Below are 1,153,433 nucleotides of genomic sequence, written 5' to 3' on the forward strand. Positions count from 1 at the left end.
GAAAAACGGTAAGAGAGAGAGAGGAAATAAACATCTAGCATTTTTCACGTGTCAGGCTCTATTTTCATTTTAAAGAAAGTTATTGTTGTCGTTCTGTGTTCTGTATTCCATACAAACGCTTTGAGAAATGCAAGAAAATTCTGTTGGATTTCATTAACCCAGAGATACTCAGTGGAATGCACGAAGGGACACTTTGTGCCTCATGTGGCAAAACAGCAGATAGTAGTACAGTGTAAAAAATTCAGAGATGCTGTCAATATTTCGCTTCTACTTGGCAGGTACATCAAAGTTGCTTCTTCAACACCGCTTGCTTTTATCAAAAACATTTATCTGAGATTATAATGAAATTAGCGTCATTTTGATATTTATCGAATGTGATGACATTTCGGATAAAACAACTGATTTCATCTTCAATACTTTTAAATCTTACGTGTAATTTTTGTGGTGTCACCGCCAGACACCACACTTGCTAGGTGGTAGCTTAAATCGGCCGCGGTCCATTAGTACATGTCGGACCCGCGTGTCGCCACTGTCAGGATCACAGATCGAGCGCCACCACACGGCAGGTCTCGAGAGACTGACTAGCACTTGCCCCAGTTGTACGACGACTTTGCTAGCGACTACACTGACGAAGCCTTTCTCTCATTTGCCGAGAGACAGTTAGAATAGCCTTCAGCTAAGTTAATGGCTACGACCTAGCAAGGCGCCATTTGTACCATTGCATGTATCTCAAGATAGTCTCACTTGTATCATCAAGAATGCTGTATACCAAAGGACGATATAAAAGTTAAGTGTTCTAGTAGCTACGATCTTTTCTTTATCACATTCATTACGAATCCTGTTCCAGACTTAACGCCAGACGGCGTGAGTTGACGCGTGCCCTTTCGGCTACTTCACTGTGGACCGGCTGCCTTAACAGTCCACTGCAATTTTAGCTGGTACGTTTGTTATAAACAATATGAAAAACAGCCAAATCCCCTTAGATAGCATATCAAATGTTACTGATATAAACAATAAAGGTGCTACAGTTCTCAAACACAAGTAAGTTCATATTTATTAATTTTAGTATATGAAATTTAGTTGTGAGAAAGAAAAATTGTATGACTGGCATTGTAGATGAATGAGTTCATATTATTTTGAATAATCAAAAACTAAACTGGTTTTTATGTACTCGTTAAGAACAAGACTGATAAATTTTAGTATTTTCCCTAGGGACGCTTTTGGCAACACCTATGTCGATTGAAACTTATAGTGACATATGCATGACTTTCCACAGATTTTGATATGTATATATTGATATAGTGTAGTTTTACCTACTGCTACGAATTTCAAATAAAAAAATTTACTGCGAAAAAAAAGCAGTCCATAAATTAAGCAGATATACGTAACAAGCGTCAAATCATAAATAGTGCGATTCTACTGCGAGAAAAACGGGGAAAGTGTTGAACTGCCTGATAAAAGAAAATAAGAGTTTACTTCAAACATGAATGAATCGTAGCTGCTTATGAACCATGAGCATGGGCACAGGAAACATTCTGCTATTACAGAACACATGACTCACCTTCCTTGATGTACGGCCGAGCGCTTCCTGTTGCTGCTGAGCCACAGATGAACTGGTAACTGCTGAGTTTTGCAGGGCCGTGTAACTGTGAATGCAGCTTCGGCGGGCCTTTGAGGGGGGCAGCCAGCCTCACGGTCGACAGGATGAGTGTCGGCACCGAGGTCCTTCTGCGAACTGGCGACAGACGACAAAGGGGTGCCGGTCCCGTCTGGGTTACTTCCGCTCGCCAGCTAACACAGACACCTACCACTACGAAGGTGGGTGGCGAGTTTGAAACCTGATGGAAAGCCGACTAGGATGGGGAGGTAGGCGAGTCGTCACTACCAATGGACTTTTAAGTGCTAATTATTTCTCAGTTTGATAACCACGTAATGCCGAAAGTGTACATGGTGCGTTCAGCATGACTTGTTCTACGTCGTTCTCGTAAGGCGTCGTGCTTCAAAATCCTCACCCCAAACGTTTGGGCAAGTCGTAACTGCCCTAACCTGGCGAGAGTACAATCAAGGCAAAAGGATCTATGTTCCTTGAAAACCTCAAATCTGCTAATAAATTGTCGACTCAGCGGAGATAAAAGATAAGGTAAAAAGATTTGATATGGCAATTACCATAGCAAAATTAATGAGGCCAGTAATATTAACAACGAACCTTGCTTATAGGTGTATGTGATAATTGTTATTAAATAGGCCTAATATGACTTTCTGGGTACTTTTGTTAAGGTAATATTTTGCATCTGTTGCCATAAGTTAATACAGTATACTGTTAAATAATACATACTTACCGTGAATATAGAGTATACGTATACTTGCCCAATTAAACAAGAAATATGTCAACTATATCTGACCACTATCATACATTATGCATTTGCAGGAAGATGAAGATGTCAAAACTAGTTTGCAATGTTATGTGCTCTCGTGCTCTGATAAAGAAGTTCATGGAGTAAGGAGGTTCAGCTTGGGTAATATATATTAGCTGAGCACTGCAAAAAAATCAAGAATAAATTAGTGGTAGTAGTATTAGTAGTATTTTTCAAAAGTTTATCTAAAAAGATAATACCGGCCGCGGCGCACATTCTGTTTCGAGCAGACTGCACATCTATGCCACAGTCTGCGTTTCTTCGACTGGTCACTTGGAGTGACATGAGGAAAGTTCTTCCCAGTAAAGCGGAGAGGATTCTCGTCATTAGAGCGTCTTCCTTTGCTATCTCTTCTCCGTTCTCAAGCAAATTTTTCCACAATTTCTCGTACCAGGCTGGCCGCGGCGCAGCGTTATTTTTTCAGAGGGAGGCGCGGCGCTCCGTCATCTCATCGTCGGAGTCTTTGGATTTTGCGCCCCCCTTGCTCTTGCGCCCCTGGCGGGGGCCCCTCCTGCCAACCCCTACGTATACCCCTGCCTAGAAGACAGATGCTTACCTTTAAACAACCAGACCTTAATACAATTTAGGTTGGAAGCACCACGAAAAGTTGCTTCAGTGTGCTAAACGTCGAGATTAAAAAGGAAAAACGTCTACAACATCAAAAAACTACTTCTCAATGGCAATGAAAAGGAAATTTACAGCGTTGTCATGGACCGGATCGTCAACAACACTGGCAGAATCAGTTACGTGTAAACGGCAGCAGTTGTCGTGCCAGCCGCTATCGCTATCTGCCCTTAACTTGTAACACCAGCTGTGCTAATTGCGGCCCCGTCCGTGACACACTCAGATAACAAGGGCACTGTTTCGCTAGGAGTTTCTATATCTGCACTCTGGTGACCTCGGTCACGATTTCGTGGTCTATTTGGGCGGCGCCGTCGCACTCCAAGATTACTTTCTTCTGGCCTTGTTTCTAGCACCCGTTCAAATTCTACTATTTCGCCACTCGTATCCAAATCGTCGAATGCTGGATTATCTCCAGGGAAAACGTTACTAATAAATCTGTTACTGGTGAAAATACGTGCTAAATATGATCACACTTGCACTGTCATCATCCGACACTGCAGCAACACTTATGGAAGGAGGACCAACTGCCATTGCACCCTACAACTACCATCGAATATAACCGAGGAATAGTTCCAAGTCGCGACCGATACGGTCGCAGGTTCGAACCCTGCCTCGGCCATGGGTGTTTGTGATGTCCTTAGGTTAGTTAGGTTTAAGCAGTTCTAAGTTCTTGGGGACTGATGACCTCAGAAGTTAAGTCCCATAGCGCTCAGAGCCAGTTGAACCAGTTGCAAGTATGTAAAATCTCAAGAGCGTCTGGACGGGGTGAATTTCTAATGAATGCAAAAATGATCTTCTGGGAAGAATGCACAATGGCACCTAAAAAGTCACTCGAAGCTATGGACAGATCATTACAATACTTGCGAGGAAACTCTGAAGTGGAGGATCTCTCACATACTTTCACAATATTTTCCATAAATGCTTCCAGTTATCGCCAAGTCAACACCAGCAGACGAGATCAACACACGCTTTTAAAAAAATCACATCTCTGGTCACACATACAAATACTACGGATAACAAAAACTATGACATTTGAACTATAAAAAAATGGAACAACAGCACATTTTTCTCAACAACGTGTACAAACACGAGAAGGCACATATCCTTCTGACCAAACGACCGGACATACTAAACTCAACAGTGATTTCTGCAACATAGCCACTACTGAAAACGAACTCATGGACGAAATTCATCAGAACATTGCTCAGAGCTATACCAGTTCGGAGTGGCTATATGAAAGATCAATTTTGGCAACTAAAAATGAATTGTCGGCGATATCAACTTTAATATTCAAAAGACATTTCCCAGTGAATAGAGAATGTACAAATCGATCAGCACAATGTAAACGTAGAAGAATGTGTGAACATCCCTACAGAATTTCTAAACTCTTTGCAGATTCCAGAATATCTGCGACTTAAAATTGTATTTCCTTTCATATTACTCAGAAATCTAAATACACCAAAACTATGTAATGGAATAAGGATGACTGTCAAACAGCTTTGGAATATCATCCAAGCCGAACGTATGACCAGAAAGTACAGAGGACACACACCTTTTTCCCCGGGATACCACTGATCTGCACTGAACAGAAATTTCAGTTTAAAAGATTCTGATTTCCAATCAAATTAAGGTACAGTTTTACAATTAACAAAGTGCAAGGACAAACTTTAAAACATTTAGGCACATTTGTCAAAGACTCCTGCTTCTGTCATGGTCCGCTACGCGCAGCTTGTTCTCGAGTAGGAAATTCGATAAAATTTGTACATATATACCACGGATAACAAAATGAAAAATGTTGTTTTTAAACAAGTATTGTAAATAATACGAACACATTTTCAATAATTTTTTACCTATTACACTTTAATAAGTTCAGTAAATTGTTAGCACATATTTTCAATCATTTTTTTTTCCTTTTACTTCTTAGACTTCGAAGCTTATCCTTTCATTCCAGCTAAAACACAATCTCGTGTCAACTCCCAGAACGAAGCCAGGTTCTAAAGCTAGTGAGTGTACAAAAAGATATGCCATACGAATTCTCACAACTTAGTTTGACCCATGGTAGAGTGTCACTGAGTTGAACAGGCGGGCTCTTGAAGATCGTTGCTTTCTCATGAATGTCCACATACAGTGTATAAGTACCAGCTTTATACTGTGGAGCACCTGCGTTGTGCTACTTACTTAAATGCTTATGAATTGATGGGAAATATTCTTACATCTGTAAACCTGACTATGACAAGTGTCTTTCTACGAGATTTGAGAGAATTTCTACTAACTTATGAAATGCAACATGACTATTGAATGATATTTTTATGCTTTACTTTGTACATAGTTGCTTATTTCATTTGATATCTGGTTTCCAGCTGTGTTACAACATTGGTTTTATAAAATAAAATTAAATGCATTTGCTAATGTGAACACTTTCTGCCAACAGATCTATTAAATAATAACTTTATTATCCACATTCTTCGAAAAAGGAGCCCTTGGAATGGAAAGAACAATAAGAAGGGATTAATAATAGTAACTGCGTACATAATTTTCTTTTCAACTACTTGGTAATTTTTGTGGTAGAGTAAGTTATCGTGATGCATCACTCTAGTGTTAAGATGTGACGTAGGTATTAAACATGGCCATTTTTACTGTAATATTTTTTCTTCTTGAGCTTTGTCATGTTTAGATATAGGTCATAGCATTTGCTTCTGTTGTTTGCCAGGCATAGTTCTACTGAATTTTACATTGTATTAAGCTAGTTTTACTACTGATTTATTTTTCTTGTTGCTGCTCATTGCCTCGTATTAGTTGTATTTGCTTTGCTAATTTATGCTGCTTGTTTTCCCAATCTGCATTTTTTGTCATTGCTGTTTGTGTTAATTGTTTTGTGCTGCCGCATGGTCTCATTCCTTACTTGAGCATCTGAGCTCAGTAGATTTAAGTTAGCTAAAGGTGGGGTCGGCTATATAAGAGAACGAGTTGTGATGAATTGGAAGAAATGCATTGAGAAGCTATAAGAAAATTTTTTGGCCAAAAAAAGTATTTTGAAAAAGGATATGAACAAAAAAGTTGGTTTTAGGGGCAACAGGTTTAGGTAGGATTTTCTTGGAAATAAATGATGAGGTAAGGTAATGGAAAATAAATAATGAGGTAAGAAATATGTGAACATATAAATACAGAAAGCATGCTTGGATAGAATTTTTTTGGAGGAAACAAATGTTGAAATAAGACGAAAGATCTATGGAATGAAGTTTTGGGTTGGACTGCAGTAACAAATGTTACACTGAAAACAAACCCCGTCCTGTATTTTTGTGTTATTACACTATGTGAATTTGTGTTTTTCCTGTCTGTATGTGTTTAGCTAATAAGATTTATGTTGTCGAATTTTTCTGATAATATGTTATTTACCTTGTAAAGATGCTTAGACATTATTTATTCTGTTTTGTTTTAATGCTCATGTGTGAAGTTGATGTTTCAAAAGTTATTCTGACCTTTTATGTATTTACTTATGTCATAATTCCTGTAAGACTGATGTATATGTTTATTTCTGTTGTTTTGTAAAGCCTGTATTACTACAAATGTTATATATATTATTATGTTTTTAATGATGTATTTTGTACCTTTGTTATTGTATTCTTATGTTATAAAATTGTAATTGACACCAGTTCATCAAATTAAGTAACTTGTAAGTTACATTTCACTGCACACGTTTCTGTTGGTCATAGTATATGGACAATATGTAAGAAGTAAGGACTCATAGTGTCTGCATGTGTGTTTATAATTCAGCAAGGGACTGGATAACAGCATTGCTGGTTCTAAGGACATTTCAAAAAAAATTTGTGGGTGCACAAGTGGTGGTTCATGGACTTGCTATATTGTCCACAAGACTCTTCGATGGTGATTGTGCACCTGCTCAGTCACAGAAGATGGCTGCTGCCCATCTCTACAACGACTGCAGTGGGTCTGAACCTTTGATGAACCACCAATACCATTATTTCTACAAGGACTGCAGTGGGTCTGCACCTTTGATGGCCCATCAATACCATACTCTCTACCAGGACTACAGTGGGTCTGCTCTGTGATGACGTATCTACCGATGTTCTTCATAACTTCGACTGACTCTGCTGTGGGTTTGCTCTGTTGTGGCCCATTACCTGTCTACATGTTAAGAGTCAGCACTGTCTTTCCATTGGAAGTACAACACTACTTCTTCAAGACTGCATGGAAATCCATTACTTTCGTGTGCATTCTCTTTTACTGCTCAGACTTTGAGAAAAAAAATATACTGCAATTTCACTGTGATGAATGATCAGGACTGTCTTTATGGACTGTGAGAAAATTTTAGCTTTTGACCAACATTGTATCATTAAGTGTAATTTGTAAAATTTTTTGTGGGGAGCATGGGGGCTATGTAAGTAGGCTGTTTAGGTTTTTATGTACGTAGGCTGTTTAGGTTTTTATATTGGTAACGCCACGTAGTACTCTGAAAATCACTGGCTGTGCTGTGTGCAGTCTGTGGCTGGTTTGCATTGTTGTTGGCTATTGTAGTGTTGGGCAGTTGGCTGTTAACAGCGCGTAGCGTTGCGCAGTTGGAGGTGAGCCGCCAGCAGTGGTGGAAGTGGGGAGAGAAATGGCGGAGTTTTGAAATTTGTAAGACTGGATGTCATGAACTGCTATATATATTATGACTTTTGAACACTATTAAGGTAAATACATTGTTTGTTCTCTATCAAAATCTTTCATTTGCTAACTATGCCTACCAGTAGTTAGTGCCTTCAGTAGTTTGAATCTTTTATTTAGCTGGCAGTAGTGGCGCTCGCTGTATTGCAGTAGCTTGAGTAACGAAGATTTTTGTGAGGTAAGTGATTTGTAAAAGGTATAGGTTAATGTTAGTCAGGGCCATTCTTTTGTAGGGATTATTGAAAGTCAGATTCCGTTGCGCTAAAGATATTGGCTGTCAGTTTAGTGTCGATCAGAATAGGTAAAGAGCGAAATGTCTGAGTACGTTCAGTTCTGCTCAGCTGTTTGAAAATCAAATAGTGTAAGAGGTTGATCAGCACATTAATTCATTAATTTTTCTAAGGGGAAGTTTCAGTTTTACGATTTGACACCACAGTTTATCATAGAGAAACCTGCAAGAAGGAAGGATGACATGCGCTGGAAATATATTTCTTACGTTGGAAAATTCGCAGCACTGCATTCCACACGTCTGATAGGTTGGAAACTACAGCGATATAACATTATAGCCTGTTTTCAGTGCGGATTATTGTAGCCTTAAGAGTGTATGTGTTTATGCTCTCTCTTACCAGTACCTTCCAGGTACTGATACTAGACTCTAGAACAATACTTTAGAGTTGATAGAGTAGTTGATTTACGTAAAATGCCTCGAACTCCATTCGTATGGAGCTCCATCACACAAAAAAATCATCCATTTCTTGTTCTCTTAATCGTCTGCTATTACAACACAACACATCCAAATCTATTACTATACATCGATAAGGGGTGCTAACCTCCTCGACATGGGTGCAACTGGAGAATTCTTGAGTACCTGGATGAACGACGACTCGGATAGCTCCATTCATTCACAAGATGTGGAATGTAGTGGTCTACTCATTGTATGGTTGCAGATTATATCATTAACTTTATGGAATCCCCATCAATCCCACCGAAATGCCATTTGGTTTCAACTTCTGTTATTCCCCATTCCACTTGCATCCTCAATGTCAAACAACAAGGCACAACGTCAATTACTTCGAGTGTATGGGTTGATTCTAGAAAGTCCATGTTTTTCACATGGCCAGCTGTATGTGCATTCCTACGAGGCGGACAGCCAAGAAATCTACTTGTTTTTCCTGAAGGTGGAAAAACACAAAAATACTATCTTCCCTAAAGCATTTGAATAATAAAGTCAGCGAAATAAAATTAATATCATTTATACTTCTCCTGTGGTTCATGGTGTGGGTTCCTGTTGTCATGTCCTACTTCATGAACCACGGGCAACGTATGAGTGGCCAAGTAAGTGGTCCTGACAGTCGCGATACCAGTTACTTTGGAATAAGGCTGGGCATCTCGGACATATTCTGAGTCGTGGTCACCTTTGTGCTCAGACGGCAAAGACTACCAAATCCACCGGTTAGTCCCTCAACTATTAGGAGTAAAACTCAATGGGACCCGCGGCAAGTAAGGCAAGCAACCTGCTTCCCTGGTACTTTAAATATGATGCTGGCAACAATCAGAGCAAAATGCCTCGGACCCTGGGAGGTAATGAAATGAAATGTCGTGTGGCTAGGGCCTCCCGTCGGGTAGACCGTTCGCCTGGTGCAGGTCTTTCGATTTGACGCCACTTCGGCGACCTACGCGACGATGGGGATGAAATGATGATGATTAGGACAACACAACTCCCAGTCCCTGAGTGGAGAAAATTTCCGACCCAGCCGGGAATCGAACCCGGGACCACAGGATTGACATTCTGTCACGCTGACCACTCAGCTACCGTGGCCAGACACCTTGGGAGGTGACGGAGTCCCACCTCTAATTGACAAACCAGGGACTCCTAAGATACGACTCGGCAAACGAATGGTAACGAGATGGGGAGCTATTAATATCAATGGGGGCAGAGGCTGCAAGTAAGATGGGGCTGGACGTTTTAGCTGTTAGTGACATTCGGGTAAGGGGTGAGAAAGAAGTTGAAGTGGTAGAATACAAGGTCTACCGCTCAGGAGTCAAAGCAGGAATAGCACAATGGGGTGTAGGGCTTTACATCAGGAAAGAAATGGAACCAGCGTAGTTGCAATAAGGTATGTAAACGAATGACTGATGTGGTTAGATTTGACAGTGTCTAGCAAGAAAATTACGTTTGTGTCAGTGTATTCGCATTGTGAAGGGACAGATCAAGATAAGATGGATAGTTTTTATGACGCACTCAGAGATGTAGTTGTTAGAGTAAAGGACAAGGACAGTGTTCTGTTCATGGGTGATTTTAATGCCAGGATTGGAAATCGAACAGAAGGGTATGAAAAGGTTATGGGTAAATTTGGAGAGGATATGGAGGCCAACAGGAACGGGAAAAAACTCTTGGATTTCTGTGCCAGTATGGGCTTAATAATCACAAACTACTTTTTTAAACATACGAACATTCACTAGTATACTTGGGAAGGCAGGGTGACCAGATCTGTCATTGACTATATAATAACAGATCACAAATTCAGGAAGGCTGTGAGGGACACAGGTGTATTCAGGGGATTCTTTGATGACACTGATCACTATTTAATCTGCAGTGAAGTTGGTATTGTGAGGGCGAAAGTGCAGGAGGTCAGGTCCATATGTAGGAGGATAGGAGTGGAGAAACTTCAGGGTAAGGAAATCAGGCACAAGTACATAACAGTGATCTCAGGAAGGTACCGGTTAGTTGAATGTAGTCAATTACAGTCATTGGAAAAGGAATTGACAAAGTACAGGGACACAGTACTAGAAGTGGCTAAAGAATGTCTTGGAACAGTAGTGTGTGAAGGTAGGATGAAGCAAACAGCTTGGTGGAATTACACAGTCAAGGCAGCCTGTAAAAGGAAAAAGAAGGCGTATCAAAAATGGCTACATACTAGAACTCAGGTAGACAGAGAAAGTTATGTTGAAGAAAGAAACAACGCCAAACAGATAAGTGCAGCATCCAAGAAGGAATCTTGGGAAGACTTTGGAAACAGATTGGAGACTTTGTGTCAAGCTGTTGGAAAACCATCTTGGAGAGTAATTAATAATAGTCTTCGAAAGGGAGGTAAGAGGGAAATACAACTATTTTGGACAGGTCAGGAAAACTGCAGGTGAATCCTGTTGATGGATGGAATATTTGGAAGAGTTGCTCAATGTAGGTGAAAATACGATCAGATTTCGATGTACAATGGGATAGGAATGATGATGGAAATAGGATCACATTTGAGGAGGTGGAGAAAATGGTCAATAGATTGCAGTGCAATAAAGCGGCTGGGGTGGATGAAATTAAGTCGGAACTCATCAAATATAGTGAAATGTCAGGTCTTAAATGGCTACACAGGATAATTGAAATGTCGTGGGAGTCGCGACAGGTTCCACCAGACTGGACGAAAGCAGTAATCACACCAATCTTTAAACATGGAAACAGAAAAGACTCTAAGAACTACAGAGGTATCTCTTTAATCAGCGTTGTGGGTAAAATCTTCTCAGGTATTGTTGAAAGGAAAGTGCGAGTATTAGTTGAGGACAAATTGGATGAAAATCAGTGTGGGTTTAGGCCTCTTTGAGGTTGTCAGGACCAGATCTTTAGCTTACGGCAAATAATGGAGAGGTGTTACGAGTGGAACAGAGAACTGTATATATGCTTTATAGATATAGAAAAGGCATATGACTGGGTTCCTAGGAGGAAATTATTGTCTGTTCTACGAGATTATGGAATAGGAGGCACACTTTTGCAAGCAATTAAAGGTCTTTACATAGATAGTCAGGCAGCTGTTAGAGTTGACGGTAAATTGAGTTCATGGTTCAGAGTAGTTTCAGGGGTAAGACAATGCTGCAACCTGTCTCCACTTTGTTCATATTATTTATGGACCATATGTTGAAAACAATAGACTGGCTGGGAGAGATTAAGATACGTGAACACAAAATTAGCAGTCTCGCATATGCGGATGACTTAGTTGTGATGGCAGATTCGATTGAAAATTTGCAAAGTAATATTTCAGAGCTAGATCAGAAATGTAAGGAGTATGGTATGAACATTAACATCTCCAAAACGAAAGTAATGGCAGTGGGAAAGAGAGATAAACGGATTGAGTGCCAAATAGGAGGAACAAGGTTAGAACAGGTGGACGGTTTCAAGTACTTAGGAAGCATATTCTCACAGGCTGGCAGCATAGTGAAAGAACTGTAAGCGAGTTATAGCAAAGCTAATGCAGTGAGCGCTCAGCTACGATCTACTCTCTTCTGCAAGAAGGAAGTCAGTACCAAGACTAAGTTATCTGTGCACCGCACAATGTTTCGACCAACATTGTTCTATCAATAAGGTTGAGGTTACGGATGTGAAAGTAGCTAGGATGATTGGAGGTACTAGTATATGGGAAAAATGGCAGGAGGGTGTCCACAATGAGGAAATCAAAGAAAAACTGGGAATGAACTCTATAGATGTAGCAGTCAGGGCGAACAGGTTTAGATGGTGGGGTCATGTTACACACATGGGAGAAGCAAGGTTACCCAAGAGACTCATGGGTTCAGCAGTAGAGGGTAGGAGGAGTCGGGGTAGACCAAGGAGAAGGTACCTGGATTCGGTTAAGAATGATTTTGAAGTAATAGGCTTAACATCAGAAGAGGCACCAATGTTAGCACTGAACAGGGGATCATGGAGGAATGTTATAAGCGGGACTATGCTCCAGACTGAACGCTGAAAGGAATAATCAGTCTAAAATGATGATGATGATGATGATATACTTTTCCTTCAACTAGTTCAACCGGCTCTGAGCAATATTGCACTTAACATCTGAGGCCATCAGTCCCCTAGAACTTAGAACTACTTAAAACTAACCAAGGACATCACTCACATCCATGTCCGAGGTAGGATTAAAACCTGCGACAGTAGCGGTCGCATGGTTCCAGACTGAAGCGCCTAGAACCGCTCGGATACTTGTGCTTTGTATGTGACTAATTTTCAGTAAATGTTTTCGCTATCTACTATCAAATAAATATTATTCTTTCTATCATTCCTAATTAAATAATACTAAACTTTCAAATTTCAAACGATATTTCCGCAATAATTTATTCTGCGGCATCAACGCGTCGGGTACCAGCTGGTGACATACTAAGCAATCGACTTAAAATCAGTTTACTTGAATTCGATTTCAAACTTTGTTGATTTTCATTGCCATCAACTACACTGTCGCAGATTTAAGCGAAAGTTACCATTTGAAATTTGGGCGTACAGCTCTCGTAGCACATAATAGTTTGTATCCATTAATAATTTAATGATAGTAGGAGGAACATAAATTATTGGTATTGAAACAAAGTCACTTTATCTTAGAATATCAGGGTCTTGTTCAAGTCGTCTGCGCCGACTATACCCTTTTTAATTTTATAGTCTAGTATGATAATTGATTGAGGAACTGTCTTAGTGTGCAGGTATATTAAGATTTATACATGGTAGTGTATTCAATGTCACCAAAAAATCTATAACCTAATCTACAATCAATGTCATATTTTGGCAGTTAGCAGAGTGTACCAGACATGAAAATGACTGTGTAAAACGTGGAACTGGTTGCGACAGTAAATTTATCTTAGCAGCTTTGATATATGGACAACTCACAATATTTAACGCCCAGATTCATACGTAATTATTTCCTACGCAGAAAAATATGACGGAAGCTAGATTATATTTTAATTAAGAATAAATTCCGCATAAGCAAATACATGGGTATCTTATGCTTTTAACCATTTTAATTCCTCTGTAAGTAAAGTCTTGTGAAGTAGGAGTTTTCTTTATATTATTTCATTACAACAACGCATAATGGCAACTGGAAATACCTAAACAAGTTGAACCCATCTCCAGTCTAACCTGTAAAAGCTAAACAACGTCACTAACGACTAATAGATCATCATCAAATATTTGCACGTCCGTGTACGAGTATTTCTGAATTTTGAAAATGTCGTCAAATTGTGTCTGATTTATAATCCAAGAGGACTGTAGTTTGTGTGGAGAGACTTTCACACAGATATTTCTTGCGGAAACTGAAACGAGTGTAGTGAAATATTTATTTCCATTCTGAACCTTCCATTGGATATTTAGCGCAAAATTTTATCGCTTTAGACCAGTAAATTGATATGAGACTGTTGCATGAATATATCAGACCTCCGACACTGTGCTGAGATAATCTATTTAGCCATCCAACAGTCTTCGGATATTAGCGTCCCCGATCAAAGTGTTACTATTGTAACAACAACAACTGTACATGTACTAATTTTTTCTTCTGATTTTCGATAAATTAGTGTAAGCGTTGTTCTGATTTCATTTCTTTTTTCTTTTCATGTCATTATGTTAAAGAAACTGTAAACAATTTTTGATGTGAATATTAATGTTTATGTCAAATTGCAAGCAATATTATAACAAAATGAAAATGTAAGAAATGTTGAAACTGTTGTAAGATGTTAAAGTTGTAATTGTGCGCCTGGTCCATACTTAGGCAATGTATTAGGATGTGTAGAATGCAAAACCTTTGGTGAATACCCTGTCTGTAGGGGAGCGGTAAAAGGTGGATGGCAGGCGAGCGCGGGAAAATGCATACGGGCGCGGCACGGCATAACGGGCTGAGCAGTAATAGTCAGAGTTGGGCTTTGATCTGAGCAACACGTTCTGGATCGAGGAGGCGCTCCTGGAAAACGTGATTTCATTGAGCCTCGGATGTACCGTTTCCGACGACTATACAACATGGCAAAATTCTATAGGCACTAAATGGAAAAATATTGCGACGCTATGAAGAAGTAAAGTGCCGATACATCAAGAGCCATAGCTGTGATTGTATATGTGCTTTGCGCCTCGCCATCTCGCCGCCCGCCAACCGCCGCATCGACACGAACAGGTTGAAACTTTTAGTACTGTATTCGTGTGGACCAGTGTTACTTTTGTTCCTGACTGTTCAATAACAACTTAACTTTTACCAGAACTGTCCTATCATTTAATTATCCTCATCACTAACCTAGACAGGGTCCTTTCCACAGGTTGTACAATCCGAGTGTCCCGAAATGAAGATTTAAAGTTTATGTTAATAATACTTACCTGCAGACCTATCTATGTTACAATGATGTTTAAAGAACTTTGTTGTTAATGACTATATAGGTCTGGCAAAGTTGGAAGATAATGTCGAAATTGGTTTAGTAATGAAGTTTAATTATTTGAGGCAGATAAAATGGTAATTAAATGAGCAGGAAATAAGACAAAAAGAGTAGTAAATCATATATTGGAAATCTTGAGTGCTTCATGATCTCAATAATTAAAATTTCAGTACAGTGATCATAACAGTTTCAGGGTCCCCACCCCCCTTTTTTTCTTTTCTATTCATCTAAATTCTGAAGTGTACTGAACTGATTTGACCAGCAAAGTTAAAGTAAATATAAAAACAAAATTTATTAGTGTTTTACCTTTTTCAAAATTGACAATGTATGTGTGTTTCGAAAGTGCTATTTCTAGGGTAACCTATGCCCGATTTTAATTAGATCAATGGACAGTACGAAGTTAGTAGTAAACATTATAGTGTATTGTTGTGTATTTTTGGCTTGTCCATATTAGTACAGAAAGTGAAATTATTAGTTCAGTAGATTTTCTGGTTCTAAAAGTTACCACATTATGAAGTGTTATTACGTGTTGTTTTGTATGAAAGTACAGCAACTTGTACAGGGAAGAAACTCAGCTAATGCCTAATTAGGCTGGCGACCGTTTTATTAACAAATTGGTAGCATCTGATGTGTTGTTTCTTGTCCGTCATAACGTGTAGTTGCGCTTCAGGCTTGCTTGACGTATCATTGTTGTTACTGAGTGGGTGAAAGTCTGATTTTGCCTCCATTCTGGTACACGCGGTCAACATATATACCAAAATCCTTTCTTATAAGGTGAAGCCCGTCAACTTACCATAGTACAGGCTTTAATAAGTATCGTACGCAGTAGCGTAGTGTTACACTATCTCCTTACATTATCTTGTCAGTATTAGCCTGGGGATGAGTTATGTCAGCGTTTCGCATTCACAAAGCTCTGCTGCGACGCTTCTATTTGACACAAGCCTTAAAAGATGAACTGCTGCATAAAATCTACGGCGGTTTATATTGCTTCCACGTGTTGGAGGTACGAACCTGAAGAGAGTTAACGATATTGCAGTAAGAGTAATCTGATCTCTCGTCACGTCCCCCAGCACCCATTTCTCAGGCGCAGCAGTTAACCGACACAACTTACTACCACAGGAAATGGGCTGCCTGCACTTTTAAGGCCTCTCATGCGACTACGTCGCCCTAATGGCCATCACAGCGAACATTTTAAACGTAAAGCATTTCTCGTACCATGAAATGCAACTCCACACCATCAAACACTCGCCAATGTTCATAGCGCGTAGATAAGTTGCCGAAAAGTGTCTCTTTTACCATCTCGCTTTAACCTGTCTTTGTCTTTCTAAAACTGTGTATGTCTCGTTAGATTCTCATTAATTAGAAAGAAGAATTAAACTGAAATTGTGCAAAGCTGCTTATTCTCATGAAAAATTCATATACAGTCAATGAGATATGACTCGTTATTGTTAACACTGAGAATGGTGTTAGTGCATTTCTTCAGATGGTTTGTAATGGCAGATTCGCTTCTACGTGTTGCGATGCACTGAACGCCTACATATTTTACAGACTACCCCAGTGCTCGGTTATCAACTCAACACTCTACAAAGCATTGGTTTCGGTTCACATTCTCAGTAGAGAGTTTCTATATCAAAGAAGGGTACCAGAAGTAAATCTCCTTTTAAATGTTGCACTAATATAGATTTGTCGACTGAGGAGCAAAAGTCACCCGATAAAGATATGCACGTATACAGATGGCTGCTGTATCGCGTACACAAGATATAAAAGGGCAAGCATTGGCAGAGCTGTCACTGTACTCAGGTAAGTTATGTGAAAAGTTTTTCGACATGATTGTGGACGCACGACGGCAATTAACAGACTTGTAACCCGGAATAGTAGTTGGAGTTTGACGTATGGGACAATCAGTTTCGGGAATCGTTAGGGAATTCAGTATTCCGAGGTTCGCAGTGTCACCGACGACCTTCACTTAACGACCGAGAGCAGCGGCGTATGTGTAGTGTTGTCACAGCTAATACACAAGCAAGATTTCTTGAAACATGCCCAGAAATCAATGTGGTAAGTACAACGAACGTATCCATTGGAAGAGTGAAGCGAAATTTGGCGTTAATGGGTTTATGGCTGCAGACGTCCGACGCGAGTGCCTTCGCTAAATGCACGACATCACCTGCAGCGCTTCACCTTGCTTCGTGACTATACCTGTCGGGAAACAGACGACTGGAAAACGGTGGCCTGGTCAGTTTCGCAGAAGCAAAAGTAGAACAAGCTCAAGCCATGGCAGAACAAACTCGAGCTATGGCGGAATTAGTACAGATCTCTATTTACATTGGTAGGAGATGATGGTAGGTTTCGCATGTAGCGCGGACACCACGAAGAACCATGTACCCAAGTTGTCAACAAGGCACCGTGCAAGCTGGTAGTGGTTCCATAATGGTGTAGGCTGCCTTCACATACAATGGGGTGGGTCCTCTGGTCCAAATGAATCGATCATTCACTGGGAATGGTCATGTTTGGTATTTGGAGGCATCCAAATACAAAACAAACTTCACGTTCCCAGGAAAATGCGCTGTGTCATCGGGCCACAACTGTTCACAATTGGTTTGTAGGACATTCTGGACATTTCGAGCGAATTATAAGGCGATCCATCGAACATTTATGAGACATAATCGAGAGGTCAAATCGCTCGCAAAATTCTTCATCGGCAGCACCTTCGCAATTATGGACGGTTACAGAGACAGCATGGCCCAATATCTCTGCAGGACACTTCCAACGACTTGTTGAGACCGTCCCATGTCGAGTTGTTGCACCACACTGGGTAAAATAAGGTCCGACACTTTCTAGGATATAACGCCTGATTTTTCGCACGTCAGTGGAAAAAAGAAAATGAAATGATCGTATGGGAGTGTTGGCCGGGAGATCCCATTCGGGGAAATTCGGTCACCGAGTGAAAGTTTTATTTCAGTCGACGCCACACTGGGTGAATTGCGGGCCGGTGATGAGACTCGAATGATGAAGAGAATAACTCACTTAATATGTTGCGCATAACGGGATACGGAATGTATGTGTGTGTGTGTGTGTGTGTGTGTGTGTGTGTGTGTGTGAGAGAGAGAGAGAGAGAGAGAGAGAGAGACCGAGAGAGAGACAGAGATCGATATAAGATATATACCTGTACACACTGACCAGCCAGAACATCATGACCATCTCTGTAATGAACAGTATGTCCACTTTCGGCAAGGATAACAGCGGCGACGCTTCGTGGAATGGTAGCAATGAGTCCCTGATAGGTCGTTGGAGGAAGCTGGCATAACATCTGCATACGCAAGTTACCTGATTCCCGTAAAGTCCGTTGTGTGGCCGATAAGATCTGACTCTACGTTCAATCATGTCTGAGATGGGCGCAATCGATTTCAGACCTGGCGTGTTAGGGGACCAGTACATCAATCGGAACTCGTCACTATGTTCCTGGAACCTCTTCATCACAAAACTGACCTTGTAACATGACACTTCTTGTGAGAAATACCACTGTCGTCGGAAGAAATGATCATCATTAAGGGGCATAAGCGGTTAGCAAAAAGTGTACGATACACCTTTCCCGTCATGGCGCCTTACGCGAGCTCTACTGGACCCATGGATGGCCATGTGAAAGTTACCCAGAGCATAATGGAGCCACCGCCAGCTTTTTTCTGTCCCTGATTACCGGTGTCATACACCAGTTCCTCTGGAAGACGACGGGTTCGCGACCTCTCATTGGCATGATGAAGAAGATATCGAGATTCATCAGACCATGCACCGCTCTGCCATTGCGCCACCGTCCAATGCTATGGTCATGTGCGTAGTTCAGTTGTAGCTGCCGATGTCACGGTGTTAAAATTGGCACATGCATCGGTCGTCGGCTGCGGAGGTTCTTCGTTGGGAGTGTTCGGTGCACTATGTGTTCATACACACTTGAACTCTGCCCAGTATGAAGGTCTGGGGCCGCCCAACCCCACGACGTCTGGACGTGGTTTCACCTTAGTTTCGCCGCGAGATTAAGTATCTCACTGCAATTCTCCTCGAACACCCGACAATTCGTGCAGTGTCCGAAATGCTGGATCCGAGCCTCCGGGCCATTGCAATGTGACCATCTGCTCTCGGTCATATTCGCAAGGGGAGGCCACGACGATGGGATCACAGATTTAGTTCAAACTTTATAGACCTTGAGTATGCCATTAAAACAACAAAATGAGGAAGTAGGAAGGTGCATTACTATGGCAGTTACGGAAAAATTTCTAGAGAAGTTTTACGCGTCCATTATGCAACTGATGTATGTGTGCTGAGGTGCCACACGCTACAGTTCGCGATGGTCAGGTCGTTAGTGTTGGAGCTACGTAAGACGAACGTGTGTGAGGCGACGGTCCGACTATCACTCAAACCCAGTTTTTAATCTATATCTTTTTTCGTCACTGGTCTTCTTACTTATTTTATCTGACATATGAGAGCTAATACAAGTTTAAAGAAATTACATGTAGTTGCATGAAGTGCTAGTCAATTTTTTGTTTCTTGACTACTTATTATTCTTGATTAAATTTAATTATTAGAACAAAGCCGGCCGTAGTGGCCGAGCGGTTCTAGGCGCTGCAGTCTGCAACGGCGCGACCGATACGGTCTCAGGTTCGAAACCTGCCTCGGGCATGGATGTGTGTGATGTCCTTAGGTTAGTTACGTTTAAGTAGTTCTAAATTCTAGGGGACTGATGACCTCAGAAGTTAAGTCCCATAGTGCTCAAAGCCCTTTGAACCATTTTTATTAAAACAAAGATATTTATAACTACCGACTAGTAAATGATGAAACGCATAGAGTTCTCCTGAAAATGTATACCTGTGGTGATTTGCGAAATCCTTTGCATATGCAGTCTGGTACGATACCCGGAACTACTTTTCTCATCGACAATTCGAGCTGCAGGCACAGAGGCAGACACCATTAGGCAGTTAACTTGTATAAACGTGAGATGCTACTAATGTACCAAGAACGAATAGTTTAGATGACAAATTTTTGAATATCACAGAATTTTTACTTGTACTACATAAATGAAGTTTTGAGCGGGAGTAGAACCGTCACCTTGTACACGTTCGTCTTACGTAGCACGAACGTTAGCCACTGGACAATCATGAACTGTTAACAACCGCTTCCAACGCACAGATGCATCAGTGACATTAAAGACGAGTTGTCAAGGTAGTGCACCTTACGTATTGCACATTATGCTGTTTTAATGGCCTATTACCGGGGTAGGACGTCAAACGGGTCGACTTGGATCAGGAGAGGCAACACAGGACATTTTAATTTCCAATGTCTATACTTTTACAAATAAATTCATAAAACTTTGTCAATACGACCAGGAAGGATTCAGGATTCAAACTCACAGCAATGTAAGTTCAAAAGTATAACAAAATAAATTTTTTTTACGTGTGAAGTATCATCATTTTTTCACTTACTATTGGCTGCATTTGTTGCTATAGGTACACTTTTCTTCACAAGTACGAGAGATTCTTCGATGAATTTTGCACGGCATACAAACCATACTTACAACTGTATGAAACTCTAGAATTTATTTAATTAATGAAAAAATTAATTTGCTGTTACATTTTGAACTTCATGTTTAGAAAAAAACTCAAATTTTATGGTTAATTATCTCAATTTTTAGCACAGTTTTGAATAGATTTGGAAAATTCTACACTTTCATACACTTCTAAGTATGGTTTGAATGCTGTGCAAAATTCATCGAAGAATCTCCCTTACTTATGAATAAAAGTGTACCTATAGCAACGAATGCAGACAATAGTAAGTGAAAAAATGATGAATTTCACATGTAAAATAAAAAGTATGTTGTTATATTTTTGAACTTCCACTGCTATGAGCGTGAATCCTGAACCCTTCCTGGTCATGCTGACAAAGTTTTATGAAGTGATTTGTAAAAGTATAGACAGTGGAAATTAAAATGTCCTGTGGTGCCTCTCCTGCTCCAAGTCGGCCAGTTTGGCGTCCTACCCCTCTTAAAGGTGTACAAAGTTTGAAGCAAATCCGTGATCCAAACGTCGGGGCCCTCCTTTTCAGATCTCATGCCTTCCCCATTCTACACAAGGACAGCACTCTCACTGATACTATAGGCATCGCGCATGTGTATGACTAGCAGGTAGATGGCACTGCCATGGCCTGGGAAGATTTATCAAGATACTAGGCCGTAGGGCATAATGATCTGGTTGATAAGTATGTGTACCTACTTAAAAAGAGATAGAGGCATAGCAACGCAAGCTTGACACCTGTTGGTTTAGTTCTCTTCGTCCTGGTTTTTGAATGCGTGAGTAAAAGCTGACGGCAAGTAGCTGAGTACAGCTTTATTAATTTTGACGTGGACACATAATTAATTTATTAATTCTATTTTTTAGTTCAGATTAGAGCAGCAGTAGTTAATCAGCCTTGAACTGCACAGCTGAGAGATGAGGCAGCCACTTGTTCACATTGTCGTTTATTGTAGTAAAATCTGTGCCGAACGTCCTGTTGTGTTATTTGATGTCCTTAATGTCAGACACTGAGTTCTGTAGAATCTCGTACCTTTTCTGTAGTTACAAACAGCCTTAGAACGTACAGAGAAGCCCTACAGAACAGTGTTGAGGTCAGCAGGTGGCGGTGTCACGCTCCGGCCCGTCCCCTGGGGCCGCGGCAGAGAGCGCGTCGTCCCACAGGCCTGGTAAGGGAGCCGCGACAGGCGGGCTCTGGGGAGGCGCTGCGCATGCGCAGTGCTCACCGTGCTGCGGCCCCCTAACGACAGCGGCGGGACGTGTCGCAGCCGACAGCCGCTGGTTGGCTGATTTACGACGGAGCCTAGCCCAGACAGTGCTCTTCGGACCGGAGAGGCAGGGCCGACTACCGGCTCTTGACAAACACTTCTCGCCAGCATTTGGTGCCCATTGCTGCTTGCGACGGGTACTGCGGGACAGTCTCAGTCGGACCAGCGTGCTGCAGGTTCGTCGAATATAAATGTACCACTTTTACATGCGACACGTCTTTCGAAAGTCTAAAACCGAATTTCGGAAACCGTTTCTCGTAAACTGCTGAAGCGGGTATGCTAGCCCAGTTAAATATGGCGTCTGGGAAATAGGTGTAACACTTTCGCATTTAGTCAGCACAATCACGATTTTTCTTCACTTAATTATTAGAGGTAGGCAGTCTCACTCTCAGTCCAGTATTTCTTATTCTCCTTCACTGTGCAATAAGTTACCGCGTTCATAAGAGTGAAATTTTTTGGGAAAAAAATGGTAACCTGACACCCAACAACGTTCCAAAAATGGTTGCGCATGTACCTGTGAGCGATAATCGATTGTCTGATTGGACAACCGGCAGCTACAAACGAATTTCCAGAATCGATTTCGGAGTGTTTACATGGCCAACCAGAAACGGTATTGTGAAATCTGTTTACGAAACCTAGTTTTGGGAACCCATTTGAACATAGTGAGATTAAAGTTTTCTTCAAATCTCTAATTCTTTTAGGAGGTCCATTTTTATTCCTTTGGCTACAATGTGTACTATATGGAGATTTTTTTTGCTGTTTGTAACAGTGACTGTTTGGTGTTAGGTGGGTTGCAAAACCAGATTTAATTTTTTTTTTTAATCATAGTGCATCTGTGAGTTCTTTGTATCGAATTTCAAAGTTTCGTCCTGTTTGCCCGTATGTCATTATAAAATAACACGTCATGCCACCAATATAACAGAAATTATTATTTTCTATTATTATTTTGTAAAAAAAATTCATGCTGATCCTTACGTAACACCCAAAGAATTAGACATTTTAAAAAAAGTATCCCACAACAATTCTTATGACCCAACCATAGTTCACAAAATATACGAAAATTTAAAAATCAACCAAACATCAACAACACATCTCCCGACAGCAGAAGAAACTAAATATAGCTCCATGCCCTTTCTTGGCCACATCTCATACCAACTTTGAACTACAGAAAGCCAAAATAAGTTACCACACAGTCAACAAAATACAAAACAAAGTGGTTCATAAGACAAAAACAGCCAAGCCACCTTTTCACAAATGTGGTATATATAAATTAACCTACGACAGCCGCTCGTGCTAATATAGAGGACAAACAGGACGAAATTTTGAAATTCGATACAAAGAACACACAGATGCACTACATTTACGAAATTTTCATTTTGCATCCCACCTACCACAAAACAGTCATTCAGTTACATCAAAAACGTTCATCTGTTTTGTAGAATACTGCGTGCAGGCCACAACCAACCAATAGGTACTAATAACTCTAAACAAAATGGTTCAAATGGCTCTGAGCACTATGGGAGATAAGTGCTGAGGTCATCAGTCCCCTAGAACTTAGAACTACTTAAACCTAACTAACCTAAGGACATCACACACATCCATGCCCGAGGCAGGATTCGAACCTGTGACCGTAGCGGTCGTGCGGTTCCAGACTGTAGCGCCTATATCCGCTCGGCCACTCCGGCCGGCAATAACTCTAAGTAACACAACAAAATCTATGTCAAAATGTGAATAGTTCTCGCCCCACTCAGTGCTCACATGTTTCGCTTATACATCTTGCGACAGCTACACATCTCGGACACTGTTGCAGTCAATCAATAAATACGTACCATCTGACAAAGAATCGCTAGGTGGTTCGAAACTAGTAATGGGACAATAAAAATTGAAGAAAAAAAAGGCGATGGTTGCAGTAATTTCAAGAAAACATCATTCATCCCAGTCGCAGTGATTCTCAACCATAATGGATGAAAATTTCGTAGTGAGAGTGGTCATCACCGAGGTCTGAATTACATGCTAACAAAGTTATCGAGACAGCAATGAATAGCTACTGTAACCCTGGCTTGACGCTAAAGCTACTCAAAAATCTAATTTATTTATTTAATTTCATTGGACTTTGGTGCACAAGAGCCAACAGCCTTGCTGCAGTGGTAACACAGGTTCCCATGAGGTCACCGAAATTCAGAGCTGTCGGGATGGCTAGGACTTGGATGCGTCATCGTCCGCGTCTGACGAGTCCTTTTGGCAAACGGGGTGCACTGGGCCCTAGCGAGGTCATTTGAGGAGCCACTTGATTGAGAAGTAGCGTCGCCGGTCACGAAAACTGACAACCGCCGGGAGAGTGGTGTGCTGACGACATGCCACTCTGTATCCGCATCTAATGACGCCTAAAGGCTGACGATGACACGACGACCGGTCGATACCGTTGTGCCTAAAAGGCCTATTCGGACGTTGTTTGTATGATGTACAAGAAGATCCGTCACCATCAAGTTGTAGTGAAATGTAGCGAGATTAGCGATGGATCGCTTCTTGGTACTGGGATTGGCTGTTGACTCTTACAAAGGATTTCATTTCTAGTAAATAGGTAAAATATCCATCACTGTATGAATACTGAATTTCAGAACCAGTAATGGTAACCTTCGTATCCATATTTTCGCTGTTACAAAAGTATTTCCTGCATTTCGTGTTGAGGGTGGCTTTTTTTTATGTCTTTACTGCTCGCCAGATGCTGGTGCCTGTGCTGAGAGACGGCTATCCGGCCGGTATGAAATATATGGCATCCGATTATTCGAAGACTATTCGGTGAAGAAATTTAATTTTATCGCATCCTATAGTCTAATATCTTCATTCGGTAAAGAACCGTATTTCTTTCGTTATCCGCCGTACTTACTGCGTTGAATCACATTAAGTAAAATGTTGCACACAATTTTAGTTGGCTTTTATAGGTAGTAACGCACTGAGTAAACTTTGCGTATGGTTAATTTTAGCTGATAGATTGCAGGGGATCAAATGTAGATATGATAATTGAGAGCAGAACGATATCTCATTTATCTCTTGAGTTACTGGGTTTCACATCCGATGGACGGTCGCGCTCGACACAGCCATTCACGCCTTTGCACATCGCAAGTCATGTGGTCATAGCAATCGTCATATTTCATAAACGATTCTAGATATCAAAATGAGGTTTTTCGCAAATGATAGCATGCAATGACGCACAGATGTTCTACGATTAATATGATAAAACTTTTTATTTTATGAAACATGGAAGAAACTCGCATACAGCAGTGAAAGGTCGGCGGCTCAGTACGCATAGAGACGGCCGTAACACTGTAGGAAACCCAAGTACCGCTCTTATACAAGTCCACAGCACCTGGAGAAGTTTCGTAGCAACACGTGTACTCAGGCCCACAGCAGTGATAGGGTTAAACATGAGGTGCTATGTGTATGGAGTGCAACGACCACATCAGGTTAATCATACGAAAGGCAGAGGCAACACTGACATACATTTTCAGAACAAAAAGGAAGTGTAGTCCACCCCCAAAGGAGATACTTTCGAAATCCCCGTTCGACTCATACTTAAATATCACTTGTCAGTCTGGGACAAACACCAGGAAGTACTGACAGAGTTTGTATATAGTAGTGTTGATAATGGCTGTGATGTGGGGTCTGAGTGGGGTACGGTCAAATGGAGGGTGCCCAAGGGATCAGTGTTGGGGCCACTTCTGTTCCTTATTTATATAAATTATATGCCCTCTAGTATTAAGGGTAACTCTAAAATATTACTTTTTGCTGATGACACTAGCTTGGTAGGAAAGGATGTTGTGTGCAACATTGACTCGGTTTCAAATAGTGCCGTTCATGAGATAAGTTCATTGCATGTAGAAAGTAAACTAACGCTAAATCACAGTAAGGCTCAGTTTTTACATTTTTAGTCAAAATAATTGTATGGAGATAAACAGCAATTAAGTTACCTAATCAATAATCGCTGGAGCGACCAAATGGTGTATATTGCCTTGAATGTGACCCCATGGCGGGTTGAAACCGGTTGGCGGCAAAATAAATAATGCGATTGTGACTGTCATTTTGAATAATTGACTATCAGTTTTTACGGTTTTAACACATAATTTAACAAAACCTGACGTTTTAATTCCACAGAATGGGCACATGATTAGTGAATCCCAACAGTGTAAGTTACTAGGTGTTCACATAGATAGTAAACTGTCGTGGAAAGGCCTCGTTCAGGATCTTCTTCAAAGACTTAATGCTGCAGTTTTTAGTATTCGAACGGTATCTCAAGTAAGGGATCGTTCGACACGGAAGTTAGTCTACTTTCCTCATTTTCATTTGTTTATGTCGTATCTTATTATATTTTGGGGAAACTTTTCCCATTATGAAAGGATAGTTTTGGCTCAGAAACAGGCGGTTCGGGCAATAAATGCGAGTTGTAACTGGACTGGCCACGGGTGAGGACCGATCGGAGGAGTCGGACTCGCTGGACGTCTGTTGGAGGCCGGCCCACAACAGTGGTGCCCATCCACTGCAGCCTCAAGCTGTGTAACCGGAGCCATCAGAGCCTGAAGCTGAGAGCGAAATGTCACCAAATCGGCTCGCATCCGCACACAACAATCGCCGTCCCTGTCCATAATAAAGACTGTGGAAAACTAAACTATGCAGATAAACGTACTATCGACACGTGCTGCGCTACTCTATTGTAGACCCCGACGAAAACGCAGGAACCGTGTGTAATAAATTAGATTAATACGCAAAGATTCAAAAACCTAACTACCGAAACACTCACGGGAAACTAAATAATTCGCCCCTGACTAGGAACTTGTAATACGTCACAAAATCGGATTACTTTCCGAACACGAGAAGAGTGGACATTAGATATTAAAGTAACACGCAGAAACTCAAGAAACTAAATTATTAAAGCATGCAGATGATATTATAAACTTCGCTCCAGTTTAGGGACTCGTAAAAGTCACCATTTTGGTTACTTACCTGTTGCTGCTTGTGTCTCGGCCGGCTACTGCTGCCTGACATGTTTAGCATGTCAACATTATCCAAATTCATGGGTAAGATCTTGCAACAAACTATCTCAAGTATGTATACAATGCTTGTTCTTACAAAACAACACCTTCATCCAGAACATCGTTTTCCTATAATGACTATACCACACAGCATATCAAAAAGCAACTCATTTTCTGCATTAAATCAAAGCATCATTCTTGTACCCTTTGGCACAACATTGTGCAAATCAAGACTCAGTATTTGATTGTTGTTGAACTATATTTGCCGCCAAAATTTGAATTTTGAACTTTCAGTCAGGACGCAATTGCGATGTTGCCATATCTTTCCGTACGAGCTCTGATTTCCCTTATTTTATCGTGGTGATCGTTTCTCCCTATGTAGGTCGGTGTCAAAAAAATATTTTCCCATTCGAAGGAAAAAGTTGGTGATTGGAATTTCTTGAGAAGAGAGAATTGTGAAGGTGGTTCGATGAACCCACTGCGAGGCACTTAAATGTGATTTGCAGAGTATCCATGTAGATGTAGATGTACAAAGAGTTTGTTATTACCAAACATGGACATCGTGGAGGATGGTGTTTGAGAGTCACCAGTTGTGAACGATAGCTATCCACAGGCCATCCGTGAAACTGTATTACCTTAACAGCTGGAGATTCTACAGGGGACAGACAGTGCTGAAATGAAGTTACTACTGGAGTTCAAGGACTTATTTTGTCCTCAGAATCCATTGCCGATGATGCACACGATGTGACACCGAAATCCAATGGGGAATGAAGCACCACAGCACTATAAAATGTATTGAATACCTTGCCATTTACAGCCAATTATGGAGGATTTCATAAACGAAGTTATTCAATGGAATAATGGAGGTGAGCACTAGCCGGGGGACCAACGTTTTGGCCATGCCATACAAGTCAACAGGCGGTTCCAACAAACATAGTTTATATTTTATTACTATGGCCACAAAATAACTGTAATAATAAGATGCTAACTGACGTATCCCCAATGACCAATATCATAAATACACTGATAATATGCGACAGCGTCAGTATTTCTCTAGCATGGATTTACGGACTTTACGGACGGCGTACGATCAGATAGAGTTGGTTCCTGAGGACTGAACAAAAACAGCGTCCTCAGTTCCTTGCAGACATTATCACTATTCAAGGATGTCATTAGGATTAAAGAATGTGCCAGTAACATTTCATCAGTTGTCAGATAGGATAATAAGGGTGCTAATCTTATGGCAAATTTGATGCTCCTCGATTGTATAATTGTATTTTGAGAGATATGGAGATACGTATGCGAACATTTGAGAGAAGTTTTAAAACGTTATGGGCTGCATGTCTCACATTGGCAAAGATATGTGGCTCCTTGCATTAGGGGAAGTAGGTTATTCAGGTTGTATAATGAACAAAGAAGGGGTAAATTCACACCCAAAAATGGTACAAGCGGTATATGATTTTCAAGTTCCTATTCCGAGTAAAGAGCTGCAGAAATTTTAGCACTCTGGAATTATTATTGGAAATATGTGAAGGAACCGCTCATGGAACTATCAAAGAAGGATGTAAGGTATGAGTGGACAGAGGAATCACAAGCCGTGTTTAAGAGGCTGAAGCAAGCACTGATGCTAAGCTTGGTTTTCATTTTCCTCGACAGTCAGGAAGAATTTATGCTGTCATGCGAAGCACAGAATCAGTGTAAGGGTGTGTTTTAAGTCTGGTGGATAATAGTGAAAAACACCTTATGGAACAAAATTCGTGGCCACTTAATAGGTGGCGATAAACTATTCCACCATAGAGAAGCATATGTTGAAATTGATAAACGTAATTACTTACTTTTGACGTTACTTAAACGGGGAAAGAATTCTAGGTAGTAAGATAATGTTCATATCTGAAATGGTTATTACGGTTGAAGGCCCTTGCTAACAATCTGACAAAATGGGCCTTAAGACTCAGCGAGTGGTACATAAGCCATGGAAAAAGCATGAAAGAGTAGGTGGGATGAACAGTAATGCAACAGTAACATAAGTACTGGGACATGACCTTACTGCGTGCGAATATCAACAAAAACACAATAGAGCTAACTAACACAGAGGAACTGGTACAGCTGGCTACTATCGTATACGGTCCACGCGAGCACGCAGAAGTAAACCAAGAAGACGAGGCAAGGACTTCACTAATGGCGGGAGGTAGAGTTGGAGGGAATTGACACCACGAATCATGCAGGGCTCTTCATAAATCCGTAAGAGTAAGAGGCGGTGGAGATCTTTTGTGAGCAGCTCGTTGTAAGGAATCAGAGATATGCTCAATAATGTTCATGTCTGGTGAGTTTGGTGTCAGCGGAAGTGATTAAACTCAGAAGAGTGTTCCTGCAGCCACTCTGTAGCTATTCTTGACTTGTGGTGTCGCATAGTCCTGATGGAATTGCAGAAATCCGTCTGAATGCAAAGTGGATATGAATGGATGCGGGTGATCAGACAGGATGCTTACGTACGTGTCACCTGTCATCTAGAAGCATCAGGGGTCCATATCACCCCAACTGCACAATCCCCACACCATTACAGGGCTTCCATCAGCTTGAATAGTCTCCTGCTGACATGCAGGGTCCTTGGATGTACGAGATTGTCTACATGCTCGTACACGTCCGTCCGCTCAGTACAACTTAAAACAAGACTCATCCTACGAGGCAACGTGTTTCCAGTAATGAACGGTCCAATGTCGGTGTTGACAATCCCAGACGAGGCATACAGCTTTGTTTCGTGCATTCATGAAGAGTACACGAATGGGCCTTTGGTTCCGAAAGCCCATATCGATGATGTTTCGTTGAATGGTTCGCACGCTGAACAAGTTGACTGCGCAGCATTGAAATGTGCAGAAATTTGTGGAAGGGTTGCCCTTCTGCCACGTTGGACGATTCTCTACAGTAGTCGTTGATCCCGTTCTCGCAGGATCCTTTGCTGTATTACCGTATTGCTGATATTCACGGTACACTAGTGAAATGGTTGTACGGGAAAACCCACAAGCCATACCTGCCTCGGAGATGCTGTGTCGCATCGCAAGTGCGCCGTCTCTGTCACCACGTTCAAAGACACTTAAATCTCTGCTCCACCAGACACCTGTTATCCTATATAGTCGTTGCCGACAGCAGTGTCGTTATCTGCGTATTTACATAGTCTATCTCTGTATATGAATACGTATGCCTATACCAGTTTATTTGGCGCTTCAGTATATGTGTTTCGTTATAAATGTTACCAGAAGAACAAAGACATCTGAAACGATCTGGATGTAGGCGTTAGGTCCATTCAACCTAACTCCTTTGGGAAATCGTATTCTTTCATGTAGTATTCGTCATGTCTGTCATTACATGGTGCAGGCTTTGAAAAAACAACTGGATGCTCTAGTTTGATGTGACTATAAATGTGATCACAGACCAAAGGGAAATTTCCATTTTTTATTGATGAAACATCTGTATCATTTCCTAAAAGTTCAAAAGTTATTAACTAGTCTACCACACCTACAGTCTAATGATGGAACAGAGCCAGTGCACCATACTATTGGTAAGATGTTGCGTTACTATGACTGGGAAATATATCTATCACTTGCTGTGGCAGATTACAGTTCGAAAGGTCAAACTATTATGGGGCTATTCATTGTATCTGTAACATCGATTTAAGAATGGTATGGACAGTTTTAGCCATTATCAGAAATGATATTTCGAAATTACACTCAAATGTTTGGCACTTGATTATCCCTCCTTGTCATATCCTCTAAAAATATTTAAGCAGGAAATGATGGGTAGTTTCAACTCGGAAAGAAATACAAACAGGAAATGACCTATGTAAATGACAATCTAACGTCTCCAAATTGAAGCGGTAGGTAAACCCTGTTATACTGTAACACTAAAACCTTAATAAAACGTTTGTATGTGTACCTTATAGCAAATGAGAAGCACCTAAATACATTAACGTAATGTAATAATTCCTGTGGAATAACTAAGTTTCCAGAGTAGTCTCATGGTTGAAGGTAGCGAGATTTAAAGCATCACTGTAATAAACATGTATCATCACGAAAGCAGATAAATTCCCATACTACAAATATTAGATAATATACTGAATGTGAATTCCATACATAAAACACATTATATTCAAGGAACCCCATAGGGAGCCATGTCATGATGAATGTAGATAAATATGACTCTGATGTCTGGTAACATTACTATATGTGTAAACTGTGATTTTGATTTATATATCTTTATATATGTTGTACAGCCAACATCATATAATCCAAACTTGATCACAATCAGGTCAAATGCAGTTTCATAGAAATATTTGTATAACCAAGTAGAAAAGACAGGTAGCATGGATTAGATTTCTAAATACTTTATTATGTACAGAGAACTTTATCGGCAGTGCGATGTTATGTTATTGTATTTTTACTGATAAGCTGCGTTAGTCTATTACAAAACAGCTGTAGCATAATATTCCGCAACGTAACTAATGGTTATGGTGTTCTAAGGGACCATGGATTACTTCTGACTGAGACATGATTTAAAGGCCATCAAATCTGAACATACAGTGTGTAGTAATACAGACATAATTATAGGAGGAAGCACATTGTGTGCTCATTTTAGAAAGGGTAGAATCTTGTCAAAACTTGTACTGTGCCAGAGATTAACGATGCACTGAAGTAAATACCTGCAAGGGCGAAGCTAAATACACTACAAGACTTTGAACACCTTAATGTTCAGATATTACAAATTCATACATGATTCTTCCTCAGGTACATACAACAGCTCCGGTGCAAATTGTGTTAGACACTGGTAATGAAGTACATATGAATTAACTCAAAGTAAATTTCATGAATCTTTAGTGTTGTGAGGGAGGCTAAAACACACTTAATTGAAGTATCTTTTAAAATAATACAGTATAAATAGCTCCTTTACAAGGATTTAGTTGTATTGTAAATACATTGTAGTAGTTTTATAATTTTATTGTGAATTATGACTGAAACTGAACTTCGTTTCTTATGGAATTTAGAGTGTACCCATACTAAGAAGTTGATCATCACGGGTTCCTCATACATGAACTTCCCAATGTGGAATAGAGACTGGATCATGAAATAAATTCTACCTTTCCCCTCATATGTATCAGTACTCACATTAGTATTCCTGATTGTGTGCAGCCTTGCATTCTGTTCTATTAAGGAACTGGATTTCTTTTTATGTTATTTTTGGCTTTATTTAGAGATAGTATATAAGTATTTTGTATATGTATATGCTTCAATCCATATCAATCAAATGTTTAGCCAGACTGTGTGATATTTATGATTGTGGGCTCTTTTATAAGTAGTGTACACTTCTTAGGTGTGAACTGTTTCCTTAACTAGTTATGGTTAGGGTGCATTCTTAATACAAGTTGGAACACCAGACATAAGTTTCAACTACTCAGTTTGTCAAGAAAGCAAAACTGGTACAGCAGCATCAAGTATCAACAAGAAATGTTAGAGTTGATGAGTGTAACTCTACAGCAGTTAAGTCAAATTTACACCAAGCAGAATGAGGTGGCCTCTACTATAGAGAATTTAACTACTCGACAGAATGAGATGGCCACCAGTAAATAAATTTAACTACCAAACAGAATGAGATGACTACTAATGCAATGGATCTTTCGAAAAGAGCGAAAAGTATCTCAACAAAAGAGTATTTTCAAGCAGTTATTAGTCAAGTAAAAGTTTTAGCTACCCATAAAGCTACTCTGACCACACAAGTAAATGGAATAGCAATGGGGTTCTCAAGTAGAGAAACGCTCAAGAATAGTTTTCCCTCAACAGACAGACTCTTTCTGTCAAATTCGCAGAACTAAATGAATGTCAGGAAGAATTCAATAATAAAGCAAAATATGTATCATAAAGGGTAAATAATATTATGGCATATAAGTTAAGTTTTATCTTGCACTTGTTCACTGAACTTCATAGTTTCAGACGAACTCATACGCTTGTTTCAGATTTAAGGAACAACAGGCTTAGACTAAATGAGATCTGTGGAGCCGATGATTCAAAGGCGGAATGGATTATGAGATTTCAAGGGTAAACAAACATCAAGCCACCTCAGAAGTTTTGAGAGTGATGTACCTGTCAGCTGTCCACAAATACTAGTTCACTACAAAGCTCTCCTCCAACCACAAACTTATACACCACTGTTGTTATGCAAGAGAAACTGTTGAGGTATCGACAGTTCCAAATGTTCTCCACAGAGGAAAGAACAGTTAATCCAGTAATTTTGATAATGAGTTTCAGTGGAATTTCATCACATGCATGGGTGAAGAACAGGAAAATGATCTGTGTTTGTGGGTATATTCAGTGTGATAAGGTGACATAGGCCTTGGATGCATCTGGAAGATTTGCAGATTTTGAGAGGTCCTTCCTCCCATAATACGGGTTGCAAGATATAAAAGAGTGGCTTTTCAAACGCAAGCTATTTTCGTACTGAATTGGTAGTGTACGACTCTGTTTTGAATAATTCATTAGAAAAGACAAATATTGAGATGATCCAATACCGGTCGGCCGGAGGGGCCGCGCGGTTCTAGGCGCTAGAGTCTGGAACCGCGCTACCGCTACGGTCGCAGGTTTGGATCCTGCCTCGGGCATGGATGTGTGTGATGTCCTTAGGTTAGTTAGGTTTAAGTAGTGCTATGTTCAAGGGGACTGATGACCTCTGAAGTTGAGTCCCATAGTGCTCAGAGCCATTTTGATCCAATACCGCAACTGGACGTTCTCTGAATATTTCACGCAAAATTGCTGACCGATTTTCGAGGGAAACTAGTTCATGCTTCTGATGAACATGTTGAAGTGTTAATGTCGGTGCTAGACTCTATTGATATGATACAAGTGGATGTAAGAGCCCGACAAATCCAGAACAGTTTCTGTGCGAACGACGTAAATATAGGAAGTGCGCATGACCTAATCTACAGCTGTTACAAACGGATGCAGCTTCCCCACCTCAAAGTGATGGCAACATTACAACCAGATATAACAACAATGACCACCTGTCTGGGAATTGCGGTTATTACAGGCCTAATCACAGTAGGCAGATTAGGTATGGTCATAAATTTAATAATGTCTGCAATACCAGTGCAAGCAGTCTACAATGGAACCACAAGAAGAAATCGCTTCTCCAGCCACCTATTAATGCAGACTATGAGTCTCAGATGTCCATATGTTCAGAGATTATAAAGGCTGGTGCTTGTTCCACCACTGAATACCATATATCAAATTGATTCTGACAGTATCACACCCAATAGCAGCTTTAGTGAACAGGATATGAGTTAGATTCTTTTGAAAACAGCAGTAGAACTGACATATGTAATGTGAATATGAATAAATGTCAGACCGAATCCTCCATGGTACGATGAGCTACGAAAGGGCCATTGTAGCTGGAATCGCCATCATCATCACACAAGACACAAGAGCTTCTGTTATTGTTATCCCAGCTAGCTTAAACAAAAGGGTATCTGAAAAGACCAACCTTACCTTGTTCCCAGTACAGCTGCCACATGGTCAAAAAATGACTGGCTACAAGCTCAAATATCAGTACACCCTGGTAATCGATCGTCTTTCCAATCACGCCAAGTGGTCGAGGGAGTGATGACTGAATATATTTCGGCATAGATTTTTTCCATGAAAAGGATACTAAAATAGACTTCTCAGTGGATAAAGTAAGACCCTTTGTCGACAGAGCCAGACTAAAAGTGGTTTGAAAAAGGAAGGAAGGTGACAACAGCATGTACTGCAGAGGTCATCAGATCTATCTCATCGTTAGCCAACTCTGGAACTCTTATATGTTCCTGTCCTTGTGATTTATATACCAATACTGCAGAATCAAGTGAACTGATGGATAAGGAAACCAGAAAACCTGACAAGCGACCAGAAATAGTTATCAGTGAACGTAATTAAGCAATATTCTATTCTGTTTGAGAAAACTCCATGTGCAATACACTGTTATAGACGCAATGTAGATGTCCTTTCCCATCAGAATTAATGCCATAGCTCTAATCCTTTCACCTGTTCCCAAAGAAAATCAGAAGAAAAAGAAATAACCAGATTATTGATGAGGTTAGTAGTAGGGCAACCTTCGTACCACCCATGTTGCATTGTTTCCAAATTTATTCAAGATGGCGGATCCAAGATGGTGGTAGAAGATATGGTAATCGCAATTTCACCCAAACGGAAAGTGCAAATTTTGGCGGGAAAATAGGTCAATTGGGCTACCTCCACTAACCTAACTCCCTCCTCTCCCCCCTCCCCTTCCCTCCCACAGAAAATGGCTGGATGTTCAAATTCCAGCAGGTCATTGCAATACACCACAACTTCCTCCACTAACCAAAGAAACTGGTAGGAAAATAGGTCACTTGGGCTACCTACACTAATCTAAGTCATCCGACTGCCACCTCTTATTAGGAATTTCCAGGGAAAGGACTTAGCCTGTGCTGGATAGGATGGATGGAGGTCTTTATCCTGCATGCAGTATTTATTTAAATAATTTGAGGCAGTAGCCAGGTGGGGTGGACGAGCAGTTCTAGGCGCTACAGTCTGAAACCGCGCGACTGCTACAGTAGCAGGTTCGAATCCTGCCTCGGGCATGGATGTGTGTGATGTCCTTAGGTTAGTTAGGTTTAAGTAGTTCTATGTTCTAGGGGACTGATGACCTCAGATGTTAAGTCCCATAGTGCTCAGAGACATTTGAACCATCTGAGGCAGTAGCTCCATCCAATGTGTTCACCGTGAGGTCTGGAGTCCAATTGACGTAGTGCACAGTAGCGCCATCACAGGGCACTGTCATCCATTCTGATGGTGGAGTGGGTGGGGGGGAAATGGCGGGAAAATGAGTCAGCCTTTGCAGGACTGCTGGAGAGTGGAAGGAGTGTATTTTATTTATTTTGGAAAAATTTATTTACGGATGGATTTCACATGGTTCATTTATTACACTTATAATAAACGCTTGCCCTGACGTGCTTGGGGTCACGCTACATAGGCTACACACCTGCAAACTACTCGTAAATTATCGAAATAATGCAGCATACTGATATACAGACACACAAAAAACTCGTCAGTTACCGAGATAAAGCATTGTATACTATACAGAGCTGCAGAATACTCGTAGATCACCGAAATAATGCATGTAAAACGGTCTGTAGATAAGTTTAGTAATTATAAACTATCTAAATAATGCAGTATGCTAATGTATAGAAGCTCAAAGTACTCTTAAATCACCGAAGTAATTGAGTACAATGATGTACAGACACGCAAAAGAGATAGTAAATTGTCAAAATAATTCATATATAGCGCTCTGCCAAAAAGCTCACAATGCTTAAACAGGCGAAAATAATGTAATGCATAAATACTCAATACGCATAAAAATCACTTTCGAGCTATCATGAACTGCAACATATCAGAGGCTCCAACATGCGCACATGAGCCACCGCCTAACGGAGGGATACAGGGGCGTGAGCTATTCCTCTCAGGCCACTACTATATACAGACAGTAGGTGAAAGTCACATCTATTTTCATGTCTACAGTTGGATTACTTCAAGTGTTATACTGAGGTCACATACCTATGTAAATAAGAGTCAAGTCATCCTCTGGACGTGCACATATTTACTGTCGCTCGCGGAATGCTTCTCTACCTACAGTCCACTGAAGACCTAATTGCAGAGTGACTCACCCTTGCAGATGCCACTAAAAAGTTCTCAATGCTGTACCGACGTCACAGATCGCGCTATTGGAATCTGTTGCAGTGCTTCCAAGAATAGCACAAGGTGCATTGTTCCTAGCAATCCTAATAGGACATATGACACGGCTATGGCCATGTGCATGTTTGCTGTGACTGCTGTCTTCTTGCAAGACCGGCATCAAGCAAGAGATGTATGCATAGTGGCTCACCTGTGCAGATGCATCTGAATGGTTCTCAGTGTTATATGGATGTCGCACAGCTTTGTAAATAAGAGCCAAGTCGACCACTAAGTATAAGTGAAGTATTGCAGAAATAGTTAATGGTCGATTTTTTAGGAGCTTTCGTGATGTCTGAGCTTGTCTGTATGGAAATTCTTGTCCTAACAGAACCTGTTTACGAAAATAGCCCAGAATAATGCCAAATGCATTCCTCCTAATGGTAATAACGTTGCACCCCGTCCGTCACGTATTACCCTTCCTGGAAATTGTTAATTCCTGCTTTCAACAAACATCTCCGAAACGCAAATGTTCTCAACGCTATGTAGAAGCTCCTATGCCCCAGCACAAAGGATGTCTTGTGAATGAATGGAGCATTGTGATCGGCTCTTACTGAATTTATCCACCAAATTACTGATGCTGCCAGTGTGAAAGCACTGTCCGCCTTTTTCTTTCTGTATACAAGACATTCAATGGCAAAACTATTTCGTACAGATCGCCGTATTGCACTGGCAGTTAAACTCTGCAAAAGTGGCCTACAGTTCGTGAAATACGGAAAGACTCCTCCTCGAATACACTGCTCTGCCACTGAGGACCGAAGCTGCCGGCAATACATCACGATGTACCATGTCGATGTAGTAAACACACAATTAGTATTTTGCACCGTACCAAATCGTCCCTTTTGCATCATGCAATTAGCTATGGCCACCAGACACTCATACATATACTGCGAAGAGAGACAGCATAAGCATATGCAAAGTATATACTACATGCAGCAGTAGATATTATTCTGCAAGGTCAGGTGGTCATCCGCTGCAACTGACGGTCACAAGTCATCCACCCTCAGTGCATGACCAGAGCACCCTCAGCGGACCGAAGTAACTCTCCAAACTGTTGTACAAAGACAGGCTAGTTTCCCTTCAGCACAAAGGCATTACTGTCTCTGGCCCCGACCTGCATGCTTGCTTGTTTTCTACGCTAATCTCCAGACTCTGAGATTACAAGAACACAAGTAATTTCTCATGATTTTCCAGAATATCATATCATTTATGTGATATTTCTCGATATTAAGCACAGAGTAATATAACTTTCCAAAGCAGTAGTATAGCTCGCACAGCACAATGCTGAAGATATGTACTGAGATTAATTTCTCTAAAAACCCGAAACTTAAGCGAGGTGGAGCATGCTGTAAACCACTGAGTAAGTAGAAACATATCCCATCTGCAGAGATCTTCATATGAGAACTGGGAAATATTGAGGAAACTGATATTTCCACTTGAAAGTACTGATGTCGGTAATGTAACTGATTCCAAATAATTCTTTTAATTTACAAAGTCAACTAAGGTGTTTCTCATGTCTAGAGAACCCGCAAATGTGCCTTCCACCTGTCTTTCACCTGCTAGATACACACACCACTATGTTCTCTGAACTAAGAGAAGATGGGAAATGTGAAGAGGCAGTCAATCGGACAATTTACATGAGAGGGAATAATGGTCAAGCGCAAACACATGGTCATACTGGATCTTCTCAAATTTCCACGCAATTATGGAAGCTGTCCAACACATTCTTAGTTCGCTATTCGGCCATCTAGAGGATGACACGGTTAAGTCACCTACATTCCTGCATCCCAACAGGCCTCTCCATTTGGAAGGATCATATGGTTAGCCGGAATCGTGAATCATTCCCGCCACATGCCACCACTAGCAATCCACGCACCCCTAGACAGTATTATCCTAGGAAACCAGTTACATACATATCTGATTGCTATAATTACAATTAAATGTTATGATCGCGGTCTCAATTGGACGACTTTCGACAGTGAGCAAAGTATCGGAAATACACCCTGCTGACGGCTGTGGCTCAGGAAATATGAATATCTGCACCTTTCTTATGACTTGACATACTTTTCCCTTTCCTATTACTGTATTCCACGTCAAATCAATACCTTCCTTACGATTGGACATAGTCATTTCCTTTGTACATGCCGGAACACACACACACACAAACACACACACACACACACACACACACACACACACACACACACACACACACACATACTTCCTAAGCCTGATGCTCATGGAGAACCTACACTCCTGGAAATTGAAATAAGAACACCGTGAATTCATTGTCCCAGGAAGGGGAAACTTTATTGACACATTCCTGGGGTCAGATACATCACATGATCACACTGACAGAACCACAGGCACATAGACACAGGCAACAGAGCATGCACAATGTCGGCACTAGTACAGTGTATATCCACCTTTCGCAGCAATGCAGCCTGCTATTCTCCCATGGAGACGATCGTAGAGATGCTGGATGTAGTCCTGTGGAACGGCTTGCCATGCCATTTCCACCTGGCGCCTCAGTTGGACCAGCGTTCGTGCTGGACGTGCAGACCGCGTGAGACGACGCTTCATCCAGTCCCAAACATGCTCAATGGGGGACAGATCCGGAGATCTTGCTGGCCAGGGTAGTTGACTTACACCTTCTAGAGCACGTTGGGTGGCACGGGATACATGCGGACGTGCATTGTCCTGTTGGAACAGCAAGTTCCCTTGCCGGTCTAGGAATGGTAGAACGATGGGTTCGATGACGGTTTGGATGTACCGTGCACTATTCAGTGTCCCCTCGACGATCACCAGTGGTGTACGGCCAGTGTAGGAGATCGCTCCCCACACCATGATGCCGGGTGTTGGCCCTGTGTGCCTCGGTCGTATGCAGTCCTGATTGTGGCGCTCACCTGCACGGCGCCAAACACGCATACGACCATCATTGGCACCAAGGCAGAAGCGACTCTCATCGCTGAAGACGACACGTCTCCATTCGTCCCTCCATTCACGCCTGTCGCGACACCACTGGAGGCGGGCTGCACGATGTTGGGGCGTGAGCGGAAGACGGCCTAACGGTGTGCGGGACCGTAGCCCAGCTTCATGGAGACGGTTGCGAATGGTCCTCGCCGATACCCCAGGAGCAACAGTGTCCCTAATTTGCTGGGAAGTGGCGGTGCGGTCCCCTACGGCACTGCGTAGGATCCTACGGTCTTGGCGTGCATCCGTGCGTCGCTGCGGTCCGGTCCCAGGTCGACGGGCACGTGCACCTTCCGCCGACCACTGGCGACAACATCGATGTACTGTGGAGACCTCACGCCCCACGTGTTGAGCAATTCGGCGGTACGTCCACCCGGCCTCCCGCATGCCCACTATACGCCCTCGCTCAAAGTCCGTCAACTGCACATACGGTTCACGTCCACGCTGTCGCGGCATGCTACCAGTGTTAAAGACTGCGATGGAGCTCCGTATGCCACGGCAAACTGGCTGACACTGACGGCGGCGGTGCACAAATGCTGCGCAGGTAGCGCCATTCGACGGCCAACACCGCGGTTCCTGGTGTGTCCGCTGTGCCGTGCGTGTGATCATTGCTTGTACAGCCCTCTCGCAGTGTCCGGAGCAAGTATGGTGGGTCTGACACACCGGTGTCAATGTGTTCTTTTTTCCATTTCCAGGAGTGTATTATGCACCCCGTACTACTAAGTATAATACTTCCACAATAACTGATTGCTGGCGATACGAAATAATATTGACCGAAAATTAGCGATGAGTGGACATGTCTCAGAAGTTTTTCTTGCGAGTGGTATCACTGTGTCTTAGAAAGAGAGGCGTAATCGTCTTACAAGCCGCCGTATGTTAAAAAAACTCTATCGCAACCACCATATTACTCTCACAATCGGTCTTGGTTTTACAGGTGCACACAAGTATCAATGTTAAAGAGCTATCTCGACTTTATAAATCAAGGTATAGCGTTACCTCCGAATGAAGTGGTTTTTTCAGACAAATATCGTGACACTGAATAAAGATGGTGATCGCCGGAGTGTATATTATGACCAACAGCGCGGTTACACGTCACTTATCGTGCAAACTCGTGATAAAATAACCGAATTTAGAAAGTGATTTGGCTAAGGAACTTGGTATGAATCTGGTATTTGCAACTCCCTCACGCAGCACCTTGATTTTCTACAGTGTTTCTAACGCATTCTGTCTCAATGCCACATCAGAGATTCGGTGATACATCGACTGGGTTATAGGCAATGTTTGACTGAGAAGGATCACAAACAAAAGATGGTATGCTAATTGAGGCCGTAAGAAATGTACACTAGCTTCTCAGATGTCTAGTGCAACGCTTTCTCGTAGAAATTATGTCTATGATTTGGAATCAAGTCTTTACATTCAACCACATACCTGTGTTGTATCTGATGTAGGTCCTTTAATGATTACAGCCACTAGCGAATCATACTTCTGGCACTCACACAACTTGAAACAAATCACCTTTTTTGAACCCATCTGCTACAGTAAAAGTTCAGATTGTCCATATGCCTCTTGCAACTGATGCCATTTCTGCAGCTTTGCGCATGTGATCGTTCCAGTTTAAGTCGGAGTTGAGCAGAAGTCGGAGAGAGCTGTATCTACCACCTTCTCCATACCGTGTAGAAACAGAGTGACCCGAATTAGTGTGACAGGACTGTGTTTTGACCATCCAGGGAAATGGGAACAAGTTGTCGTAGCTCCGCCAACATAGGACGATGTGTACAGTCAGCACCAAATGAAGCCTGCTCCTGCAACATGAGGTAGTAGAAAAGACAGTACAGGAACTGGGAGAAGGACAAGGATGTTGCTACTGCATTGTGATGCGTCCCCAAACTAAATAGGTGTACTGCTGTCTGAAGCAGATCTGCATCCCTCAGGGATCATTCACGTCTATCACCCTAACGAGCTATCATTACACTGGTCAACACTCATTTTCTTGCCAAGGATATTTGAGTGGCTTTAGGATGGGTTAGTGGTGCTGAGGACGAATATAGCAACCATTTATGCAGTTTGGCTCTAGTTTTTGAGATAATGCATGATTTATTCAAAAAATTAGAAAAAATTGCTAATACTGAACTCGAGCGCTACAAACTACAATGAAAAAAGAAAATAATCTTTATAAATAGCTTCTATGAAAACCTGATAGGCATATGTCCACGTATAAAACATAATTGAAAAGTTTCTCTATAAGTATATCATTTTCCGTCCATGACGAACCGCTTCCTGCACGCTTTCCTTTTATAGGTCTCTTCAGAAGTCACGTTGCAGATTCCAGCAATAATCTGCCATCATATGCCTGTCCCATCTTCCTTTATATCTTTCCTCTATTCCTTTCATATCTTGATGGAACCGCTCTCCTTGTTCCTCACTGAAATCACCTAGATTACGAGGAAATCGATCCAAGTGGCTGTGAAGGAAGTGCAATTTTATGCTCATGTTAGCTCCTAAGTTTTGAAAGTTAGTGAGCATGTTTTTGACCAGTTCCTCGTAATTGGGAGCTTTATGATTGCCCAAAAAACATTTTACAACAGCGACAAAACTGTTCCAGGCCGATGCTTCAGTGACAGTCATGACACTTGTAAAATTGGTATCGTTGATGAGCCTGCGAATTTGAGGACCATCAAATATTCCTGCCTAAAGTTTTTCACTACTGAGTCCAGGGAACGTATTGCAGATGTATGTGAAGCAATTACCATTTCTGTCTAAAGCTTTGGTGAATTGCTTCATTAGTCCTAACTTAATATGTAATGGTGGAAGAACAATCTTGTCCCTACTAACCAGAGGTTCATTAATGATGTTTGCTTCACCAACAGCCATATGTTCCCTTGGAGGCCATGTTTTCTGCTTCCAATGTTCGTGCTTTGCCCTACTATCCCACATGCAGATAAAACATGGGTGCTTTGTGTATCCACTTTGTTGTCCAAGCAAGACGTTCACCATTTTCAAATCAACACAAATCAACCACTGGTGCTGCATATACTGAATTTTCTGCAGAACCATCTTGATGTTAGCATATGCTTCACAAAGTTTTGTTGAGTGGGCAATTGGAATAGATGCGTAACGATTGCCATTTTGTAGGAGAACACATTTTAAACTTCTAGTGGAACTGTCTATGAAGAGACGCCAGTCCTCTGGTCTATATTCCGGCAGCCCCCATTCAAGTAAAAGTCCAGGTATATTGCTGCAATACACTATAACCTCTTCTTGGTTGAAGTATGGAAGAAGGTTTTCTTCTCTCGTCCGGTAAGCTGTTATTTTAACACTTGGATGAAGACAGTTCTTTTCCTTAAGTCTGGTTGCTAAGAGTTCTGATGCTTGCTTTGAAAGATTGAGTTCTCGTATCAAGTCACTGAGCTCCTTCTGGTCGAACTGCTGGGGTTGTGTCTCACGTCCTTCGTATTCCGAACCACTACTTGTACAATCCTCGCCGTGCACATCGTCATCTGATGATGTTAGCGTGGGTAATGTTGTGAAGGTTGGTACAGGAACATCGTTGCTGTGCACCACCGGTCTTCTTGCTGACTCCAAATCGGGATATTCCCACTTTCGTTTTTTGAACCTATTAAAACCTTTCACATTAACAGTGCAAAAATAGCAATCATCTGTATGGTTCTTCTGCTCTCGCCATACCATAGGCACTCCGAAGTTTAAGCTTTTCCTTCTTCGTTTTGTCCACTGCCGTAAGCACTCCACACAGCATTTACAAACTTTATGGGGTGCCCACGCCTTGTCTTGACCTCCAAGTTTAATTCCGAAATATGCCAGATACGCTTCCTTCACAAAAGGAGTGATATTCTTCCTGTTCTTTTGAAGAACGTATTCACCACAAATGTAGCAGAACTCATCTGGATGGTTCACGCAAAGACGGCGTGAAGAACTCATGTTTTCCTGAAACAAAATTGCACAAATACTACATATTATGCAGAACTTTATTGTATTTGCATGTCAATCACATCAAACAAACATCATTAATTGTTATGTATGAAATGAATACTCACCTCTTATTTGCTACGTCACGATGAAAAGGTTCTATCTCCTTGAAGCTGCACTGCACATGGGTGTGACTTTCGACCATCGCCATTTTTCTTGTTTACACTGAACGCTACCTATCGGCTGTTGCGGGGATTACCTCGGCCAACAAATGAATGTCGAGTACCGCCGAATTCAAATCTGCACAACCCTCAATATCTTCAACACACGCACCGCACAACAGGACTGAACACATGCTGACAGTGTGATGTTTGCATGATGTAATCCTCAACCACACAGATGCACTCCCTGAGCACAATTGTTTAATAAAGACAGTACAATATCACTAATTAAAAAACAGGTAGCAAATACATTACACCATATATGGACCCTGCAGTCGATATTATCCACATGAAACACTCATTTCCACAAATAACCTATATCTCAAAAACCAGAGCCAATTTAGAAAAAGTACAAATATACTCGGAATGAGTATCATAACAATATCCCATTTTCGTTCAAACTTCCCTGGCAACGAAAAAAAAAATTTATTTTGTAGAGCTGTGTTATTATTCTGTACCATCCAACAGAGAAAAATTAGGAAATATAAAAACTCTCCTAACTTCATCTGATAGAGAACTCGATAAGATTAATATGGCATCTCTCTTCTCTCATGTATTGAAAGTATGTAGCGATCCTATTAAATATACAGGTATTGATCCATTGCACAGACCAGTGAAAAGTTGCATCGCCTGTATTATAGGAGGATGATCGTATCCCACAAACTATACTGAAAGTCGTAAGAGACGTTCTGTGTGACTCTGTGTCATGGTTTAGAACATTGATTTTTTCTGCTGTAACACACTTTGTACACTGCCATACACTTTGTTTTTGCTGCATCGACTTCGAGGTCTTTGTCAGTTTCTAAGCTGACATTAACACGTTCTAATCCATTGCTTCTCACAGAAAACTAAATGTCACATGGTGTAAATCATGTTGTTACTGCTGCTGCCATAACGCACCACACACACTGGATTATTTTTTTTTTTAAGACAGTTACAACATAAGGAAACTGGAAAAGTTTGATGTCATTGTTGAGCGTTTCCAAACTGATGACCTCTACATTTAAACTCACCTGTCACAGTGATGGAATTGGTGATGGCTCTGCATTCCATTCCGACTGATCCCTCATATCAGAGTAATGTATGCTATCACTGTTTCGGTGCTAGACACCCCCAGAAAGTGTTGACTCTCCACCAAAACTCTTTCTCCAACTCAAAAAAGCGATATCAATCAATTATTATGTGGTAACCAACAGCTTACCAGTGGATGGATAGGATGGAAAAGACACCATCGATGTACTGTAATAATAAGCATCACAGTTGATAGTGCGAACAGTTTTAGGAATTTTACGATAATTTCAACACTGACCAATGATGTGGCAGCATGTTTCACAATTTCAGTAACATCGCAAAACCGCCCTTTCTCTACTTTCCGAGTATCATTGCGAATGTAGATAGATCACTGTGTAGTACATCCATAAATTGTTAGTTCTCGAACATATACATTATTGAAGCATACCAGACAGAGCTCTACCTACAAAGGACGTTCAAAAGGTTTTACACAGTCGTCTCTAATTTTTAAATATTTGCAGGGCGAGAATGAAACTTTTTTGTGAACATACTTAGAACATTTAGCTAAACATTGAGCGTACTCAACGTAGCCTCCATCCGCTGTCTCGCATCTGGCCGAACATTCTTTCCATAATGTAAATGCACTTTGGTAAAATTCTGGAGATTAACATTTACACCATCGTTTGACACAGGAAATAAAGTCTTTCTCCCTATTAAATGTTTTACCGTGCAGGTGGGCCTTCAGACGACCAAATAGGTAAAAATCAGATGGAGCCCAGTCTGGACTGTAGGGAGGATGAGGAACAATTTTCCAACCCATTTCCCTGATTTTCTCCTGTGTCATAAGGGCTTCATGTGGTTTGGTATTGTCATGGTGTAGTCTGATAGGCTGACCAAGAACCTGTGGTCTGTAGGTCTTTATGGCAAGTTGCAGCTTGTCCAGTGACAAACAGTAATACTCCTCGTTAATTGTGGAGGCAGGTTCCAAACGTCAATAAAAATACACCACAGCAGAAGGAGGTCATCACCTTTCGGCCTGCTGTTCATGAAAGTCTTGGTTTCTTCTTTCGAGGCCCGCATCTCGTGGTCGTGCGGTAGCGTTCTCGCTTCCCACGCCCGGGTTCCCGGGTTCGATTCCCGGCGGGGTCAGGGATTTTCTCTGCCTCGTGATGGCTGGGTGTTGTGTGATGTCCTTAGGTTAGTTAGGTTTAAGTAGTTCTAAGTTCTGGGGGACTGATGACCATAGATGTTAAGTCCCATAGTGCTCAGAGCCATTTGAACCATTTTTTTCTTCTTCCGAGGGGATCCTGGATGACGCCTCCATAGATTGAGTTTTGCTCTCAAGTTTGGACAAAAACTACCATGTTTCATCCTGGATAAAGACACCATCAAAACAGTGTTTCCACTCTTCAGTAAAGGTCTTCATGAGACCCTCGCACATATTCTTCCTCATCGTTTTCATTTCTCTTGTCATTAATCTAGGCACCCAAAGTGCACAGCCTTTTCTGTACCCTAGTGACTGTACCAGTGATACCACACTATCCAAAGACAAACGATTCATTTGAGCAATTTGTCATGGCGTCACACATATGTAATTTTGGATGATTTGATCAATGGTCTCCTTATTCACATCACTCAATGCCATCAATGTTCTACTGTATCATGGATTGTCCAGTAGAGAGAAATCACCTTCTTTAAACCTCTGCAACCACCGCTGGATACTGCTGCACTCCACTGTGTCCTTCCAATAAACAGGGAGCAACTTACTGTGAATCGATGTGGAAGAGTCATCGCCGATCTTGAAGAGAAAGTACATCATCGACCGTTGTTGCAACCTGACATCTACTTCATGGTTCATTACGGTTCATCTGTAAATAAAAGAAAATACTTTTATATACCAACTTATAGCCAAATATTCCAAGTATGTTCACAAACAAATTTCATCATCCCTCCGCAAAAAATTAAACAGTTAGAGATGGCTGTGAAAAACTTTTTGAACGTCCTTTGTATTTCTAGCACCTCGAGCATAGTGCCTAATTTACTATGTATCTCGATGTGGATGGCAGTTGCAGAGCTTTCTCGTAGTCTTAGGATAAAATTAGACACTGAAATACCCCATTGTACTGTCTTGCACTGTCTCTGACCAACACATCCTGCAGCACCGTTACCGATTTTATCTGCACCTGCCCAGAAGTAGACCATTACATTCCACATCTCGTAAATGATTTCAGCTTGCTGATTCCCCGCCCATCCAAGTGCACAAGAATTCTCCAGATGCACCCATGTCGAGGGTGTTAGCACTCCTTATCAGTGTTTAGTAACAGATTTGAAAGTGTTGTGGTGTAATAGCGTACGGTTAAAAAGAACAAGAAACAGGGGACTTTTATGCTTGATGGAGTTCCAGAGAGATGAAGTTCGAATCATTTTACGTAAATTAACTGTGCCATCAATATTAAAGTATTGTTCTCGTGTCTAGGATCAGTACCAGAAGCGTATTGGTTAGAGAGAACATCAACACATGCACTCCTAAGGCTACACAGTTCAATAATGTTAGATCGCTTGAGTTTCTGACCTATCAGTCATGTGGAATGCAGCGCTACTAATATTCCAATGGCAGAAATATATTTCCATCGCACGACATACATCCTTCTTGCACGTTTCTCTATGATAAAATATGCTAACAAACTGTAAAACGAGAAATCTACAGCCAGCCGGTGTGGCTGAGCGGTTCTAGGCGCTTCACTCTCGAACCGAGCAACTGCTATGGTCGCAGGTTCGAATCATGCCTCAGGCATGGATGTGTGTGATGTCCTTACGTTAGATAGATTTAAGTAGTTCTAAGTTCTAGGGGACTGATGACCTCAGATGTTAAGTCCCGTAGTGCTCAGAGCCATTTGAACCAGCCATTTGAGAAAAATACTTCCTTAAATATTGGCTCTGTGTGATACATGCACAATATAGCTTTCCAGAGATATATAGCATCCACTGTTCCCATCCGATCAGGGTTCAGAAATTGTACTATGCCCACATCAGTCCTATATAAAATTATCGTTAGTAACAGAGAATACCTATTACAAGTCAAGCCTCCACTAAGTCTGTAAACAGCACGTCTCTAAAGCAGATGTATACATGGGGATTGCAGTGTCTCACAAACAACTATAGCCAACTTAGAATCATCGTAGTTATGAAACAAAGTTTCGATTTCACACCCAAGGTGCGACAGGGGGATTGAGTACATCGCATAAATCTTCGTTTCTTTAGAGGAATGTGTCAAAACAGGATGGCCACGTTTCATCATACATGAGATGGAAGTCGTCTGATGACCCAGAGGATTGCTGTTAATGACTGCAAGTAGACAGTGTTCTAAATCACATACAGAACATGTGGTTTTATATGAGTCGAATGCAGGCTATGTCACGTGACTGATGCATCCTGACAGAACAGCGGAAATAATTGTCAAATGACCTGCACCAACATCTACCCCTCTAGAACGCATCATCAGTCTACCATTAAATCGTACCTTCTTTTAGCTCCATCTCAGTCGATCGTCCCATCCACAGTCTGTTATTCTTTAACACAGACGCATGTAAGTTTAGAGACAGTTGGTTCTCCTGAAAAGTGTCAAATACAGTATACAACTCGAGTGTATCGCTATTACCTCAATAAACCTACTGAAAAATTCTGCCTGGACAGGAAAAAAGTGACTGTTTTCCTGGTTCCCTTCGCTTCCATGTCGACGTTTCTTATATTCCACTGCCGCGTACTTGTTCTAACGTACTAATTGTTCTGGACCAACGAGAAGACATGCAAGTACTTCCTCAATTTCCCTGCATTCCGGTGTATAATCCCACAATTTATATGTAAAATGGTTCAAATGGCTCTGAGCACTATGCGACTTAACTTCTGAGGTCATGAGTCGCCTAGAACTTAAAACTAATTAAACCTAACTAACCTAAGGACATCACACACATCCATGCCCGAGGCAGGATTCGAACCTGCGACCGTAGCGGTCGCTCGGTTCCAGACTGTAGCGCCCAGAACCGCACGGCCACTCCGGCCGGCCATTTATATATATTTTCCCATCATTTTTCGCAGTTCTATCGATTTTATGTCAGTGCTACCCATGCGATCATGATATAATCTCTCGTTCCTTGTTCTAAAATTGCTTGTAAATATAGTACAGCTGCCCACACCTAGCGCAAATGCGCTACTTTTCTGATCGGGAGGCATAGTATAGCACTGTACTCGAATACATCCAGACACCACCACCCCACATATTGCACATTCGCAGAGCGTGTGTTCTGTTTTCTGTATGTCTGTGTATATGCATGTGTTGCAGATATCTCCCAGGCCACTATCCTCCCACTGGTTGACCCAACTTCGATCATAGAACATTTGCTTGGATGTAGTGTGTGGTTGGTCCACCTGCAAGCCCAATCCCAGATGCAACATGGCAAACTATGTGAAATTACATGTGTTCTAGTAACCCCAGACTCTGGAGATTGGTTTACAAGCCATGCAAGCTTGCAGGTCATGGCCAGAAACAGTAACGTCTTTGTGCCAAGGGGAAACGAGCCCATCTTTGTACAACAGTTCAGAGAGTTACTCGGTCCACTGAGGGTGCTCTGGTCATGCATCGAGGGTGGATGACTTGAGACTGTCAATTGTGGTGGACGACCACCCAAACTTGTGGGAAAATATCTAGTGCTGGGTGGAGTTTATATGATACATATGCTTATGCTATCTCTCTTCGCGGTATATGTACGAATATCTGGCGGCCATGGCTAATTGCATGGTGCTAAACGACGATTTAGTATGGTGCAGAATAGGAATTGTGTGCTTATTATATTGGCATGGTAAGTGGTGATGTACTGCCTGGTTGGAGATCAGTTTCGCACTCTAATATTCGGTCCTCAGTGGCAGAGCAGTGTGTTCGAGCAAGAGTCTTTCCATATTTCATGATCTGTAGGCCACTTTTGCAGAGTTTAACTGTCTGTGCTAATCGGCGATCTGTACAAAATAGTTTTGCTGTAGAATGTCCCACATGAAGAAAGAAAAAGGCGGACACTGCTTTCACAGTGGCAGCATCAGTAGTTTGGTGGATAAATTCAGTAAGAACCGATCAGAATGCTCCGTTCATTCACAAGACATCCTTTGTGCTGGGGCATAGGACTGTCTGTTTGCGTTTCAGAGGTGTTTGTTGAAAGCAGGACGTAACGATTTCCACGAATGGTAACACATGATGGACGGGGTGCCACGTTAGCACCTTTAGGAGGAATGCATTCGGCGTTATTCTGGGCTAATGTCGTAAACAGGTTCAAATAGGACAGGAATTTCCATAGAGACAAGCTGAGACATCACAAAAGCTCATACAAAAGCAACCATTAACTGTTTCTGCAGTACTTCGCGTTTCCCAAGACATTGAGTTGGCTCTTGTTTACACAGACATGTGACTTCAGTATAATTCGTGAAGAATTCTAACTCTATACTTGCTAATAAACGCTACTTTCACCTACCGGCTATGTGGAAGGAGCCTGAGAACAATAGCCTAAGTCCCTGTAGTCGTGTATCCAGTGGTGGCTTGCATCGGCGTCGGCACCTGCGCACGTTGGAGCCTATGATACATTGCAGTTCTCGATAGTTCAAATGCGTTTTTTACGTGCAATGACTGTTATTGCACTAAATTACTTTCTGCTCTTTAAGCATTGTGATCGTGTTTACAGAACGTCACATACAAATTATTTTGACAATGTACAATTTGTTTGGATGTCTGCTCATCAGTGTACTGCATTATTCTGGTGATTTACGAATAGTTTGAATTTCTATACACCAATGAACTGCATTATTTAGGCAGTTTTTAATTAGTGAGCGTATTGCTGAGCGTTTTACATGCATTATTTTGACAATTTACGAGTTGTTTGCATGTCTGTACATCAGTATATTGCATTATTTCGTTAATTTTCGAGTAGTTTAAATGTCTATATGTCATGAACTGCATTATTTTTACAGTTTAGAATTAGTAAGTGTGTATGCAGAGCGTTTTACATGCATTATTTCGGTGATATACGAGTAGTTTGCTGCTCTGTAGGATGTGCAATTCATTATTTCGGTAATTTACTAGTTGTTTGCGTGTCTGTACAACTGCACTGCATTATTTCGATAATTTACGAGTAGTTTTCAGATCTGTAGGCTATGTAGCATGACCGCAAGCATGGCAGCTTGAGTGTTTTGTATCAGTGTAATAAATGAGCTACATGAAATCCATCCCTAAATAAATGGTTCCAAAATAAATAAAGTACGCTCCTTCCTCTCTCCAGCAGCGCAGCACAGGCTGAGTCCTTTTCTCACCATTCTTCGCTCCCCAGACCTCCATCTAGGATTATGTCACAGAATGTTAGACACCACCCTCTGGTGGCTGTATTATACACTAGGTCACTTGGACTCCAGACCTCATGCTGAACACACTGGATGGAGCCACTGCCTAAAATTGTTTGAATAAACACTGCATGCAAAATAAGACTGACATCCATGCTATCCAGCATAGGCTGAGTCCTTTCCCCACCAATTCCTAGGAAGAGGTGGCTGTTGGACGACTTAGATTAGTGGAGGTAGCCCAAGTGCCCTATTTTCGAGCCATTTTCTTAGGTTAGTGGAGGCAGCCGAGCTGTGTTCCATTGCCCTGCTGGAATTTGAAGATCCCGCCATTTCCTGGGGGAGGGGAGGGGAGCGACGAGGGGAGGGTGTTAGGTTAGTGGAGGTAGACTGATTGAGCTATTTGCCAGCCAAAATTTGAACTTTCCACGATGACGTCATTACGATTTAGCGAAATCTTTCACCACCATCTTGGATCCACCATCTTAAATACATTTGGCAACATTGGAACCTGCGGTGGTACGAAGGTTGCCCTACTACTAAGGTCTACTAGTGCAATACAGTAGTCCCTACCTCCGTCAACCTCTCGTCATTCTGAAACCAGTAGGAAAGTTTGTCTAGTGTTAGAGGCTCAGATTCTTCGCTCTTCCGACGGTTTATATCCAATAAGCACATGAACAGGAAACACTTACTTCATTTATTATGTACAAGTGACTGTCAGGAAAAATTTATGGAATCAAGCGAGGTTTGGTGAATTCTAAACAACTCTGTCACCCAGAGAATTATGGTAGTTGATTTTGAACTCAGCAGTGATGCATCATCGGTAAGTCTTGATGTCTCACTGTTCCAAACTCGAATCATAGATGCAGAGTCCATCTTCTGACCGAATGCATTTTATAGTCGAATATTATCTGTCTGAGAGTGAAACTACACCACAAAAGTGCTGAAAGCGCCAGAATTCCTTCATAAACACGTACCACTTCATGTTCACCTTGCCAAATGGACATTGACCCTACAATATGATATCACGATTGTTTATACAGAAATGAAGTTTCAGATGCGCATTCCCTGGTTCCCAGAGGCCTGGATCAGGCATTTGTTACAGAAGACCAATCAAGAGATATCACCTTGTTGTTAATGAAAGATGAAATACACTAACATTATTACTTAGACCAATGCAAGAACATGGCTAAATTATAGTGAATGGATCTGAGGTAGTATTCAGTGCTGAAGCAACTGTGGCAGAAGAGTGCTCTTCCATCTACAGCAGCAATTATAGTGGATGACAATGTTCTGTTAGAGACATGAAAATTCATAAAACTGGTGCTTGGTAACTTGGCTGATTATGAAGCAAAGTTAATATGGTGCGCCCACTGCGCTTGGGGATATTTTGGGCTGGTAAAGTGTTCCAACAAACTCCACACTTATTGCTATTTTCCCAATCTCCAACATAAAAGTCAGCAAACTATCGAGACCTGAAACGTATGTCAGAAGTCCAATCCCAATAACAAAGGTAGTCAAGCATTTCTCCATACCATAGTAAGTGAACAGTCTTTGCCCATCTTCTCGGTGGAAGCTCACGACTCACTACCTCGTGCTCAAGGAGCATGTAGATATATAGTGGCGTTTCATAGTTTATTTGGAAAATACCTGAAGTTATATCCATCTAAGCTGTAACACCAACCTCAAATCAGTTGCTTAATTGTCATATTCCGCAAGCAGGCAAGCCATCCAGCCTGCTTTCGGATAATGCCTCCAACTTCACAAGTTGTTGCTGGAGAAGCACTCTGGAGCAGAGTCACATTACTCAAATCCCTACCTTGAGACACCACCCAGAAGGAAACCACATTGGACGTATGATTTGTCAGATAAACTGCTTTTTGTTAATGTATTGGCAAGACAGACAGTAATTACAAACCTGGTTTTTTTTCACCAGTTTGAAGAAATTGTGAACGATTCACAACATCTGAATTAACTTTCCCTAAAGTAGAGAAAAATGAATGAGTGGACAAGCTTCCAAAGTTACAAGGGGTTAAATTAGAATGGGATTAGAAAATTCAGCAAATAGTAATGAACCTGACTGACTTACCTAGAAGAAGGAAGAACGATTATGATAGTAAGCAAATTATAGTATAACACATACAAAGCAGAGAAAGTCTTATTATCGACTCACCTCCACACACCACTATTACAGAAGAAGAAAAGGAGTTGCAGCTTCTGTTTGTGTGACCATCAGTAGTACTTAGAATATCTCACCGCAGAGCCTATATATTAGCATACCTAGGTAATCATAGATTTGAGGGTTATTTCCCACAAAGATTCAAAAATGCATTACGTGTGAGTATGTAGATTATATCAGTGCTGTAGAGTGACTATATATGAGAAGGAGGAAGGTGGACTTGTTTACTCAAATAATGTATACATTACCTGTGTAGAAATCGTGGGGTTGATCACTGTGATCATTGTGTTGTGCTTAAAATATAAAATGAAAAAATAAATTATGTCAGATGTTTGTTTAAAATTTTCTCCAATGGAAATCTCTAAAAGGTGTCTGTAATTTTAAAATTTCATTTACCAGTGTGATTATGTATATGTGTGCATTTTCATTCGTCAATATTGAATTCTTACAGACTTTTCTTGACGATAAAGAATGGTATTTCTATTTTAGTGTATTTTTTATGATTATTTCTTTCAACAACATATAGAATGAATCAGCAATGTTGCTGTTGATTTTCTTCCTATTCAAAATTTACTGTTCTATTAAATGAGTTATGCATTTCAAAGCTATTGAGTATAAAAGTTCAGATTAGCACTTTTTGAACGTGTTTCTGTGGCAAGTCATGTTCTGAGATTTTAATTTAGATTGCATCAGTGGGAGTAGTTTTATTGTGGGACAGGTAACATGGAGTCTTGTCTGGCACATATGTACCATAAGCTAAGCTAAATTAACTTAATCAAATTTTTGGAAATACCCATAAGAGATGGATAAATAGACTGGAAGTGGTAGTTACCTCAAAAGCCATCGAACTTCATATGAGATGTTGTTGACTTTTGAAAGACAGTCAGTAAGTGAGTAACACTACACAGCTCAGAATTTGTTGTGAGGGGACTCCCTAATTCAAGGATAGTGATAAGCAGATCCCCAGAGTATAGTGCCAGAATGGAGTCTGACAATAAGTTGAATGGACGGTATTGTCGTGGCACCAGTGAACATTTGTGCATCTAATGTCCTACATGAATAGAGGAATCTGTGTGTGCACTGACGCAATATGAATATGAAATGTAGACGATGTGAAAGGTCTCTGCTGGATTCCTTTCGTGTTAATTTCTTAAATCTGTTGTCATTTACGGCATAAATTCCTCTTCTAAATTTACTGTGGCGTTTCTGACTATCTGGGAGGAGACTGAGTAGTGGAACGTGTTACTTTTACACATAAACAAGAACGATCTGTCACACTACTACACTTTAAAACACAGTTTATATGTAATTCATGTCACACAGTCTTATACGGAACCTACATCTACTTTCTTTTAGATACTGTGTATGATAAGATACTGTCATCCCCCTTCCCTTCTGTGTGAGAGGATGAATGAGCAAATGTATTTCTAGCTGCATGATTGAGGTTAGCAGACAAGCCTGTCTGCTAGAGAACAGTAGGACCAACGTTGGAACAAGTAGCTACGCTTTATAAAAGTCTGTCCGCGGCGAGCGTCTGAAGTGGTAAGATCTCCGGCTAAGCGCGTGCCTGCTAAGTCCGTAGGACAATGGATTTCTTAAGTTCAGCCTAACTGAAAAATTAATCACCTTTAATTCAGGTTTAGCTCAAAAATATCTAATGTTATCTTAAATTGCAACGCAGTGTAATTCGAGTGTGAAGTTCAGAATATATTCCGGTAGTTGCTTTGTCACTACTTTGTGAGTAAAGTGGAACCACGTGTTGATCAGTAACTCTAACTAAGATCATCAATCTTCAATGTGAATGTACGTGAGATTATAACGTCTCGTCTTGACAATATTTTTCAATATAACAACTTTTCTTTATGTTCAACCCACGTGGGGTGTACTTTGTGAGACCAGTACCACGTGCTTACACAATTGTTTGACCCATCAGGTTAATAGTAAGACGATAGTAACCAGTTCGAGGTTTTTCTTTTGTAAATTGCTTTTCGATCTAATTTATTTTAATTATCAAAATTATTGTGGAGCTACACTCATTGTGTAAACCAAGTTGACCACATGACGCATGTGGTGTAATCATCAAAGTAGCCCTCAGCTATTTTTTTCGGGAAGATTTCACAGAGAGTTAGTATGAATTTAGTATACCAGTGTGTGGTAATTACATGACGGACAGGATTGCGCTACGAACGTAACTTCTTTGGGTGAAAATTGAATCGGTTGGTTGTGGTTAATTTCCTCTTGCATATGTTTCAACGTTCTTCGTGTGTTATTTTATGAATGCAGTGTTGTATGCAGTCTCCCAATGTTGGCTCCATATTTGTTGTGTTCTGTAAGATTACAATCTCACATTTTCACAATCCTAAATAAGGCATCAGTTTAGTTATGAATCAAGTTTAATATGCTGAAATTTCAATGATCAATGTTAAAATAAATTTCCAAATATAAACTGATTTATTTCTTTTTATTTAAATTCTCTTATATATATATATATATATATATATATATATATATATATATATATATATATATATATATATCCCCGGTTGTCGTATGACTATTAAAAGATTATAATTAATGTTAGTCTGGTTGGGAATTTGGTAAGCTAGACTGGATACCTGGTGAAACAGATGCGCAATAATGCAAGGTTAACATCCCCAGACACCTCACAGCTTTTAACCCGCTTTTATTGTCTGTCAGTACCGCATTCATAACAAATTAATGTAACAACATTACACATGGCGACCCTGTTCTGTGATTCCGCTAGACTCTGGAATCTCTGAAACGTTAGATTGCGAGCGTTGTATAGTCTTAATCTTTTTTCCCTGCAGCGCTCAAACAAGCTCTGCGTTGTTTCTGAGCAGACTTTCAAATCATTCACGGCGTTGTTGAGCGGCGTTGTGTTGTTTGGCTTGTTCTTTTGTTTTCTATATTTGTGTGTTTTATAAGTGTGTGTGTCTTTTTTTTCCCTTGTAAATTGCACTGCTTCGATCAAAGATATATATATATATATATATGAGTTGCGTGTGAAAAATTGCGCACTAGGTTGGGTACCTTTCGTGTAACTCGTAATTTTAGGGGGATACATTTATTGTCATTAGTGTGTTGCGTACCGGGTATAAATTGAACTAATGCAGACACGTAACCAAGCTAAAAGTAGGCGGTCCAACAACTTAAGCAACATGCACCAAGGGGATAATTTGATTTCGAATATTAATGCGTCGGACGGTTCCGAAAATGCAATGGGGAATACTTCAGACGAAATGCAAAACAGGATGAACGGGCTCCCAGCAGAGCCAGAAATTAATTTGCCTCCTACTAACCAAATTGATTTGGTAGAACTCATGAAAGCCTTATTGCAACTGAATAAAGACAAGTCGATTCAGAGAGTGTCCGATGATACCTCACAAAGAATAAACAATCTGGCAAGTGAAATAAATAGTGATATTATGAAAGAATTAGGTCGTACATTTGAACAAATCGATGATCGTCTGCAAACCTTAGAACAGGGCAAGCGGAGTCGCGATGCAGAATCGAAAGAGCGCGAAGAACAGCTACTTAGGAATTTTCAAGCGCTGAGAGAAGAATGCCAAACGGAACGCCAGCAGGTACTCTGGAGGGTCCAGGAGGCGGAAACGCATTGTCCCACGTCCGTTAGCAACACAGTAGCGGACAACAGTCAAGCGATTCACGCACTCGAACAGCAAGTAGAACAATTGAAGCAGACTGAGTCGGAGGACAACAGACAAATACATGATGAGAATGCGGCTTTAGTGGACATCGTAGGCATGATGAAGGTGACGGAAAGCGAGAACAATACTACACCAGTAGCGGTCGCAGAGACCGAAGAAGTGCGTTCGCTTCTTAGATTTCAGAAGGGTCAGTTCGAAGTGAACAGGTGGCACAAAGCTGTAACAGGCGAATTACAAGAACGCGTGGCGCATCTGGAAAACCGCATGGCGTGTGATTCCGAACTCGCCAATAGCACTAAAAATAGGCGTACGAACAGTGCAGAGAGTGACTCCGGCCACGAGGGAGATTTTGACGACAGGGAAGAATGTATTTTGAGGGGCAGACATGAGGAAAATAGAAACATTCAAGGGCCTCGCCGGGATTAAATGCGGGGATTTGATTTCGAACATTTCCTTACGGTGAGAAAGTTTGAGATATTTCGAAATTCGCAAAAAGGAATACATCCACGAGCATGGCTCGAGCAATTTGAGTTTTGTCTTCCCCCCGACTGGGCAAGTTCACATAAGATGGAATATATGTGTGGCTATTTGGAAGGCGAACCGGCGATTCGCATGAGGTCAGCAGCGCGTCACTGCACCACCACTCGGGAGTTTCGACAAGCCTTTCTGTCCGCCTATTGGTCGGAAGCGGCACAAGATAGGGTCAAGCATGGCATAATTATGCTGCCAAATTTGAACCAGTCAGGTTTCGGCAGCCCAGCACGCCTATTCGACCACATGCAGCAGGCAAATCAATTTCTATACGACCCATACGGGCCTGCGGAACTAATTAGGATATGCATCACCAAATTGCCGATGCATTTGCGCCATGTCATTCTTGCGGGACGATGCAAAGAGGAGGTGGAAACATTTAAGACACTTCTCCAAGAGTTGGAATATAATACAGCAGAGTGCCCGCCTAATCAGGCACAAAGTTATTATGGGGCACAGCAGCGCGATCGCAGTCGTGGCCGTGGTACTAATCAACGGCGTGACTGGTCGTCGCGACGCGAAAGGAACAATAATCGGGACCGGCCGTGTAGAAACTGGGGTAACAGTGGCGAACACAGGTGGAACAACGGATATGATCGAGGACATGGACAGGATCGTGAACGCAACAGTTACGGCAACCAGAATCGATACTACGGTGAACACGGTGGGAATAGGACTGTAGGCGGAGCACCTCATGATGTTGAAATTCGGCCGGCTAACCCTAGGCATAATCCAGCAAATGGAAATGAACAAAATCGGCAATGACAAACGATCAGCGCAGAAGGCGCTCAATCGGAACAAATGATCGACATGGCAAATGAGTGACATGGCAAATGAGTACATAGGGTGTATAGGGAGTAGAATGAATTGATTGGTTTACATTTGTGACATATGCATTTTGAATAATATGTTGGTAAAAATAATGATAAAGATATTTCTATGTGATTTATTGAAGTGATGCTTTTAGTTTTTTTTTTTCCTTCCTTGTGCAATTAGGATTTAGGTTGGTCCAAATGTGAAGATATAAGGTTTCTTTGTGATCGAGTGAAATGCTGTTTATGGTTTTTTTTGTGTAAATTGAAAAGAGTCGCTCCTGGGAGAAGCAAGATCTGTGTTGAATTAATGCAAAACTCAGGGGAATATCCGATCTGTGGGTATTATGGGTCTGGCAAACCCAGGTCCCCAGCTGTTAGTAGCCTTGTTTCCGATTTTCTGCTTTCAGTGCTACTATCTATCTATTACTATTCTATATCTGTCAGTATAAATGAGGATCTCTTACTATAGTATGCGTGTTGTATAAATATTTTAAGATAGGAGAAATATTTTAAGATAGGAGAACTCTGAGAAAGGAATGAGTAAGTTTAGAATCTTGAAAACAGGATGCAATAATACAATTGTTTAACCACTGGTTTCCCAATATGCGATGATATGTTAATCCGGATATATATGTTTTTTTTTGTTCTTTATAGCTGAGTATGTAAAGCGCTGTCTGTGGATTTCGTCAGTATATTGATTCCCTTCAAGGTGAAAGAAGAATTGTGGTTTGTGTCATTTATGTGGCCCTGAAATATTACTGTGGTGGTCAAATACGAGCAGTTTTTTCAGCAAATGGAGAATGGAACAGAAATATGGATCCTTTCTGTAGTCTTGATTGATGTTGAGCCAGAGCCTGAAAAATTATTCTGCGTTAATACTTGTCCTAGAAAAGCGACGTTTATGTGTTTTGCTGGTGCTGTGAGCATTACAGCTTACTGTTTTCGCTGGTGCGGGATGCACTGCAGCCTATATGATTTGTACTGAGGAAATTTCCCTCTTGAAGGTAGAGGAAGATTAAATAATTTTGATTATGGGACCGAAGGAAAGCTTGGTTTAAGGTAATAAGGATGAAGCAAAACATTTGTCATTTAAACTACAGGAGGATTCGGATCCCTTGTGTCTGTTGTAAGTTCAATATGTTAAGATGAAACTGTTTTACAGAATAGAGGAGACCACAATTTGGCCATTCATGAGAAATGAATCCAGAATAATCACCACAGGCGAAATAACTGATTTGGAAGCGAAAGGTAACTTAAAGAAGGAACGAAATGGGTAAGAAAATGTAGTACAACCTGTATAATGAAAATATTTTTACCCTTCTCAGAGTCATCTGTGTGATTAATTCTTGTGATAACGTAAATTTAGATGAAATTGTCTTACTGTGTTATGTGTGAATATATGAGTATGATATACATATAATTGGGAGTCTCTTATCAGGTGTGTCAACTGGTATAAATGTTTTTGTGTGTAAATAATCATTGTTCATTTTATTATGTATTTTTCAGGAAAGTTTCTCCTTATTTATCATGTGACCAGACATATGCCGCGAGCGTCAAGAAGAGGACGAATTAGAACAATGTTGTAGTGGTATAAACACTGTGTTGAAGTAGCATTGAAGTAGCTTGTTGGATTAACTAGTAGTGGATTGAAGTAAAAGTTTGAGTAATGCATGTTTATGGGTAGTTAGTTTCTAGAATAGACAACAGGTGTGCATGTGTGTGTGTAAATAACATGTGAACCCCATGCTGTCCTGACCTATACTTGCACAAGTCATAATCCTATTCATTTTAGTGAATTAATAAGTAGCATTTGATTTATTGAAACGTAAGTGAACCGCATTAGTGATGTGGATTTAGGTATTACATTGTCAGTTCATTTAATTTTTATTTTTATACTGTCAAGTCATTACACTTTTATTTTTTATATTGTCAAGTCATTTAACTTTTCTTTTTATATAGTCAATTCATCTAATTTTTTTATATAAAAAATTAAGTCTCACTTTAGTTCTTAAAAATTGTGAAAGACAATACTAAGTGGTATTATGTATGACATTTTGTAATCACATAACTATGATGAACAATTTCTGTGAATGCAGTTGAGAACGTGAAAGCAAACTGGCTAAACTCTTATGAGACAGTGGGAGCAGCGAGGAGCAGGGCTAGTTGTAAACTGGCGGGTTTCCCAGAAGGACACGCTGTCAACCGGGCCACTTCTGGAGCGCGCTCGCCAGCAAAATAAGGGCTGCGGAGCAAACACTTTCCCTTGCACCCGGAGCTAATGGCCGGCCGCACCAGTGCGACCCTCCGTGGAGATGATGACCTGAGATGGCCAAGCGGTCCACCGCGCGGAAATCCATCTGCTGGCAACGCACCACACACACGCGACCGTGACGAGACGGCCGCGGTGAAACGACAAAAGACAGGGGATAAAGGGATGTGGAGCCTTTTGACAGGTACTGTCCAGAGAAACTTTTAGATGACAACGACGCCTATCGACATTTCCTGACATATTTCCACTGTCAAGTGACAGTAAATGATGGTTCGATGTTCTCTGGTCGCTAAGGGTGGCACAAAGAAGAGCCATTAAGTGTCATCCTTGCCCAGGAATATCAAACCGGCGAGCCAATTGAGGATAACTCAGGAATGTAATAACACAAGGGGCGTGGAGCCTTTTGACACATACTGTCTAGAGAAACTGGCAGACTTCAACGACGCCTATCAACATTTCCTGGCGGATGCACACTGTCAAGCGACAGTAAATCATAGTTCGATGTTCTCTGGTAGCTAAGGGTGGCACAAAGAAGAGCCATTAAGTGTCTTCCTTGCCAAGGAATATCAACCTGGCGTGTCAAACGAGGATACCGCACGAATTTGACAACACAAACATGGAACCAAATCGAGATGTACGGGACACGGGCCACCAAGAGAAACTTCATGAGAGGGCAGAGACGGCGGGAATGCACGCACCAGATGGACAAAAATCCCTACTGACAGCTGTGGCGACGAACCCTCCCCCCTCCCCTTATATTGTGCCTCGGAACAGTGGAACAACTGAGTATGTCAGTGAACAGTGATTATACGGTTCTTAGTTCAATGCATATATGTGTGTTTCTGTGAGAGAAACTTTGACTCGTGTGTTTTGCAGGGGGTCCATTTATTGGTGTTTATTAGACTGACTCTTGTATTTTGCAGGTGTTCTAGTTATTGTTTTTTTTAGACTTTGACTCTTGTATTTTGGAGGTGTTTTATTTATTGGTGTTTTTTTTTTAGACATTGACTATTGTACTTTCATAGCTGTTTCATTGATCAACGTTTGTTCTTGTGTGATGTATTAGATTTGCGATATTTTGTTTCGTAAATTCATTCCTGTGGCATTGCTCCGTTTATCAGTCAGATAGCTATTCTTTCTCATTCGACTGTGATCGATTAGCCTTTGCATGGGGCATATTTGTAGTGAGGAATCCCATAAGGGTAACAATCACATAATTAATTGTAGTTTCAGTATAATGACACAGTGATCATTGTTTGCTAACTAACTGAAATATAGTAGAGTCATTGAATTAGTGCCACAAAGTTATTTTAAATCTACAAATTATTAGTTTTATAAGATATAGAATTTTTTTTGCGATAACCACTTTGTAAAACATGTTTTTTCATTATCATTTTTTTTGCTTTTGCGGATTGTCTATTGTAATGTTCTGCTTTATAATACTGATGTTATTTTCATGTTCTTTTTTAATTACTGTGCCACATTTGCTATTTTCATAAATTTTACTTGTTAGTAAACTGTCATAAATTTTCCTGTGGTCAGTTGGCTCTTGCAATGAGCAAATACTGGTGAACTCCATAAAGGTAACAACCAGAAATTGTTTTCATATTAATGACACAGGGACCATTGTTTTTACTTGCTGACCAAATTAGGTCTACACGATCTTTTAAATAGGTGTCACAGATTGTGTTCTATTTCTGTTTGAAATTGGTAGATTTTAAAGATTTGTTGAAATTATTGTGTTTTAGCATTTTCTTTACAGTTTTGGTTTAAGTAGTGTGTGAGAAGCCTGCTTCGGAATGTCCTAGCATGGCCAGAAAATTTTCTGCACAGCCTTTTCCCGATGCATTGGGGTTATGAAAGGTCTCTGTTGGATTCCTTTCATGTTAATTTCTTAAATCTGTTGTCATTTACGGCATAAATTGCTCTTTTAAATTTACTGTGGCGTTTCAGACTATCTGGGGGGAGACTGAGTAGTGGAACGTGTTACTTTTACACATAAACAAGAACAATGTGTCACACTACTACACTTCAAAACACAGTTTATATGTAATTCATGTCACACAGTCTTATACGGAACCTACATCCGCTTTCTTTTAGATACTGTATATGATAAGATACTGTCATCCCCCTTCCCTTCTGTGTGAGAGGATGAATGAGCAAATGTATTTCTAGCTGCATGCTTGAGGTTAGCAGACAAGCCTGTCTGCTAGAGAACAGTAGGACCAACGTCGGAACAGGTAGCTACGCTTTCTAAAAGCAGAGAGGTTTTTATTCTTAGTATGGTCCTGTCCATCCCTTGTCATGTTGGTATAGGAAGCTGCCTCTCTGGCGACTTCCGTTTGTATTTGTGAGCCACCGTCAGGAAGGGACCACGGCAGTCTGTCCGCGGCGAGCGTCTGAAGTGGTAAGATCTCCGGCTAAGTGCGTGTCTGCTAAGTCCGTAGGACAATGGATTTCTTAAGTTCAGCCTAACTGAAAATTTAATCACCTTTATTTCAGGTTTAGCTCTAAAATAGCTAATGTTATCTTAAATTGCAACGCAGTGTAATTCGAGTGTGAAGTTCAGAATATATTCCGGTAGTTGCTTTGTCACTACTCTGTGGGTAAAGTGGAACCACGTGTTGATCAGTAACTCTAACTAGCATCATCAATCTTCAGTGCGAATGTGCGTGAGATTATAACGTCTCTTCTTGACAATATTTTTCAATATAACAACTTTTCTTTATGTTCAACCCACGTGGGGTGTACTTTGTGAGACCAGTACCACGTGCTTATACAATTGTTTGACCCATCGGGTTAATAGTAAGACGATAGTAACCAGTTCGAGGTTTTTCTTTTGTAAATTGTTTTTCGATCTAATTTATTTTAATTATCAAAATTATTGTGTAGTTACACTGTTTGTGTAAACCAAGTTGACCACGTGACGCATGTGGTGTAATCATCAAAGTAGCCCTCAGCTACTCTTTTCGGGAAGATTTCACAGAGAGTTAGTATGAATTTAGTATACCAGTGTGTGGTAATTACATGACGGACAGGATTGCGCTACGAACGTAACTTCTTTGGGTGAAAATTGAATCGGTTGGTTGTGGTTAATTTCCTCTTGCATATGTTTCAACGTTCTTCGTGTGTTATTTTATGAATGCAGTGTTGTATGCAGTCTCCCAATGTTGGCTCCATATTTGTTGTGTTCCGTAAGATTACAATCTCACATTTTCACAATCCTAAATAAGGCATCAGTTTAGTTATGAATCAAGTTTAATATGCTGAAATTTCAATGATCAATGTTAAAATAAATTTCCAAATATAAACTGATTTATTTCTTTTTATTTAAATTCTCCCCAGTTGTCGTATGACTATCAAAAGATTATAATTAATGTTAGTCTGGTTGGGAATTTGGTAAGCCAGACTGGATACCTGGTGAAACAGATGCTCAGTAATACAAGGTTAACTTCCCCAGACAGCTCACACCTTTTGAACCGCTTTTATTGTCTGTCAGTACCGCATTCATAACAAATCAATGCAACAACATTACAGATGCAGTTCGCTGTCTGACATGAAGTAAAATTGCAATGGCATGAAATTCCGTAGAAGATTTGTCGGATTTCGACTTCATCACAATCTCTGGACGATTACCTCGTCCAAATCAACTGAACTCATTACATTTGTGCAGTCATTTCTTCAGATAAATGGTCTGTACTATTCCGTTTGCTTTCAGCGCTGAGTTTTGTTTTGGTACTAAGCCGTGTGCAGCTCGCGTTCATGCCATTCGTTCTTTGGCATTTTTTCACACCGAGTGGTGTCTTGTTTCCTCCTTACTGGCGTACCGAAGTTCAAAATTGCTCAAATGGCTCTGAGCACTATGGGACTTAACATCTATGGTCATCAGTCCCCTAGAACTTAAAACGACATAAACCTAACTAACCTAAGGACATCCCACAACACCCAGTCATCACGAAGTAGAGGAAATTCCTGACCCCGCCGGGAATCGAACCCGGGAACCCGGGCGCTGGAAGCGAGAACGCTACCGCACGACCACGAGCTGCGGACCGTAACGAAGTTGCTGGCTTGCTTCCTTGAGTGGAAGCAGCAGCGCTTCTCGATACTAGAACTGTTATAACATCTTTTGTGTGACTGCTAGTATTTCCGAGTGGTGGGGTGTGTGCTAGTGAGTCGGTTGGGATGGAGCAGCAAGCATGTCTCCACGGCACGAAGCCAATCTGGGACCGCTGGCGGCATGCACTTGCTGTCGGATCGTGAGGCGCTAGCTGTGAGATCAACAAAGTTCGCTGCACAAGGAACGTGGACGCTGAAGTTGAGTGATCAGTTAACCGGTGATGAAACTTGAACTATTGTGACATCTCTTCGCTCATTTGAGGGTTGTTGCTTCCTGGGCCGTTCAGGCTAGCAGCAACGTATGATGTGTTTGAGTCAGCAAAATCTTGCAGCCGTCTTCCTATATTATCATTAATTATTAAACTGACTGTTACTTGACAGTGAAGTGCACCAGCGGTATTTTCTATCATGTGGCCGTTAACGCCCTAGTTACCTGCCCTGGTCGTTAGCGTTGTTTTCCGGCAGTGTGCCTTTCCTCATCGTGTTGATGCTCTCTGGCACGGCGAGTAGTTCGACAGCCTTCTAAGTTGTTTGGTTCATATTTTGCTTAGAGTGGTTATTGTTCCCTTGGCTGTTTTTAGACGATAATTTCTGCAGACGTAGTGCTGTTTGCACCCTCGTCCTCGGCCGATATTTTCCATCGTTGTGCCATTGGTCGGACAGAAGGGAATTGATTAAATTGGTGGTCGGTCCTTGGGCTGTCCCTAGTTTGGGCCATACGATTATTTAACTTCAACTGTAGGCTGCCTGTCTCACGTTACGTTTGAGCTACTTTCTCAGGCTGACCCTTGGAACACTTCTGAGCACCACTTCTTCTGTTTGTTTTAGATTGTGATTTTCATTTTAGTTTGAAGTATTGAGCGAGGCCTTCAGACGTGTATTAATTCAGTCCTTTTTAAATTTTACATAAAGGGCTTCAGCGGTGTTAAATTAATATTTCGAAGATCGATTTATTTAAAAAAATAAATAAATATCTTTTCCTTAAAATTTGTTCTATGTGAAGTTGTTTGTAATCCAGGCCCTAAGCCATTAGTTGTTCGATGTTTACTTGAACCTCTTTTATTAAGGCCTTCAGCCGTGTGTTATCTTTAAAGGAAACATTTTTATCAGAAGGAAGGGATTTATTTTAAATTGTTTGTTTTACTTGTTGTTCAGGCTTTCAGCAGTTGTTTCATATTTGTTTATGGACTTAAGCCATGCAATAAGTTAATATTTCTTTAATTAGGTTTTCGGCCATACTGTTGTAAGGGTTTGTAGGGTAAAAAAAGTTTATTAATTTGTTTTAATTATAGTTGTCCTTCAGACGTGTAGTGTAGGCCTTCAGCCGCTAATTGTCTTCAATTGCATGTTTTTTTTAATTTTTGCCTTTTTTAAATTGCTTTTGATTTCTAAGACAGGCCTTCAGCCGTTCTTGTTTTTGGTGCGATTTTGGGCCTTCAGCCCAGAAAGCATCTCAAGTTTTCTTTACCTAGGCCTTCAGCCGTATTCTCTAAATGAGATCTTTTAAAGTAATGTGTAAATAAGTGGTTCTTAGAAAAATAAAATAGTGTCTTTGATTGTGCAACTCACAGTAGCTGTTTATGGCCCCATCCACAATCGTAACCTTATCCTGTGCGCTCTCTGAGTACCTCCCAACCAGGTTTCAGGTACCGGTGATCCTGCTGGAAAATATTTCACGTTGACCCCATACCTACAGTTATGTCGCGGTATGCGTTCTTTCCATCCTTCTCCCTGATGACCATCCTTGATATAACACTGTTCCGTTGCACTGCACTGATATATACGTATTTAGATATCAGAGTAAGTTTTGTACACTTATCATCAGCTAATCCGATTTGTTTCGTAGCAAAGCTGCCTATTAATAATAGTAAATAATCCATGATACTATCATTTCAATTAAGTCTTTATCAAAATGTTAATTTCGTTTCTAAATCTGTATGGCTGAAAAACTTTGGTGACCTAGTCCCGCCCACGGTTTCTATACTCTCCAAATGGGTACTCGCCCAATAAAACCGAATATGATTCATTGTTCTACTAGTCATCCTGATGGGGGATAACTAGTACGCAAGTAACAGTAAACTTTGGTACTGAACAGGTAGCAGTCAATAATTGCTACTAACACCAGAGGAGTTCTGATAAATTAGCTGCAAACTAGTGCTTTATCTACATTGAAAAAAAAAAGAAGACCTTGAAGTAAAGCCACTTTTAATGTAGCTATACAAAATGTTCATGTATTTTCAAAGTTTAAAGGGACAAGCTTTGATCTCTGAGTGCGAATTTTGCCAAAACTTTTGATTGTGATTAATCCTATTTTCACTATTAAAAACAGTCTTGGTCACGATTTATATTTATTAAGATGACCGGTTTCGGCCACTGCTGTGGTCATCTTCAGACCATTGAGTAGGAACCTCTTTCAGCTGGAGAGTAGTGATTCTCCAGCTAAAAGAGGAACCTCTTTCAGCTGGAGAGTAGTGATTCTCCAGCAAAAAGAGGTTCCTACTCAATAGTCTGAAGATGACCACAGCAGTGGCCGAAACCGGTCACCTTAATAAATATAAATCGTGATCAAGACTGTTTTTAATAGTAAATATTTGTAACACATTGATCACTGCCACTCCCATAATGTATTCAAAAGTAATTAATCCTATTTTGTTGGGGCAGAGATACTTAGAACAGTTCTGCGGCGGAAAATATTTTAACTTGCTGATAGAAACACCTTTAAGCATGAACAGTTTTCTAACTAAAGCGTGACACGATGTGGGCTGGAAGCAAATAAGTTAACTTCATTAAGTTTTTGATTGCAGAGGGCCATTTACCTCCTCATTGTCCCTACCGTAATACAGACTGTCGGAACTCGTGTAAGCGCTGCGCCAGAGAGTAACGCAGCTGCGAGCATGAAGTGCTCCTTGCAGTAAAAATACAATTACTCCCAGAACATGTATACGTATGGAAAAAGAAAGCACTACATTTTTTTACTTCGTAAGTAGCTTGGAAGACGTAGGTCTCTATGTATGACTGTAGTGTAACAAATACTTGTGGTATAACAGCCACGCCATACTGTAAGTGCAAATTACACTACATGAAAAGATCCGCGTTTGAACAGAGAATTAGGAATTCAGCGAAAGTAAAGTCAAGTGTTTGTGCTCTAATGAGCGCAGAATACATCATTATTTATAAAAGCTCTGCGTTTCTCTTAATTCATGAGACTATGTACGCATGATTCTTTCACACTGGCTTCCCCTAATATCGTAAGAAAGAAGTGATACTGGATAATGAAAAGAACCTGCAGGTCTTTTTATAATATCCTGTCGGAATATAACACTTTCATCTAGATTTTCTTTCTTCTACAGTTCAACTAATATCGACAGCTATCGTCCACCGTCCACTGAATAGTGTATATGCACTGTACATATGCCATGCCGTCTTAAGAGTAATTAAAGTACTTTTCCTAACTGCACGATCACATAACATTAATTCCAGGGAACAGCATTTTCCAGCATCCAAGAATATCTCCACATACAAACTCTGCAAGCCATCGTATGGTTCATGGCGGAGGTTACTTGGCACCACTACTAATAATTTCCTTTCCTTTCCTGCTCCACTCGCAAATAGAGGGAGGGGAAAATGCCTGTCTATATACGTCCGTATGAATCCAAATTTATCGTATACGTTGGCGGCATTAGTATCGTTCTGCAGTTAACTTCCAATTCCGGTTTTTTAAATTTTGTCAGTAGTGTTCCCGAAAAAAGAAAATATTGTCCTCCCTCCAAGTACTCCCATTTGAGTTTGCGAAGCATCTCAGTAATGTTACCGAGTTGATCGCTCCCACTGGTATCAAATCTAGCAACCTACATCTGAAACGCATCGATGCCTTCCTTTAATCTGAACTGGTGGAGAACTCAAACAGTCGAGTAATACCCACGAATGGGTCGCACTAGTAAATTACATTATGTCTTCTTTACAGATGAATCACATTTACCCTAAATTTTCCCAGTAAACCGAGGTCAACCATTCGCCTTCAAGAGTACCTTCATTACGAGCTCGTTCCATATCAGATCGCTTTGCCGCTTTACGGCTAGATATTTAATCGACGTGACAGTGACAAGCCGCAGACTAATGCTGCTGTATCCTGACGAAATTCCTTGCTATGGATATCGAAGTAGTTTCAAGATTAGATAAGCCACTAATATGGATTTCATAGCAGTTAATAGAATCAGAATTGTTTTAGCCGTTGGCTTACTTAAGCTGGAACAAAAATAGATTTGCGTGAATAATGCAGTGTATACGGATGGACTGTACTGTGAGATTTATGGTTGTTCAGTTGTCAGATCGCCTATTACAACATGGATGTCAGTTAAATGGTCAGATAGCGTAACATAACTGATACTAAATCAAATATTTTGATTAAGGATCATAGCTGCAGTTCAAATGCGTATACATTCGATGTCAGTTCGTTCCACGTTCCTGTAGCTGACTGGAACACCCTGGAAGGTGATACTGCAACCTGGTACGTTTGGCAACTCAGCAGTTATCCCTTGTCATGCATGAATTTTCCCACTGGGTGTAATCGGAAGAATTTCTTTCGTCCTAATATGCATGAACGTTCTTAAGGTCCCCAATCTTTCAGGGTATTTGTGTACTGAATAGTTCTTGGGAAGTGGTACTTTCCACTGGTTTATTAATTATTACGTGTAGCTGGCTGTGATTTGCGTCACCCTGAACGGACGTGAGGTGGTAGTGTAGCCCTAAGGCTTCTCCTCCAAAGGCACAATGAGCTGCATCGTATTTGGCAACTCCCACTGAGAAGATGTAAGCCGGTGGTAATTAGCTTGCAGACAACTGTCGACGCACCCCATGGTGTATGGCTTCCTGTTGCTCTAACAGCAATAGTGCACAAGAGCATCATCAACATGTTCCAACTTCCTTTCATCTCCATACACTGCATGTCCTACCTAGAAAGAATTTCAGGCTGCATCCCCTCCCAAAACACGAACCCATCGTTGATATATACCACTGCATCAGACCACAACTTATTTACTTATCCCATCGCATATAAAGGATCAAATTCACCTTTTCCTTCCTTGGTTGCCTTTTCATTCACTTGCTAACATATATCAGTTCCTTCACACGCAGACACACGCACGTTCTTTCCCACATAACATTCTCTCCAAAATTTCGCCATTCCCAGTTTCTGTGTCCACCTCCGTTGCTGACTGTCCTGCGCAGGATTCCTTATCCTGGCAGGTATTTTTTTCCTAGTGGAAGGGTTGGTAGCGAGTCCACACAGTCTCGTGATGCCAGTTGAGAAGCTACTTGAATGTCAAGTTGTTGTTCCAGTGTACGCAAAACCGATAACAGCCAAAAGAGCCATCTGCTGATTCCACGGCCGTGGAAATCGCATTTCCATGACGCTGTATGGCAGAGGATGACATGATGGTTCGGTCTATCCCAAATGGCCCATCGGTGCCCGGTATGGTAGAGCTACCTTTACCTTTACGATTCCTGTACACAGACACTAGGAGTCCCCATTATGTCATCTTCATAACGGAGATACTATACAATTCGTTACCGTTTTCGTTGTTATTAAGGTTAGCTATTTTACTTTATTAAATTTCATATATTAACACTACGCCATCCGGTGACACCACAGTCGTGTCATGCGCGAAATAGCGGTCAACGGCCGGCGACACCACAGTGGTGTTGTGAGCATAGTATCGCGCTGTGGCCGGCGACAGAACTTTAGTATCTTTTGCATTCTGTTGGTGTTTTGTTTAGGTAACAGAAAGTTACACACGTCAACAAGTGCTTTGTATTTGTAAGTATTTTTGCCCTTTCATCATGGCAGACGAAAAAAGAGAATAGGATTATTTACATTGAATGAGCGGACGTTTTGTCTGACATTCCGGATGACTTGGGCGATTGGGAAGAAGACATTGCATATCAAAAAAATGAAAGTGAAGCATAATTGTAGGAAGATAGTGAAATACGTCCAAGAAGAATTCCGTGAACGCTACGGTTGCCAACTGATTCGGCTGAATCAGACGAAGAAGACAGTGTACATTGGTCAGACTTTGATTTACCGAGAACCAGTAATAAACTTTAAGGATTCCCGGGTCCAAAGATATTTCCCAAAGATACACAGAGCGTCGAAGATATTGTAGAATTATATATTTTGAACGATCTGTTTGACTATATTAGCAACGACATCAAGAAGTACTACTGTGAAAATTGCAATAACAGGAAAGTGGATTTAAAAAATGCCAAATTTGTCGACGTTACGGGACCCGAACTTAGAAAATGGTTTGGGCTTGCTATCCTCATGGGAACTCTAAAAAAAAGCAAGGGTCGATGATTATTCGTCAACGAATTCGTTGACAGACACACCGATATTTCGCAAAACTATGTCCTGCAACCTAATCAGAGAATCAATATCATTTTTACATTTTTCCGACAGCAACAATAAACCGGATAACGCCGACCCGCCTGTCAAAGTGCAATTCGTAATTGATTATTTTTCCCAAAAGTTTAAAGAAACGTTTAATCTAAGTCAAAACCTCTCAATTGATGGAGGTATGATACCGTGGCGTGGACGGTTAAATTTCTAAAGCTTACAATCCGTCGAAAATTACGAAATACGGCATACTCATTCGGATGCTGTGCGATTCGACTACGGGATACATTTCCTCATTCATGATATTTTCCGGCGCTGGACAGCCTTTAGCAAAAACAGTGATGGAACTAGTGACACCTTCTGATGGAAAGTGGCATCACCTCTGCATGGATAATTGTTATAACAATGTAGAACTTGCAGAGAAGTTACTTGAAAAGAAAATTCGAGTTTCTGGAACGATACCGCAAAACAGAGGATTTCCGGAAATTTTAAGCGTGCATAGGTCAATGTTTTTGAAGCTTGTCATCAACGGAAAGGTGACAAGCGGCCGGCGACAAGCCAAGTAATCCGACTTAGCGCTGCCGGCGCCAAGCGAATAAATTTGTAAAAGACGTGCGGACGGCAAAGTGTTAAGAATGCAAATTGAATAACGCAAAGGCTGAAGAGTGGTAATTTGGTTGTAGCACCCCCGCGTACAGTAGCGTGTCTGGAAATTACTGCTAAATAAGAAAAATGATGTTGTCTAACTATACACGCAAACTTTCTCTGCACTTTGGAGCGAATTTTTTTTAGTACAATGCTAAAGGTTCTTAGACCATTAACACATCATATCTCATAAAGTCAGCTTATAGCAGGGGACCAGATATGACTTTCCAATGGGCTAAGAACTTTTAGAGTTGTACTCAATAATGGAGTAAAAGCCAAAATCTAATAGTATAGAATAAAAATGCAGCAATACACATTCAGTTGGCTGTGTTTTCTTTCATATAGAGTGCGTGATTGTCGCTCAGCAAAATCGATTTTTTTTTCTAAAATCCATTCTGCACATAAAACAGCAAGAAAAATCGCGGGGCAATTGAGGAAATTCAACGTATCAGTTAATATCCTCAAGAAAAAGTTGACATTATTCGACAACAGCACAAATAGAGGGAGAGCTCTGTTTACGGGAGTGGACTCGTAATTATGAAGAGCGGGAAATGAAACCGGCGTCTAGACATCCTTGTTTCAATGCTGCGTAATTTCTGTGAGGCGAACTGTGGGCTGTCTCTCCCATGAAAACTCAACGACGAAATTCCGCTTTCCACTTGCATCCCATCCTACCTTCATTACGTCGAAACGTACCTGGTAATCGACATTTTAAACTCTTAACACATTTGTTTCAATTTCTAATAAGAGCAGAAACAAGCCCTAGGTCAACAAAGTGAATGTAAGCGACCAGATTTCAGTGTGTGCAGTGCTTCGCCATTATACATAAAAAAATTGTTTGACGTTTACGTAAAGACGCACTTGCTTGATAAAATCTTTAAGGACAAAGTTCAGGCTATTATGCCCCTATTATACCAGCGGCACTTTGTGATACGGAAAGGTACATCTGTTCATATTTTGCTGCTAAAGCGAACGCAACACCGCGTAAATGAGAAGCCTTGAGGAAATCGAAATCTGTAGTGCTTTGACATGACAGCATTATCCGTAGTTTTCATAATAGTTTCTCCCTGGCAACCTCATAAATACTCTGCACAACAAAATAATCCGCAGTATTTAATCGCTGAAGCAGTGTCTTTGAAGAAATACAAAGTAAGCCCAACAACCTTAACAAGATACATAACAAAGCCTTCCAGGAAGTGTTACTCATCTAACATGAAAAGAAGTTGTTGCAATTGTGTACCATCCCAAAGTAACATTTTAGTACATAGGACTTTCCTTACACAACTCCATTCTCGATTTACGTAGTGAACTGAAAGACATTCAGTATTTAAAACACGAAACAGTGGGAGCGTTCTTATAACAAGATACATAACAAAGCCTTCCAGGAAGTGTTACTCATCTAACATGAAAAGAAGTTGTTGCAATTGTGTACCATCCCAAAGTAACATTTTAGTACATAGGACTTTCCTTACACAACTCCATTCTCGATTTACGTAGTGAACTGAAAGACATTCAGTATTTAAAACACGAAACAGTGGGAGCGTTCTTATGGATCCTTCGAAACTTGTCTGATCGACAAATCCGTCGTCTAAGCACTAGTTTCATAGTCCGAAGACAGAACAAAATGGGACCACTAACTTCTTCATGCACCGTTAATTAGTGTTCTGTCTGTGCAATGCAACATATTGCAATTGTTACTGTACAACAGCAACAATATGGCACAGACACGACTGACACAAAATTAATTTATTGTTATCTGGTATAACAAAATATTTACTTGTTATGGGTATTTCTAAAGGGTACCAGAAAGTTAGGTTAAGTGTAGTTGCTGTAGTGGCTCATTGTTCAAGTAACAACGGAAATAGCAAAATAAAAGCAGGTTTGCACATAGGAGTGGAATTACTAAAACCCATTTATTCATATTTCAGCAGTCCATCTACTGAACGTTTTCCTGGTAGCCAAAGGCGGGTCGCTAGCAAAACAGAAACTACACCTTCTGAAAGGATGAACATAGCTACGCTGCTACTCGAACGAATTTTGCGTCATCCATAATGCAAAAACAATAAAAGGAAGACTATTTTTCAATTAATTTTTAAAATAGCCTTATATGATGTTTTGTCTTTCCCAACACCTTCAGTATAATCGTATGGTTGCAAAACCAGGCACATAAAAACCAGAATTCTTTTTAGGAAATTGAAAGAAATATTCGTACCAAATTGTGTGAAACTACAAGAAGCTGACTACTGGGAAAACATTTCTTAATTGGGTGTACTGAACTGCGAAAGCAGCAGACCTATTTGAAAACGACTATTACAGTCTAGCTACGGAAAAGTAATTGTGTCAAAAGTTAACTAGAGATTTACCTAATTTTCAAAATAGATGGTAGGACTTGCATGGTTTCGAAGCCAACGAACTTTTTCATAAGATATGTAAATTTAGTTTTACTCAGAAGGTTCCATTTATTAATTATTAAACGGCGAACTCATTTACTTTGCAGATCTGTGGACAATGTTCATTTTCTTCACTAGAGAACATTTCTCTATTTAAAATGTCTGTGATATATAGAAGTCAATATTTTAAGGCACAACCAGTCATCTCCAAAAGAGGTTAGGAATAAAGTTTGAGAATGCCTTACATTCCTTAAATTATCTTCATTCAGTCATCTACACGTATTAGGAAATTAAAGTCCCTTACTGTGTTTTCCTGTTTGTACATAAAAGCTGACCTTAGGAGCTAATGTAGTGATTTTGATAAGGTATACAGATAAGTCATGCGACAGTAGATTAGAACAGGCGAAGGAGGGGCGGTTCGCTACTCACATACAAATTGTAATACAGTGTAGTGTGAGGGTTATCTCCCTTTCTGCACTTGGGAAAGTATGCGAGCCGGTCACATTAACAGGATCACCGACTAGTTCGACAGCAATGTGCGTTAACCACTTACAGACGGTAGGTGGCAGCGCTAGAAGAGGACATATAAAGAATTTTTTCAAGTGGTGGGGCGAGGGGCGTGTTTACGGAAGACAGTACAGTTGCTGTCTTAATGCGGAAAGGGCGTGATCATTGGCTTTCAAGCCAAGGTTGAAGGATTTGCGAAGTGTTTAAGTTGGTAAGCTGTCATTGAGTTTCTTCTGGCGGAAAACCAAAGTATCGCCGATATTAATAGGTGCTTTCAGAATGTCTATGGAGACCTCGAAGTGGACAATTTGTTTGACGAGGCCTCTGCCATCATCGCAACAAGGTCGGGGGAACCTTTCCGATCTCCTGAGTACCGGCCGGCCACACACAGCTGCGACTCCTGTAATGTTGGCACCTATGGAAGATCTCATTCAAGGTAATGGACGGATCACAAGCAAACACATCGATGCACAACTTGACGTCTTTATTGGTAATATTGATTCACTCGTCCACCAAGTTGAACAGTTTTTTCTCATGCACTCTACAGCCTGGATCTCGCACCTTTGATCTTCCATTTATTTGGCTCAATGAAACATGCACTCTGAGGGTGGTATTTCGTGGCAGATGGGGAAATTACGGATGCAGCAAAACGTTGACTCCGATGTCGACCAGTAGAGATCTACAATGCGGTCATAAATGCCCTCTCACTAAAGTGGCGTAAAGTCGTCGCATTTAACATCGATTATGTTTAAAAATAGGGTTTCTTAGCTAAAGGAGTAGCAAATATCCTCTTGTACTGGAATCCTAAATGAAACCAAGAAACTTTCAGAAAGAAATACGCTGAATTACTTCTTGAAGGCCCCTTCCCCCTTATCCTTTCAGAGGGACTGGTTATTCATTATTTGCAACGGTGCTGTCTAGTTGTGGAAAATAATTACACATTCATAAAGACTTCACTCACTTAATGTTTGAAGAGAGCACGAGGGATGGACTGTGGACTGCATAACGGGGTAGTACATCCGTTGATAGAAACAGGAACCCCATCTAGAATTTCAGCGCAAAACTTTATGGGACACTGTTGATAAAAGAATATTTCAGTCAACGTACGTGAACGTAAGTATTTTAGTTATTACATATGGAACTTCATCACCGAAGCCATTATGGATCTCGTAGATTTGATGTGGAACTGCAGGAGACAGCGGTGAGATTTTCATTTTACGGCATCTGTTTTAAAAATAAAATATCTTTCGCCTATAATGGTTCTACACGCTGAAATACTAGTTACAAAATTATATAAATGTCACGAATGTAACTGTCTACGATTTGTAACACAGAATCTGCTACGTAATATATTTTCGTTTCATGAAAAATGCCCTTCCACTTGTCATCGTTAGTGAAATTAGGCCTTAAATGTCAGCTTATGTTACTAGTTTCTAACATTAATAATATTTCTCATTTACTATACATTTATTGTCCTACGAATGAAAATACTCTTGTCAATCCTTATGGGAAAAGTCGAGATTGAAATATACTTCTTTTACGTTTCCACCCTGTTTTCGTAAGTGAACAAAGTGACTTCTTTCTGTAAGTTTGCTTAGCATATCTATAATTTCTTTTATTGAAATGCAGAATGCCACTTTACGGATCAGAATGAACAGCTACACAAAAAATATCAAAATCAGTAAGTTTTTTCATAACTAAGAACTTAATCTTTCTTATAGTTGCTTATACTCTTAATTAAAAGAGCAAATCCACTCTGAATTAAAAAAGCAAATGCAATCGTCATTTTTACAGCTATGTAAGAAGAACAGCCGGGAGTAGGTTAAAAGTTTCTAAGGCCCTGTTTCGAATGTTAGATTATTGTGTCTAAAGGGCTAGCGAATTGCGAGAAAAGTGACGTACGCAATAATCTCTCTATCTGAATACTTGTACTGGGTGCATAATTACATACCAGTTTAGTAACATAAGATTTCGTGCATGACGGGCCTACTTTATATGTCTGTCTTTTAGCTGAATCGGTACTGCAACTGTTATCCGTATGTTAATGTCATATACACAATTCACGAAAAGAGCAAAAAAAGGAAGTTATTAGTAAACAAAAGCCAATGAAATCAACTGAAGTACAAAAAAGAAAAAGAGGCACGTTAATACTGCTTTGTGTTCGTTATTTATTGTCAGATGCATATGATTTTACTGTACCATTATTTCGGGATACATTGTATTTTCATTGTTTGTTATAACTACACAGACGTCGTTGCGATCAATAGGCGAGTGCTAACAATGAATTCCATGTAGCGGCGCGAGCAGCATATTTCTGTCGCTCGGAATTTCGTTCCGCAGCCGTTTGCCTCTTCATTTTTTCCCCTTTCAGCAGTTTTCATTGTATTGTTAAGCCATACCCCATTCAGGGTAAGGTTCCAGCATTTTGCTCTGTACTGCAAAGCAGTTTCGCGCTATTCAACCGTTTAGTAAAACGTATCGGCATTACCATTCCACGGAAACGGATCGACTTGCTTGAAAATCATTAGACATTAGCTTCAGCAAACGTCCATTGTTATTCCTTGTTAACAGATCACTTTACTAGTAACTGAATGTGTCATGTGTTCTCATTCCTGTTCTAAATAAGAAATAAGACTGAAATAACAACTTTATTTGCATGTTTCGTTTAAGAAAATGACCAGTTTTTCCGTGATTTGTATGCACAGTTTAGGGAATTTCACGATTCAAGAATTGTTTATGAGTTAAGTGACACCAGTTTACAATGCCTTTAATAAAACAATATTTCGTTATTTACGAGAGCATGTCCTAAGCTACCACTGTATTTTATGAATCAAAGTATACGATTCTCGTATAAACGGTATGTGTACGTTGAAGAGGATCCGAGGTTTCCAAATGTCAGTCTTGTTGCTTGATTACTAACTTATGTACAATGTAACAATGCAACGACTCGAGGATCATTATGTAGTACTCAGAAAAAAATCGAAAGGCATAGTGCTTGTAAACACATATCTCGAACAAATCGGTCACTTTGTTTCCAGATTTTGATACTGAGATGCATATTAGCCTCCTTGGTGCTTGTAAACAAAGCAGAGTTGTTGAGAAGAACAATATCAACATTGCCTTTTCTAGCGTTGAGTGTCGTTTCTGGAAGCTAATGACATTTATTTTTCCTTATTTTTGTGTCAATGAAAGGTCTCCACTTTTACTAGAATGAAAACAGTACTATCAAACCCACGGAACATAGGCTGTGAATGATTTTGTTTGGAAGGAAGAAAGGAAGGAATATCAGAGTTTATCGTTTCGTCAACAACGACTCATTAGGGACGAAACAAGAGTTCCGATTGTTTGAAGGATATGGATGGAAATCGGTTGGCACCTTACGCAGGATCCATCCCGGAATTAGCCTAGGGCGATTTAGAGAATTCCCGGACAACTCAAATCTGGATCGCCGGATAAGAATTTGAACTCTCGTCCCCCCGAATGCGAGTCCATTGTGCTAACCACTGCGCCACCTGGCTCGTTATTTTATAATATCTTGGAAGTATAGTATATTTGGATCATATTAGTCCGCGACATACACTGAGTCCGCAGGCAGTAATACGGATTTGGTTGTTGTGATCTGGAAGGCTAACTTTCATGAAAATACCAGTTTCTAGGAGCTAATATTTGCCGTTGAGCTGATTTGACATCAAACACAAAATGAAACACACAAGTACTTTATGACGCTGAAGACACGAACATTTCGAACATTTTAGGTCACTATAAGAGGGAAACCATTTAATTAATGGAGATATCGTTTACTTAGGAAGTTAGTACTGGAATATTGCTTGAGGATGGCACATCTGTTTACAACTACAGCATAGTATCAGAAACTAGCTGTTGCAGAAATTAAGGAATGAAGAAAAACATTTTTTATAAACTGTCTAAACATAGTACCAGGAAGCACCAAATCTTTCTTCAGCAGATACTTCCTAGAGTAAATCAGAGACACTGTATTACCGTCGTGTGCGGTTACAGACTGCCTTATGTGCAGTGATACAATCCATATGAAATAGTTTTAGATTTACATTTTAATTCTTTAGCTCCCATATCACTATACCAATCATTTGTAAGCAGTCATTATTGTCATCTTAAGTCGCTGAATGCCACAGATTTACGGTAAAAATAGATTCAATTCCCCTGTTCTCACCGCGGATTCGGTGACGTATCCCCACCAAATTTTTTGGATTTCGCTTGGTTGTGAGGCATATTCTGGGATTTTTAATCCCCTCGCAAATATTTCCAATCGATAATACCCCCTCGTATATTTACCAATGCACCCGATAGCAAAACCATTAATTGTAACTTGTAGATCACAGGAAATCCCATGGTGATCCCCAATGACGTTGGTGTCGACAGAGCAACCATTACATTCAGCCCACATAGAAAAAGAGCACATTATAAATCCATACAATTAATTTCAGATCACAGGTTGTGAAAGTTGACGAAATTACCAACCGAATTACTACAATCGTTGTTCGATTCAATGTGTACTAAGGAAACATACAAACTTAATATGCAAATCTCTCACAGAAAAGCAGTCCCGTGAGAAATTCTGAAACTATCATTGTGTCGTGGAAGGAATGGGTTATTAGACAGTGTTTTCTGAATAATTATGTGATTACTAGCAGTCACATTTATTAAAACAGAAAATAAAGTGGTAGCCATTAGGTAATCTCGTTTACTATCAAATTGGTTCAAGGCCATCACTGTAGTGGAAGGAGAAGTTTATTTGCGAGGCTTTGCGTGACCTCAACATGGAGAAGGCAATCACAGAACTAAAATTTCACTTCCTCGCTATAAAGTAATGGAGGCATATCTGTGCAACTACAATGCAAAGTTCACACAATGGACTACGCTTTTAGCTCTAGAAGCACACTATCCGGATGCCAGAGGCAACACATTTCACCACTCTTGTTTAAGTTAATCTGTTTCTTTTTATTCGCCTCATTCGTTACTTGTACCTTCATCATGAGTTATTCGTCCTTTACCAACATACATTGAGCTGACGTAAGACATGAGATACCTCCTAATGTTGTGCCGGACTTCCTTTTCCCGGTGTAGTGAGGCAGCTCGATGTGGCATGGATTCAACAAGTTGTTAAAGCCCCCTGCGTAAATACTGAGCCGTGCTGTCTCTATAGCCGTCAATAATTACGAAAGTGTTGCCGATGCAGGATTTTGCGGGTGAACTGACATCTTAATCATGTCCGACAAATGTTCCATGGGATTTATGTCGAGCAATCTGGGTCCCGAATCATTCCCTAATTGTCCTGAATGTTCTTCAGACAAATCGCGGGCAACTGTGGTCTGGTGATATGCGCGTTCTCATCCACAAAAATTCCATAGTTGCTGAGGAACACGAAGTACATGAATGACAGCAAAAGATTCCCAATTAGCCGAAAATAGTCATTCCCAGTCAATGATCGCTTCAGTTGTAACAGGGGACCCGGTCCATTGTCCTGAATGTTCTTCAGACAAATCGCGGACAACTGTGGTATGGTGATATGCCCATTGTCATCCACAAAAATTCCATAGTTGCTGAGGAACACGAAGTACATGAATGACAGCAAAAGATTTCCAAGTAGCCGAAAATAGTCATACCCAGTCAATGATCGCTTTAGTTGTAACAGGGGACCCTGTCCATTGTCCTGAATGTTCTTCAGACAAATCGCGGGCAACTGTGGTCTGGTGATATGCGCATTGTCATCCACAAAAATTCCATAGTTGCTGAGGAACACGAAGTACATGAATGACAGCAAAAGATTCCCAATTAGCCGAAAATAGTCATTCCCAGTCAATGATCGCTTCAGTTGTAACAGGGGACCCTGTCCATTGTCCTGAATGTTCTTCAGACAAATCGCGGACAACTGTGGTATGGTGATATGCCCATTGTCATCCACAAAAATTCCATAGTTGCTGAGGAACACGAAGTACATGAATGACAGCAAAAGATTTCCAAGTAGCCGAAAATAGTCATACCCAGTCAATGATCGCTTTAGTTGTAACAGGGGACCCTGTCCATTGTCCTGAATGTTCTTCAGACAAATCGCGGGCAACTGTGGTCTGGTGATATGCGCATTGTCATCCACAAAAATTCCATAGTTGCTGAGGAACACGAAGTACATGAATGACAGCAAAAGATTCCCAATTAGCCGAAAATAGTCATTCCCAGTCAATGATCGCTTCAGTTGTAACAGGGGACCCTGTCCATTGTCCTGAATGTTCTTCAGACAAATCGCGGACAACTGTGGTATGGTGATATGCCCATTGTCATCCACAAAAATTCCATAGTTGCTGAGGAACACGAAGTACATGAATGACAGCAAAAGATTTCCAAGTAGCCGAAAATAGTCATACCCAGTCAATGATCGCTTTAGTTGTAACAGGGGACCCTGTCCATTGTCCTGAATGTTCTTCAGACAAATCGCGGGCAACTGTGGTCTGGTGATATGCGCATTGTCATCCACAAAAATTCCATAGTTGCTGAGGAACACGAAGTACATGAATGGCAGCAAAAGATTCTCAAGTAGCCGAAAATAGTCATTCCCAGTCAATGATCGCTTCAGTTGTAACAGGGGACCCTGTCCATTGTCCTGAATGTTCTTCAGACAAATCGCTGGCAACTGTGGTCTGGTGATATGCCCATTGTCATCCACAAAAATTCCATAGTTGCTGAGGAACACGAAGTACATGAATGACAGCAAAAGATTCCCAAGTAGCCGAAAATAGTCATTCCCAGTCAATGATCGCTTCAGTTGTAACAGGGGACCCTGTCCATTGTCCTGAATGTTCTTCAGACAAATCGCGGGCAACTGTGGTCTGGTGATATGCGCATTGTCATCCACAAAAATTCCATAGTTGCTGAGGAACACGAAGTACATGAATGACAGCAAAAGATTCCCAAGTAGCCGAAAATAGTCATACCCAGTCAATGATCGCTTCAGTTGTAACAGGGGACCCTGTCCATTGTCCTGAATGTTCTTCAGACAAATCGCGGGCAACTGTGGTCTGGTGATATGCCCATTGTCATCCACAAAAATTCCATAGTTGCTGAGGAACACGAAGTACATGAATGACAGCAAAAGATTCCCAAGTAGTCGAAAATAGTCATTCCCAGTCAATGATCACTTTAGTTGTAACAGGGGACCCTGTCCATTGTCCTGAATGTTCTTCAGACAAATCGCGGACAACTGTGGTCTGGTGATATGCGCATTGTCATCCACAAAAATTCCATAGTTGCTGAGGAACACGAAGTACATGAATGACAGCAAAAGATTTCCAAGTAGCCGAAAATAGTCATACCCAGTCAATGATCGCTTTAGTTGTAACAGGGGACCCTGTCCATTGTCCTGAATGTTCTTCAGACAAATCGCGGGCAACTATGGTCTGGTGATATGCGCATTGTCATCCACAAAAATTCCATAGTTGCTGAGGAACACGAAGTACATGAATGACAGCAAAAGATTCTCAAGTAGCCGAAAATAGTCATTCCCAGTCAATGATCGCTTCAGTTGTAACAGGGGACCCTGTCCATTGTCCTGAATGTTCTTCAGACAAATCGCGGGCAACTGTGGTCTGGTGATTTGCCCATTGTCATCCACAAAAATTCCATAGTTGCTGAGGAACACGAAGTACATGAATTACAGCAAAAGATTCCCAAGTAGCCGAAAATAGTCATACCCAGTCAATGATCGCTTCAGTTGTAACAGGGGACCCTGTCCATTCCATGTAAACACAACCCACCACCAGTTGCACAGAGCCTTGTCGACAGCTTGGGTCCATGGCTTCGTGGGGTCTGCGCGATATTCATACCCTCCTGTCAGCTCTTACCAACTTAAATTGGGACTCATCTGACGTGGTCATTGTTTTCCAGTCGTCTAGGGTCCTACCGGTATGGTGAACAGCGCAAGGGAGGCGCTGTAGGCGATGTCGTGCTGTTTGCAAAGGCATTCGCTTTGGACATCTGCCGCCTTATACCATTAGCGCCAAATTTCCCCAAACCGCCCTAACGGATACGTTCGCGGTAGTTTCCACATTGATTCCAGCGGTTATTTCACGTAGTGTTGTATGTCTGTTAGCACTGACTGTTCTAAGGAAACACTGCTGCTGTCGCTTCTTGAGTAAAGGCCATTGGCCACCGCGTTGTCCGTGCTGAGAGTTAATGCTTGAAAATTGGTTTTCTCGGTTCATTCTTAACACAGTGGAAGTCAGAATGTCGAATTAGCAGATTATGGTCTAGGTGAAGCGTCTTTGATTAGTAATCAAAACGTTCTCCATTCCGGGGTCGATCCCCGAAACCTCTTGCATTTCCAATAAAAATCATCAGAAATGGCGGGCGAAGACTTTCGTTATACGGAGTCTCCCTTCAATCTGCCAACGGTCAGGCAGAAGAAGGTTAAGGAGCGGACTGAGATTCAGGGCACTCTCTTTCCCTTGAGGTGGAAAACTGCCCCTAAAGGAAGAACAATCAGCAATGAATAACAGTATGAGGATGCCGAAGGCAATAGAAACCATGGTTTTAAGGACACTTAATGTGTATCTAAGTAAATGTGGACTATAACTGAAAAGTGACACGATGATCTCTCCATTGACAAAATATTCCGGACTAGTTCCCCATTCGGACGTCTGGAAGGGGTCTACTGAGGAGTCATTGACCTATGAGAAAAAGACTGAGTAACCAATGGAAGGATAACGTTCTACAGATCGTGACGTGGAAAAAGTCTGAAAGTGGTAGGGAAGCTAGAAAATCTCATAAGTAGTAGTCTACATATGTTGCGGGTCAGCGAAGTGAAATGGAAAGAGGACAAGGATCTCGTCAGAAGGATACAATATCATTTCAACAGCAGCAGAAAATGGTATAACGGGAATAGGGTTCATTATGAATAGGAAGATGGGACTGAGAGGGAGATACTGTGACCAGTTTAGTGACAGCGTTGTTCTCATCAGAATCGACAGTGAACAAACACCAACAGACGTAGTTCAGGTATAAAAGCCGACGTCGCAAGCCGAAGATGAAGAAAGTATATGAGAGTACTGAGCGGGTAATTCAGTATGTAAAGGGAATTGAATATCTAATAGTCATGTGGCATTAGAAGGAGCAGGAGAAAGGGTTAGCGAAAAATATGTGTTTGATAATTGGACTGAGAATGGAGGAAGACAAATTCAGTTCTGGAACAAATTTGCGTAAGAAACATTAGAGTCTCTGACTGAGTATATTTTCGTCCTGTCGTTGCAACTACAACAAAATACGTGTTTTTTTTCACCAGACGCTTTTCGATTTATTGAGGTAAAGCATTATCAGTGATCTGTAATTGAAGATATTTGCAATTTAATTTGTTTTTAAGAACTTAAAACAGTTTGTTAACAATATGTTGCTTTTTACTTACGATGAATTCAGCTTTGTTTCTCTCCTACATCGGGAAATGCCGTTTGATAACGCATCTATGGTGACTTTGTGCATTAGACACTGATACTTGTAGTCTAACTTTTAGTTTCTCTGCAGAACTAAGCATTTCTTATATTTTACACAACACACTTCCCCGCACGTCACTGTATTCTGTTCGTTTTTATGCTTCTAAAGCTATATTGTGGTTTGTGTTTTGTAGTATTCACCTATAACTTCCTCTATTTTAGTTAACTGTAAGTGTGTAATTCTATTTGATAATGTTACTGTGTATTTACATACAGTGTAAGAGTAGAGAAGGAATAATCATGGAGCGTCCTTTTCTTGTTTTTAGATGGGCGAGGGTCTGCCTTTACTGATTCATATGATGTTCATATCATTTTCAATATTTCTTGGGCTACGGTATTCTTGTTTTAAATGATCTGCAAATGTAGAATGGTGTCAGGCATTGCAACGTATATCTTTTCACAATCTCCACAACTGAGCTAATAGATAATAGATTATTGGTATCTATCTCCCTCTGAGTTCAGTTTCGGCATGTGTTTTGAACTGAGTTGTTTGTTTGGCAAACAATATTTATGGCTTGTTTTTTGATATATTATCTATTTTATGTATGAATGTCTTGTGGTAGATGATTGTATGCCTCTTTTGTAGTAGTGCTGTAGTATGTGACTGCAGTTTGGTTAGTATTTTTCTTATTTGTTCTTTTATTTTTCTGTTTAGTTTGTCTGCCATTGTTCCTTTGTGTCCACCGTTAATGCTATATGTTTTATGATGGCTGGGTGTTTCCGGTGATCAGAAGAGCTTAGGCGAATCCTATTGACTCCGTTTGATATGTATCTTATTACTGCCTGTTTCTGATTCTGCGGGTGGTTTGAGGTTGCATTTAAGATACTGTCACTTGTTGTTGTGTTAAATGACGATCAGTGTGGCTCTAGGAAAGGAAAATGCACGAAAGAGGCAATCCTGATGCTGTGGTTTATAATGGAAGCATGACTGAAGAGAAATGAAGACACGTTCATAGGATTTGGCGACCAGAAGAAAGTGCTCGACAATCTCAAATCGTGCAAAGTGTTGAAATTCCAAGTAAAACAGAGGTAAACTATAGAAAAAACGGGTAATACACAAAACGTACACGATTAAGAGGGAACAGTAAGAGTGGAAGACCAAAGGCGAACTACTCGCATCAAAAATATTGTAATGTTTCGCCCTGCTATTCAATCTGTGCATCGGAGATGCAATGACGGAAATAAGAGGAAGGTTCAATGGTGGAATTACAACTGAAGGTGAAAGGATATGGTTCAAATGGCTCTAAGCACTATGTGACTTAACATCTGAGGTCTTCAGTCCCCTAGAATTAGAAGTATTTAAACCTAGCTAACCTAAGGACATCACACACATCCATGCGCGAGGCAGGATTCGAACCTGAGACCGTGTCTGCAGCGCGGTTCCGGACTGAAGCGCCTAGAACCGCTCGGCCGCAGCGGCCGGAGTGAAAGGATATCATTGGCAGGATTAGATGATAACTTTCCTATCCTCAAAGAAAGTAAAGAAGAATTACAGGAATTGCTTAATGGACAGTGTGATGAGTACAGAATATGGATTGAGCGGAATCCGATGAAAGGAGAAAGTAATGGGGAATGGCAGATATGAGAGCAGCTAAAAACGCTTCAGGATTGGTGTTCACCAAGAGATGAAATTAAGGAATTATGCTACCTAATCTGCAAAAGAATGTATGACGTACGGAGCAGGGAGGATATAAAAAGCAGGTTGCAGTGGCAAAAAGAGCATTGCAGGGAAGGGAAGTCTGCTGGTACCAAAAATAGGGTTTAGTTTGAGGAAGAAATTCATAAAAGTGTACGTTTAAAGTACATCATTTTATACAGCGAATCATGGTCTGCGCGAAAGCATTTGAGATGTGGTGCTACAGAAAAATATTGAAAATTGGATGGAGTGATAAGGATTGAAGAATAAATTCCTTGGTACTAGAGCGAGCTGTAGAGTGTAAAAACCGTAGAGGATATCAGAGTTTGGAATACATCCGGCAAATAATTGAGGAAGTCGGTTGCAAGAGCTACTCTGAGGTGTAGTGGTTGGCGTAGTAGAGGATTTCGTGACAGACCGCATCAAACCAGCCAGAAGACTGAGGAAAAGGAATGTCCAGTGCGTCTAGCTCCAACTAGCATTCCGTGTTCAAAGACTGTTAATTCCGTCGTGCGACAATAATCTCGTTGGAATCCTTTTCACGTGAATCACGGGAGTACAAATGAGAGACCCGCCAATATACTGCCGTTTCACACGTTGTGCACGCGATACTACTGCCATCTGTATATCTGCATATCTCTATACCACAACTTTCATCACCTCATTGTATGCACTGGCGCAGCAGTGTGCCGCCATTCTAATCTCCATTACCTGCGCACATGCTGAGTTCTGGCTTGCTGTTAAGATTATCGAATCGCAGAAACATCGTATCGACAGATGCCGTTGTAGTGGCCAGCACGACCCACGTCGAAACAATGACATAGTACCCACGGTGTGTTCATGCCTTCCAGATGCTCGTTCCGAATGTCAGCTTCGTACAGCGATCACGTCATTTTTGAGAGCACCATTAGTGACTTATTTTTTTGTGTTTAGTTTTTTATCCACATTCAAGTGTAGTTATATGTATATCGAAATGACCATCAACCAGGGAATGAAAGAAATTTAATTTCTTAAAAGGTTTCGTGCACTTAGGAGGAGGTTATAACTATCACAGTATTTGCGTGTGTCAACAATATGATGCATGCAGGATATTGCTGTGGTCGAACAGTTTATAGTGCCTGTACAAAAATGGTATAAATAAAATTTAAACCTACACTGTATGGTGTTGCCGTTTGGCAACGCTAATTTTCGTTACGTTTTTCGGGCGTACATCTTGTGGCCAGATGGCAACACCATGCATATTGTATACATTGTAGTCTATTCTAAGGATTTAGTTGATCGTTTCCTCCTCAGATGGCAGCACAGTCTTGAATTGAGGAGAAATGCAACAAAGAGCGAGCCAGTGAATTTTACTCACTGTGGAGCATTAAATTGCGTAATGTAATGATAAACTGACACAACTTCAGAGAAGTAAAAAAAATAATAATAATAATCATGTTACAGAGATCTAATAGGGGTATAAAACACCTTAAACACTATTTTTTTCCTTAAAAGTAAGTTTCTGTCTAAAGAAAATTACGTCTAGCCGTTTGGCAACAGTATGCATTCAGTCACAGCTTTGCCGCGTACTTGCTTAGAAAGCTTGCACGAAGCGCTCACGAAATTTCTGCAATTTCCGTGAACTGATGATCTTTCTTTTATAAAATTAGGGATCATGAATCCTGAAAAATTTTATTTTGTGGATGACGATGGACGATTAAAGAAATTGACAGAAGAAATTTTAGTTCCAATACCAGTTCCGAGTGAAAGTGAAGATGACAATGGTGATGAAGATGAAACATGTGACACCAGCAATAAATTCGTGAAATCACACAGTGAAACTGTTAATCTTACTGAATCCAATGTGTCTTCAAATGATTCTGATTGTGCTGGGTAGTCAACCAATGCAGACACCTCGCTAGTTGCAGGAGGAACTACAATTGCATGTACGACAGGCGGTTCTGCTGTTACTACTGCGCAAGGTAAGAACAATACATCACAGACAAAGAAAATACGGGGTGTGTTGTCGAAGAAAGGAGAGAAGAAGTATGTAGAGCAACCTTTTCTTGGAAAAGAGGCTTTACCAGATGAGCAATTAGCAAAGGAAGCTCCATGTGACTTTTCGTAATTTTTCAATGAAATATTTTGGAGTTGATTTCACGCGAATCTACGCTTTATAGTACCCACATGAATTTTTCTAAGCCCAGCAATGCTACTGTAGAAGATATTCAAAAGTTTTTAGGTGTTTGTATCCTCTCTTCTGTTGTAACACTGAAGAATCTGAGGATGTATTGGAATAACATTGTGGGCCCATCAGTTATACAGGACAATATTACTGTCAATAAATTTGAGCAAGTGAGGCGCAATTAGCAAATACTAATGGAGAAGACAAGCTCAGAAAGATAAGACCTATTTTTACGCAACGGAATGAAAAACTTGGTTCAGTTCCAATGGAGGAGTCATTAACTGTGGATGAACACATGTGTGCTACCAGATCCAGGCACTATCTCAAAATGTACATGCCAGATAAACCCCATAAATATGGCTGTAAAATGTTTTTACTTTGTAGTGTATCTGGGTTGTTGTTGTTCTTGTTGTGGTCTTCAGTCCTGAGACAGGATTGATGCAGCTCTCCATGCTACTCTATGTTGTGGAAGCTTCTTCATCTCCCAGTACCTACTGCAGCTTACATCCTTCTGAATCTGCTTAGTGTATTCATCTCTTGGTCTCACTCTACGATTTTTTACCCTCCACTTCTAAATTGGTGATCCCTCGATGTCTCACAACATGTCCTACCAACCGATCCCTTCTTCTAGTCAAGTTGTGCCACAAGCTCCTCTTCTCCCCAGTTATATTCAATACCTCCTCATTAGTTATGTGATGTACCCATCTATTCTTGAGCATTCTTCTGTAGCACCACATTTCGAAAGCTTCTATTCTCTTCATGTCTAAAACTATTTATCGTCCACGTTTCACTTCCGTACGTGGCTACACTCCATACAAATACTTTCAGAAACGACTTCCTGACATTTAAATCTATACTCGATGTTAACAAATCTTTCTTCTTCAGAAACGCTTTTCTTGCCATTGCCAGTCTACATTTTATATCCTCTCTACTTCGACCATCATCAGTTATTTTGCTCCCCAAATAGCAAATCTCCTTTACTACTTGGAGTATCTCATTTCCTAATCTAATTCCCGCAGCATCACCCGATTTAATTCGACTACATTCCATTATCCTCGTTTTGCTTTTGTTGATGTTTATCTTATACCCTCCTTTCAAGACACTGTCCATTCCGTTCAACTGGTCTTCCAAGTCCTTTGCTGTCTCCGACAGAATTACAATGTCATCGGCAAACCTCAAAGTTTTTATTTCTTCTCCATGGATTTTAATACCTACTCCGAAATTTCCTTTTGTTTCCTTTACCGCTTGCTCAATATACAGATTGAATAACGTCGGGGAGAGGCTACAACCCTGTCTCACTCCCTTCCCAACCACTACTTCTCTTTCATGCCCCTCGAGTCTTATAACTGCCATCTGGTTTCTGTACAAATTGTAAATAGCCTTTCGCTCCCTGTATTTGCGAGTATCCCAATAAACATTGTCAAAAGCTTTCCCTAAGTCTACAAATGCTAGAAACGTAGGTTTGCCTTTCCTTAATCTTTCTTCTAAGTTAAGACGTAGGGTCCGTATTGCCACACGTGTTCCAACATTTCTACGGAATCCAAACTGATCTTCCCCGAGGTCGGTTTCTACCAGTTTTTCCATTCGTCTGAAAAGAACTCGCGTTAGTATTTGCAGGTGTGACTTATCAAACTGATAGTACAGTAATTTCCACATCTGTCAACACCTGCTTTCTTTGGGATTGGAATTATTATATTCTTCTTGAAGTCTGAGGGTATTTCGCCTGTCTAATACATCTTGCTCACCAGACGGTAGCGTTTTGTCAGGACTGGCTCTCCCAAGGCTGTCAGTAGTTCTAATGGAATGTTGTCTACTCCGGGGGTCTTGTTTCGACTCAGGTCTTTCAGTGCTCTGTCAAACTCTTCACGCTGTATCATATCTCCCATTTCATCTTCATCTACATCCTCTTCCATTTCCATAATATTGTCCTCAAGTACATCGCCCTTGTATAGACCTTCTATATACTCCTTCCACCTTTATGCTTTCCCTTCTTTGCTTAAAACTGGGTTTCCATCAAAGCTCTTGATATTCATTCAAGTGGTTCTCCTTTCTCCAAACGTCTGTTTAATTTTCCTGTGAGATAAGCCTCTACATCCTTACATTTGTCCTCTAGCCGTCCCTGCTTAGCCATTTTGCACTTCCTGTCGATCACATTTTTGAGACGTTTGTATTCCTTTTTGCCTGCTTCATTTACTGCATTTTCATATTTCCTCCTTTCATCATTTAAATTCAATATTTCTTCTGTTACCCGAGGCTTTCTACTAGCCCTCGTCTTTTTACCTATTTGATCCTCTGCTGCCTTCACTATTTCATCCCTCAAAGCTACCCATTCTTCTTCTACTGTATTTCTTTCCCCCATTACTGTGAATTGTTCCCTCTGTAAAACCTCTGGTTCTTTCAGATTATCCAGGTCCGATCTCGTTAAATTCCCAACTTTTTGTTGTTTCTTCAGTTTTAATCTACAGTTCATAACCAATAGATTGTGGTCAGAGTCCACATCTGCCTCTGGAAATGTCTTACAATTTAAAATCTGGTTCCTAAATCTCTGTATTACCATTATATAATCTATCTGATACCTTTTAGTATCTCCAGGGTTCTTCCATGTATACAACCTTCTTTCATGATTCTTGAACCAAGTGTTAGCTATGATTAAGTTATGCTCTGCACAAAATTCTACCAGCCGGCTTCCTCTTTCATTTCTTAGCCCCAATCCATATTCACCTACTATGTTTCCTTCTCTCCCTTTTCCTACCGTGGAATTCCAGTCACCTATGACTATTAAATTTTCGTCTCCCTTCACTACCTGAATAATTTCTTTTATCTCATCATACATTTCATCAATTTCTTCATCATTTGCAGAGCTAGTTGGCATATAAACTTGTACTACTGTAGTAGGTGTGGGCTTCGTGTCTATCTTGGCCACAATAATGCGTTCACTATTCTGTTTGTAGTAGCTTACCCGTACTCCTATTTTCCTATTCATTATTAAACCTACTCCTGCATTACCCCTATTTGATTTTGTATTTATAACCCTGTATTCACCTGACCAAAAGTCTTGTTCCTCCTGCCACCGAACTTCACTAATTCCCACTATATCTAACTTTAACCTATCCATTTCCCTTTTTAAATTTTCTAACCTACCTGCCTGATTCAGGGATCTGACATTCCAAGTTCCGATCCGTAGAATGCCAGTTTTCTTTCTCCTGATAACGACGTCCTCTTGAGTAGTCCCCGCCCGGAGATCCGAATGGGGGACTATTTTATCTCCAGAATATTTTACCCAACAGGACGCCATCATCATTTAATCATACAGTAAAGCTACATGCCCTCGGGAAAAATTACGGCTATAGTTTCCCCTTGCTTTCAGCCGTTGGCAGTACCAGTAGAGCAAGGCCGTTTTGGTTAGTGTTACAAGTCCAGATTAGTCAATCATCCAGACTGTTGACCCTGCAACTACTGAAAAGGCTGCTGCCCCTCTTCAGGAACCACTCGTTTGTCTGGCCTCTCAACACATACCCCTCAGTTGTGGTTGCACCTACGGCATGGCTATCTGTATCGTTGAGGCACGCAAGCCTCCCCACCAACGGCAAGGTCCATGGTTCATGGGGGTATGTATCTGGGTATGCTTACAAAATGGAGATGTATACAGGACATGAACATGAATGGGACAAGAATGATGATGCAGAGCCGGATCTTGGTGCCAGCAGCAAAGCGGTTGTGAGATTACTCCGGAATGTACCAGAGAATATAAATGACAAAATTAACTTTGATAATTATTACACAACAATACCGCTACTGCATTATTTCAAGGGAAGAGGCATTTTATTTGTAAAATACTTGAGTTAATTGGATATTATGAAGGAATAGAGATCTCATACATTCTCTGCAAGGACAAGACAGTCATATTGTTATCCACGTTTGTAGGAAGTGACCCTGTAAGCAGTGTAAAGATATATGATAGAAGTAGGAAGAAAAATATTTTTGTATCTTGTCCAAAAATAGTGCACATTTATAACAAGCATATGGGGGGACTGGATCTTTTAGACAATCTCATTGGCAGATACAAGAATGCGGAGTAACAAGTGGTAATTTCGAATATTTTACCATCTTCTTCATGTAGCCACAATCAACAGCTGCATTTTGTACAGCAGAGTTAACAGCATCTGCAACCAAGTGTCTAAAGCTAAGGAGCTCCAATTAGCAAATTTTACGATTGAACTGGCAGAAACTTTGCTAAAAATTGGTTTCAGCTCTACACCAAAGAGAGGAAGGCCAAGCTTTATAGAGAAACCACAAGCAAAGAGGAAGAAGAAGAAGACAGCTTCACAATATCCAACTAAAAATGTCAGATTCAATCAGGTCGGACACTGGCCTGTTTATTTAGATAAAAAACAGAGGTGCAAAAATGAAAATTGCAAAGGTTATACCATTATTAAATGCGAAAAATGTAACGTGGAGCTGTCTTAAAAAAAAGGTTACTGTTTCACTAAATATCTTGTACTGCGATTTTAATATTTTCAGATTTATTTCACACAAATATCCTGCTTTCAATGCGACTGAAATAAATAATAAGAAATTTAAATCCTAAATCAAATATCTCATAGAATCTTTGTATTTGTTACTTAATTTTCCTGTTTCGCTGTTGTAAAAGTTTTGGCAGCTGGAGAGTGCGTTGTGTCTAAATGTATGATGTAGCAAAATGATGTAAACAAGTAATAAATAATGACTTTCACATTGTTAAATGAATTATATAAGTTTTTCAATATTTTTACCCTTCATGTTGAACATTTTCTACAATATATATTTTTTTGCGCTAAAATAAAAATTCATATAGTGTAGGGTTAACAGCGGAATTTAGAGCAACTTTATGCAACCAAGCTTTGTGTTAAACGTGGAGAATCCCTCAGTATGACCTTTTAGAAGTTGAAATAGGTGTATGGGATCATTGCTTTCAAGAGAACAAGGTTTTCGCTGGCACTAATCATTTTTGTAGGCCGTAAACACGTCGAAGATGGACCTCGCTGAGGCAGACCTTCAAGTTCCAAAACCAACGAAAACGTCCACCGTCTTCATGCTCTTGTGAGATCAGATCGGCGTTTAGCATTAAGGATGATGGGTCATTTGGTAAGCTTACTCTCACCGTACATCAAATTTTGAGCGAATAATTGCACGTTGCAGACAAGTGGGTGCTGCAACATAATGCCCCATGTCACACAACCAGGGAATTTTCTATCTCAGTAGGCTTTCGTGTAGTTCCACAGCCTCCTATTCTTCTGCTCTGAGTTTTTAGGGCATCGTTTACATGTGAGTGAATTTAGAGACGCATTTGGATTTTGCCATGAACACCCTTTATAGAAGTGCGGGATCGGCCAAAGGTGATCTATAAAACCAAAGAGTATGTATCACGGGCTTCTAGATGCATACCGCACACGTTTGATTGAAAGTAATACACAGAATCGTTGTTCACGGAGCTGGTATTGAAGTGCTGCTTCAAAACGTCGGCGTGGCACGGAGTCAGCGTCACACTTTTAATTAATTTTCAGGCACTTTGGATGCGATTTCAACATTTAAGCTTTGGGAACTTACTATCCATGAGTCATACTAACAAATAAAAAATAAATCGAAAATTGACACTTTTGGTCGATTTCATCAACGTCCCCCCTTAAGGAGCGATCGGACGTGTTATCCGTAGACCCGCTACTAAGCGACTCTTTTTGAGGTACGATCCTATCTGTCCACTTCTCTACTCGCGCAGAACGGCATTATTCTGATTGACTGCTGATCTAAACAACCAACCAGAACGTTCCTTCCAGATCATTCTCAAATATTGCCTTATCCAATCACTAATTTGATAGTAATTAATGTCAGCAAAACTTCAAATTCTTGTGTTTTGTTTAATCAATATAAACGAAGTGCGAAACATTCTTCAAATTGATAAATAAATTTATTCCGTCTCTAACTTCCATTCTGGCTGCTTTTATACAAAAGCAAGCACACATCGACGTTCGTTACCTCGATCGTGATTGCAACCTAACTTGTCCACCGTTCGTTTGTACGAGGTTTTACGAAAAATGAAGTAACAAATTTTAACGTGTGTCCCACATACACTCTCTTAATTATTCTCACGCACTCACAAATCTAAATATAATCAAATAACGATTTTGACCGATTTTTGTATTACGTAATGCACAGTGACTAAAGTTTTAAAAAGGCAATTCTATTTAAATGAGTTTTATGCACTGGTAACTTTGGAATTGCTTGAACTGAAAGAAGTAAGCATAGGTTTAAGGCCTCTTAGGTAATTTTCTTTATCTCCCGAACTACAATAAATGAAAATCTGAAATTTTGACGGCATCATTCCATTAATAACACAAGGCTCCGTACCAAATTTGAACAAAATCGGATAATAACTAATATGGATTATTCGTGGATTATATGAATCCTCGTATCGACTGAATGTTACGTTATGCAGTTCTCACGGCAGGCAGCAGAGTCATCCTGCAGCAACAGTACTAGACGGCTGCATGCCTTACTGAAACGAACTTTATCTCGTAATAACTTGCTGCGTTACAAGTTTACTGAGAAAATTCGGTTTATTGGAACAATTTCGGGAAAGAATGGTTCACCTGAAAATGAGACCTCATGTAGGACGCAGGTGGAACTAATACTTTACTACTGCTCGAGTGTTTGGGATATATAATGGGTCGACTAATGTGTTTAGTGATAAAACATGAGGCGCCTGGCAGATACCGAGTGCACATTGGCTTTCTTTCCTGTCTGCCTAAGGGGCTGCATAGTGCACCTAATATTTGAACTCTCAATAACTAGTAAATCCCTCCCACCGTATGCCTGCTGCGACCTTGCTGAAGAAGCTGGTGAACGGGTGAACGGGTGAGGCCAGGCAGCCAGTCTCCACATTGGGCCTCCACCTCGAGCGACGCGAACGCTTTACCACCCGCCACTCAACCTGCGGTGAACGAGGATCCAAAGCATCAGGTACACTAGGAGGTACCTCGTAAGTGGAGCGCATGGGCAAAACAAGTGACCAATTATTCGAAAACAGTCGTAATCGCATTTATTATTATTATACCGGTGGTATAACAACAGCAAATGTGATTACGACTGTTTTTTAATAATTGATTAATCATATTAATGGCTGCTTCATCTCCACAACCATGTTGTCGAAAAAGAAGTGACACCTGAGATGTCCCATGTGATGCGCCTGATTGTCCGCCATCGCTACACCCTCGGACAAAAGCCTGAAAGTGATTGACTGTAGACAACAGCACATTCAGCTGTTCGCGAACTGCGACTAGCTCCTCCTGCGTCCGCACACAGCATGCACACATCCTACCCGAACTAGCAAGACTAACTGAAGAAGTGAACTACAAAAGCAGACAATCCTAGATATGCGACTAACAACACTCTTGATGTGTCACCAAATGAAGCTGATGCGTTCAAGGGCAGCTGCAAAAACGCGAGGTTAACCCTCTGACACAGAGAAACACGGACGAAGTGTAATAAATATACTACGTGGGAAACACTAAAAAGAATAAACACTTAACATTCCGCTATGTAGATGTCTATGTGCCCAGAGCTGGAGCCTATAAATAAATATAAACGCCACGTGGTTCTGATTTTAAACTATTAAAAGGAGTCAGGGAACCAATAATATTGAATCAGAATGTAACTTATGCCCTGCACCATAAAGCTTGATTATGTGTGATATCTGTTGATATCTGCAGACTGTGGTTGTAATAAATAATGTTTGTGATAGTTAAGGAGATTGTTTCTCGTGGTTGCGCTGGATACTATGAATATGAAATCATTTGACCTGAGTTTTCGTACTGTTGTGAATTCCCGCCGAAATAAAAACTAAGGTAATTTGTTATTGTTTCTTTTTTTACTGTTTTTTTGTTCAATAAATACAGACAAGTGTTTGTGTCCCTCTGAATGGTATTTATTGTTCGATGACACGTCTTGTTATGGCTCTTCGTTGAAACTGGGCAGCAATCCGGAAGCTTCAGCAGTTGAATAAAAATCTTGAACAATGTTTGCCGAGGAATTTCAGCATAAGAACTCACCCTTGCTCTTCCAATGGTCTTGTCAAAGAGGTCGGAGAAGCAGACAGAGGTTCAGAGCGCTCTCTTGCCGTTGGGGTTGGAAACTGCCTCTAAAAGGCGGGAAAATCAGTAATGGTCAGTGGTATGATGAGAATGAAGAAGGCAGTAAAGTCCACTGCATTACAGAGACATAAAGTATATACACAGGATATGCGGCCTGTTATTGATGAGTGGCACTTGATGTCTCCATTGGCTATCAATTATTGACTGTTCCCCCGTTCGGATCTCTAAGAGGAGCTGCCAAGAGAAAGGTGACAATTGAGGCGTTGAATGTCAGAAGTTTGAATTCTGAAGGGGAGCTCCTCGCGAATCATTGCGCTCATTGCTCAGTTTCCTGAACCCATAACAAACCATTTACATTCTGGACAGTTACCAGCTTGTCTTAGAGACTAGTGAAAAGGTAGACCAGAGATCTCCTTGATTTGATCAGTCCACCTGCTCGTTGCTCTTCCACTCGGGCTCTTGCCCTTGGTCTTCCTTCCACGAGTATTTTCTCCAAGTTTTCTCTATCTCTTGTCACAATATGACCAAAGAACTAGAGAATTTTGTGGTTGACACGAGATGAAAGACACTTGGAGATACTGAGTTACTCAATAATGGATACTTTTGTAGTTCTTTCAATCCATCTTAGGCGGTGCATCCAGCACCAGCACTAAAGCTCAAATGCATTGAAACGGTGTTCGTCTCTGGTTTTAGGGATTCATAAACGAAGAAGAAAGACACGAACGTTTTCAGAGGCCGAATCTTTGTGCTGTTCGTTATTGCTTTGTTCAGCCATATCTTGGCTCTTGGTGAGCTTCTTCACAACCACTCACGTAGCGTGAGCTGTCTGCTTATTTCGTCTTCACAGCTATCCGTGTCACAGGTGGTTGATTCCAGACAGGTGAAAGAATGCGCGTCTTCCAGTTATATTAATCGACCTGTGAGGTGAACCCGTACTCCACAAGGAGTTATCATGTGTTTGGAACTGATGATAACCATATGATACACTAACGTCTATTACCTCTGTCAGTAACTCATCAGGTTCATCTTTGCTGCTGGCTGAAGGCACGTTGTCATCAGCAAATCGGAGGTTGTTAATAGTTCCACCATCAATTGAGATGCTCTTTGTCCAGCCATCAAGAGGATTCCTGATGATACTTTCTGCGTACATATTGTGCAGTGGGGGGGGGTCGTTTATTGTAGTATGTTGAGAATCTGTTGACGGCTTCCTTTTCCTTCAGCGAACCCTGCTGGTTCTGTGGATATGTGAGACTGAATGTATGGCTTGAAACGTTGGTTCAAGATGCAGAGCAAAGTTTTGCTTACATTAGGTATGAGAGGAATGGTTCAAAAGTTGAAGTAATTCCTGATTGAAACTTTCTTGTGTAGAAATATGAAGAGAGACTTGGAACAGTCTTCTGGCCACTCCTCACTTTCCTATATTCTTGCACACATTGACTGCAGTATATCAAAACCTTCATGTACCATTTTCTTGATCAACTCAGCAAGTATACTGTCTATATCAGGGGATTCATAGTTCTTCAGGTGTCGTATTGCGTTCTACTCTTCACTTAGTAAGATTGTAGGTTCCGATGTACGTCGTTCAACTACATGACTGTCCGTACTGCTGTTAATCCGAGAACTCAACTTTTCCCAGTACTGTTTTCACCTCTCAACAGCTTCATTCTTGCCTCTGATAGGGTTGGCATTCTTATCATCTACCACCCAAATACGAGGATTAAATTCACCAGTCATGCTTGTGAGTTTCTTGAAGAGATTATGCACTTGGCTCTGATTATTATGTTGCTCAATCTCCTCACAGATACCGTTCATGAAATGTGATGTGTCCTTTCTGCAATTCCGTTGTGTTTCTCTAGACAGCTTCTCACGTCTGTCTTGATCCTAGTTGGTGTGGATACCAGTTTTATTCACTTTGTTTTCTCTTCTATTAGTTGTAGTGTGGATGGCGACATGCAAGAATGTTTTGCACCTTGTGGTTGTTCTGATGTCGGAAGTGATGAGGTAATGACCTTCTTTACTTGCTCTATTGTGTTGCTGGTACATCTTCAATAAGACTTACGTTGTGGCGTTTTGCTCTTATAAGCTCACCAGTTTTCCAAAAAAATTCCTAGGTTGTGAGTTTTAGTTGTCTTTCTCCGCTCTTCTTCGTCGAGTCGAGATTGATCCACATTTTTATGGACAACAGATTGTAGTCACTTCCACAGTCAGATCCAGGAAAGGTGTTACAGTCCTAGACCGAAGTCTTCCATCATCTTCACTCTAGGACGAAATCAAGCTGGTTTCTACATCTATCCTAGGTGATATCCAAGTGTGCAGTCATCTTGGGTGATGTTGGAATATAGTGCAACAGACACTCAAGTCGTTTCAGAATTCGCCTCAGACATTACTCTCAGTAGACCAAATGCCCAACTACAGATTTTATATACGTATGAATGGATGATGTGTCAGATTTTAGTACTGAAGTCTTCTTGAATTATTGCCTGTTCTTTGTTATGGATCTTGCTAAGTACTTGTTCCAGTTTTTCATAGAACTCCTGTAATATCTCATTCGATGCTGTAGCAATAACGGCCTAGGTCTCGACGATGTTACGTTTACACGGATAAATATTAAGTTTGGTGGAGTTGATCCTGTCATTAAAGGCTTCATACTTGAGAATACAGCTGTTGTCTACATTTCTGGGAACAACTATAGCAAATGCATTTCTGCTTTGGTCGCTACTCCCTGAAAAGTACCCTCTGTTCCGTCCTTTGCACATGAAATGGTCACTTCCTCTCCAGTGAGTCTCACTAAGCCTGAGCATATCCAGGTCATTCTCACTCATTTCTCTACTATAGCAAGTTTTCCCATCTGAAGTAGCCCACACATATCCCGTGTTGCAAACTTTATTAAAATGCACAGGATAATTTGCATTATGGTGTTGGTCTAGTGACTTCTTTCTTTTCTGTTCCACTCAGAGATCCGAATGGGGGACTTGAAGCTCCCGATAACTTAGAATTGAGCAAATACATAGTGCTTTCCTGGAAAAAAATTCAGTCGTGGTTTCCCATTGCATTCCACTGGCCTCCCATCCTTCCGCTGAATTGCTCAACTTGACAGTGGCACAGCGTGTAGGCAGTATGTTGGAGAGCTGAGGTGACTGAAGCTAAGAGCTCTTGTTGAGTTCTTGTAATCACGTATAACCAGGTTTTCTTGGCAGACTCTCAAGGTATTCGCAGAGACTCCACCAATTCGTCATCTGCGCCAGGAGGCAACAGAATCTGAAAAGGGAACATTAAGGCTCAGTCTAGATATATTGGGGATAGTGAAGGGAAATGGAAAGAAGAGAAGCATTTCCGGTCAGCTGAGTATAGCGCAATATCAACAGTAGCAAAAGAATGACATAATGGGAGTAGGATTCGTTATGATTAAGAATGGACGGCAGAGAGTGAGCAACGGTGAACACTTCGGTGATACAATTCTTCTCAACGGAAGAAACAACTAACCAATACCGACAACGATTGCTCAGGTATACACGCCGACGTCCCAAGCAGAAGGAGCAGCGGTAGAGAAAATGTATGAAGATATTGAACGGGTAATTCTGTACGTAAAGCGAGAGTAGAATTGGGGGGGATTGTAATGCGATTGTAGGGGAAGTAATAGAAAGAAAGATTACGTGGAATATGGGCTTCGTAGCTGGAATGTGAGAGGAGGAAGACTACTTTAAATCTGCAATTAACTTCGTCTAATAATAATGAATACTCTGTTCAAGAATGCTAGTGGATTAGGTATACGTGGAAAAGACCGGGATGTACAGGAAGATTCCGGTTAGATTAGTAATTTTTGATAATACTGTCACGTAGAAGAAGATGAATGATGTACACTAACTCCGTTTAACGAAGGTTTATTCAGCACTTGCACATACAAGAGCGTGGAGAGAACTGCCTCCAGCCAGAACACATACGGTATTGTACAGTTACAGTATATTCCAGTACAATGACTCTTGACATTTGTGAATACTTCTAGAATGTACTCGAACCGAATATAGAAACTAAAATTTTACAGTTCACGTGAGTTTTGAACTCACCACCCTCCATGCAAGAGTCTAGTATTACAACCACTACACAACGGTGACTGTGCTACTCAGCTTCTTCTGTGACATTGCTCCCTCCTTAAGAGAAAAGCGTCTCGGTGTTACGTCCTCCTTGTCCGGGAACGAGCCATTGGCCCCGATGACTGATGTTCGCCCTGGCGGTGATCTTCTTAGAATTTCCTTTGCAGCTACGCACTTCGTCACCTTTCCGCTTGTAGCCTGTCACTGGAGCTTCGAATTTACCCTGCGTTGCAGAATCCTTATAGGGCTGCATTCGAAGGACGTGGACCGTATCTCTGATCTTTCACCTTGTGTCAGGGGCGAAATCTTCAACTTCATAAGTAACATCAGATAACTGTTTTACAATCTTATAAGGTACAAAGTAGCGCGTGAGGAGCTTCTCAGAGAGATCAACCTTCCGATCAGGGGTCACCAGGCTGGTACACAATAGGGAGGTGGCTCGCGTCGTACCTTTGGCGATCGTTTTCTTGAGCCTGCAGCGTGCGGATTCGAGCTAACTGCCGAGCTTCCTCAGCCGTCGATGTAACCGTCGTCCATGTCATCAGGATGTATCGGAAACACAGTGTCCATCGTCGTAGTCGCCTCATGCCCGTGCTCCAGGAAAAATGGCGTAAATCCTGTGGTGTCTTGTTTGGCGGCGTTGCAGGCAAACGTCACGAGAGGTAGCACGTCATCCAAGTTGCTCTGCTCAACATTGACGAACATTGATGGCATGTCGGCCAGGGTCTTATTAAGGCGTTCAGTAAGCCCGTTAGTTTGCGGATGGTAGGCAGTCGTCATGAGATGAGTAATGTTGCACCGACGGTTTATCTCTGTCATAAGATTCGATTGAAAAACTTTCCCTCGATACGTAATTAACGAGCTTGGGGCACCGTGTTTTAATACAATGTCTTCCACGATGTATTTAGCTACCTCGAATGCTTGAGCTGTTTTCACGGCTTTTGTAATGGCATAGCGTGTCAGATAATCAGTGCAAACAGTAATCCATCTGTTGCCATTAGTAGACGTTGGAAATCGTCCGAGGAGGTCAATCAGAACACGCTGGAAAGGCGTTTCGGGTGGTAGAATTGGTATGAGTCGGCCAGGTGGTTTCTGAGGAACTGCCTTTCTCCTCTGGCACTCTCGACAGTGCGACACATAGTGACGGACACTCCTAAATAAACCTGGCCAGAAAAATCTCTTGCGGATCCTATCGTAGGTCTTAATAAATCCTAAATGTCCGGCCTCAGGCGTGTCATTGAATTTCTGTAGAACATCTAAGAACATTTTAGGAATCACTGGTAGCAACTTCTTTCCAAACGGATCTAAGTTTTTCTTGCAAAGTAATCTATTAACTACCTTAAATTGTCCTTTCACATTCTATGACCTATTTAAGGCAAGCATAATTTAAGATATCTAGGCGTCCTTCTTCTGCTCAGCAGAGAGATCCTAGAGTCCAGCGAGACAGTCACTATCTTCATCAAAGTCTTGATGGTTTTGCACAGGGTATCTTGAGAGACAATCGGCATCTTGGAGATTTCTGCCTCTTTTGTACACTATGGTAATGTCATACTCTTGAAGACGTAGTGCCCACTTGGCGAGACGTCCTGTTGGATCCTTAAGACTTGTCAACCAACAAAGTTAATAACGGTCTGTAGCAACTGTGAATGACCTTCCACTGAAAAACTTTGAAGTTCGCCGATGACATTGTAATTCTGTCAGAGACAACAAAGGACTTGGAAGAGCAGTTGAACGGAATGGACAGTGTCTTGAAAGGAGGATATAAGATGAACATCAACAAAAGCAAAACGAGGATAATGGAATGTAGTCAAATTAAATCGGGTGATGCTGAGGGGATTAGATTAGGAAATGAGACACTTAAAGTAGTAAAGGAGTTTTGCTATTTAGGGAGTAAAATAACGGATGATGGTCGAAGTAGAGAGGATATAAAATGTAGACTGGCAATGGCAAGGAAATCGTTTCTGAAGAAGAGAAATTTGTTAACATCTAGTATAGATTTAAGTGTCAGGAAGTCGTTTCTGAAATTATTTGTATGGAGTGTAGCCATGTATGGAAGTGAAACATGGACGATAACCAGTTTGGACAAGGAGAGAATATAAGCTTTCGAAATGTGGTGCTACAGGAGAATGCTGAAGATAAGGTGGGTAGATCACGTAACTAATGAGGAGGTATTGAATAGGATTGGGGAGAAGAGATGTTTGTGGCACAACTTCACTAGAAGAAGGGATCGGTTGGTAGGACATGTTTTGAGGCATCAACGGATCACAAATTTAGCATTGGAGGGCAGCGTGGAGGGTAAAAATCGTAGAGGGAGACCAAGAGATCAATACACTAAGCAGATTCAGAAGGATGTAGGTTGCAGTAGGTACTGGGAGATGAAGAAGCTTGCACAGGATAGAGTAGCATGGAGAGCTCCATCAAACCAGTCTCAGGACTGAAGACCACAACAACAACAACAACATTGGCACCAGAACAGCACCGATCCCATACCCAATGGCATCTGTGTGTAGTTCTGTAGGTGCTCTCTCATCATACAGACCAAGTACAGGGTCAGTCGTCAGAGCTTTTCGCTGCACATCGAAAGAAACTTGTTGAGCACCACCCCAGATAAATTTAGCATCAGCTTTTAACAACACTTGGTGTTCTCTTGCTTTGATACAAAAGTTGTTGATAAAACGATGAAAATAAGTGCATGATCCGAGGAAGCTTCTCACATCTCTAATTCTTTTAGGATAAGGAAATTCCGTTATAGGTCTCACATTTTCTGGGTATGGCCGCACACCTTCGTTTGACACAAGGTGTCTATGTATTTTGATTTCTTTGGCTCCAAAGAGACACTTTCTTGGGATTAGCCGAGCGGTCTAAGGCGCTGCAGTCTTGGACTGTGCGGCTGGTCCCGGCGGAGGTTCGAGCCCTCCCTCGGGAATGGGTGTGTGTATTTGTCCTTAGAATAATTTAGGTTAAGTAGTGTGTAAGCTTAGGGACTGATGACCTTAGCAGTTAAGTCCCATAAGATTTTACACACATTTTTGAACAGACACATTCTTGGATTAAGTTTCAGTCCACCTTCTTGGAAGCACTTAAGACCGACCCTCAGTCCATTTACATGTCCATCAAATGTGTCTTAGAACACTATAATGTGATCTAAATAACAAAGATACATTGTCCACTTCAGGTGACTTAGAAGATTATCCATCATCCGTTCAAAAGTTGCTGGTGCATTACACAAACCGAACGGTATTACCTTAAACTCATACAGGCTCTCAGGGGTGACGAATGCAGCTTTCTCACGATCAGCTGTGGCATCGGCTTCTCCTTAGCGTTGACACGACTCAGTGGTGATGGTTGTCCCAGTCGGTCTGACGTGGAACGGCGTCCGTCGCTCACGACAACGCCACCCTGTAACTAGTAGAAAACCGTCTTTCGTGAATAATGTCAATATTTCTGTTGTAACGGCGACCGCAACGGTCGCGGGGTTGAAGTGACGGAAAGCGCGGCGGGACCCGCGGGGCAGCCCACGAATAACAACATAACGGGAGTGGACAGACATGACCAACGAAAGACAGAACGAACAACAAGAAGATCGAAACAACGGAGCCACAAGAAAACCTAACAACCACGGCCACTCGTACGCAGAACAGGAAAGTTAGTAACCTGTCTAAGGCGAGGCGATGTGTCCAGAGACGTACGCAAGATTACACTCGCTCGCTGAGCGAGAGGCAGGCGCGTAACTACTCTATCGGGGGCGCCGCTATTGGCCGCTGGGACCACGTGTTCCACTGTGGCGCCCTCACACCAAATGGCCAGGAGGCGCGCGTCGCCACAGCTTACGGCGCTATGGTGCAAAGACCTCTAGGGGTCTTCGACGTCCATGACGCCTGGCGGGGATTCAAATTCCGCGACGCGCGGTACCAGAATTTCGATAGAGCAGCGTGTCAGAATATGTACTCCGCTCTTGTTTCTTCATCGATAAACGCGGCAATTGCACCACTCGATGACACGATGAGTCCCTTGACCTGAAATTATGACATCGAGTTTTCTTTTGTTGTGAGTCCACGGTAGAATTTTCAGCTTGCGCGACCTGGATAACTGTAGTTCATCTTTTTATTATGCTCGGTTAGATAATGGATGTTGAATATTAATAATATAAATTCTTGAATCATCAGTCCATCACCAAAGTCGTGGCCACATTATGGAATTGCGAGGATGTTAATTTCATAAATTGATATTCCGTCGTCAAGACGTCGCTACGCCGCGTGTTTAATAACTACACGATGTAATTCCAGATATAACGTATACTTAAGCAATATTCAGAATGCGTCGTAATCTTGGGACAAATCGATGACTGTTCACTGTTTAATCAACCTGAATTCACTTTTCAATACATAATATTCTAATAGTCAATTAATTGTCGCTAACACACATGATAATGTCTATTCAATTATGTAGGCGATGCGAAGAAGTAAAGTTTAAATCCAGTTTTATTGTTCCTTGTAATTAATTGTCCCTAAGCTGAGAACGCTCACCGATTTCTCTTTCAGGGAATTCCTTCCGTTTGCATCAGTAATCCCGTCGTTGACGACAACTTCTGAACAACTAGGCGCAATTCTTCGTGTTTGCGTGTCTGTTACCTACTCGAGACTAATAATTGTTTTTCTGTCGGCGACCTCTCCTTTTCAGTGTCCTTGAATGTTCGTGCTTATTCAGTATCACGAAGGCTAGGTACCATCACAAAACTCACAAGATTTAATTTCGTTGCGAATTTCCGTATCGCGTTATCTTGCTAACGGTAAAGATGACTGCTTTAGTATGACTTCTGAATAGTACTTCAATCTATATCGCAAAACTTTCAAACTTCCGATTAGCTTAAAACAATCTAGTAGCGCTTACATGCATGCTAGTATCGCAATAGTACTAGAGAGCGACAACACAGCAACTGAAGCTATCATTTCCATTCTACATTGTAGTCACATCGAACTTCCTTTTCGATGCGGCTACAACTCTCTTCTATGATAAATGTTATCTCTGGCCAGTTCTTCATCTGGGCCTTAACCTTCGTTATTAATTATTTTGCAATTCTTTCTTTGATGTTTTTGTTGCGTATCCTATCATATTCTTTCACTCAGTCTCTATTTCATGGTAAATATTATTGTTCACATGACATTTCTGTTGATCAAACAATCACAAATGTAAACGTTGTCGTCAGTAGCTGCCGTCACTATCAGGATGACTAATTTTCCTACTTCTTTTACAACAAAGGGTTGTTTCTTCGGGTTTCTGTAATTGGGGTCTTATGCAGCCTCATCTGTGTCGACTTGCCAGTATCCCGAGTACATGTCCATGGTGGAGAAAAACTTAGTCCCATTCAGACAGTCTAGTGTACCGTCCGTTCGTGGAAGAGATAACCGTCCTTTTTAATCATCTTATTAAGCTTCCTGTGATCAACACAAAAGCTCCCACTGCCACCCTTCTTCCTGACGAGAACCATTGATGACGACCATGGGCTCTGCGGAGGCTGAATGATGTCATTCTTCATCATTTTCTCTACCTCGTCGTGAATTATTCGACGTTCCGTTGCTGACACACGTTATGCTCTCTGGTTTATTGGTTGATGGTCTCCAGTGCTAATCCTGTGCTTCACTGTCGATTTTTCTAAATTGCCCTTCACCTGTGGATTAAAGCAATCAGATAAATCTTGAAGAATTGCAAGTATCTTCTTCTGTTGTTCCTTAGTGAGATATGGTGACAGTCGAACTAGAAGATCTTGTCTCGTAGTGGTAGCACCAATTTCGCCCACAGACTCGGCATAGGAAGTTTGTATGACGCTCTGCTGTTCGACAGTTAACGGCTCAGAGTTTACTACGCACATGCGTCTTGGAAGGATCTACGGTTCTCGGCGACAGTTAACTATCCTCATTTCACCGAATACGTTCTTAGACGAGACGACAGAGGCTGGGTTGACCAAGTTAATCGTCAGTGGTATGCTTCTCTTACATTCCACTAATAAAACAAATAAAATATAAATTATTGTATATGTATGATAGTGATTGGTTGTAATTAATATTTGCTTATCTGGAACTTGGACGTTTAATTATTTGGTATCAGACGCTTGACAATGGCTTTTTCGTAAATGCAATGTTATTCGTGGTTGACCGTGAAATGTGATTCAAATAATCGGACTTCGTATTTAAATCGTTTCCAAAGACTGCTGCGGTAGGTGCGGACTCAAAATCTAAATCTCAATATTAGAATAATTTGCCAGCCATGTCAATACGTCGTACAGAGGTGACTGTCTACTAAACATAAAAAGTTTACACAGTTAGTTAAATCAGCTATATACAACGAATAAGCCTACAGTTAAATAATTCTACTTACTTTCATAAATATAAATTCTTTACAGAATCGAGTGCCTAGTAAGATTGCAGCTCGCAGTGTTCTTATATAACTTCAAATACGGCGGTGTGCCAGTTAAATAAAATATACGTGCTTTCAGCCTCAGCTATTCTCCTCGACCTCCTTCTTCTTAATCAAACATAAGAGTGTCCTAATTGTATTTTGTTTTATCAGTGACATAGCGCTGCAGTTCTGTGCCATAGGCTTTATTTATTTGTCAGAGATTAATTATTTAATTAAGATTTCGCGTTTCCGAGGAAACTCACGCACGGCATGCAAATGTGCCTTTATATTGCCCCCTGAATTGCGAGGCGAAAGGACACACCTGCAGCCGAGCAATTCACCTAAAGGCACAAGAAAATCTAAGTTATCTACAACTATTTACATGACATACATTATACAGTATATTATATACAAAATTTGAATGACGCGCGTGCGCCGAAAAAGTTCTTATGTTGGCAAAATAGAGTGCGCGCATGCGCAGAAGCGTCTATGTGACTCCGGCACTGCCGTTATATCGTAAATTTAGATCACGCGGCACAGTATTGCAGTTCATATTGTTCGTGTGCGCGCGCATTTCTTAGTCGTTGCACAAAGAAAATATTCCACCAAGATTATATATGAAGAGTACATTCTATGACAGGTAACTTAGTTTTAAAATTACAACATTTGTTATAATACAATACAACTTTAGATTGTTGAATGTTCTTAGTTACATAGTATTGCACTGAAATGCTTCAAAGAAAAATGTCTTTTTGTTTCAGGTGCGTTGACCTATACACATCGTGTCGTTATTACAGTTCATATTCATCTGCTGCACAATAATTTTTCACAGGTTAGTGTCGTCGTGGTAAAGTTTTTTTGATCACAGTAACATCGCTGTTTAACAACGTAATTGATACATAAGCATGTCCATTTCCTATTTCCATTATAGTCGTTGTGATGAAGTTCATTGTGACAAAAAGCATTGTTTATTACAGATCAGACGTGACCCGTCGAGTAATTGGACCATATGCAGTCCGTTTTCGATATTCCGTGGAAGCTTGGTTGCAGAACCTCGGACGGCACATAGCTGGCGTCGATCCTTGGACAGTCCAGGTAAGTGTCTCCGTCACATTTCGAGAACATTCCATTCCCTGAAGTTCCAACCAAAATTCTTCCACTCGTCGTGTTGTTTTCTGGACAGGCACGTTGTGACCATTTAATCCAGTTAACATCTTGAAGTTAGATACTGTAGTACTGTCACTAGACGATGCACCAATTACGCACTTCACATTTTCAGTTTTTTGCTAAATATAGCTCACCTAAATGTTCGTAGTTACTTATCAAAGAAATCGTTCACCGCGTTTACAAAGGTACGATGCATGATGAATGGCATTAACAGTTTCTTTCACATAGGTTTCTGCGTAGTTGCGGACTTAGTAATGTACGTTAATGTCCGTGAACAGTAGTTCACTATGCAATTTTTTTTAAAGTTTTTCACGTTTTGGCACTCGCTACCGTTCAAATTTTCACATAGTAACAGTTACATTATACATCATTTAAAAAAAAACATAAGTAATCATACATATACACATCACATATTTTCTTAGCATAAACATAATACAGTTACACATAAACATGTTTACATCATCATTACATAGCTATAAATTATTACATTATGTCACATTTGATTACATGAATTGCAGATATTTTCTTTCTCTTTAACGGTTTTGCTGGGATTTTATCGATGTTTTTTGTGATGTCATCTGAAATTAAGATAGGTCAGACACAACATTCATTACATCAGTAGGCAAGACCAGGCGTTTTCACTACTCAATAAATATTCAAAATAATAAGAGAAGGAAAACTGTTAGATTCCTCGCGTCTGTGTGGCCTTGGCTACTGGTAGATACTTTTCTTGCTGAGAGATGTGCGTCTAATCTATTTCTCGAAGTAAAAGATCGCTTCACAGATGACGTCTGTCGGTTCGTCAGGTATCATACCAAGTCAGTGATACCTATAGTCACATATGTTCCGTGAAAAATTAATATATAATTCACTGCTACGTAATCATAAATTTTACCTTAATATTCAGTCTTCTTGGTAGTGCCGCGGCGTTGAAAGAAAAGTTCTTCTGTCTTCAACTGCGTCACTGGTACAGCTGAAATGAAAATTTCTATACTACTTATTATCTATGTTGTAGCAAATAGAGTTTTGCGAGTTGCTTAGCAATGTTTTCATTGATATGACTTTGACATTATTTAGCATGATATGCTCTAAGATCTCGGTGTGCGTATAGCCCAATATTTTTTTTAGTTCTAGGATGAGCCGGCCAAAGTGGCCGTGCGGTTAAAGGCGCTGCAGTCTGGAACCGCGAGACCGCTACGGTCGCAGGTTCGAATCCTGCCTCGGGCATGGATGTTTGTGATGTCCTTAGGTTAGTTAGGTTTAACTAGTTCTAAGTCCTAGGGGACTAATAACCTCAGCAGTTGTGTCCCATAGTGCTCAGAGCCATTTGAACCATTTAGTTCTAGGATGTTGTAACAGATACGCACCAGGATGCGGTATGTTAACAATAACATAAGGTCCTTCATGTAGCAGATGCCACTTAGCATTGCGTCGTTTGAGTGCTACAGATTTATGATGAGTACGAAGTAGTACAAGCTTTCCTGCCTTGAATTTTTGTTTTCTTTTTATTATGTTCGTGTGATGTTTGTTTCGTATCTGTGCGTGATGTGTCAGTGTAGTCAGTACTTCTTTTATTTTCTGTTCAGGTGTGATTTCCTTGTCTGACAACTTAGGTAATGGTTCTATGATTTTCCAGTCTAACATTTGTTTTAGTTCTTGCCACACAGCAGGTCGTTGAGATAACGGTACGTTACATGTCTTGTGGAAGAAGATCCTGTGAGGCTTAACTTCAACCTTGTAGACATACGTATTGATAACACCTAATCGTTTGGTAAAAACTTGTAAATATTTGGATAACACTTCCTGTAGTTTCATACGTTCATGTACACTGAGAGCTGTAGCTTCATTTATCCTATGATCAAGCAATGTTTTCAAGTCCATTAGCTCTGTGTCAGATGAGTGTGTGTGCGTGTCTTGAATGTCTTTCTCAAGTACTAACTGAACGTTGTACCCTGTACAGTGTTTGTCATGCTTTAGAGTTCTCCTGTCCAAATCAATAAGAATTACACTGCCTTTATCATTTAAAATACATTTACCTTTGGAGAAGTCTATAATGCAGTCCTCCTCGCTCATAATATCTAATCCTAATATGCAAATTGTCACAAGGTTTTGTACAACCAGGAATGGCCATTGTACGGTTCCATTACCTATTTTAATGTTTACAAAAACTTGCTTCTTAACCCTACATGACTTATTACCTAGAGCAGTAGTTATTTTACAGTTTTGGGCGGGAAACTCAGGCACGGGCTCCAATTCACACATCTTTTTATAGAAATTAAAAGACAAAACGCTCACAGCTGCACCTGTATCTAAGATAATAGTAGTTGGAATCCCACCTACTACACCAGTAGTAGAGGCTAAAACAATTTCATTTGTGTTTGAACGACATTGTGTACTGTCTTGCAAAAGTTCGTCTGATATATTCTCATTGTGGTTGTATCTTATAAATAAAACAGGTAGTTTTTGTTTAGAATTACTGAAAACAATAAAGACGACAACCAAGTGAGTGAACATAACCTCTCAAGTACACCTGCCCATAGCAGTCAAAGTGGGAAAGAAAATACTTCACAGAAGAAGCTTGGTTCAATGAGTGAAAACTATGAAAGTTTTATGGGCGAATCGGATGTGAATGAAATATTTGATATGTCGGTTCTCAAAGGAATTTTTTCAAACTGTGTAAGATGTATTCATTGTAGTGAAGTTGGTCTGGAACTCTCCATAATAAAGCACGTAGGACTTGCTAGTGAAATACAACTGAAATGTGATAAGTGTTCATACATGACCACCTTTTGGAACAGTGTTGCAGTAACTGCAACTGAAGAAAATGGTAGCAAAATCCACGAACACAACATTAGATTTGTTTATTCCTTGCGTTCAGTTGGTAAGGGTGCTACTGCAGGTGCAATTTTCTGTGGCATCATGAATCTTCCAAATCCCCCAACCAAGTTTACGACATATAATAAATTAATAGGGTCTAAAGTAGAAGATGTCTGTATAGAATCTATGAAGAACGCTGTGGAAGAGGCAGTAATGGAAAATAATGGTAACAGAGATTTGACTGCAGCGTTCGATGGTACCTGGCATAAACGGGGACACACATCTCTTGATGGTGTAGTATCTGCCACCAGTATGTATACAGGGAAAGTTTTAGATGTAGCAGTAATATCAAAGTATTGTAGATGTCCACAAAAATATAAAGGTACACATGAAAATAATTGCAAAGCTAACTATAGTGGCAGTAGTGGAGGAATGGAAGTGGCTGGTGTTGCCAGTATATTCCAGCGTTCTGAGGCGTGTGATAAAGTGCGATATGTTAATTACCTTGGTGACGGTGATTCTAAAAGTTTCAAACATATTCAAGGACTGAAGCCCTATGGTGATGATGTTGTAGTGCAGAAATTTGAGTGTATTGGACACGTACAGAAGCGAATGGGAACAAGACTTCGGCGACTAGAAGCTTCGTACAAAAAACAAAAACTCTGTGATGGTAAAGGGTTGGATCGGAAGGGAAGGTTAACTGACAGTGTAATTGACAAAATACAGAACTATTATGGAATGGCTATTAGGCAAAATACACAAAGTGTCGACGAAATGAAGAAGGCTGTTTGGGCTCTTTTTTTTCATACTTCTTCAACCGATGAAAATCCCCAACATAGCTTGTGTCCCAAAGAAGAAGACAGTTGGTGTAAATATAACAAAGGATTGCTAACTGGTGAAGTGTACACTCATAAGCATAGTCTGCCTCATGCAATAATGGAGGTGATAAAACCTATTTTCAGAGACTTAGCAGCACCTGAACTGTTGAAAAAGTGTATTCACGGAAAAACTCAAAACCCCAATGAAAGTGTAAATAGTGTTATATGGTCGAGAATCCCCAAGACTGTATTTGTTGGAATAGAAACACTTCACTTTGGTGTGTATGATGCTGTTGCGACTTTCAATAATGGCAACATTGTAAGGCGCAAGGTATTTAGAAATATGGGAATGAAGATAGGTTCTAACATGGTACGAGCGATGCTTGCTTTAGACAAGGAACGCCTTCGGGCTGCAGACAGGGCTGTAAAGAGTCTAGAAATACAAGCAAGAGTAAACAGGAGGAGGAACAAGAGGAAGCTGGAGGAGGAGTTTGCAGAGGGTGAAGATAATCCATCCTATGCACCTGGAATGCACTAAAAAGTTAATCCAATCTTTGTCGCTCGATTCCCAAAACTTTTATTTTCTCATACTAATTACATGTTTTCTAAGGATCTTCCAAACATATTTGTTTCAAACTTTCAGTAAATGTTTCACAGTACCTTCTGCATAATTTAACACAGCCTTTTTCCAAAAAACTGTATATTTTTGAATAAATAAATAAAAAATTGCAAAAAAATTTTGTGAATTTTCATTACAATTGAAAAAAAAATCATTTTTAATAACTGAACTAAAATTTTGTAAAATCCCTGCGTTTAGGTGTAGCCCATATTCCAATAAATAATCTGTAAAAAGTTCAACTTCCTACCTCAAATACTTTGTGAGGAAAGATGTCATTTATAAGCGTTATTTTAACATTGCAAGTATAGGGCGTTCCGGAGCCCCTTAAGCAACAATTCTCTAGGTTCATAGTAAAGAACTTCTAAGCTATCTGTTGCAGATCCTTCTGAGTGATTATGATGTGTTATGTGTTGGCCTCGTAGCTGAAGTGCGTTCTTCATAAAGGGTAGTGACGTTCCTACGTGTCTGGTCAATGTACTGTTTGTCGCAACCTTGACGTAAAATTTTATAAACGGTGCACATTCTTATAAAATCTTTGCTGCTTATGTTATCATTTTTTGTTCATGATTATCTTAATAGGCCCAGTGTGTGCGTAGTGCCTCCGTTCATACAATATGATGAATTTCCCTAGGCTATTTTACTTCTGTTCTTATTTATTCCTCTTTTATTTCTCTAAATAATGATTGTAACTTCATGCTCATTACTATTTCACGGAGTTTTTGTGGCAGTAGCGAATCCAAAATCATATATTGGATTTTAAGGAGTACCTAGGATCAGATATACGCTCAGATCCCAATGTGGTAGTGATCAAGAGTAGGCTGATGTTTAAAGACTAGTCAGGAAGGCCGCTATGCAAAGAACTGGGATACGGAACAACTAAGGAATAAAGAGACTTCAAGTTCTCTAAGGCTATATACACTGCGAAAATAAATAGCTCAGTGGGCAGTTCAGTTGAAGAGGAATAGACATCTATGAAAATGGCAGCCACAGATGTTCGGAAGAAAAACATTGTTACAAGAAAGGTATTTGTGAAGAAACCACGGGCCACAAAAAGAATACTCCCGTTGATCGGTGGAAAAAGAAAGTCCAGTAATGTTCAGGGAAATTAAGGAATATAGATATATAAGTCACCTAAGAACGAAATAAACAGGCAGTTCAGGAAAGATAAGGCGAAATGGCTGCAGAAAAATGTGAAGAAATCGTAAAACAAATGACTGTCGTAGAAATTGACTCATCTTACAGGAAAGTGAAACAATCTTTCGTGATAGTAAAAGCGTAACATTAAGAGAGCAACGGAATTCCACTGTTAAATGCACAGGAGCAAGCGGATATGAGAGGAAAGTAGACTGAAGGCCTCTGTGAAGGGGACGATGTCATAGAAGAAGAAACGGATGTCGACAAGGAAGAAAGAGAGGACCCAGTATTGGAATCAAAATTTAATAGAGCTATGGAAGACTATAAGCAGAAATGACTGATAACATTGCATTGATATTTACTAGAATCATTGGGAGAAGCTACAAAAAAGGGGCAGCTATACACGCCGGTGTGTAGAATGTATGATATATACAATCACATTTTCGGAAAAACATCAGCGACAAAATTCCAAAGACTGTGAGTGCTTGTACTATCGCACAGTCAGCTTAACAGTTCATACTTCTAAGGTGCTGACGGGAATAGCACACAGAAGACGGAAAAAGAAAATTGAAAATCTGTTAGAAGCGCTCAGTTTGGGTTTAGGAAAGGTAAAGGCAACGGAAGACAGTTCTGACGTTGCAGCTGATACTGGAAGTAAGACTAAAGAAAAATCGAAACACATTCGTAGGATTTGTAGACCTGCAAAAAGCGTTCGGCAACATAAAATGATGCAATATGTTCGAAATTCTGATGAATATAAGAGAAGGCTATAGGTTGAGACGGATGATATAAAATACGTACGAGAACCATAACAAAGACACTGGAGGCCAAGAACGAAGTTGTCGGGTCAGAATGGGTGTTCTGTCTATACCTTGAAGAAACAATGACAGAAATCAAAGATAATTTCAAGACTGGGATCAAAATTCATTGTGAAAGATTGTGAATGATAAGATTAGCTGTGTACATTGCTATCTTCAGCGAAAGAGGAGAAGAATGAGGGGATCTATTGAATGGAGTGAACAGTCTGGTGAGTACATAATAGGTGTTGAGAGTAAATCGAATAACGACGAAAGTAATAAGAATTAGCAGAAATGAGAACAGTAAGAAACTTAACTTCGGACTTGGGGATCAAAAAGTAGAATAAGTAAGTCTGCTACCTATGCAGCAAAATAACACATGATGGACGAAGTAAAGAGGACTTAAGAAGCAGGGGCATTCCTCACACAGAAACGTATACCAGTATCAAACTTTGGCATTCATTCGAAGAAGACATTTCAGAGCATGCAAGTCTGCAGCACTCTGTGTGCGGTAGTGAAACGAGTACTATGAAAAAACCGAAACATAAGAGAATCGAATCATTTGAGATGTAGTGCTGCAGACGAAAGTTCAATATAAGATGTAAGGAGTGAGGATGTTCTCCACTGAATGGGTGAGGAAAGCGCAATTGCAGCAGGACAATGCGACACTCTAAACGTAAAGATTTGCTACAGAGTGATTCCAGGAACACTCTTCTGAGTTTAAACACACCCGTTGGCCACGAAACTCCCGAGACACGAATATTATTGAGAATAACTGGGAAGCCTTGCAACGTGCTGTTCAGAAGTGATCTCCATCCCCTCGTATTCTTACGGATTTACAGACAGTCCTGCAGGATTCACGGTATCAGTTTCTCCAACGCTACTACAGACATTAGTCGAGTCCATGCCGTGTTCGGCACTTCTGCGTGCCCGCGGGGGACCTACACGATATTAGGCAGGTGTACCAGTTTCTTGGCTGTTCAGTGAAGATGAATAGCAGCACAGCACCTTTAAACTTCCTTGATGATGCCAGATATCACTTGTGCTCTAATCGATGACTTACCATAAATCATTACGAACTGTGACCTCCCTAACAGGAAATCACGGATCCAGTCGCATAACTGAGACGATATTCCATATGCACCCAGTTTGATTAAAGGGCGATTGTGAGATAATGTGTATTTTCTAAATCCGTCATGACTGTGTGTCAATATACCATTGTCTTCGAGGTAATTCGTGATGTTCGAACATAATATGTGTTCCAAAATCCTGCTGCATACCGACGTTGATGATGTGGGCCTCCGAATAAGTTAATTACTCCTATTGTCTTTCTTGAATATTGGTGTGACCTGTGTAACATTCCAATCTTTGGGTACGGATCTTCCATCGAGCGAGCGGTTGTAGACGATTGTTCAGTATGGGGGTATTGCATCAGTATTCTCTGAATGGAATGTAACTGCTATACTGTCTGGACCAGAAAACCTCATTTTATTGAGTGATTTAAGTTGCTTCAGATGTCCAAGAATATCTTTCTAAGTTACTCATGTTGGAAACTATACTTGATTTGGATTCTGAAATATTTACTTCGTGTTCTTGGTTTAAAATGTTTCAAATGGCTCTGAGCACTATGGGACTTAACATCTGAGGTCATCAGTCCCTGGCCGAGCGGTTCTAGGGGCAACAGCCTGAAACCGCACGACCGCTACGGTCGCAGGTTCGAATCCTGTCTCGGGGATGGATGTGTGTGATGTCCTTAGGTTAGTTAGGTTAAAATAGTTCTACGTTCTGGGGGACTGATGACCTCAGAAGTTAAGTTCCATAGTGCTCATAGCCATTTGAACCATTTTTTTCAACAGTCCCCTAAACTTAGAACTGCTTAAACCCAACTAACCTAAGGATATCACACAAATCCATGCCCGAGGCAGGATACGAACGTGCGACCGTAGCGGTCGGTAGGTTCCAGACTGAAGCGCCTAGAACCGCTCGACCAACCTGGCCGGCTCGTATTCTTTGATGAAGGAATTTCGGAAAGCTGTGTTTAGTAACTTTGCTTTGGCAGCACTGTAATCCATATTATTTTCATTGCTATCGCACACAGAGAGCATTGATTATGTTTTGCTACTAGCTTTTCTTATGTACAACCAGAATCTCTTCGGATTTTCTGCCAGGTTTCGGGACCAAGATTCATCATGGAAACATATATAAGCAATTCGAATTTAAGTCTACGCTAAATTTCGAAATTCTGCAAATGTAGCCGAAGCTTGCGGATTTTGGATTCTTCGTTTCAATGTGGCAGAGCTTTCCCACTGTTTCTGCTACAGCGTTCTGGCGCGTTTCGTGTATCATGGGGGATCAGCTCCATCGTCTGTTAATTTATTTGGTATAAATCTTCCTGTTGTCGATACTATTTCTTTGGATTCAAGCCATGTCTTGTCTACACATATATTTGTTAATTATGAAGGACTGGACACTGTCTCTCAGGAAGGCTTCAAGCAAATTATTATCTGCTTTTTTGAATAGATATTTTTTTGTTAATTTTTGATGACTTCTTTGGTCCTTTCAGCAACTGTATTAACTGAGATTGAAGGTCGGTAAAAGGATCCAATTGCTATTTTATTGCAATTCCTAAGTATGACCTCTACCCATACTAACTCACAGGAACTACCAGATAAACTACTTCTAACAGAAACTAACACACTACCATCAACTGTGTTTATCCGATCTCTTCTGAATATTATTAGGTTCTTCGCAAATATTTCGGCTGAAAATATATCCGGCTTTAGCCACTTTTCAGTGGTTATAAGGATCTGAGAATCAGTGCTTTCTATTAGCGCTTGGAGCTCTGGTACACTCCCAACAAAGCTACGCCAATTTACAACTGTTAAACCAATGTATCCTTGATCTAGGTTCTTCCTGTGTTCCACCTGCTCCCTTTGAGGCTGGAGCCCTTTTATATATCCCCAAGGCACTCTGACCTAAAAAATCATATATTCCACAACACACAGGACCCCTATGAATGTAACCACCTCCTGCGTGTAATGGACTTGTGACCTATTTACCGAAACGCGAAACCAAACCGCCCTATGGTGCAAGTGGAGGAATCATCTGCCTTCACGGTTGCAGAGCCGTCTGAGCTCTGATTCAGACCTTCCACTCGGATCTGTACCAGAGGTCTGCAATCGCTCCTGTCGTCCTCGCTGCGAATAGTGAGCTCTGCTTTCGTCTCATAAGCAATGCTAACTACGTTTACCTCTTCAGCCAGTCACTCGAAACCCGGGAGAATCTCCTCCGACATGAAGCCACCGCCTACAGCTGGCTACACCCAGTGCTATTCGTGGTATCTGGTAGCACCCGTTCCACGTCTGGAATGACTCCACTCGGTATGCAGACAGAAAGTACACTGGTATTTTCCCCCTCCCATAGAGGGGAAGGGTCCCATAACGCACCTGACATTGGAGCTCCCAGCTACGAAGAATACCACCCTTTGTAACTGACCAAACCTTGCAGGCTGAGAGGATTCTTCTGAAACAGGACAAGCGACTGCATCTGGCCGAGTGACATTGTCCTGAACCTAACGGAAAAAAATGTTGAAAATTTTGTTATCTTCATCTATTTACACTCCTGGAAATGGAAAAAAGAACACATTGACACCGGTGTGTCAGACCCACCATACTTACTCCGGACACTGCGAGAGGGCTGTACAAGCAATGATCACACGCACGGCACAGCGGACACACCAGGAACCGCGGTGTTGGCCGTCGAATGGCGCTAGCTGCGCAGCATTTGTGCACCGCCGCCGTCAGTGTCAGCCAGTTTGCCGTGGCATACGGAGCTCCATCGCAGTCTTTAACACTGGTAGCATGCCGCGACAGCGTGGACGTGAACCGTATGTGCAGTTGACGGACTTTGAGCGAGGGCGTATAGTGGGCATGCGGGAGGCCGGGTGGACGTACCGCCGAATTGCTCAACACGTGGGACGTGAGGTCTCCACAGTACATCGATGTTGTCGCCAGTGGTCGGCGGAAGGTGCACGTGCCCGTCGACCTGGGACCGGACCGCAGCGACGCACGGATGCACGCCAAGACCGTAGGATCCTACGCAGTGCCGTAGGGGACCGCACCACCACTTCCCAGCAAATTAGGGACACTGTTGCTCCTGGGGTATCGGCGAGGACCATTCGCAACCGTCTCCATGAAGCTGGGCTACGGTCCCGCACACCGTTAGGCCGTCTTCCGCTCACGCCCCAACATCGTGCAGCCCGCCTCCAGTGGTGTCGCGACAGGCGTGAATGGAGGGACGAATGGAGACGTGTCGTCTTCAGCGATGAGAGTCGCTTCTGCCTTGGTGCCAATGATGGTCGTATGCGTGTTTGGCGCCGTGCAGGTGAGCGCCACAATCAGGACTGCATACGACCGAGGCACACAGGGCCAACACCCGGCATCATGGTGTGGGGAGCGATCTCCTACACTGGCCGTACACCACTGGTGATCGTCGAGGGGACACTGAATAGTGCACGGTACATCCAAACCGTCATCGAACCCATCGTTCTACCATTCCTAGACCGGCACGGGAACTTGCTGTTCCAACAGGACAATGCACGTCCGCATGTATCCCGTGCCACCCAACGTGCTCTAGAAGGTGTAAGTCAACTACCCTGGCCGGCAAGATCTCCGGATCTGTCCCCCATTGAGCATGTTTGGGACTGGATGAAGCGTCGTCTCACGCGGTCTGCACGTCCAGCACGAACGCTGGTCCAACTGAGGCGCCAGGTGGAAATGGCATGGCAAGCCGTTCCACAGGACTACATCCAGCATCTCTGCGATCGTCTCCATGGGAGAATAGCAGCCTGCATTGCTGCGAAAGGTGGATATACACTGTACTAGTGCCGACATTGTGCATGCTCTGTTGCCTGTGTCTATGTGCCTGTGGTTCTGTCAGTGTGATCATGTGATGTATCTGACCCCAGGAATGTGTCAATAAAGTTTCCCCTTCCTGGGACAATGAATTCACGGTGTTCTTATTTCAATTTCCAGGAGTGTATGTTGGCGAGTGACCCTAACTATTTTCGGAACAGGATAATAAGAGAAAACATATTTTTCTTGAAACTGAAAATGAAGAAGTTCTTCGGTGTTTATAAAGCAATCTCTGGCGAAAAATTATTTACTGCTAGAATGAATGTTGTTGAGTGGCTTTCCTTCTCGTCATAGTTCGACGTAATTTTGACTTGCGTGAAACGGCGAACAAGCCAGTCAATGTGTACGTGTGTGATACGACAGTAATTTGATCATGAATAGTTATGTGTGCTTGAGTTAATGATGTTTAGGTAATAATGCTTATTTTACGTTCTAGCAGCCTGATTCAAATTTACAGTGCTATACATCTTCATACTTACGTGAAACTTCCTCAGAGAACTGCACAACATGTAGTTTCTTGTACAATTTACGTCTATATTGATTTTGTTTTCAGTGAAGCTGCTGGTATGTTTATTCAGCTTTTTAGTTTTAGATGACCAGGTTATTCTTAATTTTATCGTCTTTTTCTCTTGTCAGGGATCCCTTTACTTTTTAAGTATGGATTGTGATCACACGTTCAAACCGTCAAGATTTCTTATGCATTACTATAAGTACTGCGACTGTCTCTAAGAAACATGTTGTTTTATTTTTGGGTGTGGATTAAAAAGCATTTATTTATTTGTTACGCACAGGCCGAGGCTGTGCTTTTGCATCAACCAATGTTGTGTATGCATACAATGTAGCCCTGTCGAGGAACCTTTTGCAAATATACAGGTCGTAAATTCAACTAATTACCTAGGAATTACAATTATGAACAACTTAAACTGGAAGAAGCACGTAGAAAATACTGTGGTGAAGACAAATCATAGACTGCGTTTTGTTGGCAGGACACTTATGAAATGTAACAGAGGTATTAAAGAGACCGTCTACATGTAACGCTCCCGCCCTTTCGGACGTACGTTAGCTGTATAAAGCCTGTACTGTAATAAGTTCACAGGCTTCACCTTATAAACAAGGATTTTAGTACATAAGTTGACCGCGTGTACCTAATAGAAGCAAGATCGGACTTGTACTCAGTCAACAACTACAGTGATGCATCAAGCAAATGTAAAGTATAACTGCTCGTTCGCATGGACAAGAAGTATACACAGTAGATGCTACCTATAATTAATAATTCGGTCGCCAGCCTACTTAGGCAATGAGTGAGTTTTTCCTTGTACAAGTGGGTGCATGTACAAGCCTAGTAACACGAAGTAATGATGCGTTATATGGCAAAGTTTGTAACCAGAAAAAGCCACTGAACTAAAGTTTTCTCTTTTTGTACTAATTTGGACGAGATAAATTCACACAACACCACACAGCAATGATTACTACGAACTGCATTTTGTATATTGATCAGACTGAAATCGGGCATAGATTGTCCTAGAATGAGCGGTTTTGAAAGCACACATACAATGTCACTATTAAAATTGGAAAACAACACTAATATCCTTAGGTTCAATATAGAACTTAACTTAACTGGTCAAATCTGATCAGCACATTTCAAGGTTTGAAAGAATGGACAAGAGAAGGGGGGGGGCTGAATCTGTTATGGTCGTTATACTGAAACTATTAAGTACTGAAGGCAAATTAACACTCAAAATTATCAATCTATGGATAACTACTCTTTTGTCTTACTTCTGAATCATTTAACTGTCATTATATCTGTCTCAGATTAATTAAATAACATCGCTAACTCAATTCAAAAAACTCTCTTCCAAGTTAGTCATACTTTTGTTCTTTACCAACATTTGCAATAACACACAGAACTTTTAAACTTCTTTATAGCATAGATTGATCTACTGATATTTCTTGTTAACACTAACTATAAACTTTCAGTTCAAGATACTCGGGTTGCACAATACGAGGTAAGGATCCTGTCTAGGTCAGTGATCAGGATAAGTCATGGCTAAAGCAATTCTGGTAAAAGTCACGTTATTATTGAACAGTTAGAAACAGTTTCTACACTGGTCCACACAGATACACTTCTAAAGATGAAATAAACGTTTGACCTGTGCAAGTCGGTGCGGCGGTTGGCGGGCAGCTAGATAGCGGGCAGCACGGCACACATACAAGCACGGCTAAGGCTCTCATTACATAGGCACTTTCCTTCTTCTTAGCGTCGTAATCTTTCCAACTTTGTGCCTCAGAATATAGCCATGCCAAGTAGTCGTCGGAATCGGTGCATCCGAGGCTCAATGGAATCCGCTTTTCCTGGGTAGCCGCCTCGGTACAGTACGTGTTCCTCTGACCGATTCACAACTCCGTCTGATCTACTGAGCCCGTTGTGCCGAACCGCGCCAGTGTGCGTCTTCCCGCGCTCGCCTGCCTCCACCTTTTCCCGCTCCCCTACAGGTAGGGTATTCACCACAGGTTTTCTACTACACATATCCTAATGCATTACCTACGTATGGACCAAGTGTATAAATTACAATTTTCACATCTTACAATAGTTTTAACATTAAATACACTTCCCTTTGATTACCACATTATTTGAAATCCAAAATAAATAATAATAGTCATTTCAAAAGTTACTCACAGTTTCTTTAACATCACGATACGAACCGAAAAAGAAGTTCAAAACATTGCTTACATTAATTTATCTAAATTCAAAAAGAAAAAAATTTTTATATGTACAGTTGTCGTTACACATGCCCCTGTTTCCAGAAAATTTTCTTAAGTCCAAATTTTATGGGAACACTAAATCTTACAATTATACAGTGGTTGTGAATCTTTACTTAAATGTCCAAAAGGTTTACACTACATATGTCCTTCTACTCACTGTATATAGGTTTACACTCTTTTAACACATCAAGAATAATTATTTGTCATTTACTCAAGTGCCTTTTGCACAGTCCAACTTCCCATCATAACATTACTAAATTAGCAATTTAATCATTTTTTTAAAAATTTCTCAAAGAAATAATTTAAAATTCTGGAATACAAACATTTAACTACAAAAGCAATTGCATATTTTGTACACACTATAAGATAATTTGTCGCTGCTTGCTTTGAATAGCAGTCCATTTCCTTACTTACTAAACAAAACACACACACATATATTCAGAAATTTAACTACACATATTTGCTGCCTATTATGCGGATTTGTGCAGTCCTTTTCAATTCATATTGTCACATCTCCTGGATCACATTTACAATTTTCCATCGACTATTTATCTGCCCTCATTGGTATTTGGCAGTCCTTCATATTATGGTTCATACACTGCCCATTTTCATTTTTGACAGCCCCATCTTTTATCTGGCTGATAGCATTTATCATTTCTTTTCAGTCCTTTTCTCCATACATTTTTACAGTTACAGTACAATTGGTAATCTGAAACTCACATAACTACATTAGCACACTTTCAAGGGTATACAGACATTTACAAAGATTAGTTACATTTAGAATAACTTGGGTTCAGCATAAGATACAGCACATTTACTGCAAGTCGCTTTCTGATTATCCTTATATCACTCATTTCTAGGAACATACAGTTTCAGGTCCACAATATTTCTTACACCTAAAGGTCTTTTGGATTTTGGGTAGATCAGGTAGTAAGCATTGTCGTGCGGAATATTCTGTATTATATATCGTCCATTATAAATATATTCAAATTTTGAAATTTCATGGTTTAGTTCACTAGACTTTTCGTGGGTTTTTAAAAGAACATAATCTCCAATTTTAAATTTTGAAACTTTTAATTTTTATTGTGTCTTTTAGATCTAGATTCAGCTTTTTGCTTTGCCCTTTTTATCACCAATTCTTTCTTTTGATCCAATCCCAAACTTGTACAAGGTGGAAACTCTAGTTTTTCTTCAATTAAACTTTTACTACTTCTGCCTAACAAAATTTCTTCCGGTGGAAATCCTGTAGTTTCATGATGTAATGTGTTCATGACATTCTCAAAATCCGATATAAATTGTCCCAGACTCCAAATCAACAAACCTATAATTCACTTTCAGGTAACACTGAGATACAGTAATAATAAAGTCATGCATAATACTAATAATATATACAAATACAATATCCTGCCCCCAGTCTCTTTATTAACAAGGCAGTCTTTTAGGGTTCATAAAGCAGTCACTTAAGTCTGGTGGCTTTTTAGGCCTCCTATTTTCTACATCTTTCACTAAACCATTCAGATCTTGCCAACGTTTCGTTTCATCAGGTGACTTTTTAGGTTTTGAAATTTCAAAGTCTTTAGCAAGGTACAACATTTCCTGTTCTGCTATCATTTTATCAGGTGGTTCTTTTTGTTCCTGTAATTCACACTCCTTCAAAACATTTATTAAGGCGTGCCCCAGTATAGTATCATCTGGAGGTTCCTGCAAATTATGCCCCTGTTTTACATTACTTAATAATTCATTCGGTTTTTTCCCACTTCTATTTACTGTATCTTGCTCTGGAAAATTTTCACTAATTTTCTCATACACCCTTTCAGTAAATTTACTTTCGTCTACACCTAAAAATTCATCTTCACTAGAATCACCACTACTATCTTCCTCAACATCAGATTCACTTAAGTGCGCTACTTTTGCACAATAGGGAAAGTTAGTATCTTCATTTTCGTCTGTATTTGCGTACCTTTCATCATCTGAACTATCGTCGGAATCCGACCATTCTGGATCGCTTTCAGGTTCTAACATAAAAGCTTTTCTAAGACAGGCACTAAGTTCCTCCTCTGTATTGTCGTCAGGCTTGGATTTTAACTCAATCTCCTCTTTTGGCAATACGGCCTCATCCTCAGCTTTATTCACATCCACTGTGACTTCATATTCGGTGTAATCCTCGTGGACTTTAATTACTTTCAGGTAATCATCTGCCCCTTCTCCACGGTGCCTCTCGGTAGCAGCTTGTACTATTGGCGGACTGTTAGCAGAAGTTATTTCTTCGTCAATGCTGAGGATTTCATCCTCCAAATCCTTCCTACCCTTAATCTGCGTCCTATTGGCGGCACGCGTACTTTGCGCGGCGCTATTTATCCTCTCCTCTTCCAATTCGGGCCACGTCACCTTATTGACGCCCCTATCATTTCCTTTCCTATTAACTAATTTCTTCGCCTCATACTCCTTCTTAAAATCCTCCCACTCACATTGCTTTAGGCCCTTGTACAGATCATCGATCTGCACACGCCAATCAGTAACTTCTGCTAATTCATCCTCGCCTTTTATCTCATTGCAAACACTGCTAACCGCACCTCTCTGTGTATTCACAGTTTCCTTTATCGTTTCCTTTGCCACGGAATTATCACTCGTAAAATGTTCATTAGCTCTGACGGCTATGTTCGTATCTACTGCTGCCGTATTTCTAGCGGCTTCTTTCCTAACAGATGTTCTGCTAGGCTTGGCCGTTGCCCTCTGATGCTCCACTCGCCTGTTAACATGTAGCGCTCTGTGCGGCAGGGATGACTCATTCTGGCTCGCAGCTGACGCTTGTTTCGCCACAACACGTCGCGGCGTTCCATGTCTGTCCCTAGCCTGTCTCATTACATTACGGTCGGTCCGGTATCTTTTTTCAAATCGGGGCCGGTATGTATTGTCCGCTTCCGCTTCCGTTTGGCCCGCAACGTTCGCGGAAATTAGTTTCCCGCGTCGTTATTATTTTGCGCGGTATACTCTCTACCGCGACCTGGATAATTTCCTCTGCCTCTTCCTCTGCCTCTTCCTCTTTGTATTACATTGACGCGAATCCAACGCCGTCATTTCTTTCATCATTGTATCGGTTATTACGGTTACCAAAATTTTGATAATTGGCACGACTTTCGCGCCAATGATCTTCGTCTTCGACTCTTTCGAGAAATGCTTGGAAGCTGCGATGATTGCTTCCTACATACCTCTTTGAATCTTCTGGATCACATTTATATAGCTCCCAGATAATTTCTGAATCTGACCTTCGGCCTCTTAAATGCGTCAGTTTCCGGTACCAATACTCACAGAAATCTTTCAAAGAATTCCTGCCCCTGTTATCATGCTGTTTGGCCATGATAAACTCGCGCCATAAATGGTCCTGCTTTTGTTCTGACCAATATTTTTCCGTAAATCTTTGCCTGAATTCTTCGAACGTCATTCGTTCGATATTTAAATTTATTCCCCAGCACTTAGCGTCACCTGCTAAGGCGCTAATTACAACGTTTATCTTTTCCTGATCAGACAAGTGCTCAGGAAATACTCTCTCGCAATTTTTGATAAAATCTAAGGGATGCCACCCGTTATGTTTCTTGGCTGGATCGAAGCGTTCCTCGCCTTCTAACAGCTTCGTAATTGGTGTGCCATTACAGACAACACCAGGCCTATCTTTAATTTTGCTCTCCAGATCGAAAATTCTGCCTTGAATTTTCATAGTATTTTGTTCACAATTTTAAACACATCCGGTTAATTTTTTATCTAAATCCCTTTCAGTTTCTAAAACTACCTTTTTCAACTGTGATATTCCGTGTTGACATTCGTTTACGATCTCAGTTTTAAGACCGAAAACTTTTTCGTCTACCTTAGTTTCAACCAGAGGTTCTACTTTCTCTTGGATGTTGAGAATTTCAACATCGAATCTACTATTAATGTTTCCAATTTCCCCCTGTATAGTATCCATATTTTTGTTAATGGTATCAATTTCAAATTTCAGAGTATTTACCACAGAACTTAAATTACCCACTTTCTGTTCTACTTGTTCTATTTGTTTACTAATTTTAATTCCCTGTCCTTCGACCTGTGCTTTAATTTGATCCACCTGTGTTTTAAGTTGCTCGTCAACGTGTGTTTTAAGCTGTTCATTCTGTGTTTTGAGTTGCTCGTCAACGTGTGTTTTAAGCTGTTCATTCTGTGTTTTGAGCTGATGGCCCTGCGTTTTGAGCTGCTCATCAACGTGCGTTTTAAGCTGCTCATTCTGTCCTGCAATTTGTTTGGTTAATTGTTCAAATAAGTCGTTCATACTTAAAATTTTTACACTGTTTTGTTCTACAGGATCGATGTGTTCCGATTCTACTTCAGAAGTTTCTTTCGGTTCTTTCTTTATCTGTGGTGAATCAAACATGTCAGTGGATTCGTTCACGTACCCACTATCATCTACCAAGTCACCTTCTACTTCCTGTTTTGTCCCTTGCTGTGTTCGAGACGATCTCGACATTTCAATCTGTTCGTTGACGTGTTCATGGTATTGTATGTACGCCAATTGTCTTCCGCTAACGCCATCTGTTATCTGGCCACGTAAACTACTGCTACTGCCAGCCGCATTCTCCATTTCGCTTGGCGCATCTACCCTGCCTACATTCCTGTCCATATTGAATGCCAACTATACCACACTATTATACTTGACGCTCACTGCAATTTATTTTACTGAATATTATTGTAATTCGTGCCACTGAACATCCGCTGTTCGGTATTTACATTAATTTGTAACCGACAACAACTGGATGTCCTGTCACCGGGAAGCCACTTGTAACGCTCCCGCCCTTTCGGACGTACGTTAGCTGTATAAAGCCTGTACTGTAAAAAGTTCACGGGCTTCACCTTATAAACAAGGATTTTAGTACATAAGTTGACCGCGTGTACCTAATAGAAGCAAGATCGGACTTGTACTCAGTCAATAACTACAGTGATGCATCAAGCAAATGTAAAGTATAATTGCTCGTTCGCATGGACAAGAAGTATACACAGTAGATGCTACCTATAATTAATAATTCGGTCGCCAGCCTACTTAGGCAATGAGTGAGTTTTTCCTTGTACAAGTGGGTGCATGTACAAGCCTAGTAACACGAAGTAATGATGCGTTATATGGCAAAGTTTGTAACCAGAAAAAGCCACTGAACTAAAGTTTTCTCTTTTTGTACTAATTTGGACGAGATAAATTCACACAACACCACACAGCAATGATTACTACGAACTGCATTTTGTATATTGATCAGACTGAAATCGGGCATAGATTGTCCTAGAATGAGCGGTTTTGAAAGCACACATACAATGTCACTATTAAAATTGGAAAACAACACTAATATCCTTAGGTTCAATATAGAACTTAACTTTACTGGTCAAATCTGATCAGCACATTTCAAGGTTTGAAAGAATGGACAAGAGAAGGGGGGGGGGGGGCTGAATCTGTTATGGTCGTTATACTGAAACTATTAAGTACTGAAGGCAAATTAACACTCAAAATTATCAATCTATTGATAACTACTCTTTTGTCTTACTTCTGAATCATTTAACTGTCATTATATCTGTCTCAGATTAATTAAATAACATCGCTAACTCAATTCAAAAAACTCTCTTCCAAGTTAGTCATACTTTTGTTCTTTACCAACATTTGCAATAACACACAGAACTTTTAAACTTCTTTATAGCATAGATTGATCTACTGATATTTCTTGTTAACACTAACTATAAACTTTCAGTTCAAGATACTCGGGTTGCACAATACGAGGTAAGGATCCTGTCTAGGTCAGTGATCAGGATAAGTCATGGCTAAAGCAATTCTGGTAAAAGTCACGTTATTATTGAACAGTTAGAAACAGTTTCTACACTGGTCCACACAGATACACTTCTAAAGATGAAATAAACGTTTGACCTGTGCAAGTCGGTGCGGCGGTTGGCGGGCAGCTAGATAGCGGGCAGCACGGCACACATACAAGCACGGCTAAGGCTCTCATTACATAGGCACTTTCCTTCTTCTTAGCGTCGTAATCTTTCCAACTTTGTGCCTCAGAATATAGCCATGCCAAGTAGTCGTCGGAATCGGTGCATCCGAGGCTCAATGGAATCCGCTTTTCCTGGGTAGCCGCCTCGGTACAGTACGTGTTCCTCTGACCGATTCACAACTCCGTCTGATCTACTGAGCCCGTTGTGCCGAACCGCGCCAGTGTGCGTCTTCCCGCGCTCGCCTGCCTCCACCTTTCCCCGCTCCCCTACAGGTAGGGTATTCACCACAGGTTTTCTACTACACATATCCTAATGCATTACCTACGTATGGACCAAGTGTATAAATTACAATTTTCACATCTTACAATAATTTTAACATTAAATACACTTCCCTTTGATTACCACATTATTTGAAATCCAAAATAAATAATAATATTCATTTCAAAAGTTACTCACAGTTTCTTTAACATCACGATACGAACCGAAAAAGAAGTTCAAAACATTGCTTACATTAATTTATCTAAATTCAAAAAGAAAAAAATTTTTATATGTACAGTTGTCGTTACATACATTATGATTTTCCGCCCTCTTTTGGAGTACTACTGCGCGGTGTGGAATCCTTACAAGATAGGTTTGACGGAGTATATCGAGAAAGTTCAAAGAAGGACAGCATGTTTAATATTATCGCGAAATTGTAGAGAGAGCATCACTGAAACATTACAGGACTAGGGATGGACATCATTAAAACATAGGCGTTTCCCGCTGTGGCGGAATCTTCTCACGACGTTTCAGTCACCAACTATCCCCACCGAATACGAAATTATTTTGTTGAAACTGGCCTACATAGGAGAAACGATCATCACAATAAAATAAGGGAAATCACAGCTCGCACGGAAAGATGTAGGTGATCGTTCCGCGCTGCTTGAGGTTGGAATAATAGACAGTTAATGTGAAGGTGATTCGTTGAACCATCTGCCAGGCACTCAAATGTGATTTACGGAGTATCCATGTAGATCTAATGTGTTAGCGTACGCATTTACTTGTTTATATACCATATGTATTGGGGTTTTCCTTATGATACTTTAATTTTCATTATAACAGCTGCAATTAATGAAACGTACTTGGCTTAATTTGCATACTAATAATGATCTCTCATCCAGAAAGTCTGATTAATTTTGTGTACCTTGTCACTCTCAGCAGTGGGAGATCGTTACTGATAATACTATTTAAAGTTCAATACATACATTATTTCTTGTCATAGCTTTTGTGACCCATTTCGGTGAATTTCTTTATGCTTATATACAGAGAAGTTTTTGACTTAAGTTATGATTGACTAAGGAATCAGTATTGTTCTACAACAGAAAAAAATAATGCGTGCGGCGAAAACGTTTTTAAAGTTTTCGCCAGGCAGCACGGAGCATCACTGAGAAAGACTTGAGCACAGTGTCACAACCATAATGACAAACAAGCAGGAAAGCCAATACCGCAAATATAATGGCACACATCTGAGCCCATTGCCACACATCACTCGACCGAAATGTGTGGATACCAATCCAACAGTATGGCCTCAGTGTGAAGCACACATCATGTCATTTCCACAGCTTTACGAGGTGCCATAACAACACGTATATTATACAAGTTAATGCCTTTCAGCCCACTGAAACTGCAAAACCGCCAAGCAGGAAACCAAATATACACAACGAACTAAGAAAACCAGTCCTAATTTGGTCATCCTCACCAGGACATAATATCACTATCCCTGACAGCCAGCTATAATAATTCTGTCTCCAGAGCTCTTCCACATTCCTGTTGTAGCGTGCCAGCTTCGAGGCAAGACCTTCTATGTGCTAACTACAATTCGCCAGATGTCTTCTAACTTGGAGACTGCGGCCAGTCTGCTGTCCTTAATTTAGCCAGTGTCCGCTGCTGATCTCTCTTTCGCTGATGTGAAGACTTTGGGGTCTCCCATAGCCGGATCACTGTGGAACGAACTTGTGGTATTTGGAGCAGTGTCAAGGTGTCGTCGTATTGCGATGTTACCTGATGCTGCTGCTGCTCCTCGAGTAGTGTATGTATGTGAACACTGGCTTTTACGACCTTTCTGCGGTGGAGACGCCATGATGAAACCCTTCGTCCAAGAGCCTGCAGTAGCAAACAGCGTCGTCGAGCTCTTGGGCATCACCACACTGTAAGACACAACGTGTGCCACCTGCTGGGCCGGCTACCCTGCAAGACGCCACTGTTGTCGCGTCAACTGCCGTGACACCGCAGGTGTCCTCGAGAAAAAGCTGACCTGGAGGCATCAGCACATTCCACACCTTGTGTGATGCATTTACTGCCATCCTCATGCGCCGATAACCTCGTCGTTGAGCGCACATAAGATTCAATCCCAGCACTCCTCACAGTACTATGGAAAACTTTATTCACTTGTAAAACCAAAACTGATAAATGTAGGATTTGCTGATGCTGATTCATTTGTGCCGAGAGCACCTGAGAGGTTCTCACCACAAAGCTCCACATTTCGTCGTGTTGCATTTGTAAAGCTCCAAATCCATCGACCATCACATATCTGTGTCAGAATTCATTGTCACCTAAGGACTTCACCTACAGTGGGACCACGCTCCATCTCAACCATCGTCATCATCTGGACTTGCAGCCCGATTAAATATGCTATGGTGAGTAGTATTTTTTGGCTGGAACGATAATTAACTATTAATTTTTTCCAAGTTTATAGCTGTATGCACATATATAAGATATAGAAAGTGAACGCAAATAAGGTTGTGTATATTATTTCGCACCATTTTGATCTTGTACTGTGTGTCGTTGTGACCTAAGCTCATTACCTTTAAGCATGAGGTAGTGAAATTCACAAGTAGCCATTCTGATGCAACTTTAGGTTGCAGTAAGTGTCGATGGTGGCATATTAAAGGAGGATAGCAAGCAAAATGAAAGGAAATGCTAAAACCGGTGATACAGGTTTATTCCTTACATTTTTAACTTTGCAAAATCATTTTTGTGCCCACGTCAGACGCTCTCTGTAACCACTGCAACAGATGAAATGACCCCTTGCTGCCGAAACATTGGTTAATAGCGAGAATTCCTGAAGCAGTCCTAATGAACCTGTACCAGAATAGTTTTGTAAACATATAACATGTCAGCGTCAGTTGCAAAAAATGGTTCAAATGGCTCTGAGCACTATGGGACTTAACAGCTGAGGTCATCAGCCCCCTAGAACTTAGAACTACTTAAACCTAACTAACCTAAGGACATCACACACATCCATGCCCGAGGCAGGATTCGAACCTGCGACCATAGCGGTCACGCGGTTCCAGATTGAAGCGCGTAGAACCGCTCGGCCACTCTGGCCGGCCGTCAGTTGCAAATAGAAACCAATCTTTACCTAAGTTTCAGCAAAAGTAATTTGGCCTTTTTCAGATGCTGTTAACACTAAACTATAGCATGCCTAAGTTTGGCCTTGTCAAGTATAAAACCGCAGCGACGTAGTACGCAGTCACAAATGTACATTACCTGAAGAGAAACAGCAGGCCCCACTGCGCGCACGAGGTCGGTAGGCTGCGAGAGCTGAGTTCCAACGCAGCCCTCGCGGCCTACCGACCTGCCGCAGTGGTTGATGCAGGAGTGTGGGCGCAACGTCGGGTCGGAATCTGTGACTGAGGGGGACGTCAAGCTTCCGGTCGTACCCCGCCATCCGGCTAGCGCTCTGGCCGAAACGTCCCCCGGAAAACGACCAGAAGAGTACGCGCCCACCTTCTGCTGCCATGAACCACATAAAGAAGGCGGCGACTGCTGCTGTGCGCGCGGGCCCAGCTCCGTCGCTAGGACGAGAGGAGGCGGAGGAGGCGAAGGCTCCATCTGCATGGGGTCGTCCCAAGGCGTCGTGATGACACCCTGTGGCGGCAGATGTGGTCGCGCTGTCATCTGGGTCCGTGAATCTCGGGAAAGAGAGACTGAAAGATGATCGTGTACTTCACAGAAGTGAAGTTGATATTGATGGTGGCGCTGTAAACCATTTGGACCTGAAACAATATACATACAAGCGCCAAGTCGACGGGCGATCTCGCCTCGCGGCTACCGTCTGCTGCCGCTAAAAGCCGTGCAAAAGACAATATCATGCAGCGCAAAGCGGTACTTACGGCCTTCCTTCGGCGCCGCATGCTGAGGAGGGTTGTGCAGGTGGAGCAGTGTCCGATTGCGGCGGCAGTGAAGCAATTCCGCTGCCGATGGTGCATCTCGTGGGTGCGAACGATACGAGGCGAGAAACAGTTGCAATGCTTGATCCCTGGTGTGTGCGAAGCGAGGTTTGGACATCCGCAGTTTGATTGTTCTGACAATTCTACTTCGCCGTTTCACTGCGGATGGAACGGTGCACTAGTTAGAAGCTGTACGCCATTTCATTCATAGAAAGTTTCAAATTTCTTTTACGTGAACTGAGGGCCGTTGTCTGACACTATTACTTCAGATAAACCTTCTAGGCAAAAAACCGATGACAACATCTGGGTTGTGCTACGTGACGTTGGCACAGCAAATGGAAACTTGAACAGCAAAAGGAAACTTGCTATACGAGTCAACCACAATCAAACAGCGAGTGTTACAGAAAGGTTCCGCAAAGTCTATGTGCACACATTTCCATGGCGATTGCAACTGAGGCCATGCAGAGAATTTTTGTGGCGTAGCGGAGTGATTTTCAGCACGTGCGTGACACTGTGACGTCATCTGTTCTATTTAGGTGTCCATACCCTGCCAAGTACAGTATTGACGCGAAAACTGTCTCTTACGAACAATCCCACTGTGTCCTTGGTGCAGTAATTGCAACACTTATTTTTGGTGAAGCTTTAGGAATCAACACACTTGAGTGTCCACTGTCCTTGTGAACAAGAATCACACTTTTCTGTACAGCGAGGCTATGCCGACGTGCAAAGTATTGGCGCACTACAGAGATCTTTATGCTATTCAAGGAACGAGGCCAAAGTGTGCGAATACAATTGAGCCAATGTTCAAATCTGAATCAGTTTCCGTAGCCTGTGCAATTTTCTTATAGTTCAGCGGAAAATACTGAAGCAATTCAAAATCCTGAGCATCGATTTGACAACAAGATGCAGCAGAAGCGTAAAAGTCTGTATCGGGATCAATCGGAAGATGTGAAAGCGCGTGCGCATTACCATGTTGAGCTCTAGGACGATACACTATATCTTATTGGTATTGAGAGAACAACAAAGCCCATTGTGGCATTGTTGGGCAGTCCGTGCAGGAACCGGTTTCGTCGGATGAAAAATGGACTGCGAAGGCTTGTGATCCGTTACTAAGTAGAACTTTCTGCCACACAAATAGTGATGGAAATTGGTGACACCATACACAATGCCCAAAGCCTCATTTTCAGTTTGTGAATAGTTACACTGAGCTTTGGGCAACATTTTTGATGCGAAAGCAGTAGGCCGGTCTTTATCACCAATGCAGTGCGAAAGCACTGCACCGATCCGTAGGAGGAAGCAGCAACTTGCAATACAACTGGTTTGTCTGTATTAAAGTGAAATAAGCATCGATCACGGAGCAAAGCATCTTTAAGTTTTTGGAAAGCTTCTTGGCACCCATCTGTCCAGACGAAAGGGACATTCTTACGACGCAAGCGATGTAGTGGACCTGCGATTTGTGCAGCACTTGGTATGAACCGATTATAATAGTTCATTTTCCCTAAAATTCATTGCATTGTGAAATTGCGGGGAAATGGGAAGTCTTGTATGGCTAACAAATGCGACTGAAGAAGACGTACACCTTGACTATTTATGACATGACAAAGATACTGCAAGTCAGGTTTATAAAAATCACACTTGTCCAGTCCTGCTACAGTCGCAGGTTCGAATCCTGCCTCGGGCATGGATGTGTGTGATGTCCTTAGTTTGGTTAGGTTTAAGTAGTTCTAATTCTAGGGGACTGATGACCTAAGATGTTAAGTCCCATAGTGCTCCGAGCCATTTGAACCATTTTGAAATTGTCCAGTCTACAATTGAGTCCTGCTTCGGGTAACACACGTAAGAAAGCCAATAAATTTGCAACATGTTCTACACGTGTACGACCTGCTACTACAATATTGTCCAAAGAGTTTGAACAGCTTGGCACTTGAGCAGTCAGCTGTTACAAATACCACTGAAAAAAGGCCGGTGCTGAAGCACTGCCGAAAGGCAAACGCAAATATTTAAACAAGCTCAAATGAGACTCGAACTCCGGACCTTTGCCTTCCGCGGACAAGTGCTCTACCAACTGAGCTACCCAAGCACGACTCACGTCCCGTCCTCACAGCTTTACTTCCCCCAGTATCTCGTCTCCTACCTTCCAAACTTAACTTCACAGAAACTCTCCCGCGAAAGGCAAAGGTCCTGAGTTCGAGTCTCGGTGCGGCACACAGTTTTAATCTGCCAGGAAATTTCAACAGTTCTTATGATTGGCGATTTAGCAATGTGACAGAGGCACCCGTTTCCAACTGAAACTTCACACTTTTCCCACAAATTAGTAAATGAACAAACAGTCCGTTTCACTGGTGTATCACTGTACTCTTGCTAGTTATAGACTTGAAATATATTGCATTAATTATATGTGTTTTGTGACAGAATATTTGTGAGTGGGCCAGATTCTTATGTATGTTCCATTGCAAACATACGGATTGTACATGTCCTTTCCTACTACACGCGAAGCACTGCGCTTGTTGGAAGGGCCAGTCTTGGCGTTTGTGCCGTGTATAACAGCGAGGGCAAGACTTAATTCTGTTCGCCTGTGTAGCTGCCTGTTTAACAAACCGCTTACGTGGCATGGAAGGTTGTTTACTCGGCGTGGCTAGCGCACGCCGCCGGTGCAGAATGGGGCGATCGCAACAAAAGGACTCAACCCGGCAAATAGTTGGCTGCTCAGATGTATGAGCTGACAAGGCACCAGAATCGTACTGGTCTAAATTTTGGACTACCTGCTGAAAGGATGGATCGGACTGTTTCAGAATTTGTTCTCTGATTTTCACATCAGGCACACTGTACACGACCCCATCACGCAACATAACATCGGAATATAAAGCACTGGAAGCACATTTGAATTTGCGTTTCCTTGTCATACCCTTCAAATCTGTTATCGACTCATGATCAGTTTGTTCTGACCGTTTCTTGCAATTGAATAATTGATACCTAGCTGCTTCCACAGTCACTTGTTGGTCAAAATAGTCAGTCAGTGAAGCAATAACACAATCATAGGCAAGTTCACGCGGAGTGGCGTTAGGAACGAGTTTTTGAATTAACCTGAACACTGCACTTCCTACCATTCATAATAGATATGGAAGTTTCACAGTATCTGGGACGTTGAGAGCTACCATATGGGCATTGAACTGGTGCAGCCACTCGAGCCATTACTCTTCTCATTCATTAAACTGTCGAAAGGGTGGTATAGCAGCTGTAGTAGGCGGTAGTTGTTCCATCGGGCGCGCACCATTGACCAGTAGCTGCTGCACCATGTTGAGTGGGGTAGGTATCTGCTGCATGTGAAACTAGAACATCTCAGTTATGTGAGTGGCATCTAAAGCTTGCGGCTGTGGCATCAGAGCAAGGGGTAGGATGGGATTAGTCGCCATGTTGGTAGACACAAATGAAAAAATATATAAAGCAAGCAATCTAAATAATTAAAAAATCAAAGAATTTTCCTGCGACGCCCACCTGAAAACACTTACACTCCTGGAAATTGAAATAAGAACACCGTGAATTCATTGTCCCAGGAAGGGGAAACTTTATTGACACATTCCTGGGGTCATATACATCACATGATCACACTGACAGAACCATAGGCACATAGACACAGGCAACAGAGCATGCACAATATCGGCACTAGTACAGTGTATATCCACCTTTCGCAGCAATGCAGGCTGCTATTCTCCCATGGAGACGATCGTAGAGATGCTGGATGTTGTCCTGTGGAACGGCTTGCCATGCCATTTCCACCTGGCGCCTCAGTTGGACCAGCGTTCGTGCTGGACGTGCAGACCGCGTGAGACGACGCTTCATCCAGTCCCAAACATGCTCAATGGGGGACAGATCCGGAGATCTTGCTGGCCAGGGTAGTTGACGTACACCTTCTAGAGCACGTTGGGTGGCACGGGATACATGCGGACGTGCATTGTCCTGTTGGAACAGCAAGTTCCCTTGCCGGTCTAGGAATGGTAGAACGATGGGTTCGATGACGGTTTGGATGTACCGTGCACTATTCAGTGTCCCTTCGACGATCACCAGTGGTGTACGGCCAGTGTAGGAGATCGCTCCCCACACCATGATGCCGGGTGTTGGCCCTGTGTGACTCGGTCGTATGCAGTCCTGATTGTGGCGCTCACCTGCACGGCGACAAACACGCATACGACCATCATTGGCAACAAGGCAGAAGCGACTCTCATCGCTGAAGACGACACGTCTCCATTCGTCCCTCCATTCACGCCTGTCGCGACACCACTGGAGGCGGGCTGCACGATGTTGGGGCGTGAGCGGAAGACGGCCTAACGGTGTGCGGGACCGTAGCCCAGCTTCATGGAGACGTTTGCGAATGGTCCTCGCCGATACCCCAGGAGCAACAGTGTCCCTAATTTGCTGGGAAGTGGCGGTGCGGTCCCCTACGGCACTGCGTAGGATCCTACGGTCTTGGCGTGCATCCGTGCGTCGCTGCGGTCCGGTCCCAGGTCGACGGGCACGTGCACCTTCCGCCGACCACTGGCGACAACATCGATGTACTGTGGAGACCTCACGCCCCACGTGTTGAGCAATTCGGCGGTACGTCCACCCGGCCTCCCGCATGCCCACTATACGCCCTCGCTCAAAGTCCGTCAACTGCACATACGGTTCACGTCCACGCTGTCGCGGCATGCTACCAGTGTTAAAGACTGCGATGGAGCTCCGTATGCCACGGCAAACTGGCTGACACTGACGGCGGCGGTGCACAAATGTTGCGCAGCTAGCGCCATTCGACGGCCAACACCGCGGTTCCTGGTGTGTCCGCTGTGCCGTGCGTGTGATCATTGCTTGTCCAGCCCTCTCGCAGTGTCCGGAGCAAGTATGGTGGGTCTAACACACCGGTGTCAATGTGTTCTTTTTTCCATTTCCAGGAGTGTATTAGAAAAAAACGACAAGAAACTGTTAAAGCAATATACGGCCCTGCAAAGCGAAGACAAGAGAGAACTAATTCACCAGCAAAAAAATTTCCGTGGCCGTCGGCACGGAGTTCGTTTGGAAGGCCTCGTCGCCAGTTGTTGGGTCTCGCCTACTCGTCTCGTGTAGGTTGCCTAAGGGATGCAGCGTTCTCGGAATGCTATACAACAAATGAAGCAAATAACATTAGTAATATTATTTGTATAAAGCAGATTGAAAATACTTAACTTTGAGATTTACAAATAATAGTCATAAACGATGGGCGACATGCAAACAGTTATGTTCGTCGCTATAGAGATTCCAGACTAGCAACTGTTAAGGATCATTACTAGTTGTTATTGTAGTACACCCCGTGAATACGTTCCAGTAATGTCCAGCCGAGATTGGCAGGGGCTGCACTTATATTCGCTTCTTGCAATTGTCACTCCTGTTGTAGCGCGTTCCTAATTAGCGCACCCTTGGCCGACGTCGTTCCACCACCTTCTCTGGTCTTGCGTTTTTCGTCTTCGTTCCGGCTCTCGTGGTTCAACCAGAACAAGGATACTTAGCTAAATTGAAAAAATGGTTACATGTTGAAACGTGCATCAATTTCTTCGCCCACAAAATCGAAAATAAACTTTTGAAGATATTGGTTATGTATGCTGGCAAAAAATTCAGTGTCAAATAGCGACATGTGATTCCATTAAAATCGTATGTACCATTCTCTTGTTGTGACAGCCTACATATCCGACAACATGGTCACGAGAGAAAGGCTTTCAAGGCTTTTTGTAATAAATAAAGATACCTTTAAAGTCAGCGATCTCTGCAGCGTACACAAATCCCTCCAGATCAAAAATGAGGTCCTCGTCCATCTTAATTATGTCCATGGTTGTTCCGCGTGCTTCTTTGGCAGCAACTGCTGTGCGCTGCTCAACTTGCTTGGTACGTTTTTCCTCCTATTTGGTGCAAAACATGTACATTTCCGGTTAAATCCCAAGTTCCAGCACATTTATAATTCCTATATTGCCTGTTTGTCCGCCGTTGAAATTACATGTTAACAATTTTTCCTCGTTGTGAACGATATTCAGAGACAAGTTATCGCAAAAAGCCTTTTAACTTGATAAAAGAGTTTCAAATGGTTCAAATGGCTCTGAGCCCTATGGGACTTAACTGCTGAGGTCATCAGTCCCCTAGAACTTAGAATTACTTAAACCTAACTAACCTAAGGACATAACACACATCCATGCTCGAGGCAGAATTCGAACCTGCGACCGTAGCGGTCGCGCGGTTCCAGACTGTAGCGCCTGGAACCGCTCGGCCACTCCGGCCGGCAATAAAAGAGTTTCTGGCGATGTTGGGAGGAAAACTATTATTAAGTGGAGATTTCAGAGAACATTTTAAGGCACGAACAAGAAAAAGATTTTTTTGACATTTTCAAAAGAGGACTTGCCCCTTAAGTGTCTCTGTCGTCGTTTCTGGATTCTCTTTTGTAGGGTCTGTATCACAGTCGGCGGGTCAACCACGTCACTGCCGATTCTATAGGGGACTACCCTGTAGGAGTCACGAGAATTTAGTCGGTAGCAGTAACTCATTTACAAGAGCGAAGTGCAGAGTAACTCGTGTGCAGTTTGCGTGTGGTTAACGAAGTACTAACTACTGCAGCAGACCAAGCTGCTTTAGAAGAAAAAAAAAGATGTGTCGTGTGGGTACAATATTCATGGTGCTCAGTTATCTGTAGTATCTGCCCAGTGTATATCTCTGTCCTGTTGCCGGGAAACTGGAAGATGCCGGCTTGCTAGATGGCGCGTCAGTAGGGGCAGGCAGGGATATAAGGACGAGCGCGCCAAGCAAAACTTGCTAACAGCTGTGTGGACAATTGGACTTCTGGCCTTACATAGGATCTGAGAGCGCTCTGTTGGGCCAAAAATAGATGTAAGGCAGAGACCTGGCCTCTGGAGTGTTATTGGTACCGTTATGTCTGTTGGAGTTTCGTTGTCAGCTACTTCACAGCAGAAGGAAGCGACATTGCTTGAGGAACTGTTACGAGCCTATGGTCTGGATTTTGTGTTAAGCACTGTTCTGTAACGGAGTACGACCACCGCATCCTGGTTTCTTTCTGGTCTAGCTGACACTTGGTCTTTTCTCTGATTCTGTTTTATGTGAAGGCACTCACTTATATTTTTGTTCTAGGCTGTGTGTAGCCGACTTTCAGGTCACGTATTCGCGATTTGTGGTCAACATGGATTGTAATTTGGATTTTGATTCCTACTGGCCATGTTAGTAGGCAGTAGTGGCTTGGTTTATTTTGTACACAAGCCGACACTTAACACTAAAACTTTTCAACAAGCTTCTTGTCTGACATATTACCTATGCAGAACATACCAGATTCGTTTTTACATTCTGGCGTTTTGTATTTTATTAGAAGAGTGATTAATACAGATTAGTCATCCCACTTAAGTAAATGTAAATAACACTGTCTAGAGGCACCTTTTAGCTACAACTACTTTGTTCTTAAAATATTTTGATCAGAATTGGTAGAAATTTTTATTTTTGTTTCGCCAGCGGCAGCGACCTGTTTCATTTTTTAAGCTATCACCTTGTACCAACGCATTTTAAGAATTGTAGTTATTGATATTGTGAATCTTGAATATGACTGCCTCATTTACTACTCACCAGTGCTCCCACTATTAAAGGGTGCTTGTTACGAATTGTAAAATGTTGTATCATATTTTGACAATAAACTATTGTTAAGTACATACAGTCATGTTAACAACACATTACAACTCACCAAACGTTCAATACCACCTGAAAAGGATGAGAGAGAAGGGAAAAGCTTATCATTAGACTCCACAGTACAGCGAGGGTATGCATACAAGTATTGTTGACAAGTGGATTGAAAACTCACCACGGGACAAAACGAATAGGAAGATTACATGGGGAATAGAAAGAGAGGAGAGGTCGGGAAGAACTATGGTTGATAGGTGTTTGTGACAGAATAGACAATACGAACATGTGTCACGAATCGAAGAGTTTAGAAATTTCTGTAAGTTCATACGCAAAGTACTGTTGTTGTAGAAGTAACAAAAAATAATGCAAATCTGTCAGCTCCAGTATCTTGGAATCCCAGGTCTGAAGTTTCTGCAGGGCCAAACAAAGTAATTGTGTGCTGCAGTGTACCAAATGGGTTGTGAGAAGCAACATGGGTGATATTGATTTAGGTGCAGTAGAATCTACACAGTTGACTGATAATGCTTATTTCTTTACAGCCATCGACTCTCTGCTAGATGTACAAGGAAGTACATGTGCCGCTGGTTTTTGCATCGTGCAGAGTGGAACTGCAGACAGTGATTTTGAGCTAAATAGACTACTACACAGAATGTACAAGTCGCTGCTGAAAATGTTAGTTGTGTTGACATTATTGTGGATAATGTGACAGCACAGATACATTTATTTCAGAAAGACGCCAATTCGTCGACACTTTGAGTCGCCGCATGACATCCTAAGGAACGGAGGGAGGGAGGGAGAAACAGATGAAGGGGGAAAAATACTTGCAAGGCTATGTATCCATCGAGCAATGTGTGCATCAGGATAAAGGTAAATACGACGATATTTGCCGTGTTACATTTAATGTAGGTAAGAAGAAATGTCATGTATTGTTCTTAAAAGGACAGTTAAGTCTGGGGAGACAGTGTTACATCACCGCTGAAGTCTACTATCATGAAAGTAGAACCACCTAACAATATACAGCACCATTAAAATTCAACGCCCACATTGAAGTGCCCAAAAGCACAAACAGCTTTGTTGTAGAAAGAAACATGGGATTGAAAGGCATAGTCATTCTGGGATCAGCTTCAGAATAAGAGAGATAACTGAAGCTACCGTCCAGTATAATGCATATGGTGGTACTGCAAGCAGTTTTTGTGGAAGCATGGTTTGAATTCGCGTGTCTTGAGCAAGCTTAAGGAAAATTTCTGTTTCAAGGTCAGTGTTCCTGATGATATGCCATAACAATGGGTGACAATTGTGATAGAGAATTGAAGAGGCCAAATTGAGAGAAAACTAGTATAAACCAAGAATAGAATGTGTAACCTAATGAAATTGTGAAAATTTACTAATACATAAGGAGTCAATGGAAATAATACAGAACAAGAAGCAGAATAAGGACTTCATGAATTAGTATTCACAAACGTCTCAACAATAAAATTTGTGAAGTGTATAAGTGACAATGTAACATATATAAAATGATATTGGTTCAGTAGCAAATTAAGATGAATTCAGGGCGAATTTTATAAAGGAAAAGGGAACGTGTCTCTGGAGAAATTTAAACTGGAAAATTAAAAAGTTTTAAACGTTTTCGTCCGTTAGTACCAAGCCAATGAAAGACAGGCGCAAATACCAGAATGACAAACAAGCAGAACAGTTGATAAAACAAATATCGTGGGACACTGCAAATGCCATGGCCACAAATCACAAGAAGGAGACGTCTGAATTGTCCATTCAGAAACGTGACCTCACTGTGAAGGGAACATCACATCATTGTGACAGCATGGCAGGTTGCTGGAACAACATGGAAAACAAACCTAAGATCATATCCCAGCCTAGTGACATAGCTAAAACCGTCAAGCTGTTGAGATGCGGAAGATCAGTGAATATAGCTGAGAAATCCAGAAAACAAGGCCACATTAAGTCATCCAACATTAATGTTGACAGACGGCTATAAATATTAAGGCTTTTGAGCCCTTCTGTATTCCAGTTGCAGTTTGGCAGCTTTGAGGCAGGATATGTGATGTGCTTACTACCATTCACCAGATGACTAATATCTATGAGACTATAACCAGTATGGTCTCCTGGACTTTGCCGTTGTGGATTGATTTCTCTTCTGATGGTGTGATGATTTGGAGTCTTCTACCACTGGCTCACTGCGGACAAAACTCAATTCATTTGGCACATTGCCAAAATGTAACCACGCTGCTGAAGAAGGTCAAATGATTAGAGTGGTTAAGTTAGTTAAAGATCAGACTTTTACAGTAATGAAGTTAGTTAAAATGTGAAGGATTCTGGGAGCCAGAAGTCATGTGTGTGGTATTCTGCTGTGCATTACCATGATGCAAGTGGGTTGGCAGAGTGTCTAGTTAAGCACTACAAAGGAGAACACTGTATCACTAACCAGAGGAGGACGTGACATGAAGCAGCTCGCTGTACACCATTATGTCAACATCATGGGTGATGGCTGAGACAGTTACGCCTGCCTAGCAACACTAGAATATCACACTGACATAGTGGGGAGGAAGAACCACAGACGTCAGTGGCAGAAAGCCATACTTAAGAGTCAGCAGATAGCTCGTCGTCGATTACCATCGTGAGGCATTGGAATGACGGAGAGGCTGTGTTAGTCAGCGCCGCCACCAATTTGGAATCGTTATTGTCATCACAGTCATCGTAACAGTCACCGTCGCAACACAATTCGTCGCCGAGCAGGCGCTGAAAGACGCCGCCGACGTACGAGCAGTTATCACGGCCACTAGTGTCGGAAAACGTCAGTAGGCAGCCGCCTGTCATGTGAGACATCGCCTGGGTTGCACTGTGGTAACACACTGTCTCCATTGTCCTAGGACGCTGCTTCCACAAACGCCGTCACTCTGGCTGGGGACCCCGCCCCGCTAACGCTAGACAGCCACGGCCAGGGATGGTCACTGAAACAGGGCACTGACCTGACGCACTGTTGTTGCCACCACACACCCCAGCAGCGAGTTCCCCCCCCCCCCACCCCCCCAGCAGCGATCGCAGCAGAGGCCTGCGGCGTGTGGTTCCACCAGCCGTGTTGCGACCAGCAAGGCTATAGCGCCACTGCAGAGATAGTTATGCCAGTGCAGCTACAGACGCCACAGCAGGAGCATGCATGAGGGTCCGATGGTCACCTTCGTCGCCGCTGAGAATAACACAGGGGAAGGCAAACGTCGCCCAGAGGGCCAACAACGAATGTATTCCAGTTCACCATTTAATGTTGTTATTCTGTCATCAGTAGCCATCAGTGGACACACCTGGACCACCCTCTTCCTGACGCCCAGTAGACAAAATCCATGAGTGGACTCAGACATCCACAGTCTTCCTCTGATGCAGAAGTCATCATGTATGTCTGCACCAGAACTCACATCGCATGCAGAGCTTCTGGAAGCTTACTGGGGCACTCACTTTGATCTCCACGAGTGTGCTCCATTAAAATGTTTTGTTGAGCTGTTGTGCATCACCATTGTATGAGGAACCATTGGTCCCAGCTGGGCCTGTTACCACTCAAGGTGCCTCGAGAGGCTACCGAGCTGCATATGTTGCCTTTTGGCACTCCTGTATGCTGCATCCGCCACCCTCCTCACTGCTGCTGGAGAGAAGATGATACAGTTGCAAAATCAAACCCAATAAATGTATAATTAACAAATGCTCTCATATTAGCACCCAGGGCGTCCATAAGTGTCACATTCCATTGACCATGACATCTAAAGAATTTGTGCGCAGTGATATTGTTGAACTAAATGGGTTGTTGTAGGAAATCTGAACTGGTATGTAGTGGGTATGAATCATTCTTTTTCTATGTAGCTGAAGAAATAGTTATTGAATCCAACCAAATCTATATGCACAGACAATATACCTAAATATGTTATGTGTTAATTACCATATAAATTAATAATTACTTATTCAAGCTCTGAACGTGCATTGTGAGCCATTTGCCTTTGCAACTAATTAATAAGGAAAACATTAGAACTGTGTAAATGCTATATAATAAATAAACTACGCAGATTTATTGATTGTTGATTGTTAGCAGTAGGTATTTGTGTAGGGAAGTCTTGCAGTTTATGTCACAGCCCGTCACACTCAACACATGCGCCATTGCAAGACCGGCAAATATAATACTTGGCGTCCATGTTACGTCACATGGCGCGCAGCATTTCTTCGGTGATTTGCTGTAAACCTAGGTTGACCAGATTCTCGGGTCACTATGCATATACTGTTGCTCTAACGCAGCCTCTCTCAGAAACACAAAAAGGTCTGTTGGCATTTGTTCGTGTAACGTCAGAAGCTTGAATGTGGTAGGGAAGCTATAAATAAGGAAGCTATAAATTCTCAAAAGTAAAATGCAGAGGCACAATTTAGATATAGCAGGGGTCAGTGAAGTGAAATGGAAAGACGACAAAGATTTCTGATCAGATGAGTATGGGGTAATATCAACGGCAGTAGAAAATGGTAAAACGGGAGTAGGATTTGTTATGAACAGGAAGGTAGAGCAGCGAGTACATTACTGTGAACAGTTCAGTGATAGGGTTGTCTTTTTCAGAATCGACTAAAAACCAACACCGTGAACCATAGTCAGAGCTACATGCCGACGTCGCAAGTTGAAAACGAAGAGGTAGAGGAAGTATGTGAGCATATTGAAAGGGTAAAAGAGAACGTGAAGGGAGATAAAAATCTAACAGTCATGGGGGACTGGAAGCAGCTATAGGCGAAAGAGCAGAAGAAATGGAAATGGTTACAGGAGCATTTGGGTTTAGTATCAGGAATGAGAGAGGAGGAAGTCTAATTGAGTACTGTAATACATTTCTGCTAGTAAAAGCAAATACTCTTTTCAAGCATAATAAGGTTAGGAGGTATACTTGGGAAAGTCCAGGTGATACAGGATTAGATAACATCATCATCAGACAGGGATTCAGAAAGTAGATACTGGATTGTAAGACATACCCAGGAGCAGAAATAGACTCAGACCACAATGTTGTTGTCACGAAGAGTAGGCTGAAGTTAAGAGATTAATTAATAGGAATCAGTATGCAAATCGGTGGGATACGAAAGTATTAAAGAGCGACGAGACACGCTTGAAGTTCTCTAAGGCTATAGATATTGCAATAAGACATAGCTCAGTAGGCAGTACATTTAAAGACGACAGGATGTCTCCAGAAAGGGCAGTTACAGAAGTTTGATAAAAAACATAAGCACAAATTAAATAACTGCGAAGAAACCATGAGTAACAGAAGAAATATTTCAGTTGGTAGATGATAGAAGGGAGTGCAACATGTTCAGGGAAATTCAGGAATACAGAAATACAAGTCACTAGTGAATGAAATAAGCAGGAAGCCCAGGGAAGCTGCACGAAAAATGTGAAGAAATCGAAAAAGAAAGCATTTATTCGTTACATAATAAATCCAAAACAACCTCATTGAAATTAAGAACAAGGGTGGTAACAGTAAAAGAGCAACGGAAATTCCACTCTTAAATGCAGAGGAGAGAGCTGATAGGTGGAAAGAGTACACTGAGGGGGAAGATTTGTCTGATTTGACAGAAGAAACAAGAGTCGATGGATCCATTATTGGAATAAAAAGTTTTGGAGGACTTAAGCCACATAAGGCAGAAGGGAAAGATAACAGCCCACCAGACTTTCTAAAATCATTGGGGAAAGTGGCAACAAAACGAATATTCACGTTGGTGTGTGGAATGTACGAATCTGACATATCATCTGACTTACAGAAAAATATCATCCACACCATTACAAAGACTGCGAGAGCTGATAAATATGAGAATTATCGCACAATCAGCTTAACAGCTCATACACCCGAATTTCTGACTAGAATAATATACAGAAGAATGATAACGAAAATTGAAAATACGTTACATGAGGATCAGTTTAGCATTAGAGAAGATAAAGGCACCAGAGAGGCAATTCTGGCGTTGCAGTTGATAAAGGAAGCAGCACTGAAGAGAAATCAAGACACATTCAGATAATCTGTCGACGTGTGAAAAGCGTTCGACAATGTAAATTGACGCAAGATGTTCGAAATTATGAGAAATGTAGGAGTAAGCTATAGGGTGAGATGGGTAATGTGCAATATGTATAAAAGCCATAAGGGAATAAGTGTAGTGGACGAAAAAGAAAGAAGTGCTCAGATTAAAAAGGATGTAAGACAGGGATGTAGTCTTTCAACTCTACTGTTAAGTCTGTACATCTAAGGAGCAATGACGAAAATAGAAAAATGTTCAGGACTGGAATTGTAGTTCAGGGTGAAAGGATATTATTAATGATACGATCGCTGATGGCATTGTTATCCTGAGTGTTAGTGAAGAATAACTGCACGATTTGCAGAATGGAATGAACAATCTAATGAGTACCGAATATGAACAGAGAGTAAATCGGAAAAAGACGAAAGTAATGAGAAGTAGAGGAAATGAGAGCAGAGCATGGCTTAACATCAGGATTGGTGGTCACGCAGCAAATGAATTTAATTAATTTAACGAGCTATACAGCAATGTAACAAATGATGGACAGAACTAAGAGGCCATCAAGCAGACTGCCACTGGCAAAAAGGGCATTCTGGCGAAGAGGAATCTGTTATGATCAAACAGAGACCATAATTTGAGCAAGAAATTTCTGAGAATGTAAGTTTGGAGCACAGAATTGTATGGTAGTGAAATGTGAACTGTTGTAAAACTGGAACCGAAGAGAATCGAAGCATTTGAGATGTGATGCTTCAGACAAATGTTTAAAATTAGGTGGACTGATAAGATAAGGAATGTGGAGGTCCTGTATGGAATCAGAGAGGAAAGGAATATGCGGAAAACACCGACAAGTAGGAGGGACGTGGTGATAGGACATCTGTTAAGACGTCGGGGAATGACTTCCATGGTACTAGCGGGACTTGTAGAGGGCAGAAACTGTGAAGAAAGACAGAGACTGGAATTCATCCAACAAATAATTGAGGATGTAGTTTACAAGTTCTACTATGAGCTGGAAGAGTTTGGCACTGGAAAGGAATTCATGGTGGGAACCATCAAACCAGCTACAAGACTTGTGACTAAAAAATTTAAAAAAATTAAGAAGCCATAAGATACACCACCGAGGCCACAACAGTGATCATCGAATAGCTGGTTTAAGGTGTCAAACAAATAACAAATCTTACACTGAATTCCTGGAACAATTCTGGTTTACTCGATATGTCACACGATACAGTTACTTGAAGTTGCACAAGTTTCATTGATATGCAGATCTAATAAATAAGCCAGCATTTCGTGAATATGTTCCACTAACACTCATACTAGTAACTGCATGAGAGTAATTTCTCAGACTTGAGCTGCAAGACGTAAATCTGAGGGAAGGAGAATTTTGTGATGCAACGCCCATCCTGATTTCGGCGATAACCTTCACAGTGGGGCATGTAGTGGCCACAATGAGACACTGGAGCCACTGTATAGGTCGCTGGCAATAGCAGCCCTTGTCTCTGCTTTGATCGACGACCCTTCAGAAAGCTTTAGTACAGGTACTCGGCCGGAAAATGCAGTGTGGCTGCCCGCATCTCGTGGTCGTGCGGTAGCGTTCTCGCTTCCCACGCCCGCGTTCCCGGGTTCGATTCCCGGCGGGGTCAGGGATTTTCTCTGCCTCGTGATGGCTGGGTGTTGTGTGCTGTCCTTAGGTTAGTTAGGTTTAAGTAGTTCTAAGTTCTAGGGGACTTATGACCACAGCAGTTGAGTCCCATAGTGCTCAGAGCCATTTGAACCATTTTTTTTGCAGTGTGGCTAGGGCCTCCCGTCGGGTAGACTGTTAGCCTGGTGCAAGTCTTTCGATTTGACGCCACTTCGGCGACTTGCGCGTCGATGGGGATGAAATGATGATGAAGAACACACAACACCTGTGGTGTCACCGCCAGACACCACACTTGCTAGGTCGTAGCCTTTAAATCGGCCGCGGTCCGTTAGTATACGTCGGACCCGCGTGTCACCACTGTCAGTGATTGCAGACCGAGCGCCGCCACACGGCAGGTCTAGAGAGACTTCCTAGCACTCGCCCCAGTTGTACAGCCGACTTTGCTAGCGATGGTTCACTGACAAATTACGCTCTCATTAGCCGAGACGATAGTTAGCATAGCCTTCAGCTACGTCATTTGCTATGACCTAGCAAGGCGCCGTTATTGTTTGCTATTTATCTTGTGATGCATGTACCGTCAGACCGATGTTCACCAATTATGGATTAAAGTTAAGTATTCCAGAAGCTACGTACCTTTTTTGCTAGTCTTAATACCTTGGCCTGTTCCAGACCTCACGCCAGCCTGCATGAGCTTAAACGCGTGCCTTTCGGCTTCCTCTCATTGTGGATTGGCGCTCTGGCCAATCCACAACAGTTGGTTCCGAGGATTTTGCGTTCGTATTGATCTGGCCTTGATTTACTTGTGTCATGGCTTCGCCACAATCTCCAGATGTACTGTCCGAATTTTATCGCTTGGAGAATCAGCAGACGCAGGCCTTTTTGGATGCCCTTGGACAGCTCGTCCTGGGTCAACGTGCAATGCAAAGCGATGCGGCGGCCGCCGCTCCACCGCTCACGCAGCCACAACACGCAGTTGCACCACCTTTTCGTCCTTTTGATGCGGCACTGGAAGCTGGACGGAGTGGTCCCGCCAACTTGGATTCCATCTCGCCGCCTACAGAATTCTAGGTAATGAGTGGCAGCCTTTTTTGTTAGCATCCGTAGGCGTCCAAACGTACCATGTGATAGTGAAATTATTTCCCCGAAGCGACGTAGCAACTCTGTCCTACGACGAAATTTTGTTGGCATTAGATGCATATTTTAAAGAATCAGTCAATGTAGTTGCAAAAAGGTATACCTTCTTTCGTACAAAACGTACTGCAGGTAAGACTAATAGGGAGTGGAATGCAACCTTGCAAGGCCTTACTAGGGATTGTGCTTTTGAGTGTCAATGTGGACTCCCTTATTCAGATACTATGGTACGTGATGCTATTGCACAGACCGTTTCTGATGTTCGTAAACGGGAACAGATTTTGAAACTGGTCAATCCCTCCCTTCAACAAGTGATGTACATATTGGATCGGCAGGACACACTTGACTTTGCTCAGGAATCATTTGAAACTTCACCAGCCGTGTGTCACATTCAGCGGCCCGCCGGGCACGCTGCACGGAACAGTAAACAGCACTCGCGCCTGTCCGCGCAGCTGCCGCGCAAGCATGCAAATGCTGTGCTAAAATCATGCCCGTGGTGTGATACTAGAAATTCACGTGAGCATTGCCCGTCACGCCAGGCTATTTGCTTTTTCTGTAATAAAAAATGCCATGTTCAAAGTGTTTGCCAGAAAAAGCTCAGATTGGACACTCACAACCATTCCAGGCCCTTTGCTTCGCGCCGGATTCGGAATCGAACCAAAGATACTCAGGCTCGTGAACCTTCGCCCATGGAAATTCATGTAGTTCGTTCCACTCCGCCCAGTGCCACTCTCTCTAACAGTGACTGTGTTCGTCCCACAAATAGTGTGCGTCGACATCGACGGAAATCCCGTCAAGTCGCAAGTGATTCTGTACCAGTGTCAGTTCACGTTGCACGAGACAGTCGCTCTTGTCGTCAACAGGACAATAAACTTTTTGTAGACTTGGACATTAACGGCAAAGTGATACCATTCTAGCTTGATACCGGAGCTGCAGTTTCACTGATCAATCAGGACACGTACAAACAGCTGGGCACACCTCCGTTGCGTGCCGCAAATGTTAAGCTAACTACATATTCAGGTCACGGGCTTCCTGTGTTAGGACAGTGCAGCCTTCTTGCAACATACAAGGGACAAACAAAACTTGTGTCATTGTACGTCCTTCGTTCTTCTTCTGCAGTGAACTTGTTTGGTTTCGATTTATTTCAGTTGTTTAACTTGTCTATAGTCAATCAGGTCCTATCAGTGAACCAGACTGTGCCTTCAGACAGGGTTTCTCGTCTATGTGAAGAATTTGCGGACATTTTTGCACCGGGCCTTGGTTGCGCTAAGAACTACACTCCTGGAAATTGAAATAAGAACACCGTGAATTCATTGTCCCAGGAAGGGGAAACTTTATTGACACATTCCTGGGGTCAGATACATCACATGATCACACTGACAGAACCACAGGCACATAGACACAGGCAACAGAGCATGCACAATGTCGGCACTAGTACAGTGTATATCCACCTTTCGCAGCAATGCAGGCTGCTATTCTCCCATGGCGACGATCGTAGAGATGCTGGATGTAGTCCTGTGGAACGGCTTGCCATGTCATTTCCACCTGGCGCCTCAGTTGGACCAGCGTTCGTGCTGGACGTGCAGACCGCGTGAGACGACGCTTCATCCAGTCCCAAACATGCTCAATGGGGGACAGATCCGGAGATCTTGCTGGCCAGGGTAGTTGACTTACACCTTCTAGAGCACGTTGGGTGGCACGGGATACATGCGGACGTGCATTGTCCTGTTGGAACAGCAAGTTCCCTTGCCGGTCTAGGAATGGTAGAACGATGGGTTCGATGACGGTTTGGATGTACCGTGCACTATTCAGTGTCCCTTCGACGATCACCAGTGGTGTACGGCCAGTGTAGGAGATCGCTCCCCACACCATGATGCCGGGTGTTGGCCCTGTGTGCCTCGGTCGTATGCAGTCCTGATTGTGGCGCTCACCTGCACGGCGCCAAACACGCATACGACCATCATTGGCACCAAGGCAGAAGCGACTCTCATCGCCGAAGACGACACGTCTCCATTCGTCCCTCCATTCACGCCTGTCGCGACACCACTGGAGGCGGGCTGCACGATGTTGGGGCGTGAGCGGAAGACGGCCTAACGGTGTGCGGGACCGTAGCCCAGCTTCATGGAGACGGTTGCGAATGGTCCTCGCCGATACCCCAGGAGCAACAGTGTCCCTAATTTGCTGGGAAGTGGCGGTGCGGTCCCCTATGGCACTGCGTAGGATCCTACGGTCTTGGCGTGCATCCGTGCGTCGCTGCGGTCCGGTCCCAGGTCGACGGGCACGTGCACCTTCCGCCGACCACTGGCGACAACATCGATGTACTGTGGAGACCTCACGCCCCACGTGTTGAGCAATTCGGCGGTACGTCCACCCGGCCTCCTGCTTGCCCACTATACGCCCTCGCTCAAAGTCCGTCAACTGCACATACGGTTCACGTCCACGCTGTCGCGGCATGCTACCAGTGTTAAAGACTGCGATGGAGCTCCGTATGCCACGGCAAACTGGCTGACACTGACGGCGGCGGTGCACAAATGCTGCGCAGCTAGCGCCATTCGACGGCCAACACCGCGGTTCCTGGTGTGTCCGCTGTGCCGTGCGTGTGATCATTGCTTGTACAGCCCTCTCGCAGTGTCCGGAGCAAGTATGGTGGGTCTGACACATCGGTGTCAATGTGTTCTTTTTTCCATTTCCAGGAGTGTATAGAGCACATTTGGAACTGAAAGTAAACGCGGAACCGAAATTTTTCAGAGCGCGCTATGCTCCCCACGCATTGAATGATGAGGTCGCAAGAACATTACACGATTTGGAATCACAAGGTGTAATTGAACGTGTGCAGGCTTCTCTCTGGGCATCACCCTTAGTAATTTTGCAAAAACCTTCGGGAAAATTGAGACTTTGTGTGGACTTCAAGGCAACAGTGAATCCCCAACTAGTGATTGCAACTTTTCCTTTGCCCCGCCCGGAAGATCTTTTTGACAAACTGTGCCCGGGTAAATATTTTTCGAAGTTGGACCTAGCAGATGCGTACTTGCAAATACCGGTGGACGAAGACTCCCAGCGCGTTTTGGTGGTTAACACGCATCTTGGTTTGTATCGATTCAAACGACTGCCTTTCGGGTGTGCATCCGCCCCTGCATTGTTTCAGCAATATCTGCAAACTGTTTGTGCCTCGGTCCCTACTGCAGCAAACTATCTGGACGATATTGTGATCTCCGGAAAGACGGAAGAAGAACATTTAGCCAATCTCAGAACATTATTTCAGGTCTTGCGACAAAATGGTCTTCGCTTGCGGAAGGACAAATGTGTGTTTTTTGCTCGTGACTTACCCTATCTGGGACATGTAATCAATGCCCACGGCATACATCCCAGTCCAGAGCTCCTCCGTGCCATACAAGACTTGCCTTCGCCGCAGAATTTGAAGCAGCTACAGAGTGTGCTGGGAAAAATCAATTATTATCATCGCTATGTACGCCACGCCTCTTCCATTTCAGCTCCGCTTCATCGCTTACGCCGTAAAGGTGTTCCGTTCGTCTGGACGACGGAATGCGAACGCGCCTTTCGCCAGTTGAAATCGGCGTTGCTTTCCATTACTTGCCTTACGCCATTCTATCCCCAGAAGCCTCTTTTGTTGATGGTGGATGCATCGGATTTCGGGATCGGTGCTGTGCTTGCGCACAAAGATGGATCGCACGATCGCCCTATTGCCTTTGCGTCCAAATTGCTCTCGTCTGCGCAAAGAAATTATTCACAGATCGAGAAAGAAGCCTTGGCTCTCGTATTTGGTGTTACTAAGTTTCGTGATTTCTTGTATGGTCGTCACTTTACCATCATCACAGACCATCCGAACAAGCCTGTACCTCCGCGTACAGCGCAGAAATTCATTCTCTGGTCTATTTTCCTCTCGCAGTACCGCTACGATATATTGTATCGGTCCATTGCTAAGCACGGAAACTCCGATGCGTTGTCCCGTTTGCCTGTTGCTGAGGATAGAGCATTCGATTCTTCCGAACTTGCTTGCATGTTCATTGATGCGGAAACCGATGATGTGGTCGAATCGTTTCCGATTCATTTTCGTCGTGTAGCTACAGCCACAGCTGCTGACCCTGTCCTTGCTACCGTTTTGCGTTTTGTTGCTATGCAATGGCTCTTGTCAAAATCACGGATCGAGGATCCGTTGGTTCGCCGATTTTTTACTCACAAGGAGAGACTTTTTGTACGATGTGGTGTTTTGCTGTTGCGTTCTGATAATGATCAGGGTCGTGGTCGCACGTTCGTTATAGTCCTCTGTCTTACGGCTTCTCCACCAAGGACATTGGGGTATAGTGAGAAAGAAACAACTTGCTCGTCAGCACTGTACTTGGTTCGGAATCGATGCTGCGATTACGAATATGTGCTCTTCTTGCATGGCGTGTGCCGACCAACAATCCGCACCACCGCGGAAATTCTTTGCATGGCCAAAAGCCACTACCCCTTGGCAACGCTTACACATCGATTTTGCTGGTCCATTCTGGAATGCTCGATGGTTGGTTGTGGTAGATTCATTCAGTAATTTTCCTTTTGTTGTCCGGATGTCTTCCATGACGTCATCTGACACCATCCAAGCGTTATCTGCTATCTTTTGCACTGAAAGTCTTCCACGGACTATTGTTTCCGACAATGGCCCACAATTCATGTCCGCAGAATTTCAGTCATTCTGCAAGGCCAATGGTATACAGCATCTGACATCCGCGCCGTTTTCGCCTCAGTCAAACGGTGCCGCTGAACGATTGGTCAGGACTTTCAAGTCCCAGATGTTGAAGTTGAAAGAGTCGCATTCTCGGGAGGACGCGTTATTGCTCTTTTTATCCTCGTATCGCTCTCAGCCCCGAGATGGTCGCTCGCCAGCTGAGTTGCCCCACGGTCGTCCTCATCGAACCATGATGTCTTTGCTACCGCCGCATCAGGTTCCTGTGCAGCGGCAGACACCTGCTTTTGCCCCAGGCGACGTTGTATACTATCGCAACTATCGAGGTTCACGGCGTTGGCTCGCAAGGCGCATTCTTCGCTGCCTCGGCCGCGCTATGTATCTGGTTTTGGGGGCCTCTGGTGAGGGTGCGTCGGCATCTCAATCAGCTGCGCCTCTGTCGTCGCACCGGTTCTGCCGCTCCCCATCTGCTTTCAGCGACGGTGCCGTCCGGTCAGCGCCCTGGGGACCCATCTACTGGCTCGCCTCATCCCCAGGTGTTACCGACGCTGCCTTCCATTTTACCCCATGGCGACGCGCCGCCGCCTGTTCTCCCGCCGGCGACGCCCGCAGTGGACGCGTCGCTGCAATCGCCGGGCGCCTCCCTGGGTCACGCGCCGCCGATCGCTTCCCGTGACCCGTTGACCTCCGCCATGGACTTCTTGCCCGCTCCGGACCACATGGCGTCTTCGCCTGTCGGGTGCCCCGACCCGATGGAGGTCGACCCTTCGGCCCCTCCTGTCTCTATACGGGCGCATACACCGCATGTTGGCGTGCACCCTGGAGTAGGTTTTCAGGCGTTTCCTAGCTCCCCTCGGACCGAATGGCAGGGTGCGGGTGGCACAGCCTCGCCTGTTGTTAGACTCCCCACCTCGTCGCATACGTCAACATGGGGTCCTCCCCACGGCGGGCGGAAGCCTTATAACACAACCGTCCGCCGATTTGCGGGGGAGGAATGTGGTGTCACCGCCAGGCACCACACTTGCTAGGTGGTAGCCTTTAAATCGGCCGTGGTCCGTTAGTATACGTCGAACCCGCGTGTCGCCACTGTCAGTGATTGCAGACCGAGCGCCGCCAGACGGCAGGTCTAGAGAGACTTCCTAGCACTCGCCCCAGTTGTACAGCCGACTTTGCTAGCGATGGTTCACTGACAAATTATGCTCTCATTAGCCGAGCCGATAGTTATCATAGCCTTTAGCTACGTCATTTGCTACGACCTAGCAAGGCGCCATTATCATTTGCTATTTATCTTGTGATGCATGTACCGTCAGACCGATGTTCACCAATTATGGATTAAAGTTAAGTATTCCAGAAGCTACGTACCTTTTTTGCTAGTCTCAATAACTTGGCCTGTTCCAGACCTCACGCTAGACTGCGTGAGCTTAAACGCGTGCCTTTCGGCTTCCTCTCATTGTGGGTTGGCGCTCTGGCCAATCCACAACAACACCCAGTCATCACGAGGCAGAGAAAATCCCTGACCCCGCCGGGAATCGAACCCGGGACCCCGTGCGCGGGAAGAGAGAACGCTACCGCAAGACCACGAGCTGCGGACACTCAGCCGGAGATCGCAGGTAAAAGTTCTGAGGAACCCAACCCAAAACATCGGTGACTCACTGTAGCCACCTGTGTTAAAACTTGCATGTTTATCTCAGTATTACGTGGCAGAAGTTAAACTCTGTCCAATGAAAGACATGATGCCTGTGACAGGTTACAAGAACTTTAGTGCGTGGAGTTATAACAAGTACGAACGCTCTGATTGGCCAGAAAAAAAAGAAAAAAAGAAACGTGTGGCCACTAGCTTTGAAATAGGGAAATTGCAGACAGGGTAATTCGCTTCTTCTCTTGCCGAAAATCGTTTAGTGTTTGAGTAAGGCGACTCGCGCTGTACTGAGATGATGGCAAGAGTCTTTATGTGATCACTTATTCACAGGATCGTCTTAACTCATAAGCAGTTAAACTGCGAAGTCTCCTAGTAGGGCGAATCGCACCGAGCATTGACCAGTAAAGCTTGTGAGCGATTTGAGGGCAACGACATACGCGCTATTCCAGCCAAAGAGTGTGCATCATGCCGATTAACTTAGTTACGGAATATCTAGGAGTCTTGGATTCACCGAAGACGTAGGAAATGTATCCGACTGGTTTTTAACAGTCTAGAGAGATTTAGAATATATCTTCAGGTTCACAGCTCGCGCAGATAGCAGCCACTCCCGCTGCTGACCTGCAGTAAACACGCGCACTTGCGCTATGCCAGGAAGTGATATTCAATTCACACTCAGAACTGCGGTCGTCTCTGTCTCTTCAATTTTTTCTTATGTGTACATTGAACCATGACCTGTAGTTAAACATAATCACGACTGTCAGGCTTCAGTGAAGCAGAAACGCGAGATATCCGATCCAACGAAAAGGATTGTTCAGCCCCTGTAGAGTGTTTTATACTATCAACTTGTTGAATTGTTTTAATTGTGTACCTGTTTTTGATTGCTCTTTACCAACCCCCATTCAATTTTGGGTATTTTCATTGTGCATTTTAGCTTGACTGATATGTCTGGCCACAACTATAGTTAATTGGTTTGTATTTTTATCGACCTCCTGACAAGGTCATCAATCATCTTATCATTAACGAACCTTATCACGGTTAGTAACTTCGTTTTACAGTTGTGAACAACCATTATCTTTATTTCACGGTCCTGCACGTAATTTGTCCTAACATTTCTATGTGATGAAGTCATACTTAGAATGAAAATAAACCTCAATAACGAAAATCTAAGATTTTTCATTTTTGCTACCATATAGGTACGCCAGAATCATTACACTACTTTCTGACAGCGATAACGTTTCCTTTACATTGAGTGTAGTGGATCTCACATTGAGATCATTGTCTGATTGCATCAATGTCGATGGTTCTGCACTCTTCGGAACTCTGCATGCATGAGACGGTATCTTCCTACCTTGCTGGCCTTAGTTTCAACAGCGCATTCCAAAAAGACTCACACAGCATCCTTGCGCAACTGTGGTAGGAAGATAGATCAGAACCAGTCCCATACATGTTAGATGGTTGGATTGTTGCCTCACTATGAGTGCCCAATGTAGTGTAGTACTGACGTGTTGCTAAATAATGGTGTGCAGTATTCCACCTAACTCTAATTGAAGGTCTACGAACTGTTCGGTCATGTCTAGGTAAATGACGACATGAACAGTCTCTTCTGCAAAATGAATGGGCCAATAACGTTGTAAGAACATCTGTAAGTTCGCCTGTCTCTTGACATTCGAAAACTTCGTATACCATACGATGCACTTAACAATCGAGATACACAGAGCGCTGCCTTGTGCCACCTGTATACAATGTTTTTCTTACGTCTCACGTTTGCGTTTTGAAGTAAACGCTGTTGGCTTGCTTCCCGGAACATCATTACTCATTGTCACCTCTCGTAGAAAATTGCTCAGAAATACACTCCTGGAAATTGAAATAAGAACACCGTGAATTCATTGTCCCAGGAAGGGGAAACTTTATTGACACATTCCTGGGGTCAGATACATCACATGATCACACTGACAGAACCACAGGCACATAGACACAGGCAACAGAGCATGCACAATGTCGGCACTAGTACAGTGTATATCCACCTTTCACAGCAATGCAGGCTGCTATTCTCCCATGGAGACGATCGTAGAGATGCTGGATGTAGTCCTGTGGAACGGCTTGCCATGCCATTTCCACCTGGCGCCTCAGTTGGACCAGCGTTCGTGCTGGACGTGCAGACCACGTGAGACGACGCTTCATCCAGTCCCAAACATGCTCAATGGGGGACAGATCCGGAGATCTTGCTGGCCAGGGTAGTTGACTTACACCTTCTAGAGCACGTTGGGTGGCACGGGATACATGCGGACGTGCATTGTCCTGTTGGAACAGCAAGTTCCCTTGCCGGTCTAGGAATGGTAGAACGATGGGTTCGATGACGGTTTGGATGTACCGTGCACTATTCAGTGTCCCCTCGACGATCACCAGTGGTGTACGGCCAGTGTAGGAGATCGCTCCCCACACCATGATGCCGGGTGTTGGCCCTGTGTGCCTCGGTCGTATGCAGTCCTGATTGTGGCGCTCACCTGCACGGCGCCAAACACGCATACGACCATCATTGGCAACAAGGCAGAAGCGACTCTCATCGCTGAAGACGACACGTCTCCATTCGTCCCTCCATTCACGCCTGTCGCGACACCACTGGAGGCGGGCTGCACGATGTTGGGGCGTGACCGGAAGACGGCCTAACGGTGTGCGGGACCGTAGCCCAGCTTCATGGAGACGGTTGCGAATGGTCCTCGCCGATACCCCAGGAGCAACAGTGTCCCTAATTTGCTGGGAAGTGGCGGTGCGGTCCCCTACGGCACTGCGTAGGATCCTACGGTCTTGGCGTGCATCCGTGCGTCGCTGCGGTCCGGTCCCAGGTCGACGGGCACGTGCACCTTCCGCCGACCACTGGCGACAACATCAATGTACTGTGGAGACCTCACGCCCCACGTGTTGAGCAATTCGGCGGTACGTCCACCCGGCCTCCCGCATGCCCACTATACGCCCTCGCTCAAAGTCCGTCAATTGCACATACGGTTCACGTCCACGCTGTCGCGGCATGCTACCAGTGTTAAAGACTGCGATGGAGCTCCGTATGCCACGGCAAACCGGCTGACACTGACGGCGGCGGTGCACAAATGCTGCGCAGCTAGCGCCATTCGACGGCCAACACCGCGGGTCCTGGTGTGTCCGCTGTGCCGTGCGTGTGATCATTGCTTGTACAGCCCTCTCGCAGTGTCCGGAGCAAGTATGGTGGGTCTGACACACCGGTGTCAATGTGTTCTCTTTCCGTTTCCAGGAGTGTACATACACATGATTATGAACATAACGTTATAATTTTCTCACATGTCAAACGGATCGGGATTACTGATAATATTTAAGTATAAAGATAACTGATGGAAATTCATGCTTATTGTACTTAATTTCGTACCTCTAGGGACGAAAAGGAACAAGAGGAAGGAAAGTGAAGCTGTGTGGACAGAGTAATGGCATATCTGGATGTGTTTAATCTCATGGACCTTCCACTGGGCGACCGTCTGCTGCCACTAAAATGAAACTGAGTAGCCTGACACTAACAACAATCAGACGTCTGCAGAGATAACAGGAAATGTGTGGATCTTGGTACAAACCTATACGTGGAAAATTCCTTCCTGCTGGTCAACAAGACTACGTTCAATACGCAAGATTGTAAAGTGTGACGAGATTGTTAAGGAACTTCGTTGTTGCGTGGATCTTACTCGTTCCTCACAACTACCACATTCTAGTGGATGGATGTCCGCATGTTTTGCAGAGTGTAAAAGAAAAATATTGACAGTATCACATATTTCTGCAATTTACACGTGAACGAAGTTGATGAAGTACTTTGCATACGAATTAATGTTCTCTTGTGGCGCTTATGCCACATCTGCACCTATATTTCATTATATTGCAACGTTTACTATGCAATATACTACGATTCACCTCTCTATAAGGTACGAAAATCGGGCACGTCACGCCACGCGACAAATGGTCTCTGAGCATGAAAACAGTTGGATGAGTGAAAACGGTGTCGTACAGTAGCTTATATAGACAACAGGGGTTCATGTGAGAGGCGTGGCACGAAGGAGCATAATATTCAAAATTATATTTACTGCTTTAATATTAATATGCATGTCCAAATGTGCTTCTCACGTTCCTTTCTCTGACAGCTTGTTAATCATAATTTCTATATCGTTCAATTCACAAGCAAAAACCTAAATAGAAATTTCTTTTAATGTTGATAGGCTCTGACGAAATCGGTGGATCAATCATTGGCGCGTACTGAGCGGGCAGGTCCGAAATTCCTAAAATAGTCACTACAAATCTGCACTCAGTTTCTGGGGAGACAAAACATACCTTAAAGTATCGAGTACGGTTCCGGGTGAAAACTAACCGAATCATTAAAATGTGCCTCGGGAGACGGCATTTTATTGTGACTTTCGCGATGCTCTAGGAACAACTACTTTCCCGTCGCTTTACAATGAATATTGACAGTAGACTAGTTCTCTGAATATTTGTCCTTGATTTCATGATTATGCAAGTAGAAAATAAAATCAAGACTCGTCCCAGTATTCCGTATTTCATTTTCTAATAGCACTGAATTCATTCCGATTTTACATTACATTATGCACTGTTTATTGCATGGATGTTGAAGCCTATGCCCTGTAGTGAAGATACCAATTGGGACGATAGCTACTGGATCTTACTGCATACCAAGAGCTAAGATAATTGCCTCAAGTTTTACTAGTGTCTGTGTTAATGCCTTCAAAATATATTTTGCCCTACACTTTCTAGTGTACTGGTAACTTCAAACTTTGTCAATAAGAAAAACTTTTTTACCTGTTCTCTCCATGCCCCGAAGCAATTCATAATTTCATTTGTCATGAAAATTTGCTTAACATTTGTATAAGAGTAATTACTCGATAATTCTGTTTACTTTTGCTTATTAAAAACTCATTGTTGAGCTTCTGTGAATGAATGAGTGGTGTTAATATTTCAGTGAAAGAAAATTCAACTTAGAAAGTTATTATTATTGCTGTTCTTGTTCCATTGTTTAGTTTGAAGTATTCAACTATTGTATTTTATTAATAGTAATGCCGTTCTGGCATAAGCTTTAAGTATTACAGCTGGTTCATTTACTGTGAAGATGAAACTGAATGTCTGCGTTTTTTTATACAAAACTTGCGTATTCGAATGGACTGGCAACATTATTCTGCTAGAGTTCACTAATGACTAAAGTAACAAATTTCTCTTGTTTTACGTCATAATGTGTGTTTCAGGGAAACACTTTGGGTCTCATAGATAATAACTGAATCTGTCTTACACGATTACCATGACTTAGTGCGTTCAGCCAAGACCTGTTTTACTGGAAAAACCTGTAACACCTCACAAAATTAACTATTTGCTTTCTTATCTTTTATCAATTTCTTTCCGTTTTAGTTGTAGTTAGGATGTGATGATACAACCTGCAATTTCCTCAGGTGATCTCCGCCACAACCTACTCCAACCCTCAACTAAGTAACGGACGAGAGGGGGGGGGGGGGGGGGGGGGTTGTTTGGGGTGATGAAAGATGCCTGGTAGTCAGCTCTTTCCATCGCTTTACAGGGAACGTAACCTCCTCACTTCTCATCTGTCATTTCCCCAAAATCCGATATGAAAACTCCACGTTCTGTTCTTGACCCTACCATTTTAATGTACACTCTGCCGCTATGAACTTTCCTGCTCCATTCTCTTTCTTACATATTAAATTCCCTCTTTCGAGTTTTACAGATGAAGATAAATTAGAAACAGCTCTCAGTAACAAATCAACAAACCGTCAGTCTGATTTAGGGTTACCTGGCCCAATTAGGTTATGGGTATCAAATAGAGTTGGTAATTATTTAATCATGACACCGTCCATCTCTGACGACTGATCACATTAGTAACAGACATACGCACTACCAGCCGCAGTATAATGATGATCAGTTGTCTTGTATAGGTTCGTTGAAGTTCAGGGCGGTGCTGATCCTATGTGTCCGCTGTTGGCGCTTGTGTTGCCAATGCTGCTGTGCAGTTTCCTTTCCTCCACGACGTTGTCTTCTGTAGGCACGTCGCCGAGTCTGCAATAAACTATTGTTAGTTGTACCCACACTAACTTCTGCTTACTGCGCTGTTCGCTCACAACTGCGCACAGGTCTGTAGCTCTCTGTCGCTTCTTCAAACTCCTTTCCTGAATTAGCTACAACACGAGAGCCTCCATATGTGGTACCTGATCGCGGACGAGAAAACCCGAATGTAGGACCCAACCTCTTAACCTCGCTATTTGACATACTTCTTGCAAACGAGAACTAAGAGTAAGCATATGTTCATAAACAGTAGTTCGTTTACTACATCTAATGGGGTGGCTCATACACCCTTACAAACGCTTCCTATAACTATTCTAAGTAAAACCACGACAGGTTTTATACATGATCATATGTCAAATAAATATCAATTCAAACGCATTTGCTCATTAAATGATACTTAATAGTTTGTCATCTAGGGCGATAAATAAGTAATAATGTAATTTAGGGTGTTTACCCAACTTGTCGAGTCCGTTTTCTTGCAGGATATTTCAGCGGCGGACCCAGAAGTCTTCTCAGGTGTTCCGAGCTGTGTATGTTGACCGGCAGGATTCCAAATATACTACGAAGTATAACCAGAATCGCGCTGCTGTTTATAACCGAGTCACTCTCCAAGCGCCCGCTACGCCCTTTAATGCTCAGAGCTCCCACTATTCCTCTCCAAATGCACATTTTCGCACCGTTTTGCAGCTCTGATGGATGAGATAGCCTGCGATACGTTAATAAACTGAGTGCGGGATTTCAAACATTGCTTAAATTCAAAGGTCAGTCCTGATTTACTTCGTTTTCCCACGTTTTAACATCGACAGACTCCTTGATTATACTGTACCAGTAAGAGGGCGTTAGTAACAAACTGCTGATCTCGTCGTATTTCATTTCATGATTACCTTTGAGGCAATGCTGGCCAGTAGCTGGTTTCCTTGAGCGTTTTGTAGGAGTGTACCGCTGATGCCCGTCATAGCTATCGTTGAATTTTCTAATAGTATGCCCATCGTAAGCTATGCCACACTGACGTGGAATGTGCTGTACGCCTTTCAGAGACTTATACTAGATCGTCTTTAAGATTACGAAGACGACTTTTTATGTTTATTGACAGGAATAAATTCCTTTCCATGAGTAATTTGAGTCCTATCCTGATATGAGGCAGCATAAGCCATGTTAGTGTTTCTTCGATTCTCTTTCTCTTTGTCAGTCGCAACCGTTGCTATGTGTGGGCCGTTCAACTTATCTACCAGCAATCCTTCTCATATTGGTGACTACAAGCGAAGCCACGGGGGCCACATTTGAAGGTGACAGATGAACGACCTCACACAGGTGGCAGCATGAGTGCCACCAGAGGTCACTAGCCCCGTAGCCATGCTTGCTTCTGCGGGTCACGTGACTGTAAACTGATCCAGCTGTAGCCTGGTGCCGCCTTGGTATTTATACCGACACCGAGCTATGCTAAACCAGTCTTCTCCTTCGAGACCTGTGGGCTAGGTACAGACCACAATAGTGGTCCGTCGGTCACAGCACTGGATTCTCCGTCACCTCACTGCCGCCAAGTACCACCAGACATGCTCCACGGTATCTTGGAGAAGTCAGTACCGTCTTCATATAGTGTTACTATTTAACTGCTGAGTGAATTAAAGGCTTTGTCTTCGTTCATTATTGGGGCCATCGGCTGTAGGAAATTGTGTACAATCGGTGTTTACCACGATTTACCTCAAACTTACACCAGAGAAGCGTTTGATTATATGTTCTTTGATATAGTTTGTAGTGGCGTGGCAAGATAGCCAAGCCACTCGGAGGTAGCCGAAAGGCACGCGTTTAAGCTCACGCAGGCTGGCGTGAGGTCTGGAACGGGCCAAGGTATTAAGACTAGCCAAAAAGGTACGTAGCTTCTGGAATACTTAACTTTAATCCATAATTGGTGAACATCGGTCTGACGGTACATGCATCACAAGATAAATAGCAAACGATAATGGCCCCTTGCTAGGTCGTAGCAAATGACGTAGCTGAAGGCTAAGCTAACTATCGTCTCGGCAAATGAGAGCGTATTGGTCAGTGTAGCTTCGCTAGCAAAGTCGGCTGTACAACTGGGGCGAGTGCTAGGAAGTCTCTCTAGACCTGCCGTGTGGTGGCGCTCGGTCTGCAATCACTGACAGTGGCGACACGCGGGTCCGACGTATACTAGCGGACCGCGGCGATGTAAAGGCTACCACCTAGCAAGTGTGGTGTCTGGCGGTGACACCACATAGTTGTTCTGTCTTGTTTATCTGGTCTGAGTTATAGTTCTCCATCTAGGGTAGGATATTCCACGTTGCAACAAGGTATTTTTCTGTGAACTTTGTTTTCCATACACGTACTATGCGCCAGACAGACAGTGTTTCCTTGATCTGTCACCTACGCCGCGTGCGTACTGATACTGAATTTCCATTTCAGTGGCTCGAACATAACGTATGTCTTTGCCTAGGTACTGGAGCTGCTCCAGAACATGCCACAGGACATGAATGTGATGGTCGCAAAGTTGCCTGCCATGACCAAAATGATCTTATCTCTCTCCCACTACTCATCGATTCCCTGGTGAAAGGATGTTCGACAAAAAGATCGAGCCATGGACGAACTATATGGCCAGGATGGAGCAATATATTCTGGCCCAGGGTATCGCATGTGTCACTCAGCAGCATGTGCTATTTTTTGGCATACGCACGCCTTCAAATTTACCGCTAACTGTAGCAGCTCAGCACGAAAATGGAGCCCTGTTGCTTCCCACAAGAACGAATGAATCTGTAGCCCCTTGAATATTTCGATTCATAACTACATCCTGCGGATATCTGTCACAAGTTTCTCAGCTGCTGTAGATTCAGTGTTACACAGTGGAAAGCCAGGCGGAGGGCGTGTCCAGAGACTGGCGTTTTCAGTACATTACAACCACAACGTAAACAATTTTATGCAACATCCCTCGTGCAGAACATGATCCTAATATACTCACCAGATGAAAATCTTCACAATTATCCTGCGTCGGATACATACTTCTCTATCATTGGCTCCTTTGAACAATATCTTCGATCTGCAACAGCATTGCAGGGATCTTCCCAAGTGTTTAATTCCAATATGACTCGGCGGCCACCGCCACACTCTCGGCCCTCTTATCGAACTGAGTCATACGTCATGGGCAAATCTCTGTCGGGTTTGGGACGACCACATTAGTTGTCCTCTTGCAGTAACTGTTTCATAATCAATCACCGCCAACAATGCCATCATCTGCGAGTCATATGTTCGTGCTGTGGCCAAACAGGACACAAAGCTGGAACTGCCAGTCATCCCTCCCGATGAAAGTGAATTGTGCCTGTTAACCCCCCCCCCCCCTTATCCTGAGACAGATTTACATATAGGCCCACTAGGGTCGGGCCTAGAGGTGACAGCTTTAGAGGACGGCATTCTTTGCCCTGGTTTAATTTAACATTCTATGTTTTAACATAACTGCGCTCACAAATAACAAAAATTGTTAATATTGTGAAATAATTTGGTAGTTTAAGCAAGTCTTAAGAACGACAATCAACAATAAAAGCTTTGAAATACAAGGAGTTTACCTGGTGACGGAATGGAAATTGAAACACTGAATTTCCGTCTGGAATTGTGTTCCTGAAACTGTTACGCTATCAAGACGACAACCGACAATACGACCTTCGAAGCGTTAGTCTGAGAATGCCAACAGCTTCTAACTTCTGTAAACTGAGAATAGAGGAAGAGTTCACATTGAAATTATTCTGCGTTGTCGTTCTTGTATTATTAATTTTATTTCATAGCGCAGTTAGTTCAAATAATCTAAGCAAATTATTTCGTCACAGTCGTGTTCAAAGTAAAAAATCTTTGTGCTCGTGTGCCATGTGGTATTTTCAACTGGATACTTTTTATTTAGAAACTTATTTTCTTTTGTATTATTGTTGGTTGACAATTTCGAAGAGTCTTTAACGAACAACAAACGGGCAGAATTAAGTGGGGTGGCTTTTCGGAAATTAGCGAAGAAAAGGCGAGAACAAGAAGCTAAATGCTTGGCAGTGTAGACAAATTTTTTCACAAAAAGTGTTGCTGGTTCAGCTTTGCATTCACGTAGTAGTGATGTTAGGTGTAACACTACAGCTATGGTGAAAGAAGTAAATGCTAAAGAAGCAGTAGATTAAAACGAAGAAAAGACCAGTTGTCCCTGAATTCGAGACTCATTAAAAGGTAAGAGTCGAACCAGACATTATAAAATAAAATAACCTCTTTAGTCACGATCCTGCGGTACGGCGTAGTAAGGAATCAGCAATCGGCATTCTCTTACAAAGTGGCATTAATCAAAATTTTAATGGTGATTTTTCTAATTAGCGAAAGCCAGTAGGCGGTAAAACCAGATAATTGAAAGAAAAAAATTATCGTAAAATTTTAAATGGTGAATCAACTTTGTGTGGTTACTTAGTATCTTCCTGCTGCACCAGTGCCATTTTTTGTGCACATTGTAAACTGATCGGAGGTGAGGCCTAGATACTTTCTACTGGTGTTTTAGATTGCAGAAATGTTTCTAATACTTTATCTCATCATGAAAATTTATTTAAACACAAAAATTTGGCGTTATCAGTTTTAACCAGAGAAATATCCCGTGGCACACTAAATAACTATTTCGGTCATATGCTGAGACGGAAATAATGTACTGGCGCAATGAGTTGAAACGGGTGTTTGCAGTAGTGAAGAATCCAACAAGTCATGGACTTCCCGTACGTGGACACGTTGAAAAATTCCATTCATTACATAAGATCAATTTATAACGTCTCTTGAACATATAGCCGAGTTCGATCCTTTTCTTGCAGAACGCACTGAACGATATGGAAATCCAGGACAGCAACACACATATTATCTATCTTCAACAATCTGCGATGAAATAATGGAGCTGCCTCTGATCGAATAAAGAGAATTATCGTAAGTGATATTAAACAGGCCAAATATTTCTCTATAATAATAGATTCCACTGCAGACATTTCACTTATTAGTCAACTATATTTCGTTTTAAGATATGTGAACGAGAATGGTGCGCTGTTGAACGTTCCTTCTGTTTTTACCAGACCCAGGATATAAGTCTGGAAACCTAGCTGTAGAAGTCAGTCATATGAAAATGCAAGCAAATGGTCATTAGCCTACACTGGTTTTCAGGCACGCGTTAAAGGACGAAATCTTAAAGCGTAATTTGTCCAGCGCTTTCATTAAATTTAGTGGGCGCTAATGCTGCTAGCTGTCGTCAGGAGGCATGTTAATTTTTTAATTTAGTGCAAAACGTTTATAATTTTTTCTCTGGTTCAGCCAAACCCTGGGATCAACTTTTTTATTTACCGGAACCAGGAAACGAAATAGTAAAATGGTTATCAAAAACACGATGGTCAGCAAGAGAAGAAGCCTATTTTAGTCTAAATGAAAACTGGGAGAGCGTTATCAATGCCCTCACCAATAATACTACGAGGGACCACTAGCACGAAAAGACTCTTCAGCTTTACTGAATCAACCCAGTAGATTAAAATAGTATTCATGATGACAGTCTAGAAGAATATATTCTAGTAATTTAATAGTGTAAATATGAAACCGAAATAGTGCATGAAAAATATGAATCACTTGAAGGGTTTATTAGCTCTGTTCGTGACACATTCGTTTAGTGTGAAAATAAATCCATGCAGAGTAAGAATAATATGAACTACGTATGCACCTATAAAAGATTTGGGAAACGCAATCTTAGTGTTGACGAAGATGCGGACGCTGAAAAAGTCCTTCTGATTGATTGGAAGAAATTCAGATTCGAAACAATATTACTAATACTGGAAAACTCGTACTGATGTATTGTGAGATTAGTGACGTAGCAGTCAAACTTAGTAAATTTCTTCGAAAGAAGCAGTTTCAGCCCATGTTTCCGAAAGCTGACATTGCTCTTAGAATGCTTCTACGTACGGCACTTTTTCCGCTGAACGCTCGTTTCCAGCTCTTTAGAGGCTAAAATCATTCTGCTTACTATCTTGTCTGGGGACAGATTGAACGCCTTATCCATTCTTCACATTACATCTGACCTCCTAACTAATGGGAGTCTCAACTATGAAGATATGATTAACGAGTTTGTTGGCATCAAAGCTAGACGAAAACTTTACTGACTGGTGAAATTTGTTCATTTCTTCACGCTAGCTATAAAAATTTCAGGTTATTTTCTTTTTATTATCAATTAAACCATATTCACTAAAATTTAAGAACTATATAGTTATTATGTAAGACATCTTTTTGGAGTGGCGCAGATATTACCGTAATCGTAGCGGCGAAAACATTTTAAATCCTCCACTGCCTACATCGAGGTTCTGATGACGCGCCCGACGCTTACTCTCCAGGTGGGTTTCATTTCAGTTCCATATTCTCCATTTCAAGAAGACTTTTTTAACATTTGCAATGGTCAACAATCGTAACCCTGAGGTTTTCCAAACTGATGCCGGCTCCTCGACAACTACCGTTCAATGGGAAATTTGTCACTGCTTGGGCCCTGCTCTGCTTCTTGTATTTTTCATACAACTTTGTAATTACACTAAGGATAACATATAAGTCAATCGCACGTTTACCACTCAGTTATAGTAAGAGTTAGTAGTTTTCAGTTTTCACAGCATCTTCCGTAGCATCCATGTTACTTCAACAGAAGCCATAACACTTTAGATTTGGAAGTCTATGATTCTGTCAACAAGATACAGCCATCTATGGCTAGCTCATATTCAAGGGACTTATTCAACAATCAGTTGGCCACCTCATGCGTCATTCTATACAAACAAAATGGGTGACCAAGGATAGGCTGAGACTTCAAGAACAAAAGTTATGCCTAGTATTTTGTAAGGTGTCAGGCAAATCCAACACCTTCCATGATATCCCTGACATGATAAGCAAATCCAGTAGTGTGTCACATAGCTCCGAATAAATCGCGACATTAAATTAAGCAAAGTAATACGAGTAACGAGCGAGCCAATGGAATACCACAGACTAACACAAGAATGCCTAAATGCATGTCATACCTTCCCACCGTGAGACAGACGCAATTCCGAGGGGAGAAACGAGAACAGGAGCCGAGAGCAGAACCGTGTTAAGCTAGAAGGCCCTATGATAAGGAACAGACACCCACGTCGCCATCTAACCACCAGGAACCCCCCGCCCCCCCAGCCCATGTTAAAAGCTAGAGCCCTCCAGAAGAACAGTATAGATCTTACGATAACACTAAAAGGGCCACACAAGCCGCCAGTTATTGCGTGAGACTTTTTCGCGTCTCTGTTACGTTGCAAACGTTAAAAACATTGCCCCACCACGAAAAGTAAGCGCTGGGATCACCCCCCCAGCCCATGTTAAAAGCTAGAGCCCTCCAGAAGAACAGTATAGATCTTACGATAACACAAAAAGGGCCACACCAGCCGCAAGTTTTAACGTGAGACTTTTTCGCGCCTCTGTTACTTTGCAAACGTTAAAAACATTGCCCCACCACGAAAAGTATAACGTTTCTCATTGGATAGACACAATTTTTGTAGGCGGAGCTTAAGGTTAACATTGAGACCCTGATTGGTCAGATGAAAACACAGCCAGATAGTTTTTTTTTTAAACCAACTTCGGTAAATTGTAGTAAGGAGAAGTTAGAAAGGAGTTGCTTCCGAGACGGCGAGATGCATCGAGCTGTGCCATCCGCCGCCCCCTGACGAACACTGACAAGGTAATGAACGCACGTGATGCCGCATTTTTGAGCACATAAGGCTTCACTCAGAACTGCAGAAGTCTCATCTGTTACATCCCCTTTTTACGCAATACTAGTGTCGATCGTCAATTGAAGCTCATGGTATTCACATTTTCTACGTAAGTAAAAATCTGAAACGCGATGACTTTTCTGTTATATAATTATTGAGAAGCCACATCAACCACTGTAATTTACGATAAGTTAGATAAGTAATTAAAGATAACTGAAGGTCACTGTAGACCATTTTGATAGTTTTCTCTTCTGTGAAACTTAATTTTAACCTAGATTATAGATGTGATATGGCATAGGTCATCCTTTGATCCATTGTAGAACTTGGAAACCAATTTAGGGAATATTCGTTCATATTTTTGTTGAACGCAGTTGGTTTTTATCATCCTGTATTAAAACATTTCCTTTTATCAATAGTGCAATTTATAAACAATGTTTTGTGAGTAGAATAAAATTTCCAATGGTAAACTTAAATGCTTTTTCGACGTTATTTTACCAGCTAACTAAAAATAGGAAAACCTTGAACCCCATTCCACTAAATTTAGTTAGTATTAAGATTCTTTTACAGGGAGTGCAGTGGAGCTGACGCTGAAATCATTAAGAATTTGGTTATATCATCGCTAGTCTCACTGAACCCTTCTGAACTCTACATGTCATGTGTGGTCTGGCGTCTCCTTACAAGCAACAGGTCCCAGGTTCAAACTAGTCAATGCCCTAAAAAACACGCTCAGAGCGTCGTTGCGTGAAAGTGGTAGGGAGACACGACTTAGAACAGCAGTCACCACGCAGAATGTAAGAGAATGGCGACCCTGCCAGGATGGTAAAATACCATAATTGAAGGTCGACCACATGCCTAACTAGGTCAGAAAAATATCCTGCTGAAAAATTTTCGTCGTACAAAATTTTTCCCTAAAGTTATAAATATTTGAAAACAGTATGCTGCAGCGATATATAGTAAGAAAGTATTCAATAGAACGTGAGACATTCTAGCAGAGACAATAGCCTAATTAAGTTGTGAATTTTAATATTGTTAGAATTAAGGTTTCTCACCAATTCAAGATCACAGGTGGCGGATACATCGTTGACAATTCGGTTCTGACCCAAGAAGTAAGTGAATGGATTGTCAAGTCGTGTGTGCAAAAAGTTTATGAAACGCGTAAGATCGTATGAGCGCATGTTGACGCGAAGTAGGGTGCGTGAATTGCTTTTAAAACAGAAAATAAGGGATTCGGAAAGATTAGCAATGGCAGATCGAGACCTTGACCGAATTGAGGTAGAGACCCAACATGAAGACGGACAGAGAATAGAGGACAGTACAACAGACGATGCAGAACCGCGAGAAATAAGACAGATAACGCACCATAACGAGGATAATGTACGCCAAGGCACAGAAAACCTAAGTCAGCATACGACAGAGGTGCAGGAAAGTAGAGAGACAGCCGATAAGGATTCTAACTTGCGTCTTGAATACGTAGAACCCATAGTACAAGTAATTAGAGCTTCCTCACCACAGAGTACAAGGAATTCGAGCAGAAAAGTGTCACCGCACAGTTCAATGCAATCGGTTGCAAACCAACACTTGGGCGAAAACACAGAGTGTAGGACGTCGGAAGAAAACGCAATAGGACCCACCAATCTGGCAGAATTATTACAATTAATGACGGAAACCATGACAAGACAAAATAAAGAAATTGCGAACCAAATTAGAATTCAGAATGCAGAAACGACGAGACAAATTGCAGAAATCACGAGACAAGTGCGTGAGATTAAAGAACAAAACAAAAAAATTCAGTTTCACCTAAGTCATATTGAAGATGAGGCAAAAGAATCTCGAGAAGTGATAGGAAACTTAATAACAGGTCACAATCAATTGAGAACAGACATTGACATGGTACAAGTGCACGTACAAACATTGCGTAATGACACTCAGGACGAGATCAAAATATTACGTAATAACACCCAGCGAGGAGTCAAGAAACTAAAGAAACAGATAAACGTAATTACTAGACAAGCAGGAGGTACAGCGCGTGAAATTGTTGAAAACTGTGTGCTACACAAACGTATCACAAAAGCAGCGCTGAAAAGATATGATAACCGCATAGTCAAAATAGAAGCGCAAACGAAACGACAATTTCAGAAATTGCGAACAGAGTTTTTGCAAACCATTGAAGAGCGTAGTGAACAGGATCGAACATGTTCTGAGTCTGCAACCACATCCGTATCTGTAACAGCACCGGAAAAACAAGCAATTAACGAAGATATTACGCATTTGCGATTCCAGTCACAGGCAGAAAGTAACATACGTGTAATCAGACAGCCTGCACAGCAACAAACACGTTTCGAAATTCTTGATGAACAAACGGCATCACAAACACATGCGGAACCACAAATGTATGTTTCAAGACAGTTTGGATCGTGCAATGAAGCAGCAAGGCTAGCCAGACAAGATACCGACAATGGAAAGCCAGGTCGCGAAGAGTACAGTGTAATCCATTCAGCTACACGTTCACAACCGATGGAAGAAAATTATTGCGTACCACTCCAACGATACTACACAATGGTAGGCGAAAGTTACAGTGGACAATATCCAATGGATCTACCACAACTGGAAAGAACGACGGGAGAAATGATCAGAAACAAAAGTGGCGAAGAATCGCGAATTTCATATGGAACTATGACGAAGTACGACAACGATCATTTCCTCAGAGCCAGAAAATTTCAACACTTTCCAGAAGGAAACTCATTATATACACGAACTTTTATTGATCAATTCCGAGTAGGATTACCAGAACACTGGACGCTACACACAAATTAAACTTTATATGTGCACACAGGTCAGGAACAGTCGCAGAAACCATGCAGAATGTTGCAGCGAGATGCTGATCGTGCGAAGATTTCAGAGAGATGTTTCTCTCACGATATTGGTCCAGCGAAGCACAGAACAGAGTGAAGTACGAATTATTACAGAACCCATATTTTGAAAATTCAGGAGAGAAGAGTCCCGTGAAATTTTTCGAATTAATGGCAAAGAAAAATCAATGGTTAGATGTACCATACAGTGACGGAGAGTTGATTAAATTATGCGCGATGAAGTCACCATTGAAATACCAGCAATCATCAGTAGTTCGCGGAGGCAATGACGTCGAAGCATTTAAAGGTATTCTAACGGAACAAGAGTTCATATTTTCGGAAGATCACGCAAGAAAAAGACGATGCGCACGTGAAAACGAAAGCAAAAAGCAGTGGAATCCACAAGACACAGAACGAAGAAACAATAATTACGAACCACGTGATAACTTCGCACCAAGAAACGACAATAGATTTCAACAGAGAACCGGTTATGGATTTAGAAGAGAATATGGCAATAACTATAATTCACCCAGGAACGGCAACAACTATTACAGAGGGAATAACGACAACCGGAACGGGTATTGGAGCGCCAATAGACCGACAAATTATCAACAAAGAAACCAATATCAACAAGCGGAGCAAGAAAAGAGAATACAGGTGGAAGAGGTGGCGGTAAGACCACCAAACCCCGAAAAACGTTCGAATTGACAGCTAAGCGCCTATGCCAAAGGGAATGACGCACCAACCCAGGACAATTGCAGCACCTTGAACAGAGAAGTAAATACCTTATCACGAGAAGAGAAGAAGGAAGAAACAAATCCGCAGCGACTAGATGAAAACGAAGACAGGAAAATAACAATATCGTGTTGGGACAAAATTAATTGGGAGAATACTGACGAGGAAGATGAATTACCAGAGGCATGCACAACGAATGTAGGAGGAAAGGACGAAGTAATGAGTATTGCAGAGCTATTTGAGATGGAATGCAGGGAAAGCGAATTCAATGAGGATAATGCGCAGTCGACAGAAGTTGAAAATAAGTTACTAGTGGGCACACAACCCAACGAATATAATGAAGGAAGTTATGAAGCGGTAATTAGAGCATTTAGATGCGATTATGTGGAAGTAGCGACGAAGAAGGAGAAGATAGACGAGGATGAGGAAAAAGTAGAGGATGTTGAAGAAAGCGTAAATGAAGGAAGAAATAGATAAGAGAAAATAAAAGAGAGAGAAGTAGCGGTCGACGCTTATCCTACATAATGTTCGAATTCACAAGGGAAATTCCTGAAAAGACTCATGTATGATTCAGTGGAGGATTCGTTGATGCAAGAAGAAGAAGAACAGAACCAACCCTTTCAAATTCAACCAATTGTGAAGGCCATGGTAAAGCATATCCCAGTCAATATTGTAATTGATTGCGGAAGTGAACTGACCGGGATCTCGGAATATTTATTCATGCTGTGTAATGCCAATGAGGAATTGCCAGTTCTGAAAACACATAAGATTAAAGTAAGAGGTCCTATTAGAAACAATGCTGGGGAAGTTACGAGACAAACAAGGTTAACTCTTTCGTGTCAAGGTCAAAATATCGAAGCCAACTTCGTGATTATACCTAACCTAACTGTAGATTTGATTATAGGTGCAGATTTTTTAAATGAGAGACGAGCGATAATATATATGGGGAAAGGTAGTATAACATTCGGGAATGTCACACTTCTCTTTGAGCAAAAGCTAAAATTAGAAGAAATAACAGTTATAAACAAACAAGCCATTTTCCTAATATGGAAAGACGAATTAGAAAAGTTTAGTCAAATGCAAAAAATGTATGAGGGCTAAACACGTCACTTTCCAAACGAAACCACCTATGTTTCCAATAATCCCTAAAAAATTAAAACAAATATCTGCAACAGATTTGATGGGGCCCCTCCCACGCACCAATAATGGATATATTTTCATATTTGTCGTGTTGGAACTTACTTCTAAATATGTTACCATGACACCATTAAAACGGGCAACAGATATTACTATAAGTAAAGTATTTAGACAAGATTTTCTCAGACAAGTAGGTCAAGTGGAACGAATAATTTCGGATAATGGCCCACAATACAAATAGGTGCAATGGCAGAACTCGTTAAAACAACACAAAATAAAACCCATCTACATATCTAAGTACAAAGCTAGCGTAAATCCAGCAGAACGATCAATGAAGGACATAGGCACTTTATGCCGATTATATGCAGGCAAAAGACACAACACTTTGGATGTATTATGAAGAAGTAATAAATGAAATGCCACATATCACCACACTACTACCTCCAGTTACTGTTCTTAAAAATATTGAACCCCCAAACATAACCAGAGAAAATGTTAGATTTCCTATTGTACCACGTAGACAGCACAAACAAAGTCATAGCAACAGCACTCTCCAACAGCAGAAAGGCAGCCATTAAAAGAAAAGGAAGAGGAGATAGAACAGCAATTAAAAGAACATTCTCAGTAGGCCAGAAAGTATTTGTAAAAACACATCATCTCTCCAGCAAACAGAAACACAAAATACATTAGTTTTACGCTGCATACAAAGGACCTGTCATAATTAGCCAAATTGCTCATGATAATGCTGTGGAACTAAAGAACCCAAAAACAGGTAAAACCATAGGACTTCACCATGTGTGCCATATCAAAAAGTTTGAAGATTAATTTTATTACTGGTAAATAATCAGCACATTATTTCAAGATTATGTTGAAGATAAGATCGTCAGGAGAAAGAAGAATGAAGAGAGAGGAAGGTGGGAAAAAGAAAGTAGTTTCAATAAAAACAAAAACAAAAATTACACCAATAGTACCATAGATTAAGGTGAAGGGATAAAACGTAGATAGTCTAACAGCATGAAATACTAAAATGCTATACACCACGACACTACACAAAAATAAAAAACTAATATGAGGATTCTTGTACAAGATAAGACTCAAAATATCTTAGAATTGTAATATGGAAAGGGCGGCGAAATTTGTAAAGCCTTTTAATAAGGCATAAAACAATGTAGGTACTATACATATGTTAGATGATTATAAGTAAAACTTTTTGTAAGAACCATTGTAAAAACTCCAGCAAGGACGAGATGCAACGACCCACAAGTTGCAACGAGAGAAGTATCAAGAAAGAAAAGGACGTAATTAGCAAGACACGATTCCTACAAGGCAGAAGCGTCGAGAGGAGGGAAAGGACAGGGGAACCACAGAGTGGCGGAACCCTGCAGAGACAGGACAGGACACCGAATGCCAGAAGGGTCCCGGAACGCCCCGACTCAGCGGAGAGAGCAAAAAATGGCCTGACGAGAAGACAGCATGGTCCAGCACCACTGGCAAAAAATAAGTGTAAAAGTCACACTACCGCTATTAAACAGCACGGTGATGCACGAAACCGAAGAAAACTTCCACAAAGTAAAAATGACACGCCCAAACAATTTATCAAACTGTTACTAAGAGGAGAACTTCAAAGCGACTAGTTATCAATAAATATTTCCATATCCTGCCCAGAGAAGAACCAAGAATCAAGTAAGAAGCAGAGAAAAAACAGGAAGAACAGAAGTTTAAGATTCGCAAGATTGAGACCAAGAAAGAAGATGGGTGAAGAATAGATGACATACCTTCCCAAATCCCTATCCTATTGTAAACTAGTCATCTGCGAAGTATTACAACGAAAAACGACCGCTTTCAGCGACACATAACGATGACTTTCACGCATACAAAGCCAGTAAACCACGAGATTCTGCACTCACAGCTCCATTCCTTTATGGGACCTCCACAACAGCAACACAAACTTGCAAAGCCAACAAGGAACGACGAACGAAGCTGTATATCAAATACTTGCCCACATCCATCTCGCTCAAGTCCATCACCTTCGTGCAACAACATTCGCCAACCTCATGCTTAAGCATTCATAGGATTTTGTGAATGTGTGAAATCAAATTATGTGATGTAGGTATTGTGCAAAAGAAACATGTGAGAAACTAAATAAGTTAAGCACACCAGACAGCTAAAAGCTACAAAATAACAGTCATTGACTATGGCCTTAAGCAAAAAATAGACTATCGATAAAAATAAGTAATTAGTTCTGAAATGAACAGTATATAAAGAACAAAATAAGGCATAAAAACACTAAAACTATATGCCACTTATTTTCTCCTCATAAAAATGAAAGAATAACTATATTTTAGTTATTTTCTCCTTATAAAAACAAAGAATAAAAAATTATCTTATTGCATGTTTTCCCTTTATTTTAACATTTGTACCATTTGTTAGGATAATATCTCAATACTTGTGTATGTATATTTCTTTGTCAAAGCAATTCTTGAAAATCATTCTTATTTGTTAGTGTAACAATGTTGAAATGAGTGTCTAGAAACAAAAACGTTTTTACTTGTACATGATATTTAGAAAATGTGTTAGGAATATATTTTACTTAATTACTACATTTATAAAAACAAAAATATTTCTAAGAAAATCGATGTGAAAGACTCCTCACTTTCGATAACAAACTTCTTAAAAAACAAACTTCACACTTAAATAAAGAAAGAAAATAATCAAAAATAAATAATAATAATAATAGCATAAAAATATTCTTCTCTTGTCAATATAAACATATTTTTGAGAATAATTTGGAAGAATATAAATATATAAATTAGTAATACTAATTAGCATAGAACCAGAAGAACATGGCTGAACAGTAGGCAACAAAATTAAGATAAAGGAATAATTTTAGACTGACTTAGACAACGGTTCAATCATTGCCTAACTTCAGTGCAAAAATTAAGTTCGAAGGGGGGTGATATGTAAGGTGTCAGGCAAATACAACACCTTCCATGATAACCCTGACATGATAAGCAAATCCAGTATTATGTCACATAGCTCAGAATAAATCCTGACATTAAATTAACCAAAGTAATACGAGTAACGAGTGAGCAAATGGAATTCCACAGACAAACACAAGAATGCCTAAATGCATGTCATACCTTCCCACCGTGAGACAGACGCAGTTCCGAGGGGAGAAACGAGAACAGAAGCCGAGAGCAGAACCGTGTTAAGCTAGAAGGCCCTATGATAAGGGATGGACACCCACGTCACCATCTAACCACCAGGACCACCCTCCAGCCCATGTTAAAAGCTAGAGCCCTCCAGAAGAACAGTATACAGCTTACGATAACAATAAAAGGGCCACCCAAGATGCAAGTTTTTGCGTGAGACATTTTCGCGTCTCTGTTACGTTGTAAACCTACAAAGACAACGCCCCACCTTGAAAAGTATCCGCTAGGACCACCCCCAGCCCATGTTAAAAGCTAGAGCCCTCCAGGAGAACAGTATAGATCTTACGATAACACTAAATGGGCCACCCAAGCTCCAAGTTTTTGCGTGAGACTTTTTCGCGTCTCTGTAACGTTGTAAACCTAAAAGACATCGCCCCGCCTTGAAAAGTAACCGCTAGGACCACCCCCCAGCCCATGTTAAAAGCTAGAGCCCTCCAGAAAAACAGTATAGATCTTACAATAACACAAAAAGGGCCACACCAGCCGTAAGTTTTAGCATGAGACTTTTTCCCGTCTCTGTTACGTTGCAAACGTTAAAAACATTGCCCCACCACGAAAAGTAACCCACAGAATTACCCCCCAGCCCTTGTTAAAAGATAGAGCCCTCCAGAAGAACAGTATAGATCTTATGATGACACTAAAAGGGCCACACCAGCTGCAAGTTTTAGCATGAGACTATTTCGTGTCTCTGTTACATTGCAAACTTTAAAAACACTGCCCCACCATGAAAAGTATAACGTTTCTCATTGGATAGACACAATTTTTGTAGGCGGAGCTTAATGTTAACATTGAGACCCTGATTGGTCAGATGAAAACACAGCGAGACAGTTTTTTTTAAACCAACTTCGGTAAATTGTAGTAAGGAGAAGTTAGGAAGGAGTTGCTTCCGAGACGGCGAGATGCATCGAGCTGTGCCATCCGCCGCCCCCTGACGAACACTGACAAGGTAATGAACGCACTCGATGACGCATTTTTGAGCGCATAAAGCTTCACTCAGAACTGCAGAAGTCTCATCTGTTACATTCCCCTTTTACGTAATACTAGTGTCGATCGTCAATTGAAGCTCATGGTATTCACGTTTGCTACATAAGTAAAAATCTGAAACGCGATGATTTTTCTTTTATATAATTATTGAGAAGCCACATCAACCACTGTAATTTACGATAAGTTAGATAAGTAATTAAAGATAACTGAAGGTCACTGTAGACCATTTTGATAGTTTTCTCTTTTGTGAAACTTAATTTAAACCTAGATTATAGATGTGATATGGCATAGGTCATCCTTTGATCCATTGTAGAACTTGGAAACCAATTTAGGGCATATTCGTTCATATTTTTGTTGAACGCAGTTGGCTTTCATCATCCTGTATTAAAACATTTCCTTTTATCAATAGTGCAATTTATAAACAATGTTTTGTGAGTAGAATAAAATTTCCAATGGTAAACTTAAATGCTTTTTCGACGTTATTTTACCAGCTAACTAAAAATAGGAAAGCCTTGAACCCCTTCCACTAAATTTAGTTAGTATTAAGATTCTTTTACAGGGAGTGTTGTGGAGCTGACGCTGAAATCATTAAGTATTTGGTTATATTATCGCTAGTCTCACTGAACTCTTCTGAACTCTACATGTCATGTGTGGTCTGGCGTCTCCTTACCAGCAACAGGTCCCAGGTTCAAACTAGTCAATTCCCTAAAAAACACTCTGAGAGCGTCGTTGCGCGAAAGTGGTAGGGAGACACGACTTAGTACAGTAGACACCACACAGAATGTAAGAGAATGGCGACCCTGCCAGGATGGTAAAATACCATGATTGAAGGTCGAACACATGCCTAACTAGGTCAGGAAAATATCCTGTTGAATTACTACATTTATAGGTGGAGAGCAATGTGCGAGTGTTTGCTGATGATGCTGTGGTGTACGGGAAGGTGTCGTCGTTGAGTGACTGTAGGAGGATACAAGATGGCTTGGACAGGATTTTTGATTGGTGTAAGGTATGGCAGCAAACTCTAAATACAGATAAATGTAAATTAATGCAGATGAATAGGAAAAAGAATCCCGTTATGTTTCAATACTCCATTAGTAGTGTAGCGCTTGACACAGTCACGTCGATTAAATATTTGGGTGTAACATTACAGAGCGATCTGTAGTGGGACAAACATGTAATGGCAGTTGTGGGGAAGGCGGATAGTCGTCTTCGGTTCATCGGTAGAATTTTGGGAAGATGTGGTCCATCTGTAAAGGAGACCGCTTTTAAAACACTAATACGACCTATTCTTGAGTACTGATCGAGCGTTTAGGATCCCTATCAGATCGGATTGAGGGAGGACATAGAAGTAATTCAGAGGCGGGCTGCTAGATTCTTACAGGTAGTTTTGATCATCACGAGAGTGTTACGGAAGTGCTTCAGGAACTCGGGTGGGAGTCTCTGGAGGAAAGGAGGCGTTCTTTTCTTGAATCGCTACTGAGTAAATATAGAAAACCAGAATTTGAGGCTGACTGCACTGCCGCCAACTTATATTTCACGGAAAGACCACAAAGACAAGATAAGAGAGATTAGGGCTCATACAGAGGCATATAGACAGTCATTTTTCCCTCGTTCTGTTTGGGAGTGAAACAGGGATTGAAGATGCTAGTTGTAGTACGGGGTACCCTCCTCCACGCACCGTATGACAGATTGCGGCGTATGTATGTAGATATAAATGTAGATGTAGACAGCCACTGTGGTAGGTGGTCTAAATAACTTACCGGCAGGCAGTGAGTCGCAAGGAAGAGCTGGGTGTTTTGGGGACCGCGCGGTGCGTGGCTTGGAAAGAACTTATGCGTCAAAACGCAATTCTGTGCTGTCATGATGCAATGGTTCTTGCTGTACGGGCAGTGAATTTCGCCCCATGAAAATCTTCTTCTGACGTGGCGGTTGAACCGTTACTTTCCCTCTGAGTTGGATCTCTGGAGAAAGTCTGTGTCAGCTGTGGTGGTGAGTTCAGTACTTGTCGGTCTAGTTCCGATCATTGCTCGTAAGCGCTGCCGTGGATTACGGCCTGTTCCTTCATGAGCGACAATTGAATGGCCAAAGTACGTTAGCAGTCTGTGGGAGCTGTTGGTTGCCACGACAATCCTCAGAAATCACGTTGAGTATTTTGTTTGGCACCTGTTACGTAACTTCCTGGGAGATTAAAACTGTGTGCCGGACAGAGACTCAAACTCGGGAAATTTGCCTTTCACGTGCCCGTGCTCTACCCACTGAGTTACCCAAGCACGATTCACGACTTGTCCTGGCAGCTTTGCTTCCGTCAGTACCTCGTCTCCTATCTATCAAATGTCACAGAAGGTCTCCTGCAAAACTTGCAGAACTAGAACTCTGAGAAGAAAGGATAATGCGGAGACATGGCTTTGCCACAGCCTGGAGGGTCGCCATCCGTTTAGTCAATAGACAATGAGTCAGACTTGTGTTCTGACTTTGGCTCCGTTACTGTCACAGCATAGATTCTAAATACAAATCATCAGCAATGGCGGTCGAATAATCCAGGCATAAGTCACCTTCACTCTGGCAGTGGTCTTGACAAAGTGGGCACTGGAGAAGACTGATTTTCAGTGCATTCTCTTGCCCTTGTGGTAGGAAACTACCCCTAAAATGTGGAAGAATCAGCAGTGATCAGCGGCATGAGGATGCAGAAGGAATGGAACCCACTGCAGTAAAGAAATATAATGTATATCCACAGGACACGCGGCCAGTAATAGATAACGTGCCACGCTGATCGCTCCATTTGCGAAAGATTCTGGATTAGTCCCACACTGGGACTTCCGGCAGGGACTGCCAAAATGAGGTGACCATGACAAAAATGATATTGGCTAATCAATGAAAGGATAACTTTCTATGAGTTCCGGGCGTGGTATGCCAGATGTCTGAACGTAGCAGGGAAGCTAGGAAATGTTGAAAGAGAAACGCTAAGGCTCGATCAGAATGTAGTTGGATTTAGTAAAGTGAAATGGAAAGGAGACAAAGATTTCTGGTGAGATGAGTAGAGAGTAAAATAAGCAGCAGCGGAAAATGTTATAACGGGAGTTGGTTTCGTTATCGATAGGAAGGTAGGGCAGAGAATGAGTTACTGTGAAAAGGTCATTGTTTTAGTTCCTTCTTGTGAGAATCGAAAGCAAACAAACACAGACAAGGATGGTTCAGGTATTCATTCCGACTTCGAAGAGACAGAGCTAGAGAAAAAACATGAGGATATTGAACAGGTAACTCAGTGCGTAAAGCGAAATGGAAACCTAATAGTCGTGAGGGACTGGAAAGTGGGTGTAGGTGAAGGAGTAGATGAAAGAGTTAGTGGTCAATATTGATTTAGTACTAGGATGCGAGAGTAGAAAGACTAACTGAGTTCTACAATAAATTTCAGCTGGTAACAGCAAATACTCTGTTGAAGAATTACAAAGGAAGTAGGTATAATAGGAAAATGCCGAGAGACAGGACTAGATTTCATAGATTACATCATGGTATGTCAGAGATTCCGAAATATGATATGGGTTTGCAAGGCGTACTCAGGAGCGGACACAGACTCTGATCACCATTTAGTAATGCTGAAGAGCAGGCTGATTTTAAGAGCTTAGGCAGGAAGAATCAATGCGCAAAGAATTGGGATACGGAAATTTGATGGAATGAAGAAATACGTTTGAAGTTCCCTCAGACACAGATGCTGTGACAATGAATAGCTAATAAGGAAGTTGAGTTGAAGAGGAATTTAAATCTCTAAAAGGAACAACCACAGTAGTTTGAACATAAAACATAGTTACAAGGAATGTAACTGAGAGGAAGACAAAAGTAACAGAAGAAATACTTCAGTTGACAGACGAAAGAGGGAAGTACGAAAATGTTCAACGAAATTCCAAAAGTGTAAGTATTTTAGGAACGAAATAAATAATATATACGTGGAAATTAACTCGAAATGACTGAGTAAAAAATGAGAAAAAACTGGAAAAGAAATGATGGTCGGAATGAGTGACTCATCATACTGAAACGTCAAAACCACATTAGGTGAAATAAAAAGCAAAGATGGTAACATTAAGAATACAAAGGGAATTCCATATTAACTGCAGACGAGAGAGAGGATAGGTGAGAAGAATGGAAGGCCTCGATGAGGGGAAGGATTTGTCTGATGACTTGATAGAAGAAGAGGCTGGAGTTAATAGGGAATACATGATTAGGATAAGAATTTAAAAGTGCTGGAAGACTCAAGGTCAAATAAGGCAGAAGCAATAGTTAACATTTTGGCGGTATCTCTTGGTAAAGTAACACTGAAGTTGTTGGAAGTATATGTCACGTTTGTGAGACTTTTGTTTTAGTAAGTGGCTTTTTTAAATTTGAACTATTTATCGTCCACGTTTCACTTCCATACATGGGTACACTCCATACAAATACTTTCAGAGACGACTTCCTGACATTTAAATCTATACCCGATGTTAACAAATTTTTCTTCTTCAGAAACGCTTTACTTGGCATTGCCAGTCTACATTTTATATCCTCTCTACTTCGACCATCATCAGTTATTTTGTTCCCCAAATAGAAAAACTCCTTTACTACTTTAAGTGTCTCATTTCCTAATCTAGTTCCCTCAGCATCACCCGAGTTAATTCGACTACATTCCATTATCCTCGTTTTGCTTTTGTTGATGTTCATCTTATACCCTGCTTTCAAGACACTGTCCACTCCGTTCAGCTGCTCTTCCAAGTCCTTTGCTGTCTCTGACAGAATTACAATGTCATCGGCGAACCTCAAAGTTTTTATTTCTTCTCCATGGATTTTAATACCTACTCCGAACTTTTCTTTTGTTATAAGAAGGGATCGGTTGGTAGGACATGTTCTGAGACATCGAGGGATCACCAACTTCGTATTGGAGGGCAGCGTGGAGGGTAAAAATCGTAGAGGGAGGCCAAGAGATGAATACACTAAACAGATTCAGAAGGATGTAGGCTGCAGTACGTATTGGGAGATGAAGCAGCTTGCACGGGATAGAGTAGCATGGAGAGCTGCATCAAACCAGTCTCAGCACTGAAGACCACAACAACAACAACATCCTACTTCAGGACCCTACCGCTCAACACCGCCTCCCTACCACTTTCACGTGCTAGAAGACGACAGACGGAAGACATCAAATGCTCACCGGGCCTACAGGCGGGAGTGCGAACGCTATCCGAGAGCGCTGTCCCTGTGGATCGGCTTGCTTCCGCGTGTCATATGGGGACAAACAGATCGAGCTGTGCCACCAAGTTATTTACTCCCGCGCCGAGCTGTGGTAGGACAGTCTACTACTTTGAGCACTCTGTACGACTTGCCGACCTCACTAGCGGTCCATCAATCAGAACTCCCGCTAAAGAAACCATCAGAATGTCCGACGATGTACTGCCGCTAGTCAGTATAGTACGTGGAGCCGCCACTGACAGCCTCAGGCACCTGCATCAAATACCCTTTACACTGGATACTGTGGGGAACTTTGCTGTTGCCCGCTTCTGTTACGTTACGCTGTAACTGTTCACCTGTAGACGGACTTCATGCTTTGACTTCGTCCTATCTTGGGCCATTTCCCACATACATAATTCTGTAAAAACAGGTGATCTACCACCTACAGTTGTTGAACATAGCTTACTCGCTAAACTGTTTATGTTTAAGTGCTCTTTAATAAATTTATTCTGTATTGGTTACCTGGTCTGTTTTCTCATTGTACATCCGGCGCGGACATGTCAGGCCTTCACTTATTACTGATTTTGAACGCAACTCCCGATTAATTTGTCAATCTGAGTACCCATTCTGACCACATGCAAGCTATATGGACTCTAAGTCTTACAACAGATTTCTTTGTGGCAAATGAGGAGTCCTCGAGATATAAAGACAGCAGTATGCATTGGTTTTAATATATACACTTTCTATTCTTCTCGTAATTAACGACGGCGGAAGGTAGCTGCTCCTTTCTTTGAAGTTCTGTTTTGAATTTTATATTAGAAAGTATAAATCTTAAATTTTCCAGATCCATTTGACAACACCATAAACGTTTCGACAAACTAACGGCAGAATCACGTCGGCTCGAAGCTGCCGGATTGAAGTGCACGTGCTTCGAAAGGTTATGTGTGGAGTTTCACCATCACAGGTGATAACTGACTACCCACCACCATGCCAACGGTTTTTGAAAATAGTTTTTTTCCATCAGAAAAAGAATGAGTTGACATGAGAATGTGCCTAAGCGTAGTGTAGCTCAGTCTGTTTAGTAGACCTGCTGCATCTTCTAAGTGCACTACCAATAAAAGGCTGTCTGGTTCGCCTCGACCACAACATTTCATTTGTGATCTTACCAGTTTAAATTAATCCCTAAGTGTTTACTTGAATTGACAGCCTTTGCATTTGCGTGATTTATCACATAACCGAAACTCAACGGATTCCTTTTAACTCTCATGTGGATAACCTCACACTTTTCATTATTTGAAGTCAATTTCCACTTTTCACACCATACAGATATCTTCTCTAAATCATTTTTCACTATGTTTTGACCTTCTGATGACGGTAAATAACAGCATCATCTGCAAATAATCTGCTCAGATTGTCTTGATCATATATATAGATTAGGTACAATAAAGAAGCTGTAATACTTCCTTGCAGAGCGCCAGATATCACTACTGCATTTCTGGATGACTTTTCATCAGTTGTGTGTTTTACTTTGGATTCTAGAGTGAAGTCACGCATAGATAATCTTTGGTTACTATTCTTGCTGACAGCTCACTGCACAGTGAAATATCGGTCTGAACGCTTTCTTACTTCCTTTCACTACTTCATTGGGTAGAACGGGCAGTTGGCGATACGGCCTATTATGGGACCTCGTTCCTTTTCTTGGTATATGCTTGCTAATAGCATCTGTCTCTGTGCAGGTTCCGGAATGTGGAATCCAGTTGACTATTTCAACCTTTCAAAGATGAAGTGAATGGGAATGTTGAGAAACCCCACATATCCAGGAGATACAAAAATATTGCAGTTCTTAAAATTATGCTGAATTTCCGGATTTCTTCTGATATTTTTGTTAAAATGAATGCAGAGAGAAGAGTGCCAATTCACTGTAGACCATCGTGATATATTTTCTTGACGTGAAGTCAAATTGCATTTAGTACACATACAGGTTTTTTCAATATTTTAGAGTAAATAAGCATAAAATATTACTTAACACAAATATAATTGCTAATATGGACAAAATCAACCAAATTACGTCTATTTTCCATTCTCTTGGGAATCGTATCCATACATGGTTCATTCTGTAACACACGTCCTTCAAATGCATAAGTCAGTGTTGAACTTCAAGATGATTTCTTTTTTGGGTAGGAATGGTAGAACTCGTCCTACGTCATTTTCGTGTCCTTTAAAGGCAAATATGTATTATTTTCTTAGGTTAAATCAGTGCTGACACCATAAAATTTTGAGAAAGTCCATATATTTTGTACATTTGGCGATTTCTCTTCGGTTTAGGTGATACAATGGCTGCATAATTAAAATAGAAAATAGAACGTATGGGGTTTTCTGTATCATCATCGGCCTGTATCCTTAAAGTACAAAATCAAATCTACCTCTACTTTTCCGTGGGACTTCTCAGTATTCCTACTAAAATACGAAGAAAGAGAGGTATGCAATCTTAGTCACCTACTTCTCCTGAAAACCTACATATGTGTTATTTATTTGTCACTTTCTTAGACATTAATTCCAATGATAGCGACACATCGTTAGAAAATGTGCGAACGTATGAAGAATCAGGAAATATCTCAGACATTCGGGTAAATTGTGGTTCGAACGATGATTGCGGAGCTAATTAAAGTCTAGAGGAGAAACAGACTACCCTCCAACCTCAAAGTATACATGCACAGTAATAGCTTTCAGTGAGCGATGAAAGTCTGCAAATTTGATAGTAAAACGAAGACGGGGGAAATGCTTAAAATTAAGTAGTGTAGAAAGCTAGTTCCTTTCCGTAAGGCCTGTACACGAATTGCATAAATGGAAGAAAAATTTGCACGAAGTAAGAAATATGCGCCAAAAAGAAACTCGTAAAAGTGTGGAAGAAAACTATTCGAAAGATTTAGAATAGCCGGCGACAGTCAGTGCACCGTTACCGAGAGAGAGATCTACGAGACTGGGCGCTTTGAATTGCAAGTGAGATGAACGCTACTGATTTCCATGTGGTTAGACAGATTCAGGAAATTATATGAAAAGAAGGTCAAGAAAGTGCGAAGTTTACATCAAGTAATTGTACAGAGGAGATGCTTTTAATAGATGATACTGTACCGAAATTCAAAGCAGAAGGCAAGATGAAGCTTTTTGCTACCCTTAAACACTGCTAGACATTGTGCAAACTTCACTTCATTATTTCCAGCGAAAAGAAGACACACTCATTTATTGTGAAGTATTTGTATACAAGAATGCCTGTGATAAGTATCAGTGGATTGCTGTATCTGCAGCTTTATCTCTGTTCTTGACAAATTAGGACCAAAACTTTAAAAATAGGCCGTTTTTTTGACAAAATCCCTGTAATCGACGTAGCAAAATCTAGAAAATGGGAGAGAATATTTTTCAATGCTCCATCCCAAACGTCCTTACCATTTGCCGAAAATAAATCCTGTATTTTGTTGGCCTCTTGGCGTACACATAACGCCACTTTCTTTATGAGAACGGCGAAATTTGATTCGGTTTCCCACTGGAAGTAAAAGTGTGATTAAGCCTTCCAATAAAAAAAATCGGACGTTACCATGTGCGACATTTCAGGTTTATAAGCGGAACAGAATCTTAAACTTAAGTGTTCTCAGCATTGCAGGTTTGCATCAGCACATTTTACGAACTTGACGTATTAGGGAGGACAACGGTTCAAACCCGTCTCTGGCCATCCTGATTTAGGTTTTCCGTGATTTCCCTAAATCGTTTCAGGCAAATGCCGGAATGGTTCCTTTGAAAAGGCACGGCCGATATCCTTCTCAATCATTCCATAATCCGACCTTGTGGTCTGTCTCTAATGACCTCGTAGACGACGGGACGTCAAACACTAATCTCCGCCTCCTCGTCCGAACTTGATAAAGTATGCCTGGTACGCAGCACAATATGCAGAACAACTGCTACGACCACTTCTTATTCCATACCGTTCTTTTTAAATGAAAGTAGCAGTTACTCTGAAGTGGCTGAATGCAATAAGTTTTCTTTTATCATCTGTGGCTGGTGTAAGGAAAATGCTTGTTTTCGTCATCAAATAGACATTTCACATTTTTGTGACAGAGAATAAACAAGAAACTCTTTCACTAGGTCATTCACAATTTCTGATAAGATCTGTGCTGCAAGAATTGTTATGAATATTAATTGTTGACAAAGTAAAGTCACAATTGATGGAAGTCGTCTCTAATATAACACGATACACTTCCTTGACTTTCTTTTCTCTGCTAGTCGCCTTAGTAACGTATCTCAGCAGTAGTTTGGCTGTCGATATGAACTGCAAGTTGTTCAACAAATTTATGATTTGAAACATTGTCAGTGTGGTGTAAGTACGTAAAAATCGTGTGTGCACTGTGGACTTCGTGCACACGGGGTAGGTTACGACATGTCAGGTCGGATTCGAACATTCCCTTGCCAGACACATTGCCAGCTGAGGAGCTGCTTGAATATTAGGTACCACCTCCAAGTTCCAGAAAGGCGACAACAGCCTGGAGCACTGTCTTCTGACCCCATGCCCCTCCGTTCCGTACCCGCCTGGCGTCATATTGCATTGGATGACACGACGGCCGGTCGCCATCGAGCGGTCTCCTGTGCATTAAGAATGTTTCACGAACGTAACTGTCTCTGTAACACTATTTAACACGTTCCGCACGAGTCCAAACATATGAATAAAGAAGGAATAATATCTCGGAACAATGATCAAAGGGAAATTCCTCAAATAAAAAAAGAAACGACGATAACTGTTTAAAATCTAGTTGACAATGAAGCCATTACTCCGCCGACAAGTTCTGATAGACCAATCATTCCGGGACTTATCTTAATGGACTTAGGGAGACAATGGAGTAAGTTCTTTGAAATGGATGCAACTGTTTTTTTTTTCCTCATTTTCGCAAGCAAATCGCGGTTGTCGGATCTGGTATATCTTCCATAAAATCACAACTGCAGACCTCTCCGTTCCTCAGCTGTCCTGACAAATCAGTAAATATTTCTCTCCTTTGCGTTTTTCTGGTGTCGACCAAGTGCCATTAAGACTCTAAACTGTTTCCTATTGTCGAATGCTCCGTTAACAGCGTGCCTTTCCACAACAGAATAGGTGGCAACATGTGTGCGCTTTTTTGGTTCTTGCAATGTGACAATTGCGTTCTCTAGCTTACAAGTTTTATGTTGTTCGACAATAGAACTGAGACACATGCAGTCGTAATCTGTCGAGAAACTTCTTAATTCAATTTAAAAATGCGCTCAATATCTCATCATTAATGTTTTTCCATGCCTGTTCCCATTTTAAAAAGAGTCACTAATGTGTAATGTTGTCATAAAATATACGGAGTTATGGTTTAGTTACTGAAAGCGTAAGAGAATGCTTTAGATGATCTTCAGATATTAGGGATTTTGCAGGTTTCCTCTAATTGTTTGACTTCGGACGTCATTACAATTTTCTTGGATAAATGTAACTTTTAATTTATGTAATAGGTAAAAAGACGAGGGCTAGTAGAAACCATTCGATAAAAGAAGAAATATTGAATTTAATTGATGAAAGGAGAAAATAGAAAAATGCAGTAAATGAAGCAGGCAAAAGCAATACAAAGGTCTCAAAAATGTGATCGAGAGGAAATGCAAAATGGCTAAGCAGGGACGGCTAGAGGACAAATGTAAGGATGTAGAGGCTTATCTCACTAGGGGCAAGATAGATACTCCCTACAGGAAAATTAAAGAGACGTTTGGAGAAAGGAGAACCACTTGAATGAATATCAAGAGCTTTGATGGAGACCCAGTTCTAAGCAAAGAAGGGAAAGCAGAAAGGTGGAAGGAGTATATAGAGTGTCTATCAAGGGCGATGTACTTGAGGACAATATTATGCAAATGGAAGAGGATGTAGTCGAAGATGAAATGGGAGATATGATACTGCGTGAAGAGTTTGACAGAGCACTGAAAGACCTGAGTCGAAACAAGGCCCCCAGAGTAGACAACATTCCATTAGAACTACTGACAGCCTTGGGAGAGCCAGTCCTGACAAAACTCTACCATCTGGTGAGCAAGATGTATGAGACAGGCGAAATACCCTCAGACTTCAAGAAGAATATAATAATTCCAATCCCAAAGACGGTAGGTGTTAACAGATGTGAAAATTACCGAACTATCAGTTTCATAAGTAACAGCTGCAAAATACTAACGCGAATTCTTTACAGACGAATGGAAAAACTGATAGAAGCCGACCTCGGGGAAGATCAGTTTGGATTCCGTAGAAATGTTGGAACAAGTGAGGCAATACGGACCCTACGTCTTATCTTAGAAGAAAGATTAAGGAAAGGCAAACCTACGTTTCTAGCACTTGTAGACTTAGAGAAAGCTTTTGACAATGTTGACTGGAATACTCTCTTTCAAATTCTGAAGGTGCAGGGGTAAAATACAGGGAGCGAAAGGCTATTTACAATTTGTACAGAAACCAGATGGCAGTTATAAGAGACGAGGGGTATGAAAGGTAAGCATTGGTTGGGAAGTGAGTGAGACAGGGTTGTAGCCTATCCCCGATGTTATTCAATCTGTATATTGAGCAAGCAATAAAGGACACAAAAGAAAAGTACGGATTAGGTAATAAAATCCTTGGAGAAGAAATAAAAACTTTGAGATTCGCCGCTGACATTGTAATTCTGTCAGAGACAGCAAAGGACTTGGAAGAGCAGTTGAACGGAATGGACAGTGTCTTGAAAGGAGGGTATAAGATGAACATCAACAAAAGCAAAACGAGGGTAATGGAATGTAGTCGAATTAAGTCGGGTGATGCTGAGGGAATTAGATTAGGAAATGAGACACTTAAAGTAGTAAAGGAGTTTTGCTATTTGGTGAGCAAAATAACTGATGATGGTCAAAGGGGGGAATTAGATTTGGAAATGAGACACTTAAAGTAGTAAAGGAGTTTTGCTATTTGGTGAGAAAAATAACTGATGATGGTCAAAGTAGAGGGGATATAAAATGTAGACTGGCAATGGCAAGGAAAGCGATTCTGAAGAAGAGAAATTTGTTAACATCGAGTATCGATTTAAATGTCAGGAAGTCGTTTCTGAAAGTATTTGTATGGAGTGTAGCCATGTGTGGTAGTGAAACGTGGACGATAAATAGTTTAGACAAGACGAGAATAGAAGCTTTCGAAATGTGGTGCTACAGAAGAATGCTGAAGATTAGATGGGTAGATCATATAACTAATGAGGAGCTATTGAATAGATTTGAGGAGAAGAGGAGTTTGTGGCACAACTTGACTAGAAGAAGGGATCGGTTGGTAGGACATGTTCTATGACATCGAGGGATCACCAATTTAGTATTGGAGGGCAGCGTGGAGGGTAAAAATCGTAGAGGGAGACCAAGAGATGAATACACTAAGCAGATTCAGAAGGATGTAGGCTGCAGTAGGTACTGGGAGATGAAGAAGTTTCACAGGATAGAGTAGCATGGAGAGCTGCATCAAACCAGTCTCAGGACTGAAGACCACAACAACAACGACAACGACAACATTTCTCTACGTTTTTCTTGTACTGGCGAAGTACGCTGAGTCTCAGAATTTTCACTCTTAGGCCAAGTATCCCCCCAAAATAATCAATTATTATTTTCAATGCTCTTTTCCCACTTTTGTCATGTTGTTGCGTGGTAATTGTAGGCGCACCAGTGGAACTGAAGTGGACAAACGTAGCAACTTGTCTTTAAAATGCAGATACACAGCCAACAATACCAGTCTTTTGCATGACACGCAAATAAGTCATCCATGGAAGTGAATAGTTAATTTTTTCAGTGTTTCCACGACCATGCTTCTGATACAATCAGTAGAAAGTACTAATTCAAAATGTGTATGATTCGCAGGCATCCCAAAACACAATCTGTACCATCTGAGATGCTAGTGCGACGTATTACACTTCCTGAGATACTTTCTTCCAGGAGTGCTAGTTCTGCAAAGTTCGCAGAAGAGCTTCGTCTGGGAGACGGGGCACTGGCAGAATTGAGACTGAGGACGCGTCGTTAGTCCTGCTAGGGCAGGTCAGTTGGCAGGACAGCACTGCGGACCGAACTCAGCCGCCCACGCCGCTGCGCGCGCTGAGTGTTCGTTTACTTCGCGACCCCGCGCTTCTCATGCGAACCAGCTATAATAGCCAACTCTTACAGGAAGAACACTCTTAAGTTCACCTTCTGAAATGAATACGCACGACCCAAAGCAATGGCTGTCGAACGCTTCCTACGCGAAAATGTGAAGATCCCCCGTGACGATATCATCGGCATACACCTATCGATCATTAGTAGCATCGATTATGTAAAGATGACTTCCGACGCTGCCTGCAACGAGGTCATGAAACGAACGCGTCATTGACTGAAATTCCGAGACTCCGACGGCAGCGTCCGCCTTTGAATGTCGGCCACGCAGGACTTCGAACCATACGTGTATTCGAACTGCCTTTAGACGTGAATGAAGACGAAGACACCGCGGCGCTAAGCCAGTACGGAAAAGTCCATGGTCGCGCAGCGGAGACAAGGGCACAGTTTACGACGTATCCGGTGCTTAGTGGTGTGAAACAAGTCCGAATAGATATTAAACGGCACGTCCCATCGTACATTTCTATCGGCTGCTGCTGTGCGGTGGTCATTTACGACGGACAATCACGAACATTTTCCGGTCGTGGCAAATACGGCCACGTCCGTAATGAATGCATAAAACGCCGCATCACACAACTACAACACGACGATACGAACACCGACTGAACCACAACCGCCCTTCCAATCACCTATCCGGCGACACTGCACGTCCAGCCCTCACAAGCGCAGTGCATGAGCGTCTCTCTGGACCGATACACCCCGAGACGTCGCAGCATCTTGCCATCGGCAGTGCCGCCCACGAACGTGACTTACAGCCGGACACACCCACGCTAGAGGATCACAAGTATACCATCTAGAGTTTTATGGAGACTGAAGACCACATCATAGCACCCGCGTCTTTTGTACCGGAACGAAGCGAATCTTTTCCTTCCTCTACACCCAATCACATTGCCGGAAGCAAAAGTCACCCAAACAACGAGAAAAACGTCGCAAGACATCAGAATCGGCCACTGAGCCCCCTCCGCATGACGAAGAGATGGAGCATAAAACTGACGGAGTACACAATAACTCTTTTTCCTTTGTCAAGGAGAGGCGTCATCCACCAGCCGTCCAACAGAGATCGTGAGCAATCCCCGCGCCCAGAAGCCATGGAACATAGCACGCCCGTCGTCACAGAAGCAATTGAGCCGACTCGGCCACCTTTCCCAGTGTTGAAACTGACGGACATTTTTCATGGGCGGATGACCGGATTGACCACCTCCACCCGATGGGTAAATGAGATCTGTTTCTTCGTTAGACCAACCCTAAAATGGGGGATGTTTCCACGACTCCTGCGTCTACAATGGACTTCCAGAATCCACCACGGCGACCTTCACTAGCTACGAACCTATCGACAGCACGGATCCCCCATCAGGCATACCGAATAGCTATTATCACACCAATAATATCGGCGCTCACGCTGAAATTCAACTGCTTCGTGACACTCTAAGAGCAGCGGACATCGACATCGTCCTGCTACAAGAACTGAGGACAGAAACTTGGTCCGGGTGTTATGGATACGAGACGTACGCCGCCCCGGCGGCTACGGAACACACAGGCGCAACCATCCTAATCCGAGAAGGGATTGCAGTTTCCGGTGTCGCATATCTCCCAAAGGCACGAGAGGTAACCATAACAGTTGAGGGAAACAAAATCATAAATCTCTACGCCCCATCGGCCACTGATGAACGGAGGGATCGCTCCCAGTTCTACGCAGAGGATATCGCGTCTTTATTTCTCGCCAGATAGGACCATCTCATCGTAGGTGGAGATTTAAACTGTGTTCTCGATCGTAGAGACCAATACACTCAATTCACCATATGTCCGGAACTTCACTTCCTCGTCAGCCGCCTTCGTCTCCTCGACACTTGGAGAGTGGTACATCGCCTGAGGCATACATACATCACGAGCCACTCCGCCAGCCGACTCGAGGGAATGTACTATCTCTCATGCTGTAAAACCTCTCCTTTTCGACGCGGAACGTTGGCCGTCTGTCTTTTCGTGTCATGACATCTACATCTCTACCATGAACCTGTGTAGACAATCTATAGAGCGCTGTGATGGACCTGTAAACTCAACGTCACGGTACTGCGGCACCTGAATGTCACCAACAGGTCATCGACATGTGGCACGCTTGTGTTCAACGCATCGAGCGTTGCGAGACTACATAGCAATGGTGGTTACTGTGTGCCAATTCTTCCGTCCGACGCATCTTGACACACTTCGGCAGAGCCAAAGCCAGATGAAATCACCACACAACATATCCGTACTACAGCGCTCTATGCGAGCTCATGGATCATCCTCCATCCCTGGACCGTCTAAAAGAAACTCAACGCATCAAGGCAAAGATTTTATCCTTGACCAGGTGCAGTCCAGAAGAAACCATTGTGCGAGCACGCGACTAAGATAGAATTAACAGTGAAGAACCCTCTATGCATCATATTGTTCAAAATTTTCGCCGACGCCGACAGGCCTTAATGACAACTTTGGACCTACCTGAGGGACGACGGCTGACTTCGCAAGCTACCACTGCGGATACCTTCACAACGCACTACAGATTTCTCTGTCAATAAGTACCTGCCAGTGCAGAGGCCATTACTAAGGTTGCCCAGGAGATACAGTGTACACCAAATGCCGCGGCTGCAACTCTCCTGACTTCGGAAGTGACCTCCGATGACGTTCATGGCGCTGTGGCCAAAGGATCACTGAATCGGTCTCCCCGTCCGAATGCTTTACCGCTCGAATTTTACAAAACCTTCCAAGATTTGATGTTGCCACGATGGAGAGACTTGTACTGGCAACTTTTGTCTGGCTTGGCGCTCCCGCCATCAATTTTCATGGAAGGCTTACTCATACCAGTCCCGAAACATGCAGGAGGAACACGACTCGATAATTATCACCCGATCATGTTACTTAATTCCGACTTCAAGATTTTCACACGCATTCTAACTGTGCGACTCAAACACGTATCACGAGAAATGGTTTCCCACGAACAAACGTCCTTAGACGGCGATCATAATATACAGACAGCCTTCAGTGAATATCGAGATGCGATGGCTGTGGCAACACACTCGCGACTGCCACGAGCTTTAATCTCCATCGACTTCAATCAAGCGTTTGACCGCGTCAATCATGGATTCCTCAGCGCAGTGATGGACCGGATGGCGATTCTCCCGACGTTCTGACACGTGATTATGCGGCTACTTTGTGGGGCAACGTAGAGGATTCACGACAACGACAGACTTATAGAACCGATGCGGACGACAGTGCTTTATGCCATTCCGATGGAACCACTCATTTGCGGAATACAGCGACGCTTGACAGATATTCCACTCCGGGATCATGTGTTCCACAGACGAACCTATGCGGATGCCTTGGTCCTCGTCGTACGTTCGGCGGCCGACGTACAAGTTGCGATGCAATGGATTACTCTTTACAGTGCAGGGGCAGGGAGCGCTATGAACGTCGCAAATTCTTGCGTCAAGATCGGCCGCTATCTTCCCGCAGACAGCGTAGTCCCCTTTCAACTGATGGATATCCTTCGCTGTCTCGGATTGGTGTACAGCGAAACATTTGCCGCCCCTCGGCGATCAGTTTTCAGGCGCTACTGCAACGTATCCGGGCAAACATACAAAATCACTTACTACGACCGATGAACATGTGCCAGAGAGACACCTTCGTCCATACCCATCTGGTAGCCAGGATACCTCACATCGCGGTGATTCTGCTCGTCACTGTGACAATGGCAGCCAGACTACAGGCAGCTTACGGGTATTTTATATGTTCCAGTATGAGGCCCTCACCTTATCGAGGTGGGATGGTGACCTCGATGTGGTTAACGTGAGAGCCAGGACTACGGCACTTTACACCAATACTATGCTTCGGTAATGGAAGAGCCAAAATACTAGTTTTGATGGAATGTTGACCACCTGTTTCGCTCCTGTTTCGAGACGCCAACCGATGTCTTTGGCGCACACCCCACTTCAGATGTCGCACATCGTCGTTTCTTTTTGGAATACAGCTACATATGCACCGAGCTCCCTAGTACCAGGAAGATGACCACCCGCGACATCTACCGCCTTCTCCGAACGTAGCCACCCCGAAACCCCGACGATGCACGTCATCCCGAGGTGTCATGCCCAACCGTTTGGAAAACGATCCACCAACCATACCACACCACTGACACCACCGCAACTTTGTACCTTCTCGTCAACGGCAAATATATTACAAAACAGCAACTGCATCGTCGCAACGCGCTCGTGGACTCACCCCTGTGCCTCGAGTGCTATGTCGAAGATACAGATTTATAACGTTTTGAGTGTGGGGCAGCAGCGACTGTCTGGACCCTCGTACACAAGATTGTGGACTTCTACCTCCGAGTACCTCACATCACGTCTCTCCTACCATGCTGACATATGCAGACACGACCTACTAACCATCGTCTAAGTGGGACGCTAACAAATGGATCAGTGGCAAGGTTATCAACTACCTCTTCTGCGACGGCATCGTCGATCCATCGGACTTCTGGACACGCCTCCAAGTACACCACCACACCCTTCGCCGACATCGACACTATCGGGCCACTTTCGCGAACTGTTTACAAAGTATTTTCGCTAATCCGCCTCGGAGCTGGAATTTTAATGAAACATGGCAGCCAAGACTGGATGATCCCATGTTCCCCTTCTAATGGTAAATGGCAGAATGGACATTGTTGTGACGGCGCAGGAAAGTGGAGCATGGAGCAGCAGGTATTCCTAGTTTGTTTCACTTCTCTTTTCTCTTCATCTTTTAATTTTTTTCCTTACACATGTTTTTCATATTCATGGTTATCTCTGTAGCTGCAGCCTATTTGTTTTCTTTCTGATGTACTCCCCTATAAAATAAAATAAAAACGAAGGAAAGAAGAGTTGGGATGCTGACGATGTTGAGACTGTTTAGTTAATTACATAATAAAAAAAGACTTGCGCAAGTACACTTATTTATGTTTTACATTTTCAAGGAATATTGTTTTATTTTGTGAAGAACATAGTCCTTTGTTTTCATAAATAGAGGATTTTATGTGTCTTCTCTTTACTTGCAACATTTTGCTCATGTGGTAGGTGTTGATTCTTTTTGTTATCTACAAGGAAACCATATTTCTAAAAATAATAAAAGCTGGAAAAAACGTTGGTATAGCAGTAGCCCGAAAAAAATAAATAATTAAATAAAACATTTGGTAAAGCACTTGCCCGTGAAAGATAAAAAACTAATAACAGAAGCAGAAAAAAAACAAAAAACAGATAAAAGATATACGACACCAAATATCACAGTGAGAAAATAGTTATGTACAAAACATATTAAAAAATGAAAGGCTATTTGTTGATTTTTAAATGTCGGTAGGATGGAACATATTTCCATGAATGCACTGTCATCTATTAACTGCTTATGAAGCAACAGAATTCATTGTTTTGATACAGTACTCACTTGACTGTAGTCGAAAGAAAACAACAGTTCTTCGAAAATCGTTGATCTTGTAATTTCCGGAGTGAGAATTACAATTTGATTTTTGTGCGCAAAAGAGATCTACAGCTATTCAAATCCGTGATGAGTTCTGTATAGTTCGTTGTAGGGCTACACAATGGTATCGAAATATTAAAAGTGTGCATAATAACGTGGTTGCTTGAATTTGGGATGGCAGAACAATTTTTCAAACCAGTGAAACAGTGCGGCAAGTGAATCCATTGGCGTTGACACATCACCGTGTACTTTAAGAAAAGAGATGAGCTTCTTCCCAGTTAAATTATCTTTCGAAGTCACGTACACTCGTCCATAATTCTGTACATCACTCTCGTACGTAATATACATGAACACGTCTAAATGACAGTTGGAGACAGAATACGAACAGATAACCTTCAGAACCCTCTCTGTTTGCGGTTCTATGGCGGCGGTTTGCGGTCAGCATAACGAGATTAGTAGCATGCTGCCTAGCTTTCCGATAACCGCATAGCTAACCGCCATGTTAATTATCTGACGGTTTTGTCCATTAGCAGATCCTTAGGACATTTTCTGTTTCACTTTGCTCTAGCTATAAGAACGTAAAGACCATTTGGATGCACTGCAGTGAATTCTACTTCCCCTACATATAAACAGATAGATCATTTTAAGGCAGGGCTGAATTTCTGGGTACACCAAAGAGATTTTATCTTTCTATATGTAGCACAGTCTAAAATAATTTTTATTCGGACGGTATTTACTGTTTCATTCTACCTATGAATTAATTATTTTCGTTCGGGGTGCTTACCTAGGCCTCTGAAAGAGATTTGATCATCATTCTTTGGTCTGCAGTACGCTGAAATAAAAGTGAGACAGCACATGTAGAATTTTCTGCTCCTTGTGACACTGACTTTCCGTGGCATAAGGATGTATAAGCTGCTGAACCGGTGCTAAATGGAAAATGGCATCGCCTTCATGACCTTTTTTTTATTGTTAACGGTCATCTACAATGTAATGTTATTATAACTTTCAAAATAAATCTCAGAATCCTAAATTGGCAAGCTAAAATTAGCAATGTAGAGTAAAATTTACTGTAAAATAAAAAGGAAATATAGAGACTTACGCAAAAGTGTAGGTTTGAAATACTTATTGTAAGACACAGTAGACTCATTACCATACAAAATACTTGTGTCACTATACGCCATGGCGTTCACTCATACGAGGGTTTTAAAGTTTTCTACTTACTGTTTTCATCGGAAGTTACAACTGATAGTTATGTTGTTCGTTTATATTGGAGGTAGGCATATTTTAGGGTAATTGCCCATTCACTGTCTAGACTCCAGAGGCTCACGAAGTATGATCACAAATTTGATACACATTTAACGACTAAAATTAATCATCTATTTGTCATTGGACTCATATAATCTAAATTACTTGCGTCAAAGGTTAGTTGATGGTTGGTTAATTTGGGTGAAGGGGAGGGGGCGGGGGAATGCGGGGAATGTACTAAACAGCGAGTTCGTCGGTCACATCAGATGAGGGAAGAATAGGGAAGAAAATCGGCCGCGCCCTTTCAAAGGAATCATATGTCAAACGACTTTACCACCTACATTACAGGAAGGTCTGCCAGTTGATCTCCGGTTTAGACATATTGTGTAACACATTTATCGTTATGCACATAAATTTCTTTCTCCACTTTCAAGTCTCAACTATCTAACACTTTACTGTTAGGTATCAACTCTTCTATCACATGAAGACTATTGCCATTAAGAAACATGACTTACTGTTAACCAGCCTATTCACTCTGCACACGAATGGTTCTCTAACAGAGCTCCCTCTTTTATATTGCAGAGCTCGTAACCTAGTTCACCTAGTCCATTAAGGTTTATGGATCGATCATATATTTCAAGATATATGAAAAGAATAGACCTATGCAGCGTCTCTGTGGGAAAGAATTCTCTGTATCCATAATTGGATATATAACAGGCGCTCGCAGTCTAGCACTCCATTGGATGCACCCGACGATTTCTGCAACTCGCTTCTTATCAGCGACGCTGCAACCTGTTAATTTCACCTGCCATAACTGGTCTACACTCATTCTGAGTTCGTTCTTCAAGTAGTACAACATACCAGATCTTCGAATGAAATGATGGCCTAGCAACAGGCTGGTTGGTCAAAAAATAAGTACCCAATGACCCTGGTAAAAACTGGTTATCCTCTCTAGGCCCTGTGTCATCCAGTTAAGTAGGTGTACTTCAGTAACAATTTCAAATTAGAAATAAATATGCATCACAGTAGAAGTGATGAAGCTCCCATCGAAGCCACCAGTTCAATGTAATTGCCTACACAATGTAAAAAAATGGAAATGAGCGTTTGGCATCATTGGCCAGGAGGCTCCTTGCAGGACAGGTCAGTAGTATGGCAAGGTTCGTACTATGACACGCTGCATTGTTGCCAGATTTATTCAATGAGGCGGCGATGACGTTATCCAAGATGGCGGCATGTAGACTTGGCAACAGTGCATGACGTCATCCAAGATGGCGGATTTAGGCGGGAAAATAGGCCAATTGTGATACGTCCACTAAACTAACCCTCAAAAAAAATGGCGGTAAGTATGAATTTTGGCGGGGAAAATAGACCAATTGTGCTATGTCCACTAACCTAAGCCTCCAGAAGAAAAAAATGGCGTGAAGTTTGAATTCGAACAGGATAATGCAATCAAAACCATACTTGTCTTTATTATTATTCATTATTATTGATTATCATTTATTAACATTCATTATCATTTATTATCATTCATTATCATTTATTATCATTTATTATTATTTATTATTATTGGCCAACCTCCACGAGGAAATTCACCTCAGATCAAAATTCCAAAACGATAATGGTTGCAAAACCATACTTTTCTTTATTATTATTTATCATTCATCATTTATCATTATTTATTATCATTTAATATAATTGGCCTATCTCCACTAACATAGAAAACCCCGCCATGTTCAAATTCACACTCCATAATTTCTGGAAAACCGTACTTCTATTTATTGTTATTATCATTTACTATTACTTATTAGCATTTATTATTATTTATTCAAGATGGTCGATTTTTGTAGCAAGAAAGCCAATTCTCTTACATCCATAACAAAAAATCTGTCGCAAATTCAAATTCAAACACGATAATGTGTCACACCTAACAGAAAAACAAGAAACCAATTGGGCGATATGCACTAACCTATGTCCACCTCATCCTACGAACTTTGAATTTTTCGCTTTCACTTATTGTTTCACTCCTAAGCTATGAAAAACTCGTCAAATAATAATAAAGTGGACTTTTACTAAGGTAAGTCACCTCCTGTGAATTCGTGGTAAAAGGACTGAAGTCTTTATTTCTACATATTCTAGAGATCGCGGCAACACCCTGTGCACTCGGAACGAGGTCCACGCTCCGACTGACTTAGTTCATATGGTCACCGCCGACCCGCACCGGACCGCGCGCCACTGGCAAGCGAGCGGTCGCCTCACGTGATGGCTGTCGGATGCGTCAATGCCCGCTGCCGGTCCACAGCCTACAACCGCCGACTCGATTCGCAGGCCCGCGTTGGTCCATCGATGTAAACATGTTTTCGTGGACAGTGGAGTCCGCCCCCAATGACCAGTTGGCGCCAAAGCTGTTCGCTGGACAGAATGGAACTAAGTAATAAACATTATGAATAAACAGAAAGTATAATGTACTTTTCTTACTTGTTCTTTCCACGAATTCCGCTCTCTCTCTCTCTCCAAGCATTGTTCTTCACAGTTTGGTCCTTGTATACCGGTAACGATACATCGTAGATACAAGGAAATTTAGAAACCATTTCTATCAGTTTCTCATCTTCCACCGCCGTGACCAGTACTTTTCCCTCGGACATGCTGTCGTGTTATACTTTGCGGCTGCGTCTAGACTGCTCTCAGACCGGCTGGGCCTCAGTCGCAGGCGGCCGTAGCGTCAGCTGCATGCACCTAACGCAACGTGGGACACACTCCCGTTTAACACCATCTGTAGCAGTACAGTGCGGCAGACGCACAACGGCGGCGGCGTACGTCACACACTGCATAGGAATCCCACCTTCAGCGGACCCGTGCATCCCATTCCCGTGGGCATACCTGGCCACCTTGCACGGCAGTGGTCTGACGGGGTTGGTGCTCGCCTCTCCGAATTCTGTTGCGCTACTAAGTTAAAATTCACATAACTCTTGAATCAACCGACAGGCTTAGAAGCGGGTTTCAATGAAAAGATAAATCGCGTGAGCATGGTTTTATGTTCTCTCTAAATACACGTTATGCTCTTCCTTAACTCAGGGGATTTTGTAGTCTTTGGTTTGGAAGTGTGTGTGAACAAGGAAATGGCATGTCACTGCCGTGTCCCTCGTACCAAAATATGTTTTTAATACTATTATAATTCTGAAAATCAATAAAGCAGTATAAAGTTTTCATTTAAACTTAATCTTTCGAAGTAACGACATAATTTTACTCTCAATGAAGTTTTTTACAATCATAATGACTTTGCATTAGTCATTTGCATTTATCCTAAATTTTAAATATTTCTGAAGCATTTTAGTCATATCAAATGCCATGTATCCTATTGCTACACAGAAACCACACAAATAATATGCACATATGTTAAACACTAGAACCTTTTAAGAAATAATAAATCGAATACTAGGATTATAAAAACAAAACAATTTTCGTGTACCTACCACTCTCTTTTCTTCACTTCACAAGAACTGTCACTTTTAAATCTCACTTTTACTTGCAACACATTCGAGTAACCTTTATTTTGTCTTTGATTGTGGACTGTGGATCGGGAAAGGTCGCCAATAGTGATTCTTCCTTCGGGGTGAGACACGTCGAAACTAGGGGACAGGGGTGACTCGGTGGATTTCTAACCCACAACTGCTCACCAACGTCGCCCCCTTCTTCATTACTAATTCCGGGCATCTTTCTTGTCTCTTAGCACAGTATGGCTATGTTTACAAACACCAAATCCTATCCGTCCAATCCAACAACAATTTCTTTCTGCTGCTGTGAAAATTACACATGCAAATACGAAAGTGCGCGATTGATTTACCTCTTCCTTGCTTCGCAACTGGAAAATCCAAATCTGATACTGCAGAGACAAGCTTCTGAGGACATGAAAAATGATTCAGAAGAAAGTGGATAATACACTACTGGCCAATAAAATTGCTACACCACGAAGATGACGTGCTATAGACGCGAAATTTAACCGACAGGAAGAAGATGCTGTGATATGCAAATGATTAGTTTTTCACACAAGGTTTTCGCCGGTGGCGACACCTAAAACGTGCTGGAATGAGGAAAGTTTCCAACCGATTTCTCATACACAAACAGTAGTTGACCGGCGTTGCCTGATGAAACGTTGTTGTGATGCCTCGTGTAAGGAGGAGAAATGCGTACCATCACGATTCCGACTTGATAAAGGTCGGATTGTAGCCTATGGCGATTGCGGTTTATCGTATCACGACATTGCTGCTCGCGTTGGTCGAGATCTAATGACTGTTAGCAGAATATGGAATTGATGGGTTCAGGAGGGTAATACGGAACGCCGTGCTGGATCCCAACGGCCTCATATCACTAGCAGTCGAGATGACAGGCATCTTATCCGCATGGCTGTAACGGATCGTGCAACCACGTCTCGATCCCTGAGTCAACAGATGGGGACGTTTGCTAGACAACAACCATCTACACGAAGGGTTCGACGACGTTTGCAGCAGCATGAAGTACCAGTTCGGAGACGATGGCTGCGGTTACCTTTGACGCTGCATCACAGACAGTAGCACCTGCGATGGTGTACTCAACGACGAACCTGGGTGCGTGAATCGCAAAACGTCATTATTTCGGATGAATCCAGGTCCTGTTTACAGCATCATGATGGTCGCATCCGTGTTTGGCGACATCGCGGTGAACGCACATTGGAAGCGTCTATTCGTCATCGTCATACTGGCGTATCACCCGACGTAATGGTATGGGGTGCCATTGGTTACACGTCTCGGTCACCTCTTGTTCGCATTGACGGCACTTTGAACAGTGGACGTTACATTTCAGATGTGTTACGACCCGAGGCCCTACCCTTCATTCGATCCCTGTGAAACCCTACATTTCAGCAGGCTAATGCACGACCGCATGCGGCAGGTCCTGTATGGGCCTTTCTGGATACTGAAAATGTTCGACTGCTGCCCTGGCCAGCACATTCTCCAGATCTCTCATCAATTGAAAACGTCTGGTCAATGGTGGCCGAGCAACTGGCTCGTCACAATATGCCAGTCACTACTTTTCATGAACTGTGGTATCGTGTTGAAGCTGTATGGGCAGCTGTACCTGTATACGCCATCCAAGCTCTGTTTGACTCAATGCCCAGGCGTATCCAGGCCGTTATTACGGCCAGAGGTGGTTGTCAAATGTCAAATGTGTGAGAAATCTTATGGGACTTAACTGCTAAGGTCATCAGTCTCTATGCTTACACACTACTTAACCTAAATTATCCTAAGGACAAACACACACACACACCCATGCCCGAGGGAGGACTCGAACCTCCGCCGGGATCAGCCGCACAGTCCATGACTGCAGCGTCTTAGACCGCTCGGCTAAACCTGCGCGGCCCAGAGGTGGTTGTTCTGGGTACTGATTTCTCAGGATCTATGCACTCGAATTGCGTGAAAATGTAATCACACGTCAGTTCTAGTATAATATATTTGTCCAATGAATACCCGTTTATCATCTGCATTTCTTCTTGGTGTAGCAATTTTAATAGCCAGTAGTGTACAATGTCTTACTGTGTACTAATTCCAAATGACTTTCTGGAACACTGTTTTGTATTTTAGTGTCCATTATGAGATAGCATTCAAATACAGGTAAACGTTGGAATTTTTCAAGATAAATGTGATTGAGCACATAATTTATCTGACAGCAGAGGGAGATTGGTTGGTTGGTTTGTGGGATTAAAGGGACCAGACTGCTACGGTCATCGGTCCCTGCAGAGGGAGAGTGTTCGTTGTTCTACGCTGTGCTCAGAGGCAGGCTGCGCCTGGTCATAGTGATCACCAAGTAAAGGTGGCAAGGGCTTGAGTCACTGAGTTCAGCTGAATACACATTACAGACTAAGTGTTTGGAGGAAACGGTAGTTTGAGAAATACCGCAGCTGCATGAATGCAGCAGGTAAACTGGTGATTTGGTACAAAATACGGAAAAATCCGGCACATTCGGCCATTAGTGAGGTTCATGGTCACCTATTATCTAATTTTTCCATAGGAAATGAACACAAGAAATTAATATATCATTAACTCGTTGACTATTTTTCCAAACTATATATATATCTCATTCTGGAAACATCCCCCAGGCTGTGGCTAAGCCATGTCTCCTCAATATCCTTCCTTTAAGGAGTGCTAGTTCTGGAAGGTTCGCAGGAGAGCTGCTGTAAAGTTTGGAAGATAGGAGACGACACACTGGCAGAAGTAAAGCTGTGAGGACGGGGCGTGAGTCGTGCTTGGGTAACTCAGTTGGTAGAGCACTTGCCCGCGAAAGTTAAAGGTCCCGAGTTCGAGTCTCGTTCCGGCACACAGTTTTAATCTGCCAGGAAGTTTCAGCTCTTCAGAAGATCTATCAGAGGATCCTAGTAAAATTTCTATGCATATCATATACTTTAAATCAAAAGTGTACTTTATGAGATACAAGAAATTGTTTACAAACCCCCTATCCTCCCCCTCCCCAGAAAATGATAGGCAACTAATGTAAGCTGCGTCAGTATAGTAAACTAGTCCAAGGTACCTGTCCATAAAAGTATTTACTTCAACACTTTTAAAAATATTTCACAGTGAATTATTGCAGAATAAAACTGAAAAGAATAAAACTAGAAGTCAGTAAAGAATCTAAGGAAATTTCCGTATTGACTGATACGTTACAGATATGTGTCAAATATTAGAGCAATGACTGTTAGATAAACAAGAAATAAATGTATGAAAATTTTCACAGTGACAGGCTAAATGCATAAATAGCGGAAAGTTACACTAAGTGATCAAAAGTATCCGGACACCTGGCTGAAAATGACTTACAAGTTCGTGCGCCCTCCATCGGTAATGCTGGAGTTCGATATGGCGTTTGCCCACCCTTAGCTTTGATGAGTCCTTCCACTCTCGCAGGCTAACGTTCAGTCAGATCCTGGAAGGTTTCTTGGGGAATGGCAGCCCATTCTTCACAAAGTGCTGCACTGAAGAGAGGTATCGATGTCGGTCGGTGAAACCTGGCACGAAGTCGGCGTTCCAAAACATCCCAAAGGTTTTATATAGGATTCAGGTCAGGACTCTGTGCAGGCCAGTCTATTACTGGGATACTATTGTCGTGTAACCACTCCGCCACAGGCCGTGCATTATGAATAGGTGCTCGATGTGTTGAAAGATGCAATCGCCATTCTCGAATTGCTCTTCAGCAGAGGGAAGCAAGAAGGTGCTTCAAATATCAATGTAGGCCTGTGCTGGGATCGTGATACGCAAAACAACAAAGGGTGCAAGCCCTCTCCAAGAAAACCACAACCACATCTTAACACCACCGCCTCCGAATTTTACTGTAGGCACTACACGCGCTGGCAGATGATGTTCACCGGGTATTCGCCATAACCACACGCTGCCATCGGATCGCCACGTTGTGTAACGTGATTCGTCACTCCACGCAACGTTTTTTCACTGTTGAATCGTCCAATGTTTACGCTCCTTACACCAAACGAGGTGTCGTTTGGCATTTACCGGCGTGCAGCCGCTTGAACATGAAATCCTAGTTATCTCACCTTCCGCCTAACTGTCCTAGTAGTTGCAGTGGATCCTGATGCAGTTTAGAATTCCTGTGTGATGGTCTGGATAGACATTTGCCTATTACACATTACGACCCTCTTCAATTGTCGCCGGTCTCTGTCACTCAACAGAGGTCACCCTGTATGCTTTTGTGCTGTACCTGTCCCTTCAAGTTACCACTTCGCTATAACTTTGGAAACAGTAGGCCCAGGGATGTTTAGGAGTGTGGAAATCTCGCGTACAGACGTATAACACAAGGGACACCCAATCACCTGACCACGTTCGAAGTTCGTGAGTTTGCGGAGCGCCCCATTCTGCTCTCTCACGATGTCTAATGACTATTGAAGTCACGGATATAGGTTAAATGGCTGTATCTGACAAAACCATGCACCTAATATGAAAAACGTATGTTTTTGTGTGTGTCCAGATATTTTTGATCACATAGTGTATCTTGTCCAGTGCAAATGATTTGGAGTCTTGAAAGGGAGAAGATATGTGTGTGGATGAGTGAACGATTAAGTGGCGATGTTAGAAGTGTTTGAAACTTTCATAAGGAAGACTTAGATAACTTGTAAAACTCTCGTTTATCGACATCGAAAACTGAGGCGTTTAATGAGAAAAGTTCGTGTACTTGAACATTTTACATGATTTAGTGTGAACTTGCTTCGTAATAATTTTACGCACGTTCGCCAGTGATGGAGTTCGTTTGAGAGTAAAAGCTGAACTTGCTTCATTTCATAATGAAACCAGCTGAACGTGTAATATTTCGATACTTTGCTACAACTACTTAGCAGTTAATTACATGGTGTGCTGCTACGAACTGTTAATTCACAGTGCCTTAAGCTCAGTTACTGTGTTAATTCAGCAACAAAATGGATTTAAATTCTTTAATTAATTTTAAACGAAATTTGTGTGGGTGTAAATGTTATTTAATTCTTATAACAACAATTATTTAATATGGCCCCATTTATTTGAATTGTTGTTTAGTGAAGCAATAAGTGACATACATACAGAGCGACACACCATTCTTATCAGGCCTGTAAAACAAATGAAACATTAATACCTAGCGTGCTTGGCTGTTAGAATTTCGATTTCCTGTCAAATACAAATCACTTTCCTCGTCTGGCACGTCTGAACATTTCAGTTGTTCTGCATTCTTGAGTCCTGACCCAGAGCTGCATTACTGTGTAAGTCATTTCCCATGTCCTATATCAGATCCCAAAGTTCCCAGATTAGTCAACTAAATGTTCTTCATTTTGTTCTTGTTCTTTTTGGAATACATACTGTGTTCTAGCATCATGAATTATCTCGAAGGGAACGGCCTGTTAAACACACTGTCAACACAGATTTAGGAAAAGTAGTTCATCTGAAAGACAACTAGCTCTTTACTCACACGACATATTGAGTGCTATTGACAAGGGACTTCAAACTATTAATTTTCTGAAGGCTTTTGACACTATCTCACAAGGTGCTTGTAATAAAATTACGTGCTCATCGAATATCGTCTCAGTTATGCGACTGGATTCGTGATATCCTGTCAGAAAGGTCACAGTTAGTAGTAATTGACCGGATGTCCTCTAGTGGTGGTGGTTAGTGTATAACGTCCCGTCGACAACGAGGTCATTAGAGACGGAGCGCAAGCTCGGGTTAGGGAAGGATTGGGAAGGAAATCGGCCGTGCCCTTTCAAAGGAACCATCCCGGCATTTGCCTGAAACGATTTAGGGAAATCACGGAAAACCTAAATCAGGATGGCCGGAGACGGGATTGAACCGTCGTCCTCCCGAATGTGTCCTCTAGTAAAACAGAAGTTATTTCTTTTGCTCGCCCGGGTAGTGTTCGGCTGTTACTTGCCTTTATAAGCGATTTATGAGACAACCTGAGCTACCGCTTTAGGCTGTTTGCAGATTATGCTGTTGTTTATCGTCTAATAAAGTCATCAGAAAGTAACAAAAACTTGCAAAACGATTTAGAAAGATATATGTATATTGCGAAAATTGGCTATGAACTCTAATTAATGCTAAAACGAATCCGTTTTAACGTCGCTTACACGTTAAGTCAATCAAATCTAAAGGCCGTGAATTCAACTACATACCTAGAAGTTACAATTATGAACAACTTAAATTGGAAAGAACTCATAAAACATATTGTGAGGAAGGAGAACGAAATACTGTGATTTATATGTAGAACACTTAGAATATGCAACAGATCTACGAAAGTGACTGCCTGCACTGCGCTTGTCCGTCTTTTAAAGTACTGCTGCGCAGTATGGGATTTTTACCAGACAGGATAACCGGAGTACTTCGAGAAACAGAGGAGAGAGCGTCACGGGCATGATAAAGCATTTGGGGTGGACATCATGAAAACAAAGGCATATCTCGTTGCGGCTGGATCTTCTCATGAAATTTCATTCACCAACATTCTCCTTCAAATACGAAAATAATTTGTTGACGCCGAACTACATAGGTCTACAACAGTAATCACAAAACCTTTCTTGGGTCCTGCAGTGTCACTGATAGCTTTTGAAACGCTACCGGCTCGGCCGCTGTGGCGGAGCGATTCTAGGCGCTTCAGTCGGGAACCGCGCGACCGCTACGGTCGCAGGTTCGATTCCTGCCTTGGGCATGGTTGTGTGTGATGTCCTTAGGTTAGTTAGGTTTAAGTAGTTCTAAGTTATAGGGGACTGATGATCTCAGATGTTAAGTCCCATAGTGCTCAGAGCCATTTTTTTGAATTTCTGAAACAAATGTTCCTTTAGAAACTTGTCACGAAATTCCTTCAGATTAGTACTAGTATCTGAAATTTCGTTCATGCAGTGAACTACTTCCTCTTTCAGATGTTCCATTACAAAAGAAATTTGTTCCTGCACTGTCCGAGCTACTGGCCACTATTCTATAAATAACTTTGGGTCCACACCCCCTTGCAGAGGAAAATATTTGAACTGCCGACATCTAATAAAAGCTCCTTCTGCTGAGGTAACTGGCGAATGCTATATTACCTTTTGCTATAGTTGTTGAATCCACAACGGTAATACGTGCCAGCTGTATACTACCAAATGATCCTAACGTTTTTTTTCAGTGCCAGCTTACGACGAATCCCTTCTATAACGCCACTAAAACTACTTTAGCGAAATTACATATTGTTACCATTTGTACTGGTTATTTCTTTACTCTCGGCTTTCTCTCATACCGCTTATTTACTTCTACCTGCTCAGTGGAAAAGTAACAGGCATTCTTCATTGCCTATAACTTCTTAGTGTGTTTTATCTCAGCTTCTTGTTCATTCATTTGCCCACAGAACTCAGTTATGAGTCGATCTTAGCAATAATAAACTTTCACTTTTGAACTTACATGGTCATCCTTTTGTACTCGTTATTGGGAAAACTGGTTTTAAATGTCCTGTTTCATTCCAGTTTCAAGTTAGAAAATCTAGTCTAAACACGTTCTCGTACAAAATGAATCCCAAAGTTTCACATAATAATGCACATCATCAACCTCAGATTTAAGTCAGAATTTTACCTTAGAATTTAAAATGCATAGTGCAGCGATTAAAGACAATACGAAAACATTTCACCCGCTCAGTGTTTACAGTACCACTATGTCCTGAAGCGCCCACCTCAATTACAACCTGTTCCTTTTCGGCTTTCGTTACTGTTATCAAACAGTTTCTGTAGCCGTTTCATCATCATAGTGAACAACAATAGAGTACATGCCAAGACTGAAAAAGTCAGTGCAGGTGACCTCCATTTTAATTCAGTTATGATCAATATTGTCATCTTCATTACTGTGTGATATAAAATCCGTTCCGTTCTGGTGTTTTGCAAGATTGCCCAGCACATGCAGAAAGATGTTTTTGACTTCGCTTTCAAGCAGTCACTCGACGCACTGGTCTCTGATGCATCACCAACACCCAAAAAGTCATGTATTATCATGTGGCACGTACTCAGAGTCTCTCCTTAGCCCTACACTTCTTCATTTCTAGATTGTACCAGATAGCCTTGCTCAGTCGACAAATTGATGAGCCTCAGCCGCCTTCAAGCCGCCTCAACTATCTTGATGGAGCCAGCATGACTGTCTAAGCTATGGGTTGACGGTGATTAAAGGACTCAAACTCTTTATAGCTTTTAAAAGGACCAGCTAATATCCGACTCCACTCGTCTAGGTGTTGCTTTTAACACTCTGTTGCGTGGAGAATGCTGCACGAATTTTTACCATCTGTGCATGCTATAGCAATATCCATATAGATTCTCGCAAGCACGATGCACCAGTTTGTAACCTAATTCACCCTGCCGTTGATGTTTATGCATCGATATTTTTTAGATGGGTGAAAAGGACAAAAGACATGCAACATCACTGTAGAAGGGAAATTTCTGTTGCTGCAGCCATAGGAATAAGAGGCGTACGTGACCTAACTATTTCTGCATCAGCGAAGCTGCCGCCTGTTAGAGCTTACCTGCTACACCTGGTCTTCACTCGTGATGTTGTAGCTTTCCAACTGAAAATATGTACACAATATTTGAATTAAGTAATGGGCCTGGAAAAGGTTAGTATACCAGGAAACAAGTACATTGTGGATTAAAAAAAAGACAAAAAACAAAAAAAAACAGACCGCACTCTCGCTGCCCTTTTGTTCTCTCATTGACATGGTATACGTCAGCAGGAGTTTCAAATCAAAGATAAATTTGCACACCCCGGAATTATTGGAGCCCTCATGTGAGACAAGTGTTCCCAGACTGACTTTGACGAACGAGCGGCCACAATGGGTTATGAAGCAGAATGTGCAACCATATGGGACTTTATAAGAGAACCCCACTACACCGCTGAAATAGCATAATTCCTTAAAAATATAATTTTTGAACAACAGTCAGAGTCACTTCATACAGTGTTGTTCATAGTTGTACGTCGCAGACGTTGGATGAAGTAACAATAAACCTCGTTTCACTGTTAAGGTTAAACTACTAACAGCTACAAGGTGTGACCGTCGCCAAAACCTGACATACTACGCTGAGAACGAAAGGAAACTACTCCTAATTGTAACTTTTTAGCACACTGTGGCGTCAGGCACATGATATCAATGTTAGGTTAGTGCATGGTTAGGTTAGGTTAAGTTAGGTTATGTTATGTTAGGGTAGGTTCCCCTAATGTAATTTGATCACGACTGTAGCTCAAACGTAATCTCACTCAGAGCCCTTATTCTAATAATTATCCGATGGATCTACGTACTACAAAATGTACACTCCTGGAAATGGAAAAAAGAACACATTGACACCGGTGTGTCAGACCCACCATACTTGCTCCGGACACTGCGAGAGGGCTGTACAAGCAATGATCACACGCACGGCACAGCGGACACACCAGGAACCGCGGTGTTGGCCGTCGAATGGCGCTAGCTGCGCAGCATTTGTGCACCGCCGCCGTCAGTGTCAGCCAGTTTGCCGTGGCATACGGAGCTCCATCGCAGTCTTTAACACTGGTAGCATGCCGCGACAGCGTGGACGTGAACCGTATGTGCAGTTGACGGACTTTGAGCGAGGGCGTATAGTGGGCATGCGGGAGGCCGGGTGGACGTACCGCCGAATTGCTCAACACGTGGGGCGTGAGGTCTCCACAGTACATCGATGTTGTCGCCAGTGGTCGGCGGAAGGTGCACGTGCCCGTCGACCTGGGACCGGACCGCAACGACGCACGGATGCACGCCAAGACCGTAGCGTGGAGAATGCAGTGCCGTAGGGGACCGCACCGCCACTTCCCAGCAAATTAGGGACACTGTTGCTCCTGGGGTATCGGCGAGGACCATTCGCAACCGTCTCCATGAAGCTGGGCTACGGTCCCGCACACCGTTAGGCCGTCTTCCGCTCACGCCCCAACATCGTGCAGCCCGCCTCCAGTGGTGTCGCGACAGGCGTGAATGGAGGGACGAATGGAGACGTGTCGTCTTCAGCGATGAGAGTCGCTTGTGCCTTGGTGCCAATGATGGTCGTATGCGTGTTTGGCGCCGTGCAGGTGAGCGCCACAATCAGGACTGCATACGACCGAGGCACACAGGGCCAACACCCGGCATCATGGTGTGGGGAGCGATCTCCTACACTGGCCGTACACCACTGGTGATCGTCGAGGGGACACTGAATAGTGCACGGTACATCCAAACCGTCATCGAACCCATCGTTCTACCATTCCTAGACCGGCAAGGCAACTTGCTGTTCCAACAGGACAATGCACGTCCGCATGTATCCCGTGCCACCCAACGTGCTCTAGAAGGTCTAAGTCAACTACCCTGGCCAGCAAGATCTCCGGATCTGTTCCCCATTGAGCATGTTTGGGACTGGATGAAGCGTCGTCTCACGCGGTCTGCACGTCCAGCACGAACGCTGGTCCAACTGAGGCGCCAGGTGGAAATGGCATGGCAAGCCGTTCCACAGGACTACATCCAGCGTCTCTACGATCGTCTCCATGGGAGAATAGCAGCCTGCATTGCTGCGAAAGGTGGATATACACTGTACTAGTGCCGACATTGTGCATGCTCTGTTGCCTGTGTCTATGTGCCTGTGGTTCTGTCAGTGTGATCATGTGATGTATCTGACCCCAGGAATGTGTCAATAAAGTTTCCCCTTCCTGGGACAATGAATTCACGGTGTTCTTATTTCAATTTCCAGGAGTGTATTTTCGAACAGGGACTAATACTTCACTCCCCCTCGTCAGGGCCAGGGGTGTACCTATCTTGCTGTAGCTAGAGGGTATTTTTAATCCGAAACTGTGTTTTACTTTTTAGTTTCAGCGAAGTATTCCTAAGCCAGGCCTCTAGAAAATTCGGGATGACCAACTTTCGCCCTTCTTGGGGCATTCGCACCCAACCATAAACGAGGCTCGTGCTTCCTGCGACCACACCTTGCCACTTTCAGTGGCAATGGTGCACCATGACTGCCACTCGTCTCCCGAATGACAATGCGCTACGTGATTAAAATTTGAACAACTGTTGAACCAAACGTCGCCATTAGATGTGGGTGGCATTAGGAAACTCAAATATCCACAGATCAGATTCTGTGATGTTTATCCTCAATCACACAGACTGTGGGTAAAAAATGAACGTGGACTAGGTAATAATATGCCCACCACCTCTCAGGAAGATTCAGTTTCAAGTGATAATTCTTTACACGAGAGTGAATTTATTTTACTGTGGCTCCCCATTTCTTGACTTCTCTCTACAGGTTGCAAGTTATGTTTCGTTTAGCATCTCAGAAGGTGAGCAAGGAAAAAGTTTCTCGACCTCACACAGACAAGTTGTCGCAATAAATGGAGGCTATCTTAGTTACATTGTCATAATTTGTAGGTAAATGTAATTTAGGAGACAAATTGAAACACTGGATGTTGTTGTTTACAAAGTGTTATAATGGTTACTTATTGAGCGTTTTCCTTCCAGTTGAATACACTGATAACTTTTCAGGAGTGCCATATTGTGAAATAACTTTCTGCTTCTATTACTGGACTTTTGTAACAACTGTGTGCCATCCATAATATGTGAGTATTGTAATAAGATGCTGAAGGCGGCCGAATGATAGTCGCAGAAACGTCACTTACGTGGCTCCATCGCCAAAAAGCAACAACACAAATGTTAGTCAAGGTGACACATTCATCCAATCTCCAAGAAAAGGGTCAGTGATTAGAACCGTTCACCTATTGAGGTGACAGGTAACCCAACTTCTGAGCAGCCTTCGTTCCACTGCGAAACGTCTCTGGCATACACCTAGGACCAGAGTGAGGTTCTGCCCATGTTGCCACGTCTCACTGCCGTTACCTAAACTACATCTGCAAACCTCACCACCTGGCAGCCCCAAGAGTAAAGGCTGGTTCAGACTAGGGCTGCCGCGCATCAAATCCCGTGCGGCAGCGTTGTGGTTGCCATGGAAACACCGTCAGTGGCGCGGCGCGGCGGGCTCTGCATCGCAGTTTCACCATGTCGAAACGCTTACGCTGCCACGTGCCACGCTCCAGGTCCGCCCCGCCAATCACAGAACGCGCTGAGCGTGACGTGAGATACAGAATCCCCGGCCCACACGAACTTTTGCCGAACCGTTGGCGCGGACTCGGCGGCAGCTATGAAATACTTATCATCCGATTCCTAGGAAACTATTCGGTAGAAAAATTTGATTCTTGGGCATGTTACAGCATGATATCTTGTCTCGATAAAGGACCGAATTTCTTTTCGTCATTCGTAGTGGTTACTTGCTGTATCGCATTTACGTAAACCTTTACACGAAATTTTAATGAGTGTGCAGAGGTAAAAACGCATTGCGTGAACTTTGCGTACAGTTCATTTTAGGTAATACATTATTGCGTATGAAATTTAGTCAACATATCGAAATTGTTTTTAAAGCTGAGAGCAGAACGATAGCTATCACCGTCCTCGAGATATTGAATGATAAGTTGGCGGACGGGCTGTGCGGTGACCGCGCGGGGGCCGCTCGCGACGCGACCGATACTTTCGTCCTGCTCATCGTAAACCATTTGGCTATATCAACCGCAAATTTCGTAAACGGTTCAACATATCTAAACGTGTTTTTTTGCAAACGATAATTTGTGAAAACTCATTTTATCGTCGCATGATAATCCTAAATCTATTTATCTGCTGAGATATAACAGCAACAACAGTTTTTGAGAAGGGATAGATGAATTTTTTTAAACGGCTTTTAATAGCATGTGGAATGAGAAGTTAAACCGAAACTAATTTGCTGGTATGTCATAAGATGTCATTTGCTTTGGTAAGTAACAAATGTTTTTTTCTTTATCTAGTGTACTTTATTGGTTCAAGATGCTTTTCGCCTTTTACTTTAAAACATCGTCGGTGGAATCTAGAATGATTCAGTTTTGTTTTCATATGTGATACTTGCAGATTATAAAACAGTTGACATCTTTTTTTATGCAAATAACTGATTATTTACAGTGAATTGAGTTTTTGGCTGATATCTGCGTTGCCCCTCACCTGGACACAAGCTGGAGGTTGAACTAAAACTTAGATTATGGAACATAAGCACATTTTCATGTTTGATCTTTTTTCTTCTGTCACTAGCTGTTGACATTTTACTGAAAACACTGATTTGAAGTCGTAACCACAGGGTGTTCACCTCATGTCCCTTCCTGTTTGGTTTGTTTATGTACATGTTGCCAATCTAAATAATTATATGTTGAAAGCTAATGTTTGTTTATTTCTGTTCTCCTTATATCTGTATGTGTGGGTGGCTATCCAGTGATAGTTATAGAAAGTTGAAAGTGAATGCAATAGTTGTCAGACAGTGGTTGAAAGATTTGGTGTTCAGTTGATTTCAGTTTTGGTTTAAATGTTTTGTGGAGGAGTGCATGGAAGAGTAAATTCACTGCTTACATTAACAGATAAAATAGTAGAATAGCATTTCGACAGATGATTATTATCAGAATACTATCACCCAACCCTCTGTCCTCACTCTTTGACACCTCATAATATGTCCTGTAGTCAAAGTTGAGCCATAATTTTTTTTCCTCCTCTATTTAATTCCATACCTCTTCTTTAGTTACATGATCCTCATATCTAACCTTCAACATTCTTATTGATCACCACATTTTGAAAGCGTCCATTGTCTTCTTGGCAGAACTTTTCATTGCCCACATTTCACCTACATATGGGGCTGCATTCCACACAAATATCACACTCCACACATATACCTTTGTAAAATAGTACCGAATTATTAGAATTTATATTCGACATGAGCAAATTTTCTTTCTCAGAACGGTTTTCTTGCTATTCAGTCTTCATTTTACACCCTATCTACTTCTGCCTCCTCAATTACTGCTTCCCTTTCAAATCATTGAAGTCTTAGAAATGCAGTTTGTTTTCCGTACAAGTTGTAGTTAATCTTGTGGCCCTGTGTTTTATCGATGGCATCTCCAGAGCCTCAAAGAATGTTTTAATTAAGATTGTCAGAACCTTTTCCTAAGCATGCAAATGCTATAAACAGAGTTTCGTGGTTCTTCAGTGTTTCTACTTAGCTAAGTGGTAGATCAGTATTGCCTTTCGGGTTCAGACATCTCACAGGAATCTAGCATTGTGCTTATGTTAGTTTGTACAAGCCCTCCCCCTCTCCTCTCTACATATTCCTTCCACTTTCTAGTCTTCTCTTATTTGCTTAGTTCTGGCTTGCCAAATGAGTTCTTGACAGTTGCTTCTCCTTTGAGCAAACTTTCTTTGTTCTTTCTTATTATCATTCCCCTATGATTTCCAAGTGCAAAATCGCATTGCAATTTTGGACTTTCTGTCAACGTCATGTTTAGACATTTCTATTTCCCATGGCCTACTTTATTTGCTTCATTTTTATATTTCTCCCTCTTGTCAAATTTAGTATATCACGTTTTATCTAACGATTTCTACTGTACCATCTTCCCGTTCACAAACTCTGCTGCATTCACCACTTCTTCTCTCAAAGATATCCATTCGTATTAAACGGATTCCTTCCTCTGTTTCAGTCAGTCGTTGCATTACGGTAACTTTAAGCTTATCGAATAACTGTGTGTCTTGACTTATTCTAGTTCCATTTCCTTAATCTGCTACTGTTTACTGTCTCTTTAGTTGTAAACTGCAGCTCGTCACCAATAAATTATTGTAGGTTTGCGTCTGCACCGGGAAATGTCTTATAATTTAAAATCTTGTTTCGAAAACTCTGTTCCAAATATATATATTATAATTACATAATTGTTAAGCAAGGTGCTGGCGATGATTACATTATGCTCTGTGCGAAATTCTATCAGGTGGCTTCCACTTCAATCCCTTCCCCCAAGCCTTTGTGTTCTTATTGTTTTCCTGTACCTGCTACCATATCACATTTTAAATTTTTTTCTCGCTTAACTATATGAATAATCTCTTTTGTTGTACATTGTTTCAATGTGTTAGGATATAGTGGACAATCATGAACAGTAGTCATGTAATCTCTTTATTGTGAAATGAGAAAACATGAATAATGAAATATGTGAAAGAGTACATTGTACAGAAAATAAAAAAATAGTATGTCTTCACTCAACTTTGTCATTCCTTCATAGTTTGATTAATTATATCTTACACCTACTTAGCTAAGTAGACACACTGAAGAACTGCGAGAATGTGTTTATAGCATTTGCATGTTTAGAGTAAGGTTTTGGCAGTCTTAATTAAAACATTCTTTTATGCTCTGGAGATGTCATCGACAAAACAAAGGGCCACAAGATTATCTATAACTTGTACAGAAAACAAACTGCATTCCTAAGACTTCAATGACTTGAAAGGGAAGCAGTAATTGAGAAGGCAGAAGTAGAGAGGATATAAAATAAAGAGTGTGAATAGCAAGAAACCCGTTCTGAAAAAGAAAATTTGTTCACATCGAATATAAATTCTAATGATTCGGTACTATTTTACAAAGGTATTTGTGTGGAGTGCGATATTTGTGTGGAGTGCAGCACTGTATGGAAGAAGAGGTATGGAATTAAATAGAGGAGGAAAAAAAATTATGGGTCAGCTTTGACTACAGGACATATTATGAGGTGTCAAAGAGTGAGGACAAAGGGTTGGGTGATAGTATTCTGATAATAATCATCTGTCAAAATGCTATTCTACTATTTTATCTGTTAATGTAAGCAGTGAATTTACTCTTCCATGCACTCCTCCACAAAACATTTAAACCAAAACTGAAATCAGCTGAACACCAAATCTTTCAACCACTGTCTGACAAATATTGCATTCACTTTCAACTTTCTATAACTATCACTGGATATCCACCCACACATACAGATATAAGGAGAACAGAAATAAACAAATATTAGTTTTCAGCATATGATTCTTTAGGTTGGCAACATGTACATAAACAAAATAACAGGAAGGGATATGAGGTGAACACCCTGTAGCTACGACTTCAAATCAGTGTTTTTGGTAAAATGTCTACAGCTGGTGACAGAAGGAAAACGAGCAAACATGGAAATGTGCTTATGTTCCATAATCTAAGTTTTAATTCAACCTCCAGCATTTGACCAGGTGAGGAGAAATGCAGATGTCCGCTAAAAACTCGATTCACTGAAAGTAATCAGTTATTCACTTAAAAAAAGAAGTGAACTGTTTTATAATCTGCAAATATCGCATATCAAAACAAAACTGAATCATTCTAGAATCCACCAAAGATGCCTTAAATTGAAAGGCGAAACGCATCTTGAACCAATAAGGTACACTGGATAAAGAAAAAAATGTTTGTTACTTACCAAAAGGAAATAATCAATAGCTGTAGATACTTAGCAAATTATATCTTATGACATACCAGGAAATTAGTTTTGGTTTAACTTCTCATTCCACGTGCTATTAAAAGCCGTTTAAAAAAAATTCATCCATCCCTTCTGGATAACTGTAGTTACTTTCATATCTCTGTAGATAAACAGATTTTGGATATTTATCATGTGACGAAATACAAGACTTTTTACAAGTTATCATTTGCAAAAAAACATGTTTCGATTTCTTCAATCCATTTACAAAATTTGCGGTTGATACAGCCAAATGGTTTACGATGAGCAGGACGAAGTATCGGTCGCGTCGCGAGCGGCCCCCACGCAGTCACCACACAGATCGTCCGCCGACTTATCGTTCAATATCTCGAGAACGGTGATAGCTATCGTTCTGCTCTCAGCTTTAAAAACAATTTCGATATGTTTACTAAATTTCATACGCAATAATGTATTACCTAAAATGAACTGTACGCAAAGTCCACACAATGCGTTTTTACCTCTGCACACTCATTAAAATTTCGTGTAAAGGTTTACGTAAATGCGATACAGCAAGTAACCACTACGAATAACGGAAAGAAATTCGGTACTTTATCGAGAGAAGATATCAGGCTTTAACATGCCCAAGAATCAAATTTTTTTACCGAATAGTTTCCTTGGAATCGGATGATAAGTATTTCACAGCTGCCATCGAGTCCGCGCCAGCCGTTTGGCAAAAGTTTTGTGTGGCCCGGGGTTCCGTACCTGACGTTACGCTCAGCGCGTTCTGTGATTGGCGGCGCGGACCTGGAGCGCGGCACGTGGCAGCGTAAGCGTTACGACATGGTGAAACTGCGACGCAGAGCCCGCCGCGCCGCACCGCACCGCTGATGGCGTCTCCATGCCAACCACGCCGCTGCCGCGCTGTTTTGACGCGCGGCGGCCCTAGTGAGAACTGACCTTTAACGTCTTGACAGCCAGCGGCTGCTGCCTAGTTAGAGTTAGCTGCGTCTGTCGCAGCACTTATGTGAGCTACCAGCGGCCTAAGGCTAGGCGCAAATTGAGAAGCGTATAGCACGTGTGACGTGACACGACACTACAGCGCGACACCCACGTGCCACACGAGTCACGTGGGTGCAGCACATATTGCGATGCATACACCATACTTCGCATGCGCTGACTGGCGACGCTCTGCGCTGACAGAACCGAAGCGCGCGCAACCTGTTATCTTTCTCAAACGGTTTTACAGAAACTATTCACTGAAAGTATATGATTTTTGCCTTACTTGTAGCGTTATATGTCAGCTTCGTGGCAAAGTGCCTATCATCTCACTAATGACCATTCTTATTGTGATGTACACATTTTAATAAGACACTACGCAAAACTCAAAAAGTATGCAACGAAACTTAGGGGTCGCTATGATTTTGGTTTGGTGTGTATTACACCATATGTTGCTGCATATGAAATTTAGTTAACATGCTGAATTTTTGTTTAGACTTGGGAGGATGTCTCTATCTGCCTCCGATCTCAAGAAAATGGATCCTATGTAGCGCGCTCACTTCCGATATCACGCCCGACAGCTTGAAATACTCGCAACATCTCTCATATCTCCTAAACCGCTCGAGACATCGAAACGAAAGTTTGGCGAATGATAGCACACAAGGAAAAGAGTGTTTTGCCAATTCTTAAACACACGGAACTTTCTTATCTATGGCGATATTTCAGTACTCGTACTTCCCTTTTTATTTATTTCACTCCAGTGACTGTAATTTCTTAAGAGTTCAGTACTCGTACTTCCCTTTTTATTTATTTCACTCCAGTGACTGTAATTTCTTAAGAGTATCGACAACTAGCGAAACAAGAGCTTCCTCGTATGAAAATAAACATGAATTTTCTTCTTTTATGTTAATGCAAACAGACACTATGAGGTTTTTTGTAAGCTATTGAGCTCTGTGATTGCCAATTACTTATTTAATGAGGCACTCCGTTTTGGAATTCTGTCTCAATAGCTGCTGTGAGATGAGTTTGGCAAATTACACTGTGACAAAGGAAGTACAATTAAACCAGTCACCAAGAGAAATGTGGCCGTTACCCACAAACGGAGATGCTTCTTCGAATGAGAAAAGGTTAACAACTCACACAAAAATATATTGCCAATTCTGTTGTAATTCTGGTGGAATGCCCGTAACCCATTGTATTTTTAACACTGAGCGACTGGAATGGAAACTTACCAAAGGATTTTATTCCTTCTCTTGATTTGAGCAGTATTAAAATAATGACGAGAGTTCCTTCAGGCGGAATGATAGCAACATGCCAGCTACTGGTTACTCACCTATGGCTCGCCAAACTGACAATGTGTGATTGTTAATAAAATACAGGATGCCGCACGAAATGTGTTACCATTTTGTTTTTGAATATAAACTTCATTGTCAATACAAACTGAAAGGAACATTTACTACAATGAAGAGCCATCCATGAAGATTTGTTCTAATTGAGCACGTGCTCAAAAGTCCACCGATTCGTTTCCTAACTTCCTTCAAACGAACACTGAAGTTAGTGATTACCCTATGGCACTTGTCTTCCATGATTTCACTGCGAGCTTGAAGAATAAGCCTTCAGAGCTCCATTAAATCACATGGACGTTTCGGGAATTTTTTTTTCCTTTAGGTACCCCCAAAGAAAAGAGTTACATGGATTGAGGTCTGGAGTATTGGGGGCCAATTTTGTCCGTCATTGAAGCGACCTGGAAAGCTGAGTGAAATGATCCGCATGTAGAAATGCTCGTGTAAAAATTCCAACACAATGTTTGCAGTATGTGGCCTTGCCCCATCTTGCATGAACCACTGCATGTTGAAGGCAAGGCAGTATCAAGATCTGTGGAATTTAATGGAGCTCAGAAGACTTATTCTTCAAGCTTGCAGCGAAATTACGAAAGACATGTGCTGCAGGGTAGTCACTAACTTCAGTGTTCGTTTGAAGGAAGTTAGGAAACGAAATGGTGGACATATTGAGCATGTGCTGTGTTAGAACAAATCTCCATGGACGGCTCTTCATTGTAGTGTATGTTCCTTTCAGATTGTATTGACAATATAGTTTATATTCAAAAACAAAATAGTTACACATTTCGTGCGCCACCCTGTAGTTGTTATTGAGAAAAATAAACAATTCATCTGTCGCAAAACACTATGGTCAGTGTATTGTCAGCAGCGGAGGATAATGCGCGCGACAGGAATGCACAAGCTACCCATGTGTGCCTTGCGAGATGGACTTCTAACAACATTGTCATTTAAGTAGATCTGCCATTGTCAGCAGTACATTTCTACAAATTAAATATATCTAATCATAACATTCTTTTAGGATATTCCTACTTTGTAATAATACCGACCATTTTCTTTATTTGTGTAGCCTGTTGTATAATTAGTTTATTAATGCTGATAATGTGCATGCAACAATTGAAATGCTTTTTCTCGTTACGCCGAACCAATTAAAACATTGTTATTTGTGACTGCTTTTCGACTGTTTCTAGCTTTCAGTGGAAATGGGATCTTCACATGCATGTAGTACAGTGTGTCGAATTACATTATTATATCCATATCAGAGTAACCACAGGGAGACTTCTATACTTCAGATATTAGACGCTTTTTACCAGGAGCACAAGGGGTCACACCTGTGGAGATTATCCCTTTCTAAATTTTTGTAACAGATCGCACAGATACGCCAACGAGAAAATAACCATGTTTTACTTTCCTGCCTTGATTCCTAATCACATGATTTTATAACATTCCTTGCTTCATTATTCACTGCCCTCTGTACCTTCCTGCGATCTGAAAACATCGCGGAGGCATATGATACAATTCCAGCGGCCAATGGCTCATCAGTTACCGAAGTATGCATTTTCCTTGACAGAAGAAAAACAAAACAAAACTATACAGATATAAATAACAGAAAAGTATAATGTACTAACGAAGAAAGCTGGAGCGTTTAAACGGCGAAAAACGAAACACTACCCAAAGGCAATAAAATTTAGTACACAGTAAGGCAAAATTTATCGTATGGTCAATACTACCACTGCTCATATGCACAGTTCCGATGTGAGCATATGGCCAGGCTACTTTTCCGCTCCCCGCTTCAAATTTCCCACGGTGCTAGCGAGGCACGCTCGACGCGCGGTGCGAGAAACTGTGCCTCAACCACAACGCCGCGCGACCTGGCGCAGGCTCGTGTCGCGTCCCAGTCGCGTAGCGTCGCAATTTGCGCGGTCCCATTTGAAGCTGCGATGTTACATAAACGCGCGCTGCACTGCGTCGCTCCACACGCGCTATACGCGTCTCAATTTGCGCCTAGCCTAACGCTACTGCCCACGTCAGGTGTTGCAGCCAGCTCCGCGATGCGCCGTTTCGCTTCGCGTGCTCCAGAGTTCGACGCCAGATACCACTCCCAAGTAGCGGCCGCATCCTCGTCTCCAGTACTTTTTTGGAAATCCTGTTGTTATAAAAGAGTTGAGCTCAGTCTCTGGCGTCTTACTGCCTGGAATCTGACCTCTGTGACGCCAGCCGTTCTACCCCAAAGAGCCTGGTTGGGCGACACCTTCTTCTTCAGTTGAAAATAACTTCTCACATGTAGGCTAACTAGAATACAAAGTTCAGCTGTTAGAATTGTACTTTCCTTGAAATTAATGCTACTTAATGATGCCCAAAACTACAGTCATAGGGGAAAAGAACCGCAAGATACAACGTGGTATTGCAGGAAATCTGGTCAAACATGAGTGAAATAGGAAACGCTCCAGTATCGTCAGAAGGAAGTGTAGGATACATTTTACATTGACAGTTAGCTACGAGGAACAGGTTTATTTTTTTGGTGTCTCATTTATTAAATGCTGATAGAAATTAAATGCGTGGACTAATTTCTGAGCAAACCGCTGTGCATATGATTAACTATTCCGTGAACCTTCACGAAAGAAATACGAAGTTTGATGAAGACGTTCCTGTTTTTAAATTTTTTAAGATATATTCTTTCACATAATTTATTACTCCTGTTTTCCTATTTCATATATGTTGAGTTACTGCTCATAATTGTTCCCTGTTTCATTATATAGTCGGCAACATTTAGAAAACCGATCGCCCCACAACAAAATCATGCTGTGACTCACAACGGCATCTACTACTACGATTTGCAGTTTACTGTAAAAATAGTACATTACCTTTCATTCCGTAGGCATTTATTTACAGTTCAAAATCTCTGTCAGTTGATCCTCAGTATTTACTATATTAAGATCATGTATTTTAATCACACTGTGATTGTTAGATATCGAAACAATCGATGAAGTAGTATCGCAATACTCGACTCCATTAACATTATCATAGCCAAGACAGACGAAAATCTAACATTAACCCACCACAGTGGTACAAGATAACATGCCTAGCAACACCACAGAGAATGACCATATTGAAGTGTGATAACATAAAGTAATTTATACAGACAGTTAAGAGAGAAAAAATTGAAATCTGATGAGAGATAGCAGGGATAGCAAGAGGATATAGGAGAACACGGGCTCAGAAGAAGGAATGAAAGGAGAAGCCACCTGGTAGAATTCTGCACATAGCATAATTTAAACACTGCCAACAATTTGCTTAAGAATCATAAAACAAGAATACCTGTGGGGAACAGAGTTTCGAAATCGGATTTTAAACTATAAGACATTTCCAGATGCCGGTGCAGACGATAATTTATTGGTTATGAACTGCAGTTTACAACTAAAGACATAGCAAATGGCTCAGATGGCACTGAGGACTATGGGACTGAGGTCATCAGTCCCCTAGACTTAGAACAACTTAAACCTAACTAACCTAAGGACATTACACACATCCATGCTCGAGGCAGGATTGGAACATGCGACCGTAGCGGCCGCGTGGTTCCGGACTGAAGTGCCTAGGACCGCTCGGCCACCGTGGCCGGCAAAGAGATAGCAAATGGCAACAAATTAAGGAGACGGACTTGAATAAATGAAGACCGGTAGTTTGTCGATAATCTTATAGGGATCGTTAGACAACGACTGACTGAAACAGAAGAAGATGTACTTCTAATAGTAGAATTATCGAAGGCACCAGAGAATTTAATGGGAAAAAGGTAGAGTAGAAGTTCTTGCATAACACATGATACATTGAATTTAACTGACAGCAGGGGAAAATACAAAAATTCTGCAAATCAAGAAGGCCATAGCGAATAGAGATGTCTAAAAATGATATTGACAGTAAGTCCAAAATTGCAAATCAAGAACGTGTAGGAGGAAGATTTAAGGTTGTTTCAACAACATTGATTTTTTTCTTCTAGTCATTCATGCTTTGCGATTTAGCACTTGGAAAAGATAGATGTCAAATTTTTAAGAAACGAAAAGAAACTTTGGAGCAAAGAGAAGTAACTGCACGAATATTAGAGAAGATGGCAAGCCAGAACTAAACGAAGATCAGAGGGCCGGAATGTGGAAGGAATATTTAGAGAGGGAGAAGGGCTATAGTAACTAACTTGAGCTCATGTTTTATTTCTATGGAATGACTTAACATGTATGGCAATACTAATTCTACCACTTATCTTAGTGGATAGACAGCAGAAAGGCAAACTTGTGTTGTAGCATATGTATATTAGGAGAAGGCTATTGCCAACGTTGACTGAAATCCTCTCTTTGAAGCTGTGAAGGTATCCAGGATAAAACACGGGGACAGAAGATTATGTATAACTTGTACAGAAACTAGACTGCTGCTGTACGACTTCAAGGACTTGAAAGGGAAGCATAGTTGAGAATGTAGAAGTAGAGAAGATATAAAATGCAGATCGGTAATGGCAAAAGCGTCTCTGGAAAAAAAAGTTGACATTCAATATAAATTTAAATTTTGGGATATACCTTGTGAAAGTATTTGTGTGGAGTGTAGCCTTGTGTGTAAGTGAAACGTGGATGAAAAACAGAGGAGAATGGATGCTTTCGAAATGTGATGCTAAAGAATAATGCTGGAGATATGTAGATTTATAAATAATGAAGAGATGCTGAATCAAACTGAGGAGTCGTAATTTTGGTAATGGGGGCAAAATTATAGAAGGGAAGACCAAGGCTGAACAACAGTAAACAGTTTCGAATGGATGTAGGATGCAGTAGTTATGTAGAGATGAAGAGGTTTGCACTGGATAGGCTAGTGTGGAGCACTATATCAACACAGTCTTCGCGCTGAAACCACAACAAACGTATAGAGAAGAGAATTGTGTATCTTGTTAACGCAACCCTGCAGCAACTAGCAGCACCTATGATTATCTAGCTCAGTTGAGTGTTTATTTCCAGAACATTTATTTAACATAACCTCTGATACACATCTCTTGTGATGCATTTGTTTCATCTCTGTTGCTCAGTGCAAACAGCTTTATGTTAGAAGAAAGTTACAATCTGAATGCAATTTTCTAACGGCGACAGTCAGCAAATGATAAGATTGAATTACTATTTTGGTAGTTTTCGGTATTATTATTAAGACATGTATTCCTTCACGAATCGAAGTCAATGGCTCTGAGCACTATAGGACTTAACATCTGAGGTCATCAGTCCCCTAGAACTTAGAACTACTTAAACCTAACTATCCTAAGGGCATCACACACATCCATGCCCGAGGTGAGGATTCGAACCTGCGACCGTAGCGGTCGCGCGATTCCAGACTGAAGCGCCTAGAACCACTCGGCCACACCGGCCGGCAATCGAAGTCAATGACTGTCCTTGTATCATCCATTACATGCGAATGCACTGGCAGTTTTCAAACTTTTAAATGAATATACCGCGAGGTGGCTGTATCGTTGTTTATTTAATTACGACCCACCTTTCGGCCCTTTATGCAATGTCAGTAATACATTTTGCAGGGCATCAAGCTCCGATTTGCAGTAAATTAATAAAACTTTCACTCCACATAAAATATCAGATGTAAAATCGAACTCAAAATTGGCTATAAACTAAGAAAAATATTCCCTTCCAGGGAATGCAAGATGTAAAATCATGTCGAATTTCGTGAGGAGCGAATATTTTGCTTAATTTATGGCCAATTTTAAGCTTGATGTCTTGTAAAATATATTAACGACCTAAACTCAGTTGCTTGAAAATGGCATTGAAAGACTGAAACCTGGATCGTAATTTAATAAAGAAAATTACAGTCAAATGGCGGCATATTCATTTAAAAATTATGGTATGAGTGTTGCTCAGCAATATCATAAACTAGTTTTCAAACTGAGTGGAAATCATCGATCCCAAATATATCGTAATGCAGTTCTGCATATGCTACCACACGTTTTTGTGCAGGAAAGGCTTTTCCACTAAATTCAAATATCGTGTGGCCAACCTCTGGCCTCTTAAAGAATGCATTAACGTCGTATGAAATTATTTTCAGTTACAGTTTGCATCGGGGTAGCATGTTAGTCAAAAAATAAATACGGCATTTTGCCAACCAAATATCGACTCGGCCGTTCTATCATAACAGCTAAAGCGATAACTGTCATACTAATTATTATGACTGCTCCTTCGTAACTACTTGCAAGACTGTGCTTAGTGAGAATGCTCTTCCGGTATCATATATTGTCCTACATAGCTTATTGATGCAGAAGACGGTCCTAGTACTTTGTGCAAAAATGTTTGCCACAAAGATGTAATCAGGGATGCACAGTCTTTCATTAAAAGAAATTGACTTAACCGAGTATAGGCGATTTTAGTGATGCTGGGAGTCACTGGCAAGTTGGTGCTAGTATATGTAGTTATAAAGTATTGTAAAAGTAGAAAATGAACAAAATGTTTCAAGGAAAAACGAAATAATGAACAGGAAAGTTTGTTTGCTTTCCTATCATATGTATTTTTTTGCAAATAACAAACATCTTTTTCTTGTTGCAATGTATTTGATTTGTTCCAGATGCGTAGCGCCTTTTACTTTGACACCCCTTCACTGGAATCTAGAATCATACTGGTTTTTTTTTTTGTATTTTTTTATACGCAATATTTGTAGATCATAAAACAGTTCACGTCCCATGTTTTGCTCGAATGATTGATTAGTTACAGTTATCTGAGTGCTTGTCTCTCATGTCCGTGTCTTCTCGTCTGGTCAAATGTTGGAGGTAACACTATTACTTCACTGACGAATCGTAGCCTCATTTTCACGTTACGAACTTCTTGCTTCACAATTTTCGTATTCATTACCCTAATTTCTGTGAAGCACTATTATTCTCCTGTAGCTAGTTGTTGATAATTTACCGAAAACTGTGATTTTAAGTCTTAACAACTGTGTCTTCACTTTATTTCTCTTCCTATTTAGTTTGTTCATTAACATGTTGTCAATCTGACGAAGTATATGCTGAAAATTAATGTTTGTTCATTTCTCTCTCTTTATATCTAATTGTGTGTGTGTGTGTGTGCGTGTGTGTGTGTTTTAGTGATTAGTTGCATCTAGAAAGCTTAATGTAATAGCTACCAGACGGTTCTTGAAAGTTTTGGCATTCAGGTGATTAGAATTTTGGTTTAAACGTTTTGTGAAGAGGTTCCTGTAACAGTTGGGTGAAAGGGGTTGGGTGGTATCGTTATAACAATAATAATTATCTGTCGCAAGGTTGTTCTACGATTTTTTCTATTAATGTAAATAGTGAGTTTACCCTCACACGAGCACCCTCACAAAACAATTAAACGAGAGCTCAAATGAGCTGACTACCAAACATTTCAACCATTTTCTGACAACTGTTACTTTCAGCTTTCTATATCTGACTTACCACTGAAACCAGTGAAGATTCATCGTAGCAAAAGTCGAAATACTTCTGGAACAAATAAAATATATTATAGCAAGAAGAAGGAGTTTGCTATCTGCAAAACTAAAAATAATCTAGTTCGGTTCAAGCTCTAAAGCTCTATATAGAATATTTTAAATGTTGCAAGATAGTTCATGTGGGAGGGAGAAAGAGATGTGAATTTTATTTAAATTCTATAAATGAAATGTAAGGAGTGCTGTTCAACATGTAAGTGGTTTATTCAGTGAAACTGCATTAAACTTCATATGCAATAATTATTGAAATTTTGTCAAATTCATTTAACAATTAATGATAAACAAAAGTAAAAAAAATTGGGTCACCAGATACTGTAGAAAGTATATAAAAAGAAAAAGAACTAGAATTGAATTGGCACCAACAGCTCACATCTAGTGAAATATATAATGTGCCTGCCCTGGTATTTGCCTTTGAACATGAGCATTGTATGACCTCATGCTAATTTAACATATAAATCAATTACACGAGTCGGGTTGACCTGGTGTAATAAATGAGGAAGGAATAAAAAAAGAAACAGCTGAACATATGACTCTCTTAACGGGCAAACGGTGAATCCTGTGCCTTGCGTCTTTGTGAGCATCTAGCACATTGCAAAGAAATTGAAGAAAGTGAAAGAACAATGCGCAGCTAGGAAAGCGGGCCTTTTCTGTATTACCATGTTGATAGCGTGGTCGGCGTGGCGGTGGAGTCGGCTGATTGCGTGAGGCTGCATCAAAACTCTGCCGGCGACGTAGTTGATAGCGTCTAACATGCCCTACGCTGAAAATAGTGACCGAAACCTGCTACTGGAAGTTATCATTACTGGACGACGGTATGCGTCCATCTGCAAGTGCAAACATACGTGAAACTGCATTAAACAAAGCTCCAAACTGTTCTAACAGTACTACCGTCATCGGACATGTAGTAAATAAAAATGTGATCCTGAGTTAAGCTCTTGATAACGTGCACAGTGAGTGAAGCTCACCTACTTCGATCTAACAAACTTTGCTCTCTACACTCTTTGCGACGAATGGAAAGTGTATTGTCTCATGACACGCGATAAGAGAGTCCTTGCGACGTATCGGAAGCAGTCAACTCCTCAGAAGCAAAATTCGCAATGCCCAAAATACTAGGGCGCTCCTCGCACCTGGAGAGAGAGATCCGCTCCCCTCCAGCGTCTTGTCTTCGCACTTCCTCAAATTACGTGGCTCGTACTATTTTCAAAGCGAACATTAGATTCTTGCCAATGAAGTCCGTTTCAAAATTTCGTCCCTCCGTGCCGTCGCATTCTGCGAGGCAAAGAGTGCGATACTCTGTGTGAGACAGAGAATACAAATAAACGAAGATTTCTTCCTTTGAGTATTGTCACTACGTTCACAGGTGTTCTGCTCGCGGGAAACGGCCAAAATTCCCCGGGAATTTGAGATTCTTGGACACCCAAGTCGTGGTGTTGCTATTCAACTCGCCACTCTGTCCGCGTTACCTAGAATCGTGACAAAGCTGGTTTCCGTTCTAAGTTTGTAGTTTCCGCTGCCTCGGGCACACGTGAGAATGTCCACGGCTTCCCTTGGCAGTGTGTTGATGTATGTAGCGTCTTCGCCTGTCGCTAATCCTCTGGGGGCCTGACCTCTGTGAAGCGTGGCGACATAGGCGCGCGACCGCCGCTCGCCGTGAGCACACTACCTGGGTCCACCTGGTCGCCAGGCTTCCCAGCTAGGAAAACATAAGAAGAATTCCTTTCATGCACAAATTGTACCAAGTTTGCAAAGAGAAGAATCATAGCCCTTTACCGATGCTTAGTGACACAATAGTTCACCTCCATCACACTTCATATATTGCAATAATTTAATGACTGATTTTAAAAGCAATTATCTCCTTTAATCATAAACATGAAAAGCTTTGACGCTTTCAAATGTTAATGCGTTCTACGCCACAAGCCATTAAATATCATTCAAAAAAGTACATCTGTCCATTGTAAAAAGCTGTAATTACGTTCACATCTCGACGGATAAAAAGGTTTGGGGTATTCATCATCTGACAAAATGCGCGACTATTTACAAGCTATCATTTGCAAAAAAATCATTTCGATATTTTGCGCCGTTTACGAAATTTAGAGCTAATATAAGCACATGGTTTATGGCGACAGGGCGTTGTATTAGCGCGACCAGCAACTATGTCGTTGGGTGAGAAATAATTAGCTGCAATCGAGTTTGTAATCGCAAAAAAGACTTGCTTTCAGTTGAAATTCATAAAAGAATGAAAGTAGCGTACGGTGATGATTCTATTGACATCAGTAACGTACGATGTTGGGATATTCGTGCTCGTAATGAACGAGGTATTGGTACTAACCTCAACGTCTGTGACAGAGCTCGAAGAGAGCTGAACTGGAAACACGAATTCGAAGTGTCTTCTACATGGAGTACCCTATCCCTCAGCACAATAACGCCAGACCATACACGAGCGCTGTGATATCCTCAACAGCCGACGCCTGGGGTCCACTGTCATCGATTATCCTCAATACCGTCTCGACTTGGCCCCATCCCATTTTCATCATTAATCAAATCTTAAAGAACACATTCGAGGAGATAACTTTAACAGTGATGAAGCCGTGCGTGCAGAGTTGATGTTGTGTCTCCGTTCACAATGTCAGACATTCCAGAGTGAAGATATCAGAAAACTTGTCTCTCGTTGAGATAAATGTGTTGGTTGCCAGGATGACTACGTGAGAAATAATTATCTAGACATGTTAATAATGTTTATTTTATTTAAAAAGTTCTAAGAGTTTTCGTATTAAAAACTTGGAGGCATTACTTTTCAGTAAACCAAACATGGAGTTAGATGATTCATTGGAGAACGGACATCCCTCACGCCTCAGTTGACGCTGAACAACTAATGTTTACAAAGCCAAGGAAAATAAAGAAAGTAATGAGAATCCTCCTAGTATCCGCCTTATACCAAGACAAAAATGCTACATTTTAGGAATACAATGTATACTTAAGATATTACATACTTCTTTCTCCATTAAGATGGAATGTCTGATAACAAGAGACCGATTATTTTTCGAACAGGGCTTTTTAGTAGTCTCTGTCGGTATGCTCCGTATGTTTTCCTCCTTTCGGTCATTTGTGTAGACACAGTTTTCCTCAATCATGCAGTACATCCGCGCAATAAATAAGAGTGATGGATGCCTTGCTGTTTGCATAAAGGGAATAAATGCGTCAAGAATGGTGCACAAAAGGTCTGCGGCTTTACTTGGTACATGGGTAGGCGGAGTGACATTTCTCTGGATTTAACGCCTTTCGCGACCCCGAAATCTCTTGATCCCCGCGAACGGATAAGTTGTAAGCCATTCGGTGACATGTATTAACGGTTGCCTCAGTGTGTCGGCTCTGCAGTGCGATTGCGTCATACCAACAATAAATATCATCAGCTTCGCCCCCACGAAGGATTTAAGGTTTTGAAACTGCTGTTTGTTCTACAACGGCTGCTATAGAGTATCCAAATCCTGTGTCGTGGATCAGACTTTCAAGTTCAATCAGTAATATGTGTTAGCGAAATTTATCCGTTGCTATTAAAGGCGGTTTTATTTTTCCAGTTGTTCTTCACTCGTTGTAGTGCTCTCTTGGAGTTACAGATTTCTTCCTGAGGCAAAAGGAGGTTACATGCAGTCTGTGCACTGTATCTTAAATTAAAGCGCTACAAAGCTTTATTACATACAGTGCTCTACATAAAAATATAGCTCTTGACGGTGTGGTCCCAACGGTAGTCGTCAATGCACGGGCTGTAGAAGACGGACACTTCTACGTCTATCGTTCGTATGTGTAGGTACCTCGTAACCCTTAAGTGATAAATAAAACAGAGGTACAGTGATCATCGGGTTGAAAGACACACAAGTATCCACATGTTCTTCGAAAGATGCTTAAACAGCTCTGAAAAATTAATTCTACTAGATGTCTAAGAGATACAAAGAAAATAAATTGGGACGACCGCGTAAATAATGTTGCGTGAAAGACAAATCAAAGACAATGTTTGGCAGGACACTTATGTGATGCAAGAGGTCTCCTAAAGAGACTGACTACACCTTCAATGAGATTATCACCCTGCAGCGGAGTGTGCACTGATACGAAACTTCCTGGCAGGCCAAAACTGTGGGCCGGACCGAGACTCGAACTCGAGACCTTTGCCTTTCGCGGGCAAGTGCTCTACCAAATAAGCTACCAAAGCCCGAATCACAACCCGACCTCACAGCTTTATTTCCGCCAGTACCTCTTTTCCTACCTTTCAAACTTTACAGAAGCTCTCCTCCGAGTCTTGCAGAACTATCACTCCTGAAAGAAGGGATATTGCAGAGACATGGCTTAGCCACAGCCTGGGGTATGTTTACAGAATGAGATTTTCCCTCTGCAGCGGAGTGTGCGCCGATATAAAACTTCCTGTCAGACCAAAACTGTGTGTCGGACCGAGACTCGAAATCGGGATCTTTGCCTTTCGCGGGCAAGTGCTCCACCAACTGAGCTACCCAAGAACTACTCACGAACCGTCCTCACAGTTTTACTTTCGCCAGTACCTCGTTTCCTACCTTCCTAAATTTACAGAAGCTCTCCTGCGAACCTTGCAGAACTAGCACTCTGGAAAGAAAGGATATTGTGGAGACATGGCTTAGCCACAGCATGAGGTATGTTTCCAGAATGAGATTTTCCCTCTGCACCGGTGTGTGCGCTGATATGAAACTTCCTGAAACAACATAACTGTGTCCCAGACCGAGACTCGAACTCGGGAACTTTGCCTTTTGCGGGCAAATGCTCTACCAACTGACTTACCCATGAACGACTCAAGCACCGTCCTCACAGTTTTACTTCCGCCAGTACCTCGATTCCTACGTTCCAAACTTTACAGAAGCTCTCCTGCGAATCTTGCAGAACTAATACTCTGCAAAGAATGGATATTGTGGAGACATGGCTTAGCCACAGCCTGAGGGATGCTTCCAGAATGAGATTTTGCTTCTGCAGCGAGATCTGCGCTGATATGAACTTCCTGGCAGACCAAAACTGTGTGCCAGACCGAGACTCAAACTCGGGATCTTTGCCTTTTGCGGGAAAGTGCTCTACCAACTGAGCTACCCAAAAACAACTTACGCCCCGTCCTCACAGCATGAATTCCGCCAGTACCTCCTCTCCTACCAAGTGAGATAATCAAGAACGACCACGCACCATCCTCACAGTTTTACAACCGCCAGTACCTCGTTTACTAACTTCCAAACTTTAGATAAGCGCTCCTGCGAACCTAGCAGCACTCTGGAAAGAAAGGATATTGTGGAGACATGGCATAGCCACAGCATGATTGATATTTCTAGAATGAGATTTTCACTCTGCAGCGGACTGTGCGCTGATATGAAAATTCCTGGCTGACCAAAACTGTGTGCCGGACCGAGACTCGAACTCAGGATCTTTAGCATTTGCGGGCAAGTGCTCTACCAACTGAGCTACCCAAGAACGACTCACGCAACGTCCTCACAGTTTTACATCCACCAGTACCTCGTTTACTACGTTCCAAACTTTACAGAAGCTCTCGTGCGAACCTTGCAGAACTAGCAGTCCGGAAGGAAAGGATATTGTGGAGACATGGCTTAGGCACAGTGTGAGGGATGTTTCCAGAATGAGATTTTCCTTCTGCAGCGGGGTGTGCGTTGATATGAAATTCCTGGCGGACCAAAGCTGTGTGCCGGACCGAGACTCGAACACGGGATCTTTGCCTTTCGCGGGTTGTGCTCTACCAACTGATCTACCCAAGAACGACCACGCACCGTCCTCACAGTTATACATCCGTCAGTACCTCGTTTCCATCATTCCAAATTTTACAGAAGCTCTCCTGCGAACCTTGCAGAACTAGCAGTCCGGAAAGAATGGATATTGCGCAGACGTGGCTTAACCACAGCCTGAGTGAGGTTTTCCAAAAAGGATTATCACTCTGCAGCGGAGTGTGCGCTGACATAAAACTTCCTGGCAGACCAAAATTGCTGCCGGACGGAGATTCGAACTCGGGATCTTTGCCTTTGGCGGGCAAGTGCTCTACCAACTGACCTACCCAAGAACGACTCACGCACCGTCCTCACAATTTTACATCCGCCAGTACCTCGTTTCCTAACTTCCAAATTTTACAGAAGCTCTCCTGCGAACTTTGAAGAACTAGCAGTCCGGAAAGAAAGGATATTGTGGAGACATGGCTTAGGTACAGCCGGAGGGATGATCCCAGAATCAGATTTTCACTCTCCATCGGAGTGTGCGCTGATATGAAACTTCGTGGAAGACCAAAATTGTGTCGGACAGAGACTCGAACTCGGGAAATTTGCCTTTCGCGAGCAAGTGATCTACCAACTGCCTAACCAAGAACGACGCACACACGGTCCTCACAGTTTGACTTCCGCCAGTACCTCGATTCCTACCTTCCAAACTTTACCAAAGCTCTCCTGCGAACCTTGCACAACTAGCACTCGCTATAGAAAGGATATTGCGGAGACATTACTTGCCACAGCCAGGGTGATGTTTCCAGTATGACATTTTCCCTCTGCAGCAGAGTGTGCGCTGATATGAAAATTCCTGACTGACCAAAACTGTGTGCCGGACCGAGACACGAACTCGGGATATTTGCCATTCGCGGGTATGTGCTCAACCAACTGAGTACCCAAGAACGACCATGCACCGTCCTCACAGTTTTACATCCGCCAGTACCTCGTTTACTACCCTTCCAAACTCTACAGAAGCTCTCCTGCGAACCTTGCAGAACTAGCAGTCCCGAAAGGAAGGATATTGAGGAGACATGGCTTAGGCACAGCGTGAGGGACGTTCCCAGAATGAGATTTTCACTCTGCAGCGGAGTGTGTGCTGATATGAAACTTCCTGAAAGACCAAAACTGTGTCCCAGAGCGAGACTCGTTCTAGGAAACTTTGCCTTTCGCGAGCAAGTGATCTACCAACTGCCTAACCAAGAACGACCACGCGCCGTCCGCACAATTTTACTTCCGCCAGTACCTCGTTTACTACCTTACAAACCTTACAGAAGCTCTCCTGCGAACCTTGCAGATCTAGCACTCCCTAAAGAAAGGATATTGCGGAGACATTCCTTAGCCACAGCCTAAGGGATGTTTCCAGAATGAGATTTTCCCTCTGCAGCGGAGTGTGCGCTGATATGAAAATTCTTGGCTGACCAAAACTTTGTGTCGGACCCAGAATCGAACTCTGGATATTTGCCTTTCGCGGGGATGTGCTCTCCAACGGAGCTACCCAAGAACGACCACGCACTGTCCTCACAGTTTTACATCCGCCAGTATCTCGTTTCCTACCTTCCAAACTTTACAAAAGCTCTCCTGCGAACCTTGCAGAACTACCAGTCCGGAAAGAAAGTATATTGTGGAGACATGGCTTGTCCACAGCCTGGGAGATGTTTCCAGAATGAGATTTTCACTCTGCAGCGGATAGTGCGCTGATATGAAACTTCCTGAAAGACCAAAACTGTGTCCCAGTTAGAGACTCGAACTCAATAACTTTGCCCTTTCACGGGCAAGTGCTCCTCCAACTGAGCTAGCCAAGAACCACTCACGCACCGTCCTCACAAATTCACTTCCGCCAGTACCACGTTTCCAGCCATCCAAACTTTGCAGAAGCTCTCCTGCGTACCTTGCAGAACTAGCACTACCTAAAGAAAGGATATTGCGGAGACATTGCTTAGCCACATACCTGGTGGTTGTGCCCAGAATGAGATTTTCCCTCTGCAGCGGAGTGTGCGCTAATATGAAAATACTTGACTGACCAAAACTGTGTGCCGGACCGAGAGTCGAACTCGGGATCTTTACATTTCGCGGGCATGTGCTCTCCAACTGAGCTACCCTAAGAACGACCACTCACCGTCCTCACAGTTTTACATCCGTCAGTACCTCGTTTCCTACCTGCCAAACATTACAGGAGCTATCCTGCGAAACTTGCAGAACTAGCAGTCCGGAAAGAAAGGAGATTGTGTCGACATGGCTTAGGCACAGCCTGAGGGATGTTGCCAGAATGAGGTTTTCATTCTGCAGCGGAGTGTGCGCTGATAGAAACAACCTGAAATATCAAAACTGTGTCCCAGACCGATACTCGAACTCGGGAAGTTTGCATTTCCCGGGCAAGTGCTCTACCAACTGACCTACCCAAAAACGACTCACGCACCATCCTCACAGATTTACTCCCGCCAGTACCTCGTTTCCTATCTCCCAAACTTTACAGAAGCTCTTCTGCGAACCTGGCTGAACTAGCACTCCCTAAAGAATGTATATTGCGGATACATTGCTTAGCCACAGCCTGGGGGTGTTTCCAGAACGAGATCTTCTCTCTGCTGGGGAGTGTCGCTGATATGAAAATTCCTGGCTGACCAAAACTGTGTGCCGGACCTAGACTCAAACACGAAATCTTTGCCTTTCGCGGGCATGTGCTCTCCAACTGAGCTACCCAAGAACGACCACGCACCATCCTCACAGTTTTACATCCGCCAGTACCACGTTTCCTACATTCCAAAATTTACAGAAGCTCTCCTGCGAACCTTTTAGAACTAGCTCTCCCTAAAGAAAGTATATTGCGGAGACATTGCTTAGTCTCAGTCTGGGGGATGTTTCCAGAATGAGATTTTCCCTCCGCAGCGGAGTGTGCACTGATATGAAAATCATTGCCTAAACAAACCTGTGTGTCGGACCGACACTCGAACTCGGGATCTTGTTTTTCGCGGGCATGTGCTCTACCAACTGACCTACCCAAGAACGCCTCACGCACCGTCCTCACAGTTTTACTTCCGCCAGTACCTCGTTTCCTGCCTTCCAAACTTTACAGAAGCTCTCCTGCGAAACTTGAAGAACTAGCACTCCCAAAAGAAAAGATATTGCGGAGACATTGCATAGCCAAAGCCTGGGTGATGTTTCCAGAATGAGATTTTCACTCTGCAGCGGAGTGCGCGCTGATATGAATCTTCCTGGCTGACCAAAACTGTGTGCCGGATGGAGACTCGTACTCGGGATCTTTACATTTCGCGGGCATCTGCTCTACCAACTGAGTTACCCAAGAACGACCACGCACCGTCCTCACAGTTTTACATCCGTCAGTACCTCGTTTCCTACCTACCAAACTTTACAGAAGCTCTTCTGTGAGCCTTGCAGAACTAGCTCTACTGAAAGAAGGGATATTGCGGAGACACGGCTTGTTTCCAGAATGAGATTTTCCCTCTGCTGCGGAGTGTGCGCCGATATAAAACTTCCTGTCAGACCAAAACTGTGTGTCGGACAGAGACTCGAAATCGGGATCTTTGCCTTTCGCGGGCAAGTGCTCCACCAACTGAGCTACCCAAGAACTACTCACGAACCGTCCTCACAGTTTTACTTTCGCCAGTACCTCGTTTCCTACCTTCCTAAATTTACAGAAGCTCTCCTGCGAACCGTGCAGAACTAGCACTCTGGAAAGAAAGGATATTGTGGAGACATGGCTTAGGCACAGCCTGGGGGATATTCCCAGAATGAGATTTTCCCTCTGCAGCGGAGTGTGCGCTGATATGAAAATTCCTGGGTGACAAACCTGCATGCCGGACCGAGACTCGAACTCGGGACCTTGTCTTTCGCGGGCTTGTGCTCTACCTAAGCTACCAAAGATCGGCCACGCACCGTCCTCACAGTTTTACATCCGTCAGTACCTCGTTTCCTAACTACCAAACTTAACAGAAGATCTCCTGTGAACCTTGCAGAACTAGCAGTACTGAAAGAAGGGATATTGCGGAGACATGGCTTGTCCACAGCCTGAGTGATGTTCTCAGAATGAGATTTTCACTCTACAGCGGAGTGTGCGTTGATATGAACTTCCTGAAAGACCAAAACTGTGTCACAGACAGAGACTCGAACTCGGGATATTTGCCTTTCGTGGGCAGGTGCTCTACCAACTGACCTACCCAAGAACGCCTCACGTAACGTCCGCACAGTTTTACTTCCGCCAGTACCTCGTTTCCTACCTTCAAAATTTTACAGAAGCTCTCCTGCGAACCTTGCAGAACTAGCACTCACTATAGAAAGGATATTGCGGAGACATTGCTTAGCCACAGCCTGTGGGATGTTTCCAGAATAAGATTTACCCTCTCCAGCGGAGTGTGCGCTGATATGAAAATTCCTGCATGATCGAAACTGTGTGTCGTACCGAGACTCAAACTCAAGATCTTTGGCATTCGCGGGCATGTGCTCTACCAACCGAGCTACCAGAGAAAGACCATGCACCGTCCTCACAGTTTTACTTCCGCCAGTACCTCGTTTACTACGTTCCAAACTTTTCAGAAGCTCACCTGCGAACCTTACAGAACTAATACTCTGGAAAGAGAGGATATTGTGGAGATATGGCTTAGCCACAGACTGAGGGATGTTTCCAGAATGATATTTACACTCTGGGGCGAGGTGTGCGCTGATGAGAAACTTCCTGTCAGACCAAAACTGTGTGCCAGGTGTAACGTTCCCTGGCATTTTCACAGTTTATTTGTACCATATACGCCGCTCTGGGCAAGTTGTATATATCGTAATTATTGAACAAAAATATTACTTAATGTGGTATTAATTATTCTCCTTATATTTTTATTGTAATATTTCTCTGTATTTAGGATAGGAATTTTTCTGTATTTATTTTGTGAATGCAAAATGTGTCAATATCTGCGATAACAGAGATGTGAAATTCAGCCAGAGGGAAATAATGTAGTGAAATTACAAAGAAATGTTAATAGTCAGCAATACTATAAAAGGACAATGCACTATGTATTCTTTGGTCTTCCTTGCTTAGAGCTGTAAGCGGTAGGAAGCTGTGTAGATGTATTTCGTGAATGTGTAGAATTCTTTTGTCTCTGTCTGGACGTAGCCGCCATTAGACGACGCGCTACGAATTAATGTGAGTTGAATTGTTGTTTGAGCTAAATATATCAGTATTTATCAGAAGTGTGAATTATTTATGTAAATTAGCTTGCCCACGTCATCTATAAAATTTCTTTAAGAATTTTTCAGCATTTTTTAGCGGTGTTGCTGGGCTGTGCCGCGATCAACAATCGCAGATCTGAAGAGGCGGCACATTTAAAAAATTATCAAACCCGTAAATCGGGAACAGATGCATAAAAATCAATCGTGAATTAAGAAATTGTTCTTTTTTTTCAGTGATCCTGTGGCTGATAAAATTTGAATTAATTATACGTTTGTGCATTCGTAGGCGGATAGTTAATGTTAGTTAACACTGAAATTTAAACAGTTTGGTTCTTTAAAATAACTCAAATGCATAGTGAAGTAGGTTTGATCAGTGATAAATGTCGGCTTGGCAATAATTAAAACATTTTCTGCTGATAGAGATAATCTTGTGTTCTATGGCTAGTGCCGGGATAAAAATTCAGTAAGAATATTTAACAAAAAAAAAAACCCACTGCATCAGGAAAGTGTATGCCAAGGCCGAATGATTTAAAAGGACTCAATTCTCAACTAAATATTATTATCCAGTTAATATGAGTGCACGTAATATTTTTCTTTAAATGTACGTAATTCTTAAGAAAGTAAAGTTTTTATTACCACACGAAAATAAGAGAACGGTTCTACAACAAAGTTCGCACGAAAGAAAATTAACTCAAAAGCAAAAAGATAAAATTTATTATTCATCATTCTTTAACGAATTCGACATTACGGCGATTTCGTTACAATTGGCGCCCAACGTGGGGCGCGAATATGCAGTGGCCACTAAATACCCGTGAGATAACTAGGGAATTAATATAGTCGAACTTTGTTGTAGAACATTTAATAATTTTTCTATGTATTGTATGTATTTCATAACCAATATTGTGTGGTAATACCTGTGTATGATTTTTTGCATGAGAACACTATGTATCCAGAGGCAAGCTGAAGAAGAGAGCTCATTATTTCGAAAAATTAATTACCTACCACAATATCAGGGGGCAGCTGCACCCAAGATAGATCACCAAAAGGTAAAGCTACAGTGTAGTTGTCCTGTGGGTAGTAAAGTAGCCTCAGTGCAGTGTTCTCGGATCATTAGTGGTGTGCTTGTTGTTAGTACTTTGTTTTAAAATAACAGGACATTTAGGTAGTTAGTCATTGTAGTATATAGTAAGTGTGTATTAGTTAATGTCCATTTCTTGTGTGGTTATGTCAGTGAAACCTGAGTGTTAGGATATTTAGTTCAGATTTTATTTCTTGTGTTTACTATGGTTAGACTGCGTAGTCAGAAAGATATCAATATGGATAATGAGCAACAGTTAGTAAGTAGTGATACCGAGTTGGAAAGTGGGACACAAAGTAATGTTAGTGACGTAGTTCAGGAAGTACTATGTGAAAATCTGGGGGCAGAAGGGCAAGAAATGTTGCCACTGCCACCCAGTGATTCAGTTGAGAGCGGAAATTCTGTGCAATCAGCAAGCACTGGACACGGACCAGAGAGTGGTGTGATGTCAGAAGTGCAATCATTAAGAGTTATGTTCGAGCGTATGCTCAATTTCCAAGTTGAATTTGCAAGTAAACAAGCAGAGCGCGATAAAGAACGTGATGCCAAAGAAGCAGAGCGCGAGAAAGAACGTGATGCCAAAGAAGCAGAGCGCGATAGAGAACGTGAAGCTAAACAAGCAGAGCGTGACCGACGCCTGCATGAGAGGGACTTACAGTTGATGCAAACTTTAGAAGTTATGCAAAGTGAGATTGTTAGTTTGAAACAAAAATATGAAACCATACCCAAAACGGTGCAAGAATTAAGCGAAAGAGTAGACAGTATTCAAGTGGCTAATGCCAATATCGTAGAGGAGATCAGTGTCTTGACTAATAGGGTCGAACAACTAGAACTTGACACAACTCAAGTAATTGAGGACAAAGTGACCGAACAAGTGCACAAAGTAGAACGTGAAGTCATAAAAGAAATAGATCAGAAAGTGCACGCCGCAATTGAGGCCAGAGAAGTGGACTCAAAAGCGGATGTGCAAAATCTTAAAAAGATTGTGCAAAAAGACATTCCGCTGTGGCAGCGGAGTGTGGACCGGCGTCTTGCCGAAATGGAACTTAGCTTGCGGCAGGACGAGGCACAGGCGTATGTCACGCCAGCCAGGTCCAACAATGATAGGCATATAAATACTGCAGTAAAAAATTGCGACTGCGAGACAGAACAGGCAACCAATGTAAGCGGAACAAATAAATGCCATTCCAAAGTAGTGATTGAAGAAAGTCTGATTAGGAACCGACAGTTTCAGATCTTTACAACGGAGAAGAAATCTGTTCACCCTGTAGTGTTTATCAAGGGATTTAGAAACATTTTGCCTAGCGTTTGGAGTCATACCCAGAAAATACAGTTTGTTATGTCATACATACAAGGAGATGCTGCATTATGGGCAACCGAAGCAGCTGACAGTTGTGATACATATGAGCAATTCGAAAGGGCATTCTTGGCCAAATATTGGTCAACATGTATTCAAGAGAGATTACGGAAGGAGGTATATAATCCAGAGCCGTAGTCTCCACGACTAGGAAATTTGCGAAAATATTTTGAGAAGTACATTAACAAGACCCGTTACTGGGACGAACAGATTTCATCCCGGGATTTGATCAGACTTTTGAAATCACACTTGCCGATACATGTAAAGGAAAAGCTTATACACGTGCCTGAAAATGATATGGAGCATTTCTTGTCTGTTCTGGACTCAATTGACCTAATTCAGGAGGACGTTAAGGCAGCCTCTGAACAGCCTAGAAATAACGGAAACGGTTATAGAAATTGTAGAAATAACACGCCTCCACCAAGTAATGGAAACGGCGGAGGTAATAATAGGAGACAAGAGTATGCACAAAACGGAAATAGAGGTAGAGACCGGAATGGCAATAGTCCGCCGGTGAATAATGACCGAAAGAGGAGGTTCGATGACCGGTATGAAACAGGCCCACCAAGCAATCATAGATGGAAAAATGCCAGGGGGCCGTACAACACTAATACTTATAATGATGCAAACCGAACTTGGCCATAGAACCAGAGGCCCAGTCCGGACCGGCAAAACAGTGATAGATATGACAATAACCGACCGCCACCACAAAATGCGCCAATTGCGCAACCGTGGCGGCCGACGCAACACAACGTACACATAGTGGAGGTCAGTGACACAGAGCAGCCACGCCCATCCACTAGCAATAATTCAACAAACTAGATGCAGCCGAGATACGCTCTCCATCGTCGGCTGAGGTTTGGAGTGAGAGCAGCCCGACACAGAACAAAACACCCAACAACATCTGTATCCTTAGGTACAATGACGGGGTACAGATGGGAGACGAACTAATAACTGAACCATCCACGTGCATAAAGGAACACAAAGACAAAGTACAAGCGATAATAGAGATCAAAATTAACAATATTGATGTGCAAGCAGTCATAGATACAGGTGCTACTGTCAGTGTTATGAGTATGGACTTATTCAAAGTACTGGGGAAGGAAAGGCGTATGCTGACTTTTCCCGTGAATAATTGTAAAGTCACTGGAGCCATAAGTGCACAGCGACAAATAATTAAACTCCAAGTGCAGGTAGAGATGTATATAGGGGAAGAAGCCATAGCGAGCTCATTCCTGGTAGTAAAGGGTTTAAAAGTAGCCTGCATTTTGGGGGTAGATTTTTTAAGAGAAAGGGACGCAATAATCGACCTTTCTCGGGGAAAATTAAGTTTGATGAATGCTGGTAGGAGAATAGAATTGTCCATGCTCAGATCCGGAGAGGTACCTGTACCTGAATGTAATGCTATTAATATAAAATGTAGGAATCAGTCGATACTACATTTAGACAATCATTGTCTAGGAGAGAATCTCTATTATCCTGACGTACAAGTTGATCAATCAAAAGCGAATATGGACGCATTAGTGAACAAAGTATCACAGTCCGAAAATTTGAATTCTATGCAACAGCGGGAGTTGGTACAATTATTATTTAATTATACAGATTTGTTAAGGGATATCAGTACAATATCGAGGTAAAGCCTCACAAAACTTACTGTCGAGCCTCATACTCCATTCCTTGGTCCGAATAGGAAATAGTAGAGAGAACATTTGGAGAGTTAAATACATTTTTCAGGTTATACATTGCATATAAACACACGAGAAGAGAAGATAAGAAAAGCAGGGTGCAACCTTACCAGGTGCGCTCAGAAAAGGAAAGAAAAATATAACCGACATGTGACGAATAACAAAAAATTTAGTGTTGGGGACTTGGTACTCTTACGCAATCATCCTAAGTCCTCGGCATCCTTGAAACAGAATAGCAAGTGGCAATTGGTGTACAATGGACCTTTTAGAGTAGTAAGTGTGCCACATGAGTGTAGCTATCTCTTAGCAGATCCCCACTCAGGGAGAGTACGGGGACTGTATTCGCGTAAGGATGTAAAAGCATTCCTACAATAAAAGACTAATAGTCCTATGTGGACACCGTTCTTTTGTAAATAATGAACATTAATAATGTGTGTACTAGTGTAGAAGTGTTTAGTTATAAGAATATGATTGACTTTCTCATGTGTATGGATATTTATGTTATGTACTCTTTTAATTTGTGTTATCTAAACCATGCTCTAAATGTTTGCACAGATAATCTGATTAGTGCAATTATTTCTAGTGTTAAGCTGTGACAAAGTTCAGTCAAGAAGAACATTTTAGTAAGGATTAGTTAGTGTACTACATAATTTCTAATATCTGTGTCAAATTTGAAATATTTCGTGGCACAATCTTTTCTATTATGTGTATGTATGTATATATGTGTAGCTGTCAGATTGACAGACTCGAACCCAGAATAATATCAGTAATATGATGCCCTGAGAACTTTATTATCTCACCAATGTTATCAGAGAAAATAATGCACCCAGTAGTGACCCGAGGGCACCACGGGAGGCAAACTTGTTGCAAATTTATGTAACGCAAAGTTACGCACAAAGAAGCTTCAATTGAAGCATGTGCATATTCAATCAATTAAAAGGAGCTAGCCAGATACAGTCCAAGTAAATTTTTGCCTACAGAGACTACACTGTAGTTACGTAGGACGTTAATAGTAAAGTGTGACATGAGTACAAAGGAGTTATTGAACAATATGCCTGAATCCGGCTGGAATGCACAAATAAAATCTAATCGAACACGAATATAGATGACTATGGGCAAACTAATACGAATTTTGAGTAATTGTTACCATGTACGCAAATCTCACACCTTGGTAAAGAGTTACGAATGTGCTGTTACAAACAAAATTGAGCAGCGGACATTGTAAATAGAAATAAAGGAACTTTAACAAAAGTGCAGTATTGTGCGGCAGAGACAGACAGTGACTGTTAAACCTGCAGCAATACGTCACGGAGTAGTTATGTATAAGTAATAAAAACTGTATCATCACCGTGTGTGCAAGTGGACAAGCAACTAGCACGACACGAACAATGAACCGATAACGGACGGAGGATCAACTTAGTGTCAAACTTTAACTCTTTGTGTGTCAAGGGACGCTAGGAAAGCGCATTGACTACAGAAATACATTTTGATTTTGTCCTAAGGTGAAAACTTGCGTGTGACTAATGACAAGTCATGACATGGTGAAGAATATTGTGTGCCCATAAAAGTGTTACTGTGACAACGAAACATTGTGCAAACCAGACTAGTGAAGGCCTACTGAGTAATAACTACCACTAACTGTGTGCGTTCTTTCCCACAGCAGGAAAAATGCCTATAAGGATAGTACACTGTTTGTGAACTTGTTGCATGTTTCCTGGAGCACCGCGAGAAGACGTCGCACGGGCGAGCTGATATCCAACGCGCATCCGGCTACATCAGCTATGCAGCGGCCACAGCAGCCCGTAGCAGACCAGACAGCCACGCCCCTCCGCGCCGTAGCTGTCAACGCCGGGGGCGGTGACCTACACGGAGTCAGCGCGCCGCGCCGAGCGCCGCCCAACAATCACTCCGCACCGCTCACCAAATACAACATTATTGACTTTTTGAAATGTTCACATAAACTGAATAACATGTTAATGACTTCATTTCGATAAACATTGAACATTTACTATGTATGTCCGTGAGTGATATATCCTAGGACAAGTGACCTTGTAGTGTATCACAAGAATAATAGTATCACACACAAAAAACCTTCCATTGAACTATATGTGACTGTGATATTGTGTAATTGTGTAACCCGTTTATGACAAACTGCTAATTTAATTCAAATGAATAACTGTTAAAAAGACTACATTGACTATGAACCAACTGGGATGGCTGGGCTCCGGCACAGTTTTGCCCAGGTTTCCTGTTTGCCTACGCCCAAATGGGGGAGCCATGAACTTATATAACCCTGGGACTAAATAAAAGAGCCATTCCGTAAAACATACAGAAGTGTAAAGAACGTTACTGGCACCATTGTGTCAAAGTGTAAAAACTCTTTGCCAAATGCTGCCAGGGGGCAATGTAACGTTCCCTGGCATTTTCACAGTTTATTTGTACCATATACGCCGCTCTGGGCAAGTTGTATATATCGTAATTATTGAACAAAAATATTACTTAATGTGGTATTAATTATTCTCCTTATATTTTTATTGTAATATTTCTCTGTATTTAGGATAGGAATTTTTCTGTATTTATTTTGTGAATGCAAAATGTGTCAATATCTGCGATAACAGAGATGTGAAATTCAGCCAGAGGGAAATAATGTAGTGAAATTACAAAGAAATGTTAATAGTCAGCAATACTATAAAAGGACAATGCACTATGTATTCTTTGGTCTTCCTTGCTTAGAGCTGTAAGCGGTAGGAAGCTGTGTAGATGTATTTCGTGAATGTGTAGAATTCTTTTGTCTCTGTCTGGACGTAGCCGCCATTAGACGACGCGCTACGAATTAATGTGAGTTGAATTGTTGTTTGAGCTAAATATATCAGTATTTATCAGAAGTGTGAATTATTTATGTAAATTAGCTTGCCCACGTCATCTATAAAATTTCTTTAAGAATTTTTCAGCATTTTTTAGCGGTGTTGCTGGGCTGTGCCGCGATCAACAATCGCAGATCTGAAGAGGCGGCACATTTAAAAAATTATCAAACCCGTAAATCGGGAACAGATGCATAAAAATCAATCGTGAATTAAGAAATTGTTCTTTTTTTTCAGTGATCCTGTGGCTGATAAAATTTGAATTAATTATACGTTTGTGCATTCGTAGGCGGATAGTTAATGTTAGTTAACACTGAAATTTAAACAGTTTGGTTCTTTAAAATAACTCAAATGCATAGTGAAGTAGGTTTGATCAGTGATAAATGTCGGCTTGGCAATAATTAAAACATTTTCTGCTGATAGAGATAATCTTGTGTTCTATGGCTAGTGCCGGGATAAAAATTCAGTAAGAATATTTAACAAAAAAAAAACCCACTGCATCAGGAAAGTGTATGCCAAGGCCGAATGATTTAAAAGGACTCAATTCTCAACTAAATATTATTATCCAGTTAATATGAGTGCACGTAATATTTTTCTTTAAATGTACGTAATTCTTAAGAAAGTAAAATTTTTTATTACCACACGAAAATAAGAGAACGGTTCTACAACAAAGTTCGCACGAAAGAAAATTAACTCAAAAGCAAAAAGATAAAATTTATTATTCATCATTCTTTAACGAATTCGACATTACGGCGATTTCGTTACACAGGCCAAGACACTAACTCGGGATTTTTGACTTTCGCGGGCATGTGCTCTACCAACTGAGCAACCCAAGAACGACCACGCACCTTCCTCACTGTTTTACTTCCGCCAGTACCTCGTTTTCTAACTTCCAAACTTTACAGAAGCTCTCCTGTGAAGCTTGCAGAACTAGCAGTCCTGAAATAAAGGTTCTTGTGGAGACATGGCTTAGCTACAGCCTGAGGGATGATCCCAGAATGAGATTTTCACTCTGCAGCGGATTGTGCGCTGATGTGAAACTTCTTGAAAGACCAAAACTGTCTCCCAGACAGAGCCTCGAACTCGGGAACTTTGCCATTAGCGGGCAAGTGCTCTACCAACTAACCTACCCAAGAACGCCTCACGCACCGTCCTCACAGTTTTACTTCCGCCAGTACCTCGTTTACTACGTTTCAAACTTTTCAGAAGCACTCCTGCGAAACTTGCAAAACTAATACTCTGGAAAGAAAGGATATTGTGGAAATATGGCTTAGTCACGGACTGAGGTATGTTTCCAGAATGATATTTACACTCTGGAGCGAGGTGTGCGCTGATATGAAACTTCCTGGCAGACCAAAACTGTGTGCCAGGCCAAGACACTAATTCCGGTTTTTTGACTTTCGCGGGCATGTGCTCTACCAACTGACCCACCCAAGAACGACTCACGCACCGTCCTCACACTTTTACTTCCGCCAGTACCTCGTTTCCTACCTTCCAAACTTACCAGAAGCTCTCCTACGAACCTAGCATAACTAGCACTCCCTAAACAAATGATATTGCGGAGACATTGCTTAGCCACAGCCTGGGGATGCTTCCAGAATGAGATTTTCCCTCTGCTGCGGAGTATGCGCTGATATGAAAATTCCTGGCTGACCAAAACTGTGTGCCGGACTGAGACTCGAACTCGGTATCTTTACCTTTCGCGGGGATGTGCTCTACCAACTGAGCTACCCAAGAACGACCACGCATTGTCTTAACATTTTTACATCCACCAGTATCTCGTTATTACCTTCTAAATTATACACAAGCTCACCTGCGAAATTTGCAGAACTAGCAGTCCGGAAAGAAAGGACACTGTGGTGACATGGCTTAAGCACAGACTGAATGATGTTCCCAGAATGTGATTTTCACTCTGCATCGGAGTGGGCGCTAATATGAAACTTCCTGAATGACCAGAACTGTGTCCCAGACCGAGAGTCGAACTCGGGAACTTTGACTTTCGCCGGCATGTGTTCTACCAAATGACCTACCCAAGAACGACACATTCACCGTCCTTACAGTTTTACATCCGCCAGTATCTCGTTTCCCACCTTCCAAACTTTACAGAAGCTCTCCTGCGTACCTTGCAGAACTAGCAGTCCGGAAAGAAAGGATACTGTGGAGACATGGCTTTGGCACAGCCTGAGGGATGTTCTCAGAATGAGATTTTCACTCTGCAGCGGAGTGTGCGCTGATATGAAACTTCCTGAAAGACCAAAACTGTGTCCCAGTTCCAGACTCGAACTTGTGAACTTTGCCTTTCGCGGCCATGTGCTCTACCAACTGACATAACCAAGAGGGCCTTACGCACCGTCCTCACAGTTTTACTTTCGCCAGTACCTCGTTTCCTACATTCCAAACCTTACAGAAGCTCTCCTGCGAAACTTGCAGAACTAGCACTCCATAGAGAAAGGATATTGGGGAGACATTGCTTAGCCACAGCTTGGGGGATGTTACCATGATGAGATTTTCCCTCTGCAGTGGAGTGTGCGCTGATATGAAAATTCCTGGCTGACCAAAACTGTGTGCCGGACCAAGACTCGAACTCGGGATCTTTGCATTTCGTGTGCATCTGTTCTACCTACTGAGTTACCCAAGATCGACCACGTACCGTCCTCACAGTTTTACATCCGTCAATACCTCGTCTCCTACCTTCCAAACTTTACAGAAGCTCTCCTGCGAACCTTGCAGAACTAGCACTCCATAAAGAAAGGATATTGCTTAGACATTGCTTAGCCACTGCCTGGGGGATATTTCCAGAATGATATTTTTGCTCTGCAGCGGAGTGTGCGCTGATATGGAAATTCCTGTCTGACCATGACTGTGTGCCGGACCGAGACTCATACTCGGGATCTTTGGATTTCGCGGGCGTGTGCTCTACCAACTGACCTACCTAAGAACGACCATGCACCGTCCTCACAGGTTTACTTCCTCCAGTACCTCGTTTACTACGTTCCAAACTTTTCACAAGCACACCTGCGAACTTTGCAGAACTAATACTCTGGAAAGAAACGATATTGTGGAGATATGGCTTAGCCACAGCCTGGGGGATGTTTCCAGAATGAGATATACACTCTGGAGCGAGGTGTGCGCTGATAAGAAACTTCCAGGCAGACCAAAACTGTGTGCCAACCCAAAACACTATTTCGGGATTTTTGACTTTCGCGGGCATGTGATCTACCAACTGAGCCACCCAAGAACGACTCACGCACCGTCATCACAGTTTCACTTCTGCCAGTACCTCGTTTCCTAAATCCCAAACTTTACAGAAGCTCTCCTGTGAACCTTGCAGAATTAGCACTCCTGAAAAAAAGGATATTATGGAGACATGGCTTAGCGACAGCCTGAGGGATGATCCCAGAATGAGATTTTCACTCTGCAGCGGAGTGTGCGCTGATATGAAACTTTTTGAAAGTCCAAAAGACCGAGCCTCGAACTCGGGAACTTTGCCTTTCGCAGGCAAGTGCTTTACCAACTGACCTACCCAACAACGACTCATGCACCCTCCTCGCTTTTTTACTTCCGCCAGTACCTCCTTTCCTACCTTCCAAACTTTACATAAGCTCTCCTGCGAACCTTGCACAACTAGCAGTCCGGAAAGAAAGGATATTGTGGAGACATGGCTTAGGCACAGCCTGAGGGATGTTCCCAGAATGAGATTTTCACTCTGCAGCGGAGTGTGCGCTGATATGATACTTCCTGAAAGACCAAAACTGTGTCCCAGACAGAGACTCGGACTCGGGAACTTTGCCTTTCGCGGGCAAGTGTTCCACCAACTGACCTACCCAAGAAAGACTCACGCACCGTCCTCACAGTTTTACTTCCGCCAGTACCTCGTTTCCTACCTTCCAAACTTTATAGAAGCTCGCCTGCGAACCTTGCAGAAATAGCACTCCCTAAAGTAAGGATATTGCGAAGACATTGCTTAGCCACAGCCTGGGGGATGTTTCCAGCATGAGATTTTCCCTCTGCAGCAGAGAGAGCGCTGATATGAAAATCTCTGCCTGATCGAAACTGTGTCTTGGACCGAGACTCGAACACGGTATCTTTGCCTTTCGTGGGCAAGTGCTCTACCAACTGACCTACCCAAGAACGACTCATGCACCGTCCTCACAGTTTTACTTCGGCCAGTACCTCGTTCCCTACATACAAAACTTTTCAGAAGCACTCATGCAAACCTTGCAGAACTAGCAGTTACGAAATAAAGGATATTGTGGAGAATTGGCTCAGGGTCAGCCTGAGGGATGTTCCCAGAATGAGACTTTCACTCTGCAACGGTGTGTGCACTGATATGAAAATTTCTGGCTGACCAAAACTGTGTCCAGAAAGAGACTCGAACTCGGGAACTTTGCCTTTCGCAGGCAAGTGCTCTACAAACTGACCTACCCAAGAACGACTCATGCACCATCCTCACAGTTTTACTTCCGCCAGTATCTCGTTTCCTACCTTCCAAATTTTCCAGAAGCTCTCCTGCTCAACTTGCAGAACTAGCACTCCCTAAGGAAAGGATATTTCGGAGACATTGCTTAGCCTCTGCCTGGGGGATGTTACCAGAATGAGATTTTCCCTCTGCAGCGGAGTGTGCGCTGATATGAAAATTCCTGGCTGACCAAAACTGTGGGCCTTACTGAGACTCGAAGTCGGTATCTTTGCATTTCGCGGGCATGTGCTCTACCAACTGAGCTACTCAAGAACGACCACGCACCGTCCTCACAGTTTTACATCCGCCAGTACCTCGTTTACTACCTTTCAAACTTTACAAAAGCTCTATTGCGAACCTTGCAGAACTAGCAGTCAGGAAAGAAAGGATATTGTGGAGACATGGCTTAGGCACAGCCTGAGGGATGTTCCCAGAATGAGATTTACACTCTGCAGCGGAGTGTCTGCCGTTGTGAAAATTCGTGGCTGACCAAAACTGTGTGTAGGACCGAGACTCGAACTCGGGATCTTTTCCTTTCGCGGGCATGTGCTCTTCCAACTGACCTACCCAAGAACGACGACGCACCATCCTCACAGTTTTACTTCCGCCAGTACCTCTTTTACTACGTTCCAAACCTCTCAGAAGCTCTCCAGCGATCCTTGCAGAACTAGCACTCCCTAAAGAAACGATATTGTGGAGACATGTCTTAGTCACAGCAAGAGGGATTTTTCCAGAATGAGATTTTCCCTCTGCAGCGGAGTGTGCGCTTATATGAAACTTCCTGAAAGTCCAAAACTGTGTCCCAGACCGAGACTCGAACTCGGGAACTTTGCCTTTCGCGGGCAAGTGCTCTACAAACTGACCTACCCAAGAACGACTTATGCACCGTCCTCACAGTTTTACTTCCGCCAGTACCTCGTTTCCTACCTTCCAAACTTCTGCGAACCTTGCAGAACTAGCACTCCCTAAAGAAATGATATTGTGGAGACATTGCTTAGCCACAGCCTGGGGGATGTTTCCAGCTTGAGTATTTCCCTCTGCAGCGGAGTGTGCTCTGATATGAAAATTCCTGGCTGACCAAACCTGTGTCCCAGACAGAGACTGGGACTCGGGAACTTTGCCTTTCGCGGGCAAGTGCGATACCAACTGACCTACCCAAGAACGACTCATGCACCGTCCTCACAGATTTACTTCCGCCAGTACCTCGTTTCCTACCTTCCAAACTTTACAGAAGCACTCCTCATTAACTTGCAGAAATAGCACTCCTAAAAGAAAGGCTATTGCAGAGACATGGCTTAGCTACTGCCTGGGGGATGTTTCCAGAATGAGATTTTCACTCTGCAGCGGAGTGTGGGTTGATATGAAACTTCCTGCAGACAAAACCAGTGTGCCAGACCGAGACACAAAGACGGGACCTTTGCCTTTCGCGGGCAGGTGCTCTACCAAATGAGCTACCCAAGAACGACTCACGCGCCGTCCTTACTGTTTTACGTCCGCCAGAACCTCGTTTGTTACCTTCCAAATTTTACAGAAGCTCTCCGGCAAACCTTGCAGAACTAGTACTCTCTAAAGAAACGATATAGTAGAGACATGGCTTAGCCACAGCCTGATGTATGTTTCTAGAGTGAGATTTTCACTCTGCAGCGGAGTGTGCGCTGATATGAAACTCCCTTGCAGACCAAAACTGTGTGCTAGACCGAGACTCAAACTCGGGACCTTAGCCTTTCGTGGGCATGTGCTCTACCAACTCAGCTACCCAAGAAAGACTCACGCACCGTTCTCACAGTTTTACTTCCGCCAGTACCTCGTTTACTACAGTCCAAATTTTACTGAAGCTCTGCTGCGATCCTTGGAGAACTAGCACTCCCTAAGGAAACGATATTGTGGAGACATGGCTTAGCCACAGCCTGAGGGATGTTTCCAGAATGAGATTTTCACTCTGCAGCGGAGTGTGCGTTGATATGAAACTTCCTGGCAGACCAAAACTGTGTGCCAGAACGAGACTCAAAATTGGGAACTTTGCCTTTCACGGGCATGTGCTCTACCAAGTGAGCTACCGAAGAACGACTGACGCACCGTCCACACAGTTTTACTTCCGACAGTACCTCGTTTACTACCTTCCAAATTTTACAGAATCTCTCCTGCGAACATTGCAGAACTAGCACTCCCTAAAGAAACGATATTGTGGAGACATGGCTTAGCCACAGTCTGAGGGATTTTTCCTGAATGAGATTTTCACTCTGCAGCGGAGTGTGCGCTGATATGAAACTTCCTGGCAGACCAAAACTGTGTGCCAGACCGAGACTCAAACTCGGGATCTTTGCCTTTCGCGGGCATGTGCTCTACCAACTGAGCTACCCAAGAACGACCACGCACTGTCCTCACAATTTTACATCCGCCAGTACCCCGTTATTACCTTCCAAACATTACACAAGCTCTCCTGCGAAATTTGCAGAACTAGCAGTCCGGAAAGGAAGGAAATTGTGGTGACATGGCTTAGGCACAGCCTGAATGATGTTCCCAGAATGAGCTTTTCACTCGGCAGCGGAGTGTGCGCTGATATGAAAATTCCTGGCTGACCAAAATTGTGTGTCGGACCGAGACTCGAACTCAGGATCTTTGCCTTTCGCGGGCAAGTGCTCTACCAACTGACCTACACAAGAACGACACATGCGCTGTCCTCACAGTTTTACTTCTGCCAGTACCTCGTTTACTACCTTCCAAACTTTACATATGCTCTCTTGCCAACCTTGTAGAACTAGCAGTCAGGAAAGAAAGGATATTGTGGAGAGATGGCTTAGGAACAACCTGTGGGATGTTCCCAGAATGAGATTTTCACTCTGCAGCGGAGTGTGCGCTGATATGAAACTTCCTGAAAGACCAAGACTGTGTCCCAGACAGAGACTCGACCTCGGGAACTTTTCCTTTCGCGGGCAAGTGCTCTACCAACTGACCAACCCCAGAACGACTCATGCACCGTCCTCACAGTTTTACTACCGCCAGTACCTCGTTTACTATGTTCGAAACTTTTCAGAAGCTCTCCTGCGAACCTTGCAGAACTAATACTCCGGAAAGAAAGGATATTGTGGAGATATGGCTTAGCCACAGGCTGAGGGATGTGTCCAGAATGATATTTACACTCTGGAGCGAGGTGTGCGCGGATTGATACTTCCTGGCAGACCAAAACTGTGTGGCAGACTAAGACTCGAACTCGGAATCTTTTCCTTTCGCGGGCATGTGCTCTACCAACTGAGCTACCCAAGAACGACTCACGCGCCGTCCTAACAGTTTTACTTCCGCCAGTACCTCGTTACTACCTTACAAATTTTACAGAAACTCTCCAGCGAACCTAGCAGAACTAGCACTCATGAGAGATGGGATTTTGCGGAGACATGGTTTAGCCACAGCCTGGGGGATATTTCCAGAATGAGATAATCACTCTGCTGCGGAGTGTGCACTGATATGAAACTGTGAGGCTGAGAAACTGCGAGGATGGGGCGTGAATCGTGCTTGGGTAGCTCAGTTGGTAGAGCACTTGCCTGCGAAAGGCAAAGGTCACGACTTCGAGTCTCGGACCGGCACACAGTTTTTGTCTACACCTTGTTTGCTCATTCTCTGTGCGAGTATTTCTGTGCTGTGTGGGATCGCTACCAGACAGGATGGACAGAGAACACAAAAATATCAGAGAAAGCCAGTTCGTTTTATTTTATCATGAGATAGGGATATGATTAGTGAGGTCGGGTGGCTTCCATTAGAAATTGAAGTTTTTCCCTATGGCGAGACTTTTTCAGGAAACTACATCATAAACTTTCTTCAGTGAATGTGCAAATGTTTTATTGTTACCAACTTACATAGAAATGGTTCCCATAACAACGTAAGGGAACTCAGAGCACGTACAGAAAGATTTAAGTGTTCATTTCTGTCTTGCTCTACTGGAGAGTGGAACGGCAGAGAGTCTGAAGGTGGTTCGAAAAATCTTCTTCCAGGCACTTAAGCGTGGATTGCAGATCAGTGATGTAGATGAAGGGGTAAGGCTAGTGCCATGGTGAATCTTCTTACAACATATTTCTATTGACTGCCAAAATCCTAAACGAAAAATGTGTGAACAGAATGGATACCTGTCTAACATACTTTTTGAAGTCGTAGGAGAGGTCGCGGTTCTATCCACCGAAACAGTCACCCTCACTCACGCCGCTCTCATTCTCAGAAAACCGATACCACATTCATGTACTGTACTCCGTACTCTAGCAAATGTGTTATTTCATATAGTTTACAACCTCTGTAGTCTACTAATGGCGAAACCAACATGTTTCCCCAATCGGGAGTGAAGGCGGCTTTCTTGCAAGTATTCTTCGTCCAGTGGTGGTGGTCTTTCGCAAATGACGCGCTGCGAGCTCAGCTGATGTGTGATTTTCTGCGCTGTATATTTATGCTCTTAAATTTACTAATATTCGTTGACGAGTCCTCAGATCAACAAATGGATGCCCACTGAAATTGACTTTGGTGGCGATGCTTTACCCCGTACTGAAGTAGTTGCGGTTCATGTTTGACACGATAGCATGTGGAAAGCATCGTGCCTTCACCAACTCGAGGAGGTAGCGTTCCATGCAGTCATGCCGATATCAACTCCGCAGATACCGCACGACATGAGCAGCTCGCGCATGCACAGTGCCGTCGACGTCAGAGTCACGTGAGTCAACGAAGACTTCCTTTGGGGACTGATGACCATAGATGTTAAGTCCCATAGTTCTCAGAGAAATTTGAAGACTTCCTTTGCCAAAGGTGTGAGAAGTGCTCTCTCAAATGTAGAAGCTATCCCTAACTTAGTTGTTCATGGTTATAATGCTATGGACCAGTGCGCAAGACACGAATTACGTAACACCAGGTTATCCAAATCATTCACCAATTTCTGTCACATTTCATGAGCTTTACTGTATGGTTAAATGATGATGGCGTCCTCTTGGGTAAAATATTCCGGAGGTAAAATAGTCCCCCATTCGGATTTTCGGGCGGGGACTCCACAAGAGGGCGTCATTATCAGGAGAAAGAAAACTGGCGTTCTACGGATCGTAGCGTGGAATGTCAGATCCGTTAATCGGGCAGGTATGTTCGAAAATTTAAAAACGGAAATGAATAGATTAAAGTTAAATATAGTGGGAATTAGTAAAGTTCGGTGGCAGGAGCTACAAGACATTTGATCAGGCGAATACAGGGTTATAAATACAAAATCAAATAGGGGTAATGCAGCAGTAGGTTTAACAATGAATAAAAAAATAGGAGTGCGGGTAAGCTACTACAAACAGCATAGTGAACGCATTATTGTGGCCAAGATAGACACCAAGCGCACACCTACTACAGTAGTACAAGTTTATATGCCAACTAGCTCTGCAGATGACGAAGAAATTCAAGAAACTTATGATCAAATATAAGAAATTATTCAGATAGTGAAGGGAGACGAAAATTTAATAGTAATGTGTGACTGGAATTCGGTAGTAGGAAAAGGGAGAGAAGAAACATAGTAGGTGAAAATGGTTTGGGGTTGAGAAATGAAAGAGGAAGCCGCCTGGTAGAATTTTGCACAGAGCACAACTTAATCATAGCTAACACTTGGTTCAAGAATCATAAAAGAAGGTTGTATACATGGAAGAAGCCTGGAGATACTGACAGGTTTCAGATATATTATAGAATGGTAAGACAGAGATTTAGGAACCAGGTTTTAAATTGTCAGACATTTCCAGGGGCAGATGTGGACTCTGACCACAATCTATTGCTTATGAACTGTGGATTAAAACTGCAGAAACTGCAAAAAGGTGGGAATTTAAGGAGATGGGAACTGGATAAACTGACTAAACTAGAGGTTGTACAGAGTTTTAGGGAGAGCATAAGGGAACATTTGACAGGAATGGGCAAATAAATACAGTAGAAGAAGATTGGTTAGCTTTGTGGGATGAAGTAGTGGAGGCAGCAGAGGATCAAGTAGGTAAAAAGACGAGGGCTAGTAGAAATCATTGAGTAATTAAAGAGACCTTTGGAGAAAACCACTTGTATGAATATCAAGAGCGCAGAAGGAAACCCAGTTCTAAGCAAAGAAGGGAAAGCAAAAAGGTGGAAGGAGTATATTGAGGGTCTATACAAGGGCGATGTACTTGAAGACAATATTATGGAAATGGGAGAGGATGTAGATGTAGATGGAATGGGAGATATGATAGTGCGTGAAGAGTTTTACAGGCCCCGGGAGTACACAACATTCCATTAGAACTACTGACAGCCTTGGGAGATACAATCCTGACAAAACTCTACTATCTGGTGAGCAAGATGTATGAGACAGGCAAAATACCCTTAAACTTCAAGAAGAATATAATAATTCCAATCCCAAAGAAAGCAGGTGTTGACAGATGTGAAAATTACCGATCAGTTTGATAAGTCACGGATGCAAAATACTAACGCGAATTATTTACAGACGAATGGAAAAACTAGTAGAGGTTCACCTCGGGGAAGATGAGTTTGGATTCCGTAGAGATATTGGAACACGTGAGGCAATACTGACCCTACGACTTATCTTAGAAGCTAGATTACGGAAAGGCAAACCTATGTTTCTAGCGTTTTTAAACTTAGATAAAGCTTTTGACAATGTTGACTGGAATACTCTCTTTCAAATTCTGAATGTGGCAGGGGTAAAATACAGGGAGCGAAAGGCTACTTACAATTTGTACAGCATCCAGATGGCAGTTATAAGAGTCGACGGTCATGAAAGGGAAGCTGTGGTTGGGAAGGGAGTGAGACAGGGTTGTAGCCTCTCCCCGATGTTATTCAAACTGTACATTGAGCAAGCAGTGAAGGAAACAAAAGAAAAATTCGGAGTAGGTGTTAAAATCCATGAAGAAGAAATAAAAACTTTGAGGTTCGCCGATGACATTGTGATTCTGTCAGAGACAGCAAAGGATATGGAAGAGCAGTTACACGGAATGGATAGTGTCTTGAAAGGAGGATACAAGATGAACATCAACAAAAGCAAATCGATAATAATGGAACGTAATCTATATAAGTCGGGTGATGCTGAGGGAAGTAGATTAGGAAATGAGACTCTTTAAGTAGTAAAGGAGTTTTGCTATTAGGGGAGCAAAATAACTGACGATGATCGAAGTAGAGAGGATATGAAATGTAGACTGGCAATGTCAAGGAAAGCGTTTCTGAAAAAGAGAAATTTGTTAACATCGAGTATAGATTTAAGTGTCAGGAAGTCGTTCCTGAAAGTATTTGTATGGAGTGTAGCCATGTATGGAAATGAAACATGGGTGATAAATAGTTTGAATAACAAGAGAATAGAAGCTTTCGAAATGTGGTGCTACAGAAGAATGTTGAAGATTAGATGGGTAGATCACATAACTAATGAGGAGGTATTGAATAGAATTGGGGAGAAGTTTGTGGCACAACTTGACTAGAAGAAGGGATCGGTTTGTCGGACATGTTCTTAGGCATCAGTGGATCACCAATTTAGTATTGGAGGGCAGCGTGGAGGGTAAAATTCGTGAGGCAGACCAAGAGATGAATACACGAAGCAGATTGAGAAGGATGTAGGTTGGAGTAGGTACTGGGAGATGAAGAAGCTTGCACAGGATAGAGTAGCATGGAGAGTTGCATCAAACCAGTCTCAGTACAATAACAACAACGAGCTCCTCTATAACTGCACAAATAAAACTGACAGTAATACTACTAAATACTTACCGTCATACACTTACAATACATATAATATATTATTACCTGCACAGTGTGCGGTTGGAAACATGGAGTAAGTGTCTTGATGTCTGATTACACTAGAAGGAGATTTCAGCTCTCTGCGCCGGCCGTTGTAGCCGAGTGGTTCTAGGCGCTTCAGTCTGGAACCGCGCGACCGCTACGGTCGCAGGTTCGAATCCAGCCTCAATCATGGATGTGTATGGTGTCCTTAGGTTAGTTAGGTTTAAGTAGTTCTAAGTTCTAGGGGACTGATGACCTAGGATGTTAAGTCCCATAGTGCTCAGAGCCATTTGAACCATTTTTATGCTCACTGCAACAGAAAAGTTTTCGCAGTGGGCGAAATTATCTCTTGAAAATGCCAACATTCTGGTCATAAATTTGAACTTACTCGATACGATAAAATCCTGTTCTGCTGAAGAGGCAATACCTGCTTCGCAACCAGCCCAAACGGTCTTGAGACGTACAATCCATCGATCGCTAACAAACCCAACTTGCATCAGACATTTCAACTATGATACTGACTTGCGGATGACGGCATTTTTCATTTCCTGGTAGTTCAAATATGTTATGATTGAATGATTTCCTGCACTTAAATTTCCAAAATTGAAAAATTGTCAAAAAATCATCCTAAAACATCTGTAGTCCTCGTATGATCCATAGCTACAAAAATAAATGAATAAATGCCCCCAAGAAATACAAATATTACGTACATAAACTTAGTATTTAATAACGAACCTGTGTGGCACTAAATCAAACAGATTTGATATACGTTAATGAGGGACGTTTATTAAGGCACAACTGCTTCGAAACGAAAGTATCAACTGATCGTATTGTAAAGAAAACGAAGATGCGATAAACGGTTGGCATTTTCAAAAGATCAGCTGGCCCACTGCGAAAATGTATCTTTGCAGTGAGCGGAAGTCTCCTTCTAGTGCAATCAGATATCAAGACAGTTACATCTTATTTCCTACTGTTCACTGTGCATGTACTAATATGTTATATTTATTCTAAGTATATGATGGTAAATACTTAGTATTATTATTGTCAGTGTTATTTGTGTAGTTATATGGTTTGAAATGTGTGTTAAATGATTTTTGAACCTGTTTCATGTCGACGAAGTGCGTCGTAACAGATGGCGGCAGCATCTTCGCCGCTGCTGCCAAGAAGAAAGCTGACGACTGTTGTTCACCAAGCGAAGCACGCACAGAGAACATTCTATTGGCCTATCTGCTTCGGGCATGGATGTTTGTGATGTCCTTAGGTTAGTTAGGTTTAATTAGTTCTAAGTTAAGTCGCATAGTGCTCAGAGCCATTTGGTGGTGGTTGTTAGTGTTTAACGTCCCGTCGACAACGAGGTCATTAGAGACGGAGCGCAAGCTCGGGTTAGGGAAGGATTGGGAAGGAAATCGGCCGTGCCCTTTCAAAGGAACCATCCCGGCATTTGCCTGAAACGATTTAGGGAAATCACGGAAAACCTAAATCAGGATGGCCGGAGACGGGATTGAACCGTCGTCCTCCCGAATGCGAGTCCAGTGTGCTAACCACTGCGCCACCTCGCTCGGTCAGAGCCATTTGAACCATTTTATATTGGCCTATGTCATCGCCCGCTGCTTTAAATAACAGAAATTGGTTTTAAGTGTCTCTAACAAACATAATAACGGACGGTCAATATTGTAGAAAGAAAATGTAACGATGATTGGTTGTTTCTTGTCTTGACTTCATACAACTAAAATTTCCTGTTCCACCGCCAAGCTTAAGACTTAATTTTACGCTCCACTATGTTGAGCATATGCAACACGTACATAACGCTGTTTAACTCGGTGACTTTTCACGCTAAATGCATTTCGAAAGCAGTCACCACTCTTGGCTCGACGGTGTTCAGTTCGAGCCACGACATGGCAACACAGTTATATAGTCAGGAAATTTCATTAAAGCTTATATTCCATTGAGCCGTCACGCCATTAAGTTGTATGTCGCCACTAGTTCAGGTGTAGTGTCGACTATCCCTCTAGCGGCCCCATTTCCAATGTCTATGAGGAAGAGTTGGTATTTGTGGGTTGCGTCCTTAGAAGGTCTTTGCTTGCCGATATATACACGGGGTTCGCTGAACCGAGAGAGAGGACGAAGTATGGGGATCGGCGGTGGCATCGTGACAAGAGGTTGTTACGTGGTCCGAGCGGGCGAGGCCATGAGCTGCGCAAGGAGGGTCTGCGCAGAGCGAGGGTACCGGAATTCTACACCGGGGTCAGCGTGGACTACAAGCAGAGGCCGACATCCCGTCGGTTTTTTGACAACATTTGTGTAGGACGACCGGTAACCGCTGCGACGCACCGTGAATCCATGGAACTGCTTGCTGATAAAGGGGTGTTGTGTTGGTTAGTGTTTAACGTCCCGTCGACAACGAGGTCATTAGAGACGGAGCGCAAGCTCGGGTTAGAGAAGGATTAGGAAGGAAATCGGCCGTGCCCTTTCAAAGGAACCATCCCGGCATTTGCCTGAAACGATTTAGGGAAATCACGGAAAACCTAAATCAGGATGGCTGGAGACGGGATTGAACCGCCGTCCTCCCGAATGCGAGTCCAGTGTGCCAATGATAAAGGGGAGTAACATTCTGTAATCCTCGTGGTGATTTGTTTCATTGTCTACCGGCCCTCCTTATTAGTTTCTTGTTTGCTCCCGACACACAGATTTACATCGTCCTCTCTTTGGTTGTAAATATAGGCAGTAGTACTGTGCTAAGACACTAGTGGTCGTTTGAGAATGCGTCCCGTCATTATAATGCCTTTCCTTTCTCGTTTGTACCAGATCATTAATTTTGTAATTTATCAGCTCTTGGTCGCAATACATCCGGAGCAATTGTACTAAGGTGCAGGTTGCTGTTAAACAAAAGTGGGACCTTTGCGTTAGATTTAGCTATTAACCGCTTCAATTCTTTCATTGTAATTGTATCTCTCAGTCATTATTTATAATCTGGACAACCTGTTGTACTAAGCTTTGCGTTGCTGTCTTTGAAAGACCGGGTCATTATTAGTATATTTTACCTGGATATTGTGGTTCTGCCGAGTGAGTTCTCTTGTTATAGGTCTTCACAAGTAATGTATTAAGAAGTTCCTTCAGAGCGGTCTTAATAATTGACTATCAGTTTAATTTTGAAAATATTAACAGCCAAATGTCACCAGGGCTTTATTCTAAATTAAATTGTCAGAAGGGACAGGTTGGGATCTAGGCGCACCTTGGTTGCCGATTGAAATTAAGAGGTTGGTTGCTTTGAAGTAAGCCCTTTCATTGTCATATTGCTTGCCAATCTGTTTAACCTTCAAGGACAGGTGCGCATCTTCACACAGAACCTTTCGACATACAGCATTCAGATTAAAAGTTAAGTCGTCTCTTTTGAATAACTGAATCACTCTGGTCATCAATGGTGCTTATATACTTTTCATTTGCTGCAGAAGGGCATTTTATACGACAGACTGTGCCCAGTGCGATAGTAAATACCGCTGTTTCACCCGATAACGGGAGGGCTGCAGGTCGGGGCGTCTTGTAATCAATGTCATATTTTTTGCTGTTTTAAAATACAGCCTTTCACATTTCTTTTGCAAATATTAAAAGCTTATTCAACTTAAGGTTTAAGGCAAAAGGAATACTGCAAATTGTTCATTTTGTTACTGAAAATTTTATGGTTAAATACCTCGATTATCTGTAAAACACAGTTTATATGTTGTTAAATGAACAGGTTGTGTGAGAAGAGAGTTATGTTCGTGGGCCCTGCTTCCATGTTTTCCTTAATTCCAGTAAGTACCACGTATCATCCACTGCAGAGCTTAATTGAGAAAACAACTAGGTTAAGATCAACTCATTATCCTCACTCTCTTGCAGATGTGTTAGTACGGGAGACTATATTGACATCCTATTTGGAACAAGGAAACCTACGAGAAACGACCGATTGAAACTGAGATTTCGGCTCTGTGGAACAGTAATTTCGTTGGGGGTTATCCGCGAAAGATAATACTCTTACTCATATTACCGGTCAAGGAAACAGCTTCAAATCATTAACGAGTTGCAGTGATATAACACAGAATAACGAGTTCCAGTGCTCTTAATCAGTTAAGTTATTAAATCTCAAACAGTTTGTAACTTAAATTACTTGGCAATTAAACTGATGTAGTCAAGTGATTCATATGAAAAGTTTCTCGACCTATTTATGGTGCAGTTAAATATTCACAGAAATCGATGTGGGACCTACGACAAACGTATCCGTTAGGACAGTGACATGAAGTTGGGCATTAATGGGTTACGGCAGCAGACGATCGACGTGAGTTCCTTTGCTAACAGTACATCACCTGCAGCGCCTCTCCTGGGCTCGAGACCATACCGGTTGGGCCATAGACGACTGGAAATCACTGGCCTGGTCAAATTAGTCCCGATTTCATATGCTAAAATCTGATGGTAGGGATCGAATGTAGCGCAGACATCATGAAACCATAGATCCAAGTAGTCAATAACATACTGTGCAAGCTCGTGGTGGCTCCATAATGGTATGGGCTGTGTTTACATGGAATGGACTATGTTCTCTGGTCCAACTGAACAGACCATTGACTGGAAAGGGTGATGTCAGGTGACCTGGAGGCGATATGTAGCCGTTCTTGGACTCCATGTTCCCAGACAACGATGGAGTTTTACGGATGAAAATGTGCCATGTCAACGGGGCATAGTTTTTCACTACTGGCCTGAAGAACGTTCTGGCAATTATAGTGAATGAGTTGGTCACCCAGACCGCTCGACATGAATTCCATCGAACATTTATGAGTCTTAGCCGGGAGGTCAGTTTGTGTACAAAATCCTGCATTCGCAAATATTAACGACTATAGAGGCAGCATGGCTCAGTATTCCAGGGGACTTCCAATGACTTGCTGAGTCCATGGCAGGTCCTGTTGCTGCAGTATGTCGGGCAAAAGCAGGTCTAACACAATGTTAGGTGATATCCCACGACTCTTGGCAGCTCAGTTTGCTACAGCTCCGTACTTGTGCCACGTATGAATGTCATATTGTTCGGAAAGTATCGATATAACCGCGGATTATCTCTATATCCCAACGAGTGGACTCCCGTCACCTCTCAGAGACTTTTAGCTGACCATAACAGAAATGATCATCCAAAATCACAGCATCAGATTCTTGTTGTTCTAGGTATTCTAAAGGCAAAATCCGAATAAAGCAACCAAATTAAATCCTGTCAATCGGCCGGAGTGGCCAAGCGGTTCTAGGCGCAACAGTCACGAACCGCGCAACCGCTACGGTCGCAGGTTCGAATGCTGCCTCGTGCATGGATATGTGTGATGTCCTTAAGTTAGTTAGATTTAAGTAGTTCTAAGTTATAGGGGACTGATGACCTCAGAAGTTAAGTCCCATAGTGCTCAGAGCCATTTGAACCATTTGCCAAATCCTGTCAAATAATAACTCATTTTAATGCATCTGATTGTCTCTACAATAATTAAATATACTGCGAAGAAATACTTGTAGTAGATCTAGAAATAGAAATGGCGAACAACTATTCTGTTTGCACATTGAGAGAGTTGGTACAGTGGATGAGACTCTGGAATTCTGCACTCGTATACTGCAATTCAGAGGTTTCATTGTGCATATTTAACTTTTCCATAGTTTCCCTAGATCACTAAGACATAGGGCAGTATGATTTCCCTGTGTATCACTACCCGATTGTGGTTCAACAATACAATTCATACACGAATAAATGAACACAGTCGTTACCCGTAAACCAAACAGATGGTTAGGATGGTCTAGTTGGTTTGCGGAAAACTGAAGCAGAGTTCCATGCTCTCCTAGGGTGCAACAGTCATACTGATACAGGAAATGATATAGTAAGAGCCCATTACAGTGTAAGTTCAGCGTATGGGAAGTGTTTGCAGTGATACCACTTCATACTGAAAGGTGTCTGCTTTGGAGAAAAGTACCTTTTGTGCCGCGTACTCATGGGCGCGACAGTATTCACTTTTCTGTATCAACTATATGTAGTTGGAACAGTACTTTTTGCCCGCGTCTCGTGGTCGTGCGCTAGCGTTCTCGCTTCCCACGCCCGGGTTCCCGGGTTCGATTCCCGGCGGGGTCAGGGATTTTCTCTGCCTCGTCATGGCTGGGTGTTGTTTGCTGTCCTTAGGTTAGTTAGGTTTAAGTAGTTCTAAGTTCTAGGGGACTTATGACCACAGCAGTTGAGTCCCATGGTGCTCAGAGCCAACAGTACTTTTCTGGGTGTGAACAGTACGTTTCGCCATGACGGGTCGTGTGAGCTCTGACTGCTGCCAGCCAATATAAACGCGAGGCGGCAGAATTGGTTTTATGACCACACACACATGTGCCTTTCTTACTGCTGCGGTAATGACTCCACGCACCGATTCGCCTCGTGCTGTATTTTATTTGCCTTGTGATAGTGAAATGGGCATATTAATCCGACATCTGGATTATGATGATATTGTTCCAGGCCATATTTGCACTGCATTTACGAGGGTGTAAATTACGTGGCGTTTCAAATCATGGAGAGTTAGATATCTGTCCTCGGTACGTGCTGCAGTCATTGTATTTAATGTACATTCAGCAATCGTTGTATTTTACGTGAGGACTGTTAGGTAATGGTTAGCGCTTTCAATTTACGTAGAACATGTGGGAACCAATGTCCACTTTTAAATTCCGTCATCGGAGACCTCAAATGAATTGTTTAAGTGCTCTTCGAGTCGTAAAGCAATATTTTTGGAATTAATAACAATATTCTCTAATGATTTTTTGTCTATTGAATCCGATCGTAATTAGCATCGTATTTATACTTGAAGTATCTAGTTCTGTATTCGAGCAACAGTCATTACTGTATATTAAGTTTGAGCAAAGCTTCAGCATTTTACGAATCTATTATCCTCCCTCCCCAGTCCTCGCTTGGTTAAATCTCTTGTTTTCAATAATTTCACATGTGTTTACTCAAGAACCAATTTCTCGAAACGTACCCATTGTGCTGGTTGTAATCAAAGCGTGCTATATATTGAAATCCAACAAAAACTTCAGTTTTGCAGTCATGTGTGTGTCGCTGTTGAACTACGAGACATGTGCTAATGGAGACCGAGCCTTAGAGGTAATTTCTCATACCTCACTACCTGGAAGGCATGAGGATTGGGTTCAACGTCCCATTGATACCGAGATCGTTACCTACGGAACAGAAGCTCGGATCATGTCCTTTTCGAAGGAACCGTCCTGACATTTCCATGGAGCCATTTAGAGAAATAATGGAAAACCCAAATCGCGATGGCTGAAGGGGGGTTTGGACCATCGTCCACCCGAATGCGAGTCCAGGAGTCCAGTGTGCGAACTGATGGGCTACGACTTTCGGTACCACACTACCTCATGGTGTTCAGATTATTAGGTGATGTAGTACACAAAAGCCAAAAACATCTGCACTGCACAAATTGAATCTATATGATGTAATTTCTTTACGTATGTAATTAGTAAATGCATGAGGAACACAACGATGATTCTAATTTCAGTTTTGTCTTGGTTAACACGGCTTCATCTTCGTTTGCTTTTATTTTATTGTACTGTGGGAAAGTCCTAGTCGCCTAACTACAGTCATGCTGCATTGATTTACAGGCAGGTCAGATTTGATAGTAAAGTGCTAACATTCCAAGGCTTGAAACGAGGATCGTGGTTTCCTGTGCCCTCCCAGGTTGAACTAAATAAAAGGAGGGTAGGTTTTCAGTGTGTTTAGATCCTCATTCATTTCATCCTCAGTGGTTCATTAATTTCACTTCTACATCTACATTCACATACATAATTCTCAAACCATCGTACGCCCCATGGACGAGGATACCCTTTAGCACTACTAGTCATTTCCTTACCTCTTCCGCTCACAAACAAACGATGATTAAAATGACTGCCTATGTGCTTCCGTAAGAGCCCTAATTTCTCGCATCTTACCTTCGTGGTCCTTAACAGAAGTGTATCTTGTCGGGCCGTAGAATCGTTCTGCAATCTGCTTCACATATAGCTTCTCTAAATTTTCTCAATAGCGTTCCTGGAAAATAACGTCACCTTCCCTCCAAGGATTCTCCGAACCACCTTCGTAATATTTGCGTGTTTTTCAAACCTACCGGTAACAAATCTAGGAGCCTTGCTCTGAATTGCTTCGATGTTTTCCTTTAATCCTAACCTTCCGAGCTTTACTCAAGAGCAGGTCTCACTAGCATCCAATATGAGGTCTTCTTTACAGAAGAGCCATACTTCCCCAAGAATTCTTCGAATAAACCAATGTCGACCATTCACCTTCCCTTAACAATACTCACATGCTCGTCCGTTTCATATCGCAATGCAGCGTTACGCCCGGATATTTCATCGACGTGACTGTGTCGAGAAACACAGATAACGCTGTATCCGAATATTACTGGTTAGTTTTTCCTACTCGTCCGCATTAACACAGATTTTTTTATATTTGGAGCTAGCTGCCATTCATAACACTAACTAAAATTTTTCTCTAACTCTACTTGTATCCTTCTACAGCCACCCAAATTTGTCATTATTACGTACACCAAAGCATCACCGTAAAGCACTGGCAGATTGCTTCCCATCTTGTTCGCCGGATCATTAATGTATTTAGAAAATAACGGCCCTATCACATCTTCGTAGATGACGATACCCAACATACTTGGTTCTATTAAGAAGTCTTCGAGCTACTCATATATCTGGGAACCTATTCTACATGCTCGTACCTTCGTCAACAGTCTGTGTCGGCCACCGTGTCAACTACTTTCCGTAAATACGTAAATATGGAATCAGCTGCCGTGCGGAGTGTTTACGCGGTTAGAGGTGCCATGTCACAAACCGGGCGGACACTAACGCCGGAAGTTCGAGTCGTCCCTCGGGCATGGGTGTGTGTGTTGTCCTTAGCGTAAGTTAGTTTAAGTAGTGTGTTAGTCTAGGGACACATGACCTCAGCAGTTTCGTCCCGTAGGAATTCACACACATTTGAACATCTGGAATCAGCATGTTGCACTTTGTCCATGGTTCTCAGTAAATCGTGTGAAAAAATGTCAAGCTGAGTATCGCACGAGGGATCTTTTCTAAAACCGAGCTGTTCCGTGGTCATAAGAAAATTTATTATGTTCCAACTGATAATATGTTCAAGGATTGTGCAGCAAACCTATGTTAGCGATATTGGTCTGTAATTTCATGAGTCCATTCCATTACCGTTCTCATATACAATAGTTACCTCCTTTCCAATCGCTTGGGACTTCGCACTGGACAATAAGTTCACGATAAATGCAATTTAAGTAAGGGGCCAACACACAGTGTACTCGTTGTAAAACCGAATTGGGATTCCATCTGGACCGGGTGACTTGTTATTTTTCAACTCTTTCAGTTGTTGCTCTACGCCAAGGATTGTAATTAGTACATCGTCTATTTGGGAGTCGGTACGACAGTCAAACGACGGTTTGTTTGTACAACTCTTTTTCGTGAACGGTTTCTTAATCCCTAAGTTTAAAACTTCCGCTTTCGTTTTGCTATCTTCAGCTGCCACACCACATTGATCAACAAGTGACTAAATGGAAATCTTAGACCCGCTTAGCGATTTTACATAGGATCATAATTGTCTCGGGTTGTTAGCCAGACCTTTTGATAAGGTATAATCGTGGTAGTTGTTGTATGCCTCGCACATCGATCTTATCACATACGCACGAATTTCTACTGATCTTTGCAACTATTGAAACCTGTTTCGTTGTTCTCATTTTCCGTAAAGCCTGGTCCTGCTCTGGACTACTACAAATTATTATTACCGTTTTGTTAAATTCGTATAGCAGAATTAATTTAAGCTTTTATGGAATTTCTGCAGCACCCGTGGTCTAGGGCTAGCTGCTTTGGTTACCAATCAAAACGCTTTCGGCCCCGCTTAAATTTGGAACAAAAATCATCAGCAATGGCGACGGAAGACTTCCAGCATAAGAACTCACGTTCATTCTGCCAACGACCTTGTCAAAGAGGGTGGAGGAGCAGGCAGGAGTTCAGAGCTCTCCCTTGCCCTTGAGGTGGGAAAAAACTCCTAAAGGTGCGAGTATCAACAATGATCAACAACATGAGGATACAGAAGGCCATGGAAATAACTGCTTCAAAGACAAATACGGTGTACCCTCAGGACACGTGGCCTGTAAACGAAAAAATGCCATCATGATCCCTCCATTGGCAAAATATTTCCGACTAGCCTCCTTTCGGAATCCTGGGAGATGGCCAGAGAAGAAGATTGAATAAACAGATAATGGTCTATGAGTCGTGGCGTGGAATTTAAGTAGACTGAACTAAGAAAGGAAGCTGGAAAATCTGAAAATGAGATGCTAATTCTCCATCTACATATTGTGAGACTCAATGAAGTGAAATGGGTAGAAGACAAGGATATCTGGTCAGATGAGTAAAAGGTAATATCAACAGCAGCAGAAAAAGGTATAACCGGAGCAGGATTCATTATGAATGGAAAGGCAGGCAGAAAATGAGTTACTGTGAATAGTAACCAACAGCAACAACGACAGTTTAGGTACATGTCGACTTCGCTAGCAGAAGATAACGAGATAGAGAAGCTATATGAGGATACTGAATGAGCAATTCAGCAGAAGAAAGAGTTACGGTACCAGGAATGAGAGAGGAGAAAGACTAACTGAATTCTGCGATAAATTTCAGCTCATACCAGCGAATAATCTGTTCAAGAGTCACAAGAGAACCAGGTATACATGGAAAAGGCCGGGAGGTATGGAAAGATTCCTGTTAAACTACGTCATGGTCAGACCGTAATTCCGAATTCAAATACTGGATTGCATAGCGTACCCAGGAGCAGATATAGACTCGGATCACTATGCAGTATTGATGATGAGTAACTGAAGCTTAAGACACCATTCAGGAAGAAAGAGGGACACGGGAGTACTAAGGAACGAAGAGTTCTCTAAGGCTAAAGAGTATGCGATAATCAATAGCTCAGTGTGCAGTTCGGTTGAAGAGGAATGGAAATCTCTAAAAATGGCAGTCACAGAAGTTAAAAAGAAAAACATAGATACAAAGACGATAGTTTCCAAGAACGCATGAGTAACTGAAGAAATATTTCAGTTAATCGATGAAAAAAGGAAGTATTAAAATATTCAGGCCAGTTCAGGAGTAGAGAAATACAAGGTGCCAAGAAATGAAATAAATAGGAAGTGCAGGAAAGATAAGACGAAATGGCTCCATTAAAAATGTGAAAAACTCGAGAAAGAAATGTTTGTCGGAAGCACTGACTGAGCATATAGAAACGTCAACACAAACCTTGCTTAAATTAAAAGCAACGGTGGTTATGTTAAGAATTCAATGGGTGGAAAGAGTACGATGAGGACCTTTTTGTCCACTGACGTGATAGAAATAGGAACAGAAGTCAGTCCAGAGACGATTGGTGATCCGGTACTAGAATTAGAAATTAAAACAGCGCTGCAATACTTAATATCATTGAGGGAAGTGGCAACACAACGACTGCTCACGTTGGTGTGTGGAATGTATGGGTCTGGTGACAGTCCACGTGACTTTCGGAAAAATATTATCCACACAATTAGAAGACAGCAAGGATGGACAAATGCGAGAATTATTGTAGAGTCAGCTTAACAGCTCATGAATGCAGGTTGCTGACAAGAATAATGTACAGAAAAATGGAAAAGAAAATTGAGAATTTGGTAGATGACGATAACTTTGCGTTTAGGAGAGGCAATTCTGAGGTTGCGGTGGATATTGGAAGAAACATAAAAGAAAAATCAAGACACATTCATAGGATTGTCAGTTTGTTAAAAGCGTTCGACACCATCAAAGTGTGCAATATGTTCGAAGTTCTGAGAAAAACAGGGGTACGCTGTAGGGAAAGACGGCTAATATGCAATATATACAAGAGCCAAGAGGATACAATAAGAGTAGAAGAGAAAGGTCGAACTGCTCATAACTAAAGAGGGTTTAAGACAGGGATGTAATCCTTCTGTTCTACTGTTCTACATATGCAATGAAGAATGAATGTTGGAAATAAAAGAAGGGTTCAAGAGTGGAATTAAAATTCAAAGTGGAAGAATACAAATGATGCGGTTCGTTGGTGACATTGCTATCCTCAGTGAAAGTGAAGAAGAATTACAAGATCTTCTGAACGGAATTAACACTGTAATGAGCACAGAATATGGACTGAGAATAAATCGAAGAAAGATGCAAGTAATGAGAAGTAACAATAATGAGAACAGCCACAGACTAAGATCAGAATTGGCTCGCCCGGTGCCGGCCGGTATGATCGAGCGGTTCTAGGCGTTTCAGTCCGGAACCACGCTCTGCTACGGTCGCAGGTTCGAATCCTGCCTCGGGCATGGATGTGTGTGATGTCCTTAGGTTAATTAGGTTTAAGTACTTCTAAGTCTAAGGAACTGATGACCTCAGATGTTAAGTCCCATAGTGGTCATAGCCGCTTGAACCATTTTCTTTTTGGCCCGCCCGGCTAGCCGTGCGCTCAAACGGCCTGCTTCCCGAACGGTAAGGCATAGTCCCCGGCACGAATCCGCTGGATTAGAGGTCCAGTGTGCCGGCCAGCCTGTGGATGGTTTTTAAGGCGGATTTCCATCTACCTCGGCGAATGCGCGCTTGTTCCCCTTCTTCTGCCTCAGCTAAACTGTGTCAGCGATTGCTGCGCGAACACTTTCTCCACGGACGCGTACACCATAATTTCTCTACCACGTAACATTTGGGGTTACACTCGTCTGGTATGAGACGATCCCCCGGGGGGAACAGTGTGGGGGTGGGGGGGGGGGGGGGCGTTGCCACTGGAAGCCGAACCGGTGGGATGGGCGGACAGCTGTGGCCTTTTTTGCGGTTGTGAACCACTGAGATCTACGGCGGGACGAAGCCCCTCCGTCGTTTCTAGGTCCCCGCTATAATACATACATACAAGATCAGAATTGGGGACCCAATGTAGACAAAGTTGAGGAATTCTGCCTCCTACACTGGAAAATATGGCGGACGGAACAAGGAGGGCATGAAAAGAAAAATGGCATTGGCAAAAAGAGCATTCCTGATCAACGGAAGGTTACTAGTATCAAACATAGCTGTCAATCTGAGGAAAATATTCCGAATGATGATCTGGAGCACAGGATTGTGTGGTAGTTAGACATAGACCATGAGAAAATGAATATGTACTATGGGAAAACCGGAACAGAAAAGAATCGAACCATGTCAGACGTATTGCTACAAAAGAATGATGAAACTTAGGTGGACTTATAACATAAGAAATGAGGAGGTCCTATAGAGAATCAGCGAGGAAATGAATATATGGCAAACACTGATAAGAAGAAGAGACAGCATGGTAGGATATCTGTTAAGCCTTCACTGAATAACTTCCATGGTGCTAGAGGGAGCTGACGAGGGGAGAGTAAGAAACTGTACAGCAAAACGGAGGTTGGAATACGTCCAGGAAATAATTTAGGACTTAGGTTGCAAGTGCTACTCTGAGTTGAAGAGGTTGGCACAAGGAAGGAATTCGCGGCAGGCCGCATACGTGCTTCTTTAGCTTATAAATACAGTTTCTGAGCATGGACACGACAGCCTTATTCATTATTATTGTTCTTTACAGTTATATATTAATTACAGGTTTGCTTACTGAGTCTTTGTGCTCTTTTTATTACGAGGTAACAATCAACGTGTTTATCTTGTGTTTGCCAAGATGGTATTTAGTGTAAGGGGTCCTATAACTATTGGTAAAGCAGTGTTTGGATTATGATTATGTTAACCTATGTTTGCAAAATTTGAGCGCAATGCGTTTTCTGTGTTATTGATTCCGAGTCTCTCCTATTAGTGGTTAATGTGTCATTACTGAATTGTTATAAGGCGTATAAGTGTTTACAGCGAACAACTTCCAGCCACTTACCACTCCAAGATATCATATGGCACAAATTGTAGTAGAGCACATTGTGAGTGTGTGTTGCTAGTAAATAAGTTTATGGAATTTCCTAGTAATTTTGCCCTTTTGCTGTTACTGTACAGGAACGGCGGTCAGAAAAGTAACGGTGATAGGATCACTTCGGAATGACGAGTTAGCTTATGTAAGTGTCATTTGTGTACAGGTCTCCACATAAATAGTACCAAAGATGACCCAGCAGCTTTGGCGAAAAGTAGCAGAGACTGTTCGGTTAGCATAAGGGGAGCAGCAGTACATGAAACACTAACTGAAATCGATCCATTCCTTAACTTCTTGAAAGTCGGGTTACCTTTGCTGTCACTGTCGGAAAGATTACAGGCCATGGTAGCACATTAGTTAATTCGATTCATAGACTTTTATTTTTTTGAATCGTCAGTCTTCTCTGACTGGTTTGATGCGGCCCGCCACGGGTTCCTCTCCTGAGCCAACCTTTTCACCTCAGGTTAACACTTCATTTTATAAGTTCTGACGGTATGTTGTCGACCATTTCTGCATTATTTGACCCTAGTCGATAGCTCTTTTTTATTCTTTCTCTAATACGGGATCCGCTATCTCTTCCCTGTTGACTCCAGTTGCTTCTTCTGTCACATTATCAGACAAATCCCCCAATCATAGAGGCTTCCAGTGTACTGTATCCACCTATTCGCTCTTTCCTCTGCATTTAAAAGTGAATTATCATTATTACTGCCGTTGCTTTTAGTTTAACTGAAGATTGCTTTGATTTTTCTATACGCTTAGTCAGTTCTTCCGACAATCATTACTTTTCCAATTTCGTTACATTTTTGGCAGCCATTTCGCCTTAGCTTCCCTGCGTTTAGTACTTATATCATTCGTAAGTGACATGAAATTATGAAATACTGAGTTCCTCAGCATTCCTGTACTCCATTCTTTCGTCGAACAGCTGCAGTATTTTTTTCTGTTACACGTGGTTTGCTGTCAGTTACCTTCCTTGTACTACGTTTCTCCTTCCAGCTTCTGCGACTGCACTTTTTGGAGATGCCTCCTCAACTGAACTTCCTACTGACCTGCTCATTATCGCAGTATCTATAGCCTCAGAGGAAATCGAGTGTATCTCTTCATTTCTTCGTATCTCTGTATCCCATTTCTTTGCGCATTCTGGCTAGTCCCTGTAACTTCAGCTTGCTCTTCATCATTATTTAACAGAGATCAGAGTTTATATTTGCTCCCGGATAGGCCTTAAAATGCCTGACCACGATGTAATCTAATTGGACTCTTCCTGTACTTTCCGGCCTTCTCGCAGGATACCTTCTCCTCTTGCCATTCTTGAACAGAGTATTCGCTTTTACCAACGAAACTTACTGCTGTACTCAATTAGTCTATCTCCTCTCTCATTCATTCAATGAAGTTCATATTCTATCGTAACCCTCGCTGCTACTCCTTCCCCTACAATCGCTTTCCAATGTCCCATGACCATATGAATTTCATTTCCCTATAAGTGCTGAATTATTCGTTCCGTATCAACAAATACCTTCTGCATATCTTCATCTTCTGCTTGCGATGTCGGCATGTGTACCTGAACTATTGTTGTAAGTTTAGGATTGTCTGTCGATTCTGAAGAGAACAAACCCATCAATGACATGTTCACAGTAACTCATTTCCTACTCATAACAATTCCCACACCTGCTGTACCATTATACACTGATGCTGGTATTACCGCATACTCGTACGATCAGATATCCTTGTCCTCCTTCCATTTCAGTTTACTGACATCCATTATATCTAGATTGAGTCTCTGCATTTCCGTTTTAGATTTTCGAGCTTCCCTACCACTTTCCAATTTCTGATATTCTATGCCCTCACTCGTAGAACGTTATCTCTTCATTGGCTATTCAGTCTCTCTCTCTCTCACGCTCAACTCCCTCTCTGCACTCGTCTCCCGGGGATTCGACTAGGGGGACTAGTCCAGAATGTAGTGCCAGTGGAGAGATGATCATGACACTCTTCAATTACACATGATCTGTGGTTACAGATTCTGTTCCTTTAATGCAGTGTTTCCCATAGCCTTCTGCATCATCGTGACTATAATCATTGGCAGTTCTTCCTTCTTTCAGGGGCATTTTCCCACCGCAAGAGCAAGAAAAAGTCCTGAACTCTGTCCGTTTCTCTGCTTTCTTCAAAGAGGAAGATGACAGAATGAGGATGATTTCTCATGCCGCGATTCCTCTATGCGTTTTCTTACGATTTTTTTCAATATTCAAGCAGTGGTGAGGTTAGAACACAGACCTAAGGCGTTTTGATTATTACTCAAAGACGTTAACCCTATAGTTTACGTTCGTAAGTACGTATTGGGTAAACTGTGGTCTGCTTGACGATCTCTCGGCCAAAGTAATGTAGTAGAGTTGACGTTAAATGAAGTGTCGTTAACAGCTTCGATGTATGGTATTGGGGCTTTAGTGTACGTAGCATAGGAAGACGATGGTCGTCAGGATCGGGAGTTAAATGGTCTACTGCACGGGTTGTGTATCAAAATAATCTTTCTTCTAGGTTACCTCAAGGTGTTTTAGGAATGATGAAGGAGACAATGCTCTGAGTGGATTCTTTCCAATATATTGTTCAATTTTTGTGTTACCCAATCTCGCTCTTGAGCAGAAAAAGGTGTTCTATTTAGGAATGTTGAAGTCTTATGGAGGTTATATTCACGGGCGGTGGCAAGGGGAGGGCTTTGGGGGCTATAATCCCCCCCCTCCCCCAATCATATTACAGTGTATAAAATTACTTCAGATATCACCTAATATATTACTTCAACTGGAGTGAGTGATTAAAGACGTTGCTGGAATGAATCGCAGGCTAACGGATTATTTTGGAGAACCTGAGCGTAGGGCCAGAAACCCTCGTAAGGATTCTGATGTAGCTTACGCTACAGAATTGGAACCGTCATAGGCTTGTGCATCTACAGTCTACAATTTTGACAACACAAAACAAGTGGTAAGGGTCATATCATCTTAATTTTAAATAATACTGTCTTCATGTTATTTGGGTTTTTTCTTAGTATTTACTAGTTCAATTAAGTAATATTGCTGATATTACGTTTAATCGATGACTACGATGGCGGCTTAAACATTTTGGGAAATTTAAAGGAGTTCAAGCTCTTATATTAATTAAAAAACCGTCGACTATTTATACCCACTGTTTCAGCCATTCTTTGAATTTGTGCATTTCAAGTCTTGTGATACTCCAGCAGTTAGAAATACGATGGGTATTGTGGGATCAGTTTCAGCATTCTTGTTTGCCTCTGCAAACAGAACAAATTTCCTAGAGGAAGCTGTATCACGACTACCGTTCAAAGAGACAAAGAAAACAAAGTTAAAGGCAATGGGTCCTACAAGATGGGTGGAAAGACATGATACCCTTCTTACTTTCAAGGGGCAATTTGTCCCGGTCGTGCCTTGTTCGACGTACTTTCAAGTAGTCGTGGAACCAACGCAGAAACAGCTAGTAAGGCTTGTATGTTTAGTTCTGCTGTTCGAAGAGGATACGTCATAGTAGCTTCAGCAACTACAGCATATTGCTTCCCCTTAAGAGAACAGCTCCGAAATCCTAAAATGGATTTAACAACTGCCTTAAATCATGTAAATGATGTGCTTGAGGTGTTCAAAAATCTAAGGAGGGATGCGGTAATAGAATTCGGAAGTATTCTTGGAGACGCTATTAAACTGACAGAAGATATCGGAAGTGTAATAGCAATACCAAGAACTATTTCAACACAGACCAAAAGGGACAACGTTCCTGCTTCAAACGCCAAGGAATACTTCACGCGAACAATATTTTTACCTGTTGTGGATCGTTTGATTGCCAAGCTACAAAAAAGATTTCTCAAAGATTTCGCACCATATTACCACTTCAAGGTCTTATTCCTGCATACTATTTAAAATACAGTGAGGATGTAGTGATCCAGCCATCGAAGAAATATAAATATTTTGGAGAGTTCTTCGCTTTTAATGAAAGGGGGCTTGAAACTATGGAAGAACAAATTTGTTGATCAATGTAAAAGACTTGAAACAGCAACCGAAACTTTAGAGAACTGTGAAAAGCAGTTTTTCCCTAATGTATATCTTTCACTTCAAATATTTGGGACTATTCCTGCCACCACAAGCACTCCTGAACGAAGCCTTTCTACTTTCAGATGAATAAAGCCTTATCTGTGTAACAAAATTGGACAGGTGAGCCTAAATGGATTGACTCTTGCAAATATCCATAAAGAAAAAGATACGGACTTTGAAAATATCATTGACATATTCATTACAAAGATACAGAGATGAAATAACATGACAAATTGGGCATAAGACGGAAATATCCAGTGAATTTTGTTACAGAATTCTTTTTATACTCATGTCAAGCTCTAGATTTTACATTCATGTCATATTCTGTATCCAGAAAATTAATGAAAACTTATTTTTGTAAGTTGACTTTTTTATGGTTTATGTAGTTTGGAAAATCTCCCATGTTAAAATAGGTTTCTTTTACCCTGAAGTCCAAAACAGTTACCAAAAAATAATTTAAGCACCACCAACTGTTACCAGTTTCTCCGAGGAGGACCCCAACTCTCCTTTTGTTAAGCGATATTCCATTCCCCCAAACTCCCTCCACACCATTAGCCCTCCCCCTCCCCCCCCCCCCCCCCCCGCCCATCGTGACCGACTTCTAGAATCGTCCCTGGTTGTAATCGAAAACTGAAGAAGGTGGATAACGCTTTCCCGAAGCAGTTACGAGCTTATCGTGTAAAACTGTGAAATATTATCAACAGTTGTATCAACAAGTAATCCATGATGGGGCAAAGTGTCGCTTGGTCCACCTTATGGGCATAATCAAGGTGCAGGGGAGCACTTTTTGGAATAAACGAACAGAGAAAAGGTAGCTAGGGCACTGTGTACATCTTATACCGAGCTTTCATAAAACCTGAGTGACGTCAGCTGGGCCGGCGTCGGGCGGCTTCATCCACCCAGAATCCTGATTTTGTTACAATGGTGTTGATTGCAATGGCAGCAGCAATGGCGTCGTGCCCATATGTTCCAGGTTAAGAATTTAGGTGACTGAGTGTTCTGAATGTTGTTTTAAATTATGTGCCCAGGTTACGCTACAGTCTTGTACCCATCCTCTAAATAGAAATGTGAAATTACTACTACAATATACAGGGTGTCCCAGAAATATTCATCCAGCGACTCTACTGAGTGTCGAAGTTGTTGGAGCCAGGCCCTGCCGCTACGCCACCACTTCGTTAGCAAACACGCCTTAGTACGCAGACGAACCGTAGGCGGAATGTCTTTCAGAGCTGTTCTTCAGTCATCACTACTGACTCTCACGATCGCAAATGGAAAAGATGGATCTGTCTGTTGCGTAGACGGGCCTTGTTTTCTATGAATCGGGTGCTCCGTAACTTTGGTGGATGGAACCCTCTAAAATCTCCATTGGTTTACGGAATACAGGAGAAACATAACTGCGTCACCTTACGAAGTAACATTTGCTGCCTAGGTGTTGGAATAGCGGCAGGTTCAGCGCCTATAACTCCCATGCTCTGTAGCGTCGCTGAATGACGGGCACGGGTTCCTATCCTCAATTTGTTCCTCAAGGCAATTTCTACAACTCGAAATTTCTCACAATAATTCTGGGACACTTTCCATGTTGTACCTGCAGTGGTATTCGCTTCCTTCAGGTTATTAGGAGGTGGTAAAAGGTTTCCGAGCGGCAGATTGTGCCGTGAATTATGGTACGTTCAAATTTCCACCCGCCCGCTTCATGGGAGTGTGGAATGCTATATGATGCCGCAGTCGTATAGAGCACCCGTTCTCAAAAAGACGAAGGTGTGGACCGGGTGGCTGCAGGGAATAATAGAGTGTGGGGCCGGCTTTCTTTGAAATATTAGGATATCATATTATGCACCCAAAAGACCCCCGGTGAACAAATACTGCTAGCGTCAGATTCTCATTTCTATGAACCAAGGTAGGAAGCCCATCGTTGATTTGCTGCCTTATTACACAAGAATTGACCAGTATATCCTGTCAGCAGGAAATCTGGAAACTGACCGATCACCCGCAGGGTATACTACTTAATAAGCATTTAACAACCGCTAATGACAATAAACTTGTGAGTACTCTGCTCTCATTGATACATGGTGCTTTAGGGTACGACCGTCAATTATTAAAACAATTTTAATTCTTAATTTTTCAATATCTTACACAGATTACCTGAAGATGCATCTCCACTTATCTGAAGCCGCTCGTGACTTTTAATAAAATTAATTTAACAGTCAGTGAGGAAGATTTTTTCACCATAATGACAATAAGCCGCTTTAGAACGTGACCGCTACTTCCTAGCAACTCTGACTACATTAAATGAATGTTAATCACATCCATAGTGACTCTGCAATAGATTTTAGACATACTTCCGATCTCATGTCAAAAGTAGTAAATTAACTAGGACTTTAATTCTTGATCGTGTTAAGCAGAAGTTGTTAACCAGATTGGAAATAAAGTGGTAAGAAGAGATCCCATGACAGTGATTCGCTGAGGGTTCCTTCACCTTTGAGAGTACACAGTTCCAAGAAAAAGGTTCGAATTTATCACAGTACTTTCTCCTTGCTCATTTTCCTCTGTTAATTCTATACACAAAAACGAAAGTGTCTAAAAATCAAGTTGATTATATGTCATCAGACTTTACCTGATTTCGTCTGAATAACGAGGAGTATCACAGTGCATCTCCGATTTCAGTCAACGATAGCGTCAGGAGTATAAACGTAAAGAGACACCTGCAGACAGAACATCCAAACCACGTGAGAAAACCCATCGAGTACTTATTAGCTTCATGAGGAACAGGAAATGAAATTTAAGTTCCTCAAAAAACAGGTATCAGTTCCTAATAAAGCCCTACGAGCATTCAATATGTATCCTAATTAGTTGAAGAATCCAAATCATTACGCAATATTGGCGACTTATTACTACTTCCCGTAGCCGCAAGGAAGCATGGGGAAAGTTTTGGCGAGAGTCTGAAGCGGGTACCACTCTCCGATGATGCCGTGGTCTTCGTATTGATACAATAGGCTCTGACAAGAAAAATTAACTGCTATAACGTCTTCATGATACACCACAGCTCGCCTTGCAACTTGAAGACAGTAATGATATCGTAAATTTTTCAAGTTTCTTATTTTTAAACGCTGCTCTTATCAAACTGTAAAATGCTCTGAATGGTAAAGCTCTGGAAAGGAGGACTACAGGCTAAGATAGTTTCTTGTGAATTCCTTTTTCGTCACCAACGGTTTCTCATGGACAAATTGTGTTGGTACATGCACCTATGCGGCGGCAGCATTTACTGGAACTAAAAAGGGATTCAAGGGTGGATGTGCAATATTCACACACTGCGTGGTAAACAGTGAGGCAATGTCTTATAAAATAATACAATCGGAATTTTGTGCTGAACGATATAGTCAGTGTTGTAAATTTTGTGAAAGCAGCAGATTTAAACAATAGGCTGTTTTCCGATGTGCTACCGATGATTCCCTTGTATCGCACACGAAGATACGTTCGTTGTCTCGTGGTAAAATTCTTCTTCGAGTTGTGGATCTTAGGATGAAACTTGTCTTTTTATATTTAAGTGCAGTCCTATATTCGCGGCTTTCTTTCTGGATGAAAAATGGCCTCTAACGTAGCGCTACTTAGTGGATATGCTTAAGAATCTGAGTGACCTTAACGTATCACTTCAAGACCGAAATAGTAATGTCATGTTTCTAATCGAAAAAGTGTTTAGGTTTAACAGAACACTTAAACTTTGAGAAACATAGACGGAGAAATGTAACAACGAGATGTTACGTGGTCTCAATTATCTTGTCAAGAAAAAGAAGTTGTACATTGGCAAAGTTAATAGAATAGGCGTCGTACATCTTCTTCGTCAACAGTTCAAGGACAAATTTACAGAACCTTCATCTGATTATGACTGGATCCAAGACCAGTTCGATACTATCGTAACAAACCACTAATGAGAATCTTGTAACAAGAAAAACATGACGATGTACTAGAATTCTGAAACAGAACATTTGTGAACAAGTTTAAATTGAAGTCTTCTGAATATTTCTGGATGCAAACTCGGCATAATGATTCCAATTTAGCAAGAATGGCAGTCGACTTGTTTTTACACTCTGCATCAACTTACTTATGTGAGTCAACATTTACTGCAGTCGCATTAACCAAGACGAGATGTCGGTCTCAGCTGGAGTTTGAAGGGTATGTGCGAGCTGCTGGTTCAGAGATGCAACCAAGACTGGATCTACTTACTTCACATATTCAAGCAAACATATTACAGTAAACGTGCAAAAATAATAAAATTTCCGACTTCTGAATACTATGCACTTTTACACTCGTGTATTACCTTCTTGGTAATCAGTTTTAAATTGCCATTTAAATGTTGACTTATGTTCTGTTGTCATCTATATGTCGCGATTTTTCAAATACTATAACACTCTTAAAAATTAGAAACAATGTTTATGGAAACACTTAAATATTAACTACCTAACTAACTTGTCCACTAATCTGTAAAAAAGGCAGTGATATATATATATATATATATATATATATATATATATATATATATATATATATGTGTGTGTGTGTGTGTGTGTGTGTGTGTGTCAGCTTAAATAATTACACACAGCTGTGGCTATTTATTACTATTTATTATTTATAAACTACTTTTAATTGTTAAATTTCACCACCTTTGAGTAACACAAATGCTGTGTGATAATTTCAAAAACAGTTGACTATGATGTGCTTCTAGGACACTCTGTGATCATTATTATAATTATTATTGTAACAAATACCTGCAAAAATGAAATAGAATTCCATAGATACCTTGGGCTGTTTTTGTGGCAAGTACATAAGTTGCTCAGAAAAAAAAGGAACAAAGTTAAGGCTGCGATTACACTGGGCACAGAGATGCTCAAAATGATCGTTATTAGCCTTTGCGTTTCCCTATACTGAGCGGCATGTTGCACAACGTGTTCGGCTGATACCGCGCCCCTCCTGTTTTACAATGAACTTCCTCACCGCTCTCAACAGACCCGGCTGCAGAGATTGATTTAACAAGGTCAGTGAGCCGTGCGCGGCTCGTGTTCTTGCCATTTATTGTTTGCCATCTTCTATTACGGCGCTGCCGCATAGTTTTCTTATTCCATTTACTGGCGTCACTAACTTCCTGCCTTACTTATGCATGAGCGGCAGCATCAGCGCTTATCGATAAGTGCACTGTCGTACCATCTTTTGAGCGACCGATAGTATTTCCGGGTAATCGTGTGTCTGGCAGTCAGTTCGAACAGGACCAGGAGTGCAGTCGGGGACGGAGCCCCAGTAAGTTCGGCACAGCCAGTATTAGCGGGGACGAACGTTGGTTGGAAGATCTGTCGGTAGTCTCGTCGACGACGTGTATTTGGGTCTGTTCCTTCCTGTGCAGAGACGTCGGTTGTGTTCCCTCTGCATGGTTGGCTCAGAGCCAGTGTCTCTGGGACGTTGTCCGTCCGAAGGAAGTCAGTGGGTTGGAGACGGTCCAGGAGGGCGGTCAGGATGCAGGGGGAGTGCAATCGGGTGCAGAGCCTGTGACGGTACAAACCCTCATTACCAGATGAATATTTCTAGTATGCAAGAATTGTTTTGTAGAGAGCGAGCGCACTACATGGTGCGCGATTCGCGGAAGCGCATGGCGCGCCCGCGCGAGATTTGCAACAGTCAGTGAGATAGTCTCCAGTGGCCACGTGGCCCAGAGCTTGGGGTATGTTTGGTTTTTCGCGAATTACGTGAAAACTATGTAACTTAGGTTGAAGACGATGCGGCAGTGGCCGGCCGCGGTGGCCGTGCGGTTCTAGGCGCTCCAGTCCGGAGCCGCGCTGCTGCTACGGTCGCAGGTTCGAATCCTGCCTCGGGTATGGGTGTGTGTGATGTCCTTAGGTTAGTTAGGTTTAAGTTCTAGGGGACTAATGACCACAGCAGTTGAGTCCCATAGTGCTCAGAGCCATTTGAACCATTTTTTTCGATGCGGCAGTGGATTGTGGTCAGCAATATGCAATTTCTTAAAGATCGATCTTCATTTCAAATCACGAGACGTAAAAGCTATAGTAACCTCAAAATAGGTTAATATCAAGAATACTGAAAGATTAATAAAAATAGTAAATAACATATTACAAGGATGAGTCGAGGGGCATGAAAGGGAAGCAGTGATTGGGAAGGGAGTGAGACAGGGTTGTAGCCTGTCCCCGATGTTATTCAATCTGTATATTCAGCAAGCAGTAAAGAAAACAAAAGAAAAATTCGGAGTAGGTATTAAAGTCCATGGAGAAGAAATAAAAACGTTGAGGTTCGCCGATGACATTGTAATTCTGTCAGAGACCAAAGGACTTGGAAGAGCAGTTGAACGCAATGGACTGTGTCTTGAAAGGAGGATATAAGATGAACATCAACAAAAGCAAAACGAGGATAATGGAATGTAGTCGAAAGAAGTCGGGTGATGCTGAGGGAATTAGATTAGCAAATGAGACACTTAAAGTAGTAAAGGAGTTTTGCTATTTGGGGAGCAAAATAACTGATGATGGTCGAAGTAGAGAGGATATAAAATGTAGACTGGCAATGTCAAGGAAAGCGTTTCCGAAGAAGAGAAATTTGTTAACATCGAGTATTGATTTAAGTGTCAGGAAGTCGTTTCTGAAAGTATTTGTATGGAGTGTAGCAATGTATGGAAGTGAAACATGGACGATAAATACACTCCTGGAAATGGAAAAAAGAACACATTGACACCGGTGTGTCAGACCCACCATACTTGCTCCGGACACTGCGAGAGGGCTGTACAAGCAATGATCACACGCACGGCACAGCGGACACACCAGGAACCGCGGTGTTGGCCGTCGAATGGCGCTAGCTGCGCAGCATTTGTGCACCGCCGCCGTCAGTGTCAGCCAGTTTGCCGTGGCATACGGAGCTCCATCGCAGTCTTTAACACTGGTAGCATGCCGCGACAGCGTGGACGTGAACCGTGTGTGCAGTTGACGGACTTTGAGCGAGGGCGTATAGTGGGCATGCGGGAGGCCGCGTGGACGTACCGCCGAATTGCTCAACACGTGGGGCGTGAGGTCTCCACAGTACATCGATGTTGTCGCCAGTGGTCGGCGGAAGGTGCACGTGCCCGTCGACCTGGGACCGGACCGCAGCGACGCACGGATGCACGCCAAGACCGTAGGATCCTACGCAGTGCCATAGGGGACCGCACCGCCTCTTCCCAGCAAATTAGGGACACTGTTGATCCTGGGGTATCGGCGAGGACCATTCGCAACCGTCTCCATGAAGCTGGGCTACGGTCCCGCACACCGTTAGGCCGTCTTCCGCTCACGCCCCAACATCGTGCAGCCCGCCTCCAGTGGTGTCGCGACAGGCGTGAATGGAGGGACGAATGGAGACGTGTCGTCTTCAGCGATGAGAGTCGCTTCTGCCTTGGTGCCAATGATGGTCGTATGCGTGTTTGGCGCCGTGCAGGTGAGCGCCACAATCAGGACTGCATACGACCGAGGCACAAAGGGCCAACACCCGGCATCATGGTGTGGGGAGCGATCTCCTACACTGGCCGTACACCACTGGTGATCGTCGAGGGGACACTGAATAGTGCACGGTACATCCAAACCGTCATCGAACCCATCGTTCTACCATTCCTAGACCGGCAAGGGAACTTGCTGTTCCAACAGGAGAATGCACGTCCGCATGTATCCCGTGCCACCCAACGTGCTCTAGAAGGTGTAAGTCAACTACCCTGGCCAGCAAGATCTCCGGATCTGTCCCCCATTGAGCATGTTTGGGACTGGATGAAGCGTCGTCTCACGCGGTCTGCACGTCCAGCACGAACGCTGGTCCAACTGAGGCGCCAGGTGGAAATGGCATGGCAAGCCGTTCCACAGGACTACATCCAGCATCTCTACGATCGTCTCCATGGGAGAATAGCAGCCTGCATTGCTGCGAAAGGTGGATATACACTGTACTAGTGCCGACATTGTGCATGCTCTGTTGCCTGTGTCTATGTGCCTGTGGTTCTGTCAGTGTGATCATGTGATGTATCTGACCCCAGGAATGTGTCAATAAAGTTTCCCCTTCCTGGGACAATGAATTCACGGTGTTCTTATTTCAATTTCCAGGAGTGTAGTTTGGACAGGAAGAGAATAGAAGCTTTCGAAATGTTGTGCTGCAGAAGAATGCTGAAGATTAGATGGGTTGATCACATAGCTAATGAGGAGGTATTGAATAAAATTTGGGAAAAGAGGAATTTGTGGCACAACTTGACAAGAAGAAGGGACCGGTTGGTAGGGCATGTTCTGAGGCATCAAGGGATCCCCAGGTAAGTATTGGAGGGCAGCGTGAAGCCTAAAAGTCGTGGAGGGAGACCAAGAGATGAATACACTAAGCAGATTCAGAAGGATGTAGGTTGCAGTAATTACTGGCAGATGAAAAAGCTTGCACAGGATAGAGTAGCATGGAGAGCTGCATCAAACCAGTCTCAGGACTCAAGACAACAACAACAACAACAGGGATGAGTGAACACTCATTAAAAACGTGTCGTCATAGCGGATCGAGTGCCGCAGTCGTATGTTAAGATTCATAAATTATTAAGCCTGTAAAGATCAATAAACAAAGTTTGAGGGCGAATTGTTTATAAAATTCAATAGAAAATTCCCTACGTAAAGAATGGCTCTATATAATATTTTTGGTCGCATCACACGTATTTTAAACTAGTTAAGTTATACTATACACTTAACGTGCAATAGTTTTTCATTGTTTGCAAAATATTATTGACATCAATCGCCCTTAATTAATTAATTATTATAGATATGAAATTTTGGAGCAGCGAAATGTGTAGATCGCAATAGATTACGTCTAAAAACGGTGCTATATGCAGTTCTGTGTTAAACTTTGCAGCACAGATGTAAAGAAACAAATTTGCGCTCAGTGGCTAAGTTTGAAAAAACTAAAACTTCATTACGGGCGACAGAATAATCCTAGAAATTAATGTAAGACGGTAAATAAGATGTACTTTTTACCGCGGTTCCGATGGTGTACTTATTTCTGTCGGGGGATGTATGTATCAAAATTTGTAACCTTAACTGGTGAGACTGGTACGTAAATAACCAGGGGGGTTGACGTCCGAGCCTTTATAAGCGAACGGCCATCTTGGCCAGGAGTGAGTCTTTGGTCAGTCGTTTTGGAGGGTGGGTGGCGAGGAAGCCCCACTTTTGGGTGGCCCACGTGGTCGTCTGAGCATTCTTTTTCGACAAAGAGTATTTTTTAGTAGTGCAAGTGTGCAAGCATCTATTTGGTGATCTGGAAGTGCTACGATTATTTGTGTGAGTACGATTTACGAGGTATACATCGTCGTAAGTGAACATGTGGCGAACTGTGATTTCACACCAAATCTGTTAGAACAAAGAGGACAGTCGTACTTGTGGTTCTTTTCGAACTGATTGAGTAGCTTTCGTTTACAGCAGCCTACATTATCGCTATTGGGGGCACGGAGTCAATCTATTATTAAAGTAAAACTGTAAACCGTCTCACCAGTGCTAATTTCATTGTGTCAAAGAAAAGGACAACCCCAATAAATAGTGATTGAACTGTGACGTGAAAAAACTGATTTTGCTATAATAATCGCCTAATTTTTGTTCCCTAGCATAAACTGTACTCATGTCTGTGTGAATAATTAATTTAAAAAACTATAACAAATGCGCGGGTGTGGAAGTGTACTAAAGCACCAAGTGTGGAAATCATCCCCTGAGACTTACGATTGAGCCAAAATTTGCAATAACATTTTTAACCAACATTTGTATATGCACATTTCGTATGAAAACGCTTCAGCCGCACTCCTTTATTTTGACCGCCCTGTCGCAATTGGGGGCTCGTCCGGGATACTAGTGTGCTACACAACTAGGCCCGAAGGTTAGTGTATGAAACGTCCCCTTTGAACAATTATAAAGGACTGTGCTTATCCTGACACACAATATTTTTAGCGCAACGCAATCTGACTTCCAAAAATCCCTACAAAAGAATGGCCCTGACTAACATTTACCTATACCTTTCACAAATCACTTACCTCACAAAAATCTTGGTTACTCGAACTACTGCAATACAGCGAGCGCCACTACTGCCAGCTAAATAAAAGATTCAAACTACGGAAGGCACTAACTACTGATAGGCATAGTTAGCAAATGAAAGATTTTAATAGAGAACAAACAATGTATTTACCTTAATAGTGTTGAAAAATCATAATATACATAGCAGTTCATGACATCCAGTCTTACAAATTTCAAAACTCCGCCATTTCTCTCCCCACATCCACGACTGCTGGCGGCTCACCTCCAACTGCGCAACGCTACGCGCTGTTCGCATCCAGCTGCCCAACACTACAATGGCAGACAACAATGCTAACTAGCCACAGACTGCAGACAGCACAGCCAGTGATTTTAATACATAGCGCTACGTAACGTTGCCAATAAGAAAACCTAAACAGCCTACTTACAAGTGGAACTAGGCGAAGCATGAATATTCGCGTAAACGTGTGTTTCGGTTAATCGCGCGCGGGCGTACTATCGCCGTTCGACGACGCCACGCAGCGCGGATCGAGCGGAATACCAGCGGACCTGCAGCCAGCTCCAGCAGAGGCGGGGCTACCGATTGTCAACTGGGCGGTGGAGTGGCAGCTGCCGGGTGTCCAGCGACCAGTGCACCTGCAACAAGCGGCCATGACTACACTCCGCAACACAGCCTCTTCAGCAGCGCCGAGACCGACGCAGCCCCTCGGAAAAGATAAGTGATCACAGCAGGCGCAAATTTTGTTTTTGGTTTCCTTGTTTTCAGTTCTTGTGCTAGCCTGCGCAATGGAGCACGAAATTAAAAAAAAAAAAAAACTCTTAGTGGTTGCGGATCGTCAGGGAGTGGTAGTGAACCACAAAGTCCTCAGAGACAGGAGGAAATCGGTATCCCTATAATGTCTAAAGAATTAATTGCTCTTCTCGAAAACATGAGTTGCCAAATAGGTTCACTTAAAACTGATGTGGGTAATAAATTGAGTGCTTTAGGCACTAATTTTGGAACTAAATTAAGTTCGGAATTAAGTTCTCTGATGACTGATGTGGGATATGAATTGGCTGTATTAAAAACTGATGTGGGCCAAATAAATAGTCAATTGGGGGTCAATGAAATTAGAAATTGTGACCGAATTACATAATAGATTAGAAAAAATAGAAGAAAGCTGGCATTTCAAGGTTGAAGCAGTTGACGCTGAGCTCTTGGGTGAAGTTGTTTCGGGAAGGTAGATGTGTGGTGATAGGGAAGAGGCGACAAGGCAATCTTTGGTTGAAGTGAATGCGAAAGTAGTGGCTAGCAATGATGAGACAAAAGCTGTGCTGATAAATAAATTAGACAGCATAGCTGATGATCTCAGAAAGGAAATGGCAATTGTCACCCCAAAAGTAAATGAAAAAATTACCCAGATAGAATTGTATAATGTTTCAGGTCATGCTGGGTGTCCCGGAATGCAGGCACCTAGTGGAAAGCAATTTTCAGTTGAAAACGGATATCATGCCGTCGATTTTTGGCCAATTGCAAGGACTATTTCCTGCCTGGGATGTCAGATGAGGCAAAAGTGTACGTGTGTATGTCACTGAACTCCTCCTAAACGGCTGGACCGATTTGAATGAATTTGTGTGAATGCATTCAAGTGGGGGCCTGGAAAATTTACATTCTTATATCAGCATGCTAGGTGACGTTGCATTTTTGTGTGCAATATTGAGCGTATTATATTCAAATACAATTTACGTGAATAGGATGTCGTTTATTTTCCGACATTTTAATTTGAGTGTAATATATTAAGTGCATTTCGTAATTTTGACATTTTAATTTTTTGTACAGCGTATTTTGATATTTCAGGTGTCGCATTTAAGTGAATATTAAGTGTATTATATTCACATCTAAGTTACGTACATAAAATAATGCCACGTCTCCGTGGACGAGGAGGACATATTGGTGGACGGACTCGGAATTCACAATTACTCCAGAACTGTCGTTTAAATGGATCGGCAGAAGATCAATTGACGGACAATGAAAATTTAAGAAACCAGGCAGCAATCAGACGTGTCAATGAAAGTCAAGAGCAACGCAACGAACGCCTTCGAGCTAATGCATTGAGACAAAGACTGGCCCGCCAAGGAGTCACCGAGACGTTCAGAAGACGTGAACAACAGCGTTAGCGAGGGTATCGCGCATTGACAAGTGCATCACTTCTTCGCCTTGCGTTTGAATATGAGTCGTACATTGAATATTCGTCACATTCACAAATTGTAATCAGTGCTATGAACAACCAGTGCCAACACTGTCATGCACTCAAATACAAAGGTGAATTGACCGGTTTTGATGCGCGTCTGGGAAATATGTATTGCCACCATTTAATTCGGCGCCAGAACCATTGAAAACACTATCGGCTCGAGCTAAATCTCAGTCTAAATTGTTTTTGCGTAAAATACGCAAATTCATTTCGTGCTTTCAAATGACATCATTTGGAGCAACAAAAATCGTTCAGAATGAGGATGGTCTCAATTTTCAATCAACGTTTAAGGTTCAGGGCCAAGTGTATCATCAAACTGGTTCTTAAATGCCAATTCCCGATACTGATTCAAAATTTCTGCAGATCTACTTCATGGGTAATGAAGAGCAGCAAATAAATGCACGCTGCCAGTACAACCACATCGAGCAGATGGAGGAGCGAGAAATTGTGGGTATTTTAGAACTGTTTTTACAGAATCACAACCAGTTGGTCTAGTTGTTCAATACCGTTTCAAACAGACTGCAAAATGACAACTATACGATCGTCATCAAAGCAGACAAAGTACCATCTGGGCAGCACGCGGGCCGTTATAATGCACCGACCAGTAATGAAGTTGCAGTTGTTATGGCTGGCGACGCATTTGAACGTCGAGATATACGAATCCAACGCAGAGATAACACAGTGCATACGACTGAAGACAGTCATCGCTCTTACGACGCTTTGCAATATCCATTGATATTTTGGGAAGGAGAAGATGGATATAATTTAAATGTCAACCAAAGAAATGCAGCAACAGGTACAATCTACACATGTCATTACCTAATATTTTATTTTTATGCACGATTAATATCTTTTTGTCTTAATTATAGTTTTACTTTGCAGCTGCAGAAACCAGCACGAAAGTGAGCGTGATGAACTTCTACGCATATCGGTTGATGATTCGTGCCAATGAAGACAATAATATTCTCCGATGCCGCCAGTTGCTTCATAAATATATCATTGATATGCATGTGAAAATTGAAAGCGAGCGATTACCATACATCACGTATAATCAAGCGAAACTTTGAGCTGAGAAATACATTCATTTGCATGATGCTATTGATGGTAACGTAGATAGAATAACTAATATCAACGACATCGATACTTCATATATCCTTCCATTATCATATATTGGTAGCCAACGTCATATGCAAGAATATATTCAAGACGCCATGACTTTTGTGCGCGCGTACGGACGACCAGATTTGTTCATTACATTTACGCGTAATCCAAAATGGGATGAAAGTAAAATTGCGTTATTGCCAGGTCAAACGGAAATAGATCGACCCGATATCACAGCACGTCTCTTCAGACAAAAGTTAAAATCGTTGATGAACTTGATTATACATTCCTCTGTATTTGGCAAAACACGTTGCTGACTGTATTCTGTTGAATGGAAAAAACGAGGTTTGCCAAATATTTTGATTTGGTTGGTCGACAAAATGCAGTCTGAAGAATTTGATAAAATTATCTGAGCAGAAATTCCGGATCGGAATATCGTTCAAGAATTGTATGACATTGTTAGCGCTAAAATGATCCATGTTCCATGCGGTGCTATAAACATGACGGCGCCATGCATGGACAATGGAAAATATACGGAACGTATTCCAAAAAATTGTATAAATGATACAATGACTACAATCGATGGTTATCCATTGTATCGTCGTAGAGACACTGACCATGGTGGTTAATCACATCAATTACGCATGTCAAACGGTACAACAGTTGACAGTGACAATCACTGTGGTTCCGTATTCACCATTGCTGTGTAAAATCTACAAAGCACACATAAACATTGAGCTCTGCAGTTCGGTGAAGTCCATAAAATATATATGCAAATATGTCCATAAAGGCAGTGATATGGCTGTATTTGCTGGTCACAATGTTAACGAAAACGTTGAAATAAGACGGTATCAAATGGGCCGATACATCAGTAGCAATGAAGCAGTTTGGCGTATTTTGAAAGAGACCCTGCTGTTGTACATTTGGCCGTGCACCTTGAAAATGGACAACGTGTTTATTTCATGAAAGAGACTGCTCTATAAAGAGCGTCAATTGCCCCAAAAACCACAATAACTGAATTTTTCGGACTATGCAACGGACCAGGTATTCCAGGTCAATTCGCAAATATTTAAATGTTTACTGGTGTGCCACGATATTTCACATGGAACAAACAGTCAAAAAAGTGGGAACCACGAATGCGAGGTGTTCCGGATGAAGGATACAACGGCATATTTATGGGAAATACATTAGGCCGATTATACATACTCCATCCAAAGCAACGCGTTTGTTTCTGCTTGCGTTTATTGTTGGTTAATGTTCCTGGACCTTCCATTACTTGCGAACAGTCAAGGGCATTGTGTACGACACATATCATGATGCGTGTCGCGAATTACATTTGCTGGAAGATGAAAACGATTGGGATATTACACTTGCAGATGCAGCATTGAGTTCCTATCCTCATCAAATTCGCCAATTATTCGCAATATTGTTGATGACCTTTTTTCCATCTCAAGTTTCTGTCCTCTGGGACCAATATAAAGATTCCATAAGCGACGATATTCTGCATCGCATTCGGATCGCTGATCATGATCCCAATATTGATTTTTCGGCTCAAATATATAACGAGGCGCTAATAAATATTGAAAATATATACCTTCTGATTTCGAACATGCCACTCATTCATTTTGATATGCCCTAACCTAACCGCCCAGCAGCAGATAGCGGGATTCAGCGCGAACAACAGCTCAATACGGTCTCTTTAAGCACTTTGGTTGAAAATAATGAGCAACTACTCAGCGATGGACAAAAGAATGTATACGATCGAATAAATTTGTCAATTGCAGCAGGAAAAGTTAGATTCTTTTTTTTTTTTTGGCGGCAACAGGTGGCACTGGAAAAACGTTTCCCATCTCACTAATAATTGCTCGCATTTGATCACAAAAATCATATTGCGTTAGTAATTGCTTCATCAGGAATTGCAGCCACTTTGCTTGATGGCGGATGGACTGCACATTCAGCACTCAGATTGCCGTTGAACATTCACATAAATCTAGATGCAGTGTGCAAAATAAAAAAGCATTCGGGTATGGCTAAAGTTTTGCAAAAAATGAAAAATTATTATCTTGGATGAATGCATATGGCCCACAAGCATTCACTAAAAGCTCTCGATAGAATGAAGAAAGGCTGGCCGAAGTGGCCGAACGGTTCTAGGCGCTACAGTCTGGAACCACGCGGCCGCTATGGTCGCAGGATCGAATCCGGCCTCGGGCATGGATGTGTGAGATGTCCTTAGGTTAGTTAGGTTTAAGTAGTTCTAAGTTCTAGGGGACTGATGACCTCAGAATTTAAGTCCCATAGTACTTAGAGCCATTTGAACCAGAATGAAGAAACATCTAAATAACAACACCAGGCTTTTCGGTGGTGCCTTACTGCTGCTGTTCGGTGGTTTTAGACGCATTGCCGGTCATTCCACGCGCTACATATGCGGATGAAATTAACGCAAAACAATCTTATCTATGGCGAAATGTCAGTACATTACCTGTTAACACAAATATATGTGCTCAACTTGAAACGTCCCCTTAGAACAATTATACACGACTGTGCTTAAACTGACACACAATATTTTTAGCACAACGCAATATGACTTTCAAAAATCCCTACAAAAGAATGGCCCTGACTAACATTAACCTATACGTTTCACAAATCACTTACCTCACAAAAATCTTGGTTACTCGAACTACTGCAATACAGCGAGCGCCACTACTGCAAGCTAAATAAAAGATTCAAACTACGGAAGGCACTAACTACTCATAGGCATAGTTAGCAAAAGAAAGATTTTAATAGAGAACAAACAATGTATTTACCTTAATAGTCATCAAAAGTCATAATATATATAGCAGTTTATGACATCCAGTCTTACAAATTTCAAAACTCCTCCATCTCTCTCCCCACATCCACCACTGCTGGCGGCTCACCTCCAACTGCGCAACGCTACGTGCTGTTAACAGCCAACTGCCCAACGCTACAATGGCGAGTATTACAACAATGCAAAGCAGCCACAGACTGCACACAGCACAGCCAGTGATTTCCATACAGAGTGCTACGTGGCGTTACCAATAAGAAAACATAAACAGCCTACTTACATAGCCCCCATGCTCCCCACAAAAAATTTTACAAATTCTTTTGGGCAGTGGCCAATAATGATTGGATAAAATTTTTCATAATTACAATAACAAATAAATCAAATGCACACACTTATTGATACAATGTTGGTCAAAAGCTAAAATTTTCTCACAGTCCATAAAGACAGTCCTGATCGTTCATCACAGTAAAATAGCAGTGTTTTTCTCAAAGTCTGAGCAGTAGAAGAAAATGCACATGGAAGTAGTGGATTTCCATGCAGTCTTGAAGAAGTAGTGTTGTCCTTCCAACGAAAAGACAGTGCTGACTCTTGACATGCAGACAGGTAATGGGCCACAAAAGAGTAAACCCACCGCAGAGTCAGTCGAAGTTTTGAAGAATATTGGTAGGTAGGTCATCACAGAGTCGACCCACTGTAGGCCTGGTAGAGATTCCGGTATTGGTGGGCCACCAGAGGTGCAGACCCACTGCATTCCTTGTAGAAATAATGGTATTGGTGGGCCATCAAAGATGCAGACCCACTGTAGTCCTTGTAGAGATGGCCAGCAGCCATCTTTTGCGACTGTGCAGGTGCACAATCACCATCGATGAGTCTTGCGGAGAATATAGCAACTCCATAAACCACCACTTGTGCACTCACAAAGTTTTTGGAATTGTCCTTAGAACCAGCAATGCTGTTATCCAGTCCCTTGCTGAATTATTAACACACGTGCAAACAGTCCCACCTTCTCACATACTGTGCATATATAATGACCATCAGAAACGTGTGCAGTGAAATGGTACTTAATTTGAAGAACTGGTGACTATACAATTTTAAATTTACAACGTAAGAATACAATTACAAAGGTACAAAATACATTATTAAATAACATAACAGTAAAGATAACATTTGTAGTAACACAGGCTTAACAAAAGAATAGAATTATACATATACATCAGTGTTACAGGAATTATGACATAAGTACATACATAAAAGATCAGAATAACTTTTGAAACATCAACTTCACACATGAGCATTAAAACAAAACAGAATAAATAATGTCTAAACATCTTTACAAAGTAAATAACATATTATTAATGCAAATTATATTTGAGGATAACAGTATTCTTCATCATAGTGAATGTATCTTACTACTAGAAAAATTCTACAACACAAATCATATTAGCTAAACACATAAAGACGGGAAAAACACAAATACACAAGAGTACACAAACACATAGGGGAATAACACAATGGAAAAGACAGGGTTTGTTTTCAGTGTAACATTTGGTACTGCAGTGCAATCCAAAACTTCATTCCATAGATCTTTCGTCTTATTTCAACATTTGTTTCCGCCAAAAAAATCCTATTCAAGCATGCTTTCTGTATTTATATGTTCACATATTTCTTACCTCATTATTTATTTTCCATTATCTTACCTCATCATTTATTTCTAAGAAAATCCTACCTAAACCCATTGTCCCTAAACTCTACTTTTTTGTTCATATCCTCTTTAAAAATCCTTTTTTTGGCCAAACCATTTTCTTATAGCGTCTCAATGCATTTCTTCCAATTCATGACAACTCGTTCTCTTATATAGCTTACCCCATCTTAAGCTAACTTAAATCTACTGAGCTCAGATGCTAAACTAAGGGACAAGGCAGTGCAGCAACACATAACAAATTCACACGAACAGAAAGACCAAAAAAATGGAAATTGGCAAAACAAGCAGCAGTATATATAAATTAGCAAAGAAATTGCAATATTACAACTAATATGAGCCAATGTGCAGCAACAAGAAAAATAGCTCAGTAGTAAAACTGGCTTAACAGAATAATACAAAGTGAAATTTAGTAGCACTATGCCTGGCAAACAGCAGCAGCAAATGCTATAACTTATACCTAAACATGACAAAGCTCCAGCAGAAAAAATATCACACTAAAGACAACAATGTAGATAAGGGAAATGTCTATTCACATCTTAATGTCTATGTAATTAAAGTGGCGCACCATATCTTATTCTACGAAAAATATTACCTATTAGTTGAAAAGAAAATTATGTATGCAATTCCTGTGAAGGGAAATGTCTTTTTGTGCTCCTTCGTTTTTTTTAAGTAGATCATAAAGTTATTATTTACTGGATCTGTAGGCATAAAATATCTATATTAGTGCATCTATAAAATTTTATTTTAACCAATGTTGCAGTGCAGCTAGAAACTAGATATTAAACAAAATGAGCAAACTCTCAACTAGAAAGACAATAGATGTAAAATGTTTCTAATCATTTCATTAGGCATTTCAGTAAATATCATAAATTAAGAGCTCCACAGTATAATCATATGTTTTCATATTTGAGCGTGTCGTATTTGTGATGCTTTCTACAAAGAAATGTCAATAGGGAGGATAATGGCCTCCTTTTTTTCTCCACCTGTGCCTCTGAAAGGCACACACTAATGGCTTTTTTCCAGGCGATTGTCACGCAGCTGCCCATGTAATGCGTCGTGCCCACGATGCTTTACGTGAAGGTCACTTAACTTTCATACTGAAATATTTACAACACCAGTTTGCACTACAGTGGCAGTCTCATGTATAAAATTTCACGGGTCGAGAATTTGCATTGCAAATGTGTAGAAACAAAATCGTATGAATATAACAGTGTCCAAAAAATTTTCGCCGGCTTTGTGATACATTCACGCATTTACACCCTTTTCATAGCTCTTAAAGTACGAGTCTTGGTTTCCAACATCCTTTTTCACAAGTCTGAGTCCCTAACCACTACTCATTACTCCTTACCTTATTATACATATACATATTCGTCGACACTTCTTCAATATTTCATCATAAGAAATACGTAGCATAATCAAATTCCTCATATACGGTATCATCATCTTATTGATCATAAGCATACCTCAACAGTATAATACATATCGTTGTCGTAATAATATCATAACATCTCAGTCAATTCTCAAAATCATCGTAGCTTGCTCCAGTAATTTCAAAACCTAAAAAATATTCTCTGCTCATTTCAATAGTGTCATCTACCTCAAACACACATTAAAAATCATGATCCTATACCAAATACATCATTCAAAGCTCTCACAGTATCACAATAGTTCCGAGAAAATATGAACAGTTCACAAAATACAGACAAAATACAATTTCATAAGTGTGAAGTTATTCAACTGTGTATTTATGTTAACATCGGTCACTGAAGTAGTAAAAAATGTTTGTTTCTCTGTTAAATAATCAGATAGCTGTGTAATTATGTGTTAGAGAAATATGGTACCGATGTGTAAAGTTGTATAAGCAAAAACCATATTAGCTGGGGCTCCTTGTGCTTGCTACACACATGGTACACAAAGTAAGCGTGTACCCCCCTGAGGATTAATGTAATTATACCATCAGGTGTTACAGATTACAGCAATGGAATGAAATGTATCACAGAAAACTTTCTTTGTATGTCAAAAAATTTTAAAAAATAAATGGTTAAAGTGCAAAATTAATCACTCAAATGCGTGTCCTGTAGCGCTAAATGTGCGACTTGCTGTAAGATAATTCTGTGGAACTGTCGTAGTTATTGTCCTCTGTAAGCAAAGTTCTGCTGAAGTCAGTGTACTTACCTCATCATAAACGAAAGTGAAATGCTTTGCGTATAGATATCGTAGTTATTATGTACCTTACCGTAATCAAGAAAGTACTATAATGTAACGTATTGTTGTGCTACGAAAAAGGCTGTCTCATTGTAGCTATACCACAAAAGTTACTACTAAAACATGTTTTACTTTCGAGAAGAATTCAGAAAAACTGTGCAGATATAAAACAGAAACACCGCAAAAGCAACATTGTAGATTGTCACTCATTAGTAGCGTCGTGATAAAATCGTGTAGCTGTCACATAAACTAACCACTGTCTCATCTGGTATCTCACAGAAAGTACTTTAAATCCAGAATGTATTTTCAAGTATACCAAAATGTTGCATTAAAATCTCATTAGCAGTACTGGTAAATGTTCCAAGTATGTAAGCCTGATAGTCGTTACGTAATCGTGCAACTAACAAGAAAGAATGTACACGCACAATAACACTGTGTCGTCTGTTCACAATACCAATGCATTCTTAATTTCTGTTTAAATAAGTTCTCTTGGTTCTTGACTGGATATTTAACTTCAAACATTGTTGCATGTTAACAGATTCTAAGTCTGCCAAAGCATACTAGTAACGTGAAGTGAAAAATTTTATGGCAATGACTAAGTTAAAAAGCAGATTATCTCTCAATAAAGGGTTTTACATGTGAAATGCGGTGCAATCTTTTACTCTTCCTAGTATGCAGAGTTTCAGTTTCAACGCAATTATCAAGTGGTTACGTCGGTAAGGAACACTGGAATTTTTCTCAAGGTTAGCTTATGTTATTTTTCTCAAGCCCACCCGGCGCACGTGGCTGCCTGCCGGTGCGAGTCATTGTCTGTTTCTTTGTTGGCGCACGTCGTTATTAGTATTAGGAGACCTAACTTCTACAAATTCACCTTGTCGAGAGTGCCCTGTTCTGTTTGAATCTCGCCAGTTCTGATGGAATTCAGGTCTGTTGTTACGACTATGTCGTCTGTCGTCATGTCGGTAGTTCCTGTAGTTTCTTTCTTGTCGGTTAAGTGGTGGAGAATTTCTCCCTGAATTATCACTGCACGGTGGACCGTTGTGTCTGAAGCTATTCTGTCTCCCGTGATAATAATAGTTCTTGTTGCCAAATTGTCTGTTTCTATGATTGTCTCTGTCATATTCATTACTACGGAAATGCGATCTTTCTCTGTAACTATTACTCTGCCAGTGGTTGTCATATGGTTGGTGTCGGTTTTGTTCACGATTTGCGTTGTAAGAATAGCTTTGTCGTGTCCAGTTATTATTTCTTTCATTGCAGAATTGTGACGGATGTGAAATGTAATTGCTGTGTTCCTGTTTTCGCGTCCCGCGAGTGTCAGTGTCGATTTCCAATTCTTGTAAGAGTCCCTGAAAAGCTTCAATGTCGTCTTTGCAATGTCCTGCCAAAATAATATGTCGTAAATGTTCAGGCAAGCAAATACGGATGAGTTCTGCGGGGCTGTATGGGTTTGACAGGTACTGATTCTTGTGCAACATGTCTTGAAAATATTTCACAAGACTGGAAAATTCAGATTGTTCGAAATGTTTCATCATTATGATGCTATGTTTTACTCGGTCTTGTGTGGCTTGAGACCAATATGCTGAGAGGAAGGCATGATAAAATTCTCCTTCACTGTGGCAATCGTGAATGTGCGATCGCATTCTTACAGCTGGTTCATTCTCTAAGTAGCCACACATAAATTCTAATCTGTGCTCTAATGACCAGTTGGGAGGTAAACAATGAGAGAATTGATGGAGCCACGCTTGTGGATGAATGTCCTTGCCAGAATTCTTAAATGTTTTAAATTTACTTGTAGTAATAAACAGCTTATAGTCAAAATCATCATGTCGGCGAGTCGCATGTCGGTCATTGTTACGTCGTTTCGGCGGTTCCATCTCAAAATTCGGTGTACCTTGCCAATTTCTTTCATAATTTCCGAAATGTGCTGTGTTATTATTTTGTGGCTGTTCCGTATTTCTAAGTCCCTCTTCCCGTTTTGGAGCGCGAGTGTCCTCTGAAATATGTAATTTTTGTATTATTTGTGCCAACTAATTTTGTACTTCCCTGATTTCTCTTTTGTGTTGCGTATTAATTTGATTCTGATTTTGTTTCAATTTCTTAATTTGTTCATACTCTTCTGTGTCAGTGATGGCTACAGGTCTTGTGTCATTCAGATCATCATCTACCTTTGCAGATAAGTTAGTGAACTGATTCGAAAGTTCGGCTACTTTCTCCGATAGTGTACTTATTTCCTCAGTGTGTTTTGCTGAACCAAGTTTCAGAGTATCTACTGTGTCCTTTAAGTTTTCCTGAGTTTTTGCAAGTTGCGTAACCGAATCGGTAGATGCAACTGAGTGAATTTTAGCCCACAAGGTCTCATGATTTTCATTAACAATGGTTTGCAGTTCTTTTATGGCTGCTTCGTGATTCTGTAATGCATTTTCATGCCGCGAAAAAATAGGTTGAAAATTCTCATAAATTTGTGTTTTTACGTCATTACAGACTTTTTGACATTTCGATTCGATTTTATGTAACTCAGTAGTTAAATCTTCACGTGTTTGTTCAAGCGTGGTGTCTAACTTTTGAAGATTTTGTTCCATTGTGTCTAACTTTTCAAGATCTTGTTCCATTGTGTCTAACTTTTGAAGCTTTTGTCCCATTTGTTGCATTAATTGTAATAACAATGCACTGGTGTCTGAAACATGTTCCTCAGTGCTATTCGGCAATGCATTTGAACCGCCAATATTCACATTTTGAAAAGCAGGAAATGTGTATTGACTTATTTGAGAAAACGGCGAGGACGCAAAACCTGAATCTGCAGTATTTGCAAGATTGTGTCCTGTCATTTCGGATTCCTGAGGCAAGCTGTTGCCAACCGATCGATCGATAATGCTTCCCTGTTCACTAATTGTTTCACTGCCTACACCATTATTTTCAGCCCACTCCATTTCCCTATGTACAATTACCAAATTACTACTTTGAACATTAGTTAATTCATTACACGGTGGTGCTAACACACTGCTTTCGTCTTCACTGTCATTTGTCAGTTTACTTTGGAGCCTATTATTACGTTTTCACACGCCATTATTGTCACAATATTTCACAAGACAACACAGAGAAGCACAATTTGAAGAGCAAACTAAGGAAACACATTAACATAGCACTGAAAATAATATCTCGTTAATTGCAAGCGCAGTTGCGAAATACTTGGTGCAAATCTACATGCATGCTACAACTGTTTTACTGTACAACAATGAAAAACTACAACTACAAAGGAAATTCTCTCTATGATTAGGCGCTAGCAATAAAATAAAGCTACACTAATTACACAAACTACAAGAAAAAATCAGAAGATTCCAGTGAGGTATCCTCGGCTAAGGGTCGACATATGAAACGTCCCCTTAGAAAAATTATACACGACTGTGCTTAAACTGACACACAATATTTTTAGCGCAACGCAATCTGACTTTCAAAAATCCCTACAAAAGAATGGCCCTGACTAACATTAACCTATACGTTTCACAAATCACTTACCTCACAAAAATCTTGGTTACTCGAACTACTGCAATAAAGCTAGCGCCACTACTGCCAGCTAAATAAAAGATTCAAACTATGGAAGGCACTAACTACTGATAGGCATAGTTAACAAATGAAAGATTTTAATAGAGAACAAACAATGTATTTACCTTAATAGTGTTGAAAAATCATAATATACATAGCAGTTCATGACATCCAGTCTTACAAATTTCAAAACTCCGCCATCTCTCTCCCCACATCCACGACTGCTGGCGGCTCACCTCCAACTGCGCAACGCTACGCGCTGTTAACAGCCAACTGCCCAACGCTACAATGGCGAGTATTACAACAATGCAAAGCAGCCACAGACTGCACACAGCACAGCCAGTGATTTCCATACAGAGTGCTACGTGGCGTTACCAATAAGAAAACATAAACAGCCTACTTACAAATTGCAAAACGATCCATTGGCACTATCATTCTCCGAGGAATTGCTCAACATTGGAAATGGAACAATACCATTGCATGGAGACACACAATGCATCAGACTGCCAGACAATTTCTGTAACATGGTAAATACGAAAGATGCTTTGATTGAAAGCATATATCCAGATTTACAAGCTAATTATATTAATCATGCGTGGCCACAAAAAATATCAATGTTGACGCTATTAACTTCAAAATACAACAGTCATTCCCTGGCAATGAGATATTGTTCAAATCGATCGACACTGTGTCCGATCCTGCCGAACCAGTCAACTATACTGTTGAATTTTTAAATTCGCTGGATTTACCAGGAATGCCACTACATAACTTGGGACTAAAAATTGGCTCACCTACCATCTTGCTTCGGAATTTAAATGCACCTAAGCTATGCACCAGTACGACTAGTCATAAAAAAAATTATGCGCAATGGTCTTGAAGCTACAATTTTGAACGGCAAATTTGAAGGTGAAGTTCTTCTCCTGCCACGAATCCCAATGATCCCTTGAGACTCACCCATTCCATTCAGATGTCTGCAATTTCCAATTCGCTTGGCATTTGCCATGACTATTAATAAGTCACGAGGTCCATCAATGTCGATTTGTGCGTTGGATCTAGAAAATCCGATCTGTTCACACGGCCAATTATATGTGACGTGTTCTTGCGTTGGAAAACCGTCAAGATTATTCATTTATACTCCTCAGGAATTAACTAAAAATATTGTTCATCAACTCGCATTAAGATAACATTAAACTAAGGTTATTGATTATAACGAATTGTTTTTAGAAAAATTGATGATATTTCAAAATAAAGAACTATTATCTGCCTTTCGCTACATACTTTGTTTAATATCCTAATCGCTTGAAATATGACGCAGGACAATGTCTGTCGGGTCCGCTAGTTTAAGTACAAATATGGTTCTGGGTACAGAATATTTAAATAAATATTGAGCAAATATTAACTGTTGGGGACAGGTATTGGAATTGAATGTTGGGGGATGTATAAAGGAGACAAAATTTGTAAATGCTACAGGTGATGATTTAGCGGCAAGCTTGCACATGGCCCAGTGCATGTTGGATGAAGTCGGGATTGAGGAGGAGATAAAAAGGAAGGTGTATGAGACAGAGGGTATTGGTGAAAGTCAGAGGGAAGAACTGTATAATACTGGTAGGGAATAAAGATGTGTTCTCAAAGAGACCAGAGAGAGTGGTAAATTTTGAATATATACTCAGGGTGAAGCCTCATGAGCCTATTTAGGTTAGGCCATATCCTATTGCCGTAACAGACAAAGATGCTGTTAGGTCAGAAATTTATGTGCTATGGTATCTGAATAACAGTTGGGATTATATATATATATATATATATATATATATATATATATATATAATATGCTTAATTTTTGGTGCATGGGGGGTCCAGCACATGGTTTTATGTTCTTTGAATAATTTGAGAGCATTATTGTTAACTTGAACATATTTTGCACTGGGTTCTGTATGTAGACACACAAAACTCCTTTTGGTGTATGGGGGTTAAGTTAGTTGACTGAATATGAGTGTAAGCAACACAGCATGGGGATTGTAAAATTAAAGTTAGTTCATTAGCTGCTTGTAATCCCAGTCTGGGCTAGATGATAGGAATAGAGGATATTTTAACAAAGTGTATAGGTGAATTTTAGTAGAGATTTTTAAAAATAGATTAAGTCATTTTTTTGCGGAAGCATTGCCAAACCCCGGAATTTAACTGATGGTCTTTAATAATCAAGTAAATTTCTTTTTTAGTTTTTGTTCTTTTAGTTTCTGCTGTCAAGCCATGACAACAGACAGATATTATTTAAAGTCTGTATGGTTTCTCCCACATTATCAGTATCATTTTGATTAGGGAGGCTTTGGTGCCAAGCAGTACTGCCTCAATGACGTGGGCATTTCCAATCTAGTATTGAACAGATTGTTGGGCACAACTACCCATCTATGCTCTAGGCTGTTTCTTAGAGATGGTTTGCCCTGAAATTCTGTCTTAGCTGTGTCAACTCTGGATTGCATGAGGATGGGTCTAGTCTGGACCACTCTATGGTAAACGGGGTAAACTTTCGTGTATATGAAATTTTCATTGGGGATTTTGTGTGGTAGTGCTCCACAAACTGGCTAGTGGGAGGACAGGAAATAGCGCCAGAGTAGGGAGCTGTGACACTACATCTAGTCTGTGGGCATCACCGGATGACATTTTAGGCAGTGAGAAGTCATGGTGCTTGTAAAACAAATTGAAATGATACGTGGTCCAAAGTGAATAGATTGATTGGAAACAATGTGGTGTGCATAATATGCTGCACAAAATAAGGAAGATTTAAAAAAAATTTAAAAGGTATTGTGGTTTTGTTAAATTTGTTTGTTCGTTTTGCTTTGCCAGGCCTGTTGTACTATACACACACACACACATAGAAGACACGAATTTAGAATCATGGTTAAGGAAAATTATATTTTTCGGATTGGGGTTATTTACAGATATGTTACAAATTTTTTTTGTTGGGCACAAAAAGCATAGGGAATTTTACTTTGTTTAGGGCGATGCCACCACCGACTAGATTGCCATGTAAACTGTTAACATACTAGGACTAATTTAACATGACTGGTCAGTCACTCCTTTTGCGTTTTTTGTTACTGCTGCGTGCTACCACATTTACTGCGTGCGTGTGCTAGAAAGTGGGGATATTGTGACGGTAGAAACCCTCGTTGCTAGATGAATATTTCTAGTATGAAAGAATTGCTTTGTACAGAGCGAGCGCGCTACATGGTGCGCGATTTGCGGAAGCGCATGGCGCGCCCGCGCGAGATCTGCAATGGTCCGTGGGATGGTCTCCGGCGGCCACGTGGCCAGAAGCTTAGGGTATTGTTTGGTTTTTCGCTCATTACGTGCAAACTATGTAACAGGGTGAAGAGCGATGCGGCAGTGGATTGTGGTCAGCAATATGCACTTTCTTAAAGATCGATCTTTATTTCAAGTCACGAGACGCAAAAGCTATAGTGACCTCAAAATCGGTTAATATCACGAATACTGAAAGATTAATAAAAATAGTAAATTACATATTACAGGGATGAGTGAACACTCATTAAAAACGTGATGTCATAGCGGATCGAGTGCCGCAGCCGTATGTTAAGATTCATAAATAATTACGCCAGTAAAGATCAATAAACAAAGTTTGAGGGAGTATTGTTTATAAAATTCAATAGAAAATTCACGACGTAAAGAATGGCACTATCTAATAACTTTGGTCGCATCACATGTATTTTAAACTAGTTAAGTTATACCATACACTTAACTTTCAATAGTTTTTCATTGTTTGCAAATTATTATTGACATTTATCGCCCTTAAATAATTAATTATTATAGATATGAAGTTTTTGAGCAGCGCAATGTGTAGATCGCTATAGGTTACGTCTAAAAACGGTGCTATATGCAGTTCTAAGTTAAAACTTTGCAGCACAGATGTAAAGAAACAAATCTGCTCTACGTGGCAAAAGTTTGCAAAAACTTAAACTTGATTTACGGGAGATAGAATAATCCTAGAAATTAATGTAACATAGTACATAAGATGTACTTTTTACCGCGGTTCCGATGGTGTACGTATTTCCGTCGGGGGATGTATGTATCAAAATTTGTAACCTTAACTGGTGAGACTGGTACTTAAATAACCAGGGGGGTTGACGTCCGAGCCTATATAAGCGAACGGCCATCTCGGCCAGGAGTGAGTCATTGGTCAGTCGCTTCGGAGGGTTGGTGGCGAGCCCCACTTTTGGGTGGCCCATATGGTCGTTTGTGAATTCTTTTTCGCGCCGATTTCTTTCGACAAATAGTATTGTTCAATAGTGCAAGTGTGCAAGCATCTATTTGGTGAACTGGAAGTCCTACTATTATTTGTGTGAGTACGGTTTACGAGGTATACATCGTCGTAAGAGAGCATGTGGCGAACTGGATTTCGCGCCAAATCTTTTAGAACAAAGAGGACAGTGGGACTTGGGGTTCTGCTCGAATTGATTAACTTTCGTTTGTAGCAGCCTACATTACTGCTATTGAGGTCAAACTATTATTAAAGTAAAACTGTAAACCGTCTCACCAGTGCTAATTTCATTGTGTCAAAGAAAAGGACAACGCCAATAAATAGTGATTGAACTATGACGTGAAAAAACTGATTTTGCTATAATAATCGCTTAAATTTTGTTCCCTATCATAAACTGTACTCATATCTGTGTGAATAATTAATTTAAAAAACTATAACAAATGCGGGGGTGTGGAAGTGTACTAATGCACCAGGTGTGGAAATCATCCCCTGAGACTTACGTGAGAGACAAAATTTGCAATAACATGTTTTAACCAACATTTGTATATGCAAATTTCGTGAGAAACGCTTCAACCGCACTCCTTCTTTATTTTTACCGCCCCGTGGCAAGTCCCAGTGTGGTCCACACAACCAGTACCAGTGCGAACGGCCCTTAGCTGGTCTTTCTGTCGGTCGTCTCATCGACGACGAGTATTTGGGTCGCTTCTTTCCTGTGCAGACATGTCCGCTGTGTTCCCTCTGCATGGTTGCATCTAAGCTAGGGTCTCCGGGACGTCGTCCGTACAAAGGAAGCGAGTGAATGGGAGACGCACCAGCAGTGCAGTCGCGACGGAGCAGCAGTCGCGGACGGACCAGCAGTCCAGTCGGTTGGTTGGCGAGGAGCAGCAAGCAAGCCCCCGTCGTGCAGAGTCGGTCTGGAGCCGCTGGTGGCGTGCACGTGCGGTTGGAGTGTGAGGTGCTGCTTGCGAGTGCAATGAAGTTCATTGCCCACCGATCTTGGATATGACAGTTGAGTCTTCACTTTACTTACTATCGAGCCTCAACTATTAACATATCTTCGTTTGATCCTGGTTTTCGCTTTTGGGACATTCCGGCGAGATACAACGTGTGTGTATTTAAGTCGGCTAAGATTCCAGCCGTCTTCCTGTAGAACTTAATTTATTCCCTGCTACTGAAGTTCACCAGCAGTATCTTCTTCCACGTGGCCGTTGATGTTCCAGTTTCCTGCCTTGGTCGTTGTTTAATTTTAGGCAGTGTATTTTCCTCGTCGTATTGCTGCTGTCCAACGCTGCGTGTAGTTCGACAGCTGAGGTTTTGTTAGTCATTGTGGGCGCCAATAATCTTTGTGTCACTGTATATTATGGTCGGTTTGCTGGTTCCATGGAGCGGAACTGATTTGGTTGATTGTTCGGTCAGCTGTCTGTCGGTTGGGTTGCCTTCCAATTAAGAGATTGTTGGTCAGGCTGCCTGTCTCGCCTAAACGGGCGTTAGTGTTACAATTCAAGGCCGACCCTTGGAACTTCTGAGCGCCGTTCCGTGTCTGTTACGTAGTAACTTCCCTGTTTGAGATTTAGTTATGCGGTTGACGTGTAGCCTTCAGCCGAGTTTTATATATCCTGAAGTAATATTGTTAACTTGCCCTTAAGGCATACGGTTGTGATGTGTTTGTATGGCGCCTTCAGCCGAATTTGGTTCAAATATTTTTTCAGATTAGCCTTCTGCCGTTGGATTGCTACAATTATCATTGCTTAATATGCGGCATCCAGCCGAATTCCATTAAAATAAAGTGCTAAGACCTGCAGCCTGTTTACACTGAAGATTTAGAAAATATGTTTGAGTGAGACCTCCAGGAGAACCTTCTATGTCAATTTCTTACTGAGGCCTTGCGTCTTGGATTTTGTGTGTGGCCTTCAGCCATCAAGTGAAGTCGATTACAACTTTGAGTGTTTTGCATTCTTGTGCAACATTTTGTGTGGACAAATAAAATTTGTAAGTTGTGTGCAACAGACAGCAACATCATTTAGGCCCCTTTCCACAAACTAATCTGCTCTATCCTGCTAACTCAGCATTTCACTGGTAGCAGAGCGTGGTTACGTTTGTGCTTGCCATTCCAGTTATTGTCAATTGCAATTGTATTTCTGTTGTGTGGCACCGTATTGTTTTTGCTATTGTTTGTTTCGTGTGCTTATTGTAATGGCAGTCAGACTGTGTCTGGGGATCGGCCTGCCCTGGAAGCACCATCTAGTTTACGAGTTGGTCATCTTGCGGCACTTAGGTCGGTCCCTTCCTGGTGCAGTGATGTCGGTCGGCCAGTGCGTCTGTGTTACATCCACAGGGGTGAGTCTGAGCGAGTGTCGCGCTTGTGGCTTTCTAATGGCCATTGTATCTCCTTCATTAAGGAGCTGCAGGTCAATTTCACTTTCGAATGTGACCCCTGGATTGATGTTTGAAGGGGGAGGTAGAGCCATGCACGGCTCGTGTTCATGCCATTTATTGTTTGTCATCTTCTATTATAGTACTGCCACCTCGTTTTCTTATTCCATTTACTGGCGTACCTAACTTCCTGCTTTAGTTACACATGAGCGGCAGCATCAGCGCTATCGATAAGTTCACTGACGTACCATCTCTGGAGTGACCGATCGTATTTCCGGGTCATCTTGTGTCTGGCAGTCAGATCGAGAAAGACCAGGAGTGCAGTCGGGGACAGAGCCCCAGTGAGATCGGCAGAGCCAGTACCAGTGCTCGCGATCCTTTGCTGGTCCTTCGGTCGGTCGTCTCATCGACGACGTGTATTTGGGTCTATTCCTTCCTGTGCAGAGGTGTCGGTTGTGTTCCCTCTGCATGGTTGCTTCCGAGCCAGTGTCTCCGGGACGTCATCCGTACAAAGGAAGCTACTGAGTGGGAGACGCACCAGCAGTGCAGTCTCGACGGAGCAGCAGTCGATGATGGACCAGCAGTCCCGTCGGTTGGTTAGCGTGGAGCAGCAAGCAAGCCCCCAGAGCGCGGAGTCAGTTTGGAGCCGCTGGCGGCGTGTACGTGCGGTTGGAGTGTGAGGTGCTCCTTGCGAGTGCAATGAAGTTCGTCACCGATCTTGCACATGAAAGTAGAGTCTGCACTTAACTTACCATCGAGCCTCAATTGTTTTTATCTCTTCGTTTGATCCTGGTTTTCGGTTTTGAGACATTCCGGTGAGCCACAACGTGTGTGTATTGAAGTCGGCTAAAATTCCAGCCGTTTTCTTGTGGATTTTAACTTAATTTACTCCCTGTTATTGAAGTTCACCTGCAGTACGTTCTACCTAGTGGCCGTTGATGTTCTGGTTACCTGCCCTGGTCGTTGACGTAATTTTTGGCCGTGTATTTTCCGCGTCTCGTTGCTGCTGTTCATCGCTGCGTGTAGTTCAACAGCTGAGGTGCTGTTAGTCGTTGCGGGCGCCAACATTCTGTGTGTCGCTGTATTGAAATCGTGTTGTCTTTTTGCTGGTTGCGTGGAGCGGAACTGATTTCGTTGATTGGTCGGTTGGCAGTCCGTCGGTTGGGTTGCCTTCCGATTAAGAGATTGTTGGTCAGGCTGCCTGTCTCGCCTAAACGGGTGTTTGTGTTACGAATCCAGTGTGACCCTTGGAATTTCTAAGCGCCGTTCCACGTCTGTTACATAGTCACTTCCCTGTTTGTGTTTTAGTTATTTGGTTGATGTGTCGCCTTCAGCATCCGAGTTTTAATTTCTCTTAAATAAATGTTCTTGTCTTGCCCTTAAGGCATAAGGTTGTGATGTTTTTGTATGGGGCCTTCAACCGAATTTGATTGAAATGTTTTAAGATTAGGCCTTCTGCCGTTGGACTGAAACAATTCGCATTGCTTACTATACGGCCTGCAGTCGAGTTCCATTAAAATTAAAGTGCTAAGACCTTCAGCGTTGTTAGATTGAATATTTAGAAAACATGTTTGGGTGACACCTCCAGGAGAACCTTCTATGTCAATTTCATGCTCAGGCCTTGTGTCTCGGATTTTCAGTGTGGCCGCAAGCCATGAGCCATGCGTGGGTCGTGTTCCCATCATCATGTATTTTACACCCTGTTTGTAACGTACTTCCTCCTCACTACGTTAATTTAAATTACTACTCTCACTCAGATGCTGCTTTGCCTGACCGTGACGTGCGTTAGCAGCGGGTATCAATATATCCCCTCTCGTAGTATCTTTGCTTGACTGCTATTACTTCCCAGTCGTTGTCTGTTGTAAGCATTTTGGGGTTGTCAGTTCGGGTCCGCCTGTCAGTAGGAATGTACCCGGAGTGCAGTTCGGACCTGCCACTCGGGGAGGTGCAATGCGACACTAGTGCAGTTGGGTTGGAACAGCAGTGAGTTCTGCATCGACATGGCTCGCTCGATCATTGCCGCCAATCATCACTTGAGCCAGGCCACGGTCTTGGTGGATAGTCGATCGGTCGTCCTATCGGACGACGCGTTTTGGGTCACCGATCGTTCATGGGTCGGCCGTATGTGTGTGTGTGTGTGTGTGTGTGTGTGTGTGTGTGTGTGTGTGTGAGCGCATCGACCCCTGATTTGTCTTCATGTGTGCTTAGTTACTTTTGGGTATCGCTCAAGTCTTCGTGCAAGTATTTGTCAGGTTGTGTGTGTAGTTGGCGTGATTTAATTTGACATACTGGCTCTGAGAGGTCAGTTGTCTCTGAGTGCTTCTGGGCCCTTTCAATTACCATCTTGTGGAACTTGGGTCGGTCCTTTCCTGGTGCAGGGATGTCGATTAGCCAGTGGTCATGGTTCTTCCGCATCGTTGGGTCCGAGCCAGTATTTCCGCGCCGGCCGAAGTGGCCGCGCGGTTCTGGCGCTGCAGTCTGGAACCGCGAGACCGCTACGGTCGCAGGTTCGAATCCTGCCTCGGGCATGGATGTGTGTGATGTCCTTAGGTTGGTTAGGTTTAACTAGTTCTAAGTTCTAGGGGACTAATGACCTCAGCAGTTGAGTCCCATAGTGCTCAGAACCATTTGAACCATTTGAAGTATTTCCGCCGTCGTATGTCTGGAATTCAGTGAGAAATACACCAGCAGTGCAGTCACGACGGAGCAGCAGTCGCGGACGGAGTAACAGGCAGTCGGTCGGTTGTTATGGACGAGGGAAGCTATCTCCGCACGGTGCAGTCGGCTGGGTCAGCTGGCAGCCCCTGCGCAGTGTCGGAGAGTGTGTGGAGCTGTCTGATCTCTACGAGCTTCGTGGTTAACCGACCAGGACGTCGAGGTTGAGTAGCGATTTTAAATACCCGAGCCACGTCCATTCATGTTGTGGTGGTTCGTTTCGGTTGTTTGTTGTTGGGGAGATTTTCCCGTGAACAACACCGAGTGTTTCTACTGCTGAAATATAGCCGCCATGCTGTGCAATTTACTATTTTGGTTGACTACCATTCGAGTGTACCAGTGGAATTTTCCGCCTTGTGGCCGTTAGTGTTCTGGTTACCTGCCCTGGGCACTGATGTAAATTGAGGAAATGTTTTTTTTTTTTTTTTGGGTGAAGTTAACTATCCTGCCGAGTTTCAAATTCAAGTGTACCCCGGCCGAAGTGGCCGTGCGGTTAAAGGCGCTGCAGTCTGAAACCGCAAGACCGCTACGGTCGCAGGTTCGAATCCTGCCTCGGGCATGGATGTTTGTGATGTCCTTAGGTTAGTTAGGTGTAACTAGTTCTAAGTTCTAGGGGACTCATGACCTCAGCAGTTGAGTCCCATAGTGCTCAGAGCCATTTGAACCATCAAGTGTACCAGTGGAATTTTCTGATTTGTGGCCGTTGGTGTTCTGGTAACCTGCCCTGGCCACTAACGTAATTTCAGGCAGCGTCCTTTCCTCACCTGTTGTCGCTGTCCAACACAGTGTGTTACTTTGACAGCTAATACATACTCCATTGTGGATTATCACATTTGTAACATTTTCGGTTTCAGTTCTCATTTAATGATTGACGGGAAGTAAGTCGTCGTGTCGGTCGGTCCGTGGCTGTCCACTGGTTTTGTTCCGACAGATCAATTGTAGTTGGGCTAATCACCTGTCTCGCCTAAGGGAACGATGGCAGACCGACCTCCCTGGAGGCTTCTGAGTGCAACCGGTGTTTAATTATCTGTTTCCAGCTATAGAAAATTCAAGGATTATGGTTATTTTTGTTTTTCTTATAAGTTTTGGAAAATTAATTCTTAAATTTATCTTTCAAGCTTAAACATTGCGGCCTTCTGCCTTTGAAAGATTATTGTGATATATTCTAAACTTTTGAAACTTAATTGTGGCCTTCAGCCTTTGGTATTAATATTTGCATATGTTTGTTCTATCTACTTTGCTGTGATGTTTCTTTTAATTATTTTATTGCTATTTTAATTGGATTTTTATCTTTATGATGTGATAAGATTTCTTGTTTGGAGGCCTTCGACCATGAAAGAGTTGCTTTCAGGAAAGTTCTTGTTATGTGCCGGTTTTGTTGTAAAAGTGTTATTAAATTACAATAAATACCAATTAGAGGGTGAAACTGACCCCAACCGTATTTGGCCCTTTCCACAATCCTAGTTACCGGTTCTGCCCAGCGGGTTTAGCAGGCGTATGAAGCCGATTTTAAGTTAATCAGAGAAGGTTGATTACAACTTTGAGTGTTTTGCATTCTTGTGTAATATTATGTGTGGACAAACCAAGTTTGTATGATGAGTGCAACTAACAGCAACCTCATTTTGGCCCCTTTCCACAACCTAATCCGTTCTGTCCTGCTAGCTCAGGCATTCTGTCATATTCTCCCTTGGCAAAAACTCTAAAGTTCTGGCCAGTACTGCTGTGCGTGCGTAACATTCAATTGCGTGACTCTTGAAATTGATGCTAGCAGGTGGAAGGTTGGTCCTATTATGTTACACTTAGTTTCATTGATTAAAATTCCACTACCCTCGAGCTCTGTACGTTTCGCTTCAGCCAATACTACCCACTCAAAACAATTTGCTACTACTACCAAATTTTCGTAGGTGGAGAAGATCCAATGCCTCCTGACCCGTTGCAAGCTCACTTTTGTCTCCACGATGTCCCTTGGACAGTCTATTCCTTTCCCCTTGGCTAAAAATAACTGCACTGTGCATGTGTCCCATGGTTGTAGCTTCACAGATTTTCCTCCAACATTCATAATTTTTGATCAAAACTCAACACCGATTGTGTGACTACTTTCATTCTTAAATTTAGATTATATGAACTGGTGCAATAAACACGATTTTTCTGACTCAGCATTGTGAATAACCTAAAAATTTAAACAGGATATCGTACGACTTTGACATCGTTCAACACATATTTCTTACGGCTTTGCCGCAAAATTTACACCGACGCATTTATTTCTCCAGAACTGCGTTTGATTTCTCCTCCAACAACACTGTACATACGTCAGACGCTACACTTTCCTTTTCAGTGACCTGAGGACAGGAATCACCATCACCCTTCTTCCCTCTTCAAAATGACTGCTGTCCGCAGCAGGCTATATTCGAAAATACATACATCATATGAAATTTCAATTTCTTATTGCTCTATGCAAACCCAATGTACATGACACGAAAACAAAAATACTATAAAAACTCTACTACTTTCTGGATCACAAAGCATATGGTACATCATGTTGTACTCTATCTTCCTGGTTTTCTCTGCGCTGAACACCTCTCTTCAGTCTCTCTTCCTTCCTCTTCCCCTCCTGTGACATGCCTGGAATCACATCTGGACAACCCTTAAATGGCCACAACCTCCCATTGTGTACTATCGTTGTTCTAGGTGGCAGCTGAAGCTTAACATCTACGGGGGATGTGGTTTCTATGACTTCGTAGGGCCTTGATACCTCGTGAGGAACTTCTTCGTTTTCCCTTTTCGCGTATAGGGCCTGGACAGCATTACCCACTGCCCCACTCTGTACTGTGGTAAAGTTCCTTTCCACTTCACTGCCTCTTCCTGCCTTTCCAAAGCTTTCTTATTCTTCTTTTGTACCCATTTCCAAACTTCCCGAATTGTTCTCGCGAATTGACGTACAGATTCACTAGTCATTCCATTCCGTAGCCTCACTAAATCAAACGGTGATGGCATTTTTCACCCATACACTACCTCATATGGAGACAAACCGGTGTTTGTATGGACTTTTGCATTGTGTGCGCATACAATATGCTTCAAATACTCGTCCCACTGATGGTGATGAGAATCCACATAAAACCTCAGCATATTCCCGATTGCTCTGTGTACCCGTTCTGTCCTTCCATTGGCCTGTGGATGCAATGCGCTCGTTCTCATCTTCTTTGTGTTCGACAGTTTACACAGTTCTTTCATTGAATCCGACATAAAGTTGTCCCCGTGGTCAGTAATTAGTGTCTCCAGTGTGTGTTGGGAGCCAGGACGCCTGCCCGCAGTAGCGAGCCATGGAGTGGCACACTGCTGGCTGGCTGTGGACCCCACATCAGCCTCAGAGGGTCGAACCAGTGACCCGCTGGGGATTGGAACGCTGGCGTCCCATGTGCTGCTATGTGCAGCCGGTGGTGTGACACTCCCTGTTATCCAGGAGAGCTGCCATACTTGAATGCCCCGTTACAAGACCGGCGCCTATTTTTATGCGGCTGTGTGCCTGTGTTTTGCTAACGCGCCGCTCCGAGTCACGTACTCACAACTCCTAGATTGCAGCAGTGGACCCCTTCTGCCTGTACCTTGCGCCATGCAAACCGCTGCGTTTAATCTTTTCAGCGGTTCGACGGCCCTGTGGCCTCCTTTCCACTTTCGAACCGCTGGTCAGCGTAACTTACTGTCAACAGGCCTGTGCCGGGCTGTAACTTGTCTCTCCAAAATGTTGTACCGAATCTAACTTTCCTATCTTAAACTGTGGTGCCGCTACAATAGCAAGAACTGTTGGTAGGAATCGAGTGTGGCACAGACGCTTTGAAGCCGAGGGTGCAAGTTGTGAACAAGACGCTGTGCAAGCTGTTGGTGGCCTCCATAATGGTTTGGGCTACATTTACATGGAATGGACTGCGTCCTCTGGCCCAACTGAACGATCATTGACAGTAAAGTGTTATGTTCGGCACCGTGGAGGCCATTCGAAGGGCCGGCCTGTGTGGCCGTGCGGTTCTAGGCGCTTCAGTCTGGAACCGCGTGACCGCTACGGTCGCAGGTTTGAATCCTGCCTCGGGCGTGGATGTGTGTGATGTCCTTAGGTTAGTTAGATTTAATTAGTTCTACGTTCTAGGCGACTGATGACCTCAGAAGTTAAGTCGCATATTGCTCAGAGCCATTTGAACCAATTTTTTGAACCATTTGAAGGTATTCATGTATTTAATGTTTATAAACAACGATGGAACTTTTATGGTTGAAAATGTGCCACTATTGTTCGCGATTGGTCAGAAGAACTTTGTGGAGAATTCGAGCGAATTGTTTGACCACGCAAATTCGCCCGACATGGAACATAATCGTGGCATATGTTCACAAAGCCTTACGCAGGCAACACTTTTGCCATTATAGGCGGCTATAAAGGTTGCATGGATCAATATATTGTCAGTGTCCTTCCAACGACTTGTTGAGCCCATACTACGTTGAGTTGCTGCTCCACGCCAGGCAACAGGAGGTTCGACACGGTGTATCCCATTTTTTGTCAAACCAGCGTACAGTGGGTAGTCAATACGTAGGTACTCGGGGAGGAAGGAAGTAAGCTAAGAAAAATGTTAGGGTAGTTGCACAGCAAGGCCGGAGCTGGAAATTGCGTTGCCAGCAGTGGGGCAACCTGGTGTGCCGGCCGCACCAAAGCTTTTTGTTAACATGTTCACATCTGTTTCTGAGCTGAGGGGTGGCTGGTGCATGGTATCTTGTTAACTGTGAAGACCTGACTCACAGTAAACAAATGAATTTTACCTGTTGGTGGTCGCTCTTATGGTGATACAATGCGAGAGAGAGAGAGAGAGAGAGAGAGAGAGAGAGAGAGAGAGAGAGAGAAGAGAGAGAGACATCTAATGATGTTCGACTGAACAACGGTTATAAACTTGGGCTGTGGTTCTCTTTAATATTGTTGTTGACGTTGTACCAGCAAGTGTATCACTGACAGTGGTTCCGTATGTGATTAGTGTAAGGGCAATGGTGCTACAAGTTCGTTATTATGCATCTTCAAATACACTTCTATCCTAGCGTAGTTTATGTTATCGTAGCCTCCTTGGGAATGCTGTTATGTCAGTGCTAAGCTTGTGTTTGGCGGTGTGATTTCTTGTATTAAGACTACGATCTAGTTTCAAGAGCTGGTGAATACTTTTTGATGCTCCCACATTGCAATAATGTGCGAGCCTCCTCTGCAACGTTAAATGGCGACTGCAAAATTAATTTAACTTTCGTAGGATTCTGTGTATCTGTTCCTTTAATTTATAAGCATACTTATATGTATTCTTCAGTCAGCACATAGTTATATTTATTGTTATTAGTGTTGTTTACAGCTGTATATTATTTTGATATAGGTTTACTGACTGTTTCTGTGAGCTCATTTCATTGCAAGACAAGATTCATTGGGGTAATTTTGTTAGCGCCAAGAGGGCATTTATTGAAATATATCCTGTCCCTTTTGTTAAAGTGACAGGATTTTGAGCACAAATTATTTTATTTGTTTATATATTCTGAAGCGCTCCAATTGATATGTGTCTGGTTAATAAATTAGAATAAAATATATGTACTTACACCGCAACCACTCCTATCCACTTACCACCTCTAACCTTTCCTGCGCTACACACTAAAGAACCGCTAGCACTATTTCACAATGTGTTTATTCGCTACAGCTCTGAATATTGGTTGGTTAAAATACAAACTACTGGCTGTGGCGCCGTTTCTTGTACAGAATGAACCCTGTAGGCTGACGCTGGGTCTGGTAACTGTGTGGTCACTGTGCTAGGCGACTGTCTTTTGCCACCAGTTCTACGATAAAGTACATGTAACCGTGAGACGGGGGCTGCGTCTTTCATCACCAGTGAAAACTGAACGATTCACACGTTAGACGACAGCCACTACTTTGATTTTCTGTAAAATTGATTAGCAGTAGTCCCAGAAGGATTCCGTTGCAAGGAGTCATTCTACCCTGCCAACGAACTTTCCAGAGAGGACGAAAGAGCGGAAAGAGGGATAGGGGTTCCTCTTTCCAGTGGAGTGAGTTACTGCCTTAAAAGTGGGAAAATGAGCAATGATCAACGGAATGAGGATGCAGAAAGTGATAGATTAAAACTTTTTTTTTTTAGTCACCAGCCTTATGACTGGTTTAATGCGGCTCGCGACGTATTTCTCTCCTCCCCTCTCTCTCATCTCAGAGTAGCACTTGGAATCTACGTCCTAAATTACCTGCTGGATGTATTTCAATCTGTCTCTTCCTCTACGCTTTTTTGCCCTCTACAGGTTCAAATGGCTCTGAGCACTATGAGACTTAGCTTCTGAGGCCATTAGTCCCCTAGAACTTAGAACTACTTAAACCTAACTAACCTAAGGACATCACACACATCCGTGCCCGAGGCATGATTCGAGCCACCGTAGCGGTTTCGCGGTTCCAGACTGCAGCACCTAGAACCGCTCGGCCACCTCAGCCGGCTTCCTCTAGCACCATGGAAGTTATTCCCTGATGTCTTACTACTGATGCCATTCCACTACAGCGTTTATATTATGTTTCTCATTCAAAAGACTGATTCGATGCAGTTCTTTGTATCAATATTCATAGTTATTGCAACCATCATCTATTTGATCTGCTTGCTGCAGTGAAGCATCGGCATCCGTTTGTAGTACACCACCACTACCACCCCACCCCTTCCAACCCTTCTCTCTATTAACGAATAGTCAACAAACTGAAGCCTCAGAGTTCATCATATCGACGGATCGCTTGTACCACAACCCTGTTTTATCCCCTAGTCGATTTTGTAACTCTTCATTATTTATCTGAACTCCCCATCTAATCCTCTGTATCCTTCTGTGGACACCAGATTTCTAAACCTCTTATTCCCTTCTTGTCTATACTGTGTAACGGCCAAATAAGGTTACACTCTAGATAAATACATTTAGAAATGAGTTCCTGACACTCACACTTTACTCTATGGTAGTAAATTCCTGTCTTACGTAAGCCTTTTTCTTACTAAAACCAGTGTCAATTTAATTTCCTCTCCACTTTATCCAGTGCCTCTTGCTTGTTGTGTCAAACAGCAAACTTCGTCTACTGCATTTCATGTCTCATTTACCATCGAATGCAGTCTGCTTCCCCTGATTTGATTCGGCTACAATCCGGTACCACTGTTTTTCTCTTTTTCATATTCTTCTATGTATCACGTTCAACAGATCTGCCAAGTACTCTACCGTCTCTGGCAGACGTACAGTATCATTACAAAGCTCATTGTTTTTATCAGTCTCTTCCGAGCATTATTTCTTTTTCCAAATTTCTCCTCCACTTCCTCTATTTCAATGTATACTCCCTTTTCAGTTACTACATCCCTTTCATGTCCTTCGACTCTTATTACTCCACTAGGCTTTTACACAAGTTTTGGATAATTTTTGTCTCAGTCGTGTTTAATCCTTGTCACTCTCAGAATTTCAACTGTGAATAGAAATCAATTTTAGAAATGTTTTGCTCTATTTTTTGATCATCAGACTTCTGTTTTTGTTTTTATGCGGCCCATCATGAACACCTCTCACGTATCAAAACCTTCATCACAGAGTAGCACCTGCACCCTACGTCTTCACTTAATCTAGTGAGTGTTTTCCAAAGTCCGTTTTACCCCACCAGTTTTTACCCTTGACCTTTCCATCTAATACCTTAGAAGATACTCCCTGCTGCCTCGACATTTGTTTTATCATCCTGCCCCGTCTGCTTTGCAGTGTTTCGCTTATGTTCGAATGTTCACTGATACTGTGGTGAACTTCCTTGTCATTGCAAACTTTTCGATTCTCTTCTTTTGCTGTTTGCCGACAGTCCATGTTTCACTTCCACACAAAGGTGTCCTCTACAAGGAAACTGTCAGAAATTCATCACTTGTACTCAAAATATGCTTTATTTGGAGGGATACAGTGTACTGCATTCAGCAGAGGAACATTTCTGAGGCTATGATCGTACAAATGATCATGGCTATGGATCTTAACATTAAGTAGTATCTCTGAGGCAGCTGTTAAGATAACAACATTTCTGATATGGACCGCTCGTTCCAGAATCTCGACCTGAATCGAAACTAGCACCTTTCCGATGAGTTAGAACCATGACTTCATTCCATACCCCTACTTCGTACGTCGTTACCTACTCCGGTTTCGGTTCTCGAGGAAGAATGAGATGCCATTCCTCCATAAACATTCGGAAACCACATTGAAAGTGTCCCAGCAGATTTTGGGCCATCATAATGCAAAAGGTAGACACACATCCAATGTTTATGCCCAATGTTTGACTTACGAATACGTTTGATCCGATAATGTATACGAACTCGGTAAGAACAGACGGAGTCAGTCATAGGAGGCCTACTAGAGTTATTACTCCAAAATGTAATCAGTATTCCCGTGAGTATTGTGCAGTTACTTCCAGTAGCTAGGTCTTGTCATGATCCAGTACCAAAAAATAGTGGCTGTTGCTTTCCAGCAATTCTAATGTGGAAACAGGTAGTGGAAGAAGTATATGTGGCCAGGTCCGTTGGCTTGCTATTGAGGAAAATAAAGGTATTTATGCCGTAAAAGGGATAACTTAGTTGCAAAGTTTTAACGTGAACTTGGTGCTACGCAAAGTGCTAAAAGCGACACGGTTACAGGAGGGATGAAGATTAAGTATCCAGTCAAAGGAAAATCGATTACGATCCCACAATAAACAATTAATAAAAGTAATTTTCAAACATGCTGGTAGGTAACAATTTTTACTGATCAGTGGAGTACAAGGACGTACACAGTACAGGTACATTAATGCAACCACCTCCCAAGTTGGACATGAACTTGCAGTAACCACTCATAGACGACAAGTAGTAGTTATATAAAGAGTGGTGGATGGTCGCGGATAACAGTGCAGTCGTAATCGTAGTGGGGAACGAAGTGGTTCAGCTGACGTCCAAAATGATGTGATCAGCGGTTTCAAGCCAGGGGAGACATCAATTGCAAACTGCTATCTTTGCGAACTGTTCACGTGCCGCCGTGCCTAATGCATAACGTGCCTGGTAAAATGGCTACTTCATACACGGCGCCGAGAAAATGGTGGTGCACCGCGGCCCATATGTAACAAGTGTGTACGACAGCAGAGTAAATACGTAAGGACGAATAAGATGTGCACTGTCGAGCAACTGACCGCCCACCTGAACCAAGGGTCTACGATCAGTGTCTCCTCAACAACCGTTCAAGCCAACATTGCTGTGTATGCAGTTCTGCACAGGTGCCTGGTTCATGCACCCATACTGACTGCTGTTCCCTGGCGACAAAGGCTGCAATTAGCACGCCATGACTGCAAATGGACGTCGACTTAGTGGCGAACGTTTTACACTCCATCGACCAGATGGATGTAGGCGTGTGCAGCGTGAAACGTCTGGAAGGAAACAAGGAGGGAATATTATGATCAGCGGAATGTTTTCTTGGCTTCTGAGTGATCACATTTTGGAAGAGAAAATGGATCAGATCAGCATTTATCCTTGGGGACCATGTCACCCCTATGTTCAGTTTGTTTTTCCTCGGCAGGATGACGTCTACCAGCAAGGCAATGCAATGAGTCACACAGCTAGCATCGTAGTGTATGTGAGTGGTTCGAAGAACAGAAAGATGAGTTTACTTTAATCCCCTAGCCACCAAACTCCGCTTATTCAAACGAAATCGAGACATTGTGAGACTACCTTGATTGGGCTGTTCGCATCATGGTTCCTGGACCGAGAAAGCTAGCGCATCTGGCTCCAGCACAGGAGTCGGAATGGTTCCACGTACCTGTCGCTACCTTCCAGAACCTCATTGCCTCTTCCAGCACATATCGCAGCTATTCGTTCCCCAGAAAGTTTTTTGACAGGTAGTCACATTAAAGTGAATCGTCAGTGTATTGTACGTGTATACTGCTAAGACTCCTCTCCAGTTATGTCTTACAGACAGTAGGATTCCAAACACTGCCTAAATAGAGGCGTGTTACAACTTGTTGCTAAATGTTCAGCGCCCAACAGCAGAGCAATGTGAGAATTCCGCAGCAATTACTGTTGCTATCATTATTTGTCTCCTTTATCGGATATACAGTACTTCAGTTTGCCGTGTCAGGTCACAAATGTGGTGAAAAAATGAAACAGTGAATAGTAATTACAACATTTTAATTAATTTAACAAAGGACACAGCATTACAGCTGTCAATCTCGTAACAACGTGAGATTCTTCTTTAAATTTCTGTGGTATCAAATACACGTGGCAGTAAATATAAATTACTAAATATAACATTCCATAAAATGTGTAAACATGTCGTAACATTTGCGTTTGTCTAAAGTGTGGCTTGGTCCCTCCGGAGGAGAGGAGCAGACAGGAGAAGGCACTTGTGTCGTCAGCGGGGCGTCGGGCGGCGGACTTCACACGACGGTGATGCGGACGGCGTGTTCTGTGGCGGAGGCGGGGGCGGCGCCGACCTCGCAGCCGGCGGCGACACAGTGGCGGCCGCCAGGGGGGTCCCGCTGCCGCGGCGAGGGCGGCGGGTCGCCGGCGCCGCCTCCGCCGTCGATCACCGTGACGGAGGCGCGCGGAGACGCGCCGCTGCCCGCCGCCGCCTTTTGGTGGTGCTGCAGCACCAGGCTGTCGACACAGCGGCACGTTAGGCCACATAAGTCTGCTAATATTAAACGTATGTCCAATTTCAGGAAGAAATTTCTGAGAAAGTGCGTTTCGAACAGACCATTGTATGGCTGTGAAACATGGACTGTGGGAAAACCTGGATAGAAGGGAGCAGAAGCATTTAAGATGTGGTGCTGCAGGAGAACGGTGAAAATTAGGTGGAGTGGTAAGGTCAGCAATGAGGATATTCTCCGCAGAATCACAAAGAGAACGAATATGTGTCAAACATGGACAAGAGGAAGGGAATGGACGATAGGAAATCTGTTAAGACATCAAGAAATTACCTCCACAGTACTAGAGGGAGCTGTAGAGTGTAAAAACTTTATAGCAAGATGGAGATTGGGATACATCCAGCAAATTATTGACGGCGTAGGTTGCAGATGGTAGACTGAGGGGTAAAAGTTGACACAGGAGACGAATTCTTGGCGCGCCGCATCAAAAGCTGACAGAAGAATATTTTTCTTAAAAAAAAAAGAGAAAAAATAAGAGAAAAGATGGCTTGTCAGAAGACTGTGAGACTCCGAGGCGTCGCAGAAAGGCGAGTACCACATGATCGTTTGGCCCAGGAAATTATTTAGTACCTCTGTTATACAAGGAAAACAGCAAGTAGTCGAATGTGTGCTCACAAAGGGAGGATCTGACATGTGGGGCACCGATTTCGATAAAGGTTTCCAATGAAGTTCTGTACTGAAAATAAAGACACACGTGTTTCGGTCATTCGCTAGACACCCCCTAGTTTTCCTTAAAAAAGACGTTGAGGTCGAAGTTGATGATTCAAAATCCTTTTTTCAATGCTCTACATAAAAATATCGTCAAAAACAACCTTTTTTATTAATGTAGAAGGGGTCTAAACATAATAATGATCGAGTTCTTAAGGTTCTGTGATTCATGATGTAGGTTGGGTAACGTCATTCTACGCATCTGGGAGAGCGACGTCTGTGGTCAAGCGGTCAGTCTCCCTTTGGCAGTGATAAAGCGAGCAAGCGTTGTATCCGTTTCGCGTGTTGTACTGCTTGTGAGCGTACGCGCGTTTGTTTACTTCCGCGCAGTGGCTTGTGTTAGGGTCCGAATTCATCCACCATCATGACACCGGTCGGGGTGGCCGAGCGGTTCTAGGCGCTACAGTCCGGAACCGCGCGACCGCTACGGTCGCAGGTTCGAATCCTGCCTCAGGCATGGATGTGTGTGATGTCATTAGGTTAGTTAGGCTTAAGTAGTTTTAACTTCTAGGGGACTGATAACCTTAAAAGTTAAGTCCCATAGTGCTCAGAGCCATTTGAACCATTTGAACCATCATGACGTTCTCCTATTGCCACGTTACCATGAAATTAATATTTCTTTTGGCTTTTGAACGACCAAAAGCGTATGAAGCAAAACGCTTTACAAGGGATGAAATACGTCTCTGCCTTCGAAATGTTTTAGGAATTAATTTTTTGATCCTTAGTACCACTGAATATAAAGCTGGCGAATGAAGAGCTCTGCGCCAACTGTGTGTAGCATCATGATACCCATCTCAAGTTCCGATACTCAAATAGAAATTGTCTTGGGTTATCGCGCTGGTTTTGGCCTCCAAACGTTCGGAATGTTCGACAGTGTCATCAGTAACCTTGGTGAGAAGAGGAACAGGTGCTAAGTCTGCTGTATCCTCAATTGTGTCCATCAGAGAGAAATTGAACTGAGAAAACATGTGCCATCTTACTGCGTTATTGCCGACTGCAGGGCTGTCGTCATGTACGATGGGCATCCGTGCACTTTTTCAGGTTCTGACCAGGAAGGCCATGTCTTTTCTGAGTATATCAAACGTAGACTGGTTCGGACGCCTATCACAGACATCGCCCTCCTGTCGGCGCCTTCTGTGTTAACTCACGCTTTCGTGGCTGGGTTGCCTCCTGTGCCCACTCTGAATCGATCAGCGCCGGCATACACTCATCTAGACGACGTTTGGCCTGCCTCTCCTACGCTGCCGCTAGAGGCAGTACCAATGGACGATGGCCCTGGTTGTTGATTATAGAGCTGTACCGACGTCCGCTGTTCTGCCATCTGGCCACATGTCGATCGACCACCATCCGTCATCCGACAAGGAGCAAAGTGCTAGGTAGCAACGATCGCCGAGGGAACGGAACAGACAGAGCAGTATGCCCTCTGATGACTGTCTCCATCGCCTGTGTGCACAGGATGATGACTATCATGCTGATGATGCGCTGTCATCTGACACCCTGGCACAGGACGACGTCAGCATCCATCTGCAGTCGCTGACCTTCCTCTGCCTCTGTCTGATGCAGTTGCTCCCATTTCTGCTTCTGACGCTACCTGTGGGCGCACCTACTGTATAGACTCTACTGTATACACTCGGTGAGACGTCTGTCTGCTGGGCGGACGACGTCGATGCTAAGGATGGACATTCTGGAGATGTACAGAGCGATGAGCCCCACTGGTGGGGTCGGCTCCCTTCCTGTCACAGTGATATGCCTTCCACGGGTTCCTAACGGAGAGTTCCTTGTGCTTCCTCTGTGTTTTCATCACCCACCCCCTCGGTGATGGCAGGTTTTCAAACTTATATCCTAGCCACAGTCAATGTCAATACTATTCGCATGTTCTCTAAACAGGCATTACACCATGAAATGCTGTATTCTGCGGGCGCTGACGTTGACCTTCTTCAGGAGCTAGATGTTTCAACGCTTTTGGCTTCCCATGGCTTTACAGCACACGTCTCCCATGCTTCCCATACTAGTAGCAGGGTGGCGATTTTCTTACGTGATGCAGTTGCTATCTCCCAGATGAAAGAGGCATAGCTCTCACGTTTTGCGCCATCAGGATCATTGACGTCTACGTGCCATCACTGCCGCGATAGTTCCACTTTCTTTTTCGAGTAGGTCATGCCTCTCTCCCTGGGTCGGCAGGATGCCTTAACCATGTGAGACGCCTTTAACTCCACTCAGGCACCCAATGCGCCCCATGTCACTCTCCGCACGCGGTGGTATGGGCAATTGTCCAGCACTTCAACCATGCGGACTTTTGGGAGCATGTTTACGGTGTTCGTCTAGGTTTTACGCATTCGCTAGCTACTGTTCGAGTCGCCTCGATCATGTTTATATCTCCTGTGATATTTCTATCGGTTACAGACTGCTGAATCTGGCCCGTTGCGTTCTCTAATCATGATGCATATATCTGTGCCATCACAGTCTGCCACCAGAGGATGTGGCACCACTGGGTACCTGGGAAATTGAACACAATAAATCTTACTTCACCTCACTGCTGGTAGCACATCGAGACTACATCGACAGCTTGTCGTCGACGCCTTGATGCATATCAGTCCTCCCTGTCATGGTGGGTCCTCTGCAAAAAGCTTTCCCTCTGCAGTGCATTGACTAGTTATGGAACATATGGCACAGTGTGGCAGTGACAAGTACAGGATTTCTACTGCGCCATTCTCTGAAAATTTACTATGATGCCGTATTCGCCCCGGAGTGTCAGACGACAGTGAACAGTGCCCAGTCACCACTCACTGCCTACTCTTGACATCACCTTGAAGGAGCTGTGGATGGTCACGGCGCGCATAGACGACAGGTTAGCCCAGGAGCGTCAGTCAGTCTGCAGTGTGATAGTGAAACTGCGCTATAATGGGAGGACTTTTATTAATTTCTTATGATTGAGCATGGGCCGCGCTTAGGTACCCAAAGCGATTTGGAGTCTGTCTTCCATGCATATTCTGTTATTTTGTACGCTGCACAACCTCATCACCATTCCAACGTTACAGCGGTCTTCCGAGTCTCTTTCGCCTCGGTTCATGGGGATAGATTTGCTTGCCGACGACACAGAGGAAGAAGATCAAGATGCAATTCAAGTGGGCTCTACAAACAAGGCACTTGGGTCTGATGACCTCCCACTACAGTTTCATCAAACATCTCGTCCCACATTGGCGCCAGTGTGAACGGAAAGTTGTCGGAAAATTACGTCGCGTATCGTGCAGATGACAGAACGTTTCCTTGAACGTCTCTTCATTCCCATCCACAAGCCTCCTGGTACATCATGCATATGCGACTATCGCCCCTTGGCGTTGCCCCACAGCGACACAAACATCAATACCCGGCTGTCGGCTGCACGGCTTAAACGGACGGCCCGGTACGTGGTTTCCCTGATCAAACCTCTTTCGGAGGTGCCAATAACCTCCGCACTGTTCTTTTTCATTATCGGGACACAATCTCTCTCTCACGCTCGTCGTGTACTTGCACTTTTGGCCACTCTTGACTTCAGCCAGGCGTTCGATCGCGTCGATCATGACTACCTGTAACTGGTGCTTCATAGTTTGGGACACCCAGATCTATCGTCGACGTCGTATTGCCCCTCCTCTGCGGAGTAACCTCCCGCGTACTCTACAGTGGCCGTCTCACTCCTTCCAACTTGATCCGGCATTCAGTGCGTCAAGGATGCCTGCATTGTCGTATGCTGTCGCCATGGAACCGTTGCTCTGTGGCCTCCGTCAACGCTCGCCTCTACTGATTGTGCCAGGTATTAAGCTCCATTGCTTATGCACACGATCCCGTTCTCGATCTTCGTAGTGGCGCTGAGGCCTGGCAGTAATTGACACCGGTATCCACCTACTGCGAAGCTCCTGCTGGCTGCTTCAACGTCCGCAAATCGAGTGCTATGGCAATAAGTGTTGGGATTCCTATGGACAATGTTGCTGCATTGCGTGTGGCTGCTACCATCTCCTACTTACCACTCGATTTCTCAAGTGATGTGCGGCTCACGACTGCCCTCAACGCCGGGGTCTCTAGGTCATCGCTTACCACCACTCGATCTTCTACAACGAACAAAGTATGTTAATATATTTTTGTTGTCATGTATCCGCACGTAGCACAGACACTCTCCATTCTGCTTTCCATGGCCCGCCGTGTGCTGGCAATATGGGGCTCATATTTTTGCAATGGCCTACTGTTACAGGTACCGTTCGAGACACTCCCCTTCCGCTGTTCAGGGGCAGTTTAGGCCTGTATCATGTCCCTGACTGAGCGACAGTGCTTTTCGTCAGCTCTCAAATGGGACGCCACCGTTCTTTTACCACTACTTGCACCATTTTTTCGTTGGAATAACCTATGTCCGCAATGGGATATTGCTAATGTGATTTGTGCCCATGAAGTCGACCTATGGCTTTCTTCAGCACAACGGGTCGCCAAAGGTGGTTGAGTAGAAACATCTCCACGTCGACTGGGGTGTCGTCTGGCGATCGGTGTGCGTTCCATATCTTACCACTGACGTCCAACCTGAATGGAACCTTGCGGTCAGTGAGAAGCAAGAACGCCGAGCACGTCTTCAAGGGATTCGTATTGCTAACACCCCGTTGTTTGTCGCCCATGATTTTCTGAACACGGACGAGCATCGCCTAGTATGTGGATCAGCGATGGGTGTATGATTTTTGGTGCGACAGATGCTGGCCTTAATTACGCGTGCGATTCCTCAGAAGATATCTTCTCACCTGCTCCTCTTACCGGACTCGGGATACTTCCTACAAACAAACACGAACTCAGTGAACTGGATTTGTTGACACTCAGTTCACCAATTGTTTACCGACAGCGAGAAAAATATCCTTGAACCCGGGCGTGGGAAGCGAGAACGCTACCGCACGATCACGAGCTGTGGACTACAAGATAATAGATCCGTGTTCGATTCTTAGTCGTATCTCTCTTTCATTCGACATTTTTTGTTTCGGTGCATCATAATATTCTGCTAATGGGAATACCTTTCATTGCCTTTATTGAACGCAAGCACTGGGAAGTGTAACAAATAATCAAATAAATATACATGTATTGACAGCTATTTTTCTCGAGATACACGGTGCGCTAGAATAGGACTGTCGTAGGTGCTGATTCTCAACTGACCTGCATCATGAATGTGATACCTCCGGAATGTACCTCTTTACTTTCTCCGACGGGTAGAGAATTTTATTGGATGACTTCAATATCATGCGGCGTCACTGCACAATAGAGAATTACAAAACAGAAGGGGTGCTATCAAAATTCATAAGTTGGTCCATTACCAGTTGTCCGAGCCTGTCTTTCAAGAGATGTTTTTATATGCTTGGTACGCACCGAAATTGATATCAGACAGATCAGCTTTAATCAAGGTGAATTATGTATGTTTTCTACGAACAATGAGGCGGAAAGATGTACAATGAAGAAGGATTTTGTTATTGGGCTGCGCATGGTGCAAGAAATATTTACGTTTTGCTTGTTTCTATGATAAATTTCACCTCATTAATTGCGAGGACGTTCATGGATAGACGATCAGTTAGGATTACGCAATAATGCATTTTAGGTGTATTTTTCTACTACGTATCACGATAAAAATAAATGTTGGTGGATTATATATACTGAATTGATTATTAATCACGCCTCCGGATGTTTTGCTTTAAAGAAAAGGCAATGAAAGGTATTCCGTTAGAATATTATCAGATACATCGAAAAAATATTGAATGAGGAAAAGCCACGACGAAAAATCGAACACGGACCAGCGGTTTGGTAATGCCTTGACCACACGCCCGCCAATCCCGCCCTGCTACAGGTGCAGAATGATGTGTATCAAAGCTACAGCATGAAAACACAGAAACATCAATAACTCGAATATTATAACTTTGGAACCCATATTACTTTAATACAAATTTTTGTTTTTAGACAATCCGTCGGTGTGTAGCTTTAAAATTACGGTTTTCCGTCATCAATATTGAGCTCGGTTTCTTTCTAAATCTAGTGAGTGTTGTAAGAGGTGAGGTATGCGCTGCCTGCAATAGGCAAGGCATAGGAGAGTCTCTGACCAGAGAGTAGTATGTCGTTAGTTGTTGCTTGTCTAGTCTGCACTTGTCTGCGCGTGTCGACAGTAGTCTTGAGTAGTCTGCGTGAGTCGGCGGTGGTCGGCGCGTGTCGGCTGTCGGCCGCGGTGGTCTAGCGGTTCTGGCGCTGCAGTCCGGAACCGCGGGACTGCTACGGTCGCAGGTTCGAATCCTGCCTCGGGCATGGGTGTGTGTGATGTCCTTAGGTTAGTTAGGTTTAAGTAGTTCTAAGTTCTATGGGACTTATGACCTAAGATGTTGAGTCCCATAGTGCTCAGAGCCATCTGAACCATTTTTGTCGGCTGTCTGCTCTGCTTGGGACTCTGGTCAGGACTCTGGAGGATGAGTATTGTTGTAGAAGGTAAAGAAGCAGCCTTGCGCATATCTAGTAATGTATATTAATTGTCATTTAATTTCTTTCAAAAAATGCCCCAATAATAATTTTCATAATATAAAGTATTTTTTTTAAAAAAAAAGCATTCATTTCAATTTAAAGAGTTTATGCAATGAATAATTAATTCCTTTCACGAGTCATAAAGCAAAGGCCAGCATTGCACGGAGCTGTGCCGAGAATTTTTATGTAAGAGCAGATATATTTGCAGTTATTATTGAGGTAAGAATTTTTGCCTTTTTTTTATTCAGAATATAGGGCCGAGGCGCAGCGTGGCTGCCGTCATGAAATTTACCAGGTTACTAATTTTTTTTATTATTTTGGTGTTTAGGAATTTTTCTGTTTCGAACTTAACATTAAAATGAGAAAAGAATTTTATGGGAACATTAAATGTGAATGCATTTCTGCACGGAGACTCTAATTGGGAGCCAATTTTGTTCAGAGGTTACAATATTTAAAAATTCATTCAATTATTATTTTTGTGGGGAGTTTACGCTTGGTTCATTTTCATTTAATTATAATAATTTTGTTGGGAGGTTACATATGGTTCAATCACATTAACAATTTCTGTGTGGAGGTTACAGTGTCTAACAAAAGCCGAAACTCATATCTTTTAATTTTTTTAGCATCAGAAACTAGAGAAAGAATTACTCCTTAGATGCCACAAAATGTACCCGAAACTCCTAAATATCTTAACTTAGATTATCTATCACTGTGCCATAGTGAAGCAACAATTTGCACTCACAATAGTTAGAACATGTTAGATCCCTTTAGAAACTCCCCCTCTCTCTCTCTCTCATACACACACACACACACACACACACACACACACACACACACATACCCACATACATACGTCACGTGTCGAAAAATATTAACACACACTCTAGTCTAAAATAGGAGCACACACACACACACACACACACACACACACACAGAGAGAGAGAGAGAGAGAGAGAGAGAGAGAGCAAACACTCCCACGGTCAACAAAACAATCAAAAGACGAAAGTATCCCACAAAAGCAAAAGAAAACATACGAAATGGCGAGGTGGCAGAGGTTCTTCACAACACAGAAACACACACATGTGGACGAACAGGAAGAATGACGTCAAAAACCAAAACCAGTGAGTAACGATAAGAGTTAACACTGTTCAGAGTAACAAGCAGAGCTTGCGAACTGATCATAAGCCCAGCAAACTAAATTGTTAGAGAGAATGTCCATATTGTTACAGTGACCAATGAAGATGCTCTAAGTCGGCCGCGGTGTCCGCTAGGTTCGCAGGAGAGCTTCTGTAAAGTTTGAAAGGTAGGAGACGAGGTACTGGCAGAAGTAAATCTGTGAGTACCGGGCGTGAGTCGTGCTTCGGTAGCTCAGATGGTAGAGCACTTGCCCGCGAAAGGCAAAGGTCCTGAGTTCGAGTCTCGGTCGGGCACACAGTTTTAATCTGCCAGGAAGTTTCATATCAGCGCACACTCCGCTGAAGAGTGAAAATCTCATCCTGCAAAGACAAATTTATTCGCAGAACGCTCAGAAAATGCAAAAGCTGTACTAAAGAGACTGTTTAAACTGAATTGTCCACCCTGTTTTGGAGTATCTTTGTTCGAGGTGGGATCTGCATCATATATAAATGATGGTGGACATCAAGAAAGTTCAAAGAAGAACGTCTCGTTTTATATTATCGCCAAATACAAAACAGGGTGCCACGGATATAATTCACGATTTGGAGTTGCAATAATTGAGGCAAATGCGTTTTCCGTTGCAGCATATCTTCTCATGAGGTCATCAACTTTCTCCTCAGCGTGTGTAAATGTTTTATTGACGCCCACCTACATATGTAGAAATGATCATGAAAGCAAAATAAGAGAAATCAGAGCTGCCACGGAGGTGTGTTAGTTTTTCCGCGCGCTTTTCGAGAACGGAACTATAGGGAAATAGTCTGAAGGTTGGTGGATGAATCTTCTGCCCGGCACTTACAAGTAATTGCTAGTTCAAGAGTAATAGTGCAGATGTAGATATACATGTTATACAGTGCACGATGGAGGATACCTATTACCTCTACGAGCCATGTCCATCCTCTTCCACTCGAGGTACGACTGTGTAAATATTTCCGTAAGAGCCCTAATTCCCTTCTCTTCTCTTGTCTTCGCGAGTGTTAAGTGAAACGTACTTTGTCTGTAGTAGATTCGTTCTGCAGTCAGTCGCAAATTTCGATTCCATAACTTTTCGCAGTAGTTTTTCGCAAAAAGAGCGTCGTCTTCCCTCCAGGGATTACCATTTTAGTTCAGCTGAAGATTCAGTCATGACTTAGATGTGCTGAGATCATCCATGCAAACATTTACACCCGTCTGTAGCAGTTGCAAATAACATTGGAAATACTGGGTGCTATTCTCTTCTGTTGCAGAACAGTAAGCTGATGGGTTTGAGTGTGTTTATAAGTATACTGGTATGTACGCAACTTTGATAATAGTCATTGGTGTTCGTTGACGTATATCCAGTTGAATGTAGTCTACCTATGTATTTCCTCCAGCTACACCTGTCACATTACACAATAGTCACAAGTACACTACGTAAATCCCATACGACATGGCTATAGAGTGACTCAATGTGTTTCATAATAAATTCGTGAAGTTCATCCATATAACAGACCGAAATTACGTAAGCTGTTCTGACAAGAGTATTAAGTTCAGCACGAAGTTATGTAGAATATAGGACTTCGTGATGTGGGTACTGAAATAGGGACGTAGGAAAACCAGAAAGAAAAGAGAATCGAAGAATTTGAGATGCGATGCTACGGAAACATGTTGAAAAATGGGTGGACTGATAAGAAAGGAATGAGGATGTTTTCTACAGAACTGGCGAGGAAAGTAATGTATAGAAAACACTGACAAGAAGAAGGGAAAGGATGATAGGACGCCTGTTGAGACATCAAGGAATATTTTTCATGGTACTAGATGGAGCTGTAGAGGGTAAAAACTGTAGGGGACGGCAGAAATTGGAATACCATCCAGCAAATAACTGAGGACGTAGGTTCCACGTGCTACTCTGATAAGAAGAGGTACGCTCTGGAGAGGAATTCGTGGCGGGCCATATGAAACCAGTCAGAAGACTAATGACTAAGTAAAAAATATAATGCAGGCAGCCACAGCAGTTAAACTTCATGCGCTCTGTAGCGTCTCCCACCGTATGTCGTCTTTCCGTGTTAGTACACACCTGACCGCCTTCCGTGCTGTGCCCTTGCTATCACCACAGGTGCTCCACGGCACTATTTTCCCCGATATCCTATTTTATTTATTTTGAAGACTTCCCTTCTTCAGCGGTCTGATCTTTGAATACAAGGCCGGGTCTTCTTTGCGCGCCAGTGTGACACTGATTTCACTGGAGGATGCTGTTTAACGCAGCGAAATAGTGTTTACAATAAATAAATCACCGATTACAGCTGTCTTTCTGTTCATTTCACTTCCATTGATGTCCGCCCCGGTAGCTCAGTGGTCAGCGTGACAGACTGTCAATCCTAAGGGCCCGGGTTCGATTCCTCGCTGGGTCGGAGATTTTCTCCGCTCAGGGACTGGGTGTTGTGTTGTCCTAATCATCATCATTTCATCCCCATCGACGCGCAGGTCGCCGAAGTGGCGTCAAATCGAAAGACCTGCACCAGGCGAACGGTCTACCCGACGGGAGGCCCTAGCCACACGACATTTCCATTTCCATACTTCCATTCATTATTTCATGTACAATATGATATGACTGATGTGTACTCTCTGATGAACGAGACAGAATTTGTCAGCCGCAAAGATCAGACAGTTGGGTCTGTGCCGTTGTTACTGTATCAGAGAATGATACAAGTCCACTGTAGCCGGTAGACGCTCTAAGCGTTTAAATTACATTGCTTTGTTAGAATTTCTATCGGATGAGGTGCATATAATTATGTTTTCCGTGGTGCGTATGGTATTGTAAGCTCGTAATTTATAGTCATAGTGTGGCCTAAAGGTGTAATGCAAGAATGAATTTTGCAGTACTGCTTTTAATGAAGCTGAAGTTCATGATTACAGGTAACTTGCTAAATTATGTAGAATATTCTGTTTTTAGAATGCGATAATTTAATTTTAATATGCTGGATACTAAGCGAAAACTGTGCCGAATAAATTTTCCAACAAATAGCACATTAGAAGCAGTTCAGCTTTTCTTCGGCATTGTAAGCATAACAATAATTTAACTGCATCAAATAGTAGTTCAAAAACCAACCACAGTAATATAGAAAATTCTGAAGCAAAAATTGACGAATAAAATTACATTAATTGCGTATTGTAATAAGAAGCGTTGTCATTCTAACTAAACAGCATTTTAAAGTTACCTGGGTAAATTGTTTGACATGACAAAGACTCTATGTAACTATTAACTGACTGATAATTTAGTAAGGAGACATGGGGCCCAATTGTGCACAATTTATGCAAAGTGAGTAAATATATAATATCAGCACAACGTTTTACATACGCACACGTTCACGCGAATGTTCTTAACAGTATCATATTTCAAAAAATGTACTTAGTTCTTCCTGTTGATATTTTCTTTCTGGAATCTGAGCTTTAATAAAATGGAAACACGGTACACGAGATTCATGAAGGCGATTTACCTTCTTAGTGGTGATTCTAAGGACGTTGGCTTATCTTCCATTGACACGTCTCCCACTCTGAAACAATGAGAAAAGACATAGTCAGTTAAACGAAAACCGATGTCTAAACGGTAAAGCATTTTTTTTTATGGCAGATAACTAAATCCTTAGTTGGTTCCAGATAATTGACTATGATTCACGTTTCACTTAACATATTGTCCTTTAATACTATTTCTCCTTGTGCAAGAGATTACAGTGCTTGGACTTCCGTACTATCTGTGTACAAAATGTGGCCCTGGGCCGTTTCGTCAATAACCGGTTATTATGGACAGCTATGCTAATAATTTCAAACCCCGGGCGCCATGTGTTTACCGAAGTGCCCACATTGATCTCGTGCTATCTTGCCATGTTTCGACGAACAAGCTGGCCATTCAGCATCCCCAATTCCATACAAATAACCGGTTATATCCATGCAATTACCAATACTGGATTCCAGTACTATTACATTTGCAGGAATAACATTCACTGATATGGAAGTAGGCAATACCACATAGTTAGCTATAATGAAATTCACTGCTAAGTTCATAGCGATAGAATAAAGATTTAATCAGTCATCTACCTGTATAACTACGTAGTTTCGTGGACAAAACAGACATATGAATTTTTCACATGGCTCCCAGTTGGTACCTTGGGTTGCTAATGACTCTCATGGCGCAATACAAGATGACATTGTGAATTCATCGTATTACTTTTATAACAATCATTTGGTGCAACGCAGAATTTTTCTTTCTCTCATTTAGTCACATATTTTACTGTAGTCTCTTGCTTTGACATGCAATATGAAAAGACTTTTGTAAAGCCTATACAAGGCTGTATACTGGGTGAAAAAGCTTTACTTTCCCTTTTCGTAACATAAGTACTTCAAACGCTTGAAATGCGGTAAGCGGAAATTTTTTATAACAAGATAAAAAGAGAACATTAATTACGGACTTCGTTTTCAAAATTGCTGGTGTCACTGATGCGTATTGTCAACGGTAACGATTAGTCCACTGTGAAAATTCTTTCTTTATGTTTTTTATAATTCACATTGAATATGACAATTAGTATTTTCAGATATGAAATCAGAGAGTTACATTTAGCCAGCAGTACTCTAATAGGTACTCCAGAGCCCTTTATCAAGTCAGATTCGCTTTTTTTTCCTTACTTCGTCCACTCTGTGCCCTTCAGTATTAGATGCTATTTCTCAATTACGATTGTTCTCTGCCCATCATTTTTCTTTGATGTTTGTGGCTTTTCATCATTTGTGTAGCTCCTTGACTGTCTTGCAAGTGTTTCATTTCGAGTAACTGCTCGTTAGCAAGGGTCTTGAGAAGGAGAAGCCGTATCTAGAGATAAAGCACCTCTCCTATAGCGAGACCGGTTCACAAAAGCAACTTAAAAGACGAAAGTAAAGAGAAATTTCTACAGAAAAGCTATGTAAGTAGAACATCAGCGAGAGCTTGCAAGTCACTGTGGACTGCTTTTCCTTTACAGTTACTAGTATTCAAAGTCCACCTTTTGCTGTACGAATGTTTCCACATCTACTTAACTACCATGCCCGATAACTAAATCAGTTATTTGTAGATTGGCCTTTACCTGCTTGTTAATTGATTCCGCTCTACCTTCGCCAACAAGTCCAGCTTAATATTCTAGAACGCCGAACCTGGTGCTAAGGAAAACTGACAGTTCATCTGGAATGAAATTGCATATACTTTTGTCATCATACATTTTTCTCCATAATCTGCTCCCTTCGTACTTCACTTTTTCACAGCCTTCATTAACGTCACATTTAAGTACCTCCAATTTATCTTCTGATTTAATGTATGAGCCACATTCAAAGTACATTATGTGCAGTATTCTAGACGTATACATGATGGTAGACAAGTTTAATTGTATTTGTTGGGATTCGTTGATATTTCGAAGATTGGCATCCCTCCTGCATTAAATTATTTATGTCGCATGTTTGATTCTTTTCCACCGATTACCAATATCCATGGAATGAACATGGCGTGCTGCACTTTTACTGATATCTGATTTTTACGTTTTCATTTTGAACAAACTACTGAATCTTCAACGTTAGACATATGTACAGTTACACATTTACTTATTACTTTCAGCTACGATAACTGGTTGTTGCTGCTATGGATGCAAACACAAATACGTGAAAGGAGTAACTGTGGTGCTCGGTGCTGTCCGATAGTGAGACTACACTGACTGAAAAAAATAAAAAAAAATTTAAAAAAAATCACGGAGCGTCTAGAAGACGCCGTGAGATGTCATACTGACCTCGTACACGTACATACCAACGAGAGGTAAATAAAAGATAGAGTTCCAGTTCTATGTGACATGTGGAACTGCAACCAGACTGTCTTAGTGTTAAGTGTTGTTACCTGACCTAACAGGTTGGATCAAGGGCGTGAATATTGTCATTGTGAAGACACCGAAATGCCACGAATTCGTTTGAGACAGCTTTATCAGCACCCAACAGAGTTTTAAAGGGGCTTCATAATGGGTCTCCATTTTGTGTGCTGCTGGAGTCACACAATATTCATATTTGTGGGTGATTCGGAAGTACAATATCCCGATGTTTGGCTGCACACAGACACGAGACCAGGCGTTCTCGTCGCCAATGTATCAGTGGATCGATACACGTTTGCCCACCAAAAGGTAGTATCGCCGTATTGTGCAGCAAGCATATCATAATCTGTTCAAATCTGCACCTGCCATTAGAGACAAGTAATGGACTCCCCTGCTAAATTCTGTTTCATACCGCACCACTGGTCGGTGACTAGCACCATCCAAACTACTTAATTACCATCTCATGCGTACGATGCAGTGAACATCACAACACAAACGGCTTCGCTCGGAGTGGTGGTTTAACCGGGGAGCGTACATTGCTGATGAATGCCGCTGGATTAACATTACATCAAATTTCCGTCGGTTCTTGGCTGAACATGATGATAATGAAGGAAGGAAAAACCTCTTAATTTTCTGCAAAATTATATTCATTTGCCCAAGAAAAGGCTTTCGGCTTCTTGGACCATCTTCAAGTGACATTTGAAAGTCGCGAAAACAGATAAACTTAATGTGCGACTTAAAACATATATTATTTGCTCAAAAGATACACAAATGATATACTGTTTTTGCATAGGAAAACATTACATTTTTGTCACATAGAAATAATTAAATTAACTAAGAATCGGGTGGGGGTGGGGGGGCTGGGGGGGGACGGAAACAAACATTCTTGCTGGGATAAATTTAAAAACTGATGAGAAATAAGACTAATTTACAGTCCGATCTAGTACCTATAACGAAAAACTAATTTAACAAAAGCGATATAGGAAACTGGTCCTGATCATCATATTCTAATCTGGCATTCTTTGTCATGTGTGTGCTGATTTCCAGTAAAGTCGTTTTTCTTCTTTTCTTAACACAATGTAAAACTTCACATTGTATATTACATGATTAGTATTCTGTTAAAAGATGATCAACAGACGGCCGGAGTGGCCGAGCGATTCTAGGATGCTTCAGTCCGGAACCGCTCGGCCGCTACGGTCGAAGGTTCGAATCCTGCCTCGGGCATGGATGTGTGTGGTGTCCTTAGGTTAGTTTGGTTTAAATAATTCTAATTTATAGGGAACTGATGACCTCAGAAGTTAAGTTCCATAATGCTCAGAGCCATTTGAACCATTTTTGATGATCAACAAAGGTATAATCTTTCATCCTTAATCTTGCACTCCTGCTAGTTCTGCAAGGTTCGCAGGAGAGCTTCTGTAAAGTTTGGAAGGTAGGAGACGAGGTACTGGCAGAAGTGAAGCTGTGAGGAGGGGGCGTGAGTCGTGCTTGCGTAGCTCAGTTGGTAGAGCACTTGTCCGCGGAACGCAAAGATCCCGAGTTCGAGTCTCGGTCCGGCACACAGTTTTAATCTGCCAGGAAGTTTCAAATGTTTCAGTTCATCGATAAAAGAAGGAAGTAGAGAAATGTTCAGGGTATTTCAGGAATACGGAAGTACAACTCGCTAAGGAATGAAATAAATAGGAAGTGCAGGAAACTAAGACGAAATGGCTGCCTGAAAAATGCGAAGAAATCGAAAAAGAAATGATTGTCGGAACGACTGACTAAGCATATAGGAAAGTCAAAACAACCTTCGGTGAAATTAACAGCAAGAGGGTTAAAAGAATGCAACAGGAATTCTGCTGTTAAATACGGAGGAGAGAGCGGATAGGTGAAAAGATTACATTGAAAGTCTCTATGAGGAGGAAGATTTGTCTGATGTAATAGAACAAGAAACAGCAGCCGATTTATACGAGACAGGTGATCCAGTATTAGAATTAGATTTTAAGAGAGCTTTGAAGGACCTAAGATAAAAGAAGGCGGAAGTGATAGATAACACCGCAACAGAATTTCTAAAATCATTGGGTGAAGTGGCAACAAAACGACTATTCACGTTGGTGTGTAGAATGTGAGAGTCTGGCGACATATCGCCTGACTTTCGGAAAAATGTCGTCCACTAAATTCCGAAGGCTACAAGAGCTGACAAGTGCGAGAATTATCGCACAATCAGCCTGACAGCTCACGCATCCAAGCTGCAGACTACGATATATACAGAAGATTGGAAAAGAAAATTTAGTATGTGTTAGAAGACGATCAGTTCGGTTTAAAGAATCGTAAAGAAGCCTGACAGGCCATCTGACGTTGTAGTTCGTAATGGAGGCAATAATAAGGAAAAAATGAGGACCAGATCATAGGATTTGTCGACCTACGAAAAGCGTTCTGCAATGTAAAATGGTGCAAGATGTTCCAAATTCTGAGAACAGTAGGGGTAAGCTATAGAGAGAAACATGTAATATACAATAAGTACAAGAGCCAATATGGAATAATAAGAGTGGAAAACCAGGAAATAAGTTCTCGGATTAAAAAGGGTGTAAGTCAGGGATGTAATCTTTTGTCACTGCTGTTCAATCTGTACATCGAAGAAGCAATGATGGCAATAAAAGAAAAGTTCAGGAGTGGAATTAAAATTTCAGGTGAAAGGATATCAATGATTCAATTCACTGATGACATTGCTATCTGAATGAAAGTAGAGAAAAATTACCTGATCTGCTGAATGTAATTAACAGTCTGAGTACAGAGTATGAATTGGGAGAAAATCGAAGAAAGACGAAAATAATTAGAAGAAGCAGATATGAGAAGAGAGAGAAACTTAATATCAGGAGTAATGGTTATGACGCAGGTGAAGTTAAGGAAACCTGCTAGCTGGGCAGCAAAATAACCAATGAATGATGGAGCAAGGAGGACATCAAAAGCAGACTAGCATTGGCAAAAGGGGAATTTCTGAATTAGAGAAGTGTACTGGTATCAAACATAGGCCTTAATTTGAGGAAGAAATTTCTGAGAATATACGTTTGGAGCACAGTATTGTGTGGGATCGAAATATGGAGAGAAAACTGGAACAAAAGAGAAGCGAAGCATTTGAGATGTGGTGATACAAACGAATTTTGGATATTTGATGGATTGATAAGGTAAGGAATGAGGAGGCTCTGCGTAGAGTCGGAGAGGAAAGGAAAATGTGATAAACACTGTCAAGATGAAGGGGAGAATGACAGGGTGTATGTAAAGACATCAGAAATAAGTTCCTTGGTACTGTCCCCTGTGGGACCATGGGTTAGAATAGGCCTGTGGTACTCTTGTAGTTCGTAAGAGGCAACTAAAAGGATTCCCTCACTTTGCGACCCTGTAAATTCAGGTCCTGTTTTATGGTTTGAACTCCCACTTTCCAAATTCAACAGAATTGCGGGCCATTTGGGGAAGGACGCCTTACCTGGTGCACCAGTTATCCATAATGCCATTAGATTCAGTCTAAAAAATGGTTCAAATGGCTCTAAGCACTATGGGACTTAACATCTGAGGTCATCAGTCCCCTTGACGTAGAGCTACTTAAACCTAACTAACCTAAGGACATCACACATATCCATGACTAAGGCAGGATTCAAACCTGCAACTGTAGCAGCAGTGCAGTTCTGGACTGAAACACCTAGAACCGTGGCGGGCAGATTCAGTCTCCTGCAACTCTTCTTCTCATGCCTTTGTATTTCCTTCTGCAATTCAACTATTTGGGTGAGAACATCCAGCATGGTAGCCAGTCCGTTGTGGTGGGGCTGTCATGCACCATTTGATGGAAGCTGCCTGACAACACAGGGCTCACACAGCTAACGCCTGAGCTGTAAACTCCCCACGTATGCCAAGGAGCAGATGTCCATCTTCTTGTGGCACCAGGGCCCCTGGCAGTGGCTATCGTGCCAGGTGACCTTTGCTGTGGCTGGATGGCGCCCATGGGGATAGCTCCTGATCGGAGTGTGTGGCATCAGCACAGATGACCCACAATGAAGCGGAGCAAGTCATCTTTTGCTGGGGACCAAATGGCTGCAGCAGTCTCTAAAAAGGAAAAGTTGTGTTTATTGCTCAGAGATATGACCCCAAATCATTCCCCTCTCTAGCCACATCACTGGAGGAATGTAGATCTATGGACAAGGGAGAGCCTTAGTCGACTAGGTATTTAGTCTTTAGCAGAATGGATAGGGACTCGTTTCTGTCTACGAAGCCTCAAGTTTCTGTCAAAAACAAGGAGGACACGTTCGGGGAAGTGACTGCGCCATCAAAAATGAGAAATGGGGCAGTCCTCATACAGACAGCATCCCCTGTCCAGTTCAAGGCATTGCTCGCCTGTGACCATCTGGGTGGTATTCCTGTTCCTTTCACTCTCAATAAAAACCTCAACTTGGTCCAGGAGATTATTTTCCATTGCTACCTTATCCTGTAGTCTGACGACGAGCTCCGAGCCAATTTAGGATGGTGGGGGTGTACATCCAGCGCATCTATAGGGGACCCAAAGACAATAGGGTTGCTAATGGTGCATTCATCTGGGCCTTTGAGGGTGATTCATTGCCTGAGAAGTCAAGGTGATGGTTTACTGAAGTCACGTAAGATACAACCCCACCCCGCTATCAGTGCTGCAAGTGCTGAACATTTGGTCACATCTCTTCCTGCTGTATTCCACTGGCACGTGTCGAGATTGCTGATGTCCACAGCGCCTCCTCCCACTTGCATCTTCTGCGGAGAGCATCACTCTCCCAGCTCTCCAGACTGCATAGTACTCGTAAAGGAATGGAAAATTATGGAATACAAGATCCTGGACTGGCTGACTTTCCAATAGGCTAGGTGTAAATTTGAACAATTGCACCCCATTCGCTTGTGATCGACATATATCTTACTTTTGATGGTAGTTCCACAACCTCTGCTGCATACAGTTCAGTTTAAAGCTGAGAGATATGACCCCAAGTCATTCCCCTCCCTAGCCACACCGTTGGAGGAACATAGATCTGTGGATAAGAGAAAGCCTTATTTGCCCTCCAGGCCACCCAAACGCATCTGCCCCATTGGTGGTTAAGGGCTTGGTTTCTTCCATTGTTTCCAAAGCACCTATTTCGGTAGCAAACCCCCCCCCCCCCCATCCCAAACATTGGACACATCAGTCCCCTTCCCAAGCTGGAGAGACCACAGCCTCCTCTGGCTCATCCTCATGGAAAGGGTCCCTTGGGACTCTCCCTTCCAAGGTCTCTACTAACACCAGAGTGGATGCTCACCAATGGCTGAAGGAGCCACAAACAGATGGCTGCAGGGCTTCACAGTCTTCCTCCGTGCCTGAAGCTGCTTCGGAGAAGTCCTCGCAGCAAACCCCTAAAGGAAAGCCGGATTCCAAACAAGCAAAGATGTCGGCAAAGAAACGGGACCCTCCAGTGGCCCCAACATCACCACTCCCTACCGGCTCTGTGTCTGTGGATGAAGTGGAGGTTTTAGAATCTCCTGTGGAGCTGGATCTCACCAACGCCTCATCTGCAATGACAATGGATACAAATACCCAACTGGTGGCATCAGGTTATACTCAGGCATAACCGCCTCCTTGGTCACTACATGCCTGCCCCCGAATCCAGAAAGCATTATCATAGAGTGGAACTCTGGCGGTTTCTTCTCCCACATGGTTGAGTTACAACTTTAGGGCATTACACTTGCTTTTTGCACTGCCATTCAGCAAACCTGGTTTCCCACAATGCAGACCCACACCTTCATGGCTATCGGGTGTTCTGCAAAAAACCATACTGCCTGTGACTGACTGTCAGTTGGAATTTATATCTTTGTATTTACCTCTGTCTGTAGCAAGTATGTGCCCCTTGATTCACCAGTAGAAGCTGTTGTTGTCAGGGTGAGAACAATGCAGGCAGTTACCTACTTACTCAATTTGACCTTTGTCTCCTAAAAACAGGTGCCCCTACACATTTCAGTGTGGTGTGTGAGACATGTTTGGCCATTGCTCTCCCGTTCTGCAGTCCTTACGTTCTCCTGTCTCTCCAATGGCGAGCTCATGACGACTTGTGTGGTAGTTATCAATTTCCTCTCCTCCTGTCACTACCCCAGAGTCCCTCATCTAGACGCTGGTCCATCTGGGCTATTCCGATGGCTAACTGAGACACTTTCACCTCTGCTACGAGCACTGAATCTCCGTTTCATGCCACAATCTATGAGGTGATACATATCATCACTAATACCATTATGGCCACTGCTGAATCGGCAGTCCCTTGTTCCTCCAGTTGCCCCCAGTGAAAGTCAATGCCTTGGTGGTCACCAGAAATCGCTGCGGCCATTAGAGACCGTTGGCAAGCGCTCCAGTGTCATAAGCGCCACCCCTCCCTGGAGAAGTTCTTCACCTTCAAATGGTTCCATGCCCAGGTCTGTCTACTCAACAAACGACGGAAGGGGGAGTGTTGGTAACAGTATGTCTCCACCATTGGTACACGAACCTCTCCTTCCCAGGTTTGGACCAAGCTCTGCCGACATTTTAGATATTAGACACCTGCAGGTGTACCTGGAACTTCCACAAACTTATCTATGTCTGCCGATCCAGATGTAATCACAGAACATCTTGCCAAGCATTATGTTTTAAATTCTGTGTCTGAGAATTACCACATTATCTTTCATATCTTCACAGAGTACGTGCAACGAGAAACCTCTCTTTAGCTCCATATCACCTGCAGCCATATAATGCTCCATTCAGTGAGTGGGAATGTCACAGTGCCCTTGCCGACTGTCCTGACGTATGCTCCAGCCCAGAACACATTCATTCCCAAATGCCTAAACATCTGTCAGCGGATTCCTAGCGCCACCTCCTTGCCATCATCAATTACATAAGAGAAACCGTGAATTCCCATCGCAATAGTGGGGAAGTATCATCGTCCCAGTGCTAAAGCCTGGTACAAACCCTCTAGATGTTGATAGCTATCCTCCTATCAGCCTCACCAACATTCTGTGCAAGCTGCTCAAACATATGGTCAGCAAGCACTTATGTTGGCTCCTTGGGTCTTGGAGCCTTCTGGTTCCACCCCAGAGCACTTTTCGCTAAGGGCGGTCCGCCATCAACAACTTGGTCCACCTGGAGACTGCTGTCTGCCATTGGATCGACCTTCTCCCGTCTGCAACACCCTATTGCCTACAACTTGGCGACACCTCTCTGTGGCCCAATCCCGGTTTTTATACAGAACCTCCACACTTTCAGAGTTCACGTCTGTGCTACTCACAGTGCACCACATATACAACAGAATGGGGTCTTACGAGGTTCTGTCCTGAGTGTCCAACTCTTTTTAATTTCTGTCAATGGTCTCGCATTAGCAGTAAGGTCGTCAGTACCTCCTCTCCTACATGCTGACGATTTTAGTATTTCCTCCTGCTCCTCTTCAATGGGTGTGACTGAAGGACGATGTTAGGGGGCTATATGGATGGCGTAGTTGTGGGCGCTCTCTCTCACCTTTCAGTTTTTGACCACGAAGACTTGCGTCATGCACTTCTGTCATCGTCATGCTGTCCACCCCTATCCAAACTTACCTCTTTTTGGGACTGGCCTTTGACGCCCACTTAACTTGGCTTCCCCATCTTCATCAGCTTAAGGACAAGTACTGGCACGATCTTAATATTATTCGATGCCTGAACCACACCGACTGGGGAGCTGACCTTCCTGCACTGCTGCAGCTGTACAGAGTTCTCATACAGTCCTGTATTGACTGCGGGAGCCTCTTGTATGGTTCAATATTGCCCTTTGCACTGCGTCTGCTGGACCCTATTCAACACTGTGGACTTTCACACGCAATGGGAGCCTTCCGAATGAGCCCTTGAAAAGCTTCCTTGTGGAAGCTGGCGTTCCTACATTGTGGCTCCGGCGGCAACTGCTGCTTGCAAATTGTAGCACCCACATTCATAGTTTGCCTCGTCATCCACTATACCATCGTCTTTTCCTTATCATGGCGATCCATCTCCCACAACGGCGGCCCAGAACTGGGAATCCCCTTGCCATCCATGTCTGGTCACTTCTTACTGAACTCGACTCTTTCCCATACCACCTTTCCTGCAGGTTCACTTATGTACACCCCTATGGTCCATACCACGGCCACGACTTTGGCTGGACCTATCACAAGGCTCAAAAGGCACCATTCCACCTGAGGCCCTCCACCAGCAAGCTCTCTCTCTTCTTAGCAAGTGTGAGGACTCAGAAATAGTCTACAAGGATGGTTGAATGGTCGACAGTCTTGTTGGATACGCTTATGTTCACGTTGTACATACTGATCAGCGCTCCATGTCAGACGGCTGCAGTTTCTTCAGTACAGAGCTGGTAGCCATCTAACGCACTCTTTAGCATATCCACTTCTGCGCCAGTGAGTCCTTCATTATCTGTTGTTACTCCTTAAGCAGGCTACAAGCTCTCAACCAATGCTTTCGTCGACATCCTTTGGTAATGACTATTCAAGAGTCTCTTTATGCCCTCAGCAGCAGTTGACGTTCAATGACCTCCATTGGGGCTCCAGGACATGTCGGGATACTGAGCAATGAACTGGCTCATAGCCTGGCCAAATAGGTTACCGGTGAGACAACTATAGAGATCGGCCTGCCGGGACTGACCTCCAAATGGTTTTCAAAAAAATGGTTGAAATGGCTCTGAGCACTATGGGACTTAACATCGGAGGTCATCAGTCTCCTAGAACTTAGAACTACTTAGACCTAACTAACCTACGAACATCACACACATCCATGCCTGAGGCAGGATTCGAGCCTGCGAGCGTAGCAGTCGCGCGGTTCCGGACTGAAGCGCCTAGAACCGCTCGGCCACCACGGCCGGCCAAACGATCTTCCACCGAAAGGTTTTCGTGATCTAGGACACTGAATGGCGCACATTCACTACCCAAGATAAACGAGTGTGTGCTGGTCATCCATGTGAGCCACTCGCAAGGACTCTGTGGTCTTTTGTTGGCTCCACATTGGCCATACTTGGCTAACACATGGCCACCTCCTCCATTTCGAGGACTCAACTCGGTGTCGCTGTGGCTCCTGTATCACTGTTGTCTACCTCTTGTTGGACTGCCCAATTTTAGCAGCTCTGCGTCAAACGTTTAACCTACCCAGCACCCTACCTATGGTGTTGGGTGGCAATGCCTCAACGGATGATTTAGTTTTACGTTTTCTTCACGAGGGGGAATTTTTATAGTGCAATCTAAGGTTGAGCGTCTGGCCTTCTCTCCCAGGCCACCACCCTCCCTCTTACCTCTTCGTCACTCTTTCTTTCGTTTTCCTTGGTGTTGTTATTTCCTCTATGTGTGTTCCTCTCACCTTGTCTTTTAAGCTGGTTATTTTAGTATGCTGCGGAGTGGCTGGCTCATAATTTTTTATCCTTGTGATCAGCCAGGCTAGGCTATCTGCAATATGATTTCACTCTACCTGTCCTTTTAATGTACGTCTCCTCTTTCGTTCTCTTCTTTCGTTTTCTCTTTCAATGTGGTTCCCCATTAGTTTTATGCAATTTTACTTCTCCAACTGGTTTTTTTAACTGTTTTCCCTTGGAGACTTGTTTGTTTGAGGAAAAAGGGACTTATGACCCTGCAGTATGGTCCCTTTACACCCCAAACCTACGAACCAATCCATTGTACTAGAGGGATTTGTAGAAGGCAGAAACTGTAAGTACAGCAAATAATTGAGGAAGTAGGTTGCAAGTGCTAAACTGAGAAGAAGAGGTTGGCACAGGAGAGTAGCTTGTCGATTCGTGGCAGGTCGTATCAAACCAGTCAGAAGACAGATGACTAAAGAAAAAAAGTTTTCATTCACAGTCCTTTAAACAGGAGTATATTCGCTTTTTAAATGCCCCGATTGGAGCATTTTTGCGCTGGTATAACGATCTAAGCCATTACTTCCGTGTTACACAGATTTTGCACATGGACTTCTTTAAATAGCTACAATAGTAAACTGCAATAGCAGGAGAATGACCATGTACTATTAATAACACAGCTCCTCTAAAATCAAAGGAGATTAATCATACGGCACCAGATACGAAAAAATAACTTTTTCTTCCTGCAGGTCTTAGTCCAAAATTCTATATTTCTTTGGTATAATTTCACCTTAGCGTGTTACGAAGCTATTTCACAGTGCCATGGCGGCATAATTTATGAAATTAAAGGGTGGCAGTATGATAATATGCACTAAAAGTCTAAAATAACTCTTCTTTACCTATAACAAAAAGAAAAGTCTTGTAATCTGTACCTTTTAATGCAAACAACAAAAATGTGCTTGAATTTATCTCTTCAAATTTCTAGGTGAAATGCATTCGAGATGCTAAGTCCAAATTACTTAGGTTCATATGAAACGAAACCCTTGTACAAACCCATTGTATCTCTAACGATATACGTCCATACTCGCAACGTAATGACATTCAAAATCTGCAGAGACTTTATGGGGAAGCGTTACTGCACAGGACGGTCACGTGATTGAGTCTACGATGTTAGCGACAAACATTCCATTCTGGCATGTGAATGCGCACTCCCTAGATAATCCTGCTCTGTCGGTTAGCACACTCGAATGTACGCAAGCTATGTAGAAATAATAGTGCGCCAGATCGCGATAGAACATAAAACTATGGCTCAAGTAGGCATATTTAGCACCTACAGACAGCTAGAACTATCTCGCGGCTTATTAGATGACTACGGAACTGTAGCGAATAGTCGTGCTACACCCTTGACAGCGGCACAAGGGTCGGTAAGTAGACATCTTCAATATGTAATTATTTCTTGAATTCTGTATCGACTGTTTATTCATTACCAAACATAACAGAATTCCTCAACAGATACATATTCTCGTACCATATCCATAGACGAAATGTTAACCGATATACAACAGTATAGTTACTAAACTTTACCCCTTTATGTCAAGCGCATTATATGCTGTTTGTTTTCGTCTCGTGTTACATTATATGCAATAATGTGAACACCATACGGATATGAACCTTATGAAGGACCGTACGTCACTAACAAACGTATTAATCGGAGAAACCAGTGAAGCTTAAATACACATTTACAGTCTTCAGGAGCTCCTCACTTGTTTAGAGCTAGATCAGTGCCAGTAGTATTGCAAAATAACATCGAGAAACAGATAGGGTGTTGCAGCAAGACACCCTCAACCCATTACATCAAGTCAGTGGGAAAAATACCACTGGCAGTTTTCCGCATACCAAAATGTTTAATCCGTATTTGTGGCCATTTGAAAGCAACCATAAATTCACAGTCAGAGTTTTCCCTTCACAGCAGTCATAATTACAAAGGACACAGCTGAGGATCCTCTTGTAAAGCAAGTTTTCGCCAAGATTGACTGGAATGGCATCCATTATTCACTTCCAGAACACCAACTTACGTTTCTCTCAAAGCAAGAACCACATGGTACTGGTGCTCAAAACAACGCTGATGATTTCCTGGTGGCCACCCTGCCACCACTCCATCACTCTGTCACAAGCCTCTAGCTTAGTAAACACTGGGGTGACACGTAAGAAGATACTCGCAAGGTGGCATGCTGGTTTCCCTAACATCACACCGGGCGTAAAGTAGAGTATATTGTAAAATTTTGTTTGATCAAGGCGGTCCTTTACAAATAAACTGCCACAGTGTGATCGCGAACCCAAAGAACGGGCATAGAGAAGACAGCCTGATCCTGTGCAGCCTATGTATCAACTCGTCAGCACCCATGCAACGGATCCAGACCTGTGCCAAAGCCGCAGCTCTCGTAGGAGCAAATACATGTGCGTTTTGCACGCACATTGATGAGAGAAATTTGGCTCAATATCATCTACAAATTCCTGACTATCATTTGAATACCAAATACCGCAGCAAAGGGACAGTAAGAGGTTTGCGGGAAATATTCGTGATTGAATGGGGCTTAGAAACAATAGTCTTAGCTAAGGATCCTCTATTCTCATTTAGTGTCTTTCTGCTCCTAGAATGGCATAACGGAATTAATAACAGTGCTGGTCTAACAATCCAATGATGAAGCCGAGTGGATCGTTCACCCCATTATGGTGCACATTCGGAAAAGCGAATTGATCTGTACACAGAGCAGAGGTCCTCACCCAGCCACTCTGACATGACTACAATTCCAGTGTAAAAGCTGCACGACCACCGATATCGACCAACCTGGGACTTCGTGTGTCCTACAATACATCATGCTATCTCGATTGTGCCCAATACTCGTTGGGCACAGAGATATAAGCTCGAACCTGCGATAGCGGTCCACGATGGCTATAATGCCTTATCAGAGCTGCAGCGGGTGACACATGATCACTGTGGAAGACAATGGCTGTATGCCAGTATGGAATACAAACCTGCTGTGACCAAGAATACCAGCTTCCACTTTGAGCAAACCTAGGCCCTAGATCCAGCTGAGTACAACTTTAGACATCTGACAGGAAAGTAACCAAAGGTCCAGCGACGTCAAAGCAAGTCTCTCATGGGTTAGGACCTTTTCTCGCCTCCAGCACCAATGACTCATAGCAGGGACCGGAGACTAGAACGCCAGCCGGTTTAATCATCATGATGACACTGAGGACACAGTGTAACTACCGACACCGCCCGATGTAGAAACAGACATCAAAACTCACGGCCCCGTGGCCACACACATTTCCACTCTCCTCCCTCCTTTCCCTTCCCCATAGCTGTACCGCAATTCCTCTACCTACAGCGACACTTTCACCCTTATGGGCCACTTAGTTGTGGTGAAAAGCCGTATACGTGTCTTCAGACTAAGAGATCGATACTCTGTAATATACAATGACGTGATTAAAGCCATTGGATGGAGGTATGTACATGTACAGAAGGCGGCAACATCGCGTACATAAGGTATAAAAGTGCAGTGCAGTTGTGAAGCTGTTGTCTGTACTCAGATGACTCACGTGAAAATGTTTTCACCGTAATTATTACCGCTTGACAGAAATTAAAAGACTTGAACGTGGAATGGTGGATGGAGCTAGATGCATTGGACATTTCATTTCATTATGAAATTCAATATTCCGCGATCGACAGTGTCAGGTGTGGGCCGAGATCATCAAATTTCGGGTATTACATCTCACCATGAAGGACGCAGTGGCCGACAGCCTTCACATTATGATCGAAGGCAGGGACGTGTGCGTAGAGTTGTAAGTGCTAACATACAAGCAACACTTCTTGAAATAACCGCAGAAATCGAACGTATCCGTTAGGACAGTGCGGCGTAATTTGGCGTCGGTGGGCTACGGCAGCAGACGATCGACGAGAATGCCTTTGCTAACAGCACGACATCACCTTCCGCGCCTCTCTTGGGTTGATGGCCATATCGATTGGTTCCTATACGACTGAAAAAGCGTTGCCTGGTCAGATGAGTCCCGATTTCAGTTGCTCAGAGCTGATGATAGGGTTCGAGTGTAGGGCAGACCCAGCGAAGCCAAGGAGCTAAGCTGTCAACAAGATACTGTGAAAGCTGCTGGTAGTTAAAAAATCGTGTGAGCTCTGTTTAGACGCAATTCACTTGGTCCTCTGGTTCAACTGGACCGATCTTTGACTGGAAATAACTATTTTCGGCTACATGGAGACCTGTGCAGCCAGTCACGGTCTTCATGTTCCAAAATAACCATGGAATTATTACGGATGGCAATGCGACATGTCGCCGACCCACTTTTGTTAGTGAATGGTTTTAAGAACGCTCTGGAGAGTTCTAGCGAATGATTTGGCTACCCACATCACCCAGAATGAATCCAGTCGAACATTTATGGGACATAGTCGAGAGGTTAGTTCTTGCATAAAATCCTGCGCTGTCCCCACTTTCGCTGGATGGCTATTGAGGCAACATGGCTCAATATATCTGTAGGGGACCACGAACGACTTCTTGAGTTCAATCATGTAGAGTTGCTGCACCAAGCCGGGCAAAAGGAGAGATGTTATTGGAGGTGTAACATGACTTTTGTCACCTCGTGTACACTTGTGAAGGCTTCATCTGCAGCCGATAAGACATGCAATAACGTAGGCCTCATCCCTGATGTCTGATGTCATGCATTAAATGTAAAACCATTCGCCTAGCCAGCGTGAACTCATTTTATATCTTGCCATACTGTATTAACTTGTGCATGGGTGACGGTGAGCTGCTTATTAAAGCTGGACAACTCTTTGGATTCGAATGCATGGATATACAAAGATGCTAAGGAAGTCGATTACAAGACTACATTGACTCTACTTTTGGTGTATGTCTACAACTTCACAACGACCTAGCGTGGACTATGTTTGTGAACTTTCAAGTAATAATTATGTATCAAGTTTTACTGTGTAATAGTGTTCGTTGGGCTTTAGCAGGTACCGGCAAAAAATCAACTGGCGAGACGATGGGCGTGGAAAACACTTTTACGCTCTCTGACAAGGATGTAGAGCCGTATATTGACTGGACGTTACTTGAGGACGTGGATAACTGCAACATCGATTGCAGAAGACTTTAGAGATATTAACAAGCTATGACGACCATATTCACAAGTTTGTCGATCACAACAAGAAAAGTTGTGATATAGACTAGTGCGACGAAATATGGATACCACTGCACGTGCTCTCAGAAGAACTTGATAGGAAATAGGAAAGAAAATGTTGTATACAAGTTCATAATTTACAATTCAGTGTACCCAGCATGCAGAGACGGCAGCCTCGCTTATCCTATTATACACGATAAAACTTCCCAGAACGAAGAATGAGCGTTTTACAGGAAACACCGTCATGTTTTCTTGAACACTTTGAGAAGCCTGTTAATGAAAACTTGTCACTTTCTGTTGTTCATAAACTCATGCCTCGGTGCGGTTATCTAGAAGGAGAACCTGTGAAACTGTTGGCAGGAATCATAATGTCTGTCAAAGCCCACGAGGAGGAAAATTGTCACTGCTCAAAGCTCTTTATGGCGGTAAGAATAGCGTTAGGCAGGCTACCATGGACGCTTAAGATGGTATTGAATCTATGTTTCAGTCGGAAATAATTAACTTTTATCGACTGCATTTGTCATATTCAATATCTACGTGCTCTCGGCGAGACATGAATCTTTACAGCGAAGTACTAGGACTGAAGGTTTGTAGGGTATTCCTCAACGATATATGCCGTCCTTGGGTCAGCATTGTTAAGCGAGAAAATATGACAAAAGGCAGTATCCATAAGCTAAAGTAATTTACGGTGACAGATTCAACGGAGCTATTATCACAAAAAAAATTCTGTAAAGTACCCACAACATTTCTGCTCCGACATCGACGGCTCTAAACCCAAATGCCAATTTCGAGCACCTGCTAAGAAAATTAATTTTAGAAACTGGTAGTGTTCTACGTCTTCTATGAATCTAGTGACCACTAGGCTCTGAATTCTAAAAAATAACACACTTATCAGATAACGAAAACAGAGTCTGAAGAGGGTTTACCGGTGACCAACTAGGGATACAAGGAATACAACATCTGGAAGAAAGGCGTGCTTCTGTGCACATATCGTACGAAATAACACAAAAGGACACTTTATATCGCACAGAATATTCCTATGGCTTGGGGAGATCAATTAAAAATTTGCTTTTGTGTCAAATAGACGTCACCATGCCAAATTTCCAGTTCCTGCTGACAAAATCCTTCTGTCAAACAGACTGACAGCCTACAGAGCCACTGTTTCCACATTTCACTTTCAGGCAAGTTCTTAATTTCGGTGGTGATTAGCCAATTCCAGAAGGTTTTCGGACTATACACGTGTCCTTCATTACCATTTCGAGAGTGCTCGCTTGCTCTCATATACGCCAATGGTCCCATCAGATTCCACCGATTATGAAACACAAAAATTACTCTGGAAAATAATAATTGGTAGTTCGGTGGGTGAATGATTTCAATGACATTTCCCTTAAGTTTAACTAGACGAAACTATAAAATGTCATCGTTTTAAATACAAACACAAATTGCAATCTCTTTCGCATGTTATTAACTTTAGAACAGTAGGAAGACATACCAACACTAACATTTTGATGCAATCGACTTGTGCATTATGTGAATGAACCAATCCGATCGGGAAATTACTGACTGAGCAACGCTGCAATTGATCTCCAAGGAAATTAATAGTCAGATCACAGATGAAGAAATAATTATCGGTAAAACATTTTGTGCATGATGTGACAGAAACTATGATTAAGATGCTACATCAATTGTTGGTACAACTTAAACCGAAACATCTTTCGAGAACTGCAGGCTTATCTTCAGGGAATTGTCTTCAGACAGTTTAGATTGGTCTATGATGGTTTGGTTGCTGTTTGTGCTAGAACATATTGGCGCCATTTGCGAAACAATTCTCATGTGCTCTTCTGCTAAAGTATCGAGGTACCGTAAAGCAAACAATATTTGATTTTAGAGGGAACAATACGAAAACGAAAGTTATGAGGAGTGATAGATATGAGAATAGGGACTTCAGTGCTTCAAAACCTGGGAATATTTAGTACTAGATGAAACATTAGTCACAGATGATTTTTTTTCATAATGTGGGGCCACAGTCATAATATATTTCTTTAAATTCATTGTAATGGCGGTACGGACTTTAAAGAAATTATTCCTAAAAATTGAACATTTAGATAGAGCACCATCACCTTAGAGCATACACAGGAGTAACTTCGGCGTTTTTAGCACAGAAGACATAGAAGATAAAGGCACTCGTTATACAATGAAGAGAAAAGAAACTGGTACACCTGCCTAACATTTGAAGTAGCGCTGAAGGGAACTGACACCATGAATCCTGCAGAGCTGTCCATAAACCCGGATGAGTACAAAGTGGTGGAGATGTCTTCTGAACAGCACGTTGCAAGGCATCCCACATATGCTCAATAAGATTCATGTGTGGGAGTTTGGTTGCCTGCGGAAGTGGTTAAACTCAGAAGAGTGTTCCTGTAGCCACTCTGTAGAATTTCTGGACGTATGGGGTGTCGTATTGTCCTACAGTAGTTGCCTAAGTCCGCCGGAATCCACAATGGTCATGAATGGATGCGGCTGATCAGACTGGACTCTTACGTACGTGCCACCTGTCAAAGTCGCATCACACCAACTGGACACGCCCCACACCATTGCAGAGCCTCCACCAACTTGAACAGTCCCCTTCAGTCATGCAGGCCCATGGATTCAAGAGGTTGTCTCCATACCCGTACACGTCCATCAGCTCGATACAATTTGAAAGGAGACTCGTCCGAGCAGGCAAAATGTTTCCAGTCATTAACTGTCCAATGTCGGTGTTGACGGGCCCAGGCGAGGCGTAAAGCTTTGAGTCGTGCAGTCATCAAGGGTACACGAGTGTACCTTCGGCTCGAAAAGCCATATCAATGATGTTTCGTTGAATGGTTCTCACGCTGACACTTGTTGATGGCTCAACACTGAAATCTGCAGCAATTTGCGGAAGGTTTGCTCTTCTGTCACGTTGGAGAATTCTCTTCAGTCATCGTTGGTCGCGTTCTTGCAGGATCTTTCTCCGGCCGCAGCGATGTCGGAGAATTGATGTTTTACCGGATTCCTGATATCCGCGGTACACTCGTGAAATGGTCGTGCATGTAAGGGTAGGAGTAGTTGATTGTATAAGCGACAATCAAAAAGTTTGCATTTGAGGGAGTTGCTGTAGCGTACGTGCAAAGTAGCACGGCCTTTGTGCGTGTACATAAGCACTGATATATAGGTTAGGGATTATTGCGTCATTTATGTCCTTCCGACGTGCTTGTGGTAAATGTTCAAGCGTGAACTATGGCAACATAATAACCCAACGCGTCCAAACAGAAACTACGAATTCTTTTTCCTTTCCTGCCTGGCGAAAGACGAACACCTGTAGATATTCATGTCAGAGAATAAAGAATGTCTCTGGGACGAACGCGTGTCTGAAACCACTGTTGCTCAGTGGTACGGCCAGTACTCTGTTGTTGCTTCACAATAATGCACGTCCTCATGTTGCACATGTCGTAATACAAAAGTTACACCAACTTAAGTGGGAGACACTCGAACACTCCCCGACTGTTCTCATCCCTCCCCGTGCGATTATCACGCCTTCAGTCCCTTCAAAAAGACTTTTAAGGGTCGATAATTCCTGACGCGAGGATAATATGTAACAGGCAGTTTGGATTCTTAACGCAGACGGGTGTCTTCAAACTGGTGCGTTGGTGTGGTGACTGCCTCGATACTCACGGCGATTCTGCCTCATTGGCATACCGATTTCGGACTGTACGGCCATCGAACGGAAACTTTATGATCGCCCCTTACATTTAATTCTACAATGTTGTCACAAGGACGCCTTGTGGTAGCCGGCTTTGGTGGCCAAGCGGTTAAAGGCGCTACAGTCTGGAACCGCGCGGCCGCTACGGTCGCAGGTTCGAATCCTGCCTTGGGCATGGATGTGTGAGATGTCCTTAGGTTAGTTAGGTTTAAGTAGTTCTAAGTTCTAGGGGACTGATAACCTTAGAAGTGAAGTCCCATAGTGCTTAGAGCCATTTGAACCATTTGAAATGCCTTGTGGTATGAGCCAGTTATTATTTCCGCGCTTCCCGGAATATCCCGAATACAGTCTCCTTCTTTTCTAGCTTTTATACCGTCATAAGGGGGTCCGCTGTCTACCGTTATTTGACCAGTTTTTAGTTTATTCACTACTGCCTATAGATTCGAACCGTGTGAATGCAGCAACTATACTGATATTAGAGAATAATTTATATCGTTTGTTTTTTCGTCTCGGTCGCCCAGTTTTTGTGAAATGATTCGAACTATTCAGGCCGCAAAAAATATACAACTGATAATAAAAAAGGACTAATAATTTTGAATATACTTTGATACCAGCATTTTCACCATGGCTCCACTCGTGTATCTGGTAGACACATTTATTCAACATACCACCTCCCATCCCTCAATATGTCCACTTCTTCCCCCTTCTGTCCACCACATCCTCCCACCTTTACCTGTCTATCTCCTCCTCCGCAATCTCTCAGTCTCCTCATTTCCTCATTTCCTCCTGCCCTTCTCTTTCTACATTTTCTCCAACTCCTCCCTCTGACCATATCTTCTCCCCCCCTCCTATCTGTCAGTTTCCATCCACTCCTCCTCTATCCATCTCAACCCATTCCAAGCAGCGCTCATTGGCACGTGTAGTCCCTGCAGTACAGTTCAGTAAAGTAGGCCAATACTCCTCTCACAAGATGCCTGTCCCACAAGGCAGGCTACGACAAAACATTTGCCACTGACGTTCAAGCTGCAATTCATAGCAGGTAGATAAAGCAGGCTGATACTATTCCAAAACAACATGTGTGTCATGCAGTGCAGCCTATAAGCTCGACGTCTGTTGGCCAAGAGGTTGTAAAACCAACTGTGCTGATATTCTTCAGATCTACTTTTACTTGGCCAAATTTGGTTTAAATTGATACAGAAGTTCAGGAGGAGGACCCAGACATATATATATATATATATATATATATATATATATATATATATATATATATATATATATATATATATATATATATATATCAGAGTGTATGGCCAGACGTCCTTCCCGTCACAATAGAGTTATCAGTTAATCTAAAAGAGGTAAGTCGTGTGCGCCATCTGCCTGTGAATCGTCTGAATGTATTCTTAATGTCATAGTGTTTTGTTCTCATATAGCATACCGTGAGGTGGAGACTGTGGTCGAGTCCACAAATTGCAAAAAACAATGATGAGGCATTCTGAAATCTACACTCAGAACTACCAGTGTACAAGAATAACGGTCTAAAATCAGCCGAATGGATTGGGTCGGGTATGGCTTATCTCCCCGTCCCGAAAAGTAACAGGCAGTTTGTAAGGTACACTAACAGGTCAGCGTAGGGCACACACTACCAGGCAAAACCTTCACATCAGAATGGATAGTTGCGGAGAAAGCGCACCGCGGTGGACTGGATACCTACCTGGGCGGACAGCAGCGGATGAAGTCCCTCCAGCTCCAGTCGCGGCCGAAGGCCTCGCCGTCCTCCAGCGTCTGCGGCAGACCGCGGTGCAGCGTCTCCGGTAGCAGCAGGCTGCATGCGCTGCCCGCCACCAGCAGCGCCCCCATCGTCATCAGCGGCAGTACCAGCATCTCCTCCCCCTGTGACGTCAGACACCGCATCACAGCCCGCACATCAGCGTCAGTGAAGCAGTAATCAACAGAGCGCCAGTTGTCATAGAGATAGCACCGGAATGATTGTGAAGCCGATCAGAAACGGTGTCACTGGAAAGGGACGCAACGGGCAGGCGATCGAAACGGGTAACCGGTTGCCGACTGGTTGGTAATGTAGTTGCACACATGGTGCAACTCTGAAATGAGGAGCTGCACTTACCGTGTGCCATCATACAGGTACGGAAATATTGTTTGTGGCACCCGTGTATCTTTCTGTCACACTCGAGTTGTCGAGTGCAGACAAACACGTGGTGCTCTATTTTCATTACATACGAATGAGAAAACGAAGGGAATTCTGCATTCATCCAAGCAACAAGACAATCATAAACTGAAGGCTGTTTGTAGCAGCCGAGGAACTTCAACACTCAGCATCGAAATTCAAAGCTTTTCATAGAATGAGTAAACATCGCTGCAGAGATTTGGTATCTCCTGTCATAACAATACGAACATTAGAGAATGTGTCAGTGTGGAGGTTGATATTAATCTCTTTGAGGTCCGAAAGTGCTGATTACTTTAATACATGTGGCAAATAGATATAGAAAATTATAAAAAGAAATATAAATTTCACAATGAGTACATTATTAAACAATATTTCAATGAAGGTACATTGAGTATCGTCTTTCGCAACCATATTTCGGAACTAGCTTTCAGTATCTACGTGATTCTTGAAGTCGTCCATTGATTGCTGGCCATCTGCTTGCCGAACTATTTTATGAAACTGATCGGCAGCAGTATTGTCTTGAAAGCTGTTCTCAGCTTACACTACCGCTTCCCTGACAAATCCCTGCAGCACTAGCCCGGGAGCTTATAGTTGTGCAAAATGAAATGTTTTACCAATGTTAACAATCTGCTCGTTCGCCTTCAAATCAAATAAATATAGAATTTTGTTCGAGGACAAGACGCAACTCAGATGACGCAGCAAGACGGACGCCGAGCCGCTGACAAGTGGTTGGTAACGCGCTGCGAGCGATTCGTTGGTGTTTCGAGTCATTCTGCAGTCGCGTCGTCTGCGAAGCCCTTCTTAAATACAGAGGATGTGATTCGCAGTCGACCTGTTACCGATTCGCGTCAGCAACGAGCTTCATTTGAGTCGCTCCACGCTCGGAGAACCTAAGCTGTAAGCGATATGTTTATCATTTTAAATAAAGTTTACACTACATTTTTATGCGCAGTAACTCATAATCCTCATCTAGGAAGACTGTTCTGTTTGTAGAACCGAAGCTGGGCCACCGAATTTGTTATACAGTAGATACGATTTTGGAACAGATATATACTGGACTAATAACAATGAACCACCCAGACTAATTTTATGCATTACTGTATATAAATGTGTAAGTCCATTATTTGGCTGCACAGTCGCCTCTTTATGCTTTTTCCCCTTTTGTGAAAGGGTCATTCTAGTTCGTACATCTTTTCTAATTTTAGGGTCATCTGTATTATACACGGAAGATTCACAAATACTAGCCCTCTAACGTTTTACCTTTGTAATAAAATATTCGATCACTTCAGTATGACTCAATTCATTTTCAGAAGTTTCCCGGTCAAAAGTTTTCATATTTTTGCTGATGTATGCGAATTTTTTAAGCCGTAATCCATTTGTGACAAACCGTATATTCCATTGAGTTTATATTTTTAGCTGTATATATGGCCCGCTATTTGTTTCAATCCGGCCCCGCGGAAGAGGTTTGTGGGGGAGAGAGTCTTTTTGGCTCCCCAGGGACGCATTTTTGGGATGTTGCCACCTATACTCGGCACGCTTCGGGTTTGCTGCTCATTTCGCAGGTCAGTGACTGACTGCTTACTCCACGCATGAACAATGCAGTTTCGCCACCGCTGGATTTCAGAAACAGAAAGAAATGTGTTTCCCATCTGAGCGCTTAATTTATTTGGTGTTAAGAACCAACCCATGTCCATTTGATCAGTCATTAGAAACCTTTTTGAACACACATTCATAAAAAAACGTTTGCTAATAGTGTTTGTGCGATTTGCACACTAAAATATTTCAAACATTCTTATGAGTTGCCTGTGGCCAAAAATTGTGAAGTTACAAGTAATTGCTTGTCAACTCGCACTGTGTATAATATTGCTGGAGTTTGTTCTCTTTTTTCTTTCATGTTAACATTAGTAAATAATTCTTGTCCTTTTTGGATGTATTATAACATCACAACAGTGGTGTTGACCAGACCATCAGTTAGAACAGACCAACGTTCACAGATAACAACGAGTACACCTTTCGTTTGCGAGTACAGGTGCTGTGAGTTGACACAACTAAGAATTGAATTATTTTATATTTCGTCAGTGTTGTTTAGCTACATATATTTTGTGCATGTCTCTGTATTTACGAGGCCGTCTTTAGTATGGGTTGGAACTACGATTGCTGTGGTGATATGCGAGCCGAGTTGGTGACCATTCGCTGTCAGCTCTAGGTGGCGTTGACTTCGATAGCACAACTTATGGCTGTTTCCAATGGGCATCACTCTGGGAAGGGGGGGGGGGCTAGATGGGGAGATCCGAGGGATGTCCAGGATATCCATGTGTCCCAGGTCCTTCAACTACTGCGGCAGCTCCGGATATTGCCCGCACTAAGGTTGATATCTCACCCATGGTTGAGTAGGCGGTCTTTCCAAGGTATGATCGGCAGTGAGAGACGTTCTGAGAGGCCGATGGGAGGTTATCCTCAGTTTGTCTGACAAACAGGTTTTGGACGCTATCTATGGCCAATGAAGTCATTGAGGCAGATGAGGTCGCTCGCCTGATCCACAGGTATGCTGTCAGCCTGCATGGTCTGGGAATTCATATAGGATGGGATTACTGGTAGTTGGCAGCTCATAATGGGACCCCTTAGGTATATGGCTTAGAGGGAGGGGAAGGAATCCAATGCGCAGTCTGTAAGCTTACTGGGAGGAGTCATTCCAGATGAAGAACGAAGTCTTCTTGATGCCTTGAAAGCAGTGGGTGCAGCCAGATGCAGGTGGTGGCTCGTGTTGGTACTAATTACATGCATCGCTATGGATCAGAAGAGATTATCTCTGTTTTCAGGCGGATATCAGAAATAGTAAAAACTGGTAGCCTTTCTTACGAAATGAAGGAGGAGATCACCATGTGACGTACAGTCGATAGAACCGACTGTGTTCCTTTGGGAGACAGTTGAGTGGACCGTCTGAGTCAGACGTTCTAACGGTTGTGCGGGTGTGTGCCTCACAGATTCCTCCACTGCGCCATAGGTTGGTGGGTTTCCGGGTTCTGCTAAATAGGAGTCCACTATATATAGGAAGTGGCTACACGCTTAGCGGTGGCTGTGTGGAGGGGACTGGATGGTTATTTTAGGTTAGACGCTGTAGGGAACGTTGAAAAAGGGCTTCACTTTCACAGTGTGTAGGAAAAATACAAGCAGAATATAGACAAAGAACAATGAATATTATAGCTGTAAATGTGGTAGCAGTGTTGGAGAAGTACCAGACTTCCAAGCGCTAATAGCAAGCACTGAATCTCAAATAGTCATAGGTACGGAAATCTGGCTTAAGTTGGAAAAACATTCATCGGAAATTCTTACGAAGAACCTATCTGTGTTCAGAAAGAGTAGAATAACACAGCCGGTGGAGAATAATTCATTGCTGTTAAAGTAGTTTACCTTGTAGTTAAACTGAAGTAGGCAGTTCCTACGAGTTAATACTTTACAACAGCAATAAATTAATAATTGGGTACTTTTGCTGGCCGCAGGACTCAGATGATTCAGCTGCTGAACAGTTCAAAGAAAACTTGAGTCTCATTTCAAATAGCCACCCCAATAATAGAATTAGAGTTCCTCATGACTTCAATCTACCCTCGATATGTTGGCGAAATTACCGTTTAAAGTCGGTGGTACGCATAAAAGATCATTCGGTGGTAAGCATAGAACTTCTTCCGAAACCGTACTGAATGACTTCTGTAGCACCATTTCTCATATGGATTCGCATCTTTTCCGGTTTTTCCACTGTCCGTGTTTCGCTACTACGCAGTGCTGCGCTCCAGATATTTATTCCTCAAATTAAGGCCTATGTTTGATACCACCTCTAGATATCTCTTGACCAGGATTGCCGTTTTTGCCAGTGTTAGTCCGCTAATCATGTTCTCCATGTTCAGTCCGATGTGGGTTATTTTGCTGTCTATGTAGCACAATTCCTTATCTCCATCTACTTCGTGATTCCCATGTTAAGTTTCTCGATATTCTCATTTTTCCTACTTCGCATTACTCACGTCATTCTTCGATTTACTATTAACGGATATTCTGTACTCAATAGACTATTCATCCCATTCAGCAGACGCTTTAATTCTTCTTTTCTATCACTTACGACTGCAATGTAATCAGCGAATCTCATCATTGACGCCCATTACATATCTCATTTTAATTCCTCTCTGTAACCCTTCTTTTATTTTCGTTGTTGCTTCTTCTACGGATAAATTGAAAAGTACGGACGGAAAACTTCATCCCTGTAATTTTTAATCGGAAGAATTCGTTCTTGGTCTTCCACTCTTATTATTTCCTCTTAGCTCTTGTACAAGCATCGCCCGTCCTTCTCTACACCTTAACACTATTTTTATCAGAGTTTCCAACGTCTTGCACCATTTTACATTGTGGAACGATTTTTCCAGGTCGATAAAACCTATGAAAATATCTAGATTTCTCTTTCGTCTGGATTCCACTCTCAAACCCAACGTCATAACTGACTCTGCATTGTCTTTACCTTCTTAAAGAAAAACTGGTCGTCATTTAACACATCCTTATTTTTCTTTACCATTCTTCTGCACATTATCCTTCTAAACAACTTGGACGAATGAACTTTGAAGCTGATTATACGGTAATTCTAGCACTTGTTGGCTCTTACGATCTTCGAAACTGTATGGATGATGTTTATTTGAAAGTCAGGTCGTACATAACCAGACTCGCGTATTCTTCACAAAATATTAACGGCCGTTCTGCTGCCACTTTCCCTAATGGTATTAGATTCTGATTGAATGTGTTCTGTCCGTTCTGCCTTATTCGATCTTAAGTCGTCCAAAGCTCTTTTACATTCTGATTCTAGTATTCGATCCTCTATATCTTCTATGTCGTCTCATATTTTTTCTTCAATCAGGTCACTACACAGCTCTTCCCATTATAGGAGCCTTCATTGTGGTCTTTCCATCTATACGGCCTCTCCTCTCATTTTAACAGTGGAATTCCCGCTGCACTCTTAACGTAACCACACTTGTTTTTAATTTCACTGAAGGTTATTTGGATATTTCTATATGTTGAGTCAGTCCTTTCTACAGTAATTTCTTTTTCGACTTCTTCGCATTTTCATGCTGTCTTTTCGATTTAGCTACCGTGAACTTCCTAGTTACTTCATTCCTCAATGACTTGTAGGTATTCCTGAATTTCCCTGAATATTTTTGTACTTCCTTCTTTCATCGATCAAGTGAAGTATTTCTCTACTACCCATGTTTTCCTTGCAGTTACCATCCTATACCTACGTTTTTCATTCCTGAGAGTGACTTTTTGAGAAATGTATACCCCTCTTCAACTGAACACCCGACTAACTTATTACCTATCGCAGTACACATACCCTCAGAGAAATTCGAGCGTATCTCCTTCTTTTTCAGTACTTTGGTATCCCACTACCTTGCACATTCATTTTTCCTGACTAGCCTTTTCAACTTCAGCCTACTCTTTCACTCCTAAATAGTTATCTGAGTTTACATCTGCTCCTGGATACGTCTCACAATCCAGTATCTGATTTCGGAATCTGTACCTGATCATGAATTAATCCAACCAGACTCTTCCCGTGTCTCTATTCCTTTTCCAAACACACCTCCTCCTCTTGTGATTCTCGAGCAGAGTGTTCGCCATTACTAGCTGAAATTTGTTACAGAACTCAGTCTTTCTCCTCTTCCACACTTTGTCCCAAGAGCAAATTCTCGTGTAACATTTCTTCTATTCCTTCCCCTGCAACTGAATTTCAGTCCCCCATGGCTACTAGATGTTCATCTCACTTTATTAACCTTTCAATATCCTTATATACTTTCCCTCTCTTTTCATCTTCAGCTTGCGACGTTGGCATATATTCTTGGACTATCCTTGTCTGTTTTTGTTTGCTGTCGATTCTGATAAGAACAACCGTATCACTGAACGGTTCACAGTAATTCACTCTCTGCGCTACCTTCCTATTCATAACGAATCATACTCCAGATATACCATTTCTGCTTCTGTTGATATTACCTTTAACTCTTCTGAACAGAAATCCTCTTCTTCTTTCCACTTCACTTCACTGACCCCCCGCTTTAACTAGCCTGAGCCTTCACATATCCTTTTTCAAATTTTCTGTCACATTCAACCTTCTGACATTCCATGCCTCAACTCGTAAAAATGTTGTCCGTTCTTTAGTTTCCAACTTTTTTTCTCATGGCCACCTCCACCTTGGCAGTCCTTTCCAGGAGATCCAAATGGGGGATGAGTCCGGAATCTTTTAACAATACAGTAAAGAGATCATCATGATACTTTCCTCAGTTACAGGTCACATATCCAGCGGATGCACATTGTGTTCTTCAGTTCAGTGGTTCCCATCTTCTTCACCTTCATTCCGTTGATTATTGCTGATTCTTCCGCTCTTGGGGGCAGTTTCCAACCCCAAGAGCAGGAGAGTGCCCATTTCCACAAAGTCGTTGGCTGAATGAGGGTGACTTCTTATGCCGGAAGGCTTCGGCCACCGTTGCTGATAATTTTTTTCAAAATTCATGCTTTGGTGAGGTTGTAATCCAAGACCGAGAACTTTTTGATTACTAATCGAAGCCCCTCCCCCCGCCCCCTTTCTTCAGACAACGTGACTGAACTCCGACGAGATAATGAGCAACATGAAAGAAAGAGGGATTAGTGACCTCAAGTTTGTTACAGTTTTACTGAGTACCGTGACATCCAAACTCATTAGAAATAAACACAAAATACATCTCTTTTAAAAAGTTGATAAAGATTAGCTTGACACATAGACCAGATGTGGTTTAAATTCAAAGAAATAGTATCGTCGGTAGTTGAGAGATATGTACCAAGTAATTAATAGAAGATGGTCATGATCCGCTATGGTACAGGAAACAAGACAGAACACTGTTGCATAAGCAACGAAAAAAGCGTGCCAAATTTAAAACAACGCATAATCGCCAAGATTAGCGTAGTTTTACAGAAGATCTAAATTTAACGCAAACTTCAGTGCGAAATTCATTTAATAATTTACACAACGAAACTCTGTCTCCAATTCTGATATAAAACCCAAATAGATTCTAATTGTATGTAAAGTTCACAAGTGGCACGACGCATCAGTACCTTCACTGCGCGACAACCATAGTGATGTTACTGACGACAGTGTCACTAAAGCAGAGTTACTAAGCGCGGTTTAAAAAATTCCTTCACAGAAGAGGACGAAGTAAGTATTCAAGAATCCGAATGAAGAACAACTGCCAACATGGGTAAATTAGAAAGGCCAAGTGAAGCACCTTCAAACTCTTAAGAAAGGCAAGGCTTCCAGTCCAGAATGTATACCCGTCATGTCCTTCCAGAGTACGCTTAGTAGTCATATACAACCGCTCGCTTGGGGAAAGATCCATACATAGAGACTGGAAAGTTTCACGTGTCACACGGACACCCTTGAAAGGGAACAAAAGTAATCCGTTGAATTACAGACCCACACCACTAACATCGAATTGCAGTGTGATTTTGGAACATATACTGTGTTCGAAAATTATGAATCACGTCCGAAGAAAACGATTTATTGATAAATAACCAACACGGATTGAGAAAATATCGTTTTTGTATAACACAACCAACTCTTTATTCTCAAGGAGTGATAGGTGCTATCGACAGGGGATGTGCAATTGATTCCATATTTCCAGATTTCCAGTAGTCATTTGGCACCGTTCCTTCCAAGTGGCTTCTAATTAAATTGCAAGCCCTCTGTTGTTCCAGATCTACATAATGGATATGAGACACAATCTGAACAGACCCCGTCCATTGTTTTCATATGATACAGTTGTTTACCATCATTTAATATCATCAGATAATAAAAAGAATTGAAAAATGTTTTAGACAGGATATCTGTATGGTACAAGAAGTGGCACCAGATTCTAATTCGAGCAAGGTTTGAAGTCATCCAGATAAACACTAAAAAGAATTAGCTGGATTTCAGTTACACAATAAATCACACAAATATAAAGACGGTAATCTCAGCTAAATACTTTGAGATTAAAATTACGAATAACTTAAACTGGAACGATCACATAACACATGTTGTGGGGAAGCCAGACGAAAGAATGCGATTTGTTGGTTGAAGACTTGAACAATGTAACAGGTTTACTAAAGAGTCTGCTTACCCTAAGCTTGTCCGCCCTCATGTAGAGTACTTCTGTGCCGTGTACTATCCACATCAGAAGGCACTGACAGAGTACAACGAAAAATTTCAAAGAAGGGCAGATCGTTTTGTATGTTCGCGAAACAGGGGAGAGGGTGCCACGGAAATCATTCAAGAATTGAGCTGGCAGTCATTAAATCAAAGGAGTTTTACTATGCGGCAGCAATTTCTTATGAAATTTCAATCACCAACTTTCTCCTCATAGTGTGAAGATATTTTGTTGGCACCCATACACATAGAAGAAATGATCATCATAATAAAATAAGAGAAATCAGGGCTCGCATGCAAAGATTTAAGTGACGGTTCTTCATACGATATGTTCGTGAGTGGAGTGTTGGAGAAGTAGCTTAAAAGTGGTTCGATGATACCTCTGCGAAACACTTAGTTGTGAATTGCAGAGTAATCATAAAGAATAAGATAGATAGATGTAAATGCAAAAGAACTAGCTGAGTACCTGACGTTACCCAGGAATAGATTTATTCGAATCTTTTTTATTTGCTACATTCTTCTATTAGTCCACCTTCTCCTTCGCCCTCTGTTTGTCCAGCTCCAACATCCTCTCTCTATATCCGATCCCCAGTCTCCGTCTATCTCCTCCTCTCCTCTCTCCCTGCCGATCTCCTCATCTTCGTTTCCTCTGGCCATCTCCTCCTCCCACTCTGTGTGTTCATCCTCCACCATCTCACTGCATATTTCCTCATCCCTCAGTTTCTCTCCATCTGCTCCCCTTCACTTTGTCCATTTCCTCCTCTACCCTCTGTCTAACTATTTCCCCTTCCACACTTTCCGTCTATCTCTTCCTCCTCCTATCTGTGACTATCCCTATCTTCCTCCTCACTCTCTGTACATCTCCTCGTTCTGCATTCTCTCTTCAACTTATCACACTCACCCCAAAAGGAGGCTGGCGATTCTTATCCCTACAGTAATTCTTTCTACATTGTAACTGATGACATTGCTCAGTGAATGTGACGAAGAACTGTCTGATACGTTGAATGGTCTGAAGACTCTATTAGGTACAGACATGGATTGAGATTAAATGGAAGAAAAGTGAAAGTATTGAGAAGAAGCAGAAATGAGAACAGAGGGAAACATAACATCACAATTAGTGATGCCTACATAGGCAGCAAAGTAATCCATGGCGGATAGAGCAAGGAGGACATAAAAAGCAGACCAGCACTGGCAAAAAGGCCATTGCGGCCAAGAGAAGTCTACTAGTACCAAATATAGGTCATAATTTGAGGAAGAAATTTCGGATAATGTAGGTTTGGAGAGCAGCATTGTATTGCAGTGAGTCATGCGGTGCTAAGAAGAATATGAGGTGGACTGATAGGGAAGAGAATGAGGAGGTTCTCTGGAGAATCAGCGACGAAAAGAATATATGGAAAACTCTGACAAGAAGATGGCACATGATGTAAGGACAGAGAATAACTTACACGGTAGCAGAGGGAGCTGAACAGTTCGAAAACTGTAGAAGAATACAGAGAGTACATTCATTAAATAACTTAGAATGTAAGTTGCAAGGTAAAAAGGTTGGCACAAGAGAGGAACTGTTTGCAGGTCTCATCAGAATAGTCAGAGGAGTAACATTTTAAAGAACATAGTTGTTTTGTAGGAAAACAGCGATCTGTAATTATTATAAATAAACTAAAAGCAGTCTTGATCGCTTAGCTTTTTTAATACGGTGATCGATTTCGATCTTTTTATCAGATCATCGTCAGACCATGAATGTCTGCCGGAGGCGGTGGCGCATGGCAACCCTCTTGCTTGTGGCTGGTGGTGTACTGTTATCATTGTCTGAAGACATTCATGGTCTGAAGGTGATCTGATAAAAAGGTCGAAATCGGTCACCATATTAAAAAAGTTGAGCGATCAAGACTGCTTCCTGTTTATTTGGTCAGAAGACTGATGAACGGAAATCAGTGATAAGTACCAAAGTTGATAGATATCGTTCAAGATGTTTAGGATGAGCTTGTTACCTGTGGCTTTCCTTGCTTGCTGTTGTGTACATAGTTCCGCGTAGTCAGCACGTACACAACTTTCCCACTAGAGTGCGCCCCGCTAAGCACAACAGCGCAGGCGCAGCGCTCGTCCGTCTCCGCACTACGAGATGGCGCTGCCGTAGAGACGGACCAAATTCTGCTTTCACCAATCCGCGTATTAATATGTAACGCAGCCAATGAGATTAGTGCTAACATAGAATCTTTTCTTCTCACAGATCACACTCGTGCAGTGATACATGAACGCGCGAGGTATTATAACGAGTGTACAGACCTCCGATTAGTCAGTCTGCATTTGTCTGCACCAGTCTGTACCAGACTGCATTTGTCTGCAACAGTCTGTACGAGTTCGTCTGTACCAGTCTATAGCCAAGTTTCAGTCTGCACCCAATATGATTAACATATTCCTGTACATAACCATGAAGATAAATGTATATACACTTTTGTCAAGTATCAGAGATATATGTGAGAATAAGGTTAACGTACCAATACCAAAGGAACTTAAGATTGTCAATTGTAAATAGCATCCAGAACCAAGTTAACTAATTTTTATGCTTGTTTTTATTTTAATAAATGTGTGTGAAAATTAATCAAGTTCTGTTTAAAGCTGGTCACTGTCAATCTACTGCTCTAAGCGTGCAAGTGGCATTTCTATCGTCTGACCTAACAGCAGAAAAACACGCCACGATAAGACCACGAGACGTATTGCTGACACTCGCCTACTTCGTTAGAGCGACCAGTCAAATAATCTGATGGTGTGTGTACTGAACATCTTACAGTAGACTCACCACACATACGCACATATCATCTACAGGGGAACATTAATAAAACTGAAAAACTGTAGGACGGATTCCTGACTGGACATGGAAGAAAAATGATCCTATGAACATGTGTCCGGAAATGGAGCGTGTGCATAACGACCGTTCCGGAGCACAGAATGGCGCCGCATCGCATACAAGTCACAACCGATGTTCAAAGTGGTACCTACAGAATGCGACGCACGTGTCCTCACGTCTCGTCATGGACTGCCGCATTCTTCCGTACGTTCCGTCCTCTCACCAAATAGCGTTACAGACGTCGCGAACACGCTGTTGAAGGGGCTCATATCAGGAACTGGTTCAGCATACACAGCGCTTTTGAAATGCCCACAGAGTTAAAAATCCGAAGGTTGTAAGTCCGATAATCGAGCAGGCAATGATACAGGGCCTCAGTGTCTTATACAGCGTCTGGGGAAGATGTTGTTTAGGTGTCGGCGAACTGTAATGCGGAAGCAAGATGGTGCTCCTTCATGCAGAAACCACATAACCAGTCGTATTGCCAAAGATACATATTCAAGCTGTCCAGGAAGAAGATTCCGCGGGAAGTCCAGATACGTTCCTCCGTCGGGGCGCTGTGGAATATTAAAAGATTGAATTGTGTGGTCGCCAAGAATCGCTGCCTACACACTGATGCTGAACCGATGCTGATCAGATGCCTCAACCATTCCCTGAGGATTGTCTGTAGCCCACAGGTGATGAATATGCAGGTTTACGATGCCAGTTGTCGTAAAGGTTGCTTCGTCGGTCGAGAGGACTGATCACAGATATGTTGCAGTGGGAGGAGGAGATACACTATGCGATCAAAACTTTCCGGACACGTGACTGATAATGGCTTACAAGTTCGAGGCGCCCTCTATCGATAATGCTGGTGTTCAATATGATGTTGGTCTACCTTAGCCTCGATGACAGTTTCCACTCTCGCCGGCAAAGTTCAATCAGGTGCAGGAAGGTTTCTTCGGGAAGGGCCGCCCAGTCTTCACAGAGTGCTGCACTGTGGAGAGGTATCGACGTCGGTCGGTGAGGCTTGGCACGAAGTCGGAGTTCCAAAACATCCCAAAGGTGTTCTATAGAATTCTGGTCAGTACTCTGTGCAGGCCAGTCCACTAAAGAGGTGTTATTGTGGTGTAACCACTCCGCCACAGGCCGTGCATTATGAACAGGTACTCGATCGTGTTGAAAGGTGCAATAGCCATCCCCGAATAGCTCTTTAACAGTGGGAAGCAACAAGGTGCTCAAAACATCAATGCAGACCTGTCCTGTGATAGTTCGAAGCAAAACAACAAGCGGAGCAAGCCTCCTCCATGAAAAACACGACCACACCATAACACCACACTCTCCGAATTTTACTGTTGACACTACACACGCTGGCAAATGACTTTCACCGGGCATTTACCAAACCCACACCCTTCCATCGGATCGCCACATTTTGTACCATGATTCGTCACTCCACACAACGTTTATCCACTGTTCAATCGACCAATGTTTACGTTCCTTACTGCAAGCGAGGCGTCGTTTGGCAGTTACCGGCGTGATATGTGGCTTATGAGCAGCCACTCCCTCCTACTGTCATAGCACTTGCAGTGGATCCTGATGCAGTTTGGAATTACTGTGTGATGGTGTGGATGGCTGTCTGCCTATTACACATTACGACCCTCTTCAAATGTCGGCGGTCTCTATCAGTACGATTTTAGAGAACCGAATGAAGAACACGTTTGGCGACACCATCTCTGATAGGGCTCTTGAATTGGCGTGAGGAACGACTTGATTGGCTAACGTCAATGCTAATAAACTCATAGAGGCGCATTGTATTGATTTTCTTTTCCTCGCAGTTATTTCACAGTACAAACTACCCTACAGTAGCCTTACAAGCTTTTCATACTGTTTCTCATCTCCCTGTATAAAGGGCAATGCGAAGAAAACAAAACAGACGGAAAAAGGTAAGTAACCTGTTAACTATTCCATAAGTAATCGCCATGACTGTTAATATATTTATCCCGTTGTAAAACTAAGGCCGTCATGAAAAGGAAATCGACGGAAACTGATCTCCTCCTTTATGGCTAGGAAAATATGGAAAACACATGAGGAGAGATCGGGGCTGTATGGAGGATATGTAAGGGCTTCACAGTGAAATTTCTGCATCGTAGTCGGAGCAAACTTGGGAAGATGTCGGTTGGCAACAATTTTTCCGCAGACAACAGGAAAAATTTTTCAATGGAGGCAACGAACTTGTTGTCTCAGAGTCGGATAGCTACGACAGTTATGACACTTACTTTTGAAACGCTAATCAGTGTACTTACGTTTTTTATCAGTATCGTTTGCATTTCACTGTCCATAATGATCCGTGCATGGCTCGTGTTCCCTTCTTTATATATTTTACACTCTTTTTTTTAACGTACTTCCACCTCACTACGTTAATTTAAATTACTACTGTCACTAAGTTTCTGCTTTGCCTGACCGTGTGCGGTGTTAGCAGTGCGTAGCGGTACATCCCCTCTCATAGTACCTTTGCTTGACTGCTATTACTTCACGGTCCTTGTCTGTCGTAAGGGGTTCGGCGCGAGAGTTCGTCACGAGTTCGGGCTGCCAATCAGTTGGAACGTGTCTGGGGCGCAGTCCGGACCTGCCAGTCGGGGAGTTGCAATGCGGCACTAGTGCAGTCGGGTTGGAGCAGCAGTGAGGTCTGCGTCGACATGACTCGCCCGTGTGTGTTTCGTTAGTGTTGTATATTATTCAGGTCTTCGTGCAAGTGTTTGACAGGTTGTGTGTGTACTTGGCGTTATTTCGACTGACGACGATTTTAGATGCTGTCGGCATTTTGAGGCGAGTCGGTCGGTTGTTGCGGACGAGGGAAGTTCTCCGCCCGGTGCAGTCGGCTGGGGCCGCTGGCAGTCCCTGCGCAGTGTCCGAGCGTGTGTGGAGCTATCCAATCGCTACGAGCTCCGTGGTTCGCCGACTCAGAGCGTCAAAGTTGAGTAGGAGTTTCAACTCCCAGGCCTCGTCTATTCATGATGTGGTGGTTGGCTTCCGTGGTTTGCTGTTGGGGAGGTTTTCCGGTGAGCAATACCGAATGGTTCTGCTGCTGAGATGTAGCCGCCATGCGGTGCAATTAACTATTTTGGTCGAGTACGATTTGAGTGCTCCAGTGGAATTTTCTGTCTTGTGACCGTTAGTGTTCTGGTTACCTGCCCTGGGCACTGACGTAAGTTCAGGGAGTGTTCTTTTGAGCGAGTAAACTATTACCGTGTTTCGAATTCAAGTGTACCAGCGGAAATATCTGCCTAGTGGCCGTTAGTGTTCCGGTTACCTGACCTGGCCAGGCAGCGTCCTTTCCTTACCTGTTGTCGCTGTCCAACATGGTGCCTAATTTTGACAGCTAATACGTACTCCATTGTGGATTATCAAGTTTGTAACATTGCCGGTTGGAGTTCTTATGTACTGAGTGACGGGAAGCAAATTGTTGTGTCGGTCGATCCGTGGCTGCCTCCTGGTTGGTTTCCGACGGATCAGGTATAGTTGGGCTCACCACATGTCTCGCCTAAGTGAACGAGGGCAGACCGACCTCCGTGGAGGACTTCCGAGTGCCACCGGTGTTTAATTATCTGTTGTCAGCTATTTTAAATTTTAGGCTTATGGTAATTGTTGGTTTCTTAAAATTTTGCTAAATTAATTTTATATTTATCTTTCAAGCTTAAACACTGCGGCCTTCTGCCTTAAAGGTTATGGTAATATGTTTTGAAATTTTCAAGTTTGATTGTGGCCCTCAGCCATAGGTATTGCACCTTGCATATGTTGTTTCTTTAAATTATTTTACTGCTATCTTAATTGGAATTTTATCTTGTTGATTTTTAAGATTTCTTGTTGTTAAACATGCTGGCCCTCTGCCTTTAAAGGTGTAAGGTAATGTGTTCTGAAGTTTTGAAATTTAATTGTAGCCCTCAGCCATTTGTGTTGCACCTTGTATATGTTGCCTTTTGGGTTTTAAATTATTTTATTGCTGTCTTAACTGAATTTTGATTTTTCTAAGATTTCTTGATGGCCTTCTGTCTTTAAAGGTCTATGGTAATATATTCTAAAATTTTGAAAATTAATTGTCGCGCAAAGCCATTTGTATTGCACTTTGCGTATGATTTGAATCATTTTATTGCTATCTCACTTGGATTTTTATCTTGTTAAGATTTCTTGTTGGAGGCCTTCAGTCGTGAAAGAGTTGCTAAATTACAATAAATGTCAATTAGAGGCAGAAACTGACTTCAGCCCTTGGCCCTTTCCACAATCCTATTACCTGTTCTGCCCAACGGGTTTAGCGGCGTTTCACCTAATAGTAAATAACAACAGACACCGTCTGGGTCACTTTTTATCCTTATTTAGATTACCAATTCCGATTGTTGCCTTAAGTCGCCTTAAGATACAGATATAATTGCTGCAACTCCAGCGAGCGAGCTGTCGCAGTGGTTAGCACACTGGACTTGCATTCGGGAGGACGACGGTTCAAACTCGCGCACGGCCATCCTGATTTAGGTTTTCCGTGATTTCACTAAATCGCTTTAGGCAAATACCAGGATGCCTCTTTTCCTTCCCTACTCCGATGGGACCGATTACCTCGCTGTTTGGTCCCCTTTCTTAAAAACTAACGAACCAACCAACTGCAACTCGTTGTTTCTTGTTGGAGCGAAGTTTCAATCAAAACTGAACTACAGAGTGAAATTTCATCATCATGACGAATTGCTAGTCACAGCGACCTGGAACTGAATATAACCAGAGGGAAAAATAGAAACTGGTAATGAAATAAACATAAAAAGTCATCCAGAGGGTGTTCATGTTTCTTTATGGCACAAGATCGCCCATGAAGGATACGTTGATACTGTAGTTACGAAATAGAGCATTGAAAAAAGACGGTTCATAGCTCGATAATGATCTAAAATTGATCATAAAATGTAATGTCACTCAGAAACTATGAGACGGCGACAATCTTCGACGGTCGAAGGGTTCAGAATCGTATCTTAAATGTCGCCATGGTTTGTCACCTGCAGATGACGTCTGTAGCAAGAAAATGGAAAAAAATGCAGATTTTCCTCAGCAAGGAACCTCTTCCACTGATTTAGGACTTGTCGTACGTATCAAGAGGATACGTTCAGAGATGGGTGGTTGCATGCGGTCTTAGGATTTCGCATCTATAGACACGTTCTCGGTCGAACACTGGAACAACAGGGGCCCTCATTTCAGCTTCTGTCCCCTGGCTGTTAAAATGAATTGTGTTTTTTACACCTATCAATCTCTTGATCTCGTTGGGATCCTCATCACTTCACGTCTTAGGCTTTTGATACAGGTCTGTCTCATAAAAGACTATCACAGGCCAAAATAATGATGGTCGCATGACAAGATAATGTACCCAGTTTTGGACTTTTGTTAATCGATTCTTCACCAGAAATATGCCAGTATATTGAGCTAATAGCACAATCACCTCTTCAGAGTCAAATGAGAAAAGGTCTCCGTCTTAAAAAAATTTTTTTTTTTGCAGCTGTCAGGCTGCAGGATCGCAACAAGCGTGGTGCAAATCAGAACAGTGGTGTGTTTCTGTGAGCAGAACTGCTGTAATATGCTTAAGCACACTGTGTAGTCGTTCCTCTTCGATCACTACCACCTACTGGGAATGGAACAAGGACTACGGATCCTAAAGTGGGAATGGGGCCCATTGTGCGGATTGAAGCAAAGGTTTCTTTTATTTACTTCGGCTGAATGTGCTGTTGTAGCAGCATTCCTGTTTCTCATTCTACAGAGTCTCAAGATGTTTTCAATCCTGGTCTGCGTCTCTGAGCTCGTAACGAACTGGTCAACGTCTGCCCAAAATTTGCAGTTCCTGCCGGTTCAAAGGTGACCTAGGACGCGTGAAGAATTGCAGAACCCACATCAGTGCGAACGCCGTCCCTTACCAAATGCCCGTCAGGACAACTTACGCTAGAAACTCTATTTTCAGGCTAAGCTACAGTTTCCCCATATCACTTTGTCCAGTATTGGCACACATACCATTCCGCTTCTCGAATCCGAGGGGTCCCTGGAGATCGGCAGCGACTGTGAAACACCGACCTGGGCGAGGTCCCTTACCGATGCATACATACCCTCTGCCTCGTCTACTGTTCCGCTCCCTAGTAGGGGGTCACTGGTTGTCAAAGACCAATCAAAAGACGATATATTTTCAGTTCGATGAGGAACCACTGTTTATGCCCTAGAGCAAACGTCTGCTAATGTCGCCAGAGCACTGACACAACTGCTCAGTAGACTCTAGGACATTCTTTAGTTGTACTATATTGCACGAATCACTTTGATTACCTCATAGCTACTATGACAAACTGAATGGAACGGAAGCTCTCGTTACTGCTTCATAGAGGTCTGTATTGCAACCTAGAGTTTCATACAGAACATATAACCCTTTCACTAACTTTTCATTGCAGGTCGATGTCCTTATGTACCAATACTTAGCAACATTTGGTCAGACAGACAGAGATTGTTCATTATCCATACAGAGCAGCCAGTTTCATGTTACTGATTTACATAGAAAGAAGAGTGAGAACATGACGGAACGAAGGAAGTCGATGACGAGATATTTGGAAAATTGGAACACGTACGAATAAGACGAAGACCTGAAAGTAGCAATGCCGGTATCTAGCTGAAAAAACACTAACCATACAATGCATGAACATCAACTCACATGTGTTTAGTATTTTCTACTTATCGCTCGACATCTGTTTCCGCATTATTCTCTCGCCGAACCACAAATTTTGGTATTGCTGAAGATGTCTGCTTCGAAATTGATAATTGCAAAAGTCTGATGTCTTCCATCTTAAGGAACGGAAGTAGCTGTTGTTAAGATAATGGTTATAATCACTAATATTATGAACATAGTCCACAGCAACGGTAAAGACGTTATGGATAACACAGTTTATTCATTTAGTGAGTTACACGAGAAGATCGATTTCACAGTAGACCTCAAAAATAATGGTCGTACTTCTTTCTTGTACCTAGAAGTTGGCCTACTGAGGAAAGACAAATCGTATGTCCTCTAGATTGTCAGAAAGCAAACTGCAACAAGAGCCATGATTCTCAAATTGTCTTGGCGTCTAAATTTATAAAGAAGTGGTGTTTAGAAGGTTAGTGAACAGAGTCAATAACAGTGGAATGAGTGCTGCAGGTAGGTTACATGAGTTAAGCATCATCAGGCTGATAACAGTCTTATCCATAGGGACAACAAGAAACGGAAAGAGGAAATAGCGAGTGGTAAGACGATCATTACCTTATCATATTTTGGGAAAATGTCACAGAAGTGGGCAAACATTTTTGGGACATATAACGTGCAGTTTACGTTCACTGCCAGAAAGTTAATGTGATACAGTTTAAACTCTGAAATTCGTAACAGGATAAGTAAATATGAATAGGCAGGCGTTCATAAAATACAATGTACATCGTCTAACGTTAAATATATAGAACAAACAATACACAGAATCGACAAGCCATAAGGAGCACCTAGAAGCTTTTGGACTGGGCGACTACGGCAGCTAGGTGGACGACAAACATATATAAGAAACTAGTCACCCGCTGAAATATATAGAAGAAGACTTAGGTGTCATACCCGTCTGCCGAGCGGGATGAGCCGAGCGGTCTTAGGCGCTACAGTCATGGACTGTGCGGCTGGTCCCGGCGGAGGTTCGAGTCCTCCCTCGGGCATGGGTGTGTGTGTTTGTCCTTAGGATAATTTAGGTTAAGTAGTGTGTAAGCTTAGGGACCGATGACCTTAGCAGTTATGTCCCATAAGATTTCACACACATCTGAACATTTGTCATGTCTGTGGATAAGGAAAGAAAGAATCTTGACCATCTTGAGACGTTAAAACAGGAATCCATTGGCTTAAGATTCATAACGTACTTAGTATACAAACTGGCGAAAACGTTAGTGCCTTCTTCAACGGTTTTTTAGATCGTTTTTAAAGCTGGCGTTACCACAATAAATGTGAACGATTGGCGCAGAGTTCCATTGATATGATGTCTCTCCAAGCCCTTTGAAACATCTTTAGATTTTATGTAACGGCTAATGGCTCAGCACAGTTTGTCAAAGATACAATTTCTCAGGGACGTTCATATGTTTACGAACTGGCGGTGCATGCAGAGACATCTGATGCAACCGGTGTTTGCCATCTTACGAAAGCAGCGCTTGGGTGGAAATGCGGTTACATGAATAAGTAGCACAGGGAATACGGTGTTGCCATTTTTAAAGTAAGACGAGGATTTTATGTCGGAATAATCTTATTTACTTTTATACTTTGACCATATGTGTTTGGAAGTGAATTAATTTTGTGGCCATTTTAAGATAGCTCGACAACCGATACGCGTTTCTGTGGATTATGTTCCTAATATTAGGGGCTGAATTCCAAAATATTTATAGCGAAACAGAATTGCAAATGTTTGTTCGAACAATGTTACTCTGTGCATACATTTTAAATGAGGGGCGATATTAATGGCGACCGCATAATCAGTAAACGTAATTACCTGCTGTCATCCGTGGGTCAACAAACAGCGACGAGTTGAGTTCGGAGATAGCAATTAACTAGTTTAGTAGGTCGGTGTGTACGTAAGAGATTTAATGGAATTTACCACGCACTCGTTATTTTGGCACTCTCAGTGCAATAGCTGTACGAGTAAAATGCATTGTGCGTGCGGTCGTAAATGTGCCGGAAAATGCAGGACACATAACGTGGAATACTGGCAACATTTAAACAACCCATTGAAAGTCCTTAAAAATTATACCACCGTGCAAATTTTCGCAGGTTTCTAAATTAAAAGACTAGTCTCAGCTGCGACCTGAGTGAAGATTCTATTGGCTAAAGTCAAAAGCCTTCATGGCTTAATCGAGCTTTGAAATCTTTACATACTAAGTGGCGACACGATCTTCGCTATTTCAGTTTTTAGGTATTTTATGTAAGTCAAAAGTTGTTAAACTGCATTTGGACCATTTGTTCAGCCAAGGCCTGCACTACTACTTTATCCACATTTAGTGAGTATAAGCGAACTAAGTCCCAGGTCGGCATACAGTTCTAACGTGTAGTAAATATGACATTTCCACGTACATAAAGGTATTAAAATAATTCCGTCACATTAAAATCTCGGAGATGGTGGATAATAAACGTAATATATTGTAGTGCTAATTCCACAAAACGAATGGAGTACTTCAGTGGAGTCCGGAACGTCGTAAGCAGAGGCATGCGACAGGTTGAAGATCTGAATCAAGTTGTGGGAGGTGGTCGGATAGCGCTGCATGTGGTGGGCTCTCAATGATAGGCAGTGGTGTGGGATCGAATGCTGGGCCGACAACCCATTTTGTAGAGTCTCTTCTTCGACTAATTTCGTCTCCCGTCTTCAATGTCCGAACAACGGTTCCGTAATGCGAAGAAGAAAGAAAAAACGGCGACGTGGTAAATATGAACAGGTTTGTGACTCGACTGTAGAATTCTTCGCTAACAGAACTCAGCTCGTCCTTCTCAATAGGAAGATATAGTAAGTTAGATGCAGTGGCAAGTCCTGCGTTCCTCAAAGGCTACTGGTGTTATTGATATACGCGTGTATGAACGATCTCTAGCCGTATGTGCGAACCTTTGTCTAGCCTTATGTATGAACGATCTCTAGACTTATACCATGTGTTCTGAAAATAATCGTTCAATTAAATACAGAAATTTGAGAATATGAAATCAAATATACACACGAAACAAAAGGTTTACAACACCCCGGTTCCCAGAACTCCTGAAGATAGACGTTAACTTAGGATATTTTATCACAGACGATGTCCTTTTCACTGTTCAGTGATGTCATTAAATCCGTCCAAAAACGTAAACAACCATGCATGGGCAGCGCCTATTGGGAGGAAGCCCGACAGTCGATCAGTTCCAGTCATTCAATCAGGAAGAAGGTACGAGGATCATGTTGTCTGTAGTTCAACCACGTCTAGACGGTCAACACCGCGGTTCTATCCCGTCCGCATAGTTACTTTGTGCCAGGAAGGGCTCTCAACAAGGGAAGTGTCCAGGAGTCTCTGAGTGAAAAAAAGAGAAGTTGTTCGGACTTGGAGGAGATACAGAGAGACAGAACTGTCGTAGACGTGCCTCGCTCAGGCCGACCAATGGCTACTACTGCAGTGGATGACCCCTACCTACGGATTATGGCTCGGAGGAACCCTGAAAGCAAAGTCCGCATGTAGAATAATAATTTTCGTGCAAACACAGACCGTCGTGTTACGACTCAAACTGTGCGCAATAGACTGCATTATGCGCAACTTCACTCCCGACGTCCATGGCAAGGTCCATCTTTGGAACCACGACATCCTGCAGCACGGTACAGATGGACATGCCGAATGGACCGCTCAGGATTGGCATCACGTTCTCTTCACCGATGAGTGTTGCATATGCTTTCAACCAGAGGACCGTCAGAGATGTGTTTGGAAGGAACCCGGTCAGGCTGAACACCTTAGACACACTGTCCAGCGTGTGCAGTAAGGTGGAGGTTCCCTGCTGTTTTGGGGTGGTATCATGTGGGGCTGACGTACGCCGCTGGTGGCTCCCTAAAGGCTGTACGATACGTGGATGCCATCCTCCGACCGATAGTGCAACCATATCGGCAGCATAATGGCGGTGCATTCGTCTTCATGGACGACAATTCGCGCCACCATTGTGCACATCTTGTGAATGACTTCCTTCAGGATAACGACTTCGCTCGACTAGAGTGGCCAGTATGTTCTCCAGACATAACCCTATCGAACATGCCTGGGATAGATTGAAAAGGGGTGTTTCCGGACGACGTGACCCACCAACCACTGAGGGATCCGCGCCGAAGCACCGTTGAGGACTGGGACAACCTGGACCAATAGTGCCTTGATGAACTTATGGACAGTATGACGCTACGAATACGAGCATGAATCCATGCCAGAGGACGTGTTACTGGGTATTAGAGGTACCAGTGTGTACAGCGATCTGGACCACTACCTCTAAAGGGCTCGCTGTATGGTGGTACAACATGCAATGTGTGAAAAAAAAAAGTGTTCAAATGGCTCTCATCACTATGGGACTTAACATCTGAGGTCATCAGCCCCCTAGACTTAGAAATACTTAAACCTAAATAACCTAAGGACATCACACACATCCTTGTCCGAGGCAGGATTCGAACTTGCGACCGTAACAGCAGCACGTGTGGTTTTCAAGAGCAACAAAAAGGGCGAAAACGTTGTTTATGTTGATCTCTATTCCAGTTTTCTGTACAGGTTCCGAAACTCTCTGAACCGAGGTGATGCAAAACTTTTTTTGAGGTGTGTAGATTTTGAGCCGTGGTCGGCTTGCGTTAATGCAGTTTTTCCTTTAGGGCATTTCGTCACCATCGAGTGGCTTCTTATTCCTCCCTCAGTTACTATCTGAACGAGTTGCTCGCTTGCCTCCATCAGTGGCAGCAGCAGCGCTTCTCGATACTAGTGCAACTGTAACTTCTTTGGTGTGGCACTTATATTTCCGTGTCATGGTGTGTATGGCAGTTGGTCGGTTGCAGCGAGGAAGTGTCTGCGGCGTGTGATGAGGCCGGAGCCGCTGGCGGAGTCGGAGTTGTGTGGCACTAGCTGCGAGAACTGCTAAGTTTGTCGCCCACCGCACCTGCATACTGGAGTTGAGTAATCAGTGAACCTGTCATGAAAACTCAACCGTTGTGACATCTGTTTGTTGATTGTTGGTTGTAGCATCCTGGGCTGTCCCCGCAAGCAGCAACGTGATGGTGTATTGGAGTTGGCGAAATTTTGCAGCCGTGTCCCTGTATGGTGTTTAACCTTTGAAATGATTATAATTGATTAGTGAAGTGCACCAGCGGTAACTTCTGCCCTGTGGAAGTTAACGTACCGTTTCCCTGCCCTGGTCGTTAGCGTTGTTTTGCTGCAGTGTGTTTTCCTCGCCTTGTCGATGCTGTCCGGCACGGCGTGAAGTTCGACAGCTTGGTGTTGTTCTCTTTTTCTCTTTGAGTGTTTATTGTGCCTTGACTGTGTTTATACGTCAATTATTAAGACATAATCCTGCTGCGATCCTCGCATTTGCTGGTTCTTTTGGTTGCCGTGCTGTTGGTCGAGTGGAAGAGCATTGATTAGGTGGTTTGTTGGTTCATCAGCCATACGTAGGTCGTACTGCAACCCGATAGTTTAGTGTTACGCTTGGCTGTCTGTCTCACCTAAACTGTGGTTAGAGTTTCCTCCCCAGGCCGACCCTTGGAACACTTCTGAGCTCCACTGTTTGTTGTTAGTGAGTGTCATTTTTATTTGGTCGCAGGTACGGTGACAGGCCTTCGGCCATGTGTTAATATTGTCTGTTTTATATTTAGTATATGGCTGTCCGCCGAACTTCATGTCAACTATTTTAAGATTAGGCCTTCAGCCGTGTTTCATTTAAAATTCTTGTTGCTTTTATTTGGGCTTCAGCTGAGTTTGTTTCAGAATCTGTGGCTTTAATATGTAAATCCTTGTCTGTAAAGTTTCTCTTTAATTATCTTAAATTCTGTAAACACCCTTCAGTCGTGTTCTATAAATGTTTATCTTAAGGTTGTCTTTAATTAGTTTTGAATAATTGTTTGGGCCTCCAGCTGACAAGATATTTAAAATTTTCTTAAGATATTTTTCTGTTGTACTGTGTAAAAGCCTTTAATGGGCTTTCAGCCGAAGAATTAATTTCAATTTTCCTTAATATAGCTCTTAGCCGAAATTTGGTAAATGCTTGGCTCTTAAAGGATTTCCTTAGCTGATCTCAAATATCATTTCGGCCTTTAGCTGACAAGATATTGCAATTTTACTTAAGTAAGGCCTTCAGCCGTTTCTCTAATTCCAGGTGTTTTAGAAGGAATCATTTAAACTTGTTTTACTTGGGCCCTCAGCCGTGAATTGATCTTTGTTGTTTTAAAGAGAAAACTGTGCATTGGTTCGAGGAATAAAGTTGTGTGTTCTTGTAATTGATCTTGGCCCCTTTCCACAACCTGATCCGCTCTGTCCTTCGAAACCAGATTTCATATTTAGTTATGGTATATATGGTCCCTGACGGCAATTTCTGATGCTAGGAACAGTATACAATGTAGGTAGTCTATCATGCTAATTCGGGCATTCACAGGAACTGCTCGAATGCCCGACCATTGGCCTGTACGGCTGCAGTACATCGTCGAACCATTGGCTGTCTCTTCCGTTCGAACATTCCTAGCACTCCGCAATTGTACCAGCAGTAACGACAACTCCAACGACGAAGTCTTCTACTGTTCCCATAACGATTCCATACACCATCAATTTCATATGGTCCAAGAGGAAGAAATGACGTCAGGTGACTCCTCACTGTAATACTAAATGAGCTGGCGCCCCATCGTGCTCGAAGTACATCGTTTGTCTCACATTCAGAGGTAGATCCTCCAGCACATCTGGCAACAACGGTTCCACGAAAATGTGATATATCCGTCCACTGAGAGGGTATGGAAGAGTGAGCAGCTCAATCAATGCCGAGAATACCAGCCTACGCATCACACTCTATCACTGTTGATGAGCACAAGATCGAATAGGATGCGGATTCACTTGCGGGCAAACATGCGAATTGAGGATATTCAAGGTCGGTACACATTCCCAGGCAGCGACACAGACACAACAGCTTACGTCAACACTACATTACAAGTTCACGTCAAAGGCCAAATGTTCTTGATCGAAATACTTTGTTTTGAGGTCCTGAAGTGTTTCATGTTGGCTTGGGATGCATGCTGGTGTCTTATATTTCACCCCATGCTCCAAATACATAAGAAAGTTGCCAGCTGAACACACCTTTCACGTTTAGTTAGAGTTGCTCACAGGATAGTCGGTCACCGTTAAGCATATTATTAATCAGCATCCAGCTAGTCTGTGCCGTGAATCCGTGTGCCTTCTTCCTCCAACTTGGCTAATATTTCGCCTCCTTACAGGCTGCAGGTACAGCTCTGAGTCCGGGATTAGAGGGTTTGTGGTGTTATTCCAGTTATGATTTCCAGTTAAATAAACAAAAAACTTGATACCACTTATCTATATGACGCTGAACCCTGTCTGGTCTGGATAAACGCACTGATTCTATTGAGTAGAGCCATTGCATCCTCTCACCCTTGTACCTGGCCCTTGAGTTCCTGGATACTGACACAAGGACGGAGTTCACGTTCGAGCTGGTTTCACACATGTTCTCCCGGGGACAGATCTGCGGACCTTTCTGGCCACGGAAATTCCATAACATCAGGTCGATAGTTCATAGGCAAGGGTGCAGCAGGTGTACGAGAATTGTCCTGTCGAAGAATGCCACACGATAACGACAAGTGAAAGGTAACACCTAAGGACGCAGGATGCCCATGACGTATCGTTTTCTGTCGGAAATCCCTTAATCATAGCTAGCCGCGACCTGAATCGTACTCTCACTCTGACGCCAGAAGTAACACCGCTGTACTTCTCCAAAACATCGGAAGAATGTGACTTCTTCCCTTGTCGCCGACGGACACGTTGACGATTGGTATCTGGTGTTGTGTTGAACTGAGATTCATCTTTAGAACATAATGCGACACCATTTAACATCAGTTAATGTTTCCCGGTGTCGGTAGCACTCCATATGCAGCCGTTACTGTTGTAGTGTTAACGGTAGCCTACATCTACATCTACATCTACATCTACATGGATACTCTGCAAATCACATTTAAGTGCCTGGCAGAGGGTTCATCGAACCACCTTCACAATTCTCTATTATTCCAATCTCGTATAGCGCGCGGGAAGAATGAACACCTATATCTTTCCGTACGAGCTCTGATTTCCCTTATTTTATCTTGGTGATCTTGGTGATCCTGAGCAAGGGACGGTAATTTTCTGTCGACTGCTGTTAACCTCCAATCAAATGTACTGGATGACAGAGAATGTAGCCCGGAGTTCACTACCTCTTATGTCAGATGCAGGTGCGAAGGGGTAGGGTTACATGCCCTTTGCTATTCTTTATCTATATAAAAGATTTTGGAGACAATCTGAGTCGCCGTCTTACGTTATTTGCAGACGACGCTGTCTTTTAACGACTAGTAAAGTCATCAGAAGAGCAAAACAAGTTCCAAAACGATTTAGAAAAGATCCGTATGGTGAAAAAATTGGCAGTTGACCCTAAATAACGAAAAGTGTGAGGTCATCCGCGTGAGTGCTGAAAGGAATCCGGTAAACTTCGGTTACACGATAAATCTGTCATATCTAAAGGTCGTAAATTCAACTAAATACGTAGTAATTACAATTACGAACAACTTAAAGTGGAAGGGGGAAGCCTAACCAAAGACAGCGTTTTATTGGCAGGACACTTAGAAATTGTAACAGATTACCAAAGGCACTGCCTACACTAAGCTTGTCCGCCCTCTTTTAGAATACTACTGCGGGGTGTGGGATCCTTACCAGGTAAGATTCATGGAGTACATCCTGAAAGTTCAAAGAATTGCAGCACGTTTTATATTGTCGCGATATAGGGGAGAGAGTGTCACTGAAATGATACAGGATTTGGAGTGGACATCATTAAAACAAAGGCGTTTTACGTTGCGGTGGAATCTTCTTATGAAATTTCAATCTACAACTTCCTGCTCTGAATGGGAAGATATCTTGTTGACACCCACATACATAGGGAGAAACGATCACCACAATAAATTAAGGAAAATCAGAGTTCGCAAGGAAAAATGTAGGTGTTCGTTTTTTCCGCGCGCTGTACGAGTTTGAATTAATGGAAAATTATTGTGAAGGTGGGTCAATGAACCCTCTGCCAGGAATTTAAATGTGATTTGCAGAGTATCCACGTACATGCAGATGGTGCACGCTACCGGGACCCTGTCTTGTGACGTTACGGACGGGGTTGTACAGAGCTTTCTCATGATGTTACAGAGTACTACAGAAGGGGATACATATGGTCGGAGTTGAAAGCAGACTGTTGATTAAAAGTACAAGTCTTGATAGTCAAGCTTGAAACGGTCGAACTCTTATAAAGTGACTTTAGTTTCCTTGACCATTCTCTCACTCTCGATCCCTCCGTAGTGTTGTTATGTGCGGGCTGAAGTGGCTGCAGAATCAGTCATTCGCGACACCAGCGATAGTTGGCAATGTTAAAGTGCAAATCTGCCCCATTATTTTCTAAGTCCCTACATCAGCTCTGGCGGTGACAGAAGAGCAGCTTCTATCAACAGGCGTTGCTTGAGAAGACCTGACTGAAGAGGTTTAAGTTTCTGATGAAGATGGGGCTTTCGATTGAATACTTTCTACAAGGAAACCTTGCTTCGCCATGCCGTGTAATTGCTCCTTAAGAAAACGCTAGTCACTTTCCCTGAGCTATTCTCTCTGCGGTTAAATAGTAACGTGTATTCTAACATTTTACATGGAAAAAAGTTGTCTCTCTCTCTCCGTTACTAATTTTAACTAATGACGCAGTTCTCGTTAGCGCAGATGAACTTCTGCCAAACCTCTTGTTTACTTATGTGAGAAAATCCTTGCGATTCTTAAATCGAGTGCCACCGCTGTATTTTCGAGGTGTTTTACAAAGAAGAAAATTTCTTTCTACTTTTGCTGTTAGCGGAGAAGGACATATCTTTCTACTTTTGCTGCTAACAGTGCCTTCTTCTGAAATGTATCTTCTCATCCCACTCACCCGAGTCGTAGGCCGTTTTGCACTAGGGGCCTGTTGCATCGCCGTAAATCTTATCTGTGTCCATCCATGATGCTTGGATGCCCTGGTGCAGCAAATATAGAGAGCTGTCAAGGCCATGGGCTCTTTATCTGCGCCTCCCACGGGTGTCTTTCCGTGAAATGGCATGGAGCAAGATGGCTCCACGTATACTTATGCACTGTGCAGAATGCTTCAAATATCCTGTTATTTACATAAGTCATGCAAATCTTGAATCAAGAGTAATTGAAGAGTAAGGGTACACTAGTCACTTGCCGGTTATCACTTGTACTATGGTTTATCGTATTCCTTGATGCTGATTAATGTACCGATCAAATGGGTCTATTTATCAATTTACATAATTACGGGCCGGCCGGGGTGGCCGAGCGGTTCTAGGCGCTACAGTCTGGAACTGCGCGGCCGCTACGGTCGCAGGTTCGAATCCTGCCTCGGGCATGGATGTGCGTGATGTCCTTAGGTTAGTTAGGTTTAATTAGTTCTAAGTTCCAGGGGACTGATGACCTTAGAAGTTAAGTCCAATAGTGCTCAGAGCCATTTGAACATAATTACGTCTCTGTTTCCAGAAAAATGGTTTTGTGACATAGGGAATAATATATGTTAAAATTTAAGAAAATAACTTCCGCCTAATTTCCTGTGTCCCCAAGATGAAACTGAGCCAGCAATTTCGTATCACCATTTCTTCTGTGTAGTAGTAACTTCGGGCCACCTTAATTTTAACGCATCTCGCTGTCAAACCGTAACTACACTGGCCAACTAAAGAAATTTTTGTGACCTAAATGGAAGATTTCGTCTCTACTGATATGGGATCATAAAGAAAAATAATATTATAGTAGCTATTTCGTATTATCTCTAGTTATGTAAATACTCAGTAGTAAATTAGAGTATCAGCGAAGTGCATCATTTAACAATATTATGTAGTACAAATGCAATGGGTGCGAATGTTATTTTTAAATTAAAAATGTGATTTAAAACGACTACTTCTAACTTAACAATTCAAACATACATGAAAACAAGAGAATAAATCGAAAACAAACATAGATTTCTACAGAACAGGGTGCTTTGTCTTTGCTTGATTACTGTCATTGTGCTATGCGGAATTTGGAGGAATATACAACAGCAGTCCGCAAGTGTAGAACTGTTGCACCGATCCCGATGTATTCTTTCCACTGTTGATAAATACTGGAGCAACAGTTTGTGATTATCATCATTCACTGACTCTCAGTTTTCTTTTAAAAATAATATCTAAATACGATTGCCGAAAGAACATTTTGAGTGTCATGTTGCAACCCACGAGTAAGCGACGATACCTGTCCATCACGTTATTCAATGCCTCAGTATAATATGCAACTCTTCTGTTACCCAAGGAGCCATGCACATCACTTTTAAAGCCTTCCCAAGCTTGTTTTCCATTGCCATGGAGCTCTAGCTTTAAGTCTTGGTCCATACAAGTTTTAAAAATTTCTGGCCCAATGAAGATTCGTTCCTTGAGTCGCGTCTCACTCATTTGTCTCTCAGGTAGTGGAATCGTCTCTACCCTTATTCTTTCCGTTTAAAAGTTTTGCTTGAGACCTAGTTGGGTATATAATGGCAGAAGAATGATTTTAAATCGACCTACCAAGAGGTTGTGATGGACATTCTTATATCGAAGTCGCAGGCCAAAGGCTACAGAATGGGATACTCCCTCCGCTTTGGCTTCAGTAACAACTGAACCCCAGGCTGTAACCCCACAGGTTGAATTCAGTACAGGCAGATGACCCCTTTTTGGAACTGTGCACATAGCTGACAGCATGTTGGGTTACGTGCTATTGAACCTTTTTTTTTCATCGGCGTTTGTGAATACAATATACCATGCAGAAAAAGCAGTTACCTACAAGATTAGTTGGCTCCCTTCATATCATAGGGACATCAAAGGGCACTGAATGTTCAGCTTTAATGTTCAATCCGCATAAACTAGCAAAAGTGGAATCGCAGCAGACATGAGGCCCCCACGCTTTGTCTTCATCACTTTATACAACAATATGAAGTTTGCGGCTGGCAAACGTCACATTTCCACAGCTGTAGCAGAAGCACCCGTGGCCTACAAAACGCTTTCGGTCTCGGATATGCCTTGAGACGGGGGAGGGGGGGGGGGGGGGGGGGAGAGTACCTATGTGAAGAATCAGCAATGATCAACGGCATGAGAGTGCAGAAGGTACACGTTAAGTGTATCCATAGACCATATGGCCTCTGATAAAAAAATAAAAAAATAAAAAAAACACGTTTTGCTGATCTCTCCATTGGCAAAAGGTTCCGGGCTAGTCGCACATTTGGATCTCCAGGGGAAGGTGGCTAAGGGGAACATGGCCATAAGAGAAAGACTGAATACCTAACGAAACGGTAATGTTATCCGAAATCGGGAAATGGAATGTCAGAAGTTCAAGGAATCTAGAATATTTAAAAAGGGAAATGGAATGGTTTAGTGTAGAGTAGGGGTCAGTGAGGTGAAATGGAAACAAAACAAGGATTCTGTCTTGTCAAACGACTATAGGGTAATGTCAATAGCAGCGTAAAATGGTATAACGGGAGAAGGATTCGTTCTGAGTAGGAAGGTAGGGCAGAGAGTGAGTAACTGTGTACACTGATAGGGTTATTCTCATGAGAATCGGCAGCAAACCAATACAGACAACAGAAGTTCAGGTACACATGCCGACGTCGCAAGCAGAGGATGAAAAGATAAATCATGGAGGATATCGCACGTGTAGTTCAGTACATAAAGGGAGATGAAAATCTGATAGCCATGGGAGACTGTAATGTGGTTGCAGGGGAGCGAGAAGAAGACAAGCTTACGAGAGACTGTGCGCTGGTATTAGAAACGAGAGAGAAGAAGGACTAATCGAGTTCTCTTGTGAATTTCAGCTAGTAATTGCGAATATTCTGTCCAGGAATCACGAGAGACGGAGGCATACTTGTAAAAGGCCGGCAGTTACTGTCCACATAGGATCCATCAGATAAAACGTCATGCTAGGCACCATTTGGCAGAAGTCTGGATCTAAGGCCCCATGGACCTTAGTAGGAGGAAGAGCCTCCGAAAATAGAGTTTAACGTTTACTGTTAGCGACATGTAAATAATCTTCGTGATTTACGCGATCGGAAGACAACTGCCAGACACTGCCTGCATGCTCCATTGTTGCTTCGGTTTGCTCGGATTTCTATCTCTCGTCGTCTGAATCCTCCTCCTCATAATGTTCTGCAGCTTCTGCTTTTTAACAGATGTTTTATCACATCTGAAACCTGATACTGCATATTAATACACTCTTTCCTCCCGACTTAAACGCTTAATATTTGTCTTCCTGTGTGCTTGTAACCTTTGATGCAGCGTATATTTGAGTTAATGAGCCAGTTTTGGGCTCCTTCCGTTGTTTTTATAGTTGCATGACCCTTCTTGTTCACCTATGCGTCCTTGATAAGCTTTGGACTAATCAATGATCACTTCCTGCTTGATTTACGCCTGTAAACAGGATCGCGTCACATGCTTCCACATCACATATTAAGGTATCGCCTTCTTTGGATTGTAATTGTTAGCAGAGGTGGTTGGCAGATGAGATACAACGCCACACACCGTCTGATGATCTATGTCTATAATCGTTGTGTTAAGTCGAACGCGCATAATATAGAGTACACTTTTCCATTTTGTATTGTGTAAATTATGACGTTGTCATAATTGTGAGAGAATATTGTTATTACAATAATTTATGGCGTCAGTAAGGAACCACAATGATCGTATTTAATATTTCAATAAGAAGCAGTCCAGGTCGCAAAAAATTATTTATTTTAAATTCCTGTAACCGTTTTCGTTCTGTACAACTATTAGGTTGACGACAAGTACCAATCGGCGCTTCACAACTCCGTGAACGGTTTCCACATGTCATCTGGAATCTTCGGCCTGAAGATACTTATATAGACCGAATCGGCCACCGGAATTTAAACTAAATAATTTATGGGGATCTGCGTACATTTTTATTAAACTGTTCGTTTTGGAATCTCTGTATCTTGACGCAGGAATAGTAAACATCCAATTAGTTGCAAAATGGAAGGTTCGATAAAACCCCTTTACCATGGTTTCAACGTTTATAAAAACGTTTTTTTTCCGAAGGAAACACTGACAACTGAATTATATGTTAAGGCAAACTGACAGGCGTCAGTCGGCTATATTCTAAGGTACCTCTGGCACAACATGTAATACAGTTGTCAATATTTCTTTCTGAAGAAGATGTTTTTATAAACGATCCATTTGGCAACTGCTTGCCTGTTTACTATTTCTACAAGTAGATTTGATTGCACGGTTGCTGCTCCCGTCACGTACGAAATTTTAAAAAGTCTCTATATTTATTACACGATCCACGTCGTTTCCAATTTGTTTACTCTAAATAGGTTGTGTCCATCTCAAATTATAATTACGTACTCTATCCCTTCCCACTGCAAACAAGTTTTCACTTTTATTATTCTATCATAAATTTTTATATATTTTTTTTATTTCCAAATTTTATACGAATCTTTTAATTGTCTTGATTGCAAAAATATTTTTCATTTCAATTGGTTACTATTTCGGTTGCCAGATGATCGGCTTCAGATCAGAAAGAACAGTCAGAAACATAAAATTGCCTTCAGTTAGGCTGACTTAAAGCAGCTTCAAAGAAATTACGTATTTCAAGTTAAGGAACGTTAAATACGACTCATGGTGTACGTAGTGTTGGTGTACACTGCAGTCTGCAACGCCATCGTCTGATGTTATTTCTTGGTACCATATAAAGGAAAGGAAAGCACCTATCACGTCGACACGAACAATAAATAGTGTTAAGCCATTAAAGAGATAGGAAAGTGTAAGTGATGATTACATACCAATCTCATTAAGGAGTCAAAATTTAACGCACTGCTACTTACAACAACAAAGCTATAAAGTGCAATACAGGACCTACGCGACTAAACAAACATATTTTGTCGTTAAAAATAAAGACGCTAAGACCAGCTTAAAAGTATAAATAATTTTAACGTAGGATGATATGAAAAATGTAAAATATAAGGGAACACACATTTTCAATAAGGGTAACTGAGTAAAAAGGTACAGCCGTTGTCATTACGAAATATCTATCTCTTCAATATCCAGAATGTGTATTATAAAAGCACGCATGTTGGCCAAGTTTATCACCATGTGAAGAAATTGGAACTCTTACTGCTTTGTGTACTTATTACGATCAATCAAAAATTTCCAGAAACACCCGGCAGATGACGCACAACAACGCACAGTTACAACTCGGGTAACACAGTAGAGTCGTTATTATATATAATAATTTTTTACAATTTGCATTTATTACCATATTAATAATAATTTTATTGTGTAATTTTAATTATAACTTTGGCTGCTTATGTGCCACCTGTCGGCAGTTCCAGCAATTTTCACTGACGCCGACAAACACAAACAGAAATTAGTGTTCAAATAGCATCAGATAGTGAAAAATAAGACTGAACAACTGTGCATACTTTTATATTTCACTATCTGGATATTGACGAGTCGACTCCATATCGCCACAAGGACGTCTTAACCTTTTAGTCAGAAACACTTCCTATTAAGCCTGGCATCTTCCTTTACATTTAAATTTTTCATATTATCATGTTTTAAAGAAATTTATGTTTTTAAACAGAACAAGTGTCTTTATTTTTAACGAAATAATATGTTTGTTTATCAGCGTAGATTCTGCATTGCACTCTATAACGTCGCTGGTATAACTAGCAGTGTGTTCAATTTTGGTTGATTAATGAGCGAAGTATGCTTCCATTATTTATGTTTCCCTATTTCTTTATGTATTAATAATTTATATTTTCCTTTTCTTTATCAAGAAATGATGTCAGATAATATCGTTTTTGCCTACAGTGCACGTACACATCATGTTTACCAGGAGTGGAATATCGTCATTATATAACGTTCATTACCTTGAAATATCTATGTTCCTGATGTTGGTTCATGTCAGTTTAACTTACGGAAACCTCTGTCTGATTGTGGTTCATTGATCACCTCGAATGAGAGTGTACCCAAGTTCAATGACTCTATGAGAAAAAGATGTGTAACGGCGGCTGCCACGCGGGGAATTGCCCAGGTTTGCGTGTTCTTGTTACTGTGTTGACAGACGCCTCGCCCAAAGACTCATCTCGTTTTGGTTCACTTCGAGGTCCCCGTAGGCCTTCTGCAAGCATCTATGAATCTCTCCTATGATCTGCTTTACCACCAAAAAAAAGTCAGTGACAGCTCTCTGCTTGAAACACATCTCCATTACAGATATTTTGAAGACTTCGTATAACGCCGCCAACTATCGAAACTTCATGAAACTATAGGGGACTGAAACGGAAATATTCCACGATGTACTACAACAAGTTCTGCTATTTTTCAATAGAAATTGCATTATTTATTGACCGTTCCTTGTGTCAATAAACACTAGTAATGAAATGGAAAGTAATACATTATTTGCAATCAACACAGTTAAAAAGTTTGTAAACTTTTAAAAAAATGCTTAAACTCGCTTTTCTCCTTCACCGGATTATATTAGCTATAAGGACAGTGTATTGTTCTAACTGACCCGTGCCGACTGGAATGCCTAACGGGGTACCCTCCCCACCCAGGTCGACAGCCGCCCGTTCACCAACCACCACCCTGATGATATTACCCATGCCGCCTCCTTTCTCCAACAAACCTTGTCTGAGGCTGTGGAGGCCCACGTCCCTACTGTCGCCGTCCATCCCGACCGTCCTAACTAACCCCCACACGCCGTCCTCCTCCTCCGTGAATCCCGCCGTCTCCACCGTGCCTTCCTCCACACGCGTGACCCGGACACACTATGACCCCACCGGCAACTCCAGCGACACATCCGAAACTTGCTCGCGGCTAAGAAACGCCGGGACTGGCGACAAACATGCACCCGTTAAAATGGTACCCTTCCTATAAACTAGTCCAAGTTCTGGTCAGCCTTCCGTCGCCTTTTTTTTTTTTCATCAGTCTACTGGCTGGTTTGATGCGGCCCGCCACGAATTCCTTTCCTGTGCTAACCTCTTCATCTCAGAGTAGCACTTGCAACCTACGTCCTCAATTATTTGCTTGACGTATTCCAATCTCTGTCTTCCTCTACAGTTTTTGCCCTCTACAGCTCCCTCTAGTACCACGGAAGTCATTCCCTCATGTCTTAGCAGATGTCCTATCATCCTGTCCCTTCTCCTTATCAGTGTTTTCCACATATTCCATTCCTCTCCGATTCTGCGTAGAACCTCCTCATTCCTTACCTTATCAGTCCACCTAATTTTCAACATTCGTCTATAGCACCACATCTCAAATGCTTCGATTCTCTTCTGTTCCGGTTTTCCCTCAGTCCATAATTCACTACCATACAATGTTTTACTCCAGACGTACATCCTCAGAAATTTCATCCTCAAATTAAGGCCGGCATTTGATATTAGTAGACTTCTCTTGGCCAGAAATGCCTTTTTTGCCATAGCGAGTCTGCTTTTGATGTCCTCCTTGCTCCGTCTGTCATTGGTTATTTTACTGCCTAGGTAGCAGAGTTCCTTAACTTCATTGACTTCGTGACCATCAATCCTGATGTTAAGTTTCTCGCTGTTCTCATTTCTACTACTTCTCATTACCTTCGTCTTTCTCCGATTTACTCTCAAACCATACTGTTTACTCATTAGACTGTTCATTCCGTTCAGCAGATCATTTAATTCTTCTTCACTTTCACTCAGGATAGCAATGTCATGAGCGAATCGTATCATTGATATCCTTTCACCTTGTATTTTAATTCCACTCCTGAACCTTTCTTTTATTTCCATCATTGCTTCCTCGATGTACAGATTGAAGAGTAGGGGCGAAAGGCTACAGCCTTGTCTTACACCCTTCTAAATACGAGCACTTCGTTCTTGATCGTCCACTTTTATTATTCCCTCTTGGTTGTTGTACATCTTGTATATGAGCCGTCTCTCCCTATAGCTTACCCCTACTTTTTTCAGAATCTCGAACAGCGTGCAACATTTTATATTGTCGAACGCTTTTTCCAGGTCGACAAATCCTATGAAAGTGTCTTGATTTTTCTTTAGAATTGCTTCCATTATTAGCCGTAACGTCAGAATTGTCTCTCTCGTCCCTTTACTTTTCCTAAAGCCAAACTGATCGTCACCTAGCGCATTGTCAATTTTCTTTTCCATTCTTCTGTATAATATTCTTGTAAGCAGCTTCGATGCATGAGCTGTTAAGCTGATTGTGTGATAATTCTCGCACTTGTCAGCTCTTGCCGTCTTCGGAATTGTGTGGATGATGCTTTTCCGAAAGTCAGATGGTATAGCACCAGACTCATATATTCTACACACCAACGTGAATAGTCGTTTTGTTGCCACTTTCCCCAATGATTTTAGAAATTCTGATGGAATGTTTTCTATCCCTTCTGCCTTATTTGACCGTAAGTCCTCCAAAGCTCTTTTAAATTCCGATTCTAATACTGGATCCCCTATCTCTTCTACATCGACTCCTGTTTCTTCTTCTATCACATCAGACAAATCTTCACCCTCATAGAGGCTTTCAATGTATTCTTTCCACCTATCTGCTCTCTCCTCTGCATTTAACAGTGGAATTCCCGTTGCACTCTTAATGTTACCACCGTTGCTTTTAATGTCACCAAAGGTTGTTTTGACTTTCCTGTATGCTGAGTCCTTCCGACAATCATATCTTTTTCGATGTCTTCACATTTTTCCTGCAGCCATTTCGTCGTAGCTTCCCTGCACTTCCTATTTATTTCATTCCTCAGCGACTTGTATTTCTGTATTCCTGATTATCCCGGAACATGTTTGTACTTCCTCCTTTCATCAATCAACTGAAGTATTTCTTCTGTTATCCATGGTTTCTTCGCAGCTACCTTCTTTGTACCTATGTTTTCAAAAATGGTTCAAATGGCTCTGAGTACTATGGGACTCAACTGCTGAGGTCATTAGTCCCCTAGAACTTAGAACTAGTTAAACCTAACTAACCTAAGGACATCACAAACATCCATGCCCGAGGCAGGATTCGAACCTGCGAACGTAGCGGTCTCGCGGTTCCAGAATGCAGCGCCTTTAACCGCACGGCCACTTCGGCCGGCACCTATGTTTTCCTTCCCAACTTCTGTGATGGCCCTTTTTAGAGATGTCCATTCCTCTTCAACTGTATTGCCTACCGCTCTATTCCTTATTGCTGTATCTATAGCGTTAGAGAACTTCAAACGTGTCTCGTCATTCCTTAATACTTCCGTATCACACTTCTTTGCGTATTGATTCTTCCTGACTAATGTCTTGAACTTCAGCCTACTCTTCATCACTACTATATTGTGATCTGAGTCTATATCTGCTCCTGGGTACGCCTTACAATCCAGTATCTGATTTCGGAATCTCTGTCTGACCATGATGTAATCTAATTGAAATCTTCCCGTATCTCCCGGCCTTTTCCAAGTATACCTCCTCCTCTTGTGATTCTTCAATAAGGTATTCGCTATTACTAGCTGAAACTTGTTACAGAACTCAATTAGTCTTTCTCCTCTTTCATTCCTTGTCCCAAGCCCATAATCTCCTGTAACCTTTTCTTCTACTCCTTCCCCTACAACTGCATTCCAGTCGCCCATGACTATTAGATTTTCGTCCCCCTTTACATACTGCATTACTCTTTCAATATCCTCATACCCTTTCTCTATCTGTTCATCTTCAGCTTGCGACGTCGGCATGTTTACCTGAACTATCGTTGTCGGTGTTGGTCTACTGTCGATTCTGATTAGAACAACCCAGTCACTGAACTGTTCACAGTAACACACCCTCTGCCGTACCTTCCTATTCATAACGAATCCTACACCTGTTATACCATTCTCTGCTGCTGTTGATATTACTCGATACTCATCTGACCAGAAATCCTTGTCTTCCTTCCACTTCACTTCCCTGACCCCTACTATAGATTGAGCCTTTGCATTTCCCTTTTCAGATTTTCTAGTTTCCCTACCACGTTCAAGCTTCTGAGATTCCACGCCCCGACCCGTAGAACGTTATCCTTTCGTTGATTATTCAATCTTTTTCTCACGGTGACTTCCCCCTTGGCAGTCCCCTCCCGGAGATCCGAATGGGGGACTATTCCGGAATCTTTTGCCAATGGAGAGATCATCATGACACTTCTTCAATTACAGGCCGTCGCGTTACCGGAACTAAACCCTCCCGCTACTATCCTCTTCTCCATGATGATCACCCCTTCTCTGGCACCCTTAGTAAGGCCAATCGCTTTGCCTCCTACCTCTCCAATGTCTTTTCCATCCCCGACGATCCCCAGTTCGATTACTCCCTCTTCCCGGATGTCCGTGATTGAACTGACACCTCTGTCCCCACCCCCCCCCCCCCCCACCCCCTCACACCTGGTTTCCAGTACTTGGACAAAATGGCACACACAGATCTCAATGCCCCTATCACTACACAGGATCTCATTGCTACACTCCGCACAAAACGCAACACCGCTCCTGGTCACGATCGTGTCACCTACCGTCACCTTCGTGAAGCTCCTGTCTCTTTCCGCTCCACCCTGGTCAGGCTCTACAATGTAGTCCTGTCCACCGGATACAACCCCTACCTGTGGAAAACCTCCCATATCCTGATGTTCCTTAAACCCGGCAAACCGCCGTCCGCCGTCTCCTCGTACCGTCCCATCAGCCTTACCTAGGTATTTGGCAAGGTCCTGGAATCCAACCTCACCCGCCGCATCCACCAGCATCTCCATCAGCACCGCCTCCTTCCCATTACCCAGTGTGGCTTACGGCTGTCCTTCTCTTCCGATGACCTTCTCCTTCACCTCACTCATCTCCTTTCCGAACAGATTAATTCCTGTCCCTCTGCTATCTTCCTCTCCCTGGACCTCGAACGTACCAATGACCGCGTATGGCATTCCGTTCTCCACTTCAAGCTCCAAACCTTCGCCCTTCCCATTAACTACGTCCGTCTGATCGGCTCCTTTCTCTCCCAACGTCCTTCCTACGTCATCCATAACACGGATTCCTACACCTTTTTTCCCTCCGCTGGTGTGCCCCAAGGCTCTGTCCTCTCCCCCCTTCTGCACCTTTTGTATACGGCGGACATACCGCCGCCATCACCCCCCGTCCACCTTCTCCAGTTTTCCGATGACACCGCCTTCCTTGCCCTTGCCCCCACACTCCTGCGTTCCCAACACCTTCTCCAATCCCATCTTTACCAGTTCACCGCTTGGTGCAACCAGTGGTTGCTTAAGGTCAATCCCTCCAAAACCCAGGCGATCATTGTAGGCAAAACTACCCCTTCCTTCCGCCTCCTCGATTTCTATCTAACCATCTACGGCCGTCCTATCGCCCTCACCCCCACCCTTAAGTACCTTGGCGTCACCCTCGACCGTCGCCTCTCCTGAACCCCCCATCTCCGGACAATACCAGCCAAGGCACGCTCCCAACTCCGTCTCCTCAAGCTCCTTTCCGGCTATACGTGGTGTCTGGACCCCTCCACCATACTCAACACCTATAAATCCCTCATCCGCCCTATCCTCTGTTACGCCCATCTCGCCTGGATCTCCGCCCCCCCCCCCCACCTTTTACAAATCACTTCAGATCATTGAACGCCATGCTCTCCGCTTTGCCTATTGCATCCGTCTCCCATCCCCTATGCTTATCCTATACGACCTGATTCTGTTCCCCCACCTCCTCCTTTTCCTCGAACAGATACAGATCCTCTACACCTCTCGTAAACTCGATCTTCCTCACCCGCTTGTCTCACCCATCCTCTCTCACCCCGCCTGCAGCCGCGCCTGTATCTCCACTTCCCACCTGCTCTCCATCTCTCCACCCTCCTTACGCTCTCCCAAGGTGGCTGCCGCCAGCTCCCCCTCCTTGATGATGTCCTCCTCCCCTCCATCTATCTCTCCTACCAACTTTGATCCTCCCCTCCTACTTCCTGTGTTTTTTCCTTTGGGCACCCTCCCTCCCTTCTCTCTCCTTTTCCCTCCATCCCCACTTCCTCCACCCCTCTTCCCCCAGGCTTCCCCTCCCCCCTCCTGCCTTCCTTCTTCCCCCCCTATCTCCCCTGCCCTTGGCATCTCTGCTCACCCCTCTCCCTCTCCCACCCCCTCCTCTTCTCTTGGCAGGTCCCTGGACTCATACACGCTCAGTGGACATTCGCGCGCCAGAGATCATCGCCATCAGTGTCTCGTGTGTGTGCCTTCGTGTTTGTGTTTAGTGTTCTTTCGCTGTCACGCCCCACCATTCACATGTGGCGTCCTAGTCGTCAGTGTTCGTGTGCCGTATCAACTGGTGTATGTGTTTTTTCTTGTCCAGCGTGAACGGCTTCGTGAATATTGTTTTCTGTGTCTCCAGTTTTTTGCCCGCCATTTGTATTGTATCATCTGTACCCCCCCCCTCCCCTTTATGTCTTATATTGTACCACTCGAGGCTGAAGAGCAGCGTACTATGCTGCTGACAGCCCACCTTTGTACAAGGTGATTAAAATAACAATAAAGAAAAGAAAAAGTTCTAACTTACCCGCAGCTGCCGCCGTGTCGACTATATAGTGCTGTTTAACGTAAACATTAGCCGGCCGGGATGGCCGAGCGGTTCTCGGCGCTACAATCGCAGGTTCGAATCCTGCCTCATGCATGGATGTGTGTGCTGTCCTTAGGTTAGTTAGCTATAAGTAGTTCTAAGAGACTGATGACCTCAGAAGTTAAGTCCAATAGTGCTCAGAGCCATTTCAACCATTTTTGAACGTAAACGTTCAGTGTTGTGCGTCCCCTTGTCAGTGTTGCGAACAGCCACCATACTGTCGCAAGTTGTGTTTTTTATCTCGTCCGAACAGAAACCAGACTGTGGCTTTTTTTTCTTTTTTTAATTGTGTCTGTCTACTTACTGTTTGTCTTCATCCGCATCGTCAACGCCATGTTTTTATATTTTAAATTCCACAACTTTCCTCCTTTTTACAGTTTTTTACAATGTCTCCGCTTTATCACCTGTTTTTATTGTTTGTTGAATTTCTCCTTATGTTTTTCAAATTTTCTGTAGGCTATAGAGCGGCCTATTGCGGTGCTGCCCTCTTGGGGGGGGGGGGGGGGGAGGAATCGAAATGCAATAAAGAAAAAAAAATCTAATTGAATCATATTTTAATAAGTTAAAGCGTTTTGCGTATTTCAGTGTTACTATTGTTAGCGTTGTAGGCATAAGTGGGATGTTAAAATGGTGAATGGGGGGAGGGTAAGAGGGCTGTTGGCTAGATGTTTTGGGGGTGAGAGAGCTCCAGTGAAACTGCTCACACGCATCACACCTCACTCTCCCTCCCTCCCCCGTCGCCCTCTCCGCCTTCCCTCCACACCCTGGAACCGACATGTGGATCCACGCATGCTGTACGTAGGGAGTCGCGATCGCGTGAAGCAGAATTTTGACGGGCAGCGGGGTGCACGCGAGCGCGGCTCAGCCTCCTCACCATGTAGTTGAGCAGCGGGATGAAGATGGGACCCAGCATGCCGAAGACGGACGAGGTGCTCATGCCGATGCCGCGCACCACCGTGGGGTACAGCTCCGAGGCGAGCAGCGGCAGCACCACGTACGACGAGGAGATGCCCATCTTGCCCACGCAGTACAGCCCGAGCGTCAGCGACGGATCTGCAGAAAGACAATCACCATTCTCTAAGCGCATAAACCGATTCTACCATTCGCAGCGTACACGTAAGGACAGGGAGCGAAAGGCTATTTACAATTTGTACAGAAACGAGATGGCAGTTATAAGAGTCGAGGGTCACGAAAGGGAAGCAGTGGTTGGGAAGGGAGTGAGACAGGGTTGTAGCCTCTCCCCGATGTTATTCAATCTGTATATTGAGTAAGCAGTGAAGGAAACAAAAGAAAAATTTGGAGTAGGTATTAAAATTCATGGAGAATAAGTAAAAACATTGAGGTTCGCCGATGACATTGTAATTCTGTCAGAGACAGCAAAGGACTTGGATGAGCAGTTGAACGGAATGGACAGTGTTTTGAAAGGAGGATATAAGATGAACATCAACAAAAGCAAAACGAGCATAATGGAATGTAGTCGAATTAAGTTGGGTGATGCTGAGGGAATTAGATTAGGAAATGAGACACTGAAAGTAGTAAAGGAGTTTTGCTGATGATGGTCGAAGTAGTGGGGATATAAAATGTAGACTGGTAATGGCAAGGAAAGCGTTTCTGAAGAAGAGAAAGTTATTAACATCGAGTATAGTGTCAGGAAGTCGTTTCTGAAAGTATTTGTATGGAGTGTAGCCATGTATGGAAGTGAAAAATGGACGATAAATAGTTTGGACAAGAAGAGAATTGAAGCTTTCGAAATGTGGTGCTGCAGAAGAATGCTGAAGATTAGATGGGTAGATCACATAACTAATGAGGATGTATTGAATAGGATTGGGGAGAAGAGAAGTTTGTGGCACAACGTGACTAGAAGAAGGGATCGGTTGTTAGGACATGTTCTGAGGCATCAAGGGATCACCAATTTACTATTGAAGGGTAGCGTGGAGGGTAAAAATCGTCGAGGGAGATCAAGAGATGAATACACTAAGCAGATTCAGAAGGAAGTAGCTTGATGTAGGTTGCAGTAGTTACTGGGAGATGAAGAAGCTTGCACAGGATAGAGTAGCATGGAGAGCTAAATCAAACCAGTCTCAGGGCTGAAGACCACAACAACAACAACAACAACAACGTGAGCACTGAATGTGTTTTGAAAGTGAAGAGTGCCCAAACAGTAAAAACTGCTTCTGTGTCCAAGTATGAAACAAATTTCTAATACTAACGTTGAGGACTGAGTCTTATGTCATAGCTAGGAAACTTTTTCTGTCAGTGGACACTGCTTTCAGTCCTGGAAATCACTTGTCTATATGAAAAATTGTCAAGTTGCTTAGTGACCCAGAGTAACCTGATGGGAGAGTTAGTCCGAGGATCGAAGGTATGCTACAGAAAAATCATGTCCAATAGTATCTCGCCTAGTAAACCATATATATGCACAAATCAATCAGTGGGTGGAGTAAATCTTTAGTCTGCTACAATAACACCGCTACTTTACATTAGTAGAAGTCTTAGTGTAGTAGGAAATTCAGGTTCTAGGTAGAGTCAAACAATTGTCCAGTGTTTTCAACGTACTAAGCGATATACGCGTACTCAAATACAGAACTTATGTATATGGCAATGCTTACGTTTAAACCAACGCTACATCATTGCAGAACAAAGTTTTTAGGTTTTAGACTGCCTCTTCTTCCACAGAAAGTGCACGGTTCCATATCCACACCCTCTGCAGAAACGAATCTGGAAAATAGTTTACACACCTTGGTGTTAGCAGCCTAGAGGTGTCTTGTGACTTTGTGATGATCCCAAGTTCAATTTATATCAAAATATTTTGTGTGTTGGGGGTTTCTGTTGTTGGAGGGTGAGCACCGCCAGATTAATGTCCTTGTGTTATCCACACTTACAGTAAGACGAATCCTTCCTCACAGTTCGATGAAGGTGTTACTTAAATCGTTCATGAATGAATTTTAAGGCTGTTACTATAACATCCGTGGAATGTGTGTTTGTACGGGCGTTTATCATTGTATTGATGCTGGTTCTATTTTTCATCAACTGTCAGGTTCCCTTTATATGATTATCTAATCTACCGACTTTCTCCCTATTTTATTCCCGATACGGACGTAATGGCATTCCACACAGATAAAAATAACCATGCCCTTCCTCTTCGGTAAGTGTATCACGTTTTAGGTTTTCTAACAGAGGCTTATTAAGGGGCTATTTGCTATGTCAATACAAAAGACGCAAAACTGCGTAGAAGACAGAGAGTCCCGTCTTTTGAACGAAATGTTTTGGAAAGCGTTCTCGTATATTATTGACGTTATTGTTAACTATGATGTCACAACCGATGCTTCAGGAACCGGCTTGCTTACCTCTGTACCTCGGGAGGTGGGCACAGTCATTACGAGCAGTATGTTTCACGAGTGAACTGCGTGTTCCACGTACTGCACACTGGAGGCGTTCATTGCGCCGTGGAACGCGGATATCTAGCAGGGTGACTCAGTGTCGTTCACAGAGAGCCAACCACTACTGTTACATTCTTTAAAAAATTAGGAAGAGTAATGGTCGAACTATTGCAAAAGCAATACCATGACTATAAATTTTATTTCAAGAACGTAGGTACAGAGAATATATCGCACGTTATTCATATCACATATTCGGAATGCAAACTCATCCTATATGCATCAACAATGTCCAACGACCCAAACAAAACCTCGTCGTATGGATCAACTAATGAAAATAAAATCATGTAATTACACCTTGTGAGATACTCAAGAGTAGAGTCGGAAATTACTCCCTTTTCCAGACTGTAATTGTGAAATGTTTCATACAAATGTTACTTAATCCAATACCCTGAAATATTGTTTCAAAACTGTGGAAAAAGAATTATTAAAAGCAGGAAGCTTTTACAGCCTTCTATAATCTAATCACCAGATATTATTTATTAAGATGAATAAGATCATCTTGAAAATGGCTTTCTCATTCGGTGGTGTCAATTTAAATATTTTTCTTTGATTTCTGTGTGATTTTAGAGCGATCATGAAATAGCTCAAAATTTTCTTGCTCCATAAAGTAGATGTTCATGCAACCGAAGGGTGAACACATCCCCTCACTTCTGCTATTATAATCTACGGAAAATGTACAGCAGGAAACTAAAGGAACGTAAATGTATGCTACCTCTCAAAATTCCGTTAGCAGCATACATTCTCTGCACAGGTAACACGTTTTTTCTAAAGATACATGTCTGGAGTGTAATCTTGCACAGACGTGGACGTGGACGATAAGAAATTCAGACAAGACGAAAACTGAAGCCTTTAAAACGTGGCACTATAGAAGAATGGTCAAGAGTAGACGGTCAGACCAGATATCTAATGATGATTTTTCTAACCTGAATTAGGGAAAAAAATTCTGGTACAACTTGACTACAACAAAGGATCGGTTGATAGGAGACACCCTGAGGCATCAAGGGGCAGTCAGTTTGATAATGAAGGAAAGTGTGGGGATTAAGAATAGTAGAGCAAACATATGCATGACTACAGTAAGCAGATTCAAGAGGGTGTAGGTTGCAGTAGTTATTCGAAGGTGAAGAAGCTTGCTCAGGCTATAATACCATAAATAGATGTACCAAAGTATTTTCCGAAGTGCAGACAACAACAACATGAGGACGAGGGAGTTCCTGAGCGATGTTTTCAGTCATATATTACGGTGCAAATAACGATTAATTTTTTTCAAGTAATCACGCTCTTGTTGGTTATAGCACATTACAAATTTTGTTCAATTGTGTACAAAATCTTTTTATCACTGCATAGGAGTCACATAAATATTTACAAAACGACTTGCCGTTTATTATAATCTGTAAATATCTGTGATGACCTGCTATCTAAATACCATATTACTTAGTCACAGCAGCATTAGTTACCATGCACTTACTATCAACGTTGGATTCCCACAATTAGTAGAAACAAAATTGATTCGACATGCAAGCAGATATAATATGCAAGCATAAATACATACGTAGATATCACTTCATACATAAATCCTAAAACTTAATTTTAAAATTATGTTAGCATATCCACAAAAAAGAAACACCACATTCTCGTCAAGCTCCAGGATGTTCAGAGAAGTCACAGTTAAATGCATTAGAAACTCTGCATTGTAGCTGCTTTAGCATTCAACAGGCAGCAGTGCTTCTGTTTGTACGGACTAGGATTTCCCTTGAGGACTGCTGTGCTGACACGGATCTGATTAATTATCGAAACTTCCACCACCCTGACGTGTTCTGATTAACGAAGACAATGCCGGAGTAAGTAGAGTCATGTAGAGATAACAATTAAAACTGACAGAATCAATAGGATGGAGACCAAATCGAAACGTGATTACTTAAAAGAGCAGAAAATGAGTCATCAGCTCTACTGTAAGGGAGTTGTACTGGAAAAAACTTCCGCAAGGTAAAAAATATTCTGAAGTTCGCAGAACAAGAACTGTGGAATAACACTATTAACTATATCATGACATGGATCACTTCAACTACAGGACGTCATGAAGAGTATCTCACAAAATCCACCTTAAATTTTCTAAACATTGGTTGAGACATCATATGGCTGTTGACACCCAGAATCAGTTTTAGGCAGAAAAATTGGGCGGTTCTGTCGAGTAGGTGATTCGAACCTATAGGTGTAATGATAAATGACGCCTTCCACAGCACTACCAAAAGCTAATACTGCAATAATAATCTCATTTCGGTCAGTTACAATCATCGACAAAGATAAATGAACAAAAAATTATTGAACGATTTATGGGGTCATGGGGTCATATTTCTACTTCTGTCAGAGTAATCTCCGTTGTTTCACATTACTACTAATGCTTCCTGTTTCTCTAAGGTACTGATAAGCCCCAGATGGAGAGGAACTACTATTTATGTTTAGAGATTGTAAGTAAACATACGCAGATTAACGATTTGGGCCAGCAGTGACTATCTTCAATGTCAGTTGAAGTGTTACGCCAACGACATCAAAAAAGAAAAGATACGCTGACAAGGCGACGTAATATCTCGGCTTCATTCCTTCTTATCCTTCTTATATGTAGTAACATCTAGAGCTGGTGCTCACTGCCAGATATCAATAATCTAGGGATACCACTCCACAGTCATTCTTTGAAATTAAAGTGGTAAATTTGCTGTCGTCTTCGTTCTAAACTCATAAAATTACAAGATGGATAACGAGACGTGCAAGCCCAGTACATTAAATAGTAAACAAGAAGCCTGACTATGACGCAGGACAGAGAGATGTGGAGGCAAGAGGATTTATATACAATGATCGTTACACATTGCGGAAAGAAATCTGTGTTGGCGATCTCTCAGATTACGAATGCTGTTTTGCTGTGGAAAAAAGGAAACGATTACTCAGTACGATGAATCCCTCTACTTGTTTATTTCGTCAGTGATCATGTCAAGGAAAAATCATGTTTGATGTGAGTGACATAGGGAAGTCGGTAGTAGTAGTAATTAAGCTCTATGACACACTTGCGTAGACATTCATAGGATCTTTGGTCAATTCTAAAAGCTGTGGACAGAATAATTACTGTTTCTGAGATATTGACAGTTTGGTCTTCATTAAACACTAGACCTGCCACTATTCAGAAAAAATGGCTGTCCACTAGTGCCGACCACGCAGCAGATTTTCTCAGGGCACAGGTTTCGCGTCATTTAACTCGGAGCTGCCGACCTTCTTCCCTTGGACGCAATGCGTGGGAAGTTGAGGTACATTGGTGCTGACTGATTCATGTTTTGATCGGCAGTTTTTGATACATTTGGATATAAGAAATTATCCTGTGCTTCAGAGGTATCTGAAATGCGTGGAACCAGAAATTATCTAAGGACTGCTTCTATTTTTAGAATCCTTGAAAATGAATTGTCCGGATTCATAATAGTGAACTACCGAGTCAGTTGACTATTACTAGCCACAATTTATTGATTTTCACGACTCCTTCCAAAGGCTTAAGTCTCCACCATCAGGTGGGTTTATGTGGATTAATACGTCTAGTATATGATGTATTACGACTCTGCGGCACTGTCTCCCGTGGTCACAGGTTCCTTTTCCCGTCATATAACATCACACAAGCTGTCAAACGGAAGTACCTACAATTTTTGTTGGTGTATGTGATGTAATAAGACGAAAAGGGTACTGTGGGCAATGCAGAAAGTGCCATAGGTTACTGGAAAGTCGTAAAAGAACATATACTAGTCGTATTGATCCACATAAATCCACATGATGATGGAGGTTTAAAACTCTGTATTACGTCGTGCATATAAATAAACGGAGAATGGTCACCGTAAACTTGTTATTTCAATTTATATGAATAGTAATCAATGAAGAATGTAACCAAAAACATCTACATTTTAAGAGAAATTATGAAAAATACTGACTTCGTGATTAGCTACAGTTTGTTTGAAAAATCATCGTAATGGTATTTAAAGTATATATATATACGTCCGCTGCTCGTGGTCTCGCGGTAGTGTTCTCGCTTCCCGAGCACGGGGTCCAGGGTTCGATTCCTTGCCGGGTAAGGAATTTTTCCTGCCTCGAGATGACTGTGTGGTGTTGTGTCGTCTTCATCATCATCATTCATCCCCATCACGGTCGGAGGAAGGCAATGGCAAACCACCTCCACTAGGACCTTGCCTACTAAAGCGGTGCGGGTCTCCCGCATAGTTCCCCTACGCTCTGTAAAGAAGCATGGGACATAATTTCCATTTTTCCATTCCAGTTAACATTTTCAAAAGCTTCCTCTAAGTCTACAAATGCTAGACACGTAGGTCTGCCTTTACTTAATCTTTCTTCTAAGATAAGTCTTAAGGTTAGTATTGCCTCACCTGTTCCAACAATTCTGCGGAATCCAAACTGAGCTTCGCCGAGGTCGGCTTCTACCAGTTTTTCCATTCGTCTGTAAAGATTTCACGTTAGTATTTTGCAACTGTGACTTATTAAACTGATAGTTCGTTAATTTTCACATCTGTCAACAGCTGCTTTCTTTGGGATTGGAATTATTATATTCTTCTAGACGTCTGAGTGTATTTCGCCTGTCTCATACATCTTGCTCACCAGATGGTAGAGTTTTGTCATGACTTGCCCTCCCTAGACCGTCAGTAGTTCCAACGGAATGTTGTCTACTCCCGGGGCCTTGTTTCGACTCAGGTCTTTCACTGCTCTGTCAAACTCTTCACGCAGTATCTTATCTCCATTTCGTCTTCAACTACATCCTCTTCCATTTCCATAATATTGTCCTCAAGTATATCGCCCTTGTATAAACCCTCTATATACTCCTCCCACCTTTCTGCCTTCCCTTCTTTGCTTAGAACTGGGTTTCCATCTGAACTCTTGATATTCATACAACTGGTTCTGTTCTCTCCAAAGGTCTCTTTAATTTTCCTGTAGGCAGTATCTATCTTGCCCCTAGTGAGATAAGCCTCTACATCCTTACATTTGTCCTCTAGCCATCCCTGCTTAGCCATTTTGCTCTTCCTGTCGATCTCGTTTTTAAGACGTTTGTATTCCTTTTTGCCTGCTTCATTTACTGCATTTTTATTTTTTTCACTTTTCATCAATTAAATTCAATATTTCCTCTTTTACCCAAGGATTTCTATTAGCCCTCGTTTTTTTACCTACTTGATTGTCTGCTGCCTTCATTACTTCATCCCTCAGAGCTACCCATTCTTCTTCTACTGTATTTCTTTCCCCATTCCTGTCAATTGTTCCCTTATGCTACCCCTGAAACTCTCTACCTCTGGTTTAGTCAGTTTATCCAGGTGCCATATGCTTAAATTAGCACCTTTTTGTAGTTTCTTCAGCTTTAATCTACAGCTCATAACCAACAGAATGTGGTCAGAGTCAACATCCGCCCCTGGAAATGTCTTACAATTTAAAACCTGGTTCCTACATCTCTGTCTTACCATTATATAATCTATCTGAAACTTTTTAGTGTCTCCAGGATTCTTCCATGTATACAATCTTCTTTCATCATTCTTGAACCAAGTGTTAGCTATGATTAAGTAATGTTCTTTGCAAAATTGCACCAGGCGGCTTCCTCTTTCATTTCTCCCCCCCCCCCCCCCATATCCATATTCACCTACTATTTTTCCTTCCCTCCCTTTTCCTACTCTCGAATTCCAGTCACCCATGACTATTAAATTTTCGTCTCCCTTCACTACCTGAATAATTTCTTTTATCTCATCATACATTTCATCAATTTCTTCATCATCTGCAGAGCTAGTTGGCATATAAACTTGAGCTACTGTAGTAGGCATGGGCTTTGTGTCTATCTTGGCCACAATAATGCGTTCACTATGCTGTTTGTAGTAGCTTACCCTCACTCCTACTTTTATTATTCATTATTAAGCCTACTCCTGCATTACCCCTATTTGATTTGGTATTTATAACCCTGGATTCACCTGCCCAAAAGTCTTGTTCCTCCTGCCACGGAACTTCACTTATTCCCACTATATCTAACTTTAACCTATCCATTTCCCTTTTTAAATTTTCTAACCTACCTGCCCGATTAAGGGATCTGACATTCCACGCTCCGATCCGTAGAACGCCAGTTTCTTTCTCCTGATAACGACGTCCTCCTGAGTATTCCCCGCCCGGAGATCCGAATGGGGGACTATTTTACCTCCGGAATATTTTACCCAAGAGGACGCCATCTTCATTTAATCATACAGTAAAGCTGCATGCCCTCGGGAAAAATTACGGCTGTAGTTTCCCCTTGTTTTTAGCCGTTCGCAGTACCAGCACAGCACAGCAAGGCCGTTTTGGTTAATGTTACAAGGCCAGATTAGTCATTCATCCAGACTGTGGCCTCTGCAACTACTGAAAAGGCTGCTGCCCCTCTTCAGGAACCACACGTTTGTCTGTCCTCTCAACAGATACCCCTCCGTTGTGGTTGCACCTACTGTACGGCCATCTGTATGGCTGAGGCATGCAAGCCTCCCCACCAACGGCAAGGTCCATGGTTCATGGGGATAGTAATGGAGTATTTAAGTATTTTTTGTAAATGATATAAAGTAAAGAAGTATTTATTTAGGACAACTATAGTAAAATAAAACTTTTTACAGATATTAAACAGATATTAATTCTTGTCTTATAAATATCGGATAAATCCATTTCTTCGTTTAGTCGTAAGACTTTCTTTACCCTGAATGTTGTTTTGGAGAGCAGAGTGCGATCCCACGTACCTAGCTAGGGGACGTGAGTCTCATACTGCAGTGGACCTTGACAATTTTGAAACCGAGGTGAAAGAAGCGATGAATGACAGACTACATAAACACTTCAAAGGTGGGTGGGGATGGAACTGCAGAACTTCTGAATGAAGTTTTGAATTTAGAGTACTTGTTTACAGAAATTTCTCCAAAAAATTTTACCTTTCATACTGCTTCATCATAATAACAGAAATCGATCTTTGTAAACATCAGTCTATGCAGTGACATACCTAGTCATTCTGCAGTCTCCAGTTCGGAAGGTATGGGAATATACCTTGCTACCGATTACAGCTTGTTTCTCACCTTTTGGGTAACAGTCACTACCACAGTTCCCTTGTAGCTTCTGTATGTTTGATTAAATCGTCTCCTGCAGCTGTAATTTTTTTCCCTTCGACTTACATTTGTTTACAATTTGACAACTTAGCACGGAATAATTACTGTCAAGGATTCTGCAGTGCTTTCAATATATTTCTGGTGTGTCTAAGCATCGGAGCCACACTATTTGTGTCTCTATATTTAGTGGTCAGATCCAGCCAAATTCTTGGAGAAAGTGCTGCTGCATTCGTTTTCTCTGAACTTCTTAAGAGATTAGTAGAAATAATTGTTCGGAATGCACATTTTGGTAAATCCACATATACTGTCCGTCTTTACTCCAGCAAAATAATCGTCTGCTCCTTTTGTTCGGATACGGCTCTGTCCTTCTCTTTACTTCATACGCTAGTACAGTTTGTAATCCGAGGCAGCTCATTAGCCAAAAACTCTGAATTTTCTACCAGTAACTTGAGTCCGCTACTAGCTCAGCTAATTTCGGTTGAAAGAAAAATGCAGAATTGTTGTGGAACATCATGGAATATTACCGCTTTAGTCCTTACAAATTCATGAAGTTCCGATAAGTGACGTTCCATACGTAGCCTTCAGAATGGCACCTGAAACGGTGGTGCATACCGAGCAGAATTGTCATTGAGTTATTTTTTGCGGGAAATCAGAGAATCGCAGATTTTCGTAGGCTTTTGCAGAATGTCTGCGCGGACTTCGAAGTAAACAAAAGTGCGGTGAGTCGTTAGGTGAGACTTCCGTCCACATCGTAACAAGGCTGCGCAAATCTATCCGAACTCTCTTACGCCGGTCGGTCGCACACAGATGTGACTCTTGCAATGTTGAAACGTGTGGACACTCTCATTTCAGGTGATAGAGTTTCACAATCAAATGGCTCTGAGCACTATGGGACTCAACTGCTGTGGTTATCAGTCCCCTAGAACTTAGAACTACTTAAACCTAACTAACCTAAGGACATCACACACATCCATGCCCGAGGCAGGATTCGAACCTGCGACCGTAGCAGTCCCACGGTGCCGGACTGCGCGCCTAGAACCGCGAGACCACCGCGGCCGGCTTTCACAATCAAACACCTCGCTGCTCAACTGGGCGTCTCTGTTGTCAGTGGTGACACACTCATCTGCCTGTTGGGGCACTCTAAAGTGTGTGCCCGCTGGGTTCCAAGCCGCCTATCAGAAGACCATAAAGAGAAATGCTTCCGCTTTACGACGCCAATCGTGGTAATGTTTTGTCGATCGTCCTCACAGGCTATGAAACATTTATTCATCACTTTAAACCGGAAGCAAAACAACAGTCCATGGAATAACGCCACAGCAATTATCCCCTGAAGAAAAAGTTAAAAGCTGCAACTTCAGTCGATAAAGTAATGGCGACTCCAATGTAGAACTCTCAGGGGGTTATTCTGTTTGATTTCCTCACCCATGGGGCACGATCTACTCTGAAGTGTACTGTGCTACCCTCAGGAATCTGGGGAAACGAATTGAGCGTGTTCTTCGACACAAAAGTGGAAACAAACTTCCCCTTCTCCATTTCAACGCATGGCCTCACATATGTCTGTGACCAGAGAGGAGCTCACAAAAATATTTGGCTGTTCTTCGCAATCCATCCTACAACTCTAATCTCGCACCGTTCGACTTCCATGTGTTTGGCCCAAAGGATGATGTACTTCGTGGGAAGCAGTAAGTGGGTGATGGCGAAGGTTACTGATGCAGCAAGACGTTGGTCCCGACATCGACAACTAGTGTGGTAGCATGCCGGTATATAGACCTTCACAGTAACGTAGCGTAAAGCCGTCGCAATGAACGGAGATTATGCTGAAAAACAGCGTTCCGTAGACAGGAGGGTGAGGAATGGTATGAGTTACTGGAAATCTGAATAAAACCAACCTCCGCCGTCCGCGGTGGCCGAGCGGTTTTAGGCGCTTCAGACCGGAACCGCGCGACTGCCACGGTCGCAGGATCGAATCCTGCCACGGGTACGGATGTGTGTGATGTCCTTAGGTTAGTTAGGTTTGAGTAGTTCTAAGTTCTAGGGGACTGATGACCTAAGATGTTATGTCCTGTAGTGCTCAGAGCCATTAGAACCAAAACCAACCTCCTTTCCGAAAAAAATATTCCATACTTAATTTTTAAATTCCTCCTTATCTTCAGCAACGTTGCGAGTAATTATGTGACGTACGTGGCGATAAACTTCAAGTGTTAAGCATGTTCGAGTACAGTGATTAGCGATAATGTTTATAATGGTGCCCATATTAAACCTAGCTTAATAAGATGAAAGTGGAGAGAGGCTTGCCGATGTCACGAGCGAGAGAGTGAAAATCATCCCAAATTCGCGGTTCAGTGCTTCCAGAACAGTCACTCTTCCACCCACGCAACCACCAGCTGTCGTGTTCTGCGGGGAGATACTGTACAGCAGAGACTTTTGTATCTACAGCGCCAACCAGCCTCCTGACGAAGAGAGGGCGATAAAATCAAACTTTAATACCGACGGCAGATTCGGACTGTCGTAAAAATTACTCATCACAGTCATAGGCGACATTAATACAAAACTCGGTGATATTAAGTGATAGATAAATGTCGTTAAACCATTTGACGTTACACCAATTTCTCCTAGCTAACAGAAAACATAGTGAACCTGTTCATGTCAAGAATTTTAAGGTACCCCGATTAATTAGTTCTAATTACTTACAAGATGGTGAAATTTAACTTAGAAAGGTTGCCGAGCCGTTACCCGCTACTTCAAAATTGGAGCCATGGCTTTGCGAGGCTTAGGGATAGCAAACCGTCCCATCATTCGCTAAACTGGCGCCACTTCACTCCCTCCAATACCTCAACTGCTCGTGAGAGACCATGCTATCGCTGGCCAAAACATCTGCCACTTAATCTACATCCAAGCTACCATACGGAGCGTGCCAGGGGTACCCTGTACTACTGTTGTTGTTGTTGCTGTGGTCTTCAATTCTGAGACTGGTTTGATGCAGCTACTCTATCCTGTGCAAGTTTCTTCATCTCCCAGTACTTACTGCAACCTACATCCTTCTGAATCTGCTTAGTGTATTCCTCTCTTGGACTCCTTCTCCAAATTTTACCCTCCACGCTGCCCTCCAGTGCTAAATTTATGATCCCATGATGCCACAAAACATGCCCTACCAACCGGTCCCTTCTTTTTGTTAGGTTGTGCCACAAACTCCTCTTCTCCCCAATTCTATTCAATACCTCCTCATTAGTTATGTGATCTATCCATCTAATCTTCAGCATTCTTCCGTAGCACCACATTTCGAAAGCTTCTATTCTCTTCTTGTCCAAACTATTTATCGTCCATGTTTCACTTCCATACATCGCTACACTCCATACAAATACTTTCAGAAACGACTTCCTGATACTTAAATCTATACTCGATGTTAACAACTTTCTCTTCTTCAGAAACGCTTTCCTTGCCATTGCCAGTCTACATTTTATATCCTCTCTACTTCGACCATCATCAGTTATTTTACTCCCTAAATAGCAAAACTCCTTTAATACTTTCAGTGTCTCATTTCCTAATCTAATTCCCTCAGCATCACCCGATTTAATTTGACTACATTCCATTATCCTCGTTTTGCTTTTGTTGATGTTCATCTTATATTCTCCTTTCAAGACACTGTCCATTCCATTCAACTGCTCTTCCAAGTCCTTTGCTGTCTCTGACAGAATTACAATGTCATCGGCGAACCTCAAAGTTTTTGTTTATTCTCCATGAATTTTAATACCTACTCCAAATTTTTCTTTTGTTTCCTTTACTGCTTGCTCAATATACAGATTGAATAACATCGGGGAGAGGCTACAACCCTGTCTCACTCCCTTCCCAACAACTGCCTCCCTTCCATGCCCCTCGACTCTTATAACTGCCATCTCGTTTGTGTACAAAATATAAATTCCCTTTCTCTCCCTGTATTTTACCCCTGCCACCTTTAGAATTTGTCAAAAGCTTTCTTTAAGTCTACTAATGCTATAAACGTAGGTTTCCCTTTCCTTAATCTAGCTTCTAAAATAAGTCGTAGGGTCAGTATTGCCTCAAGTGTTCCAACATTTCTACGGAATTTAAACTGATCTTCCCCGAGCTCGGCTTCTACCGGTTTTTCCATTCGTCTGTAAAGAATTCGTGTTAGTATTTTGCAGATGTGAGTTATTAAATTGATAGTTCGGTAATTTTCACATCTGTCAGCACCTGCTTTCTTTGGGATTGGAATTATTATATTCTTCTTGACGTCTGAGGGTATTTCGCCTGTCTCATACATCTTGCTTACAAGATGGTAGAGTTTTATCAAGATTGCTCTCCAAAGGCCGTCAGTAGTTCCAATGGAATGTTGTCTACTCCCAGGCCTTGTTTCAACTCAGGTCTTTTAGTGCTCTGTCAAACTCTTCACGCAGTATCATATCTCCCATTTCTTCATCTACATCCTCTTCCATTTCCATAATATTGTCCTCAAGTTAATCGCCCTTGTATATACCCTCTATATACTCCTTCCACCTTTCTGCTTTCCCTTCTTTACTTAGAACTTGGTTTCCATCTGAGCTCTTGATATTCATACCTCTCTTTCTCCAAAGGTCTCTTTAATTTTCCTGTAGGCAGTATCTATCTTACCCCTAGTGAGATAAGCCTCTACATCCTTACATTTGCCCTCTAGCCATCCCTGCTTAGCCATTTTGCACTTCCTGGATATCTCATTTTTGTGACGTTTCTATTCCTTTTTGCCTTCTTCATTTATTGCGTATTTATATTTTCTCCTCTCATCAATTAAATTCAATATTACTTCAGTTACCCAAGGATTTCTACTAGCCCTCGTCTTTTTGCCTACTTTATCCTCTACTGCTTCACTACTTCATCCCTCAGAGCTACCCGTTCTTCTTCTACTGTATTTCATTCCCCCATTCCTGTCAATTGTTCCCTTATGCTACCCCTGAAACTCTCTACAACCTCTGGTTTAGTCAGTTTATCCAGGTCCCATATCCTTAAATTCCCACATTTTTGCAATTTCTTCAGTTTTAATCTACAGTTCATAACCAATAGATTTTGGTCCGAGTCCACATTTGCACCTGGAAATTTCTGTCAGTTTAAAACCTGGTTCCTAAATCTCTGTCTTACCATTATATAATATATCTGATACCTTTTAGTGTCTCCAGGATTCTTGCATGTATACAAACTTCTTTTACGATTCTCGAACCAAGTTTTAGCTATGATTAAATTATACTCTGTGCAGAATTTTACCAGATGGCTTCCTCTTCCATTTCTCACACCAATCCATATTCACCCACTATGTTTTCCTCTCTCCCTTTTCCTACTCTCGAATTCCAGTCACCCATGACTATTAAATTTTCGTGTCCCTTCATTACCTGAATAATTTCTTTTATGTCATTCAACTTTTCATCAATTTCTTCATCATCAGCAGAGGTAGTTGGCATATAAACATGTACTACTGTAGTAGGCATGGGCTTCGTGTCTATCTTGGCCACAATAATGCGTTCACTATGCTGTTTGTAGTAGCTTACCCGCACTCCTATTTTTTTATTCATTATCACTCCTGCATTACGCCTATTTGATTTAGAATTTATAACCCTGTATTCACCTGACCAAAAGTCTTGTTCCTCCTGCCACGGAACTTCACTTATTCCCACTATATCTAACATTAACCTATCCATTTCCCTTTTTAAATTTTCTAACCTACCTGCCCGATTAAGGGATCTGTCATCCCACACTCCGATCCGTAGAACGCCAGTTTTCTTTCTCGTGATAACGACGTACTCTTGAGTAGTCCCCGCCCGAAGATCCGAATGGGGGACTATTTTGCCTCCGGAATATTTTACCGAAGAGTACGCCATCATCATTTATCCATACAGTAAAGCTGCATGCCCTCGGGAAAAATTACGGCTGTAGTTTCCCCTTGTTTTCAGCCGTTCGCAGTACCGGCACAGCACAGCAAGGCCGTTTTGGTTAATGTTACAAGGCCAGATTAGTCAATCATCCAGACTGTTCCCCTGCAACTACTGAAAAGGCTGCTGCCCCTCTTCAGGAACCACACGTTTGTCTGGCCTCTCAACAGATACCCCTCCGTTGTGGTTTGCACCTACGGTACGGCCATCTGAATCGCTGAGGCACGCAAGCCTGCCGACTAACGGCAAGGTCCATGGTTCATGGGGGACCCTGTACTACTACTAGTAATTTTATTTCCTGTTCCACTCGCAAATACAGCGAGGAAAAGATGACTGTTTATATGTCTCCATATGAGCGCTGATTTCTTGTATCTTATTTTCGTGGTCCTTACCTGAAACATACGTTGACGACAGTAAAATCGTTCTGCACACAGCTTCAGATTCCTATTCTCTAAATTTTCTCATTAGTGTTCCCCGAAGGAATCGCAACCTTCGTCCAAGGATTCCTTTTTATGGTCACGTAGCAGCTCCGTAATGCTTGCGTGGTTTTCGAAGCTATCGGTAACAAATCTAGCTGTCTAATTCTGTATTGCTTCGATGTCTTCTGTGAATCCGACCTGGACGGATCCCAAACACTCGAGAAATACTCAAGAACAGGTCGCATTAGCGTCCTACATGCGACCTCCTAAGTAGAGGAACCACACATTCCAAATTTTCTCCAGTAAACCGAAATCGATCGTCGCGTCCCCTACCACAGTCCACACATGGAGATTCCATTTTATATCGATTTGCAGTGTCACGTCCAAATATTTAAACGCCTTGACTATGTCACGCAGGACACTGCTAATGCTGCATCCAAAAATTACGGGTTTGCTTTTCCTACTCATCCGCATCAAGTTGCAGTTTTCTACCATTAGAGCAAGCTGCCATTCATCACACCAAATAGAGATTTTATCATTTTGTATCCTCCTACAGTCATTCAACTTTGACACATTTCCGTACATCACAGCATCAACCGGAATCAAAAGCAGACTGTGGTCCACCCTGTCCGCCAGATCATTTCTGTGTACAGAAAATTATGGCGGTCCTGTCACACTTACCTAGGTGAGGCGTCTGTCATCGTCGCCAAATCGTCGCTCTTGCCTGTCCGATTGTCCGGATGCCGGTCGCCTGTACACAGCTGTGATTCCTGCAATGCTGGAACGTGCGTACACTCTCATTCGAGGTGATCGATGGATCGGAATCAAAGAGCTCGCTGAACAACTGGACTTGGCCGTTGGTAGTGCCGACACACTCGTCGAACAGTTGGGGCACACAAAGGTGTCGCCGTCTAACAGGAGACCGTAAGGAGTACGAAGGACCATCTGTGCGGAATTGCAGGCACGATATGAGGCTGATCGTGACAATGATTTTTCGAACATCGTCACAGATGATGGAACAGTGACTTCATCACTTATAACCGGAAACAAAACATAAATCCATGGAGCTGCGGCACTCCACTAACTCTCTCCATGAAGGATGTACTCTTCAGGAAGTAGTACGTGGATAATGGAAATGTAACTGATGCAGCACGAAGCTGGCTCTGACATTTAACACTAGAGGGCTGCCATGTGGACATACAGGCCCTCACAGCAAGGCGGTGTAAAACTGTCACACTGAATGGAGATTGTGTTGAAACATAGGATGTTGTAGCCAGTATAGTGTATTGAAATCCTGAATAAATCCAACCTTCTTTCAGAAAAAAAAATTTGTTGCATTAATGCGTTGCGTTACTTACTGAACGCCCCTCGTGTAACATAAGAGACTGCCTCGAATTTCTTGTGTTTATAATGAACAATTCGAATTTTTATTAAATATCCCCGTCTTCTCGGCTGTAGTATTCCCCTATTTTAGGGCATAGGGAATTCTGTTTAGCTACCAATAGAACCTACTGGATGTAACGAATTCTGTGCCACAACGTGGGAGACGATAGGAAATTAGCAGGTAAGACCAAGTGCTCCAGCCCTGTCTGAGAATCTGGGGTAGAGAGTTTAATTAGTCCCACAGCCACTCCTTTTATCGTTCTATGATAACCCAGCAACGCGACTGCAAGCCAGCGCCTACGAGGCGGGCACTCACTGCTCTGGACGAGGACGGTCGCGAGGCAGGCGGCGCCGCCCACCGCCATGCTGAGGCACAGCGTCCAGCGGCGGCCCCACAGCTCCATCGCCGGCCACAGGAACAGGTAGGTCGGCAGCTCCACCACGCCGGCCAGGAAGAAGTTCAGGAACTCGTCGCCGCCCAGCGCAGGCGCGTAGTACGACAGGCCCACGTACACGCTCGTGTTAGTGAACCTGTGGCGTGCCGGAAACGGCGACCAGTATTGGCAGCGCCAATTGCGATGCACATAAGCTGGTTGATATTCACTGACAATATACTGGGTGTACTTGATGGATATTTAAATACCATAGTTTACGTTGTATCTTCCATACTTTCTGTTGTATCACTATTGTACGTCAGTCTCAACCAACACTAAACTGAATTTTATGAAGCAATATAATGGGTGATTCAGTTCTGGGTTTTATGCAACCCCCAGTGCCTTCAGATACCACACGCAAAATTTCATATACTCTTGCTAGCTACACTCAGACTATTTGTCCTGCAGAAAATGGTGAACAGGGCATTTTTGTAGGACATTTAATGTAGTTAAATTTCATACTGGGGTATGTTATCGAATTATTCAAGAAAAACCTACGTAAGGGACCTTCAACCAAGTTTTCCTTGAATAACGCGAAAATTGTGACCTCCAGCGAAAACATATTATGCAATTTAACTGCAAAATAATTTCGTGTAAAATGTCCAGTAAATGCTTTTCTTTAGGACTGATAATTTCTGTGTAGCGAGTGAGAGAATAAGCAGATCACGTACATGGATTTTGGCATGTTGAATTTATTGCGGGTTGCATAAAACAGAGTGATAGGAGCATCTGAACCTCTCTGCCAAATACCTCACGAAATAAACATCAAACGAAAAAACTATAAAGAACGAAACTCGTCTAGCTTGAAGGGGGAAACCAGATGGCGCTATGGTTGGCCCGATAGATGGCGCTGCCATAGGTCAAACGGATATCAACTGCGTTTTTTTTTTTTTTAATTGGAACCCCCATTTTTATTACATATTCGTGTAGTACGTAAAGAAATATGAATGTTTTAGTTGGACGACTTTTTTCGCTTCGAGTCTCGGTCCGGGACACAGTTTTAATCTGCCAGGAAGTTTCATATCAGCGCACACTCCTCTGCAGAGTGAAAATCTCATTCTGGAGATTGTCATAATAATTAGAAAATGTGGTTTTGTGCAAACATGAAAAGGAACAATGCCAAATGACATTAACAAACTAAAAGTAGGGTAAATTAGAATGTCAGTGGCGTTTGTTACAGGATTTTAGTGCTAGCCCTTTGCGAGATATCGTACACTCCTGGAAATTGAAATAAGAACACCGTGAATTCATTGTCCCAGGAAGGGGAAACTTTATTGACACATTCCTGGGGTCAGATACATCACATGATCACACTGACAGAACCACTGGCACATAGACACAGGCAACAGAGCATGCACAATGTCGGCACTAGTACAGTTTATATCCACCTTTCCAGCAATGCAGGCTGCTATTCTCCCATGGAGACGATCGTAGAGATGCTGGATGTAGTCCTGTGGAACGGCTTGCCATGCCATTTCCACCTGGCGCCTCAGTTGGACCAGCGTTCGTGCTGGACGTGCAGACCGCGTGAGACGACGCTTCATCCAGTCCCAAACATGCTCAATGGGGGACAGATCCGGAGATCTTGCTGGCCAGGGTAGTTGACTTACACCTTCTAGAGCACGTTGGGTGGCACGGGATACATGCGGACGTCCATTGTCCTGTTGGAACAGCAAGTTCCCTTGCCGGTCTAGGAATGGTAGAACGATGCGTTCGATGACGGTTTGGATGTACCGTGCACTATTCAGTGTCCCCTCGACGATCACCAGTGGTGTACGGCCAGTGTAGGAGATCGCTCCCCACACCATGATGCCGGGTGTTGGCCCTGTGTGCCTCGGTCGTATGCAGTCCTGATTGTGGCGCTCACCTGCACGGCGCCAAACACGCATACGACCATCATTGGCACCAAGGCAGAAGCGACTCTCATCGCTGAAGACGACACGTCTCCATTCGTCCCTCCATTCACGCCTGTCGCGACACCACTGGAGGCGGGCTGCACGATGTTGGGGCGTGAGCGGAAGACGGCTTAACGGTGTGCGGGACCGTAGCCCAGCTTCATGGAGACGGTTGCGAATGGTCCTCGTCGATACCCCAGGAGCAACAGTGTCCCTAATTTGCTGGGAAGTGGCGGTGCGGTCCCCTACGGCACTGCGTAGGATCCTACGGTCTTGGCGTGCATCCGTGCGGTCCGGTCCCAGGTCGACGGGCACGTGCACCTTCCGCCGACCACTGGCGACAACATCGATGTACTGTGGAGACCTCACGCCCCACTTGTTGAGCAATTCGGCGGTACGTCCACCCGGCCTCCCGCATGCCCACTATACGCCCTCGCTCAAAGTCCGTCAATTGCACATACGGTTCACGTCCACGCTGTCGCGGCATGCTACCAGTGTTAAAGACTGCGATGGAGCTCCGTATGCCACGGCAAACTGGCTGACACTGACGGCGGCGGTGCACAAATGCTGCGCAGCTAGCGCCATTCGACGGCCAACACCGCGGTTCCTGGTGTGTCCGCTGTGCAGTGCGTGTGATCATTGCTTGTACAGCCCTCTCGCAGTGTCCGGAGCAAGTATGGTGTGTCTGACACACCGGTGTCAATGTGTTCTTTTTTCCATTTCCAAGAGTGTATTTTGGAAACCTTCCATACGGACACTTGTTTGTGGCATTCAAACTGCGTAGTCGCTACGTACGTTGCTGTTATGTTTTCTTACGGCGTGCTTGTGTGTTGCTTGAGTGCTCTGCGACTTGCTAGCCAGTTAGTGTGTGGCAGTCTGCGAAATGGGACGTGAGTTAATGATGTGATTGACCAATGCAGAAAAAGCTGACATTCTCAGGGTGTTTGTACAGTGCAGGAAGAATGCAGTTGGATGCTGTACCGTGTATGCGCCAAGATACCCCAATAGGCGTCAAACATCTCATAAGTTATTTATCAGTCTCTTCAACCACTTACGTGAAAGTGGATGTATAACATCTAGGCAACGTAACAGTTGGAAACAAGCAATGGCAGATAGGGGATAATTAATGTTCTTGCTGTGGTTGCAGTTGTTCCGCACTTTAGCTCCCGCGCAACCGCACGAGGAAGTCGAATGAGTCAGATGGATGTCCTACGCATTCTACAATGACAGAGGTTCCATACTTATTACATCCCGCGCATCTTGTTTAGTGATGAAGCCACATTTACCAATTATGGGCAGATAAACCACTGAAACATAAACTATTGATCCTTTGACGATCTGCGTTGGCTTCCTCAGGTGGAACTTCATGTCCTTAAAGTGTAAACGTGTGGTGTGAGACAGTGAGCCATCAATCAGCTAATAGGCCGGTTTTTCATAGAAGATACACTGAACGAGCACAACCAGAGCAGCCGTCTAACGGACCATCTTCCAAGCGTGCTATAAGACGTTCCGCTGCAGACTAGGAGGAACCAGTGGTAACAACATGTTCAGCCCGCACGAGGTACTGTAGCATACTTTCAGGAGTTGTTTCCAAATCGATGGATAGGACACAGGGGACCTGTACTTTGGCCGACCCGTTCACCGGATTTCGAATGTGCAGACTTTCTGTGGGGAAAGCTGAAACAGGCTGTCTAAAACGACATACCAGCTACACTCGATGATATGCAACGACGTATTACTGCAGTCTTCTCGGGTATCTTTGTTGAAATGCTAGCACGTGTGCAGCCGTCATTTCATACCAGACTGGGAGCGTGTATTGCCGCTACCGTTGTCAGTTTGAACACCACCTGTGATAATCGATCGTCTCGTTACTAAAGAGAGTCCACATAACTACTGTATGCACTTGTGGTGTTCTTTAGTGTGTGTTAATAAAGGTATTGTACAAATGTCCGTGTGAGAACTTTTCAAAATACGGTATCTTCTAAATGAGTCTCACTGGAATCCTGCAATAAACAACACTGGCATTCTAATTTACCCTACCTTTAGTTCATTAGTATCAGTAGTCATCGTTCCTTTTAAAAAGAGTGTGTTTTGAAAAAGTACTCTTCATAAGTATTATTACAATTGTTGATTGGGTAATAATACGAGCCCATGACTACCAATCCATTCTGTGATAACCGCACATCAACAGTACTTTCCATTTCAGCAATGTATGCGGTGCAAGTTTTAGGTGATTCACCCTGTATATCGGAGGTGTGAATCTTTCGCCAGAAAGACAGACAACTTCGATCAGGCCGGAGAGAAAAAAATGGTCTCTGCTTGTGCATTTTTAACCTCCTTTTCCTCAGTATGCCCAGAGAATTTACCTTATATCCTAGTACCACGTTTGCATTGTTCTACATAGTTGCTGTTAGTAGCACAATGATTTGTGCTACACATGAAGTCGCTAGTTAGTGTAGTGGCAGGTAAAACTTAATATAAACAATTTAGGTACGAATAAGCAGATCACTGTTTAACTAATGATAAAACAAATTTTTTTATTGTATTCACCCCATTATAAAACCCCCATATCAGCCTATTTGCTTACTGAAGGCGTACAAAATATGTCTCAACTACCCCATTTGGAATGTTCTGTTTGTTTCCCTTCGTTTATTGTACTGTTGGTATACTGGTGCGTGCTGATGTCCAGTGATACGCAGCAGTCTCTGTGGAGAGGAACAGAGCGGCGGACTCACCAGATGAAGGTGATGATGAGCGTCTTGCGGCGCATGTTGGGCGTGCGCACCAGGTCGGTGATGCCGTAGCGGCGCTGCTTCTCGCGGTGCTGCACGTGCTGCTCCACCTGGAACCTGCGCTGCAACAACAGGCCGCCTTCAGTCTGCTGTCCGACCCAGTCTGCGGTCTACGCGAACTAGCTAACGCTACACCCCCGCTGTCTGGTTCTATGAAGGGGCAAAGCGCTCCCTCTAAACTTCTAGGCGCCTTGTTTTTTCTCCAGATGGACTCCGAAAAGCACCCCTCTGCTGATAGTGAGCAAAAGTATACGAACTACCCCACCTAATTCGGAATTGACAATTAGTAGTCGCGACGGGCGGGTGTCAAGGTTTGAAAGGAGACCGGGAGTATTCTATCGTGAATCACAGTAGGGCAGCGATTGGCAGTCTAACAACACTTGATTTCATAGTCACAGAACATACAATACAACATGTCAAAGATACACTGTCCTAAGAGTAAATAAACAGTCTCTCACTTGCCCGAAGTACACCACTCTCTCACATCGCCCCCACCCTGGTCGACCCTCAAAGGTACGGCCAGCTGCACAGGAAGACTAATGATGTGACCTTCTGATATCCGGAGTATTATCATCCTTACCCTGCCGTCTCCTACTGGTAGTACCTTTTCTATGCTGGCCTTCTTACACATATGTCGCGGACGAAGGTCCTCTTGGATTAGCACGATGTCGCCAGGGCGAAAGGGGATGACTCGTCCCGATGGGCGTTTAACTTCCTGGTAGTTCCAGAGCTCCAACAGTACTCTTTAATCCAACGGATCCAAAAACTGTCACAGACTTGTTGTCTCAGTCGGATTCCTTTGTTAAATTCGTGTTCACTGAAGACTCTGGTCCCGTCGGAATAGTCGTAAGTTTTTCTCCCGTCAGAAATGGGGAACGTGTGAGTGCATCGCAAACATCTCCTGGTGTGATGGGCCTGGTGTTCACCACGGCTTCAATACTGATCAAGGTGGTGTTCCGGGTTTCGGCACCAAATTCTTATATCGTGAATCACAGTAGGGCAGCGATTGGCAGTCTAACAACACTTTGTTTCATAGTCACAGAAAATACAATGCAACATGTCAAAGATACGCTGTCTCTCACTTGCCCGAAATACATCACTCTGTGACATATTCTGTAGTAAGTGGAGAAGCAATAACAGTAGAATGGTTCAGCCAGGACAGCTCAGTGGCTTCGAACGAAGAGTAGTCAATGTCACCCGAATAGCAGATCCATTATATACGACTTTATATTTATAATGCTCCCCAAGTCGAATGCTGGCAATCTGTTATGAGTTGGAAACGCGTAAGAATACACACAGCTAAACCAGGTTCCTGACCACATATCCAGATGGGCAGGGATCGTTTAGCATTGCACAGAATCGTTGCAAATTATACCGTGTAATCAGTAGTATGAGACACTTGTTAGTACCAAAGCGATATCGGCAGTCCTGGTAGCAGAGTGTGCTTAGGGAGATGAAGGGGATGCTGTGTAATGTACGAGCAGCTCCTCACAAGCCCCTCATTTCTCCAGCCAATGCTGAGCGACGCTTGACGTGGTTTAAAGAGCGACGCTAGTGGCATTTGGATGGCTGGATACGAATTATTTGAAGTGATGTATCACGCTATGTCATGTGTGCATCGGATGATAATGTTTGAATTTGGCAAATGACAGCCGTCGTCTATACTTATAATACTAAAGTGCGGACGAGGTGGAAAATACCATTCCTGAAATAGATTGGCCCGCACACTGTCGCGACCTGAAGCCAAAGGAACACCACTGGAATGTTTCAGAAGTTCCACTTCATTCCAGACCACAGCTTCAACATCACTACTTCCTCTGACAAAGGATTGGGCTGAGCAAAGCTTCGGAATTCGTACAGGCGCTGATAAGCGCGCAGTTGAGCGCCCCACAAACCAAACATCATCATCATCATCCTCATCTGACAAAGGGTGATGGAGAAGATGTGCTTTCAATCTCCCACAAACATTCATATACCACGCTTAATATGAAAATTCTCTAATGCACTACTGGCCATTAAAATTGCTACACCACGAAGATGACGTTCTACAGACGCGAAATTTAACCGACAGGAAGAAGAGGCTGTGATATGTAAATGATTAGCTTTTCAGAGCGTTCACACAAGGCTGTCGCCGGTGGCGACACTTACAACGTGCTGACATGAGGAAAGTTTCCAACCAATTTCTCATACACAAACAGCAGTTGACCGGCGTTGCCTGGTGAAACGTTGCTGTGATGCCTCGTGTAAGGAGGAGAAATGCGTACCATCACGTTTCCGACTTTCATAAAGGTCGGATTGTAGCCTATCGCGATTGCAGTTTATCGTATCGCGACATTGCTGCTCGCGTTGGTCGAGATCCAATGACTGTTAGCAGAATATGGAATCGGTGGGTTCAGGAGGGTAATACGGAACGCCGTGCTGGATCCCAACGGCCTCGTATCACTAGCAGTCGAATTGACAGGCATCTTATCCGCATGGCTGTAATGGATCGTGCAGCCACGTCTCGATCCCTGAGACAACAGGTGGGGGGACGTTTGCAAGGCAACGACCATCTGCACGAACAATTCGACGACGTTTGCAGTGGCATGGAGTATCAGCTCGGATACCATGGCTGCGGTTACCCTTGACGCTGCATCACAGACAGGAGCGCCTGCGATGGTGTACTCAACGACGAACCTGGGTGCACGAATGGCAAAACGTCAGTTTTTCGGATGAATCCAGGTTCTGTTTACAGCATCATGATGGTCGCATCCGTGTTTGGTGACATCGCTGTGAACGCACATTGGAAGCGTGTATTCGTCATCGCCATACTGGCGTATCACCCAGCGTGATGGTATGGGGTGCCATTGGTTACACGTCTCGGCCAGCTCTTGTTCGCATTGACGGCACTTTGAACAGTGGACATTACATTTCAGATGTGTTACGACCCGTGGCTCTACCCATCATTCGATTCCTGCGAAACCCTACATTTCAGCAGGATATGCACGACCGCACGTTGCAGGTCCTGTACGGGCCTTTCTGGATACAGAAAATGTTCGACTGCTGCCCTGGCCAGCACATTCTCCAGATCTCTCACCAACTGAAAAAGTCTGGTCAATTGTGGCCGAGCAGCTGGTTCGTCACAATACGTCAGTCACTACTCTTGATGAACTGTGGTATCGTGTTGAAGCTGCATGGGCAGCTGTACCTGTACACGCCATCCAAGCTCTGTTTGACTCAATGCCAAGGCTTATCAAGACCGTTATTACGGCCAGAGGTGGTTGCTCTGGGTACTGATTTCTCAGGATTTATACAACCAAATTGCGTGAAAATGTAATCACATATCAGTTCTAGTATAATATATTTGTCCGATGAATACCCGTTTATCATCTGCATTTCTTCTTGGTGTAGCAATTTTAATGGCCAGTCGTGTAGGTATTCCTGGTACCTTTGATCAAATTATGTACTAAAAATTTCTGTAGTTAAAGCTTTATTAATTATTCCTGCCCCTCTCCAGTTCGAAAAACCGCCGAAAACTGTTAACCTGAAAAACCAAGTCAAGGAGACATGGAATAAACCTTCAATCAGCCAGAACCTACATGTTGCACCCAAACTCCAGCAACGAAGCTTCGGAAGTATCTTCGGGATATTTTGTGAGAATTTCGGTAAGAGGATATCAATTGCTAGTTTACTTTTGATATTTAAGAAACGTAATGTGAGCTCTACATTTTAACTCCATGTGTCATACTTCATATTTGTAGTTTCTACACTTTTTAAAACTGTAGTAAAAAACACCAAGAATTTCTGAGTGGAAGCACTATGATCTTTGGTTGCCGGTAGCATTTCATTGTAGTTACTGTATTCGGTGACAAGTGAGTGAGTTACATGTTGGTCACACTACTCAGAGGCCTGGAAATAGTTTGCCAAACGTAGTGATAAAGGTACACAAGATGTTTAATTAGCGAAATATGATTCGGCAGAGATTAATTTGAGAAGTGCGAAGATTTGCTGGTAATGTTGTTGCTGCATTGCTTGCCTGTGTGAAATTTAGGATACGTTGGAAAACGGTAAGTTTTATAGTGCAATTTTTATTTACTGTTTCGGGTTAGCTAGATTCACTGCTCAGACATGAGTAGCAAAAGTTATCTGTTGACAAAATCTGCACTCAGAAGTTACCGATTTCTCAGTCCTTCACATTTCTATAATTAACATAATGCAGAATCATGTTTGTAATAATAAATACGTTTTTTAAAGATAGTTGTAACTGTTAAGGAAGATGTCACAGCTTTAATACAGTTTTTGAATGCTAGTCTCTTCAAATTATTCAGTAAGTGCAATTTCCTCTAGCGTTTCTTCGCGAGTTTAATTTTTTTAATTGTGTTTGTCGGTGCATTGGTCTTTGCGGAATCAGTGACTAAAGCTAAAGCTAAATCTGCAGAGAATACTGGAATTTCCTTGCACTGTACTGCGCAAGCTTTCTTTCCATTTTACCTGGTTTGCTGCTGCGCTGTATTTTCGTGTTCATTACTTTCGAGCCGAATCGAGTTTCCATTGTCACAGTTAACATATGAAAATTTGTTACAGAGAGTTTTATATCACAGTCATGTCTATAAGATCTTTCATAGTCAGGCGTTGCATTAAAAATTAATATCAGGTACACATTAGGTAAATTTAAGTTTAAATTTCGTTTCTCGGCAATCGGTCCCATTCTTATACTGCAGTGTTACATTTGCGTGTTTATTATCTAGCCTTTAGAATGTTGTTTGGTTAGATGCTTACGAAAAATCACAGGGCAATTTTTAGGAACATTTTTGGTTAATTTATTCTTTGAAAATTAGTTTTGTACTTTTACAAAGCAATTTTATTCTGATAGTTTTGTGTGCTGGAACTATAAGACACGTATTGTGACGTCGCTCATTTTAGAACTGTCCACGTACTGCACAATACATTGTTTCACAGGACAGGTTATTTAACGTACAGTCTTAAACTTTCCAAGTAATTTAGTAAATGTTTACTCAGAAAAAGTTATACAGTCTGAGATAGTTTTAGTAACTCATTCCTACCAGGAAGCGAAATGTTCAGAATTATAAACATACACACACGAAGCTAGAGATATAAAATCAGTTGTGTCCAGTACAGTTATAGCCCACGAAATTCAGCTTAGAATATTGTTTATTTGTATTCAGAAAAGTCACAGGGGACCCATGGTCCCCTTGACTCCCTAGAGATTAATACTGTAGTTATAATTTCTAAAATGAAACACTCAGCACACCTGGACCAATCCGCCAAACAACCTAAAATCAATTACAGACAAGTAATAGTGCAGAGGCAGCGAGTAATTAATTTAAGAGTAGAAAGAAGAACACAGTGTTGCTCCTATTACTGTATAGCTCCTTCCAAAACTGCTATTCCGATAAAAGGAAAGATGAAACGAGAGGAGAAAGACGAGGATTTTGCAACTAGAACTACTGAGCAACCAAAATGTAGGAAACATCTGCTACAAGGAAAAAGTGTGAAAGGTTTGTATCAACAAAGATTAAGTATAGTTTTGGATGCAGTGAAGGAGGACTGACAGTTTACTGCAACATATAACATCCACGATATATATACTTTTTTATTACGAGTGGAATATGAACTTGTGGATAATATTCATTCAATTACGTAATTATTTCTTAAAAAGCTGATAATTATGTAAAACAGAGACAATATTTGTTTCACATTCTTTGTTAAACTATGTCATTCTTTTCTTTTGTCGTCTTCTTCTGATGTACATCGCAAGACGCGAATCGATTTGAGGTCTGTTAAATGAAAAACATTTAATGTAAAATAATTGTACTTTTATGTTCATTTGCTCATAAAAACAAATAGAGCCAAATACGTTAAAACTATTTATGATTAATTATTGAAAATTCCCTTCCTGTTTTAATTATAATTTTGTATTAATTGTTTTACCATAGCTGCAAGAAGCGCAGCCATTGTTAGTTGTGATTATATAGCAACTTCGTCTGTACTTCTAGTTGAAAATAGCATGGGTTTGTGTTAAACGAATTTGAAAAACAAATTTTATAATTTTTTTTATTGGTGGTATTAATCTAAATGATTTAAATGATTTATTGGGAAAAGGAAAATCTTAATTAAAAAAGAAATCCTCTGTCTATCGTTGGCCGCCATCTTAACTTTTATCACAGCGGAAAATTTAAATTACTTGAAACTGCAAACTTTCAATATTCCGATGTGTAAGAAATAAATGGGCACCAGTGGTACTGAACTCTCTTTATAAAAGAAAAAATTAATCTAATGGGACTGCATTTTCTAAGAACAGTGCTGATGGTATTTATTGTTGAACAAGATTTCATTGCTGATGTATGTGGCCAAAATTAAACTACGCACGAATCACGGAGAAAAATATTTCTGGTAGCATACGTCAGTGTTGTGTGCGGGTGGTATTCTGTGGTTCTCTTTCATGATCAATTTGCTAAGAATAATTAAATCCATCGAAGAAGAAAAAATTATAAAAGCTCTGATGTACGATCTGTAATTTTAGTGATATGAACACAGCTTACAGTCAACATTATTACACTACGTCAGGTGGATTCTTGTGCAATTTGAACAAAATAATTATCCGGGAGAAGTTGTAGTTTGAATAATGCACTATACATGTGTATAATATTGTCAGTATCATTTAGAAAATCAAATCAATGCAAAAATTGCTAAAAAAAAAACAGAGTGAACTCAAACCGCAGAATACCATAGAGTATCGTATCATCGATATTCATTGCACTTGTCGATGTTGACGACACACAAAAACCGCCACAAACAGTCAATTAACAACTGAATAGAGATGGTGGAGGTGGCTGATAAAAAGAAGAAATTATACTATATATGGTTAAACTCTGGGAGTAAAGAGGACTCGAATAGGTACAAGGCATATGAAAAGGGTGCTGAGATATTAACGTTAAAGTCTAAGGAAGAGAAATGAGAGAGAGCATTCGCTTGGATACAGGGGATCGGCAGTGGAATGGAGGACGATAAGGAAGAAGAAACTGGTCAACAGTCCCGCACTCACTATACTGCCTATATCTACTGGACTGTGGAAAAAGTACTTTGAAGAGATTCTAGAAGAAAAACGAAGGGACCACCTGATAGACGTCTACAACAAAAGCAGTACATTAAGTAATATAGAATCTATACTAGAGGAAGATTTAAGAGAGATGCTGAGAAAAGCAAGAAATGGAAAGGCAAGTGGACCGGAAGGAGCTCACATGGGATTGTAGAAATATGTCCCCCCTCTCCCCCCTCAACTGGCGAAACTTTTATGTAAATTGTTCAGTAAGATTATGGAGGGAGACGAAATATAGAGAGAGAGCTGTGTATCATACATATCTGCTACCTACAGAAGAGGGAAATAGAAGCACCGAAATAATTATACGGGAATTAGTGTTATGGCTCCTATCAGCAGGCTATTTAGTGTGGAGAAAGAGACTCAAGGAAAGATGTGATAGGGAAAGGCGGTTTTACAGTTGCACAATCTTGTATGGATCGTATTTTTAACCTTAGACAGATAAGTGAGAATGCATGTTCTAAGGGTCAGAAATACACCTAATATTTGTGGATTTAGAATAAGCGTATGATTCTGTACGCACCAGCGGACTGTAGGAGGTGATGGAGTACAAAGTCGCAGAAGCACAACAGATATCCCTGATTCGAAAGATGTGCCACCAGTGGCATGCAGTAGTTAAAACATGGTGAAAGTTGAGAGAGGCTTACTAAACATTGAAAGGACTTAGACAAGGTTGCAGTATGGAGGGCGGAATCAGTCATTAGGAGATAGCGGATTTCCTTTCCGTCATGCTATTATCTAGTCGTTATTATTTTCCGATGATCAGTTACTGACAGCACAAAGTAGAGAGGATGTTAAACACAGGGTGATTCAAGAAAATGTGCAAATATTTTAAAACGTTATTCTACAAGTAAAACTAAAGAAAAAATTTCATATAAACAAAGGTACGCAACTTTTTTGTTACGGAGTTACGGCTAATAAAGGATTTGGCCCGAAATTTAGCAACTTCGCCTATATGAAGCCATCGCAACACTGTACGAGGTTAAAGTAAAGCATCATTTCCATTGATTTTGTTGTTATTGGTCTGGTGAACCTAATAAAAAATTTCCCCGACGTGCATCTGAAGTAGTTTTCAAGAACATCCAGAGAAGCAAAGATTATGATACAAGTAAATTTGTTTACTTTCCATTAAGAATGTAGAAACGTTTATGTCATTGTTGGCGACGGTTAGTGAGTTGCTTCAGTTGTTTCCTAACCTTGAAATGGGTTGGTTTTTTTTATTGTTTAGTAAAAGAACATAATACCAACAGTGTATTTAAATGAAATCTCATAGTAGTTGTAGTTTTGTAGATTATTTATGAAATAGGGATGACTTTCACACTGACGACAGAGGAATACGCCGATATGGTGTTTATTTATGGTAAATTTGATGGTAATGCTACGTCTGGAGTTAACGTATATCGCGTACGTTATCCAACTCGGAGGATTCCGAATGCACTAACCATTAGTGGAGTATTCCGAATTTTATGGGAGACAAGTTCTCTATCTAGTGTTCATAATCAATACGAGCGCTCAATACGTGAAGACGATTATGAGGATATTATGGATGCTGTTCAACGTAGCCGGTACACGACTTATCTCTCAACGGTTAGGCATTTTATAATATAAGGTATGGTGTACACTGAAGTACAATAATCTGTATCCTTACCATAAACAAAAAGTACGTCATTTACATCCGGGAGATTCTGCCCTTCGCTTGTAGCTGTGCAACTTGCTAAATATTAATGGGTAGTTACACAAATATGTTATATTTACTGATGAGGCACAGTTTACTCGATATGTTAAAAACAATGTACATAACGAGCACGTATGGACTGAAGTAACCCACATGTAACAGTGCAACGCCTTTTCCAGCAGCGATTTAGCATAAATGTGTGGCGTGGTATAATCAGCACACACTTTATTGGACCATTCGTATTCCCAGGACGTATGACTGGCGAGACGTACAATTCCTTCAAGAAGAAATGCCCCGCTTGCTCGAAGATGTTCCACTTGCTACACGATTGCAAATGTATTTTCAACATGACGGCGCGCCTTCACATTTCACCAACTCCGTTGCTACACTTTTAACTGAAAGTTTTCCCTAGAAATGGATTTGTCGTTGTGCTACATGTTTGTGGCCACCCAGGTCGCCAGATATAACACCAATGGGTTTTTGTGTATGGAGATGGGGGAAAGACATAGTTTATGATGACAAAGCCAATACACGTGAAGCATTACTTCCTCGAATAAAGAATGCAATAGACGATATTAAGAACAACCATGTGAAACTAAATCGAGCAACAAAATATGTTCATACATGTGCAGCTAAATGCCACGAACTCGGTGGAGACATTTTTGAACATTTGTTGCAAATGTATTGCGAAATTGTATTTACACTGTACAAGTTCCTTAACACTGAGCTTTTTTTCCGGTATAACACGAATTCACATGTGCTATGATGTTAAAGAGCAGTTTATCTGACAGCTTCACACAGTTTCAGTTAACGTTTTTACCATCTTTTTCCTAAATTAAATTCTCTACAACGTCTGCTAAAAACTTAGTGCAATTATCTGGAATTTTAAAAAAAGCAAATTGGGTCACATAGGTAATAAATTAAAAATTTTACGAACTTACTCCTTTTCTTCTCAAGATGTTCTGAAAAACTACTGCAGATACACGTTTGCGACATTTTTTATTAGATTCACCAGATAAATAACAACAAAATAATGGGAATCGTGCCTTACTTTTACCTCGTACAATTTTGAAATGGCTTCATATTAGCGAAGTTGCTAAATATCAGGAAAAATTGTTTATTATCCGTAACTCCGAAACTAAACATTTGCCGACCTTTAGTTTTACTTGAAGAATGACATATCACAATATTTGCATATCTTCTTGAATCATCCTGTATGTGATGAAATACACAATGGAGGCATCTCAACGAGGCACGCTCAGAATAGATATGAACAAAATAGAATATTTTTAGTGAGAGGAGATGGATATAGCACTGCAGCAAGGAACTACTATACCTGTAAACCAGTTGAAATTCTTATGATCGATTATCCACTCCTCGGGAAATCGTGAAGTATATGTGGAACGCAGGATCCACAGACAAGAGGTGCAATTAAAATGCTAAATTGAGTTCTGTGGAGCAGGGCAATATCAAAAGAAATAAAAAAGATGATTCTATAAAGAGCAGTAGAAACTACTACCGACCAGTGCAGAAAGATGGACTCTCGGGAGCGGCAGAGAAGCAGACATGAGGTAGGTAAGGATGGAATAAGGAAAGCAGCCAGGACATACAGGACAGAGCGGAGAATAAATGAAATCGTAGAAAAAAATGGTTATGGAAGAACAAGTCGTGCTAAGAACTGGGAATACAGCACTTCAATAGAGTGGCCATGTACGGTGAATGGAGGAAGGACGATGGCCGAAAGCAATCGGATGGCCGAGATTAACATGGTGAAATGGAGTAACTGAAAGATGAGGAAAGACTGTCACGATTCTGAAACCTTGCGAATGGGATGCAGGGTAACTTCTGAAGGGTGGAGAAGCCCTTACAAGTAAAAGTAAGTAACAATTTCTTCGCCTTCTTGTCCTATTTACCACTCTTTCTTTGAAAACACTTTATAAAGATAGAGAAGCCCGTAATATGGAATTAAAAAAAAAAAAATACAATATAGCCCTCAGGCCAGACACGAACACATTTATCATAGTTACAGTGCGGATGGAATGCCACGACGCAGAGGAATTTGAAGGTACGGCGATAGCTTACCGTCCCCCGAAGGTACGCAGCAAATGACGCTCCTCACCACCTTATCGCCTCTGGCGTAGGGGTGGGAAAACCGACACTTAAAAGCGATACCGGTATTTCATTTCTGAATAACCGGCGTTTTTCAGTACTGGTTGGACTCTATTACAACAGGTTTTCTTTATTGTTTGTTAATGACGGGTAAAAACCGGTATATCAATTTGCCATAGCACAGTGTAAAAATTTTTGGCTTTTAAATAAACCTTCTCTTTAAAAGATGCAATATTTATTGATCTATGCTATTTGATTAACAATGCGGACAGGAACGAGTAACAAACTCATGATATGAGGATCGGTACAGCACTGGAGAGACAATAATAATATGCCACGTCAAGTGGCCTATTAGACAATGCGCTATGCATGTTCAGAGTCCAAGACTTATCTAAACCTGGTTAGAAACGCAATAAATAAAATTCGCAAAAATATTAGAAATAATTAAAGATAAAGAAATCCACAAACTTCACACTACAGCTTATTAAGTATCCGTTATTTCTGTGAAAAAATAAAAGAGAAAGTAAATTCTGGCAACGGCGATAGATTAAAAGTTTCACAGCTCATTTACAGTTTATAATGAAATCAGGAAGTAGCTGATCTGCACGTTAATCTATATAATGTGCCTTTATCTGCTTTTATCCTTTTCGAAACGAACAACTCAATACGAAAAATAAGAGTAGCCCATCCACATTTTTCATTCTTAAGCACTGACAATTCGTAAGGCCAATACAGTTGTATGATCCTCGATTATCATATTATTTTCAAGCAGATTTTCCAAAAGATTTGATACAATAGGGAGAATACTAGTGATTTTTAGTGTTATTGAACGATACATTACTTTTCGAGAAAAGATCGAATGGTCGAACGACTAAGTTTTGTTTTATTTAAGTATTTTATTTGATATTTTGATTCCAAACATCTTGAAACGTGTAATGTAGAAGACTAAGAGAGTCTTTGAATACTTAAATAACGATTAGATGTCTACGTTGATTACTGGAAATAATAGAAATAAAAAACCGAAACGCGGTTATTTCACAAACCGGTTATCTGGAACGGTTTTAACAGTTAGTTTAAAATGGAAATGAAAAAACCGCTATAGCCGGAAGTCGGTTAATTTAGTAATAACCGCCGTCCTTGGCGTTTCTTAAATGTGTGACAAGACTCCCGCATCTACGCAACAGCACAGTATTGCTTTAGACGGCTGTGCCGGACGCCGCTGTGAGAGAGCGAAACCACTCCTTCTTGTGAAAGCTAGAGCTCCATGATATGGCAGGAGCAGGTTCCTTGGGGTCCGACGCTCGACGCAACCGGGCTGTCCGTGGAATTCTGTGAGCGAGGTGAGAGACCAGCATTCGGCGTCGGCTGTAGCAGCGGCTGCCTCTCCAGCCAGCGCTGTCATCAACTGACGACCACCGCAGATCGTCAGAGCCCTGCCTATAGCCGTCAGCACACGGACCGTGCTGTCGAACGTTAACGTCGAGCGTGCCAAGTTCAACGTGCTGCTGAACGCTGCGACTTGTGCATTCGGTACATTGGACCCAACGTGGTATACGCGATCGCAACGCACTCCAGCGGCAGTTTAGGGATGTTTCTAGTTCGTAAATCACACTGTTTACTCAACGGGCGCGCGTAAAATTCCCACGTTACCTCTATCAAAACGCACATTTGCTCCATCATCCACGAAAAGGAAAGTACCATCTCCAATCAATAAGGACACAGACTTACAAAAGTTTCATTACAAACAGTGCGGTACAAATTTGGAATACCTCTCGGCATAAGATAAACATTATTTCATCATTGCCACATTTTAGTAAAACCCCAAGGTCAGTCTTTCTTGATTACTGTTCCTACCCAGTAGCAGAATCTTGGCAACATGTGAATTACGAAGCGTAAAAGAAAAAGGAGCAATATATCTTTATACAAGTAGCGCAAGCTGTCCTGTAGATTAAGACAATCGAACAAACTCACCCCTCAAAAAAAGGTGAACTTATATTTACTTAACATCAACTGTTGTTGTATATACTTATATTAAAGTAATAATAAAGTATCAGAACATAATAAAAACGCGAATGTTAGGAAAAAAATTTGGAAGTGTCAAATCGCGAACCGCCGCCCCACCCAACTACTCACTAGGGGACAGTTAAGCTATTCATTACGCTAAACTAACACCACACCCTGTGAATCTGATCATGTTATCCTATGCCTTGCTGAAAACCTTAATCGTAGATCTGTTACTGATTGAAATTTAATTATAACAAATTCTACCAAGAACAATGCGTTTTAAGTGGATCTTCAGTGTGTCATTGCCTTCAAATATCCTACTCTCATAATACGCAAGCTACAATAATTCTTTTGCCACGAATATGATGTTTCTCATTATTTCATTGGAACGTGTCACACAATTAACAACGGGTTTTCCAGTGATTCTCAATTTGATGGTGCTCAGAAACAGCAGCCGGCCGTGGTGGCCGTGCGGTTCTAGCGCTGCAGTCCGGAACCGCGGGGCTGCTACGGTCGCAGGTTCGAATCCTGCCTCGGGCATGGATGTGTGTGATGTCCGTAGGTTAGTTAGGTTTAAGTAGTTCTAAGTTCTAGGGGACTGATGACCTAAGATGTTAAGTCCCATAGTGCTCAGAGCCATTTGAACCATTGAACCATCAGAAACAGCATAAATACATATAGGCTTGAAATGAATGCCAATATGGCGCCTCACAACTCTGTACTGAAGGGAGACGGCATTCGTGTGACGCAGGTGGCGTTGTGCCATCTCATTTATCAACGCTCAGACGCACGCTCAGAATATCTGACATGACAGATATTGCTCCGCACGTTCGGAAAGATTCCCGAACGTGCTATACCACGCTATGACGTCAGAAACTCGGCATGCTCAACGCTCAACGTTCGGATGCACGGTCCGTGGGCCGACGGCTTAAGCTACATACATGGCCGTCTGGCACGACCGCCTCTGCTGCACCGAGCATTAAGACGCTGTGGGTCGACTTCAGGGTGCGCCCACCAGAGGCAGGCAGCCAAATGTGTCTGTTTCAGCTTGATTTACGGGGATTGTCCATTTAGTAACGCAACACATTCTTTTCTCGGCTACTTTCGACTGAAAAGATGCGGAATTTGGCATGGGACATCGCGGAATATTCCCGCTGCAGCCCCAATAGTTTCCTGAACAGTTAGGTGGCGTCGGTAACTGAGGTGCGTTTCAAGCAAAGAGCTGTCATTCACTTTCTTTTGGGGGAAAAGCTGAGCTCCGCAGATATTCGTAGGCACTACCAGAATGTCAACGGAGACGTGGAAGTGAAAAAAAAAGCACGCTGAGTCTTTGGGCAAGGCGTTTGTCTTCATCTCGAAAACGTCGCACAAACCTGTCCGATTTCCTGGGTGCCGGCAGGCCGCACACAGCTGTGACTCCAGCAGTACTGGAACGTGAGGACACTCTCACTTGACGTCATCGACAGATCACAATCAAAGACTTCGCTGTATTACTGGACGACTCTGTTGGTAGTGCTGAAACACTTGTCCACCGTCTGGGGTACTCAGACCAGTGAGCCCACTAGATTCCGCACCGCCTAACAGAGGACCATAAAGAGCCACGATTGACCGTCTGTTTGGTCCAGTGAAGAATGCAATCCACGTGAAGCAGTAAATCGATGTTGAAGAGGTTACTGCAGCAGCAAGAAGTTGGATCCGACGTCTACCAGTGGAGTGGTGCCATGAGGGCATATAGGCTCTCCCAATAAGGTGGCGTAAGGCCGTTGCGCTGAACGAAGTTAACGTTAAAAAATAGGGCCTTGTCGCCAAAGGAATGGGGAACAAACTAATCTTTCCAGAAAAAGAAGTATGTTGCGTTACTTATTCAACAACCCTCATAATAATAATATGGTTTACTGTAATCCGTCTATGTTGCTATGGAGACCCTCACTTTCAGCGGATTCCCGTCTCCCACGCAAACTAATGGAGCACAGATGTTAATAATCCTTAGAGAGACGATATAGTGAGTGTGGAGAAGTACGGTGGTTGAGTTTTCTTAATATTAACATGGCAGCATGCCAGAATTCGGAAGTAGCTGTTGGTGTCACTGTTGCAGGGCGTGTGCGATACGCATTAGTTACCAATGTGTGTGAAGAGCGAGGAGAAAATGATGAGCCGGCAAAGGTTTCGTTCAGGGTCGGGGAGGGGGGGAGGGGCGGTAGACGTATGTGGAAAACAGGGAGGAGGGGGGGGGGGGGGCTGCGTGCCGTTTACTGACTGTGAGCGAGGGGCATAAACTTTCATGAAGCAAAAACATTGCTGATTACCCACTACACTAGAGCCGGCCGGAGTGGCCGTGCGGTTCTAGGCGCTACAGTCTGGAGCCGAGCGACCGCTACGGTCGCAGGTTGGAATCCTGCCTCGGGCATGGATGTGTGTGATGTCCTTAGGTTAGTTAGGGTTAATTAGTTCTAAGTTCTAGGCGACTGATGACCTCAGAAGTTAAGTCGCATAGTGCTCAGAGACATTTGAACCATTTTGAACCACTACACTAGAAGGGGCGATAGATAAGACTGTTTAGACGTGGAGGATGGTGACGGGATACATAAGGCTCGTTAGTGCTCTACTGTTGACTTCTTTTTGGAAGGTTTCCTTGTTGGGGTTTTGCTTGTTACTAAGCTACTGGAGTAGTGTATTTTATGACGATGACTTGAGGTGGTTTATATTCTGTGTACTCATAGTTTCGATACATATACATATGAAAACCTTTGTCTATGTGCGACGCTGTTCTGACTATTGGCCTAGATCCCATTGTCTATAGACAGGGCCACTGCTGGTAATACATGTTTCTGTGATTCGCTTCGTGCCTAATATGTAGCTGTAAGTGTACGATGAACATATATTTGATAATTGTATATCGATAGTAAACTGTGCCGTCAAGAGAGTTGTGCAGTATTCCATATATACTCGTATACCACGTCTGGGCCCACCCCTAAACAAGTGTTCTTCTAGGTGCGGCTTCCAATGTTTATCTTGTTATTGGTTACTATTTTTGGTTTTATGTAATTCATTAATACTGTTGTTGTGTCTACTATTGATGCCTTCAGGAGCAATAATACTCTAGGAATTCTACCAGGAATTGTTCAAACAGATGCTAAAAGGAATTTCTCTGGCCTGTTCATCCATCTCAATCCATCCGTCTCAACTTTGCACTATCTTCATTAGCTGACTACCCAGGTCTCGACGAAACTCAAAACTCGTGTTGAGCTACGTATCGAGTTAAATGGAACTTACTTTGAATAAAGAGTTAACGTACATAGACCTTTCGTTCTGAATTTATTACCTTGCTCGGGAATCTTATAGACCAACGATGTATACAATAATTCATACCATGAGCAAGTAGATATAATAAATAACAAAAAATTAACAATTGTGGTATTACTTTACACTATCTCAGAAATATGTTTACACAATTATTTGCTGAACGTATTGGCCTCCATATGTTAGCCAAATGTTTTCCATTCATTTCTCCAGAGTGTGTGTGAAATAAGCGGGCATTGAGTAAGCGGTGAGTGTGTGAGACTCGCTTCACAGCGGAACCTGGTTTCGCGGAAATTTAATAAAGCAGCTGCGAGCAGCGCCCGCGGTGGCCCCAAATGGCCATCCGTGGCTCAGGGCCCGGCGCAATCAGCCACCGGTGGCGTCCCGGCGAATACAAAGCGCGGCTTTCCTGCTGGCCACCGCGGTCCTAAATCTCTGAACGTGACTGCAGCTCGGGAAATCGCGCATCGCGGCGAGGCCGCAGAATCTCTGATCAGCCGCGCGCCGCAAGCGCAGGACGCTGGCCGTCGTGCATGCCATTCCTTGTCGGGGCCCTACCGTCAGAAATGGAAATGTATGACCTCTCATTGACTGCCCAAAAAGTAGCGGACTGAGAGGACAGAAACATTGTTCCTCGGGTCGGAAAACGCTCCTGTGTACTACGATTCTTTCACAGTCTAGAACCGTATGGCAAGTTCTGCTCTCTGCGCTCCTCATGCTATGCTGTATCCGTTATGCTAGAGTAGATTACTGAGCGTTAAAGAAGGATTTGCGCAGCTGCTTCACATGTCTACTCTTCGTTTTTTTCGTATCTATGATAATGTGTAGGCGTGGTCAAATTAGGAGGCTATGTTTTATCGGTACTACCGATAGACTGTCGCATTTCGCAACTGCAAGCTGGTCACAATCCACCCATTCGTCTTGTATCATTTCTCGCCGTACAGGATATAAAAAGGAAGTTATTACTGTGGTTAGGATTATGTACTTTCCGTAGACAAGCACGATTCAGTAATGTCGTCCATCGGCACATACAGTATTAAGGTCCACGGTTTTTCTATATGACGTAGTACCCCTCTCCTAGATAAAGACACCAAGGTAATCCTCTTTTCAGTCCTGTGTACTTTTAAGTAACGTCTTCAAGAACGAATCAATATCTCGTATATTCTATTTTTTGAAGTACGTCCTTGCTAACTTTAGAAGGCTAACGGAACTCATGTGTTGCTGTGAGTACGCATACCTCTCAGCCACGGAGGAAAACAGAAGAATAGTTGATACAGCTGTAACTCGCTGTCGGCATATACAACTCACAATAAATCACCACACGCCGAAATGTAGCAATCATTCCCTTTTTTCACATCTGTTGATGAAATTGTTTTATCTTCCAGTCGCGTCACGTTATTAAGAAGCCAGCAGCTTCCGGGCGAATTCTCCTCGGCCTTCTTCAGGTGCTGATTGACAAGAAGTCGTTCTACACAGACCCTTCCCCCTCCCCCCCCCCCCACACACACACCATCACCGCCACCTTTCCCGACATCGCTGGTGCGGGTTGGGCGAATCCTTGAACAACGTTACTACCATCGTGTAGAGTGCCAACAGTGAAAAACATAGGAGTTGACGTTATGGTATGGAGGTAATCGGATTACAAGGCCACCGCGCCATCTTCGACTTTCGGACAGCGCAGCAACCACACGAAGAACGTGACCATCGCCCAAGACCACTCGACGGAAAGCTCAAGGGGTTTTAACCACTTGACGAGGCTGAAAGCTGGAGAAAACTTTGTCAGTACAAACTGTCTGATGAAAATTATCCGGACGGCTGTAAAATTGAATACCAGATATGAAGGAAGATAGACTGTAGGAACAAAAGGAGGCGGTGAGTAATGAGTTGGAAATTAAGATTCAGCAACGGCGGAGCTTTGTGACTTCGATATTGGAATCACTGCACGTCACTTTAGTAAAAATCCATCAGGGAGATTTCACTCATTCTACAGCTGCCCTAGTCACCAGTTGGTGGTGGTGAAGCGGAAACGAAAGTGAACAACAATAGCTAAACCAAGACCAAGCAGTCCTCATACACCTAACGAAACGGGTCCGCCTACTCTTACGTACGTGACTGTAATAAGTCGCACGAAATCAGGGGAAGAAATTGCATCTGAGTTCAATAGCGCTATCAGAAGTCCAGCCAGCATAGTGACTGCTTAGTGAGCGTAGCTGCTCATAAGCCACACATTACCGCAGTCAGTGCTAGGCAACGCTTAAGGCGATATAAACACAGCCACTGCTGGACAGTGGTTGACTGGAATTAACTGGTAACGAATAAAGGTATACAATGAATCCAAATAAATGTTTGTGAAACGTTACGTGCCATCATGTGTAGTGCCAACGGTGACGTACACAGGAGGTTATGTTCGGTATTCGGGTGTTTTCGTGGTTTGCGTGTTGTCTCCGCATTGCACATCAGAAAATGCTGAATGCGGGAGGATATGAACACAACTGATAATATCCTGAACTGAATACAGTAAAGGAATACATCCGAGACGATGATTCCTTTTGTCTGTATTATAATGCATCCTGCCACAAGGCCGCATGTGTGAGGCAATGTTTTGTGGACAGTGACAGAGTTGTAGCCCATCCCCGATGTTATTCAATCTGTACACTGAGTAAGCACTAAACCTAACCAAAGACAAAAATAGGAGTAAGATTTAAATAAAATTCAGCGAGAAGAAACAAAAGCTTTCAGATCCGCTGTTGAGTGTCATTAGAGGAAGATGTAAGATAAAACCAGCAAAAGTTAAACAAGAACAGTGGAATGTAGTGAATTAAATCAGGTGACACTGACAAAATTAGATTAGGAAACGAGACACGTAAAGCTAACATATGAGTTTTGCTATTTGGAAAGCCAAATATCTGATGATCGACGAAGTAGAGGGGGTATCAAATGTAGACTGGCAGTAGCAAGGATAACGTTTCTAAAAAAGAGAAGTTTGTTAACATCGAATATAGAGTTGTTAGGAAGTCTTTCTGAAGGTATTTTTCTGGTGTGTAGCCATGTACGGACGTGAAACATGGTTGATACACAGTTTGGATAAGAGAGTACAAGCTTTTCAAACGTGGTGCTACATACGAATGCTGAAGATTAGATGAGTAAATTCCGTAACTTAGGTACTGAATACAAATTCGGGAAACAAGAAATTTGTGTCAAAACGTGACTAAAATAAAGGATCAGTTGATAGAATACTTTCTGAGACATCAACTGATCGCCGGCCACGGTGGTCGTGCGGTTCTAGGCGCTCCAGTCCGGAGCCGCGCTGCTGCTACGGTCGCAGGTTCGAATCCTGCCTCAGGCATGGATGTGTGTGATGTCCTTAGGTTAGTTAGGTTTAATTAGTTCTCAGTTCTAGGGGACTGATGACCACAGCAGTTGAATCCCATAGTGCTCAGAGCCATTTTGAACATGAACTGATCATCAATTTAATAAGTGTGGGGGGGGGGGGGGGGGGGGATAAAAATCGTAGAGGAAGACCGTGAGATGAGTACTGCAAGCAGATTCAGAAGCATGTAGGTTGCAGTAGTTATGTGGATATGACGATTCTCGCACAGGATAGAACAGCATCGAGACTTGCATCAGACCAGGCAACAACATTTCTTCTGCGTTAGTGTCTTACTTAGCTTGCAACTATCGCCAATGTCTCGCCCGCCGCTAAGTGCAAAGAGACTGGAAATAAACGCAGTTGACTCTTGTATATAAGAAGCGTTAATTAAAGATCAGTATACCTAACATCGGTTTGCTGCAGAATCCTTGAACATATTGTCAGTTCGAATACAATAAATTTCCTTGAGACGCTTATGTCCCAGAATCAGCATGGTTTTAGAAACATCGCTCATGCACAATGCAACTTGTCTTTTTCTCGTATGATATATTGCGAAGTATGGATGAAGGGCAACAAGGACATTTCTTATTTATAGATTTCCTGAAAGTGTTTGACACGGTGCCCCACTGCAGACTGTTAACGAAGTTATGAACGTATGGGATAGGTTGTCAGATATGTGAATGGCTTGAAGAGTTCTTATGTAACAGAACGTAGTACGTTGTCCTCAACAGCGAGTGTTCATAAGGCACAAAGGTAACGTCAGGTGTGCCACAGGGAGCTGTGACGGGGTCGCTATCATTCTTTGTATACATATATGATCTGGCGGATACTGTGGGCAGCAATCTACATTACTGATGACGCAATGGTGAACTGGAAGGTGACGAAGTTGAATGACTGTAGGAGGAGACAAGATGAATTAGAAAAAAATGTCTAGTTGGTGTGATGAATGGCACTAGCTCTTAATGTAGAAATACGAGCAGAAGGAGGAAAAACAAACCAGTAATTTTCGTATGCAGCATTAGTACTGAACTGTCTGAAACAGTGACGTCATTTCAATACCTGGGAGCAACGTTTCAAACTGATACGATATGAAACGAGAATTTGAAGATTGTAGTTATGAAGACGAATGGCCGGCTTAGGTTTATTGGGAGAATTCTAGGATACTGTGGTTCATGTATAAAGGAGACCAAATATAGGACGCTAGTGCGATCTGTTCTTGACTTTTGCTCGCGGATTTGTGGGTCTGCAAGAGGCAGGATTGAAAGAAGACACCATAGCAATTCAGAGGCGGGTTGCTAGGTTTGTTACTGGAGGTTCGCACAACGTGTAGGAGTTAACACACGCTTCGGGAACTCAACGGGAATTTCTGAAGGGAAGACGACGTTCATTTCAAGAAACACTATTGCCTAAATTTATAGAAACGACATTTGAAGCTGACTGAGAACGATTCTACTGGTACCAACATACATTTTACGTAAATACCGCACATGCATAGGCGTACAGATCGTCGTTTTCCCCTCACTCGAGTTGCGAGTAGAACAAGAGAGGAACTGACCAGTAGCTGTACAGGGTTCCCTCAGCCATGTAATGTACCGTGGCTGGCGGGGCGTATATGTAGATGTAGATGTTGAAATGGACTGGGCTGCTGAGAGCCCAACTTGAAACGAACGCAACACATCTGGGATAAGCTACAGCGTCAACTTCATTCCAGGCCTCAGCGACCAAAATCACTACCTTCTTTGGTTTCGACTCTTGGAGAATCACGGTATGCCAGAGACACAGATATTTTTCACCCAGCTGAAAGTATTCCTAGTAATTCAAGCCGGCATAAAGGCGATGGGTCGACATACCTCTTACAAATATACGCTAATAGTGGTCCGGACAATTTTGATCAGATGGTGTATATCACCGTGAATTCACGCATTCAAACATACTATGTCATAGCGCGTTTCGGGTTTTTATCTGTTTCGGCGAAATATATTTCTTTTTTGATCAATACAACATTTTTGACTACATTTTGAACTCTGTAGCTCCTCTATAAGAAATAATCATTTCTTCACTACGTTCCCCCAGATGAATATATACGCATCAGTAACAGTTAGATGCACTTACATCTATTTTGTAACTGGTAGCTCCTTGCTTCGTCATCATATTCGTGATTATCTGAGTAATCAGCGTTACTCTGGTATGCATTTTTTCCAATCTTCTATTCGTATTAGTCCATCCCCACCTTCCCCTTCTATTTGTCCATCTCCTTGCCCCTTCCCTACCGATCTCCACCCCCTCTCTTCATTTGCTCCTTCCTCTCAGTTAATCTCCTCTTTGCCCTCAGAGAGTGTTTCCTCCTCCTCCTTATCTCCTATATCAAGTCTCTTTAAGCCTATCTCCTCCTCCCTCATACCTCATACCTTTTCTCACCTCCTTCCTCTCTGTACTCCTTCCCCCCCCCCCTCTCTCCCTACACCTGCTTTTCCCCTTCTTTCTACCTACATCCTCTATTCCCATCACTGTATCCATCTCCTCCTCCGCTTCTTCTTTTCCTTTCTCTGTACATGTACTTCTTCCACTTCTCTCTGTCCAGCTCCTCTCTACATTCCCTTTCCAATTCCTCCTCCGTGTGTACATATCCTCCTGCCCCATCTCTATGTAATTGAGTGGTCCTCCCATCCGCGCAACATTCTTGTGAATGGCGTATCGTCTACCCTAGTAAAGGCCACAGGCGTGATAGTCGGTTATCTGTTGCCCTTAACGGTTAGATTTTGGACTCCCGAGACATCGGATACTCTCTCGTCGCAGTCGTAAGTACACTGCCGATTTCCGTGTCACCTTTCAGGTGTCTATTGTATTTACCTGCATTTGGGAATAACCGCCGCCTTCAGAGACAACTATTTTCGGCAACAACATGTTGATTAGATGTGTCAACGTCGGCCATAGTGGATTATAACGTAGAAAAGTTCCATCACTCGGCGATCCAGTGCTGGACAACTACAATCGGTGGCCATCGCAGACCACCCTCTCGGTGTGAGGTGGTCCATACGTTCAGCTAAACACAAGTCACATCAAAGGACAAAAAAATTAACACGTGTGCTTTAACAATGCCACTAGACCCTTTGAAGCACAGAGAGCACCTGAACTCGCGCTACATATTAAAACGCGTTTTAGATTTCTTATTGTGTCCGATCACCAACTTTACGGTTACTAAATAGCTTTTCTCTGGCCCTGTTATTCATGATCGGAATGAAACAAACTGAAATGTATGGGTCATCGCTTCCCTCTCATAGTTACGGGGTACGCTTAAAGGTCTTCATTTTACTTGAATCTAGACCTGTATCCAAATCTACCGTTTTTAGGACTGACATATGTTTTCTGTAGTTTCTGATAGCCATAGGGTTGCGCCCTTACGCTCTGTAACTTTATCCGTATACCCACTTCCAAATTAAAACGCATAAAACAAAGGTTAGAAAAGTATTCCTCGTGTAACGGGTGAATGAGAATAACGGAAATCGGATGCGGTAGAGCGAAAGAATTTATGCACCCTTCAGTCTTATCATCTCTTAAAAATTGAAGCTCATCCCGTTCTGTGAAGCACGAAAAATAACTTCTGCTGGGATGATTCTTTTCTAACGCATCGCCTTTACATGGAAAATTTTCATACTTCCGTATTTGTGAATGTTTCTTTGATATTGTGCATATACGTCATAGGATTGACGGAGGACATATAAAACGTGCTCATAATGGCATCTCGTTTTGTGAAATAGTGGAGAGGGCGTCACGGATAGAATAAATGAGTTAGGATGGCAGTCATTAAAACAAAGGCGGTTTTCGTTGTGAAAAGATCATTTCATGAAATTTCAATCTCCAAATTTCTCCCGCGGATCCGGAAATATTTTCTTAACGCCCTCAGAGAAAGGGAGAAATGAACATCGTGATAAAAAGCAAACTATAGTTCGTGTTCGCTTTTCTGGACGCTGTTCTAGAGCTGAGAGAAATAGCGTGAAGTGGTTCTAATGGCTCTGAGCACTATGGGACTTAACACCTGAGGTCATCAGTCCCCTAGAACTTAGAGCTACTTTAAGCTAACTAACCTAAGGACATCTCACACATCCATGCCCGAGGCAGGATTCGAACCTGCGACCGTAGCGGTCGCGCGGTTCCAGACTGAATCGCCTAGAACCGCTCGGTCACAACGGCCGGCAAATAGTGTGAAAGTGGTTGGATAAACTCTCTTCCAGGAAATTCGGTGGCAACTGCAGAGTAGTCACGTAGACATAGATTATTATTATTATTAGGGGAGAGTAGTGTACCCATGAGCACATGGTGTTTCCTCACTGGGGTTTCAACCTAGTGAGTGACTTTAGAGACAATCATAAGAAGTTTCCGGCAGTTTCTACAGTTTTTGTTGTTGTGAGATATGTGGTTGTGTTTTGTGCAGTGTCTGTAAATATTTTTAGATCTACATATCTAAGCCAGGTGGACCACGCCGTCGGTGGGGGGTTTGCGTGCATCAGCGATAAAGATAACTGTGCCGTAGGTGGCACAGCCTTGCTGTGCTGGTATTGCGAACGGCTTAGAAAAAAGGGAAACGGTAGCTATAATCTTTACTGAGGGCATGTTCCTCTACTGTATGGTTAGATGATGGTGGTTCCCACTTGAGTAAAGTGTTCTGGTTGGGGACTACTCAGAAGGATGTCATCAGCAGAAGCAAAACTGGCGTTCTACAGATCGGAGTGTGGAATTTAGATCCCTTAACCGGGCAGGTAGATAGGAAATTAAAAAAAGGGAAATGAATGGGTTGTACTAGACGTGGTCTGAATTAGTGAATTTCGTTGACAGGAGGAACATCAGTTCTTGTCAGGTGAATACAAGGTTATAAATACAAAGTCACATGGCATAATGGGGTTTACGAAGAACAAGAAAATAGCAATTCAAGTAAGCTGTTTGAACAGCAAAATGAACGCATTATCGCAGCCAAGACAGATACGAAGCCCACACATGTAACGGTAGTACAAGTTTATATGCCAGCTAGTTCCGCAGATGATAGAAGAAATTTAAGCAATTTTTGATGACGTAAAATAAATTATTCAGATAGTTAGGGGAGACGAAAATTTAATTCTTGTGGCGTACTGGAATTCCAAAGCAAGAAAAGTAAGGGGAGGAAAAGTGAATATGGACTGGGTTAAAGGATTAAACTAGGAATGCACCTGGTAGACTTTTGTACACAGCACAATTTAATCCTCAGTATCATTCACTCGATTTGTTACCCATGGTCTAGGGGTAGCGTCTTTGGATAATCGAAAAGTTTTCGTTCCCCAGTTCGAATCCCGCCGGTGCTTAAATTTTGATTAATAATCAGCATTGGTGGCCGAAGACTTCCAGCATAAGACGTCACCCTTATTAAAGAGGGTGGAGGAGCTGACAGAGGTTCAGGATACTATCTTGTAATAGGGGTGGGAAACTGCCCCTAAAGACGGGAGAATCAGCAATGATCAACGTCATGAGGATGCAGAAGGCAATAGAAATCACTCCATTAAAGACACATCACAGGGCATGTGGCCTGTAATTGATGTGTCATGATGTTCTTTCCATTGCCTAAATATTCCGGAATAGCTCCCATTCGGATCTCCGGGAGGGGACTGCCAAAGAGGAGGTTACCATGAGATAAAGGTTGAATAATAAACGAAAGGATAACGTTCTACGAGCCGGGGTGAGAAATGTCAGAAGCTTGAACGTGGTAGGGAACCTAGAAAATCTGGAAAGAGAAACACAAAGGTTCGCTATAGATATAGTAGGGGTCAGTGAAGTGAAATGGAAATAATACAAAGATTTCTGATCAGATGAGTATAGGGTAATATCAACAGCAGCAGAAAATGCTGTGACAGAAGTAGGATTCGTTATGAATACGAGGGTAGGGCAGAGAGTATGTTACTGTGAACAGTTCAGTGACGGGTGTATTCTTATCAGAATCGACAGGAAACCAACACCGTCAACGATAGTTCAGGTATACGTGCCAAAGTAGCAAGCTGAAGAGGAACAGATAGAGAAAGTGTATGAGAACATTGAAAGGGTAATACAGTATGTAAAGGGGGATGAAATCTGAGAGTCATGTGGGACTGGAATGCAGTTGTAGAGGAACGAATAGAAGAAAAGTTAGACAACATGGGCTTCGGACAAGGTATGAGAGAGGAGGGAGACTAATTGAGTTCCGTAACAAGTTTCAGCTACTACTAACGAATGCTCTGCCCAAGAATCAAAAGAGGAGGAAGTATACTTCCAAACGGACGGCTGATACGGGAAGATTTAAGTTAGCTTAAATCATGGCCAGACACAGAATCTTAAATCAGATACCGGATTGTAAGATGTACCTATTAGCAGATATAGGCTCAGATCACAATATAGTAGTGACGACGAGAAGGCTGAAGTTTAAGACATTAGTCAGGAAGAATCAATACGCAAAGAAGTGGGCTATGGAAGTACTAAGAAATGACGAAATACAGTTGAAGTTCCCTCAGGCTATAGATACAGCAGTAAGGAATATCTCAGGAGGCAGTATAGTTGAAAACTAATTGACATCTCTAGAAAGGGCCATCAAAGATGTTGGGAAACAGGACATTGGTACAAAGAGGGTATCTGCGAAGAAATCATGAGTAACAGAAGAAATACTTCAATTGATCGATGAAAGGAGGAAGTACTAAAATTTTCCGGGAAACTCAGGAATACAGAAATACAAGTCACTGAGGAACAAAGTAAATAGGAAGTGTCGGGAAGCTAAGAGGAAATGGCTGCAGGATAACCATGAAGACATCGAAAAAGAAATGATTGTTGGAAGAACAGACTCAGCATGCAGGATAGTCAAAACAAACTTCGATGACATTAAAAGCAAGGTGAAAACATTAAGAGTGAACGGGAATTCCACTGTTAAGTGTAGAGGGGAGAGCGGATAGGTGGAAAGAATACATTGAAAGCCTCTATGAGGGGGAAGATTTGTCTGATGTGACAGAAGAAGAAACAAGAGTCGATTTAGAAGAGATAGGATATCCAGTATTAGATCAGAATTTAAAAGATCTTTGGAGAACTTAAGATCAAATAAGGCAGATGGGATACATAACATTCCATCAGAATTTCTGAAATAATTAGGGGGAGTTGGCAACAAAACAACTATTCCCGTTGGTGTTTAGAGTATATGGGTCTGGCGACATACCATCTGACTTTCGGAGAAGCATCATCCACATAATTCCGAAGACGGCAAGAACTGACAAGTGCGAGAATTATCGCACAATCAGCTTACAAGCTCATGCATACAAGTTTCTTACGGGAATAATATACAGAAGAATGGAAAAGAAAATTGAGGATGTACTAGATGACGATCAGTTTGGCTTTAGGAAAGATAAAAGCACGAGAAAGGCTATTCTGACGTTGCTGTTAATAATGCAAACAAGACTAATAGAATCTGTCGACCTGGAAAAAGCGTTTGACAATGTAAAATTATGCAAGGTGTTCGAAATTCCGAAAAAACTTTGGGTACCCTATAGGGAGAGACGGGTCATATGCAATATGTAAAACAGCCAAGATGGAATAATAAGAGTGGACGACCAAGTACTAGGTGCTCGTATTAAAAAGGGTGTAAGACGAAGGTAATGAGAGGTAGTAGAAATGAGAACAGCAAGAAACCTAACATCACGAATGATGGTCACGAAGTAGATAAAGTTAAGCAATTCTGCTACCTAGGCAGTAACATAACAAATGACGGACGGAGCAAGGAGGACATCAAAGGCAGACTACAGCTGGCAAAAAGGGCATTCCTGGCGAAGAGAAGTCTACTAACATCAAATATCTGACGTAATTTGAGGAAGAAATTTCTGAGAATGTGCGTCTGGAGTCCAGTGAAACATGGACTGTGGGGAAACCGGAATACAAGAGGGTCGAAGCATTTGAGATGTGGTGCAACAGACGAATGTTGGAAATTAGGTTGACGGATAGGGTAAGGAATGAGGAGGTTCAGCGCAGAATCCGAGAGAAAGGAATATGAGGAAAACACTGATAAAGAGATGGGACAGGATGACAGGACATCTGTTAAGACGTGAGGGAATAACACGAATTCGTTACAGAAGAATGGAATTTCGGATAAACCTAGGAACCGCGAGGCAATACTGACCCTGCGACTTATCTTAGAAGATAGGATAAGCACAGGCAAAACTAGATTTAAAGTATTTCTAGACATAGAGAATGCTCTTGACAATGTTGAGTTGAATACCCTCTTTGAAATTCTGAAGGTACCAGGAGTAAAATACAGGGAGTGAAAGTCTATTAACGGATTGTGTAGAAAACAGAGAGCAGTTATGAGAATGGAGGAGCTTGAAAGAGGAGTGGTTGAGAAGGGTGTGAGAAATGTTCGCAGCATATCCCCGATGTTGTTCAAACTGTATATTGAGCAAGCAGTCAAGGAAACCAAAGAAAACTTTTCAGAAGGAATTACTGACCAGAGCAGAAATAAAATCTTTGGTGATTTACGGAAGTTATTCTAATTCTCGCAGAGACAGCAAAGGATTTGAAAGAGCAGTTGAACGGAATGGATAGTGTATTGAACGTAATGTAAGATGAACATCAATAAAACAGAACGAGGGTAATCGAACATAGTCGAACGAAATCAGGTGATGCTGAAGGAAGTAGATTAGGAAACGAGGTTCGTAAAGTAGTGGATAGGTTTTGCTATTTGGGCACGAAAATAACTTATGCTGACCGAAGTAGAGAGGATGTAATATGTAGACTGGCTATGGACAATAAAGTGTTCTTGAAGAAGAGAAGTTTGTAACTTGAAATACACATTTAAGTGTCAGGAAGTCTTTTCTGAAAGTATTTGTATGCAGTGTAGCCACGTATGGAATTGAAATATGGACAATAAACAATTTCAACAAGAAGAGAATAGCCGTTTTTGAAATGTGGTGCACACAGAAATGCTGAAGATTAGATGAGTAGACCACGTATCTAATGAGGAAGTACTGAATATAACTGGGATGACAAGACATCTGTGGCAGAAACTGACTGAAAGAAGGGATCGGCTGACAGGACAAATTCTTAAACATGGGATCGCCAATTTAGTACTGCAGGAAAGTGTGGGTGGTAAAACTTATAGCGGGAGACCAAGAGATAAATGCACTAAGCAGCTTTAGAATGATGTTGGTTGCAGTCGTTATTCGGAGATGAAAAGTCTTCAACAGGATAGAGTAGCACGGAGAGCTGCATCAAACTACCCATTGGATGAAGACCACTACATCTACAACAGTTTAAGTTCTGCATAAAGTTTTAAAGATGTTTCATTAAAATGTTCTAAAATGTTCTTTTATTTATACCCATTTACTCTTATAAAACTGGGACTATAAATCAAGCCTTACCTTTGGCCCGTTTCAATTCAACTATACGGGAGTCTCCTGCACCAACTTGTTACACGAAGTTTTCCTTGTTTCTTCCAGCTAGTACAGAGCTGAGAGGGATTTTCCTGCCGTCATTTGAGGAGAAATTATTCTCAGTCGATCAATATTAAAGAGAAACAACTGATATTTCTTTACATCATCAGTGTTCTCACTGGTTTGCTGCGGCCCGCCACGAATTCCTCTCTTGTGCCAACCTCTCCATCTCAGACTAGCACTTGCAGCCTACGTCCTCAATTATTGGCTGGATGTATTTCAATATCTATCGTCCTCCAGCGTTTGTACCCTCTAAACTTCCCTATAGTAGCATGGAAGCTATTCCTCGATGTCTTAACAGATGTCCTATCATTCTGCCCCTTCTCCTTACCAGTGTTTTCCACATATTAATTTCCTCTCCGATTCTGCGCAGAATCTCCTCATTACTTACCTTATCAGACCGCCTAACTTTCGACATTCGTCTCTTGCACCACATCTCGAAAGCTTCGATGCTCTTCTGTACCTGTATTGGCACAGTTCATGGTTCACGACCATACAATGCTGTGCTCTAAAAGAACATTCTCAGAAATTTCATCCTCAAATTAAGGCTTATGTTTGATAATAGTTGACTTTTCTAGGCCAGGAATGCCCTATTTGTCATTGCTACTGTGCTTTTGATTTCCTCTTAGCACTGCCTTTGAATACTTTGCTGAGCACGTAGCAGAATTCTTTAACTTCATCTACTTCGTGACCATCCAGCCAGATGTTAAGTTTCTTGCTGTTCTCATTTCTGCTACCACTCACTAGTTTCGTCTTTCTTCGATTTACTCTCAGTCCATATTAAGTACTAATTAGAATGTTCATTCCATTCAGCAGATAATGTAATTCTTCTTCACGTTCAAAATTTCATGAGCGAATCGTATCATTTCTATCCTTTCATCTTGAATTTTAATTCCAGTTCTGAACCTTTCTTTTATTTCAATCATTCCTTCTTGAAAGTACACATTGATCACTAGGGACGAAAGACTGCATCGGTGTCTTACACCCTTCTTAATCCGAGCTCTTCTTTCTTGGTTGTACACTCTTATTATTCACTCTTGGCTCTTGTACATATTGTATAGCTTATCCCAATTTTTTCCGAATTTCAAACACACATTGAAAAATAGGGACAAAAGTCTACATCGCTGTCTTACACCCTTCTTAACCCGAGCACTTCGTTCTTGGTTGTCCACTCTTATTATTCACTCTTGGCTCTTGTACATATTGTATACCTTTTCCCAATTTTTTTAGAATTTCCAACATCTTGCATAATTTTACATTGCCTAACGCATTTCCCAGGTCGACAAATCCTACGAATGTGATTGATTTTTCTTTACTCTAGCTTACACTGACAACTGCAACGTCAGAATTGCCTCTCTTGTGCTTTTACCTCTCCTAAAGGCAAACTGATCGTCATCTATCTTATCCCCAATTTTCTTGTCCATTCTTGTGTAAATTATTCTAGTAAACAACTTCGTTGCATGAGCTGTTAAGCTGATTGTGCGATCTTTCTCGCAATTGTCGGCTCTTGGAGTTTTCGGAATTATGTTGTCAGACTCATACATTCTACAACGTGGATAATACTTCTGTTGTCACTTTCCCCAATGATTTTAGAAATTCTGATGGCATTTATCCATTTTTTTTCTCACTTAAATTCTGATTCTAATTCTGAATCCCCTACCTCTTGTAAATCGACCCCTATTTTTTCTTCTATCGCATCACACCTGTCTTTAATTAGAGGCCTTCAATGTATTCTCTCAACGTATCCGCTCTCTCATCTGCATTCAACAGTGGAACTCCTGTTGCACTCTTAATGTTACCACCCTTTGCATTTAATTTCACTTACGGTTGTTTTGACTTTCTATATGCTGAATCAGTCCTTCCGACAGTCATTTGTTTCTCCATTTCTTGTCATTTTTCATGCAATAGTTTCGTATTAGCTTCCATGTACATCTTATTTATTTCATTCCTCAGCAACCAGTATTTCTGTTTTCCTGAATTTCACTAAATATTTTTGCACTTTCTTCTTTCATCGATCAAGTGAAGTATTTCTTCTGTTACCCATGGTTTCTTCGCAGTTACCTTCTTTGTACCTATATTTTTCTTTCCAAGTTCTGCGATTGCCATTCTTAGACATTTCCATTCCTCTTCAACTTTCTGCCTACTGAGCTATTCCTTATCCTTAGAGAACTTAAAGCGTACCTCATCATTCTTTAATATTTCTTTGCGTTTAATTCTATCTGACTAATCTCTTAAACTTCAGCCTACTCTTCATCACTACTACATTGTGATTTGAATCTTGTGTACGCCTTATAATCCATTATCTGATTTCCGAATCTCTATCTGACCATGATGTAATCTAACTGAAATCTTCCCATATCATCCGGTCTTTTCCATGCATACCCCTTCTGTTGTGATTCTTGAACACACTATTCGCTATTAGTTGCTGAAATTTGTTGCAGAACTCAATTAGTCTTTCTCCTCTCATATTCCTTGTCCCAAGCGCATATTCTACTATAACCTTTCCTTCCATCTTTTCCCCTACAACTGCAATTCAATCGCCCGTGACCATTAAATTTTCATCGCTCCATACGTACTGCATTACCATTTCAATATCCTTATATACGGTCTCTATTTCTTCATTTGAAATTTATTCATTAATCACCGAAGTTTTTGAAGCCATCTGTGTATCGTACAGTTATAAGGGGAGGCGCAAAAGTTTACGTTTGAGGGCGTTGCTGCAGCGTAAATGCAACGTAGTGGAGTTCTGATGTGGTTATTCGAACACTGACATATAGTCAGGGGTTAGTGTGGCATTCAAGTCTTTCCGACGTGCGTGCGGTGAGTGCGCAGTCGTGAACTATGACGAGGTTATTACCAAATGACTCCAAACAGGACCAATGAGCTGAGAATGAAGAGTGTCTATGGGGCAGAATGACTGTCGAAAACAATGACTATTAGTATTGCTCCTTCATGATAAGGCAGTTATCCATACTGCAAATGTTGTAACGCAGAAGTTACGCCAACTAAGGTGGGATATACACGAGCATCCGCACCACAGTCCTGATTACGTGAACTAAAGTAAGAATCGTTAGAGTACGCCATACGATTATCACAACTTTGGTTTCTTAAAATAGGTGTTTAAGGGTCAACGATTTCTGTCGGACGAGGATGAGCAGCAGGCACTTAAGGACTTCTTCATGTAGCAGGACACGATGATTTACCAATCGGCATCTTTAGCTTGGCGCGGCGGTGAGATGATTACTGCGATGCTCTTCGCGATCTAGTCTGATCTGCGTACCGGTTCGGACTGCACGGCCTTCGAACGGAAACATTTTGATCTCCCCATACATATTCCATTTCCCTACTTTTCTTGATACTGACGATGTAACCATCAATCGTTCCCATCGTGCCTAAGGTTTCCAAAGCCTGCCGCTGTGGCCGAGCGGTTCTAGGCGCTTCAGTCCCGAACCGCGCTGCTACTACGGTCACAGGTTCGAATCCTGCCTCGGGCGTGGATGTGTGTGATGTCCTTAGGTTAGTTAGGTTTAAGCAGTTCTAAGTCTAGGGGACTGTTGACCTCAGATGTTGTCCCATAGTGCTTAGAGCCATTTGGACCATTTGAACGGTTTCCAATGACTTAGATAACCAGTTAAAACCATCAACGGCGTTTTCTTACAGATTGCTGTAAATTTTTGAGAATGTTCAGTAATAGCATTCCCAATGTTATCGTGTGCAACGTATGAATATCAGATCCGACACTCTGACCATCTGAAACGGAATCAGGCTAGGATCATAGTCTCGTAGACGGAAGATCGCTTGTTCCCACCTCAGATACAGACGTGGGTTCATATTGTGGCTTCAGTATTTGCGTCCTACAAGTATATACAGCAAAAAACGAAAGTAAGAAGGCAGTAACAATAACCAAAATCGGTGCGTCTACACAGTAATAAAAGGACAACTAAGTAAAGAGAAAGTAAAAATGAAGGCTGAGTGTCTTTCTGTAAGCAACCAAGCCACAATTTCCCTTCTTTCTTACAATAAGCCCTTACGTTCCACGCAACTTACAGTGAATAAAACAGAATTGTGCTTCCTTGCGTTTACAGATCTCATTCTGTTACACTGATTTGTGAAGGTAGACACCAAAGAGCAGATGGCAGTATGCAGGGCACGCTCCTAAGAGACCAGTAAATGTTAATATGTAACCGATCAGTTTTGGCAATTGCTTTTGTAAGATGAAGTTCATTGATCTCTAATAATGTCCCACCGTTCAAGGAACGCAGTCGTCACTAGAACCCGGACTTCGCATATCTGAATGACAGTGCAAGTAAATGCATATATGAGAGGTTAGTACCTATTTAACTAATTTTACATTTTATGCATGTATTTTATCTTTCCAGCAATGTTTCTTGAAATCTAAATATTTCATGAGGACACTCAAAGAACGAGAGAGTAAGACGCGGGCAGATTTCTCTTTTATTGCTCTGTCTGTGTAGATAGACTGTTACAGATCGTGTTTATAAATTCTTAAACGGGCGCTGAAGAATGAGGAGAATATAGCTATCACTCAAGATGGTTTCTGATATAAAAAATACGCCGTTCAGCAGCTTAAAACTAATTACGAGTAAATAGCGTTCACTAATCACACGGCAAATCTTTACAGCTCGGTATGGACATCGTATCATAAAACTCGGTCCGGTTTGTACTAAGTTATAAAAAAAAGTCGTCTGCATTAACGACAACATTTCCATGAAGTGTAAAGTTTCATTGATCAGTTAACTTTTATATTTGTAACAAACGTGCTGTTACTCGTAATTTCTTAAGTCTGAGCTGCAAGAGTAGGGAGAAGCAGGAGAAGACCTTCGACACTGGATTGATGGAAATTCTACTCTAACAACAGCCGGAATTATAAAGTAGTACTGTTCCAAGTGTGTGAAAAAGAAGTAAGTTTTATTTTAGTATGTTCCGAATATTTACAAGTCAGTGCAATCTTCGTATATATAAATGTCGTTTTTATTTAACTAAAATAAACTAGCATTACTTGTTGTAGGTGCCCTGCGACAAAAAATATCCAGGTTACACAACAGTTGCTCACAATAATAATTTTAATAAAAATGTCTCCAAGACACAAACTAACTTACCAGAAGCTTCTTCTTCAAGCAGAAGTCGAAATGATGGCGATGATAACTTCGAAAAGATAAGTGGAAAGCATTAGCCTTTGGCAAAATTCCTTTGAATAACTTAGAACAGAATTCCGAACGTTCCTGATGAATCAAGATTAAAGAGATACTACCTTGGCAAAGCTTATGAAGATGTAAGTTGAAAACTTTATCTAGTGAAATTAGTTTATGAACCAACTGCCCAACCCGCCCCCCTCGTCCGCACCTCCTCCTATATTTTCGTCTTTATAAAAATTTGTCAATTATTTAAAACTTTCAAATGTATTAAAAAGTAGTTTGAAAAGCAAATAGAAATTTACGTATCGCCTGTAGTTTCGTTTATTTTAGTTTACAATAAAGAAACATATTTATTATGCAATTAATGAACTTGTTTCCCCGCCCCCAAAAAAGTGAGACCCCAAATTACACCCACGATCTTTCCTAATTTTCGATACGGTAATTATTTTCACGTAATAAAAAGAAATAAGAGACGATACCGGCGACTCAGACTTTCCGTTACCTGTAGATAAAACAACCGATTCGTGGTGGAGGTTTATTGACAAAGTCGTCGTGGGAAAAAGAGCGGAATATGAGCCAGTAATCTCAAAGTCTCCAGAGTTTTGAAAGAAACAAACCATTCAACAATTGCTACGATTTTCATGATACATTACTTGTTTCGTAGCCTGCCAAAGAAAATGAGGAAAAACTCTAGGCGACAGAGATGCACCAGCGTGCATGATTAATGCTGCTAAAGATTTTCTGGTGTTTTATCCTAAGGCAATTCGTACAGCTTGTTCAGCAAATGCTCTTCACCTGCGTGCAGAGGAAATTCGAGGACAATTTTTGGAAGTTAAATGCCTTAATTTCCTCAGTGAGGAAAGTGTTCCTGAAGGCACCATCAAGAGCAAAGTTACTTGCGGACATGATTCAAGATACGTCTTTACCCCAAACACATCCTCACAAGACAGGGAACATCGACTGAAGTGATCACTTAAAAGATGTGAAAGAGGTACTCGACGTGATGCACAAAACTGAATGACAAGAGTCTTCGAGTAAATTAATAATAATGGAGACCTATTTTAGTGAACTCACAGCCACAGTCATTTGTTTGGAAGAAGAACGGATGAGGAGAAATACCAAAGTGTCTTCGTAACAAAGTAGAGAAAACTGAACACAGGAGTTAAGGTTTAACGTTTCTTCGCGATGTGAATAAAGTGCTACAAGAACAACATAAAACACAACTTAATGCTTGTTCCGTAAATGGCACAGCCTGTCTTTGCTAATATCATGTAATTTCGTGTGATGATGGATGATCTTCCTCTTCATATAAAAACATTATGTGACAGAAGAAAATCGTTTCTTCCGACCAACTATGAAAAACATTTAACAGGTTATTCCAATAAAAACAACTAATAATGAAATAAATTGATAGAGAGAGTAAAAAAACATTAATTTCGTTAATGATTAAGTTTAAGAATAATTTGATTACACTATTAACATTAATAAACCCTTAAAGTAGTAAAAGAGTTTTGCTATTTGGGGAGCAAAATAACTGATGATGTTCGAAGTAGAGAGGATATAAAATGTAGATTGGCAATGAAAAGGAAAGGGTTTCTGAAGAAGAGAAATTTGTTAACATCGAGTATACATTTATGTGTCAGGAAGTCGTTTCTGAAAGTATTTGTATGGAGTGTAGCCTTGTATGGAAGTGAAATGTGGACGATAAATAGTTTAGAGAAGAAGAGAATAGAAGCTTTCCAAATGTGGTGCTACCGAAGAGTGCTGAAAATTAGGTGGGTAGATCACATAACTAGTGAGGAGGTACTGAATAGAACTGGGGAGAAGAGAAATTTGTGGCACAACTTGACTTGAAGAAGGGATCGGTTGGTAGGACATGTTCTGAGGCATCAAGGGATCACCAGTTTAGTATTGGAGGGCAGCGTGGAGTGTATAAATCATAGACGGAGACCAAGAGATGAATACACTAATCAGATTCAAAAGGATGTAGGAGGTGCTGGGAGATGAAGAAACTTGCACGGGATGGAGTAGCATGGAGAGCTGCATCAAACCAGTCTCTGGACTGAAGACCACAACAACTACATCAACATTAATAAATGTATCAGAGTTAAAATAATGTTTTATTTTTTATGAGTATTTTTCAATTTTTAGAGCATATTAACCAGATCTTCAGTGCATAGTTGCTTGCAGCTATTTTTACTTCATACTGCATATAAATCAGAGCCATGCTAATAACGATAATGTAAGTAAAAAGTACAACAATGCTTATTATTAATGTTATAGATTTGTGTTCTTTATGTTACATAAATTTGTTCCGCATGCTCTGAATACTGAAAAACTAAATTATTGAACAAGGAACGTCACTGCGTTGGAAACAATTTCATTGTGGCCCACGTTATTATATTATTGTATGTCCGTAGATAAGTTTTCAAATGTTGAAGCGTTTAGCGAAGAACATAACTCGAGCGAACAGGACCCAGTAGTCTAAACGCTTGCAGTGACTGGAGTTTCGTTGGGCTGTTGTAATGCTACAGGATACAGCTGTTGGTGGAGCTGAGAAATTTCTCTAGCAGACAACTTCCCGCCGTGCAACCGCTGTGCTGCGGTGTGGTAGCAGCAATAATCCGGCGCAACGGCCCGACAGACATTGACCCTAAATGCGGACTTTAGTAGTTATACAGAGCTTATACTGGTGTGCTAATCCTCAGCTGCAACTCCAGGAATACAAGAAAGGACGGACGGACGTAATTCCGTAGATGGATGTGAGTTACATACACGTGTTCAGACTTTTTTGCTAGTATTTTGTCCAGCTAGAGTCGGAGAGACACTCGTTTCTTTACCTCCAATATTATTTCATATTTGCACCAGCTTGTTCCTTTCTTCAGGCCGCTTCACACTTTTCTACTGCTGCTGCCTTCGAATCCCTCTAAATTTAACACTTTCCTTCTGTAATAATCTCTTTCAGCTGCTTTCCATTCTCTCATTTTGTCTGTTTCTACGTTTTAGCTAACTTCTCGGACATTATTGTTGATCTATTTTTCCAGAAATACGTGATGGTCCGTTTTGTCATTCATCTTGTCAAATGTCCAAAACGTATGATCTTTCGCTAAATGTTTCTTTTATTTTTCAGTATTATTATAGAGTTCATCACTTCTTCTTCGTTTCAAGCCTTTTTTGTTTCTTTTTTCCACCTAAGGCTTATGGCATGAGCCACCTCTGCAACATTTGTACGAAATAATTCAGTGCTTGGCATTCACTTCCATAGAGGCATGGTTTAATTACCTTGCCGTAATGCATTATTTTTGCGTAATTCGTGAGAGAGGACAGATCACTCTCGCACTATTTTTCACATTCAAGGCTACAGTTTAACGTTGATTTTATGCCCAAAAAAACATTTTTGTGAGACGACAAGAAGCTATCAACATGAGTAGGCACTTACGGGAGCATGTACGTTGTTAATGCCTGCAGTATCTTTACGCTTGCTCTTCTTCGAATACTATTTCCTGGAGTTAAGAGCATGAAGGCAGTGTGGTCATTTAACATAAAATCTTGGAGTGGATATTTGGGTCTTGGGATCCACGTGTAGCTGTTGGGGAAAGAAACATATCGAAGCATATTCCGTGGACAAAGCTGGCCCCAAGAATTGCTCGTACTGGCGTGTAGACTATGCCATAGAGACGAAAAAACTTCCTACCGGGATCGATCTGTTAGGTGCCTCTAACAACGGTAGGTACAGGGATGCAAGAGATATTTAGGTCGCCCAGCCAAGGCATTTCGACAGTGTCCTAAACGCCCGTTGTAAACAGGCATGGCGGATATAAAAATTCGTGAGTTTCCATGCTCACCGTGTACCAGACGCTATCGAGGGATCTGTTAGGTGGTGTCGTCCCTCTATTTTTTGAGAAGCCTCAGGCTTTCGAAAAAACATTAGAATGGAACGCAACTTTATGGTAGCTCTTAGTTTAGCCGACTGCATTACGGCTGCTTGACTGTAGTGTGATAAGAGGGCCCGTACTCAACAACCGCATCATAAACCATGTGCAACAGTATTTCGTCGTTCGTTGGCCCTCCAGCACTGGGTAAGCCAGACGACTGTGCGGAACAATCTGCACGACAATTACCACTATCTACAACACTTACAAAACATGGAGGCTTTATCACCCACAGATTTTCCTACGCGGCGACGGTGTCATCACCATTTCATTTGTATTATAGCTCTGCACTTCACGATTAAGTGCTTCGCAGAGGCTACATCGAACAACATTCAAGCTATTTCTCTATCATTTCAGTTTCCAACTGCGCGCGGGAAAACCGAGCACGTAAATCTTGTAGTGCGACGCCCGATTTCTCTTATTTCATTATGATGATCTTGTCTCCCTATGTATGTTGACTCCAACAATATATTTTCGCAATCGGAGGAGAAAGTTAGAAATTTCACGAGAAGGCCCTGCCGCAACGAAAAACGACATGGTTTTAATAATCGGCACTCCAAGTAATATATCACGTCCGTGATACACCCTCGCACATTTCGCGATAATACAAAGCAAGCTGCCCTTATTTGATCTTTTCCGATGTCTTCCGTTAGTCCCATCCGACGCTATTGTATGTTCAAAAAATGTTCAAATGTGTGTTAAATATTATGGGACTTAACTGCTAAGGTCATCAGTCCCTAAGCTTACACACTACGTAACGTAAATCATCCTAAGGACAAACACACACACCCATGCCCGAGGGAGGACTCGAACCTCCGCCGGGACCAGCCGCACAGTCCATGACTGCAGCGCCCAAGACCGCTCAGCTAATCCCGCGGATTGTACACAGAATATCAATATTTCACGAGTGGTCGGACAAGCGTGGTGTAAGCAGACTCTTTAGCAGGCCTGTTGCACTTTCTAAGTGTTATGCCAATAAATCGTAGTCCTTGTTTTGCTTTCTGAAAACGTTGTGTACGGGATGATTAAAATTTAAGATTTTCGTAATTGCAGTCCATAAGTATTTATTTGAATTTACAGCCTTTAGACTCTTTTGATCTATCGTGTAACAAAAAATTTTCGGATTCCCTTTAGTACTCTTGTGGATGACATCACACTTTCCATTATTTCAATTACCACTTTTCCCACCCTACAGATGTCTTATACAAATCATTTTACAATTAGCTTTGATCACCTGATGACTTTTCAAGGCAGTTAGAGACAGCATCATCTGCAAACAGTCCAAGAGAGCGGCTCAGATTGTCTCCTATGCCGTTTAAGATCAGATGTAGAGCAGATGGGTTATTACACTTCCTTGGGGAATGCCAGCCAGATATTACTCCTACTTCAGTCGACCATTTTTCGTAACTAGAAACTGTGACCTTTTTGACAGGAACTCACGAATCCAATCGCTCAACTGAGGCGATACACCATAACCACCCCGTTTGATTAGAGTCGCTTGTGGGGAACGGTATCGGAAGCATTCTGAAAATCTAAAAATATAGGATCACTTTTACATGCCCTGTCGATAGCAGTTATTACCTTGAGTTAATTAAAAGTTAGTTGTATTTCACAAGAACGAAATTTTCTGAATCAGTCTGAGTATTTGTCAATGAATAGCTTCCTTCGAGGTAATTCATAATTGTTTTGCTGACAAGCCCCGTCTTCGTCGTTGTACAGACCACAATGATACACTTATATATCTCATGGGTCCTATTCATGGATGTGGCTATCTTTACCGGAGCGATATCGTCAGGCTTCCCAACACCCATCTGCAGACTACAGAGAACATCGTATGATGGAAAGAGACATCAGCACCGCTTCAGTTTCGTTGTGTGGTCTGGCATTATTGGCGACGACCTCGAGGGACCAGTTATCCTTTCACAATGCCTCACAGGCGAGTCTTATCTGGGCTTCTGACTGTTAAACGTGCCTCACCTGTTGGAAAACATGCAACTAAACTTCCTCATTTCCAGGTCACTTACGCATTTTCTTGAGAAGGTATCTCGACGTCATCTACCCCGGCCGATAGATGAGATCAGATGACCCAGTCGTCGGACTCCAACCCTTTAGATACCTGTTGCGGGGACATCTGAAAGAGGTGGCTAAGCCTGCAGTCACTGGAACAACGTTTGTCCGTCAGTGGCCACTGCGTCGTGTTGAGACGGCTTAGGGGCCTCTGGGGACCACTTCAAATACCTTTCTGACCATGGTGTCATCACATAATATCGTGCAGTGCGTTGTACTGTGATGAGTTAATAAATGCACCATAGCACAAACACATTTCCGGTAATATGACCATATGACCTTATTTGCCCAGTATCAGATAAGGGATAGTATCCAGCAGTCTGCCCCACATTGTGCGTGGAAAGGAAATACACGTATTTGTTTATACAGTAGTCACTCTGATAGTGTTGGACCATAAACAAGGTATGGGGTGGTCCTGTGCCTCATAAAGATTTATTTACGGTTATGGAGGCCAAATTGCGAAACATCATCTGGGAAATAACAAAAGGAAGAATCTCTATAGGCATCAAGGAATAAGAAAAAACTATACTGAAATGCACAAATGGAGCCAATGGAGAGGTATAGATGGTAATCCAGTTAACAATTCTAAAGTAATTATGATTAAAATGGTCACATAATAAGCTTCCGGTCTGAGTTTGCTTAATATTTTTATACTGAGTTAATAGGATCTGTGTCTTTGTTTATCTTGTGTTTCATTGCGACTATGTTTTGTCGGGCATCGGATTATACCCTGTGAAGTCTACAGGCAATAATAATTGGATTTATGTTCAATAACTGTTGAAATTTATTTTAATGTATTGAGGTTATTCTGTGTGGTAATGGTAATGTTTGATCAATCTGGATGTTAAGTTTTTGAAGGTCAATTCAAGAGAAGGTTTTTTTATCCCAGTGTTTTAGACCTTCTCGCCTTCAGTTGAGCTTCTTATCTGAGCTACACCAGCCAAGTTACGAGTGACACAGACACGGTAGCAAGTCGACCACCAATAGTCGTAATCGGAGTGTTAACCAGCTTCGATTATAATACTGAGCAGGAATTATTGAAGAATGAGCACATAGCTTTTGATATCATTCTAAGGCTCAGCGTTAATAAGCATTTTGCAAACCCCCATATATGTAAATAGATTTAAACATAAAATGCGTTACGAAGATTTTCATTCAAATTGCGAAGAATTCAGAACATTTGTTACTAGTCCAGAATTTTTAAAACGAGCATTTACCTTATTTTAGTCATTTTTAATGTAAATATTAAACAGATTCGTTGATATGTTTCTCCCATTTGTAATTTTGTGAACCTCAGAGTCACTGAACGGGAATATAAGCAGAAATAGTATTAATGCCTTCAAGACATCTGATTCCACTGAGGGCATTGTTCTTTATGGTTAGGGAAATGCCATGCGTACGGTGAGCTAAAGATAATATGCGTAATAATTTTTTCCCGGAGATGCCTCGTGGTCGATAGTTATTTGTTTCCATTAATTTTTTAGTGGATTTTGCGAAAAATATAGAAGTAATTATTCTGCTTAAGGTGTGATGTAGAAAACAGTAGACATTTTCTCGTTTGCTTGAATTAGTGATTAAAGAAAGTAATTTGGGAGTAATTAACTAGCAATAAAGTAAATTGGAAAGAAGATAAGGATTTCTGGTCAGATGAATAGGGTAACATCAACAGCAGCAGAAAATGGTATAACGGGATTAGGATTCGATATGAATAGCAAGGTAGGGCAGAGAGTGTGTTACTGTGAACAGTTCAGTGACAGGGTTTTTCTTATCAGAATTGACAGCAAAGCAACACCGAAATCGATGATTCAGGCACACATACAGAGGAATGGACGTCTCTAAAAAGGGCACTCACAGAAGCTGGAAAGAAAAACATAGGTACAAAAGAGGTAACTGCGAAGAAACCATGGGTAACACAAGAAACATTAAGGTTGATCGATGAAAGTAGAAGGTGCAAAAATATTCAGGGAAATTCAGGAATACAGCAATATTAGTCGCTCAGGAATGAAATAAATAGGAAATGCAGTAAAGCTAAGTGGAAATGGTTGCATGTGAAATGTGAAGAAATCGAAAAAGAATTGATTGTCGGAAGGACAGACTCAGCATACACAAAGACAAAACAACCCTCGATGAAATTAAACATCAAGAACATAACGGCACTTACACTGTTAAATGCAGAGGAGAGAGCGGATAGGTGGAAAGAGTACATCGAATGCCTCTGTGAGTGGGAACATACGTCTGATGTGATAGAAGAAGAAACAGGAGATCATTTATAAGAAATAGGGGAACCAGTTTTACAATCAGAATTTAAAATAGCTGTAGGAGACTTAAGATAGAATAACACAGAAAGGATAGATAACAATCGACCAGAATTTCTAAAATCGTTGGAGGAAGTAGCAAACCAAATGAGTATTCACGTCGATGTGTAGAATTTATGAGTCTGCCGACGTACCGTCTGCCATTCGGAAAAATGTCATCCACAAAATTATGAACACTGCTAGAGAATACAAGTTGGAGAATTATCGCATACTCAGCTTAACAGCTCATGCATCCAAGCTGCTTAAGAAACTAATATACAGGAGAATGGAAAAGAAAATTGAGAATGTCTTAGATGACGATCAGTTTGGCTTTAAGGAGGGTAAAGGCATAAGAGAAGCAATTCTGACGTTGCAGTAGTTAATGGAAGTAAGACTAAAGAATAATCACGACACCTTCATAGAATTTGTCGACCTGGAAAAAGAGTTCGACAATGTAAAATGCTACATGATCTTGAAATTCTTAGAGAAATAGCGGTAAGATAGGGGCAGAAACGCCTAATATACGTTGTGTACAAGAGCCAAGAGGGAATAATAAGAGTGGATGAACAAGAACGAAGTGCTCGGATTAAAAATGGTGTAAGACAGGGATGTAGTCTTTCGCCCCCACTGATCAATCTGTACTTAGATGAGGCAGTGGTGAAAATAAGAGCAAGTTTCAGGAGTGGAATTAAAATTCAAGGTGAAATGATAATTATGATAAAATTCGCTGATGACATTACTATCCCGAGTGAAAGAGTAGAAGAATTACACGATCCGCTAACGGGAATGAAAAATCTAATGAGTACAGAACATGTATTGAGACTAAATCGGGGAAAGACGAAAGTAATGAGAAGTAGCAGAAATGAGAAAGGCGAAAAAATTAACATCAGAATTGGTGGTCAAAAAGTAGGTGAAGTTAAAGAATTTTGCTACCTAGGCAGCAAAATAACCAGTCACGGACCTAGGAAGTGGACATGAAAAGCGGACTAGCACCGGCGAAAAGTGCATACCTGACCATGAGACGTCTACTAGTATCAAACATGGGCTTTAACACGAGGAAGAAATTTCTGAAAATGAACGTTTGGAGTAAAGCATTGTGTGGTAGTGTGACACGGACTGTGCGAAAACCGGAACAGGAGAGAATCGAAGCATTTGGGATGTGGTGCTATAGACGAATGTTAAAATCAGGTGGACTGGTAAGGTGAGGAAAGAGGAGGTTGCACAGAATCGGAGAGGAATGGTGTGAAAGACACTGACAACGAGAACGGACAGGATGATAGGACATCTGTTAAGACATCAGGGAATGTTTTCAAAGATATTAAAGATAGATGTAAAAGGTAAAAGCTGTGGAAGAAGACAGAGATTGAAATACATCCAGCAAGTAATTGAGAACTTACGTTGCAAGTGCTAGTCTGGGATGAAGAGATTGGCGCAGGAGAGGAATTCGTGGCGGGCCGTATTACAAAAGGCAGAAGACAGAAAATTTTAAAAAAGGAAGGCTACGATACAGGGATTGTAATATTTGATAAACTTGCCAACAATATTTTATTTTCACATGAATAGATACTTGCAAGATAAATAAAAAGATATACAGTACGGTAGTTGGCGACCATTTCCCACATTACACTCTGTACGATTTTTTCCTAATGTGGAGGGTGTTCATGTTTAAAGTTCCAGTTTCAAAACGCTATTGAAAGAAAACCACTGTTCAGAATGGATTCAGATTTATTACCATATTATTGACACAGGGGGTATATCATGGAATGTTACGAAGTCCTTACCAATAGCTACCACTATAAGCGTCTTAACGTAAACTGGTTCTGCTATGAATGGCAGACGACTCGCAGTATGACGGTTATGGTATAAGTTGCTCGTTACATCATCCGTTCTGTTGAATGTGCATGACTGAAAAAATTCGAGAGTCAACAGGGCCGTGTTAGTTAGGCAAGTTCATCCCCCACGGCAATGTCGTACGACACCTAATGGGAAAAGAAACTCTTTCTAAACATCCAGAGGCCAAAAAAGCATAAAAAGCAAAATAAGACAGGTTTTAATCCTCCTGGAGCCAAAAACTTCGGTTTTTAACGGTCCTAGGGCCAAAAATCGCCTAGATGGTAAAACGACATCGCTTTGCAATTGTCACTTTCCACTGTTTCTTGGCAGAAGCTGAAGTCTACAAACAGCATGTTACACAACAGATGGGAGTGTCTCGGGGGTCCCGTTCAGGAAGCATTGCGCAATGCGTGCCTTCAGTTCAGCTATTTTCGTAAATGGAGACTGAACAGAACATCCTTCACACAACCCCACAGCCAGAACTCACACGGGTTAATATCAGGTGATATGGAAGGCCACACTATGGAGAAATGACGGGTGACAATTCTAGCATTTCCGAAATTCCTCTGCAGCAGCTTCTTCATTGACTGTGGAGTATGCGGAGGAGCTCCACCTTGCGTACAATTGATCCTACCCACACACTGACGCTGTTGAAAGGGGGACGTTGATAGGCAAAATACTCTCACAGTGTTTGCCTTTGACGATACGGATTACATGACCTGCAGAACTCGTCTCTTCGAAAAAATTCGGCCATACGATGAACGATGCCGTCAACATGCATCACAGGGCCATCTTTACAGAATTAAATGGACCCTTTGACGCCAGTGCGAATATTCCGAGGCTCATATTCTGCAGTTCTGTGTATTCACATGTCCTTGGAGATGGAAATGGTCTCCATTTGTCCAGAGAATATTCCATGGCCACTCACTTCCCACTTCTGTGCGAGCAAGATATTCCAGAACGAAGTGCAGGACGAAGCAACTTCTGAACCTGGGTGATTTGGTACGTGTAGCAATGCATGATTTTATGCACCGTGGAATAGTCAAATTTTCGCAATTTCTTTGTGCCACGACCTTTCCCGCTACGTTGATAATTTACTCTTAAAATCTGACGTCATTTTGAGCACTGGTTCTCTTTCTACAGCGTTTGAAACTGGGACATTAACGTGTACAAAAGAGGTACAATAAAATGTCTGCCTGAAACAGTAAGAGAAACATCGAAACTTTCATCACGTCATGATGCACGCGGAGACTAACTGACTTAAATGGAATCTGACCGTGAAGCCTACGCTCATCGCTACACCTCAGCGCAGTGTTTCTGTGCAGTCTGAGTACTCATAAGAAGTACTAATTATTAGCCACGAAGATTGGAAAATGCAATGTAGATTGACGGCCCGCAATATCCTGTTGGTTTAGTTGCCACCATCTGATACTTACTACTCTCACTTACTACTCTCCCTCTGTCGACTGATTTGAGGCCCATGTCAGCAGTGTAGACTGGCTCGAGCACCATCCGTACGTGATTTCGCCCTTTCAACTCACTGAGGTTTTGGTTCATGAGCATTAAAATTAGGGAGGCGTAGCGGCATGTTAATCTGATCGGCTAACAACACATCGTACGATTTTAATTGACTGCCCTCTGATTATTAATAATTTTAAGTGAAGACCCTTCTGTGTACATCCGTAAGCGATAATAATTATTCATTGTCACCTGTGTTAAACTGCGAACGTTGCCGGTACCTACAAGACAGCCTGCAAATGAAAAGCTCTGATTCATTAGGAACATGAAGGTGAAATTACAGAGATTAGAGCTCGCTAAGTGGCCCATCAAAAACCATTCATTCCACGGACTTTTGGCGAGTGGGATACGAAGGAGGATGAAAGACAGTAGTACACAAAACACCTGCTGCCCTGTCGACAAGACATCTTGCAGAGTATAGATGTAAATGCAGATAACTATCGTGGATGGGAAACTACAGGCAGAAGATGGGGGGCACAGAAGTTATCGGACAAAGTAGCCAGCAAGATGTAATTTTGAAAATTTACTGAGACAAGTGCTTAATACTATATTTTCCAGCGTTCATAAGAAATGTTAGGGCCTGACATCGAAATAAAGTTGGGGTGAGTGATACGGTAAATCACTGGAATGAATTCCGAAGGACGACGGTTAAAATCTCCACCAGTTAAGATAAATGTAGGACAGATTCCTTCAAAGATAGCATTGCCGATTGCCTTCTGCATCCTTTCACAATGAGAGTTCACGCTCCTTCCTTGAAAACTACGTCGTTGATGGGTCATTAGACTCTCAGGTTCCTCTCCCGCTCTTTTCTTCTGATATGTGAGTAATTTTTTATGATAACAATACTGCATGAAACTATCACACTTCACCAATCTCTTCTAATAACCTTTCTTGTCACAGCCATTTAATTCCTGTATGTCGGCAAACAGTTAGTGGTGTGCGTTCGAGACCTTTGTAGCAGCAAACTTGAGAGAATGACATCAAGCTTTGCTTGACTAAACGAACGTGATTTCCTGAAACGAATCAGATGCTTAGATGTAAATCACGTGGATCGTACATCACCTCTCCGGCATTCAGAAGTTACGCCATTCAAGAATAGGATGTGGGACGTTTGTCGATACTTAACTTTGTGCACTCGAAATAAAAGCCCGGCAATCACATCGACAGGACAGCGGGCACTCGTTGCAGCTACCAAAGAAGTGAGTTAAGCAGAGTCTCGATATTAAGATTCTCAAACGCACGAGTTTCCCATAAACCCGAGACGCGTAAAAGTGAAAACAGCACAGCGCGTCGCTCGTCGATTCCGCTTATCAGATGCCACCTATCGAACCACTCATTTTCATTAGTTGTGTCTCTGTCAGTGACGCCAAACATACGTTTCTCCGGCTTTTAACTGTTTACACAAGCAAATACTTTGTTGAAAGTGATGTTTTAGATTTGTCACTATCTATACAGTAAATGGTTGTTTTTCGTTTTCTCTGTTGACAGCTTTTGCTTTTACATCTTCTAGAATAAGTTTTGTAACAAACACAAGGAAATCTGTGCCTTTGAAGTTAAGTTTGAAGCATTAAAACGACTTGACAAAGGAGAAACAGTAAAAAAAATTTCTCTAGAATACGGTGTCGGCGAAGCTACTATTGGTAAGTACCGAAGAAACCAACTTAAACTGGAATAGTTTTCTTCAAAGAAATGATCTGAACAATCCTTAACTGAAAAATTACAATTGAGACGGAGTTTAAAATCATAAGTGAGGAGTTTTTCACGTGGTTTACGGATCAAAGACAGAAGGGAGCTATGATTTTAGTCCAGTATTGCAGTGCAAAGCCTTGTATTTAAGAAACCAGTTGCAGGAGGAATATGACAGTTTCGGCACTATTGTAGCCTGACTCGACAAGCGGAAGGGGAACGTACTGCGTCAGCCTCTGAGGACGTTCCCGAATTAATTGTTAAGTTTCAAAAACCGTAACCGAAGAAAATTTGTATAATGAAAAAATTTATAGCAGCTGTGAAGCTAGTTTTAATTTAAAAATGTTGCCGAAAGAAACAGTTGGTTGTCTGGAATAAAAGGGTGGTCCTGGGCACAAAATACTCTAGCTCGACCCACAGTTACGGCAGCTTCAGATGCCAATGGAAACCACAAACTAAAGCTGGTTGTGATTGAGAAGTCTACGAAGCCAAGAGAATTAAAAATGTAATCATGTTATCTCTTCCGGTTATCTGTTCGCATCAGAAGGATGTCCGGATAAACCATGACTCACGAAAAGCTATTATGGCAATAGATAAACGCGCCCTCATTTCCAAGTATGCATAAGGGCAGTGCGGCAAGATCCAAGCCTTCTTTCTTCCGTCAAATGTTACTGGTTTGATTCATCCAATGGACCAGGGCGTTCTGGAATGCCTGAACAAAAGGTATTGTCTGCAACTGATACAGAAAGTCATGATTTGGAAGACAATGAAAGCATAGTAGGAGCTTTAAAAGAAGTAACCGCAAAGGACATTTTTTAATAGAACGAGTCTTGGAGCGAGATATAGCTAGTCACAAATTCGAAATCATGGAGAGAATTTCTACAAAAAAGGAGGCGTAACGCAGAAACAGAAGGTTTTCACGATGAGGACGATCACCCGTTGTGTGGTCTAATTAGAAGGTTGCCGGGCTCTGAAGAAGCAGAAAATTCCGAAGTAAGTGAGTAATTAAATTCAGATGAACACCCCAAAATAGAGAAAATTGGGGAAGGGAGTTTGGGTTTAACTTCCCGTCGACATCGAGGTCATTGCATTCGGAGCACTGGCTCTGATTGAGTCAAGGATGGGAAAGAAAATCAACCGTTTCCTTACAAATTAACCATCCCGGCATCTCCCTGGAACGATTTAGGAAAACCAAGGGAAACATAAATCTGAATGGCCAGACGCAAGTCTGAACCGTCGTTCTCCAGAATTTGAGTGTATTGTGTTAACCACTGTGCCAAGATTCTGGGTCGAAGTGCTGCGGATTATGAGGCCGACATTGTCTCGACGATGAGTTACACCGAGCGCTACGGTGTACTGGAGGCCGCCGTGCACGACATGGAACAACAGCCTAATTAGAGATCAATCGACATCGTGCTATTCAGACGCTAGCGTGATACTGCTGCCCGGGAACGTTGCAGCTTCACCAAACAAGACACTCCATCGCTATTTGACGAATGAAATTGTTACCACACTTATGTTAAAATCTTTACTTTGACAATGTAAATTCTTATGTAAACTCTTTGTTAATAATAAAAATAAACATGGTCCTTAATAGGCTGTATTGCGATTTTTATTTATTCATGCGATTAGCTAATTTCAACTAAACATTGTCAAACACCTGTAAAACCACCATGGAGAAGCACTACACTTTCTGCATACATCTCCATGTATAAATAACACTTTCTTTATCTAGTTACGTTGGTATTTAATTACAGAATCTAATGTCTAGTACGACGTGGTATTCTGTAATTAAATACCAACGTATTTGGACAAATAAAGAGTTATTTATACATGGATATGTATGCAGACAGTGTAGTGCTTTTCCATGGTGGTTTTACAGGTGTTTGACAATAATGCTTAGTTGAAATTAGCTAATCGCATGATTAAATAAACATTGCTTTGCAGCGTACTACTGACCATTTTTACGTTTATTAAACATCTCGAGGCCGTGGATCCCCACAAACAAAAATTTTATGGCTTTGTTAATAGTTAGACGCCTGTATTCTTTCTCCTCGCGTAAATTTTGATAGTGAGTTTTCAATAGTTGGAAGTTCTACTGGCCCCGTTCATCTCGAATGTAAAAATGTTACTGAACAATGCCCTTGATGGCGTACGTAGTACACAACTGCGGCTACTAGATTCGCTTGTAGCAGTTACCGCTAGTAAGATGAAATAGTGGTTGCAGTGGGCTGGCGGTATAGACTGAAATAAAAGTAAGGATAATGTGTCCCAGTTTAGCTTGCAAAGTAAGAGGTATTATCAGTTGGTGAAAACCCAAAATCCATTACGATAAACTGAAACTGGGAAGGTGTCGTCTGGACGGGACTTTCTTATCTCTGCTGCAGCTCGTGTAATCACACATCATACTGATATGACTTGAGCAATACAGAGCATATATACGTATTTCCTAAGACTTTACCTAACAAACTTATTTACACTGAGGTTGTGGAACACAACTAGCTCTTTATTCGCATTAAGTGTTGAGTGTTATTGACAAGGGATTTCTAATTGATTCCGTATTTCTGGATTTCCGGAAGGCATTTGACACTGTACCACACAAGCGTCGTGTAGTGAAATTGCTTGATTATGGAATATCGTCTAAGTTATGACACTGGATTTGTGATTTCCTGTCGGAGAGGTCACATTTCATAGTAACTCACGGAAAGTCATCGAGTAAAACAGAAGTGATTTCTGGCGATCCCTAAGTAATGTTGTAAGACCTTTGCTGTTCCTTATCTATATCAACGATATGGGAGGCAATCTGAGCAGTCATCTTAGGTTGTTTGCAGATGACGCTGTCGTTTACCGACTAATAAAGTTATCGGAAGTTCAAAACAAATAGCAAAAGATTTAGAAAATATATCTGAATTGTGCGAAAACTGGCAGTTGACCTTAAAGCCGGCCGGAGTGGCCGTGCGGTTCTCGGCGCTACAGTCTGGAACCGAGCGACCGCTAAGGTCGCAGGTTCGAATCCTGCCTCGGGCATGGATGTGTGTGATGCCCTTAGGTTAGTTAGATTTAATTAGTTATAAGTTCTAGGCGACTGATGACCTCAGAAGTTAAGTCGCATAGTGCTCAGAGCCAGTTGACCATAAATAACGAAAAGTGTGAGGTCATCCACATGAGTGCTAAAAGGAATTCGTTAAACTTCGGTTACACGATAAATCAGTCTAATCTAAAAGCCGTAAATTCAATGAAATATCTAGGTATTACAATTACGAACAACTTAAGTTGGAAGGAACACACAGAAAATGTTGTGGGGGAGGCTAACCAAAGATTGCGTTTAATTGGCAGGACACTTAGAAAATGTAACGGATCTACTTCAAAATGGTTCAAATGGCTCTGAGCACTATGGGACTCAACTGCTGAGGTTATTAGTCCCCTAGAACTTAGAACTAGTTAAACCTAACTAACCTAAGGACATCACAAACATCCATGCCCGAGGCAGGATTCGAACCTGCGACCGTAGCGGTCTTGCGGTTCCAGACTGCAGCGCCTTTAACCGCACGGCCACTTCGGCCGGCTACGGATCTACTAAGGAGACTGCCTACACTAAGCTTGTCCGTCCTCTTTTAGAATACTGCTACGCGGTGTGAGATATTTACCAGATAGGACTAACGAAGTACTTCGAAAAAGTTGAAAGAAGGGCAGCACGTTTTGTATTATCGCGAAATATGAGAGAGGGTGTCAATGAAATGATACAGGATTTGGGCTGGACATCTATAAAAGAATGGCGTTTCTCGTTGCGACGAAACCTTCTCACGAAATTCCAATCACCAACTTTCTCCTCCAAATGCGAAAATATTTCGTTGACACCGATATACATAGGGAGAAACGATCACCATGATAAAATAAGGGAAATGAAAGGTCATACGGATAGATATAGGTTTTCGTTCTTTCCGTGAGCTATACGTTATTGGAATAATAGAGAATTGTGAAGATGGTTCGATGAACCCCCTGCCAGGCACTTAAATGTGATTTGCAGAGTATCCATGTAGATGTGTATCGATATCAGTATTGATGCCGTTACTTCAGATCGATACCAGCAGCTCATTTTCAGTGTCTGCGACATTGTGGATGTTCCAGAAGCTCCTGGAAGTTAGACGACATTAGTGGGGTAATCCCTGGCTAGTGGTCAAGGATGGCGCCTGGGCTATGGCCTAGAATCGCAGACAAAAACTCAATTTTGGAAAGTAGAACGTGGTAAGGATTATTATTTCAATGAAGGAAGACTAGTGTTTAACGTCCTGTCGACAGCAATGTCTTTATAGACAGGACACAAGGTTGGATTAAGAAAGGATGGGGAAGGAAATCGTTTGGAGCGTTTCAAAGGAACCATTCGGCATTAACCTAAAGCGATTCAGGGAAATGACGGAAAATCTAAATCAGGACGGCCTAACGCGGATTGGAACCGTCATCCTCCCAAATGAGAGTCCAGTGTGCTAGCCACTGCGGCACCTCACTAGGTATTTTCTTTAATATTTCAGTCATGATGATCATTGAAGAATTCGTGGCGGGCAGCATCATATCAGTCAGAAGACTGGTGACCCAAAAAAAGTGGCTGGATATTCATAATAAATAACTTGGTGAATAATATTGAGTTATGGCCAGTTTGAAGGTGGTGGAGTGATATGTGTGCAGAATTTTCAGGTCGCGCAGCTTCTCACCTGCACTGGTACACAATAGCAGTCACAACATCGGCACGGGCAGGCACATGACACAGCACTGGTATTAGTACACTCAATGAAAATGAGTACGGCTCCTTAGGCGCTTGAACTCACCGTACCTGAAGAGGCGACAGTACAGTTTTCCAATCGGTAGTAAAAATATGAGACAAACATCAGAATAAAATAAAAAAATAATTCACGAGCAAGGAGACTGACCAATGAGGTCTAACACATTTTTGGAGAAAAGAAATAACACATCCATTCTAATGAGGGAAACATTTATGTGTCATCCAATGCGAGTGAAACACACTAAAGTAGCTCATGGTTTTCCTTCTAGTTAGAATCTGACTGTGTAAGATTTTGGCTCCTGGCATCATAAGACCATTTGACCAACGTATGAGTGACGATTATCAGTTGTTCGCTGCCACTTCTGTGCTTACTGTTCTGTATGCGTGAGACGAGAGACCCACCTTGAGCTGCACCATGTAGTTGGCCGGCAGCGACTTGCCGTTGACGCGCGCGATCTTCTTCAGGATGGTCTCCGCCTCCTCGAAGCGACCTCTCGCCAGCAGCCAGCGCGGGGACTCGGGAAGCACCCTGCAGGGCTACCAACCATCACACAACACACAACCTCCAACACCGCACTGCGGTAATAGCACAAGCACCGTCACATGAGTACACTATGAAAGTATTTCTAAAATTTATTTCTATTCTAAGACGTCATAAGAGCTACTTGTTCATCCTGTAAATGTAACATCCTTAATACACTGAACAGCCAAAACATTAAGACCACTGCCTACCGCGATGATGGGCGCCGCATGGTGGCTTTGCGGGCACATGCGCGTAACTGAACTATGTAAGCGGAACAGACAAAGACGGCGGATCACCCTAGCGAAACTATATACTGCAAATAGGAAAGTCCATTGAGATAAGCGAGTTGGACAAAGGGTAGATTATTATTACGCAAATCCTCTGAACGAGTATCACGGAAATGGCGGAGGTGGTCGAATGTTAATGTGCTACTATCGTGAGCATCTACGGAAAGAGGTAGAAGTACAGTGAAACTTCTATTAAGCTCTAAATGATTGTACGTCCACGACTCTTTACAGAGGCTTGTCTCCTCTGTAAAGAAAGATAGATTGGTGGCATCTCTGCCGAAAGAGCACAATACTTGTGCGCTCATAAGTGTTTCAGGGCCTAATGTTCATCGTACATTCTTGTACATGGAGCTCCACAGCAGACCACCCCTACGTGTCCACATGTTGATCCAACTACATCGTCAATTACGATTGCAGTAGCCAAGGAACTATCGGCATTCGACTGTCGATCAATAGCAACGTCTCGGCACTTCGAGTGAATCATATTTTTGCTACGCTACGTAGATGGTCGTCTCCACAAAGGTCGTCATCTAGGTGAACGGCGGCTCTAAAGGTTCCATGGACTCAGGGTGGTGGGAACAATATTATTTTGTGGGAGACATTTTCCTTCCCTTGCTTGGGACCTGTGTTAGTAGTCGGAGGCACACTGACAGCTGCGAACCATCTGTATCCCTTCATGCTTGATGTCCTCCCCGACGGCAATGTCATCTTTCAGTAGTACAATTGCCCGTGTCTTGGAGCCAGAACAGTGCAACAGTGGTTTGCAGAGCATTACAGTGAACTCACATTGATGTTTCAGCGACCAAATTCGAATGATGTAAATCCTACGGAACCTATATGGGTTGATATCGGGCGTCATGAACTACGTACGTATGTCAGCGGCCCGTTATTTAAGCGAATTACATGACCTGTGCGAAGACATGTAATCCACGTACCTCCATAAACCTACCAACAAACTATCGGATCCGTGATACGTAGAATCAGTGATGTATTTCGTTACAAGGACAACAAACAATCTATTAATGAGGTGGTCATAATGTTTCTGATCATCTGTGTATTTCCTGTTAGCCCACAAAAATTTATCTTATAAAGCAAACAATTAACTACCATCAGTCATCAGTCGTTAATATCACACGTCTTCTATGCGAGCAGAACTGCCCATCTTATAGTTAATTTGAATGGGACGATACCCAGTCTGCTGTAATGGCCATAATAATAACATTCATTTATTAATATAACAGATGAAGAGTCCAACACGGCATTCAGAAAGAAACAGGTATTGACCAGTTCTAGATTTCTGATACGAATGTTAGTTGTAACAACAAATCTTAAAACTATCAATTAAATCACACTATGTAGGACAATACAAAAATGATATGCTGGTTATAGGTACCCAACTTTCAGTCTCTCTCTGTATCAAACATGAGATATTTCTGTCGTCTCGAATCCAACTGATGGAAAATTTATGTTTTCTTTACACCGACGGATATCACTGAATTATGCTCTCCAAAGTTTGCTTAGGAATTCACCTATCTCTAGATGTGGTATCATTTTGCTAGAGCTCGTAAGGCCATATACGATTACCATTACTTTTTGGTGTTAAATATATATTCACTTTTTGGTTCCAGCTCTTTTCTTGGACGCATTTGCTTTTTAATATGTCGGAAGGATATGTGGTTCTGCAAATACAATTTTTCTTGTTTCATTGCTCATACATGACTCGAAAAAGTATTTCGATCATCAGTGGGTTTTTTTATCATTTCTTGAACACTATACAAAGAAAAGAATTGCCATTTACAGAAAGCCATCGTGGAAGGCAAAGCACTATGCAATGGAAACCTGTTGTAAGCTTTAAAGGAATTATCAGAAAACCAAGACACACACACACACAAACAAACAATTAAACATACAGAGACAACCCTACAGTAAATGTCCCACCTTGAACAAGATGGTGGAACAAGCGAACACCTTATAAGCATTCGAACAATGTGTCAGGAAGCTCCACTCATACCCCGTGTTGTAGCATGAAAATGCGAGATCAGCAAAAAGCAAGTAAATATACTTAGTCTGCTCCACTCCCCACCCATCATTTCATAAAGCCTAATCACAATTAGTATAAACGTCAACACATTTAGTGAAAAATAGTGTTGTAAACTAAAAGATACTAGTCAAAGAATGAAATAGCGAATCCTTGCCTAAAAAGCAGCGTAATATAACGATGATAGTATTATAGGGAGGAAACAAAACGAGAATATTATGTTACGTCAAAAAATTAGAAATCAAAAATAAATTTGTGAGAAATTGTGCAACAAAACAATGATAAAGGCTTATTAGTGGCAGATGTATTGAAAGCCATAAATTGTAGCTCTGCTGCAAATACCAGACAGAACTGTCAATAACAGTACATAGTAATACGATATTATTCTTCATGTTAATATGTCTGTCAATACTTAAAGTAATGTAAATACTACAATCTCAAGAAGCTGCTAAATATCTTATTGCATAAATTTTTCATACATTGTTCAACAGATAATAAATGAAACCCACTGAAGATGGAGAAATTCTCTGAAACATATGTAGGTACTAAAACAAGAAAATTACAATGAAACGTTTACAATATCAAAAAAATTTTGTAATTACGTCTGAAGATAAAAATTGTTGTGAAAATATAATGATGGTTGTCTCCACCCTACAAAATACTTATTTTAATAAGAAAATATGTTATTACTTCATAAGACGTAATACCGACAGCTCCAGTAAGTTACAACCTTATAAGTGAGAAAGATTTCTACGATAATGTAGTCAAAAGGAAAATTACTTCTACAACAAAAATGCAGTTGATTGTAAGGGGTTCTCTGACATATAGGGCAACACTACACAGAATCATAACATGGATTTAGAGTCGTGTAGTCATGAAAGATTATGTGGGTTTATTCAGTCCTGTGCGCAAACTCCTCCGGCGAAAATGGCATTTGTTTCAGTTGGTGGCAGTGAACTTAACTCATACACAACTAGACATTGCTTTTACGGACAAAGACATGTAGCCCAAAGAATGTGACTAGTTTGCAAAGCTTCTCCTACTCCAAGTACGAAGAGCCAAAGTACCGCACAAATAAGGAGCAAGTTTCAGGTTGCGCCCGCAAAACTGCTTCGTACTTGCTACCATGGAGTATCATGAGAAACATTTCTAGGAACGGAGTGAAATTTTTTGAGAAAATAGTTAAAACAAATTGATATTCTTTTCCTCATAGCTTCAAGTTATTACTCCATTAATCACGACATAATACCGTTATTTTCCCGTAAATGGTTTGTGTTAACGTATTTATCACTGTTAAGCAACGTGAGAACTGTTTAATGAAATAGTGAGCCAGCAAAGGCAGGTCAACACTTATATATACAAAACTATTAAATAGAGGGTTATCCAAAGTCATCTACACACTTTCAGCTAATTGTAAAAAATGTTTCCACCGAGGTATATGGTTATACAATGTGGTTTGAAATAGTCTGAAGAGTTTGTTACGGTGTTGCAGGGTAGTTGGTGATCAGAAATAATTGCTATGAAAAAAATTCGACATTTTGGGCCATTTCCGAGTTAATTAGCATTGAAATTAGCCAATCAGGCACTTCCGCGCGTAAATTCAAGAGGCCTGACAAAGACAGTTAGTGTCAGTTGTTCTCATACCGTAATGAGGGCTTAGTTTCTGGCTCAGGTTTGAGAATTACTACCGTCGGGTGGCTAATTTTTATATCGCTCTCTTGCTTTAGGGGAACAAACTTTTGCCGCATATAGTATATACAAGGTGAGGTTTCATACTGGACTGTTGGCTACTCATCGCACATATCATATTATACACTTTCAGCGATGTCACTGTTTTATTGATTCTATAGCAACGGACACTACCGTCCGTTTCTTATTTGACGTCGGCTTACCAATGACTTGAGCTAACTTCACTTCTCAAGATGACAGCTTAAACTGTCGAAACCGATAAAGTGAACCAGACAAAGGTATTGTTGTACAGCTGACGGCTGACTTTTCATCATTGTTGAAACGAAAACCACAGTCGGTGAGACTGTCCATGGAGGGCCGCTTGAATTAAGGGCACACAACGATCTGATTGGCTAACTTCAGTGCTAATTAACAAGGAAAGGGCACAACGTATCCAATATTTTCTTTAACAATTATTTCACAGCATAGCCTTCTCTGTGAACTATAGGACTCTAAAGAGCGACATGTTGCACCAGTATATGTTGCCCATTCCACAATCATATCAAAACGAAAGACATTGTCCAGTAATGTGTGATCGGTATCGCTTTACAGTACGTTTCAAAGCTAAGAGAGAACTTTTGAGCACAGGATAAGGTAGCCATAATAATAAATTTATGAACCGTACATGAGTACATGGTAAAGAAGGTCAGGCGTTTGTAGTGGTGACCTTCATAGTATAATTGCACAAACTGAAAGTACAGTAACTTCCTAGTTACAGAACATAATTGTTGACAATGTTCATTTCAAGAGCCGGCCCCTGTGGCGAAGCGGTTCTAGGAGCTTTAGTCCGGAACCGCGCTGCTGCTACAGTCGCATATTCGAATCCTGACTCGCGCATTGATGTGTGGGATGACATTAGGTTAGTTTGATTTTAGTAGTTCTAAGTATAGGGGACTAATGACCTCAGATGTTAAGTCTCATAGTGCTTAGAGCCATTTGAACCATTTTTTACATTTCGAGCTTTATCGGCCACAAAATTAAAACACTGCTAAAATCCGATGGAGCTTTGTGCTGAGGTGTTGTACAATATCTCTAGTACGCTCAAAGATTGCATCACAGTGCATATTTCAGTTCCGAGAGCACAGTGAGCAAATGAAGATGCCTCTACCGATAGTGTCTCCTGCCAAGAGTGAGATGCATGCTGTCATTTTCTGAGGGTTTGTGCCTGATTTCATGCAGCCCACATTTTCGATAGGAATGGAGTAATTACCCATCTTATAGACCAGACATGGCTCCTGCAGACTTGCATACATTTGTTCCAATGAACGGCTGGTTGTGAGGACACAACTTTAGCACTGACAGTGAGATGCTGGATGCTGAACAGCATTAGCGGGAAGCACGGGCGGCTGTCTTCTGTGGTGAGGGTATCATATAGTTGCTACAGCAGTACAACAAAACTCGAAGTCGGAACACCGACTGTGGAGAGAAGTGGTGGAACGTTTAGTTAAATGCCGGAAGGAAAACATTCTTGATTTTCACTACAGGTTCCATTTTTTTCACCTACTGGAGCTTGCAACAAAAACAGCTCTGGTTTCGTAACTGTTTAACAGAAAGATACACTACATCTGTGAGATCCTAGTAAAAATACCTATCTGAAACAGATAGCCAGAGAAGTACTATTATTTGTAATCAGGGACAACTGTTAAACGTAACTAGCTGAGATGAACACTGTACACACTACAGTCCTCTTCGTACTTCGGAGGAGCAAGTGGTATGTATATCTGCAATGAATGGACCGCTCCGAATATCCAAAAAACTTCGCTCACTGGTCTGCGAATGATGTCCCAGTCACCACTAACCCAATAATCTGCGATTTATGATTCTGCTTGACGCTCTTCTGCACCAAGAGAAGCAGCAATGATGACCAGAAATTAATCAAACAATATTTAGTCATATATATGCATTGCTACTGTTGTCGACATTAAGTGAATGGAATCATTTAACTTAAATTCAGTTCGGAAGTATATAATATTGCAGAAGTTCAATTAAATCCATGGAACCAGCTTTAGCATCCTTTCTGTTAAGCCGTTGAAAACTTTGTAATTAACATTATTTTTTAAGTGTTGATATAGTGTTATGTAACTATTGGAGTTTAGTTATTTCAATATCTATTGAAATTTTCACCTTAAGGTGGAGTGTGCAGTGTAGGAATCGTCCTGACCGATTAAAACTGCGTTCCGGACCAAGAAGTTTTAGCGGAAAAGTGCTCTACTGACTTAGCTACCAGAGTACTACTCACAAATCGTCGTCACAGCTTTAGTTCCTGCACTACCTCACGTCCTACCTTCCATATTTCACAGAAGCTGTCCTTTGAAACTTTAAAGACTAGCACTCCTGCAAGAAAGGATATTGTGGAGACATGGCCTAGCTGCAGCCTGGGGTGTTGTTTCCAGAATGAAATTTAGACCCAACAGCGTAGTGTGCCCTGATATGAAACTTCTTGGAATATTAAAATTGTTAGCCAGGCCGATTCTCAAATTCGGGATCTATGTCTTTCGCAGGCAAGTGTTCTAACGACTGAACTCCGCCGAGACCTACTTTGGTACTGACTGCAGTGAAACAGACTGTACAAACTATCTGATGAAATGCTGTGACCAAGTCTTGGAAACCTGCCGTGAAATCACAGTCACAGATGGATTATTAATGCTCCTCTGACACTTAGGCACGAATTCTGCTGAATCATCAAATATCACAGTAGCTGTCAATACTGTGTCGAGCAGCACGTCCATGAGCACACCTCTTACGTGAAAAATTCCCTTCCCGACTTAATCTTAGTTGCCAGTGATATTCAGCTGCTGAATGTGCATACTTACATTTCCAGCTTTCAAATTTCATTCTAGTTTACTAGATTGGATGCCTAGTCTTGATGTTGACATCTTGTGGTTACTTTACATAACACAGAAAATTGGTTGGACTCGATACTATTCAAAGGTGAAACAAAAGTACTGTTGTACTGAAGTCGAAGAGAGCTTCTCTGGGAGAGTGGTACACGAACATTTCAATTCCATTCAGTAACGGTTTCATAACGTATGTAAAATCACAAGGAGGGATATATTAGATCCGAATATTTCATCAGTGCTGTGGAATGTAATAAATAACAGTATTAATGATTGTCGATAACTGACTAATGTAACCTTTCTCTTCATTTACACTTTTATTCAGATTTGCAACACTCATATGAATGAGAGGACTTTGAAAGTAGATTAGGGATGGTGCAGAAGCACCCTGGCTGCCAGGGGCTCACCTAGGCCGCCACCCTCGGAGCTGTTTCGAGGCATGATGCGTCAGGAATGGCGCAGGTCAGTGAGACAGAGGACACGAGCAGCCTTTTTGAAATGCCTCACTTCGATGTCCGAAGTAGGGGAGACTAATCCAGATAGGATCTCCTGTGGCTCAAGTCCACAGCTGTGACTGCTTTACAACCCAGGAGTAAAAAAGGAGGAACGCTTTTCAGCAGAGTGCAGTATTGTGCACAAAAGTATAAATCTGAATTTCTCTGCCGAAAGCGCTAGGTGCCACAGGTAAACATCTCGATTATGGAATGGAAACTGTAGTTATGGGCCTCTGAAAGTTTGAGACACCACTGGATCATGGACTACACAAAAACCAAGTAACAGTGTGATGGAGAGAGAGTACTATGACTTTTACCTGTGTTAAATGGTAGAACGCTTGTTACTGATTAACCAATTGTAGAATACCCTTCGGAAGGGGACTACTGTGTCTAAGGAACATTTTTAACGGTTATCGCCAGCAAGATCCGAAACCCACAAAATCTTCATAGAAATAAGTATGCAACACTTGGCAGCTTGAGGTTTCTCTTTAATGAACATTTGATCAGAAATTGCTTGATCTTCAGGAGTCGGTCTTTGGAGGGCTTACAGCCTGCTGCCACAAGAGCTGATTTTCGGGGCTCTTGAGAAGTTTCAAGCTGATTTGCACTTCGTCATTAGAGTGGATGGTTGGTGCTAACAGTGCCTGTTTCTGCAGCCACTTCAGCGTCCACCTACAATTTACTATAGATAGATCCTGCCACAAATTCTAGAGACTGTGTTGGGACATAAATACCATTTTATAGTACTTCGATTGCTCCAAGCTTCACTTTGAAGACTTGCATTAAGCTGGATGAAAAATCTGCTTTCATCTTACATCACATTCCATTCTATACCATCGGTCCTTTCAATTAACGTCGTGGCAATGAAGTCCAATTTGACGACTGCAATTATTTCACTTGACTTATTATTAGAATCACTTCAACATACCCCCTTGTATTATGTGCCAAATTTATATTACAGAAGTATTGCCATACGCTGTCAACTCTTTTACGAATCATTTTATCGGGTTAAACTGAAGTAATTGTAATTCTTGTTCCAATGAGAAGTCATTGGATTCCTAATATATTATTTTGGAGGATTATTATTAATGTACGTTAGATATAGGGCCCATTTACACAGGAAACTTCATCCACCCATCACGTCAGCTAGCAAGAATCATCTTGTTTAAAACAGAGCAGCTGATTCTCTCTTTCATTCTGGGTATTACCATGATGAAATCCTTGGGGCTATACAAAAAAAGAAATCCACTGCATTCATCACACGGAATACAAATGATGTTTACGTAATATGACTTGGGGATGCAACAGTGAAGCACATTCTGAAATTCGGCAGAATGAAATTTACTTACTTGAAATGCAAAGTATACCAACAACTTCTTTCAACGTAATTAAGGTATAAATTTACAGCGCAAAGGGAAGGTTAAAATTTCTTACACGTTTGAACATATATGACCGATTTACTTAAGAATCACTAAACGACCAAAGTGTTCGCCTCAAGATTGACATAGAACCGAACAACTGTGAAACTTAATGTTACAACGTTAGAAGTAAATATTAATGAAAATGAGGATATCCAACAACTGACTGAGTGAGTGAATGGAAATTAAAATAGGTTGTCATCGGGGCAGGATCGCTGCATCAGAAGAGTGAAAGAACAGAACAGTTAGAAAATGTAGTCTTTGGGGTATAAAATGGAAAGGAGATGGGTTCTAGTATTTTCTGCAGACAACATGGAGCGTACGCCTACTGTTGAAACTCGAGTGAATTGAAAGAGTTCTGGGAAAATACCGGTACGTAAGCATGGTAAGTCCCTCAGAAGTAAAATGCAGGGTCAGCAGGTATACTGAGGCGTTGATATGAATATGGATAGTAGCCTGGTTGTGAGGTACAATAACAATGGTCACTAGAATATAGAAGATGATACACTGGAAAATATAGGATATTTAATAACGAAAACAAGGAAGAGATGAACTGATAACTCTTTCGGAATGAGGACTTCCGAGATAATTATTTTTTACTCTTGACTGAAAGACTAAAGGAGTCCTTTGTAGTTGAAGTCAGTTGTCTTGCGTTGTCTTGACAAAATAGTGAGTTGTATAGTTATGTAATTGTCAGTTGTACGCTTTACTCAGAAATAAATTCAAGATGAAGTTAGAAAACTAACAATTACATTGAATAAGATAAAAATGCGACAAAGTAGGTTGACATTACTGCAGCAGAAGTTTTTAAATTATTCTCAGAAATCTATGTCTATGTATTCAGTGCATGAATGTTTATTCAGTCGTAAGTAACTCCAACGTAAGTGTAATAGTATATTACTTGTGTTTAAAAAGTTTCGAATCCGAGTACTGTTATCACAATAGTAAGAAAGTGTAGTTTCTCATAGTCTGTTTCTATAACGCTATGTCAACTTCGTTTTCCTTCAGCGTCTGCCTTTATTGGGGTGTGCTGCTAGCTTTATTTCACCTACTAGATACTTTCATCACCTACTGCTCTTTCCAGTTGCACCTAAATATGTACACTGTGGCCTTCCCTTTTCCTAATTTGAAAATATACTCCCACTTTATTTCTTTCTGGGATATTGCATATAAATAGATGTTCCTCACGAAATAAATAATTATAATTCATACAAACGCAAAAATAGTGCTTTATAATTCTGGTGATAGATTTGCTTTAAAGATCTTTTAGCAATTCACATTCCTTTAATCACCAGTCTTTTAACAAGTTCTATGCTGATCATCACAAATTTCCCTATTATGGAAACCTCTGCAACTCAAGAGTACCACTTCCAACATATGTGTTCAGTTATTAGTTGGATGTATTCCGAACTCTGTCTTCCCCTGCAAATTTTAACCTCTCCAGCTCCCTGTAGTACATGAATGTTAATCTCTGATGTCGTAATACATGTCCTGTGATCCTGTTCGTCTTCTCATATGTTCCATTCTTCATCGATATTCTGGAGGACATCTTCGTATTTTATCTGTAGCACATCATATCAAACGCTTCGATTTTCTTCTTTTCCTATTTTCCACAGTCCACAACTCACTATCATACAATGCAACAGAAAGCTGTTCTTCAAAAGTTCGTCCACAGAAATTTCTTTCGCAGATTAAGGCGGACATTTAATACTAGCTGTTTCTCTTGGCAAGGAATGCCCTCTTTGCCTATGACAATCTGCATTTCATGTCCCTCCTGCTACATCCATTGAGCATTGTTATACTTCCAAATGGAGGGATTCATTAACTTTGGCGACTTCCAGGTTCCCTCATTTTTGCTACTCCTCATTACCCTCATATTTCTTTGGTTCACTCACACTCCACATTCTGCTCTCATGAAACTGTTCTTATCTTCCAACACTATCCTGTAATTCTTCTTCACTTTCACTGAGAACATCAAAATCATCAACGACTTTATCATCATTATCCTTTTCCCTTAAATTTTACTCCCACTGTTGAACCATTCTTTTACTTCTATCATTGCGTCTGAAATGTATAGACTGAAAGTTAGAGGCAAAGAAGTACAACCCTGTCTTACAGCATTTTTAATGCGAGATCTTTCTGCTTGGTCTTCCAATAGTATTGCTACCACCTGTTTCCTGTACGTATTATTTATTACCTGGCTTTTCCTATAGGTTACTTTTTTTCCTTAGGATTTTCGAGTATCTTGCGTCACAGAGCCACTTAATGTATGTACACTCCTGGAAATTGAAATAAGAACACGTGAATTCATTGTCCCAGGAAGGGGAAACTTTATTGACACATTCCTGGGGTCAGATACATCACATGATCACACTGACAGAACCACAGGCACATAGACACAGGCAACAGAGCATGCACAATGTCGGCACTAGTACAGTGTATATCCACCTTTCGCAGCAATGCAGGCTGCTATTCTCCCATGGAGACGATCGTAGAGATGCTGCATGTAGTCCTGTGGAACGGCTTGCCATGCCATTTCCACCTGGCGCCTCAGTTGGACCAGCGTTCGTGCTGGACGTGCAGACCGCGTGAGACGACGCTTCATCCAGTCCCAAACATGCTCAATGGGGGACAGATCCGGAGATCTTGCTGGCCAGGGTAGTTGACTTACACCTTCTAGAGCACATTGGGTGGCACGGGATACATGAGGACGTGCATTGTCCTGTTGGAACAGCAAGTTCCCTTGCCGGTCTAGGAATGGTAGAACGATGGGTTCGATGACGGTTTGGATGTACCGTGCACTATTCAGTGTCCCCTCGACGATCGCCAGTGGTGTACGGCCAGTGTAGGAGATCGCTCCCCACACCATGATGCCAGGTGTTGGCCCTGTGTGCCTCGGTCGTATGCAGTCCTGATTGTGGCGCTTACCTGCACGGCGCCAAACACGCATACGACCATCATTGGCACCAAGGCAGAAGCGACTCTCATCGCTGAAGACGACACGTCTCCATTCGTCCCTCCATTCACGCCTGTCGCGACACCACTGGAGGCGGGCTGCACGATGTTGGGGCGTGAGCGGAAGACGGCCTAACGGTGTGCGGGACCGTAGCCCAGCTTCATGGAGACGGTTGCGAATGGTCCTCGCCGATACCCCAGGAGCAACAGTGTCCCTAATTTGCTGGGAAGTGGCGGTGCGGTCCCCTACGGCACTTCGTAGGATCCTACGGTCTTGGCGTGCATCCGTGCGTCGCTGCGGTCCGGTCCCAGGTCGACGGGCACGTGCACCTTCCGCCGACCACTGGCGACAACATCGATGTACTGTGGAGACCTCACGCCCCACGTGTTGAGCAATTCGGCGGTACGTCCACCCGGCCTCCCGCATGCCCACTATACGCCCTCGCTCAAAGTCCGTCAACTGCACATACGGTTCACGTCGACGCTGTCGCGGCATGCTACCAGTGTTAAAGACTGCGATGGAGCTCCGTATGCCACGGCAAACTGGCTGACACTGACGGCGGCGGTGCACAAATGCTGCGCAGCTAGCGCCATTCGACGGCCAACACCGCGGTTCCTGGTGTGTCCGCTGTGCCGTGCGTGTTATCATTGCTTGTACAGCCCTCTCGCAGTGTCCGGAGCAAGTATGGTGGGTCTGACACACTGGTGTCAATGTGTTCTTTTTTCCATTTCCAGGAGTGTATTTCACCTACGTGCCCTCTCCTCTGTGGATAACAGGGTAGTTCCTAGATCACTCTTAACTCTGCTTTTAATTTCACAGAAAGTTATTTTGAGTTTTCTACAATATGAGTCACACATTCAAACAACTATTTATGCTAGTAATCTCATTTTTGGCGGCCGGCGTGGCCGAGCGCTTCCAGGCGCTTCAGTCTGGAACCGCGCGACTGCTACAGTCGCAGGTTCGAATCCTACTTCGGGCATGGATATGTGTGATGTTCTTAGGTTAGTTAGGTTCAAGTAGTTCTAAGTTGTAGCGGACTGATGACCTCAGATGTTAAGTCCCATAGTGCTTAGAGCCATTTGAACCATTTGAGCCAATCTCATTCTTCCTGCAGCTGTTTCTGCTCAGCTTTCATGTACCTTCTAAAAAATTTCATTCCAAAGTGACTGACATTTCTTTATTTCTGAATTTCTGTGAATATTTTTGTAGTTTTTACTTTTAGTCAATCAATTGAAGGATTTGTCCCAATGCGTGTTTGACGGTATCTTGCTTGTACATAAGATTGTCGGTCCTTTTATGAGAATTGCTTAACGTTATATTCAATATCACAGTATTTACATTCTTAGAAAACTTCAAATGCAATGCTTAATTCTTCAGTACCTCAGTGGCCCAATTCTATGAACATTGGTTTTTCTAGATGAGCTTTTTCAAGTTAAGCGTAGTCTTCACCATTATTAAATTGTTTCTTCAGTCAATATTTATTGCTGGGTATGCATAAGAGCCCAACATATAGCTTCGAAATCTCAGTCGGAGCATAATGTAATCCTGGTGGAATCATCTGGTATCTCCTGGCCTTTTCTAAGTATATCTCTTCCTCTAGTCGTTTTGAACTGTGTATTGAGTATTACTGGCTGAAATTTATTCAAGGCCTATTTCTCCTCTGTCATTCTACCAAACAAGATCATTTTCTCTCTAAATCTTACTTTTGTCTCTTTCTCAGTAGCATAGTTCTCAAGTTTTTTAGTTCATTTTTCAAATATCGTAAAATTTGCTCTAAATTTCATGACTTGTTCTGGCTTTTAGGAAAAAATAGCACATAGCCTAAAAATTTTCGCTACTATCAACAATTTTTAAGATTTTGTAAAGAACTTTTCCAATTTGTTAAATTTTCTATTCATTAGTTATTTTATTTGTTTCTTACAATAACTCTTTCCCTATAAAATCATATTTTCCTAATAGACTATAAATATTAAGAAGAAAAAAATTTTGAACCAGAAATTCTAGATCATGAAATTCATTATTACATTTAGGTTCCTTCATTTCTTTATAACTCAGTTTATTCTGTCCTTCATCAAAAGATTGAAAATACCATTTAGTTATTGATTACAAATATCTGTTTCGTACAAGAATCTTGAATTCGTTATTAAACTCCATAATAATTTTCACCATGTGTTTAGTAATCATATATACACAGCCAGTAATGTCATACAAAACATCTACCTGAAGATCATTACTTGTTGTGAAAATAATTGGAGCTGCTAACATTAATAATCTTCTTGCATAAAGCCTCCATTTATTAAAAAAATATTTTTATTAAGAAAATGAAATCTTAGTTAAAAATGTATTACTCTGAACATAACTTTTCTTTGCAACATTCCTGTCTCAAATGGAGAAATCCTGAGCTACACAACCCAGAAATTTAACAAAAAAAAAAAGCTCAGTACTGGAGCAGGATTCTTACCAAACAATGCCCCTTAGGAAACATTTATTGCTTAAAATCCCACTCACTTTACATCCTAAGCTACCAATGTAAGGCAGTGAAAACTGATTCAATGCTTTTCAAAAGTCATGCTGCATTTGTTGATGGATCAAATTGTTATCAAATGACATAAAATAGCAAAATTTTAGTAAGAAATGTTATGTGATGATGTGTATGTTTTTCGAAAATATGTGATAAAAACTTCGATTCAGGGTATACAAAATTCATATAAGTTGTTCAAATGAATTCCAGTGTCAAGAACTGATAATAAACCCAATAAACCATAGTTCAAACCATTAAAATCGGATAGGAAGGAGGCAATATATGCTTAAAAACATTGTATTGAGGTTTGCTACACTGGTAACATCTAATAAACAGAATTAAAAACTCTTCCTTGTGCATCAATGAAGTGAATGCAACTGGGTGATATAAAAGGAGGTACTGCGGGAAAGAGATACACAAGAAGGCAGAGAAAACAGGAAGGCAGAGTTTGTTATGAAGGAGGCATTACGATGGCTGTAAATCATCTACACACACTTCCTGGACTGACCAGTTAACTCAGTGATCTAAAGCAGACAAAGTCTACATCCTGTGGCACTGCTCTGAGCTCCATAATACATCGACAAAAAGCTGTAATAAGTGAGTCAAACAATTTTCCATTACCAATACTCAGTTAATATTCCTTGTGAGATACTTTCTACCATACATAATTATATAAGCAATGGCATCTGCAGGAATTAAGAATAAAAGTTGTACAAAATTTCATAGAAGTCTCTGAGCAGTAATGTAATCTTCCTACAAGTCCTGTCTATGACATAATTGGGATAATTCGTTACGAAATTTTATAGAATTATTTCAACACCACCTTTCAATTGCGTAACTCGTTTAAAACACAGGTGCTTCTAAGCTCCACACATCCTGAGGGAAGACTTCACTTCTTCCATTTCTCAAATTCATATTCAATAGCTTAGCATGATCATACACTGATTAATCAAGTAATTGACTGTTTTCAGAATTACTCTGAAACACAACAAAAAGAAAATGTGGCATATCGAAAGTCACATAAATTCATACTATATAACTCAAAATTCTAATTACCATATAATAAAGTGACTTCCACAGTTTGCATTAATGGAAAGATATCAGAATTTTTGGGCTTTCAATATATTTTTTCATAATTATAGCTCATAATTTGGCTCATATTTAACAATAGCTAAAATAATGTCCATAGACACACAACACTTTCATATTCTTTTAAACAACTATCTTTTATTTCAATTCCAGCTTTTTTATAGTTAGCTCATCTAAAAATAGAATCTCCAGCACGTGTACTCCAAGTAAAAATTACAGTAAATTTACCTACCATTAAATTTTTTTATAATCTCAAAAGAAGCCTCTAAGCTTATTCTGTCGATAAAGTACCACATTTCTCTCACTCTTTACTTTTCCATTATTGAATTATGTCCTTACCTGGACATTTGATCAGAAAGAGGTCAAGTCAAGCAAAACAAAAGTGATGGTGAAATAAAGGAGTTTACATTTTTGTCAGCATTTTGTTTTCTTTAGTTGTAGTTATAAAACCAAAGAGCTTTGCCACATAGTTGTCCTTTGTCAATGTTTCTGTGAAACCTAATGACTTACCACTGAATTAAAATAGATCGTTCATTGACCATAAGTAAAGACATTTTCAAATAAATGAAAACCGATTTGGAACCAAAAATAAGATTTCTAGAGAAGAAACCAGAAAGTAGGCATAGCAGACCCTTGCCTAATTCAGTTTGGTGCTCAATAACAGGGACAGGTGCTTGTGGAAAGTTACGTTAATGATTGACAATTGTGCTCTAGCTCTAGGATGGTTGAAATTGAATAAAGTCAATTATCTGTATGTTTACACTAAAAGTTTAAATCAGCCAAAATATCAAGAACCATTAAAATGGGCAAGAAGTGCAAGATAAAAATAATGAGAAATTTGTAACATTTATAGGGAAATGGGAAGAAATCATATAATTTTATGAATATCAAAATAATTCGCTTTGTTTATTCGATTATTTGAATCTTGAAAATCAGGAAGCAGATAGAGAATACTTTACTAGAGGAAGACAAAAAATGAATGGATTGTTCTTAAATGCCTAAAGCTAAGATTAAGTTTAAAATATTTTTAGACAGGTTGACACAATTTTAAATCATATTTACCACGAGTTTGTTGGTGCAGATAAAGAATGTTGTGTAAATGCTGGAATGATGACCAGTTTGGATTTCTTACAACAGGCAGGACAAGGAAGATTAATAATGACAGATAAAAATAAAAAAAATCATACATTTCTTAACAACATATTAAACAAAAATGTAAAAAAAAATATTTTACTGACTTTTAATCTGTATTAAATGATTGCAAAACATGAGACAGAAGTTGTTTAAAAAGCTAAAAGAAACCGAAAAAGGTTAAAAAATTTCACAGAATGATTGAAGCTTGGGATAACCCAACTTATAAGAGAATATGAATAATATTAAAGTAAATATCAGCATATTACTGATGAAATCGAACAGGTAAAACAAGAAACTGAATGTTTATGGGACTATATTCTCAAAGCAACTGAAGGTAATAATATGTTGAAAAACAGATGGTTCCATATCATTGAAGTTTAGCATAATTTGAGTGGTCTGATGATAGCTCTGATATGATGACTGCACATTAAGAGAATCATAATTATAGGCTTCATTGAATAATTTCAAAAACTGAAACAGTATGAAAGTGTCCTGTTTGATCACACATTCAGTGAACCAGACATACAGGGTGTCTTGAATAAGTATGAAGAAGACAGAGAAATTGAGGTTTAAAGAACAGACTGAAGCAAGTGCAGGCCACAATCATATTAAAAAAATGCGTGAAAGAGTTCTGGAGTAAATCATCAACGACAAATATAAAGTTTTTGTATTAAATCCTGTAGATACATTTAAATTTGTGGTCTATTTGCCATTTACTTTCGATGGAGTTACAGATCGCCTGATCAAGCTTTTAAGGGGATACGGAATCGGATTTTGGGTTAAAAAATCGAATTTTTTTTTATTGGCGTATTATATTCTGCCATGTTTCCTCTTTAAAATGACGTATCATACATAGCTCTACTACAATTATAACTATTTTATTTTTATATATTTGTGAGATCGGGTATTGCGCTCTTCACAGTGGTATAATGTTCGCTATGTCAAATATCTGGGAGATGGTGACTCTAAAGCATTCAAAGAAGTTTTGGAAAGCAAACCATATCGGAACAGTGTAAATATAAGCAAACTTGAATGTATAGGACATGTGCAGAAGAGAATGGGTGCCAGGCTGAGAAGGTTAAAATCAGTTATGAAAGGGAAAAAACTAGATGATGGGAAAACCTTGGATGGCAGAGGAAGATTGACTGATTCCATAATAGACCACATTCAGAACTGCTATGGCCTTGCAATCAGGCAAAATACAGGCAATCTTGAAGAAATGAGGAGAGCTATATGGGCTTTATATTTCCACACCGCATCCACGGATGAGCATCCACAACATGGTTTGTGCCCCAAAGGTGAAAACAGCTGGTGTAAATACAATAGGGGACTAACAACAGGAGAGAAATACATTCACCACCACAGTCTACCATCAGCCATCATGGCAGAAATAAAGCCCATTTTCAGAGATCTGGCTGACAGAAGTCTTCTGATGAAATGTCTTCACGGAAAAACGCAGAACCCCAACGAGTGCTTGAATAGTGTGATATGGCATCGTCTCCCAAAAACAGTGTTTGTCGGAATTAATACACTACATTTTGGTGTGTATGATGCTGTGGCAACCTTCAATCTTGGAAATATAACTAAATGCCAGGTCCTTCAAAAGTTGGGTATGTGTGTTGGTTCCCGTACGGTACGTGCTATGTTCTTTTTAGATCAGCACAGACTAAGGCATGCTGATAATATAATCAAGACATTAGTGAAAAAAGCAAGACAGGTGCAGAGGGGTGCCAAAAGAAGACTTGAAGATGATTATGAAGACTGTGAAGGGGGTATTAGCTACGGATCAGGAATGTTTTAATCTTCTTTCTCCGTTTCCCGTAAGTTTACTTTTTACTTCATCTAGGAACATTATCTCAGGTACTGGTCAACCTAGAAGTCTGAAATTTTTATGACGTAGTGACATAGGTCCCTATTACATACTGAAACAACGATTTTTTAATTACTTGATTTACAAAAGACTTAGGGGTGATAGTCTAGTAAAAAGCGATGGAAAAAATTTACTTAAAAATAAATGTACAATATCTCTGTAAGAAAATACTTTGACAATAAACTGTTGTTTCAGTATTGTTGTAACATATGAATGCACATACAGTAAAATTTTTACCTCTCTGTCTCCAGTAGTTTGTGAGAAAATGTTCCCTATAGTAGGCATATATTAACATTGCGGGGATAGGTGATTCCGTATCCCCTTAAATAATAAAATGCTTCTGTGGGTGATTTAAAAAAATTGATAGTCTTGATTTATCAAATTATGCAAATATATTGTACCATTCAGGAGCATTACATTACGACAATACTCCAAATTCAATGAAATAAATTAAAGGTAAAAAAAGTTTCATAAAAGAACTTGTGGGTGTCTACTTTCCAAAATTAAAATCAGATTTAGGGTAAAGTTACCATGTAAAAATTGGTGATGGATTAGTTAAAAAGTGTACAGAAAAACCAGTTGAATATGTTTGGATGAATAATGTGTGAAAATAAATTGACAGATTCGCAGTAAGTCATAAAAAGAAGGCTGCGAATAAGAACAAACATAACAAAACATTTGTATTAACATTGATATTAAAGAATAGATTGAGCAATTTTATTATTAATAATCCTAAAGGACTTTCATACTTGATTAGATATACGAATAACTTGTCACACAAATTTTTGAAAAATGATAATCATGGGAAAGGGTTAGTAAAGACATTAAGAAATATATTACCTTAGGAAATGCGTCTATCAGTGCTCAAGTATTGTGGCCCATGAACTAAACTAAATGAATGACTTGCTAGAGGAGACCAGGGAATTAATACTTAGATGAAGCTTGTAAGCAACTTAACACTGCATACATAGACAACAGAGATTTAGAAAAAGGACTTGATGCAGATAATCAATTTCAACTAGCAGCAAAAAATGAAATGCACATCTCTGATGCCTCATTAGAAGCAAAATTAGCAGCTACAGCTATTAGAGGAATAATGTAAGGAAAGAGATAGCTAGGTATGGTCATCAAAGTTGATGAACATCGATGGTTACTATAACACATTTGTCCTTAAAAAAATTATTTCTACATGGGTGAATAACATTAGCATTGAATACAGATTCCTACCAAGTGGCGAAATTCAAGCACTATCGATTAAAATTGAACTCAGTAGAGAACATTTACATAGTATTAATAATTTCTTTACAGATGCTCAAAAAGGAAGACACAGAAGGAGAAGGATGGGAATTAACTTATGATCAGATATACCTGTTGCGAAAAAATATCGAATACTTAAAAGAAAGAAGGAAGATTGGAAAATGTATTGGAAGGGGACTGTGAAAATGCTCATTCTCACAAATTTTTGGTCTACATAAACGAATCAGTTCAGCATTGCTTACATATTGCTATCTGGTGACAAAAGTAAATGTAAAGCAACGAAAATGAAACTCATAATGAACAATTAAATAGTAGTGGTAATATTTAACTGGTGCAAAAAAAAGAGATAAAAAGCTGTTGGAAGATTATTCATAGCACTCGGCATACCTCTTACAAAGAAATTATTGAATACATAATTTTAAAAAAGGATCAGGGCTAACCGAACATGAATTAGGAATGCATCCAGTTTTAATAGCAGTGTTAGGTGGAATTGCTTCACTAGCTGCTGGAGCAACTGCTATAGCTAAATCGGAAATGAACAAGAAAAAAGCTGAAGAAAATAAGAGGAAGAAGAAGAAGAAGAAGGAGAAAGATATAATGTAGGAATGGAGAAGTAAGTACGTGGATGTAGTCCTAAGCCTGCTTCAGCTGGTGCTGGAGTGAAAAAATTACAAAAAGTTTTTCAAAAACCAAACAAAAATTATAATCCTCATTTATCAGATTTTCAACTAGAAAAATAAGCTAGGGATTTTTTTTATAAAGTGAAAATGTAAGATCTGCATTTGATTTATGTGGAGGAAATATTCCCAAAGAATTGGTTAGATATGTTGGTTCAAGTGAAGTGTTCTGTAATGAACAGCAATTTCAGCATTTTATTGAAATAGTACAGGGTGGCACACGAAATGTGTTACCATTTGTTTCTTTCACAATTTACGACGTACATTAGATATCCCGCTGGGATCTCTACAGCAGTACCACCAGAGCTTGGAAAAACAAATGAGTTACGAAATGACGTGTAATTCACGATACTGTCGCTAGGAGACTAGTAAGCAGCAATGGCTGACAATGGAAGACTGACGACACAACAACGATCGGCAATTGTGTTACTTTTTCATGAAACGAAAAGAGGCATTTTCGAAAACAGTTTAACAGACGATGGGTCCCTTGCAAGAAGACCATCCACAGGTTGTACGATAAATTTGTACAGGAAGGAACAGTATTGGAAGCGAATCGACCTCGGCCTAAGCCTGTTTGTTCGCCGGAGTATATTGAAGCGGTACGAGTTACTGTACAGGGAAGTCACAGGAAATCGTGTAGAAAGGCAGCAGTGCAACTGGTAATATCCAGATGCTCCGTTCAACGCATTCTTAAAAGTGACCTCCATATGTACTCATACAAGATGACCTGTGCACAGAAGCTCACTGAAGAACACAAGCAGCAGAGACAAATGTTTGCTCAGTGGGCGGAGGATAGGGAAGAAACTATCAACAACGTTTGGTTTTCATATGAGGCGCATTTTCAGTTAGACGTGTGGTTAACAAACAAAATGTACGCTTTTGGGCCACTGAAAACCCACAAGTGCTTCATGAATGACAACATTATGCTCCGAGGATTACAGCGTGGGCAGCAATTTCCAGTCATGGACTTATTGGACCCGTTTTCTTTGAAGAAACTGTGAACAGCGACCGTTATTTGAGCATGCTTCGCAATAGCTTTATTCCACAGCTTCTTGATACTGCCTAGCCCTTCAACACGCAGTGGTTCATGCAAGATGGAGCAAGGCCACATGTGCAATTACTGTGTTGGAGTTTTTACATGAGCATTTCGACATGTGGATCATTTCACTCAAGTTTCCAGGTCACCTCAACGATGGACAAAATTGGCCCCCCAATAGTCCAGACCTCAATCCATGTGACTGGGGGTACCTAAACGAAAAAAATTTCCCGGAACGTCCATGTGATTTAATGCAGCTCAGAAGACTTATTCTTCAACCTTGCAGTGAAATTATGGAAGCCATGTGCCATAGGGTAACCACTAACTTCAGTGTTCGTTTGAAGGAAGTTAGGAAACGAAATGGTGGACATATTGAGCATGTGCTGAGTTAGAACAAATCTCCATGGATAGCTTTTCATTTTAGTATATGTTCCTTTCAGATGGTATTGACAATAAAAATATTCAAACACAAAATGGTAACACATTCCGTGCACCACCCTGTATGTTTTCATTTGTGTCTAGCCATGGTAAAGCTGTTGTCAGATAATTTATGATTCAATGGTTATACTGTATTTATGAAATGAAAATTTTTCGAAAAAATCTGCAGCCTAAAGTTAACGCAATAAATAAGCAAAACACTGGAAATACAGAAAACGTAAAAAATGAAGTTGATAGCAAGTTAGGTTAACTTTACAGTTTCATAAAGGATTACTTATTATCTTTAAAGCAACTGAAGATTATATTGACTTTCGAGGAAAAGATTAATAGAGTTAACAGATCCAATAAATGGTTATGATGCTATTACCAAACAACGTTTAGGGAAGGAATTAACATCAGCTCAAGAAAACTTAAGTTTGCAGCTAAACAATCTTGGTTCCAAACTTGAATGTGCAAGTATTCTAAAACACTTCAACAGTTATGTCACTACAATGTATCTCAATCACATTAATACTGATTACATTACAAAAAGGAAGTAAAAATGCCTTATGCAGATTATTTCTCAAAGACAGATTTGGCTCTATACATACACTTAAAGTAGTAAAGGAGTTTTGCTATTTGGGGAGCAAAATAACTAATGGTGGTCGAAGTAGAGAGGATATAAAATGTAGACTGGCAATGGCAAGGAAAGCGTTTCTGAAGAAGAGGAATTTGTTAACATCGAGTATAGATTTAAGTTCAGGAAGTCGTTTCTGGAAGTATTTGTATATAGCGTAGCCATGTATGGAAGTGAAACATAACTAGTTTGGACAAGAAGCGGATAGACGTTTTCGAAATGTGGTGCTACAGAAGAATGCTGAAGATTAGATGGGTAGATCATATAACTAATGAGGAGGTATTGAATAGGATTGGGGAGAAGAGAAGTTTGTGGCATAACTTGACTAGAAGAAGGGATCGGTTGGTAGGACATGTTCTGAGGCATCAAAGGATCACCAATTTAGTACTGGAGGGCAGTGTGGAGGGTAAAAATCGTAGAGGGAGACCAAGAGATGAATACACTAAGCAGATTCAGAAGGATGTAGGTTGTAGTAGGTACTGAGAGATGAAGAAGCTTGCAAAGGATAGAGTGGCATGGAGAGTGGAATCAAACCAGTCTCAGGACTGAAGACCACGACAACAACAACAACAACAACATAAACCAATTAACACACGCAACGTGAAATTTCATTTTGTGACTGGTGATGAATCATTAAAATGTGCATTGGAATGTGATATGAGAATTAAGAGGATTTGAATTTTTGGTGCCCATGTAAATAGTGACCATCACCTACCTATTGTGAAACGAAGATACACTATCAACGTTCTGCAAGTTTTATATCCCACTCAACTAAATAATCCTTTACTTAAAATGAACACAAAGGATTAAATATCTGTATTTCTAATAAATCTGTCAAAACCATTGTTCTGGTATCTGTTCCAGGTGAATTACTCACATTTCGTCAATTAGTTTTAGAATAAAACGTTGATGATAGAATAGAACAACAATTAACAAATTTGAAATCTGTATAATTGGAAATCACATCTGGTGCTCCGAGTTAAGAAAATTTAGTTGCACACTTAACACTCACAGAGTAAGAGTACACTATGTTAAACTGAAAAGAGTAAATTAGTTAAATATTCCTTTTAGGTAACGTTGTAAAAAGCATCTTTTATGAAATTATTAATGAATTATACATAGCAATGATAAAAAATTGTAAATGAACAATGTGTTGTCACATTTGGTTTAGATGATTCATGGCAAGCATATTTAATAGAGATGGATTTTGGAAACTTAAAAGGCATTAAAAATAAAAATAAAAGTTATAAATACCTATTAATTGTTACTGACGTTTTTTCAAAATTTGTTTGGGCTATTGTTAAAAATAACATAGGTAAAAATGTAGGTGATGTTTTAAAAATTTTGCAGCAGCAAAAGAAGTCCAAGAAATCTACTGCCAGATAATCTAAATAATTGTACAATAAATGACTTCAAGAAATTATTAAAAATATATTCAGCATTTGTTGTTGAACGATTTAATAGACTATTATCAAGAAAATTGCAAGTAGGCTCTCATAGTTATAAAACTAGTTGACGAATACAATAAAACTAACACTCAACAACAAAACTGAAACCAACAGAAGTTGGTGACGAAAATTATAAGCCCACTGCTATTGTTTCTAATGATTAAGTCAGATCTAAGAGAATAGATTGAAATAGAATACGTAATTTAAAGGAATTTTAGAAAAAGGATCAATGGAAATTTTCGTGATTGAAATGTTATCCTAATCCATTCACAACAAGCTAAGACATTGGATGGAAAAGAAGTGAACTGAAAGTTTTAGGGCCAAAAGCTAAAGAAAGCATATTATCGAGATATATATCTTGTAGAAAGAGTTTTGAGAAAGAGAGGAGATAAGGTATATGTTAAATTGCTGCTTTACTGATAATTCACATACCAGTTCGCTAAATAAAGAAAAATTATTTTATAAAATATTCCTTAGATCTCGTAAAAGTTGTTGTGCAGTATATCCACGAATTAATAACAAGTCATTTATGTAAAAATTAATATTCTGATTCAGTTCTTCTTTCATTTAATGTAGAAGTTTACTAAGTTATGATTATAGTTGATCCTTATTATTTATTCACAATTTGTTTGTAGCTTCATTCTTTAGCACCCAAGACTTATCACATAATCTTAAATCAAGAAACATATATCTCAAATAAATAACTTCAATTAGTACAATGTCATGTGGTTACATTTCTGTATGATGTTTTACAAGCACTTACTCTTGTCTTTTTACTTTTTGAATGTCTTCTCTTATGTACAAACATTTCCATTTCTTTATCAATACATAAATGATCTGTTTGTCTTGTAAGTCTTCAACTGTGTCATGTAGTCTGTATTGATCATGTTTGCGAATGGATGGTAAAACTACTTCATGAAGCCAATCTTAAAAATTTTCAGCTTGTTCGATTTTTGTCTTCATGATTATAGAAAATAAACCTCGTTTGGTCATAAATTTAATGTTTGTGGCTACATGGTTGAAGGGGGTACTGATCTGTTACTCCCTATATCATTGTAAATGATACTATATTTTTCTTTAACATCATCAATGACTGCTTTTCTAGTATTTCTAAATACCAGTATTTCAGCAACACATTTAACTTAAAACAATAGGCTATTCGCTTCATCAATTAACAAAAAAAAATTATTGTTGTAAACAACTGTTATTGTTCTGAACAAATTCAAATATATTGATGCAGGCTGAGATGCTACAGCAGTAGATATTCTTGGAACTTACTCCAATTTGAAGAAATACAACTTAATAGGAGATAATATTTTGTATACTCTCATATACTAGAGCAAATTGATTATTAGGCATTAATCCTCATCTTATTTAACATTTACAGAGAATAAATTTCTGTCCTCAAGAATTCAGTATAAAAATAATAAAATATCATCAATACATTCATGTTTTCATTTGTTTAATCATCCAGGTCTCAGATTCCCAGAGATTGAATAAACCTCAAGATATATGTGGATGTAGAGGGAAAAATCTTCCCCCCTGGTAATAGATTACTTGTCGATTTCTTATCAAAAAACAAATCTTATAAATGAGAAGCCTAAATATTTTCAAATTAAAACATAGAGCAAAATAATTAGGATATAAAGGAGATTCTCAAATAAAAAAATAACTGCTTATTGATCTCATCAATAATAACAACAACAACAATAACCAGACAGAGTGCAGACTACTTCAGCAGTTGCCGATTATACTCAAAGATCTAAAAGCTGTAGCAAAGGAACCAGGAATTACAGGATATTCTATACTAAAAAAGGCCAACTTATTGCATGGAGTGTATATGATTTTAAAAACATTCTATCAAGTGAAAAAAATTTATTATAGATTTTAAAAGGAAGACAAAATAAATTGGGACATTATATCAGACCATCTCCTACCTTTCATCATAAAATTAATTGGGATATTACTTCTTAACGATAGTTCAATAAAAAATTTGTAGAAGGTTTTGAAGACAAATTATATTGAAAATGCATGTCAAGGAAATGAAAATTATCTGAAAATGTAGTTATTGAATCTCAGGATAATGTAGAATGGAAGACTGTATCATTTAATCAACAATTATCAGAAGAACTTATTCGATAATTTCAAGGCAGAGTAGGCTAGGATAATATTTCATGTGTACAAGAATTACCAAGAGATTTTATGAGAGAGATTTAAGATTATAAGAATAAATTGGACTACTATGTCAGTAACACAAGATTTATCTGAAGATTCTATGACAGAGTTTTAAGATATATTACTGTAATGGTATATCAAGTGATCAATCTTTGTCTAAAGATTTTAAAATATAGGATAAAGATAAAGTTTTTGACGTATCATTGTTTTACTGTCAAAATTTATCTGAATCTTTTTAAGAAATTATAACAAACACAAGTTGTGAAATAGTGGAGCAGCAAGAAGGCAGCGACTGTTGCAGCCTAGACAATGATTAAGCAGCTGCTTGATCTCTATGTTTAATTGGTCAAATTATCAGTTGTGGAAACAAAATGTAGTTACAGGCTCCATGTAGAATGTGCTGATAGATGCTTGACAAATCGTTCTTCTTATCCAGTGGTATGGAAAATTTTAAAATATTTAATGAAAACTCTCATACTAACTTAGTCACATATAGTGACAGCTAAAGCAGTGGCAACAGAAGCAGCCTAACGTGTGTGCCCAATCTGACTGCATCAGAGAATAATTATATCACTGACCATTTTTTATTGTATGTAAGCATTCATAATATGAAAATAATTACGATAGCAAACAATGATAAATTTTCTCTTACTGTCTGGAGTAGGTTTACTGAATTAGGATCATAATTAAGTCTTAAAAATACTTGAAAATATGGATATATACCTTTAATATTACTCTATTGTTTTTGCACATTTCTTCTTTGTACTCTACTGATATAATAGGTATAATCTCAATTACTATCAAATAATTTTAAAGAACACATTTTGGTCTTCACTTCTGTTGATTTGTCTCTGGTACAACAAGAGGTAATAATCTATTTTGCAGGTTCTTTTGTGTATTATCCCTATTTCATCATTAATTACTTTTCTGAAGCCTGTTATACTTTCATCTTCTATTTCACTGAAAAATTCTGTGTTCATTTGCATATTTAAAATAGTGAATGATTTGCTCATTTCTAAGTCACTGTTTGAATTTCTGTACTTTTCTCAACATGGCTATGAACTTCTTTTTGAGGACTGGAGAATTCTAAAATTTTTGGGACTTCCTTAACTTTGAACCAAGGGTTACTCTTTTTATGAATTATCACAAATTCTTGATTCCCATTGTATGTAAGGTTGTCGTCGATGGCATCTATGAATGACTCCATTTAATAAAGTGTTTTTTATTGCAGACATTTTTCTTACATAAACTTACAGCACTGATAAATATTATATATTTTCATTATAGGATAGGCCCTCGAAACTTTAAGGTCTTAAGGTTTAGTCATCTTCTTTGACGATTTTAAACACATCTGACAATTTTTAAGTGTACTTTTACTGTTGTTGTTGCGAAAACAGTAGTAGCAAATGACAGGAATAAAGCAGTAGCATCTGAATGATTTTGGTTATTTGGATATATCACCAATCGTTGAAGAAACTCAACTGAGTGACACGCATTCAAAGAAAGATTAATTTTTTTAATTAATGCATAATCTTGAGATAAATGGTGAGGTAAGTGAACAGAATTTATATTTTATGGGTAGACCTAGATGTGGTGTAAAATATACACTTGGTAGCTATACAAACTCTATACATAAATAGAATAAGAAAATATAAAATACATTCATAAGGAGGCAAATAATAAAGTATTAGATTAAACAGAGACATCATTTCGTTTATGGCGAAAATATAATGATATTCAGTTTGTCTGTAATATCAATAATCCTGATATTTTAATTACAAGCAAAGGATGAATATTTAATTATGAAATATCTTGTCACTGATGTTCAAAGGATCTAATCAGAAAGATAACATGTCAGGACATGTTCTTTTTCCAATTATAAATAATGCTCCAGTAGAAATCACATATGAGATGTATACTTTGAGACTGACAGGCAAACACCAAAATTGCAAAGAAATCTATATGAAGATTTAATAGATGAGATTTGTCATAAAATAGGTTTTCTACATTCAGATGTTTATGGAGCAATAAAATATCCATGCTACAATGATTCAAACCTAGAATTATCTTGAGATGATATTCATGCTATTCAAAGCTTGTTTGGAAAAAAATATTGACACAGTGTGAAGACTTCTTCAGCTCTATCGCCACCAACAACACCACTGTGAACCATCTGAAGCAGCTTTTTTTCTTATATTGACCTAACAAGTTCGCCACCTTCTTAGATCTGAATGGATTGTTACATATTTTTATTAGAAGTGGTTGTGGGTAATGATATGAAATCACAATTAATACCTAGTGGGTTACCATCTTTGCCACCAAATTTACAAAAAAATTTATGGAATATATGAAAGAATAAGTGGTGAAGTTGTATTATTTGTTGACTGTATATATACATTTAACAATTTTACATTCATTACAATTAATCCCAGGATATCCAAATCACCTGTCTAGTGCAGGATTACATCAGGATTTTAAATTAAATGAAGTAGTAAATATATGTTCAGATACAACATTACTATCACTTAATGATTTTTTTCTATGCAGAATTCGTTGAAAGTAGTTTTAAGAATGAAATATGTGGCGCTATAAACAGACACTGGTCAGAATTACAAACAGGAATAAAATCCATTTTTATATACATTATTGGGGTGTTGTATTTTTTCTTGGCTAGTACTTTCTGCAAATATAATGAATTCACAAAACGGTAATTAGAGCTCTTACAGCTGATTAACATTTATGTGGTACCGATCAGTCATTAGCATCAGTTCTGCAGGTAATAAGTATGTTAAAAGATGAAGTACTGACAACCCTGTCTCACACGAGTATGCAGAATCTGTGTCCTTCACAGTGATAATTCAATCCCTAACGTTGTTCAAGCCTCTCATACGGCGTACTAGGCCAGATTACAAGACTAAACACGAACAACAATATAGATCTATCACGAAATTAGAATTATATTAATACCGTCAGCTGCTGACGGGCGTTGATATATATCATCGGGAAAGGTGAAAATTTGTGCCCCGACCAGGACTCGAACCCGGCACCTCATAATTACATGGCAGATGTTGTATCCATCTGAGCCACCGAGAGCGCAGAGGATAGCGCGAATGCAGGTACTATCTCGCGCACGCCTCCCGCGAGACCCACATTCTCACCTTGTATGTCCACACACTACAATCGTAGTGTCCCACCACAACACACTCATTACTCGTGGAAGACATTCTTACCAAGTCCCGTAAGAGTTCGGGGAATATGTGTGCATCCGCACAGAAGAAGGTCATGGCCGGTATTGCCATAACTGTATTTGTATGGTTATGGTGTCTGTTCCTTCCGACATGTCCGAAAGAACAGCCGGCCGGTGTGGCCGTGCGGTCTAGGCGCTTCAGTCTGGAACCGCGTGACCTCTCTGGTCGCAGGTTCGAATCCTGCTTCGGGCATGGATGTGTGTGATGTCCTTAGGTTAGTTAGGTTTAATTAGTTCTAAGTTCTAGGCGACTGATGACCTCAGAAGTTGAGTCGCATAGTGCTCAGAGCCATTTTTGAACCATGTCCGAAAGAACAGACACCCTATCCATATAAATATAGCTCTATGATGGCCGATCTGCTTCTAATAGAGAATTTTTCCTGTAATCTTTTGCATACCCACCGATGTTCAGCTCTTCCGCGAAGTTATACTGACATCCGATTATACCTTATGTGAATGTAACTTTGTCACGTAGTGTGTATGAATGTAATAAAGCCACTGACACGAAGACATTTGCTAGAAAATGTTCCAAAACGGAAGAATCTTCACAGTACAATACAGAAAGTATGCATGGAGTTGTAGGCCTTAATGGTTAGACGACGCGTAACTGACACTCGTCGTAAATGCTGATACTTCAAAGAACATCCACTAACTCAGGAGCACGGCATCTAGCTCGTTATTTGGTTCAATACATTTCATGGAGTACTTTACTTTTGTTTTCCCATTTAGTACCAGCGGCATGGGAACTATACAGTAGTCGTGCTCCATCGATGCTTGCGATCAGTTTCCTCTTAAGAGAAACGAAACTGAATGTCACCCGTCGTATTGAGCTGTCATTTGATAGAGGTCTAACAGGAATGAAACCACGACCACGGTATAAAAAAAATAAATAAAAAATAAAAAAGGCATTGAAAAACTGTCCATGTGGAATATGTTCTGCTTTACAAAACATCGCGGGATTCTGAGCGCAATATAAAAGTCAGGAAACTTTTTGCTGCTGTAATGCCAATATTCTGGAAATACAACTAGCAACTGGATTCCAGAAAATCATTCGCTCCACATAGAATAATGAGTTTATACACGAAGAGCATAGGGGACACTAAGTTAAAGTGGAGTGCAGTCGATTTTCTGTGACACAAGAGAAACAAAGGCGTGTAGCACCACTCCTGTGCGACAACCTGTAAGTACTTTTGAAGCTTCAGATCGGTAGTTAACAACAGGCTGATGAAATTTCAGAACATACTTCACCTCTGCAATGAAGAAAATTCACCTGTGTTGCATAAAGCGTAATATCGGAGGACAGATGCTCACAGGGAGGTTCAGTCGTGTTGGTGCAGTTGATTTCCAGGGAAGAGCACATTATTAAAATTTCCTCCTTGCGTATGCCACGAGATACTCGATCAAGAATGTCTTATATCGTACAGAGCATCGGAAACCACTCAGCTCCATGCGGCGCAGCGTACCGATGTCCACTGCGCCGTATCGAAATTCCAATACGTCTGGAGTGCTGCGCCGGTTTCGTTACGAGTACGGCGAGCTGACAATTTTATGTTCGAAGGACTGCTAGCGTAAGGCCCAATGACTTGCTAACGACTGCTGCCGATAACGTGACAGGTTACATTATTTCCTTGTTGTGAATATGCAGTGCAGTAACGAGAAGATCCTCGGCAACCACAAAAAACATCGCGCATATACATAGTAAGTCGTGTGGAGACAATACGAATACGATTAGCAAACAAGACTTGCTGGTATGAGGTAGGTGCCTGCAGTAATACGCCTGGGCACTTATTTCAAGTACACTGGATCTACGAGTGATCACTTAACTAATGAAGAGGTATTGAATAGAATTGGAGAGAAGAGGAGCTTGTGGCACAACTTGACTAGAAGAAGGGATCGGTTGGTAGGACATGTTCTGAGACATCGAGGGATCACCAATTTAGTATTGGAGGGCAGCGTCGAGGGTAAAAATCGAAGAGGGAGACCAAGAGATGAACACACTAAGCAGATTCAGAAGGATGTAGGCTGCAGTAGGTACTGGGAGATGAAGTAGCTTGCACAGGATAGAGTAGCATGGAGAGCTGCATCAAACCAGTCTCAGGACTGAAGAGCACAACAACAACAACAACAACGGATCTACGAGTAATTTTCGAGATTTAGCAAACACGACGATGCAGCAAACACGATGAGAAGGCGTATACATATCTATCTTACTGGCATATTAGTAGAATGTGCTGACCCGAAAGGAGTATCTCGTCCTTATGGTCATTTCTAGACTTGTAGACATTCCAGACTTTACTCTGTAGGTCGCACTGAGTGGCAGTACTGAAAAGAAAGTCAGGTGTTACGCTCAGCAGCAGAAACGTTATACGAAGTCCAGTGACATTAATGTCACCACCTACTTCGTTACTCACAGGTGACAGGTAGCAACAGTAGCAATTGAGGGTACGTTAAGCGTGTCAGGAAGACGCGGAAAATAGTGCAGTCGTTGACGTAATGCAGAAACGGAGCGATTTATCTGAAGTCGAAGAAGAGCATGATCATTGGCTTTCAGGCCGAGGGTGGATTCACTTCCGATATGGCGAAGTGTGTAGACTGCTCGTGTGCCGCCGAGTTTATAGTATATCAAGCATGGTAAAACGGCGGTATCCAAAAACAGCGACGAGCAAACGTGACGCACCACGGGTCACATATGATAGCGGTGAACCACAGCTGCGTGTATATGCATGGGCACACAGACGTGCAGCTGGTGAGCAACTGGCCGCCCAGATGAGTTTGGGCCTGCCAACACCGTCACCTTAACGACCGTTCAGCGAACAGAGCTACGAGTACATATGGACTCTGCAGCAGGCTCTTGGCTCATGCACTCAGGCTAACTGCATTTCACCGGTGACGGAGGCTGGAATTTGCAGGTGAGTACCGCAACTCAGGCTCCACTCAGTAGCGACAGGTGGCATTCTCAGATGAATCAAGTTTTATGATCAGTCGGAAAAATGGCTGTTCGCGTGTGTGGCATGAGATATCTGAAAGCAAACACTCTGAACATTCGTCGGAAGGGTCCAGGCCGGAGGAGGGAGGCATTTGGTGTGAGGATTGTTTTCGTCGCATTTCCTTTGCTATCTAATCATTCTGGAAGGCACAATAGATCAACGTAAGTGTGCATCTATCCTAGGCGACCATACGCAAGCATTTGACTTACGGTCTCATTACTGTGACTGGACAGTGTATTACTTTCTTCGTTTGAGAGTCCAGTCACAGCAGCACTTGCTCTCGCTAGGTACACTGCTGCAGACTCTTCATACATCTCTCATTGCAATGGGTATTGCCTGCTTCACCGTGTTTACATACACGGAGGTCCAAACAACGCGTTTCTCCTACAAAGACACAACCTAGCTCTCTAAATATCGCATTTCCTCGGTAGGGTACTGTCCTGTTGGTTGTCATAGAGTAGAGGGATATTCTCGCTGTTTTCTTTATGCGATGGTCCCTGCAAATATGGCGGAAACGTTTCAGCATAAAGTAACGAAATTTCTGCGTGAATCGAGTATATTCGAATGTCAGACTTAAACAGCTTCAGATAATGAAAGGTGAGTGTCAGTTGTCCTCACTTTCGCACTGATGAGGTGGGGAATTAGCAAGGTACTTTACTTCAGTCATAAGGCCGAAGATTTCGAGTTCAACATATTGTTTCCATAGCAACAGTCGGAAGTTTCGCAAAATCTGCGCTGACATATTAAGTGTTTGTTACGTATAGCAGTGCTACGGTATTTAATTACGCATCTACCCACATGGAGTTGGAGACTTTCGCTGGCACTTCAGGTCTACTGATGACCACATACATTATGACCAGCTGTTTAATAGCATGTTGGTCCACCGTAGGAATTTAGTGCAGCGGAGATCGTACGTGACATGGATTAGACAAGTCACTTGTAGGTTTCCAGGGCTATGTCTAGACACTCTGCTCCCGTCAATTACTGACCTGTGATTTGTGGGCGCGGAGCTGACGCCCGATGTCCTCCCAATTGGGTTCCAAACCTTTCCAGATATTGTGAATTTGCTCGCTATGACATCAACGTGGGTTCACTATGTTGCCCTCAAGCAACTGTAACACGATTCTGTCTTTGTAACACGGACAGTTATCATGCTGGAATATGGGATAGCCGTCAGGTAACATACCATACTTGTATCGATACAGATGATCTGCAGTAATGTTCACGTAGCCCACAACTGTATTGGTGACTTAGTTTACTACCACGGATCCCACGAAAAGCAAAAGTGTCCCATAGCATATAACTATACGCACCGCATCTGGTGTTTCCAGCCGAGTGAGGCCATCTGAATTGCTTTGCATTAGTTCGACGAGCCGAAAAATAAATAGTGATCATGAGCTGAACCACTCAGTTCCCTTAATATTCAGATCAGAAGCTTGACATACGCTTCAGAATAAAATACAGACACATCGGTCCCCAGCAACTATTACTATAAACACTCGTTTTTGTGAGATCAGTATAAAGAAAAATAAATAAAATGATTCATAATTGAATCTTTATTTATACAAAGCCGCATATAGACAAGGTACATGGCATTTTGATCCATAATTATCTTAATATACTTCCCTACCTGTTTTGTGGCCTTCTATTATGAAGAATGTACATAGAAATCAGAGCTGCATCAAACCTGAACGTATGAAAAATATCTTAAGTTCCTAAAATTTTGAGGATGCGATCAATAACCGCACAGTGCTACCGGCGCACGCAAAGACGCCGCCGTAAGAATGGCAGGAATTCCAATGCGGCACTTATGAGTTCCGTGGGATTCCTACAAGTTTTCCATCGTAGGAACGAGGTGAAAGTATGCCAGGAGGAATTTCCCATTAAGAGGCAGCCAGTATCAAAAGTAGATAAACATGGGCAGATCAGGCTCTCACAAAAACTGGTTCATGTATTTCATATGTAAGGGTATTTACCCTAGTTCTCGTTTCTCAATAGGTTGATATGTCACTTCCGAATGTATTGTTGTAATTTCTGGTGACAGGTATGAAAATGCACTACTATCTACTTTGAGCATTTGAATATGCTTCAACCGTAACATAATATATAATTATCGCTCTGATCTGGAAATTACAGGGCGAGGCGATAGAGCCGTTAGCACAAGAGACTCCAATTCTGGAGTTTTGGAGGTCAAAGTTCCTTTCCGGGTATTCTTCTGTCGGTTTTCCGTGGTCTCTCCAGGTAAACTGATACTAATTCCGGGCTACTTCCTCTTAGGCGATTTCCTTCCCTATTATCTAGGTTCGTGATGACCTGGTACACAACGAGACGAGGAGTTAAGCGCTATTCTTGTATCCCTGCAACCGTTATTGTTAACTAGGAACAAACGAACATGAATATGCATTCACAGATTAAAGTGTAAGATAAAAAAATTGACAGGGAGCTAACAAATTGTAACATTCTAAATGAAACAGAACAATGCTGTCATACAATTGCCGAAAGTTTTATTGTCCATTAAGTATTCTAATAATGTCTACAATCCACTACTGCTGTGAAGCATGTTTTGCGTTATTTCTTTACATCTTCACAGACCTCTTACAGCAGAAATACTGCTAATATTAATGAATGGCTTAGTGCTAATACCCATTTTTCGGCATTAATATTTCAGACCATTACTCAGAAATGTATTAAATCTGTTACACCGTAGTTCACCTGCTTACAGAAGAGATATTAACTGTTTTTCTTTTAAATCAATCATTATTGATACATCTGCACAGATCAACATAAGAAGGTAAGTGGTTCCACAGTGTTGTGGTACTGTGACAGAAACACTGGAGATATCGCCCGTTAAAGAACTCCCAGATCAGAAACGAAAATAATAAATCAATGTCTTGTGACTAGGGTCTCCTGTCGGGTAGACCGTTCGCCGGGCAATTCTTTCCCTTTTACGCCACTTCGGCGACTTGCGCGTCAATGGGAACGAAATGATGATGATTAGGACAATACAGCACTCAGTCGACGAGCGGAGAAAATCTTCCCAGCTGGGAATCGAACCCGGGCCCTTAGGACTGAAATTCTGTCGCGCTGACCACTCAGCTACCGGGGGCGGACAGAAACGAAAATGAAATGCTGTATATTATAGTGTGAGTCAATTATTTGTGCCGAAATATACCTCGAACACACAGCCTGAACCAGCTGTCACTGAAAGACACAAGTAATCGTGGAACAGGCATGTTCTTACTTCTCCCCAACTGTAGAACATGTTGCAAGTTGACTTGAGTCTGCACATTTAGCTTGCGCTGCAAGGAATCTGGGGTCACAGCCGGTGCGGAAAATACCACGAGTGGCAATTGTCCTGGACGAGCACACTATCTTAAAGTGCACAAACAGTTGTGGTTGTGGAAAGAGCGATTAAATCATCCTGTCTGAGAAGCAAGATTAGAGACGGTGATTGAAGCGAGGAAGAGATCTGAAGTTGACTGGAATAAGGGAAACACTCTTTGTGGAATAATGGAGTTCGATGGATAACAAACAGGGTTGTCAGAAACAGTCTGAAAAGCCTGACGGGTGTTGCTGTGTTGGTTGCGCTGACCAACCACTGTTATGAAAAAAACTCATTGATATTAGCCGTTTACGAGTTCATTGGCATTGAAGTCAGCAAATTAGTCCGTTGCGCGACCAATTTCAAACGGCCCGCCAGAAGTACGAGAGTTGTTCTCATATCGCAGATGACAGGGCATGAGACAGCTCAGCTCGGGTTCGATCCTTGCTACCGCGCGATGTACAATATTTTTATTCCTCTCTCGTTCGGCTTTAGGAAGTTAAACTAAGGACACTTTTCCCGACACGGCCTCTACCAGGCCGCTTGAATTTTTCGCGCGCAGCTGCCTGATTGGCTAGCTTCAATGCTAATTAATTGTGAATTGGTGCAAGGTGTGAATTTGTTTTTCTTGATCTCAACAAAACGTATCCTGCAATGCCCTTACAAGGTTTTCAGGCTTTCTCTGACACCTGTACACTGGGAAGGAAAAGAAGAGGTCCCACTTACGTCCGAATCACGGCATTGGATGGAAGCGAATCGTAGACCATCGGAAACCCGGGAATAACGAAACTGAAATCACTTGAAATGTGGTGGTATCGATGAATGTTAAAAATCATGTGGTTAAAGAGAGAACGAAATGAAGTAATGCTAAACAGAACAATTGATGAAAAATATCTGTTGGAGCCGGTTTCCACATGTGTGATATTTTAATGGTACAGCTGCTTCAGTATCTAGCAGTTGCTGGATATATATTTAGGTTGGAATTTAAATATTGGAAACACTGCTGTGGAGACACTTTTCAATGGAATTTACTACTGTCGCTGATAGCACACGTTGTTGACATACCTATCTTAGCTCCGAGCAAATGGACTCGTCCGTCCCACGCCACCGGCGTGCGCACGATCGAGGAAAACACAGTCACTTGTGAGCGAGCGGTCTAACGTAACGGTGTCACCATGTTTTCGAAACAGGAACACGGCAGATCGTCAATGCACAGTATTACTGTTCGTTTATGGAGCATCACCCGCGATCAGCTTTGCGAAAGAGGCGGCGACGCTTTCTCCGCAACCTAACCAACATTTTGCATGACAATGCGCGGGCGCATACAGCGCAAGCTGTGGCTGCTCCGTTCGGTCGATGGGACTGGGAAATACTGTACCATCCACCATACTCCGCGGGGTTAAGTCCTTGAGACTTTGATTTGATTCCGAAGATGAAGGAACCACTTCCAGAGATTCGACAGGCAGTAGACCACTCCATTCGCACCATCAACAGAACAGGCTCTGCTAACGGTATACTACGCCTTCCACATCGCTGGCAACGGGTTCTACACAACGCTGGTGACTACATTGATGAACAGTAACAGCTAAAAACATGTAACTCTTTTGTATCGGTTGTGAATGAACAGTTGCCACTGTTTAAGTTCCAACTCTCGTATTTACATGGAGGTGAGGAGACAACAAAGAAAATCGTGGAGGACAGAGTTAAATCAGACAAAAACAAGAATGAACGCTGGAAAACTACATATATGGAATACACTGTCCACACCAAAATCATTAGTGTTAAAGACATTCAGAGACTTTTCGAGGTTTTTGATTGATTTCTGGTATAGATAACACTTTTTATCATACTGCGAGAAATTACGACTTCTACCACCTACAGGCAACGAAATAATTCAATAGTGAAGGTTGACGATTTGTACTGGACCGTGACTCGGATCTAGATGCTCCACTTTGCTCCACTAGTCTAGAACGGATGCCTCAATCGTCTCTGGCATCCTGAGACTCTTCCCACGCAATCCAAATGCTCAACCTGTCACGCGCATCTAGTGCTCTCTTCCATTTGTCTCACTAATCGTAGCATTCCCTAAGTTCAAATGGTTCAAATGGCTCTGAGCACTATGGGACTCAACTGCTGTGGTTATCAGTCCCCTAGAACTTAGAACTACTTAAACCTAACTAACCTAAGGACATCACACACATCCATGCCCGAGGCAGGATTCGAACCTGCGACCGTAGCAGTCGCACGGTTCCGGACTGCGCGCCTAGAACCGCGAGACCACCGCGGCTGGCCATTCCCTAAGTTCCACAGGTATATATATATATATATATATATATATATATATATATATGTGTGTGTGTGTGTGTGTGTGTGTGTGTGTGTGGTGTCTGTTGGACTTGTCTGGCAAAAGAGAAACCATTTGTTCAAAATGGTTCAAATGGGTCTAAGCACTGTCCCCTAGACTTAGTACTACTTAAACCTACCTAAGGACATCACACACATCCATGCCCGAGGCAGGTTCGAACCTGAGACCGTAGCAGCAGCGTGGTTCCGGACTGAAGCGCCTAGAACCGCTCGGCCACATCGGCCGGCAAACCATTTTTCTATACATTGTTTATTATTTCGTACCAGGAAGCCTACTCCGCTTTGGGGTTTAATTTTCGCCTACATACATCTTATTAAAGTAAATACTTTAACTTCTTCTCTTAGCGAATAGAGCCCAGAAATAGATACAGCTGTTCTGTTTCGTTACAGCATAATGATGCCACAATCTGTAGCCCTTACGTTCTTGGAGACAAATACGAAAACCTACTTACTCCAAGTTATCAAAACAAGTTTCATTTGGGTATGTCAAGATTCCTGGTCGATCAGATATTATTAGCTGATCTCTGATCCCCTCTGTACAAAGTGGAAGAAAGAAAGAACAGGTTGCTATAGGAGTAGATCAATGACGGCAATGAAAATCTATCATTTCTTCCTCAAAGGCATTGTATCGGCCTTCGCCTATAGTGTTGTAAGAAGGTCCCAGAAAATATATTCCTCCACAGCCAGCGTGGTGTTTGGAATCCAGCTTCTTAAATTTATGACAACACTGTCTTAATCACTGCGCCACTCTGCCGGTAAGCTATGTGATTCGGTACTTTGTACACCAGAACATCAGCTCTGATGCTCATTTCAGTATTAGGAGAACGATCTTCAAATGCAGAGGACTGTTGACTAGTTGGACCAACGTTAATTCACGCTCGCCTGAAATCACACCCATCTCATATTTGATACATAGCTCTGAATCAATTTGCCATTGCTACCACCGCCCTGCTAAAAAGAATTAATTATCATTGGTAGCAGATTAGAGTACTGAAGATCACTTACGATATAATTAACGATATTGTGGACGCCACTAGATTTCCCACACAAATGTTTTGCTCTTTAAATAGCAACATGTCATTTCGAAAGTTACAGAATAGATCGCAACATATGGGAAAACTAAATACTATTTAGTTTGGTATTACCCAATTTAAGACGTTCCAGTTTACAAAGCCTTTATCCCGCGAACATTTACTGTTGTAAATCTAACCAAGTCAGGTAGATAAGTTGGAGAAAAAGAGTTCCATCCAGTCGAAAAATACAGTTTTCTTTGCTGTACCGCCTCCAGTAGCTCTTTGCAAGGCTTCTTGTGGATACACTTTCATTTTTCTGCCTATGGTGAATAACTGTACAGAAATCGTCACTTCTCTCCTATGGTGGAAAATCTAGCAATAATTTTTAGATGTACTTTCTTTGAAAGCAAATTCGTACACACGAAAAATACGCTACGAGGTACTACAGTGACATAGGTTACCGACACTTGCACCTTACCCATGCTTCGACAGGCCACACATTCCAGTAAGACGTAGAAGCTTTCGTGATAGCGATCACAGTGGAACCTCATCGGATACATTTTTCAGATTACTTGAACGCTGCAAAGAAATAATCTTCATAGAGATAAGAGAATAGCTAGGCTCTCGATGCATGGAGAAAAATTTAAAAAATCAGCCGCAAAGAGCAGAGGCAAGACTAAAATACTGACCACAGTAAAATTTCCCAGATAGATTCAACATTTATGGAAGAATATTTTGGCAATAATGGTAAGTGGTAAAATTTACTGTTATAGTTCAAATGGCTCTGAGCACTATGGGACTTAACATCTATGGTCATCAGTCCCCTAGAACTTCGAACTACTTTAACCTAACTAACCTAAGGACATCACACAACACCCAGTCATCACGAGGCAGAGAAAATCCCTGACCCCGCCGGGAATCGAATCCGGGAACCCGGGCGTGGGAAGCGAGAACGCTACCGCACGACCACGAGCTGCGGACTACTCTTATAGCTAACGTAGAACCCGCATCTGTAGAGACCCGAAAATCAATGGCAATGCTTGTTTCAGAGTTATTGCTTTGAACAAACTCTGAAAGAAGTCTCATTAGAAACATACAATAGTCCTTATTATCCCAAATTTCTGACGTTCAGTATGGAACCGCGCGACCACTACGGTCGCAGGTTCGAATCCTGCCTCGGGCATGGATGTGTGTGTTGTCCTTAGGGTAGTTAGGTTTAAGTAGTTTTACGTTCTAGGGCACCGATGACCTCAGCTGTTAAGTCTCATAGTGCTCAGAGCCATTTCTGACGTTCTAGTTCTGGAACCTTTAAAGGGGACGTCTTAGATAGGTGGGTCGTACGTAATCAGAAGCATGGAAATGACGTTTATGGATGTTTACGGACAGAAATGGGTTGGGTTGGATTGTTTTGGGCAGAAGACCAGACAGCGAGGTCATCGGTCTCATCGTATTAGGGAAGGACGGGGAAGGAAGTCGGCCGTGCCCTTTCAAAGGAACCATCCACGCATTTGCCTAGAGCGATGTAGGGAAATCACGGAAAACCTAAATCAGGATGGCCGGACGCGGGATTGAACCGTCGTCCTACCGAATGCGAGTCCAGCGTCCTAGCCACTGCGCCACCTCGTTCGGTGACAGAAATGGAATTGAAACTTCCGGCTCAGCAAAACTGTCTGGAGAAACAGCAGTCGATCGTGGACCTCCCGCGGCCAGTGCTCTCACATAATGAGGTATGTGGTTTCGAGTCTGTCACATAGTTTTAATCGGACAGCAGGTTCCAAAACAGCACAATCTGTTACAGCGTTATAGACTAGATCTAGAAATAATATTAATAATAAAATAATAATAAGCCAATTAATTTCATTGTTTTATTTGTTTCATATCAAACAGCTCGGAAAAGTTTGGACGGAAGCAGTCCTATGGACAGTATGAAATTCCACTCCGGCAAATTCCATTTCTAGAAATGAAAAGTGACTGCATCAATTACTAACGTCATTGAATGCATTCATTACTTATTTCACTCAAATTTAACTCACAGCAATGCTATAAAAGTTCCCTGTAGTTACATATCCATAAAAAAGAGAGCAAATAGAATTATGACGTACGCGAAACGTCCGAAGTATCAGCTCTGGACGAAAGATCAGTTAGTGATATTCAGTGTAAGAAAATACTCCCGAATGCTCTAAAATTGCTGATTAATAATCAGGGAATGCCACAAGGAGAACTATTTAGACATTACCGCCCCCCTTTGATCAAGGAGTTACTATCTATATTTTTTTAATGAGGAAAGAAATAAAAGTCAGTATTTTAAGAAAGGCGAAACCTCAGTTTTCACTTCCCCGACGGCAGGTGGCTTTACCGTACGGTTAAATGATGATGACATTCTCTTGCGTAAAATATTCTGAATGTAAAACAGCCTCCCATTAGGAAACGCGGTCGGGAAAGACCCGGGAGAATGTCGTCATCAGATAAAACAAAAAATGCGTTTTGAGTCGGAGTGTGGAATGCTACACTCTGTAGTACTGAGGTAGGTAGGTTACAGAATTTAAAACCGGAAATGGGTAGGTTGAAGCCGAATGTAATGGGTGGCAGGAAGAACAGGGCTTCCGGTCAATTGGATACAGAGCCATAAACGAAAATTATATAGTGATAATGCAGGAGTAGGCCTAATAACGAATAAAGAAATAGAAAAGCATAGGAGCTACTATCAACAGCGTAGTGAACGCATTATCATAGCCAAGATTGGCATTCAGCCAGTACCCATGACAGTAGCAAAATTTTGTGCTAAATGTATCCAGAAAGAGTGAAGCTACTGAAATAATGTAGGAAACAATATCTTCGTTGACTCTTCTGTAAACGAACGCACTTAGTTTTTTTTCCGAATCACACCGTGATGCAGAACGTCTCCCCTTTAGTGTCCCTAACTAGAGCAGGTGGAGCTACCTCCTTTGTTGGTGGATTAATGATGCTGAGGGTCCTCTTAATGAATAACAGTCTCTCATCTGCCTTACTTGCGATTAGTTTTACGGGGTTACTCCATTTTAAATCCCTCCGTACGCATATGTACGAGACTGTTTCCTGTTGAGTATTTGCAACCCTGTAATCATAGAATAGTGGGTCTTTCTGCCTATTTATTCGCCATACATTACATTTCTGTGTGTTGAGGGAGAACAACCAATCCTTGCAGTCGATCCCTTGTAGGCATTCCTGCATTTTGAAGTAGTTTTCTAGCCGCACGACTTCTCGGTATACAACAGTATCATCGGCGAAATGCCTCACCCAACTTCCGATGTTATCCTATAGACCATTACCGTATATTGAGAAAATTAACTGTCCCGTAACAGTCCCTTTGGATGGCCTGAAGTTATATTTACGTCTGAATGTTTCTCTCCGGTGAAAATCGAAAACTGTGTTTTGCTTGCAGGAAGATCTCCAGTGCCGGCCGTTGTGGCCGAGTGGTTCTAGGCGCTTCAGTCCGAAACCGCGTTGCTGCTACAGTCGCAGTTTCGAATCCTGCCTCGGGCATGGATGTGTGTGATGTCCTCAGGTTAGTTAGGTTTAAGTAGTTCTATGTCTATGGGACTGATGACCTCAGATGTTAAGTCCCATTGTGCTTAGAGACTTTTGAACCAGTTAGATCTTCAGTCTAATCATGCAGCTGACCTCACATTCAATAAGCTCTTATTTTTCTCATTAGGTGATGGTGCGCAACTGTACAGAATACCTTCCCGAAGGAACATAACATTAACCTGATTTCCTGGGTCTTTTGGGCAAACACAAAGAGCTCAGTTTTACGTGATCTGTGTTTCCCGAAGCCTTGTTGATTCGTACACGTCATAGTAAGCGAGCATTATATAGGTTCCAAAATTCTACAACAGACTACAGTTTTTTGCGTCTGTTTCACGACCCTACATGAAAATTGACTGGAACGCTTCACTTCTCCAGCGACCTACTGTACAGAGGTGCTACAGTAGGAGCTTGTTATTTCGCGTAATGTATGTAAATTCGTTTTGGTATCCCATTAGGTGTAGTGGGTTTTCCCCTGTTGAGCAATTTTAGATACTTTGCTATCTCATAGTTATTACCATATGTGTAACGTCGATACTTTAAAGGAGGGACCCCAGTACTGCCTTCCACAGCGAAACGGTTTCGAAGAAAGAATTCGGAATTTCCATTTTCTTTCACTTTCTTCCTCTCGTTCAATGTCATTATGGTTGTAAACAGTCTGGACAGATGGCGATACATATACTTACTTAAATGAGACAAAAACTTCTTACAATTATCTGTCTGGTCAGTAGATAGAATCTTACTTCCGAATTCACAGAATGCTTCACGAATGGCTCTGCTTACACCAATTTTGGTATCATTACTTATTGCTCTTTTGTGGCGTTTTGCTACGTTTCAGTACGCAGTAAAGCCCTCTTTTATCTTGAAAGAGCTTTCCAAGATGGCTGTAGAACCACGACGAATCTTTCTCATCCGTAACAACTTCGCTCTGCACTTGGCTGCCTAAGGAGTTTTGTAAATCACTCTTAAACTTTATCGACTGGTGCTCGATATTATCGACCCTGGAGATAATTTCTCATGTTAGCAGCTGCAGTTATCTATAAAACGCGTTTATTCTCGCAGTTGCTAAGCAAATATAGCTTCCTACCTTTTTTACATTCTTATTCGCAGCCGTACTCAGGTATGGCTGTAAAGGCCTTAAGAGCACAGATCCCCTCATTTACGTTTACTGAATCGAAAAGTTTCAACTTGTCGGTGACTAGACCTAATATGCTACCTTGAATAGTCGGTTCGCCGATTTGCTTACCATAGTAATTCCTAGATAATGCTTTTGTAGCAATTTTCATGATACCCTGCCTCACTTCCGCATTAATGATCGGAGTTTCCCATATCTACAGCTGGTACGTTTAAATCTTCACCTAATATTATAAGTGTTATATCAGTCATAGCCAGGAAATTAATGCTAGTAGGTGTCAGTGATTGCCATGAGACATGCACATTGTCCTTGAACCGAAGCGGATCATGGAGAAGAGATAGGTTTTCATAGATTTTTGAGGGATCATTGGACACAGTGCCCTTAAGGCTATTGTTCGGTTTGCTGTGATCAGGGGAACTGCCAAAACTTTATGTAAGAAGTGTCGTAAACCTCTACAAGTCAGCATAATGTGTCATTAAACTAGGGAAAGAAATTTCGAGAGAGTCCTTCAGAACAACTAAAGGACCGAATCAAGTATGCTGTCTGTCTATTAAATTTTTTAAGATGTATCTGCAGAAGGCTCTGGATCTGTCGTGTAAAAATGGCATGGGCATAGTGACTGAAGTAAGGAACCAGTGTATGTACACATTTTTCTATGCTGATGACCAGGTCGCTACAGCAAACGATGTAGGAGATATATTTTTACATGCTTAGAAAGTTATTGGAGGAGTATAAAAAGTGGGTATGAAAATTAATTTTGGGAAGACGAAATATCTGTGTTGTGGAGAAGAGGGAAGTAACCTGGTCAATGGCAGACATCTTATTAAAGTGTGTGACGAGATTAGTGTCCTATCAAGTGATGGAAGAAGACAGAGATATCAAACAGAGGGTCAGGAAAGGAAGGGCGGCTATCTAGAAATGAAACCCCGTTGTTTGATCCTCAAAAACGAGTTTAAGAGTTAAAATCCATTTATACAAATCCACTGCTGTGCCAATAGCGATCTACGGGACTAAGTGCTGGGAACTAACAGAAAGAAATAAAAAGAGACTTAGTGTTTGCATAGGGACCACTTGAGAAGAACCCGAGGAATTCTCTACTTGACCACGTAAGAATGGGGAAACAAGAGAAAGGACACAGCTGTACGGGCCCCGTTACAGGGAAGGAAAGTTTATATCTGTATCTGGTTAGGCCTTAAAACCCTTCTTTACTATCCGTTTACATTCTTTGAAGTTGCGTTTATCTATTTTGTAACGTGAGTGTGTGCTCGAAACGTGAAGCGCTGCAGATGTGTTCGCTGCGTGCGTGGCGTCGAGCAGGACGCAACTCACCACCAATAGAGGAAGAAGGAGAGGAACGGCACCGAGGTGGCGAGCGCCAGCTGGCGCCAGTCGCGCACCAGGTACACCACGGCAGACAGCAGTACCAGTCCGAAGGAGTACGCGATGTTGCTCATTATCGTCATTGTCGTGCGCTTCTCCGGGCCCACCAACTCGATCGCTGAAACATTGACAAGCAAATAGATGAGAAATGGATCTGTGTTGTCCACTATGATTTGATTCTGGAAATGCTAGATGGTCAACAGGAATTAAATTTCCTCTGATAAGCCGAAAGGAATTAACATCAGAACACGTTGGCTATGCGTGAACGAGATGAAGAGTTAGTAACTGAGTCTCCTTCCTCTTAGAGCGTCGATGACATGCATTTCATGAAGTTGCACGGCTGCTGAACTTGTCGATACTAGACCTCTTGAGTCACGATGCCAGAAGAGATGGTATAATCGGGACGGTGAAAGAAGTGACTCATCGTCTGCTTATCAGCAGACGCACATCTAGGCTGGAGCTAAGACTATTTTAAAATGGCTGTTTTACTTCGGCCAATTACCACATGAAGACTATTAACTGACTTCAGTGTCGGCTATGACACGCTATCTCGTGGGGTAGCTCCTCTTTTACTGTTATGCAATCATGTTTAGCTCTGTACTGTCAGCGCTGAAGTCTGTCTTTTGGCTTTGACTTCACTAAGGGAGCGGTATTTGAGATAATGCTTTTCGTTGTTTGCCTGTTATAAGGGTCAAGTGTACAACTGCTGTTGAGAAGCTGTGAAGCAAGCAACGAGTCAATTTACGGGATATTTAAATTGTATGTGGAATAAGATATTCTGGACCCGGGCTCGAAACCAGCCACGACTTCAGTTTTGATTAATAGTCAACACTGGCGGCCGAAGACTTCGGGCATAAGAAGTCACCCTCATTCGGCCAAAGAACAAATCAAAGGACGGAGGAGGGGACAGAGGTTCAGGGCATGCTCTTGTCCTTAGGGCAAGGAACTGCCCCTAAAGGAGGAAGAATCAATGGAAACCACTGCACTGAAGACAAAGGACATGTACCCACTCGACATGTGACCCGAAATCAAAAGAAAAGTCACAATGATCTTCCCATTGGCAAAAGATTCCTGAATAGTCCCCCATTCGGATCTCCGAGAGGAGACTACCAAAAGGGGGGGAGGGGGTGACCATGAGAAAAAGATTGAATAACCAACGAAAGGAAAACGTTCTACGAGTCGAGGTGTGGAATGCCATAAGCTTTGAAGTGCTAGAGAAGCTAGAAAAATCTGAAAAGGGAAATGCAAAGGCTCTACTTAGATATAGTAGGGGTCGCTGAAGTGAAAGAAGTATTTCTGGTCAGGTGATTATAGGGTAATATCAACATCAGCAAAAATGGTGTAGCAAGAATAGACTTATTTAGCAATAGGGAGGTAGGGCAGAGAGTGTGTTACTGTGAACAGTTCAGCGATTGTATGTTCTTTCCAGACTCGACGGCAAACCAACACCAAAAACAATAGTTCAGGTATACATGAATACGTCCCAAGCTGGAGAGGAAGAGACAGAGAAAGTATATGAGGATATGGAAAGTATAACACAGCACATAAAGGCAGACGACAATCCAATAATCATGGGGGACTGGAATGCTGTTGTAGGGCTGGGAGTAGGATCAGAGGTTACAGGAGAATGAATGCTTGGGGAAACGAATGAGAAAGAAGATAAACGAATAGAGTTCTGCAATAAATTTCAGCTAGTAAAAGCGAATACTTTGTTCAAGAATCACAAGACAAGGAGGTAAATTTGGCAAAGACCGGGTGACACGGGAAGGTTTCAGTTAGATACCAGATACTGAATTGTAGGACGTACCCAGGAGCAGATCTAGACTCAGAGCCCAAAGTAATAGTGATGAAGAGTAGGCTAAAGATTAAGAGATTAGTCAGGAACAATCACTACGCAAAAAAGGTCGGATATGGAAGTACTAAGGATGACGAGATACGCTTGAATCTGTCTAAGGCTGTAGATACAGCTATAAGTAATCGCTCAGGAGGCAGTACAGTTGAGGACGAATGGACATTCCTAAAAAGGGTCATCACAGAAGTCTTAAAGAAAAACATACGTACAAAGAAGTCAACTGTCAATGGAAACAGCGGAAAGGTCAGGGAAGAAGGCCAGTGTTCACTCTGTCTGCTTGCCGGGGGGGGGGGGGGGGGGGGATCTCATCCGAGATGTGGAGGAGGCCCTGCCGGCGGCGATAGAGAGCACTGGGTGCACCTGACTGCAAATTGTTGCTGACGTCGTCACCAATGACTCCTGCCGTCTGGGTTCAGAGGTCATCCTCAGTTCGTACAGGCGGTTGGTGAAGGCGTAAAGCCTCGCTCGCGGGGTGGAATCAGAGCTAACTATTTGTAGTATCGTTCCCAGAACCGATCGCGGTCCTCTGTTTTCGAGCCGAGTGAAAGGCTTAAACCAGAGGCTCGGACGATTCTGCGGAGATCTGGGGTGCTAATTTCTCGACCTCCGCTATCGGGTGGAGAAATGTAGGGTCCCCCTGAATAGGTCAGGCGTGCACTACATGCAGGAAGCGGCTACAAGGGTAGCGGAGTACGTGTGGAGTGCAAATGTGGGTTTTTTAGGTTAGAGAATTCCCTCCCTAGGCCCTACAAGACGCCTCCTGAGATGCGGCAAGGTAGGAGTAGGCAAAATGCAACAGGAATTAACAAATGTCCTAATAGTAAACTGCAGGAGCATCTATAGAAAGGTCCCAGAACTGCTCTTATTAATAAACGGTCACAACGCCCATATAGTACTAGGGACAGAAAGTTGGCTGAAACCAGACGTAAACAGTAATGAAATCCTAAACTCAGATTGGAATGTATACCGCAGAGACAGGCTGGACAGTGAAGGGGGAGGCGTGTTTATAGCGATAAGAAGTGCAATAGTATCGAAGGAAATTGACGGAGATCCGAAATGTGAAATAATTTGGGTGAAGGTCACGGATAAAGCAGGCTCAGACATGCTAATTGGATGGCTCTATAGGCCCCCTGGCTCAGCAGCTGTTGTGGCTGAGCACCTGAAGGATAATTTGGGAAATATTTCGAGTAGATTTCCCCACCATGTTATAGTTCTGGGTGGAGACTTTAATTTGCCGGATATAAACTGGGAGACTCAAACGTTTATAACGAGTGGCAGGGACAAAGAATCCATGGAAATTTTTTTAAGTGCTTTATCTGGAAACTACCTTGAGCAGTTAAACAGAGAACCGACTCGTGGCGACAACATATTAGACCTTCTGGTGACAAACAGACCCGCACTATTTGAAACAGTTAACGCAGAACAGGGAATCAGCGATCATAAAGCGGTTACTGCATCGATGATTTCAGCCGTAAATAGAAATATTAAAAAAGGTAGGAAGATTTTTCTGTTTAGCAAAAGTGACAAAAAGCAGATTACAGAGTACCTGACGGCTCAACACAAAAGTTTTGTCTCAAGTACAGATAGTGTTGAGGATAAGTGGAAAAAGTTCAAAACCATCGTACAATATGCGTTAGATGAGTATGTGCCAAGCAAGATCGTAAGAGATGGAAAAGAGCCAACGTGGTACAACAACCGAGTTAGGAAACTGCTGCGGAAGCAAAGGGAACTTCACAGCAAACATAAACATAGCCAAAGCCTTGCAGACAAACAGAAATTACGCGAAGTGAAATGTAGTGTGAGGAGGGCTATGCGAGAGGCGTTCAATGAATTCGTAAGTAAAGTTCTATGTACTGACTTGGCAGAAAATCCTAAGAAATTTTGGTCTTATGTCAAAGCGGTAGGTGGATCAAAACAAAATGTCCAGACACTCTGACTAAAATGGTACTGAAACACATGAAGACAGATTAAAGGCCGAAATACTACATGTCTTTTTCCAAAGCTGTTTCACAGAGGAAGACTGCACTGTAGCTCCTTCTCTAGATTGTCGCACAGATGACAAAACGGTAGACATCGAAATAGACGACAGAGGGATAGAGAAACAATTAAAATCGCTCAAAAGAGGAAAGGCTGCTGGACCTGATAGGATACCAGTTCGATTTTACACATAGCACGCAAAGGAACTTGCCCCGCTTCTTGCAGCGGTGTACCGTAGGTCTCTAGAAGAGCGTAGCGTTCCAAAGGATTGGAAAAGGGCACAGGTCATCCCCGTTTTCAAGAAGGGACGTCGAACAGATGTGCAGAACTATAGACCTATATCTCTAACGTCGATCAGTTGTAGAATTTTGGAACACGTATTATGTTCGAGTATAATGACTTTTCTGGAGACTAGAAATCCACTCTGTAGGAATCAGCATGGGTTTCGAAAAAGGCGTGTGAAACCCAGCTAGCGCTATTCGTCCACGTGACTCAGAGGGCCATAGACACGGGTTCACAGGTAGATGCCGTTTTTCTTGACTTCCGCAAGGCGTTCGATACAGTTCCCCACAGTCGTTTGATGAACAAAGTATGAGCATATGGACTATCATACCAATTGTGTGACTGGATTGAAGAATCCCTAGATAACAGAACGCAGCATGTCATTCACAATGGAGAGAAGTCTTCCGAAGTAAGAGTGATTTCAGCTGTGCCGCAGGGGAGTGTCATAGGACCGTTGCTATTCACAATATACATAAATGACCTTGTGGGTGATATCGGAAGTTCACTGAGGCTTTTTGCAGATGATGCTGTGGTGTATCGAGAGGTGGTAACAATAGAAAATTGTACTGAAATGCAGGAGGATCTGCAGCGAATTGACGCATGGTGCAGGGAATGGCAACTGAACCTCAATGTGGACAAGTGTAATGTGCTGCGAATACATAGAAAGATAGTTCCCTTATCATTTATCTACAAAATAGCAGGTCTGCAACTGGAAGCAGTTAATTCCATAAATTATCTGGGAGTACGCATTAGGAGTGATTTAAAATGGAATGATCATATAAAGTTGATCGTCGGGAAAGCAGATGCCAAACTGAGATTCATTGGATGAATCCTAAGGAAATGCAATCCGAAAACAGAGGAAGTAGGTAGGTTACAATACTCTTGTTCGCCCACTGCTTGAATACTGCTCAGCAGTGTGGGATCCGTACCAGATAGGGTTGATAGAAGAGATAGAGAAGATCCAACGGAGAGCAGCGCGCTTCGTTACAGGATCATTTAGTAATCGCGAAAGCGTTACGGAGAAGACAGATAATCTCCAGTGGAAGACTCTGCAGGAGAGACGCTCAGTAGCTCGGTACGGGCTTTTGTTAAAGTTTCGAGAACATACCTTCACCGAAGAGTCAAGCAGTATATTGCTCCCTCCTACGTATATCTCGCGAAGAGACCATGCGGATAAAGTCAGAGAGATTAGAACCCACACAGAAGCATACCGACCATCCTTCTTTCCACGAACAATACGAGACAGGAATAGAAGGGAGAACCAATAGAGGTACTCAGTGTACCCCCTGCCACACACCGTCAGGTAGCTTGCGGAGTATGGATGTAGATGTAGATGTAGATGTAGATGTAGAAACCATGGGTAACACAGGAAATACTTCAGCTGATCGATGTAAGAAGGAAGTACAAAAATGTTCGGGGAAATTTGGAAATACAGAAATACAGGTCGTTGAGGAATGAAATAAATAGGAAGTGGAGGGAAGCTAAGACGAAATGGCTGCATGAGAAATGTGAAGAAATCGAAAAAGAAATGATTATCGGAATGACTGGTTTAGCACATAGGTAAGTCAAAACAACTTTCTGTGAAATTAAGAGCAAGGGTTGTAGTATTAAGAGTGCAACGGGAATTTCTCCATGCAGAGGAAAAAAATGGTTCAAATGGCTCTGAGCACTATGGGACTTAACTTCTAAGGTCATCAGTCCCCTAGAACTTAGAACTACTTAAACCTAACTAACCTAAGGACATCACACACATCCATGCCCGAGGCAGGATTCGAACCTGCGACCGTAGAGGCCGCGCGGTTCCAGACTGTAGCGCCTTTAACCGCTTGGCCACCACGGCCGGCTCCATGCAGAGGAGAGAGCGGTTAGATGGAGAGAGTAAACTGAAGTAGTTTATAAGGGGGAAGATTTTTCTGATGTGACAGAAGAAGAAAGAGAAGTCGATGTAGAAAAGGTAGGGAATCAAGTATTAGAAAAAAAGAGATGTTTGGAGGACTTCAAATCAAATAAGGCAGAAGGGATACATAACATTCCATCAGAATTTTTGAAATCATTGGCGTAAATGGCAATAAAACGATTCTTCACGTTGTTGTGTAGAGCGTATGAGTCTGGCGATATACCACCTGACTTTTGGAAACATATAATCCACTCAGATCCAAAGACTGCTAGACCTGACAAGCGCGAGAATTATCGCTCAGTCAACTTAATGGCTCATGCATGCAAGTTCCTGTCAAGAAGAATATACAGAAAAATGTAAAAGAAATTAGGGTTGTGTTAGATGACGATGAAGTTGGCTTTAGGAAAGGTAAAGGCAACAGAGAGGCCATTCTGACATAGCGGCTGATAATGGCAGCAACACTACAGAAAAATCAAGAAACGTTCACATAAATTGTACTCCTGGAAAAAGCGTTCGACAATGTAAAGTGGTGCAAAATGTTTGAAATTCTGAGAATAATAGGGGCTAGCTAATGGAAGAGACGGGTTCGTATACAATATGTACAAGAGACAAGAGGGAATAAAAAAAGTGGGAGACCAAGAACGAAGTGCTCAGAATAAAAAGGGTGTAAGACTGTGATGTAGTCTTTTGCCTCTATTGTCCAACCTCTACATCAAAGAAGCAATGATGGAAATGAAAGAAAGGTGCAGGAGTGGAATTAAAATTCAAGATGAAACATATCAATGATACCAATTGCTCATGACATTGCTATCCTGAGTGACCGTGGAGAAGAATAACATGGTCTGCGGAATGGAATGAACAATCTAATGACTGGAGAACATGGATTGAGAGTAAATCGAAGAAGGACATAAGTAATGGGGAGTAGCACAAACGAGCAGCGAGAAACTTAACATCGGGATTGATGGTCACGAAGTAGATAAAGTTAAGGAACTCTACTACCTAGGCAGCAAAATAAGCAACGACGGAGGGAGCAAGGAGGACATCAAAAGCTGTCTAGCACTGGCGAAAATGGCATTCCTGGCCAACAGAAGGCTACTAGTATCAAACATAGGCCTTAATTTGAGGAATAAATTTCTGAGATTGTACGTTTGGAACATAGTTTGTATGACAGTGAAGCATGGACTGTGGGAAAACCGTTAGCGAAGAAAGTCGAAGCATTTGAGATGGGGTGCTACAGAAGAATGTTGAAAAGCAGGTGGGCTGATAAGGTAAGGAAAGAAGAGGATTTGTTCATAATCTGGGAGGAAAGGAACATGTGGAAAACACTGACAAGGAGAAGTGGCAGGTTGATTGGACATCTGTTAAGACATCAGGGAACGACTTCCGTGGTACTAGAGGCAGGTGTAGAGGGCAAAAACTGTAGAGGAAGACCGATTAGAATACAATCAGCAAATAATTGCGGACGTCGTGTGCAAGTAAGTTCTACTCTGAGATGAAGAATTTGGCAGATGATAGGAATTGATGGCGGGCCGCAGCAAACCTTTTAGAAGACTGATGACCCAAAAAAAAAATTGAGTGATGGATACTTGCAGGGCACTAAATAATGCAGTAGACATTCTTTAGTAAAAGAGTACATATTTTTCTTCGTCACTATTTTTCTTACAAGTAAAACATAATGAAGTAAACGTATTTCTATACATATAATGACCACTATGTGTGTGTGTGTGTGTGTGTGTGTATGTGTGTGTGTGTGTGTGTGTGTGTGTGTGTGTGTGTGTGTGTGTGGGTGGGTTTAAAGGCGCGGTGAGAAAGAAAATTACCATATAAAACTCATCCATGCCACAAAATTTCTTGTGTACATCCTTAGTCTGGACAGTTTAGATTCATAGTCATATCTGATGAAGTGTGACACAATCAAACTGAACTGTACAGAGATTTACTGTTCAAAATTTGTGGAATTAAAAATAGTATTTGATCTGGAATTTTTCCTTGGCAGTATTACCATTTTCGATTTGTGAGCTTATTATCAGCTGCGTCTGTCTTCATAAACTAATAAACAAAACATAAAGAACTCATAGCCAAGACAGGGACTGCCAACAGAAGTAAAACATGACAACACTCTAATAAACAAAAATGGCAATATAGGCTCACCGTCAGCATACTGTAACGCTGGTTTCGTTTACACTGTAATGTTGACGGTGACACCACGCTATAAGATACCTGTGATTAGTTTATTAGTTTCGGACGAGAGACTTAGCTGATGATCATCTCATACTTTGGTCATAAAATAAAGTAAAATTTTAACAATGAAAGAGTGTTTTCAATTCAACAAACTATAACCATATTTATCGTTGATTAATTCTGGTTACGTAGTATCGTTGGTCTCACACTTCGACACCAATACTAAATTTGCAGTCGCGTATTATAGTCACAAAAACCATGAAACGTGTCTATACAGCTCAAGCTTTGTAAAATTTTTGAAATTATTATTTGCGGCATTTATGCGACGTATTATAATTTAGAAATCAAATAGGGCCAATCTGTCGTATAAGCATGCGTAAATTTTCTGTACTCAGTTCTCATTTAAATTAAAAATGTATCCTGTAACTTCGGAAAATTTATATTTTTTGTGTCCCCTTTTGGTTAGAGACAATAGCAAACATTTCCATGGATTGTCGAAATTTGACGCTATGTAAAGTGAGTCATATTTACAAGGTACTGTGTTAACAGACACTGTGTTACTTAATGCAGCAACTCCATCTCATAAAATTCTTTGTCCCTTTACGTACTCGAGTCTTTACGGCAACAGTGAATGACAGTGGAGAGAGCTACACACAATTCTGGACGTTGTTAAGGTCCAACCATAAACCTTGCGCAACAGCTGTTGCATGTCCATTGTATAGTATCTATACCAGCCTCGAAATTTGGTCCATGATTTCATTCAGGGTACAGATTTTCAGTAGTGTTCATACAGGGGTACTTTATACAGCAATCAACATGTGTTTTTGCTCCTGTACGATTTTAGGTTCTGTATCCAGCACTTTCGCCCGATGCATGCAAATATTCTACGTTTCCGAGACAGGTCAGGTATTGCTTTGATCACTGCTGATATACTGGCATTACCTGGTTTTTCAATATCTAAACATAGCTGATTTAGGGTACATGACACATTCTGATGCAAGAGACATGTTTTGTTCTTATGCAGGGCACATCGCTCCAATGATAGGAGTCACATATCAGAATAATCAGATTTTCCAACAGCCACTCCTGTTTGGATGACAATCAGTCGTGACACACATCGTCGATTTCGGAGGATTACGATCGGCAGATTACGACTGTCGTTATACCACTGGTCTGAAGTGGTGATGTTTAGGAATCTTGTCACTGCCAATAAATCGCAAGAGCGTAATGCGATATTACGACTGTGAAATACGTTACAGCAGCGAACGATCTATGATATCCAAAAGCCCACATTCCTTATTTGCTACAGGTGTTACGCATTTTGAGCGAGACACTTACTGAGCAAGGTAGATGTTCCACCCTAGTTGCCAACGGGTTCTCCTCGCCTTGAGCCACATACACGTGTAGTGTTCCAGCCTGAAACGTTACAGGAGATGAAGGCACCACAACAGATGAATAGCTCAGCCACTAAGAGCCACAGTAGTCTACAATGTTTTGACTCTCCGACACAAATCTGCAAGTAAGGCAACTGAGGGTCAGCGACCCACTAAACTGGTTGCTGCTCATTCATGCCAGTCTGAAACAAGTCGTCTCTTTACTGCCGAACTGGAGTTCGACCTCCTTTTTATTGGACTCGTTAACAAAATGCTTATGTAGAACTTAACGCTCGTTCAAATAAGTGATTTTGTCATTCCTTAATATTGTTGTCCTGATCATGTATCTGTCTGCCGCATGGGATTAGCTGAGCGGTCTAAGGCGCTGCAGTCATGGACTGTGCGGCTGGTCCTGGCGGACGATCGAGTCCTCCCTCGGGCATGGGTGTGTGTGTGTTTGTCCTTAGGATAATTTAGGTTAAGTAGTGTGTATGCTTAGGGACTGATGACCTTAGCAATTAAGTCCCATAAGATTTCACACACATTTGAACATTTTTTTATATCTGTCTGTGTAAATAGTGGAGCGTTAATATGAATGGTGGAACAGAACTACACCGACTAACTTTAAATGGTGATAGTAGGGACCGAAAGAAGAAAGAAATGTCCAGTAGACGTGAGCTGTAAGACACATACCTGGTTCGGTTAAAGAGATGTATTTCACAATAGCGAAGATGAACAAGTACTCATAGCTCTTTCGGTATTACTTTTAGATCCTATGTTTACTGGACTTTCTTCTTGTCAGCATCCGCACTACCACCTCAGAAAGTTTGTCCGAGGAGTCCTCGTTCACCGTGTAGTTCTGACGACAAAGCTAGAGTAATATGTGCCTGAATGCGCTATTATATTCAAAAAGAAATTACATTTTAGATTAAATGCCTCACAATCCCTTGTACGGTTTCCATAAGGTCTCTCAGATACCCTTCGCAAAAGCCACGCTGACGTGACTGTTGATTCTTGGGTCTGCAGGACATCATAACGAATTACTCGAACAGTACAAGTAAAAATATACTTTGTTGTGATACAATAGCAATGGCCAATAGTTAGCCCAAATTGTTCAGCACTCTGGCTGGAAAACACAAACGTTAGCACAATTTTTCAAGTTTTCGGCACCTTATTTCCTTGCCCAAAGCTGCAAAGAAAGATCCGCTAACCGAGCTGATAGTGAACTGTTATTCATTTCTATACTCCATCATTAGTAAAAGTGTATCTACATGGGATCCAATCATACTTTAAATATTACTTAAGATATATTTATAACACCTACTGTATTAGTGTTTTGGACACTGCTGCATTAAATTCGTAGTCGATTTGTGGACCTGAAATCATCTATTTGCATCTGCCTACACTTGAATCTTTAGCTGTCATCTTGCAACCTTCTTGCTTCTCGAAACGTGTGGGGACACCAGTTAAACACTGCTCGATCAAGACATTCAGCCATGAAAAAATACCTTAGTTTCCTCAGAGAAAATACACTCCATGAAAAGCGAACAAGTGAACCATCAGAATATAGTTCAGTTTTCTCTGTACATTTGTATCCAGCAAAAAACACTTACTTGAGCTGAATTACTATTCTCGCCTACGGGAATGTGAGTTTTAATAGACTCCATACAGGATACTACGCCTGCTCTTTATACTCTATGATGGTCGGTGCATATCTCTTCGACTTCATGAGTCTACTGCAGTTACTGAAAATTTTATACTAGGCCTTCTGTGTTGTCAGCACGACAATTACAGACTGACTGGCTTCCTCATCATCATCAAAGAGCATGCATGTTGATTGTGACCTTCCTTCACTTAATTAGGCTTCACTGCCCGATATTGCTTTCTTACAGGACTGCTTGTCACTACTGTTTACACCTGAATGAGAAGAAAACATTGTATTGCCATCGTGAAAAATTCGGATAGGTCAACCTAGAAGTGAGGTTGTACAAATGGCAAAGGTTTCCACGGTTGGCGACACGCCAGAGGTGAGGTTAAGCTAAAGCCAAGGCAGGCTAGTTCGCAATATGCAGACTGTAATGCTAACAAGGAGTAAAATCTGATATTACTTGTAGAATGGGCACAGCATGACCAAAGAGCTGATCCAGCGGACTGACCTCTAGGAGAAGGGATCAAAACGTCATTCGGTTGACCAAGTACAATGAAGTAACAATACGTGGGTCGTATCAAAGCATGACTTTATAGCTCACAGACGCTGCAGAAATAACCAGACTGAAAACCTGAAGATAGGAGTAGTGACATAGTGGTGCAGAGCACTAACGGGCTCAGAAAATTGGGACCACTTTCGGTCATTTTGACACATGAAAAGGTCATCAGCATAGACCAACTGGTACAAATATCCTGATTTCCAAAGCCCACCTTTCAGTGTACAACTAACCAAACCCGATGAGGGACCTGCATTGCTCAATCCGCGGACTACCTAGATGATGAGATCTACGATGCTACATTCTCCTCGGCCTGAAGTACTTGGCGGCCACAGGCAGCTGCTGCCTCCTCTTCTCCTTCACTGATGAGAAGACTTGGGTACCTCGAATCATCAGGCCCCCTGTAGCCTGGAAGAGGTGCCAAAGTATCATCATCGCGGAGCAGCGCAGTAGCTGCCACCACACTCCACCTCGCCCTCACTCCCCCATCCCCACAGCGACCCAACCAGCCGTCTCCGACGTCAGTGAGAGAGCCATGGTAACATGCTACCTATGCTGCTGTCCAGCAGGGCTCGTGGGTAACGTACGCAGGTGTCCTATCTGCAACCTCCTGTAACGTAACTGCCCGTTGCACGTTCAGCCCGGCCACCACAGCGTCCGAGACTGAAAGACGTACAGGCGTTAGTACGCCTCCAGGCGCTCGACAGATTCTCACGTGCTCCCCGCTCCACGCCATGCCAGAGGCTACAGCTTTGGCCTTCTGTATTTTCGTAGTGAATGTGTATGGTATGTTGAACACTTGCCATTGTTGCGATCGTAAGAAGACATGCCCATGCAGCGGCATAAAAAACGAAATATATAAACGTTTCTTGAATTAAAATGTATATGGTAATTGGCTCTTCGAGGACCCATTCCTTAGAGGCTTGAAGTATTTATAAGCAATGTAACACACTGAAGGAGTCTCTCAATATAAGAGAGGAGATTTCAAAATACGTGTTCCATCGTTGATTCAAAGTTCATATTCGAGTGCTGACTGAGATATTTGATAGTCACTACCATAAAAATAGTCATAAATACAATGTACCTTAGTTCCTTACATAACTATCCTACTTAGACAGTTTTCACTGTATGTGCAAATACACTCAATAAATGAACACAAATGTGCTGAAGATAGTGGTACATTATTGTGTGTTGTACTGAAGACACTGAAGTTTATTTATTTAATCGTATGGCTAGGGCCCCCCGCCGGGCAGGCCGTTCGCCGGGTGCCGGTCTTTCAATTTGACGCCACTTCGGCGACCTGCAGTCGATGAGGATGGTAGGATGATGATGATGAGGACAGCACAACACCCAGGCGGTGAAAATTCCCCGTCCCAACCGGGAATCGAACCCGGGCCCAGAGGATTGACAATCCGTCACGCTGACCACTCAGCTACTGGGGGAGGACAAGACAGTGAAGTGAACATTGCAGATAGATTTGAGTTGTTGTTACTACTTTTAGAGTTCCGTGCCTCAGTCTCTAAAAACCGAACTCTTGCAGGATCGCTCTATTGTCTGACTGTCTGTCTATCTTGTATGTGTCTCTCTGACTGTTACAAACCCTTTTTATCAAGAACGTGTAGACGTATCAAGTTTCAATTTATGTCACTCAGCAAAGTCTGTGGTTCCTTGGAAATGTGAAAATTTTATTCTTCTAAGTCGTTTCAGTCAAAAGATAGGCGATTTACGTCACGTATTTTCGGAGTCAAGAACTAACTCATCAAAACCTATATGGTGCTCCCCATTGACCTAGGAACATGAAATCTGGCAAGAAGTAAGGTATTTCACATTACAAGTAAAGGAAAAAAATCCGGAAATTGTTAATTTGTTATTATATAAAACGTAAAAATATTTATTTATTGTATTCTTTGTCTCTGGAACAATTCGGCGCTGAAATTCAAATTAGTGCCACATATTAAAGTCACCGGTCTCTTCGAGATGTAAAAATCGTTCGTTTCCCAGTCAATACAGTCATAAGATACGGACGATTGTGTCTCATACAGTGAGGTAATACAAGCATGGGACAGCGGTATATACATATACAGATGGCGGTAGTATCACGTACACATGGAATGAAAGGGCAGTGCATTGGCAGAGCTGTCATTTGTAGACAGCTGAATCATGTGAAAAGGTTTCTGATGTGATTATGGCCGCACAACGGGAAGTAACATACTTTGAATGCTAAACGCAGGGGACTGATGACCTCAGATTTTAAGTCCCATAGTGCTCAGAGCCATTTGAACCATTTGCTAAACGCATGGGACATTATGTTTCAGAAATCGTTAAGGAATTCAGTACTTCCAGATTCACAGTGTCAGGAGTGTGCCGAGAATAGCAAATCTCCGGCATTAGCTCTCACCACAGACAACGCAGTGGCCGACGGCTTTTCGGAAGTTTTCAGTGCTAGCAGACAAGCAACAGTGTGTCAAATAATCGCAGAAAGCAACGTAGGAGGTACGAAAACTCTCTCGTCTCCCGAACAGGCCACGAATGCCCAACGGGAACCGACCGGCCTCCGTGTCATCCTCAGCCCACAGTCGTCACTGGATGTGGATATGGAGGGGCATGTGGTCAGCACACCGCTCTCCCGGCCGTATGTCATTTGCCGAGAACGGGGCCGCTGTTTCTCACCCAAATAGCTCCTCAGTTTGCTTCACAAGGGCTGAGTGCACCCAGCTTGCCAACAGCGCTCGGCAGACCGGATGGTCACCCATCCAAGTGCTAGCTCAGCCCGACAGCGCTTAACTTCAGTCATCTGCCGGGAACCGGTGTTACAAGAGGTACGAAGCTATCCCTTAAAACAGTGCGGCTAAATGTGGCACTGATGGGATATGGCAGCAGACGACCGACACGAGTGCCTTTGCCAACTGGACGACATCGCCTGTAGCGCCTTTCCTGTGTTCGTGACCATATCGGTAGGACGCTAGACGACTGGAAAATCATGGCTTCGTCAGATGATCCCGATTTTAGTTGGTACGAGCTGATGGCAGGGTTCGAATTTCGTTAAGATGCCATGAGGCTATGGGTCCAAGTCGTCAAGAGTCCATGCCACGTCGAGTAGTTGCAATACCCCGGGCAAAAGGAGGTCAGACACAATACTAGGATGTATTCCGTAACTTTTGTCACCTGAGTGTATTTTGAAATTTTTAAACACACTCATAAAAACCTATAGGGCGCTTCCTGCACTCCTATAATCAGGAAAACTGGTACTTGTTACATTCTAATCGTACGTCATACAACATCCTTTGCCATTTGAACATATATTGCATTCATCATCCAGTAAAGCATAGTGTACGAATATTAATGCAAGCAAATGTAAAATGTACGTAGTAGTCATGTTCTTGTAGGTAAATAAAAACGTTTTTTTTAAGTTTTCTCTCTCTGCGTAAGTAAACTAAAGTTCTCTGCTCGCTTTTTGTACTCGTACGTCCGGGATAATCAGTGGAGCTAGTATAGAGATTTTGATGTGTTCTTGGAATTTCGGGGACCACTATCTAGCCGGTGTCGATATCGATAACTGGAAGAAATCACTGGGATTCTCGATACGCGCGATGAATGAAATATTACATCAGGTTCCACGGAATCTTTAGGGCATTAGTTTTACTCACACTTGTGCAGATTTTTACTTCTGACATGTCATCAGTTCTGCACGGTAAGCCAAAGCTCTTCCTAAGAGAGTTCATGGTTTTGCTGAGCTTCCCTGCGCGCGAGATGTAGACGAACAGAATGAATCATTCCTTTTTCGTTTTCACGCGGTATGAACATTAGAAAACTGATTGATTACTTTCCTGCACTGCTTCAGATCCATTTAAGGAGGGCTAGGCGTCAGCTATGACAACTGTTTTTACTGAGGGCCGGAGATTAGTCCCAGAGACGTCATTTTTCACCGCGCAAAGCTCTGCACAGGAGCAACGTGCGGTACATCTCGCAGAGAGGGCGAGACAGCGCGTTGCGTGGAGTCGGAAGTCGTTTGTCAGCCGGCAAGGTGTCAGGACGCGAGGCGAGACGGCAGCGGCTGAGCGGCGGAAAGCCTTCTTCACGCTGCGGGGCGCCTCCCCATCCCCTCCCCCCACCACCCCTTCTTCAAGATACTCTCCCTTTGAGATTTAGACGTTCTCTCACGACGAGGCAGGCAAAGCGCGGAAGAAGCGCCAGCAAACGCGGCAGCGCTCTAGAGGGACGTGCCACGTAGCTACCTGCGCCTGAGCTGTGCCAGGCTGACGTTTCCTGCTACATCTCTTCACTATATACCAATGGCTGCACTTTAAAGGTTATTTACCTATCGTCAAAGTACAGAGGAAACAAGCTTATCTACACTAGGTGGGACATTGTACCACCCGGAATAACGAAAAATAGTCAGGAAATTCAGGAAAAAAAGAATTACTTGGGTTAGATACGGTACCATAAAACACACGTTACATTCGTTTCCATAAGAGTACACAAATTTTACTTAAATTCATCCATCCTCTATACAATTTCTGTACGTCAGTTTAGAAAATTTATAAAACAGCATTTATGTTTCATTTCTTGTTAGTATTTATTAACACACTCGATTTCAGCAGCACGCTCCCACTATCAGGTGCTTTGCAACAGGATGTGTCAGTGAAGCTATGTACCGGAATTTCTTCCTGCAGACAAAGACTGATTTATTTCAGACCTTACCTCAAGTCACTTGAATCTTTACTTGATCTTACTGATGTCTTTTCATATAGATTTGCTAAATATTCATTTGTCTATCACGCAGTGCACAGGAGTAGACAGAACACCGTCACTTTCAAATTTAGTTGTTTACATTCCAGAGATTCTAAACAGCTGCCGCGCGGGATTAGCCGAGCGGTCTTGGGCGCTGCAGTCATGGACTGTGTGGCCGGTCCCGGCGGAGGTTCGAGTCCTCCCTCGGGCATGGGTGTGTGTGTTTGTCCTTAGGATAGTTTGGGTTAAGTAGGGTGTAAGCTTAGGGACTGATGACCTTAGCAGTTAACTCTCATAACATTTCACACACATTTGAACGTTTTTTTTTTTTTCTAAACAGCTAAGAGAAAATTTGTCCCACTTCCTAATATAGTGCAAGCAATAGTGATACAACATTTTAGTATATATATATATATATATATATATATATATATATATATATATATATATATATATATATCCCAGTTGCTAATATAGTACAAGCAATAGTGATACAACATTTTTTGTAGATTATGATGATTTAAGCTTTATACATTATTCAGTATTGTCAATACATGTGTTTCCCAGTTAATTAAACTTTTTACATTAATAATTAATGTAATAATTCGTTCATGACATATTACGTGATAACAAGTTGGTAAATGCAAGGTAGAAAGCAATAATGTTGATTTACTAAAATATTTCTCGAATATGGACTGCGTCTTCTGTTATTTGATATCGTTATTGCGTACAGGTGTTCACCGATTTTTGAGAACCTTTTATTCTTCTACATCTGTAATTCGGAAGACCGCATTTCGATATTAATATATCTAGCAACCGCCAGGAGGCATCAAATATGCCACTAGAGGTCGCGGCGTACATGGACCAGTTTATTGCGCATAGGTGCGTGATCGGAAATAGTGCGCACAGTGTTCTGCCGCAGGCACCCGTTTTAAGCAAGCGCAGAGGTCACAAAAGGCGGTCTTCGCCGAGTTAGCCGCTGGGGTATGTGCCGAGGCCAACCGCTCTTCCACAACCAGGGTTTGTTTCGGTGCATTCAGAAAGGCCGCTGTTCACCGCCGCTAGAACGCGGAGTGGTCCTCTTGGTGAACCCACAAGTCTCCGGACAATTATGTCAAAGTGTGGCCTATGATGTATCAACTCTCTGGATCTGTAAATTATAAAAAATGGTTCAAATGGCTCTGAGCACTATGGGACTCAACTGCTGAGGTCATTAGTCCCTTAGAACTTAGAACTAGTTAAACCTAACTAACCTAAGGACATCACAAATATCCATGCCCGAGGCAGGATTCGAACCTGCGACCGTAGCGGTCTTGCGGTTCCAGACTGCTGCGCCTTTAACCGCACGGCCACTTCGGCCGGCTTGTAAATTATACTGATTGTTGACTTTCATTACACCGAAATTTAAACCTCTCACTTTTTGAGGACATTGAGTGTGCTCCCTGCCGCCGTTGGATAAGCAGCTGCCAGCAGGAAGTCGTATACTCCTAGCTCACTTATTTGTTACATAGTTTAATTCTTAATTTCGTTGCGTGTTTTTGGTGCTTGCATTGTTTAATTCATAAATTTCGGGCGTATTATAGTATTTGAGAGTTGTAGTATCGCGCTTTGGTACCTGAATAGTGCAAATTCGCGTAGTCATCTGTCTTCTGTTTTTGTTTTGAACGGCCAGTGTCGGTTGGTCACAGCCAGTGTGCTCCCTGCCGCCGTTGGATAAGCAGCTGCCAGCAGAAAGTCGTATACTCCTAGCGCACTTATTGTTACAAAGTTTATTTCTGAATTTCTTTGCGTGTTTTTGGCACTTGCATTGTTTAATTCATAAATTTTGGGCGTATTATAGTATTTGAGAGTTGTAGCCTCGCGTTTTAGTACCTGAATAGTGTAAAATCGCGTAGTCTCCTTCCGGCGCTGAGCAGTGTGCCAGCAGTGCGCAAGTAGCAGCATTACTGCATTTACTAGGCAACCTTGTATTTTAATAACCGTTTAAATTTTGTGTCGTTTGGTTTGTGCTCTCTGTAGATTAGTTCAGACGTTCTTTGCACAACAGTTTTTAGCATGGATAGGGACTGCAACTGCTGTGTTCGGATGCAGGCTGAGTTGGCATCCCTTCGCTTCCAGCTTCAGGCACTGTTGGCTTCGGTCACACAGCTTGAGGCTGTTGCCAATGGGCATCACTGTGGGGTTCCAGATGGAGGTTTGTCGGGGACGGCCAGCTCGTCCCACGCATCCCCCGATCGGACTACGACTGTGGCTGCCCGGGATACTGCCCACATTGAGGCTGATCCCTCACCTGTAGTAGAGTGGGAGGTCGTCTCGAGGTGTGGCAGGGGGCGAAAGACATTCCGGAGGGCTGAACGGAAGGCCTCTCCAGTTTGTCTGACGAACCGGTTTCAGGCTCCGTCTCAGGCTGATACTGATCTTCGGCCGGACATGACTGCTTGTCCTGTTCCAGAGGTTGCCCCTCAGTCTGCAAGATCCGGGCGGTAGTTGGCAGCTCCAACGTCAGGCGCGTAATGGGGCCCCTTAGGGATATCGCAGCAAGAGAGGGGAAGAAAACCAATGTGCACTCCGTGTGCATACCGGGGGGAGTCATTCCAGATGTGGAAAGGGTCCTTCCGGATGCCTTGAAGGGTACAGGGTGCACCCATCTGCAGGTGGTCGCTCATGTCGGCACCAAAGATGTGTGTCGCTATGGATCGGAGGAAATCGTCTCTGGCTTCCGGCGGCTATCTGATTTGGTGAAGACTGCCAGTCTCGCTAGCGGGATGAAAGCAGAGCTCACCATCTGCAGCATCGTCGACAGGACTGACTGCAGACCTTTGGTACAGAGCCGAGTGGAGGGTCTGAATCAGAGGCTGAGACGGTTCTGCGACCGTGTGGGCTGCCTATAGGTTGGTGGGGTTTCGGGTTCCGCTGGATAGGTCAGGAGTCCACTACACGCAGTAAGCGGCTACACGGGTAGCAGGGGTTGTGCGGCGTGGACTGGGCGGTTTTTTAGGTTAGATGGCCTCGGGCAAGTACAAAAAGGGCAACAACCTCAAAGGGTGCGGGGCAAAGTCAGGACATGCGGGGACCAAGCAGCAATCGGTATTGTAATTGTAAACTGTCGAAGCTGCATTGGTAAAATACCGGAACTTCAAGCGCTGATAGAAAGCACAGAAGCTGAAATCGTTATAGGTACAGAAAGCTCGCTGAAGCCAGAGATAAATTCTGCCGAAATTTTTACAAAGGCACAGACGGTGTTTAGAAATGGTAGATTTCATGCAACCGGTGGTGGCGTGTTTGTCGCTGTTAGTAGTAGTTTATCAAAATGGTTCAAATGGCTCTGAGCACTATGGGACTCAACTGCTGAGGTCATTAGTCCCCTAGAACTTAGAACTAGTTAAACCTAACTAACCTAAGGACATCACAAATATCCATGCCCGAGGCAGGATTCGAACCTGCGACCGTAGCGGTCTTGCGGTTCCAGACTGCAGCGCCTTTAACCGCACGGCCACTTCGGCCGGCAGTAGTTTATCCTGAAGTGAAGTAGAAGTGGATAGTTCCCGTGAATTATTATGGGTGGAGGTTACACTCAACAACCGAGCTAGGTTAATAATTGGCTCCTTTTACCGACCTCCCGACTCAGCAGCATTAGTGGCAGAACAACTGAGAGAAAATTTGGAATACATTTCACATAAATTTTCTCAGAATGTTATAGTCTTAGGTGGAGATTTCAATTTACCAGATATAGACTGGGACACTCAGATGTTTAGGACGGGTGGTAGGGATAGAGCATCGAGTGACATTATACTGAGTGCACTACCCGAAAATTACCTCGAGCAATTAAACAGAGAACCGACTTGTGGAGATAACATCTTGGACCTACTGATAACAAACAGACCCGAACTTTTCGACTCTGTAAGTGCAGAACAGGGAATCAGTGATCATAAGGCCGTTGCAGCATCCCTGAATATGGAAGTTTAGGAACATAAAAAAAGGGAGGAAGGTTTATCTGTTTAGCAAGAGTAATAGAAGGCAGATTTCAGACTACCTAACAGATCAAAACGCAAATTTCTGTCCGACACTTACAATGTTGAGTGTTTATGGAAAAAGTTCAAGAAAATCAAAAATGCGTTTTAGACAGGTACGTGCCCAGTAAAACTGTGAGGGACGGGAAAAACCCACCGTGGTACATCAAAAAATTTAGGAAACTACTGCGAAAGCAAAGAGAGCTTTACTGCAATTTTAAACACAGCCAAAATCTCTCAGACAACAGAAGCTAAACGATGTCAAAGTTAGCGTAAGGAGGGCTATACGTAAGCGTTCAGTGAATTCGAAAGTAAAATTCTATGTACCGACTTGACAGAAAATCCTAGGAAGTTCTGGTCTTACGTTAAATCAGTATGGGGCTCGAAACAGCATATCCAGACACTCCGGGATGATGGCATTGAAATAGAGGATGACACGCGTAAAGCTGAAATACTAAACACATTTTTCCAAAGCTGTTTCACAGAGGAAGACCGCACTACAGTTCCTTCTCTAAATCCTCGCACAAACGAAAAAATGGCTGACATCGAAATAAGTGTCCAAGGAATAGAAAAGCAACTGGAATCACTCAACAGAGGAAAGTCCACAGGACCTGACGGGATACCAATTAGATTCTACACAGAGTACGCGAAAGAACTTGCCCCCCTTGTAACAGCCGTGTACAGCAAGTCTCTAGAGGAACGGAAGGTTCCAAATGATTGTAAAAGAGCACAGGTAGTCCCAGTCTTCAAGAAGGGTCGTCGAGCAAATGCTCATCAGTGTGGGATCCGTTCCAGATATGAGATAGAGAAGATCCAAAGAAGAGCGGCGCGTTTCGTCTCTGCAAGAGAGGCGCTCTGCATCGCGGTGTAGCTTGCTCGCAAGGTTTCGAGAGGGTGCGTTTCTGGGTGAGGTATAGAATATATTGCTTCCCCCTACTTATACCTCCCGAGGAGATCACGAATGTAAAATTAGAGAGATTCGAGCGCACACGGAGGTTTTCAGACAGTCGTTCTGTTGTAGAATTTTAGAACATGTTTTCTGCTCGAGTATCATGTCGTTTTTGGAAACCCAGAATCTACTCTGTCGGAATCAACATGGATTCCGGAAACAGCGATCGTGTGAGACCGAACTCGCTTTATTCATGAGACCCAGAAAATATTAGATACAGGCTCCCAGGTAGATGCTATTTTCCTTGACTTTTGACTTCCGGAAGGCGTTCGATACAGATCCGCACTGTCGCCTGATAAACAAAGTAAGAGCCTACGGAATATCAGACCAGGTGTGTGGCTGGATTGAAGAATTTTTAGCAAATAGAACACAGCATGTTCTTATCAATGGAGAGACGTCTACAGACGTTAAAGTAGCCTCTGGCGTGCCACAGTGGAGTGTTATGGGACCATTCCTTTTCACAATATATATAAATGACCTAGTAGATAGTGTCGGAAGTTCCATGCGGCTTTTCGCGGATGATGCTGTAGTATACAGAGAAGTTGCAGCATTAGAAAACTGTAGCGAAATGCAGGAAGATCTGCAGCGGATAGGCACTTGGTGCAGGGAGTGACTACTGACCCTTAACATAGACAAATGTAATGTATTGCGAATACATAGAAAGAAGGATCCTTTATTGTATGATTACATGATAGCGGAACAAACACTGGGAGCAGTTACTTCCGTAAAATATCTGGGAGTATGCGTGCGGAACGATTTTAAGTGGAATGATCATATAAAATTAATTGTTGGTAAGGCGGGTACCAGGTTGAGATTCATTGGGAGAGTGCTTAGAAAATGTAGTCCATCAACAAAGGAGGTGGCTTACAAAACACTCGTTCGACCTATAATTTAGTATTGCTCATCAGTGTGGGATCCGTTCCAGATATGAGATAGAGAAGATCCAAAGAAGAGCGGCGCGTTTCGTCTCTGCAAGAGAGGCGCTCTGCATCGCGGTGTAGCTTGCTCGCAAGGTTTCGAGAGGGTGCGTTTCTGGGTGAGGTATAGAATATATTGCTTCCCCCTACTTATACCTCCCGAGGAGATCACGAATGTAAAATTAGAGAGATTCGAGCGCACACGGAGGTTTTCAGACAGTCGTTCTGTTGTAGAATTTTAGAACATGTTTTCTGCTCGAGTATCATGTCGTTTTTGGAAACCCAGAATCTACTCTGTCGGAATCAACATGGATTCCGGAAACAGCGATCGTGTGAGACCGAACTCGCTTTATTCATGAGACCCAGAAAATATTAGATACAGGCTCCCAGGTAGATGCTATTTTCCTTGACTTTTGACTTCCGGAAGGCGTTCGATACAGATCCGCACTGTCGCCTGATAAACAAAGTAAGAGCCTACGGAATATCAGACCAGGTGTGTGGCTGGATTGAAGAATTTTTAGCAAATAGAACACAGCATGTTCTTATCAATGGAGAGACGTCTACAGACGTTAAAGTAGCCTCTGGCGTGCCACAGTGGAGTGTTATGGGACCATTCCTTTTCACAATATATATAAATGACCTAGTAGATAGTGTCGGAAGTTCCATGCGGCTTTTCGCGGATGATGCTGTAGTATACAGAGAAGTTGCAGCATTAGAAAACTGTAGCGAAATGCAGGAAGATCTGCAGCGGATAGGCACTTGGTGCAGGGAGTGACTACTGACCCTTAACATAGACAAATGTAATGTATTGCGAATACATAGAAAGAAGGATCCTTTATTGTATGATTACATGATAGCGGAACAAACACTGGGAGCAGTTACTTCCGTAAAATATCTGGGAGTATGCGTGCGGAACGATTTTAAGTGGAATGATCATATAAAATTAATTGTTGGTAAGGCGGGTACCAGGTTGAGATTCATTGGGAGAGTGCTTAGAAAATGTAGTCCATCAACAAAGGAGGTGGCTTACAAAACACTCGTTCGACCTATAATTTAGTATTGCTCATCAGTGTGGGATCCGTTCCAGATATGAGATAGAGAAGATCCAAAGAAGAGCGGCGCGTTTCGTTTCTGCAAGAGAGGCGCTCTGCATCGCGGTGTAGCTTGCTCGCAAGGTTTCGAGAGGGTGCGATTCTGGGTGAGGTATCGAATATATTGCTTCCCCCTACTTATACCTCCCGAGGAGATCACGAATGTAAAATTAGAGAGATTCGAGCGCACACGGAGGTTTTCAGACAGTCGTTCTTCCCGCGAACCGTACGCGACTGGAACAGAAAAGGGAGGTAATGACAGTGGCACGTAAAGTGCCCTCCGCCACACACCGTTGGGTGGCTTGCGGAATATGGATGTAGATGTAGATGTAGACGTAGACTATCAGTAATCGACGTTCAACTCCAGGAAACATAGTTCAAATGATTGTTCCTTTTTTGAATTACGCGACGGCTTAACTTAAGCACGCTTAAGTACGTTCGTATAGCAGCCTAACGGCAGAACTAGTTAGTGAATGTACATGTTAACTGTTGTTCTATTAGAATTGGCCTTCTACCAAGAGTTATTTTGTTTTCTGGGTATTTAGCCAGGAATTACTTTTCCTTGTTATAATCCGGCCAACAGGCAATTTTTGTTTCTTATTTCGGCCTTCAGCCGCTGGATTTGTGTTTACTGTCAGAAATAGAGTTTGTTTGTTTATTTCCTGAGAGTCGCACTCGTCCGGCCGACCGCGGATATAGTACTTGTGCTCCCTGTCGTGTCTGAATTGTGAAACGTACATTGGAGGATATAAATGTCGATAAGCCTCCTAACGATAAGTGATAATAAATTTAAGTGTCAGGAAGTTACACGTTTTCTGACTATTCTCGGAATACCCACTACCGCAGATTTAGCAGTAAACCTACCCACAATGCCAATTTGTGATCCAGAGTGACATTTATTGCATTGGAATTAGTTGAGTGAGCGGTTCCTTCCGTGACTCAAGTGCATTTCCTTACAATTCTTCCATCTAATTTCAGCCTTTCACCTGGGTGAAGCACAACTAGCTTTTGGTGGTCGTTCTCCGAATACCCCTAGATATTTTACAGTTGTTTGTTTTTCCTGTGATTTATCGCCATCAGTGTAATCGAAGTCCGCCTCCGTACCTGAGCAGTCAGGGTGTGATGGAAGTGAAATGTGCGTGTGGGATTTTATACCGGAACTCTCCTTATTCGCAGTTAGGCGGCCTATTGCGTATTTTCATTGGCTCCATTTGGGCAACTTGGACATCAGTGATGCTGAAATTACGATGAGTGGGCGGGACGGGGGAGGGGGGTGGGGTGAATAAATTTTCGCAACTTGGCGGAAGTTGCCCAACAGTACCAGCTCGAAGTCTCCTAATGACACTGACACCTCCACAGGTTGCATAACAACGCTGAAAGCATGCAGATTATAGGAGTAGATGATGCAGTGTGAGTTATCTCCATGTCCTGCATCTAATTCGAGATGACCAAGCTAACTACTGTCTTTCCTTATTCACGTAGAAGAGACCACGCGCCTGCTGATTCGCAGTCGGTTAATCAAAGCTCGCATGCGTGAAAGCGGGTGAGAGTGAACCGTGTAGGTAGCGAGTGATGGGGAACGAGTGGCACTCATTCAGTTTCACCTCGCGGATGCAGTGTTCGAGTGCTCTTAGCACCATCAAGCCAAATAAAGTGCTGCTTGAGAGAGAAGTACGGGTTCCAAGCTCTGTGATACACACAACGACCGACAGAGCTGTGTGCCAACACTGTGTCCCTCCACGCCGCTTCTATCATTCTGCACTGGATGGCCTGTGAGCGTCACAACAAAAGGCTGGTATTGAAATCTAACACCAGCTGCTGTACATTACATTTGCATATTTTACTGTACATCTTTATATTCAGAAAGATGTACGAAGGAAACGCATGATGTGAGAAAACTAATTGCAAGGTGCTGTTTCTGTATCTTACTGTCTCCGTGTTGATACGGTTCTTAATGGTCTCCATAATATCTTTCATTATACCTCTAGACGGTCATTGGTTGCAATGCCTTCTTGATAGTTTTATGCACCGCCATCTCAACACCTAGAATCTGATTATGGTCTGTTTCGAAGAGAATGGACCACATTGTAGCTATGACTTAAGAGGCAATAGTTCAACAGCTCCCCCGGCAATACCCTCCGCCTCGCAGAGCACAAACGTGGGTGGTATGCAAAGATTTTCACCTTAAAATATGGAACGACACTTCCTAAAAATGCCGAGTAAACTTCCATTCATACACTGACTTCTACCATTTGTAAACTGCTTAATAGCACAGTACGTTACACTGATGAGACAAAGTCTTGGAATACCTCATAATGTCGTGTCGGATCTCCATTTGCCCGATGTAAAGCAGCAACTCGACATGCCATGGGCGCAATAAATCTTCGGAAATCACCCGCAGAAAAAAAAAAAAGAGCCACGGTGCCTCTATAGCTGTCCATTATTGCAAAAGTGTAGTCGGTGCAGGACTTTGTGCATGAACTGACCACTCTATTATGACCATAAATGATCGGTGCTATTCATGTCGGGCATCTGGGTGACGAAATCATTTGAACTGTCCAGAGTATTCGGCAAAAAAGTCGCGAAAATGATGATATGCTGACACGTTGCATTGTCACTTTTTTTTGAGTCGTCTCTCTAGTTTAATGTGGACCGCCTCGAATTTTTCAGCTGTGCTAACCTCTTCGTCTTTAAGTAGCTACTACGTCAATTACTTGTTGTGTGTATTCCCATCGCTGTTTTCCTCTACAGTTCTTACCTTCTACAGCTCCCTCCAGAACCATGGAAGTTATTCCCGGTATCTTATTAGACGTCCTGCTATCGTGGCCCTTCTTGTTAGTGTTTCCCTATATTGCTTTCGTTGCCGATTCTTCAGAGAACCTCCTCATGCGTTGCCTTACCAGTTCACATAAATTTCAACATTCGTCTGTAACACCACATCTCAAATGCTTCGATGCTCTTCCATTCCGATTCTCCCACAATGATGTTTCATAACGTACAACGCTGTGCTCCAAATGTACATTGTCAGAAATTTCTTCTTCACGTTGAGGCCTATGTTTCATATTAAGAGACTTCGCTTGTCCAGGAATGCCCTTTCGCCAGTGTTAGTCTTATTTTGATGTCTTCCTTGCTTCGACAGTGCTGGATTATTTTTCTGCCTATATAGCAGGATTCCTTAACTTCATCTATGCCGGTATCACCAATCCTTATGTTCAGTTACTCACCTTTTTCGTTTCTGCTACTTCTCATTACTTTCATGTAGCTGTGATTTACTCTCAATCCGTATACTGTACTCATTATTCAGTCTATTCCATTCAGCCGATCCTGTAATTCATCTTTACTTCCACTGAGGATAGCAGTGACATCAGCGAATCCTATCAATGGTATAGTTTCACCTTGAATTTTAATTCCACTCTTGAACCTTTCTTTTATTTTTGTAATTGATTCTTCGATTTATAGACTGAACAAAAAGAGTGAAAGACTACAACCATTGCAGTTTTATCCAAGCACTTCGTTCTTCGTCTCCCACTCTTATTATTCCCTCATGGTTCTTGCATGTATTGCATGTTACTCGCCTTTTCCTACAGCTTATCCCTACTTTTTGAGAATTTCGGACATCTTATACATTTTACATTGACGAGCTTTTCTTCTAGGTCGTCAAATCCTATGAACGTGATTTTTCTTCAGTCTTGCTGATGCTATGTACCACATGTTCAGAATTGCCTCTCTAGAGCCTTTACCTTTCCTAAAGCCGAAGTGATCATCGTCCAACACATCCTCGATTTTCGTTCTGTTGTTCTGTATATTATTCTTGTCAGCAACTTGGATGCATGAGCTGTTACGCTGAGTGTGTGATAATACTCGCAGTTGGCTCTTGCAATGTTCCGAATTATGTGGATGACACTTTTCCGAAAGTCAGATAGCATATCACCAGACTCATACATTCTAGACACCAACGAGAATAATTGTTTTCTTGCCACAAACGCAAATGATTTTAAAAATCCTACGTAATGCTAAACTTATTCTATCTAAAGTCTTCCACTGCTCTTTTAAATTCTAATTCCATCTTAAGCCTTCCACAGTTCTTTTAAATGCTGGTTTTAATATCTGATTCTAATACTGGTGTCCCTATTTATGCTATATTTACTCCTGTTTCTTCTCCTATCGCATTCTCGTAGAAGTCTTTCCCCTCATAGAGGGATTCCCGCTCTGTTCTTAATGATATCACTCTTGCTTTTAATTTCAATATACAATATCTTGACTTTTGTATATACTGAGTCAGTTCTTCCAACAATCATTTCATTTTCAATTTCTTCACATTTTCTTCTGTAGCCATTACTCTTTACCCATGTTTTTCTCTCCAACGTCTGTGATTGGCATTTTTAGGGATGTCTATACTTCTTCAACTGAACTGCCTACTGAGCTATTCCTTAAGGTAGTACCTACTGCTCATTCTTTAAACTTCTGTATCGCACTTCTCTGCGCATTGATTCTTCCTGTCTAGTCTCTTAAACTTCAGCCTATTCTTCATCACTACTGGATAGTGATCTGAGTCTAAATCTGCTCCTGGGAACGCCTTACAATGCCGTATCTGATTCCGGAATCTCTGTCTAACCACGATGTAATCTAACTGAAATCTTCCTTTAGCTCTCGGCCTTCTCAAAGTATACATCCTCCTCTTGTGATCCTTAAAAAGAGAATTCGCTATTACTAGCTGAAATTTAATGCAACACTCAATTAGTCTTTCCCCTCTTTAACTCTTGCAACAAAGCGCTTAATGCTGATGGCCATACGAAATAAATAAGAAAAAAATTCTTATTCTCCCGTAACCATTTCTTCTACTCCTTCATCTCCCACCGAATTCCATTCCCCAGTGATTGGTACTTTTTCGTCTCCCTTTATGTACTGCATTACCCATTCGTGATATACTACCTCTATCTCTTCGTCTTCGGCTTGCGAGTTCGGCGTGTATAACTTAACTACCATCTTCGGTGTCGGTTTTCTGTGAATACTGATGAGAGTAAGAACTGTTCACAAAAACACGCTCCCTGCCCTATCCTTCCTATTCATAACGAATCCTGTTCCCGTTATATCGTTTTCTGCTGCAGTTGATATTACCTTGTACTCATCTCACCACAGTTCACTTTCTTTCCATTTCACTTCACTGACAATCACCATATCTAGACTGAGTTTAGCATTTCCGTTTTCAGGTTTTATAGTTTCCCTACCTCGTTCAAACACCAGACATCCCAAGCTCTGACTTGTAGAACATTAGCTTTCATTGGTTATTCAATTATTTTTCCACAGTCATCTCCCCCTTGGCAGTCCCAAACCAGAGACCTGAATAGTGGAATCTTTTGCCAATTTAGGGACTATGATGACATTTCTTCATTAAAAGCCACATGTCCTGTATGTCTTTAATGCAGTGGTTAGCCTTCCCAACATCCTTATGCCGTTGACCATTGAAGATTCTCCCGCCTTTATGGGCAGTTTCCCACCATAAGGGCGAGATTACCCTGAAACCCCATCTGCTTCTCAGCCCTCTTTGACAACGCCCTTGGCAGAATGAGGGTGACTCCTTATCCCGGAAATGTTTGGACGCCATTGCTGATGGTGATTTTAATTCAAAATTTAAATGGGGGAGGGGGGGGGGAGAGAGTTCGAACCCAGGACAGAGTACATTATGATTAATAAACAAAGACCTTACCCCTATACCACAGGTCTTACCGGTGTTGTTGGGATACATGGAATATATTAATGCTTGCAAATGGTCTCCTAATATTCGAACATAAGCACATCCTGTCGGTGATTGGTTCAGTTGAACCAGAGGACTCAGTCCATTCCATGTAAACGTATCACACAGCCATATGAAATCACTACCAGTTTGCACAGTGCCTTGTTGACACTTGGCTTTATTGCTTCGTGTGGTATGAGCCATACTCGAACTGTACCATGGCTCTTAGCAAATGAAATCTGGACTCATATGATCATGTCACAGTTTTCAAGTCAGGTACAAATGACATGGTCTCGGGCCCATAAGAGACACTTGAGAGAGGACAAGTTACTCTCTCATCTGTTTTTCGTATATGGAAAATTATTACAGATTTCGTTACAACCTTACGCAACTTCAGCGAGACTCTAGGAAGTTAACGGCCTGAGCAGACATTGATGGAGCCTGGCAGGGCGCTAAAATCATGAGGTACTTTTATGGTTCTTAGTTCACAGAAACGGCATGTGAGAAGTTGAAAGCAATTAGTGGCGAGCCCATTCCTCAGTGAATCCTACCAGATAGGCCCCCAGGCATACAGGGCAGACAGAGCAGCCCTTAGTCAAGACAGTCTCCAGCAGGACAATGCCGCTATACCAGGATTGGCGCCAGCTGAAGGCTGGGTTGGGGGCGACTGACTGAAGGGACGCATCTACACAGTGGAGTTGTAAACCAGGCACTGTGTGCAGAGTCACGCGTAATAAAAATTCACAAGTTTTCTTGTTCATCGATACTGCAAATAGGCCTGTGACCTACTTCCATCGGCCACCTCGGTTGTATAAGAGACTCCACCGTCTGACAAACGTTTAGATATAGAATCTTTATTACACCTCACAGCTAGGACTAACATGCTCAAGGCACAGGTGATTTAGATAAAGATCTATAAGATTGTATCCGTTCACTTGTTGCCACAGGAAGTGACGCTACTTCAGAGAAAAACATCATCTTCCTCCGCGAAAACTTTCTTTTTTTCCCAGATATGCAGATTTCTTAACTCTTGCACTGGTTCGATAAAAGTTTGTGCTGTCGTATAGGAGGGGAGATTTAGCACCTGTAAAGCCCTGTGATTGGTTAAAGACGTGGTGATGGCGGTGTCGTTCGTGAACTTTGCGGAGAAACGGAATATTTTTATCTGGAGAGGTGGAGGCACTCGGGTTCTGAACTTTTGTCTGTGAGTGATCTTCTGGTCGAAGCTCTGGCATGTGTGGTTGGTGCTTTTGACCTGTTGTGGGACTGACTTTACTTGCAAGTAGTTAGACTTGGGAGCCTGTGGTGAAGTTCTTACTGTACCGGCAGTATGACTTCAAACGTATCGTACTACTCGTTTGCTGAGGGCACACTCGTTTTTGGTTTACCAGTCTTAACGTTTTGTACCCTTGTGCGCTCTGTCGTATAAGGGAGCCAATTTGGTCCTTGGTACGACCTGTGAACGGGTGTATCACACATTGAAATGTACTGTGATTTCAGGGCTCTGATAGATAGTAAATTACGATCCACCTACCTGATCGCTAGAGCGTGAGATTTTGCATTTCTTTCGTGGCCGCCATTCACAGGTGCCGTCTTACGCCTCGCCTCTGCCGCACACATCTCGGCAGCTGCAAGTTACATCGCTGCACGAAGTAGACAGGGTAACGTACTACTGCTCCGGCCTTGTCAGGGCGTAGAGAACTCAGTAGCCATTTGCTCTCAGCTGCACCAATATAGACTTCTGTAGATTATCAATCGAAATCTACTCAGCGTCAGATCAATTCAGATTGCGTTATCCACATTTTTAGGGGCAGAGTACTTGACTCACGTCTGCCATCCAGGACCCTTGTCCAATATTCTCTTAACCCAACTGTTAGTTGTTTACTATATTCAATCAGAAACTATAATTTATGTCTTTTTTTATAAAAATTATTGTTGTTATTAAATTTTACTACATTCTGAAACATTTTATATAGTCAGTACCACGGGTTAACTTTCATTGTGGCGTCCCTTGCCAGCGTTAACATTCATTGTGGCGTCCCATGCAAGGATAACTTTCACACTGGAGATGATTTCGTGCAGTTAGTAAAGGCATTCCCCTCGGTCGTCTACTGCCTTTCTCCATTAACGACAAATTTTGCAGCACAGTTCTAACTGTTGTATTCGTTGTACGTCCACACTGATTTCTACTGTTATTTCGCACAATGTTGCTTGTCTGTTAGCACTGACAACTCTACGCAAAAGCTGCTTCCTCGGACGTTAAGTGAATGCCGTCATCCTGTGCGTTGTTTATGGTGAGAGGTAATGCCTGAAATTTTTATTTTCGAAACGCTCTTGGCACTGTGGATCTCGAAATATTGAATTCCCTAACGATTTCCGGAATGGAACGTCCCATGCGTCAGCTGCGACTACGATTCCGCGTTCAAAATCAATTAATTCCCGTCATACGACCACAATCAATGCAGACACCATTTCGTATGAATCACCTGAGTACAAATAACAGCTTCGCCAATGCACTCTCCTTTTATACCTCGTGTAGGCCATCTGTATATATGCATATCGTTATCACATAATCTCTGTCACTTCAGTGTATACAGTATTAACCCCTTGGCCTTTAATCATGAGTAGAATCGTGGTAAGGAAGTTGGGTCACAAATAATTTAGCACCAGCCTGCCAAAGGAATTTGGGCCACAAACAACAAGGACGAGCTTGCCTAATGTACTACCCTAACACGATGTTACAGTACTTGGCCTATAGGAGCCATCGGAAACACTCGGTGGCGTAACAGTAAAGAAGTGCAATGAGGAAACTGCATCGGACTGCCAATGATTCCAAGACAGTATTACATATACTATCAAGTGGGGAAGCGTGTCCTTGTCAAATATCACAATAAAAACTCACGATAAGGCGTCCGAAGCGTCCACATTTCCAGGTGAAACAAAACAGCGCGGACCAAAAGTAAGCAAGACGAGCGTGGCTCGTGGCACATCAGGTGGGACACACGCCACAATACGAGTAGGACTCGTGGTTCAGCAGTTCTCGATATTCTCTTCCTTCAGTTATGCATACACATTCGCTACGTTTACGTGCGTCAGTTATAATTCAATGCAAAAATTGAATAATCCATATACGAATAATGTCAGCAAAAACAACATTCAAGCCGGCCGGCGTGGTCGAGAGGTTCTAGGTGCTGTAGTCTGGAACCGCGTGTCCGCTACGGTCGGAGGTTCGAATCCTGCCTCGGGCAAGGATGTGTGTGATGTCCTTAGGTTACTTAGGTTTAAGTAGTTCTAAGTTCTAGGGGACTGTTGACCTCAGCAGTTAAGTCCCATAGTGCGCAGAGCCATTTGAACCATTTGAACAACATCCAATGGTAGTGATAAGCGTGTCATTACTGCCGACAGTAATTTCATAGATCATCCCAAAAATAATATTGGTGAATTGTGTTTCCTCTATGAATATGTCCAAGACGATTAACCATTGAAGACGGCACCGATGATTCAGACGATATCGATCATCGAAGCAATGGAGTTGGAAACAAAAATATAACAAGCAAAAAACCATGGCGTCTACGCTGAAGCCTGGAAAGAATAGCTGAAGCAAAAGGAAGAGCGAACACCGATTTTCAGGAAAACCATGCTACGGAAGAAATATGTGCGAGTCGCTAGGCTTTTATATTTTGAAAATAACGACACGAATCTGACGCTAGATAAATTACGTAAAATCACAAATGGACTCCTTCAATAAAAAATTCTGTTAAGTACATGTAATAGAATATATCTCGCAAACTATGAATTATTAAAGGTAATTTAATTGACCCATGTCTTGTAAATAATTTATTCATACGAAAAGGGCGAAATCTGGAATCAAATTTCATTAACCCTGCGAATCAGGTTCGAGTACTGGTGTAATTTCAAAATGTATTCAGGAAACGATAAAACAATATAATTACAGTAAATCAGAAACACTGGTGATGGACTTATCAAATTCAGTACTAGAGAGAGGACACAATTAGTACATGGGTAATTGGTATTCTTTCCCGTAACTGTTTATAATCTAAGTAGGAAACTGGTCAAATGATCTTGGGACAGTAAGTTTTAATAGATAAATTAAGCCAGGAGATTTAGTTAAAGCAAAATTTGAAATACGGGAATGCGTAATGAGAGGTTACAGTGGCGTATTAGCATGGAACTGGAAAGAATAAACGGGACGTCAATATTACTTCTACTAGGCGCAGAAAAGTAGAAATGACCGAATAAAACAGAAGTCGTCGAAATCCTACTTTCAAGTGAAACTGTCTGTTGATATCAACACGCGAATGAGTAGATATTAGCGGGTTTCCTTGTTATGCTGCAATACTTGCAAGGGTAACGAAACCTGCTTTGTATCTACATCTGATAACACAATTTTTATCTATATATGATACGGAACGTTATCTTCTTCTATATGTATATTAATGATAAAACTATGAAAGTTTCATGTTCTCTTGTTATTTGTTTGAACACGTTAATCTCCAAAACAAGTAGACGGCTAGTCATGTGGTTTCCTCAAGTAACTTTAGCGTAGATGGTGGCAATGTATAAGCCTTATTTCACCAAAACCGTATAACGAAAGAAAGATATTGAAATTTAAAGTTTTATCTAGAAACATCTGGTTACTTTAGTAGATTGAATGTTTAATCAATACCGATAGTGTACCAAATAATCAATAGAAGGCGCTGTTACTTTTGTGGTACACTGAAGAACCAATAGGTGACGCTGTCGGTTTTTTAATCCAGTGACAGATGGATTCACAAAAGTTTACATTAGTGACAGATCTAAGTGTCGCAATCTTATCTTAACCAATATATAATAACAGAGGATATACTAGGCTAGGATATACGGACTTACTGATTTCTCTTTGTGTCTTCGAAAATTAAGAATAGATGCATTTTATGTAAGGCAGTTTGCTGAAAATTGATTTCACCTAATTTTTATCTGAAAACTCTTCAAGCTGCTTCATTAAACGAACGTTATTAACATTCTGAATTTTTATTCTTCATGCCCAAATATTTATTTCTCAATGTAATCACCCGGAGAACGAAAACGTTTCTCCCAACGAGAGATCATTTTGTTGATACTGTCAATGTAGAATGCTTGACTTTGTTAACGGATCCACAGCCTCACCTCTGCTACACCAATTCGTCGATATCAAAGTGCACTCTTCTGAGATTTTCTTTTAATTTTAGGAAAGAAATAAAAATTCGATGGTGCCAAGTCGTGTCTATGGAATATCATAGACGACAGTGAATCTGCGGTATCGGATTGTTGTAGGTATCGTAGTGGTCGTGCGTGGTCTGCCATTGTCATACTCAAAAAGATGGTGCTCCATGTGTTGGCGCTTAGAAAATCGATTTCAGCACGCTGTCTGTCACACGCGGACATAGTTACGTTACATGCCGCCATGTTACAGGCTACAACTCGGAGCCCTGTACCGGCAGAGAGTTGCATTTGCGTCAGTGAAGAGTTAAAGTTCATTGAGGAATATGCATTACATGTAATACATCAACCGATATTGAGAATAGAATTCAAAATTCGGAGGCATTACTTTTCAGCAGTCTCTCCTGTATTTGACTTCCGCCTAACAACGTACTTTTACCACAGTGACCAAAGTATTTTCAAAAGTGTACGTCAGTGATAAAATTTAGCACCGCAATCTTACCTTGATGCATAATAAGTAACAGCGAATTTACCTGGCTAGGGTATAAAGATTTCTACTGATTTTACTTTGTGTATTGAATATTTAACGTCACTGATTTGCTACATTCGATAGGTTTTATTTATATTCTTTATTATGAAAAACTATTATATTAAGTATGCTATGCGATTTGTGTGCCTAATCATTACATTTAGATTTTGTTTAACTTATGAATAAAAACTGCTAGGAAACGGTTGTGTCTTTCTGAATACAATAGAATGGCCAAAGGAGTTTGAAGTACGTGGTTTCCAAAAAGCAATAAATGATGTGAGGCGGTTCAAGAACACAGTGCTTTAACTTGCTCTTTGGAAACTCCTTCCGCGAGTGAGGTGCAACACAACTACGATCGAGAGCATCTAGAATTATCTCGCTCCTCAGAATACTTCGCTCACAGACGCTAAAGGTTACTTCCGTACCTCATAAGACCATACACGAGGAAATTTTCGTGGAACGTGGGATGGATGAGCTAGTTTTTATACACATAATCCAGCTTATTTCCGACAGTTTACCATTTTGCTTGAAGCGTGTACAGTTTCTGGTGAGCGTATGTAATGACATGACCACAAGCGAAGCACCTGGCCAGATGTTGCATGTTGTAGGCTTGGACCCTTCCCATTGCTAGAGAGTCTCTCTTATGTATTACTGAACCAAGCGAGCTCTTCGGTCTGGTCCCCACTAACACTATATCGAACGTTGTATACAAAGAAGCCTTATAAGTCAAAAGTAAATTCCGCATATATGAAGTCTCTGGGACAGCTCCAAATAAAGACCAGGAAAATGCCAGGTTTCTCAGCTAGTACTTCCTATATTCCGTACAACAAAGCAATGTCAAAAACGAAATATGATTACACCGCGTATAGGCTTAAAATAAGAAAGCATTATTACTAAGTGTGCCGCCACAAGTTCAAAGAGAGGACGTTCATTATCGGCCAGGGATATATCAATGAAACTAGATCCACAAAACTAGGCTCACTTTATAGATCCCAAGCCATTCAAAAATCATACAACTAGAGGTTGAAAAGAATGCGGGAAATGTAAGAACTGAGGATTTGCTTTACATGTACCTCATTTTTTCGAAACATATCAGGCAGTTGAAGATTGTTAATCATCTACAAGTGTTCTCAAAACATAATTATTATAAATTAAGTGTTAATTCACAAATTATTACTAATCAATTATCCAGTTTCATTTTTTTTTTTTTTGCTTACTAATCGACCATATTTAATGTGCAGACAACTGAAAATTATTGGCTGTGCCAGAATGTATTTTATTATTTGACAATTCTTTACATTGTATCGAAGTACACAAATATCATACTGTGCGTACACTTTGTGTAGGTTCGAGCACACGGCTAAGCAGCTCAATGGGGCAACGCGTGACCTACCTTCCAGCTTACTATGGTTCTAGTAATCTGGAGTTAGTGGGTGGGTCAAGAGGTTAATGTCTCCTATTCGGCACTCATATGATTTTTTCGGGCATTAAATGTGTAGTCAACTAAAATTAACTTACTAACTACTTGGAAGAATACTTACTAATTGATGTATCTGATCATATAATAAAAAGTGTATTGTGAGTTTTATTAACTATTCTATATGGCTTTGTTAACTTTTACTAATTTTTCTTATTAACTTTTCTAATGATACCCACTGATCTGCCTTCAGCTGTAGCTAAAGTGAATCCCAGTCAACTCTATGGAAATTCCATACGAGAACCTTTTAAATTTTATTCCGGCAATAATGAATTTCGTTTTTAATATGCTTCCACCCTACTTCGTGACTTTGCCTGTTGATTTGCTATTGACAGTAAGCTACTGAAATTTTACAAACCTTTTCGATTACTTGGAAATTTCATGACATGTACGTGTATCAGCAGGAGTGGTCTTTTGACCCCTGATGTAACGTCTTTTTAGAAAATTGCCCTGTTGTTAATTGAAAAGGTACTTTCTGTGGATTTTGTTTCGGTCAACAGTCGTTACGTCGAATGAATGCAGGCTCATAATCGGTAGAGTTTCCACACTGGACACTGACAGGTAACGTCTCAGTTGTGTTTGTTTGGTGGTGTAGTTACTTGTCTCTTAGGTTAGACAGTCTTTGCTGACATGCAAGTACCATTATCAATTTCGGTGTGTCAGTGTGGTTTTACCAACAATGAAATTTTTTTTTTCTGAAGAAATGAGATTCTGAATCAGAAAGTGACTTGACAGATTCAGATAGCGATTATTTCTAGACTCAGTTGAAGATGAAAATAGCAAGACTGAGGAGTAGTTATCGTTAGATGGTCTCCCCATCTTAGTTATTTTCACAGAAAGCTCTGGAGTCAACTTTTGCAACAGTGGAGATGGCAACAAAGGAGGGTACGCAGTGGAAGATCGCTAACACTCCTACGCCTGCAACAAGGGCTGCTTTGAACGCCTTGAATGAGCAAGGAGGATCCACCGCATGTGCCTGTCGCGAAGTGTATGGCACGGTCAACAGTACCATCCGACGGCCCGGTCACTGACTATCTCACCCCCATAGGGGTTACATTTGCAACAATAATGAATAACTTATTTCTTTATTTCTGATCAAGAAACCTAATACATTTAATACCAATATTCGTACGTGTAGCTCCAAAATCATCTCAATAGCGACATATTTTCAAAAATCCTACGTCCCCTATTTCACCGCTTAGTGATGGTATTCCGGAAAATCTCTTCTGAAAGGACGCTTGAAGTATCAGATCGACGCCCGCTTCAAATTTCAAGTATATATCCCTAGCAGTTTGGGTGTTAGGTAGTCAGGACACTGGGTTTTATAAATATCAATAAAAATTTACTGGTGTTCAAAATTCAAGTACGAAAAAACTTTCGCATGATGTGTCACTGCCAAGCAATGCTGCTCGATGAAACTATGGACCATTCGTAGAAGAAGCTGCTACAGTAAAGTATAGGTCACTGAAAGACACACGCAATGAGATGAGCTGAAATTACACCTTTATTCAAACACAATACTCAACGTTGAAGTCACCACCACTTTTGTTAGGGCTTTTAATAGGGTGATGATCACCAGGGAAGGCACTGCATGCTCTGCAACATGCTGTCTTGCTGACCACGGGGTTGTCAAAGAGTTCGTGTGGCAGGGGATTCTTTCCCCCCACCAGCGCTGTTGACAGATGCTGCATGTTCGTTGGTGCTTGTCCATCTCCTCAAAGCATCCAACACTAGGTCGATGGAATTTGTGTCCGGGAAATAATCAGGCCAAGGCTATCACCGTATATCTTCTCGTTCCTAGAGCTTCTCTGCCTGCGCTGTTCGATGTGGTCGGACACTGTCATCTACAAAAATATATCAGTTTCGAATGCACATCCGAGCAAATGCACATGTGGAGGGAGTAAAATATCAAAATAGATTTGGTTAGTGTATTGTGTTCAAAGAGTCAGAGGTCAATATTACGTCTCACCACAACCTGGTAGGCCTTAATGATCACTTTCGGGAATATTGGATGATTCGTCACATGCCGAGAGGTGCGAACACGTAACGCATTCGGGAACATTATCGATGTCAACATCATTGTAAGAGGGTACTCCTTTCTCATTTGCGACTTTTCTGGGGTCTATTCAGTCCTGGTGTCACTTTTATGACAGTGCACGACCGCTTCAAATAGCACAAGTTAAGGTCTTTGAATACAGTATATTTGTGCGAATGGAGTAGCCTTTCCCGTTCTCCCTCTCCTTAAATCCGATAGAGCACATGTAGTAAGTGTTGGGGAGACCACTCAACAGTTGTTAACCACAATGATGGATGAATGAGACGCCCTGCTACAGTAACATTTTACCAAACTCGTGATGAGATGGCAACACGTTGCGAAGCATGCATTGCGTCTAAGGTTGACCTCACCCCCTACTACGAACCATGTCCTGCCTTTTGTAATTTCTAGGAGACCATAATGAATTGCGGTGAATTCTGTGTGATTCTTTTCTTTGTCATTTCTGTTAGTGTAACTGAATATTTCATTCTGTTAGCTTTCTACTACATTATAACGTATCTATGTTTGCTCCAAGTTTCACCGAGATATGTTATTTGGCAGTGACACATAGGGCGGAAGTCAGTTTCGTGCCTAGGTTTAGCACACGTGTGTACTTATAATATTACTTATTTTTAATGGCTATCCGCATTTCACTTTACTCGCTATTACGGAAATAGAGAAGGATTAATGAAGTATAATATAGTTAACTGTATCATTTCATTCCATCTAACATTACCTTCGTTTATTATCTGGTTTCATTTAAGGAGAAATGAAAACTGCGTCGTTACCATTATTGATGGGCATAAACTGGGGCTAATGCAATACTAAGAATATGAATAAGTAGAAACATCGCGTCTTTTTTTAAGCACAACCACCCTAATGTGACTTCTGTGAGATGACGTCTCTACACGGGAAAAACAAATGCATAAAAGTTCGCAAGCGCCATGTGGGAAATCTGCACACCGCGTGAGAGCGATTACGCTCGACTTTGCCAAAAGGGCTCACAGAGCGCAACCGGAAGCTTTCAGCGGAGGCGCGGGGCGGGTCCAAATCTAGCCGTGCGAATGCCCCGGCGCGTGCCGATGGTGTGGGGCTGTGCGGGCCGGATGCGCGGCCCCTTGCAGCCTCGTCGCGGCTACCCGCACACCACGCAGCCCGCCACTGTCTGGCGCCGCGCCGGGAGATACGCCGCCCGGCGGGAACCAACGGCTGCGAGAAAGCCCCACTGTGTTCTTTCCGCTCCTTTCCGTTCCCTTCTTCACTCTCCCCCTGTGATCAAGCACTTTTCTTCCCTGCCCTCCTCGACCCCGAATTGAAAAACGGAATTTTCTCTCCCTCCTCGTCGCAGATTCATTATTCGCTCGTGTTCGGAGCGCAGGTAAATCTATTTTCCAATAAAATTATCGCTCGATTGCGAATATCTGTGCGCCTTTTTCTGCTACTCCTTTCATACGAACACACAAACACACACACACACACACACACACACACACACACACACACACACACTTGTCTATATATACAAATCCTATACCTCCTGCGCTCCCCTCGCGCTGCTTTCCGGTTCTTCAGATTTCCTCCATCAATCAGGGCCCCTTTCTCTTCTAGCTGTGCTTCTTCTGACGTGATTCCCTTTCGGTTTCCTTTTGTACCTCTGAGTTTCACGTAACGCTTCGAGTTCCCTTAATATTGATTCGCCAGAAATAGACGTCAGGAAATGGACTGGAAGTTTCCTGTTTAGCTTCCATGATGTACTGAACGAACAAACTAAACACATCGTCAGTTAGGATATTACATGCCTGTGTAATGACAATCTTCATGTTGACGTACGTTGAATCTTCAAAAATGGTTCAAATGGCTCTGAGCACTATGCGACTTAACTTGTGAGGTCATCAGTCCCCTAGAACTTAGAACTAATTAAACCTAACTAACCTAAGGACGTCACACACATCCATGCCCGAGGCAGGATTCGAACCTGCGACCGTAGCGGTCGCTCGGCTCCAGACTGTAGCGCCTAGAACCGCACGGCCACTCCGGCCGGCTACGTTGAATCTGTAGCCCACGTCAGAACTGGAAGCAACATTACGCGTTTATCTCAGCATGCTTCACCACTTCGCCTACACTGTTCCGGTTTTGGTTTGTACAAGGTGATTATTATTAACGTTTAAAAACCGCCGAAGTGACGTAGATGACATTGAGGCCAGTAATTTAAAATGAGACATGTGTGGTCGGAATCATCGGAAAATACCCCAAAAATGAATGACAAGTACTGAGCGTGGGACGTCGTCAAATGAGGCACCTCGCCTTACAGCAGCGGTTGGGTTTGGGTGTGAAAAAATGATTGAGTGATGCAGTATTTGCATTCGAGCACCATTTGCAAATGTGACCTGTAGTAAAAACAGAACTTACGAAATTATTGTCTTCGCTGTAACAAAGTGTGGTGTGCGTACTGTAAGACCTTCGGTACATATACCATCAGATTATTTGACTTGTCGCTCTAACGAGGTAGGCGAGTGTCAGCAATATGTCTCGTGGTCTTACCGTGGCGTGTTTATCTTCTGCCGTTAGGTCAGACGATAGAAATGCCACTTGCACGCTTAGAGTAGCTGATTTACGGTGACCAACTTAGACAGAACTTGATTAATTTTCACACACATTTATTAAAATAATAAAAAGCATAGACATTACTTAAATTGATTCTGGATACAATTTACAATTGACAATCTGAAGTTCCTTTGGTATTGGTACGTTAATCTTATTCTCACATATCTCTGATACTTGACAAAATGTCTAGTCATTTCTCTTCATGGTTATGTACAGGAATATGATAATCTTATTAGGCGCAGACTGAAACTTGACTACAGACTAATGCAGACCAATGCAGACTTGTACAGACTGGTGCAGACTAATGCAGACTGAGTAATCGGAGGTCTGTACACTCGTTATAATACCTCGCGCGTTCAGGTATCACTGCGCGAGTGTGATCCGCGAGGAGAAAAGGTTCTACGTTAGCAGCAATCTCATTGGCACCGTTACATATTAATACGCGGATCGGCGGAAGCATAATTTGGCCCGTCTCTACGACAGTGCCATATCGTAGTGCGGAGACGGAAGAACGCTGCGCCTGCGCTGTTGTGCTTAGCGGGGCGCGCTCCAGTGGGAAAGTTGTGTGCGCGCTGACTACGCGGAACTATGTACACAACACAAAGTAAAAGTTTTTCTTCTTTTGTATTCTTTTCTTTTTTATTTCATGTTTTCTAAAGTAATTATTTAGTAATGAACAGGAAGTCGTTTCCAGGTAACAATATAATTCTGAATTTTACACTCCTGGAAATGGAAAAAAAGAACACATTGACACCGGTGTGTCAGACCCACCATACTTGCTCCGGACACTGCGAGAGGGCTGTACAAGCAATGATCACACGCACGGCACAGCGGACACACCAGGAACCGCGGTGTTGGCCGTCGAATGGCGCTAGCTGCGCAGCATTTGTGCACCGCCGCCGTCAGTGTCAGCCAGTTTGCCGTGGCATACGGAGCTCCATCGCAGTCTTTAACACTGGTAGCATGCCGCGACAGCGTGGACGTGAACCGTATGTGCAGTTGACGGACTTTGAGCGAGGGCGTATAGTGGGCATGCGGGAGGCCGGGTGGACGTACTGCCGAATTGCTCAACACGTGGGGCGTGAGGTCTCCACAGTACATCGATGTTGTCGCCAGTGGTCGGCGGAAGGTGCACGTGCCCGTCGACCTGGGACCGGACCGCAGCGACGCACGGATGCACGCCAAGACCGTAGGATCCTACGCACTGCCGTAGGGGACCGCACCGCCACTTCCCAGCAAATTAGGGACACTGTTGCTCCTGGGGTATCGGCGAGGACCATTCGCAACCGTCTCCATGAAGCTGGGCTACGGTCCCGCACACCGTTAGGCCGTCTTCCGCTCACGCCCCAACATCGTGCAGCCCGCCTCCAGTGGTGTCGCGACAGGCGTGAATGGAGGGACGAATGGAGACGTGTCGTCTTCAGCGATGAGAGTCGCTTCTGCCTTGGTGCCAATGATGGTCGTATGCGTGTTTGGCGCCGTGCAGGTGAGCGCCACAATCAGGACTGCATACGACCGAGGCACACAGGGCCAACACCCGGCATCATGGTGTGGGGAGCGATCTCCTACACTGGCCGTACACCACTGGTGATCGTCGAGGGGACACTGAATAGTGCACGGTACATCCAAACCGTCATCGAACCCATCGTTCTACCATTCCTAGACCGGCAAGGGAACTTGCTGTTCCAACAGGACAATGCACGTCCGCATGTATCCCGTGCCACCCAACGTGCTCTAGAAGGTGTAAGTCAACTACCCTGGCCAGCAAGATCTCCGGATCTGTCCCCCATTGAGCATGTTTGGGACTGGATGAAGCGTCGTCTCACGCGGTCTGCACGTCCAGCACGAACGCTGGTCCAACTGAGGCGCCAGGTGGAAATGGCATGGCAAGCCGTTCCACAGGACTACATCCAGCATCTCTACGATCGTCTCCATGGGAGAATAGCAGCCTGCATTGCTGCGAAAGGTGGATATACACTGTACTAGTGCCGACAATGTGCATGCTCTGTTGCCTGTGTCTATGTGCCTGTGGTTCTGTCAGTGTGATCATGTGATGTATCTGACCCCAGGAATGTGTCAATAAAGTTTCCCCTTCCTGGGACAATGAATTCACGGTGTTCTTATTTCAATTTCCAGGAGTGTATATTCATTTACTTGTGACGCAGTACGCTAGGGTTTTGTTGTACTGTACTTTGCAATAAACCAGCGGAGACCACGAGACCAGTAAATAAAATAAGAAGTCGTATCTCAATTAAAGACATAATTGTCTAACGCAGTGAGAAAATACAGCCTACCAGATACAAGACTCGAACCCTGAGCTTCACGTGCTGAAGATGCACACGTGGGCCCAGAGCCACAGCGACGTGAATACTACACTTCGGTTGGGATGATCGGGTGCAGCAGACTGATAGGCTTAACGGCTGCATGTACGGCGAAATTCGACAACTGGTTGTGACACGTGTTCAGCTTTTGCCATACACGTTTCGGGTTTCCCCCAATATTTGCGACTCCATGTGTCTTACATTACTTGTCTCAGCGTCATAAATGTCGCTTCGAAGCTTTTGAAATATTAACGAGATTCACCCTGTATACTACACTGTCGTAGGGAAGTATGCAACCCACCTGTTACATCCACCATGCTGTAACAAAACGGGGAGTGTCGACCTAATTTTAATTGCAAAACTGATCTCGTACTTCTAACGTGCTAAACGGTTTAACGCTCGAGGGGAAAGGAAAAGAAAAGGAACTCATCGTTTATACAAGTGGTGTAGAGTGCTTGTTTTCTTTAAATCGATGGTAATCTAAATACTCAAGTCAACAGTGATGTAATCAGCCATCTAATGTAACAAATATAAGCAGTAGAACTTGATTCGTATATCCAAGTAAAAAATAATTAAAGTACAAAATTGCTTGACTGTTATCATCTGACATTACATTTCGTTACACCCAGACATGCAGAACAGACTCTGATCGATAATACCTCGTCCGCCCCAAATATTTTGAGGGTGTATTAATGAAACTTCTGGACAACTTGTTGTGGTAGTTTCAAAGCGTACATTGCCTCTGCACACTGGCGTACGATGCACAGACCTTTCATACAACCATGAGAAACTGCCATAAGAGTTCTCCATTGAGATGTTCAACTTGCTTGTTACATTTGCACCTTTTTCGGTCTTGGCAAACCATGAGAGACCCATGCTCACGTTATCATTTGTGGTAGGTTGTTATTGAAACACCAAGTTTCGTCACTAATGACAACTTTCTCCAGAAATGAACAGTGGTCTCTTTTCATTTCAATTAAGCCGCGTCAAGGGTTCCAGTGTTGTGTTAAATCACGAGCTCGATGTCTGAGTGAAGCGTTCCACTTTTCCCTTCTTTGAAACATTCTGGTGAGCAGCTTTAAAAAGATCATTTAGGTATTTTGATGAGGTGGTTTGCTACGGTTGTTGAGAGCTTGAGGAACTGCGTTTTAGACATCTACTGCAGAATTCATTCTTTATTCGTTACTGATTCAGGTCATCACAGGAAATCAAAAAAATAAAACAACCGATATAAACATTAAATCAAGCAGACTGCTTACCATATAGATCCAGAAATAAAGTGGAAGTCCTGACAAAAGCGTTACATCAGATGGACAAGCAAGTCATTTTTCCTTTAGATGTAACTGAATTCCTTAAAGCTACAAAATGTTTATATAACCATACGTTATACGCTGTGACTCTAATGGCATAAAAATCTCAACTGAGTATTAATGGAAAAGCGCGGGAAGCGATCTCGGTTAAACAGAGAACGTCAATAAATAGATATGGGTATGAGAACTTGAAAGGTAACTTGTTTGAACTATTTAATTGATTGAGAATGTTGGCAAAATTTAGTGTACTAACAACATTTATTTTACCAATCAAGATATAAATTATACTAAACAAGTTATAGATTGAATTCCCTAAACAACTAACAGATGATGAAACACTCCACTGTGTGGCACCTGGTTGGCAAAGACAGTTTAACTAGGTGATCAGTGAATCAACTATTCTGGCACTAAAATTGTGGATAAAACTAAATTGAGATGACGCTGAGAAGACTTTGAATGATCAAATCAACTGAAGGTTCTTTACTTAGGTGCAGCTGAGAGCTTGTGGTCATTGAGATCTGTACGCCTTGACAATTCGGGAGCGGCAGTACATTACTCTCTTTACCTCGTGCGGTGACGTGACTTGCAGCTGGCGAGATGTGTGTGATGGAGGAGACGAGACGAGGAGCTGACACCTGTGAATCGACTACGGCCGCGAAATAAATGCAAAAATCTCACGGTCTAGCGATCAGTCAGACGGACTGCAATTTACTCTCCTGCAGAGCCCTGAAATCACTGTACATTTCAGTGCGTGACACAACCATTCGCTGGTCGTACCAAGGGCCAATTTGGTTCACTTATACGACAGAGCGCGCAAGGATACCAACCATCAAGACCGATAAACGAAAGCCGGCCGTAGTGGCCGTGCAGTTCTAGGCGTTGCTGTCCGGAACCGCGGGACTGCTACGGTCGCAGGTTCGAATCCTGCCTAGGGCATGGGTGTGTGTGATGTCCTTAGGTTAGTTAGGTTTAAGTAGATCTAAGTTCTAGGGGACTGATGATCTAAGATGTTAGGTCCCATAGTGCTCAGAGCCATTTTTTTCGATAAACGAAAAACGAATAAGTGTGCCCTCGGCAAACGAGTAGTCCGAGACGTATGAAGTCACACTGTATGTACTGGAAGAACTTCACCACAGGCTCCCCAGTCCAAATTACTCGCAAGTTAAGTCAGTATCAGGACAGGTCACAAGTGTCAGCCACACGTACCAGAGCTTCGACCAGAAGTGCTTACCAGACCAAAGCCCAGTAACCAAGTGCTTCCCACCTATCCAGAAAATATTCCTTTTTCCAGCAAAGTGCACATACGACAACGCCTTCAAATCGTCTTGAGCCAATCACAAGGCTCTAGAGGTGCTAAATACACCCTCCCACATGACAGCACAAATTCATGTCGAACCAGGGCAAGAGTTAAGACACCTGCGTCTCTGAAATAAACACAACAGCCAATTACAGGTTTTTTTAAGTTTTCACAGAGAGGAAAATATGATTTTCTCCAAAGTCATGTCTCTTCCCACGGCAATAAGTGAACAGATACAATCTCAAAGATCGTTATCCAAATCGCCTGTGCCGTAGAGCTTGTTAGTCTAAGCTGTCAGGTGTAATGAAGATTCCATCTCTACACGTTTCTCAGATGCCTGAGTTTCCTTATACATCAGGGGCAGCTGAGGGAAGGGGCTCACTGGCCTTCTTGCAATATCGTCGAAAACAAAAGAAGTGAAATTTTATTAAGCGTAGCTCTGCACACAGTGGCCTGTTTAAGACTCCACTTTGTAGACACGTTCCTTTAGACCGTTGCCCTGCCCAGGCTTCTGTTTTGAGTCACGGTAGGCATCCTGGCATTGTTCTGCTGGAGCCCTGTCCCAACAAGGGGCTGCCTGTCTGCCCTGTATGTTTGTGGACCTGGCCTAAGGGATGGGCTGGCCGCTAATTGTTTTCAACGCCCAACAAGCCGTTTATGTGAGCTAAGAATCATAAAAATACCTCATGCTTTTGGCGCCCTACCGGGCTCCATCAACGTCTGCTCAGGCCGTAAACTCTCTGGAGTCTTGTTCAAGGTGTGTCAGGTTGTAATAAAATCTTTAATAATTTCCTGTATGCGAAAAATAGGTGAGAGAGTAACTCATCCTCTTTTAAACTCTAATGAATAGAATGCAAATCACATTTTCGAAATAGATTATTCAAAAAGATACGGACCGCCAGGAAGAATAACATCGCATTATGTGACAGTGTGCCTATACAGATTCCATCTAAATGATTCCTGTTAGTGTATATATTTGTCTGTATCCTAATTCGAATATAATAGGTTGTGTTTTGAATTGCGTTTTTGGGGTTCTAATATATGAATGAGCTCACTGACGATCTCTGTTTAACTGAGATCACTCTGTTTCTTTCATACTCTGTTGTGTGTCTTTGTCAACCCAATTTTATGTAGTTAGCTTCATTATGGATGACGTATGGTTATGCTAACTTTTTCTAACTTTGAGGACTTTTCGTTCATCCAAATGAAAGATGAACTGCTTATCCATTTCAGCACTTCTCTGAATAACGAATGTAATGAAAAGAAAAAACCATCGGTACCGCTCTTTGGACCTATTGCTTACATGATTCAGCGTCTCATTCAAAACATATATTACTGTAACGTAGCATTTTCTGTTAATAATAGCTTAAAAGTAGTCTTATTTGTAATTTGAAACCAGTGCATTTCGTCTTAGGAGCCTCAGATGTCTATAAAAATAGCTATACCGTAGGATAAACAAGACGAGCATTATCTGTTATGTGCAAAGAACATCTTTTAGGAATAAAACATAGGAACATTTCGAGCTCATTCATTGCCGATCACTTATAAATTAGGGGCCATAACTCTAAATAAGTCCATAACCTCAGTATTCCGCACACAGAAAGGCAATTTTCGAGTAACTTTCTTTTAATGATGGTTTCATTCTTAATTAAACGTTGTAGCTATGTAATAAAATTTTTGAATCACGTAAATCAATTACTTAGAAATTCCTAAAGATGACTCATTTATCTCAGAGCAGCTTCAAAAATATAGTTCTCCTCTCTTTTCTTCATTTATTACACTGTAATCTCTTCGTTCAAATGTACCTAATACACACATCAAAAATGTTGTGCATCACCTCAGTTCGTCGAGTTCCGGAACCCGTACAGAAAATTGGAATAGAGATCAACATAGCCGTCCGTTGTGGCCGAGCGGTTCTAGGCGCTTCTGTCTGGAACCGCGCGACCGCTACGGTCGCAGGTTTGAATCCTGCCTCGGGCATGGATGTGTGTGATGCCCTTAGTTAGGTTTACGTAGTGCTATGTTGTAGGGGACTGATGACCTCAGATGTTAAGTCCCATAGTGCTTAGAGCCATTTGAACCAGAGATCAACATAAACATCATTTCAGCGCTTTTTATTCTTCATGAAAACCACACAAATCATGTTGTACCACCATACAGCGAGACCTTCAGAGGTGATGGTCCAGATTACTGCCCACACAGGTACCTCTAATACCCAGTAGCACGTCCTCTTGCTTTGATTCATTACTGTATTCGTCGTGACATACTGTCCACAAGTACATCAAGGCTCTGTTGATCCACATTGTGTCACTCCTCAAGGGCGATCCAGCGTAGACCCCTCAGAGTGGTTGGTGGGTCACGGCATCCATAAACAGCCCTTTTTAATCCATCCCAGTCATGTGCGATAGGGTTCTTGTCTGAAGAGCATGCTGGCCACTCTAGTTGAGCAATGTTGTTATCCTGAAGCTAGTCATTCACAAGATGTGCACAATGTTGGCGCGAATTGTTGTCCATGAAGTCGAATGCCTCCCCAGTATTCTACCGATAAGGTTGCACTATCGGTCGGAGGATGGCATTCACGTATCGTACAGCCGTTATGGCGCCTTCCATGACCATCAGCGGCGTACGTCGGCCACACAGTGCCACCCCAAAACAGCAGGGAGCCTCCACCTTGCTGCACCCACTAACAGTATGTCTAAGGCGTCCAACCTGATGAAGTTGCCTCCAAACACGTCTCGAATGATTGTCTAATGGAAGGTATATGCGACACTCATCGGTGAAGAGAAAGTGATGGCAATCTCGAGCGGTCCATTCGGCATGTTGTTGGGCCTTTATGTACCGCGCTGCATGGTGTCATAGTTGCAAAGATGGACCTCGCCATGGACGTCGGGAGTGAAAAGTGGTTCAAATGGCTCTGAGCACAACAGGACTTAAGTTCAAAGGTCATCAGTCCCCTAGGACGTAGAACTACTTAAACCTAACTAACCTAAGGTCATCACACACATCCATGCCCGACGCAGGATTAGAACCTGCGTCCGCAGCGGTCGCGCGGTTCCAGACTGTCAGTATCCTGTAAAAGAAAAATTTTGTTTCAAGGTGTTTGCTCTTTTATATCTAGGACATTCTTGTACGTTTACCATCCCACAGTCATGTTTAAAATTGTAAGAAGCGGGAATAGCCGGCCGGTGTGGCCGTGCGGTTCTAGGCGCTTCAGTCTGGAACCGCGTGACCGCAACGGACGCAGTTTCGAATCCTGCCTGGGGCATGGATGTGTGTGTGATGTCTTTAGGATGGTTAGGTTTAAGTAGCTCTAAGTTCTAGGGGACTGATGACCTCAGATGTTAAGTCCCATAATACTCAGAGCCATTTGAACCATTTTAAGAAGGGGGAATATCGTGGAACGGTCAAACAGGAAGCTTTAGAAGACACACTTGAGTTGCCTTTGGCTAGTGGATGACTGGCAGTAACAGCCTGCTGTTTGATGTACTGAAGTACGCCACGTTCGGTGCGGTTTCTGTAACCTGTCTGTCCTGCGTGCTTACTGGATTGTGTGAGCTAGGTTTACGTATGCAGCTCTATCCATGTTCCGGCCCGAGTTATAAGTCTCCCTGTTGCACGAGAGGGCGATAGTCCTGCGTGGGGTGTGCGTGCAGTCGCATTGTATGAGCTTGAATGTGTTCATGCTACTGCTGCAAGTTTAACTGACACATCACACCTGAATCTGAGCACAAGGTTTAAATTGAATTGCTGGTTTATGTAAGGGTACTCAGTGATTTCAGCTGTGTTTGTCTTGCTGATGCGTCTGAATGTAACTACTATATTGTTCGACATATATCAGGCCGGCCGGTGTGGCCATGCGGTTCTAGGCTCTTCAGTCTGGAACCGCGTGACCGCAACGATCGCAGTTTCGAATCCTGCCTGGGGCATGGATGTGTGTGTGTGGTTTTGTTTCAAGGTGTTTGCTCTTTTATATATAGGACATTCATGTATGTTTACCATCCCACGGTCATGTTTAAATTTGTAAGAAGGGGGAATAGCCGACCGGTGTGACTCAGGTATAGAGAAACAATTAAAATCGCTCAAAAGAGGAAAGGCCGCGGGACCTGATGGGATACCAGTTCGATTTTACACAGAGTACGCGAAGGAACTTGCCCCCCTTCTTGCAGCGGTGTACCGTAGGTCTCTAGAAGAGCGTAGCGTTCCAAAGGATTGGAAAAGGGCACAGGTCATCCCCGTTTTCAAGAAGGGACGTCGAACAGATGTGCAGAACTATAGACCTATATCTCTAACGTTCATCAGTTGTAGAATTTTGGAGCACGTATTATGTTCGAGTATAATGACTTTTCTGGAGACTAGAAATCTACTCTGTAGGAATCAGCACGGGTTTCGAAAAAGACGGTCATGTGAAACCCAGCTCGCGCTATTCCTCCACGAGACTCAAAGGACCATAGACACGGGTTCCCAGGTAGATGCCGTGTTTCTTGACTTCCGCAAGGCGTTCGATACAGTTCCCCACAGTCGTTTAATGAACAAAGTAAGAGCATAGGGACTATCAGACCAATTGTGTGATTGGATTGAGTAGTTCCTAGATAACAGAACGCAGCTTGTCATTCTCAATGGAGAGAAGTCTTCCGAAGTAGAGTGATTTCAGGTGTGCCGCAGGGGAGTGTCATAAAACCGTTGCTATTCACAATATACACAAATGACCTGGTGGATGACATCGGAAGTTCACTGAGGCTTTTTGCAAATGATGATGTGGTGTATCGAGAGGTTGTAACAATGGAAAATTGTACTGAAATGCAGGAGGATCTGCAGCGAACTGACCCATGGGGCGGGGAATGGCAATTGAATCTCAATGTAGACAAGTGTAATGTGCTGCGAATACATAGAAAGATAGATCCCTTGTCATTTAGCTACAAAATAGCAGGTCAGCAACTGGAAGCTGTTAATTCCATAAATTATCTGGGAATACGCATTAGGAGTGATATAAAATAGAATGATCATATAAAGTTGATCGTCGGTAAAGCAGATGCCAGACTGAGTTTCATTGGAAGAATCCTAAGGAAATGCAATCCGAAAACAAAGTAAGTAGGTTACAGTACGCTTTTTAGCCCACTGCTTGAATACTGCTCAGCAGTGGGGGATCCGTACCAGATAGTGTTGATAGAAGAGATAGAGAAGATCCAACGGAGAGCAGCTCGCTTCGTTACAGGATCATTTAGTAATCGCGAAAGCGTTACGGAGATGATAGATAAACTCCAGTGGAAGACTCTGCAGGAGAGACGCTCAGTAGCTTGGTACGGGCTTTTGTTAAAGTTTCGAGAACATACCTTCACCGAAGAGTCAAGCAGTATATTGCTCCCCCCTACGTATATCTCGCGAAGAGACCATGAGGATAAAATCAGAGGGATTAGAGCCCACACAGAAGCATACCGACAATCCTTCTTTCCACGAACAATACGAGAGTGGAATATATATATATATATATATATATATATATATATATATATATATATATATATATATAAAACTAAAACTATGTAAACATCCAAGTCACAAGCACAGAGTACAACTGCTAGTTGCTGTAAAGCATTTGGTAATAACAGTATTTTCAACTGTACGCTGATTGAACACTCAACAGCGCTCTGTCGGAAGACTCTCTTGTGGCTTGCAGTTAAACAAATTGTGATTCAACTGTGCACGTTAATAAGAACAGGAAATATCAACGGAGCTCTGTCGAAAGGTAGTAATCTTGCCAAGTTATTAATAATTGCAGGACAACGACGTATTTGGTTGTGACACTAATTTTAACTGTACGCTCATTGAACCGTCAACGGCGTTCTGTCGAAAGGCTCTTCTTATTGCTTGCCGTTAAACAAATTGTCATTCAACGGGGCATGTTAACAACAGAAAAATTCGGGGAACACTACAAGAAAGCCACGACACGAATCCCCAAGGTGGGAAGTTGCAGATCTAGTTGACAATATACCATTTAACGGTGAACACACACACGCGGCCACAGGCAGATTCACACTGTCAAACGGTGAGCGTCACCAGGAGGCAATACAATCCCACTCGCGAAACGCAGCCGTCCACACGGGCCCCCTGCCTCCAACTGCCCATACGCTAATACGTCCTCGCTCTCCGAAAGGCGCAGCGATCGCATGCTAAACACCGTGACCCCCTCTGGCGATGCGCCAGAGGAGGGAGAGCACGGCTCAGTAGACATTTAGTTTTTTGAGTAACTGTTAAAGTTTTGCCATGTGTTACAAGTGTGGGCTTTGTTGCAGGGATTTTCATTGGGGAGGAGGATGCAGTGGGAACGTCATTGGGCATTCTAGAGAGATCCTCTCCAGGAAACGCAGAATCTGTAGCAGAAATGACAGAGGAGGAGGAGCGTAAGGTCTGTGCCCTTCAAATGCAGTTACAAGACGTGAAGGATGAACTAGATAGGTTGAAGAAGGTGAAGAGTGCTGGGGAATGGGAACTGGCCGTTGGTAAGCTAAGAAGAATAGATATTCAGGCAGTTGTACTCTGTGTATATGCAATAGATTCGACCAACTGTCAGAGTTGAGTGGAGATGAGCCTCTTTTATCTATAGGTGTAGGAAACATGCAACAGTGCTCAGCAGTTACGAAGCCTAAGCCAGTTGCAAATTCTAACAGTAAGAAGGTTCTACTGCTAGATAGGAAGTACCAGGTCAACAACATTTTGAAGCCTAGTGCAGGGTTGTCTCAGGTAACTGACAGCATAGGGGAGTTATGTAGGAGTTTTACGAAAGAGGATCAGGTAGTGATTGTGGGTGGGGAGGGCGCTGAAGGCGGAGAGTATGGGTCACACCTCTGTGAGGCTAGTTGGATCTATCAGTAGATCGGGTTTCACTAGGCATGGCCTGCGCTTCAATAGGTATGGGAAGGGGAGGCTGTCAAAGCTTACAGGTGACATTGTAGTGGCTTGTGATGGTATCAGTCACGCAGAAATTCCTGTAGTAGTAGATGTTTTTTAGACTGAAGTCAGGTATCCTTCCTTAAACAAAGTCCCTCTAACAAAGAAATCACCTTAGAAAGGGGGCCAGGTGACCAAACAGTGAAGGAATTAGCATAGTTCATCAAAATATAAAAGGTATTGCAGATAAAATTTGTGAACTGCTTATAGGTGTTGACTCTGACATTACTGATATGTCGGAGCACTACTTAAAATATTTCACAGTTCAGAGGCTTCTCTTACCGGGATACAGAATAGGAGGAGGAGATTAGTATTTAACGTTCTGTCGACAACGAGGTCATTAGAGACGGAGCACAAGCAGTGGCTTGGAAAGGGTGGGGGAAGGAAATCGGCCGTGCCCTTCGGAAGGAACCATCTCGGCATTTGCCTGAAACGATTTAGGGAAATCACGGAAAACCTTAATCAGGATGGCCGGAGACGGGTTTGAACCGTCGCCCTTTCGAATGCAAGTCCGTTGTGCTAACCGCTGCGCCACCTCGCTCGGTCAGGATACAGATTAGCTGGCTGACTTACAAATGGTTCAAATGGCTCTGAGCAATATGGGACGTAACGTCTTAGGTCATCAGTGCTCTAGAGCTTACAACTACTTAAACCTAACTAACCTAAGAACATTACGCACATACATGCCCGAGGCAGGATTCGAACTTGCTGTTTTACAGTAAGTTCTCTGTGGAGGGGGGAGTGGCCATGTACGTAAAAAATAGTATTCCATTTGAGTCCGTGGACGTATCACGGCACTGCATTGAGCCGATATTTGAGTGACGTGTAGGGGCAGTTGAATTTAGTGAAACGAAACTTCTTATTGTTATTGCTTATAGGTCCCCTAGCTCTGACGTCAGAGCATTTGTGCTCCAGCTAAAAAGGGTTTTTGTTTCACGTTATAGAAAGTATCTAAAATTAGTTACATTTGGTGACATCAGAATAAATTTTTTATTTGATTGTGCAAGAAAAAAGATGTTGGTAGATCTCCTAAACACATATGATATGATTCAGCCTGTAGTTTTTCCAGTTAGGGTGCAGGGGAACAGTAACACAGTCACAGGCAATATTTTTATTTATTCTTCATTACTAGATGGGCATTCAGTTAGTAAAAATATGAATCACGTTTTAAACCATGATGGAAAGATTTGAAAAGGCTTTTGTACTCAGTCAAAGGTTACATATGGCTACAAACTGTATAGGGAAGCTAATCTAACGGATACACAGAGTTTTTTAAACCTCGAAAGCCAACGCCTTCACATCCTATACTCTTATACTCCAATGTATTTCGATTACTCTCCTCCTTGTTTTACTGCAGGATTGTGAGAATTCCACGAAATTACGGTTATCAGTTAACGTCTTCAGTCCTTATTGATGCTGTTATTTTCAATTTCTTTATTTTATTTATTACCGTTGTGAAAGCTTGGATTATATTGCAATGTATGGACGGTGACCATCATTTACAGAATTATAATTCAGAAGTAACAAAGCAGAAAGGAAAATCTAATTTACGATAAGCAATTCCATTTATAAAGACAGTTAAACTATAATACTGTTTCAGTAACAAAAATAAATGCATATGCATTCGTTAAAACGAAGTGGGCTTATTTCTCAATGTAACTGACACATTTTAATTAAGTGTAAAGCAGACCGTGTCGCATATCCACTCATTTAATTGATATTATCGATTTTTAAGAGCATTTCGTGTTGTTTGCACAGGTCGTTAATGGGGAGCTCATTCTGCCAGTACACGATCCGATTTAATCTTCACACAGCTTACGCAACACGTGCACAAAGATTAACTAATTTGCCCGAAAGCCAATTAGAGGTTCACACTGTAACAACACTTTGAGTTATTATGGCTTGTCTGTCAATAAACTGCTCACATCTGTAACATATGAGCTTAGCTATAAACATAGATGTTTCTCTAAAGAAACAAGAAAGATCAGTTAGAGAACAATCAAAGCCCGGGTAGGTAATGGATGGTGAATGAAGTGGAGAACCGACCTATCTTTGTCTTAAATGTTTTAGAGAAACTACGGAAAATCTAGATCTGGAAGACTGGACGAAGAGTTTAACCGTCGTTCTCCAAATTGCGGATCCATTGTATTATCACTGCGCTACCTCGCTAGATAAATGTCTATAGGATGTTATGGAGAAATGGATGCCTTAATTTACTCTTTACTTTACACTAATGATCTGGTCCACTGTAAGAGAAGTCTGTCTTCAGTCAACCCTGGATGATTCGGATAATTTCTTACTGTGTTTGCATTACCGAAGTAGGAAATAAGAAACTGCCAGAATAAAATGAAACCCTCCTGCAGAGAAACCTATAAGGCTATCATCCCTATAGATTTCTAAATTGCACACATCACCTCGTCCAGCTTAACGTCATGGCTTTTACGAGTATTATTACCGTTGTATTTTCTATCTATTTGAAAGATGGTTGTAAACATAGCTGTTGTCTCTCTCTCTCTCTCTGTGTGTGTGTGTGTGTGTGTGTGTGTGTGTGTTTGAGTGAGTCCGAATTCAACCATACCCGGTACACCTGTCGTTTACTGTCACATCGATGTGGCAATAAGAACCAGCTACCTATCATAGTTCAGAATTTGTAACGTTACAAACAATTACATGTCGCACCATACACGACGTTTAAACTTATTACTTCTGTTCTACTAACTCCATTCTCAAATAATTTCAGAGACAGTATCTATATATGCCGCTAAATGCACCTGCAAAATTATTTCATGATGATTAAGAAGATATGGTACGGCAAGCGTAAAATCCTGCCGCATTGTGTACGACTTTTAAATTTATTACTTCTTTATTACTAACCGTCTTTACAACATATTTCTCAGATAGTATCCACGTATGCCGCTGAATGAACCTACTCAAATATTTCATTGTACGACAAGTAGTTCAGGAATATGACGTCATAAACACTGAAATGCGTGTATAAATACCGCATACATTTATTCTTAACTACTAAGACACTCCTACAGTCAGCCGGCCAGGGTGGCCGAGGGGTTCTAGGCGCTTCAGTCCGAAACCGCGCGACCGCTACGGTCGCAGGTTCGGATCCTGCCTCGGGTATGGATGTGTGTGCTGTCCTTAGGTTAGTTACTTTTAATTAGTTCTACTTCTAGGGGACTGATGACCTTTGATGTTAAGTCCCATAGTGCTTAAAGCCATTTGAGCCATTTTGGAACTCCTACTATCGAGTCAATGTCAGCACATTCCTGACAACCTGGCAGTGCTTTCAAGTGCGAGGTGCAAGTGGGTATAGGCGAAAACAATAACCGCCTATAGAGCTATGAAAGACATTGACATAGAGATGTTTGCCAAGTCGTGAAGTAGACATTCGAAGCAACTGCACCCACTGCAACGAAATTGTCTAGGATCTCTGCACGGCTGTTTCATTACTTCACGCTACATGGAAATGAAATTATTACCCTACAAAAGCAGTTCATTTTTTGATTTCGTTTCTAATAGAAAGTTGGAAAAATGATTAGCAATTAATCTGTCAGATGTGTACATAAACACCAAAATATAATTAATGTGCACTAATGAAATTTCGGAGAATTCGTCCGTCTTGCTACGTATTTAAGCGATTAACTTTGCAAGACCACACGTTAATGTAAGCGCGAGGTAGGTCATTGCATGTTTGAAATGTTGTTACGTTAATTATCGGTCTCCAGAACGTTGAATGTAAGTTTGCAAGCCTGCTGCATTGTATTGTGCAGGTACGGATGTCATTTTACGGATAGAGTTCTGTGCCTGTTGCTCTTGATCGGTCAATACAGGGACCGATTTATTTATTTATTTTATTTATTTGCACGTCTAGTTCCGTAGGACGAAATTGAGGTGCAAACATGCAAGTTCATGGAACGTGTCTGTACTTAAAAATACAACATAAAACTAATAACAGTTAAAATAAAATGGTTATGAACCCAAGAAAGTCAAGATAAAAGTTTAAGTAAACGTAGTCAACAATGCAACATATTAATCAGCTTAATATTTCAAGGAATTCCTCGACAGAATAGAAATAGTGACCCATGAGGAAACTCAGTTTCGATTTGAAAGTGCGTGGATTACTGCTAATATTTTTGAATCCTTGCGCTAGCTTATTGAAAATGGATGCAGCGTTATACTGCACACCTTTTTGCACAAAAGTTAAGGAAGTGCGATCCAAATGCATATTGGTTATCCGCCTAGTAGTAAGTGAGTGAAAGCTGCTAAGTCTTGGGAAGAAGCTGATATTTTTAACAAGAAGCGACAGTATATATATATATATATATATATATATATATATATATATATATATATATATATACTGAGAGGCCAATGTGAGATTTGTCAAATTAGTGAACAGCGGTCGAACAAGGGATTAGCGAACTTAAACAACTTTTTGCCTGAACTGCCCGCTTCTGAGCCAAAAATATCCTTTGAGAATGGGAAGAGTTACTCCAAAATATAATATAATACCATACGACATAAGCGAATGAAAATGAACAAAATAGTTTATTTTTGTGCCAAACGATCATTTACTTCAGATACCGTTCGAATAGTGAAAATGGCAGCATTAATTCTTCAAACAAGATCCTGAATTTGGGCTTTCCACGACAGTTTACTATCTATCTGAACACCTAGAAATTTAAACTGTTCAGTTTTACGTATCATATGCCCATTCTGTGAAATTAAAACGTCGGGTTTTGTTGAATTGTGTGTTATAAACTGTAAAAACATAGTCTTAATGTGATTTAGCGTTAGTTTATATTCTACAAGCCATGAACTTATGTCATGAACTGCACTATTTGAAACAGAGCCAATGTTGCACACAACATCCTTTACTACAACGCTAGTATCATCAGCAACCTGGAATATTTTAGAACTACCCGTAATACTAGAGAACATATAATTTACACAAATAAGGAACAGAAGTGGTCCCAACACTGATCCCTGGAGCACCCCCACACGATAGCCATTCTCAACACGTTAAATAATGACCTTATGCTGTCTGTAGTTAAAATAAGAGATGTACGAATTGTGAGCTACTCCCTGTATTCCTTAATGGACCAACTTCTGCAGCAATATTTTGTTAACAACACAATGAAACGCTTTACTTAAATCAAAAAGTATGCCTAGCGATCGATCCATGCAGTCCCTCACAGAGAAAAGAGACTATATCATTTTCATTTGTTAAACCGCTCCCTAAGCCGAAATTTACGAACTGCCGTCTGCTTAACATTTGCTATGCAGCAAGCTACGTAAATTTAAGTATCAACTGTGTTTTTCTTACTTGTCACTTCTTTTACCGTGTGTTTTGGCTTATAGGAAGCTTTAATTTTCAAGTACTGGTAATAGTGTTCCATAGATTTCATGTTTATTTTGAATACAGTCCAGAGACAGATAGTGCTTATTTTCATTGTTTCCAACATGAAGTGTCTAGTAGCCACAGTTTAGTTAGCTATCAGCCGGCTTTAGTGAATTAGCAGTCTAGTTAAAAGCTCATCAACTCTCTACAGTAAATTGTTGATTTCTTAGGATGGATAGGATGTGTGACTACTGTGTACGGACGCAGGAGCAGCAGGCCACTGTTCGCGAGCAGCTGAACGTGCTGATGGCAGTGGTCAGCTGTCTTCAGGCTGCTGCCTCGGAGTGTAGCGGCAGTGGGGAGTCTGGAGCGTCGCATGATACACCCCAGGTGTTACATGCTTCACCCACGGTCCCTGCTGTCGAGACATCTTCGTGGGTACCCGACGCAGTTGGGCCACCCTCTCCCCAAGGGGAGTGGGGGGTTCAGTGGCGTTCGCTTCGCATGAGGCGGAGGGTCAATGTGGAGGCTGGCCGTGTGTCATCGCAGGCTCTGCCTGTGAGTGGAAAGTGGCCGCTCCTTCAGCAAGATCCGAGCAGGCACACGGAGGGAGGGGTTTATTAGTGATTGGGAGCTCCAATGTCAGGCAGGTGATGGAGCCCTATAGGGAACTAGCGGAAAGGTCGGGGAAGAAGGCCAGTGTTCACTCTATCTGCTTGTGGAGGGCGGGGGGCTCATCCGAGATGTGGAGGAGGCCCTGCTGGCGGCGATAGAGTGCACTGGGTGCACCCAACTACAAATTGTTGCTCATATCGGCACCAATAACTCCTGCCGTCTCGTTTCAGAGGTCATCCTCAGTTCATACAGACGGTTGGCGGAGTTGGTGAAGGCAGAAAGCCTCGCTCGCGGGGTGGAATCTGAGCTAACTATTTGTAGTGTCGTTCCCAGAACAGATCGCGGTCCTATGGTTTGGAACCGAGTGGAGGGCTTAAAACCAGAGGCTCAGACGATTCTGCGGAGATCTGGGGTGCAAATTTCTCGGCCTTTGCTATCGGGTGGAGAAATGAAGGGTCCCCCTGAATAGGTCAAGCGTGCACTACACGCAGGAAGCGGCTAAAGGGTAGCGGAGTGTGTGTGGAGTGCGCATGCGGTTTTTTTAGGTTAGAGAATTCCCTCCCTAGGCCCGACAAGACGCCTCCTCAGACTCGACAAGGTAGCAGTAGGCAAAACGCAACAGGGAATGTCAACATTAATGTGGTAATATAAAACTACAGGAGCGTCTATAGAAAGGTCCCAGAACTGCTCTCAGTAATAAATGGTCACAATGCCCACATAGTACTAGGGACGGAAAGTTGGCTGATACTAGATGTAAACAGTAACGAAATTGTAAACTCAGATTGGAATGTATACCGCAGAGACAGGTTGGACAGTGAAGGGGGAGGCGTGTTTATAGCGATAAATAGTGCAGAAGTATCGAAGGAAATTGACGGAGATGCGAAATGTGAAATAATTATTTCACATTATGAAATAATTATTTCACGGTTAAAGCAGGCTCAAACATGGTAATTGGATGTCTCTATAAGCCCCCTGGCTCAGTAGCTGTTGTGGCAGAACACCCGAAGGAAAATTTGGAAAATATTTCGAGTAGATTTCACGACCATGTTATAGTTCTGGGTGGAGATTTTAATTTGGTGGATATAGAGTGCGAGACTCAAACGTTTATAACGGGTGGCAGGGACAAGGAATCCAGTGCAATTTTTTTAAGTATATTATCTGAAAACTACCTTGAGCAGTTAAACAGAGAACCGACTCGTGGCGATAATATATTAGACCTTCTGGTGACAAACAGACCCGAACCATTTGAAACAGTTAATGCAGAACAGGTAATCAGCGATCATAAAGCGGTTAATGCATCGATCATTTCAGCCATAAATATATCAAAAAAGGTCAGAAAATTTTTCTGTATATGAAAAGTGACAAAAAGCAGATTTCAGAGTACTTGACGGCTCAACACAAAAGTCTTGTATCAAGTACAGATAGAGTTGAGGATCAGTGTACAAAGTTCAAAATTATCGTAAAACATTCATTAGACGAGTATTTGCCAAGCAAGATCGTAAAAGATGTAAAACAGCCACCGTGGTACAACAACCAAGTTACAAAACAGCTACGGAAGCAAAGGGACCTTCACAGCAAACATAAACATAGCCAAAGCCTTGCAGACAAACAAAAATTACACGAAGCGAAATGTAGTGTGAGGAGGGCTATGCGAGAGGCGTTCAATGAATTCGAAAGTAAAGTTCTATGTACTGACTTGGCAGAAAATCCTAAGAAATTTTGGTCTTATGTCAAAGCGGTAGGTGGATCAAAACAAAATGCCCAGACACTCTGTGACCAAAATGGTACGAAAACAATTGTGACAGACTAAACGCCGAAATGCTAAATGTCTTTTTCCAAAGTTGTTTCACAGAGGAAGACTGCACTGTAGTTCCTTCTCTAGATTGTCTCACAGATGACAAAACGGTAGATATCGAAATAGACGACAGAGGGATAGAAAAACAATTAAAATCGCTCAAAAGAGGAAAGGCCTGCTGGACCTGATGGGTCGATTTTACACGGAGTATGCGAAGGAACTGGCCCCCCTTCTTGCAGCGGTGTACCATAGGTCTCTAGAAGAGCATAACGTTCCAAAAGATTGGAAAAGGGACGTCAAACAGATTTTATAATTTTGGAACACGTATTATGTTCGAGTATAATGACTTTTCTGGAGACTAGAAATCTACTCTGTAGGAATCACCATGGATTTCAAAAAAGACGATCGTGTGAAACCCAGCTCGCGCTATTCGTCCACGAGACTCAGAGGGCCATTGACACGGGTCCCCAGATAGATTTCGTGTTCCTTGACTTCCGAAGGCGATTGATTCCGGTCCCCCTGTCGTTTAATGAACAAAGTAGGAGCATGTGGATTGTCAGACCAATTGTGTGATTGGATTGAAGAGTTCCTAGATAACAGCATGCAGCAAGTCATTCTCAATGGAGAGAAGTCTTCCGAAGTAAGAGTGATTTCAGGTGTGCCGCAGGGGTGTGTGAAGGACCGTTGGTATTCACAGTATTATATGAATGTCCTTGTGGATAACATCGGAAGTTCGCTAAGGCTTTTTGCGTATGATGCTGTAGTATATCGAGAGGTTGTAACAATGGAAAATTGTACTGAAATGCAGAAGGATCTGCAACGAACTGACGCATGGTGCACGGAATGGCAATTGAATCTCAATGTAGACAAGTGTAATGTGCTGCGAATACATAGAAAGAATGATCCTTTACCATTTAGCTACAATATAGCAGGTCAGCAATTGGAAGCAGTTAATTCCATAAATTATCTGGAAGCAGGCATTAGGAGTGATTAAAAATCGAATGACCTTATAAAATTAATCTTCGGTAAAGCAGATGCCAGACTGAGATTCATTGGGAGAATCCTAAGGAAATGCAATCCGAAAAGAAAGGAAGTAGATTACAGTACACGTGTCCGCCCACTGCAAGAATACTGCTCACCGGTGTGAGATACATACCAGATGGGGTTGATAGAAGTGATAGAGAAGATCCAACGGAGAGTCGCGCGCTTCGTTACAGGATCATTTAGTAATCGCGAAACCGTTACGGAAATGATAGATAAACTCCAGTGGAAGACTCTGCAGGAGAGACTCTCATTAGCTCGGTACAGGCTTTTGTTGAAGTTTCGAGAACGTATCTCTACCGAGGAGTCAAGCAGTATATTGCTCCCTACTACGTATATCTTGCGAAGAGTCTATGAGGATAAAATCATAGAGATTAGAGCCCACACATAGGCATACCGACAATCTTTCTTTCCACAAACAATTCGAGACTGGAATATAAGGGAGAACCGATAGAGGTACTCAAGGTACCCTCCGCCACACACCGTCAGGTGGCTTGCGGAGTATGGATGTAGGTGTAGATGTAGATGTACATTTGATAACAAATTATGTGATGTAAATGAGCAATTATCCTTACATACACACCCTTTCCATTAACTTTAGATATCACTGATGGCACAGAAATAGGTCCAAAATTGTCTACATTATCCCTTTCTCCCTTTTTATAAAGAGGCTTTAGTATTGAGTACTTTAATCGTTTAGGAAACTGACTGCCCTTAAAGGAAAAATTACAGATATGACTCAGTACAGTTCTAACATGTGCAGCATAGTACTTTAATATTCTGCTAGGTCCTCCGTCATATATTCTGCAGTGATTTAATTATTGATTAAATCTCGGCCTTGTCAGTATCACAGAGGAGAATCCTGGGAAAGGCACTTGCCAAGAGAGTTATATGATTCCTTGTTGAAACTAAATTTTTATTTAATCCATCAGCAATGCTCAGAAAATGACTGTTAAATACTGTACACATATCTGAATTACCAGAAGTGCCGAAATCACAATCGTAAAATAAAACACTGACATCTGAAATTAATACGCAATCATTTAAAAATTTTGTAGACGTTGTGGATCCATATTACGAAAAAGTAATTAATTCTGTAGAGCTAGCTCCAAAGCCAAATTGTTTCTTTTTCCTTAACACGTATCAATAACTTGTACAAGTTACCAAGGGATTCCCCACCCCCCACTGTCGGTATTTCTCATATGTATATCCTAAAGAAAAGTTTTGAAAAGGTAGTGTACACATTAGCTGCAATTAGTTTCATATTCGTTTCGACAGCTGTTTCGGCTTTATTGTCAGAATAAAGTTACCTTAGTGGCATTTGCACATTTGGTGGCTACACACAGCCGAGAAAGCTGAAACTAACTATCAAATACTACACACAATATTGAAAGGATTCACTATCGATATACTCGAATATCATATAAATCTTATACGAGATTGTCCACACGAAACAGTCAACGAACATACAGACTTAGAACAAAAATATTATCTGGTAAAGTTTACTGACACACTGGATCACAATATGGGACGGTACATATGGACAACAAACTGTACTGATACCAAAGACATAATTCAGAGCAAAATCCAATCAGCAAAATGCAACATTATCGTTGCTTAGCTAATAATATTTCGTAAACAGGGCTACATCGTATACTAACTGTCAAATGAATGTGAAGTCGTACTTTATAGTATAAAGTAAGCGTCAAAACGTATTCCATATCTCATTATTACGTCATGTAATTACTAACAATTACAAAATGAGAGTTTACTATGGCTTCAATATGGACGTCACATTAAACTAAATGTAAAGACCAATGTGTAGCAATACACACGGACACCCACCACTATTAGAATCATTCCTTGTCATGGCAACTATGGTATATCTTACGCTAATGCAGCCACATAAAATTTCTACAATGTGTATTGAAACAGTGTTGATCTGGATGCTAACATAGAATAAGGTATAATATAGTAGGTCACTGTAAAGGCTGAAATGAAACACAAACGTTGGAACTCTGTGTAAATTTATTGTGCACGAGTACATTTGAAACAAAAGTGAGTCAAAATCAAATACTCTGCTTCAAAATAGTGCCGTAGTGCACTCACAAACTGATGTCAACGATGGGAAGGCGTTGAAAGCCACTCGCGTGCCACCTGTCGCCGAAATGCCGTGAAGACGTTCGCCCCGTTTAAAAAAGCCTCCCCCTCACACAATGGTTTCCTCAGTTGTAGAATGAGGTCGAAGTCACGTGAACTGAAGTCAGGTGAGTATGGTGGGTGATGGAGGATCCGTCTCTTAGGAAGGCCAACTTCACACTAAGTGTTTCAAGCGCTGGCATCGAGCCATCTTGGTGTGCGGTCGCATTCTGTCGGCTGATTTCGATAATGTTTACCGCGGGCCTTCGAATGTATTTACTGCGATGACGGTGAAGCCCCACGTTTTTCACAATATACCACAGTTAGCATGACTTAGGATGATCCTCGCATATTTAGATAATCTCAACAATGTCGTATTCGCAGATTACTTGAGAATGGAAATAAAACTGAAAGTGCTGTCGCAATGAATATTAAACTTACTGCAACTAACCTGGAGTTCTCTTTTCAAAATGTCATATTACAACGTGCACCACGCCGCGAATCGAATCGAATCAAAAGTATTAAGTAAAACCTTCTGTCAAAATACTCATTTTCTGGCGGCTGACACTATGTGGACAATATTGTAGGGTGTGTACGTTATCAGGAACTGCCAATGATTATCAGATTTTTCTATAGCAGCTGTATATAGAAACAAAAAAAAAAAAAATAAAACAAAAAGAATACACCATTCAGTATGAGAATAATAGTGTGACAATGAAACTTCAGGAAATTGTCCCAGATATCAAGATAGGAAACTGTTAATTGAACATTGAGTGACCCATTCGCACTTCTTCACATTTTCACTAAATGACTAGTTATGTTACCACGACGTTCCCAAATGAAAAATGGAATGGCCTCATTTACGAATATACCATCACACTTCTCTGGCGATAGCAATGGAAATACTATCGTCGACAATGCTGCCAAAGCAGAGTTACTAAACACATCCTTCCGAAATGCCTTCACAAACGAAGACGAAGTAAATATTCCAGAATTCGAATCAAGAACAGCAGCCAACATGAGAAACGTAGAAGTAAATATTCTCGGAGTCGTGAAGCAACTTAAATCACTTAATATAAGCAAGTCTTCAGGTCCAGACTGTATACCAATTAGGTTCCTTTCGGAGTATGCTGATGTATCAGCTCCATACTTGACAATCATATACAACGGTTCGCTCAACGAAAGATCCGTACCCAAAGACTGGAGTGTTGCACAGACCACACCAATATTCAAGAAAGGTAGTAGGAGTAATCCACTAAATTATAGGCCCATATCGTTAACGTCGATATGCAGCAGGATTTTAGAACATATATTGTGTTCCAACATTATGAATTACCTCGTAGAAAACGGTCTATTGATACACAGTCAACATAGGTTTAGAAAACATCGTTCCTGTGAAACACAACTAGCTCTTTATTCACATTAACTGTTGAGTGCTATTGACAAGGTATTTCAGATCGATTCCGTATGTTTGGATTTCCGGAAGGCTTTTGACACTGTACCACACAAGCTGCTCGTAGTGAAATTGCGTGCTTACGGAATATCGTCTCAGTTATGTGACTGGATTAGTGATTTCATTTCAGAGAGGTCACAGTTCTTGAAATTGACGGAAAGTCATCGAGTAAAACAGAAGTGATTTCTGGCGTTCCCAAGGTACTGTTATAGGCCCTTTGCTGTTCCTTATCTATATAAACGATCTGGGAGACAATCTGAGCAGTCGTCTTCGGGTGTTTGCAGATGACGCTGTCGTTTATCACTTATAATGTCATCAGAAGATCAATAGCAACTGCAAAACGATTTAGAAAAGATATAGGAATGTTGCGAAATGTGGCAGTTGACCCTAAATAACGAAAAGTGTGAGGTCATCCACTTGAGTGCCAAAAGGAACTCGTTAAACTACGGTTACACGATAAATCAGTCTAATCTAAAAGCCATAATTTCAACTAAATACCTAGGTATTACAATTAAGAACAACTCAAATTGGAAGGAACACATAGAAAATGTTGTGGGGAAGGCTAACCAAAGACTGCGTTTTATTGGCAGAACACTTAGAAAAAGTAACAGATGTACAAAGGAGGCTGCCTATACTACGCTTGTCTGTCCTCTTTTAGAATACTGCTGCGCGGTGTGGGATGCTTGCCACATAGGACTGACGGAGTACATCGAAAAAGTTCAAAGAAAAGCAGCACGTTTTGTATGATCGTGAAATATGGGAGAGAGTGTCACAGAAATGATACAAGATTTGGGCTGGAAAACGTTAAAAGAAAGGCGTTTTTCGTTGCGACGGAATCTTCTCACGAAATTCCAATTACCAACTTTCTCCTCCGAATGCGAAAATATTTTGTTGACACCGACCTACACAGGGAGGAACGACCACCACGATAAAATAAGGGAAATAAGAATCGTTACACGCGCTATACGAGATTTGAATAATAGTGAATTGTGTAGGTGGTTCGATGAACCCTGTGCCAGGAACTTGAATGTGATTTGTATCCATGTAGATATAGATGTAACAATTTTTACCCATGTCAGCTTAAAACTGCATGTTTATCGACTAACAGCACAAAACTGTATATCCATACGCATATCTTCATACCATTAACCACTGTATTACTCCATTCTTTAATTATTCATTACATGTAAAAGGTATAATCTTAAGACCCCATGTTACGGAAAAGTTTGCTCTCCTCTACTTACTCCTTCCACTCTGCATCTGAATGTTTTCTTCCCCTTCCCTGTCCACTTGACAGCCCCCCTCCTATCCCCCCCCCCTTCTGTCACTCTCGGCCTCCACGCTTCACCCCTATCTCTAAATGCCAAACAAAATTGTTATTTATATGTAATTTTACCACTGTCGGCAACATAATTATTTAACTAAAATTTTGCAGCATATCACCTGATTGTATAATGAGGTTTGAAATTCAGGATACATAAATATGACAGAAAAGGGTTTGAATACCCCTTGAAATATTTATTCCAACGCATGTATTCAGCAACTCAAAGATCTCCACAGTCGTTTAAAAATTTATTGCAAAATAATAATGTTATTGTGATATGTAGTCTTTGTACTTCAAGAGAATGTTCCTGATTAGCTATACGTTCTTTGCACCTAATAGTTTCCAGAGTTCCAGAAACCATTCTTGTTTACAAAATATGACGACAGTTGACAGGTGATGTGTTAACGATATACAAAGAAGCCTGTGACGACGAAAGGTATTCTATTTTATTTGTTTATCTTCCGTTTTAGGTGCCCATTAGTTTTGGTTGTCCTTTGTACTTTTGTAATTATTGTTACCACAACTGTGTCATAGTCACTAAAACCAGCTCCGATGTGGGCATCCTTAAAGATGTCAGGTCTGTTTGTTGCCAAAAGATCCCATATAGTTCCAGTATTTATCTGTTCAAGGTAGTTTTCAGAAAAGGCATTAAGTAAAGTTTCACAGGCTGTCTGAACACGCCCTCCATTAGCAAACCTGTAATTTTTCCAATTAATTGTTGGATCATTGAAGTCTCTACCAATGATTACAGTATGTTGGAAAACATAGGTACAAATGAAGTGAGGTTTGCCGTACAGTTTTCTGTTACATCAGGAGATGAGCCTGGTGGGAAAATGAAGGACCCAATCATCATTTTATGCTCATCCCAGATACTGCTTCTTGCCCAAACAAACTCACATGCAGCTGTTGAAGCTACATCTCGATGGAATAAATATCTCGTCCACTGTGAGAAATACAACACCTCCATTCCCCATTTGCCTATCCTTTCGACATACACTTAAATTTTCTCCAAAAATCTCACTGATATCAAGCAGATTGCAACCAGCTCTCCATGCCTAGTATACGTGGGACTTACTGCTTTTCATGAGCGCTTCAAACTCTGCACTAGGTTGGGAATGCTTCAGTAGTTTAACATCAGAATTTTAACACTCTCACCTGTGGGAGGCATTTCTTTCGCCCTTATACTAATACTTCTGGGTTTCTTGCAGCTATCAGTATCTGGATGGAGAGTCACCCAATGTAAAAATCCTTGTTTTCACCCCACAGACTGTCAGCCGTCTGAGTGGCAGCCTCTGATGTGTAGTGAACACCTGAACCCTTTAGGGGACACTACAGTTCTCAACTCATGGCGCAAGTCCAAGACGTCGCAGACTAGCTTGTCACAGAACTTTAAGTGTACGATTCAGTCCTTCCACTCGACTTATTATCAAAGGACCACGATCAGTTCTGGGGACAATGCTGCAAATTGTGAGCTTCGATGAAACTCCACGCGCAAGGCTGGTCGTCTCAATATTTCCTGCCAGTCGCTGGAATGACTTACGAATAGCCATGGAGCCCAGATGACAGGCATCATTTGTTGCAATGTGCGGCACAATCAGTAGCTGGGTGCATTCTGTTCCCTCAGTGGCCATTGAAATAGCGTCTTCAACATGATGAATGAGTCTCCCAGGTATACACCTGGTGTCTTTTCCTGTCCCCTGCTGTCAAATCCCTAAGAAGTTACCATCATTCGCTGACGACTAATAGACCCCTACCCTTTTGTGTTTGTCTCCTCCTGACACCATACAAAACAGATTTCCCAGAACAGGTGAAGCGAATCCCACTGGCTCAGTTTCAGTTTCAGTGAAAGACAGCACCCCAGATTTGTTGGTTATTGGGATGACACTACAACCTGATCCTCCCTGATCCCCATCCACGATGCATAGGACGCCTAGTTGTACCATCCAGACACCACTCGCTGTCAAGTGCATGAGTAACGACAGATCCAGTACTTCCTGCACAGGTGACAGGATACATGGGAGAGGATAAAACTGGAGGTAACTCTAGTGAAGCTATCACAGGTACATGAACTCTTGGGAGTTGTTCCAACACCGATTCGCAGCAGCTGTCAATCGTTTGACAGTAGCCAGGGTGATTTTCAGCTCCTTACAATCACCAAACAACTACACCCTTGTTGTAGAACAGCATTAACAGTGGGGCTGCATTTTGGCTGGTGCAATGTATTACAAGGCAGTGAATCAGTTACTTTCACTTGTGATCACTGATTATGTTTTAAGCCGTTGAGCTAAAGTATTGCTAATTCCCCAACTGAATTGAAGTAAATAAACAAAATGAGGTTTCTATTGAGCTAATACAAAAACATCTGGTAAAAACTACTAGTTTCCTAAAATATTTTCAGGATAGTTATAGTTGACAGCAAACTCGAAAGGTTAGTTAATTTACTATAAATGCAGGTAATGTATAGGGCTACTCTTCTTTAAGGGAAAAGTAGATGTAACACAATATGTTAGTTAGAAAATATACTACACTAACTAAATCACAAACAGAGATTTGCCACAGACTGCATGTAGTCAACACAAATGACAATGATAGCTTCAAAAAAGTCTAAAAACCGCACGATTATTTGCGTATCTATACAATGAAGTTCAGGGGTGTTGCATTCTTTTGAGAAAATGTGAACCACAAACGCTGATTTCCTACGAGATAAAATACGTATCCAAAACAATCGTACCGGTAAATTACGAAAATGCAGTTTTGTAAGCATTCGAAAATTCTCAGAATAACTAGTTTCCCATGTTATTGTAGAACGAAGTTACAGAACCATTGTTTCGAACTAGAACAGGCGTACTCTTCTCAAGAGTTTCAAGCCTAGAATTAACGATATCAATCAGAGTCAGTCGAGACACTGAGAAATGTTATAAATTTCACAGTATACCACAATTCCAACAGGTATTGATATAATCAATGGAAGATTACGCAGAAAGGATGCGAACAGTAAGATATGCGAATCTAGAACATCAAATTGACACACATGACTTGTTTACAACAGGTCTCACAGAAAGGCAAATTCCGAAGTAGATTTTTATGTATGAATATATATCCAACCTGAAAGTGTCCTCAAAAGTTAATGTCTCATAGGATCTGGTCACTGCCAAGAAAATATCAAAAATGGCTCTGAGCACTCTGAGACTTAACTTCTAAGGTCATCAGTCCCCTAGAACTTCGAACTACTTAAACCTAACTAAGCTAAGGACATCACACACATCCATGCCCGAGGCAGTATTCGAACATGCGACCGTAGCTGTCGCGCGTTTCCAGACTGTAGCGCCTAGAACCGCTCGGCCACCCCGGCCGGCCCAGAATATGTCACCTAGGAATATATCACCTATAATTCCGAATTAAGCATGTTAGTACAAGCACGTCTGCCGTCTTCCAGCACAAATGTAAAAGTGTCTGGAATGGCTCCATCGTGATCGTTACTCGAGAAGTCTCAGTTTTCGCTAGACTCCTTTGGTGTTCCGCTACTCTCTGCTTTTCTGCTGGTTAAAGGCCATCTTCTCAAGCTCTACAGGCATTATCTGATTCAAGCTGTACACTTTGTGGACTAAAATAATATATTACAACGACATTTAAATAAAGGAATATCATAAACTTTCGGTTACTATCAGCTAATTTACAAAAAATGTAGATAATAGTTGTTCATAATTAAATTATACAGAATTTTCACGTAAGTATGCTCACAATAAATGATAACAGATTGTTCTTTTGTAGAGTGTCCTTCATTATTGTTTAAACAGTTTTTTATGCCTTCTTGACATAAGCGTCCTTTCGTTCTCTTTTTAATTGTGGTGTCGCGAACACATTCGTCTGGCCACATATAAATTAACACAGGTTTTTAATAGCATATGCAATCAACATTTAAACAAAATTACAGCAAATTAGTAAATTGTTCATTAAATCACTACGCAAGTATGACAATATGAGGTATTGATTGCTGTATTCATTTGCTGTGCGATTGCGGCTGATACGATGATCTGACAAATATTTGTATAACGAAATAGACATAAAAGACGTCGTAAATCAATAAATAAAGTAGATATAAATTTGTAGCTTACAGTCTGTTTGAGTCGCATGAAGCAAAGAGAAGTTGTTAATTCAGAGTTTCATTGTGTAAATATTTATTCGCAATGAAATATTAGTTCCTGCAGTTTTAAAGATTGAAATATTATTGCGCTATTCGATGCACCTCACTTTCCTGAGATGGCTGACGGTAAAGATTTGCTTTAGCAGTTGGTTGTGAGTTATCGTCGAATCTCTAAGGGCTGTAGCTTAGCCGTCTTTAAGATTGCCTCAAAGCCCGCCATTACTGGGGCCATAGTCTCCTCCACAAAGGCAATGCGAGCGACAGCCGTCCGAATTCCCACCGTTGGGATTTATCAGTTTCCAGTGGCGCTGCGCGTCGCTGCACCTGGAAATGCCCGGGGTGGCCGCCTGCGTCCTCGTCGAGCCGACTCCCACCCATCCCAACAACCAAATTCAGCTCTCTCCAGTATCAGCCCTAGATGGACGAATAAGTCGCTCACGTTGTCGTAACGGTACAAACGCCACAAGTTACACCAAAATCGTAACACACCATATGTGATACTAACGTATGTAAACTCACCTCATTATGCAGGTTGAAAACTTCAAAATGAACTGTGGCCGTAGATGAACAGTGACTGGTAACAGAAAACTTGCTGTTTCATTCGATGTCAGTAACAGTCACTGTAAAGCCTAACCTAAAATGTTCGCATTTAAAGACTGCACTGTTTCCACCTCCCCCTACACGCTTTATATACTCTTTGCCGCTAGAGCTATCACCTGCCGTCTGTGATTGATTATTCTACGTTGACATCAAACATAGGTGGAGGTTATATTAATGTGACTGGAACGTGTACTTGGTGTGGTCACTTGTATGCAAAGAGCCCACAGGAGAACGAGTAGTAGATTTGCAGGAGGCCTTCGACACCGTTCCTCACAAGTAACTTCTAATAAAACTGTGTGCCTATGGAGTATTTTCTCAGCTCTAGGACGAGATACGTGATTTTGTGCCAGAAAGTCCACAGTCCGTAGTAACCGATAAAAGTCATCAAGTAAAACAGAAATGACATCTTGATTTCACCAAGGAAATGTTTATTGACCCTATGCCGTTTCTGGTCTACACAAATCGATTTTGGAGACGATATGAGCAGCCTTCTTAGAATTTTTCGAATATAATATTTACTGTGATCAAAATCAATTCCAAATTGATTTACACAACATCCGTATTGTGCGAAAAGTGACAGTTGACTCTAAATAACGAAGAAAAGTGAAGAACTAAATGGAATCCGCCAAATTTCGGTTACACGGTAAATCGCACAAATCTAAAGGCTGCAAATTCAACTAATTCCAGATCATAAGTACAAGTAACGTAAACTGGAACGATCACTTAAATAATATTATGGGAAGACAAACTAAAGACTGCGACTTCTTGGCAGAACATTTAGAAAATGCCGCGGGACTGCTAAAGATACTGCCTATCCGTCCTCTTACCATTGCGAAACTAGGAAGAGAATGCCACGGACATTATATGTAAGTTGGGGGTGGCAGTCACTAAAAAAAAGCGTTTTTCATTGCGACAGAATCTTTCACGAAATTTTGTTGGCAAGCACTTACGTAGAAATAAACTATCATTTTAATAAAATAGTATAAATCAGACCTCGCAAGAGAAGATTTAAATAAAGGCAAATACTCCCTGTCACATTTCTGTGGATTGCCGTAAAGGTCACACTTTTGTATTCCGTACACGTCCCGACGTCACGCATTTGCAACGAATCGAGTCATTTCAGACAGGAACGTCGACGCCGTGAATTTGCATTGAAAAATGATTTAACACAAGGCCAATAATTCACAATGCAGAGCAATGGCTCTGTGTTGTATTACTTAATGGTGCCAAAGCAGATTTGACCACAAAATCCTACAAAGGTTTTCATCGCTTTGAAAAAGAGGCGGTTTACGGTTCAACAGTCTATGATGCGATCAGCAAAATAAATAAAGGCCGTCAGAAGCAACTGGAGGCTGTTCAGATGACAATTCCTCCCGCGGATCTCAGTGTAGCGCGGAAGGATCAGATGTAATTCAGAGCTGATGACGTCATCAGGGTCAACCAATCCATTAACCGATGTCGGTACAAAATCACAAGGCATGTGTAGAGAGAGAATAGTGCGTGAAGCTGTGATGAAGACGCTGTACTCAGAAGAACAGAAAATTATAGAGCACGAAGAGTCTCAGGTTGTGGTTGATATATATGCATAAGTCCTAGACTTGCCGACTGAAATTGCGGTAGGAAATAAACAGGGAAGGAGAACTATCAAAGATGATTATAGCTACGACATTTGTGGAAAGCAAGCTAGGGAACAAGAATACCTCGCCGGCCGGTGTGGCCGAGCTGTTCTAGGCGCTACAGTCTGGAACCGCGCGACCGCTACGGTCGCACGTTCAAATCCTGTCTCGGGCATGGATGTGTGTGATGTCCTTGGGTTAGTTAGGTTTAAGTAGTTCTACGTTCTAGAGCAGGGCTTCACAACACACGTGCTCGCGGAGCAAGCTGTGAGCAGCAAGGCGCGAGCACGGAGCAGCGCGAGCACGTTACCCCCACTACCGGACCAGAGCGGAGAGTGGGGAGAGTCACGTGGGGCATACAACAGCTGCCACCAGTCAATGTAAATCCGCGGCCACCTGCAGGGATATCACTCACGAATTATTACTGCGACAAATGAAACAAATAAAGGAGAATGTACACATGCCACATAATTTTATTAGCTTAGTGTATGCCTCTACATTCGCATTAATTTGTGAACTGTTACACAATAAAAGGTGTCACTGAAGTGTGGGATTCTTGGTTATCTTGTACTTTTTGCCCTTTACAATTGCGTCTATGTTCGGAGTAATTGTTCTTGTGCATTTTAGGCGCAGCGTGCAGTTTAAATTTCGATCAGACAATGCGTTTCTCAGGCGCGTCTTGTTACATTTCATTGCAGAGAACAGTTGTTCACAAACATACGTGGAACCGAACATTGATATTACAGTTGCCGCCAGTTTGTGCAAACGAGGAAATCTATCCTGAGGGAAGTGTCTGTAGAATTCCAAAATGTTTTTCTTGTTCTGAAATTTGTCTCTGTATTCTCTGTCACACTGCAGGTCAATAATTTCTTGCTGCAGCTCAGGACTAATCTCTTAAATATTCGCTGAATATGTAGAGAACAGATCAAAATCACTGTCTAGTGCTGTCAGATCGTGAAAGCGCTGATCAACTAAACTATGTGAATAACGTTCACAGTCTTTGTGAACATCTTGCATGGATGATAATTTAGGAAAATGAGCTAGGTTTCCTGTTTCCAGCTGACTCACCCAAAGTGTCAATTTCATTTTAAAAGCTTGTATTCGATCTATGAAATGAGTAATTAGCAGATCTTTACCTTGTAGTAAAATGTTCAAAGCATTCAGATGGCTAGTTATATCTGCTAAGAACGCGAGATCACATTCAAATGTGCACGCGCATTTCCCCTCCCTCCCCTCCCTCCCTACTCTGCGACCTTGCACCTGCTCGCGAGCACGTGCCTGAGCAGATGCGAGTACTCGCGCTCAAAACCGGCCAGTTGTTAAGCCCTGTTCTAGAGGGACTGATGACCTCAGATGTTAAGTCCCATAGTGCTCAGAGTCATAATGTTATTTGAGCAAATAGTATTGCAAGATATGAGTGCAGTGCCAACAGTCTTTGCCATTTATTAACTACTCTATCCAGTTTTTTATTTAATGATTTTATTCTTTATTGGAATAGCTATTGACTTATTACCATGTTAGAATGGTTACATATTTCTCCCTTCAGGCGAAATTAAAACGTTGGAAGCCTATTCGATTACGTCTCTAAATACTAATTGAATAACGTCAGAATCAGCAGTTGCTTCTCTAAAAGAATACTTATACGAGTCAGAGACTGTTACCAGCTTCCTCCAGGAAATTGAGGTGTCTAATTTTAAGGTTGTAGTAAATGTTGAAATACTAAGTGTTTCACTCGAAACGATTGTGGTGACAGCCATTTTAATCAGAGAACGGATACCTGTATCTGAAATCGAAGGATTTAGAATCCGGCAGAGCGACAGGCATACCCGAAACGAGTCGTTGCCATCAATAGTTTGTGTGTCCCTCCAGAAGCCTCCCATAAAACAAACAGAGCAAGATTTATTAAAAAAGAAATTATGTATTAAAAAACACACACACACAAATGGCCTTTGATTTAACTGCGACTGAAACACGAAAGTTTATATTCCAAGCTTTAATGTCTTTAATGAATTAAACCTCCAGTCATTTATTGAGTTCATAAAGTAGAATCACCACAGGCTATGTGTCACAAAATCTGGAAAGATCTTGAATTAGTGCTGAAAAAGCCTCCGTGTATTTCACTTACCACTGAAGCATGTTCGCCTGCGTCAGTCTAACGCCTCAACTGACTCACGGATCAGAAACCCCCGGCACCTAAACACATCATTATTACAAGAAAATGGCTGACAAGACGGTCTGAAAGAACCATTATCATGTTCCTTATGCTCGGCTTATAGACATGCAATAGTCTTCGCAATGTTGCAAGAAGACGAAACCAAAATTGAGGAAAGTTATTATTCAGTACAGTCAGATCTAGTGACGTGAAAACAACACACAGTTTTATTACTCACTGTAGAAGATCTTGTACGATCAGAGAAATGCGTCCAACATTCGACTGGAAGACATCTTAGAAGATCTAGGTCAAATTGTTATGCGTTAAGAGAAAGCTGATGAAAGGAACACTATCAAAATCCGTGTTCAAGACAATGATGGAGGAAAAAGTGTATATCAACTCTTTAGCACGCCAAGAATAGACGGCAAACCTTCACTGATGAACCCAAAACTACGAATGACATGGATCTCACACCTCAGAAAGAGATTATGACGGAGCTTTCTATTGCGAAGATCTCTATTCTGCATGTCGGATACGTGAAAAGCCCCTTGAAGAGTTCTTTGACATCATAGTGCCACAACTGTAAGAAGAGGAACATGAGGATAATCTTACTGAATCAGTGAAGAGGAACAACACGAGACCGTGTGTAGCTCACCTTTAAGAAAGTCTCGAGCACCAGATCGCTTGTCGATTGAATTTTATAAGTGGTAATAGGATATGCGAGGTCTATTCGTAAAGTAAGATCCGATAGGTCGCGGAATGGGAACTATTGTCAGTATCAAAACTGTGTTATTTGTACCTATCAGCTGCACTTTCCAGCTACTTCTCTACGTTTTTCGTAGTGGTGTACCAAATTTCCAAGACCCTAGTCATGCAAAGCAGCCGCCTGTTTGTCTTCATAGCCAACGGTTCATGTGAACAAAGAGGAAGCTCAGGGGAACCAGTTACGATCTGTATTTTGAATGATGAAACACTTTCCATAGAAAACGTTACAGGAGCATCGTTATTATCCCTGCAGAGTGCGGCCGAGAATTGTCATGACGAAGGAAACGCAGGCCAGTTACGTAATGTGATTCGCACGACATCAGGCCAAATCTCTCACCAGGCCCTCATACTTGTCGGAATACACTATTTTCTAGCAATTTTACGTGCCACTGTGCTCTCACAACTGAAAGGAGCGACATGATGCGATCGACGGGCATACTAGAGACACTGCCCAACACGTCTATGCTAGGTTTCATCGTATTTTCAGTGTGATTTACATATCGCGCCCGACTGGGCGCTACCTCCCGCACAGTCCTCGTATTTGTTGATGAGTTTGCTCAGAAGAAGAAATTTAGAGGAACCCAATACCTGCTGAATTCAGGAAGAGTACTGTAGTATTTATATGAAAGAATAAAGCAAACGGAAACTTTAACTACTTTCGCCCCATTTCCCAGAGTTAATCCGTTTATATTGTAGTCTCAGGAATTTTAAATATTAGAATTTCGTACTTCGCAAAACACTATTCATATTCACGTGGCAGAACTGCATTTCAAAGCATAGCAGCATATGGAAACGTAATTAATGTAACCTCCGTGACTAATATAAAATGTGCAGTCAGGTTTATTGATTGTCATAAGGGCTTTCAGCTGGCGGACCGCAGGTTTCGTATTGAAACTACGAGAAGAACAGGTTTTCCAAAATGAGTTCTGTTGTTAGAAAAGTTTCGACAGGAATCACAGCTAATGTCGGTAAAGTATCAGAAAACTCAAATGTTATTTTTATTCCAGTCTTTGATCACAATATTTTCTTTAGACGATGACCGGTTTCGTTACAGTTCCCCACAGTCGTTTATTGAACAAAGTAAGAGCATATGGATTATCAGACCAATATTGTGATTGGATTGAAGAGTTCCTAGATAACAGAACGCAGCATGTCATTCTCAATGGAGAGAAGTCTTCCGAAGTAAGAGTGATTTCAGGTGTGCCGCAGGGGAGTGTCATAGGACCGTTGCTATTCACAGTATACATAAATGACCTTGTGAATGACATCGGAAGTTCACTGACGCTTTTTGCAGATGATGCTGTGGTGTATCGAGAGGTTGTAACAATGGAAAATTGTACTGAAATGCAGGAGGATCTGCAGCGAATTGACGCATGGTGCAGGGAATGGCAATTCAATCTCATTGTAGAAAAGTGTAATGTGCTGCGAATACATAGAAAGATAGATCCCTTATCATTTAGCTACAAAATAGCAGGTCAGCAACTGGAAGCAGTTAATTCCATAAATTATCTGGGTGTACGCATTAGGAGTGATTTAAAATGGAATGATCATATAAAGTTGATCGTCGGTAAAGCAGATGCCACACTGACATTCATTGGAAGAATCCTAAGGAAATGCAATCCGAAAACAAAGGAAGTGTTGGCCCACTGCTTGAATACTGCTCGGCAGTGTGGGATACGTACCAGATAGGGTTGATAGAAGAGATAGAGAGGATCCAACGGAGAGCAGCGCGCTTCGTTACAGGATCATTTAGTAATCGCGAAAGCGTTACGGAGATGATAGATAAACTCCAGTGGAATACTCTGCAGGAGAGGCGCTCAGTAGCTCGATACGGGCTTTTGTTAAAGTTTCGAGAACATACCTTCACCGAAGAGTCAAGCAGTATACTGCTCCCTCCTACGTATATCTCGCGAAGAGACCATGAGGATAAAGTCAGAGAGATTAGAGCCCACACAGAAGCATACCGACAATCTTTCTTCCCACGAACAATACGAGACTGGAATATAAGGGAGAACCGATAGAGGTACTCAGGGTACCCTCCGCCACACACCGTCAGGTGGCTTGCGGAGTATGGATGTAGATAGATAGATAGATAGATAGATGGGTAGATGACCATCCTCGGATCTTTCTTGCACCATGTCATAAAGTGATAAGGCCTTAATGGCAGTTGGTGATATCAGAAAACTATCAGATTCAGTTAGGATTATGTAAATTTTCAGATTTCGGATTCGTGAGTCGTTCTCTTCAAACGAAGACATCTGATGTCTCCGGTAAAAATCACCAGATTTGTATCTCAGAGGTAAAGCGCTTAACCACAGAAATAACATGCAGCATCAAATTCCGAATCGTGAGTCGAGCCCTGAAACGAAAATACGACAAGGAGTTTGTTATGAACACTGATCAAACAGGTATGCGAGAAAAAAGAGCCTGTTTATTCACATCAACTGAATTTCTGTTTTTAGAGATCATACAATACTAATTTGTGAGCGATAGCTTTTTATAGTGCCAATATCAGTCACGACTGAGTTCTCGCTGAGCGAGGAAGAAATATATTCTTGTGCACCCAAAAGATAAGCAAAAGCTGACGGATTTACACTGCACAATATGCTGCCGCGTAATCCTAAAAATTACTACCAATGGTCTTCATTTGCTTGCAAGAGGCCACTGGCTCATTTGGACGAATGGTGAAAAACATCTGTTGAGTAGTACGCACGAAAACAGAAATCCTAGGATTATATCCACAACGATAGGCAAACTCACCATAGTATTATACAAGAATCGTCTACGCGAGATCTTGGAGCCATACGCAAGAAAACAAATTCTTTTGTTCATCGATTCAGTACTGAAAGGGGCTTAGAAGGTGTAGTATTAAAGTAATTCCTCTCAAATATACACCGCTGGTGCAGCCTTCCATTGTTTACTTTTACAGGCAGGCGAATAACCATATAATACGACTGCAAAATGCCGGGTACATCATCGAACAGAGTAGAGAGATAGCTTCCAATAACGACTGCGTTAAAATTTAATGAATCGTACACTGTCAGTTGTAGGCAGCAGTTCGGTGATAGGCTTCGATATACGTGGTACGCTCGAAATTGTGTGATGACCGAAAACCATTTATGAATGTAAACCATGTTTGCTTCGCAGTAGACACACTGAAATAACGGTGCACAGCCAACAAACAATTCAGCGCTGGCAATAATTAATGTTTTCTATGTTCCTTAGACTAGCATTTCCTGATTTGTGCAGCATTCAATAGGTTACCCATTATATCTGTCACAAATGTAGATACAACAACATAAAGAAAAAGACTATACAGGTGTGACTGAAAGTTCTGACTTATCCCATATCACTTCCAACCTTCTTTTCTCCTTTCATAGGATTAAGATTATGAAAATTATAAACTAATATATAAATATTGACAATTTGCACACTCAAAATAAATTTGTTGCTAGAATTACTTGCGAATGGACGAAGTACCGGCAGCGAGATTCGTCTAGAGACCTTCAGCTTATAAAACTAACACCTTATTCTCTCTATTCCCGGCGGGGTCAGGGATTTTCTCTGCCTCGTGATGGCTGGATGTTGTGTGCTGTCCTTAGGTTAGTTAGGTTTAAGTAGTTCTAAGTTCTAGGGGACTTATGACCACAGCAGTTGAGTCCCATAGTGCTCAGAGCCATTTTGAACTTACTCTCTCTCGGCAGCGGCTTGCCTCAATACTAGTGACCATACAAGGCATATAAGCACGTCTAAAATATTCTAACTCGATTTTCTGGAAAACGGGCGAGAGTTGCGTCCACACACTCTGTCAGAATCAATGAAATCGCTGAGGGGAAATTCGCACGGTCCCCTTGTCAGTGTGTCAGTACTAAATTACGAAAACAAGTGAATGGTTCCGAGCCTGAAGAAGACCGATAACTGATTTTCAGAGGTGGTGTTCGAAATATCGACTATGGTATTCCTTAAAACTCCCGAGTTCTCATATAAAGATTTATGCTCAGGTGATAGCATTTCACTATAATTTCAGATTACGTATGAGAAATACTTCATATCATCTGGTGTATTGGGTATGTCCCTAGGAACAGTGTGTTTTAGCGTTCCTCAGGGACGAAAATGGACTGACCGAAGTACAGATCCTCTCTGTCCAACCCAACAATGTGGAAACAGTTGATGAAGACAAGCCGTAGAACGCTGTTCACTATATACTGGACAGTCACCATCATGTCCATAACTAAAGTGTTTGTTACTTATGCCCATTGCTAATGTCTAATCCCGAGAGAACAGAAACTAAACGTTGATGATTCAGTCAATAAGCATGTGATAGGATGTCTCTGGAAATGTGGCAACGAATTTAAGAATTGATCCCCGAGGAATGTAACAAGTCGACAGCGTCTTACTGCGACAGTACTAATTAAGCTTGTACACATACGGTAATGGAGCGTACAATAAATGATTGAAAAGCTTCAATTAACGCACGCAATTCACACATCACGGAGAAGATGTCTCAGTACACGAGAAGAGAGGAAGCGGCGCTAATTTGTCTGGTGGACTTCCCCTGGGGATCCTGCTAACATTAAAGACATATTTACGTTTTTACCGCCCCTCTGAGAACCTGCATTATTAATGTGCCCCTGGGAAATCTCTTGACGACGCAGCGCTGATTTCGCAGCCTTACGGAACACCACGGCTGTGGTCCAACAACAACGCACGCGCTCCAGCCCTCTCATTGTCCTTGGGAAGTATACACATCACATTTAACTTGTTATCTTGGCACACATATCCTTTGCAATGTCTGTTCCACAACGAATAAACATCTCTATAGGACAATAATTTCTGATTAGCAATAATAATTTCTAATGAAAAATCAAAAAAGTGGTTCAGTGATCAATTTAGTTAAGTTTCTTTTTCAAGATATCCACTAATGTTATATTTATGAGATTGCTTCAGATTACGGCGGCAAAAAATACGCCAGGGATAGTCGTTGACATTACGGCAACCAACAATGAGTGCACAGATTCACAAAAAGTTTACCCATAATGCATAATTTAGAATGTACCTGAATACCTTAGTCGAAATTTTAGTAGTATATAGATAAGGAGTTAAAATGTTTGTAGAATACGAAAAACCCTTCTATTCCAAAAAAACCCTCATTTTCAGCCTATTGATACGAATTTTCGAAAAACAACCATGGCGAGTAAGGGACGGGGAAGACTGTTACTATAGTACTCAAATATGTAGAGATAACAATCACAGATGGTATTGAAGTAATAAAACAGACTCTCCTTCAGTAGGATGGTGATCCAAACCCCCGTCCTTCTATTCAGATTTACGTGTCCCTAAATCTCTTAAGGGAAATTTCGAGACGGTTTCTTTGAATAGGAGAAGGCATAATTCCTAATATACTCTTCACGTAATATAAGTTTATTTTCCGTTTCTAATGACCTCGGTGTCGATGGGACGTTTCAAAATAATCACTCTTCCTCCTAATACGGTTTACTCGAAAGTTTACAACTCACTATAAGACCCTGTAGAGCTGCTAATTCCCATCATTACACTCTCAAGTGGAGAGGAAACTATATTCCAAACGTCCTTCAGTTGATTCAAAGAAGGGAATATTGCAGTTCCTGGAGGCTTCCTAAATTAGAGGAGACTATTCAGATTGCTCGAAATATATAGGAAACCTTTGGTAATTAAGCTTTATATCGTCACTCTTAGCTTTTATCGCCCTGCTTTTCCATCTGATTTACAGTTTTTGACCGGGACGTTAGTGACTAAGGAGTGTGGGTCGAAAAACAGCTTAAAGTACAAGTCGCCGTAAACGCTGTACTGGGTGGTAGATAATTGGTACCATAATATGTTCCCACTTCAATGTATTGATTGTTGTTCCCCTGCGTTTATGTGTCTTCCCGCTAACACGTCATATAATTTACTACCTGATGCTTTCTGCATGGTCGTAACTGCACCACTAAGTGAACTAAACCCGTCAGTCTAGACTATTCGTTTTGCGTCCACGCCTCAGAATTTCAACACCAGACCTGCCGATCAGGGGAAACTAAGCATTAATGGATCACCATTGCCACATGTGCTTGGAGGGTACTAACCAACCTAAAAACATGCTACTCCTTACAGCTATAATTATTAGTCTGCAGGTGAAGAAAGTAGTGATGTAAGTTGTTCAGAAAACTGTCCTCAGTGAAACTCATAGCCTCAGTAATGACGACCAAGAGACCATTGCAGTCGAAGCACTTTTGCGATATGGGACTACGTAGCACGATGAGTGGTACGACTAGCATGTTTTCAGCCGAGAGCAGAAGCCGTCGACATCTGTACATTGTGTCTAGACGTTGTATTGTTGCATTTGGGAGCTAGGTATCATAGAGGAAGTTTATACAGTTACGCGGTAGCTATTACTCATCTCAAGCGCTACTCTGTTCGGTTCTGTACTTTTTTCTACGCTCATTCTACGTAAGTAACAGTGATTGCTTTGCTACATGAAACGTTAAAATAGGAGAAACTCACTTTCCACAGACCTATCAGTCTTGACCGCGTGAAATCACTCACTGGTTTGGCATTTGACTTTGACGAAGCATATTGTTACTTGCTTTCGCATTTGCACTTAGTTCGGCGACTTGTCAGTGGTTGTACCTGTGTAGAGAAGACTTCCTCGATCGCTGAAAAGAGAGCTCTGCTCTGCCAACTTGTACTCGAGTAGTCACTTAAAGTTGCCATTCTGCTGTACAAATTTGCTGATTTGGCATTCACACAGAACTTCCTTCATGGCTATTGCGGATTTTAGAAACCAGAGTGCATAACAAATCCGACTTTCTTTTTGAAAAGTGTGATGTGTATGATTCAGTTCCAAGAAGAGAAATCTGTATGATACATTTAAGAGAAAAGTATATGAAAGGGACGAAAGAAAGAAAAATGGAAACGTAAGCGTTGGGTGTTTACGAGAGAACGTATCGCAGTCGCAGAGGCTGGACTGAATGAAAGCAATTTTGCTTGTATGTTATAAACAACTATTAATATTTCTGAAGTAAGTTTATAAAAACTGTTAAACGGAACTAAGAGACCTCTTGTACAGCACTACTGTTTAATAAAGGTGAACGTAACAAACAGTAACGGCACAGACAATAGCAACTTACTACTTATCAATCTTGATGGAAAATTCTAAGAAAGAATGAAAGAAATCTGTCTAGGAAACTATTAGGTTACATTAGAGAACCGAAAATCTGATTGACACTAAATCTGTACGTTCGCAAATCTGTAGTAAACAATCCTGGAGGTTGGGAAACGTGTAACTTTTGAGCTGTGGTCCGATACGTATATGCTTCAAATAATGGGATAGTTACACGCTATAATGAAGCAACATTGAAGATAACAGAGAAGAAAAAGATTTGCCAGAAGACACGCTAAATCAGTTGGATGCATGACAAGATACGCAGGGTAAGCCACTGTTGTCACGGAAGGATGTACACAGAGAAAAACTGTACAGTATGTAACGTAGAATACAAAATACTAGCTCGTAATGAGAAGAGAGTGTGATGTGTCATCCAAAGGAGACCCGAAGTCACTTTGAGCCACAGACAGAAATCGAGGGTGTCACCACAGGAGTACCCTCAAGCGCTACATTGTTGTCTGGCAGTGACACACATCGGCTTTGTAGCTGTTGCTCGATACTTTGTTTCTGATCGCAGCTACAACACATACACCTACACACACTCAAAAATTTCACGGTTTGGACGGTGAAGCCTACCAGCTCCTACGTTCAGTCATCCCGGGCCAGTCCATGCCATACCGCATTGCCTTTAATGACGAGCACCAAAGCAATAATATAAACGTGTACCTCCTACAGCTCTGTTTACCTCTTACACTGTCCAGTAACATTAATATGACCACTTCTCAAAAGTCTCAGTAGCCACCTTCTGAAGGGCGAACCGCTCCGAGACGTGGAGGAAGAGAATCAATGCTAGGAGGTATCAATAGGGATATGGGGCCATTCCGACTCCAGTGCCGTAACCAGAAGCGCTAGGTTTCTCGGATGAGCATGCATGGTGTAAACAGCTCGATCGAGGTGGTCGCAATGTTTCAGTGAGCTTGGTACCCAAGACAGTACGGTAAACTAATACTGGTGCTTTTCAAATCATCCACGTACTCTGCAGGTCGTGTGACACATTGGTCTCTGCCTCGTGACGACTGGGTGTTGTGTGATGTCCTTAGGTTGGTTATTTTTAAGTAGTTCTAAGTTCTAGGGGACTGATGACCATAGATGTTAAGTCCCATAGTGCTCAGAGCCATTTTTTGTGTGACACATTAGAGTGCCTGCAGCTAGATGCCATCGTGTCGAGGAAAAACCAACTGCACATAGGAGTGGATATGTTCCCCAAGGATAAATACATATTTTTGTTGATTTGTTGTGGATTCCAGAACGACGAGATCACCAAGAAAACATTCCCAAGACCATAATGCTCCCTCCTCTGATCTGGACCCTCCCGAAGATTGTTGCAGGATGTTTGCTTTCAGATGTTTCATGCCGAACACGCCAACGGCTATCTGTCTGATGGAGAATAAAACTTGGTTCATTTGGAACGCCTCCTAACACCCAGCCGCGGTAATGGCGTGTACATTCCAATCTTCGTCTCCGATGAACAGCAAATGAGCTTGGGTGCATGGAACAGGCGTCTGCGTTGTAGGTCCATAAGCAGAAAAGTTCCCTGAACAGCTGTTGAGGAGACACTGTGGTAGTCTTTTAGTCAATCTGGGCTGTCAGTTGCTCAACAGTTCCCGTCTGTTAGCCCGTACACATCTCCACAGCCATCGTTGAGCCATGTCATGTGTGGTCTTAGTGTATCTGCAGTTGCCTCAGCGCCGATTTTGAGAGCACCATTTTTACATGCACGGCATGCTTTAACCACGGCGGCACGTGAAAATTTCGCAGACTTAGCCGTTCTGGAAGTGCTTCCACCCTTAGTCCCGAGAGACAACTGCACAGTCCATCGCGTCCTCCTGAAATGCTTTATATCACCTCCGCTGCTAGTGCTTCCACCTGCCTCCAGTGAATCGTTATTGCACACTGACGTTAAACATAGGTGGTGGCCAAATAAATGTGACTTGATCGTGTGGTAAAAAGAAGAGAAGATGACCCTGAGATACCAGTTAATGAACATATTGATTTCTACTTTTTTGATTGCTTAGTGTGATTGGTAACACAGACAATCGATTTTGTTAGAGCATGTATCACATAAGGTAACTTCAATTACTCTAGCTGTGCATTTAACGGGAAAGAAATGACTGAAATGAAATCCGATAGACTCCTGAAGTTTACGCAGTAAAACACTGCTTTCAATTAAAAATGATGCACTCAGTTGCAATTTATTTTATAATTAATAAGTATAATCAGTGGTGGGTGACACCTGACAGTAGAAAGGTGGCTTTAAGAGAAAATTTTCTTCTCATAGTGATGAACGTTTATGATCGGTATCGAGCTGTCATCTGTAATGAATTTGCACCCCGTAAAATATCATGATGGCATTATTAACTAAATTATTTTATGTTTAATTCCAAGTATAGGGCTCCAATGTCAGATACCACAGTTTTGTCTCACCATTAGATAACTAGGGCCCTTTCACTTTCTTGTGAGGCATCAGTCTTCTAACTGGTTTGATACGACCCCCTACAAATACTTTCTCCTGGTGTCAACCTTTCCATTTCTGAGCAGTACTTGCAACCTATATCCTCAATAACATGCTTATTGTATTCCAATCTCTGTCTTTTCCTGCAATTTTACCCTCTACAGTTTCCAAGAGGTTTATTCTCTGATGCCTTGGACCAGGTCCTATCATCTTGTCCCTTCCACTTGTCAATGTTTCCCATATGTTGTTTTCTCCGCCGATTCTGCCGAGAACCTCCTCAGTCCTTATCTGATCACTATTCTTGATTTATATTGTTGTACTATACGTCAAACACTCCCGAGTCTCTTTTGTTATGGTTTTCAAACTGACGCTGTTTCACTGCCATACAACGCTGTGCTCCAAAACTGCATTCTCAGAAACTCCCTCCTCATATTAAGACCTATGTTTGACACCAGTAGACTTCTCTTGGCCAGAAAAGACCTCTTTTTCTGAGCTAGTCTGTTTTCTATGTTCTCCTTGATTCTTTATTTTGCTTCATAGGTAACAGAATTCATTAAACTTCGTGACCAACAATTTTGATGTTAACTTTCACACTGTTCTCATTTCTGCTGTTTCTCGTTAATATTGTCTTTCTTTGATTTACTCTCGGTTCACATACTGTACCCAGGGCACTGTTCATTCCATTCACCAGTTCATTTATTTCGTCATCACTTTCACTGTCGACAGCAATGTCATTAGCGAATCATATCCCAAATGTCTTTGCAGTCTGAGTTTCAGTCCTCCACTGGAACCCTTCTATTTCCGTCGTTGCTTCTTCGATTCACAGATTGAACAGTATGAGCGAAAGACTGTATCTCTGTCTTAGACCGAGTTTAATCCGAGCACTTCGTTCTTGGTCTTCCGGTCTGACTATAACAACTTGGTTCTTGTTCATATCATATATCGTTCGTGTTTCTCTATAGTACATTTCTGTACTTTTCTCGGAATTTCGTACGTCTTACGTCACGTTATCAGGAGAAAGAAAACTGGCGTCCTACGGATCGGAGCTTGGAATGTTAGATCCCTTAATCGGGCAGGTAGATTAAAAAATTTAAAAAGGGAAATGGATAGGTTAAAGTTAGATATAGTGGGAATTAGCGAAGTTCGGTGGCAGGAGGAACAAGACTTTTGGTCAGGTGAATACAGGGTTATAAATACAAAATCAAATAGGGGTAATGCAGGAGTAGGTTTAATAATAAATAAAAAAATAGGAGTTCGGGTAAACTACTACAAAGAACATAGTGAACGCATTATTGTGGCCAAGATAGACACGAAGCCCACGCCTACAATAGTAGTACAAGTTTATATGCCAACTAGCTCTGCAGATGACGAAGAAATTGATGAAATGTATGATGAGATAAAAGAAATTATTCAGTTAGTGAAGGGAGACGAAAATTTAATAGTCATGTGTGATTGGAATTCGAGAGTAGGAAAAGGGAGAGAAGGAAACATAGTAGGTGAATATGGATTGGGGCTAAGAAATGAAAGAGGAAGCCGCCTGGTAGAATTTAGTGCAGAGCGTAGCTTAATCATAGCTAACACTTGGTTCAAGAATCATAAAAGAAGGTTGTATACATGGAAGAACCCTGGAGATACTAGAAGATATGAGATAGATTATATAATGGTATGACAGAGATTTAGGAACCAGGTTTTAAATTGTAAGACATTTCCAGGGGCAGATGTGGACTCTGACTACAATCTATTGGTTATGAACTGTAGACTAAAACTGAAGAAACTGCAAGAAGGTGGGAATTTGAGGAGATGGGACCTGGATAAACTGAAAGAACCAGAGGTTGTAGAGAGTTTCAGAAAGAGCATAAAGGAACAATTGACAAGAATGGGGGAAAGAAATACAGTAAAAGAAGAATGAATAGCTTTGAGGGATGAAGTGGTGAAGGCAGCAGAGGATCAAGTAGGTAAAAAGACGAGGGCTAGTAGAAATTCTTGGGTGACAGAAGAAATACTGAATTTAATTGATGAAAGGAGAAAATATAAAAATGCAGTAAATGAAGCAGGCAAAAAGGAACACAAACGTCTCAAAAATGAGATCGACAGGAAGTGTCAAATGGCTAAGCAGGCATGGCTAGAGGACAAATGTAAGGATGTAGTAGCTTACCTCACTAGGGGTAAGATAGATACTGCCTACAGGAAAATTAAAGAGACCTTTGGAGAAAAAAGAACCACTTGTATGTATATCAAGGGCTCAGATGGGAACTCAGTTCTAAGCAAAGATGGGAAAGCGGAAAGGTGGAACGAGTATATAGAGGGTCTATACAAGGGCGATGTTCTTGAGGACAATATTATGGAAATGGAAGAGGATGTAGATGAAGATGAAATGGGAGATATGATACTGCGTGAAAAATTTCATAGAGCACTGATAGACCTAAGTCGAAACAAGGCCCCGGGAGTATACTACGTTCCATTAGAACTACTGACAGCATTGGGAGAGCCAGTCCTGACACAACTCTACGATCTGGTGAGCAGGTGAAATTCCCTCAGACTTCAAGAAGAATATAATAATTCCAAACCCAAAGAAAGCAGGCGTTGACAGATGTGAAAATTACCGAACTATCAGTTTAATAAGTCACGGCTGGAAAATACTAACACGAATTCAGTACAGATGAATGGGACAACTGGTAGAAGCCGACCTCGGGGAAGATCAGTTTGGATTCCGTAGAAATATGGGAACACGTGAGGCAATACTGACCCTACGACTTATCTTAGAAGCTAGATAAAGAAAAGCAAACCTACATTTCTAGCATTTGTAGACTTGGAGAAAGGTTTCGACAATGTTGACTGGAATAATCTCTTTCAAATTCTGAAGGTGGCAGGGGTAAAATACATGGATCTAAAAGCTATTCACAATTTGTACAGAAAGCAGATGGCAGTTATAAGAGTCGAGGGGTATGAAAGGGAAGCAGTGGTTGGGAAGGGAGTGAGACCGGGTTGTAGCCTCTCCCCGATGTTATTCAATCTGTATATTGAGCAAGCAGTAAAGGAAACAAAAGAAAAATTCGGAGTAGGTATTAAAATCCATGAAGAAGAAATAAAAACTTTAAGGTTCGCCGATGACATTGTAATTCTGTCAGAGACAGCAAAGGACTTGGAAGAGCAGTGGAATGGAATGGACAGTGTCTTGAAGGGAGGATATAAGACGAACATCAACAATAGCAAAACGAGGATAATGGAATGTAGTCGAATGAAGTCGGGCGATGCTGAAGGAATTAGATTAGGAAATGATTCACTTAAAGTAGTAAATGGGTTTTGCTATTTGGGGAGCAAAGAAACTGAAGATGGTCGAAGTAGCGAGGATATAAAATGTAGACGCAATGGCAAGGAAAGCATTTCTGAAGAAGAGAAATTTGTTAACATCGAGTATAGATTTAAATGTCAGGAAGTCGTTTCTGAAAGTATTTGTATGGAGTGTAGCCATGTATGGAAGTGAAACATGGACGATAAATAGTTTGGACAAAAAGAGAATAGAAGCCTTTGAAATGTGGTGCTACAGAAGAATGCTGAAGATTAGATGGGTAGATCAGTCCCTTCTGGTTTATTTCACCTCATCTCTTGCAAAGATCTTTTAAATTGTGTCTCTGATACATGGTGCCCGAAGTCTTCCTTATCGACTCTGCTTACTTCTTGTATCAAGTCGTCAGACAAGGCCACCCCCTCAAAGGGGCCCTCATTATACTCTTTCCATCTACCTGCTCTTTCCTCTGTTTTTAACACTGGAATTCTCTTGCTTTTCGTCTCATATAGAGTTGTTTTGACGTCTTAGTATGCAGAATGAGTTCTTGCGACTGTGTTCTTTTTTACGGTTTCTTCACATTTTCCTCTGCCATATCATCTTTGTTGCTCTACACTTGCCATTCATTTCATTCTTTAATGATTTGCATTTCTTGTATTCCTGTTTTCCTCTGAACGTTTTTGTTTTTCCACCTTTCGTGTTCACTTGAAGTATTTCTTCTTTTACCCACGTTTATTTTGAGGTACCTTCCTTGTATCAATGTTTGTCTCTCCAGCATCTGTGATTATCGTTTTTAGATATCTTCACTCATTTCTAAATGAATTGCCTGCTTTGGTGTTCCTTATTGTTGTATCGACATCCTTAGGAAGCTTCAAACGCATCTCGTCTTTCCTCAATAGTTCAGCATACCTGTTCCATCCACACTGATTCTTTCTGCCGATTTTCTTGAACCTCAGGCAACTCTTCACCACTGATAAACTGTGATCTGAATCTATAACTGCTCTTGGGTACGCCTGACAATCAAATATCGACTGTAGCAGCTCTGTCTGTTCATGAGTAATCCTATCTATTTGGTATCCTCCCGTATCTCCATGTCTTTTCCAAGTATACTTTATCCTTTTGTGATTCTTTAACATTAGTCTCCTGTACCATAGACCATAGTCTCCCGTAACACTTTCTTCTGTTATTTCACATACGGAAGCATTGCAGTCCCCGAAAATTATGACATATTATCTCCCTTTACATACAAAGGGCCTAGAGCTTCGAAATCTCATTTTAATAGTCTCTCAAATTTCAGCTGCTTTAATTTATCTTCTGATAGACATGATTTGCCGCTAAATTTACTGTTAAAGAGTTGCAGGCTGTTTCACAAATTATCTGCATTAATATTTCCACATTCTTGTAGTTATAGTGACACACGGTTGTAATTCAGCAGATGAATTTAACGGCTATAAAATTTGGGGCACTGAAACACTAACCAGTGGATAGTCTGGGAATTCAACTCGCTGGTTTTTTTTTTTTTAAAGGCTGTCCAAGTTCACTGTTTATTTGCAATATTGGATAGCTCATTGGATCAGGTGATTTCTTGTTTGTCATATCCGAGAAAGGAAAAACTAATGTAGTTAAATATTAATCTGTTTTTAACAGCTTTCCAGTGTGATGTTCCCTTCACTTTTGATATGACACAATTAAGGAGCTATACATTTATGAAGAAGGTGCGTTGCTGATGGTGAATGATTTGAATAAGAGACATCTAATTCATGAAAAACCTACAGTAATCTTGCACATCACAGATCTCCCCACGGCGATTTACTGTCAAGTTTGTGAAGGCAAGTAACCATTACATCAAGCCCGTACAAAGAATTAGCATGCTGTAAGTCCATACAGTTGCCTTTAGATTACATGTTCTGACACATGATGGAATTGTTAATCGAATGATTGCAGTCATGGGTCTATTATATGTATATTAGACGTATATACAAATTTAATATGCGAATATCTACCACTATATCAGTTATGTACGAAATTATAAAATCAGCAGAGAATTGTGGATGGGTGAACTATGAGACAATTATGTCCCAATAATTACACGATTGTAATAAATCGCCTTTGTAAATAATTTTAATGATAATGAAAAATGCTCCTATAAGAGCACAAAAAGGCAACTATGTCCTGGGCAGAGTTAGCAATGTAAAAGGAGCAAACGAGCTTTTCGATTTATCTGGTAGTTTCAAAGACATTTAAGTGAAGACGTCTCGACATATTCGTACTTATCTACTTGTTAGTATGAGTACCCATCCATTTAATACAATAGATCGTGTCGAATAAAGCAACACAATACATGACATCATGTATATCACGACATATGTCATCATTTAATCCAATATGTCATTAGCCACGTCGCGTCGTGCAATATGACGCAGCGTGTCATTAAAGTAACCGCCAAATACAAATTCCGAACAATACGGCATATATACCTCTTGCTTACGCCATAAAACGTAGGAAGACGCTATCTTGTGACATACAATACCTCGTACATACTGTGAATTTTATCGAACCTCGACTGAACACAATTCTCATTACTGCACTTACAGACAGACTATTATCTCTTATTTTTGGCAGCAACTGTAAGCCTATTCATTTCACCCTATAATTTGAAACTTCCCCTTTTGAACAATTAATACACGACTGTGCTTAAACTGACACACATTATTTTGTTAGCGCAACGCAATCTGACATTCAATAATTCCTACAAAAGAATGGGCCCTGACTAACATTAAACTATACCTTTCACAAATCACTTACCTCACAAAAATCTTCGCTACTCAAGCTAAATAAAAGATTCAAAGTACTGAAGGCACTAACTACTGATAGGCATAGTTAGCAAATGAAAGATTTTGATAGAGAACAACCAATGTATTTACCTCAATAGTCATAATATATATAGCAGTTCATGACAAATTTCAAAACTCCGCCATCTCTCTCCACACATCCACCACTGCTGGCGGCTCACCTCCAACTGCGCAACGCTACGCGCTGTTCACAGCCAGCTGCCTAACACTACAATGGCGAGTATTACAACAATGCAAAGCAGCCACAGACTGCACACAGCACAGCCAGTGATTTTCATACAGAGGTGGCGTTACCAATAAAAAAACCTAAACAGCCTACTTACAAATTTAAGATGACTCCTTAGCTACGAGGCAATTCTCTAGGGTGGCCTACGGCTGTGGTTCTGAGCTGTGACTTCTGAGGTTTTCACTTAAAGAGTTTCTAATATGTATACCACAGAGATCGATAACGACGTTGTCTAAAACCATATTAAATATTAGCACATCTTATACCATTAGGCATAAACACGTATTCTCTATACACGTCCCTAAGCTGTCTTAATAACTATTCTAGATTGGGTTTGTAGCACCACAACCCTTATAATACAATAATTTCAGCCGACGCCTTTATTTTGTTTCCAAAAATGTCCGTGCGAGGATGTCAATCCGTGCCTCGGTGTCTGGTACCAGGAATGCTAGCCGCAGTGAATCAGGTTAGTATCTAATGTGGTTCCAGTTTTCGTAAAAATTGGAGAAATTTGCGTCAGGTGAGAAAACTCTTATTCATGCTTATTTTAAGACTTCTAATATGTATTTGTTGTCCGGCATGCGGAAGAAATTGGAGTAGTTATCTGGACTTATTGCAGGCGGATTTGATGTTCAGTCTTGTAAGAGTAGGAAGACAGCTCTGATGTGTATTACTAAATATGATCCTGAACGATTTACGAATTGTAATGAATCTGTAATCTCCTTTAATGTTCGATTACGCAGGTGGGCGAAGCGCAAGAAGAAGTCTGATTACAGCGATCCGTTCCTTGTTCTAATTGGCTAATAGTTATTATGATATTAGGCAGGGTCGTTATCGACCTGTGTGGTATACATATTGAAACAGTTCAGCCCCACTCTGGGACGCCTGCTATTTTAGACGGACCCCACAGTCGGATACTTCCTATTGTAGATGCAACACACTCTTTAGAATCACATAAATACGTTTCTGTTTGTACTTACATCCTTCGCCGTTCATTTAACTGGCGTGAGTTTGAGGAGAAATTTTCCTCTCGGAAGAAAATCAACCTCTCTCCCCAGCCAGAAATATAAAAAAAAAAAAAAAAAAGTTTTTGCGTCCACCTAGGAACAAACCATCCATGAAACTTTATCCACCCAAAAATTTTTTTTCACCTGTTACGTGTATGCCCTTCTGCCTATGACATTACACACTGTTTGCTATGTCGGTCGAATCTTTTGGGTTTTGAGGGACATGATCAGGGACTTTAACCTATAAATTGGAAATGCAGATGTGCAGCTAAGAGAACTCATTGCACTGGGGACGTAGGGTTTACTCGTAAAGAAGCGCACTAACTCAAGTTGTTTTGGTTAAAATGTCTTCGAAGGCTGTCAGATAAGTCGAAAAGCTAGTCCTTTTACATCCCTAAGTCTGCCTAAGACACAGTAACCATTTTTTCTTTACTATAGAAGGAACATTTTTCATTCTGGTTAACAACTTCTTCTCTAAAATAGTTTTCACATTAGACGGCCGCAGCTTAGCAGTCTATGTATAGTATTGTTGACTCAGGCGATGACTGATCTAGTAAATTTTCCTATTTGCTCTCGAACCATGTTTGTGGGATTGGGCATCGTTAGTCTGTCTCCTCTCCGATTGCCAGTCTGATACGGTTGAATTTGTCCAGTATAGCGTACTACGTCCTCAGAGCAGGGTGACTTGTCTACTGGACGTTTTTGTTCTGTTTTTTATATTATTTTTTCATATTTTTACTTTTATTATTTTTATTCTGTTTCATATTTTTTAATTTTTTAATGTCTATGTTTTATACTTACAATCATTTTGTCCATATAGGCATGAAACTGTATACGCAATCATACCAAAAATAACATAAAATATTTCACAAAATGCACAAAGTAACTACAAACATAAACTTTACATCGAACGGATTATTAAATACTGTGATAAGTTTATGATAATAACATATGTGAATAGCTTCTATTACATAATAAGCATACGATACGACCGTAATAGTAGTGAAACTTAATTTTTAGCTTACGACCTCGCAAGGTGAATGATACGTGCAACAAACACTAAACTATGGCTTATGTCTTCTTTTTATCTGTTTTCTTAGAGTTTCTGTCATTCTATATTTAAAGTATACAGTAATAAATATTTAAAATTAAGAAACCGCTGCTAAAACTCAAATGAATAATATGGACGCGAAATGTTACAACCACCAATCGAAATTATGTGTTTGTTTGGCTGAAATAGGTAGGAGAACTGTAAAACGACGTATGCACTACTTTTTTTAATACCATACGAAAATTTACGAACTTGAAGCTTGTTTTGTCAAAACATAAATTTTTTGCTAGGTGGCATAATACTTTTTCAAGAAATCGCTGTGAAACATTTTCTATGGATTAGACCTTTTCTGCAGACTCACCGATAAACTTTAAATACAGGATAAAACAGTATAACATCTGTATAGGTCTGCGCATAATTCTTGTTTGCCACATGCATTTTTTGCAGGACGAAATATTTTACCGTGATTTTAAGCGACCGGTGAATTAAGTTTGTAGCGTGTAAACGACGAAACAATAATCATGTGCAATAAGTTTTTAAATTATTTCCAAATGCAGTGATTAAACTGCAACGCAGTCCTACGAAATGTAGTTTCATATGCAAGCCCGTGGTTTTTCGAGCCTAAAACAAATACGGTAAGAGATTTTTGCAATAGCTTGTCATAATTACCGTAAGAATATACTTTTTACTATCAACTGAATCACTTCAAACCGTCTCAGCACATGCGATTCGCATAAAACTGGATTATACGTACATTTCATGGGCAACTTTATACCGATAAATCGTGCTTTCACAAAACAGCAGGACTGCTATTAAGTACATATATTCGTCTACGTTGTTACAAAATTTGAACAGATTCACACGTTTGAAACCCAGAAGTTGCGCGCCTGAAGAAGCTTACAAAGAACTTATTTTTCGCTCGTGAAACATTCTGGAAAGCGAGTTTCCAACTTTATCGTAAGAATGCATAGTTTTCATTTGTTTGATTCACTTTAAACAGTTACCGCGCATTCGGTTCACGTAAGATCGAATTTTATGTGCTACGTTTAAAAAAATGCGTGTGAAATCTTATGGGACTTAACTGCTAAGGTCATCAGTCCCTAAGCTTACACACTACTTAACCTAAAGTATCCTAAGGACAAACACACACACCCATGCCCGAGGGAGGACTCGAACCTCCGCCAGGACTAGCCGTGCTACGTTTAGCTCGACTTTAAACCATCACATCTCAACAACGGAGAAAGGTTATTAGATTAAAAAATTCGTTTTGACTTTATCCATTTATGTAGCTTCGCGTTAAGTATGAAACGATTTGTTGAAGTTTAAAGTGTAGAAGTTGCTTGCTTAATAAATCTCCCAGGTGAATCTGCTTTTTGGACGCAAAATCGAAACGAAGCAAGATTCCTCAAAACGTTAAAACTTATTATTGGATGAACAGAATCTTTTTGACTTTATTCGTCTATCTAACTTTGGGCAAAGCTTGGACCGATTCGTACAGGTTTAAGGAACAGAGGTGACGCGCTTCAAAAATATCCCAGAGAAACATGTTTTTTGCCCGTAAAGTCCAAGAGAATTTTTCTTTCAAAACATTAGAACCCATCTTGGACGAATGCGTGAAACACCGGGGAATCTGAACCATAAATCTCGCGCCAGTCCGGATTTATTTAAAGGTGACTGATTTGCACATAAAATATGAACGTTGAAGCGTTGCTTAACATACTATAGCATAGCTACAGGAAGACCGAAGACCAACGGTCCGGGCTAAAACAAAAGCTTTTTACCCCACGTTCCCAGCCGCAATAGGAAACGTCCCCCCCCTCCCCCCCCCCAAAACCAGAATTCTGCACACAGCCTTTTCATACATACTTCTCCACCCTGTGAAGATATGGTTATAGCCATTAGGAAAAGCGTGTTCCGGTGAAATGTTGTTCGTGGCTAATGCGGTCGCAGAGGGAGACGTTTATCTTTTTGCCTTCGCACTGGCGCCACTGGGAAGGGTGACCATTCAACCTCGCCATCAAGACGTAGCAATGCAGTTGCCCTTAAGGTTTAGCAGTGCATACTGCCCGGGTTATAAAACTGCTGGAGGCACAAGAATCCGCTTCACTCATTTTGTGTCACTGGTCTGATTCGACCCTCCATCGTTTACAGCGGCTTATTCGCCCTCTGTCAACGAGAACTCCGAATCCACCGTCATGCTAAATAACAGCATGTTGTGTCCGCCCCGATAGCTGAATGGTCAGCGTGACGGACTGCCGTCCTAAGGGACCAGGGTTCGATTCCGGGCTGGGTCGGGGATTTTCTCCGCTCAGGGACTGGGTGTTGTGTTGTCATCATCATTTCATCTCCATGCGGCGCGCAGGTCGCCCAATGTGACGTCGAATGTAATAAGACCTGCACCATGGCGGCCGGACCTGCCCCGTAAGGGGCCTCCCGGCCAATGACGCCAAACGATCATTTCCATTTTCCACAGCATGTTGCGATCTCTAGTGTCTTGGAGTCCAACTCACAGAGTCCCGGCTTGCTATTAACGCCGTCGTGTCGCGAGAACATGGCTCTGACAGACACTAGAGTTGAGGCTACACACCCCTGAGGCAGATGTTTTGACTTGCCCCCCCCCCCCCCCCCCTACGTGCTGTCGATACGCATGTATGCGTTATTATATCTGCCGTCCCTAGCAACGAATCTCTGGAACCATAATGTCTGATGAACAACTTTCATTACTGTTGGCGCTGCAGTCCGGAACCGCGGGACTGCTTCGGTCGCAGGTTCGAATCCTGCCTCGGGCATGGGTGTGTGTGATGTCCTTAGGTTAGTTAGGTTTAAGTAGTTCTAAGTTCTAGGGGACTTATGACCTAAGATGTTGAGTCCCATAGTGCTCAGAGCCATTTGAACCAATTACTGTTGGTTGGAGAAGGGGGTCATTCCCGTCTCTTTTGAGTAACAGGGCCTTTTCCACTAATTACGCGAAACTGTGGGTTTGTAGCTCCCATAGTAGAAAGGTTGACGCAATGTTCATTTGTGGGTAAAAATATGCCCAAATTATGTTATATTAGCTTTTTCTAGTCACATCAGTCTGAGAACATTCATACGTCAAGTTTCGGTAGAAACGCCTGCTACAAGACAAGGCCTAATGTCTGATGATCATGAAGTACAGGAGGTTAAGAAATTCCGCTACTCTTGCAGCAAAATAACCCATCATGGACGGAACAAGAAGGACATAAAAAGCAAACTAGCACTGGCAAAAGGGCATTCCTGTTCAAGAGAAATCTACTGGTATCAAACATAGGCCTTAGTATGAGGAAGAAATATCTGAGAATTTACGTTTTAGGTTTAAATGGCTCTGACCACTATGGGACTTAACATCTGAGGTCATCAGTCCCCTAGAACTTAGAACTACTTAAACCTAACCAACCTAAGGACATCACACACATCCATGCCCAAGGCAGGATTCGAACCTGCGACCGTAGCGGTCGCGCGGTTCCAGACTGAAGCGCCTAGAACCGCTCGGCCACCTCGGCCGGCTGCGTTTTAGGCACAGCATTATACAGCAGGGAAAGAAAAACTGTGGGAGAACTGGAAGAAAAGAGAATTGAACCATTTGAGTGCAGTGCTGTAGAAGAATGCTGAAAATTAGGTGGACTGATAAAGTTAGACATGGGAAAGTTCTCCGAATAATCGGTGAAGAAAGGAATATATTGGGAACACTGAGAAGAGGAAGGTAGAGGATGGTAGGGCATATGTTAAGACATCAGGGAATAACTTCTACGGTACTAAATGGCATTGTAGAGGTCAAAAACTACGAAGGAAAAGCAAATACTTAAGGATGTAGGTTGCAAGTGCTACTCTGAGATGGAAAGGTTGAGACGGTAGAGGAATTCGTGGCAAGCAGCATAAAACCAGAAGACTTATCATTTAAAAAAAAAATTGTTATGCTGTTACAGAATGTCACGTCTGTGTATGATGAGAAGTAGCAAACGTAATGTTTTTTAGTTCTTAAACACCGTTGTTTACCAACGTAATGCCTTCTGATGTCCACGCACTGTTCCATTCTATTTGGCGCTAAAGTTGCAATCTTCACACTTGATTCAGGGAGTTCTGAAAAATACTCCTGCACAGCCCCCATGAAATCCGCCACGGCCTCTTTTTCAAACCACTTACTTCTTTACCGTCTGGAACAGAGTCTGGTTAAACAAATCAATAGCATGCAAGGTCCAGTAAAAGCTACTGCTCCAGGGTCATCAGTTTTCCGATACTTTTCAGATGAGGTATTTTTTATTGAATAAATATGAATTATTTATTCTCTAGCCAAATTTTTTTCCCAGAAAGTTACTACAAATGGCTTTGCCAATTATTGTTACACCCTTTCTAAATAATTAGGCGGATTTCTTTTCTGTCTGAAAATACAAAGGACAAACTTTTCGGAAGCTGACATGCAATTCACCATTTTCTTTCGTACAGAATCTATATTTTCGCGACGCTCCTTTTCTTGTTGTTTCATTTCTGGTATCCCTGAGAGTTAGTGGTGGTTCAAGTTCTGTATTGTAATTGGGAAGAGTGGGGCTCAAATTTCAACCCACCCACTGAAATTTATGTTTTGTGGTTTCCCTTAACCAACCGGCATCTGATAATTATTTTACGTAGGAACTGTTTTCCATAGGTGATCATTTCATTGCCGACGGGTAGTACACCAAATACCCGACTGTTATTCAAAGTAACAAATCGGTGGCGAAACCAGATTAAGTATTTTTCAAAGGGTGCCACACATTGCGAATAACTTGGTTTTCACATTAATGCCAACTAGCCCGCTTTCAATGAATGAATGATTTTCTTCAAGAAACCATTAGCATGGATAATTCTTCATGTAAGAAGTGCGTTAGTGCTTCTCGTTTCATGCTTTTGACGTTAGCTGTATCATACAACATAAACTACTAGTTACCCGATGGATTATTAAGCATTTATCGAAGTTTTAAGCTTTGGTTGTCCTGTGTTGAGTCCATGACATATAGCGTCTTTAAGAGGCCTACAGGCCAATATAAACGTCTATTTCTAGCAGAAAATGAAGACGCTGTTGCTTTTCAAACTTGCAATAACCAACGGAAGAATTTCCATTGACTGGAAAATTCCATAACGAAGAACTTTACGTCGAGGTAATCAAGTTTATAGCTCTGAACGACAAAAAGATTAAACGAATTTATCAATTACCTAATAAACAAAACTATTCAACACATGTATTTTATCAGTGCTGTCTCATCACAGTGTCGAATATTTTTCATCTCGTAATTAACTGCAATGCATGCTGTCCAATTAGCAGACAAACTTCTCTTTATAATGATACTGCAGTGCCTGTGTTGCATGCATGCATGTCAGAAGGAACACGAACTGCCGGTTGAGTCCCGATCAGGCAAAAATTTTCGTTGTCCTCATTCCCTTATACTGTTGATGGCTGTTTGTATTTGAAAACTGAGAATTCTCTTTGTCATTTCCAAACACGTAGTACAAATCCTGCTGCAGTCACACATTCTCGATATCTAACTAAATATAATTTATTTTCAAATGTATGGTGTACTTCTCGATGCGTAGATTTGTAAAAATTAGAAGCGTGGTACTATACATTCATTTAATTATATACTGATTCAGCTAATCACTTCCTACGATCTACGTGGTAGGCTGAAAATTAAAGCCTTTTCTATGTGCAAAATCTTAAAGAATTTCAAGTAAAACAAACTTTCATAACAATCTGCATGTATATTATTCGTGTCTAAATATTTATTTCTCATTATAGACAACCTGCCAAGAACGTACTTTTCTCTTCTAGAGACCTTTTTTTTTTTATACCGACACTGTAGAATGTTTGACTTTGTTAACGGACCCATAGCCTCACCTCTAGTTGCCCAGCTTCATCACTGTGAAAGTGAAGTACACGAAGAAAAGTTTGGAAACAGACGAAAATGGGATGGAGTGAATTGGGGTCTGCATGAAGGATTACATCATGGTCAGACAGTGAATCCGAAATCAGTTACTGGATTGTAATGCGCACTCAGGAGCAGATACAGACACAGATCACAATGTTGTAGTGATGAAGAATAGGCTGAAGTTTAAGAGATTAGTGAGGAAGAATCAATGTGCAAAGAAGTGGGATACGGATGTACTAAGGAATGACGAGATACGCTTGAATGTCTCTAAGACTATAGATACAGCAATAAGTAATAACTCAGTAGATAGTACAGTTGAGGAAGTATAGACAACTCTAAAAAAGGTAATCACAGAAGTTGGAAAGAAAAACATAGGTACAAAAAAGGCAACTGTGATGAAACCATGGGAAACAGAAGAAATACTTCAGTTAATGGGTGAAAGAAAGAAGTACAAAAACGATCATGGAAATTCAGGAATGCAGAAATAACAGTCACTGATGAATGAAAGAAATAGCGATTGCAGAGAAGCTAAAAGAAGTTATGCATTGAAAATGTGAAGAAATAAAAAAAAATGATTGTCGGAAGAATTGACTCATTATATAGGAAAGTCAAAACAACCTCAGGTGTAGTTGGAAGCATACGTGGTAACACTAAGAGTGCAACGGGAATTCCGATGTTAAAAGCAGAGGAGAGAACGGGTAGATAGAAAGACTACATTGAAGGCCTCTATGAGGTGAAGATTTGTTTGATGTGATAGAAGAATAAACAGAAGTCGATGTAGAGGAGATAGGGGAACCAGTATTAGAATCAGAATTTAAGAGAGCTTTGGAAGACTTAAGAACAAAGAAAGCAGAAGGAATAGATAACATTCCATCACAATTCCTAAAGTCAATGGGGGAAGTGGCAACAAAATGACTGTTGACGTTGGTGTGTAGAATGTATATGTCTGGTGACATACCATCTGACTTTCGGAACAATATCATCCACGCACTTGGGAAGAATGCAAGAGTTGACAGGTTCGAGAATTATTGCGCAATCAGTTTAACAGCTTATGCATCCAAGTTCCTGACAAGAATAATATACAGAAGAATGGAAAGGAAAATTGAAGATGTGTTAGATAACTATCAGTTAGTTTTGAGGAAAGGTAAAGGCACCAGAGAGGCAATTCTGACGTTGATTTGATATTGGAAGCAAGAGTATAGAAAAGTGGAGTTACGTTAATAGCGATTGTCGACCAGGAAAATGCGTTCGACAGTGTAAAATGGTGCAAGATAGTCGAAATTCTGAGAGAAATAGGAGTAAGCTATATATATAGAGAGAGAGAGATAGAGAGATAGAGAGAGAGAGAGAGAGAGAGAGAGAGAAATAATATACATTACAAACAAGAACCATGAGCGTCTGCTGATCAGTCTGTACAGCAGTGATGGAAATAAACGAAAGTTTCAGAAGTAGAATTAAAATTCAAGGTGAAGGAGTATCAATGATAGGATTCGTTGATGACATTGTTATCGACAGTGAAAGTGAAGAAGAATTACATAACTTACTGAATGGAATGAACAGTATAACGAGTACAGAATATACACTGAGAGGAAATCGAAGAAAGACAAAGTAATGAGAAGTAGCAGAAATGAGAATAGTGAAAAACTTAAGATTAGGAAAGATGGTCACGGAGTAGATGAAGTGAAGGACTTCCCCTGCCTAGGCAGCAAAATAACTAATTAACGACGGAGCAAGGAAGATATCGAAAAGAGTGTACCAATGGCAAAAAGGCCATTCCTGGCCAAGAGAAGTCTGCTAGTATCAAACATAGGTCATAATTTGAAGAAGAAACTTCTGAGAATGTACGTTTGGAGCAGAGCATTCTGTGGTAGTGAAACCTAGACTGTGGGTAAACAGGAAGACAAATGCGGAGAATGATATAAACAGATAGGATAAGAAATGTGGAGAAACTGAGCAGAGACAACGAATCGGAAAGTAAAGTTCTATGTACTAACTTGGCATAAATTCCTAAGAAATTTTCGTTTTATGTCAAAGCGGTAGGTGAATCAAAACAAAATGTCCAGACATTCTGTGAGCAAAATGGTACTCAAACAGAGGATGACAGACTAAAGGCCGAAATACTAAATGTCTTTTTGCCAAAGCTGTTTCACAGAGGAAGACTGCAATGCAGTCCCTTCTCTGGATTGTTGCACAGATGAAAAAATGGTAGATATCGAAATAGATGACAGAGGGATAGAAAAACAATTAAAATCGCTCAAAAGAGGAAAGGCCGCTGGACCTGATGGGATACCAGTCCGATTTTACACAGATTACGCAAAGAAGCTTGCGTCCCTTCTTGCAGCGGTGTACCGTAGGTCTCTAGAAGAGCGAAGCGTTCCAAAAGATTGGAAAAACGTCACAGGTCATCCCCCTTTTCAAGAAGGGACGTCGAACAGATGTGCAGAACTATAGACCTATATCTCTAACGTCGATCAGTTGTAGAATTTTGGTACACGTATTATGTTCGAGTAGAATGACTTTTCTGGAGACTAGAAATCTACTCTGTAGGAATCAGCATGGGTTTAGAAAAAGATTATCGTGTGAAACCAAGCTCGCGCTATTCGTCCACGAGACTCAGAGGGCCATAGACACGGGTTCCCAGATAGATGCCGTGTTTCTTGACTTCCGCAAGGCGTTTGATACAGTTCCCCACGGTAGTTTAATGAACAAAGTAAGAGCATATGGGTTATCAGACCAGTTGTGTGATTGGATTGAAGAGTTCCTAGATAACAGAACGCAGCATGTCATTCTCAATGGAGAGAAGTCTTCCGAAGTAAGAGTGATTTCAGGTGTGCCGCAGAGGAGTGTCGTAGGACCATTGCTATTCACAATAGATATAAATGACCTTGTGGATAACATCGGAAGTTCACCGAGGCTTTTTACGGATGATGCTTTAGTATATTGAGAGGTTATAACAATGGAAAATTGTACTGAAATGCAGGAGGATCTCTAACGAATTGACCCATGGTGCAGGGAATGGCAATTGAATCTCAATGTAGACAAGTGTAATGTGCTGCGAATACAACGATAGATGCTTTATCATTTAGCTAGAATATAGCAGATCAGCAACTGGAAGCAGTTAATTCGATAAATTATCTGGGAGTAAGCATTATCAGTGTTTTAGTATGGAATTACCATTTAAAATTAATCGTCGGTAAAGCAGATGCCAGACAGAGATTCATTGGAAGACTCCTAAGGAAATGCAGTCCGAAGACAAAGGAAGTAGGTTACAGTACACTTGTTCGCCCACTGCTTGAATACTGCTCACCGGTGTGGGACCGTACCAGATAGGGTTGATAGAAGAGATAGAGAAGATCCAACGGAGAGCAGCGCGCTTCGTTACAGGATCATTTGGTAATCGCGAAAGCGTTACAGAGATGATAGATAAACTCCAGTGGACGACTCTGCAAGAGAGACGCTCAGTAGCTCGGTACGGGCTGTTGTTGAAGTTTCGAGAACATACCTTCACCGATGAGTCAAGCAGTATATTGCTCCCTCCTACGTATATTTCGCGAAGAGACCGCGAGGATAAAATCAGAGAGATTACAGCCCACACAGAGGCATACCGACAATCTTTCTTTCCACGAACAATACGAGACCGGAATAGAAGGGAGAACCGATAGAGGTACTCAAGGTACCCTCCGCCACACACCGTCAGGTGGTTTGCGGTGTATGGATGTAGATGTACATGTAGTCGGAGAGGAAAGTAACATATGGAAAACACTGACAAGGAGAAGGGACAGGATGATAGGACACCTGTTAAGACATCAGGGCATGTCTTCCATGGTACTGGAGGGAGCTGTAGATGGCAAAAACAGTAGAGGAAGAGCTAAACTGGAATACATGCGGCAAATAGTAGGTTGCAAGTGTTACTCTGAGATGAAGATGTTGGCACATGAGTGGAATTTGTGGCGAGTCGCATAAAATCAGTCAAAAGACTAACGAAAAAAAAAAAAAAAAGGAGGATGATCGATGATACCTCTCGAGTATGGTTTGGCGTAGTTTTGCTGAGGGAGAGGTTGCTCCGTATATGGACGAACTCCTGGAATTCGTGGTTTCAGTGTTCTGAGCTGTTTCCTACGCACGGAATCAGCTACGTTACACATCGCCATATTCAGTGTTACAATTCGGAGCCATCTAGGCAATGGGTTACAGCATTCGTCAGCAAAATGGAAAAGCCGAGTGAGTAATGTACGTGACATACAGTACTTCCATCTATATTGAGAACAGAATGAAAAATTCGGAGGCATTACTTTTCTGGAAGTCCTCGTATAATTGCAAAATTTTAACCTACATTCTTAAGGCGCATAAGGAATCTCCTGACTAATGAACGAGCTATGCAACTATCCAACACATTGCATACACTAAATCAGATGAATGGATCAAAACCTTCCACTGTCATGACAAAAGGCGAAGTAAAAAACGAGGGCTGTAAAATATATTCAAGAGTTATGTTTCTATGGTTGTGATCCTCGTCCTAAAACTGGTTTGATACAGCTCTCCATTCTAGTCTATGCTGCGAAAGTCTCTTGACCCCTGTGTAATTACTGCAACTATTTGAACCTGGTTACTGTGTGTACACCCAGGTCTTCATCTAAAATTCCCGCCCCACACACACACTTCCGTCAATTACAAGGCTGACTTTTTCTTCATGACTCAGCGACACCTACTTAAATAATCAAGCTAGACCACAAATTACTTGTTTGCCCAGGACGATTCAGAATTACCTAATCTCAACATTATTTTGCAGCACTATATCTTGAAGCCATATTTTCACTTCTTCTCTAAAATACTTGTCTTCAATGTCACTACTTGCAAGTCTATAAACCAAACAAGTACCTTTATAGAATAGATTTCGTTTACTTCACGTCTATGGTAACAAATTTTTTGTCATCAGTCTGTTTTGAACAGTTGTGCAGCTGACAAGATGGCTCTTGTATATACTACTATTTATAAATCGCATTCGGGAGGACGACAGTTCAATCCCGTCTCCAGCCATCCTGATTTAGGTTTTCCGTGATTTCCCTAAATCGCTTCAGGCAAATGCCGGGATCGTTCCTTTGAAAGGGCACGGCCGATTTCCTTCCCAATCCTTCCGTAACCCGAGCATGAGCTCCGTCTCTAATGACCTCGTTGTCGACGGGACGTTAAACACTAACCACCACTATTTATAAATATTTGGCGATGCTGGCGCTGATTTTGTGTTTGTCATTTGACGATGCCACTATGGCTCCTGTCTATTAGGACTTTTTTTTTGTAAAAGAGATCTGAAGATCGTCATTATAGACCGAAACCGGTAATCTGATGATAAAAAATTTGTGACCATAGATATGAAGTAAATGAAATTTATTCTATATTCGGGGCACTGTTCAACTCGCGACCATTAGAGAAGTCTTCTTATGCCCGTATATTCGGTGCTGACGAATTCCGCTTCGTTAGAAATCCTTTTCTTGCTACTGTCAGTCTCTATCCCATGTTCTCTCTGCTTCGGCGATCATCAGTTATTTTGCTGCTAAAAGAGGAAAACCTGCCTTCAAAATATCAAAGAATGTAATCCAGTCAGTGTTATCAAAAGCTTTCTCTCACTCTAAACGTGCTAAATATGTATCTTTGCATTTTTTCAGCCTATGTTTTAAAATAAATCATAGGGTGTGTTCCTCTATTTCTCCAGCAGGCAAAGTGACCTTCGCCGTGGTCGGGTTTTCCATTGTTCTATAAACAATTCGCTGATTTACTGAACGGGTTTCTCGACATTACTCTCACGTGTCACCACATATCTGCTTTTAGATTGAAAATATTGCATTATTCTTGAAGTCTGATAGTACTTCACCTGGCTCACTTATCTCAAATACCAGGTGGAATAGTTTCTTCTTCGCTGGCTTTTCCACTGATCTCACTAATTTTGAGAGAATGTTTTCATGCAGGTCCTTCAGCTATGTATCAAAGGCTTCTCGCAGTGTCGTCTTTCCCACTTACTTGCTCCCTCATTTCAAAGATACTGTCTTCACAATCATATCTCTTTCATGACCCTTCTACATATTACTTGCACCTGTCAACTTTATTTTGGTTGCTTTGTACTAGCCTGTTATTAGAGCAACTGCTTTTGTCATCCCCAAAGGTCTAGGCGGCATCTCTTCTTCTCCTACTCATACATGGTCTATAGCCTTGCATTTATCCTCTAGCCGTTCCACCTCTGCGATTTTCTGCCCATCTCATATTTTAGGCGCCTTTGTCTACTAACTTGCATATTTCTTTCGTCTTCTGTTGAATTCCTGCCCCTGTTGTATAATATTGTTCTAGAATGTCTCAGTAACCTCTGATTCCTGCACTGGATCCAGGGCCCATCCCCATAGTTTACACCCTTTCTGCAATTTCTTCCGCTTTAATCTACAGGTCATAACTAATAGGTCAACATCAGCCCCTGGAAATAAGGTCATACCATTATACAGGGTGTCTCATTTAAGAGACGTCAGGCGCATTTTCTCCAGTTGCTGAACAGATATTTGCAAAGTATAACTGGAATCAGCCAAAACAAGTAGCGCTGGACACGTCTTTAACGTGACGCCCATTGTCGAAGATAAGCCTCGGTTTGTTTCTCGTTACAAACAACATGATCTTTAAAGCGGAATTTTACGTGCTCGTTCGATAGAGCGATTAGTTTACTGGGACAGTTGTTTCATCGATATGTTTTGACAGCACCATTAATTAAGAATAACGATTACTCCAGCAGCGACAGCACCACCTTGGGCCATACCGACTGCTACCACTGAGCACACAGCGCTACTGGGTTGCTGCTGGTTTGCCGTTTATTCTTCTGGTTATACTGTCCCTGTTAACAAGTCTCCATGCAACGAGCATCGGAATCAACTAATCTGAGACCGAGCTATGGAACGGATGCTACAATTCCACTTTCAGAATCATTTTGCTTGCAACGGGAAACAAACCTATGGATTCCGTCGACACTAGTTGTCGCATGAAAGACGTCATTAGCAGTATTTTTTTTTTATTGACTGCAGCTACACAATGAAAAAATGAAACTTAAACTATCTGCTACCAGATAAAATGCACCTTTATAATAAATCGGAAAGCTTCTAGTGTCTCCAGATGTCCTCCATGTATGCAACCTTCGGACGTAAATTCTTCAACAAGTTTCCTTTTTCTTAAGTCCTCAGCTATGTGATTGATGCGATGTATTCAGCCAGGTACAGCTCTCAGAGTAGCACTTGATCCTGCGTCGTCATTTATTTCTTGGCTGTATTGCATTACCTGTCTCCCTGTACACTTTTTAACTTTTGCTGCTCCATCAAGTGCAGTTGATACTATTCCCTGCTGTCTTAACACCTCTCTTTCTTCACCGATTCCACGAAGAACCTCCACATCGCTTACTTTAGAAGCCCACTTAATTGGCAATATCCCTCTCTCTTTTTCCTGTTTCACATAATTTCATGCTTCACTACCGTACAGTGATAGGCTGAAGATGTCCTGTCTTAGAAACTTCTTCGTCAAGAAATACTCTGCGCGGTATTCAGACAGGTGGATTTTTGTTTCTTTTCTTTCACCCATCTATGTTAAACAACCTTTCTGTTTTCTTCCTTTTCCTTTTATCAGATTCCAGCAACCCTAAAAATTACAATATTATCTCTCTTAACTTTCTAAATAATTTCTTTTGTCTTATCATACACTCTTCAACCCCTTCATCAACTAATTAACTAAATAGCATATAATCTTTACTAGTTTACTGTATGTAGGCATCATGGTCACTGTATTGCATTCACTTTGCTCCTCTTAGTAGGTTACCCAAGTTTCTGTTTTGCTATTGATTATTATATCCGTGTTGGCATTACTCATACATGATTTCTTATTTGTAACCGTGTCCTGTTCATCCTGCAAACGTATTTCACTAGCACCTGCTACAATTAACTTCAGCCAATCGATTTCCCTCTAATATTCTTTAACAAACCTATCCGATTAAGAGATGTAACATTCTCTCCTTCGACACATACAATTATAATTTTGTTTTACCTATTGAGGACATCCTGAGTTCTTCCCACCCGGAAATCCACATGTGGGTCAATTTTACCGCCAGAATAAGTTACGCAGGAGGATTTCACCATCATTAAGCCATGCAGTAGAGCTACATGTTCTCGGAACTAATAATGACTGAAATTTGGTCTTTCTTAATTTTATCGCAATACTTGCCCTGCAAAACCACATCTACATCTACATGGTTACTCTGCAATTCACACTTAAGTGCCTGGCAGACGGTTCATCGAACTATTTTCATACTAATTCTCTACCATTTCACTCTCGAACGGCGCGTGAGAAAAGGAGCACCTAAATCTTTCCGTTAGAGCTCTGATATCTCTTATTTTATTATGATGATCATTTCTCACTACGTAGGTGGGTGTCAACAAAATATTGTCGCATTCGGTAGAGAAAGGTGGTGATTGAAATTTCGTAAATAGATCTCGCCGCAAAGAAAACCACCTCTGTTTCAGTGACTGCCACCCCAACTCGCCTATCATATCGGTGACACTCTCACCCCTATTGCGCGATAACACGAAATGGGCTGCCATTCTTTGCAGTTTTTTGATGTCCTCCGTCAATCCTGGTAAGGATCCTACACCGCGCAGCAATATTCCAGCAGAGGACGGATAAGTAGTAATGTAAGCTGTCTGTTTAGTGGGTTTGTAGCGTCTTGTAAGTGTTCTGCCAACACAGCGCAGTCTTTGTTTCGCCTTCCCCACAATATTATCTATGTGGTCTTCCCAATTTAAGTTGCTAGTAATTGTAATTCCTAGGTATTTACTCGAACTGACAGTCCTTAGATTTATGTGATTTATCGGATTTCTTTTAGTACCCTTGTGGATGACCTCGCACTTTTCTTTGTTTAGTGATAATTGCCACTTTTCGCACCACACAGAAATACTCTCTAGATCAATTCGTAATTGGAATTGATCGTCTGATGATTTCACTAAACCGTAAATTACAGCATCATCTTCAAACAATCTGCTCAGACTATCAACTAGATAATTTATGTAAATCAGGAACAGTAGAGGGCCTATGACACTACCTTGTGGAACATCAGATATCACTTCCGTTCTACTCAATGATTTACCTTCTATCACTACGAACTGTGACCCCTCAGAGAGGATCACGAATCCAGCCACACAACTGAGACTATACCCCATATGCACGCAATTTGATTAATAGTCGCTTGTGAGGAACGGTTTCAAAACCCTCTGGAGATCTAGGAATATGAAATCGATCTGAGATCCCTTGTCGACAGCACTCATTACTTCATGTGAATAAAGAACTAGCTGTGTTGCACAAGAACGATATTTTCGGAATCCGTGTTGGCTATGTATCAATAAGTCCTTTTCTTCGAGGTGATTCATAATGTTCGAGTACAATATATGCTCCAAAATCCTACTGCAGATTGAGGTCAGTGACATGGGTCTGTAATTCAATAGGTTACTCCTATTTCCTTTCTTGAATACTGGTGTGACGTGTGCTACTTTATAGTCTTTAGGAACAGACCTTTCGTCAAGTGAGCGGTTGTATATAATTGCTAAGAAAGGCGTTATTATGTCTGCATACTCTGAAAGGAACCTGATTGGTATACCATCTGGAAGACTTGCCTTTCTTAAGTGATTTGAATTGTTTCGCAACACCTAAGATATCTACTTTTATGTCACTCATGCTAACAGCTGTTCTGATTTCGAATTATCGATTATTTCCTTCATCTTCCTTCGTGAAGGAATTACGGAAAACCCTATGTAGTAAGTCCGCTTTAGTGGCACCATCATCGGTAACATTTCCATCGCTATCGTGCAGTGATGCTATTGACTGTTTTTTTTCCACTGGTGTACTTAACATACGACCAGAATCTGTTTGGGTTTTCTACCGCATTCTGAGACAATCTATCATTGTGGAAACTATTAAAAGCATCTCGTATTGACGTCCGCCCTAAATTTCGAGCTTCCGTGAAACTTAACCAGTCTTGGGTATTTGGCGTTCTTCTGAATTTGGCATGTTTTCTTCGTTGCTTCTGCAACAGTTTTCTGACGTGTTTTGTGTACCATGGTGGATCAGTCCCGTCTCTTATTAACTTATGGTGTATGAATCTATCTATTGCTGTCGATACTGCATTTGAATACTGAATTTGAGCCATATCTGGTCTACACTTACACAGCTTGGAAGGAATGAAGACTCTATTAGGAAGGCATCAAGCGAATTTTTATCTGCTGTTTTAAACAGATATATTTTGCGTTTATTTTTAGTGGTTTTAGTTGACGTGGTTTTGAGCCTCGCTGCAGTGACATTGTGTTCACTAATCCCTGTATGCGTCATGAGGCTCATGAAACAATGGTGGGTAACTTTAGAGTACTAGTATTCGACGAAGAGTTTGTGACAGTGCTGCCTTCTCCATTGTAGAACTTACATGGATATCACGAAGCAAAGAAAGAGTATACCGTGCACCGTGACGTGAATCTTTCTTTTTTACCTTACTCATTACTAAATGAGTGAATTAGGGCTAAAAATTGTTAACATTGATGTAAAGTAAGTTTTCTGGTGGACTGTACAGTGCCTTGCGGAGTAGACGCTTGCGAGGTTACTGACACCAGTTTTAAACTTACATCACACATTTCAAGGGTGTACGATGATGCTGAAACTCGGTAGTGAAGTTCATCCATAGTTACAGTCGTGTCCCAAGAATTTGCCTACCTCACAGCAAGAAATGCTTTACGTTGTAATTGGTTGTATGTTAACTGCAGACATAATACGAAGACTTAAAAAGGATAAGATATTTAGTTTTAGCGAGAAGTTACACAGTAGGTACAAGGTACCTAGCGGTAAGCGGATATCTGCACTGATGAGCCAAAACATTTTCTGCCAGTCTTTGGAACGAAACACGTAACTAATTCTGCGGATAAGGGATCTGACACTTTTTGGTAGGTTTGTGGAGGTATGTGGCGCTAGATGTCTGCACAAAGTTCGTATAATACCCGTAAACAGCGAGCCGCTGATTTTCGTATGCGCTGATGGTGCCCCACAGCGACCCAGATGAGCTCCATAGCACTTACATCAGGCGTATATGATCACCGAGACATCAACTGAGTTCGCTATAATGTTCCTCAAACCACTGTATCACGTTTCTGGCTCCGAGACACGAACAGTTATACTGCTGAAAGATACAAGGGGTTCGCGTATCTTCGATTACTACCGCAGGTCCCATGCAGACTCAGGAGAATGTCTCCTACAGCAAGACACTGCTCCCACCAGCTTGCGTCCGGGGGTGCGCACGTTTCAGAGTCGATCATTGAGTTGGTATAAGGAAGAGCCGACTTGTTTTCATTGATCGTCGGTCGAGTCCCCTAGGTCCCGTGCCCACTGCCATCTTAACTGACGACGACATAGGAACAACTTCTGAACGCGTAGGGGTGGTCTGCTGTGGAGCTTCTTATTCAACAATTTACGATTAACGGTGTGCTCGGAAACACTTGTGCATTCACCAGCGTTGTGCTCTTTCGGTACAGGTGTCACAGATCACCATCTATCCTACTATACACAGTAAAGAAACCTCCTTGCCCCACTTTCTGTGAAAAATCGTGGACGTCCAACCATTTAGTGCCTAGTGGTATTCCACCGTCCTACGTTTTTCCGTACAAGCCCTCGACTTTAGGCGTGAATATTCGATCGACTTCGTCGTTTTAGAGATGCTCTACCCCATGTCAAAGTCGCGTATCTCAATGGATTTCCCCATTTTCAGCCCATATCCTCGATAGTGTGATCCCCTGGTACACTTACAACCTTTGTTACCGTGTCACGCGCACATAACTCCAACAGTCGCCATCCGACGTTGCGGTGGACAGTCGTTATAATGTTTTGAAATCACAGTGATAACCAGACCTTCGTAGCTGCTTAATGGCGTTGCTATATTAACGAGGACAGCTGAAAATGAGTGCCCCAACCGGAACTCGAACCCGGGATCTCCTGCTTACATGGCAGACCCTCTATCCAAGTGAGCCATCAAGAACACAGAGAATACTGCGACACGTTTCCAGTGAGACTCACATTTCAAATTTATTGTCTACACACTACAATTGTAGTGCCCCTGCCCATTATACTCATTACTCGCTGGAGTCAATCTACCGAATCCCGTAAGAGTTTGTGCAATGTGAGTGCTTAATGATTTGGCTTATCAATATGTGTGACATGCTTCCAGGCATATATTACGACACAATATAAAATATATCCTGAATGGATAAATATGGTGAGTGCGGATTTTACTAATATGGCGAACTTCCTAGCTTAATGTTTTGGCTTATCAAAATGTGTGACATGCTCGCAGGCATATATTATGACACAATATAAAATATATCCTGAATGGATAAATATGATGAGTGCGGATTTTACTTCCCAGCGATCGCAAGTAACTTTTATCGTTTTTCGTCGCCAAATTACGACACCGACTTTAGTGTGTCTTTTTTTCTAGTGGAACTATATACTTCTTTATGTGGTATTTGAGAGAAGTTTCTAAGAGAGCTTCAACAACATTAAACGAATGGGACTTCATGTAATAGTATCAAGATAACGGCGCAGCAGTCTGACCCGCCGTCAGGAGAAGACGTTCCACAAACGTCTGTCATGTTAGACTAAATATAAGCAAACGCGTAATTCAGGTATAATTATTGTGTTTACCTGTGCGCTTGAAACCCATCAGTACGTATTCTGCTGTTGTAGCAATCAGATAACTTACTTTAAAGCTACTGAGACATTCACAATGCATGCCTGAGTTCTCGGAATGTTATCTACCAATATACAAAGTGCTGCGGCATATCTATGCAAGATTTTGTTTGAGGAAGAAACATCGTTTACAAATCACGGATGCATCAGTCTTCGCAATATGTACGAACCGTCAGCTGAAAATCCACGCTGACTCAAAGAAGTGGATAAAAGGAATCCTCTTAGTCTATTAACGTTTGCTGCATGCCTATCAAGATCAACATCGCTGATTCAAGTGTTATTGTTGTGAATTTAATTAACGAATCAGTTAAACTTAACGGTCGCCATCTCATTACGAGGGCAAAATTACTGTCTCTATAATTATTGTTTGTTAATACTGATAAACTTCCGTAACCTTGATTAGTTCTGTTGCAAGGCAAAAACAGCACGAAATGGGTTAACATTGCCCTGGTTTAATTTCAGATGGATATGTAACAACGAACAAATGTACTTCAGCTAAGTAGCAACTCATGGAAATCAGTTAGTAATAATAAGAAAGCAACAAAATCTCATCAGAAGTACGCAGTTACGTAAGTACAGAAAATTCGGGATGTCACTCACTGTAGTTCTCAATGTCTCTAATTTTACTCAAAAAAGTTGTTATATACATTGATTACTGATTGCCGTAATTTAGCTTGAAAATTATAGTAATGATGTCGCGTCATTTGATAACGTTCGTGTGAGTTAGAGTTATGTAATCTGCAAAGACAAAATTTCGACTGTAAATGAATGACAAAGGTAGTGATATGATCTTACTGCCTTATTGGTTTCATGCGATTTTAACTTTAATTACTATTCGTTATCAATTGCTGGTAATCATTTGTGCAATTACTACTATTATCTGCTTAACACGTCAACAAACATTCCTGACTGATTGCAGTTACGTAAAAATGAGAAGTCATTATCCACGAAAAAGTACAACAACAAAAAATCTTTCACTAAATCTTACTATTTTAAGCGCTGTATTTTAAACTACTGTTTACCAAACTGAAGTAGGTGCTCTCGTTAGTTATTGTTTTGAAAACGATAGAAATTTGAATTAGTATTATTTATTTAGGTAAAATATTGTAATAATATCTCAATTGTTAGGTCTCTCTCGGATCATTAGCAAAGAAGATCATGGACCCACATAGGTACTTTGTCTTTGGTAAAAATGAAGGTCTTCATTTTGGCATAGCTCGATATTATTCAAGCACAAAATGAACTACGACGGTGGCTAAACGTAAGCAGAGCCGACCAAGTAATTAGTCGAACCTTACCTCAGACTGAGATGTAGTCGGTGCAATGTAAGACAATGTTCGTTTATAACGTGTGCAAAATCTCTTCTTCTTGTAGTTCCATAACAAATAAAATTAGACACAAAGTACTCTTCATATTGATTTTCATCTCGCTGTTTATACTGTGCCTATTTAATTACATGTATTTCACCGGTCCACACCAAATTATTCGCCGAGCCACCACTTCTCAACAAAAGAGACACCCAGCAAATCGACTGGAAAGTCTCTCTCAACACTCTCCTACGTTTTACTCTTCACTGCAGTCAACCCCTCGCCCGCTTGCGCGCCCAGCAATAGTACAATTGCTTCTTCACAACACTCTCTGCAAATATCATATCGCCCTGATTTTTCAAAATTAGTAACAGCTGTTCAACATAAAAAAGTGAACAATCTGACAATGCGAAACTAAGTGTGATCAAAACAGGAAAAAACGTTAAATAAATGGAAATACAAAAATTATTGCATATGTATCACATATCATACGTACTTTGACATGGGTTACCACTGTGAACCATAACTAGCAATAAAAAGGAAAAATTGTAGCAAGGTTAAAATATGATAGCCCATTGATAAAAGGACAATATGTGATGCATAGCAATACAAGTCAAAGAACTTCAAAGTCAAAATTGATAGTTTTGACCAAATCCAAGGAAGTTGCCGTTAAACACTTGTGTGGTAATCAGATTACAAAAATATAGTATTAACAGTTCTACACTTGATTGACTTTACATTAAAATATTAATAAAATAAATATAAATTAAAAGGGTAACAGTATTATTGAATGTAAAAATTACCTCATTTTATAATCTAGTCGAAAATGTAAGTATGTGAAAAGCGACCTACAGAGCAGTCCATGAAACTACAGTCCACACAATCACAATATCTGAAGGAAATTCCTTATATCACACAGATAGAAATTAATAAAAAGCTATAGTATTAATAGTCAAAATAAAACAAATACGTGTGAAAAACATCTCAACAGTTACGCATTGGTTAGAAGAATGTTTCATCCAATGTCTACTCAATCACAAGACGTAATTGTAATTCCATTTATCATACAGATAAAAATTAATATAGAGATATGGTACAATAAAATGTAAAAGTAAAACATATATGTAAAACAGACCTGTAGGATATAAATGAGAAAGCGGGTACTGACAAGGGGGGTGGGGGAGTGGGTAGGGGAACACATGGATGAAATGAAAACAAGGGGGCATAGTTGAGGAGAGTTGTAATTTAAGAAGGTCAACTCACACATTTAGAACTGTCAATGAAACTATTTAAGAAACTTTTGTTTTTCAGTTCCATCTGAGTACTGAGAACTTTTTTTGAATGAACAATCATATTTTCAAGAATCTGTTTCTTCCAGGAGTTTCATAATTACATCTTTTATAGTTACATCTTTTTGAGCTCTATGCAACATTTCCACCTGATCAGCAATTCTGTTCACTATAAGATTTTATGATATTATATAAATATTTAATACAGAGGTACTATATGGATATAAATACTCATTAAATCTAATTTTTAATTTCCTTCCCATTTGGTCAATATAAATTCTGTCACACCGCAAACAACTAATTTTATACGCACCTGATTGATCTTAAACTAATTCTTGATGAATATTGTGGTGTAATTTTTGCCCTAAATTATCGGCAGTTTGAAACGAAACTATAGTGTTCCTTTCTTTAAATAAATGTTTTATTTTATGAGATTCTTTTTTCCACATTATGGAATTGTAGCAAATCTCAAATTTGGCCTATCTTTATCTTTGGCCAATCCTTGGGCAGCCAGTCTTTGGGCAGGTCTTTTTAGTTCTTTAGCCAAATGATAAAAGTTAGGCCAAACCTGAGGTTTGCTACATTTCGATATTGTGGAAAACTATGTGATAAAATCAAACATATATTTTAAAGAAGGCACATGACAGTATCATTACAGAGACAGAGAGTTTAGAAAATAGAATTATTCATCCAGAAAAAGTTCTCAATGAGCAGGTGCAACTCCAGAACAAAAGTCTTTCAAATAATTTCACTGACAGTGTCAAATACTTGAGTGAACCTTCTTAAACTACAGTTCTCCTCATCTATTCCCCCACTTGTTTATTTCATCTGCGCCCTCTCCCTTCCCCTCGACACTCACTCCCCTATCATTGCCCACTTTCTTGGTTTTTAACTTACAGGTCTCTTTTACATATAAGCTTCAATTTGACTTTTTGTCATACCATATCTCTTTATTAATTTTTATCTGTATGATAGATGAAAATTCAGTTATATTTTGTGGTTGTGTACGTAGTGGATGACTTATTCTCCTAACTCAATGAGTTGGTGGAACACAAAAGTAAAAGTTCCTTAAGTAATTTTATTCATAATTTAAAATAACTGTGTGAACTTTCTTCAACTAAAACTCTCTTCAGTTATGCCCACCTCTTTGTTTCATCTGTGTCCCCCTTCCACATGTTGTTACCCACATCCTTGTCTTTTAGCCTACAGGGCTGTTTTACATATATGTTTTATTTTGGCTTTTTATCAAAGTGTTTCTCTCCATTAATTTATATCTGTATGAGAAATGGAATTGCAGATATATTTTGTGACTGTGTTGACTATAATTTCATAGACTGCTCTGTAGCTTGTATTTTACAAGCTTACGTTTTTGACAAGATTGTAAAATATTGTACATCTTTACAATCAACAATCCTGTTATTATTTTACTTTATACTGATTTTATTATTGTTTTATGTATTATCAGTCAAGTGTAGAATTGTCAGTACTTCAATTTTGTTATCTGATTACCACAGAAGTGTTTCATGGCAACTTTGTTAGATTTGGTGAAGACTGTCATTTTGACATTGAAGTTCTTTGAATTGTATTGCTGTACATCACATGTTGTCCTTCTGTTCATTTTTATTGGTAGTTACGGTTCTCAGTCGTACCATATGTCGAAGCATGTATGACATGTGATACATCTGCTACAATTTTTGTATTTCCATTTTTTTAACGGTTTTCCCGGTTTTGATCAAATTTCGTTTCTCATTGTCACATTGTCCACTTTTATATGTTGTACAGCTGCCGTTGACGATGGTTGAAGACAGAAACCGATAGCAGAACAATTAATATTATCACAGACAACACAGTATTATGCATTTTGTAAAATTCGTACACGCTGTTGCCCAGCTCCTAAGCAAGATGTTCAGTATCGCCCTGACTAACCAAGCATACCTGCTTATGCTAGCTTACAATAAACATTTATTTAACCTTACTATGATGAAACATTTCATTTCAGCATAGAAACATTAGTACACTTATTTACAAACTTCTATTCGTAGAAATATGTACCAGAAAGTAAAATTACAAGGAATCATTTTGGTAGTCCTCAGAGTTGTTGTGCTGCAAGTTCCATTCGAGTAAAAGAAAGTCAATGTCGTAATCTGGTGACTATAAACGTTAAAAATTACTTGTGAACATAAGAAATTTCACCGTACTTTCCGCTATAATTTCGCAAAATCCGCACCTCGATGTATTCATTGATTATAGGTATTTTTGGGATGGCCTGCCTTAGCTGCCTCGTTTTGCACATTTTGATAGTCTGCACTTACCAAGGACGTACGGTGTTCCAAGGATGGCAGGGACGGTGAAACCGAGTCCAAAGCGTAGGAGCGTCCACGTGACGAAGTCCTGAGCGAATGCCGTAGCGATGCCGAAGAAGCACTCGATGAACAAGTAGATGAAGAACGCCGGACGTCGCCCGATGCTGAAACACCAAAAAAGGCCTTTGTATCGAATGCCCAACTCTCGTCACGTATGCAAGAAGATGCACAAAAGTTTTTGTGAAGCTTAGAGTTGCATTGGTCGTTAGGACTGCTTTGAATGTATGCTTGCATGTCTACTTTTGACTAATTGTGCTCATTACCAGTAAGACATAAAAGGAAAATGAGATGGAGAGAGAGAGAGAGAGAGAGAGAGAGAGAGAGAGAGAGAGGGAAAGAAACACAGAAAGAGGGAGATAGACACCGACAGAGGAAGAAAGAGAAACAGCGGAATGTTAGAGACGAAATGTGTTTTATTTATTTGATGAAGGGAATTCTATGAATATAACTCTTTATCTATAACGTGTGAATTGGTTCTCGAACGTACTGCGGAACTCGTGATTGATAACTTTGACAGAAACTTTTAGAAAGGGCGAAGAGAGAATAAAGTATCAATTTGAGGTAAAGATCATAGTACTAAGAAGACTTGATAACTTTGACAGCGGATTAAGAGAAACTGCTAGTAGTTCCTTGTTCAATGTAAAACACTGATCGAATGTGTACATGGCTACTAACATCGTATGGAAGGAATATGTGACTAATACATACATGTACATAATGAGACACAGCTAGAGGAAACTCTACTAAAGCGCAGTAGATATCTTTAAATGCTTAGTAATTCGTTATTCCTGATGTAAATATCTGTAGGAGTAAAGTAGGTGTTTACATGACGATATGTACCTGTTCAGTCAATGAATTATAGTGAAATGTCGTTGTATCTTGTTACTTAATTATCAGCTACGACTTTCATGGGTGAGCAAGCAAATTGTAACTTCAGGAAAGCTGGCAGGTGGTATTAACGCAGGAGGAGATCTAACCACGCTAAGGCTCCATCTGTTAACGGAAACAGGACAAATGTTACAGTAATACAATGATCTTGCTGGACAGCCAACCGTAAGACTTCACGACGTGGATAAAGAAGAGCGTAACTGGACTGAGCTTCCAGCCAGGATCCTATCAGTTAAGTTTGGTAAGATGGTCGTGCGCTGTACGGCAACATAATAACCGAACCGCAGTTACGACCTATCATTTACTGTAAATGTAAGCTTCAACTCCTGCTGACTGTGGATCTCGGGTTTAGCCAACGGATAATGCTGCGCTTTATGGCCGATTCTCATTTTCCAGCTGAAGTCCTCTTCTCTGATGAAGTGTGTTTCACTAGAGACGGAATGCTCACTAGTCAGCATAGTCCTTTACGGATCTCTCGGGACCAGTCCGAATGTTTACTGCGTACATGTGCCAGCATCGAGGAAATCAAGGACCAGTTATAGGGCTTGCATGTCAGCTTACCTGAGGAGGGGCTACTCCGGTTTCATCATCCCCTACCCAACCGAATCAGTGCCTGCATCCAGACCAGAGGTAGTGAACGTCATACCCTTAAGGTGACTCACAATGCCATATTCTTTGAAAATTTAAGTCGATTTTGTAATCTCTGCAATAATATCACTTAATCTGTCAAACCGTTAAGCATCGTTTCCTTCTCTTCTTCTGAGTGCATCATGTTTTTTGTCAGCAGATGTATATAAAATTAGAATGAGATATAATGAGAAATTAGTTAGAGGTAAAAAGGATTCCTTTCTGTGAAGACAAGGACATCTTTAAGACATTTATGGAATTAACTTCTCATGGCTGGCGTCCAACGTCAGTAGAAATTTGTAAATGACGTTATGTACGCCGTTGGCTGTGAAAATTATTCATTACACAATTGCAGTTTCGGCTTTAAGGCATTTATCAACTGGTAAATATACTTCAGACTACGTCGGAGGATTTTAAAGTTTAATATATTCTGAAATACAGTTAGCACATGATAGTTACCTTAAGGCTGAAATTGCACTTGGAGAAAGAAAATTGCACCCATAAGGTGAGTATGATTCCCTTTAACAATCATTTGAGGAATGTTCTCCAACCCACAAGGTTTTTCTTTTTTCTACTGTCAAAGGACTGTAGTTTACACGTTGGGTAGTAAGATTTTTAAAATAATTCATATCACTTCTAAAATGACAATCAAATTTTCAAATCATATTTCTGCAGCGTTATCAATTTTGAGTCATTAATGTTAACTATTGAACGTCCTTATTGAGTAACGTTTTTAATATCAGCGGAGTAGTTAGTCCAAAATCACCCACAATTCACAAGGTGTTAGTACGAAAATATCCTTTCAGTGCTTGAAACTGCAGTTTTTTCAATTGTTATTCACAGGAAGTGTCTTAAAGGCGTTGCCTTTCAAATGAGAAAGTAAAGCATTGGTAATAAAGCACGTAGCTCGTACTGTCGGGTTTGTAGTAAAAGTTATGAATAAACTGACAGTCTTATCCGTTTAACGACCATTAATAATCACTGACATAAAGTATTATTGACAGCAAAGGGTCCATAGAAATGAATTTTAGGATGTCTCAGTAAAGGATGCAAATTTTCCAAAGCTGCAACAAAATGAAAACAGTACAGTGGGGCTTGGGAGCACCAAGGACAGTTGAGCAATATGATTGATGTAATACAACGGTGACAAAAACTACGAAATGGAGTATGAAATCAGAAGCACATATCTTCCGCCCAAATCAGACGCCTCACTTAGGGCCGAAGTTTGAAACGTACTGACCTTGAGTTAAGAAAGCAGTATGGATTTGAAAACAGCCATTTGAGATTCAAGCAGTCCTCCTCACTCATGATATTCTGAGTGCCATGGATGGCTGTATCAGGTGAATTTGGATGATGTAGATTTTGCAAAAGCTCTGATTCAGCACCACATCGACGCCTACCGCAAAAATTTTGATTGTTGTGAGATGACAAGAATGTAGCTCGAACGAAAGTTTCTTAACATCGAAAATGTACGCACTATTTTATATTCAGGCATCAGTTGAAAGAAACACACGTAGTCGATCGCTAGGAAGTTTAATAAGAAAATTTCCATTATGTTAAATCATAACGACTAAGTAAACTATATTACATGCACTCACAAAAATTTTGTTGGTGAGAATGTCATTGGTAAGGAGTACCTATGCCAAAACAATTGTAGTAACATCAAGTTAGACGTGACAGAATATGAGTGTGATACAAGGACTGTTACCTGTGAATGATGAACTTGTGAGCCCCGCGAAATTTAAATACTGTAATGGCTCAAATGGCTCTGAGCACTATGGGACTTAACATCTGTGATCATCAGTCCCCTAGAACTTAGAACTAGTTAAACCTAACTAACCTAAGGACATCACACACATCCATGCCCGAGGCAGGATTCGAACCTGCGACCGTAGCGGTCACGCGGTTCCAGACTGAAGCGCCTAGAACCGCACGGCCACACCGGCCGGCTAAATACTGTAATACATTCCATCATGATACTCGGGACAAAATGGCCCCACTTAAGCCGTGCCTGCATATGCTGAGACTTTTTCGAGAATGACAGAAGACGGACAGATATACTTTAACTGAAGTACTTGTTTCCCTCTGAAAAGGGCCTCCCAAGACATCAAGTTCCGAGAGTCTAGAATACTCGAGCGACGGCTTAAGGGCGTTCCCATTACAGAGAATTGCGTTTGTTGCTACGTTGCATCCTCAACAGCTTGCGAATACTGTTAAACACAAGGAATTCTGAACAGTTTTCGATGGAAAAAACAGCACGTTGGTCGCTAGGGAACTTGCGGCCAACACCGGTAAGTACTACAAAGGACACAGCGTGCGAAAGGTACGGGAATTCCCATGTGATGTGCAAGTCGCCACTCAGGAAGTCGGCGAAGCAAGATCAGAAAGCTGGACTATCTGTATGAAGACTGGCAAAAGTAGTTACCCTACTTCGCTCGTTGGGAAGCATTGCAGACTGAGACCACCAAAGTCAAAGATGATGCGAGGGGAAATTTGGTGCCCTGAGGGAGAGAGCTGGGGAAAAATGGACAGAATTTCTGAATAAGGGCAATCTGAGTTTCATTCAGTCAAGTAGATCAGTCAGTTGGACAGCAATGAAATCACTCAGATCAGTCCTCGTAAAGAGCTCTGACGCTGGTTTTCGGGTCGTTGCGCTGCACGTCAGCATCTTTTCTACTTGCCTTTTAGTCTGATCACTCTATTCATTTCAATGTCTCTTGTCACTTTCTTACTCTCCATTCTAATTTGAATGGGTGTGAATCCTTAAGCATTCAAAAGGAAGGAAGGATAATAGGGTTTAATGCCCCGTCGACGTCGAGGTCATCAGAGACGAAGAACAAGCTCGGATTGTGTCAAGGATAGGGAAGGATATCAACCGTGCCCTTTTAAAGAACAATCTCGGCATTTGCCTGCATGGGTTTCGGCAAGTCAGGGGAAACATAAATCTGGATGGCTGGACCGGAGTTCGAACCATCGTCTTCCCGGACGCGAGTCTAGCATGCTAACCACTGCGCAATCTCGCTCGAGCTTTGAGCATCCGACTTTGTTTCGCTAGTTTGAATTCGGCTTCCAAATATAACATTGATACGTTCTTCAAGAGCTAATTACTGCAGACATTACTTAGTGTGAGAGTGCTGGGACGTAGACATTGCCAATTAGTCCCACAAGAACACGGTTCCGGCCTCACAGAGGTGTTCCACCTGGATTAGGCAGGAAGTGCAGAAGGGGGACGGTGTTAAGCTGTCCAGAGCGTCACCTCCAAAGCCGTATGACATGAAGATCAAAGCTGCAATCAGTCAAACAGTTGACACTTGTCACCGCATGAGACCCAGCGGGAAACTAACACACGACACATGGTGCATCATCCCCCCAAACTTGGACATAACGCTCACTCCCACGCCCTGCGTCGCTAAGTCGTCTCTATGGCTAATCAAATCAGTCTTAATTCCATTGATGATTTGTGAAATATTATAATAATGTAAATGCTTTTTTGCTTTATCATTGCTTTGAACTTTTACTTTATTTTTGGCGTCCAGCGTGGGATCATTTGCATTTCGATTCCTGTTCATTACAACGCGTATTAGCATTTTACTATGTGTTTCATAATACACACAGATTCGTCATCCTGTAAAATTAGCTGTCAATAGCTGAGTGTTGGTATGTGAATGAATTGCACAAGGGCTGCGGCAGAAATTTGTACCAAGGTGAGAGACCACTGGTTACCTACGCAGTTTGTTTCCAGTAATACGTCTACTCTCAATATCGGAAATCCCTGCTACTCTCAGAAGTACTGATCCAGAGCAATCGGAAACACAACAGGAATCAGAAGTATGGTTCACACCTGGCAACAGATATTTGAATCACTGTTACGCCAAGCCTCTACGCTTGCCGTCGAAAACCCGTGGTTGAGACACTAGAAACAGAAAGTCACAGGTTAATTTGAGAAGACTTTGCGAACGTGGAGAAAGGAGAGGTTAGTAGGCAACAAACGGTATCTGCCAGCGCTAAAAAAAAATCTGCTACCAGAGAGGTAAAGCGTGGAAGCACAGAAGTAGACTGCAACCTTGGTGACATGGACTTCTTCACTTCCAGGTCTGACGCTGGGCTACTTCCTTGTTCTACTTGACGAGGGCTGATGCCTCGACAAGATTGTGGTGGACAGAGCTATGCGTTTATCGCGTCAACTGCATACAGCTACGAGAGGTAACGTACGGGCTACAACTAGAGCTTAGGATACTGGTAGTTGATCTGGCTCCTTTCAGCCGGGGAACCTACTGCTGCCCGACTTCTAGCAACCTCAAGCAGCCTGACTTGGGTACTTTGTTTGCGCCAGAGACTGACTTACTGCCAAGTTGCTGCATGCCTTGCGTAGGCACACTCCATTAGCGCTGGCTTGCCCTTGAAGGTCAAAGTCACTGAATGTTGCATTAGGGTCCTTGGTTCAGCTCTGCATGCTGGCGTACCTTCTGCAGCCACACAGCCAATTCAGCAACGTGAGCAACTAGGAAAACTATCATAGTGGCGTGCCGCTGGCCAGGCTTGTGTACTTTCACAGTCACTCCAAAAGATATGACCGATTAGGAAGACTGTCTAAGTGGCAAGCCGCTCTCCAGGCTTGGATATCTTCCGAACTGAGTCGCGCCACCACTCCAATAATCTGATTGACTAGGAAGACATTTATAGTGTCGAGCAGTTCGTCACATGTGGAGCCTGACGCTGCGCTAGTCTTCCTGAGTGTTGACTGTATAACCTCGTCTCAGCTGCAGCTCACAGCGTAGCGCCGCTCTCTGGCCGTAGCATGAGGGCTTACTGAGCTGAGCCTATTTGCCAAACCTCAGTCAACCTTTGTCTCTAGGGTGCTTTCATCCACCTGTCCATTCTACAATTGTTGAAACTTTTGCTCAGAATAGAAGTATTTCTGTTTATATGACTTGCCATCACCGCCATTGTTACTAATAATCTATATTAACGCCATGTTTTCTTATAGTGTAGTAACTGACCTCACCAGGCATTCCGAAACCCCGTTAAAACAAATGCTATACACATGATCATCAGCAACAGCAGTAATCGTTAGTACCGTCATGAAAGTTAAGGAAAACCCATTTACGACAGTATTGCTCAAGTGATAAGATAATTGAGATTCTACAGGACATAAAGGGGACGAGAAAGATTTCATGATGCGTTGCCCTTGATACAGTTAGTCCTTTGTGTAGTTTCCTTTAACAAACGCAGTATGAGTTACGGAAAGGAAACGAACTCTGTGCATGTACGTCTGTATGTGTGTTCCACATCTCCTCCTAATACTATGCACGTATTTCAACCAAACCTGGTACATATATCACATACTGTCAGGACGGGATGGCTGTTGGGGTAAGAAAAACATACCTTTCAAATGGATGAGGGTGAAAAAGAAGTGTAGCGCATGACGCACAAATAGCGGCACTTCAGTGATCCATTATTAGAGAACGAGAGCACTTAGAAACTTAAAACAAACTTTACACATAATCCCAAACTCTTTCGTAGCTTTTTCTTGCGGACAAAATACAAAAAATTTTCAAACTAGAAATGTTTGTCTATTATTACATTTTCGCTGTCCATGCAGTAAAACCGCCGCATTAAGCAGGATGTTTTACTTGCCGCTAACTGTATTCACGACATAATTTGCAGACTGTATTCATACATATGCCACTGAAAATACCAGAAGAATTATATCATCGTACGGCTTATAGTCCAGTACATATGACGGAAAAACTGAGATGCGTGAAAAACTGCCAAATCTTGCAAGACGTTTGAATTCATTACTTTGTTACTACTAATTCTATTCACATCTGCAGCCGAATTTACCTATAAAAATATATCATTGTACGGCACAACCACTGAGATGTATAGAAACATGCACGATCTTTTAATTGCTTCTTTACTAATAACTCTATTCACAATATGCTTCGCCGACAGTCGCTACACGTTCCACTGGATATCCCTGCAAAATTATATCATTAGGTAGCAAAAGGTTTAGGAGATACGACATTATAACCATTGAACTGCGTAAAAATGAAACTACAGGGTGAAGTCCCCTAGAGATACAGGAAAAATTAAATGCCGTGTGGCTAGGGCCTCCCATCGGGTAGACCGGTCTCCTTGTGCAATTCTTTTTAGTTGACGCGACTACGGCGACTTGCATGTCGATGGGGATGATATTATGTAGAACACAACACTATACCCAGTGTCTGATTGGAGAAAATCACCGACCCAGCCGGGAATCGAACCTGGGCCTCTTTGCATTGCATTCTGCCGCACTGACCACTTTTTTTGTTCGTTGCATTTGCTCGGGGCGGACGTCTCATTACAGCCATTCAAGTTCATCGTTGATCCTTTTACTCAGTTTTTTTGTTACAGAGGACAACTAAACCTCTGACCGAATGGGCCACTCAGCTATCGAGGCGGACTAGATACTGATGTGATATTTGTTAAATATATCTGCCATGTGTGTACGTGCGCAAAACGACGGTTAAAAAGGTTATCCTAAAGCTTTACAAGGATTTCAAGCACACTTCGTACACATATTAGTAACAGTCTGTAAAGAAATGGGACGATGCAAGAATCACCATCCTTCAATTGGGGTGAGCGTGATACCAGGGAAAGGTGAGGGGGAGATGGAGATGGACAAACAATGAGGAGGAAGGCAGTGATGGGCACATATAAGGGGAGGAAGTGATCGAGAGAGAGAGAGCTCAGGGGTAAATACAGAAGGGAGAGAAACATATGGACAGAGAAAGAGGAGGAGATGGATGGAGATAGGTGGAGGCAGAGGCTGGCAGGAGGGGATCAACAGAAATAGGAGATGAGGAGAGAATGAGATGGACAGAGAAAGAAAAGGGGAGGAGTTGAACACAGAGGTTAGGAGGAGATGGAGAGAGGGGGAGGAGGAGTGGAAGGACAGACAAGGAAATGAGGAACTGATGGACAAAGAGAGGGGGAGGAGGAGATGGGCAGAGGGGGAAGGAGTAGATGGACAGAGGCTGGAGGAGAATGACAGAGACAGGGGGAGGTGGTGATGTGCAGAGGGACGGGAGGAGGGGAGTGGCACTGAGTGATAGGCATTGAGTTGTATAAAGAATAGAGTAGGTGGACAGATAGGTGGTGAACGAGGAGATGGACAGAGAGTGGGGGCAGGAGGACATGAATTAATAGAAGATTTTAATAAATACCAGCTAGTTACTACACAAATGTAGAGAAATTGCCGTGCACCTAATACTTTGTGTCTTGAGTTAACTGACTTTCTTTAAAAGGTACTAAAAGGAAAAGTATCTTACTGGCTGCCTACTAAATTGGTTGCGGTTTGTGCCTTGAATTCAAACATTTCCTTAAAAAATCGTGAAAGAGAAACATGACTTTGGTTACCTGTTAAAATGGATTAAGTTAATTGTTCTTTAATTATAGCCCCATGGTGAAAGACTAATACGACCAATATAAAGAAAAAGAAAGTAAGAGAGAGAGAGACACGTGAGTAATTCGTCGCTACTTTATGTTCCACTTCACGTCTAACTCTAACCAAATGACGACGCTGCGCTTAAAACAAGAATTAAGTGAGGCAGGAAACGTTCAGGCAGGCCTCATCGTCGTCAGGCGGTTTAACGAGCCACCATTGTCCGGTGACCGCAGACGTCCGCCCTGACTCAGCAGCTCTGGGAAGTCGGCGAACTGCCGATCCGCTCGTAAATCTACTAAGACCACGTAGCAGCAAATGGTAAAAGTCAAGAAAGAGCTCAGGCGCTGCCTTCACGGTGATGGAACCCGAGTGATGAGCCTTTGCACCAGCGGGTCCTCAAGTGCAAGACTTGTGTCCTGGAACATAAGTTTGCTTTAGTATATGATGGAAACCTTGAAAATCGAAAGATATCAAAATGTTATGTGTTGCATATACCGAAATTCCACAAACGGTAGAAGAAATGAAACGAAATAAATAACATGCGATAGTAAATTTAAACCCACTCACAACAAATGTGAAATTTGAATACTGACTGAATCAGATCAGTAAAGCACTAACACCTCATTATTACGCAGTTATAAAAATCGAGTTACAAAACAGTACGCCCACTAGAGAGTGATTCTTTTAACAGTGATTTCTATGGCCTCATAAGCATACCAGTGCTGTTCTTCCTATGCTCAACAAACTCTAGAAAAGAGACACAGGAGCAAAAACAAGTCCACTGATATCACCGGGAAAATGCTCCATGAACTTCGTGATATGGATGCATTACTCGACATTCGCAAGTAATTTTTATCGCTGAATTACGACACTGACCTCTTTTTTTTCTAATGGAATGGTACACTTTTTACTGTAGCCCTTGTAGGGAGCTTCTAAGAGAACCTCAACGACTTAACATGTATGGGACTTGATCATGTAGTATTAAGCTGACAGCGCTTCAAACCACTGACCCGCCATCAGGAGAAGAGGTTACACAAACGACTGCCCTGTCACACTAAATGTTATCAAGCAGTTAATTCAGACACGGATCATATGTTTCTTGACACGTTTATTCATTGGAAACAATACCGCAAGTTGAATTTCAGCCGGAATTATCGGCAATACAGGCTCTAGTTATAAGACATTTCATTCCTTATGGAGTCCTTGGTGTTTCCTAACAGACGTGTTGTTTTAATGTTCATCACAGATAAAGGTAGAGAACTGCTGAGTTTCGAGACTGTACAGACCATTTTGTCTTTCCTGAACGACCATTCAAACGCTCTCCCAATGTTCTCTAAAGAGGGTCTCTCATGAGATGTCTATAGTGGGAGGGACATCGGTCACCTTTCTGACTGCCTTATGTAAAGTAGGATGTCTTCCAGTATCTACGGAAGCAGTTTATTTAGGAATTCGAAATTGTCGTGTTTATCGATAAAACATGAACCATTGATGAGGGCTCGAAAAACACGCACCGAATGTTGGTAGACCAAGAGCGTTCTTTTTATCCACTTGAATGAGTGAGTATGGATTTTCAACTAACTATTTTGCGTGTTGCTAAGATTGACTCGTCCATGGTTTGCAAACGATCATCCTTCCTTAAAAGTTTTGCGAACTTATTCCATATCACTGTGCAGTTCTCGTAGATAAGATTAGTAGGAGTGAAACCCATTTTGGAAGTCATTGTCACGAATATGCTGATGCAGCGAAAAGTGAAGAGGATGAAATGATACGTAACGTACAGTCCGTTTGGTTGATCCCTCTCACACTTCTGAGACGCGTCTTAGTGGCGCTTGCATAGATAGTGCTAAAATGTTACTACCAAAATGTTAGTTCCATTTCTTTCATCATCTGCTCCTGTCTTCCCTTGGTGTAACTTATTCTCCACTCTTCCAGTTTCTGGAACTTCTTTCTGTAATGTTTGCAAAGACACATCGTGAGAACTTAGCACTATCTTGATACTCCTCATGATCCACTCGCACCGCTGCTCTCATTGTTTGGTGACATTCGCCATAAACGGTAATCAATTTTTCGTCTGTCGTGTACATTCTGTGTATCCAAAGGATATGTGCCCCGTAATGGTAAAAGGGTCCACTGGAAAAAGGGTCCAGAATAGTCCCCCCTTTGGATCTTCTGGAGAGGACTGCCAAGGGTCAGGTGACCATGAGAAAATGACTAAATGACCTACGAAAGCATAACAGTCTTTGAGTCATGGAGTGCATGTCAGAAGTTTTGAATATGGTAGGAAGCCCAGACAATCTGAAAAGGGAATTGATAAGGATCAGTCTAGATATAATGGAGATCAGTGAACTGAATGGGAAGAAGGCAAGGAATTCTGGTCAGATGAGTATAGGGTAATGTTAACATCAACAGGAAATAGTATAACAGGAGTAGGATTCATTATGAACAGGAAGTAGGGCAGAGAGTGACTTTCTTGAACAGCGCAGTGATAGGGTTGTTCTCATCAGAATCGATAGCAAGAAAACACCGACAGCGGTGGTTCAGGTATGCATGCTGATATCGCAAGCCGGAGGATGAAGAGGAAGAGAAAGTATATGAGGATATTGAACTGGTAATTCAGTATGTAAAGGGAGATGAAAATTTAATAGTCATGGAAATTGCAATGTATCTGTAGGGGAAGGAGAAGAAGAAAAGGTTGCGGGAAAAAAATGAGTTCTGCAATAAATATAAGCTAGAAATAGCGAACACTTCGTTCAAGAATCACAAGAGAAGAACCTATACTTGGAAAAGGCCGGGATATACAGGTTCAAAATGGTTCAAATGGCTCTGAGCACTATGGGACTTAACATCTGAGGTCATCAGTCCCCTAGAACTTAGCACTACTTAAACCTAACTAACCTAAGGACATCATACAAATCCATGCCCGAGGCAAGATTCTAACCTGCGACCGTAGCGGTCGCGCTGTTCCAGACTGAAGCAGCTAGAACCGCTCAGCCACACCGGCCGGCCTATATGGGAAGATTTCAATTATATTGCATCATTGTCAGGCGGCGAGTCGTGCAGAACTTAGGTTCTGGAAGGTACCGACATGGATGGGGAGCCATTACGTCTCCTGTGCCGTCGCCATCTGCGCTAAGTCTCTCGGTTGATGATCCATTACGCTCACAGTTCGATTGAGATGATTCCAAAGATACTTGACTGGGTTTTATTCCGAGGCTTCTGGTGGACAGGAGAGTACGAAAAACTCATCTTGGTGCTCTTCGAACCACATACCTACACTGAGAACTGTGTAGCATGTTGCATTGTTCTACTGATAGACGCAGTCATACCGAGGAGAAACAAACTGCACGTACGAGTGGAATTGGTCTCCGACGATAGACGCATACTGTTGTTGATCCACATGGACAACAAGACCACCCAGTGAATTCCACGATAACATTCCCCAGGCCCTTGTGCTCTCTCCTCTGGCATAGACCTTCTGCCAATTGTTGAAGGGTGTTTGCTTTTAGAAGTTTCTGGCTTACACATTAAACGTGATTCACCAGAAAAGGTCACCTGTCTTCACTCAGAGGACGTCCATTGGTGTTCGTCGCCGATAAACAGCAGTCAGGATATGTGTATGAAGTAGGCGTCTCCTGCGCCGGCCCACACGCAGCACTGTTCGCTGAACCGTCGTTGAGGAGATATTGTCGGTGTTCTCTCGAATTATTTGGGCGATCAATGGCTCAGTACTTGCGCGTCTATTCGTCAATACATATCTCCGCAGCCGTCGATCATACCTGTCATCTTCGGCCCGTAGTGCACCACAGTTGCTTCGGCGATCGTTATGGCCGGCGCTATTTCGGCTTGCTTGGTATACTTTAACCTCGGAGAAACGTGGATAGTTAACAAAGTTAGCCATTTCGAAAATGCGCCTACTCTTGGCCCGATTGCCAATGATCATCCTCTCTTGGATGTCATATAAGTCACTCGGTTTCCGCATTACGACGACAGCACAGTTTACCAAGCCCCAGACGTTTTACACCGAATCGCCAAAGGAACTGACAAGGGCATACGTATTCAAAGATAGAGACATGTAAACAGGCGGAATCCGGCGCTTCGGTCGGCAACGCCTATATTACACAACAATTGGCTGGCGCTGTTCTTCGGTCGGTTATTGCTGCAACTGTGGCAGGTTATCAACATTAAGGTTAATTTGAACGTGGTGTTATAGTCGACGCACGAACGATGGGACACAACATCTCCGAGGTAGCGATGAAAGGGGGATTTTCCCGTACGAACATTTTACGAGTGAGCTGTAAATATCAGGAATCCAATAAAACATCAAATCTTCGACATCGCTACGGCCGGAAAAAGATCCTGCAAGAACGGACCAACGACGACTGAGGAGAATCGTTAAACATGACAGAAGGGCATCACTTCCGCAGATTGCTGCAGATTTCAGTACTGGGCTATTAACAAATGTCCGCGGACAAATAATTCAACGAAACATCATCGAATGGGCTTTCGGAGCCGAAGGTCTACTCGTGCACGCTAGATGACGGCACGACAGAAAGCTTTACGCCTCGCCTGGGCCCGTCAACACTGACATTGTACTGTTGATGACTGGAAACATGTTGTCTGGTCGGATGAGTCTCGTTTCAAATTCTATCGAGTGCATGGACTTATACGGGTATGACGACAACCTCATGAATCCATGGACTCCGCATGTCAGCAGGGGAATGCTCAAGCTGGTGGAGGCTCTGGAATGGTGTGAGGCGTGTGCAGTTGGAGTGATATGGGACCCTGATACGGCTAGTTACGACTCTGACAGGTGACACGTACGCAAGCATCCACTCTGATCACATGTATCCATTCATGTCCATTGTGCATTCCGACGTACTTGGGGAATTCCAGCAGGACAATGCGACACCCCACACGTGCAGAATTGCTACAAAGTGGCTCCAGGAACACTCTTCTGAGGTTAAACACTTCATCTGGCAACCAGACTCCCAAGACATGAAAGTTATTGAGCGTTTCTCGGATGCCTTGCAACGATCTGTTCAGAAGAGATATCCACCCCCCTCGTACTCTGACGGATTTATTGGCAGCCCTGCAGGATCCATGGTGTCTGTTCCCCCCAGCACTACTTCAGAGATTATTCGAGTCCATGCCACGTAGTGTTGCTGCATTTCTACGTGGTCGCGGATCCCCAACACTATATTAGGTAGAGGTACGTGTCTCTTTCGCCCTTCAGTGTATTACTCCCGACAGCTATTGCTAACACCTGCCGTCTCTGAGTGGTTATTGCACGTTGACGTCAAACATAGGCAGCAGTAACGGTAGTATGACTGGAGCGTATAGAAAGACAGAAAGAAGTAGCTGAACATGAGATGGTGGACGTGATAGTACAGGAATAATTTAACAGATCCCTGCCGTTGTCGACACTCTCTGAGAATTACTGAGATCCTTTGGAGAGACTGTCATGACAGAATTATTTCGTCTGGTGCTAAAGAGAAATGAGACGGATGAGATTCCCACAAAATTAAGGAAAAATATCATAATTCCAATTCTAAAGAGGATAGGTTCTTACAGATGTGAATACTACCGAACCATCAGTTCAATAACTCATGGCTTCAAAATATTGGCAGAAATCATTTACAGAGGAATGGGAACGCTGACAGAGATTGACTTTTAGTAATAGCAGTTTTGATTCAAGAGAAATCTGTCAACAGTATGTCAATACCAACCCTCCAACTTATCTCAGAAGATAGGTTAATGAAAAGCAAATCTGCGTTTATGGAATTTATAGTTTTGGAGAAAGATACTGGCAGTGTGGACTACACTACACTGAATGTAGTTCTCTAATGTAAAATGAGAAAATACAGGAACCAAAAAGTTATACAGAACTCGTACAAAAACCAGAGTGCAGTTAAAAGAGTCGAAGAATATGAAACGCAATCAGTAATTGAGAAGGGAGTACATTGAGCAAGCTGTGAAGGATACCAAGGAGAAACTGGAAAAGCGAATAGTGGTTCAGAAGGGGTGGAATCATTGGCAAACGTATATGAAGACTTCACGGGTAGTCAGCCGAGTAGCGTCGTCGTCTCGTAGCAACGTTTCGATGGAATGCGTCTCCATCATCTTCAGGCGAAGTGTTGGGATATTGTCTCTCTCACCTTTCACTTTCCCCTCCATGGGGAAGTGTATAGAGGAGTTTGAAGCCTGTTGGCTTTTACTCCACAATGGGTGTTGTGAGTGTGTGATTGTCGACTGTTTTTGCTGTCTGTGTGTTGTGTTGGTGTTATCTAGTACTTGACTGAGGTTGGCGAGATGTTTGGTATTTTAAGGATTAAGGATTGATGTTAGGATTTGGAGATTTTTGGGAATTTTCTCTTCGACTTAGTCGTCGAAGATCGTCATGGGACGTTTATGCTATAACGGCTCCATGTAAGCCGCTACATGGCTCGACCCCACAACTAAAGACACCTGAGTGCCCTTCCGACTCAGGGAAGAGCCTGATGATAATTAGTAAGATAGGGTTATTTAAATATAGACGATCATTTTAATATTAGATATGGTAATTGTCTGCAAAGTGTGAATGCGAACGTATGATGAGGTATGTGTGAGATGTCGGCTGTGGGTGTGCTATAGGCATAGTGGCAGTGTAGTCAACCTCGAATCTAGTAGAGCGCGACTGCACTGGACCAGAGAGGCATAAGCTCCACGCGCGTCATTAGCGCTCGTTAGGTTGGCAAATAACCGTGTGCGATATCTCTGAGTCCTTGCGGCCACGATGTGTGGATCCGGACGAAGAAGACCGTATCGGGGTTGTTGCTGGGAAGACCTGGGTGAGTAAGCACGCTCTGCTCTATCGCTCCGATAGTTAGCGAAGATTTAGAATTCCATGTTCACTTTGAACTTGGAAGCAGCTTCCCTGCTGAGGAAAGCCACTATGGAATTTCCTAGAATCATCTCGGTTAGGAGAGATAGGGAGATGACTTCTTTTGCCACGTAATTTCATGGGAATTGTGTTCACTGCACTTGGGAGTGAACTGGCGCTCATTGCCGAGTAATACTCGGAATTGCTCAATTTGTATTTCAGTGTGAGTGTGAAGTATACATGCAAAGTGTATTTTATTTAAATGTGTTTATTGACTACTGATTGTGGAGAGATTGGTATCACGTGGTCCGCAGACCCTGTGCATTTCTTGGTGAGAAGCTTCAGCTCGACGTAATCACATTTCGTGATCGAGCTGGATCTTGTGCGTAAATTCACGCATGTGATTTAATTGTTCCTTCATAATATCCAGTAAAACTCGCGGAGTTATTTTAACGTGAAGACGGGACTTGCCCGAATTAAAGTTGCAGTGGGAACCATGTGCTCTCTCCCAATGTTGTCCCACTTGGTGTATGGGAACCTTCCTCTTTTATCTGTTAGATAAAATGAATAGAGTGAATGTTAGTGTGTGTGTGTGTGTGTGTGTGTGTGTGGTTAAATGATGATAGAAATGTGCAGGCGGCAGTCATTGTCGATTCACGTCACACGCTAGCCTGATGTTAAACTAAGTTTACGTAGATATTATACTATTTGTATCACGCCAGCATTCCATGATAAGTGAGAGGGAATATTTGAGATGGTAACGTTTATTGAATAAATGTGATTGTGTTATTATATAATTATGTTACAGTGACTCCTCCCAGCCACACCATATTCCCTTATCATTTCACAGAATATTTGGTATGCGTATTTCAGTTAATCACCTGTCTAGGTCCCACTCATGGGCACATTTCATTTAATAAACTCTGTAAGGTGGTATTAAAACTTCATTATAATAATATTCTAATTCTAACTTGATCAAAACCACCGAATAAAACTTTAGTTGAGTATTGATGCTTGTTGCTGCAAATGGCCGCCGGCGTCTTCTACAGTACAGGTGCCATTTATAAAATTGAGGAGGCAGGCCGAGGGTGCAGAAAGCAAGTATGATGGGGAAGGTTGCCCTAAATGAGAAATTGTGGATGTGAAATGTGTGACGTCACAAGGAATGCTTGCTATGTAGCTAGTAAAGAGTGCCTATGTGCGTATGTTGCATTTATGTGAGAAGAGTGAGAAATGAATGACTGCAGGACGTGGAAGTGTGATAAGTTAGTCTTACAAATACTATAGATCATAATCTAAAACAAATGGAATTCTAGGTCCATCCATTACTTGTCCATCAGTAAAGAAAATAACGTAGGTTAATGTTGACTAAAGTATCCCTATTATAAAGCCACTGAGGGATCAAATAAGGAATAAAAAATTGTTGTAAATTGATAGGATAATGATTCATGTATGAAAAGGCGGCTAAATTAAAAGCCATGTTAAAATATCATTGGAAGGATAACGCCCATAAGGCACAGTAGGAGAAGGAGAGAGAGAAATAGAATCTGAGTAATGTAGGAAGACCTTATGGATTGCTGAGAACAGTCGGGGACTGTGATGGAAAAATTGTCTGAAATGTAACGGTATAGCCAAGCTTCCCTGAGTTTAGATTAGCAACCAGGGGAGAATGCAGCCGAGGAGACCGGGTCACCGATGCAAGCAATTAGCGGCTAGATGTCAGGCGAGCGCACGGCACTTGAGATTCCCTAAGTCCGTATGGACGATCCGTGAGGTGACGCCTTGCCACGCCTGGAAGACATCGTCACAAAAAAACCCGGGATGGAAACTGCAGCACCCGCAAGAGACGAGCTTGGCGTATCCAGGTCAGGCGTCGCGGTGCAGCAGATCAAGGTAGGAGAACCGGTGCGCGCCAGGAGCGTGGCAGCAGGGGCGGTGTGTCAACAACGTCACCACCACACTTACAACGTCCGCAGTACCGATTCAAGAGGCATGTCAAACTCACCACTTGAGTCGGACATGCCGGAACTGCAGACGGAAGAGAGAGGCGAGTGACGTTACCGAGGGGGTGACGTCAGGAATGTGGCTGTCGGCAATAATTGTGGATATGCTCACATATCGACGAGAGGTACCCAAACGGGTCCGGGCGCTCACGATGAGGCAAGCGGCGACGACTGCTAGGGGGATGCTATTCTGCCCTGGACGCCCACCTGACGCGGAAACACGTGCCACCACGTCCTGAGGCAGCCATCAACGCGAGGCAACATGGGTCCTGGGGAGCTGACAAAGGTGAGGGAGCGGCCTGATGCAAGGAGGCGGCCGACATGATCGACGGAGAGCCTGCAGTCGCTGACACCTGCAGAATAACTTCCTCCCCTGTCCTCCAAATAGCCCAAAACTGTGGTCCTCCAAGTACCCCGATCCCATAGTGAAGTGCAAGGTGTTTGAAAGTGCCATGTACATTCAATATGTAGCGTGTGTGTTTACTTTTCAGCAGAACTGATTTTGCATATATTATGGCTAGTTACTAAAGTAAATAGGGAAAGAGATAAAGAAAAAACTTTGACACGTCAATCCAGAAGTGAACGAACGAAATTGCCTAAAGATGTAATGTGATTTACTGAAAAATTTCTCTAACAGATTTTGTATGTTTTCTATGCTTAGCAAATGTTTCAAAGTGGGATACAAATGCGAAAAGACGCTAAGAATTTAAATGCCCACAAGCTTAATACCAACTTATGTATATGTTGTATGAAATTCAATTCATTACAAAATTTGTTTAAATTGTGCAATTTCAAGAATTTATGTGTTTTGATAGATGTGAGATATTTCAAAGTGGGACACACTGGCAACAGGACTTTAATAATTTAAGTGCCCACAAAGATTTAAATGTCTAGTATATAAGAACTGATTATGTTTGTCGAAAAATTTAAAGTGTTCACTCATGTTACATTTGAAAAACGGATGCTTGGCCTAGATGATAGGTAAAATTTGTGTTAAATTGAAATATTAATGGTAAATTGTATATGTTTCAATGATGATGTTTAAGAGGGGCATAGGCCCATATGTTTATGTGTTAATAGCTGCATAATGCTCTCAGAGGGAGATAACCATATGTGAGGGTTTTGAATGTTAAATTTTGTAGTCTGAGTTTTGAATTTGAATACTATGTTCTACGGAACAGATGAGGAGGAAGTATAATAAACTGAGTAAAGAATCAGATAGATAAATGACACACCTCCGACCACTGGCTTTAGAAAAAAAATTGCTTCAAAGTGCCCTTCCAAAAGCAAGGACACTTGCTGCCCATTTTTTCGTCAGAAGGGCAGGGTTATGTAACGGCTCCATGTAAGCCGCTACCTGGCTCGAGCCCACAACTAAAGACACCTGAGTGCCCTTCCGACACTCAGGGAAGAGCCTGATGATAATTAGTAAGATAGGGTTATTTAAATATAGACGATCATTTTAATATTAGATATGGTAATTGTCTGCATAGTGTAAATGCGAACGTATGATGAGGTATGCGTGAGATGTCGGCTGTGGGTGTGCTATAGGCATAGTGGCAGTGTAGCCAACCTCGAATCTAGGAGAGCGCGACTGCACTGGACCAGAGAGGCATAAGCTCCACGCGCGTCATTAGCGCTCGTTAGGTTGGCAAATAACCGTGTGCGATATCTCTGAGTCCTTGCGACCACGATGTGTGGATCCGGACGAAGAAGACCGTATCGGGGTTGTTGCTGGGAAGACCTGGGTGAGTAAGCACGCTCTGCTCTATCGCTCCGATAGTTAGCGAAGATTTAGAATTCCATGTTCACTTTGAACTTGGAAGCAGCTTCCCTGCTGAGGAAAGCCACTATGGTATTTCCTAGAGTCATCTCGGTTAGGAGAGATAGGGAGATGATTTCTTTTGCCAAGTAATTTCATGGGAATTGTGTTCACTGCACTTGGGAGTGAACTGGCGCTCATTGCCGAGTAATACTCAGAATTGCTCAATTTGTATTTCAGTGTGAGTGTGAAATATATATGCAAAGTGTATTTTATTTAAATGTGTTTATTGACTACTGATTGTGGAGAGATTGGTATCACGTGGTCCGCAGACCCCGTGCATTTCTTGGTGAGAAGCTTCAGCTCGACGTAATCACATTTCGTGATCGAGCCGGATCTTGTACCTAAATTCACGCGTGTGATTTAATTGTTCCTTCATAATATCCAGTAAAACTCGCGGAGTTAGTTAAACGTGAAGACGAGACTTGCCCGAATTAAAGTTACAGTGGGAACCATGTGCTCTCTCCCAATGTTGTCCCACTTGGTGTATGGGAACCTTCCTCTTTTATCTGTTAGATAAAATGAATAGAGTGAATGTTAGTGTGTGTGTGTGTGTGTGGCTAAATGATGATAGAAATGTGCAGGCGGCAGTCATTGTCGATTCACGTCACATGTTAGCCGGATGTTTAACTAAGTTTCCGTAGATATTATACTATTTGTATCAAGCCAGCATTCCATGATAAGTGGGAGGGAATATTTGAGACGGTAATGTTTATTGAATAAATGTGATTGTGTTATTATATAATTTATGTTACAGTGACTCCTCCCAGCCACACCACATTCCCTTATCATTTCACAGAATATTTGGTATGCGTATTTCAGTTAATCACCTGTCTAGGTCCCACTCATGGGCACATTTCATTTAATAAACTCTGTAAGGTGGTATTAAAACTTCATTATAATAATATTCTAATTCTAACTTGATCAAAACCACCGAATAAAACTTTAGTTGAGTACTGATGCTTGTTGCTGCAAATGGCCGCCGGCGTCTTCTATAGTACAGGTGCCATTTATAAAATTGAGGTGGCCTGCGGAGGGTACGGAAAGCAAGTATCATGCAATGCTTATCGCGGGACATGTCTACCGACCTTAGGAGTGGATGGGGTTATTTCCAGATCTTGAAGAGCTCTCATACAAAGCCCTTGCCAGATCCTGGAATCTTTCTTTGAGGAGTGGGATTTCGGCAGCGGCGTGCAGATCGTCCGTGGGGAATCCCTTGGGTAGGTTCAGTGCCCTTCTGAGGGCGCGGTTCTGCAGACTCTGGAGTTTCTCCTGGTGCTGCTTTGCTGTGTATCCCCAGACAAGGCAAGCATACTTCATTACTGGCCGTATGCGGGCCTGATAGACGTTTAGTCCTACAGAGCAGGGAAGGGAGGTCGTTGTGTTGAGGACTGAGTATAGGATGGACTTTCTGGCGCAGACCTTCTTGTGGATCTCGTATATGTGAGGTTTCTGCGTTAGTCTCGAGTCCAAGGTTACGCCGAGATAGTTGGCGGATATGCGCCAGGGGAATCGTGATCCATGTAGCCATGGAGGTGCTGGTGAAAGGGGGGGGGGGCGTTGAGGGCGTCGAGGTCTCCCGAGTCTCCGGGTGATCAGCATGGTCTGTGTCTTTTCAGGATTGATGGTGATGCGCCAGCGACGGGCCCACGTTTCTGTGTTATGTAAAACCAATTGTATTCTACGAATGACCAGGTCCTTATTCGTATTACGATTGTAAATGGCGGTTCGTCAGCGTACTGTGCGGTGTGCACCATGGGAGCTTTTGGAGTGTCCGCAGTGTACAGACTTGCTTAACGGGCCCCAGGACCGATCCCTATGGCACCCCAGGTTTTTATTCGTGTGATAGCTTTGGATTAACCTGACTATGCTCCCAGGGAACACTTGTGAGTGTAACTTGTATAGTAGCCCTTTATGCCATACTGAATCGAAGGCTTTGGCTACATCAAGTAGCACTATCACGCAGTAGCCTCTTTGGTTGAAGCCCTCTGTGGCTGCATCCATTAGTCTCATGATCTGTTGTGGGGTGGAGTGCTTATGTCGGAATCCGAAGTGGAAATCTGGCAAAATTCGCTCGTTGGTGATGTGGTCTCATATGGGAATAAGCAGGACGCACTCATAGATCTTGCTGAGAGTTGGCAAGAGGCTATTCGGCCAGTAGTGCTGCGGGAATAAAGGGTCTCTCCCTGGTTTGTGTATCGCGACCATTTCCGCATGTTTCCAGTATGATGGGAACTCTCGGGTACGAGTAATCTCGTTGAAGACGTTCGCGAGGGCGGGGGGTTTTTAACTAGCTGGTTGGTGATACTGTCGTGTCCTGGCGCCTTTTTAGTAGGGTGAGACCTAATTAATTTTGCCACGTCTATGGGGGAGAAAAGTGGGGGTTGGTCCTCTGGGTCCACCTCAGCGTTGAGGAAGACAGCCTGTTGACGACGGACTACCTCTTCATGTTAGTCATCCTGGGGTAGTGCCGCTTGAAACTGCTTCTCGAAGGTGTCGGCGAGGGCGTTGGCATTTTCAGTATGGCTGTAGGCCAGACCCCTCTCGCCGTGCAGTGGCGGCAGCCTATCGCGTCTTTTGGAAAAAATTTTTGGTTGCTTGCCATAGTGTGTGATTGTCTACTTTGAGGGCTGTGAGGTGGTTGGTCTGACCCAAGCGTACATGCCTGATGTATTCATTGCGGCGCTGTGAGATGCAACGCTGTGTCTTTCCTATATATTGCATCCCACATTCGCATCCGATCTTGTACACACCAGGTGCCTTCAGAGCTAGTGGATCCTTGGTTGGACCGAGAAGGTCTTTCATTTTTCCCGCTCTGTGGTAAATGGTCTTTATGTCTCTTGAGAATTCTCGCGATCATGGCCGTTGGAGGACACGCGTATGGCAAGAACGCACAGCCCATTGCTTCGATTTCATACGGTCTCTCTTCTCTCTTCTTGTGGTCGGTCCTTAGAGCTCTCCTTATTTGTGTCTCACAGTATCCATTTTTCTTGAAGGTGTCCTTGAGGTGTTGCAATTCTCCTGGCAAACTCACCTTATCGCAGATGGACCTGGCCCTGTGCACTAAGCTGCTGAGTACAGAATTGCATTGCGCAGGGTGGTGGCAGCTATTGGCATTAAGATAGAGGTCCTTGTGTGTTTTCCTTCTGTACACTGCCTGTCCCAGAGTGCCGTACATGCTTTTGTGATCAGGATATCCAGAAAGGGTAAGCTTCTGTTCTCTTCTATCTCCATGGTAAATTTGATATTGAGGTGTTGATGGAACTCTAGCAGTTTGTCCCTGCCATGTGGTCAAACAAAAAAAGTATCATCAATGTAGCTGTAGAAGGCTTTTGGCTTGCGTTTGGCAGTGTCCAGTGCTAGCTTTTAGAAGTCTTCCATACGTTGGTCGGCTATGCATGGTGCTAGGGGGAGGCTATAGCTAAATCATCAATCTGTTCATATAACTTCCACCACATTTGAAATAGGTGGTGGTGAGCACATGGCGAAAGAGCTTGATGATATCCTCCTCAAATTGTTCGTCGAGTAAAGCCAGGGAGTCTTGTATTGGCACACATGTAAATAAGTATGTCACATCGAAGCTGACTAGTAGGTCTTGATTTTCGTTCTTCATTTAAGCAGCACCGTCACGTTCCCTTTGTCCGCTGCCAAGACCACTATGTCCTGGTCCTCCCTGAGTGCCCATAGTGCCTTGCGTTCTGCCGCCGAAATGTTATTCTTCGGCGTCTTTGCCTTGTATAGTACTATGAAGACGTCTTAACTTACTTCTTCTGCAGGCTCTTCAGGTAGTCTCCGCCTTATGGCTTGCTCTACCTCACTTATGATGTCACGTTTCGGCAGGGTCCTCGGAACCGGAGCGAAGTTTAGGCCCTTGGACAGCACCTCTTGTTTTGGCCTATCCAGTTCCTTTATGTTAGATTAATGACCGCCTGTTGCCGCACTTCCGGAAGTCGAAGGAATTTCTTGCACTGCCTTTCGGCGGCTTTCTTTCTGGACCATTCGTCATTGGCAAAGGTATTGCCTTCTACCCAGTCCCAGGTGTGTTCCGGGAGATAGAAAGCCAATCGGAGGTGTAGAGAAAGCAGAATTCTAGCGCTCTTGTCGAGTTCCAGTCTTTTGACCCTGATGTGTTCTCGTACTAGAGCCGCGCTTACCGGTCGTAAGATGTGTCTCGTCCATTTGGTATTGACAGGATGCCGCAAGTTGGCGAACATAGGCATCACTTCTTTATTCCGACATCGGAGTAAGAAGGCCAACCTGCTGAGCAGCTTCCCCTTCTTGCTCCATAGCTTCTGCAGCGTCTTGTAACTGCGATGTATATCCTCCCCGTAGAGGTATGTTATATGTGAGTGCAGGACAAAGCCAAAAAATGGTTCAAATTGCTCTGAGCACTATGGGACTTAACACCTGACGTCATCAGTCGCCTAGAACTTAGAACTGTTTAAACCTAACTAACTTAAGGACACTACACACATCCATGGCCAAGGCAGGATTCGAACCTGCGACCGTAGCGGTTGAGCGGTTACAGACTGAAGCGCCTACAACCGCTCGGCCACATCGGCCGGCTAGGACAAAGCAAAGATGCCGAAGAATAACATTTCGGCGGCAGAACACAAGGCACCACGGGCACTCAGGGAGGACCAGGCCACAATGCCCTTTGCAGCGGACAAAGGGAACGCGACGGTGCTGCTTAAATCAGAAGACTATTGGCAAAAAATCGACGCCCGCCTGCAGGATCCTGCCTACAAACGTCTAGGGAAAGACCCCACCACAACAGTGACTCGCAAGACCGTTGAAATGCTCAACAACTAGGGACTAGAGAAGACTATCGTCAGGAAGCTGTACCCGAGGTCACCGGCACCACCAAGTCTCTATGGCCTTCCGAAGGTCCACAAAGAAGGCGTCCCGTTACGACCTATTCTTAACACTATTAACACGCCAACAAATTGTATTGATAAGCTTTTATCACAGATGTTAAAACCCTTGGTGGGTTACAGTCCACAGCATGTGAAAAACCGGGCCGAGATTGTGAAGGTACTTCAGGGCATGCGGCTGGAAAATGACGACCTACTAGTCAGCTTCGATGTGACATACTTATTCACACGTGAACCAATAGAAGACTCCCTGGCTTTACTCGAAGAACGCTTTGAGGAGGGTGTCATCAAGCTCTTTCGCCATGTGCTAACCACTACCTATTTCAAATGTGGTGGGAAGTTCTACGAAGAGATAGATGCTGTATCTATGGCCTCCCCCCCCCCCCCCCTAGCATCAGCCATAGCCGACCTATACATGGATCACTTCTAAAGCTAGCACTGGACACTGCCAAACGCAAGCCAAAACTCTTCTACAGGTACGTTGATGATACTTTTCTAGTTTGCCCACATGGCAGTGACAAACTGCTGGAGTTCCATCAACACCTCAATGGTATACATGGAAATATCAAATTTACCATGGAGATAGAAAAGAACGGAAGCTTGCCCTTTTTGGATATCCGGATCACAAGAAGCATGGACGGTACGCTGGGATACTCAGTATACAGAAAGAAAACATACAAGGACCTCTATCTTAATTCCAACAGCTGCCACCAACCTGAGCAACGCAATTCTGTACTCAATACCTTAGTGCAAAGGGCCAGGTCCATCTGAGATAAGGCAAGTTTGCGAGGAGAACTGCAACACCTCAAGGACACCTTCAAGAAAAAGGGATACTGTGAGATACAAATAAGGAGAGTTCTGAAGACGAACCACAAGAAGAGAGAAGAGAGAACGGATGAAGAAGAAGCATGGGCTGTGCGTTCTTGCCATATGTGGGTCCTCCAACGGCCAAGATCGCGAGAATTCTCAAGAAATAAAGTGAAGACCGTTTTCCGCACAGCGGGAAAAATCAAAAACCTTCCCGGTTTAACCAAGGATCCACAAAGTCTAACGGCACCTGGTGTGTACAGGATCGGATGCGAATGTGGGTTGCAATATACAGGACAGACGCAGCGTTGCATCTCACAGCGCCGCAATGAACACATCAGGCATGTACGCTTGGATCAGACCAACAAATCTGCTGTGGCGGAACATAGTTCTGACGAGAGGCACACCTTCGCTTTCGAGGACACAAAGAAAGTATGCAGTACTAACGGACTTAGGGACTCATTAATCAATGAGTCCATAAAAATACAGTTACAAGACAACATAATCAACTGCGACAGTGCCTACAGTCTCAGCACAGCCTGGGAGCCTGCAATCAGGAAAATCAGAAAACAACTTTCCGTTCCACCAAGGGCCACGGACTGAGCAGACGGACGCCGGTACACGAACCCCATACTCACGTCCCCCCTCCCCTCCCCTGCACCGGCCGTTCCAGGCGCTTCCGGTGATTCCGCGGACGCGTGATTGGCCGGCAGCGGAAAGCGGTGAGCAATCCAACAGAGATATCAGCCGCGCCCGACGATATCCCGACACTTCCCCTGGCACAGATCCGCTAAGTACCTCGGCGTAACCTTGGACTCGAGACTAGCGTGGAAAGCCCATATAGAGGTGACCCACAGGAAGGTCTGCGCCAGAATGTCCATCGTCTACACAGTCCTCAATACAACCAGCTCCCTTCCCTGCTCTGTAGGACTAAACGTCTATCAGGCACTTATACGGCCAGTAATTGAGTATGCTTGCCCTGGTTGGGTAGATGCAGCAAAGCAGCACCTGGACAAACTCCAGATTCTGCAGAACCGCGCGCTCAGAAGGGCACTGAACCTACCCATGGGATTCCCCAGCGACGATCTGCACGCCGCTGCCGAAATCCCACTCCTCAAAGAAAGATTCCAGGATCTGGCAAGGGCTTTCTATGAGAGCTCTTCAAGATCTGGAAATAACCTCATCCACTCCTAAGGTCGGTAGACATGTCCCGCGATAAGCATAAACGTCCCATGACGATCTTCGACGACTAAGTCGAAGAGAAAATTCCCAAACATCCCCAAATCCTAATACCAATCTTTAATCCTTAAAATACCCAACATCTCGCTAACCTCAGGCAAATACTAGACTCCACGAGAATACCACGACGATATACAGACAGCCAAAACAGTCCAAGACAATCACACACTCACAACACACATTGTGGAGTAAAAGCCAACAGGCTATAAACTCCTCCATACATTTAACCATGGAGGGGAAAGTAAAAGGTGATTAGAGAGATATCCCGACACTTCACCTGAAGATGATGCAGGCGCATTCCATCGAAACGTTGCTACGAGACCACGACGCTACTCGGCCGACAACCCGTGAAGACTTCATGTATGAAATCCTCAGAGAAAGCCTGCACTCACATTGGGAAGCAGTTTGCGATGACGTTGAATTTCTGTCAGAGCTACACTGCTGGCCACCGTAAATGCAACACCCTGAAGGAAGCATCCGAATAAAGTGAAATTTACACCATGGGTTTGCAGCGATGAGATATGCAACTGATTAGGATTTCAGCGCAGATGCACATCACGCGCGCCTGTGGCGCCACCTCATAGCGCCATTTAAGGCTTGGCGATTTCGACGAGTGTACGTTCGGCACGTGTGTTTACCTTGTGGTTGTTTCACAAGACGATCAGTTATGCCTCGTAGACAACAGCGAACATCTTTTGATCATGTATCCGAGTTCGATAGAGGAAGGATAGTGGCTTACCGAGATTGTGGATTATCATACAGAGAAATCGCTAGTCGTGTTGGACGAAACCAAACAACTGTAATGCGGATATGTGACCGTTGGATGCAGGAGGGTACGACGGACCGACGTGGTCGATCGCATTCACCTCGGTGCACCACTGCACGTGCTGATAGGCAAACTGTGCGCATGGCAGTGACGGATCGCTCAGTGACATCCCGAACCATAGCACAGCACATTGCGTCTGTAACGCATCATCCAGTGTCTGCGCGTACCATTCGACGCCGTTTACAGCAGAGTGGTCTGTCCGCAAGACGTCCATTGCTTCGTCTACCATTGACGCAGAACCACAGACGTCTCAGTCGCCAATGGTGTGATGACAGACGAATGTGGACGGCAGAATGGAATGACGTTGTCTTTACTGACGAGGCGCGCTTCTGTCTGCAGCACCACGATGGTCGGATTCGAGTGTGGAGACACCGTGGAGAGAGGACGCTGGACAGCTGCATTATGCACCGCCACACTGGTCTTGCACCGGGTATTATGGTATGGGGCGGTATTGGATATTACTCTCGCACGCCTCTAGTACGCATTGCCGGTACTTTAAATAGCCGGCGCTACATATCCGAGGTGCTGGAGCCAGTTGTCCTTCCTTACCTTAAGGGCTCGGCCACAGCCTTATTTCAACAGGATAATGCGCGACCACACGTGGCACGCATTGTCCAAAGGTTCTTCGTCAATAACCAGATTGAATTGCTTCCCTGGCCTGCTCGCTCTCCGGATCTTTCGCCGATAGAAAACATGTGGTCCATGGTTGCTCAACGAGTGACCCAGATTACGTCCCCAGCTGCCACACCAGATGATATTTGGCAACGTGTGGAAGCTGCTTGGGCTGCTGTACCCCAGAAACACATCCAACGTCTCTTTGACTCAATGCCGAGACGTGTGGCAGCGGTAATCTCCAACAATGGCGGCTACTCTGGCTACTGATTCTGGCAGGAACCACATGTCATAGACGTCTGTAAACGTAATCATTTGATACTTGGTCAACATGTTATCTACAAAATAAATCTTGTTGTGCTACCTCTTGTCTTTCTTGGTGTTGCATTTACGGTGGCCAGCAGTGTATATACAGACTTGAAGGGCAATTAAATGGAGTGGACAAGACCCTCATCAGAATTTGTAAGAAATACATAGATAAATGTAGAAATGTAGTCGGAGTATATCAGGCGATGCTGAGCGGACTACACTGCTCAGAAAAACTTGAGGATGAACTTCATAAAATAACATAAAATATTAACAACTTGGTGGAAATGAATGAATGTGTGGGAGCGAGTTGCGAGTCGTGCACAGAAACCTGAACGTCACATGGCACAAGGTACTTGAAGAGACAGGAAAGACAGTCTCTCTCAATAACCGATCATTTACGGTGCACCGTGGTAGTGTTCTTCCTCAAACATGGCTTGGGGCAACTTTTCGATGACGCCAAACGGGGTAGAATCATCGGGAAGCAAGGAGAAGGACGAAGAGTGACGAGAGTAGCCCAGGAGGTTATATTGCTCAGAGTACTGTTTCACTTGCATTGGGAGACTTCAGAACCACAGGCACTGATGCTCGAAGAAGACTAGTCGACCACGGTCAACTACAACAGCACATCACTGCTACATTCAAGGATGCATTCAAGAAGGGAGCCACGTCAAACTGCGGGTGCAATTGCAGCCACATTTAACAGGAGTGGAAGGCAAGCAAATTTACGCTGCACATTGGCCCGGCGATTGTATGTCGATGGTCTCTCCGCCCGAAAACTAATGTGTTCCGTTGACACCCGCACACAGTCAAAGTTTGCGATCGTGCCGAGAGAATAAAGGGACTGGACCAACGAGAAGTGGGTTCGCGTGCTCTATTCTGGTGAGGGTAGATTCAGCCTGTGATTCCGGACGTACCCTCTTATGACGGGACTTGGAAACACGTAGCGCCCTGAAGAACATTTCCAAAATGACAGTTTTGGTGGTCCAGCTGTTCCTGTGTAAAGAAGCGTAATGTCAATGGGTGTACTGACCACTAAATCTGTTAAAACGGTAAACCCACCGGTCAACGTTAATTACACTGTACTCCTTCCCCGTGTGCGTCTTTCCATTGGTGTATTTTCGCTTGACTTCAGTTTTAAGGATGGCAGTTAAATGCAGCAGTGATCTACTTAGGTGTAACAGACTTTGGAACGAGAGGGTAGGTGGAGAATGAATACTCCTGCCGGTTCACTCGACGTAAATCCCAAAGAGAATGTGTTAGATATGGTGAGAAGATAAATTGCAGCATGTTCACATACACCAACAACCATCCAGCAGTTGTCTACTGCGCTGGTGGAGAAATGAAACTCCTTATCATGAGAACGACTTACAAACCTCGTGGCCAGCACGGGAGCACACGGGATACAGTGCATTGTTGTCCATGATGATCACACACCATAATTAGAAATCCCCAGGCAACCGCTAGAAATCGTGGTCACTTTAGTGCAATTATTGTCTTAGAGTATAATTATCATCTCTGTTCGTCCCATTGCGTGTTTATTTCAATTACCTTTTTCAGTATTCTCTCTTCATATGGCCCAAGTTTCATCCTGCTATGTTTCTTGCAGGTAACACATCACGCGAAATTAATTTAGTACTTACGTCTTGTAAGCAAGTGTGCATTAGCAAATTAGAAACTGAAAGTAGTAGATTAGGTCTATTATGTATGCACCAAAATAACTGACGACGGCCGAAGTAGGAAAACAAAATGAGAGGTGGCAATCTACATCTACATTTATACTCCGCAAGCCATGAAATGCTGAATAGTGGAGCGTACTTTACGTGCCACAGTCATTACCTCCCTTTCCTGATCCAGTCGCGTATGGTTCGCGGGAAGAACGGATGCCGGAAAGCCTCCGAGCGCGCTCGAATCTCTCTAATGTTACATTCGTGATCTCCTCGGGAGGTATAAATAGGGGGAAGCAATATATTCGATACCTCATCCAGAAACGCACCCTCTCGAAACCTGGACAGCAAGCTACACCGCGATGCAGAGCGCCTCTCTTGCAGTCTGCCACTTGAGTTTGCTAAACATCTCCCTAACGCTATCATGCCTACCAAATAACCCTGTGACGAAACGCGACGCTCTTCTTTGGATCTTCTCTATCTCCTCTGTCAACCCAACTTGGTACGGATCATAAGAAGGAATGTAACACTATATTTAGAAATTATTTCTGAAGGAATACACAGGACCCTGAGGACATAAGGTCTTCAGCAGGATCTCTACACTGCATCACTATCACTAATCTGCACTATACAATGAAACATGTGTTTCATTCTCCCGAATCCGTAGTGCGAAAGAACTATAGTAGTTCATTGTGACTCCGTTAATTTCGACTTCTATAATGAATCACGTGAAGGAATTAAATGGCCAATGCTAAGATGCACACTAAAATTTCATATTAATTTGCCACATCATACACTCGATAACCCCCTTCTTTAGCTGATAGTTCGTATCTCGTTAACGTTCCCCAACAGAATGTGTTATTAGGCATTGTTACCACTTTGTTTAAAGATATAATTATTACTTTTTTGTAATTAGCCTTCCGACTGGTTTGATGCGTGCCACCACTAATTCTGTTCCTGTGACAACCTCATCATCTCACAATAGCACGTGCATCTACGTCCTTAACTTTTTGCTTGATGTATTCCAATCTCTGTCTTCCTCTGCACTTTTTACCCTCTACAGCTCTCTCTAATTTCTTAACACACGTCCTATCATCCTGTTTCTTCTTGTTGTCAGTTATTTCCATGCATTCTTTTCCTTTACAGTTCTGTGCAGAACCATCTCATTCCTTACCTTAACAGGGTTCCTAAATTTCAACATTCGCCTGTAGGACTACATCTCAAATTATCCGTTTCTTATCTCTTCCTGTTTCCCCACAGTTCACGTCGCACTACCACACAATGCTGTGCTCCAAACGAACATTCGCAGATATATCTTCCTCAAATTAAGACCCATGTTTGGTATTAGTTGACTTATCTTGCCGGTACCAATCTGTTTATGATGGCCGACTGTTGCGTCGGTTATGGGTTATTTTGCTCTCACGTTAGCAAAATTTCTTAACTTTTTTTACTTCAATTTCATTAATCTTGGCGTCTCGCTGTTCTCATTTCTGCTACTACTCATTATTTCTATCTTTCTTCGATTTACTCCCAATATATTTAGTACTCATTGCATTCAGCAGACCTGTAACGTGTTCCGCAGGTCGACAATTCCTATAAAGGTTTTTTCTTTATTTTTCTTCAGTCTTCTTTCCATTATCAACCGCAGCGTCAGAACTGTCTCTCTGGTGTCTTCACCTTCCTTAAAGCCAAACAAATTGTCATCTAATACAGCCTCAGTTTTCTTTTCCATTATTATTCTTGTCAGAAACTAGCATAAAGAGCTATTAAGCTGACTGTGCGATAATTCACACACCTGTCTGCTCTTGCAGTCTTCGGAATTGTGGGGACGACATTCTTCTGCAAGTCAGGTAGCATGTAGCAAGACTCATATATTCTACACTCCAACATGAATAGTCGCTTTGTTGCCACTTGCCCAAGTGATCTTGGAAAGTCTGTTTTAATGTTGTCTATCCCATCTACCGTCTTTGATCTTTAATCTTCCAAAGTTCTTTCAAATTCCAATTACAATAATGGCTCCCTTAACTCTACTGTACAAGTTCATGTTTCTTCTACCACACAAGACATCTCTTATCCCTCGCAGATGCGTTCAATGTACTCTCTCCGCCTATTCGCTCTCTCCGCTGTATTTAACAGTGGATTTCCCATTGCACTCCCAACGTTAACATCATTGCTTTTAATTTCACCGTAGGTCGTTTTGGCCTTTCCATATGCTGATGCAGTCCTTCCGACTATCCTTCCTTTTTCGGTTTCTTCACATTTCTAACGTAGCCATTTCGCCTTTGTTCCCCTACACTTTCTGTTTATTTCGTTCCTAAACGGTCAGTATTTCTTGCAATTTTTAGTACTTGCTTCTTACATAGATCAACTGAAGTATTTCCTCTGTTTCCATGGTTTCTTCGCATTTATCTTCTTTGTACCTACTGGTTTCATTCCAACTTCTAGGACTTCCCTCTTTAGAGATGTCCATTTTTCTTAAATAGCCTACTGAGCTGTACATTATCGCATCATCTATCGGCTTAGAGAACTTCCATTTTATCTCTTCATTCCTTCATCACAATATCTATAGGTTCAGAGAACTTCCAGTGTATCTCTTCATTCCTTCGTACTTCTGTATCCCACTTCTTTGCGTATTGATTCTTCCTGATTACTTTCTTAAATTTCAGTCTGCTCTTCATCACTACTAAATTGTGATCTGAGTCTATGTCTGCCTCATCATGATGTAATCTAACTGAAACATATCCGTGCAACTCGACGTTTTTCAAATATATGTCCTCCCCTTGTGATTCTTGAAGAAAATATTAGCTGTTACTAAACAGAATTTATTGCAGAACTCAATTAGTCTTTGTTTTCTTTCATTCCCAGTACCAAACCCATATTCTCCAGTAACCTTTTCCCTTGCTCCTTCCCCTATAATTGCATTCCATTCCCCTTTCTGCTAGATGTTCCTCTTCTTTTACATACGAAATTACTGTTCAATATCTGCAAATACTTTCTGTATCTCTTCATCTTCAGCTTGCGACGTCGCATGTATACCTGAACTATCGTTGCCAGTGTTGATTTGCGTCGATTCTGATGAGAAAAACGCTATCGCAGTACTATTCAAAGCAACACACTATCTGCCTTAGCGTCCTGTTCAAAAGAAATCCTATTTCCGTTTACCTTTTTCTGCTGCTGTGTATATTATCCTATATTCATCTGACTAATAATTCTTGTTTTCTCTCCATTTCACTTCACTGTCTCCACTACATTTATATTCAGGCTTTTTATTTACCTTTTCAGATTTTCTAACTTCCCTACCTCTTTCAAATTTCATATATTCTACGCCCCGACTCATAGAATGTTGGTTATTTAATCTTATTCTTATGGTCTCCTCCTCCTTGGCAGTACTCTACCGGAGATCCAAATGGGGGACTATTCCAGAATCTTTTGCCAGTGGCGAGATTATCATGACATTTTTCAGTTACGGACCACATGTGCTGTGGATACAAAAATGCGTTTTCAGTGCAGTGTTTTCCATTGGCCTCCTGCATTCTCATGCTGTTGATCACTGCAGATTCTTCCGCCTTTAGGGACTGTTTCCAAGCCCAAGGGAAGTGAATGTCCTGAACATTGTCCGCTCCTCCGCCCTCTTTGGCAAAGCCGTTGACAAAATGAGGGTGACTTTTTTTGCCAGAAATCAGCAACCAATGCTGATGATTTTTATTCAGAGTGGTGGCTGGGTTCGAAACTGGGACTGAGAACGATTTGATTACTAACCAAAGGAGCTACTCCCTGACCACGGACTATTGTCACTATAAATTACTATGATTTGTGTGAAAACTTCACCCGGGAAATGTTCAGAGATGAATGCATCATTTTATACATTTGTTTCAGCAGCACAAAAGCAGTACTTTCGTTTCACCCATTGCTCTTTACTAATTCGACTATTTTATAAGTGGTCCTTAGGTAGATTTTCAAAAAGGACTGAAACAAATAAGCAGCTGATATGACGCATATACTGCATCATAATCTGGGAATGGTCCTTTTTTCCAGAAGTATTAAGGTAATTCTGGAATGATTTAAGGTCCATTCCAGGAATTAGTCGAGGCTTAGTCTGAAGTATGATGAAATATATTTTCTTAAGATTGATTAATCAGGACGCTGAGCGGTACTGTAACATTAACAATGTGATTTATGTGGATCATAGGTTAGTTAACTTTACAGTTCCTAGTTTCCGCCATTCTTATAACACATAACAATTAGGATATCACCACATAACGTACTAAGCTACATTCCACACTTAGACAGAGATGTGTTCTGATATTCTTATTATCGCAATAACAAAGAATGCTTAAGACATTGTTAAGGAACTGCAACCATTTTCACAACATAGAAATAAGTTATAAGGGACAATCTGAAAGTTTTCGTTCTAACGCCTTACAGTCTCGAATCATTATGTCAGTCACACAAAGTCGCCGTGAGCGACGCACCAGTTTAAGATACCCGTTTGGAAACAAACTATGTCCTGCTGCGCAAAGAAGTCTATAACTGCCTGCTACACATCCTCGTCCGACAAGAGCTCTCGACCCTTGAAGGCCTTCCTTAACAGACAGAGGGCGCGAAAACTGCGTGAAGAGAGATCAGGAATGCAGGGCGGGTGCCTGAGTGTCTCGCACTTTAGTAGGCATAATTCCTCGCTACGGCATTTATATTGTCATGACGAAGCAGCATCGCTTGTAGCAGTTGTCCCCGACGCTTCGCAATAATTGCCTACACATTCTTTATTCTCAGATGGATGTATACCGGCTATTGTCCTTCAGCAGCCAAGGAAAGAATAACAGCACGCTGTTTCCGTATGAAAGCATTTGATAATAGCGTCGCCTTAGTTCACGTTTGTCCATTTACCGCCAACAAACAGTCCATGAGTAATAGAAGCAAACCATCGTAAGTAACTCTTTTAATGTGGTATTCACAGCCTAGGGGAGCTACCTTAGGCTCAGCTTCGTATTATTACAAAGTTCTAAATGGCTCCACAATGAAGAGCTAAGGCTCGAAACATTTCGCTATATGTTTTACTTCATAACAAAATTCACATACCATCACTGAATGCTTGTTTTGAAACTTCCTGGCAGATTAAAACTGTGTGCTGGACCGGGACTCGAACTTGGGACCTTTGCTTTTCGCGGGTAAGTGCTCTACCATCTGAGCTACCCAAGCACGACTCACAACTCCTCCTCACAGCTTCAATTCTGCCAGTACCTCGTCTCCTACCTCCCAAACTTCACAGAAGCTCTTCTGCGAACCTTGCAGAACTAGCACTCCTGGAAGAAAGGATGTTGCGGAGACATGGCTTAACCACAGCCTGGGGGATGTTTCCAGAATGAGATTTTCGCTCTGCAGCAGAGTGTGCACGCATATGAAACTTCCTGGCAGTTTAAAACCGTATGTCGGACCGAGACTCGAATTCGGGACCTTTGCCTTTCGCGGGCAAATGCTCTACCATCGGACGAGTTGTGCTTGGGTAGCTTAGATGGCTCAGAGGGCTGCTCGCCTTTTGTAATAAAAAACTGAGTGAAGGAATCGACGATCATCTTCAACGGATAACTTGTGACGTCCGCCCAGACCAAACGCAACGGAGAATACAAAACAAAATGAAATAAAAGGTGGTAGAGCACTTGCCCGCGAAAGACAATGGTCCGGCACACAGTTTTAATCTGCCAGGAAGTTTCGTATCAGCGCAAGCTTCCCTGTGGAGTGAGAATCTCATTCTGGAATGCTTGTTTTGTTACATCTACCTGTAAAATTGAAACTTAATTTTTAAAAACAGGGCGCATTTCACCCATTCAATTTGACCCACTTAATTATAATAATTTGGACTGTCACGGACGTTTTAACTCTCACCATACGCGCGGATGTAGAACATTTGAATGACAATAAATTTCTGAATTTTTGATGTTAGTACATTCATTGGAGTTGTGTTATTATGTTAGTTGTTTTCTCGGCAATATGATCCTCAGCATACAATAGGCAGGAAATATAAAGATACCTCGCACACAATTCTGAAAGTTGCATGTCTGCCGAGACCAATAATTCGAGGGTTCTAATTAAACCTTACCTAGACGCATTTCTTAGTGATTCCTAGCACAGAGAAAGATAATTAATTTCTGAGGACGCTGCTGGGCCTTAGGGCATCATTAGCCTCGGTACCATAGTGCCGTGTAATTAAGGTACTAAAGGGAAAAGTTATACAAGGCTGAAAATAGTTGGAGGAACGCAGACTGACACACTAATCCGCTAGAAATGAATCACAGAAACGGGAGCTCCAAATGGCCAGAAATTTAGAAAAAAATAGATTTGGCGCAGGTCAGCGAGGCATCAGCCATTTACTATAGTTTATGACCAGCGTTTCGTTCAGAGGAGATAGTACACAACAGGAAAGCTTTGGGATCGAGTCCGGTGCGGAAACTTCCTTCCATTTTCAATTTTTGCGTTATTTACAATGCAAATAAAACGAAATAATGTTAAATATATTGTAGTTACTAATATTTCATCAAATTTCATGAAACAGAAAGGCTAGAGAAATTTTTGGTTAGCAAATAAAGTTCCAAGACAGGATTGTAGTTACATCAGCGGGAGCTCTGCAAATAAAGTTCTAGGAAAGGAAGGCGTACACAAGTTCGCATATAAAATATGATCATTTTATTACTCCACAGTTGATGATTTAAGCGTCCTGCAGTTACACTCATAGTGAAACAATGGAAGCAGTAATTTTGTCCGTATTTTGTATACGTTAAAAACGCTGCATTTTGACAACTAAATGGTTAATTTGAAAGTTTCTGTAGATAGACAAACGTGGTTTACGTTCAGAAAAGTTTCTCTCTCACCGCGTAGTTGGCCGCAAACTACGTGTAATACTGCTTGGAGGTCAAAATGAAGCTAAGCGAATACGAAGTCCATCACTTTAATTACAAGCTCTTCTACGAGAGTGATAAGCAGACTCCACTTAGACGCTATAGGTACAATCCCCTCCTGGAAACTTATTTGCTATCCTAAAATTTCATTTGTCTTTCCTTTTCATGACTGTTATGAAAACATTAGTAAATACAATATATTTAATATTTCGGTTTGTTTGGAGTGTAAGTAAGGTAAAAATTTAAAAAGTAATTGTCCACTTAGGGATTCGATCCAGCGACTCTTAGATAACCGTTTCGTACTCTTTGCGCGGCGACAACAGCTGCTTGGCAACTACGCTATTTTCATATCTCTCTCTAGCCGCGCAAAATATGCTGATTATTTGAAATGCATAGCCATCTGGAACTGCCACTTCTATCACTTTCATTTCTCGGCAAGCCCTACACATTCCACAAATTTGGCCGAAAACGCCGATGATAAATAGGCGCGGCCTTCCTTTCAGTGAGCACTTGCAGAGCAACGCTTTCGTAAGTTACGGTCAAATTGAGGTAGGAGAGGGATGCCGTTTGGCCATTTGCATGTAGTGTGGACGACAAGGATTAAAGTAACGACAAGCCGATACTGAACGGAAACTCAATGGATTTCCTTCATTTACTTATTGGCGTGCTGAAAGTATCGTTACCATTCAGTGCCTCGTTCGACACAAACTGCAACAAAGCTGTAGCTGCCGGCCGAAGTGGCCGTGCGGTTAAAGGCGCTGCAGTCTGGAACCGCAAGACCGCTACGGTCGCAGGTTCGAATCCTGCCTCGGGCATGGATGTTTGTGATGTCCTTAGGTTAGTTAGGTTTAACTAGTTCTAAGTTCTAGGGGACTAATAACCTCAGCAGTTGAGTCCCATAGTGCTCAGAGCCATTTGAACCTTTTGAAAGCTGTAGCTACTCATTGATCAGCAGACACGTCGAGTGAGAACTTACGAAGAAAACAGAAGAACAGGAATAAATGGGATAGTGCCTTGCGATGTACGTTCACGAAGAGGAAGAACCTGGCTTAACAAGTCCACATATACACTATTCGTTCAGCCAATAGGAAAGACATTTCTCTAGAAGCTCCAGTTCACATGGTTTGAGAGGACCAAAATATTCGAAGAATGGGATGATCAACAATGTTCACGTCATTGAAGACAGCGTGAGTGAAAACCGAATAAGTACTTGACAGGGGTCAAAATGTATGCTTTCAGAAGTTATATTGTTGGTTGTGTTTCAGAATATGTGTAGAAGAAATGAATAAAAGCGAAGAATAGGCATGTACGGTCACTGGGGACGGATGCGAATGACAGTGTCTGCATATGACATTAAACGTTAACTAAAGGGTGAATTGACAAGCAAGTATGAAATGACGCAGATACCAAACCACGCGAAAGGCTTCCGGGACCTACAAAATGAAAATGAGCGTAATGATACCACCCAAAAATTTAAACCCAGGTAAAATGTGCCCATTGCCTTTAACACTACGGCCACCAAATTTTTAGACATATTGTAAAGTTTTAGTTCTAGGGAGTGCACATAAATAAATATTTATTTATTATTTTATTCTATTCGTTATGTATAGTAGTATATGTCAACACGCTAAAATAATGTATGTACTAGAACGTAAAAGTTTCAATGTATCTGTGTCTATCTTTGTTATTACACTGTTTTCTACTATCGATACTGAACAGTCGAGTGACAGGACAGTGGAGAACAACACAACTGAAACTAGTTGTGTAAATAAAGTATTTTACCAGCGGTTCAAGGTGGTATGATGACATTTTCCAAATATGTAAGATCTGTGGGGCACAAAAGCTTGAATATATATGAAGAACAAGTACACTGATTGTTTACGTGTGGCGTAATTGATGATGTGGTTTTCGTGCATATGCTACGGACAAATCGTTTAAATTATGTGCGTCATATCGATGTGAATTTAGAAACGTCAGTGATCAGTATAGATTAAACTGGGAAGTATGTGTTCTGCTTTCATGTGCAGATGAGCGAAGACAGTTTTCGTGCGTGCAATGGATGAAGATCTATGAGTCACTGGCGAAACAACACACGTGTACGATATCAAGTTTGGACATGTAGAAGGTTGTGCCTGAACGAGACTAAGCCTCGAACTCTGTCATCTCAATCATTGAACTGAAGCTGTTTCTCGATTGCGGCAGCGTAAGAAATTTTGTTTAAGAATATATTCCTAATACGTCAGTGATGCCTACTTCAAATGTGCACACTCTGAAAGTACAGTCCAACGACGACAAGGTAACGACGACAGCAGCGACTTAAGTTTTGTCGCAAACCCCGACAGGTAATGTAACGGATCCGGAGACATTATTGTGAACGCAGATACGTGAAATCATTACGCGTGATCGTCGGCACACTATTTCGCAATCCTGCAATGAGGTGAGCTGCAACTAAGGTACAGATATCTGGAAAACAATGTTACAAGAAGAAAACGGCTCTAAACGAAGAAGGAATGTAGCACCTTTATCTCTTTGAAGTAGGATGTTGTACCAGTTTTCTCACCCCTAGCGACGTAGTTCTTCGTCCCAGGTAGATTTACTAAAGCTGCATCCGCACCTCTATCAATCCCACTACAAATTCCCCCACTTAGCTTCCCGAGGTTTTTCTACTCGTATTTAGGAAATTTTTCTTCATTGGGTTTAATAAAAGTGAAGCAATATTACTCAAATGAACTATAATTATAGAAGCTGAAGTAATATAGTGGATAGCACATATGCCTAGTAAACAGGAGATCTGAGGGCAAGTCCCAGCATTGCCAATAGTTTTAACTCACACCTCAGGCGGTCTTCATTTCCCCCTTCCTAAATCGTCAGTATTTCCGAATTTCTCCCATACTGGAGTAACACCCAAGCTTTGTACGTAATCGGGAAATACTGCCTGTACCTCTGGGATAAGTGATCTGATAGAATTACATTTGCCTGGAGACTGAGTGTCAGCTTTATCTGTGTTGGACACATTGCCAGGGTGCCTGTAGTAAAAAGCACACAAACTTGTAAGTAGGAAACTCAGGTTCAAGTGGCAGCTTTGGCTCAAATTTAAATTCATTACTTCAGCTTTAATTCTTATCAGAGATAAAGTTGGGACTCAATACGTCTCCAGGAAAATGTAATTCCATTATGTCAATAAATGAACTATGTTGATGACAAATATTGCACATAACTAATTAAATACTGTATAAGTGAATGAATGTCGCTAATCATAAAATACTATTCAACAAAATAACTCAACCACTGAAGAGTGTAGAACCGTCTGTTAATGTGACAAACATATTCTTCAGCAAGACAGGATATGGAGATACGCAGTTATGAAGAAATTTCTAGGTTGTATCTCATGATCACCGTACAACAGGGAAATGACATGTTGACATGATCAGACAAAACGTAAAAGAAAGAAGTACATACATTAGAATTTGGAGGAGCAGGACGGTAAGTTTTATGGTGACTGAGAAAGTACCTAGTGAAAGAAAAGATTAAATAAAAAATGTCTGTCGACGTAATACAGTCTTATTTCTCCAGAGATGATGGAGTCAAAAATCCGATGTAAACGCAGGCCAAGAAGCTAGTCCACTAGTAACATGAAATGCTGTTAGCTGCAAAAGAAACAGATCTGCTATGACGTACGTTTTTTAAACTATCTATTCCTTTTATTGTTAATATCGTTTGTGTAAAAAGCATTTTTTGCTTTTGTCAATATTCCCGTGTAATATTATTTTTCTGTAAGCGCAATAATAATATAACCAGAAACTAAACTTAGTGAAGTTCATAACGATTAAAATCCTTTTCATTGAACTACATGTTTATTTATGTTCAACTGTATTATATAAATTATACTCCATATAAGAAGTTGGCTGCTGATCAAGTGCAACTATACATCGGTGTGAAAAACTACAGGACCAAAATAACTTTCACATGATACGCCACTGCCAAGTAACATAGCTTGAGGAAACTCTGGCCATACGTAGAAGGAAATGCTACAATACAAAACAGAAGGTAACTGAAAAAAAACACGCAATGAAACGAACAAAAATGATGATTTTTATTCAAATACAATAAGCAGACTGAAACCATCGCGATTCATGATAATCCAATGAACAGTAAAAACGGCAGGACATGGCTCCAATTAGGAAGTATGATCACCAAGGAACGGCAATACATGCTCTGAACTTATTTTCGGCTTTAGCCAGCTTTCCGCATCTATACGACTTGAGGTTTAGTACTTCCTGTTAGCTCCTGGAGCTCTGGTTCTTTCCCAACACAGCTATGACAATTTACATCTAAAACGTTCTCCCATGCCAGTCACAAGGTTAGTGACACGTTATTGTGGTAGGGGGTTCCATTCCTTCACTATTTAGGCTGACAACTTCTGCATGATCGTTGGTGCATACGGACGTTTTGCCGCACGTCCCCCAAACGTATCCCACACTTCTCAGATCGGATTTAAGTCCGAGAAATTGGCAAGCCACTCCATTCACCGAATATCCGGTCCTTCCAAGAGCTCCTCCACATACGGTCGTGCATTGTTATCCAGAAAAATGAAGTCGGGCCCTAAAAAGACGCACAGGACGAAGGAGTACACGTCACAATAATGAGTGATCTGTGTTTAACGATCTGGAGGTCAATACGCCCATGCAACATTATGCCTCCACAGCATATCACTTACACCACAAAAATGATTATCTTCGAAAATGTTCCTGGGTGCGCTACGCGTTCCCATCTCTTGCCATATAAAGGTGCGTATTGCTCCCAGCAACACAATGGAACATGCTACTGTTGTGCCCAGAAGACGGTGTTACAGTGATATGAGAGTCCCACCAGGAACAAAGAGTTTCCTTGAATTCTGTGTATGAAAAGTACAACCAGTGTTAAGAATTGTAGTAAGAAATTTTATTGATTGGCGACTCCATGTTGTTTTATATTGGCGTTCCACAACATTGTGCCAGCTTGAGAATGTGGCATTTAACCCAAGAATATTTTGGTAATCGGGAGCTACATTCAAATTTTCTGTTGGAATCTTGGTTCCAGTATGTTGAGGAGCTACCTAATCTCAAACAATGTGATATACATCGTTTTACAAACGAAAACACGAGGCGTGTAAGCGAAAAAAAAGAAAAGGAGTGAAAGAAGTCTGAAAAATGATTTCGTTATGTTCTCTGTCGCTATCTATCTCCTGCGAAATTAATCGTGCTAAAATGTGAATGTTCTCTTAAAAGCTATTTCTACAGGGAAAATGCATGAAGAGACGTCCATTTCTTTCGAACGTTAGTATCCAACGAGTGAACTCCCCACGTTTATCTAAAGAAATGAACTCCCACACATAGAACAATTTCAAACGTCCTATTACCTTACAAATGATTTGACGTGTTAAATATTTGACATGTAGAAGAGAATAGGTACAGTAAAGCCTGTTTAATGTCCGTTTGGAATCGCTAAATGCTCTCATTACCAAACATTGACAAATTTCAAGTTCCGTTTGAAGCAGAAGCGAATTCTTCACGTATCGCAACGTTTATGATGTCATATCTCCTGAACTATTATGACATAACTTTCAGTGGTACGTGTATATATGGTCCGCGAAACGCGTTGAAAATAAAGTTACCAGTAAAAAAAAAAAATGGTTCAAATTGCACTGAGCACTATGGGACTTAACTTCTGAGGTCATCAGTCCACTAGAACGTAGAACTACTTAAACCTAACTAACCTAAGGACATCACACACATCCATGCCCGAGGCAGGATTCGAACCTGCGACCGTAGTAGTCACGCGGTTCCAGACTGTAGCGCCTAGAACCGCTCGGCCACATCGGCCGGCACCAGTAAAAAAGTAATAGCTTTAAACGTCGTGTGTGACCCGAAATTTTACTGCGTGAACAGAGAAAATGTACTAAGCGATAAACGTTTTCCTTTAATTACTTTTGTGGAGTGTGCCAGGCTGAAACTGTTTCGTAAAGATGTGGAATTCTGTGTAAAGTTTTTTGGAAGTCGCTAAGCGCCCCTATTGTGCATATAAATATATGCGAGTAATTTACGCACTGTGAGTTATCCTGTCCTTAAGGCATATATACAATTTCTTACAGTAGAACTTAATTTATTTTCTTAAACGTCTAACATAAAACTTCTAAATTTGATCAAACAAATAGAAACCCGTTACTACGATCTTGCCCGCGGTGAGCCACTCAGCAGTATACTGGGCGTCTCCCCTAAGAGTCGTCACACGCACTTTCTCTGGCGGTTCGGAAGATATTTCATAGTTGGTTTTAGCGATTGGTTTAGCGCCTCTATTGTGCATATAAATATATGCGAGTAATTTACGCACTGTGAGTTATCCTGTCCTTAAGGCATATATACAATTTCTTACAGTAGAACTTAATTTATTTTCTTAAACGTCTAACATAAAACTTCTAAATTTGATCAAACAAATAGAAACCCGTTACTACGATCTTGCCCGAGGTGAGCCACTCAGCAGTATACTGGGCGTCTCCCCTAAGAGTCGTCACACGCACTTTCTCTGGCGGTTCGGAAGATATTTCATAGTTGGTTTTAGCGATTGGTTTAGCGCCCCTATTGTGCATATAAATATATGCGAGTAATTTACGCACTGTGAGTTATCCTGTCCTTAAGGCATATATACAATTTCTTACAGTAGAACTTAATTTATTTTCTTAAACGTCTAACATAAAACTTCTAAATTTGATCAAACAAATAGAAACCCGTTACTACGATCTTGCCCGAGGTGAGCCACTCAGCAGTATACTGGGCGTCTCCCCTAAGAGTCGTCACACGCACTTTCTCTGGCGGTTCGGAAGATATTTCATAGTTGGTTTTAGCGATGTGTAGCTGAAGTCAGCCGAAATAAATTCACCGATAACATCTTTCCTGTGACGTGCTCTGTTGATCAAAAGTGTCAATTTGTTTCCCGTTGCAAATAAACTAGTTTTGAAGCTAAATTTCTCGTTCTCATTCGATGAAGTGATCCGAGATTAGTCTAGGGAGACATCCCTTTTATCGGTACATGTCATAGGAATAATAAAACTCAAAGAATCCAGCAATGAATGAGCAGTGCTGCTGAACGGCGAAGCAGTGAGTGCGTGCAAAGATGGCACATCAGTCACTGCTGGATTTAATGGATGCTCTTCATGTTTTACTTTCTCTGTTAATACATACTTTTGTTTATGAAACCAATGTCACACTTGACTAATCCTGGCCTGCTAAATCGAATGAGCACACAAAATTCCACTTTAAAATCACTTAGTTTGTAACTGGAAACAAACTAGCACTTTCCGGTGACACTGGACGTCGCATAAAGACTTGATGAGCTGCATTTTTTTTTTTGGGCTCACACTAATTACACACTGAATAAACGAAATTTCAAATATTTAGCAAAATGCCAGAGAAAGTGTATCTGATGGATCTCGGGAGAGACACAATGTATATTTTTATCCTTTTTTATAGTCCACGATGGTTCAACATCCTCTCACAGCTATAAACGATGACTCAAAGATAATATAATAGAAAGTCCATAGTACACCTCATCGCGAAAAGCGGTTCACTCTAAATTAGGTACGTATTTATGGCTAAACGTTTACAATTGATACGTCAGTGACGTATGACTCCATTTTTCGTTTTCAGTACCATAAAGGGTGTCCGCCTTCATAGCTGAGTGGTCAGCGCATTGCCGTGTCGGGGAGCGGGGTTCGATTTCCGCAGCTGCCAGGGATTTTTCTGGTACAGGGTGCACTCATCGTCATGAGGCCAGCTGAGTAGCTATGCGACCGATCAGTAGCGGTTCCAAGAACCCAACAACCACTTAAATGACAATGTGTTGGCCACAAGCCCCTTCATACCACCTCCGATGACTCCACAGGGGCCAGCGGATGTCGCCGAGCGGTTCTAGGCGCTTCACTCTGGAACCGCTTGACCGCTACGGTCGCAGGTTCGAATCCTGCCTGGGGCATGGACGTGTGTGATGTCCTTAGGTTAGTTAGGTTTAAGTAGATCTAAGTTCTAGGGGACTGATGATCTCAGATGTTAAGTCCCATAGTGCTCAGAGCCATTTGAACCATTTTGTTCTCCACAGGCGTGACACGGATGTCGGTCGCGTCAGGGGCGTTCCGTTTTTTACCCATAAAGAATAAATATTTCTTATTAACCCATCGAACAGTTCGAAAATGTGGACGATAGCGATGAGCTATTTGTCTCTTGTGTGACTATTGTTTACCTGATAATTTAGTAGTTCCCTAGTTACCTAGTTTCCTATAATTTCCATAAGACTGCTGCAAATAACATTCGAGAGATTTATCCCAGGCTTGGAAGTTAACGCAATGAGAATGACGCAGAAGATATTAGGCATTCGGTACATCAGAAAGCGAATTTTCTCAAGGATTTTCTCCAAGACTGCGTTACAAAACGGCATTTCACACGTCAACGTGGAATGAACCCCGACACCAGCCAGCTTAATGCCAAAAACATGTATGCTGTGCTATAAGGGTGCGGCGGATGATAACCCAAAGTATCCTGCTATGAAAGGAAATGGCGCGCCAGAATCACTCCTGACTCTCATCTATGGAAAATTTCTACCCTTCGTTTAATTACTGTGATACCGGACACTGATGAAGCCATGCCAGCTGCGACACACCACGAAGAAATTATCCTAATGGGACGGAAATCGATAGATTTTATGTAGTGTACAGATAAACAAATGATTAAAATTTCATTAAAACTGGTTGATTCATTCAAGTGAAATAGATCCACAAATTGAGGAAGTCAGTAACACGTTGGTCCACTTCCGGCCCTTACGCAATCTGTTTTCCGGATTGCGATTGACTGAAAGAGTTGCTGTATGCCCTCTTCTGGGATACCGTGCCAAATTCTCTTCAATTGGCCCACACGATCGTCAAAATACGGAGCTGGTTGCAGGGCCCTGCCTATAACGCCCCAAACTTTGGAAGAGATCCGGCGACCTTGCTCTCCAAGAACAGGCTACTCAAGCATGAAGACAAGCAGTAGAAACTGTCGCAGTGTGCGATTATCTTGCTGAAATATAAGCCCACGGTAGCCTGTCAAGAACACCGACAGAACGGGGCGTAGAATGATTTCATCGTAGTGCTGTGTTATAAGTGTGCTGCGGATGATAACGAAAAGTGTCCTGCTGTGAAAGGAAATGGCACCACACCATCACTCCCGACTGTCTGCCCGAGTAGAGGGTGATACTCAGGTTTGTACCCCACCACTGTCCGGTTCTTTCCGAGACAGGTCTTCGCAGGTCATCGGGACTTATTTAGAAGCATAAGTCATCACTGAAGAAAATTCTACCTCAGTCTATGAGATCCAACGCAGGAGACGTCTCTCGAGACGGCCCAGACAGTGGTAGGATAACAACCTGATTGTCGTCTGCCTTACGGCCCAACAGCCAGGACTGACGCTTTGCGTATCCACTTCTTTTCGAACCTTCGGTTGTCAACCGCATCGTCCCTACAGATTAGCAGAAAGTGCAAAACGGCTAAGCGAGAATCTCTAGAGGATAAAGAAGCAAGAAAACCATAGGGAGATAAGGATGCTGCCGACAGGAAAATTAAAGTGATCTTCGTAGGAAAGAGATGCAGATGTATGAATGTAAAGAACTTAGATGGCAAACCAGTACTAAGAAAAGAAGGAAAAGCTGAAAGGTGCACGCCATAGGTGATCAGATGGGAGATACGGTACTGCGAGAAGAAATTGACATAGCACTGAATTCTCAAAGCGAAAACAAAGCCGCTGGGATAAGCGAGCGACATACCCTCAGGACTGCTGATATCCTTGGCACAGGCAGCCATCAGAAAATCTTCTTTTACATTTTTTCTTCTCAATAGTCTTCTGACAGGTTTGCTACAGGCCGCCACGAATTCCTCTCCCGTGCCAACCTCTTCATCTCAGAGTAGCACTTGCAACTTACGTCCTCAATTATTTGCTGGATGCATTCCAATCTCTGTCTTCCTCTACAGATTTTGCCCTCTACAGCTCCCTCTAGTAATATGGAAGTCACTCCCTCATGTCTTAACAGATGTCCTATCATCCTGTCCCTTCTCCTTATAAGTGTTTCCACATATTCTTTTCCTCTCCAATTCTACGCTCAACCTGCTCATTCTTTACCTTATCAGTCCACCCATTTTCAACATTCGTCTGTAGCACTACGTCTCAGTGCTTCGATTCTCTTCTGTTCCGGTTTTACCGCAGTCCATGTTTCACTACCACAGAATGGTGTAACCTAGACGTACATTTTCGGAACTTTCTTCCTCAAATTAAGGCCTATTTTTGATGTAGACTTCCCTTGGCCAGGAAAGCCCATTGTGCCATTGCTCTGCCGTCATCGGCTACGTTACTGCCTAGGTAGCAGAATTCCTTAACTTCATTTACTTCGTGACCATCAATTCTGATGTTAAGTTTCTCCCTGTTCTCATTTCTGCTACTTCTCATAACTTTCGTCTTTCTTCGATTTACTCTCAGTCCATATTCTGTACTGATTAGATTCTTCATTCAGTTCAGCAGATTATGTAATTATTTTTCATTTTCCTTCGGGATAGCAATTTCATCAGCGAATCGTATCATTGATATCCTTTCAACTTGAATTTTAATTCCGCTGCTAAAACTTTCTTTTACGTCTTCCATGTACAGACTGAACAGTATGAGCGAAAAACTACATATGTGTCATACATCATTTTAAATTTGAGCACTTTGTTCTTGGTCGTCCACATTTATTACTGCCTCTTGGCTCATGTACATATTGTATATTACCCATCTCTCCCTACAGCTTACACCTATTTTTCTCAGAATTTCGAAAATTTTGCACCATTTTACACTGTCGAACGCTTTTTCCAGGTCAACAATTCCCATGAACGTGCCTTGGTGTTCCTTTAGTTTTGCGCCCATTATCACTCGCATAGTCAGAATAGCCTCTCTGGTACATTTAGCTCTGCTAAAGCCAAACTGATCCTCAACTAACAAATCCTCAATTTTCTTATCGATTCTTTGTATATTATTGTTGTCAGAAACTTAGATGCATGAGCTGATAAACTGATAGTGCGATAATTTTCACACTTGTCAGCTCTTGTAGTCTTCGGAATTGTGTGAATGATATTTTTCGAAAAGTCGGATGGTATGTCGCCAGACTCATACTTTCTACACACCAACGTGTATAGCCGTTTAGTTGCTAGTTCCCCCAGAGGGTTTCGAAATTCTGATGGAATGTTATTTATCCCTTCTGCCTTATTTGATCGTAAGTCATCCAAAACACCTTTACAATGTGATTCTAATACTGGATCTCCTGTCTCTTCTAAATCGACTACTGTTTCTTCTTCTATTACATCAGACAAATCTTCCCCCTCATAGAAACTTTCAATGTATTTTTTCCACCTATCCGCTCTCTCCGCTGTACTTAACAGTGGAATTCCCGTCACTTTTAATGTTATTACCATTGCTTTTAATGTCACCGAAGGTAGTTTCGAATTTCCTGTATTCTGAGTCTGTCCTTCAGACCATCATTTCTTTTTCGAGTTCTTCACATTTATCATGAAGCCATGTAGTCTTAGCTTTCCTGAACTTGTTTTTCATTCCTCGGCGACTTGTATATCTACACTCCTGGAAATTGAAATAAGAACACCGTGAATTCATTGTCCCAGGAAGGGGAAACTTTATTGACACATTCCTGGGGTCAGATACGTCACATGATCACACTGACAGAACCACAGGCACATAGACACAGGCAACAGAGCATGCACAATGTCGGCACTAGTACAGTGTATATCCACCTTTCGCAGCAATGCAGGCTGCTATTCTCCCATGGAGACGATCGTAGAGATGCTGGATGTAGTCCTGTGGAACGGCTTGCCATGCCATTTCCACCTGGCGCCTCAGTTGGACCAGCGTTCGTGCTGCACGTGCAGACCGCGTGAGACGACGCTTCATCCAGTCCCAAACATGCTCAATGGGGGACAGATCCGGAGATCTTGCTGGCCAGGGTAGTTGACTTACACCTTCTAGAGCACGTTGGGTGGCACGGGATACATGCGGACGTGCATTGTCCTGTTGGAACAGCAAGTTCCCTTGCCGGTCTAGGAATGGTAGAACGATGGGTTCGATGACGGTTTGGATGTACCGTGCACTATTCAGTGTCCCCTCGACGATCGCCAGTGGCGTACGGCCAGTGTAGGAGTTCGCTCCCCACACCATGATGCCGGGTGTTGGCCCTGTGTGCCTCGGTCGTATGCAGTCCTGATTGTGGCGCTCACCTGCACGGCGCCAAACACGCATACGACCATCATTGGCACCAAGCCAGAAGCGACTCTCATCGCTGAAGAAGACGACACATCTCCATTCGTCCCTCCATTCACGCCTATCGCGACACCACTGGAGGCGGGCTGCACGATGTTGGGGCGTGAGCGGAAGACGGCCTAACGGTGTGGGGGACCGTAGCCCAGCTTCATGGAGACGGTTGCGAATGGTCCTCGCCGATACCCCAGGAGCAACAGTGTCCCTAATTTGCTGGGAAATGGCGGTGCGGTCCCCTACGGCACTGCGTAGGATCCTACGGTCTTGGCGTGCATCCGTGCGTCGCTGCGGTCCGGTCCCAGGTCGACGGGCACGTGCACCTTCCGCCGACCACTGGCGACAACATCGATGTACTGTGGAGACCTCACGCCCCACGTGTTGAGCAATTCGGCGGTACGTCCACCCGGCCTCCCGCATGCCCACTATACGCCCTCGCTCAAAGTCCGTGAACTGCACATACGGTTCACGTCCACACTGTCGCGGCATGCTACCAGTGTTAAAGACTGCGATGGAGCTCCGTATGCCACGGCAAACTGGCTGACACTGACGGCGGCGGTGCACAAATGCTGCGCAGCTAGCGCCATTCGACGGCCAACACCGCGGTTCCTGGTGTGTCCGCTGTGCCGTGCGTGTGATCATTGCTTGTACAGCCCTCTCGCAGTGTCCGGAGCAAGTATGGTGGGTCTGACACACCGGTGTCAATGTGTTCTTTTTTCCATTTCCAGGAGTGTATATTCCCGAGTTTCCCGGAACATTTTTGTACTTCCACCTTTCATCGATCAGCTGAAGTGTTTCTTCTGATACCCGTGGTTTCTTCGCAGTTACCTTCCTTGTACTTATGTTTTTCGTCCTGATTTCCGTGATGGCCCTTTTTACAGATGTCCATTCCTCTTCGACTACACTGTACGCAGAGCTATTCTTGATTGCTGTATCTGCAGCCTTAGAGAACATGAAGCCTATCTCGTCACTCCTCAGTACTTGTATGCCTGTTGATTCTCCCTGACTAATCTCTTAAACTTCAGCCTACTCTTCATCACTATTAAATTGTGGTCTGAGTCTATATCTGCTCCTGGGTACGCCTTACAATCCAGTATCTGATATCATAATCTGTATCTGTTCATGAATTAATCTGACGGAAATCTTGAAGAGTTATCCGCCCTTTTCCGAGTATACCTCCTCCTCTTGTGATTCTTGAACGGAGTATTTGCCATTAGTAGCTGCAATTTATTACAGAATTCTATTAGTCTTCCTCGTCTCCCATTCCTTGTCCCAAGCCTATATTCCCCTGTACCTTTTTCTTCCACTCCTTCCCCCTGGTTTGCTGTAGATTCTGATAAGAACAACCCTATCACTTAACTGTTCACAGTAACGCACTCTCTGTTCTACATTCCTGTTAATAATGAATCCTACTCCCGTTATAACATTTTCTGCTGCTGTTGATATTACCCTATACTCATCTGACCAGAGATCTTTGTCTTCTTTCCATTTCACTTCACTGACCCCTACTATATCTAGATTGAGTATTTGCATTTCCCTTTTCAGGTTTTCTAATTTCGGTACCATGTTCAAGCCTCTGACATTCCACGCCTCGACTCGTAGAACGATATCCTTTCGTCTAGTATTCAATCTTTTTGTCATGGTCCCTGTTGGCAGTCCCCTCTCGGAGATCCTAATGGGGGGATTATTACGGAATCTTTTGCCTATGGAGGGATGATCATTACACTTTTTCTTCAATTACAGACCACATGTGTGGATAAACATTACATGTTTCTATTGCCTTCAGCATCCTCACGCCGTTGATCATTACTGATTCTCCGCCTTTTGGGGCAGTTTCCCACCCTAAAGACATGAGAGTGCCCTGAACCTCTGTCCGCTCCTCCGCCCTCTATCACAAGGCCGTTGGCCGGACGTTCTCGTCAGCCTATGGTGATTATTATTCAAAATTCATGTAGTGGCGGTATTCAAACCCTGGACCGTGCACCTTTTGACTATTAATCAAAGACGTTACCCATTAAGCTAACGTGAAAAATATACAAGACAGGGGAAATACCTTGAGACTCAAAAAGAACGTAATAACTCCTATTCGAAAGAAATTATATGCTAACACATGTGAATGTTACCAAAGTATCAGTATAACAAGTCATGTGCGAACCTGTGCTTACAACTTTTATAGAATTAGGCATTGTTTTTGAAATTGTTGATTGGAACACATCCTATATCTCTGAAGGTTTCTTTCGATCATTCTGACTTGTCTGATGTGGCACGCTAAGAATTCCTCTCCCGTCTCATCCACTTCATCGAAGAGTAGAACTTGCAACCTACGTTCTCAATTATTTGTTGGATAAATTCCAATCTTTGTCTTCTCTTAACAGATACGCTATCATCCTGTCCTTTCTTCTTGTAGGTATTTTCTGTATATATTTTCCTCTACGATTCTTCGCATAATCTTCTGATTCCGTACCTAATTTTTACGTTGTTCTACTAAATCGGGATCTGAGTGTACGCCTAACAATCCAGTATCTCATTTCAGGATCTCTACTTGACCATGATGTAATCTAACTGGAATCTTCCGTATCTCTCGGCCTTTTGAAAGTATGCCTCCTTCTCTTGTGATTCTTGAACAGGGTATTTGCTATTATTAGCTGAAATATATTGAAGAAGTCTATTAGTCTTTCTCCTCTCTCATTCCTAGCACCAAACCCATATTCTCCCGTCACGCTCTCTTCTCTTCCTTCCGCTATAAACACATTCCAATGCCCTGTGACTATTAGATTCTCACCTCCATTTATGTACTGAATTACCCTTCAATATCCTCATAGTCTCTTCATCTTCGATTTGCTACGTCTACTTGTAGAGCTGAATTGTAGTAGAAAGGTAACAGGGGTGACATGCAGGCAACGAAAGATTATATACAACTTATACAGAAACCAGACAGCGTTGCAATAGACGAAATGCTTGAAATTAAAGCAGTGGTAGAGAAGGGAGTGAACAGGATATTAGTGTATCCACAATGTTATTGAATCTGTACATTCAACAAGCAATAAAGGAAGACATTGTAAGATTTGGAGAAGGAATCAAAGTTGAGGAGAAAAAAATAAAAATAATGAGGTTCGTCGATAACACTGTAATTATGTTGACAAAAAATGATTTTGCAGCGGAGTTAAAAAGAATGGACAATGTCTTGAATGGAGGATATAAGATTAAAATTAACAAAATCAAAACAACTGTAATGGAATGTAACCGATTTAAATCAGATGATGCTCAGGGAACTGTATTACGCGATGGGACACTAAAAGTGGTAGTTGAGTTTCGCGTACTGGGCAGTAAGATAAATGATGATGGCCGAAATTGAACGGATATAATATGTACACTGGTAGTGTCAAGAAAACTGTTTCTGAAGAACAGAAATTTCTTAACATCGAATTGAAATTTAAGTGGTAGGAAGCTTTTCTGTAAGCATTTGTCCACAGTGTAGGCTTCTATGGAGACGTTTGCTATACGCCGTTGAGAAAAGAAGAGAATAGAAGCTTTTGAAATGTTGTGGTACAGAAGGTAGCTGAAGATTATATGGGTAGACTACATAAGGTATAAGGGGGAACTGTATACAGTCGGGGAGATATGAAATTTCTATCATAACTTGAGTAGAACAAGGGACCAGTTGATAGGACACGATCTGAGATATCAAGGAATCGTCAATTTAAAACTGAATGAAATTATGTGGGTGTGTGAAAGAGGGGGGGGGGGGAGGGGAGGTAAAATTTGCAGAGGGAGACCAAGAAACGAGTACAGTAAGCAAGGTCAAATGGATATGGGTAGCAGTAGTTATTCGGAGATGAAGAGGCTTTCGAGCGATGGAGTAGTCTGGAGAGCTGTATCAGACCGATCTTCGGACTGAAGGCCGCCACAACAACAGCAACAATAGCAATGACTTCCTAACACTTACTTAAATAATAAAAGACCGATAAAATGTTGATAATTTATGACTGCATAGTCTCGCTGCGAAAAATATAATCTCCTCTGTATAAGCGAAACTGGTTATACAACGACGAACTTTCGACCGCGGTTCCCACAGTCATTGACAACTGATAGCCTTTTTTGCCTTCTCTGCCCCTAATAGTACAGTGGACACTGCGACTTTAGACTCATTGTACATTCAGAGTCTTTTGCCACAAATAGCTGGAGAGCTAGCAGTGTACCAGGTGGGCGACCGTGGCCTACCGTTACGATCATCGTCTAACAACGTAAAGAGTGACAAAACAGCTTCCCAGTTTACGTGCTCTGCATGTTATCCACTACAAGCCTCATATTAGAAATACCGTCTATTTCGCCAGCCTAATTAAGCATCTGCTTATTGGATTGCGTTATTTTATTGTTAGTTTTAATGTGGTCTAGTTCTTCACCCACATTGTCATCAAAGACTAGATAGAGCTGCTCCCCAATTCTTTGATTGAGTGGTAGAGGAGTTGTTGAAATACATCCTGACGTCGCCTTATTTTTTTGAGACGGGGAGTAATTGAATCGGGCGCACGGTGTTGCGATACAGAGATGATTAAATCCAAGCATAGCTACCCTATTATTTATGGGGAACATTGGGGACAACGGAAATGTGGACTGCCAAACAGACTATTTCTTTGAACATTTTAGTAGTTTCTATGAGCACTTCACGACAACGGCTGAGATTGAAGGAAACGACGGCTTGCCCTTGGCCGGCCGCTGTGGGCGAGTGGCTCTAGACGCTTCAGTCCGGAACCGCGCTGCTGCTGCGGTCGCAGGTTCGAATCCTGCCTCGGGCATGGATATGTGTAATGTCCTTACGTTAGTTAGGTTTAAGTAGTTCTAAGTCTAGGGGACTGATGACCTCAGATGTTAAGTCCCATAGTGCTTACAGCCATTGAACCTTGCCCTTGTTTGACGTTTTCGTCTGCGGGAAATCCAATGGCTATTTCAGACAAAATGTACGCAGAAAAGCGACGAATCGATATCTGCAAGCATTCGGGCACAACTGCCCTGGTCGAAGACGCATTGTTCTAAGGACAATGCTGCAGCAGTTCCGGCCAATCAAAACTAGTGATAAGAATTGAACCACCTGGAAAATGCCTTCCGTGAGATTGGCTACAACAAGTAACGAATAACGCAAGTAATTTTAGGAGGTATCCTCAAGCATAATACCGCCGAGAAGTAGAGTAAAATGCTTGCATTTTCGTCATTCTGTTGTTCAGTTAGAGGAAAGATTAACCGACTCCTATAGTTGATCTTCTGGTCCCAGTTAAAATACGTCAAATCAAGACGCCCGTGGAAAACAGTGTAGACCTCAGCCCTACTGGCGTTTACGAAAACTGTGTAAATGTGGGCATTATTACCTCGGGAAGTCTGTGTGCACGGTAGAACAGCACCTGACTAAACTTGAGACGTGCCCACGACTGCATTACCCGTAAAAATAGGCAGTAGCTGAACATGAACAGAAAATTTACCAAATTCCATTCTGTGACAGACATTTCCTCACATAGCGTAACGGTTTCTACCTTGGGTATTTATAGAAGCTACAAAGAACAAAATATCTGATGACCTCGTCAATAAAGACGGCGATTTACGGATGGGTACAGTGTGAAACGTTGTTGAAGAGAGTCTGAAGCGCGCGCTCCAGATGTGGGTCTTACACGGCGTCGGATGAGCACCAGTAATACCGCAGCCGGTATCATGGCTGCATAACGCCGAGCGAGGTCGGTAGCTACATGGCAATCACAAACCGCTAACGGCTAAAGGGCACTAGGCCGAAAGCTCGTGAATGTGTAACCTCTTGATGCTGCTGGCAGTCTGAGAAGATTCTATTGCCTGGAGAAATCGAACCAAATGATTAACTTGTGTCAGTTTTATGTGACTACAGACCAGCCGTGGAATCACCCTTACATTGCGGAGACAGACGTGCAGTGCATTATCATGACTGAACACCTCGCCAGGGACAGACCAGTTACTGAGCTTTTGTTACCCAGTGTCACTACACCGTTTCTGCTGTTGATGGAATTTCAACCACACCATTCACAATGATGTTGCTCATGCAGTAGAATCCCTCCCCTTCTAAGACGTTGGAATCTGGGATGGTAAAGGGGTCAGGTCTGTAACTCAAAATATATTTCAGATTTGATTTTCTTATTTTCTTGTTTGCTACAAACAAAATTGTAACGTTAACGAATTTTTAATAACATTTGCAGGTAATGCTGGTGTAACAACTAATACGCAGAGATGGAAACAACTCACTATACTGGGAAAAACTCTCAAGAACCACCGTGGAGAAGATGGTTTCATCTGCCTGGAGCTCCTGTTCACAACTAATATTTGGTTATTTACCTTATTCCTTTGCAGAACTTCTCAGTGCGCACGAGTACGTCAAGCAATAGGTAACGAGTTAGTGTTCCATTGGCCTCTTACCTGTCCTGCAGGTACCCGAAGATGTAGTTGCCGATGAGGCCGCCCACGCCCAGAAGGACGAGTGCCAGCGTTGCGTAGTAGTCCCTGTCACAGACCAGCTCCCACTGAAACAGTAAGAGGCAGAACGCCGAAGTTACTACGTGAGAGGATAGGCGAAAGTTGTAGTGGTTGCTGAAGTCAACGTGAGGAAACCTTAGTTACTGATATAATACAAAACATAAACGTGGAACTGCGCCGTCGAGAGGCAACTAATCGTGCTGAGTTTGGTAATATGCACCAGTTAACTTTATTATTATTTTACTCCACTGTCTGCCTGATCTTCGTAAAAGTCAGCATCCGTAACCTTTCCTCAGAAATGTAGATTAATTTGCACATCACCACCAACAACGTCCTTTTGATGAGAAACCCAGGTGATTCCAAGATACAGCCAAATAAAAACACAACAAGCAACAGTCAAGTAGCAAACGTGGTTTAACCTAAAGAAAAAGTGTTCCTGTTGGTTGCGTCTGTACTACTCTATTCAGCCCTACTGAATTATTTCTTCAGTCGTGTACATGACTAGACTTCGTTGTGCTAGAAGTTCGCTTATCTGTTTTAGTTGTTTTTGAGTCCTGAGTCCTTCAACTGGTTTGATGCGGCCCGCCACGAATTCCTCTCCTGTGCAAACCTTTTCATCTCAGGGTAACACTTGCAACCTACGTTGTCAATTATTTGCGGGATGTATTCCAGTATCTGTCTTCCTCCACAAATTTTGGCTCTACAGCTCCCTCTACTACCATGAAATTCACTTCCGATGTCTTAACAGATGTCCTATCATCCTGTCCCTTCTCCTTTTGCATATATTCCTTTCCTCTGTGATTATGCGCAGAACCTCCTCATTCCTTACATTATCACCCAGTTTTCCACATTCGTCTGTAGCACCAAATCTCAAATGCTTCGATTCCCTTCTGCTCCGGTTTTCCAGTAGTCCATGTTACACTACCATACCCTGCTGCGCTCCAAACGTACGTTCTCACTCACTTTACCCTCAAATTAATGCCTACGCTTGAGACTAGTAGACTTCCCTTGGCCAGGAATGATCTTTTCTCCAGTGCTACTCTGCTTTAGATGTCCCCCTTTCTCCGTCCGTCATTTGTTATTTTGCAGTCCAGATAGCAGCATTCCTTAACCTCGCCTATTTCGCGACCGTCAGTTCTGATGTTAAGTTTCTCGCTGTTCTCATTACTGATACTCCTCATTACTTCCATCTCTCTTCAATTTACTCTCAGTCCATATTCTGCCCTCATTAGGCCGTTCATTCCATTCAGCAGATCCTGTAATTCTTCTTCATTTTCACTCAGGATAGCAATGTCATCAGCCAATCGTATTTATATCGTTTCAACTTGAATTTCAATAAGATTCGTGAACATTTTTTTATTTCCATCGTTGTTTCTTCTATGTATAGACTGAGCAATAGGATGAAAGACTACATCCCTGCCTCACATCCATTTTATTCGAGGCACATCGCTCTTGGTGCCCACTCTTATTATTCCCTCTTGGCTCTTGTACTTATTTTCTCTTAACCCCCTCCTTCCCCCCACCCCCCTGCATCTTTCTCTATTTAGCTTACGCCTACTTTTCTCTGAATGCCGAGTATTTGCACCATTTGATATTGTCGAACCCTTTTTCCAGGTCGCCAAATCATATGAACGTGCCTTGATTTTTTTAAAATTTTGTTTCCATTCTGAACCGCATGGTTAAAACAGCCTCTCTGGTGCCTTTACCTTTTCCAAAGCCAAACTGATCGTCAAGTAACAAATCCTCAATTTAATTTTCGGTTCTTCTTTATATTATTCTAGTCAGCAACTTAGATGCACGAGCTGTTAAGCTGATTGTGTGATAATTCTCGCTCTTCCCAACTCTTGCAGTCTTCGCAACTTGTGGATGATGTTTTTCCGAAAGTCAAATGGTATGTAGGCTGACTCATACATTCCACAAATCAACGTGAATAATCGTTCTATTGCTAGTCTCTTCTGACCGAATGTTATCCAACCCTTCTGGCCCCAAAGCTCTCTTAAATTCTAATACTGGATCCCTTACCTCTGCTAAATTGACTCCCGTTTCTTCTTCTATCAGAACACTCAAATCCTCCACTCATAGCAGACAATGAATGTATTCTTTCCACCCGTCCGCTCTCTCCTCTGCATTTAACAGTGGAATTTCCATTGCACTCTTTATCTTACCACCTTTGCTTTTAATTTCACCGAAGTGTATTTTGACTTTCCTACATGCTGAATCACATTTTTCATTCATTCGTCTTAACTTCACTGCCATTTTTATTTATTCATTCCTCAGTGACTAGTATTTCTATATTCCTGAATTTCCCTGGAAATTTTTGAACTTCCGTCTTTAATCGATCGACTGAAGTATTTCTTCTGTACTCTTGGTTTCTTTAGCAGTTACCTTCTTTGTCCTTATGCTTCTCTTTCCAACTTCCATGATAGCCGCTTTTAGAGATGGCCATTTCTCTTCAACAGCACTGTCCACTGAGCTATACTTTATTGCTATATCTGTAACCTTAGAGAACTTCAAGCGAAACACGTCATTCCTCAGTACTTCCGTATTCCACTTCTTTGCGTATTGATTCTTCCTCACTCATCTGTTAAACTTCAGCCTACTCTTCATCACACTATATTGTGATCAGAGTCAACGTCTGCTTCTGGGAGTCCAGTATCTGCTTTCATAATCTCTGTCTGACCAAGATGTAACTAACTGAAATCTTGAGGTACCACCCGCCCTTTTCCAAGTGTACCTCCTCGTCTTGTGATACTTGAACAGAGTATTCGCTATTACCAGCTGAAATTTATTATAGAACTTAATTAGTCTTTCTCATTCCACGTCCCAAGCCCATAGTCTCCCGTACCCTTTTCTTCCGCTCCTTCCACTACAACTGCATTCCCTTATCCCATTACTATTTGATTTTCATCTACCTTTACGCACTGTATTACTCTTTGAAAATCCTCGTATTCTTTCTCTATCTATTCATCTTCAGTTTCCGATATATATCTGATGTATCGTTGTCTGTGTTAGTTTGCTGTCGATTCTGATAAGAACACCCTTATCACTGAACTGTTCACAGTAACACAACCTTTGTCCTACCTTCCTATTCATAACTAATCCTACTCCTGTTATACCATTTTCTGCTGCTGCTGCTATTATCCTCTACTTATCTGACCAGAAATCCTGGTCGTCTTTACATTTCACTTCATTGACTCCCGCTATATCGAGACTGAGGCTTTGAATTTCCCTTTTCATATTTTATAACTTCCCTACCACGTTCAAGCTTCTGACATTCCAAGCTCCGATTCTTAGAACTTTATCCTTTCGTGGGTTAATCAATCTTTTCTCATGGTCACCTCCCCATTGACAGTTTCCTCAGGAATGGGTGACTATTCCGGAATCTTTTGCCAATGGAGAGGTCATCTTCGCACTTTTTCAATTGCAAGCCACATGTCCTTTGGATACATGTTACATGTCTTTAAAGCAATGCTTTCCACTGCAATCGGCATCCTCATGCCGTTGATCATTGCCGATTCTCTCACCTTTAGGGGTAGTTTCCTAACCCAAGGACAAGGGAGTTCCCTGAACCTCAGTCCACTCCCCCAACTTCATTGACAAGGCCGCTGGCAGAATTAGGGTGACTTTTTATGCCAGAAGTCTTCGACCTCCAACGCTGATTATTAATCAAAATTTAACCGGTGGCGGGTCCAAGTGGTAGTGGTTGCAAGAAATGCGGATTGTAAATGTGTATGAAGAGGTGTATGGTTTTACTGAAACTGTAGCAATGTATAGAAACACTTTGTATGCACACCCAAACCTGTAATGTCTTCGGGTGAGCAAATGAGACACACCTGAAATAACTACTATCGCTTACTGCGTGTAAAAACAACTTAGGTGCACGTTTGGTTTCTCTGGCACATTGATTCTAGTGTCCACAGATAGATTAAGAATCTGATGGATACTTTCAGAGGGATCAGTGATTAATTTGTGTCAGATACTATGCACAAACTTTTAATATAAAGCCGAAACTTCTTAATAAATGAATATACTTTTAGAGATCTAAATGGTTTTATTCATAACATATCTCCAAAGCCAATCACTAATCCTATCGCCTCCATATTGGTCGTGGAAAATTCGCAATATAGGTATAATACAAGCAGTCATATGGTCTGAAAATGGGCTCACCTTTATCTCCCTTATTAGAAGAAATGTTCTATGGAGGGAGGAAATTCGGCCATTAATTTCCTATAAATCAACTCACAGAAGCCAGATTGAAAAAAAAAAAATACCAGAGAACACCTCTACTGACACATTCATCCTAGATTCTCCTCTAAACCTAAAAACACTGTCATGCAGCATTTCACTAAACGGTCTCCTTTGCATCCCCATGTCCCAGAATGGACATGGTCAGGGTTTTAACATAACAAAAACTGTAACATTAAAAAAGTATTCAGATTCAACACTATCCATAAATTCCTCAATAAGAACTAAGGAAGCAAGGCAGCCCTCTTTTGTGCCCAGTGAAGAACGTAGATACACCAAAGCGAAAATTGTGCAGTTACCTTTTATGTTAATACGTCTAACAGGATAAGTATCATTCCAAAGGAAGTGGGTCTGTCTTTACTTTTCTACGTCACACAGATATTATGTAGATATTTCTGCAATTCAGAAGATAAACGTTGTGCAGTCATGGGAGGTAGGGGTAAGGTCATCTTTCAAAAGTGTCAGTCTTTCTGTATAGGACAGATTGGAAGGTCAAGCTGTACTAGGCTCCGGGAATACCATAGAAGATGGAGATTATAGACTCTGTCAGCAATATTATACATTAAAAACAGATATGTGTAGGACACTTACTATTCCTGGAGCAAACACAATTAAGTTTTTCGCCCCTTTTACATAATGTTGCATCTTCTACGTAGGAGTGAAACTTGGTGCCTTGGGTATTCACATAAATATCCCCTCCTGTGCACATAGCTCTGTGCCAGTGCCTGTTTGGTATAATGTTATCATAACAAATGTCATGAAATTGTACAACAGAAATAGAACTGTGTCAAAGTAGTCAACAGATGTAAGTCTTATAGTTTAAATCGAGAAGCAATGGATTAACAATTTGTTTTCATCTTCGTCTGCTTGCCATCTTTGAAATCAATCCTACACTGAAAACCATCCATACAACCGGATCACAGGTTGTGCAAAATAATAAAGTTTTTAAAACAAGTCAGAAAGTTTTATTTAGTTAACAGAAAGCTGCCTGACCGGGTCTACAGCACTGTAATAAATCAAACATTACAGTTTCTAGTGATTAAGCAAACAGTTGTAACAAATGAGAGTTGTGCTGCTGTTCGCATATAGGACGATGAAATATCGATGAATATAGTCATATTTTTGTGTTACGCTACTAGTCCCACAGCATGTTAGGTACTGGCTTTCGTCCTTTCCTCTTTTATGTTTTAATGGTTTCCTCTTCCAATACCAAATACCTACAAAATCATTGTCGTATGTTTCTTGGTTACAATAAGCGTTGTCCTGCTGTCCAATTTACCTATGTGCTCCATCCTTGATGTACAAATTTAAATGTATCTGACTGCAATAGCAATATCTGCTGGCAGGTTCTTCCTCTGAGAAGGACTTTTCATATACTTCTTTTAACCCCATTAGCTGCTTCTCATTTCGTACCTTATCTGGGGGCTTCATCCTAAGCTTTTGAACTTCGTTGACGAGTTACTGTTCATTATACCAGTGTAAATACTTTCTGTGTTCAAATCACACTTTGGAGGAATTCAGGGAACTATATACGTCCGGGGTTAGTACTTACTGGCAGAGTAGGTTCCACACCTAAGTGAGCGCTGGGGCTCAGGAGCGGCGACGTGCAAGAGACCGACCGGATTTACGATAATGAGAACGTATGTGTCTCCTGATATTACGGCGAGCCTCCCACCGAGGTACGAATGTATGCGACTCGCCACATGCCTGAGTTAGCTAGTAAAATTTATTTACGTACCCTCTGGAGCACAGTTTCATTTGCATTGTAAATGTTCTTTGACTTATCAGATGAATGTAATGTATGTAGCGGGATTAGATCTTTCTGAAGCGCAATTGTTTGTAATATAACGAAAGTCCCTCATCCTTCTTTATCCGAGAATTACTGATTTCAGATTATAGTATCACCACCAAGGGAGAAAAGTGAATGACGAATTAGGTCAACGAAATAAAACAACAGATATCAAAGCATACACTCTGTAGGCCCACTGCTTGATTGAATCTCTACAGATGCTTTGATTAAGCTGTATAAGACAGACGAAAATAGATTTCTAAGAAAGTGCCTTCTGACTTCCTTTTGACTTAGCTTCACTTGAATATCAGTAATTCAGAAAATTTACCTGGATTATAAAACACACATAATGGATTAATTTAACTCTTTGAAACTCTCTCGAGGAAAAAGAGAAATAGACAAGGGTCTCTAATATAAGTTGTTTGGCTGCCTTATTCAGTTTTTGTACAGGCACTACGAACCACATGACCATAGAAATACGCTGCATGCACCTTATTTTTAACACTCGCAAATAATCGATGGATATAATATTCAGAAGAAGGGTACTCGCATCTTGAAACTGGTTAAGGAAATAAAATTTATTTTGTGCAATTGCTTGCTGATTAGTTCAATAAATACAAATTAAGTTGCTGAAGATGGATAAAATACTGAACTCTCTAATAACACTAAAAGAAACCCATGCTGTTTTAATGCGCTGGTCTCTGTAATGGGAAGTTTAAGAATCTTTCTTGTTATTTCAAACTATTTTCTTTTTGAAAGGAACAACGACGCAGACATGGCTGCGACATCACCAATTCGTCACCACATACACATACGTAAAGTTCATATCCATCATTTTGATTTGCAGCTTCTTGTATTGACCGTGTTTGCAGTTAAAATTGTTGGATGTGAAGTCCGCCAGTTATGCAAAACACCCTTTCTCTCAGTACCCAAACATGTTTCGGCATCACTGTGCCATCATCAGTGGGTTTTCGTTTTTATTTAATCTGCAATGTGAACGTGATTATATAATTATGTGCATTTTTAGTTCAAACAACAGATCGTTTCCTTTTGTAACTACCTTTACATTTGGTGTCCATGAATTTTCTGGATCACTTGTGTTAATTACTGCAGGTAGCTTGTTATCTGCAACCAAACAATGTTGATGTGAAAGTTTTTTGCTGGGAGTTAACCGATCTTCTAGAATATAATTTAGTTTTTCACGTTGTTTGAACTAAAAATGTACATAATTTTATACTCATTTAACAAAAATCTTTACATTGCAGAATAAATAGAAACGAAAACCCACCGATGATGGCACAGTGGCGCGGAAACATGTGTGGGTAGTGAGAAAAACGGTGTTTTGCAAAACTGGCGGATCTCACATGCAACAGGAAATTTCATAGTATGTTTTACACGAGGATCCGCTACATGCGGTACGTTGTGAGGTGTGTTACGTTTACACTCATCAAGATAACAAACGTTGTAACATGAGGAATGTCTCTGATGCGGCGCACCACTCAAAAAGGTGGGGTAATCAGTGCAGAATATGGTTACCCCTGGAAGTGTTTCTACACCTAGGAAGGTATCCATTACATTTTGTTTGCATTGAAAAAGTATATCCTAATGTACACAAAAGAGACTGTTGTTAGAAATTCTAAATTAGACTTCGACGCAAGAGATCATTCTATCAACTGCAGGAAAGATAGAAGTAAGAGTAATGGGTTGCTGCTTCTTTCTTGAATGGATGATGAGGATATGATGGTAATGAGTAAGCAAAAGAGAAATAATTGATACCAAGGTAACAGTGACGATGATAAGGAGAGGTATAACATGGTTATGTAAAATAATTTTAGTGTAGTGTTACAAACTGTTGTGAGAACGAAAAGCCCAAGAGTCTTCGTACTTCTCTATACAGAGTTATAAAATGTGCTGCCGATTACCTACTAATCAGAGCACCGTATCGTAAGAATAATCCCAATTTATAAAACAGATTTGTCAAGACCATGACTGGGTGTATGATATAATACAGGACTGGGCATGAATATCATGAAAAAGAAAAAGAAAGACGAAGAGAGCATGCACTAGCTACTTATTGATTTGAAGTGGAAATAGATTATATTTTGCGAACACGGCTGACAAATTCCGCAATAATGTAGCAGTTTATGCTACGTACTATAGCTCTACTTTGTCCCGGAGGAGGTTCGAGTCCTCCCTCGGGCATGGGTGTATGTGTTTGTCCATAGGATAATTTAGGTTAAGTAGTGTGTAAGCTTAGGGACTGATGACCTCAGCAGTTAAGTGACATAAGATTTCACACACATTTGAACATTTATAGCTCTACTTCTACTAATTTTGTCAACAGTAACAATTTTGTCTCCAGTATTTCCATGATTCCACGCTTACATCTTTTTTTCTCCGCCTGAAATTTACTATCTATTAGGACGTTATGGTTTCTACAGGTAACATATTTATTTTCTAATGTAGTTCTTTATTTGATATTTACTACATAAGAGCTTATGTGAAAGCTTTCTCCACATATTTATAGCTCTCCTGAACACGATGACTGCCATGAGAGTTTGAAACTGGTTGCCGGAATCTATACAGGAGAGCAAGTGAAACGTGTTAAGAGTGTAATAAGTGTCTCGCCTAAATAGCGCAATAATGAGATTAATTTAAAACGAACAGCCGCGAGTAATATGGGAATTCTGTGATGCTACGAAGTAGTACAGTTTCACCTCCCATTTGTGCTCCAAAAATAAGCTGACGTGCCGTCGCAACGAACGGAGTGTTTGCGCTATAAAATGCATGGCGTGATTTCGACCAAGAGGTGACACGGAGCATTTCATTAACTAGGATGCAACGAACAATTAGAGGTATTAACAGGTTCCCATACAAGAATGTAGTGTAAAAGGAAGGAAGAGTAGTGTTTAATGTCCCGTCGACTGCGTCATCATTAGCCCGGATTAAGGAAGGATGGGGACGGAAACTGACCGTGCCCTTTCAAAGGAACCATTTCGGTATTTGTCTTTAGCGATTTAGGGAACTGAATATGTAATTCTGGGTATTCGAACCACCGCTCTTCCGCATGCGAGTCCAGTGTGCCGACCATTGCGTTACCTCACTCGGTACATACAATCGTATTGTCATCGTTCGATGCAAGAGATTGAACCAAACTCACAGAGAATAATATTGCAGAAATGAAGTATTTTTAGTTTTTGTTTCACAATATCCAAGCACTCGGTTGTGTTTTTATATCGTAAGTATTTGCTGCAGTATTCGAGTTGAAGCTGCAACTAAATATTACTACGAGTGCCATTTATGTGGATATACATAGAGGCAATATATGGTCTACGTAAATCGTCTGGACGTATGGAGCTTCAGCTTCATTAGCAGCGAAAATAATAGAACTTTATACAGTAACCATTTAAATTATTTAAAATTTTGTCGAGAGTATACGAACAGATGTAAATGTGTAAAGCTACGTTGCAGATTACGTTTCTATTACAGAAACAATATGCACGTATGTCATGTTTGCTGTTTCTTCTAATGTTGTCTTTCCAATATATTTCTATCATTGTTCATATTTCTGTGGATTTTTAATAGAACTGAACTGGGTATAAGTTCATAGTAATTATTTTTAAATTAGAAGCGTGTAGCTGTGTGTACGGCCATCGAATGGCCTAGCTGCTACCAGTCAGTTTTATTTCTGTTCTGCTTTCGGCTGACATAGTAAATAGCACCAAATTCGGATTCAAAACAAGCACACTGGACTCGCATTCTGGAGGACAACGGTTCAAAAAAAATTTTCAAATATGTGTGAAATCTTATGGGACCTAACTGCTAATGTCATCAGTCCCTAAGCTTACACACTACTTAACCTAAATTATCCTAAGGACAAACACACACACTCATGAGCGAGGGAGGACTCGAACCTTCGCAGGGACCAGTCGCACAGGACGACGGTTCAATCCCACGTCCGGCCATCCTCATTTAGGTTTTCCGTGATTTTCCTAAATCGCTCCAGGCAAATGCCGGGATGGTTCCTCTGAAAGGGCACGGCTGACTTCCTTCCCTGTCCTTCCCTAATCCGACGAGACCGATGACCACACTGTTTGGTCTCTTCTCCCAAACAACCCAACACAACCCCCAAAACAAACACCACACGCCCGTAATTCTACGGTTTTTTTGATTTTTTTAAATTTGTCTACAGACGTTAGGGTAGATATTTACTGTGTATTGCCATAAATGTGGGTTATAGAGCGTATATTAATGAGCAGCACTGTAGTAAATTTTGTTTCGGCTATGTCATTTAAATTTCTTTTCTATTCGTGATTAAAATAAAATAACAACCTGTATTAGTGTATCACACAAGTTTTTGAGCCTTCTCACCTTAAGTACACAACAACTTTAGGAGATCGATTCTCGACGTTTCAGATGGTTCAAATGGCTCTGAGCACTATGGGATCTAACTTCTGTGGTCATAAGTCCCCTATAACTTAGAACTACTTAAACCTAACTAACCTAAGGACATCACGCACATCCATTCCCGAGGCACGATTCGAACCAGCGACCGTAGCGGGTGCGCGGTTCCAGACTTCCAGACTGTAGCGCCTAGAACCTCTCTTTCACCCCGGCCGGCGATGTTTTAGATCATTTCCAATTTGTATATATACATATACAAATACTCTGAACTTATAGGTAACTCACTAGTGGTAAGTGTGAAGGGTATTTTGCCGTGGAAACAAATACTCACATTCATTGTCCAGACAAAGCCCTTCTACTACACAGTTCTTTGCTACAGCTTTATTTTTTAACTATGTGGCGTACCCCAAGATTCTCTCTGCCTCTCTCTCTCTCTCTCTCTCTCTCTCTCTCTCTCTCTCTCTCTCTCTCACTCCTACTTGTACAAGTATTTATGATAATGATGATGGTGTTTGGATCGTGGGGTGCTCAACTGCGCGGTTATCAGCGCATGTACAAATTCCCAACCTTTTCTCAGTCCAATCTTCCACTTGCATGAATGATAATGAAATGATGAGGGCATCAGAAACACCCAGTCATCTCGAGGCAGGTGAAAATCCCTGATCCCGCCGGGAATCGAACAAGGGACCCCGTGCTCGGGAAGTGAGAACGCGACCGCGAGACCACGAGCTGTGGACAAGTATTTATGATTTGAATGTGTAGCATGTTGTGTTCATAGCACTACGACATGTAATAACTCTTCCTTTTTTAGTAGCATTGTTAGACCACAGTTTTTTACAGAAAGTAAATGACTCATATGGCACTGAGAATGTTTCGACATATACACAGAAATCAAAATTCTCTACAGCCTACACCGGTTACATTGATTGTAACTGAAAATTGTTCAGTAATATGCTCCACACGAGTAAAATTTATTGATATCCTCTTATAAGCTTTCCAATCCATATAGACTGAAGACACATTCGTATATCCATATTGAACATTTTATGACAGGCTTTTGATGGCAGATCCGGTAGTCTTGAGCCCGTTTTGCACCTAAAGTTCTTAGGCGTACTTATTATAAGGACGCAACCGGACTAATGTGAAAGAAGAAAAGTGATGGTTAATGTACCACTGGCGTTGATGTCATTATGAAGAAAGTATGTGGATTAAATACGTCCTTTTCGGCTATACATCATCTTTAATACTCAAAATTGCACAAATTCAGTATGAACTGGATGCTGTCTTTCCATAGGGCTCCGCGTATTTCTCCGGACGTTAAGAGACATGAAAACAGCTAAAATATTTGATGGCCCGGAAATCTATCTTCCAGAGGTAATGAAACTGTGTCTGTGAACAAGAAAATCTATTGCGTATATGTAAATGACACTGAGGATCTTACCCAGCAATGTCTTTCTTATTCAACTGCCTGGTGGGTAGTGATACCACGCTTGGACTGCACCACATTAGTGAAATTATAAAGACAGCAGTTTATTGTCGTTTTTGGCATTGAAGAACCAAACTGATTTCGTGACTCGTAGAAAGAGGCGGGTTATGTCAAATATGAGTGACGACGCTCTATTTAAAAATGAATCACGGAAAAGTCTCCTCAACGGCGCAAAAAATATTAATGCAGAAACTCAGCATACATCAAATAGAATGCTCTCTTATGGTGTCACTGTCTTTTTTTCCACTCACATTAAACTAGAGGTGTATTAATTTCTGCACGAACACACCATCCTTGGAAACCGTTGCCTGGTAGGTATGAAGGTGACAAGCCATTTAAGATCACCTCTTTTCATTTATTCACCTTTAATTGTGTGACTGGAGGGGAGATAAACCCTACTCAAGGTATTACAGCGCACTGAGCAAGATAGAGCACTGGTAAGAAACAGTACTCGCATCCTGGTGGGCGGTGGTCCAAATCCCCATCCGGGCACGGAGGTTTAAGCCAAAGGCAATGGTAAGCTGTATCCTCCGAACGAACCCAGGCGACCTCCTTCCCCTATATGAGCCTGTAATCTATGCCTAACGATTTATTCATGCACAGGACATAAAACTTTGAACCCAGGTTTACCTACACTGCTGGCCATTAAAATTGCTACACCACGAAGACGACGTGCTACAGATGCGAAATTTAACCGACAGGAATAAGATGCTGTGGTATGAAATTATTAGCTTTTCAGAGCATTCACACAAGGTTGGCGCCGGTGGCGACACCTACAACGTGCTGACATGACGAAAGTTTCCAACCGATTTCTCGTACACAAACAGCAGTTGACCGGCGTTGCCTGGTGAAAAGTTGTTGTGATGCCTCGTGTAAGGAGGAGAAATCCGTACCATCACGTTTCCGACATTGATAAAGGTCGGATTGTAGCCTATCGCGATTGCGATTTATCGTATCGTGACACTGCTGCTCGCGTTGGTCGAGATCCAATCACTGTTAGCAGAAAATGGAATCGGTGGGTTCAGGAGGGTAATACGGAACGCCGTGCTGGATCCCAACGGCCTCGTATCACTAGCAGTCGAGATGACAGGCATCTTATCCGCATGGCTGTAACGGATCGTGCAGCCACGTCTCGATCCCTGAGTCAACAGATGGGGACGTTTGCAAGACAACAACCATCTGTACGAACAGTTCGACGTCGTTTGCAGCAGCATGGACTATCAGCTCGGAGACCATGGCTGCGGTTGCCCTTGACGCTGCATCACAGGAGCGCCTGCAATGGTGTACTCAACGACGGACCAGGGTGCACGAATGGCAAAACGTAATTTTTTTCGGATGAATCCAGGTTCTGTTTACAGCATCATGATGATCGCATCCGTGTTTGGTGACATCGCGGTGAACGTACGTTGGAAGCGTGTACTCGTCATCACCATACTGGTGTATCACCCGGCGTGATGGAATGGGGTGCCATTGGTTACACGTCTAGGGCACCTCTCGTTCGCACTGACGGCAGTTTGAACAGTGGACGTTACATTTCAGATGTTTTACGACCCATGGCTCTACCCTTCATTCGACCCCTGCGAAACCCTACATTTCAGCAGGATAATAAACGTCCGCATGTTTCAGGTCCTGTACGGGCCTTTCTGGACAGAGAAAATGTTCGACTGCTGCCCTGGCCAGCACATTCTCCAGATATCTCACCAATTGATAACGTCTGGTCAATGGCGGACGAGCAACTGGCTCGTCACAATACGCCAGTCACAACTCTTGATGAACTGTGGTATCGTGTGGAAGCTGCATGGACAGTTATACTTGTACACGCCATCCAAGCTCTGTTTGACTCAATGCCCAGGCGTATTAAGACTGTTATAAAGGCCAGAGGTGGTTGTTCTGGATACTGATTTCTCAGGATCTATGCACATAAATTGCGTGAAAATGTAATCACATGTCAGTTCTAGTATAATATATTTGTCCAATGAATACCCGTTTATCATCTGCATTTCTTCTTGGTGTAGCAATATTAATGGGCAGTTGTGTATCTTTTCTCTAAGCTGAGTAAAAAAGAAAATTTGTTAAATTCCAATATTTGTAGACGAACTACCTTTTTAAATATTGAAATTCATGTAACAGGTGCAGATTCTCTACGTAAAGAGACATATGAAGATGTGTGCCGGACCGCGATTCGATCTCAGACTGCCGCTAATCGCGAGCGGTCACCCTACCACTTAAGCTGTCAGGGAACGCTCCCTGAACCGACCCAGTCTTCCATAGCTCACACACCTATCTATTTTCTCTCATTATTACGACGTCATTCATCAGTACTCACACATCTTGTGAATCCCATGCAGGATATAGAATCTAGACGAAGAGAAGACATAGTCGTCATTTTCGATACACATCAGTCTTTGTCTTATACATAATTTTACATTTGATGACGAATCACAGTTCGAAACTTGAAATTTTTTCCTTTAATTCAACTTAATCGTAATATTTGTCGATGTCTGTCGCAAATTGTCTTATACCGCATTAGGTGGAACATCTATACCTGTTGTTGTTGTAAACTTCAGTCCTGAGACTGGTTTGATGCATCTCTCCATGCTAATCTATCCTGTGCAAGCTCCTTCATCTCCCAGTACCTACTGCAACCTACATCCTTCTGAATCTGCTTAGTGTATTCATCTCTTGGTCTCCCTCTACGATTTTTACCCTCCACGCTGCCCTCCAATGCTAAATGTGCGATCCCTTGGTGCCTCAGGACATGTCCTACCAACCGATCCCACCTTCTAGTCAAGTTGTGCCACAAACTTCTTTTCTCCCCAATCCTATTCAATTCCTCCTCATTAGTTACGTGATCTACCCACCTAATCTTCTACATTCTTCTGCAGCACCACATTCCGAAAGCTTCTATTCTCTTCTTGTCTAAACTATTTATCGTCCACGTTTCACTTCCATACATGGCTACATTCCATACAAATACTTTCAGAAACGACTTCCTGACACTTAAATCTACACTCGATGTCAACAAATTTCTCTTCTTCAGAAACGCTTTCCTTGCCATTGCCTGTCTACATTTTATGTCCTCTCTACTTCGACCATCATCAGTTATTTTGCTCCCCAAATAGCAAAACGCATTTACTTTGTTTTATTTTCATCACGAATAGAAAAGAAATTCCCGCAGCATCACCCGATTTAATTCGACTACATTCCATTATCCTCGTTTTGCTTTTGTTGATGTTCATCTTATATCCTCCTTTTGAAACGTCCCCTTTGAACAATTATACATGACTGTGCTTAAATTGACACACAATATTTTTAGCGCAACGGAATCTGACTTTTAATAATTCCTACAAAATAGTGGCCCTGACTAACAATACCTTTCACAAATCACTTACCTCACAAAAATCTTCGTTACTCGAACTACTGCAATACAGCGAGCGCCACTGCTGCAGGGCTAAATAAAAGATTCAAACTACTGAAGGCACTAACTACTGATAGGCATAGTTAGCAAATGAAAGATTTTGATAGAGAACAAACAATGTATTTATCTTAACAGTGTTCAAAAGCCATAATATATATAGAAGTTCATGACATCCAATATTACGAATGTACTGTCTCTGATGGACACACGTCCAGATCATCCGCTCTCAAAATTCCGCCATCTCTCTCCCCACATCCACCAATGCTGGCGGCTCACCTCCAACTGCGCAAGGCTACGCGCTGTTAACAGCCAACTGCCCAACACCACAATAGCCAACAACAATGCAAACCAGCCACAGACTGCACGCGGCACAGCCAGTGATTTTCATACAGAACGCTACGTGGCGTTACCAATATAAAAACCTAAAAAGCCTACTTACACTTTCAAGACACTGTCCATTCCGTTCAACTGCTCTTCCAAGTCCTTTTCTGTCACTGAGAGAATTACAGTGTCATCGGTGAACCTCAAAGCTTTTATTTCTTCTCCAAGGATTTTAATACCTACTACAAATTTCTCTTTTGTTTCCTTTATTGCTTGCTCAATATACAGATGGAATAAAATCGGGGAGAGGCTACAACCCTGTCTCACTCCCTTCCCAACCACTGCTTCCCTTTCATGCCCCTCAACTCTTATAACTGCAGTCTGGTTTCTGTACGAATTGTAAATAGCCCTTAGCTCCCTGTATTTTACCCCTGCCACCTTTAGAATTTTAAAGAGACTATTCCAGTCAACATTGTCAAAAGCTTTCTCTAAGTCTACAAATTCTAGAAACGTAGGTTTGCCTTTCCTTAATCTATTTTCTAAGATAAGTCGTAGGGTCAGTATTGCCTCACGTGTTCCAACATTTCTGCGGAATACAAACTGATCTTCGCCGACGTCGGCTTCTACCAGTTTTTCCATTCGTCTGTAAAGAATACGCGTTAGTATTTTGCAGCTGTGGCTTATTAAACTCATAGTTCGGTAATTTTCACATCTGTCAACACCTGCTTTCTTTGCGATTGGAATTATTATATTCTTCTTGAAGTCTGAGGGTATTTCGCCTGTCTCATACATCTTGCTCACCAGATGGTAGAGTTTTGTCAGGACTGGCTCTCCCAAGGCCGTCAGTAGTTCCAATGGAATGTTGTCTACTCCCGGGGCCTTGTTTCGACTCAGGTCTTTCCGTGCTCTGTCAAACTCTTCACGCAGTATCGTATCTCCCATTTCATCTTCATCTACATCCTCTTCCATTTCCATAACATTGTCCTCAAGTACATCGCCCTTGTATAGACCCTCTATATACTCCTTCCACCTTTCTGCTTTCCCCTCTTTGCTTAGAACTGGGTTTCCATCTGAGATCTTGATATTCATACAAGTGGCTCTCATTTTTCCAAAGGTCTCTTTAATTTTCCTGTAGGCAGTATCTATCATACCCCTAGTGAGATAAGCCTCTACATCCTTACATTTGTCCTCTAGCCACCCCTGCTTAGCCATTTTGCACTTACTGTCGATCTCATTTTTGAGACGTTTGTATTCCTTTTCGCCTGCTTCATTTACTGCATTTTTATATTTTCTCCTTTCATCAATCAAATTCAATATTTCTTCTGTTACCCAAGGATTTCTACTAGCCCTCGTATTTTTACCTACTTGATCCTCTGCTGCCTTCACTACTTCATCCCTCAGAGCTACCCATTCATCTTCTACTGTATTTTGCATGGGGGCTTAATTAAAATAGAATGCAAATAATTTTAATTTTTTGCTTTAGTAGCTGTCTGTCCGATTACGAAGTCTCGTAAACGGTTGGCCCTGACTAGTATTATTACGCTATCTGACTGCATAGAACAACAACAAAGAATGAAATGGAAATTTTCATTAACACAATTAATTAATTAAGTCCCCAGCAACTATAAAACCTACGAAACCAAAGCACAAGTATAACTGTTCTGTGTGTGGAAGTATGACTCAACGTACGCATCTGGCACGGTTCTTCTTCAACAACACAAGAAATTTTAAATATCATTTATACTGAATTAATTAAAGGAAATAAAAATACCATAATTACTCAAGAAAACCAGAATTACACTCTAATCCCAGAACACAAGCCAGATGCTTTGTTGACTGAACCTGTAATGAAGCATTATTTACGACATTAAATAATGAAAAGTAAATCAATTTTCGTTACCTTCATATATTGACCAAAATCACTCTAATCATTACAATATATCTCCACACCGACTCGCTATTACCACATCTCAACAAGAACTTTTCAGTATCACATCTCAGCAAGCACTCTCTACTAGCACATCTCAACAAACACTCTCACTACGACATCTCAGCACTGACTACCACGAGCTCTCCCCAAGCACTGCCCACTACGAGTTCTCAATAATCACTGCCAGTGGAGGCGGCGGAACAATACTCTCTAGCGCGATCTCTGGCGCTGTGGCTCAGTGTAGCCACCTTTCATATGCCCTTCCTCCACAGGCTAGAATTTGATGGTATTTTTGCCAGCATTGGTGGTGAAAATACCACCAAATTCGTCAAAAAAATACAGACAAAAATAAAAGATAATATTAATACGTAAATATCACATACTAGATAAAATTTTGGCTTTGCACTGACCTTTCAATAACCTAATATATAAAATACAGTAAGCAATACAAATTCTTTCATACATGTGACTTTACATAATAGTTTACACAAGTATTATGTGGTTAAACAGTTCAATCAATAGCGTCAGCAATGACGAATATGTGCAGGTAAGAGTCCCATAACTTTTCACAAACAGTAATACACAAAAAATCAGTTTATACAAATATTCACATAAACGCTTTCCATAGCCCAAGAAACAAGTAGTTGACAGTTCCAGCAGTAGCACCCAGCAATGGTCAACAGGTGCAAAAACCAACAAGTGACATTTTTTCAGTAGAAACAGTCCATCAGTGGCACCCAGTAATGTTGAATAGGTGCAGACACCAACAAGTAACACCATTTCAGTATAAGCAGTTCCATTAGTGGCACCAGCAATGTTGAATAGGTGCAGATATCAACAGGTGACATCTTTTCAGTAGAAGCAGTCCATCAATGGCACCCAGCAATGTTAAATAGGTGCAGACACCAACAAGTAGCACCATTTCAGTATAAGCAGTTCCATTAGTGGCACCCAGCAATGTTGAGCAGGTGCAGACATCAACAGGTGACATCTTTTCAGTAGAAGCAGTCCATCAGTGGCACCCAGCAATGTTAAATAGGTGCAGACACCAACAAGTAACACCATTTCAGTAGAAGCAGTCCATCAGTGGCACCCAGCAATGTTGAGCAGGTGCAGACATCAACAGGTGACATCTTTTCAGTAGAAGCAGTCCATCAGTGGCACCCATCATGTAGAAAAAGTGCAAATAACAGTTCATAATATTCCCTATCACTAATCACACAGTTCATCAGCAGAAATTAAACATGTCCAGGTGGCATCCACCATGTTGAAAAGTGCAGCACCATCACTAATCAGACAGTTCAGGCATGAACAATAGTTTGAATACACATACAATGCTTTTACACTAAACATACAAATCATAACAAACACACAAATGATATCAGATAATTGTCCTATTAACTATTACAATACACAAATACCAGTAAACCTATAATATTTATGGGTGTCAGTGCAAGCCACAACAACAAGTAAAATAATATTTAGGAGATAGGTTGGGATCACTTCTCTGGGATTATAAAAGGAAAACACACAAAACACACTCACTCATCTTTCATCCACATTAGTGCTACTGTGTAATTGAATAGTGTTAACTGTGTAAATGCAATTCTGTCAAAATTTTATGTTCATCATGTGTATCAAGTAGTAGTGGCAGCAATGTATAACAGTCAATAATAGTTAGTCAACGTCATAGTCATCATGTCAAGACCAATGTTTGCCAAGCCAGATCAAAATGTACAGTTGCTGAACAATTGTCAGTGAGCCAAGATATGCAATTACTTCCTCTCTCCAAAAAAAAAAAGTATATACTGCTTAGTGATTTAACAAAGTGTGTGTGTAGACAATCTTCCTGCTACTTCTAGTCTGCCATCTTTATCCTCCTTGTTCCATATAGACCAACAAAAAAAAATATGCTCCTCACTTACTTCACCTCTTATCCACCAAAACTCCAATAATCATCAGCATCACATAATCTCAATACTTCACTAATACCTCTTAAATACGTCGATACATATAAACCTTATCATCAATATCATTTACCTTACCTCTTGTCCACGAAAACTCCAATAATCATCAACTTCACATAATCTCAATACCTCTATAATACCTCTTCAATACGTTGATACATATAAACCTCAGCACCAATATCATTTCACTTCCATAACAACTCTTTCCTCTAGTCAGTCTCCTCGAACAAGTACAGACAAAATCCTAGTGCAACTTCAATTCAGCATCCCATACAATCCGAAGACACAGTGTCCACACACAACCTCTGTGTAATCCATCGGACCAAAATTTTCTACTCATTATAAATTATAAACATTTTGGTTCCTTGTCCATCATTAAATAAAAGAAATGCATACATTACCTCTAACAGACTTAGTTCGAATAACTCTCAGTAACTAAGTACGATTACGAAGTGTTAATGATCGTGATATTTCAGTGTGTACACCACTTCAAAAATTATGGCAAACAGAAGCAAACATGTGGAGTATTTCTTGTGTCAAGTGTCACTTCCTATTTCAATTGCTAACGAAGAATGCAGTGTAATAACTGTCAATGGTCTAACCTAGTGTTGGTATGTCACGTCGTTAGCTTCCTTCCTATTAGCATAAATTTATACAGCTTCCTAAAAACCTCCAGCTCATCTGACTTCTATGCAGTTTTTTGTACCAATGTCGTTCGTAGAATTATAGCAGTTCATTTTCTTATCTTAAAAATATAAGGCACTGAGCGTAAGCAAAACATGCAATAGCGAGTAAATATACCAGTAGAGAACAGAATGTCAACAAGTGGATGCAGCACAATCCCTACAACGAGGCTCTGCCAAGCGAACAATCTATAATTAATACCATAGTGTGACCTAAACTCTATGTTTGTACACAGTATATCAGTATTCTATATACCAAATTAAAGAGTAGTTATGACAACAAAAGGAAATGTGTTAATATGCAATCCATACGCAAAGCAGCAAAAATGTATCTTACATAATAAACAGGTCATTATCATCATATCAGCATAAGGAAATAAATGTTCATACGTAATCTTAATAAGTAAACATGAAGGCGCAAGCAGATAAATCACAAAGTGTAACCTACATACATAACCACAGTCAGCACAATTAATCAGTTGACTATTACAATTTAAATAAATAAGCACAGCAGGCACATAATAAAAAAAATATAACATCAGTGAAAAAGCAGTGCAGCCAAGCGATGCATAATATACACAAGTAACAACCCTATTCATTAATCAATTATTGTCAAAATCAGTTAATGTGCGCAAGCACGTCGCTTCACAAGTAAATTCATAGAACATGAAATTTAGCACAAAGTATGAGTTACGTAATCGGGAGCAGCAAATTACGTCTAAAGTACATACCTGAATGGAAATATGTTACCTGAAAAATAAACTCAATTAATCGTTACCTTTTTGGTTTTTTACTTCTTTTTTTTCTGAAATTACATTCTTCCTGAAATTTTCTCCATAGCAAGTCCTCTTAACGTCGGACACACACAGAATTTACCTGAAGGTCTTAAATACTTTATACAACCGTATCCTGAAAAATACTGAACGTTAATAACATAATTTATAAAGTCACCATAGCTTTATACAGAATTTAGTCGGAGAAATTAGACTGTGTATTTGTTTACGTCTGTCAGTGCATTCGCACTGAGCGCTCGATCAGCTGTAGGTGCGTGACGTAGGAAGTGATTGTTTGCGGTCAACGACAGCCTTGTGCGGCGCGCAGAATGACTGTTGCTTTGAGTATGTGCCGCCGCCAAAACACAGCGCGGTATCCTTGTACTCTCCGTGTGTTTACGTACACCTGTTGACTTATCGAAAGTATGTCATTCCACAAAAATTTTAACGTTAGATATATGATGTATTCCCTTAGAGCGTCGTGATTTAAGAGTTTCTACTTCAACAGTGTTATCATGAATGATTTTGCGAATTCTATATGGACCGTTATAAAGCAGAAAAAATTTGCGACACAAGCCTTTTCATTTATGAGACAAACGGTGGGACTTAATTAATACCTTTTGACCAGCTGACAAGATTTTTAAACGACCAGGACGTTTCGCTGATTTTTCTCTTCTAGCAGCCGCAGATGCAATATTTTGTAGAGCCAGGTTGACAACTTCAGAATGCCGCAGTTTCCGTGAAGGCGGAAAAGGAACAATTGCAGAAATGCGATTAGTCGGTGTTTTGTTTTTTAATATCAATAGAGGCGGTAAAGAAGTTGAGTCATTAGGAAGTTCATTCAGAATGTTTTGAAAAATATGAAGATACTGATCCCACGTTCTGTGATTCTGATGACAATAAAGACGGCACAATTTATTGATTTCCTTCATCCATCTTTCTGAAGCGTTAGATTGAGGGTGAAAAAGTGAAATGAAGATTGGTTTAATTTTACGACGCCGTAGAGTACGAAGCCAAATTTTAGAGCGAAACTGTGATCCATTATCTGATATAACCTTATCAACATGACCAACTTCTTTAAGAAACTGTTTGATGAAAGCATTAGATACTGAACGAGCTGTTGCTTTGCGTAAAGGTGTAAAACACACATATTTTGATGTCAATTCCACTGCTACGAAAATGTACGCAAAACCATTAGTAGAACGAACCACTGGACCGAACAAATCGACTGCAGCCATGTTCTTTAATTTCGCTGGAATGATAGGAAACAACGGTGCTCTGTGATAAATCCTTGGCGGCTTAGCCTGTTGACATAATTTGCATTTGGCAAGAACAGAACGAATACGTTTTTCCATATTACTGAAGTAGCAATTTTCTCGCAATTTATGAAAGCATTTTCTGGGACCAAAGTGCGCATAACTGAAGTGTCTAAACGAGGTGTGGCCAAATCATCCAATCTAACAACGCGTCTAACAAAATTACAGACACCAAGGAAACTACGAACATCACGTTTTGTGGTAGGAACAGCATAATTACGAATAGCGTCTAGTTTTTCTGGATCAGGAAGAATACCTTCTGTAGAAATAATGTGACCGAGAAATTTCACCTGAGAACGACCAAATTCAGATTTTTCCAAGTTCACTGTCATGCCAACTCGTGCAAAAATACGTAATAATGAATCCAAAATTTTGTTATGCTCACTCCAAGAACGTTTAGCAATAAGAATATCGACAACATATGAAGTAATATTGTCACGAAGATAAACAGGTAAAATTTCATTTAAGCTACGAATGAATGCTGCTGAAGATACAGTAAGTCCAAACGGTAATTTCCGAAACTGGTAACAGTTACCAAAGCCTAAAAAGGCAGTATATTTTCTACAATCAGGGTGGAGTTCTATTTGCCAAAAACTTGCGCGCATATCAATCGTGGATAAAACTTTAATTCCATGGAAATGTTGAAGAAGTTCATCTAAATTTTGTGGACGGTCAGTTTCAGGAATAATAATATTATTTATCTGTCTGGAATCCAGAACCAAACGAATTGACCCATCCTATTTAAGAACAACGTGTAATGGGCTGGTATAAGGGCTGATTGCTGGCTCAATAATGCCCTGATCTAACATGTATTGAAGTTCATTCTTAACCTTGTCTCTGTAAGCCAAAGGAATAGCGTACGTTTTCCCGCGAAATGGTGTGTGTTCTTTTACTTTAAATAAATATTGTAAGCCTGAGAGGTGGCATGAGCCCCCTCTCATATTTCTATCTTACGACTCTCCTCTCTATTTGCAAGCGGTGGAGGGCTGCTATTCCTTCACACGCGGACTTCCCACGCAGCGTCTCTCGTCACCCAGGTGGTCCGGTGACAGGCGGGCTCTGTAGAACTGGAGAGGGTTAAGCCGACGTGTGTGAGGCAGTCGAGTGAATGCTTTGCAGACGCCGACATTGTCAAGAGACACGCCCGCTGGGGTGTGAAGTAGCGGCTGGTCTAGAGGTTCCGTTACTTCGGAGAAACTTTGCGAAAACACTTTCTGGCGGGCTACCAGCGAGGTGTGGGAATGACTTGTGTACCCACGCAGTTGTGGCGGGAAAATTCCCGCACTTTCTGCAAAATAGTAACGGTGATTGGTTTGCTCAGGGCATAGCTCCGTGACGTAGCAAAATCAGCACAGAAATTGGCGCCAAGAATCTCCATTGCTGGAATGGTAGTGCTCCGGCAATGGAGTGGAATTTCCGCTGGTTTTCGAGTTGCTGATTGGAACGTAACCACGGCCACTGTCGTGGGGGCGGGAATGTTTTGTGTGTTTGGCCTGTACGGGTGCTCTGGGTAGTCGGCAGTCGCCTTTCGGTCGAGGACGTCGAAGCAACCAGCCCTCGCCTGCGGTACGCCAGATCGTGTTCTAGCAGTTGATAAGGCAGTTTTGGTAATGTATGTCCGCAGCACCGGCAGATAGGGATTTTCCTAGGTGATAATCAGAGCTCAGCAGAGCGCGCCTGTTCGTCTTTTTCTAACTCTGTTCTGTCTTGAGTAGCAGCAATTACTGTTGGGTTAGCTGTGTGTCTCTCTTGAGATTTGAGTGGCAAGGAATTGGCTCCACATACCACTTCGTCTTAAACCTCACGATCTAAGTTAGGGACAACTTCACCTTTATAGTGTTTGTAGGAATCTCCAATTTAGCCAATTTGATGTTTTATAAATATTTCCTGTATTTCTCTTACTATTCTGTGTTTAATCTTAATAAATCATATTGTTATTTTGGACAGAACTTTCATTCTGTTAATCGATAGAGCAACCCCATCATTCCTCCCTATGTTAATGAAACCTTTGTTTATTTAACTTATTTATCAAATTAAATTATTGCAGGTGCCAAACTCTGTTCTACTCCACTGGCAGGGTTGATTAGAGTCAGTTCGTGTATTTTTTTTATCCTTGTGCAACAGCAAAAGTCGGAGTTAGAATAGGGGGGGCTTAGAGCATGATTTACATATGTGGATTCTAGTAAAATTTAGTGATAAATACACTGCTAGCCCCGGCACCTCGCATAAAATGGCGACCCTTAGCCTCGGATCTTTCCTGTGAATCGCTGATAAGCAAGTATTACTAGTAGTAGGGACACTCAGAATTTTTTTTCTTTTTGCTTAATTTTTTAATGATTAACACCCAAGCTCTTTTTCTTATAGTTCCGTGATTAGTTTTAAGTAGCAGCGCATGATTACAGTTTATGTTTTCAGTGTATATATTTTTTTGTTCATTGTTTTTTGTGTTTCGTTGATGTGGTGTCCGTACCACATCGCACTTTGTCGGCTTTGTGTGCGGTTTCTGTACCACATCAAATTGTGCTTGTAATTACAGCGTTGCAACAGCGTTGTTAAAATTTTGTGTCTATGTCGAAAAGTATATGGAGTAGGTTAATTTTATTGTGCATTTTAGATAAATTTGTTTTTCATGAATGATAACGAGAAGTAAGGCACGACTATTATCGAGCGAAGCTAAAACAAAAGAGGATAGCATAATGGATAAGAGGCAGGTTACTGACGAGGATAGGTTCAGAGATGAGATGGGCACATTTTTAGCAGCACAGGACGACAGGGTCATTGATGAGGAAGGTGATTTGGACGCGATCTTAGAGCAACGTCGCGGCCATGATTATGATAGTGAATTGGAGGATGGAACAGAGACAGGCACACAGGTCGAGACGGTAGCAGAAGTTTATAGTCAAACGAACGAGTGCAGACAGAGGCCAGCTCGGTCACGTCAGAGCTCTAGCGCCCAGGTGTCCAGAGTTACATCGCCCATGTTTGAAGAGGATCAAGAAGATGACGTAAACCCAATACTGAGCTTCCTACGATCAATGAAAGAAGAAGCTGATGAACAACGTAAGAAGGAGAAGGAAGAAGATGAGAAACAACGTAAGAAGGAGAAGGAAGAAGATGAGAAACAACGTAAGAAGGAGAAGGAAGAAGATGAGAAACAACGTAAGAAGGAGAAGGAAGAAGATGAGAAACAACGTAAGAAGGAGAAGGAAGAAGCTGAGAAACAACGTAAGAAGGAGAAAGAAGAAGCTGACGAACAGCGTAAGAAGGACACGGAGGCAATAATTTCGCATATAAGGGAAATTCGTGGGGAATTATTAACAATAAAGAAAGAATGTGGAGAAGCAAAACAAATGTCAATGGTAGCACAAAAAGTAGCAGGCCTAGCCAAAACTGCAGCAACAGGGGCAATGAAAATCGCAAGAGTAACTTCTCAACTCGCAGGGCGCTTGCGGCGTGCGACACAAGTCCACTCAAAATCCCTAGCGGCCTTAAAGACTCAAGGTAATATTGCGGTTACGAACATCACGAAACGAATGAAAGAAGTAGAGAGTCGGATAGCGAAACTAGAGCTAAACGGGCACACGAGCACTGCGCGTTCGGATACCAATGATGGACTACACAGGATTGTGTCTCCGAGGAAAAGCCCGCCGTGCTCTAGCCCAGTGACAGCGTGCGGAACGAACAATACACACGCAGAATCAGCGAATAATAGCTCCAATAATTGCAGCCCACTTAGAAGAGTGAATGCTGAATGCCACTTCCACTGTGATACAGACATAGCACATCACAGTTATCAGCAAGATAGAACAGGACACTCAGCAGACGTGCAAGTATCGGAAACGAGTGACAACACCAGTGCGAGGATCAGACAGGATTTTGATCACAATCACTTCCTGTCGATACTAAAATTCGAGAAGTTCAAAGAAAATGGAGGGTCGATGCATCCGAAGAGCTGGGTGATGCAGTTTACAAATTCATTACCGGCATCATGGCCAACCCAGGCAAAATTAGAATTCATGTTTGGACACATCGAAGGCCAAGCAGCGGAAAAGATGCGGGGCGTGGCTGCGACGTGTCGGACTTATCAGGAATTTGTTGGTGCATTCCTGCGGACCTACTGGTCAAAGGAAACGCAAGACAGGATTAAAGAGGAAATAATATTTTGTCCTGAACTGGAAGTGTCCGGGCATAGGAGCGCAACCAAATTTTTTGATGATTTACTCAAGAAGAATCAGTTTTTAGATAGTCCATATAGCAACGGAGAAATAATTAAATTTTGCTTTTCGAAATTGCCAGTTAGGTATCAACAGACACTTGTCGGGAAGTGTGGATCTGACATAGATGCATTCAAGAGTCTACTGCGCGAACTCGAAGTAGTCTTCGATAAACAAGACGCAAAGGACAGGAAGAAGGCGCAAAATAACAAATACCACGGGCCAGCAAGGGAAGACGACAACAGATCGCATAATCGCACTGGTCAGTTAGGAAACCAGGGTTACGGAAATCAAGGTTACGCTATTCAAGGTTATGGAAACCAGAGACACGGAAACCAGAACGTCAGGGAACAGGGTCAATCTAGACAAGCAATCTGGGACAGGAGGAATGACGAACGGCAAAGCGACCGTAATTGGAGAGAGCGAAATCAAGGACAACAGGAGAACCAGGAGATTGAAATTAGACCTTCAAATCCTAATGCACGTCAGAGGAGGGGGAGTCTAAGAAGGGATTGACGCTAGTCCATAGGACTCCACCACATCTCTCACACAAAGAAGTTCGTGGAATAATAGTAGTTTAAGTGGTGTACATAGTAGAATAGGCAAAGATATGAACCTTTCTTCGGGGAACAATAATAGTTGCATTAATAGATTAAGATTGTCAAAGTATTAACACGCTGCATAAGAATTTACTGCTGTTAACGTTTTTTTGTTTATGTTCGCGATCTCCAATGTCGATGGAGTAGGAGACACTACCTTTCCATGAGCAATGTTTTTTTTGTCCTTTCCTATCTGGTGTCCATGTTAAGGGATAAAGATGAGTGACGAGATGTCGCACAAACGGGCGCATACAAGAACGTGCTCTTAGAAGCGTTCTGAGAAGTCGTGATGCGCTCCATAGCGGCCACAACCAGTTCGTGAGACGTTCATACCAATGCTTGCAGGCACGCGTCAGTGCATTGCAAGATTGTGGTATATTGCGTGATTTCGAGGATGAATATGGGCAGTATAGTTTTTTTTGCAGAGCTGCGCCAGCATCGTTGTCTTGCAAGTCGGGGTGATCCTGTGAGCGTTTTACTCCAATGGTGCCCTAGACGAGAGAAATGCGAGCATAAAGCCTACCATGCCAATGTGCTGGTTGGGGATTTAGCGTGCTGCTCGTCACTGTCACAAATGAATAACCAGGGACTTATACTTGGATATTCGTGACATACTGTGTAGCTGGCGTGTGTTGGGCGACTGAACCCTTAACAGGAACCAGTCCTGGCTTGGTCATATTACATTGCTTCTGGAAAGGTGTGCTTTGATCGCGAAAACCGCATCACATAGAGAAGGAAGTTGCAACTATAAATTTATTGTCGTGTATAGTCATGGCTAACCCAGTCTCTGGAGTTTCAGTGAGGCGTAATGAAAACTCGGAGGTCATGTCGTACGGCGCGCACATCACTGTCGGCAATAGCGGCGAGCGGCGAGACATCTCAACGTAACAAGAATTGTGTAAGAGTATTGTAAAAAAAAAAAAAAAAAAAAAAAAAAAAAGAGGTACGATATACTAGGATAAATATAAACTGTAGGATTTAACAATAACTAGATTAATATTGTGGGGGTTTTCTAGCACAAGTGTTGTGTTTGGCGCGCGCCTGTTGAGATGCTATTTTTCAGGTCATCAAATCACAGACCCGAGATGGAACGACGACCGGCGAGCGAACGTAGAATAGTTGGAATAACATAATTTATTCAGAAGACATAGAATGTAGATCGTTGGCATATGGTAGTTAATTCTTGAGCATGTCTACTGTCGATCTATATAATTAATAGTAATATTAGTGCGGGCCCGCACATTTAGTTGTTCATCCATTACATAGCATCAGTTATCACCAACCATGTACAATACTGAGATCGGTCTCTACACGTATATCAGAATAAATTATTTCCATGTCTAGATTAGATGTTATAATGATTGCCATAGAGTAATAACTATAAAGGTAAAATAAGAGTGTCTGAAATGACAGACCATCAATGTTTCATTATGTAAATTTATTATAACATAGAAGGTCATGGGAAAAAGTTAGGCATAAGATTTTTGTAAGAATTGTGCAGATGACGGGGATCGTGGCAATGTGGAGGCCGGCCGGAGCGGGAACAAGAGGTCTGCGGCTACCTGCAAGAAAAGAGCGTCAGCACCCCACCTGACGTGAAGGGCGAGAGCATCCGGTCCTACGAGCTGACAGCACGGGGCCGTGTACCTGAGGGATTAGGCTGCAGACAGCCCTCGCCGGGCCACAAGTGAAAGTGAGGCTGGCCGTTGACACTGACACGCGACCCACACGCGACAGCCTGCTAGCTCTCCGGACGCGGCAGCCGTTTGGAGGGATTCCCTGCGGCAGACCACATTGTCGTGAGTACACGAAGAAGATCACATATCATGTCAGAACCTGCGCCTCATGTGCCTCAGGACAGAAAGGGACGCTATATACTCACCTGTTTGGGTTTTGACAACTCACTAGCATTGGCCGATCTGCATACACAAAGCAGTATCGTGCCACACACTCTAACAAATGAATGGTCTCATTTCTAACTTCTCCTCTCCATTAGAGAGCAGTTTTAGCAATCGTCGCTCCTAGTTCGATCCTGTATGGATGACCTCACACACTTGTGGAGTCACTCCACATGCCATCATCCCTCGTCGAACGGCAATATTGGGAAACGTAAAGTACTGTCCAGCGAGAGAAGAGACCTAGACTAGTGATGTATCCCAACAAGTAGACCTCAGAGACAATTAATCGACGTGAGGAGAGCCTATCACTGTGTCTTCCTACCGTACTGCCGTGATCATATGCGTGGGTCTGACTGCAATCTCAACAGCGTACTGCAGACACTCCAGAACTCCCTATTGCTGTTGCAACAACGTAGCAACAACACCCGACGTTTAGCCCTATGTGATGTCAGTACTGTGGCCCCATCCCAAAAGCCCCCCTCCGATGCTCAAGACATGGAACCACGTGCATCAGTGCATATGACTCAACATACCAACCCCCTCCGAGAAACTAATAAATTTGTAAAGTGCTTCAAACATTTCTAACAATGTGATTTAGTGCCTCATTCTCAGCACAGTCGTGAACAGTGTGCAATGTGCACGCACAACTTAATGTCCCATGAACCTTGTTTTTTCTTCTTAAATTTCTTTCTTCAATGTTGTTTTTGTAATGTATGTTATACCTTGTATGTGTTTGTGTTTTACACTGTAATTCTTATTACAAATTACTGTATTGTTCTCCACACCATGTTTTTTTTGTATTTTGTATTTATTGTTGTGTGTATGCGAAAAGTGTGCCTGAAGTCCCCATAAACTGAAGCAGATACCACCACTGTTATTGGGAATGGACCATCAGTTCAGGGAACATTTTGTAAAGGTTATTCTTGCTGCAGGGAGACAGAATGAATCGGAGGTTGTAATTAGATTCTGAAAGCTGACAAAGAGATTGTTAACTTAAATAGTATCATGTGTAAGTGAGTTCAGGTTAGTTTAATGATTAAAATTGTTGTAACATCTTGGGCAATTAATTGCGGAGCACTCCAACTCTGATTGTAAAGAATAAACTGCTCCATATTTGGCTCAGATGCCCGGGCCATATTTAGAGCGTGAATGTCTGCGTGAATCGGTGTTTGGAAGGGGCTCCCTGGGTATGGATGTGTGATGGGTGTGTTAGTGTTCCATATTAAGAAGGTGAAGTTGGCTACATCATAAATAATCCTCCCTCTATGAGCTGCATTTTTCAGTTGCAGTGATTTTCTTTATAGAGTGCGGCATGTGGAGCCAGTTGCGAGATTGTTCTTGGGCGATTGACTCACTACCTTGCTCCTAAGTGAGCCAACCGCTCACCAATTACAATCTAAAATGGCGTGGGGGCTATGAGAGGTGGCATGAGCCCCCTCTCATATTTCTATCTTACGACTCTCCTCTCTATTTGCATGCGGTGGAGGGCTGCTATTCCTTCACACGCGGACTTCCCACGCAGCGTCTCTCGTCACCCGGGTGGTCCGGTGACAGGCGGGCTCTGTAGAACTGGAGAGGGTTAAGCCGACGTGTGTGAGGCAGTCGAGTGAATGCTTTGCAGACGCCGACATTGTCAAGAGACACGCCCGCTGGGGTGTGAAGTAGCGGCTGGGCTAGAGGTTCCGTTACTTCGGAGAAACTTTGCGAAAACACTTTCTGGCGGGCTACCAGCGAGGCGTGGGAATGACTTGTGTACCCACGCAGTTGTGGCGGGAAAATTCCCGCACTTTCTGCAAAATAGTAACGGTGATTGGTTTGCTCAGGGCATAGCTCCGTGACGTAGCAAAATCAGCACAGAAATTGGCGCCAAGAATCTCCATTGCTGGAATGGTAGTGCTCCGGCAATGGAGTGGAATTTCCGCCGGTTTTCGAGTTGCTGATTGGAACGTAACCACGGCCACTGTCGTGGGGGCGGGAATGTTTTGTGTGTTTGGCCTGTACGGGTGCTCTGGGTAGTCGGCAGTCGCCTTTCGGTCGAGGACGTCGAAGCAACCAGCCCTCGCCTGCGGTACGCCAGATCGTGTTCTAGCAGTTGATAAGGCAGTTTTGGTAATGTATGTCCGCAGCACCGGCAGATAGGGATTTTCCTAGGTGATAATCAGAGCTCAGCAGAGCGCGCCTGTTCGTCTTTTTCTAACTCTGTTCTGTCTTGAGTAGCAGCAATTACTGTTGGGTTAGCTGTGTGTCTCTCTTGAGATTTGAGTGGCAAGGAATTGGCTCCACATACCACTTCGTCTTAAACCTCACGATCTAAGTTAGGGACAACTTCACCTTTATAGTGTTTGTAGGAATCTCCAATTTAGCCAATTTGATGTTTTATAAATATTTCCTGTATTTCTCTTACTATTCTGTGTTTAATCTTAATAAATCATATTGTTATTTTGGACAGAACTTTCATTCTGTTAATCGATAGAGCAACCCCATCATTCCTCCCTATGTTAATGAAACCTTTGTTTATTTAACTTATTTATCAAATTAAATTATTGCAGGTGCCAAACTCTGTTCTACTCCACTGGCAGGGTTGATTAGAGTCAGTTCGTGTATTTTTTTTATCCTTGTGCAACAGCAAAAGTCGGAGTTAGAATAGGGGGGGCTTAGAGCATGATTTACATATGTGGATTCTAGTAAAATTTAGTGATAAATACACTGCTAGCCCCGGCACCTCGCATAAAATGGCGACCCTTAGCCTCGGATCTTTCCTGTGAATCGCTGATAAGCAAGTATTACTAGTAGTAGGGACACTCAGAATTTTTTTTCTTTTTGCTTAATTTTTTAATGATTAACACCCAAGCTCTTTTTCTTATAGTTCCGTGATTAGTTTTAAGTAGCAGCGCATGATTACAGTTTATGTTTTCAGTGTATATATTTTTTTGTTCATTGTTTTTTGTGTTTCGTTGATGTGGTGTCCGTACCACATCGCACTTTGTCGGCTTTGTGTGCGGTTTCTGTACCACATCAAATTGTGCTTGTAATTACAGCGTTGCAACAGCGTTGTTAAAATTTTGTGTCTATGTCGAAAAGTATATGGAGTAGGTTAATTTTATTGTGCATTTTAGATAAATTTGTTTTTCATGAATGATAACGAGAAGTAAGGCACGACTATTATCGAGCGAAGCTAAAACAAAAGAGGATAGCATAATGGATAAGAGGCAGGTTACTGACGAGGATAGGTTCAGAGATGAGATGGGCACATTTTTAGCAGCACAGGACGACAGGGTCATTGATGAGGAAGGTGATTTGGACGCGATCTTAGAGCAACGTCGCGGCCATGATTATGATAGTGAATTGGAGGATGGAACAGAGACAGGCACACAGGTCGAGACGGTAGCAGAAGTTTATAGTCAAACGAACGAGTGCAGACAGAGGCCAGCTCGGTCACGTCAGAGCTCTAGCGCCCAGGTGTCCAGAGTTACATCGCCCATGTTTGAAGAGGATCAAGAAGATGACGTAAACCCAATACTGAGCTTCCTACGATCAATGAAAGAAGAAGCTGATGAACAACGTAAGAAGGAGAAGGAAGAAGATGAGAAACAACGTAAGAAGGAGAAGGAAGAAGATGAGAAACAACGTAAGAAGGAGAAGGAAGAAGATGAGAAACAACGTAAGAAGGAGAAGGAAGAAGATGAGAAACAACGTAAGAAGGAGAAGGAAGAAGCTGAGAAACAACGTAAGAAGGAGAAAGAAGAAGCTGACGAACAGCGTAAGAAGGACACGGAGGCAATAATTTCGCATATAAGGGAAATTCGTGGGGAATTATTAACAATAAAGAAAGAATGTGGAGAAGCAAAACAAATGTCAATGGTAGCACAAAAAGTAGCAGGCCTAGCCAAAACTGCAGCAACAGGGGCAATGAAAATCGCAAGAGTAACTTCTCAACTCGCAGGGCGCTTGCGGCGTGCGACACAAGTCCACTCAAAATCCCTAGCGGCCTTAAAGACTCAAGGTAATATTGCGGTTACGAACATCACGAAACGAATGAAAGAAGTAGAGAGTCGGATAGCGAAACTAGAGCTAAACGGGCACACGAGCACTGCGCGTTCGGATACCAATGATGGACTACACAGGATTGTGTCTCCGAGGAAAAGCCCGCCGTGCTCTAGCCCAGTGACAGCGTGCGGAACGAACAATACACACGCAGAATCAGCGAATAATAGCTCCAATAATTGCAGCCCACTTAGAAGAGTGAATGCTGAATGCCACTTCCACTGTGATACAGACATAGCACATCACAGTTATCAGCAAGATAGAACAGGACACTCAGCAGACGTGCAAGTATCGGAAACGAGTGACAACACCAGTGCGAGGATCAGACAGGATTTTGATCACAATCACTTCCTGTCGATACTAAAATTCGAGAAGTTCAAAGAAAATGGAGGGTCGATGCATCCGAAGAGCTGGGTGATGCAGTTTACAAATTCATTACCGGCATCATGGCCAACCCAGGCAAAATTAGAATTCATGTTTGGACACATCGAAGGCCAAGCAGCGGAAAAGATGCGGGGCGTGGCTGCGACGTGTCGGACTTATCAGGAATTTGTTGGTGCATTCCTGCGGACCTACTGGTCAAAGGAAACGCAAGACAGGATTAAAGAGGAAATAATATTTTGTCCTGAACTGGAAGTGTCCGGGCATAGGAGCGCAACCAAATTTTTTGATGATTTACTCAAGAAGAATCAGTTTTTAGATAGTCCATATAGCAACGGAGAAATAATTAAATTTTGCTTTTCGAAATTGCCAGTTAGGTATCAACAGACACTTGTCGGGAAGTGTGGATCTGACATAGATGCATTCAAGAGTCTACTGCGCGAACTCGAAGTAGTCTTCGATAAACAAGACGCAAAGGACAGGAAGAAGGCGCAAAATAACAAATACCACGGGCCAGCAAGGGAAGACGACAACAGATCGCATAATCGCACTGGTCAGTTAGGAAACCAGGGTTACGGAAATCAAGGTTACGCTATTCAAGGTTATGGAAACCAGAGACACGGAAACCAGAACGTCAGGGAACAGGGTCAATCTAGACAAGCAATCTGGGACAGGAGGAATGACGAACGGCAAAGCGACCGTAATTGGAGAGAGCGAAATCAAGGACAACAGGAGAACCAGGAGATTGAAATTAGACCTTCAAATCCTAATGCACGTCAGAGGAGGGGGAGTCTAAGAAGGGATTGACGCTAGTCCATAGGACTCCACCACATCTCTCACACAAAGAAGTTCGTGGAATAATAGTAGTTTAAGTGGTGTACATAGTAGAATAGGCAAAGATATGAACCTTTCTTCGGGGAACAATAATAGTTGCATTAATAGATTAAGATTGTCAAAGTATTAACACGCTGCATAAGAATTTACTGCTGTTAACGTTTTTTTGTTTATGTTCGCGATCTCCAATGTCGATGGAGTAGGAGACACTACCTTTCCATGAGCAATGTTTTTTTTGTCCTTTCCTATCTGGTGTCCATGTTAAGGGATAAAGATGAGTGACGAGATGTCGCACAAACGGGCGCATACAAGAACGTGCTCTTAGAAGCGTTCTGAGAAGTCGTGATGCGCTCCATAGCGGCCACAACCAGTTCGTGAGACGTTCATACCAATGCTTGCAGGCACGCGTCAGTGCATTGCAAGATTGTGGTATATTGCGTGATTTCGAGGATGAATATGGGCAGTATAGTTTTTTTTGCAGAGCTGCGCCAGCATCGTTGTCTTGCAAGTCGGGGTGATCCTGTGAGCGTTTTACTCCAATGGTGCCCTAGACGAGAGAAATGCGAGCATAAAGCCTACCATGCCAATGTGCTGGTTGGGGATTTAGCGTGCTGCTCGTCACTGTCACAAATGAATAACCAGGGACTTATACTTGGATATTCGTGACATACTGTGTAGCTGGCGTGTGTTGGGCGACTGAACCCTTAACAGGAACCAGTCCTGGCTTGGTCATATTACATTGCTTCTGGAAAGGTGTGCTTTGATCGCGAAAACCGCATCACATAGAGAAGGAAGTTGCAACTATAAATTTATTGTCGTGTATAGTCATGGCTAACCCAGTCTCTGGAGTTTCAGTGAGGCGTAATGAAAACTCGGAGGTCATGTCGTACGGCGCGCACATCACTGTCGGCAATAGCGGCGAGCGGCGAGACATCTCAACGTAACAAGAATTGTGTAAGAGTATTGTAAAAAAAAAAAAAAAAAAAAAAAAAAAAGAGGTACGATATACTAGGATAAATATAAACTGTAGGATTTAACAATAACTAGATTAATATTGTGGGGGTTTTCTAGCACAAGTGTTGTGTTTGGCGCGCGCCTGTTGAGATGCTATTTTTCAGGTCATCAAATCACAGACCCGAGATGGAACGACGACCGGCGAGCGAACGTAGAATAGTTGGAATAACATAATTTATTCAGAAGACATAGAATGTAGATCGTTGGCATATGGTAGTTAATTCTTGAGCATGTCTACTGTCGATCTATATAATTAATAGTAATATTAGTGCGGGCCCGCACATTTAGTTGTTCATCCATTACATAGCATCAGTTATCACCAACCATGTACAATACTGAGATCGGTCTCTACACGTATATCAGAATAAATTATTTCCATGTCTAGATTAGATGTTATAATGATTGCCATAGAGTAATAACTATAAAGGTAAAATAAGAGTGTCTGAAATGACAGACCATCAATGTTTCATTATGTAAATTTATTATAACATAGAAGGTCATGGGAAAAAGTTAGGCATAAGATTTTTGTAAGAATTGTGCAGATGACGGGGATCGTGGCAATGTGGAGGCCGGCCGGAGCGGGAACAAGAGGTCTGCGGCTACCTGCAAGAAAAGAGCGTCAGCACCCCACCTGACGTGAAGGGCGAGAGCATCCGGTCCTACGAGCTGACAGCACGGGGCCGTGTACCTGAGGGATTAGGCTGCAGACAGCCCTCGCCGGGCCACAAGTGAAAGTGAGGCTGGCCGTTGACACTGACACGCGACCCACACGCGACAGCCTGCTAGCTCTCCGGACGCGGCAGCCGTTTGGAGGGATTCCCTGCGGCAGACCACATTGTCGTGAGTACACGAAGAAGATCACATATCATGTCAGAACCTGCGCCTCATGTGCCTCAGGACAGAAAGGGACGCTATATACTCACCTGTTTGGGTTTTGACAACTCACTAGCATTGGCCGATCTGCATACACAAAGCAGTATCGTGCCACACACTCTAACAAATGAATGGTCTCATTTCTAACTTCTCCTCTCCATTAGAGAGCAGTTTTAGCAATCGTCGCTCCTAGTTCGATCCTGTATGGATGACCTCACACACTTGTGGAGTCACTCCACGTGCCATCATCCCTCGTCGAACGGCAATATTGGGAAACGTAAAGTACTGTCCAGCGAGAGAAGAGACCTAGACTAGTGATGTATCCCAACAAGTAGACCTCAGAGACAATTAATCGACGTGAGGAGAGCCTATCACTGTGTCTTCCTACCGTACTGCCGTGATCATATGCGTGGGTCTGACTGCAATCTCAACAGCGTACTGCAGACACTCCAGAACTCCCTATTGCTGTTGCAACAACGTAGCAACAACACCCGACGTTTAGCCCTATGTGATGTCAGTACTGTGGCCCCATCCCAAAAGCCCCCCTCCGATGCTCAAGACATGGAACCACGTGCATCAGTGCATATGACTCAACATACCAACCCCCTCCGAGAAACTAATAAATTTGTAAAGTGCTTCAAACATTTCTAACAATGTGATTTAGTGCCTCATTCTCAGCACAGTCGTGAACAGTGTGCAATGTGCACGCACAACTTAATGTCCCATGAACCTTGTTTTTTCTTCTTAAATTTCTTTCTTCAATGTTGTTTTTGTAATGTATGTTATACCTTGTATGTGTTTGTGTTTTACACTGTAATTCTTATTACAAATTACTGTATTGTTCTCCACACCATGTTTTTTTTGTATTTTGTATTTATTGTTGTGTGTATGCGAAAAGTGTGCCTGAAGTCCCCATAAACTGAAGCAGATACCACCACTGTTATTGGGAATGGACCATCAGTTCAGGGAACATTTTGTAAAGGTTATTCTTGCTGCAGGGAGACAGAATGAATCGGAGGTTGTAATTAGATTCTGAAAGCTGACAAAGAGATTGTTAACTTAAATAGTATCATGTGTAAGTGAGTTCAGGTTAGTTTAATGATTAAAATTGTTGTAACATCTTGGGCAATTAATTGCGGAGCACTCCAACTCTGATTGTAAAGAATAAACTGCTCCATATTTGGCTCAGATGCCCGGGCCATATTTAGAGCGTGAATGTCTGCGTGAATCGGTGTTTGGAAGGGGCTCCCTGGGTATGGATGTGTGATGGGTGTGTTAGTGTTCCATATTAAGAAGGTGAAGTTGGCTACATCATAAATAATCCTCCCTCTATGAGCTGCATTTTTCAGTTGCAGTGATTTTCTTTATAGAGTGCGGCATGTGGAGCCAGTTGCGAGATTGTTCTTGGGCGATTGACTCACTACCTTGCTCCTAAGTGAGCCAACCGCTCACCAATTACAATCTAAAATGGCGTGGGGGCTATGAGAGGTGGCATGAGCCCCCTCTCACATTTCTATCTTACGACTCTCCTCTCTATTTGCATGCGGTGGAGGGCTGCTATTCCTTCACACGCGGACTTCCCACGCAGCGTCTCTCGTCACCCGGGTGGTCCGGTGACAGGCGGGCTCTGTAGAACTGGAGAGGGTTAAGCCGACGTGTGTGAGGCAGTCGAGTGAATGCTTTGCAGACGCCGACATTGTCAAGAGACACGCCCGCTGGGGTGTGAAGTAGCGGCTGGGCTAGAGGTTCCGTTACTTCGGAGAAACTTTGCGAAAACACTTTCTGGCGGGCTACCAGCGAGGCGTGGGAATGACTTGTGTACCCACGCAGTTGTGGCGGGAAAATTCCCGCACTTTCTGCAAAATAGTAACGGTGATTGGTTTGCTCAGGGCATAGCTCCGTGACGTAGCAAAATCAGCACAGAAATTGGCGCCAAGAATCTCCATTGCTGGAATGGTAGTGCTCCGGCAATGGAGTGGAATTTCCGCCGGTTTTCGAGTTGCTGATTGGAACGTAACCACGGCCACTGTCGTGGGGGCGGGAATGTTGTGTGTTCGGCCTGTACGGGTGCTCTGGGTAGTCGGCAGTCGCCTTTCGGTCGAGGACGTCGAAGCAACCAGCCCTCGCCTGCGGTACGCCAGATCGTGTTCTAGCAGTTGATAAGGCAGTTTTGGTAATGTATGTCCGCAGCACCGGCAGATAGTGATTTTCCTAGGTGATAATCAGAGCTCAGCAGAGCGCGCCTGTTCGTCTTTTTCTAACTCTGTTCTGTCTTGAGTAGCAGCAATTACTGTTGGGTTAGCTGTGTGTCTCTCTTGAGATTTGAGTGGCAAGGAATTGGCTCCACATACCACTTCGTCTTAAACCTCACGATCTAAGTTAGGGACAACTTCACCTTTATAGTGTTTGTAGGAATCTCCAATTTAGCCAATTTGATGTTTTATAAATATTTCCTGTATTTCTTTTACTATTCTGTGTTTAATCTTAATAAATCATATTGTTATTTTGGACAGAACTTTCATTCTGTTAATCGATAGAGCAACCCCATCATTCCTCCCTATGTTAATGAAACCTTTGTTTATTTAACTTATTTATCAAATTAAATTATTGCAGGTGCCAAACTCTGTTCTACTCCACTGGCAGGGTTGATTAGAGTCAGTTCGTGTATTTTTTTTATCCTTGTGCAACAGCAAAAGTCGGAGTTAGAATAAGGGGGGCTTAGAGCATGATTTACATATGTGGATTCTAGTAAAATTTAGTGATAAATACACTGCTAGCCCTGGCACCTCGCAAGCCTTGTATAGTTCCTGTGTGATGACTAAACACTGTAGCATGTGAAGTCAAAATATGGTGCAGCTCTTCTCTTGCAACGTCATCTGGCACTTCAGCTTTTTTAACCTTTTCATTAATTAATTCTTCGCTACTAATTATATCCTCCATCGGGTCTCTGTATCTATTGTCATTGTCATGAATAAACACACTGTCGTCATAATGCTCAACGAAAACATCAGAAGTAAGAAACCTTAAACATTTTGTATCTGATTCAGATCTTGCTAAACACTCGAAAAATTTCAGACATTCCGGCATTCCGGCAACAGTCAAATTCATACTTCCTTCTTTAAAGTTCAAAATTGCCTTATGTGTGTTAAGAAACTCCATACCTAATATAATATGTGTACTGAGTAATGGAACAATAATAAAATTAGCAGACAATTCGTATCCTTGACAAATGAAATTTAGGTTGGTCTGTTGTTTAACTTCCACACCTTTTCCAGAAATCGCTCCTCGAATTGTAGTTTTAGAAATAGGTAACACAGGACAGGCAATAGTTCTTTCACATATACGAAAAACTGATTCACTAACGACGTTCAATGGGCTCCCAGAATCTAAAACTGCAATGAACTTATTCTTGCCCACACATACTTCAATAACAGGATGTAAAAATGCGTCTACATTATTTTCCTTTTCGCCTAGCAAAATGTCTCTCATATCTTCCAGGCGTACGTAGTGTAAAGTTGTAGAGTCATTACTTTCTGAACCGTCTATATTGCTGCCAGAAGCCGAAGCTGCAAGTCATGGTCGATTGTTTGCGTCACGTCTTTGATTATTCCCGTCATTTCGCGGATCAATTTCTACTATTTCCACTTGTCTCTCTGAATTTCTGTCACGCGGAGGATGCCAATTAGGTCCTTCCTGTCTGTTAGATGCAAATTCTTGGTTTGTGTCTGTTATTAAAATTTCTGTTTTCCTGTCTGTCTGCATAACTACTTCTTGTATAATTTCGACTGTCACTTCTGTAATTATTGTTGTATCTACTACCCTGGTCATTTCTGTAGTAAGAATTTCTATTATTGTATGGATAATTTCTGTCTTGATGATACCGATTACTGTTTCCGTATGATTGATCATTCCGGTAAGAATTACCGTTATTATAATTGTCTGTGTAATTTCTGTTAGAACGTCTGTTATTGTCATAAGGCTGGTATCTATTGTCCTGTCTGTTACGTCTGTCATTCTCAAAATTACCCATATAACGCCCGTTCCGATCACTATCCCTTTTCTCTGAAAATCTATCGTAATTACTGTTACTGAAAAAGTTACAAGAAGTCCCGTCGTCGTTGTCATACTCAAGTTCTTGTAACAAAGTCTTGAAAGTCTCAATGTCGTCTTTACATCTTCCAGCTAAAGCAATTTGTCTTATGGATTGTGGCAGCTTAGTTAAACAAATGCGAATTAATTCAGTCGGGCTATAAGGGTTGGACAGGAACTGATTCTTTCGAATCATGTCTACAAAGTATTCTGCCGGCGTGCGAAACTCAGACTGTTTAAAATTACGCTGCATAATCAGACTATGTTTGACACTGTCTTGTGTGTTTTCGGACCAATATGTCGATAGAAATGCATGATAAAAATCATTCAGATTATTACAATCTCTAATGAGTGCGCGCATCCGCGTCGCCGGTTCGTTTTCTAAATATCCACACATAAAGTCCAGTTTGTGACTTAGTGGCCAATTTGGTGGGAGTGCATACATAAATTGATCTAACCATGCACATGGATGTAGGTCATTCTTAGAATTGCGGAAGATCTTAAATTTCCGAACAGTCAAAAAGTGTTTATAGTCAAAGTTTTCGCCTCGCAGCGACAAAGACCTACCGCGTCTCTCCCAGTTTGAATGTCGATTATTGTCAAGTTCGCGCGCCTGGCGCTCTCTTGTTGCATCCCGTAAATGAAACAAATTATTTTCTTCAAACCCCTCTGCTATCTGTTATTCCAAATTTCCTTTGCTGTCTTTTCCTACAATTTCCCCTTCAATTTGTTTGACTTGCTTTCGTAATGCCTCAACTTCCCTTTTAACACGTTCATTAAATTTTCCCTGATTTTCAACATGATTATTTATGTTCTGGTACTCTTCGGTTTCTGCAAATGGTAATGGAGCTGTATCATCCGAATCTCTGCCCCCATGTAAACTAAGACTTGTCAATTTATCTGAAATCTCCTCAACTCTTTCCGATAAGTCACCTATTTTTTCTTTCTGTTTACCTACGTCTTCCATAAGTGTCGCGACTCGGGTTTCAGTATTGACACATTTGGTAGTTAACTGTTCATATTGTTGTGTTAGATTATTTATTCTGTCATTTGGTACGGATTCCTCGATTCTCTCAAATATTTCTTCCTTATCATGTGCACGTTGTAAATTTAACTCTGAAAATTTTTGTACTATCACGCGATCTCTTTCCTCCTGTTCTCTATCCTGTTCCCTTTGTCTAATCTCTACTGCAATTAATCTATTATTGTGAGCATTCAAAATCGGTTGTACTTCTTCTCTGATTTCTTTCTTTAATTCATCTTTCATGTTTTTGAAACATGTCCCTATTCGTGAGTCTAACCGTGTTTCCATTGTTCCCATCTGTGTTTTTAATTCAGATCCAAACCGTGTTTCCTGTGTTCCCATATCAGTTTTTAATTCAGATCGTAAAGTTCCCATCTCTGTTTTAATTGTTCCTATTTGTGATCCCAGTGATTCTATTGTTCCCCTCTGTGTTTTTAATTCAGATCCAAACCGTGTTTCCATTTTTAATATAGCACTCATCAACTGCTCCATATTAACTGATTCGAAACTCCTTTCGCCCCTAACATTTCCCGCAAAACCAGTTTCCTTCGTCATAGCTGTAAAGCTATCTGTGTTCGATACTATTTCAGACTCTTCTATCGTTAATCTCGTATTCTGTGAATTTCCTGATTGAGAAAAATTTTGAAATGGTTCCGGACTATTTTCCCGACTTATTAAATTGTTTTCCACTCCATTATTCATCATACTGTTGTCCTGTGTTGGCGAGTTCGCCATGTCAACAATTTCGTCATTCTCACTGTCCTTCATTTTTGCCTTTTTCATCGACCGCGTAATCATTTACAAAACATACAAAACTCGTCACTATATGAAATTACACACAATGAGACTTTATCTCCAACAATACCATTCACACGAAATGTTTTCCTCAAACATGATTAATCGAACAATTGAAATAATTGCACTAATTGTCAAACCCGTAGACAAGACAACAGAAATCAAATTTTGCAAAAAAAAAAATACCATTAGAAGAATGACAATTACCAAATCTACACATGCAAAATAGACTACAATTGCTAAACTACAAATTACTACAACAATACTACTGTCTACTATTTTTACAATCAGAAGATTCCAAGGAACGATCCTGGCAGGGTCGCCACGTGCATGGGGGCTTAATTAAAATAGAATGCAAATAATTTTAATTTTTTGCTTTAGTAGCTGTCTGTCCGATTACGAAGTCTCGTAAACGGTTGGCCCTGACTAGTATTATTACGCTATCTGACTGCATAGAACAACAACAAAGAATGAAATGGAAATTTTCATTAACACAATTAATTAATTAAGTCCCCAGCAACTATAAAACCTACGAAACCAAAGCACAAGTATAACTGTTCTGTGTGTGGAAGTATGACTCAATGTACGCATCTGGCACGGTTCTTCTTCAACAACACAAGAAATTTTAAATATCATTTATACTGAATTAATTAAAGGAAATAAAAATACCATAATTACTCAAGAAAACCAGAATTACACTCTAATCCCAGAACACAAGCCAGATGCTTTGTTGACTGAACCTGTAATGAAGCATTATTTACGACATTAAATAATGAAAAATAAATCAAGTTTCGTTACCTTCATATATTGACCAAAATCACTCTAATCATTACAATATATCTCCACACCGACTCGCTATTACCACATCTCAACAAGAACTTTTCAGTATCACATCTCAGCAAGCACTCTCTACTAGCACATCTCAACAAACACTCTCACTACGACATCTCAGCACTGACTACCACGAGCTCTCCCCAAGCACTGCCCACTACGAGTTCTCAATAATCACTGCCAGTGGAGGCGGCGGAACAATACTCTCTAGCGCGATCTCTGGCGCTGTGGCTCAGTGTAGCCACCTTTCAATTTCTTTCCCCCATTTCCTATCAATGGTTCCCTTATGGTGTCCCTGAAACTCTGTACAACCTCTGGTTTAGTCAGTTTATCTAGGTACCATCTCCTTAATTTCCCACCTGTTTGCAATTTCTTCAGTTTCAATCTACAGTTCATAACCAATTGATTGTGGTCAGAGTCCACATCTGCCCCTGGAAATGTCCTACAATTTAAAACCTGGTTCCTAAATCTCTGTCTTACCATTATACAGAGAGCAGCGCGATTCGTTACACAATCATTTAGTAATCGCGAAAGCGTTACGGAGATGATAGATAAACTCCAGTGGAAGACTCTGCAGGAGACACGCTCAGTAGCTCAGTACGGGCTTTTGTTAAAGTTTCGAGAACATACCTTCACCGAAGAGTCAAACAGTATATTGCTCCCTCCTACGTATATCTCGCGAAGAGACCATGAGGATAAAATCAGAGAGATTAGAGCCCACACAGAAGAATACCGACAATCCTTCTTTCCACGAACAATACGAGACTGGAATAGAAGGGAGAACCGATAGAGGTACTCAGGGTACCCTCCGCCACACACCGTCAGGTGGCTTGCGGAGTATGGATGTAGATGTAGATGTAGATATATAATCTATCTGATACCTTTTAGTATCTCCTGGATTCTTCCATGTGTACAACCTTCTTTTATGATTCTTGAACCAAGTGTTACCTATGATTAAGTTATGCTCTGTGCAAAAGTCTACCAGACGGCTTCCTCTTTCATTTCTTAGCCCCAATCCATATTCACCTACTATGTTTCCTTCTCTCCCTTTTCCTACTGTCGAATTCCAGTGACCCATGACTATTAAATTTTCGTCTCCCTTCACCACCTGAATAATTTCTTTTATCTCATGATACATTTCTTCAATTTCTTCGTCATCTGCGGAGCTAGTTGGCATATAAACTTGTACTACTGTAGTAGATATGGGCTTCGTGTCTATCTTGGCCACTATAATACGTTCACTATGCTGTTTGTAGTAGCTTACCCGCACTCCTATTTTTTTATTCATTATTAAACCTATTCCTGCATTACCCCTATTTGATTTTGTATTTAGGCTATAACCCTGTATTCACCTGACCAAAGGTCTTGTTCCTCCTGCCACCGAACTTCACTAATTCCCACTATATCTAACTTTAGCCTATCCATTTCCCTTTTTAAATTCTCTAACCTACCTGCTCGATTAAGGGATCTGACATTCCACGCTCCGATCCGTAGAATGCCAGTTTTCTTTCTCCTGATAACATCTATACCTAATAAAATTAATCTGAAATTCAGTGACAAATTTTAAAATCTGTTAAATCCCATTAAAGAATTAACTGATTTCTGAGCACAGTAACCAGAAATGATGTTCCAGAACTGGTTACAAAATTTATAATCATCAGTTAAGCGGTTTTCGGTACTTAAATGAGTACATTCACGTGAAATAGCGCTACACTTTCTGATGAAAAGAGGCTGGACACTATCACTGAACACTATTATGGTAGGTGTCCACCAGTCGCCTTTCTGACAACTTGAACTATGCTGGGGACACATTCACTGAGGTGTTACAATGTTTATGGAGGACTGGCAGCCAATCCGTCCTTTAAAGGCTAAACTCATGGAAGGTAGTGACGTCAGATACTGTAGTCTGGAGCGAAGACGACGATCTAACCCGTCCCAAAAGTGCTCCAATTTGGGCAGTCGGAAATCTTGCCAGGCCAGTCCTTTTCAATAATTTTACTGCCCACAAAACATTTCCTTATAGGAAACACTATAACAGGCTGCATTGTGATGCAAGGTCTCCGAGTTGTTCCTCAACTGTACACAGTAGACAGTGCTCTGAAATGTGTTCCTATCTTTCTGCATTTGGCATCTCCTTGAGAGAAATAAGAGCACACATCCCAACAGTGAGAAACACGCCAATATCAAAATACCACCTTCTTTATCCCCCACTGTCGGCACTATCCACGATGGAAGGTGACGTACTAATCCGCCAAAGCCAAACCGTATCATCAGATTGACTCACGGTAAGACTCCACATCTCTCCATTCCTGTCATCCATTGTCCAGTGGCGCCGCTTTCTACACTACTTCAATCTGCTCGACAAATCTAACCCACTCTTTTCTACTGCCTACACAAAGTTATTGTGGTAACTGGTTGCAGTTTAGAACGCACGAGGGAGTCCTTCCTCTGATTTCACGTCGGCTGTGAAGTCTTCGTTTATTTGTGGATGTTACTTCGCGTTTCCACTTCAGAATCACATCACCAACAGTCCAATTATGCAGCTTGAGAAAGTTAAAATGTTCGTAATGGATTTGTTAGGTGAGGTATTATCCAATGACTAGTCCATATTTGGAGTCACTCAGCTCTCCCGACTGTTCCTGCTTCTCTCCTCACAACACAATGCTTCCCGACTACTTTTCTTTTATCGGATCCGACTCTTACGACAATTAGAGGTCAACATGATACTTTCGATCGAATAACGCATACGGAACATCACAGTGAACCGAAAGAAAGTGTAATTTAGCCTTATTTAAATCAATAACGATGTTTCTCCTGTGAAAAGGAATAATAGTCGTAGACTCCAAGACATATCGACAACATTCCTAAGCGATAGCGCTGTTTAAAATACAATCCTTTATCACGCAAACTACCTTTGATAACTAAACACCTCATCAGACATGAGGGTGCAGGAAATAGTGTGCCTGTGAAATTCCACAAGACATATAGAGATTCTGATCTCTGATAACCAAACACCTCATTAGACATGAGCGTGCATGCTAATCGTGTACGTGTGAAATTCAGCAAAACGTATAGAGATTCTGATCTCTGATAACTAATCGCCTCATTAGACATGAGCGTGCATGCTAATCGTATACCTGTAAAAATTCAACAAAACATACAGAGATTCTGATCTCAAGTTTCTCACTCCATATGCTTCCGTCAACATTCGTTAGTTAATTGTGCCAAGAGCTTCTGAGAACAAGACTTTTGTTGAATTTAGCTATATGATCAGTTTCGTATCATGGAATCCTGTGTACAGTCTATAATCACATCATATGAGCTATTGATTCCCAGTAACAGACTGTGTAATCTAAGGATACAGGAGACAACAAGGATTTTAAATGCAAGACTTTTTTTTTGTCTATTCTCGAACCAGGTTGTGTTTAGCATAAACAAAATCCCCGATAAGCGCTACGCCAAGGAATTAATAATCACGTACCTTAATATTTTAGAAGATTGTTAATCCAGTTCTTGTACTGGAAAAAGCTATGAATAGCTCCATGTACTTCATTATTCTTTACACCGCTTAAGCGAAACTGGGTCGGAAACCATTATCCCAGATCGTCCACACAGTTTTGCCGGAGACCTAATTAAATATTAACCACTCGTCCTCAGGTTTGAATTAGCGAACTCCGCGCCCAATTTCTCGATTGAATTATCTGCAGGTGCTTGAATAGCGGCTTTAAATGCTGGTGGTTAAATTTCCGAGTTATTTCTGACTACAGAAAGTGCTGTCAAGCCCTTTTCTCTTATCCAGTCTTTGCATTTCAGTCCATCGGCTAGTTTCCAGTAGTCCGAGCAAATTATTTACGATTTTGTGACTGCCATTGTACCGTGCTGGTCAGTGTATGAAACTCTGCAGCCTCGCAAATCTCGAAGTCTAAAAGAAAGTGTATGGGTATTGCAGTAAGTACAAGAGCAGAGAACGCAATGTTTTGCCTAGTGTTCAATTTTAGGGAAAATCTAATGTTTACTTGCAAATGGTATTTTTTCGACCGCGGGTACAAAGCGTTCACCTTGCTTGTACCTTCAAAAACCTATCATCTTCCAAGATGCGTCTTTGTAGTTCTCTGGTTCCTGTTAGAGTCCAGTTTATTAACGAAGTTCTTATATACATACAACTAAAGCCATTATTACCTGTGTATTATTACTGAATTTTCATTGTTGTTACTTCGATATCTTTCCAGAATATGGTTTCTTCAGTATCACTGCAATACGTAGTTGTGCACCCATTATAAGTAGCTGTGTGTGGGCCCTAAATGATGTCTGGGACGTGACGTGCTTTAATTGTACTTTTGCCGGCCGCGGTGGTCTCGCGGTTCTAGGCGCGCAGTCCGGAACCGTGCGACTGCTACGGTCGCAGGTTCGAATCCTGCCTCGGGCATGGATGTGTGTGATGTCCTTAGGTTAGTTAGGTTTAAGTAGTTCTAAGTTCTAGGGGACTTATGACTTCAGCAGTTGAGTCCCATAGTGCTCAAAGCCATTTGAACCATTTTTTAATTGTACTTTTCACATATTAGAAGGAGTGTTTCTCGACTTCCCATGTAAAAATATTAGGAAAAACCTAAGCCGTCTGAAAATGGTAATGTATTGCTTCATAACAATCTTGGTACTACATTTCTGTCACCAAGATTTGCATCCGTAAAGTTTTTGAAAGTACCCGATACTTTCAGGTAAAGAGCTTTCTTGTGCGGTAATTTTTTTTTTTTTTTGGTTCTTTATATTAGAAGGTATTTTCTTTCAAACTATTGGCCAACTTTGTTTTTCTTTCGCATCCTGAAATTTTCGGTTCAATGCATTCTGAATGCTTACTTTTACCAGATGAACTTTCGGTACTTGCTAATACCATTATGAAACACGAGGTACTAGCAAACTATAAATTATATTTCTTTCATTTCTTCGATCAATGTTGAAATTAATGGCGCATACACTTTACACCACCCTACTCAAATTACTCATTTCGTATTGATATCGTTATTTATTTCACTTCCTCTGATTAATGGTTTAATATTTGGCATCACTGTAACGGTGACCGGTAAAGTACGGTACGGTATTTGTCATTAAAGGCTATGACTGCTGATACTATTTACAATGAACGTCGGAACAAGAGGCTCTATGGTAGTGGCTGACCCTCTTGTCCATGCCCTATCTTAAACCATCGGTGTGTAATCTGACCGCTTCGCTGATCACATTGTTGTGACGCTCAATGCTGAAATTGTTTTTCTCCACACATCAGAAACATGATATAAAATCGTGAGGTGTGAGAGAACGCACATTTGTTTCCAGACTGAGCTGTTAGCATGAGCATCAGCTCTTTCTCAACTAGCGTCAAAGCTGGTGGGGTTTTGGGTTCCGCTAAATAGGTCAGGAGTCCATCACATGCAGTGTGGCGGTACGCCATATAGCTAAAGTAGCGGCGTAAAGAAATGTAAATATTATCTCTTCTCAGAAAAATAACAAAGGATCTGTATTCTTCGTATTGTAAGAAGCCATTCTGTGACGAGGCACGAAAAGTTTAAGTGTCATATAATACGAGGGCAGTTCAATAAGTAATGCAACACATTTTTTTTCTGAAACAGGGATTGTTTTATTCAGCATTGAAATACACCAGGTTATTTCCCAATCTTTTAGCTACACAACACTATTTTTCAACGTAATCTCCATTCAATGCTACGGCCTTACGCCACCTTTAAATGAGGGCCTGTATGCCTGCACGGTACCATTCCACTGGTCGATGTCGGAGCCAACGTCGTACTGCATCAATAACTTCTTCATCATCCGCATAGTGCCTCCCACGGATTGCGTCCTTCATTGGGCCAAACGTATGGAAATCCGACGGTGCGAGATCGGGGCTGTAGGGTGCATGAGGAAGAACAGTCCACTGAAGTTTTGTGAGCTCCTCTCGGGTGCGAAGACTTGTGTGTGGTCTTGCGTTGTCATGAAGAAGGAGAAGTTCGTTCAGATTTTTGTGCCTACGAACACGCTGAAGTCGTTTCTTCAATTTCTGAAGAGTAGCACAATACACTTCAGAGTTGATCGTTTGACCATGGGGAAGGACATCGAACAGAATAACCCCTTCAGCGTCCCAGAAGACTGTAACCAGACTTTACCGGCTGAGGGTATGGCTTTAAACTTTTTCTTGGTAGGGGAGTGGGTGTGGCGCCACTCCATTGATTGCCGTTTTGTTTCAGGTTCGAAGTGATGAACCCATGTTTCATCGCCTGTAACAATCTTTGACAAGAAATTGTCACCCTCAGCCACATGACGAGCAAGCAATTCCGCACAGATGGTTCTCCTTTGCTCTTTATGGTGTTCGGTTAGACAACGAGGGACCCAGCGGGAAAAAACCTTTGAATATCCCAACTGGTGAACAATTGTGACAGCACTACCAACAGAGATGTCAAGTTGAGCACTGAGTTGTTTGATGGTGATCCGTCGATCATCTCGAACGAGTGTGTTCGCACGCTCCGCCATTGCAGGAGTCACAGCTGTGCACGGCCGGCCCGCACGCGGGAGATCAGACAGTCTTGCTTGACCTTACGGCGATGATGACACACGCTTTTCCCAACGACTCACCGTGCTTTTGTCCACTGCCTGATCACCGTAGACATTCTGCAAGCGCCTATGAATATCTGAGATGCCCTGGTTTTCCGCCAAAAGAAACTCGATCACTGCCCATTGTTTGCAACGCACATCCGTTACAGACGCCATTTTAACAGCTCCGTACAGCGCTGCCACCTGTCGGAAGTCAATGAAACTATACGAGACGAAGCGGGAATGTTTGAAAATATTCCACAAGAAATTTCCGGTTTTTTCAACCAAAATTGGCCGAGAAAAAAAATGTGTTGCATTACTTATTGAACTGCCCTCGTATTTAGGCTTATGAAATTAAATTATACTTAAAAGTGCAGTCAATTTTTTATATGCACCCACCCCTATATTCATGAAGTGGTAAAATTAATTTCTTTATGCAAATTTTATAGGGGAACATTGATGCCGAGGTCAGCGCCATAATTCTAAATGGTAACGGACCAGAGTCGTCATAAATTTCTTCATATTCGCTAATTTTGACAAGTAGAAATAAATGTAAATGTAGGAGACTTCTCTTGATTAGCGGTTCTTCCTTTGCAACAATAAAAGTAGTCATTATTTCCAATATTGGATCATATATGAGTAAACTAAGTAAAGTAAATTTTTTCGATCCTCGCTTAACGAAATCGCGAGTATCTCCTTAGCCTTGCATTTGCACAAATCAAATATAACTAACAAAAATCAGTTTTATTAACAAATGCAGCTGCAGATCAATCTCTTCCAACCAAAACTAAACACAAGAATATTTGGTGGAATGGAGAGTGCAGTGAAGCTTTGGAAAACAGACAAAAGCTATGGCCAAAAATTAAAATCTAATCCGACACAAAACAACCTGGAAAGGTTCAGAGAAGGTAGAATAATAGCCTTCTACACAATCAGAAATGAAAAGAGGGCTATCCCTTCAACAAATACAGATGTACCTCACGCAAACAAATCCTGAGGCTACTACCAATCTTTCAAAAGACACCTGAAAGGTTACGAACCACCAAGTTTAAATTTTCGTGACGCGTCTGGGAAATTAGGTACAAACGACCAAGAAAACTGTAACATTTTAGCATAATATTACGGAGACCTTCTCAACTGTAAAGCCCCTTCAAAGAAACCTGAATTCAGAACTCCAGAAGAAATACCTGCAGAATCACATCCACCAACTCTAAATGAAGACCGGAAGGTATTAAATCCTGCAAGAACAAAATTCTTCTGGTGAAGATGGAATCATAGCTGAACTTTTGAAACTAGGTGAGGAAAAAGTAGCACTACACCTCGGTTCAATTGTTAAGGAAATTTGGAGAATCGAGAAGATCCCAGAAGATTGGAGGACGGCACTTACACATCCACTTCACAAAAAGGGTGACAGATCAGATGTGAACAATTACCAGGGGAATTCCCTTCTATCCTTTCCGTACAAGGTCCTTTCCAAGATATTACTAAATAGGATTGAACCAGTTCTCGATGCACAGGTAGGAGAATACGAAGGTGGATTTAGAAAAGGGGGGAGCTGTTCAGAGCAAATTATTAACCATAAAAACATAATTAGAACACGTGCTGGTCAACCACATGTTACGACGTTTATTGATTTTAGAAAAGCGTGTGCCTCCATAGACAAAACTTCATTAGAACTGTGGAGGAATTTGGAACTCATAGAAAAACTAGAGAAGTAGTAAAGCAAACACTGACAGATACCAAGTCCAAAGTCAAATTTCGAGGCAAGATTTCTGAACCCTTTAAAACCTAAACGTTCTTGAGACTAGGGGATGGACTCTCCCCAGTTCTGCTCAACAACACTTTGGAACAGATTATGAACGAGACATTGGAGGAATACTCACAACAAAAAGCAAAGGGAATATCTTTTGGAGGATCAGTTAAAGGCACTAGCTTTTGCAGATGATATTGCTCACCTATAGACAAACATATCAGATTCAATTAAACAAATAGAAATCTTAGCAAAGAGTGCACCTAATTTTGGTTTACAGATATCACAAATAAAAACTAATTCATGTCTAACAAATATAAGGAAATCAAAGAATTGCCTTCAATTAGTGGATGTATCGAAAGGGTCTAACACTTTCGACAATTGGGAGAAACAATAATGGATACTGGCATAGAAGAAGAAGCTGTCAAACTTCTAGTAGCTAAACTTCGGATGGCACACAATTTAACACAGAAGCTGTACAACAAAAACTGCCTATCTAGAAATGCCACGACAATACAGTGACGAGAAGTTCAATATGCAGCAGGAACACTCTCCCTCAAGAACAAAGACCTAATAGATGAGCTCCAGAAGAACGAAAGAGTAATTCTGAGGAAGATTCTTGGTGGACACAAAAAAAATGATGAAAATGTGTAAAGATGAGCAATGTGAAGATCTACCAAATTTCTAAACCAGTCACAACGGAAATGAGAAAGAGAAGGCTGATGTTCTTTGGTCATCTGGTGCGAATGGATGAAAGCAGATTAACGGAGAAAATCTTCAATATAATTCAACAGAGAAAAACAACCAAGTCTTGGTTGCTAGGAATAAAGAAAGACCACTGTGAATTTGGACTTACAGAAATGGACGCAATGATTAGGGACAAGTACATAAAGGCAATAACTGAATTCGAGGTTTTTCAGGAGGCTTCAAGACCGAAGACCAACAAGAAACTGATAGCTGAATATCTGGTAAAAATGGCAGCAGGTAGAAGAGCAGCCCGAGAGAACAGAAAGAAAAAAGTGAACATGAAATAGAATTTGTAAAGCGGTCCTTAGTCAATTCGTTTAATTAATATCTATAACCAATACAATCATACATCCGGAACTGTGTTCGCATAATAGACCATAAATTGAAATCGGTGAGATAGCAATCAAGACACACGCAATAATTCCTACAGAACATCATAATAAGTATGTCGCGTGTTTTATTATAGAAACACAGTTTCGGGCAAATTGACTGCACCACAACTGAGACGCCGACGTAAATAATTTTTCAGTAGTGAAGCAGGCACGATAACATTAACTTCAACTTTTCATAATATATAAACACCAATATAAAAAGAACCACCAAAGCAGGGGGCGGCAACATGGGTAGCAGGGGGTGTGTGTGGCGTGGACTGTGTGGTTTTTTTGGTTAGAGGGCCTCGGGAAAACACAGAAAGGGCTTCAGTCTCAAAGTGTGCAGGTCGAACACAGGAAGAACTTCGATCTAGGAACCAGAGATTTAAAAGCTACGAGCTCGTATAAATGGTCGTAGCTGTATTTCGAAAGTACCTGAGCACCAAGCGCTAATAGAAAGCATTGCTGCTCAAATCGTTATACGCACTGAAAACTCGGTAATGACCCAAGTTCTGCCGTAATTTTTGCTAAGAACCTAACGGTGTTCAGAAAGGATAGGCTAAATACAGTTGACGTTGGCGTGTTTGTTGCTTTTAGATATAGTTTATCGTGTAGCGAAATGGATGTCAACGATTCCTTTGAGTTAGTTAGTATCGGAGGGGGTCATTCTTGTTCATCGAATAAAATAGCAGAGGTTGAAAATACCGCTTCAGTTGTAAAATATTTCCACACGATCGGTTTCGGACTGTAACAATCCCATCCTCAGGTGTCGCACTGGAAATAGCGAAAGAAGGGAGATAATTTTCACACCCCAGGTGTTTCCTGAAAATTATTTCGAGCATCTACTTCATATGAGCTCACTCGAATAGTAAGCGGCTGTGAAAACCTAACCTCACCCCTCAGCAACAAATAGTCCTCAGCTAATAATGAGCATCAAAACGAATACAGGGGTTAGTGAATACAGGGATGTCGTAGCAAGACTTTATACCCCAAATTCACCTAAGATAAACGAAAAATATATCTCTTCAAAAAAGCAGATGCCTTCCAAAGAGACAATCTTCACTCCCTCCAAATTATGAATGTACGTGTAGGCCAGATGTGACCTGCATTCAAAGAAATAATATTCACAGCAATTGAGAGATTTCTACCGAATAAATTAACGAAAGACGGAGCTGATCCCCACGGTACACAGAACAACTTATAACACTGTTGCAGAAACAACAAAAAAGCACGCCATATATAAACGAACGCAAAATCTCCAAGATTGGCGATCTTTTATAGAAGTTCTAAATTTAGCGCAGACTTCAATGCGAGATGCTTATAATACTTTCCACAACGAAACATTGTCTCGAAACCTGACAGAAAATCCAAAGAGATTCTGGTCTTAGGCATAGTATGATTGCGGCTACACACAACTTAACGCCTTCTCTGCGCAACAGCAATGGAAATACTATCGATGACGGTGCTGTTACAGCTGAGTTACTAATCGCTGCCTTCTGAAATTTCTTCACCAAAGAAGACGACGTAAATATTTTAGAATTCGAATCAAGAACAGCTGCCAACGTAAGTAACATGGAATTAGATGTCTCTGTATGAGTAAAGCAACTTAAATAACTTACTAAAAAAGTCTTCCTGTCCAGAATGCATACCAGTTAGGTTCGTTTCAGAGTATGCTGATGCTATAGCTCCATACTTAACAATCATATACAAATGATACATCGACGAAAGATCCGTATCCAAAGACTGGAAAATTGCACAGGTCACACTAATACTCAAGAAGGGCAATTGGAGTAATCCATTGCATTACTGGGCTATATAATTAATGTCGGTATGCTGCAGGATTGTTGAACATGTCTTGTGCTGGAAGATTACGAATTACAGTTTCTGACACATTGTGAAGACGGATTTAGAAAAATTCGTTCCAGTGAAACAGATCTAGCTCTTCACTTACACGAAATGCTGAGTGCTGTCGACAAGGGATTTAAAATTGATTCCCTATTTCTAAATTTCCAGAAGATTGTTGACACCGTATCTCACAAGTAGCTCGTGACCAAATTGCGAGCTTATGGAATATTGTCTCAGTTATGCGACTGGATTCGTGATACCCTGTCGGAGAGGTCACAGGTAGTAGAAACTGACGGGGAACCATCGACCAGAAGAGAGGGGATTTCTGGCATTCCTAAGGGTAGTGTTACAGGCTCTCTGTTGCTCCTCATCTACACAAAAGGTTTCTGAGATATTCTGAGCAACCGTCTTAGGTAGTCTGCATATGATGCTGTCGTTTATCGTCCAGTTAAGTCATCAGAAGATGAAATTCAATTGGAAAACGATATAGATAACTTCATGCTGCGAAAATTGGAAATTGACTCTAAATAATGAAAACTGTCATATCATCCACACGAATGCTAAACGAAATTCGTTAAACTTCGGTTACACAATAAATCAGTCAAATCTATTGGCCAGATATTCAGCTAAATACCCAGGAATTACAATTACGAACAACAGAAATTGGAAGTGAGCACTCCGATAATGTTGTGGAGAAGGCGAAACAAGACTGATTTTTACTGGCGGAAAACACTTAGAAAAAGGGACAGATCTACTAAAGAGACTGCGTACAGCAAGTTAGTCCTCTTTTGGAGTACTGCTGCGCAGTGTGGGATCCTTACCAGATGGGATTAACGTAGTAAATCGAGAAAGTTCAAAGAAGAGCAACACGTTTTGTACTATCGAGATATAGGGGAGAGAGTGTCACCGACGTGTTACAGGATTTGGGGTGGACATCATTAAACCAAAGGCATTTTACTTTGCTGCGGGATCTTTCACGAAATTCCAACCAACAACTTTCTCCTCAGAAAGCGAAAATATTTTTGGACACCGAACTACGAAGGGAGAAACGACCATAATAATAAAATAAGGGAAATCAGACTCTGACGGAATGGTATAGGTGTTCTTTTTCGCGCGCTGTTAGAGAGTGGGATAACAGAAAATTAGTGCAAAAGTGGTTCGATAAATCCTCTACCAGGAACTTAAGTGTGATTTGCAGATCAGCCATGTAGATGTGGATGTATGGCCACAGGAGCCTCTGAGGGAGCAGCCCTGGTCCTAATTCATGACGCATTCGCTGTGTAATCAGCAACGGACTTTTCTGTTAAGGTCATCCACGTATCTGAGTATCACTGTTGTTTCAAACAAAGACGACACGCATTTGGGCCCTTCCTTAGGTCACTGGCTCTACCGCTGATACACAGCTGAACCCCAAGTGCTATCTGTGGGGCTGTTGTTGTAACTGCTCATCACGTTTCCTACATTCCCATAACACGAAACTGCTGAAATTTAGTGAGTTGGGTTGTTGGGTTGTTTTTGGGGAAGAGACCAAACTGCGAGGTCATCGGTCTCATCGGTTTAGGGAAGGAAGGGGAAGGAAGTCGGCCGTGCCCTTTCAAAGGAACCATCCCGGCATTTGCCTGGAGCGATGTAGAGAAATCACGGAAAACCTAAATCAGGATGGCCAGACGCGGGATTGAACCGTCGTCATTCCGAACGCGAGTCCAGTATGCTAATTACTTCGCCACCTCGCTCGGTGAAATTTAGTTAATTACACGGATAGTGCTCGTCTCAGTACGGCGGCTATGTTTTGAAACCCAGTAGCATTCTCTAGTGTGTAGAATGTATGAGAATTTCAGATGACAGTAAGAGCCGATAAGTGCGAGGATTATCTCACTGTCAGCTGAACAGCTCATGTAGCTAAGCTGATGACAAGAATAACGTATAGAAGAACGGAAAAATATTGAGAATATGTTAGATTTCGAACAGTTTGGCTTTATGAAAGGTAAATGCATCGAAGAGGCAGTTCTGACGTTGCGGTTGACAATGGAAGCAAGACGAAGAAAAATCGAGACGCTACCTTGAAAAGCGTTCGAAAATGTAAAATAGCACCACAATTTCGAAATTTAGAGGAAATTAGGGGTACGTAATAGGGGAACTTGGGTAATATACAGTATGTGCAAGAACCAAGAGGGAACAAGAAGTCTGGAAGACCCAGAACGAAGTGCTCTGATTAAAAAGGTTGTAAGGCAGGGATATAGTATATAGGGATATAATGGTCATACATCGAAAGAACAATGACGGAAGTAAAAGTTCAGTAAAGTTCAAGGTGGGATTAAAATTCATGTTGAATGGATATCAATGATGAGATTCGCTGATAGGGTTCTTATCCTCAGTGAAAGTATAGAAGAATAACAGGATCTGTTGAACGGAAGGGAGATTCTACTGAGTGCACAATATAGACTAACTCGAAGGAATAGTAAGGTAATGAGACGGAGCAGAAATGGAAACAGCGAGAAACTTAACATCAAAATTTGGGTTCACGAAGTAGACGAAGTTTGGGTATTGTGCTATCAGCGTAAGGAAATAACTCATGAAGGATGGAGCAAAGAGGACTTCAAAATCAGATTAGCAGTTGCAAAAAAGGTAACCTGGCCAAGACAAGTTTAGTATTATTAAGCATAGGACTTAATTTAACGAAAACGTTTTTGAGAATCAGGTTTGAAGCACATCATTGTATGGTAGTGAAACATGGTAGTGAAACCTGAAACGGAAGAGAATCGACGAATTTGAGGGGTAGAGTTGCAGAAAAATGTAGAAAATTGGGTGGACAGATAAAATAAGAAACGAAGAGTTTCTCCGCGGGACTGAAGATATTGGAAACAATGACAAGAAGAAGGGGTATAAGACATTAGTTAAGACATCAGGTAATAACTTCCATGTACTAGAGGGAGCTGTGAAGGGTAAAACTGTAGAAGAAGATAGAGATTGGAACATATCCACGAAATTTTTGATGAGGTTGGTTGAAAGCTCTCTTCTGAGATGGAATGTTTGGTACAAGGGAGGAATTCGTGGAAGATCGCATCAAGCCTGGCAGCGGACTGGTGACAGAAAAAAAAAAAAAAAAATCTCGGAACCGCCGGTCTCTCGGTCAGTAAATAAAACAGCAGTTATGGAATGAGAGTTTCAAGCTCAGTGAGCGACTCACATTCTAAAAGCAGCACAGAGCTTTCAATCATTGTCATTGATGTCTTTAATCAATACCCAGCGTTTCTATATCACGGCTTTGAAGGCTTCTCCCACTGTGGGACTACACGGTCAGTGCCTTCATTTGCGGTAGCCTACGGAACCAAGATTGTACCAAGGCATGCACCTCTTCGTTCGAATAAATCTACAGTCACGGATGACTTTCTTCAGTCACCACGAAAATACTGAAGTCGCATAGGAAATATCGGGACTGTATGGAGGATGTGTAAGGACCTACAAGCGAATCTTCTGCAGAATACTCGGAAAACTTTGGCAACATGTGGGAATCCACTATGAATGTAAAGGCACAAGATCCATTTTGTTGTGTTCACAACATGCAGTATTTTATACTGTACATGCGTATGGATAATTATATTACATCTTAGTACAGTTTGTACCATGTAGATTCATTATCCTCTTCCATGATATTGTTTCATGAATCTTTCCAAGTCTTTCATATCTTCACATGCGGCTAGTCAGGATCTATGTTCTCCAAACATACTTAATTTATAGTGTGCCTTAAGCAATGATTACTAGTGTATTAATTAAGAATTTCAATAGATAGTTATTTCTGTGTTGCTGTGGAAGGTCGAGGCACGTACCAGCGGATATGGAATCGTCGTGATAATTTTGCAACCACAAAAGCTCACGTTTTTCAGACTATTAGGTAACGCGGGGTGGATATGGAAAAAAATTTGCACTGCACATTTTATGTCTGTAACATACACTTTAGTTAACAATGGAAAATCCACGAACTAATGTAACAATATTACGAAAAGTATAGTTGCAGGTAGGCACAAAAAACAAGACTGTCTGAAAATGAATTTCGCCCACCAAGGCTCTCGTCGGAAATAGAACACGCACACGAAACTCTTCCCACAGACACACATGACCGCAATCTCTCGCAGCTGAGGGCTGCTGTGTGTGTGTGTGTGTGTGTGTTCTATTTTGGACGAGGGTCATTTTGCCCGAAAACTCATTTTCTGAGAATCTTTTTGTTGTGCCTGCCCGCGAATCAGCATCTCCACTACACACTTTAGTTACATATTCAGTTACTAGATGCTTCGGAGCTACAGTTACAATTCTAGTTTTACATTCATCTTGGTTGACTCTGGTTAACCACCTATTTCATTCTGCTGCACTTCGATGATGTCCTTACGACTCCGAGACTGTAATCATATTTGTCAGATTATGTAGTGAAAATCTTGTGGGTTATAAGTCCGCGTAATGTCTCTTCTAAAATAAAATGTCCGACGTTTCGATCCCTCTGCTGGGATCTTCCTCAGGATCTTTTGGTGTCCACAACTACTGGAACACCGTCAGAGACGAGTGTTGCGTCCACTTATAAAGGGGGGAGTTTTCTGGCGTTCGTGCTGTAGAAGTGATAGAATTGTTTAAAATTCATATGGTTACCACTGGTGGGCCATAGTCATAGGCTAATATTCCTGCTCTGATGCAGAAGAAGGGGCGTTGGTAGCTCATCTCCTGTGGATACGATTTGCGGTCCTTCGTCATTGAATAGAAAGGCACTATTCCACTTATACTGGAGAAGGGTTATTGGTTGAAATGCCTGCTACCGCTAATGGTTGGTAGTCATCATTGTCTAGATTCGAAATGGACAGAGCAAGAGAGGGGGAATGTTTACCCAAAACATTATTGTCCGCCGAGGTGACTTGCAGTCCGTTGTTCATGCCGCTCACACACCGCGGCCGCGTATTTACTTCCCTGATGGCGGGGAGCCACGATGCCGGAAGCCTATAGCCGTCCTCTGTTGAAATTAGATGCATTCTTAGAAATTTCAACCGCTTCTCGGACCTATCTTCTATAAATGTTTGTTTCTTTAGCCAGTACACGTACGTTATTAAAATCGATGTCAGAGCCACAGTTGTGAGGTTCCGCTACTGCCGATTTTGTACTTTGTTTTAGCCGCATGTGCCGTTCGTGTTCCTTAATGCATTCTTTTACAGGTCTTCGCGTTTTGCCTATATACACTTTGCCACAGCCACATGACACCTGATAGACGCCTGCATTGTGGAGGTAATCATGTGCATCCGTTTTCCGTCGGAAAAAGTCGTTTATTTTGATTTGACTAAAGAAAGATATCTGAATACCATTTTTCTTTAAAATTCTGATTATGCGAACAGAGACCCCAAAAACGAACGTTTTGGGTAAACATTCCCCCTCTCTTGCTCTGTCAGTTTCATATCTAGCCACTGATGACGGCCAACCAATAGCGGTAGCAGCCATTTCAACCAATAACCCTTCTCCAGCAGAAGTGGTATGGTGCTTCTATCCAATGACGATGGACCGACAATGGTAACAGGAGATGAGCTACCAACGCCCCTTCTTCTGCATCAGAGCGGAATATTAGCCTATGACTATGGCCCACCAATGGTAGCCATATGAATTTTAACCAATACTACCACTTCTCCAGCATGAACGCCAAAAAACTCCCCCCTTTATAAGTGGACACAACACTCGTCTCTGACAGTGTTCTAGCAGTAGTGGACACCAAAAGATCCTGAGGAAGATCCCAGCAGAGGGGTCGAACCGTCGAACATTTTAGAAGAAACATCACGCGGCCAATAACTCAGACGATTTTAACTTCTCTGACAACGGCCACGAAAGCCCGCAGACTTACATAGTCAGATTATGTTTAAATATAGCGGAGATGCTGAGTCATGGATAGGGACAACAAAAAGCCTGTCACAAGATCAGCTTTCGGCCAACGAGACCTTTGTCGAAAACAGACAACAACCACGCACACACGTGTGAGCGCGCACACACAGACACACACACACACACACACACACACACACACACACACACGCAAACGCATATCCTGGATTTTCCGTAATCAGGCATTATACAAAATAGATTACACTTCAGGACATAAAACCAGGGTCGTATTCTCTTATGAGCTCCCACGTCGAAGTTAAAGGGGGCTGGACATCTATTGTTTCGTTTTGACCTAACTGTGTAACGAATTAATTATTATTTCAACATAGGTCACAGCGTCCATAGCTGCAGAACATACTGGACTGTTAAAGCAGCCGTTAAAAATAGTTACAGAATCCCATTTTCATTGTAAACGCGGTGCTGCGGTTTTGTTCCGTGTGAATGCCTCGCTGTTCGAATACTGCTCTTTGTTCACTTTGCGCCAATTGCAGTTTCCCTCCATTGTTTGTCATTCTTCTACTGAGATCAGTTTTGTACCCATGACATGTAAAATTGCTGTTCGTTAACATGCCATTAAAAGTATTTAAATATTCCAGTACGAATTACATGGTCAATTAGCTTCAAGAGCAACCTTTATTTCAAACATATCATCAGCAAAACTTTGGTTGATCTGACAAATGAACTATACTTATTGACTGAGGACAGACTGCATGACGTTATAAGACTGGTTAAATTTGCAAGCATATCTGACATTAGAATAAGTATGAGAGATTCAGTTACATTTTGTTTTAAAGTCACTGTGAAAACAATAAATTGAAAACTCTTTTGATGAAACTATACTGTTACTAATTCGAAAAATGTACCAGAGAATATAAAAATTTAATAGGTTAAAGAACACAGTCACGCTCATATCGTAATCCGAGTTTCCGTACGCTCTAGTTCATGCAATCTGAGGTATACTACTATATATTACAGGATGACACACCCTATGTCTGCCCAATGTTCTACAGCATTTCTAATCTGACAGATTACTGAAGGCTTGTAGTTACATCAGATTTTTTCACAGTAACGTTACTCGAGGTCCAGTCAGTGGGTCGGATGCAGATTATTCTTTATTCAGTTTCAACCACAATTTTGACTACGTAGTTTCCAAAGAAACTGGAAAATCGTCTAAATTACTGCTAAACATTTTCTCGACGCTTGTAAGGAAAGTGATTAACATCTCTGAAAGTCACCAGTGATAACCGGATTACTCCGTTCAACAAATGGCTGTAATCTTGTCTTTTGGTTATTATAAGGTGTGAAAAACCTCTGCAAAAAAAAACTGAGTGCCTGTCGAAATAAGCGAGAGATAACTGAAAAGTTAAATATTTGCATATGATCATAAACTTCATCATGTTCACTCGGCGTTACACGTTACGTGTCACTTCTGATATCGTTACTGTAAAAGAGCGAGGTGGCACAGTGGGCCTCGCATTCGGGAGGATGACGGTTCAAACCCGAGTACGGATATCCTGATGTAAATTTTCCGTGTTTTGCCTAAAACACATGGTTCTAATGGCTCTAAGCACTATGGGACTTAACATCAGAGGTCATCAGTCCCCTAGACTTAGAACTACTTAAACCTAACTAACCTAAGGACATCACACACAACCACGCCCGAGGTAGGATTCGAACCTGCGTCCGTAGCAGCAGCGCGGTTCCGGACTGAAGCGGCTAGAACCGCTCGGCCACTGCCTAAATCACCTAAGGCAAATGACGGGAAGATTTCTTTGAAAGGGTGCTGCTGTTTTCGTTCCCCTCCCTTTCCTAATCCGAGCTGGTGCTCCGTCACTAATGATCTTGTTGTAGATGGAACGTTAAACACTATTCTCCTCCTCCTCCTCCTCCTCCGTTATTCTACTTTTATTTGCTGAAAGCAATGCCCAAGTGGAACTACAGTAGCGTACATTACTTCTTAACTACAGTTAGTTGCTAAATATTACTTCAAAAATTGGTATCCGCACCATTTTGATTTGGTAATAAAGTTGCCCCTCATGGTAGCCCCACGCTAGGCGTAATGTATATGGTTACCGTCCTGTCGTCTCAGCCGTTTTAATGATCAACGGGTGGCAGACTTCTGATAGTATGCTAACTACGGTATGATTGTATTTATAGAACTGGAAACAGATTTTACGATGCAATGTGGGCTAGCAGGGAAAACGTAGTTAAAATGAACACATCGTTAATTGATTTATACTTTCAAAGAAGTAAAGGACGTAAAGCAATTACCTTTGTATTTGAGATTGTGTGCAGGGTATAATTTGCATTAATTTTTCCATTAGTCATTACAGACTGTTAACTGTTCTCATAATTTCAATAATTATACTTGGAACACCCAGTCTCTTCAGTGTAATAACAACGGAATGCTAAGATGCTTTGAACTCCTATTGAATATGTAGCCAATAAAGGAGCAGTATCCCAAATGTGATTTCTCCGCGTCTGAAAGCTCTAAAACGTGTTAAAAGGTTTTCTCTGACGGAAACGTGTGTTATGCAACCTTTTGATGAGAGGAAAGAACATATTTGGCGAGTGTAATGGAAGTGCAAACGAAATGTCATTTTTAACTCTTTCAAAACGCTATCATATCTGTTTAGGTGACACAACGAAGAGAAATGAATCGGCACAATAGATTATTGCGCAGCGTAACGGGAATATTGAGTTGATTGGCTACGTTCCTCGTATGCAAAGTAGATTTGTGCCTTCAATCAGCCAAACACAGCCTCCATGAGTGGTGGCAGCCAGCGGAACTTGACGAATGGTGCCATTAATCTGCTCTGACGTTCAGCGCACGTTTTGTTAATTCCAAGAAATATATTTAGGTCTGCTGTCAGAGAGAAAAGTGACGAATTCTTACCTTTTTATTAATGATATAAATAATGCTGAGTATCTGTAGAACGTTACTAGATAGTTACACTAAAGTCTGAGAATACTATATGTGACTGAAATATATTTGACGATATACAATAGAAACATGACATTATACAGGTGAATAAAATTACAAAACTTCACTATATTTACAGTGTGAGGAAACAGCATGAAGTGCAGTCAAGCGCATCGAATCGCCGTCGAACTGAATGGAAGAAGGCCTAGGCATGTTCATGGGAATATTCCTCCACGTAAGACTAACTTATTTTTATGTTAATGGCATTTAATATCCGTACGATGCAGCCAGTTTCATTTAACATTAGTTATACATCTGATGATTACAATAGATTTGCGCTGCCACTCGTAGACCACACACCACTGTCAACATACTATAGCACTATCATGTTCATGGGTGCTAACTGAATCAATTTAATTCATTGTAGGAGACAGTCAAGAGCCGAAATATAACACATGAAATGATTCACGTAGTGATATTTTTTAATTTTGGAATAAATACGATGTAAAAAACAGCACTGTGTAGTGCTTTTCATACGATAAATTACTTCAGTTAATCGACGAGAAAACATGTAAAAACAGCAAAATATACTAAATTGATCCTTCATTATTCTACGACAGTATTTTCTTGTTGTTTAACGCCTTTTAAAAAGTAAGGATGAAGGAAGAAGACACGTGGCACTACCGCCTGTCATACAGACGATGATATGGTCCGGCAAATCTATAGAGACAACGCTCAATTATATATTCCGCTTACAATCCTTTACAAAGCCTATGGCTACTGGGGAATCTTCTGAATTTTACTGTGCGACCTAGAGTGCTATGACCACATCAAAAATACTACAGGAAAGGCAGATTTAAAGCTGAAATTTATTAAAACAATCTTAAGGAATCGTAACTCCTCCACAAAAGAAGTTGCTGACGATGCATTTTCAAGACCGATTCTTGTGAACTGCGCATCAGTCTGGGACCCTTACCATGTGGGATCAATGTGGGATAAAAAAAAGAGGGGTTCATTTCACAACGGGATCGTATAGTAATAGCGCAAGGGTGACGGTGATACTCAACAAGTTCCCGTAAAAGACAGGTGTTGTGTACAACTAAGAGGTTTACTGTTCGATTTATGGGAGCATACAATCCTAGAACAAATAGGCAACATACTACTTCCCCCCATATGTGGCTCGTGAACTGACAACGACGAGATTATCAGAGAAATTAGCGCCACTAGATGTTTATCGATGGTCGCTCTCTACAGGCACCATTCGCGAACAGAGCAGGGCAGGGGGATTTAATAGTGCTATAAGACGTACCACTCAAGGCGGCTTGTAGAGCATAGGACTGGACGTATCTCAGTTTGTTTAGTCTCTTGCGCTAGCTTACTTGCTGATCGCTGTATCATTCACACGCGTAAAGTAAGCGGATTAAATCTTTCCCGTTCGTCGAATTGTGTGAATAATTTGAGGAGTATCTAACTCCACACTAGTAGTTCAGAAGGGATGTCTCACTGATGGAGAAACGTTAACATCTTTGACGTTAAATGTTGTACTATCACTTTTTTACCCTGTATTTTCAATACTACTAATAAATGTAATAATGTTAACTCCAAAACTTGAACTGCGTGCCAACTACAATATGTATTCACGGCGAGAAAGCTAGGTGTTAGGACTGCGACGTCATTATTGCGTGAATTTATGATAAGAAAAAGATAATAAAAAATTCTCTTGGAAAGAGAAGAACAGTTTTGCAACAACTACCACTGCAGCTGTCTCCATTACGGAAACCGATTTTAATGTAAAAACTACGTCCGTATGTGGACGAGATTTCAGTTGCGATTGACGTCAATGGATAAGGAAAGTGTAGATATATTACTGGAGAATATAACTGTAATTTCTAGATACATTTGTGATCCTTACTGTAGTAATTTTTTCCTGAGTATCACCATGTATGTCTATCGGCAGTTTGCGGGCCGTAGGACTACGTGTAGGATGGATGCGTAGTATGAACCAGCACCACAGCCATTGAGCTATTTGGGGGACGTATTACTTCACTGATTTTTAGTTTTTTATACAGTACTATATCTACCACCCATCCCACACTTAAATCGGTACAGTAGCACAATTGTCGACTTCCTGCAGCCCATTAACGTGATAACGATTCGACGAACTTACGTATGTGGAAGAAATAATATTGTCTGTTGCGTTCTACACTGGTGCCAAGGTATCAGGAAATGTATTTCATTTTTAATGTAAAATGTGTTAATCTCTGTATTGTGATTTCGCTTCGTGCTTTTTATCGGTGGAAACGGAGGTATCCGGCTGATGAGCCCAGGACCATCGCATGAGAATTTCACGTCGCTGATACATACAACGGAAGCAAACGTTCATCACATACTCAACTGTGCCACTTGACTGCTATCAGCATTCCTTTCATTTACGTAAGTGGTGCTGCGTGTGATTACGTTCGCATTAGTGATAAAATGTTTCATGATTTACTGTTTCCAGTGTAGCTACATTAGGAACTATTCAGAATGATATCTTTTTGTGTCCTTCCTTTCAGGAATTTGTGTATTGTGTCTTGTGTAGCGTAAGCTGAGAATATTAGTTTTAAGATACGTACCATGCTAGGCCAGAATGTACTTTCATAGCCGGCCCCTGTGACCGAGCGGTTCTAGGCGCTTCAATCCGGAACGGAACCGCGCTGCTGCTACGGTCGCAGATTCGAATCCTGCCTCGGGCATGGATGTGTGTAATGTCCTTAGGTTAGTTGGGTTTAAGTAGTTCTACGTCTAGGGGACTGATGACCTCAGATGTTAAGTCACATAGTGCTTAGAGCCATTTGTACTTTCATATTCTCTGGATTCAGTGTGATGTGGCTAAGACTCGTTCTCAATAAGATGGAGCTTCAGTAATTGGCTTAAGTTCAATCCGAATAAGAGCTAGCCAACCAGTGAAAGACCCTTTCGCTGAAATTTTGAAACAATGTGGATAGTTAGCCACTTGACAGACTGAGATGGCAACATATGATACAGATACGCTAACCAAACAGACTGAAATGACAACTGAAGTTACCGAGATATGTATCAAGCAAACAATTATGCCTAACCAAGAAGATTTCGCTGATGTTTCTATTCAGATGGCTGAATAGCAACTTGGCAGAAATAGTTGACTACTCGGGCTACGGAGACTGTTAACGATATGGCGAAAATTCGAAAGGCTCAAAAATAATTTCCGTTTGAAATGCAAATTTTTTCCGCCAAAGTCGGTGAAATTAGAACCTAATAGAAGACAATAAATATGAGCATAGAACAATTATCAGAAAGGGTAACTAGATTATCTACGGGATGGTAACAGCTGATAGAGAAAAAGTCTGCGAAACGTAAGTTTTTTTCAGGCAATTTGGATGCCTCTAAAGAGGAAGAGGTGGCACAATGTGTTTATCAAAGTACCCAGGCAGCTGTTTTGAATTTTACCTGTGAGAATTTGCACTTAGATAATCAAATAAAGCAATAATTATCAAAAATGAAGCTGTAAATAAATTTCGGTATAGAGAATGGATGGAAGATGCCATAGAAACTGGTATTCAGATGATTTTTGAAGTCTTGGGGGTTTGTTCAGGAATGTCGGGGGAAGCTGCCAGATGCAGCATGGTGACAAACCTCAAGCACTGGATCGCATTGTGATAACGTGCACGGTTTTCAGATTACGACAAAATCTGGTAACCCACCAATAAAAGTTAACGCAACGATGTTGATGGATGAAAAAATTTGAAGCACCACCTATATTAAACTCTTTCACTGGATAAATACTCGTAAACAGTCAATGCAGCCATGTTCATATTAGGCTTTCGAAATGTATTGCCAAATTTCTGGACCGACACAGAAAATATAAGTTACATATCAGGCTACATTCACAGCGGTGAAGCATTATGAGCTACTGTGATGATGGAGACTATGGGATCTATGACGTATTCGGAAATGCTTTCCACGCAAAATATAGGTTGCGTGGGTTTTAGGAACGACTTAGTAAAGAAATAGAAATATCTGAGTAAATCACGATGATGGGGAAAACCAATGTCCTGGACATTTTACGAATATTATATGCCAAATTATCTCTAGACATTCGTGAAAGATTGCTGGATGTCTCTGAAGGTAATATGAAATAGTATGAAAGACTACATGTCAGCTTTGCCTTAGACTGATTTTATTCACAAAGATGTGGAGTCATGGTCAAGACAAAATGGTTATTATGTGCACGGAGTAATTGCAATCAACGGGTATGCCAATAATCAGCAGCAGCACAAACAAAATGCCATTCGAAGATCCAACAACAATCAGAAAATTGGATACGTGAATAATACCATGGAAAGCAGCAAAGGAAGTCATTTTCGCACGAACTGGCATTGCCTGGGCAGACAGGATAGAAGATACGATGCTGGTATGGATACAGTCAAGATATTTCACGGTGCAAACCTAATTAGCAGCAGCAAGAAATCAGTGCCGATTGTGTCATAAAACTCTGTCATAAGACAGGTTGTCGGCTACGCTGCTCATCCTCCAGACGAGCAGTGCCTTGGAATCTAAACCCGATTGCATCGAGCCCCAGAGGAGCAGTCCTCTGATGAGCCAGCGGTTACGACAGAACTTTTCAGTTCTACAATTACAACAACTGTACTGATATGCACGAGGAGCTCTGTACAGACATAAACAGGTACAGCCAGGACTAGACATCGTTATTTCAGCCAGCTCTTAGGGCACTGGTAGGAGATATTCCGCTATTTGGAGTGTTGGCCAATGTAGTGTCGATTAATTTCTTTAACAAGATCTTTATCCTGACGCGGTTACTGTTCTTCCCCATACACAGCTATCAGATCACTGGTGCAGTAGGCATGAGATCACCGAATGTAATGATGTTGTTGTTGTGGTCTTCAGTCCTCAGACTGGTTTGATGCAGCTCTCCATGCTACTCTATCCTGTGCAAGCTTCTTCATCTCCCAGTACCTACTGCAGCCTACATCCTTCTGAATCTGCTTAGTGTATTCATCTCTTGGTCTACCTCTACGATTTTTACCCTCCACGCTGCCCTCCAGTACTAAACTGATGACACCTTGATCCCTCAGAACATATCCTACCAACCGATCCCTTCTTCTAGTCAAGTTGTGTCACAAACTCCTCTTCTCCCCAATTCTATTCAATACCTTCTCATTAGTTATGTGATCTACTCATCTAATCTTCAGCATTCTTCTGTAGCACCACATTTCGAAAGGTTCTATTCTTTTCTTGTCTAAGCTATAGTAAAGCTGCATGCCCTCGGGAAAAATTACGGATGTAGTTTCCCCTTGCTTTCAGCCGTTCGCAGTACCACAACAGCAAGGCCATTTTGGTTAGCGTTACAAGGCGAGATCAGTGAATCATCCAGGCTGCTGCCTCTGTTCAGGAACCACACGTTTGTCTGGCCTCTCAACGGTATTCCTATCTGTGTCGCATCCCCACCAACGGCAAGTTCAATGGTTCATGGGAGGGGGATGTAATGATACAAATTCAGATAGCTATAAAACTGGGGAATGATGCAGAGGCGTTCACCTCACTAATGGTGGAGGATTTATTGGTGGAATGTATTCTACACCTGGAACTCATCTCGGACACAAGGATTGATTTCTCCGTGGGCGAGGTCACTTTCCTAATTGATGGAGCTGTCGCCCAGGTCAAAGTGTTGGGTGTGGAGGAAAGTCACTGAAGATATTGTTGTACATCACGAATTTATCTTGTAGTGAATCAATGTCGAAGAACCCGAGCATTTCCCGCACATGTCACATAATTGCTGGTTCACACTTTAGTGAGAAGGAATTCCTAACAAATGACACAGTTTTTTTCCGTATGTTTACATCTGAACGGCATCATATAAAGAAATTTGTGAATACAGCTTTACTTTTTGTTGTTCATATAACGTTGTAACCGAATTCACATTAAAATTTTCTAATCCGTTTGAATTTGACCACGTCGTCGCTGTTGAACACATTGAAAATATAGCAAGGCTAACAGAGGTCACATCGTAATTTAAAAATTCAGCATTACAGTCTTTTGCACTTTTGGGAACTACTAATAAATATTGGTTGTAGAAAAGGACGCATGGTTTCAACAAACATTTACAGCTGTTTCTTTAAGCATCGTGACTGCCCATTCTTTATCACCCGATCTCTAACGGAACTCTGTATTTAGTGCATCCAATCTTACATTCAATCAGTTATAGTATGCTAACACTCAGTTTGGTGGCGTTAACTCAGCATCTGTTGTCCAGTTCTTACCACGTCTCTAACGTAACAACCATGATGGGTCTCTGTTTAAAACATGTTGTAGTGTTTTACAAAATTATTGTCATGCCCTCTAAGTGTCTAGGAACATAACAAACAGCATATAGAGATACATATCTATTTTATTTATGCTTTGCAAGAGTTTTCTGTCGGTCTTTAGGCCTTACCGGAATCTAGCTCTACATTCTACCACGGAAAGATGACATTACCCTCCGTTGTACAACGCACGCACCCCCGAACCGTGAACAAAGTGGAACAAAAGGACGGAACTGACAATGAATAGGAACTAGGGGCCGTCACCAGCCACTTAGATCACGGTACAGCTGTTTAACACGACTGGCAGCGAGTACGTTTAGCGCTCTCTTGGAGGATCACATAGAAAGCATACCGCGTTCCAGCGAAGCTTTTGTGTCAAGTACAGTTTTGTTGTTTTATTCTTGTAGAATAGATACGGCTGTTGCATTACTTTTTTAATGATCTTCTGTGTTCGAATCACTGAGGCTACTGTTGTCAGCTCGGGCATGCACAAAATTTTTTGAGATCAGTCACTGCATCACCGCGTAACTTTTGCGATGACCTAGGTGGAAACGCTTTGCCATCTGTTGAGTATCTCAGGAAATTTTTTCTGCTGACACCTGTGGTCTAAAGTCAGGTAGAACTCATAAAATTCTAACAAGGTAAAAGTATCGCAGACTGGTTGCTTGGTTCATATATTTATCAGCAGTGAAATTACTATCGCTACATAGACCCATGATAGCGAATGTGCCTATGAATACGGGAAAATTCGCATGCTAACACTTAAAAAATTGTTCAAATGGCTCTAAGCACTATGGGACTTAACATCTGAGGTCGTCAGTCACCTAGACTTAGAACTAAGTAAACCTAACTAACATAATGACATCACACACATCCATGCCCGAGGCAGGATTTGAACCAGCGACCGTAGCAGGAGCGCGGTTCCGGACTGAAGTGCCTAGAACCGCTCGGTCACAGCAGCGGGCTATGTCTTTTTGAAGGAATTCTAAATTCACTAATGAAGAAATGAGGACGTCAAGACCTTTGTTAGCTCAGACCCATTGTCAAAGACGCAACATTCCCTACTGACGTTACTATGTCACTTGCGAATATTGTGTCCTCTACTTATGGTTCGCCGGACACAGCTGTTGTTGCTAAACCTCGAGTAAGCAAGGCCAATTCAAATACAATGTCTCACCTGGTCTATTGACAAACCGAAAGACATTATGTGGTACGATGGCCAGATATTTCAGAAATCATATTACAGTTTGAAAAATCATATGGTAGTTTACACTAGTGCAGTTACTAGAGTAAAAAGAAAGGCTACGAGTACGATTTAGTAAACCACATATGATGGAAATGTTCAGTTAGAGCAGCAGGAAATATGGCCAGCTTGTTACTCGTATTTCGAAAATGTAACTAGTTTCAACTCATTCACTAGCCAGCTTCATATCAAAAACATTTTACTACTTCATTGAATGTATGTCATCCACCATCCACCATCCATCTGCTTCCATCGTGGCATAAACTGCCAAACTGCCGAACTGTGTTCTACAACGTACTACGTTTAACGGCAATTCCGTTTGCTACAGTGGCTGAAACTTCAGTTCTGTGAATATGGAGGTGTTTTGTCTGTTATTTAACGTGAAGGCGATTACAAGTATTAAAATCGTATCAATGATTTGCTAGATATCTTACTAGTTTTACAAATAGCCCTGACTGGAGAACAAAGTATTTTTAGTATGCACAATATCATCATTTGTTAACGTAGGCAGTCTTTCACAAGGGTTACAAATACCATCTTATTCCCCGCAGAGTACTACGTTTGAGACATAGAACCTTCACTGATCTGTATCATCTGTCAAGAGGTGCTTTGTGATGTACGAAAAGCACTCCAGAGGCACTTCTTACATGGAAAATATACGATTCGTTTACTACATAATCCTTCCACAACATAACCATATGGAAACTACATAGGAATTATAAGTGCATGTTTTTTTTATTTTGTCTTTTTTTTTAATAAATATCACTGTCAGCTTTTATAAGCTGAGCAGTTGATGTCAGGGCGGCAATGTTGCATAAAAATATAGTGGGTGTAGTTTACTTCGATTCTTGTAGAGAATGGGCATTCAAAAATTGTTCTGTTTTGTAAATGTGCTATACAGTCCAGATATCATGTATCCCCCATTCGTATCCAGAATTTTTTCCGTTTACTGTGTTTAAAGTAATTTGGTCGGCAATGAGCTGTTCTTCTTCGAGTAGTGTTTTGCAGTTTTCCTTTATGATAATTGTTTCCACGAATTGATCCAATTTTTGGCTACGACTTCTTTGAGTCGTGGTAAAATTTGCTGTTTTGAAGAGCGCGCCGTAGTGTGAAGCAGTCGCCCTCCGTTTCTGGCGGTGGCGCTACTATGGAAATCGCAGCTTGGTGTCTCCCTCTGGTGGAAAAAGGGAAAAGGTTGCCTATTAACGTGCATTTAAGGGGAGCTGTAAGCTCGCTATGGGGGTCTGTCAGTCTCTGCGAGTCTAGCAGGTCGGTCAGTAGGAGTGAGGCTAGGTCAGTGTAGCGTCACCAGTTGCTGGTCTGTCTCTCGTTCGCATTTGTGCGGCAGTTAGTGTCTGTCTGTCGTCGGAGTGCTAGTATGTCTGTCGTTGGATCAAACCTTAAAGCCAGAAAATGAGAGTCTTGCTACTCCGCCAGTAACAGAACTCAACTAGTGGTCGCCCGGTCGGGGCTGAGTTCCTACATCTGAGTCTGCGCGTTAGGCCGCCAGTCTGCTCGAGTTGCTCGGACAAAGGTCATTGGCGGTTGGATTGTTCGTTGGTCTGTCGCACACTGGGACACAAGATGACTTGTCCGCCTGCAGCGTCGGCGCATGTGAGGTCGCCACGTGAGTCCAGTGGCCGCGCCGTATAGCGAGGCGTAGTGGCTTCGCGGGCGACACGAGAGCAACAGCGATCAACCCACGACATCGGTATGGCCGGGGCGAGCTGCGACGCCGTGAGACGGGAGATCGGCGCGCCTTCCTGAGTCCGTTGAAGCGGCTGGCAGCGGACGGTTCCGGAGAGCGTTGGGGGTGCTGCGCCAGGTCTTCGCCAGCAATTGCAGTTAATTAGAAGTTAAGTGATTTGAGATATGTCGTTTCATTTACTTGTTAAATTCTACTTGTTTTCTTGGTGAGGTCACCATCCGCTTTGTTTTGGGGTCATCCCACCATTCTTCTCCGTTTGCCCACCCGCAGGAAGGTGGTTATTGTGAATTGGGTGGTCCGTTTTTCCCTTGTGGAATTGGGGAGATTTAGAGAAATCTGCGGTTCGGGTTGTTTAGTAACCCCCCCCCCCCCCCCACCCTGTCGATCTGCCATACGTTATTAGCTGCCTGTGTCATGTTTGTCGGATTCGGTGTTAACGAATTTATAGAATGAAGGTAAGGGCCGAATTCCTGAAATATGTTTTTATCTTGCCTATCATCTTGCGAGGCGGTATATGTGTAATGTAGAGCATGTTGTACGCTTTATGTAAGTCTGAATTTCATGGGTTTTATTTAAATAGTCATTTTTATAAAGTTTCCACCCTTCCACCGTAAGAGCCCTTTTAAAAACAAATTGCCCTTTTGGTGGAAACTAAGTTTTAGTGTGAGTGTTTGTACCATTTCCATCCCTCTTACTGGGTGCATAGTTAATGTGTTTGTGTGAGTTGTTAAAAATTCTAGTTTAAGGTAATGTGGTGTGTTGCAGATTTGCACCATTTGTAGTTTTTCAGAGGTCGTTGTGAGCGGTCGTGACTACGCCCGTGCTGAAAGGGGGCGGAAGCTTCTCAGCCCGAAGTCTCCTACTGTAACAATATATATATATATATATATATATATATATATATATATATATATATATATATATATATATTTTCTGCCTCTGAATAATTGTAACTTGATATTTCGAGGGTGCTTTTCTGCTTATAAAATTTAAATCTGTTTTGAAAAGGCTTTTTCGAATACAATTTCCATTGGTTGAAATTTAATTTGTTTCCGTCAGTTACTCCTTGGCAACTACTTCCACGCTCACATAGTGTGTTAATGTTCTTGATGAAACGCTAGGAAATAAAGTAAATTCTTTAAGAATTGATTTTGAAAGTCTAAATTTTACGGTTCACTCTTCCACTTCAAGTATCCTACATTAACTGCACTTAAAGGAGTAATTTCTTTAACAACGACCAAGTTATGTATGTTCAGTACATCGCACCTTAGCGAAATGTAACTCATTCAAGAAAGATTGGCTTACATAAGACTTTTTTATCTATTTCTGAGTATTGTTCATCAGCCTTGGACGCTTACCAGAGCACATTAATTGAAGAGGTAGACTATATCCAAAGCTCAACAGCATGCACGTGATTGTTATGGATATGCTAAAGAAACTCCACTGGCAGTTGCCACAAGACAGGCAAGTTTTGAAATTTCAAGAACTTACGTTCTGAGAAGAGTCGGGCAGCGTATTACCCCTGCCCACATACGTATGACACAATGAGGAAATGTTGTTAATACGGAAGTTTACTATCATTCTTTCTGGACGTTAAATGAAGGAAGTACACTCCAGCACATTCAATAAGTGGCTTGCAGGTATTAGCTTTATGGAGTTTACATAAATACTGTAAGCAGTAGAGGGAACGCAAGTACAAGCTATGTATTGATGTGGATGTAAAATATTTGCGTCGTTCTTTAAGGAGTTACTACACCACGCAGCAAGACTGTAATAAATAACAACCGTAGTGGAACGATCTCTTTTAATACAGATTTGCTTTATTTATGTCTGTTATGGTAATAAAAGGCAGTCTTTGGTTCTCGTTCCATGTGACCTAGCACCGCTGTACAGAGAGATACGTTATTTCATCCCATTTATCTGCATCTACAGATGTTTTTAGGACATGAAACACACTAAGCAATGCATGATTTTACTAACATAAATGGAAGGAGAATGCTATACGCTGCACTTTTAACAGAGGGATATACTCTTAATGGAATTTATAAAATTTATGTAACTAACTGACTTTCGACACAGCCACCTTATCGACCAAAGCTTCACCTTGGTATCCTGTATGGAGTGTCCAGCAGTATGGTATGTACATTTCTTTAGTTCTAATTATACGAACTATGCATAAGTTGTAGGAATTCTCACAAAGCAGTGCAGTATCGATTACACCTAAGTCATGCGCCTGAATTTGTCAAGGGTTATACATCGTTCTTGGAGTATCTATATTCTTTTGCCAGGCCACTGACTTCCACAAACCAGTTCCCTCCCCAACCTGATGACGACGCTGAAAAAAAAAAAAAAACAGATATGTTTAAATCAACGTCGGGAAGCCTAATACGCTGTCGAGACCTTTGACCTTGGCAGTAGTTTGAGAATCCAGCCACTATCGAGTGTGCTACAATGTACCTAAAAATTCAGTGTCTATAGTAAGTGCTATGGACAGTACTTTGGTGCAGATATAGCAGTCATCCTCTTGGTGCTTACACAGACTCTAACAAAGCAAGGGAATTTGCTTAACAGCACAGGAAGCCAAGCTGGCTGCGGCCAGTTCTACCCTTATCTGTTCCTACGGTGTGATACCGTTGCTACTATGTTTATCCATGAGCACCATTAGTCGCTGCCAGCACACTTGCATTGTGCTACTGACCACGCTATTAAAATCATTCCCAACTGAAACTCTTACTTAGGCAGGCGCAGCGGCGGCCAGAGTATGCTTCCATTGGCTGGAGGGCGAGCGGCGTAGCGCATTCAAAGCTTGTTGCGTTTAGCCTATATTCATGGCGTGCAATCCTTCACTGAGGCAGTTGTCGGTGCTTGGATAGTGTTGGGTGTTTTAAGTACATATGCCTAAACTGGTCCAACCCTCAGTACAGCGTGACCTTGCAATTAAATGCCTATTGTTAAACATGGAACCAGGGGTATATCAGTGTAGTTCGTTTATGGGCTTCTACTGTGTAATCTAATGATAACTTCTGTGCGAGATGCAGTGTATTTTCTGTGCTAAAATTATGAAGCGTATGTCTGAAGGAACATTCTGATATAAAAAGACCGTGGAATCTCCCTTTTTATTTACTTATTTATTTTTATTTCACTCCATTTTCACCCTGGGCTGATAACGTTGTGTGGAGAAGGCACAAACTCCTTACAGTGGCTACATTTTTTTCAAAAGTGCCTCCTGATTCATTATTAACAACGCTGCATTTTGTAATATAGCAGTCATTGTTAACTACCTTTCATTCCACGATATTTTGAACTTATCCCAGAGCCTGCGTTGCTTGTAGATTATTTTCAACTTCGTGGACAACCAGGTTTTAATTGTGCAGGCCATACTGTGGAGTAAGGTAAGAATATCCCCGAAAAAACATGCGATATCCATATTACATGAGAGGTGAAGTAAATATACATGTGTTGATGTTGGTAGCGGTAAGGATAATTACTTGGGTAATTAATTAAATCCTTGATAAATGATAATGTCCGTTAGGAAAAACCACAGGATAATAAATAATATCCCAAATACAGAATAACGGTCCGAGAGGGGAGGGGAGAGCAGAGGAAAGTGGTACCAGGTGCTTTTGTGTTTTCATAAGAGTCATGAATCACGGTGCGCGCACTAGCTATGCCCCACGATTAGGGAAGACATTTGTGAAACATTATCCACACGTACAAATCCAAAGAACAACGACTACAACAACCTACTCAACTTCTAGGACTTACTCGTTACAGCGTTCCAACGTAACTCAGCATGGTTCACAATATTAAATTTTCTGTAAAACTATATGAGTACGTAACTATCAATTTTGAAAACTGTATCAATAATGAAACATCGAAGCATACTATGAGAACTAGGCAGCACCGTATTTTAACGTATACCCTGTTAACTAGAGAAACGATTCAAAACAATAACAGTATAATATAAACTTAACGGAATTCCGTATGAGCAAACACATCTTTGTTAACCTGTTTTTTACTGCTACCTCATTTATGGAACGTAACGTTACAGAATTCATGTTAATGCGAACTCAGCAAAAAAGAGGAGGACTGAAGTCTTACAATATGATTTTTGTATTACCGAGAAAGAGCTGAATTTACGACTCAGTTGTGTTTCGTATATAGTAGAACACGTTGTTAATAACATTGTTTCAGTGCGACAACTTATCCTCAAACAAATGAGCAATTATTTTTGTTGTTCCTGGACGATTTTCGGTATGTGCGGATCTATGAATACTGTGTGTCACTATTAGTAATTAATGCGTCTTCTTCTCGGTTCTTCAACCGTCAGGTTGGTTAGCAGCAGTTCTCCATGCATTTCGTTCTTCAGTCTTCCTCTTGAGACGGCATAGGTGGTGCAGCAGGTATTTTCCACGATCTGGGTGATGTATTCTAGCCTCAGTCTGCCGTTTTTATTTTCCGTTTCAATATCCCTTCAATGATACGTTTAATGACACAAACATGTCTCAGCAAATGGTTGATCCATGTGTCCCTTCTGCATTCGATTATCTTCAGGAGACAAGGTTTATCTTCCCCCACTCTGTGGAGCACTTCTACGTTTGATACTTTATATATCCAGGAAACCTTGAGCATTCTGCTCCAGCAGCAAGTCTCGGAGGCTGTTAGTTTATGTTTTTCTGCTTCTCTGAGTGCCCATGTTCCACTTCCGCACAGCAGCACACTCAAAAAAATTGTTTTCGTGAGGTTTTCAAAATGGTTCAAATGGCACGGAGCAGTATGGGACTTAACATCTCTTGTCATCAGTCCCCTACAACTTAGAACTACTTAAACATAACTAACCTAAGGACATCACACTCATCCATGTCCGAGGCAGGATTCGAACCCGCGACCGTAGTAGTCGCACGGTTCTGGACTGAGAGCCTAGAACCGCTCGGCCACCGCGGCCGGCTCATGAGGTTTTTCCTGAGAGGTTTGTCTGAGCTGCTGGACTTCAAAATGTTTCTCCACTTGTTAAAAGCATTTTTCCATGGTGGATACAGCTTTCTTGACTTTCTATCTGACGCAATTTCATTCTCTAGGTAGGCAAATGATTCGACGGTCATCAGCCGCTCATTGTTAAGTGACCATTGCGCAACGATGTTTTGTCTGCTCACCACAAAGATTTTTGTTTCACCTTTATTAATTTTCATGTTACAGGAGGAGCTGAGAGTAGTTTCCATCAGCATTGTTTTTAATTGGTCTGCATCTTCACTTATCAATGAGATATCATCAGTATATCTCAGCATGATGATTTTCTTACCGTGAATTTCAATTCTTCGTGCAGCTCCTAGTTCCTCCTAACTTACCCTCTGAATGCATCCATTAAACAAGACAGGAGAGAGTGAGCAGCCCACTCGTACACTCTGCTTAGTAATAGCTTCCTGTTGATGTTCTCCGTACCTTATCATAGCCACCTGTCATCTACACAGTCTCTGCATTTTCTTTTATGTCAGTCTCTCTCAGCATCTTTAAAAGTTGTCGCCGGTCTATTCTGTAAAATGCATCTTCTCTGTCGTTGAAGGTAATTATGTGTTTTGACCCCTCATTAGTCTTTTCTCAAAAATTAATCGAAAGCTGAATTTTGCTTCTCGTGTGTCTACACATCTTCTAAAGCAAGACTGGTGGTTCATTATCATTTCATCTATCCTGATTTAAAGGTCTTCGAGAGGTGAGTTACCAAATTGAGTGTCCCATATTGCAGATGCTTTCCTTGGTATTAAAGTCTGTTCGGTGCTCCTCGGTTTCATATGACGTGGAACATTTCTCATTGTAGCCGTTCTACAGCAGCCTTGATGAGTTTCGCTGGTATGTCATCTATTCAAGTAGCTTTCTCAGATCATATCTGCATGACTGCAAGGTCGAATTCAAAGCGCAAGATATTGGGTTGGGGTTGTTTGGGGGAAGAGACCAGACGGCGAGGTCATCGGTCTCATCGGATTAGGGAAGGAGAGGGAAGGAAGTCGGCCGTGCCCTTTCAAAGGAACCATCCCGACATTTGCCTGGACTGATAGGGACATCACGGGAAACCTAAAACAGGATGGCCGGATGCGGAATTGAACCGTCGTCCTCCCAAATGCGACTCCAGTGTGCTAACCACTGCGCCACCTCGCTCGGTGCGCAAGATAAAGTCTCCCTCTTCTTTCGGATCGATTTCCTCAGCGTTCAACAGTTCCAGGTCTTCATTATTAAGCGCACACATTTCTTCAAGGTATTATTTCCATCTTCATAATATGTTTTTCTGCTCATGTAAAGCTATCCTTTCTTCACTCTGGACTCCACTGCATTTTATTTGTCTGTTTCCAAACAATTATTAAATTGATTTATAGTCAGATGCCAGCTTTCCTACCTTGAATATTTCATTCACCTCTGTGCGTTGGTTCTCCATGAATTGTTGTTTAACCTTTTTTGACTCTTGGTAGATTTCATTACTCAATACTCTATGTGGCCTTTGTCTTTCCTCAATGTTGTCTTGTTTCATGTTACGTTTTACACTTATTTTTATTACTATATTTCTGTACTCTCTTCTTTTCCATGCTTTGCCTACTGTCTCCCAACTACTTCGTCTGGTGCTCTTCGGACAGTTGCTTTTCAAAGACTCCCTTCTTTCTTGGTCATTTTTGATATTCTTCATATGTCTGTTTGTTCCTCGTATGTCAAAAAAAAAAAAAAAAAAAAAACGGTATCGTCGTTTAGTCTATTCAGATCCGATTTTTCACAAATTATTTTCTTGAAGTTTCGAAATTCGGATCACATTCTCCTACCACTATGTTATGCTCACTATCAATGTCTGGCCCTTCGTAGCTTGTAAAGTCCCGTATTTGATTCCGGAAACTTTGTCTAACTAGAATGAAATCGATCTGATGTCTCTCACCATCTCCAGGGGCTTTCCGAGTATATCGTTTCCGCTTTGGTGTTGATGCCACGTGTTACGTATTACTAGTTGATGTTCTGCACAGAATTCTACTAATGTATGACCCCGTTCATTTCTTTCTCCAAGCTCGAAAGGACCCATCCACCTATTCCTTCTCCCACTGATGCATTCTAGTCTCCTCTAAGAATGTTTTTTCCTTTGACAATGTTTACAGCACCTTTTCACTTCTTCTTCTTCTTTATAAGTTGATGTCGGCATGTGCAGTTTTGTGCCCGATTTTTCCACCTATTTGTTAGTAATAATCTACTTTACTCCCGAGTTCCAGGCAAAGGAGGACTCTAACTGCTCCTTCTCCCGGTCGCTCATCTACACGGCCCATCTATGTAACTGTATTCAACACTTCAAAACTCTCCACGATCTGGCCATCTCATCTCGCTCGCACTTAGTATGTCAGTTCTCATTCACGTCATTTCCAGCTTGAGGTTCTCTACATCGCAGCACCTGAGAAGTGTTCGGACATTCCTTGTTGCAATTCGTTCTCCTGTATTCTTCATAACCTTCATTCTATTGGAAGTTCAGACTTCTGCAGTATACTCACGGAGATCTGATTCGGGGACTATTCCGGAACCTTGTACAAAAGTGCACTACTTATCCGTTTTTCAAGTGAAACGAATCTGCTGTTTCATGGAATATCCTATGGATTTTCAATATGGTAGTTTCCCCTTGTCTTCTACATCCTATGCGTTGATGGAGTTCTCCCGTCTTTACGGGTGATTTCTCCTTCCAGGGGCTAGAGGGTGCCTGAGAGAGGGTTTCATAGATCTCTGCCGGTTCATCCGCCCACTAAAATGACCATTGTAACTTGGTAGAGGAGGATTTCTTATCCCGTGAATCGTTCGATTCCTGTGCTCTTTAGTCGGTTGTCACAAGCGTTGCCTGCTCTCTACTTAGCGAGGCGATCATGAGCATTTTCCTTTCATCAGGACTGAAACCAAGATGGCATCCCCTAGTCTCTCCAGCAATGTGTAATTAGCATAAGTTGCATAATTTACAATAAAATGGTTCTAGTTTCGGGACAGCGATCTCAGACAACAACCTAGTCATTTTCATTGCTTTCAGAAGAATATTCAGGCATACATCCACTATTGCTCAAAAGCAAAGGTTTTCGTAAACTATCTACAAAACTTACAGGTCTCGGATGAAGATGGTGGCAGCAAGGAGAGGAAAACATTTTCTATCTCTTTTGGATACAAATCATGTAAATTCATATCGGAGTATTAGGACTACAGTTGAGAACAAAGTAGTAATGCTGTAGGAAAAAATTAGGAAAAATTTTCGTCTGTGCAGTAGATCAATAACTGTCTGTATCGAGGACATCCGATTAGCAGCAGAAAACAAAGGTAATAATGGCTGAAAAAACCTGATTACACAGTATGAGGTCTCCTACTGCCCTGCTGACTGCCAATGCAAAGTAATCCTTAACTGCCAGGCAATGCTCAAAATTGCAGTGCATCATCTAACATTTTCATTGTGGGCATTGTCACCCGTACATCATATAAGATTTACGTCTAAAATCACTGAAGAGATTATAGGGGCCATAGATGGGTATAAAACAGATATTCAATGCTCATACAAAGCAGGTAGAATGCACGAAGAAGAAAAGTGTTAGAAGAAGTATAACAAAAAAGCTTTAATTTTGACCGTGACAACACAGTCATTCAGTGATAGCCACGAGCATTTGCTTTATCCTAACAGTGATGGTCTCCTCACTGCGTGAATCTACATTAGGCCTGTTCAGCAGACAACCCCATATTACTCGTAGTCTCCCCATGTCTAAATATGAAAAAAAAACATCTCTACAGCGTCCAGTAAATGAAATCAGGTCACTGATAAATTGTTCCATTATTGAGAAATAAACACGTTTTTGCATTCCGAAATAGCTTTTTCCTCCTCGTCGCTTTATTGGACTCGCAGTCTGGAAAAAAAAGTTGTTTGTGATGAGCAAGTTGGTTTTGTGCAATATTGTGGTCGCTTTGTGATGTGGAGAGAAGTCATAGACAAATTAAAACGGGCAGTCTGATTAGTTGTAATTGTTGGTAATTTGAGTACTAGTTCTTTTGCATTACTTTATCAAATGATAGTGTAAGTTCCTCTGCATTACTTTATCAAATGATAGTGTCAAATAATGTGATTCTTAATATCGCGTATGAATATCAATTAACATGACAGAGCATTTAATTAAAAACGTGGTGCCAGATATAAAACGTAAAACACATTAAAGGAGATATAGCGATGGTCTGAAACAGCAAGAACTGATATCCCCGGACAAGCAATTCAAATATCAATGCTTTATCAACCAACGAAACATTTTAAGTCACTGAGATGTGAATGTTAACTTATGAGTGACCAATTTTCAGTAAAAAATACTGTGGGTTCAAATCCTATCAATCTCTGTCGTGATCCTATTCAAATGAATCCCTATGGTTGTCTAATTGTCTACAGGGATTAGAGGCAAAATAAACATATAACTGTAGACATGGAAAAGGACCTGAATCTTGTCAATAACAACAAGAAATGTATTGTAATGACTGGCCCCAAAAATATGTACGTCAGACTGGCGCAATTTTAATACACAGTTTAAAGAACACTAAAACCTCGCTTGCCCCAGATCACCTATCACAGTTCTTCTAAGAGAAACGGGTCACTGTTCTCAACCCTGAAAAGAATGTATTTAAGGAAACAAAATAAAATGTCTTAAATGCTAGGTGGAAATTCATGTGATGGAGTCATTCAAGCGAGCCCCAGGTTAAAATTTGAATAGTGAGATTGAATGAAGACACTACAATAACCTATCGACTTTTGTTTACCTGATTTCTCGCTGGTAGTTATTGAATGTTCGATTGTGTGTGAAAGGTCATCAGTCCCTAAGCTTACACACTACTTAACCTAAAATATCCTATGGACAAACACACACACCCATGCCCGAGGGAGGACTCGAATCTCCGACGGAACCAGCCACGCAGTCCATGTCTGCAGCGCCCTAGACCGCTCGGCTAATCCCGCGAGGCTGGTAGTCATTAAGATGGGTTTCAAGTTAATATACGAGGACAGTTCAATAAGTAATGCAACACATTTTTTTCTCGGCCAATTTTGGTTGAAAAAACCGGAAATTTCTTGTGGAATATTTTCAAACATTCCCGCTTCGTCTCGTATAGTTTCATTGACTTCCGACAGGTGGCAGCGCTGTACGGAGCTGTTAAAATGGCGTCTGTAACGGATGTGCGTTGCAAACAACGGGCAGTGATCGAGTTTCTTTTGGCGGAAAACCAGGGCATCTCAGATATTCATAGGCGCTTGCAGAATGTCTACGGTGATCTGGCAGTGGACAAAAGCACGGTGAGTCGCTGGGCAAAGCGTGTGTCATCATCGCCGCAAGGTCAAGCAAGACTGTCTGATCTCCCGCGTGCGGGCCGGCCGTGCACAGCTGTGACTCCTGCAATGGCGGAGCGTGCGAACACACTCGTTCGAGATGATCGACGGATCACCATCAAACAACTCAGTGCTCAACTTGACATCTCTGTTGGTAGTGCTGTCACAATTGTTCACCAGTTGGGATATTCAAAGGTTTTTTCCCGCTGGGTCCCTCGTTGTCTAACCGAACACCATAAAGAGCAAAGGAGAACCATCTGTGCGGAATTGCTTGCTCGTCATGTGGCTGAGGGTGACAATTTCTTGTCAAAGATTGTTACAGGCGATGAAACATGGGTTCATCACTTCGAACCTGAAACAAAACGGCAATCAATGGAGTGGCGCCACACCCACTCCCCTACCAAGAAAAAGTTTAAAGCCATACCCTCAGCCGGTAAAGTCATGGTTACAGTCTCCTGGGACGCAGAAGGCGTTATTCTGTTCGATGTCCTTCCCCATGGTCAAACGATCAACTCTGAAGTGTATTGTGCTACTCTTCAGAAATTGAAGAAATGACTTCAGCGTGTTCGTAGGCACAAAAATCAGAACGAACTTCTCCTTCTTCATGACAACGCAAGACCACACACAAGTCTTCGCACCCGAGAGGAGCTCACAAAACTTCAGTGGACTGTTCTTCCTCATGCACCCTACAGCCCCGATCTCGCACCGTCGGATTTCCATATGTTTGGCCCAATGATGGACGCAATCCGTGGGACGCACTACGCGGATGATGAAGAAGTTATTGATGCAGTACGACGTTGGCTCCGACATCGACCAGTGGAATGGTACCGTGCAGGCATGCGGGCCCTCATTTCAAGGTGGCGTAAGGCCGTAGCATTGAATGGAGATTACGTTGAAAAATAGTGTTGTGTAGCTAAAAGATTGGGGAATAACCTGGTGTATTTCAAAGCTGAATAAAACAACCCCTGTTTCAGAAAAAAAATGTGTTGCATTACTTATTGAACTGCCCTCGTAGCAACCGTATAATACTTAAATGGCACTCCTTTAGTAATTTTATAAAATGGAGGTACTAATATAAACCAGATCATTTCGTGTTTTATTTTATATTACAAAAAACTACTGATTTTTAAAATTTAGCTTCCTAATTATGATTTCCCCCTTTCAGCTGTTCTTGCGTTTACTTTCTTTCCTATTTGGCATCGTGGTCTTCCGTCTTCCGGTGTATTGCTAGCCTCCTAGAGCTGCTTGCACCACATCGACCTGTTAGCAATACGGCGGATGTATGGTATGCACATCACAGAGGATTTTAAGTTTTGGTTACATCGGTTTTACACATGTCTTGTCTACTGAATTCTTTGCTGTATTAATTTTTTGGATGATATCTTTTTGTGCACAGAGCTCTCCCTAGACGGTAGTTAATTTTTCAGGCATTGTATCCCCGTTCACATTAGTGTACAATTCTTTATTTGCTTTATTCGCAGTTTTTTCTAGCCCTGTCTCATCTACCATTAATGCTTTGTGCGTTTTTGGCCAACATCTTCAATAGACGCCATCTCGTAGTGAATCTGCGGCCCGTGCAGCACACGGTCCTCGACGACAGCGTTCGTTTCACAATTCCTGTGGGCTAACTCTTTCGGCCATATATCGAAATGAGACCGCAATGCTCGTTAACTCACAAACTGATTAGAAAATTGCAATGCACATTTGGTTACAACGTAAGATAAACAACAATGAACGAAGTAGATTGATAAACCTCTGTACATGAAGCAGGTCGGAAGACATGCTCTCAGTAATAGATAATCCTTGTCAATATGGTCAGAAAAAGTATATGTTTGATTACACTGTATTACATCTAAGATCTATAAATTGTACGACATTTTTTGTTTAGTCTTACACTGCAATCTGTTACCGGCGATATTTTATTGTTGATGATATCTTCAAAGCATTGAAAGTACGGGAATCATAAGAGTAAGGGACTGTTCTTTTATATTTGCTCCGGATTATATCAATATTTTGGAAATTGAATTTCATTAGAAAAAAATTCCTGAAGTATTATTGCGCATTAATTACTGGATAAAGATGTAATATCGGCTTAACTGTTGCTCAGGCTTACTGCCAACAATGAGAGCTCATTCACATTAAAAAAAAATGCTCAAATCAGTTTATAAACACGACATAATCGTTCAATACAAGTAAATGAAAATTATTTTTGGAAGAAGGTAATTCAAACGTAACTGATGAAAATTATTTTTCTTCACAGCCAGATCCATTTCCATCTAATGAATTTGTTCATTAGTGTCATTACTTGTAAGGGTAGTACAGATATCAAAAGATTGTTATAACAATAACTTATTAGGGTTCTTATGTGCTACTAGTCACAGAAACCAAACTGAATACTCTCTTCAGGTTCTTCATTAGGCTGGAGTTCTGTTGTTTCATTATTTTCTTTTATGTACAATATAGTACCGTGTTCGTGTACAAGTTTTATTATGTGATTTGTTTTTTAGGCTGTCGTTGTTTGCATTCACTTTCATCCCCGTGTCTGATGAGCAAACGTCATCCTACTGCTGCTATCTAAGGTAACATTTTCAGTTACTCTCATGTCACTGTGGAGGAAATTCTGGTGGTATGTCGGTAAGGCATTATTCCGCCTCACTTATCGAAGTTTGCTACTAACTGACTTTTGTTAGATTGAGTCTATGTTTATTGATGAGGTAACTATAGAAAACAGATTCGCATTCCACACTTTACGTGTGAAAATTCTCAGATGTTGTTTCAGTGCGTCGTCGCTTTACCCTCGAGCGTTGACACCACTACTCCCGTCACGAACAAAGATATTAAAATCCATGTGCCCATGCATTGAAGCGTTTGTACCAGACATCACTAAGCAGACGAAAGTGCAACGAGAAGGTAACCACGTCTTTGCTGAATTTGCAATAAAGCTGACGTTACTTCACATCCATGTGCAGGACATGCTGTGCAGGAATAGTATAGAAACTAACTGATCTGAGCCTTCGACAGACTGTCTGTTGGAAACTTTTCAGGAAGGAGTAAGCTCTACAGGCTATTGTCTTAAATGTATAGCTGGATTCGATTGTGTAACATCTGAAATATTTGATAAAATTCAATGCTATGACACTGACATCTCTCTTGACATTTTTTAAGGCGACCTAGACCTCCACTCGCAAGAGAAAAATCGAATTGGTATCTTCAGGTAGTGTTCCATTGTGACATTAATAAAGGAACTGGATGTTGATAACACAGAAGGAAAACGGGGCTGAGAAATGTTATTTATAACCTATACATTTTCAATATAAATCGTGTTCCCTTTCGTGTAGAAAGTATTCTTTTCCTATGTTATTAGAACAGTATGACTTTGTGAGGTATCTTCACTAACATGTACTGCTACCCCACTTTTCTATTTCCCTTTTCATCTATTTCCGATTCTCTGTAACTCTAACAGTAAGGCGACAACACACTTTGGGAACACGAAAGACTGCAACACTGAAGCTATAAATAATCACGAAGATGTGAAGGAGATTTAGGTGTCTGTTTGAAGGCTATTATTCCTTCCAACCCCGTCAAACTAATATCGGAGTACTGTTCTGTTTTTATGATTTTGAAGAACCCAAGAAGGATGTAGGAAGATCAGTAGCAGAGACGGTAATACGGGCCTGCATCAACATCGGAAGTTCCACAAATGCTTTCGCAAATGGATTCAAGATAGTACTGAGCGTAGTGAATCAGGTTTTTCACTCTTTGTGAAAGGCAGTCATGAGAATTTTTTCAAGTTTTATTTTATTCGGGTTTTGTTTCAACATTTGAAACAAACTTCAAGCAGCCGGCTTCCGAATCATATCATAATTGGAAAAAGTATTTAAAAGAGAATGAAGTACTTACAAATACTGGAGCAAAGCTGTGGTACGTTATGGGATCGAAAGTTTGAATCAGAAATACAATGATAGTTCCGATCATTGTTTTTATGATTCCTACAGTAGTACTACTAGGAAAAATATGTAAGTATCCCCATACCCATACGTGTTGCTGGCAAACTCGATATATTTGACGTACATTTATGTACTGTGTTTTCTGCAGCCATATCTTTAATTTATGAACTGATCAGCTAAGACGCCCATCGAAATGCAACCTCTATTTCAAGACGTAAAATGGAATACTGAGTGTTAGAAAACGTTTCCCTCGCTGAGAATTGTAAATTTGTGATAAGGTCTTATAAGCCCTCGCTGAGAATTGGAAATTTGTGATAAGGTCTTATAAGACCAAACTGCTGACGTCATCGGTCCCTAAGCTTACACACTACTTAATCTAAGTTAAACTAACTTAAGCTAAGGACGACACACACACCCATGCCAAAGAGAGGATTCGACCCTCCGACGGGCTAAGCCGAGCGGACCGTGACTAGACGCCTCAAACCGATCGGCTACCCCGCGCGGCTTTCTCTCGCTGAACTCATTGTATCTCAGTAGCTTTAATCTTGTAATTGCATTAACGAAATTTCTATGTTTCCATTTGTGGGGTAAATAAGTAAAACTTTAACCAGCGTTGGGATGTGTGTCGGATATTGCGTGGGATCGCTTTCGTATGTGTAGCAGAAGTGACACTGTTGATGGGTATATTATTAAACGAAATCCTTTCTTTACTTCACCTAGCACGCCAATAACAAGGCAGATAGGAAATTCGTTGAGTGAATTTTACGCTGTTAAAACACAAACATAAACAAATGTTACAGGATTTTGACGTTGATTACACACACTACTTTCTTGTCTTAGTGTAACTGACAATCCAGGACAGGCAGTATATCTAGACAAATAATTTAAAACGATAAATGCAAGGTGCTGGAAGAGTGACTGCCCTCCATTTGTGGACGCTTTCAAGATTATTTATTTATTTATTTGATTCATCAGTCTTCTGACTGGTCTGATGCTGTCCGTCACGAATTCCTCTCCCGGGCCAATCTCTCCATCTCAGCGTAGCACTTGCAATCTAAGTCCTCAATTATTTTTTGGTAAAATATGTCTTTAACTGCGGTTGTTACCATCTGCTCCTCCTCCTAGTACTATGGAAGTTATTCCCCGATGTCACACTAATTAGTGAACGCTGAAGATATTCGAGAAGAATTCGGTGAATCTCTATTATGCACGCATACACGCACGAACTCTTTGAAAGAGATTATACACTGAAAGTTCTTTTTCGGTGTTATGTTTTACAAAGTCACGGTGCACCTATCCTAAAAATTTCTCATTCCAAAACTACACGTGATTTGCTGTCCTAACAACAACTGACGGATAAAATTACTACAGTAATTCTGTTCTGCGGACAGATTGTATTATCAGATTTTTCAGAGTCTTTCATCGTCATGGTTATGTCGTATCCAAATATCGCTATGGAGAGCGTGTACAACAGGCAGTCTGCGTTGCTCTCTTTGTAGTCTGTGCGGCTGAGCACTTGATCGGATATAGATTATTGACAGCTAACGAATATCGCAGGGAACTGTACGACTTCGCCACGTAAACATGGCACGGTATTCGCTGTAGGGGCGTGGGCGTCGGAATACTGATTAGATTCCCCTACATTGTATTGGCTGTATTGATACCATGCTGATCGGAAAGCAATAATTCAATATGCTGCGTTATCTGTTAGGAAAACATCAACCAACACGTTTATGAAGACATTTCACGCGCAGCTTTTTATCGAAGTTTTTCGTTATATTATGCTGGAACATGGGAAAAACAATCTTCTTTAATGGTAACACAGGATCCTAAAGTACAAGTTCTTCTTGGAAATATGTTGTGAGTTGTTTGAGAACAACTTTGTAATAAAAACATTTAGAAATTAAAACTATTTAGAAGGAATGTGACCTTCGCAGATAGGCAAAACATGAAACATTTTTTTCCGATTCACAGAAATGCAAACTTTGTCTATAGGTTTTACACCTATTGTTTGAGGCGATCGAATGTCGTAATTTATAGTATTAGAATCCAAGATAGCTTGATGTTAAATAGTTTCTTTCACGACCACTTTCGACAGCAGATATACAAATTACGGATAGAATAACATTAATGTAGTAATTTGCGCGACCGTACAACAGTCACACCCAAGAAACCATATTATTTGAGTAATAATAATTTACATACCTCCATGACTATGTAACTGCACTTCAGCCTCGCCGACATCCCGCGAATAATACAGCGTCGCACTGGTTTTCCATATACATGTTGTTGTTGTTGTTGTGGTCTTCAGTCCTGAGACTGGTTTGATGCAGCTCTCCATCCTGTGCGAGCTTCTTCATATCCCAGTACCTACTGCAGCCTACATCCTTCTGAATCTCCTTAGTGTATTCATCTCTTGGTCTCCCTCTACGGTTTTTTACCCTCCACGCTGCCCTCCAGTACCAAACTGGTGATCGCTTGATGCCTCAGAACATGTCCTACCAACCGACCCCTTCTTCTAGTCAAGTTGTGCCACAAACTCCTCATCTCCCCAATTCTATTCAATACCTCCTCATTTGTTATGTGATCTACCAATCTAATCTTCAGCATTCTTCTGTAGCACCACATTTCAGAAGCTTCTATTCTCTTCTTGTATAATCTATTTATCGTCCATGTTTCACTTCCATACATGGCTACACTCCATACAAATACTTTCAGAAACGACTTCCTGACACTTAAATCAATACTCGATGTTAACAAATTTCTCTTCTTCAGAAACGCGTTAGTTGCCATTGCCAGTGTACATTTTATATCCTCTCTACTTCGACCATCATCAGTTATTTTGCTCCCCAAATAGCAAAACTCCTTTACTACTTTAAGTGTCTCATTTCCTAATCTAATTCCCTCAGCATCACCTGATTTAATTCGACTACATTCCATTATCCTCGTTTTGCTTTTGTTGATGTCCATCTTAAACCCTCCTTTCAAGATACTGTCCATTCCGTTCAACTGCTCTTTCAAGTCCTTTGGTGTCCCTGACAGAATTACAATGTCATCGGCAAACCTCAAAGTTTTTATTTCTTCTCCTTGCATTTTAATACCTACTCCAAACTTTTCTTTTGTTTCCTTTACTGCTTGCTCAATATACAGATTGAATATCATCGGGAAGAGGCTACAACCCTGTCTCACTCCCTTCCCAACCACTGCTTCCCTTTCATGTCCCTCGACTGTTATAACTGCCATCTGGTTTCTGTACAAATTGTAAATAGGCTTTCGCTTCCTGTATTTTATCCCTGCCACCTTCAGAATTTGAAAGATAGTATTCCAGTCAACATTGTCAAAAGCTTTCTCTAAGTCTACAAATGCTAGAATCGTAGGTTTGCCTTTCCTTAATCTTTCGTCTAAGATAAGTCGTAAGGTCAGTATTGCCTCACACGTTCCAACATTTCTACGGAATCCAAACTGATCTTCCCCGAGGTCTGCTTCTACCAGTTTTCCATTCGTCTATAAAGAATTCGCGTTAGTATTTTGCAGCTGTGACTTATTAAACTGATAGTTCGGTAACTTTCACATCTGTCAACACCTGCTTTCTTTGGGATTGTAATTACTATATTCTTCTTGAAGTCTGAGGGTATTTCGCCTGTCTCATACATCTTGCTCACCAGATGGTAGAGTTTTGTTAGGCCTGGCTCTCCCAAGGCTGTCAGTAGTTCTAATGGAATGTTGTCTACTCCCGGGGCCTTGTTTCGACTTAGCTCTTTCAGTGCTCTGTCAAACCCTTCACGCAGTATCATATCTCCCATTTCATCTTCGTCTACCTCCTCTTGCATTTCCATAATATTGTCCTCAAGAACATCGCCCCTGTACAGACCCTGTATGTACTCCTTCCACCTTTCTGGTTTCCTTTCTTTGCTTAGAACTGTGTTTCCATCTGAGCTCATGATATTCATGCAAGTGGTTCTCTTCTCTCCAAAGGTCTCTTTAATTTTCCTGTAGGCAGTATCTACCTTACCCCTCGTGAGATAAGCCTCTACATCCTTACATTTGTCCTCTAGCCATTCCTGCTTAGCCATTTTGCACTTCCTGTCGATCTCATTTTTTAGACGTTTGTATTCCTTTTTGCCTGCTTCACTTACTGCAGTTTTGTATTATCTCGTTTCATCAATTGAATTCAGTATCTCTTCTGTTACCCAAGGATTTCTACTAGCCCTCGTCTTTTTACCTACTTGATCCTTTGCTGCCTTCACTACTTCATCCCTCAAAGCTACCCATTCTTCTTCTACTGTATTTCTTTCCCTATTCCTGTCAATTGCTCCCTTAAGCTCTCCGTGAAACCCTATACAACCTCTGGTTCTTTCAGTTTATCCAGATCCCATCTCCTTAAATTCCTACCTTTTTCAGTTTCTTCAGTTTTAATCTACAGTTCATAACCAATAGATTGTGGTCAGAGTCCATATCTGCCATTGGCAATGTCTTACAATTTAAAATCTGGTTCCTAAATCTGTCTTAACATTATATAATCTATCTGAAATCATTTAGTATCTCCATACACATAAAACTTACTAAATAGAATATCCATAGCTCCAGTAAAGACTAAATGAGCAAAAACAGGTATGTCAGCAATAATGATTTTTCCACGACTATTCAGGGAGACTGAGCTGATGCACTTTCGAGCCCATATTAAGTAGTTTGAAACGGGTTGCCACGCAGCGCCAATGTACCAAGGCAACATTGTGTACATGATCATTACGAAGGTAGTACTAACCAATTATTACATTAAAAGACTTTTTAAACCGTGTGACCTAAGAAAACTATAGAAAGCAACACAGGAAACTGGACAGCAACGCGGTTCCAACTAGACAATAGACACTAACACGGCTCAGAGCACGAAACAAGCACATAGTCAGGCATAGGGTGGAGTATATTACCGATTCCTGTAATTACTATGTATAGGTATTACATGTACGTGATGGTAAGTTCATATCTACAGCAATAGAGATTATTCACGTGTGTATTTAACAGCCAGTTAATGGATTAGTGTAAACATGGCTTGGTACTGGACACATACTTAGATAGAACGTGGGCAGATAACTTAGGATAACAGTTGTGAAGTGCCAATTAACAAACAACTGAATAGGATTGGATTCACGAGCGAAATTATAATCAGTAGATGGTACCTTTGTTGTCTTACGAATCGAACAATATCCAGTAATTTAATTAATTCGCATTTTATAACTGTTATACTAAGTTATTTGCCTATATTGTAGCTAAGGACGTGCCGAATACCAGGCCATACTTGTATGCTTCCACGTTTTGGCTGTCAATTAGAAAACGTGGTAATCTCTCTTGCTCCGATATGACCTTACCATCATGTACATGTAATATCTATATTATAACGTCGTTCAGATGTAGAATTTTGGCACACGTATTACGTTGAGTACAATGACTTTTCTGGAGACTAGAAATCTACTCTGTAGGAATCATCATGGGTTTCGAAAAAGGCAATCGTGTGAAACCCAGCTTGCGCTATTCGTCCACGAGACTCATATGGCCATAGATACGGGTTCCCAGGTAGATGCCGTGTTTCTTGGATTCCGCAAGGCGTTCAATACAGTTCCCCACAGTCGTTTAATGAACAAAGTAAGAGCATGTGAACTATCAGACCAATTGTGTGATTGGATTGAAGAGTTCCTAGATAACAGAACGCAGCATGTCATTCTCAATGGAGGGAAGTCTTCCGAAGTAAGAGTGATTTCAGGTGTGCTGTAGGGGAGTGTCTTGGGACCGTTGCTGTTCGCAATGTTTATAAATGACCTCGTGGATAACAGCGGAAGTTCAGAGAGGCTTTTAGCAGATGATGCTGTAGTATATCGACAGGTTGTAACAATGGAAAATTGTACTGAAATGCAGAAGGATCTGCAACGAATTGACGCATGGTGCAGGCAATGGCTATTGAATATCAATATAGACAAGTGTAATGTGCTGCGAATACATAGAAACAAAGATCCTTTACCATTTAGCTACAGTATAGCACGTCAGCAACTGGATGCAGTTAATTCCATAAAATATCTGGGAGTAAGCATTAGGAGTGATCTAAAATCGAATGACCATATAAAATTTATCGTCGGTAAAGCAGATGCCAGACTGAGATTCATTTGAAGAAACCTAACGAAATGCAGTCCGAAAATAATGAATTAGGTTACGGTACACTTTTTCGCCGACTGCTTGAATACTGCTCACAGGTGTCGGATACGTACCAGATAAAGTTGATTGAAGAGAGAGAGAAGATCCAACGGAGAGCAGCGCGCTTCGTACAGGATCATTTACTAATCGCGAAAGCGTTACGGAGATGATATACTCCAGTGGAAGACTCTGCAGCTCAGTAGCTCGGTACGGGCTTTTGTTGAAGTTTTGAGAACATACCTTCACCGAGGAGTCAAGCAGTATATTACTCCCTCCTATGTGTATCTCGCGAAGAGACCATGAGGATAAAATCAGAGAGATTAGAGCTCACACAGAGGCATACCGACAATCTTTCTTTCCACGAACAATACGAGACTGGAATAGATGGGAGAACTGATAGAGGTACTCAAGGTACCCTCCACCACACACCGTCAGTTGGCTTGCGGAGTATGGATGTAGATGTAGATACAGTAATCATATATATCTGTAATTTACTCAACCCTATGTCCCGTTATGTACTGGTTTTGTGATGTGAAGTTTCTGTCTTTAGTTTTGTTATGAAACACGGCTTAAAAGTTTTTATGTAAATAGTTGGTTAGTACCAGCTTCAAAATAATCATGTAGACGACGTTGCCTTAGTGTGTTTGCACCACCTGATGACTAAGCTTGGAATCACTTAACATGCTCTCTAAGCCCCATCGGCTCAGTCTTCCTGAGTTGTCTTTGACGCATCATCTTTCCTAACTGTGGCGGTACGGCACCCAGAAAGGCGCCTTGTAGACTTTTAGAGCTGATGCGGGCCGGTGTAATGAGTTGGCTGTTCTCTATATGACAGTTGTCGCTCCGCTAGCTGGCGGGGGGCGTTAGTGAGTCACGTGGAGACCGAAAGTGCCCGTCCAAAGCGGCATTGGCTTTGTAGTTTGTCCTCTAGATGTCGGCGTCCTCTGGGCTCTGCTATTGGAGCAGTCAACATATACGAAAAACTCTGATGCTTAGCAGGCGACAAAACTTGCTCTGAAAGCACGTGGCCAGTTTTTCCAGTGCTGAAAAGCCGTTGGGGAAAAATGGTGGAAAGGGCCGTCATTATAGACTAAAGAAACTTGTTAAAGAATGAAAATCAGATATTTTATAGTAAAATTTGAATATCTTAAGGTACTGGGACACTCAGATGTTTAGGACGGGTGGTAGGGACAGAGCATCGAGTGACATTATACTGAGTGCACTATCCGAAAATTACCTCGAGCAATTAAACAGAGAACCGACTCGTGGAGATAACATCTTGGACCTACTGATAACAAATAGACCCGAACTTTTCGACTCCGTAAGTGCAGAGCAGGGAATCAGTGATCATAAGGCCGTTGTAGCATCCCTGAATATGGAAGTTAATAGGAATATAAAAAAAGGGAGGAAGGTTTATCTGTTTAGCAAGAGTAATAGAAGGCAGATTTCAGACTACCTAACAGATCAAAACGAAAATTTCTGTTCCGACACTGACAATGTTGAGTGTTTATGGAAAAAGTTCAAGGCAATCGTAAAATACGTTTTAGACAGGTACGTGCCGAGTAAAACTGTGAGGGACGGGAAAAACCCACCGTGGTACAACAACAAAGTTAGGAAACTACTGCGAAAGCAAAGAGAGCTTCACTCCAAGTTTAAACGCAGCCAAAACATCTCAGACAAACAGAAGCTAAGCGATGTCAAAGTTAGCGTAAGGAGGGCTAAGCGAGAAGCGTTCAGTGAATTCAAAAGTAAAATTCTATGTACAGACTTGACAGAAAATCCTAGGAAGTTCTGGTCTTACGTTAAATCAGTAAGTGGCTCGAAACAGCATATCCAGACACTCCGGGATGATGATGGCATTGAAACAGAGGATGACACGCGTAAAGCTGAAATACTAAACACCTTTTTCCAAAGCTGTTTCACAGAGGAAGACCGCACTGCAGCTCCTTCTCTAAATCATCGCACAAACGAAAAAATGGCTGACATCGAAATAAGTGTCCAAGGAATAGAAAAGCAACTGAAATCACTCAACAGAGGAAAGTCCACAGGACCTGACGGGATACCAATTCGATTCTACACAGAGTACGCGAAAGAACTTGCCCCCCTTCTAACAGCCGTGTACCGCAAGTCTCTAGAGGAACGGAGGGTTCCAAATGATTGGAAAGGAGCACAGGTAGTCCCAGTCTTCAAGAAGGGTCGTCGAGCAGATGCGCAAAACTATAGACCTATATCTCTGACGTCGATCTGTTGTAGAATTTTAGAACATGTTTTTTGCTCGAGTATCATGTCGTTTTTGGAAACCCAGAATCTACTATGTAGGAATCAACATGGATTCCGGAAACAGCGATCGTGTGAGACCCAACTCGCGTTATTTGTTCATGAGACCCAGAAAATATTAGATACAGGCTCCCAGGTAGATGCTATTTTTCTTGACTTCCGGAAGGCGTTCGATACAGTTCCGCACTGTCGCCTGATAAACAAAGTAAGAGCCTACGGAATATCAGACCAGCTGTGTGGCTGGATTGAAGAGTTTTTAGCAAACAGAACACAGCATGTTGTTATCAATGGAGAGACATCTACAGACGTTAAAATAACCTCTGGCGTGCCACAGGGGAGTGTTACGGGACCATTGCTTTTCACAATATATATAAATGACCTAGTAGATAGTGTCGGAAGTTCCATGCGGCTTTTCTCGGATGATGCTGTAGTGTACAGAGAAGTTGCAGCATTAGAAAATTGTAGCGAAATGCAGGAAGATGTGCAGCGGATAGGCACTTGGTGCAGGGAGTGGCAACTGTCCCTTAACATAGACAAATGTAATGTATTGCGAATACATAGAAAGAAGGATCCTTTATTGTATGATTATATGATAGCGGAACAAACACTAGTAGCAGTTACTTCTGTAAAATATCTGGGAGTATGCGTGCGGAACGATTTGAAGTGGAATGATCATATAAAATTAATTGTTGGTAAGGCGGGTGCCAGGTTGAGATTCATTGGGAGAGTGCTTAGAAAATGTAGTCCATCAACAAAGGAGGTGGCTTACAAAACACTCGTTCGACCTATACTTGAGTATTGCTCATCAGTGTGGGATCCGTACCAGATCGGGTTGACGGAGGAGACAGAGAAGATCCAAAGAAGAGCGGCGCGTTTCGTCACAGGGTTATTTGGTAACCGTGATAGCGTTACGGAGATGTTTAGCAAACTCAAGTGGCAGACTCTGGAAGAGAGGCGCTCTGCATCGCGGTGTAGCTTGCTCGCCAGGTTTCGAGAGGGTGCGTTTCTGTATGAGGTATCGAGTATATTGCTTCCCCCTACTTATACCTCCCGAGGAGATCACGAATGTAAAATTAGAGAGATTAGAGCGCGCACGGAGGCTTTCAGACAGTCGTTCTTCCCGCGAACCATACGCGACTGGAACAGGAAAGGGAGGTAATGACAGTGGCACGTAAAGTGCCCTCCGCCACACACCGTTGGGTGGCTTGCGGAGTATGAATGTAGATGTAGATGAAAGCCGTTACCACGCGAATAATGGGAAAATTATAGCGAATACAAGGGTATAAGTGGTCTCTCGGTGTGATGAATTGTTTTTATGTTGTTCTATGTTACACAACTTGTAAGCTGTATCAAACTTAAAAAACTGAATCTCGGTGGCGATTACATCGACTTTTACAAACAAAGTGTCAATGAACAGGTAGAGATCTTTCCTTTATTCCAAGCCCAATTTCCATTTGGGAATTTAATAACAAGATTAATTTACATCGTAATAGGAATGGGAGCATTAAAGATTAACCAGAGTTAAGAATGTAAAAATAGGTTCGTATTTAACTGTTCATATTTATTAGCAATGATGTCACCAACAGTAACGTTTTCCATGGTAAAAGTGTAATATGTGCGAAATCTAAGTTCAGTACTGAGAAGACTACAAAATTTGCGAGTGATTTCATTTATAATACTTGTGTACATCAATAGATTTATATATTTACACGATCAGGAGGCAAATATATTTCACTTGACTCATGTGACCTATGCGAGACTATAGATGTCCGGCCGCTATCTTGACTGAGGGAGGACGGATTGGGCAGTATTCGCATGCAGTCTCTTCTGTGTGAGTTGGACGAGCGGCGCGTAAGTGACTTCGTGAAAGTATTGAGATTTTTCTAAGTGTGGAGCTGTGGACTTAGAAAATTTTCCGCGTGCGTGTTTCGCCATTAAACCTATAGCATTACTTTCGAACTGTGGACTCAGTACATTTTTCTTCGTTAGAGAACGATTCCAAATTCTGAAATATTACCGTCGATCTAGAATGTGGATTTGGACTTTTGATATTTGCCAGTTATCGTCCCAGATCTTTACCTTGACTCTGAAACAAACTGAACATTCGTGCACTCAAACCCCTATGAATTGTGAACATTATTACCCAAATCCCTACCTGCCTGTTTGATTGGTAACTGTAATTTATTATTGAATAATTTGGGCAAATACAAGTGAATAGCTGGTCCCTAGAAATTAAACGCAACCAGAGTTGAGAAAATTATCAGCCTTTCACTGCGGCCCTCGATGGCGTTCTACTAACTAAAATCATAATAAACAGATAATTTCCATTGAAATGGTGCGTGCTCAAACGTGTTACAGTGATCCACTGAACACCGATTTTAAGTAAAATTTGCTCAGTTCAGTGCTTTAATGTTACACTTACAATTTTGGATCACAGAGTTCAGGGTTCTATTCCCGACCGGGATGGGGATTTTCTCTGCCCGGGGACTGGATGTTTGTAGGTCCTCATCATTTCATCATAATCATCATTCGTGACAGTAGCTAGATTGGGCTGTGTAAAGCAATGGATTGTGTAAAAAATTGGGACTTTTTACGGGCGCAGTTCAGCGCCCCACAAACCAGGCATCATCATCATACACTTACAGTTTCAAGTTAGCTATTGCACGTAGAAACATGTGGAGAGTACAGTACAGTGGCGTGATGTCCCTGTTTATTTCTCCTGTACTCCTTACATGAGCTATGGATATTTTATATAATAAGTGTTATATATTTTACAAAAACGTGTGGAGCCATATTATTATGTTCGGAACGTTTTCTCAGTATGTAGATGAGACTAATGTGGAGCTATATTTCTGGGAGACAAGTAAAATTTAGAAACTTCCTGGCAGATATAAATTTTTATTATTCAGATAACACGGTTACTTATGTGTAATTGTTAAACAATTATGCAGATTACTACATTTACGTTATTCTATCCGAATATTGTAGAGCTGAGATCTGAGATTGACACCTAGTTACGGTTTACACTGGTCATGAAATAAAATATTTCACACCAAGGGAAGATGGCTACTAGTATTACAAAATCCAAACCTTGTCTTCCGGCACGTGTCTTAATCGGCTGTAACATACGAATTTGCGTACATTATAGCGGACTGATAGCTTAGAGGTAGTGAGCGAAGGACTGCGTCAGACCTGTGATGGAAACCATCACAAATTCGTCACATAAAGTCATTGCTTTCAGCCGAGTGAGAAGGAGTACTGATTAAGATATGGATTAAAGTTTTAGAAGAGTTGAACTGAGACCTCTGTCCGGTTACATTTTCCATGGTTTACCTAAATGCTAATGTTGAGAAATCAGTTTCAACAAGACCAAAAACGGTGTCTTGGCCCATCTTGCCTACATGAGTAAAAGCCTGTCTCCAATGATCTGATTATTCAACGATTCATCATCGATATGGGCTTTTGGAGCTGAAGGCCCACTAGCGTACCCTTAATGACTGCAGGACACAAAGCCTTACACCTCGCATGGGCCCGGCCACATTGGGCTCTTAATAACTGGTAACATGTTGCCTGGTTGGACGGGCCTCTTTTCAAATTGTATCGAACTGATGGACGTGTACAGGTATGGAGACAACCTCATGAATCCATGGACACTGCATATCATCAAGGGACACTTAAAAGCTGATGGAGGCTCTATAATGGGCTTGTGCAGTTGGAGTGATATGGGAATCCTGATACGTCTAGATACGACTCTGACAGGTGAAACGTGTGTAAGCATCCTGTCTGATCACCCGTATCCAATCATGTCCATCGTGCATTCCGACGGACTTGGGTTATTCCAGCAAGACAGTGCAACACCTCACACGTCCAGAATTGCTACAGAGTGGCTGCCGGAACACTCTTCTGAGTAGAAACACTTCTGGTGGCCACCAAACTCCCCAGACATGAACATTGTTGAGCATATCTGGGACGCCTTGCAACGTGCTGTTCAGAGGAGGTCTCCAACCCATCGTATTCTCACGGATTTATGGAGAGCCGTGCAGGATTCATGTTGTCAATTCCATCCAGCATTACGTCGGACATTAGTTGAGTCCATGCCATGTCGTGTTGCGGCATTTCTGCGTGCTCGCGGGGGCCCTACACGATAACAAGCAGGTGTACCAGTTTCATTGGCTCTTCAGTGTATTACGAGTACTGTACAGTTCGCAGTTACGTAGAGCAATCCAAATTGAAATAAAGCCCGAAACATTCTTTCTGTCGATCTAGTAAACTAAATGTTTTATCTGAATGTTCAGTGTCTGCGTTACGCTTGTTTGCCGTGAAATTTACATCAAAATAATCATTTATCATCGCTTCAAACAGTCTGCAAGTGGATGACCATGTGACCCCTCGCTATTACCACGTCAGTTTGTGATCCGTTCCTACCAGGAATCTTTTAATTATCACAAGTACAATTAAAATGGTGTAATTTATTTGACACAGACTGTACTAAATGAGAAATATTGTGTTATCGCCACCCATTACATTAAGTCGTATGTCCTTGCTCATCTTGATGGAAGTATGTTGTGCGTGACTAGGTTATGTGTATTCAGAAATGATACTACAAACTCCGTCTGCTTAAACCAATATGCTGGCGTAGAATACAACTACGAGTTTCTGTTCTCCGCTTGCAACTTGGCCATGGTGCCACGGAACATTACAGGAATAAACAAAACTCTTTATTCCATGCGAAAGGTGTATTATGATTTTGTTTGTTGTGGCCATGGTTGAAGAGGAACAGATATCTCTAAAAAGGACAGTCACTGAAGTTGGAAAGAAAAATATAGGTACAAAGAAAGTATCTGCGAAGAAACCATGGGTAAGAGAAGAAATACTTCGTTGACCGATGAAAGAAGGAAGTACAAAAATTATGCGGGAAATTTAGCAATACAGAAATACAAGTCACTGAGGAATGATATATGCATTAAGTGCAGGAAGGCTAAGACGAAATAGCTGCATGAAAAATGTGAAGAAATTGGAAAAGAAATGATTGGCGGAAGGACAGCCTCAGCATAAAGAAAGTTAAAACAACTTTCGGTGACTTTAAAAGTAATTTTGGGAACATTAAGAGTGCAACGGGAATTCCACTGTTAACTGCAGTCGAGAGAGCGGATAGGTGGAAAGAATACATTGAAGGCCTCTGTAATGGGGAAGATACGTCTTATTGGATAGAAGAAGGAACAAGAGTCGATTTAGGAGAGACAGGGAATCCAGTATTAAAATAAAAAATTAAGAGAGCTTTGGAGGACTTGCGATCAAATAAGGCAGAAGGGATAGATAACATTCAATCAGAATTTCTAAGCTCATGGACGGAAGTGACAACAAAACGACTATTCACGTTGTTGTGTAGAAGTGTGTGAGTCTAGCGACTTACCATCTGACATTCGGAAAAAGATCATCCATACAGTTCCGAAGACTGCAAGAGCTGCCTAATGCGAGAATTATCGCACAATCAGCTTATCAGCCCATGGATCAAAGGTATTTACAAGAATGATATGCAGAAGAACGTAATAGCAAATTGAGGATGGGTTAGAAGACGATCAGTTTAGCTTTAGGGTAGGGTAAGGCACCATGACGTGGCGGTTGACAATGGAAGCAACTCTAAATAAAAACCAAGACACATTCATAGTATTTGTCGACTTTTAAAAAAGCGTTCGACAGGTTAAAATGGTACAAGATGTACAAAATCCTGAGGAAAATAGGGTAAGCAAGAGGGAGAGACAGGAAATATGTACACGAACCAAGAAGGAATAATAAGAGTGGATGGCAAATGACGAAGTTCTCGGATTAAAATGGATGTAAGACAGGGATGTAGTGTTTCGCCCCTATTTTCAATCTGTACATCGAAGAAGCAATGATGGAAGTAAAGGAAAGGTTCCGGAGGGGAATTAAAAATTCAAGGTAGAAGGACATCAGTGATACGACTCGCCCATGTAGTTACTATCCTGAGTGAAAGTGACGAGTTACAGGATCTCCTGAATGGAATGAACAGTCTAATGAGTACAGAATATGGACTGAGAGTAAATGGAAGAGAAACGTAACATCAGGATTGATGGTCACAAAGGAGATGAAGTTAATGAATTCTACTACCTAGGCAACGAAATAAACAGTGACGGACGGAGCAAGGAGGATATCAAAAGCAGAATACTACTTTCAAGAAGAGCATTCCTGGCTGCGAGAAGTCTATTAGTGTCAAAAATGGGCCGTAATTTGAGGAAGAAATCTCTGAGAGTGTACATTTGGAGTACAACATTGTATGGTAGTGAAACATAGACTGTTGGAAAACCGAAACAGTAGAAAATCGAAGCGTTTGAGGTATCGAGCTACAGAGGAATGCTGAAAATTAGATGGACTGATAAGGTAAGGAATGAGGACGTTCTACGCAGAATCGGAGAGGGAAGAAACACGTGGAAAACACATACTAGGAGAAGGGACAGGATTATAGGACATCTGTTAAGATACGAAGGAGAGATTTCCATGGTACTAGAAGGAGCCGCAGAGGGCAAAAACTGAAGAGAAAGACAGTGATTGGAATACATCCAGTAAATATCTGAGGATATAGGTTGCAAGTGCCACTCTGATATGAAGGAGTTGGGATAGGAGAAGATTTGTAGAGGGCCACATCAAGCCAGTCTGAAAAAAAAAGAAAAAAAGAAAAACGGCGAACGTGAACCTCAAGGTTGCCTTCCAGAAATACGAGGTCACCAAATGAATGCCACCAAAACGTTTCACGGATCATATTGCCCCTTCCTCCGGCCGGGGCCCTTTGGACGATTCCCGCAGGTTGGTTGCTTTTGATGTTTCACGCCGTACACACCAATGTGTCGAATGGAGGATAAACCGTCATTCATCCGAAACGGCCACCTGTCGGCACTCAGTGACCGTCCAGCTGTAGTACTGATGTGGAAATTCCAGCCTTCTTCGCTGATGAACAGCAGTGAGTACTAGTGTGTGAGCGAAGCCCTTGCTGCAGAGTGTCATATTCAGCAACATTCACTGAACTGTCGTTGAGGCGACAGTATTGGTAGCACCTTTGTTCATCTGGGCGGTTGCTTACTCAACTATCGTACGTTTATCCACCCACACACATCCCCGCTGAAGTCTTTCACGCTTGTCATATATGGCCCGTTGTGTATCAGAGTTGCCTCGACGCCACTTTTGGATAGCGCCATTTTGCCATGCACCGTATGCTTTAATTACGGCGGCACGCGAGTAGTTCACAAAGACAGACATTTGAGGAATGTTTCCGCTTCGTTTCCGCACGACAAGGACAGTGGCAGTTTTCCGTACCCCCGCCCACTCACTCGACAGGCTTTATATACCTTCCACTGCAAGCGCTGCCATCTGTCAGTGGTCATATTAATGGTACTGGCCGGCCTAATAATCGAGTAATGTACAGTGACGCAATACTGACTTATTTAAGAGTTATGATTAGATGTTTTAGGGCTTCTGAGTCATTTTTGTAAGTGGTCTTTTGACGATTATGTATGAATTAGTCACTCTGACCGTATTTACAAGTAGACAGAGGGTGGCCTATAGATAGAGATTGGCGTCAATGACGATTCTCATCACATAGTATATTCCTGTGAAGCTTCAAGATTTATGTCCTACTTAATAGCTGCTATCATTATTAGGTCATCTTTCTTAATGTGCCTGTTAAGACAAATCATGTAATAAGGAGACTGAAGCCTCTTGACAGAACTTTGGTTCCCTTCTTTGTGAATGTAAGCAAAACATTTGTTCGTCACATGTTGCGACATACAGGTCCCACCTCAGTCCACATCTCTCTACAAGTAGGTGACAACTACGTTTCATTTCTTCAGATTATTTGTTTTGAGGTTTCTCATTTTTGATGGTCTTGCATCTACCTTTCTCTGTGATGGGATTTCTATACTGCTCCCCTGTGTCCATATTCTCAGGATGGTTCCAGCGTGACCACTCCCTTCGGCTTACCTGAGGAGGTCCACGGAGCTGTGGAACCAAGTGGGCATTAACGTTTGGCTAATATATTTGAATCCAAAAGGCGGGTAGTGAGACGCTTCCTCGCTTCCTCTGTGTAAGAGGCTCGCCGGTAGCATGGGTCCTGTCCTCAAAAACTTGCTATAAGTCGTAGCAGTAGATTGGCTCTGATACACGGCACCAAAGCATCAGTCCCACATCAATTTCTTGGAGCCGACGAGAGCTGATCGGTGAGGCCAAAGTTTTCAAATATTCCAGATTGACGTGGTAGGTGACCGTGAGTGGATTTGATGTGATCTGGCAGCGGTATGCCCAATCCCACCTCAGGTACATGGCCAGTCATATCAAAATCTACCGTTTAATCAGAGTGAACAGAAACAGTCTGAAAAGCTGTGGGTTGTGCTGAGAAATAACTTTAAATTGCGCCGTTTCCAAGCAATTAGCACTGAAGGTCTTTGCAAGCAAGAATTCAAACGGCCCAACACAAACAGTCGCCAATCGTGTTTTTAGTTTGGTTTGCTAAAACGGAAGAAGAGGGCGACACAAAAATTAAATACTGGACTGGACGCTAGTAAGAACTGAATCAGCCAAAGTCTCAGCAGTCTCCTGCTTTGTCATCTACGCTATGAGAACACCTGATACTAACTGTATCTGGCGGGCCGTTTGAATTTGCACGCGCAATGGACCGATTGGTTAAATACAAAACTAGTTAATCAAGAAACGGGGCTACTTATTGAATATTTTTCTCAACAATTATTTCTCAGCACAACCTACTCTCCGACACACTTACAAGTGTATGACACTGTAGTCTTCTGTCCCTAGAGAGACCCAGTCTGGTGCAGGAAATTACAGAAAGAAACCATGAGAATCGGCGCTTTTCAACATCTTATTTGTCAGATAGAATTTTGCGCGAGATCATGTCTAAACTTTTAGGATAATAGTGGTCGTAGTTCGCGTGCCCTTCGAGCTGGTCATTTCCAAGAGAACATCAACACTTTGAAGTGAGGAAGCAAGTTTCTTACGTATTTACATTCATCAACTTTTCTTGAACTTTCTTCGGCAACGAATATTCGAAAACGAATTGTCTTATGTACGTGAAAGATAAATACACGAGACGAATATGTTAAAGAGAACTGTCACGTACCTTAATTTGATATTTCGCATACGTTGCTAGGCTACCTGTATCAGGAAGGTAATTCAGTTAAAGTGTCTATCGATTTTGATCAATCTCAGACCTATTGCAAGCATTCTATCAGCACCTAATTCACTGCTTTTTGCGGATCGCTTTCGTCATACACAAAACTGTCAACTACTAAATTTTAATTTGAAAATTTCTCTACGGCTGCTTCAGGCTACAAGGTAAAACTGCTTGAATTTAACCGTGTCCTTCCACATCTGCCTGTTTTAGTTGTATCTATTTTATCAATTCTCCAAAATGTTTTTCAGGTTGTCGCTTATGGGTTCCTTTTTAGAACCTATGCCCAACGTTATCAGCATTTACTGACAGTCACTACCAACCCTTATTAGCAGCGAGATAGGAGCTGCTTTCTGGGACGTCTTTCGTCAGCTACTCACATCAAATCTGATACAAGAGCAATGCCCGATTTATTTCTTAACAGTTCCCCTAAAAAGCACGGGGTGACCATAAGACTTTACACCGATATGAAGATTAAATATTATATTGTTGACGGTAACGTTTGTTTTATGTTACAGGTCTAATAGAGAACCCTAAATATTCCTGTAGAGCTGTGTCTCATTCAACGCTTTCGGCATAAGAAGCGCTGTGTGAGCTATGTTGTAAACACGGCTAAGCGGAAGTTTTGCGACCCATGTTGGAAAGAAAGCTCTTAATATCACGTTGACCAGAGCATGGATGGAAGCTTTTATAAGGACGGGGTCGATTCAGAATGGGACACTTGGCGGGAGACCATATGTTTCGGAGGAGAATGTGCAGACAGTTCAAACCGAGGTCGCTATAGAAATCCATTAATATGATTCACGGGAGCTTCAAGTGCCAAATGGTACAGTGCATAAAGCGGTTCCAAAACGCCTTAAATTGTATGCGTACAAAGTCCAGATTGTTTAGGAAGTCCAAACAGAGGGCCACTCAAAGCGTGAACAATCTGAAATGGACATTCTGAACGGTTTGAATGAGGACAGTGATCTCTTGATGCATGTGTGGTTTTCCGATGAGGCTACGTTTTGTGGTTCAACTACCCGCCATAATGATCGGATCTCGGGATGAGAAAATCCTCTCAATGTACGAGAACACATTCGATATAGTACAAAGGGTAATGTGTGCTATAGGTTAATGTGTCATCGAATGATAGCTCAATTTTTCTTCCAGGAAAGCAATGTAAGTGAATTTGTTTATTTAGAAACATTGGTGAACTATGCCATTCCTTAGCTACAGGACATGTAAGACACTATAATATTTCAGCAGTATGGTGCTGCCCCTCATTAGTCTCCAGAAGCCCCCGATTTTCTTAATGAAACCTTATCCAACAGGAGGACTGGCAGAGAGTGTCCGAGTCCACAGTCCCCGTCATCACCTGAGATTACCTCCTTAGATTTCTATAATTGGGGGTATGTGAAAGGAATTGTGTACAAACAGCATTTACTGATTTTGTTACATTTCAAAAACGCGTCAGAGACGCCATTGGCTAAATCACATCAGACATGTTGCAGAATGTGCGGTAAGAGATTAAATACCGTCTTCATATTTTTAGAGTAACCAAACGTGCACATATTGGAGTGATTTAAATATTGAAGTGTATTACCTGTACTGAATGTTCATGTAAGGATCTAAACTTAATGAGTATTGACGCAGGTGGTGTAACGTTTCATTTTCTGTATCCAATAGAGTTACTTTGTTTAGGTATCAAGATATATAGTTGTAGACACAACGCGTTTTGGAGCAGTTACCACATTAACTTTATGCAAGACATGTGGCTGTTAATTTGTCTTTTATTACAGCTAGTGGTTTCGGCTTACGCCATCATCACGCTATCTACGTATATACACAAAAGAAACCATGAGCTACTAAATATGCATGACAAATCAGTTATACAGAACATAGGAGGTATACATTACGCTTACTACAGATCAAATACTAATCACAAGTTATATTAATACGTCAAGCCTTACAATTACTGCTCCACGTGAACTGCAGCGTAGGAGTCGGGGGTTGGATGACAGCCACTGTAGGTAGCGGGGCTGGGATCTCAGGGGACAGGATAAACTTTATTCGTCACCCTGGGCGTCGCTGCAGAGGCTTGGTGAAAGATGTTAGGCACCTATCTGAAAACAGTATTGCCAACAACCTCTTTATTTCCTAACAACGTCCACTGGTGCTGGCGGTACCTGGAGGCGGCCAATGCCCTCCAAGATGCAGGCTGTTCTCGGCAGTGAAAGCCTGTAGAAACAGCACATTCTTACACACAGCGAGTGACGTTCCACTCAGGCAATGATGGCGTCCAGTGAAACGAGGCCGTCAGCAGCGCGGATGTAATAGCAGACTGCTCTGTGCGAGGCACACGAGTGCAGGCAGAAATGAACGACGGTCCCCAGAGAGGACTATGGCGGTGCAAAGCTATAACGTGTGGCCCCACAGCCAGTGGTGACCAGTGACAGTGTCGTTCAAGCCGTGACAGCTGACCAGCTAAATGATCCAGGCTCAAACCACGGTCCACCAGAGTAGCCTACCAGCAAGCTGGCCAGTGAGAGATCCACCTGCCAAAAGGCGCAAAGTCAGCAGCATTAATAGTGCAGGCCCACAGTTAGCAAAATCCAGCCATGAAGTTTGTTGACTCATCTGCAGTTGTAAATCTTCCCACGTTGGTATCGAGCTAGCAACTGGACGTTGCTGCTGGCTCCTGTATAATTTTGATGTATACATGCCAACCTGGTCTCCTACTGTTTTCGAAATGGTCCGTTTCTGAAATCCAGGTCTCTAGGAGGGTGAGGCTCTGACGTGTCAGTTTAGCAACCATGACATTTTTGCTCCAGCTTTACCGTCCTGTCAGAAACATCATAGAACTGTAGGTGCTGTCATAGTATCGCTACTTCTCAATTCAGAAGTCCCAAGTGGAGACATGTGCAGTGTCAGTGTACTGATACATCTTCGTGTGCAGAACTGCTGCTGCTGAGATTTGTTCCGCCATTCTTCCTATGACGTCACAGGAACGTCCTTCTTCGCAATACTGGGTTTGGCTCAACAACAAGTGTTCTTCCCCAAGAGGGAGTGTGTCTGATTTGAAATCACAGTTTTAACTCATCATCAGGTTAGTGGAAACATGTCAAAGTGCATCCAGGTACAGATATTTGTTACAAAGAACTCACCAAATCAAGGAATAACTGATTAATCTTGATTCATTTACTGTTTCATATTGGCACTTGACTTTTTTCTCTCCAGCCTTACAGGGCTTCCTGTTGACTACGTTTTCCACTGGTTATGTGACTCAGTTGCAAGTTTTGTATCTTGTATTTGTAAGTGCACCGAGCTTCGAACATACCTCTGTGCTACATATTAAGTATGTAACATTAGATATGACAAGACAGATGTCAGATTCTATTTCCTGTCAGTTGCATGTAGAATAAAATCAATGACTTTTTCATTTACATTAAATGGTATGTCTGTACGTCTCCATCTAAATGTTGTTTTACAGCTTTACTATGTTTATTCAGGTGAGCAATAATGTTATGTATTACGTAGGCAGGGAAATATGTGTGCAAATTTTGTTGTATGAATTAAATTCAAATACTTGTCTCTCATGTTATCTAAATCTATATCCTGTCCTATGTTAATCTTACATCTCATGTGTTTCCGCTTTTGGTGTTGGGATGTTGCCATTTCTTTTTTATTATGCCTTGTACTAATGGCTTCTGGTGATATAGTGAAGTCTTTTCTCTTTTTATATTTGGAGTATGTGTTTCATGGGATGTTTTGGACAGATTTTTAACGCTGAAAGCATCAAGACACATTAGTTACATCTTTGCTTTAATTAGCTCATCGTAACAGACATCTATGATCTGATATCCTTTTATATGTTTGCACATATACTACGACCAGCTATAGCTGTTACTTCGCAATGGACACACCGCCTACTGTACAAGAACAGATATTTAATTCTGTACATGTTTAGCACCTTAGATGGTGCATTAATTTATGGGTTTCCAAATTGGTATCTTATGCAACGATGTGAGATTAACATTTCATCGTTTGTAGCCTTTAATTTATATCACCTTGGCCTTTATGCATTTATCGTTGTTCCATGCTTTGTTTTGATGCAACGGATACTATGATGAAGGCATAAATTGAAATCGATAGTTTTAGTGAAAGGCAAATAAACGACTGTGTGTCATTCGTTTAAAACTATACGTAGCAGCTTTAGGCAATCGGCTTGAAAAATAAAATACATCACTCTAAGTACAAGGTCAAAAACACCTAGCTAGAGGCAAATTGTTTCACATAAAATCCGACTTTTAAGTAATGTCAATTAATTAACGCATCTATGAAAATGCATCTGTACTTTGGAATATTTTATTTTGACAAAAGCCGATTTGAGATTTACACTCTGAAAGACAGAAAAAAAAATTTGAATAATCTGACAGACACGTCAACAATATTTCGTTCAGCTTTTATTTGGACGTTTTTATAGTGATTTCAGTTTGTGTGTGTTTTTAGCCCTTGTATTCCACGGCAATACACTTCAGTCAGCCTAGTATTAAAATTATTTTCAACAGAAATGATCATCGGTGGAAATCTTTGCATTCCATTTCCATTCAGCGAATTCGAAAATGTGTGAAAGGTAATTTTATTCAACAGACAGACAGAAGTGCATTACAAAACACTCGTTCGACCGATTCTCGACTATTGCTCATCAGTCTTTGGGTCTCACCAAGTAGAGTTAATAGAAAACATAAGGAGGTGGATTTCACCACGGGATCGTTTACTCACCAACGTCGACTTACAAAGATGCTGACCGAAGTTCAGTGCTAGACGCTACAAGAGAGGCGTTGCGCATCACGGAAAGGTGTAGCTTCTACTGTTCAAGTTTAGAAAGATAGCTTTCAAGAAGAGTATGGCAAAATATCACTTCCTCCCACATGCCACCCACAAAGGCATATGCCTACAATCATGAAAGCACCGACATGAATTATGTTCACCTAATATTTGGAGAAGAATATCTGATATCTGTTGTCGAGGTTGGGGGGAGGGGGGAGGAGGGGAGCGCTTCGATATATGCAAGAGAATAAATATTGCTATATCTCAAACGACATATTTCATCGAAATATAAACGCTACGCAGCGGATGGCCGAATTTCTATTACTTTCCGCTAGAAGATACAGCTTTGTCCACCAATACACAACGGAGAGAGCGTAAGTTTGTCCCCGGGAAAAATGATCTCACAACTTGATGCAGGAATTGGTAGTTACAATCACTTATGACGTATTGTTAGCACAGCAGAATACAAATGTATGCAAATCCGGAATGGATTCGGTTAGTGCTTTTTACTTATTTTTAGATGCATTGGTCTCCTTGGTGTTGAATCTGCGGCGTTGTACATCTATAGCTCAGAATCATACAGATATTTTCATTAGCGGACTTCACATGAAAACAGTAGTTTTGGTTCCTACCTGGAATTCTTCGCAAGTGGAGTAACGTTAGTTTAAAGAAACAGAACACTGCACAAGTGCTGACATAATGACGTCACACTTTTTATATGAGGGTACGACAAGAAAAGTGTCTGTTCAGCGTAACACTATTAAAGCAAGTGTCTGACGATGCCTCAGTGTATTAGAGCGGCTGACACACTACTAGTTTCAATTCAAATATTACATTTTGACATCCTTACGCAGGCGATTAAAACAGCACATTATTTACTAGTACAGGTAATACGAACTCTGAATTTCTTCCGAAATTCTCAATAAAGTACGCTCTTTCTGGGAGATATTTTAAATTTTGTGTATTATTTTAATGGTGCATGAATTAAAAGAAGTAATTATGTTAATAATTTTACGGGAGAAGTATTTTGAAATTGAGGAATACGACAAAGTTTAAATTTTCAGTATTTCAAAGCCGTCCCTATCAAGCAAGTTGATAAACATGAAATATTTTCCGGATACTTCATCTCCTAAACGTCCTGATATAAATTTTAAAAAGCTGGTTATTTTTTGTAGTAAGTAATTTTAACAATTATATCATCGTCATCATCATCATCATCTTCTTCTTCTTCTTCTTCTTCTTCTTCTTCTTCTTCTTCTTCTCCTTCATCTTCCCTGCAAGCTTTAGGCAATTTTTTTTGTTTTGTCTGTTACGGTACCCATCGCTTCCTTGGTCTTCCTTGTCTTTTTGTCCCAACTGGCTAATCTTATCAGTAGAGGTAATCTTTCTCCACTCATTCTTCCGAGATGTTCATTCCCATTTCTTGTATTTTCTTATATTTTATAGAGATGAAAAATATTTTCAGTACTTCCTCAATTTACGAATTTCGACACCTTTACTGCTCTTAGAAGCCTCATCTCCCTTACTTATATGCGACTTCCTTTGACGTTTATTTATAATCCACGATTCACTTCCGTAAACCAGCATCGGAAGTTCATTGCCTTATAAGATTTCGATCTTGTTCCCTACATTTTATTCTTTAGACATTTGTTTATTGTTCCTTACAAATTCACAGACTTTTCTAATTTCCTCTAAATGACTTCGTCATACATATGACGCCTCAACCCAAATGATTTAAAACTTTTAAATTGTTCTATTATTTTTTTATTGATCTCAGGTTTTGCCCATACATGATATTTCTAATTGAAAGCCACTGATTTTGTGTCATTTCCTGAAATCGTCAAACGGTAATCTTCACAAACATCAACTAATAAAAGTATTCCCCTCTGTAGAACATCTTCATTATCACCCACTAGTATGATGTAGTCTGCGTATAAAAGACAATTCAAGAGGAAATTAATGTTAATCTTAACACCCCAGTTAAAAATCTCCTACCATTTCCGAATTACGTCATCTAATAAACGGTAAAAAGTTTGGGTGAAATGCTGCACCCTTGTCTTACTTCTGTTTGTCGCTAGAGTGCCATTTACATCTAAACTTAGAGTTGTGTCTTTGTACAGATTTTGTAAAACGTTTATTATGTGATGTTGATATGTTTTTTTCCTTATAATTCTCCACATTTTCTGTCAACATTATCGAATATGTTATTAAACTCAATGAATGCTAACTGGGTTTCCTCATTATACTCTCTGTGTTTTTCGATTATTTGTTTCATTACAAATAATAGATCTACTGTCGATCTGCTCCTCCGAAATCCTATTTGTTGTCCGCTTAATGAACTCTCAGCTATAACCTTCAGTCCCTTTTTCATTATTCTTGCATACGCTCTGTATAAGGGATCATGTAAGGTGACTCCGCTGCAGATCTCGCAGCTACAGAGGTTATATCATCTTTGCTTGTGACCATCCTATTGGATTAGCTCCCTTCTCCAGCATATATTAAATAAATGTTGTAATTTCTTTACATATTTTAGAAGTTCACGATCTATACCATTCATACCAGTAGCGTTTTTGTTTTTTGTGGAGATGAGACTTCTCTTAATTCGTCCACAAATAAATCGTCTACACACCATATTTCAAGTTCATCCTCTATATTCTACGTGAAGCAATTTTCTTCATACTACAAGCTATTGCAGCGTTCTATCCATTTTTCTTGTTGTATGTTACTTACTTGAGCGATTTCTTTTTACGATTTTATTTAGCATTTTCATTGTTTTATAAGTTATCATTTGTCTCCTGTGAATGCCTTCTTGTATTAATGCTTATAAACCTGTCCAAAGATTCTTGACGAGCTCTTTTCATTGCTGGATTTGCTGCATTTCTCTCTAATTTGTAAATCTGATGAGGCTCCTCAGTTGGTTCGTTGACATACTTAATAGCAGTGTCTTACTTTTTTCTTTACAACGTATCAATTTCTGGTGTCCAAATTTTTAACCATTTCTTCCTTCTTATAATTTTTTATTTTTCTAGGGCTTTTTCAGCAGTTTTGTTAACAAAAATTTCTATATTTTTCCATTCCTTCACTATTTCTTCCGCTTGTTCTGTCTTCCCTAGTTCTTCATTAAGTCTTGGTGGTACAAATCTCGCACGTATTGTTCATTTAGTAGATATATTTTATTCATTTTTTCTCCGCCTTTTCTTCTGTCAACTTTTTGTTCTTTCTCCATTTAGTGTATATATCTATTTCAGATATCACCAAGAAATAGTCTCTGTCAAATTTTCTATTTCTTACTTTCTCTCCCACGTTTTCAGTAATCATTATGAGGACTAAATTCCTCGAACAGGCCATGTGTAGTTATGGATTTCTTTTTTGCACGAGAAGGTATTAGTTACCTTTAGTTTGTTAAAAGAAACAATCTTCCATTATTATTTATGATATGTTCTCCCATCATTCCCACAATGTTTGGGACAGGTTTATTCCCCATTCTTGCTTTTAAATCCCCTTACAATATGATTTGATGATTATTGCTATATTTGTCCAAAAACTGTTGCGATTTGTCGTAGAAATCTACAGCCTCTTCTTTTCCCACTACACCCTGAGCGTAAACTGTAATGATAGTCAACTTCTGTCTCTCTTCTTTGACAGTTAAAACTATCAGTCTTCCATTTATATGGCTGTATTCTTTTCTCCTGTCTTTTATGTGTGCAAATGGCAACCTCTTTGCTCGCTCTCTCCTGCTTTCGTGTCCCTCTACAAAACATCAAATATTCTCCGACATACCTGTTACACTATAGCTTTCTCTTTGTTTCTGCTATGGAAGATGAGTCTGCTTGGCGTCCTTTAAAATTTCTGATAACTTTCGATCTTTGTTTGCTAAATGTCTGTTGTTCCATGTTGCTACCTTAATACTGTTAGCAAGCCATTTATTCTTATCCTGTCTCTTTGCCGGATCCCATCATTGGTAGAAGTGCAGCAAAGAGAGCATGAGAACAATTTGTTAGTGCATGTTGACTACGTGAGGGGCAAGCAAACATTTAGGGGCAAACCTTTGTTCACTTTCGATTGACAGGTCCTTAAACTATTGTTCTGCTTAGTGGATTAGGAGACCCTGCAGATAATCTGTCCTGAGAAAGCCCCTACCCATCCCACTCACTCTCCTCATTCCCCTCCAGCTACTCCTCTCCCTACCCCTCTGGCAACTTCTCACCATTACGAGCACACTTCTGGGCCTGAGCTACTGTAATAGCCACTTCACAATATCAGTTTGATTGAGTAAATAATGAAATCGTTTAATTAATTAACCCCCTCCCTCAGGATATCCCCAGCTCTCCACCTACCCTCTTCCACCAGGAAATTTGTGGGAAAAAGACTCAGTTACTGGCTATTTGCCAAGCAATCGATTGCAGTGAATGGAATATTCTTTACAAAATTTCTGGTATATAAGGCAATGTGTGAAATATTCATTATTTAAACAGAGATCGAATGAGACAGTGCACAATACCACCACCAGACGACATAACAACAACCCATGCCTTGCCCCTCCTTCCCCACCTACCCTGATCAGAAAAAGATTCACTCTGTGCTGGAGATGAAGTGTCTCATGACACGACATTCAAATCAAAGTCAAAAATATGTTGATGCCTACTTTTTATTTAATCAGTTTGCAGGACACAGGGTTCCCCACTTGGGTAGAGGTCACAATAGCATCCCAACTCCAGCTTCCCATGATATAATACCAGCAATCACCGACAAATGGAATGAAGTGCTATATAGTAGCTACTATTTGGGATTTTCCGCGCGTGTCTGTCGCCAGGGCACCACCATGAGTGTCAAAAGCGCCCATTGTTCTAATTACGTATTGCGTTACTATGTAATAGCGATCACGAACCGGATATCCGCCTCTATTGATCTTAAGGTCCAAATGTGATACGCAAACGTTGAATATATGTTTTGTTACGAAGAAGTATCATTATAATCTGGAGGTGAGTGTTTTAAGTGATCTATTTGATTGTTGTTGGGAAACAATTAATTTGAAAGGGTAGTGGTTCAGATGGCTCTGAGCAATATGGGACTTAACATCTGACGTCATCAGTCCCCTAGAACTTAGAACTACATAAACCTAACTAACCTAAGGACATCACACACATCCATGCCCGAGGCAGGATTCGAACCTGCGACTGTAGCGGTCGCACAGTTCCAGACTGAAGCGCCTAGAACTGCTCGGCCACTCTGGCCAGCCGTCCTCAATCGCAGGACATTTTTGGCCCATGACAGAGTTCTAAGACCTACCTGTCACCTAATGCCTCCTCACATTCGAACTTCCTTAAAGTAAGCCAGTTCTTTGCCACAAATGAAGTCTCTTAATGTAACACCACAGAGAAGCTGTAAATATCAGGTTTATCCCAAGTATCACTTTATAAATTCGCTAATACATCTCATATTATTAAGATGGTTTTCTCTCCTTGTGTAGGTGTAAAACTTAAATTTCGTTTAAAGATATCGTCGCAACGAAAAATCGCCTGAATACTGTTTCCATTCCTGAATCATATCCGCCGTTCCATAGCCACTGCTTCCAGGCACCAGGAGGCATGTCATTGGTATCAAATTAGGCTAATTATTGAAATTGATCATGTGAGTCACTTTCATGGCGAGTAATTTTTTTTTTTTCAGCAGTCGAAGTACATTCACCTGGTAACTAAACGGGAATCTCTAGAGGAAAGACGATGTTCTTTGCGAGGAACACTATTCAGAGCCGACATTTTTAGCTAACCGCAGAATGATTCTACGGCCGGCAACATATATTTCACATATGACCACACTATTAAAAACACTGTCGCAACGATAATATTACTTTCACCTTGCATACAACCGGTCTTGGTTCTACAGACACACACAAGAGTCGTTGACGACATGCTTTATAAATAGAAGAGTGGTATTGCTTCCGAATAAGGTGGTCTACCATACAAATACCGTGACATTGAATACAGATGATATTCACTGGGTGTGTATTAACAAGTGTGGGTGCACTTCGCCAGCCATGTCAGCTCATAATAAAATCACCCTCATCAACGAATTCAGAAAGTGATTCGGTTAAGGAACGTAGTATTAAGCTGATACTAGTAACTCCCCCTTGTCGCTGCTAGATATTTGGTACGGTAAAAAACAGTATTTGTAACATATCCTGTCTCGATACCATGTCGACAGTGTGTAAGTAGGCTGTTTAGGTTTTTTTATTGGTAACGCCACCTCTGTATGAAATTCACTGGCTGTGCTGTGTGCAGTCTGTGGCTGCTTTGCATTGTTGTAATACTCGCCATTGTAGTGTTAGGCAGCTGGCTGTGAACAGCGCGTAGCGTTGCGCAGTTGGAGGTGAGCCGCCAGCAGTGGTGGATGTAGGGAGAGAAATGGCGGAGTTTTGATATTTGTAAGAATGGATGTCATGAACTGCTATATATATTATGACTATTAGGTAAATACATTGTTTGTTCGCTATTAAAATCTTTCATTTGCTAACTATGCCTATCAGTAGTTAGTGCCTTCAGTAGTTTGAATCTTTTATTTAGCTGGCAGTAGTGGCGCTCGCTGTATTGCAGTAGCTTGAGTAACGAAGATTTTTGTGAGGTAAGTGATTTGTGAAAGGTATAGGTTATTGTTAGTCAGGGCCATTCTTGTGTAGGGATTTCTGAAAGTCAGATTGCGTTGCGCTAAAGAAATATTGTGTGTCAGTTTAAGCACAGTCATGTATAATTGTTCAAAGGGGACGTTTCATATGTCGAGCCTTAGCCGAGGATCCCTCACTGGAATCTTTTGATTCTTTCTTGTAGTTTGTGTAATTAGTGTAGCTTTTGTTTATTGCTAACGCGTGATTATAGAGAGAATTTCCTTTGTAGTTGCAGTCTTTCATTGTTGTACAGTAAAACAGTTGTGGTATACATGTAGATTTGCACCAAGTATTTCGCAGCTGCAATTAACTAGATATTATTTTCAGTGTTATGTTAATGTGTTCTCTTATTTTTGCTCTTCAAATTGTGCTTTTCTGTGTTATCCTGTGAAATATTGTGACAATAATGGCGTGTGAAAAACTTAACACTAGGCTCCAAAGTAAACTGAGAAATAATAGTGACGACGAGCGTAGCTTGTCAGCACCCCTGTGTAGTGAATTAACAGACATTCAAAGTAGTCATTTGGTAACTGTGCATAGGGAAATGGAGCGGGCGGCAAATAATGGTGTAGACAGTGAAACAATTAGTGAACAGGGAAGCATTATCTATCGATCGCTCGGCAACAGCTCGCCTCAGGAATCCGAAATGACAGGACACAATTTTGCAAATACTGTAGATTCAGGTTTTGCGTCCTCACCGTTTTCTCAAATAAGTCAAGACACATTTTCTGCATGTCAAAATGTGAACGTTGCCTTTGCAAATTCACTGCCGAAAAGCACTGAGGAACATATTTCAGTCACCAGTGCATTGTTATTACAATTAATGCAACAAATGGGACAAAAGCTTCAAATGTTAGACACAATGGAACAACACCAGAGACAACCACAGCAACAGTTAGACACAATGGAACAAAATCTTCAAAAGTTAGACACAATGGAACAACACCAGAGACAAACACAGCAACAGCTACAAAAGTTAGACTCATTGGAAGAAACATTTGAACAAACACGTGAAGATTTAACTACTGAGTTACATAACATTGAATCGAAATGTCAAAAAGTCTGTAATGACTTAAAAACACAAATTTGTGAGCATTTTCAACCTATTTTTTCGCGGCATGAATATGCTTTACAGAATCACGAAGCAGCCATAAAGGAACTGCAAACTATTGTTCATGAAAATCATGAGACCTTGCAAGCTAAAATTGACTCAGTTGCATCTACCGATTCGGTTACGCAACTTGCAAAAACTCAGGAAAACTTAATGGACACAGTAGATACTCTGAAAATTGGTTCAGAAAGACGCATGGAGGAAATTAGTGCGTTATGAGAGAAAGTAGTTGAACTTTCGGGTCAGCTAAATAATTTATCTACGAAGGTAAATGATAATCTGAATGACAAAAAACCGGTAGTCTTTAGTGACACAGAACAGTGCAAACAAATTAGGAAATTCAAACAAAATCAGAATCAAATAAATACGCCACACCAAATAGAAGAGAAATCCGGGAAGTACAAGATCAGCTGGCACAGGTAATACAAGAATTACGTATTTCAGATGACACTCGCGCCCCAACACGGGAAGAGGGACTTAGAAATACGGAACAACCACAAACTAATAACACAGGACACTTCGGAAATTATGAAAGAAATTGGCAAGGTGCACCGAATTTTGAAATGGAACCGCCGAAACGACGTAACAATGACCGACATGCGACTCGCCGACATGATGATTTTGACTATAAGCTGTTCATTACTACACGTAAATTCAAAACGTTTAAGAATTCTGGCAACGACATTCATCCACAAGCGTGGCTCCATCAATTCTCTCATTGTTTTCCTCCCAACTGGTCATTAGAGCACAGATTACAATTTATGTGTGGCTATTTAGAGAATGAACCAGCTGAAAGAATGCGATCGGTCATTCACGATTGTCACAGTGAAGGAGAATTTTATCATGCCTTCCTCTCAGCATATTGGTCTCAAGCTACACAAGACCGAGTAAAACATAGCATCATAATGATGAAACATTTCGAACAATCTCAATTCTCCAGTCTTGTGAAATATTTTGAAGACATGTTGCACAAGAATCAGTACCTGTCAAACCCATACATCCCCTCAGAACTCATCCGCATTTGCTTAATCAAACTGCCTGAACATTTACGACATATTATTTTGGCAGGACGTTGCAAAGACGACATTGAAGCTTTTCAGGGACTGTTACAAGAACTGGAAATTGACACTGACAATCGCGGAATGCGAAAACAGGAACACAACAATTACAGGTCACATCCTTCACAATTCCGCGATGAAAGAAATAATAACTGGACACGACAAGGCTATTCTTACAACGCAAATCGTGAACAAAACAGACACCACCCATATGACAACCACTGGCAGAGTAACAATAGTTACAGAGAAAGATCGCATTTCCGTAGTAATGAATATGACAGAGATTACCTTAGAAACAGACAATATGGGAACCAAAACAATTATTATCAAGGGAGACAGAATAACTTCAGACGCAACAGTTCAGCGCGCAGTTACGATTCAGGAAGAAATTCTCCACCAAATGACCGACAAGAAAGAAATTATGAAATCTACCGACATGACGACAGACGAGATAATCATAACGACAGACCTGAATTTCATCAGAACTGGCGGGATTCAAACAGAGCAGGGCACTTTCGACAACGTGAATTTGTAGAAGCTGGGTCTCCTAATCCCAATAACGGCGCTCGCCAATAAAGGAACAGACAATGACTCACACCGCAGGCAGCCACCTGCGCCGGCTGGCTCAGAGAAAAATAACACAGACGCTAACCTTGAGAAAAGATTTATACCGACGTATAAAACATGACAATTGCGTTGAAGTTGAAACTCTGCGTACTGGGAAGAGTAAAGGTTTACACCACATTTCACATGTAAAACCGTTTATTGAAAGATAATCTGCTTTTTAACTTTGTCTTTGCCATAAAACTTTTCACTTCACATTTCTAGTATGCATTGTCAGACTTAGAAACTGTTACCATGCAACTATGTTTGAAGTTAAATATCCAATCAAAAAACAAGAGAACTTATTTAAACAGAAATTACGAATGCATTGTTATTGTGAACAGATGGCACAGTGTTATTGTGTGTGTACATTCTTGCTTGTTAGTTACACGATTACGTAACGACTATCAGGCTTATATACTTCGAACATGTACTGGTACTGCTAATGAGATTTTAATGCAACATTTTGGTTTACTTGAAAATACATTATGGATTTAAAGTGCTTTCTGAGAGATACCAGATGACACAGTGGTTAGTTTATTTGACAGCTACACGACTATATCACGATGCTACTAATGTGTGACACAATTTACATTGTTGCTTTTACGGTGTATATGTTTTATATCTGCACAATTTTTCTGATTTCTTCTGGAAAGTAAAACATGTTTTAGTAGTAACTTTTGTGGTATAGCTACAAGGAGACAGCCTATTCTGTAGCACAACAATATGTTACAGCACAGTACTTTCTTCATCATGGTAATAAGCGTAAGAACTAAGATATCTGTACGCAAAGCATTTCACTTTTGTTTATCATGAGGTAAGTACATTGACTTCAGCAGAACTTAGCTTTCGGAGGACGATAACTACGACACTTCCACAGAGATTATCTTACAACAAGCCGCACAGTTTAGCGCTACAGGACACGCAATTCAGTGACTAATTTTGTACTTAAAACATTTATTTCAAAAAAAATTTTTGAATAACAAAGAAAGTTTTCCGTGATAGATTTCATTCCATTGCTGTAATCTGTAACACCTGAGGGTATAATTACATTAATCCTCAGGGGGGTACACGCTTACTTTGTGTACCATGTGTTTGGCAAGCACAAGGAGCCCTAGCTAACATGGTATTTGCTTATACAACTTTACACTTCGGTACCATATTTCTCTAACACAAAATTACACAGCTATCTGATCATTTAACTGAGAGAGACAAACATTTTTTTTTTACTACATCAGAGACTCATGCTTACGCAATTACACAGTTGGGTAACTTCACACTTATGAAATTGTATTTTGTCTGTACTTTGAGAAATGTTCATATTTTTTTCGGAACTATTGTGATACTATGAGAGCTTTGAATGTCGTATTTCTTATGGGATCATGAGTTTTAAAGTACGTTTGAGGTAGATGACACTATTGAAATGAGCAGAGACTTTTTTTTAGGTTTTGAAATTATTGCAGAAAGCTACGACGATTTTGAGATTTGACTGAGGTGTTATGATGTTATTTTTACGATGACGATGTGTATTATTCTGTTGAAGTATGTTTATGATCAATAAGCTGATGCTATATGAGGAATTTGATTATGCTATGTATTTATTATGATGAAATATTGAAGAGTCGTCGCCAGATTGACGTGTCGACGAATATATATATTAGTAATAAGGTAAGGAGTAATGAATAGTGGTTAGGGACTCTGACTTGTGAAAAAGGATGTTGGAAACCAAGAATCGTACTTTAAGAGTTATGAAATGTGTGTAAATGCGTGAATGTATCACAATGCCGGCGAAAATTTTTTGGACACTGCTATATTTATAGGATTTTGTTTCTACACATTTGTAATGGAAATTTTCGACCTGTCACTGTAGCGGCAACTGCTGCGGTAAATATTTCGGTAAGAAAGCTAAGTGACCTTGATGTAATGAGTTGTGGCACCCAGCTGTGCCAGCCGCCTGGAGAAAAAGCCATTAGGTGGAGAAAAAAAGAGGCCATTAACCTAGCTTCTGACATTCCTTTGTAGAAAGCATCGCAAATACGACACACTCATTACTTGGAAACATATCGTACCTTGTGCTACTTACTGAAATGCTTATGAGTTGATGGGAAATATTCTTACATCTGCAAACCTGATAATGACAAGTGTCTTTCTACGAGAGTTGAGAGCTACTGACTTACGAAATGCCACATAGCTATTGAATGATGTTTTTATGCTTTGGTTTGCGTAATTGCTTATTTCATTTGATATCTGTTTTCCAGCTGTGTTGCAGCATTGGTTTTATAAAATTAACTTAAATGCATTTGCTAATGTGAAAACTTTCTGTCAACAGATCTATTAAATAATTATTTTATGATCCACATTTTCAAAAAAAGGAGGTCTAGTAATGGAAAGAACAATAAGAAAGGACTAATAACAGTAACTGCATATACAATTTTCTTTTCAAGTACTTGGTAATTTTTTGTAGAATTAGTTTTTGTGGTGCACCACTTTAATTACATAGACATTAAGATGTGATTATACATTTCCTTCATCTGCATTGTTGTCTTTAGTGTACTATTTTTTTCTGCTTGGGCTTTGTCATGCTTAGGTATAAGTTATAGCATTTACTGCTGCTGTTTGCCAGGCATAATGTTATTAAATTTCACTTTGTATTACTCTGTTAATCTAGTTATACTACTAATTAATTTTTCTTGTTTGCTGCGCATTGCCTTATATTTATTGTAATCTTCCATTTGCTTTGCTAATTTATGCTGCTTCCTTTGCAATTTTCCATTTTTTTGTCATTGCTGTTTGTGTCAATTGTTTTGTGCTGCTGCATTGCCTCGTCCCTTAGTTTAGCATCTGAGCTCAGTAGATTAAAGTTAGCTTAAGATGGGGTAGGCTATATGTGACAACGAGTTGTGATGAATAGGAAGAAATGCATGGAGAAGCTATAAGAAAATGGTTTGGCCAAAAAAGAATTTTGAAAGAGGATGTGAACAGAGTACAGAAAGCATGCTTGCATAGGATTTTTTTGGTGGAAACAAATGTTGAAATAAGGGGAAAGATCTACAGAACGAATGTCACACTGAAAACGAACCCTGTCTTTCCTTTTGTTTATTCCGCTATGTGTTTATGTACCCTTGTGTATTTGTCTTTTTCCTGTCTTTAAATGTTTAGCTAATAAGATTTATGTTGTAGAATTTTTCAAATACTATGTTATTTACTTTGTAAAGATGTTTAGACATTATTAATTCTGTTCTGTTTCAATGCTCATGTGTGAAATTACTGTTTCGAAAACTATTCTCAGTATTTTATATATTTACTTATTTCATGATTCCTGTAACACTGATGTATATGTTTGTTTCTATTCTTTTGTAAAGTCTGTGTTACTACAAATGTTATCTGTACTTTTATGTTCTTTAATGATGTATTTTGTACCTTTGCTATTGTATTCTCATGTTATAATATTGTAATTGACAGCAGTTCATCAAATTAAGTAACATGTAAGCATTCATTTCACTGCACATATTTCTGTTGGTCATAGAATAAATTACTTAGAGATTAAGATGTGAATAGACATTTCCCTTATCTGCATTGTTGTCTTTACTGTAATATTTTTTCTGCTTGAGCTTTGTCATGTTTAGGTATAAGCTACAGCATTTGCTGCTGCTGTTTGCCAGGCATAGTGCTACCAAATTTCACTTTGTATTACTTTGTTAAGCCAGTTTACTACTGATTTATTTTTCTTGTTTGCTGCTCATTGCCTTATATTAGTTGTTATTTATGCTGCTTGCTTCGCCATTTGTATTTTTGATCATTGGTGTTTGCGTTAATTGTTTTGTGCTGCTGCATTGCTTCGTCCCTTAGTTTAGCATCTGAGCTCAGTAGATTTAAGTTAGTTTAAGAGGGGGTAGCCTATAAGAGAATGAGTTGCGATGAATTGGAAGAAATGCATTGAGAAGTTTTACAAAAAGGTACAGAAAGCAGGTATAGATAGCACTTTTTGAAATAATGAAGAACGAAGGGAGATCTCCAAGAAGTGAAGAAAGCTTTGTTTGCAAGATACTGCAGTAAAACAAACCCTGTCCTTTCCCTTTCTGTTATTCCGCTATGTGTTTGTGTACCTTTGTATATTTGTGTTCTTCCTGTCTTTATGTGTTTAGCTAATACGATTTATGTTGTAGAATTTTTCTAGTACTAAGGTACATTCATTATGATGAGGAATACTGTTATCCTCAAATATAATTTGCATTAATAATATGTTATCCACTTTGTAAAGATGTTTAGACATTATTAATTCTGTTCTGTTTCTATGCTCAAGTGTGAAATTAATGTTTTGAAAACTATTCTCATTATTTTATAAATTTACTTCTGTCATAATTCATGTAACACTGATGTACATGTTTATTTCTATTCTTTCGTAAAGCCCGTATTACTACAAATGTTATCTGTATTGTTATATTCTTTAATGATGTATTTTGTACCTTTGTTAATGTATTTTTATGTTAGCAAATTGTAATTGTCACCAGTTCTTCAAATTAAGTATCATTTCACTGCACACATTTCTGTTGGTCATAGTATATGCACAGTATGTGAGAAGTTGGGACTGTTAGTGCTTGCACGTGTGTTAATAATTCAGCAAGGGACTGGATAACAGCATTGCTGGTTCTAAGGACAATTGCAAAAACGTTGTGAGTGCACAAGTGGTGGTTATGGACTTGCTATATTATCCGCAAGACTCTTCAATGGTGATTGTGCACCTGCACAGTAGCAACAGATGGCTGCCTACACCTTTGCTGACTCACCAGTACCATTATTTCTACAAGGACTACAGTGGGTCTACACCTTTGCTAACTCACCAGTACCATTATTTCTACAAGGACTGCAGTGGGTCTGCACCTCTGGTGGCCCACCAATACCACAATCTCTACCAGGACTACAGTGGGTCTACTCTGTGATGACCTACCTACCAATATTCTTCAAAACTTCAACTGACTCTGCTGTGGGTCTGCTCCGTTGTGGCCCATTACCTGTCTGCATGTCAAGAGTCAGCACTGTCTTTCCGTTGGAAGGACAACACTACTTCTTCAAGACTGCATGGAAATCCACTACTTCCGTGTGCATTTTCTTTTACTGCTCAGACTTTGAGAAAAACGCTGCAATGTTACTGTGATGAATGATCAGGACTGTCTTTATGGACTGTGAGAAAATTTTAGCTTTTGACCAACATTGTATCAATAAGTGTGTGCCTTTGATTTCTTTGTTATTGTAATTATGAAAAACTTTATCAAATCATTATTGACCAGTGCCCAAAACAATTTGTAAAATTTGTTGTGGGGAGCATGGGGGCTATGTAAGTAGGCTGTTTATGTTTTGTTATTGGCAACGTTACATAGCACACTGTATGAAAGTCACTGGCTGTGCTGCGTGCAGTTGGTGGCTGGTTTGCATTGTTGCCTGCCATTGTAGTGTTGGGCAGCGGCAGCTGGATATGAACAGAGCGTAGCGTTGGGCAGTTGGAGGTGAGCCGCCAGCAGTGGTGGATGGGGGAGAGAGATGGCGGAGTTGTGAAATTTTTAAAACTGTATGTCATGAACTGCTATGCATATTATGAGTTTTCAACATTTTTAAGGTAAATACATTGTTTGTTCTCTATTAAAATCTTTCATTTGCTAACTATGCCTATCAGTAGTTAGTGCCTTCCGTAGTTTGAATCTTTTATTTAGCTGGCAGTAGTGGCGCTCACTGTATTGCAGTAGTTCCAGTAACGAAGATTTTTGTGAGGTAAGTGATTTGTGAAAGGTATAGGTTAATGTTAGTCAGGGCCATTCTTTTGTAGAGGTTTTTGAAAGTCAGATTGCGTTGCGCTAAATATATTGTATGTCAGGTTAAGCCCAGTCTTGTATAATTGTTCTAAGGGGACGTTTCCAAAATACGAGTAATCATATGTTTCCAAGTAATAAGCGTGTCGTATTTGCGATGCTTTCTACAGAGGAATGTCAATAGCGAGATTAATGGCCTCTTTTTTCTCCACCTAATGGCTGTTTCTCCAGGTGGCTGGCACAGGTGGCCGCTCAAGACGCATTACGTCATGGTCACTTACTTTTATTACCGAAATATTTACGACAGCAGTTTCCGCTACAGTGACAGTCTCATATAAAAAATTCACAGGTCGAGAATTGGCGTTACAAATGTGTAGAAACAAAATTCTATAAATGTAAGAGTGCCCAAAAAATTTTCGCCGGCATTGTGATACATTCACGCAGGTACATACATTTCATAACTCTTAAAGTACGATCCATGGTTTCCAACAACCTTTTTCACAAACCAGAGTCCCTACCCACTACTCATTATTCCATACCTTATTCGTCGACACTTCTTCAATATTTCATCATAACAGATATGTAGCATACTCAAATAACTCATATAGCATCAGCTTGTTAATCATAAACATACCTCAGCAGCATAATACACATCGTCGTCGTAATAATAACATCATAACACCTCAGTCAAATCTCAAAAACGTCGTAGCTTTCTGCAATAATTTTAAAACCTACAAAAAATTCTCTGCTCGTTTGAAAAGTGTCATCTATCTCAAACATACATTACAAATCATGATCTCATACCAAATACATCATTCAAAGCTCTCATAGTATCACAATGGTTCCGAAAAAATATGAAGGGTTCACACAGTACAGACAAAATACAATTTCCTAAGTGTGAAGTTATCCAGCTGTTTAATTGCGTAAACATCTGTCACTGACGTAGAAAAAAAAATGTTTGTATCTCTCAGTCAAATGATCTGTGAAAAAAAGATGACTGTTAGTGTTTGCACGTGTGTTAATAATTCAGCAAGGGACTGGATTACAGCATTGCTGGTTCTAAGGACATTACAAAAAAACTTTGTGAGTTCACAAGTGGTGGTTTATGGACTTGCTATATTGTCCGCAAGACTCTTCGATGGTGACTGTGCACCTGCACATTTGCAACAGATGGCTGCTGGCCGTCTCTACAAGGACTACAGTGGGTCTGCACCTTTGATGACCCACCAATACCATTATTTCTACAAGGACTACAGTGGGTCTGCGTCTCTGCTGACTCACCAGTACCATTATTTCTACAAGGACTGCAGTGGGTCTGCGCCTCTAGTGGCCCACCTATACCATACTCTAAACCAGGACTACAGTGGGTCTGCTCTGTGATGACCTACCTACCAATATTCTTCAGAACGTCGAATGACTCTGCTGTGGGTTTGCTCTGCTGTGGCCCATTACCTGTCAGCATGTCAAGAGTCAGCACTGTCTTTCCGTTGGAAGGACAACACTACTTCTCCAAGACTGCATGGAAATCCACTACTTCCGTCTGCATTATCTTTTACTGCTCAGATTTGAGAAAAACACTGCTATTTTACTGTGATGAACGATTAGGACTGTCTTTATGGACTGTGAGAAAGTTTAGCTTTTGACCAACATTGTATCAATAAGTGTGTGCAATTGATATCTTTGTTATTGTAATTATAAAAAATTTTATCAAATCATTATTGGCCACTGTCCAAAACAATTTGTAAAATTTTTTGTGGGGAGCATGGGGGCTATGTAAGTAGGCTGTTTAGGGTTTTTTTATTGGTAACGCCACCTCTGTATGAAATTCACTGGCTGTGCTGTGTGCAGTCTGTGGCTGCTTTGCATTGTTGTAATACTCGCCATTGTAGTGTTAGGCAGCTGGCTGTGAACAGCATGTAGCGTTGCGCAGTTGGAGGTGAGCCGCCAGCAGTGGTGGATGTGGGGAGAGAAATGGCGGAGTTTTGATATTTGTAAGAATGGATGTCATGAACTGCTATATGTATTATGACTATTAGGTAAATACATTGTTTGTTCTCTATTAAAATCTTTCATTTGCTAACTATGCCTATCAGTAGTTAGTGCCTTCAGTAGTTTGAATCTTTTATTTAGCTAGCGGATGTGGCGCTCGCTGTATTGCAGTAGCTTGAGTAACGAAGATTTTTGTGAGGTAAGTGATTTGTGAAAGGTATAGGTTATTGTTAGTCAGGGCCATTCTTGTGTAGGGATTTCTGAAAGTCAGATTGCGTTGCGCTAAAGAAATATTGTGTGTCAGTTTAAGCACAGTCATGTATAATTGTTCAAAGGGGACGTTTCAAGTGTAACATATGTTCTGCAATATATCCATGGTGTTATAGGCGATGGAGGATGATTGTTGATTGACAATGATCACACACAGTACATGGTGTGCTACGTGAGGAATCAGTTTAAAAAAATGTAAAGCTCGACTGAAGTTCGTAAGATGTGGTGTCACCGCCAGACACCACACTTGCTAGGTGGTAGCCTTTAAATCAGCTGCGGTCCGTTAGTATACGTCGTACCCGCATGTCGCCACTATCAGTGATTTCTGACCGAGCGCCGCCACACGGCAGGTCTAGAGAGACCTCCTAGCACTCGCCCCAGTTGTACAACCGACTTTGCTAGCGATGGTTCGCTGACAAAATACGCTCTCATTTGCTGAGACGATAGTTTAGCATAGCTTCAGCTACGTCATTTGCTACGACCTAGTAAGGTGCCATATTCAGTTACTATTGATATTGTGAATCATGTACCGTCAAGAGCGACGTTCATCATTAATGGATTAAAGTTAAGTATTCCACCAGCTACGTCCGTTTTTCTAAAGTCTAATTTCCTTGTCCTGTTCCAGACCTCACGCCAGCCTGCGTGAGCTAAAACGCGTGCATTTCGGCCTCCTCTAATAACATGGTGTTGGCACTCCTGCCAACCACAACATTGGTGATGAGGCAAAACCGTGTTCTTTTCTAACCTGCCCTTATTTACTTGTGTAATGGCTTCGCCACAATCTCGAGATGTACTGTCTGAATTTTATCGCTTATAGAATCAGCAGACGCAGGCATTACTGGATGCCATTGGAAATTATTTCCCCGACGTGACGTAGCACACTGTCCTACAAAGAAATTTTGTCTGCATTACATGCATATTTCAAAGAATCAGTCAATGTAGTTCCGAAACGGTACATCTTCTTTCATACAAAATGTATGGCAAGTCAGACTAATCACGAGTGGGTTGCAACCTTGCAAGGTCTTACTAGGGATTGTGCTTCTGAGTGTCAATGTGGACACCCTTATTCAGATACTATGGTGCGTGATGCAATTGCACAGGACGTTTCTGATGTTCGTATAAGGGAACAGATTTTGAAACTAGTCAATCCCTCCCTTCAACAAGTGATGGACATATTGGATCAGCAGGACACACTTGACTTTGCTCAGGAATCTTTTGAAACTTTGCCAGCAGTGTGGCAGGTTAACTGGCCCGCTGGGCGAGCTGCACGGAGCAGTAAACAGCCCTCGCGCCCGGCCACACCACTGCCGCTGGGCTCTGAGCCACGTGTGCCACACCGGAAAGCAAATGCAGTTCTCAAATCATGCCCGCGGTGCGCTACTAGACATTCGCGTGAGAATTGCCCGTCATGCCAAGCTATTTGCTTTTTCTGTAATAAAACAATACACGTTCAGAGTGTTTGCCAGAAAAAGCTCCAATCGGAAGCTCCAAACCATTCCAGGCCCTTCGCTTCGCGCCGGAATCGGAATCGAGCCAAGGACACTCAGGTTCGCAAAACGTCGCCCATGGATATACATGTAGTTCATTCCACTGCGCCCAGTGCCACTCTCTCTAACAGTGACTGTGTTCGTCCCACAAATAGTGTGCGTCGACATCGCCGGAACTCCCGTCAAGTCACAAGTGATTTTGTACCAGAGTCAGTTAACATTGCACGAGACAGTCGCTCTTGTTATCAGCAGGACAATAAACTTTTTGTGGACTTGGACATTAATGGCAAAGTGATACCATTCCAGCTCGACACCGGGGCTGCAGTTTCACTGATAAATCAAGACACTTACAAACTGCTGGGCACACGTCCGTTGCGTGCCGCAAATGTTAAGTTAACTAACTATTCAGGTCAAGAGATCCCTGTGTTAGGACAGTGCAGCCTTCTTGCAACATACAAAGGACAAACAAAACTTGTGTCATTTTACATCCTTCGTTCTTCTTCTGTGGTGAACTTGTTTGGTTTCCATTAATTTCAGTAGTTTAACTTGTCTATAGTAAGTCAGGTCCTATCAGTGAACCAGACTGTGCCTTCAGACAGTGTTTCTCATGTATGTGAAGAATTTGCAGACATTTTTGCACCGGGACTCGGTTGCGCTAAGAACTATAAAGCACATTTGGAACTGAAAGTAAACGTGCAACCGAAATTTTTCAGAGCGCGCAATGTTCCCCACGCATTTCGTGATGAGGTCACAACAACATTACACAATTTGGCATCACAAGGTGTAATTGAACGTGTGCAGAGTTCACTCTGTTCATCACCCTTATTGACCCATTAAGTACCAGTGTCCTATTTTGAGGACAGAGCACATATTTATTTATAAATGCACACTAAATTATTAATTTGCAACTATTACTGTTCTATGTTACTTGTTGATGCTTTTTATAACAAATGTATGCTCACAGGAAATTAAAAGCAATAAATCATACCATTAATTGATTATTGAATACTAAGGCATACTTTTCGTAATTACAGTTACTCTACCGACAATTTGGTAATATTTGAAATATGTGGCAAAGATCTTTTTGTGATTATTTATAGTCAACAACGTGTCTTTTAAACCACTTTCATTGTTAGCTTAATCGGAGTCATACTCTTTGTTTTCCATTGTTATAAAATTTGGTGTACTCAAAATAGGACACAGGGAATTGGTGTTATCATTTCAATTATTTGGTTCAAATGGCTCTGAGCACTATGGGACTCAACTTCTGAGGTCATTAGTCCCCTAGAACTTAGAACTAGTTAAACCTAACTAACCTAAGGACATCACAAACATCCATGCCCGAGGCAGGATTCGAACCTGCGACCGTAGCGGTCTTGCGGTTCCGGACTGCAGTGCCTTTAACCGCACGGCCACTTCGGCCAGCGTTTTCAATTTTGCTGCATGTACGAATATGAAACTTTGCTACTGCTGATGTATTTTCTTTTTAGAACGTGGTAATTTTACCAGATTTTGTTGCTGAGGTAAGTAACGACCACTCTTTTATATACACATATTACAGGATATGAAGCTACTTTGAAATTTACAGCGTATTATGTAAGTATATTTATGAATATGTTACCCATTAGTAAATAATACAGTTCCAGATGGACAGAGGTATGAAGATGTTGACATACCAATTATAAAGATAGCTATGTCAAGGAATAAATATCTGAAGTTGAAAACATTGCTTCATTTTCAAGATAATGACTTAGCCAATGAAAACAAACACGATTGAGGATTCAAAATTAGACCTCTCTTGAAAATGATAATTGAATCTTTTCAAAAATTTGGAATATTTGAGGAAAATTTGTCAATTGACGAAATGATAGTCAAATACTATGGATGAAGTGGGCTGAAACAGTTTATCCGAGGCAAGCCTATTAGATTTGGCTATACGTTGTGGTCTCTTTGTGGAGCAAGTGGCTACTGTTTCAAATTTGATTTATACTGTGGAAAGGATCCAGAAGATACTGCAAGGGATGACCTACTATTGGGAACAAGAGTACTCCTAAACATTCTGGACTGCATTGAAAAATCCAAGAATCATTGTGTGTACTTTGACAATTTCTTCACTAGTAGAAATTTGGGTTTTCGAGCAACTGCGACTGTCAGAGAGAATCGAGTCGGTGACTGTCCACTACTGAGCAGCAACAAACTGAAAAAGACAGTTCGAGGAAACTATGACTACCAGTTCGACAGGAATAGTGAAGTCTTATTTGTTCGATGGCACGACAACAGATGCGTTACAATTGGTACAAAGTTTGACAAAGTTGAAACTTTGGGGCAGCTAGACAAGCAAGTAAGAAAACAAGTGCAACAACCTGCCGTTTTGAAGTCGTATAACGTGTACATTGGAGGTGTTGACCACCATGACTGGTTAGTTGGAAAATACGCGACGGTAATTAGAGGGAAGAAATGGTACTGGGTCCTATTTACACTTATGCTCGAAATGGCCCTCGTAACTGCCTGGCTCTTCTACGGACTAGTACATGGGAAAAATGCACTGGATTTACTGGATATCAAACGTGCTGTTACAGTTACATACCTGAAATTGTACACTGGAAGACCAAATATTGGACGTCCAATGCAATACCCATCAAGTCAGTTGGGAGTGATATCAGACATCATGTTTGATGAAACTGGTCATATGACTGACAAAAGAAGTACGCAAAGAACATGTGTAAGAGCTAAATGCAACGGGAAACCAAAAACATATTGTGTTAAATGTCGTGTAACACCGTGTGTGAAGTGTTTTGTACCATTTAACAAGAAATAAATAGTTAAGACTTGAATACAGTTTAGTATGCTATACGATACTGTTAGATCCCAGCGTCCTATTTTGAGGACGGCCACTATTTCAGCATGTATAAATATTCTTTGGCTATTTTTGTACTTATTGTGTTGCATACACTACGTACATTATAATTAAGGAATAAAAAATTCAATTTAAAAAAATTAATTTGGGACTTAATGGGTTAATTTTCCCAAAACCTTACGGAAAATTGAGACTTTGTGTGGACTTCAAGGCAACAGTGAATCCACAACTAGTGATTGCAACTTTTCCTTTACCCTGCCTGGAAGATATTTTTGACAAACTGTGCCCGGCTAAATATTTTTCGAAGTCGGACCTAGCAGATGCGTACTTGCAAATACCGATGGACGAAGAATCCCAGTGCGTTTTGGTGGTTAACACGCATCTTGGTTTGTATCGATTCAAACGACTGCCATTCGGATGTGCATCCGCCCCTGCATTGTTTCAGCAATATCTACAAACTGTTTGTGCGTCGGTCCCTACAGCAAAAAATTATCTGGACGATATTGTGATCTCCGGAAAGACGGAAGAAGAACATTTGGACAATCTCAGAACATTATTTCAGATCTTGTGACAAAATGGTCTTTGCTTGCGGAAGGACAAATGTAAGATTTTTGCTCGTGATTTGCCATACCTGGGACATGTACTCAATGCCCAAGGCATACATCCCAGTCCCACGCAACTTTGTGTCATACAAGACTTGCCTTCGCCGCAGAATTTGAAGCAGCTACAGAGTGTGCTGGGAAACATAAATTACTATAACAGATATGTGCCACATGCCTCTTCCATTTCAGCTCCGCTTCATCGCTTACGCCGTAAAGGTATTCCGTTCGTCTGGACGACAGAATGCGAACGCGTCTTTCGCCAGTTGAAATCGACGTTGATTTCCAATACTTGCTTTACGCCATTCGATCCCCAGAAGCCCCTTGTGTTGATGGTGGATGCTTCGGATTTCGGGATCGGTGCTGTGCTTGCGCACAAAGATGGATCGGACGATCGCGCTATTGCCTTTGCGTCCAAATTGCTCTCGTCTGCGCAAAGAAATTATTCACAGATCGAGAAAGAAGCATTGGCTCTCGTATTTGGTGTTACAAATAATCACAGACCACAAACCTTTGACATCGCTTTTTCATCCGACCAAGCCTGTACTTCCACGTACAGCGCAGAAATTCATTCGCGTCTAGTTTCCTCTCGCATTACCGCTACGATATCTTGTATCGGTCCACTGTTAAGCACGGAAACGCCGATGCGTTGTCCCGCTTGCCTGTTGCTGAGGATAGGGCATTCGATTCCTCCCAACGTGCTTGCATATTCATTGTTGCAGAAACCGATGACGTGGTCGAATCGTTTCCGATTGATTTTCGCCGTGTAGCTACAGCCACAGCTGCCGACCCTGTCCTTGCTACTTCTTCGTTTTGTTGCTACGCAATGGCCATTGTCAAAGTCGCGGATCGGGGACCCGTTGGTTCGCCGATTTTTTGCTCACAAGGAGAGACTTTTTGTTCGACGTGGTGTTTTGCTGTTGCGTTCTGATACTGATCAGTCCAGGGTCGTGGTACCACGTTCGTTACAGTCCTCTGTCTTACAGCTTCTCCACCAAGGACATTGGGGTATAGTGAGAACGAAACAACTTGCTCGTCAGCACTGTACTTGGTTCGGAATCGATGCCGCTATTACCAATATGTGCTCTTCTTGCATGGTGTGTGCCGAACAACAATCAGCACCACCGCGTAAATTCTTTGCATGGCCAAAAGCCACTTCTCCTTGGCAACGCTTACACATCGATTTTGCTGGTCCATTTTGGAATGCTCGATGGTTGGTTGTGGTAGATTCATTCAGTAATTTTCCTTTTGTTGTCCGGATGCCTTCCACGACGTCATCTGCCACCATCCAAGCGTCCTTTGCTATCTTTTTCATTGAAGGTCTTCCACAGACTATTGTTTCCGACAATGGCCCACAATTCATGTCTGCAGAATTTCAGTCATTCTGCAAGGCCAATAGTATTCAACATCTGACGTCCGCGCCGTTTTCGCCACAGTCAAACGGTGCCGCTGAACGATTGGTCAGGACTTTCAACTCACAGATGTTGAAGTTGAAAGAGTCGCATTCTCTGGAGGATGCGTTATTGTTCTTTTTGTCCTCGTATCGCTCTCAGCCCCGAGATGGTCGGTTCGCCGGCTGAGTTGCTCCACGGTCGCCCTCATCGAACCTTGATGTCTTTGCTACATCCGCCGCATCAGGTTCCTGCTTTTGCCCCAGGCGACGTTGACTACTACCGCCACTACCAAGGTTCACGGCGTTGGCTCGAAGGGCGCATTCTTCTCTGCCTCGGACACACTATGTATCTGGCTCTGAGCACTATGGGACTTAACATCTGTCGTCATCAGTCCCCTAGAACTTAGAACTACTTAAACCTAACTAACCTAAGGACATCACACACATCCATGCCCGAGGCAGGATTCGAACCTGCGACCGTAGCAGTCGCGCGGTTCCGGACTGAGCGCCTTAAACGCAAGACCACCGCGGCCGGCTATGTATCTGGTTTTGGGGGCCTCTGGTGAGGTGCGCCGGCATCTCAACCAGCTGCGCCTCTGTCGTCGCACGGGATCTGCCGCTCCCCGTCTGCTTTCAGCGACCGGGCCGTTCGGTCAGCGCCCTGGGGACCCATCTACTGGCTCGCCTCAGCCCCAGGTGTTACCGACGCTGCCTTCCATTTGCCCCATGGCGACGCGCTGCCGCCACCGCCGCCCCCGCCTGTTCTCCCGCCGGCGACGCCCGCTGTGGACGCGTGGCTGCAACCGCCTGCGTGAGCTAAAACGCGTGCATTTCGGCCTCCTCTAGTAACTCGATGTTGGCACTCCTGCCAACCACAACATAAGATATGTACAGAGTCCTATGAATAATAATATGGTTTTGCAGATCTATAGTGTTATGCTTTCTAGTAAAAATACTGTCCGAGATCTGGGATCAAGTCTCTCAATTCAATCACATACTTGCTCTGGAGCCTATGCAGATGTGCGGTGTGGGATCCGTATCAGGTGGGACTGACGGATAACATCGAAAAAGTACAAAGAAGGGCAACTCGTTTTGTATTATCGCGAAATAGGGGAGATAGTGTCACAGACATGATACCTGAATTGTAGTGGCAGTCATTAAAACAGAGGTGTTTTTCGTTGCGACGGGATCTTCTCATGAAATTTCAATCACCAGTTTTCTCTTCCGATTACGAAAACATTCTGTTGGCACCCATCTATACAGGGAGAAATGATCATCTCGATAAAATAAGAGAAATCAGGGCTCGCACCGAAAAATTTAAATGCTCGTTTTTCCCGCGTGCCGTTCGAGAGTGAAACGGTAGAGGTACAGCATGAAGGTGGTTCATTGAACCCTCTGCCAGGTACTCTATTGTGAATAGCAGAGTAGTCACGTAGATGTAGATGTAGATGTCTTTTAATGATTACAGTCAGTGGTGAATCATATTCGTTGCACTCCCATATCTCGAAATGACTTACCTTTCTCGAACCTTTTCGTTGAGGATTCCTATGTTCTAAGGACCCCATACAGCAAAACTCCAGTGTTGTTTCAGACAGTCTCTCTGCATCTTGTAACTTTTCCTCAGCCTCTGCCCCTCCCTCCCTGCAACTTTGTCTATGTGATCATTCCAGTGTAAGTCGGAACTGAGCAGAAGTCAGAGAGCGCTATAGCTAGGACCTTCTTCCGTGGACAAACACGGGGAGCTGAGTTAATGCGACAAGACCATGTTTTGACCACTCAGCGGAAATGAGAACCTTGAGAACCATGCACAGTGTGTAAATGCACCGCCGAACTAAACTTTCTACTCCATCACGTGGTACTGGAAAAGACAATATGAGCTGTTACGGTGTTGTTTTATTATTCTCATCATGGCTTATATATATATATATATATATATATATATATATATATATATATATATATATATATATATATATATATTTAGTGCAACAGTGGGCTGTTTCTCATTCGAACCAATTTCGTAACGGTTGCTGTCGTCCCATGTGTGTGTGTGTGTGTGTGTGTGTGTGTGTGTGTGTGTGTGTGTGTGTGTGTGTAATTTAGTGCAACTGTGGGCTGTTTTTCGTTGAAGACAAGGTGGTTCACATGGTTCAAATAGCTCTGAGCACTATGGGACTTAACATATGAGGTCATCAGTCTCCTAGAACTTAGAACTACTTAAACCTAACTAACCTAAGGACATCACACACATCCATGCCCGAGGCAGGATTCGAACCTGCGACCGAAGTGGTCGCGTGGTTCCAGACTGTAGCGCCTAGAACCACTCGGCCACACCGGCCGGCCACATGGTGGAAGACTCAACATCATAAGGAACATGGAAGAAGGACGAGGAATTTCCTAATGCACTGCGATGTATCCCCAAACAACACACAGCAACTGCAGTCTCAAAGACATCTGCAGTCATTCTCTATCTCCTCGTTTTTTTGTGGCATCCAACAGAGAAAACCCATGAACTATAAAAACTGCACTAATGTTACCTCTGTTGCACTGTATACGTGGTATCGAGATAGAATACAATACAGAAACTGTTTGTTAGCGTGGGAAACACCTAGCTGCGATAAGGGGGAGTTGCAAATATCGGCTAAATACTACGTTCATTAGCGGAATCATTTTCTAAATTCGGTGATAAGGGTGATTTTATTAAGAACCTACACTTCTGGCGACATGCACCCGCACTTTCGGTCTGTTAAGGGGAGCCGGAGGTGGTCAAATCCAAAAAATTACGATTTTTTTTTTTTTTTGCTACCGAAAATTAATTGGAACATTCCTCTTTAATGTAAACTTTGAATTATTGTTCTACTCGCCCTAGAAGTGGATTTATTACCATTTTCCCCCACGCCTGCAGAGGAAATGGGCGGCCGCTGAATGCATCTAACACCCTATCGTGACTTCCTGGCGAACTGCTTGGGATTTTCTCAGCCTGTTACGCATAGAGCGCCCTATGTTACGCATACAGCGAGTGTGCAAGGGTTGGCTACATTGTTTTCTGTGACAAATATTACCCGTATTTCCTTACAGCTTACTCCTATTTTCCCCAGAATTTCGAACCTCTTGCTCCATTTAATATTGTCGTACACTTTTGTTCTGGTTATGATGCCACGTTTTAATAACCGTGTATATAAGATGAGGAAGAACGTAGGGAAAAGAAAATTAACACTAATACCAAGTTGCGATACTACAATGAATAAAACAACGGAACATCGTCTCTTTCCTGTTTAACGTTTCGAATTAGTTCAGTGTTGCGCCTGTTGTTGGTAGTATTAGCCCTATACTTCTTGTGTAAAGCGGGTAATATGCAGTATGTACAAGAATCAGGAGGGAACAATAAAACCAATTTCTCATGACTTAGCACAGCCAGAATTGTTACACAAATGTCTACATGGAAAGACGCAGAATCCTAATGAGAGCGTAAACAATTTGATTTGGAAAGTGATTCATAAAGGGTGTTTGTAAGCATAAAAACCCTGCACTTTGGCATTTATGATGAAATAGCAACCTACAACCAAGGGAACAGTGTGAAGTGTGAAGTTCTAAAGGCATTGGGATTTACAGCTGGGTTGAACACTGTACGAGCACTAAGAAATATTGACAGAGAAAGGATAAGAGAAGCAGAAAGAAGAGAAAGGCATATGAAGTATGATGGAACAACAGGCCAGAAAAGAAGACAGAAGAGGAAGCTTTTGGAGGATGAAGAAGAAGAACCTGATAATCCATCCTATGGTGCAGGAATGTATTGAGAAACTTTGATAGCCATTTTCCGTAAATTAGAATTTTTCTAATATAAGGAACATTTTCTCAAAATCTACTCAAGCTAGAGAGATAAAAAATTTTTATACAGCACTCCTAATGGTCAAACTTACATTGTAACACAGCCATTTGGCAATATGTTCAGTAGTTTCATTTCAGTTTAATTATAAAGCAATTATTTGTAAAAAAAATTGGGTCATTAATAAAAAAAAATAATTGGAAGGAAACTAGAAAAGATACTTCAAAATCCCTCTCATAACTGCAATACTAAACCACTCCATATGTAAAAAAAATTCAAAGTTTTCTATTTGGTAGTTTATTCATAAATGTTCCTCAAACGTAGTGATTTTAACATGGGCAGCATAGGCACGTCCAGCTCCCCTTAAAGGGACATTGTATGTCCTATGCTGGGAATGTTAAATTATCGAATTTGGTTACCCATTATCTTGAAAACTTTTTAAGACACCAACTTACAATTTTCCATAATTATTGAATGTACCTTTCTAGATCCACTGAACTACAATTATTACTAAAATTGTTTTGTGTGGCATGTTATCTTTTCTTTCAAACACTCAACTTTTTGACAGAATTTTGTAAATAAATGAACATAAAACAAAACAGCTCACTATATTTTAATTATTCAATTTCTATATGTGTTGAATCTGACACTTGGCATGCTGTGAATATTTCATGTCTCTACCATCAGGACTTCTTTAGAAAACTGATCATTTATTGCAAAAAAAATTTTTGTTCAGAGATACTGATGTTTGAAACCTTTTTTATTATAAATTCTTATACAGACTTATATTTCTGCGTCTTTTATGCACTAGAATTGCCCTGACCCATAGTCTGCCTCTTCTTCAGTGTCACAACAGCCCATTTCTTACCTCTTCTTTTTCTTTCTTGCTTCTTTTTTCAATTGCTGAGCAGCTAACTCTGCTTCATATTCACGAAGCTCATTCAGTTCCCGCAGTCCTTTAGCTGTGTTCTGTAAAAATCTTACCCCTAACTTTTCCAGAATCTTAAGTCTTTCATAGTCCCCACCATTAAAAGTTATTACACCATCGGATTCTGCTAACTTATAGTCATAAGGCCAACAAATACATTTTTAGGCACACGGCACCACACAACATTATTGAAGGACTAATTCACATTCTGGGTCTTCACATGTAAACACTTCTTTAGTAGCCCAGGATTTGCCAAATCTCTGTAAATAGGTTTGATTGCCTCCATTACTGCCAAAGGAAGAGAACGTTTATGTGTAAATTCATGCATGGTGCCAGAAAATTCAGCTTGCCTATATTTACACCAAGTGTTTGGTGGAGGTGGACCCAAAGTACGACACTGCTAGCACACGGGTTTTCAAGAACTTCACATGAAAATGCAGGTCTCACACATCTGATACCTGCAAATTTGTATTTATTGGGGTTACTTTTAAGCTTACACACTTTATTTACGTATAAGAAGCACTAGACGTCATCTTACTATAAAAGTAGCCGATAATCACACTACTTTCAACGAAACCTAGTATCAGAAACAAAGGTCTGATTTGTTTATTCGTAATGCCAACTTCTGAGACGTAGCCGTAGGCACAAATCAAGGCACAAAACAGCCCTCTAGACTGGGTAGTTCCCAAGATATGACTGCTCAAGTGCATTGCTATGAAATTAGACAGTCACACGTCAACATTCAAAATATTATTTGAAGGTCTCACAATTGTCTGGTTTTAATGTATTATATATCAAAATGTTCAGGAAAGTCCAAAGTACATTATGGAGCAGAAAACAGAAAATGTCAAATTTCAATGAATTTGACGTACCATGTCCCCTTAATACACACCCTGCGACCACTGTCTATATTCAGTGTCACGGCATTAGTGTGGAGGTGAACTTCATTTGGAAGCAATACCATACTTCGATTTATAACGCATGTACAGTTTTTAACATGGATATCGTCAGCATATGTTGTGTGTATCTATAAAACCAAGACCGCCTTTTCGCAGGGTGAAAGAAACATAGTCGTTTTGATAGTTTTTTTAATACCTCGGTGATTACGTGAAATGTACGTGGTCAGCGGTAGCATATTTCTGCGATCAGCTTAAAATGTCGGTTGTGAATAGTCTTCCTCGAAAAGACCATCATCATTCCTCTAGTGATTCCCATTTCAGTTACCTAGTGAGTGTATTCAGACGGATGAAAATAAAAAATAAAAATCACTCGTCATTCAAGGTGATTCTCGGGATCAATTTAATTAATTGGCCTATCAATTTAATATGAATGACGTGCCACTTGGTTGCTGGAAGCGGTGGCCAGGGTACCACGAATATCATTCACGAGTGGGAGTGCTAATCATGCGATTCTGCATAGCGTTGATATGTTTTAAAGAAATGTAAATATTCCATTTTCACAGAGATGTAATAGAATCAGATTATTACGGAGTTTAGAAAGTAATACGTAGTATAAACCTGATAATTACAGTTTCTCTGTGCTGTTACCTAAAGGGACTTCATGTATGGCGAATCATTTTTTTTATTTTAAGGGAGTTAGATGTGAGGAGGCACCCTATGACAGAGGTGGATCTTAGCACTCCGTCATTAGCAAAAAATAAGTTTAATATTCTAGTCCTACGCTGGAGGACATAGAAGAAATTAAGGTGATTGATACAGATTTTTCAGCTCATTAGGGAACACTCAGAGGAAATATAGCATAGGCTGTATTGTACATGAGTTTCACAACAGCTAAAGATACTTTAGCAGTGTAAAAATGCATGTATGCCCCGAATTCTTCTGTCTTCGGAATGGACAAAATTGCATTTCACATGAGAAATTCGAGCCGTATGGCCAACAACATCGTAGTCTCGGATTAGGCAAAGTAGATGCTTTTAAACTGAGTGGACCATGTCAGGGTGGAACTGGTTGGAGCTACTATATACAATCAAGTCGCAGATGTGTGTTTATCAGTGCAATGCGGCTGGCCACAGGAGTGGTAGCGAAGCGCCGGGCGGAGTGGTCGTTCGGTTCTAGGCGCTACAATCTGGGGCCGAGCGACCACTACGGTCGCAGGTTCGAATCCTGCCTCGGGCATGGATGTGTGTGATGTCCTTAGGTTAGTTAGGTTTAATTAGTTCTATGTTCTAGGTGACTGATGACCTCAGAAGTTAAGTCCCGTAGTGCTCAGAGCCATTTGAACCATTTTGGTAGCGAGGCTTCGACATGGCCACAGGAGTGGTCGCGAGGCATTTGCCATTTACCTGAGCTTGTGACGGGCGGTTAGGTACAAAGAACGGGCCAACCAGTCTGAACTTGCCCACGATAGCGGGGGCTGGCAATGTGACCAATGTGGTGGTGAGTGGCGACAGAAGCGGAGGTGAGTGCTGCGTGAGAAGATTCAGTGAGACGGGTGTTTGCGCTGGACGATTATTTTCCCATGTAAATCGACCATTTGGATGCTTGGTGACAGTTGCACCGAATGGTTCAAATGCCTGTGAGCACTATGGGACTTAACATCTGAGGTCAGCAGTCCCCTAGATCTTGTAACTACCTAAACCCCACTAACCTACGGACACCACACACATCTATGCCCGAGGCATAATTCGAACCTGACACCTTAGCAGTGGCACGGTCCCGGACTGAAGCTCCTAGAACCACTCGTCCACCACGGCCGGCGCTGCAGCGACCTCTGACCGTTCACTACAGCAGGCACGTGAATGCCAGAGGATGTGTGTGCAGCCTGCCGGCGTAGCCAGCATGGGTGCAGCTCCCTCTCCTAGCTGTTGTGTACAGAGCTACCTTGGGGTCGGCAGACAGCGCGCGATTTGGGATCACGAGTTTGCGTGAATAGGATTTTTGTCAAAATATTTTTTTTTTTCACACTGTGGTGAAGGTTGGTGTTTGTGTTGTCAAACGTCGGTCCATACAGGGTCTCAAATATATTTAACACTTTTATCTGTTAGAGGGTGTAATTTCATTACTTGATTTGCATAATGTTTGAGTGTGATACTCAAACGTTGGAAATATGTTTTATGATAAGTAAGAATTAGAGTGAGGTAGAGGTGAGTGTTTTAATCGATCTATTTGACTCCTGTAAAGTGTTAAACAATTGATCTAATGGGGTAGTGCAAATGGATTATTGCTCTGTTTTCCGTATCAAAATAGTGTCAGCTCTCCCTCTGTCTCCACCATTAGCCATATAAACACAATATTCTGGAGAGAGATGAAAACTCCGTCTGCATGTTTGGCTACGTTGGTTCGAACAGACAAACAGGAAGTGGCCTGTTGAGAGAGATAGAGACAGGAAGTGAGTCTGAAATTCTCATTCAGCAGAATGTGGCCACGGGAGGCTTTGTTTGGCGGCAGCGGGATCAAAAGAAGAAGATATTCGGTCTGTGGTTGGTGGTATTTGGTAACTCGATACGTAATTAGGAACTGGGTGGTTTTAACCCTCGTGGCAGCGCTCTGATGGTAGACACGCTCGTACGAGACCCCAAACAGTGGCTGTTTCATCCCATTCCTCGGTGATTACAGTTATTACGTCATGGGAAGCGGGGTCCGGGGGGGGGGAGGGGGGGAGCGGGAGGATGGGCAGACATAACCCCTACCCAAGTGTGACCTCATATCGAATAAATTATTTAAGTATACAGTATTTCACACATTGCCTTGTCTACTAGAAATTGTGTAAATAATATTCCATACACAGCAATCTATTCCCCACCAAATAAGCAGTAAACTGAGTCTTTTTCCCGCATATTCCCTGGTGGAGGAGAGGAGTGGATGGTGGGAGGTTTCCTAGATTAGTAGGGGTCAATTCACTGATAGATTTAATCAATTAATTAATGCAGAGGGGGTATTCAAGTAACTCAGGCCTGGAAGTGTACTTGCATCACCGAAGGAGCGAAGGAAGTTCCAGAGGGGAGGTGGAGGAGGAGGGGGAGAGGAAGGGGGAGACTTGGGATAATTTATCAGAATGATGGTTTACTGCTATCAGTAGATGTGACCCTGAGCTGCACCTGTTTTTGGGTATTAGTGGTAACTGAAACCATTCACCTGGTTTCCTTAAGAGGGCTATGGAAATATGGTTTGATAATGGGGCTGCCACGTTGTTACCTCCTGGCTTGCCTGATTTTCTTTTAACAGTTTACTGCCCTAGACAGGCAGGCTTCCCTGTGCCTGAAAATGTTTTCTATCACTTAACTTGTAACTGGAGGTGACGGGGAAAGAGGCAGGGCCGGTAGTTGGAGAAACGGTCGTTGGGGGACACACTTAGTAGGGGTCCTCCCCTTTGTCCTGCGCAACTTGGATGACCCACCTTATAGCTAACCTTCAGCTGGCATAGCTCTCCAGATCCAGACCACGCAATCCTCTTCGACTGTAGGAGGTTTGCGTGCTCTGGATCAGGAAGGAGGTTTGCTGACCAAACGCCTCTCCATGCCACATCAAATGGTGCTTTCGTCAGAGGATGGCACGGCAGTCTGTCTGGCCTGATATGCCGTTTTAGGTATAAAACGCAGAACTTCACCGACCTTACTTTTATGGGTATCATTGATATTTTATAGAATATCATTTGCATTACAAGCATGAAAAAGCACGAAAAAGCTTCATTCAGAGAGACTTATGCCCAGCGACATTCGATTCAGTGCTTATCAACTGACCAGATTCCCGAAGGCACCGATATCCAGAGTAAAGCGTTACAGTGACAAGGCTGTGTGTTTGGGAGAGTTGCGAAGCGCTCATTAGGGATAGGCGGCGCGGACTGACCTCCGTGATGACGGTGGTGGCGTACTGCGAGTAGTCGAAGTGCCAGCCGCTGTGGCAGGGCCCGGCGGCGGCGCTGGCGTTGGCCGCGGGCCGCGGCAGCAGCAGCAGCTCCTCCTCGGAGGGCGCGGCGGCCAGCAGCGCCGAGAAGTTGCGCCGCAGCACGCGGCACTGCGAGAACGACGCCAGGCCGTCGCGCTCCTCCAGTGGCGCGCTGCAACACACGCCGCATCTCTATTGGTACTTGATCGGGCTGTGGACGACTTTGTTAATTTTGGTCAAACGTCGCAGCTAGTCTGGGAGTTGGATACTGCTTCGTATATACCTGTAGCGGAATGCCATATCAGCGGAAGCTCGGGTTATAAAATCTGTACACACTGATCCAGTTATCTATTGCAAATGGCCCTTGTATTAATAGACATACAAATATCCTTAAAATGACGAAAAGTCCAAAATTTTTGTGAAAGAAATCCACGGTAGTAATCCAGTCCTCTTCTTTCCTCCTTCCACCTTCACCTTTCGTCTACGGTGTCACCACCAATGTTGTGTGAAGTGTTTACATTCACTATGCTTCAAAAACAAGAGTCCTTCGCTAGCTTTGCAGTGGCCAGTGCAAAGAGTTCTGTGGATGCCAACTCATTCCTCTCTGAACGTCCCTCATTACTATCGCCTCAGAACAGCACGCAAACAAATTAAAGCGTGAGTAACTAGAACTTTGCTTCCGGCCAAATACGATGTCCCTCTCTGTGTGTTTGTATGAGTCTCCGGCGTAATTCTTGAATGAAACTGTCTGCGCAGGCTAGTCCTATGTGAGAGACCGGTTTATTGGCCATTGATTACATTGTACAGTATGTGATTTATTATTTCTCGTAACTGATTAAATATAGGAAAAAAGTGAAAGAAGCAGTGACACAGCTCGATTCTTTAGAGACTACCTGCAAGAGAGGTTAACTGATATTTTGCTATGCGAAGTGCTCAACAGAATAATATGATCTCCTGCCTGAAGAAGCAATACCCTGCAGAGGATTCACAATCTCGCGGGAATGCTATGTGCACTCTATAATGGCTCCATGTCGGTCGTAAATTCTTCCTCAGAAGCTGCAAAACTTTATGACCGAATCATTTTGTAAGTAGGCTGTTTATGTTTTCTTATTGGCAACGTTACGTAGCGCTCTGTATGAAAATCACTGGCTGTGCTGTATGCAGTCTGTGGCTGGTTTGCATTGTTGTCTGCCATTGTAGTGTTGGGCAGCAGGATGTTAACAGCGCGTATAGTTGCGCAGTTGGAGGTGAGCCGCCATCAGTGGTGGATGTGGGGAGAGAGATGGCGGAGTTTAGAAATTTGTAACACTGCATGTCATGAACTGCTATAAATATTATGACTATTAAGGTAAATACATTGTTTGTTCTCTATTAAAATCTTTCATTTGCTAACTATGCCTATCAGTAGTTAGTGCCTTCAGTAGTTTGAATCTTTTATTTAGCTGGCAGTAGTGGCGCTCGGTGTATTGCAGTAGCTTGAGTAACGAAGATTTTTGTGAGGTAAGTGATTTGTGAAAGGTATAGGTTAATGTTAGTCAGGGCCATTCTTTTGTAGGGATTTTTGAAAGTCAGATTGCGTTGCGCTAAAAATATTGTGTATCAGTTTAAGCACAGTCTCGTATAATTGTTCAAAGGGGACGTTTCATATGGCCAACCTACCAGGATACCTCACTGGAATCTTCTGATTTTTTTTCTTGTAGTTTGTGTAATTAGTGTACATTTTGTTTATTGCTAGCGCGTAATTGTAGAGAGAATCTCCTTTGTAGTTGCAGTCTTTCATTGTTGTACAGTAAAACAGTTGTGGCATGCATGTAGATTTGCACCAAGTATTTCGCAGCTGCGCTTGCAATTAACTAGATATTATTTTCAGTGCTATGTTAATGTGTTTTCTTATTTTTGCTCTTCAAATTGTGCTTTTCTGTGTTATAGTGTGAAATATTGTAACAATAATGGCGTGTGAAAAACGTAATACTAGGCTCCAAAGTAAACTGAGGAACGACAGTGAAGACGAAAGCAGTGTGTTAGCTCCACCGTGTAATGAATTAACTAATGTTCAAAGTAGTAATTTGGTAATAGTGCATAGGGAAATGGAGCGGGCGGCAAATAATGGTGTAGACAGTGAAACAAGTAGTGAACAGAGAAGCATTATCGATCGATCGTTCGGCCACAGCTCGCCTCAGGAATCCGAAATGACAGAACACAATATTGCAAATACTGTAGACTCAGGTTTTGGGTCCTCACCGTTTTCTCAAATAAGTCAAGACACATTTTCTGCTTGTCAAAATGTGAATGTTGCCGGTGCAACTTCACTGCCGAAAAGCAATGAGGAACATGTTTCAGACACCAGTGCACTGTTATTACAGTTAATGTAACAAATGGGACAAAGGCTACAAAAGTTAGACACAACGCTTGAACAAAATCAGAAACAAATGGGACAAAATCTTCAAAAGATAGACACAATGGAACAACACCAGAGACAAACACAGCAACAGTTAGATACGATGGAACAAAATCAGAGACAAACACAGCAACAGCTTCAAAAGGTAGACTCATTGGATCAAACTCTTGAACAAACACGTGAAGGTTTAACTACCGAGTTACATAACATTGAATCGAAATGTCAAATAGCCTGCAATGACGTAAAAACACAAATTTGTGAGCATTTTCAACCTATTTCTTCGCGGCATGAAAATGCATTACAGAATCACTAAGCAGCGATAAAAGAACTGCAAATTATTGTTTATGAAAATCATGAGACCTTGAAAGCTAAAATTGACTTAGTTGCATCTACTGATACGGTTACGCAACTTGCAAAAACACAGGAAAACTTAAAGGACACAGTAGATACGATTTCAAAACAAATGGACACTCTGAAACTTGGTCCAGAAAAACACACAGAGGAAATAATTTCACTATCGGATAAAGTAGCCGAACTTTCAGATCAGTTCACTAACTTATCTACAAAGGCAGATGATATTCTGAATGACACAAGACCTGTAGCCTTCACTGACACTGAAGAGTATGAACAAATTAGAAAATTCAAACAAAATCAAAATCAAATCAATACACAGTGCAAAAGAGAAATCCGGGCAGTAAAAGATCAGTTGGCACAAGAAATACAAGAATTACATATTTCAGAGGACACTCGCGCTCCAGTACGGGAAGAGGGACATAGAAATACGGAGCAACCACAAAATAATAACACAGGAAACTTCGGAAATTATGAAAGAAATTGGCAAGGCGCATTGAATTTTGAAATGGACCCGCCGAAACGAAGTAACAATGAGCGATGTGCGACTCGCCGACACGATGATTTTGACTATAAGCTGTTTATTACTACACGTAAATTCAAAGCATTTAAGAATTCCGGCAACGACATTCATCCACAAGCGTGGCTCCATCAATTCTCTCATTGTTTTCCTCCCAACTGGTCATTAGAGCACAGATTAGAATTTATGTGTGGCTATTTAGAGAATGAACCAGCTGTAAGAATGCGATCGGTCATTCACGATTGTCACAGTGAAGGAGAATTTTACCGTGCCTTCCTCTCAGCATATTGGTCTCAAACTACACAAGACTGCGTAAAACATAGCATCATAATGATGAAACAGTTCAAACAATCTGAATTTTCCAGTCTTGTGAAATATTTTAAAGACATGTTGCACAAGAATCAGTACCTGTCAAACCCATACAGCCCCTCAGAACTCATCCACATTTGCTTAATCAAATTACCTGAACATTTACGACATATTATTTTGGCAGGACGTTGCAAAGACGACATTGAAGCTTTTCAGGGACTGTTACAAGAACTGGAAATTGACACTGACAATCGCGGAATGCGAAAACAGGAACACAACAATTACAGGTCACATCCGTCACAATTCCGCGATGAAAGAAATAATAACTGGACACGACAAGGCTATTCTTACAACGCAAATCGTGAACAAAACAGACACCACCCATATGACAACCACTGGCAGAGTAACAATAGTTACAGAGAAAGATCGCAATTATTATCAAGGGAGACAGAGTAACTTCAGACGCAACAGTTCAGCGTGCAGTTACGATTCAGGAATAAATTCTCCACCACATGACCGACAAGAAAGAAATTATGAAATCTACCGACATGACGACAGACGAGATAATCATAACGACAGACCTGAATTTCATCAGAACTGGCGGGATTCAAACAGAGCAGGGAACTTTCGACAACGTGAATTTATAGAAGCTAGGTCTCCTAATCCCAATAACGACGCACGCCAATAAAGGAACAGACAATGACTCGCACCGCAGGCAGCCACCTGCGCCAGCTATCTCAGAGAAAAATAACACAGACGCTAACCTTGAGAAAAGATTTAGCATTCCTTACCGACGTATAAAACATGACAATTGCGTTGAAGTTGAAACTCTGCGTACTGGGAAGAGTAAAGGTTTACACCACATTTCACATGTAAAACCGTTTATTGAAAGATAATCTGCTTTTTAACTTTGTCTTTGCCATAAAACTTTTCACTTCACATTTCTAGTATGCATTGTCAGACTTAGAATCTGTTAATATGCAACAATGTTTGAAGTTAAATATCCAGTCAAGAACCAAGAGAACTTATTGCAACAGAAATTGTGAATGCATTGTTATAGTGAACAGACGACACAATGTTGTTATTTGTACATTCTTGCTTGTTAGTTGCACGATTACGTAACGACTATAAGGCTCACATACTTAGAACATTTACCAGTACTGCTAATGAGATTTTAATGCAACATTTTGGTTTACTTGAAATTTGGTGTATCATGAGGTAAGTACATTGGCTTCTGCAGAACTTAGCTTTCGGAGGACGATAACTACGACACTTCCACAGAGATTATGTTGCAACAAGACGCACAGTTTAGCGCTACAGTACACGTATTTGAGTGATTAATTTTGTACTTAAAACATTTATTTTTAAAGAGTTTTGTATTACAAAGAAAGTTTTCCATGATACATTTCATTCCATTGCTGTAATCTGTAACACCTGAGGGTATAATTACATTAATCCTCAGGGGGGTGCACGCCTACTTTGTGTACCATGTGTTTGGCAAGCACAACGAGCCCTAGCTAATATGGTATTTGCTTATACAACTTTACTCATCGGTACCATATTTCTCTAACACATAATTACACAGCTATCTGACCATTTAACTGAGAGATAAACATTTTTTTTACTACATCAGTGACACATGTTTACGCAATTACACAGTTGGGTAACTTCACACTTATGAAATTGTATTTTGTCTGTACATTGTGAACTGTTCATATTTTTTTGGAACCATTGTGATACTATGAGAGCTTTGAATGATGTATTTGGTACGACATTATGATTTTTAAGGTACGTTTGAGGTTGATGACACTATTGAAATGAGCAGAGAATATTTTTTAGGGTTTGAAATTATTGCAGAAAGCTACGACGTTTTTGAGATTTGACTGAGGTGTTATGATGTTATTATTACGACGACGATGTGTATTATGCTGCTGAGGTACGTTTATGATCAATAAGCTGATGCTATATGAGGAATTTGATTATGCTACGTATTTGTTATGACGAAATATTGAAGAAGTGTCGACGAATATGTATATGTGCAATAAGGTAAGGAATAATGACTAGTGGTTAGGGACTCTGGTTTGTGAAAAACGTTGTTGGAAACCAAGAATCGTACTTTAAGAGTTATGAAATGTATGTAAATGCATGAATGTATTACAATGCCGACGAAAATTTTTTGGACTCTGTTATATCAATAGGATTTTGTTTCTACACACTTGTAACGCAAATTCTTGACCTGTGAAATATTTTTATATGAGACTGTCACTGTAGCGGAAACTGCTGTCGTAAATATTTCCGTAAGAAAGTTAAGTGACCACCTGCACGTAATGCGTCGTGGGCACCCAGATGGGCGACAGTCGCCTGGAAAGAAGTCATTAGTGAGTGCCTTTCTGAGGCACAGGTGAAAAAAAAGGAGGCCATTATCCTCTCTATTGACATTCCTTTGTAGAAAGCATCGCAAAAAACGACACGGTCGAACTTGAAAATATATGATTATACTGTGGAGCTCTTAATTTATGATATTTAATAAAATGCCTAATGAAACGATGAGAAACATTTCACGGCTATTGTCTTGCTAATTGAGAGAAATGCCATATGGCTTGCTTTATGTATTTATTTACTTATTTTGTTTAATATCTAGTTTCTAGCTGCACTGCAGCATTGGTTAAAATAAAATTTTATAGATGTACTAATATAAATATTTTCTGTCTACAGATCGAGTAAATAATAATTTTTTTAAAAAAATGAGGGAGCACAAAAAGAGACATTTACCTTCACAGGAACTGCATTCATAATTTTCTTTTCAAGTACTTGGTAATTTATTTTGTAGACTTAGTTGTGGTGCACCACTTTAATGATATAGATATTAAGATGTGAATAGACATTTCCCTTATCTGCATTGTTGTCTTTACTGTAATATTTTTCTGCTTGAGCTCTGTCATGTTCAGATATAATTTATTGCATTTGCTTCTGCTGTTTGCCAGGCGTAGTACTACTAAATTTCACTTTACATTACTCTGTTAAGCCAGTTTTACTACTGATTTATTTTTCTTGGTTGCTGCTCATTGCGTAATATTAATTGTAATATTGCTGCTTGCTTGGCCAATTTGAATATTTTGTCATTGCTGTTTGTGTTAATTGTTTTGTACTGCTGCATTGCCTCGTCCCTTAGTTTAGCATCTGAGCTCAGTAGATTTAAGTTAGCTTATGATGGGGTAGGCTATATGAGAGAACGAGTTGTGATGAATTGGAAGAAATGCTTTCAGAAGCTGTAAGAAAATAGTTTGGCCAAAAAAAAAAGTATTTTGAAAGAGAATATGAACCAAAAAAGTAGGGTTTAGGGACAACCAGTTTAGGTAGGATTTTCCTGGAAATAAATAATGAGGTAAGAAATATGTGAACATATAAATACAGAAAGCATGCTTGGATAGGATGTTTTTGGTGGAAACAAATGTTGAAATAAGATGAAAGATCTATGGAATGAAGTTTTGGGTTGGACTGCAGTACCAAATGTTACACTGAAAACAAACCCTGTCCTTTCCTCCTATGTTATTCTGGTATGTGTTTGCGCACTCTTGTGTATTTGTGTTTTTCCTGTCTTTATGCGTTTATCTGATAAGAGATATGTTGTAGAATTTTTCAAATACTATGTTATTTTCTTTGTAAAGGTGTTTAGACATTATTTATTCTGTTTTGTTTTAATGCACATGTGTGAAGTTGATGTTTCGAAAGTTATTCTGATCTTTTATGTATGTATTCATGTCATAATTCCTGTAACACTGATGTATATGTTATTTCGATTCTTTTGTAAAGCCTGTACTACAAATGTTCTCTGTATTGTTATGTTCTTTAATGATGTATTTTGTACCTTTGTAATTGTATTCTTATATTATAAAATTGTAATTGACACCAGGTCATCAAATAAAGTAACTTGTAAGTTCCATTTCACTGCACACGTTTCTGTTGGTCATAGTATATGGACAATATGTGAGAAGTAGGGACTGTTAGTGTTTGCACATGTGTTAATAATTCAGCAAGGGACTGGATAACAGCATTGCTGGATCTATGGACGATTAAAAAACTTTGTGAGTGCACAAGTGGTGGTTTATGGACTTGCTATATTGTCCGCAAGACGCTTCGATGGTGATTGTGCACCTGCACATTTGCAACAGATGGCTGCTGGCCGTCTCTACAAGGACTACAGTGGGTCTGCACCTTTGATGACCCACCAATACCATTATTTCTACAAGGACTACAGTGGGTCTGCGTCTCTGCTGACTCCCCAGTACCATTATTTCTACAAGGACTGCAGTGGGTCTGCGCCTCTGGTGGCCCACCAATACCGTAATCTCTACCAGGACTACCGTGGGTCTGCTCTGTGATGACCTACCTACCAATACTCTTCAAAATTTCGACTGACTCTGCTGTGGGTTTGCTCTGTTGTGGACCAATACCTGTCTGCATGTCAAGAGTCAGCACTGTCTTTCCGTTGGAAGGACAACACTACTTCTTCAAGATTGCATGGAAATCCACTACTTCCGTGTGCATTTTCTTTTACTGCTCAGACTTTGAGAAAAACACTGCAATGTTACTGTGATGAACGATCAGGACTGTCTTTATGGACTGTAAGAAAATTTTAGCTTTTACCAACATTGTATCAAGAAGTGTGTGCATTTGATATCCTTCTTACTGTAATTATGAAAAATTTTTTCAAATCTGTATTGGCCAGTGCCGAAAACAATTTGTAAAATTTTTTTTGTGGGGAGCATGGGGGCTATGTAAGTAGGCTGTTTATGTTTTCTTATTGGCAACGTTACGTAGCGCTCTGTATGAAAATCACTGGCTGCGCTGTGTGCAGTCTGTGGCTGGTATGCATTGTTGTCTCCATTGTAGTGTTGGGCAGCTGGATGTTAACAGCGCGTAGCGTTGCGCAGTTGGAGGTGAGCCGCCATCAGTGGTGGATGTGTGGAGAGAGATGGCGGAGTTTAGAAATTTGTAACACTGTATGTCATGAACTGCTATAAATATTATGACTATTAAGGTAAATACATTTTTTGTTCTCTATCAAAATCTTTCATTTGCTAACTATGCCTATCAATAGTTAGTGCCTTCAGTAGTTTGAATCTTTTATTTAGCTGGCAGTAGTGGCGCTCGGTGTATTGCAGTAGCTTGAGTAACGAAGATTTTTGTGAGGTAAGTGATTTGTGAAAGGTATAGGTTAATGTTAGTCAGGGCCATTCTTTTGTAGGGATTTTTGAAAGTCAGATTGCGTTGCGCTAAAAATATTGTGTATCAGTTTAAGCACAGTCTCGTATAATTGTTCAAAGGGGACGTTTCAATCTGCTTCCCATCATTGATTTACCTCTACTGATCATAGCCTATCAAGCCGAATTCGGCGCCAAGGGAAATCCAGCTTATACGATAATGATAAATTAAATGTGGCAGTTGTTCATTCAAGTCATCTATCAGAATGCTTTTTACACACTGAAGACAGACAGAATCTGGTACACCCGCCTAATATCGTGTAGGGCCAAAGCCTTCTAGATACAAGACCTACGCACAGCGGCCATATTGGCACGTGACGTCACAAACTGTTGGCCATCTTATCTTTAGTCGGCAGTCCTGTTGACGTGTATGTTGTGTTGAAAGTGTGTGCCACGTGAATCTGATATAGATTTCATACAGTAATCGCCTACAGTTCTTCGAAGTATGGGATACAAGGGTTGCGTTCCCGTTTGCTAGGGAAATAATAAATTCTAAAAAGGCATGAAAGTGTACATGTCTCGATTTCCCAAATGTGTGAAGTTGAGAAATCGCTAGATTGCAGCTATTCCAAGACAGGAATTTGTGTCTACATATCATTCAAGGGCAAGTAAATGACAAAAATGTTATAGCGTGTTATTTGCTTCCACTGCACCACATTTGCCAATTGTTTAAAAGCAGTTATGTATCATGTACCAGTACAGATTGTTTCTTAATTCTGGACCATTGCTGCGTGCTGCGAAGTTAATACGAAGCTGGCTGTGAAATGTCTCTCATATTTGCAACCATTGTCACACAGAATAGTTATATTAATTAGTGTGGCTCGAAAATGTTTAGTATTCCTTATCATTCCTACCAGATTATTGAGTTTCCAGTACTTTTATTTGGAAGAGCTACAGAATGATTTTGTTCAGTTTTACATATACAGCTATTCGGAAATAATTTCAGTTTGAGTAAACTACATTAGAAAATTGTTTTACTGTATTCTGTGTTCGACAGATTAAGCAGTATATAAAGCAGAATTTGAGGTAAGTGCATTGTGATTAAATTAACAGCACTCTGTGACACGAATTTTAGTCAAGGATATAGGAGAAACAATCTTCATGTTTAAGGTTCTAAAGTTCTGGAGAAACAGGGAAATAAAATATTTTTTCGAGTTTTTTGATTTGTTAAACATTATGTCTTGAGGTGCTCCATTTCGTCGAATGATCTGAGTTTCGTGTGAGGTCAGCAAATTTTTAAGTGGAGAGGAAAATTTACGAAAATAACAGGGGAAACAAATTCTTAAATTCTGTAGGAGCTCCAGGTGATTTATTTAAAACCGAAAACGTCTGCTTGTTGTTGCATATTGCCGCTTTCTACTGCACGGAAACGTAGCTCCTGAGGTAAAAGACAGAATTTATAAATTACACTTTGTATTCAAGCCTAGAAACGCGTATTTAAGGCAAATCGTCAAAATAAATTTACATCTTGAAATAACATAGGGCAGTTTTGTTCAGTTACTTTACACAATGATATAAATTTCCATGCTTTCATTACAAGGCCATGTAGAAGAGGAAAGCACGAGAATCCCTATGCGGTCTCAGCTCTAAAACTCGTAAAATTCGTATAGCTGCAGAGTACTTAACAGGAGCGCTCTGATACAGACCCGGCCATCATGATGTGACGTCACAAGTGTGCGTGCAGGCCTGTAGTCTAGGTGGTGTTGGTAGGGCTCGCGCGAGCACACACAAGTCCCGCAACACAACGTGGCTTCGACTCGACTAATGTCTGGAGTAGCACCGGAGGGAATTGACACCAAGACTTGCACGGCTGTCCATAAATCCTTATTTTACCAAGGGGTGGATTCTCTTCTGAACAGCACGTTGCAAGCATCCCTGATATGCTCAATAATGTTCATGTATGGGGATTTTGGTGGTCAGCGGAAGTGTTTATGCTCTGAAGAGTGTTCCTGTAACCCTGCACAACGGACATGAACGGATGCAGCTGATCAGACAGGACTCTTACGTACGTGTCACCTATCGCAGTCGTTTCTAGATGTATGAGAGGTCCAATATCACTCCAACTGCACAAGCCCCACGCCATTATAGAGCCTCCACCAGCCTGAACAGTCCCCTGCTAACATGCAGTGTTCATGGCTTCATGAGGTTGTCTCCAAGCCTGTAAACGTCCATCCGGTTTGATACAATTTGAAACGAGACTCGTCCGAGCCGGCAACATGTTTCATCTACAGTCCAATGTCGGTGTTGACGAGCCCTGGCGACTCGTCTGGCTTTGTGCCGTGCACTCATCAAGGGTACACGAGTGGACCTTCGGCTCCGAAAGCCTATATCGTGACGTTTCGTTGAATAGTTCACAGGCTGACACATGTTGATGGCCCAGCATTAAAATCTTCTGTAATTTACTGAACGGTTGCACTTCTGTCAAAATGTCCGCAGCTCGTGGTCGTGCGGTAGCGTTCTCGCTTCCCGTGCCCGGGTTTCCGGGTTCGATTAACGGCGGGGTCAGGGATTTTCTCTGCCTCGTGATTACTGGGTGTTGTGTGATATCCTTAGGTTAGTTAGGTTTAAGTAGTTCTACGTTCTAGGGGACTGATGACCATAGATGTTAAGTCCCATAGTGCTCAGAGCCATTTGGAGCCATTCTGTCACAATGAGCGATTATCTTCAGTCGTCGTTGCTATTTTTGGAGCCGCAGCGATGTCGGAGATGTGACATTTTACCGGATTCCCGGTAATCACGGTACACTCGTGAAATGGTCGTACGGGAAAACCCTCAGTTCGTCGCTAGCTCTGAGATGCTCTGCCCCACCGCTCGTGCATCGACTATAACGCCACGTTCAAACTCACTGAAATCTTGATAACTAGCGTTGGAGGAGCCGTAACCGATGTAACAACTGCACCAGACACTTTTTGTCTTATATAGGCGTTGCAGACCCAGCGCCGTATTTGAAAACCCATGCCTATACCCATTTCTTTGGCGCTTCAGTGTAAAAATAGTTCCTCACCGTAGAAGTCAAGACATTAACTGGGCAGTCAAAACTAAATGAGAACGACGGACCGGTCTCATGGCCACTGTTGAAATTGAAAGACATCTTGTAGCTATTGTACTTTAAGAAGCCTGATACAGAAAGGCTAGTCATTCCGGTTTTGGTATCTCTACTTCACTGATTCTTGAAGGCTTTTGTTGCGAATTTTGCACACTTCCATCTGCCAGAACCACGTGGTCCCGCAGTTGAGTCAGCCAAACCAACTATCGCCCAGGGCCGGCTTCTGTGGCCGAGCGGTTCTAGGCGCTTCAGTCTGGAACCGTGCGACCACTTCGGTCGCAGGTTCGAATCCTGCCTCGGGCATGGATGTGTGTGATGTTCTTAGGTTAGTTAGGTTTAAGTAGTTCTAAGTTCTAGGGGACTGATGACCTCAGATGTTAAGTCCCATAGTGCTCAGAGCCGTTTGAACCATTTTTTTGAACTATCGCCCAGATATGTTTATCGCCCCTGTAGGAATAACATAACCTGACATGTTCCAAAACATACGCCTCAAAGTCTGAATGAATACAGCAAAACTATTCTTCGAGTAATATGTAATGTTTAATTGGAAGTTGACGCATTTCGAATATAATTTGCCATTCTTTTCATCCTTACTTTTTATATACAGGGTGGTTCAAATGGCTCTAAGCACTATGGGACTTAACATCTGAAGTCATCAGTCCCCTAGACTTACAACTACCTAAATATAACTAACCTAAGGACATCACACACATCCTTTCCCGGGGCAGGATTCGAACCTGCGACCGTAGCAGCAGCACGGTTCCGGACTGAAGCGCCTAGAACAGCTCGGTCACAGCGACCGGCTATACAGGGTGTCCCACTTATCTTGACCACCCTAAATAACTGCTTGTCCAGATGCAAATTACAAAATGTTTCAAGTAAATGTTCTTTTGCCGTCAGGGTGACACCAATCACCAAGATTTCCTTCGTTGTAGCTTCGTATTTTACAAAGATATGAACAGTGGTATGACTTTTCTGAACAAAACCCTGTATGTTTTATTCGGCAGTTCATTTCCTCTCCTAAAGACCTATTCAGAAATGTATCACAGTGCACCTTTCACTGAAACACAACGTTATTAAGTACATAATACAACACTGACGTTGACGTTCCCAGCGCTTAGTGAAGGTCCTCCCGGTAATGGAACACATCCACGTGCAGACGTTGTCAGAGGACAAATGCAAACATAACTAGAAAGCACACCCGTCATTCCGTCACCCATCGTCAGTTGAAGAGCTGTGTGAGTAGAATCTACACCAACGAAGAGAAGGCAGTAATGCTACTCATCTATGTGGAATATAAGTTAGCAGAACAGTAATTGCAATTCTGTTTTCTTATATACGGGTACATTTAGTACAGTAGTTGAGTCCTTTTAAACACTGTTGTGTAGAGTAGGCATACAGTAAAGGCTGTCCTTCCTACAAATTGTATCGACATAATGTTTCTTTAATTGTTGTTGTTGAAGGTAGGGTAAATGCTACGCAGGCAGCGTAACTGTACAGAGAGCAATATCCTGAAAAGAAACCACCTTCCCAACGGATGTTTTCTCATCTTGCTGCCACGCTTCAGGAAACGGAAAGTTCCAACCCACGACAACGCAATCGTCGTAGCCCTCGCACAGACAGAGCTGCTGAAGTTACTGTTTTCGCTTCTGTTGCTATGAATCCAAATGTGAGCACACGACAGCTTGTACTCAAGATTGGCTTCTCTAGAACCAGTGTACATTTTCTTACACGTCACTGGTTCCATCCTTACCATGTACATCTGCCTCAAGAATTACGTGGGAATGATTTCCAGAATCGTGTACAGTTCTGTCAGTGGGTACAGCAGCAAATCCTCGTCAACCCGAAATCCTTCTCCAATATTCTATCTACCGATGAATATTCCTTCTCAAACGAAGAATAGGTAAATACAGGGAACATGCATTATTGGTCCAGCGACAACCCACGATGGCTTAGACAGGTGGAACATCAGCGTCAATGGAAAGTTAACGTCTGGAGTGGGACGCTTGGTATTACAATTATTGGCCCTTATTTCATCAATAGTAGTCTAAACGGCACAGCGTATGCCAACTTCCTCAGACGAATTCTTCCTCCTCTTTTGGATGAAGTGCCGCTAATAACTAGAATGCTTATGTCGTATCAGTACGATGGACGTCCAGCACATAATGCCTAGCGTACACGTCTTGTTCTGAACCGAAGGTATCCTGCCAGGTGGATTGGTCGAGGAGGAACAGTTAATTGGCCTGTTAGGTCTCCTGATTTAAATCTTCGGGACTTTTTTCTTTGGGGATGCATTGAAGACGTTGTTTATCGCGATATTCCAACAACTCCAGAGGACATGCAGGAACGTATCGTGCTTGCTTGTAATCCTCTTCAGCAGGCAACACTATAAGCAGTAAATAATTCTTTCATTCAACGAGTGCACCAGTGTATCGGTGTCCACGGTCGCCACTTTGAGCACCTTTGAATGTTCTACTACTGGACCATGGTACAGGGGAGTCAAAATGGATTTTGTGTTATGTTTTTACTTGGTTTCCATTTGTTTTCTAACAACTTCAGCAAGTGGACGAGTTTGTGAGCCCGGGCTCAAAAACAATGTTGCTTTATGTAATTAATAGCATTGTGTTTCAGTGAATAGTACACTGTGATAAATTTTTTAATAGCTCTTTAGGAGAGGAAATGAATTACTGAATAAAAAATGCAGGGTGCCATTTAAAAATGTATAACGCTATTCATATCTTTGTAAAAATCAAAGGTACTACGAAGGCAATCATGGTGATTGAAGTCCCCCTGGCGGCTAAAGAACATTTGCTTGAAACATTTTCTAATTTTCATCTGATCAAACAGTTATTTGTGGCAGTCAAGACAAATGGGACGCCCTTTATATTGAACAACCCACATCGTTACACGTGCTAATTATATAATAAATAATCACGAAGGCTATGGGAGTCAGTATACTGATACTTGTGCTATTCCTTCTCCTGTGACAGTGACTGTTTACTTACACATCTTAGTGTAAATTTCATCGAACCCGGTACATTAAAAATGGCGCTCGTAGTGAATGTATACCACTCTCATTGATTACTTAAATAGAATAGACACAAGCTGTTGAGATTAATAATTATTGCTCACTGCTTCTGCTCCGGAGTGTTCACTGTATCGTTGTATGTGTTCTTGCAGCTTCGCTTTCAAACGGACGACTATCGACTTTTCGAATCCTTCGGTTGCCAAGAAACATTTACCGTCCATCATTTGATTGAACTTCATTTGCTGTAGCCAGTCGAATCATAAAAACTATGTGGGAAGACGCTGATTATTCGCCAGGAAAAACGGGTGCATTGTGGTTGTTTCCCACTGACTCATGTTCCCTTTGCCTTATTATGTCGTAAAATCTAAGTTCTGTGAATGTTGAATGCCCCATTTATATTGTATCTCTTCTGTATGTAACCAGACGAATGTCAAAATCCTGTTCTTGCAATAATTTAGTTCTGGATAAGGAAGGCCGCTTTTGGTGGGAATGTTAACGGCACATAAAATACCCCACATCACAAAAACCTTGTGCTCAAGTAAGTCGTGGCATTCCACACAGTTTTGAGGCTTAATCCCAGCCAAGGGTCGATAGCGTCACGTAAGAATGTATTTAGTTACAGCACCCACACTTCATGATACTACATTTCGGTAGAGGAGCATTTGACAGAACATCCATTACTATATACAGTACTGTGAGTTTCGGAGTTGATAAAAATGATCAATATATCGTTTTTATATGGTTTAATATATGGTTTTTCTCAATATGAAGAATTTTCAAAGATCCTGGATGAATGAACACAAGAAATGTTCTGTGTCGTCACCTAGATTGGTAGGGAAGTCCCAGATAGACTCTACAATGGCTTCTAATAAGCAAACTGAGTAATTTTAGTATTAAATGTGCACCTCATGGTTTGTAGCACTCTCAGTGGATTTCAGCTGATGAGAAATTTCAGATCTGAATAAGTCTCAATTCTTCCTTTGTTCTCTGAATTTCATCCTTGTTATCGATTGGTAATAAGACTTTCAGGTGACGGTTGAGGGAATCTAACAAGTAGCCTCAGTTGTTTTAAATACCAATAAATGAACTAAAATGCACCCGACGAAGCGCCGCGACTTACGTAGCTCTTCGAGAGTTACCTAGGCAGATTTTAGAGTTACAAATATTGCGTTGCTTATCCGTGGAGATGGTGCTTTATAAATGAGGATATATTACAATTACACGTTTCGGCAGAAAAAAAAAATTGAATTAACCAAACATGTGGATAATACCTCCCGAAAATCCTGTAAAAAGCTTTGAACCCATATATTGATGTTTCATTGATAGTGTTAGAAAAGTGACGAATCATGCACCCGAGAATTTTTCATTAAATACAGATAACCTTGTAGAGGGGCAACCACAGCAGTTTTTAATGCATGAAATGCCGTCTTTTAGCGGTGTTTTGTATTTGACAAACAACGAATATTAGGAAAAAGGTTCCGAGCTTTTCCGCTGTAACGTTTTAAATATGTCACCTGAAGATGGGGCTTTAACGCCGCGAAACAGGTAGTGGTACAGTAGTAAAGGACCAAAATACAGCTGAATCGATTAATACCCAAGATTTTCATTAAATGATTCACACAATTAGAATATGTCGCAGAAACATAGAAACTAAAATGCTAATTTGTTTCAATTTCAGTGAACTGAGTTTCAGACGTAAAATCGGTTCGTTTAAATTTGATAGTGATACGGAATGATCTGAATAATTTCATTTACAGTTTGTTTCGTTGCTGTTGTATAACAGCTTTTTTCAGCGTAATCCATTAACAGGACCTTCACGTTGCGGATTAACCGTGCCAAATGCTGAAGTGAGGTATTACTTGTGCGGCATGTTGTCTTTTTCGATTATTTTACTGCCGGCCGAAGTGGCCGTGCGGTTAAAGGCGCTGCAGCCTGGAACCGCGAGACCGCTACGGTCGCAGGTTCGAATCCTGCCTCGGGCATGGATGTTTGTGATGTCATTAGGTTAGTTAGGTTTAACTAGTTCTAAGTTCTAGGGGACTAATGACCTCAGCAGTTGAGTCCCATAGTGCTCAGAACCATTTGAACCATTTTTGATTATTTTATTGCGCTTATTGTCCGAAAGCAGACAATATTTATTCTGCGAAAACAATTCTATTTGATACTCTGGAGCGTTGCAATGTATGTGGGTATATATTTTAGTATCCGCACTTCGGAAAAATTCCAAAGTCGTCACAGTCCCTCGTTTATTTATTGTCTCTTTTTAAAAGGATACTGTTTAGTAATCCATTGGTCACGCATTATCTATCCTGTCTGGAAATGGAAATGTTGTAACACACAAGACGAAAGTACCTTCATAACTGCATTATCATTTGTGAACTCAGATTGTAAGATTTTGGCAATAAAGAAGACACACGTCCTATTGTTTGGTTCTTATCTTTAAGAATATTATAATTTATTTTGATAAATTACGTAAGCTTTGGTATTGGTTAATGCCTTCCTATTTCTGAACACTGCAGTCATGTAAGTATAGAATCATTCTAGAAACCTTCGATATATTCTAAGAGCTCAGAGTAATGTGATGTACTTTGCATGTATCTGTCAGCAGCATTCGCAATTATATTATACGTTTTACGAGGAAACGCCCTTGTTAAAAAAGATACTACTTTAATTCTGACGCAGGACTATCAAAATATCTGGACTTCTAACTGCAATCATGGAGGTTCGTAGTTCACTGTGATATACACTGTTGTGCAGAACTTATGGACGAAAGTAGCTTTAGCAAGTGACACTGCCAAGTAACAAAGTTTGATGAATCTTGGACCACACATAGAAAGTCCTGCGACAGTATAGTGCAGAAGTTAAATTAAAGAAATATGGAGTGATACGAACAGAAATAACACTTTAATTCGAAGACAACAATTACACAGAATTCACCTCCGAGCACTACGTTCTAGTTTACTGTGGCTGTCTACTCCTTCCCCATGTGCGTCTTTTCAGGGATGCATCGTACAGCCCAGGTAATGGAGTGGCACTGGAAACGCACCACTTAAACTAACTGCGCCAAAGCCACTAGTAGCTCAAATGGTTCAAATGGCTCTGAGCACTATGGGAATTAACATCTGAGTTCATCAGTCCGCTAGAACTTAGAACTACTTAAACCTAACTAACCTAAGGACATCACACACATTCATGCCCGAGGCAGAATTCAAACCTGCGACCGTAGTGCGGTTCCAGAATGAAGCATCTAGAACCGCTCGGCCACAGTGGCCGGCCATTAGTAGTCACGCTGATCCCGCGCAATTGCAGGAGAAAGGCGTAAGTAAAAGAAGAGTTCCACCAGAAAACGCTGACATCAACTAAGTAGAGCATATAGATCTCTGGCATTGTCTTACGTATATAATAAACAATTATATTATTTATTCTTCCGTCACGTCTTGATAGAACAATTTCAGATTTAAAATCAAACAACAAATACACTGTTTTTATTTCTAATTAGTTCTAGCTTTCTAAGCCATCTTCAGTTACCAACTGACTGGTGTCCGCAAGGGACAATAGCTTTTAGGTTAGCAATCATTCTAAGCAAAGACACAGTCCACTTCCACATAATTTTGTGCACCAAATGCTGTAGCATAACAATAAGCCTGTAGTTGTAGTATTGGGTAGTTTCATTATTTATTGCGTTTAATACTGTCCATTGCGCAAAGTGAAATTTACAACTATGAAAAAAATTGGTTCACAACATTCTGTGCAAGTGGATTATATCTTTGCTTATAATTTTTGGTTAGCAAAGAACTTGAGTCTCTTGCGGACGGTAAAAAGATGTTTCTTTGAGGATGGCTCAATAAGGCGAAAACTAGTTGGTAATAAACAAAATGCAGTAGAACGAAAACAGTTTACTTGTTATTCAGACTTAATTGAAAAAATGTGACTAGGATAGCAGATAAAGAGTAGATGATGGATTTAATGCTGTGTTAATTCTGTGAGCGGTGCATACCAGAGCACTTGCTCATCTGGAAAAGAATGGGAAAGCAATTTACATTGTATTCCATTAAGTGAAACTCTCAACATTCGCTTCAATCATCGCAGAGAAGGTAACGAAGTGACCCTGTTCCATCAGACTGGAAAGGGTAGTTCAGCACCAATTTTTAATGCATGATGTCCAGTACCAGAGTAACCAGATACATGTACAACAATAATAATTATTAAAACAGCCTATACTTAGAGCGATGAACTGTAATACCACAATCACTTAGTAGCGTTTGTTGTACATCCCAAGAGATTTGATACGTTCGGAAATTTATTAATGCATATATGCCTGACATTGTGCAGCTCAACATGAAATAGGTTTGACTGACACTCAACTCAGTAATGATTGATCACATGTTTGAGGATTACGATACGACAGATATCACCTGACAACAAACTCTGTATTAAGTTAGTATTAATATCACTACGTTGTCCATTCGGTATTACTGTTGGTCTGGTTATATTGCTAAGAGACACGTAAAGTAGTTTTATGAAGGGTCTGAAGGAATATCATGATGCAATATCTTCCTCAATATATTATTTTAAAAAAATTGGTAATTTATAACCAAGATTTTCTTAGTCATACACCCAATATTTAAAAGCTACTAAAATGTCTTGAGTAGGAAAGCACAGCCCGCTGTTTTGCATCGAGAAAATTCCAAATGTATCTGTAGTAATATAAGCGTTTCTACAAAAAACTGCTTGAGATTTCATAAATGATTCCACTAATGAAGAGAATAATCATGAAAATTGTGTTTAGCAACAGATTCTTACTTATTTACCCAAGTTTTTAGTTGCATGATCAAAAACTAATCTCTTGGTGAATGTTCCTCATGAAATTTTGTTTCATGTGACACTTCAGCAACTGGATTTTCCTGAAAGACATTGGCTAACTGCACAACTGAAGCTCTCTGACAACACACTGTTCTCGTCGACCTACATCCAGTGATCAAAAATTAAAAGCAGCAGCTAGACACATTGAACGGTAAGCAGTTGAAACCAAAGTGCAGTATGTAGCTACCGAAGTAGTACTGCATAAATGACGCTACACGTGAGCTGAAAGATATGCCATAATATCAGTCTACAAAGAAACGTGTTATCAATCTGGGATTGCCTCTAGGACGAATGTCAACCATGTAAGTACATGAGTTCATGTAGTTTGGGACTTACAAAAGTCGTACAGGAGGCCTGCTGCTACAATCTGAACAATTGCTGAGAACGTCTTCATCTCTGCTGCAGGTCAGTAATTACAAGAGTGAACTAGTGGGAAGGTAATAGCAATCTGAGGCCAAATACGCACACTGGAGTTCTCAGTCCTTGTCATGTGGAGGCCCGGAATGTAGTGGGAGAAGGTTACACTCCTAGATACCTCAAGCCAGGGTGGTCATACCCTTCTCCTCCGATCTCATCTCATTGACCACCCCTATCACTCAATCTCAGTCAATAATCCACTACGTAATTAAACGAAATACACTCCTGGAAATGGAAAAAAGAACACATTGACACCGGTGTATCAGACCCACCATACTTGCTCTGGACACTGCGAGAGGGCTGTACAAGCAATGATCACACGCACGGCACAGCGGACACACCAGGAACCGCGGTGTTGGCCGTCGAATGGCGCTAGCTGCGCAGCATTTGTGCACCGCCGCCGTCAGTGTCAGCCAGTTTGCCGTGGCATACGGAGCTCCATCACAGTCTTTAACACTGGTAGCATGCCGCGACAGCGTGGACGTGAACCGTATGTGCAGTTGACGGACTTTGAGCGAGGGCATATAGTGGGCATGCGGGAGGCCGGGTGGACGTACCGCCGAATTGCTCAACACGTGGGGCGTGAGGTCTCCACAGTACATCGATGTTGTCGCCAGTGGTCGGCGGAAGGTGCACGTGCCCGTCGACCTGGGACCGGACCGCAGCGACGCACGGATGCACGCCAAGACCGTAGGATCCTACGCAGTGCCGTAGGGGACCGCACCGCCACTTCCCAGCAAATTAGGGACACTGTTGCTCCTGGGGTATCGGCGAGGACCATTCGCAACCGTCTCCATGAAGCTGGGCTACGGTCCCGCACACCGTTAGGCCGTCTTCCGCTCACGCCCCAACATCGTGCAGCCCGCCTCCAGTGGTGTCGCGACAGGCGTGAATGGAGGGACGAATGGAGACGTGTCGTCTTCAGCGATGAGAGTCGCTTCTGCCTTGGTGCCAATGATGGTCGTATGCGTGTTTGGCGCCGTGCAGGTGAGCGCCACAATCAGGACTGCATACGACCGAGGCACACAGGGCCAACACCCGGCATCATGGTGTGGGGAACGATCTCCTACACTGGCCGTACACCACTGGTGATCGTCGAGGGGACACTGAATAGTGCACGGTACATCCAAACCGTCATCGAACCCATCGTTCTACCATTCCTAGACCGGCAAGGGAACTTGCTGTTCCAACAGGACAATGCACGTCCGCATGTATCCCGTGCCACCCAACGTGCTCTAGAAGGTGTAAGTCAACTACCCTGGCCAGCAAGATCTCCGGATCTGTCCCCCATTGAGCATGTTTGGGACTGGATGAAGCATTGTCTCACGCAGTCTGCACGTCCAGCACGAACGCTGGTCCAACTGAGGCGCCAGGTGGAAATGGCATGGCAAGCCGTTCCACAGGACTACATCCAGCATCTGTACGATCGTCTCCATGGGAGAATAGCAGCCTGCATTGCTGCGAAAGGTGGATATACACTGTACTAGTGCCTACATTGTGCATGCTCTGTTGCCTGTGTCTATGTGCCTGTGGTTCTGTCAGTGTGATCATGTGATGTATCTGACCCCAGGAATGTGTCAATAAAGTTTCCCCTTCCTGGGACAATGAATTCACGGTGTTCTTATTTCAATTTCCAGGAGTGTAGCTGCTCTTAGCCCAGTACTTTTATTAGCTAATAAAGAAGCCACTCCCTTCCCAGTACCTCACGGGTCATTAAACGAAACTGGCAATCGAAGTCAAGCCACAGACTCATCTTATTGGCTAGGGTCTAAAGTATGTGAATTGTTTGCGCCATGTTCAAGAGAACTGTAAGAAAAAAAATACATAAACTGTCTAACGTACGGAATTTACATGAGTGAACAAGATATGTAAACTTTGTGATTTGTGAAACAAACACACACACACTCCCACAGACACACACAGAAATGCATGTGCACACACACAGCTACACACACACACACACACACACACACACACACACACACACACACACGCCTTAATAGATACTCAAAACATGACTGAGGACTCTCAAATTAAGTGTCCCCAATCTGCTTCTAGATCTACATTGTCACAAAACTAACATGACTAAAAAATAACCATTAAGCAGGCAGTTAACATTTAAATTTTATGCCTAAATTAGGACATATTCCAAAACGAACCTGAGCAAGTCTATAACTGCACACGTTATGTATTGGCTAAAATACTATATCAAGCAGGCAAGAGCACAAGCATATAAACAGGCCCAATTAATGTAGATAATGGAAGAACGCAAGTAATGTGTGGTATGTTAACTCAATGTGTGATCTCTGAAATTAATTTCAAGTACGCTTATTCCATGTCTAAACAGTTCTATAACTACGGAAGACATGTATCATGACTAGCAGGAAGTTAGCATTTCATCCTTGGCGTAGAGATGATGACTTTTTGTTTATTTGTTTACGACATCATGATGATGGTGTTGATGATTATGATGATGAGAAAAGGAAGAGGGTGAAACCCGATGGCAGTACATAGTCTACTCCTCGTGAACATTGCCAAGAGGGCCACAAAGTTTAATGTTCTCATGACACATTTGGATCACTGTCAACAATGTCACACGCTCTCACTTCGTGAGACACAGCAGTGAGGTTTGGTAATTATACCAGGACACTGGCGCCAGATCTGGTGATCAGAAACCTTACGCCAACACCTATCCTCTCCTTTCAGTTCAAATACTGGCATTGAAAATTTTTTCTTCCCACCAGGATTTTAACTGGCTTATCCCCAGATTAAGTGCCACTGCACAAGCATGCGCAAGCGACCATGGCCACGGAGATGAGCTACAGATCAGTGTGGAAAAAAAAACTAGACACCCACAGTTTAAGGGACGATAAAGATGATAACGTATACAATGATGTGAAGTAGCACAGTGTTATTTTCACGTTTAGAATGTCCAGCGAGTTATGTCAATATGTATAGTATTTCTATGTCTAAAATGTGTGTCAAAAGTTTAAGATGTTTCTTATTGATACGTCAACACATCAATTATAATTTTAGAGGAGAAGCACATAATGAATCACGACCTGCAGTTGAAACATGTAATCGATGGTGCTGATAGGCTAATACTACGTTTTACTACATTTGGTCTTCGCATAATTGAAGTTATGGACAAAAAAAAATTTACGAGTAAGGCTCAGAACCCAGTACAGCTTGGTATCAGATATCAGTCTTGAAAACTAAACGGCATATCACAGTGCAGTGTTTTACCAACTAAAGACTTTGCCGTAGATCCTGCCCTCTTCGACTGTATGTCATATGGTCGAGGTCAATGACCTGCCTGTGATGTCCTGGTTTCTTTGTAAAGAAGTGAGGCTTGTAATCTTATGGATAGGGTGCTGACCTGCTTACATGACGTCATGAACCTGACTAAGCATTTTACTTGTTGAAAAAATTTGACTTGCAGGTGAAATGCGCTAGGATGTTAGGCCACATCATGATACACTATGATTTCTTCTTGTGATTCACGTTTTCTCCTTTTTGCTGGGATTTTCCTCAGTGCCTTTTAGTGTTCACAATAAACTGTTCAGTTGACCATGAACACTATAAGCCACTGAAGAAAATACCGGCAAAATGATGTAAACTTCAGTCACAAAGAGGATATTCTAGTGTAACATTATGCGGCCTAACGTTCTAGTAAATTTCAGCTTCTACGCTACAACCATGAGAAGACGCAGACTTACATGTCTCTACTTGCTGAATAATTTCTGTTACTTGTTGTACATCACAAATTGCAAGTACAGCTCTAATCCTTTGAAGTCGGTGATGCTACAATTTTGTGCAACAATGGTGATGCACGAGATCATTTTGCCTTAACATTGCAGTGCATGAGAGTACTTTGCTACAGTGTTGTTGTTTTTTGCAATGGGAGAAATTTATTATAATTTCAAGTAACAGTGGCGGTGTATGGGGCCAATTGTTAGTTTTGTTGTAACACGATAATTTTCCTGACTTGCTCTACCTAATTTTCAATGCGAATTCATTTTGCAGACAAACACCTCCAATTTAGGTACTGCCACCATTCTGTTGCAAGACTACCAGGGAGCCCATTGCCCAGTGACATACACCTTAAGAGCTCTTTCTGCTAGTGTGGATAAATATTCGGTATGTAAGCTAGTGGCGTTGGCTGTTCTCATCAGCCCACAAAAATTAAAATTCCATCTACTTCACAGAAAATTTCATTTACAGACCAACAACGCAGCCATCAAGTTGGCTTTTGGCTCATCCTCACAAAATGTGACTGATAGCTTATTGGGTGGTGCGGATTCCATCCTTCTGTTGCACTATTAATCACACAAAGGTAGTGTCAACCATAGAGTCGAGTCTTCCGTAATGGCCAGGAGGCTCATGAACTGTTGCAGGAAGAAGGGGATTTTGAGTTCACTAATGTCGTACTAACAAAGGTTCCTTCTTTTCCAAAACATTAAAGACAAGCGACACCAGTATCACAGAATTTCTGGTTTTAAAAATCAGTTCCATCAGGTCATTCTGTTCAGGGGTTTATATGAGTAACGGTACATTACGTCGTCGCACTAAATACACTCCTGGAAATTGAAATAAGAACACCGTGAATTCATTGTCCCAGGAAGGGGAAACTTTATTGACACATTCCTGGGGTCAGATACATCACATGATCACACTGACAGAACCACAGGCACATAGACACAGGCAACAGAGCATGCACAATGTCGGCACTAGTACAGTGTATATCCACCTTTCGCAGCAATGCAGGCTGCTATTCTCCCATGGAGACGATCGTGGAGATGCTGGATGTGGTCCTGTGGAACGGCTTGCCATGCCATTTCCACCTGGCGCCTCAGTTGGACCAGCGTTCGTGCTGGACGTGCAGACCGCGTAAGACGACGCTTCATCCAGTCCCAAACATGCTCAATGGGGGACAGATCCGGAGATCTTGCTGGACAGGTTAGTTGACTTACACCTTCTAGAGCACGTTGGGTGGCACGGGATGCATGCGGACGTGCATTGTCCTGTTGGAACAGCAAGTTCCCTTGCCGGTCTAGGAATGGTAGAACGATGGGTTCGATGACGGTTTGGATGTACCGTGCACTATTCAGTGTCCCCTCGACGATCACCAGTGGTTTACGGCCAGTGTAGGAGATCGTTCCCCACACCATGATGCCGGGTGTTGGCCCTGTGTGCCTCGGTCGTATTCAGTCCTGATTGTGGCGCTCACCTGCACGGCGCCAAACACGCATACGACCATCATTGGCACCAAGGCAGAAGCGACTCTCATCGCTGAAGACGACACGTCTCCATTCGTCCCTCCATTCACGCCTGTCGCGACACCACTGGAGGCGGGCTGCACGATGTTGGGGCGTGAGCGGAAGACGGCCTAACGGTGTGCGGGACCGTAGCCCAGCTTCATGGAGACGGTTGCGAATGGTCCTCGCCGATACCCCAGGAGCAACAGTGTCCCTAATTTGCTGGGAAGTGGCGGTGCGGTCCCCTACGGCACTGCGTAGGATCCTACGGTCTTGGCGTGCATCCGTGCGTCGCTGCGGTCCGGTCCCAGGTCGACGGGCACGTGCACCTTCCGCCGACCACTGGCGACAACATAGATGTACTGTGGAGACCTCACGCCCCACGTGTGGAGCAATTCGGCGGTACGTCCACCCGGCCTCCCGCGTGCCCACTATACGCCCTCGCTCAAAGTCCGTCAACTGCACATACGGTTCACGTCCACGCTGTCGCGGCATGCTACCAGTGTTAAAGACTGTGATGGAGCTCCGTATGCCACGGCAAACTGGCTGACACTGACGGCGGCGGTGCACAAATGCTGCGCAGCTAGCGCCATTCGACGGCCAACACCGCGGTTCCTGGTGTGTCCGCTGTGCCGTGCGTGTGATCATTGCTTGTACAGCCCTCTCGCAGTGTCCGGAGCAAGTATGGTGGGTCTGACACACCGGTGTCAATGTGTTGTTTTTTCCATTTCCAGGAGTGTATTATGGGAGCTTACAATATCTTCCCTGTGAACTTTTTCTGCTTGTGGTGCTCTTTTACGGACCTTTAAAACTATGATGAAGATTAAGCAGCATCCTAACTGCCACTGTTTAAATTTTGACTTCAGAAGGCTTGTTGGACAGTGTCGGGCAGCTATACCTAATCCTAATACCCATCCGTGTCTTTTACGGTCCAGTCAAGAAGAGAAGCCCATATACAAGATTTCTATAGACTATGTGGGACCGATTGCGCGGCCTGAACTTGGCAATCGATACATTTTAGCGATAGTTGATGCCTTCACACGCTTTTTGTGGTTTGTGCCAAGCCAAGGCATGATGAATGGGTTGACCATTTCCCATCTGAGTAGATTTGTTTCCCAGTTTTGATCACCTAATATCCTGCTCAGTTTTGAAAGGGAGCAGTTAATAACATTCACGTAGCACAGTGGCGAGAGGCTCTCTGATATAAGCAAGGTAGGCGTCCAACCTAGTTGGGGATGGGCACCCGTGTTTTTATTGAGAACCTGTAACCTCTTTGCGCAAAGTAAGGCATATCGGAAGAGGTCACGTAAGTTACAGCCACGTTTCGTAGATAGCTGTGAGGTCACTGAGATGCTGAGTGCAGTACGATTGTTACAAATTTTAAAAAAATGGAAAAACTAAGTCTATATAGTCCAGGTAAAAACTTGAGAATCTGCACGGCATAGTCAGTAATTCAGTGCTCAACGTAGTTTACTTTTAGGGAAGGGGATTGATCCACGAAAATGTGAGGGGTCAGCAGAATACTGTAGCGTGTGTTTCCTTGAATGGTATGTTAGTGTTTACTGCCCACTACCACCGGGGGGCAACCGGCGTATCGCCAACTTCCATGTTCAGTCGAACTCGTCGAATCAGTCGTGTGCTGGAGTGATGTCTGACTTTATCACCGTTGATGGGCTACGTGTGGTACACTGACACATTAGTGTACGTTGTGACCGAGTTAGAAAGATCTTCTTGACACAATTACACTTGCAGTACATTTCCTGCAGTCCAGGCCTCGTTGTTAACTTGGTGGCACACGACTTCGAAGACTACGAACTGTTACTACAGGACGACACGAAGGAAAATTATAGAGGAAGAATTTTACTGTCGTCGGTACAGTTCTCACCCGAAAATTGGCGCTGAGTAATTATCGTTTCTGCTCGCCATGCTTATTTTATGTTTATCTATCATTATCATGTAACGTTAGTGTGAGTGATGACAGTTACCGATATTTGCAGTATATACGATTACCTTGTCTACCTCCGTGTCTGTCGGTAACTTCTAAGTACCATGTTTAACGCTTGTAATTTATCACATCAGATGGGAGTCGTTTAAATTATTTTTTCCTTAAGTTATTGTAATAATTCTGCGAGCACCGAAGCAGAACAGAGCTTTAGCAGTACTGACCCACAGCTCTCATTAGATTATATTCTGCTGTAACTTTTGAATGTTTTCAGAGCTTGTCTTGCTTACTAAGGCATGGTTATTTGACTAAGTGTAACTAGCATCTCTCGAGGATTCTACAACCAAATCTTATTAGTTGTTTAAACGGGTGTCTTGATGGCGTTAATGCGTCTTTTGTTTGTGTCTCTTTCTCTGTTATACTCGTAGTTCTATATCATTTGTTGTCCAGACTAAGTGGTACTGTTATTCCAAGGGTCCAGTGGGCTTCCAAAAAAATGGTTCAAATGGCTCTGAGCACTATGGGACTTTACTTCTGAGGTCATCAGTCCCCTAGTACTTAGAACAACTGAAACCTAACTAACCTAAGGACATCACACACATCCATGTCCGAGGCAGGATTCGAACCTGCGACCGTAGCGGTGGCGCGGTTCCAAACTGTAGCGCTTAGAACCGCTCGGCCACTCTGGCCGGCCCACTGGGCTTCCAATGTCAACTCACGTGAAGCTAATTATTTCGGAAACATATTTCTGCAAATGTGCTGAAGTAAAAGTTACTTCTTTAATTCTACTAGTCATTCGATGTCCTTCACTATTTATTAACGTCACAAATACTGTGTAACAAATGAACAGAGAAAATATCTCGCTAGTAAATGTTGAAATCTGTTTTTGAATAAAATCTATGTTGGGAAACTTCGGTATTTTAGCGGAAGGCAAACAAAATTAAACGGTTTGTGCAGATATCCTAATTAAAAATTGTGTTTCTTCATGGTTTGGCCCCTTATCACTCAAAACTACCTGCTGTTTCCTATTAGTAATGATATATTCTCAGAAATTTCTTCTTCCAATCAATGTCTTTGTTTGACGCTAGTGAATTTACTTTGCCCTGGAATTCTCTCTTTGGCTGTACTGGTCTGCTTTGTATGTTCTTCATGTTCTGTCCATCCTGTTAGCGCAAGGAAGGAGGATTAGGGTTTAACGACATTGAGGTCAGTGGAGACGGAGCACTAGCTTTGATAGATTCATGGATGCGGAAGGAAATTGACCGTGCTCTTTAACAGTAGCTGTCACAGCATTTAATTGGAGCAATTTAGCGAAATCACGGAATGGTTGAACGTGTATCTGAAGTGTCATCCTCACGAACCGAAGGGCAGTGTGGTAATTATGAGGACATTTCGAAAAGATACAATGGCTCGCAGGCCTTAAATAGAACATTTATTTAGAAAACGTCAGTTACATCTTATTAACTGGAGTATTTGTCGTTTTTCGACATAATCACCCCAGTTATCCAAACATTTGTGAAGTCGGTTCACAAGCTTTTCTTCCCACAGTCATAGAAGGTTGCCGCCTGTTGTCGGAACCACATTTCCACTTCATCTTTGATCTCTTCATCGTCGTGGAATGATTTTCCACCAAGATGTGACTTCAGGTAACGGAAGACATGGAAGTCGGTGAGCGCAAGGTCCGGGCTGTATGGCGGATAGTCCAATACGTCCCATTTGAATTGTTTGAGTAGTGCTTTGGTTACGAATGCTGTGTGAGGCCGAGCGTTGTCATAAAGCAAGCGGACTCCACTTGTCAGCATTCCCCTGGGTTTGTTTTGAATTGCACTTCGAAGACGTTTCAGAGTCTGGCAATATGCAGCAGCATTAATTGTCGTCCCAGGAGGCATAAATTCCAACAGAAGAATGCCTTGTCTGTCCGAAAAAACAAAAGCCATGATTTTCTTCGCTGAAATCGATGTTTTGCATTTCTTGGCTTTTGGTGAATTCGAATGGCGCCATTGCATTGATTGTTGCTTGGATTCAGGTGCATGGTGGTAAACCCACGTCTCGTCATCTGTCACAATGTGATCAAGGAACTCATCACCTGCTTCAGCATAGTGTGTGAGGAAGTCGAGTGCAGAGCCCATCCTTTTCCTTTTGTGTTCTTCCGTTAACAGTTTTGGAACCCAGCGCGCACACAATTTCCTGTACCTTAACTTGACAGTCACAACGTCACAAAGAGTTGTCATTGACACGTCCGGTATGATCTGATGCAATTCTTTCAATGTGAGACTCTATTCACACGAATTGCTTCCTCCGATCTCCGAAGAAGGGCATCATAGATCACAGATGGCCGACCTGTTCTTTGTTCGTCATGAACATCGGTCCTACCTTCAGAGAAACGACGACACCATTTCGTTATATTTTGTCGATTCATAATGTTCCCACAAACAGAAACAATTTCTTTGTGAATATCCGCTGGTCGCTGACCTTTTGCATGAAGGAAACGTATGACAGAGCGCACTTCGCATTTGGCGGGATTCTGAATCGGCGCAACCATTTTAAACACGACCTACTCCAACCAGAAGCAACGTTCAACTGCCGAATGATCGCGAGGAGAGAGCTAACGATTCAAGGTTAACACCAGTGTTGCTAACTTGCTCGCCAAAAATCTTCTATTCCTCTGGCGTACGGTGTATCTTTACTTTCCGAAATACCATCGTACTATGGCACCTCGATCTGCAAGTAGCAGAAGTACTTAACTCCACCTATTTCGTAATGTAATACTTCTACCGGTTGCCACTTTCGCCGACTCCCAGCGCCAGCGGCTCAGGAGCTTAAGCTTTAGTGTTTCTGCAGAGGACGCTAACTAGCGCTTGGTACGTGCATAATTTTGTTACACCCGTTCTTTTATCGTTCTTGCAACAGGAATTTGATGCGTTGTTCCAGCAGGATAATGCTAGCCCATACACTGCCCGTGGAAATCAACGTGCGCTGCAAGACGTGCTGGAACTTCCCTGGCCCAGCATGATGTCCGGAATTGTCTCGAGTGGAGCACGTGTGAGATATCGAGAAGTTACTCGTGCAACTCGCCAAACAATAACTCTAACAGAACTACGTGAGCAGGTCGAGCAGGCGTGGTATAACGTATCCTAGCGCTGTATTCGCCATCTGTACGATCGACTGGATACAACAGTCAGCGTCTGCACAGCCACACGTGGAGGCTAAACCACCTACCAGTATGGGTGTTTCAGCATGGGTCAATACCTGGTACATCAGAACCGCTTGTGATACTGATTTGTAAATGTAATCATTTCATGCACTCCACATGGCCTTTACAACAATAAATCTTGAGTCAATGGGAAACTTCTAAAACGGGGATGTACTAATTTTTTTCTGGTGGTGTATGTACACGAGATCTTTCAAACATATATACAATGTCACCATTTCTTGTGTCCGTATTTAAAGTACTTGAAAATAACTGACGAGGAAATTAGTTAATAACATGGACAATAAATAAATTACAACCTGATTGTACCACGTTCTAATATTGAGGTTGTGGACCCCCAAAAGAACAAAACTCTAATAAATCTACTGCACCTTTCAGATGCTAATCGCAAATTAGCTACAGTCATCAGTCTTCCATAAAAGGGGTTGTCACACTGAGAGCTGCTTTGCTGGAAATACGACGAGAACTTTCTGTGAAGGTCACTCATACCTTTAGCAGAGGAGCTACGTATCTTCTGTCGAATATTGATGTTGATCACGTTAACTAGATGCTGTATCATTATTGCAAGTACTGTACAGCGCATCACGTTTAAAACAGAGCTTGTCATTGCTCCACATTTCGTCAAGTTCCACAAAACCCAAAGTATTATTTTTGAATTATCATTTTTCTCATCTTTTGCGATTCTTTTCCAGAAATCCGTTTGGAAGAAACATGTTCAGTGAAAGGTTCCTCATTTCCACCACGTGAGTAGAGACGATTCCTTTATTTTTCACCTATGCGAAGCAGCAGCGGCTCACTGCGGCAGCTGAGCAGCCTAAGCCGATGCAAGTGCGCTTAAGTGATTGGCGGTTATGATTTGTAATTAGCGCGCTGTCTTGCTGCAGGCTGTGCGGTCTCGGCAGTCAGCCCGCCGGGTGCCATTAATCACGTGGTGTGCCACAAAAACACTGCGCGGCGTGACTAGCCGCGACGCAGCACAGTGCAAGACCAGCAGCCACGGCGGAGCCGGAGGCAGGCAGGCGTCACACAGCGACCTGCAGGCAGGCGAACTACGCGCCAGACGGGTTAGCGCGGCGGCTAGAGTGCGTGGAGGTTAAATAACTGAAGTGTAAGCTAGGTATTTCTGCTTCTGATTTCTGTGCTTCGCTTTTGCAGTCAGTTCTGCTCTTGTATTTCTGCGCTGCCGGTGTGTCACAGACGGTAGGTGGTACCTGGTACCGCGCAGACCTTCGAACGGTGTGTACTGGAAGGCCCATAGTGGTGCCACAGTTATTTCCTGTACAGTTTCTACTCCATTCCTGGGGACTAGACTATCGTTAACGCACAATGAAAGCTTGAAAAATTGTCAACGTACGAGGTCTGTTCAAAAAATTCCGGAATTATATCCATAAAATTATTCTGAGCTTACCTTTCATTTATTGTGCATGCTCTCCTTCGAAATACTCTCATTCACAATTGATACGTTGCCCCCAACGCTGTTTCCGCATCCGGACGCAGTCTTGGTACGCCCCTTGCTGCATTGCGCGAAGCGCCATCTGCGTTTTTTTTTTTTTTTTTTAAGTCGTCTATCGTTGCGAATCATCGTCCTTTCAAAGGGGTCATCACCTTTGGAAATGAGAAAGTCTGCAGCGGCCAGGTCCGGCGAGTACGGAGGAAGAGGCTGCACAGTGATTGTGTTTATTGTGCAATAGTCACGCTCCAACAGGGACGAGGGTGCGAGTGAGTTATCGTGATGCAAGAGCCATGAATTGTCATGCCGCATTTCAGGCCGCTTCCTTCACACATTCTCACTTCTCTGTAATATCATCGATTAACAGTTTGTCCCTGGGGCACGAATTCATAATGAAATAATCCTTCAAAGTCAAATAAAACTATCGGCATGGCTTTAACATTTGACCTGACCTGAGGACCCTTCTTAGGTCTTGGAGAACATTTACCGACCCATTGTGGCTATACCTTGGTCTCACAATCGTCACCTAAGGCCCACGTCTCATCACGTTGTGATTCTCTTAAGTTACATCTCATTGCCATTTGCGCGATCCTAAAGCCCTTCAGAGATTTGGAGGCGAAGGTCTTTCTTGTCTTGACTCTTGAACCATGGGACGAAATTGGCGGAAACACGACGCATTCCAAGATGATGTATCAGGATTTCATCACATGATCCAACTGAAAGGTTACATTCTTCTGCAGCCTCTCGGAGAGTCAGTCTTCGATTGGCACGCACAATTTCGTTGACGTGCCTGACATGAGCTTCAACGGTAGATGAGCGTCACTTTTAACCTCCGTCCGGCCATTTTTAAACCGAATGAACCAACCGTTAACACCAAGTGTGGCTGACGCACTCATCACCGGAGGCTTCCTGTATCACTTGGTGTCTGTCCGCAAAGGTTTTATTGAGTTTTAAGCAAAATTTAATGCAGATATGTGGCTGCCTCTCTTATCTCCAAATCCGCAGACGGTGCGATACAACATTCTACTCAATACAGCACCAAACAATAAGTAACAGACCTATACGAACGAACCTTCAGGCAGTCACACATTGAAAATAGCCGTCTGCAGTACTGCCAACCATATTTCGCTCCAGCACAGCATTGGCACGAAATTATGAATGTTCCAGTTTTTTTTAATACACCTCGTGTTTAGGGGATTTACAGCTAGCAGGAGGTTTCAGGTTTCTTGATTCGGAGTATGCACTCTCGGAATTTCTACCACTAACCCTTTCGTTGCTGTGGCCGTGTATACACGTCCTGCTACGCCGTTCCCCAGGTGATCTGGTAGTGTATGCACGCGCCGCTTGGAAGTCCTGAACGACGGACCTCTGACTCCTGAGGACGAGTTACTTCAATGCCTCAGTGCATACAACGTATGTGCCTCATATCGTTTCGATATCCTGATTCGTTTATGAGATACGAGTATTCCTATGACAACACGACTCACGATGTAAGTTGTGCACGACCGTCCGATATGAAAACAATAACTTGAGAACTAAACGATATATCATTCTCGTTATAAGTTCAAATTAAATTTAGGTACATTATCTACATTCCGTTCACAGTAATGTATCTACTAAAATCAACCATACCCAAAGTTTATGTATTGCGTGTTTACCTCTGCAAAATCCTTGAAGTTCCACTCAATATGACGCAGCGCAGTATGACATACGACGAAAAGAAATCAGACAGTAAGACGAGCAAAATCAAATTTTTTCACCCAATAGTTTTCTTAAAAACGTATGATAAGTATTAAGAACAGCTGATATGTCCGCGTGGGTAGAACTGGGAGCGTAGTGTACGGCCGTCCCTCAGATATGAAACCCAATGACTACAGAAAGAAACAAATACATCGTTTTCCAACGGCTACATATGATGCCAAGAACAAAGATTTGGATTAATTTAAGGAAAACACGAGGAAGGGCTGCCCAACTTTATCATTCCCAAACTAATATTTTTATTTAATAACGAGTCTATCACGAGTCAACTGAGAGTTTACAAATACATTCAAATAATTAATATTTTCAATTCAATTCATAGCGTATAAGGACATCTGTATAATACATAACACTAAAAATAGCACTCGAAGAAAATGTCAATTGTGCAACACAGTAGTGGCCCGATAGCTAACAGGTGCAATCAACCTGCGTCGTCGGTCTGTCCCCGCAGTTCATCCACAACTGTCGGCGAATCTCACAACAAGATTTGAATATAAGTTCAACCAAGATTAAACAAAAAACATTAAAATACATCATCTCCACTGATTATTACGCCCTCATATAGACGAGATACGGCCAAGATACCCAAACGCCACCCACATGTAAAACCGAAGCAACAGTAGTGCTTCACTCATTGGTCACAATCCTGTTACACATAAATCACGTTAAGTACTTAAATAAACTAGCTGGACCCTAAAATAGAAGTAAAATGGTAATGACAATTAATCCCTTAATTATTTAAGAAATAAAGTAACCCAGTACTCAGTTTGTCCAAAGCGTTTCATCACACGTCCACAAGGGCCATGCAATAGCAAAAATACGAAGTCAGTTACTTCCTAATCCGGTGACACCTCCGTCGTGGCACGAAACCCAAAGAATAAAAAGAAACAACTCAACCTGAGTCTGGAATGGGAGATCCGCAGAGTCGCTTATGGCCTGTCAACACTTATGGTTCGTACGATGTGGGGTAAGCCACCGAAGCAGAAGGAAAACGTGCCCCTACCGCGGACAGCAGTAACGCGTCAACCGCTGCCGATAAAAGGCTGTCTGCATGCACAAAACAACAGACAGCAAACTAATTTGATAAAATTTAGCATATACAACAATACTCAAACAAGTAATTAAAAATTCAGCTATTAAAATTTTAATATGGGAGGGGTCCGCTCACAAACATTGCAGGTTACCCTTCCCAGCAATAACAAGAAACTCTGTACAAGGTAATTTAAAAGCATAATTACATTGCAATTAAAATAAGATTTAAGAGGTCAAGGAATACCTTTAGTGGGGCCTCTTACGGGCTAATATACCTGTAATTGGGTCTACAACAAACAGAAATTACAATCAGTAGCATCAAATAATTAATAATAACAAACAATGATTCCAAGCACAAGATTAACATTGTAAAATACTTGCTTGGCACTTACAGAAACCTTGAGATTGAGAAACATAGCTCCAAAGGGGTCACCGAAAGGCATAAGGAAACTGTGTTCCTGGTCAGCGCACACCGGGCAGAATTAACAGTCTTTAAGCACAGTGTTTATTAAACAGTCTTTATAGATAATTTCAAGCAAATGCCAAGGAGGCCAATAGCTTCAGGGCTCCAAGTAGAAACCGGATAATGCTGCCCTGCTGCTCGTGACTGCTAACAAGATGTTCAATACATCTTGGCGTGCCGGCCGCGGTGGTCTCGCGGTTCTAGGCACGCAGTCCGGAACCGTGCGACTGCTACGGTCGCAGGTTCGAATCCTGCCTCGGGCATGGATGTGTGTGATGTCCGTTGTTGAGTGCCATAGTGCTCAGAGCCATTTGAACCATTTGAACCATCTCGGCGTATTTCTCAATCGACTAATGCACGCTGTAGCCAGGTTGCAAGCGACGGGAGCCGGTATTTGCGGTAGCAAAGGTCAACGCTACAGGAAAACGCGGGCCTCCATGACCCAATAATCAATGTTGTTAACTCGCTGCAATCACCAGGACGCCGAGTACTCCGGCACATTCGTCCAGCTCCGTGTCTCACGCACCACTCACCAACCCACAGTCCCAGAGGGAACACATAACCCAGCAGAGATGATACAACGGGAGCCAGAGCCTATGGAACGGGCGCACAAGTGGAGACAATAGGATCACTTGTGCGCCCTCATCGGACCTGCCACGACTCAATCTCCCCTGTTCAAATTGAAAGTTTCCCTGGCAAGAAAGGAAGGTACATTATTTTACAAGCTTCAACTGATTAAGTGGCACTTACGAGGTCTTCTCAGTGGCTACCTCCTTGACTACCAAGTTAACCGACCCCAAAACCTTGTTGATAGAACACTGTCCCACAGAGTGGGGGTCAGTTTGCTAATACCAGCACCATTCTGCACTCACCCATAGGAAACAACATGGCGGACTTCTTTATCCAGCTATGTCCAATCGAATCCTTCTCTACCAGTAATCGTCTTTCTTTTTTGTACTGTGTGGCTCAATTAGTTAACCTAGGGCTTGATGTACTCCTTGCTAATACACGTATTTCCAGAAATTCAAGAAGAAACACTATAACCGTAGAAGCGCGAAAAATATGAAACTCTTGGAGGATAACTTGAAACTGTGTCAGAATTATTGCTTAAGACAAACACCATGCATACTAACAGCGCTGCTAATCGCATACGTGATGACTGAGAGGGTGTAGTGGGAGAAGGAAAATACAGATAGGATAACACACTTAGGACACGGTATCGAAATAGAGGAACTACGTTGAAAGATCATTGACTGATCAGATGCGGGTGAGTAGTTCAAATGTTTCAAATGGTTCTGAACACTATGGGACTTAACATCTGGGGTCATCAGTCCCCTAGAACTTAGAACTACTTAAACCTAACTAACTTAAGGACATCACACAAATCCAAACCCGTGGCAAGTTTCGAACCTGCGACCCTAGCAGTCGCTCAGTTCCGGACTGAAGCACCTACAACCGCTCGGCCACAGTGACCGCCGGGTGGGTAGTGTTCATATGAAAGTGGCTAATCACTATATGCTGTCTTGTCGTTTACGTTTGTCAACAGTGATATAGTGTGCATGAACAATGATTATCCTGGTATGGCCAACTGATAGGATGTACATCGAGACTATTTGTTGTTATGCAATCGAAAGACTTCTTCCACATGCTGATTGTAGTGCAGAGCTACCACATCCACTGCAAGAGTGCTGTCATAGATTATTCTGCACATAGAACTTCATGAAACATATTATTTGTACCAGCTCGCCAGGGACTTGCATGTTTCTCGCGTCTTAACATAAAAAGGAATGCTTATATTAGACTGGCTACTCAAAGGATGACCTTTTATTGACACACTGTAATACTACTTTCTTTTCTTTTGCCGTCACACAGTCATGCACAGTTATATGTAAAACTGAGCCCGCTCCACTCATGCTCACAATTATTGCTACCCACTTGTAACCGTACTGTTCTATCACTGCCTTTCCTCGGGATAATTGATAGTAGCCTCCTTGGAGAGCACAGAACGCGATCGTGAAGTGTCGTGGTTCGGATTGAGTTGAGCAGGTCTTGTGCAGTGCCGATATAATGTTTCCGAAAAGTAAATTGCGTTATTTGAGGAAGTAGTTAAAGACTTTACAATGGATTTTGTGTGTTTCACATGGCTCGGTACTCGTGATTTATTTGGGTGATGAAAATTCCAAACTCGTATGTCGTGTCGCGAGGCAATTATCACCCGCGACGTGACAGTTACGGTACAAATAATGTGGTCCGCCATAAATCTGAGTGAACGTTTCAAGCGAAAGGTAAACGTGTAATCTGTCCGACTAAATCTCTCGAGCACGAATGTTTGTTGTTCGGATACGGTGTCGCTGAATTGTCAAACAGGCTAGTTGCAAACAGTCACGCGTACACTCGTGAAACGGACTAATACCATTAGCATGGATGACTGTTAATTGGAAAACCTGTGCCACCCGTATAAATTTGTAACAGCCTATTTTAACAGTAAGGTTTTTCTATTCGGACTCCAAGTTATTGAAGATTAACACAACAGCCCTCCCCCCTCCCCCCCCCCCCCACCACCACCCGCCACCAGATACATTTTTGTTATTGTGTGCAGGATAGCATGCGACAGGGTTTTAGTTACTCATACAAGCTTTGGGTGTTACACCTAAGGCACGTAAGCTACACATGACAAGTAAATTAATGACTTTGGTAAATTACCTGCTCCACATTCTCACTCCACGAACGATAGTTTTGTGTCATTCGTATACCCCTTTCCACAAAAGGTAGATGCCACGCCCCTGTTCAAACCAATGTTTTTAAGGGATTAGTTCTATTCTAAGTCTCAGAAGTGAAATTCCCTCACAAAAGATGCTGACTATTAGCTGGCCTGGTTTGTATCTCTAACGAATTGGACCCGATGACAGGCAAAATCACTATCAGTTCGCAGTAACCGTCTGGAAAAAAAGAGACCCATTGCGACCGTCTACCAGCTAGATTGTATTTGGCTGAAAAGAAATAGGCTCTTCTGTTATTCTGGGTAGAGAATGACAGACATAAGAAAAGTAACACGCGAATATACAGGATGAACTTTTTTAATGTTGAGACGATGAGTAATCACGCGTCGTATTCAAAAATGGAAAAATACGTGTTCAGTATTTTTTGAAATGCAATCCGGTGACACCAGTGTGGGGGGGAGGGGGGGGGGGAGAGGAGGGGTGGGCTGGAGAGCAACTTCGAAATCTTAAGCAGTAACATCATACTTTTATTCTGAAATTGGATTCTACCGGAAAAAATACGTAACGTTTGTATGTAACGATGCGTGAGAGATGGCGCTGTAATCGACAATTAACACAATTGAGGTACAAAACGCTATTATCTCGAGAACAGAGCAGTGGATCAAAAACATGAAAACAAAAGTGTATACGTTTCGTGGTTTTCTCTGATTAGCTGTGTTGAAACATTCATTCTTTCATAATTAACGTGCTCGTCGTCCCTCATTTCATAAATAAGTTCTTCCGTAGTACGAGGGCATTATTAGCTACACTGCAGGATATTAAAACAAAAGAAAAAAAGTGAAACGGTTTTCGTATATGGAGGAGGTGGCAGGACCGTCGATAATGCTGTAGCTCTTCATGCTCAACGGTCACTTCTTTCAGTTGGGTTTTGCGATAGTTCTCCAGTGAGGGAGAAGGAACCACCAAAGAAATGCTGCTGGGGAGAAAACTGAAATTATTATATTAGCTGGAGATTGCACCCGTGGTCTAGTTTCTTGTACAGTATACATTTCAAAATCTGTGGAATATTATGAAGTGTTTTTAACCACGAACACCAATGTCTCTCATTGTCTCCAACAATCACTCTTTCGTCACTCACTGGTAAGTATAATTCCCAGTGTGCCATATTTGTAACGACCTCACGCAGCATGAAGTAATTTATGTGTAATAAACCCACACTGGTGACTGGAATACTCTCTTTCAAATTCTAAAGGTGGCAGGGTTAAAATACAGGGAGCGAAAGGCTATTTACAATTTATACAGAAACCAGATGGCAGTTATAAGAGTCGAGGGGCATGAAAGGGAAGCAGTGGTTGGGAAGGGAGTGAGACAGGGTTGTAGCCTCTCCCCGATGTTATTCAGTCTGTATATTGAGCAAGCAGTAAAGGAAACAAAAGAAAAATTTGGAGTAGGTATTAAAATCCAGGGAGAAGAAATAAAAACTTTCAGGTTCGCCGATGACATTGTAATTCTGTCAGAGACAGCAAAGGACTTGGAAGAGCAGTTGAACGGAATGGATAGTGCCTTGAAAGGAGGATATAATATGAACATCAACAAAAGCAAAACGAGGATAATGGAATGTAGTCGAACTAAGTCGGGTGATGCTGAGGGAATTAGATTAGGAAACGAGACACTTAAAGTAGTAAAGGAGTTTTGCTATTTGGGGAGCAAAATAACTGATGATGGTCGAAGTAGAGAGGCTATAAAATGTAGACTGGCAATGGCAACTAAAGCGTTTCTGAAGATGATAAATTTGTTAACATCGAGTATAGATGTAAGTGTCAGGAAGTCGTTTCTGAAAGTATTTGTATTGTAAGTAAGCTGTTTATGTTTTCTTATTGGCAACGTTACGTGGCGCTCTGTATGAAAATCACTGGCTGTGCTGTGTGCAGTCTGTGGCTAGTTTGCATTGTTGTCTGCCATTGTAGTGTTGGGCAGCTGGATGCGAACAGCGCGTAGCGTTGCACAGTTGGAGGTGAGCCGCCAGCAGTGGTGGATGTGGGGAGAGAGATGGTGGAGTTTTGAAATTTGTAAGACTGGATGTCAATTATGACTATTAAGGTAAATACATTGTTTTTTCTCTGTCAAAATCTTTCATTTGCTAACTACGCCTATCAGTAGTTAGTGCCTTCAGTAGTTTGAATCTTTTATTTAGCTGGCAGTAGTGGCGCTCGCTGTATTGCAGTAGTTCGAGTAACGAAGATTTTTGTGAGGTAAGTGATTTGTGAAACGTATAGGTTAATGTTAGTCAGGGCCATTCTTTTGTAGGGATTATTGAAAGTCAAATAGCGTTGCGCTAAAAAATATTGTGTGTCAGTTTAAGCACAGTCATGTATAATTTTTCTAAGGGGACGTTTCATATGTCGACCCTTAGCCGAGGATACCTCACTGGAATCTTCTGATTTTTTTCTTGTAGTTTGTGTAATTAGTGTAGCTATTGTTTATTGCTAGCGTGTAATTGGAGAGAGAATCTCCTTTGTAGTTGCAGCCTTTCATTGTTGTACAGTAAAAAAGTTGTGGCATGCATGTAGATTTGCACCAAGTATTTCGCAGCTGCGCTTGCAATTAACTAGATATTATTTTCAGTGCTATGTTAATATGTTCTCTTATTTTTGCTCTTCAAATTGTGCTTTTCTGTGTTATCGTGTGAAATATTGTGACAATAATGGCGTGTGAAAAACGTAACACTAGGCTCCAAAGTAAACTGAGAAATAATAGTGACGACGAGCGTAGCTTACCAGCACCACTGTGTAATGAATTAACAGACATTCGAAGTAGTAATCTGGTAATTGTGCATAGGGAAATGGAGCGGGCGGCAAATAATGGTGTAGACAGTGAAACAGGTAGTGAACAGGTAAGCATTATCGATCGATCGGTCGGCAACAGCTCGCCTCAGGAATCCGAAATGACAGAACACAATATTGCAAATACTGTAGACTTAGGTTTTGGGTCCTCACCGTTTTCTCAAATGAGTCAAGACACATTTTCTGCTTGTCAAAATGTGAATGTTGCCGGTGAAAATGCACTGCCAAAAAGCGTAGAGAAACAGATTCCAGACACTACTACATTATTATTGCAATTAATGCAACAAATGGAACAAAATCAGAGACAAACACAGCAAAAGCTTCAAAAGTTAGACACAATGGAACAAAAGCTTCAAAAGTTAGACACAGTGGAATGTAAGCTTGAACAAACACGTGAAGATTTAACTACTGAGTTAGATAACATTGAATCGAAATGTCAGAAAGTCTGTAATGATGTAAAAACACAAATTTGTGAGCATTTTCAACCTATTTTTTCCCAGCATGAAAATGCTTTACAGAATCACGAAGCAGCCATAAAAGAACTGCAAACTATTGTTCATGAAAATCATGAGACCTTGCAAGCTAAAATTGACTCAGTTGCATCTACCGATTCGGTTACGCAACTTGCAAAAACTCAGGAAAACTTAATGGACACAGTAGATACTCTGAAAATTGGTTCAGAAAGACGCATGGAGGAAATTAGTGCGTTATCAGAGAAAGTAGTTGAACTTTCGGGTCAGCTAAATAATTTATCTACGAAGGTAAATGATAATCTGAATGACAAAAAACCGGTAGTCCTTAGTGACACAGAACAGTGCGAACAAATTAGGAAATTCAAACAAAATCAGAATCAAATAAATACGCCACACCAAATAGAAATCCGGGAAGTACAAGATCAGCTGACACAGGTAATCCCAATACGGGAAGAGGGAGATATAAATACGGAAAAACCACAAAATAATAATACAGGGCATTTCGGAAATTATGAAAGAAATTGGGAAGGTGCAACGAATTTTGAGATTGAACCGCCGACACGACGTAACAATGACCGACATTCTACTCGCCGACATGATGATTTTGACTAAAAGCTGTTTATTACTACATGTAAATTCAAAACATTTAAGAATTCCGGCAACGACATTCATCCACAAGCGTGGCTTCATCAATTCTCTCATTGTTTTCCTCCCAACTGGTCATTAGAACACAGATTAGAATTTATGTGTGGCTTCTTAGAGAATGAACCAGCTGTAAGAATGCGATCGGTCATTCACGATTGCCACAGTGAAGGAGAGTTTTACCATGCCTTCCTCTCAGCATATTGGTCTCAAGCTACACAAGACTGAGTAAAACATAGCATCATAATGATGAAACACTTTGAACAATCAGAATTTTCCAGTCTTGTCAAATATTTTGAAGACATGTTGCATAAGAATCAATATCTTTCAAACCCATACAGCCCTTCAGAACTCATCCGCATTTGCTTAATGAAATTGCCTGAACATTTAAGAAATATTATTTTGGCAGGACGTTGCAAAGACGACATTGAAGCTTTTCAGGGACTCCTACAAGAATTAGAAATTGACACTGACAATCGCAGAACGCGAAAACAGGAGCACAACAATTACAGATCACATCCGTCACATTTCCGCCATGAAAGAAATAATAACTGGACACGACAAGGCTATTCTTACAACGCAAATCGTGAACAAAACAGACACCACCCATATGAAAACCACTGGCAGAGTAATAGTTATGGAGAAAGATCGCATTTCCGTAGTAATGAATATGACAGAGACAATCATAGAAACAGGCAATTTGGCAACCAGAACTATTATTATCACGGGAGACAGAATTACTTTAGACGCAACAGTCCAGCGCGCAGTTATGATTCAGGGAGAAATTCTCCACCTCGTGACCGACAAGAAAGAAACTATGATATCTACCGACATGACGACAGACGATATGATCGTAACGACAGACCTGAAATGCATCAGAACTGGTGGGATTCAAACAGAGCAGGGTCCTCTCGACAAGGTGAATTTGTAGAAGTTAGGTCTCCAAATCCCAATAACGATGCACGCCCACAAAGAAACAGACAATGACTCGCACCGCAGGCATCCACCTGCGCCGGCTGGCTCAGGGAAAAACAGCATACACGCTAACCTTGAGAAAAATTCCAGTATTCTTTACCGACGTATACCACATGCTAATTGCGTTAAATTTGAAACTCTGCGTACTAGGAAGAGTAAAGGTTTACACCACATTTCACATGTAAAACCGTTTAATGAAAAATAATCTGCTTTTTAACTTTGTCTTTGCCATATAACTTTTCACTTTACAATACTAGTATGCTTTGTCAGACTTAGAATCTGTTAATATGCAACAATGTTTGAAGTTAAATATCCAGTCTAGAACCTAGGGAACATTTTTAAACAGAAATTACGAATGCATTCTTATAGTGAACATACGTCACAGTGTCATTGTGTGTGTACATTCTTGCGTGTTAGTTGCACGATTACGTAACGACTATAAGGCTTACCTACTTAGAACATTTAGCAGTACTGCTAATGAGATTTTAATGCAACATTTTGGTTTACTTGAAAATACATTCTGGATTTAAAGTACTTTCTGTGAGAGACCAGATGACACAGTGGTTAGTTTATGTGACAGCTACACGATTTTATCACGACGCTACTAATGAGTGACAATATACAATGTTGCTTTTGCAGTGTTTCTGTTTTATTTCTGCACAGTTTTCTGAATTATTCTGGAAAGTAAAACATGTTTAAGTAGTAACTTTTGTGGTATAGCTACAATGAGACAGCCTTTTCCGTAGCACAACAATACATTACAGCACAGTACTTTCTTCATCACGGCAATAAGTGTAATAACTAAGATATCTATACGCAAAGCATTTCACTTTTGTTTATCATGAGGTAAGTACATTGACCTCCTGCAGAACTTAGCTTTCGGAGGACGATAACTACGACACTTCCACAGAGATTATGTTGCTACAAGACGTACATTTAGCGCTACAGGACACGTATTTGAGTTATGAATTTTGCACTTAAATCATTTATTTTTAAACATATTTGAAGTACAATGATACAAAGGTTTTCCGTGATACATTTCATTCCACTGCTGTAATCTGTAACACCTGAGGGTATAATTACATTAATCCTCAGGGGGGTGCACGCTTACTTTGTGTACCATGTGTGTCACAAACACAAGGAGCCCTAGCTAATATGGTATTTGCTTATACACCTTTACACATCGGTACCATATTTCTCTAACACAGAATTACACAGCTATCTGTTCATTTAACTGAGAGGGACAAACATTTTTTTACAACATCAGTGACAGATATTTACGTAATTACACCGTTGTATAACTTCACACTTACAAAATTGTATTTTTTCTGTACTTTGTGAACTGTTCATATTTTTTCAGACCCATTGTGATATTATGAGAACTTTGAATGATATATTTGGTATGGGATCACGATTTTTAAAGTATGTTTGAGGTAGATGACACTATTGAAATGAGCAGAGAATTTGTTTCAGGTTTTGACATTATTGCAGAAAGCTACGACGTTTTTGAGATTTGACTCAGGTGTTATGATGTTATTTTTACGATGACGATGTGTATTATGCTGCTGAGGTATGTTTATGGTCAATAAGCTGATGCTATATGAGGAATTTGAATATGCTACATATCTGTTATGATGAAATATTGAAGAAGTGTCGACGAATATTTATATGTGTAATTAGGTAAGGAGTAATGAATAGTGGTTAGGGACTCTGACTTGTAAAAAAGGTTGTTGGAAACCAAGAATCGTACTTTAAGAATTATGAAATGTGTGTACATGCGTGAATGTATTACAATGCTGTCGAAAATTTTTTGGACACTGTTATATTTATAGGATTTTATTTTCTACACGTTTGTGACGCAAATTCTCAACCTGTGAAAATATTTTTATATGAGACTGTCACTGTAGCGGAAACTGCTGTCGTAAATTTTTCCGTAAGAAAGTTAAGTGACCACCTGCACGTAATGCGTCGTGGGCACCCAGATGGGCGACAGTCGCCTGGAAAGAAGTCATTAGTGAGTGCCTTTCAGAGGCACAGGTGAAAAAAAAAAGAGGCCATTATCCTCACTATTGACATTCCTTTGTAGAAAGCATCACAAAAAACGACACGGTCGAACTTGAAAACATATGATTATACTGTGGAGCTCTTAATTTATAATATTTACTAAAATGCCTAATGAAACGATGAGAAACATTTCACGGCTATTGTCTTGCTAATTGAGAGAAGTGCCATATGGCTTGCTTTATGTATTTATTTACTCATTTTGTTTAATATCTAGTTTGTAGCTGCACTGCAGCATTGGTTAAAATAAAATTTAATAGATGTACTAATATAAATATTTTATGCCTACAAATCCAGTAAATAGTAACTTTATGATGGAATTAAAAAAAAAAACGAAGGAGCACAAATAAAAAACATTTCCCTTCACAGGAATTGCATACAGAATTTTCTTTCCAAGTACTTGGTAGTTTCTTTTGTAGAAAAAGTTTTGGTGCACCACTTTAATGACATACAGGGTGTTTCAAAAATGACCGGTATATTTCAAATGGCAATAAAAACTAAATGAGCAGCGATAGAAATACACCGTTTGTTGCAATATGCTTGGGACAACAGTACATTTTCAGACGGACAATCTTTCGAAATTACAGTAGTTACAATTTTCAACAACAGATGGCGCAGCATGTGATGTGAAAGATATAGAAGACAACGCAGTCTGTGGGTGCGCCATTCTGTACGTCGTCTTTCTGCTGTAAGCGTGTGCTGTTCACAACGTGCAAGTGTGCTGTAGACAACATGGTTTATTCCTTAGAACAGAGGATTTTTCTGGTGTTGGAATTCCAGCGCCTAGAACACAGTGTTGTTGCAACAAGACAAAGTTTTCAACGGAGGTTTAACGTAACCAAAGGACCGAAAAGCGATACAATAAAGGATCTGTTTGAAAAATTGCAACAGACTGGGAACGTGACGGATGAACGTGCTGGAAAGGTAGGGTGACCGCGTACAGCAACCACAGAGGGCAATGCGCAGCTAGTGTAGCAGGTGATCCAACAGCGGCTTCGGGTTTCCATTCGCTGTGTTGCAGCTGCGGTCCAAATGACGCCAACGTCCACGTATCGTCTCATGCGCCAGAGTTTACACCTCTAACCATACAAAATTCAAACGCGGCTACCCCTCAGCGCCGCTACCATTGCTGCATGAGAGACATTCGCTAACGATATAGTGCACAGGATTGCTGACGGCGATATGCATGTGGGCAGCATTTGGTTTACTGAAGAAGCGTAATTTTACCTGGACGGCTTCCTCAATAAACAGAACTGGCGCATATGGGGAACCGAAAAACCCCATGTTGCAGTCCCATCGTCCCTGCATCCTCAAAAACTACTGGTCTGGGCCGCCATTTCTTCCAAAGGAATCATTGGCCCATTTTTCAGATCCTAAACGATTACTGCATCACGCTACCTGGACATACTTCGTGAATTTGTGGCGGTACAAACTGCCTTAGACGACACTGCGAACACCTCGTGGTTTATGCAAGATGGTGCCCGGCCACATCGCATGGCCGACGTCTTTAATTTCCTGAATGAATATTTCGATGATCGTGTGATTGCTTTGGGCTATCCGAAACATACAGGAGGTGGCGTGGATTGGCCTCCCTATTCGCCAGACATGAACCCCTGTGACTTCTTTCTGTGGGGACACTTGAAAGACCAGGTGTACCGCCAGAATCCAGAAACAATTGAACAGCTGAAGCAGTACATCTCATCTGCATGTGAAGCCATTCTGCCAGATACGTTGTCAAAGGTTTCGGGTAATTTCATTCAGAGACTACGCCATATTATGGCTACGCATGGTGGATATGTGGAAACTATCGTACTATAGAGTTTACCAGACCGCAGTGCCATCTGTTGTTGAAAATTGTAACTACTGTAATTTGGAAAGTTTGTCTGCCTGAAAATGTACTGTTGTCCCAAGCATATTGCAACAAACGGTGTATTTCTATCGCTGCTCGTTTAGTTTTTATTGCCGTTTCAAATATACCGGTCATTTTTGAAACACCCTGTAGATATTAAGATGTGAATAGACATTTCCCTTATCTGCATTGTTGTCTTTACTGTAATATTTTTCTGCTTGAGCTCTGTCATGTTTAGATATAATTTATTGCATTTGCTTCTGCTGTTTGCCAGGCATAGTACTACTAAATTTCACTTTACATTACTCTGTTAAGCCAGTTTTACTACTGATTTATTTTTCTTGTTTGCTGCTCATTGCGTAATATTAATTGTAATACTGCTGCTTGCTTGGCCAATTTCAATATTTTGTTATTGCTGTTTGTGTTAATTGTTTTGTACTGCTGCATTGCCTCGTCTCTTAGTTTAGCATCTTAGCTCAGTAGATTTAAGTTAGCTTAAGATGGGGTAGGCTATATGAGAGTTGTGATGAATTGGAAGAAATGCATTGAGAAGCTGTAAGAAAATGGTTTGGCCAAAAAAAAGTATTTTGAAAGAGAATATGAACCAAAAAAGTAGGGTTTAGGGACAACCGGTTTAGGTAGGATTTTCTTGGAAATAAATAATGAGGTAAGAAATATGTGAACATATAAATACAGTAAGCATGCTTGGATAGGATGTTTTTGGTGGAAACAAATGCTGGAATGAAGTTTTGGGTTGGACTGCAGTACTAAATGTTACACTGAAAACAAACCCTGTCCTTTCCTCCTGTGTTATTCTGGTATGTGTTTGTTCACTCTTGTGTATTTGTGTTTTTCCTGTCTTTATGTGTTTATCTGATAAGAGATATGTTGTAGAATTTTTCAAATACTATGTTATTTTCTTTGTAAAGATGTTTAGACATTATTTATTCTGTTTTGTTTTAATGCACATGTGTGAAGTTGATGTTTCGAAAGTTATTCTGATCTTTTATGTATGTATTCATGTCATAATTCCTGTAACACTGATGTATATGTTATTTCGATTCTTTTGTAAAGCCTGTACTACAAATGTTCTCTGTATTGTTATGTTCTTTAATGATGTATTTTGTACCATTGTAATTGTATTCTTATGTTATAAAATTGTAATTGACACCAGTTCATCAAATTAAGTAACTTGTAAGTTCCATTTCACTGCACACGTTTCTGTTGGTCATAGTATATGGACAATATGTAAGAAGTAGGGACTGTTAGTGTTTGCACGTGTGTTAAAAATTCAGCAGGGGACTGGATAACAGCATTGCTGGTTCTACGGACAATTCCAAAAACTTTGTGAGTGCACAAGTGGTGTTTATGGACTTGCTATATTATCCGCAAGACTTTTCAATGGTGATTGTGCACCTGCACAGTCACAACAGATGGCTGCTGGCCATCTCTACACGGACTACAGTGGGTCTGCACCTTTGATGACCCACCAATACCATTATTTCTACAAGGACTGCAGTGGGTCTGCATCTTTGATGACCCACCAATACCATTACTTCTACAAGGACTACAGTGGGTCTACACTTTTGATGACTCACCAGTACCATTATTTCCTCAAGGACTGCAGTGGGTCTGCACCTCTGGTGGCCCACCAATACCGCAATCTCTACCAGGACTACAGTGGGTCTACTCTGTGATGACCTACCTACCAATATTCTTCAAAACTTCGACTGACTCTGCGGTGGGTTTCCTCTGTTGTGGCCCATTACCTGTCTGCATGTCAGCACTGTCTTTTCGTTGGAAGGACAACACTACTTCTTCAAGACTGCATGGAAATCCACTACTTCCGTGTGCATTTTCTTTTACTGCTCAGACTTTGAGAAAAACACTGCTATTTTACTGTGATAAACGATCAGGACAGTCTTTATGGACTGTGAGAAAATTTTAGCTTTTGACCAACATTGTATCAATAAGTGTGTGCATTTGATTTCTTCGTTATTGTAATTATAAAAAATTTTATCACATCATTTTTGGCCACTGCCGAAAACAATTTGTAAAATTTTTTGTGGGGAGCATGGGGGCTATGTAAGTAGGCTGTTTATGTTTTCTTATTGGCAACGTTACGTAGCGCTCTGTATGAAAATCACTGGCTGTGCTGTGTGCAGTCTGTGGCTAGTTTGCATTGTTGTCTGCCATTGTAGTGTTGGGCAGCTGGATGCGAACAGCGCGTAGCGTTGCGCAGTTGGAGGTGAGCCGCCAGCAGTGGTGGATGTGGGGAGAGAGATGGCGGAGTTTTGAAATTTGTAAGACTGGATTTCAATTATGACTATTAAGGTAAATACATTGTTTGTTCTCTATCAAAATCTTTCATTTGCTAACTACGCCTATCAGTAGTTAGTGCCTTCAGTAGTTTGAATCTTTTATTAAGCTGGCAGTAGTGGCGCTCGCTGTATTGCAGTAGTTCGAGTAACGAAGATTTTTGTGAGGTAAGTGATTAGTGAAACGTATAGGTTAATGTTAGTCAGGGCCATTCTTTTGTAGGGATTTTTGAAAGTCAGATTGCGTTGCGCTAAAAAATATTGTGTGTCAGTTTATGCATAGTCTTGTATATTTTTTCTAAGTGGACGTTTCAGTATGGAGTGTAGCCATGTATGGAAGTGAAACATGGACAATAAATAGTTTGGACAAGGAGAGAATAGAAGCTTTTGAAATGTGGTGCTACAGAAAAATGTTGAAGATTAGGTGGGTAGATCACGTAACTAATGAGGAGGTATTGAATGGGATTGGGGAGAAGAGAAGTTTGTGGCACAACTTGACTAGAAGAAGGGATAGGTTGGTAGAACATGTCCTGAGGCATCAAGGGATCACAAATTTAGCATTTGAGGGCAGTGTGGAGGGTAAAAATCGTAGAGGGAGACCAAGAGACGAATACACTAAGCAGGTTCAGGAGGATGTAGGTTGCAGTAGGTACTGGGAGATGAAGGAGCTTACACAGGATAGATTAGCTTGGAGAGCTGCATCAAACCAGTCTCAGGACTGAAGACCACAACAACAAACCCACACATCCACGAATAAGCAAATTGTCAGTGGTGTAATTGCTACCTATGGCATATAGTAAAGAGTCCTTATGATTTCACACTTTATACGCCACAGTATAGTGATAACTGCACCAATAGCCCCTTCTACTGACTAGTGTATCCAGGCGAGATAGCTGAGTAACGGGAATGTGGGCATGTGCATGTGGACCATGAGGTAACAATGCAACTTTTAGTAAAATACTACGTAACATTGAAAAATTAGAGTTTTTTGGAGTTAAATACGATGTGGTATTTTAACCTAGCTATCGTCAATATAGCGAAGTGAACAACTATAAAAACTACTAATTACTTGAATGTTTAGTAACTTACAATTAAAATAGCATTCTTGGCGCTACAAAGAAGTAATTTGCAAATTAAAGTCATTTTATTGGGTTGGTGCATAAGTTCATATCGTTTTTCCGGAAATTTATAAACGCAACAGATGCACATAACGGAGACTTTAGTCATTAGTAATACATTCTCCTTCATTATTTACAACATTCGGCCAACATTGTGGTAATTCCTGATTCCGCGACTGTAGAGATCTCTTTGTTTTAGGCGATAAACTCGTCGAGCCATTTTCGGAGCGCATCCTGAAGAGTGTTCTATAGAGTTCGGAGTAGTGAATATCTGAGGGTACAAGATCTGGTGAAGAAAGTGGATGTGGAGTAACTTTCAAAGCCAATTCCTGTTCAGTGTTTTTGTCAGAGTAGTAGAATATGGAGGAATCTTATCATGGAGTATCATCACTTCACGCAGTTTGTTCTTGAACTGCATGTGCAAGGAGTCTTAGTTGTTGACAGTAAATATCAGCAGCGATGTTTACATATCGACGAAGGAATTCGTAGTACGCTGTTCCAGCCGCCGCCGAACATTATTTTTGTGGAAGAACACGGGTCTTTGTTTGGGCTCAACAACTTTTTTCTTTACCTTGCTGTTCCGTCACCGGTAACGATACAGGATAAGTATGGCCGGTGTTGTTCACGAGGCGACATACGCGTATGGCATCTTGATCATACTTGCTATTTTGGCTTAGGACATGCTTAGAACCTTCCCCACTGCATGCAAATGCCGCTGCGTAATGGAATGATCACAGTTCATCACATCTGCAAGTTCTCGAGTATACTGACGTGGATCATAGTGGTTTAATTCGATTAAAGGGCAGTTGCTCAAACATGGCGGCAAGTGAGTGACGTGTGTTAGTTTGATTCGCAAGTTTACGTGAAGTCTGGAGGTGTTTTAAGCAGTAAGGCTAGTCTACATATACTAAAGCCATATATCTACTGCCAAGTGTCGTATTTTACATCACATACTGAGCACCAGTTACACGGAATCGCACTTAAAATGGAAAATCGCCGAACAACGCGCAGTGCAGCCAACGGCCAGGCCAGCGACAGCGCAGGCGTGGAGTCTACGCCGGGAGCTGCGGCCGCTCCGCCCGGCACCGCTGACATCGCCGCACTCGTGAAGGCTGAGCTGAGATGAGTGCCGCGCTGCAGGCTAAGGAGACGCTCGGGCTGGTTGTTCAAACCATCACTGATGCCGTCACTGCAGCAGTGATGGACAAAATACAGAAAACTCTGGAGGCGAATGCGAGCGAGATCCGTGCACTGGACACATCGTTCAAAGCAAGTGAGGAGAAAGTACGACTGCTCGAACAGAAATTAATCGAGAAGACGGACGAGCTCGAACAATATCAGAGACGCAATAATCTCAGACTGTTCGGCATTCCAGAGAGCAGCAGAGAGAACACAGATGAACTTGTGATAAACCTTGCCCAAGAAAAGCTAGGCCTGCAGGTGACTCTGAGTGACATTGACAGAAGTCATAGAGTGGGTCTTAGGTCGCCAGGTTCTACAAAACCAAGACCTATAATAGTGAAATTTATGTCGTATAGGAAAACATCTGAAATCTTCAGAGCAAAGAAGAATCTCGCGAAATCCGGTCTGACAGTACGCGAGGATCTGACCTCTGGAAGACTAACTTATGGACAAATGACGGCAGAATAATGGTTAAGACCGAAAACGGAAAGAGAAGAATTTGCAGTGTTAATGAACTCGAAAGCCTGTGCTTTAGAAGCTAAATCATATCTGATCTTGCTGCCACTAACCTGTATGTTTATATTGTTTACACTGTCAACCATAACTTAACTAATGTATTATCAAATTTTTCGTTTCTCCACATAACTATTTTTTATCTCTAATTGTTTTCTCGTGTAATTTTGTTATTATTTGTATTATCAACTTATCGTTTCTCCACATAACTATTTTCATCTCTAATTGTTTTTCTCATGTAATTCTGTTAATTATTACATAAGGTAGTCTCACTTACGTCTTTAATTAGCAACCCACCATCATACTTTAGTTGTTATCCTCATAAGTACAATTAATATCACACTCTGCCGTTACGTGTAGATTCCTCCCGTTGTGTTTAGCGAAATTCCTTCCCTGCCAGCCCACGGCTACTTCCAGAACCGTTGCAGACCTCAGACCTCGGTGACCTTGGCCGCAGATCCCGTTGCGTTGCCTCCCCGGGGACCCCCCCCCCCCCGCCCAATTTACGGCGCAGAACTGGAGGACACTCCCTCCCTCCCCAACCCCTCCCCATCACACGCCTTCCGCATTCCTCATGCCAGACCTTCTTGTCACCGATAACCACGACCCGCATAAATATGTCGGCAGCCTCCTCGGACAATCAACATCCGAACGCACCAAGCCGCATATTGCACATGCAAATGTCCAATCTCTGCCAGCTCACTTCGACGAGTTCAAATATATATTTCAAACTACTGATATACACGTAATACTTTTGTTAGAGACTTGGCTCAAACCAAATATTCCTACAACTTCCGTAAACCTAGATGGCTACATCTTTCTCAGGCACGACAGATGCAACAGACGAGGGGGCGGAGTAGGGGTGTACATACGCTCTGATTTGTCACACACTGTACTACATACATCCGACAACAATGTAGATAAACAAGAGGAATATATGTTCATAGAGATCAAATCCCTTAACAGAAAGTGCTTAATATGCGTCTTTTACAGACCTCCTAAAGTAGGTAGGTTCGCCTGCTTCGAAACTGCCCTCTCTAGTCTCGAATCGTCATATGAACATGTAATTATGGCAGGTGACACTAACATTAATTTTCTGCGCAGCAGTTCTTCCACTGGGAAATTTAAAAATGGTTCAAATGGCTCTGAGGACTATGGGACTTAACATCTGTGGTCAGCAGTCCCATAGAACTTAGAACTAGTTAAACCTAACTAACCTAAGGACATCACGCACATCCATGCCCGAGGCAGGATTCGAACCTGCGACCGTAGCGGTCACGCGGTTCCAGACTGAAGCGCCTAGAACCGTACGCCCACACCGGCCGGCGGAAATTTAAGAGGATGCTTTCTTCCTCAAATATGACGCTACTTCAGTTGGCACCTACTCATCACAAGACTACCAGTCACACTTTAGATATATTCGCAACGAAATCTCCAAACAGGATAACCCGCACCTCTCAAATATCTGCGCCTGGAATGTCTGCCCATGACGTCATTTTCATGACGTATTCACTAGAATGTCCTAGAAAGAAACAAAAACTGTCTACATACCGAGACTTCAAACGCATAAATTTGCCTGAACTCGAAATTGAGGAACAAGAAATAGTTTGGGGGATGACCTCCACTCCCCTCATGGACATACACGACAAACTCCAGGGTTTCACTAACAAAATTACTCAACTATATGACTAATATGCTCCAATAATGACCAGAAAAGTAAAAAGGAAACCTGCACCTTGGCTGACTGATGAACTAAAACAGCTCATGAATCTCAGAGACGCTGCACATCGAGCATACAAGATACACCTAAACCTGAAAATCATGCTGTATACAAGCAGAAACGAAACATAGTGTCAAGCGGTGAGAAACGCTAAGCGCAGGCATGCCCGTTCATTAGCTGACAATAGATGTAGACCAGCTATCCTGTGGAAAATTCTCCGTAGTCTCGGTTTAGGCCAAATGAAAGCTGCAGAAAATCCCATGGTCCCAGAACTAAACCGAATCTTCACATTAACTAAAACCACAATTGAACCGCAAAAAAAGAGAGAATCATTGATCACTTCATGGCGATGAACGACTGTAGCAAAGAAAAATTCTATCTACAGCACGTCACTTGCAATACTGTCAAGAAAGTCACAATGCGGATTAGGTCAGCATCTACTGGACATGATGGCATCACTATCCAGATGGTAAAACTTATTATTGATCAACTACTGCCCTCTGTAACAGACATTTTCAACGATTCATTAATCACAAGTGTTTTCCCTGAGGCCCGGAAACTGGGACAAATTAAGCCACTGCCTAAAAAGGAAATCCCCACAGCACTCTCTGACTACCACACCATCTGCCTTCTTCTTGCACTATCAAAGGCCTTAGAATATATAGTCCATGACCAGCTCACCAACTACCTAACTACTAACAACCTACTAGACAAATACCAATCAGGTTTCCGTAAACATCGAAGCACAACATCCGCACTGATAAAGGTGACAGATGACCTGAAACTTGCCATGGACAGACAAGAAGCGACTATCATTTGCTTCTTAGATTTCAGCAAAGCATTTGATAATGTCGACTTCAACATCTTACTGGCCAAACTTAGCGGTCTAAATTTCTCACCAAGTGCAGTGCAATGGTTTCGCTCATACATGACGTCTTCTCAGCAACGCATCCTGTCCGGGAATATAAAATCACAATGGCGGCAGGTAGTGTCAGGCGTTCCCCAAGGCTCAGTATTAGATCCTATACTCTTCTCTCTGTATGTCAAGGATGTGTCATCGGTTCTGACCGATTGCAAATATCATATATATGCTGATGACCTTCAGTTGTATCTAAGTGCGAAACCAAGCAATCTTAAGAAAGTTATTGAAAATTTCAATACTGACCTCGATGCACTATCAAAATGGGCACAGGACATAGGACTAAAACTAAACCAATCTAAAACCCAAGCGGTACTTGTTGGTCACTCTAAGCTCATTAGCCCAAAACATGGGGAATCCGTACTATCTCTTATCCTAAATCCAACAAATATTAACTTCTCTCCCTCAGCAAAGAGTTTGGGAGTAATAATAGATAAAAATCTAAATTGGACAGAGCAGGTAACAGCAGTGTGCAAAAAAGCATCAGCATCTCTTCATGTCCCACAAAAATATAAAAAACTCTTCCCTTTCGATCTGAAAAAGAAATTAGTACAAACGCTTATACTCCCAATCATTGACTACAGCGATATTATCCTACAAGGTTTCTCTCAGGAAAATTCATGACGTCTGGAACTGGTCATGAATGCCTGCGTCCGATATATCTGTGACGTTCGACTCGTTGATCACATTTCACCAGCATATGCAAAATTGTCTTGGCTGCGTGCAGATAAACGCAGAGATTTCCATACACTCTGTCTCATCTACTGCCTTATAAATTTACACTGCCCCTCATATCTCTCCTCGTCCTTAACGCTTATGTCGGAACAACATGACAGAAGCATACGTTCCTATCATAATAAAATCCTCTTTGTTCCACTGTATCGCTCAGTCACTTTCTCCAAGTCCTTTACAGTAGCGGGAACCAGACTCTGAAATAACCTCCTCGTTATGTTAGAGAACTTACAAACATGTCCGACTTCAAAAAACAGTTAATGACGTATCTACTAAAGCAACAGTAATGCCTTCCTCTGTACATGAATGCACTTTACCTCATTACTTCCCTCTTTCCCCCTCTTCAAATCTCCCTTCCCCAAAACTCGCTATACTAGTAAACATCTACTTTACACACCAAGATATTAATGTACATCTGCACAATTCTTCATTACTATTGCCGATTTTTCTCATGTTCATCACTATTATTTGATTTTTTTGACTGTTGTTATTGTTGCTTGCATCATAATTTGTATGTATAGCACCTGTTGTAAAAATACTGCCAGCATTTACTTTATTAGGTCTTCATCATTACTCTTTATTCATATTGTCACTAGAGGAATCTAATTTTCTTATTTAAACTATTGTCATGATGTAACTCTGATGTGTGAAATGCTGCATGTGTGGAACACTGGTCCGATGTAAGAGATGGCCTGATGGCCCTAATCTGATCAGGTTAAATAAATAAATAAAATAGAGGATCTTCATCGAACCCCGAAAGTCTTCCTGAACGTGGAGAGTCATTAATGTCGAAACAGTCTTCCTTAAAACGAGAATGCCATCTTCTTCCGTGGTGTGTCCAGTGAAATTACTCCTGTACGCGACGCTAACGTTTCTGGCGGCCTCAGCTGCTGTCACCCATTTACTGAACTCTGACATTAGAATATGTCAGAAATACTACGATTTGTCCACTTGGCACATTTTCTAGCGTCAACATCTCCATTCACTACCTCCGAATGACAGAATGACAATATGTAAACCGAAATAGAACAGCGAAATGCAAATAGAAAATGACAATTGAAATATAAAGCCACAGCAACCGGAATACCAACGTGCAAAACAAAAACGCTACTAACTTATGCAGTAATCTAATATTAAATACGTAACTTTTCATGTTTCTTTGTCTGTCTACGGACCGATCACAAAGTGTACACTGTCTTGTTGCACAACTACCCTATGTTATTGCTTCATACATGAGGTCTGATATGTTATTGTATCTCCTTAAATATGTCTACAATGCCTGAGTATGACTATCAATAGATCTGGGAGCACTTATGTGTGCCTGAGTATGAGTGCCTGAGTATGAGAATGAGTATGAGTATGAGTATGAGTATCAATAGATCTGGGAGCACTTATGTGTTTTATATTTTATTTCACTGCAATTTTGAGTGCTACTTCCGGTCTGTTACAGGGCATATGTTGCAGAGTGTATGGATCCCAATTCAGAGACCGAGGGAGGTGGCGCAGTGGTTAGCACACTGGACTCGCATTCGGGAGGACGACGGTTCAATCCCGTCTCCGGCCATCCTGATTTAGGTTTTCCGTGATTTCCCTAAATCGTGTCTCGCGGTTCTAGGCGCGCAGTCCGGAACCGTGGGACTGCTACGGTCGCAGGTTCGAATCCTGCCTCGGGCATGGATGTGTGTGATGTCCTTAGGTTAGTTAGGTTTAAGTAGTTCTAAGTTCTAGGGGACTGATAACCACAGCAGTTGAGTCCCATAGTGCTCAGAGCCATTTTGAACCATTTTGAACCCTAAATCGTTTCAGGCAAATGCCGGGATGGTTCCTTTGAAAGGGCACGGCCGATTTCCTTCCCCATCCTTCCATAACCCGAGCTTGCGCTCCGTCTCTAATGACCTCGTTGTCGACGGGACGTTAAACACCACTAACCTAACCTAACCTAACCCAATTCAGAAGTAATTGGAAGTCTGACAAAGTTCTGCGATCCAGTAATAAAAGTGGAATCCAGTTTCGCAGGACAGAGCGGATCAGGTTGTGGAAAGGGGCCAAGGTCAATTACTGTTAGTTATACAAGAACACATAACTTTATTCCTCAAACCAATGCACAGTTTTCTCTTTAAAACAACAAAGATCAAATCACGGGTCAGGGCCCAAGTACATTCTCCAGAATAAGTTTAAATGATTCCTTTTAAACCAGGATTCAGAGTAACGGCGGAAGGACTTACTTAAGTAAAATTCCAATATCTTCTCGTCAAGAGTCCGAAATAATATTTCAGCTCACCTAAGGAAATTCTTTAAAAGCCAGGCATTTACAAATTTTGGCTAAAGGCCATATTAAGAGAAATTCAAATCAATTCTTCGGCTCAAAGCCAATTTAAAAATAAAAAAAATTAAAGAGAGGATTTATGGATAAGCTTTTACACAGTAGAACAGAAAAACGTCTTAAGAAAACTTGAAGTATCTTGTGGGCTGAAGGCCCATATAAGTACTCAAGAATAATCAAAGACCACCTTAAGATAAACATTTACAGAACACGGCTGAAGGCTGTTTCAAGAATCCAGGATAATTAAAGAGAAACTTTCGGACAAGGATTTACATATTAAAGCCACAGATTCAGAAACAAACACGGCTGAAGGCCTAAATACAAAGCAACAATAATTTTAAATAAAACACGACTGAAGGCTTGAGCTTAAAATAGTTGTCATTAAGTTCGGCTGAAGTCCATGTACTAAACATAAAACAGACAATATTAATACACGGCTGAAGGCCTGGCACAGTACCTGCGACCAAATAAAATGACAATCACAGACAACAAACGTTGGTGCTCAGGAGTGTTCCAAGGGTCGGTCTGGAAAGGGAACTCTAGCACAGTTTAGGTAAGACAGGCAGCCAAGCGTAACACTAAACAATCGGATGGCAACACGACCTAGGGGCGGCTGAAGAACCAACAAACAGCCTGATCAGTTCCCTTCCACCCGACACACTCGCTGCTCTATTTCTTACTGACTGACAACTCCAGAATGCAGACAGCATTCATCTGCTCAGTGGAAATCACAGAAGCTACACACGTTTCCACGTAAACACACTTGCACAAGAACTCGAACAATCGTACAGGCAACACTGTAGAGCAACAAGAACGAATCAGTTCTACACACAGAGTGTTTCCACAAGCGGTCGGCGACCAAATACACGTCGTCCGATGAGACGACCGGTTGAACGACCGAACCAGATCGTTCCCACTGAAGTTATGTGTGTCGGCAACGGTCGGGCGAGTTTTGCCTGTCCGAAGCTGACTGCAGCTCCAACGCGACTCAACTCGATGTCCGTTCGGAATTCGGAGACACGGTGACCCGGGCACATTGTCTCGGACCCAACCATTCAGAGGGAACACTTGCCCATTGCGCACCCGACATCTCCGAACAAAGAAGGAACCAACACTCGTCCGGTAAGATGACGAACTGACGAGGCCCAGAAACGATCAAAAGACCAAATACACTTCGCCCGATGAGACGACCAAGTGATCGACCAACCAACGGTCGTCCCAATCCAGTCTCCTTCCGTCACACAATTCATGTGTGTCGCCAGCGGTCGGCGAGCACTGGCTGTCCGCGTCTCACTGGCGCTCCGTCCCCGACTCCAGTGCTGGTCCGTCGCCGACTTCACTGCTGCTGCGTCTCGACTGAGCTCCCTACTCTACCACAGACACACGACGACCGGAAATACTATCTGTCGCTCCAGAGACAGTACGACAGTGCACTTATCGATAAGCACTGCCGCTGCCACTAACGGGCAGGTAACGCAGGAAGTTAGTGACTTCAGTAAACGGAATAAGAAAACGAGGTGACAGTACCGTAAGAGATGATGACAAACAATAAACGGGATGAACACGTACCGCGCACGGCTCACAAAGTTTAAATATTCACAAAAAATATGGTTCAAATGGCTCTGAACATTATGGGACTTACTTCTAAGGTCATCAGTACCCTAGAACTTACAACTACTTAAACCTAACTAACCTAAGGACACCACACACACCCATGCCCAAGGAAGGATTCGAACCTGCGACCGTTGTGGTCGCGCGGTTCCAGACTGTAGCGCCTAGAACCGCTCGGCCACCCCGGCCGGCAAATATTCACAAATTAACATTTGAGCACTTATATTGGCTTAAGACGGTAGCATATGTAACACAGCTGCACTCACACCACATGTAGCCTGCTACTCGTATTTGACTCTTGGAAATGTTTGACGCCTAGCGATAAAATCCCTTAGTAGGAAAAATGTTTAATAAGTCTCACAGTAGTTTTACAACCTCCCATTCACAGCTGTTGCTGCCCTTTCTGGGCGCAGCCGAGACGACTTATATCACCAGTACGGTAGCAGGTTCGAATCCTGCCTGGGGCATGGATGTGTGTGTTGTCCTTAGGTTAGTTAGGTTTAACTAGTTCTAAGTTCTAGGGGACTGATGACCTCAGAAGTTAAGTCCCATAGTGCTCAGAGCCATATTTTTTTTGTCAGCTGCACACTTGTCTTGACGCTTGTGGTGTCACAACGGTGCCCATATTGACAAATCTCTATCGGGAACTTAAAATTTTGGAGAGATGTTCTGTCTACTGAAACACATAAGTATTTGTGAATAACTGTGTATACAGCTCTACTCTATAATGCTTTACCTTACCGAAATAAGTGTTAAATGTTAAACTCTCTGTAAACCCAAGTATCTCTCTCGATAGATCCGCAAAACGATTTGGTTGAGCATCTCCCTAACGCCACTACATTTGCTAAGCACCCCTGTGATGGCTCGTTATTATTTTCTTTATTTCCTTGGGTTATCTCTACATTCTTTATTAATCCAATCTGGTAGCTTCACTTCGTTCGTGAAAAGTACACGCAATTTGCCCACATAGTCCCTAGGTACTTCTTTCGTACACAAGATTTACTCAGTGTTCTTCCATCTACATCTACGTGATTACTCTGCTATTCACAATAATGCGCCAGGCAGAGGGTTTACTGAACCACATTCTAGCTGTCTCTCTACCGTTCCACTCTCGAATGGCACGCAGGAGAAACGATCACTTAAACTTTTCTGTGTGAGCCCTGATTTCTCCTATTATATCGTGATGACCATTTCTGTAAGTGGGTGGCAACAGAATGTTTTAACAATCGGTGGAGAAAACTGGTGATTGAAATTTCATGAGAAGATCCCGTCGCAACGGAAAACGCCTTTGTTTTAGTGATTGCACTTCAATTCCCGTATCATGTCTGTAGCACTATCTCTCCTATTTAGCGATAATACAAAACGAGCAGCCCTTCTTTGAACTTTTTCGATGTCATCCTCACTTCCACCTGATGCGGATCCCACACCGCACAGCAATACTCCAGAATAGGGCGGACAAGCGTGGTGTAAGCAGTCTCTTTAATAGACCTGTTGCACCTTGTAAGTGTTCTGCCAATGAATCGTCATCTTTGATTTTTTTATGCCCACAACATAAACTATGTGACCGTTCCAGTTTAGTTTATTTGTAATTTTAATCCCTAAGTATTTAATTGAATTTGCAGCCTTCAGATTTGTGTGACTTATAGCGTAATCGAAACTACTTCTCTTAGTACTCATGTGAATAACTTTACACTTTTCTTTACTCAGGGTCAATTGCCACTTTTCGTACCGTACAGATATCTGATCTAAATCATTTTGCAAGTCGTTTTGGTCATCTGGTGAATTTACACGACGGTAAATGACAGCATCAACTGCAAACAATGTAATAGGGCCACTCAGATTGCCTCCTACGTCGTTACTATAGATCAAGAACAATAGAGTACTTACAAAACTTCCTTGGGGAACGCCGGACATTACTTGTTTTTGACTCGATGACTTTCTGTCTATTGCTACGAACTGTGATCTTTCTGATACTAAATCACGAATCCAGTCGCACATCTGAGGAGATATTCCATGGGCACGCAGTTTTGTTAGAAGACGCTTGTGAGGAATGGTGTCGAAAGCCTTCTGGAAATCTAAAAATATGAATCAATTTGACATCCACTGTCGATACCACTTACTACTTCATGAGTATAAAGAGCTATGTGTGTTTCACAAGAACGATGTTTAATGAATCCGTGCTGACTATTTTTCAATTAATCGTTTTCTTCGACGTAATTCATAATTTTCGAACACAGTATATGTTCCAAAACCCTACTGCAAATCGACGTTAGTCATATGGGCCTGTAATTCAGCGGATTACTCCTATTTCCCTTTTTGGGTATTGGTGTGACTTGAGCAATTTTCCAGTCTTTAGGTACGTATCTTTCTATGAGTGAGCGGTTGTATATAATTGCTAAATGTGGAACTCTAGTATCAGCATACTCTGAAAGTAATCTGGGTGGTATACAATCTGGAGCGGAGGCTATGTGTTTTTTAAGTGATGTAAGCTGCTTTGCTACATCGAGGATCTCTACTTCTATGTTTCTCATGTTTGCAATTGTTCTTGATTGGAATTCAGGAAAATTTACTTCGTCTTCTTTGGTGAAGGAGTTTCAGAAAACCGTGTTTAATAACTCTGCATTTGTGGCATTGTCATCAGTGACTTCACCGTTGTTAACGCACAGTGAAGGTATTGATTACGTCTTGCCCCTGGTGTGCTTTATTTATTAGCAGAATCTCTTTGGGTTTCCTGCCAGACTCCGAGACAGAGTTTCGTTGTGGAAATTATTAAAAGCATCTTGCATTTAAGCTCGAGCCGTATTTCGAACTTCTGCAAAACTTTAGAAATCTTTGGGATTTTGCGTTCTTTTAAATTTGACATGCTTCTTTCGCTCCTTCTGCAACAGCGATGTAACCCGTTTTGTGTACCATTGGGAATCAGTACTATCACTTATTAATTTATGTGATATAAATTTCTCATTTGTCGTCAATAATATCTCTTTGAAATCATTCCACTTCTTTTCTACGCTTACATGATCAGATCGGAAGGAGTGGAGACTCTTTCTTAAAAAGGCATTAAGAGCATTTTCATCAGCGTTTTTAAGCAGATGTACTTTTCGTTTCTTTTTTACGGTTGTGGGATTTACGGTATTCAGCCTAGCAGCAATTGCCTTGTGGTCGCTAATTCATGTACCCATCATGATACTCCCTGTGTACCCAGGATTATTGGTTGCTAAGAGGTCAAGTATGCTTTCGTAACCATTTGCGTTTCGAGTGGGCTCATGAACTAAGCGTTCAAAATAATTATCCGAGAAAGCATTCAGTACAATTTCGGATGATGTTTTATGCCTTCCGTCGACTTTAAACATATAATTTTTCATCACGTCAAGGTTATATTGAAGTCACCACCGACTATAATTGTATGAGTGGGGTATCTATCTGAAATGAGACTCAAGTTTTCTTTGAACTGTTCAGCAACTATATCTTCTGAGTCGGGGGAACGGTAAAACGACCCAATTAATATTTTAGTTCTGTTGTCAAGTATAACAACGTGCCATACTACTTTGCAGGATCTATCTGTTTCAATTTGACTACAAGGTAAACTAATTCTGACAGAAATAAACACTCCACCACCAACTACATTTAATCTATCGTTTCTGAACACTGTTAGGTCGTTTGAAAAAAATTCAGCTGAACTTATTTCCGGCTTGAACCAGCTTTCCATACCTATAAGTACTTCAGCTTCTGTGCTTTCTATAAGGGCTTGAACCTCTGGTTCTTTCGCAACACCGCTCTGACAATTTACAACTACGATACCGATTGTTGCTACAACTACCTTGCTATGTTTTACCTGCCCCCTTTTAGACGGACGTCCTTTCCGAGGTTTCCTGAGACCCTTTAACCCAAAAAACCGACCAGTCTCTTACACACAGCTCGCGCTACCCGTGTATTCGCTTCCTGTGTGTAGTGGACCCCCGACCTATTAAGCGGAAACTGGAAACCCACCACCCGAAGGCGCCTTCTCACTCTTCTACAACTACTCCAATTGCATCCTCCTCGTTATTTTACCGGTTTACTGCTCTCGAATCGTATAAAGGAACTGTAATGTGTGTTACCACTACATCGAGTGCATCATGCCATATTTGTTTACTATCAGTGTTAATTGCCTGTCTGTGCCCCATGACTGGTTCCCTCTAATTCCTTCAGTGTTTTTGAACGAAGTTTTGGGTTCCGATTTTACTGTGTGAAATGATATAATCAATAACCTAAAGCTTCCGACATAAATATTAACGACCGTGTAACCCTACCAAAGCTGTTGATAATCCGAATGGATTCCATCTGCGGAGAAACGTGTAGCAAAATCACACAATTGGTCTAATACGAATTAAGGCCATATTTTACTTAGAAGCCAATATGCGAAACTAATAGATTCCGAAATTCAACGGTAACGGGCTCCAGCTGGTCGTTCTTATATATTGCCTTCTGCATCTCATGGATAAATAGAGTGAATTGAATGTTCTTAGTGGGTTGCTGGTCAATAGAAACAATCGAAAAATTAGGCCTCCTAAACGGTGATAATAAGGAAGTACACAAGTGGTAGTTACGTATCAGACTAACATCAGTAATCTAGGTCTGCTGTTATACACATTTTCGGCAACCCTTCTCGAGGACTTGTGCCTCTTTCCAAACAGTTGCAGCTCTGAATCTCTCCACCGACATACGAAGACCTGCTGACAGAAGGAGAGCAATACCCTGTGCAGATTTTACACGTATACCATAGAGTCCAAACGGTTAAAATTGCTCTAAGCACTATGGGACTTAACATGTGAGGTCATCAGTCCCCTAGACGTAGAACTATTTAAACCTAACTAGCCTAAGGACGTCACACACATCAATGCCCGAGGCAGGATTCGAACCTACGACCGTATCAGCAGCGCGCTTCCGGACTGAAGCGTCTAGAACCGCTCGGTCACAAGGCTGGCCATAGAGTCCAGCCGGTGTAGATGACTTGATATTATATTCCATGATAAGCCATTTCAACATTTATCATTTCAGCGGACGTTCGTAGTTTGAAGGGAGCAATCACGTTACAGCCTAGCGCAGTGAAATACACTGATGGCCCAAAGCATTATGACTACCTGCTTAATAGCATTTTTGTGTGCCTGTGGAACGTAATAAATCAGTCATTCTGCGTATCAGGGATCGGGAGGTTGTTGGTAGATTTGTGGAGATGTCTACGCACAGATCAGGTAATTCGCGGAAGTAACGGGCGGCTAATTTTCGTACGTGGCGATGGCGCTCGGTGGCGAACCAGATGTGTTCAATGTAATATACATCAGGCGAGTATGTCGCCGAGTCATCAACGTGAGTTTATTATATTGCTCCAAGACAAGAGCTATCATGCTGCTTAACGATGACATCGCCGTCAGGGGAGACATATAGCATGGAGGGAAGCAGAGGGCTCGCAGCTGTCAGTGTGTCTACGATTATTACCACAGGACACTTGCGGGAGCAGGAGAATGTCTCCCATAGAATAATACTGCTCCCACCAGCCTTCGTCCGTGGAGCTGAGCAGTTTCGAGCCGCCGTTCAACTCGATGACCACGTTTGTGGAGACGACCATCGACTTAGTGCAGTAAAAACGTAATCTAACAAAAGAGCCGACACGTGTCCATTGATCGACGTTCGAATCCCGATGGTCCCGTGTCCACTGCTATCGTAATTGGCGATATCGTCGGGTCAACATGTGAACACGTAGGAGCGGTTTCCTGCGGAGCTCCGTATTCAACACCGTACGTGAACGGTGTGGTATCAAACACCTGTGCAGGCATCGCCAGTTTGCTCTTTCGGAATATATGTAACAAAATCACCATCTAACCTTCTTTGCAGATCAGACAAGCCTGTGACCCCCACGTTCCGTGAATAGCCTTGGACGTCCAACCATTTAACGCCTATGGTAGTTTCACTGTCCTTCTACCTCTTTCCACTGATGCTCACGAGTGTATCATGTGAACATTCGACCAGCTTCTCCGTTTTCCAGGTACTCGTTCACAGTTTCTGCGTAATAATAATACTCCTTTGCCGTCATGGCAACTTGCACGATCTCCACAGGACCCATGGATGCCCACGTAAATGTTCGCCAGAGCATAATGGACTTGTCGGGAAATTGTCTCCATTGCGGAGTACAGGTGTCAAGGAGCTGGAAGACGACGGATTCGCATCTCCTCCCATCAGTATGATGGAGAAGGTGTCGGTATTCATTAAACTTGCAACACTCTGCCACTGCGCCAACGTACAGTGCAGATGGTCACACGTGTATTTCAATCGTAGGTGCCGACGTCGTGGTGTTAACATTGGCAGGGTTAAAATTGGCAAATGTGTGGGTCGTCGGCTGCGGAGGCCCTTCGTTAGGAGTGTTCGATGCTCTGTGTGTTCAGATGCACTAGTATTCTGCGTAGCATTAAAATCTGATGTTATTTCCGTCAAAGCTCGCCGTCTGTCGTATTTTACCAGTCTGCTCAGCCTACGAAGTCCGACACCTTCATTGATGGGTGGCCGCGCATGCGTAAAGTCTGGACGTGGTTTCACCTTGGTTTCGCCACGTGTTGAAGAGACTCACCACAGCACTCCTCGAACACCCGTCGACTCGTGCAACTTCCGAAATGCCCGTGCCGAGCCTCCGGATCTTCACATTCCGCCCTCGGTCATAGATAGATCGCCCACTTTTCCCACTCTAGAAACGGACAGCACACTCAGTGGTCCTCTATGCACCATGCGTGTTTCTGACTAGCAGTCATTCCTCTCAAGGTGACGCTTCTGTCGCCTGGACGGAGTTATACGGATGATAGCTTGGTGGTCATAACGTTGTGGCTGATGAACGGATGGCTTCTGTGCATTACTTGGATGCAAACAGTACATGAGAAGAATAAATGTTATTCGCAATTAAATCTAATTATAGATACAACAAAATTACCTATATTTAATACTGAGAAATCTTACTTTACAAACAATAACATTGTTGCATGCGTTACTGACGTGGTACCATTAATGGTAGGTCGCTGTCGTGGATTTGGTGCTTATTCGAAGGACGAAGAGCCAAATGTCTTCTGTACCGATTGTGTGGTGGACTGACATATTTTAGGAAACCACCTAACTACAAGTCTACTTTCATCGTTAACTACAATTATTCGAGTTCTATATAAGTTAAAGTCCAATTGAAAATTGATAGTGTGTTTCGACAGCTTTGCCTGGGCAGTAATGAAGATTTTACTACTTTACTTTTGCACACGAATTTCGGTGACTGTAATAGAGTATATCTCTAGCGTTAAATGGCACTGTCATATTTTCTGAAAGTAATCATGAGAGCAAACTGTGTCGCCAGTTAATGCCTTTCATTTCGCAGATACTTACAATAGATTTAATGACGTATATCTGCAGCTTCAACGGGCTAATAAAACCCTTATAGGATTCTAAAGTATTGTGTCATTATTTATTAGCAAACCTAAACTATTTGGATGCAACATATTTGAGAGGGAATTTTATCACTTTACTGAATTATCGTCTAGGAGCACTTATAGTTGCTCTCAGCCCACTTGCGTAGCGCTACTGACCACGCTATTAAAATCATTCTCGACTCGAACTCTGATTTAGGCAGGCGCAGCGGCGGCCGGTATGTACTTTCACTGGCTGGAGGGCGAGAGGCGTATCGCATTCAAAATTTGCTGCTTGTAGCCTATATTAACGGCGTGCAATCCTCCACTGAGGCATGTCAGTGCTTGGATAGTGGAGCGTGTTTTCAATACACTGAGGCGCCAATGAAACTGGAATAGGCATACGTGTTCAAATTCAGAGAGATGTAAACAGGCAGAATACGGCGATGCGGTCCGTAACACCTGTATAAGACAACCAATGTCTGGCGCTGCCGCTGCAATGGCAAGTTATCAACATTTAAGTGAGTCTGAAAGTGGTGTTACAGTCGGCGCACGAGCGATAGCACACAGCATCTCCGAGCTAGCGATGAAGTGGGGATTTTCCTGTACGACCATTTCGCGACTGTACCGCAAATATGAGGAATCCAGTAAAACATCAAATCTCCGACATCGCTGCTCTCGGAAAAAGGTCCTGGAAGAACGGGACCAACGACGACTGAAGAGAATCGTTCAACTTGACAGAAGTGCATCCCTTCTGCAAATTTCTGAAGTTTTCAATGCTGGGCCATCAACAAGTGCCGTCCGTGGTGGCCGAGCGATTCTAGGCGCTACAGTCTGGAACCGCGCGACCTCTACGGTCGCAGGTTCAAATCCTGCCTCGGGCATGGATGTGTGTGATGTCCTTAGGTTGGTCAGGTTTAAGTAGTTCTAAGTTCTAGGGGACTGATGACTTCAGAAGTTAAGTCCCATAGTGCTCAGAGCCATTTGAACCATCACGTGTCATCGTGCGAACCGTTGAACGAAATATCATCAATATGTGGTTTCGGAGGCGAAGGTCCACTTATGTACCCTTGATGACCGCACGACAGGATACTTTAAACCTCGCCCGGGGCCCGTCAAGACCAAAACTGGACTGTTGATGAGTGGAAACATATTGCCTGGTCGGAAGAGTCTCATTTCAAATTGTATCGAATGGATGGACGTATACGGTCACGGAGACAACCTCATGAATTCATGGACCCTGCATGTCAGCAGGGGACTGTTCAAGCTGGTGGCAGCTCTAAATGGTTTCGGTCATTTGCAGTTGGAATGAGATGGGATCCCTGATAAGTCTAAATTCGACTCTGACAGGTGACACATACGTAAACATCCTGTCTGATTACCTGATTAGTTGCATCCATTCAAGTCCATTGTGCACTCCGACGGACTTGGGCATTTCCAGCAGGACAATGCGAAACCCCACACGTCCATAATTCCTACAGAATGGCTCCAGGATCACTCTTCTGAGTTTAAACGCTTTCGCTGGCCACGTAACTCCCCAGACATGAACATTAATGAGCATATCTGGGATGCCTTGCAACGTGCTGTTCAGAAGAGATCTCTGACCCCCCCCCCCCCCCCGGCCCCTGACACTAACGGATTTATGGGCAGCCCTGTAGGATTGTTGATGTCAATTCACTCCAGCACTACTTCAGACATTATTCGAGTCCATTTCACGTCGTACTGTAGCGGTTGTTCCTGCTCGCGGAGCCCTACATGATATTAGGCAGATGTATCAGTTTCTGTCGCTCTTCAGTATATTAGTCGATAGGTTATTAAGCGAGGTAACTACCTCAACGTAAACTGGATATGGGAAAAGGTTTGAAGTTTGCACTGTTTACAAACTTCTGCTTTCACATGTACTGAAACAGACATAATGATACACCATCGTTCGGTACAGCTAAGTGATAACTACTAGAATTCTACTACGTTTTACTGTTAATAACGACGTAAAACCAAGTTAACACAACCTATCAAAGTAACATGAGAGATATCCTCGGTTTGAAGGCAAACTCTAGAATTGGAAACAGAACTCTCCTAACTCCATCTCGTTGTTGTATTCTTTATGACAGATAAATTATGTGCAACAGGTCACTGTGTCTAATTGAGATACAGGACATTCGTGTCAAACAGGGTGCAGTTTAATTTATGAATAATTCATGTACGTATCTTTCTGTAGGTTACAGCGATTGCGTTTTCGTTGTATCCAGAAACCACTGAACGAGAGAGCGCAGGTAAAGCTGGAATAATTTATTCTCTATTTGACAGCTCTGGTAGAATGAATACGAATGAAATGTTAGTGCAAAGAATTTTTAAAATAAGCGTGTGATATAAATTCGAATAAACTATTTATCCCACCTCTGTAGGCCCTGAATGTGGTCTGGAAATTGAGTTTAGTAAACGAAAACAGCAGTGGAATTCCAGTATGCGATGCAGGAAAATTCAGTATTCGAGAAATAAATTCATATTGAATTTTTTTGTGTTACATTATTACGAAAGATTGTTAAGTCACTATGAGATTATGAAAGCACTATAGTCTTGATAACAAAATGAAAAAGTGCGCAAGAAGAAAAATTACTCTTATTGCTTTGGTTACAAATTTTTAATGAGTTCTTGTCTATTTCTGGAAAATAGCCTGTTTACTGTCATTAGAATATTAGGAACTTCCGTGCAGTATCGTAAAAATCACGTCTTATGCTATGTGTCACTGGCATTGGCGCCATATTTAACTGCTGTTGACGAAAGGTGCACAGACTTCCTCCAAAACGATTAACGTTAACCTGTTTAATTCTGTCGTACATTTCTCTTAGCCACTTACTGCAAGTCACAAAATAATTAAATCTAGAGAGGTAGTATAAGAACAGGACAAACATTTTGTTCTTTTTTTTTTAAGGTTTTCATGTCCTTCAAGTAGAGTACATCTGCTAACTATCACTACAATTTGTGGTAGTACGAGCGGAAAAATGTCTAATTTGTAAACATTATCATACACTGTACGTGCGAAACAAACATCATTAACTTCGAATAGTAAAGGAATACTAACAAATTCGTAAGAAGTAACAGTATCCAGAAGTTAGAAGAATTAAGGAAACATCTCTTGTTCTGCAAACAATGAATTATCATGTTAAGTGAACCAATAATTTATATCAATACAGTGAGTTTGACTACATAACCACCACAGATTGATGCCAACAGCTGTCAAACTTCGGCGCAGAGGCACGCACGCCCACCTTCGGCAACCAACGTTGTTACGAAATTACAAGGCGCCACCTATCCATTACGACGGATTCACTACGTTGTATCTCGGACGCCTATACAACAATACGCAGAGTCTGACGGCGTATGATCAGCATCCGACCACTTGGCAGAAGGGCATGTTATCGACGACCGATGTTGTGCGGACAACGACCATGGGCTCTGGTGAATCATCGTTACGCAATCATTACCTGCTGGTGATGCCATCAACGTCAGACAGAGTTATTTAATGAGATCGATTGTCGTATAGTTCTACATTTAGCATTGTTGGGGCCGAAAGTTTGAATTTAAAAAGATCGATGCGCGAAGCATACAACCTCCACCGTCGCACCTTCGCGAAAGATCTTGCCGAGATCTTGCCGAGAACCCGCTAAGGGGGTACAAGTTTCCTGTTTAGCCATTTGTCAATCAGTCTCGTGTGGCAATAGGAGACATCGAACCGAAAGCTGAAGTTTTAAATTTCACGTTTAAAAAATCATTCACGTTTGACCGTCGCACAAAGTCCCATATGGAGGACACAGAAAAAGAGATGAGATGCAAGTAAAAGAGCTGGAAAGAAAGAAGTCGCCAGGTCTTAATGAAATTGCTGTTAGGTTTCACAGAGAGTTCTTTCCGACACTAGCCCCTTGGTTAGCTTGCTCGTATAGAGATTATCATTCCCAGCGCAGTCCCAGGCCATCTTGGGAAAGTGAAGGGACTATGCATTTACGGAGGCTGAAGAACGGATCCGCAAAACTACAGGTGGATATCTGCAAAAATCGAAGTTCGAACACAATTTTTCTTGGATAGAATAGCTTCTATCTGTCAGTCAGCTTTCATGCAGAAAGCATCAGTCGTGAGAAATTCAGCTTGCTCTTTTCTCATACGATGCCCTGCGAAATAGTGATGGCAGACAACAGGCAGATCCCACATTCCTAGATTTCAGGAAAATATTGGACACAATTACAGACTGTCGATGAAGGCTGGAGGATTCTGTGTAGATAGATACGTGAGAGTGTCGAAGACTCCCTAAGTAACAGACCGCACGGCGTTGTTTCAGACGGCGAGTATCAGAGACAAGGGTACCGTCAATAGTACCTTAGGGAAATCTGATACACCGCTCGTAATAGTCGTGCGGTTTGAGGAGCCTTGTCACGGATACGCGGTTTCTCTTGCCGAAGGTTCGAGTCCTCCCTCGGGCATGTGTGTGTGTGTGTGTGTGTGTGTGTGTGTTGTTCCTAGCATAAATTACACTCCTGGAAATTGAAATGAGAACACAGTGAATTCATTGTCCCAGGAAGGGGAAACTTTATTTACACATTCCTGGGGTCAGATACATCACATGATCACACTGACAGAACCACAGGCACATAGACACAGGCAACAGAGCATGCACAATGTCGGCACTAGTACAGTGTATATCCACCTTTCGCAGCAATGCAGGCTGCTATTCTCCCATGGAGACGATCGAAGAGATGCTGGATGTAGTCCTGTGGAACGGCTTGCCATGCCATTTCCACCTGGCGCCTCAGTTGGACCAGCGTTCGTGCTGGACGTGCAGACCGCGTGAGACGACGCTTCATCCAGTCCCAAACATGCTCAATGGGGGACAGATCCGGAGATCTTGCTGGCCAGGGTAGTTGACTTACACCTTCTAGAGCACGTTGGGTGGCACGGGATACATGCGGACGTGCATTGTCCTGTTGGAACAGCAAGTTCCCTTGCCGGTCTAGGAATGGTAGAACGATGGGTTCGATGACGGTTTGGATGTACCGTGCACTATTCAGTGTCCCCTCGACGATCGCCAGTGGCGTACGGCCAGTGTAGGAGTTCGCTCCCCACACCATGATGCCGGGTGTTGGCCCTGTGTGCCTCGGTCGTATGCAGTCCTGATTGTGGCGCTCACCTGCACGGCGCCAAACACGCATACGACCATCATTGGCACCAAGGCAGAAGCGACTCTCATCGCTGAAGACGACACGTCTCCATTCGTCCCTCCATTCACGCCTGTCGCGACGCGCCTGGAGGCGGGCTGCACGATGTTGGGGCGTGAGCGGAAGACGGCCTAACGGTGTGCGGGACCGTAGCCCAGCGTCATGGAGACGGTTGCGAATGGTCCTCGCCGATACCCCAGGAGCAACAGTGTCCCTAATTTGCTGGGAAGTGGCGGTGCGGTCCCCTACGGCACTGCGTAGGATCCTACGGTCTTGGCGTGCATCCGTGCGTCGCTGCGGTCCGGTCCCAGGTCGACGGGCACGTGCACCTTCCGCCGACCACTGGCGACAACATCGATGTACTGTGGAGACCTCACGCCCCACGTGTTGAGCAATTCGGCGGTACGTCCACCCGGCCTCCCGCATGCCCACTATACGCCTTCGCTCAAAGTCCGTCAACTGCACATACGGTTCACGTCCACGCTGTCGCGGCATGCTACCAGTGTTAAAGACCTTGATGGAGCTCCGTATGCCACGGCAAACTGGCTGACACTGACGGCGGCGGTGCACAAATGCTGCGCAGCTAGCGCCATTCGACGGCCAACACCGCGGGTCCTGGTGTGTCCGCTGTGCCGTGCGTGTGATCATTGCTTGTACAGCCCTCTCGCAGTGTCCGGAGCAAGTATGGTGGGTCTGACACACCGGTGTCAATGTGTTCTTTTTTCCATTTCCAGGAGTGTAGTTTAAGTAGTTTGTAAGTCTAGGGACCGATGGTCTCAGCAGTTTGGTACCTTAAGAATTCACACACATTTGAACATTTGAAATCAGGTACGATCACTCTTGATCTCTGTATACACAGACAATCTGATGGCTATGGTGAGCAGTTTCCTGATGACACTGCAGTGTATTGGAAATTGTTCTCGTTCTGTGACTGCACAGGATACAGAATGACTTAGACACACATTCTATTTGGTGTGATGAACGGCATCTTGCTCCAAATGTGGAAAATCAAGTTAATGCAGATGAGCAGGAAAAATAATCCTGTAGTATTCGCAGACAGTATTAGTGGAGTGCTGCTTGACCCAGTCACGTGGATTAGATATCAAGGCATGACGCTGCGAAGAAATATGAAAAGGAATGTGCCCGTGAGGTCGAAAGTAGGAAAGGCTAATGGTCGACGTCGGTTTATTGGGAGAATTTTAGGGAAGTGAAGACTATCTGTAGAGGATTCTGTTCGTAAGACAACAGCCCGATGGATTCTTAACTACTGCTCGAGTGTTCCGGAAGCACAACCAGCTCGTATTCGAGTAAGAAATCGTTGATCTTTCAGGAGCGTGCTGCTTGATTCCTTACCTGCAGTTTCGATCAACGTACGCTTACTAAGGGAATGCTATATGAACTCAATTGGAAATCCCTAGAAGGAAATGATGTTCTTTTCATGAGACTTCTTTCTTTCTTTCTTCCACTTGCGCCTGTAACCCGGGGTTGCGCAAGGTCGGCACGGTTAGGTACAGATTTGGCAATGTTAATGTTAAGGGGTGGCTGGATGCCCTTCCTACCGCCTCCCCGTACCCCCTGGAAGGCAATTAGTGTACCCCAGCTGTCTGCGTCTAGTGTACTCCATTGAATAGTGTGAACGAGTCCAGATGTCTGCGAGTCATCTTACTGTGGCGGGACGTGGGGACCAGACCGGTATTAACCTATGGGGATGTGGAAAACCGCCTAAAAACCACATCCAGACTGGCTGGCACACCAGCCCTAGTCGTTAAGCCGCCAATGGTATTCGATCCGGGGCTGGCGCAGCTACCCGAGTCCAGGAAGCAGAGCATTAGCGCTCTCGGCTAACCTGGCAGGTATCTTTTTCAGCCGGCCGTTGTGGCCGAGCGGTTCTAGGCGCTTCAGTACGGAACCGCGCTGCTGCTACCGTCGCAGGTTCGAATCCTGCTTCGGGCATGGATGTGTGTGATGTCCTTAGTTAGGTTTAAGTAGTTCTAAGTTCTAGGGGACTGATGACCTCAGATGTTAAGTCCCATAGTACTCAGAACCATTTATCTTTTCCACGAGACTATATGCAGAAAATTAAGCGAACCGTCATTAGCACATCTACATACACGCTCGGCGTGCCACTGCATGGTCTCAATAGTGTTTCGTGACAAGAATATCGTCTTCCCTCCACAGAGTATCTCCGTAACACTTGCCTATTGGTCAAAGCTACTGCTGAAAAATCTAGCAGCCTGCCTCTCTCTTTTCTCTGAGCACTATGGTACTTAACATCTGAGGTCATCAGTCCCCTAGAATTTAGAACTACTTAATCCTAACTAACCTAAGGACATTACACACTCCCATGCCCGAGGCAGGATTCGAACCTGCGACCATAGCGGTCGCGCGGTTCCAGACTGAAGCGCATAGAACCGCTCGGCCACACAGGCCGGCGGGCTGCCTCTGAATTCCCTCGAAGTCTTCCTTTGGTATGACCATCTGGGGATCCCAAACACTCAAGCAGTGCTGAAAAATGTGTCGCAGTAGTGTTCTATAAGCGGGGTCGTTCACATATGAGCTACACTTACGTAAGATTCACGTAACAAACTGAAGTTGAATGTTCGCCTCACCTACTACTGTTCTTCGGTGTTCGTTAATTTTCATATCGCTTTGCAACGTTACACGATGACATTTAATCGACGTGACTATGGCAAGCAGCATACTAAGAATGCTGAATTCGAGTTTTTTTCCTACTCATCCGCAGTGACTTTAATTTTTCTAGGTTAGGGCAAGTTCCCATCTTGTTTCTGGTACTGATATGTCAGATAGATGTACAATACTTAAAAATCGCTTTCTGAACTTTGCTGGTGAATTAAATGGAAACTTAGTTTCTACAGGGAAACAATAACTCTCTTGGAAAATGCATTTCCGATACAGTTACCTGAAATACTCCTCTGTGGTACTGACAAGGGTGAGAATAAGTCCATAATTAAATTACTGAAGACAAAGGAATCTCATGGATATGATGCCGTTTCTAGCAGACTACTGAAGTACTTTGCTGAACATGTTAGCCATATACTTAGCCATATTGGCAATTTTTCTTATACGATTAAAATAGTTATAAAAACGGAGAAAAGGGTAATGTTGACAATTTTAGACCTATTTCTACGCAATCAGTGTTTGCTAAAGTTTTTGAAACGGCTGTGTAATGAAGGATAATTGATCATTTTATTACACATAATTTGCTATGAAATGTACAGTTTGGATTTAGAAGGCTTTAAAAACTCATGTTGCTATATTCTCTTTTCTCTGTGAGTTACTGGATGGATTAAACAAAAGGCATCTTTATTGGTTTAACTATGGCTTTGGCTGTGTTGATCACAAAACGTTCCTCCAGAGGTTGGGCCATTATGGAATACGTGGTGGAACTCAAAATCTGTTTATATCTTTCTTTAATAACGGACAGCAAAATGTTATTGTCCACCGTGCTGTGAATGGCTATCATGTGGGGTCCGCGTGGGACACGGTTAAAAGTGGGGGTGTCTCAAGGATCATTGTTGCTGGGCCACTCCTGCTCCTTATTTATGTAACTAATATACCGTAAAATATTGCAGGGGACTAAAATATTTCTGTTTGCTGATGGTAGTAAGGGATGTTGTGTGTAACATTGGCACTGTTTCAAATAGTGCAGTTAAAGACATAGGTTCATGACTTATAGAAAATAAATAACGCTAATTTGTTTATTTATTTGTTTAGAATATGGCAATGCACATAATTTTATATTTCTTACCCATGTTTAAACAAAGATATACATAAAACACATTAAAATATGTTATATAAGAAGTACAAAGCATACAGATAATGGGCAATACAAATAAGTACTACCATCAAGACTATATAAGGTCAATACAATTAAATGCAAACGTCAAGATTATGTATACAGCCTTTTTCGGCGTCTGATGCCACCAGAAGATCACTGAACTTGCCACTGTATGCTCCTCTGTCCCACTCTTGGACGGCGTGGCGGATGGTCTGCCTGTTGGCTCCGCAGTCGTAGTTGGGAGTTGGTGTTTTTCCCCATTTATAAAGAGTATCTGCACAGCTTCCGTGATCTGTGAGCATTCTGTTAAAGGATGACCACGTTTTCACAATAGTTCATATCCGGGCGGACTCTCAGTGATGCAGGGGAGGGCTTGACAATGCTCAGGGCACACCTCTCGCTATTTTGCCCTCCAGGTCTTTATTGCATTAAAGTTTATACTATGAAATTCCTTGGCTGCAATCGTCGTTGAATGTCTTGACCGAAGCCTGTTTCTTTCCAGGTCAGGCATGTCGGAGCGTATAGGGAGCTGGGCGTTGTCGGTTATCTTCCTATATTCCCGGAGAAGAACATTCTTCCGACGTAGGTCCGCAGGTGGTATGTGGCTCAGAATTGACAGTCAAAGTGTTGGGGTTGATCTCATGGTTCCGCTGACAATTCTCATCGTGCTATTAAGCTCCACGACGATTTCTTTTTTCTTGTAACACTGTTCATTCAGGCGGGAGCGCTGTGCTCCGCGGCCAATTAGGCCAGTCCGAGTGCCGACTTGTGTAGCGTGTCAGTCGAGGTGCCCTAAGTAGTGCAGCAAAGCTTCTGGAGAATATTATTCGTCGTCTTTAGTTTCGTTGCAGTATTTTCTAGATGTATGTGAGCGCTCTGTCCAAAGTGACTCCAAGGTTTCAAATAGTGCAGTTCAAGACATTAGATCATGACGTCTAGAAAATAAGTAACGTTTAATCACAGGGAGACTCATCTTTTACAGTTCCTAACACATAATTCTACAAATCCTGACGTTTTAATTTCACAGAATGGGCATGTGATTAGTGAAACTGAACACTTAAAATTACTAGATTTTGAGACAGATAGTAAACTGTCGTGGGAAGCCCATGTTCAGGTTTTTGTTCAAAGACTTAAAGCCGCCATTTTTAATATTAGATCGGTATCTGAAGTAAGTGATAGTTCGACACGAAAAGTAGTCTAATTTGCTTATTTTCGTTAGCTTACGGCGCATGACATTACATTTTGGGGTAACTCTTCCCTTTCTCAAAGGGTAATTTTGGGTCAGAAACTGGCGGTTCGGGCAATGAGTGCTGTAAGTTCGCGAACCTCTTGTCGACCCAGTTCATTAGTCTGGGTATTCTGACATTGGCCTCTTAATATACATATTCCTTACTGTGGTTTTTTGTTAACACAAGCAGCTTATTTCCGATAACTAGCAACTTTCACTCAGTTAATACTAGGTAGGAATCCAATCCACATTTCAATTGCAATTCCTTGATACTTCTGCAGAAAGGCTGCATCCTTTTTCAATAAGCTACCACAATAATTCAAAAATCTTAGCAGAAATCCTAGTGATTTCAAATTTAAAGTGACGAGTTTCCTCATGGGGCACTCGTTCTATTCTGTAGAGGAATTCCTTCCAAAATTAGGGTGATTCCAGTGGTAAATTGTTGTTTGCTTTAATATAAACCAATGGCTTGTCGTTCTATTGGATTCACAAAGATTTTCTTTTATCTGTTATTAGTTATATGTTGTTATTTCATGTACTGACAAGTTCCATAACCTTGGAGATTTGCTCCTCAGTTTGGATCTACGGAACAAGACATGTAAAGTAAAACATAAAAAAAAAAATCGCGTCAACAACAAATTTCATCTAAGGCATCCTGCATTCTCCTACAATCACTCAACGGAGACAACTTCTCGCGAACCATAGAGTCTTCAGCAAACACCCGCATGATGCTGCTCACCTTATCCTTTAGATCATTAAAGTATACAGAAAATATGACCGGTCCTATCACACTTCGTTGGAACACTCGTGACGAAGTCCTTGTCGAGGGCAAGGTACTGAGTTCTACTACTTAAGAAGTCTTCAAACCCCTCATGTACGTATCTGGTAACGTAATCCGTATGCTCTGATCTTCGTTAACATTCTGCAGTGAGACACCGTGTCAAACGGTTTCTCGAAAATACAAGAATGTGGAATGTCCTCGTCTCCCTTCATCCGCGGTGAGCGGAGGGCAAGCTGAGTTTCTCATGTTCGATGATTACAAAATTCGTGCTGATATCCATTCGCGTGGGACTTTGCGCTACACATGACAAATGCGTGTTAAGTAAGGGACCAATAACATGAGTACTCTCTGTGAAACAGAATAGTGAATCCATCTAGGCTGGTGACTTATATGTTCCCATACCTTTCAGTTGCTTGTCTGCGCCAGGGCTGCCTGTTACTATGTCCTTCATACGGAAGTCTGTGTCATGTCAAACTAAGATAAATTTGCCAGATCCCAGTGCATGAATGATTTCTTAAACACGAAATTTAAAACTTCAGCTTGCCTCTTACTGATAACTGTTGTCACAACACTATGGTCAATGAGTGACTGAAGCCTTCGGCAAACTTAGTTGTATTACGCAGTTCCAGAAATTTCTTGAGTTATCAACAAGAGCTCTTACCGATGTATGGGGGTGGTAGCTGTTATATGCTTCGCAGAGAGATCTTTTCACGGACGCAAGAATTTCGAGTAAGTTTTACCTGTTGTCATTTGCGTGTTCTTTTTGGAAACGAGAGTGTAATAGTCTCTGGTTCTTCAGAATTATGTGATTTTTTCGTAACGGTTTCAAGGCAAACATTCATGTTTCACATATTTGGACCATAAAAGGTAAAAAAATATTCCTTCTTGGTAAATAATACACTTTCATTATCAAAAAAGTTATAGGCTGACTAATTTTGAAAATCGATGAAGTGGGACACGTCCCACAAACCCAACTAGATGTATGTTTTCATGTGAACCTAGGATATTCAGAGTTAAATTTTTACTTTTTGAATGGTTTTATCAGGATGGTAATTACGTAAGACAGGACGACACATCATTAGCCAAATACGTTTATTCTTCTGATTAGGAAAAACATTAAATGTCACACACACGTTTTCAACATAATATTTAAGAATGCTTCGACATACAGAACACCAATGTTTTCTATATTTTATGACATTTTCTGGAACTTATGCGTCCCACTACGTAATATTTACGTAGAAACCACGAGAATTACTAAGGTGCACAATAATGTTTCAAAAAAATGTCCATCCTGCATAAGAAAATACAATTAGTTGCTTCAGACATTCTTGAAATGGAGGAGATGGTGATTTGATCTGACCTTGGTGATTTGATCTGATCTTCGGACAACAGACACACTATAAACATACGCTACCCGATTTTTTGTCACTCACAGCCTTCTGTATATCCACCCCAAGTTTCGCAGCATTTTCTCCAAGTTCTGAAAGCATCTCGTTACATGCTAGCGCTAGGCAGACAAGACATATAAACATCCAACGCTCAAAAGCGCGGGTTACTTTAGTGGTAAATATGTATCCCATCAACCACGAAAGGATTGTATCAGTTGTGTCTGACTGTAGAACGATTCTACTACCGCCGACGAATATTTCGTGTAAGGACCAGCAACAGAACAGAAATTAAAGGTCGTATGGAGGTGGATAGAGAGTCGTTTATTCCTGGCCCCATTTTCAGTCAATCAGGAAAGGGACTGACTAATAGGCATTCAAGGTACCCTCCGCCACGCACTGTATGCATGTACCTGCTGTTGTAGAACATACTGGCAGCCTGTTAGCAAACGTCTCTTGGTGACTAGCGTCGCAGGACGCTGCTAGCCAGATGTCACGGCCTAGAATTAACTCCCTGCTTTACTGCGAGCAACCCGGTGCTTCGTCTGCAGCCAACGTTGGTCTTTGATGACAGAGCGGGTTTGTTCTTCTCGCAATCGTCAGAGCACGGAGCGATCGATGAGCAGTGCGGCGGAGCCATCTATTGTGCCATGGACCGCCTCGTTCCCATCACTTGAGTCTGCTTCTGAGAAGACGAGAATCTGTTGCGAAGTACATTTAACTCGCTCCCTACTTACGAGAAACTTTTACCAAATTTCTTTGCAGCACAGCATTGAGGGACTTTATTTCAAATCTTCTCTGACTCATGTACCACCAGTAATACTCTCAACAAAATACTGCGGAACAAACCCTACCTTCGAATGCAATGCAATGGAGACTAGTTTCGGGATTATTTGCCGGTTATTCGCTTTCTCCTTCTCATTGTTACCGAATAAACTCAGTTGTATTGATGTAAAGAAGTACTATGTTTTGAGAAACTAATAGCTCAAATGGTTCAAATGGCTCTGAGCACTATGGGACTCAACTGCTGTGGTCATCAGTCCCCTAGAACTTAGAACTACTTAAAACTAACTAACCTAAGGACATTACACACATCCATGCCCGAGGCAGGATTCGAACCTGCGACCGTAGCAGTCGCACGGTTCCGGACTGCGCGCCTAGAACCGCGAGACCACCGCGGCCGGCAGAAACTAATGATCAAAGATAAATAAGAAGAGCTATCGAGTGTTTATAATTAAAGTGTAGGTACTCACAGAGGTCGAGTGTGGGCTGTAATTATAGAAATACAGCGAAGCTTGGCAGATATTCTATGGCGTTAATGCGGAAACGATTTACGTCGAAAAAATTAGTTCCAATTTTGATCACCAGGTGCAAATGTGGCGCTGTGAACACCAGAAAGACGTACTGAAATGTTTCCATATGTGATGGATTAGGAGTGGGACGTGGACAGAAAAGGCCAAACAAATGACAAACGCATAGTGTTGATTTTTCCATTAACAGCAACTTAAACAATTTGTTCCGTACGAGCATCACAGATATTGACGAATACGCAATTTGTTCAGTATGAGCTCCAGAGACATCGAAATGATGCAGCATCCGTAAACGACGTGATCAACAGTTGCTCGCAGCAGTTCCGGTGGAATCTGAGCAACGCTATTTTTCATACAGGCCCCTGTATTAGGTAGAGACTGAACGTGTCCATGGTAAACGCGTTGCCTTAGATATCCTGAGAGCCAAAGGTCTCATCGATTTTGATAATGTGATCTTGCAGGATATGCACCCGGAAATACTCTGGCAAGCCTGCAGTACGTGGATCTTCCACTGGGCTAGCGATGTGTGGTACTGCCTCATCTTACACGAAAACTGTCGTTTCCGCACGGTTGCGCTCCTGCAGAACAGGAATCACAGGCAGTACGGGGCGGTCTCGATGGCTTGCAGATTTCATGGACGCATGAGAGGTAACCTGGCTGTATTCTCTTCAGAAAAGAACGGACTTTGAATAAAGGTTATTGTGAATGCATAGCCACACAATCATATACGGCGAGTGCAATGGCTGTTCGTGAACAACACGCAGTTTAACAGTCCCACAAATTCGGCTGTTCTGTATACTCACTGCGCCCTGTAGTGTAAAGTGTGGCTCGTCTTTCCGTGGGATATTGCCAGTCCACATGTCTGAAACTTAGATCCGTGCCAGATACTGAAGAACAAATTCAGGACGTTGCTGCGAATCATGAGGTTTCAGTTGCTACCTCGTCTGGGTCTTGTACTGGTACGAGTGTACAACAGACCTCACAACTTACTGTTGACCATGGGACGGACAATTCTGGTGGCACTGTACGAGTACTAGCACTACCACTGACACGTGCTGTACGTTCAAATACACCAGCAGCGACCTCGTCACTAGCTGCCGCCGTGATAGGATGCCTTCCTCTTCCAAGCTCACTGGTGGTTCCGAATTTCATCATCATCTTCCGTAAGTCATTTAATAACATCGGGCTTAGACCATTCAGCCGGTGATACTCTCTCACTGCAGAAATGTAATTGCCGACGTTAACTTAAAATAGTGTCACTAACAACTTACGGCCTCTCTCAACGACAGCCTTTTGTTCTTCAGTTACAGCTACATCTACACTCATACTCCGCAAGCCACCTGACGGTGTGTGGCGGAGGGTACCCTGAGTACCTCTATCGGTTCTCCCTTCTATTCCACACTCGTATTGTTCGTGGAAAGGATTGTCGGTATGCCTCTGTGTGGGCTCTCTCTGATTTTATCCTCACGGTCTCTTCGCGAGATATACGTAGGAGGGAGCAATACGACTTGACTCCTCGGGTGAAGGTATGTTCTCGAAACTTCAACAAAAGCCCGTACCGAGCTACTGAGCGTATCTCCTGCAGAGTCTTCCACTGGAGTTTATCATCTCCGCAACGCTTTCGCGATTTCTAAATGATCCTGTAACGAAGCGCGCTGCTCTCCGTTGGATCTTCTCTATCTATTCTATCAAACCTATCTGGTACGGATCCCACACTGCTGGGCAGTATTCAAGCAGTGGGCGAAAAAGCGTACTGTAACCTACTTCCTTTGTTTTCGGATTGCATTTCCTTAGGATTCTTCCAATGAATCTCAGTCTGGCATCTGCTTTACCGACCATCAACTTTATGTGATCATTCCATTTTAAATTACTCCTAATCCCTACTCGCAGATAATTTATGGAATTAACTGCTTCCAGTCGCTGACCTGCTATATTGTAGCTCAATGATAAGAGATCTTTCTTTCTATGTATTCGCAGCACATTGCACTTGTCTACATTGAGATTCAATTGCCATTCCCTGCACCATGCGTCAATTCGCTGCAGATCCTCCTGCATTTCAGTACAATTTTCCCTTGTTACAATCTCTCTATATACCACAGCATCATCCGCAAAAGCCTCAGTGAATTTACGATGTCATCCACAAGGTCATTTATCTATATTGTGAATAGCAACGGTCCTACGTCACTCCCCTGCGGCACACCTGAAATCACTCTTACTTCGGAATTCACTCCATTGAGAATGACGTGCTGCGTTCCGTTATCTAGGAACTCTTCAATCCAATCACACAATTGATCTGATAGTTCATATGCTCTTACTTTGTTCATTAAACGACTGTGGGGAACTGTATCGAACGCCTTGCGGAAGTCAAGAAACACCCGTGAGTATGGCCCTCTGAGTCTCGTGGACGAATAGCGCAAGCTGGGTTTCACACGATTGTCTTTTTCGAAACCCATGCTGATTCCTACAGAGTAGATTTCTAGTACGCGAACATAATACGTGTTCCAAAATTCTACAACTGATCGACGTTAGAGATATAGGTCTATAGTTCTGCACATCTGTTCGACGTCCCTTCTTGAAAACAGGGATGACCTGCGAACTTTTTCAATCCTTTGGAACGCTACGCTCTTCTAGAGACCTACGGTATACCGCTGCAAGAAGGAGCCAGGTTCCTTCGCGTACTCTGTGTAAAATCGAACTGGTATCCCATCAGGTCCAGCGGCCTTTCCTCTTTTGAGCGATTTTAATTGTTTCTCTATCCCTCTGTCGTCTATTTCGATATCTACCATTTTATCATCTGTGCGACAATCTAGAGAAGGAACTACAGTGCAGTCTTCCTCTGTGAAACAGCTTTGAAAAAGACATTTAGTATTTCGGCCTTTAGTCTGTCATCCTCTGTTTCAGTACCATTTTGGTCACAGAGTGTCTGGACATTTTGTTTTGATCCACCTACCGCTTTGACATAAGACCAAAATTTCTTACGATTTTCTGCCAAGTCAGTACATCGAACTTTACTTTCGAATTCATTGAACGCCTCTCGCATAGCCCTCCTTACACTACATTTCGCTTCGCGTAATTTTTGTTTGGCTATGTTTATGTTTGCTGTGAAGTTCCATTTGCTTCCGCAGCAGTTTTATAACTCGGTTGTTGTACCACGGTGGCTCTTTTCCATTTCTTACGATCTTGCTTGGCACATACTCATCTAACGCATATTGTATGATGGTTTTGAACTTTGTCCACTGATCCTCAACACTATCTGTTCTTGAGACAAAACCTCTTGTGTTGAGCCGTCAGGTACGCTGAAATCTACTTTTTGTTACTTTTGCTAAACAGAAAAATCTTTCTACCTTTTCTAATATTTCTATTTGCGGCTGAAATCATCGATGCAGTAACCGATTTATGATCGCTGATTCCCTGTTCTGCGTTAACTGTTTCAAATAGTTCGGATGTCTTTGTCACCAGAAGGTCTAATATGTTATCGCCACGAGTCAGTTGTCTAACTGTTTTCAGATAAAGCACTTTAAAAAATTTCACTGGATTCTTTGTCCCTGCCACCCATTATGAACGTTTGAGTCTCCCAGTCTATATGCAGCAAATTAAAATCTCCACCCAGAACTATAACATGGTGGGGAAATCTCCTCGAAATATTTTCCAAATTATCCTTCAGGTGCTCAGCCACAACAGCTGCTGAGCCAGGGGGCCTATAGAGACATCCAATTACCATGTCTGAGCCTGCTTTAACCGTGACCTTCACCCAAATTATTTCACATTTCGGATCTCCGTCAATTTCCTTCGATACTATTGCACTTCTTATCGCTATAAACACGTCTCCCCATTCACTGTCCAGCCTATCTCTGCGGTATACAGTTACGTCTTGTCAAATGATAGTCATAGCTCTATATAGACTGTGTTTAACGCTAGATTTGAACCTACTAGCGATAACTGAAACAATTATTTTTTCCAACGTCAATCGATCCCGCATTAAAGCATTAACATGTATCCCAAGTTTCGCTGGCATACGATAATTACAGTTCACAGTGGTTCTCCGTGAGGAGCGGGTTTGACTTGGAATAAATAGAAAAGGGCCTTCCTGTTGGGCAGCGACCAATGCGACTCGGGAGAGTGAGCCGAGGTGGAGTAGAGTCCAGTTTGCGTTTGGGAGACGTAGATGTAGAAACCATGTTGCGGCTCAGCAGTCATCAGTTCTTGTGAATTTACGAACTGGAGCCGTAATTACTAGCCAGAATTAAAAGTACATAGATGTAAAGAGAAATATAAGTAAAATGTTGTAATTAATGCGGAAAATGTATTTAGAATGAGTTCAGATTACAGGATATGTTTCTCGAACATTAATTTGGTTAACACTTGAAGCTTATTTGTTCACAGTTTTGTTGTTTGCACAAATGATGCAGACAGACATGAGCTGAGTGTAGGGATACAATCTTGCAAACAATACATGGTCAGTCTTTTATTAAATGGACGTCCGATGAAAAGCAAATAATATACAGTTTCCTTGGAGAAAGCGTCGTACGTACCCAGCAAAATTATTATTGCACTGAAATAGTCTCCACGTAGCCTAGTTTATTAATGAATAATTCAAGTCTTAACAGTAGAACCTCTTTGCTGTGATAGATAGCTAGCCGTGTAGAATATGCCGACGAGTATACAGATCTTCGACATTTTAAAGCCAGAACGTATTGCCTACAGATACTTATTTTCATTGGAATACTATCAGATAAAAATCGACAACGGTTTTTGAAACAACTTTAACCATATTAATCATAAGAAATTCAGACACTAAAAGAGACCACTTTCGGAGGTTCCTTCTCTTCTGCAATAACTAGAAGAATGTAATGTTAAACTCAACTGCAAAGCTTAAATTGAGTCACGGACTCATTAGGGCTTTCCTCATATTAAGTTCCCCGTACTGTGCATGTATTTTATGTGTAATATTTTGAGAGAAAAGAACAATTAAATACATTTATTCACTTTTTCTCATTTCATAATATCAAGAACATACTACATTACACTTTAGTTACAGCCAGGAGGTACTTCAGTATTCTATTTATATCATTAAATGTAGCATATCAACGGCTTTATCAGCTCTGATCTTCTTGCTGTACGTATGATAGCCCACCCATTCAGAAATATTTTGTTCCAGATGATTTTCTACTTTTCAGTGAACTGAATTAAGTAAAAATCGTTGGCCACTCCTTCAGATAGTTACCAAATTTTCTCATTCTGTCAACATTACAAGTCCTCGTATATTTCTCATATTAATCTATTAATTTTTAATTTCGGGTCTGAATTACCTCAGACAAACACTATTTAAATAGCAATAATTATTTCACGTAACAATTTTCAGCAAAGATCATAAAGTGCAATCTATCCGATACGTAACCTACTTTTACTAGTAAATCTCTGGGATTGGTAATGGTAACTGGATGGTCAGTACGATTATTAAAAATCAAAAATCCCACAATGCGCACATTTGGAAAAATTGAGGTTTGAGTTCAAAGGCATCAGATGAATTTGCAGTGCTGTATTCCGTTTTCGTTTATCTTGTTTGTAATGTATACAGTTATCCTGTGTGACTATATCTTCTGGGTGTGTGTCACTGCATACATCGTTCATTGAAAGATAAGTAAGAAAACTGTAATTGAAAATAAAAGAAGAAACGAATTTGGGATACGCGTGTGAATACGTGCACGAACGCGATACTTATCATTGGAAGAACTTAACACATAAAATTCTTATAACTCTTGCATAGGATAAGAAAAATCTAAAGTAAGTCAGAGTTGCTCTATTATGTGACAGTAAAAAGCGTGTTAGAGAGAAGATAAGCAATGTATACAAGCACTTACATTACTAATGACAGTGATGAATAAGTCTAATGGTTCGAAAACATCACTCAGTTTCTGTACGAGCATCTTACAGAGAAACTACCAATAAACGTTTCCCACCTTCCTTCAGTCACACCATTTATAAATGTTCCATTTTCACTGATTGCTTCGTCATACAGGAAAATTAAAATGTTCATTTTACTCCATGTAGGCTTTCACGGCCGACGTCTTCTTCAATAAACACTTCCGGGCTAAGTTGCCGTGGTCGATCTGTAGAACTTCTTCTCCCTGACGTTTCGTTATCAACTACGGACAACATCTTCGGAGGTGAGTCAACGACTGGCTGCTAGGAGCTGGGGCCGCCGCTTATATGGATATCGTAGAGGGCGCCACCGCACGTCACGTGGCGTCGATGTGCAGCTATCTCTAGCTATCGTCTGTTCTCTCGATTGCAGGCAATCGATTGTCACGTGATTGATGCAACGTCGACCGCCATATCTGATCCAATTTTAATCCTTCTTCTTAACGATTAAAATTGTATTGATGTTTGTGGATTTCAATTGCCTCTCTATACATACGTGTATAATAATGCGACGTCCTCGCTAGCACGCTTGTTTCACCAAATTTTATTTCGTGATCTCCATCCTTAAAAACATGTTCCACTACTGCCGATTTGTCGATATGTCCCAAGCGACAGTTTCTTTTGTGCTCCGTCAACCGTGTATTGATGCTTCTTTTTGTAGCTCCTATGTAAGCCCTGCCACAACTGCACGGAATTTTATATACCCCTGGGGTGGCTTGGGGGTTCCGAGCATCTTTTGTTGATATTACGCATTCACTAATTTTCTTAGTAGGTCTGAAAATGGTCTCTACGTGAAACTTCGCTACTACTTTCCCAATGCGATCCGTTATATTATGGATGAACGGAAGAAATACTTTTCCAACTGATGGTTGTTGCTGTCTCCTATTTTTAGGCATTTTTCTATTTGGGTGAAGTGCTCGGTTAATCTCGTTTTTCGTATAACCATTTTTCGCAAGGGCGATTCGTAAATGATTTAGTTCTTCTTGTAAGTAGCCTGGTTCACAAATATTGCGAATTTATTCATTTTTTGAAAATCAAGCACTGCAGTCGGCCAAAAAAAGCCCCTCGAAGTGGTATCGGTATGTGGATGATACCTTTTTAATATGGAATCATGAGGAAGAAGACTTGAATGATTTCCTGGTACACTTAAATAGCATCAACCCAAAGATTAAATTTACTATGGAGAAGGAGAAGAACGGACAACTTAAATTCTTGGATGTATCAGTTATCAAACGGGCGGATGGGACCTTAGGCCATAAGGTCTACAGGAAAGGTACACATACTGATCGCTACCTCCATAAGAACTCAAACTACCACCCTAGGCAAAAGAGGGGGGCCATAAAAACATTAGTGGATAGGGCCAATAATATTTGTGAACCATGCTACTTACATGAAGAACTAAATCATTTACGAATGGCCTTTGCGAAAAATGGTTATACGAAAAACGAGATTAACCGAGCACTTCACCCAAATAGAAAAATACCTAAAAATAGGAGACAGCCACAACCATCAGCTGGAAAAGTATTTCTTCCTTTCATCCATAATATCACGGATCGCATTGGGAAAGTAGTAGCGAAGTTTCACGTAGAGACCATTTTCAGACCTACTAAGAAAATTAGTGAATGCGTAATATCAACAAAAGATGCTCGGAACCCCCAAGCCACCCCAGGGGTATATAAAATTCCGTGCAGTTGTGGCAGGGCTTACATAGGAGCTACAAAAAGAAGCATCAATACACGGTTGACGGAGCACAAAAGAAACTGTCGCTTGGGACATATCGACAAATCGGCAGTAGCGGAACATGTTTTTAAGGATGGAGATCACGAAATAAAATTTGGTGAAACAAGCGTACTAGCGAGGACGTCACATTATTATACACGTATGTATAGAGAGGCAATTGAAATCCACAAACATCAATACAATTTTAATCGTTAAGAAGAAGGATTAAAAATTGGATAAGATATGGCGGTCGACGTTGCATCAATCACGTGACAATCGATTGCCTGCAATCGAGAGAACAGACGATAGCCAGAGATAGCTGCACATCGACGCCACGTGACGTGCGGTGGCGCCCTCTACGATATCCATATAAGCGGCGGCCCCAGCTCCTAGCAGCCAGTCGTTGACTCACCTCAGAAGATGTTGTCCATAGTTGAGAACGAAACGTCAGGGAGAAGAAGTTCTACAGATCGACCACGGCAACTTAGCCCGGAAGTGTTTATTGATGTTCATTTTACATTAGTTTACTTGTAAAAAACGGCGTGCATGATAAATTGTAGCAGTTGTGCAAAAACTGTTTTTGATAGACATATACTGTTGTTACCCATCACTCTGTTTGTTAAATAATTTCCGTTCCAAATATATCACGCGCCCGGTGAGGATATTGTCATCTGACACCGCCTAGATGACTGAACCAGTAGTGATATGCTTACTAGTGTAAAAGGAAACACACTGGAAGCAGCAAAAAATGTTGTGGCAGCATCTCACGTATCACATCTCCAGCTTGAGTCAGTTTCTTTCTGACTTTTGGCATGAGGAATAAAGGTATGTTCGTTGTCCGCTACAACCAAAGAATATATCTATGGACTTTCTTCCTACTTCAACAAATAGTATTAAGGACCAATATAATGGATGTCACATAAAAAATGTCTTCTTTGCAACAGTTCTTCATTATTGCTTGTCAGAACGTGGAGTTAATTAAAGAAACACTATCCACAACTCAGTTTAGGGTAGGGAAAGGACACCATCAAATAATACCAAAGTTATAGCACAATAAGATACAAAGCAGACCTCAAACAAATAGTTACTGAAAAATAAGTCACTGCATACGATTTAAAAAAATTTATTGTTTCTAATTTTATAATTTCTTGCAACATTTGTTTTCTATGAAATTCAATTCTGTTAAAGGGAATTATTGTAAATTGTGTTTGTTCTCCGGAAAGGGAGCTCCGAGCTTCGGGCGTGAGTAGAAAGCGGAAAAATACTCTTACTGTAGCACAAAAAAGCGATATGTTCCTGTTTATGTAAGGGACTGAATGAAAAGTGGATTTCCGAACGCTTCATTCTACCTTCGTCAACACCTTACAAATTGTGCCAAAGATTTTGTCATGCGAAAATATTCGCGCTTTAGTGAACATCTAACTTACCTCAAACTTCCACAATCTCCCTTAACTGTAATTTACTCGTACCCGGTAGTCGGTCGCTGTAGGTCGCTCATATCCGTCCTCTCCCAGTTGCCGTTTCTCACCCACTCATTCAGCCCAACTCATTGTCGTTATCTCTTTGTGTCTGTATGCCATTGTCTCATGTCCTGCAGCCACAGTCTCCTTCGTTCTGTCCTAGTACTCTACTACTACAGTCTCCTCTCACGGTCATTGTCTCGATCTCTCTCTCTTACTGCTATTTCTCGTTCCTTCCTTCCTATTGCTGTTGTTTCTTCTCAATGTCACAATATCTTCTTCGTTGTCATTGTCACTTTCTCTGTCTCTCATCACCAATGGTTCTCACCCTGTTCCACTTCCTCTCTCTCTTTATTTCTTCTCTCAGGAACTGTCTCCCTCACTCTTTTCTTATCTCTCTTCTGTCGATATCGACTATGTTCCACTGCAACTGTGTCCCTCTCTTTCATTTACACTGCAGTTTAGGGAAAATTATTAAACGTTTTGAAGACGGTAGAATGAATCTATTGGCTTTTTTTTTTTCGAAAGCAGCATTTTTCAGCTCTTCCCTTCTTTAAACTGCTGCAGGCGGGGATAAAATTCGTATGAAGAAAAATGTATTGAGCGTTAAAATTTTGGTAGTCTACGTCTGTAAGACAGAAGTAATGCAAAACTTAATTTTACACTTCAGATCGTATTTTACACGCAAAGAAATTTTGCATATGCTTCAGTACAAAATGGGATTCTACGTCACTTTCTGTTTCCACCTCACACATATTTTACGTGCGTCTTTTACATGTACGAGTAAGGCAACACTGAATCTCTGTATCTCGTAAACAGATAAAAAATGTAAAAAAACTTCAAGGTTATTACAGATGGGAATCGTAGAATTATGTCTTTAAAATTTCGGCCATTATAATGCATATCCGTCTTGGAATCCTCGACCCAGATTTGGTCCGCTAGTGACAGCGAAAATATACTAAAAATGGAAAAAGAAGCAACCGATTTGCTCCATTTGCTTAAGCGGCAGAGAGTTGATAATATTCATACATTGAAAGTCTACAGTAAGATAGTGACTCTAAGACGAACCTTCCGTTAGGTATACAAATAGTCCCTATCCCAACTTCTGTCCAAAATATATAACCTTACCGCTTTATCATCAATAGAGCCCGAAGTATGAGCTGCGAAAAATTACGTTTTTATGCGCGATGTTTTGGATCACAATATATACGCTTGCTGCCGCATGCAAACCGATTGATTAACACAACACTGATAACAATCTATTTATCATAGCTGCTGAGAATTATGTTCGATTGTAAATCTCATGGTAAGAAATTTTTTGGTAATGCTGAGGTCACCGGTCCCTAAGCCTACACACTACTTAATCTAACTCAAACTAACTTACGCTATGGACAACACACACACCCATGCCCAAGGGAAGACACGAACCTCCGACGGGGGAGCCGCAAGGACCGTGACAAGGCGCCCGAGACCGCGAGGCTACCCCGTGCGGCTCCCATGGTAAGTATTCCATTATAAATATTCAGTGGTTGTTGGTATTCTCCAAATTCTTTCTTGTTAAAACAATTGAGTTGCTTGAACATGAAGCAAGGTTGAACCTAAATAAAAAAAATCTATCAAAATGCAGATATAATACCACCAAATTGAGAAGTTACACTAGTTAAATCATATTTACTCTATTTAATACAGAATTTCGTTTTGTATAAATTATGTATTTCCGTATGAGTTAGCGGTCTTAAGCGTTTTACTTGTGTATTAACCAATACCTCCTTCCAGCAGTACTCTGTTTATTGTTTTAGAAGCTGTTCGGTCGCAAGTACAAGATTAGAAGAGATAACTTATTCACAATTTGTTTAAGAAATTCTTTGTAATTAAACTGCACAATACATCCCACCTGCCACTTATTGAGAGCATTTCAAGGAAAAAAGACTAAAATGCTTTAAATTTTGCAATCGTTTCCAAAAGATTTCGTTGAATTTTTGCCCTTTTCGAGAGTACTACTCTTCAAGGGCTAGCCGAAACGTAATGCATTTGAATTTTTTATGTGGAAACTTTTGAAGCTAAAGTAAACAAAACGTTGTAAACATCATAAATCTTAATTCCTCTTGTCTAAAGATTTATTTCTCACACCCTAGCGATGAACAAACTTATCCCAGCGACTAATCAGTTTGTTGGCAACGTCAATGTGGAATGCTCGACTTCGTTGACGGAGTCACAAAAACACCTCTGCTTGCACCCTATCATCCCTATTCAAATGAAGTCCTCTAAGGAGTTCTCTAAATTTTGGAAACGGACTGAAATCGGATGGGGCCGAGTCGGGACTGTATGGAGGATGATCGAAGACAGTATACCCAACGCGCTGGATTGTCACAGATGTCGCAGTGATCGTGTCTTATTCGACTTTGTCATGCTGAAGGAGATGGTGTTCCTTGTGTGAACGAATTCTTCGAATTCGATACTCGATTACAGAAAGCTGTTTCTCTTTCATCGACGTAGTTGCGTCTCACACTGCTACGTTACGCGCTACAAATCATACTCCTCCACGGGAGGTGGCTGCAAATACCGTATGTTGACATGAAAAATTAAGGGGGTTAGGACGTCAAACGGGCCGACTTAACAGCAGGAGAGGCACCACAGGACGTTTTAATTTCCACTGTCTCTACTTTTACCAATAAATTCATAAATCTTTGTCAGTATGACGAGAAAGGATTCATAATTCACACTCATCGCAGTGGAAGTTCGAAAACATAACGAAGTAATTTTTTTTACATGTGAAATTTCATTATTTTTTTCACTTACTAATGGCAGCATTTATTGCTATAGGTACACTTTTCTTCATAAGTAAGAGAGATTCTTCGATGAATTTTGCACAGCATACAAGCCGTACTTAAAGGTGTATGAAACTCTAAAATTTTCCAAATCTATTAAAATCTGATAAAAATTAAGGTAATTAACTATAAAATTTGTGTTTTTTCTAAACATGAAGTTTAAAATATAACAGTTCATTCGTTTTTTCATAAATTAAATAAATTCTAGAGTTTCATACACAGTATGGTATGTATGCTGTGCAAAATTCATCGGAGAATCTCTCTAACTTATGAAGAATAGTGAACCTATAGCAACAAATGCAGCCATTAGTAAGTGAAAAAGTGATGAAATTTCGCACGTAAAAAAATATTTTGTTATGTTTTCGAACTTCCACTGCAATGGGTGTGAATCCTGAATCCTTCCTGGTGATACTGACAAAGTTTTATGAATTTATTTGTAAAAGGATAGACACTGGAAATTAAAATGTCCTGCAATGCCTCTCCTACTCCAAGTCGGTCCGTTTGACGTCCTACCCCCCTTAAGATGTATAATGATAATAATGTATGTATTATTCAATTATCTGTAAGTTTACACAGAACAAATTTGGAGAATTACTTTCCAGCACTCATAGTATTCTCATCCTGTGCTAGTAAGCCATCAGTTTGTTACGTATAATATTTGCGGTACCCGGCGAGTGTGTGACAACCGGCCAGTTAGAGAGTTGCTCACTCTCGATGCACACTATAGCATGGTAATCCCCACTAGTGTCCGAGACGGCACAGAGGGCCATGCGCCTGAAGTGGCGTGTTAGCGCGGCTACAACTGGCCTCTGGCTACGTGTCTGCTAGTAGAGTGGGTGCTGATAGCGGACAGCAGACGTGCGATAGCTGGGGACATTCGGGATCTGCTCGCCTGTGGGAGTATGTGCAGACAACGGCCAGCAGTAATTGCGTCTGGTTGTGACGGAGGATGGCGTCTGTACTGTGGACGACGACGGCTCTCCGCCATACCAGTACACACCACCTGTCAGGCGCGATTGTTCGTGTGTGTGTGTGTGTGTGTGTGTGTGTGTGTGTGTGTGTATGTATGTGTGTTTACGGGACGCTGCCCCCGCCGCCGTCCCCCTCGCCCCTTCCCCTCCCCCAAGCATACAAACGTACTGCTAAAGAGGCCGACGGAGGCACACGTGAAGAAGAGAGGTACAGGGCGTAGGAAGAATGGTTGTGTGGTGCAGTGAGGGATGACTGCGGTCTGCCGAGCGAGAACAATAAACCGCTGTCGTGGCGACCTCGAGGCTCGTTAAAGCAGACGGTGCGACATGACTCGCTGGCGGAAGGGAAAGGGTCTCTGCACTCGTAAGTACACGAAAGAACAGAACGGATGAAAGCACATATGAAGCACAGTTGGCCGCTCACTTCCATTGTTTCGTTGTAATTGAAGAGAAGAACAAGCATTCTAAACATTTAGCCTTCAGCCATTTGACGTAAGGGTGCACTGGATAAGAAAATGTTTTTCGTGGATGATCAGGTCATGTGATAATACCCTAAAGGTGTCGCATTGTTTAGTGAGGAAGAGCGTGAAGAGTACTGATTTACTGAATATAGAAACAAACGACAGATTTCAATGAAAATCTGGATTCGTGACAAAAATGCCACAGAGAATGTTATGCAGGAAAACCCTAGATTCACTTCAATCCATAGCTAAGAAACCGCTTCGGAAGTAGATTAGGAGCACAAAATGTACTGAATAACAATATATGACGAAAATATCGCAAATTCTTTAATATAGTGGGCTGTATTAGTCCGATTAGCACCATTTTTCGTTGTTACGCTGGTAGACATGCCTTAGCCGCATTGGGTCGGCCAGGGTGGCCGAGCGGTTCTAGGCGCTACAGTCTGGAACCGCGCGACCACTACGGTCGCAGGTTCGAATCCCTGCCTCGGGCATGGATGTGTGTGATGTCCTTAGGTTACTTAGGTTTCAGTAGTTCTAGGTTGTAGGGGACTGATGACCTCAGATGTTAAGTCCCATAGTGCTCAGAGCCATTTGAACCATTTTTTAGCCGTGTTTGTAAGCTGGTAGCCATACTGGATACGTAACCTGTCATCATTTCTCGAGATGGTTACCTCTACTTACGAGTGGCGATTATTGATTTGTTTTAAGAATGGAGAAGAGAGTTTCCATCAGATTTTGATGTAAAAGTTTAATAAAAATGTAATAAAGTTTTTAAAATGTTGAATATTGCTTTTGGTTAGCCTGCTATAGGTAAAAAAACTTATACGAGTGGTATCAGCATTTCCAAGACAGTCGTAAAGAAGTTGAAGTCGACAAACGTTCTGGGCGCCCCATTACATCAACGATCGATGAAAACGTGGGAAAAGTGAAAGAAATGTTTATCAAGGGTCACCGAATTCACTCTCACAGAAGTTGCTGATAATGTCGGCATTATCAGCTGACACTTGCTATGAAATCTGTTCGGATATTTTGGGTATGAAGCGTTTGACAATAAAATTTGTGAAAAAGGTGTTGAATTTCGTTCAAAAACAACTGCGAATGGAAACTGTTAATGAGCAACTAAGTGAAATCACCAATGATGCAGAACTACAGAAACGTGTCATAACAGGTGATGAAACATGCGTGTACTGTTATGACTCAAAACGAAGACTCAGTTGGAGGCATTCTGGATGACGAAGACCGAGAAAAACTCGGCAAGTATGGTCTTGTATGAAGATTCAGCATACTGGTTTCTTCGATTTCAATGGCGTAGAGCGTCATTATATATACTGCCTAAAATTTCAAACCCGTTTGTGGGAAGCAATCCGAAATGAGCGCCTGGGTTTCTGACCAAATAATACATGGATTTTGCTTGTTGTCGAATTTTTTGCGAAAAAACCACTCTAATTACGCTCTAGCTTCCGTATTTGCCAGTTGTGACCCCGTGTTTTTATCTGTTTGCAAAAATTAAGAGAACCTCAGAGGGCCATGGTTTCACGAGCTTAGATGAGATTGAAAGCACATAGTTGAAAGCACTAAGTCCTGTACCAAAGATCCTGTTCCTGATATTTTTCGATGATTCGAAGAAGAGCTGGTATAAGTGTGATATATAATTGGAACTACACTCCTGGAAATGGAAAAAAGAACACATTGACACCGGTGTGTCAGACCCACCATACTTGCTCCGGACACTGCGAGAGGGCTGTACAAGCAATGATCACACGCACGGCACAGCGGACACACCAGGAACCGCGGTGTTGGCCGTCGAATGGCGCTAGCTGTGCAGCATTTGTGCACCGCCGCCGTCAGTGTCAGCCAGTTTGCCGTGGCATACGGAGCTCCATCGCAGTCTTTAACACTGGTAGCATGCCGCGACAGCGTGGACGTGAACCGTATGTGCAGTTGACGGACTTTGAGCGAGGGCATATAGTGGGCATGCGGGAGGCCGGGTGGACGTACCGCCGAATTGCTCAACACGTGGAGCGTGAGGTCTCCACAGTACATCGATGTTGTCGCCAGTGGTCGGCGGAAGGTGCACGTGCCCGTCGACCTGGGACCGGACCGCAGCGACGCACGGATGCACGCCAAGACCGTAGGATCCTACGCAGTGCCGTAGGGGACCGCACCGCCACTTCCCAGCAAATTAGGGACACTGTTGCTCCTGGGGTATCGGCGAGGACCATTCGCAACCGTCTCCATGAAGCTGGGCTACGGTCCCGCACACCGTTATGCCGTCTTCCGCTCACGCCCCAACATCGTGCAGCCCGCCTCCAGTGGTGTCGCGACAGGCGTGAATGGAGGGACGAATGGAGACGTGTCGTCTTCAGCGATGAGAGTCGCTTCTGCCTTGGTGCCAATGATGGTCGTATGCGTGTTTGGCGCCGTGCAGATGAGCGCCACAATCAGGACTGCATACGACCGAGGCACACAGGGCCAACACCCGGCATCATGGTGTGGGGAGCGATCTCCTACACTGGCCGTACACCACTGGTGATCGTCGAGGGGACACTGAATAGTGCACGGTACATCCAAACCGTCATCGAACCCATCGTTCTACCATTCCTAGACCGGCAAGGGAACTTGCTGTTCCAACAGGACAATGCACGTCCGCATGTATCCCATGCAACCCAACGTGCTCTAGAAGGTGTAAGTCAACTACCCTGGCCAGCAAGATCTCCGGATCTGTCCCCCATTGAGCATGTTTGGGACTGGATGAAGCGTCGTCTTACGCGGTCTGCACGTCCAGCACGAACGCTGGTCCAACTGAGGCGCCAGGTGGAAATGGCATGGCAAGCCGTTCCACAGGACTACATCCAGCATCTCTACGATCTTCTCCATGGGAGAATAGCAGCCTGCATTGCTGCGAAAGGTGGATATACACTGTACTAGTGCCGACATTGTGCATGCTCTGTTGCCTGTGTCTATGTGCCTGTGGTTCTGTCAGTGTGATCATGTGATGTATCTGACCCCAGGAATGTGTCAATAAAGTTTCCCCTTCCTGGGACAATGAATTCACGGTGTTCTTATTTCAATTTCCAGGAGTGTATTTCGAAGGAAATAGAATCAATGTAGACGAATAATAAAATTATTTAAAAAAAAACTTGAAAATTTCGTATAGCTTTGAACATCTCTTACACTGGGTGTTACAGAACGACATTTCCAAAATTTGTAAGTTTGTAGAGGGTGAAATTGTGGATCTTTTAAATATATGAAATTTGTAGCCAGAAATGCCTGTTGTACTCTTAATGTTACCACACTTGCTTTTAATCTCACCGAAGGTTTTTTAGCCATTTCCTGTATGCTGAGTCTGTCCTTCCGACAGTCATGTCTTTTTAGATGTCTCCACATTTTTCCTGCAGCCATTTCGTCTTAGATTTCCTGCACTTCCTGCTTATTTCATTCCTCAGTGACTTGTATTTCGGTATTCCTGAGTTTCCCGGAACACTTTTGTAATTCCTTCTTTCATCAATCAACTGAAGTATTTCTTCTGTAAGTCATGGTTTCTTCGCAGTTACATTCCTTACACCTATGTTTTCCTTCACTACTTCGGTGATGGCCATTTTTAGAGATGTCCATTCCCGTTTCCTCCAGTAACCTTTTCTTCTACTCCCTACCCTACAACTGCATTCCTGTCCCTCACGACTATTTGTTTTTCATCCCCCTTTATATACTGTATTACCCTTTCAGTATCCTCATACACTTTCACTAACTCTTTATCGTCAGCTTGCAACGTCGGAATGTATACCGGAACTGTCGTTGTCGGCGTTGGTTTGCTGTCGATTCTAATAAGAACGACCCTATCACTGAACTGTTCACTTCACTGACCCCTACTTTATCTAGATTGAGCCTTTGAAGTTCCCTGTTCAGGTTTTCTAGTCTCCCTACCACGTTCAAGATTCTGACATTCGAAGCCCCGACCCTTAGAATGTTATCCTTCCGTTGATTAACCAATCTTTTTCCCATGGTAACCTCCCCCTTGGAAGTCCCCTCCCGGAGATCCGAATGGGGGACTATTAAGGAATCTTTTGCCAATGGAGAGATCATCATGACACTTCTTCAATTACAGGCCACATGACCTGTGGACATACGTTACGTGCCTTTAATGCGGTGATTTCCACTGCCTTCTGCATCCTCATGCTGTTGATCATTGATGATTCTTCCGCCTTTAGGGGGCAGCTTCCCATCCCTAGGACTAGTGAATGCCCTGAACCTCTGTCCGCTCCTCCGCCCTCTTTGACAAGGCTACTGGCAGAATGAGGGTGACTTCTTATGCCGGGAGTCTTCGGCTGCCAAAGCTGATTATTAATCAAGATTTAAGCAGCGGCGGGATTCGAACCCGAGACGGAAGACGTTTTGATTATGATTCAAAGACGCTACCCCTAGACCTCGGATGCATACCAATGTACAAATGGATCATGTATAAGTATATTATGGAATACACTTACCTACCGAAGAACCAACCGGGAACGACTTCGGTGATTCAAACTCGTACGGCCGTTGGCTCCATTATCGTACTGTAGTGGCAAGCCAGAGAGCAACGTCGGCTAATGTCTTTACACATAGACCGCAGTTCTCAGCCGAAATTGGGCCGTATTTGATGCAAAGCATGTTCTTTCGCAACAGTGAGTACCTCGAAGGCCGTATGGAGCGTACGCACGGCTTCCATAGAGGGATTACGGAATTAGCAGCTCTTGCGGATTCCATCACTCGCCTAGGACGCCTTTAGTTCCTGTTGCCTTACACGGCGAGCAACTTTTGACTTCAGCGCTGCATGAGAGTCGTGAGGTTTCCGTGCTCGAGGCAACCACTGCTAACGTTGTAAGCTTTGACACATACGCAGCACAGCTACAGTGTTAGCGAAAACTACTCACTGCATTTGCTTAACCACTGGAGACGTGTCCGCGGAGATATGAAGCTAATAAGTCACAGAGGGAACGTGAAACCGATTTGCAGGAATAGTAAGTAATGAGATCAACATTACTGAAGAATGTCCAAAAGACATGAAGAATGTGTATTTTTGTCTTCAGTGTTTATAGTCTCAACCATTAAGTATTCAGCATAGGACAGTACATGCTTCCCTTGTCAAATGTATGTACGAGGTGCATTCAAGTTCTAAGGCCTCCGATTTTTTTTCTCCGGACTGGAAAGAGATAGAAACATGCGCATTGTTTTAAAATGAGGCCGCATTCATTGTCAATACGTCCCAGAGATGGCAGCACCGTACGGCAGATGGAATTTTACCGCCAGCGGCGAGAATGAGAACTGTTTTAAATACTTAAAATGGCGACGTTTTCCTTACTTGAACAGCGTGCAATCATTCGTCTTCTCAATTTGTGTGGTGTGAAACCAATTGAAAATCATCGACAGTTGAAGGAGACATGTGGTGATGGAGTTATGGATGTGTCGAAAGTGCGTTCGTGGGTGCGACAGTTTAATGAAGGCAGAATATCGTGTGACAACAAACAGAAACAACCTCGGATTCGCACAAGCCGGTCTGACGACATGATCGAGAAAGTGGAGAGAATTGTTTTGGGGGATCGCCGAATGACTGTTGAACAGATCGCCTCCAGAGTTGGCATTTCTGTGGTTTCTGTGCACACAATCCTGCATGACGACCTGAAAATGCGAAAAGTGTCATCCAGGTGGGTGCCACGAATGCTGACGGACGACCACATGGCTACCCGTGTGGCATGTTGCCAAGCAATGTTTATGTGCAACGACAGCATGAATGGGACACTCTTTTCGTCGGTTGTGACAATGGATGAGACGTGGATGCCATTTTTCAATCCAGAAACAAAGCGCCAGTCAGCTCAATGGAAGCACACAGATTCACCGCCACCAAAAAAATGTCGGGTAACCACCAGTGCTGAAAAAAATGATGGTGTCCATGTTCTGGGACAGCGAGGGCGTAATCCTTACCCATTGCATTCCAAAGGGCACTACGGTAACAGGTGCATCCTACGAGAATGTTTTGAAGAACAAATTCCTTCCTGCACTGGAACAAAAACGTCCGGGAAGGGCTGCGCGTGTGCTGTTTCACCAAGACAACGCACCCGCACATCGAGCTAACGTTACGCAACAGTTTCTTCGTGATAACAACTTTGAAGTGATTCCCCATGCTCCCTACTCACCTGACCTGGCTCCTAGTGACTTTTGGCTTTTTCCAACAATGAAAGACACTCTCCGTGGCCGCACATTCATCAGCCGTGCTGCTATTGCCTCAGCGATTTTCCAGTGGTCAAAACACACTCCTAAAGAAGCGTTAGCCGGTGCTATGGAATCATGGCGTCAGCATTGTGAATAATGTGTGCGTCTGCAGGGCGATTACGTCGAGAAGTAACGCCAGTTTCATCGATTTCGGGTGAGTAGTTAATTGAAAGAAAAATCGCAGGCCTTAGAACTTGAATGCACCTCGTATATGCTTTGTTAGTCTTCTTTATGGTGATAAATTCATACCTAAGTGTGTAAATGAAATTGGGCAAAAGCACACAAACTTAATTCTAATGTTGTGATGCCTCGCCACACATGCACCTTCAACCCAAAAAGTTCCGAGACCGATTTTCTTCCTGCCTTATAAGCCAACTCAGTAGCTATGGTGAGAGCTTGAATTAACATCTGTAAACAACAGCTGTGCATCCGAACAGTATGTTATGAGTAGGCTTTGTTAAGTAGTTGACGTGCCGCAGTAGTGTGTCAGTGCTGTTGTCTCAAACCGCAGTGGAGCAAAACCTTTTAATAACGTGTTCAGAATGTTTTGAAGAAAAAAAGTGTATTCAAAGACTGTCCCGCACCCCTAAACTGCAGAAAAAGAAAAAGCAGTGACGCATAGACGCCTGCTGCGACGAATTGATTAAAATGCAAAACGTGAAAAATTCTTTTCTGGGGAAAGTAATCACGGGTAACGAGACTACAAAACGACGAAGTGCGGATATTCACATGAAGTATTATCGATGTGACAATATAAGTGACATTGAAGCCAATGTGTCGATCGAATTGAGCCATATATCAAAGAAGTACTTCAGTTTAACATTGCGAGCTTTAAAATCCAAAGTAGGTAAGGCACAACAGCGATGTCAATAGTGAAACAATACCACGCTAATTCTTTAATGACACACTCATTCGTTACATGCATTTACGCTGCATTTGTGAACCGCAACCTAAAAAGTTCCACAAAGAGAAATCCCTGGCACCAGCTACAGATTAGAAACTGCGCAGTTTGAAGTTGATAACTGATATAAGGGAACGTAAAATCTGCCATGCACTTAACAGTTCGCAGAGTACCGATGTAGATGAGAAGGATTTTAATTATACAGGGGAAGTGTCGGATGGTTCCTTCAGTTGGAAGGGAAAGGGCTATAGCTGATAAATTAGGCAGATTTTAAGTATGATTTCATACCTCATTCATCTGATTCGATAATGTACTCGTGGAGAGAGAACGTGACTGAAATTGTCGTGTGAAAGATCGGGAACGACCTGGATGTGTAAAGAAGTTTCGTCATTGTGTTGTAGGTGCGACATCAAACCATAGTGAAGGGCATGTTTCATTTCAGTTGACGCAGAACTTTGTTTCAGAAGTTCTGAGTTCAGACTTCGTGATCAGAGAAACTGAAATGAATAGAGCATGGTGATAAATTTAAGAAATAAATTAAGCGATCTAGACACTATCATTCACAAAACTTTGAAATAATTATAAGGGCAAAACTGTGCAAATAATCCGACAATATGAGATTTTCACTCTGCACAGGAGTGTGCGCTGATATGAAACTTCCTGGCAGATTAAAACTGTGTGCCGGACCGAGATTCGAACTCGGGACCTTTGCCTTTCACGGGTAAGTTGCACACAGGCAGAATTAAGAAACAAGCATCCTCCACAACATCGTAGTCCTTCTCTATGCCACTCCGAAACCCAACTCCTCGCCACAAGGATCATATCCCTGTGGAAGACCCATGTGCAAAACCTGCCCAATACACCCACCCAGTACTTCCCGTCCCAAACCTACCCCATCTGGGGGTGGACCACTTGTGAAAGCTGCCATGTCATTTACCACCTCGGTGCAATCACTGCACAGCTTTTTATATTCGTATGACTATCAACCAGCTGCCCGCGAAAGGCAAAGGTCCCGAGTTCGGGTCTCGGTCCGGCACACAGTTTTAATCTGCCAGGAAGTTTTAATCCGACAATAGGTAATCTATGAATAAGTAATATTCAAGAATTACGCTGTAACAAAAGTAGACAGAACGGAATTAAGTAAAATTTCTCTGCGCACCTAAAAGTTATACAATTGCAACAAACTTGTACACTGTGTCCCGCTTATGTCGCCGACGGTTCTTAAACCTAAAACTTTCATCCTGATACTTCGACAGAGTGTCAAGAACAAGTTTTAGACATTTTATAATGCTATACAATGTTTTGGTTGAAAATATCAGATTTTAATGAGAGAAACAGTGAAAGAAAATGAACAGACAGCACAGAATATGGACTGAGAGAAAAGAAAGAGGGCAGTAGTGAGGAGCCAAAGAGAAGAGATTATTGGCATACGTAACACCAGATTACAGGACCACATTAAAGACACAATGAAGGCTTACAAGGAAAGAACATTAAGCTTGAGAGATAAAGTAAGGAGGATATACTGAGCAAGCGTTTTGAAAATTTCTTGCCAAACGGAGTCTGCTAGTATCAAACATATGCAATAATCTGAGTAACAACTTTAAACGATGGAAACTCCAGGTAGGAATATCAACAATGTAGGAAACGATAGACTGCTACTCACTGTAAAGAAGACAAGTTAAGTTGCAGACAGGCAGAATTAAGAAACAAGCATCCTCCACAACATCGTAGTCCATCTCTATGCCACTCCGAATCCCAACTCCTCGTCACAAGGATCATATCCCTGTGGAAGACCCATGTGCAAAACCTGCCCAATACACCCACCCAGTACTTCCCGTCCCAAACCTACCCTATCAGGGGGGTGGGCCACCTGTGAAAGCTGCCATGTCGTTTACCACCTCGGTGCAATCACTGCACAGCTTTTTATATTGGCATGACTATCAACCAGCTGCCCACCAGGATGAACGGTCACCAGCAAACTGTGCCCAGGAGCAAACTAGACCACCCTGTGGCAAGACATACAACTGAAATTAAAAAGCTTGATATCAATGGCTGCTTCACTACCCAAGCCATCTGGATCATTCCCTCCACCACCAGATTTTCTGAACTGCGCAGATGGCAGTCATCCTCACAACACATTCTCAGCTCCAGTGATGATCTCGGCCTCAACCTTCAGTAACATACTGTCCCCACACTCTCTATACAACAGTTTCCACCCCCTCTGTACTGTCACCTCCTCTTCATTCTCATATCCTACCCTGTTTAGCCGGCCGCGGTGGTCTCGCGGTTCTAGGCGCGCAGTCCGGAACCGTGCGACTGCTACGGTCGCAGGTTCGAATCCTGCCTCGGGCATGGGTGTGTGTGATGTCCTTAGGTTAGTTAGGTTTAAGTAGTTCTAAGTTCTAGGGGACTAATGACCACAGCAGTTGAGTCCCATAGTGCTCAGAGCCATTTGAACCATTTTGAACCACCCTGTTTATTGGCCGCCCTCTGCCAACGCATCCGCCCGTCTTTTCCCGCCCCCCTTCTTTTTTCACTGCTTTTGTTCCCCACCTCACTGCCCCACAAACTCCTGAAGCTGCGCCTGTTGCTTTCTAGTCCCTGCACACTCCACTAGACACGGTTCGTCTCTCACCCCACCAGTACACTACTATCCCTTCCCGTTCCCCGCCCCCTCAACATTGCTCCTTGCATCCCCCGTGATAGTTGCTTTCCGGCCCGACATACTGGAGTAGGCGGTCATGTGTGCATGACATGTGCTTGCTTGTGTGTATCAACTGTGTGTGTGTGTCTCACTCTTACTGATGGTGGCTGTAGTCGAAAGCTCTATGCAAGTGTCCGATACAATTTTGTACCAAAGCAGAAATTGAAACCTTGACACTACCACTACTAAAGTTCAACATAAGTACTACGTAGCTCGCATAGTTTAACACGGGTAGCCGAAATGGAACGGAAGAGGAATATGAAGGTTGTCAGAAATAAAGTAACACGAATTTCAAACTGATGTAGAAGAAAACGATTAGAGAGAGAGTGAGAGCTGAAATGAGAGGACAAATTAAAAAAAGAATAACAAGAAAAGAATTAAAGAGAGGAAATATATTATTATTATTATTAAGAAAGGTTTACGAACACTTCATGAACGTTTTGGCTGTCAACCGTGCAGTACCTCAGAAAGTTCTTATGGAAAAGAATCGTTGTGACTAATGGCTGCTATTAGCTCCTCCATACTTGATATACGAGTACGGTTAATCACGTTATTGATGTGAAGAGGGTACATAAGCTGCTGCAGACCGATTTACACAATAAAAAAGTCTTTTGATCGAAGACCAATGTAAACTTTACAGTTTCAAAGTTAAACGCCTTTCAGGTAATTGATCTCCTTGATTGCCGTTTAATTTAAGGCCCTCGTTTAAACTTCTGTAAGTACACAAACTGCAAAACCATGCAATAAACTTCTAGTAATACCACATGATGGACAGTTGTAATTCGTTTCTCCTCTCCTTTTATTTATAAATAGCCAAATCCTTTGAAGTAACTGCTAGCAGTCATATAAATTAGTTACCTACCTTTATGTATGATACGTCTCGCTTAAGCTATATCTATTGACACTAATAAAAAATTAGGTTCAACCATGAACCACTCCCGACTGAATCCAAACCGTGATTCACCTGTATACTTTTTCTTACAAATATCATACAGAGTAATTCGGGACGCACTGTTATTTTTAGTTATCTTCAGTTCGAGTAAGTTCTGTAGTTCATTATTACTAAAGTTAAAAACAAGTTGCAGAAAATCGCAGTTTTAGAATGAAAACAAAGTGTAAAATCACATCACCGGTCTTTACTATACTACGCATGAATTACCATCCGCATGAAAGGTTTGTTTCTTCGTTCGTTCGTCTTAGAAAGGAAGGAAATTTTGATGTCTTACTATTACCGAAGGTTAAATGAAGGAACAATGTGAAGCGGAGTAGATAAGAGTATCTCGGCAATCGGAGGAAATGACTGACGTAGAGCCACGACATCACCTCATTACCTAGTCTGGATGGCCGCATGGGGATCTGACGTCACTCTTCGGAAATTCGACTTCACCTTTTATTCAATGCGACATTATTTTCTGATTAGACTGGGACCCAAGATATCCCTTTTCGATTTTCCAAATGTGTTCCACATTTCTCTTACCTCTTCATCTCGCTGTATTCCGTTAACCATTCTTCCCGAATTGTCGCTAAACCTTTAAGTGACTGGTTGCCGACATCTCGCTACACTCATATCTTATTCTCTTTTTCTTCTTTCCTTTCTTTTTGCTATACATAGTTTTGTAGTTCGACACTAAAGCCACGGAAATCGTAACTGAAGACAAGGGACCAATATGAAAATGATAGTGTTTACATTATACATAACGTCAGAAAGGTAATTTTCGCTGCACCTTTTAGCTGACTGATTGCCGACATCTCGCTACTTATATCTTCTAATTTTTTTTCTTTCCTCTCTTTGTGACATTCATAGTTTTGTAGTACGGCATTAGTGCCACGAAATTCGTAACTGAAGACATTGGACCAATTTGAAAATGATAAGTGTTCACATTATTAATATAATCCGGAAGGTAATTTTCACAAAACATTCAACAAGAGAAACGGCTGAAATCCCTACTGTCCTCTACGTGCTCTCTCAGGCGAAATTCAAGCGTTCCTCTTCACATTCATCCTACGTTTGGATTTCAATAGCAATCTTCTATTCTTTGCACTACAAAAGCTGAGGAAGAAAGAGCACCCTGTTCCATGACGTACTTGCCAGAATTCGTTTCACGATTCACCCAAAATCTCCGGAGCGACACACGTTAGTCAAACTGCATTACGTCAAGCGAGGGAAGTTGCATGAAAGGCGAAATGTCTGAATGCAGCGTTCCTTCTGTGTGAACACACAAACATAATGCAGAAAGTTGCGCAGCAGAACTGCAATTGCTTTTGCGAGATGCGGTTTGGCGAACTCACTCGTGGTTGCATGGGGGCAAAAAAATTTTTCGAGAAGCCCTTCCCCGTCAGTGCAACTTCGCAGCAAATTTATTTAGCTATAATGTTTTCACCTCTCATGCTATCAGGACAATAGAATATTGATGCAGTTTCATGTTTATTAATGTTAGCTTTCGAGGAATTAATATCTGCTTTTATTGTTTTGTTCTTTTTATCATCATTCGCTATCTGATAATAGCATGTTTTGTCCAGCACATGCATAGGCAGTGAGCATAAATAACTGTTGTCGTCAATAACAAGGGTGTCTATAGTTACGTAAACGGAAATTTTTCGATGGAAATAATTAGATGATACCGAGAAACAAGTCAAAGGCGTGGGACCATTTTGATCATACCAGTTCTATACACTATTCATCGCAAATTTAACACTGAAATAAACACTGGCCTACCTATCCCTCCGCATTTATTACTCTTCCACGTGGAACTCAAACCACGCCCTATCGTGTACGTCTCACTATTACACTACTGGCCATTAAAATTCCTACACCACGAAGATGACCTGCTAAAGACGCGAAATTTAACTGACAGGAAGAAGATGCTGTGATATACAAATGTTAGCTTTTTGGAACACTCACACAAGGTTGGCGCCGGTGGCCACACCTACAACGTGCTGACATGTGGAAACTTTCCAACCGATTTCTCATGCGCCAAAGAGCAGTTGACCGGCGTTGCCTGGTGAAATGTTGTTGTGATGCCTCGTGTAAGGAGGAGAAATGAGTACCACCACGTTTCCGACTTTGAGAAAAGTCGGATTGTAGCCATTCGCGAATGCAGTTTATCGTATCGCGACATTGCTGCTCGCGTTGGTCGAGATCCAATGACTGTTAGCAGAATATGGACTCGGTGGGTTCAGGAGGGTAATACGGAACGCCGTGCTGGATCCCAACGGCCTCGTATCACTAGCAGTCGAGATGACAGACATCTTATCCGCATGGCTGTAACGGATCGTGCAGCCACGTCTCGATCCCTGAGTCAACAGATGGGGAGGTTTCCAAGACAACAACCATCTGCACGAACTGTTCAACGAGGTTTGCAGCAGCATGGACTATAAGCTCGGAGACCATGGCTGCGGTTACCCTTGACGCTGCATCACAGACAGGAGCGTCTACGATGGTGTACTCAACGACAAACCTGGGTGCACGAAAGGCAAAACGTCATTTATTCGGATTAATCGAGGCTCTGTTTACAGCATCATGGTGGTCGCATCCGTGTTTGGCGACGTCGCTGTGAACGCACATTGGAAGCGTGTATTCGTCATCGCCATACTGGCGTATCACCCGGCGTGATGGTATGGGGTGGCATTGGTTACGCGTCTCGGTCACCTCTTGTTCGCATTGACGGCACTTTGAACAGTGGACATTACATTTCAGATGTGTTACGACCCTTGGCTCTACCCTTCATTGGATCCCTGCGAAACCCTACATTTCAGCAGGATAATGCTGATTCTGTACGGGCCTTTCTGGATACAGAAAATGTTCAATTGCTGCCCGGCCAGCACATTCTCCAGATCTCTCACCAACTGAAAACGTCTGCTCAATGGTGGCCGAGCCGGCCGTTGTGGCATAGCGGTTCTAGACACTTCAGTCTGGAACCGCTCGACCCCTACGGTCGCAGGTTCGAATCCTGCCTCGGGCATGGATGTGTGTGATGTCCTTAGGTTAGTTAGGTTTAAGTAGTTCTAAGATCTAGGTGACTGATGACCTCAGGTGTTAAGTCCCATAGTGCTCAGAGCCATTTGAACCATTTTTTGAATGGTGTCCGATCAAGTGGCTCGTCACAATACGCCAGTCACTTTTCTTGATGAACTGTGGTATCGTGTTGAAGCTGCATGGGTAGCTGTACCTGTACATGCCATCCAAGCTCTATTTCACTCAATGCCCCGGCGTATCAAGGCCGTTATTACGGATAGAGGTGGTTGTTGTGGGTACTGATTTCTCAGGATCTAGTCACCCAAATTGTGTGAAAATGTATCACATGTCAGTTCTAGTATAATATATATTGTCCAATGAATACCCGTTTTTCATCTGAATTTCTTCTTGGTGTAGCAATTTTAATGGACAGTAGTGTATGATACATAGGCTTATCCCCGCACATCGCCTTACGGGCGCGTTTATCCTGTAGCTCCGCTTTCCTCCACGCCATTGAATTCCGTACAATGCGAGGATTAGGCTACAGCTGCTAGTTTTAAAGTATCGTAGCAGCTGAATAACAAAACGTCATATTCCCTTAATGTGAGATCCGTGGAAAAATGAACAGCAGGCAAACAATGTAACTTCAAAATCCATTGAGTACAGTCGGTAAGAACAATGAAATAATATACGATAAGGCGCCGTAATCCGCTTCATAAGGGATCAGACAGAAAGCGAAAATTATGAGAGAGAATATTCAGCAAAAAAATTTGTCCCCTGAATACGAGATATATGGAATGTGAAAGCGCATTGCCGAGATTTCACTGAATAGCCACCGGAATTAAGGTTGACTCTGATGTTATTTTTGATATCTTCCTTATCGGTTGCTGCGGATTAGTATCTCAAACGCTCCTCGAAGCCATTAAGCTGTTTTTTAACAATTTTTGTTTCCCATGTTCCACTACAGGAAGCAGAGTGTACGAACGACAAGACCACACGAACACGTCTGTCGGCCAAATAAAGAGACTGCAGTTTGAAACAATAACTACATGATCTGAACATTTAACACAATGAGTGCCAAAAACAGGTAAGACTTTAATAGCTTTAGGGGAGCGCCTTTTGCCATTCACGTTGGAATGACAATATAATAAATAAAACGTAAATAGGGTATATATATATATATATATATATATATATATATATATATATATATATATATATATATATATATATATATATATATATATAAGGGTAGGTTTTGTTAATTAAAATACAGAACGTGGGTACGTTTGAACATTTTATTTCGGTTGTTCCGGTGTGATACATGTACCTTTGTGAGCTTATCATTTCTGAGACCGCATGCTGTTACAGAATGATTACCTGTAAATACCACATTAATGCAATAAATGCTCAAAATGATGTCCGTCAACCTCAATGCATTTGGCAATACGTCTAACGACATTCCTCTCAACAGCGAGTAGTTCGCCTTCCGTATTGTTCGCACATGCATTGACAATGCGCTGACCCATGTTGTCAGGCGTTGTCGGTGGATCACGATAGCAAGTCTCCTTCAACTTTCCCCACAGAAAGAAATCCGGAGACGTCAGATCCGGTGAACGTGCGGGCCATGGTATGGTGCTTCGACGACCAATCCACCTGTCATGAAATATGCTATTCAATAGCGCTTCAAGCGCATGCGAGCTATGTGCCGGACATCGATTATGTTGGAAGTACATCGCCATTCAGTCATGCAGTGAAACATCTTGTAGTAACATCGGTAGAACGTTGCGTAGGAAATCAGCATACGTTGCACCATTTAGATTGCCATCGATAAAATGGGGGTCAATTATCTTTCCTCCCATAACGGCGCACCATACATTAACCCACCAAGGTCACTGATGTTCCACTTGTCGCAGCCATCGTGGATTTTTCGTTGCCCAATAGTGCATATTATGCCGGTTTACGTTACCGCTGTTGATGAATGACGCTTCGTCGCTAAATAGAACGCGTGCAAAAACTCTGTCATCGTCCCGTAATTTCTCTTGTGCCCAGTGGTAGAACTGTACACGTCGTTCAAAGTCGTCGCTATGCAATTCCTGGTGCATAGAAATATGGTACGGATGCAATCGATGTTCATGTAGCATTTTCAACACCGACCTTTTTGAGATTCCCGATTCTCGCGCAATTTGTCTGCTACTGATGTGCGGATTAGCTGCGACAGCGGCTAAAACACCTACTTGGGCATCATCATTTGTTGCAGGTCGTGGTTGACGTTTCACATGTGGCTGAACACTTCCTGTTTCCTTAAATAACGTAACTATCCAGCGAACGTTCCGGATACTTGTATGATGTCGTCCAGGATACCGAGCAGCATACATAGCACACGCCCGTTGGACATTTTGATCACAATAGCCATAGATCAACACGATATCGACCTTTACCGCAATTGGTAAACGGTCCATTTTAACACGGGTAATGTATCACGGACGTCCGCACTGGCGGAATGTTACGTGAAACCACGTACTTATACGTGTGTGACTATTACAGCGCCATTTATCACAAAGAAACAAGTGGTCCAACTAAAACATTCATATTTCTTTACGTACTACACGAGTATGTAATAAGAAATGGAGGTTCCTACTTAAAAAACGCAGTTGATATCCGTTTGACCTATGGCAGCGCCATCTAGCGGGCCAACCATAGCACCATCTGGTTTCCCCCTTCAAGCTAGACGAGTTTCGTACTTTCCAGTTTTTTCATTTGATGGATGCTTATTTCGTGATATATTTGGCCCGGTCACTATCAATGGACCACGCCTCCGGTGTATCCTCGTACAATTTAGCTCCAAATAATTAAAAATTCGAAACCGTAAAAAGTGGAGTTTCCCACTGCGTATCACTCTTTTTAGGAGTGACGCACTGACAGCTTGGCGTACTTCACTGGTAGTTGCTGCGTAGGAGGATGGTACAGAAAAAATCTGGCTATGTTTTTGGAGCTTAGAACGAGTAAGCTTTTGACTTCAGAAAACGGAGGAATATTTGGCGGTTCATGTAACTGTTATATGCGATCTACCACTTCTTGAATTCTCACCATTCACTGTACAAATTTTCGAGCTCCAGCAGGTTCATCATCAAATGGAGATACTACTGAAACGTTATGCAAAAAATTTTGCGTTGCACTGTGGAAGGTTAGTACAGCAACCGGTTTTTAATTATTTCAGAATAAAAACGATCTTGGCCGGTAGGTCATTTATTACCAATAATACGTTTCACCCTTTTGGGGTATCATCGGACTGGGTAAATGTCGCTGGATTCACATAACTCGCCCTTCATAAAGCTAGCAAAATGAAAAATGCATGCATACCCGGTCGCATGTCCAGCTAATTTTGCACATATTTTCCGAGTCCTTTTGACAGATGGGATACATATCCAGATACTTTTACACAATCTGATGTTGCTCTAAAAGGATTAAACGCGTTATTGATATCAACTAACTTTTCAACCAAGATTCTTTTTTTTTTTTTTTTTTTTTTTTTGTTCTGAAAGGAACATTATTTTCTTCACCCTATGCAGCTACACGCTATGATCGCGATACTTTCAAAAACAACGGCAATTCGACGAAATGTTTACAAAACGAAGAGATACGAGAGAGTGTTGAGAAGCTGTGTCTCCGAACTTTCTATGTGAAAACTCAAAGTTTTTGAATAATTCAAATTTATTAACATTCTACATCTCTATTCTTCATGACTACTTATTTATTTCTCATCATAATCACCCAAGCGATGAGAACATTTTTCCCTACGAGAGGGCAATTTGTTTATGCCGCCACTTTGGAATGTTCCACTTTGTTGACGGAGCCACGACATCACCTCTGTTTAACCACTTCATCACTATCACAGTGAAGTCCTCTAAGGTCTACCTTAATGTTTCCAAACAGTTACCGCACGCGGTCGTCCGCTTCGAGTTCTGTCACCCATGTTGAGTTTAGCACCATCATTTTCTGCATTACGTGCACGACGAATTCAGTGTCACACATTACTGATTGCCATATAATCATCAATTTACACAGCTCTCTTTGGTCAGCGGATATGAACTGGATACACGTTTTCTGCGTTAGAAGCTCGGTTACATCATGCTGTTCCTCACTCACCGACATAGTTACATTACACCTCGCCGTGTTACACGCCATAATTCGGAGCGCTCTAGCAGCAGAGGGATGCAACTTCGGTCAGTGAAGTGGGGAAGTCGACCGAGTACCATTCTTGAATATAACACCTCAATCGATGTGCATAACGGAATAAAAAATTCGGAGTTATTACTTTTCAGTACGCGCTCGTAGCTGTGTTTTATGATAGTTACGCTGCGTTTCATCCTGTTGTCCATGATAAAATTTTTTAGATATATAGATTTTGGCGAGATTACACAAACAAATTGGTCAGGAAACCATTCCAGTCAGCCAAATGTGCTCTTTCGGGCATTATCTATTGGATAGCACCCAAGGGGGACAGTCGCCTTCAGGTTTTAACTGGACTTTAGTGGAAAAGCAGTCCCTTACAATTACGGTCAGTCGCCAGATTACATTGACCAACCGATTAGGCTATATTTTACTTGCTTGGCTCTGAAGCCTCAGACGCTATGGCTATCGCTTCAACGCGCAATGAAAACGTAGTAAGCTACGCTTCATTCCTACGATTTGAACTATGGGTTCTACGATTCGAACTATCGCAATTGTCGTTCCAACTGTGATCAAGGAAAAGGTCTAAGCTTAATATCATTCCGCCAGTAAGAAATGAAAACTGATGCTTTCTTGACTATCCGGTGTCAAGAAAGCTGTCTAGCAGATTCCCATTTTAGCGACAGTCACCGCTTTTCAGGAAAGGAAATGCTGCAATTTTAAAACGTATCGCATATAAATTTCCGTGAGAAGGACTGCAGGCACTTATCCCTTGCACGCTTCCCGCGCTATTCATCTGTGTCCTCGGTGGCTCAGATGGTTAGAGCGTCTGCCATGTAAGCAGGAGATCCCGGGTTCGAGTCCCGGTTGAGGCACACATTTTCAGCTGTCCACATCGAGGTATATCAACACTTGTCGGCAGCTGAGGTTTTCAGTTAGTTATCATTTACTCCAGGGAAAAGCTGCTCGGTCAACAACAGTAACTGTTCTTTCGAGAACAATTTACTGTCTTCGTATATATAAATAAATGGATGTTTCACTTATTTCAAACGTCTCTAAATTATTAAAGATGTATAGAACGAGGTATTTGGTGAGGAAATTGTTGTTTTGGAAAATAACGTAATAAGAAGTATATCAAATTTCTTTTAAAAAATTGTGGCCCATGACAGTTATCTCTCTTCTGGTATCTGCAACCAAGAGATTAGGAAACCGACTTTTTGCCATTTGTATTATTTCCATTGAAAGTAAATTAATATACTTGTCGTGAACGCCACATTAGGTGAAGTGACTGCCTTTTCTTCCTTCAACATAGCAAGACCCAGTCTGAAGGAATTTGACGCAAGGAAGTAAGGGCAGGGCTGCAGGTGCCTTATTATGTGGTGTAATGAAGTTCCCAGCTCCAACCTCAGAATTTGACCAACACGTCATTTCAGAAGTAAAATCTATGGAAGATGCAGAACAGTAAAATATGAAAGATGCTGTTGAGGGAGCTGTTTTAGAAAGTAATACTAAAAGCTTTTGATGGGAGCTGGTACGAAAGAGGCCACACATCTGTGAATGGTGTTGTTACTGATATGACTGCGACCTCAATAAGGTATCTGATATGCAAAGATAAAGTGACAAATAAACTTGAAGAGAAATCCGAAGCAAATCATTACGGTTCAAGTGGTGGCACCGAAGTTACTGGATTAAGAAGTATTTATCAGCCATCAGAAAAATGGTACAACATTAGATACATAAGTAATCTTAGAGATGATGACTGAGAGCCATCCAAAGAAACTGAGGAACTGGAGGCGCTATCGGAACAATATGAAGATTTGCAAACCAGAGTCTGTTGACCACGTTCAGAAAACTATGGGATAAACACTTCGATGGTTCAAAAGGGTAGCTTGAAATGCAAGAAATTAAGGGATGGAAAACCTCTTTGGAAAAAAACGACGTTTTGTCAATGGAGTGAGTGATTCATTATTTTATAAAAATTTGTTGTTTATTTATAGACGCAGTCACATTCTTATGACACAGTCACAACCGGTTTCGGCCATACATCGGCCATCTTCTGATTCTAAAACAATACAAAAGAGAATTTATATTAAAACCTAAAAATAAGTGCAATATTTAACCAGGCTTATTAGTAATGTAACTGAATCTATGCGAAATACACATAGTTCATACCTGAAGGCAGCATAAACTGAACACAGGTTCATGCGTTACAAACTAGCTATAAAATGTAAAACACCGTTCTTATATAGATATAAAAATTTTGGTAGATTTTGGTTCACCCACTTTGCGCTAGATGCACGCGTCCACTATAAGATAGTCTTTATTTTTCAAAAGCCTAAAATGTGACAAATATACTATTAATATTTAGGTAAAATATAAATAAAATTTAAAATTATAGAACAGAGCGTTAAATCAGTGAAATAATATTTCAGAACAAGGAGAAAAAATTGCTATAGATGAAATAGTAGGTGCCTGGTTAAATATTGCACTTATTTTTAGGTTTTAATATATATTCTATATTGTATTGTTTTATGGCCGAAACCGGTTATGAATATGTCATAAGGATGTGATTACGTTTATAAATAAAGAAAAAATTTTTACAGGATCGAAAACCTTTAGCTGGGAAAACAGACTGACAGATGCTGCTGTAGACGATATTCAACCAGAGACCTTGTAGATATTAGTCCAATACAGATGTCTCTTCACGATTGGACTCAAAATCCAAAGAGTGTGGACAATGTGATATGGAAGAAACTACTTAAGACTGTCTTTGAGGGTATAAACACTCTTCATTGTGGCAATTATGGTGTTGTTTAATCATTCAATCAGGGCTATAAAACAAAGCGAAAACTTTTATGGATAATGGGGCTCTGCATAGAATTACGAACTACAGCAGGTAAGGTTTGTTAAGACAAGGAAGGGCCCAGCTCTTCAGATAATGAAATGCAAATCTATTTAAAGATGACTAGACAGCAAAATATTAATTTATTTGTGCGTAAATTACATTTTCTCAGAATGTATTTACAGTAGAAAGATGAAATCTTCACGAGGTTGCTTAAGGTCTACTAATATAATTAATTAAAACATTTGTGGAACTGTATTAAGAGATTTGTATTTTAAAATACCTGTTAAAACGTATTTCATTTAGAAAAATCAAATATCTGGAAACCAAAGTTTTTTTCCAAGATGGGTATTTCAGTAGAGAAGCAAAAGAAATGTCCGCAGTCTGTGAAAAAGGTCTAGAATGTAAGCCCAACAACTCATGAAAAAAATGTTCCAGTCTTTTGGCTCAGTTTAACATTGTAAGTATAGGGCAATCCTTGAGTCGTTAATGGAATCTTATCTTCATTACTCCTATGGGAATGTAATGCAGTGTTTGCAAGATACTCGTATGTTCCTTAAAAATATCAACTTCCTGAGGTTTTATAAATGTACTCTCGATATAACGGTTGCTGACATTATTAAAGCATCTACAGTTTCAGTTGTCGGCACGTCTGTGATTATCTACCTGCATGGAACATACAGCTGTTACGATTCACAAAGTGCTCAGAAGCATGCGCCCTATAAACCCGCATGTTTTAATGAATTTGGCACAGGAGTGTTTCAGTAAGCTTGTTTGCCGACAAATTACTTCACAATGTTTTGGTAAGCAATTTACGCCTCCCTCTTAAGTCGCAGACGTGGCATGATTTTTCATTTTAACATTAGCACGATACTGGGTAAGGTTTCTCTATATAAGTAAATTTTCGGCTCATTCGTGTATGTGGATATATGTACTAAAAGTGTATCTTACTTAGTAGTGTCGCCAGGAACTTAATTAAATGCTTCTAGATAACCAATCAACATCGATTCCATTTGGCTACCTCCATTTACAAGTGATTTTCAACCTGCATGTGTGAGAAATTTGTAGCTATTTCCTTTTTATAGGCATTTTCTGAATCTATAGCAAATCTGTATGTTCGCGAATGATCATTACAGTTGAATTAATAATGCGTTTCAGACTCTGGCACCATTTAGATTATTTTACTGGTCTGAGGTTTCCTGGGTATATACGGTTGAGCCTCCAGAAGTGAAATGTCAGAGGTCATTTTTTTTCTCTACAAAGGAGAGAGCTGTCCCACAGCGGGAGCTGTCCCCAGTCCTACGTCACATTTAAGTTAGCGATGTCAAATGCACTTGTAACCTCTCAGCTGTAGAGGACTCTGCCGCTAACAGGCCTTCTGCAACAAGATTATGAGGATTAAAGATCGCACATCAGCATTTAGACCTCAGACAGAGCCAAGGGAGTGCTGTAGCTGCATGTAGAACTACACTTCACTGCAGTTCATATTCAGTTAAGAGGAGGATCCTAATGGATCGTCTTTCAAATTTAGCTGCAGCCATTTCTCTACATGCCACAATAGATTTTGTATAGAAAAAACCGACCGCACTGTTGTTTTAAGAGGCTGTTTATTTACCATCAAAATCACAATTATTTACCGATTTCGGTTTAGTATTTTTAGCAAACAATTTTCGGGCCAGATCATCCCTATCACTATGAAAATAATAGACCTATCGTCTATTGAATGAACATGTTGAATGAAATGTATGTCAAAAATTACGACCTGTTCATCTAGTACCGAGGTGTTCTGGCCGACTAAAGCTGTGTGGCATGCCAGGTTTCAAACTCCGATTCTTGCCTTTCACTAGCAATGCTCTTCGGCTAAGCTATTCGGGCACGACCCACGACCCGTCCTCACAGCGAACGATATGTCGGTCCTCTCGGTGTTAGTCGTGCTGATGCCTGTTGAACCCATCGATCCACATTCTCATGACGATCAGAAGACCCCGACCAACGGGAGTAACAATACCCTGGGAAAATAAAAAAAATGTTTTAGGTCTAAATAAATAAAAGTTGGTAATTGTTCTATTCAGAATTGATAGATGATAGGTATGTGTCATAGCAGTATATGACACGAAAAAGGAAAACGCAGAGATTCTAAATACTTTGCGAAGAATGCAAAAATGAAATAACTTTAATCAACTGATCATCTATTAATATTTCCAGACTGAAATAAAGGAATAGGAATGGCACTTGTAGTAAACACAGTTGGCACATTCGCTTGAATGATATTAAATGTAAATGGTGAAACATTAGAAGATTTTGCTGCATTTAATGCCGAAAACTTATAAACATCTTCTTTAGAAAATTAGACGTCAATAAATACAACTAATATGATAGAGGTTTACGCTCTGAAATTGGTTATGTAACAGCTAATAAAAATGCTCTTAAATTCGGGGTACTCATACATTTACAGGTAATGATAAGGGCTCTAATCACTTCCTTGTTACTTCAAAGATTGAAGTATGGGCAAGATGAGGGAGCATACATATGTAAAGACAAAACTTTAAAGTTTATCTCCACAGAAAGAAAACATGAGGTACCTGTATCAACAGAGGTTCATATACTAACCGTAAATGTTTGAAACTAAAGACAGTATTGAAGAGTTATTTGAGAGAATAAAATTAGTTTTGAATGTAACTAATGAGGTACTAGGGAAGGTAAACTACCAAACAGAAAAGGGATTTTGATAATCTGGAAAACAGGAATATCTTAAGGAAAATTAAAAGCTAGTAACACCTAATTATAACATGGCAGAATGAAAATTGGGAAATCTATACACATAAATGGTATAACAACAAATTTAATTAAAAGGCACTACAGTGAACGCTGGGAAAGGTTCATTGTCAGTGTTAGACGTCACATTAACTGAGGACCGATGGTATCGTTTAAACTTATGAATCATACGAATGGAACAGAGATATATGCTGCAAGCTTTAATACAATAATGGTTAGAACATAACAGACATACATGGTGTGATGAAGAAAGTAAAGAGAGTTACTGTACAAAAGCTAATAATAACTCTGTATATCAAACGGATACATAAATATTAAAAGCAGCCCTTAAATGTAAGAAAAAACAGAAAAAGTATTACCCCAGGTGGAATTAATAATGAAGTAATTAAATACAAAGGAAATATTTTGGAATTTTTCCTTCTTCATTTCTCAGATGCGTGTCGGAAAAAGTGTTCCATACTTGAAGTATGGAACGCAGTTAACGTTATTTCTGTGTTTAAAAATAGCAATAGGAAAGACAGAGGAAAGTATACAGGTATAAATTCAGTATATGCAGGATACTTAATTTACGGCAATATTCCTAATCGCAGACAGTAATATATCACTGATGCATTAATTGCAGAGGAACACTAAGACTTCAGCAAGCGACGTTCGCGCAATGATATGTTTGTGATGAAACAAAATATTGAAAAAACATCGAAAATTTCGCGTAGGAACACGTTTAGCTGCTGTCGATTACGAGAGTCCCTATGGTAATATATAAAGGCTTCGTTTTGTCAAAAATATTGGAAATGAAAAGTATATTAAACAACTTGTAAAATCAATAGAGACTCTACATATAAATACAAAAACAGTTATAAGTTCAGACTGAAAAACATCGAATAAAATCTTAAGAATTAAGATGTTCGAAGTGGTTGTAGCCCATGGTCCAAATACACTCCTGGAAATTGAAATAAGAACACCGTGAATTCATTGTCCCAGGAAGGGGAAACTTTATTTACACATTCCTGGGGTCAGATACATCACATGATCACACTGACAGAGCCACAGGCACATAGACACAGGCAACAGAGCATGCACAATGTCGGCACTAGTACAGTGTATATCCACCTTTCGCAGCAATGCAGGCTGCTATTCTCCCATGGAGACGATCGTAGAGATGCTGGATGTAGTCCTGTGGAACGGCTTGCCATGCCATTTCCACCTGGCGCCTCAGTTGGACCAGCGTTCGTGCTGGACATGCAGACCACGTGAGACGACGCTTCATCCAGTCCCAAACATGCTCAATGGGGGACAGATCCGGAGAGCTTGCTGGCCAGGGTAGTTGACTTACACCTTCTAGAGCACGTTGGGTGGGACGGGATACATGCGGACGTGCATTGTCCTGTTGGAACAGCAAGTTCCCTTGCCGGTCTAGGAATGGTAGAACGATGGGTTCGATGACGGTTTGAATGTACCGTGCACTATTCAGTGTCCCCTCGACGATCACCAGTGGTGTACGGCCAGTGTAGGAGATCGCTCCCCACACCATGATGCCGGGTGTTGGCCCTGTGTGCCTCGGTCGTATGCAGTCCTGATTGTGGCGCTCACCTGCACGGCGCCAAACACGCATACGACCATCATTGGCACCAAGGCAGAAGCGACTCTCATCGCTGAAGACGACACGTCTCCATTCGTCCCTCCATTCACGCCTGTCGCGACACCACTGGAGGCGGGCTGCACGATGTTGGGGCGTGAGCGGAAGACGGCCTAACGGTGTGCGGGACCGTAGCCCAGCTTCATGGAGACGGTTGCGAATGGTCCTCGCCGATACCCCAGGAGCAACAGTGTCCCTAATTTGCTGGGAAGTGGCGGTGCGGTCCCCTACGGCACTGCGTAGGATCCTACGGTCTTGGCGTGCATCCGTGCGTCGCTGCGGTCCGGTCCCAGGTCGACGGGCACGTGCACCTTCCGCCGACCACTGGCGACAACATCGATGTACTGTGGAGACCTCACGCCCCACGTGTGGAGCAATTCGGCGGTACGTCCACCCGGCCTCCCGCATGCCCACTATACGCCCTCGCTCAAAGTCCGTCAACTGCACATACGGTTCACGTCCACGCTGTCGCGGCATGCTACCAGTGTTAAAGACTGCGATGGAGCTCCGTATGCCACGGCAAACTGGCTGACACTGACGGCGGCGATGCACAAATGCTGCGCAGCTAGCGCCATTCGACGGCCAACACCGCGGTTCCTGGTGTGTCCGCTGTGCCGTGCGTGTGATCATTGCTTGTACAGCCCTCTCGCAGTGTCCGGAGCAAGTATGGTGGGTCTGACACACCGGTGTCAATGTGTTCTTTTTTCCATTTCCAGGAGTGTAATTTGTTGGCTGACGACGTAATTGTGATGTGGAAAGATGAGATTAAGTTATGTATTAAAATATTATCTAACATCACACTAAATACTTTATCATACCCTGATGACCAGATACTTGCGCAGGGAAGAGAAGATAATATACAAAGACTAGCACACAGACTGTGACAAAACATAACACACTGCAATTTAACGTTATCTACGAGTAAGTCAAAGATAACAGTTTTCAAAGGGAAGAATCCAGTCACATGGAAAATAGTAAGGAACGAGAAAATTATAGAACCAATATACCACTTAAGTCATCCCAGACATGGTAGTAGTTTCTACTGGGAAAAAGTCACAGCAAAGAATGTTAATAAAATTCAAAATATCCGTGGTAGAATTTGATGAACTTTGGGAAGGGAATCAAGAAAGGAAATTCGAGCGAAATTCTATAATATTATGGCTACAAGTACTCTTGCACATGGTTCCAAATCACAGACAAAACAAACAAAAAGTCATGCGTACAGGAAGCAGAGGTGTATAACGAGCTGTAAATGGTGAAATTGAGAATGAAACAGTAAGATCAGATTTACGAATATATTCAGTCAATGACAGTATATAAGGTAAAAGAATGAACTCGAAGGACCAAGGACATGTAGGGAAAGAAAACATTATTTAAAAAGGAATAAATTATCTGCTAACTGGAAAGAGAGAGCCTAGAAGACCTCTTAAGAGGAGGATGGATGACAGAGAACGGAATAGGTGGCAATAACACGCAATCCTTGTAAGAAGAGATAATGATGATGATGATGATAAACCGGACTCGATGGACTAAGATGCTGTCGCTGTCGAATTCCAAGTTTGTATAAGCATTATACGAACGTCTCAATAAAAACTACATTCAAATGCAGTTTCTGAGTGAGAGACCCGTTGCGTAAAAAAATGTATAAAAGATTGTTGGTGTCATGACTCATACCTAAATTGTACGTTTCCGCTGAAATGCTAGTCATTTCTGTATTCAAGTGTATAGCACCTTCATTTAAGTTCTATGTTTGTCGCATGATGTCGAAATAATTTTAATGGTCAATGGTGGGTGTAAGAAAAAGGAAAATTTCTTCAGTAAATCGATAGAGGAAGCACATATATTCTAGGTTCACTATTATTCACTGGAAACTGTCGTAATGGGCACGACATTCAACTTTCCCTGTTGAGCGACAGTGTTTAAATGCTCGTCAGGCCATGTTGATTCTAATTTTAAACTGTGCCCTAAATCATATACGTATGTTTGTCACGTCACACATAACGTTTGTCTTTATGCGAATCGCTAGTTACTCCAATCCGTATGGCCCACTTGAGGCTGAGGCCCACGCTTTCGCCGGCCGGAGTGGCCGTGCGGTTCTAGGCGCTACAGTGTGGAACCGAGCGACCGCTACGTTTGCAGGTTCGAATCCTGCCCCGGGCATGGATGTGTGTGATGTCCTAATGTTAGTTAGGTTTAATTAGTTCTAAGTTCTAGGTGACTGATGACCTCAGAAGTTAAGTCGCATAGTGCTCAGAGCCATTTGAACCATTTGAACCCACACTTCCTTTTACACAGCTTGTGACGCTGGATTTTCGTGTCTGCCTTTGCCTCTGTCCTTAGCGTTGTCAGTGACGGCGGAAGCTATCTTGTTCTGTGTGTTAAATTCGGACGTAGCGTCTGGCGTATTATTGAGATAGGTACTTCTACGCTCCAGTGTTCTCCTCGAGTTATCGTGAGACGTTGTTTGCTGGCATTGCGCTGGCGTGATTCTACGTTCCATGATTTTGCAGTGCTGCAGTTACGTTTTCAGTGTACACGAGAGACGTTTTCTTTGTCCTGATCGATTCTTTGTCGAGTGCGAAAGGTTCAGTATCCGTTTTTAACTACGCCATCCCTTAATGTTGTACGTGTCTTACGGTGCTTTCCCAATCCTTATATAATATTACGGCTATTTGAGAACACACGCTGTCACATGACGTTCAGCGGGCATAACAAACGTTTTCTTTATGAGAGAACACCCAATTACGCTTAGGCGCTATAGGTAGTGTTAGAATAACTGAATGTCTTTGCTCAAAATTTACGTTATATTATTACATGTCAGACACCCTTTGATATGAAAGTGTACATGCTACCTTTCATCATTAGAAGTCAGACTGCGTTGCTGTTAGTTCATAGGCCAAATTGCCGGCCGTTGTGGTCGAGCGGTTCTAGGTGCTCCAGTCCGGAACCGTCCTGTTGCTACCATCGCAAGTTCGAATCCTGCCTCGGGCATGGATGTGTGTAATGTTCTTAGGTTAGTTAGGTTTAAGTAGTTCTAAGTCTAGAGGACTGATGACCTCAGATGTTAAGTCCCATAGTGCTCAGAGCCATTTGAACCATAGGCCAAATTTTTGTAAATAAGGTAAATGATTTCAGGGCATTAACAAATGGTTCAAACGGCTCTGAGCACTATGGGACTTAACATCTGAGGTCATCAGTCACCTAGAACTACTTAAACCTAACTAACCTAAGGACATCACACACATCCATGCCCGAGGCAGAGTTCGAACCTGCGACCGTAGCAGTCTCATGGATCCGAACTGAAGCGCCTAGAACCGCTCGGCCACCACGGCCGGCAGAACATTAACTCTCTACTCAGATATGTACATTGGTGTAAAATAAACAGTTAGTGTGGAGGATTTTAACCTTTTTTCACAAGGCCGTGACTGACTTTCCCGTTTCGTCTCTCGCGTGAAACTTAGCATGTTCGTCCCTCGATGTTACATTCTAACCTTCTTTGATAAGCTTCGTGCTGTTTTCTTCCTCCCTTACGAACTATTTACATTGCTCAACCAGAAACAAAATGTAAGTGTTGATTTTACCTTGTCTATTCAAGGAAAGATCTGTTACTCAATTTCGTGCATTTATTTCCAGAAGCAATCAATCAGCGACAAATAAATAGAGAACGGTTGCTGTAAAGTTTACATTCAAGATGATGGAATTAAAAGGAGTATGTGATCAGTAAACGTAACACCAGTTTCTATTAGAATTCCATTGAAAAGCAGCTGTGCGCAATATTAAGTTAATTTCATCTCGTCACTTCTACTAATAAATCTATGGTTACATACCATCAGAATCGCGAATTTTTGTTACAAGATCTTTACTCATCCGGCGAAAGTTACCAAGGCTCGCTTAGTAATGGTTCTGTATAATGCTTAGAAAATTTGCAATAATTCACGTTCTGAATTACATGATTACACCTTTGTGCTTCTCGTTTTGTTGCAGACACTATGACACTGCAAATCTACTACATTGTGTTACAGCCGATATGTTGGTCTCACTTCTGAACAGAGCGACATGTTACTCAATAGAATTGAAAGAGACAGATGCATACGAACTGGTTAATACACCGTTCACACTAATTTGCGCATGTGTTGGCTAAATCTTTCATTCATGAGGTAAGGTAATTCAAGCCACCGGGCTGCACTGAAAGCGAGAACATATGGCGAGAGAGGAACTGTTATTGTAGTTCACGGCTCAACACAGAGCTGTCGCCCCTAACTCACTACTAACACGCGTGTTCAATGTAGGATACGGGATGAAACAGCGCTTGTACACAATATTTCTGCCATGCTTAATACAACTTCAACACCTATTTAAGACCAGGCGTTGTCCGGATTCGGTATTGTTTTGCGAACGAACGAGCGGTGACGTACAGCTTGATATTGGAGAGAAGAAGCATTGAGGGAGGCACATTACTCCCAGAGCGTATGAGACAGTTGGTACGAGCGCACCAGAGGTTTTATTGGATGCAATCGGTGTGGGTAATGCACGACCTCATTTGTCGGTTTACCTCGTTATTTTCAGTGTTTTCGGAAAAGACAGAGTGGTCCGTCGTGTACCGTAGATTAAAAGCCCATGCATTTAATACTAAATCAGTCGCATGGAAGTCAGCCAATAATACGAGGATCATTTCAAAAGCCCTGCGCTCTGCGCATGCACGACCATTACGGCGGTATGGTGAAATTGAAATTCGTATAAGCTGTGAGTGTGATCTTAGTCGTGACGGTTGTTTAAGTGTTTGCAGGTTCGCGTGGCTGTGTCATGAGTAATTCCGATTTAAAATGGTAGCTGCAGGCGAGTCAGGTAGGATTGCCCATAGTGACTAGAGTTCCTGTATCAAAATAAAATGCCTACCTGCATCGAAAGCAACGGAAAATTACGTTTGTTTGAGAGAGGTATGTCGAAATGGTGTAGTGGATCGTAGCACATTATCACGATGGTCTTCTCGTTTCTGTGAAGGTTGGGTAAGCACTATGGTGAACCCAAGAAGTGGAAGGCCTTCAACTGTACGACTGCACCTCTGGTTGTTGTTAAGGACAGTTTCGGAGAGAGAGGACGAAAAACATGTGGCGAAATTGTGTATGAGGCTCGAATGTCTATCAATTGAGTTTGCAGAATAATATCTGAAAATTTAAGGATGAGAAAAGTTGCGGTCAGATGGATTCCGCATGATTTGAGGGAAGAACAGAAAGCAAGACACAAAAAAATCGCGGTACTATAACCTCAACGCCATCGAACAGAAGGAGAACAACTTCTTAAAGGGATTGTTGCACTTGACACGAGAAGTCTCAGTCATGACAATGGAAATGTTCGACACTCTAAGCCCGAAACAATTGAGCCTCCAACTATCAGAGGCGAAACTAATGATTAACTTTGTGTATGACGTGAATGGAGTTGTAGCTACAAATAGAAAGCCCCAGGGGATGTCTGTAATAGGTGCATATTACAAGCTGTGTTTACAAAATATTTTGCACACATACGTTAGTTAAAGGTTTGCAGCTGGTGTCCTCTCTTTGCACAATAATGTAAGACCGACCGTATATTGCCCTACCAGTAGGTGAAACGCTCGATAAATAAACAGGGTGTACGTAAAGTTCGCGAACACTTGCAGTTATTTATTGCACAATAAATAAACATTGGACAGATATCATACATTTTGCGTTTTGAACAGGAACTCTGAAAGTTTCTTAGAAACATTCGATATGCAAACCATGAGTGGCCCGGCAGACGTCAATACGGTGATCGAATTCTTGCCATACCCGTCCTAGCAGGGCATCGTCGACTGTGGCATTCGCTACCCGTACTCTATTCCGGAGCTGTACTACATCACGTGGTACAGGCGGCATATACATCAGATCTTTAACGTGCCCCCACAGAAAAAAGTGACACGGAGAGAGATCTGGTGATCGATGCGACAGCTCCGTGTTCAGGTACCCACGAAATTCACAATGAAAATTGAGTGGAGCCCCAGCCCGCTGAAAGATGAACGCTGATTGAATTTGAGACATCAGCCATTGCTGAAACATGTCCCAGTAGGAATATCCAGTGACAGTGTTCTCGGCGAAGAAGAATGGCCCGTACAGTTTTCAAGGCACAGAAACCATTTAACTTCCGCGAATCACGCTTAAATTCAATGCATTCGTGTGGATGCTTTGTAACCCAGATTCGACAATTATGCCTGTTCACTTTCCCGTTAGTGTGAAAAGTGGCTTTGTCGCTAAAAATTAAGCTATCAATAATGCCATCGCCATCCTTATTCAATTGTTACAACTGTGAACAAAACTCAAAACGCTTGTCATTGTCGTCGTCATTGAGATTCTGCACTACCTCCAATCCGAATGGTTTCATAGACCGTTTCTGTCTTAAGACTTTCGACACTGTCATTGGAGCAATTTCCAGTTCACGGTATGCACGACACACCGATTTATTTGGACTCCTTACGAATGTTTCTCGAACGCGCTCCACATTCACTTCACTCACACTGGGACGTCAGCCTCTCTTTGCTGGGCACAAGCAACTCGTCGTAACAAATTTGTTATGCCAGAGGTAAATGGCCTTCATTATTGGTTCTAAACATCCGTTGAACAGCTGTAGCACACTTGTTTCGAACTCCAAGACACAGAAAGCTCACTCGGCACCTGAACTCGCCATATTTGCGACTAGCACTGACTGTCGACAAATTACCAAACTATACAGTGGCGGTGTACATGAAAAAACAAAAGGGTACGAAGATCGCTTCTGGACAGCACGTTGCAAGGCACCCAAGATATGCCCAATAATGTTCACGTCAGGGGAGTTTACTGTCCAGCGGAAGTGTTTTAACTCAGAATTGTGTTCCTAGAGCCACTCTTGTAGCAGTTATGGACGTATGGAGTTTTGTGTTGTCCTGCTGGAATTCCCCAAGTCCGTCGGAGTGCACAAAGGACATGAATAGCAGGGTCCATGGTTTCATGAGTTTGTCACCATACCCGTAAACGATCATCTGCTCAGTAAGATGTGGAAACAGGAGTAGTCCGACCAGGCAACATGTTTCCAGTCATCAACAGTCCAATTTCGGTGTTGACGGGCCCAGGCAAGGCTTAAGGCTTCGTGTCATGTAGTCATCAAGGGTACACGTCCGCCCCCGGTAACTGAGTGGTCAGTGCGACAGAATGTCAATATGTCAATCCTCAGGGCCCGGCTTCAATTTCCGGCTGGGTAGGAGAATTTCTCCGCTCAGGGACTGGGTGTTGTGTTGTCCTAATCATCATCGTTTCATCCCCATCGACGCGAAAGTCGCTGGAGTGGTGTCAATTCGAAAGGCCTACTCGACGGGAGGCCCTAGTCACACGACATCAAGGGTACACGAGTGGGCTTTCAGCTATGAATGCCCATATCGATGATGTTTCATTGAACGGTTCACACGCTGACAACTTTTGATGACGCCGCATTGAATTCTGCTTCAATTTGCGTAAGGGATGCACTTCTGACAAGTTGAACGATTCTCTTCAGTCGTCGTTGGTTCCGTTCTTGCAGGATAATTTACCGGCCGAAGTGAGGGGCCGGCCGGTGTGGCCGAGCGGTTCTAGGCGCTACAGTCTGGAACCGCGTGACTGCTACGGTCGCAGGTTCGAATCCAGCCTCGGGCATGGATGTGTTTGATGTCCTTAGGTTAGTTAGGTTTAAGTAGTTCTAAGTTCTAGGGGACTTATGACCTAAGATGTTGAGTCCCATAGTGCTCAGAGCCATTTTGAACCATTTTGAACCGTAGCGAGGTCGTTGATTTGATGTTTTACCATAATCATGATATTCACGGTACACTCGTGAAATGGTCGTACGGGGAAAATTTCAATCGCTACCCCGTAGATTCTGTGTCCCGTGGCTCGTGCACCGAATATAACACCATGTTGAAACTCGCATAAATCTTGATAACCCGTCGTTGCAGCAGCAGAAACTGACCAACTGCGCCAGACACTTACTGTCTTTCACAGGCGTTGCCGACCGGAGCGCCGCATTTTGCCTGTTTAAGTTTCTCTGTATTTGAATACGCATGCCTATACCAGTTTCTTTGGTGCTGCAGCGTAAATCTTACAATTATTTTGACAGCAATTAAAAATTCATGATCACAAATTTTCCGGACTATCTGTAAGGGATTAGGAATCTCTAAAAGGATATCAGAAATTACTTTACACTTTTTGGTCCAATATAAAAACATCCTACATTAAAAATTATTTTTAAAAATTATGGATATAGTGTAGTTAATATTGTTTATGCCACATATTTTAATGGGTTTCAAACGCCTGGATGAGTCTATGACTTAGTCACTGGAAGATATCAGGTTATTTCAGTTTCTCTTCAACTGTCGACGAATAAATTGCCAGCCACCTCCTCCGTGTATCTCACGAAAAGGGCGTAAAAGTAAAACTCAGACAAATATGGGATTACTTGGAAGCTTACCAGCAAATGTTTCCCCCTCTAACTATTCACGAGTGGAACCGGAACATGTTGAAATGACTGTGGACAGAAAGTACTTTACCTGACACGCCATACATGAAAGCCAGTTACTATGGCATTGTCATCCAGTTCTGAGCTGCATCGAAATTTTCAAGTGTGTAGCTCATCAGGAACCGACAGCGGTAAATAATGGACAATCCGCTGCACACCACACAACAAAGATATTTATAATCCGTTGTCATCCTGTTCTGAATTCTGTTGGAGGTTTCACCTCTCTAGTACACCGGGAAGATACTTTAAAATCAAATGGAAATTTGTAGTGAACAGACAAACGGACATACAATAGACCGAGTTAATAGAAACTTAATTAAAAGAGACATATATACACCAGATCTGGTTGAAGTTGCTCCAAGTGTCCCAGAGTTACGCTTTTATACATCTTCTTCACAAAATGGTTCAAATGGCTCTGAGCACTATGGGACTCAACTGCTGTGGTCATCAGTCCCCTAGAACTTAGAACTACTTAAACCTAACTAACCTAAGGACATCACACACATCCATGCCCGAGGCAGGATTCGAACCTGCGACCGCAGCAGTCGCACGGTTCCGGACTGCGCGCCTAGAACCGCGAGACCACCGCGGCCGGCTCTTCTTCACAACTCCGCCCTCAGTTGTAGGGATGATACGAAGGTCTTACTACCGCAGTAATTAGTGCGTTAAGTTTGATAGAAAGTGCTTCAGGCATAGCAGAGGTGCACCTATAAATAGAATGAGTTACTGCAGATTTTTTTCTAGCAAAATTAATTAAGCACAGCCATCACGCTGGAACTCCAATTGGACTAGCAGTGCATCACGTTAACCTTATTTGCCACTCCACTTCTCATACTCTCCCCCTTATTAAAGGTAGTTGGTTCTTACCCCAATATTATCATCCAGTTATGAGGTATGTTTGAAATTTCATGAGTCTTTCTTATCAAGAAGTTAGTTTACGATCAGCTGAAAAATTTGCACCGAACAGACAGATAACAAAGTGACCCAATAACAACCTCTTAAGAATGACTGAATAAATCCCACAAGAATAATGATGCTGACGAAAATTGAGTGTTATATTTGAAATAAAATAAATATCTGTATATAATATTCTCACATGTGTGAATGGTGGGCTCACATGAATTGTAGATTCAAAATAAATTAAAAAGCCAATTAAACGTTAATTAATGCCTGTAGGGTGAGCAGAGGATTGAATACAGAATATGTGTGAACTAAGTTGATTAAAATGCTCATAAACTCGAGAAAATTAATAGCAAAGATACAACATCGGAACGTGCAGATTCCCACTGTCAGCTCTAGCAAAATTAATTATCCTGAACATACAGAAAAACAGTTATAAACTGTAGCAGCCCGCATCTCGTGGTCGTGCGGTAGCGTTCTCGCTTCCCACGCCCGGGTTCCCGGGTTCGATTCCCGGCGGGGTCAGGGATTTTCTCTGCCTCGTGATGGCTGGGTGTTGTGTGATGTCCTTAGGTTAGTTAGGTTTAAGTAGTTCTAAGTTCTAGGGGACTGATGACCATAGATGTTAAGTCCCATAGTGCTCAGAGCCATTTGAGCCATTTAAACTGTAGCAAATATTTGTGGTTAACAGCTGACTCAGATTCCACAATAAAGTTAAAATATGTATAGTCATGCAAAATAAATGATATGGATAAAATTTTTATGTTATTGATTTTATTAATTGACTGCTATTTTGACACACTGAAACCGTCAAATTATCAAACAGCAGTGAAAACTCCAAGTGTGTCACTGCTGCTCACAAACTGTTACAGGTTTTCTGAAAAGTTGAAGTATTTAACTCGTGCATACAAAAATTATTCCAACGACACGTTAGATTATGTGACTTACGCCACTGGTCGGCAGCACATCAACCGACGGACTGACCAACTACTACAGCCCAGTGTGCAAAGACAAAGCGCGCGTTACACCTTAAATTCTTTCTGTGATGACATACGTTACTAAATACATGTTACACTTCAGCAGTGAACATCATTAAAATTTAAACCTAATTTCATATACTATATGATACTAGAAAAGAATGAAAATTATTTTGGTCATTTTGTGGCCTCTTATTAGAATAACAAGACAGTATTAAACAATCTACAAAGAAGGTTCTGCAGAATGCCTACATCCGGATTTACAACGCGAGAAAACATATGTAAAATTATAAATACATATGAATGAGATAACTGTGGGTCATCAGCTACTAGGAAGGTTAAGTAGGGTTCTCGGAAACGCATGCTGGACTCATAGTTCAAGGAACTGCGGATGATTAATAGTACTGGCAATTTCGCATAAAAACTTTTAATTAATTCGTCTATAATGCAGTATACTCACGCATGATACGAAAAGTAGCGTGTTGTGGTGTTTACGGGCGTCACCATCTGTCACCTCATGTGTCACACGATGGTATCGCTCCAGTGGTTCAGTAGTAATTAAATTTCTAATATATTGTAATAAAGACAGTTTCAGTTCTCATAATATCTGTCCTAGAATTGTGGTTGAAAATGAGCTCATACTATCACAGTGACTTTTCTGGTCTTCTTTATTTTTCTGTATCATGTTTGCAGGACTCATAAGATAGTTTCGTTGGAAACATAATAATCAGCCATTTTAGTCCCCACTGAGTTGTCTCCACGCTTGAGACAAGCACACACTCTCTAGCCTCAGGATGTTACAAAATCACCATATGTTGCCCATGCACAGCCTGGTTGTATTCCTCGCCTGTTCTGCTGGGAACCGTGCGCTGTCAAAACACTCCGCATATACAGGCGGCACATTAAGTTGCCATTCATAAATTGGACAGATGATTCCACATTTGTGGCATTCCACTAGATTTTAATTACTACTTGTTTTCCGTATAAAACACGAATAACATTGTCGACCACAGGGAAACACAGTAACAAAAATAATGTATCCAAAAATACGCTTAAAATAAAATCGAATTAAATAATTAAAACAACTCTCACCTGCAGAGAGATGAAAAACATAAATACAGATGCATATAAAAGCACAAAAAATATTTAATGGCCACTCGTGCTAAAATCAACATGCTGCTTTTGCGTCAGCTGTACAACAAATTTGATTTAAAGCCGCTTACAGGAAACAATATTCAGATTTAACGAAATAGTAATAACAGTGATGATAGATCATTTTGTTTCTCTCAAGTGCGGTACTTTACAAAATATTATAATATCAGTGATATTAATACGAGGGTTGGAAATGAAATAGTGGCAACTATTTTATTCACAAACGATACAACAGACTTACACGTTTGCGCCTGTTACTGTCCTTCAGAGTAGTCACCAACGATGTGCAGAACCCGTTGCCAGCGATGTAGAAGGGGTAGTATACCATTAGCAGAGTCCGTTCTGTTGATGGTACCAATGGAGCGCTCTACTATCTCTCGAATCTCTGGACAGGTCCCGTGGCGTGAGGGTAGCGGCTTTCATTCATAAGCACAACGTTTTCGGTCCTGGATTAGAATCCCGCCACTGTTTAAATTTTGATTAATAATCAGCATTGTCGGCCGAAGACTTCAGGCTTAGGAAGTCACCCTCATTCTGCCAACGGCCTTGTCAAACATGGCGGAGGAGCGGACAGAAGTTCAGGGCACTCTCTTGTCCTAGGGGTGGGAAACTGCCCCCAAAAGGAGGAAGAATCAGCAATGATCATCGGCATGAGGAGGCAGAAGGCAATGCAAACCAATGCATTAAAGTCACGTAACGTGTATCCACAGGAGATGTGGCCCGTAACTGAAGAAGTGTCATGATGATCTCTCCATTGGCAAAAGATTACGAAATAGTCCCCCATTCGGACATCCTGGAGGGGATTGACAAGGAGGAGGATACCATGTGAAAAATATTGATAATCAGCGGAAGGATAATGTTCTACGAGTCGGGGCGTGGAAGGCCACAAGCTTGAACATGGTAGGGAAACTAGAAAATTTGTGAAGGGAATTGCAAAGGCTCAGTCTAGATATAGTATGGGTCAGTGAAGTGAAATGGAAAGAAGACAAAGATCTCTGGTCAGATGAGTTTAGAGTAATATCAATAGCAGAAGAAAATGGGTCAACAAGAGTAGGATTATTTATGAATAGGAAGGTAGGGCAGAGAGTGTGTTTCTCTGAACAGTTCAGTGACAGGGTCTTTCTTATTAGAATCGACAGCAAACCAACACCGACAACAACAGTTCAATTATACATCCCGACGTCGCTATCTGAGGATGAAGAGATAGAGACAGTGTGTGAGGATATTGATAGGGTAATACTGTATGTAAAGGGGGATGAAAGTCTAATAGTCAATAGTCATGGGGGACTGGAATGCAGTTGTAGGGAAAGAGTAGAGGAAAAAGTTACAAGAGATTATGGACTTGGGACAAGGAATTAGAGAGAAGAATGACTAAATGTGTTCTGTAACAAGTTTCAGCTAGTAATAGCGAATAATCTGTTCAAGAATCGCAAGAGGAGAAGATGTACTGGGAAAAGGCCGGGTGATACTTGAAGATTTCAGTTAGATTATATAATGGACAGAGATTCCAAAATCAGTTACAGGATTGTAAGGCGTACCCAGGAGCAGACAGAGTCTCAGATCATAATTTAGTACTGATGAAGAGTACGCTGAAGTTTAAGACATTAGACAGGAAGAAGCAATAGCAAAAGAAGTGGGATACGGGAGTACTAAGGAATGACGAGATATGGTTGAATTTCTCTAAGACTATAGATACAACAATAAGGAATAGCTCAGTAGGCCATATAGTTGAAGAGGAATGACATCTCAAAAAAGGGTCATCCCAGAAGTTGGAAAGGAAATCATAGGTAAAAATAATGTATCTAGGAAGAAACCATGGATGACTGAAGAAATTGTTCAGTTGCTCGATGAAAGGAGAAAGTACAAAAATGTTCCGGGAAACTCAGGAATGCAGAAATACAAGTCGCAGAGGACTGAAATAAATAGGAAGGGAAGCGTAGCTAAGACGGAATGGCTGCAGGAAAAATGTGAAGACACTGGAAAAGGAATGATTGTAAGAAGGACAGACTCAGCATACTGGAATGTCAAAACAACTTTCGGTGACATGAAAAGCAAGAGTGGAAACGTTAAGAGTGCAATGGAAATTCCATTGCTAAATGCATAGGAGAGCGTGGATAGGTGGAAAGAATACATTGAAAGCCTATATAGGGGGGAAGATTTGTCTGATGTGATAGAAGAAGACACAGGGGTCGATTTATAAGAGGTAGGGGATCCAGTATTAGAATCAGAATTTAAGGGAGCTTTGGATGACTTAAGGTCAAATAAGGGAGAAGAAACAGATAACATTCCATCAGAATTTCTAAAATAATTGGGTGAAGTCACAACAAAACGGCTATTCACGTTGGTGTGTAGAATGTATGAGTCTGACGAAATACCATTTGACTTTCGGAAAACCATCATCCCCACATTTCCGAAGACAGAAAGAGCTGACAAGTGCGAGAATCATCGCACAATCAGCTTAACAGCTCATGCGTACAAGTTGCTGACAAGAATAATATATAGAAGATTCGATACGATACTTGAGGATGTGCTAGATGCCGATCAGTTTGGGTTTGGAAAGGTAAAGGCACGAGAGTGGCAATTCTGACGATGCGGTTAATAATGGAAGCAAGACTAAAGGAAAATCAAGACACGTTCATGGGATTTGTCGACCTGTAAAAAACGTTTGACAGTGTAAAATGATGCAACATGCTCGGAATTATGAAAAAAGTAGCACTAAGCAATAGGAAGAGACGGACAAAGTACAATATTAACAAGAGAAAGTAATATGAATGGACGACCAAGAACCTAGTACTCGTATTAAATATTGTGTAAGACAAGGATGTAGCCTTTCGCCCCTACTGTTCAATCTATGCATCGAGGAAGCCATGATGGAAATAAAAGAAAGGTTCAGTAGTGGAATTAAAATACAAGGTGAAAGGATATCAATGCTACGATTCGCTGATGTCATTGCTATCCTGAGTGAAAATTGAGAAGAATTAGATGATCTATTGATCGGAATGAATAGTCCAATGAGTACAAAGTTTGGACTGAGAGTAAATCGAAGAATGACGTAGGTAATGAGAAGTTGTAGAAATGAGAACAGCGAGAAACTTAACATCAGGATTGGTGTTCACGAAATAGATGAAGTTAAAGAATTTTGCTACCTAGGCAGTAAAATAACTAATGACGGACGGAGTAAGGAGGACAAAAAAATCACTCCTGGCGAAGAGAAGTCTACTAATGTCAAATTCCGGCCTTAATGTGAGGAAGAAATTTCTGTGAATGTGAGTATAGCATTTTATAGTAGTGAAACATAGAAAATCGGAACGGAAGAGAACCGAAGCATTTTAGATGTGGTGCTACAGACGAATGTTGGAAATTAGGTGGACTGATAATGTAAGGAATGAGGAGATTCTACGCAGAATCAGAGAGGAAATGAATACATGAAAAACACTGCTAAGGAGAAGGGACAGGATGACAGGACCTGTGTTAAGAGGTGAGGGAATGACTTCCATGGTAATAGAGGGAGCTGTAGAGGGCAAAAACCGTAGAGGAAGTCAGAAATTGGAATAAATCCAGGAAATAATTGAGGACGTAGGTTGCAAGTGCTAATCTGAGATGAAGAGTTTAGCACAGGAGACGAATTCGTGGTGGGCCGTGAACCGTGAAAATTTACTTTCAAAATCTTTTCTTAAAGAATTTACTTTATTTACTATCGATTTATCAAGAACAATAACACACTACGTGAGCGTGGAAGTAGTTGCCGAGGAGTAACTGATAGAAACAAATTAAATTTCAACCAATGGAAATTTTATTCATAAAAGCCTTTTCGAAACAGTTTTAAAATTTATAAGCAGAAAAGCACCCTCTAAATATCAAGTTACAATTTAACAAATGTGAATTTTATTCCTAAAAGCTTTTTCAAAACAGATCTAATATTATAAGCCGAAAAGCACCCTCGAAATATCAAGTTAACAATTATTCAGGCAGACTAAAAAAAAAAAAATTGCTTCTACAGCAGGAGCCTTCGGGCTGAGAAGCTTCCGCTCCCTTTCAACACGGCCGTAGACACGACCGCCCGCAGCGACCTCTGAAAAACTGCACTGATGCAAATCTGCAGCACACCAGATTACCTTAACCTAAAAATTTTAACAACTAACACAAACACATTAACTATGCACACCGTAAGAGTGATGGAAATGGTACAAACGCTCACACCAAGAAATTATTTCCCACCAAAGGTTCAATTTGTTTTCAAAAGAGTGCTTACGGTGGAAGGATGGCAACTTTATAAAAATGACTATTCGAATAAAAACCCATGAAATGCAGTCTCACATAAAATATACAAACATGCTCTACATTACACATATACCGCCTCGCAAGATGATAGGCAAGATAAAAACATATTTCAAGAATTCGGCCTTTCCTTAATTCTATAAATTCGTCAACACCGAATCCGACAAACATGGCAGAGGCAGCTATTAACGTATGGCAGACCGACAGACAGACAGACCGACACTAACTGCCTATCAAATGAGGACGAGAAACAAACGAGCAAGCTGGGGACGAGAGACTGACCAAGAAAACAAGTAGAATATAACAAGTAACTGAAGCAACATATGACTAATCAGTCAGCTTCTAATAACTGCGATTTCTGGCGAATACCTGGCGCAGCACCGCCAAAACGCTCTCCTGAACCGTCCGCCGCCAGCCGCTTCAACGGACGCAGGAAGGCGCGACGATCTCCCGTCTCACGGCGACGCAGCTCGGCACGGCCAGACCGATGTCGTGGGTTGATCCCCGTTGCTCTCGTGTCGGCCGCGAAGCCACTACGCCTCGCTATGCGGCGCGGCCACTGGACTCACGTGGCGACCTCACATGCGCCGACGCTCCAGGCGGACAAGTCATCTTGTGTCCCAGTGTGCGACCGACCAACGAACAATCCAACCGCTAATGACCATTGCCCGAGCAACTCGAGCAGACTGGCGGCCTAACGCGCAGACTGAGATGCAGGAACTCAGCCCCGACCGGGCGACCACTAGCTGAGTTCTGTTACTGGTGGAGTGGCAAGAGCTCTCATTTTCTGGCTTTAAGGTTTGATCCAACGACAGACATACTAGCTCTCCGACGACAGACAGTAACTGCCTCACAAATGCAAACGAGAGCCAGACCAACAACTGGGGACGATAGGCTGACCTAACCTCACTCCGACTGACCGACCTACTAGACTCGCCGAGACTGACAGACCCCCATGGCGAGCTTATAGCTCCCCTTGAATGCACGTGAACAGGCAACCTTTTCCCTTTTTCCACCAGAGGTAGACACCATAGCTGTGACTGCCACAGCGGTGCCACCGCCAAATACGGAGGGCGATTGCTTCACACTACGCGCTGCACCGCGCTCTTCAAAACAGCAAATTTTATCACCGCTCAGGCCGCATCAAACCAGTCATAAGACTGATGACCAGAAGAAAAAAATTCACAGCATGGAAACCGGACAATGACCGCGGTCTACCTTTGCTACAGTCGCACCACAGAACAGCAAGTTACGACCATGGGCCCGACCAGAGGCCGCAACGCCATCTTCTCCTAAATCCAAGGCTGCCTTTGAGACTAAGTGCTTCTTCAGTGATGAATCACTCTAAGGCCAGTCCACCACTGTTCTACTCCTGCCCAAGGGCAATGGATCATGACTGGGGCGGTACAGCCCCCCTCCATTCTACGCTGGGACAGTCTCTGTGGGCCCTTGCACTACAAGTCAGAGTGACGGATCTTCCCACTGGAAGGCTGGCAAACTCTGCAAGTGATCCGGTCATCTCCTATACCAATGACTGCACACCTAAGGCGTGGTTCGCATAACTGAGTCATGTGCTCCTAGCCAGCTGCAGCCGTTGCAATCCGGAGAGCATACGTCAGGGCTTGGAGGCGGAATGCCAGCCGACACCACACTGCTCGTGTCTTGTCACACGCCGCGGGCGTGGCACCACAACATAGCATTTGAATGTAGTTTCATGAGTTGAGACGGTCTTGTTGGTAATTTTCTAATGATTTTCTAATGTTCCTCACCACGACTATCTGCCACCGCGGTTCCCGGGTTCGATTCCCGGCGGGGTCAGGGATTTTCTCTGCCTCGTGATGGCTGGGTGTTGTGTGATGTCCTTAGGTTAGTTAGGTTTAAGTAGTTCTAAGTTCTAGGGGACTGATGACCATAGCTGTTAAGTCCCATAGTGCTCAGAGCCATTTTTTCTGCCACCGCCCAATCCGGCAGAGAAGTGTCCTGCCAAACCCAGTCTGACATAATTGACGTCAGAAGTGTTGCCGACCTCACAGATGCGGCTTGCAATCGTCGCGTGAGCGAACTGTTGATATTACTTGTACGTGCAGAGGTGATGGTATCCGTGCGAGAGATACACAGGAACATGAAAATTAAGTTACAAAAACAATAGAGACGGCAGAATTTTGCAGTTTCGTGGGGGCGATAAGGAACACCCGTGGTGTGGAGGCATTTGGCCGTCAGCGATAGAGCAGCGAGGACTTGTGATTACCGTCCTACCGGTCTAGTGGCGTAAGCGAGTTTGTTTACTTACCGCGAGTGCGAATCGCTTAATGGCTCTGAGCACTATGGGACTTAACATCTGAGGTCGTCAGTCCCCTACAACTTATAACTACTTAAAACTAACTAACCTAAGTACATCACACACATCGCCGGCCGGGGTGACCGACGGGTTCTAGGCGCTACAGTTTGGAACCGCGCGACCGCTACGGTCGCAGGTTCGAATCCTGCCTCGGGCATGAATGTGTGTGATGTCCTTAGGTTAGTTAGGTTTAAGTAGTTCTAAGTCCTAGGGGACTGACGACCTTAGAAGTTAAGTCGCATAGTACCCAGAGCCATTTGAACCACATCACGCACATCCATATCCGAGGCAGGATTCGAACCTGCGACTGTAGCGGTCACGCGCTTACAGACTGTAGCGCCTACAACCGCTCGGCCAATCCGGCCGGCTGCAAATCGCTTACTACAAGTTCATTGAAGTGACATGGCGAACTCATTCGAACTGACATGAAAAGAACACTATGAATATAACTTTCCAAGCCGAGTATCCAAGACCACGAGCACATGAAGTAGAAAACTTTTTGCGTGATAAACTACATCTAGATCAGCAGGACATCACTGGTATTCACTTTACGATCAAAACCATTGTATTCTATGGTAATATGATCGGTGAAGAAGCATGCGTGAAGGCTGTTTACCCGTGCTGCCATCTGGTTGGGCACTCAGATGGACATATCGGCACTGATACCGTTGAACATGCGGGCCTACGCATGAGATTCCTCCGGGTGTTAGAGCTACCTTTTGCGGTACCCGCCTAGTCCGTTATCTTCACTCTTAAGCCTCACGGGGCTGCAATTAGCGACTTGGCTGAGAAGCGGCAGACTTACCAGGTATCCCGTAGTCAGAAGTCTAAGACAGGTCAAAATCGAACTCACCAAGCATACTTAAACATTTCCGGTTGTTGTGCAATTATCACGTACGATGGACAATCATGCACATGTTCAGGATGTAGACAGATTCTACCACTTACTTATGCACAAGTGACCTTACCTACCGCGTCAGGAGGTAGATATCTGGATAGCTTACCACCGTAGATAGACGGACACGTTATTGGTGAGACACATGCCGCCAGTTAGCTGCTGAAGGTGTGACAGATAAACCAGAACACCACTGCCACCGCACAACGAACGAATGGATGTAATCCATGAGTCCTGCCAACCCAAGCATTCCTCTCAGAAGGTGCAGAGGAGTCGGAGCTAAACTTACGTTCAGACAGGATGACGCACGTCCGGAAGAAGCGTTCGCCCCGTAAGCACAATAAACACCTATGGACGGCGTTGACGATTTTCTCTTGCGAACGTATACATACGATCGCACTGGTTTCGACAGTGCCGTCGACGCTCCTGCTGCGGAGGTGTCAACCGATACGGCTCCGTCTTTAGAAACTGAGAAGACGGGCTATTCTTCTCCTGGACACCCGTTCGGATATGGAGAGGGCGGTGCAACACCATCGCAGCGGCTAGGAATCACGACAAGGGCCTCTTTCCTAACCGATGTACCACACCGACAGCCTCTCTCCAGTGAATCGTGGGACTACGTGGAAGACCACTTGCAAAAGTGAGGTACAGCATAATAACAGAGACGACAGGATGGCGTTAAGGAGACCAAACCCGTCACACCGTTTCGCGACTATCGACATCAATACCACTCAGTCGCGCGCGAAGCTGGAATTGTTAAGCAACACACATTACGCGGCCGACATTGACGTGGTCTTATTGCAGCATGTATACGTTCTTGGCTTCCAGGATGTCTCCGGATACCCGACTTACATAACACGGGCAGTGGCGTCGAAATACTTCTGAAAGAAGGTTTAAGAGCCACCAATATACGATCCCTACCGAATGCCAGTGGCATGGCTCTTACGGTCCAAGGGATACACCTCGTTGACTTTTACGCACTGTTCGGTTCCTCCAAGAGGCGTGAACGTTCGCTATTCTTTTCTAAGGAATTAAGACAATTATCTCAAGGCAGGGTATATGATATGGCAATCGGTGGCAGTTGTAAATGTACACAATCTCCCAAAGACCAAATTCCTCAGCATTCTCCATGCCCAGCACTCGGCGCTGTCATTCGCGAGCTTGGTTTGGTAGACTCTATGGACATAATCTATGCTAATAGATAGGATTTCAAGAACTTTACGGAATATTCATCTATCAGAATTGATACTATAAATACCTTCCTTCGACGCTAAAAAAAGTGCGGAGCAGCCGCAGCTCGTGGAAATTCATCAACGCCCACCTGACTTCACCGGAATGTCCAGCGGCAGTGAGTGACACGTGGAGACTGTTCCTACGAAGGCGAGGAGCGTTTACGTTTGCTTTACAGTGGTGACTGGACTGTGAAAGGCCGAGACTTCAACATACCTTGAAGACTTTTAGTATGGAAGCTGCGGCATGAGGTCGCAGCACTAAAGATGTCTACTATGCGATCCTCAGAAAGTGTTCCGTTATGCCCCCATCAACGGGCTGCCAGATGACTGTCAATAGAGCAAAAGCAAAGACTGTGACTTTGCCACGTCAACGCCTGGAAGGAACCATCATTCCTACACGGCAGACGGTAGGAATCGCCAACTAGCGGCACTCCATGTGCAACGTCCCCTCAGAACAATTATACATGACACTGTTTAAACTGACACACAATATTTTTAGCGCAACGCAATCTGACTTTCAAAAATCCCTACAAAAGAATGGCCCTGAGTAACATTAACCTATACCTTTCACAAATCACTTACCTCACAAAAATCTTCGTTACTCGAACTACTACAATACAGCGAGCGCTACTACTGCCAGCTAAATAAAAGATTCAAACTACGGATGCCACTAACTACTGATAGGAATAGTTAGCAAATGAAAGATTTTAATAGAGAACAAACAATGTATTTATCTTAATAGTGTTGAAAAATCATAATATACATAGCAGTTCATGACATCCAGTCTTACAAATTTCAAAACTCCGCCATTTCTCTCCCCACATCCACCACTAAAGCATGCTTGGATAGGATTTTTTTTTTTTTTTGTGGAAACAAATGTTGAAATAAGAGGAAAGATCTACAGAACGAAGTTTTGGGTTGGACTGCAGTACCAACTGTCACACTCAAAACAAACCCTGTCCTTTCCCCCTGTGTCATTCTGCTATGTGTTTGTGTACTCTTGTACATTTGTGTTTTTCCTGTCTTTATGTGTTTAGCTAATAAGATTTATGTTGTAGAATTTTTCAAATACTATGTCATTTACTTTGTAAAGATGTTTAAACATTATTTATTCTGTTTCGTTTTAATGCTCATATGTGAAGTCGATGTTTCGAAAGTTATTCTGATCTTTTATGTATGTACTTATGTCATAATTCTTGTAACACTGGTGTACATGTTTATTTCTATTCCTTTGTAAAGCCTGCATTACCACAAATGTTATCTGTATTGTTATGTTCTGTAATGATGTATTTTGCACCTTTGTTATTGTATTCTTATGTTATAAAATTGTAATTGACACCAGTTCATCAAATTATTAACTTGTAAGTTACATTTCACTGTACACGTTTCTGTTGGTCATAATATATGCACAGTATGTGAGAAGTTGGGACTGTTAGTGCTTGCACGTGTGTTGATAATTCAGCAAGGGACTGGATAACAGCATTGCTGTTTCTAAAGACATTTCAAAAAATTTTTTTTGTGAGTGCACAAGTGTTGGTTTATGGACTTGCTATATTGTCCGCAAGACTCTTCGATGGTGATTGTGCACCTGCACAATCGCAACAGATGGTTGCTGGCTGTCTCTACAAGGACTACAGTGGGTCTACAACTTTGATGATTCACCAATACCATTATTTCTTCAAGGACTGCAGTGGGTCTGCACCTCTGGTGGCCCACCAGTACCATACTCTCTACCAGGGCTACAGTGGGTCTGCTCTGTGATGATCTACCCACCAATATTCTTCAACTTCGACTGACTCTTCTGTAGGTTTGCTCTGTTGTGGCCCATTACCTGTCTGCATGTCAAGAGTCAGCACTATCTTTCCGTTGGAAGGACAACGCTACTTCTTCAAGTCTGCATGGAAATCCACTACTTCCGTGTGCCTTCTCTTTTGCTGCTCAGACTTTGAAAAAAAAAAACACTGCAATTTTACTGTGATGAATGATCAGGACTGTCTTTATGGACTGTGAGAAAATTTTAGCTTTTGACCAACATTGTATCAATAAGTGTGTGCATTTGATTTCTTTGTTATTGTAATTATGAAAAAATTTTTTTTATCTGTATTGGCCACTGCCCAAAACAATTTGTAAAATTTTTTGTGGGGAGCATGGGGGGCTATGTAAGTAGGTTGTTTATGTTTTCTTATTGGTAACGCCACGTAGCACTCTGTATGGAAATCACTGGCTGTGCTGTGTGCAGTCTGTGGCTGCTTTGCATTGTTGTAATACTCGTCATTGTAGTGTTAGGCAGCTGGCTGTGAACAGCGCGTAGCGTTGCGCAGTTGGAGGTGAGCCGCCAGCAGTGGTGGATGTGGGGAGAGAAATGACGGAGTTTTGATATTTGTAAGAATGGATGTCATGAACTGCTATATATATTATGACTATTAGGTAAATACATTGTTTGTTCGCTATTAAAATCTTTCATTTGCTAACTATGCCTATCAGTAGTTAGTGCCTTCCGTAGTTTGAATCTTTTATTTAGCTGGCAGTAGTGGCGCTCGCTGTATTGCAGTAGTTCGAGTAACGAAGATTTTTGTGAGGTAAGTGATTTGTGAAGGGTATAGGTTAATGTTAGTCAGGGCCATTCTTTTGTAGGGATTTTTGAAAGTCAGATTGCGTTCCGCTAAAAATATTGTGTCAGTTTAAACACAGTCATGTATAATTGTTCTAAGGGGACGTTGCACATGTACCTTATAGCCATGGGAAGAAAGCGCAGACACAGGACAGTGATCCATGAGGTGACGACGTCAAGCAAAGAAACGTAAGTAATGCTTGAAACATCCTGGCAGATTAAAACTGTGTGCCCGACCGAGACTCGAACTCGGGACCTTTGCCTTTCGCGGGCAAGTGCTCTACTATCTGAGCTACCGAAGCACGACTCACGCCCGGTACTCACACCTTTACTTCTGCGAGTATCTTGTCTCCTACCTTCCTAAATTTACAGAAGCTCTCCTGCGAAGGTTCGCAGGAGAGCTTCTGTAAAGTTTGGAAGGTAGGAGACGCGATACTCGCAGAAGTAAAGCTGTAAGTACCGGGCGTGAGTCGTGCTTCGGTAGCTCAGATGGTAGAGCACTTGCCCGCGAAAGGCAAAGGTCCCGAGTGCGAGTCTCGGTCGGGCACACTTTTAATCTGCCAGGAAGTTTCAAATCAGTGCACACTCCGCTGCAGAGTGAAAATCTCATTCTGTAAGTAATGCTTACTTTACCAGTTATTCTCACCTGTATGCGGAGAAGAGATCTGATCCGGAGATCTTTACTGCTGTCCCTTGCTTGACACACGCCACGGTTACTCTGGAACTCCAACGGGGATGGCTAGAATCGGTGACTAAAGAAGAAGTGTTGGATGCCACAGGAAAAAGGGTACCCAGTAAGTCAACAGGACCGGATGGGCTGCCGTTAGAGTTTTATAGGACATTCCAGTGGCTAATGGGCCCTGTTGGACTACTGTACAGAGTGAGTCACGAGATTTTCCAAGGTTGCTGGAGGTTATTCCTTGGGTTATTTGGAACAAAAAATGTAAGTACATTAATGTGATGAGATCCATAATTAAGGAGCTACAACAGAGTTCCGAAATAGGCCACGGTTTGTGTTTGCAGGACACACGATCAGTCTTAGGCAGACAAGTGCAGCGAGTGGTACGTTTTCATAACAACCACTTTGTTAATACTGCAGTCACTGTTTGTTGTTATTGTCTACTGTGTACAGTACACTTTGCGATGCCGTGAAAGTGTCCATCGCAAGAGTATGGAAAGGTGGTATACATTTTGGACTTCTGTGATGGTAAAAGGATACAAGAGAATATGGGCTTGGAACATGGAATAAGAGAGGAGAAAGACTGAGTTCTGTAACAAATTTCAGCTAGTAATAGCCAATTCTGTGTTCAATAATCACAAGAGAAGGTGGTACAATTGGAAAAGACCGGGCGGTACTGGAAGATCTCAGTTAGATTACATCATGGTCTGACAGAGAATCCGAAATCAGATAATGGATTGTAAGGCGTACCCACGAGCAGGTATAGACTCACATCACAACGTCGTAGTGGCGAAGACTAGCCTGATGTTTAAGAGATTGGTCAGGAAGAATCAGTACGCAAAGAAGGAAAAAACGGAAGTACTATGGTTGATAGGATGCGCTTCAAGTTCTCTAAGGCTATAAATAATTACTAAGGATAGCTAAGCAGGCAGTACTGTTGAAGAGCAATGCACATCTCGAGAAAGACAAAGGCAGAATATGGAAAGAAAATTATACGTACAAAGAACGTAACTGCAAAGTAACTGTGGCTAACAGAAGCAATATTTCAGTTTTTCTATGAAACAAGAGAGTACAAAAATGTTCAGGGAAATTCGGAAATACAGAAATACATGTGCCTGTCTGACGGACTGACTCAATGTGTAGGAGAGTGAAAACAAACATGGGTAAATTAAAATCAAAGGCAGTAACATAAAAACTCCAACGGAATTCCTCTGTTAAACGCAGAGGAGAGTACCCTCAGAGAGGGGGAGGAATTGTCTGATTTGACAGAAAAGAAATAGGAGTCGATTTGCAAGAGATAGGGGATCCAGTATTAGCATCAGAATTTAAGAGAGCCTTGGAGGACTTAAGATCAAACAAGGCAGAAAGGATAGATAAAATTCCATCAGAATTTATAAAATCAGTGGGGGAAGTGACAACGAAACATCCATTCACGTTGGTGAGAAGAGTATAAGAGTCTGGTGATCTAGTATTTGACTTTCGGAAAAATATCATCTACTCAATTCCGAAGACTGCGAGATTTATCGAACAATTAACTTAACCACTCATGCATTAATGTTGCTTACAAAAATAACATACAGAAGAGTGGGAAAGAAAGTTGAGTTGTGTTAAGTGAGGATCAGTTTGGCTTTAGGAAAGGTAAAGGTACTTGAGAGGCAATTCTGACTTTTCGATTGATATTGTAAGCAAGACTAAAGAAAAATCAAGGCACGTTCATAGGATTTTTTGACCTGAAAAAAGCATTTGACAATGAAAATTGTGCAAGGTATTCGAAATTCTGTAAAATATTGCCGTAAGCTTTAGAAAGAGACGGGTAATATACTAAATGTTCAAAATCCAGGGCGTAATAATAAGAGTAAACGACCGAGATGGAATTTCTCGGATTAAAAGGGGCGTAAGAAAGCGATGTTGTCTTTCGCCCCTATTGTTCAATCTGTACATCGAAGAAGCAGTGATGGATATACAACTGAGAAGAATCTTTCATAATATGGCGGACGACGTAAATTTGGATTAGGATGGGTATTTGAACCCCCCAATACGTCCAGTTGCTTGACCGGTTGCCACTCAACGATCCATGAAGATGATTGCACAGTATTACCTCTCGACGTTATTGTAAACATGAATAGGTTAACTAAGTAAAAACCATTGAAAATATGCCATTTAACAGTTTGAAACCCCAGTTCAATATCCTGATCAATGCTAGCTGCTAAATATACATGTTTTAAAAATAACACAATGTAAGTAAATAGGAACAATAATCTGTAAGCCTTAAGAGTGGCCGTTTAATCTACTTCGACATCTACATTCTCCACATGCTAATGTACAATGCAGGTACATCATACCAGTATTAAAGATTTTCTTTGTACATCATTCACGATTAAGCAACCGAAAATTAATGACTATATGTCTGTGTAAGCAACTGTATGTCGTACCTTATTCTCATGTTGTCTACAAGAGATACGCGTTTGCCTTAGCGTAAAGATTGCACATTCTCTTTCTGATACACATTCCTTAAATTTATCCGACAGGGTTTTGAGAGAACTTGCACGGGCATTTGTTACAATGGAATCATTCAGGTCAGTACTGTTGAAACGATGAATTAGCATTTGGCAAATATTAATTGAGTTACTGGGTGTCACCTTTCCTGTTTCCGAATTAGTGTATTTTAGACACCGTACGAACTCTCAGGTTAGCAACGAGTTTATTCAACAACACAAGTACAGTGAGTACTTCCTACTATACACAGTGTGAAGAGCAGTCCAAAGAAAAGTCCCCGTCGAGGCCTATGTCCAGAGATTTGTGCGATGCCTAGTAGCCCAAAGAGCGTTCTGTGGGAAGGGAGGAAGGGAGATTGGGTTCAACGTTCCTTCGCCATAGAGGTCATTAGTGACGGATTGTGAGAGCATGCATGGGCAATCGACTAGTGTGAAATAAGATAATTGGCTACAGTTAGATGTATCTGAGCACCATGATGTAGCATTTCTTCAGGATAGTAGTGTATCAGAAATTCATAAGGAGTCCTTCATCCCAAGCAAAGCCCTTTCTTCAGAAGCCGGATTAAGTTTTCAATATAAGAAATATGCAGCTGAAGTTTCAAAAAGTCAAAAGAAGGGAAACTGTCCCTTTCATCGGTGAAGCACAAATATCGAAAATTTACTTCTGTGGCAAAGCTGTATTGTTGGGAAAAGTGTATTCTCCATGGTGGCTCAAACCGAGATAGGTGTAATAAACTGCTAGAGTTTGCAGAAACTAGTAGAGGATATGGGTCATCAATTAGTTAGCCATGTCATTCATGTTCAAAATTGGACCTTGCAGACGTGCAGGGAAGTAAAGTTGGATAACTTCAAGGCTGCTGAATTTTAGAGAGGCGGACTGAATTGTACCTCAGAAAATACTGACGCTTATAATTAGAAATAGTATAAATATTAAAAATGATCTCAACAGGGTCAACCTTATAAAACTCCAACCACAAAAGAAAACTTAAAACCACTAAATGAAATATTACTGTTCTCATCAGTCTGCGTATTAAGCTCGTAATGGAACCTAACTCAGCCGATTGCTGTTTCAAGATCAACAAGCAGGTCGACTTTCTTCTCTAAAAATACCACCTCTTAATCCTCTTCTATGGCTGGTAGGAAACCACCATTCTGCTGTATTTTCCCAGTCTAAAAGCGTCTGCATGCTCTCTTCATCTTGTCGAAAATTTCCTACCTGATTGTCCTATATATCTCGCTTCACACGATTTACAAAGTACTGCCTGTCTCTCGATTTACTTATCTTGTGCCCAGCGTTTTTAGACTACATTTCAATAGTGTTTTACCGTGAACGCCAACTTGACATCGTATGACCCAAAAATGTTCAGGTTAACTTTGATAATACGCTTAATATACATACTTCCGATAACGGTAATGCCTTCGTTTCCTTAGATCTTTTTTAAGGTTGGCGTCGGCACAATAAATAAGAACAATTTTGCACAGATTAACCATTGGTATGGTGTCTGCAAATGTCCTTTGTAACATCTTTGGAAGGCTATGGAGCGGCTGAAGGCTCAGAGCAGTCGGTCAGAGCCTTAAGACCGGTTCGCACTAGGGCTGCCGCGCGTCAAATCCGCGCGGCAGCGGCGTGGTTGCCATGGAAACGCCGTCAGCGGCGCGGCGCGTCGGGCTCTGCGCCGTGGTTTGACCATGTCGAACCGCTTCCGCTGCCGCGTGCCGCGCTCCAGGTGCGCGCCGCCAATCACAGAACGCGCTGAGCGTGACGTCAGGTACGGAACCCCGGGCCACACGAACTTTCGCCGAGCCGCTGGCACGAACGCGGCGGCAGCTATGAAATACTTATCATCCGATTCCAAGGAAACTATTCGGTAGAAAAATTTGATTCTTGGGCATGTTACAGCCTGATATCTTGTCTCGATAAAGGACCGAATTTCTTTTCGTTATTCGTCGTGGTTACTTGCTGTATAGCATTTACGTAAACCTTAACACGAAATTTTAAAGAGTGTGCAGAGGTAGAAACGCATTGCGTGGACTTTGCGTACAGTTCATTCTAGGTAATTCATTATTGCATATGAAATTTAGTCAACATATCGAAATTGTTTTTAAAGCTGAGAGCAGAACGATAGCTATCACCGTTCTCGAGATATTGAATGATATGTCGGCGGACGGGCTGTGCAGTGACCGCGCGGGGGCCGCTCGCGACGCGACCGATACTTTCGTCCTGCTTGTCGTAAACCATGCGGTTGTATCAACTGCAAATTTCGTCAACGGTTCAAGAAATCGAAACTTTTTTTTTTTTTTGCAAACGATAACTTGTAAAAAGTCATGTATTTCGTCGCATGATAAACATCCAAAATCTGCTTATCTACCGAGATATGAAAGAAACTAAAGTTTTTCGGAAGGGATAGATGAATTTTTTTAAACGGTATTTAATAGCATGTGGAATGAGAAGTTAAACCGAGACTAATTTGCTGGTATGTCATAAGATGTAATTTGCTAAGTATCTACAGCTATTGATTATTTCCTTTGGAAGTAACAAACGTGTTTTTTTTCTTTATCCAGTGTACTTCATTGGTTCAAGACGCGTTTCGCCTTTTACTTTAAGGCATCTTTGGTGGAATCTAGAATGATTCAATTTTGTTTTGATATGTGATACTTGCCGATTATAAAACACTTGACATCTTTTTTTACGTGAATAACTGATTACTTACAGTGAATCGAGTTTTTGGCGGACATCTGCGTTTCCCCTCATCTGGTCACATTCTGGAGGTTGAACTAAAACTCAAATTATGGAACATAAGCACATTTTAACTATCGCTCTTTTTTCTTCTGTCACTAGCTGTAGACATTTTACCGATAACACTGATTTGAAGTCGTAACTACAGTGTGTTCACCTCATGTCCCTTCCTGTTTGGTTTGTTTATGTACATGTTGCCAACCTAAAGAATTACATGCTGAAAACTAATGTTAGTTTATTTCTGTTCTCCTTATATCTGTATGTGTGTGTAGCTAGCCAGTGATAGTTATAGAAAGTTGAAAGTGAATGCAGTAGTTGTCAGACAGTGGTTGAAAGATTTGGCGTTCAGCTGATTTCAGTTTTGGTTTAAATGTTTCGTGGAGGAGTGCAAGGAAGAGTAAATTCACTGCTTACATTAATACATAAAATCGTAGAATAGCATTTCAACAAATGATTATTATCAGAATACTATCACCCAACCCCTTTGCCCTCACTCTTTGACACCTCGTAAAATGTCCTGTCAATATTACACCTCTTGTACGCAAAGTTGTGCCGTAATTTCCTCTTCCTCCTCTATTTAATTCAGTACCTCTTCTTTAGTTACACGATCCTCATATCCAATCTTCAGCGTTCTTATTGATCACCAAGTTTTGAAAGCGTCCATTGTCTTCTTGACAGAACTGTTGATCGCCCACGTTTCACTTACATACAAGGTTGCACTCCACACAAACACCTTTGTAAAATAGTACCCAATCATTACAATTTATATTCGATGTTAACAAATTTTCTTTTTCAGAACGCTTTTCTTGCTATTCACAGTCTTCATTTTATATCCTCTCTACGTCTGCCTTCTCAATTACTGCTTCTCTTTCAAGTCACCGAAGTCTTAGAAATGCAGTTTGGTTTCTGTACAAGTTGTAGATAATCTTGTGGCCCTGTGTTTTATCGATGACATCTCCAGAGCTTCAAAGAATGTTTTAATTAAGATTGTCAAAATCTTTCTCTAAACATGCAAATGCTATAAACACAGTTTCGCAATTCTTCAGTGTGTCTACTTAGGTAAGTGGTAGGATCAGTATTGCCTTGCGTGTTCAGACGTTTCACAGGAATCTAACATGGTGCTTATGTTAGTTTGTACAACTCCTCCCCCTCTCCTCTCTACATATTCCTTCCACATTCTAGCCTTCTCTTATTTCATTTGTTCTGGCTTGCGAAATGAGTTCTTGACAGTTGCTTCTCCTTTGAGCAAAGTTTTCTTTGTTCTTTCTCATTTTCATTCCCCTATGTTTTCCAAGTGCAGGATCGCGTTGCAATTTTTGATTTTCTGTCAACGTCATGTTTAGACATTTCTATTTCCCATGGCCTACTTTATTTGCTGCATTTTTATATTTTTTCCTCGTGTCAAATTTAATATATCACGTTTTATCTACCGATTTCTACTGTACCTTCTTCCCGTTCACATACTCTGCTGCATTCACCACATCTTCTCTCAAAGGTATCCATTCGTATTCTAGCAGATTCTTTCCTCTGTCTCAGTCAATCGTTGAATTACGGTAACTTTAACATTATCGATAAACTGTGGGTCTTGACTTATTCAAGTTCCATTTCCTTAATTTGCTACCGTTTACTGTCTCTTTAGTTGTAAACTGCAGCTCGTAACCAATAAATTATTGTAGGTTTGCGTTTGCACCAGGCAATGTCTTATAGTTTAAAATCTGGTTTCGAAAACTTTGTTCCAAATATGTATTATTCTTCCGTGATTCTGAAGCAAGGTGCTGGCGATGATTACATTATGCTCTGTGCGAAATTCTATCAGGTGGCTTTCACTTTTATCCCTTCCCCCAAGCCTTTGTGTTCATACTGTTTTCCTGTACCTGGTACCATATCACATTTTAAATTTTTGTCTCGCTTAACTATCTGAATAATCTCTTTTGTCGTACATTGTTTCAGTGTGTTAGGAGACAGTGAACAATCATGAACCGTAGTCATGAAATCTGGTTATCGTGAAATGAGAAAACATGAGTAATTTAGCATGTGAAAGAGTTCATTATACAGAAAATTGGTATGTCTTCACCCAACTTCGTCTATCCTTCATGTAGGTGTAAGATATAGTTAATGAAACGCACCGGGCATTTCAGTGGGTCCCTCCCCGTACCTCAGTGGCTGTCCGTCATTAGCTACCGCTAGCGTCTGCCGCTTCCAGATGGGAACGCCAATTCCGCGAGACGCCGCGTCAAAGCGGAAAACGCTTGCCGCTGCCGTTGCCGCACGACGCGCTACCGCGCTCTAGTGGGAACCGGCCTTTACATACACTCCTGGAAATTGAAATAAGAACACCGTGAATTCATTGTCCCAGGAAGGGGAAACTTTATTGACACATTCCTGGGGTCAGATACATCACATGATCACACTGACAGAACCACAGGCACATAGACACAGGCAACAGAGCATGCACAATGTCGGCACTAGTACAGTGTACATCCACCTTTCGCAGCAATGCAGGCTGCTATTCTCCCATGGAGACGATCGTAGAGATGCTGGATGTAGTCCTGTGGAACGGCATGCCATGCCATTTCCACCTGGCGCCTCAGGTGGACCAGCGTTCGTGCTGGACGTGCAGACCGCGTGAGACGACGCTTCATCCAGTCCCAAACATGCTCAATGGGGGACAGATCCGGAGATCTTGCTGGCCAGGGTAGTTGACTTACACCTTCTAGAGCACGTTGGGTGGCACGGGATACATGCGGACGTGCATTGTCCTGTTGGAACAGCAAGTTCCCTTGCCGGTCTAGGAATGGTAGAACGATGGGTTCGATGACGGTTTGGATGTACCGTGCACTATTCAGTGTCCCCTCGACGATCACCAGTGGTGTACGGCCAGTGTAGGAGATCGCTCCCCACACCATGATGCCGGGTGTTGGCCCTGTGTGCCTCGGTCGTATGCAGTCCTGATTGTGGCGCTCACCTGCACGGCGCCAAACACGCATACGACCATCATTGGCACCAAGGCAGAAGCGACTCTCATCGCTGAAGACGACACGTCTCCATTCGTCCCTCCATTCACGCCTGTCGCGACGCGCCTGGAGGCGGGCTGCACGATGTTGGGGCGTGAGCGGAAGACGGCCTAACGGTGTGCGGGACCGTAGCCCAGCTTCATGGAGACGGTTGCGAATGGTCCTCGCCGATACCCCAGGAGCAACAGTGTCCCAAATTTGCTGGGAAGTGGCGGTGCGGTCCCCTACGGCACTGCGTAGGATCCTACGGTCTTGGCGTGCATCCGTGCGTCGCTGCGGTCCGGTCCCAGGTCGACGGGCACGTGCACCTTCCGCCGACCACTGGCGACAACATCGATGTACTGTGGAGACCTCACGCCCCACGTGTTGAGCAATTCGGCGGTACGTCCACCCGGCCTCCCGCATGCCCACTATACGCCCTCGCTCAAAGTCCGTCAACTGCACATACGGTTCACGTCCACGCTGTCGCGGCATGCTACCAGTGTTAAAGACTGCGATGGAGCTCCGTATGCCACGGCAAACTGGCTGACACTGACGGCGGCGGTGCACAAATGCTGCGCAGCTAGCGCCATTCGACGGCCAACACCACGGTTCCTGGTGTGTCCGCTGTGCCGTGCGTGTGATCATTGCCTGTCCAGCCCTCTCGCAGTGTCCGGAGCAAGTATGGTGGGTCTGACACACCGGTGTCAATGTGTTCTTTTTTCCATTTCCAGGAGTGTATGTTCAGTAACTAGCGATGGGCGGAGGGACGCTTGAAGTGACAGGAGTTTACTGCTATACGGAAGCAACGTTTGGTGGGCGGTATAGGCGGAGTAGAGAGTCTCCTGTGGCCATTTTTAAAGGAAGACCAGTACTTTGTGCTCAAATTATTTTATTTCTTATTGTATTTTCACCGTAAGCACTTTTTGGCATTCATGTTATGTAGATCTTAGACATCCTGCAGATAGGAGCTTCAATACTGAAAAGTGTTGTTGCGGATTGTGTTTCAAATGTTAGTCTGCAGACTTTCGTGGCCGTTGTCACTAAAGGTAAAATCTTCTGGGTTGTTACGCCGTGTCATATTTCTTCTAAGATAATCGACTTTTCGACCCCTCTGCTGGGATCTTCTGGTGTCCAATACTGCTAGAACAACTGATGAAGATACCAGCAGAGGGGTCGGTCGAAAGGTCGATTATTTTAGAGGAAATACGACGATGCCTAGCAACCCAAACGATTTTAACTATTGTGTTTCTAATATTGCTGGTTGTATGATAAAATGTAACGATTGCCTTAACAGCCGCTACCTCAGATGCTTGAAATGGACAATATCAGCGAGTCCTGTAGCGATATTTAAAGACACCGATACCGCTTCTCTTGGTAAAGCCTTCCCAGACGTCCAGCTGGGCGGCGGCCGTGTCGTGTGATGAGGTTTCAAAGCGCTGTACATGCATCGACTGATGATCTTGTCTCATCCAGCGAATGGAAAACCGAGTGAGTCTTGTGGGACAGTGGTCAACCGTTCGCATGGTGAGTTGATGCTGCGGGACTGGCACAGTGTTACCTTGGACGGAACTTCAGCTGCAGCAATTATAGTAGATGCTCACAAGGTGTCCGCCCACGGTAGCTAAGTGGTCAGCGCGACAGAATGCCAATCCTAAGGGCCCGCGTTCGATTCCCGGCTGGCTCGGAGATTTTCTCCGCTCAGGTCTGGGTGCGGTGTTTCCCTTATCATCATCATTTGATCTCCACCCACTCGCAAGTCGCCGAAGTGGCGTCAACTCGAAACACTTGCACCAGGCGACCAGTCTACCCGACGGGAGGCCCTAGCCACACGGCACTATTATTCACAACGTCATCTGCATATGAGTTGGAGTTCGAGCTATGCGAGTTAAAACTGAGCATTGAGTGGAAGATGTTATACTTGCCGGGCCGGCTAATTCACCATCGAGATCACGACTGTGTGTGCGCTTGAATGGGCTGCGTGTTTTTTGTAGGTCAACAGGCGCAACGAGTGCTGCATGTGTCATCCGGTAATTTGGTCGAATCTCACCGTATTGCTTATAGACTTCCAAGTTATAAGGGAAGGACTGTGCAGACAAATAAATTGTGAGGGTTACAGTTTGATATGCAAACATTTGTCAGCTTTGGTATTAATGTATGTCATCGATTAATCTTGTTTATAAGTCTGAAGGTATTTGAGAGCATACTGTTCAAGTCTATATTGAGAATAATATACTCTTTGTCTAGATGGTTCCCAAGTTTTCGCGTTTTGGTATCGACGGAGAGAGGTTAAGTATCGTGTAACAACGTTGATGCTTATTGGTCAAGGTTTTGAAAAGAAAATGCGTATATAAACAGCCTCCTTTACTTTCTGTTTATCCTTTACATTGTTTTAAAACGAAATTGATTTAGTAACTCTACGCTTTGTTGAGATTAGTGTTCTGTTGTCCGTAGAGAGAGAGAGGAGATTTTGGCTAATCAATGTATAATGTCGAGGAAGGTGGTCCAGAATCGCGCTGCTCCTACGGTCGCAAGTTCGAATCCTGCCTCGGGCATGGATGTGTGTGATGTCCTTAGGTTAGTTAAGTTTAAGTAGGTCTAAGTCTAGGGGTCTGCTGACATCAGATGTTAAGTCCCATAGTGCTTAGAGCCATTTGAATTTCGAGGAAGGTACTTTTGAAATCATATTGTGGCAAAACTGTTTTAATCTTTTACTGATTTTTTTTTATCCAAGCTTTGGTAAAATCTTGCTATTTCTGTTATAGTTAAGAGTTGCATTTTATTCCATGGAGCCCCAGACGTATGATTTGAACTGCATTATTTGGTTTTCAGATCGACTGGAAGCACACAATGGCTTCTTTCATTTTAAGACAGATTAATACTGCTTCTTATGTGCGTTTAGGGCTACTGAAGAGTGTGATTCCCTGTACATCATAATTGACCTGTTTCAGACAGCCCACTGCATTCAGGGAGGCTAGATCCTGTGATTATCCTGTAGTTAATATGAGCTGTTGGATTCAGTAAAGAAACTGTCCCTAATTTTATGATTACAGTGTCCTAAAGGAAAATAATTGTTGCCGTTGGTGGCCTTTGTTGTTGGTTTTAATTTTATAAGTCAGCCGTTTTCATTGCAATTATGTGATAAAACAAAATTTAATGGAAGTATGTACGTGTTTAATTCTCGATGTGTGCACCTTATTTTTGAGATAGCTCGGTTAGAGCTGTTTACGTTGTAAAAAAGCTGTTCACTTCGTAAAATTAATTAATGGTTTTGGTGCATTTTTAAAAATTTCAAATTATTTTGAAAGTTGTTTATATAACTTTCAAGTTCGTTGATTACATTTAAGTTTCAATGAAGGACATTTAGCATATTTACTTGTTTCGAAGGTATATACTCTTGACCAATTTATAATATGCCAAATTAGCTTTCAGTGCGTGTTTTACCGTGTAAAATATCAATTCTGTAAAATCGAAAAAATATGTACTGCATTATTTTGACCCTTCTATACACCGCCAAGTTTCATTAACAACGTTTACTTACACATGGGAATGCGCCCTTGTCAGTGACACCCCTAAAAACTAATACGATGAGCCGTGCTCTAGATGTTCAGCACTAATATTGATATCAGATTCTAAACAGGTTTCCTTCTGTATGTTTAGGCCTTTATCTACATCCGAAAAGATCTGCCACTGGTTTCAACCTAATATAAATTTTGTCTAAATCTTTCTGCAAATCCTTAGGGACATCCAACTGTGATACTTTCCTCTAAGGACGGCGTCTGTCATTAGTATTGCACTTGAAGAGACTGCCGAGAGTGGCGTTTCTGAAGCGATAGCTCGTCAAGGAACAGCATGACTATTCAGTAATGAAGACAGGGAGTGGATTTACGAGCGTGTTCAACGTTGCAACTAGCAGGGCGCAAGTTACGAACTGTTGAGAATTGAAGCTGTGAAGCTGGCCTGGACTGCGCGCCGCAACAGCTGTCCTGCCTTCATTACGAGGGGAGGGGGTGGCGGGGTGGGAGCTGGGGTGGGGTACTTGAGCAGCCATGGCTAGCGGCTCGTGAGGAAGGTCCGGACAACAGGTCGATACGCGAGCGCGCAACAGGCGGCCGATTGCTCTACGAGGAAACGGAGCGGCGTTCTCGGCTTGGCAGTGAAATACCTTAGGTTTTCTGGAAGTTATAATGGATTTTTTCCGACTTAGTCCCTCTTAGCTCCTTACACTTATTATCAACGCTGTTCCTGTGAGTTGTTTCGATCCCTGAATGGCAGTTCTACAACCTTTCCAAAATACTGTTGGTGAGCCAAGAACAATTTAAATTACTTAACACCCACTGCACGTACACCTTTTTAAATAAACTACTAAATTAGCTAATGTCAAATACAATTCGTAATATGGACGGCGAAATAAATCACACTTCAAAACCCTTAGATTTCCCGCTTTGAACTGATACATCATTTTCGTCAAATGTGTTCCAGGTTCGAACGCTCCCATTAGCGTACACAGTAAGTTTGATATTCGCTAGGTTCTATCTTCGACAAAGTGGTAGCTCGAAATGTCACCTCAATGTGCTATGGAGAAAAGGAAGTAAGCATAGTATTGTTGAGTGTGTTTGTGATGGTTTACTTAATAATATTTATGACGAATGACGAAGCCAGATCAGTCTTTTGTCCTGTGAACCTGACGTTGACCGATTATCTTACCGAATATCAAGGGAAGAGGACATGGTACGTGAGGAGAACTCACTGCAGTAATAGTCTTTACAAACGTGTTCAACTCTGTAATCTGAAATGAATGGACGGAGAACATAATGCATATCATATCCTGAAAATCCTGAGCAGAAGAATCCACAGCAGAACTTCTAACTTTGTCATTTAGTAAAATTCTTGCGAAACTGAAATAATTGTAAAAGCACACACTTCAATGCTATTGAAATCTGCAAATAAACGTTACGGTAGGACCAGCTGAACCGATGATGTAGTTTGATTATAAGCTTGGTTGGCCGGCATGAGAAACTACAAGATGACTATAGCATTATTCGCTGATCAATTTAAGATGAGGAAGGGGTCATAATATTTACTATATGAATGACAGACCATTGGTAATAGCACTGGATTTCTTACTTTGATATATATACAACCTTAACTTCTAACGACAAAACAAAAAGATCAAGCAACCAAACATATTATTATATTAAACAAACGAGTCACATTGAGCAACAAAGGAAATATGGATGTTTTGTTAATATGAGAAACCTTATCCCTCCTCCCCCGCTCCCCCCCACTCCCATGTAGATTTCCATGAAAGTAAAATAGATTCGTAAAACTGAGTTAAAAGACAAAAATAGTAAGGGCAAAAGGCCTTTTCGCACCTTGTGTACAGTATAGTGTTCACCAACATATGCTTCTAATATCAATAGAAAATTACCCAGCATCTTCTTGCAGTCTTGGGGTTCATCAACGGTCTGTCAAATTTTTCGTATACTACATCACATCATCACTTTCTTCTAAAGAAAATTTCTGGTTTTTCTGTTACCAAGTACTGCCTTAGAATACATTCAAAGTAGTAGCTTCCAGCATGATTGAGAAAATAGAAAAAAGAAAGGAAGAAACCTCTCCTCGTTTTCTTATTCTGTATAGGAAGAAACAAAATATTTAAATCAAACCCTTTTTTTCTACACTAAAGTTTTCTAACAATAGTAGAACTATAGCGGTGAAGATCGGTTCAACGATTAAATATTAGTAGAGACGAGAGTAGCTTAAAAATTAAGATGTACTGATTTTACAACATATTATTTGAGGGTTATTTTTTCAATTTCGCAATGTATTGATAATAAGTCACATTCTAAGCATCAGACTGTTTTTCGTCATATGAGCTACTCATTGCATATTTGAACGCCTCATGGGCTTATTCAAAGCTGCTTCCTGTCACGATCCTCATCTTTCCCTTTGAACTACACAAACGTGCTCTGACGAAACGAAGAGAGTAGCAGCATCGAAAGAGCCGACCGGGACGTTCTTTGATGGCGGTAATTGTTAATGACCAGTTCGAGAAAGGCATGGACCAGAGTTTGAATCCTGGACCAGTATACAATAGTAGATGTTCACATAAAATCATCAAGTTAGTCCTCACAAAAAATTCTATAAACGTTTCTTAAATCAGTTCTGAAACTGAATGCAGATATTTCCTAATGCATGGCATATGTAAGCCAGCTGTAGAATACCATTTGCAGTCTGCTCGGTAAGAGAAATATTCTATAAAACCTAAGAAACTGCCTGCTATCATGACATTGATACCTCAGTCTCGTAACTACGTTACAAGTCCTCAGAATACAGATTTCCGTTTCTTGCAGTTCTTTCAAAATAACCAGAAGCAGAAATGCTTCCTTTTATATAAAGCCCTCTAGCTCTGTTAACGTATTTCTTTATTTATTACATCTTTGTAAAAAATTTTGAGCCACGTTGACTGTTGACACCCTGCAACTGCATTTTGTTACTGACACAGACACTGAACGTTGTTTTACAAGTTCAAATTTTGGAAAGAGAAATTAAAAAAAAAGTTAACTTTTATTAATTTTCCGTCCAAAAAAAGTTAACTTTTATTAATTTTCCGTCCTTTGTGGTCTGACAATGTGTATCAATCGCCATTCTCCCTTTAATCTGAACTACAGATTTGATAATGACATTAAATAAATAAAGAAATACATTAACTGAACTAGGCAGTTTTAGTCCAGAAAAATCCACAATGATGACAGACCCTTTCAGGAAATATGTTTCTTTTAATAAAATCTGAAAACTGTTTTCCATTTAGGTTTAGTACATGCATAAAATATTGATGGAATAGTTCAGTGATGGACTTGCAACTGAGTGGTTTGGAAGGAATAATTATGTCAAAAGTTTGCATGCTTCATAATGTGTACCATTTCATAACTACATTTGTTTAGCACTTTTCTATAACTGTGTGCACAATGTAGTTGACAATAGCCACTGTTTATGTCAGACAGAGAGCTCGTGTAGTGATTTTATGGCACGGAGCTAGTTCCACCCCTTTCATCATGTAGCACAAAGGCTGCTGCAGTTCTGTTGCACTGTACGGGAGAGAGCTGGGATCGAGAACGGTGATGCACCAGCCCCATGCGGAGGCTAAGATCGAATACCTGCACTGACTGATAGGCAGTGTCTTGGGGAGTGACACAACAGCAGCAGAGGCTCCTGAAGGGCCAAGTGATGGTTTACAGCTAATAACACGAGCGTTCTTTCCATAGAGCTAGGAATATGGAAAGTCTGGAGTGTCATGATATGTGGAAGTCCTTTCATTAAAGTTTCTTGATGTGAGAACTCATGGCAGTGGCGAGTTTTTGAGCTACCTTTTCTCTGTAGTGACTGAAGCTTAATATTGGTACCAGGATAGGATTGTGATCATGTTCACATTATACGGTGGTACACAGAACGAATTTGATTTGTGGTACTGAAACATATTTCGATCGTGGTACAGAGAGCTAACAATTGTGACATAACCTTTAGTGGTACACCGAACGAACGTCGATCGTGGTATAAACATCGAACTTCATATGAGCTAAAATCGCGCCCTAACCTAGACGAAGTACACAGGACGATGAAGATGGTACACAGAACAAATGAATATCGTGTCGCTTCTTCATATGCCGAAATTGTGTTTTGCTTCAAGTGGGTACAGGAAAAGAACTTTTGCATCTTGAACCAAGAAACACCTCCGTGTGGACTAGTGTAGCCACCGTTAGGCTTTTTAGGTCTGTATGTGCTCCAGTTCCTTCTATTAAGAACGTAATTGGGATGCCATTGCATGACGTTTGTTTGTGTGTTTCGGGTGTTTCTTCTGTTTCATTTAGAGCAGGTCAAGCAACACACTGGTGGTCAAAATACCATAGCCAGACGTACACAATCTGCATCACAGAAAGGTGCTAAGAAAATGGAGGAGGAGCAGCTTCTGAGTACTGAGTTTACTACCCTAGAGGAGAAACTACCAACCATAGATGAGATAGTTAATGACCTTGCATAGGAATTGACAGCTAAGAAAGTGTGCAAAACTTGAAATGCAGTCACAACTAAAGGGAACGTCCAGGCATTAAATAATGAGAACGCCAGACTGCGTGCAAATTTGGAAGCATATATTGGGGCAGAACAATAACAGAAGGTTGAATTCTTGGATGCATTAAGACAGGCACTTCTTGAGGAACAGATTGATATCCCAAAAGGAGATAACAATATAGCTAAGGACCAGATCACAGTTCTATAGGTTGATAACATCCCTGACGTAAGGAGAAGCAGCGAGAAGAAAACTTTAGGTTGAAACATGAAAATGAGCATCTCAAATACATAGGGAGTAAACAATCACCACTGAACTATGCTGAAGTAGAAGTTGCTAAACCAGATCGATCCCGAAAACACAAAAGAGTTGTCATTATGGAAACACAGGATAAGAGAGATTGTAAAGAATTTTTAGAGAAACTTTGTAACACTTCAGACAGTCTAAGTCTATTTTAGAAAAAGAAAACCACGTGTGGCAATCTATTACGTGCCTACTACTTATAAGGATCATCAGTTCCTAGATGAGCTGTATGAGTTACACGTACCAGAACACACACCTAGCGGGCAATTTGCAAATGAAGAAAACCTGAGATTTAAAACCGGAGTATTAGATAAGTGTTTTAAAAATAACATTATAGAGGTACGTCCCAGAGTAAGAAAGCAATTATTGAGTCATAATTGATTATCTTTAGGTTTCCAATCTCTTGGAGTCAAATACTACAATGTTCGTTGTGATCTGGGACATGTTGTGGAGAGTTCCAGAGACCTAATTATTTGTGGAATCTGTGGAGAAGAAGGACGTAAAGAAGAAGTACGCCCACCCACCAGAGAATAAAGTAGGATGCATCCTGAGTAAGAAACAAGGTGAGACATATACCAAAATTAGAAAGACTGAGTGTTTAACTTACAATACCTGGACAACATTTTTTAAGTGAAACTACCTCCATTTCAGTGTATAGATAGTTTATTCTACTGTACAATCGTGATTTCGGACTTTGACCATTTTCATTTTAAAATATGAATAAATTTTTTCTGGCCTATATAATGTGAAACATTCTCTGGTCCACTGTTATCATGCTTATTTGTATCTATATATTCACTGCTGTACTTGAAAATGGCCAAAGGCCTAAATCATCACTGTACAGAAGAATGAACGCTCTATACAGTCGAGTGGGGAACTTTCATTTAAACTGAAATACATGACTGTTGCCCCAATCTACGTTAGAATTACCTTACAAAACAGACAAATTGAGGAGATCTCTAACTGTAACACGAATTCCAATCAACACACGTAGTATGTTCTTACTACAGATGCGAACATTTTCACACCTATGATGGAATAACTATCTGCATCCCCAAGAACTAGAATCCAGTGCAACGCCGCAGAATGGCGACGGCAGCAAGATCTTGTTTTTTTTTTATTTTTTTATTTTTTTTTACCGCAGGACAAATTAAATTGTTCGAATGAAATAACATCATTAATATACGCGCAGACCATCGAGGACATCTATTTTATTAATAAGGATTATCTGGATCAAATGTGTAGTATAGGTGTAATACATTCGAAATGATAATTATATGGACACCCTAGCTGCAAACAGGCGTTGATGTACTTCATTGGGGCATGTTGAAAATGTGTGCCCCGACCGGGACTCGAACCCGGGATCTCCTGCTTACATGGCAGACGCTCTATCCATTTGAGCCACCGCGGGCACAGAGGATAGTACGTCTGCAGGGACGTATCCCTTGCACGCTCCCCGTGAGATCCACATTCCCAACATGTCCACACCACTACATTCGTAGTGCGCCTAATAGATGTTTGCCCATCATACTCATTACTCATGGCAGATTAATCTACCAAGTCCCGTACGAGTTCGGGCATAGCGTGTGCGTTCGCACAAGAAGGTCAATGGACGGGAAGCCATATTTTAACTATATATATAGTTAAAATATGGCTTCCCGGCCATTGACCTTCTTGTGCGAAAGCACACGCTATGCCCGAACTCGTACGGGACTTGGTAGATTAATCTGCCACGAGTAATGAGTATGATGGGCAAACATCTATTAGGCGCACTACGAATGTAGTGGTGTGGACATGTTGGGAATGTGGATCTCACGGGGAGCGTGCAAGGGATAAGTCCCTGCAGACGCACTATCCTCTGTGCCCGCGGTGGCTCAAATGGACCCCGCCTTTAGCCGCGGAGCAGGTCGGACTTGTTTACGTCCCGGCTGCGAACGTTCGCGGAAGAAGCGGTGTTTACACCGTCGTCACTCGCGTGTGTTACTGTTTGAATCGAACGCAATGGCACACAATTTCCGAAAAACCACGATACAGTTCACGTTCTGTAACGAGTATGCAAGACCGAAGGCTTTCGAAATCGAACGTTTCTTGAGGGACGAAGTGCATCTTAATTACAAGGAGATTATTGGAATTCATTTATCAATCGTGAGCAGCACTCTTTACGTAAAGATGATTGACGACGCAGCATGCGATAGGGTCATTGAAGCCGCCAAACGAGGATTCCAGTTCCGACACTCCGATGGCCATATTGCCAATGTTTTAGTCGCTCATTCGGGCCTGGGAGTGCGTACGATTCGAGTCTTCGAGCTGCCTTTCGAGGTACCCGAATCATTGGTCACTGAATCACTCCAGCCATATGGCAGAGTTATTAGTCATACGGCCGAACGTTGGGCAAGTTTTAGCACGTATCCAGTGCTCAATGGTGTCCGACAGGTGCGAATTGCCCTTACGAAACATGTGCCATCGTATATAAACATCGGCGGCTGTAGAGCGATTGTCATCTATGATGGACAGCCCCGGACATGCTCCGAGTGTGGTGGTGAAGGACATCTGCGATCTGCGTGTATGCAGAGGAGACTCGTGCAGATCCCCAGCGGAGACTTCCAGAATTCGACTACACCAACGTCACTGCCGATGACTTACGTGACGGCGCTTCGTGGGGAGGAAGACCCTATCGAACTGACGCCGCAATTGATTGAGGAGCCTTCGGACCCCACTGAAGAAGGAATGGCTCCGACTAACCTCCGATCTCAGACACTACAGGCGGTGCAGAAAGAGGATGACAGCATCCCCGTAGGCATGGAAGCTGAAGTGGAACGGCCCCAGGGCGCTGTGGCGGTGGCGAGACAGCAGGAGATACAAGATTCGCCAACACCAGAGGCCGAGGTTAGGGCCCGCAAACAAAGCTCGCCAAAATGCCGCAAGAAGCGCCGCCTAAACTCTACGGAGACGCTCCATTCTCTTCTTGGGAGCCCATATGAGTCTAAACTATGGACCTGTCTGACTTGGAACAACAAGCTTCGGATGTCGCAGACCATATGACTTCGGACGGTGAAAAGATGTCATGTCGTTCAGACGACGCATCCGCTCAGGGGCCTGATACCCCTTCTGCGGCGGAGTCTAATGCTGCGAAAGAACAACAGATGTCACACATCAATGCCGCACTGGAAAATTTGGAGCATCCCAATAATATCAGCTGGTATGAGCAGGACGACGAAATCACCGATGCGGACCATTCTATTGGTGGGGACTTGCATCCGTCCGCATCTCCAGACACCTAATGCCGCAGGGACACGTCCGTCGGGCGACCCTCTGCGGATGTGCAAAGGGACTATCGATACAGTGAAACTATGCCATTTTAACATCATGTGGAGATGACAGCTACTCGACCCCAGGCATACAGAATAGGGACAGTGAATGTCAATACCATTAGATCGCCTGTGACACAGCAGTTGTTTAGGGACATGATATACGCGTCGGATGTGGATATACTGATGGTGCAGGAAATTTACATTCCTGAGTTCCAGGAAGTACATGGATACTTCTCCTACACCTCGCCGCACTCGAACAACGACAGTGGAACGGCGATATTGGTCCGGAACGGGATTCCGGTTCGCGACCTGGCTTATCTACCTTCGGCACGAGGACTGGCGATAACTGTTAATGGAATTCGCATTCTCAATGTTTATGCTCCTTCCGGCACAGACAACAGACGGGCGCGTGCGAGATATTATTCGGAAGAGGTTGTGCCCTTATTTACCGGCAGATTCGATCATTTCATTATAGGTGGTGACTTCAATTGTGTTTTAGCCCAAAAAGACCAGACTTCACATTACAATACCTGTCGTGAATTGCATGTGCTACGCCGGGATCTGGAGTTAAGCGACACCTGGGACTTGATGCATAGGAACCGTGAGGGATATACTTTTTTTACCAGTCACTCGGCGAGCAGACTCGATCGAATATATGTTTCGGTTGGCCTACAGAATAAGGTGGTCGACGCGGAACGATGGCCTGCGGCATTTACTGATCATCTGGCTTACATTTGAACCATATCACTCCCTAGGCAAAGTGTGTGGAGAGGCCGCGGGACATGGAAGCTCAATTCGTCACTTTTGGCGGACCCCGAATGTCGTCAGAGAGTCGAGGCGGTATGGACCACATGTCAACGCCGTCTACCAACATATACCTCCGTGCTTCAATGGTGTCTAGAGTGTACTAAGCTGGCAATAAGAAGAGCTATAATACAGTATGGTCGGGATAAGACCAGATGGCAAAGAGACACTCTTGATTACTATTACACCATACTTCGTGAGCTGTCATTCCAGGTGCCGTCTGCAGAACATCATGCGGAAGTTCATCGTGTCAAGGCACAAATCCTATCGATCACGCGACGACGACTGGGTGGCATCCCAATACGGGCAAGATCTCTCGACACCATCACTGGGGAACGTACCTCGATGCACCATGTGTCGTGGGAACACAAACGTTACCGCCGGGCATTGGTAACAGTGCTCCAAGGTTTAGATGGCCGTCAACTGACAACACGACATTGCAAAAGAATTTTTAGAGCATTTCCGCCATCTCTATGCCGGTACACCGACAGACCGTCGGGTGGGGGAAGAGATACTTCAACATCTGCAAACGACACTGGCAGAGACGGATAAGGCAGCGCTTATGGAGCCACTCAGAGAAGACGATATAAAGGCGGCACTCACAAAAGGAGCGGCCCATAAATCACCAGGACCAGATGGGATTACGCTAGTTTTATCGAGAATTCATGGACATGATGATGCCACAGTTGGTGTCGATGTACAATGAGGCGATGCGTCCGGACATGCGCATACCGTCGGGTTTTGTGACGGGCTTTCTTCTTCCCATCCCGAAGATGGCGGGGAGTCACAGTGTTAATCAATATCGGCCTCTCACTATGCTAAACACCGACTATAAAATCTTTGCACGACTACTAGCGTCTCGTCTCAAGCTGGCGATATCCAGGACAATATCCCCTGATCAGGCTTGCCTAGGGGTGCGAAGCAACATCTCCTCGGCGTTAAGTGAATACCGTGACGTTATCGCCCTTTCGGAAACGTGTAAAATGCGAGCAGCGATGATATCTGTGGACTTCGATCGTGCGTTCGACAGGATAAACCATGACTTCTTGTCGTTAGTGATGAGCCGAATGGCGATTCCACCTGTCTTCATCTCCACCGTTATGAGGCTCATACCAGGATCTACATCGATGGTGACTGTAAATGGTCGGGAAGCGGGCTCGATTCCTATTAACAGCTCAGTCCGACAAGGGTGCCCACTCTCCATGATGCTGTTTGCGATAGCACTTGAGCCGCTGATGTGTGTTATGAGGCGCTCACTTACTGGGATAGCGCTTAATGAGAACTCTTTCGCTTGTCGCGCATATGCGGACGACCTGATCCTTCTCGTCAGATCAGGACATGAAGTGCGTCAGGCTGTTGAACATCTAGAATCTTACGGGACGGCGGCAGGCAGTGTCGTTAACATGACGAAGTCCAAAATTATGCACATTGGACGGGGTCTGGAAGACATACCGGGACCGTTTCAGACGGTGGAATCGCTGAGATGTCTGGGGATCACATTTACCCGTTCACTACGGCGGTCAGCAGCGGCGAGTTATCGGCGGCTTCTGCAGAATGTTCGTCTGACGATACGCAACAACTCACTGAGAGCCTTTGACATGATCCAACGCGTGGCATACACTAACGTGCACATAGCGTCACGACTGCCCCATTTAGCGCAGACCCTACCAGTACCGAAGGGTATTGCAGACCGCCTCATATCTGCCTTTGGTTACTATGTCAGTACTGGGATGTTCTTTAAGATCAAATATGACACATTAACGCTACCGTTCCGGAACGGTGGACTCAACCTCACAAACGTGCGAAACAAAGCTCTGGCGCTTTACATGCGAGCGATGATAAGAAATTGGCAACAACGAAAGCATCCCATAACGTCAGCTATGATAGAAGTACTTATTCCGCCTTCGTACGAACCCCCTATTGCGGTGGGCAATATTTCGCCTTCTCTTGCACACATTGCCTCATTTCTTGTTGATTACAGTTATGTTCGCTAGGGTGTCCATTTAATTATCACTTCATTTCTAGCAAAGCTGCTTGGTCATCCACAGTAACTGTTCTTTCGGGAACAGATACTACCGTCATATATATAGTTATAATAGATTCGTTACTTGCGCGTATGCTAAAACGTAAACTCTTACAATTGACAACGTTTCAGAATGTGCTAATTTTAACGCTTTCAGACCCTCTGGCTACAATTGTGAACATTAAATTTTACTATGTCTTACAAGCAACAGAAGTATATTTTCCCACTGTAAACCTGAGGTACACTTTTGTTAACATTCAACCGTTTGATCATATGAAAGTGCTGCCAACTGTTAGGCATCAATATGAAAATACACTCCTGGAAATTGAAATAAGAACACCGTGAATTCATTGTCCCAGGAAGGGGAAACTTTATTGACACATTCCTGGGGTCAGATACATCACATGATCACACTGACAGAACCACAGGCACATAGACACAGGCAACAGAGCATGCAAAATGTCGGCACTAGTACAGTGTATATCCACCTTTCGCAGCAATGCAGGCTGCTATTCTCCCATGGAGACGATCGTAGAGATGCTGGATGTAGTCCTGTGGAACGGCTTGCCATGCCATTTCCACCTGGCGCCTCAGTTGGACCAGCATTCGTGCTGGACGTGCAGACCGCGTAGGACGACGCTTCATCCAGTCCCAAACATGCTCAATGGGGGACAGATCCGGAGATCTTGCTGGCCAGGGTAGTTGACTTACACCTTCTAGAGCACGTTGGGTGGCACGGGATACATGCGGACGTGCATTGTCCTGTTGGAACAGCAAGTTCCCTTGCCGGTCTAGGAATGGTAGAATGATGGGTTCGATGACGGTTTGGATGTACCGTGCACTATTCAGTGTCCCCACGACGATCACCAGTGGTGTACGGCCAGTATAGGAGATCGCTCCCCACACCATGATGCCGGGTGTTGGCCCTGTGTGCCTCGGTCGTATGCAGTCCTGATTGTGGCGCTCACCTGCACGGCGCCAAACACGCATACGACCATCATTGGCACCAAGGCAGAAGCGACTCTCATCGCTGAAGACGACACGTCTCCATTCGTCCCTCCATTCACGCCTGTCGCGACACCACTGGAGGCGGGCTGCACGATGTTGGGGCGTGAGCGGAAGACGGCCTAACGGTGTGCGGGACCGTAGCCCAGCTTCATGGGGACGGTTGCCAATGGTCCTCGCCGATACCCCAGGAGGAACAGTGTCCCTAATTTGCTGGGAAGTGGCGGTGCGGTCCCCTACGGCACTGCGTAGGATCCTACGGTCTTGGCGTGCATCCGTGCGTCGCTGCGGTCCGGTCCCAGGTCGACGGGCACGTGCACCTTCCGCCGACCACTGGCGACAACATCGATGTACTGTGGAGACCTCACGCCCCACGTGTTGAGCAATTCGGCGGTACGTCCACCCGGCCTCCCGCATGCCCACTATACGCCCTCGCTCAAAGTCCGTCAACTGCACATACGGTTCACGTCCACGCTGTCGCGGCATGCTACCAGTGTTAAAGACTGCGATGGAGCTCCGTATGCCACGGCAAACTGGCTGACACTGACGGCGGCGGTGCACAAATGTTGCGCAGCTAGCGCCATTCGACGGCCAACACCGCGGTTCCTGGTGTGTCCGCTGTGCCGTGCGTGTGATCATTGCTTGTCCAGCCCTCCCGCAGTGTCCGGAGCAAGTATGGTGGGTCTGACACACCGGTGTCAATGTGTTCTTTTTTCCATTTCCAGGAGTGTATTATCAAGTCAATGTAGCAGTGCACTACAGTTTGTGACCATCATAATACACAAATGTGGCTGGTTCACTTTATTCCAGAATATAACTGAATACTGTTATAATTTTTCATGGCATTTATTGAATGATCATTTTACTATTTACTACAACAGAGAATATTTCGTAATTATATTCGTCCATTAAATGAAACCAAGTGCACAAAGTATGTTTTGAAAACGGGCACATTTTTCTGTATAAATCTTTCATCTAATATCATCAAAAAATCACCTCAGAGCATTATCATTTCAATTCTCCAGGAAAAAATCAGGTCTGAAAGGATTAGAACTGGAAGAATTGTATAACGAACTAATTGAGAGAGCTGGAGAGAGAGACTCAAATTTTCACTCTGATACACAAAGTTCACTCACAAACGCTGTAAGTAGGATGAATAAATAAAAGATAAATAAAAAGAGAATTAAAAAGATAAATAAAAGATGATTTCAAAAACCAGACAAAAGAATTCCACGCAGCCTCACCTCCATGTGATCCTAAAGTAATTGCGGTCTCAACTTCGTAGCACAGTTCTGCTGCATGGTGGGGACAGTGGATACTGCGGAAGAGGTGTGTGTGGAAAATCAAGGTCTGACAAAGGTAGTAAGACGGCCGGCCCTACTAGTCAAAATGCAGCTTTATTTTTTTTAAAGCAAAAAACGCAGCTTGCCCCTGGAGAGTACACTCTGGAGCAGTGTTTTGCCCTGTGCGTGTCTTCTGCACACAGCGCTTCACAAGTGCCGCCAGTGCGAGTTGTTTTTGAATTTCCTCCCTGCGCAGCCGAACGTATCTTACCGGCAACAGAACAGGCAGTAGTGCTACATAGCGTATTTGCATTGTGGGTCTATGCGAAGTTGACAGCGTTCTTACACTGCCTGTTGGTTATTTTGTCTGAAGGCTTCCTGTTTAGTTAGTTATTTATTTTACCTGGCAATATTAGGGCCTTCAATTCCTCTCTTATACCCAAGCAGGCGTTCTATTTACTTTACATTGCATATAATACAGCCAGCATGTTATACTAAATCTAGAAAAAGAAAATCACAATAGCGCACATCCGGAAGACAAACACACAGTTTATACTGTACATGGCGAATACACCAATAATAGGTTTGGTTTTGGAGCACTTGGTATCATCTCATGCAGGCTTTGTTACAGTATTGAGCGAAAAAAATTTTGTAAATGAGATTTAGTGACGCATTTTCACCTGGAAGATAAGATTCTTAATTTCTGATGGTTATATCGTAAACTTTAGTACTCTTTCCCCTCTCCCACTTTATGGGGCTTCTGGACATGACCCATTGTTCTGTGCGTTTCTTTGCTATAGTGTAGTGCAATTTGCTATTCAAGTACAAAGAATACTCCGCATTAGCATTTCTGCAACGCTGTCGGTGTAAGGAGACCATGTTCAAGTTTGCTGTGTGTGGTTAAGTGTCAAATGGTTCAAATGGCTCTAAGCACTACGGGACCTATCATCTGAGGTCATCAGTCCCCTAGACTTAGAACTACTTAAACCTAACTAAGCTAAGGACATCACACACATCCATGCCAGAGGCAGGATTCGAACCTGCGACCGTAGCAGGAGAGCGGTTCGGGACTGAAGCGCCTAGATCCACTCGGCCACAGTGGCTGCCGGTTAAGCATCACATATGATCAACAAGAATGAATAATACCATACGGAAGATCAACCTGGTGGTAGTTAAAGAAAGGACACCACATACAAGGTAGAAATTAGATATCACTGCACGCTGTTTGTACAACTGCCATCTGTTTTTATCTACAGTTCTCTTATCTCTCGACTAGGGGGTGGGTCGATATGTCGACGGCAGGTCACATTCACCTCGCCACAGCAGTACTACATCTCAACAAACAAAGAAATATCAGCGACTTGCAACCATGAAATTCCATTGAGACCTATTATTAGTGCTAGAGGTTGTCATACAAAAGGGCAGACAAGTATCTAAATAAACTTGCTGTCTTACTTGACCGATGATATCACATAAAAAACTTCCAGTATTTCATCAAGAAAATCAGACAGATTATAGTTGACCCAGATGATATTTCATTGAGCCTGGATGTGGTCTCGCTATTTACAAAACTTCTAATGTAGGACGCACTGAAACTACTGGCAGTATATTTTCCTCTTGAAAAGATAAAGTTGTTCCGACGTGTTTGACGACCACTTACGTCTTGTATGGAGGTAAATTTTATGATATGATCGACGAAATTTTTTGACCTCCGTTGTCTCCAACGGTGGCCAAATTATTTCTCAGACATCACGAGGAAAATGCATGAAATCTGGCTCCCCTTGGTCCATCTTGATTTTATTGTAACACTGACGACACGTTTACGGCCTGGCCATGTGGCGTATAAGATCTCGAGCATTTCCTTTAAAACATCAACATCCTCCACCCAAACGTTTTTTTCACTGTCGAGACAGAGAAAGAAGCAAGGTTTCCATTTTCAAACGTTCTTGAACAATATAAGTCGGATAGGCGCCTCGTCCACTGTCTTTAATTGAAGCGGACGCGTTCTGATTCATATCTTAGCGGCCAAAGTTTTATCATCAACACTTATTTCATATGCTAATTTCGGAATCCAAGCGGTCCTCATAAGAAAGAGATTTTGCTCTGTGCACCAATGTATTTAAAACCGCCCCCTTCTGAACTGTCCAGAAGACAGCAGTTTTAAATAGATTGGAGACAGAGAATGTCTCTGACGAGGACACTTCGATTCCAAAATTAGTCATCCGACGTAAATGTTCCGAGAGAATAGCTATGGTTCACATGATATGAACTCAGCGTTCTCCAAGACAAGGAAACGTGAAAATTTTGAACTCTCACTTGAAGAGTCACCCATGGTATTCCTTCCTTTCTATGGCACTACATACAGCAAAATACGTAGAGTTTTAGGGAAATGAGGTACAACACCTGTTTTCCGAAGAAGAGGTAGGAGGTGCTACGGCTTGTTAAGGACAGTCTCGGCGTCAAGAACCTTGGGATTTATAACATGCCTTGTGACTGCGTAAGCGGTTACATCGATCAGTCCATCCGTACAGTTACTGCTGCTTGCAGAACATCAACGGAATATAAAAAATCGAAAATTGGAGAAATCTGCAGTTTCTGACCACAGCCTTATGAACAAACACAAAATACTATTCGACGAATTAAAATTCTGCCACGCTTGTACATACCGAACCCGCCAGCGTAGCCGAGAGTGCTAACGCGCTGCTTCCTGGACTCGGGTATGCGCGCCGGATCGAATCCGCCCGGCGGATTAACGATGAGGGCCGGTGTGCCGGCGAGCCTGGATGTGGTTTTAAGCGGTTTTCCACATCCCGCTAGGTGAATACCGGGCTGGTCCCCAAGTTCCACGTCAGTTAGAAGCGTTGCAGACATTTGAAACACGTCCGCACTATTTCACGATTTCACGATTTACACTAGACGCAGACAGTTGGGGTACACTGATTCCGACCGGGGAGGGGGGGGGGGGGGTACGGGGTGGCGGCAGGAAGGGTATCCGGCCATCTCTAAAACTAACATTGCCAAATCCGTTTTAACCACGCCGACTCTGCAATCGCTGCGGGACTATGGCGTAAGCGAAAGAAAGAAAGAAAGACGCTTGTTCATACTGAGATGCTGTAATTTGAACAGGCTGTTGAAATAAGAATGTGCCTAAAGAACTTCCACCGTAACAGCGGATATATTCTTAGAGGTGCATGGAAGCCAGCTCTCGATGCAGAGAGGTAGCAGAGACATTCATAGCTGTAATTACAATGAAATGAAAACCCTTAGCTGCTTACAGGAGTTGACATACGTCAGCGGGGACAGATGAAAATGTGTGCCCCGACCGGGACTCGATCCTGGGATCTCCTGCTTACATGGCAGACACTCTATCCATCTGAGCCACCGAGGACACAGAGGATAGTGTGACTGCAGCGGTTTATCTCTGGTACGCATCCCGCGAAACCCACATTCTCAACGTATTGTCCCGCACTACATTCGTAGTGCCCCCGCCCATTCATAGCTGTGTTTACGCTGCCACAAGTACGGTGGCGCCACCAGCGCAGACCTTGACACCATCTGCGACAGCATTAGCCAACTGTCGACCAATCCGAATTCGTCTATGGTTTATATAAGGCCAAAGTTGCAGCAGTTGAGACAGCCAGTTGCTCCTGACAAAGAAGATGGTAATCGTCGAAAGCTCGAGGTTTTACTCTAAATTGACAGAGCAACAAGTTCGAAAATGTTTTATACACAAGTGCTGTCACGAAAGATTTTGTTCTCCTATGATCACTTCTTCTTCATAAATTTTATATTGAGGCGTTTACGGAACAGCCCATCTTCAGAATGGCAAATAGGTTTACCAGCTGTATGAAACAGAGCATGACGTCACATGATTACGTCCTCACCATCAATGCTCAATAATTTAGATATCCGCCAATGGCATGTGCATGTACGAAGTTACACTGACTTCGCACAATGTATTTTGGGTGCGTCACTTTTCTTTTATGCAGTCTTTTTGAACATATCTACAGATAGTTCAATAAAATCGGAAATCAGTAGGATATTTTAATATTTTTTGTTATACAACTCATTTAAATTTTTTTATTATAACTTTACAAAACTTCTAGTCATTCCATTTTATCACACTAAATAGTTCTTTCCTTCCACGGATCTATGGATTGTGCTTCCTACATTTACAGTAGGTTATAAAGTTGCAGTAAATTTTTATTAGTTCACTACAGCCTCATGAAAATCAGTTACTTTAGTTTGGAATCGAGGTGATCTGAAATTTCTAGTTATGAGCGCACAGTGAAACGAAGAAGACTCCTCTTTAATATTTTCTAGACCCAACCAGAGGCAGGTAGCCGAGAATGACTCTTCCGGATGACGGATGATTATGGAGGAAGAGGTTCAACAAAAGATGCGTCGGAAGACATCTATTAATGAGCGGAAGAGATATGTCTCGACAGAAACCTGTCAGAAAAGAATGGAGGTGTTACGTGAGCGCTGCGCGAGGACTCATTTGAATAATCCTCGTCGAGGATTCTACAGGCACCGTACATCAGGCGCTCTGTAGGAAAAGCTGCAACAACGCCGTGTGTCACGTATTAATGCTGCATCGACAGCGAGGCCTGGATTTTGTAAGGCCATAAGTAGATTTGATACAGCAGATTGACATCGACCTCCACAACTCTAGCTCCGATGCTTGTTGGTGTACTGCAGTAAATTTTGTGTAGGAGAAGAGGCGTTAACGTATGGGCTATCTCTTGCTCAATGCCGGAAGAATAGCCTTGGTAATGCTTATCATGGTAACAGGGTTAATAACGGATGCGATATTGTAGATCGATGTGAGCTTATACTGTTAAGGTCCAGCAACGAAATAATCTCTATGAGATTTGTGTACAGGGCTTGTCCTGGCTAACATGCGCCAACGACGAGGGTACGCCTTGTAACAAATCCGTTCACTGTGCTTCGTTAGTTATGTAAACAGTATCATAACTTTTGAAACTTGATACTCGACACTTCCCCTGTATCTGCTGTGCGCATATCTTATAGCATCTGTAATTTGAACTCATTTACCTTATCATTTCTGTTATTAACTAAAATGGGAAAATATTGACATTGTTCCGTGAATTTGTATACACTCCTCCAATTTGTTTTTGTTCTCTTGGTTATAAAAGATGGATATTTACTGAAACAAGTGAACTCATGAAGTGAATGCATGGACTCAATGCGTTTTACATGTAAATTTATTCCTGAAAATATTCTTTGCTTCGTTTCTCTATCATGTTTCCTTCAAGGTAACTTCTATAAGCTTCTGTGGCGTTTCACTATATCGTACATTAACTCCTATACCGTGACTTTCCGCTGAAACTATTTAATTAAGCGAAAAATTCTCTTTCTGTCGAGGAGTAAATCATCGATTTAGGACGGTTTTAGGATAAGAAATTAGCCGTATCCGCATATTATCCTATTTGACGCACTTGCAAGCGCTGCTGCGAAGCACAGAAAATTGAAATGTCTGAAGGAATTTTAAGGACGTGTATGTTTGAAGAACGATCAGCAACAAATTTTAAAGGATTATAGTTTTCAATGTATCCATGCCCCTGGATATCCTGTAATACATTACACATAGTTCAGCAATGTGCCTCCCAGTATCATCAGGAGTCTCACGCTGCCGTTCATCGTTCTCAAAATATTACGCTAGATGGTGATAGAAAGATGAAAGAGCCCACGAAATTTTATCAGCTTCTAACACTGGTAGCATCAAACATCCGAGGAGCTTGACGAAGGATAGATGTAATGAATTCGAACCTTGCAAGTGAAACCAATACAATAATTGCTTCACAAGCTAATGATGGACAGATGTTTTCATGATCGTTCTCGCACAAGCATCGAAGCAGCATGTCATATGTCTTTGTGACTGAAGTTAAAACGAAAGTACTTAGACTGCACATAAGGCTGCCAAAGCGCATAAAGTACTGCAAAATTGAAAGAGTTTATATTGTGTGTAATTATCTGCAAAGAAGTAAGCTTGTTTTTCAATTTTACCGAAAGAAATTAAGCAGATCCTTAGTTTATAGCACAGCCTTGTGGAAGAAAAGTCAGTTGGTCATATCGCCTTGTTCTGTCAACACGAAAGTTGCTGCAGATTATATTTTGAATATCGGTTTGAATCGATATCTATTCCCGCTGGCGGTGCTGGTTATGTCTTAAGAAATGCAGTGGAGTAAACTCGCCTCTAAACAGTAGCGAAGAGCTCTTACATAAGATCCGTGAGAGACATATTTTATATCTTCAGCATACTTTTAACAAAAAGTCTAAATCCTATAAACGGCAAAAACGGTGCTGCTCTAATAGTGGTTTTTAATGGAAACGAGGAACCTATCTAATATCTTTCCGAAGAAGAGACATTGGGATGTCTCTTTTAATAGGAAACTTATACACTGTGTAGTATACGCTGTCTAATATAGCAAACGATGAGGTATTGGCGAAATGTGACGCACATATAAATTAATCGACGAAATTTCCTATGCACCGTCATACTGCAAAATAAACAAACGACCTGAATTGCGTTGCACCTGATTTGCATGCAACCCAAACAATGTAACTATCTTGCAGCTTCTCTAATCCACTTTCGGTACAGTCATTCGACTCGGCAAAATTCTGTCTCAAAACTAAATTTCTTGCAACTAAGAAATGTTTCCAGGACATGAGTCCCAAAGTTCGACGCTCATTCGAAGTATACTTTGCGTAAACTGTTTGATGAATAATGCAGTTAGAAAACCACAATTAACAGCGTCAAGTGCACTGTGGAAACCTCACCATCAACAATGCAAAACGAGCATTTTCACAGTATTCATGATTACAAGTGGATCTAAGTGCATTTTGGAAATCACCTAACACCCTTGTTATCTAACACAAAGCAACATTACAAATACTGAGCAGTTAGTTGTGAATATGTTTAAACTTTAAGAGACATGACCAACTATTTTGTTCTGCATACAGATTAAAATCCAGTATCTGTAAGCAATGCAATCTAAGAAAATCTTTCGACTTAACTGTAATTGAGACTCAAACACAGGACGGCTCTTCATCGATGACTAGGCATAAGAAGACGTAACATGCCTCATTTTAACAAGTATCAGTAACATTTTTGAACTTGACATTACATTACGAATACTTTTCTACTTCACGGGGACTCCTATCCAGGAACTATTGTTCCTATCAACTAAAACAAAGAAGGATGTTAAAAGCCACTGCATTCACAAGTAACAAACTTGAAACGATCGACGTAAAGTTTCGTGCTACACAGGGATTGGATTCAGCACCTAGTCGGCTTGTGAGCTAAGCACAGTCGAAAGAGGGGTATCAAATTTTCTCAACACTAACTATATGCCTGAACCTGAGATGACGAGGTGAATGACGTCCTTTCGTTATCGACTCGAGGTTAGGTCGGCTACAACAGAGGTGAAAGTGTCAGCATGTAGAAAATCTGTCACCAGTAAGCTTCCTTATTCTTCTTGCTTTACTTTAGTTAATAAACGAGACCCCATGGAATGTAACAGCACACTTATTACATCACTTATTTGAGCTTGAGATATCGAATATATTGGTTCTGGACCGGCAGTCCAACTTGGATATTCCCTCTTGCATCATTTCATCCCTTCCATCAGTTCTTTGCTACTCAAGATGCCAAACTCTTTGATGTCTCCATGTAAGATGCATGTTTGGTTTCGAATCGTTGTCCAGCACAAAAATATTCTTAGTGTCTATTTAGGATCAGTTTTGAGCACACGTAACTGTTAGTGGAAAACAATTTAGATTTTAAACGTCCCTTCATTCGTCGTCAACAATAACGATAAGAGACGGTTTCGACTACCAGAAAGATATTGAATTTTTCGTCACGTCAATTAAAATTCATAAATGCCTTTCCTAGCTGTTGGAGAAAGAGAATTAGATAGCCAACGTGTAATCGTGTGTAGTCGACAACGATATGCTTAGGTTTCGTTTCCCAATAGACACTGAACTTTTATTCCCGTTACGTACAATTCAGACGTGCACTACTAGCGAATGAAATCTATATTTCACAGCTAATTTCGCAGGAAACAACACGCGATATATGCTCCAAACTGTCATGATGATCTCTTCGTTTGAAAAAGATTTGGGAGTACTCCCACATTCGGATCTCCAGGAAGGAACGGCCAGTGGGGAAGTGATTATAAGGAAAAGATTCAATAGCCAAGAAAAGGATAACATTCTACGAGTCGTGGCGTGAAATGTCAGAATCTTGAACCTGTTAGGGAAGCTAGAACATTTGTAAAGGGAAATGCAAAAACTCAATCTAGATATAGTAGGAGCCAGTGAAGTGAAATGGAAAGAAGACAAGGATTCCTGGCCACATGAGAATTGTGTGATATCGACAGCAGCAGAAAATGGTATAACGAGAGTAGGATTCGTTATGAATTGGGAGGTAGAGCAAAGGACGTGTGACTGCGATCAGTTCAGTAATAAGGTTGTTCTTATTAGAGTCGGCAGCAAACCAACTTCAACAACGACAGTTCAGGTATACACGACGACGTCGCAAGCTGAAGATGAGAAGGTAGAGAAAGTATATAAGGATACTGACAGAGTAATACAATATGAAACGGGAGATGAAAATCTACTATTCATGGGGGACTCGAATGCAGTTTTAGGGGAACGAGTAGAAGAATAGGTTACAGGTGAATATGGGCTTGGGACAAGAAATGAGACAGGAGAAAGACTAATTGAATTCTGCAATAAATTTGAGTTAGTAATAGAGTATACTCCGTTGAAGAATCGTAGTGTAATAGTGATAAGAGTAGGCTGAAGTTTAAGAGATTAGTCAGGCAGAATCAGTACGCCAAGAGGTGGGATACGGAGGTACCAAGCAATGACGAGATACTCTTGAAGTTCTCTAATGCTGTAGATACTAATGCTATAGATGCAGCAATAGGGAATAGCTCAGCCAGCAGTACTGTTGAACAGGAATAGTGATCTCTGAAAGGGGCCATCAGAGAAGTTGGAAAGAAACATAGGTACAAAGAAGTTACTGCGAAGAAACCATGTGTAACAGAGCAAATTCAGCTGATCGACTAAAGAAGGAAGTACAAAACTGTTCAGAGAAATTCAGAAATAAAGACACGCAAGTCGCTGGGGAATGAAATAAATAGGAAGTGCTGGGAAGCTAAGGCGAAATGGCTGCATGAAAAATGTAAGGATATCGAAAAAGAAATGATGTCACAGTGACTGACTCAGCATATAGGAAAGACAAAACAACATGTGGATAAACGTTATGTGTCTTTAATGCAGTGTATGAAGGATGTATTCTGCATCTTCATGCAGTTGATGATCGCTAATTCTTCCGCCTTTAGTGGCAGTTTACCACCCCAAGGTCAAGAGAGTGACCTGAACCTCTGTCCGCTCCTTCGCTGTCTTTGACAAGGCCGTTTGCAGAATGATGGTGATCTCTCTAGGCAGGAAGTCTTCGGCTGCCAGTGCTGATTATTAATCAAAATTTAAGCGGTGGGGGGTTTCGAATCTGGGCGGACGTCCCATGACTCTTGTTCAAGTTCACCATTGATCCATTAACTCAGTTTTTTTAAAATTGTAGATGGCATCTAACCCTCTGACCGAACACGCTGAGCTTCCGTGTTTGCATCTCATTTTATTCGTTGTGGTTCGTTGTTTTTGTTCGGTACGGGCGTTCCATTCTGATTGTTCAAGTTCATCGTTGATCCATTAACTTAGTTTTATATATATATATATATATATATATATATATATATATATATATATATATATATATATATATATATATTACTGAGGGCAGGTAACCCCCTGGCCGAACACATTTAACGTCTTTCATGGTTAGCGAATGGGAACAGTAGTAGGTGTATATGAACCCCGCCGGCCGCGGTGGTCCTATGGTTCTAGGCGCTCATTCCGGAACCGCGGGACTGCTACGGTCGCAGGTTCGAATCCTGCCTCGGGCATGGATGTGTGTGATGTCCTTAGGTTAGTTAGGTTTAAGTAGTTCTAAGTTCTAGGGGACTGATGACCACAGATGTTAAGTCCCATAGTGCTCAGAGCCATTTGAACCATTTTTTATATGAATCCCACTGCTGTACAAAAGTTTAACGCAATTTCAGTTCAGAAATGTGGCTCATACTAGTCAAAAAAGAAGAGCATTATCGCGTCTATTTATGTCTAGTGTGCAAAGAAGATCAGTTTTGTGTTGAAGTCTCTGTCGGACAAAGAAGTTTTGCTTACTCTGCATTGCCTATGGCTATTGGGGCTATAAACTAACTGTTCATGAATTTTAGTGGCACTTTCTGTTAGATCAGAAGGGCGTCTGGTGACTTTCTAACTGCACATAGACCCACATGCGGTCGTGAATACACTACACTTCGTTGATTGTGAGGTTACCACAGAGCAATTGTGATGTTAATTTTGGTTTTCTAATTGGTTAGTACATTAACCAGTTTATGCAAAAGCTGGTTGATAGATGATCGTAAAACTTTTTGGAAAAAAAATTAATAGATCGAATTATCATTGAACTGGAGGCCAGGGGTACTGAAAAATCGGTTATTCGCAAAGTATTTAGTTTTGGGAAAGGATTATTGAATGATTTATATTGATGAGTTATGGGCATTCGTTATCTCCGACACAAATGAAAATAGTAATATTTTAAGAATATAGCTTATTATAAGAAATTCGAGCTTAAAAGTGTTAACTCGCCTTAATACGTCCGGAGATAACCACCAATCTTGAAATGGAAATCTTTTTAAACATATCAAAAATCTTTAAAAAGTCCTGCCAGATGTATCGCAGATTCATTTTTAAGGTCACAGGTAATTTAAAAATGTAGACAAGTCAGATAGGTTTTTTCACAACACACTAACATGTGAGCAAATAACATGTGCGATGTACTTGATTCTAATGAACCTTATACCACATGTAATCAACGGGTCATCATCATACATATTATACTTCAGTTTGAGAGACTGTGTAGTATGAAACACATGTGTGCGGGGATTACAACATCTGAACTTTATCTCATGGAATCAAAGTGAGCATGCATCGATATTTCCCAGAGAAACTCCTTCCACACGTAGTGTTTGCAATCTTACAGATCAACAGCAATGGTGTTGGATAATTATTAAGAACTAGCTGCCCCCCAGAGATATCACGGAGGTTACGTTTCAAACATACTTGCAGACCAGGAATGCATTTGAACCTGCCATCTTCGAAGCAGGGGTGTATATTATGACATTTTGCAAGGCAAAGCGAAGGTGAAATTTAGTAAGACAAATCTGTGGTGAAACACAGCATGTTACAGGATTTTAGTACAATTTTTAAACCACCTACATTAGGTGATATCCGTTTTCATTTCACACAATACGTAAAAGTAGATAATACACTGGCTGACAAAGGCCCTGGCACAGTGGTGACACCGGTTACCGTTGGATCACCGAGGTTAAGCACTGTCGCGTCACTAGCATCTGAGCGGGTCACTGTCCGCGTTTGCCAAGTTCTATTGGCTTGCGGGGTGCACACAACCCTTGTGAAGCCTATTTAGGAGCTACTTGACTGAGAAGTATCGACACCGGAGTAAGGGGAAAGAGACCACATTCGCCGAGGTAACTAGAAAACCGCCTTAAAATCCATCCAAAGGCTGGCCGGCACACCGGACCCCGACACTTACCCGCCGCAGATGCGTGCCAGGGACCGGCAGGCCTTCCCGCTCGGGAAGCAGCGAGTTATACCACGCGGCTAGCCGGGGGGCTGTAGACATGTACGAAGTTATATTGCGATCGAGCCATTCACTCTAGGCGTATAACATAACAGTGGGCATATATATGCAGTGATAGTGTCACGAAAGTAGCATCAAATACCTATCTTCAGGGATAGTGTGATTACTTGAACGATGTTCTAAAATGTCCATGTTAGGATATAGCGGTCATCATATACTGTGATGACATTGCGTGTTCCAAAGTCACTTTATCTCTGGCACTACCGTCTAGGGTGGATTACTTCGCTTCATGTGCTATTCTCGTAGCTGCTCAACATAACATCGCTGCATAGCTTAAATGTGTCAGAAGTCGGGTATAATCTTCCATCTTGTCAGGAGACAAGGCACAGCATCAATTTCCTTTATACTTTCTGAGCTTTTTTAACTCTAACGTATCTGGTACATAGAAGTTGGGGTCTGGGTCTAGATATGCTCCATATCTCCGGCTACACAGGTAGCTATTACAAGATTTTGCACATCCCGCGAGCTTTGATTAATGTAGCATTTTCGACTACAGAATACTATTTTCATAAACGCCAGTCCAACTCACAGATTTTCGTTCAGCGTTGTACTGCAGTGGCAGTTAATGGGAATAGATGGCTCCCTGAGAGAGAATTTCCTAAATGCGACAAGCTAGTCAAAAGCAAAACTGATGCTGGATATCCTGTGATGTGTGTATCGAATGACTCAGAGGAATGACGTATGTCGTCGATATCCAGGAATCACAACCCATTGAATCGCTGATCAGCATATCACCTTTGTATCTAAAGCCTTCGAGTACATTCTCAGTAAACCCATGACGGAATATCTTTAAATCCCTAATACCTACGGTAAACATTTCCGGAAACATCACAACACACCAACTACATTAATCAAAGCAACTCATGACATCAAGTAAACATGCCATGTAAAGACATGGTGCGACCATTTATCAATCCTAGATATCAACAGTGCTTTAGATACTGTCAGTTTAAATTTATTACTTATGAAAATAACACAGTTTAATTTCTGAAAAGCGGCAATACCAACGAGTCGTCTATGGGTTGTGAAAATCTTCAAGGAAACCATGGGGCACCCTCAGACTTCAGTCCACGCTTAGTTGCTTTTCCTCGTCGTATATCAGTAATGTTTCATCTGTATTATATTCTTGTAACTATAATTTTCAGACGACATCCAGCTCTATACAAGCACCACCCGCGAGCTTTCGTAACAAGGATAATTGACAACATTTTCTCAACATCATGATGGACGAAGAACAATGGTCTCGAACTAAACCGAAAAGTCCACAAGTCATTCTCACATGACACGGGAAGACATTATCGAACAGACGTTTTCGTGAAACAGTTCCCTCTATACTCATTAATGGTATCCCATTATCCTATCACAGACGAGAAGGAAATAAAGAGGAAAGACTGAGTCTAACGTCCCGTCGACATCGCGATCATTGAAGACGGAGCACACGATCGGATTGTATGAAGGATGGAGAAGAAAATCGGCCCTAGCCTTTCAAAGGAACCATCCCAGTACTTACCTGGAGCGATTTAGGGAAATCACGGGAAACCTAAATCTGGATGGCCGGACGCGGGTTTGAACCGTCATCGTCCAGAATGTGAGTCCGGTGCACTAACAACTGTACCACCTTTTTCGGTTATCTAGATGTAGGAATAACCATGAGTATCTATCACTTAATTTGATACTACCTTAAAACTGCCGAAAACAATTATTTTAGTGCTTTTTTGAGTAAATAGAGAGTCCCGAAAATTTTAAAATAGTTTTATAAATATTTTAAATATTGCACTTCATAAAGTATAGGATGTAAGACTTTAAGAAATGAAATCCTTCTAAAATGCTGAAATATTACTTTATTTTTGTGTGAACCAATGTAAACAATATTGTATATGCTTTATAAAACTGAACTGGGAAAACTTACGAGGATGTCTTTCCTCAGTAGCAATCAAACTAACAAAAAAGAAGACGTACGATTATGTGTTTTCCTCCAAATCCCAGTTGTTGTTCAATCCGCGTCATTCTGTACTATCTGGAGACAAAACACCGCCGATAGAACGTAAGTATGCGTCTATTGTGAGTAGCCAAGTGTACGAATAAGAGCAGCACTGCATCAGGACTATTAGACCTGGTGCTATTAGGAAGAGAACAGTTACTAGTCCCGGCGGAGTTTCGAGTCTCCCTCGGGCATGGGGGTGTGTGTTTGTCCTTAGGATGATTTAGGTTAAGTAGTGTGTAAGCTTAGGTACTGATGACCTTACCAGTTAAGTTCCATAAGATTTCACACACTTTTCTTTTTTTTTGTGAAGAGAACAGTTAAAGAGCTAAAAGGGAATAAAACAAAACGTCACAGCTTGCTAGACATCCGTTTCTTATCTACATGAACATCATATAGTTATAAAAATATTTCCATAAAAAAATCTAGTCCGGTCTTTAGTCCTTCCCAATCTCTGCTACCTTTATTTATCTCCACGGTATAATAGTGACAACTCCTTAAGAATCCAGGTAGCATTAGGTAAATGTCTAACATTCCATTGCTTGAGGATGTCAGCCCACCCCATTCTCAGTTAGAAATCGTACAGCTGAAGAGATGATGTGATTTGCATAGTCGATTTCTGAGCCTCTGCTGTCCTCAATACATGGAAGGGTAATCATTTCACATCTCCAGTCAATGATCTGATGCGTCCAAGAGTCTAACTGTTTATTTGCTGAAGACTGAAGCTTACACACAGCTCTCAACAATTCACTCATTAACCTGTGTCTTATCGCTTGAGGATATTGAAGCTTTACTTAAACTTTTGTTCAGTGTGTACATGCAACGTTGCGTCTGTGGTAAATTGATGTTTTAAGGTATTACTGATATTAGTCTCTTGGTGAAAGTGAGTACTGGAAACCTTTACAGCTTTTCTTGTCGTCATTCACGTAGCTTCATATCTCGGCGCTATCAGTTGGTTTTCTTTCTTCCCAACGCGAGCCTATGTCAACGTTACACATATTTTCCGCATACCTATTTCTTTTTAGTTTCTGTCTTTCACCTCATCTGCTGACTATCACTCATTATTCCTCTTTATTCCGCGGGAACAATCACGTTCCCCCCGAGATGTATTCTCGTCTGTACTACTTTGATGCATTTCTGCTAATATGTCATTACTTATATTCGGTGGAAAGATAATGAGAAGATTAATGACAGTGAAATTACTGAAATACCTGGTAGGCATTACAGTATCTGCTACTACTATTATTATCGTTATTATTATTATTACGTTTATATTATGTACTATACATATTGGAATGTTAACCCGCTTAGGATGTCTAGTTAGATGAAATCTTGAATACGTGTACAGCAGAATTTGTGCCGCGCTACATTTGAATTCACCCTCAAGCTGTCGATGACTTCCTGCGTCGCCATAGTCCCAAGATTTCAGTAGGCCGGGAGGTACCTTATTCATTTGCCCGAATCATGTCGTGGAGAGGTCACGTAGTCACGAAACTTCATATATTACCAAAGATTATGTCGATAAACACTGGTAGCAATGCTGATTTCGTTAGATTGTGGATTATTCTGCTTCTTTCTCTGCTTCTTTTCAGCGCCATGCAAAGATGAGGCTGTAGACACTGTCTCGGTGCTAGTTGTTGTTACACAACCTGATCTCAACAGATTCTTGATGACAGAATCCCAGTAAGTTGATGCATGGAATAATATTTCCTGTTTGGCTAACGTCTATATCTAACGACAACTTTGCAATTCACATTGAAGAGATTGGCCGCCGGTTTGTCGAACCACATTAACTATCCTCATATTGTTCTACTCTTGAATTTCACGTGGCATAAACAAACACTTAAATCTTTCCCTGCGATCTCTGATTTTTATTATTTTATTACGACAACATATGGTTTCTATAACTTATGAAGTCGTCGAGTCACTCACATATTTGTGAACCTATTCCATACACTCGTGCTTTCTTTAACAGCCTGCAAGGGGTCACCGTGTCAAGCACTTTCCGGAAATCTAGAAATATTGAGACCTGCTTGTTGTCCTTCATCCATAGTTTTCAGTATATCAAGCGAGAAAGTGGAAAGCTGTATTTCGCACGAGCGGTGCTTCATAAAACCACACTGATTCGTGGACATAATCTTCTCAGACTTAAGAAAATTTAGTATATCCAATCTGAGAATATGTTCAAGGATTCTGCAGCAAACCGATATGAGGGATATTGGTCTATAATTCTGCGGTTTCATTCGTTTGCCCTTCTTATGCACAGTAGTCATCTGCGCTTTTTTCCAGCCGTTTGGAACTCTGTGCTAGGATGCAGATTTGCGATAAATGTAAGCTAAGTAAGGTTCCAATGCCGCAGAGTACTCTTTGAGAAACCGAACTGGAATTCCATCTTGACCTGGTGTTTCCAACTCCTTCAGCTCTTTCTCTACACCGGGTATGTTTATTACTATGTCCTCCGTACTGGACTCTGTTCGATGGTCAACCGACGGTAAGTTTGTACGACTCTCCTGCGTGGGGTATTACTTGAACGTGAAATTTAAAACTTCGGCTTCCGTTTTCATTTCTTCAGCTGCCATATCAGACCGGTGAACGAGTGACTGGATTAAGCCTTAGACTCAATTAGCGCTTTTACGTAGCAGCAGATCTTTTGCTAAGGTATTTTCACAGACGCACGAATTTCTACAACCTTTGCTTATAGTCACTTGCGCGTTCTACTTTGAATCGAGAGTGACACTGCTTCCTCAGCAATACCGAATCTAGTTATTAAACCATGGTGGGTCTTCTCCGTCCTTCATACATTTACTAGGTGCATAATTTTCCAGACCACAATTTACAACCTAATTAAACATTGACCATAATTGCTCTACGCTCATCTTAATGTAACTAGGAGATATCAGTTCACTGTCTAGGTGAAATGCTAACAAATGCTTATCTGCTCTTTCTAACAGAAACACTCTCCTAGCCACCTTAGCTGATTTATTAACTTTCGCAACCATAGTTGGTATGATGACATCATGATCGCTGTACCCGTTTCTATACTGACGTTGTCGATAATGGCCTACCTATTTGCAGCTAACAGGTCTATGACATTTCCATCGCTTTTGGGCTGCCGAACTAGCTGCTCAAGACAGTTTCCAAAAATCTTTTCAAAAGTGCTTGACTTTCTGTCTGTATCCCCTACAGTGAATCCATATACATTCCAGTCGGCTCCGAACAGTACCGCATGGTCTCGGCATTAATACACCATTGATCACGGGCAATCATAGAATGACGCTAGAGCTGTCGTGGTAAAATCCGTCTCCGGTAAACACATTAAGCAATTAACCTGGTTTCACCTAGGCCTGTTATACCTGTCCAGATAACGTCACTGTCACAATCAACTTCGACCTCCATGGTTCAAATGGTTCAAATGGCTCTGAGCACTATGGGACTTAACAGCGGAGGTCAGCAGTCCCCTAGAACTAAGAGCTACTTAAACCTAACTAACATAAGGACATCACCCACATCCATGCCCGAGACAGGATTAGAACCTGCGATCGTAGCGGTCGCGCCGTTCCAGACTAAAGCGCCTAGAACCGCTAGGCCACTCCGACCGGCTCGACCTCCATGGAGGCAATACATTTATCAGCTGCTAAGAACACTCGCCATCCTATGATCTTTAATGTGTCTTCCTGACATACTTTCCATGACTCACAAAATATATCAGAGCTTTCCATTTCTTGTTTCAACCGGCTCTCGGCCCCAAGAATAATTTGAGCACAGAAACTTTTCAGGGGGATAGTACATTCAGGAACTTTCTTATGAATACTTCTACATTTTACTCATAAATGTTTGACAGTAGAAGTGTCTTCAGTCTGAACGAGGTGTGACTTCCCTTGCTGTGTGTCGACCGGAGGGTCTACAAATCTGCAACTAAGACGATCACAGAGTGGACAAATACTTTGTTGAGACTCTCCATCCGGCTCCAAACCAAGGGACCCCGACCACCTCTGAGAACAATGCTGCAAATTGCAAGCTCTACTGGCACCCCATGCGTGAGGCGAGCATCCTTCACCACTTCTGACAGCGTGATTATGAACCGAGGATGGCCTTGGAGCCCTTGACACAGACGTCGTTGTTGATGTTGTGAGCACTTACTTGCAGACGACTGCACCCTGTAAGCTCGATAGCCACAGATAAGGCTATTACACATAACGGGTGAGCCCCACCGTCCCCGGCCTGTAACACCTCCTTGGGGATAGCCAGGTATCGGTTCTCTTTTATTCGATGAATTTCCGTCATTTACATGGAACTGTCGCCCTTCCGACAGGAATCACGAATCCAGTCGCACAACTGAGACGATACTCAGTGGTACGTAACTTGATTAGAAGCCGCTTGCGAGGAATGGTGTCAAAAGTTTTCTGGAAATCTAGAAATATGAAATAAATTTGAGATTTCCTGTCTATAGCACTCACTACTTCTTGTGAATAAAGTCCCAGTTGTTTTTCAGATGTAAAATATTTTCTCAGTCTGTGATGACTACGTCTCAGTAGCTCTTTTCGTTTCAGATAATTTGTAATGTTCGAATGGAGAATATGTCCCAAAATCATACTGCAGATCGACGTCAGTTCCTCTCTTGTGTATTGGTGTAAACTCTACAACGCTTCAGTTCTTAAGTATGGATCCTTCGCCCAGCGAGCGGCTGTACATGATTGTTAAGTATCGAGCTGTTACTTCCGCATACTCCGAAAAGAACCTAATTAGTATATAACGTAGATGGAAAGACTTGCTTTTATTAAGTTGCTCCGCTACACTGCGGATATAACTGTACGTTCCTTGACGAGGTTGTACTCTGTAATATCAGTTTTGTCGAAATAGCTATATCTATTGTGATGTCAGTGGTCTTACGGGAGCCGGTGAAGTGTCACGAGCAATGAAGCTAATGAACAGACACTGTAAGTAGGCTGTTTAGGTTTTTTTCTTGGTAACGCCACCTCTGTATGAAAATCACTGGCTGTGCTGTGTGCAGTCTGTGGCTGCTTTGCATTGTTGTAATACTCGCCATTGTAGTGTTAGGCAGCTGGCTGTGAGCAGCGCGTAGCGTTGCGCAGTTGGAGGTGAGCCGCCAGCAGTGGTGGATGTGGGGAGAGAGATGGCGGAGTTTTGAAATTTGTCATGAACTGCTATATATATATATGATGATATTAAGGTAAATACATTGTTTGTTCTCTATTAATATCTTTCATTTGCTAACTATCCCTATCAGTAGTTAGTGCCTTCCATAGTTTGAATCTTTTATTTAGCTGGCAGTAGTGGCGCTTGCTTTATTGGAGTAGTTCGAGTAACCAAGATTTTTGTGAGGTAAGCGATTTGTGAAACGCATAGGTTAATGTTAGTCAGGGCCATTTTTTTTGTAGGGATTTTTGAAAGTCAGATTGCGTTGCGCTAAAAAAATATTGTGTATCAGTTTAAGCACAGTCTTGTATAATTCTTCAAAGGGGAAGTTTCAACACTACATCAGCAGTATATGGAATAAGTTGAGAACTTGAGTCTGGCGGGTGGCGTGCTATGGTAGTCCATGTGGTTGCGGTGACCACTTTGTCTCGATGGCGTAGTAATCGGCGCGTTTGTCAAGTAAGCAGGAGACTAGGTTTCGGATCCCTGTATGACACAAATTTGCAACATACGAAAATGATATGAATCAGAACCCAGTGGTAGCTAATGTCTTTAATTCCTTTGTCTCTTGACTCGTAGTGACTGCAGCATCAAAATAGTGCCTGTTCTTTCGGACGTGTCCAAATGAACAGTAATAATATGTTAATCGGCGTCATGCTAGTGAGTAGGATTGTATTGTGTTGTACTGTATTGAACTGGGGACCTAGAAACGACGGAAAGAACTGGTCCTCGCCGTAGCCCTCAGTGGTATACAGCCCCACAACAGGCTACAGCAGTACACACACCCCACCGACGCCCACACCGAACGGCTCCCCCGTGGAACACTAGGACAAAGGTTGTCTCTTATTAGCAGCAACATCTATTTAATTTTGGAGTCGACGAAAATTTGTATTGAATGCGTAACAAGAGCTTTAACCGAGAACTTAATTACATTGTAACCAGTGTATATAACGAAAAGAACTCAGTATTGACATCGCGAACAATTAAGCTGTCATAGTTGTAATATTGCTTGGATAAATGTACGTATATATTTACAGGGTGCTCAATTTATCTGAAGTCACCGAAATATCTCAAAAACTACACATGGGATCCAACGAATTTACAATTAAAATTTGTTCTTCTCGGAGGGGATATCCATTGATACGAACCTCAGCCCACTACCCCACTCCATGTGAGTGTGTGTGTGTGTGTATGTGTGTGTGTGTGTGTGTGTGTGTGTGTGTGTGTTCAGCCGGCCGAAGTGGCCGCGCGGTTCTGGCGCTGCAGTCTGGAACCGCGAGACCGCTACGGTCGCAGGTTCGAATCCTGCCTCGGGCATGGATGTGTGTGATGTCCTTAGGTTAGTTAGGTTTAACTAGTTCTAAGTTCTAGGGGACTAATGACCTCAGCAGTTGAGTCCCATAGTGCTCAGAGCCATTTGAACCATTTTTTTTGTGTGTGTTCAAATGGTTCAAATGGCTCTTAGCACTATGGGACTTAACTTCTGAGGTCATCAGTCCCCTAGAACATAGAACTACTTAAACCTAATTAACCTAAGGACATCACACACCTCCATGCCCGAGGCAGGATTCGAACCAGCAACCGTAGCGGTCGAGCGGTTCCAGACTGTAGCGCCTAGAACCGCTCGGCCACTCCGGCCGGCTGTGTGTATGTGTGTGTGTGTGTGTGTGTGTGTGTGTGTGTGTGACAGGGGGGGGGGGCAGCGGGAGCCACTTTGAAAGCTTTCATGGGATACCCATTACTTATTCCAATTTCGGATTCTATGGACAAAAACACGTAAGTGTCGTTGGATTTCTTTCTGTGGGATTATCTAAAAGATAAGTTTTATCAGCAAGCTCCAACAGACCGCGAGAACAACATAGAACGCATAACAAACGCTTGTGCTGAAATTCCAGAAGGCACGCTTTCGCCCTGTCCACATTCATTTTTCCCGAGGGCATGCAGCTTTACTGTATGATTAAATGATGATGGCGTCCTCTTGGGTAAAATATTCCGGAGGTAAAATAGTCCCCCATTCGGATCTCCGGGCGGGGACTACTCAAGAGGATGTCGTTATCAGGAGAAAGAAAACTGGCGTTCTACGGATCGGAGCGTGGAATGTCAGGTCCCTTAATCGGGCAGGTAGGTTAGAAAATTTGAAAAGGGAAATGGATAGGTTAAAGTTAGATATAGTGGGAATTAGTGAAGTTCGGTGGAAGAAGGAACAAGACTTCTGGTCAGGTGACTACAGGGTTATAAACACAAAGTCAAATAGGGGTAATGCAGGAGTAGGTTTAATAATGAATAGGAAAATAGGAACGCGGGTAAGCTACTACAAACAGCTTAGTGAACGCATTATTGTGGCCAAGATAGATACGAAGCCCACACCTACTACAGTAGTACAAGTTTATATGCCAACTAGCTCTGCAGATGACGAAGAAATTGAAGAAATGTATGATGAAATAAAAGAAATTATTCAGATAGTGAAGGGAGACGAAAATTTAATAGTCATGGGTGACTGGAATTCGAGTGTAGGGAAAGGGAGAGAAGGAAACGTAGTAGGTGAATATGGATTGGGGCTAAGAAATGAAAGAGGAAGCCGCCTGGTAGAATTTTGCACAGAGCACAACTTAATCATAGCTAATACTTGGTTTAAGAATCATGATAGAAGGTTGTATACATGGAAGAACCCTGGAGATACTAAAAGGTATCAGATAGATTATATAATGGTAAGACAGAGATTTAGGAACCAGGTTTTAAATTGTAAGACATTTCCAGGGGCAGATGTGGACTCTGACCACAATCTATTGGTTATGACCTGTAGATTAAAACTGAAGAAACTGCAAAAAGGTGGGAATTTAAGGAGATGGGACCTGGATAAACTGAAAGAACCAGAGGTTGTAGAGAGTTACAGGGAGAGCATAAGGGAACAATTGACAGGAATGGGGGAAAGAAATACAGTAGAAAAAGAATGGGTAGCTTTGAGGGATGAAGTAGTGAAGGCAGCAGAGGATCAAGTAGGTAAAAAGACGAGGGCTAGTAGAAATCCTTGGGTAACAGAAGAAATATTGAATTTAATTGATGAAAGGAGAAAATATAAAAATGCAGTAAATGAAGCAGGCAAAAAGGAATACAAACGTCTCAAAAATGAGATCGACAGGAAGTGCAAAATGGCTAAGCAGGGATGGCTAGAGGACAAATGTAAGGATGTAGAGGCTTATCTCACTAGGGGTAAGATAGATACTGCCTACAGGAAAATTAAAGAGACCTTTGAAGATAAGAGAACCACTTGTATGAACATCAAGAGCTCAGATGGAAACCCAGTTCTAAGCAAAGAAGGGAAAGCAGAAAGGTGGAAGGAGTATATAGAGGGTCTATACAAGGGCGATGTACTTGAGGACAATATTATGGAAATGGAAGAGGATGTAGATGAAGAGGAAATGGGAGATACGATACTGCGTGAAGAATTTGACAGAGCACTGAAAGACCTGAGTCGAAACAAGGCCCCCGGAGTAGACAACATTCCATTGGAACTACTGACGGCTTTGGGAGAGCCAGCCCTGACGAAACTCTACCATCTGGTAAGCAAGATGTATGAAACAGGCGAAATACCCTCAGACTTCAAGAAGAATATAATAATTCCAATTCCAAAGAAAGCAGGTGTTGACAGATGTGAGAATTACCGGACAATCAGTTTAATAAGCCACAGCTGCAAAATACTAACACGAATTCTTTACAGACGAATGGAAAAACTAGTAGAAGCCGACCTCGGGGAAGATCAGTTTGGATTCCGTAGAAATACTGGAACACGTGAGGCAATACTGACCTTACGACTTATCTTAGAAGAAAGATTAAGGAAAGGCAAACCTACGTTTCTAGCATTTGTAGACTTAGAGAAAGCTTTTGACAATGTTGACTGGAATACTCTCTTTCAAATTCTAAAGGTGGCAGGGGTAAAATACAGGGAGCGAAAGGCTATTTACAATTTGTACAGAAACCAGATGGCAGTTATAAGAGTCGAGGGGCATGAAAGGGAAGCAGTGGTTGGGAAGGGAGTAAGACAGGGTTGTAGCCTCTCCCCTATGTTATTCAATCTGTATATTGAGCAAGCAGTAAAGGAAACAAAAGAAAAATTCGGAGTAGGTATTAAAATCCATGGGGAAGAAATAAAAACTTTGAGGTTCGCCGATGACATTGTAATTCTGTCAGAGACAGCAAAGGACTTGGAAGAGCAGTTGAACGGAATGGACAGTGTCTTGAAAGGAGGGTATAAGATGAACATCAACAAAAGCAAAACGAGGATAATGGAATGTAGTCGAATTAAGTCGGGTGATGCTGAGGGAATTAGGTTAGGAAATGAGACACTTAAAGTAGTAAAGGAGTTTTGCTATTTGGGGAGCAAAATAACTGATGATGGTCGAAGTAGAGAGGATATAAAATGTAGACTGGCAATGGCAAGGAAAGCGTTTCTGAAGAAGAGAAATTTGTTAACATCGAGTATAGATTTAAGTGTCAGGAAGTCTTTTCTGAAAGTAATTGTATGGAGTGTAGCCATGTATGGAAGTGAAACATGGACGATAAATAGTTTGGACAAGAAGAGAATAGAAGCTTTCGAAATGTGGTGCTACAGAAGAATGCTGAAGATTAGATGGGTAGATCACATAACTAATGAGGAGGTACTGAATAGGATTGGGGAGAAGAGGAGTTTGTGGCACAACTTGACCAGAAGAAGGGATCGGTTGGTAGGACATGTGTTGAGGCATCAAGGGATCACCAATTTAGTATTGGAGGGCAGCGTGGAGGGTAAAAATCGTAGGGGGAGACCAAGAGATGCATACACTAAGCAGATTCAGAAGGATGTAGGTTGCAGTAGGTACTGGGAGATGAAGAAGCTTGCACAGGATAGAGTAGCATGGAGAGCTGCATCAAACCAGTCTCAGGACTGAAGACCACAACAACAACAACATTCATTTAAGGAAGGAATCGGTAAGTGTACTGATGTTGAAGGTCAAACTTTTGAATGCTTACTCTAGTTGGAGAAAACACATCGATATGAGGGACGCAAGGAGATTCACAGCAATAAAGCATCACAAGCCGAACAGAGGGTAATGCTAAAGGTGGTTTTTGACTTAGCGTTAATCGAATCAATGAACGTTATTCTGATCGCACTGGACTGCCTGTTATGATGAGCCTAGTTTGCTACACAGCCACAGTCGCGCATGCATCAAGTAGCATTTTGAAAGATGCGATTTTCTAGATATTTTGATTTTTCCGACTACAGAGGATTCCGTCACGAAACGAAACAAATGTTTAAAAAAAACTTATGTACTTGTGTCCGTAGAGTCTGAATCTGCAATAAAGAATGGGGATTTCCATTTCAGATTTCTAAGTTTCCCTCCTCGGCCTCCAACCCCCACCCCCCCACCCCCTCACGGGTTGGAGTGGAAAGGCGAGTTTTGTATTATTGGATGCCCCTCACCGAAACGAACAAATTTTATTTCTATCTTTTAAGACGTGCACCGGAAAATAGGTTGGTCTCATTTGTCACTGTCTTTCCACTAATGTACCTACTGATTTTACTCTCTACAATATCTGGAAGGTTTTATTATAGTACAAAAATGTAACTTAGGTAAAAAATATTAATTTGTTACAGGTGGTACTTAAATATAATTATATCATATTCAGTGGAAAATTTATGTACAACCACATGGCCTAGCAATGGATAGCCCACTTGCCCGAATCCTAGCTGCATTTTCGTTAATTCTCTGGAAAGAGTTTTCTTCAATTCTACCTCAGAATTCCAAGAAAAATACACTTTTATGCTCGTTACGCAGAAGATGTAATTATTACTTTGATGTCGATGACAGAATTAGAGCACTTATTCAGCACGTTCAATAGTTTTCACGAGAATATATGTTTTACAAAAGAAATCCAGAACGAAAACGTGGATCTTATCTTCCTGCATCTTAAAGCATCTATAGCAGATAACAGTATCAGCTTTAATATTTTTCGTAAGCCTTTCGCGAGCCCAAAAATTTTTAATTCCGCTATCAATCGCACAGTAACAACGCCTCTTTCTCCTAGTAAGCTAAAAAATAAAATTAATGTAATAAAATGCGCTGCTACCAACAACGAGTATAAACTGAATGCAGTAGACCTTATCATCAGTAACAAAACCACTAAAAATTTTTCAACGCTACATACTAACAGATCCGCTTACAATAAAGAGGGCAATTACAAATTCATTTCCATCCAGTTTTTAGGCAATGTCTCCTGTAGCATTAAACGGCTCTTGGTGAATAAATATAAATGTAAGGTAACGTCTTAGACAACGTAAAGAAACATTTTGTGCATATTATCAAAAATGATGAGGATCCGTTCTCAAATTTATGCATTTACAGAATTATCTGCAGCAGGTTTCCCAGTTACTATATTGGAGAAATTGGTAGTGCTATCAACATGAGATATAAAGATCATCTATCGGCAAAGAAAGATTGTAATTTACACAATTCTACCTTTGTTGAACATTGATTTATGACCGGTCGTACTTTCAAGGATACCGTAATTTTACAGAAACAATTAAAAGGTGTGGATTAGAATTATGAAAGGGATTGAAATTTTCTAAACTTAGACACAAAAATGGTTATATTTTAAATAATCAGCTTCAGCTTGTAATAAGATATTTCCCGGAAGGCTTTAAATCTCTGCGTCTGGTCGAGCAGCCACGTTTACCGCTCATTGTTGGCATCCGTGCGGTGTTTGTTTTTCCAAAAATTTAATGTTCAGTAAGAATATGTCTTTTATTTTGTTATTTTACAATGTACACAATATCATACTCTGTTAAGAATCTGTTCAACATATAAGTAATGAATCACCTTAGATATATCGATCCTCTTTTTCAGTTTTAGTGTGTTTTATTCTACCTACAACATCGTGGTTTCTTGGCCAGTATACACTGCTTGGAGTGGCTTCGTTTATTCATTATTTTACAGGGTATTTTATGACCCTCCAAGCCCTTCTACTATATTTGTCGATATAGCATGCTTTATCAGCGCGACCACTTTATTTGGAATGATAGTTCACAATTGATGATCATCTCGCCACCTTCCATCCCTTCTTTCTCTTTCCGTAATATGCATTTGCCTTTTAATATTTGCAGTTTCTGCGTCACAGGATGTCCTTTTCCAGCATTGTTTCATGTCTGGGTTCAACTTAATACGTCAAGTATTGGGGCACTAATACACTGATAAAATAACACTGAAAGGTGTTTACTTTGACACACATGCTTGTTATAGTTCCGTATACACGTAGAAGTGTTTCCCGTTCCTTTTGTGATATTGTAAGGAGTTTTCTATGTTCACCTGAGCCTTCGGGTTCTTTGTAAACGACAGGACTCTAACGGCACACTTTCCTCCCCTCCCCGCCTATCAACACATTAGTTAATATTTCAATGCTAGTAATGAATACTTCTGAAATTACACGTGCTACTCATTGCAGCTACCCGCACACTGGACGCGAAGGAGCGCCATCTACCAGGGGCGGCCTAAGCCTAGTGTTACTCTTCAGGCAGTCGGTGCATGTCACTAGATCCGTACGTAGCATATTTACGCTCTTTAGGATCCGAGGCCACGTTTGATATTTAAACGCTATATGTATTGAAATCTTTCAAGTGCCACGTCACACGTTGTTGGATCCACTGTCAAATATGTGGTATTTTATATAGTTTTAAGAAAAGCTCTACTGTAGATAGGTAGTAATTTTAATTGATGCATTTTAAATGGTGGTCAGGTGGATGACACACACATTTAGTAGACATAGTAAACGACTTCTACATCGGATAAAGATAATATGTGTTTCTAGGAGAGTATGCTTCACTAAAATTATTTATAAACATTTCTTGTATTTTATTTGTTGTAATGGTATCATATCTATTCTACACTCAATGTCGTATTATTTGCTAATAGGTATGATACCTCCTCAAGAAGGCAGTTTTAAAACTGTCGAAAGCATGGTCAAGGTTTAATAAATGTAAACTTTGCAATCGGCGGGCTCTTATTTCCAGTCTATTGAATTACAATTTTTGTGTATCCGATATGTTGTTTACGACATATTTCAGTATCTTCAGATAAGCTGAACACCCTGTATAATTGAATATATCTTCAGACAATGGTCAGGGAAGGTATGCAATATTGCGAGTTGGTCGTCTTCAAAGAGATAGCTAGGAATTTTCCTAGCCGGTTTCACTAACCTTGCGTACGCCAGTGTAATTGAACAAAATCATTAAAAATTATAAGGCGAATTTTTATTGCTTTGGGATGATATCAACAAATGTTACAATAAACCGGTCAACGCAACGAATTATTAGGCGGTTGGGAGACGAAGGCATTGAAGTTTAATCTAGTATTTTGAACATTTCCTGATGAACTGTGAACAAATGTACACAAAGAATAAAGACATAAGTCAGATACTTTGTTCTCTAACCAACCATTAGTTCTTTCTTCGATGCTGTCAACATTTGTGACGAAATCATGAATCATAGAGATCTAGTTTATCTTAAAACGACTGTGACAACGTGGATCCTGGCCTTCATGTTTACGAACTATTCGCAGCCATTTACGAAAGGAACATGAAAATGTGAAATGTAAATACGAATAGAAGTACAGCTATGGTCTATTTCATTACGTGTTATGGATATAAATAAATACATTTTCAGAGTATGGCAGTATTACCAGTCTACTGGCGTAAACCCGGCAAAACAGAATGACACAAAAGTGAAAGAGGGGTAGGGGGTCCCTATAAAAGCCCGTGTTGTCACAGAGCCCTTTAAACAGTCTCATTAGGTTCAGCATTGTTGGCGAAGGACTCAACCAGTTCGCTGCGTTGTCCATCAGCAAACTTTAACTGAATAACTGTCTCGGTGTTCAACGAAAACCAGAATGCAAAAATTAACCGTATTATTGGGGTCAAAATCACTGCAGACATGGACTCACGGTGTGATTTGAGCATTCCTCATTTCTGGGCAATTAAAAATGATACTGAAATTGTGGAAACTGCCAGTCGCTTATTATTTCCTTTATAACTAACGTTCCTCGTTAGAAATTTGGTAGCCGAAGGCCATAGCGTAAATATATGTTCTCGAATACAGCGCGAACGTCTGGCTTTACCTCTGTAAACAACCAGATTTATTTAACGTGTAGCCACTGGCTGCAGAATTTCTGAATATTCTCGCCTCTGACAAGCGAAACACGTAAAAAAGGAAATTATGCGTGACTCTGTGGCTGCTACGCAGTTTAATTTTCCACAGTCGCTTTTTTCCTTGCAGGCGATGTCTGCTCACGGTAAACTACATCTCCAGTCAGGTATCCACAGAGAAGTGACAAGGTTCACCGAGCGAGATGGCGCAGTGGTTAGCACACTGGACTCGCATTCGGGGGGACGACGGTTCAGTTCCGCGTCCGGCCATCCTGATTTAGGTTTTCCGTGATTTCACTAAATCGCTCCACGCAAATGCCGTGATGGTTCCTTTGAAAGGGCATCGCCGACTTCCTTCCCCGTCCTTCCCTAATCCGATGAGACCGATGACCTCGCTGTTTGGTCTCTTTCCCCAAGCAACCCAACCCAACCCCAACTCAACCCAAGTGACAAGGTTCCGAAAGTAAAAGAATACAAATAACTGAACTGTCACACACTTGTCAAGTTGACTCGGTTACATTTTCAGATAATTAGTGGAAATTTTGTTGACCAACACATACATGTGCCAGTAGTTTCCGTTTTTCTCCTATACCTCATGTAAATGAACTGTTGTTATTTATTGTTAGTATGGGCACATGGGCTCACTCTAAAGCATAAGCATTTACAACTAGAGTCCACATGATACGTGTTGTTTCGAGTTCTCCGTAGTTCCACAAACCCATTGCACTCCATTCCTAAAGTAAAAGTCCCGTACGTGTCATACACAGAGCTCTGTGACTTGAGTTTTACTGAGGGCGGCGCTAAAGTAATGAGTAGGAGAATTGTAGCTCACAATTAATTTGAGGCCTTCGGAAGGCACATCTGTGGTGTAGCTGGAGCATTATTTTCAGATTTTATGGTTTTGTACTTGATTTTTGTTTTTCATCCTTTCTTACCTTCCTAGTTTGAAGATTTTGATTGTTTTAGTATTATAGTACAGCTGTTAGGCCTATTGCCGTAAATAGTTCATGACCACACACACACACACACACACACACACTCACACACATGAGTGGGTGTGGGTGTGTGCGTGTGTGAGCGAGTGTTTGTTTGTGTGTGTGTGACATATTGTTACATGACTCTAGAACAGATATCGTGTGTCAATGTTGGAGAAATTGTATTATACGCCTATGGTAGGAAAAAAGACTGTAGTTGAACAGATAAACAAACAGATTAATTAAGTAGTGTAATAATCATTACATAATATGAATTAAATGCGTGCAACGATGATCGAGTAGAGTTTACGTACAAATCTGTAACAGGTCTTTTCCTATCTCAAATATATTTACATAGCAAACTCAGGAAGCTAAAATTGTGCAGCACTACAACAGAACAAAAAATGCTGCATAGACTACTCACCTTACGAATGGAAACACGTAGCCTGTCACTAACTTTAACTAATATAACTTTCATAGATGATTATTTCAGCTAGAAAATCTATTTTGCTCGTTACTTTTGATTCACAGACAAAGTTTTTAATATACGGTTCAACGCTGACCTATTTGTGGAATTCGACATAACAGGCAAATTAGAATCACCTATGAGACTACAGTGAGATCTTTAAAAAATCTGGAAGAAATTGATTAATTTGAGTTTAACTTGACAGTCAGTGAGATTCGGCGAGTGAATCATTAGTTAATCTCAGATCTCCATTATTACTTCAGATAAAAACAGTATTATTACTTTTTTGTGTGTCTTTGTCAAGATGTAAGAGTCTTCTTATAAAAAGTGCTCCCAGGTTATCTACATTGGTCTAAATGATTTTGCAATTCGTTTTTGAACCAGTAAAATTTAAAAACTCAGTACTGGAATTCTGTGCATGTTATTGTGTATTGCAAATACCTAAAAAGATCAGCCTGAACGAACGTTTTTGCAGTAGGTTCAGCAGGTTCGATGGCGACTACAGCCCCCAGTCTTATGAAGCAGAGGAATGGGAAGGACAGGGGAAAGCTGAGTGAAAAACTAGAGACTTCCAGCCACACGAGGCATTGCGGAAGTGACATGGCGAAAGCTGAAAATTGGTGCAGGACAGCGATTCTCGTGAGCGGTTGCCTTAACCGCTTCTTTTTTGTTTTTTCTTTAGTCTTATTTTGTTCGGTATTGTTAGTTGCATATGTTCGGGGCGGATGCCCCATAACACCCATTGAAGTTCATCATTTATCCATTTACTCGGTTTTTTTTATTACAGAGGGCAGCTAACGCTCTGACCGAAAACGACGAGCTACCGTGCTGGGGTAGTTTCGACCATCCCAAATTTCCAACTTGACGCATGGTGAAATTCAGCGTCCTTCGTCCATTAACCCCCTACTCGCAAATTATTCATTCCTGTAGGAGATAGGCAAAGTTAGTGCAGTCACACTCAAGCAAATGTCGTGGAGCAGTCACGGTACCACAGTAATGTATATACGAGTATCTAAATCTTATAGACGTTAGGGATTTTTGTTTGTGGAGACACCTCCCGAATAATATTCCTGAGAACGTATTAGCTCTAAGGCCTATAATAAGTTGCAGCTGATAGTGTTTTTCTCTCTCTATCAAATGTAGCTGTATGCATCTGCCAACAATGCGCTTGATGCACTACGTGAGCATTCTTACTTCAGATACTTTACGACTTCCACGGCTGACTGGAAACTTTAACTTTCCTTTGACATTCCTTAGGCAACCTCTTCTGCAGCGCTACGTTGTTAACTATGCTGACATGTCACAGTATACGGTTTAGAGTAGTTGTACATTTCAGTACTTAGTAGAACAGTATCCTGGTTCAAAATTAATTTCGCAACAGCGATTCATAATACTGACTGACACATGTCTTTGTTCTCACGTACGAACACTATAAATTCTTGTCATACAATTATCATCTCACGTTTACATAACAGAATCGAAAGTAAATTAGAGAGTTATTTGCCAGTAATTGAAAGAATCAATTATGCTAGTTTACAGTCGGACTAAGTGATTATTCACTTAGTGCCTAATCAGTCTGCAGAACTACTGAGATTATATGTTCTTTCTTTAACAAGTGTAAGGTAAAGCTATGTCATCGAACACATCTTCTGTGAGCATGTGGAAGTAGAGGATTATAGCAAGATCCGTCCCAAATCGATGCTGTCAGCACTATTTTTCAACTTTCCACCAATTTTGCGTGCCCTCTCCAGCGCGGCCGTTAACATTATAATGATGCCACAGAGAATTACTACATGTTTATTTTACAGAAGCACTAATCTACTGTGATGAATTAACAATGTTTATACTTAGGTTTTTGTTGTTATTATTACAGACTAGGACATGGACGTGTTCTGCGATGCCCTAGTGCCTCAGGATGTCTGCTTGACCCATGAAACCTGTTGGCATTCATTTGTGCTATAGCAACGCCACAGAAACAACCGCCCACAGTCCAAAGAAGCCGGAATCGAATGCTGTCAGAAGCGCTGGACCGGGACAGTGAGGTGTTCCACGATCCACAACTGCTACTTCTTCCAATGGGTTTATTTTGACTAACAAGCAATAAGAACAACTATAGCGTGATAATGACTGGCTGTTACTCTAATTGTCAAATGTAAATTGGTGATGCACACAGGGTTGTCATAAACATTCTGGAAAGCTTGTAAGGGTGTTGCACTATACAGGGCTATTACAAATGATTGAAGCGATTTCATAAATTCACTGTAGCTCCATTCATTGTCATATGGTCACGACACACTACAGATACTTAGAAAAACTCATAAAGTTTTGTTCGGCTGAAGCCGCACTTCAGGTTTCTGCCGCCAGAGCGCTCGAGAGCGCAGTGAGAAAAAATGGCGACAGGAACCGAGAAAGCGTATGTTGTGCTTGAAATGCACTCACATCATTCAGTCGTAACAGTGCAACGACACTTCAGGACGAAGTTCAACAAAGATCCACCAACTGCTAACTCCATTCGGCGATGGTGTGCGCAGTTTAAAGCTTCTGGATGACTCTGTAAGGGGAAAACCGATGGATCGGTCGTGGTGGAGATCATGATCAGCAATTCATGTCATGGCCTCCACGCTCTCCCGACTTAACCCCTTGCGATTTCTTTCTGTGGGGTTATGTGAAAGATTCAGTGTTTAAACCTCCTCTACCAAGAAACGTGCCAGAACTGCGAGCTCGCATCAACGATGCTTTCGAACTCATTGATGGGGACATGCTGCGCCGAGTGTGGGAGGAACTTGATTATCGGCTTGATGTCTGCCGAATCACTAAAGGGGCACATATCGAACATTTGTGAATGCCTAAATAAACTTTTTGAGTTTTTGTATGTGTGTACAAAGCATTGTGAAAATATCTCAAATAATAAAGTTATTGTAGAGCTGTGAAATCGCTTCAATCATTTGTAATAACCCTGTAGATTATGGTGAGAAATATTTGATAAGAAAGGAAACCGATATTGTGCGTCATTTCCGATTAAATTACCAATGAAGTTAGCCAATCAGGCTGTTATGCATAGTGATTGATGAGCTCCACCAGGTGGCACCTAATTTGTTCTTTATTTGGTTTCCTAAAACCGGGCTGGAGAGCAATACAAGTATTGGACATCGGATGGTAGTAAAGATAGAACCTATGCCAAAGCTGGGCACACTGGTGCGTCATCATCTACACTGTAAAGACAAATGACACTAGTTATATCTCGGGGGCCTGCTTGAATTTATGTGCACAGTTACCTGATTGCAGACATTGTGCAACAAATCGAATTATTTCCCGACAGAACCGTTTCTACACACCTTTACAAGCTTGTCTGATGGTTTATGTAAATAAAATGTGTCTGACAAATAATTTTTTTATTCTTCAACCTGATCAACAAATAACAGCACACACACACACACACACACACACACACACACACACTTACTTGGCGTAAATGCAGTGTATTGGAGGCGTAACATCGGCGTGAGAAACAGTGTGCTGAAATCTAGTTTAGATTTCGAAGAGTTTGCCCACAAATGGAACACTTTCTTCTTAAACATGATAATGCCGGACCACACACAAACGCTGCGACATTTAGGACAATCCGATGCCCTGCTTTCACTGTTATTGATCAACCTGTATACAGTCCCGACTTAGTCCCACCCGATTTTCATTTGTTTCAAAACCTTGAAGAACACCTTTGTGGACTTCACTTTGATAGTGATGAAATGGTGAAAGAAGAGGTAGGTGTGTCGCTCTGTGAACAAAGTCGAACATTCTAGAATGATGGTATCAATAAAATTGTCTGTGATTCGGAGAAATGTGTTCATCGCCAGTATGACTAGAGAAATAAAAATCTAAACGTTTGTTTGGTAAGGTTAGTTTTCACGTAAAAAATCCGGATGCATTATCTTTCAGCGCACATTTGTAGCCGGATCCGAACATGGTTGGTAATTACTTGTATTTTTATTAATTAATATTGACATTATCATAGCGTCATGGGACTGTAGCGTATTTGCAGATATACGAGTAATGTTTTCTGTTGGAGCGTTAGAGTATAAAGCTTAAGAGCTCTTAATAGGTAATGCGTTAAGTCCCCTCAACATATTGACTCTTTTAGGTATCTGTATCTTTTCCAACAAGACAGTCAAATATTGTACAGCTGTATTTTTCATTCCTTTTACTAAATTCAGTCCTTATTAACACTGACAAGGGAATTTTGTGGGGAAGTCATTGTGGTCGCGAAAGTGGCCATGCAATAAGGAACACACGAAAAAATATATGTTTTCTAAACGTCCTTCCACATCCGTACCTGTTTATCCAAGCGCAGTTATTGTGTCTAATGTGGTGAGCTAGATCTTATTGCACACCTAATCATAAGCATGGAAGTAGTGGTTGAGCAAATGAATGGCTGCCTGTCGGGTTACATCAAACTAGAATCTTGAACCTGTGAACACGTTCAATACGCATGAGATGTGCGAAATAGCAGTCTACAGAAAATTTTTTTTCTCTAGAGTTTTGTAGGTACTCCTTGCATTTCTCTTACTAGATGTTTCCATTATTCTTAACACTAGCAAAGAAAACCACTGGTTACTATTCCAGCTGTAGTAACCACAAATAGCCATAGTCTGGAGAAGAATAAAAAGAATAGTTGTTTATATCTAGCGACCTAACTGTTTTGCTGACAAAGATATACCTGGGGTGTCAATGTGTCGAGCACGCTCAATGCAATACCTCTTACCTGCTTATAACGCAATCACTTTACCATGACATTGCTTTTTGATGTGTTAGCTTAGTGCTGTGATGCTAAAACAGATAACATCATTTGTGTGAATGTGCTGTAGTTCCATGCTACTACCAAAATGCATACATAAAAATTAGTGTGATAACCTGTCATACACTAGCCAATATGTAATTATTTGTCATCTGCTATTTGACACTTATTATCAAGACTAGTGATATCTCTCTGCGCATGTGGCTCGGATGGAGAGTAGAGAGACAGGTGAAAGGCCTAGCACTCCATGAAATGCATTTAGGCTGCATGATATCTTTGTGCCATACAGTCTCTCTGTATGATAATTTGTATATACGCATCAACATGTCATGGTGATGCATATATTGATGCAGGGTGTATATTATTCCTGTAATCCAGTAGAAAATGACGTTTTTCTTTGATCACCCATGTGGTAGGCTCATCTGGCAGTTGTGGAGGACAAGTTGATTAAAACGTAGACAAAATCTGTCCTGCGCATTCTGTGGACGTATCATGTGGCGTGTCGAATCACGCTGTTGATACATGGAATGAGTGTTTTTAGTTTTGCTGTACGTATCACGTTACTGTGTGAGGATGTAAAAGATGAGTGGAGATCATGCTTACAGTCATTGCACGGACTTTTTATAGGGGGTAAATTTTCGTCGTTCTTTATAGTGGAGGCAGTGTTCGTACTTATTTTATGTAAACGTTAGGCAGCTAATTCGACCAGTTTCTTTAACACTTGCATCTTGGTGTGTTCCACAACTAATTACTACTGTTAGTACATTACAGGTGTGACATAATTCGGATATGGAAGGCCTTCTATCTCAGTTTTAGGCACAGCTAGACCACAGATCGCACCATCTCACAACAGCAATGTGGTTGTGAATAACGATAAGACAGTTAGGACTGACTGTTTATCTCGGATAACCTCCAATTCTATAGTGAAATTACATTAAATTTTATATCAAATTACTAGCCTAGGACTGAACAAAGGTAATCGGTAGGCATGTGTGTGACCCTGTTTAAAAGTTTTTCTTTAAATGCTTGCCAACATGTGCAGGCTCTTTCATGTGATGTCAACTAACGAATAACTTACTGGAAAGTTGCTACGTGGTGTTTCACAAAGCTCTGGAATTTGTCTGCGCTGCACGGGAAAACTACGTAGGCAATAACCATCTTTATTATTAAGTATCTTCTGTGTGTCTACTGTTTTGATATTCTACACTGTCTCCAACAAATACGATACAAAATGCTTCCTTAAACTTGAAAAAACTTTGAATAGCTAAGATCTCAGTAAATAATATTTATTACTGACAACCGTTTCCGACAGTCCCCTGATCTTCAAACAATTTTTGTTATAAATCGTCTCCCATTACGAGTTTATCCCTCATTATGGTGGAGAATATACAGAACATTTTACATGGGTAGTAAGTAAGTAAAACCATAGAAAAAGCACCTTGTGCAAACGGGCTTATTCACGCACGTAACACTCCACTAAATCTCATTGGAGTGCTACTTGTGTTACATAAAAAATTCGTAACAGGAAACGAGAAAAAGTGAATAATTTTGTTGGTTAGAAGACACCTGCTTGTGCACATTGCTTACGATAAGGAATATCGAAGGATCTGAATGCAAACTGTTGCAACATCCGCCCCGTTCCATAGATTTCGCACCTAAAACAAATTAAACCATTAAGTCGCCTCTCCCTTTTTTTCTGAAAGTTACTGAGTTTAGTATAACTACTATATCTGCCCTGCAACTTACACTCCCGTACAGTATTGCAAGAGCAGAGAGAATATCACTTGCTATAAGTACATGACACGTAAATTCATTTAATTTAGTTTTAGAGGGTCAATACATAGATTTCCTGCACCAACGCTGGCATATCAGCAGTTCCGCAAGCAGAGAATCACTACTAGTTGTAGCCCAAATTGATGCTGGTCCTAAAGACACGCTCTAACGCAGAAAATTATTACGAATTTTCATCTAGCATTGAAAGTGTACCTTTCTGTGGAGCCGGGAGGGGAGCAGATTTCGGTTCACACGCAGGCGCAGCTGACTGTAGCTGCTGGGCTGAGCGAGCTGGGTACTTGCCTAACTCTGGGTGCAGTACGTTACACATACACTCTATGAATCTGAAGAAGTACTATTAAATGTTAATAGAGCTTTTTCGTACTTAGTATGCTCAATTCTATGGATAACACAGCCATACAGTTAAAATTTCAAATCGACAAATTCAGTATTTTCGGAGATATAATATTATACGTAAAACACGTAATACCCGTGCTGGCTCTGTTAAACTGAGTTATGGACTGTAATGTATTCATCTATAGTGACAACGGAAACTGCAACCAAGAGGATAGGTTCATATGATATAATTTCCTGGAATTTTCTTTGACTCATTGCCACGGATTTCTAACGTAATTAAAAGTGCTTTGGAAAATTATTATTTCATCGTGTTTTGGTTGTGTGAGCGTTTTGGAGATATTTATAGAGTGAATGGAGGCCTTATGCCAGCCGGTGTAGCCGAGCGGTTCTAGGCGTTTCAGTCTGAATCCGCGCTGCTGCTACGGTCGCAGGTTCGAATTCTGCCTCGGGCATGGACGTGTGTGATGTCCTTAGGTTAGTTAGGTTTAAGTAGTTCTAAGGTTTAGGGGACTGATGACCACAGATGTTAAGTCACATAGTGCTCAGAGTCATTTGAACCATTTTGGAGGCCATACGTAAAGTAAGAATACAATATTCTATTAAAGTATGTAAATGTATGCTTGAGAAAGTTGTGCAACAGGGGAATTTGTGATGTATGTCTGAATGAGGTTGATTTTGTAAAAGGCAGCCAGAAGGAGCGCTGAATATTAAATGTATTAGTTATTTAATTCTGTGGAAGGTGTAACGTTCCCTGGCAAACTCACACATTAACAAACTAAAATTTATTTCTACCATATACGCCGCTCTGAGCAAGTTGTATATAACGTAATTTTTGAACAAAAATATTATTGAATTCCGTGTAAAAGACATTTGTTACTATCGTAATATTTTTTGTAGTAATATTCTTTCTGTATTTAGGATAGTAATTTTTCTATATTTATTATGTGATTGTAAAATGTGTCAGTATCTGCGATAACAGAGATGTGAAATTTAGCCAGTTTTTCTGTTGTGGTCTTCAGTCCTGAGACTGGTTTGATGCAGCTCTCCATGCTACTCTATCCTGTGCAAGCTTCTTCATCTCCCAGTACCTACTGCAACCTACATCCTTCTGAATCTGCTTAGTGTATTGATCTCTTGGTCTCCCTCTACGATTTTTACCCTCCACGCTGCCCTCCAATGCTAAATTTGTGATCCCTTGATGCCTCAAAACATGTCCTACCAACCGATCCCTTCTTCTAGTCAAGTTGTGCCACAAACTTCTCTTCTCCCCAATCCTATTCAATACCTCCTCATTAGTTACGTGATCTACCCACCTTATCTTCAGCATTCTTCTGTAGCACCACATTTCGAAAGCTTCTATTCTCTTCTTGTCCAAACTGGTTATCGTCCATGTTTCACTTCCATACATGGCTACACTCCATACAAATACTTTCAGAAACGACTTCCTGACACTTAAATCTATACTCGATGTTAACAAATTTCTCTTCTTCAGAAACGCTTTCCTTGCCATTGCCAGTCTACATTTTATATCCTCTCTACTTCGACCATCATCAGTTATTTTACTCCCTAAATAGCAAAACTCCTTTACTACTTTAAGTGTCTCATTTCCTAATCTAATCCCCTCAGCATCACCCGATTTAATTTGACTACATTCCATTATCCTCGTTTTGCTTTTGTTGATGTTCATCTTATATCCTCCTTTCAAGACACTGTCCATTCCGTTCAACTGCTCTTCCAAGTCATTTGCTGTCTCTGACAGAATTACAATGTCATCGGCAAACCTTAAAGTTTTTACTTCTTTAGCCAGAGGAGAATAATATTGTCAAATTACAAAGAAATGTTAATTGTCAGCAGTCGTATAAAACAACCATGTACAGTGTATTCTTTGGTCTTATGTGTGTAGATGCGAATGCGAGAAGAAGCTGTGTTGAAGCGATTCATGAAAGGGTAGATGTCTTTTGTCTCTGTCTAGACTTAGCCGCCATTAGAGGAGGCGTTACGAAGTAATGTGAGTTCAATTATTGTTTGATCTAAATATATCAGAATTTATCAAAAGTGTGTATTATTAATGTAAATTAGCTTGCCCATGTCATCTATATTATTTCTTTAAAGAATTTTCAGCATTTTTAGCGGTGTTGCTGGGCTGTGCTGCGACCGATCGATTTGCAGCGGCGGCACATTTAAAAAAATTGTTCCGCTAAAGAAAAAATCAACCAAACCCGTAAATCGGGAACAGATAGATAAAAATTAACAGTGAATTAAGAAATTGTTCTTCCTTTACAGTGATCCTGAGACCGAAGAATTTTTAACCTAATAATACATTTGTGCATTCGTAGGCGGATAGTTAATGTTAGTTAACATTGAAATTTAACAATTTTGGTTCTTTCAAATAGCTTAAATGTATAGCGAAGTAGCGTTGATCAGTGATAATTAAATGTCGGCTTGGCAATAATTAACCATTTTCTGCTAATAGAGATAATCTTGTGTTCTATAGTTAACGCCGGGATAGAATTCAGTAATTATTTAACAAAAAATCCACTGCATTTAGAAAATGTGTGTCAAGGCCGAATGATGTAAAGGATTTAATTCTCAACTAAATATAATAGAGATAATCTTGTGTTCTATAGTTAACGCCGGGATAGAATTCAGTAATTATTTAACAAAAAATCCACTGCATTTAGAAAATGTGTGTCAAGGCCGAATGATGTAAAGGATTTAATTCTCAACTAAATATTCTTAATCAGTTAACATGAGTTCACGTAATCTTTAAATGTACGTAATTCTTTTGAAAGTGAATTTTTTTATTACCATACGTAAATAAGAGTGACGTTCTATAACAAAGTTCGTACTTACAGAAGACAATTAAAGAAAGGCAAATTATTTAACTTAAAAGCCAATTTATTATTCTTTAACGGAATTTCATTCAGCATCGATTTCGTTAAATTGGCGCCCAACGTGGGGCCCGAATATGCAGTGGCCACTAAATACCCATGAGATAACTAGGGAATTATTATAGTCGAACTTTGTTGGAGAACATTTAATAATTTTTCCATGTATTGTATGTATTGCATAACCAATATTGTGTGGTAATACCTGTATATGATTTTTTGCATGAGAACACTATATATCCAGAAGCAAGCTGAAGAAGAGAGATCATTATTTCGAAAAATTAATTACCTACCACAATACCAGGGGGCAGCTGCACCCAAGATAGATCACCAAAAGGTAAAGCTACAGTGTAGTTGTCCTGTGGGTAGTAAAGTAGCCTCAGTGCAGTGTTCTCGGATCATTAGTGGTGTGCTTGTTGTTAGTGCTTTGTTTTAAAATAACAGGACATTCGAGTAGTTGGTCATTGTAGTATATAGTAAGTGTGTTTCAACAAATGACCATTTCTTGTGTGATTATGTCAGTGAAACATGAGTGTTAGGATATTTAGTTCAGATTTTATTTCTTTTGTTTACTATGGTTAGATTGCGTAGTCAGAAGGATATCAACATGGATAATGAACAACAGTCAGTAAGTAGTGATACCGAGTTAGAAAGTGGGACACAAAGTAATGTTAGTGACGTAGTTCAGGAAGTACAATGTGAGAATCTGGGGGCAGAAGGGCAAGAAATGTTGCCACTGCCACCCAGTGATTCAGTTGATAGCGGAAATACTGTGCCACCCGCAAGCACTGGACACGGACCAGAGAGTGGTGAGGTGTCAGAAGTGCAATCATTAAGAGTTATGTTCGAGCGCATGCTCAATTTCCAAGCTGAATTTGTACGTATGCAAGCCGAGCGTGAAAGAGAACGCGATGCTGAACAGGCAGAGCGTGACCAGAGATTGGTAGCTGAATTTGCATGTAAACAAGCAGAGCGTGATAGAGAACGTGATGCTGAACAAGCAAAGCGTGACCAGAGATTGGTAGCTGAATTTGCATGTATGCAAGCAGAACGCGATAGTGAACGTGATGCTAAACAAGCAGAGCGTGATCGACGCATACATGAGAGAGACTTGCAGATAATGCAATCTTTAGAAGCTATGCAAAGTGAGATTGTTAGTATGAAGCAAAACTATGAAACCATACCCAAAACGGTGAAAGAACTAAGCGAAAGAGTAGATAGTATCCAAGTGGCTAACGCCAGTATCGTAGAGGAAATCAGTGTACTGACCAACAGGGTGGAACAACTAGAGATTGACACAGAGCAAGTAATTGAGCACAAAGTGTCCGAACAAGTGCACGCCGCGATTGAGGCCAAAGACGCGGGCTCCAACGCGGAAATAAAGGACCTTAAAAAGGCGGTGCACACTGACATTCCGCTATGGGAGCGGAATGTCAACCGTCGTCTTGCCGAGCTAGAAAACAGCTTGCTGCACGGCGACGCGCAGGAGTGTGTCACGTCAGCCAGGTCCAACAATGATAGGCATATAAATACAGCAGTAAAAAATTGCGACTGCGAGACAGACCAGGCAATCAATGTAAGCGAAACAAATAAATGTCATTCCAAAGTAGTGATTGAAGAAAGCCTGATTAGAAACCGACAGTTTCAGATCTTTACAACGGAGAAGAAATCTGTTCACCCTGCAGTGTTTATCAAGGGATTTAGAAACATTTTGCCTAGCGTTTGGAGTCATACACAGAAAATACAGTTCGTTATGTCTTACATACAAGGAGATGCTGCATTATGGGCAACCGAAGCAGCTGACAGTTGCGATACATATGAGCAATTTGAAAAGGCATTCTTGGCCAAATATTGGTCAACATGTATTCAGGAGAGATTACGGAAGGAGGTATATAATCCAGAGCCGTATTCTCCACGATTAGGCAATTTGCGAAAATATTTTGAGAAGTACATTAATAAGACCCGTTATTGGGACGAGCAGATTTCATCTCGGGATTTGATCAGACTTTTGAAATCACACTTGCCGATACACGTAAAGGAAAAACTTATACACGTGCCCGAAAACGATATGGAACATTTCTTGTCTGTTCTGGACTCAATTGACCTGATTCAGGAGGATGTTAAGGCAGCCACTGAACAGGCTAGAAGTAACGGAAACGGTTACAGAAATGGTAGAAATAACACGCCTCCACCAAGTAATGGAAACGGCGGAGGCAACAATAGGAGACAAGATTATGTACAAAACGGGAATAGAGGTAGAGACCGGAACGGCAATAGTCCGCCGGTGAATAATGACCGGAAAAGGAGGTATGATGACCGATATGAAACAGGCCCACCAAGCAATAGTAGATGGAAAAATGCCAGGGGGCCGTGGAACACTAATACTTATAATGATGCAAACCGAACTTGGCCACAGAACCAGAGGCCCAGTCCGGAACGGCAAAACAGTGAAAGATATGACAATAACCGACCGCCACCACAAAATGCGCCAATTGCGCAACCGTGGCGGCCGACGCAACACAACTTACACATGGTGGAGGTCAGAGACACAGAGCAGCCACACCCATCCACCAGCAATAATTCAACAAACTAGATTCAGCCGAGATACGCTCTCCATCGTCGGCTGAGGTTTGGAGTGAGAGCAGCCCGACACCGAACAAAACATTGGGAATCTGTATCCTTAGGTATAATGACGGGGTACAGATGGGACATGAATTAATAACTGAACCATCCACGTGCATAAAGGAGCACAAAGACAAAGTACAAGCGATAATAGAGATCAAAATTAACAATATTGATGTGCAAGCAATCGTAGATACAGGTGCTACTGTCAGTGTCATGAGTATGGACTTATTCAAAGTACTGGGGAAAGAAAGGCGTATGCTGACTTTTCCTGTGAACAATTGTAAAGTCACTGGAGCCATAAGTGCACAGCGACAAATAATTAAACTCCAATTGCGGGTAGAAATGTATATAGGGGAAGAAGCCATAGCGTGCTCATTCCTGGTAGTAAAGGGTTTAAAGGTAGCCTGCATTTTGGGGGTAGATTTTTTGAGAGAAAGGGACGCAATAATCGACCTTTCTCGGGGAAAATTAAGTTACATGAACGCTGGTAGGAGGATAGAATTGTCCATGCTCAGATCTGAAGAGGTACCTGTGCCTAATTGTAATACTATTAACATAAAGTGTAGGAATCAGTGGATACTACATTTAGACAATCATTGTCTAGGACAAAATCTCTATTATCCAGATGTACAAAGTGATCAATTAAAAGCAAATGTGGACGCACTTGTGAACAAAGTATCACAGTCCGAAAATTTGAATTCAATGCAACAGCAGGATTTGGTACAGTTATTATCTAATTATGCAGATGTGTTTTCAGAACGACCAGGAATTGTTAAGGGATATCAGTACAATATCGAGGTGAAACCTCACAAAACCTACTGTCGAGCCTCAAACTACATCCCTTGGTCCAAGAAGGAAGTAGTAGCTAAAGAAATAAGAAAACTGATCGAGTGGGGAGTAATAGAACCGTCTTTGTCCCCTTATAGTAGTCCTTTGGTGGCGGTAGCAAAAGCAGATGGACAGGTACGGTTAGTATTAGATGCGAGAGACATAAACGAAATTATTGTACCTGTCAGGACTCATCCGGAAAACTTAGATGAGCAAATTCAAAAATTCCATGGAGTGCAATATTTGACATCTATTGATATGAAAAGTTCATTCTGGCAAATCCTGCTAACACCCGAGTCGAGGAAATATACTGCATTTATATTTGGGGGAAGGAGCTACCAATTTAGGGTACTACCTTTCGGCTTAAATGTAAGTGCAGGAGTCTTCATAACAGCCCTCGACGCGGTTTTGGGTCCGGATTTGCTGCAAAGGGTAACAGTGTATGTAGACGATCTGGTGATTGCCACTGCCACCTGGGAGGAGCACGTAGAACTACTGGGTAGAGTCTTAGAAAAGTTTAAGCAACCGGGGAAACAGCGAATCTTGAGAAATCCAAATTTGGACGTAATCAGATTAAATTTCTAGGTCACATAATAACACCACAAGGCAACAAACCTGACAGCAAAAAACTTGACGCAATCCGAGGGTTTCCTAGTCCGAGAACTAAGAGACAACTCAAAGCGTTTATAGGTCTTGCATCCTTTTTTAGACTGTTTGTTCCAAACAAATTAATGAATAACGAATTTTTATTGAGCCTGTTGCGTAAAAATGCGCACTGGGTGTGGACAGAAGAATGTCAACGCGCATTTGACGCTATCAAAAACGCCTTGGTGAATGCAAACATACTGCGACACCCAGACATGACAAAAGATTTTTGCATAGCGACAGATTCGTGTTCATACGGTCTGGGCGCTTGTTTATTTCAGTGGGACAAGAGCAACGACCCCACAACAATCAATGTAATCGGATTTGCCAGCCGCACACTAAACAGCTGTGAGAGAGCATATTCCGCTACCGAATTAGAGGCTCTTGCAGTGGTTTGGGCGGTAAAGAAATTCAACTATTACATCTATGGTAAAGAAGTCAAAGTATTCAGTGACCACCAGGCTCTGAGCTATTTAATGTCTTGCAAATTATACCATACCCACTTGCTAAGATGGAGGTTAGCACTGCAGGAATATAAAATTAAGATTATGTACCCAAAAGGACAAGATAATGTTGTAGCTGACGCCTTGTCGAGGCTTCCACTAGGGCAATCCTCAATGTCAAAGATTTTGGAACAATCGGAGGAATGTCGAATACTCTTAGTACAAGATAAGGTACATAGGAGGGACTTTTTACATATGTGTAAGAACATGTCTATATTGCAGGAAACTGATCCGATTTGGCGAGATATCATTAGCAAAATTAAAGAAGGAACCAATCTTAAAAGTGTTCAGAATTTCAAAATAATAGATGATATTCTGTATTATAAAATGGGTGTGTCAAATGACCATGGAGTCATGTGTATACCGCAACAGGCTATCCCAGCTGTAGTGTGGCACACGCATTTAGCATGGGGTCACGCTGGGATAGGCAAAACAATAAGGATTTTATCCAGATTCTGTTACTTTAAGGGAATAAGCCAGCAGACTCGCACCATTATCAGGACTTGTCCTCTGTGTCAAAAAGCTAAGTTTCAAAATAAGTCCACAAGGTTTGAACTGCATCCTATAGTGCCTCATCGGCCACTTCAGTTAGTATCTATAGACATAGCAGGACCCTACCCACGAGCCAGGGGTGGATTAAAGTACATTTTAGCGGTGTATGACCTTTTCTCTAAATACTTAAAAATATACTGCCTTAAATCAGCCACCGCTCGTGGAATAGTTAAATGGTTAGGGAAAGAATATTTTACACAAGTGGGTAAGCCTGAAGCGACAATATCGGATAATGCTTCCTATTTTACAGGCCATACCTGGAAAAACTATTTACATGAACAAGATATAAAGCACATATTAATATCCGGTTTTCATCCACAAGCAAGTTTAGTAGAGAGAACATTTGGAGAGTTAAATAAATTTTTCAGGTTATACATTGCATATAAGCACACAAGATGGCCGGATCTGATACCTAAGTTTTTGGAAATTCACAACGCAACCCCGCATGCTTCTACGGGGTATCCACCAAACGAGATTATAATGAATAATAATAGAGTTCTGAATGAGTGGCTGGCACCTTTGCCTAAGGTCCCAGTCATTCCTGAGCCTAAGGAAGAGAAGATAAGAAAAGCAGCGTGCAACCTTACCAGGTGCGCTCAGAAAAGGAAAGGAAAATATAATCGACATGTGACGAATAACCAAAAATTTAGTGTTGGGGACTTGGTACTCTTACGCAATCATCCTAAGTCCTCGGCATCCTTGAAACAGAATAGCAAGTGGCAATTGGTGTACAATGGACCTTTTAGAGTAGTAAGTGTGCCACATGAGTGTAGCTATCTCTTAGCAGATCCCCACTCAGGGAGAGTTCGGGGACTGTATCCGCGTAAGGATGTAAAAATATTCCTACAGTAAAAGACTAATAGTCCTATGTGGACACCATTCTTTTGTAAATAATGAACATTAATGATGTGTGATCTTAGAAATAATGTACTAATGTAGAAGTGTTTAGTTATAAGAATATGATTGACTTTCTCATGTGTTTATGAATATTTGTGTTATGTCTTCTTTTAATTTGTGTTATCTAAAACATCCTCTAAATGTCTGCACAGATAATCTGATTAGTGCAATTATTTGTAGTGTTAAGCTGTGACAGAGTTCAATCAAGAGAAACATTTTAGTAATGATTAGTTAGTGTACTGCATAATTTTCTATATGTGTGTCAAATTTGAAATATTTCTTGGCACAATCTTTTCTATTATATGTGTATATATGTGTAGCTGTCAGTTTGACAGATTCGAACCCAGAATAATGTCAATAATATGAAGCCCTGAGAACTTTATTATCTAACCAATGTTATCAGAAAGAATAATGCACCCAGTAGTGACCCGAGGGCACCGTGGGAGGCAAACTTATTGCAAATTTAAGTAACTCAAAGTTACGCACAAAGAAGCTTCAATTGAAGCATGTGCAGATTCAATCAGTAAAAAAAAGAGTTAGCCAGATACAGTCCAAGTCAATTTTAACCTACAGAGACTACACTGTAGTTACGTAGGACCTTGATAGTAAAGTGAGACATGATTTCAAAGGAGTTATTGAACAATATGCCTGAATCCGGCTGGAATGCACAAATAAAATCTGCTCGAACACGAATATAGATGATTTTTGGGCCGATGCTGAATGAAATTTCGTTAAAAAGGGAATAGTATTTTCTTTCATTAAATATTATTTAGTTTCGTAATTACGGATTTCTAGTCAAAATTACTTGTATTAATCTGATCAGCTGGCATTAGAAATACCGCGGATATAGAAGTATTCGAGATGATGTGATTGGCTGCTTAAAATCCTAGCCAAAAGGAATTCAACATGTTCTGTGCGTTTGAGTGTGGCTTTGTGCCTCAGCTCTAGGAGTCGAGATACATACTCAGGAGCCATTCTTTTAAACACCTATGTTAAAAACGCTGATCATATTTGTACCAAAATGAAGAAAATAATGCGTTTGCTTACTTCTTGTGTGGTTGACGATAATCGACTACGGTATTGAATATCTGGTGAAAGTTTGAGAATTGTGAGTGGTTTTCTTAGAAGATATTCACGTGTGAACATTTCACATCGTACGTAAATTGCGCGTGCGTATTTAGTGCTGATTGCGAGACATTATGGCAAGCACTTCTGTACAAGAAGCCTTTTAAACAATTGAATGTGTTAACTCGCAGGTAGTCGTGGGTAAGTGAGTGTTTAGAACGTGCAAAACATCGGGTAGGACTAAATATTTACTGTCCGCTTTTGACTGTGAACTTGTAACAGAGAGAATCAGTAACGTTGCATAACTTATGTTGAGATATTAAATACGGACTTGATAGCCATATTCCGTGTTTTAAAGACAATGAACCAACTTAAAGGCAGTTTCAGACATTTTCTCAAAAGAGTCATTCAACAAATCAGATCGCTCGATAGTTTAAGTAACTTTCAGCTACTGCTCATGGATTGTAGTTATGTGGCCTTTCCTTGGTATGTATAAGCATATTTAGTCGAATTTACGTCGGCTATACCACTATTACCACAGCAGAGTGAAGGGGCACACAAACCGAAACCTATCCAGGTAGGTGGACGGATTGTTTAAAGAATAGTGAAGGACCAGCCCACTCTGCCACAGTGACTGTTATTGGCTAGTTAGCTTGACTTTTTGTTCAATTGTGTACTCTGTAACTTTAGAAAACAAGGATGCAACATCCTGTAAATATTCACTGTATTGGACTTGTTTTTATGGATGATTCGTCCAAAACGAAGAATTTGGTAACGAAACTGTGTCCTAGGTTATTCATTTAAACAGAACTCGCTTACCATGAATTCTTTAATAACCATTATAAACAGAACTAATTTCAGCATACAAAAATGTAACGAAATGGTTCAAATGGCTCTGAGCACTATGGGACTCAACTGCTGAGGTCATTAGTCCCCTAGAACTTAGAACTAGTTAAACCTAACTAACCTAAGGACATCACAAACATCCATGCCCGAGGCAGGATTCGAACCTGCGACCGTAGCGGCCTTGCGGTTCCAGACTGCAGCGCCTTTAACCGCACGGCCACTTCGGCCGGCAAAATGTAACGGCAGGACAGGATTTTTAGACCTTTCGCAGGTACATCAAATGTTATAAAACATGAATAACGTCAAGCCATGAGTGGCAAGCTCTACATCCAGTAAAAGCTCTTTCTGAATTTCCTTTAACCGTAAGGTGTGAGCGCAGTGGAAGTAATTGACGGGAGAATTAACATCTGCTGTTCACAAAATGAAGAATCTTCAGCAAAAGTACTTGTAATATAGGGTGAAGAGTTGAGCCATGCGGTTCACAAGTTTAACGTTGATTGTCTTGCTACGCACGGGCGCAGAGAATAGTGAAATATTCACTGCCAAAGACTCAGCACGGTTCCTCTGGGAGTAATCTGCTGGCAGGAGCTATGAAGTGTTAACATGCTCCAGTTGTCCATCTTCTGCCAAGGCACGGGTGAACAGCCAGGAAATCCGACCGGTGCGGCTCATGCAAAATTTAAGACTGCTCCGACTTCCGGATTCACAGCACGTACACTACCTCGAAATTTCTTGCATTAATTAAACGCAGTCAGGGTTTCCTGCTCCGGGGAGAGGCGGCTTTGGCGAGAGCCGTCCCGGAGCAAATATTAAAAGTATGCCGATGCACCCAAGCGTGAAGCGCCCGATACCTCTCCGCGGCGGGAGACGACGCCTGCTGCACTTCGCTTGATTACTGCACGTCACGCCTCGACGACAGCAAAACGCGCGCGCGTGCGCGCGCGCTCGTGTGTGTGTGTGTGTGTGTGTGTGTGTGTGTGTGTGTGTGTGTGTGTGTGAGGGTGGGTGGGTGTGCGTCTGAATCCTAAGGGATCAGGTGTCGCTGCGACATCTTACTTCTGCTCAGACGTCTCCGGTTTCTGCGCAGCGCTGCGCGATACATTCCCTCAGATTGATTCCGCGTCCTCACAACAGTTGCCCAACGAAATGCGAAATGATTATTGAGAAAGTGAGGCTGAAACTTCCACGTCTCGCAATACACATTCACAGAAATTACCTATACATAATGATCTTGTGACTTGATAAAGCGTGCAGGGATTCTGAATCAAATCCTCTACTTCGGTCGTTATATTTATTTAGTATACGACGAAGTTTAAAAAATCTGGCTGTCCAGTTCTAAAGCATTCAACAGACGTACCCAGGTCCAGTCGTGTTTAATTATTTAGGACTGGACAGAGCAATCTGAGCAGAACTCTTAAAAACTTTGCAGACGGTGCTGTGATTTGCCTTCTAGTAAAGTCACCACATGAACAACACCAATTGCAAATCGATTTAGACAAGGTATCTGTATGATGTTAAAAGTGGTAGCTGACTCTAAGTAATGGGAGGTGTGAAGTCATCCACATGAGTACTAAAAGAAATCCACTAGATTTTGGTTGCAGGATAAAACACACATACCGAGAGGCTGTAAATTCCATTAAATAATAAGGGATTACAGTTATGAATGACTTAAATAGAAACGATCACATAGATAACGTCATGAGAAAGCACACCAAACACTCAGATTTATTGGCAGAACACTCAGAAAATTTAACAGTTCTACTGAAGAGGCTACACTACGCTGAAGTACTGCAGAGCGGTGTGAGGTCAGTATCAAATGGGACTGATGGAGGACGTTTAAAAAGTTCAAAGAAGGGCTGCTCGTTTTGTATTATCGTTGAATAGGGAGAGGGTGCCGGGGATATAATCCGCGAGTTGGGGTGACAATCACTGAAACGAAGGCGTTTTTAATTACCAACTTTTCCCACAGATTGTGAAAATATTTTCTTAGTGCCACCTACACAGAGAGGACCGATCATTATAAAAATATAAGAGTGTTCAGAGCTAGCATGGGCAGATTTAAGTGTTCGATTATCCCAAGCGCTGTTCGACAGTGGAACGGCAAAAAAATAGCTTGATGGTGATTCGATGAATCCTGGACCAGGCACTTAATTGTGAATTGCAGAGTAATCATGTAGATGTAGATAGATGTTGGGTGTGTGACTGTCCACACGCGTTGCTGCATATTTGCATTGTTTTAACGGAGTTGTACGCCTAATAAAAACTGTGACTGACTTAAGAAGCACTACGTCTCATCCTCAACAAGCGTAATAATGGGAAAAACTTTACTTCGTTGACACCACCATCAGCTAGAAAGCATATTACGCTTTACACTTCATGTATCTGCGGTACCGTAATTACAGTTATAGACAATATAGCGTATTGAACCATTTACCCATTCCTATTTAGCCATTCTGACTTCCTGTCAATCTCATTTATATATGTTTCTATTCCGTTTCACTTGCTCATTTTCTGCATTTGTATTTTTTTTCCATCATCAATTAAATTCAAAATGTCCTGTATTATTTAATGATTTGTGCTAGGCCTGTTCTTCTTATCTTATTTCATCCTCTGCTACCACCACTATCCCATCTTCTTATCTTATTTGATCCTCTGCTGCCTTCACTATCCCATCTATTAAAGTTAACCATCCGTCTTCTGCCGTGATCCTTTTCCCTATTCTAGTCATCCGTTGACTAATGTTCTCTCTGAAACTTCAAAAAACCTCTGGTTCTTTCAGCTTATCGAGGTCCCATCTCTTTAATTCTCTTTGTAATTCTTCAGCTTTAACCTACAGTTCATAACCAATACAGTGTGGTCAGAGTCTACATCTACCCCTGGAAATATCTATCAGTTTAAAATCTGGTTCCAAGATGTCCATCTCATCATTATGTAATGTCTCATATCATCCGGTCTCCTCAGATTTGTTACACGTATACAATCTCCTTTCATTATTCTCACACCAAGTGTCTGCGATTATTAAATTATGCTCTGTGCAGATTTCTACCAGGTGGCTTCCTATTCATTCCCTTCCTCCAGTCCATATTCGCCTACTTTTTTCCTTATTTTCCTTTTCCTTCCACTGAATTCCTTCCACTGAAGTCCCTCATCACAATTCTCCGTTAACTGTCTGCACAATTTCTTTTATCTTCTCAAACATTTTTTCAGTCTCTTCAGCACCTACGCAACTGGTTGACATGTAAACCTGTACTATTCTCGTGGGTTTTGGCTTTGTGTTTATCTTTGCTATCCCATCTCCTTTGCTGCTCCTAGTAGCTTACCTACATTCCTATTTCTTATTCATTATTAAACCAACTCCTGCATTACCCCTAATTGATTTTGTATTTATAACACTGTATTCTCATCATTTCATCCCCATCGACGCGCAGGTCGCCGAAGTGGCGTCAAATCGAAAGACCTGCACCAGGCGAACGGTGTACCCGACGGGAGGCCCTAGCCACACGACATTTCATTTCATATCTCACCAGAAGTCCTGTTCCACGTGCCACCGAAGTTCATTAAATCACGCTCATCCAACTTCAGTCTGTCCATTTCCTAATTAAATTTTCTAACCTAAATGTGCCGTTACGGGATCCAATATTCCACGGTCCGATCCGTAGAACGCCAGTTTTGTATCTCCTGATGAAGTGATCCACATGAGTAGTCCTTGCCTCCAGAATATTTTACCCAAGAGGATGCCATCATCATTTAATACAGTACGTTCGCAGAACCTGCATAGCTAGGCCGTTTTGGTTCATGTTACAAGGCCAGATCAATCATTCATACAGTTGTCCCTTCAACTACAACTGCTGCCCATCTTCAGGAACTACATCTTTGTCTGGCCTCTCATCAAATCCCCCTCTGTTGTAGTTCGACATATCGTATGGCTATCTGTACTGCTGAGGCACGCAAGCCACTCTGCCGACTACAAGGTCCACAGTTAATGGGAGGGTCTCATGAGCATTAGAGGTGGTTTTCTCAAATACGCCGGTTGTTGAGCCTACATACCTTAGGGTTTCATTTGATGTTGTACGCATGCGCAGTCGCTTGTTCGTATCTGACTCCTTTCCCTTGTAAGCTTTGGCTTAGCTACAACCTGGCCGACTGTTCCCAGAATCAGCATTTCATCCTGCAATGGAATATCATGGCAGGTCGAAACTATGTATGAGACGGCCTCGAACCCAGTACCTTTGCGTTTCTAAGTACAAATACTCTTCCCTCTGAGGTTTCCACATCCTCACAGGCGTACTTTTGCCAGTACTTTACCTTCTACATTACAACCTTAGCAATAGGTCTCCAGCATAACATGCGAGGCTAGCTGTCCTGAATGAACGGATATTGCGAAGACCTGTCTTAGCTACAGCTCAAGGGATGTTTCTAAAATTAATTTTTCACTCTTTTATTCCAGGAACGCTAGAATTGCAAAGTATCGGAAGAACTTCTATGAAGGTTGGAAGGTGGAGGAAGTTACGGTGTGAAGGAAGGTTGTGAGTCGCACTTGGGTACCTTAGAAGGGACTTGCGTTTCGGAAGACATAGGTCCCTTGTTCGCGTCCCATACTGACACATAGTTTTAATTTGTCACAAAGTTTCATATCACAGATCACTCTGCTGCAGAATAGCAAGTTCATTCTGATGCCTGAACTTGCTGGGAATCGAGCTATGTACAGCCAGAATGGAGGTAAAAAGGGCTTATATATCGTTCGGTTAAAATACTGTTCCAGCTTCTTTAGCGGTAATGAACAACCGTAGCAGAATTTCATTTAGATAACCCAAAGGAAATGAGGTGATCGTAATGATGTCTGATGATACTTTTTGTCATTATTTCTAGTGTCCTACTGTGATGATAGTGGAGGAAAGGGAACCAGTATTGTTTTATGAAAAAGATCATTGACATAGTTTTGGAGGAGAGAATTACTATTAGGATGCTATAGATACCATTAAGGAACTATTCCTGCGTCAGTGAATGAGATCGGTGACCTATGAATGTTTAGTGCAGATTACAAGTTATTTTAAAGTGACCGCAACAGATCACATTTGGAGAATGACTGCACTTCTTGGTGTTTGCACGTTCCTCAGATATCAATAAATATTGTCGAGAAGAACAGAACATACGTATACACGTGTGAAGACAAGTTTCAGTTTATCGTTAGCCTACATGAAGGACTCTCTGCATAACTGTAATGTCATGTCCATATTTATCTGGTTCAATGCAGATTCGACAGTTCGTTAAACACTTGACATAGCTGTAAACTGAAGAAGTTTCAGACAAAATATTTTTTAATTAAGTAAATTCATGTCATAAAAATCAATTGTAGTCCACAAAATACGCCGATAAAGAGATAGACGGCAGGAGGAGATAAATGACTTTAAACCTCTGTACAACATGGAAAAAAGGGGTATAAATTTAAAAAAATAAATGATTGTGTGGCATGAAACCCTGAGGGAAGAAGGTAGACATACCAGAGATGCTAATTAAAGATATTTACGAATAAGGACAGAAATCTCTACGCTGTTATTACGAAGAAATCAGATAGAACCGCAGAAAAAATGATTATATTTCATCCAGCAACAAAAGAACTGCACAACAGCATGACACTCTCAACAACTATCGAATCTCATTTGATCGTAGATTATTGCGTGTAACAAAGGAAATGAAGAAAGTATGTGACAAGATATATTTTTAGGTAATGAGAATACTAGCCAATGCCAAGCAACAACTTTAGCATCTTATAAAATATAAAAAAGTAAGCGTTGGAACCAAAAGTCATACGAATGTAATAGAATTCTTTAAGGTACATAAAGCTAATCAAAAATTTCTTTGTGAGTACTGAGAGGGAATGACAGAAGTTCAGAAAATATTGAATATTACAAAGATATTAAGACACCATTAATGTATGCGCTGTGGACATCGTATTTGGTCAGTTAAGATGGAAGAACGCACAGGACTATCAACAGATAAAATAATGACTTCCTGTATAATGTATAGTTAGGAAACTAAAGTAACGAAAACTATTACGCGACGATGGGAACCTGGAAATACATGTGAGAAAGCGTAATACAAAAGCAGCCTGTGAATTAATCGCTGGGCCAAATGAATTACTTTATCTTAAATGAAATGCGCTAACTGTTCATACTGCATACAGACTCCAACGTATGTGAATCGATATTCGGAACTGACAGATGTGCTACGGTTTCTGTGTGAAATGCAGCACCGGTCGTAATTTGAAACATAACAAAACTACATCTGTCACGGCACACAATCCAACGGAACATTAGGCGTTCTATGCATTAATCACTACACTGTTTGATACCGCTGGATTGAGGGTAGAGCAGTTGACGTTAGTTATGACGGATCACTTTTCTGCTCGAGTACAGGGCAGTCCGTTACGTTGTAATGATTCTAGCCAGCTCTTTCTGACATTATCAACTGAAAGTTGCAGCACAATAATGGAATAACGCACAAAAAGGCAGAAAGGTCGATACTATTCGACTACGCCACTATACGGCCATTGTTAAGTCATATGGAGGTTTATCTCGACACTTTCTTCCGACGCACCATTCGTGAATGGAGCAAGGAGTTAGGGGGTGGCCGGCGAGGGGTGTGGGGAACTTGGAGGAATACAGATGTGACTGCCCATTCAGGCATTTTAACACCACTGCTGTGCTACGTATTTAAACTGATTACATTGGAGACACCCTATGACGCCGCAGGTCATTCACCCGAACTTTCCACATTCGTCATGCACAGTTGCTGGAAATATGACTGATTCTACTTCAGAATATTGTTCAAAGCAGTTGTAACAATGGTTAACAAATAGGGTGAAGCAGGATGAGAGAATGAATAACATTCATACTGAGAAGTCAGACCAGGATCATATCAATAGAACTATCGTGACTACACTTCAAGGTCGAAAGTAACTTTGGCGTGATAGCCACTTCCAAGTAACATACTCGATGAAATTTGGACCGTACGTAGGAAGAACAGCTACAGTATTTGAGAGAGGACAAGTCACTCTCTCATTTTCATATTCAAGCTATCCTTTAATGTTGTTATTACACACCAGACATCATTTTCTGTGAGACCGCTACGGTCGCAGGTTCGAATCCTGCCTCTGGCATGGATGTGTGTGATGTCCTTAGGTTACTTAGGTTTAAGTGGTTCTAAGTTCAAGGAGACTGATGACCTCAGCAGTTAAGTCCCATAGTGCTCAGAGCAATTTGAACCATTTCTCCTTCAAACAGTATTTTCTGGAGTTGAGAACAAGCAGGCAGTAAATTTTGTCGATATTCGAAGCTTGGAAGCTTTGTGCTGCTGCAAGGATGAGGAACATCTCAAAGCACTTAACAGAGAAGGAATGCTGGTCCCAAGAATTTGTCGTCACTGTGTGTAGAAAATGCTTTTGGCCGAGGAGGCGAAAAACAGCCTGGATCTACCTTTTATGCCTTTCTGGCCATGGCAGGGACAGGCATGATGAAGAGAAATTAGGACTGGGGCGTTTCGACAGTGTCGTAAATGCCCATTTTGTAGAGATCTGGCATCCATAAACATCCGTGTTCTTCCGTGTTCGCGTTGGACCAGATGCTACCGAGATACCGGCAAGTGTCGTCGCCCTGCCTGTCAGTTTATTTTGTTGGAACCCTTTGGTAGAATTTTAGGATGGAATGCAACATTTATGGTGGCTCTGAAGTGTTGTATGTTGAGTCAGAAATGCAGCAAGTTTTGATGAGGCCCCTAGTTGGACATGCTGTAACGTTTGCCCCATCAAGAAGTCCATGGTAAATGTGTTGTTGACTTTAGGCGTAAACGAAAACTCTCAAAACATACTGCCTTACGTGGCTGTGGGAAACCCAGTTGGGGAGCATAGCATCTTCTCCTCCATATGTGGATATTTACAAGGAAGGGATTGGTAGCTTCTCCAGCTGAGTTGGTGAGTTAGTTTGAGGGAGGGGACAAAACGGCGAGCTCATTGGTCACGGCGGATTAGGGAAGTGTGGGGAAGGAAATCGATCGTGACCTTTCAAAGGAACCATCCAGGAATTTGCCTGAAGAGATTTAAGGAAATCATGGAAAATTTAAATCAAGATTGCCGGCCGCAGGTTTCAACAGTCGTCCTCCAGAATGTGAGTCCTCCAGCAGGGAAAAGAATATTGTTAACGTTATACTATAAATCACAGAGCGTAACAATCAGTCGTCCATCTTTGCAGGTTTTATTACGCAAATCCACTAGCCGAGATCTGGATTGGCGTAATAAAACCTGCAAAAGAAAATGGCGATTGATTTATGCGCTCTATCATTTATAAATTACATAACAGTCGCTGAGTACACCCACTTTCCTAATGCAGAGTAACCTGGTTATTAACTTTGGTTGGGATTGGAGGAACGGTTGAGCATCTGAGCTAGAGGGAATATGTGGGGCACATGGAGTCTTGATTGGCAAAAGAACCATGTGCGGGTGTTAGTGTTGATGCACTTTTCGAGTTTATCGAGTTTTGAGGGAAAGGGATGAGGGGAGAAGTGCTTCTTCTCAATCAGACTCCAGTCTGGAGTGGGAATTATGGTCTTGATTCTTGTCACGAGTGGGTAGCATTTGCGGCACTCATGATGAGCATGACTACACAATGACACTGGTCTTGACTGGAGAGGCTGTGATGAAGTCTTGACTGTACCGACAATCTGGATCTCAATCACCTCGGACAGCTCGCTGTGCCAAGGAAAATCTTACGCTAATCAGGTCTGCCACTTTGATATTTGATTCCTTGTGTGCACTGCCATATGAGTGAGTAATTCTGGTCCGTGGTATGACAGTTGAATGGCAGTGTCATATGCTGGAATCTGATAAGGTTTCAGGGCTCCCTTAGAGTGTAATTGAGATCCGTCTGACTTCGCATATTTCGTGTCCGCAATAACGAATTACAGGCGCTGTAGATCGCTATTATGCCGACGCGTGCGCCACGATCATCACCTGAGACAGCGCTGTGCATCAGAAAATGGGTATAGTGTTGCTGCTTCTTAGGGCAAACAGAATCACAACATCCCCAACTGTTCTCAGCTGCACCAGCATAGTGTAACTATAGTGCAGAATACATCCAACAAAATATATTCAGTGTTAGACAATTTCAGATTGTGTTATCCATCTTTTGAGCCCGGCTACATAAATTAAACAGAGAAACCTTACTCTTTGCTTGCCAAAAGCCACCGAGAGGAGTCGTAATTATTTGTTGCCTCTGTTTATCTTACTACAAGTTCTTGATTTATATGTCATCTTCCTTAATTCGTGTTGTTTGTCCTATTTTGTGATTAATAAAGTTTTTGAATTTTTATAAAAGATTAATCCCATGTTGGTATATCGATTATCCTTCACTGATTGAGAACTGCAATGACGGGACCACCATTTTATTAATTTTTTTCAGCACTCAATTTTTGTTTAAGGTTATGATAAAAGTCATAACCTCCAACGCAGGTTAGCATAAATTACAACTGTCAGAGGACAGATTTAATTTAGGAGGTGCATGGCCAGGCCGGCAAGGGAGGGCTATAGTTAAAGCGATTGCTGTCAACTCCCATTCGCTTTTAGTCTTTCAAATCAAACCGCAAAAATAGCGAAGTCATGCATATTGTACATAAGGCAAATGAAAGAATAACTGTCGTTTTTATTCACGCAGTAATTATACTAAACTTACGGTGATTCATGGTGGTAACCAGAACATTAAAAAGCGCGAGAAATGAAGAAATTGTGTTAGCACCACGAGATTCGACGAGCTCCCGTACTGACCCGAGATTGATGATGATGTTTGGTTTGTGGGGTGCTCAAATGCGCGGTTATCAGCGCCCGTAAAAATTTACAACCTTTGCTCAGTCCCGTCTCACCACTTTCATGAATGATGATGAAACGATGAGTACAACACAAACACCCAGTCATCTCGAGGTAGGTGAAGATCGCTGATTCCGTCGGGAATCGAACCCGGGACCCCGTGCACGGGAAGCAAGAACGCGGCCGCGAGACCACGAGCTGTGGACCCCGAGACTGATAACTAATTCGTGTGGTTGGGGGTTCGATTCGTCGTGCAGCGTGGTTAACAACTGCTAAGTAGTTGTTGGTGCATGTGGCACGCCAGTTCAGGCACCCTCTCGTTCCAAGAGCTGCTGTTTGGTGTGGTCGCGCACTGTCACCTGAATGAATGAAGTCATCTGCATCCACATCTACATCTACATGGATACTCTGGAAATCCCATTAAAGTGCCTGGCATAGGTTTCATCGAACCACCTTCACAATTCTCTGTTATTCCAATCTCGTATTTTTTTTTCTTTTTTTCTTCTTTTTTGGGTCATCAGTATTCTCTCTGGTTTGATGCCGCCCGCCACGAATTCCTCTCACGTGCCAACCTATTCATCTCAGATTAGCACTTGCAACCCACGTCCTCAGTTATTTGGTGGTATTAGAATATCTGTCTCCCGCTGCAGTTTCTTGCCCTCTACAGTTTCCTCTAGTGCCATGGAAGTCATTCCCTCATGTCTTCAACATATGTCCTACCATCCTGTCCTTTCTCCTTATAGCGCGTGGAAGAAAACGAAAGTCAGAGCATGATGCGTGACGGGAGAGACGTACATGGGCAAGGTGTAGTGTGTAACGTTGCCCGCTAACTGTACCGTCTTTAAAACTTTGAAGGTCAGTACATCGATGCAAAATTATATACCCTAACCACCCCACACAGTTACACATAGCCCACTAAAACGATAGTGTTCGACAATGTTGGACGTACCCTGGTATAATGAGAAATGAGAACACTGTCAAATATCATAGTTTCGGTGGTGCTGTTGTTATGGTGTGAGGAAGAATAATGCTGCATCGGGCAACTGATCTCCAAATTTCTCAATACAACGGACCAGTTTTATTGCGAGTCAGTACATCTTTCACATGTGCCTCTTTTCACCAGTGAATATGGCGGTAACTTCATTTTCATGGACGACACTGCGCTACCACATCGAACAGCGCAGATAGAGAAGCTCTTGGAGGAGCGAAAGTATATTCGGCGAATGGACTTACCTGCCCATTGACCCGACTTGAATCCCAATGGAGCATTTGTGGGATGTGTTGAGAAGTATTTCAGCACGTCCACACGCACGAAGAACCATCTAGCAGTGCAACCGCCCTGGTAAAGGAATGGAACGTCCTGCCATCAGAATTCCCTAAAAAAATGTGGCCAACGTGTGACCTAACTGTGCTACTTTGCATTCTCTCCTGAACAGGTACTCCAAGCAGATTCTTGCTAAATGTGCATCTTCTGACTGCTATCCGTCAGCAGTTTTTGAACTGAACCCATTTAGTTGGTTGCTCACAACGCGTTATGTTGCTTTACTGGTATACGGTACAATTTCGTTCAGTTGAGGTGTAAGTAAGCAGACAAACGTATGTCTTAAACATTGCGATTAAAGTGGCCGAATGACCTACCATGAGCAAAGGAATTAGAGTAATAAAATGTTGTTGTCTGTTTCAGGCTATCCTGTGGTAGGTCACCGTATTCGTACGTGTTTACGCTGACGTTGACTCACGTTCAGCTACTGAGATACATATTGAGGGAAAATGCAACTCCTCAGGGCCATTGACTACAAATTGGAAGCTGTTGCCTTGATCATCCTAGTTTATATTAATTCAGAATTTTCTGAAATTTCTTTCACCGATTCCGTTTTTATGATAATTCTTAATCATGTTTGTTTAAATTTATTTACATTGTAATTAATTTGTGTCTTTATTAAATATCTTTCATCATTGCAAAGGATTTGTGTATCGTTTCTTTTAAATATTTCATTTTCAAACACAGTATGAACTGAAGTAAATTATTTCCCCTTGTTTGTGGTTATTTTACTACGGTACTAAATTCGTTTTTTTTTTTCTTTCATTTGAGATTTGTTAACAGCTCATTACTGTGCTAAATTACGAATTCAGTTATGTTGGCATGTTTTTTGTTCAAATAAAGTTTCGTTTTATCTAAGTGTTTAATACATGTATAGACGTTGCACGTTTAACCCGAACTCCATCACTCGATTCCATCAAGTAATCCTAATGGCCCTACTGCACGTATACCACAGCGTAACACAAATGTCATTCCTGTTCGTCTCATTGCGTATTTCTGTCAGTCACTATTTGTACTACACTATAGCAGTCCCTTGAAGTCACCTTTTGCACTATATTGGAGCAGTTCTTTGGATGTATGTACCGGGCTATGTTATTTGATAGGTCACATCATCCGGAAGCTACTTGCATTCTTAATTTTTGCACTGATGTGACAGAGGGAGAAAATAACTAAGTCTAGGCAGGTTGTTTCTTTTCATTACCTGTTTACGTGCCGGACGTAAACCATTACTTTCCAATGCTGCGAAAATTCTTCTGGAAGACCTCCAAATCACTTCACCAACTGAAGTAGTGCTTTATATTTCCTGTTGATCTCATCAAGACAGTATTCTTTGTAAATCCTTTTTGTAATAGCAATGCGATATTCTAAAGGCCTAGTTATCTCGAGACAACGCACCGTGCCGCTCAGGGTAACAAAAAATAATACGTCAAAAACTTCAGTCTGCCGCCCAAATGCTTTTCTGTGTCTAATGTACATAAAACACCCGATGATTACAGTAGGAAAAGAGAAAAAACTTCACTTCATATCTGTTAATCGCTGACAAAAATGACGATCGACAATAAAACAGAGAAACACACATTTAAGTGGTTTTGTGCATGGATACTTAGCTTAACCCCTGCAGCAACCATACCCTACGTGCAAATACGATTCCTGCCTAACTGAAGTCACCAACAAATTATAGTATGAAAATTATCAATCTCTCCTTCCCTGATCGTCGAAATGAAATACTGGATTGTAAGGCGTGGACAGGATTAGATACTGGCTCGGATCACAGTTTAGCACTGGTGAAGAATCGTCTCATATTTAACAGACTCATCCTTAAGAGTCAATGCGCAAAGAAGTGGGTTACTGAAGCACTCAGAAATGATGAGACGTGTTAGAAGTCCTCTTAAACTATAGACACTGCGACAATGAATACCACAGTAGGTAGATCAGTTTAAAAAAAATGGTTCAAATGGCTCTGAGCACTATGGGACTGAACCTCTGAGGTCATCAGTCCACTAGAATTTAGAACTAATTAAACCTAACTAACCTAAGGACATCACACACATCCATTCCCGAGGCAGTATTAGAACCTGCGGCTGTAGCGGCCGCGCGGCTCCACACTGTAGCGCCTAGAACCGCTCGGCCGCCCCAACCGGCAGTTAAGTTAAAGATGAATAGACATTTCTAAAAGGATGAATCACAGAAATTGACAGACATGCACAGGTAGGAGAAAGGCAATGGCGAACAAACTTTGTGTAACAGAGGAAGTACTTCAGTTTATCGACAAAAAAAGGAAGCACAAACGAGTTCAGAGAACTTCAGGTATATAGATATACATTTCATTTGGAAATGAAATAAATAATACGTACAGGGAAGCGAAGGCAAAATAACTTCAATTAAGATGTCTAAAAATCAGAAAAGGATAGTTTTCCCGGAGGACTAATACAGCATATACAAAACTGAAAACTACCTTCGGTGAAATTCAAAGAAGGGTGATAACATGAAGGGGATCATGGGAATTCCATTGTTAAATGCAGAAGAGAGAGTGGCAAGGTGGAAGCAGTACATGACAGCTTTACGAGATGGAGTACTTGTCTGATTATGTCTTTGAGGGTGACGCAGGAGTCTGCTCAGAGGAAATAGGGGATCCAGTATTAAAGCTTAATAGAACTTGGGAAGACTTTTTTCAAATAAGGCACAGAGGACCAACAAAATTCTTCCGGAATTCGTGAAATCTTTGAGGATAGTGGGAACCAAGTGGCTACTCAAGTTGGGGTGTGGAATTGATGAGTTTGGGCAGATACAAAGAGTGTTTTCAGAAAGTATTATCCACACTAAAAAAGTTAGGAAGAGCCAATAAGTACGAGAACTATCGCTGAATCATTTTATCAGATCATGTTTCCAAGTTTCTGACAAGAATAAAGTATAGAAGAGTGGAAACGAAAACTGAGATCCAGTTAGGTATTCGGAAAGGTAAGAGCACCACACGAATAGTTCCGATTTTACCGTCTTAAAAAATTCAACATAGATATGTAGGATCTGTCGACCTAGAGAAAGCGTTCGACAACGTGAAATGGTGCAAGTTGTCCCAAATCCCCAATTAGGAGGCGTAAGCTATTGGGCAAGACGGGTGATATACGATATGTACGTGAACCAAGAAGTAACAACAAGAATGGAATACCAAGGATGAAATGCACGGTTTAAAAAAGGGTGGAAGACTGGGATGAACTCTTTCGCTCCTATTTTTCAGACTATACATCGAAGAAGCAATGAAAGAAATAAAAGAAACCATAAAGAGTTGATCTATAATTCTGACTGAAAGGATATCAGTGTCAAGAGTCACTGATGACATTGCTGTTCTGAGTGAAATGAAAAAAAGAATCACAGGATTTGCTAAATTAAATGAGCAATCAAGTGAGTATGTAAGATGGACTGAGAGTATACTGAGAAACGGCCGAAGTGGCCGTGCGGTTAAAGGCGCTGCAGTCTGGAACCGCAAGACCGCTACGGTCGCAGGTTCGAATCCTGCCTCGGGCATGGATGTTTGTGATGTCCTTAGGTTAGTTAGGTTTAACTAGTTCTAAGTTCTAGGGGACTAATGACCTCAGCAGTTGAGTCCCATAGTGCTCAGAGCCATTTGAGCCATACTGAGAAAATACGAAAGGAATAAGGAGTACCAGAAATGAGATTAGCAATAAACGGACCAATAAAAACTGGGGACCATGAAGCAGACGAAGTTAATGAACTCTATTACTTTGGAAGCAAAAGAACAACACGTTACATCTGAGACAAGGTGGACGTAAGAAGCCGAAAAAATTTGGAAAAGTTATGAAACATGAACTGTTAGTAGTTTTATTTATCCGTAGATCACATTTACAAGGTTATTTGGCATGTCTTGGTACAACAATTTAAGAACAACAAAAATAAAATAATTCACATGTACAGCATTTTCAGACATAGCGGTATAGAATGACAAGGATGGGACTTATAATCGGCCGTGGTCTTATAGTAGGAAGCATCTCGGCATTTTCCTGAAATAATATAGGGAAATGAAGGAAAACCTATATCACGATGGCTGGTTGAAGATTGGAGCCTTCAACGTTTCGATTACAAGTACAAGGCTATTCTCTTTTGAGACAGTGCTACCTCGTTCAGCTTCGCCTAGTGCACTATACTGTTTTACAAATAAGTAATTTAATGATGACAGAGGGCTAGTGCTACACTTCATTCCTTTCTCACTCACACTCACTACACACACCACACATACTACACACACACACACACACACACACACACACACACATACACATACACATACACACACACACACACACACACACAGAGAGAGAGAGCGGGGGAGATTGTTTCATAAAACTACACAAGCTTTAAGCTGATGTCAGATTGTTTCATAAAACTACACACACTATAAGCTGATGTCAGAACAATTTTGTCTGTCGCAACTTCCCATTTGCTAGCATGAAAAACTGGGTCAGCATCCGACTTTAACGAAAAAGATATTGATCTCTGGAGGAGGATAAGGTGTCAGTATTATGCAGTGCATAGCTTTGGGATTTAGTATTTCTAGAAATGGAAATAAGTAGGAGAAAAGGTAATGTGAAAGTGTTATGTGGAATGTTAGATGTTTCATTATCATTATTATTATTTTTACCAAATCGTTACTCGTGTTGTCTTAGTAATCTTTCAATGTATAAAATGTTTGGGTTAATGTGTAATTTTTATTGTGTTTTTAAAAAATTTTTGTTTTAACTGTTTCTTTAATCTCTTCTGGTAATTAACCGAACACTTTTATTCCTTGGAAGAGATTGTTGTTTTGTGTTTGATATTATTCTTTCTTGCTAAATATAAGTTCAGCCTATATCTTGTTATATGGACATGGACAGATCTGACTCTGCACAAAATGCCAATGCTACTTTTGATATGCACAATTGCTTGGTAAATTAATTCTCACAGCGCAGATAAAATCCCCAGCATTTCCAACAGATCGTTACAATGAGCTCGACTACTATTTTCTGTTATTGATTAAATCATGGACCGGGAATGAATAGAATTCAAGTACTTGTTCCTGGAGAAGCACGTCGGAAATTAGATGGACGGATAAGAAAAGAGGTTATCTGTAGAATCGGCGCTAAAAGCAACATACGGAGAACGCTGACAAGAAAAATGGAGAGGATGGCGGGTCACGCGCTTAGGTATCTTGGATAACTTCCTTGTTTCCTGGGGAAGATCCAGAACGTAAAAAAGTAGTGGCAGCCCGAGGTTTAAATCCGGTAAAGACATAGGTGTAAGTGATACTCCGAGATGAACGGGAAGACACAGGAAAACTATTCATGGAAGGTTGCGGCAAACCAATCACAAGAATGGTGTCTCAAAAAATTCAGTCTTTCTGATGCCATCATCCATTTCAAAATACTTCACTGACACTAGAACTTACATAAGATTAAGGTCAGAGCATTTCGCAATTAGAGGACGGTGTAGGACTGTTATCCAAGTATTACATGTATTTTGTATGGGAAGTAATACGGCACAACATCAAAAGTGAAACCTATATTTTTAACAATATATGACGGTAGTATCTGTTCCCGGAAGAACAGTTACCGTCAATGACCATGCAGCTTTGCTCGAAATGAAATGATAATGAAATAGACACCCTAGCTGCAAGCAGGCGTTGATACACTTCATTGGGGACATGTTGAAAATGTGAGCCCCGACCGGGACTCCAACCCGGGATCTCCTGCTTACATGGCAGACGCTCTATCCATCTGAGCCACCGCGGGCACAGAGGATAGTGCGTCTGCAGGGACTTATCCCTTGCACGCTCCCAGTGAGATCCACATTCCCAACATTCCACAACACTACATTCGTAGTGCGCCTAATAGATGTTTGCCCATCATACTCAATTACTCGTGGCAGAATAATCTACCAAGTCCCGTACGAGTTCGGGCATAGCGTGTGCGTTCGCACAAGAAGGTCAAAGGCCGGGAACCCATGTTCTTTCGGGAACAGATACTACCGTCATATATAGTTAAAAATATGGGTTCCCGGCCTTTGACCTTCTTGTGCGAACGCACACGCTATCCCCGAACTCGTACGGGACTTGGTAGATTAATCTGCCACGAGTAATTGAGTATGATGGGCAAACATCTATTAGGCGCACTACGAATGTAGTGTTGTGGACATGTTGGGAATGTGGATCTCACGGGGAGCGTGCAAAGGATGAGTCCCTGCAGACGCACTATCCTCTGTGCCCGCGGTGGCTGAGATGGATAGAGCGTCTGCCATGTAAGCAGGAGATCCCGGGGATCGAGTCCCGGTCGGGGCACACATTTTCAACATGTCCCCAATGAAGTGTATCAACGGCTGCTTGCAGCTAGGATGTCTATTTAATTATGAAACCTATATTGATTGTCTTAGAAGAAATTGGGCTGCAGGATTTTTTACCTGGAGTTTTACTGGCTTAGAATAATTTATTTAGTATAGATGTTTGACTCTCATGTGTCATTCTGTCGAACGGATGATATTTGTTATTAGAGACTATAAGATTACCGAGTTAGCGTCTTAGCACTCCTTATTTTCATCACCAGGATTGAATGGCATACTTAATTGTTGTTTCAAACATGAAGAATGTGCGGTGGCTCTTCCAGGCGCGGCGTGCACCTCCAGATTTCATAGGGTGCCACGCTCCCAGTAGTGTCACCGTTGCACCACATAGGTGTGGTAATTCGCCTCTGAGATGGCGCACAAAACAGAAATTACTTTATGCTTCCACTAAAAAATATCCGAATAGTCCGTTGATTCGCCAATTTGTACATGTGCCTCCAAAATGGTTCAAATGGCTCTGAGCACTATGGGACTTAACAGCTATGGTCATCAGTCCCCTAGAACTTAGAACTACTTAAACCTAACTAACCTAAGGACATCACACAACACCCAGCCATCACGAGGCAGAGAAAATCCCTGACCCCGCCGGGAATCGAACCCGGGAACCCGGGCGTGGGAAGCGAGAACGCTACCGCACGACCACGAGATGCGGGCATACATGTGCCTCCACAAAGCACATTGAAAACCAGAACTATTTAATAAATCCTCCAAGAGCACCGCACCTGCGCATTAGTACGCCGAGATCAAAGTTTTATCGAGCGCCCGCCTACACTCGACATGTTCCAGCCCCAGCTGCCTACAGTCATCGGACGGTTGTCATGTGCAGTCAACAGTTGCCGATCAATTCCAGACGCCGGACTGATAACGATGAGCATCGAAGGTCACCGAGGTGTTGAACAAAGTTTCGCTATACAGAGAGACCGAACTGCAGTCCATACTGAACTTCAGTTACTTTACTTAGTAATTACGTACTGCCTCAGGATAGACTATTTTCAGAACCTTTCATCAGTAGCATGTCTTCTCTCAAATCAGCACTGATAAAATTTGAGGCAGATCACTTTCATAAACGTGTGTTCTTGTTCCTTGTGTGTGGCAGCAGTTATTGTGTTTTACATATATGAGGCTGTGACGTGAACTTGGTAGGGGTGCCAGCAGTCCACTTTCCTGTAGTCACGGAACTCTGTATCTGGGTGTGTGTGTGTGCTTCTTGCTACTTTTATATGAAATTAGGACAAGAAAATATCAGAGGCAAAGACCTATGACCTTCCAATTACAGAAACTGACCACGAGGAAGAAACAGAGTCTATCCAATTTTAAGTAAACTGAGGACGGAGAAAACCCGCCATAACTGGCGACGAAATTTCAAGAGAACTTATTTCGGCCAGTACAGCTGGCAACAAAAATTCTCGGCTAGTCCATAAATAAATTAGTGTCCTAACACTTTTATAATGCGGTCCTTAAATTTGCTCTCTCATTGTTTAAAACTCCCTCTGGACTGCCAATGGCGTTTCCTTTTCAGGAAGATTTCAGAGAATTTTATATACTGCTTTAATTTGTTTTACAGGTATGGCTCATTCAGAATTGCTACAACCCATGATATTACTTTTACAACTCTCGCAAAGGCCAGGGCTGCTTGTGGGGCTGTTGGTCAAAGTGGAGCCAAGAAGCAACAAGGCCAAGAAACGTTATATTCTTTCGACCGGAACTCCTTTTCACCTTACCTCAGGCGTTTGGTTATAATGAACACGTATGGACAAACATTAGCAAAGCTTCTGTTATTCTAATGCTTGTCCATACGCGAAAAATTCAGGTCCGGAAGTCGTTCCAGTGATCTTGTCTTATTCAGAAATTATAGAATGGAATCATATAAGAAACTCACTAACATGTTGCAGCTGTCAGGCGTAAAAATTTATCGATGTTTCAGGAAACCGAATCCGTTTAATAAAGAATGAATAATCCAAGTACAGGGCATAACTAAAAAGTTTAAATATCACTGAGAAAAATTGAAGTGCAAAATCTCATATGCTGATTCCCTTTATCCAAACGTGTTCCATCCGCTAAATAACAAGTTACAGAGATAAATGCTTACCTTAACTGAAAGACTATCAGATGAATTTAAAACGTGAAAAAACCTGCGTGATCCTCCAAAGTGAAGTGCAATACTTAGGACACATGCTGCCTGCACATATCATCAGGTCAACGCCACATCGTACGAGCTGAAGCAATCAAGAACCTGCCACCTGCCAAAGACTTCAAGCTATTAAGTGCCATATTAGGACAAATAAATTACTACTGGAAGTTCATCACATATACAGCATGTATCAGTAAACGACTTTAGAAAATATTACGTGAAGACACGAAATGGAATTGGAAAACGAGATTTAGTCAAATTAAAACAAAATTTGCTGGATGTGAAATGTCTATGACCCATATTAGAAGTTGAGAAATGCAGCTGGTGCGTCATAATACGGAATTGGTGCCGTTTCGTTTCATGAGGAACATAGTTTTGAAGTTCTACATCAATTTACGTCCTTCGGAACGCAGTTATCTACGTAATGCTGAAGAAAAGAAGCTACTTTATTTAGTTTTTAGTGAACCTTGCGCTTCATCACAGAGGTAAAAATAACCTTCTCCTAATTTTGCATTATGAATTTCATAAATGTTGTGGGTTAACTGTTGAAGATAAAAAACTACTGTACCTTAATATTGGGCAGTGAAATATTCTGCGTGTACTCAGAACTTATAACAGCCATATCCTCCCTTTCTTTACACAGATTGGTTGAAGCTTGGAGAACATCGTAAGATTTGTGGATCTTCGTTTGTGGATCATTAATCCTCTTCAGCAATCTTCCTTGCCTCCTCGTTGAGGAATGGGGACTTCTGTCCCAAAACTTCGAGTGAACAGCAGGCATCTACCTGAGGCCTCCCAAAATTGGGGTGAAAATAGTCTTCAAAGTAATTAGTGTAGTACTGGTAAGCAGTATCTGCGTGGACATCTGTAACATGATTTTCAAATTTAACTTTGCAGAAAGGTAATTTTTCACGTTGAAGGATTGGTGAGTCTGTTTACTTGGAAAAGACTCATTATGTTGATTAATGAGCATCTTAATTTCGGCAGGATTTGAATTTCGTGCAGGGTTTTCTCCTCTGAAATCAAGTGAAGATTTACCGACTATCAAACATTCTCCAGACGATGGAGTCTACTGTCACCCTTAAGACCATAGAAAGCTATAAAGGCCTACTGGCTGATCTCCAACCTTTCATCATTGAGTATGATGTTCTTAAAACTCTGACTGCGCTTAACGGAAGAAACATTTCTTTAGAGGAACGTCTTAGTACATTGTTACAGTCTGTGAGACCTTGTAAATCCTGTTCGTCTTTTCTCTTGAAATTATGAAATCTAAGAAGTATGTCTAATTAAATGCATCAACATTAAAAAAAACACGCTTTCTTATAGTGGCATTTGTCATGTGCTTTTCGTTCCAGAATTCTTTCCCCAGCATAGTTTATGTGTTCATTTCCTTGAATATGTGCTGTTTTAATTACTTCACTCTTGTGTTCAGCTTCATTCCTCACAGTCCTCTTTCTTTTTGCGGAGACCAACAATATTCTGTCTGAAAGGCAAACAAATCTTGAACAACGACAAATCTCATTAAAATAAACAGATCCACAGAACTGCCAACAGAATCAACTGTGCTGCCACGTTAAGATTAGAAATATCAGAACTCCATGCGTTACGTTATTTCTTAAACAAATAAACTTACCAGAGACAAAAAACATACACAGGTAGATAGAAGTTACATAGTTTCCATATAGAAAGCTGGAAGTACCCTTTAAGATGGCCTGGACGTAAACAACTCATTTTTCATAAAACGTGAAGTTCCGTTGTTTCTAAAATGACCGATTCAGATACGGAGGTGAGGGTTTGATTGGCAGGTTTATTAGGTTTGAGGAAGAGGAGGATGCGAGAGGTTTTCCACTACTCACACCCGTGTGGAGGATTATGTTGTGAAAGGGGCTAGGATTTATAGAATGGAGAGGGTGCATTTTCTTTAGGTGTCTGTAGGTTTTTCAGTCATTACCAGGAACAGTTTTACTTTAATGCCTTGTGGTTTTATTGGAATATTGAGTTCTACCTGCGGGATCACATCAAGGTGCTGAAGACTGGGATCGAGGGGTGTTAGGGAAGTATTGATACGCTCATGGGCTGTTGGCAATGAGTAGTAGTCGATATGGAGGTCTTCTAGGATAGTGAAGGTATCAGAGAGTAGAATTCTGGGCCTACTTTTAAAGCGAAAAAAGGGTTACGTTCTTAGCTGTGGGTAAATAAAATAATTCGGTCTTACTACAAATATAAAAATACAAATCTAAATGTAAATCAACTATGCGAACATTGATTTAAATAATAAGAGTATATCAGCGTGGTGTGTAGCAATGTAGACCGCCCATACAGAATCTCGCGATAGGTAGCATGCACCAAGTCACGGATTCGCCATGATCGATGTCCTCGTATGAGCTGCGGTTCCAGCCACGAAGTGTCATCACCTTGCAAGCGCCGAAATATTTTGTTCATTATTATAAATAAAATAGTACCTTTGCATCACACGAAATGGAATAGCACATTGATCATTATCTTACGTCAATACCAAAGAGCTGCCTTAATTTCAACCTCATATCTAAAGTACTTCTAGAGAGGCACGAAATCAAACAAAACACAGTTTTTAGACCTTACATGAATAATTAACTCTGTGATAATCAGCAACAGCTTATGACGAAGTTGTACGAGGCGTATAACATTTCAACAACGCATTAAATCACATATTTTGTCAAGAACTTCCGTTTTAACTTTTGTTAAATATTGCCAATGTGACGTGTTTCAGTGATTGAGTGGATGAAAGCTAAATTTGGTATGTATGTGACGTGTGAATGTTTGTCATTGTAAGTAACTGGGTTTATAGGTGTGAGGGTATTAACGCATGTATGAGGCACATATATAAGCGAGTTGGTAGTCTGTAAGAAGCCATAATACAGAGTTCAATCGTTCCGACATTTTAGAAAAGTGTTGTATTCGAACTTTTTATTTAATAAATGTTTGCAAATAAACTTCGGAATTAATTTGGCACAAGGCAGAAAAGGGGGAATTTTATAAATGAAAACGGAAAGCCGAATCGATACGTCGGGTTGGTTGGGTCGATTTGGCGAACAAGACCAAACAAAGGCGTCATCGGTCGCATAGGATTAGGGAAGGAAGTCGGCCTTCCGTTCAAAGGAACCATCTCAGCATCTGCCTGGAGCGATTTAGGGAAACCACGGAAAATCGAAATCAGGATGGCTGGACGTGGGATTGAACCGTCGTCCTCCCGAATGCGAGGCCAGTGTGCTAACCACTGCGCCACCTCGTTCGGTGTTTGGTACGTTAGGATTCAACCAATCAGCAGACAGTGGTTTCGCGCACACGAGGACTGGCAGTGAGACTTGGCGTTTAAGTCTCGGCGCGTAAATGTCATTCTGTCGTCTTGGCGAACGTATTGCGCTGAGATCCAAAGAAATGTATTAACTACGAGTAATCGGAAAATTTCGGAGAATGCAACATATAGTAAAGTGCAAACGTAGGAACGTAAATGAAGATTATCCATTCCGAGTTTTATTATGTGGAAACTATGACTTCATTTCGAGTATAGATATTTCCGTGTTGCATGCGGTGTAAATTAACTAAGATCTGATAGATCGGAGTGAACTTTTGTCTTGTGACAGCATTCTGACCATTAAAATCCGCTAGTATTTTCGGTATCAGGTCAGGATGACACATTAAAATGGCTGCTGGTAAACGATTATGCTGACTTAGTGCAGACTTTGTTTGCTTTCGTGATTTACGTTAACAACTACAAACTACAAATGACTCCGTGGCTTAGATTTTTACCTGAAAGTTTATAGTAAATGACTTTCGTTCACTTGGTAGTTTAGTCAGACCTGGATCTTAAACTGTTTTGCACTCTGTCGACGAGTGCAGTGCCGCTAGAGTTTTTATAGTTTTATTAGTCGAGAAACATTGTATTTCGGTTAGGGCAAGCGCGATCCTGCAAAAGAAATCATCAAAACTCAAGGAACATTCTAATGTATAGCGCCAAACTGCGCTACCGAAAGTTTAGTTATGCCTAATTAAATGCCAAATTAATCTAGTTTTCTTTTATTTAAGTGGTGTTAACTGATGTAAGTTCTAGTAATGAAGTGAGAAATGAAATAAGTTAAACAGTATGCCATCATTATGTCAAAGATTGTATGGCTGTTCCTTCAATTCGCTACTTTAGATCATGAAAACTGAATATGGACGTGTGAGAAAGGGATGGGAAGGAAAGGAAAGGAGTTACTGACGGAAGCTGCATCGTAACTTAATGCGTAATCAGCGGCGACGAATGAAAAATGAGTGCCGGACCGGGATTCTAACCGGGGATCTTCTGCTTATAAGCCAGTTGCGCTAATCACTGCGCCATCCGCACACATTGTTAATTGCAGTTGTGCAGACAATCTCAATACGCCTACCGCCCGACCAACACTCCCATTCAGTGTCTGTCCATGTCCTCCGTGCTCGCTATTTTGATATTTCCGTGACAGATAGAACGTAATCGTGCATCCGCTCTGAAGGTAGTGGTTTCATCGCCCACCAAGGTGGATGAAACACCACGCATTCATGTAATATAATGCAGATTAAAGATTACTATAATTTTTTGTGATACTTGCAGTCTTATAGGTAGGTGTAGCTGTGCGGTCTAGGGCGCCTTGCCACGGGTTGCGCGGCTGTCCCCGTTGGAGGTTCGAGTCCTCCCTCGGGCATGGGTTGTGCATTGTCCTCAGCGTAAGTTAGCTAAAGCTAGATTAACTAGTGTGTAAGCCGAGGGACCGATGACCTCAGCAGTTTGTTACCATAGGAGCTTACCACAAATTTCCAGTAAACGAACAACAACGAAAACCTTACGCATCAAGAGATCATTTTGCTCTTTACGAAATCGATTTACAGTGTACTGGAATAGTACAAACGTTTATAGACTTTATATCACTGAGCAGCTCTCGTTATATCGCGAAACTGAGGAATGCTGGTCTCTAAAGGTTCATTCAAGGCAGGGCTACAACCTTTTGTTATAACAGTACAAACGGCTTTTATCCGTGTGCACCATTTAGAAACTTTCATGCCTTCCATGAGGTCAGTGAGCACTGCAAACAATAATAAATTTCGACGGAACGTTTTGAACTCTCTGGAGAGGCTCTGTTTGTTTATCTTAGTCGCTCAGAAAACCACACAGATGTGGTTCACGGCAACTGCATTTGTATATATGTGTGTGTGTGTGTGTGTGTGTGTGTGAGAGAGAGAGAGAGAGAGAGAGAGAGAGAGAGAGAGAGAGAGCGTTTGTGAGGGGAGGAGTCGATGTCGGTTTACCGACACTGCCCGGGGATCCACCTGGTGCTCCTGCTGCTGCTGCTGCCGCGATTTATTGCTGTGTGCGCAACGGGCAGAGTTCCGATATTGAATCGAGGTTGGCGCCGGCCGAGCTCTGCTGACGCGAGGCGATGGGGCGTCAATGGCGCCGCAGGGGGTGGCAAGGGGACGGCGGGGGCGGCGGGGGCGGCGGGGGCGTCGGCGGCACGTCTGCACAGTGGTGGGAGGCGGGGGTGGCGGTTGGACGTCTCTTCCTCTGTGGACTCAGAGCACTGTTGCCCAGACAAGATTCCGTTAGATAAGGGCTCGTATTGGAGAAATAAATTGAATACCATTGAGCAGAGTGGCGACTTTGTGTCGCAGGAGATAACAGATTCCATTTTATTATTTTACAAACAAAACAGTCTATGTGAATAATAAGCAGCTCTCGGGTCTTCTGTCGAGTGATTCTATCGAAATAGCCTATGTTTCCATGAAGGTTACTCCATCTTCTTCTGAAGTTCTGGAACGCAGTCAGAGAAAGCTGTGCAGTACCAGTGAGTTCTATGGTTAACTAAAAAAAAAGGTAGCCATCGAAATTAGGACTAGGACGGCGCCGTAAGTTGAGAGCGTAGTCAACAGCTAAGGTACTCTGGAGACCAGTGTCAGGCCTCAGTACACTAAGACATCCAGATAACGTGTGCGATGCAAATTGATTGGCCACGCTGGCACTGGACTGCTACTACTCGCCCCACTTCCATCCGTCTCGCTTGACTATATAAAAACAACCAAGGCAACGTTTAGTGACCTCGCAAGAAGATGTTGGGTGTGACACTCACTGAAACGATGCACCATTTCGAAAGACTTATTAGGCTGAAAAATCCCACTAAAACGACTAGATCGCTTCAAAGTGTACCGACTTGCTGATGTCGATGGTAGCGACAGTTCTGTGGTACTATAGGTATATAGTTAGACCAAAGAGGAAAAAGTTATACCGTTAACAAAATTTTAGAATAATATTCAGAAGTTCTGTGACAGCCTTATTCATCAGGCTATTATCCCCGTATACACACGATAGTCAGGTCGATTGGTTCTTCTAGAGCAATATAGCAGTTTTTTAATTTGGCCTTAGTCAACATACGTTGACATGTAAATGATACGGATAATGCAATTGGAATCTGAAACCGGAATTATACTTCACAAGGCAAATCACATCACCTACATTATAAATCACATCCTGTTGTAGAGTGTTGTACCCAGAAGATAGCGTACCTAAGAACGGATGACTTTTTTAGTCGGTACATCTGTCTAGTGGCTGATTTTACAATCACATGAAGTAAATGCGCACTAGAAGAAGCTATAAGCAGTTTCCGCCATTTTATACAGTTTTTGTTGGTTCTAGAGACGTGGTTGTAATGTGTTTAGCGTACGTGAATACTTCGAGTTCTACATATTTCAGTGGGCGAATGGAACTGCCGCAGTGGATAATAATCAATGCACAGATTTACACTCTGATATCGCTGCTTCATGCTTTTAGCGGATAATGGAAGTTCAAATATTATGACATTCATTAAGGAAAGTAGGCTCTTCTTAAATAACCGGTTCAACAGAAGGAAACACACTGGACGCGATGTAGAGTAAGTGAAATGACATACCTCTCTTCTAGCACCAGTATAAGGTAAGCCTATGCAGGAGCGAAATGTTGTTAATGATCGGAAAAAACACGAAACATTCCCGTTTTCGGAAAAGCTCGTCGAACAGTCACACAAACAACATGCCTATGTCTCTGATGTCGTCCTTTTGAAATATTTTGGAACATACACTCCTGGAAATTGAAATAAGAACACCGTGAATTCATTGTCCCAGGAAGGGGAAACTTTATTGACACATTCCTGGGGTCAGATACATCACATGATCACACTGACAGAACCACAGGCACATAGACACAGGCAACAGAGCATGCACAATGTCGGCACTAGTACAGTGTATATCCACCTTTCGCAGCAATGCAGGCTGCTATTCTCCCATGGAGACGATCGTAGAGATGCTGGATGTAGTCCTGTGGAACGGCTTGCCATGCCATTTCCACCTGGCGCCTCAGTTGGACCAGCGTTCGTGCTGGACGTGCAGACCGCGTGAGACGACGCTTCATCCAGTCCCAAACATGCTCAATGGGGGACAGATCCGGAGATCTTGCTGGCCAGGGTAGTTGACTTACACCTTCTAGAGCACGTTGGGTGGCACGGAATACATGCGGACGTGCATTGTCCTGTTGGAACAGCAAGTTCCCTTGCCGGTCTAGGAATGGTGGAACGATGGGTTCGATGACGGTTTGGATGTACCGTGCACTATTCAGTGTCCCCTTGACGATCACCAGTGGTGTACGGCCAGTGTAGGAGATCGCTCCCCACACCATGATGCCGGGTGTTGGCCCTGTGTGCCTCGGTCGTATGCAGTCCTGATTGTGGCGCTCACCTGCACGGCGCCAAACACGCAAACGACCATCATTGGCACCAAGGCAGAAGCGACTCTCATCGCTGAAGACGACACGTCTCCATTCGTCCTTCCATTCACGCCTGTCGCGACACCACTGCAGGCGGGCTGCACGATGTTGGGGCGTGAGCGGAAGACGGCATAACGGTGTGCGGGACCGTAGCCCAGCTTCATGGAGACGGTTGCGAATGGTCCTCGCCGATACCCCAGGAGCAACAGTGTCCCTAATTTGCTGGGAAGTGGCGGTGCGGTACCCTACGGCACTGCGTAGGATCCTACGGTCTTGGCGTGCATCCGTGCGTCGCTGCGGTCCGGTCCCAGGTCGACGGGCACATGCACCTTCCGCCGACCACTGGCGACAACATCGATGTACTGTGGAGACCTCACGCCCCACGTGTTGAGCAATTCGGCGGTACGTCCACCCGGCCTCCCGCATGCCCACTATACGCCCTCGCTCAAAGTCCGTCAACTGCACATACGGTTCACGTCCACGCTGTCGCGGCATGCTACCAGTGTTAAAGACTGCGATGGAGCTCCGTATGCCACGGCAAACTGGCTGACACTGACGGCGGCGGTGCACAAATGCTGCGCAGCTAGCGCCATTCGACGGCCAACACCGCGGTTCCTGGTGTGTCCGCTGTGCCGTGCATGTGATCATTGCTTGTACAGCCCTCTCGCAGTGTCCGGAGCAAGTATGGTGGGTCTGACACACCGGTGTCAATGTGTTCTTTTTTCCATTTCCAGGAGTGTATTTTATGCTCGCGCTTTACGATATCTATGGAGACGGATAATCCTCTATGTATGAATCAACAATGGTTCCGAAAACAACGAGTAAAACCCCGCTCACGCTCTTCGTCGAACACACGTAGCAGCACATCCACGCGCCCAGGTAGATGTCATATTCCTTGACTTTCGGAAGGCTTTCCACACAGTTCCGCACTGTGAGCGTGCGAAACATCAGAAGAAACTGCGTGAATAGACTGAAGAGTTTCTTTCTTTCTTTCTTTCTTGTCTTCTACAGCTCCCTCTAGTACCATGGAAGTCATTCCCTCACGTCTTAACAGATGTACTATCGTCCTTTCCTTCTCCTTATCAGTGTTTTCCACACACTCCTTTCCTCTCCAATTCTGCACAGAACTTCCTCATTCCTTACCTTATCAGTCCACCTAATTTTCAACATTCGTCTGTAGCACCATATCTCAAATGCCTCGTTTTTCTTCTGTTGCTATTTTCCTACAGTCCATGTTTCACTACCATACAACGCTGTACTACATCCGTACATTCTCGGGAAATTTCTTCCTCAAATTAATGCCGATATTTGATATTAGTAGACTTCTCTTGGCCAGAAATGACCTTTTTGCCATTTGCTAGTCTGCTTTTTTGACTTCCTCATTGCTCCGTCTGTCACTTGTTATTTTAATGCCAAGGTATCAGAATTCCTTAACTTCATCTACTTCGTGACCATCAATCCTGATGTTAAGTTTCTCGCTGTTCTCATTTCTAATACTTCTCATTACCTTCGTATTTCTTCGATTTACTCTCAGTCCACACTCTGTAGTCATCAAACTGTTCATTCCATTTAGCAGATTATGTAATTCATCTTCACTTTCACTCAGGATAGCAATGTCATGAGCGAATCCTTTCCATCCATTCACCTTGAATTTTAAATCCACTTATTTCCATCGACGCTTCCTCGATGTACAGATCGGAAAGTAGGGGCAAAAGACTAGATCCTTGTCTGACACTCTTTTTAACGAGCACTTCGTTCTTGGTCGTCCACACTTATTATTTTCTCTGGGCTGTTGTACATACTGTATATGAGCCGTCTCTCCCTATAGCTTAACCCTAGTTTTATCAGAATTTGAAACATCTTACACCATTTTACATTGTCGAACGCTTTCTCCAGGTCAACAAACTCTGTGAACGTGTCTATAATTTTCTTTAGTCTTGCTTCCATTATTAACCGCAACGTCCGAATTGTCCCTCTCGCGCCATTACCTTTCATAAGGCCGAACTGGTCGTCATTGGGGCATCCTCAATTTTCTTTTCGGATCTACTGTAGATTATTCTACTGATGAGCTTTCAAGCTGATTGTGCGATAATTCTCGCACTTGTCATCTCTTGCTGTCTTCGGAATTGTGTGAATGATGGTTTTCCGCAAGTCAGGTGGTATGTCGCCAGCCTCCTACATTCTACACACCAACGTGAATAGTCATTTTGCTGCCACTTCCCCCGACGATTTAGAAGTTCTGATTGAATGTTATCTTCCAGTTCTGCCTTATTTGATCATAAGTCCTCCAAAGCTCTTTTCAATTCCGTTTCTAATATCGGGTTCCCTGTCTCTTCTAAATCGACTCCTATTCCTTCTATCACATCAGACAAATCTTCCCCCACATAGAGGCTTCAATGTATTCTTTCCACCTTCTCGCTCTCTCGTTTGCATTTAACGGTGGAATTCCCATTGCACTCTTAATGTTATCACCCTTGATTTTAAAGTCACGAAAGGTTGCTTTGACTTTCCGGTATGCTGAGTCAGTGCTACCGACAATCATTTCTTTTTAGATTTCTTCACATTTTTAATGCAGACCTTTCGTCTTAGCTTCCCTGCATTTCCTATTCATTTTATCCCTCAACGACTTGTATTTCTGAGTCTCCCGGAACATTTCTGCACTTCCTCCTTTCATCAATCAATTGAAGTATTTCTTCTGTTACGCATGGTTTCTTCGCAGTTACCTTCTTTGTACCTATGTTTTCCTTCCCAAATTCTGTTGCCGTCCTTTTTAGGGATGTCCATTCCTCTTCAACTATACTGTCTACTAAGCTATTCCTTACTGCTGTATCTATAGCCTTAGAGAACTTCAAGCGGATCTCGTCACTATTAGTTTTCCTGACTAATGTCTTAAACCTTAGACTACTCATCATCACTACTATGTTGTCGTCTGCTCCAGATTTCGGAATCTCTGTCTGATCATGATGTAATCTAAATGAAATCATTCCGAATCACCCAGGGTATTCGCTATTACTAGCTGAAGTTTATTACAGAATTGTCTTTCACCTCTTTCATTCCTTGTCCCAAGCCTATATTCTCCTGTAACCTATTCTTCTACTCCTTCCCCTACAACTACATTCCAATCCCCCATCACTATTAGATTTTCATCTCCTTTTACATACTGTATTACCTCTCAGTATCCTCATACACTTTCTCTATCTCTTCATCTTCAGCTTGCGACGTCGGCATGTATTCATGATCCATCGTTGTCGGTGTTGGTTTGCTGATGATTCTCATAAAAATAACCCTATCACTGAACTGTCCACAGTAACACAGTCTCTGCCCTACATTTCCATTCATGACGAAGCCCACTCCCGTTATACCATTTCCTGCCGCTGTTTATATTACCCTATTCTCATGTGACCAGAAATCATTGTCTTCTTTCCACTTCACTTCACTGACCCCTACTATATCTAGATTGAGCCTTTGCATTTCCCTTTTCACATTTTCTAGTTTACCTAGCACGTTCAAGCTTCTGACGTTCCACGCCTCGACTCGTAGAATGTTATTATTTCGTTGGTTATTCGATCTTTTCTCATGGTAACCTTCTCCTTGGCAATCCCCTCCCGGAGATTCGAATGGGGGACTATTGCACAATGTTTTTCCAATGGAGAGATAATCATTACGCTTCTTCAATTACAGGCGACATGTCCTGTGGATACACGATACGTGACTTTAATGCTGTGGTTTGCATTTTCCTTTCGCATCCTCATGCCGTTGATCATTGCTGATTGTTCCGCCTTGAGCAGTTTCCCACCCGTAGGACAAGAGAGTGCCCGAACCTCTGACTGCTCCTCCGCACTCTTTGGCAGGGCCGTTGGCAGAATGAGTGCGACCGGAAGTCTTCGGTTGCCAATGCTGATCGTTAATCAAAGTTTAAACAGCGGCGGGATTTCAACCCGGAACCGAAGACTTGTTTTTCCATTACGAATCAAAGACGCTACACCAACACCAAGGGTGCCACCAAGTGTTTCTAGAAAACACAAAACTGCATGTTATTATAAGCGAATGAGAATCTACAGATGTAAAAGTAGCTTCGGGAATGCGGTCGCGAATGTTGTAGGACAGTTATTTATCACAATATAGGAGAGATATTCTTATATTAAGGTCAGATTGGTTTGCAAAAAGGAAACCAAGTGTAAAATCCGATCAAGCTCTGCACAGATTTGTTGGTCTGTTTCTCTAGTGCGCCCGTCACTTGCGTTACGTCACTGTTTCAAACTTCCAGATCACAAAGAGCAGTTAAAGGTGACTATAAAATAGTGTCTCCCGCCAAGTCTGGAGCCCTCCTGGAGATTTCGCCTCGTTTCTTGCAGCCCCTCATAATAAAACTGTCATGCATTTCCTTGTTCAAGACAGTTCCCTACGGCATACTGCAGGGGCAATAAAGATGCGAAGTGTTTGAAGATCCTCCTTACAGCCTGAACAGGGCTGCTCATGATTTTCATCTCCGCTCACACGAAGGGTTCGTTATGAAGGTAGCGTTTTGGCACAGACGAAGAGCTGCAGACCAGCGTAGAGAACTGGCTGAAAGCACAGGCGGCTACCTCCTGTGACGAGGGTGTTTTAATGTTCGTGCAACGTTACAACAAACGTCTAAGTCGGAGAGGCAACTATGTAGAGAAATACTTGTAAGGTGTAGCTAACTGTTGCAAATAAAATATTTTTGATTTTTACCCAGTTTTCAATTTGGCGATTGATTGAATCCTCGTATATGTAAATAACCTGGAAGATTATGTAGGAAGTTCCACGAAGCTTTTCGTGGATGATGCCGCTGTATACAAATAACTCGCATCAATGCACTAATTATTGCCGCCTAATATGACTAAGAAAGTATGATAGTAGCTGAAATGAATGTGAGACAAATATTGCATGGGCAGCGGGGGCCATAATGTGACGTTGGTTTTTTGTTGCTAGGTGAGGTCGCGACAGATATATGAAGGTCGACTTTGTCTTTTTAAATGGGATGATATAGTTTAGTACTTATTTTCTGATTGCATCTGTCGAGAAGAATCCAGTGGTGTGTAACAGTAAGATCTTTGAACGTCAACGAAGGTTACAAAGGTGGCATGAACGTCCATTTACAGAAGGTGTTCGAAGTGCTGACCATTGGTATCAATGCAGTGCTGCAATCTTATTATGGATTGAGTGGTAGTTCTTATCACTTTGGCACTTATCGAAGCACATGCTCTGACAATTCTCTCTCGTATATCATGCAAATAGTAAATATCCGCCGAATACGGCGTATCCATCTAACGTGCCATTGACATGTAAACGCCATTCGACGGTTTCGCAATACAACACTAATGGGAACGGTAAGACTAGTATCGTCAAATCAACCAAATCTGAATGATGTATTCCTTGGAAGAACAAGTCGATATGCTTCTCATTTACGGAGAACGCCAACGAAAATCAGTGAGAGCTATGGACTTATACACTAAAAGATATCCTCAAGGCACTCATACTACACTTCGTACATTTAAATATGTGTATGATGAATTGAGAACAACTGGATCTTTAATGCATCGGAAACATGTCCGGCAAAGGAAAGTTACTAGCGAGGAAACGGAAATTCATACTCTTGCCACTGTAGACCGAGATCCTTGCGTTAGTTCACGTAAAATCGTAAGGGAATCTGGCACGAGCCAGAGTAGCGTTGTTCGTGTTCTGCATCGCCATAAATATCATCCTTACCATATCAGTCTCCACCAAGAATTAACTAGTACGGATTGTATGCTTCGTATTGGATTCTGCCGATGGGCTTAACTTCAGATTCAGAGGGAAGACACATTTATTAATTCGATTTTATTTACTTACGTGGCTACATTCACAAACCTTCGTAATGTTAATTTGCATGACATGCATTATCGGACAACTGAAAATCCATGTTAGCTGCGGCAAGTTGCATACGAAAAACCGTGGTCGGTGAATGTATGGTGTGGGATTCTGGAGGACTAAATTTTTGGCCCCTATTTCATCGAAGGGAATCTTAATGGTAGGAAGTACACCACATTTCTGCTAGAAACATTAAGTCTGTTACTGGAAGAAATACCTTTAGGAACAAGGAGCAGAGTGTGGTATCAACGTGATGTGTGTCCGTCACATATTTCTCTGATGGCTAGAAATAAGTTGCAGTGGCAACTCCACAATCGTTGGATTGGACGTGGAGATGTGTCGCGGCCGGCTCGTTCGCCAGGCTTGACGGCTCCGGATTTTTTTCTGTGGAAATTCGTAAAAGACATTGTTTATAAAGACGTTCCATCTACACTTGAAGATATGTGAGAGAGAATTGTTAGAGCTTGTGCTTCGATAACTGCCGATATGATAAGGAATACCACCCAATCCATGATAAGAAGATTGAAGCACTGCATTGATACCAATGATCATCACTTCGAACACCTTCAGTAAATGGACGTTCATGACATCTTAAAAAAAAATGTTGAATCTCATATCTCTGAACAACAAAAAAAACCACGTCATATTATGAACCCCGTTGTCCCATGCAATTTTTGTCCCGCAAACGTTTCAGTTCCTGTCATACTTTCGAAGTTATTCTTGGTGGCAATAATTAGGACTCACCCTGTAAATAATTGTAGAGCGTCGTTGTCCGAAGCTGGGAGCGACAATTGGCCCTCATTATAATCAGATTAACGTACTACGAATAAATAGACTGTTAGACACTTGTAAGATCACACGATTGCAGAGCAATCTCTGGAAACAGCTACATTAAAAAAATATATTCTTAGGGAGCGTCGTCAAGTGGAAGGACCATATAAAATTACTCGCGAGTAAGGCAGATGACAGATTAAGTTTCATTGGATAAATGCTCAGGCAATGTAGTCCATCAGCAAAGCAAGAACGTCACAAAACACTCAGTCAGTACTTGAATATTGTTCATCAGTATGAGATCCATACGAGATACAATTGTTACAGGAAATAGAGACAATCCAAAGAAGAGCAGCACGTTTCGATTTACGCTACGTAGTAAGCGCGAAAGTGTCACAGTGACGCTCAGCCAATCCCTGGCGCAGAGAGGTGTTCAGCATAACGGCCGTGGTTCTCTGTTACAGTTTCAAGAGCGTACGTTCCTAGAATAGTCAGCACATATATCGCTTCCTATATTTATATCTCCAAATAGGCCACGAGACTAAATTTAGAGGAATTGGCCCACACAGGCGCTCACTAGCAGTCGTTCTTTCGGCGAACCATTCCCGACTGGGACAGGTAAAGCGGGAAATGACACTAGTACACATGGTACCCTCCACCACGCACCATCAAGTGGTTTGCGCAGTACTGGTGTAAACATAGATCAATAAACGACACGGACGGAGAAAAACACTTCTCGTGTGAATCACAGTTTACTCTGGTCACACACGGCGTCTTACAAGTAATAGCCACAAGTGAACAGGTGGTTTCCTTCTTCCCAAAAGCCAGAAAGGCGCTCTACGTAGCATCAAATTGCTGACCACAGACCAGGATACGTTCCTCCGGAGTATCTTCACATGTATGTGATTGGCTTCAGCAATATTTGACTACTAGAACCCAGTGTTCAATAATGGAATATTCCACAGAAACGAAACTGATATCGGCTGTGCTCCAAGAAATCGTTACGGGACTGATGGTGAATTTGCAAAATTTGTTAAGTCCACATTTTCCTGGTTTTTAGCTATGGGTACAACAGTCTTCAGATGCCCAATTGGCATCGTTTAATACAAAGATGACTTAAGTGCGCGTCTTCTGTACATTATTTCCAGTAACAGAATGTTTGCGCTTACCGGCAAAACAGGGTTTACGCGGTTTTGCTTATCAGGTAATGGTGACTAATAATAGATTTATTTCTGGCTTGAAGTTGGTAAAATATCTATATTACTTTTGTTTGTGTAGTAGAAAAAAATGGCTCTGAGCACTATGGGACTTAACATCTATGGTCATCAGTCCCCTAGAACTTAGAACTACTTAAACCTAACTAACCTAAGGACATCGCACAACACCCAGCCATCACGAGGCAGAGATGTGTAGTAGACTTGAGACATAAGAAAATGACGTACAACAGCAGTGCGTTATGTTTTGGTGCTGTTGAAAATTAACTAAGTAATGACGAAACAAGATGGAAACGTTTCAGTATCCTTCTATATGCACCATGAGGAGCAAGCTAAAAATTTCCAAAGTATGCCTTTTTTCCTGGGATTTTTTCAATATCAGTAATCTTGTGTAAAAGTATATCGTTGTTCAGCGAGGGCTGTCCGGCACAGAATAAGAACAACACATTGGCTTTTTAATGACTACAATTGCACAGAGGCGTATTTTGAACGTGAGACTTATCTTCCCTATCAAAGGACACTCCTTTCAGACATCAGATATGGACTTCGCAGTAGCGAAAAGATGACTCAAGTGTGTGGACAGTGACGGACGTCTGTGAACTCATAGTTAGCTCTAGAGGCCCTGAGCACTATGCGACTTAACTTCTGAGGTCATCAGTCAGTTTGCTCTAGAGCTAAGGGAAATTTTACAGTTGGTCTTGAAGCAATAACAGAATACTATCACTGATAGTGAGGACGTTTATGATTACAGTAACTTGAGTTCACATTATTTCAACAGAAATGCCAGAGTCATAGTGACTACTGTTAAGGATGATCCTCAATATACAAAGGTGTCGCTCACTGTTTAATTTTCATGAAATACTGCTTTTCTGCAGAACATATCCGAAGTGTTGCGGCAAAGACTTTCCCAGCAAGAATAATACAGCATTCTTGCATCCCAGGGTTGACATATCCACACATTCCAGAACTACCAAGCAGACATGTTTATCCAAATGATGTCTTTCCAACCAACGACAACAAAATTAATGAGATATACTACTCTCTCAAGTACTTTCCCGACAATTGTGAAACCCAAGCGCCGGCCGCGGTGGTCTAGCGGTTCTGGCGCTGCAGTCCGGAACCGCGGGACTGCTGCGGTCGCAGGTTCGAATCCTGCCTCGGGCATGGGTGTGTGTCATGTCCTTAGGTTAGTTAGGTTTAAGTAGTTCTAAGTTCTAGGGGACTGATGACCTAAGATGTTGAGTCCCATAGTGCTCAGAGCCATTTGAACCATTTTTTGAAACCCAAGCATTTTACATAAAAACTGCAACTCGGGAAACAGAGGTAAATGAGTATTTTATTTAGTAAACACAGTCGTCGTCACGTATAAGTTGTTACGTTTTATTTGTGGGTGACCGGTTTCGATCTACTACAGAGACCGACATCAGCCCTACATTCCTTGAGGGCAGTTCTCAGCGGCAGCATGGACGGGCCTGCTTCACGTCAGGAATTCCTACTATGATGATCATCTCTGTAGTAGATCGAAGCTGGTAAACTAGAAATAAAAAGTAGCCACTTATACGCGAACACGACTGTGTTTACTAAATAAATTACAATTCTATTAGATCGCTGTCTCCTGGAACAATGTTTTAGAAAACTAAAAAATAAAATTGCAATTTCTTTTCGGAGACAATTTCCCGTATTAGTATTTACCCTGATGATTTTCTGTTCAATGTATTCTGTACGTGTTCTCCAGACAAGAAAATACAAATTGTATGTGTTTTTCAGTCAACGAGATACATATTATGTGTTTGTATATCACAATTTTGTTACATAAGAGGCGTAACTGAAGCTAAATTGAAAAATAGGTCATGATCATTTCAAACAAAATTTTTACTTGAAGAAGGTACAGGATTATGTTTTTTAATTACCATTTTATGTAATTTACTTGTGTAGATCATGTCTCACAATAATTTAGTGCATTATTCTCTTCAGTAAGATAATAAGTAGTTTTTTGCTGTTTCTGTAAGCGTATCTCTAGATAGTTATGTCGTTTTGCAAATAAGTAATTGTCAAATTTTCTCAATATAATTTTATGTAAGCAGTTTACCTGATAGGATCTGTAACACAGTAATTTCCTTTGCTGACGTCGCTTTAGTGTACAGAAAAGAATAGCTTCTCGATCGAGAGGAATTATAGGGTACATGGAGTAAATTTCCGTTTCATTCAATGAAAGTGAGCTTTTCTTAACTGTTTTAAGATAAATCCTATACTAACTGAAACAAGCTAATTACAAGACTAGTGGCGAACATCTTGACTATGTAACTTCGTATATAAATATAGGGGCAGTACTAAGCAACGATATGAAACGGAAGGATCACGTAGAATCAGAAATTGAGAAAGTCAATAGAAAATTTACGTTTGTAATAAGAGGTCTGCAAGAATGGAATACATCTGCGTTTACGAGACGGTTGTGTAACCAATACTTGAGTGTTGATCCAGTGTTGGGAATTCTTTTCAAATAGTCATGATAAAGGACATCGAAAGAATACAACGACGCCCCGCATGGACCTTAATAGGTCGAGACAACCAATACGGAAGTGTATCACAATGATCGGAAGAAGTAAATGGCCGTCCTTGGCAGATATAGGACATAGTACTTGTGGTATGAGAAGAAGAAAGTGCGACCATTAAGCTGCCACCATACTGTATTTCGCACAGGCATCATGAAAATAGATGACAGAGACTAGGATATACAAGCAGCCACTTATCCCTGTCTCAGTACATGAGGTGAATTGTGAAAGAAATGGATAATACTGGTACGATGTAATCTCCACCATAAATAAACAGTGATTTTCGTGGAGCATCGCCCTCAGTTATCGCTTTCATCGGAAAACGTCTCACAAATCGAAATGTCCGTCCCCTACTAGGTCTCACTCAGTGTTGAATTTTCATTATGTGATCAAAAGTATCCGGACACCTGTCTGAAAATTACTTACAAGTTCGTGGCCCCCTCCGTCAGTAATGCTGGAATTCAGTATGGTGTTGTCTACCCTTAGCCTTTATGACAACTTCCACTATCCCAGGCATACTTTAGATCAGGTGCTGAAAGGGTTGTTTGGGAATGGCAGCCCATTCTCCACGGGGTGCTGCACTGAGGGAGGTATCGATGTCGGTCGGTGAGGCCTGGAACGAAGTCGGCGTTCCAAAACCTCCTAAAGCTGATCTGTAGAATTCAGGTCAGGACTCTGCGCAGGCCTGTGCATTACAGGGATGTTATTGTCGTGTAACCACCACGCGAGAGGCCGTGCATTATGAACAGGTGCTCGATCGTGTTGAAGGATGCAGTCGCCAGTTCCGAATTGCTCTTCAAGAGAGGGAAGCAAGAAGGGGCTTAAAACACCAGTGTACGCTTGTGCACAACAAGGGGTGCGAGCCCCCTCCATGAAAAACACAACCATACCATAAAACCCCCGTCTCCGAATTTTACTGTTGGCACTACACACGCTGGCAGATGACATTCACCGGGCATTCGGCATACCCACGCCGTGGCATCAGATCGCCACGTTGTGCACTGTGATTCGTCTCTCCACACAACGTTTTTCCACTGTTCAGTCGTCGAACGTTTACGCTCCTTAGACCAAGCGAGGCCTCTTTAAGCGTTTACTGGCGTGAGGTGTGGCTTATGAGCGGCCATTCGACCATTAAATCCAAGTTTTCTCACCTCCCGCCTACCTGTCATAATACTTGCAGTGAATCCCGATGCAGTTTGGAATTCCTATGTGATGGTCTGGACAGATGTCTTCCTATTATACATTTACGACCCTCTTCAACTGTCGGCGGTCTCTGTCAGTAAACAGGCGAGGTAGGCCTGTACGCTCTTGTGCTGAACGTCTCCCTTCACGTTTCCACTTCACAATCACATCGGAAACAGTCGGCCTTGGGATGTTTAGGAGTGTGGAAATCTCGCGTAAATACGTATGAAACAAGTGACACCGAATCACCTGACCATGTTCGAAGTCCGTGAGCTCCACGCAGCGCCCCATTCTGCTCTCTCACGGATGTCTAATAACTACTGAGGTCGTTGATATGCATTATCTGCCAGTAGATGGCAGCACAATGCACCTAAAACGTAAAACGTATATTTTTGGGCGTGTCCGGATACTTTTGATCACATAGTATAGGTAGACGCAGAATGTTTGAAACGGTTCTTTTTTCTTATTCCCTTCAGTGTTATTAGTAGGACGATGTTAGTCAAAGCTGCACTCGCATATCGGTAGTTTTGTTACTATGAGTGACGACGCTGTGCCGTGCGTTCTTACAGCGGGCTCGGCGCCTTCTCCAGCACCGTGTATCGACGCTCCAGTGGCAGCAGCGCGGCATACTTTAATGTGCTCCCAGTGGGGACGCCACAGGAGATGCAGCAGTCATAACCGGTGGAGTCGACAGAGCCAGTCAGTATGCAGCCCCAGTGGTTAAATCGCGTCGTCGCGGGCCTGAAGGGGAGACGTCTGGTGGGCCTCCTGGAGTACAGAGAAGGTCTCCTCTCAGTCGCGACGCTGTTACTGTGATAGTGTTTACGGGAGATGAACTTTGGCTACGGATCTGGACACAGCGATTACTCTCACTTATGTTTCACCTCGTTTCCAGAATAAATGTTCTGAGTTGTAATTAATTCCATTTGGTAGTTTGTGCCTGAAAACAATAGATCGTGAGTAAGTAAGTTATTGTATGTGGAAGAAAAAGGAGTAATTTATTTCTAAACACAGTCGTGTTCGGGTAAGCATCGCTCTCCTCCACTCCAGGCTGTCCAATGCACGGTGCGGCAACGTGGGCTGCATCGCTGCACAGCAGTGCGTACATAGGGGCATGACCAGGAGCGTGAATCTAAGCATTGTGCTATTTAAATGGCTATACATTACACATCGTGTACGTTAGGCAACAAACAGTGAGGAAGTATGGATTAAATGCAGTTAGGGTTTTTTAAGTCTTGTATTCATTACTTTGCATCGTATCACGTAGGACATATCAACCAATAAAGGCACTTTCACATCCGTGGTAAAGATAAAATGTCAACGAGTATATAGCTCTCTCAAAAAGTAAACATTTTCCCACAATTTTCGTAACTGGGTTCAAATCAGTTATCTGGTGCTAGACACTTTCTAAACAAGTCTATGGCCTTCCTCAGGGTTCAAGCAATCCACATATGAAATTTCAGAGACAGCGGTGAAATGAAACGTGAAAGTTTGTTATTCATAATGTTAATGTGAATGAACCATTCTATTAGCACATCTTGTTTTTTATTTGTGATTAATTTTGATTAAATAAGGTCTATGCTGTGCCCCAAACTAGGTGTGTATTCAAGTTACCTGCGAAAACCCCATGAAAATCCTTCTAGCAGTTTTGGAAACTATGTTCAAACAAAAAGAACAGGCGGATAGTTGTACAGATTTATCATTAGTATAGATTCTGTTCTGCTGGCATGGTTTCTTATCTTTAAATGAGCCGTCTGAAAGAAAATGTGCACGTAAACACATTAGATGATGCCTACGCTTTCCCAGGGCCCTTATTTATATCTTTAGGCTACGTACAAGGGCGGGACATAGCTGCACCCTATGGGCTGTGTTATCTTGACAATTGCTTACGAGTAAAAATTTTAAGAGAGCAAGTAATAAAGATGAGTGCCCTTGGTCCCAGAAGATCTTGGGGATTGGCAGGTACGGAAGAACGAATAATGGTAAACGATGATATTATGATATCATCGCCAGAGATCTTTAGGGGATGTATTGTTGTGTCTGCCTTCATAAAGGCAGGATAACACAAGGGTGGAGCTACACAATCATTAGAGTACAGTTAATGGCGCTACAGTAGTGATTCACGTGTGAAAGGAATTGACATACAGAGTTGCTGAGCTTATAAAATGTTCAAAAGCATACCTAAATGAAATCCGTTGAGGTCGTCAACAATCACCGGTACTTCGAAAGGTGTCGACGCTGTCATTATCGCGGCACAAATGTGACGAGTGAGCGCTGCGCGAGGAGATTTCAAACCTAGCTATGCAGAACGTATGCTGAAAGACAAGGCGCGCACACAGCCTAAACACCAGCGCCAGCACAACCAAATAAGATAAACGCCAGAACCAATCGATAGTGGATATTAATTACCTGCAGATGTGGTAATATTAACTCTGCACCTTTGTTGGCTGATCAGGGAGAGAGCAGATTTCCAAGCGGAATTTAAACAAAAGCTTCCATCATTGTATTACAATTCCACTTCGGAATTTAATCTCAACTGATTCCTTAATAAAACTGTTACAGTTGCAGTAAGTGCTTGCCAGAGTCTCTGTGTTGACCTGTGACAAGTCAATGTTTTGCAGTAGCAGATTTGCTCGGCAGTGTAAGCGTTTGAAACGCTTATGGTCGATAAAACGGTACTACTTGGTCCTAATGGTCTGACCATAGTAGACACCCGCTTTACGCAAACCAAGATCATCCTTTACGGAATATAATATGGCCCTAAAGTTAACTGACGATCCATAAATACATTTCACTGATAATTGCGCAGAATACAACCGATATTGTGGGAAAAATTACCTACATTAGGCGGAAATGCCATAATCTTTCCTGTCAGCCAATTATTTTCATCTGCAGATCTCCTTGACAATTATTAGTATAAACTAACAAACAAACAAAAATTTGTACACGTGGACACCGATTTTGATCCGATTACGCAATATAGCACCAGTGGATGGTAGACGTAACGATAATGATTTCAACATCGCCCGCCAACATTTAGCTGGAATGCTCACAGCCTGACTGATTACTGTGATGCAAACGTGTGAAGCGAGCATGGAAATAGGCCACAGAGACGCACTTGTGCTTCCTACAGCGAACTGAGCGCGTTGTCTTCCGAGTATCGAGATGGTCTTTTCGGAGAATTGCCACAGAAGTGGGAAGTGACGCTGGTATCAGCGTTCACGTGAATATTTTCACACCCGTAGACGAAGTTTTGAACGTCCACGTTACACAGACGCCCGTCAAGATCGTCGTATTGTAAGGGCTGCAGTGGCGGATCGCACAGCCACCTCAGCAGATGCAGGGTGTTACAAAAAGGTACTGCCAAACTTTCAGGAAACATTCCTCACACACAAAGAAAGAAAATATGTTATGTGGACATGTGTCCGGAAACGCTTACTTTCCATGTTAGAGCTCATTTTATTACTTCTCTTCAATTCACATTAATCATGGAATGGAAACACACAGCAACAGAACGTACCAGCGTGACTTCAAACTCTTTGTTACAGGAAATGTTCAAAATGTCCTCCGTTAGCGAGGATACATGCATCCACCCTCCTTCGCATGGAATCCCTGATGCGCTGATGCAGCCCTGGAGAATGGCGTATTGTACCACAGCCGTCCACAATACGAGCACGAAGAGTCTCTACATTTGGTACCGGGGTTGCGTAGACAAGAGCTTTCAAATGCCCCCATAAATGAAAGTCAAGAGGGTTGAGGTCAGGAGAGCGTGGAGGCCATGGAATTGGTCCGCCTCTACCAATCCATCGGTCACCGAATCTGTTGTTGAGAAGCGTACGAACACTTCCACTGAAATGTGCAGGAGCTCCATTGTGCATAAACCACATGTTGTGTCGTACTTGTAAAGGCACGTGTTCTAGCAGTAGAGAGATAGAGTATCCCGTATGAAATCATGATAACGTGCTCCATTGAGCGTAGGTGGAAGAACATGGGACCCGATCAAGACATCACCAACAATGCCTGCCCAAACGTTCACAGATAATCTGTGTTGATGACGTGATTGCACAATTGCGTGCGGAGTCTCGTCAGCCCACACATGTTGATTGTGAAAACTTACAATTTGATCACGTTGGAATGAAGCCTCATCCGTAAAGAGAACATTTGCAGTGAAATGAGGATTGACACATTGTTGGAGGAACCATTCGCAGAAGTGTATCCGTGGAGGCCAATCAGCTTCTGATAGTGCCTGCACACGCTATACATGGTACGGAAACAACTGGTTCTCACGTAGCATTCTCCATACAGTGACGTGGTCAACGTTACCTCGTTCAGCAGCAACTTCTCTGACGCTGACATTAGGGCTATAGTCAAGTGCACGAAGAATTGCCTCGTCCATTGCAGGTGTCCTCGTCGTTCTAGGTCTTCCCCAGTCGCGACTCATACGCTATATGCTGGAATGTTCCCTGCTCCCTCTCAATTGCTTCGAACGACTTACTGTTGGGACACCTTCGTTCTGGAAATCTGTCTCGATACAAACGTACCGCGCCACGGCTATTGCCCCGTGCTAATCCATACATCAAATGGGCATCGGCCAGCTCCGCATTTGTAAACATTGCACTGACTGCAATACCGCGTTCGTGATGAACACTAACCTGTTGATGCTACGTACTGATGTGCTTGATGCTAGTACTGTAGAGCAATGAGTTGCATGTCAACACAAGCACCGAAGTCAACTTTACCGTCCTGCAATTGGGCCAACTGGCGGTGAATCGAGGAAGTACAGTACATACTGACGAAACTAAAATGAGCTGTAACATGGAAATTAAGCGTTTCCGGACACATGTCCACATAACATCTTTTCTTTATTTGTGTGTGAGGAACGTTTCCTTAAAGTTTGGCCGTACCTTTTCGTAACACCCTGTATAAGAGGGATTGCCGGCCGCTTTGAAATAACGGTTCTAGGCGCTTCAGTCCAGAACCGCGCTGCAGCTACGGTCGCAGGTTCGAAACCTTCCTCGAGCATGGATGTCAGTGATGTCTTACTTAGGTTTAAGTAGTTCTGTGTCTATGGGACTGATGACCTCAGATATTAAGTCCCATAGTGCTTAGAGCCATTTGAATCATTTTTGTGGTTTCAACAGGATAACGCTTGCCCGCACACCGGCTGTGAAACACAATGTGCTCTGCAAGACGTGCAGCAACTTTCCTGGTTAGCTCGATCTCCGGAATTGTCTCCAGTGGAGCACTTGTGGAATTACGATGGAACGAGAAGTGACTTATTTGACAAGTCAACCAACAACTCTTATAGAATTACGTGAACAGGGCGAGCAGGAGTGGAATAAAGTATCCCAGGGCAGTATTCGCCATTTGTACGACTGACTGGAGTTTCGGCATCAGCTGAACCTGAGAGATGGGCACAGGAGTTTCATCAACCCACCCAAACGTAATGAAGATGATTGTTGTAAGGAAATAGTTTGCACGTTTTAGTGTGTAAAAGGGAGTCATAGTGTTTGTGTAGGTGGAACTGTGTTGTTATAATTGGACTGTTGTAGCTGGTCGTTATCTTCATGCCATTGTTATTCGGGATACGATAGTGTATTGAGTATCGTTGGCTTAACGAAATGTGAAACTGCTTCTCTTATTTCTGTTTCTATCTCATTGCGTTATTTTCTGCTTGAGTTACGTTTTTCATCGCTTATGAACTCACTATCGTTAATTCCACGTCACATTTCCCTTATATGACGGCGTCTGACCATGAGGAGAAGAGCTGACAACTGCTCTGATCTTTTATCAAAATATTATATATGAGAGGAAGAATGCTTTTCTTTTCCCTTTTCGCATTTCCACACATTGGTACGAGATCCATCTTTCCCCATAAAAGTAAAACCGGTTTTCTTTTTCTATTAAACTGGTAATACGTGAAACCAATCTAGTATGCTATGAACTATTAACTGTGATCGTAAGAAAGGCAGTCGTTTAGCTTTAATCTACTACGAAAGGTAATAACTATCTGTTCACGGCTTCCTACATCGTTTGAAGAACAGTCTACAAATGATGGAAGGTTGAAGAGATACAATTTTTAACGCTCTTGTGTGAATGAGTCCTGCTTTCTTTACTAAGCTATGTATCATAGAAACTAAGCGGAAACGCTTGTTATTTTCTGTAAAATCAGCGGTACCGGGTTTTGGAAAGTTGTGTTCCGTTATGATTATCGATGTAAACTTAGTGGAAAGGCTTTCAAAAATTCGCTTGTGCACGTTTTGAGAGTAACATGTTGTGACAGTGGCGTGGATACTTACTCTAAAAAGCATCGAAGGCAGCGTAGCATATTATCGAATATTTGAGGACAGTGCGTTCTTTTCTTGTTGTGAGACCGTGGTTACACCCAGAGACAACGTTTGGCAAAAGAACTTGTGTTGTTACTAATGTCTATGAATTTGGGGTTGTTTAGAGATTATAATGCCTTAAATACATTTCTGTAATAAGGACGCAGAGAGGCTTTATGGAAACGATATGTCGTTATTGTTGACGTAAACTAGAGATTCTGGTGCTTGTTGACGTAAAACAGAGATTCTGGTGTTAACATTGACATCAATTTTTGCCATTAAATTTTAATTTTAAATGAGGATTCTCCATTTAGAGGAATATAAGTTTAATTTGGAAACAGAAGTAAAAATTATTCAAGTTCTTGTAAGTTGATTGGTGACTCCACAGAGTGCTGTGTGCACAACGACCATATGATAAGTAAAACTAGAAGAAAGGTCAGCGTTGGCCGTAATTTTGATGATTTATTAACAGCAAAATCCATTTTCGAAATACTGAAGATGATCATTATGTGAGAGTTGCAAGTGGAGCAGTGTAATGTCGTTTCAATAACCGATGAATATATACATTTGCCCTGTGGCAGTGCTTGATCTTAACAATGTATAGTATGGATAACCAGATAAGCTGTAGTTGATAATGTGCTTGGATGTCGACACTGTCATTAGGCAAATATGGGAATTCTTGTAAATGAAGGTAGATGAAGATATTGAAATAGAACTGCAAAAAGCCGTAAACTTGAAGTAGTTGAACGCTTGTTAAAATTATGAGAGCACTTAACTGGGTAACAAGGGTTACGTATAGTAAATTCTGAGGGAAGGTTTCTTTTTTTTTTTTTTTCTTTATTGATTTTCAATTCCCCCCAAAGGGGGCGGGCTGGCAGCAGCTTACTACGCTGCTCTACAGCCTACAGACTTTTATTTAAAAAAGGAAGAAGAAAGAAACAAGGAAAAACAGGCGATAAAATGGTGATGTAAAGTGAAAATGGCGTAAAAATGCGGAAAGGTAAAACAGAAAGCAAAATGGGTTGGCAATGTTGATAAAATACACAGGAATCAGACAAGTAACATATTAGACACACAATTAAAAAAAAACATAGCGACAGTCTGGTTTCTGTTCGCAAGAGATAAAAAAAATGCACTCCCAGCGACAGTATGAGGGCTGTTCGCCACACTACCCAAAAGACACAACACAGAGCACTCACTGGAAAAACACACTGTAAAACACTGCACGAAAAAGGCGGCACAAAGATGGCACTCCCGATCAAAGGCAGATGGGGGGGGGGGGGACCTGGAGTAGGGGGAAAAAAGAGGAGGGAGGAGAGGAAAAAACGAAAAGGGGCGGAACCAAGGAGGGAGAGGACTAAGAAAGGGGGAGAAGGGCAGACGCGAGACAGAATGAGAGGAGGCAGAGGAGGGAAATGTAAAAGGACTCGGGGGAGAGAAGGGGGCAAAGAGAGGGGAGGTGGGGAAGAAAGAGGATGGAAGGGGGGGAGGGAGCCCGGGAAAAGGACAGAGGAAAGGAGGGGGAGTGAGGATCAGAGTTGATAGGAGGGATAAATGAAGGGAGAGAGGGCATCATCTGGGAGGGGGAGTTGATGGAAGCCACCTTGGGAAATGAGATGTAGTGTGTAGAGATGGAGGGCAGGGGGGACACAACGGTGAAGACGTGGCAGGGGGCGAGGGTCGGAGAGGAGAGGACCAACCAGGGGGTGAGGGGGTTCAAGACGGCGGGAGGTGTAGAGGATGCGGATATGTATGAGGAATAGGAGCAGATGGGGGAAAGGAATGAGATCATAGAGGATCCGCGTGGGGGACGGGAGGCGTATACGGAAGGCGAGGCGGAGTGCATGACACTCAAGGATCTGGAGGGACTTATAGAATTTGGGGGGAGGGGCAGATATCCAGGCAGGACTGGCATAACAGAGGATGGGACGGATTAAGGATTTGTAGGTGTGGAGGATGGTAGAGGGGTGCAACCCCCTTGTCCGGACGGAGAGGAGTTTGAGAAGTCGGAGGCAGTTGTGGGCTTTGGATTGGATGGAGCGGAGATGAGGGATCCAGGTGAGGTGACGGTCAATGGTGAGGCCAAGGTAGGTGAGGGTGGGGGTGAGGCGGACAGGACGGGCGCAGACAGTAAGGGAGAAGTCCAGGAGCCGGAAGGAGCGAGTGGTACGACCTACGACGATTGCCTGGGTCTTGGAAGGATTGAGTTTCAGGTGCCACTGGTTACACCATGCAGCAAAAAGGTCAAGGTGATTCTGGCGAAGGCATTGGGACCGTTGGAGGGTAGGAGCGAGGGCGAGGAATGCGGTGTCATCAGCATATTGCAAGAGGTGGACTGGAGGAGGGGGGGGGGGGTTGGGGCATATCTGCCATGTACAGGAGGTAGAGGAGAGGGGAGAGGACAGAGCCCTGAGGGAAGGTTTTTAAATGAGTTTGTTAAGAAGGTAAGGGAAGAGGAAGCCATAGTGAGAAAGGCTGACTAGGGAAACACTGATATTACACTACATGACGAAGGTTATAATTATCAAGAAAGCTAAGGATTTTTTTATACAAAATGATATTAAAATGCAGGGTGTCCCATAAAGAAGGACCCGATTTTAACTTGTAATAATATTGAGACAAATGCCGCTAGGTAACTGAAACAGCGCTAGATGTAATCGGCATGGTCGAGAGATTCAGAAAAAATCCCCTAGATGTCGCTACGAGGGCTGACCTGGAGGGTGCAGCTAGCGTCGAGCAATATGGCATTCGTGCAAAGGAAGGCGTATTGTCTTACGGAATTTAGTCGTACTCAATCAGTAATCGCAGTTCAGCGTGCGTTTCATATTCGATTTCGTGCTAAACCAACATTACCAAAGAACATTCGACGGTGGTATAAACAGTTTGAAGAAACAGGGTGCCTGTGTAAAGGCAAAAGTCCTGGCCGGCCACGCGTTCCTGGACAAACAGTGGAACAAATCGGACGAGCATTTGAGAGGAGCCCTCGCAAGTCTACGCTTCGTGCTAGCCGACAACTTGCGTTACCGCGCATGAGAGTGTGGTGTGTGTTACGGCGTCGTTTAGCCCTCAAACCCTACCGATTTCAACTGGTAAAAGCTCTTCGATATACTGAAAAAGTGAATGCAGTGGACTTTAGCAATGCTATTCTAGAGGACATGGAAGATGACACTTTTATATCACGGTTGATATTCAGCGATGAGGCAACTACCCATATTAGCGGTAAGGTTCACCGTCATAATGTGCGTATATGGGGGCTCGAAAATCCTCATGGAACAATTGAACACGAACGTGATTCACCAAAAGTGAATGTTTTTGTGCTGTTTCGCAAAGCAAGTTCGATGGACCCTACTTTTTTGAGGAGTAAACCGTAACAGGACAATCATATCTTGCAATGCTACGGAACTGATTATTCCTACAACTTGACTCTGACAATTTCATCTATCAGCAAGATGGGGCACCACCGAACTGCCACAATAACGTGCGCAATTTCCTCAATGCCAACGTGCCTGAATGTTGGACAGGGCGTACAGGACTGTGAGAAAAGGCTTTACACTCTTGGCCTCCAGGTCCCCTGACTTAACACCATGTAATTACTTACTGTGGGCATATGTTAAACAATATGTTTACGTTCCCCCCTTACCTCGTGACAATGATGAACTAAAAACCAGAATATCAGCTGCTGTAGCTTCAGTGACAGAAGACAACTTACACTCAGTTTGGGATGAATTCGGCTATAGGCTAGATGTCTTCCGTAAAGCCAATGGAGGACATATTCAACATTTATGACGGATTTTTATAAAGTTCTGTATTTTTTGAGTAATTTAGTATAAATTTGTTTTTGTGTTAAGTCCTTCTTCCTAATAAGTAATTCTTTTTAAAATCAGGTCATTCTTTTTTTGTATTGTAAAAATATGCGACTGAGAAATTTCTGGAAAGGTTGTGTAAGAAAATAAATACAGGCAGTTTCCTAAAACAATTGTAAGTTTCCACAAGTATGTTCTCAGCTTAAAACCCATAAAAATAATAACCCAATATGCCCTATTGTAAACATTTGTTGTATTGACCCACATATAGCAGAAACAAAATTTTAAGTAGAAGATTGAAGGAAATACACACTTTCGAAGAATACTATGAGGTAAAGAATCGTATAAAGTTAGCAAATGACATTAAAGATGTGCACGTTCCAGATGGGCAACATTAAGATCTTCAGATGAAAGGAACTTAAACAGTAATGTTCTTATTAATGAAACTATTGATATTATCAGCTGTAACTGAAGAACAGTAAGGTCAGAATTGCAGAAATAATAGATCTCAAAGAGGTTTTGGAGTATTCACTGTCTTAGGCTTTAACAACAAAATATACTGGCAGGAGAATGGGATAAGTGTGGGAAACTATGTAGATGATACACAGCAGATATTTTCATAAATAACTTTGAATGTAGTTTCCTCTAAATACGTCCACAAATGAGAGATTAAAGTAATTTATTACAAATGATATGTGGATGATACTCTTATTTTGTAAAAGGGTGGCATTACTGACATCATCGAATTTCCGGAAACGATGAGTGACATGCATCCAAACATATTTTTTAGCACAGAACTCAAAGAGGTATGTACCATTAATTATTTACACTGATAAGCCAAAACATTATGAACACTGCCCACCACGACGCTGTATGCCGCCTGGTTGCTTGCGGGCACATGACACGGTAATAAAAGTACCTAAGCGGAGCAAACTGGGACATTGGATCACCCAAACGAAGATATGGACTGAAAATGGGGGAATTCATTGCGATAAGCAACTTTGACAAAGAGCATATTATTATTACGCAGAGGCTGTGAACCAGTATGTCGAAAACGGCGAAGCTGGTCAAATGTTCGCGTGCTACTGTCGAGAGCATCTACGGAAAGAGGTATAAGAACAGTGCAACTACCGCCAGGCACTAAATGGTTGGACGTCCAAGACTCTTCAGAGAACATGGTGTTCAGAGGCTTGTTTACTCTGTAATAACGCGCAGATGGTAAACTGCGGCATTTGTGCCCAAAGAGCACAAATGTTTCAAAGCACACTGTTCATCGTACTCTGTTGAACTTGGAGCTCTGCAGCAGAACACTCAACTACATCCTCAATTAGGATTTTAGTGGGCACGGGGCTATCACGAGTCTGCCTTCGATCAATGCAAACTTGTCGGCTCTTTAAGCTATTCACATCTTTGCCACATTAGATCAATGATCGTCTTCAGAAACGTCGACTTCGAGGTAAAGGACAGCTCGAAACGCGCATCGCGCCACGAACGCAGATTGGTGGGAGCAGTTTTATGCTATGGGAGACATTCTCCTGTGCTTACATGGAACCTCGGGTAATAATCGAATATACGCTTCCAGCTGCGAACCACCTGCATTGTTTCATTCTTGATACCTTCCCCGACGGCGATGTCATCTTCCAGCAGTGTAATTACCCGTGTCTCGGAGCCAGAAACTTGCTACACTGGTTCTAGGAGCGTTACAGTGAACTCACGTTGATTCTCGTCGACCAACTTCGCCTGATGTATATACTATGTAACCCGTCTGAGTCACTATTGGGCGCCATCACCGCATACGCAAATGAGCGACCTGTTATTTACGCAAATTACATGACCAGTACGTAGGCATCTAATACCACATACGTCCACAGACCTACCAAGAAACTGTCGGATCCATAAAATGCAGAATCAGTGATGTATTCCGTTCCAGAGCGGATAAACAAGCTGTTAAACAGATCGTCATTATGTTTTGGCTCATCAGTGTAGATCTTATTATTACAAAAAGCAGTAAACAGGGATAAATTTGCAATATACCAGACATCGACACAAACATATGCTATAATTAATGCGAGTCCTTGGCACCCATCAAAATATGAGGAAGCCTTTGTCACATCTATGATTTATCGAGTACTTTAGTTACCTTTAGCCGATAAGGAAACATGTAGCAAGATGAGTACCCAAGAAAAAATAGATATAGCTAACGGATATACTGAGAAAGATGTAATGCGTCTTTATAATAAAAAAAAGAAAATAGAGCAGAGGAAAATTTCCCCACCATCACTGAATAGTAGCAAAAAAATAGCTATAGCCGTCCCTACGACATTTTATGCTAAAATATCACAACAGATTGATTTGGGTCACAGACCATCTAAAATCAGGTCTGGTTTCCAGGTAAACAAAACAATACAACTGAGAGTAAGACATAACGTAAGATAGAAAAGTTCTCAGGGTAAGGCTCATGCAGAATTAACTCTAGCTAGTGCAACCGTATCCCTGTGGTTGAGACCGGTAGGTCTTCTGACGTGCGGCTTAAAGAGCATTTGCGAATGGAGATTGGGTCTAAATTTGGCATGCATTTGTTTGAAATTGGACATAAGCCAGATAGTATCGAACATATTATGGGCGTTATTTACAACGCGCCAAAGGGACATGCTCTCAATTTGCTAGAAGCTTTGGAGATACTTAGAAGTATTTCGAATCAACCTGACAGACTGCTTAACGGACAAACCAGTTTTGCACCTAGTGCATATTGTAGCCTGTGACAATATAGTATAACCCTCCGCCACTTCCTTTAATCCCCCACCCCTTACTGCTTGTCTCTTGCTCGCTACCTAACTAGTTTCTTTTTTACCTTTTTGCCATCGTTCATTTCATGAAATATGAAGTGAATCCGACAGTAGTAAATTCTTCCCTTACTCGTCCAGGGATCATGAAACATATACAGGTTAGACCCATTCTGGACATTTTGTCAGTTGTAGTTTCCCTTAGTTTTTAATGTAAGATTTCATTTTATAATATTACTACGCATACCTTGTCATACTTGATGTTTCGAATGGTTTTGCTTTGTATTGCTGCGATTTGGTAGCCACAAAAGATACACCAGCTTCTTGTTTCAAGAGTTTGTGCAGGTAAAAAATTGTTAATCGTTGTTTTTAATGTTGGGTCCTCTTCCGTCACCCTTTTCCTAAAATTTTAAATGTAGTGTTAATATGACAGACGTAAGTTAATGACATGTTTGGCAAGTGCTGCTTTTATTAAAAAGGAGAAAAAAAAAGAATTGGAATCACATTGGCAGAGGGCAAAGTGTCAACATATATAGTTGTACAATCTAGTCCTTCTGAAAGTCTTAAGTAGAACATTTAGTCTGAAAATCCTTAACAAAATTTTATGACCTTTTTTCCTAGTTGCTCTTCGTGCTTTAGGAGTGGATAAAACATTTCAATATTTTATCGTTTTTCGGGAAGCCGCTTTTGGAGCTCCTGTTTGGTCGAATGGATTGTGGTAGAACAGGGTGTAGGTCCAATGAATTTTTATTGATTTTATTTATCGAGCTGAAGAGTTTTTCTCTTTTTCACTCCTTTTCCTTTCTTTTTTCTCTTTGTGTCAATACTAATTATCTCGTACAAAGATATTGTGCATAGCGTGTAAAATTGTTTCATTTATTCGACAATAAAAATCTATTCATGTTTAGAAGAACAGATAATACTTTTTCGAAGTAATGTTTTCACGTCTCCCTCTGCGCTTTTCTGTGATCCATTTTATCCTCTTTTGATTAGCGAGGGGAATGCACAAGCGTAGCCTGACCATTAAAAAATGTGTTTTATGTACGAGCCAAACATTTCAAATGTCGTGATCAGTTATATCGTACAGCGGCTTGGGATTTCTGATGTGGAATATATGTTAAAATATTTTTTTAGATCGTATAATTTTATAACACACATTTTTTAAAAAAATTATGCTTTATGATTATGGTTGTTGTCTGGACAGGGCAGTATTGCTGCGACGTCCAATGAATTTTTTATTCCGTTTTACTGTTTCGCTTGTGTTTTATTGCGAGCTCCCTTCTGGCCGGTGTGTTGCGTGGACACATTGTCCACATTTGATAATGTTTTCACCAGTGAGCTGCTATTCTTTTTGTAATTAAACTGTTTTGATCGTATAAAGAGTCTATGTAATATTGTTTTGTTTTAATAATGACTTCTTCCCCATTAAATTTTTTATATGGCGTGTAAGTAAAATCATTTCCGTTTTATCTTTCACATTTTCTTTCATAAAATGTGAAATAAATTCTTATGTACTTGAATATAAGGGATGTACTGGCTTCAAATTATGTAAACAGACGAGGAGAGGCGACACCTAGCGGGCTTAGATAGAGGCAGTTTTCTTTCCGCTGCACGGCTGTATGACTCTCTCTTCATGTGCTGTATGTACGCTTCAGTGGTGCTCCTTCCATAACACAATTTTATTTGTTTGACTAAGCTGAAGTGGCAAATGATTCTTAATGCACCGTCACACGTAATGCCATCGTATATGCCATGCAACACGTTTCTACTCAGGTATCGATATGCTGTACAGTTGTTTTATAGTTGTTTCTTGCTCTTATAGTTAGGAGTTGCCATCACCCCCCGTTCAACTTCTCCAGTTTGCCGATGACACCGCCTTCCTTGCCCTTGCCCCCACCCTGCAGCATTCCCGACACCTTCTCCAATCCCATATTGACCGGTTCACTGCTTGGTGCAACCAGTGGTTGCTGAAGGTCAATCCCTCCAAAACCCAGGCGATCATTGTAGGCAAAACCACCCCTTCCTTCCGCCTCCTCGATTTCAATCTAACAATCTATGACCGTCCTATCGCCCTCACCACCCCCCCTTAAGTACCTTGGCGTCACCCTCGACCGTCGCCTCTCCTGGACCCCCCATCTCCGGACAATCCAAGCCAAGGCACGCTCCCGACTCCGTCTCCTCAAGCTCCTTTCCGGCCGTAGGTGGGGTCTGGACCCCTCCACCATACTCCACACCTGTAAATCCCTCATTCGCCATATCCTCTGTTATGCTCATCCTGCCTGGATCTCTGCCCCCCTACCTTCTACAAATCCCTTCAGATCCTTGAACGCCGTGCTCTCTGCCTCGCCTATCGCATCCGTCTCCCCTCCCCCACACGGATCCTGTATGACCTCATTCCATTCCTCCACCTCCTCCTTTTCCTTGAAAGGATACGGATCCTCTACACCTCCTGTAAACTCGATCCTCCTCACCCGCTTGTCTCCCACATCCTCTTCCACCCCCACCGCTGCTGCACCTGTATTCCCATGTCCCACCTGCTCTCCATCTCTCCACCCTCCTTACCCTCTCCCAAGGTGGCTTCCGCCAGCTCCCCCTCCCTGATGGTGCCGTCCTCCCCGCCATCTACCCCTCCTACCAACTTTGATCCTCCCTCCCTCTTCCTGTGTTTGTTCCTTTGGGCACCCTCCCACCCTTCTTTCCCCTTCCCTCCCTCCTCCCTTTCTCCCCACTCCTCCCCTGGGCTTCCCCTCCCCCGTCCCTCTACTCCTCCTCCCATCTCCTCTGCCATTGGCGTCTTTGTTCTCCCCTCTCCCCCCCCCTCACCATTCTTCCCCTCTTGGCAGGTCCCCGGACTCGCACACGTTAAGTGGACATTCGCGCGCTGGAGATCATCGCCATCCGTGTCTCGTGTGTGCCGTCGTGTTTTGTGTTCAGTATTCACCGTCACGCTCCATCGTTCACGTGTACCATCAAAGTCATCAGTGCTTGTGCGTAGTGTCACCAGTTTGAAGTGTGGATTGTCACTCGAGTGTGAACGGCTTCATGGTTTTTATGTTCATGTGTCTACTGCTTTTTACCCGCCGATTTGTTCCAACTCATGTGTCTTCTCTGTTTTACCATTGTAATATCTTGGGCTGAAGAGCGGCGTAATGTGCTCGTGCCAGCCTACCTGTTGTTATACGGGTATTAAAATCACAATAATGAAAAAAAAATCTTTTAGTTAGGAGTGTATTGTAAATTCGGCCATCTATGTGCTTATGTTTCCTAGATCTGAAGATGATCATTAATCAGATTAAAAAAACATACTGATCGAAGATTGGAATTATAAAAAAGCAAAAAAATTCCAGTATGTTGTTATAGAAGGCAACAAACGTCCTAGCACGTTGTTTCGGATATAAATTTAGAGCACTCAAGAAACATATCATTCAATCCATTGTCAGTTATGTATATTTGTTGGCATTTGCTATCTATCACAGACAATGTGACGGACCAAAACTACCAGCAACTCTACTAGAAATCCTTTAAATTATCCAGGTAAAAGTATTTGCGTTCAAAGAATGAGAAGGGTACGGGAAACAATAACTGATGAGAGAGAAATACAGGATTCTTAAGGAAACATTTTAAGGATTCTACGTATTACTCCTCACTATTTCTTGATACGCATGCTCCCTGTTTCTCATGTGTCGTTAGAAGTCAAAAACCTTCTGGCTCGCTTGATTTTTATTTAGTCGTTGCAGGATCAAAGCAACAAAGGTGAATGATCTCTTCCGTTCGCAGAACTTCGAATTTCGCTGACATGGACCTGATTCTTAGCTGATGGTTTGAGTAGTGGTATGTTATGAATTATGTGTATAATACTTGAACAGACTGGTCGTGTACTGGGAAGGATGGAGGTTCCTTAAGTGGAAATATCTGTACATAAGAATTTTCTTAAATTGTAATACTACGGCATGTATAAAACCATTTTAAAATTGAGCCAGAAATGAATAATACTACGATTACTGCAGGACGATAATCTTTCAAATCACCGTCTGGTCATCCATACTTAGTTCTTCTAAAATCCATTCAAGGTGTTCTTAGAATACTTTCTTGAAGAGATGTCCGGTTTCCTACGCCCTCATTATTCTATCCTAGCTTCTCTTCCAGTTATCTCATCAATAGTGTTATACAAATTATCTTAAGGAAGTACGTGCTATAAACTGTGAAAATTGATAAGCCCCATTGTGTTTTAACAGCCGTGTCAGAAAGTTATTTCAAAATGTATACAGCTTGAGCTCTGGTCAGAGTGAAGTCAAAACCTAGAACTCATACAAAATCTAGATGGAGCGAAACGTAACTATGCGAGAACCATTCAACGAATATCAAAGTAGAATTTTGCCACAGTGTATGATTGAAACTTCTGAGACGTTTTGGTATTAAAGTCACACAGCAAATCGAAATCGTGTGTTCATTCCGGTACTGAAATGGAAGCTCACCGAGAAAAGGCACAAATACGCAGCTGCGTAGTTCGATGTCGTTTCACAGCGAACTGCCGAACTGGCAGATATTGAGGTAAGCGATGGCGGAATAGAGGATCAACAAAAGCTCCTCAACAGCGGAGCAACTTGTGCGGACGACAAGAATGAATTTTTCCTCTGTAGTGGACTGTGAGCTTTATTGAGACTTCTTGGCAAGTTAAAACTGTATTCCGGAACGAGACTCGAACTTCGGAACTTTTGCCTTTGGCGGCGAAGTTCTCTATCAACTGAGCACGAATCACGATCCCCACATTCGCATATTTACTACGGCCAGTTGTTCATCTTCTACTCCCCAATCTGAAAACGACTTCTCCTGCAATAGTGTTGGATTAACATTGCTGGAAGAGAGGATACTGCTGAGACGTGGCAACATATTTCTCCTCCCACATACCTCTGGCGAGAAATTAAGGAGAAATTGGAAGCAATTAGATGCCGTGCGGAGCAATGGCGACCGAAGGCTTTTTGCACAACAAGTCACCCTCATTCTCCCAACGGTTTTGTCAAGGAGGACAGAGGAACGGACAGATACTTAAGGTACTCTTGGGGTGGGAACTGCCCTTAGAAGGCCAAACAGTCAGCAACGATGAACGGCATGAGGATACAGAAGACACTGGAAACCAACACATAAATGACACATAATGCGTATTTAGAGGACATCTGGCCTGTAATCACAAGTGTGACATGATGCTGTCTCCATTGGCTAAAGATACTCCGACTAGCCCCCATTCGTATCTCCGGGTGGAGATGCCAAGGGGGAGGTGACCACGAGAAAAAGATGGAATAAAAAACAACTGCTCAGCGTACTACAAGTTGGGGCGTGGAGTGTCAGAAGTTTTAACGTGGTCGGGAAGTCAAAATATCTGAAAATGGAAATGCTTAAGCTCAATCTAGATACAGTGTGGGGTAATGAAGTGAAAGGGAAAGAAGACAAAGACTTCTGATCAGATGCCTTTAGGGTAATATCAACAAAATGGCTCTAAGAACTATGGGAATTATCATCTGAGGTCATCAGTCCCCTAGGACTTAGAACTACTTAAACCTAACTAATCTAAAGACATCACACACATTCATACCCGAGGCAGGATTCGAACCTGCGACCGTAGCGGTCGCTCGGTTCCAGCCTGAAGCGCCTAGAACCGCTCGGCCACTCCAGCCGGCGTAATATCAACAACAGCAGCAAGTGGTATAATGGGAGTACGAATCGTTATGAACTGGAAGGTAGGGCTGTGAGTTACTGTGAACAGTTCAGTGATAGAAGTGGTCTCATCAGAATCAGTTTCAAACAGACGCCGACAACAACAGTTAAGGTATACATGCCTACGTCGCAGGCAGAACGTGAAGAGATAGAGCAAATGTATGAGGGTTACGTATTGCGTAAAGGTGATGAAAACTAATAGTTATGGGGGACTGGAACGCGTTTGTAGGGAAATGGGAGACGGAAAGGGTTATAGGAGAAAGTGTGTTTGGCAACAGGAATGACATTAAATTGCAGCAAGTAACAGAGAATACTCTGTTCAAGAATCACAAGAGGCTGAAGTATACATGGAGAAGGCCGGAGATATGGCAAGATTTCAGTTACGTGATATCATGGTCAGGTAGAGGTTCCGAAATCAGGTAGTGGATTGTAAGGTGTACACAGGAAGGGGGGGGGGTCATGTGGATTCAAATTACAATTTAGTACTCATAAAAGCAGTCTCAAGTTTAACAGCATAATCAAGAAGAATCAGTGCGCAAAGAAGTGAGATACGGAAATACTAAGAAATGAAAAACGTTTGACAATCTAATAGGCTATAAACATTGCCATAATCGATTACTTAGTCGGCAGTTCAGTTGAAGAGGAAGGAACATTTCTAAAAGCGGCAATCACAGTGTTGGAAAGAAAAATGTAAATACAAGGAAGACAACTGCGAAGAAATCTTGGTAAGAGAAGAAATAATGAGGTTGATAGACTATAGAAGGATGTAAAAAACTGTTCAGAGAAAGTCAGTAATTCGGAAGTATAAATCACATAGAAATGAAATTAATAGGAAGCGCAGGGAAGCTAAGTTGAAATAGCTGCATTAGAAATGTAAAGACTATGAAAAAAATAATCGTCGAGATGATGGACTGAGCATACAGAAGCGTCAAAACAGCATTTGGGTTACATTAACAGTTATGTGGTATTTAAATGGAGTGAGCGGGTAGGTGAAAAGACTACCCTGAAGGACTCAAAGAGGGGAAGGACTTCCTGTTTACGTGTTAGAAGAAACACGGGAGTCGACAAGGAAGAGACCGGGGTTCCAGTATTAGAATAAGAATTTAAACTAGCTTTGGAAGACTTAAGATCAAATAAGGCAGGAGGGATGGATAATTTTCTATCAGAATTTCTAAACCACTGTGGGAAGTGGCAACAAAGCTACGATTCTCGTTGGTGTATAGAATGTATGAGACTGGCGATTTACCATTAGACATTTAAAAAGAAACGAGGACATAATTTCGAAGATTCCAAGAGCCGACAAGAGCGAGAATTATCGCACAATTACATAACAGCTCATACATCCAAGTTGCCGACGGGGTATAATATGCTGAAGAATGGAAACTAAAATTGTGGATGTATTAGGTGACAGTCAATGTGGCCTTAGGAAAGCTACAGAGTGGCAGTTCTAACGTTACGGTGGATAACGAAAGCAAGACAAAAGAAAAATTAAGACACGCCCATAGGGTTTGCAGACCTGGAAAAAGCGTTCCAAAATGTAAAATGTTGTTACAAGTCCGAAATGATGGGAAAACTAGGGTTACAGGAAAAGACGGATAATATTAAATATCTAAAAGGACCAAGAGTTAAAAACAAGACTGGAAGACCAAGAACGAAGAAATGAAAACAGCGAGAAACTAAACGTCACAACTGGGGATCACGAAGTAGACTAATTTAAGTAATTCTGCTGCGTAGGCAGCGAAATAAACTATGATGGACGGACAAGGAGGACACAAAAAGGAAATTAGCAGTGACGAAAAGGGAATTCCTTGACAAGAGAAGGCTCCTTGTATTAAACATATCACTTAATTGAGGAATAAAAATGTGAGAAAGTAAGTCTGAAGCACGGCATAGTATGTTAGTGAAACACGGAAGCTGCGCGTGGTAGCAGCGCGTGAGGCGCCTTGCCTCGGTAGGCGCGGGTCGCCCCGTCGGAGGTTCGAGTCCTCTCTCGGACATGGATGTGTGTGGTGTCCTTACCATAACTTAGTTTAAGTTATGATAGTTTAAGTTAGATTAAGTAGTGTGTAAGCCTAGGGACCGATGATGTCAGCAATTGTCAGCAATTTGGTCCCATAGTAAATTACCACAAATTTCCAGTTGTGCAACATGGATCGTGGGAAAGCCAGAAATGAAGAGCATCGAAGAATTTGAGATAAGATGGTACTGAAGAATGTTGAAAATGAATTAGGCTGATAAGGATCGGGGAGTTTCTTCACATAATCGGTGAGGAAAGAAATGTATGGAAATCACTCAGAAGAAGGGTACTTCTGTTAAAAAATCGGGGAATGGCCTCAATGGTACTCTAATGAGCTGTAAAGGGTAAGAATTGTAGAGGAAGACAGAGATAGGAGTAAATTTAGCAAGTAATTGAGGATATAGGTAACAGTTAATACTTAAGAGTTCGTAAGGTTGGCAGGGGTTATAAGGAAGGAGCCTCGGAGCAGAACATGCTTGAAATATGTAATTCAAACGATTGGGCGTACCCTGGGAAACGTTAGAAAGAATCCTAGTTGCAGATACCTCCACCACCAAGATTTACATCGGTGCTCGAGAAAGGTTTGACTATGCGCTAACACCACAGACAGCTCCGACCCGAGATGTCATAGCTGGCACAGAAGAGGCAAGTTTGAAACTTCCCATTTACGTTGCAGAAGAGGTTTCGACGGACACATGCCGAATTTTGACACGAATGCCACCAGGAAAGTTCAACACCAGCTTATCAGATGGGAAGGCTCTGCGAGACATGAGAGCGCTCAAAGTCCTCGTCATTTTACCTGCCGACAAGAGAAACGCCACCGTCCTTCTTTCACGAGTTGAATACAACAACAAGATGGAGGCGCTGCTCGACGATCCTGCCTATCGCAAGCTTAGAGAGGATCCGACTATCAAGATCCAGAGAAAACATCACATCTTCCCAAGAAGACTTCTGTTTCTTCTAAAGTGATTAAGAGCCTACGCCAACAGCCTGGAGTTCCCCAAAGACTGTATGGCCAACCCAAGATACATAAGGATGAGACTCCTCTTCACCCAGTAGTGAGCAACATTGGGGCTCCTACCTATTTTCTGGTCAAACATCTTACTACACTGTCTGGACCTCACATAGGCAAATATAATCACCATAATCTGAATTCAGAGGACTTCATAAGACGCCTGAAGACACTTAAGCTACAACTGTCGAATCTTTTGGTTAGCTTTGGTGTTGTATCTTTATTTACATAGTACCTTAGCAGGACTCGTTAGAGCTTATTAGTAGCCAGTTTGAGAAACTGGCATCTTTTAAACATGTGCTTACCTCAACTTATTTCTTATTCAATGGCAGGTATTTTGAACAAATGGACGGCGTCGCGCATGGGGTGTTCTCTGCCTCCCATGGTGGCCAACTATTTTATGGAAGACTTTGAGGAAAAAGCGGAGTAGTCGGCAAGTCTCAAACCTTCCATGCATTTTGTTCTAAGCAAATTCGAAGCAGGGATCTAAATGAAGATGTGGAGGCACCCACTGCAACGGCGTTCTTGCCCTATTTTGGTGGCATTTCTTCAACAATAGATCTCAAAAGGCACGACATAAAGTGTGTTTTTCGACCACCAGAAATAATGACAAATTTATTGCGCTAGGTCAAAGACGGCCTTGGCTTTAGGAAACGTGACGTGTAGAAGATCCCACGCCAATGTGAAAATCTTACATTGGACGGACATGCAGAACACTGCAAGAACGTGGCATCGAACACCATCGTCATACACACTTAGGGGTACCTAGTAAATCAGCAGCAGCGGAACACTGCTTGGACAAGAAAAGAAACAGAATCCCCAGCGTCATCTTTCTGGGACTGTGTTGTTAAGGAGGCCATACCTATCAGTACTGCGGACAGTCTTATTAACAGTGCTACAGGTTTTCAACGAAGCGCCGCCTGGAATCCAGCACTGGCTGCCATTAAATCAAAACACGGATAACAAGAACTTCCGATTCATCACTCGACGCAATGCACTGCAAAGATTTAATTCAGATTTTAACCACAGGAGCGTCCAGCAGCAGTCATTGCCCACGCGTGGCTCCCAGCAGAGGTCACTAGGAGTACCGCTTTCCTCCAACTGCGAGCGTCTTCCCGCCCACGTGTAGCCTATTGCCTGCTCCCGGCCTCATTAATTTTGACGCCGCCGCGCGATAATCATCAGGAGGGGCTTTAAGCAGTTATTGCAGCAACTACCACCACCTGATGAAGTCGAGCAGTTGCATCAATGAAATACTGTGCGATTTACACAAAACGATCCGGCAACAAGCCCGAGAAGTGTATTTGCAATAGATCTGCCAGGAAAGCATGAAAGTCAAAGATCAGCATAAATTGTATCTGCAGTAATACAGCCTGTGACGTTTTTCTGCTATAGGAGACCTACAGAGGACCACAAGACTCAAGGACAAAAATAAAATAAAATAAAAATGGACTTTATCGTTCAGTGACCATATACAAGGCGTGGTAGTGCTGTTTTTTTTTTTTTAATCTGGCCTAAACATCCTGTCAGTAGATCTAACCTCCGAAAACGACATAGAGATCCTTCCAGTTGAGATCTGGTAACGTACGATGACACCAGTGTATAAACCACCAAATACTGATTTCAGGTTCAGGGAACCTCCTAATTTTCAGTTCCAGTCAATAAAGCTGGTCGCAGGTGACTTCAACTACTATATCACATCTTGGGGTTACTGGGAGACTAAATAGATGGGTTTGATATTAACACATGACCCAAGGCTACCACCTACCTTCATCAGTGGCAGATAGCATAGACAGTGTAACCCAGACTACGTATCTGTTAGTGACCATATGGCCCAGCAAGCAAGGGAGGAGGTTTTGGGGTCTCTCCCTCACACTCCGCAGCGACCAGTGGTCTGCTCTGTGGCAGCAGTGGTGAAGTTTGAAAACCGATCAGTTTAAAAGACGATTCCATTGCAAGCGAGTCCAGTTCAGTCACAAGCTGGATAAAGAAGTCATAAAGCTACCGAGAGACCTATAATAGGTCTATGAAATCAGTAAGGATCGTCTTTCATAGATATATTCATAGGCATGCAGAACATCTTACATCTTTGGACTAGATAAAGATTCACGATCTTTCCTCCAGAAATACGAACACCTATATAAAGCTGACACATTCTCTGAAGAAACATCTCAAACAGAAAATGAACTACTGAATGCTGTATCAGCGACAAGAAGAGAGAAATGGCGTGGTATTACGACAAAACTAGAAATGTAACAGAACAGCCATAAGGCCTGGAAGCTGCTGAATAAACTTAACAGTGATCCTACAACTTGTTCTAGAAGCGTTTTTCTTGTAACACCTGATCAAACTGCACATCAACTACTCTTGAATGGGAAAACTTGAGAAGAACTGTGGACAGGAAGTTTCAAATAAATATTGATGAGGAAGGCTACACTGGTAGCCCTTCACCATGGAAGGACTGGAACCCAATTTTCCGTCTATGAAGAACAACAAGGCTGCAGGGTTAGATGATCTAAGAGTAAATAAAATTAAAGTTTTTGGGAAAGTAGCAAAGCAATGGATATTAAATCTCATGAACACCAGGATTTCAAAATTACATATACCTAAGATCTGGCGCAAAGCCAATGTTGTAGCACTACTGAAGCGGGGAAAGGGACCAGCTGATCCTGAAAGCTTCAAACTAGTTTCTATTCTTTGACAACAGTAAAGAGTCCTGGAAAGGCTGATCCTCAATCGCATCTCACAAAACCTTATAATTGAGCTGTCGGGTTTCCACCTAGGAAGGTCATGCTGTGCTCGAATCCTCGATCTGACTCACATGGATTCGAAAGGGGACAAGTCACAGGAGTGGTATTCATACATCTGTCAGCAGCATATGACACCGTCAAACGCAAGAAGTTGATTGGGAAGGTATACAAAAGACTACTGCTTAACACAGGTCATTCAGTGTTTGCTGCAAAGTAGGAGGTGTTTTCGTCACTCTGCATAACAGGAAACGCTGATTCATGACCATTGGTCTACCTCAAGGTAGCTTACTGACACTCCTGCCGTGCAATATCCACACTGACGAGCCATTCAACCCTGGAAAAAGAACATTTATTTATCCAGATGGCACAGCAAATGCAGCTCAGGGCAAAACTTTTGAGGAAGTGGAGACCAAGCCGACAGCAGCCATCGAGGTTCTTGACAGCTATTATAATGATAACCACCAGAAGCCAAATCCTAGGAAGACGCAGGCCTGAGCCTTTCATCTGAGAAGCCGAGAAGCCAGGATAAAGTAAGTCAATTATTACCTACGGAGAGTAACAACTGTGGCACTACGACGCTCTAAAATACCTGGAAGTAAAGTTGGATCGTATTCTCGCATTCAAATGTAATAACCAAGAAACAGGGATGAAAGTATCTGCCTGGAAAACATCCAAAATAAACATACTGGCTTCACCTGGGGATCATAGCCTAATGTGATCCGTACATCCGCCCTGGCACTAAGCTTCTTTGAATTTGATTAAGCAGCACCAGGCTGACGCAGCTACACACATGCTAAACAGGTGAACACGGAATTGAATGAGACTGGAGTTATTGTGAATGGCTGCTTACGACCAATTCCTGCCAACAAATCTATCGAATTATGGCTAAGCCCTGTGGCGCCACCTGACATCCGTAGAAGAATAGCCGCAGAAATCGAGAAAAGAAGCAGATGACTAACCCCAGCCGTCCCCTGTTAGGACACGAACCACATACACCTCGGCCTAGGAGCGGGCTGAGCGCGGCTGCTCTCTTAAATGCATAAAGAAGTCGACAAATGCCTGTTTCTTCTCAGGGTCAAGAGATCGCTTCCACACACCACGAAGATTATATTCACTGTCCAGCTGAAACTGTTCTCGCACTTTCGGATACCTAGAGCCTTTTTAATCAAAGAATTTTGTCAATGTGCACGGCACTCTTGGTGCTTCGACATCTTCTACGAAGGGTAAAAAGTACGAAACAAGAGGAGTAGGTAAAACTAATCAATTTGTTCTTATTAATGGACCAACTTTATTTTGTGGTGCGAGGTTAAATTTTTCCTTAATGAAAGTTTCTTCTTCCTCCAGTTTGGGTAACGGATGGTTAACTGTAGCTTTCGTTGCTTGCAACAATGCAGGAAGAGCCGGTTTGGAATCCTTTGAAACCCGGGAAATCTTAGCTTACCGTACTATACCTGTGTCTGAGATTATTATTGCTAGTGAGGGTTCGTACCTTTTACCGCACGGGAGTTTGTCTTTGTCTTGTCGTAGACGTTGTAAGATAAATTTTGATTCTAGCGTTCACTTATGGGTGAAGGCTAGTGGTCCTTCTTCTTTGGAAGATTGTCGCATTGTGGGTGATTGTACTTTATATAATCATTGAAAGCAGTTCTCAACAAACGGCCCTTTTAAGGGCCACAAATACTACACATTGATCTTGCCGAAACAAGAAGATTGTCGCATTGTGGGTGATTGTACTTTATATAATCATTGAAAGCAGTTCTCAACAAACGGCCCTTTTAAGGGCCACAAATACTACACATTGATCTTGCCGAAACAAGAAGATTGTCGCATTGTGGGTGATTGTACTTTATATAATCATTGAAAGCAGTTCTCAACAAACGGCCCTTTTAAGGGTCACAAATACTACACATTGATCTTTCCAAAAGCCGAGAAGCGATTCTTCTTGGTGTTTTAGCTCTCTGGGGCACTCTGGGATGCTCTGTGGGCCTCTCTGTGATGCTCTCTGGGCTTCTCAGTAGATGTCGAGCACAGTTTCTGATTGGTTGTTTTGTTTTTGGCGCGCGATTCAAATCCTGGCAACACGCTCCCTAGTATTACTAGGAGTGTGTTGCTCAAAAACTCACTTCCGGCGAATGCTGGTTTCTTCTTTGGAAGATTGTCGCATTGTGGGTGATTGTACTTTATATAATAATTGAAAGCAGTTCTTAACAAACGGCCCTTTTAAGGGCCACAAATACTACACATTGATCTTGCCAAAAGGCGAGAAGCGATTCTTCTTGGTGTTTTAGCTCTCTGGGGCACTCTTGGATGCTCTCTGGGCCTCTCTGTGATGCTCTCTGGGCTGCTCAATAGATGTCGAGCACAGTCTCTGATTGGTTGTTTTGTTTTTGGCGCGCGATTCAAATCTTGGCAACACGCTCCCTTATATTACTAGGAGTGTGTTGCTCAAAAACTCACTTCCGGTGCGATTGCGTAAGCTGATAAGAGTCCACATCCGCTGCGTGCGCCAGGACTGATGCTATAAATAGCACACTTTTCTGTCTAGCGCATTCACTTGGTTTGAGTGAATAGCCACTGAGGCTCTGCTTTTTAGAATGATGCGTAACCGTTGTTTTCGTCGTCGCCGGCGAATGCTGGTTTACAAATCATTTGTCAATGTGGACGGCACTCTTGGTGTTTCGACATCTTCTACGAAGGGTAAAAAGAACGAAACAAGAGGAGTAGGTAAAACTACTCAATTTGTTCTTATTAATGGACCAACTTTATTTTATGGTGCGAGGTTGAATTTTTCCTTAATGAAAGTTTCTTCTTCCTCCAGTTTGGGTAACGGATGGTTAACTGTAGCTTTCGTTGCTTGCAACAATGCAGGAAGAGCCGGTTTGGAATCCTTTGAAACTCGGGAAATCTTAGCTTACCGTACTATACCTGTGTCTGGGATTATTATTGCTAGTGAGGGTTCGTACCTTTTACCGCACAGGAGTTTGTCTTTGTCTTGTCGTAGACGTTGTAATGATGCGTAAACGTTGTTTTCGTCGTCGCCGGCGAATGCTGGTTTACAAATCACTTGTCAATGTGGACGGCACTCTTGGTGCTTCGACATCTTCTACGAAGGGTAAAAAGAACGAAACAAGAGGAGTAGGTAAAACTACTCAATTTGTTCTTATTAATGGACCAAGTCAAATGTGAAATGTGGAATGTGAAAGTTCTGAGCAATGTGATATATATATCAGTGTACGTCGGCTTGCGTTACTTAGAGGGGCCAAGTCGTCCATCTGACTTTCTTCGAACCAAAACATGTACCAGTGGCGTGGAACGAAACTTTTGTTTCATGAAATAGTATGCTTTGTTAATTTGAAAGGCTGACTGCTGATTTCACAAGTTCTAGTGGTCGGAAACGGCACGGATGGACTAATGAGTCTATTTGCTTCCTTACTTACAGGACATATTGCTAATCCTAGGGACTATTAGTCAAGGACTTTCTGTAATTGACACAGTAGCTTTGCCTTCTTAAGTAATCACGAAATAGCCGTCATTCCTCACCTTCCAAGGACACTGTCTGTTGCTATAGATGTAACACTGCAGAAAGGAAGTAGCACAACCAGTGACACATCATGTTATTGTTTCTTCACGTTTCCATTTCCTGTCATTTATGCCATTGCCATTCCCTCTGAACGCGTAGTTTATATGATTAGTTTCGGAATCCAAATAGTCCCCGAAACTAACAGCTCACTTTAAATCAGTGGATTTAAAACCGCTCTTTTTGGGAAAGGAATGTGAAAGTTCTGAGCAGTGTGATATATATCAGTGTACGTCGGCTTGCGTTACTTAGAGGGGCCAAGTCGCCCATCTGACTTTCTTCGAACCAAAACATGTGCCAATGGCAGGTTTTCTTCTATCTCTGCCTTAACAGTGAAACTGACATTTGGGTGCGTGCTATTCATGCACTCAAGGAACCGCTCAAAAGCTTCGAAAACGTGTGGCGAGACCAGAAACGAATCGTCAACATAACGATAATGCGAGTGAAACGGAGACAAATTTAATGCACATCCTCAAACTTTTCCATACAGTAGCTTTCCCTTGCTGGAGACAACAGAGAACCCATAGCTATATTCATTTCATAAAATTGACATCGATGCAAGAAATATGCGTTCGTCATAGGATGCCGGAATAGCTTAATACTTTCGTGAGAAAAATGTTCTGCCAACATTCTGAATATTTATTCAATGGGTATTTATATATACATAGAGATAGCAACCAGGGTACTAAAAACTGTTTGGGTAAACACTAAAATGTTGAATTTTGTCAATGAACATCTGAGAGGATGTGTGCTGCAACCAACCGTCGGAGTCAGCATTTTAGTTGTATATCTTGCTAGCCTAAAGGTGGGAGAACCAATAGCATTAACAATAAGTCTCAGTGTCGTGGCTTGTTTGAGGATTCCATGTAATTTGTACAGTTGGGGAGATATAGGAATATGAGCAGTGAGATTTTTCATATCGAAATTTAAATAAGAATTTTTCATTAGCTCTGACGTTCCTCTGTTGTATTACAGAGTAGGACCCTGTTTTAGGCATTTGCCCTCCAAAACCGTGAGAGTTTGCTACGACATTCGGTAGATGAAGAACTTCACTTGTCAGCGAGAAGCACAAATACAGCTTCATCTCTCTGCAAAGCACGAAGTTTCTCACTCTCTCTCTCTCTCTCTCTCTCTCTCTCTCTCTCTCTCTCTCTCTCTCCTTTGCTGGCATTAAGAAGGGACGCTTGTTGGAGTCTAAATGTGAATTGTGTCAAATCTTATCTCATCGACAAGGTCAGCGGAGAATCGAACCCGGACCCACTACATAGCAATGAGCCAGGCTGATGATTCAGCTACTTAGGGGAACAATTGCTAGTTGAAACACAACATGTTGTACCACTTCAAAAATATTAATTTGGTAGACTGTTATTCGAGCATATACCTTATCATTAATACATTCCTGGAAATGGAAAAAAGAACACATTGACACCGGTGTGTCAGACCCACCATACTTGCTCCGGACACTGCGAGAGGGCTGTACAAGCAATGATCACACGCACGGCACAGCGGACACACCAGGAACCGCGGTGTTGGCCGTCGAATGGCGCTAGCTGCGCAGCATTTGTGCACCGCCGCCGTCAGTGTCAGCCAGTTTGCCGTGGCATACGGAGCTCCATCGCAGTCTTTAACACTGGTAGCATGCCGCGACAGCGTGGACGTGAACCGTATGTGCAGTTGACGGACTTTGAGCGAGGGCGTATAGTGGGCATGCGGGAGGCCGGGTGGACGTACCGCCGAATTGCTCAACACGTGGGGCGTGAGGTCTCCACAGTACATCGATGTTGTCGCCAGTGGTCGGCGGAAGGTGCACGTGCCCGTCGACCTGGGACCGGACCGCAGCGACGCACGGATGCACGCCAAGACCGTAGGATCCTACGCAGTGCCGTAGGGGACCGCACTGCCACTTCCCAGCAAATTATGGACACTGTTGCTCCTGGGGTATCGGCGAGGACCATTCGCAACCGTCTCCATGAAGCTGGGCTACGGTCCCGCACACCGTTAGGTCGTCTTCCGCTCACGCCCCAACATCGTGCAGCCCGCCTCCAGTGGTGTCGCGACAGGCGTGAATGGAGGGACGAATGGAGACGTGTCGTCTTCAGCGATGAGAGTCGCTTCTGCCTTGGTGCCAATGATGGTCGTATGCGTGTTTGGCGCCGTGCAGGTGAGCGCCACAATCAGGACTGCATACGACCGAGGCACACAGGGCCAACACCCGGCATCATGGTGTGGGGAGCGATCTCCTACACTGGCCGTACACCACTGGTGATCGTCGAGGGGACACTGAATAGTGCACGGTACATCCAAACCGTCATCGAACCCATCGTTCTACCATTCCTAGACCGGCAAGGGAACTTGCTGTTCCAACAGGACAATGCACGTCCGCATGTATCCCGTGCCACCCAACGTGCTCTAGAAGGTGTAAGTCAACTACCCTGGCCAGCAAGATCTCCGGATCTGTCCCCCATTGAGCATGTTTGGGACTGGATGAAGCGTCGTCTCACGCGGTCTGCACGTCCAGCACGAACGCTGGTCCAACTGAGGCGCCAGGTGGAAATGGCATTGCAAGCCGTTCCACAGGACTGCATCCAGCATCTCTACGATCGTCTCCATGGGAGAATAGCAGCCTGCATTGCTGCGAAAGGTGGATATACACTGTACTAGTGCCGACATTGTGCATGCTCTGTTGCCTGTGTCTATGTGCCTGTGGTTCTGTCAGTGTGATCATGTGATGTATCTGCCCTAGGAATGTGTCAATAAAGTTTCCCCTTCCTGGGACAATGAATTCACGGTGTTCTTATTTCAATTTCCAGGAGTGTAGAAGACACTGTGCACGTCTACATCAAGCGACGTGTCTGTCTAATATAAGAACTTTATGACGGCTAAAAATTATGTACATTACTACAGGTCACAGATTGCGTGTGTACATGATACAACTGTGAAATGGTAAACGGGTATACTTCCAGGTCATACAGTACACTGACATGTGTCACTATCATTGAACGCTTACGTCATTATTCGGGACGATAGCAGCTATTCCATATCGAAATGCGTCGCTGTTGTGGGACTAAGGTTTTGATCTGCATATCTGCAGCGATGCGGAGCAAAACGAAGACGAAAATTGGTTGCATTCTGGTGTTCACTAGAACGGTGCTGTAGAGTGCAGTGAGGGAAGTTTACTGTTAGCTACATGGAGGAATAAACGATAGTAATTGTTTACTTCTTTCAGGAATGACTTCAGCTGTTTCAAATTTGAAGGTACAGGCAGAAGGTCGATTGAAGTTAGGATGTTGTTGGGTGGATTGTACGACTGTTTTACTCCAAATACACCTAAAGTTCGAAGGTTATGGGTACCATCAAATAACTTTATTTCACCATTCTGCGCGCTGGATAGGGTGCTAATTTACTGCAGCAAGTGGGAGATGTTTAAATGCCTCTGTGCCAACCATAAATTCATGGTAAGATCAAAAACTCTCGTCAGGATGTTCCTTGGGTAAGCAAGATAGCAAATGAAGTATGGTAGCACTTCTCATCACGGCTCATTGTCAGAAATAATAGAAATGCCTGTACCATGACTTTTGCAGTGCTACTTCTTAACATAACGTTGTTTATTATGGTGGACGCATAGGAAAGTATTCCGTTTTCCATACAGGTGGGTTCCGCAACATTAGGAACTATGATCATGACGACAAATTTTTTCGGAAATCATGGTAACTTGTTCAGAATTTGGCCGCCGACGACAAGCTCCAGTTACATCACGTAAGTCTGTAGACTTGTGCACTAAAATTCCGCTTGTACAGTGACAATGTTTTCAGCTAGAATACAATGGAATGCAAGCAAGCATTCAACTTAATAATGGTCTACTGATCGAAATCGTTAACATTGGGCGTAAAAATAAAAAGCTGATGGTCATCTACAATGATGTTTCACAATTATTGGACAGCTGGAAAGCACCACCTCATCACAAATCTACAGTGGAATGGGTTACAGGGTGTTTTTGTTATTGAAGATGAACAATAATGCTTGAATCCACATCATTAAGTTTATGAGACTGAATTTTGAATAAAAACAATCAGCCAGCCAGACCCTTGTCAAACAGGTTGGAGGAATGGGCCGCATTTGAGGGAAACGTCTAGTGTTGAGGGAGGAAGAAGTCCTTGAGGCGAAGAGGCAACTGTCATCGGCATGAGGAGGCATCAGACAACGGAAAACACTGCCTGAAATTAACACAACATGTACCCGAAGGACATGTGGCCAGTAATTAAAAAAATCTCATGATGGAACTCTCCATTGGAAAAAAACTTCCGGATGTGTGGCAGAGGAATACCAAAGGGAAGGTAGTCATGAGAAATTAGTTTAAAACCAGGAAAAGCAATATTCGACTGGGGAACTGTCAGAGGTCTGAATATGGTAGGGAATTATAAATATGAAAAGGAGATGCACAGTACGGGACAGCGAAGATATGGATTTCTGGTCAGAAGTCTGGTACGAAGTGCCACGGGTTTAGAATCAGCACCAGATGTCAAGGACCTCGATTACCACTAGAGGTCTCTGCAGCAGTCGGCAGCAGTCGCGCCGTAAGCCGTGGCTGCCCGAGCCCCTAGCCCGCGTATAATGTGAGAACGCCACGGTGGAGCACGTGGTCCCAGCGGCCAATAGTGACGTACCCTGTCATTATAGCCACCTGTTTTTCGCAAATCGCGGAATTTTCACGAAATTTTACACATGTTGCTGAAAACGTGAAACTATTTACTTTCAAGTCAAATCGCGAAATAATTGACCGAAACTTAGCAAAATCTTTTCATTTGAACTTAACTGCGGATATTCGATTGAAGTCGTGGTAATACGATCCGGATATCGATTGTACACCATTTATATATATATATATATATATATATATATATATATATATATCGAGTGTTCCAAAGACATTCTACAATGTTCTGGCGGTGTATTCAGTATTGCTTGTTGGAAATCGTTGTGGATCGCCGGTGCATTGAGTGTGGTATTTTGTGTTTTGTTTTCGTGCTACATATGATTAATATGGTAGTGACAGTTTTCGACCGAGAAAAGGAATTTTCATCAGAAGCATTTAATGTTTTCGACAAAAGTAGGATGATACTTATGTGCAAATACTGCAATGTGCGTATTGAGTGGCAGAGGAAGGACACGTGCCTGAAACACATTAATAAGAATTCTTCCCATAAGAAGAAGGCTCTAACAAGTACTGTTATAAAAAGACAAGCTACGCTTACGGAAGTCACTGCAGCGGCAAACAAGCGAAAAATGATAAAGATGAATTCATTTTATCGACTACTCGAGCTTTCATTGAGGCTGACATTCCGATGGAAAAAGTTGATCATCCGAAGCTGACGGAATGGATGAACAAATACATACCAGGTCTGTGTAATAATTAATTTACCGTCTGCTAATCGCAGCCAAGATTCGGTAATCTCGATAACCAATAATTTTTGTTGATCAGAATAGGCTTATATTATAAATAATTTTTCCTCGAGCACCCTCTTAAAAAGTGGTAATTTAATGCGTTACATAGTACTCTAACAGCAGTTCTATTGACATTTTTAAGGTGCTGGAGACTTACCCTCAGCTGGAAGATCACGGGAAAGTTACATACCTCGAATCATCAAAGAAGAAGAGGAAAGATTAAAAAGAGCCGTGAAAGACGAAAGAGTTTCAATTCTTTGTGATGAAACGACAGACAGAAAAGGGCAGTGTGTGTTCGTCGTTCTGATAAAAGTACTTAGTTGTGGAATAATGCAGTTCACAAATTATTTGTCGGGGAAGCGAAAGTTATTGAAAATGCAAATTCTACAGAATTCAGCCCGTTATACGGGCAAGTGTATAAAGACATTTAGGGTTTTAGTTTGAGAAGGGTTAGTACACACACAATTCTGGGCTCATAAATTAAATTTGGTTGGCAGTGTGTGGGCTGTGGAACATTGTGATTTGAACCATTGTCTTTTGCAGACAAAACACATCTTCCTTAGTACCCGAAAGAGAAAGCATGCATACATTCAGTTCTTAGATCAGAAATATGTAGGTGTACCCACAAAAGCTAACCTTTTCCCTATTCCTGTCATCACCAGGTGGAACTCGTTTTTTGAAAATGTCGAGTACCTTGGAGAATATCTCTGTGATATAGTAGAATTTGTTGAAACTGTTGAAGATGAGAGTATAGGTATCAATTATTTTAAAGTTTTGACTTCTGCTGAAGCCAGAAAAAAATCAATTCCTAGCTATTTTTCTTGTTGAGCACTGCTCAAAATGTTGCAGTTTGCTGCTGACATTAGAGGGCTCCAAGATACAGTTAATTCATCTTCTGCAGCCTAAGCTTGGTGACCTTGCAAAGAGCTTTAAGTTACTAGAGGATGCATTTTTTTTTTCGAGACTACCTCAGAAAAACTTCTTAAACTGCCAGAGCATATGAAAGTACAGTTAACACCAATCTTCCGGTCTGTAGGTAGAGCAAGTCTTACAAAACTGAACCATCATGAGTGTGATACAGGAAAAATTGTTACTTCTTCTATAGGTAAAGTGTTTGACCCGGAAAATATAATAAAAGGCAATTTACACAATGCTCAAATCTCTCAGCTGATAAAGAAAATTCCCATTCTACAAGAACTTCCAACGTCAGAATTTCTTGTACGATACACATTGTTTAGGGATTTAGTAGCTAGTTCTTGTAGAGAAGGTAAAGATGTTGATGTGATTGGTATTCTTCTTTCCCTGAAAGCCGAGTAATGACTTTTTGTGGAAGCTGCAGTGAAGGCTTTGTGGATTCCAGACAGTAATGTTGATAGTGAGAGATCATTTTCTAGATATTGCAATATAATGTCTGACAGGATAACAGCTCTGACTCCCAGTAATATGGAAGTCATGGTATCCTTGTCTTTCTCAGACTGACTTGTGTGTTGTGTACATAGACTAGGACAGGATAAATGTTTTCCAAGCTTTCATGATTTGGTATTTGTGTTTTAATAAGATTTATAATTTTTATACCTTTTCAATTTATGTAACATAAAAGATTTTTCCCTGCAAATGTGCCATAAATGTATATCCTTTACCTTTTACTGCTGAAAAGTGGAAATAAAATTTAGCGAAATTATTGACGAAAAAAAACTAGCATAAACTATACCGAAATAACTCTTTAAAATGACGAAATCGGGCAAAAATTTTCACCACAAACATGTGCCTCTACCTATCATGTTTTAAACGCCTGCCTCTCGCTCAGAGAAGCGGTCTGATATTCGCGTGAGTATATCGACGTCTCGCCTACAGACAACGTGTTTATCTTGCTTGTTTCCGTGTATGAGTGGACTTTGCTGATTCGTGAGGTTTTCGCTTGTGACCCCTTGCTTCTTGCGTATTGTTGCTCGGTCGTTAGTCGTTATTCGTGTCCATCCTTTCCCGTTCATGCGTTTTGTTTGTTCGAGGATCGTTCCGGTTCGGTCCCGCCGCGCTTTCGTTCTCGGCAACCCCGCTACCATTCCGGTCGCGGTTACAGGAAGATGTATACGGGTTCATATTAACAATAGCAGTAAATGGTGTTAAGAGAGTAGTAATTGATACTAGTAGGAAAATAGGAGAGAAGTGTGTTACGGTGAACAGTTCGCTGACGTGCATGTTATCAGAGCTGGAAGAAAAAAAAGACAGTTTCTGCGAACATGCCATGCCGAAGTGTGAAGCAGAAGATGGAGAGATAAAGTATGAGGGGAATTAAATGAAAACTGAATACCCGCTACAACGGCATCTTGGAATGCTTTTATTTAAAAGTAATCACCAAAAGCTGTAAGACATGTATCCCACTGCGAGACGAGACGATGAATTTTTCTCACTTAGAAAGCGGTCGTTCGCTGACGGATTCACCACCACACCCGCCCTGGGACTTCCTCGTACGATTGAAATCGACGTTTGCAAATATCTTTCTTCAGGTCCCCAAATGTCTGAAAATCATACAGTGAAAGATCCAGGCTGTGCAGAAGATGCTGCAGTATGTCGAAACGAAATCACTGAAGCTTAGCCCTCGTCCGATTATGATTACACTGCTGAGGAACTTGTTTCTATGTAATCGCTGGAGTCTGTGTAGCAAGCGGGCGAGAGCTGTCTCAAGGGTAGATGAATCGTAGGCACTAGCCGTAAGATATTATGACAGCTGGATGAAAACACTAGACCAGTCCGCCATCGACCAAGTTCATAAACGAACAACCGTGTGCACCGATGATGTGCGACTGTGTCGTTCCCATAATACAGTGGTGGCAAAAACACTGGGACCAAGTGTCGCGCGGACTATGTGTTATACTGGATGTTCGATTTTCATGTAACTGCCCCTCATGAGTTCGTAGTTGATGGAAGCAGACATAACTTCCGTGTTACACTAGTATGCGAAGCCAGTACACAGACGTTGACCACTGTTGAGCTCGCGAGTGCCACTGGAGTTTATCCCCCTCAGCGTCAGCTAAGCTCTAGAGGTGGTGTACTGAGTCACCGAAACTGGTTGCTTTATAACAAGTAACATCTAAAGGACGGTTACAGGTGTTTCATTTTACTACATAAGTGAACGACCGAAGTTCCATAAATCTTCAACCCGAAGGTGGACATACAATGACTTATACCCTAAACTTCTTTAATTTCTTCATAATAGTCAAGTACAGGTTCTGAAATAAGGTTTGAAGCGTTCCCACTAGCGAATGTAGTAATGCATAGTAAACTTAAGTTTAAGAGAATTTTCTGACAGAATCAGCATGGAAAGAAGTGGGATACTGAGGTACTCAGGACTTAAAATTGTTCAAATAGCTCTGAGCACTATGGGACTTAACATCTGAGGTCATCAGTCCCCTAGACTTAGAACTACCTAAACCTAACTAACCTAAGGACGTCACACACATCCATGCCCGAGGCAGGATTTGAACCTGCGACCGTAGCAGTCGCGCGGTTCCGGACTGAAGTGCCTAGAACCGCTCGGCCACCTCGGCCGGTTACTCAGATCTAATGAGATTCATTTGATGTTCTCTAATGCTGTAGATGACATCTGTTAAAAGGAATGAAGAGATACGCTAGAAGTTCTCTAAGGCTACAGATATTGCTCTAAGGAATCCCTCAGTAGGCAGTACAGTTGTAGAGGAACGGTCATCTCTAAAAATTACAGCCAGAGAGGTTAAAAAGAAAAGCATAGGTACAAAGAAGGCAACTGCGAAGTAACTACAGGTAGCAGAAGAAATACTTCAGACACTGAAGAAGGAAGTACAAAAATTTTCAGGGAAATTCAGGAAAACAAAAGTAAAAATCGCTTTGGAATGAAAGAAGGAATTATGAAAATGTTCAAGGGAATTCAGGAATACATAAATACAACTCGCTGAAGAATGAAATAAATAGGAATTGCAGAGAAGTTAAGACCAAATGGCTGGAGGAAATATTTGACGAAATCGAAAGACAAAAGGCTGTCGGAAGGGATGACTCAGCATACAAAAAATTCAGAAAATCTTTCGTGAATTTAAAAGCAAAGTTTCCTTAAGAATGCAACCGAAAATAACACTTTTTAATCCAGAAGAGAGAGAGCGGATAGGTGGAATGAGTATACTGAAAGCCTGTACGAGGGGAAAATATGTCTGATGTGACAGAAGAAAAAACAGGAGTCGATTTAGAAAAGACGGGTATCCAGTATTAGAATCAGAATTTAAAATGGTTTTGGATGGCTTAAGATCAGATAAGGCAGAAGGGAAAGATAACATGCCATCATAATTTTAAAATTCATTAATGGCAGTCGCAACAAAACAACTATTCACGTTGGTGTGTAGGATGCAGAGTTTGGCAACATACCTTATGACTTTCGGAAAAGTATCATCCACACAATGAAGGCTGCAGAGCTGACAAGTGCGAGAACTGTCGCACAATCAGCTTAACAGCTCATGCATCCAAGCTGCTCACAATAATAATATAATGTTGGATGGCGATCAGTTTGGCTTTAGGAAGGTTAAAGGTGCCATAGAGGGCATTCTGACTTGGCGGTAGATAATGGAAGCAAAACTGAAGAAAAATCAAGGCATGTTCACAGGATCTGTGGACCTGGAAAAAGCATTCGACAATCTCAAATGGTGCAAGGCGTAAGCTCTAGAGAGAGACTGTTGATATACAACCAGTACAAGAGCCAAGATGGAATAACGAGAGTAGAAGTACAAGAAAGAAGTGCTCGGATTAAAAAAGGGTAAGTAAGGGATGTAATGTTTCGGCCCTACTGCTCACTCTATACATCGAAGAAGCAGTGATGGAAAGATTCAGGAATGGAATTAAAATTCATGTTAAAAAGATATCAGTGATGTGATTCACTGGTGACATTGCTATCCTCCGTGAGGAAGACTTATATAATCTGCTGAATGTATTGAATAGTCAGATGAGTACAGAATATGGACTGAGAATAAATCGAAGAAAGACGAAATTAATTATATGTAGCAGAAATGAGAATAGCGAGAAACTTAACATCAAGACTGATGGTCAGGAAATAGATGAAGATAAGGAATTCTACTACCGAGGCAGTAAAACAACCAACGATGGACGGAGAAAGGAGGACATCAAAAGCAGTCTAGCACTGGGAAAAAGAGCGATCTTGGCCCGGAGAAATCTGTTAGTATCAAACATAAGTCTTAATCTGAGGACGCAATTTCTGAGAATGTACATCTGAGCACTGCATTGTTTGATAGTGAATCACCGACCGAGGGAAAAACGAAAAGAATCGAAAATCGAAGCATTTGAAATATGGTGCTACAGATGAGTACTGAAAATATGGTGGACTGATAAGGTAAGGAATTAGGAGTTTCCGCGCAGAATCTGGGAGGAAATGAATCCTTGAAAGACCCTACAAGAACATGGGACATGATGACAGAACATGATTTAATACATCGGAGAATAACTTTCGAGGTACTTGAGTTGTAAGAAAAGTAACTGCGAAAATATCGTGGGTGTCAGACGAAATATTTCAGTAGATCGACGAACGCAGAAAGTACTAAAAGTTAAGGAAAATAACTAACACAAAAGTATTTAAAAAATCGTTGTACATATGTATGTCCTCCTCAACCACAACACCGATTTGAACCAAACTTGGTTCACATACCACTCCCCATCTGGAAAGAACCATTTACCTAACTCAGGGTTTGGGGAGTGGTGAAAAGCTAGTGGAGCCCGCGACGCGAGAGTACCCATACTTAATCATCTATTGCTTAATAATGAGAGCAATTAGTGACTTGCAACAAACTTTACACATAATTTCAAACCTTTACAAACTTTTCCTGCTAACAAACCCAACAAAATGATGAAAGGAATCAAGTTTATGGCCCATTACATTTTCACTGTTCTGCCGTAAAGCTGCCACATTAAGCAGGACGTTTTGATTTATTACTTCTTTTCCACTAACGTTATTTGGGACATAATCAACAGACAGTATTCACGTATACCACTGAATTTACGACTCATACTTTAGGAGACATGTTATCAAGAAAAACTGAGAAGCGTGGAAAACTGCCGCGTGATACACGATGTTTAGATGTACACTCCCGGAAATGGAAAAAAGAACACATTGACACCGGTGTGTCAGACCCACCATACTTGCTCCGGACACTGCGAGATGGCTGTACAAGCAATGATCACACGCACGGCACAGCGGACACACTAGGAACCGCGGTGTTGGCCGTCGAATGGCGCTAGCTGCGCAGCATTTGTGCACCGCCGCCGTCAGTGTCAGCCAGTTTGCCGTGGCATACGGAGCTCCATCGCAGTCTTTAACACTGGTAGCATGCCGCGACAGCGTGGACGTGAACCGTATGTGCAGTTGACGGACTTTGAGCGAGGGCGTATAGTGGGCATGCGGGAGGCCGGGTGGACGTGCCGCCGAATTGCTCAACACGTGGGGCCTGAGGTCTCCACAGTACATCGATGTTGTCGCCAGTGGTCGGCGGAAGGTGCACGTGCCCGTCGACCTGGGACCGGACCGCAGCGACGCACGGATGCACGCCAAGACCGTAGGATCCTACGCAGTGCCGTAGGGGACCGCACCGCCACTTCCCAGCAAATTAGGGACACTGTTGCTCCTGGGGTATCGGCGAGGACCATTCACAACCGTCTCCATGAAGCTGGGCTACGGTCCCGCACATCGTTAGGCCGTCTTCCGCTCACGCCCCAACATCGTGCAGCCCGCCTCCAGTGGTGTCGCGACAGGCGTGAATGGAGGGACGAATGGAGACGTGTCGTCTTCAGCGATGAGAGTCGCTTCTGCCTTGGTGCCAATGATGGTCGTATGCGTGTTTGGCGCCGTGCAGGTGAGCGCCTCAATCAGGACAGCATACGACCGAGGCACACAGGGCCAACACCTGGCATCATGGTGTGGGGAGCGATCTCCTACACTGGCCGTACACCACTGGTGATCGTCGAGGGGACACTGAATAGTGCACGGTACATCCAAACCGTCATCGAACCCATCGTTCTACCATTCCTAGACCGGCAAGGGAACTTGCTGTTCCAACAGGACAATGCACGTCCGCATGTATCCCGTGCCACCCAACGTGCTCTGGAAGGTGTAAGTCAACTACCCTGGCCAGCAAGATCTCCGGATCTGTCCCCCATTGAGCATGTTTGGGACTGGATGAAGCGTCGTCTCACGTGGTCTGCACGTCCAGCACGAACGCTGGTCCAACTGAGGCGCCAGGTGGAAATGGCATGGCAAGCCGTTCCACAGGACTACATCCAGCATCTCTACGATCGTCTCCATGGGAGAATAGCAGCCTGCATTGCTGCGAAAGGTGGATATACACTGTACTAGTGCCGACATTGTGCGTGCTCTGTTGCCTGTGTCTATGTGCCTGTGGTTCTGTCAGTGTGATCATGTGATGTATCTGACCCCAGGAATGTGTCAATAAAGTTTCCCCTTCCTGGGACAATGAATTCACGGTGTTCTTATTTCAATTTCCAGGAGTGTATTACTACTTTTCTGCTAACACATTTCGCAGGTAGTATCCACAATTTCCGCTGAATGCACCTACAAAAATTTGTTACTGTAGGACACAGAGTACAGGAGAAACCACAACACAAACTTCGAAACGCGCGAAATTCAAACTGCAGGGCGAAATTCGCCTGGGATACATGTGAAAGAGGTGTACAAATATGCGTGAAGTATGTTAAATGCGTGTGGAATATGTTGAGGATATGGCCTGAGAATGGAGGAAGAGATGAACAGCGAGAGGTTTGAGGTGGAGATAGAGTGGGGGAGGAGGAGGTGGACAATGAGAGGGTGCAGGAGGGGATGTTCAGGTCACTACTAATTGGGCTAACATAAGGCGTGTTAGTGGGGCGGTCTTGGGGAAGTGAAGGGGGGGAGGGAACTAGGCGTGAGTAGAGGTCTGTTTGTTGTATTGTGTATTGTGGAGACGGAGCGAGGTGTCTAATGTCCTGAGGGATATGATTGCTTGCATTTGGGCCAATGATGGACGGGTGGAAGTATTTTCGAAACGGCTAAGTTTGCAAGCTGTTATTGTGCCGCCGTGGTGGAAGTATGCCGTATGTGACAAACAGGCGCTGTCCAAACCCCATGCCGAGGAAACAGTGGTGCACCATTGGTCATAGTTGACAAGAGTGAAAGACGACTGCAGAGGTTCGTACAGACGAATATACGGACAATTTATGAGCAACTTACCGGCGAGATGAACCAAGTGGCTACCAACAGCATCTCCTCAACGGCCGTTCAGCGAAGGCTGGGCACCTGCACCAGGCAGCTGGTTCATGCACCCATACTGACTGCTGTTCATTGACAATGGAGAGTGGATTTGACACGCGAGTGGTGCAACTGGGCGTCCCCTGAGTAGCGACAAGAGACTCTTTCAGATGAATTACGTTTTATGCTTGATCAGACAGATGACCGTTTTTGGCTTGTACGCCGTAAAACATTTGAAGGCGTAGGATCCTGGCCGGATAACGGTGCATTATGATCAGGGGAATGTTTTCGTGGCATTCCCTGCGTGATCTCGTCTTTCTGGAAGCACAATTGAACAACACAAATATGTATCTATCCTCGGGGACCATGTCCACCCATAAGAACAGTTTGGTACTCCTCAGGATGATACCATCTACCAGCTGCCATCAGACACCGCTCGCAGAGTACGTGTGTGGCTCAAAGAGCACCCGGGTAAGTTTACCGTAGTATCCTCGCAGCCTAATTTCCCAGATTAAACCCAATCAAGGGTCTGTGGAACCATCCCGATCAGACTGTTCTGCCATGGATCCTCAAGCGAGAAACATAGCGCAACCGGCCACTACATCCTAGTAGACACTGCTCCACATCCGTGTTGGTATCTTCCAAAACTTCATTGACTCTGATCCTGCACCTCTCATGCTGCAAGATATGGTTCTTCAGGCGTTTGACAGCTGATCACTTTAATGTGACCGGACATGGTAAGTAACACGTCAGAATGAAATTGTGTTCCCCTAAGGCACTGCTACCCCTGGCAATACACCCATGTCTGCAGAGTTGCCTCATCGGCAAATGTAAATAGTGTAACAGCAACTTTGTTCCAGTCGGACTCTTTGATTGCACCATCACTGTTACAGAGCGCCAGATTGGTCACTCTAAATCCAGTCACTTTCACTGAACTACAGCGTGACACTATCTTTCTGCAGGTGGGGTATTTAGGGGACCGCACAGCACTACGACAGGGAGTAATAACTGAGTTACCTTTGAGTTATTTACACGTTGTCTGTGAGTTGCATAAGAGTGTCACCGAGATCTTTCCAATGGCCTATCAGTATCTACTTCCTGGAAAATATCCTTCCATCCAGTGCCTCTAGAATGGACTTAGAATCTGGGAGTAGTAAAGTATTTTCTTTAGAACCTTGTGTTTCAGTGTTCATAAGTAGACGGTGAGATTTAGAAGTGTCTATACTGTATTCGTAATAAATGATGTAATCGCTTCATCTTCGTCTCTCTATACCTGTCTAACAAGCTTGATATACGGAGACAATGCAGCATATTTTGACGACAGTCATAGGAGAAATTAGGAAGCGCATAGACGCCTAGGCGAAATGGCTGCAGGAAACATGTAAAAGAATCGGAGAAGAAATGTTCTCAGGACTGATTAAGCATAGAGAAAACTCTAAACAATATTTGGTGAAATTAAAAAAGCATGGGTGTCAACACTAAAAGTGAATTAAGAATTCTACTGCTTAATGCAGATGAGAGATCGTGTCTACGCTAAGAGTTCACTAAAGGTCACTACGAGGGGCTGTACGCATCATACGTCGTGCTGGAAGAAGAAATGGGACTGTAGTGGATGAAATTGGGGATCCAGTACAAGCTTCAGAGTGAGACAGAGCTTCTGATAATAGCAATCAAGTAAGGCGGAAGATGTTCGTAACGTTCTACCTGAAATTTCTATTTTTTTCAGGGGGGGGGGGGGGGGAGGGAGTGGAAGGAGAGTTGCAACCGGTCGACTGTTCACGTCAGTGTGAAAATTCTACGAAACTGGAGAAATACAGACAGCATTTGGGAAAATATCTCGCTCCCCTAAATAGTAAAAGCAGGGAAGTGATCGGCTGAGTTCATTTCATATTTCATGCCTTTATCTTGCTGGCTAGCAAGTGAGCAGAAGAATGCAAAAAGAAATCGAGGCGCTATTAGATGACGATGTTTGGCTTTCGGAAAGGTAAAGGCAACGGAAGCGCTGTTCCGATGTTGAACGTGGCAATGGAAGCAAGACTAAGATAAAAAAAAACCGCACAAATCTTTATTTTACGTTACTTGACCTATAAAAAGCATTAGACAGTGTAAAATAGTGCAATATGTCCCAAAATAGGAGTAAGTAGTTGAGAAACGCAGAAAGTAGTATATTGTCTACAAGAAACAAGAGAAGGCAATTAGGACGAAGGACGAAGTTGCTCACTTAATAAATGTTGTATGACAGGGATACAATCTTTCGGACCTACAGGTCTATCTGTGCATCGAGGAAGCAATGGTATGAATATAAGAACATCTCCGGAGAGGGATTGAAACTCTTGGTCAAAGGATATCTATGACAGCTAATGGTACTGCTGCCATCTATGAAAGTGAGCGATAATTTCAGTGCGTGTTGCACTGATTGAACAGTCTAACGAGTACAACATTTCGACTGAGTGTAAACCCAAGAAAGGCGAAACTTATGAGGAGGTGTCTGGCGGAGTTGTTAGATCGGTTACTGCTGCTACAACGGCAGGTTATCACGATTTAAGCGAGTTTGAACATGGTGTTAAAGTCAGCGCAAGACTTAAAGGTCGCAGCAGCTCTGAGGTAGCGATGAAGTGAGGATTTTCCTGTACGACAATTTCACGAGTGTACCGTGAATATCGCGAATCCGGTAAGACATCCAAGCCGGAAAAATGATGCTGCAAGAACAGGACCAACGACGACTGATGAGAATCGTTCAACGTGACAGAAGTGCAACCCTTCGGCAAATTGCTGCACATTTCAGTGCTGGGCCACCAACAAGTGTCAGCTTGCGAATCATTCAATGAAACATCATCGATATGAACTTTCGGAGCCGATGTCCAATTCGTGTATCCTTGATGACAGCACGACATAAGGCCTTACGCCTCTCTTGGGCCCGTCAACACCGACGTTGGAGTCTTGATGACTGGAAACAAGTTGCCTGGTCGGACGAGTTTCGTTTCAAATTGGATTGCGCGGCTTGATGTGAACAGGTATGGAAAAAACCTCATGAAACCGTGGACCCTGCATGTCAGGAAGGGACTATTTAAGCTGGTGGAGGCTCTGTCATTGTATAGGGCGTGTGCAATTGGAGTGATATGTCAAATACGTCTAATACGACTCTGACAGCTGACACGTACGTAAGCATCCTATCTGATCACCTGCATCCATTCATGTCCATTTTGTTTTCCGACGGACTTCGGCAATTGCAGCAGAACCACGCGACATCGCACACGTCCAGAATGTCTATAGAGTAGCTCCACTAACACTCTTTTGAGTTTAAAAACTTCCGCTGGCTACGAGCTCCCCAGACATGAACATTATTGTGCATATCTGGAATGTCTAGCAAAGTGCTGTTCAGAAGACATCTCCACCTCCTCGCACTCATGCGGATTTCTGGTCAGCCTTGCAGGGTTCATGGTGTTAGCTCCCTCCAGCACTACATCAGACATTAGTCGAGTCCATGTCACGCCGTGTTGCTGCACTTCTGCGTGCTCACGGGGGCCCTACACAATATTAGGCATGAATACGAGCTTCTTTGGCTCTTCAGTGTATGATAGTGAATAATTGCATCACCAAGAAAGAAGGAAGACGTATCGTTTGGGTTGTGGTGCTATAGAAGGATGTTGAAAATTAGCTGAACTGATAAATTAAGTCGCGAGGCTTTTATCTGTAGAATCAACGAAGAAAGGAACATTAGGAAAGACCGATAAGAAGACGGGAAAGGATGAAAGGAAACGTTTTAAGAGAGCATCAGATAACTTCCGCGGTACTGTACGGAACTGTAGAGGGTAAAAACTGTAGGTTAAGAAAGGGGTTTGATAATTGAGAATGTAAGGTGTATGTGCTCTTCAGAGACGAAGACGGTGGCACAAGAGCGGAATTCGCAATGGGCCGCATCAAACAGCGATGTCACGAGAAGGAATAACCCCAGAAAATTCTCGGCATGAGACCTCATGATACCGTCTTCGACGTGAGCACCACGGGCCATTGGCACAATGGCAGATACAATACCGACGCGCAGAGTGAATACGCGTATGGCCATGCAAAAAAATTAGGGTAAATATGTGGGAGCTAACCTGCGCCTTTATGCAGAGTCATACTAGTGTAATAATTCTCCACCACTACTATGACACATCTCAGGCAAATACTGAGGCCAATCGAGGACATTCCGCATCCCAACCCCAGAGATTTTGGCACTAATAACCCGGGAACAATACTGATCTGCACCCCAAACATACGCTGTGTTCCATCTCTCACTGCTGATGACGCTGCCGGTCGTGCAAACGTTCCCATCTAGGTAATCTTATCAATTATTCTGTCGTCCATAACTGTTGGTCTGCATGAGAACTGAAGTATACCTAGATGTGAGTGACATCTATCAGTCCTGCCATGTCCCAACAGGAATTGGTTCAAATCCTATAGCTTTCACCCAAATGTGTTTCTGAATTGTGGGAGCAGTGAGGAATGGCGGCAGTCGGTGCGTTGTGGCGTGGGGGGGGGGGGGAGGAGGAAGTCAGAGAATAGATAATATTTCATTTCACTCCATGGACACAGACACAGACCAGCCATACATAAGTCCATAAGTTACTTATTGATACGGAGAGCGGCAAATCAGATTTTCGTATGCACGACTCCAACGTTAACATGCTATATGGACTCCTCCGACACGTTGCATCTCGTCTGATTTTCGAAAGTGTTGATTCATGTTAGACTTCCATTATCGGAGGGAAGTACGGCACGGAATAGTTGCGAATCATTGACCAGCTTATTGCTCGGGAATATTTGTGCACGTTCTATAAATCGCACCCTGGCAAGAAATATGCAACAAGTCAAGCAACGGCTCTTTATAGTTTTTGTCACTGAAAAATACGTATGAAGTGCATCGGCTTGCGCGAAGAACATCACAGCAGTATCTCACAATTTGTCAGTTGTCTCAGTTTTGTTGTAGGCTACTTTATGATTCCCCATGGAAAGAACATGATTGCTTCAGCTTTGCTAGTGGCATGTGTGCATGGGTCACTAAAGATGAGCAGCATATTCTGCGTTGTGGATCTTGTCGTGTATATTGATTATTCCAATGTATGTGTATATAGATTGTCTGTGTGCTACAGTGTCCTTCATATATGCATCCCCTTTATTAACTTGTATTAATTTTGATAAATTACAGATATGTATTTAGTAGTTTCGTAATAAAAGTTTCAGCTTGTTTCTCGGTTTTTTTTTATTATTTTAACTTGCGATCAAAATATCACTGATTGAGTTTCGAATGTTGTATTATATTACAGTTAGTGAAAAAGAAAAACAGTATTTGAGATGGAAAAATGGCTAATTTATTAGTTGAGGGGTCATGATAAAAACTAAAAACGTTTTTAAAAAATGATTACAAATGTCACAAGTTAAAGAACTACTTAATAAGTATCTGATGATATTTCTCATTCGACGCATACACCGCTACATGTCAATATTACCGTTGTATAGGCTATAGCGGAATTTAATGCAAAATTACTTCATTGAACTGTAAAGGATGTTCGTAATATAGGTTTTATGGAATTCTCAAAGCTGATTTTCCTCAAGTATTGCATTTTGGAGTTGTGGGGTGCGAAATGTATATCGTCACCTTATGTATGAGGTTTCTTGACGGGGAGAACCGCAGTGCAGTAAATAGCTCTCGCATTTGCGCATTGTCCTACACCTGTGGCGCTAACCGGAAGGTGCTGTTTGTCAAATGGCTTCTCCGGCGAAGGCAGCCATTTCCTGCTGCCAGAGGTGGGCAGAGAGAGCAACAGTGGACAGGCGAGCAGGTGCCGCGGCCGCCGTTTCGACGGCTGCCGGCTGCCACTGTGGGGCGAAATTAATGAGAGCGGCTCGCGCGCCCTTTGTCTCCAGAGTAAGCCGCTCTCCGGCCTTTGTGACGTGCTCGTCAGCTAGCTCTGCCCACGGCTCCACCGGACCCTCCCCCCTCCCCTCCCCCGTCTTGCCTTTCTGACGACACGTCAGTCACGGACTGCGGTGGCGCCCTTTCATCCGTGTGTCCATTCATCTGTCAAGTACGCGATCTTACTGGCCTGCATACTCGGTGAAACGGACAGAGCATTCATGTCACATCCGCCTATTGTTGAATCTCCCTCCAGTAGAGGAGGATGTAAAGGGGAGATAGCGACATATATTGACTTTTGTATCCCCGATATTTTATAATTTATTTCGCAAAGAAATTCACTGAGTCTCAGACTTAAAAAAATATTTATAGGTCTTTTTCAGAGCAGATGAACTTTTATAAAGCATTCTGAAACGATCCCCACTGATACGTGACGCCAAGTCGCTTCTCTGTATTCATGCAAGATCTCTGCGATCGACACTACCGCGTGGGTGCGATTTTCTTCTTTTGTCGCTTCTCGGCTATATAAGCGCATGTCGATGCGGGGAGATGGTTCGTTTTGGCCGATTGGTTGGCACTCTGGTGTGCAGTCTGGTTGTCGGCGGTTGCTCTTTGCTCATGGTTCAAAAATGGTTCAAATGGCTCTGTGCACTATGGGACTTAACATCTGAGGTCATCAGTCCCCTAGAACTTAGAACTAGTTAAACCTAACTAACCTAAGGACATCACACACATCCATGCCCGACGCAGGATTCGAACCTGCGACCGTAGCGGTCGTGCGGTTCCAGGCTGCAGCGCCTAGAACCGCTCGGCCACACCGGCCTTTGCTCATGCTCTGCCTCTTTCTGTCACGTGGGCAGTGGGGCTGTGGGCGGAGACGTGCGTACGGTCGGTAGTGTGGACTGCGTCTAGTGAGAGGGCGATGGTTTCTTCTGCGTTGCTAGACGCTATAAACCTGTGAAAGTTCCTTTGCAGTGTATCAGCCTGCAACCGCATACGCTACAGAATCAAGTGGTACCAATTAAAGTTCTGCTGCATGTATGTACGTTGAATTTCGTGCGGTTTGCCGTTAACGGCTCTCCCAATGTTTTGACGCCCATGTTATCTGTTTCGTGGTGACCTCTAGTGCACAACTTATTGAACAGTGGTTTGCCTGTTTTGGACACACTTGACATTGAGACACTGGCAGGGAGTGTTTATCTAAGTGACGGCCTATGCAGTCCGAAAGAACCACAGGTTAGATTTTATAACACTTCCTTCTGTCTTTAGCTATTAAGTGTGGCAGTCTTTGTAAAATTAAGAGATTTACTACATTGTTTTACTTCTTTTATGTAATTATTATTTAGGATTATAAGACGGTATATGTTCTGGTTTCTACACATTCCACATTGTTCTCATGTGAATGTTTATGTACCGTGGTTCCTGTGCAAAGGCAGACGGCTTTCATTCTAATTCTTTAATGTCTTATTCAAAAACAGAAATTGTGAGTTTTTCTGCTGTTATGTCTTACAAGGTGTCCTGATTGTGTCAGTGTTTTTCTCAGTAAAGCATTTATTGTTGTATAATTCTTAACGTTTAAGTAAAGAGGATTTTAAAATTATTTATGGTTTGTGGTAGGCTTTGACACTTGAAAATATTTTGACTGTTTAGTAATGTTTCAAATTCTAGTGCAGTTATGTATATTATTGTGGGGTAACAACAGTTTGCTAGTGTGCAATTGTTAAATAAAATCTGTTGGAAATTATAAGCCATACTTTGTGTCTGACTGGTAATTATTTCCTTGTCTTTATTGAGATGAAGTATCCTTGAACGTATGCCCACGTCCCACCCACAGCTTTCCAATCCCAAAGACATCTCGAATTTCATTGGTTTTTTGTTAAAAAGAAACAAATTATGCTGGAGCCTCGGCATCGACTTCTTTTCCTTGGTAGCGTTCCTCTTGATTGGAGGTATCGTAAAAGGTTGTGTCGTTTCATTATGTAATACTTGAGCAAAATTACAATTTTATGAGCAGTTATTTTAATCATTTCTGTAATGATCCACTCCTTTCCTAATCTGATTTTTAAATGCTATTCCAGCAAATTAATCGGGGCAAATGTACTACGTCCATCGTCTAAGTACGGTGATGCAATTGATCGCCATCATTGTCGTAGCTTTACAGGCATATTGCACGATCAGTACTCAGACCTATCTTCGCTCAATCAATCATTTTATTACGAGATCAATACTGACGCAAAATTCGTGATCAGGATGGGCTAAGGATACAGACTTCGCCGATTTTGATTGCTCCCGTCATCAGTAAAATTGGACTTTATCTATTTTGCTTATCTCATTCCTTACAACCAACATTTAAAAAACTAATATACAGATAAAGAGGGATTATAGAGACGAAAAAGGAGATGCATAAACACAGAAACAAGAGCTAATAATTAAGTAGAGATAAGAAAGAAATACATCTACGAAAGTCTTTTTTAATACTTGAGTATTCAAATTGGCTAACTACGAAACGGATGCCTTAGCTTGTAACTCAGGTAGAAGGAATGTTTTATTTTTCCAGGGCTGAGCTTATACAACATAATCAAGGTAATTTGGGAGTTGCAGTAACCAGAGATGTCGAAATCTGTTTAGAAATCTGACACTAGGATACGGGACAGCGATGGGCTAACCGATTGCAAAATGGTTCAAATGGCTCTGAGCACTATGGGACTCAACAGCTGAGGCCATTAGTCCCCTAGAACTTAGAACTAGTTAAACCTAACTAACCTAAGGACATCACACACATCCATACCCGAGGCAGGATTCGAACCTGCGACCGTAGCGGTCACGCGGTTCCAGACTGCAGTGCCTAGAACCACATGGCCACTTCGGTGGCCACTTCGGCAGGCCTAACCGATTGCTCCTCCAATACTACAGCCCAGTGATACTGGTATCTCAGGTAGATGCTGATGGATGACCGTCGGCGGTTTACTTCAGCTGGCCAGATCGACACCTACTTCAAAACTAAGCTAGCCAGAGCACACAGCATGGCAGACGGTAATTTGCTGTAATGTCTCTCTACCTCTTTGTGTTCTATATGCGCAGGGTACGTGGAGAAATGAGACTTTTTTTTTGTACACGCCAAAATCATTGTCAGTCTACGTCTACATGATACGTACTATCGATACAATCGAATTGTTGTACAGTCTACGTAGAATAACCACACTGAAAATTCACCTTATACGACAAATTTCTTCCACAGATTCCCAATTAAGTTTGCTGAGCAAATTCATTGCTAAAATTCTGTTAGAGATTTGTACTGCTTATAACGACCTGGTAAGATTATAACAGAACATCGATGAAATATTTAAATTGACCGTCTGATGAAAAGCATCGAGACACCTGTATGAGGCTGATAACATCGGCGTTCAGCAACCGTAAGATCCAATGCCGCTAGGTAATGCAGAGATGATCAATATATATCACGACAGACGAATCCTTTAGTACGAATGAAGGCAGGGAAGACTTACCAGATAGCACTAACAGCGGCCCCAGCGACTTCGAACGTGGACAGGTCTACATCTACATCTACATCTACGTGATTACTGTGGTTCACAATAAAGTGCCTGGCAGAGGGTTCAATGAACCACCTTCATGCTCTATCTCTACCGTTCCACTCTCGAACGGCACACGGGAAAAACGAGCAATTAAATTTTTCCGTGCGAGTCCTGATTTCTCTTATTTTATCGTGATGATCAGTTCTCCCTATGTAGGTGGGAGCCAACAGAATGTTTTCGCAATCGGAGGAGAAAACTGCTTATTGAATTTTCATGATAAGATCCCGAAGCAACGAAAAACAAAAACACTTTTGTTTTAATGATTGCCACTCCAGTTCAGGTCTCATGTCTGTGACACTATCTCCCGTATTTCGCGATAATACAAAACGAGCTACCCTTCTTTGTACTGTTTCGATGTCATCCGTCAGTCCCACCTGATGCGGATCCCACACCGCGCAGCAGTAATCCAGAATAGGGCGGACAAGCGTAGTGTAAGCAGTCTCTTTGGTAAACCTGTTGCACCTTCTATGTGTTCTGCCAATGAATCGCAGTCTTTGGTTTGCTCTACCCACAATATTATCTATTTGATCGTTCCAATTATTTAGGTTAGTTGTAATTGTAACCCCTATGTATTTAGTTGAATTTACAGCCCTCAGATTTGTGTGTCTCATCGCGTAATCAAAATTTAGCTGATTTGTTTTAGTACTCACGTGAATAACCTCGCAGTTTTCTTTATTCAGGGTCAATTGCCACTTTTCGCACGATTTTTTTTTTTTTTTTTTTTTTTTTTGTCATTAGTCTACTGAATGGTTTGATGCGGAACGACACGAATTCCTTCCCTGTGTTAACCTCTTCATCTCACAGTAGCACTTGCAACCTACGTCCTCAATTATTTGCTTGACGTATTCCAATCTCTGTCTTCCTCTACAGTTTTTGCCCTCTACAGCTCCCTCTACTACCATAGAAGTCATTCCCTCATGTCTTAGCAGATGTCCTATCATCCTGTCCCTTCTCCTTACAAGTGTTTTCCACATATTCCTTTCCTCTCCGATTCTGCATAGAACCTCCTCATTCCTTACCTTATCAGTCCACCTAATTTTCAACATTCGTCTATAGCACCACATCTCAAATGCTTCGATTCTCTTCTGTTCCGGTTTTCCCACAGTCTATGTTTCACTACCATACAATGCTGTACTCCAGACGTTCATCCTCAGAAATTTCTTCCTCAAATTAAGGCCGGTATTTGATATTAGTAGACTTCTCTTGGCCATAAATGACTTTTTTGCCATAGCGAGTCTGCTTTTGATGTCCTCCTTGCTCCGTCCGTCATTGGTTATTTTACTGCCTAGGTAGCAGAATTCCTTAACTTCATTGACTTCGTGACCATCAATCCTGATGTTAAGTTTCTCGCTGTTCTCATGTCTACTACTTCTCATTACCTTCGTCTTTCTCCGATTTACTCTCAAACCATACTGTGTACTCATTAGACTGTTCATTCCGTTCAGCAGATCATTTAATTCTTCTTCACTTTCACTCAGGATAGCAATGTCATCAGCGAATCGTATCATTGATATCCTTTCCCCTTGTATTTTAATTCCACTCCTGAACCTTTCTTTCATTTCCATCATTGCTTCCTCGATGCACAGATTGAAGAGTAGGGGCGAAAGGCTACAGCCTTGTCTTACACCCTTCTTAATACGAGCACTTCGTTCTTGATCGTGCACTCTTATTATTCCCTCTTGGTTGTTGTACATATTGTATATGACCCGTCTCTCCCTATAGCTTACCCCTACTTTTTTCAGAATATCGAACAGCCTGCACCATTTTATATTGTCGAACGCTTTTTCCAGGTCGACAAATCCTATGAAAGTGTCTCGATTTTTCTTTAGCTATGCTTCCATTATTAGCCGTAACGTCAGAATTCCCTCTCTCGTCCCTTTACTTTTCCTAAAGTCAAACTGATCGTCACCTAGCGCATTCTCAATTTTCTTTTCCATTCTTCTGTATATTATTCTTGTAAGCAGCTTCGATACATGAGCTGTTAAGCTGATTGTGCGATAATTCTCGCACTTGTCAGCTGTTGCCGTCTTCGGAATTGTGTGGAAGATGCTTTTCCGAAAGTCAGATGGTACGTCGCCAGACTCATATATTCTACACACCAACGTGAATAGTCGTTTTGTTGCCACTTCCCCCAATGGTTTTAGAAATTCTGATGGAATGTTATCTATCCCTTCTGCCTTATTTGACCGTAAGTCCTTCAAAGCTCTTTTAATTTCCGATTCTAATACCGGATCCCCTATCTCTTCTAAATCGACTCCTGTTTCTTCTTCTATCACATCAGACAAATCTTCACCCTCATAGAGGCTTTCAATGTATTCTTTCCACCTATCTGCTCTCTCCTCTGCATTTAACAGTGGAATTCCCGTTGCTCTCTTAATGTTACCACCGTTGCTTTTAATGTTACCAAAGGTTGTTTTGACTTTCCTGTATGCTGAGTCTGTCCTTCCGACAATCATATCTTTTTCGATGTCTTCACATTTTCCCTGGAGCCATTTCGTCTTAGCTTCCCTGCACTTCCTATTTATTTCATTCCTCAGAGACTTGTATTTCTCCTCCTCTTGTGATTCTTCAAGAGGGTATTCGCTATTACTAGCTGAAACTTGTTACAGAACTCTATTAGTCTTTCTCCTCTTTCATTCTTTGTCCCAAGCCCATATTCTCCTGTAACCTTTTCTTCTACTCCTTCCCCTACAACTGCATTCCAGTCACCCATGACTATTAGATTTTCGTCCCCCTTTACATACTGCATTACCCTTTCAATATCCCCATACACTTTCTCTATCTGTTCATCTTCAGCTTGCAACGTTGGCATGTATACCTGAACTAACGTTGTCAGTGTTGGTCTGCTGTCGATTCTGATTAGAACAACCCGGTCACTGAACTGTTCACAGTAACACACCCGCTGCCCTACCTTCCTATTCATAACGAATCCTACACCTGTTATACCATTTTCTGCTGCTGTTGATATTACTCGATACTCATCTAACCAGAAATCCTTGTTTTCCTTCCACTTCACTTCAATGACTCCTACTGTATCTAGCTCGAGCCTTTGCATTTCCCTTTTCAGATTTTCTAGTTTCTCTACCACCTTCAAGCTTCTGACATTCCACGTCCCGACTCGTAGAACGTTATCCTTTCGTTGATTATTCAATCTTTTTCTCATGGTAACCTCCCCCTTGGCAGTCCCCTCCCAGAGGTCCGAATGGGGGACTTCCGGAATATTTTGCCAATGGAGAGATCATCATGACACATCTTTAATTACAGGCCACATGTCCTGTGGATACACGTTACGTGTCTTTAATGCAGTGGTTTCCATTGCCTTCTGCATCCTCATGTCGTTGATCATTGCTGATTCTTCCGCCTTTAGGGGCAATTTCCCACCCCTAGGACAAGAGAGTGCCCTGAACCTCTATCCGCTCCTCTGCCATCTTTGACAAGGCCGTTGGCAGAATGAGGCAGACTTTTTATGCCGGAAGTCTTCGGCCGCCAATGCTGATTATTTATCAAAATTTATGCAGTGGCGGGGATCGATCCCGGGACCGAAGACGTTTTGATTATAAACCAACGAGGCTACCCATTTTTTTTTCTAATGAACCGCTGCAGGAGCAGGACGACGGGTAGGGCAGGGGTCGACACCCGATGCCTGGCCATGCCGCCGCCACGACCGAGCAACGTGTTCGAGTTCGAGGATCGAAGGATCAGGAAGAGGATGTAGTGGGTTTGTCGATGTTTTTTTATTTGTTTATTTCTTTAATTTTTATAACATTTTTTTGTATTATAGATTTATTTTTGTTTCATTACAAAGAAGGATCCTACAACTGCCGTAGCCGAGCGTCCGAGTCGTCTTCTCGTCTGTTGGGAGGGGTTCCCCCCTATTCCGTCCGTAGAGGATCAATATAATCCAGGATTCTTCTTCGTTTTCAGCGTCTCATACCCGGAACGCCCCAGTGAGCAGGAGGATCCGCAAATAATGAACCTAAATAATTTGCGAAACGAGTTCTGTACTTCGGGTGGCGGCTGAAAGCTGCATGTGTCGTCATCAATAGGGACCAAAAGTCGAGTGTGCCTTTGGGAGCATCGCAAAATATGTAGTAAACGGCCATGTCTTTTAGCCAGTTAACGGCGTTCGTTCTGGTTGATGGAAAGTATACGCCGTGGGGCGCAATACTTCATCAGGGGAGAGAGACTCCGGCAATCGCCGCAAGAGTAATGCCAGCATGCGCTGTGTCAGTAGCCAGCACTCGCTGGTCGCGGCACACTTCAGACGGTGTGCATCCGAGTCAGCGACTGAGCATGTCGGACACAAGGGGTCGTCCGTCAGATGTATGGAATGTAACCTCTGACGAGTAGCGAACTTCCCATTCACAACCATGTACCACAATGAACGCAACGTCGTAGGTAGAAAAGGCGTGTGTACCGCTCGCCACACCGTGTTCCAGGCCACTTCAGGATGTCTGTTGGTGACCGTATTTACAGGTTGCCGCTGTTGATAGAGGCGATAATAGTCTTTTGTGCTGGGCTTCCGTGTCGTCGGAAGTTCTGACCGTAAGTAGCTGAAGTCAATAAAGAACTCTCTGATGTCGGTGAGTGCCGGTGAAATGTGTCCTACAGAAACCGGGAGATGCAGAGAGTGTGGTGCCACTTCCGCTATCAGGGTGCCCGTCAGAGTGGCGTGGGCAGAGGTCCACGTGCGACGCATAGTGTTGAGATAAAGCGATCGCGCACGGTTATATACGTGAATTAAACCGATACCGCCCGCCCGCTGCGGCAATGTCAGGGTGACGTATCTGACTTTAAAAACCAGACCGGTGCTTACGAAATGTCCATATGCTGCTTGAAATCTGTCGGCCATCGTAGCTGTCAAGGGAAGGATATGCGCAAAATAGTTCAGTTTTAAGACAAGATAGGTGTTGACATAACGTGTTCTGAGGAGCATATCCAAGCGACGCAGTTTGTTGTCCGGCAGCATAGCACGTGTCTGGTGTAGGAGTCGGCGGTACGTAGCCGCCGCCCTGCGGCGGACATTGCTATAGAACTGCACTCCTAAACACTTGAGTAAGGGCACCTTGTCAAAGGGCATCGCCGTTGTGTGGGAAATACCCCCTCCGACATCCATGTATTTTTTATTCACGTTGATGACGCTCCCAGCGACCGCCCAGTACTGGCGTAGCCACTGTAGCGCCATATGCATTTCATCCTCTGATCTGGCCAGGAACACCACATCATCGGCGAATGCACCACAACAAAAGGTCACGTCCCGCAAGGAGATACCAGTTAATCGCTGCCGTAGACCATGTAAAGCTGGTTCAAGCGCTGCAGCAAATAATATGCCCGACAGGGGGCACCCTTGTCGCACTGACCGTCCAACAACCATGTGACCAGACTGATAACCGTTGACCATCATGCGGGAGCGCGCTCCGTGGACCAGTCGAAGGACCACCTGTGCAGACTCCGGAGAGAGGCCCATGTGTTGCAAAACTGCGCGTAAGAAGCCGTGGTCCACGCGGTCGAATGCGTGGTCAAAATCTACGGCGACAAGGGCGCCTCGTATTTTGCAGGCCGCCGTCAAAGCAATTACGTCGCGGTATGCTCTTAACGCCGTATGAATGTTGCTGACACCACCTAAACATGTCTGATCGGTGTGCATGGCTTTCCCGATAGCGGTGTGGAGACGCGCGCGGAGGATACGGGCGAAGATCTTGTAGTCGTTGTTGAGGAGTGTGAGTGGGCGAAAATCCTGCCACCTACAACCACCATTCGGTTTCGGAACTGGGATCAAGATGCCTTCTGTGAATTCTGTGGGGACAGTGAAATCAGGGCGGATCAGGTCTTGAAACATTTGGAGCCACTTGTCACCCATAAGGTGGTAAAAAGTGCGGTAGAATTCCAGGGGTAAACCTTCCGGTCCAGGCGACTTGTTCGGTGCTCCACGTGCCAAGGCCGATGTCAGCTCGTCGGGTGTAATGGGCAACAGCAGACTATCATCGGGTGCCACGTCCCGAGGGGCGGGAAAAACGTGCAACAGCTCGTCATAATCACGTACGTTTCGCGGATCTACCATGTGCAAGGTCCCATAGTGTCTGGCGAACGTGTGCGCGATGTCCGTTTGTGTTACTGCGCGCCCGCCGTCCTCCGTGTTTACCACCGTAATGAGCTGACGTTTGCGGTGGCGCCTCTCGCGCACAATGTGATACACTGACGCTGTTTCGTTGGGGATACAGTCTTGCACTCGCGCACGGATTCGGACACCGTCTAGCTGCTCTGTCCTGATGCGAAGTGGACGAGCTTTGATGCGTTGGACGGACATCTGACGTTCGGGAGACGGCGGTTGCGTCGCCAGCTCACGTAACGCTGTATAGTAAAATTCCGATGTTGCCCTTTGCCAGTTCGATCTGTCACGCCCGTAGGCCATCAAGGTCTTTCAGAGTGCAGGTTTGACACATCCCAGCCACCACAGCAACGTGGAAGCATACATAGGCAGGCGCCTGATACATCGACGCCACGTGTCAGTGACTGCTCGCCGACACGTTTCCTCGCGAAGGAGGGAGACGTTCAGCGTCCACGGGCCCCTGCTGCGTCTTGTGAGTTGTCGGGGCAAGGTGACAGTGCAGATGTACGCGAGATGGTCCGTGAAGGCCGTCGGCCAGAGTTCTGCATCACGGGATGCTGTGCGGAGGGCACGCGAGACGTATATCCGGTCCAGACGACTGGCAGAATGGCTGGTAAAGTGCGTATATCCACTCTGGGTCCCATGATGTAAGAGCCATGTGTCGTGGAGCGCGAGGTCACGTATCAATGCTTGTAGAGCCGGGCATGGGACGGAATGCGGTATCTGGTCCTCGGGCCGCAGAAAACTGTTAAAATCACCGCTCACTATGTAATGGTCCATATTTCCTTGCAAAAGTGAGGCTACCTCCTCCGAATAGAAGACATGCCTGTCACCACGGTGCGAATTACCGGAGGGAGCGTAGACGTTAATGAGGCGGACTGCGCCAAGTGTGAGTGCGATGCCTCGCCCGTTCAGCAAGTACGTCGCGTCCGTCGCGTCTATGCCGTCTCGGAGAAGGATGGCCGTTCCTCCTGCGCCATCACCTACGGGTAGGCTGTACGTGGTGTAGCCATATAGGTCTAAACACAGCTCGGGACGGATCTCCTGGAGAAGGGCAATGTCCAAGTCTGCCGCTCTGATCATGTCGTGTAACATGCGGGTCTTGACAGTGGAGTGGACACCATTTACATTGACTGTTCCCACACGGTATGACTGAGACATATCAAGTGGCGGAGGCAGTGTGCCTGTGCAATCCCACAGTGATCTCACACACCACACACCACACAGCCATCCTTCTGCATGCTGTGCATTACTGTGCCGTAGGAGTCCCTGACTGGCAGAGTCCTCCGGTCTCAATGTCAGCCATGGGCTCTGGTGGAGATATCGATGTTTGCTGTGCATCATCTGCCTCCATATCGTCTGCCCAATCACCAAGTGACGATTGTGATGTCATTGGGGGCTGGTCGCTTTCACAGGAGCCCACATTTTGGGAGTCGACGCAGTGCGCCTCGTTTTCTGGGCCACCAGATTTAGGAAAGTGTTCCTTCTCTTCAGGCACCTTCTGGTGAATGATGCCACTGGAGTCCGTTGCAATTGTGGGCGAATCAACGAAGTCGATGTCTTCCACCGGCTTCACATCCCTGTCCTGTTCTTCAGCTGACAATCACCTCTTCTTGTGTCGCTTGGATGATTTTTGCTTTCGGGTCCGAGATTCGACATCCACTGGAGGGCGGGGCTCGACACAGTCTCGGTCGCTAGGAACCCCTGTGTCTCATCCCGACAGTGTCGGTGGCTGGGTGCCCACGACCCTGCGGTGGGCAGAGGCTGTAAGAACCCCTGCACCGTTGGGCTGCGGCGTCGTCGACGGCGCTGACTCTCCAACGGAGCTGGCAGCGGCTTGAGGAGGTAGCAGGTTTTGATCATCCATCACATCATGTCATGCCACCTCCGCATATGTTAGCGGGAGAGAGGTCATAGTGGATCGTTGGGGAAGTTCATTGCGGGGCACCTGAACGAGGCGGCGCTGCAGACACTCAGTTCTAACATGGCCTTCCTGGCCGCAGCCCGAGCAGGTCCTCGGTTGTCCATCGTATATAACAATTGCGCGGCAGCCACCAACGAAAACATATGATGGAAGGTGCTTCTTAAGTTCTATGCGCACTTGTCGTACCCCGTTAAGGACAGGGTACGTTTCGAATGTGTTCCATTTCTCCTCTGTGTGGCTCAGAACTGTGCCGTATGGCCGCAGCGCATCAACGACTAGAGTGGCAGCAACTTCGAACGGTAGTTCAAAGATGCGCACGGTACCCACCCCCAGACCAGCATCGTCAACTCCTACCACGCTCACGTTACCGTCTGCGTGACAGAAGCGAAAGCTGTTTGCAGATCGTTGGAGTAATCTGTCCCAGGCCGCTTCGTTAATCAGTTTGAGGTACACTGTGCTGGGTACAATAGACAGATGAATTCCTATCAGTTCTTGTGGTTCGATGTGCATGATGTCTCGTAGAAACCGTTCAGTTTCATGGCCCTTCGGTCTCGTGTACGATGGTTGAACGTTAGTTTGATTGTAGCTTTTCGATATGAGAAAGCCATGTCGGGTCGGTACAGGTACTATGCGGCAATACAACGACGCGACCGCGCGCTGTCGGGTAAACAACAAAACCTCCGGAGCACTGCCCGGCGCGCCGAGCCCGTCCGCACGGTAACACGGCTGAAAGCCGACTGAAGACCACGGATCCACATACTTTCGCACCATACAGGTATCTTATCTAAATCATTTTGCAAGTCATTTTGATTATCTGATGACTATACAAGACGGTAAATGACAGCATCATCTGGAAACAATCTACGACGGCTACTCATAGTGTCTCCTATGTCGTTAATATAGATCAGGAACGATAGAGGGCCTATAACACTTCCTTGGGGAACGCCGGATATTACTTCTGTTTCACTCGATGACTTTCCGTCTATTACTACGAACTGTGACCTTTCTGACAGGAAATCACGAGTCCAGTCGCACAACTGAGGCGATACTCCGTAGGCACGCAGTTTGATTAGTAGACGCTTTTGAGGAACGGTGTCCAAAGCCTTCTGGAAATCTAAAAATATGGAATCAATTACATACCCTGTCCATAGCACTTATTACTTCATGAGTATGAAGAGCTAGTTGTATTTCGCAAGAACGATATTTTCTGAATCCGTGCTGACCACCTGTCTATAAATCGTTTTCTTCGAGGTACTTCATAATGTTCTAATGCAGTATATGTTCCAAAACCCTACTGCAATTCGACGTTATTGATATGGGCCTGTAATTCAGCGGATTACTCCTACTTCCCTTTTTGGGTATTGGTGTGACTTGAGCAATTTTCCAGTCTTTAGGTACGTATCTTTCTGTGAGCGAGTGGTTGTATATAATTGCTAAATATGGAGCTATTTTATCAGCATACTCTGGGAGGAACCTGACTGGTATACAATCTGGACCCGAGATCTTGCCTTTATTAAGTGATTTAAGCTGCTTTGTTACACCGAGGATATCTACTTCTATATTTCTCATCTTGGCAGTTGTTCTTGATTGGAATTTAGGAATATTTACTTCGTCTTCTTTGGTGAAGGAGTTTCGGAAATCCGTGTGTAATAACTCTACTTTAGTGGCACTGTCATCTGTGACTTCACCGTTGTTATCGCGCAGTGAATGTATTGATTGTGTCTTGCCACTGGTGTGCTTTATGTATGACCAGAATCTCTTTGGGTTTTCTGCCAGATTTCGAGACAGTATTTCGTTTTGGAAATTATTAAAAGCATCTCGCACTGACGTACGCGCCATATTTCGAACTTCTGTAAAACTTTGCCAATCTTGGGGATTTTGCGTTCTTTTAAATTTAGCATGCTTTTTTCCTTTGCTTCTGCAACAACGATCTGATCTGTTTTGTGTACCATGGGGGATCAGTACCATCACTTATTAATTTATGTGGTATATATCTCTCAATTGCTGTTGATACTATCTCTTTGGAAACATTCCACAACTTTTCTACACTTACATGATCAGATCGGAAGGCGTGAAGTCGCTCTCTTAAAAGGGCGTTGAGAGCATTTTTATCAGCTTTTTTTAAATAGATATACTTTGCGTTTGATTTTGATGGTTGTAGGTGTTACAGTATTCAGCCTAGCAGCAACTGCCCTGTGGTCGCTAATCCCTATATTCGTCACCACACTCACTATTTGTCCAGGATTATTTGTTGCTAAAAGGTCAAGTATGCTTTCGCAACCATTTACGCTTCGATTGGGCTCATGAACTAATTGTTCAAAATAATTTTCTGAGAAAGCATTCAGTACAACTTCGGATGATGTTTTATGCCTGTTGCCGGCTTTAAACGTATAATTTTTCCAGCATATCGAGGGTAGATTGAAGTCACCACCGACTAAAGTTGTATGAGCGAGGTACGTATTTGAAATGAGACTCAAGTTTTCTTTGAACTGTTCAGCAACTGCTTTCTGAGTCGGGAGGTCAGTAAAACAATTCAGTTAATAATTTAGTCCGACTGTCAGGTATAACCTCTACCAATCCTGTTTCACATGAACTATCTACTTCAATTTCGCTATAAGGCAAACTACCTCTGACAGAAATAAATACTCCACCACCAACTGTATATAATCTATTCTTTCTGAACACTGTTAGATCGTTTGAAAAAACTTTCTGCTGAACTTATTTCCAGCTTTAGCCAGCTCTTTGTACCTACAACTATTTGAATTTCAATGCTTTCAATTAGGTATTGGAGCTCTGGTTCTTTCCCAACACAGCTACGACAATTTACAACTACAATACCAATCGTTTCTACAACTACCTTACTGTGTTTTAACTGCCCACTTTCTGACGGACGCCCCTTCTGTGGTTCTCTGAGACCCTTTAACCTAAAAAACCACCCAGTCCCTTTTACACAGCCCCCGCTGCCCGTGTAGCCGCCTCCTGTGTGTAGTGGACTCCTATTAAGTGGAACCCGGAAACCCACCACCCGATGGCGCAAGTAAAGGAATCTGTAGCCTAAACGGTCACAGAACCGCTTGGGTCTCTGATTCAAACCCTCCACTCGACTCTGCACCAAAAGACCACAGTCGGTTCTATCAACGATGGTGAGCTCCGTCTTAATCTCGGGAGCAAGACTGGCAGTCTTTACCATTTCCGCTAGCCGCCCGAAACCAGAGAGAATCTGCTGCTATCCAAAGAGACACACGTCATTGGTACCGACATGAGCCTCCACCTGCAGTTGGCTGCATCCTGTACTCTTCATGGCATCCGAAAGTATCCTTTCCACATTCGGAATGACTCCCCCGGAATGCACACAGAGCGCACACTGGCTTCCTTCCCCTCCTTGGCAGCCATATTCCTAAGGAGCCCCATTACGCGCCTAACATTGGAGCTCCCAACTACCAGCAAACCCACCCTCTGTGAATGTCCAGACCTAGCGGGCCGAGAAGCTTCCTCTGGAATAGCATCCGGCTCAGAGACATCGTCAGCCACAGATAACGCCCGAAACCTGTTCGTCAAACGAACCGGGGAGGCCCTACGATCGGCCCCAAGGAAAGTTTTTCGCTGCCTGCCAGACTTTGGAATGATCTCCCACTCGACCACGGGTGAGGGGTCAACCTCAGTGCAGGCAGTACCCGTGGAGGTCACAGACGTGGACCGGTCGGAGGACACGTGGGACGTGCTCGACGTCCCTCGCATCCCCGCGTCCGATCCCCCACAGTGACGCCCCTTGGCAGCAGCCTCAAGCTGTGTGACGGAAGCCAACGCAGCCGGAAGCTGTGAGCGAAGGTCGCCAGCTCAGCTCGCATCTGTACACAACAATCACAGTTCCTATCCATTACTCCACTCATCCTGTTTGAAGCTCGTAAAAATATGTAACAAGCGAACGGTGTACTCGCCTTAGTAGCAGCAGGAAGTAGCGGTGCGCTCTCACTGACGGTCAATTGCCAGATTTAGCACCTTACAGATATCTTATCTAAATCATTTTGCCATTCGTTTTGGTCATCTGATGACATTACAACACGGTAAATGACAGCATCATCCGCAAACAATCTACGACGGCTACTGTGATCTTTCCCTATGTCGTTAATATAGATCTGGAAAAATAAGGGTCTATAACACTTCCTTGGAGAGCACCGGGTGTGCCGGATGATGCACTGTTTTACTCGATGACTTTCCGTCTATTACAATGAAGTGTGGCCTTTCAGACAGGAAATCACGAATCCAGTCGCACAACTACGGCGATATTCTGTAGGCACGCAATTTGGTTAGAAGACGCTTGTGAGGAACGGTGTCGAAAGCCTTCTGGAAATCTAAAAATATGGAATCAAATTGATATCCAGTGTCGACAGCACTCATTACTTCATAAGTATAGAGAGCTAGTTGTGTTTCACAAAGACGATATTTTCTGAATCGGTGCTGACTATGTGTCATTAAATCGTTTTCTTCGAGGTACTTCATAATGTTCGAATACAGTATATGTTCCAAAACCCTATTGTAAATCAACGTTATTGATATGGGCCTGTAATTCAACGGATTACTCCTACTTCCCTATTTGGATATTGGTGTGACTTGAGCAGTTTTGCAGTCTGTAGGTACTGATATTTCTGTGAGCGAGCGGTTGTATATAATTGCTAATAATGGAGCTATTGTATCAGCATAGTCTGAGAGGATTCTGACTGGTATACTATCTGGACCGGAAGCTTTGCCTGTATTTATTTAAGCTGTTTTACGACACCGTTCATATCTATTTCTATGTTTCTCATCTTGGCAGTTGTTCTTGATTGGAATTCAGGAATATTTACTTCTTCTCCTTTGGTGAAGGCGTTTCGGAAAACCGTGTTTAATAACTCTGCTTTAGTGGCGCTGTCATCAGTGACATCACCGTTGTTACCGCGCACTGAAATTATTTATTGCGCCTTGTCGCCTGAGTAACAAATCCGTCAGGAACATTTCAACTCTTCTTAAGCTGCTATAGTCAATTATTGAAGGTCAAGTACGAAGGAGCAACCATATCTAAACCACGAGCTGGCTGACATGTTCTGACAGAAAGAGTCCGTGAAGCACTGCAGAGTGTGGTTGTGAAAAGCGCACGAAATCAGCAGATGGAAAAGTTCGTCAGTTTCAAAGTGTCGCAAGCAGTTCAGGTAGCACAATGACTGTGTTTGAGGAGTTAAGAAGAATGGTGTACAGTGACCTAGCAGCTCCTCATTAGCCATACACTCCTGTACTCAAATACTAAAGAGCGACGCCACTGCACAGTGGGCTACTGAAAACGAGTTATTTGGAGCGAGGAACACGCCATACCCTGAGACAATTCCATGGGAGCGTTTGGGTTTGGCGAATCCTGGAGAACGTTACCTGCCATCACATATAGTGCAAACAGTGAAATGATGTTATGCTTAGGGAGTGTTTTTCGCGGGCAGAGGGTGCCTTTTATTCCACACTAAAGCACTGAATGCATAAGAACACATCTGCAGGTTTCTGTACTGTGTACAGTAAACGCACAGTTCAGTTCTGATGATTGTATTACCATCAAAATGCACCTTGTCACAAAATACCATCTGTGAGGTGCTGATTCGTGAACAGCAGTATTCCCTAAAGGATTAGCCTCCGCAGAGTAGCGACCTGAGCCCAAGCGAACACGTTTGGGGTGAGCTACAATGCCGACTTGGCTCCAGACTCCTACGTCCAATATCACTACCGTCTCTGTGTGCTCCAGCTAGTCACTTAACAGGAATTCATGGAACGGTAGGGCCCCAGTTTATCTCTAAGGATTTTTCAAGTAAATCTCATTTATTAAACAACTTTATTTTTAAGAAAAGGTAATAATAGTAAAACACAGTGAAATAATCTCTGAGAAATAGCAAAATGATACCAAGCTAATAAAACTGTTTTAAATTGTGACTGAAGATTTATAGCAGTTCTAACAAATTAAAAGCAAAATTTTTGAACATTGCGTGTAGCATCGAACAGGAAAAATTTAAAGCAGGTAGAATGTTTAAATAATTTAGATGTCCCAAGATAATAGAATGGTTTGAAATTACAAATGAAACATTTTAAGGTCAAATATAACAACAACTAGTGCAAATTTAGTAACAGGTAGTAAAAGTATTTACACGAATTTAAATGTTTAAGCTGACAGAATGGTTTCAAAGTTAACACGGTCGTTTGAGAGAGCTGACAAATTTAAGCGACACATGGGACATCAAATGGCCCGCCTGACTAGGGAAAACTTGATGCAGAAAGGGCACGATACAAAAGGGTTCTAGGCGAAAAGACGAATTTACAAGAACTCTAAAAATATTTAGGCACACGCGAACCAGAGAATAAAAAAGTTAGCTGAAATAGCAGTTACCACGCCGTAGAACTGCGTCGAATCTCAAATACTGTCCAGCAATATCGCTTCGCCGGTGCCTTCACCCTTGTCAGGCTGTACCACTTGCTCTCATATACTGTAGCTGACCAATCAGGCAACAGACGGCGTTAGTAAAATAAGCGTCATGGGACAAGAAGATTCCTAGAAACACCAACAGGTGAATTAGCAAATAGCTGTCTAAGCAAACAATCCAGTATCGCCTACAACGACCCCGGCAAACTCCGATTAACAGATTAAACCAAGAATTTCAAGAACAATTAAAACAAAAGCATACTGACGTAACCAAACCTTTTTTATAGGTCATCAGTCTTCTGACTAGTTTGTTGCGGCCCTCTACGAATTCCTCTCCTGTGCTAACCTCTTCATCTCATAGCAGCAGTTGCAACCTACTTCCTCAATTATTTACTGGATGTATTCCAATCTCTGTCTTCCTCTACAGTTTTTGCCTCGCTCTAGTACCATGGAAGTCATTGCCTCGTGTCTTAACAGATCTTTTCCACATATTCCTTTTCTCTCTGATTCTGCACAGAACCTCCTCAGTCCTTACCTTATCAGTCCACCTAATTTTCATCATTCGTCTGTAGCTCTATATCTCAAATGCTTCGAATCTCTTCTGTTCCGGTTTTCCCACAGTCCAAGTTTCGCTACCATACAATGTTGTACTCCAGACGTACAATCTCAGAAATTTCTTCTTCAAATTAAGGCTGATATTTGATATTAGTAGACTTCTCTTGGCCAGGAATGCCCATTTAGCTATTGATATTATGCTTTTGATCTCCTCCTTTCTCCGTCCGTCACTCATTATTTTACTGCTTACGTAGCAGAATTCCTTTAACTTCATCTACTTCGTGACCAACGATTTTGATATTAAGTTTCTCGCTATTCTCATTTTTACTACTTCTCATTACCTTCGTCTTTATTCGATTTACTCTCAGTCCATACTCTGTACACATTAGATTGTCCATTCCGTTCAGTACATCATGTAATTCTTCTTTCCCCTTTTTTTTCTCAGAATTTCGAACATCTTGCACCATTTTACATTGTCGAACGCTTTTTCCAGGTCGACAAATCCTATGAATGTGTCTTGATTTTTTAGCCTTGCTTCCATTATTAACCGCAACGACAGAATTGCTTCTCTCGTGCCTATACCTTCCCTAAAACCAAACTGATCGTCATCTAGCACACCCTCAATTTTCTTTTTCATTCTTTAGTATAGAACGCTTTTTCCAGGTAGACAAATCCTATGAATGTTGTTGTGGACTGACAAGACAGCCAGTCCACAGTGACGGGTAACCGAAAGGCACGCGCTTAAACTCACGCAGGATGGCGTGAGGTCAGAAACAGGATACGTAATGAATGCTATAAAGAAAAGTACGTAGCTTCTGGAATACTTAACTTTAATCCATCATTTGTATACATCGTTCTTGATGAGACATGCTTCATACGATAACTATCAATTGCTATGGCGCCTTGCTAGGTCGTAGCCATTGACTTAGCTGAAGGCTATTCTAACTATCTGCTCTGCAAATGAGCGAGGCTTCGTCAGTGTGCATCGCTAGCTAAGTCGTCCGTACAACTGGGGCGAGTGCTAGTCCGTCTCTCGAGACCTGCCGTGTGGTGGCGCTCGGTCTGCGATCACTGACAGTGGCGACACGCGGGTCCGACATGTACTAATGGACCGCGGCCGATTTAAAGCTACCACCTAGCAAGTGCGGTGTCTGGCGGTGACACCACAAATGTGTCTTGATTTTTTTAGCCTTGCTTCCATTATTAACCGCAACGACCGAATTGCTCCTCTCGTGCCTATACCTTCCCTAAAATCAAACTGATCGTCGTCTAGCACACCCTCAATTTTCTTTTTCATTCTTTAGTATATTATTCTTGTCACCAGCTTTGATGCATGAGCTGTTAAGCTGATTGTGCCATAATTCTCGCATTTGTCGGCTCTTGCCGTCTCGGAATTGTGTGGATGATGTTCTTGCGGAAGTCAGATGGTATGTTGCCGGACTCATACATTCTACGCAGCAACGTGAATAGTCGTTTGTTGCCACTTCCCCCAAATATTGTAGAAATTCTGATGGAATTTCATCTTAAGTCCTCCAAAGCTCTTTTAAATACTGATTCTAATACCGGGTCCCCTATCTGTTCTCAATCGACTCCTGTTTCTTCTTCTATCACGTAAGACAAATCTTCCCCCTCGTAGAGGCTTTCATTGTATTTTTTCCACCTATCCGCTCTCTCGTCTGCACTTAACAGCGGAATTCCCGTTGTACTCTTAACGTTATCACTCTTGCTTTTAATGTCACCGATGGTTGTTTTGAATTTCGTGTATGCTGAGTCTGTTCTTCCGTCGGTCATTACTTTTTTGATGTCTTCGCATATTTCCTCCAGCCATTTCGTCTTAGCTTCCCTGCACTTCGTATTTATTTCATTCCTCAGTGACTTGTATTTCAGTATTCCCGGAACGTTTTTGTACTTCCTCCTTTCATCAATCAACTGAAGTATGTCTGCTGTTACCCATAGTTTCTTCGCAGTTACCTTCCTTGTACTTATGCTTTCCTTCCCAACTTCTGTGATGGAAAAATGAAATGTGTGTGAAATCTTATGGGACTTAACTGCTAAGGTCATCAGTCCCTAAGCATAGACACTTCTTAACCTAAATTAACCTAAGGACAAACAGACACATACATGCCCGAGGGAGGACTCGAACCTCCGCCGGGACCAACCGCACAGTCAATGACTGCAGCGCCTAAGACCGCTCGGCTAATCCCGCGTTGCTTCTAAAAAATGGCTCTGAGGTCTATGGGACTTAACA

The 1,153,433-nt window shown here is 42.0% G+C and overlaps 1 protein-coding gene and 2 non-coding genes across 3 annotated transcripts; 1 reads left to right on the top strand and 2 right to left on the bottom strand.

Annotated features, from left to right (window-relative positions):
• Window positions 1-318,373: 318,373 nt before the first annotated feature.
• LOC126252441 (beta-alanine transporter) lies at window positions 318,374-831,244 on the bottom strand. Its single transcript, XM_049953334.1, has 13 exons — window positions 831,228-831,244; window positions 830,906-831,116; window positions 688,371-688,474; window positions 632,686-632,840; window positions 515,057-515,225; window positions 469,956-470,082; window positions 417,216-417,334; window positions 412,468-412,682; window positions 394,751-394,929; window positions 353,027-353,205; window positions 330,683-330,739; window positions 318,749-318,795; window positions 318,374-318,615 (listed from the first exon to the last, which is right to left on the bottom strand). Exons 1-13 carry the CDS (start codon window positions 831,242-831,244, stop codon window positions 318,551-318,553), a joined length of 1,644 nt encoding a protein of 547 aa, XP_049809291.1. The 3' UTR covers window positions 318,374-318,550.
• Window positions 831,245-943,522: 112,278 nt separating this feature from the next.
• On the top strand, window positions 943,523-943,596 carry Trnat-ugu (transfer RNA threonine (anticodon UGU)). Its single transcript has one exon. It is a non-coding gene; the product is annotated as a tRNA-Thr (tRNA).
• Window positions 943,597-991,495: 47,899 nt separating this feature from the next.
• Trnat-ugu (transfer RNA threonine (anticodon UGU)) lies at window positions 991,496-991,570 on the bottom strand. The gene has a single exon. It is a non-coding gene; the product is annotated as a tRNA-Thr (tRNA).
• Between the last annotated feature and the right edge of the window lie 161,863 nt (window positions 991,571-1,153,433).

This window comes from Schistocerca nitens, chromosome 4, assembly GCF_023898315.1.
Source record: "Schistocerca nitens isolate TAMUIC-IGC-003100 chromosome 4, iqSchNite1.1, whole genome shotgun sequence".
NCBI classification, from domain to species: Eukaryota; Metazoa; Arthropoda; class Insecta; order Orthoptera; family Acrididae; genus Schistocerca; species Schistocerca nitens.

Excerpts from the sequence above, each read along its gene's own strand:
- LOC126252441 (XM_049953334.1), bottom strand. Across the intron at positions 470,083-515,056 it reads TCCTTCTTCCTCTATTGGTG|GGTGCTTCCCGAGTCCCCGC; the intron begins GTGAGTTGCGTC and ends GTAGCCCTGCAG. Across the intron at positions 394,930-412,467 it reads GACCGTCCTCGTCCAGAGCA|ATCCGTCGCTGACGCTCGGG; the intron begins GTGAGTGCCCGC and ends GTCTTTCTGCAG.